The sequence below is a fragment of the Bubalus bubalis genome, chromosome X (assembly GCF_019923935.1).
Source record: "Bubalus bubalis isolate 160015118507 breed Murrah chromosome X, NDDB_SH_1, whole genome shotgun sequence".
Classification (NCBI taxonomy): domain Eukaryota; kingdom Metazoa; phylum Chordata; class Mammalia; order Artiodactyla; family Bovidae; genus Bubalus; species Bubalus bubalis.
Window position 1 is genome coordinate 112,435,682 of NC_059181.1, and position 1,153,433 is coordinate 113,589,114.

Genomic DNA, 1,153,433 nt, shown 5'->3' on the forward strand with positions numbered 1-1,153,433 from the left:
AGGATTCCTCACTGGTGAGCCATGGTCTTCAGTAAGGAACTACTACCTACTCCCCATCCCCCTGCCTCAAAGCAGACAGTCCTGAGTGGATGAAGAAACTAGGTTACATGTGAACTTGCTTCATTCTGAAAACTCTTAGAGAAACTAGTCAGGCTTTCTTTCAATACTATAAACATACTATCTCATTTACATTTTAATGCAAGCAGTGGTTGGAAATGATGGCTGTTTGCCTCTAACCATAACCAGGCTCATTCAGTTTTTTAAAATTTTTGCTATGTTATTACAAACAGAACAACCTTATAATTAATCCCAATGTACTTTCCTGTGTTGGGCTGAGTGGATGTAATCAGAGTCGGGATGTTGAATTATAAACCAAAAGATCCTCATTTTCCTGGCGAATCTATCACAAAGCCCTCGTGTGCCCCTTTGTCTTTTATCTGCAGCCAGTAATGGGCCTTGTTTCCACTCTCTTCTGTCCTAACTGGGGATTCAGTTGCCTTTTATTCTCTGCTTATCTTTGTTTGAGGAAGTACGGAATGCAGATGGAAAGGGCTGATTCTCCTTGGACATAACCTTGAAGTTGGACCCTAGAGGGTCCTAGGAATTTTCTAATTATTTATTCCAGTGTTAACACGTTTTATGATCTCCCTGGGCTTTTCTCTGCTCATACTATCTCTGGTTAGGAGATTGGATCAAGTGACCTCTCATTAAGTGAATACTATTGCCCTTGGTTTCTTAATTTGGCTGCTGGCCAGTATCTGTTCCTTTCTACCTTTGGGTCTAAAGTGTCACCTTTGGGTCTGAAGCTGATGCTGGGATTATTTCAAGTCAGAAAGGTTTGTTTAAAACAATTGAAAGAATCTATCATTTTTAAAGAATTCATATTATTTGGTCATTGCTTCATACTCTTTTCAAAGTCTTTTAAAAAAAAATTCCTGTATAATGGCCAGGAAACCTTGTGGGAACACTGGCTCTCCTGAATGTATAGCCACCTTGAAATATACTGATTTTTTAAAAAAAAAATTATTTATTTTAATTGAAGGATAATTACTTTACAATATTGTGATGGTTTTTGCCATATATCAACATGAACTGGCCATAGGCATTCATTTGTCCCCTCCATCCTACACCCTCTCCCACCTCCCTCACCATTCCATCCCTTCAGGTTATCACAGAGCATCGGCTTTGGTTGCCTCGTGGAAATATACTGATTTTTTATTTTTGTATGATCTTAAGAACTAGAGGATATTTCATGATATCATTGAAGCAAGATTCTGCTTTTGAGACCTCTTCTTAAATTCTCCATGATAGATAGTTGCTCTCTGAGGGTTCACAATTCTCTAAGAACATTTGAGAGCATATTCCAATGTCTGGGCAGTTGAGAAGTGGAGACTCCTCAGATCTTGTTGTGGTGCACTAGAAAATAAATGAGATTCTCACTCAATTTCTTTGAGTTAACAAAACACCAGCCAGTCATCTGTTCACAGAGCCTCAGCTGTAAGGATTGTGACATCGCTCACTAGAGTTGATTCAGCTGCTCTAGCAGACTCAGAGGCTGTGCTCTTCCTCCCTTGGTGCTCTGGGCTCAGCTGAAGATCAGCCTTCCTAGTTATTTACAATGTCGTGGTAACAGGTCATAATACCAAGCATCAGCCTATGAGCTCGAGTTCATGAGAGTCTTATTATCCTACATAAGGGCATACCAGGAATTTGAGTCCTTACAAGCACCAGAAGGGCCGCATAATGTTGCTTGTCTTGCCAACATCGACTCCTGTGGAATGCATTTGGTGTACAGTTTTCCAATGGTGCTCCAGGGACTCTCTACTTCATTACTTCCTTTGGCACCTTCTCATTTCTTTACAATGGCACCCCACTCCAGTACTCTTGCCTGGAAAATCCCATGGATGGAGGAGCCTGGTAGGCTGCAGTCCATGGGGTCATGAAGAATCAGACACTCACTGAGTGACTTCACTTTCACTTTTCACTTTCATGCATTGGAGGAGGAAATGGCACCCCACTCCAGTGTTCTTTCCTGGAGAATCCCAGGGACGGGGGAGCCTGGTGTGCTGCCATCTATGGGGTCACACAGAGTCGGACATGACTGAAGCGACTTAGCAGCATCAGCAGCAGCAGCAGCACCCTGAAGAGATGACTTGCGTGAGCCTTGCCATTGCTGATGTTGTGGTGGAAATAAAGATGTGGCTGTCCTCAACTTGGCCGTGGATCCCTAACTTGGGGCTGACCTACCTCTCAGGCCACACCTCTCCTCACTTTCTTCATTAGGGATATTCTCATCATAGGCCTTCATACCTGTTGGTTTCCTATTTCCTAGTTTTTGAAGTGCTTTCCTTTTTATTACCTGACAGTCTCATTTGCCTGGTTAGCTCCACTGTCCCGACTTATATGCCACCTCCTCAAGGCTGCATTTCTCAACACCAGAGATTATGTCAGGACTTCCTGGATCATGTGTGTCCTTGGGAGGCCTTGTCTGAGAGGGCAGTTATAGCTTTACTTGCATTATCACTTCATATGTTGAGGAATGGAGAGCAACAAAGCTTCCCCTACAGTCGGATGCTGGGCTGGGCAAAGGGATGTGTTTTTGTAGCTCATGCTAATACACATGTACTTCTGAAAGATTCTTGGGTCACTAAAGACACTTGCTCCTTGAAAGAAAAGCTATGACAAACCTAGACAGCGTATTAAAAAGCAGAGACATCACATTGCTGACAAAGGTCCATATAGTCAAAGCTATGGTTTTTCCAGTAGTCATATATGAATATGAGAGTTGAACCATAAAGTGGGTTGAGTGCTGAAGAATTGATACTTTTGAACTGTGGTACTGGAGAAGACTCCTGAGAGTCCCCTGGATTTTGAGGAGATCAAACCAGCCAATCCTAAAGGAAATCAACCCTGAATATTCATTGGAAGGACTGATGCTGAAGCTGAACTTCCAATACTTTATCCACCTGATGTGAAGAGCTGTCTCATTGGAAAAGACCCTGATGCTGGGAAAGATTGAGAGTAGGAGGAGAAAGGGACAACAGAGGATGAGATAGTTGGATGGCATCACCAACTCAATAGACATGAGTTTGAGAAAACTCTGGGAGATAGTGAAGGACAGGGAAGTATGGCGTGTTGCAGTCCATGGGGTCACAGAATCAGACATGCCTTTGCAATTGAACAATAAAACCAACATTAAGTCTATGAATGCCAGCAGACTGTGAGGGTCTGTTGTATGATTTTAATCTGGATGGCATGTTGAGGAACATTTGATACGTTTTGTTTCAAGTTAAATTGGTGATTATCAAACACCCATGTGCAGTTCTGTGCTAGGTATGTTGAAATAGAAACAAATATATAAGACATAGGTCCTACCTTGTGCGCTGCTTGTGTTAGTTTTGTGATTTGGTTGAGATGAGACAGACAACACACTCAAAAAATTAATGACTAGTGTAGGTTATTTACTTTCATAGCACTTTGAGCTTTTCCTTCATAACACTCTTTCAGTTTGCTACTATAGTGAGCAGAATTCTATGGTGGTCCCCATGCTCCCCACCTCCTGGTGATCAGACTTTCAAATATTATTCTCTCCTTGAATATGGGCATGGCTTATGACTTGCTTCTTACCAATAGAATATAGAAAAGGAGATGGTTTGTCTCTGACTACATGTCCATGATCGCATAATCCAGCCTGTCTTGTTAGAGTCTCTTTGTGTTGTTGGCTTTGAGGAACCAAGCTACCATGAATCCTATGGCCAGGTGCAAAAGAAATTAATTTCGTCAGCAACCTGAGGGACCTTGAAAGTAGATCCTTCCTCCCTGGAGCTTTTAGATGAGATCCCAGCCCTGGTCATCACCTTGCTTGTGACCTTGTGAGAGACCCTCAGCAGAGGGCCCGGGAGCTGTGTCCAGACTCCTGATCCATAGAAATTGTGAAATAAGTGTGTGCTGTTTTAAGCCTCTGAGTTTGTGGTAATTTGTTACATAGCATTGAAAAGTAATACAGCTATTGAATACTTATTTGCATAATTACAGTCCAATGTTTATCTCATATTTTATGAGTCCTTTGTGGAAAGGAACACGTCTCTCTCTCTTACTGCTTTATCCTCTGTGCATACTATAATCCCAGACAGAGTTACCATTAAGTAAATACTGGTTGAATGAATACACTTATGAATATATGAACAAACGAGTTGAAGCATCAGGCTTGTTTCTGTGCATGGAGAGACACATTTAGCCAATTTTTGGATCTTCAATGGAAGACTGGAAGATGCTGGATGTAAGGTAGAGTGTGTGTGTGGTGGTGGTGGTGATGGGGTTAATGATTATAGCTGACCTTTAAGGATTATTCTGTGAGGTGGTACTAAATTCCATGTCACTTGAGGTGCTTAATAAAAGAAGGGCAGAGGAGGCAGTCCTAAGAAGGCAGAGGAATAGGACGGGGAGACCACTTTCTCCCCCACAAATTCATTGAAAGAACATTTGAACGCTGAGAAAATTCCACAAAACAACCTCTGAATGCTGGCAGAGGACATCAGCACCCAGAAAGGCAGCCCATTGTCTTCAAAGGAGGTAGGACAAAATATAAAAGATAAAAAGAGAGACAAAAGAGGTAGGGACGGAGATCCATCCTGGGAAGAAGTCTTAAAAGAGAAGTTTCCAAATACCAGGAAACATTCTCACTGGTGGGTCTGTGGGAAGTCTTGGAATCTCAGAGGGCAACATAACCTGGAGGAAAAATAAATAAATAAATAAATAAATAAACCCCACAGATTATGTGCCTAACGGCAACTCCGAGGGCTTGCAGCCGCCACCAGCAAGTGGAGTCTGAACAGGGAGGCATGGGATGCATTGCTTAGGGTAAGGACGGGGCCCGAATGCCCTGAGGGCAATCTGAGGGAACTAACGTGAGATAGCAACCCAAACTGTTGGACAGCCAGAGAGAGAGAGAGAGAAAAAAAGAGAAAGAGAGAGAGAGAGAACTATCCCACAAAAAGCCCTAACCTAAGACACTGCCAGGCCCCCTCACAGAACAAAGGACTGAGCAAATACCAGAGGAGAGCTAGCAGGCTGAGGACCGGCCCATCCCCTGCCGGAGACAAGCAGGTGGGGAGTGGGGGGGGGGCAGCCAGAGCCAGAAAGGGGCAATTGCAACCTCAGAGAGGCATCCTCTACCAAACTGAAAGCAGGCTTCATTGCTAACCAAGACTTCTTGGGATTCTGGAAGGTTGACATCCACCAGGAGGGTCGCAGACAGAGATCAGCTCCACAGAAGAGACACAGGGCACACCTGAGAAGGCGCACCCATTGTACACCCAGAAAACCGAGCAGCTGGAACTGGGGAGGTGATAGGATGCACTGCCCACCTGGGGATGACTGTGCTCCTCAAGCACCTGGTCACCTGAGCTGCTTGGACCTGGGAAGGGCACAAAACGCAGGCCCAACCGAGTCTGTGCCTTTGTGGAGTACCTGAGAACCTGAACCCGAGTGGCTTAGTCCTGGGAAATGCACGCAACCCAGGGCCTGCCTCAGACAGTTCCCAGAAGAGCAACCTAGAGCCTGACAAGTGAACACCATGAAAGCACACATGCTATGAGTGGGGGCAAACCCAGTGCGTTTGAAACACTGCAAGCACTCCCACACAAATGCCAGAGATATTTGTTTGCAGTGTTCCTTCCTCCCCACAGCACAACTGAACAAGTAAGCCTAAATAAGTGACCAACATCGCCACCTTGTGTCAGGGCAGAAACTAGACACTGAAGGGACCACCAAACAGAAGAAGCTAAAATAAACAGAGGGAACTGCTTTGGAAGTGACAGGTGCAACAGATTAAAACCCTGTAGTTAGCACACACTACATTGGAAGGGGCCTATAGATCTTGAGAAGTATAAGCCAGATCAAGGAACTATCTGAAACTGAACTGACCCCACTGTCCACAACAGCTCCAGAGAAATTACTAGATATATTTTCACTATTATCAGTTTTTAATTTTTTTCTATTTTTAAGTCCTCTATTACTCCTTTAATTTTCATTTTTATAACCTACTATTACCTTGGGAAAAAAGACCCTATTTTTTAAAGCAAACTTCATATATATACTTTATAATTTTTGTGACTTTATTTTTTTTTAATATTGTATTTTTGAGAGTCTAACCTCTACTCTAGATTTTTAATCTTTGCTTTTTGGTATTTGTTACCAATTTTGTACCTTTAAGAACCCAAACTTAAGTATCCATTTTTACTTGGGAATGTGATTACTGGCTTGAATGCTCTCTCCACCTTTGGATTCTCCTTTTTCTCCACCAGGTCACCTCTATCTCCTTACTCCTCCTTCTCTTTTCTACCCAACTCTGTGAATCTCTTTGTGTGTTACGGGCTGTGGAGAACACTTAGGGAACTGATTACTGGCTGGATCTGTCTCTCTTCTTTTGATTCCCTCTTTTCTCCTCCTGGTCACCTCTATCTCCTTCCTCCCTCTTCTCTTCTCTGTGTAATTCTGTGAACATCTCTGAGGGATCAAGACTGTGGAGAGCATATAGGGAATTGATTACTGGCTAGCTTGCTCTCTCCGCTTTTGATTCCCACTCTTCTCCTGGTCACCTCTATCTCCCTCCTCCCTCTTCTCTTCTCCATGTAACTCATTGAACCTCTCTGGGTGTCCCTCACTGTGGAGAAGCTTTTCATCATTAATCTAGATGTTTTATCATCGGTGCTGTACAGATAGAGAAGTCTTGAGGCTACTGTAAGAATAAGACTGAAAACCAGAGGCAGGAGGCTTAAGTCCAAAACCTTAGAATACAAGAGAACTCCTGACTCCAGGGAACATTAATCATTAAGAGCTCATCCTAAAGCCTCCATACCTATACTGAAACCAAGCACCACCCAAGGGCCAACAAGTTCCAGAGCAAGACATACCACGCAAATTCTTCAGCAACACAGAAACATAGCCCTGAGCTTCAGTATACAGGCTGCCCAAAGTCACACCAAACCCACTGATATCTAAAAATTCACTACTGGACACTTCATAGCACTCCAGAGAGAAGAAATCCAGCTCCACCCACCAGAACACCGAGACAAGCTTCCCTAACCAGGAAACCTTGACAAGCCACCCATCCAACCCCACCCACAGCAAGGAACCTCCACAATAAAGAGGAACCACAAACTGCCAGAATATAGAAAGGCCACCCCAAACACAGCAATATAAACAAGATGAAAAGGCAAAGAAATACTCAGCAGGTAAAGGAACAGGATAAATGCCCACCAAACCAAACAAAAGAGGAAGAGATAGGGAATCTACCTGAAAAAAATTCAGAATAATGATAGTGAAAATGATCCAAAATCTTGAAAACAAAATGGAGAAACAGATAAATAGCCTGAAGACAAGGATTGAGAAGATGCAAGAAATGTTTAACAAGGACCTAGAAGAAATAAAAAGAGTCAATATATAATGAATAATGCAATAAATGAGATCAAAACACTCTGGAGGGAACCAACAGTAGAATAACGGAGGCAGAAGATAGGATAAGTGAGGTAGAAGATAGAATGGTAGAAATAAATGAAGAAGAGAGGAAAAAAGAAAAAAAAATTAAAAGAAATGAGGACAACTTCAGACATCTGGGACAATGTTAAATGCCTTAACCTTCGAATCATAGGAGTCCCAGAAGAAGAAGACAAAAAGAAAGGCCATGAGAAAATACTTGAGGAGATAATAGTTGAAAACTTCCCTAAAATGGGGAAGGAAATAGTCACCCAAGTCCAAGAAACCCAGAGACTCCAAACAGGATAAACCAAAGGTGAAACATGCCAAGACACATATTAATCAAATTAACAAAGATCAAACACAAAGAACAAATATTAAAAGCAGCAAGGGAAAAACAACAAATAACACACAAGGGGATTCCAATAAGGATAACAGCTGATCTTCCAATAGAAACTCTTCAGGCCAGAAGGGAATGGCAGGACATACTTAAAGTGATGAAAGAGAAAAACCTACAACCCAGATTACTGTACCCAGCAAGGATCTCATTCAAATATGAAGGAGAAATCAAAAGCTTTACAGACAAGCAAAAGCTGAGCGAATTCAGCACCACCAAACCAGCTCTCCAACAAATACTAAAGGATCTTCTCTAGACAGGAAACACTGCAAGGGGGTATAAACTTAAACCCAAAACAACAAAGTAAATGGCAATGGGGTCATACTTATCAATAATTACCTTAAATGTAAATGTGTTGAATGTCTCAACCAAAAGACAAAGACTGGCTGAATGGATACAAAACCAAGACCCGTATATATGCTGACTACAAGACACATACAGACTGAAAGTGAAGGGCTGGAAAAAGATATTCCATGCAAATAAAGACCAAAGGAAAGCAGGAGTAGCAATACTCATATCAGATAAAATATACTTTAAAATAATGGCCGTGAAAAGAGACAAAGAAGGACACTACATAATAATCAAAGGATCAATCCAAGAAGAAGATATAACAATTATAAATATATATTCACCCAACATAGGAGCACCGCAATATGTAAGACAAATGCTAACAAGTATGAAAGGGGAAATTAACAATAACACAATAATAGTGGGAGACTTTAATACCCCACTGACACCTATGGATAGATCAACTAAACAGAAAATTAGCAAGGAAACACAAACTTTAAATGATCCAATAGACCAGTTAGACCTAATTGATATCTATAAGACATTTCACCCCAAAGCAATAAATTTTACCTTTTTCTCAAGTGCACATGGAACCTTCTCCAGGATAGACCACATCCTGTGCCATAAACCTAGCCTTGGTAAATTCAGAAAAATTGAAATCATTCCAAGCATCTTTTCTGACCACAATGCAGTAAGATTAGATGTCAATTACAGGAGAAAAACTATTACAAATTCCAACATATGGAAGCTGAATAACATGTTTCTTAATAACCAACAAATCACAGAAGAAATCAAAAAAGAAATCAAAATATGCATAGAAATGAATGAAAATGAAAACACAATATCCCAAAACCCATGGGACACTGTAAAAGCAGTGCTAAGGGGAAGATTCAGTACAAGCTTACCTCAAGAAACAAGAAAAAAGTCAAATAAATAACCGAACTCTACACCTAAAGCAACTAGAAAAGGAAGAAATGAAGAACCCCAGGGTTAGTAGAAGGAAAGAAATCTTAAAAATCAGTGAAGAAATAAATGTAAAATACCAAAAGAGACCATAGCAAAAATCAACAAAGGTAAAAGCTGGTTCTTTGAGAAGATAAATAAAATTGACAAACCTTTAGTCAGAAGCCTCAAGAAATAAAGGGTGAAGAATCAAATCAACAAAATTAGAAATGACAATGGAGAAATCACAACAGACAACACAGAAATACAAAGGATCATAAGAGACTACTATTAGCAAAACTATATACCAATAAAATGGACAACTTGGAAGAAATGGACAAATTCTTAGAAAAGTACAACTTTCCACAACTGAACCAGGAAGAAGCAGAAAATCTTAACAGACCTATCACAAGCACGGAAATCGACAGTGTAATCAGAGATCTTCCAGCAAACAAAAGCCCAGGACCAGACAGCTTCACAGCTGAATTCTACCAAAAATTTAGAGAAGAACAAACACTTATGCTACTGAAACTCTTCCATAAAATTGCAGAGGAAGGTAAACTTCCAAATTCATTCTATGAGGCCACCATCACCCTAATACCAAAACCTGACAAAGATGCCACAAAAAAAGAAAACTACAAGCCAATATCACTGCTGAACATAGTTGCAAAAATCCTTAACAAAATTCTAGCAAACAGAATCCAACAACATATTAAAAAGATCATACATCATGACCAAGTGGGCTTTATCCCAGGGATGCAAGGATTCTTCAATATCCACAAATCAATCAACATAATATACCACATTAACAAATTGAAAGATAAAAGCCATATGATTATCTCAATAGATGCAGAGAAAGCCTTTGACAAAATTCAACATCCATTTATGATAAAAACCCTCCAGAAAGCAGGCATAGAAGGAACATACCTCAACATAATAAAAGCTATATATGACAAACCCACAGCAAACATTATCCTCAATGGTGAAAAATTGAAAGCATTTCCCCTAAAGTCAGGAACAAGACAAGGGTGTTCACTCTCACCACTACTATTCAACATAGTTTTGGAAGTTATGGCCACAGCAATCAGAGCAGAAATAAATAAAAGGAATCCAGATTGGAAAAGAAGAAGTAAAACTCTCACTGTTTGCAGATGAAATGATCCTGTACATAGAAAACCCTAAAGACTCCACCAGAAAATTACTAGAGCTAATCAATGAATACAGTAAAGTTGCAGGATATGAAATTAACACAGAGAAATCCCTTGCATTCCTATACACTAACAATGAGAAAACAGAAAGAGAAATTAAGGAAACAATTCCATTCACCATTGCAACAAAAAGAATAAAATAGTTAGGAATAAACCTACTGAAATAAACAAAAGAACTCTATATGGAAAACTACAAAACACTGATGAAAGAAGTCAAAGAGGACACAAATAGATGGAGAAATATACCGTGTTCATGGATCGGAAGAATCAATACAGTGAATATAAGTATACTACCCAAAGCTGGATTAGGGTTGAAACGGAGAAGGCAATGGCACCCCACTCCAGTACTCTTGCCTGGAAAATCCCATGGATGGAGGAGCCTGGTGGGCTGCAGTCCATGGGGTAGCTAAGAGTTGGACAAAAACTTCACTTTCACTTTCACCCAAAGCAAACCATAGATTCAATGCAATCCCTATCAAGCTACCAACGGTATTTTTCACAGAACTAGAACAAATAATTTCACGATTTGTATGTAAATACAAAAACCTCGAATAGCCAAAGCAATCTTGAGAATGAAGAATGGAACTGGAGGAATCAACCTGTCTGACTTCAGGCTCTACTACAAAACTACAGCCATCAAGACAGTATGGTACTGTCACAAAGACAGAAATATAGATCAATGGAACAAAATAGAAAGCCCAGAGATAAATCCACGCACCTATGGACACCTTATCTTTTCAAAGGAGGTAAGAATATACAATGGAGAAAAGACAATCTTTTTAACAAGTGGTGCTGGGAAAACTGGTCAACCACTTGTAAAAGAATGAAACTAGAACACTTTCTAACACCATACACACAAATAAACTCAAAATGGATTAAAGATCTAAATGTAAGACCAGAAACTATAAAACTCCTAGAGGAAAACATAGGCAAAACACTCTCCGACATAAATCACAGCAGGATCCTCTATGACCCAACTCACAGAGTAATGGAAATTAAAGCAAAAAATATACAAATGGGACCTAATTAAACTTAAAAGCTTTTGCACAACTTAGGAAACTATAAGCAAGGTGAAAAGACAGCTTTCAGAATGGGAGAAAAGAATAGCAAATGAAGCAACTGACAAAGAATTAATCTCAAAAATATTCAACTAACTCCTGCAGCTCAATTTCAGAAAAATAAATGACCCAATCAAAAAATGGGCCAAAGAATTAAACAGACATTTTTCCAAAGAAGACATACAGATGACTAACAAAGACATGAAAAGATTCTCATCATCACTCATTATCAGAGAAATGCAAATCAAAACCACAATGAGGTACCATTTCACGCCAGTCAGAATGGCTGCTATCCAAAAGTCTACAAACAGTAAATGCTGGAGAGGGTGTGGAGAAAAGGGAACCCTCATACACTGTTGGTGGGAATGCAAACTAGTACAGCCACTATGGAGAACAGTGTGGAGATTCCTTAAAAAACTGAAAATAAAACTGCCATATGACCCAGCAATCCCACTGCTGGGCACACACATTGAGGAAACAAGAACTAAAAGAGACACATGTACCCCAGTGTTCATCACAGCACTGTTTATGATAGCTAGGACATGGAAGCACCCTAGATGTCCATCAGCAGATGAATGGATAAGAAAGCAGTGGTACATATACACAATGGAGTATTACTCAGCCATTAAAAAGAGTACATTTGAATCAGTTCTAATGAAGTGGATGAAACTGGAGCCTATTATACAGAGTGAAGTAAGCCAGAAAGGAAAACACCAATACAGTATACTAAAGCATATATATGGAATTTAGAAAGATGGTAGCGATAACCCTATATGCAAGACAGCAAAAGAGACACAGATGTATAGAACAGTCCTTTGGACTCTGTGGGAGAGGGCAAGGGTTAGATGATTTGGGAGATTGGGATTGAAACATGTATATTATCATATATGAAATGGATCACCAGTCCAGGTTCGATGCATGAGACAGGGTGCTTGGGGCTGGTGCACTGGGATGACCCAGAGGGATGGGATGGGAAGGGAGGTGGGAGGGGGGTTCAGGATGAGGAACACATGTACACCCGTGGCGGATTCATGGCAATGTATGGGAAAACCAATACAATATTGTAAAATAAATAGCCTCCAATTAAAATTTAAAAAAATTATAAATAATAAAATAGCAAAAAAAAAATAAAAAAGAGAGAGAGAAGGGCAACCACGTTTTAAGGCTGTTCTAAAGGGGATAACTACTTAAGTGACTTACTGTCCAGTTGGGAAAGAAGAAATATATAGATAGAAGATAAATATCAGCAAGATGTTATACTGTATGTCAATTGAGATACAGACAGCAACTCAAATCTGAAATACTTTATAGGGTGACATGGCCTGTAAGACTGAACAATTTGTGGAATAGTTTGTGGAAGAGACTGTGTTTGAAAGAATAGGCCTCAGATATGTGAATCCAATGGGTGGGGGGGTAATTTCTTCCAAGAGTAAGAACGTGTACAAAAGGTGAGCACACTCTAACATAATATAACTAGGTCCACCTGGCCATGTCCTGTTTAAAACCATTAGTTTACAACCATTAGTAGGCTGTATTCTCTGATTGCCAACCCTTTCTCTAGAATGCTTGGTGGGTACCCCCGTTCTTTCCACTCAGATACCCCAGCTTCTCCGGGCCTAAAATTGCATAGACTACCAGAACGTATTGGTAGCTATGTGGGTTTCTTTTTCAATTATGAATGAGATTATACTTCAGCTGAAAACACAGAGTCATTAGTCATGTGCTTTTCCAGACACAGCAGTGAATGAATGTGAGATTTGAACACATTTCTTAGCTCCCTGATTTTTTAATTTTTGTTACAAAATGGTAATGCATTTTGGTTTCTCACTGAAACCTTAGTGTGCCAAGTATTAACTAAGGAGAAATAGCAGTAACTGGCATGCTCTCGGTTGACTCTATTACCAAAGATGTCATCAACAGGCATGATTCCTAGGCCTTCATTCTTATCCACCATGGTGGGTTTTTTAAAGAGCTGGGATTCCAGGGAAAGAATTGCTGAAGGCTGGTGAGGAAGTATTCTTTTCAGATGGAAAAAAAGAATTTTTCCTATTTCAGAGTGATTTCTTGCCTTTTAATGTTGGGTTAGTTACTGATTTATGGAGGCGCTTCTGACAACACTGAGGCCTAGAATTCTCTTTACACCGTGGTTACCAGCAGCCTGAACTTTTCCGCTACCCTACCCCCAGGAACTTTGACCCCTAAAGGACCATCCTCATACTTCTCCAAAGCGAAACATATATGTCATTCTATGTTGCCAGAACATTTTAAAGCAAAATAATGTAATTTAAGATCACCTGTCTGGGAAAATATCTATTTGGGTAACAGCCAAATTCTTAATGCATGGACTTTCCCATTGATTGGAAATTTGGAACTGTCTTTTCTTGTGTGGTGGCAAGGGGCTGTGTCTGGGAACACAGATGAATGTTCTTTGTCCAGAAACTTTCTCCATTAACTTCCTTTGGCTTTTACCTGGATCTTGTTGACTTCATAATATAGTTTATATTGGTTTTCATATTTCTATCCTTGAAGTCAAGCACTCCTTGTACTATTTTAACTTAGATGTGATAGACTGCCTTAATGTATTATGAGCTTTTTTTTTTATGCAATAGGTTTCAATCCTATGGAAAGAAAAAAAATTAATAATTGAAGATCAGCAGATGGTGACTGCAGCCATGAAATTAAAAGACGCTTACTCCTTGGAAGGAAAGTTATGACCAACCTAGATAGCATATTCAAAAGCAGAGACATTACTTTGCCAACAAAGGTTTGTCTAGTCAAGGCTATGGTTTTTCATGTGGTCATGTATGGATGTGAGATTTGGACTGTGAAGAAGGCTGAGCACCAAAGAATTGATGCTTTTGAACTGTGGTGTTGGAGAAGACTCTGGAGAGTCCCTTGGACTGCAAGGAGATCCAACCAGTCCATTCTGAAGGAGATCAGCCCTGGGATTTCTTTGGAAGGAATGATGCTAAAGCTGAAGCTCCAGTACTTTGGCCACCTCATGTGAAGAGTTGACTCATTGGAAAAGACTCTGATGCTGGGAGGGATTGGGGGCAGGAGGAGAGGGGGACAACAGAGGATGAGATGGCTGGATGGCATCACTGACTCGATGGACGTGAGTCTGAGTGAACTCAGGGAGTTGGTGATGGACAGGGAGGCCTGGCGTGCTGAGATGCATGGGGTCGCAAAGAGTCAGACACAACTGAGTGACTGAACTGAACTGAAGTAAACATAGGGATATTACCACTAAGGGCAAATAGGGAGGTCTGTGTGAGCAAGACAGAACAAAGAGAGGTGTATAGGTGGGCAAAGATTAAGAAAGCAAGAGTGCGGTCTATTGTTCGGGTTAAACTAAATAAGCTTGATCTAGCAACACTTAGACTGGAAAATAGATGCCCCTTACTAGGTCAAGCATGATTCTTCAATGATGAAACACCATTCTTTAGAATGGAAATGTTATTCTATCTCTGGCATCTATCACAGTGCCTGGAACACAATATAGGCTTAGAAAATACTCAAAGAAATAATGAATGAGTTAGTCTTTCAATTTATTTGTAGCTCTGGCTGTGACTTCAGTCTTGAAAGTACTTTAGATCAAAATGATTCTTTTTACAGGAAGTGGTGACTGGAATATTCTGGTCTTTGAATCTATGAGTAACTGGTACATACTAAGTTCTTGATAATTATTTTCCAAATGTAGCTTTTAGTGAAAATTCTTACTGTTCTTCAACTTCCAAGATAACCCCCCTCCCAATTTTGTTTGGTTATTCCCATGAACCTTTGTGCAAAGATCAAGTTATTTTATACCCAAAGGGAGAAAAATCTCTTGGTGTATGTAGTATAGAGTATATCATGGATTAGACTGGCACTCCCATTCCAATGATAAAATGAATGCACATACAAATTATGCAGAAAATTAAAATTGGGGGTGGGTCAGGATGCCGGTGAGCTAAAAATAGTGGTTGTGGCCAAAAGAAAAGAGATGAGTGGAGAAATATTCTCTTTGTTGGAAAATATGGGTAGTATAAATAACATTTCATGAATAAAAATCATATTCTTTAAGATGCTCTTTATATACATACCTGTCTTTACCAGTTAGATGAATGGGCAGTGATGAATGTCAGTCATGGGTGATTTGAACTTGCACTTGCATCACGCCAGTGGCTTGTAACAAGAAAGTAATTGCAAAAAGTCAGCATCCATTGTTAGACGAATTTAGGAAATAAGTTCTTAGTACAATTATAATGTAGTTTAGAAGGATAGTCTTGGATTTTCTGTAGTATCTGTGCTGAAAAAGCAATGGTCATCTTCATGGCCCTCATACTCATTGAAAAACAGCAACCATTGTTGATCTAGAGCAGATTTTCTCAAAATGTGATTCTCCATTGGAACCAATGGCAAACATGTTAAAAATGCAGATCCCTTTAGAGAGAGAATTAGAGAAATGCAAATAAAACCACAAAGAGATACCACCTCACATCCATTGGGATGGCTGCTATTAAAAAAAAAAGTCAGAAAATAAGTCTTGTTAAGGATATGGAGAAATTGGAACCCTGGTGCACTGCTGGTGGGAATGTAAAATGGTACAGCTGCTGTAGAAATTAGTATTGTGGTTCCTAAAAAAAAAAACAAAAAACTGTTACATAATCTGGAAACACTATATATTCAAAATAATGGACAGATCATGAAGAAATATTAATATTACACATCTATGTACATAGAAGCATTATTCATAATATCCAAGAGGTGGAAGCAATCCATGTGTCCATCAACCAATGAATGGATAAATAAAAATGTGATTTTGATATATATACAATAGAATATTATTCAGCCTTAAGAAATGAAGGGAATTCTGATCCATCCTGTAACCTGGATGGACCTTAAGGATGTTAGACTAAATGAAATAAGCCAGTCACAAAAAAAGAAATGCTATATGATTGCACTTGTATGAGGTATGGAAAGAAGCCAAATTTATAAAAAGAGAAAATAGAAAGGAGGTTGTCAGGGGCTTGGGGGGAAGGGAAGCAGAGAGCTGGGGATCAAGCTCTGTAAATCTGTTGTACAACAAAGTGAATATACTTAGCACTACTGAACTGTACACTTAAAAAATCAGTGAAGATGGTCAATTTTATGTTGTTTTTTAAACCACAATTTTTTTTTAAAAAGAAAACCCCAGAACCCTATTGCCATCCTGCTTACCCAAGTCTCTGTGGCAGTGGCACTGGGAATGTACATTTAAACAAGCTCCCTGGTGGGATTTCCCTCAAGGTCCAGTGGTTAAGACTCTGTACTGCCAACAAGCACAGGTTCGATCCCTGGTTGGGGAACTAAGATCCCACATGCTGTGCTGCACAGCCAAATGATTAAAAAAAAAAAAAAAAGAAAGCTCCTTGGTGATTTCTAGGGACACATCAACTTCTGAGAAGAACTAAGCTTGGCCTTTTCAATTCACAGGGTTCTTTCTGCTTGCATTTTCTCATTTGATACACCAACTCTGTAGATGCCTGTTATTGTAATCATTATTTTGCTAGTACGGAGGGTCAGAGAAGCTAAGTGGGTAGCCTCAAGTCCCCGAGTGGTGGAGCTGGGGTTCACCTGGCATCACACTCATCTTGCTTCTGTGTGTATTTCAACTTGCGATGCCTGCATGCTTAAGTTTCACTTTGGACATAAAATTTAGACTTGATCTGATCGCCTTCATGTGTCTGACAAAATATTGAATATCTCATAGTGGTTTTTGTTTTGAATTCTTGTGGTTACTCACATTAGCATTTTTAGAGGATGCTCATTCTTATTTATTACTGTCACTCGCTCTGATGCATAGGTGGTTTTGATTGTACCTGAGTTTTTCTTCTATTTGGATTGATGATCTCCATGTTTGATCACTCCATGTACGTAACTCATGTGGTTCTCTATGTAGATTCATCTGAGGTTTCCTGTATTTTTTCTCTCTAACTTTTAGATATAACTTTCAGTTCTGTTGATATCTCTCACAAGTAGTTACTGTAATTTATGTCAATCTACTCACAAATCTTTAGTGACTCTTGAGTAAAATTCTACTAAATTGACTACTTAATAAAGTAGTGTCCAAATTCCTAACCTGGTGTGAGGGACCTCTAAAATCTGCTTTCCAGATACTTTTGTAGTTTTTTCTTTTCCATGTGCCCAACATTATGTCTAATTGCATCTGGAATATTTCTCATCTCATGAATATGCACTGGATTTTCCTACCTACCTGCATTTGCTCCTAGAATCCCCAGTATTTAGAATATTCATCTCTTACAACCATATTCACTCATCTTTAGAAATCTGACCCAATTCTATTTCTGTGACTTTCTTTGCATATTACCCCCTCCTAAAGTGATTCCTCATCTCGTGTATTTTTACTGCATTTAATGTGTTCTAGGCATAAGATACTTTTAATCAACTGCCTCATAGTATTGCAGTTTGCATGTGTACCCAATTTTCTCTATTCAAATATAAGAACTTCAAGACATAGACCTTGAATTTACAGTCCTTAGTTGAACAGCATTACTTTTGAACCTAATATGTGTCACCCACTCTGCCATGAGGGCCACTGAGATGAAAGGCAGTTTCTGCCTTCATGGGGTTCAGAGCCTAAAAGAAGAGGCACAGAAGTAAAAAATTGTATCTTTTACACAAATATACCCCCTTGGATTCACCCTTAGAAATGCCACTCTGTACATATCCTTAAACTTTAATAGGCTGGTCAATAATTTAATTTCTTTGATAATTGATTAAATGTTTCCATCAGATCAAAAACTGCTAGTCAGAAATGACTTAGAACTTCTGAGCTGACACCAAATTTAAGTGGAAATTCACTTAAGTGGCCTCAGGTAATTGAATTCACATTTCTAAACTTGAATGTGACCTGCCAATCCCTCTTGAATAGTGAATAAACTTTTTGCACTGAAGAATAAACATTGGAGAGTGACTATTTCTTATGTACCAATAGATGGCTGTGGATCTGATATTGACTTATTTAGTCAGATTTTCTTTATAACCTATGATTGTGCTCACATGCAAGTATGAAAAACAAATCAATATGGTATTGGACTGGTTTTGGATGGGAGGAGGGTGGATTGGGGAAACAAGAAAAGATCAGACCCAAATACAGTGACTTCATGAGAAAGAATTACAAACAGATAAATACAGGCTGAGAAAGCCCTAGAGTGAAGCTGATATCCCTCCTGTATTCATGTGTTTTTTTTTTTTTTTTTTTTTTTTTTTTTTAGCATTTGTAATGAAGCTTAAGAAAACCTTTCTTAGGCCTAAGAAAATTGTCCCCATGGACCATACACTTAAGATATGTCTGTTGGTTTAGCATATCTATATTCTAAGTGATGGAAAGTTTATTGTAAACTAAAAATAACAAGAAGCTTGGAGTGTTTGGAGGCTTTTGTTACTGGAAATGGCAATAGGTATTGTTCTTGGGTGTTGCCCTACTATTTCTCGAAAAAGAGCGAGGCCGTCATTGGGGCCCCAGACCCTCTGGGGGAGATGGTTATCTCTATTACTGTGTATTTGTTTAGCACTCCATGCTGTCAAAGCCCTTTCTTTGTTCACCTGCTGGATATGTCAGATGTATTAGTGAGATGTTTTAAGTCACAATTCATTGGTTTCTTTCCATTTTTGGCTCATGATGAATGTTAAAGGTGGAATTACAGGCTGGGTCTAAGATCACACAATATCTTTAATTAATGGAGTGCCTTGGCAAACAGAAACACTTCTGACACACACACAAAAAACTGTATTTAATGATACTCCTCAGCTTGCTAAAACTCTTTGAGATTTTCCCAGGGAAACTGATTCTATTTTTAGGCTTCATGTTCATCCATTTAAGTCCCAGATAAATGATGAATATGCACACATGTTTATATATGTGCACACACATATGCCTCTCTTTTGTTTTGCCTGGCCCTTCAAACTCAGCTAACCCATTTGCATGCTCCATCTGGAAATTGTGGAATATCTTTGAAGATTCTAGATATTCAGTGATCACCTAGACTGGCAGTCCCAAACCATTTTGGCACCAGGGACTGGTTTTGTGGAAGACAATTTTTCCACGGACTAGGGTGGGATGGGGATGGTGTCGGGAGGATTCAAGTGCAGTAGGGTTTGCACTCCTATGAGAGTTTAATGCTGCCACTGATCTGACAGGAGGCAGAACTCAGGTGGTAACGTGAGCCATGATTGGGAGCAGCTGTAAATACAGTTCAGTTCAGTCACTCAGTTGTGTCTGATTCTTTGTGACCCCATGGACTGCAGCACACCAGGCCTCCCTGTCCATCACCAACTCCTGGAGTTCACTCAAACTCATGTCCATTGAGTCAGTGATGCCATCCAACCATCTCATCCTCTGTCGTCCCCTTCTTCTCCCGCCTTCAATCTTTCTCTGCATCAGGGTCTTTTCCAATGAGTCAGTTCTTCCAATTATGTGGCCAAAGTATTGGAGTTCCAGCTTCAGCATTATTCCTTTCAATGAATGTTCTGTACTGATTTCCTTTAGGATGGACTGGTTGGATCTCCTTGCAGTCCAAGGGACTTTCAAGAATCTTCTCCAACACCACAGTTCAAAAGCATCATTTCTTTGGTGCTCAGCTTTCTTTATGGTCCAACTCTCACATCCACACATGACTACTGGAAAAACCACAGCTTTGACTAAATGGACCTTTGTTGGCACAATACTATCTCTGCTTTTTAATATGCTGTCTAGGTTGGCCATAACTTTTCTTTCAAGGAGCAAGCGTCTTTTAATTTCATGGCTGCAGTCACCATTTGCCGTGATTTTGGAGCCCTCCAAAATAAAGTCTGTCACTGTTTCCTCTGTTTCCCCATCTATTCACCATGAAGTGATAGGACCGGATGCCATGATTTAGATTTCTGAATGTTGGGTTTTAAGCCAACTTTTTCACTCTCCTCTTTCACTTTCATCAAGAAGCTCTTTAGTTCTTCACTTTCTGCCAAAAGGGTGGTGTCATCTGCATATCTGAGGTTATTGATATTTCTCCCAGAAGTCTTAGTCCAGCTTGTGATTCATCCAGCCCAGTGTTTCTCATGATGTACTCTGAAGAGGAAGCTTCAGTCACTCAACGACTGCTTACCTCCTGCTGTGAGGTCCCGTTTGTTACAGGACGTGGGATGTTTCTGGTCTGTGGCTTGGGGGTTGGGGACCCCTGACCTAGGCTGTCCTCCTACCCATTCCCCATTTGATTTTGACCTTGACTCTTTTCTCCTTCATTCTATAGCCTGCCTCCTTTCCTTTCTCTGGTCACCTTGGGCTTTGACATCCTTCCTTTTGGATCCTCGTCTCACCCTAATATATTGTGGTTTTCACATGATGTTTTAGCTCTTGTGAGTTCACTTAACCATAGTGTTTTTGTTACCTTATAAAAGAAACCTCCTGCTCTAGCCTTGCTGGTTGAGTCAGATGCTGTATGTACACATACACTGGATTACTGCTGTAAGAAAATAAGAGGGGTAGGGGGTGAAAACACGGAAACAATATGGCATTTCACTTTTTGTGGGGCCTCAATCTATATTTAATCACTGATAAAATCATTTATTGAACTGAACGACCATCTGGAATACTTCTGTCTTCATTTCTTCAATCCTTTAGTCCAAGTACCACACAGCAGTAGAGTGATTTTATAACCATAGAAATCAGATACTGCCACTCACTGGAGCTGAAACCCTCCACTGGAAAATGGGATAAGAGCAATTTCTTAACTGTGGTCTATGAAGCTCTATATGATGTGGCCCCTGCCTACCTCTCCACCTCATCCTTGCCCTCTCTCCACTCTGCTCGCTCTGCTTCAGCCTCCATGGCCTTCTTGATGTTCCACAAAAACACCAAACTGTTTCCTACTTGAAAGCTTTGAATCTGCTCTCTAGTCTTTCTGAAATACCCTGCCCTCTGGTCTTCACACAATGGATTCCTTCTTGTCATTCAGATTTCAGGTAAGATGTCACCTCTTTGGAGAGTTTTTCAGCCACTCAATTGGTGTGCCTCCTAGTCACTCTCTACCACATCATCCTATTTTCATCATATGTTCTTATTCATTCATATATTAAACTGTTTACTGTCACTAGTGTTTGAATTCTATAAGAATAGGCACCTTGTCTGGCTTGTTCCTTTATGAAAGCCCAGCAACTAGAACAATGCCTGGCATTGAGTGGGATTCAACAAATATTCTTTTTTTAATTGCTTCTCACAATGGGCCTGTAAGATAATGACATAATCTCCATTACATAGATTAGGAAACTAAGGTCCAAAGTGTGAAGTGATATACATGCATAGGAGGAAGTGGTGCTAGCATTGGACTCCAGGTGTATATGATGCTATATTAGTTTTCTGTTGCTGCATTACAAATTTCCACAAACATAGCAACTTGACATGACATTCATTTATTAACTCACAATTTCTGTAGGTCAGACATTCAGGTGTAGCTTTGTTAGGTTCTCTGCTCAAGGTTTCACAAGACTATATATAATCAAGGTATCGTCTGGGCTGCATTCTCATCTGGAAGTTCACTTAGGGAAGGACCCACTCTCAGGCTCTGATTGTTGGCAGAATTAATTCCTTATGTCTGTAGAATACATGCCAGCTTGCTTCTGCTAATCCAGCAATGAATAGAGACAGTGTCTCTGGTCCTTCAAGTCTCTGACTTCCAGGAGGGTTGAGATCGTGCTTTAAAGGGCTCACCCAGCTAGGTCAGGTCCACCTAGGATTATCTCCCTTCCAACTAACTAAAGTCAACTAATTAGGGGCCTTAGTTACATATGCAAAATTCTATCACCTCTGCCACATTCTATTGATTAGAAATAGGCTACAGGTTCTGCCCATACTCAAGAGTAGGAGATTATGCAGGGATGTGGATTAGTGGGGGTCATCTTAAAATTTTGCCTACCACATGGTACCAAAGACCATGCTGTTTCTATTCTATTCTAATCTGGGTGAAAGACTGGGATCAAGATCCTTTAGAATTTTAAGATATTGTAATTGCATCAATAAAAATGAGAAGAAATAACTCCCAAGTGAGTGAATGGTTTGAGAAGAGTTTCCCCAAACTGTTGTGCTTAAACATATAATGCAAATCATAGGAACTGGATGGAATGTTGTGGAAGACCCAGTCTAAGAGAATGACCCCCACTTCGCGGTTGGGATGACAGTTTGCTTTGCAGTAGTCCAGTCTTCCTGGCCATCTCATTTTGTCATTTGAAATGTAGCCACTCCACTTTAGAGGTAAACTCGTGTTGTCAGATGTGTGCCTTACTGAAGCAAAAAGATGGCCTCTATGAGAAGTGAGCAGATTTAACCAGGCAGCTGTAGTAAAGATAGGCATTTCAAATGCCTTTTTGAATTTTCTGCTTTGAAGACTAGAAAAAAGGGATGAACCGTGTCTAGAGAGTCCACCTGTATTCATTCAGTGAACTTGTGCAGGATACCTACCAGGCACCAGACCCATAGGGCCTAGGCACAGAGGCACAGAGATGTAAGAAGAGGGCGCCTCACTTGAGGAGCTTTCTGTTGAGTGGGAGAAATAGACCTGTCAGATGTGTGTGAGAAGAGGTTTGACACTGTGGGAGTGGCCTTGGATTGTGCTATGGGTGGCCTCATTCAGGAGTAAGCCCCCCGATCACACTCAATGATGACGGGTCATGGTCTGCCATTATATGCGCCTGTTCAGAATTATTCGGAGAAGGTGATGGCACCCCACTCCAGTACTCTTGCCTGGAAAATCCCATGGATGGAGGAGCCTGGTGGGCTGCAGTCCATGGGGTCGCGAAGAGTCGGACACGACTGAGTGACTTCACTTTGACTTTTCACTTTCATGCATTGGAGAAGGAAATGGCAACCCACTCCAGTGTTCTTGCCTGGAGAATCCCAGGGATGGGGGAGCCTGGTGGGCTGCCATCTATGGGGTCGCACAGAGTCGGACACGACTGAAGTGACTTAGCAGCAGCAGCAACAAGAATTATTTGCTAATGTAAGTAGCATGGTGCCAGCGATGCCCAAGGATGCTCTGTGGAGGGTGTGGTGATGTTGGAGACTTCCTTCTATAAAGCCAATCAGTGAAACCTCTGAAACTCCTAACACTGCTTTTGCTTTTCATACCATTTCAATGGAAATCATGTATTTGCTCCATCCTAAATAACCAACACTGACAGTTTTATAAAATTGCAGTGTATGGGAAATAAAAGATATACTTTATTTCTATTAATTTCTTACCCAATGAAGACCAAAAAAGTTATCCATTTGAGTTTATAATATTAAATGTCTTTCAGCATGAATGTGCTTGCTTTTATATTAATAAGAAATACATGAAATTGATGGAAGGAACTGAAAGAGCACGCAAGACCCTGGTATGACTCTTAACGCTCAAAGGGTGATTCTCATGGCAGTGCTGTGAATGAGTGACGCCGGGCTGGGGTTTGCAGTAGGGGTTTCAAATGACTCTAAACCTGAAACTCAAGAGGCCAATAGCCTGGGTATATGTGTCTGCATTTACAGAGGTGTGAGTGGATGGCAGCGAAGTTGAAAATGAGCCCAAGACACATAGCTCCATCACTTAAAGTAATGTTCCACAAAGATTCCTTTTTTCTTTTTCTTAAAGAGTAATTCATAATTGACAGATAACATGAAAAACTTGTAAGAAGGTCAGGATTGGGAACGTGCTAGATTCTCCCACTTCCTAGCTATTTTTTCTTGTGGATTTGGGGAAGCCACTCACTCACCTTCAGCAAATTCCCGCTTCCTCAATTCTAAAATGTGAATATTTGCTTCAAATTTTCACTAAATTAATTATGTGACAGCATCAAGAACGATGAGAGCACACACTTTGGAATTATTTCTTTATTCAGTAAGCACTGAGAACCATAAGAACTTATGGTTACCTGGGGGGAAGGGTAGGGGGAAGGGATAATTAGGGAGTTTGGGATGGACGTGTATACACTGCTGTATTTAAAATTGATAACCAACAAGGTCCTACTATATAGCATAGGGAACTCTGCTCAATGTCATGTAGCAGCGGATGGGACGGTGGTTTGGGGGACAAGGGACACATGTCCCTTCACTATTCATTTGAAACCTCTCAACATTGTTAAATGGCCATACCCCAATTCAAAATAAAAAGTTAAATCCCATTATTGCCATGAGAAATTTAAAGTATTTGGGGCTGATACTACAGACTATTCTGGATTGAGGTTCTGTGGATTTTCCAGTGCCTTCTCTGGTGTTTCAGAACATTGAGGCTCCCCTCTACTCTGCCCTCAACCCATTTAAGCTCAAGGTATAATATTAACTTCAGCATTCTAAGACCATATAATTGTAGCCCCTGCAGAAGCTTAATATGAAATCTGTTCCAACCTCCTTAATTTACCAATGAGAAACAGAGGGTGATTGATGCCAGCAAGGACCATAACCCTGCCCTTCTGACTCCAAGTTGACTGATCCTTCTACCTTCTCACGGCTGCCTTACACAATGAAGGAAAAATGTAGCAGATGTCCTGCAAACAGTATATGACACAAAGTGAATGGTGCCTTAATATGCCCGCATGTAGACTGATAGCAAAAAAGAAGGATTGCTTTATAAAGGGATGTTTGTCATCAAGGTTATTGATACTGACTCTAGTTTTGTAGTTTTTGTGTTGGGGAGGCTCAACTGTAGTTGGTTTCTGCTTTCTGTTTAGTTATTGGGATCTAGGACATCAACATAAGTCTGGTTTGTGATAAGCTAATTTATTGAGTTGGCCAAAAAGTTCATGCAGGTGTTTCAGGAACATGTGATGGAAAAACCCAAATGAACTTTTTGGCCAACCCAATATATTTTCTGCTGCCTATTTTACTTTGACCTTCAGCTGTAGAATGGCATCATGAAAACACACAGATTCTGAAACCAGTGACAGTGTGGACTCAAATCCCTGTGCTCTCATTTATCCCCTGTGTGGGTGACTTGAGGCATGTTGCATAACATCTCTGAGCCTCAGTTTCACATAAGTAAAACCCAAATAACAGTATTGTGCGGTTGTGGTAAGGGATAGATGAATTAATCCATGTAATGTGCTTAGACTATTACCTGATACCTAATATGCACTTAATAAATATTAGCCATTAAGAGCTTCCTGTCCGTGGGGTCGTGAAGAGTCAGGCATGACTGAACGACTTTCACTTTCACTTTGGGCTTCCCTCATAAGTCAGTTGGTAAAGAATCTGCCTGCAGTGCAGGAGACCTGGGTTCAATTCCTGGGTTGGTAAGATCCCCTGGAGAAGGAAAGGGTAACCAGTATTCTTGCCTGGAGAATCCCATGGATAGAGGAGCCTGGAGGGCTACAGTCCATGGGGTTGCAAGAGTCAGACATGACTTAGTGACTAAACCACCACGACCAACATTGTTAATGTACCCATATTTATGTACAAGACCATCACTTGGCAATTGCTACCATTTTAGATTTGATGCTATATTGAGAAGCGTGGGCTTTGCTGGTGGCTCAGTGGTAAAGAATCCGCCTGCAATGCAGGAAACGCAGGCGATGCAGGTTTGATCCTTGGGTCAGGAAGATCCCCGAAGAAGGAAATGGCAACCCACTCCAGTATTCTTGCCTGTGAAATCCCATGGGCAGAGGAGCCTGGCAGGCTACAGTTCTTGGGGTTGCAGAGTCAGACGCAACTTAGTGACTAAACAACAATTGAGAAGCATGAAACTTTGAAACTCTTTTGCTGTGGAGATATGTTTTCATATCACCTTAGCCTTGGACAACACTCTCACTTTCTAATCTTTCCATATGTTAGTAAATATGGATTGAGTGTCTGTTCTGTGCCAGGCACTGTTTTATCCCTGTGGAAAGAGGTGGGATCAGTGTAATTATCTCCATCTGAAAAAGGAGAAAGCATGTATACCAAGAAAGTAGTGGATTTGCTTCAGGTCATGCTGTTTTTAGTGGTCCAGTGGGGCTGGAGCTCAGATCACTGGACTTTGTATCCGAAGCCCTTCCAGTCTTATCCTGCTTTTGAGCCTAGCACAATGGGTCTGGCCAGAGGCAAGCTAAGTGAGTATCAGGGATGCTCCAAGGGGACTGCTAATAAAGAAGGCTAGGAGCCACAAAGAGCTAGAGGAGAGTCAGAAAAGTAAAGTCTGGGAAGAGAGTAGAGTTCAGAGGAGCAGGGAGCAGTCAGGTGCCCAGAGTGCAATAGGGGGATGATTGCAAGGTGAAGCCAAGGACTTTTACGGATGGCGTGGCTGACGTGGGTGGGCTTCCTGTCTCAGCGGCAGCTTTTGTCCTGAGGCAGAGCAGGACTTCTGGCCCTGCACAGGTGCTTGCTTTTCCTTCAAATCTGCCTCCACGTCGAGGCAAACCTTTCTCTTGGCAGGGTTTCTATTGTCTTGATGACAATAAAACAGACTAACATCACTACAAATCCACAGAGTTTTATCATTACAGGTTAATTACAGGTGAACCCAGGAACTGCAGACAACTCTGGCAGTCATGATGCCGGTGAATGAAGTTCAGTGTGGGAGAGGAAAATCCAGCAAAATGAAATGAGCTGTCCTGCATGTCTCAAGATGGCTCTCCTGATTTCCCATCGTCCCTCACAGCCACAAGGATGGGCTGTACGGATCTGGCCACATTTTCCCCTTAGCTCCCGTGGTGACCAACAGCACCATTTGCCAGATGGTTCAGTGGGGTGAGGGGACAGCATGCGGCTGTGACATGTGATGGAGTGAAGTTCACTGACCCATATGGGAATTGGACTGATAGCTTTCATATAAGGCTTTCAGAATCTCATTTCACAAAAACTATAGAATTAAACCAAAGGTTATGTAAACAGATCCAAACCAATTAACTTTGGAGTGAAAAAAAAACCACAACAGCATTCATTTTGACTTCTAATTCTTGTCAGTTTTTTAGACAGATGTCTGGGGTTAGGGGTCCAGACGAAGACTTAGTTTGAAAATGACTGGGCCCTCATATGGACGCCAGGAGGCCTTAGGTACCTATCAATTGCTAGTTAGTGAGAATATACTGTTGGCCCTGAGCAGGCAACTTTAAATGTCAAGAGGTTCAGGAGTAAAGGGCTGAATATCCTCTAAGTCAGAGTCTTCAAATCTCAAGATTCTTAACCCAATTGGTCTTGATCTGCAGCGCCTCTGCAGAATAAAACACTGGCTTTAAAGAGCTTCTTGAATTTCTTGAAGTATGAAATTCCTCTCCACGTTGAAAGTTCTTTTCCATTTCTGTGCTGCACTTCTACAGAAGCATGGGAAGCAAAGCCAAACACGCAGTTGCACATAAAGTTCAAGTTCCACATTTTGTGGCAGGTAAGGAGTCTGCTCCGGAGAAGGCAATGGCACCCCACTCCAGTACTCTTGCCTGGAAAATCCATGGACAGAGGAGCCTGGTAGGCTGCAGTCCATGGGGTCGCTAAGAGTTGGGGACGACTGAGTGACTTCCCTTTCACTTTTCACTTTCATGCATTGGAAAAGGAAATGGCAACCCACTCCAGTGTTCTTGCTTGGAGAATCCCAGGGACGGGGGAGCCTGGTGGGCTGCCGTCTATGGGGTCGCACAGAGTCGGACACAACTGAAGCGACTTAGCAGCAGCAAGGAGTCTGCTCTGCAGTTATCTCTGGTGTCTTCCCACCTCCAGTCCTACTCTTGGGGCTCACAAAACACAAAGCCAGCAGCAGCATTTTCAAGGGCTCTGTGGTGTCATCCTTACCCCTGGCCTCCTCCTCTTTGCCTTCCTCCTCTGCCACCCCTCACCCCGACTTGCAGGGGTAGAGACTGGATTGAAATTCACTTGTCCTTCCATGTCCATAAAAACATTTCCTCCTTTCCTTCTCTACAGTGTCTCTAAATCTAGCCCAGTTTTTATAGTAAGGCTTCCCCACCTGCTTTCAGTTGCAGAATGACCTTGAAATCTTTCTCTGGGGGACCTCTTTTGCCTTGTGGCTAGTCATTAGTGTCACGTGATGTAAAGTACACAGGTTATGGATAGAGCTAGGAATGGTGAGGCATGCTTTTGGCTTGGAAATGTTCACATCATGCGATAATTGGGAAACTTGAGCAGTGATCCCATGCTACTATATGTATAATACAAACATGTATATAGAATGTGTACATGTAAATGTGCATACCTCTCTACATACACACATACACATCTAATTTGTGATAGGATATGGCTAAGGTGAAACTCGCCCTCATCCTTCCATTTGGAGCCTAGTTTCTTCACACTGCAGTATTCGTTTGGATAACCGTGCAGAGACAGATGGCATTTTGTCCTCCTTCCAGAACAGAGGAATAGTTTGCCGAGCTATAGCTGGTATAATGAGGAGCCGTGTAAGTTGAAGCTGAGGTGAAAGCAGAGCATCTGTCAGTCCTCGCGTGCCAGATTGGAGATGCTGCAGACAAACTAATATTTCAACAAAAAGTTGAAGCGAGTATAGATTTGTGACCAAAATGATTGCATTTGATAACAATGCCATAGCAGATGTCCTAGAGTTCATGCTTGGTTTTTATTACTGCTCTGTGAGTGTTTTTGGAAGCGAGACCTACCGGCACAGCTTGTATGGAGCGTGTTCGTTATAAAATTTTATTTTACAGAAAACAATGAGATGGAAAATTTGTAGCTAATTTGGTACTTTCCTACTCTGTCATGTTTCTTCACTTATTATTTAGAGAAAGAGTCTATTCTTGTTTGATTTACATTGGCACTTCCTTGCCTAATTAAAGAACATCATGTTAATTTGAAATAGAGAATGAGAAGCCCACATTAATGTTCATTATCTAATATTATGTTTTTGGTATGGATCCTGGGAAGACGTACCTTAACCTCTTCAGCACCCTCCTGTTCAGCCTTTCAGACTTTTGTGTTTTGTTACTGAGGATAATTTTCTAAATGCCTTTTTAAAGGATTCCCTGATTAGAAGAGAAAGTGGGGAAATATGATTTGCCGACTATCTTTCATCGATAGTGTGATTAATAGTTGATATTGCCTCAGGAAAGCAGTTGTTTTTGATTCAGATGATTTAAGGTCTTGGCATATGGTGAAGAATGTGTTGTAAGTGTACATCATCCTTTTGGCGCTGAGTGCTACACAAGGCAGTGTTAACATGACCATGTAGGAAAGTCCCTTACTCAGAACCCAGTTCCCCCAACGTGTGCATTATAGGAAGGGCCTTTATTCTGGGTTGTGGTGGAATGGGAAATAACTATATAACCTGATTGCTTTCGAACAGATTCCTTACTGGGAGAAGGCAATTATTTTCAAAGGTTGTTGAATGTTAATAAAATGTTACACATGGTAGTCAAAATGTTACAGCATCGAGTTTCCAGATAGGGAGATAGTCCAGTTCCATAGAGAAATGTTTCCTATTCCAGGGCTGTTAGGACCATGCCTGTGCCATCTCTTGTAAGTGAACTGTATTCACAGACTTGTGTTCCTGTCTTCGTACATCTCAATGGCTTTGGGGAAATATATGTTTTAATTTCTGGCAGTCTTCTTTTTGTTTCCCTTTGAGGTCTTATATTATTCTATGTCCTGGCATTTTGGGGTGTGGAGTCTTTGGGTTACTGTGAAAGCAATAGGGCATAGTTTGCCTGAATGGGTTGTTATGCAGTTGTTTTGTGAAGTGCTAAACCATACTCCCGACAATTCTCAGTTTGAATTGGAAATGTTATGATGTGGTAACACACTAGTGTGTTAAAATAGATATGTGTGTAATTAAATAAACATGTCTAAGCTGAAAGTAAAAAAAACAACCCATTCAATTTTACTCTCATCTACTTAAAGACAGTCTCTCGCTTGTCTGTTGTCCTTATATTGCCTGCTTTCTCAAAGCTCTTTTATTAAATGATTTTTTTTAAAAGGATTGACTCTTGTGTTTTTTTAGACAATGAATCTAACATAAGTAATTATCAAATACATCTAATGTTATGAACAGCATATCTAAGGCATGAGGGTTCTGCAGCTTTTAAATAATTTAAATTTGTTTTTCTGAAAATGTTTACATTGCATTGCAGAGAAGTTTGGTGTAGTTTTAACTGTCATACTATAGAGAAATTCCTTCTCCTCTCCCTGGATCTGATCAGATCACTTACTTGCTTATAAAAATTCAAAGACCAGAGGAGAAACCCAGCCTAGAGGAGAAGCTTCTTTGTACAGCATTCAAAATCTTTCACACCTGCCTCCTACCTTCCTAATCGGCCCTGACTCTCACCACCCTCCCCTATCCATCTCCCACACGTCACACCCTGCCCTCCAGTCCTCAAAACCCAAGTCACACCAAGGCTTCCTCATGCTCCAACCCTCCCACCTAGGAACATACCATAGCCTCTGAGTAAATTGTCCTTTCTCTTCCCTACCCTCTGTTCTCTCCTTTAATTGCCCCATGAGACATGATGGGCTTCCCAGGGGATGCTAGAGGTAAACTACCTACCTGCTAACGCATGAGACATAAGAGATACAGGTTCGATCCCTGGGTAGGGAAGATCCCCTGGAACAGGGCATGGCAACCGACTCCAGTATTCTTGTCTGGAGAATCCCATGGACAGAGGAGCCTGGCGGGTATGGTCCATAGGTTTGCAAAGAGTCAGACACGAGTGAAGTGACTTAGTATGCATGCATACATAGATGAAAAAGTTGGGGCTCAAGGAAGTTAAGTAGCATGTTTAAGGTTAAAAAGTAAGCTAAGTCCTATATTTGGGGCCAGACTCTGTTTATGACTATGCCTCTCCTTTAGATTTCTGCTTTTGGATTTTAAAAATATTTATTTATTTGGCTGTGCCAGGTCTTAGTTTGCGGCATGTGGGATCTAGTTCCCTGACCAGGGTTGGAACCCGTGCCCCCTGCATTGAGACTGTGGAGTCTCAGCCACTGGACAATCAGGGGAGTCCCTGCTTTTGCATTTTGGATTGTTTTTTTGTTTTTGCCCTCCAGTCCTTGGCTCTGCCCTTCCCTCAAACCTCGGCCCATACTATGTGCTCTCTTTTCTCTCAGCTGCCTGGGAGGTGCACTCCGTCTGGCTGACCCCTCAAGGTCCGACTCTGACCACTGGGCTCACAGCAGAGGCAAGGAGGGATGAGTTAGGCCACTTTTGGACCCATTTTGATTAAAAAAAAAAGATACAAACAACTGGAAGACCACTTTCTCCTAAATGACTTTTCATGTTTTGATCAAATAGACATCATTTTTCCTTTTCCTCCTTTTACTCTAATTAATTATTTAAACCCAAGATAGAAAGTAAATTGTTTTTCTGCTGTATCTGCCCAGATGTGAGTATGCAACTAGGAACCAGGTTGATGATTCTATGTCCGTGTGGACAGTTGCTGTGCTCAGGAACTTACCTTTAGAATGACTTTTGCCATTTGGCCACTTATTAAGCAAAGCATGCTAATTAAAAATAAGAAATCAAAGACAGTTTGTGAAAGGAACTGCCTGCAGGGTAGGAAGAGGGCAGATTGTACTCTCTCAAGGCCAGCCCTCAGGTGTGGTTTCTTATTAGATAAATAAATGGCATAGGCACAAGGACGACCCAGGAAAATAGGAACAACCTCATTTCGTCTTCTGATAACTTAATCCTGTGCATAATGTTAACCTCAGGCCTTGCGGTACTGCTTTTGCAAGACCAGGGCTGGCTTGAAAAAACAAAGAAACAGTAAATTAAATTCAGAATTGAAAGAAATTATTTGAATCTCCCATTTTTGGGGGTCAAAATAGGCATATTCACACCCCCAAAATAAACTCAGTGATACTAACAAAGTCTACAAATAAGTGACTTGGCAGAATCTATCCGTTCTTTCCTCAAAGTAACATAATTTTAGATTGGGTAAGATTCTCTTAGGAGTGCTATAAAGGAAGTTTCACATAAAAATGGGTAGCGATATTAAAGAGATATTTGTACCCCCCATGTTCAGTATTATTGACAATAGCCAAGATATGGAAACAAGTGTCCACCAATGGATAAAGAAATGTGGTATATGCATACAATGGAATGTTTTTCAGCCACTAGAAAGAAGGAAATCCTGCTATTTGCAATAACATGGATGGACCGGGTGGGGGGGCATTATGCTATGTGAAATAAGTCATATACAAAGAAAGACAAATACTTTATGGTATCATTTATATGTGGAGTGTTTAAAAAAAAGGTAAAAATCATAGAAACACACAGTAGAAAAGTGGTTGTCAGGGGGAAATTGGGAGAACTTGGTAAAAGGGTACAAAACTTTCAGCTATATGATGCATAAGGTCTGAGCATCTAATGTGAAACGTTACTATAGTTGATGACACTGTATTGTATAATTTGCTAAGAGTGTGGGGTCTTTTCACAACATATCTGTATATTGAATCATCACTACACACACTTTAAATATCTTACAGCTTTGTCAATTTTACCCTCAACAAAGCTGAAATAAAAACAAAAAACTGGGTAGCATATCCCAGAGTTATCTACTGTATTAAGTTTGGTGAGTCTCATTTCTGGGGATCTGCTGAGGCAATTCTGGACTGTTTACAATGAAGAGCTCACAGCCAGCCTTGGTCCATGTCACCATTCCTTTACAATCCCTGTGCCTTAGTAGTGACACGTGGCCAGTATTAGATGAGTTCCCATTATTTAGATCACCATTTTAGACTAACATTCAGATGACTTCTTTGCATGTTGCTGACTTTGGGTAGATCACATCTTTTCTTTGCACCAAGTATGGCATTTCTACATTTTACTTTGTTAACTCCTATTTTCACTATTATTTTTTATTAGTGTCCATTGAAAGAAATTGACCTGTTAGGTTTGGAACAAATATTTAAGCGTTTCCACAAATAATAAAATATATATTATGCAAATCTGTAGTTTTGTGCTTCAGAATGCCAAGTCACATGGATCTGTACACTAGGTGCAAATCAATGGAGAACTAGAGAGTGTGCACATGTTTTAGATAAATGGTAGCACACTTTATATTTATTTCTGTATCCTACTTTTATCATTGAAAAAACTCAGAAAGTGGGGGATGTTTGCAGACATACTTCCATGTCCAAAAAAAGAAAATCATCTTTTTTGTTGGCTACATGCTAGTCCAGTGTGTAATTTATTTAACCTGTCCACATTTGGATTTTTTTAAGTTTTTTCCTATTCATAACATTGTTATGAATATGGGTTTTTGTTTTTTGTGCTTGCCTCCTTGGGGCTGACAGAATTCACGTTTGCTTACTGGGGAAATAAGTGAGCAACAATATTTAATTGCAGTTTTTAATTTGTGCTGTTTAGATGATTATTGAAGTTGAGTATACTTTCATATGCTTTCCACTTGCTTTGCTGTTCTTATTTTATAAAACACCTTTTAGCATTTTTTTCAGTTTTAATATTTTTCTTCTTACATTTTCAGTTTATAAAAGCTTATTGTATATAATACAAATATACAATGAGCTTCTTAAAATACAATTAGTTCTTTTGTTTTTATCATGTGGTTGAAAATATTTTATTCAGTTTGTCATTTTCCTTTAAATTTTGAGATGTTGTTTAACTCTATATTAATTTTTAATCTCTGTATATTCAAATTCTCCAGACTTTTAAATTATGGTTTCTGGTTCTTGTGACATGTTAGGCATTTCTCACCTCAAGCTTTTGAGAAAAATTTAACCAAACGATCTTTTATAACCTTGATGATATTGTTTTTTGTTGTTATATTTTAGATTCATCTGAATTGAATTTGATATGAAGAATCAGGGAGTTTTAACTAGTATGTAGCTTTTGATTTCATCTCATACACAAAATTTAGTAGTTTAGTTGAGGCTGACTTTTTTAAAATCTTGACTTTTCTCCCATTTGCTATCCAGTTAACCAAATCTGATTTATTAAATAATAATTATTTTCCTAAATGATTTATCATATATGTGCATATGATAAAATTACCATATATGGTAGGTTCTATTTCTAGACTGTATTTAATGTAATTTTTGTATTTACTTTAGAAGACTATAACCTATTAGAAAAAAGCATAAGTTTGAGGCCAGTCATATTAGGTATGTTTATATCATTTTGAAGAGAACATTTTTTGAGTGCCTCCTACCTTATATATGATTTTATAATCTCTAAACTGTTTGACCTTTAGCTAGGCACTTAAGTTCCCTGCTCTTCCCCCGTGACATTTGGCTCATATACCTACACCCAAGGCTTTTTGTGAGTCTCACATGAAATAATAGAAGGCAGTCCTTGCTTTGCACAATAGTGCAGAACCATACAAGTGACAAGTGGTAAGGTGAAACCATGCCACATGTTCCCACTGATTAATGGGAAAACCATGACAGTTCTGTGACCTTTAAAAATTTTGTAAAAACATTGCAGACTCTTTTATTGTCAGCTACGAATATATAGGGGAATGAAATAAAACTGTAAATGAATATGTATTTAGTATTCTATGATTTAAAACAGTAGAAACATTGCAAGTAAAAGTCTTTATTAAATTTTTCTTTATTAAAGAAGTATCGAGAGTAGTCTAAACAGTGTTTGCCTTTTTCTTGTGTAACTTACAATAGGGAGCAACCATCTTTTCTATGCCTTGGTGAGTTGTCATACTCTTTTTCAAATTTGGATCAGTTTTCAGTATTTTAAACTTTGTACTTTCAGTATGGTGAAATATCTCCAAGAGTCTCTTTGATGTGAAAATTTCGCCACTGTCACTTGCTCCAGAACAACTATTTTTCATGGTTTATCAATAGCCCAGACGGAGGCAACACAACAGTGACACACTTTGCTGTATGTCCTTGAACTAAATAACACACTCAGTGACCAACCACAGACTTTGAAAGAAGTGACGTAATTCATCACTAGTCATGAGGCACAGGTGTTATTTCTGTGGTGATTTATTGGCTGAAGAGCTAGCAGTGAAGTTTGTACTTCATGTAATTACTCACAACTCATAAACTGTAATAACTGAAATTTGAACTGTGTTGTTGGGGACTATTGTCCCTTAACTGAACTGAGGTGACTCAAATTTGTGCATATCAGAATTGTGTAAAATAAGGACTACCTGCAAAATATATACCACAATGCCTGACATGCAGTGTTAGTCCCTCAGTTGTATCCGATTCTTTGCAACCCCAGGGACTGTAGCCCACCAGGCTCCTCTGTCCATGGGATTCTCCAGGCAAGAATGCTGGAGTGGGTTGCCATTCCCTTCTCCAGGGGATCTTCCCCACCCAGGGATCGAGATGCTCATAAAAGATAAGCTCTCTTTTTGACTTTAAATAGCCCTACCCAGAACTTTGGTATTGATTGGGGTTAAGTCATTGAGTTATTATTTGAGTAAAGGAGATAGATAAGTTTGGAAGGAAATCTGTGAGTATATGACCTAAACCATATGTTTCTATTTCCATATTATGCATGATTTTTGCACCCTAAACATAGCCTTTTTCTTCAGCTACTACTAACGTCCCCACACTCCCTCCTATCTTGGGGGTTTCCTTCCCCAGTTTGGTGCATTCATTTATAATATTTTCAGGTTGATTTCTGCTATCCAGCCTGACAATTTTTGACAAAATTCAAGCACATATTGGGCTTCACATCTAACATTTTCCAACCATCATTTAGAAATACGTGAGTTTTAAAATTAAATCTTCTCCCTCAAAAACCCAAATGTTCTCCAAATCCCATATGCATTGTTAAGAGAACAACTGTGTTTTATCAACAGGAGCAGAACGAGGTAGGTGACCAAGCAGGAAGTTAATTCTAGTGACAATGTTTGAAAGTATTACTTTTAATGATATTGGATTTGAATTATTTATGGGCTGTAGGAGACTAGAGTGTTGAATTTACTGTGGACCTTTGAAATGTCTTACTGTTCTTTTTGCTAGCACCTTGGGACAGGTACACTGTTGTCTCAGTGCCACTTCTTCCCCTGTCAGTTTTCATTTAGTGTAAGAAATGACTCCGAAATACAAATTGGAGACACATCACGATTTCTCTTCCACAGAAAGGTAGACCACCATTTTGCCATTCTTCCCTGAGATTCCAATTGCTGTTAAGTTAAACTTGCTAGAAACAATAGTAGTTCTCTGGCATGATGACTCTCATGGCCATCTGTTAGGGTGGCACTGTGCCCACCCATAGGGTGGTATGCCAGTTTCAACAGGGCACAGGTGCCAGCCAAGCATAGGTTTAGAAGGATAGCCTGCAAGAACTCGGCAAGGAGATCCTCCAAGTGGTTAGTGATGCCAAATTAGACCCACATGCTTCATTACAATGGAGCACATCTGTTGATGCTTGTGGGCATTATATTGTCAATTAAAGCTTTCTTGTTCTGTTTCTTTATTCATTCCAACTCTGGACAGGGAATACAGAAAATCTGGGCAAAATTCGTCCTTGGCCAGCAAAACAATCAGTATTTCCCATATCTTCCCCTGATGTCTGTCTTCTGCAAACCCAAACGTTATTCTGAATTATGTGACTACTAGGAGACAGATGACGTTAGCTTACGAGGCTCTCTGTTATTAAAGATAACACTTAGGAAACAACCAACCAACTCAATCTCAGATTATCAGCAACATTTTCAGAATTTATCTGCTAGAACTAAAGACCGTGATTCCAGTTAAGCATGTGTCTTATGTATAATCTGTTATTTCGTTATTGAAAGATTATTTTCAACCAAGAATGAGACAGACCATAATGAGTCATTCATTATCCAGGGTTCTTGTTCAGGTCTGGGCTGCAGTGCATGGCTTGACTCCAGAAGAGTGTTATTACACCTTTGTGTGTTTCAAATGACATTACAGGTTAGGTACATGAGGCATAAGGGAATCACAGCTATCTGTGCCATAGAGAAAGACAGAAAGCTTGAAACAAACATTTTGGAGATTTAGTACAGGCAGGGCGATGGTAGGAGGTCTTATTACTGCGGTAGTAAGAACCCATTCTTTAATTATGGGGTGAAATTTAAAAGGTTACGTCAGCCACTTTCCTCTCCTCCAACTGTTTGTGCACCCAGATTACAGATAAATTCATGAAAAGTCAATAATATCATAACTTTCATGGAAAAGACCCGACAGGATTTGGGGATTTATTCCTCACCTTTGTGGCTGCTAGTTTGCTGTGGCAAATTTTTTTTTTTTCTTTTTCTCTTCCCATTTTCCCTGGTATCACGACCATAAGCAGAAATCAGAATTAGCATAAAAACAGCCTCAAGGGATGTGGATGGTGGGATGGAAGAGAAGGAGGATACAATGGTAAGCACACCAGGCATTGGCATCGCAGAGACCTGGGTTTGATTCCCAACTTTATTAATTATGAATGCTCCTATTAAGGCCACTACCAGCTTGAGGAAACCATTGAAACTCTCTGGTCCTCAGTTATCTCATCTGTAAAATAAAGAAAATAATACATATATAACGTATCTGGCACATAGTTGGCACTCAACAAACGGCAGTTATTAGCATTGTTTGTTTGTTTGTTGTTTGGTCTCTTCAGTTGGGTCTGACTCTTTGCAACCCCCTGGACTGTAGCCCACCAGGCTCCTTTGTCCATGGGATGCTCCAGGCAAGAATACTGGAGTGGGTTGCCATTTCGTTCTCCAGGGGATCTTCCCTACCCAGGGATTGAACCCACATCTCCTGTACTGGTAGGCAGATTCTTTACCACAGGGCCACTGGGTATGAGTATTAGGGTTATGATTATTAGTGTGTAGAGTCAGGAAAGGAAGAGGTGGCAAAATAATGATTTCTTTTGTCAGCATAGAGCCCAAGAGAGCCCTCTGGGCCCTTCCCCAGAAGTATTTTGGAAAGCTGGTGATTTCCTGTGACATTCCCCACACCCACAGTGGTTGTCCTACGTGCTCCTCCTTCTCCACCAGCCTCTAATCTGAGCATGATGCCTCTCACCATGCACAGCTGACCACTGTCCTTTTCTGTGTAATTACCCTCTCTCTTTTTTGTTGTATTGGGTTGGCCAAAAAGTTCATTTGGGGTTTTCAAGATGGTACAGAAAACCTGAACGAACATTTTGGACAACCCATTTTTTGATACACAAGTGAATATATAGATAGATATAATAATGTTTATTATTATAAACATTGTTGGAGAAGGAAATGGCAACCCACTCCAGTATTCTTGCCTGGAGAATCCCATGGACAGAGGAGCCTGGGTGCCTATAGTCCATGGGGTCGCAAAGAGTCGGACATGACTGAGCGACTTCACTCACTCAATAATGTTTATATTGGGTATAAAGAAAATTGACGGGCTTCCCAGGTGACACTAGTGGTAAAGAACCCGCCTGCCAATGCAGGAGACGTAAGAGACGTGGGTTCGATCTGCGGGTTGGGAAGATCCCCTGGAGGAGGGCGTGGCAACCCACTCCAGTATTCCTGCCTGGAGAATCCCATGGACAGAGGAGCCTGGAGGGCTACAGTCCATGGGGTTGCAATGAGTTGGACATGACTGAAGCGACTTAGCACACACACACTCACGTAAAGAAAATTGTGATGAACACCCATGTACCCCTCCTGAAGCTTAAGAAACTAACATTACAAACATCACCAAAGCTTCCTGTATGCCACCTCAACCTCATTTTGCCCTCTTTGTCCCCACAGTGGCCAGCACTGCTCTGAATATTTGTTTTAATCATTTCTGTTACTTTCTGTTATAATGTTATCACATACATGTGATTACTTGTCTATGCTTTTGAACATTATATGCATGGTGTCATACTGCCTCTTTTTTCTTCTGCAAGTTGCTTTTCTCAACATTATGTTTGTGCAGTTCATCCATGTAGTTCTAGTTCATCTATTCCCACTGACACAGTATTTCATAAAAATAAGTGTAACATGATTAACTATCCGTTCTTCCCTTGATGGCCATTTGGATTGTTTCATACTTTTTTTGGTGCTAGTGAAACTCAAATATATGTCTTTGTATTCATGTGCAAGAGTTTATTTAGGTGTACACCTAGGAGAGAAAACAATGAGTTTTAGGGTACATTTGTCAGTAATTTTTCAAGAAAATTCCAAACTGTTTTAAAAAACAACATCAGTTAACACCAGAATCACACAAACTTATCTCAGCTCCACAGCCTTACCAGATCTTAGTCTTGTCGGACTTTAAAAGTCTTACAAATCTGCTGTTGTAAAATTATACTTCATTGTGGTTCTAATTTGTGTTTTCCTTATTACTAAAGAGGGTGGGATTTTCCCACATTTATTGGCTATTCGTGTTTATTATTTGGTGAAATGCCTGTTAATCTATTTTGCCCACTTTTCTGCTGGCTTGCTTGAAGTGATTCTCTTTAGTAATATTTTTGCCTAATAGTTGATTTTATCTGATGTTAATCAATGATTCCAGCTTTCTTTGAGGTAGCAGCAGCACAGTGCAGCTTTTCCCTCTCTGTCATTTTAAACATAAAAATGTTTATTTTTATTTATTTGTGCCCAGTGTTAGTTATAGCACACAGGATCTTTGATCTTAACTGCGGCATGTAGGATCCAGTTCCCCAACCAGGGATTGAACCCATGCCCCCTGCATAAGGAACCCAGAGCCTTAGCCACTGGACCACCAGGGAAGTCCCCTCATTGTATGTTTTAGATATGTCTCTTGTAACTAGTAGATAGTTTTTTTAAAAATTCAGACAATTGTTAACTTTTAACTGAAGCATTTAGTTCATTTATATTTAATGTAATTAATGACATATTTGAGTTTAAAAAAACCTGTTGTTTTTATACTTTAGTCTTGCCTTTTCTATTTAATTTTCCTTGCATTAATGGCTACCTTTCAGAGTGCATGCTTGTATTTTCATTCTGTCTTCCCACATCTACTTGTTAAGAAGTTATATGCCCTATATTTACTATGCTAATTATATATTTTACTTCTATTAATTTAGGTTATCATAAGCATATCAAACTTAATAAAGCCTAATGGCAAAGAATAATTTTACCTTTCCCCTGGGGAGTACAAAGAACTTCAGACATTTTTACTCCTTTCATCCTCCTCCCAACTTATACTATGATCAAATATTTTATTTCTGTCTTGTTTTTAAGCCTACTAGATGTCATGACTAGTGACAGTCAGTGCTCATTACATTTGCCCACACATTTACTATTTCTTTTTTTAATACTTCTTGCAGCTCAGACCTTCCATCTGTGATCACTACCCTTCTGCTCAAAGTATATGTTTTTGTAGAATTTCCTTTAGTGAATCTCTCTCTGCTGGTGGTAAATTCAGTTTTGGTTTATTTTTAAATGTCTTTATTTCCCCTTCATTCTTGTAATATATTTTTCTGGGTAAGGCACTTTTTAGCATGCTGAAATTTTTATTACTCTCTCCTCTGGCTTCCATTGTTGGTATTTCTCTGGTTTCTTTAAAAGATTTCTCTTTGTCCTGTGATGTGTCTGGGCATAGATTTCTCTCTCTCTCTCTCTCTTTTTTTCCTACTTAGGAGTCGTTGTGCTTCTGGAATCTGCGGATTAAAGTTTCTAGTTATAGAAAATTCTCAACCATTATTTTTCAGACATTGCTTCTCCTCCATTCTTTCTAGTTTTCCCCTCAGAGTAGACTTAGGCTAAACCTTTTTATACTGTATTCCAGAACTCTTATCTTCTCTTTCATATTTTCTCTGTGCTATAGTATAGATTATTTTTCCAATCATTGTTTTAGTTTATCATTTCTATCTTTAGCTATATTTAATCTGTTCCTTAAACCACCCGTTAAAACTTTATATGAATGGTTGTATTTATTTTTAGTTCTGTTTTTAATTCTCATATCTTCATGTTCATTGTTGATAGTCTTATTTTCTCTCATTTTTTGTTTCTGTGTTGTTTTTTCAAGATTCATATTATTGTATATTTTCCCTTATAGTAATATTTATACTCCTTAAAGGTTTAACTTTGTCCTTTCTTGTTTCTTCTGAGTCTTGTTCATTGTAACTTGTTCCTTGTGTGTTGGTGATTATTACTGTGTGTTTCTATTTAGCTGAACTTACTCGTCTGTGAGACTCCTGTAGATCTGGGTTGAGGAAGCTTCAATCATAGATGATTTATGTGCTTTTGCTGGTTAACCAAGGTGCTACTATACTGAAATAACTTCTAGGCTTGGTGTTTCTCAATCATGGTGGTTGAATAAATTAAAATTTCAATTTCCTTCTAAAGCAGATCTCTAGAAACAAATTCTTGGGGTATAGTAGAGACTCCTACTGCTATTACTATTATTGATTTCTGTTCATCTGTTACTGAGGTGAAGAAGGGTTTCTTTGTGGCCTTGCTCTGCAGGCTACCAGGTTTTGTTTCTGGACTGCCTTTCACTGATGAGGGTGTGCCTTCAGGAGGGTCAGGTTTAAGTAAGGATCTCAGTGCAGTTTTTCCATTTGCCTAAGCCCAAGGATTCAAACTCATTTCCAGCTCCCAAAATTCTAGGTTGCTGGATTCTTGTCACACTGAGTCCTATTTGCTTGCTACTCTGCTCTGCTTTCGGATTTCTCCTTCTCCTATTTCCAACTCCTCCTGACTTCCCCTGCCTCTCTTCATCCCCTATCTCCCCTCGTCCCCTTCCCATTGTCCTTCCTCTACTTCACCAGCTTGGGTTTCCCTTATTTTCCTGTGAGCTCAGCAATGCATTTAAAAATATATTTTTATAAGTCATCCAGCATTTAAGAGTTTTGAAGTAGGAGGGCTATTTAGAGTATCTTATTCACAGTGTTGCGAAAGCAGAAGTCTACTTTTCTCTTAATTTGCAACTCTCAAATTATAGTGCCTTTTACTTGCAAGTTAACACCTCTTCTTGTGTTCTTGATCTTGTCTCTCCTACCTCCTCTGGAACCTCATTTTATTATGTCTCTCACAAGTCTCTTTCACTTTCAGCCTTTCTTCCCTTCTATATTCAAACACACTTGGGTCTCTTCCCTCCCAGGATAAGTTTCCTACAACCCTGGTACCTATTAAACTACTGTTATCTCTCATTTAATTAATTAATCAATATTATTATTATAAATTTGTTATGTACTAGGTACTACACTGGGTTTTAGATGTTGTCAGATAAGACAGTTAAGGTCCCTTCCAGAAGTGGAACTCAGGTTTTTCTTACTTTGAAGTCTAGAATCTTTCTGCTACAGCTCACTTCACAGTTTAAGAATGTTCAGATGTATATTAACTTAAGCAAATATTTAATGAATGCCTACTGTGTATCAGATAATCTAGGGGTTATAATACAACGGTCAGAAAAGATGAAACATGGTCCTCACTCTAATGGAGCTTGTGGGGAGCAGTTAAACAGAGGAGATGTACAAGGTGCCAGCAAAAGATGTAATAGAGTGATGTGAAGTTTTCTTGGGGTCAGAAAAGGAATCTCCAAGAAGTAGAAAGCATATATCAAGAGTGGTTGATCCTTTTTACTTATACTTCCTTACCACTGGTTCAGCATGTCTCTAAAATGCTTTCTTGAGGATTATTAAAGAAGCTCAAATGTCTGAATCTCATGACTTTTTTTCTACTTTGCTTTTTGAATGTCTCTGTGGCAGATAGTGTTATTTGACGCCAACCCTAACCTGCCTGCCAAAGCAGGAGATGAAGGTTTGATCCCCAGGAAGATCCTCTAGAGGAGGAAATGACAACCCATTCCAGTATTCTTGCCCATAGAATCCTGTGGTCAGAGGAGCCTGGTGGGCTACAGTCCATGGGGTCGCAAAGAGTCAGACACAACTGAAGTGACTTAGCATGCATGCATGCTGTCTTTTCTTTAAGTCCTTGAAATTAGTCTTTGAATTTCTCCCTTATTTATATGCAGGTTGCTCAATCTTATATGAAAGGTCTTCCTCTGCAACATATTTTATAGCCAGTATTTTCTTTAAAAAAAATTATTTATTTTTGCCTGCACCAGGTCTTCATTGCTGTCAGGGCTTTTCTACAGTTGGGGCAAGCAGAGGCTACTCTCTAGTTGCGGTGCTCAGGCTTCTCATTGTGGTGGCTTCTCTTGTTGCAGAGCATGGGCTCTAGAGCACAGGCTCAGTAGTTGTGCATGGGCTTAGTTGCCCCATGGCATGTGGAATCTTCCAGGACCAGGGATCAGACCTGTGTCCCCTACATTGGTAGGCATATTCTTTACCACTGGACCACCAGGGAAGTCACCCTAGCCGATGTTTTCTGTCCCAGAAAATGGCTCTAGTTAGGGAACTTATCATCCCTGGACTAACTTTTTGTTACATTTTTTGATTCTAGCATGCAGATCTGAATGTGATCTGTTGCTCTAATCTCATGGTTCTCACACTTTGAAGTGCATCAGAATCCCCTGGAAGGCTTATTCAGACAGAGGGCTGGCTCGACCCCCAGCTTTTCTAAGTCAGTGAGCCTGCAGCAGGCCTTCAGTTCTCACAAGCTCTAGAATGAGGATGATGAGGCTGGGCCAGGGACCACAACTCTAATTCTGTAGCCATTGCCAAGTTTTCCTAAACAAGAGGTCTCATAGTGTCACTCTCCTGCCATAAAACCTTCAAGGGCTGCCTGTGAGCTATCAAAATAAGTACAGACCATTCATCATGGTCTTCAAAGCATTTTACCACCTGGTCCTCGATTCCTATCCTGTTATATTTCCAGTTATTTCTCTTCACCAACCATACAGGAATATTGGCCCTTCTTTAAACACACCTGACACTGTCTTGAATTCATGTATCTGCTCATGTTGTGATCTTGGCTGATACTTATTCCCATGTGTTCACCTGTTGGAATTCCAACCATCCTTCAAGGTTATGTTGTATACCTCCCACAATGATACTTGCTTACCTTACTCCCCAACTCCCAATACACACATACCTATTCACATCCTCTGTCAGTCAGTCACTCAGTCATCTCACTCAGTATCACAATTTTCCCATTCCTCAACGGGATCTCCCAGAATCTTTGTGTGAGAGCTGCCCAACATGATCTTCCTCAAATTATATGTCTTCAGGCTTAAGCTTCCTGCATCCCAGCCAACTAAATTATACATGCCTTGAAGGTAAGGAAAGTGTCCATGCTCAGTCACTAAGTCGTGTCCAACTCTTTGCGACCCCATGGACTGTAGTCCACCAGGCTCCTCTGTCCAGGGGATTTCCCAGACAAGAATACTAGTGTGAGTTGCCATTTCCTTCTCCAGAGGTTCTTTCCAACCCAGGGATTGAACATGTGTCTCCTACATTGGCAGGAAGACTCTTTACCACTGAGACACCAGGGAAGCCCTAGGTAAGGAATGCTTTGTATTTATTAGGTTGGCCAAAAAGTTTGCTTGGGTTTTTTCCATACGATCTTATGGAGAACACCAAACAAAGTTTTTGGCCAACCCAATATCTTCTTATTTGGGGCTTCCCTGGTGGCTCAGATGGTAAAGAATCTGCCAACAATGTGGGAGACCCAGGTTTGATCTCTGGGTTGGGAACATCCCCTGGAGAAGGAAATGGCAACCCACTCCAGTATTCTTGCCTGGGAAATCCCATGGACTGAGGATCCTGGTGGGCTATAGTCCATGGGGTCCTAAAGAGTCAGACACATCTGTGCAACTAACGCTTTCACTTTCACTCAAAGTGTGGTCCAAGGCCCAGGAGCACTGGCTATCCCGCGGATACTCACTAGGGATGTGAAATCCCAGATCTCACCCCAGAAATACTGAAACAGAATCTGCTTTTAGAGAATCTCTGGGTGAATCTTATTAAAGCGTGAGAAGAGGCACTATAGTGCCTAGAACAGCTTGGCACATAGTGAGTCGGTGGTAAACATTAGCTGACTTGAATTACCCAGAATAGAAAGTACAGCAGAATACATCAGTGCTTTTTCCACCTCCCTCAGGGATGCAGCTCTTCAAACTGCTTCCTACATCTTTTTGGCAATAAACAGTAGGACTCATGGAGTCAAGACTGTGTCAGAACCCAGGATTAGGTACACTGGGGACATAACCGAAAGCAGGAATACTTCTCTGGAAGAATGTGTAATCTAACTCAGCAGGTTCGCTGGAAGGAGCATGTCACTTTGGGGTGACTAGATCATAGCCTGGTTACAGAATATTTCTGCCCAAACATGCCAAGGCCCCACCACTTGTGGGCCTGAAGCACAATGAGGAGTGTTTCTCTCTTTCTGGAGTTTTGGGCACCTCTCTTATTGAACTCTTTGACTTTTTATTCAGAATCCTAGGAGAGAGAAATTAATCAGCAGGAGTAATGCCTGGTACGGGTTAGCCCCTCAGAGTAAGGGACTGCCCTGAATTTGTACATATCAAGTCAATGAATAGGATTATCTGCCAGACATTTTCTTGTTCCACACTTGGTACAATCTGTGTACACAGTCCCCATTGCTGGCTTTCATGGACAGAGATAAAATGTTCACTTAATTACTTTTAAAACATTTATTTAAACTCTTTCATTGAAAACATTTCAATGAACATTTCTGCAAAGGGCTTGAGACAGTTTACAACTTAACCATCTCTCTGTGAATCATGTGTGAGGAAAGTAGACATGAAACATTTTAAAACTCAAGTCTGTAGAAAGAATAACGCTCAGACATAGACATATTCTGAATCTATCCATACATGAAGCTTTTAATAAATATTTGTTAAATAGGTGAAAGCAAAATTTATATGGAAGATTAGGTCAAAATAGGATACTTCAAAATAGTTCATGCTTGTTGCTGGTGTCATCACAGGAAAATACGGTTAGACCCTTCTGCAGCTAGGGCACTTTAGTGGGAAAATTTAAGACATACTGAAATAGTTGTGACTCAACTTAACAAAGCAACCACTTCTACTCATGTGGAAGGCATAGTTCTTCATTCATTTACCTATTCCTTTGTCTACCCAACCATGAGGTCAAAAAAAGATGTATTATGTATCCAGTTACTGGTGCCCCAAATGAGAAGAAATAAGTTTTAATGATCATATATGTGCTTTTTGTTATAAATATGACCAGCAAGAATGGTGAAAAAATAAATGAACTAGCTATTTGATGTGCAAACAACTAAAGTTGAATGTACAAATTGACTGCTCTTTTTCTCTTATTGAGATGATTGGCCTCATACAGTCACCAAAATAACTTGCATTGGTTTGCTGTTTTTATTTTTTACTTTTTAAGATGGCTCCCTTCACTGTTTTCTCAGTGTCATGGCTGTATCTCAATATTAGAAGAGACATTTCCATCTTTCATTGGCTGATATCCCCAACTGTCTCCAATTAACTTGTGGAACCTAGTGACTTTTTTTACCCTCTTCATGCTACAGACGGAGAAGGCAATGGCACCCCACTCCAGTACTCTTGCCTGGAAAATCCCATGGACGGAGGAGCCTGGTAGGCTGCAGTCCATGGGGGTCGCTAGAGTCCTACATGACTGAGTGACTTCACTTTCACTTTTCACTTTCATGCATTGGAGAAGGAAATGGCAACCCACTCCAGTGTTCTTGCCTGGAGAATCCCAGGGACGGGGGAGCCTGGTGGGCTGCCGTCTATGGGGTCACACAGAGTTGGACACTACTGAAGTGACTTAGCAGCAGCAGCAGCAGCATGCTACAGAATGAATTTTCAATGGCTGTGCTTCTTAAATAACCACACAGCATTTTTTGAGAGAGGAGATAAGTGGGACATCAAATAAAATAACAACAAGATAAGGTGCTGTACTCTAAAAGATTGGAAATTACTCATGTTTTCTTTTTAGAGTCAGCTTCCATCCATGATCCTCTCTCTCTCTCCTTTTGTCTCTTTCCGAAAAATCACAGCCTGACCCTGTCTGTAAACAACGAATATGTTACTCTAAATTCAATAATATTTCAGCTTAAAAAATAATACATGATCACTTCTTTGTTGTTAATCACTTGCCCTACTTAATTCATTCATTATACTCTGTAGCTCTGAGATTAAGCCCCCAGGCTGGAGAGCTTCATATGAATCCTTTCTGTTTTATCTGTTCCAAGTTAGATTAAGTCTAGGTCCTGTTTAATGAGGTGCCACTTGCTGGGTTTTCATGCAGAAAGAATTCCTCATCCTCAATGATATGTATATAGCAAATAAATTATCATTTTAAAAAGATTTCCGTCTACTGCTTCCTGTAGGAATGACTATCATTATGAGCTCCCTGGGATCTGGGCAGCTGGATTGCTTTGATTTGGATTTTTTTTTTCCTTTCATGAAAACCCTATCCTGTTTTTCATTATATTTAGGGGGTGTGAGATTCTGAAGTGATTTCTAGGCAGCATTAAGCCATGCCATGGTGAACACGGGGAGGGGGGTATGGATATTAGAGATGAGTCAAGTTATGGGACTCCCCATGCTCCAGGATGTTTGTATTCTTTTTGGTAAAACTTCCTTTAAAATGAGCACAACTGCTTCATGTTTCAGCCCCAAATCCTATCATGTGTGTGTGTGCGCATGCACATGTGGATGTTGAGGGGAGGAGGTATTTTTTCACTCATTATTGTACACACAGAGTCAATAAATGGATTTCCCCTTAAATGCTACCCTTTGCTGAACATCCTGGCTCCAGACTCAGAAGGCCCACGTGGGAGTGTTTGCAGAGTGCACCACATCCTGTCAAAGACTAGACTCATAAGGTTCTATTATCACAACCATGAGTCATTGTTCTGGCTCTGCAGACGTGTTCATGCCAGCTGCCGACACAATGGTGGTACTTCCCCGTAGGCTTGCTTGGCTAGACTGGGACTCAGTAGCGCCACTGTAGGGCTGGAACTAGTCAGGGAGACAGAAAACAGAGCAGAAGTGTTGAAGGTGGACGTCAAAGAGAAGAGGTTCCTATGACAGGCAACAAGATCCAGTAGTGCCCTCCCAGGACCCCCAGTGGTACCACTCCCAGCCCATCCTAGACAACCTGGATCTTCAGCTCACATTACTGTGTTTGGTAAGAACCCAGTAGTAATGCTTCCATGGTGGCTTTCCTGGTGGCTCAGACAGTAAAGAATCTGCCTGCAATGTGGGAGACCCACGTTCAATCCCTAGGTTAGGAAGATCTCCTGGTGAAGGGAATGGCTACACACTCCAGTATTCTTGTCTGGAGTATCCCCTGGACAGAAGAGCCTGGTGGGCTACAGTCCATAGGGTTTGCAAAGAGTTGGACACGATTGAGCGACTAACATTTTCACTTTCACTGGTGATGAGGCCAGCATCACAGGTGATGTTATTATATGGTCTACTTAGTTTTGTATAAAGGAAAAATCATTTCTACACACTGTTACTGCCACTAATCACCAACTAAGAAAACCAAGAGAAAATGCAAATGGTGGAGTGCAGCCTACCAGTCACAACTAGAAATCAAACCTAGAAGCAGGATATATATGATTAAAGCCTGTTTTCACAAAACAAATTGTAAAACAACAAATGGATATTACCACGCTTAATATTCAGCTGTTTTAGGGGTCTGTCCTAGCAATGGCATTCTAGAGCAGTGCTTCCTCAACTTTTTCACACCATGGAACAACTAGACTGTAATAATGTCTTTTCAGCCTTCGTGGGTAACCAGAAGAGGCTGCACATGATCGGAAAAGACAGGCCCAGGGGCCTGACTACCTCAGGTCTCAACCCAGCACCATGAAGACTGGAGGGATCAAAATAGGGGCAGTGTAATCACTAACTGGATGAGCTCTGTTCTAGAGCATTTCAACACAATGGGGTTCTAGCACTTCATTTTGAAATCAGTTTTGAAAGGATTACTCTACCAACCACATTTATCTATTAATATTTAACATTTTGGATTATGTGTGCATGCATGTGTGTGTGTGTATATATATGTATTTCTGTGAATACATTTTTATTTTTCCCTTAAATCATGCCTCTTTCAAATTTCTACTTCCAAGACTGAGTCGGTCATGAGGTTTATTGCCTCAAGGAAGGAGAGGGCCAAAGCTGCCCAAAGCAAAGAGGTTGTTGATCAGCTTTAAGTCTCAAAATTGACTATTTTAAAACCAGAGAAAAAGCATTGTTTTGAAAGCCCTGCTCTGTTGAGAGAGAAAATGATTTCCTAAATCCCTTTAGCTCTCATTTAACATATGACAAACTGGTCACAGCTGACTGGATCATGGATGTTTACTATATTCTCAAAATAGAACTCAGGATATGAGAAAAGAAGTAGAAAACCTTTTCCTTCTGGTCCTGGTGGGGAAAGGAGAGGGGAGGGGAGGAAGGAGTTCGATGTGGGGGTCTTTGTTTTCCCACTCTCTGGGAATGCAGGTTAGAGTAAGGTCAGCATCTAGAAGTCTCTGAGTTGGTATGGAGGAGTCTGGAAACCTCAGGAGGTAGAGGGTCAAGGTATTCTTGTTGTAGTTTCAGGAGGCCTCAGTTGACTGGTGGAAGGCCTACCCAGGGCCACAGCCAACACGCTGAGGGAGGAGCAGCGCTGTGGGAGGAGCAGTGCAGCACTAGCCGAGGAAGGCAGGCAGACCAGAATTCCCGTGGACGGACTGCAGAAGCTGGAAGATTGCTGTACCCGAGCTAGGGAGTGAGGTCGGGCCAAGGATGCCTGGAGTTAGAACAGAACTGACTCTCTGAATGAGGAACCCAGTTTGGAGGAAAATGACGATGGATGTGAGCTGGTTGCCCCAAACCGTCAGATGGAGCTCACTCTACATGAGCAGATGTCATCAGGCCAAGGAGCAGAGCACAGTGCTCTGCTAGAGATACTTGCTAGGATCTGAGGGACACTGTATGGACCCCAGACTCTGTCTTTGCTACTACCGTCATGAATATGGCAAAGAGGCTCTAAGATGGTCCCCCTGTGTCCCAGCTGCTGGTTCACAACCTTGTATAATACTCTCCACCTGAGTGTGGTGGGGGTCGGGACTTGTGATTTGCTTCTAACCAACAGAATGGTGATGGGGTGCCACTCCCATCATAATGTCAACAATGAAGTGATGTCATGGCTGTGATAATGCTATATTATGTAAGACTTCATCTTGCAAATTGTCTCTAGTCTCTTAGCCCTGTTGCTGACTTTGAAGAAGCAAGCTGTCATCAATTGTCCCACCAGAGAGAAATAAATTCTGGTAATAGTCCAAGTGATCTTGGAAGCCGATCCTTCCCCAGTTGAGCCTAGAGATGAGAAACCTCAGCTGCAGCTTAAGGAACAGCTTAATTGTAGACTTGTGAGATACTGGGCAGAGGACCTAGTTAGGCAGTACCCAGACCTCTAACTCACAGAGACAGTCAGATAATGAATGTGTGTTATTTTAAGCCACTGAGGTTGTGGTATTTTGTTACACAGTATAGAAAACAAATATGCATAGTATCATATAACCCTCAGCCCTCTTACACACCATCTTTAAGAGAAGGTGAGTAGGAGAGAATCTGGAAGATCTAAGAGAGACTCAGTTAAAAAGAGACAATTAACATCAGACTTCCCCAGCAGTCCAGTGGTTAAGACTCCATTCTTTCAATGCAGGGGTCGAGAGTTTGATCCCTGGTTAGGGAACTAAGATCCCACGTATTGTGTGTCATGGTGAAAAACAAAACAGAGCATCTAAAGAGACTGGATCAGACTGAGTTTATGCAACTGCAGAGAAATTTGTTAGAATATCCAGGAATGTGGGATGGCTAGAATAATGGGAAAGTTTTGATAAACTATAGAGAATTATGGCAACTTATGTACATCTGAGTCTACTGGGAGTCAATGATACACACACACACAAACACATCAGCCATAGTATTACAGTTATCTTGGAATTTATGTCTCGAGTCACTTAGGGGGCTGCCATCCTTCTTGGATCCATTGTTATGTCTAAGATACCTCTTTACTACAACCTGATATTACATAGAGATCAACCTGTGAATATAGAGGAGAATGAAATAGATTAAAGAGCCCCATAAACATACTGTTTCTTTGAACACAGTTCAGTAAAATGAATAAAACCCAATATTGATGGCTTTTGTTTGTGAGATTTGGACACCTCAGTATAATGAGCCCTCATTTGGGAAATTGTATCTTCATCTGTAAGAAATCTTAAGATATGGCGACAGCATGAAGTTGATTAATTTACACTTGGATGGAGTTCAGATTTGTTCACGGCAGTGCATCTGGGAAATAGGACCCAGTGACAGAGTTCAGGCATCCTTCAGCAGCCATGTGGCTCGTGTTGACAGGGTGAAATGAAGGTTTTGCCCTCTTACAGGGACACCAGGATAGATCACAAGAAGAGTTCAGATTGTTCACTTGGCCGTCCCTTGGTAGATGTAGATCTCTCCAAAAATATAGCAGCTGATGGAGTGGTGTTGTTGTTCAGTCGCTCAGTCATGTCTGATTCTTTGTGACCCTATGGACTGCAGCACGCCAGGCTTCCCTGTCCTTCTCTATCTCCCAGAGTTTGCCCAGGTTCATGTCCATTGAAACAGTAAAACGAAGGTTGGCACAGTGATTGGTTTTCCCACCCAGCTCTCCTCCCTGTCACATTTCAGAGGGTCTAACTGTTGTTGAGTGCTGGGTTCTGTGCCTCCCTGACACCTCGTTTCATGTGGGCAAGATCAGTGAGTCCCCATCCATCCAATACCTGGGGAAAGATTCATTTCCAGAATCCTCCAGTGATGATCCAGGATCAGGATCCCGGAGAGACCTGGGCTAAGAACACGTCTCTGGGCAAGCATGGGCTGGAAGGAGACAAGAGGATGTACCATTGTCCTTCCAGAAATGGACATTAAAATGAGGTAGAAGGACTCCATGGTGGAGGGTGCACCTGTCAGTGGCCACACCAGCAGCTGGCAACTCCACCAGGTGGCAAGCCGTGGGCGCCGCTCTGGGCCGTCAGTGAGGAGAGCGAGGGGAGGATAAACCAGGCACAGGGTTCTGTTGTGAGGGTCTTCCGCCTTCCAGTTCACATTCAGCAAAGTTAAATAGGCAACTGTTAAACTTGATTTTTCTCATGTTTATCCACATCACTAAGAAAGAAGGACTGCTGCACAATAGATGCTCCCTGAGTTCTGTTCATTTCCTCAAAAATAGCATCTTGAATGACAAAATGGTCCTGTTAAGACAGTGTGATGGTAAGAGAGAGGATGCTTTAAGATATCTGAAAGTACAATGAGGGTTTCCCTGGTAGTCCAGTGGGTAAGATTCTGTGCTCCCAATGCATGAGGCCCGGGTCTGATTCCTGGCCAGGGAACTAGATCCCACATACCACAGTTAAGTTCCTGCATGGCACAACTAAAGATCCCAGACACTGCAAGGAAGATGGAAGATCTGTGTGTCACAACTAAGACCCGGCACAGTGTAGCCAAATAAATAAAATATTTTTAAAAGGTATGATGGATTGATTTACTTTTCCATGAAAAAGTTTAAGTTAGAGATGGTGGCCATAAAGGTATGGAAAGGAGAAATAATTACTTATCTCCATGTATCTGTGTCCATGGCTGTGTCACGTGTGTGTGTGTGTGTGTGTGTGTGTCTGTGTGTATTTTCTAAAAACAGCTACACTGCTTTGGGTATTGCCCCATTCATATATTACCTTTTCAAGAGCTGAAGCAGTCTGTTTGTTCAGGAGGAATAGCTAAGCCTTCACCTCATTCAGTATCTGGGTACTGTATTGGCAGTGCTGTGCAGGAGGCCCGCTTCCCACTGACTTCTTTAGAGAAAAGAACAGTAATATTTCAGCTCCATAGTGGGCTGTTATCAAATATTTTGAACTATAATCTTGTAATTACTATTAATGTTGCATTAAAAGATTATTTAATGAAGGAGATCATGCCGGGAATAAGCATTATAATGGCTCCAAGCAGCCTGCCTCCCACATACCTGGAAGAATTCCCTACTGTTGTGGAAAGTGAAGACGAGCCAGTTATAAACAATAGGCTTTGTACTAAATGTGTTAAGACCTGTTGCTTTTGGCAAACACACACACAGGCACACAGACACACACCTTGAAGACATGATTAAAAAAATTGATACTGGTGGCTCAAGACAAGTTGACACAAGTTTTAACGTCTAAAATCTCAGTGTTTATTCTGAGGTTGTTGTTGTTTAGCTGCTAAGTTGTGTCTGACTCTTTGTGACCCCATTGGCTATAGAGTCCACCAGGTTCCTCTGTCCATGGGATTATCCCACGCAAGATTACTGGAGTGGATTGCCCCTTCCTTCTCCAGGAGATCTTCCTGACCCAGGGATTGAACTTGTGACTCCTGCATTGCTGTCAGATTCTTTACCACTGAGCCACCTGGGAAGCCCCTTAATCTGAGGTAGGTAGGCCAAAACTTCACATGGAGAAACTTGGTAGAGTTGTCTTCAGGTGCATTTTACCTTGAGAAGGATTTCCCCAGGGACTTCCCTAGTGGCTCATTGGTAAAGAATGGAGGAGACATGGGTTCAGTCCCTAATCTGGGAAGATCCCATGTGCCATGGAGCAACTAAGCTTGTGAGTGTCAGTTGCTCAGTCATGTTCAACTCTTTGCAACCCCATGGACTGTAGCCCACCAGACCCCTCTGTCCATGGGATTTCTCAGACAAGAACACTGGAGTGGGTTGCCATTACCTTCTCCAGGGGATCTTCCCAACCCAGAGATCAAACCCAGTTCTCCTGCATTGCAGGCAGATTCTTTACTGTCTGAGCCACAATAGGTGACCTGCCATAAATAAATAAATAAAACTGGGTTAAAAAGTGGATTTCCCCAGCTGATCTCCACCAGTCTCTGGGTCCTATTTTCTTTCAGAGTCAAGTTTTCAGAGCCTGCTGCCTAATTTTGGAGTAAACGCCATGGCTATGTGTCTCACAGAGGAATTGGGTGACAAGGCAGGGAAACTGCCCAACTGCAAACTAGTAGAGGTGTTTATTTCTGCAGAAATTGGTTTCTGTTTGGGGCAAAATGGCTTTTTAGGACATATGTTTGATCGGTGTAGTTTACAATCCTTGCTTGGGGATCTCAGTTGAACATTCACTTGTGTGGATGGAGAAAAGAAATTTCTGCAGACCAAGCCGGGAGTTTGGTTTCTGTAAGCAAGTCCTCTGGACACCAAGAGCTTGCCTGTAGGTGCCAAGAGAAAGGGAAAGGGACCATCCTTTACTGAACACTGACATGTTCAGTAGCTGTGCTGTGCCCTGTTGATATCTGGGGCTAGATGACTCTTTGTTGTGAGAAACTGTCAAGTGCCTTGTAGGATATTGAGAGGATCGATGATCTGCACCCACTAGATGCCCATAGCAGTCCCTGCCCAGTCCTGACAACCGAAAACACCTCCAGACTTTGTCCTCTAGTGGGCGGAGCCAAGGTGCCCTCAGTGGGGAAGCACTGTTCTGGTGTGATCCTCCAGCTTTTTGGAGCACGTGCTATGATTCTCCCCATTTTCTGGATAGGGAAGCTGAAGCTCTAAGAGGTGGTGATTCACCAAGGTCACACAGCTCATGTGTGGCAGAATCCCCAGCTCCTTCTGCTCTGCTGGTGTCTCCAGGCCATTGAATCATGAGGACAGCAAAGTGGGCCTGAGTGTCAGCTTTCAGCCACCTGGAAAGCAGGTCACTTCACATGTTGAGGCCTGAGTTTCTGTCCAGTGGAGGTGAGGTGACTCTGGCTTTAGAGGGAGAGCCCTAGAATCACAACTAGGAGCTTGGGGTCCTGCCCAGAATCATGTGCTTCAGATTCAGCAGTGGCCGTCATCATTGTGATCATCATCACTAGGGTGAATTCCTCTCTAGAGCTAGGTCCTGTTGTCTTTCTGGATGTCTGGGATCCACTTCAATCCAAATAGAAAGAAGAGGGGTGAAGCCTTAGGAGGACTGGGTTCTGATCCTGTGGGACTCTGTACAAGGTCTTGCCCCTCTCTGGACCTCACTTGGACATGTGTATAAGGATAGGGTAAGATTGATGTCAAAAGGCCATTTCAGGTCTGTCTTAGCCAGTTTAATCCTACATGTCTTAGGTGCCCCTGGGGTCCCACATTACTGGCTTACTGGCTATGGATTGGGTGAGTAGCTTGGTGAAGACTTTTTTTTTCTGGCCACGCTTCATGTGGGATCTTTGTTCCCTGACCAGGGACTGAACCCATGTCCCCTGCACTGGTAGCTGGAAGTCTTAACCACTGGACTGCCAGGGAAGTCTCAAGACTTATTAAAGAGTGGTTAAAGATCCCTCTCTTCAGCAGGACCTAGGCACAATCCAGTTCTAGGAAAAATGCACAGAGAGGAGAATTCTGTGTCACTGCTTGCTTTTTCTATGTTTTTAAAACTCTCACCATCAACCTGGGGAAATGCCACTGACTTGGTGTCATAAAAAGAGTGTAAAGACTTTTTCTCATAGAGCTGTGTTTTTTTATTAGGGTGCTAGGGAAAGAACAACAGAGCACTTCTTATTATATATCTTCAGGTCAGAATTTTATTGCTTTTGGCCAAAGGCCATTGCAAGACATACAGAGTCAGGGGTACATACGATAGGATTTTTAAAAAGAAATTAGACTGAAGCAGAATTAAGTTACAGTCAATCTCTGAGTGTAAGAGCTGGAAACATTTTAGCATTGTTTTCAGAAAAAGAATCATCCTCTCTAGGTTTTAAATAGGGTCTATAATAGCTCAGGCTTCAGTAGTTGAAGAATTCAATACACATAGATGCTTGAAATATATGCCTGCAAAATATAATGAGTGGTTAAAATTAACCCCCAAACTTTTCAGTTATTTCCAGAAATGGATCTTTTTGTGTATAAGTAGGGCTTCACACACGTGTGTGGGTTACCCAGGCTAGGGGATTCTGGTTGGCACTGCCTTCCATCATGGAAGTGAGGGTATTTCAGCAATAGAGTTCTGTAATGCAGTGGTCCTCCACCTTGACCACTTATCTGAAGCCCCTGGGGAGTTTTAGAAACTACTGTTGCCTGCGTCCCACTGCCTGTGATTCTGAATTAACTGGTCTGGCATGTGGCCTGAGCATCAAGGTTTTAAAAAGTCTTGCCAGTGACTCTAATGAACAGCCAACATAAATATTTGTGCTTATGAAGGTTTGTCTCTGAAAGGTAAGCTTTCCCAACTAATTTCTTTTCATTATTCCACAGTTACCTGGGAAATGATAAGTGAAAGTTGCCCAGTCATGTCTGACTCTTTGTGACCCCATGGACTATAAAGTCCATGGAATTCTCCAGGCCAGAATCCTGGAGTGGATAGCCTTTCCCTTCTCCCGCATTGCAGGCAGATTCTTTACCAGCTGAGTCACCAGGGAATTCCAAGAATAGTGGGTAGCCTATCCCTTCTCCAGCAGATATTCCTGACTCAGGAATTGAACTGGGGTCTCCTGCATTGCAGGTGGGTTCTTTACCAACTGAGATATTAGGGAAGCCCTGGGAAATGATATGTGGCATGCTAGTAGTTCTGGGCACATAAGGAGTACTGAGTCAATGTGCATTCTGTCTGCAACTCCATCAAACGGGGTATGTGATCGAAGATCTCTTCGTGCTTCCACTTCTCACCTCAACTCCATTTCTCTACATGCAGTTTTTCAATCGACACCCTCTTCCATTCTGTTTGCTTGAGCCCCAGCTCATGATCATCCTTCTCAAAACCTCTTCCTCTTTTGGGACTCTCCATGGGCAATGAGAGACACTATCACCTAACCATCGTCTGACTCTTGAATCTCTCTCAACTCTCATATCCATTCAACCAGAGCCTCTTCAATTCTACATTAGTAATGTCTCTTTCATTGGTCTCCTCTTTCCTTTTTTCTTCATCTCCATTATCGTTGTTTTAATACAAGTACGTCTCCTCATTGATTGGTGGAGTCCCTGGAGATCACATTTCTGGCTGTTCATTGGAACCATCTAGGGGAACTTTGAAACCATCCTGTTGTCTGAGATCACCTCCAGATACTAGTTGCAAATGCTCTGACATGGGTTGGCGCATAGGCATGTTTTAAAAAGCTTCCTACTTTCTAATATGTGACCAGGGTCTTGTAAACTTCTTTTAACAGCCTCCCTGCCCCCAAACATGTATATTCTGTTACTGTCAGACATGATCTTAGGCCAATTCCCATTTACGTCCTTCAATGTCTCCTCTTGACCTCTACGGTAAAGTCCCCACTCCTTTGCATGGCACTAATGATCCTTGGAGATCTGGACCCAGACAACTTTTTGTCCTGTCCCTCACCATTTCCCTTTCACACTCTGCTCCATTGGCTCATATACCTATCAGTTTGTTCCCATTGCTCCCTCTCCCCTGAGTGCCTTTTCGTCCTTCTCTGCCCAGCATTAATTCGTCAAGATCCATATGGGGATCCCCAAAGCACATTGCTCGTCCTTTCTTTTAGTAATATTATACTGAAGACTAATTAAAATAGCTTACATGTTTATTTCTCCACCTCTTTCCACTCCAACTGATTGTGATCTCTTTGAGGATGGGGACTGTGTTGTATTCACTTGGTATTCCCATTGCTTGGGTCACGGCACTGTGCATTGTAGAGATTCAATAAATTGATTTAACTAATAGGCTAGTGCCTACCCTGACCCTTAAATCAAAGATAATAGAATAGAACTGACACAACACACAAATTATTCATAAAATTTGTTCTTCCTATTGTGAAACTGAAACCAACATAAATTTAAGACTTAGTTCTCAAGGGAAAATGGCTAGATTTTATTATGGTCCCATGAATACAGAGTCTGATATAAATCCAAAAAGACTGAATTAGTGCTTCTGAGGTACTGAGAGGTGGTGGTGTTGGTAAACACAAGTGTTTTTAGGAACCATTTTGTAATGTTGCCAGGTTTGCACTCTGTTGATTGTCCCAGTCCCATTCCTTTGTTCAGATAGAATTTGGGTCACTAAATATTACCATGGAAGTGTTTTAGAGAAAGATCGATTAAGTGGCCCCCCTTCGATGCAAGAGAGTTTCTGTCTGTCTCCTCCAGCTTTAGTGACTATGGCCTTTAATGTCTTAGTATGTCATTTCCCAGAAAGTGCTTAGTTAAAATAAATACCTAGCTGCTTTTAAGTACCCAGTGCCAATCAATTGACTGATAATATAGAGCTCATCAAATTTCTGGTTTGCCCCCTCCCAATCATCAGTTTTCTTTTTGGATAATTAATATTTAATGAGGATTCTTTAAGTAAATCATACCACCTGGAAATATATATATATAACATATTCCTAAGTGAATATGTTTAGATATATTTACACTACTTCTCATTTTACACAAGACAAAAATTACATAAAAATTAGGGAAAAAATAGGGAATTGTAAAGGCTATAAGCTGTTATAAAATATTAGCAAACATGAGGGTAGAGATTCTAGATAAAGTTGAGTGAGGAAAAATACTGAGCAAGGTATCATAGCTTTGACAATTTGTCATTAGATGATTACCCTGGATCTTATAGAATAAATTATGCTGGCTGTTGTATAAAATATTTGTTAAGATGGAAAAAGTTTCACAGCTACTTAGTCTGTATTGTTTTGATTTACACATTAAAGTTGCAAACAAGGATGATTAGTAGTATCCACTCAGTGCTTTTTTAGGATCCCGTGTCCAAGCAACAAGTTGAAATGCTCTTCACTGCTACCTTGGCAGGCCAGCCCAGGACTGGGGATACTCACTTTTTTAAAGAGACAGAAAATATAAATAGCAGAGAAAAGTCATGAGGAATAGCTACTGCAGTAAATAAACTGAATAATAAAAGCAGACCTAAAACTTAAATTTTATATCTTACACACAAGAGCGATTTAGAAAGTGTATGGAGGTAATGAAATACCCTGTAATCTGATTTCAAGATTAAGTATGACATTAAGGTGAAGGTTGAATAGAAGCTGGATTATGATATGCCCTTGCTTCAACCCTTGGTCAAAGAACTGGAAATTCCTGCCATTATTTTATCGGGGGTGCCAGCGAGAACCTGCTAAAGGAGAACTAAGAGATGCCTACCAATGATGCAACAAGGCCGTCAGGCTGGAGCTGATTTCTGGTAACAAAATCAAAGACTGCGGTGAAATCTACAAATGCAGCAGAGTTGTGTTTAATAGGGCTTCGTGTACTTTGTTGCACAAAATAGCAAAGAATTGTTTTATTATCTATAAAATTCCATGGGCACTGAGAGCAAGTCATGCTAAACTAAACTTAATGCCTTTAAAAAGAGTTTACAAGGCTATTACTGGACCCTTAGGTCAGCAGAATGCTATAGATATAATATTTAATACATTAAGTTTTCTGCACAGTGTTTGATATTTATTCATTCAGAAAATATTTATTAAATCACTACTATCTGCTAGTCTGTGCCACACACTCTTCTAGGTACTTGTTGTACAGCAGTTGACAAAACAGTCAAAAATCCATGTTTCTTGGAGCTGACATTCTAGAGGGGAAGAGAGAAAACTAAACAACCAAATTGTATGTCTGCTGATGTTAAGTGCTGTGGGCTAGAGGGGCCACAGGAGCCTGGGGATGGAGCAGGGGATACTATTTATTATAGGGTGACCAAGGAAGGCCCCTCTAATAAGGCGCTTGTGAGCAGAGACCTGAAGGAAGGGTGAGAACAAGACATGTGTGTGTCTGGGTAGAGCATCCAGACCAGAGGGACAAGCAAGTGCAAAGATCCTGAATTGTAAAGGTGGGCATTTCAGAACTGGCAAGAAGGCCAGCATGCCTGGAGCTGACTGAGCCAGGAGGAGAGTGAAGGGAGAGAAGGAGGGGGATGGCAGGCAATGGGAAGTAGGGGGCACGTCAATTTGTTCAGTCATTGTGGGAGCCTTGGACTTTACTGTAAAGAGAACAGGGTGCTGGGGTCTTTTATGGCATCTTGAGGATGGAGAAATGAATACTGGCTGGAAGTACATTAAAGTGAGTTTCTGGCTGGTGGAGCCACTACATCCCATGTTGATTACTGGGACAATGTAAAAGTAGAGGGAGATCTTTAAGTGGCATTCCCTGAAGCTCTGCACTTGGCTACACCATCATACACGAGGCTGTCCATTGACTTGGTTTAACAATCGTGCTTATACTAATAATACAAATACTTAAATAGAACCTAGTTCAAGCCAAGTACAGTTCCAATTGCTTTACATGTACCCACGCATTAAATTCTTACAGCAGCTGTATGAGTAAGCAGTATTGTTACCATCCCTTCACCAGTGAGGCAACAGAAGTACTGAAAGGCAAAACAAAGAGCCCAAGGTCACAAGGCTAGCAACATGGTGGCTGGGCTCCAGATGCCATCCTTGTAATCATCCTACCATACTCTCAGTATACAACACAGAAATGGTCACCAAATTTTCAGATAAAACAACACTAGACTAAGTGCTAATGTATTAGTTGACAAAAGCAGGGCTCAAATGAAGGACACTTTTACACTGTCATCTAGAACACAAACACATATACACACAATCTCTTAAACACAAGTTCTATATGACAGTACTTACTTTTACTATGTGAGATGATCTCTGATTCCTTCTTCTCTAATTTTATTTTGTTTAAAGAGGACATGACAGCCAAACAAATTTCACATTTCAGTAATGGGTCCCAGCCCACAATTTGAAAAACACTGACCTAGAGCAATGTACTCGTGGAGCCTAATCCTCCCAGGATGCAACGTAACCTTGCATTTGTCACCTGACCCACCAACACACTTCCTATCCAGGTATTTTCTGGGAATTGCATTCACTAACTGAATAAAGAGGAGCTGTATGAATGGGATGAGTGGAGAACAGCATTTTGGCTATATAGAAATTTGCCCCATGGAGTAGAGGGACAATGACCAGTTTTCTTGTTAGCATAGCTGAACCAGTGGGGACAACAGGAAGGCATTTCTGAATCTATTTGTGTAGCACAGGCTGGACCATGGGCTATATTGTCCCGTCCAGTGTCAATGACTTGGCAGTTGCAGTTGGTAGACATTACCTCAGGATTTTGGCAGTAGACCTGCCAACAGCCTAGTGTTTCATCCTTTCTTGAGTGTCTTTATAGAACTTTTAAGAGAGAAAAAGCTGATGATCTCTATTGTGATGTGGTAGATGATTTTTGCTAAATTTCAATATTTATTATTGAATTCAGTAGTAGTATAATTTGGTAGTTTTAGATTCCAATTCCTTCCCTCCCTCCCTCCTTTCCTTTGTGGCATAGCAAACCATCATCTGGGTCCCAATCATTAATTTTTACTTTATAACAGAGAACTAGATTTGGGGTGTCTCACTGTGGCTCAGACAGTAAAGAATATGCCTGCAATGCAGGAGACCCAGGTTTGATCCCTGGGTTGGGAAGATCCCCTGGAGGAGAGCATGGCAACCTACTCCAGTACTCTTGCCTGGAGAATCCCATGGACAGAGGAGCTTGGTGGGCTGCAGCCCATAGGGTCACAAAGAGCTGGACACAACTGAAGTGACTAAGAAGCAGCAGCAGATTTTGGGTAATCATGTATTCATTTGAAGAAACAATAAATTTAATATCCTTAAATACAACATATTAATGTAGAAAAATGTCATTTAATGAGAACTTCACCTTTTACATATTTAAAAATACCATTAATTTAACAGCTTCACAGGGACATCTCTTTGCAGTGTGAGTGTGCAGTGCCTGCTTTGCTGCAGCATCTTGGGTATTTGCTGCATCTATAGGACCAAGGCCATGTGGCATCTCCATCCTTGCTGCCCTTGGTCCTCTTTGTATTACCCTCTTTTCTCTTGGTCTTCCATCATGGCATTTGACCTTGACTTGGTACCAAAGTTCTTATATTAAAACTCAAGTGTGAGTTTTGAGAGTCTATCTAGTACTTAGCTATGAAGTGGCCACCAGATGAAAGTGATTCCTTTAGATTATAATAACTAACGAAAATGCACAACTAAAAATTCTTATAAAGCTTCAGGATCCTGGAGATTTTGTCATCTGATCTCAGTTTCAGATACATCTAGTTACACAAATCATGTTTCTAAGGAAAGACACCACTATTTCTTCAAGGGAAACAAAGCATTTCATGGTGAGGAAGTTTAAGTGTCTTGATGGATGGTACAGCAAAACCAAGGCTGAGTGTCATATAGTTCTTTCTCATGACATTATGAGCTCATTGAAAATGACTTTGATGGGGCAAAGGCATAGTGGTTGAAGCAGGCACCATGCTGGTGGCTGGGCTTGATCTCAGGGGAGAACACAGAGAAGGAAGAAAGGTGTCTGGTAGGTAATTCAGCATGGGGTCAGGGTGACACTGTGCTTTGAGAGCAAAGGCTGCAAAACAACAACAACAACAACAACAACCTCATAGGTTGTAGAGTCACAGATCAGTTTTAAATCCTGGCTCTATATCCTAGGCCAGTCTCTGTTATTTTCTCATTAGCCTGAGACACTTGAAATATTTTTAATTGGCACCAGTGTGACTGTAAAGACAAAAGCCAACATGGGAGCTGAAATTAGAAGGCAATGCCCAGCTAGAGGTGGTCATTCAGATAGTTGGTAAAATGCTTATAGGTGATATAATTTTTTAAATCTTTTGATTGAAATTAAAACTCCCGCTTTAAGACATTATTATGGAATTACAGAACCCTAAGAACATGACAGTGGACTTTAGGTAACAGTGCATTAGATAAGGCTTGTTAGACCCATCAGAGTTGGATGACCAGGGTCCAGCTCTAGAGCTAGAAAGAGAATTTAGTCAACCCTGAAATGGATAAGGAGTGGGCCGGGGGAAGTCCTAAAATTTTGTGGCAAACCTTGAGTCAAAAGGGACCTTGCCTTATTTGAGGATAACTGAACTGAACTGAATGAAGCCTAAGATCTAAGAATACAATATATTTAAATAAGACCAAGAAAGAGTATACCTTACAGCTTGGCTTCTCTCACTGTAATGTGCACGGGAGTCTCAGTGCCTCTTGTCAGATGCAGATTCTTATTCTGTAAAACTGGAGCTGAGCCTGAGATCCTGCCTTCCTGAGTCCCCAGGTCATGTTGGTGCTACCAGTCTTGAGTAGTGATGGTTTAGAGCTCTGGTTCTCATATTTGACTACCCATTACTATCACCCAGAAAGATTCAAAATACCCTGGGGTGACACCTGAGGCTCATCTCCAGTGATTCTGACCCAACCGGTATGGAGTTTGACCTGGGCATCATGATTTGTAAAAGAGTTCTGAATGATTTTTATTATGCAGCCAAGTATGAGAAACACTGCATTATAGACAGCTTACAAATGGGCGGACGGAGGGGTGACAAAGGTCTAGAAATCATGCGACATACATCACACAAATTGATGGCTTCTGACCCATTGGGCTGTCCCACAGAGGAACAAGCTATCCCAGAAGGTGGTAAGCTCCTTATCACTCGAAGTGTGGTCCCCTAGCTGGGTTTCAGAAGGATTCGCTTCAGAGCACAAGGTTTTGGACTTGTATGACCTCTAAGGGGCTCGTGAAAACCCCTGAGTGGACCCCAGCATCTGCCCTAACCATGCATGTCAGGTTTTCACTCTTGCACTTATTTTATTTTTCACAAGTTTTAGTGACTTGGGATATAGATATAGCCAAAGAGACCTCATTATCTGACTAGGGCTTTAATTATACGATGACTTTCTTTTCTTTTAAATTTGAATGGTACATCATTTTTATGCAGTTGATTAAATAATAAACCTACCTTCTCACCCTTATTTGTGATTGCATTCATAAGCCATGAATAATTAGAAATAATATTTGAAACAAAGGCCTTCTGGGCTTATCTCTTGAAAAAAATAATTAAACCATAATGAAACTTTGTAAGAATAATCAGCTTCCCTACCCCCACTCCTAAAGACCACACACACGTGCACATACACCCCACTGTTTAATATGTCTCAGAACCAGGAGAATCAGTGTAGGTAATTTGTTCTTCCTTGTGAGGCGTGTGTTCTGAGCACTGTAGGTGATTCAATTGAGCCCTGTTCGAGTCACCTTCATTTTGTGTTGACTAAGTGGGCCAGTCTCAGCCCTCTCCAGAGAAGTAGTGCAAAGGAAAGAGACTGGGGCTGGGGCTCAGAGGGTACTGGGGTGAACCCTGGGGCTGCCATCTCTTAGTTGCCCCATGGTCTTGGGCACTGCTTAATGCTTCTAAGTCATGGCAGCAATACTGCCTTTATAGGGCAGTGTCCATGATCACCGACATAACACCAGGTAATTATCTAGTGCAGTGCTGGGCATGTTTTGGGGCTCAACTAAGGGCAGCTTGTGCTGCACTGACATTGGTGTTTAAACCCCTGACTCCCAGGCACCTCAGACATATACATGAGTGCTGCAAAATACTGAATTGTAGCTACCCCTCTTGCCTCAATGTGGCCACTGTTTTTCTGTTGCTGATTGAGAACACCTGAAAAGTGATGAACCTAAAGATATGCCTTTACTGTGCAGATATGGAAAATTAACAAATCCTCCTATCTAGGTCTCTTCCAGTTCCTACTGTCATGGAGGGCAGAAGTGATGCTAAAGATGAAGTCAGCAGCAGTAACCACGGACTTAGAATTCCTTCCTTTCCTTTTCTTTTCAATTTTTTTTTCCGTTTTATTGAGATATAACTGATACACAGCACTGAATGAGTTTCAGACATACAGTATAAAAATTTGACTTACTACATACATTGTGAAATGATGACCAAAGTTAGTTAGCATCCATCATCTCATACAGATTGGATAACAAGAAATGGAGATTTTGTTTTTTCTTCTTATAAGAGAACTCTTAGGATCTACTCTCTTAACTTTCATGTAAAGCATACAGCAATATTAACTGTCATCAGCATGTTATGCTTTACATCCTTAGTATTTCTTTGTTTTTTAACTGGAAGTTTGTACATTTTCACCACCTTCATCCAGTTCCTCCACTCCCCTCCCCCTCTCTCTGGGAACCACAAGTGGGATCTTCTTATATGAGTATTGTTTTCTTAAGATCCCACATACACATGGAGCATATAGTATCTGTCTTTGTCTATCTGGCTTATTTTGCTTAGCATAATGCCCTCAAGATTCCTTGCATGTTGTTGCAAATATCAGAATTGGAAGATGGTGGAGGAATAGGATGGGGAGACCACTTTCTCCCCCACAAATTCATCGAAAGATCATTTGAACGCTGAGCAAATTTCACAAAACAAATTCTGAATGCTGGCGGAGGACACCAGGCACCCAGAAAGGCAGCCCAATCTCTTTGAAAGGAGGTGGGACAAAATATAAAAGATAAAAAGAGAGACAAAAGAGTTAGAGATGGAGGCCCGTCCTGGGGAGGGAGTTGTGAAGGAGGAGAAGTTTCCAAACATTAGGAAACCCTCTCACTGGCGGGTCTGTGGGGAGTTTTGGAATCTCAGAGGGCACCATAACCTGGAGGAAAAAAAAAAAACAAAACAAAACCACAGATTATGTGCCTAACCGCAATTCCCAGGGGAGAAGTAGCCCAGATGCTCATGTCCGCCAGCAGGAGCAGGGGCTGAACAGGGAGGTGCAGGCTGCATGCTTAGGGTAAGGACTGGGCCTGAATTCCCTGAGGACAATCTGAGGGAGCTAATGTGAGATAGCAACCCAAACTGTGGGATAGCCAGAGAGAGGGAAAAAGAGAGAGAGAACTTTCTCGCGAAAAGCTATAAGGCACAACCTGGCCCACTCACAGAACAAAGAATTGAGTGAACACCAGAGGAGAGCTAGCCAGTTGCGGACAGGTCCCTCCCCCTGCCGGAGGCAGAGAGGCAGGCAGGCGGAAGGTGAGAGGAAATCTCAGCCCCAGAGATGGCATCCTCCACCAAACTGTGAGCAGGCTCCCAGTTGCTAACCAAGTCTTCCTGGGATCCTGGATGGTTGACATCTGGGAGAAATCAGCTCCCCAGAGGAGACACAGGGCACAACTGAGATGGCACCCCTGCAGCGCACCCAGGAAACTGAGGGGCTGGGAATGGGGAGGTGATAAGACGCACCGCCCACTTGGGGAGAGTGCGATCGCCAAGTACCTGGTTGCCTGAGCTGCTCAAACCTGGGAAGGACACAAAATGCACGCCCAACCAAGTCTGTGCCTTTGTGGAGTACCCAAGAACCTGAACCTGAGCAGCTTAGTCCTGGGTAATGCACGCAACCCAGGGCCTGCTTTAGACAGTTCCCCTGCAGAGCAACCTGGAGCCTGAACAGAGTAGACTGGAAAAGTACACATGCTGTGAGTGGGGGCAAACCCAGTGTGGCCCAGACACTGCGAGCACTCCCCACACATGCCAGTGATATTTATTTGCAGTGTTCCTTCCTCCCCACAGCACAACTGAGCAAGTGAGCCTAAATAAGTGATCACCTTCACCCTCTTGTGTCAGGGCAGAAATTAGACACTGAAGAGACTTGCAAACAGAGGAAGCCAAAATAAACAAAAAAGAGGGAACAGCTTTGTAAGTGACAGGTGCAACAGATTGAAACCCTGTTGTTAGCACCGACTACATTGGAAGTGGCCTATAGACCTTGAGAAGAAGTATAATCTGAAAAAAGGAACTATCTGAAACTGAATAGACCACACACTGCCCTCAACAGATCCAGAGAAATTCCTAGATATATTTCCTTATTATCACTTATTAAATTTTTTTTAATTTTAAAGTTCTTTATTACTCCTTTAATTTTCATTTTTTAAACCTATTACTTTGCAAAAAAGGTGCTATTTGTAAAGCAAGCTATATAAATTTCATATATATATATATTTAGAATAATTTTTGTGATTTTGTTTTGATTTTTTAATATTGTATTTTTGAGAGTCTACCCTCTACTCTAGATTTTTAATCTTTGCTTTTAGGTATTTGTTATCAATTTTGTACCTTTAAGAATCCAGTATTCAGTACCTATATTTACTTAGGAGTGTGATTACTGACTTCATTGCTCTCTCCCCCTTTTGATTCTCCTTTTTCTCCCCCAGGCCACCTCTATCTCCTCCCTCCACCTACTCTTCTCTACCCAACTGTGTGAATCTCTCTGGGTGTTCTGGGCTGTGGAGAACACTTAGGGAACTGATTACTGGCTATATCTGTCTCTCTCCTTTTGACTCCCCCTCTTCTCCTCCTGGTCACCTCTATCTCCTTCCTTCACCCCCTTCTCTTCTCTATGTAACTCCATGAAACTCTCTGAGTGTTCCAGATGGTGGAGAGCACAAAGGGAATTGATTACTGGCTAGATTGCTCTCTCCACTTTGGATTCCCCCTCTTCTCTTCCTGGTCACCTATATCTGCCTCCTCCCTCTTCTCTTCTCCATGTAACTCTGAAGATAGGATAAGTGAGGTAGAAGATAGAATGGTGGAAATAAATGAAACGGAGAGGGAAAAAGAAAAAAGAATTAAAAGAAATGAGGACGTCAGAGACCTCTGGGACAATGTCAAATGCCCAAACATTCGAATCATAGGAGTCCCAGAAAAAGAAGACAAAAAGAAAGGCCATAAGAAAATACTTGAGGAAATAATAGTTAAAAATGTCCCTAAAATGGGGAAGGAAATAGTCACCCAAGTCCAAGAAACCCAGAGAGTCCCAAACAGGATAAACCCAAGGCAAAACACCCCAAGACACATATTAATCAAATTAACAAAGATCAAACACAAAGAACAAATATTAAAAGCAGCAAGGGGAAAACAACAAATAACATGCAAGGGGATTCCCATAAGGATAACAGCTGATCTTTCAATAGAAACTCTTCAAGCCAGAAGGGAATGGCAAGACATACTTAAAGTGATGAAAGAGAAAAACCTACAACCCAGATTACTGTACCCAGCAAGGATCTCATTCAAATATGAAGGAGAAATCAAAAGCTTTACAGACAAGCAAAAGCTGAGAGAATTCAGCACCACCAAACCAGCTCTTCAACAAATGCTAAAGGATCTTCACTAGACAGGAAACACAGAAAGAGGGTATCAACTCAAACCCAAAACAACAAAGTAAATGGAAACGGGACTATACTTATCAATAATTACCATAAATGTAAATGGGTTGAATGCCCCAACAAAAAGACAAAGACTGGCTGAATGGATACAAAAACAAGACCCCTATATTTGTTGTCTACAAGAGACCCACCTCAAAACAAGGGACACATACAGACTGAAAGTGAAGGGCTGGTAAAAGATATTCCACACAAATAGAGACCAAAAGAAAGCAGGAGTAGCAATACTCATATCAGAATAAATAGACTTTAAAATAAAAGCTGTGAAAAGACCCAAAGAAGGACACTACATAATGATCAAAGGATCAATCCGAGAAGAAGGTATAACAATCATAAATATATATGCACCCAACATAGGAGCACCAAAATATGTAAGGCAAATGCTAGCAAGTATGAAAGGGGAAATTAACAGTAACACAATAATAGTGGGAGACTTTAATACCCCACTCACACTTATGGATATATCAACTAAACAAAATTAGCAAGGAAACACAATTTTTAAATGATACAGTGGACCAGTTGGACCTAGTTGATATCTGTAGGACATTTCACCCCAAAGAAATGAATTTCACTTTTCTCTCAAATGCACATAGAACCTTCTCCAGGATAGGTCACATCCTGGGCCATAAATCTAGCCTTGGTAAATTTAAAAAAAAATTGAAATCATCTCAAGCATCTTTTCTGATCACAATGAGGTAAGATTAGATGTCAACTACAGGGGAAAAACTGTTAAAAATACAAAGATGCGGAGGCTAAACAACACGCTTCTGAATAACCAACAAATCACAGAAGAAACCAAAAAAGAAATTAAAATATGCAGAGAAAAGAAGGAAAATGAAAACACAACAACCCAAAACCTATGGGATTCAGTAAAAGCAGTGCTAAGGGGAAGGTTCATAGCAATACAAGCTTACCTCAAGAAACAAGAGAAAAATCAATAAATAACCTAACTCTACACCTAAAGCAACTAGAAAAGGAAGAAATGAAGAACCCCAGGGGTAGTAGAAGGAAAGAAATAATAAAAAATAGGGGGAAAATTAATGAAAAAGAAACAAAGGAGACCATAGCAAAACTCAACAAAGCTAAAAGCTGGCTCTTTGAGAAGATAAATAAAATAGACAAACCATTAGCCAGATTCATCAAAAAAAAAAGGGAGAAGAATCAAATCAACAAAATTAGAAATGAAAATGGAGAAATCACAACAGACAACACAGAAATACAAAGGATCATAAGAGACTACTATCAGCAACTGTATGCCAATAAAACGGACAACTTGGAACAAATGGACAAATTCTTAGAAAAGTATATCTTTCCAAAACTGAACCAGAAAGAAATAGAAAACTTAACAGATCCATTACAAGCACAGAAATTGAAACTGTAAACAGAAATCTTCCAGCAAACAAAAGCCCAGGACCAGATGGCTTCACAGCTGAATTCTACCAAAAATTTAGAGAAGAGCTAACACTTATGCTACTCAAACTCTTTCAGAAAATTGCAGAGGAAGGTAAACTTCCAAACTCATTCTATGAGGCCACCATCACCCTAATACCAAAATCAGAGAAAAATGCCCCCAAAAAGAAAACTACAGGCCAATATCATTGATGAACATAGATGCAAAAATCCTTAACAAAATTCTAGCAACAGAATCCAACAACATATTAAAAAGATCATACAGCATGACCAAGCGGGCTTTATCCCAAAGATGTAAAGATTCTTCAATATCTGCAAATCAATCAATCTAATGCACCACATTAACAAATTGAAAGATAAAAACTATGTGGTTATCTCAATAGATGCAGAGAAAGCCTTTGACAAAATTCAACATCCATTTATGAAAAACAAAACAAAACAAAACCTCCAGAAAGCAGGCATAGAAGGAACATACCTCAACATAATAAAAGCCATATATGACAAACCCACAGCAAACATTATCCTCAATGGTGAAAATTTGAAAGCATTTCCCCTAAAGTCAGAGACAAGGGTGCCCACTCTCACCACTACTATTCAACATGGTTGTCAGTTTTAGCCACAGCAGTCAGAGCAGAAAAAGAAATAAAAGGAATCCAGACTGGAAAGGAAGTAGAGCTCTCACTGTTTGCAGATTGCATGATCCTCTATATAGAAAACCCTAAAGACTCCACCAGAAAATGACTAGAGCTAATCAATGAATATAGTAAAGTTGCGGGATATAAAATTAACACACAGAAATCCCTTGCATTCCCATACACTAACAATGAAAAAATAGAAAGAGAAATTAAGGAAACAATTCTATTCACCATTGCAACAAAAAGAATAAAATACTTAGGAATAAATCTACTGAAAGAAACAAAAGACCTATATATAGAGAAACCTATAAAACACTAATGAAAGAAATTAAAGAGGATACAAATAGATAGAGAAATATACCATGTTCATGGATCGGAAAAATCAATAAAGTGAAAATGAGTATACTACCCAAAGCAATCCATAGAGTCAATGCAATCCCTATCAAGCTACCAACGGTATTTTTCAGAGAACTAGAACAAATAATTTCACAATTTGTATGGAAACACAAAAAACTTCAAATAGCCAAAGCAATCTTGAGAAAGAAGAATGGAAGTGGAGGAATCATCCTGCCTGACTTCAGACTATGCTACAAAGCTACAGTCATCAAGACAGTATGGTACTGGCACAAAGACAGAAATATAGATCAATGGAACAAAATAGAAAACCCAGAGATAAATCCACTCACCTATGGACACCTTATCTTTGACTAAGGAGGCAAGAATACACAATGGAGAAAAGATAATCTCTTTAACAAGTGGTGCTGGGAAAACTGGTCAACCACTTGTAAAAGGATGAAACTAGAACACTTTCTAACACCATAGACACAAATAAACTCAAAATGAATTAAAGATCTAAATGTAAGACCAGAAACTATAAAACTCCTAGAGGAAAACATAGGTAAGACACTCTGACATAATTCACAGCAGGATCCTCTATGACCCACCTCCCAGAGTAATGAACATAAAAGCAAAAATAAATGAATGGGACCTAAATTAAAGTTAAAACCTTTGCACAATGAAGGAATCTATAAGCAAGGTGAAAAGACAGCCTTCAGAATGGGAGAAAATAATAGCAAATGAAGCAACTGACAAAGAGTTAATCTCAAAAATATACAAGTAACTCCTGCAGCTCAATTCCAGAAAAATAAACAACCCAATCAAAAAATTCGCCAAACAACCAAAATGTGCTAAAGAATTAAATTTCTCCAAAGAAGACATACAGGTGGCTAACAAACACATGAAAAGATGCTCAACATCACTCATTATCAGAGAAATGCAAATCAAAACCACAATGAGGTACCATGTCATGCCAGTCAGAATGGCTGCTATCCAAAAGTCTATAAGCAATAAATGCTGGAGAGGGTGCAGAGAAAAGGGAACCCTCTTACACTGTTGGTGGGAATGCAAACTAGTACAGCCACTATGGAGAACAGTGTGGAGATTCCTTAAAAAACTGAAAATAGAACTGCCATATGACCCAGCAATCCCAATGCTGGGCATACACACCGAGGAAACCAGAATTGAAAGAGACACGTGTACCCCAATGTTCATTGCAGCACTGTTTGTAATAGCCAGGACATGGAAGCAACCTAGATGTCCATTGGCAGATGAATGGATAAGAAAGCCATGATACATATACACAATGGAATATTGCTCAGCCATTAAAAAGAATGCATTCGAATCAGTTCTAATGAGGTGGATGAAACTGGAGCCTAATATGCAGAGTGAAGTAATTGAGAAAGAAAAACACCAGTATAGTATACTAAAGCATATATATGGAATTTAGAAAGATGGTAACAATAACCCTATATATGAGACAGCAAAAGAGACACAGGTATCAAGAACAGTCTTTTGGACTCTGTGGTTGAATGTGAGGGTGGGATGATTTGAGAGAATAGCATTGAAACATGTATATTATCATATGTGAAATGGATCGCCAGTTCCAATTCGAAGCATGAGACAGGATGCTCAGGGCTGGTGCACTGGGATGACCCTGAGGGATGGGATGAGGAGGGAGGTGAGAGGGAGGTTCAGAATGGGGAACACATGTACACCCATGGCTGATTCATGTCAATGTATGGCAAAACCACTACAATATTGTAAAGTAATTAGCCTCCAATTAAAATAAATAAATTAATTTAAAAAATCAAAATTGGAAATACCATTTTTAGTGACTGAATAATATTCCACTGTGTATGTGTGTGTGTGTGTGTGTATATATACTATATATATATATATAGTATATATATGGAGAAGGCAATGGCAGCCCACTCCAGTACTCTTGCCTGGCAAATCCCATGGATGGAGGAGCCTGGTGGGCTGCAGCCCATGGGGTCGCTAGGAATCCAACACGACTGAGCGACTTCACTTTCACTTTTCACTTTCATGCATTGGAGAAGGAAATGGCAACCCACTCCAGTGTTCTTGCCTGGAGAATCCCAGGGATGGGGGAGCCTGGTGGGCTGCCGTCTATGGGGTCTCACAGAGTTGGACACGATTGAAGCAACTTAGCAGCAGCATAGTATATATATATATATATATACACACACATATATATGTATATGTACATACACATATATATACATACATATATATACTATATATATACATGTATGTATATATCACAACTTCTTTAACCATTAGATAAATATATATATAATATATATTTATATAGAGTATAATATATTTATATTATATTATATATAAATATACATATTATATATAAATATATAATAATATATTATATATATAAATAAATATATATAATATATATTTATAATAAATATATTTATTTATAGTATATATACACACATATATATGTATATATACATATATATATACATATATGCACATACATATATATATATATATATACTATATATATACAATGTATGTATATATCACAACTTCTTTAACCATTAGATAAATGATTGTCAATAGACACTTAGGTGCAATAACGTTTCTTGAGCTCTTATTACATCAGGCACTGCTCAAAGCTTTCTGCATATTGGCTCCTTTATTATCACATTTCACAGATGAGGCAAATGAGGCCCAATTAAGTGAGGAAATTGCCCAGGAACGAACAATTGGTAATGTGTACATGAAGGTATAGCATCACAATCTCTCATCTATAATTCTGAAATCCAATGTGGATAGGAAACTGGATCTTTTGGCAAGTTTCCAGCAAACTTGTTTCATGGCAAAAGTGGACCTGCATTGACTGTAAGTTTATTTAGAATCTGTTTATCGTATTTCATCTGAGAAATCACCTTCTTCACCTCAGAAAGGTTATTTACTGTATTGATTACTGGATGCTGCTCCCAATCCCAATCGGGCATTACATCATATAAAGTATATATATTGAGCTCCATTGCTGAAATCCAGATAGTTCTTATTTCTGAAACATTAGGCAGAAGGCATTTTAGGTGAGGAATTGTGACCCTGCTATCGGAAATAGCATTATTTAGGCTACCTGTAGGTCAGTTCAGTTCAGTTCATTCGCTCAGTTGTGTCTGACTCTTTGTGACCCCATGAACTGCAGCACACCAGGCCTCCCTTTCCATCACCAACTCCTCGAGTCCACCCAAACCCATGTCCATTGAGTCAGTGATGCCATCCAGCCATCTCATCCTCTATTGTCCCCTTCTCCGCCTGCCCTCAATCTTTCCCAGCATCAGGGTCTTTTCCAGTGAGTCAGCTCTTTGCACCAGGTGGCCAAAGTATTGGAGTTTCAGCTTCAGCATCAGTCCTTCCAATGAATACCCAGGACTGATCTCCTTTAGGATGGACTGGTTGGATCTCCTGGCAGTCCAAGGGACTCGCAAGAGTCTTCTCCAACACCACAGTTCAAAAGCATGAATTCTTCGGCGCTCAGCTTTCTTCACAGTCCAACCCTCACATCCATGCATGACCACTGGAAAAACCATAGCCTTGACTAGATGGACCTTTGTTGGCAAAATAATGTCTCTGCTTTTTAATATGCTGTCTAAGTCGGTCATAACTTTCCTTGTGGGTCAGTTAACCATTTTTGAGCTGGACTGGTGAGCTTACCATGTAAGGTACTGACTGACCAGTGGAATTTTGGGACAGAATTCTTCTTTAAATTAGCTTCTCTACCTACAAAATCCAAGGAGAAGAGATTATCTGAGCCCTGTCCTCTGTAATGTGCTGGTGTTGAAGAAAGCTTCTACTAGGATACAAGGTCAAGGACAAGGAAACCTAACTTGCAAACAACTGCAAGGAACACAATCTTATTTCCATAAAGTTAAATGAGAGGTTTGGAGAACAAATATCCTATGACATTGTTTATATGTGGAATCAAAAAAGAATTGTACGAAACAGAATAGAGTTACAGATATAGAAAACAATCTTAAGGTTACAAGGGGGAAAAGGGTGGGGAGGGATAAACTGGGAGATAAGGATTGACATACGGGCTTCTCCGGTGGCTCACACTGTAAAGCGTCTGCCTACAATGTGGGAGACCCAGGTTTGATCCCTGGGTCAAGAAGATCCTCTGGAGAAGGAAATGGCAACCCACTCCAGTATTCTTGCCTGGAAAATCCCATGGATGGAGGAGCATGGTAGGCTACAGCCCATGGGGTCGCAGAGAGTCAGACACGACTGAGCGACTTCACTATACACACTACTGTGTATAAAATAGATAACTAATAAGGACCTACCCATATAGCACAGGGAGCTCTACTCAGTACTGTGTGCTGCTGCTGCTAAGTTGCTTCAGTCGTGTCTGACTCTTTGTGACCCCATAGACGGAGTGGAGTGCCATTGCCTTCAATACTGTATACCACATAGGTAATGACCTATGTGGGAAAAGAATCTTAAAAAGACTGGGTATATATATATATATATATATATATATGAAAGTTGCTCAGTCATGTCCTACACTTTGGGACCCCATGCACTATACAGTCCACGGAATTCTCCAGGCCAGAATACTGGAGTGGATAGTCTTTTCCTTCTCCAGGGGATCTTCCCGACTCAGGCATCAAACCAGGGTCTCTTTACCAACTAAGCTATCAGGGAAGCCCTAATATATATATATATATATATATATATATATCTATATATATATCTATATATATATGTGTGTGTGTGTGTGTGTGTATATATACATATATATGTATATGCATATACATATGTGTGTGTGTGTGTGTAACTGATTCACTTTACTGTGAAGAAGAAACTAACATGACATTGTAAATCAGCTATACTCCAATTTAAAAAGAAGAAATTTGGGAAGGTTAGAAGTCCAGTTTCATTCCTCAGCTTCTTGAAATACTTCTACATTTCCTGTTAGCCTTTGCTGCTAGGATTGTGGTAGAAACTAAGTGGTGTGCAGAGAGGTAGCACAAAGCTGTCGCTTCTTTTTTTTTAATTGGATATATAATTGCTTTACAATGTTGTGTTAGTTTCTGCTGTGCAGCAACATAAATCAGCTATATGTATACATATATTCCCTCCCCCTTTTTAAAATTTTTATTTATTTATTTTTGGCTGTGCTGGGTCTTCATTGCTGTGCGAACTTTTCTCTAGTTATGCAAGTTGGGGCTACTCTTAGTTGCAGTGCATGGGCTTCTTCTTGCAGTGACTTCTCTTGTGGAGCACAGGTTCTAGAGCACACAGGCTTCAGTAGTTGTATTGTGTGGGCTCAGTAGTTGCAACTCCCAGGCTCTAGAGCACAGGTTCAGGAGTTGCAGCACATGGGCTTAGTTGCTGTACAGCATGTGGGTCTTCCTGGACCAGGTATCCAACCCGTGTCTTGGCAAGAGGATTCTTTACAACTAAGCCACCAGGCAAGCCCCATCCTGTCCCTCTTGAGCCTCCCTTCCTCTGCCCTCCATCCATCCCCCACCCCCCCACCCCCACCCCAAGATGGTCACTGAGCCCTAGACAGGGCTTCCTGTGCTATACAGCAGCTTCCCATAGGCTATCTATTTTACACATGGGAGTACATATACATCGATTCTATTCTCTCAATTCATCCTACCTTCTCCTTTCCCTGCTGTGTCCACATGTCTGTTCTCTATGCCTGCAGCTGTGTTCCTGCCCTGAAAATAGGTTCATCAGGGCCATTTGTGTAGATTCCAAAGCTGGCCTTTTTTTATCCCACAGCTACAGCTGTCCCTCAGCCAATCAACACCTGCTTTGGGGGCATTCTTCTGGGATTTACCTAGGACCACGCACTAGGAAAGTTGCTGTCGTAAGTTGCTGCAACCTGTCTGCTCCTATCTTGTATGTGAACTTCTGCTTTGCAGATTTCAACAGGATTTATTTGGCTGAGGAAGTAGCTCAAGGTTTTGAAGGAGAGAGAGAGGGAGGGCAAGGCGTGGAGGAGGGGCCGCCCAGGCAAGACATAGGCAGAGCATCTCCCTGAGGATTAATTGATTCCTTAAACACAAACAGGATGAGGTCTTTTCCCACTGCAGTTGGTATTTCCCACCAAAATATTGGTTTTATTTTGTTTCTGTTTTTCTCTCATTTCTCCTGTGCGACTTGGCACTTCTAGCTGTGTGTTTCAGGTGACAGGATGAAGGGGACTTAACGACTTTCAGGAAAACACAATAAAATCGGGAGTGAAAATTGAATGTGATTTCTTGTGGTGCCCAAACAAGAACCAATATCCAGAGTCTGTTCTAGTACATTCTTTCTAACCTTTTAAAGTGTAAAAACAGCTAACGTGTGCTCAGAGCTGATCTTGTGCCAGGCATGCTTCTTGGTACTTTATTTATTTATGCCAAACAACAACCTCAGGCAGTGAGGCAGTATTTTTTTTTTTTACACAGATTCATAGAGGTATAATTCACATACAATCTGATTCATCCATTAAAGTATACTATTCACTATTTTTTAGTGTGTTTACAGATATGTGTAACAATCAACACAAGTAATTTGAGAACTGTTTATCACCCCCCAAAGGAACCCCATATTCAATAGTAGTCACTCCTTAGTACCCCTCCCCTCACCCCTAGAAAACATGAGTCTATTTTCTTTCTCCATACATTTCCTTACTTTGAACATTTCATATAACTTGAGTCATGTAATATGTGACTATTTGTGCATGGCTTCTACCATGGAAGAAATGTGTTTGAGGTTCATCCATGTAGTAGCATGTACCATACTTCATTCCTTTGTATGGCTGAATAATATTCCACTAGCACATTTGGGTTGTTTCCAGTGTTTGGCTATTGTCAATAATGCTGCCATACACATTGCCATCCAAGTTTTTGTGTGAAGCTGAAGTCGCTCAGTCATGTCCAACTCTTTGCGACCCCATGGACTGTAGCCTGCCAGGCTCCTCCGCCCATGAGATTTTCCAGGCAAGCATACTGGAGTAGGTTGCCAGTTCCTTCTCCGAGTTTTTGTGTAAATAAATGTTTTAATTTCTCTTGGGTATAGACTGAGGAGTGGAAGAGAATATCTTCATTATCCTTATTTTACAGATGAGAGAAGTGGATAGTCGAGAGCAAAAGGCATGGAACCCAGGAAGGGTGGTGTGGGAACTCACACTGGCTATAATCCCCTAGGTTGCAAATCTCTTTTTCATTGGAAAGGCAGTGCATTGAGTTTCATGGCTCTAGTTGAGCATACTGGCTTTAGAGTTACACTGATGTGAGTTTAAATGCTGACCATCTCACTTAATTACCATGTGATGTTGGACAAGTCAGTGTATCTCCATGAGCTTTGGTTGCCTGTTCTGTAGAACTGCACTGAAAACAATATTGCTGCATCATGGACCACTGTTTCTGTGAGGATTACAGGAGATATTACATGTGAAATGCTGAGCATAAGACTTGCCTGGTGCACAGTGCTCAGTAGTTGTTAGCTACGATGATTGTCTGCCTCTCCCACAGCACTTAAGATGGTACCAGTAAAGCTCAGTTGGAAGTAACATTATCAATGTTGAGCTGTCACTGAGTGGCAATGGTCTCTATGCTCTAAAGGAAAATGGTCTTTATGAATTGCAGGAAATCCAGTAAGCACCCTCTGAGCTTGAAGACTGATCCAGAGGCAGAGGAGCCCACGACTGAGCCATCAGGAACACCACTCTGGATGGATTTGGTGAGCAGACCAGGAGGCCAGCTCAGTAGCCATCATAAAGGCTTTCCTACCAGCCAATCAGTGTTTTCAGGAAGTCCTGGCACCTCAGTAAGGTTTCTCGTACATACTTGATGTACGTTGTTGACACAAGTGATATTGTATGATGGGATGCATAAAGGCAGGGACTCTGGCATCACAGCATCTGTATTCAATGCTGCTTTATCACTTACTTGCTGTGGGAAGTTGGGTGAGTCACTTAACCTCTCAGTGCCTCACTTCCCTCACTGGTGAAGTGAGAATAATTACACTGCCTACTTCACAGGCCTGTTGTGCAGATTAAAGGAATTCATAGATAGAAATCAGTAAGAACACTGCCCAGCACAGGTTAAATCCTATATACGGGCCCATTGTTGCCGCAGTTCCAGATCTCTATCCTGTTGACTTGTAGCCGAGGGTTCTAAAGGCTTGTGGGCCCTGTGAGATGATGATTACGTAGATTGCTTCTTCTATTACTATTGTGCTGCATGCTAAATCACTCAATTGTGTATGACTCTGTGCAACTCTATGGACTGTAGCCCACCAGTCTCCTCTTGTCCATGGAATTCTTCTGGCAAGAATACTGGAGTGGGTTGCCATGCCCTCCTTCAGGGGATCTTCCCAACCAAGGAAGACCCGCATCTCTTGCATCTTCTGCATTGGCAGGTGGGTTCTTTACCACTAGTGCCACCTGGGAAGCTGTAGCTCCTGTTACTCTTACTGCAGAATAAATGACCCCAAAACTTAGTGGCTTAAAATTAACAACCATTTTATTAAGCTGCCAGATCCTGTGGGCAAAGAATTGTGATGCTTTTCCTCCTCGTGGCATCAACTAATGTTCTGTAATGGCATTCAGCTAGTGTATAGATCGGTCTGGAGTACTTCTGATGCCATTGCTTCCGTCTCCAGTGGCTGGACGGGGATGGCTCCAATAAGAACCGCCCCCAGAGCACCTTCACCTTGCCTCCCCTTGCGGCCTGGGCTTCCTCACAGTGCAGCAGACTCTTGCAGGGAAGCTCATAGCTCTGTACATGAATGCTCACTTGCACAGATAAAAGGTGCATGACCTTTGTGACTGAGGCTGGGCAGTCACACAGCATCACCTTGCCATGGAGCTTATAGCTTGTAAAGCCAGGATTTGAACACACATCTGTTTGGCAGCAGAGGTTGTATTTGTAATGAGCCTTTCTCCTTGCTCTGGGGAGAAAATAGGATGTGTAGAAAGATTTCTCATTGATATGATATAATGACAACCACACATGGCAGTTTTCACAGAAATTATTCTCTTGATTTCCTCCCATGGTCACTTTATTACAGATAAATTCAGCTGACAGTTCCATTGCATGTGATATGATTTTGAGAGAGGGGGAGGGAAACAAAAGGAATTCCTTTTTCTCAAAGACAGTCAGGTTTATTCTTGCTCCCAGAGAGCTCTTAGTTTTCACTTAACTAAAAAGAAAGAGAGAGAAACCCATGAGCCAGTTTGAGGAAGCAGCAGTTGGGAGCTGCTAAGATACATTTCTCTGAATTACCAAGTGTTATGTGTAGGGGGAAAATGGATTTATTGAAATGCAAAAATATACAGTACATGTTATGCTAAAAAGTGCCTATGGTGTAATTGAAATTTGGTATGCTACCTCCCTGCCCCCCAAAATGTATTGTGGAGCAGGCTCACTTTTTCTGTCTTGAGATTGTCTGTCTTTAGATTGTCTGCCCCTAATATAATAATTATCATGATTACAGAATCATTGTTTAGAGGGATCAATGACTTTTAATATGACTGATGTCATGTGTAGTGAGGTCTTTGAAAACATTACGCTTGTGAATGACACAAGGCCACGTGCTGTTGGAATGAGACTATGTTCAGGTTTCTTTGTTTCATTAAGATGACTTTGGTAACATGAAAAAGCAATTTATATCATCTGTTTAGCAATTTTAGTACATAGGAATGTGAGCTTCACCAAGCCCTCAAGAAGAAGAGGGTTGAGGATTTAAGGTTATCAGATTTTATTAGGTGATGGTTCAAGAGACATTCTCCGTGGATTGAGATTCTGGTAATATTTCTTGAGTCCCTTCTTTGTTCCTGGCACTATGCTAGGTCTTTTCACCTGTGCTAGCTCAATGACCCTTCCTCACAACTGGTGGTGATCGCCATGATCAGCTCTGGTTTTGTAGACGAGGCAACTGAGACTCAGAGGACTCTTTTGGTGGGGAGTACCACCTTTGTGATCCTGAGCAGCCTCATTGTCCTCAGTCTTGTTTTACCTCTGCTCCTTCTTCAGCTGCTCAGAGCTCTCCACTCTGTTTCTTTTTTTAAATTATTATCAGAGTACAGTTTGTTTACACTGCTGTTAGTTTTTGCTGTACAGCAAAGTGAATCAGTTATACATATACGTATATCTGGGCTTCCTTGGAAGAAAAGCTATGACCAATCTACACAGCATACTAAAAAGCAGAGACATTACTTTGCCGACAAAGGTCCATCTAGTCAAAGTTATGGTTTTTCCAGTGGTCATGTATGGATGTGAGAGATAGACTATAAAGAAATCTGAATGCTGAAGAACTGATGCTTTTGAACTGTAGTGTTGGAGAAAACTCTTGAGTCCCTTGAACTGCAAGGAGATCCAACCAGTCAACCCTAAAGGAAATCAGTCCTGAATATTCATTGGAAGGACTGATTCTGAAGCTGAAACTCCAATACTTTGACCACCTCTTGTGAAGAACTGACTCACTGGATAAGACTCTGATGCTGGGAAAGATTGAAGACAGGAGGAGAAGGGGACGATAGAGGATGAGATGGTTGGATGGCATCACCGACTCAATGGACATGAGTTTGAGCAAGCTCTGGGAGTTGGTGACAGTCAGGGAAGCCTGGCATGCTGCAGTCCATGGGGCTGCAAAGAGTTGGACTCGACTGAGTGACTGAACTGACTGACTGACATGTATATCCACTCTTTTTCAGAATTCTCCCCTCTTGAACCTACTCTGTTCTTTTTCAATTCTGTTTCAGACCTTGGTTTCCTCTGCTTGGAAGACTTTTCCCAACTTGCAGACATCCTTTAAGTCTGGAAATCTCCCTTCTCCAGGGGATCTTCCCAATTCAGGGATCAAACTCAGGTCTCTCCCACATTGCAGGCAGATTCTTTACCAGCTGAGCCACCAGGGAAGCCCAAGAATACTGGAGAGGGTAGCCTATCCCTTCTCCTGTGGATCTTCCTGACCCAGGAATGGAACTGGGGTCTCCAGCATTACAGGGAGATTCTTGACCAACTATCAGGGAAGTTACGCATATACATATATTCACTTTTTCTCAGAATTCTCCACTCTTGAACCTACTCTGTTCTTTTTCAATTTTCAATTTCAGACCTTTGGTTTCTTCTGCCTTGAAAGGCTTTTCCCATCTTGTGGAGATCCTTCAAGTCTCGGTTTGAATGATCCTCTCCAAAGACCTCTTCCCCAACTCCTCAGATGGAGCTAGGCCTTCCTGCCATTTACCTCCAGAATGTCCGTACTGCATGTTCGTTCACAGTTCTTTGCATAATTATTGAAGTACCTGGGTGATTCCTTGGTTACTTTGTTTCTCTCACTAGCATTTATTGTCTAGCATGTCAGGGGCTTTTGCCTGCCTTGTGCTTCACTGAGTCTTCAGTACCTAGCCCATTGTCTAGCACATGAAAGTGTTAGTTGCTCAGTTGTGTCTAACTCTTTGTGACTCCATGGACTATAGTCTGCCAGGCTCCTCTGTCCATGGAATTCTCCAGGCAAGAATAGTGGAGTGAGTAGCCATTCACTTCTCCACGGGATCTTCCTGACCCAGGGATTGAATCCAAGGTCTCCTGCACCGCAGGCAGATTCTTTATCGTCTGAGCCACCATGGAAGCCCTGGCACATAGTAGGTGCTCAGTAGATATGAATTGGCAAACTGATCCATGGAGAATGATTGACTTATCCAGGACCACATAGTTGGTATCTGCAACAAGGAAGAACAATTAGCAAATTCATGATTCATGTTTCTGTGCTCCATGATTCATTGCTGTACTCCAGCAATAAACTTATAGTTTAAGGATTAGATTCTGCCTAATCACAAGTGTAAGTTCCAGTGGCTGAGTCAGGTTTCAAGCTAAGAAGTGTTGAGGCATGAAAAATAGAAATCAAGTTTTCTTTTTTTAAAAAAAACTTTTATTTTATATTGCAGTATGCTATGCTATGCTATGCTAAGTCACTTCAGTCATGTCCAACTCTGTGTGACCCCATAGACGGCAGCCTACCAGGCTACCCCATCCCTGGGATTCTCCAGGCAAGAACACTGGAGTGGGTTGCCATTTCCTTCTCCAACGCATGAAAGTGAAAAGTGAAAATGAAGTTGCTCAGTCGTGTCCGACTCTTAGCGACCCCATGGATTGCAGCCTAACAGGCTCCTCCATCCATGGGATTTTCCAGGCAAGAGTACTGGAGTGGGATGCCATTGCCTTCTCTGATATTGCAGTATAGTTGATTTATAATGTTGTGTTAGTTTCAGGGGTTCAACAAAGTGACATAGTTTTACATATACATGTATCTATTCTTTTTCAAATTTTTTTTCTGTGTGGGTTCTTACAGAATATTGAGTACAATTCCCTGTGCTATATAGTAGATCCTTGTTGGTTATCCATTTTATACATAGTAGTGTGTGTATGCTAATCTCAAACTTCTAATTTATTTCCCCCCTCCAACCTTTCCCCTTTGGTAACCATCAGATTGTTTTCTAAGTCTGTGAGTCTGTTTTGTAAATAAGTTCATTTGTGTCATTTTTTAGATTCCAAGTTAGTTTTGATGTTAGAGAAGATTCTTGCAGTGGTTTAGAACATGGTTTTTGGAGCCAGACTGGGTTTGAATTCAGTGCTAGTATTTGCTGTGTGTGACCCCAGGCAAGTTACTTAGCCTCCCTGTACCTCAGTTTCCTTATCTATAAAACAGGGACAATCATAATAGTATCTACCTCATAGGAGAAAATGATTTAATACAAATAAAATACTTAGAAACATACTCGGCATGAAGTGCTTTACAAGTGGTATTTGTAGTTCACTGAATAGTGTCCCTCAAAAAGTTGTGTCCAGCCTGAACCTCAGAATGTAACCTTAGTTAGAAATGGTGTTTTGGCAAATTTTATTAGTTAAGGATCTTGAGATGAAATACTCCTGGATTTTCTGTGGGCCCTGCCTCCAAGGACTCATGTTCCTATAAGGAAGGGAGATGATGCAGACACACAGAAAATGAAGTCACATGGAGATGGAGGCAGAGATTGGAGTTACACATCTATAAACCAAGGAGTGTCACGGATTGCTGGCAAGCACTAGAAGCTGGGAGAGATGCCTGGGACAGACTTCCCCAGTGAGAGGGAGGGGCAGCTGAGTGCCAGATTATCAACCAGAGTGAGCTGTTACCCCTGTGGCCTTTCCAGCTCCACCAGTGCCCACCTTGCAAGGCCTCCCCAGCCAGCTCCTCTCTGCCTTCTTGTCACCACATTCGCTCTGTGTTTCCCTCTCTTCACTTTTCCTCCCTTGGCAACCTGACCTTCCTGCCAGTGGTTTTCGCTGGGCCCATTGCAGGCTTTGACCTGGGCTTAGCTGCTTTCCTTACAGAAACAACCTCTTCATGGAATGGTCTCCTCACTTGAAACCTGCCTCCAATGGGAGCTGCCCATTGTTCATGGGGTTAGGAGTCCTTTCCCCAGCTCCCCGTTGACACATGTTTCCTGTGGTGCTGCAACCAAGTGCCATCAATTTTGGGGCTTAGAACAAAAGAAATGTATTTTCTCACAGTTTTGAAGGCTAGAAGTGTTAAATAAGTTTCAGAGGGCTGAGATCAAGATGTCGGCAGGTCTGTACTCCCTGTGGAGGCTCTAGGGGAGAATCATTACTTGTCTCTTCCAGGTGGTTGCCACCAGTCCTTGGTTTATGGCCCAATCACTCCAATCTCCACTTCTGTGAGCACGTTGACTTCTCTTCCTCTGTGTTTATGGTTGTCTCCCTCTGCCTCTCTCTTAGCAGGACTCTTGTGATGTCATTTAGGGCTTGCCTAAGATATTCCAGGATAATCTCATCTCGAAATCCATAATTTAATCATATCTGCAGTATCCCTTTTTACCAATAAATCAGTATTCATAAATTCTAGGGATTTGCCTGCAGATAGATGTTTGGGAACCACTGTAGTCCTCTCACACAACTTCTGATCCTCCTTTGTGGCAGACACAATCACTCTGGTGCTGAACCACCTCCCAGCAGTCACCTGTAGTGCTGTGGTCCTGCCCTCACAGTTCCTCCTCAGGGGCTTATTCTCTACTCTAAGTCCAACCATGTCCTGGGTGGCTTCAGTCTTCATGCCAATAGTCCACCCACCAGGCATGTCTCTCTGGCCCCTTACATCCTCATGAGCATGTACACTCTATGAGACTGACGTGCTACCTACTGTACCAATGAGGCACCTATGAGCATCTATATTCTAGGTGCTTCTCAAATTCATTATCAATATCCCCTTGAAAATGGAAACAGCAGCATTTCATTCTCTGGCCACTCCATTCATCTGTCCTCTTTCTCACACCCTTACCTCTCTATTCCTGCTTAAAAAAATAAAATGTTAATAACATTTAGCCAAGTATGAGGCACCGATGGCTCAGCAGATAAAGAATCTGCCTCCAATGCCGGAGGCACAGGAGAAACAGGTTTGATCCCTGGGTTGGGAAAATCCCCTAGGGAGGAGGAAGATGCCAACACACTCCAGTATTCTTGCCTGGAGAATCCCATGGACAGTGGAACCTGGTGGGCTATAGTCCGTGGGGTTGCAAAGAGTTGAACATACCTTAGTGAGTAAGCACACACACACACCCAGAGTATTATCATTTCCATGTGAAATCCATTTACAAAAGTATTAATGAGAGATTTTACTTTCTTTACTTTATGCAAAATGCTTAAAATTCAGAGTGTATATTGTACTTATGGCATGTCTTAATTTGATGCTAAGTTTTCATTGGAAATACTTGATACGATTTCCAATGTGGCTGGCTAATGCACCTGAGGAACTAAATTTTTATTTTAGTTTTAAAAATTAGATTAGATTTAATTTTAAAAATGACAATTTGTTCCATTATTGGAACACTTGCAACTCTCTGTTTGGGACAACTCAGATATATGAACCTTTTGCTGTTTGTTTGATCACTATTTGACCTCTGGTCCAGTTACCCCCCATCTTGGCTTCACTGCCATGAATGGTCTGGCTCTCCAATGATCCTTTTTGCCTTTTGGCACATGTCTCTCTTCTTTTTTTGTGACATCTACCCTGTAAAATTCAGGATTAGCTCAATCATCCAAACTCTTGGCTCCCATACTCACTTGGGCCAGTGAGGATGGCCAGAGGAAAAGCACAGTCCTGTGGAGAAGGGGCCATAGTGACATCAGAGGCCCCAGCATCACCTGGGGCCTGGTAGTCCTTCCCTGATTTCTAGTTAGTATCCTTGTCCATGCCCCAGAGCAGTGACTTCAGATACCTGTTTCCTACTAAAGCCATATGCCCTTGGGCTATGATGACCTTACTGGGCATCTGGATTATCTGGGAGAGGTTTTATAAATCAGAACTCTCAACTCCTACTCTAATAGACCCTGTACTCTCTCGACTTAGACATTCCTAGTGGCTTTTAATTATCCCTGATGTGTTTTATATAAAGAGGTCAATGCATTTGTGTGTGTGTGTGTGTGTGTGCTCAGTCCGTTCAGTCATGTCTGACTCTTTGCAACTCTATGGACTGTAGCCCACTGGGCTCCTCTCTCCATGGGATTCTCTGGCAAGAATACTGGAATGGGTTGCCATTTCCTTCTCCAGGGGATCTTCCCAACCTAGGGATAAAACCTGCATCTCCTCCATCTCCTGTATTGGCAGGCAGATTCTTTACCACTGAGCCACCTGGGAAGCCCATCAGTGAATTTACATTTTGCTAGTTATCCTCTTACTATCCTATAGGGGAAAGTAGCAATTGAGCACTGTTAAAATACAAAACAACAAAGCTGAACTGGGATATTTGAATCCCAACCGAACTTGGGTAAAGATGCAAATACCTAGACTCTCAATATGTTTAGCCTGGCCTCCTACAGGATGAGAAAAATACGTATAAGTAGGAAATGGTTGTTTTATATGAATGTAACTTTAACTTTATCAATTGGTGCTTCTTCGTTCTGTGTATAAGTCTTCCAAAGAAAGGTAATGTTTGAACTCCCCTGGCAGTCTGTCCAATGATTAAGATTCCTTGATCCTACTGCAGGGGGCATGGGTTCTAACAATGGGTGAACTAAGATACCGCATGCCGTGTGGCCAAAACAAAGAAAGGCAATATTTCTTTATTTTGCAGCCTCATTTTACTGATGTAGGGAGAGGTGGGAATGTTGGAGTCCAAACGGTTTCTGTAGCAATAGAGCTCTGCAACACCATCCTCTGTCCTTTTGAGCCACCCCTACTGCTGGAATTGGTACCTCTGAAACAGCACATGGAAGTTTCCTTATACAGTTTTATCTCATCCATTGCATTCCCTGTTCTTGATTTAGACCTGGGGACATTCCAACAAATGAAATAAAAATAACCCAAAGAATTCCTGCAGTGATAAAACCAGGCCTCCAAGACCGAACTGCACTCTGTTCTGGCGCTGAATTTACTGTGAGCTTCTACCCAGCAATGCAAGCCCTTCCCTCCATTCTTGGTCTTTATGGATAGCTTGTTTTAGATCTTCCCTCAAAGATATGGATTCAGCTGTCCATACTGGGGCTAGGTTCCATATACACGGCTTTTAGTATTCTAACATTTTATTCAGAACCTGCCTTGTCCAAGGTACTGAGCTGGGTACACAGATATGACTAAAGATACAGCATCTTCCTGCAAGGAGCCTGTATAGTTCTATGGGGAATGGTAGCAGAGATGTGCTGGATCTAGTTTGAGCCAGCTCAAAAGACCTCATCATTAAATTTTTAGGAATTTTGAGAACAGGTTGTTAAACACATCCATTATTGAAAATTAGATTATGTAAGCCTATAATAAATACATTTTAAAGAAAACAGAGATAATTCATTCATTTCTCATTGTTTTCCTCTATTTTATTATTGTCTATACTTCTGAGACTATTAACCTCTATTGTATCTGCATGGTGAAGATACTATATAATTGTTTACTACCAAACATCTTTTTCTTCATAACTCTGTGTTCAGTAAATGACATCAGATTGATAACTTGAGATTGACCCCAGTGGAAATATTTCCATCATGGAAATTGGCAAACACTGTAAATAAGGGCTTTTCTCCCCCCAGAGTCTAGTGTTAAATATGTACAAGTGCACCACTGGGTTGGGTGGGGAAGGAGTGAGAGAAATGTCTCAGTAAGGAGTGCCATGATAGAAGTTCAGAACAACTTCTCTGTTACAATTAGGGAAAATGCTTCAGGGAGGTGAAGATATTTGAGAAAGACCTTGAAGGACGGATCAGATTTTAGCAGGCAGAGATTGATAGGTCTGGTATTCTTGACAGAGGGGATACTGAACAAGGTCATGAAGGTAAGAAAGCACTGGACACACTTGGGGAAGAGCTAGGAATGTATCTGGCTGACATATGAGGCTAGTGTAAGGTGGTGCTAAAGATAAGGGTGGGAAAGCCTGTCAAAGCCTAATTGGGGAGGGCTTAACAGTCACAGTGAGGAACTTGTACAAAAGTCAGTGGGAAATGGAGAATCATAGGAGATTTCTGAGCAGAAGCATAGCCTCTTGAAAGTTGTGCATTTGGATGATTACTGTCCCCGGTATAATCAATGGGGCTGGAAGTAGGTGGTCCTTACCTAGTTGGAAGTCATTGCTTCAGTGCTGTGCAGTTAATAAGGACATGACTAGAGGTACTGGTTCAAGAAAGAGAAAGGAGATCTAGATTCTAGAGACATTTTCAACGTAGATTCCACAAGTCTTGGCTTGTGATCATCTACCTTGTGATGCCAGCAGTTGTATGAACTTGCACTATTATCTGGTCTCTTGGCCATTTGATAAAAATATATATCATCAGATAATATTCATGCTTTTAATGGGAGCTATCAAAGAGTGTTTTAGTCATCACTTTTTGATTCAACTTTCCAAAAGGAGATGTGCCTGATACCTTTAAAATGCGTTCAGGAGAATGAATAACAGGATTTAAAATCTTTTGTATGGCTAAACTAATTCTAGGAGTCAGCGTATTAGGCAGCTCCTATGGCCATGGTTCCATAACTTGACCTTTAGAAAACTAGTATGGTAAAATGTTAATGTGGGGCCTAGAAAAACTTCTCTGTCCCCCTCTTCCTCCCTGCCCCTCTCCCCACCTCCTTTATTTTTCCCTGAAAATTACATCCATGTTCTTTTTTCTTTAGCAATATCCATGTGGAGCCATTGGATTCCAGGAGAGGTGTTTGGGTATCCTCACCACTCCTTAAGAGGGGAAAAATTAAATTAAGTATCAAAAATTTAATTCCAAGAAGAATTGTGTGTACAATCTATCTTTTTTGCCTCCTTTCTTCCCCTTTATTGAAAACCCAGGAATCTCATTTGTGTCAAAAGGCGGTGGTGGTTTGACAAATTCATTGTCAGACATCAGCAGACATGCATTTGGCATATTCAGTCCCTCAAGAACACCAAGCTTCATGCCTTACTTCTGAGATTTCTTAGCAAAGGCAGCTCCCCATATTCCTCTATCTTAAAACAGAGATAAGACTGTTGCTGGCACCAAGAATGATTGTGCCTACATTTACTGAAGGGACTTCTGGGGAAAGGATATGAGGGAGACCTGCTTGGCCTGGTGGTCTGTTTGACATTTGAGTCCTGGGATCTGGCACCCTGGAAGTAAGGTTGTTTTCAGAAGGTCGCTCTGGGAAGTAGATTGCAGGAGGGATGTGACAGACTGAATGTTTGTGTCCCCCATCCCAAATTCACATGTTGAAATCCTAATCCTGAAGAGGATGGCATTTGGAGATGGGGGCCGTTGGGAGATGATAGAATCATGAGGTGGTGCTGTCATGAATTAGCACTCTTAGAAGAGGAGGCCAGAGCCCTCTGTTGTATTTTTCCACCTGGTGAAGTTACACTGCAAAGCTGGTAGTCTGCAACACAAAGAAGGTCCTGACCAGAATGCCGCCATGCTGGCATCCTGACCTTGAACTCTGAGAAATACATTTGTTATTTAGAAGCCACTCCGTTGGTGGTACTTGGTGACAGCAGCCTGAATGGGCTAAGACACAGGGCGATGGGGGCGCAGGAGGAACAGTGAGGTGACTACTGGAGAGAGGCCTGCTGACAGTGGTCAGGAGCCTGACTAGTGAAGCATCTCGAAGCTGGACAGTAATCATTGTGACAACAGGTTCTGAGGGCCGTGAGAAGAAGGGAAGTTGAAGAAAGAAATTTTAGACATTGGATACATCTATTTGATGCTGGAAAGGGTCAGTGGCACATACAAAGCTAGGACCCTCAGTGCCAGAGTGCGGTAACTTCAGGTAATGACGGTCATGGTCTGTGTGACTGGCGGCTCATGGGCCATGCACCATCTTTGAAGCATTTTCCTGAACTCACCTGGACCAGACGTGCTTCCAAATGGCAGTTACATCTGGAGTGGGTACCAACCTTTTCCTCTTTGTGTTTCATTTATTCCAAAGCCGACCTCAGGTTCTGTCTCCACATGGTTTCCTAAATTCCTGGCCTGATGTCCTTGGGGCCCCCCCCCTGGAGAGGCCCAGAAAGCCTCAGCTTTGGCAGAGAGTTGGGTGGGATTGTGGAAAGACCAGCACAAAAACACTTCTTCCTTATGTGTCAAGCTAGCTTTGGGCTCTATATGTGAGCTTCCAAGAACAATTTGAGAAAACTCCTTTGTCCTTGGCTTACAAAGGTAACATAGTGACAGGGTAACCCAGTTCTCTTTCCCTGAAAACCAGATTTGTGCCTGCTGTCACTGTCTGCATGTAATTCAAGGTGCAGGTTTCACACTCGAATTCCCAGAATAAAACTGCCATTCCAGCAGGAATCTCTGTGACAGAGTCCCCAAGCCTAGTTGGTGGTGTACTTATTCCAAGTAGCCATCAGTGTACTTATTCCAAGACACCATCATGACATTCCAGGGCCATAGAAGTGCCTGGACCATGTCTTGGACTTGTTATAACCAAATTTAGTTGTAGAGTCAGCCAACGCCAAGCCAGCTTGGAGCCTCCACTGAATTGGAGCATGGATCTCACCTGAGGTGAGGAAGCTTCTCATTGCCTGTCCCTGAATTGATCACAATGGTAGAAGAGTCCACCTTTTCCAGTATTGTGTTGGGCAGTGGATATAGTTACCTGGTAACCTTTATTTCATCCTGAAGCCAGGCCTTGGTTTGGCTTCTGTTATTCCAAGAGCGGGTGGCACTAGGGATAAAGAACCTGCCTGCCAGTGTAGGAGACATGAGATGGGAGTTTGATCCCTGGGTTGGGAAGATTCCATGGAAGAGGGCATGACAACCCACTCCAGTATTCTTGCCAGGAGAATCTCATGGACAGAGGAGCCTGGCAAGCGACAGCCCATGGGGTCACAAAGAGTTGGACATGACTGAAGTGACTTAGCACACAGTACATAGCACATTACAAGAGCCATAACAAGAGGAGCAGTGAGAAGAGGGAAGGGAAAGTTTGGCAGCAAGAGATATTAGTGGAGGGGAGAACTTCCCTGGTGGTGCAGTGGTTAAGACTCCATGCTTCCATTTCAGGGCGCCCGGAGTTTGATCCCTGTTTAGGGGACAAGATCCCACCAGCCATGGGGTGCAGCCAAAAAAAAAAAAAAGAGAGAGAGGGACTATTGGAGATTTCAGAGAGGGAAATCATTTGTGAACTATGTCTTTTATAATAATTTCCTTTGTTCTCATTATAAACCTTGCATTGCAGATTCTTAATCTCTCCTACCCACAGGAGATGGGGAGTACTTTGCTACTGTTCTTTGCCTTATGCCTTGGCCACCTGAGTGCTGCTTATTTGTTTGATGACTTTTCAGTGGTTGCTTCTTGATGGCCACAGTTCACCAGCATTTATTTTGGCTTAATGGCTCATCACCCCATTTTATATTTCCTAACACAGTAAAGCCTGAATTATTAGGTGAAAGAACTCACATTTGCTTTAGGTAATAGTTTCTCCATTCACAGTGATCTCCTACCCCTTTGCTGGAGGGGCTGGTTTAGGTGCAAAAGTGAAAGAAGTGAAAGTGTTAGTCACTCAGTCCTGTCGGACTTTTTGCGACCACCATGGACTGTAGCCCACCAGGCTCCACTGTCCATGGAATTCTGCGGGCAAGAATTTTGGAGCAGGTTGCCATTTCCTACTCCAGGCATTTTCCCAACCCAGAGACTGAACTCAGGTCTCCAGCTTGGCTGGCAGATTCTTTACCACTGTGGGAAGTATAAATGGGTTTCCCTGATGAATGAATGAAAGTCGCTCAGTCGTGTCCGACTCATTGTGACCCCATGGACTATACAGTCCATGGAATTCTTCAGGCCAGAATACTGAAGTGGGTAGCCATTCCCTTCTCCAGGCAATCTTCCCAACCCAGGGATCGAACCCAGGTCTCCCGCATTGCAGGCAGATTCTTTATCAGTTGAGCTACCAGAGAAGCCTAAGAATACTGGAGTGGGTAGCCTATCCCTTCTTCAGCAGATTTTCCTGACCTAGGAATTGAACCGGGATCTGCTTCATTGCAGGCTGATTCTTTACCAACTGGGCTATCAGGGAAGCCCAGATAGCCCATAGTGGGTAGTTTCATATAAACCTTGATTATTTTCCATTGCTGAGCTTGTACAATCATAATCTTTTCATCTAACATATACCATCCCCTTAGACTTATTAACCCCCTATTTTTAGCCCAGCTTTCTTCTTTGGTATAGCAAGGTTGTGGCATTTCCTCTATCAAGCCTAGGACTTTTAAAACTGCCTGTGTTTTTTTTGTTGTTGTTGTTGGTATGTAAACTGCTTTCTTTGCTTCTTGGTCAGCTCAGCGATTTCCCTTTCCAATTTCAGACCTGGGAATCTGAGACTTATGTCCCCTGCAATGAACAACAGCTATTTCTTGAGGATATTGTGTAGTAACCACTGGCTGGACCTCTTTGGCCAGACCTGGAACCTCGATATTCCACATTCCAGGGCCTATTAAGTCTTCTGTCTCAACTTCAGATTCAAGCTGTCCCTTTCTTTTTTCTGTTAAAGTTGTTTGATGATGAGGGTGGTTCCTTTGCCCTTCCAGAAACAGAGTGGCCCCTAACTTAGTTAATAAATCTCTTCTCATTAAAGGGATGGGGCAATCAGGCACAAACAGAAATGAATGTAAAACCAACTGACTATTAGCATTGCACAAAACAGGCTCCAGAAAATTGTCCCTGACAACCTCATTACATATTCTTATGATTGCTAAGGTTTCCAATCTTTTAGGTTAAGACTGGGAAGGTTGGACCAGTGTCTATAAGAAATTCTATCAAGTGTCCAGCCACATCAATGATCACCCGAAGTTGGACATTAATTATGTAGACAGTATCTCTAGGCAGAGCCACTTTTGGCTTTGGGTCCCATTGATCTTCTGATTGCAAAACCATCAATGGCTGAGGGGCCCCTGTCACTTTCTGGTGTCTAGGGCATTCCCTGATGGCTCAGTGGTAAAAGGGTCTGCCTGCCAATGCAGAAGGCACAGGAGATGCACGTTTGATCCCTGGGTCAGGAAGATCCCCTGGAGGAGGGCATGGCAAGCCACTCCAGTATTTTTGCCTAGGCAATCACATGGATGGAGGAGCCTGATGGGCCCCAGTGCATAGTGTCACAAAGAAGTGGACACAACTTAGCAACTGAGCATGTACACAGGTTTTAAGATGAGCTGTGCCAATAGCTATGCAAGGAGATCCAACCAGTCCATCCTAAAGGAAATCAGTCCTAAATATTCATTGGAAGGACTGATGCTGAAGCTGAAACTCCAATACTTTGGCCACCTGATGTGAAGAACCAACTCATTGGAAAAGACCCTGGTGCTGGGAAAGATTGAAGGAGGGAGGAGAAAAAGGATGACAGAGGATGAGATGGTTGGATGGCATCACTGATACAATGGACATGAGTTTAAGTAGGCTCTGGGAGTTGGTGATGAACAGGGAAGCCTGGAGTGCTGCAGTCCATGGGGTCACAAAGAGTCAGACATGATCGACTGAACTGAACTGTGCCAATAGAGTCCTTTATTCTTCCAAGGTAGATAAAGGGAACAGTTGATTCTTTCTGTCTCGGGTGACTTCCAGATAGCAACTTAAAGACAAAATCCATTCATCTTCGAGTAAACCTTACAAAGCCTAGGCCCCTTCTCCCAAGGATATTCCTTATACCTCTTGAGTTTGCCTTTCCCCAAATCATTGACTTGGCCACTTGTCATTCATTGCCTGAGTCACATACCATTGGCTGCTCCAGTAGTAAATTGTGCCCTGTCTTTTTTGTCCAAAACAATCTCTCACCCCATATGTAGAAGTTCCAGTGGAGGTGATGGCCACGTCTGTCTTGAGAGATGCTGAGGGAGGCTGGGCCACCTCCCAGGACAGGCTCCACATACATCCGTTGTGGCCACAGTAACACTGCTGTGTCACTGAAGGCTCGTGAACTTCCCAAAGACTTTCCCATAAACTGTGCATTTCCTTGAGGACTGTTTGAAGAAGCTGACTCCCAAATGGGGTATTTAGGCTGCTTACTGACTGCAGAAAGGAAAACTAATTTGGTATCTCCTAAAGCCACTAAACCTTGACTATGGGAACTTAGGAACCCTGATTTCTAGCACTCAGCTGTTTGCTGCCTGACAAACAAGATTATTCTTCTCATTGGTCTTGAATTCCCTTTTAGGTTTCTATAAATATATTTGTACTATTTGTTGGAATATAAATGTGCCTCCTAAGAATATGATTTTCTGTTGCCTTATTCCTTTAGTGATGGTTATTGGTACTGTGGTGAACCTTACAGAAAGACAGGGTATCAGTGCGAAGGTTGTGTTCATTTTCAAAGGAATGAAAGCACAGAACACCATTAAGCTCAGGCAGCCTATGATGTGAGCTTACAGCTACAAATTTCTTATAATCTTAATTATGATTATTTATGTTCTTTGTGTTTTATCACCTTTCAGATGCCATTGTCAAAGCAATTAAGACTCCTAAGAACTTAACCATTTGAAGATCTCATTCTTGATCTGAGGAAACTGATAAGTGACATCATTTATTGTGAGAGCAGTTTGAATTTTTTTTTTTTTTTTTTTTGCTTCCCAGTCAACATATTTGCAAGCATCCCTGGACTTCCGGCTATTAATTTTAGGGATTACCATAGTTAGTATTCGGCCATTCTTCACTCAAGAAATTAATGTCCTTCATGAATGAGAAAGTGTGCGCCAACTGGAAAGTACTGGATAGCTACAAGGATTCGGAGGGTCAGGGAAACAAAAGCCCAAATCCTTGCTAAAGCAAGCTGTTCTGACCTCTTTCCTGCAAAATCTCTCCTGTTTCCTCTTAGCCCCCATCTTGTATATCCCAAAGCCAAATGCCTTATTGCTGTGAATAAGAAATCCTCTACAAAAAAGACAGGGCACGATTTACTACTGGAGCAGCCAATGGTATGTGACTCAGGCAATGAATGAAGAGGAAGTCCTGGCAGGGAGGGGAGAGCCTGGCCTGGCTGCAGCTGTGGGGGTTCTTCAAGGCTGAAGTCTGTGGGGGAAGTGTGTCTTGCCCAGAACATCTGGGGCCAGGAAAATCAACGAGGGGTGCATCCTGAGGGAGAGGGGCATGGCTGAGGTCAGGACACCAGAGCAGGTCATTAGAAATAGAGAAAGGTTGAGAAGTTACTGTGGCGACAGAGAAGAAGGGAGCTGGGTTTGGGGGGAGGCGGTGCGTGGTCAGAGGTCATGGGTTCAGAGGTAAGCGAGTGGGTGGGCCTGGGAAAATTCTTATGTGGTAGGGGCAGGGAGTTGTGACATACATCTGGCTTTTTATTTGCTTTTCTTGCCATGTGCATGGGAGAACCAATCACATTTCCAAGCGTGGTCACTGACCCCAATCAACTCTGTCCTGGACAGGGCAATCACATGCCTTCCTCCAGGGGCGAGCAAACCTTTGTTCATGGGAAATCATTTTAGAAAATAAAAGTATCTCTTGACCTCATGTTTCCCCATTCAAAATGAAAATTGCTATATGGAGTTCATGGTAAAAAATGCAAATGCTTAAAACTTAGCTTGAAGTGAAGTGAAAGTCACTCAGTCGTGTCCAACTCTTTGTGACCCCATGGACTATACAGTCCGTGGAACTCTCCAGGCCAGAATACTGAAGTGGGTAGCCTTTCCCTTCTCCAGGGGATCTTCCCAACACTGGGATCGAATCCAGGTCTTTTGCATTGCAGGCGGATTCTTTACCAGCTGAGCCACAAGGGAAGCCCAGATTTCCCTCTGCTCCAGCTAAATTCATCAGAGGAAAATGAGATTTTAGAACACGGTCTGGACTTTGAAAATTTCATTCACACTAACTCATTAGGTCATGTCCCAATCTAGGGATGGAACCCAGGTCTCTCACACTGCAGGTGCATTCTTTACCAGCTGAGTCACCAGGGAAGCCCAAGAGTACTGGAGTGAGTTAGCCTATCCCTTCTCCAGCAGATCTTCCTGACCCAGGAATAGAACCAGGATCTCCTGCATTGCAGGCGGATTCTTTAAAACTAAGCTTCCCAACTTTATTAAAGAACATGTATGAGAAAATCAGCACTGCTTTTTAGTCACTGAAGTGAGTATCTGGACACATTTGAGAAATTGCTCACTGAATGACTGCCTTATAATATTTCCTCCTGAGGTGGGAGAACAGGCCCTCCATTTGCCTACAGGTCCTGAGTAGCTCCTGGGGTTTCCCAGGTGGTGCTTATGGTAAAGAACCCGCCTGCCAATGCAGAAGACATAAGAGATGCAGTTAGATCCCTGTGTTGGGAAGATCCCCTGGAGGAGGAAATGGCAATGCATTCCAGTATTCTTGCCTGGGAAATCCCATAGGCAGAGGAGCCTGGCAGGCTACAGTCCACAGGGTCACAGAGAGTCGGACATGGCTGAAGCAACTTAGCACACACACCTGAGTTGCTCATCACTCTCGGTTGCACCAGAATGAGTGCTGGATATACTCCGAAATGGTTCCTGATTGGTTGCTAGGGCAATAATGGTCTCCAGAGTTCTGGAAAGTAGACCTCAATGAGAACGTAATATTCGAGGAAGATTTATAGGAAGTGAGGACCTGACCCAAGAGGACGTCTGTGGAAGAATATCCCAGGCAGAGAGAATAGTAAGTATAAAGGCCCTGAGACAGAATCTTTCCTGGCCTCTTTGATGAACAGTAAGGAGGCCGATGTGATGTGCTCCCTGGGCGCTCTTCACAGAGATGGGAGTGCTACCAAGTGGGGAAATCCTTTGGCCAAAAGCATTTTTCATTCTTGTCATTGGCACCATCTGAGGCCCTGAGTGGGTAAGAGATGGAGGACTCTGGAATTCACTGGTGACAGACAGTTAAAATAAAGAGACACAGAAAACTGGTGAAAAGCAGAGGCTTTGTAAAATTTTTTTCCAAGTTGCTCTGTAGAAGACACTTAAGAGAATGAAAAGATAAGCCAAGACTAAGAGAAAATATTTGCAAGTTGCACATCTGAAAAAAAGACTTGTGCCAAGACCATATAAAGAAACCCAACAGCAAGAAAAGAAACCAAGCAATTTTTAAAAGGGCAAAATAGATACACAGATGGCCAATAAGCACATGCAAATTAAGACAACAAGGAGATACTAGTACACACCTATTAGAGTGGCTGAAATCCCAAACACTGACAGCACCAAATGCTGTGAGGATGTAGAGGAACAGGAGCTATCATTCATTGCTGGTGGAGATGCAAACTGGTACAGCCATTTTGGAAGACAGTTTGGTGGTCTATTATAAGGTTGAACATATGACCTAGCAATCACACTCCTTGATATTTATTCAAGTGAACTGAAAACTTATGTCCACAGCTCTTGAATGTTTATAGTAGTTTCATTCATAATCACAAAAAAATGGAAACAACTAAGATGTTCTTTTCAGTAGGTGAATGGATAAACAAATTGTGGCACACCCAGACAATGATATACTAATCAGTGATTTAAAAAAAAAAGAATGAACTATTGGGACTTCCCTGGCAGTCCAGTGGTTAAGACTGCAGGCGTCCAATGCAGAGGATTCAAGTTTGATCCCTGGTCAGGGAACTAAGATCCTATGTGCCATGAGGCAATAAATAAATCAAATATAATCATACATCCCTCATATTAAAAAAGAATAAGAATCTTATAGAGCTTTCCTGGTGGTCCACTGGTTAAGAATCTGCCTTGCAATGCAAGGGACACTGCTTCGATCTCTGGTCCAGGAAGATCCCACATGCCATGGAGCAACGAAGACCATCCACCACAATTACTGAGCCTGAGTGGCCTAGAGCCTGTGCTCCTCAACAAGAGAAGCCACGTCAATAAGAAGACTGTGCACAGCAACAAAGACCCAGAGCAGCCAAAAATAAAATAAATAAAATTTTAAAAAATTAAAAGAAGATTCTTATAAACTCAAAAACTTGAATGAATCTTAAGTGAATATTGCTAAGTGAAAGAAATCAGCTGAAAAGTGACATTTTTGGAAAAGCAAAACTGTGGAAACAGGAAACAGATCAGGGGTTTCCAGGGATTTGGGGAAAAGGGAGGGTTACTAGATGAAGTGCAGAGAATATTCTTGAGATGGTAGAACTATTGTGTGCAATATTATACTGGTGTATTTGACTACCCATTTATCAAGACCCACAGAAATTTACGACACAAACAATAAACCTTAATGTACACAAATTTTAAAAAATCATCTTGAAAATGGGAGAATCCCAGGGTAGAACACAGACCATCATAGAAGACTCTAACTGCACTGATAAGTATATGAAGTCACTTCATTGAAGGGGATGGGGAGGAAGGTACTGACCTGGGTAACTTTGGAAATTTGTGGAGTTTTTAAGAATATGGCCATAAGCACTAAATTCTAGCTAAGAAGTTGTTTACTACAGAGATGGTGGTTGTTTAGTCGCTAAATCGTGTCCGACTCTTTGAGACTCCATGGACTACAGCATGCCAGGCTCCCTGTCCTTCACTATCTCCTAGAGTTGATTCAAATTCATGTCCATTGTGTCGGTGATGCTCTCTAACCATCTCATCCTCTGCTGCTCCCTTCTCCTTTTGCCTTCAGTTTTTCCCAGCATCAGGATCTTTTCTAATGAGTTGGCCCTTTGCATTAGGTGGCCAAAATATTGGAGCTTCAGCTTCAGCATCAGTTCTTTCAATGCATATTCAGGGTTGATTTCTTTTAGGGTTGACTAGTTTGATCTCCTTGCAGCCCAGGAGACTCTCAAGAGTCTTCTCCAGCACCACAGTTTAAAAGCATCAGTTCTTCGCCACTCAGCCTTCTTTATGGTCCAACTCTCACACCCATACATGACTACTGGAAAAACCATAGTTTTGACTATATGGACCTTTGTCTGCTAAGTGATGTCTCTGCTTTTCAATATACTGTCTAGATTTGTCAGCTTTCCTTCCAAAGAACAAGTATCTTTTAATTTCATGGCTGCAGTCAGTGTCTGCAGTGATTTTGGAGCCCAAGAAAATAAAATCTGCCACTGTTTCCACTTTTTCATGGATTAACAGTTCTGATACTACTAAACATATATCCTGGAATAGCCCTGCAAAGTAAATGGATGATGGGCACCAGGATCTCCCTGTTGGAATGAGAGGAATTCAGATGAGCAAAGGGAGGAAGCTAGAATGATCCATGGGATAATGAATTGAAGTTGGAGACATCAATAAGAGCTCATGTCTAGCTATATATATATATATATATATATATATATATATATGAAGATGGTTACACACAGAGCTGTTTACAGATATGTGTGTATCCATGGATAAGCTATTCCATCTCACTGGGCCTTTGTTTTATTCACAAAATAAAAGTAGAAGAAATTTGACCTGATAGAGTTGTTGTGAGAAATGTCATGAGGCAAATGGGACAGCGTGTGTAATCCACATGGCCATGTTAGAAAACACTCAATGAGTGGCAGGTATGGGTTCAAGTTATGGGTGCTTCTGCTCCCCAGTGGGGAAGCAGGGGATCCTGGGGTACCTGAGGGTCACCGTAAAATGGAGTCAAAGCAGGGAAAAGGGCCTGCCAGCAGCATCACCCTGAAGCCGAGTATGGAGCCAGGAAATGGGGATGGAGTTGAGACTCTGAGACTGTGTGGTCAGTCCAGCCCAGTTTAGCTTCTCTCCAAAGTCTTGCTTACTGGAGGGCCACCTGTGCTTACACACTCCCTGGTGGGTGAGCCTGTGAGCAAACTGCTTAAAGCGGCGCTGTCATTGTCTCAATCAGTCTTTCTCTCATCTGCTCCCTCTTTTATTATTCTTTAATCTTTTGGTCTCATTCGATCCGATACCAGTCTTTCTAGGGGGATGAAAATAAAGCCATGGCTCAGAGATCTGAGGATCTGTTGCTTATTTATATTATTTGAAGGGAAGTGTCATGGGCAATATATTATACAGTTCCGGCTTGGGTAATAGTAGCCAGGGTCTCAAAATATACAGAGGCCAGGCTCCAAATTTGCATGTACAGGGTTACTCTTTGAAAATGAGCTCTACCGGTCCTTGCTTCATTAACTTTGCGGTGCTTACTTCATTAACTAATCTCATTTTCACTTCATTAATTTGCCCAGAATCTCCTTAACTTTTTCCATGCCAGCAGCAATTCCTTGTCCACATCTACATAATGAAAATGCATGCTTGCATTACCCTTCCCCCCTTTCTCTCTTTCTTCTGAAGTCTCCTATGCATACCATACTTGATTTTGCAACTTGCTAATTATCCCTGGGAAATATTTAATCCCAGTGTTTGTTCTCAGTGTTCCCAGGATAGTTTTTTTTTCCCCCCTGTGTTTAGTTTTCATGTGCAGGGGCAGAGCCTAAAAAAAGACCTAAAATGTTTTGGCTATAACATCAAGGTCAATGCCCCTGAATTAGATGTTTCTGGGACTTTGAATCTAGTTTCTTACCTCTTCTAAAAAAGGGAGAATGTCATTTTGCTCTTTTGAATTCATGCTGTGCCTATAATGTAATAATGACCCATGCAGATACTATGCATCCATGCTCAGTCTCAGTTGTGTCTGGAGCTTTGTGACCTCGTGGACTGTAGCCTGCCAGACTCCTCTGTTCATGGAACTTCCCAGGCAAGAATACTGGAGTGGGTTGCCATTTTCTACTCCAGGGTATGTCTGCTGTGTCTCCCGCATTGGTAGGCAGATTCTTGACCACTGCGCCACCTGGAAAGCCCCAGATACTATGCATCAGGCACTAAATACTAGCAGGGGGAAATCCCTTTATAAAATCCAAACCTAATTTGCAATGGGAGAAGAGAATTATAGAAAAGCTCAGAGTCTGCACTTGAAGATGACAGTTCAGACTGTGCTTTTTATACAGTGTGTCTCACTGGGTATCTAGAAGGAGGTACGAAACAGGGAGAAGTCAGGTGCACAAGTTCAGCACTTTATACTCGCATGAACTCAGCCCATGGGATAGTATCCGCCCTATAGAAAAAGTGTTGGTCTTCTGAACTCTATTGGGATTCAAGTTGCTCAGGAACAAAAGGAGTCCCTTGTTATCTCATTGCTTCACAGCAAATGCTGTTCTTTGCCAAAGAACTGAGCCAAGACCTTCTTTGGTGGGCTTTTATAATTTAGACTTGATTATTCGTTGTCAGTTCTGCCTAGTTTTTTTTTGAAAGAACATTTTCTGATGTATCCCACAGCTGAAATCAAAGGCTGAACTTAGTAGAAATTTTCAAAGAAATATCATCTATTTTAAGAAATTACTATGGGAAGCCCCACATACCAGACTGGATGGATGATTTGCCTGACCTGCTAGGGCTTTCCTATTTGCAAAATAGCCCACCATGTGTGTTCCTCAACACGGGTAGTATATATGGGAGTATGCAATAAATCTTGGTAGAGCAAATGGAACTATTATAGAATGCAATTTGGTGCTTGTTATATATGCTATAGAAAATTGACATTTGAGAAGTTTTAGAAGAATTTGCATCCTGGCTAAAGACAGATTAAAGGAAGAATAAGTAGCAACATAATAGATTTCCTTCCTGTACAAGTGAGACTCTGTGTTGAGGACAGCCTCTTAGTCAATGAAAGCTGCTTCATTTCCAAGCTGAGTTTGATAATCACCGGTGAAGCATTTATAATATAGGCAGGTTCATCCCATTTTTCTTGGTTTATGACATTTTGTAATGCAGGAGGACCTAATTAAACAATAGCTAGCTTTTAGACTAGGAATATATTCTCAAACCCAGTGAGTTAATTAAATGCAACAAATTAATTTGATCTTTTTTTTTCCTACTTGGCTAATATTTGACATTTGGTATATTAGTTGTAAAATTATCAACTCCAAATTTTGACTACAAAATTAAAGGGTTGTTTTCTTGTCCTTTTCCTTTTTTTAAACAAAAGCACCAGAATTTTTTCACTCTAAATAAGTATCATTCTTCAGACTAGTCTCCTTGATAAAAACACACTCATTCCAATGATGTCGCAATTGGGCAAACCATTTTTGGAGCTCTTCTCTTCATCTGTTTATCCCATAAGCATTTATTAAGTGCCTACTTTGTGTCAGGCACTTTGATAGGTCCTGAAGACAGGAGAACAAGACCTGGCCTCTGACTTCTCACTTTTCCATCTAGCCTCATAGTACTGCCTCCAGACAGCTATGGTCCTCATAAGAAAACTACTTCATCTAATACTTTTTCTTGCCAAATTCTATCAGATGATTCCCCACCTGATTCATTACACATGTCTGAATCAATTTTTACAAGACAACAAAACAAAAAGAAATGACCACTTTGGTATCTTTGTTTCTTTCTAGTACCCTGCCTCTTCTGGATTAATGTGACTGGTCTCCCTGCTCACTACCATTTAAGCACCTTCAAAGGCTCCCCATTCATTACTCAAAAGAGAAAGTAAGCACTACCTTTCTGGTATCATCTCTTGCCTCATCTCCTTATTTTCATGCTTAGTAATCTGGGCCACCTCTTTATTGGGCCTGGTGCATTATCTAAGACCTTGAAGACCTCAGGCTACCCTTCTCTTACTTTTACATGTTTAAGAAAGCTTTGCTGAATCTAAATTCTTAGGTCACCAGAATGACCTACTCTCTCAAAACCCTGTGGATATTGCTCTTTTGTCTTTTGGTAATTTTCATTAAGAGTAAAGCATGGCTACTTTGATTTGAGTGTTTGTTTATTACTTGAATGCCAGCAGGAGTCTTTTCAACAATTTTCCAGGACATATCTGGGTATATACTGATCTCTGTTTCATAATTTTGTTTATAATATGGAACATGGTGAGGTTCTCCAATATCCAATCTCAGTAATTTTTCTAAATGAGAAAGCTTTCTTGTATTTTAACCTTGATTATTATTTCTAATTCATTTTCTCCGTTTACTATGTCAGAGACACCTGGTACTGGTAGGTAGGCTGTGTGACCTACCTTCCACAATGATTATTTTTTCTCTAATCTCTACAGAGCACTTTAGTGATATGTCTTGCATTTATTTGTTTACTTCAGTAATAAAGATTTCTGTGGTGTCTAGTGTATTCAGTGCTTCTGATTCATTTTTTTCATCTTGATTATTGCAGTTTTTTGTTTGGTTGCATCACAGGTATGGAAGATGGATAAATTTCTAAATAAATATATAATATGATCGTTTTCTGTTTTTACTTTGGTTGCAGAGAAGACTCATTTTCCCCCCGATTGTCTCAGTTCAGTTCAGTTCAGTCGCTCAGTCATGTCCGACTCTTTGCAACCCCATGGACTGCAGCACACCAGCCTGATTGTCTCATAGCATTATTAATGGTGATTTGGGGGAGAGATTTTAAGGCGACCTCACTCATCTCTCTGTCTTCTTGGAAGACATTTAAACACAATACAAGTACTGAATTCTGGAAATTGTATTACCATATTTTAAAAGCACAGGTATGCATTTGCTGCATGAGCCATCACCTGGATAGGGCCCCCATTTTCTGTAACTATATTGCTAGCTCTTCACTGTCAGTTATAGTACTTCATTCTGGTTATTATCTTTGGACAGATCATACATGGGCACAAAATCATTTTCCCTCTACTTGTTTGTACTATTTTCTTATCCTCTCCATGTCTCTGTTCCTTATTTCTTAATGATTTCAGCACCATATGTAATTCTGCTAATAGCTCTATTAAAATACTACATGAAATTTTGATCATTTAATTTGCCTTTTCCCAGTTGAAAGTGACTTCATTGTTTTTCTGATTACAAAAGTAATACATACATATCCTATAAAAACAAACAATATGGAAGCAGATTACTTGTTCTAAAAAAGTTCATAGAAGGGATAAATGATATAATATAGATGATAATTTTACTTCTGGGGAGGTATTAATGGAAATAAATTATGATGCCTAGGAAAGAAGTATTTAGATAGTACTGTTTTTATTCATTGTATGAAAGCCTTAAGATAATGTTTAGGCTTCAAGAATAATCAGGAAAATCTTTTGTCTGGCAACTCTCAGAAACTGCTAAATGTTTAGAAAACACAAATATATAATGCTCAAGAAGTATGTAATTCAGCTATCCATTTTAAACTGTGATCCTGGGCATGTTTCTAACTAGCTGGGCTGCCTGCATGTTTATGAGAGAGTGAGCATTTAATGCGGTTGGACAGACTGGAGTTCTCGACTCCAAAATACAGATGATGAATTGCAAATTCCTCAACTTGATCCCTATGGGTTATGGTTTCCTCCTTAAAAGCTGTATTTGAATGATATATAGTGGCTAGTAATAGCATCCGGCTCTAACCTTGGAACTCCCTTTGGGACTTTGTAAAGCTTATGGGTTTTGTTCATATTCCTTTATTTTAAAACTATAGCTTCCATGTTCTTCTCCAAATGAGTATTATTTGAGGCAGCAGTTAGTTGGGCAGTTAATAAGTCCTTTCAGACATAAATGTGTATGTATGCAGATATAAATGTAAATGTAAATACATATATTGATAATGTACATTTTCAAGAAACACAGAAACTTACCTTTGACCAGTTGCATGATAGCTTAGCACCAACTGAATGACTGATGAAGTCATTCTGATCTTATTTTCATTTTTAATGTAAATGTATACCTTTTGCTACCCAGTTGATTATCCATAACTTCCAGAGAGCATGAAATTTGCCATGGTAATGTTGTTTCTCTGTTCATTCATTCCTTTACTTATCCATTTAATGAGAACCTGTTATGTGCCAGGCAATATGGCAGCTTCTGCGTAAACAGACATAAAGGAGAAGGGATTTCGTTTTCTGTAAGCTAGTAATACTCTAATGGAGCCTATGGATAATCACAACACAGTGTGCTAAATTCAAGGACAAAGATGGCTCCATGATGCCAAGGGAGCACATAGTAGGGACATCTCAGAATGAGAGACCAAGATGCAAAATGTCTTCTTATTAATGACAACCATTGGTTGAGTTTCTATCATAAGAAGGATCCCATGTGGAGTTCTGAGTATCCAAGGGCTATATGACCTCAAGTTGCTTAAGACCAAGTTGGTGAGAAGGAGGATTTTCATGTTTAAGGAGTAATGAATAGAGGTAGTATACAGGACTCCTGTAGGGTAATGCTGCTAAGTCGCTTCAGTCGTGTCCAACTCTGTGAGACCCCATGGACTGCAGCCCACCAGGCTTCTCCATCCCTGGGATTCTCCAGGCAAGAACATTGGAGTGGGTTGCCATTTCCTTCTCCAATGCATGAAAGTGAAAAGTGAAAGTGAAGTCACTCAGTCGTGTCCGACTGAGCGACCCCATGGACTGCAGCCTACCAGGCTCCTCCATCCATGGGGTTTTCCAGGCAAGAGTACTGGAGTGGGGTGCCATTGCCTTCTCCGTGTAGGGTAATAGTAGGAAATAAAGTTGAGGAGGTATTTTAGGGCCACACTGTGGAGAGCCCTGAATGTTACACTAAGAGTTTTATACTGTATTCAGTGTACTCACTAGTGAGGGCCAGCTGGAGGGTTTTGAGAGGGGATGAACATGAACATCTAGTTTCTTTGCTATAATACAGCTCGAAGAATTAAGAGGCCATGCCTCCCTTGCTTATCACTGTCAGTCCAGAGCCCATTGCAGTACTTAGCACATACTATGTACTCAATAAATATTTGTTGAGCAGCTGTATTGCCTGTATACAAAAGTGTGTCTTAAGAAGACAAGCCTTGCTACTGTTAATAGCATGTATTGAGTGACAGACTAGAGTCAGGAAAACCAGTCTGGGTGCCTTTGAGCAAAGTAATGAAGACCTGGACTTCAGTGGCATTATCAGAAATAGAATGAGGAAATGATTGCGAAGAGGAAATGGATAGTACTTTATAACCGGAGAGGTAGTGGGCAAGGGACCTGGAGGAAACAAGGATTATCCCAAAGTTTTGAGAGGGTAGCAGAAATGAGGTGTTGGCAGAAATGGGGAGCCCAGTGAGGAAGCTAATTTGGGGAGAAAGATTATGAGCATAGAGTTTAAAAATGTGAAGACATAGCATTGGATACCAGTCCACAAGTTTTCCACTAACCTTCAATAAACTAGTCATGGAGATTGCAAGTTACTTGTCTTGTCTCTTCTCATATGACATAGTGGTTATATCTGAGCCATCAGTTATAGGTATGGCCTGATGCCAGGGCCATAGTATTTTTCACATATGTGACAATTGGCAGAAAGGCCAATGTGCCTTCCAAGATTGAAGCTTTTGAAATGTGAAAAATGAAATGAAAGTTGCTCAGTCGTGTCCGAACCTTTGAGAGCCCTTGGACTGTAGCCTGCCAGGCTCCTCTGTCCGTGGAATTCTCCAGGCAATACTGGAGTGGGTTGCCATTCCCTTCTCCAGGGGATCTTCCTGACCCAGTGACTGAACCTGGGTCTCCTGAATTGCAGGCAGATTCTTTACCATATGAGCTACCAAAGAACCCAATGTGGAACAAACTAATCGATTAGGTGAAAGTGGAAGCAACTCCCACAGCAACTCAGTAATAATGATAACAATAATAACAATAATAAAAATCACCCACTATATTTGAAAAGCCTAACCATTGGAATACCATCTTTTGAAATGCAGTACTGTAATTCCAAGGTCCAGTTCCATTAACTAGCATAATGAGGAAAAAATGCTATGTATGTCCTTATAGAGAACTAGCAGTTGAATAGTGTTTAAAAAATAGTAATAAAAAGACAACAGCCATTTGCTAAAGCAATATGTCATAACTTTGATTATACAAACAGTGAAGTGGAGTGTAGTGAATTTGAGGTCAACTTTTTAAACAAGTCATCAGGGGGAAAATAAGAAAAGTGCCAAAGAGCTAAATATGCATGAAGCTGCTATTGAAGTTTAATGGAAAAACGGGGCTCTTGTTAGCTAGCTGAGTACTCAATAATGTTAACACCACTACAAACAAGTTGTGGTTTATTGCTTCAATTTCCTACGTACTGGCAAGAGAATTAACAAGACTGATGTATTAAGATCTTAGATTTCAGTCAAATTAGGTGACTAAGAGGGTGATGAAAAAACTCTTGTTCTCAAAGGGAACACAACTCTATCAGGAACTTGTTACATTCTGCCTCTGATCATTGGATGAGCTGCTGATTTAACAGTTATGCTGAAAAGGAAAACCCTTAATCAATTTTTTTTTTTGGTACTGGAACTATTATGTATTAGGTGATTTAAAGGAATACTATGCAGAAGTAGGGAGCACAGGTACATCTCTGAATATGTGTGTGTGAATTCAGAGAGATGAATAAAATAACAGAGCCTTTGTGAATATCCCTGTTTCATTTAGAAGGTAAGATACTATCAAAGTAAAGTTTTTAAAGGTGAACTTGCTTTCATTTTCTCTCAGATTTCATGGGGATCTCCAAGCAATTAAATGACTCATCAGGAATCTCTAGATCAGATAGAGGCTTTTGCCTTCAAGTCCTTTCTCAGAGCCAGTGTGGATGACAATTGTCTCTGTTACCCTCGAGCATCTACCTTTTCTGGTTTGTAAACCAGACAGAGAAAAAAATGGATTGGGCAGTTATAAAATAGAGCACACATCTGACCTCTTCAAAAAAAAGGGGGGTGCGAACAAAAGATGAGAATAGTAGACTGATTGATGGAGGGTTTAAGATGCTGATGAGACAATGATTTCAGCTTCTTCAGTGAAAAATATCCATGTTGTGTACTTGAATCAATTAAAAATCACTTCATCATAGTATGTGGAGGGAAAAAGAGACTGTCGTTGTCCAGATATTAAGATATTCCCCTGTAGAATATGGGAGACCTATCCTAATTTGCAAGTTGATATTTTCTCTGGAAGATTCATCGTTTGATTCTTTTATTGGAATCAAAGTTACAGATTCATTGAATCATGAATTGTTGGACCTTAAAGGCCAGTGATTTAAAATTTTTCACGGCAGAATTCTTTGTAAACCAAGACCTTGCACGAAAGCCCATTATATGTATGGATGAAAAGAGAGCTGCTTCAGGAAAAATGCAGGAGAGCTCTGTATCCAACAGCTGTCCCTCCAGTTCTGCAGGATCTAAGAGGAGCCATAAACTAGCAGATGTGAGTACGAAACACCAATTTCATACATGATCAAACTAAATCCCAGAGTAGTTAAATGACTTGGCTAAGGTCATACAAACAGCAAGGCTGGGGTAGCAGTTAGCATTAGACGCCAGGTCTTCTAAGTTTGGATAGAGATAAGATGTTAACGGGCTTCCCTGGTGGCTTAGATGGTAAAGAATCTGCCTACAATGAGAAAGACCCGGGTTAGATCCCTGGGTCAGGAAGATCCCCTGGAGAAGGGAATGGCAACCCACTCCAGTATTCTTGCCTGGGAAATCCCATGGACAGAGGAGCCTGGCAGGCTACAGTCCATGGGGTCATAAAGAGACAGACACAATCGAGTGATAAACATTTTCACTTTACTTTCACTTTGAAGATGTTAACAGCCACTGCTGGATAGTGAAAAGGTGGCTTACCTTTCTAGGCTTCTCAAGCTGTCAGTCTGTGGCAACTTTTAGAAATGATGAACACAAAGGAGAAGTCATGTTAATTTCTGTCCCCTTAAATAGGTGCTTTAGGAGTAAAAGGCAAAACAGCTTTAGATTAGTGTGTGGTAGCTCTCAATTCCATGGAGGAAAGGAAGAGGTCAGGCCCAGTCATTAAAAAGGCTTCTTAGAGAAGCTGAAGTTGCTTGGGAAATTGCAGAACCATTGACTAGAATACATCAAGTACAAAAGGGAGATGTAATAATAGACGTTATATGCCTTAGTCCTGAAATGTAGTGTTACATCCATCCTGAGAGGTAATAACTCCTGTAATTACTAAGCTCTACCATTGCTCAGTCTGGCATGACAGACGGCTTCCAGCTCAGTCTCATCACAGGTGGATCTTGATTCAGAACCCCAGGCTCTTATGGCTCAAATGGGGTTCAGGCAGAGGAGAGGAATAGCCACCCTGGCAGTTTTCCACTGACCTTTAGGTATTGGTTATAGGCCTACTTAATTGAAATAAATGATTTTGTTTCATTAGTGCTTTATGGAGCCATTTAAAATTATAATCTTTCCTGTCCAAGAATTAGTTTAATATGATCCACTATGATTACTTCTAATTGGATTTAATTTAGATTGAAATGTTTGAGCTCCTATAATGGAGAGGTCTCTATGGCTGTGTGTGTGTGTGTGTGTGTCTATGTTTTCAAATTTCAGGAGATTGATTTTTCTTCCTATCGACTGTTGCAATTGTATGTTACTAAACCCTGGGCTAGCAAAACACCCAGAATGTTATTTTATTCCAAAGATAGTTTGTCCTTGTTGAAAGTTGTAGTTAGAGAACATACAGTGTACTAAAATTCTATCTTTGGAAAGAACAAAATCAGAGTTGCAGGATTCTCTTGTCTCCCTCCTCTTGCTCTCAGCCCTGAGGGTACCTTGTGAAGTGTATTTTTGTGTCTTCACATCTCTCTAAACTCTGGAGGGTTGGTTGGCCATCTCTAGCGTGGCAGAAGCATTTAACTGGGGGAGTCGACTTGGAGAAAATAGTCCAGGGCTCTAAACACTGGAGAAGGAAATGGCAACCCACTCCAGTATTCTTGCCTGGAGAATCCCATGGACGGAGGAGCTTGGTGGGCTACAGTCCACGGGTCGCAAAGAGTCGGACACGACTTCACTTTCACTTTCATTCTAAACACTGGTAAAATGCTCTTGCTTGTGAAAGACCAGGGTCTAATGGTTGGTGTTACATGAATCTGCTCCCAGCACCTAACAGCGCTGTTTGCTTTCTGCTTGCTTCTAGGTGCTGAGTAGATTTTTCCTTGTGTCTTGCTGTTTCTTTCCTGTATGAAGGCTATAAAATGACTTTGTCTTACCATAATCAAGTGACTAAAACATTTTGGTGCTTTTCCAAACATGTATTTTTAAAGCCATTTACACAGTGACACTGAGTCTTCAGAGCTCGGAGTCTCACCAGAGGCCTGGCCCTCACAGCTCACTAATGCGCTGACCCAGCTCCCTTTCTTACAGGAGGCACCAGCTAAAAGCCTGTTCCCACCTCAGGTTCATTGGCGCTAAAATCCAACTGGCCCAGACAAACCTTATTTTAGTGATTAAGACTTCACATGGATTACCCCCGACTCGGGTGCTGTGGGTGAATTTGGTTATCACAGTGTGCAGATTGAAGGCTTGCTATTGAAAACCACAGAGATGAGTTATGAGGACGGCTCCCTATAAGATTGGAAGCACTGTGTACCAACCAGACCTTCAAATGACACCAAGAAAGGGCAGGAAGAGAAAATCTGGTTCCAAACCCAATGGGTTTCTGACCAATCTTTCCTAGCTTTCTGGGAGCTAGAATTCACAGCCTTGGAAATCTATTATAATGGGTTTCAGAATATTGTAGGATTGAAAAAATAAGAAATTGAGGGGGAAAGTGGTACCTTCACAGAACCAGGCAAATATACTGTTACTTCCTTTACTGTGACTGCTCCACCTGAAGACATCCGGGCACTAGGGCAGTAGAGAAATAGTTTTATCTGGACAAGTGAGCTGCTAGCATTACTACCGACAGGTTGGTCCTGAAAACCCAGAAGGAAGAGCAGAAAGTTGATAAATTGTCTTTTATCTTTCAGAACTGATTCGCCTCAGAAAAAATTACCCTCAGGGTGAGATGCTGATAGTAACCAGACTTTGCATTTTACCATGGGATTTTTCTCTCTTTGTTTAAGGATAGACAGGAGGCCTCAAGGCAGATGCCATTGTTGTCAAGAGGAATGGGTGATCCTCATTCACTATGGAGAGAGGAGGTAGTCCAGTTTTCTTTTCCTTCTGTGAGGTGGAATAAATAAAAAACTGAACAACTCTCAAAGACCCTCTGGATGCTTCTGTTTACAGCCAAGGGTAAGGTTCTGTATGAAGGTAAAGGTAGCTATATATTTTGGAACTTAGCTAATTTAATAAACTAGCTACTGAACAAAATAAATGAGGGAAAGTAGAATTTTAATAGTAGTAAGGAACTGGTAGCACAAATAAATAGTTTCCTGGGTGATCAGGAACTTAGTTGTTCATATAAATCCAATCTATATTGTAAACTAGGGATTCCATTTCTTCTGTAGTTGAGATGCTATGTTCAGTACCCTTCATGCCAGCCCCTTAACTCTGAATCAGAGTAGTAAGTGACATGTATATGTTAAATTTCTCATTAAAGTGAACATGCATTATTGTTAGATGGACAAATAGAATCTTAAAATTCTCTTTAAGATAATCAGAGGCACTCTGAGGTGTCACCAAACCAATATTGGGAAACTGAACTACGTGTTCCGTTAAATTTGGTTTAAAGGGATGGTGACATTCAAATTTGTAATAAGTATGTTTAGAAATCATGAGGACAAACTTCCTTTGGGTTTTAACCAATTTCACCTTTTACTACAGCTCTTCCAAAACTGCAGCCATCTGTTTTGAGGCGGGACTGATTAAGTCCCACAGGGAACTTCGAATTTTTATCTTTTTTTTTTTTTTGGTGTAAGAGACATCCTGGTCTTGGATCCAGATCTTCAATGAATAGCATCCATATTAGAAGTCACATTTGGTGATTTTCTGCATCTGAATGGACAAAATAAGGACCTGCCATGTGGTACTGGTTGATTATTAGTGCAGCCAGTCGCAGAGACCATAGCCGTGACGCATCATTTGATTTTGAAAAGGGTGAAAGGAAGATGAATATGACCAGTGGAAGCTGTTATTGTCTTGTTTATCATCATCATTGTTATAAAATAATGCACATATCAAAAATTCTAATAAATTTTAAAACATAAAAAGTAAAGTCTCCCCAACTCTCACCTCCTCCAGTATACTTCCCAGAGAAGCTACTTAACGGTTTTAAAGATTCTGGAAGATATCAACAAATTGATAAATAATATGACACTCTTTGTTGATTTGTCAATTTTTGATATTACATATTAGCTATATTTTCTATTGGTATGACAAATGAGGAATTTCACATACTACACTGTTTTCCACATCTCTCCTTCCTTCAACTTCTTTTATTTTAATATTTATTTTTCTATCAAATATATTGCAAACTGTTTTTTTTTTTTTTAATTGGCCATGCTGTGCAGCTTGCAGGATCTTAGTTTCCCAACCGAGGATCGAACCTGTGTACCCTGCAGTGATTTCATGTGCAAACTTTGAACAATGTACATCTAGTTCTATATCTTGTTTCATCAAATGTTGACACTATGCATTTGCTCCATACCTTGTAAACAAAGGAAGCTAGCAGGTACACACTTATCACCACATCCCCTTCTCCCCCTCTGCCTCCTGATGGTTGTCTCCCATGTCATTACTTTTATGTTGTCAAGGTTTATAACATTTACAATCTACTCTGTGACTGCTGAGTTGAATCATATGACGTTATCATTTTTGTATATCAAAATAGCCAAACCCCAGCCATTTCCTGTGGTTCTATCTAATATATTTTCTGTGCTTCTCAATAGCTTAATTCTAAACATTGAAAACCAATAAACATTCATAATAATGGATACATGGATGTAAGTAGAGTCATTGGACTCATGTTTTTAAATGTTATTTAATGACTCCTAAATATAGATCCTCACAAACAACCTCTATTGTGAAGTACAGACTCATCATCTAATTACCTATTTGATACATGTGTGTCTACCTGCCATCTTAAACCTGTCAAACAGTTTTTCATGTCTAGCCTGCAAATCTCTCCTTTTTTTTGCCATTAAATGGCACTATTACCATAGCTCAGTTGGTAAAGAATCTGCCTGCAATGCAGGAGACCCTGGTTCGATTCCTGGATAGGGAAGATCTGCTGGAGACGGGATAGGCTACCCACTCCAGTATTCTTGGGCTTCCCTTGCAGCTCAGCTGGTAAATAATCCGCCTGCAATGCAGGAGACCTGGGTTCGGTCCCTGGGTTGGGAAGATCCCCTGAGAAGGGAAAGGCTGACCACTCCAGAATTCTGGCCTGGAGAATTCCATGGACTGTATAGTCTGTGGGGTTGCAAAGAGTCGGACACGACTGAACAACTTTCACTTTCACCCATCAAACTCCACATTCTGAGATCAGAGTCATCTCAGATGGCTACCTTTTGCACCCTACTCTGCCCTTAGATAAATATATTGACTCCTCCTTTAAAATATATCCTGAATTGGTGAATTCTCAGTTCTTCTAGTACAACACCCTCATTTGACAGACTGTCATCTTTCCTAGCACACTCCAATAGTCACCTAACTCCCTGTTTCTATCCTTGTTCCCTCCCTACAATCCCTCTGCAGTTCATATTTCAAAGTGTAGTGACATGGTTCAGAGAAGGTCCTTTATATTTATTAATGAAGAAGTACATTGGTTAGAACAGTAGCTGGTGTGAGTTTCTTTTATAGTAGTGTGTGTACATGTCTTCAACAGGCTGTTTTCTGGACTGGGAGTACTGAATATAGACTGTGGAAGGGAGCTGGGCTGGTCAATTGGCAGCTTCTCTTTATGGTGTCTTAGTGGATAGAAGGCAGGCTGACTCAGGAGTCCTCCACAGAAGTGATAGATTAAGGAGGGCTTGGAAGTGTTTCAGGGTATTTCAGATTTTGTTCTAGAAGTAGAAGACTTTAATGTATTTCATTTCTTGGTGGGGTTGCTTTTCCTTGTTTTCTTTTTTTCTTCCCCAGATGAGGTGTAGTGTACCCTACTCTGTACCCTGCCTCTTTACTTATGGTAACACTCATACTGTTGGTCCTCTCCAGACAGATATTCTACTCTGATGAGGAAACTGTTCTTGGGAGGCAAGCTTGGAGCAGATGTTATAGTTAACTACTAGTATACATGAAGGGGAGCAGAGAACAACTGGCTGTGTTACCCATTGTCAGTTCTCTAAGGTGCCCACCCGGATTGCTGCCCCACAGCCATCTTTTGCTCCTATTATCTTCTGACTCTGAATTTGGAGCCTCTCAGGGGCTCTGCCAAAAATGTATCTCCCACCTCCCCTAAATCTTCTTCCATATATATATTTGTCTGATACCAGGGAGTTTGGTCCCAATCCATATGCTATGCTGCTTCTCAACAGGGCATCGGGTTAGTTCCTAGGTTTTCTGAGCCTCTGCTTCCTCATCTGGCAAGTGGGGATATTATTCACCTCATAAAGCTGCTGAGGATCTTAAATGAAATACCCATGGAGGGCACAGACCAGTACTTGTCTCCCCAGCCCTAGCATCCATTTTCATTCACCAGAAAGAAAGCAAAGGTGAGCCTGTGGTGGGATCTATAGCTGGAGGTTAAGGACAGTATGTTAAAGAGAGTTTGATAGAGTAAACATACGACTAAACAAATTGGAAAGACAAGAAAACACTGTAGTTAAAATTGGAACATGGCCTCGGGACTTCTGGTTCCACATGGCTGTCTGAGCACATGTGTTTACTTCTCTGTCCTGCAGGACAGAGTTTATTCATCATCAGTGGCCGACCGGGCCTGGAATCCAAGTCTATTCAACTTCATTATTTTTTTTAATTTATTTAATTGGAGGCTAATTGCTTTACAATATTGTATTGGTTTTTGCCATACGTCAACATGAATCAACTTCATTCTTATGTACTTCCCATTACCTTCTACTCCTTCCCCACCTCTTTGCTGTTGTCCTCCACCATAACATACAACTCTGGTCAACTTAACTGTTATCTTTGTCAGCATTCAAAATAAAAATTAGAATGTGAGCTTGGTTTGTCTGAAAACCATTTTTATAAGCTTTAATTGGTGACTATCTTGGTTTCTTAGTATTTTATCGTCCTTATTCTTCATCTATGAAACATTTGTTGTTGGTTCAGTCACTAAGTTGTATCTGACCCTTTGCAAACCCTTGGACTGTATGTAGCCCACCAGGCTCCTCTGTCCTCCACAATGAAATACATTGTTTCTCAAATTTTATGTTTTCTCTGTGTGGTGGCTGATACTCTGTGCTCCTTCTTTCTTTCATAGGTTGAACTAATAGTCAATGAAATTCTACTGAAGAGGGTGGTTGTGTTAGTACTTCTGGTCATGCATAGTCCAAGTTTGCATTTCAGGCAGTGGCTCAGTTTTTCCAAATAGACAGCTTTTATTGACTAGGAGAGTGGCTATCCTAAAAGAGGTCGGTGGTTGCTGTCCAGCCATAACCAGCCAGATTCTCTGGACATGTGCTCAGTTGTGGAGCTTTGGCCATACCCGAAAAACAAAGGTCCAAATAGATCAAGAGAAGTGTGTGTTGTACAACTCAGAAAAGAATGCTGGCTGTAGCAGGAGTGACTCCCATATCGGGGCCGCAGAGGGGAGCTAGTCACTCCTCTCCATTTTGCAGCCTCTTCACTGACTGTTACTGGACCTCTCCCAGTCCCACGTGCAAGCGCCCAGAGAACCCAGGGGGTGCACTGTACAGTGACCACAGCAGCCACTCGTAGCTGCTGGAACGGTGACATTTGGGTGCTGGTGAGGCTGCTTCTGGCCCTCTGTGACTCCCTTTCGTGCCCCCGTTTCCCTCTCCTTCAGTGAATTTGCCTATGTTATTGGGGACTGTAGAACTCAGGTGCAACGACCTTACGTCTGTTGTGGATCACCTTATATCGGGTTGGCCGAAAAGTTCATTTTGAGTTTTCCCAAAAGATAGTATGGAAAAACCTGAACGAACCTCTTGGCCATCCCAACAAATATTTATTCAGTGCAGGCTACTTGTCAGGCATCGAGTCTAAGGCTAGGATGAGGTGAGTGAGGCACTCCACCCTGGACGCAAATGGGACTGCAAAAAAATAAAAACAAACTCAATCATCAAGATGATACCACCTAAATTCAGTAAAATTAAAAAAAAATCAAAGTGAATGTAAAAAGTTTCATGATGAACAAAAATCCTACAAAGTCAAATAAAGACAGGATGTGACAGGTCTGGGTTGTTGGAGAGGTGAGCGAGAGAAGCTGCACAAGTGCAGCCGCTAATCCTGTCAAAATGCTTTCTTAAAATTTGAAACAAGAGCAAGAAATGTCCTTTTAGGACTTTCAATGAGAAAGAAATCTCAAAGTGTTTTCAAAAGATCTTAAGTGTGATAGAAATGCAAAATATCACTGTGTTGCTATAATCATTTGTAACCAATAATGACTGCCTGGTTGGATTGACATTTTCAACAAGTCTGTTCAAGTCTTTGTATCACCAAAGATTTACACTAATTTGACTCTTTTTTTCCCTCTAAGTCATACAGAAAACAATGAGGTGGCAAATGTATGCTGTAAATGTCAATCTAAGCAGGACGAATGCCATCTATTAGGGAGCCTTCAATTCAACTTGCCACCCCTTCTTTTTTTTCTTAATTACCATTTACTTAAAACTCCAAACAGAGGGCAACCAGCTGCTGGCTCCCAGTCACAGTTAGGCAAATGCTATTTGCAGTCCCACACTGAGAACAGAGAAGATGGCAGTTGCATTTTATAAGTAATTAGAAGAACCTCTGGACTTTCCACACTCTCTTGTGACTTGGCATCTTGGTGAAATATAAAAGATTTTAATGTTATTGCTGAAAGATGGTAAGAATCATGTCTTGTGATGTAGAAAATGGAAGTTCCTTCCAAAGCGGTATTAATGAGCCAATTTATCTAAACTTCATTAAGCCAACTGTAGCTGTTGTTCAGTTCTGGCCTGTCCTGTGGTTATTAGAAAATGGTGTCAAAGCAGCAAAGATTTAGAATTGACAACTTAAGACTTAGTGTTCAACTCCAGCCTTTGAACTACCTTGAAGTTATCTTCTAATTTAATTAAGGGTATTTGTGAATTCAACAAGCTACCTGTCTCATGTCTTGGAGTGCATTGCAGGTAGTCTAGGAAGAGAAGAGAGAAATGAAATTATGTTTATACAAATACAGCATACCACAGGTGTTACTGGCTCCTAGAGATACTGGATTCCTGTGAATGAACATACCATAGCAGGGATTTCAGACAAGCCTAGAAAATTACAGACTAGATAATTATAAAATAGTGAAAAGAGCTAAAGCTAATGTAAGGAAATCAAAATCAGCATTAGAGTGGGGAGTGTGTTCAATGAACTGTATGTAGCCTGAAAGTACAAAATAAAACTGCCCCCCTAATTGAGATAGCTCAGATGGACAGGGAGGCCTGGCGTGCTGCGATTCATGGGGTCACAAAGAGTCGGACATGACTGAGCGACTGAACTGAACTGAACTGAAATTTGTCTCTGCAGAGGCATGGCATTCTCTGTTGTTCCTCTTGTGATCCATTACCTAGGGGCATTCAGAAGAATGAAGGTCAGCCATCTTCCTTTACATCAATTATAGTTGTAAGGAGGCCGGTTCTTAAAGATGCTCACTTCTATGTTTCTGTGTTCACACTTGGAAATGAACATTCCTAACAAATATCCATTTAAACAATCCTATGTTTTACTGTGCATTACAAATACCTCATTTATATGCATTTTTATTTTTAAATTGGAGTATAGTTGATTTACAATATTTTGTTAGTTTCAGGTATACAGCAAAGTGATTCAGTTATACATATACATATATCTATTCTTTTTTAGATTCTTTCCCCATATAAGGTATTACAGAATACTGAGTAGATGAAAACTCAGATAATACTTCTCACTGGTTCTCATGCATTCATGTAAAATTTATTGGGTGCCTCCTCCATCCTGTGCCCTTTGCATACAGAGGTGAATATGCTACGGTCTGAACTTTTAGGGGATCACAGTCTAGGGAGCAGTCAGATTTAGAAATGGATAATTAAATAATAGTGTGATTAGTTCTATTAGTCTCTGCCAGGTTGGGACAAGGCTGAGGCATGTGAGGTGCTTGCCTAGGACACACAATTTAAGAAGGCTTCAAAACTCACTATTGATCATGGAGTCATTTTCTTTGATGATTAACAACATTTTAATGCAATATTTTTTAAAATTCAAAATGACTGCCAAAAAAAATCCATGATGAACAACAGTGCCCTTTTTTGACTTGTAGGGTAACACATTCACTGGTTCCAGGGATTAGATCAGGGGCATCTTGGCAGAGGAGGCAGTATTCAACCTCCTACAGATACTGAAATGAGGAAGGCACTTTGTGGGACAGTGCCTGTGAGAGGCAATGCTTGTCTTCCCATTGAGTCTTCTAGCTGTTAGGGGTGTTGGCAATGGCTTAGCTTTGGGTGGAGGTCTGTAGGATTGTTTGTCTTGCCAAAACAGACTAGGCACTGATCGAATTTGGCAATCGTTGCTCTGGGAAATAAAAGCAGGGGCTTTCTTAGAAATGCTCCACCTTGACAGGATGCTAGCTAAATGCAGCATGACGGCCATCTGGAGAGATGACTAGCGATGGGGGTTCCATATGTGCTCAGGGGAATATTTTTTTGGATTGGTCAAGGCAGCAACTGCTGTGGTGTCTGAAAGGGGCAAGATTGAAATGTGTGAGTAGATCAGAGCTGTTGCCTTCAGAATGGCATCCTTCGGACTCTGTGTTTCACTAAGTTACTGAGGGCCATAGTGGACAAGGGGATGCGTGTGAATTCAGAGGCAAATTAGTGCAAATTTTAGAGGCAGCTTCTAATAGGCAGCAGCTTGAATTGAGTTATATAAGGTTAGCTTGCTTGCATCAGAGAAGGCAATGGCACCCCACATCAGTACTCTTGCCTGGAAAATCCCATGGATGGAGGAGCCTGGTAGGCTGCAGTCCATGGGGTCGTGAAAAGTCGGACACGACTGAGCGACTTCACTTTCACTTTTCACTTTCCTGCATTGGAGAAAGAAATGGCAACCCACTCCAGTGTTTTTGCCTGGAGAATCCCAGGGACGGGGGAGCCTGGTGGACTGCCATCTTATGGGGTCGCACAGAGTCGGACATGACTGAAGTGACTTAGCAACAGCAGCAGCTTGCTTGCATTGAAAAGAATTGGTCTTAGTTTGCTTCACTTTCAGCATAAGATCCATAGCAGTGTGATTCTGATCCAGTTAGAGCAGATCCTGCAAAGGGCCAGGTTCCCTAACTCACGTGTCTCCTCTCCGGCCCTGCTTCCACACTCCACCCACATGGCATCCACCTGGTGGGGAAGCCTATCAGAAGGTACAGGTTTCATTTCCCAAACAGAAATGATTTTCACAGGCTTCTAGAAGATCCTTATTCATACTGCATATCTACTCCAAGTCAGGGCCACCTCAAGATCAGCTAAGAAACCTCTTATTTTTTTAATGCAGTTTTCCATTACAAAAGTCACAAATATTCATTATAGAAAACTGGGCAAACATAAAAAAAATGAGACAAAGGGAGAGATCATATAATCTGACCTTTGAAAGTTGATCATTGATAATGTTTTTTAGAAGATTTTTATTCAGTTATTTTCTGTGCATCAGAATAAATGCATATGTGTATATGTAGATATAGATTTGCATATGTATATATATGTATATATGTGTGTCCAAATAGTTTATAAACACACACATATGTATAATTAAGTATGGTTCCAATTTTTTGCTTTTTTTTTTTTTTAACTTACCGTTCTTTGTTCTCATCAGCCCACACAGTCAACCACTTCCTTTTTGAAACTCTCACTTCCCTTGGCTTCTCCTAGGTTTCCTCTGATTCACTTCTGACTTGTTAATCGTCGTTTGTCTGACCATCAAATGTTGGGATTCTGCAGAGCCAAGGTCTTCCCCTTCTTCTCTTTTTACTTTGCATTCATGTTTTCAGTGACTTTACCCATCATCATGACTTGAAATATAATTGACAAACAGATATGTCCCACATTTCTCTCTCTAGCACAGACTTCTTCTTTAAGATCCATGTTCACACATCCTGATGCATACTTGACATCTCAACCCTGAATGTTTCCCTGGCATCTCAAACCTAACAGGTCTCCAGGGAGATCTTGACTTCCTCTTCTTGTTCCTTGCTCCTCAGTCTTACCCATCTCAGCAAATGGTACTGCTCTCCACCAGTGACTCCATCCAAAAACTAAGGAATCATCCTTCATGTCTCTGTTTCCTTTATGTCTCACATCTAGTCCATCACCCACTCCAGCCTTCTCTACTCTAAATTATATCTTGAACCGACTCACTCCTTTAGAACTCCATTGCTACCCCTTGGGCTTAAGAAATATCTTTTTTACCTAACTGTTATCCCCTCCAACCCATTCCCTACACATTCATAATCATCTTTCTAAAAGATAAATCATATTATGTGATAAAAATCCTTAAATAGCTAACCATTGACTGGTTAAATGTGTGGCGCTACAAATGGAAAGAGCTCTAGGATATATTATCAAATGAAAAAATCAGTGTATAGAGGAGTATATATGGCATGTCACTTCTGGCATTTGACATAGAGACAAATCAACAACATGTATTTGTATCTGCATTGAAATTCTGAAAGGATTCATAAGAAACTAATAAAAATGGTTACCTGTGAGAGAATTCAATGGTGGTCCAGTGTTTAAGACCTTATGATTTCACTGCTGAGGGTCCAGGTTCAATCCCTGGTCAGGGGAGTAGGATCTCATAAGCCATGGTCTGGCCAAAAAAATGGTTGCTTGTGGATGAGTAGGGGAAAATATCCAGTGGATAAGTACAAGGGTTGAGAGAGAGCAAGATTCATCACTCATCAAAAAAGTAAATCTTTTTTATACTGTTTGGATTTTTGAACCATCTGGATATATTCCCTATTCAAAAAATAAAAAATAGAATTATCCTCCCATTGCACTTAGAATTCAACTAATACTCTGTGCCATGACTTACAAAACCCTGCCTGGTCAAGCCTCTGCTCACCTCTCTACTTTCCTCTTCTATCATCCCTGTTACTTTCTTACTGCTCCCAAATGATCTTCTTTCAATTAATCAAACTCAGCCTTTGTGTTTTCCTCTCAGTGCTTTTGCACTGTCTTTTTCCTTTGCCTTGACTGCCATTTCAACTGATCTTCACAAGTCTATTATCTTTTCATCTGTAAATCTCTGCCATCTAAGAGATATCTTCACTGGCTGCTTCATCTCAGTATATTCACCCCATCCTACCTTTTATTCTCAGTCATAGCACCATGGTCTCTTTCTCTATAGCATTCCGTACCATTGTTTATTGTTGATTTAAGTGAATTATTCATTTTGTTGTTCATCCACCAGAGACTAAGCTTCATGAGGGTTGGAACCATTTATATAATTTTCACTGCTGTATAACCATCCTCTGCCCAGTGCTTGGTGCATAGTAGGTGATCAGTAAGTGTTGACTCAATGTATAATTGTAGATGCCTATGTCATGAATGATCTTACCTGGTGGCTCAGTCGGTAAAGAATCTGCCTGCAATGTGGGAGACCTGGGTTTGATCCCAGGGTCTGGAAGATCCCCTGGAGAAGGAAATGGCAACCCACTCTAGTATTCTTGCCTGAAGAATTCCATGGACAGAGGAGCCTGGTGAACTACAGCCCATGCAGTTGCAAAGAGTCCAACATGACTGGGCAACTAACACACACACACATGTTATGAACATTTACCCATGTCATTACAAAATTTTTAGAAGTATCCTTGTAACAGTTGCATAATATTCCATCCAGTGGATTTAGCACAGTTAACATAACCATTTTCATATTTGTTGACAATTAGGTGGCTATTGAAACTATATAAGAGTAGGTTTAACTTCAAAATTGTTAGTATGCCATATTGTTGGATTTAAAATATTTTGATTTCTGTGATATCTTGAAAAGTGATATCTTCAAAAAATTTTAATTTGTATTTCGTTGATTACTGATAGTTCTACTTTTTTTCCATATTAACCACTCAGACTTCTTTTATGGATTATCCACAACACCTTTTGAATTACGTCCTTCTCTTTCCCCAGTGCTATTGTCTTAAGCCAGGTTCTTACCATTTATAACCTGAATTGCTTTCACAACTTCCATATTGGTCTCATGACCTCTGATCTTGCCTCCCTCCAATGCATCCTTTCTCCTGAAGTCACAATTGTTTTTTCTAAAATGCATATTTGTTTATAGTTTTGCCTACTTACAACTCTTGGACTCTCCATTGCCTAGAAAATAAAAAGTAAGGTCTGCCATGTTCTGGCCTATAAGTTTAGCTTCAGTGGGCTCCAGCTGAAAATCTCACCTTCATCTAACCTCACACATCATGCCTCTTGATCTACTTAAAGTTGCTCTTTCTTTCTGAAATATCCTTACGCAGCATCTCCTGTACAACTATGGGACATCTACTCATCTTTCAAAACTTCTTCCATGAAACTTGAGTTCCCCAAACTTGGTAAACCTTCCTTTTGTTACACTTCTACCTCATTCAGGCTTCTATCATCACAACTCTGATGCTGGTTGTGCCACTTTTTAAAATTTAAAAAAAAAATTAATGTTTAATCTCTCTGTAGATTTTAAGCACTTCAAGAGACAGATCGGTTTTTATAAACTTTATATTCTCCAGTGTCTAGCACATGTCTTGAAATATAGTCTGTATGCAGTGACTATTTGTTCAGTTTTGTATCCGGTTATTTGAGTATTAGTGCTTTCCTTATATATTTTGTATGAATTATTTAAATGGTTAAAATAAGACTATTATTATGAATTTTTTTTATCAGTTTTCAAATTGCCTTTTATGTTTAATTATGAGGTGATAGAATGGCTTGGTCTTAACAGAAGTTTTTAATAGGTAAAAAGTCAAATTTATTAATTTTCTAAGTTATTTCTTCCATTATTTCTAAATTTAGAAATTTTTATTTCTATTAGTGATTTGATAAATACTTATTTCTGTTTTATTCTGGCTTTATCATTTGAAGTTTGTGAACATTTGACTCAATAATTCATCTAAAAATTACTTAATGCTGTTTACTAATAATTTTATTTATTTTTCCTGAGATATTTAACCATATTTTCCAATATCATTTATTCAGTTCAGTTCAGTTCAGTCGCTCAGTTGTGTCCGACTCTTTGCGATCCCATGAATTGCAGCATGCCAGGCCTCCCTGTCCATCGCCAACTCCTGGAGTTCACTCAAACTCACGTCCATCGAGTTGGTGATATCATCCAGCCATCTCATCCTCTGTCATCCCCTTCTCCTCCTGCCCCCAATCCCTCCCAGCATCAGAGTCTTTTCCAATGAGTCAACTTTTCACATGAGGTGGCCAAAGTACTGGAGTTCCAGCTTTAGCATCATTCCTTCCAAAGAACACCCAGGACTGATCTCCTTTAGGATGGACTCGTTGGATCTCCTTGCAGTCCAAGGGACTCTCAAGAGTCTTCTCCAACACCACAGTTCAAAAGCACCAATTCTTTGGCGCTCAGCTTTCTTCACAGTCCAACCCTCACATCCATACATGACTACCAGAAAAACCATAGCTAACCTTTTTCTTCCTCCTTTTTTGAGATGCCTTCTTTATCAGTATTAGTTTCAAATATGTAGTAGGATCAGCATTGGGGATATATAGGATTCCATTGATTTGTATGTCTAAATTTGTTCTGGTATCCTAGTCTTTTAATAATTGTAGATATATAGTGTGTATTTTGAATGCAGTAGACTATAAAAAAAAATAATGTCTGATAGGGCTAATTCCAGGGCTTTCCTGGTAGTTCAGCTGGTAAAGAATACGCCTGCGATGCAGAAGACCCTGGTTTGATTCCTGGGTCAGGAAGATCCCCTGGAGAAGGAATAGGCTACTCACTCTAGTATCCTTGAGCTTCCCTGGTGGCTCAGATGGTAAAGAATCCACCTGCAGAGCGGGAGACCTGGGTTTGATCCCTGGGTTGGGAAGATCCCCTGGAGGAGGGCATGGCAACCCACTCCAATATTCTTGCCTGGAGAATCCCCATGGACAGAAGAGCCTGGCAGGCTACAGTCTATGGGGTTGCAAAGAGTCAGACATGACTGAGTGACTAAGCACAAGCACAGGGCTAATTCCATTCCATTTCATTACTTTTCTTTTTCAAAAGTTTTCTGTGCACTTTTATTGCATTTGTTTTTCCTACTAAATCTTGGGATCATTTTGCTAAGTCCCCCAAAGAATCCTGTTAGTGTTTTGATTGGAATTCAACTAAAATTATAAATAATTTAAGAACAAATTGATTTCTCTTTACCACATTCAGCCTTCCAATTGCAGAACATGGTATGTCTCCTTACTTATTCAAGTCTCTTTTAATATATTTCTCAGTTAAGTTTTATAGTTCTCTTTTTGTAGGTCTCACATGGTTCTAATTAAAGTTACTCCTACGCATTTTGGATTTCATTTAGCAGACTTCTCTGGTATGACTGAGAATGCCCATGCAGCCCACATAAATCTAATCCAGAGTATTGGGGTGCATATTTTGTAGGCCAGGTGGTCTGACAGTAATTGAGGCCATATAGTATAGTGGCGTCTAGGCAGATCTGTTTCTGAATCCTGGTTCTGTCACTTATTAGCTATGTAACGTTGGGCAAAATACCTAAACTCTCTGTAAACTCTGTCTCAGTGGATTTATCTGTAGAATGGGCTACCCCTGCCAGGAGCTTAGGGTGTGCAGGCTAATGAAAGGGAAGGTTTAGCCTGGCACTTGGTACATGATAAGTGCTCAACAAATGTGAACTATGGTGCTGATGATGGTGATTGATAGGAATTGAGCATTCAGAGAAAAACTGGAAACAGGACTGTCTAGAGCAGTTCAGATTGTCAAAATCATCGAGAAGTGAAAAAGAAGAAAGACCTAAAAAAGAATGAAAGACGAAGAGAGAAGAAAGAGGGAAAAGGGAGTTGCTTGTGGTCGGGAGTTGTAAGACCCCTCTTCTCATGGGAAGAGCATGTATGGGAAAAGACTGCATTATTGTTGAAACACATAGGAGGACCATCCTGGGGCAACCCCCAGAGCCTGGGGAGAGGTAAAAGGAAGCAACAAAACACCTGGAGAGTTGTTATTCACACAGCTGCCCACCTGCCCACTCAGCTGGGCCTCCACCCAGGATGGAGAGAGAAGCTCACCTGAGAGCTGGTGGAGGGATGTGTCCTGGTAGGCATGGGAAACTGCAGAGCCAGATTTCCACTTGCAAGAGATGCTTCTTTGGGATTGTGGAAGTCCGAGTGCAGCTGACTTATTCTCTGAGAGCAGCTGCAAAGGGAGGCCAGCGTGGCTCTTGGAAAGAGATGGAAAAGATAGCCCAACACTTTAAGCTGGGAGGGCATGGATTTGGCTCATTATGATCTTACTAACCGGGCTTCTCTGGTGGCTCAGACGGTAAAGCATCTTTCTGCAATGCGGGAGACCTGGGTTTGATTCCTAGTTCGGGAAGATCCCCTGGAGAAGGAAATGGCAATCCACTCCAGCACTCTTGCCTGGAAAATCCCATGGATGGAGGAGCCTGATAGGCTACAGTCCATGGGGTTGCAAAGAATCATAGCATATGTTGCTTGAGAGTGTTGGTGCCATTTAACTAGGCCAAATCACTTCTTAAATGGTGATGGGCATGAGGTAGGGAGTGGGGAGGATGGAAGGGAGGGGGGAGAGAGAAAAGAAGAAGAGAGGTTGCTGTCTCTATGGGAATGCTTACATAACTATAGATTCGATTTAACTGTATGCACAGCACAGCATGAGTTTTCCTATGTAGGTGTTTTTACACAGCCAGCTGCAAGCAGGAAGTTTTATTTATTGTGTGTGGCTTTGTTTTGGGACAAATAGAACTAACATCCTTAATTTAATTGGAGGTGCAAATGGGAAGCTGAAGGGCGAAGATCCCTGTAAAGAGAATATGAGAAACATCCTATTGCCTAATGATTCCTGTTCTAATTCTGTTATATTCCCAAGAACATCCTCAAGACGCTAGTCAACAATGATTTTTCCTGATAAAAGTTCCATTATTAAACAGCAGATATTTGAGAGATTCTTGGATATCATCATATCCTATAACATTAGCACTGGAAATGCCCTTTGAGACCAACCAGTGGAGCCAGTGAGCCCCAGCAGAAAGAAATGACTCATGTATGGGTGTGTAATGAGCTGGTGGCAGGGCCACAACCAACACTCCTAGCTCACAGTGCCCTTTCTTTCCTCTGTGACATTGAGTCTGCGTACTTAAAAAAAAAACAAACAAACAAAAAACACTTTTTATTTTGTATTGGGTTATAGTTGATTAACAATGTTGTGACAGTTTCATGTGAACAGTGAAGGGACTCATATATGATGTATATGTACATATACATGTATCCATTCTCCCCAAACTCCCCTCCCATCCACATAACACTGAGCAGAGTTCCCTGTGCTGTACAGCAGTTCCTTGTTAGTTATCCATTTAAAATATAACTATATGTACATGCCCAGCCCAAACTCCCTAACTATCCCTTCCCCTCATCTTTTTCCCCTGGCAACCATAAGTTTGTTCTCTAAGTCTGAGCCTCTTTCTGTTTTGTAAATAAGTTCATCTGTATCATTTCTCTTTAGACTCCATGTATAAGGGGTGTCATACAATATTTCTCGAATTTGCCTACTTTTGGAAGCTCCTAAGACATCCTGTCTCTTAGCCCTTCCTCAGCCTTTGCCCTGTGACCTTCTAGAGCATTTGGAACCTGTGTTATAAACCCACCCATGTGATTTTCTTTCTTCGGAGGAATAGGGTCATGGGAGCATCATATGGCCCACATATGGAAAAGGAAGGAATATTTTGCTGAAGCTGAATTATCTTTTTATCTTCTTTTCCCCTCTAGAAATATTTCTGAAGAGATACTTTAAATTGTATAAACATTTTCATTTCACAGCATAAAGACTGGCTCGTGCAGGTAAGGTTTCTCATGTGGTCTGGAACACAACTTCTGATGTTACCTGTCGCACTGTGCACTCCAGTACTCTTGCTTGGAAAATCCCATGGACGGAGGAGCCTGGTGGGCTGCAGTCCATGGGGTCGCTAAGAGTCGGACACGACTGAGTGACTTCACTTTCACTTTTCACTTTCATGCATTGGAGAAGGAAATGGCAACCCACTCCAGTGTTCTTGCCTGGAGAATCCCAGGGACAGCGGGGCCTGGTGGGCTGCCATCTATGGGGTCGCACAGAGTCGGACACGACTGAAGTGACTTAGCAGCAGCAGCAGCATAGCACGACAGCATTCTCAGTCTTTGACCTAGCTTTGATCTCTTGCAGGACCAGCACGGGGCCTGATTCCCTATCCCCAGTGAGGGGCAAGGACCCAGGAAATAGCTTTGAATTGAATCCAGGAGCAGACGGGATGTTAGGAAGAAGCTCAGGTTTTAGGCTTGTAAATTTGTCGTGTAGCCTCAGGTCAGTCCATGAACCCTTCTCAGCGTTGTTCTCCTTTATGTAAATGGATGTTGACGCTAGCACCACCACTACCTCCAAGAGGAATGTGGGGATGAATGAGACTGTGGTTACCAATACTCTCTGTGAACTGAAAGGGCCACCTACAGAAAAAATAGCATTTGACAGTAGTGGCTAACATTCTAGGAGTACTTGTTGAGTGCCAGAAAGCATCTTCAACTAGCACAAGAGTCCTGTGAGGAAAGGGCTACTGTTATTCCGTTTTATAGATGGGAAAACTGAGGTACAGGGAAGTGAGACAATTTTTACAGGATCTTATATCCCCAAGGACACAGAGCTAGTAAGTGGTTATGATATTATAAGCTAATGAGAGGTTATAACTTGCTCAGACTGACACAGCCAAGTTTCAGAGACAGCATTTAAATCTAGGTCTCTTCGAAAAGGGAACCCTCTTACACTGTTGGCAGGAATGCAAACTAGTACAGCCACTATGGAGAACAGTGTGGAGATTCCTTAAAAAACTGGAAATAGAACTGCCATACAACCCAGCAATCCCACTGCTGGGCATATACACTGAGGAAACAAGAACTGAAAGAGACACGTGTACCCCAATGTTCATGGCAGCACTGTTTATAATAGCCAGGACATGGAAGCAACCTAGATGTCCATCAGCAGATGAATGGATAAGCAAGCTGTGGTACATATACACAATGGAGTATTACTCAGCCATTAAAAAGAATACATTTGAATCAGTTCTAATGAGGTGGATGAAACTGGAGCCTATTATACAGAGTGAAGTAAGCCAGAAAGAAAAATACAAATACAGTATACTAACACATATATATGGAATTTAGAAAGATGGTAATGATAACCCTGTATGCGAGATAGCAAAAGAGACACAGATGTATAGAACAGTCTTTTGGACTCTGTGGGAGAGGGTGAGGGTTGGATGATTTGGGAGAATGACATTGAAACATGTATAATATCATATGTGAAATGAAACACCAGTCCAGGTTAGATGGAGAATACAGGATGCTCGGGGCTGGTGCACTGGGATGCCCCAGAGCGGTGGTATGGGAAGGGAGGTGGGAGGGGGGTTCAGGATGGGGAACACGTGTATACCCGTGGTGGATTCATGTTGATGTATGGCAAAACCAATACAATATTGTAAAGTAATTGGCCTATAATTAAAATAAATAAATTTATATGAAAAAAATCTAGGTCTCTTGACTCCTGGTCCAGTGTTCTGTCTACTGAGCCTCATGCATGATGTGCTGGGAAAACCATACCTGGTATGTCCTACGGAAGCATGCTTGTAAGGTACTCCTCTGCTCTGAATATGTCCTCTTGCCTGAGGAAAAGGTGTAGCAAGTGGAAATGAAAAGTTTTCCCTGGGTTGAAGAACTTCAAATCATGGGTCAGTTTTCAAAAGGAGCCACTGGGGGCCTGGGGGAGGGTGTGTCATAGCAGGTGGGTTGGTGAAAATGAATATGCACAGTTGGTCTAGAAAGAAATGACATATTTCTCTCTTATCTATATTTCTATCCTAAACAACCTAGGTCCGGATCATATATATATATATTTTTTTTTTTCATGTCAACTTGCTGAAAGGATATTTTTAAATAAGATATGACACCAGTATAACTTGGCCAATAGCAAGCACCTTTGTAAAACAATTTGACATGCTTCCCTGGTGGCTCAGAGGTTAAAGCGTCTGCCTGCAATGTGGGAGACCTGGGTTCGATCCCTGGGTCGGGAAGATCCTCTGAAGAAGGAAATGGCAACCCACTCCAGTATTCTTGCCTGGAGAATCCAATGGACGGAAGAGCTTGGTGGGCTACAGTCCACGGGGTCACAAAGAATCAGACACGACTGAGTGACTTCACTTTCACTTTCAATAAACATCCAATGATGTGGTGCTTATTACCTGGCCTTTGTGTATGAAGCTGGGACCCTCATTCTGTTTCTGAAAATAAAGCCCACTGTTCAGTGCCAATCTAAAGATCCTTTACACACTGTAAAGGCATACAGTCACACTGTATGCCCATTTCTGGGACACCTACTCTGAAGTCTGTATGTTGAGGATACAGGGGTACAAGGAAGTGATGTACAGTTCCTGTCCTCTCAAAGCTCAGCATTAAGTGAGAGTGAAATGGCTCTTACCCACAGAACACTAGTTTTCTTCAAAGTCTGTAATAAGAATTATAATAATGGTGCCCACAGAAGGATTTACAGGTTTCAAAATACACACATTCTATTCTAAATAACTGTATTGATTTTCTGCTTACAGGTGTGTTTGGTCTTTTAAAAAGTCATGAGGACTATAGCAACATACAAGATAGACAGTGAGTGTCCTCCATAATCCCACATCATCTGAGGTAATCATCTCGGTTAACCATGTAGGGTCTATATCCTGTAGACTTTGTTCTCTCTCTCTCTCTCTCTCTCTCTCTCTATATATATATATATATATATATATATATAGTTTATGGATATTACAAAAGGGGGAACATGCAATGTGAGGAGTTTTGCACTTGTTTTCTTTCACTTATCTCAGAAGGCTTTCCATCCCCTTAAGAGGTGGGAAGGGAAGAACAAGCAAAGGGAAGAGATTGTGTTGTTGATCTGAATGACAGCAAAAACACCTTAATGGCAGGCACCAGTGGGGATCACTTTCTTTAAGCCAGGCACTGGGTCAAGTGCCTACCTGCAATTACCTTAGTGAAGCAAATCCTGGCCTTGTGCTTTCATGGCAGAGTGGCCTCAGCTCAGTCCCATAACCTATCTGGGCCTCCCTTTCTTCAACTATAAAATGGGAACAATGTCATAGGCCTCACAGGTGGATGTGCTCAGTTGTGTCTGACTCTTTGTGGCCCCATGTCCTCCAGGCATCCCCATCCATGGGCTTTCCCAGGTAGGAATACTGGAGTTGGGTGCCATTTCCTTCTCCAGGTGATCTTCCCAGCCCAGGGATTCAACCTGCATCTCTAGCATCTCCTGCATTGGCAGGCAGATTCTTTACCACTTGTGCCCCCTGTGACGCCCTCACAGGTGGATGGAGAGGGTTAAATAAATAAAGTACTTGTAGGAGTGCTGAGAACATTGCCCGGTGCATTCCCAGTACGTGTTACCCATTGTCTTCTTTGTTGCTATCATCATTATAGTTGTTTGCCTAGGACTTGGGGTGCTTTTATTATTCCTGCTTTACAGATGATAAAACTAAGGTTCAGGGAATTTGCATGACTTCTCCGGAGTTTTATGGCAAGTATGTTAGAAGAACAGTGATTCTGATCCTGAGTGAGAGCTCAAACACTGCCTTCTACTCCAGGCCTTCTCCACCTTCTGTGTGCAGATATATCACCCATGTGGCCTGTTTAAATGTAGGTTTTTGGGTCTTCAGGCCTGGGGAGGGGCCTGAGAGTGTGCACTTCTGAGGGTCTACCAGGGGATGCTGAGGCTGCTGGTCCTCTGGCCATGTCTTGGGGGGCTGGGCTCTGTTGCCTCTCTGTTGGAGACCTGAGTCTTCACACTAAATAGATTCTTCTTAAGAACCTCTAGCTGAATTTCCCAACTCTCTCTTCATTGAGTTTAGAACATTGGCTGTCAGGGTTTCTGCACGTAGATATGGGTCTCATAGGATTCAATTCAGCTTATCCTATATGTCGCCTTCATTTTCAGACGTGCCGTTTGAATCAGCAATACATTAGCACTCACTGAGCTATCCCTGCTTTGTCTGTCAATTGCTTTTAGTACTTATCAGATTCATTTCAGCAATGATAGTTTCACATTGTTAATTAATACCATTTTAATTTTCTGAAAAGTAATGTAGGTATTTTCTTTGCTTCTTTTCCTAATCCTTCATTTAACAAATCCATATTATGTCCCTATGGTGGGCCAGGCACTGTTCTAGGCACTCAGGATAGACCAATGAACAGAGACAGAAATGCCTGTGTTCAGGGAGCTTACATTCTGCTAACAGGGAAGGCATGAAACAGATCAGCAAAAACACTGAATAGTGTGTCAGATGAGAAGTCCCAATGGAAATAAGTTAATCCAGGCTGGGTAGGGAGAGAAGGCTGTGTTGGGAGGTGCTCCTTCCTGTAGACCAGTAGATGGTAGGGAAGGCTCACAGCTAAGAGGGTGTTTATGCAGGACCCTCAGGGAGCTGAGAAAGCATGGAGTGTGCATGCTTACTGTGCCTGACTCTTTGTGACCCCCTGGACTGTAGCCCACCAGGCTCCTCTGTCCATGGGATTCCCCAGGCAAGAATACTGAGGTAGGTTACCATTTCCTTATCCAGGGGAAAGAGCATAGCAAATGGCTATTTGGGAAAAGAGTATTTCAGGTAGGAGGAGCTGCAAATGCAAAGAACCCAGAGCAGAATTCTGCTAGCCAGTTTGGAGAACAGCCTGGAAGAGATTGTGGGGGTGAGAGAGAGAAGAGGAGTAAGAAGCAAGTCTGCAGAAGTCCTGGGTGGTGGGTCAGGCTGGAGAAGAACCTTGGAGAGCCTTGTGAGGATCTGGATTTTTTTTCCTGATATGGGACCCATGGCAGGATCTTTTTTTTAAAAAAATGTATATTTATTTATTTGGCTTTACCAGGACCTTCAGTTACAGCATGTGAATGCTTAGTTGCCTCATGTATTCCCTGACATGGGATCAAACCTGGGCCACCTGCCTTGAGAGCAAGAAGTCTTAGCCACTGGACCCCCAGGGAAGTCCCGATTGTAAGATTTTGAACAGGCAAATTTCTGTAAGATCACTGTGGCTTCTGTATGAAAAATAATGGGAGGGGAGAGTTTGTGCTGTCGGTTCGGAATGGAATAGAGACAGCAGCAAGAGATTGGAAATATTTGCTTTACAATCTTTCCTGATGTAATTAAGCATTTAAAAACTGACAGAGTGACTGGAACGAACTCTGTCTAAAGCATTCACAGTAAGGACATTAACAGCTAGCACTAACTGCAGACCTACTCTCTTCTGAGCACATGGATTATGGCTTCACATGCTGTGATTTCATGGAATCCTTGCCACAACTTTATCTAGTAGGCCACTGCCCCTTTCAGAGAAATAAACTAAAGTTCAGAAAGGTTAGTCCATTTGCTCAAGGTCACACAGCTAAGAAAGGGCAGAATCAGGAGTCAAGCTTTGGTCTCTAGTTCTACAATGCTTCCCTTCCATCTCTCATCCTAGGGATCACACTTGAAGAAAGATTGAAACCACTCTCTACTCTGCAATTTATCTTTATTATCTATCTTTAATACTTTAAAAAAAATCTATGTCTACTCCCCTGATTTTATGACTAGCTTTTAAGTTAGAGTGCTATAAAAGAATACTATGAGTGCAAGGTCCTAGGTTGGGAAATTGGGCCCAGTTTCATCTGGCGCATCCCCTGGCAAAGGAGAAAAAGACTCTGTTCTTAGCTGACAGGTGAGCTTTTCCAGGCCTTTCATCAGGACAAGCACATTTGTGTGTTTCCTTGACTCTAATTCAGGTAATTTCCTCAGCTACTTATATGAAAAGTAAGTGGCCAGTCCCCCCTCTAGACACTACTGGTTAGTGTATGCTGGAGACCGTGTCATCAGCTTGGCTATGTAAGTGTATTACCTTTCTGAAATGACATTAAAGAAGGCAAAAGCAAAGCAAGGTTCATATTGCTTTTGAAGCCTGCTGTTGGAGTAGTATCCACAGTGGATCATATGCTCATAGAATTTGCTGTAACTTTTTAAGAACTCTATAGTGCACCCACTGCATCTTGGAAATTTAACTTAGTTATCAGAAGAGAAATTTACTGCTATAATTTTTAAGGTCACATCCAATTGGAAAAACTGGAAACTTAAATAGGGAAAAGATATTTTGCTTCTAGGTAGAATAAATATACTAAGAGATCCACTTAATTCAATCCTTCCCTGCTCTTTGGAGCATGTGTGCACACTTGCACACACACACAGACACAGGCACAGACGCACACACAGGAAAGGCTGCAAGCTGTCTTTATAGACTTTCTATTGCTTCAGAAGCCACTTCCTGGCCTGCACTTTCATCTGAAATCTCGGTATGATATCTCGGCCCTGAAGGCAGTTATTTCTGTTGGTCTCTGGTTGAGAGATAGGCAACGTTCCGTCTTAGAAGCTTTATTCTGAGGGTTGAATAGCCATGCTGCCTCTCACCCCCACCCCATGAACGTGAAATGAAGAATGAAACGTGTGTCCACATAACTTTTTTCTAAGATTGAAAATCCTTACTATCTCTTGCCAGTGAATCAGCATCCTGTGGATTTGCATGTGTTTTTCTGGCAAATGCTCAGACATACGTGCCCAGCTGTTGCCTAAATTCCAGGGCCTAATGTGTTCCTTCTGGGCAAAAACTTCAAACCTTTTATCTGGAAGATGGCAAGCAAACCTTAAGGCTTTGTCACTTAACTGCCTTGTGACCACAAGCATGTCACTTCAGCTCTCTGAGCCAGTGACCTCATTGGTAAATGAGGGAAATGGTGCACTGCTCATCTGTACCCTGCTGGCCCTCACTTGCTCCAGGGAAGGTCTTCTGGTTTGGTGGTCAGTTTCCCACTCTGACTTATCTTGAGTGCAGTCTACAGATAAAAGGAAAGGAGGAAGTGGCAGGCGAGAGCAAAGACCTGGTCGGCCATATGCTCCTTGATGCCACAAGAATCCTTGGGCCCACATCATGTCCCTTGGTTAGAACACAGGTCTCCTGCGACCTTGCAGAGACACTGAGAACTCAGCCTGTGGAGGAGGGTGTGCTGTGTCAAGTGATCCGAGGGCAGAGCCCCACATGCCAAGGTAAGGGTATTCTGGACTTCTGGGCAGAGCTTTTCACTTTAAACTTTGACCATTTTCAATCTCCTTTAAGCCTTCCAGAGTGCATGACAGAGGCAGGGCAGGTGACACTATGCCCATTTTTACAGATAAATAACCTGATACACAGAAAATTGAAAGGATTTGCTCTTGGACACATGAGTCAAGTCCTAGAGACCAGCTTCCTTTACCATAAAGGAAGTGCCTTTTCATTGGATCCCTACCTCACTGCTATGTCTGTCCATAAATCTGAAATAGGAATGTGGCTCCTTTCCCTCCATAATGTGTGTGGGAGAAATGATGGGAGCTTGAAAGTCTTCTCTGTCTACATTTAGTCGCTCATGATCTCATGGCTTGAAATGCTATTGACATACTGATGGCTCCTCCAGTGTGGACTCTTCTAGAGCTCCTGATTAATCTATCCAAAACTGCCTACCTACTGGGCATCTCCACTGAAGTTGCTAGGAGACATTTCAAATTTGTCAGGTCCCAAACTAATCCTGATCTCCAGCCCCGTGCCCTCAATGGGCCATTTCTACAGTTTCTCAGGCCCAAACCCCTGGACTCACCTTTTGTCACCTCAAGCTCTCACATCCCACATCCAGGCTATCAGCAGGTCCTATTTTTCTATACCTTCAAAGCATATTCCACAGTCTAAGCATTTCTTCACCCTCCACTTCTGCCAGCCTGGTCTGAGCCACCATCATCTCTCACCTATCAATACATCACTGTAGTAACCTCCTACTCTTCTGCCCTCTCCTCCTCAACACTTTATTTCTCCTAGTCAGTCAGTTCAGTCGTTCAGTCATGTCTGACTCTTTGCAACCCCATGGACCGCAGCATACCAGGCTTCCCTGTCCATCACCAACTCCCAGAGCTTACTCAAACTCATGTCCATTGAGTCAGTGATGCCATCCAACCATCACATCCTCAGTTGTCCCCTTCTCCTCCCACCTTCAATCTTTCCCAGCATCAGGGTCTTTTCCAGTGATTCTTCCCAAAGCAGCCAGAATTCATGATAAAATGTGAATCAGAGCACGACCCTCATCTATGCAAAATCCTCTTGTGGTCTCCCAACTCACTTAGAGTACAAGTCACCAGTGGTGGCTGCTGAGGCCTAATTTGGTCCAGCCATCTTATTACCTCTCAGACCCTCTCTCCTGTTACTCCTCCTTCACTGCTCTTGCCACTCAGTCTATTCTGCCCATCGAGCCCACCAAGCATGCTGCTACATCAAGGCCTTTGCCTTACTCAGCTGGTCCCTTTGTCTGGACCACTTACAGTCTTCACCCCCAGTGTCCTCAGACCTACCATCCTCAGCTCTCAACTGTTTGCTCATGTCTTACTAGGTCAGCAAGACCTCCCCAAGTTATCCTACTTATAATGTCACCTATATCCAATCAGGCCTCTTACTGTGGTCTATTTTTCTCTTAGTCCTTATAACTCTTTAACATACAGAATTAACTTGAGTATTTGTTGTCTGTCTTACACCTCCCATTAAAGTATAAGATCCACATACAGGGATTTTTTTCATCTTGAACACTGATGAATCCCATATGCTTAAAACAATGTCTTCCCCAAAAATTGTGACTTAAGACATTTTGTTGAATATTTGTTGAAGGTAGAAAGAGAGAAAGCCAGTGAGTTTCATGGATGAAGAATGAAGGGCACCCTGTCATGCTCTTCATGCTGATATCTTAGTATTTGCCCTGTTGCATTGTAAGTTATGGGTTTGCATATGTGAATGAGTCAAGGTTAGGGTCATGATTAGAGACAGGGACCTTCTAGTCTTCATCTTTGAAACCCTGGCTTCTAGCACAGTTATTAGGGTACACTGAGTGCTGAATGAAATGTATTTTTTAAAGTGAAGAAGTAAAAGTCACTCAGTCATGTCCAACTCTTTGGGACCCCATGGACTATACAGTCCTTAGAATTCTCCAGGCCAGAATACTGGAGTGGGTAGCTGTTCCCTTCTCTAGGGGATCTTCCCAACCCAGCAATTGAACCCAAGTCTCCTGCACTGCAGGTGGATTCTTTACCAGCTGAGCCACCAGACAAGCCCAAGAATACTGGAGTGGGTAGCCTATGCCTTTTCCAATGGACCTTCCTGACCCAGGAATCGAACCGGGGTTTCCTGCAATGCAGGCAGATTCTTTACCAGCTGAGCTACCAGGGAAGTATTTTTAAATGTATTTATTTATTTTTATTGGAGGATAATTGCTTTATAAGAATCATTTTAATAAAAATAAAATTCAAAAATAACAGCAATATTTACTTCTAAATAGTATGAGGGTTAAGAACATTTATTCTGGATCAGACTGCTTTATGTATATTAACTCATCTCATTCTAAAGTAACCTTCTGAGTTACATATGTATTATTATCCTCATTTTCCTAATGAAGAAGCTCAAGTATTTCAGAGTTAAGAAACTTGACCATGACTATGTGTGGCTAGTTAACTTTAGAGGTAGGATTTGAACCTAGGCAGTCTGATCCAGAATAAATATTCTGAACTCTCATACTATTTAGAAATAAATAGTGTTAATATTTTTGAACTTCATTTATTATTAAAATGATTCTTATAAGATTATTATAAAGTATTTACACTATTTTCACATGCTAGAGAAGATTAAAGAGGTGGTAACACTAGTAGACTTCAGTATTTTCCATTGTTTTTGATACATTTATTAGACTGAACTTTTAGGTTGCCTTCTTGTCTAATGTTTGACAAGCTGTGGTATAATGTATTTTTCTTGACTAAAGTTTGACAAGCTGTAGTATAGTGTACTATTTTACTTGCTGTTTTTTTTTTTTTTTTTTTCTTACCGTGTTTTTCTTTTTTTTTTTTTTTAATTTTATTTTATTTTTAAACTTTACATAACTGTATTAGATTTGCCAAATATCAAAATGAATCCGCCACAGGTTTACATGTGTTCCCCATCCTGAACCCTCCTCCCTCCTCCCTCCCCATTCCATCCCTCTGGGTCGTCCCAGTGCACCAGCCCCAAGCATCCAGTATCGTGCATCGAACCTGGACTGGCAACTCATTTCATACATGATATTTTACATGTTTCAATGCCATTCTCCCAAATCTTCCCACCCTACTTGCTGTTTTTTAAGCTCATTGAAATGTATGGGTTTGCATACTTCTGTGAGTCAAGGTTAGGATAATATTTGGAATTAGGGTTAGGAGTTGCCCCTCAAGAGCAGGAACCTCATTTGCTTCATCTTTGAGACTCTAGCTGCTAGCACAGAGGAGCCATTGTTAAAAGAAGGATATAAAAGTAAATGGCTTTGTTCGTATGCCCTCCTGAAAATATCATTGCTGGACCATGAAATGGGCTGCCTTTGACCTAGACTAGAACGTCATCTATCAAAGTACAGGAGTAGAAAGTATGTAAACTTGGGAATTGTTTTGAGGCCCAAAGACTAAAATGCTATGGAATTGCCATACAGTAAAAAACTCCACCAAGATGAGTACATATTTATGCCAAGCAAGACAAAATTATTGGTGTTTTACTTTTGGTGTTTGTTCTTTGAACATCCTGGGGAGATAGGTTAGCAAAATTTATATGCATTCTTTCGAAGCTTTTTAAAAACATGGCACTATTACTGGAAAGATGAAGGGACTCAGAAGTGTTCAATGTTGTTATCTTTAGATTGCATGATTTAATGTATGAAATTTTAAAGCTAGATTTCCATTATAGTGTTCCTTTCAGCTGGTAAAAACATTACAAGTGCAGTGAAAATTGAATCAATGAGATCATATTATATATAGTCTGTTGCACACCTTCATTGACCAAAGTACAATGAAGAGGGCCGTGTTGTGGTTTTATGTGATTCTGTCTGGGTGGTTCTCTTGAATAAGTATATTCTTAGACAAGTTAATACTTTCTGTTAAATATGTATAGACAATAGTGAACAATAGGTCCAATAGATTACAACCTAAGCTTCGTGCTACAGTCTCTGTTTCTATGGCCATCTGTGTTTCAGTATAAATGACTGGACCAGGTGATTTGGACACAGGAGGTGTCCTGTGCATTATGTTGAGAGACAAAAAGAATGAAAGAGTTGAACAATACCCTTGGGTAGTGGTTCCTGCAACTTGCTCTGGTTTTGCATTCCAAGGTACTGGACCTATGGACAATGTTTTACTAACTTGGCAGAATGTATTTCTGTTACGTGTAGTTTCTGATGTAGAGGTTGTCCTCGTACCTCATATACAAATGACGTCATTCATCCCCATTCAACAGCCAATTACATAGTGTCTGCTCTGTGCCTGGCCCTGTGCTGGGCTCTGGGGACACAGAGATGGAAAGGCTTAGTCCTGGTCCAACTTGCAGCACTTCTCTGGGCTTTGAAAGAGTATCTAATAACTTTAGCGTCCAATGAGATGTTGATTTGTTGCTCTGAAAGGTAAAGGTTTTGTTTGCCTTGAGGAGGAAGGACTTATCAGGATGTTCTGATTCGATTGCCTGACATTTTCTCTTTCACATTTTCACCAGTGAACAATGGCTTTCTGTGCAGAAGTGAGACAAGTTGGCAATTTGTAATGTGGGTGATTAAGGATTTTCCTAAGAAATGTGGAGTTGACAACAGCTATAAATAAAGGTTTAACTATTCATAATTAATCTAGTCATAGTTTATGTACTACTACAAATGTTAGTAATGTCACTTGTAAATGTATTATTGACTTGAAAATAGAAATGACTCACTGAATTTTTTGTTCATTCTCTATCAATGCAAAATTGTTCCCCCTGTGTTTTCTTAATTGTTTAAATCAATCAGTCATGTTTTTAATGACTTGATATATTAATAAATTAAGGTTTGGGATCCACAGAGGGAAAATGTATACACATATTAGAGTAGATTATCCTTACAGGAGATTATATTCCTGCCAATATAGGAAATATTTGCTTTGAAGAAAAACAAAGGAGACTTTAAATTTTAGGAAATGATGTTGAGCTTAATATAAAGGCTAGCAAGCAAATTATAGTTATTTATAGGCCTTTCATTTGAGTAAAATGAACACAATTTAATACTTTACCTAATCTTGTGACAATATTTTTGTTCCTTTTAGTATTGTGGTTACATTTGGGGTACCATGTGCCTCGGGAGTTTTTCAAAACATCCTTGAATAAATGAAAGAACAATTGATTGCTTGGGATATGGGGTGATTCTTCATCTTTAGTATCCTTGCCTTTAGCTAATACACAGTAAAGTTCCAGGTTTTTCACACTATTCTCCTGCTGTGAACTCCAGTATCCTAATTATTACCCCTAAACACAGTCTGTTGTGTCCTATGGGTCACTAATCAATCAATCTCTTTCTTTCTCTTTCTCTCTCTCTCTCTCAGTTGGTTCCCTTCTTATTTCAGTACATCTTTCACCTTCTCAGCTGGTGCCCAATGTAGAAAAATAACCTCTGGACAGAGCCAATTAAGCAACTATTAATACAAATCTCAAAAATTAGTCCAAGAATAAATGAATAGAAGGTAAATGATTGGACTTGAATGTAATAGAAAGCATGAATTAATTGGGGTACATATAGTCTTTAAAACATGGGGTGTTCAGTGCTGTGTGACAACATAGAGGGGTGGGATGGGTTGGGAGATGGGAAGGAGATTCAAGAGGGAGGGGACATAAATGTATACCTGTGGCTGATTCATGTTGATGTAAGGCAGAAATCAACACAATATTGTAAAACAATTATCCTCCAATAAAAATTTTTAAAAACAACATGGGATATTTCCCAATATCCCAAATCATTAGACATTTATATGAGACTTTGTTTTCTTCAACACTTTGAGTACAAAGAACTTTGTGGAAAACAAAAGCAAACATAAAGACCAATGGATGACGTTCAAGCTGGAATCAAGACTGTGGGGAGAAATCGCAATAACCTCAGATATGCAGATGACACCCTTATGGCAGAAAGCAAAAGGGTCTAAAGAACCTCTTGATGAAGCTGAAAAAGGAGATTGAAAAAGCTGGTTTAAAGCTCAACATTCAAAAAAGGAAGATCATGGCATCTGGTGCCATCACTCTATGGCAAACCGATGGGGAAACAATGGAAACTTTTCTTGGACTCCAAAACTACTTTGGATGGAGACTGCAGCCATGAAATTAAAAGATGCTTATTCCTTGGAAGAAAAGCTATGACAAACCTAGACAGGATATTAAAGCCCAAAGACATTACTTGGCTGACAAAGGCCTGTAGAGTCAAAGCTATGGTTTTTTTCAGTAGCCATGTGTGGATGTGAGAGTTGGACCATCAAGAAGGCTGAGTGCTGAAGAATTGATGCTTTCAAAGTATGGTGCTGGAGAAGACTCTTGAGAGTCCCTAGGACTGCAAGGAGGTTAATCCATTCAATCCTAAAGGATATCAACCCTGAATATTCATCGGAAAGACTAGGCTGAAACTGAAGCTCCAGTACTTTGGCCACCTGATGCAAAGGGCTGACCCACTGGAAAACACCCTGATTGTGGGAAAGATTGAAGGAAGAAGGAGAAGAGAGCAACAGAGGATGAGAAGGTTGGATGGCATCATCGATTCAATGGACATGAGTTTGAGCAAACTCCAGGAGATAGTGAAAGACAGGGAAGCCTGGCATGCTGCAGTTCTTGGGGTCACAGAGTCAGACATGACAGAGTGACTGAATAACAACCAGTCAAAGGGTAGAAATTTTCAGTTATAAGAAGAATAAGTTCTAAGGATCTAAGATACAACATGGTGACTCTAGTTAATAATATGGTATTGTGTACTTGAAAATTGCTGAGTAGTCTGAAGCATTCTCGTCACATACACACTGTTTCAAACATACTTCTTTTCAAACGGTGAAAAGAAGTTCACTGTTTGAGCTGTTGGATTGTGCTAATTACCTTGATCTTAGTAATCATTCTGCAATATATGTGTATATGAAATCATGTTTTAGACTTTAAATACATACAATTATGTTTGTCAATTATTCCCAGTTATACTTCAATAAAGTTAAAAAAGAGACTGTGGTATATAAACACAAGGCAATGCTATTCATCCATAAGAAGGAAGGAAATCCAGTCCTTTGTGACAAGATGGATGGACCTTGAGGCCATTATGCTTAGTGAAAAAGAGAAAGACAAAGACTGTATGATCCTACTTATATGTGAAATCTGAAAAGAAAACCACCAAACTTGGGACTTCCCTGGTGGTCCAGTGGTTAAGACTTTGCCTTCCAATGCTTGGGATGTAGATTTGATCTCTTGTCAGGGACCTAAAGTCCCACCTTCCTTGGGGTATGGCCAAAAATTAAACAAAACAAAACAAAAACAAACTCGTAGAAACAGAGAGTAGATTGGGATGGGCTGTGGGGGAAATGGGTGAAGATGGGCAAAGGGTACAAACTTTCAGTTATGAGTAAGTTCTGGGGATTTGATGTACAGCATGGTGACTGTAGTTAACAATGCTGTACTGGATACTTGCAAGTTGCTAAGAGAGTAGACCTTAAAAGTTATCACCCCCCCAAAAAAAGTTAACTATGAGATGATGGATTTCTTAACTAACTTCATTGTGGTAATCATTTCACAATATATATGTATATCACATCATCACATTGTACACTTTAGTGTTAGTCGCTCAATCGGGTCTGACTCTTTGCAAGCCCATGGACTGAAGCCTGCCAGGCTCCTCTAGAATACTGGAGTGGGTAGTCATTTCCTTCTCCAGGGGATCTTCATGACCCAGGGATCAAACTTGAGTCTGCTGCATTGCAGGTGGATTCTTTACCTTCTGGGCCACCAGGGAAGCCCTGTGTATACTTTAAACTTATACAATGCTATATGTCCATTATAAGTTTAAAGTGTACAATATGATGATTTGATATAAATAAATATTGTGAAATGACAATGTTGTATGTCCATTATGGGTTTCTGAGGTGGCGCTAGTTGTAAAGTACCTCCTGCCAATGCAGAAGACATAAGAGATGCAGGTTTGATCCCTGGGTCAGGAATATCCCCTGGAGAATGAAATGGCAACCACTCCAGTATTCTTGCCTGGAGAATCCCATGGACAGAGGAGACTGGTGGGCTACAGTCTATAAAGTCACAAAGAGTCAAACGTAACTGAAGCAACTGAACACACATCCACACATGTCATTTTGAATACTGTAGCTTTGTAGTATAATCTGAAGACAGGTAGTGTGATATCCTCCAAAACTTTGTTCTTCTTTATCAAGATTGTTTTGTCTATTCAGGGTGCTTTGTGGTTCCGTATGACTTTTAAGATTATTTGTTCTTAGTTCTGTGAAAAATGTCATGGGTATTTTGATAGAAATTGTATTAACTGTGTAGATTGCTTTGGATAGTATGACCATTTTAACAATATTAACTATTCTTATCCAAGAGCATAGAATATCTTTCCATTTCTTTGTGTCATGTTAAATTTCCTTCATCAGTGTCTTTTAGTCTTCAGAGTATCGGTTTCACCTTCTTGGTTAAGTTTATCCCTAGGTATTTTATTTTATCTTTAACATGATTTTAAATGTTATTAAAAAAAACTTTCTCTTTTTGATATTACATTATTAGTGTGTAGAAATATGACAGATTTCTGTGTGTTAATCTTGTATCCTGAAACTTTGCTGAATTCATTTATTGGTTCTAATAATTTTGAGGTGGAGACTTTAGGGTTTTCGATATAAAATATCATGTCATCTGAAAAATAGTTTTACTTCTTTCCTTCTAATTTAAGTGCATTTTACTTATTTTTCTTTTTGGATTGTTGTGCATAGGACTTCCAATATTATGTTAAATAGCAGTGATGAGAGTGGACATTGTTGTCTTGTTTTTTAATTTAGAGGAAAGACTGTCAGCATTTTACCACTGAGCATATTAGTTGTAGGTTTGTCATCAATGGCCTTTATTCTGATCTTCAGAAGTTATATCCACCATTTTATCTTCCAGCTCACTGATTAGTTCTTCTGTTTCAGATATTCTGCTATTGATTCCTTCTAGAGTATTTTTAATTTCAGTAATTGTATTGTTTGTCTCTGTATGTTTATTCTTTAATTCTTTTAGGTCTTTGTTAATTGATTCTTGCATTTTATCCATTCTGTTTTCAAAGTTTTTGACCATCTTTACTACCATTATTCTTTTTCAAGTTTGCCTATTTCTGCTTAATTAATTTGGACTTCTGTGTTTCTAGTTTGTTCCTTCATTTGTGTAGTATAGTATTTCTCTGCCTTTTCATTATTTTTTTTAACTTCTTGTGTTTGAGGTCTCCTTTTCCCAAACTTCAGGGTTGAATTCTTTCTTTCTTTTGGTTTCTGCCCTTCTAAGGTTGGTCGATTGATTTGTGTAAGCTTTGTGTAGGCTGAGATTTATGCTGAGTTTTTTTTTTTTTTTTTTCCCTCTGATAGGCAATCCTGTCTGATGATGATTGGGTTTGTATTTTTGTTTTGTTTGTTGTTTAGATGATGCATCCTGCACAGAGTGCTACTGGTGGTTGGGTGATGTCGGTTCTTGTATTCAAGTGGTTTCCTTTCTGTGAGTTCTGACTATTTGATACTCCCTAGGGTTAGTTCTCTGGTAGTCTAGGTCTTGGAATCAGTGAGCCCATTCCAAAGGCTCAGGGCTTGATCTCTTCATCTAGGACTGATGAGATAAAAATGACTTCTTTGTTTTTTAGACTTCTTGTTGTAGTTATTTCCAAAATCTGGTTCACTATATCTTCAGTTTCTCTGCATCCAGTGTGCCTCAGCCTTTATATGATCAATGGCCTTTATTATGTTGAAATATATTCCTTCAATACCCAGTTTGATGAGAATTGGTATCATGAACTACCATATGATCAAGCAATTCCACTCCTGGGTATATATTCAGAAAGAAACAGAAACATCATTGGAAAGGATACATGTACCACAATGTTCATAGCAGCACTATTTATAATAGCCACAATATGAAAGCAATCTAAGTGCCCAGCAACAGATGAATGGAGAAAATGTTTGTGTGTATGTATATATACAATGGAATATTAATCAGCCGTAAAAAAGAATGAAATTCTACAATCTGCAGCAACATGGATGGACATAGAGATTATTATGTTCAGAAAGACAAATATTGTATGACATCAGTGGGAAGAGGGACACTTCATCCATATTTGTCTAGGCAAGAAATAAGATTCTAGGATATTGGTACAGGAATCAAAAAGTCTTTGTCACTTGGATGGTCTCTTCCCTCCATGCAGATTTTCCCTTGTATTGCTCTAGTTGTGTCCATTGGACTCAAGGAGGGCATCATGTGTTGGTTCTCTATGGCCCATGGCAATGATGCACTTTCAAATAGAACTGGCTTGGATTCCTAGGACCATGTTCTTTTACCACACTATGCTGTTTCTGTTGAATACAGTGTTATTTTAAAAGTTGTCTTCATTATTTGTAACCCGTGGAATAGGAAACAGCAACTTGCTCCAATATTCTTGCCTGGAAAATTCCATGGGCAGGGCTGCAGGACCGCAGAGAATCAGACACGACTCAGTGACTAAACACATCATTATTTTTAAATTGCTGATTAACAATTTTCTCTGTACTTTGTACATTCTGTCTGACAGTTTCATTTGGAGCTGGCGTCTGCATATGAGATCAATCTGAGGGCCTGGGTTTTCCCGGCCCAGATGTCTAAAACAGTCTGCCTTTTCCTCTCCACTCCCCATGCACCTCTTATCACTCAGGTCTACTGTCTTTTAATACTTATCACCATTTAAAATTTTCTTAAGTTTTTTTAGTTATTAATGATCTGACTCCTCTACCAGACTTTGAGCCCTATGAAGATATGAAGATATGAAATTTCTCTGTTCTATTCCTACAACTATATCCAAAATTCTTAGAACAGTGCCTGGCACCCAGGAAGCCTTGGATAGGCCATACGAGGAGTCTATAAGAATTTGATACTTGTCCATTCCCAAGGAATAGAATTTGTAATAAATACAGAACTCCATAAAAGGTGATTTTTATAACGTGTCATGTGTGTTTGTTTATTCATCCTTTAAATAAATTATAGAGTTAACAGTATGGGGTATATACTGAGCCAGGTGTTTAGAGTATAACAAATATATGACATATATGACTGTCTTCAATGAAGGCTTTCCTGGTGGCTCAGAGAGTAAAGGAACTGCCTGCAATGCAGGAGACCCAAGTTGGATCCCTGCATTGGGTAGATCCCCTAGAGGAGGGCATGGCAACCCACTCCAGTATTCTTGCCTAGAGAATCCCATGGCCAGAGGAGCCTGGTGGGCTACAGCCCATGGAGTCTCAAATAGTCAGACATGACTAAGAAACTAATATACACACTACCTTCAAGGAACTCATACACTAAGAAGGAAAGAGACATAATAAAAAATGGATATAGGTGATAAAAAGTACCATCTTCAAAGTCCATATAGTCATCTTTGACTTCATTAGAACTATCCAGAGAGGCTTAAAACATACTGATGCCCAGAAGAAGCCAGACACAAAGTACACATTCAGTTGCTCAGTTGTGTCCAACTCTTTGTGACCCCAGGGATTGTAGCCTACCAGGCTTCTCTGTCTATGGGATTTTCCAGGCAAGAATCCTGGAGTGGGTTGCCATTTCTTTCTCCAGGGGATATTCCTCACCCAGGGATCTAACCTGCATCTCCTGCATTTTATGCAGATTTGTTACCACTGTGCCACCTGCAGGATCTTAGTTCACAGATTAGGAATCACATCTGTGCCCCTTGCATTGGGAGCTCAGAGTCTTAAACACTGGACTACCATGGAAGTCCTTCTTCAGCCTTCTTATAATCTTGAAGCACTAAAATATGAAGTTCTCAAATAGTTCCGTATTGATAATGTTCAGCCCTCACTTCTCTGTTTGCATGCTGCCTTCTAACTATAAATGCCATGCCAGGGGCCCCTTCTGGCAAGCCTACATATTTTGAAGGGAGCCATGAAGTGACCAGGGAACTGGTGTCAGAATGTTTTTTACCAGTCTTATAATTTCCTCATGACAAACTGCCAAAGCCTCCAGATTTCACTTCTTTTCTGCTGCTTTTATTCCTGTGCACCAATGTCTTTTAGCATCATATTCCCTTATACACAATTGTGAAAGATTCTGATGAGCCCTTCTTCTATGTGTGCCTCTTCTGCCCTGACACTTTTCCATTTGTGTCCCATGTTTATAGGTCTGTGCTTTGTTTCAGCAATGTAAGCCTACTCTAGATATTTTGAATCCATGCTGCCTTTCTTCTGCTGCTCTTGCCACAGTGATGTAACACATCAACTGAGTCAGCTGTGACTGGGGTGGCTGGTCAAAGGAAGCAATGACCTGGGCCAAAATGGAAACCTCCTAGTGCAAGTGTAGAAAAGTGGAGATTACCCCATGAGATTCAGCAAAGTAAGAATTTCAAGTTTTCAAAAAGTTGACATTGGGTCCAGATATACACTCTGTATAGTGTAAGTTATCCCTGGGTGCTGAATACTAAATGTCTTAGTCATCTCAGGCTGCCATGACAAAATACCACAGACTGCATGGCTTAAACAACAGAAGAGTATTTTCCATGGTTCTTGAGGCCAGAAGTCTGAGATTAGGGTGCTGGCAAAGTTGGGTACTAGTTGGGACTTGCATTTCAGCTCGTAGGTGACCATCTTCCTGTTGTGAATGCACGTGGTATTTCCTCTGGGTGCATGGAGAGAGGGAGAGTGAGCTCCCTGGTGTCTGGCACTAATCCCATCATGAGGGCCCCACCCTCACGACCTCACCTAACCCTAATCACCTCCCAAAGGCCCCATCTCTAAATACCATCACATTGGGGGTTAAAGCTTCAAGAGTGAGGGTCTGCCTCACTCCTCACTTCCCATTTATTTCTCTTCCCACCCACTTTATTATAACTTTTCTGACTGTTGATTCTGGGCATGTAATTGCATTGACATTGACTCAGTCATTTATTTATTCATTGACTAAGTCATTTCGCCTCTCTTGAAATATTTTAAGTATCTTATATGTGTTTTGTATGGTTCTGTGCAGAGTGTAGAGCTGTCAACTACAGAGGCAAAAACTCTTCCCTTGTGACACTGGCATTAGATAGAGGTATTAGATAGACTGTGCCGAGTGCAGTGGGGGAAACGATGCAAGTGGGACTGGCTGGTAAGAAGTGCTGGGGGTTACTTTAAACAGGGTGGTCACTTCACCACAACTGGAAGAGAAAGTCAAGGTTTGTTGAGGATCAGACGAATTTTTCTTTACTTACCCACAGTATCCTTTCTAATCTCCCTCTATGTACATTTTCTACTGTCTCAAGTTCAAGCCTACCAGTTATCTCTGGATAAGTCCCGCTGATAGCCTTGCCTGATCTCGGGTCTAGGTTTGCTGCTAATTTAATGTAGCTCACATTCAATAATGCCAGTGGTATCCAATTTTTTATATCCCTCATCTCTCTGTGAAAAACTGTTGTCAAACCCAATAGCAATACCAAGAGCTATTATATAACAAATGCCTACCCTGTGCTAGATACTTTACAGATGCTGTATCACCCAACAATGAATCAACAATTTAACATTTAAGATAGTTATTGTTATTAACCCTTTACAGATGAGCATTCTGGGAGAATGAACTCCTTGTCTAATTTATAAAGTCAGACTAGAAACCCACATCAAAAGCTTTTTCTCTTTTCACCACACCAGGTTTCAGTTCTCCTGAGATAGGTCAATTCCCCATACTAGAGTTTCACAGAGTTCATCCTGGAGACTAGCTCTTAATGGTGCATATCTTGAGACCTTGACAACTTTGTATTCTCAGAGCAGGTCCTACCACTCCCTAACATCTTAGAAAACACATAAGCTTCATGTTCTTTGATCTTTTCTATCACCATAATTTAAATTCTGCTCTGTTCTAATAGTAGTGTATATCTGTTCCCTATATCCATGTCAAGTGTCTGTCTTTTGAGAAATTCATTTCAGTTATTACCGGACTATAATCAAAAAAGCCAGGCCCTTTCCCTTTTGATTACACACTACCTATTCTAGTATTCATTTCCCAGTCATTCTGCTAACCTACTTATTTTTTTGGTAACTTTTTCCCACAGAGGGTATTGGTAGATAGCCTTCATTTCCAGATTCATGTATGCCAATTCTAAATCTTTGGCATGTTTTTGCTGCTTTCAACATTATCATCCTTTTTTCATTGATATAATTAATGATTGCCTCCCACCGTCACCCTTCAATCAAGAAATCTGTGATATATCTCCTCTTTACCATGCTGCTGCTGCTGCTGCTAAGTCGCTTCAGTCGTGTCTGACTCTGTGTGACCCCATAGACGGCAGCCCACCAGGCTCCCCCGTCCCTGGGATTCTCCAGCAAGAACACTGGAGTGGGTTGCCATTTCCTTCTCCAATGCATGAAAGTGAAAAGTGAAAGTGAAGTCGCTCAGTCATGGCTGACCCTCAGCAACCCCATGGACTGGGGCCTTCCAGGCTCCTCTGTCCACGGGATTTTCCAGGCAAGAGTACTGGAGTAGGGTGCCATTGCCTTCTTCCCTCTTTACCATACATTTTGCCTTTTCATACTGTTCATGGGGTTCTCAAGGCAAGAATGCTGAAGTGGTTTGCCATTTCATTCTCTAGTTTGCCTACAAAGATCTGTATAGTCAAAGCTATGTTTTTTTCCAGTAGTCATGTATGGATGTGAGAGTTCAATCCTAAATAAGGCTGAGCACTGAAGAATTGATGCCTTTGAACTGTGGTGTTGGAGAAGACTCCTGAGAGTCCTCTGGACTGCAAGGAAATCAAACCAGTCAATCCTAAAGGAAATCAACCCTGAATCTTCATTGGAAGGACTGATGCTGAAGCTGATCCAATAATTTGGCCACCTGATGTGAAGAGCCAACTCATTGGAAAAGACCCTGATGCTGGGAAAGACTGAAGGCAGGAGGAGAATGGGACGACAGAGGATGAGATAGTTGGATGGCATCACTGATTCAATGGATATGAATTTGAGCAAACTCCAGAAGATGGTGACTGACAGGGAAACCTGGCACGCAACAGTCCATAGAGACACAAAGAGTCAGACACAACTGAGTGACTGAACAACAACAACAACAAGCACACATTTTAGGGATTATAGGGTGATACCCATTCCCAATGCTGATCTTTTCCACTCTCATATCTGTGTGCATGTGTATCAAGTACCCAAGCAATATACCTTTCCTTCTTCTAAAATCATAATGCCCTGCTAAATCCTCCATCACCCTCTGCCATTAAATCAGTGGATTTCAGTGCTTCAAAAAGGAGCATTACTTTTTAAAAATAGTCATTACTAGGCTTCCATCATCAAGTTAGGTATGTTTAAGTCCTCCTGGAGACAGTGGCCTTTAGAGTCAGGAAACTAAATTTCCAAAATTCCTTTTATATGTCAAAAGGAAAAACTGTGATATTCACTTGGACAACTATAGAAAAAGACTGATCATCTAAGTGCTGGTGTGGATACAGGGCTAAAGCTGCATTGCTTGTGGGAGCATAAAATATTGCAGCTACTTTGAAAAAGTGTCACAGTTCCTCAAAAATGAAACATGGAGTTGTCTATGACCCAGCAATTCAAGTCCTTGATATATTCCCAAGAAAAAGGAAAATCTATGTTCAAAGAAAAGCCCAGATATGGATGTTCATAGAAGCATTATTTATACCATCCCATACACCTGTCTATCAGCTGATGATTGGAATTACAACATGTGATCTGTCAGCACTGTGGAATATTATTCAGCCACAGAAAGGAATGGATTCTGGTACAGGCTGCAACAGGGATGATCCTTGAAAGCATTGTGCTAAGTGAAAAAAACAGCCACTAAAGGTTGTGTATTGTGTGATTCCATTTATGTGAAATGTCCAGATTAGGAAAATCCGTAGAGACCAAAAGTAGAATAATGGTTGCCAGGTACTGTAGAGGGAGTGGAATAGGAACTGCTAATGGATGTGTGGTTTCTTTTGAGCTTTTGAAATTGTTCTAAAATCAGATAGTGGTGAGAGTTGTATAACTCTGTGAATATACTATAAACCTCTGAATTGTATTTTTTAAAAGGGTAGCTTTTATATAGTAAGTGAATTATATCTAAATAAGGCTGTGAAGGAAGGAAAGAAAGAATGGAGAAAGGGAGGGATAGAGTGAGGAGGGGAAAGGGAAGAAACAAAGGAAGGGACAAGACTTCTTAAATTGGGCCCTAGAGCTTTACTCTAAGGCATCAATTGAGAAAACCCAGAATATCTATGAGGCAAGCAAAGGAACAAAAGTGGAGTACACTGAAAAGTGCCAGAGAGAGAAGTGAAAGTATGAGTAAGAAATCAGATAGCGGTGTGCCACCTCTACCAGCCACTCCATATTGATTAGTGCAACCTGAAAGATGAGAGGTGGAGGTCTGACCAAAGTGTTGCCTACAAAGTTTAAGGAAGAATTGACAACAGACTGGACTGAAGCCATCTTTTCTCTCTAGGACTCTGGAAGACCACTGTTCAGAGAGCTCCTCCTCAACAAGGAGCAATCATAATAGAGGAGAAATCCATGCACAAGGGAGAGCCACTTGTCCCTCAGCTCCTGCCTGGCACAGAGGGATCCAGATGTTTCCATGTGATCCCAGTGGAGGACCTGGAAGGGCCCTGAATGTTGAGATCCAACAGGCCTGCCATGGGGCCACTGTTGGGAGGGGAGAGGTGGCCCCAGGGCAGAAGCTGCAGGTGGACAAATTAATCCAGGGGCTGAATGGAGGATGTGCTGAGACTCTGAGGACCTGAAGGATAGTCATAGGCTGAGGTAGAGCAACGTCATCCATGTGGAACACAACATCGGGCCAGCACTGGCCCATGAGAATGGACTCTACATTTTGCAAGCCCTGAATCTCATCATTGGATGCCAAGAAGGTGCTCAGTGATAGAGTGGGGGTATCTGGGGGCATTACTGTAGAGGCTAGTGAGTAGCCACAGAGGGAACCCCATATCAACCTCTGTCACCATCTTGGGGAGATTGATATATAAGGTTAGGCTTGGAAACCCTGTAACACTGAGCCTTTACCCAAAGGTACTGAGTTAACCCAGAAGAGACTGTCTCTGATGGACAGAGAACTGAGTTTATATTCATTAGGAGGTTGAAAGATACCCCTTGTCACCACCATCCATAGGAATAGTGATTCCACATGTAGATGAGAATACTTACCAAGGCTTCTTGTCCTTGGCACCGCTGATGCTTTTGGTTCGATTAACCTCTGGTGTGTGGGTGGTCCTGGGCACTGTAAGATGTTTAGCAGCATCCGTGGCCTCTACTCACTAGATGCCAGTAGCACCCACCCTACTCCAGTCATGACCATCTGACCTCTGGGGGACAAAACTGCTCTCAGTCAAGAACCACTTCATTCTTGCAATAAAGAAGGTTATGCATCATAGACATCTCTCTATAGACATGTCCAGCTCCAGTCTCAGATATGCTGTATGATGTGAGCCAGGCAAACTTCCTCTCCTGTCTGACTTCCTCCCCCTGTTGACCACTGCAAAGAGCCTGCAAGCCATGTCCTTTCATACATAATACATGTCCTTCTTTGTATTCAGTCTTGTTTTTTACACTAAAATTACATCCTTTTTCTTTGCTCTCAGAGCCCCACAGGCTCTGTCTTGAGCTTCCAATTATTTGTACTACCTGTTCTAAGATGCATCCCCCAGCCCCACCCCATGGTGTTATTTTAATTAGCCCTTCCAGGTTTCTTCTTACCTCTCCCATCTTTCCTCCTCTTGCCTCCACTTACCTGCTACCCTTCCTTCTGCCTCTTCCTTCTCAAACTGGGCCCTTCTCTATGGGCTCATCTCCATTCTCTTCTTCTCTATGGGTTTCTTGGATGCCCCAACCTGCCCCACCTCAATCTGCTGCCTCCTCTATGGATGAACCTTCTCTTCCCAGGGAAGGCTGAGCCTGCCCTGCCTGTCCCCACCTCTCCTCTTTCTCCCTAGCTTCTTTCTCTATTTTTATTCTTTGTTTCACCGCAAGCTGAAATTCAGCTTCTTTCTTCTTTTCTATTTGTTATATGTGTCTGTGACCCTCCCTGTGTCTGCAGCCAGAGATGGCCAGCCAGGTGCTGGGAGGAGCACAGTACTGGTGTCAGTCACGCAGGGATATGGAATGAGATTGTACACTTGATGTCAACCAGATGTGCAGTGAACATTTGTCAAGTAGCTGAAAAGTTTCATCACTAATATCTCACCCAAGGCCTGGGGCACAGGAAGTGCTCAAGGCAAAAATGCCCTTGAATTGAACTCAGTAGCACTCTCCCTCTCACATTAGATTAGACAGTCCCGACCTCAAATCCGAATCATACTCTCTTCCTATGTCACACAGCCTCTTCTTTTTTAGGTTGAACCTTTCCTGATCTATGATTTGACTCTGCAAAAAACCAAAGACATTGCCTGAACCTACCACACAGAATCCTCCTTAAACCATCCTGCTGCTTTTTCTCTTAGTGCACTTTCCAAAATCAATTTTTCTGCTGATCTGAAGCTTATATCAAATACCTTTACTTTCTGGGAATTTAATTACGACAAATATGTCCCCAGGGTTCCCGCCAATTGGATTAGTAATCTGTGTCCCCAGAACAGGATCTCCGTGTACCATTGGAAGTAGACCCACACACCAAATCTTCCCTTGAAGGACTATCCCCACTCACCACCTCCCCACTTTCCTCTGTGCAAAGGCTTTCATATCTTCTCTCCTTCTCTGCCTTCCTTTCTGCCTGCAGCTCTCTCAGATGCAGCATTATCTGCTTTTTTGCCTCTTCCTTCTTCTTGCTCCTCATTCTTTACTTTTGTCTCCCCTCCTCACCCTGCTGCCATTCTCCAGCTTTTTTTTCTGATTTTTAAAGTCAATTTAATCCCCTTGGATAAATTAAGCAGTTGGTATTAGTTCCATTGGCAGATGAGGAAACTGAACCAAGAAGCAATTAAGTGACTTGGCACATCACTGCCAGAGCTGAGATTACAAGTGAAAGCCCTATTGCTTAGCCTGTGACTGTTTCACTTTGTCTCACCTATATTGCTGTGTTTATTTATTTATTTTCTGTGACCACCCACAACCTGGTATGTGGGATGTTAGTTCCCCAACCAGGGATCAAACTCATGCCCCTAGCAGTGGAAGCACACGGTCTTAACCACTGGACCACTAAGAAAGTGCCCCAAATGCTCTGTTTTTATTCTTAAAGGTTAATACCAATAATAATGAAAGAATCTGTGTGAATTCTCTCTAATATTTGTATAGAGTGGTGCTCAAGATCATTAATTCTTTCCACCCACTTTTGTTATTTGTTCTTTCAAAAATCATTTGAATAGTAAATAAGAAATGGTCATTATAAATTCATAGCACTTCAAATCAATAAAGTCCTTTCAGAAGCCATCATTTCATTAGAATCCTCAAAACAATCTTAAAAGAGGGCCTTATTAGACCCATTGTACAGATTATGAAACTGAGGCTCAGAAAACTTCAATGATTAATGTAAGACACAGCTGGGACATGCAGTGCAGTGCGTTCAACACTTTTCCTCTTGACTCTGAAGTTCATATTCTTTCAATTTTAGCATCCTACTTCACACATAAAGGGGCTGCATTTGTAAAACCCATTTAGCTTAGAGTATGAATATTTATTGCTAAGAGTAGAAATGCATCAAATTTACAGACAAACAAGGTAAAGGCAGGCCAGTAATATTATGTTTAGCTATTGATATAAGATGGAGCTGCTTGCAAAATTAGAATTCATTAGAGGCAATAGATCTTTTTCATGACTAAGCTGTGCTGGATCTTATTATCTTGTAAATAGCACCAAAATAAAAGACTTGGGGTTTAATAGGGTAATGAGACAAGGTGATTTAGGCCCCAGTTGAGCGTGGTGGGCCAAGGTCTGCCTGAAAGCTCACTCATAGTTCCCAAGAGGGCTGTGGCAGAGCCTGGGGGACCAGACTGGGCTCTGCTGAGTTGTATGTGAGTCACCTGTATTTTTGCCACTGGAAGCTTGATCAGGATTTCTGTAATGAAGTAAGAAGCCATGAAGATTGGAAACTGGACTATATAGCTGTTTGAAAGCTTAAAATTCGTTTATATAAATCAAAGGAATAGAGTTATACCCCACGTTAAAATACCATATGCCTGAATCCACTTGGTACAAGATGTGGTTCCCCATACATCAGAGATTCTGCATGTTTGGTCTGTGGATGGACTTCAGGTGGCATGTGAGAGCACTGGCCATTAGGGGCCCCACCGAGTGGGCTTAAGTGTGTGTTTCTGCATAGAGCCTTTGTAACGTTTGTCTGTCCCACCAAGGGAGCAGTGAATGGTTACCCACTACTAGAGAGAGCAGTGGGAGCCTAGGGCACGAGTGAGCCCACCTGAAGGGAGTGGGGTCAGGAGAGGATCCAAGCAGAACCTTGGAAATCAACCAATGATATGCCAGATGTTTTCATAAAATGATTCTCAAGTCAGTGTCACATAAATCATTTCATGATGAAGGGTGATTATTGGTAACTGTTGACCTGGGGCCTATGCATGCTCCGTGGGAAATTCATAAACTCCCTGAAACTCAGCGGTGACATTTTGCATGTCTGTTTGTGAATGAATTTCTAAGAGGAGCTCCTGCTTTTATAAGAGGCCTAGGGAGGCTCCTTGGTCCCTGAAGGTTAAGAACCACTGAAGTGGAAGAACTGGTCATGAAGCTGGGAGCTTCTGGCAATGACAGTGATTTGGGCTCCTTTCTTTCTTTTTATTTTTTTAAAATATAAATTTATTTATTTTAATTTGAGGCTAATTATTTACAATAATGTATTGGTATTGCCATACATCAATATGAATCCGCCATGGGTGTATACATGTTCCCCATCCTGAAACCTCCTCCCACCTCCCTCCCTCCCCATACCATCGCTCTGGGTCATCCCAGTGCACCAGCCCCGACCATCCTGTATCATGCATCGAACCTGGACTGGCGATTTGTTTCACATATGATATTATACATGTTTCAATGCCATTCTCCCAAATCATCCCACTCTCGCCCTCTCCCACAGAGTCCAAAAGACTGTCCTATACATTTGTGTCTCTTTTGCTGTCTCACATACAGGGTTATCGTTACCATCTTTCTAAATTCCATATATATGCGTTAGTATATGGTATTGGTGTTTTTCTTTCTGGCTTACTTCACTCTGTATAATAGGCTCCAGTTTCATCCACCTCATTAGAACTGATTCAAATGCATTTTTTTAATGGCTGAGTAATACTCCATTGTGTATATGTACCACTGCTTTCTTATCTATTCGTCTGCTGATGGACATCTAGGTTGCTTCCATGTCCTGGCTATTATAAACAGTGCTGCGATGAACATTGGGGTACACGTGTCTCTTTCAATTCTGGTTTCCTTGGTGTGTATGCCCAGCAGTGGGATTGCTGGGTCATAAGGCAGTTCTATTTCCAGTTTTTTAAGGAATCTCCACACTGTTCTCCATAGTGGCTGTACTAGTTTGCATTCCCACCAACAGTGTAAGAGGGTTCCCTTTTCTCCACACCCTCTCCAGCATTTATTGCTTGTAGACTTTTGGATAGCAGCCATTCTGACTGGCATGAAATGGTTCCTCATTGTGGTTTTGATTTGCATTTCTCTGATAATGAGTGATGTTGAGCATCTTTTCATGTGTTTGTTAGCCATCTGTATGTCTTCTTTGGAGAAATGTCTGTTTAGTTCTTCAGCGAATTCTTTGATTGGGTCGTTTATTTTTCTGGAATTGAGCTGCAGGAGCTGCTTGTATATTTTTGAGATTAATTCTTTGTCAGTTGCTTCTTTTGCTATTATTTTCTCCCATTCTGAAGGCTCTCTTTTAACCTTGCTTATAGTTTCCTTTGTTGTGCAGAAGCTTTTAAGTTTAATTAGGTCCCATTTGTTTATTTTTGCTTTTATTTCCAATATTCTGGGAGGTGGGTCATAGAGGATCCTGCTGTGATTTATGTCGGAGAGTGTTTTGCCTCTGTCTTCCTCTAGGAGTTTTATAGTTTCTGGCCTTATGTTTAGATCTTTAATCCATTTTGAGTTTATTTTTGTGTATGGGGTTAGACAGTGTTCTAGTTTCATTCTTTTACAAGTGGTTGACCACTTTTCCCAGCACCACTTGTTAAAGAGATTGTCTTTTCTCCATTATATATTCTTTCCTCCTTTGTCAAAGATAAGGTATCCATAGGTGCATGGATTTATCTCTGGGCTTTCTATTTTGTTCCATTGATCTATATTTCTGTCTTTGTGCCAGAACCATACTGTCTTGATGACTGTAGCTTTGTACTATAGCCTGAAGTCAGGCAGGTTGATTCCTCCAGTTCCATTCTTCTTTCTCAAGATTGCTTTGGCTATTCAAGGTTTTTTGTATTTCCATACAAATTGTGAAATTATTTGTTCTAGCTCTGTGAAGAATACCATTGGTAGCTTGATAGGGATTGCATTGAATCTATAGATTGCTTTGGGTAGTGTACTCATTTTCAATATATTGAGTCTTCTGATCCATGAACATGGTATATTTCTCCATCTATTAGTGTCCTCTTTGATTTCTTTCACCAGTGTTTTATAGTTTTCTATATAGGTCTTTAGTTTCTTTAGGTAGATATATTCCTAAGTATTTTATTCTTTTCATTGCAATGGTGAATGGGATTGTTTCCTTAATTTCTCTTTCTATTTTCTCATTGTTAGTGTATAGGAATGCAAAGGATTTCTGTGTGTTGACTTTATATCCTGCAACTTTACTATATTCATTGATTAGCTCTAGTCATTTTCTGGTGGAATCTTTAGGGTTTTCTATGTAGAGGATCATGTCTTCTGCAAACAATGAGAGTTTTACTTCTTCTTTTCCAATTCGGATTCCTTTTATTTCTTTTTCTGCTCTGATGGCTGTGGCCAAAACTTCCAAAACTATGTTGAATAGGAATGGTGAAAGTGGGCACCCTTGTCTTGTTCCTGACTTTAGGGGAAATGCTTTCAATTTTTCACCATTGAGGATAATGTTTGCTGTGAGTTTGTCATATATAGCTTTTATTATGTTGAGGTATGTTCCTTCTATTCCTGCTTTCTGGAGAGTTTTTATCATAAATGGATGTTGAATTTTGTTAAAGGCTTTCTCTGCATCTATTGAGATAATCATATGGCTTTTATTTTTCAATTTGTTAATGTAGTGTATTACATTGATTGATTTGCAGATATTGAAGAATCCTTGCATCCCTGGGATAAAGCCCACTTTGTCATGATGTATGATCTTTCTAATGTGTTGTTGGATTCGGATTGCTAGAATTTTGTTAATAATTTTTGCATCTATATTCATCAGTGATATTGGCCTGTAGTTTTCTTTTTTTGTGACATCTTTGTCAGGTTTTGGTATTAGGGTGATGGTGGCCTCATAGAATGAGTTTGGAAGTTTACTTTCCTCTGCAATTTTCTGGAAGAGTTTGAGTAGGATAGGTGTTAGCTCTTCTCTAAATTTTTGGTAGAATTCATCTGTGAAGCCATCTGGACTTGGGCTTTTGTTTGCTGGAAGATTTCTGATTACAGTTTCAATTTCCGTGCTTGTGATGGGTCTGTTAAGATTTTCTATTTCTTCCTGATCGAGTTTTGGAAAGTTGTACTTTTCTAAGAATTTGTCCATTTCTTCCAAGTTGTCCATGTTATTGGCATATAATTGCTGATAGCAGTCTCATGATCCTTTGTATTTCTGTGTTGTCTGTTGTGATCTCTCCATTTTCATTTCTAATTTTATTGATTTGATTTTTCTCCCTTTGTTTCTTGATGAGTCTGGCTAATGATTTGTCAATTTTATTTATCATCTCAAAGAACTTTGGCTTTGTTGATTTTTGCTATGGTCTTTTTGTTTCTTTTGCATTTATTTCTGCCTTAATTTTTAAGATTTCTTTCCTTCTACTAACCCTGGGGTTCTTCACTTCTTCCCTTTCTAGTTGCTTTAGCTATAGAGTTAGTTATTTATTTGACTTTTTTCTTGTTTCTTGAGGTAAGCTTGTATTGCTATGAACCTTCCCCTTAGCACTGCTTTTACACTGTCCCACAGGATTTGGGTTGCTGTGTTTTCATTTTCATTCATTTCTATGCATATTTTGATTTCATTTTTGATTTCTTCTGTGATTTGTTGGTTATTCAGCAGTGTGTTGTTCAGCCTCCATATGTTGGAATTTTTAATAGTTTTTCTCCTGTAATTGAGATCTAATCTTACTGCATTGTGGTCAGAAAAGTTGCTTGGAATGATTTCAATTTTTTTTAATTTATCAAGGCTAGATTTATGGCCCAGGATGTGATCTTTCCTGGAGAAGGTTCTGTGTGCACTTGAGAAAAAGGTAAAATTCATTGTTTTGGGATGAAATGTCTTATAGATATCAATTAGGTCTAACTGGTCTACTATATTATTTAAAGTTTGTGTTTCCTTGTCAATTTTCTGTTTAGTTGATCTATCCATAGGTGTGAGTGGGGTATTAAAGTCTCCCATTATTATTGTGTTATTGTTAGTTTTCCCTTTCATACTTGTTAGCATTTGCCTTACATATTGCAGTGCTCCTGTGTTGGGTGCATATATATTTATAATTGTTATATCTTCTTCTTGAACTGATCCTTTGATCATTATGTAGTGTCCTTCTTTGTCTCTTTTCACAGCCTTTGTTTTAAAGTCTATTTTATCTGATATAAGTATTGTTACTCCTGCTTTCTTTTGGTCTCTATTTGTGTGGAATATCTTTTTCTAGCCCTTCACTTTCAATCTGTATGTGTCCCTTGTTTTGAGATGGGTCTCTTGTAGACAACATATATAGGGGTCTTGTTTTTGTATCCATTCAGCTAGTCTTTGTCTTTTGGTTGGGGCATTCAACCCATTTATGTTTAAGGTAATTATTCATAAGTATGATCCCATTGCCATTTACTTTATTGTTTTGGGTTAGAGTTTATACCCCCTTTTTGTGTTTCCTGTCTAGAGAAGATCCTTTAGCATTTGTTGGAGAGCTGGTTTGGTGGTGCTGAATTCTCTCATCTTTTGTTTGTAAAGCTTTTGATTTCTCCTTCATATTTGAATGAGATCCTTGCTGGGTACAGTAATCTGGGCTGTAAGTTTTTTTCTTTCATCACTGTAAATATGTCCTGCCATTCCCTCCTGACCTGAAGAGTTTCTATTGAAAGATCAGCTGTTATCCTTATGGGAATGCCCTTGTGTGTTATTTGTTGTTTTTCCCTTGCTGCTTTTAATATTTGTTCTTTGTGTTTCATCTTTGTTAATTTGATTAATATGTGTCTTGGGGTGTTTCGCCTTGGGTTTATCCTGTTTGGGGCTTTCTGGGTTTCTTGGACTTGGGTGATTATTTCCTTCCCCATTTTAGGGAAGTTTTCAACTATTATCCCCTCAAGTATTTTCTCATGGTCTTTCTGTCTTCTTCTTCTGGTACTCCTATGATTCAAATGTTGGGGTGTTTACCATTGCCACAGAGGTCTCTGAGATTGTCCTCATTTCTTTTAATTCGTTTTTCTTTTTTCTTCTCTGATTCATTTATTTCTACCATTCTATCTTCTATTTCATTTATCCTATCTTCTGCCTCCATTATTCTACTGTTGGTTCCCTCCAGAGTGTTTCTGATATCATTTATTGCATTATTCATTATTGATTAACTCTTTTTTATTTCTTCTAGGTCCTTGTTAAACCTTTCTTGCATCTTCTCAGTCCTTGTCTCCAGGCTATTTATCTGTGATTCCATTTTGTTTCCAAGATTTTGGACCATTTTCACCATCACTATTCAGAATTGTTTATCAGGTAGATTCCTATCTCTTCCTCTTTTGTTTGGTTTGATGGGCATTTATCCTGTTCCTTTATCTGCTGGATATTCCTCTGTCTCTTACTTGTTTATATTGCTGTGTTTGGGGTGGCCTTTCTGTATTATGACAGTTTGTGGAGTTCTCTTTATTGTGGAGTTTCCTTGCTGTGGGTGGGGTTGTACAGGTGGATTGTCAAGGTTTCTTGGTTAGGGAAGCTTGTGTCAGTGTTCTGGTGGGTGGAGCTGGATTTCTTCTCTCTGGAGTGCAATGAAGTGTCCACTAATGAGTTATGAGACGTCAATGGGTTTGGAGTGACTTTGGGCAGCCTGTATATTGAAGCTCAGGGCTATGTTGCTGTGTTGCTGGAAAATTTGCATGGTATGTCTTGCTCTGGAACTTGTTGGCCCTTGGGTGGTGCTTGGTTTCAGTGTAGGTATGGAGGTGTTTGATGAGTTCCTGTCGGTTAATGTTCCCTGGAGTCAGGAGTTCTCTGGTGTTCTCAGGATTTGGACTTATGCCTCTTGCTTCTGGTTTTCAGTCTTATTTTTACAGTAGCCTCAAGAATTCTCCATCTCCTTTTGAAGACAATGGGCTGCTTTTCTGGTGCCTGATGTCCTCTCCTGGCATGCAGAAGTTGTTTTGTGGAATTTGCTCAGCGTTCAAATGTTCTTTTGATGAATTTCTTGGGGAGAAAGTGGTCTCCCTGTCCTGTTCCTCCGCCATCTTCCGGGCTCCTTTCTATGTTCCAGTCCCACCTTGATAGAATCACTTTTCCATCTCTCTTTTCACTGGCCAAAGCAGTGTGCTAAGTGCAGAATAATGCAGTCCAGCTACAATATATAAGAGCTGAGAAGGAAGAGCTCAAGGGGAGATTCTGAAGGAGTTAATCCAAGACTTCCTAGAAGAGGCCTTTTTTGAAGTGAGGTTTAGCATATCTGCTCAGCAGAGTCCTGAACTAGCACACCAGAAGAAGCCATGTGGGCTGAAAGGCATGGACGGGTGGGCTGGGGCTGACCATGGAGTTGAGTATTGAATTCACATGCAAGACGAGGGTTTTCCCCTTTGACTGTGCAAGACATTTGAAATAAGGAAGGTCATTGCCACACGGAGCACTTCATGGGCTATTTATCACTATAAAGCATTCAGGAGAAATTGTCTGACCTGGTGGGTTAATCAGAATTCTGAGCAATGGCTTCATTACATGATAATTCAGCACACGAGATTTATACAGCCCCTGACTTCATTAATGATATAAATATTTCTTTAAAGTAACATTTTGGAACTGAACACAGAATCATAATATGTTTCTTCCCTCACTGAACTGCTCTGAATTGATTCTCACCTAGTTGTGGGGATGGAACTTTGGTTCCAGCATTCCCAAGAACCAGCTACCAGGCATGAGTTACTGTGCTATCATTCACTCCTTGCCAGGGTTTCTAGCTCTCATAAAAGAGTTGTCTTTGGCATCCACGGGTGATCTCCAGGAAAAGACTGGCTCTGTGACAGGCCTGCCTCAGAATAATCTGAAATCCAAATGGTGCTCTTGAGCATACCAATTCATTCCCAGTAAGAGCTGGAGGCTGCTGCTGGTAATGTTCTCATTTATGTCATAGATGTGCTTCTGAAAATAATGGAGTAGATTACAAACAGATACAAATATCATGAAGCTTTGAGTTAAGAGAATGTGGTCCCTATTGCAGGACAAGATTTTGAAAAGTGCACTGGCTTTCTGTATTGTGGATCTCACCACTGATTTTATAAGCATGGGTTTTTGTATACTGAGTTTGCTTAAACTGAAAACAAGTTATATGTGCTGTCTTCATGTGTTCAGGCTGATTGGGTCAATATTTTCATAGACTCTCTCACTGTTATAAATTGGGAGCAGATAGTCCTGTCGCATGAATAATAAGATGAAAATTGAGCACAAAAGAAAAAATTAATATTTATTTTCTCCTTGCAAAGAAGAAAGGGAAAGATATACCCAACTGAATTCAGAGTTCCAGAGAATGGCAAGAAGAGATAAGAAAGCCTTTTTAAGTGAACAATGCAAAGAAATAGAGGAAAACAATAGAATGGGAAAGACTAGAGATCTCTTTAAGAAAAGTGGCAATATCAAGGGGAAATTTTCATGAAAAGGTGGACACAATAAAGGGCAGAAATGGCAAGGACCTAACAGAAGCAGAAGAGATTAAGAAGAGGTGGCAAGAATACACAGAAGAACTATACAAAAAAGATCTTCATGACCCAGATAATCACAGTGGTGTAGTCACTTACCTAAAGCCAGACATCCTGGAGTGCAAAGTCAAGTGGGCCTTAGGAAGCATCACTATGAACAAAACTATTGAAGGTGATGGAATTCCAGCTGAGCTAGTTCAAATCCTAAAAGATGATGCTGTTAAAGTGCTGCACCCAATATGCCAGTAAATTTGGAAAACTCAGCAGTGTCCCCAGGACTGGAAAAGAACAGTTTTCATTACAATCCCAAATAAAAGAAATGCCAAAGAATGTTCAACCTACCATACAATTGCACTCATTTTGTGTACTAGCAAGATAATACTCAAAATCCTTCAAGCTATTTTTCAACAGTACGTAAACTGAGGACTTCCAGATGTTCAAACTGGTTTTAGAAAAGGCAAAGGAACCAGAGATCAAATTGCCAACATCTGTTAGATCATAGAAAAAACAAGGGAATTCCAGAAAAACATCTACTTCTACTTCATTGACTACACTAAAGCCTTTGACTGTGTGGATCATAACAAACTGTGGAAAATTCTTAAAGGGGTGGGAATACCAGACCACCTTACCTGTCTCCTGAGAAACCTGTTTGCCGGGCAAGAAGCAACAGTTAGAATGATGTGGATCAAAGGACTGGTAAAAAAGTGGGAAAGGATTACATCAAGGCTGTATCTGGTCACCCTGCTTATTTAACTTATAGGCAGAGTACATCATGTGAAGTGCCAGACTGGATGAGTCACAAGCTGGAATCAAGACTGCAGGGAGAAATATCAACAACCTCAGATAGGCAGATGATATCACTCTAATGACAGAAAGCTAAGAGGAACTAAAGAGCCTCTTGATGAGGGTAAAAGAGGAGAGTGAAAAAACTGGCTTAAAATTCAACATTCAAAACTCTGAGATCATGGCATACAGTCCCATCACTTCATAGCAATTAGATGGGGGAAAAATGGAAATAGTGCCAGATTTTATTTTTTGTGCCTCAAAATCGCTGTGGACAGTGAGTGTAGTCATGAAATTAAAATATGCTTGCTCCTTGGAAGAAATGCTATGACAAACCTGGTTGTTATTGTTGTTCAGTCACTCAGTCATTTACAACTCTTTGTGACCCCATGAACTGCAGCATGCCAGGCTTCCCTATCCTTCATCATCTCCTGGAGCTTGCTCAAACTCATGTCCATTGAGTCAGTGATGCCATCCAACCATCTCATCCTCTGTCATCCCCTTGTCCTCTTGCCTTCAATCTTTCCCAAGATCAGGATCTTTTTCAGTGAGTTGGCTTTTTGCATCAGGTGGCCAAAGTATTGGAGCTTCAGCTTCAGCATCAGTCCTTCCAATGAATACTCAGGATTGATTTTCTGACAAACCCAGACAGCACATTAAAAATCAGAGCCATCACTGTGTTGACAAAGGTCCGTATAGTCAAAGCTATAGTTTCTCCAGTAGTCATATACAGATGTGAGAGTTGGACCCTAAAGAAGGTTGAGCACTGAAGAATTGATGCTTTTGAACTGTGGTGCTGGAGAAGACTCTTGAGAGCCTTTTGGACAGGAAGGAGATCAAACGAGTCAATCCTAAAGGAAATCAACCCTGAATATTCATTGGAAGGACTAATGCTCCAATCTTGAAGCTGATGCTCAAGAAGCTGAAGCTGAAGCTCCAATACTTTGGCCACTTGATTTGAAGAGCCAACTCATTGGAAAAGATCCTGATGCTACTAAAGACTGAGGGAAGGAGGAGAAGGGTGTGACAGAGGATGGGATGGTTAGATAGCATCATTGACTCAATGGACACATGTTTGAGCAAACTCCAGGGGATAGTGCAAGACAGGGAAGCCTGGCATTTTTCGGTCTATGGGGTCACAATGAGTTCAAACACGACTTAGAGACTGAACAACAGCAGCAACACTCTTCACTGCCACTCTACCCAGAGTCTCACATTCATTTCTGGATTCCTTCATTTGTTCAAAGCTTAGTACTCAACACCTACCAGGAGAAAGCACAGAAAGCTGCATGGGAGATGCAGCAGATCTGGTGCTCCAGCAGAGAAGGTCACAGTTGAGGGACGCACACACCAGTGGGGATCTAGGTGGACAGTGCCAATTGGATACAAGAGGTTCAACTGGTCCAGTGATGCTCTCTTGTTACCTCCCCTTTCCCAGATGAGTTTCACACATTCTTTTTCCAGAGTCCTTCAATACCTCTTGCCCCATCCTCACTCTCAGTCAGTGACTTTACTTTTTTTTTTTTTAACTTCATTGAAAACAGTACAAAGAGAACTTTTGCAAGTTTCCATGATCATCTCTCCCCAAATACCAGCATTTGAACCAGGTACTCACCTTCTTTCCCATTATACTGCATAAGTTAGTCAGGGTTCTCCAGAAAAACAGAACAATAGGTTGTGCACATATGTGTGTGTGTGAGAAAGATGTATATAATTATATATGCTTGCCTGCCTGCTTAGTCACTCAGTCATGTCTAACTCTTCACAGCACTATAGACTATAGCCTGCCAGGCTCCTCTGTCCATAGGATTATCCAGGCAAGAATATTGGAGTGGGTTGCCATTCCCTTGTTCAGGGGAATCTTCCCAACCCAGGAATCAAACCTGAGTCTCCTGTGTCTCCTGCATTGCAGGCAGATTCTTTACCTGCTGAGCCATTGGGGAAGCCTATGATTATGCATATTTATATATAGATATATTTTAAATATTTATTTTATTATGTTGCCTTGGCCAAAATGTTCTAATTTTTCCAGAAGGTGTTTCAGAAGCATCTTGAGCCTTGAGAGGGAGGGGAGCATGGGGACTCAGAGGACCTTGGACAGCTGTTGTGACTGGAGAATCAGGGCAGCACGAGAGCATGCCAGATGAGAGTGGTCAAAGATGGAGGGTCTTGTGTATTTTACAAACAATGCCTAAGGCAACACTTCCACAGCTTTGTGTCTAAGAGCCAAGTGTTAAAATGCAGGTTATGGTTCAACAGATCTGGAATGGGACTTATGATTTGCATTTCACACAAGCTCCAGAGTGATGTCTAAGTAGCAAGTGTCACATGCCATCTGGAAAGTAGAAGGGCATGATCTCATTAAAGCTGAGTGTTTGGATGAGGAGCTTCAAGGGGAGGAAGGAATCAAGGATTATTCTGGGCTTCTAACTTGAGTAGCTCTCTGGTGTCTCTTACTGGGAAGGGCAGACCAGGGACCAAGGAAGTTTCAGTACGGAGAGGATGAATTAACTCTTTGAGTTGAATGTGTGATGTCTGTGGGACATTTACATGTAGATGAGCAGGTAGTTGAATATTCAGGATTGAAGCTAGAATGTGGGAAAGGGAGGTTGGATTAAGGAATGGTTTTTCAAAAGTAGATGAATGAGACATGAATATTTTTATAGGCTTAGAGGAACATATCAGTGATGGGTCAGAATGTTATGGGGGTGAGTCCAGAGAGTTTGCTACCCTTGGGTAAAAAGGGGTGGGGTATGACAGGTATGAATAGGTATTTATGCAAATGTGTTGGGTGGGGCTTGAGAATATTCTCACTGCTAGCCTCTAATTTTGTGACAAAGGAAGCAAGGCCTATGAAGGGATAAGGTTGATAAAAGAAGAAGGGGAAGAATGAATTTATGGCAGGTGTACATGTGTCAGTATATGTACTAAATATCAAAAATTTTCATCATCTTATAAATTTGTATTTTATTATACTTCAAAGAACCTGGTTAAGTGGTGTTTTGGAAAAACCATGGAACTTAGAAAGAATCAGCAAAATTGCTATTGTCCTACTATTTGACCCTTGGCAAATCCTTTCCCTTCTCATTCTGGGCCTCAATTTCCTCACTTGTAAAATGAGAGAAAATATTGCTCTCTAAAGTGTCATTCAGTTTAATGGTTCTGACTCAATACAACAAAAGATTTTAAATTTAGCATAAAGATAAAGAAATAATAGAAATATTTACATTTTATCTTGGATCTTAATGAGGAATACTTTCTCTGCCTAGAATTGGATGACAGTCAAATAACCATTTCATTTCAAATCACCCTAAAGGGATTCAATGCATTATAAAGGATAAGAAATATGTAGGGATTTAAGTCTTGCAGAATTTTCTGACTAAGGGTACACGATACTATACAACACTTATAATCTTCAAAGTGTTTGGTAATTGTGAATCTGTCTTCATGAAATGCCCTGGGAGATTGTTACTTCCTTTTAAAATGGTGTAACTGAAACAAGGAAATTGTGACTTGTCTAGGGCTTTGGAGGGAATCTTGCAATCCTGTTCATTAAAAGTAGGGACTGAAGAAGAGTCATAAACATGGCTGATTTTCTTTACTTGAAATGACAGGGCTCTTGTGGAAGCCCAGGGGGGACCTGGGCCCCATCACCTTCACCTTCATGTAATGACATAAAGTATATCCTGTCAACAGGGTTTCCTTCTTTCAGGGGTATTTGAGAAGCTCCTGTAGAGCTGGCACCATGTACAATTCATGTTGGTATTTCCTACAGTAGTTGAATAAGAATGTTTTTCTTTTTAAGCACTATTTTTTAGAATGAGAAAATTAGATTTTTCCCAGTTAAGGTCTGGCTACAATCAGAAAAGCAATGACTATTCCTCAGGTTCTGAGTTTTGCTTACAGAGAATGTGGTTCTTAAACTGAGTTCCTGGCAAGAAACTGGTTTTTGCCCAGTCTGCTTTCTGGAATAAGAAAGAGGATTGGTCTTTCTCTATGTTCTGTTTTCCTATCTAGAAATCCAGAGCAATAGGGCTTCCTTCTGTCGACCTCAAAGGCTTTTGTGAAGATATAACTATGCTGAGCTCTTAGGAAAAAAAAAAGTGTTTTATCTATATGCAAAGTATTATCATATATACACACTAGTTTATATCCAAGATAAATTTTAAAACCAAAATTTAAAAAAAGTTTGTAAAGTACTTGTTAATAAATATAACTGGATATACGGGGACGTATCTGTTTCACAGGGGAATTGAAAGAAGTAATTGATGCTTATAAAGTTCCTTGAAGTCTTTGAATTACAGAGTCTAGAATTTGCAAGCTATGATTACCTTCTGTATTATAAATGGTATAATTAATATGCATACATATTTTCCTCAGATGCAGAGCTAGGACTTGTTCATAATGAACAAACCATTTAAAATGAATATTTTGGGGAGTAGCCTCTGTACCCCTCCAGAGTTCTGACTCATTTGGGTGGGCATCAATTGATAGGGATTCTGGTCTCACCCAAGTACATTTACCACCTGTATTTTGTAATTTTAGTAATCTGCCTTGCATTTGCATCAGGAAGAACTGAAATAACTTTGTGTTATGATTTATTCAAACTTGACAGAAATCAGGAGCTAAATAAAAGGGAAAACAGTTATTTCTCCATCTAACAAGGTTACCTCAGATTGCTTGATGTTCTCTGCGACATTTGCTTAAAAAATATTCCTCCAGCTTCATTAAACTGTCTTTGGTAGGTAGCAACTAAATATTCCCTGGAGTCTACATTTTCACATTCCCAAATGCTTGACCGTGGAGTTGGAAGGAGAAGACAGATACATGAGTGGATGGGCTGGAATTGAAACAGACAGTGGGGCCAGTCATGGGGCTGAGTGACCAGTGGTCTTTAATCAGCAAAGACCTTTGGAAATTTTGAGGAAAAACACTCTAATATTTACAGTCATTTGCTGAGGAAGTAGATACATTTTGTTCAGATTACAAACAGCTGTCCAATCTAGCTACATACTGTTCAGGACAGAGAATGGAATGCCTCTGTGCAAGCTCGCCTGGTCAGAGTGTACTAGAGCAATATCAGAAAGAGACCATTGCTTTTCTCATTCCAAAACACTTGAATGCTGTTTGTTGTAGAAGTCTTTCAAGGTGGCTATAGATTTGAAGGTTTTTAAATATTGGAGGAAAAAGATAAAATAATGCCTCATTACTCCTATTCCAAGACCACTTCTCCTTGCCCGAGACCTCATCAAATACATAGAATAGGAACTCCCCAGTGGCGCAGTGGGTAAAGAATCTGCCTGCAATGTAGGAGACACAGGAGACATGGGTTTGATCTCTGGGTCAGGAAGATCCCCTGGAGAAGGGCACGGCAACCCACTCCAGTATTCTTGCCTGGAGAATCCCATGGATAGAGGAGACTGCAGGCTACAGTACATGAGGTCACAGAGTCAGACACAACTGAAGTAAAAGACTATGTACACACAGATATATTTAATTGAATTGTAAGTTATATATTCTAGAATGTTCTTTGCACCTCTAAAGTGGAGATTAGGCATTTCTCTTCCATCATCTATGGTGGTGGTGGTTTAGTCACTAAGTCATGTCCTACTCTTGCGACACCATGGACTGTAGCCTTCCAGGCTCCTCTGTCCATGGGATTCTCTAGGCAAGGGTACTGGAATGGGTTGCCATTTCCTTCTCCAGGGGATCTTCCTGACCCAGGAATCAAACCTGGGTCTCCTGCATTGCAGGCAGATTCTTTACTGACTGAGCTATGAGGAAAACCCATCATCTAAAGAAATGACAGTAAGGTTATTAGAGGCATGCATGGTAACAGGTCCTTAAACATATTAATCATACAGGAAATAGGAAAGATAATGACAGACCTTCACATACCCATTATTAAATACTTAAGTAGCCAAAGGTGACCTGAGATTTTCCTTTTTGGAGATGGATGAGAGGGAAAGGGGGAGGGGGAAAACAGTTTGACAGGAAATTTAAAAAGGCAGTGCTTGTCATTGTATCATGTACCAGGTGGGTTCTTTAAAAACGTGGATTGACTATTTAAAAAGTCAGTTAACTGAATCTCATTGTTGAATTATTTTTGAAATTATGAATACTGTATTTTCCAAACCCCAAACTGGGACACATACTTTGAAAATTGGACTACCTGGAAAATTCTGGATGGGTGATATACCAATGCTCTGATTCCAGCCTGTCTCTTTGGACTTCCTAGGGATGAAAGAAAACATTTGCAGTGAAGTTCTAGGAAGATTTGTCATGAATCTCATTTTATATTGAGGGACAGTTGGCGTTTTGAATTGGAGTCCTGGAGCTGAAAGCACGTGTACCTAATGTAAATATCTTAATTATCATTCATTATGTGTCTTCGGGAGTTACATTATTATACATAATTATGCATATGCTTCTAAAGAGGTAAGCTCCTACCTACAAGTGACCACATTTCCCAAATCCCAAACCGCGAAGTGTAATTGCAAATGTGGTCTGACAAAGAGATTGGATTTTTTAAAAAACTCTGGGCTGTCCTGGAAAAGCTCAAATATCCCTTGGCAGTCGCTATGCCCCACGTGCATGCACTTTTTCAACTAAGTACTAGGAAACTTTAAGCTACGCTCAAATCTTCAAGACCTTAAAGTAAGGCGGAGAGGGCCTGTTCTCCACTAGGAAAAGGTCAGAAGGAGGTCATGACTGAGTGACCCCAGAGCCATTTGGTTGTGTATCCTTTGCAGCTGGGGAGAGTGGGGGAGTCCCGTAACGGAAGTTTCAGGAACCAAAGAACAAGGTCTCCTTTCGGAAGGGAGGAGACAGGGAGAGGAGAAAAAAGCAACTAGTATTTCCAAGGGCAGGCAGTGCCATGGGAAGATCCTCAGTGAGGCTGGGGCTGGGGCCCTGGGCTCACTCTGTATGGGCATGCCAGCTGTTATATGCAAAATCACACCCCCTCCCCCGGACTCCAGACCCCACAAAATTTCTATGTGGAAGTCCTAATAGCCAGTACCTCAGAATGTGACTGTATCTGGAGGCAGGGTCTTTAAAGAGTAATTACATTAAAATGACATCATTAGTCTGGGCCCTAATTTAATCTGAATGGTGTCTTTATAAGACGAGGAGATTAGGACACACACACAGAGGGAAGAGCACATGAAGAAACAGGGCAGAGAGGCCTCAGAAGCAACTGACTCTGTCAAACCTTTGATCTCCAACTTCCAGCCTACAGACCTGGGAGACAATATATTTCTGTTCTTTAAGGCCCCCAGTCTGTGGGACTTGGTTACGAAGCCCTAGTGGACTACTGCACAGGCATAATATTGATGCGATGCAGGAAGTCCAACAGGAAGGAAGCCACATGCCCCTGGGAGGGAATAGGCTGTCCGGGCTGGCTTGGCCCTGATGTTGTCCTCAACTGCTCCTTACAGCAAACTTCCAGGAGAAACTTCTTAGAAAATGGAACACTTCCTGAGGCCTTACAGCCTGTGAGCTTTCTACCCCTGGCTTCAGCTTCTCCAGAGTGATTTGAGCATCAGATGCATCCCGTATGAAGCTGGACCACGACTACAATGTACATGAAGCCAATTTGCGAAGACTCCGAGAAGCTTGTGTGGGATCCACGGTGATCAAGGTGATAAATGTTCCCCTTAGGTCCCTTAAAGAGGGCCATGGGATTGTGAAATGGCATCATCTTCAACTGACACTCCAAGAGCTACAATTGCAAATACACGCAGAAAACAATGTTTTGTTTTAGTTAGCTCACTTTCATCAGTTCCTAGGATACCTGCTTTTTCCCTGAAGACGTGGGATTAAAGTTAACCAAGACATCTCTTGCTGGGCACAGTGTGAAGTCTGGGCTTGTCAGTCTGAGAAGACAAAGGCTGAGAGGGAAAAGGATGCAGTGAGGCAGACAAGAAGGAAGGGAATGAGAGGTGCCTCCTGACCTCCCCTTTCTCCCTCCTCCAAGTGTCCCCTGTACAGGGCTGCTCTAGATGTGCTCTGTCTGCTTTCCTTCTCCCATCCAGTGTACAAAGTAAGGTAAGGTAAGTCACTTCAGTCGTGTCTGACTCTGTGTGACCCCATAGATGGCAGCCCAACAGGCTCCCCCGTCCCTGGGATTCTCCAGGCAAGAACACTGGAGTGGGTTGCCATTTCCTTCTCCAATGCATGAAAGTGGAAAGTGAAAGTGAAAGTGAAGTCGCTCAGTCGTGTCCGACTCTTCGCGACCCCATGGACTGCAGCCCACCAGGCTCCTCCATCCATAGGATTTTCCAGGCAAGAGTACTGGAGTGGGGTGCCATCGCCTTGGGGGCTCTCATAATCCACATTTTTTAGGTGAGAAAACAGAGGCTCAGAGAGTGAAAGGACCAAGGGGCAGAAGACTGATCCACATGAGTCAAAGTTTCTGCCCCTCATTACACTGCTTGCCACCTTCCCCCTTAACGGATGTAAATAGATCATCCTAGACATAGTCATTAAATCCTGGGATACTGAAACAAAAGATCAACTTCCTTCTGGAAACTCCTTGTACCTATCCTGAAACTGAAAGGAGATACTTGAGGATTAATTAAAGGTGGTCAGTCATCTTTGTGTCATGGGAAACAAAAATACTACTTGTTTTTTTAACCTCAAGTTGTAAAGCCTCGAAAGATTGGCTTGAGAGGGTTTAGATCAGGCCTCTGGACACCAAGAGGGTAGAAATGGGGGAATGGCTAAGTCTCAAAGCAAAACAAACAAAAGCGCTCCAAACCTGACAGAGAATTTATATATAATCCCCCTAGGACTGTGCAGGCAGCCAAAGCCACAAGTGCTTTGACCTTGGGGTGAAGTTTTTGTTGAGTCCATCAATTCGGGCTTTAGACTGGTAATTTAGCCTCATCTTTGCAACTGTCATAGCTAACTGGTCTTGAGCTCTCCCTGCATGCCAGTCTCTGTTCGACCTCACTGAATTTTCTCAGCAATCCTGAGACCCTGACTATCATTGCCTCCATGGTACAGATTGAGAAACTTGAGACCATTTCACTCTGACAAGAAACTGATTAGGAGCGCCCCGATTCTTTTAGAATTCATTTTGTTAAAAGGGAAAATTTAATTAATTATTACTCCAGAAGTGCAGTTAGTAAAGAAAGTTATTCAAATAATTAATTGCAGGTTGATATGATGAATTGTTTTAAAATGTCTGCCTCCCAATGGAGGAAAAAACCTAAAAAAAGATGATGATGAAAAGATGGACCTGTTTGCTGGCTTAGATCTTGTCATGAGTGATAGCCTCACCCTGGACTAGTAGAGAGGTCCAGGAAGTGTAGAATAAACCCCAGCTTTGAGGGGCCACTTCTAGGAGAGCAGCGATCACATTCACTTACAACTCGTCCCATGGAGTCTCTGAGCTGGCTGAGACATTGGAATGACCTATTTCTGATGTAAAAGCTAAGAATATACGTGATCAGTCATCCTATACCACCAAGATAACTCAAAGATCCAGAAACATGCACAGAAAGATCCACATGTACAATAAATCTGTGACTCGGGCCTCATTCCTACACTAGAATTCACCACTCTCACCCCCTCTTCTACTTACTGTCACAGGCTACACTTTGATCTAAACCTCCGAACCATTGGGGGTGGAAATCCCAAGCATAGCAACAGTGTCCAAGCAGAAGCAGCAGTCAAATGTCCTTAACTAGCAAGGGGGAAGGCCTGAGTAATGATAATTAAGCTCAGAAGCTGGATCAGAAGTGGGTTCAGTTATAGCAGAGATGACTGGGGAGCCATGGGGGCCATGAGGGAGAGGAATGTGAAGGAGGGGCAGGCAGGCCCTGGCTTTTAGGTTTTTGCACTGAATCTAGGAAAATTTTGTGCTTCTTGACAGCCAGTTGAATGCAGCCCAGCTAGCCACGAGAAACCACTGTCAGAGAGGGCCTAATATTCCTCAGAAGTAACAATAATTGCCATTGAGAGATGACGTACCATATGCCAGATATTATTGTAAGCATGCATTATCTCATTTAATTTTACTAAGGGATAAACAACAACCTTATGAGTCAGACACAGGTGATATACCCCATTTTACATATGTGGAAACTGAGGCTCGGGAAGGGCAAGTAACTTCTGATGTGACACAACTTCACAGTAGCAGGATGAAATTTCTAATCTTGGTATATGTGAATTCTGAGTCCACCTCTTTACCCACTAGGCCAGGGGATAGCAAACTTTTCTGTAAAGGGCCAGGTAGTAAATATTCTCAGATTCACAGACCACATGGTCTCTGTCACAGCTACTTAACTCTGTTATCACAGTGCAAAAGCAGCCAGAGACAGTGTAAACAAATAGGTGTGGCTGTGTTCCAATAAAACTTTATTTAAAAGGACAGCAGTGGGCCAGCTTTGGCAGTAGTTTGCCGAGCCCTGAACTAGGTAAGACACTTCCCTAATTGTCTACAGCACCAAGTTATTGTGGTCCTGGAATTACACACTCTAAAATCAGAGACAGTGATCTAATGGAATGAAAGTAAACTGAACTGAAGAGTTTGGGCTCAAGCCCCAGTAGTGCCACTAACTTTCTGTGGGAATTTTGTCAAGTTAGGTAAAGCCTCTGTGCCTTAGTTTCCCTATTTGCAAATTAAAGCAATCACTCTCTGGAATATATGTTTTCAGGAGGATGGGAAAAACACAGATGGCCTGCATGCTGAAAAATGGAATTACCTTTCAAATCTTAGGTGCTTACTTTTCTTAAACTGGGGAGTGGCCAGCTGCCTGGAGCCCCAAGCCACAATTTTCCCAGATATCACATTCTAGGCCTGGTGCCTTTGGAGGAGCAGCAGGTGAGTATCCATATGAAAGTCAATTCCTATGGCAACAAACAGAATCAGAAGCTGCTCCCATGCTGTGCCAAAGAACAATGGGAGGATAGCAAACCCAAAAGTGAAAATCAGACAAGATAGGGAATTGCACAGAGAGACGGTTGAGCCCAGCTTGAGTGGCTGGTGCTGATACCAGAGTAAACTGCTGATGCTGATAATGTGCCATCTCACTAAGCGATAGCAATTGTTTTCATCGAGTGAGAGAGAGCTCTTGCTTTGTCAAAGCATGTGTTTGTGACACCATTAAACACTCAAATAATATACTCCTTCCTGTCTGAGGAGCTCTCCTCAGAGCCAGTCACCAAAAGAAAGCATTTCCTTTTGCATTTCTGTCACATCTGGGCATGGGGACAAAGCTCTCCAACTAGTCCCAGAAAGCTCAGCCCCTAGAAAGACGTTGCAGAGAGGGGCTCAGAAGACCAGCACGCTTGAGTTGTAATGGCCTGGAGAGATGATTTGTCTAATGCTTTATGTTTCCAGTAGAGAAACTGAGGCCTGAGAAAAGATTGGTCCGTCAGGTGTGAATAGCCCTTGCATTAGAACCCAGGTCTCCTGACTCTTCCTCCCGGTGAATTGTCCCATAGTTGGAATCTGAAATAGCTGTTTCAATATACTTCTGTGCGTTGCAGCTATTTTCACTGACGCTCGTTGATGTTGGCAAGCAAACCCAAGGCAAGAATTTCCTTACATGTGATTTATTTCTGCAGATTTTCAATGCACAGCCAATTATTGGACCTCTTTTGTTCAAAAGAAATACAGGAAAAGGTTTTCTACGCCTCTGTGTTCCCATGAAGTAGTCTGAACAATTAGGTTGTAAGTAGCATCTTGTTCTTTTCTCTTTGTTCCAGTTGTTATTACTTAAGGTGACATTGAAACAGTTGACACTACTCTTCAATGTTTTAAGAGAACAAGTAGTATTGACTGTAAGATAACTTTGCTATAACTTTCCTTAACTAATAATTGGTAGATCCAAGTACTGTGCAGTACCTTTCAACTAATAGTCTATTAGGCCATTGAAGTTACCAAACAATAAAGTATTTTCTCCCAGCTCTGATGGTCTATGAAGAAAAACAACAAACCCTCTCAGTGTCTGGACATAGCAAGCAGTGAGAGTTCACTCTTCTGCTAATTAGCTTCTTGACATCTGTGCTTGTTTGCACAGAGCTTCATTTTTTTTCTAATATATCCAGGTATGATATTTTCTGAATATTTCCAAGGTGTTCATTTGTATCTTATGCATTGTATACTTGGGGAAATGTGGGATCAAGAAGAGGTTAAATACAGTGGTTAAATATTGACATGTGGGATTTGGAATCAGAGTGGAATTCAAGCCCCAGCTCCTCTATTTTCCTAGTTGTGTGACTGTGGGAGAATCATTCAAATGGCATCTCAGTTTTCTCAGTGATGAACTGAGGAGAAGGATTGTACCAGCTTCCTAGGATGGAGTTGCAGGTGAGATGAGCAGATGCAGGCAGGACTTGGTGGAGGTGTGCTCAATAGTGGTAGCCATTTTCTCCTTGGGGAGCCTGGGAAGTTTATAACTACTGATTTTCTATGATACAGGAAGAAATAGAAAATATTTATTTGAAGCCGTGAATAATGTTTGATGAAAATATAGAAATTCCGACTGTTAGTGCTGACATACACACCCTCTGTGTTAAGCCTACTTAAAGTCAATTTCTCCATCAAAACTTCCATGCTGTGAAACAATTTTTTTCTCTCTCAGCCGAATGCCTTCCTGTTTTCAATGTAACTGGTGTGTTTTATTATTGCCACATTATTTTCCACTGAAACATCGTTCCTCTGGAGCATGTGACGTCATTTATAGCTACTGGCAAACATTTTTTCCATAGTTTGTCAATTAAGCATGTCACAGGATTTAATATTTACAGTCTTGTATGGTTCACTGAGCTACTTGGAGGAAAAGACAAGGAGAACAAAACCAGAGATTCTACTCTCAGCACCAAAAAACTGAGGATAGAATCCTACCCTGTTGATTTCATTGTTCAGTCACTAAGTTGTGTCTGACTCTTTGCAACCCCGTGGACTGCAGCACGCCAGGCCTCCCTGTCCCTCATAATCTCCTGGACTTTGATTTCATTAATGAATATTAAATATAATTATGAGGCTTGTAATGAACATACTGATAACTTTGGTAAGCATTTCAAAGAACAAATTAATATTTAATATCTGGAACTCAAACTTTTACACTGAAGCTTGCCAGTTTTCTCATAACAGACAAGACTTGCCTTGAGAAGCAGATGGCACATCATGCTCGTGCAAGGTAAAATTGCTTATTGCCAAAACCTGGGTGGTACAGAGGCAAATTCATGTTGGTGAGATTGGTGTGGTAACATGGGCAGGTCACAGAATTCCTTGGTTTTGATGTAAGTAGTTATGTCTGAAATATTTTCCCTTTTACTTCACGTGTTGCAATCCTAATTCCCAGTACCTCAGAATAGAGCTGTGTTTGGAGACAGGTCTTTAGGAGGTGATAGAGTTAAAATGATGTCATTAGGATGGGCCCTAATCCAATATGGCTGGTGTCCTTAAAAGAAGAGATGTCGCCACAGACAGAAACAGAGGGAAGAGCATGTGAAGATGCAGGGAGAAGACAGCCATGTACAAAGCAAGGTGAGAGGCCTCAGAAGAAATCAATCCATCTGACACTTTGATCTGGGACTTCCAGCTTACAGAACTGTGAGGAAATAATACATATCCGTTGTTTCAGCCACCCAGTCTCTGGTACTTTGTTATGGCGGCCCCAGGAAACTAATACATAAGCCCAGTCACTGATACCTGGACTGCTTCAGTTGAGGCAGAGAGTCATGTTGGTTTTGTGTTTGCATATCCTCTACTTCAGTGACTCAGCGAGTGAGGAGGAAAGCTGTCACAACACTCATCCAGCCCTGGCTGAATGGCTGCCCCTCAGATAACAGAAGAGCTGGGTGTTTCTTTTTTTTTTTTTTTTGTCGTTTCCCAGACTCTACCTGGTTGGGATTTTTTTTTTTTTTTTTTTTTTACTGTCACCCTGCTTATTGTTTTTTTAATTTTATTTTATTTTTAAACTTTACATAATTGTATTAGTTTTGCTAAATATCAAAATGAATCCGCCACAGGTATACATGTGTTCCCCATCCTGAACCCTCCTCCCTCCTCCCTCCCCATTCCATCCCTCTGGGTCGTCCCAGTGCACCAGCCCCAAGCATCCAGTATCGTGCATCGAACCTGGACTGGCAACTCATTTCATACATGATATTTTACATGTTTCAATGCCATTCTCCCAAATCTTCCCACCCTCTCCCTCTCTCACAGAGTCCATAAGACTGTTCTATACATCAGTGTCTCTTTTGCTGTCTCGTACACAGGGTTATTGTTACCATCTTTCTAAATTCCATATATATGCATTAGTATACTGTATTGGTGTTTTTCTTTCTGGCTTACTTCACTCTGTATAATAGGCTCCAGTTTCATCCACCTCATTAGGACTGATTCAAATGTATTCTTTTTAATGGCTGAGTAATACTCCATTGTGTATATGTACCACTGCTTTCTTATCCATTCATCTGGTGATAGGCATCTAGGTTGCTTCCATGTCCTGGCTATTATAAACAGTGCTGCGATGAACATTGGGGTACACGTGTCTCTTTCAGTTCTGGTTTCCTCAGTGTGTATGCCCAGCAGTGGGATTGCTGGATCATAAGGCAGTTCTATTTCCAGTTTGTTAAGGAATCTCCACACTGTTCTCCATAGTGGCTGTACTAGTTTGCATTCCCACCAACAGTGTAAGAGGGTTCCCTTTTCTCCACACCCTCTCTAGCATTTATTGCTTGTAGACTTTTGGATTGCAGCCATTCTGACTGGTATGAAATGGTACCTCATAGTGGTTTTGATTTGCATTTCTCTGATAATGAGTGATGTTGAGCATCTTTTCATGTGTTTGTTAGCCATCTGTATGTCTTCTTTGGAGAAATGTCTATTTAGTTCTTTGGCCCATTTTTTGACTGGGTCATTTATTTTTCTGGAGTTGAGCTGTAGGAGTTGCTTGTATATTCTCGAGATTAGTTGTTTGTCAGTTGCTTCATTTGCTATTATCTTCTCCCATTCTGAAGGCTGTCTTTTCACCTTGCTAATAGTTTCCTTTGATGTGCAGAAGCTTTTAAGGTTAATTAGGTCCCATTTGTTTATTTTTGCTTTTATTTCCAATATTCTGGGAGGTGGGTCATAGAGGATCCTGCTGTGATGTATGTCAGAGAGTGTTTTGCCTATGTTCTCCTCTAGGAGTTTTATAGTTTCTGGTCTTACGTTTAGATCTTTAATCCATTTTGAGTTGATTTTTGTGTATGGTGTTAGAAAGTGTTCTAGTTTCATTCTTTTACAAGTGGTTGACCACTTTTCCCAGCACCACTTGTTAAAGAGATTGTCTTTAATCCATTGTATATTCTTGCCTCCTTTGTCAAAGATAAGGTGTCCATATGTGCGTGGCTTTATCTCTGGGCTTTCTATTTTGTTCCATTGATCTATATTTCTGTCTTTGTGCCAGTACCATACTGTCTTGATAACTGTAGCTTTGTAGTAGAGCCTGAAGTCGGGTAGGTTGATTCCTCCAGTTCCATTCTTCTTTCTCAAGATCGCTTTGGCTATTCGAGGTTTTTTGTATTTCCATACAAATTGTGAAATTATTTGTTCTAGCTCTGTGAAGAATGCTGTTGGTAGCTTGATAGGGATTGCATTGAATCTATAGATTGCTTTGGGTAGTATACTCATTTTCACTATATTGATTCTTCCAATCCATGAACATGGTATATTTCTCCATCTGTTAGTGTCCTCTTTGATTTCTTTCACCAGTGTTTTATAGTTTTCTATATATAGGTCTTTAGTTTCTTTAGGTAGATATATTCCTAAATATTTTATTCTTTCTGTTGCAATGGTGAATGGAATTGTTTCCTTAATTTCTCTTTCTGTTTTCTCATTATTAGTGTATAGGAATGCAATTGATTTCTGTGTGTTGATTTTATATCCTGCAACTTTACTATAGTCATTGATTAGTTCTAGTAATTTTCTGGTGGAGTCTTTAGGGTTTTCTATGTAGAGGATCATGTCATCTGCAAACAGTGAGAGTTTTACTTCTTCTTTTCCAATTTGGATTCCTTTTATTTCTTTTTCTGTTCTGATGGCTGTGGCCAAAACTTCCAGAACTATGTTGAATAGTAATGATGAAAGTGGGCACCCTTGTCTTGTTCCTGACTTTAGAGGAAATGCTTTCAATTTTTCACCATTGAGGATAATGTTTGCTGTGGGTTTGTCATATATAGCTTTTATTATGTTGAGGTATGTTCCTTCTATTCCTGCTTTCTGGAGAGTTTTGATCATAAATGGATGTTGAATTTTGTCAAAGGCTTTCTCTGCATCTATTGAGATAATCATATGGTTTTTATTTTTCAATTTGTTAATGTAGTGTATTACATTGATTGATTTGTGGATATTGAAGAATCCTTGCATCCCTGGGATAAAGCCCACTTGGTCATGGTGTACGATCTTTTTAATGTGTTGTTGGATTCTGATTGCTAGAATTTTGTTAAGGATTTTTGCATCTATGTTCATCAGTGATATTGGCCTGTAGTTTTCTTTTTTTGTGGGATCTTTGTCAGGTTTTGGTATTAGGGTGATGGTGGCCTCATAGAATGAGTTTGGAAGTTTACCATCCTCTGCAATTTTCTGGAAGAGTTTGAGCAGGATAGGTGTTAGCTCTTCTCTAAATTTTTGGTAGAATTCAGCTGTGAAGCCGTCTGGACCTGGGCTTTTGTTTGCTGGAAGATTTTTGATTACAGTTTCAATTTCCGTGCTTGTGATGGGTCTGTTAAGATTTTCTATTTCTTCCTGATCGAGTTTTGGAAAGTTGTACTTTTCTAAGAATTTGTCCATTTCTTCCACATTGTCCATTTTATTGGCATATAATTGTTGATAGTACTCTCTTATGATCCTTTGTATTTCTGTGTTGTCTGTTGTGATCTCTCCATTTTCATTTCTAATTTTATTGATTTGATTTTTCTCCCTTTGTTTCTTGATGAGTCTGGCTAATGGTTTGTCAATTTTATTTATCCTTTCAAAAAACCAGCTTTTGGTTTTGTTGATTTTTGCTATGATCTCTTTTGTTTCTTTTGCATTTATTTCTGCTCTAAGTTTTAAGATTTCTTTCCTTCTACTAACCCTGGGGTTCTTCATTTCTTTCTTTTCTAGTTGCTTTAGGTGTAGAGTTAGGTTATTTATTTGACTTTTTTCTTGTTTCTTGAGGTGTGCCTGTATTGCTATGAACTTTCCCCTTAAGACTGCTTTTACCGTGTCCCACAGGTTTTGGGTTGTTGTGTTTTTTTTTTCATTCATTTCTATGCAAATTTTGATTTCTTTTTTGATTTCTTCTGTGATTTGTTGGTTATTCAGCAGCGTGTTGTTCAGCCTCCATATGTTGGAATTTTTAATAGTTTTTCTCTTGTAATTGAGATCTAATCTTACTGCATTGTGGTCAGAAAAGATGCTTGGAATGATTTCTATTTTTTTGAATTTACCAAGGCTAGCTTTATGGCCCAGGATGTGATCTATCCTGGAGAAGGTTCCATGTGCGCTTGAGAAAAAGGTGAAATTCATTGTTTGGGGATGAAATGCTTATAGATATCAATTAGGTCTAACTGGTCTACTGTATCGTTTAAAGTTTGTGTTTCCTTGTTAATTTTCTGTTTAGTTGATCTATCCATAGGTGTGAGTGGGGTATTAAAGTCTCCCACTATTATTGTGTTATTGTTAATTTCTCCTTTCATACTTGTTAGCATTTGTCTTACATACTGCGGTGCTCCCATGTTGGGTGCATATATATTTATAATTGTTATATCTTCTTCTTGGATTGATCCTTTGATCATTATGTAGTGACCATCTTTGTCTCTTTTCACAGTCTTTGTTTTAAAGTCTATTTTGTCTGATATGAGTATTGCTACTCCTGCTTTCTTTTGGTCCCTATTTGCATGGAAAATCTTTTTCCAGCCCTTCACTTTCAGTCTGTATGTGTCCCCTGTTTTGAGGTGGGTCTCTTGTAGACAACATATGTAGGGGTCTTGTTTTTGTATCCATTCAGCCAGTCTTTGTCTTTTGGTTGGGGCATTCAACCCAGTTACGTTTAAGGTAATTACTGATAAGTATGATCCCGTTGCCATTTACTTTATTGTTTTGGGTTCGAATTTATACACTGTTTTTGTGTTTCCTGTCTAGAGAATATCCTTTAGTATTTGTTGGAGAGCTGGTTTGGTGGCGCAGAATTCTCTCAGGTTTTGCTTGTCTGAAAAGCTTTTGATTTCTCCTTCATACTTGAATGAGATCCTTGCTGGGTACAATAATCTGGGCTGTAGGTTATTTTCTTTCATCATTTTAAGTATGTCTTGCCATTCCCTCCTGGCTTGAAGAGTTTCTATTGAAAGATCAGCTGTTATCCTTATGGGTATTCCCTTGTGTGTTATTTGTTGTTTTTCCCTTGCTGCTTTTAATATTTGTTCTTTGTGTTTGATCTTTGTTAATTTGATTACTATGTGTCTTGGGTTTATCCTATTTGGGACTCTCTGGGTTTCTTGGACTTGGGTGACTATTTCCTTCCCCATTTTAGGGAAGTTTTCAACTATTATCTCCTCAAGTATTTTCTCATGGTCTTTCTTTTTGTCTTCTTCTTCTGGGACCCCTATGATTCGAATGTTGTAGTGTTTAATATTGTCCTGGAGGTCTCTGAGATTGTCCTCATTTCTTTTAATTCGTTTTTCTTTTATCCTCTGTGATTCATTTATTTCTACCATTCTATCTTCTAATTCACTAATCCTATCTTCTGCCTCTGTTATTCTACTATTTGTTGCCTCCAGAGTGTTTTTAATTTCACTTATTGCATTATTCATTATATATTGACTCTTTTTTATTTCTTCTAAGTCCTTGTTAAACCTTTCTTGCATCTTCTCAATCCTTGCCTCCAGGCTATTTATCTGTGATTCCATTTTAATTTCAAGATTTTGGATCAATTTCACTATCATTATTCGGAATTCTTTATCAGGTAGATTCCCTATCTCTTCCTCTTTTGTTTGGTTTGGTGGGCATTTATCCTGTTCCTTTATCTGCTGGCTATTTTGTACCTTTAAGAACCCAATCTTCAGGACCCATTTTTCACTAGGGAACGAGATTACTGACTTGACTGCTCTCTCTCCCTTTGGACTCTCTGTTTTCTCCACCAGGTCCCCTGTATCTCCTCCCTAACCCCTCTCTACTCTACCCAACTCTGTGAATTTCTGTGTGTTCCAGACGGTGGAGAACACTTAGGGAACTGATTACTGGCTGGATCTGTCTCCCTCCTTTTCATTTCCCCCTTTTATCCTTCTGGCCACCTCTGTCTCCTGCCTCCTTCTTCTCTTCTCTATATAACTCCGTGAACATCTCTGAGCGGTCCAGTTGTGGAGTGCACATAAGGAAGTGACTACTGGCTAGCCCACTCTCTCCACTATTGATTCCACCTCATCTCATTTGGGTCACCTCTAACTCCCTCCTCCCTCTTCTCTTCTCCATGTAACGCTGTGAACCTCTCTGAGTGACCCTCACAGTAGAGAAACTTTTCATCTTTAACGTAGATGTTTTATCAATGGTGCTGTATAGAAGGAGAAGTTTTGAAACTACTGTTAAAATAAGACTGATAACTGGAAGTAGGAGGCTTAAGTCCAAACCCTGACTCCAGGGAACTCCTGACTCCAAGGAACATTAATTGACAGGAGCTCATCAAACGCCTCCATACCGACACTGAAACCAAGCACCACACAAGGGCCAACACGTTCCAGGGCAAGACATACCAAGCAAATTCTCCAGCAACAAAGGAACACAGCCCTGAGCTTCAAGATACAGGCTGCCCAAAGTTACCCCAAAACCATAGACATCTCATAACTCATTACTGGACATTTCATTACACTCCAGAGAGAAGAAATACAGCTCCATCCACCAGAACATTGACACAAGCTTCCCTAACCAGGAAACCTTGACAAGCCACCTGTACAAACCCACACACCGTGAGGAAATGCCACAAAAAAGAGAACTCCACAAACTGCCAGAATACAGAAAGGACACCCCAAACTCAGCAATTTAAACAAGATGAAGAGCTGGGTGTTTCAAACAGAGGTCAGGCATGGGACACCAGAGAAGGGTCAGGAGGTCAAAAATCGAGGTGGGCAAGGCACAGGCTAAAGCAACAGGAAGTGTCAGGAGTCAAGGTAGAAAGAAGGACTGTGTTCCAGGGTGGTGGTGGGGGGAGACTAGTGACAAACCCTCCCCCATAGAAAATGTGAATCTCGGAGGATTATACTCTGATGGAAGGTAGAAACCAAAGGCACTCTTCTTCAGGATTAGCAAGGGCAGTGGAAATATAAGAAGGAAAACTTGTCACTGAGAATTGTGGCCATGGTCCTGTCCTCACATAGCCTGGATTTGCATTGCCTGAGTTGTCAAATATCAAGCTGTGAACTTGACTGAAGATGGTACTAGACTGGTAATGCTCCCAAGCACATGGCAGAAGTGTACACAAATCCTTTGGGAAGAAATTACCTTCATCTTCAGGCTAAAAATTTTCCATAAGTCATTCTTTTATCATAAGGAGTTGTATATTCCTATTTACTCCTATTTTAGTTTAAAGAAAAATATTTAGGCAACACATTAACCAAATGTAACCTAATAGATTATATAAAAAATACGAATATTCACAGCTTTAGAATGTACATTCTTTTCATGCACATATGGAATATTTAAAAACTTTGACAACACTTTTCGCCAAAAGCAAATCTAAACACATTTCAAAGTACTGCAGTCAGCTCAAGGCAATAAGTAGAAATCAATAGGAAAAATACAGCTAGCATAGCCCCATATGTATGGGCTTTATATTTTTTCATCACTTAACTTTAATTTAAAATGTAGACATTAAAGTATGACACAATTTTTACATTCTTTTGAAATTTCTTCCTTTTCCATTGAACTACAATATGCATACAGTCATATATAAAGTGCCATATTCTTTGGTGTATGGCTTTATTTTTTATTTCTAGAATTGTTGTTGGTCGCTCAGTCGTGTCTGACTCTTCTGTGACCCCATGGACTATATTCCACCAGGCTCCTCTTTCCATAGAATTTTCCATGCAAGAATACTGAAGCGGGTTGCCATTTCCTTATCCAGGGGATCTTTCCGATCCAGGGATGAAACCTGTGTCTCCTCCATTGGCAAGGGAGTTTTCTTTACCATTGAATGATGAGGGAAGCCCATTTTTAGAATTAACATAGAGCAAAATGGATTCTTTTGGTATACAGTTATATTAATTTTATACCATTTATAAATTCATTTAACTACCACCACAATCAAAATACAGAACTGTTCTATCATGCTACCTCTAACACTTGGCAAACACTGATCCCTTCCCCATTATTAGTTTAAATTTTGTCTTTTTAAGAATGTCATTAAAATGTCACAGAAATACATATATTAAATAATCTTTGAAGACTGGCTTTTTTCAATCAGCATAAATCCCTCCAGATCCATCTAAATTGCTGTGTATATCAATAGTTCATTCCTTTGCATTGCTGAGTCATATTCTACAGTATGGATATATTAATAGTATAATTTTTAAAAGTTATTTGCTCATTGAAAGACACATGGGTTTTATTTCAAGTTTCAGTTCATTTCAGTTCAGTTGCTCAGTCATGTCCGACTCTTTGCTACCCCATGAATTGCAGCATGCCAGGCCTTCCTGTCCATCACCAACTCCCGGAGTTCACTCAAACTCATGTCCATCTAGTCAGTGATACCATCCAGCCATCTCATCCTCTGTAGTCCCCTTTTCCTCCTGCCCCAGTCCCTCCCAGCATCAGAGTCTTTTCCAATGAGTCAACTCTTCACATGAGGTGGCCAAAGTACTGGAGTTTTAGCTTTAGCATCATTCCTTCCAAAGAAATCCCAGGGCTGATCTCCTTTAGAATGGACTGGTTGGATCTTCTTGCAGTCCAAGGGACTCTCAAGCGTCTTCTACAACACCACAGTTCAAAAGCATCAATTCTTCGGCACTCAGCTTTCTTCACAGTCCACCTCTCACATCCATACATGACCACTGGAAAAACCAAGTTTGGGGTGTTATTAATAGAGTGATTATAACCATTTATGTGCACATTTTTATTTGGATACACATCTTCATTTCTCTAACCTAAAAGCCCATGAATAATTCAATGAGTTGTTTAATTACTGGGTTATATGTCTTATCTATGTTTAATTTCATGGGAAACTGTCAAACTGATTTCTAGAGTGGCTGTAACATTTTAAATTCACACCAGTAGTATCTGAGTGATAACAATTGTTCTGTATCCTTGCCAGTACTTTAAAATTTCAATATGCTTTTTTAAAAAGAATTTTTGATGTGGACTCTTTGGTTGCTTGGATGGTAAAGACTCTGCCTGCAATGCTAGGAGACCTGGGTTCAATCTCTGGGTTGGGAAGATCCCCTGGAGAAGGAAATGGCAACCCATTCCAGTATTCTTGCCTGGAAAATTCCATGGATGGAGGAGCCTGGCAGGTTATAGTCCATGGAGTCACAAAGCATCAGACATGACTAAGCGACTTTCACTTTTCATTTAAAAAAATCTTTATGGAATTTGTTACAATATTGCTTGTGGGTTTTTTATGGTTTTGTTTTGTTTTTTTTCTTTTTTGGCCACAAGGCATATGGGATCTTAGCTCCCTAACCAGGGATCAAATGTGCACCCCCTTCATTGGAAGGTGAAGTCTTAATCAGTGGACATGAGGGAAGTCCCTAGTTAGACTAGTTTGTACTGATCTGCTTTTCATCCTAGTTTCTCCTGAAATCCTTTTTTAAATTTTTTATTTGCATACATTCTTTGTTATATATATTTCTATGGTCATGCATCCACAACCATTGACAAGAAGGAAAAGACCCATCACTCTAAAGCTTCCTTTGTACAGCTCTGGTTCATTCAGTTATTCCTGACAATCACTGGTAAGTTTTCCATATCTAAATTTTTGCCTTTTTCAGAATATCATATAAATGGAATCATAGACTATATAGACAACACATAGTCTATCTGACCTTTTTTCACTTTGCAATATACATTTATGATTCGTCCATGTTATGTGGATTAATAGCTCATTCATTTTTATCACCAAACAGGAAAAGGAGTTCGTCAAGGCTCTATATTGTCACCCTGTTTATTTAACTTATATGCAGAGTACATCATGAGAAACGCTGGACTGGAAGAAACACAAGATTGGAATCAAGATTGCCGGGAGAAATATCAATAACCTCAGATATGCAGATGACACCACCCTTATGGCAGAAAGTGAAGAGGAACTAAAAAGCCTCTTGATGAAAGTGAAAGTGGAGAGTGAAAAAGTTGGCTTAGAGCTCAACATTCAGAAAACAAAGATCATGGCATCCAGTCCCATCACTACATGGGAAATAGATGGGGAAACATTGGAAACAGTGTCAGACTTTATTTTTCTGGGCTCCAAAATCACTGCAGATGGTGACTGCAGCCATGAAATTAAAAGATGCTTACTCCTTGGAAGGAAAGTTATGACCAACCTAGATAGCATATTCAAAAGCAGAGACATTACTTTGCCAACAAAGGTTCGTCTAGTCAAGGCTATGGTTTTTCCTGTGGTCATGTATGGATGTGAGAGTTGGACTGTGAAGAAGGCTGAGTGCCGAAGAATTGATGCTTTTGAACTGTGGTGTTGGAGAAGACTCTTGAGAGTCCCTTGGACTCCAAGGAGATCCAACCAGTCCATTCTGAAGGAGATCAGCCCTGGGATTTCTTTGGAAGGAATGATGCTAAAGCTGAAACTCCAGTACTTTGGCCACCTCATGCGAAGACTTGACTCATTGGAAAAGACTCTGATGCTGGGAGGGATTGGGGGCAGGAGGAGAAAGGGAGGACAGAGGATGAGATGGCTGGATGGCATCACTGACTCGATGGACGTGAGTCTGGGTGAACTCCGGGAGTTGGTGATGGACAGGGAGGCCTGGCGTGCTGCGATTCATGGGGTCGCAAAGAGTCAGACATGACTGAGCGACTGATCTGATCTGATCTGATCTGAATATTGCATTGGGTAGATAGGCCACAGTTAGTCTATATTCACCTATTGAGTAATAGTTTAATTTTTTTACTTCTAGCTTTTGGCAATGATGAGTAAAGTTGGTATAAACATCCACATACAGGTTTTGGTGTGTAGGTAGGTTTTCAATTCCCCTGAGTAAATATATGTAAGACTGACATTGTTGGTTGTATGGCAAGTGAACTTTTAAATTTATTTGTCATCCTGCTTATTTAAATTATATGCAGAGTACATCATGAGAAACGCTGGGCTGGAAGAAGCACAAGCTGGAATCAAGATTGCCCAGAGAAATATCAATAACCTCAGATATGCAGATGACACCACCCTTATGGCAGAAAGTGAAGAGGAACTAAAGAGCCTCTTGATGAAAGTGAAAAAGGAGAGTGAAAAAGTTGGCTTAAAGCTCAACATTTAGAAAACGAAGATCATGGCATCTGGTCCCATCACTTCATGGGAAATAGATAGGGAAACAGTGGAAAAAGTGTCAGACTTTATTTTCTGGGGCTCCAAAATCACTGCAGATAGTGATTGTGGCCATGAAATTAAAAGACGCTTACCCCTTGGAAGGAAAGTTACGACCAACCTAGACAACATATTCAAAAGCAGAGACATTACTTTGCCAACAAAGGTCCATCTTGTCAAGGTTATGGTTTTTCCAGTGGTCATGTTTGGATGTGAGAGTTGGACTGTGAAGAAAGCTGAGCACGGAAGAATTGATGCTTTTGAACTGTGGTGTTGGAGAAGACTCTTGAGAGTCCCTTGGACTGCAAGGAGATCCAACCAGTCCATTCTGAAGGAGATCAGCCCTGGGATTTCTTTGGAAGCAATGATGCTAAAGATGAAACTCCAGTACTTTGGCCACTTCATGCAAAGACTGGACTCATTGGAAAAGACTCTGATGCTGGGAGGGATTGGAGGCAGGAGGAGAAGGGGACGACAGAGGATGAGATGGCTGGATGGCATCACTGACTCGATGGACGTGAGTCTGGGTGAACTCCGGGAGTTGGTGATGGACAGGGAGGCCTGGCGTGCTGCAATTCATGGGGTAGCAAAGAGTCAGACAGGACTGAGCGACTGAACTGAACTGAACTGAATGACTAATGAGGGCTTCCCTGGTGGCTCAGTGGTAAAGAATCCTCCTGTCAATGCAGGAAATGCCAAGAGACAAGTGTTCGATCCCAAATGGGGAAGATCCGCTGGAGAATGAAATGGCAACCCACTCAAGTATTCTTCCCTGGACAATCCCATGGACAGAGGAACCTGGCAGGTTGCAATTCATGAGGTTGCAAGAGTCGGACATGACTTAGAAATAAACCACCACCACAATGGCTGATGAACATCTTTTCATGTGTTTATTTGCTTATATCCTCTTCAGTGAAGTTTCAGTTTAAGCATGTTGCTGATTTCCTAGTTGGGTAGTTGTTTTCTTACTATAGAGTTTTTAGAGTTCTTGGCATATTCTGGATTCAAGTAATTTGTTGGATATGTGGTTTACAGGTATATTATCCTAATCTGTGGTTTGTCTTTTTATTTTACTGACAGTGTTTTTGACAGAACGAAAGTTTTTAATTTTTACAAAAGTCAACTTATTTTTTGCCATGTTTGAAAACTCATCTCCTAACTATGTCATGAAGACTTTCTTCTGAGTTATCTATTAAAAGTTTTATTTCTTAGGTTATGCATTTAAGTTTATTGTCCATTTTGAGCTAAGCTTATATAAAATGGGATCTAGATTCAGAATCGTGGGTTTGTTTGTGTTTTGCCTGAGTGTGTATATGTTAGTTGCTCAGTTGTGTCCTGCTCTTTGTGATCCTGTGGACTGTTGACTGCCCAGCTCCTTCTATCCATGGAATTCTCCAGGCAAGAATACTGGAGTGGGTAGCCATTCCCTTCTCCAGGGGCTCTTCCCTGTCCAGGGATCAAACCTGGTTCTCTCGTGTTGCAGGCAGATTCTTCACCATCTGAGCCACAAGGGTTTTGTTTTCCTGTAGATATCCAATTTCTCCAGCATCATTTGTTGAAAAGACTATCTTTCTTCCATTAAATTCTCGTATTCTCTTGTTAAAAGTCAGTTGGTCATACTTGGAGGGTCTATTTCTGGATTTTCTATTCTGTTTCACTGGTCTATGTATTTATTCCTCAGCCAGTACCATGCTCTGTTGAGTGCTATACACTAAGTCTTAAAATCAGATAGAATGGTTCCTCCACTTCATTCTTTTTCAAAATTGCTTTGGCTGTTCTTGTTCCTTTTTTGTTGTTTTTCAGTTGCTAAGTTGTGTCTGACTCTTTGCGATCCCATGGAGTGGCAGCATGCCAGACTCCTCTGTCCTCCACTATCTACCAGAGTTTGCTGAAATTCATGTCCATTGACTTGGTGATGCTATCTAACCATCTCATCCTCTGTCATCCCCTTCTCCTCCTGCCCTCAATCTTTCCCAGCATCAGTGTCTTTTCCAATGAGTCAGCTCTTCTCATCAGTTGGCCAAAATATTGCAGCTTCAGCTTCAGCATCAGTCCTTCCAATGAAAATTCAGGGTTGATTTCCTTGTTCCTTTACCTTTCCATATATATTTTCAAATCGTCTTTTCTATATCTACAAAATAAGCCTCCTGGCATTTTGATAGGAATTGTATTAAACCTATGTATGAATCTGGGGAGCATTGACATCCTTACTATGTGTGTGCATGAATGCTCAGTTGCTTCAATCATGTGTGATTCTTTGCAACCCCATGAACTGAAGCCTGCCAGGCTCTTCTCTTCATGGAGATTCTCCAGGCAAGAATACTGGAGTGGGTTGTCATGCTCTCCTCCAGGGGATCTTCCAGACCTGGGGATCGAACCTGCATCTCTTATGTCTCCTGCATTGGCAGGCATGTTCTTTACCACTAGTGCCATCTGGGACGAGTCTTCCAATTCATGAACATAGTCTGTATCTCCATTACTTAGTTTTTTTTTTTTTCTCTCTCTTTCTTTCATCATCATTGTTTATTTTTCAGAATATAGATTTTGTGCATTTTTAAAAATTGGATTTATACATAAGTAGAGAAAAGAGGGGGGCTTCCCGGGTGGCTCAGTGGTAAAGAATCTGCCTGCCAATGCAGGAGACCCAGGTTTGATCCCTGGACTGGAAATATCCCCTGGAGAAGGAAACGGCAAACCATCCCAGTATTCTTGCCTGGGAAATCCCATTGGCACAGGAGCCTGGTGGACTACAGTCCATGGGGTTGCAAAGAGTCAGACAGGACTGAGCAACTGAGCCCACACAAACACACACGCATAGGAAAGAGCAGGGCAATAGTGTTCCAATTTCTAGTAGGATAGTCAAGGTGATATTTGCAAAAACATTTGAAACACATGAGAAAGTTAGTCATGGCAATATCTGGGAGAAGAGCTTTTCTAGTAGTGCAAAAGCTTTGCCAGTGCAAAATCTCCAAAGCAGGAGCATTCTAGCCATGGGGATACCAAGAAAGCTAAGGCAGCAGGATAGGGTGAATGAAAGAGAGAGTAGTAGGAGAGATATTGAGAGAGAGAATGGAGCAGCAAGACTATAGCAAGGGTCCCCAGCCCTGGGCCATAGACTGTATCAATTCATGGCTTATTAGGAACCAGGCTATATAGCAGGAGGTGAGTGGCAGGTGGGTGGGTGGGCAAGCAAAGCTTCATCTGTATTTAGAGTTGCTCCCTATTGCTCATATTGACACCTGAGTTCTACCTCCTCTCAAATCAGCAGTGGGATTAGATTCTCATCAGAGCTCAAACACTACTGTGAACTGTGCATGTGAGGGATCTAGAATGCATACTCCTTATAAGCATCATCCCGAAACCACCCCACTCCTCAAGTCCATTGAAAACTTGTCTTTCTCTTGAAACTGATCCCTGGTGCCAAAAAGGTTGAGGACTGCTGCTTTATGGGACCTTCCAGTTCAAGCTTCATGTAAGACTTTGGCTTTTATCCCTATCCTGAGTGAAATGCGAGCCCCTGGAGGAATCTGTGAAGGGCATGGCCATGATCTGACTTTGCTTTTAAGAGAAGCCCTCTGGCAGCAGTGTTGAGAATGGACTGTAAGTGATTAAGGATGGAAGAAGCAACACTAGTTTAGGAGGCAATCGCAGTGAGCCAGAAGTGTTAGTTCATTCAACCAATAAGCACTGACCAATGGCGGAGGCTGTAAGAAGTTATCAACATAGCTACCAAAACTCAGGCAATAATCTGGTAAGTGACAACTGTGAAACCAAATTAGGGAAGGAAAAATACAACAGCATGAATAAACCATCTAATTATAGGTGCTAAAACTAATTAGTATTCAGTTTATCACACCTAAGGTGCAAACAGCAGCGTGTGGGAAGCCTCGGATGTTGTTGGTCCCAGCCTCTTCACTTGGATTAACAGCAGAGTCTCTATTGTCTGCAATGGATCTCTGCAGAACTATGTGTGGTGTGTCTACTAGCTTTGCAAAATGGTAAGGACTCAGCAGGAGAAATTAGGCAATTGATTTGTTCAAAATAGCACTATGCCATTGGGTTATTCCTTAAGAAAACCAAAACTTGAATTAAACTGAGGCAGTCCTGTTCATTTGAGGAGAAAAGCAGAATTTTACTTAGCTTTGTTTCTAATCCTCAGCTGATGATTTGTGATCCCAAATCACACCTCTGGTTTTTGGTGTGTGCATTCGTAAATGCTTATCAGGGGCCCTGATATAATTAAATGGATTTTCAAATGTTTTTCGAGGTACATTGCCCCTCCATCCTCAGAGTACTATGACCATTATATCATAGATCCTCATTAGGCAAAAGCTTACAAATCTTCAGTGACTTCATAAGGATGGATTATAAAATTAAATCAGGGTTTTTAATGTTGAAACTTATGAGCTGTAATTTTATTAGGGCATATTTTTCTTCCTCCTTCTTCACATATCTGCAAATAGCATATACTCTTTGTATAATCCCAGTACTAGTTATAGACTATTTACTTCTTTTAAAAAGTAATTTAAACTGGAATGAATAACTGTGCCTTAATGGATATAAAATATGTTGCAGTTATTCCTTTGATTAGTTCATCATTTTTTTTTTTGGCATGGAATTTTCCATAAGGTGACTTAAAACCTAATGGAAGCCCCCTGAAATAATGAAATAATAACTGGATTCTCTAGCTCGTTATGGAGTCATTGGGTAATACCATCTTAGAAAGACACTTAACTATTATCTAGACCCATATTTTCCAAAGAAACAAATTCTTCCCCCAATTTCCCTAAGAATTAGTCATCAAGCCTCTGTTCATACATTTTCATCAATGGGGAGCTCACCATTGGAACAATCCAGTCTTATCAAATCTGTCTTGCCAGCCCTTCTACTTACTGGCCCTGCTGGAATAAATCAGAGCTGATCTACACCATCTTCCACTGGAGAGGTCTTCAAATACTTGAAATCCACTGTCATTGCCCTTGAGAACTTTCCCCAAACTGGTTGTCTTTTATTGGAGGTGTGTATGGTAAACTTTCTTCCTCCCTATTGATATCCTTTGTTTGGATTTTTTTGGGGGGAGTTAATTGACATACAGCACTAAGTTTAAGGTGTACAGCATAATGATTTGACTTACATGCATCACAATATCATTGACTTTGAATACCAAACACTTTGGTATCTCAGTTTAACCTTCCTGGAGCTCCCTATGGTTTCTATATCAGAAGTCCATTTACCTTAATAAGAAAAAAAATTTCTGCAATGTTTTCAGCTCTGAAAGGGGAGGGAACCCAACCATCTCAAAGCCAACCTAGCTAAGAATAATGCAGGATAGTCTCCAAATGTGCACAAGAAGCCAAAAAATGAGAGTACAATAAAGTGTTTGCGTACTCCTACACCAGAGAAGGCACTGGTGACCCACTCCGGTACTCTTGCCTGGAAAATCCCATGGATCAAGGAGCCTGGTAGGCGGCATTCCATAGGATCGTGAAGAGACGGACACGGCAACTTCACTTTCACTTTTCACTTTCATGCATTGGAGAAGGAAATGGCAACCCACACCAGTATTCTTGCCTGGAGAATCCCAGGGACGGAGGAGCCTGGTGGACTACCGTCTATGGGGTCACACAGAGTCGGACACAACTGAAGTGGCTTAGCAGCAGCAGCACTCCTACACAACCCCCTCCCCAAGTCTAATCAACCGAATGTATTTGCTTGAATCTTCTGAAACCTTCCTGTACTGTAGCTAATTGCTAGCTGTTTTATTTGATGGTAGTGAATTAGACAAGTAAATGTCCTATTTGATTACTAAGGCGATATAACTGGCCCATAAATAGTTAGGGTAAGGTTACCTTAGGCTTCTCAAGGGCTGAACTGGATCAATTAATCAGCCATTTGGTCTGTTCTTCAGTGACTGACCATCAGGAGCAATTGCTAATTAGTGTGGTTTGGGTTCATTAATAATACCTAATATTTATTTATTGCTTATTATGTGCAAGATAATGTGTTAAGCATTAGGTCATGTAATTCTCATAACAACTTTATTAGGGAAGTTTCATCATCCACATTTTACAGATGAAAAACTGAATGTTCAGAGAGGTCAAGGGACTTGCCCTGGGTTACACAGTCAGTAAATAGCAGACAGAGGATTCAAATCTGAATCTGTCTCACGGCAGAAGCTCAAGCATTTGATCTTTATATATTTTGTCATACCGTGTGGAATACAGTTTTATAGTTGTAACATCAGGCTTAAAGCTCATTGTGCAAGTCTGTGGCTAGGGTAGAAGTAGAGAGTTCTGAATAAGTGAATAAATAGCAGAGATTGTGTTAGTTCATCATTAACTTTTTTTTTTTAGCTGTGCCTCGGGGCTTGTGGTATCTTAGTTCCCCAACCAGGGATTGAACACAGGCCCTTGGCAGTGAAAGCGCAGAGTCCTAACCACTGGACTGCCAGGGAATTCCTAGTTCATTATTAACTATTTTTCTATTTTCACCCTCAGTATCATTATTCAGGACCTGCTAGGCCATCATTTCCACTCCCACCCCTCATTACTGGATATCATCCTTCACCAAAAAGTTCTCTCCGAATTCCAACATGTGAAATATATCATAGGATAAACAAATTCATCCTGATATGTGGACAGGAGATGGCTAGAGTACATATAAATCAGACTCTTCCTTCCCCTCTCTGGTAACATGTTCATATTTAATGGGAGACTTCTGGATTCATGCTTCCATGTTAGATATGTAACCTTCAACAATGACTTAAATGCTGAGAGTTTCAATGAGGGAAACTCCCCAGCTAGTAGGTGGAGGAGGTATGTTGGATCAGGTATTCCTTTGGGAGCCTTCATTGATTGAATCTCTTCATAAAACTAATTCTGCTGATGCCTAATGAAGGTCATCAGTTAATAATTTGTGTATTACATCCACTTTGCATAAGGACATACCTTTTACATAGAGGTTGGGCGATATTTTCATCTGTGATAAAGCCACTGATCAAGCAAGCCACTTAACTAGGTTAATCAGGTTCTTTGGTTTCCTATCACAAAAATTATACTGAATAATAATGCTAGCTGGTTGTTTACAGTATAAAAGATAAGATGCTATGTGTGTGTGTGTGTGTGTTTAAATACATTTTGGATAATAAGATAACCAGATTATTATCACAAAAGTCCAGGGTATATTGGCCATAAAGTAATATACTAAATATCACTTCCCAATTTTCAGTTGTAAAGTATGAAATAGATAAAGTACATACTTTTATCAACAGCATTACAAAATCAAATCTACTGGAATAGCAATAAGAAGTACCTGGTGTTAATGAAAAGAAACCCCTTTAAAAGAAATAATAGATGTTGGGAATTCTTTCTTACCAAAGATCTGTTTCAGAAGGTTAAAGTTTATTTTTGCAATTGACTCCATGTGGAGAACAGTTTTCCAGGAATGGTTCTCATGTTGTTCCAAAGTGAGCAAAGGGGGATATGTAGAAACTAGGATTCTAAGGAAGCAAAACAACGGAAAAATGATAAACCCAGGGGAGCAAGTGGAATTAATGTAATAAATAACAAATACTTTAGCTTGAAGGTCCATTCTGCATAGTGGATATCTCTAGATAGTTTATTATGAATAAACACTATAACATAATTACAGCTTCATGAGAGGTTTTAAAAAATGATGTGATTACACATTTGGGGCATCCATCCAGAATGGCTTGGTATTACAACTCCATTCTTAAACAGAAAAGCCAAAGTAATTTTTGTTCAATGGGACACTAACTTTGTTCCATAAGGCAAGCCAGAGCAAGTGTCTATTAATTCCCTAGGGTTGCCATTACAAATTGCAGCAAACTTTGGTGGATTATAGCATTAGAAATTTCTGGTCTCACAGTACTAGAGGCTAGAAGTCTGATGGTGTCAACAGGGCCTTGCTGCTCTGAAGCCTTTAGAGGGAGGATCCTTCCTTCTTCTTCCAGGTTTAGGTGTTGCCTGCAGTCCTTGGTATTCCTTGGCTTGGAGATGCGTCACTCTAATCTCTGCCTCTGTCATCACATGGCCTTTCCCCCTGTGTGTCTGTGTTTCTGTGTCTACATTTCCACTCCTCTTATAAGGACACCAGTCATTGGATTTAGGGCCTACACTAATCTATTATGACCTCATCGTAACTTGATGATATCTACAAACAACTTGTTTCCAAAAAAGGTCACAGTCATAGGTACTGGGGATTAGGACTCCAATATATCTTTTGGTGAGAGACAATTCAGTTTACAAGTGTCCTATAAAAGAACTGTCTTAATGGCTGTATCAGCTTACATGCCTATCAACAATGTAAGAGGGTTCCCTTTTCTCCATACCTTCTGCAACATTTATTGTTTGTAGATTTTTCGATGATGGCTATTCTGACCAATGTGAGGTGACACGTTATTGTGGTTTTGATTTGCATTTTTCTAATAATGAGTGGCAGTGAGCATTTTTTCCTCTGGTTTATTGGCCATCTGTATGTCTTTTTTGAATAAATGTCTGTTTAGGTCTTCTGCCCATTTTTTTTTGTTTGTTTGGGCTGTTTGTTTTTCTGATACTGAGCTGCATGAGCTGCATATATAGTTTGAAGATTAACCCTATGTCAGTTGCTTCCTTTGCAATTATTTTCTCCCATTCTGAGAGTTGTCTTTTTTTGTTTAAAGACAACTATAAACAACTATAGATATAAACAAGATATAAACAACTATATCTTATTTATAGTTTCCTTTGCTGTGCAAAAGCTTTTAACTTTTATTGGGTCTCATTTGTTTATTTTTGTTTTTATTTCCATTAATCTAGGAAGTGGATCAGAGAGAATCATGCTGTAATTTATGTCAGAGTGTACTTTCTATGTTTTTCTCTAAGAGCTTTATAGTTTCTGGACTTACATTTAAGACTTTAATCCATTTTGAGTTTATTTTTGTGTATGGTGTTATGGAGTGTTCTAATTTCATTCTTTTACATGTAGCTGTCCAGTTTTCCCAGCACCACTTATTGAAGAGGCTGTCTTCTCTCCATTGTATATTCTTGCCTCCTTTGTCAAAAATAAGGTGCCCATAGGTGCATAGGTTTATCTCTGGGCTTTCTATCTTGTTCCATTGGTCTCTATTTCTGTTTTTGTGCCAGTACCATAATGTCTTGATGACTGTAGCTTTGTAGTATAATTTGAAGTCAGAAAGGTTGATTCCTCCAGCTCCATTTTTCTTTCTCAAGATCGCTGTGGCTAATCAGGTTCTTTTTTGTTTCCATAGAGATTGTGAAATTTTCTTGCTCTAATTTGGTGAAAAATGCCATTGGTAATTTGATAGGATGGCATTGAATCTGTAGATTGCTTTGGGCAGTATGGTCATTTTGACAATACTGATTCTTGTAATCCAAGAAGATGGTATATCTCTCCATCTGTTTGTGTTGTCTTTGATTTCTTCTATCAATGTCTTATGGTTTTCTGCATACAAGTCTTTTGTATCTTTAGGTAGGTTTATCCTTAGGTATGGAAATTCCTTAAAAAAAAAACTAGGAATATATCTACCATATGACCCAGCAATCCCACTACTGGTCATATACTCTGAGAGAACTACATTTCTAAAAGATATGTGTACCCCAATGTTCATTGCATCAATATTTACAATAGCCAGGACATGGAAGCAACCTAGATGCATGTCAACATATGAATGGATAGAGAAGTTGTGGTACATTTAAACAATGGAATATTACTCAGCCATAAGAAGGAATGAACTTGAGTCAGTTGTATTGCAGGGAGGTGGATAAACCTAGAGTCTCTTATACACAGTGAAGTAAGTCAGAAAGAGAAAAAGCAGTATCATATATTAACACATATATATGGAATCTAGAAAAATGGTACTGATGAACCTAGTAGAGAATGGAGTTGTGGACACAGTGGGGAAAGGTGAGGGTGAGATGAATTGTAAAAGTGACATTGACCTATATACACTATCATGTGTAAAATAGTGGGAAGTTGCTAAATAACACAGGGAGCCCAGCCTGATGCTCTATAACAAGCTAGAGGGGTGGGATGGGGGCAGGAGAAGGAGGCTCAGGAGGGAAGGGATATAAAAATATATAATTATGATGTATTTGTCTTGTTGTACAGCAGAAACCAACACAAAATTGTAAAGTGATTGTTTACCACTTAAAAAATAAAGAAAATGTAAAAAGATAAGAAATTTTAAAATATATGTAAATGTTCTTTCTGTACAAATAAAAATATTCCCAGACACACACACACACACACACACACACACACACACACACAAGCACTGTCTTTTTGGAAACCTCTTTATGAAAGAGATGACAAAGAATTGCCCTTCAAGGATGGGGTATCTGCAGGACAGACTTGAGAAACTTGAATGAGCAATTAATAAAGGGCAAAAAATAGAACTTAGAGGAAAAAGTGGGTAAATATCTTTGAAGTGACCACACATCCCATCTCTGAGTTTTATCTGATCCCCATTTCTTACAGCACTCCTGATTAAGAGCACTGGCACTGAAGTCTGATTATTTAGCTTCAAATTTCAGCTCCCCCTGAACCTACTAACTGATTCTGCCTCTCAGTACCAAGTACCAGGCAAACTGGACGGGCTGGCACATTTTTTTTTTTAAGTTGGATTTCTTAAAAATTAAGTTGTTTAGTGAATTCCATCATCTGGAATCAGACTAACCGCCACAAACTCATTATCTTTGGGACACTTTATTTTTTATTTTTATGTTTTCATCAAAGAAAAACACAGTTCTTGATGCAGTACATTCTTTTATTCACACAAGACTGGATGTCTAGCTCTCTGTTCTAAACCTGCTGTTCAGCGTGTGTTCTGGCCCACTGACCTTTGCAATCTTGTGGAGATCAGCATAAAAATATTTGGGGGCGAGTTCTTTTTTCTAAATATTATTTTTGACAAGTGCTGGATATTCTAACTGATCTTTGCCTTAAACCCTGGCAGTCTTATCTTTTATGTCCTCCTTTGCTCTTGTGGATGCGTTAGGATAATTATTCTGAAAAGAATGTCAAAACATAGCAAATGGTTTAGAATAACTCTGTTTATATCCCTTAGAGTGAGAGGGGAAAGGTCTTGAGAGAGAATTTATAATGTCCTATAGCTGCTTGCAGGGGACATCAGACAAATTGATAGTGATCTTGTTTTTACTGCAAGATCGTACTAAATTCATAAAGACAAAGTAAAGCTGCAGAGACAGAGGCTCAGACCAGATGTAGGGGGTGTTCTGTGTGGGTCTGGGCTGTTCATTCGCGTAGGATGGGAATTCAGAGACGAGATGGGTGGTCAGTAGATTCATTGGAAAAATGTATTTATGGATGAGAATTTATAGTCAGCAGCAGAGTATATTTGCTTTTGTCGACATTGTGAAATTATTCTGAACAATTTTGAAAATCACTGGCTTCCATCTGCATCTCATGGGAGTGCTTCCAAGCCACTTTGAAAGGAGCTTTATCTTGTTCTTCTCCCAGGTCACGTGGATTAATGGAACAGATCATCATTCCATGGCATGAGTGTGTGTATCAGAAAACAGGAAGTGGCCCTTTAATCAAATAAGAAAGCACCGATATTTTCTCAGAATGAATCACAATCTTTTTTTTTTTAATGAGCTCTGATAAAGTCACAGAAGATTCAGGGCTTTCTTCGCTTCTCTCAGGTCAGTTGGGAATCTTTGACTATTACTTCCAGGAGACCTTCTCTGCCTCCTGGCCTCCCAAAGAACCCCAACTCTACCCAGGGAACCCTATTTTACTTCTAAAGCACAAAGTGCCATGAAAGCTTGACCTCCAGGGCAGGAAATGGCATGAATGCACCCTGAGTTCAATGTAGATGTTGTAAGAAGAAAATAGTTGTCATTTCCCAACAAAACTTGCCCCTTGGGGGGGGCAGCAATTTCCAGAGACCTAGGTAGAGAGGCAGGTGCCCAGGCTTCCCAATTCAGCCTTCTCATCGGTGCCCTGTGTGACCACATGCAGGCTGTTGTTAGTTTCCCCACATACAACATGAACAGGTTTGACTACATGAAAGAGAAGGAGCTTTCTAGCTCTAAAGCTGAGGAGCATCTGGTGTCCTGATGTGGATTTTTGGGTTCACTTCTGGAGCCAGGCTCTGTCCCAGGCTTCTTCAGAGCCTCCCCATGCTCTACCATCTTTCTCATGGTTCCGTTGCTATGGTTGAAGTGTGGGGAGGCGGTTCCCCCAAGTCAGCCAACCATTGTAGCCTGTTAGGCTCTGGAGCATCACTCTATAAAGGAGAAACCAAACTAAATGCATACCAGGAGAATCCCAGAATTGTCAAAAATGGCAGGGAAATCATGATACCTAAAACCTGGGCTTGAGTCAGAAACTAATTTGGGGTTAAAAAAAAAAAGACTCAGTAAAATAGACTTTTAGCATTCATACAATACACTATCAAATAAACTTGGCAATTGTCATAATATTTGGTTTCATTGAGAACACAGCCTGTTAGCAACATGGAAAACTTAATCTGTTAATTGAATGCAAAATTCAGTTCTCGTAAAAACATAATAATTAGCCTTTTCTTACCTTAGTATATGTTTGTCAGCAAACAAGAATTTCTCAAAAAGGGAAATAAGGATGTTCTTAGGTCTGCAGTGCTCAGCATGGCTTTGGCCATGCTGAGTTCAGTACTCAGACTTTTCCTTAGATGCTTTTCTTGCAATTAGGGTACGCTACGTGACAGTCGATGACTCAGTTAAATTCATCTTGGTTGAGCTACAAAAGATTCATATATTTTTTTTTCTTTTTTTTTTATTTTATTTTATTTTTAAACTTTTCATAACTGTATTAGTTTTGCCAAATATCAAAATGAATCTACCACAGGTATACATATATTTTAAGCAAGAGTCTTGCTGAGAATTTCTACTGCTTTAAACCCAACCAACCTGTGTGTGTGTGTGTGTGTGTGTGGGTTAGTCGCTCAGTCATGTCCAACTCTTTGTGACCTCATGGACTGTAGCATGGCAGGCTTTTCTGTCCATGGGATTTCCCAGGCAAGAATAATGGAGTGGGTTATCATTTCCTTCTCCAGGGGATCTTCCTGGCCCAGGTCTCCTTCATTTCAGGCAGATTTATTTTACATCTGAGCCATCAGGGAGGCCCAACCAAACTTTTCCCACCCCCTAAAATTCATATCAACTTTAAGAAGCAAATTAAGTGACCATTAACTGGTAAAGTGGCTAATTATGTAGAATAAGATTGAAAGGATAAACATTTGACACTGAGAATGATTTGTAGAGGAGGAGTGGTACTGTGGCTATGCAGTAGGGAAATAAAAATATCTGGCTTCACAACTGAACTCTTCCACTTATTTAGCTGCAAGGCCAGAGGTGGGCCACTTCTATAACATCTTGAAGCCTCCTCCCCTGTGTGTGTGTGTGCTAAGTTGCTTCAGTTGACTATGGACTGTAGCCTGCCAGGTTCCTCTCTCCACGGGATTTTCCAGGCAAGAATACTGGAGTGGGTTGCCATGCCCTCTTCCAGGGGATCTTCCCAACCCAGGGATTGAACCTGCATCTCTTGCATTGCAGGTGGATTCTTTACCCACTGAGCCACCTGGGAAGTCCCTCCTCCCCTGGTCTGTGGGTAATTCTATGTATGTCTTGTAGTACCACAGTTGTGAAGATAAGCAAGAGAGGGTGAATGAAGCTTTGGCACAGAGCCCTAGGAGCACAGTGGTGGCCCTGTGTTACCATCTTTGAACTACATGCGGTTTTCCACAAAATCCAGGCTCTCTCTTGTCCTTCTCAAGGTCTTATAGTCCTTTTCTACTCAGCCAGAAACAGAAATTGCTCTGCCCGTCGCTTTCTCCTGGCTCCCTCCTCTGTGTTCACAAGGCATGTCTTTTTGTGCCACCGTGCTTAAGAAGTCTTCCTCACTGTGAATTAAGAAGTCTTCCTCTTTGTGAACTGAGTTTTCCACTTTCCTCAAAGAATGGAATTCCCAACTTCTCCCAACAGCTTTAAGCTGCAGCTTTGGTTTAACAGATGTGTTCAGAACACTCCCTTAACAGTTCCCCAGCAATGACTGTGGCTTCCAGAACCATCATTTTCTAGGTTTTGAATATAAATTTAAGGCATGTTTATGACAGTGTTGGTAGTGCTGCCTATAGGTCTCCCAAACATCTGCTTTCCTGGCACTTTTAGATTATGAATAAAAGCAGAAACATATATTGATAATACATAGTGTGTTTCTGAAGATCCAAACCCTGATGGCAGGATCCATTACATTTCGTTGTCAAAACTTTCTAGCACTGTTTTGCCCATCTTGAAGCACTGAGGTCTTTCATTATCACATAATTAAAGACAAGTCGGTCAGTCATTTAACAGATGTCTTTAAACTCGTGTGCCAGGCCCCATCCTAGGGACCAGGAATATAGTAGAGGACCAAGCATACAAACGCCTCTGCCCTCATGGAGTGTACATTTTGGAGAGTTCCACCAGTCTCATTTTAGAGATGCAAACATCACAGTTGACTAAAGAAGATGCACAACGTAAGAGTTGCAAGTTAAGTTTTATTTGGGGCAAAATGAGGCCTGCAACCCAGGAGACAGCACCTCAGATAGCTCTGAGGTATCAGGGGAAGGACAGTATATACAATTTTGGTGAAGGGGGAGTTCATGCAATCAAACTCTTATTTTGCAAAAGGTTTTCTGCTAGTCACAAGGAGCTGATGTCACCATGAAGGGATTTAGTGCTTTTCTAGAGCCCTGTTCCACCAGCTTTCCTAGAGCAAAGAGTGCCTCACACTCCACCCTGAACTGTCTTCAAGGCATGTTGAAGGTCAGTAGCTGGAGCAGCACAGGGATCAGTCTCCTCAGAGGCAGATGAAATACGCCCCTTGGCAAGTGCCAATTTGTAGTTGACACCTGGTATTGGAAGTTCTCATTGGAGTTGTTCATTCTTTTTTTATTATCTCTCTCTCTCTCTTTTTTTTTTTCCTTCTTCCCATGCCGCTCGGCTTGAAGGATCTTAGTTCCCCAACCAGGGATCAAACCCAGGCCCCAGCAGTGAAAGTGCCAAGGCCTAACTATTGGACCACCAGGAAAGTCCAAGAGTTGGTCATTCTCGCACTACACTCCTCCCTTTTCACCTGCTGGTCAGGAACCTTGTCATCATCATTTTCTCTCCTTTCTGCATCATCCATTTTCTTTTCACTACTGGATCATTTGCATCCCCATCCCCATATCACAGTTTTTCTCAATTAAGGAAAAACACTCGATGCCACCTTCCTCTCTGGTTACCACTCTTTCTTTACCTCTCAACAGAGTAAAAACAGGAAAAACTCCCAGAAGAAGTTGCCTGTGCTCCCCATCTCCATTTTTCTCTCCTCCTGGATGGTCACTTGCTCTTCTCTCATCTTCCCTAGAATCCAGTTGTCTCAGACTTTCGACTCCATACAAATGGCTTTTCTCATGGTCCCCTCTGACCTTTACTCTGTTAAACCCAATGATCCACTCCAAGTTCTTATTTTAATTGACCCACCAGAAGCATTCGACTGAGTTGATCAGTTTCTTCTCTCTGAAACTCACTGAGAACACCAGTTTTCTGAACTTTCTCTTCTCTTACTAGCCATTCCTCTTAGTTTCTTTTGCTGGCCCACCCTCTTCTCCCCATTTTTTATCTTTACTCCATCTGCACTCCTCCCCTCCTTCTGCTCATGGCTTTAAATACCATCTTTGTGCCCATATCTCTCTCTCCCCGAGACCTCTCCCACGAGCTCTCAGTGCAGACTTCCATCTGTTTGCTTACCATCCCTCCTTTGGTTTCTAGTAGATGTCTTCAGCTTCACAGAACTCCTACTGACCTCCTGATCCTTCACTCCCCAAATATGCTCCTTCTGGAGTGTTTTCCATCTCTATAAATGGCAGTTCTCTCCTATCATTTTCCCAGTCAAAAAAACCTCAAGTCCTGCCTCAATCCCTTCTCTCTCTTGCCCATGTCCGATCCTCTGGCAAATCCTTTCAATATTCTGTTAAAAATATATCTAGAACTCGACCATTCTCCTGACCTCTGCCTCTCCCATGTTGGTCCACGCCAGCATCATCACTTGCCTGAATTGTTATTAATACAGTAGCCTCATAAATTACCTACGTGCCTTACTCTTGCCCTTTGCACTTAATTCTGTTCAAAGCAGCCAGAGTGGATGTGTTAGAATATAAGTCAGATCCTCTCATTCCCCTCAGAGCCTTCCCATGGCTTCCTATCTAATTTACAGTAAAAGTCAAGTTTCTACAATTGCCTCTAAAAGCCCCTGCATTTGTTGTTCCTTCTGCCTCTAATACTTTTCCCATAGATACACAGGAAGCTTGATCCTGCCCCTCCTTCTGGTCTTCATTCAAATGTCACCTTCTCAGTAAGACTTCCCATGACCATCCTATTGAAAACTACCACCTTCATATCTACCCCACTTCCTACCCCCTCCGCTGTTTCATTTTTATCCATAGCACTTGCCGTCATGTAACATACTGCATATTTTATTTTCCTGTTTATTGTCCACTCTCCCCACCAAAACACACACTGAGAATGTAAACACCAGAAGTGTTAGGGATCTTTATCTGTTTTATTCATTGCTGAATACCCAGTGCATAGAACAACGTCTGGCACTTGGTAGGCACTCAGTAAATAGTTATCAATGACCTAATGAATGAGTGGGCACTTATGCATAGGAGATACAGTAATTGACAAGACATGGTCCTTGCCCCAAGAAGGTCACAGTCTAAAGAGGAAAAATAGAAAAAGGTGAACAGCATTTCTTCTCAGTATGTTAATTGAAATACTAGGGATGCATGTCAAGAGGGCTATGGGACTACATGGTAGACATTTTTGTTATATGTTGAATGAATAATTTCTGATTAGTTTTATTAATATCAAGAAATGCTTCTCTTGAAACACTAGCACCCTCCTAATGACTTCTGTCCTTTTTGGCCCCTGGGGAATGGCTAGAAGCAAAAGAAACTCTATTGATACAACCTTTTCCAGAGCTTCCTTGCAAAACCTAAAGCATTGATCTTTGTTACTTGTTAAAATCACAAACAGGAAATAGAGTGAAACCAAAAGCAAAAGACAAAAATGTGCCACAATAGGTGGTTTGCAAGAGAATTGCAAGGAGACATTACTCTGCATTAAGATGTAAATCGCCTAGTCCTTTGAGTCAATATGTGCTGATTGTATATTTCTTTTAGCCAAAGGTGAGTCAGTTTGAGGAGGGAAAAAGAAAACAAGAGCTTAAATTGCTGAAATGGAACCTTCCCCCTGCTGCTAAAACTTTGCACTGAAGCTGTGTCTGACAACAAAGCAATAGGTTGAAAAATGAAAAATTGAGTCAACCAATTGTTCTGTCCACATGACACATACTCTGACTTCTTTCTCCACTGAACTGATATTGTGTATATGTGGTTTGAAGGGTAGAAAATGTGCCAGTGGAGAGGAGGGTATTATGAGAGGTATTTGGTTCCAGATCCTTCTCTGTCTCCCATTGTCTGGCTTTTTCTGGGTGGTGGGAGATTGGGAGTCAGCACAAAGTGTTCTGCAGCTATCTTGAGCATAGTTTGCAGATTGAGGTCCCAGATATTCCTGTTTCACTTTTCTTTACATCCTGGGAATAGTACACCTTGATCTGTACTAGATACAGAACAAGATGTCGCCTAGGCCACTGGTAGTTGGTGTGATAGAATAGGGATGCAGAGTGCAGAGAGTGGAAAAAGAAGAGGACTGAGGCTGGGTTCTTGGGAACACGGATGCTGAAGAGGCCCAGAAGAGAGTATGAGGAGAGAAGTCAGAGGAGGTGGAGGAGTGGTCCATTTCAATAGGCAAGGGAACAAAGGATTGATAAGGGAGGAGAGCAGTGTCATATGCCTCTGAAAGTGCAAAAAAGACGAAGACCAGCCAAAAAAGAAGCAACATCAATTTGTTGTTGTTTAGTCTCTCAGTCATGTCTGACTCTTTGTAGTCCACTAGGCTCCTCTGTCCATGGGATTGTCCAGGCAAGAATACTGGAGTGGGTATCTTCAGTATTTTCCAGGGCATCTTCCCGACCCAGGAATTAAACCTGGATCTCCTGTGGCTCTTGCATTGCAGATTCTTTACTGCTGAGCCACTAAAGATGCCCCGTATATGTAATCTCTTCAATAGGTAAATCCATACAGATAAGAAAGCATATTCTTGGTTGCCAGGAGCTGAGGGGAAGGGGGGGGCGGTTTGGGGAGAGACTGCTTATTGGTTACAGAGCCTCTTTTCAGTATGATAGAAAACGAAAGTACTAAATGCCACTGAACTGTACCCTGTGAAATGGTTCAGTTCAGTTCAGTTCAGTCCTTCAGTTGTGTCCAACTCTTTGCGACCCCATGAATCGCAGCACACCAGGCCTCCCTGTCCATCACCAACTCCCAGAGTTCACCCAAACTCATGTACATTGAGTCGGTGATGCCATCCAGCCATCTCATCCTCTGTCGTCCCCTTCTCCTCCTGCCCCCAATCTCTCCCAGCATCAGGGTCTTTTCCAGTGAGTCAACTCTTCACATGAGGTGGCCAAAATATTAGAGTTTCAGCCTCAGCATCAGTCCTTCCAATGAACACCCAGGATTGGTCTCCTTTAGGATGGACTGGTTGGATCTCTTTGCAGTTCAAGGGACTCGAAAGAGTCTTCTCCAACACCACACTTCAAAAGCATCAATTCTTCGGCACTCAGCTTTATTCACAGTCCAACTCTCACATCCATACATGACCATTGGAAAAACCATAGCCTTGACTAGACAGACCTTTGTTGGCAAAGTAATGTCTCTGCTTTTGAATATGCTATCTAGGTTGGTCATAACTTTCCTTCCAAGGAATAAGCGTCTTTTAATTTCATGGCCGCAGTCACCATCTGCAGTGATTTTGGAGCCCCCAAAAATAAAGTCTGCCACTGTTTCCACTGTTTCCCCATCTATTTCCCATGGAGTGATGGGACCAGATGCCATGATCTTCATTTTCTAAATGTTCAGCTTTAAGCCAACTTTTTCACTCTCCTCTTTCACTTTCATCAAGAGGCTTTTCAGTTCCCCTTCACTTTCTGCCATAAGGGTAGTGTCATCTGCATATCTGAGGTTAACTTTATCTAAATGTGAATTTGACCTCAATTGAAAAAAAAAAAGGTGAGGACAGAGATGTGGTCATTGGATTAAGAAGTTGTGAAGACTTCTGTGAGAGCAGCATCAGTGATGTGGTGGGAGCAGAAGTCAGACTCCAGGCAGGTGAGGCATGGCTGAGGTTGTGGAGAATGGGGATACAAGGAATACAGAGAAATCTTTCAAGAAACAGGAAGATAGCATTAGAGTTGGAGAAGGTTAAGGGAGTGTGTTGTTTCTTGGCTCAGTGCGTGTTAGTCGCTTAGTCATGTCTGACTCTTTGTGACATCATAGACTGTAGCCCACCAGGCTCCTTTGTCTATGGAATTCTCCAGGCAAGAATACTGGAGTGGATTTCCATTTCCTTTTCCAGGGGATCTTCCTGACCCAGGGATTGAACCTAGGTCTCTTGCATTGCAGGCAGATTCCTTACCATCAAACCTTTGTATTAAACAAAGAGAAGGAGCCAGTAGAGAGAGAGGGGGTGAAGGTTCAGAGTGACATTGGCTGTGTGATGAAGCAAGGTCCCTATGGAGGGAGGAGCCTTACTTAAATGGAAGGCAGGACTATGCCTTCCCTCACAGGGAAGGCAGGAAGAAGGGGTACCAAGGTAGATGGGGATGTGGAAAGGAACTTGAGGATGTTCCCATTTACTGGCATTGTCTCCATGAGATAGGGAGCCAGGGGAATACGAAGGTGAATGATTTCAGCTGGCCACTTCACATACCTCATATGGTTCCCACAAGCGAAGTAACTTCCTTTCCTATAATCCTTAATGAGGGAACAAAAATATGTCTCCAGAGTCTTTCATTTTGGTTTATTTCAGTTGTCTTTATTGGGCTCATATTTTTTGATCTTATAACTCCTTAGGCCACCACACATATGAATTTAAATTTTGAATTCCATTTTTCTCATGAACAAACATAATTGTAGTGATAAAAATCACAGTAAGTTCTGTGAGTACTCCAGTTGTAATAATCTTAAAGTACAGCATCTGAGGCATCTAAAGTTCAGTACCTTAGAGAGTTAATTAAGCCAAGTTAATTGGAAAAGGTCTAATCCCCAGATAGGTAGCATATTTGATTATCTTATTTATGCTTAAATAGAGTAGCAGAGGTCATTACAAGATTTTAGAAGATTATTGATTGATATATAATTTCTTAATTAATTTTTATTGACAATATCTCTTGCTGCTTGAATCCACCGTCCCCCCTTTTGGAATCTCCTCAACATGACTGATCTATGGAAATCATGATGACTTAGTGAATGGTTTATTTGTATAAGCTAGTTTTAACATATTCAAAACCCCTGGCATTAGGCCTTTGACTGACTCTGTAAACCGGCAAGATCACACATATGTTCTGCCCAGGGCAGAACTGGGAAGACGGGAATTTCTGGGAGCAGTGGAGGTATCAGTGGGTGGTTGGAACAAGACTTTTAGTCAACTTTAAGGTTCATGGCTTTTCTCCACTCCCCAGCCACGTCAAGTAAACACACACTCCATGGTAAGCACAACATGCTTGCTTAGCAAGTGCATTTTCAAGACAAGTCTCCTCTTCCCAACCAGTCTGCTCTAGAGAAATGCTAGTACCATTTCTGGCTACTCTGCAAGGCACCCATTTCTAGCAATGGATCTGGAACAGGCTGCTCTGTCATTGGACGGTGCTGTATGCAGGACACAGCATCTGCTCGGGAGCCTCTAGAAGCAGTTTCTAGTTTGGATAGGAGTCTAGACTAATGTGATCTTCTGAGTGCATTTCATTTTTAATTCTTTATTTCCAAGATTGACGATAAAATTGAAGGAAAGAGGTCTTGAAATCATTCAAATTTAACTATGTGTGTGTATCTGTGTGTGTGTATGTGTGTATTTCACCAAGATCTCAGCAGTATGATGTTACAACTATTAAGATTCTTGGTCATCTAGATCCCTCTTTTTTTTTCCAAAATATTACTTAACCATAAAATTTATTTTCCTTTTTAAAAAAATAACAATAGCTATTTATAAAAATAAATCCCTAAAATAAGTTCTGAGGGCAAATGAACTTTCTTTTCTGGAATATTCCATATATGAAGGATAATGATTTCAAAACATTTATCTGGGAGAAACTTTTGGAGTAAAGAACCTCATGTGAATTCTAACTCGCTTTGGAGTGCTCACTTCCGCATTTGCCAGTTACCTTCACTAAGTGTCTGCTAGTCTGGCCATTTTCGAAGTATAAAAGCTTCAGTCCAAAGGATCAAATTGAAAAGAATGGAGAAAATTGAGAATAATACATAAAGCAGCTGTGTGTTGAAAAAGAAACCTTGAAATATTCCCCACCTCATCACTGGCACAGCTGTAGGGGAAACTGCTGTAAATGAGCTTGTTTTACATTTGGACAGGATAATGAATTTTCCCATAACACTTAAGCAATTAACTAAGCATTGGTGTTTTACATAGAATTTTGTTCTTTTTATAATAATTTCTTACATGTTTATATCACTTCAGAGTTTACAGTGTGCTTTCATGTGTATCATCTCACTTTAACAAGTTATCCAATGATTTCTCTGTGCCAGGCATTCGAGGCACTGAATCCTCTATCTCATTTAACCCTCACAACAGCCCCAAGCAATAGAGCCTGTGATCTCAGCTTAGGAACAGGTAGACTGAAGCATGGCTTGGCTGAGTGCCTTGTGCCTGCTGATGCAGGTAGGAGGCATTGCCCGACTAATAACTGATCCACATGACCCATGGCCCATCCTCTTCACCATCAGGCTCTATGGCCTCTGAACTTTGACCTGTCTTTTCTGCCTGATTTATCCCCACCTCTTACTAACTGGGGGTCCCTTTTACTATAAAAGCTTTATTGCTAGTCACTGTGGAGAAGGAGTCCTATGAAAAAGAAAAGTGCTACACAATGACAAACTGAATTATAACAGTAATAACAGTAGTTAATATTTATTGAGGGCAACTGACCATGTGGCACTGAGTGGGGGCTTTTGATTTCTTATCTTATTGAGTCCTCACATCATCCCTGTGTTGCATTTGAACCTTACTCAGTCCTAGAAGGCTGGCAGAGCTAGCATCATCCTTCACTGTACAGACCAGAGGTTCCTTGAGGTTAAAGGACATGTCTAAGGTCATAGCCCTTAGTAGGATGGATACGAGCATCTAGGTTGTGTATCTTCCTGTCAGCTACCCTTCCTCTCTGTGTACCTCTCACAGATGCCAGCGCTTGGCCCCTGGGTACTGCAGATGATACTCTCTATGTTTGTTTTACCATTTTATTGCTACAGCAGGCACCAACAGTAGAGCAAAATTAATGATTGTGTTCCTTTTTAGTGCTCATCTATTCAAATTGCTTTTGCCCCAAGGATAAGCCAGTGATGTCCTCTCTGCGCATCTGTGTCTCTTTTTCATTTCATCTTATTCCTGACAACAAATTGAACTTCTGATGGGGATAGATAACGATTCTGACTCACTGAGCTGTGAGGTAAGAGTGACTCAGTAGATTGAATGTGTTCTCTGGTAAGTCTGGAGAAGTGCTCTTAAGAAGAGTATGTACTAAGAAAACTGTTTTTCTCCCCAGGAAGAGTGGCTGACTCACTGCCCCAAAGCATATAATCCATTCAGTCCAAGGTTCTGTGAGACACTGAAGTACTTTGTTTCCTTTGTCAAGGAGGAAGCAAAAGCGCGGGGGACAAGAGAAATGGGTTCTAGGCCCAGGTGTACTACATACTAGCTGTTTGAGCTCTCCTTTAAGCCTAAGTCTCTTCATTGGTAAAAGGAAGAAATTGTACTAAGTCAGCCCTAAATGCCTTCCTGCTTCAAGCATAATAATAGCTAAGGTGTTTTACAAAAGCTTTTTTTTTTTTTTAACTGTTATTTCTTTCTTTATTTTTTTGCTGTGCTGGGTCTTCCTTGCTGCATGGGGCTCTTCTCTAGCTTTGGTGAGCAAGGGCCCTAGAGCATTCAAGCATCAGTAGTTGCGGCTCACAGGCTCCAGAGCACAGGCTGAATAGTTGTGGCACACGGGCTTAGCAGCCCCGCAGCATGTGGGATCGTCCTGGATCAGGGATTGAACCCGTGTCCCCTGTATTGTCAGGTAGATTCTTTACCACTGAGCCACCAGGGAAGTCTGATAGCTGAGTTTTGTAGAAGTCTTTATAAGCCACCTCCATAAACCCCATCTCCTTTGCTCATCATTACAAACTTGTTTTTCTCCATTTACAGATGAGGAAAAGAAAAAGACAAAGGCTTAAAAGCATAAGGAACTGATCTAAGGTCAGAGTTAGAAGTGGTGGAGTTAGGAATTAAACTCATCTCTCTTTGATCTTGAACTCCATCTTCTTTTCACTATCACACATCTACATCTGCTTATCCTATTTTCATACAATTGTGCTAAATATTTGTCTAGATGTTACTGATTGATGTGACAGTCCCAACAGTAGATTCAGTTGTTTGTATAGATTTTTCTTTTGCTAAATGGCCAATCATTACCTTAATTTGTTCACTTTCAAGGTAGTACAGGATATGCTATAATTTTGTGGGAGAATAACTTTTTAGGTAGGGGCAACAGAGAAAGTAAATAATCTCCTGAAAAAAGTTGATTTTTAAAATTGGAGTATAATTGCTTTACAATGTTGTGTTAGTGTATGCTGTACTACAGGGTGAATCAGTTATTATTTTTTTTACTTTTTGTTAGTCACTCAGTTGTGTCCGACTCTTTGTGACTCCATGGACTGCAGCCCACCAGGCTCCTCTGTCTGTGGGATTCTCCAGGCAAAAATTCTGGAGTGGGTTACCATTTCCTTCTCCAGGGGATCTTCCCAACCCAGGGATCAAACCCAGGTATCCCGCATTGCAGGCAGATTCTTAACCATCTGAGACAAGTATGCATATATCCTCTTCCTCTTGGACTCTCTCCCATTCCTCTAGGTCATCACAGAGCAGTGAGCTGAGCTCCCTGTGCCATAGAGCAGCTTCCCACTAGCTATCTATTTTACACACAATAGTGTATACTTGTCAATCCAGAAGCTGATATTTACAAACATTTTCCTATATTTGGGACTTCGGCTTACTCAGAATGCAATGCATACAGAAGAGAATTTCTCCCTTGCAAAGCCAACAAAGAACTTCTTCTCAACTTATTGCAACCTCTACTTTCCACACAAAAGCCTGAGATAGAGACTCTGGCTGATACATAGCACATCATTCATATCTGTGACAGAGCCCTGGGGGATGCAGGTACAGCCAGAGAAACAGCTAGATGGATTTTGGCTGAGTTTTTATAAGGGAATTCCATCTTCTCTAAAGCAGAAATAGAAAAGTCACTCAGTCGTGTCTGACTCTTTTGAGAGTCCATGGAGTGTAGCCCCCAGGTTCCTCTGTCCATGGGATTTCCCAGGCAAGAATACTGGAGTGGATTGCCATTTCTTCCTCAGGAGATCTCCCTGACCCAGGGATCGAACCCTCATCTCCTGCATTGGCAGGCGGATTCTTTACCACTGAGCCACCAGGGAAGCCTGTGGTTCATGTGGGGTTTAAGAAAGAAAACCTAGGTGGTAGAATGGAAAAAAGAATTAGTGGGCAGGGGAGATACAGGGAAAATTTAAAGTAATTATGAAATTATGGGATGATGAGGAGATTTTTTTTTGAAAGCCTGAATGGCAGTCATGATGGACATATAGATATGAATGCATTTTTTTCAGTAGTTTTACACTGAGTGGAATAATTTAATCATTTGGAGATGGATGTGATCTAGAGTGACTTTCAGATTTGGGGCCTTGGGAAGTGGGTCAATGACTTAATTCCACCAACAATAAAAATAATGACAATTTTAGCAAAACCCCTACACAGTACTTACTCTAAGCCAGATCCTATTCTAAGTGCTTTATGTAAATGAACTTATTTCATCTTCACAGACTACTATGAGATAGAGCCAGTTATCATCCTCACTTTATTGCAAGAAGAAAGTGAGGTGAAGAAAGATATGATTATCTGACCAAATTCACACAGATAGCTTTCTGATAAAATTAGGATTAGGATCCAGGCACGTTGATTCTTGAAATCCATGCTTTTTAAACCACTGTACTATGGAGCCAATTGGAGAAGGAAATGGCAACACGCTCTAGTATTCTTGCCTGGAGAATCCCATGGACAGAGGAGCCTGGTGGGCTACTGTTCATGGGGTCACAAAGAGTTGGACATGACTGAGTGACTAAGCACAGCACAGAGCCAATTGTATGTGAGAGTGCCTGTAAACCTATAGCTTTGAATATACTTTATATAATGTCAACAATGAACACTGATGTAAGTATAAACATCTTATTGTTCTTTGAATTTATATATTGGGTTGATCGAAAAGTTTGTTAAGGTTTCCCATAGTATCCTATGGGAAAATGCAAATAAAACTTTATGGCCAATCCAATATTTTTATTGTTGGTAAGATGCAACAGCTTTCATACATTTATTTGCCATTTAAAATGTGTACTGCCTGGTTGTATTTTTTACTCAGTTCCTTACTGGGTTTTTTTCAACATTGTAGAGCTCTTTATAAATGAAGAACATTAGGTCTTCATTATATACATATATATATATATATATATATATATATTAGATTGAATAATATGGAATTGCCAATATTTGACTGTTTGACCTACAAAAATGGTAATTTCATACGGCCGGCCTAATGTAGTCATTTAATTAGTCATAATAACTGATATTTACTTAGTACTTATTATGTACAAAACACTGTGGTTTCTTTACATGCATTGCATGCATACGTGCTAAGCTGCTGTCACATAACTCCAGTAGCTAAGCCCCTCTGGTTACTTTGTGCCACTTTCTTCTGGAAGAATCTGTTTGGCTTTGGTCATTTGGCAGCCACTATGCTGTGAAAACTCCTGCAATGTGGAAGACCTGGGTTCGATCCCTGGATTGGGGAGATCCCCTAGAGAAGGGCATGGCAACCGACTCCAGTATTCTTGCCTGGAGAATTCCATGGACAGAGGAGCCTGGCGGGCAACAGTCCATGGGGTCGCAAAGAGTTGGACATGACTGAACAACTTAGCAGAGCAGGGCACATGCTCAGAGGGCAGGGAGAGAGCTTCACTAGCTTCTCTTATGGTCTTTGGCTCTTCTTTATATACCCTTTACCTCCACACATCTTCTCAGGACACTCCTTTCTAAGGGTTTGGCTAGTATCTTAATTCTCTTGAAATGTTTACCCTCATGCTGGGATATCTAGAACCAGGGCAGGCCTGGATTGGGATATTGACCATTTCCTGGCTATCTGTTTTCCTTTTGTTTTGGTAGCTTAGATGTCTGCTCTGGTAATGGGAAGACAGAGGGAGGGAGAGGTGAGAATGAACAGTTCACTGTTTTTTCTTTTTTAAAAGAGATCAGTCAGTAAAAATATAGACATTGGAGAGGGACCCAGGTATAGCTCCAGCTTCTTCCACTTTTTAGGTCTGTGGTGTGGGTCTGGTTACTTAGTCTTTCTGACCTTCAGTTCCCTCATCTGTATAATGAAAATGACATCATTTTATGAGCATGGATATGAGCAAACAAACTTACCAAAAATGGTGAATATTTTTTTCATCTTGTTATAAAGAAATTTTTTATAAAAAGCACAAATGGTCACAGAAGTTGTCTAGTTGAAAGCACTGTGGATTTGGGACACACACAGACCTGGGCTGTTGTCTGGGCTGTGTGACACTGAGGCAGTCACATAGAATTTCAGAGCCCTAGTGGCATTCTGAGTGTTCATCTTCTTACATTGACCTGAAGTCAATATAAAGGACACAGGAAATCTCTAGTGCAGCTTTTGACACATAACAGGCCCTCAGCAATTGTTGTTCAGTCGCTCAGTCATGTCCAGCTCTTTGTGACCCCATGGACTGCAGCACACCAGGCCTCGCTATCCTTCACCAACTCCTGGAGCTTGCTCAAACTCATGTCCATCAAGTTGGTGATGCCATCCACCATCTCATCCTCTGTCGGCCCCTTCTCCTCCTGCCCTCAATCTTTCCCAGCATCAGGATCTTTACCAAAGAGTCAGCTCAGCAATTATTAGCTATTATTTTGATCACCATCTTCATCCTCATCATTGTAGTCACCATCATCATCGTTTATGAAAGGTGATCCAAGCAGGGAGATTATGAGTTTTGGAATGTACACTAAACATCTTCGCGTTGCCAGTTTGAGTGTGTCAATAACAGCAACAAACATTTATTTGATGCTTATTCTATTCAAACACGTATCTTCTGTCATCCCAGTTATTAATTAATAGTTGAATAGTCTTGAGTAATGGGGGAAAAAAGCTCTGTAGTGGTTTGGTTTGTGATATCTTGTCATCACCTGCCAAGATGACATACTATATATAGAAAGTACCTGGAAGTCTTTGTCCTCAAAAACATGAGTCCTTCAGCATCACAGGGAACAGGTAGTGTCAGCAGATCCTGAAGCAATTGCTATCTATTTTTAGTCCCTACATTAAAGGGTTTTCTTCCCTGCTCTTTTGTATGCATATGTGATGAGTGGAGTTGTTCAAGGAACTGAGCTTGAGGATAGAAATGGGCTAGATCTCTTCCCTCTTTGTCATTTAGGAAAATGATTCAACTTTCCATTTTGGGGTATATTTAAGGGTCACCTTTAGCCAATTATGAGTCATTTTCTGTTTTTGTGTTATATTTTAAGACTTGAAAATTTATACTGATGGGATCTTTTCTATATATATTCTTAATGTTGGTGGTGACTAAAACTCACTAAAAATGAATGACTTGTGTGAGGGTGTCACTTAAATTTGGAAAAAAGATATGTTTTATAGAAAATGAAATTCTTTTATAGGTAGTAGTAATTCACTCTCCTCTGATAATGCCAAGGGAGTGAAAGAATTATTTCAGATATTTTAAAAAATGGATAGGCTTAATTTTTCACATCCTGAATTGTTAACAAAAGAACAATAACAAGAAATGTTTCAGTATGCAGACATGTGAATCCACCTGGGACCAATTAAATATTTTTCCTTCCTCTTAATCAGAACACCAGGGCTCCTGTCTCTCATAGTGGACCTACATTCTCCAATTTTTAGTTTTTGTAAAATGCTGTTTTTAACAAGCCAAATTCACTGGATTTATTTAAATCTAATTTAAATGTATTTAAATCAAAAACTAACACCTCACATTTGGATTGATTTTACAAATTTCAAATGTCTTCCATGTGTTATTTCATTTGATATTCAGGATAGATCACAGACAATAATAATAATACTCTTGTAAGGTAAGCTGGCCAGGCAGTTTTATCTTCCCATTTTATAGGTGGAGGAAACAATTTTACACAGTATAGGATCACACATTACAGAGAGTCAGACTCAAGTCTGGGTCATGTGACTGCCTAACACAGGGCTCTTCCAAATGCACTTCCACACTACTTCTTGGTTATTCTTTGTTTCCTTTTTACTTCTTTAAAATCTTGAGAAGGAATTGTATTAGTTTTCTGTAGAGTCTATAACCAAGTGTCACAAACTTGATGGCTTACAACAAAAGTGTATTCTTTCATGGTTCTGGAAGCCAGAAGTCCAAAATCAAGGGTGCAGTAGAGCTAAGCTTCCTCTAAAGACTTTTGTTGTTGTTCAGTCACTCAATTGTATTTGACTCTTCAAGACCCCATTGCAACATGCCAGGCTTCCCTGTCCTTCATTATCTCCCAGAGTTTGCTCAAACTCATGTCCATTAAGTTGATGATGCCATCCAAACTGTTCATCCTCTGTCGTCCCCTTCTCCTCCTGCCCTCAGTCTTTCCCAGCATCAGTGTCTTTTCCAAGGAGTCAGCTGCTTGCATCAGGTAGCCAAAGGATTAGAGCTTCACCTTTAGCAACAATCCTTCACTCAAGAAATGAATATTTCCTCTCTTCTTCCTAGCTTACGGTGGTTCCTGGCAATCCTTGTCATTCCCTGGCTTAAAACTGCATCATTCCCCTCGCTGCCTCCATTGTCATATGACCTTCTCCCCATTTGTCTCTATGTCTGTGTCCAACTTTCTCTCTTTTCCTAAAATCACTCAGTCAGTTCATTCAGTCAGTCCTGTCCGACTCTTTGTGACCCCATGGACTGCATCACGCCAGGCCTTGCTGCCTTTCACCAGCTCCTGGAGCTTGCTCAAACTTATGTCCGTTGCATCAGTGATACCATCCCACCATCTCATCCTCTGTTGTCCCCTTCTCTTCCCACCTTCAATCTTTCCCAGCATTAGGATCTTTTCCAATGAGTCGGTTCTTTGCATCAGGTGGCCAAAGTATTGGAGTTTCAGCCTCAGCATCAGTCCTTCCAAAGAACACCCAGGACTGATCTCCTTTAGGATGGACTGGTTGGATCTCCTTGCAGTCCAAGAGACTCTCAAGAGTCTTCTCCAACACCACACTTTAAAAGCATCAATTCTTCAGTGCTCAGCTTTCTTCACAGTCCAACTCTCACATCCATACATGACTACTGGAAAAATCATAGCTTTGACTAGATGGACCTTTGTTGGTAAAGTAATGTCTCTGCTTTTGAATATGCTGTCTAGGTTGGTCATAGCTTTTCTTCCAAGGAGCAAGCATCTTTTAATTTCATAGCTGCAGTCACATCTGTAGTGATTTTGGAACCCCCAAAACTAAAGTATCTCACCGTTTCCACTGTTTCCCCATCTATTTGCCATGAACTGATGGGACCAGATGGCATGACCTTAGTTTTCTGAATGTTGAGTTTTAAGCCAATTTTTTCACTCTCCTCTTTCACTTTCATCAAGAGGCTCTTTAGTTCTTCTTCACTTTCTGCCATAAGGGTGGTGTCATCTGCATATCTGAGGTTATTGATATTTCTCCCAGCAATCTTGATTTCAGCTTGTGCTTCATCCAGCCTGGCATTTCTCATGATGTACTCTGCATATAAGTTAAATAAGCAGGGTGACAATATACAGCCTTGACGTACTCCTTTCCTGATTTGGAGCCAGTCTCTTGTTCCATGTTCAGTTCTAACTGTTGCTTCTTGACCTGCATACAGATATCTCAGGAGGCAGGTCAGGTGGTCTGGTATTCCTATCTCTTGAAGAATTTTCCGCAGTTTGTTGTGATTCACACAGTCAAAGGCTTTGGCGTAGTCAATAAAGCAAAAGTAGATGTTTTTATGGAACTCTCTTGCTTTTTCAATGATTCAGTGGATGTTGGATTTGATCTCTGGTTCCTCTGCCTTTCTAAATCCAGCTTGAACATCTGGAATTTCACGGTTCACATACTGTTGAAGCCAGGCTTGGAGAATTTTGAGCATTACTTTGCTAGCATGTGAGATGAGTGCAATTGTGTGGTAGTTTGAACATTCTTCTGCATTGCCTTTCTTTGGGATTGGAATGAAAACTGACCTTTTATAGTCCTGTGGCCACTGCTGAGTTTTCCAGATTTGCTGGCATATTGAATACAGCACTTTAACAGCATCATCTTTTAGGATTTGAAATAGCTCAACTGGAATTCCATCACCTTCACTAGCTTTGTTTGTAGTGATGCTTCCTAAGGCCTACTTGTCTTCGCATTCCAGATGTCTGGCTCTAGGTGAGTGGTCACACCAACATGGTCATCTGGGTCATGAAGATCTTTTTTAAAGTCACTAATGACATTGAACGAGGGCCCACCCTGATCCAGTATGATATTATCTTGACTAATTACATATACACCAAAGCTGTTTCCAAATAGGATCACATTCTGATATACTAGGGGTTAGGACTTTCACTTCAATCATATGGAGATGCACAACTTAACCCATAACAGGAATGAACCATGGCTTCTTTTTCTGAAGTATAATTTGATAAATTATACTAAAGACCATAATATGTTAAGACAGATAGAATGGGAGGGCAAATACAAATACTGACAATAATCACACAAAAATAATTTAATCAGAGGTAAGTTGCTCAGTGATTGGAATCAATACCACAAATGACAAGTGGATTGGTACTTTCTGGGCATTCTCTTGTGTGGGAACATGCTTTCTCCCATCACTTGTCCCATCTTCTTTAAAGGGTACAAAACCCTTTTAGTTCCCAATGGGCAGGGAGGTTACTAAGTTTGGATATTTTTTGGAAAATTTCTTAGGTATTTGTTTGCATCTTTCATAATGCTTATCTGGATATCATGGGAGCTTGAAATGATTTGGTGTGAGTATGATTTCTCTTTGAGTATGATTCTCTGGAACAGTTGCCTTTGGAGGGTGCATGGACAGATTTTGTAGTTAGAAAGCAGTCATCAGAAGGTATCACCTTCCAGCTGCAGCAGGAGGGAACATTCAGCTTTGAAGGATGGCCCTGGTCAGGGTTTTGTAGTGCAAATCTCCATGACATCCGTGACCTCTGGCCTCACAGAAGGTCTCTATATAAATAGCAGGATTCAGTGTAATGAACATTTATTGAGTAGTTATTCTGTGGCTACCAAAAGGAGACAACCCTGGCCTTTACCATCCAGAGAATCTACCCGTCTTTTGCTTACAAAATACTGGCAACTTCCTGTGTGTCACAAACTGTAAAGGCACCAGTGATGTGAAGGAGAAGAAAGAGGCAGAAAAACTTCCCAGGAGGTGCTTGACTTCTAGTGGGTGGGGGAAGGCAAATCAGAAGTCATGTAGAATGTTCTGGACCTACCTAGAACAGTAGGTCCAGGCTATGGGAGGACAGAAGAGGTGCATGTAAGAGAAGCTGGGACCTCAGGCAGGGCCACTGCATTGCATGACTCTGAGTGACTTCAATCACATGACTGGTGACCTGAGAATTTCTGCTCAGTATCAGGTAGAGGGCAGAGATACCTGCCACTAGCTCACACCTTTCTCCATAGTGGTTGCACACTCCCATCACCAGTGCAAAGGGCTTCCTTTTCTCTTCACCCTCTCCAGCATTCTACCTTATGTAAAGCACCCTCCCTCTTACTCTGCCCTTACCCACTGCCGGTTGCCTACACAGTGTGAAGCTCCCCCTTCCTTCTTAAGAGGACACTGATTTTGTTCATGTATTTACGCCTCTGAGTCTTAAGGGAAGAGGTCCAGGGATGGGCATGCTTGTTCTACAGCTTACTGCATTTTCCTTGCCAGTGATTGATGGAGGAATGGGCATGTGAACCAACTCTGGAAAACTCATTTTTCACTCAACAGGTATTTTATGCACACTGTCCTAGGTCATGGGGATATAGCAATGAACAAAACAAATAAAAATACCTGCCCTCATGAAGCTTACATTTTAGTAGGGGGAAGAGGCAAGGACCAAGGGCCAAAATACAGTGAGTGACCGGAAGTTTATTGCAATAATCCAGGTCAGAGATGATGACTGTGGTGACAGTAAAAAAGTGAGAAGTTGTAGATTCTGGCTATTTTAAGGTGTGTATCTGTGCATGCTAAGTCACTTCAGTCGTGTCCGTCTCTTCGCTATACAATGGACTGTAGTCCACCAGGCCCCTTCATCCATGGAATTTTTCAGGCAAGAATACTGGAGTGGGTTGCCATGCCCTCCTCGAGGGGGGTCTTCCTGACCAGAGGTCAAACCAGTGTCTCTTATGTCTCCTTCATTGGCAGGCGGGTTCTTTACCACTACTGCTACATGGGAAACCGCATTTTAAGGTATAGCCAATAGAATTTCCTGATATATTCAGTGTGAGGACCAAACAAAAGAGAGAAGTCAATGATGATGCCAAGATTATTTTGCTGTCAGTAACTGGATGAGGCAAATGGAAGCTGCAATGGTCTGAATGCTTGTATCCCCCTCAAAAATGTAAATGCTGAAATCCCAGGTGGGGCCCCAGGTGATGGTATTAGGAATGGGGCCTTTGGGAGATGATTAAGTCGTGAGGGCACAGTTCTCATGATTTTGATCAGTTCCCTGATAGAAGATGCCACAGAGTCCTATCTGTTGCCCCTCAGCTATGCGAGGTTATAGTGAAAAGTCAGCCGTATATGAGGAAGTGGGTCTCAGCAGACACTGAATCTGCCAGCATCATAATCCTGGACTCCTCAGTCTTCAGAACTATGAGGTGTAAATGTTTGTTGTTTTTAAGCCATCTAGTTTAGCATATTTTTGTATTACAAACAAAAAATATGTCCAAACAGACTTATGGCACGATAGGCTGGGTTTGGGGGGAGGGTGGGCTGGGGTGGTCAGGAGTTCCGTTTCAGACATTTAAGTTTGAAATGCCTCTTAGACATATATAGGAGGAGATGTCAAATAGCAATTGGTTATAGAGATTCTAAGGATCCAGATTGGAGATATAAATTTGAGAGCCACTAGCATTTAGGTGATGATTTAAACTAGAGACTAGCTGATAGGACCATGACACTGACTTGATGGAGAAGAGAAAAGGACTAAAAAATGAGCCCTTAAGCTCAGATGTACAGGAAATGAGAACGAGCAAAGGCAACATGAAAGCTGATCAGAAAGGTAGAAAGAAAACTAATATAGGCTCCTGCAGGTCAAGTGAAGAAAGTGTTTACAGGAGAACAACGTGATCACTTGTTTCAAATGCTACCGAAAGGTCAAGTCAAATGGAAATGGCGAAATGACCATCAGATTTACTCACATAGAAGTCACTGTTCAGATTGACGAGCATTTGGGTTACAGGTAGGGTGAGTTTGATTGGAAGGGATGGGAAAGAGAAGTAATAGAAGAGAAACTGAAGACTAGAAGCATAGGCTAGTCTTTCAGACGTTTCACTGAAAAAGGGAGGAGAGAAATTTGGTAGTACCTGGAGGGGAAATCGGCTTCCCAGGAGGTGCAGTGGTAAAGAACCCACCTGCCAATGCAGGAGACACAGGTTCAATCCCTGGTTCAGGAAGATCCCCTAGAGTAGGAAATGGCAACCCACTCCAGTATCCTTGCCTGGAAAATTCCATGGACAGAAGAGCCTGGCAGGCTACACAGTTCATGGGGGTCTCAAAGGGTTGGACATGACTCAGCATGCATGCACAGAGGGGAAATTAGAGTCAAAAGGAGGTTTAGGTTTTAAATATAATATTGTAAAGTTAAAAAATAAAATAAAATAAATAGATAAAAATTTGTCAGATGGGAGAAATAACAACATATTTTTATGCTAATAAGAATGATCCAAGAGAGGAGAACTTGAGGTGGAGGAGAGAGGAGAAATTTGTGGGAACAAAGTTTTTGGTTCTGTGAGAGGGGACAAAGTCTACTGCACACTCCAGTCATAGTATCTGAGCAGAGGATCTGGGTGCAAATGCAAGTATTAATAGGTGGGAGCCCGTGGAAAGCCTCTTCTGTTTTCTCATTGAAATAGGAAGCAAGGTCACCAGCTAAGATGGGGCTCAGGGAAGAAGGGTGGGAGGTATGAGGAAAGAAAGGAAGCTATAAAAGAATTTTCCAGGACAATGGAAGAGAGACTGGACTAGGAAAATATGATTGCCAGGCAACATTAAGAGTTCATGTAAGGTAAGGACCATCAGCTTCAAATGAGACCAATCACTATGGTTGTAAGGTTTTCTGCTGGGACATTCTACTGAGTGGGTAGAGGGTAAGTATGAGAAAAGATGGATAGGATGAGACATGAGGACAAGCCTACCACAGGACTCTGGGAAAGTGGTCCTCTCATTCGAGTAGCACACTCAGGTGGTGTAGGAATTGCAGCTTTCATAGTTTGAGGTGGGTATTCATTGTGAAAAACAATACAAAATTGCAAATATAAAATTATTTCTAAAACTTGATATTTAGATGAGACAATACATCACAAGTTAAGGACTTTATGAAATCTGATCTCACAAGATTAGCAGAACAACTACCCAGCAGATTACTCTAATTTTTTTTCTGAATATTCTTTGATCACCTCTTTTAAGGATGATTGTATAATATTTTCTTTGCAAAGATGAACTAGTCCCTTTCTCTAATGTGATTAAATTTTTATTTCTTATTATTAGCAATTTAGAAACAATGCTTTCAGCATCACCGCTTGATGTTAGTAGCATCAAATAGATTTTTGGAACTGTCATATTTGGAGAAAACCTCTATCAAGTTTCTTTCATATATAATGAAAGACTTTCCAGGTTTTCTTGGGCAGAGGTCACTATGAATTGATCACATTCATGCACGTGTTTGTGGAATGTCCTAGTAGTGGCAAATCAAGTTTTATATTTTCTTAGTCAATGTCCTAATTTCATGGCAAGTCAAAAAAAATTTGACTTTAAATATTTTCCTATATGCCTATGTGTTTCATTTCTCTTCATTAAGTGGAAATCAAGAAATCCAAGGTTTTTCATTGGATGTTTATAATTAGTGATCATGCTAATGAATGAGACCTTCCTTTTTGTTAGTTTTAAATGAAAACCAAGTTTTCCCTTATAAGTTTACATTTTTGATGGTTGGAACAGTTTTCCACAGACTAGCTTCTAGCTCTGAATGTACCTTGTTTCCTCTTCAAAATCCACATGTTTCTGGGGCTGGGCTTGGTAGGACCTAAAATACCATGATATGATTTTTGTCCAACACCTTCATTTCATGATACAATGTAAGGCACTGCAGTGGTCAGTGGGATAAGTTAAGTATGTGCAAAAGTAACTGAGAAAACATAAAACTGTATCACTCAATCCATACTAAATGTATCAACAAGTCAGCTCTCCCTTAGTAGGATCCCAAAAATTCCCATGGCCATTCCAGTGCCACCTGTCATAAGGGAAAGTGGGACAGAAGGGATGTGAGTGGAAGGAGACAGAGGACTTAACTTAAAGTGTTTAAAATCTCTTATCTTTTAAAATTTTACAAAAACCTATGACCATGTGAACACATTGCTAGGCCCTCCCCAGGGCTTTGGAAAGAGTTGGTGCCCATGAAGGATCCGAAGCTTCACCAAGCTTCATTAGCAGCACAATAAAGCTTTCTCTGTTCTTGTGAGAGGCCAAGTGGAAGGATGTTTCACTCTCCTGGACATTGTCCCATCTTTTGTTGATACTTAGAACTGGAGCAGCATCTTGCTTCTAAGCCAGAGAATGAAGCCAGTCTTAAAATGATAGAGCAGAGATGGAGACTATTCAGATCCTCGATGGTATTGTTGATCCATCGATGAAACAACCTTGGAGCCTGTCTTAGTTCTGGATTTCCTGTGACATGAGATAATACATGATTTTACTGTTTTAATCATTTGTGTTTCTGCTAAATATATCTGAAAACATCGTGATTCACTATTTATTTTTGTCAAAGTATTTATTATTCCTTAAAATCATCTTTTGAGTTTACTTGGTGTTTTAGGGGGCTTATTTTGGTATACCTAAATGTTAGTTCCATAAGACTTTATCTTGTTTGATGTGTTATCTATATAACTTAAATCAGTGCTCAGCTCATAGTAAGTGATGGGTAAATATTTGTGGAATTGGACAAGTGAACAGAGTGCAACATTAGTAGTGAGGGAGGCTGGCAATCAGTTTTCACTTTCATTATGTTTTACACTCCCAGCTATGGACCTTCACAGAAGGGAGCCCATGTCACTAAAGATATTCTCCTGGTATTTTGAGGTTGCTATGCTGAGGCGCTGTCATTGCAGACATTGCTCCACTCAAGGCCAGTGACTCATTGGTTTCATCCTGTTGACAAGGCCCAGAGCTGCATTGTTTTGTCTCCTATGAGAACTAAATTATGGGCTATCTAACAGTTAAAGAAACTAGACTTCTTGGTGGGGGAAAGAAGCAAATTTTCTTTGGTGAGTAACTTTTGGCTCTTAAGTATGCTTTGTTCCTCACATCCCATCTGTCCACCATGTTCTGACATTTCTCCAAACAGAACATCATCTGTGTTTGCCCTCTTCTCTTTATTCCCTGAGTTGGCTCCTTTCTGGAATTATCTAGTATCCTTAGCACTTTCAGAAATATTCTCCAGCAATTCACTCTCCATCTTTGGCCAGTTTCATCCTTAGTTTTCTACCTCAATAAGTGCTTTCTAAAAGAGCCTTTAGTCGTTGCCTGGAGTTTTGGGGGTTAAGGTCACATTTGTTTCCTCTCAGCTTTAAGAAAAAGTTGTTGGATTCCCTAGAGACAACGACTGGGGTCTGTAGTGCTGGTGCTAGTGATGACAGGCCATTCCTATTAGAAGCTTAGCAAGGCATAGGACCATACTGCAGACTGGAGAATACCACCTAGGTATGGACCTATCTGTCTCTTTCTTCCTTCCTCCCTCTCTCCATCTTTATGACCCTCTGCATCTCTTTCTTTCTTTCTCTTTCTTTCCTTTCTCATTTATGATGTGTCAGACACTATGGTCAGAGCTGAGGATACAGAAAAGAATGACAGAGTCCTTGCCATTAAGGTGCTCACTGTCTAGTGAAGGAGACAGACACATAAGCTGTTGTTTACAATGCAGTGTGATGAGGGTATGCATTAAGTTTTATGAGATCCTTTAGAAGGGGCATCAGGCCTACTTCTGGTGACTCAAGGAGCGTTCAGAGAAGTTGAATCCAATGGTAATCTATCTATCAAGGATGAGTAGATTAGTTCAGTTTTGGTAGAGTATTGAGAGCTTCCCTGGTGGCTCAGATGGTAACGAATCCACCTGCAATGGCGGAGACCTGGGTTTGATCCCTGGGTTGGGAAGATCCCCTGGAGGAGGGTGCGGCCACCCACTCCAGTATTCTTGCCTGGAGAATCCCCACGGACAGAGGAGTCTGGTGGGCTGTAGTCCATGGGGTCACAAAGAGTCTAAGCGACTAAACACACAACATAGAGTATTGATGGAAGATATTCCAGAAAGACAAAGCAGCATGAACAAAGGTCTCAAAGCAAGAAAGTACATGGCACATTCAAGGAACTAACAAAATCACTATATCACCATAGGAAGTTAAAGAGCTGGGAGAATAAGGTTGGTAGAGTGGCATTGGACAAAACAAAAGAGGGATGAAAAACCATAGCCTAGAAGACTCCACGAGAAATGGATAGGCATTCATGGGTTTTCAGCAAGGAAGAGACATGGTCAGAGTGGTGTTTCAGAAATGTCATTATGGCTAGTGTAGAGAATGGATTGGAAAGGATTCTCATAGTAGGAAATCTAGTTAGGAAGTTGGTGCCGTAGCTTAGGTGAGAGATATGGTGGCTCGACCTGGGATGATAGCAGTAGATGCAGAAAATACTGAACATATTGGAATTTATTTTGGAGGCATGGTTTATGGAGGAATTGGTACTAGTTGTTGAGTTGAAGGAGAGGGAGAAATCAAAATGAAGATGCAGGTAGGCAAGCATATCTTAAATGTGACATACATTAAAAGCTATAAAATGAAAGATTGATATATTGACTTCATTAATGTTAAGAACTTCTATTCATCCAGAGATGTCATTCAGAGAGTGAAAAGGTGAGCAAAAGACTAGAAGACACCCACATACCTATGTCTACTGGATAATTCATGTCTGAATATATAAAGAAATTCTACACATCAAGAAAAAAAGGCAACCCCATTTAAGGTTTGGGTAAAAGAGTTGAATAATCACTTAACAAGAAGACTTTCAAATGGCCAATAAAAGTATGAAAAGGTGCTCAGCCTTATTAGTCATTAGGTAAATATGCATTAAAACCACAATGAGATACCACTACCCACCTACCAGAAAGCTGAGCACCGAAGAATTGATGCTTTTGAACTGTGGTGTTGGAGAAGACTCTTGAGAGTCCCTTGGACTGCAAGGAGATCCAACCAGTCCATTCTGAAGGAGATCAGCCCTGGGATTTCTTTGGAGGGAATGATGCTGAAACTGAAAGTCCAGTACTTTGGCCACCTCATGTGAAGAGTTGACTCACTGGAAAAGACTCTGATGCTGGGAGGGATTAGGGGCAGGAGGAGAAGGGGACGACAGAGGATGAGATGGCTGGATGGCATCACTGACTCGATGGACGTGAGTCTGAGTGAACTCCGGGAGTTGGTGACGGACAGGGAGGCCTGGCGTGCTGGGATTCATGGGGTCGCAAAGAGTCAGACAGGACTGAGCGACTGAACTGAACTGAACTGAACCTACCAGAATGGCTAAAATGGCTACGATAACAGAATGTTCATAAGAATGTGAAACAATTTCCCCTCTCATATACTTCTGTAGAAGTTTAAATTGGTACAAGTACTTTGGAAAATTGTTTGATAGCATCTACTAAAGGTAAACATATATATTTTGAGACTCAGTGGTTCCACTTCTGGATATATACCTGGAATAAATAAATGGCTGTGCTTACCAAAAACTTGTAAAAATCGGTCATATCGTTGTTATTCACAAAAGTGCCAAATGTCCACAAACAACCCAAATGTCTATCAACAGTGGAATGGATAAATGAATTTGGGTAATAGACATACAATGGAACACTACTGAGCAATACAAAGAACAAGCTATTGATAAAAGCAATAATGTGGATGATTCTCAAGGATAGAACGTTAGTGAAAGACAAAAGAGTACCTACAGTGTGAACCCACTCATGTGAGCTGGGAAAACTAATCAAATGTGATGGAGTCAGACTAGTGGTTATCTTTGGATGTTGGGAAGGGGCACTAGGGAGCCTTCTAGGTACTACAGATAGTCCATATCTTGATACAGGTGGTGGTTACATAGGTGTTTATATATGTAAATATTCATTGAGCTTTATATATAAATTGTTTTCACTTTACTTTATGTATATAATACCTCAGACATAATGAAATAGGAATCAAGGATGATTTGCATATTTCTAATTTGAGCAACTGAGTGGATGGCGGTGTCACTGGCTGATTTGAGGAATATAATTGTACTAGGCTGGAGCCAGCAGAAGGGTTTCAGGGAGAGGAGGTCAGATGTGGACACTGAGTTGTAGATGCCTAAACATCCTGAGATTATCAAACTGAAACTTAGGAGAAAGATCCAGGCGGGATTCCTCAAATTAGTGAGTATTTTCACATACAAGTGTATATCGCAGCCATAAAACCTGATAAAAGCATGGAGCCCTTAAGATTCACAGTCATGAATGATCTCTGCTTTTACACACCTTCATGCAGAAAATAGCATGGAGTAATGAATAACACTGGTGAAAAATAGTGAGGCTAGTTGATGAAGAGTCTTAAATCTTAATCTGAGGAATTGAGAAGTGATTCAAGATGTTGTGGGAAGCCATTATGGGTTCTTGAGCCTATGGAGGAACCTAATCAAAATTCTCCTTAAGAGAGATTATCCTTGTAGCCATGTGAAAGATGTGCACAAGAAGGCCAAGACTGGAAAGGAGAAGGCTAATGAGGAGATCAGTGGTCATTCAGGCTTGAGGTCAGAGTGCCTGGCTGGAGGAGTGCCACTGGTAATGAAGGGGAGAGGATACAAGACCCAGAAATGGTGAGGAAGAGTCAACAGCACTTGACAGCTGATGATGTAGGGATGTGAGAGAAACAGTCTAGCTGCACCTGAAATAATATGAGCTAGCAGACTTCTTCAAACCAGCACTTGAACCTATTTCATAATTATTGAGCATATTTAATAAGGTAACACGTGTAGAGTAGTTAGCACAATGCCTGATACATGCTAAGCATTCAATTAAGTTAGCTGCTATTATTCTATCCACAGCTGTTTACTGCTGGAAGAATTCATGCAACAAGGCAAGTTGGTTTCGCTTTAAATTCATTGTTACCAACCTCAAGTGGGTCTTCAACACAGCTTACTCCTTCACTCGCTGTACCCACTGTTTCAGATCTTTTCTGCCTTCCTCAAGGGCCATGCCCCCACTTAACCCTTTCATTCTTGATATATGACCTAGCCTCTTGCATTGCAGGCAAAATAGATACCATCAGAAAACGGTCTCTGTCAACAATTCACCACCCCATTCACGTGTTTAACAGCATCTGTCCCGCCCTCTCCCCAACACTTGCTGTTTCCATAGAGAGGTGTGGTACCTCTACTGCCTGCCTACTCTGGATCTTTAGGAAGCCGTGGATCAACCTATCACCTTTATCTTTAACCTCTTTGTCTCTAGAGCAAAGGGAGTAAATGCAAGGGCTCTTACCACCTGAGTTCACACACTGACTCTGTCACTTACTAACTGTGGGATCCTGGGCCAGTCTCTTAATCAGTGCCACCATGACCTCAAACTGTCAACAGTTATCGACCGTGAACAAGCACCACCTTATTGAGTTGCTGTGAGCCTTCGATGAGACCATCCACGAAAAGTACTTAGCCAGTGACCTGTATGCATAGTATTCATTACTGCTTGGGTCTATCAGAATTTGAATATTCTCAAGTGTTTCCCATCTAAAAACAAAAACTAAAAGCCCTTGTAGACCCCACATGCTCCTCCAACTATTGCCTCATTTATTTGTTGTAATATAACAAATGAATGAATAAGCTGTACATATTATACATGACTCCTCCCCTCCAATTCGTTCTTTAAATCTTTCCGGTTTTTTCAGGGTTGTGGGATCCAACAGACACCCCTCTGCCCTCATCTGATTTTACCTTTCAGCAGAACTTCCATGCCTTTTGAGCATGCCATCATGCTTTACTGTCTCAATAACTTTGCCTTCAGAGTCTACCATGATCTTAGTTCTTCTTCTACCATTTTGACAGGGGCTGCACAATTTCTCTTAAATTTTATTATTTTTTAAAGACTTCTTTGATGTGAACCATTATGAAAGTCTTTATTGAATTTGTTACAGTGTTGCTTCTGTTTTATGTTCTGGTTTTTCGGCCAGGAGGGGTGCGGGTCCTTAGCTCCCTGACCAGGGATTAAACCTGCACTGCTTGCATTGGAAGGGGAAGTCTTAACCACTGAACCACCAAGGAAGTCCTGCTGCACAATTTTTGTTGCCCAGTGTTCCTCTGGTTCTCAAAGCTCTGTCCTAGACCCTCCTGTCATTTTAATTCTCTTTGGCATTAGTATGGCCTGTGTTATGCTATGGCCACAAATTAGTCTTGATATCTCAGGAGCTCAACATTCAGAAAACGAAGATCATGGCATCTGATCCCATCACTTCATGGGAAATAGATGGCGAAACAGTGGAAACAGTGTCAGACTTTATTTTGGGGGCTCCAAAATCACTGCAGATGGTGACTGCAGTCATGAAATTAAAAGACGCTTCCTCCTTGGAAGGAAAGTTATGACCAACCTAGATAGCATATTCAAAAGCAGAGACATTACTTCGCCAACAAAGGTCCGTCTAGTCAAGGCTATGGTTTTTCCAGTGGTCATGTATGGATGTGAGAGTTGGACTGTGAAGAAAGCTGAGTGCCGAAGAATTGATGCTTTTGAACTGTGGTGTTGGAGAAGACTCTTGAGAGTCCCTTGGACTGCAAGGAGATCCAGCCAGTCCATTCTAAAGGAGATCAGTCCTGGGTGTTCTTCGGAAGGACTGATGCTGAGGCTGAAACTCCAATACTTTGGCCACCTCATGAGAAGAGTTAACTCATTGGAAAAGACCCTGATGCTGGGAGGGATTGAGGGCAAGAGGAGAAGGGGAGGACAGAGGATGCTGGATAGCATCACTGACTCGATGAACATGAGTTTGGGTGAACTCCAGGAGTTGGTGATGCACAGGGAGGCCTGGCGTGCTGTGATTCATGGGGTTGCAAAGAGTTGGACACAACTGAGCAACTGAACTGAACTGAACTGAACACATAACCTTGTGAAATACAATTTTTCACAAACTTTTCACACTTCCTCCACCAACCTCTATCTCCTTCTTGGAGGAGACTATCCAGTCAATCACCAAGTTTCTATTTATTTCAAAGCCAAAATAGTTCTTGAATCTCACCTCTTCTCACAGAAATGGTCACGCTACCCCCCGCACCCCCCCCCACTCAAAACTATTGAAGGACTTCTCGTTACTCCAGGATAAACCCAAACCTTCTCCCATGAACTTCATGGCTTTGAGTGATGCCAACATTCTTTCAGTTCCTTGAGCACACCTCAGACTCTCTCCTTTGGACCTTGTTTGTTCTTCCCCAAATACTCCTTTTCCACCTCTGTGCAATTTAATTTCAATAGACAGTGTAGCATCCTGGTGGCAAGAGCAAGTTCTTCAGCTTCAGAATCTAGGAGAACTACCTACATTTTCTATGCCTCAGTTTCTCCGTTTGTGCAATATGACACACAGATGCCTTCTGTGAGGGTTAAATATAAAGCCTGTAAAGCCTGGCACATAGCAAGTGCCCAGTAAACAGGTTCTTTTCTTATTCATTCCTTTTGGTCCAGTTTCAGTGTCCAGTCTTTAGGGATGACCCCTATATCAGGACCCTGGCAGATGTGACTGCAGGCCTCTCTGTGTGTCTTCACCTCTCTGAAGTGAGAGTTCGTCCCTTCACAGGTCATATGCTTCTGGTGGTTAAACACAACATTTTAACACAAATCATGAAACAAAGTCATACATACACCTCACACCACTCACTCCACCGAGATATCATCATACACACTAATATGTGCCCTGAGCTCTGTAACAGAGTTTCAACACTTATCTTCAAATAAAGTAGTACATGGGAAAAAAAGTAGTATCCTATGAAACACAGGGTATCACAGAGATTTTACCAGAATGAATCATTTGTATGCCTAGCTCTGTGAAAGAGGCTTGCAGGTGGCTCAGTGGTAAAGAATATGCCTGCCAATGCAGGAGATACAGGAGACAGAGTTTCCAGCCTTGGGCCCGGAAGATCCCCTGGAGGAGGAAATGGCAACCTACTCCAGTATTCTTGCCTGGAGAATCCCATGGACACAGGAGCCTGACAGGGCTACAGTCCAATGAGTTGCAAAGAGTCAGACACGACTGAGTACACATGCACCTCTGTGAGAAATGGTTTCATTGTGTGGCCCTTACTGAAGTATGGTGATTCTAAACAGTTTCACACAGATACCACTGTACGGAGGCATTCATGCACCTGGCTGTGTTAAGCACTCTTTCAGTATATGTCATTAGAGACAATAGTTTGTGTACCACACTTTGCAAAACACAGCATCTCACAGAGATCACACTATGTTGAGTAACACATGCATATAGTTCTCTTGAACAGAGTATCTTTGGTGGGAATATTTGGGAAGGAAGGAGTGGTCATTGTGTATTCCTGAGGCTGCTGCTTCTTTGTCTTGCCTATACCTTCTTGCTGCTCCCATTTCCACTGGCTGCAGCTCCCATAGGACTGTTTCTGTAGTCCAAGTGACTATCAGTGAAAAAAATTAATCTAGAGTCTATGTAAGAAAGAAATGGAAAACTTTATTTGAGCCAACCTGAGGATTAAAACTTGGGAGACAGTCTTTCAGGAAGCTCTGAGGACTATTCCTCCTGTTAAAGATTAAAGCACAGCTATCTAAGTTTGGAGACAAAGGGTTGTGTGTCAAATGACTTATTAATAGTTTACACAATTCAGATCGACATGTACTAAGTGAGTAGTGTGTCATCATGATCTCTTAGAAGATTAATGAGGAAAGTAGGTTCCTAAGGAGTTACAGAGTTGAGTTGTGGGTCGCTGTGACTCTATAAGATTAAGAAGGCATGTCGTGTCCTAAGGAAGTCTGGTGAATGCAGATGAACAACACACACTGAAGGGGAGGGAAGAGGCCCGGCTGGGCAGAGAAAATTTTTGTGTTTAAATTTGTCTTGGCTTGCCACTAAAAAAATGAATTTTATTTCAACAGGAAAGCTTACATAAGCTTTCATAGGACATCCACTTGTGGGTTCACTCCAGTGCTTAGGAATGTTTCATGGTCCTCAGGCTGGAGCCCTGCACAGCCCCCATCTCCACAGAGAGTACCTCCACCATCAGATCTCATCTGTGGGCCCCCACACAGATTTAGAGATGGTCACCCTTACCCAGAGGGACTGGGTAGGCCCTCAGTAGAACCCATGCCTTCCCCACTGGGCAACAATGACTGCCCACAGCTCACGTCCCAAACTGAGGTCTTGTTTGGGAATAAACCATGGGGCGTAGGTCAGGGGCTTCCTCAGAACCCCCAGACAGGTGACAGCTCTCTGCTGTCAGGCCCCGTGACAGCTTCCCCCTGGACTGAAAGGCTCACTTCATGCCTTTGCCTTCCAGGTGATCTGATGGGTACTTATTGGAAAGAGACACAAGCATATTTACAGACCTATGCACATCCCCAAAGGACCCATACGCTTCTCCAAACAGGGTTGTCTACATCCTTATTAAGGAAGAGTCACATTTCCTGATTCCAGTGATCAGCCCAGCTGACCCAGGACCACTGTGGAGGTAGTATTTACTCTCTTATGCAGAGCTGGGTCAGTCCCCTTTGTTCCTTTTTAATGTTTCCAAGATTTTGCCTGGGGGGCCTGTAGGCGCAGAAGAAATGGAAGCCATTACCAGGCTGCTTACCTCTTAATGGCTGTCACTTAGCTACACAAACACCTGGGAAGCCTTAAAATGAGAAGGGTTTCCTTTGTCTGGCCTTTTTGAGTGTAGTCCCTTTACTGGGCAGGGTGCTCAGCTGTCATCTCAGTGGGCCCAGGGGACTCCAAAATGAGGGGTCAGTATCTTGTTGCCTAAGTGACTGCCTAGGGTGGAGATGCTGATGCAACAACCTATAAAGTGATTTGAATGATTATCTGTCTTTGCCTCAGACTGGATCCTCCATGTTTGTCCCCATTTCCTAGTGCCTGGCACATAGTAAGTGCTTAAAGAATATTTAATCAGTGAACGAATCCCTAGAAGTGTGAGTAGGTGATTATACTTTAGAGATAAGTGATGAAAGAATTGGGAGACTTGAAGTCTCAGGCAGGGCTGGTGGTACAGGCTACATAGTGAGCAGAAAGGAGACTAGCTGAGTTCACTAAGTGTTAAGGACCAGGTGGTAAAGGACTCTAGCTAGGAGGTGATTTTGTATAGGATTTGTGCTGCCAGTCATCATTAGTCCAGGTATGGAGGTCAAGTCTAGAGGTTCAGGGCTGGAATGAGGACAGAAACTCAGCATCATGAAGTGGCAACTTTCCCAGGGAGTAGATGAATGCCAGGAGGAAATGGGTGAGTCTCAGAGGCTTGAGCAATCAACCTGGTGGAGAAACAGTCTTGGAAAACACAGAGCTGGGTATTGGCACTCAGAGAAGCTGGTAACAGGAAGCTGATCTGTAGGCCCATTCATATATCCAGAACATGGATCCTAAGCATAGAAGTATGGTGTCTGAGCAACAGGCCCAGAGCAAGCAGCAACACTTAATATTGTTGTGAGATGGAGGTTGTGCATCTGGTCTAAGGACAGTACTAGGCACCAAGTGTCAGCTGCATGGAGCCCCCAAGTAGAAACTGGCTTGGCTGTGGGTAAGTTTACCAATGGAGGGCAGGGAGCCAGCAGAGGATCATGGGATGAAAAAGAGCACCTGAATTTTTCTGACCTCTTTGCATGGTCTCTTTATTCCTACTTATGTTCTTTTGCTTTTGCTCTTCTTTTTCCACCTTTACATCAATTCCATTCTGTTACTTCTATTATTATTAAATGGGTAATCTATGAATACCTTTTTATATTCATTTATAGAAGATTCTGACTTACTGTTCCTCCTCTGAAGTCTAGCTCAAGATCAATCTGTTCTCAGAAGCCTTTCTGACCCTGACCCCATTCTGATGTTTTCATGTGTATCCTTGGAACTTCTGTGAATAATTTTATTCTTTGTTGGGGAGTTCCCATTACTAAGAAAGAGGAGAGTGAAAAAGCTAGCATAAAACTCAACGTTCAAAAAACAAGACCATGGCATCCAGTCCTATCACTTCATGGCAAATAGAAGGGGAAACACTGGAAACAGTGACAGATTTTTTGGGGGGAGGCTCCAAAATCACTGCGGATGGTGACTACAGCCGTGAAACTAAAAGATGCTTGCTTCTTGGAAAAAAGCTATGATAAACTTAGACAGCATATTAAAAAGCAGAGACATTACTTTGCTGACAAAGGTCCATCTAGTCAAAGCTATGGTTTTTCCAATAATCATATACAGATATGAGAGTTTGACCATAAAGAAGGCTGAGCACTGAAGAATTGATGCTTTTGAACTGCGGTGCTAGAGAAGACTCTTGGGAATGACTTCGACAGCAAGGAGATCAAACCAGTCAATTTTAAAGGAAATCAACTCTGAATATTCATTGGAAGGACTGAATATTCATTGGAAAAGACCCTGATGCTGGGAAAGATTGAGAGCAGGAGAAGGGGATGACAGAGGATGAGATGGTTGGATAGCATCTCTGACTCGACAGACATGAGTTTAGCAAACTCATGAATACTGAAGGAGATACTGAAGGACAGGCAAGCCTGGAGTGCTGCAGTCCATGGGGTTGCAAAGAGTCGAACATGACTTAGCCACTGAACCACAACCATTACTATGATGTCAATTACTGTCACTTTGGAAATTTTCTAGAATTTCATTTATGGTCACTACAAGCTTTCAAGGACAGAGTCTATTTCCTGAGTAAACCCATCATCGATTCATTCATCCAAAGTATATGTTGACTATTCTCTACTGGGTGTTCTTCAATCTTCAGATTGTTTTCAGAAGGAATAGCTGCTGACCAACACAGAAAATATATTTATTGTCAGATCTCTTTTTTAAAAAAACAATGAAAGAGGAATGTAGTTAATATTGTGAATGCTGATTAAAAAACCAGGATGAGTCCCATTTTCATTAAGGAGTAATAGCTGGTCCAGCCTAACTGGTTTGGCCTTTTGCCAGTTCTTTTAGCACAACCTCAAGTCGAGCCCTTTGATACCTGTTCCCCAACAGGAAAGTTAGCTGTTCTTGCTAAAGGTCATCATTATTGCAGGCTGCTGTAGTTTATTGCTCCTAACCTGGGAGAATTCCCTTTAAGAGGTTCAATTTTCATAAAGTCTTTTCTCCTTTTTGGAGCAGCCATAATTTAGTGCCCCTAATTAATTGAGGAAGCTAAAATTTCATACATAGTTAACTACACCTTCAATCAGTATTTGGTGCCTAGAAAATAAGTCCCCAATGGACATTTGCCCCTATGAGTCATGCTGCACTAAAATATTGGGGCCGGATTGCAGACTGTTTCTCCTTCAAATGTTCAAGTTCAGCAATGATAGCAGGAGGCCAGGTGGAGAGTATTTCCAAGAAAAAGAGCACTCAATGCCACTCTAGGGTATCTGGCAGGAAAATGGAAGTGACTTTAACTTCCTCCAGGTAGATGAGTCAATGGTTGTAATGTCCACTCTTCAACCCATGCTAAATGAGTGAAGGTCCCCAAGAAACTATTTTTTTCCAATAGGTTTCAAATGTTTGGTAGAAGCAGTTATGCAAGCCAGTGGCTGACAAGCCCTCACCCATTATAGAGTGTTCAGATATGGCAGCTTACCCTCTGTACTCCTTCAAACTCCTGGGAAGAAATATTTTTGAAATGTTCACACAGATCTCTGACCAAGATGGCCACTGTGGGGCAGGGACCGAGTCCTGGCTGGGAACTCAAGAGCTCTGGGCTCTGGATACATCCCTGCACTGACTCCTTGCTTGAGCTTGAGTCTGGCCCTTCCCCAAATCCTGGCTCTTTTTCCTTAACTGCAGGACACTGATCTCTGCCAGCCATCACTACTCACTGTGAGCGGATTTAAAATAGGCCCACACAATGAATGCTCATAACTGCATTGTTTATAATAGTCCCAAAATGGAAACAACCCAAATGTCCATCAACTGGCAAATGGATATACAAAACACAATATGTCCACACAAGGGAATATTATTCAGCCAAAATGAGGAATGGAATTCTGGTATGTGTAACAACATGGGTGAGGTTTGAAGATATTGTGCAAATGGAAAGAAGCCAGATACATCCTATGATTCCATTTACATGAAATGTGAAAAATAGGCCAATTCATAGAGACAGAAAGTAGATTAGTGGTTGCTGGAACTGAAGGAGGGGGAATGAGGGGCAACTGCCCAGTGATTATGGTGTTTCCTTGTGGGGAAGATGAAAATGTTCTGGAATTGGACGCTGGGGATGGTTGCACAACTTTGTGACTATACTCAAAACCACTCAACTGTACTCTTTCAAGTAAAATACTCCCCAGAGAAAATTGTTGAAAACTGAGATTCCAGTCCCCTCCTTTATAGATATGGTGGGGAGAAAATCAGGGGTGGTGGGTGCTCAGTACAGTTCAGTCACTCAGTCCTGTCTGACTCTTTGTGACCTCATGGACTGCAGCACGCCAAGCTTCCCTGTCCATTACGAACTCCTGAAGCTTGCTCGAACTCATGTCCATTGAGTCGGTGATGCCATCCAACCATTTTATCCTCTGTCGTCTCCTTCTCCTCCTGCCTTCAATCTTTCCCAGCATCAGGGTCTTTACTAAGTAGTCAGTTCTTCACATCAGGTGGCCAAAGTATTGGAGCTTCAGCTTCAGCATCAGTTCTTCCAATGAATATTCAGGACTGATTTCCTTTAGGATTGACTGGTTTGATCACCTTGCTGTCCAAGGAGACAAGGGGGTGGGTGCTGGATATTCTATATTGTTAACAAGTGGCCTGGTAACTCTAATGTCCAGATAAGTTTATAAGGCACTGTGGTAATGACTTTTTCCTGAGGGTTCATTCAGGTTTCTTCTACTTTTACAAAATAAATATTTATTTATCTGGTTGTGTTGGGTCTTAGATGTGGCATGTGGTATCTAGTTCCCCAACCAGGGATTGAACCCCAGGCCCCCTGCATTGGGAGCATGGAGTCTTAGCCACTGGACCACCTGGGAAGTCCCCAGGTCTCTATTTGACTTCTTTGCTAATCAAATGATTCTTTTGGTTATGATGTGCCATGCTCTGTGCACTTGAATCAGCATACCAGACACCTCTCCTGCCCCTACCCCGCCCCTGCCAGAGGTAGAGGTGGATGATGTCCACAGTGTTTTTCCTCATGGAACTTACATTTAGTTCTTTGAGTACCGGGGATGCTTCTAAATGCCTTTTATATTTTAATTCACTTTCTTTCAAACACCCTACCAAGCTGCTAGGAAGACAGAGTCCAGCACATCTACATCTACTTAATAAAATCTTTTTTAAGTGGGAAAAAAAAAAGATTCAGGATATCCAATGTGGCTTTCAACCAAATTACTCTCCTTTGGTCTAGTGCCGCCGAGTTCATGGCTGACTTTCACAATCCCTTTGGTTAAATTACTGAGAGGCTGCCTGGTCTTTTGGGGGAGCACAATAATATGGACGACTCCACACTGAGACATCATTTCTGAGGCAGCTTTAGTTGCTGGCAGCACAGAAAGCTGAATACATTGGAGCTTTGGGGGAAAGCCGCCCCAGCTCCCTAGCTGGAGGGGGCTCGTAGCAGATGCCTCTCTTGGCTCTCAGAAGGAGCTGCTTCTCACAGTATCAGTCGCTGTCACAAAGCCTGGAAAATTCTAAGGTTGCCTTGAGAAAGATATGAAACCGCTACACAATGGTGAGATGGAAATTTCAGAAAGGGTGTCATGCTATTAATACTTAAGGTTTGGAGACACATTGCCTGCAATGAGGCTGATAGTTTCAAATGCAATAGAAAAACGTCTATTCTCAATCAAGAGTATGCACTCAGTAAATTTTTACAATTGAGGAAAAAGACAATAGAAGGCTTAAAATAAGGGAGGGGGGCTGCTCCAAGGGTTCACAGAGTTTCCAAATTCCTGGTTAATTCTGGTGCCCATTTTCTGGGCATTTTGTGACCTGTGTGGTCTTCACAGGGGCTCTACATGGCTATAGGAGCAAGGTTACAGGAGAAGGAGAGAATGATGTAACCAAAGCATTCACTTTTCCTGCAAAGTGTTCTGCTTTGGATAGAGCTATTGAAGACCATCTTCTTTTAAATCTAGAATTCTGGGAGGCTCAAGAAGCTCTTCTGGTTCAATCCACTCTGTCTCTTGACAGAACTAGGATGGGCAAACTGCAGCAGGAAGACCCTATCCGGGGACTTGTATCATTGTGCAGGGACCCACCATATTTCTCTGCCTGCTCTTTCTCCCTCTGTTCCACTTCTCTTCTTCCCTTTTATCTTTGTCTGTGATCTGAGGAGCAAGGAGCCAGAGATGAGTTACCCTGGTCCTTGAATATAGGGAGACCTGCCGTCTGTGGAGGGATACAGCAGACAAATGAATACTGGGCAAAATGATCCCTGCCTAACAGCCCTGTGGATAGGAGCCTAGACCTTTATGCATTTGTATGAGTCTTTCCAGGAACGTAAGATGCAAAGGAAACTGACTTACCGGCTTCCACTGGGGACTAGCGGTCCAACTTTTTTTGCTTCTTTCTTTGCTTTTTTGCCAGTTCATTGCTGCAAGCATCTTAGAAAGTATTGTTTGTGGGCGATTTATTAAACATTTCAAATTAAATGCCGTTGGTGGAAAGAAAGTGAAGTCGCTCAGTCGTGTCTGACTCTTTGCGACCTCATGGACTGTAGCCCACCAGGCTCCTTCATCCATGGAATTTTCTAGGCAAGAGTATTGGAGTGGGTTGCGTTTCCTTCTCCAGGGGATCTTCTCCACCCAGGGATCAAACCCGGGTCTCCCACGTTGTGGGCAGACGCTTTACCATCTGAGCCACCAGGGAATCCCACTGTCTGTGGAGGGTTATAGAAAGTTTGTTTTGTTTAAGCAGCAGGGGAGTCTTTTCTTTTTAAAGAAAAGGCTGCCCTAATTCCCAGAATGCCATGAAGTAAGGACACCTGTTTCTTTCCTTGGAGGCAAAGCTTTTCAAAAGCAAGACACCTTTCAAATTGCTGAAAGCTCCTTGGTTCTTAGATGGTTGTTAAATGAATGTTTTCAGGATAGGAATATGCTTGGGCTTCTCAGGTAGCTCAGCTGGTAAGAATCTGCCTGCAATGCTGGAGACCTGGGTTCAATTCCTGGGTCTGGGCGATCCCCTGGAGAACGATAGGCTACCCACTCCAGTATTCTTGGGCTTCCCTAGTGGCTCAGATGGTAAAGAATCTGCCTGCAATGCGGTAGACCTGGGTTCGATCCCTGGGTTGAGAAGATCCCCTGGAGGAGGGCATGGCAAGCCACTGCAGTATTCTTGCCTGGAGAATCCGCATGGACAGAGGAGTCTGGAGGGCTACAGTCCATGGGGTCTTAAAGAGTCCGACGTGACTGAGTGACAAAGCACAGCACAGCACAAAAATCATAGAATAATAAGGCATCTCTCTGACTACTAGATACTTGGGCTGTGGACTCTTCGATGTGACAAGCTAGAATTAAGGCCCTGAATTTCGCCTTCTGTCTCGTGTGCTACAGATCTGACAGTGCTGGGGAGCTTGGTAATTCACACAGGGCTGTTGTGTCACCCCAGCTAGTTCTGAGAAGTCGGAGCAGGCTAGTACACATTGTCTGAGAGCTTACCTCTAGCGTGACTTCGAGTTCAGGTTGATTCATATTGGTTCAGATTTTATCTAGCAGAATCCTTGATTGTAGAGAATTGGGAAACTTAGACCTGGACAAACCCTGCAAGATCTTCTTTCTGGGACTGAGACTGTTAATTAGGTCCTTTCAGTCTGCTTTAAGCTCGTCAAGCCCTGCTTACATATGCGTTATTATTTTCCTCTTTAGATAAAATCTGAAGAAATGGTAATACAGTCATGAGATACTGCAAGTAATTCGATGAGAAAAACAGAGACATATTGCTTATTTCTCACTTTTTTCTCGTGTTACTGAATGCCCTTCCCTCCTCTAGTTGTTTCCTTGTGATTTTGTGCCACAGTTTAACACTGCACATGTCCTAATTCTTCAGTACGGTTTGCTGGGTATCTCTAGGCGTGGAGAATAGAGCTGAAATAAAATGTATTTTTAGCCCACAGTTAACTCCTGATTGACTGCATCTTTACAGAGATGCAGTGCTACCAAGGACATGGGCTTTGGCAGGGAGCAGAAGCTTTGTAAGGACCTCAGTCCTGCCCTTCAGGTAAGAAATATTCGTTGAACAGCTGCCATTTTTCACTTCTTCATGTGTAACATACTTAACCTTTCTGAAACTTGGTTTCTTCATCGGTAACATGGAATGGTAGCTATCACTTAGTATGTACTGGGCATTATTCTGATTCCTTTATACACATAAAGTCCCTACATCAGAAAAACAACTCTATGGTATAGTTATAGTTATTATTATTATTCCCATTTTACAGGGGAAGAAACAGACACACAATCAAGTTACTTCCCCAAGTATGTAAATTACTTAATCTTTCTGAACCTCAGTTTCTTCATCTATAACATGTGATAAGTGCCAAATTTATGAGATTATTGTAAGGATTAAGTAGGCTAAGTAGATTAAGCCACTTAAAACAATGCTTGGCATAGAGGTCTACTAGATATCTATTTTATTAACTTTAAGGCACATGGCACTTTCTGAAATTACTATATATATATATATATATATATATATATATATTTACTTGTTTATTTTCAGTCTCTTTTACTAACTGTGAAGTCCCATCAGATCAGGGCCTCTGTCTGGGTTCTTCCCTGTTATATCTCTAATGCCTACAGGAGTGGCTGTAGTTATTAATTATTTTATGAGTGAATTCATGACTATGTTAATGACTTCTACAATTATCTGTCAGGGAAATGACAAATTTGCCACATTTCCATTTCATTCCTCCACCATAGCTAGCCTGACTCTTTGCAACCTTATGGACTGTAGCCCTCCAGGCTCCTCTGTCCATGGAATTTCCCAGGCAAGAATATTGGAGTGAGTTGCCATTTCCTCCTCCAGGGGATCTTCCTGACCCCAGCATCAAACATATGTCTCCTGTGTCTCCTGAGTTACAGGCAGATTCTTTACCAGCTGAGCCATGGGGGAACCCAAACGTAGTACATAGCCCAGGACAGATGTAAACTTGAATCACAGCAAGGCTCCCCAAGGTTGGAACCATGAGTCCAGCAAATCTGGCAGGGGAGCATGGATAAATGATTGGAGATTGGGATATGTTAGGGACCCAGTCACTTTGGGATGTGAGTCCAAAAGTACAAGCAAGATCTGGAAATTAATTTATGACAACAAAGGATAGGGAGTTTGGTCCAGTGGCCCAAATTTTGGAAGTGTAGTTGATTAATGAGAAACCAGGCCACTGATTGGTGAGGAGAGGTCTAGTGAGAAAACTAAGGATAGGGGTAAAAATGCACTTGCTGGGATAAACTGGGTTGTTGTTGCTCAGCCACTATGTCCTACTCTTTGTGACCCCATGGTCTGCAGCATGCCAGGCATCCCTGTCCTTCAGTATCTCCTGGAACTTGCGCAAACTCATGTCCATTGAGTCAGTGATGCCATCCAACCATCTCATCCTCTGTCGTCCTCTTCTCCTCCCGCCTTCAATCTTTCCCAGCATCAGGGTCTTTTCCAAAGAGTCGGCTCTTCACATAAGGCGGCCAAAGTATTGAAGCTTCAGCATCAGTCCTTCCAGTGAATATTCAAGGTTGATTTCCTTTAGGATTGACTGGTTTGATCTTCTTGCAGTCCAAACTCTCAAGAGTTTTGAGAGTCTTGAGGTGCCAGGGTCTTCTCCAGCACCACAATTAAAGAATATCAATTCTTTGGTGCTCTGCCTTCTTTATGGTCCAAATGGGTTACTTATCATAATGAACATCATTATGTCCCTTCCATGTTCAGACTCCTCCAATGTCTTCCCATCACACTCAGAATAACATCTGAAGTCCTTAACGTGGCCTGGGCAGCGTTTCAGAAACTATCCTGGAGGTAAGAACTATCCAGAGTTTTTGTTAAAAGTTTTTAATTTCACTCCAAAAGACAGTATCTCCCCTGTACCAAAATGTTGTTTTCTTCTCCCAGTCCTTGAGTGACTAGACCTAGTTTCTTTTTTCTTTTTTGATGATTTTAGCTCCTAGCTCACTGTCACTCTCTAATACTACTCTTGTATTAATTATTGTATTAATTATTGGTGATTTCAATAGTGACATAATTAATCCTTTTGACACTCTGGCCTCTCAGTTCCTTGACCTCTTCTGTCCTCAGGAGACCTGGATCCATGGCCATACCCTTACTCATGTTGTAACAAATAACCACAATCCTTACAACTGCAGTTTTTTTTTTACATCCTATTCCCTTCCCACCACTTTCTATCTTCAAGGCTTATTTCCTCCATTGCCTGATGGCCAACTATCTCTTCAACCATAGCAGACCCTATCACCCATTGATTCTAAAAACTTTTCACTGTCTTTCACCCATCTCATATCCTCTCTCCTCCTGAATTCCATGGTCAAGCACTATAATTGCTTTGTGTATATATCCTCAATAACTGTGCTCCCCTATCACTTTTCTTAGGAAGACTACCATCTACTTTGCAACTGTAAATGACCAGGAAAAACCTCACCAAGATGCTGGCTGGTCTTACTTGAATTCACAGTCATGTGCCTAAAGTGGACCCTTAATATTGCTCAGCAGTTGTGCACTATTTGTTAGGTCTTATACTCTCCACTGCCCAAGATGACCATTTCATACATTCTTCTCACTCCCCAAGTTTCTATCTCTTCCTTTCCATCTTAACTTTCACCTGATAACCATGCTTCCTCTTCCTTGAGAAAATGGAGGCAGTCAGAATAGTTTCTGTAGACTCCACCCCATCCACCTGCCTGTCTTCCCTCCTGTTAAACTGATAAGGTCTTGGTGCCAAATCTCATGGACAATTTTTAGTTCTCATCTTACCTGACCCAGAAACAACTTGTTGACACAGCTGAGCATTTGCTTATCCTGGAAATGCCTTTTTCACTTAACAGTCAGGACACCAGACTCTTGTTTTTTCTCCTCACTCACTTGCTGGCTACTTGTCCTCAGTCTCTTTTACTGACTCCACCTCACTCCCCCAATCTCCAAACACTGAAGTGGCCCAGAATCAGTCCTTGGACTTCTTCTCTATCTATGCTCATCCCCTTGGTAATCTTAGCCAGTCTCACAGCTTTCAGTCCTCATCTACATGCCGACAACTCCTCAGTGTCTATCCCCAACCCAGACTTGATCATCCTGTACACAGTTGCAACCCATGGACCAATATCTAATGTACAATATGATTTTAAAGATGTTTATTTTCTGTCTTCCCTATTAGACTATGCCTCATTGAGACAGAAAATTTTGGTCTGTGGGTTTTTTTCTTTTGACATATCCTTAGTGCTCCACATGGCACCTCCCATATAGTATGTGTTGAGACTATTGAATTCAAATTTCTAGAGGAAAAGCCCTTGTAATTAGTTTATTTAACAGGGGCTCAAGGTAATTGCCATGCATATCAGGGAAGTTGGGGGAATCCTAACCTAATCAACTCCTCTATTAGCTGGCTTCTCCTATTCTCCCTGACCTAATTTTATCCTTTCTCTCCACTGCTCATATTGCTTTACTACCCTGAAATTTTCCTGCTTTCTGTAGCATTCCAAATATCTTCCTAACCCCAGGGCCTTTGCACTTGATAGTCTCTCTGCTTGGAATGTTCTTTACATGACTTGCTCATTCAGGTTAATCAGAATGATATTTAATTTATTCACTTGAATTCCGTTTATTTACAGCTAATAAATATTCAGGACTATGCTTAAAAGACCCTCTGTGGGGATCTTTCCTGCTCCCATCATTCTTAGTCTCCTCTGTGCTTTATTGTTCTTCCTAGCACTTATCACTGCCTGGAATTAGGTAATATGTTTGGTTTTTTGCCCTTGAGGATAACATTGTAAAAATAATAATAGCTAACACTTGCTACTGTCCAGATACTATTAAGACTCCTTTGCATATAATAGTTTTTTTTCCTTCACAACAACTCCAACGCCAATTATTACTGATACCATACTCACTTTGTAGATGTTGAAATCTACACAGAGGGGTTGAATAGCTATCCCAAGGCCACACAGAAAGTCAGTATTAGAACCAGGGCAATTTAGTGCCCGAGCCAGCCTCTTGTTAGGTGACTTAAAAATCAGCATTTATGTCTATTTTCTTTTCTTTTAAATATTCAGCAATTATTTAATTAATTATTATTATTTTTTTATTTTTGGCTGCATCATATGTGGGATCTTAGATCCCCGACCAGGGATCAAAACTGTGCCCCTTACACTGGAAGTGCAGAGTCTTCACCACTGGACCACCAGGGAAGTCCCTGTGTCTATTTTCTTTACCATCATCTCTCCATGTGCTCCATGGCTGGGCAAATAAGAGGTGCTCAATAAATAATTGTTAAATGTTGAATCACTGTGTCTTTTATTAACTTGTTAGGGCTGTTTTAACAAAATACCACAGATAAGTGTTTTTAAAAAGAGAAAGCTATTTTGTCACAGTTCTGGATGCTGGAAGTCCAAGAAGGTGTCCTGAAGTTTGGTTTCTCCTGAGGCCTTTCTCCCTGGCTTGCAGGTGGCCACTTTCTTACTGTGTCTTCACGTGGCCTTTCTTCTGTGTGTGATAGACCCTTGGTGTCTCTTCCTCTTTTTGTAAGGATATCCGTCCTATTGGATTAGGGCCCCACCCTTAAGACCTTATTGAACTTTAATTAATTACCTCTTTAAAGGCCTTATTCCAAATACAGTCACATTGGAATTAGAGCTTTAACATATGAAATCTGGGAAGACACAGTTCACTCTGTAATAGGGCTGAAACCCAACTCCTGGAGAATTAGGATACGTGGGTCAGAATTGCTACCAAGGACAGGACATGCCAGGACATGTAGAGAAATTTCTACACTATGTAGTCCATTGGTTTTCAAGCTTTTGTTTTTTAAGAGACTGAGTCCTTTCTCAAAAGAATCCCCCCGTGGAAGCCTACCATAGCAAAGATGCAAACAGGGGCTGCAGTACCGGGAGCTGAGGTGGGTGGTCACATGGACCCTCTGTGAGCACTGTCACTGGAAGGTACCCTGACAAGTCCTGGCACTTCATGTTATGGAAAAGGTGTGTGAGTCTATAAAGCAACTCAGGAACTCCACACTTCCTGTGTCTAACAACAGGCTTGATTTTGGCTCAGAGAGGGTGGCCTCATCCCCAACTCTGGATCTGCCCACTCCAGCTGGAAGCCTGGAGACCTTGGCAGCAGGATTATAGGTGGCCTTTAAACCAAGGGAGCCAAGAAGGTGCCCATCATGACTGTAGCAGGTAGAGCTGCAGAAGATCGACCTCACCCAATCAGAATAATGACCAGGCTGCTGGGCCCTTTGTATTATTAGCAAGTCATCATTTTTAATGAAAGATTTAGGCTGGGTTGGAGTGAGACAAAACACTTCAGTTCAAGTTCTCCGATTGTATAGCTCCATATCGCCTTCATTCGAAAGCACAGGAACTGTTGAAAACATTATAAATCACTCCCAAGTGCCTCAGTTCAAATATTATTTCAGTATGCAAATTACAGTCATAAAGCATAATGAAGCACATTTGAATATCTAGTACAAAAGTCACCATATAAATATAAAATAGGAGTGAATGAATATGGTCAATGTTTTATTTTATAAATGCAATTTGCCTCCTGAAGCCTTTAGAGAGCTTTTGGCCAATATTTGGAGGGCCCAGCCAAATTCCATGACCAGAAATTTCATTGCTGTAATTATGAAAGAGGCAAGAATATGAATATATTTTTATCTGTGTATGCATAAAGATATAGATATACACATCATTTTGCTCTCTTCTCTAAATTTCATACTACCTTCTGGATTTGAGGTAGATTGTCTTGGCTGTTCCTTGACTCAGGGATTCTTACTTTGGAAATCAGAAGCATACCTTGGACCACCTTGCTGGCAGGGCTGAGATGTGGGAAGATCTCAGAGAAGGAAGGCTGCAGGGACATGTTAAAGCACTGAATATGAGGCTGCCTTGTGGAGTGGGCTCCCGAGTAACAGCCATCACACTGAAGAGCCCATGGGGACTGGGACAAGTTTTGTCCCAGGAAATTCTAATGGCATAATCTAGAATCCCACTCAAAACTTTGGTGTTAAGTCCCTTGGTGCGTGTGTGTGTGCTAAGTTGCTTCAGTCCTGTCTGACTCTTTGTGACCCCATGGACTGTAGCTTGCCAAACTTCTCTGTCCTTAGGATTCTGCAGGCAAGAATACTGGAGTGGGTTGCCATTTTCTTCTCCAGGGGATCTTCCTGGCCCAGGAATTGAACCTGAGTCTCTTTTGGTTTCCTGCATTAGCAGCTGGGTAATTTACCACCAGCACCAATTGGGAAGCCCTAAGTTCCTTGGATTTTTGTTTTGGAGAGCCTACCATTTCAGGAGCATAGGGTCTCGGAAGTGGAATTGAGATGGTTTAAAGAGAATATGAAAAAGATATGACTCCAAAAAATCTCTCATGTCCTCCTACCCATATGTGTGTCCATCTCTGAACATAAATGAGAGTGAAGGTCTCATCCTTGGTCTTAGATTTGCTTTCCTTCCTTCTCTTTGTCAATTATGTCCTATTATACCTCTTATATTGCATTCATATTATATAAGATTCTGAACTTACCATTGCTTCTGTCAAGACCCAGCTCAAGATTGATATTTTCTAAGAAATCTTGCCCACCCTGATCCCTATCTCATGTCTTAATGTCTGGCTCTTTGGAACTTTAGATATTAGTTTATTCCCTATTATCAAGATTCATTATCCATCATTTTGAAAATATTTTGGAGTTTCACTCACACATTTTATCTCTCAGATAGATTATCATCTTCACAAGCAAAGGGCTATATAAGAGCCTTTTATTTAGTAAATAAAGTCTTGTGCTCAAGTCAGTAATTCAAAGCATTGTAGAGTGCTGGTTTTGTGCAAAACAATGCATTAGATCCTTTTAAAATCAATGAACAGAATAATTGCTTATGGAAAGAGAAGCTTATAATCAGGTTTGGAAGAAGAGAGCCTCGAGGACTGAATTATTCAAGCTTCATGACCTTTGCTGACCTTGTGGTCACTCCCTTTGCCCCTAGATCTAGAAGGTTCTATGTTTCTTGGCTTTAGACAATCTATCCTTGTCCCTGGACCATTCTCTGTCCTTCACTATTTGTCTGAAGCTAAGTCTCTGTTCATTGGTAAAGCCAGCCAAGCTATTACGAAATGTATCTTTACTCTTTGTTCTAAACTATGGTTTGGATCACTCTCTCTCGTATGAGTTCTCTTGAAATGTGGTCCAAGCCCTTAGTATGCTAATGCAGATTCCTAAGCCCACTCCTGGACCTTCAAAATAATACCTGTGATGGGACCAGAGGATCTGCATCTTCACATATTTACCCCAAGTGATTCTAAAGCACACCAGTATTTGAGAGCCCTCTCTAGTAGCTCTGTAGCCACTGTGGTGAGGTCTGTTCGATTCTCACTGTCACTGCTTTGTCTCCTCTTCCTTCACCCAGAGAACATACGGCCTCCTCTTTCTGAATAGCTCTTTCTAGTCTGGGAAATTAGCTCTTGCCTAGATGCAAAGCAGATCTGCCAAACAAAGAATGTACTCAGTGGCCAAGCAAACCCATGGTTGATATAGCCATGTCTACTGCTCATTTCTCTGGCTATTTTTCATACATTTCAGAACCCAGCTCTTTTCAGGGGGATGGTCTTCCAGAGGCTTTCATAATTGGGGCTATACTCTAATATTTTAAACGAGCATTAGTCATGATGTAAGCAACAATCTCCCCAAGGAAAGAGGAAGTTCTATGGATGTTTAAAGTCATGTACTCACACAGAAACCATTGCCAACATATTCAAAGCACTGTATATGTGCAGTAATTTCAGTACTATTTATCTCGGGTGCTTTATGTGCTGGATAATATGCTAGGCAATATGGAGCTTTAAAAAAGTATCAAGAAGCAATTCTTACACGTGGTCAATATCTTCACATTCTGATTGTTGTTTGGCTTCTCAGCTTCTGAAAGAGTTGAGTCAAAAGGAAAGAAACCAATCCTTTATTCAGTAAATATTTAACAAACACCAGGCACTGTGTTGGGTCCTGGGGGCATGGTGGTAACCAAGACAGACACGATTGTGGCCCTCTTGGAAATGACACTGTAATGTGGTATATAGGTAATAAAGAGATAAATGAACTAAAATGATTACATGTTGTGAAATGCATATATGCAATACAAAATACTATATGGTATATTCTACAGTCTAGAGCAGAGATGAAGAGAAGTGGATGGATTCAAGGTATATTTTGGAAATGGTGCCATCTAGAAAGATAACCCACGTCCAAGGGCAAAGGAGAAGCCCCAGCAAGACAGTCCATCAATCAGTCAGCCAGTTCTGTCTCTCAGTTGTGGCTGACTATTTATGACCCCATGGACTGCAGCATGCCAGGCTTCCCTGTCCATCACCAACTCCTGGAGCTTGCTCAAACTCATGTTCAGGTTCCAAATCGGGAAAGAAGTAAGTCAAGGCTGTGTATCATCACCCTGTTTATTTAACTTATATGCAGAGTACATCATGAGAAACTCTGGGCTGGATGAAGCACAAGCTGGAATCAAGATTGCCAGGAGTTCTAGATTAGGAACCAGTCTGTTGTTCCACGTCCAGTTCTAACTGTTGCTTCTTCACCTGCATACAGATTTCTCAGGAGGCAGGACAGATGGTCTGGTATTCCCATCTCTTGAAGAATTTTCTACAGTTTGTTGTGATCCACACAAAGGCTTTGGCATAATCAATAAAGCAGAAGTACATATTTTTCTGGAACTCTTTTGCTTTTTGATGATCCAATGTATGTTAGCAATTTGATCTCTGCTTCCTCTGCCTTTTCTAAATCCAGCTTGAATATCTGGAAGTTCACAGTTCATGTACTGTTGAAGCCTGGCTTGGAGAATTTTGAGCATTACTTTGCTAGCTTGTGAGATGAGTGCAACTGTGCAGTAGTTTGACCATTTTTTGGCATTGCCTTTCTTTGAGATCAGAATGAAAACTGACATTTTCCAGGCCTGTGGCCACTGCTGAGTTTTCCAAATTTGCTGGCATATTGAGTGCAGCACTTTCACAGCATCATCTTTTAGGATTTGAAATAGCTCAACTGGAATTCCATCACCTCCACTAGCTTTGTTTATTGTGATACTTCCTAAGGCCCACTTGAAATCGCATTCCAGGATATCTGGCTCTAGGTGAGTAATCACACCATTGTGATTATCTGGGTCATGAAGATCTTTTTTGTACAGTTCTTCTGTGTATTCTTGCCACCTCTTCTTAATATGTTCTGCTTCTGTTAAGTCCATACAATTTCTGTCCTTTATTGTGCCTATCTTTGCATGAAATGTTCCCTGGGTATCACTCATTTTCTTGAATGGATCTCTGCTGCTGCTGCTGCTAAGTTGCTTCAGTCGTGTCCGACTCTGTGCAACCCCATAGACGGCAGCCCACCAGGTTCCCCCATCCCTGGGATTCTCCAGGCAAGAACACTGGAGTGGGTTGCCATTTCCTTCTCTAATGCATAAAAGTGAAAAGTGAAAGTGAAGTCACTCAGTCGTGTCCAACTCTTAGCGACCCCATGGACTGCGGCCCACCAGGGTCCTCCATCCATGGGGTTTTCCAGGCAAGACAACTGGAGTGGGGTGCCATTGCCTTCTCCGGAATGGATCTCTAGTCTTTCCCATTCTATTGTTTTCCTCTATTTCTTTGCATAGATCACTGAGGAAGGCTTTCTTATCTCTCCTTTCTATTCTTGAGAACTCTGCATTCTAATGGGTATATCTTTCCTTTTCTCCTTTGCCTTTTGCATTTTTTCTTTTCTCAGCTATTTGTAAGGCCTCTTCAGAAAACCATTTTGCCTTTTTGCATTTCTTTATCTTGAGGATGGTCTTGATCCCTGCCTCTTGTACAAAGTCACTAACCTCCATCCATAGTTCTTCAAGCACTCTATCAGATCTAATCTTTTGAATCTATTTCTCACTATCACTGTAAAATAGTAAGGGATTTGATGTAGGTCATCCCTGAATGGTCTAGTGGTTTTCCCTACTTTCTTCAATTTAAGCCTGAATTTGGCAATAAGGAGTTCATGATCTGAGCCACCGTCAGCTCCTGGTCTTGTTTTTGCTGACTGTGTAGAGCTTCTCCATCTTTGGATGCAAAGAATATAATCAATTAGTAAGCAAGATGGTAGGAGGGAGGAAATTGCATTTAGAATCAAACCCCATACCTGCCAGAGATGCTCAGAGGGCTTAAACAAATCTTGTGTGCACCAGAACCCAGAGACCCCAAAGAGACTGAAACAGGACTGTGTTTGAGTGTCTCCTGCAGAGGTACAGGTCAGCAGTGGACTGCTGCAGGGGCAGGGGTTCTGCTGCATGCAGTAGACCTGGGTATGGCATAAGCCCTCTTAGAGCAGGTCTCCATTAACCCCACCATAGAGCTGCCAGAACTTACACAGGACTGGGGAAAAAGACTCTTGGAGGACACAAACAGAACCTTGTGTGCACCAGGACCCAGGAGAAAGGAGCAGAGACTGACCCAGACTTGCATGTGAGTGTCCAGGAGTCACTGGTGGAGGCCTGGGTCAGTGGTGGCCTGCTGCAGGGTCGGGGGAAATGAGTGCACAACTGCGTGCATGGAACCTTTTGAAGGAGGTCTCCATTATCTTCATTACCTCCACCATAGTTTGGCCTCAGGTCAAATACCAGGGAGGGAACATAACCCCTTCCATCAACAGAACATTGGATTAAAAATTTACTGATAATGGCCCCGCCTTTCACAACAAGATCCACTTTTCCCCTCAGTCAGTCTCTCCCATCAGGATGCTTCCATAAGCCTCTTTTCCTTCTCCATCAGAGGGCAGACAGAATGAAAACCACAGTCACAGAAAACTAACCAATCTGATCACATAGACCACAGTTCAGTTCAGTTCAGTCATTCAGTCGTGTCCAACTCTGCGACCCCATGAACCGCAGCACGCCAGGCCTCCCTGTGCATCACCAACTCCCAGAGTTTACCCAAACTCATGTCCATTGAGTCGGTGATGCCATCCAGCCATCTTGTCCTCTGTCATCCCCTTTTCCTCCTGCCCCCAATCCCTCCCAGCATCAGGGTCTTTTCCAATGAGTCAACTCTTCACATCAGGTGGCCAAAATATTGGAGTTTCAGCCTCAATATCAGTCCTTCCAATGAACACCCAGGACTGATCTCCTTTAGGATGGAATGGTTGGATTTCCTTGCAGATCAAGGGACTCTCAAGAGTCTTCACCAACACCACAGTTCAAAAGCATCAATTCTTCGGCACTCAGCTTTCTTCACAGTCCAACTCTCACATCCCTACTTGACCACTGGAAAAACCATAGCCTTGACAAGACAGACCTTTGTTGGCAAAGTAATGTCTCTGCTTTTGAATATGCTATCTAGGTTGGTCATAACTTTCCTCCCAAGGAGTAAGCATCTTTTAATTTCATGGCTGCAATCACCATCTGCAGTGATTTTGGAGCCCCAAAAAATAAAGTCTGCCACTGTTTCCACTGTTTCCCCATCTATTTCCCATGAAGTGATGGGACCAGATGCCATGATCTTCGTTTTCTGAATGTTGAGCTTTAAGCCAACTTTCTCATTCTCCTCTTTCACTTTCATCAAGAGGCTTTTTAGTTCCTCTTCACTTTCTGCCATAAGGGTGGTGTCATCTGCATATCTGAGGTTATTGATATTTCTCCTGGAAATCTTGATTCCAGCTGTGCTTCTTCCAGCCCAGCGTTTCTCATGATGTACTCTGCATAGAAGTTAAATAAGCAGGGTGACAATATACAGCCTTGACGTACTCCTTTTCCTATTTGGAACCAGTCTGTTGTTCCATGTCCAGTTCTAACTGTTGCTTACTAACCTGCATACAAATTTCTCAAGAGGCAGGTCAGGTGGTCTGGTATGCCCATCTCTTTCAGAATTTTCCAGTTTCTTGTGATCTACATAGTCAAAGGCTTTGGCATAGTCAAGAAAGCAGAAATAGATGTTTTTCTGGAACACTCTTGCTTTTTCGATGATCCAGTGGATGTTGGCAATTTGATCTCTGGTTCCTCTGCCTTTTCTAAAACCAGCTTGAACCTCTTGGAAGTTCATGGTTCATGTATTGCTGAAGCCTGGCTTGGAGAATTTTGAGCATTACTTTGCTAGCATGTGAGATGAGTGCAATTGTGCAGTAGTTTGAGCATTCTTTGGCATTTCCTTTCTTTGAGATCAGAATGAAAACTGACCTTTTCCAGTCCTGTGGCCACTGCTGAGTTTTCCAAATTTGCTGGCATATTGAGTACAGCACTTCCACAGCATCATCTTTCAGGATTTGAAATAGCTCAACTGGAATTCTATCACCTCCACTAGATCTGTTCATAGTGATGCTTTCTAAGGCCCACTTGGCTTCACATTCCAGGATGTCTGTCTCTAGGTGAGTGATCACACCATCGTGATTATCTGGGTTGTGAAGATCTTTTTTGTACAGTTCTTCTGTGTATTCTTGCCACCTCTTCTTGATATCTTCTGCTTCTGTTAGGTCCATACCATTTCTGTCCTTTATTGAGCCCATCTTTGCATGAAATGTTCCCTTGGTATTTCTAATTTTCTTGAAGAGATCTCTAGCCTTTCCCATTCTGTTGTTTTCCTCTAATTCTTTGCACTGATTGCTGAGGAAGGCTTTCTTATCTCTCCTTGCTATTCTTTGGAACTCTGCATTCAGATGCTTATATCTTTCCTTTTCTCCTTTGCTTTTCACTTCTCTTCTTTTCTCAGCTATTTGTAAGGCCTCCTCAGACAGCCATTTTGCTTTTATGCATTTCTTTTCCATGGGGATAGTCTTGATCCCTGTCCCCTGTAGAATGTCATGAACCTCCATCCATAATTCATTTGGCACTCTGTCTATCAGATCTAGTCCCTTAAATCTATTTCTCACTTCCACTGTATAATCATAAGGGATATGATTTAGGTCATACCTGAATGGTCTAGTGGTTTTCCCTACTTTTTCAATTTCAGTCTGAATTTGGCAATAAGGAGTTCATGATCTGAGCCACAGTTGGCTCCCGGTCTTGTTTTGGCTGACTGTATAGAGCTTCTCTTGGAGAAGGCAATGACACCCCACTCCAGTACTCTTGCTTGGAAAATCCCATGGACGGAAGAGCCTGGTAGGCTGCAGTCCATGGGGTTGCTAAGAGTCGGACACGACTGAGTGACTTCACTTTCACTTTTCACTTTCCTGCACTGGAGAAGGAAATGGCAACCCACTCCAGTATTCTTGCCTGGAGAATCCCGGGGACGGAGGAGTCTGGTGGGCTGCCGTCCATGGGGTCGCAGAGAGTCGGACATGACTGAAGCGACTTAGCAGCAGCAGCAGCAGCATAGACCTTCCCTATCTTTGGCTGCAAAGATTATAATCAATCTGATTTCAGTGTTTGCTATGACCAGTGTGTTCTCTTGGCAAAACCCTATTAGCCTTTGCCCTGCTTCATTCCGTATTCCAAGACCAAATTTGCCTGTTACCCCAGGTGTTTCTTGACTTCCTACTTTTGCATTCCAGTCCCCTATAATGAAAAAGACATTTTTTGGGGGTGTTAGTTCTAAAAGGTCTTGTAGGTCTTCATAGAACTGTTCAACTTCAGCTTCTTCAGCATTATTCGTTGGGGCATAGGCTTGGATCACCTTGATATTGAATCGTTTGCCTTGAAAACGAACAGAGATCATTCTGTCATCTTTGAGATTGTATCCAAGTACTGCATTTTGGACTCTTTTGTTGACCATGATGGTTACTCCATTTCTTATAAGGGATTCCTGCCCACAGTAATAGATATAATGGTTATCTGAGTTAAATTCACCCATTCCAGTCCATTTCAGTTCGCTGATTTCTAGAATGTCGACGTTCACTCTTGCCATCTCCTGTTTGACCACTTCCAATTTGCCTTGATTCATGGACCTAACATTCCAGGTTCCTATGCAATATTGCTCTTTACAGCATTGGACCTTGCTTCTATCACCAGTCACATCCACAACTGGGTATTGTTTTTGCTTTGGCTCCTTCCCTTCATTCTTTCTGGAGTTATTTCTCCACTGATTTCTTGTAGCATATTGGGCACCTATCGACCTGGGTGCTCAAACTCACTAATGATAACAATGAGATCACCCAATGGGAAATGTAAACTTTAAAAAGTGAGAAATGCCAAATATCAATGAAGATGTAAGATTAAGTAGCCCTCAGGTACTACTGGCAGGAGTGGAGACTGGATCAGCCATTTGGAATGGCAATGTGGTAATACATGGTGAAATTAAACACATACTCCATGACTTATCAGTTCAGTTCCTGGTGTGCAGCTGAAAAGGTCAATGGGAGACACTTGCAAGGATGTTCAGGGCAGCGCTAACAATCACAATGGTTGTGGTGAGCTGGCGGTAATCCATGTGCCTACCTTTGGGGGAGTGGACAGGCAAGATGTGGTGTGAGTAAGCACCCCATGAAATACCACACAACAGTAAGGAACAGACCATATGAATCTAACTGGTGTTGAGTAAAAAAAGTACAAAACAGTATGCCACTTATAAAGCAATACCATTTATGTAAGTGAAAGTTTATATATACAAGATGACTCTCTGTATTTTATAAGAACACATGTAAATAAAAGGACATTGAGTACATAAGAATGGTTATCCACACAGCCAAAGGGAAATGATATTGGGAGATGGTGTTGAAAGGGAGTAAATATATAAAGCTAGAAAAGGGCCTTGTGCAGGCTAGTGATAATGGGCCATGATCTGAGGACTAATAAAGCCCAATCTTCCACAGGTTCCAGTAAAAATGGGAGAAAAAATGAGAAAAGCAAATTCCAGAGTGAAGAGAAGAAGCTTTTAGAAGTTAGAAGAGGTGAATGCATGAGTTCACTGGGTAGGTGTCATGCCCACTAGGCCTAAGAATACATGCATGAAGTATTTAGTTGGTTGGTTCCCTGTGGGAGGTCAGTGGTTTCTCCCTTCCTGTTTTTTGGATCTCCAACCACTCCCACCCCACCAAGGTATTTATGTTTTAACTCTGGAGATAAATGATACATAAGTCAGAATAACCATTTCTGATTTATCTCAGGAGAAACTATCTTTCAACATTGTAAGAATAAATGCTGTAGTGTGCTAAGTCACTCAGTCGTGACTGACTCTGTGCGATCCTGTGGATTATAGCCCACCAGGCTCCTCTGTCCATGGGATTCTCCAGGCAAGAATACTGGAGTGGGTTGCTGTTTCCTACTCCAGGGGATCTTCCCAACCCAGGGATTGAACCTGCATCTCTTATGTGTCCTGCATTGGCAGGTGGGTTCTTTACAATTGGCGCAACCTGGGAAGCCCTAAGAGTAAATGCGGCTACAAAAATAGGTTTGTGCCCCAATTCTCTCAGATATGAAATGGCAATCACTTGACCCTCCTAATCTCTTGCCTGGACTATACCAACAGCCTCTGAATTGATTCTCTTGCTTGAGAGTTCTCTCCTCCAATCCACCCTCTATGTTGCGAGAATGAAAGTTCTAAAATTACAAATGCGATCTAGTCATTCCCCTCCATAAAACTTGTGTGACTCACCAATGTCTTCAGGAAAAATATGCCCTGCCTGGAGCAAGGCATTATGATATCAGAAGACCAGGGACTTGGGGGTTAGACAGGGCAACTCCACCATTAATTGGCTGTTGATCTTATGTAAGTTATTGCACCTCTGTGAATTTAGTTTTTATACCTGCACAATATGAGATAGGAATTCCTACTTAGAAGACAGTGTTACTCACATTGCCTTAGAAGCCCCTGGAGGGCTTGCTAAAAGAGTACTGGGACCACCCCACCCCCAGCCCCTGCCAGAGCTCCTGGTTCTGTAGGTTGGGGATGAACTTAAGAAGCTGCATTTCTTATAGGTTACCAGGTGATGCTGACGCTCCTGGACCCAGGATCGCATTTGCTGAACCACTGTTCCAGGTTATTTTGAGTAGGAGAAATGATGCATGTCAAGAGGCTCCCTGCTCTGTTCTCTGTAAATGGAAGTGGCTCTTGGTGCTTTCATGCCCCTCCACTGCGTGGTCTCCACTTCTCCAGTTTCATTGCCCACCACCAGCCTGCACACATCCTGTGTGCCAACCACAGCCAACCACTCATTGTTCCCTGAACCTTCTGTACAGTTTTCACCCTTGGGGGCCTTTGCCCATTCTGGTCTTTCTGACAAGAAGGTCCCTGCCCCTTCTCCCACGCACTTTGGAAGAACCTCCTCCTCTTCAAGGCCCAGCTCAAATGCCCAGGAAGTTTTTGCAAAGCTTCTCCAGTTGGGATTAATTGGTCTTTCATCCATCTGTTCATTTATTCATGCATTTAGTAAATATTTAGTGAGTGTCTACTCTGTGCCAGCCTCTATGCTAGCTGCTGGGAATGCAGTGGTGAGCAGAAACAAAATCTTTACTGCTCTCAAGGAGCTCAAAACCTTAGAGGAGAAAAGGGATATTATTCAAATAAACACAAATGATTTTCAAATTAGAGTAGTGAGAAGCAATTGGCAGGGATCAGTGGGAGCATGATCCCCTTGAAGCACTTAGAGGAAGGGTCACAGAGATTTAAAATGGGTCTTTCCACATATAAATTGTTGAACTTTGTAAGGTTGGAATGGAAGAACCATCCAAAATTGTTTGGGCTGGCTTAGTGCCTTTTGTAGCCGCTAGATGGTAAAGAATCTGCCTGCAATGCAGGAGACCCAGATTCAATTCCTGGGTGAGGAAGATTCCCTGGAGAAGGGAATGGCTACCAACTCTGGTATTCTTGCCTAGAGAATCCCATGGACAGAGGAGCCTGGCAGGCTAGAGTCAATGGGGTTGCAAAGAGTCAACACATGCCTTTTATGCAATGAACTTATTTTTTCTGGCCCATTATGAAGTGTATTTCATTAATTCTCATAATAGCACAATAAGTAATCTCCAGCTAACACTTAACACATACTATGTCCAGAGTGGTATTCTTGCTAGTGTCAGAGGTGTCAAGAGAACTGAGACATTGCTCTTGCTTTCAAGTTGCTCATAGTCCAGTGGGAGAGGCTGTACTGCACACCAAACTCAGCCTCAAGGTGTGACAGGAGAAAAAGTGGAATCACCTCCTCCTCCCATTCCCCATCACAGTTCAAGCCCCAGGCAGAGAGTGCTGGTTTTCTACTTGGTGTCAAGACCAGTACCTAGTGGACAGTGGACAAGCACTCACTCACCTCTGTGAGGTGAATGGATCCATCCCCATCTCCCATACTTGCTTCCCTAACTCTTCATGTTTCACTGAGACTTTGCAACCTGGAATACCTGACTCTGGAGGTGCTGCCTTCAATCCATTCCTCATTAAAAAGCAAAAACAAAACACAACCAGGCAACTCTCCCTTTATGCAAAAAAAAAAAAAAAAAAAAAAACCTTTCAGTTGCCTCCTCAGGGTTCTCTAGATTCCTCAGGTGGGCTATAAGGCCCTTGAGGGTGGATCTGATATGTAGCTTCTGCCTCTGTGCTCCACATGTATTCCAGTCAGAGTCGTGCTCCCTTGAATGTGCCAGACTCTTTCTCTTCTGGAAACTCCACCCCTCATTCCCATGTCCATTGGCCACTGCTGGTGAATACAAGTTAAAAGCTGAATTTCCCTACTTGGGGATAAATGTGCCAAAGACTTCCTCCTATCCTTTCCTACATTCTCTCTTTCAATCTTGGGGGTGGGAGAATGGAGTTATTGATTAATGATGATGTCATTAACAAGGGAAAGAGAATTCCAATGTCTTACAGAACCCCAGCCAGTTGTTGAGTTCAGTTCACTTGTTCAATCGCGTCCGACTCTTTGTGAACCCATGGACTACAGCACGCCGGGCTTCCCTGTCCATCACCAACTCCTGGAGCTTGCTCAAACTCATATCCACAGAGTCGGTGATGCCAGTCAGTTGTAGCTCCTGATTTAACAATCCTTTTCTCAAATTCATTTCAGATGAAAATGCAATAGTTTGATGAGTGAACACAAGAGTCTCCACAGAAGTGAGGTAAGTAACAATGACCAGTCTTTAAAGAGAAGCTTCCCTATATGGGAATCAATAATGGACCTACAGCCTTGTCCCCTGGGCTCTGCTAGGGACAGAGAATAGCTCTGCATTTCAATTTTCTCAACTTACATATGGAAAATCAATGTCTCTTTTCCCACAGAATGCCTTAGGATCCCAAAGGGATCTCCTCCATAAATTCAAAGCCTAGTGTAGAAAAAAGGCAAACATGAAAGTCATGGCCAGATCATGTGGCTGCTCCTTGAGGGAAGGTTCCAGTCTCTTAGGAATGTCTGTACCCTCTTCCTGCCATGTTGTTGACTGTTAGCACCTGGCTTCCAGTGCCACAAGAAGAAACTGCATTAAAGTATTTTGGCACTTCTGCTTTTAGTAGAACTGGGAGGCTGTGAAGCATGCAAACAGGGCATGAAAATAAAATACATCCTGAGGAAGGTTATGAAACTTTTTCAGACCCAAGAAAAGTTTCACTTCAGTCTGCATTTTGGTTTGGGTGGGAATCTGCACAATTTCCTTCACTTAAGCCCACAGATCCTCAGCTATGTTCTGACTAACCTCTTCTTGGCTAGGATGCCCTATTGACATTCTTGGGAGGGACTTGGGCCCAACAATGTAGAGAAAGGCCACTGTGGTCCATCATCCCTGTCCTAAAAAGTCAGACTGTAAAGACTGATTCACAGACTTCTGAGCAACAAGTATGTGAGCTTAACCAACCCTGAGTGATCAGGTTGCTGTTGCTGAGTTGTGTCCAACTCTTTGCAACACCATGGACAGCAGCACTTCAGGCTTCCCTGTCCTTCAGTGTTTCCTGGTGTTTGCTCAGATTCACATCCATTGAGTGCAGGATGCCATCCAACCATCCCGTTCTCTGTTGCCCCCTTCTCCTCCTGCCTTCAATCTTTCCCAGCATCAGGAACTTTTCCAATGAGTCAACTCTCTGCATCAGGTGGCCAATGTATTGGAGCTTCAGCTTCAGCATAAGTCCTTCCAGTGAATATTCAGAGTTGATTTTCTTTTAGGATTGACTGGTTTGATCTCCATCAGGAGGGTACCCTAAAAGGAGCCGCAGGCACCAATCTTTATCTCACAATAGGGTTGTCTGTGTGCCTGTTTCTCCACTAGCATGTGAGACTTTGTAAGGCAAGGGTTCTCATCAGTCTTTGAGTTTCTTCTCTTTCAACCTTTACCACAGCCACTCCACTCCCACCTGCTACTCTCCGTTTCTGCACAGTGCCTTATAGATCTTCAGGGAATTTGTTTAATTTAAATAGGTTATATTTTGGACTTCCTTGGCAGTCCAGTGGTTAAGACTTTGCCTTCCAATGTAGCGGGTACAGGTTCAGTCTCTGTTTGGGAAGCTAAGATCCCATATATCTTGTGACCCATCCCCCAAAACAACAACAACAAAATAAAACATAAAGCAGAATCAATATTGTAACAAATTCAATAAAGACTCTAAAATAAAACAAAATAGCTTCTCTTTATGTTGATACACTGACCCCTTACCACAGATTCACTTGCATTTGCGTAGAGTAGAATACTGTCTGGGACCTCAATTCTTCCAGTGGGTTAATAGTGAAGCTCCAGAAAGACTTATCAAATCACAGCCCCTGAGTCTAACATAGTAGGGAAGCTTCCAAATGGCAAAAATATGCCTCTTTCCCTCAAGGTTTCCTTTTCATTCAATTAGCAAAAAAAAAATCTGGTTACTATTTTTCTTACTTTCTTGTAATGATGAGAAATATGATTGCCATATCATCCACTTATAAATATATTGACAATGAAATATCGGGATGCTGAATTTTTCTATTCTTTTGTCATATTTGAATCCTCTTTATGAAGTCACTTCACCTAAACAAAAGAAATGGTCCCTGCCATTCCTCTGTTACTGCTAGTCTGGAAGGTGACACATGAGTTCCTGGACACATCCAGGCAAGACCTGGAAGCATAGAAAGTTCTAGTGTTGCAAATGATGTGGGGAAACCATTCTGCCACAGCCAATAGGTAACAGCACAAGAAGCCCTGGGCACTGCATTCTGATAGGCTGCTGGTGCTGAAATGTACACAGTATTCCGTGTCCTCTCTGTTTCTAATGATGATGTAATGATTATGAAGTGGCAAACCATAACATTTGGATGCTTAGATAACTGCATTTTTGATGAGCATCCATTTTATCTGTGAGTGGGGCTGGGAGCTAAGCCAGATGAAAAGGTTCTAGAGATTCCCATTCAAAAACCATTTTGGAAGTTTGAACTTGGTATGTGCCTGGAAATACCCTGTGAGTAATTTTCATCTTACCTATTCATTGTTGCTCTGGTTACCAAATGCTAGCAGTGAAAACTAACACAGAAATAGATCTCTACGTCAGAAAATTGAGAAATTGTTGGCTCACATCTGAGCTGATGGTTCCTAGTCTGACTGGGTCTTTTATTTCAGCTCTCCAGTTCCTCTGATCAAAAATTTTAGAGTGATCCTTGAATCCATCACACAGTCCAAATCCAACACATCAAGGAATCCTATTGGGTTTACCCTCAAAATATGTCCAGAACCTAACCAATTCTAACTACCTGTACTGCTATTACTCTAAACTACTATGGACTCTCACCTGGATTACTCAATGGCCCCTTTCTTAGATATGTGGGTTTATAGTTTACATCAGAATTGGAAATTTTTTGATGATTACCTCATCAAAATGTTTCCTGCCCCCTCTCTCTTCTCTGTGGGGACTCCAATTACCCAGACACTAAGCAGGTGGAAGTTGTCTCATGGCTCATCTATGCTCTGCTTACTTTGGGGGTGGCTTACTTCTAGGTTTCACTTTGGATGATTCTTATTTTCTTGTCTAACAAATTGGTTAATCTTTTCTCATTCAATGTCTAATCTGTTGTTAATCCTAATCCAAGGTATATTTCATTGTTTTCATCTCTAGAAGTTCAATTTGTATCTTTTTTATATGCTTCACTTCCTTATTTAACATGTTCAGTCTTTCCTCTGGCTTCTTGAGAATATGGAAAAAAAAGTGAAAGTTCATCACTCAGTTGTGTCCAACTCTTTGTGAGCTCATGGACTGTAGCCTACCAGGCTTCTCTGTCCATGGGATTCTCCAGGCAAGAATACTGAGCATATGGAGTACAGTTTTAATGTCCTGATCTATTGGGTTGGCCAAAAAATTTGTTCAGGTTTTTTCGTAACATCTTACAGCCAACCTAATACTAATTTTGTCATCTGTGTTAATTCTGGGTCAGTTTCAGTTGGTTGATTTTCCTCCTCATTCTCTATAGTATTTTTCTCCCTCTTTACATGCCTGATCATTTGTAATAGGATGCCATACTTTGTAATGTTTTTCCTTTGTAAGGTGCTGTGTATTTTTGTTTTCCTATAGAGATTCTTGAGCTTTGTAATGACCACAGTTCAGCTTTTGGTTGTGGTCGGGGGGGAGTTGCTATATTTGTAGGCATCGCCATGGTACCTGCAAACTTTTCCACTAAATACCTAATGTTACTGTGGGGTTTGGGGCTTTGGCAGAAACAACAGTCTACAAACTATCTCATGCTCCTTGATTGCTTTTCACATCTTATGGGGGTTTTTATACTGGCATTGGCACTTCTCAATTTACCTCCTTTCCATCTTTGCCTCTTCCCTATGCATTTATCCCCTCATGATCCATGCAGTTGTTTGTGGTCCTGGCCTGTGAGTGTTAATGAGCAGGGCTAAAAGGCCTGGCCAGATTCAAACTCTGTGATACTACATGTAGGTATTCGGTAGTCCCTGAAAGGCCTGAAAACATCAGGAGTGTCCACTTCAGTAGCAACATTTAAGGCATCATTAAAACAAAACAAAACAAAAAGACTAGACGTGGATATCTTAATACAAAGAACATGATTATAAGCAGGATTTTCCATATTTCTAGAAAATATCTACTCTATCTGCTTCTGATGCATTTATCATAATCAGTATTTTAGTAAGGATTGCACTTTAAATATTCATCATTTTCAAGCACACACACATCATGTTTGTTAAGGGAGGAATGAAAGATGACAAATGGAATGGAAGCATAGCATTTCCTGAATCCAGACTATTGAAATCTGCTGTAATGTGTAAAACAATAGGTGTCACAAATGTATTCCATCTTGAAAGGCTTGAGTTGTATAATTTCTGTGTGGGGGAAAAAAGGATAGATGACAGTTAATACTTTTTGTAAATGGAAACAGCATGTAGTGTCTGCCTGAGGAAGAATTGTCTATGAAGATTATATTTCTGAATAAAAACAGGATTTCCTTTGTGGTTTAATTCAATGAGCAATTATGGTACAACATTATTAATTCATATATACTCATTTTCAAAATGTGGTCTTTTGGACACAGTGGACTGAAGCTTTTCTTTTTGTCTAGCAAACTTCTTCATTATGATTTTTAGATAATTCTCATTGCTGCCATTTCTTTGGTAATTATTCATAAGTTTATCTTATTAAGGTCCCATTCTTGATAATCCTGTTTTCTTTGTTACCATGCTAGCTGCCTACCCTTCCATGTGGTGCCTTTGTGACTCATGTTCTTATTTTGATATCAAAGCCAGGACCCCATGAGCCACCTTGATAGTGATCCTTCAGAAGTAGAGTACTTTTCACCTTCCAAAGACTTTAAATTTGTATTTCATTTAATCTTCACAAGTTCTTCTCCTCCCCATTTTACAGATGTCAACACTGCAATTGCATATGGTAGTCATTAATACCGCTCACCAAATGTTTCTACTTCTCCCCCTCACATGTAGCTGCTAGGATGGCATTTCTTAGCTTGTTATGGTTGTGTGACTGATACTCACCAATAAGTATTGTGTTGGCCAAAAAGTTTGTTCAGGATTTTCCATTACATCTTCTGGAAAAAATGTAAACTTATTAGCCAACCCAATAGTTAGTGGAAGTGACACACACTTCTGGGCTGAGCACTCAGTTACCAATGTCATACCCTCTAGAACTCTTTTCCCTTTGCCACAGAGACTGGCAGTGTTGGCACCAGCATCTCCTAATACTAGCATGAACTATTGGGATTTGGGGGTTCTAAAAAAGCCTTCCTCAGCAATCAATGCAAAGAAATAGAGGAAAACAACAGAATGGGAAAGACTAGAGATCTCTTCAAGAAAATTAGAAATACCAAGGGAACATTTCATGCAAAGATGGGCTCAATAAAGGACAGAAATGGTATGGACTTAACAGAAGCAGAAGATATCAAGAAGAGGTGGCAAGAATACACAGAAAAACTGTACAAAAAAGATCTTCACGACTCAGATAATCACAATGGTGTGGTCACTGACCTAGAGCCAGACATCCTGGAATGTGAAGTCAAGTGGGCCTTAGAAAGCATCACTATGAACAAAGCTAGTGGAGGTGATGGAATTCCAGTTGAGCTATTTCAAATCTTGAAAGAGGATGTTATGAAAGTGCTGCACTCAATATGCCAGCAAATTTGGAAAACTCAGCAGTGGCCACAGGACTGGAAAAGGTCAGTTTTCATTCCAATCCCAAAGAAAGGCAATGCCAAAGAATGCTCAAACTACTGCACAATTGCACTCATCTCACATGCTAGTAAAGTAATGCTCAAAATTCTCCAAGCCAGGCTTCAGCAATACGTGAACCATGAACTTCCTGATGTTCAAGCTGGTTTTAGAAAAGGCAGAGGAACCAGAGATCAAATTGCCAACATCTGCTGGATCATGGAAAAAGCAAGAGAGTTCCAGAAAAAACATCTATTTCTGCTTTCTTGACTATGCCAAAGCCTTTGACTATGTAGATCACAAGAAACTGGAAAATTCTGAAAGAGATGGGCATACCAGACCACCTGACCTGCCTCTTGAGAAATTTGTATGCAGGTTAGTAAGCAACAGTTAGAACTGGACATGGAACAACAGACTGGTTCCAAATAGGAAAAGGAGTACGTCAAGGCTGTATATTATCACCCTGCTTATTTAACTTCTATGCAGAGTACATCATGAGAAACGCTGGACTGGAAGAAACAGAAGCTAGAATCAAGATTGCTGGGAGAAATATCAATAACCTCAGATATGCAGATGACACCACCCTTATGGCAGAAAGTGAAGAGGAACTAAAAAGCCTCTTGATGAAAGTGAAAGTGGAGAGTGGAAAAGTTGGCTTAGAGCTCAACATTCAGAAAACGAAGATCATGGCATCCGGTCCCATCACTTCATGGGAAATAGATGGGGAAACAGTGGAAACAGTGTCAGACTTTATTTTTCTGGGCTCCAAAATCACTACAGATTGTGACTGCAGCCATGAAATTAAAAGATGCTTACTCCTTGGAAGGAAAGTTATGACCAACCTAGATAGCATATTCAAAAGCAGAGACATTACTTTGCCAACAAAGGTCGGTCTAGTCAAGGCTATGGTTTTTCCTGTGGTCATGTATGGATGTGAGAGTTGGACTGTGAAGAAGGCTGAGTGCCAAAGAATTGATGCTTTTGAACTGTGGTGTTGGAGAAGTCTCTTGAGAGTCCCTTGGACTGCAAGGAGATCCAACTAGTCCATTCTGAAGGAGATCAGCCCTGGGATTTCTTTGGAAGGAATGATGCTAAAGCTGAAACTCCAGTACTTTGGCCATCTCATGCAAAGAGTTGACTCATTGGAAAAGAGTCTGATGCTGGGAGGGATTGGGGGCAGGAGGAGAAGGGGACGACAGAGGATGAGATGGCTGGATGGCATCACTGACTCAATGGACGTGAGTCTGGGTGAACTCCGGGAGTTGGTGATGGACAGGGAGGCCTGGCGTGCTGCGATTCATGGGGTCGCAAAGAGTCGGACACGACTGAGTGACTGAACTGAACTGAACTGAACTGAAGTTATTGTAAGCATCCTGATCGCTTTACTTTGTAATAAATATAAGCTGGACCATAATGCAAGTGTCATTGCCCATTCTACTTCCCACTACACTAGTGTCTCCAGAAGACAAAAATGTCTTCTAGTTGACAATACAGTGTTCTGTTTAACTTTGTATGTCCAGTTCTCTAAATATAAAGATGAACTGTGGGTGTCTAAGATGTAAATAGCATACAAAACTTTCCAAAATTATTTAAGCAGAAAACCTATCTTTTCTTGCATAGTAACTTGCAGGATTAGCGTCTGAAGAGCATAATTTGGGATATGGTGCACTAGATGCCCTGTGCTAGTCTTCAAGTACCTTTCTTCACCTTCCTGTGGTTAAGGACTTTGGTTAGAGAAGTGGTTAGGGAAGTCAAGTGGAGGTCTAGAGGGAGAGTAGGGTTAGAGTGAAGATCACTTACCAGCAAGCTCAGCTCAAGCTGTGTAGGGCAGGGGCTAGGGCAAAGATCTAAAGAAGCAAGACGAAGACAAGCTGTCAGTTAAAGCACAGGGTGAACATGAAGAGGGGAGGAGGGCAGTGGCCTCGAGAAAAGGACAGATGATGACCCATCAAGTGATCCTCCAAAAGACTCTGTTGATGGAAGAATCTGTGGATAAAGCAGTATGCCCATCAGTCAATGAGCATGGGAAAGGCAGGGTCAGAGACGGAGCCTAACAAACAGCTACTATAACAATCAGGGAAGTCCCCATTTGGAGAACTCACTCAGTACCAGCTACTTTGATTAGCACTTTACACATTTCATCACTTAATCCCGCAGGCACTGTTAGTAGCCCCGTGTTACAGCCCAGGAGCTTAGCCAGTATCACCCGCATCACGACTTGCATCCATATTGGTCTAATTTCAACACCAGGTTTTTAGTCACTGTGCCCTACTGTTCCCTGCCCCCATAGTTCATAAGATACAGTTCTTACCAAAGATATTTCCTGCTTCTTTGGCTTTTCTCCTAACTAGCCCAATTAGTGGAATCTGTGTGCATTAGCAATGGAGAACCTAGAGCAGTAGCTAGTTTTCTTCTCAAAAGTCAGTCTCACAGATAAATAATCTTCCAAAATGGTGGTAGGCAGTAAACAAAATACTTTCAAAATATCTTTTATGAATAGAATCACTTTCTAATTTAAGTCAAATTCATTTTGATGTTGAAAAGAAACTCCAGTGTGGTTTATGACAGAAGCAGAAACTGGTGACAAACCAATCTTTCTTCTGCAGATGGTTTTGGTCATTTGTAATTGGAAAAGTAAGTTTTAAATTGCTAGGCCTCTAAAACAGGTGATTTTTTCTAATTCAAAAACTCTTTATTCTTTCTGCTAAAAGGCTGGATTTGGATCATTTAGTTTCCCCCTCTACATTTAGTTTCTGTGATTAGGTTCACAGAGGTCAAGAGACATGAGTCATAAACTTTGAAATTAAAAGGTCTCTGATTCATCTAGAATTTGTTGAGTAGATGAGTCAGTGTATTGATTAACTTGAGTGGCTACTGGACTTTTCCCTTTCATTACTGGTCATCCAGACCCAGAATTTGTGGTGAGATACTATTTTGTACTTCTTGATCCTCAGACTTTGTTTGCTTGGTTTGGTAAGGTTTTTAAAACTTGGTTGGCTCTTCAGTGCTGAAAATCAAGCTACAAACAAAGGGATTGATTGACTCGGTAAGTTGAATCACTTGGTGTTTAATTACGAACTACTTGGAGATGGTTAAAAATTCATGCAGTCTTGTATTTGTGGCAGTACAGGTTTAAAAGTCATTAAGAAACAGCATGACTAGCTTAGATAATTAATATTTGGCTTGAAAAATAAAAACATTGCAATTATGAACAGCATGACCCATGGTCAATTATCTATCACGTTTTTTTTTTTTTTTTTTTTTTTTTTGCAGTGAATGCCACAATTCAAAGGGGCTTCCCCAATGACTCAGGTGGTAAAGAGTTTGCCTGCAAGAGACTATTTTGAAAGGAGACCTGGGTTTGATCCCTGAGTCTTGAAAATCCCCTGGAGAAGGAAACGGCAACCCACTCCAGGATTCTTGCCTGGGAAGTCCACCAGACAGAGGAGCCTGGCCACTGTATGGTCCATAGGGTTGCAAAGAATTGGACATGACTGAGTAACTTTCATGCACATCCACAATTCAATAGATTTATGATGAAATCATTCATTCAACAAGCATTTATTATTAATTACTAGATGTTAGGAACTGTGGCAAAGTTTCAAGGACACAGAGACAAACAAAATCCTTTCTTGTCCTCAAAGAGCTTATCTAGCAGAAGAGTTAAAATCTCTTCCCACAAAACACATTTTAATACAAGATATATGTAGAAAATGATTAATAACAGTAAAACACCAAGGTAGTTCAGATATTGTACTTGTGAGGGGAGAGAGAGAAATAGGAGAATCTTCATAGTATATATTTGATTCTGAGAAGCAATAATAGAGACATCAAGAAGTCATGAAATGTAAGGAATATTCAGGAACCAAAACTATAATATTTTAACAACTACAAATGCATAGTGGAGGGCAGTGCCTGCCAAACTCTATCATTTGTAAGAATCATCTAAAGATCTTGTTGTTCATTTTTTTATGTTTTAACATTTTACACAGATTCTTTTTAGGTCGATCCAGAGTGGAGTATACAAGTGTGTATTTCTAACCAGCTCCCAAGTGATATATCCATGCTTTTAGTCCATGGACCACATTTTGAGTAACAAGATCCTGGAAAAAAAGTGTTAAGTGTTAGCTGCTCAGTAATATCCAAATCTTTGCAACCCCATGAACTATAGCCTGGCTATAGAGGAGAACCATGCTCCTCTGTCCATGAAATTCTCTAGGCAAGAATACTGGATTGGGTTACCATTTCTTTCTCCAGGGGATCTTCCCAACCCAGGGATCAAACCCAGGTCTGCTGCATTGCAGGCAGATTCTTTACCATCTGGTCCACCAAGGAAGCCCAGCAAGGTCCTATGGTACTGCATTAGGAGTGAAAGACCAAGGTGTGAGGGTGGTCAGCAGTATGAGATAGATAGTAGGGACTACCAGATTGTATATGAAGGTGAAGTTAATGAAAACTGGAGTGGGTAGAGAATGTTTCATAGAAGTAGAGCTAGGATGAAAGTGTGAAAAAATAGAGGACTCAGTCAAACATGTTTGAGGAGGCAGAGATTCTAGGCGGGTAAAATATGATAGACGAAAATACAGAGGAAGGGATGTATAGGATGTATCCAGGCAACAATAAGCAGACCAGTTGGACTGGAGAGAAGGCATAGTGGAGGGGATTAGTGGATTATAATGCTAAAAGCATAAGGTTAGTCTGGATCATGGACAGGCTTGATAGACTAAGACGCTTGGATATGAGCTTACATACATCAGGCTTGGCATGATGAGAGTACTCATCAAAAAGTCAGCAGAAACTGCAAAAAAGTACCATCACATTATTAAGCCATGTACCCACCATGCTGTGCCTGCAAGAAAGGGGCACTTTTTCTATTTTGTACAGAGCTGCCAATGTGAACATGGAAAGGAAGATTAGTTAAGTGAGGCTTGTTAGTCTGAGTATATTTGCTAATACTTAATACTATTGTTGGAGAAGGCAATGGCACCCCACTCCAGTACTGTTGCCCAGAAAATCCCATGGATGGAGGAGCCTGGTAGGCTGCAGTCCATGGGGTCACTGGGAGTCGGACACGACTGAGCGACTTCACTTTCACTTTCCACTTTCATGCATTGGAGAAGGAAATGGCAACCCACTCCAGTGTTCTTGCCTGGAGAATCCCATGGACGGAGAAGCCTGGTGGGCTGCAGTCCATGGCGTCGCACAGAGTTGGACACGACTGAAGCGACTTAGTAGTAGTAGTAGTAGTAATACTGCATATTAGGAGGTCACATTAAGAGTCAGCTAGACTTAAAGGACTGAAGATAAGGAAGAAGGTCAGATGGAAAATTAAGATTTAGAAGGCTATCATTTCAGCCTTGGAGGATGATGAAATTACCCAAGGAGGAAATCAATAACAGGAGTTAATAAATTCTGGAGGATCATGGACCCTTCTGAAATCTGATGAAAGTTTTGGACTCTTTTGCCCCAATGAATACACAGGTGCACATGCAAACACAATCTGGCATAAACTCATCCAGGTTTCCTGAAACTTTCTGAAGCTTGTTTATTCAGAGAATAAACTGTCTGAAGCTTGTGTACTCTCTTTATTTCTAAGTTTAGAAACTCTAGCTTCTGAAAAGGAATAGAAAAGAGGTGGAAGTATGAAGGCTTGGAAGAGGAAGCCATAAAAACAAAGAAGAGTAAGAAGAGAATATAAATACTTTAGTATAGGATTTCTAGAGCCAAGGGGAAAGAAGAGTTTCTAGAAGGGAACAGGGCATGTCAGTATTATCACGGGTCAGTAAGGAAGAGCACATTGGATCAGGCAAAGTCAAGGTTGATGTGCAAAAGAAATTTCAATAACATGTTGAGAACATAAAACCCTACTAAGAGTTAAGGAGTAAGTAGGCAAGGAGGGAGTAGAGTTGGAGAGAAAGGTTTGAAACAGAGAGAGATCCTAGAAGAGATGAGCAAGACAGAGAGGAATTCTATGAAGAATAGAAAGAAAAAGTTCATCTCAGTCATTCAGAGGGAGAAGTCAACTGCGGATGGTGTATAGAATTGGCAGCTTGAGAAAATATTGGAACTGGCCATTGTGAACCTAGGGAGTCCATACCAGATGAAACAAAGATTTGCTGTCAATATTTGATAGAATACTAAGGAAGAAATGGCTCATGCATTTGAGTTTGCAATGTTTTTCTGTGCCAAGTGCTTCCCAAGGATCAACCACATATATGTAATGTGGCCAAATGCAGGGCTAAATTCTTGGGACAAAATTCTGGGCATACATGCTCCAAGATATACTCATCTCATGTTTCTGTGAGTCTGTTTTCTGTAAACAACTTTCCAAGAGTGGTTACGTCATCCTTCTAGTCAAATTCTCCCCATGGCAAGGCAGTGTTATCTGTATAACTGACCCACTGGAGAGGGGGCCATTGTCAGTGAAATAAATACCACACCTATTGTACTTAATTCACTAAATTGAAATGACTTTATAAGCATGAATATGGGGTACACTTTGATATAAATGTGTGAATGTAAATCATGAGACTCAGATAGCCCATCAGCAGGAATTTGGAAGATATAATGGTTATTGGCATACTACCCAGTGTAGTGATAACAGTCCAATTTGGAGAGGACTGAATATAGGCAGATTTTGGCTTCCTCTGCTTCCTGGATATGGGTCTGAAGGTCCTGAGGGGGATGTTATGTGGATCAGAATGGATAAGGGACTGATCCTGGCTAACATGGTGAAGCACACATGCATTTTGCAGACAGAATATCAGTTTGTGCCTTCCGCAGTTGGGAATGGATTTGTAAGACTGATTGAAATGTAACAATTGCCTCCAGTGTAGACAGTCTAAAATCATTCCATTCGGCTGTTATCAGCTCTGATGTGCAGTGCCCACGAAGAGGGTGTGCAGAAGGCACCTGGCTTGGGCTTGGTATGCACTGCAGATTCTTAAGGAGGCCACTTTTTTCATTCTCCCTTTTAATTGCTGATTGCAGGAAGAAAGTGCTGCCGTTTTGATAACAGCACAGTGAATCCAGCTTCAGCAATTAAGGTTTCTACCCCTGGTAAAACTGAAATTTAATTTTAATTCATAAATAGTTAGATTTTTTGAGCCTCCACACAAATTTTGTCGACATTTGTCCACATTACAAAAACACAACACCAGATGACACATCTTGGCACTGCATTTCATCTCCATTTGAGAGACAGAGAATTGTAATGGGGAGTTGGCAGAGGTGTGTATCTGCATTTTGAGCTGGTGGTAGCATTCTGTTCCTCTTTGAAGCTCTAAAAATTCATCAGTTCTCCAAAGCTGTGAGACAATGACTGGACTCTCCAAGGTGTCAATAGTTTACCAGAATCAATTCATCCAGGACCTGAGAATATGCTCCTCAGCCATCTCTGGCATTCTAACAAAATAACCAAAGCTGAGAGCTGTATAATTTGGTGCCGCAGCCTATTGACCACTCAGCACAACATTGTCTCCATCGAAAAACATTTGCTAAACACCTAATTGCCATTTTGGGGTGATTCTAGGAAGACAAGGACATAGAACCAAAATCTTTCAAGAGGAGAACATGGGCCCTGAACCCTTGGAGATGACAAATGCCCACAGGGTCAGTGAAACACAGTGACAGTGGGCTCAGGAAACGTGCTTGGCCATGTGTGACTGTCTAGTCAAGCATGTGGCATGGAGAACTTCCTCATTTGACATCTTCTCTCCTTTCTGGTGTCTCACAATCAGTTAAAGATTATTTTTGAGGGCCTGCTATGGGCCAGGTCCCAGGTTTGTATCTGTGGTGATCTCCTCAACTGGCTGGACTCAGAAAAGACAACCCGGTGGCCCTTGTTGAAACATACACTATTTTCTCTGGAATTTTCTAAGCTTTGGATGAAAGGATAAGGAGGAGTGATGGAAACATGAGCTTGATGTTTTCCTTAATTTAAAGAAATATATAAGGCAAACAGAATCTTGTCATTAAAATATTTGTCATTAATGTTAAGATGGGCTTCCTAGGTGGTGCTAGTGGTAAAGAACCTGCCTGCAGGAGACTTAAGAGACACGAGTTGAATCCCTGGTTGGGAAGATCCCCTGTAGGAGGGCATGGCAACCCACTGTAGTATTCTTGCCTGGAGAATCCCATGGACAGAGGAGCCTGCTGGGCTACATTCCATAGGGTCACAAAAAGTCAGACACGACTGAGTGACTAAACAACAACATTTATATATATTCAGGTCAGGAAGCAACAGTTAGAACTGGACATGGAACAACAGACTGGTTCCAAATAGGAAAAGGAGTATGTCAAGGGTTTATATTGTCACCCTGCTTATTTAACTTATATGCAAAGTACATCATGAGAAACGCTGGGCTGGAAGAAGCACAAGCTAGAATCAAGATTTCTGGGAGAAATATCAATAACCTCAGATATGCAGATGACACCATCCTTATGGCAGAAAGTGAAAAACTAAAGATCCTCTTGATGAAAGTGAAAGAGGAGAGTGAAAAAGTTGGCTTAAAGCTCAACATTCAGAAAACGAAGATCATGGCATCTGGTCCCATCACTTCATGGGAAATAGATGGGGAAACAGTGGAAACAGTGGCAGACTTTATTTTTGGGGGCTCCAAGATCACTACAGATGGTGACTGCAGCCATGAAATTGAAAGACGCTTACTCCCAGGAAGGAAAGTTATGACTAACCTAGAGAGTATATTAAAAACCAGAGACATTACTTTGCCAGCAAAGGTGCATCTAGTCAAGGCTATGGTTTTTCCAGTGGTCATGTATAGATGTAAGAGTGGACTATAAAGAAAGCTGAGCGCCCAAGAATTGATGCTTTTGAACTGTGATGTTGGAGAAGACTCTTCAGAGTCCCTTGGACTGCAAGGAGATCCAACCAGTCCATCCTAAAGGAAATCAGTCCTGAATAATCATTGGAAAATCACTCAGCTTCATGCTGAAGCTGAAACTCCAATACTTTGGCCACCTGATATGAAGAACTGACTCATTTGAAAAGACCCTGATGCTGAGAAAGATTGAAGGTGGGAGGAGAAGGGGATGACAGAGGATGAGATGGTTGGATGGCATCACTGACTCAATAGACATGAGTTTGGGTAGCCTCTGGGAGTTTGTGATGGACAGGAGGGCCTGGCGTGATGCAGTCCATGGGGTCACAAAGAGTTGGACAAGACTGAGTGACTGAACTGAACTGATACATACAAACATATACATGTATACATATTATATATATTTATATATAAAATACTACACCCATATTCCATTTTATTCATGGCCATAGTGAAAGGATGCTACTGAGGAAATGAGATCCAAATTCTCAGCTTCAGAATTTCCGAATCAGTTCCCCATTACCCACTCCCTGGACATATATTCTCTGAGAGGTGCAACATGACTGGCAGATACAAGCTCTATGAATTCAAATCCCTTCTCCACAACCTACTAGCTTCATGAGCTTAGCAAGACCCTTAACCTCTCTATGCCTCATTTCCCTGTCAGCAATATGGTGATAACAGTATTATATACCTCAGTGGGTTAGTCTGAGGATTCAGTTTGTATTTAAGACAGTATGTGGCGTATAATAATAGCCATCATTCTATCAGTGCTGATCATTCTTAGGTGGGGGGAAAGGAGAGGGAGTGAGGGGAAGCAAGAGGGTCTGTCCCTGAGATGTTGACCCAGATCCCCAGCTTTGAGGTGGGGGTGGAGGAGGATAGGATTATGGGAACTGAAGGAAAGTTCTGGGATTTCAAGAACACACATGACTTATGCTTCAGTTTGTAGATGGTGCTCTGGGTGTTAGCAAGCCCCAGGGTGATTTTCCTCCTAGCCCAGCATGACTCAGGAGAAAAAGTTTAGAAACTCCTGGGGGGAGGTCCCTAGGCTGAAGACACAGAGGCAGACTTACAGTCTCCATCAGCTAAAGAGCAGTCCAAAAAATCAGTTGACGCAGAATTCACAGCTGAGGAAGAGCCAGGGTGGGGAGAGGGTCCACAGTGGGGCGTGAGGGCTAGAGCAGTGGCAGCTTGTACAGACGCCAGCAGGGGAGGAGACTTCTCTCCCATGACTGGATGCACTTCATCCCGGCACCCCAGTGCTAAGTGAGGAGAGAAAACCCCTGAACTGACTGAGACAATGTGTCTGCCACAGAGAAAAATAGGGATCAGAAAAGAATTCATTTATAGAAAAAGAAGTCACAAATCCTGCACACCTGTGTTGAGGCCTGAGAGTCACACCTGAGATGCATATTTAGTTCTTTTAATAGTCACAACCATGCTAGGCGTTGGTTATTACTCTCCTCACTTCACAGATAAGGGATGTGAAGCCCACCCAGGAAGGTGTAGTAACTTACCCAAGTTCATGAGGCTAGCAAGTGACCGAGCTAGGACTCCGGCCAAGTCTTAGCACCTGAAGGCCTAGAGGGACTGTGCAGGTCCAGATCTCAGTAAAGTCGGACTAAGTTGTGTGTGTGTGTGCTCAGTCACTTAGTAGTGTCCAACTTTTTGTGACTCTATGGACTGTAGCACGCCAGGCTCCTCTGTCCGTAGAGTTCTCCAGGCAAGAATACAGGACCAAGTTGGTCTCCACCAAATGACAGGAAGCGCACAATGTGCCTTCTGCTGGGTTTGTGTCAGAATGAACCACCCAGCCAGGCGAGTCACCTCCGCTCTGTTTGCCTTTCAAAGCTCACCTGGCAGGTTTCCCAGAACAAAACAAGGCAGGGTCATTTCATTGCCCAGAAAGGAGCTAGATAACACTCATTTGAGCTATTTTCACATGGTGCTATTTCTCACTTTATGAAATAAATATGTCAGGCATCAGACTCTCAGTGACAAGAAATCTCCAAGAACATCTTGGATACTGTTTTTGAAAAAAGGTTTAATCCAAAGATCGGTGTGTTATTGGAACAAAGATACCTTAAACCCTTAAGCCTAGAATTGTTTTGGCAGCTAAGCTGTGTGCCGCCTTCTGCTTCAGACAATTCCTCTGATTTATTTGTATCTCTACAGGCCTCTGTCTTACCTTTAATGTTGTGCCTTCTTGAGTATAGCTTCTGATAATTTCACATATTAATGTACATATGAATCATAGCTCAAAAACTTGATTAAAAGACATTGAACACCAGACAGGAAAAATCTGATACTAACACAATGATCTGGTAATAAAGGAAACCCCAGTTCCAGCATCCACCCTGATAATTAGAGATTGGGTAAACCCAAGAGGAGAAGGGCAAGCATTGGAAGGCATGGGCCACATGTCTGGCATTGAAAAGGCCCCTGGTAGATAGTCATTACTTCAGTTGAGTTTACCAGATTTTCATCAAGCTCTACACAGATATTAGTATCTAAGCCACAGAATTTAAACACATGGTAGAAGCACACATAATACATGAGGCATTTTTATTTGTAAAAATCTCCCCTACTTATGCACAGAATCGAGTCAGTTCAGTTCAGTTGCTTTGTTGTGTTCAACTCTCTGCGACCCCATGGACTGCAGCGCGCCATGCAGCCCTGTCCATTACCAACTCCCAGAGCTTGCTCAAACTCATGTCCATTGAGTCAGTGATGCACATAATATTGAAATTTATTTCCTTTCTGTTTTTGGAATTCTGGCTGAGCTTATTTAAATCTTCCCTGATGTACCTTTAAGCAGAATCTCATTTGAATGCTTTCATTGCCTAATGCTAATAGTACAGTTTTTTTTTTGGCAGTGGGGTGGTGGGAAAGAGGAGAAGGAAGGATTTATTACTTATAGCAAGTGAGGAGAACCACAAGGATCTCTTCCCAAAGCAGCATCTTCCCCCAGTAGTATTGTTTTTCTAGATGTTTTTGGTTTTATTTTGCTTCATCATAGGCTATGTCATTTACAGGTGTAAATGATTAAAAGCAAAATAATGCAATAAGGGATTCAGATACACAGATAAATACTTTGTGCTTCTGTAGATGGTAAGATGCTCCCCTCAGTTATGAAGGCATAACAAGAGTGAACAGATATAACTCTCACCTTCTGTCTATAGTATAATAGAGTCAACTCCTGCCTAGCCTGGATCTTCTCCCCTATATGAATTGAGTTAATTTTCGTAGTGCCTGTATCATCTTCTCACAACCCCATTCGCTTTTCTCCCAGACCATCTCTTCCCATTAACTGGAATTATTTACAGTCTCATTTAATGAGGATACCGACTAAAGTTAAAAACATGAGACAGAATTAGGAAAGTAGGATAAATTAAAAGACAAAATGTCCTAACCTAAGATAGTACACTTCCAAAGCCAAATAGAAATGACTTTGGGCTTCAGACATCTTGATTTATCTGTACTACAATCCCTTTCCCTTTTATGGGTTATGGAGCATTGGCTGCAATTGCCATTTGGTGTCGAATCATGCACATATGAGCAGACTTAAGCCAGGAAACATGTACATCTTCCATATGGAGCTGTTACAAAAATTACCTAGCTGATGTTGAAACAGTGAAAATAAGAGGCTGATCTTGCTGGAATGGTTGAAATAAAGATAAAAGACCAGAGGATAGAAAAGTTGACCTCCATTTTCTTCTTTTTCCTCTGTTACTCATTTTTGTTCTGCTTTTCAAATAAAAATACCTGTTAGATATAGAGGTTTGGGTGAAATTCATTAAAAGCTGCATTCTAATTCTTCAGCCACAAAAATGAAATATTGCCATTTTCCACAACAGAATGGACCTACAAAACCTTATATTTAGTGAAATAAGTCAGACAGAGAAAGACAAATACTCTATGATATCACTGATGAAAGTGTTAGTAGCTCAGTTGTGTCCGACTCTTTGCGACCCTATGGATTGTAGCCCACCAGGATCCTCTGTCCATGGAACTCTCCAGGCAAGAATACTGCAGTAGGTAGCCGTTTCCTTCTCCAGGGGATCTTTCTGACCCAGATATCAAACTCAGGTCTCCTGCACTGCAGGGAGATTCTTTGCCATCTGAGCCACCAAATGTGAATCTAAAAAATAATACAGATGAGCTTATATACAAAACAGAAACAGACCCACAGACATAGAACACAAAGTAGTGGTTACCAAAGGGGACAAGGAGGTAGGGGAAGGAAAAATTAGGAATATGAGATTAACAGATACAGACTACTATGCATAAAAGAGATATGCAACAAGAATTTACTTTATAGCCCAGGAAATTATACCCCAGATCTTGTAATAAGCTATAATGGAATATAATCTGCAAAAAAAAAAAAAAAAAATCAAGCACTATGGTGTACATCTGAAACTAACACAACATTGTAAATCATTTATACTTCAAAAAAAAAGTTGAATGCTAGAGGGCAAAGAAAAGAGAGCACTTCAGCACCTGTGCACATGTTGGCATCTCTCTGAATAGCTGGGCACAGTGAACTAAGTAAACTGTGTTGGTGCCATGATTAACTTAGCAAACCATTCTTCAGGTATCTGTGAAAAGTTCAAATGCCTTTTCTCAAACTCTATTTTATATGGAAAAGTGAATCTGCGTATTTGAGAAAAATACTTAAGGAGATGTTATGTATTGTCTAAGTAACGTGTTAAGCCTTTTAATAAGATTTTTCTTGGAGACTAGTCATCGTGTTAGGTAAAATCATACAGACTTAAAATAAGTTTATGTTCATCCAAGACAAACTTGGAAACTGGTATTGGTTGTAAACTTTGGTTAAATTCATTCTCACTTTTTTACTCTGGGTCTTTTTTTAGAAGTCCATAAAGAACATATTTAGTCAATACCTTTAAGCAGTATCTCAGTGGAATGGTATCATTGCCTAATACTAAGTTTACAAGTTTTCTTGATGTTTTTGGTTTCACCTTCCTATTATCAAGGAGAAGGAAGAAGAAAGTCTAACAGTGGGGTTTGTTTTCCTATCTATCTTGGTTTCTTCTTACCTTACATGGCTATGACAGAAATATCAGAGTTATTGTTTTTTTGTATTATCTGTTGACATTGCTTTTATAGGTAAATAGTATCATGATTGTGCTATTGGCAATCAGCTCTTGCCTTTGGGAGCTGTCTAGCTTATGTCCAACTGGAAAAGCATGAGAGTTAGCACAAGAATGACAAGATGTTTTCTTTACTGACAGGAACAGTGAGCCAAAACACTTGATGTTGCATTAATTCCTTTGAAATATTGGTTCCAAGCAGACCACAGGATTGAGACTTGAAGTTTTGCAGCACGAGAGAGGAAGTAAACAAGTCAGAAGCACATCATTTCAAAATGACCCATGAAGTGGTCCAGGAAATAGCCTGAAGGGGTGGAAAGAGCAATGGGTGAGGACCCAGGAAACCTGAGGCCAAACCCTATTGCTTTCACTAAGAAGCCAGAGGACTTTGGACAAGTCACTTCCCCTCTCTGAGTTCAAGTTTCTCATCTGCAAAGTAGATGAGAAATGTCTCCTGTTTTCTTGTGAGAGTAAAATGGAAGAGTTTTGCAAACCATAAAATATCAGAGAGTTGTACTGGATTCTTATTATTGAGAAAAGGTATTGCTATTCTTCTAAGAGAATAAAGAAACTGTTTGTTGTTTATCTTTATGTCAAATGTAATATATGACATGTTGTTGTTTAATAACTATAGAATGTTTATACTCCACTAGGATGCCAGCTGGCGGAGTTTACACTGAAGTCAAAACAGATAAATAAGGAAATGGATCATATTAGAAGGAAGAGGAGGAGGATCCTTAAGTGTTATATGTTAATGGTTATACCTAAATCAGTTTCCATGTCTCATTGTTTAGTTAATAATTTATGAAAAGTGGTTTGGTTTCTTTGACCTTCTAAATTCTATTCGGATGCACTGTTGTTCCCCAATTGAAGTTCCCTCATTTTGAAAGCTTATAAACCATTAATAGCCTTTGCAATTCAGTTCCCAGAATTTGCAGTGTGCTCTAGGTATTATCAATTGGTGTTACTCAAGAAGGAATCACGTCATTTTTGTCCTCATCTTTTTTTCCAGTGGCACAATACCACTGTGACATTCTCAGCCTCTTAATCACTCAGGTCAGACAGTGTCACTGTTTCTATATGCTGTGCTTTACATGCAAACTCCCCACACTTCCACTGAACACTCCATGTCACCTTTCCAAACACCCACACATCTGGGTGTGGCTTGGTACCCCTTCCTCAAGTCACTTTAGTCTTAAATGAAACAGACTGGTCAGAAGGCGAAAACGTTTGAAACTCCATGTCTTGGTTATAGTAGGTAGTCTTAAAGGATTAGTGACAATTGCTGTTATTTTGGAAGCACTTGAGCTGATAATATCCTTAGATGTATTTTCTAGAACTCCTAGTGACAACTATTCTGGAATCATTAGCAGATATTGCTGGTTGGCAAATTCAACAGCCATTTTCAACTCCCTTTTCATTGCTGCCTGTAGATCCTGGAAAGTGAGGTTTGGCCACAGGATTCAGTTCTGACAATGAGACATAGAGAGAATCTGTTGTATGAGTTGGAGGAATGCTTGTTGTCTCCTGATAACAAGACACATATGACTTCTCCTTTTCATTCTTTCTACTAAAATTCAGACAAGATGTCTGAAGCTATGGCAGCCTTCTTGTAACTATGATCTGATAAGACCTCATCACCGCCTACACATTTATACAGTTTGAGTGTAACATAGAGATGAAAAGAGCCAAAATCCATGAGTCTGTGAGGACATTGTTGAGCTATCTGCCCAACTATGAGGCTGCCTTACTTCATACCTGCTTTTAAATGGCAGGTAAATATCCTTGTACTTTCAACTAATATTCATCAGGTATTAGTTACTTTCAGCCAAAAACATTCCCAATGAATATATAACCCAAGACTGAATGACAGTTTCAGAAATCTGAAGATACTTTTCCATATAAATATCCATGACTTCTAGCTCCTGGTTTGCCAAAGGAGCTATACAAAGTATACTTTAAAGATATGTCTGATGAGACATAATTTTTATATCTAAAATGTAAATTGTCTCTTGCCAGTGGGTAGTCCTCCTACCCCAATTTTAAATCCTTATACCTTATTCTCTTTATTCTCCATTGAATTGTAGGAACATTGCTGTTCTTTATTACTCCCATCTGCAAAAGGGAGCAAAGTTAGTTTTTTGTAATTTGGAATAAAAAGCACCCTTAAATTGCTTTTTAGTTAGTAAACACAGACATCAGTTAGATGACAATGATTACAGCATAACTATCTGCTTCCTAATACATGCTACTACAGTGATTAAAAGAAAAAAAAACAGATATTTGAAAGGGAATCTACATGAAAACCAGACTGATGCTGAAGCCAAATACTTTGGCAACCAGATGCAAAGAGCCAACTCATTGGAAAAGACCCTGATGCTGGGAAAGATTGAAGGTAGGAGGAAAAATGGGTGACAGAGGAGGATATGGTTGGATGGCATCATCGACTCAGTGGACATGAGTTTGAGCAAGCTCCAGGAGATGGTGAAGGAAAAGGAAGCCTGGTATACTGCCATCCATGGGGTCACAAAGAGTTGGACCCAACTGATGACTGAGAAACAACAACATGAAAACCATGCCTTTTTTTTTTTTTTTAAACCATGCCTTTAGCATAACTTGAAGGCAAAGAAAGTGCCCAAACTTCAAACAACTGTAAGTGAAAAGAGAAAATTCACCAATTCCCACGGTGTGATCTGTTATAGTTCTGGCACTTGCCTGGACTACTGTGAGGCTCTATGGCAAACAAAGATAGACCCAAAAAATCTTAAAGGAAAAATGAACAGAGAAGTTAGCAAAAGGTCTTAAGTTTATTGTAAATCTAATGCCAGAACATCTAAGTCCACGCTAAGTCTAAAAATACTAGAAGTAAAAGTTTTTAGGAAGACCAGAGCCTGAACTATAAAGAAGGAACTTCAAATTATACATGATTTAGAGGGGGTACATGTGGCTTAAAATGTTCAAGCCCTATCTAAACCAGGAGGAATGATGTAAAAGGACAGTCATGATGTGAATGAGCAGTTTTCAACATTCATAGCTTTGATGGGGAAGAAAAAGCACAACAAGGAAGGGAGTATTCAAAAGGACTGAAAAGGAAAAGGGGGAAGTTTAGGGTCCTGCAAGAAAAAGAGAACCACAAGACCTAAAAACTTCCAACAGCCACCACCACTACAGAATTAGATGGGCTTTGCGCTACTGAAAGAAGAGCAAAGCCTGTATTAAGGCAGCTTGGGCTATCACAAGAAATACCGTAGACTGAGTGGCTTCTAAACTATAGACATTCATTTTCTGATAGTACTGGAGCCTGGAAAGTCCAAGAACAAAGTCTGGCAGGGTTCAGTTTCTTCTGAGAATTTTCTTCCTGGCTTGCAGACAGCTGCCTTCTCACTGTATCCTCACGTGGCCATCTTCTGTGTCAATGAGGGCTCTACACAAGACCTCTATTAACCTAATTACCTCTTTAAAGACCTCATCTCCAAATACAGTCACAATGGGGGTTAGGGCTTCAATATATAAGGCTTCCCCTGGTGGGTCAGATGGTAAAGAATCAGCCTGCAATGTAGGAGACCAGAGTTCAATCCCTGGGTCAGGAAGATCCCCTGGAGAAATAAATGGCTACCCACTCCAATATTCTGGCCTGGAGAATTCCATGGACAGAGGAGCCTGGTGGGCTAGAGTCCATGGGGTTGCAAATAGTGGGACTTGACTGAACGACTAACACTTTCATATAAATTTTGAGGGAACACAATTCAGTCCATAGTGGCACCATTAAATTAGTCTTGTAAAAAGCCTTAATACCATAAAAATGAACAAGAAAGCTAAGGCAGAAAATCAGGAAATAAAATATTATATACATGAACTGAGGATAATATCACCCTTCAAATAAAACAAGACAAAACATGAAGCATAAAAAAACCTATATGTCATCCACCACACATCCGAAAATATACTCAAACAAGATCTTAATAAGGTTTTAAAAAAACTATGTTGAATCAAATTCAAAAACTAAAAGAAGCAATGGATTGAAAATAAGGAGAAATAAAGAGATTTGAATGGACTTTGGAAATAATGAAAGAAAAAACCCAAAATTATCTCATAAAAGAAAAATAAATTAGAAAGGGCTCAAGGAAGGGAGAATTGGTTGAAATGAAAAATTTCAAAAGGAAGGGATAAAAAAAACAAGAGGATAAAAATGCCACAAAGAAATAAGTAAAAATGGTCAGAGAGAAGACAGTGGAAAGGGAAGAGATACAAAGGCAAAGATTAATATTTGTGTTATTGGAGTTCATGGAGGAAAAAAAGCAGAAAAACTGATGCCGAGCTAAGATTTAAAATGATAAAGCAAGAAAACTTCCCAGAAATAGAAAAGACCTGAAATGACCCATGGGTACCTAGAGAAATTAATAGATAATGATCAGCTCCATGACATGATCCAATAAAAGTATTAGATTTCAAAAACAAAAATAAAATATTCAAGGGCTCCAGACAAAAAAAAAATCAACTAACATATGAAGCAATTAGACTGACATTCACTTTTTTCAAAACGACATGCAAAGCAGGGCAACAATGGAGCAACATTTAAAAGAAAAACAATGAAAGAAAGTATATATCCAATCAGGCTGTCCTTTGAGTTTCAAGACTGTAGAAGAATAGTTTTCAACATACAAGAACTCAGGGAATTCAGAAGTCATCAGCTTACTTTGAGGATATACTAGGGGATGAACTTCATCCAATCATGTTACTACTGGGAAACTTCTGTAAAAGGACTAATGGTAAGCATATAAAAATATATCTAAGACCAAAAGTAAGAATGATGGTAGATTATTAATGCAAAGAATTATGAATTTTGACAAAGTAGAAATAATACTAGAAAAGAGGAAAGGCTCTGTGCTATATAAGCAATATGGCTTCCCAAGTGGCATTAGTGGTGAAGAATCCACCTGCCAATGCAGGAGACATAAGAGATGCAGGTTCTATCCCTATGTTGGAAAGATCCCTTGGAGGAGGGAATGGCAACCCACTCCAGTATTCTTGCCTGGAGAATCCCATGGACAGAGGAGCATGGTGGGCTATCGTCCATAGGCTCACAAAGAATCAGACATGAATGAAGCGACTTAGCATGCATGCATGCATATAGGCAACAGGTATATTTTAAAGGAATTGGAAAACAACAGGTAAACCAAATAGTAAAAGGTGAAGTGAGAAATCCAGGCAGGAAGTACATTTTTCAAAGAAGTGTAACAACAACAGTATATATAAAATAAAAGTACAAACTTTGGTACACAATCAGTTCAGTTCAGTTGCTCAGTCGTGTCCGACTCTTTGTGACCCCATGAATCACAGCACACCAGGCCTCCCTGTGCATCACCAACTCCCGGAGTTTACCCAAACTCATGTGCATCGAGTTGGTGATGCCATCCAGCCCTCTCATCCTCTGTCATCCCCTTCTCCTCCTGCCCCCAATCCCTCCCAGAATCAGGGTCTTTTCCAATGAGTCAACTCTTTGCATGAGGTGGCCAAAGTATTGGAGTTTCAGCCTCAGCATAAGTCCTTCCAATGAACACCCAGGACTGGTCTCCTTTAGGATGGACTGGTTGGATTTCCTTGCAGTCCAAGGGACTCTAAAGAGTCTTCTCCAACACCACAGTTCAAAAGCATCAATTCTTTGGTGCTCAGCTTTCTTCACAGTCCAACTCTCACATCCATACATGACCACTGGAAAAACCATAGCCTTGACTAGATGGACCTTTGTTGGCAAAGTAATATCTCTGCTTTTTAATATACTATATAGTCATAACTTTCCTTCCAAGGAGTAAGCTTCTTAATTTCATGGCTGCAACCACCATCTGCAGTGATTTTGGAGCCCCAAAAAATAAAAGTCTGACACTGTTTCCACTGTTTCCCCATCTATTGCCCATGAAGTGATGGGACCAGATGCCATGACCTTTGTTTTCTAAATGTTCAGCTTTAAGCCAACTTTTTCACTCTCCTCTTTCACTTCATCAAGAAGCTCTTTAGTTCTTCTTCACTTTCTGCCATAAGGGTGGTGTCATCTGCATATCTGAGGTTATTGATATTTCTCCTGGCAATCTTGATTCCAGCTTGTGCTGCTTCCAGCCCAGCATTTCTCATGATGTACTCTGCATATAAGTTAAATAAGCAGGGTGACAATATACAGCCTTGACGTACTCCTTTTCCTATTTGGAACCAGTCTGTTGTTCCATGTCCAGTTCTAACTGTTGCTTCCTGACCTGCATACAGGTTTCTCAAGAGGCAGGTCAGGTGGTCTGGTATTCCCACCTCTTTCAGAATTTTCCACAGTTTATTGTGATCCACACAGTCAAAGGCTTTGGCATAGTCAAGAAAGCAGAAATAGATGTTTTTCTGGAACTCTCTTGCTTTTTCGATGATCCAGTGGTACACAATAGAAGAAAATTATTTTAAAAGAATTTATATCTTATAGAGAAAGACAGAAATATAGCAAAATTAATAATGATACAATATCAAAGTAGATTCCAGAAAAAAATTAATAATATCAGTAAATGAAAACAAGTAACTCAATTAATTCTTTTTTTTTTTTTTTTTTTTTTGTCCCAGCCACATGTCATGTGGAATCTTACTTCCCCATCAGGGATTGAACCTGGGCCCCAGAAGTGAAAGTGCTGAGTTCTAACCACTGGATTACCAGGGAATTCCCCAGTTAATTTTTAATTAACACTTTAATTGGCTGGGTTTCTCTGATAGCTCAGTTGGTAACGAATCCACCTGCACTGTGGGAGACCTGGATTCGATCTCTGGGTTGGGAAGATCCCCTGGAGAAGGAAAAGCTACCCACTCCAATATTCTGGCCTCGAGAATTCCATGGGGTCACAGAGAGTTGGACACGACTGAGTGACTTTCACTTCACTTTCATAGGCTCACAACAGAAGATACTACTACAAGCCATATATAAAGCTGGACCTTAAACAACCTGACTTGGAAAGGCTAAAAATAAATAGATGGATAAAAGAATAGCAGACAAATGGCAATCAAAGGAGATAGTTAGGACTTCCCTGGTGGTCCAGTGGTTAAAGACTTTGCCCTTCCAAGACGGTAGCTCCAGTTTTATCACTAGTTGGGGAACTAGGTTCCCATAGGCTGTGGTGCTTGGCCCAAAAATTTTAAAAAGATAGTCATACTGATACCAGACAAAGATGATTTCAGACCACAAAGCATTAAATGTAAGGTAGTAGAAAACTTTATTCTTGTTAGTTTTTTCTTGGCCAGAGCTTTATCAATTTTATTACTCTTTTCAAAGAACCATCTTTTGTTTTCATTGGTTTTTCTTTATTCTGTTTCTGTTTTCAATATAATTGATCTCTGTTCTAACATTTATTATTTACTTCCTTTGCTTTGGGTTTTATTTGGTCTTCTTTATCTAGTTATTTAAGGTGAAATCTCAGGTTACCAATTTTAGATCTTGTTTTCCAGTTTATATGTTTACTGCAATAAATTTTCCTCTGACACTGCATTAACTGTGTCCTACAGATTTTGATATGCTGTCTTCTTAATTGTATTCAGTTCCAAATACCTTTTTATTTTCCTCTGAGAATACCTCATTGACCTGTGGGATATTTAGAAGTATATTATTTCCAAATATTGTGTATTTTCCAGGTATTTTTGTTATTTGACTTCTATATAAAAACTGTTACAGTCTAAGAACATGCTTTTATTATTTCTATTCTTTTGACTGTGTTAAGTTTTGTCTTTTGGCTCAGAATATGGTCCATCATCATGAATAGTCCATGTGCACTTAGAAAGAAAGTATGTTGTGTTGTTGCTAGGTGAAGCATTCTATTAATATCAATTAGGTAGAGTTGGTTGATAGTGTTGTTCAGGCTAGTTCCATGCTTTCTGATTGTCTGCCTACTTGTTTTATCAATTACTAAGAGAGGAATATTGAAGTCTCCAACTCTAAGTATGGATTTGTCTACTTATCCTTTCAGATTGATCAGTGTGTTTGCATCATGTATTTTGAAGTTCTGTTTTTAGGTGTATAAACATTTAAGATTGTTCTGTCTTCTTAAAGAGTTGATTTTTTATTGTTATATAATGTCACCTTTTATCCCTGATAATGTTCTGTAGTCTGCTTTTTCTGAAGTTAATATAGCTTCCTTTTAGTTGGTAGTTTCATGTTATATTTTTCTACTTATTTTAATTTTAGTCTATTCATTTATTTATATTTAAAGTGGGTTTTTTATAGGCAAAAGAATACATATTAGTGCAATGTCATAATTCACAATAGATATATCAGCTATGAATATTTATGCACAAAGTAAGACATCAACCACCTTCATGAAGCAAAAACTACAGGAGATGACACTAATAATGGAGAGATGAATAAACCCTCCCAGTACAAAAAAAAGATGAAGTGGAACAAAATTAAGTAGGTAGAAAGAAGATCTAAATAACATAATCAATTTGGTGGATTTTATAGTGAATTCCATTATAACAGCAAATACACATTCTCTCAATAAACCATGGCAGAGGCACTATATTGATCAATGCTGGAAAGTAGGGAAAATATCAGTAGCTTCTATAAAATAAAAATATTACATGCAACACTCTCTAATCATAGTGTAATTAAAATAGACTTGTGGCCACAGCACACAGTGTGAGGGATCTTAATTCCCCAACCAAGTTTTGAACTCATGCCCCCTGCAATGGAAGCACAAAGTCTTAAACATTGGACCACCAGGAAAGTCCTGTAGACATTGTTAAAAAAAACACAAAAGATAGAAAATGCTTTTCAATCTTAAATTGAACAGCTATTTAAACTATCTCAGCTCTTGAGTGAAATAGACAATGCAAGCTTACATTACAGAATTAAAATAATACAATAACTACATTGAATGTGCTACATGTCAGAATCTATGGAATTGATTCAAAAGAGTGATCAGAGAATAATTCATTGTACTATACACTTTAATAAATAAAAATGAGAAAATTAATTGCTTGCCTTAAAAAAACTAGAAAAATACTAGACGCAAACCAAAAAAATGAACAAACAAGGAAGAAAATAATAAAGTTAAAAACAAATTTATGAGGCATAGAACAGAAAAAGAGTAGAATTAATAAATCAAAATCATTGAAGATTTTTTTCCTTTAAAAATGTCAAAATTAAGTCAATAACTAAAGGAAAAAAGGAGAAATTAAAATTGTACAAAACAAGTAATGACAAGATGGAAGAAATCTAAATACAGCCTGAGATATTACTTTTCAAACCTATGTAAATATATTTGAAAAACTAAGTAAAATGGATGATTTCTTATGAAAATTCAGGTTACTGAAAGTGAAGTTTTGGATTTAGAAAGCTTAAATCTTAAATAGAAGGAAGAGAGAAATTTTAAGAATTTACGACCACCTGCCCCCAACCCCCCAAAAAAACCAAATACCAGGCTCAGACAGTTTTACTGGGGAATTCTACCAAATCTTCAAATATCTTTTTGTCCCAATGCACTGTAAATTATCCCTGAGGCTGAAAAGGAAGAAAATCTTTGTAACTCCTTTTATGAAGTGAGTATAGCATAGATACCTAAATCAGATTCAGTTCAGTTCAGTCGCTTAGTCATGTCCTACTCTTTGAGATCCCATGGACTGCAAGCACGCCAGGCTTCCCTGTCCATCACCAACTTCCGGAGCTTGCTCAAACTCATGTCCGTCAAGTTGGTTATGCCATCCAACCATCTCATCCTCTGTTGCCCTCTTCTCCTTCTGCCTTCAATCTTTCCCAACATTGGGGTCTTTTCCAATGAGTCGGCTCTTCACATCAGCTGTCAAAGTATTAGAGCTTTTTCATAAGTATTTCTGGGAAAACTGGGAAGTCATTTTAAAAAAGATGAATTATATACTCATCTCATGTAAAAAATGTGAACAGACTCCAAATGGATAGGGATTAAAATGAAACCATGTGAGTACTGGACAAATATTAGATGAACACCTCTTTAACCTTGGGGTATGGAAGCCTTTCTAAATATGACTCAAAATTCAGAACCAATAAAATAAAAGTTCAATTAGCTTGACTATATACAATAAAAAATCCATGGCAAAGAACAGTATATACAAAATCAAAGACAAATGATAAACTTAGAGAAAAATATTTGCAATGTATACCATGGACAAAAAGGCTTCTGCCATTATGTAAAGAACTCTTAAAAATTGAGGAAAAAACTATGCAAGAACCCAATATAATAATGGGAAAACAGACAAAAAGAGAAAATTCACACACACACACACACACACACACACATACACACACACGCTTCCAGCTCTGTCTACAGAGAGGATCAAGGTGCAGTGATACCCCAGTAGCGATGAAAGAGATATTGTACCCTGGTCTCTTGGTCTCTAAATACCTTGCTCCCATAAAATAAGTCAGGGATCCTGAAAGAAATGGTTGATTCCAGAGCTGGAGCAAAGAAAATACAAGACAAGCCTGGAACATCTTGTGATAATGAAAAATAATGATGCACATAAGAAAGAAAATAGATTCCAAAAATGGAAGAGCTCTCCATGGCCAAAGGTGAAACAATGTGAGAGAGAAACCAAAGAAATTATGATAGTGTTAGATTATAACTGATAAAATACGTGTCTGTGAGTCTAAATAATTCCATATATGGGGAGCAGCTCTTCCTTAGAGAATGATGCCAAATCATAAATGTAGAAGCATGAATTCCCTGGCTGTCCAGTGTTTAGGATTCAGTGCTTTCATCACCGAGGACCCCACATTAAATCCCCAGTCGGGGAACTAAGATCCTGTAAGCTGGTGTGGCAAAACAATTTTAAAATAACTGTAGAAGCAAAGAGGGAAATAAAAATTTCCATGATAACATCACAGTAATAAGTGTTGCAGCAAAATCCACTGCTAGATGTTAAAATTAGTGAGCAAAGATTTGAGGAGAAACATGATTTCCATAGTCTGAAAGTATCTTCCTTCAGATATTTATTAATTACAAAGGGAAAATCATTACTTCAGAATTGGTGGGAAACCCAGCAGACATTTTAAATATGTGATCATAGTGATAATATGTCAGTATCATGAACTAAGAAAGGTACAGTATTACTCGTGTAATATTCTCGGCAGCAATGCATGACCTCAGTCTAAACATGAGAAAACATAATATGAAGTCAAATTGAAGGACATTCTCCAAATAAGTCATCAGTACTCTTTAAGACTACCAAGGTCACAAAAATCTAGGAAAGGGTGAGGAACCAACATAGATTGGAGATTAAGGTCACAGGATGTCTAAATGCAAAGTGGGATCTCAGATTGGATTTTTGAACAGAAAAAATTTGACATTGAGAGAAAAGTAGTGACACCAGGATAATTTCTGTAGTTTAGTTACTAGTATTGTACCAATTTTAATTTCTTGTTTTTGATCATTTATAAGATGTTGACATTATGGGAAGTTGGTTGAATGAAGGGTATACAGCAGCTTACCATAATGTTTTTACAATTGTTTTGTATGTCTAAAGTCATTTGCAAATAAAAAGGAAAAAAACAAAAAGAGAGACAACAATACTCCCCTTCTGAAGCTATCATCCTGATGGGAAAAACAAACAAACAAACAAAAAACCTACTAAGTTAAAAAGAAAACTGAACCTACCCTCTCAGGAAATACAGAGATAACCTGGGGTAATGGACAGTCTTAAGCCTTTGGTGTGATAGGCAGACTGGAATTCCTGCACTTTGATAGTTTCTGTTTGCAGACTTGAGTTGCTCTGTGGTTCTTTTAGGAATTTTTGCTGAGTTTTTGACGTTAATATGAATATATGGGGGCTTTCCAGGTGGCACTAGTGGTAAAAAACCTGCCTGCCAATGTAGGTAGAGATAAGAGACGTGGGTTTGATTCCTGGCTTGGAAAGATCCTTTGGAGGAGGGCACGGCAACCCATGCCAGTATGTCCTGGGGAATCCCGTGGACAGAGGAGCCTGGTGGGCTACGATCCATAGGGTCACAAAGAGGCACGACTGAAGCGACTTAGCATGCATGCGCATGAATATATGGAACTCTAAACAGTTTGCATCAAGAGCAACAAAGACGTTGTTCCTGGTTTCCCCCACCTCTTTCAACTTCCTTTGATGGAGTCTTCCTGAAATCTCCTAATATCCATCTCTTAGAGAAAAGGAGGCAGATTCTTGATATCCAAAAATTAGAAATTGACTCTGGGGGATTCTGAGGAGGCCCTACTGAATTGAATTTTAGAGCATAATTAAAATTTTCATATTAAAGCTTATTGTAAGTTTTTTTTTTTTTTTAAGTTTAAAAGGTAATACAGGAGAATTATAAAAACTTTGGAAAACACAGAAATGTGGAGGAAAAAAGATCACCAAAATGTCACTTTCTCACCTCCTGACAGAGACTACTGTTTACTTTTTGGTATATTTGATTTTTGTCTTCTACCTATGTATCTGTTCTTTGTGTAGTTCAGAAACATAATGCTTATATACTTGTGTAATACATTTTACCTTCAGTAAAACAAAATAAAAATAAATTATAAAATAAAATAAAAACAAAAAATAAAACTTTTCTTTTGGATTACTACAAATATTTTGTAAACAGACTATAATGAATGAATGGTATTAATATTTCTTCTTGTGGCTGTAGACTCATATGGAGGAGTCACTCAGCACTCTTCCAGAGGATGTCAATTACAGGAGAGTTTTCTGGACAAGCATGTGAAGGAGAGGAATGAGCACTGGATTTGACCCAGGAGACAGAGGTCCTATAATAAGGATATTTTTTAGTTAAACATTTCTGTGAGGTTGTCAGCAATTTCTAAAATTTTGTATATCATATGTCAATATTGATATTGACATGTTGATACATCAAAGTTTATTTAGGACATATTTATATTGTTCCAAATGCAAGGGAATGCTACCTATGTAGTTTTTGTTTTGCTAGGAGGCACACTCTTTAGCACCTGAAAACTCAAAAAACTTTGGAAGGTTTTATATATATTATCTCCTATTTTATAGAAAGCCCTAGGTTTTATATTCCACCAGGTCTTTTGACTAATGGACTCACCATGAGAAGTTTGCTCCTTGTTTTATGGTTATCTTCAAGCTTCCTAGAGACTGGGAACTTCTTGTCACTATAAACCATCCTGATGCCTCTTTAACCTTAAAAAATGTTAATGATAAGCACAATTCTTAGAGAAAGTTTCTATCTTCATCTTATCAGTGAACTTCTAGAAATTACATTTTGGTGAGTGCTATGCATATATTCTAATCGGCTACTTGGAAGCCTATTAATATAGGTTGATGAATCTGTAAAAAAAAAAATCTACACACTAATAATTGCTTTAGATTGGAGGCAGATACTCTGAGCCAAACTGTATCTGTGCATTCTTCACTAGCTCTTGAATATGAGATTACAGGAGTAAAAATAAAAAGGAAAAGATTTTCTTCACATATATCACCTTTGTCTCTGATACACTTGAGGTAGAGAAGAAAAGCAAGCAAATGTTTTGCCTGCCTCAGAGATAGAATATTACTGCCAGTTGGTCTTGACGAAACACTTGCCCAAATATAATGAGGTAAAGCAGAATGGAGAGGGAAAAATTCTATCCTTGATAGAAAGGAAAGGATGGATTTGGGGAAACAGAAAGCAGCCTGTGTATGGGCCCTACATTGGCAAGATTTTTATCACCCACATATACTCTGTAAAAGGTACCATGTTGGAGAAAACACATTATTGATGAGATTGATGGAAAACGGAAGTCTAGCCAGAACATTTCCCTCTCCAGAGACTGTGGCTTTGCTTTTGGTTTTCTTCTTAATTGAGAACAATTGATACTTTGGCACCTTACACTGAATAGAGCCAGTATAATTAATTCCAGGAAGACCTGCTTTAAATAAAGGGAATTGGATGTCTTTTCTAAGTAGAGCTTGCCATTTTCTTGTTTCGAGCAGGGCTATGGGGCAGTGTCTGTGGAACTTGGGAACTTTCAGAGCTTAATGATCACTTGTTGATGATTATTGACTAGAGACAGTATCGACCTTCAAAAAAAACCCCACCCCAAACCAAAACAAAACATCAATAATTATCTTACAGACACTTATGTAGAAATTTGAGTATTTTCCAAAGGTCGAGATTTTCCTTAATTAATAGGTCAAATAACAATTATTTTATGATGTAATTAAGAATAGTGCCAGTTGCAATGTTTTAAAATTTCAGGATTGCATGACAGATATTCAACTGAGACTTAGGAGATCTGGTTATAGTTCTGACTCTGATGTAACTAGCTGCATGATCTTGGTGAGCAATCTGGACTTTTGTTGGTCTAGAGATAGTCAATAAGTTTCCTGGTCATGCTGATAGCCTATGATTCCATGGTATATAAAACTAAGCTCTGGCTGAAATTAAAAAGGTGATGTTGGGGGCACCATCCTGCTGATAAATTTAACTTTGAAAATGTCATGATCTAATAAATCACAAAGTGTGGAGAGTTGACATGAGGAAAATACTACTGAGGCTGAAATGGGATACCTTGGAGTGTAGCTTGGTTAGGAGTGTGGTCCCACTTTTGGCTGTAGTGTCTCAGAAGTTTGTGAAGATACTATGGGGATTGGAAGACATCCTTTAATTAGATCCCTTAGAGCAAAGCAAAGTGGACCCCCAGGTAGATGCACTTGAGGCTTCACAGTAGATCCTGTTGTCATTGGCAGTGGATCCAGAGGCACCTGATTCATTGAAGTGGTTGGAAGTTAAGGGAAAAAGGGCCTAAGTGGGGCCATTGGGTGAGTGGTGGAAAGCCTTCTTGACCATGCATCTGCAATGGTCCAGGCCAACCTGGGTCTCTTCTCCATGATCTGCTTCAGTTGCTGTGAAAGAACCACTGAGTGGAAAGGCACCATGGCCTCTTTGTGTTTTCTCATTTGTTTGTTTTCTGTTAAATTTTTTTTGGAATAGAGTTGATTTACAATATTTTAGTTTCTGATGTACAGCAAAAAGATTCAGTTATGCATATATATATATATATATATAGTTTTTTAGATTCTTTTCCCATATAGGCCATTACAGAGCATTGAGTAGAGCTCCTTGTGCTGTACAATAGGTCATTATTAGTTATCTATTTATATATAGCAGTGTGTGCATGTCAATCCCAATCTCCCAATTTATCACCCCCACCTACCTTATCCCTCAGTATCCACGTCTGTAACTCTATTTCTGTTTTGTGGATAAGTTTATTTGTAGCCTTTTTTAAAGATTCCACACATCAGCAATATTATATGATATTTGTCTTTCTCTTCTGACTTACTTAGGTCCATCTACATTGCTGTAAATGGCATTATTTCATTTTTTTTATGGCTGAGTAATATCCCAATGTAGACATATACCACATCTTCTTTATCCATTCATCCATCAATGGACATTTAGGTTGCTTCCATGTTCTGGCTATTGTACATAGTGCTTCTATGAATATTGGGGTACGTATATCCTTTTGAATTATTGTGTTGTCTGGGTATATGACAAGGAGTGGGATCAGCATGGCCTCTTTGGAGCAGCAGTTCCCAGGAGATCATGTGATTAGGCAAGAGTTCCCTAGGCTGAGGCTTCTGATGTCCCTTCTTCCAGGGAAAAATTGTACTATATGTCCATGTCTGAAACTTTCAGTTATAAGATGAATACGTTCTGGGGATCTAATGTAGAGGGAATGTACAGAGATCTAATATACAGATCTAATGGTATCCATAGTTAATAATGTTGTATTGTATACTTGAAATTTGCTAAGAAAGTGGATCTTAAGTGTTCTCATCATACACACACACACACACACACAATGGCAACTATGGGAGGTGATGGTTGTGCTAAGTAGCTTGATTGTGGTTATCATTTCATGATATATATGCATATCAAACCATCACTTTGTACACTTTGCATGCTTAGTTGCTCAGTCATGTCAGATTCTTTGCAACACATAGACTCTAGCCTGCCAGGCTTCTCTTCCCATGGGATTCTCCAGGCAAGAATACTGGAGTGTGTAGCCATTCCCTTCTCCAGGGGATCTTCCTGACTCAGGGATTGAACCTGGGTCTCCTGCATTGTAGACAGATTCTTTACCATCTGAGCTACCAGTGAAGCCCCTTGTACACCTTAAATATGTACAAATTTTGTCAACTATACCTCACAAAGGCTGAAAAAAGAATAATTCAAAGCTGGAGGGCCTTATCAGTGCATTCTACTTTCTGAAAATAGAAGCAGCTAAAAGTTGACTTTAGGTGATCTTTTCATTTCTTCTAATATCATTAGTGATGATTTGGTTGTTAGCAACTTAACAGAAAATCCAGGTTCATGTGATACTAAGATATGGGAAGTCTTAAACAAAATCACTTTTAAAAGTTTCACTGTGAAAATCAGTGGCCTGAACTGCCTCCAAAAAATGATTAGTGCATAAAAAGAAGCTTAAACTTCTTAATACTGTTTTGACAGCATCAAAACTTACAACTTATTAACCAGGCTCTGGGACCCATGGCATGTGTCCCCATTTGCCAGACAAACAAACAGAAATAAAAATCTAAAAAGAAAGGAAAACCCTACAAGTACAGCCAGCACACTCAACACTGCTGACCTCAGCTGACAGAGAAAGCTCTGAGATAGCAACCCTAGGGATGGTGAGAGCGTGCACTTATATGGGGCTTTTTACCATTTACAAAGCACTTTTGTATACATTAGGTTCCCTCTCTGGCTGCTGGGAAAATGCTTGACTTTCCTCTGGAATCCAGCCCTTCAACCCCGCAGAAGGGGCTCTGGGAAGAGACTCTTGGCAGCCACAGTGCAGAATGGGTTTATAAGGGCAGCCCGGGGACAGGGCTCTGAGCTGCAGGAAGCAGATGTCTCAATCACCGGATCAGGAATGGAGAAGATGGATCTGGGTAATGGAGGTGAGTCTTCCCTTTACCTCCCTTATCACTATAAATGAGCAGTCTGCTTTGGTCATGGACGGAAGGTTGAGTAAAGGGACTTCAAATCAAAGAGGCATAGAATGTCAGAGCTGGAGTTGTTCCCAATGCCCTGAATTTATAGACAAGGGAGTGGAGCCTTCGAGAAGTTAGGAGAGAGCCATAGATTTGCAGTTCCCCAGCTACACAGTCTTGCCCAGAAGAATTCCCCATCACCACCAGCAGCCCACTACCATGCCCTCCCACACAGTAGACTGAAGAGGTATCTTAGCTCTAGATTTCTAATCTCCAGGAAAAAAAAGCCCATCTGAGTCTCCTTAAATGATGAAGCAAGAATTACTCCACCATCTTCTTGCTTCCTGTTGCCTATCTGACTGACTTTCTTTAATATGAGGGCATGGGTCAGCCAACTGCCTTCCCCTAATTCAGCCACAGTTGAGATCAGGGAAATTGCACCATGATAGGTTTTTTGTTTTTTTTTTAATCCAACAGTACACTGATGCCACTGCAGTCCCAGACTCCCAGAGTGTTCACTAGAGTGGCCTTGGGATTATAAACAATAATGTGGTTCACAGAACGAGCACTGAACTTGTGCCTAGATGACAGCTGCCCCCCACCCCCCCCCAGCAGTTCTACCACCTTGTGATCCTGGCAAAGTCACTTCACTTGTTTCTTCAACTGTCAAATAGAGATAATGGTTCTTTCCTTGCTTACTTTCCCTGGGGTATAGTGATATGAAACCCTTCATTCGGACAGAATGGAGACACTGGGGAAAGCTTGGATAAGTACAGGCACTTAGGTGGGGAATAAACTTGGGGCCAGCACCCAGCTACAGCACTTGTGAGCTCTGTCACTCTGGGCAAGTGCTGAGCCTCTTAGAGCCTCAGTTTCCTGTTGCAAAATAGGTGTGATACTAGTGACTACCTCAGAGAATTATGGTGAGGTGTAAATGAGATAATGTTTGTACAATGCTGAGCACTCTGTCTGATATGTAGAAAGACTCAATCCATGTTATCTCTGTTTATTGTTATGCTCAATATGTACAAGGAATCATAGCAATACAGCATATAAAATCTGAATAGCATCATCTTCAAGTACTGTAAACCTAGTTAAGAAGTGACTGACATAAAATTATATGGTCTTTCTCCCTCACACCATACACAGAATAAACTCCAAATGGCTTAAAGACTTAAATTTAAGATGTGACACCATAAAGCTCCTAGAAGATGATATAAGCAAACCATTCTCTGATATAGATCGTACCAGTGTTTTCTTAGGTCAGTCTCCAGAGGCAATAGAAATAAAAGGAAAAAATAAACAAATGGGACCTAATAAAACTTACAGGTTCTGGAAGTACTGACATGAAACAAGTAAGAACAGACATTCTCTGAAGTTAGAAAAGAAGATGCTCCTTCCATAAAGGATTGTTCTAGATGCTGTGGATCATGTGTGGAAACTGCCTCATGTTCACAGTCTAATTGGTCCATTGAAACTCACAACAGTACCATGCTACACTACCAGAGGGAGATCCCCAGTAATGGGAGTTGATACTTACCAAAGGAGCCCATGGAATTTTTCAATCTTCCTCAGATGAGCTGTAACCTTGATCATAATTTTCTCCTAGAAAATAACTCAGCCTGACTGCACACCAGGTCAGAAACAAATACTTAATATTTTAAGTTGAAATCACAGGTATGACAGGATGACACATGAATCATATGCTGTCAGTTTGTTCATTTCGTAGAGCTGACATTCACAGTGAAATTTTCTTAAATTAATCTTAATTTGTAGACACTATCTACCAGTTTCAGAATGACAGTGCCTTTATTCCAGCTATAAGAATGGAGGAGTTCCAGTTCTTTGAAATGAAGATCAGTACCTGGAGACTCCAAATTAAACTCCTTTGAAGTAATTCAAGTCCAAAATCCCAGTTCAGAAAGTCTGAGAATCAGCATTTGCATACAATCAAGCCTCTTAGAATGATTTCTGGTTTTACCTCAAGAGATTGGGCCCTGGAGTCTTATTTTTGATTCTGTCCTCTCTGAAACAATGGTTTGCTCTTGGCCCAGTGGTCCTCCAGGAGGTCTCTGATGATGAGATTGGTGAGGTAAGGAGGGGGCCCCAACAGAGAGCCTGAGAGAAGCCTACAAAGAGCAAGGTCAAAGGGGACAGGTTACAACTGCAGAAATACTGGGTTGAGCTGAGAGTTGTGTTGTGAGATCAGAGAGGGGCTTTTCCAGGCAAAGCCAGGACAGCAGCCTGAGCCACAGGAACCTTCCACCTTTGCTAAGATGCCCCAGAGAGTGGAATGAGAGGGCGGCAACCTGACCTGTGGGAACTAGATGGCAGAGCTGCCAGAGTAACAGCAGCAGTGAGCTCTGATTCCAGATCGCCTTTTTACTTCCTGTTGCTTTTGCTCTCCCTGCAACTTGCTTTTCCTTCCCTCCTGCCAGTGTGCTGGAGGATACAGGGCTTGGAGGGCTGTCTGAAGGTTCACTGAGGAGCCCAGTTCTAAGGCTCCTGGCTCCATCAGAGTTGAGAATGGGCAAGAAGAGGAGGAGGAAGGGAGAAGGTGAAGGTTGTCCTCTGCCCAGGAGCAGATGTTCAGACAGTGAGCTGGGCTTGGGCTGGATGGCTGGCCTTAGAGATAGCCTGGTCCCTTCAGAGCTGCCTCTCCCAGCTTCCTCCCTGTTCCAGGAGGGTGGCTGGGAGTGGGAACTCCTTCCACCCAGAGCAGCCTCCCCTCTTGGTTTTGATCTCTGGAAGGAAAAGCCCCAGCCCCTTTTTTGAAATGGCAGCCGGCACCACTTGTCTCTTCTCTCCTTCCCGCAGGCACTTCTGTTCTGAGTGCTGCCTCTCGCTGGTTCCTTCTGCTTCTGCTTGGTCCTCCCGCTGATTGGGAAGAAAGTGCACCAGTGGGGTGATGGGGGTCTGGAACTCTTAAAGGAGCAGCTTTAGTTCTCTTGAAAATTTATTTATCTAGCACAAATTTTTTTCTGTCTTCCCCCAATCAATATAATCTGGCGAGAAAAGTGAATCAGATACAAAGTGACCATAATCACCATTCAAATGTTAATTGTAGATGTTCTGGTTTTCCTCTAAAGATTTTCAAGCAGATCAAGCATTAGCCCAGGCGACAATCATTATTAGCAATCAAATCCAATTCGAGGATCATTTACTAAGGGAATTAAGGTTGGGAGCTGTGGACCTGAGCAAGGAAGTCTCTGTTGCCTCAAGGGCTCACAGTCTCCAGCTGAAGACTGGAACTCCACAAGTAAAGAAGGCACAGACAGAATCTGAAAATCTCTGGCACCATTTTTACCAATAGCTCTTTTGCCCTGGAGTCTTTGACTAGAGGAGTTTACAAGTAGCCAAACTGAAAAGGCGATTTGAAATGCAGTCTTCCCTTGGCTGCCCATTGGTTGATCTGCAGTCAGTTAACTAGTTTTGTTAAGAACTTGGCCCTATGGAAAATAAATAAACAAAGCAAAGTATCATCGGATGCCAGAGTTGCAGAATCTTAGTGTCTTGTCTGTGTATGTGGCTGATGTGCTTTTTCCCATACAAAGAATATGAGAGAGACGGAACTCGGGGCCCCTTCAAACTAAGATTCTCAAGTCCTCCACCTCTTGGAGCTGTAGCACCTTCCACTGAGTTCAGCCCTCCCTAAATGGGCTTCCCAGATGCTTCGTTCTAATCTCTGTTCCCCCTTTAGGAGAAATGTCAGATCCTGGGCAAATTACCCAGTCTCAGAGCCTCAGTTTCCTCCGGAAAAAAAAAAAAAAAAGTAAAGAGAAATTATTAAGATGATTTTGAGAATACGAGATAATATTGGAGAAGCATATTCAAATAGAAAGCAGAAAGCTGGAGGTGCAGGAGCCAGATGGCGGCTCTGTCAAGTCTCTGTCTTTTACAAAACGAGCCTCAGAGAAGAGACTTGCTAGAGTCACACGCAGAGCCAGTGACAGAATCAGAGTCAAAACTGGCACCCAGCTCTTGTCAGCACTCAGTCTACCGCTTTGCTAGAGGGTCCTCACCTTAGAATTTCAATGATGCGCCAATACTATTTTGCCTGCGCAAGGACCTGGGAAAGGTCTGGGACTCCGGGTGCTCCTGCTCCCCGAAGTGTCAGACTCCGCCCCTTCTGACGCCGCTTTGGGCATCAGAGACCGGGAAAGCTTTCCCCAAGGGTGTTGGCTAAAGAGGTCCACCGGTCCTGGACCACCAGTGGAGGCTGAAGGGAGGGAGGCTGCTGCACGCAGAGAGAGACTCTCTGGCCAGAGGGAGACAGGAAGCCAGAGGGTGGGACAGTGGGCACACTCTGTGGGATTTCCCATCTCCCAGAGTAGGGAGTGCTGACGCCTTCTGCCCAAGGCACGTGGTGGTTGTGCCTAGAAGGTGGTAGTGCCACCCAGTTTCCAGGGTCCTAAGGCGAACCTGAGGATCACCCAGGGTGGTCATTCATGCCGACCCTTGCAGCCTACAGAATCCAGGGCCCAGAGCTTGCGGACCTACTAGGTGCGCACCGCGCCCTGCAGTGCGGCCACGGCGGCACTGCGGCATGCCTGGCCGGCCTGGGTGCAGACAAGCGGCGCCGGGGAAGGTGAAGGTGACCGCCTTCTTCTTCCTGGCCTTGAGGGCTCTGCGCTGCGGGGCCGAGGGATGCTCAGGCCCACCAAAGTTTGCTCCCAGTGGTCGGGGGTCCCAAGAAGCGTCCCGGGGCAGGGACTGTGCGCGCCGCAGCGGGGGGTGGACCCCCATCCCCGCGGCACTTTGTGCGCTCTTTTCGGGTTCCGAACCTTAACTCGCAGGGGTGGGAGTAGGTGGGGGTTCCGAGAGAGGTTCTCCTTCCGGAAGCAGGTCGCCTGGCCCCGCCGGGCCCCCGCCCGCCTCAGTGCAGCTGCCCCTCCGGCCGGGCCCCGGGGCGAGAGTCCCCCGGTCTGCGGCCGCTCCCACCAGCTGATTTTGACAGAGGGGGGTCCCGGGCGGCGCGGACGGAGGGGCGAGCCCCTGCCAGATCCGGGGATGATAACGCCGGCTCCATGTCGCGGCTTCGGGCTGTCCAGGCTCCGCCCCCTGTGAGTGTGTAAGTGTGTGATGCTGCCGCGGCCGCCGCCGCCGCCGCCTGTGCAGCCGCCGCCGCTGCCGCCCCGGCTGCCGAGCCGCGCCGCGCCGCTGCCGCTGCCCCGGCCGCCCCTGCCGCCGCCACCGCCTCCGCCAGCCCGCAGCCCGCCAGGCGGGCGGCCCCGCCGGCTCGAGCCCGCCGCGCCTGCCGCCGCAGCGTCGGGGCGCTGGGCGCGCGGGCAGCCGCGGACCGAGCAGACCCGAGCGGGCGGTCAGGCACTTGCCCGCCTGCTGCCGCTGCCGCCGCCGCCGCCACCGCCCCGAAGCTCAGGACCCGGCACCTCCGGCTCCCGCCCTCGCCGCCCATGCGGCCCGGGCACTTTTAGCCGGGCAGGAGGGCCGGAGAGCCGGACTGCCGAGAGCAGCGCGCGAGCCGCGCCGAGAGCCGCGCAGACCCGCCGCGAGCAGCGACGGACGCCCGCCCGCCGCCACCGCCGCCGCCGCCCGGCCGTTATGGATCTATTCGACTTTTTCAGGGACTGGGACCTGGAACAGCAGTGGTAGGTGTTGCTTTTTGCCTTCCCCTTTGCGGCGCGGGTCCCCGCGCTGGGGCTGGGCTTTCCGCCTTTGTTAAGAGGAGCCGGGGCTTGGTGGGGGGCGCCCCGGACGCCCTCCCACTTGCTCTCGGCCACCTCTGGCCCCAGCCGCCGCGACTCCTCGGTCGGGTGCCCGGGTGGGGGTAGGTGCAGATGAGGGGGGAATGCGGGTCCGGAAGGCGTCGCTTTGCACTCCAAGTCCGAAGAGTTGCGTTTGGCCCAAATCGGATGCACTGCTGTCCGGGGTCTGAGCTGCGCGACCTCCGCCCGGGATTTTCTCCCCTAACAGCTGGCTTGGCGGCCTCCCAGCGCACCGGATGCTGCCGCTCGAAATGCCCCCAACTTTCCCAGGTGCCCGACGCTGACGGCGGTCGCGGGGGGACAGGCAGCGGCCAGATGCCACCGGCGACCCTCCGCGTCCCCGGCGGCCACCGCCCCCGCCGCCACCTCGGTCCCCGCGCGGTGCGGTGTGCACACCTTCCCTCCCACCCGCTCGCAATCGGGATCCTGGCGGCGGCTTCGGGGGCCACTGCGCGGGGGACCCCGGGGTCCGGGCCGACTGCGGCGTTGGCTTTCAGTATTGCGGGGTTTTGAAGTTGGCCTCTAAAGTTGGCTGCTCCGAAGTCAAAGCACATTTCATTAACCCCTGGGTCCTGTCCGCACCACCGCCCCCCACCCCCCACTGGGAGGCAGCCACCCGTTTGTGTCATGGGTACCCAGATCGGATTCAAAGGTTTAGTCAGCTCTTCTCCAAATACCGTCAACTTGTCGCCGAGAGGGCTGTCTGTGAAAGACGGTGCAGAGGTGACTGAGAGCTGGAAAGTTGTTACTCTGCGTGCTGTGCGCGCGCGCGTGCATCAACAGCGATGCACATATCTATTAACTTTTACAAAAGCCTCACCTCCTGCACCAACGTTATCACTGTTCATTTGTCATAACATTTTCTCCTATCAGTTTGCCCCCGCAGCCTATGGAATTAGATGAGGGGAAGGCACTGCGGTAGCGCCTTAGACTTAGAATTGCACACTTCGCTATTGGCTTTTTAAATGGAGTTGGAATAATCTATAGTACCGACCGGCAGTGCGAAATCTTTTGCAACGTTAAACTCCTGGCAGCCGTTGACTCTGAATGCTGTGTATTTTTACAAGGATTTCCCTCGCTGATGTGATATTTTAGGCAATTTCCTTCTTTAGAAAAGGGTCACACTCTTAGCCAATAGCTTCATTATGCCAATCATGACTCCTTTAGTTGAAATTCCAAGATAACCAGAACTTTAAAACATTTTATTTTATAGCAATTCCGGGTAAATCCTTGAAGCCACAAATCACGCTGTATCAGTATTAATCTATAAGGCATTTTTGATACCATGCAGGGTTTTATCAGCTCTGCAGAAGAACATTTTGCAATTTTTAATAACCACGCTGTTGTTATTTAAAAGTAAAGATCACAATAAAATTACTGCTCCATTAAATATTACGCTCCTGCACACAGCCTTTACTCTGTTTCACTAATTTATTTTGCAGGCACCTGATAACCACAGCATTACTATTTGCATACAATTTGCCTAATATACGGTGTGGGTAACATCATTAACAGACGTTGTTATAATTGATTTTGTGGGCGTAGTTCAAATGTTAAACATATATACAATGTATTAGGTTTTTTAAAAACATGTTTATTATACTATTTTAATTTCAGTTTAATCTTAGGCACATGCAGTTGCATATTTAAAGGGGTGGGCTCTTTTGATTTGTCTTTTCAGAAGAATACATCTCTCTCCCTTTTTGGAAACTATCTTTTATTATATTAAGGAAAATGCAAAACCTAATTTCCTCTAGATGCCTAACTGTGCCACATCAGTTAAGAAACATGTGGACTCAGACACTCTGTGGATATTATGTGAATACTGATGAATTAGTATAACATGTCTGCATAAATCAGCCAGCCTTTTCCCTCTGTGCACACGTTCCAGGAAAATTTCTCCTTCGATTGTGAGGGGCAAGCTTCTTTCTACATCTGTGTTTGTAAACATTTGTAATGCTGTGGTTGTGCATCTGTGTGTTGTGCACCCCCACAGAGAAAAGGAACAGAAATGTGAATAGTGTGTGAACTAAAGAGCTTGCTATTGCCTTGAACGAAAGTCTGTACCTTTCCAAACTCTCTTGCACATCCAGAGCATGGCAATGGCGTGTTCATTACATGTTTACTTCCCCTCCTGTGGAGTAAGTCGTTGATTAGAGTCATGGCATCCATTGCTCCCCACCCCAAACCTTCCAAGGAGGCCTAGAAGGAAAAAGGCACCAGCCAAGTTAAGGATCTCATTTCCATTGGACCTCTTCTCAGCATTCACTTGTGGAACAGAGAGCTCTGAGCCATCTCTACCACAACCTTATATGTCTGACATAATAACCGGATCAGGCCAGCTAAAAAACAAACTCATCTTCCAAGATCTAATGGAGAAAGACTTTACAGAAACAGGCATATGTGTCACTTACAGACACTAGACTATAGTAAACAAAAAGTGTGTGCCCATTTAGAAACATCCACATTCCTCAGGAGGAATGCAAATGGGCTGGACGAGGCATGGGTGACACTTCCCAGCCTGGGCGGCTAAGAGTGCTCGGCGCTAACGGAACAGAGCCCTGGACTTCATACACGACAAGAATCTCTTAATGGGTCATGCTCTCGACTCGATTAAAGGGCCAAAGCTCTCATTCTTGAAGATTTCTGGGTGAATGAGCAGTGTTCACCTGTGTCTGAATTTAATATGAACCATTCTGTTGAAAAGAGGAAGGTGCAGATGGCTGTGTGCACCAAAGATACGTATCCACTTGCTCTTAAAAAGTGAAAAAAGGATAAAGGAAAAAATAATCAAATTTGATCATTTAAATCATTGCGTACACTTGCCTTGCTAACCCAGTAAATGAATTCTTGAGGTGTCTGGAGATCACGTGGCTAGATTTGGACTCCTTTACCAGCAGGATCTGAGGGCCTGCCAAGTGTCCAGCCTTTCTGTCGGCAGGCACCCCTCCCGTATTGATGAGATGTTGCTTTGTGACAGGCCGAGGTTCTTTGCAGGGGTGCTTATCATCATTTTATTATTGAAAAAGAAAGACAGAAGGAAGGAAAGAAGGGAAGACAGATACAGGAAGGGGCTCACACTAAAAAATAAAAATGGAAAAGCAAATCACCGTGAGAGCAAAATCACCATGTTCCAAAGCTTGATGACAATTGTAGTTAAGCCAGGATGACAGTGGCCGACTTTCTGCCTGTGAAGGACAGAGGCCAGCATCCATGGTTTGTAGTTTTTATGTGATGTCTCACAAGTAGCCTAATTAGAGGCAAGCTTGCAAATGGGCAGTTATACAGGAAGAGAGTTAAACTCACTAAACTGTTAGATAAATAGAAAGTTCAAAGGTCTGTGTGGGGCTGTCGAGGCTGGGAAGGGGCCATGTGCGGGCCAGGCTTCCCCTCCCCTCCCCCTCATTCGCTGCCCCAGCGGCCCCTACTTTGCCCAGGTTCCCTCAGCCTTGTGGGAGGCGGGGACCCTGCTCTCCAGACAAAAGTGAACTGTTTCAGCTTCAGTTGGGCATGGCCCACGCATGGCGGCAGCCCGGCTGCCTCTGCCCGTTCTACGTGCACAGATCTGGGAGGCCTCCTTCTCTTCGATCCTCTGAAAGAATGGCAGAGGCCTGTTGGTGAATGGGAATGTCAGGGAGAGACTGAGAAGGCAGCCCACCTCTACCTGGGGTTGGCGGGAATGTGGAGGGGGCTGAGGGGGAGCCCCTGGATCTTGTTCTGACCAAGGCCCACAGGTCGCCAGGGTCTCTCTTTCTCTACCTGCATCTATTTATCTTTCCCCCTTTCCCTCTGTTTGTTTTCCAATGAAAGGGAGACAGTCAGTGGTCTCTTTTTTCTTGCTGGTACAATATTCATTCTCCAGTGTGTCTAAGCTTTCATTCCGAAAACCGCTTGAGCTTGAGCTTATGGTGGGGTGGAGAGTAAGACTCAAGGTGGTGAAATTAGCTACTGATAAGGTCTGCTCTACACCCGGCTAAAACCCCCCAAAGAATAAATACTATCTCTGTAAATCTTAAAAGGCATGTCTGTTGGACAAGGAAGAAAATTATCTCATATTAGAAATCAGTTTAATGATACATGAATTGTTTTGCTAATGATTCAGTCAAGCATTTAACAAGTCTAAAATATACAAATCAAGATTGAAAATGACTGCCTCAAATATGAATCTGTCATTATAGACATAAACAAGATTCCAAACATTTAAGCATGTTGTAGATGGATAAAAATTATATTGTATTTAAACATGCTAATTATTGTTGAATAGAAGTGGTTTTAATGTGCTGAACCTTTATTTCATGCCCGTTATTCTTAGCTAAGACTATTGCTTGCATGCAGAATCTGCACATATTTAACACAATTGAAAAAATCATAAAAGCCCAATAAAATGGCCATCTCTGGAACAAACTAGGAACTGTACTCCCATGAGCTTATAGCTGTAGGTTGTACCTCAGAAAGGGAAACTGCCACATACTTGATGAGCTTGTCACATAGACAAAACAATTGGTACAGTGAGTACATTTTTCACTCTTAATTTTGTTTTTTTCTGATTCCTGTGGGATAAAGAAAGAGATTTAAAAACTTGTTTACTGAGAATAGAAAGAAGTTTATTGCTAATATAAGAACTCAAGACCACAATCTGGAGAAATCTTTTTGAGGAGTGTGTGTATGTGTGTGTCTCACCCGTGTATGTGATAAGTCGCATCATCATCATTGTTGCTGTTATTTGGGTATCTACTCAGTGCCCCAAACATGACTGAGTAGCTCGTGCTTTAAATACTCAATTTTACTTAATCCTTTAGACAACTTTATAAGATGGGTCCTAATATGACCTCCATTTTTAGATGAAGAAATGGAGGCACTGGCTCCTCAGTTATGCAGTTCAGATTCCAGCCTAGATGGAGCTGACCCCTGAGTCTGCATCAGCAACTGACATCTTGTCTGAGCCTTTCCAACAGGTGCCATCCTTCCTTGTACATCATCTATTTCCATCATTGTGCATCAGAATGCACAGGTGTTATTCCCATTTTCCAGATGAACAAACAGCCCTAGATAGGTTGATTGACTCACCTAAGTTCACACAGCCTGATTTGTATCAATGGTAGGGCTGAATCAGAAATCACGTCTCCCACTTTCCAGCTTAATTGCCTTCCCACACACTCTCATTGCCTGTTTTTTATTATTATCGCCTAATATTTATTGTTACTGGGTGAGCTGGAGCATTTGGCTCTCACTGAAACAAACGGATTGGATTGTGTATGTTATGCTTGTGTAAAAAAATTGCTGTGGAATGACCATGTAATCAACTAGCCATGGAACTCTGCTTTTTTCTCTTAATCAAATAAGGAGCAGTTTATGTAATGATACAATCTCTTAGCACTTTTTTATGGATGCTTCTTTAATGAGAAGGTATGAATAGCACATTATAATATATGTATATTGTAATTTTCCATTCATATATGTATAGTATATATCATATATATATATATATATATATAATTTCCATATATATATGGCAAAACTCAAATCCTTGAGAACTGTCTATTTAAGTTCAAATACCCTAATTTTGAAGATTCAGTACTTGAACTTAAAGAAGACCACGGTATATCTGTCTACTTAATTGGAAGCCTCAAAGCTGGGTGTAAGGGGTAGATTGCATTTCTTTCCAAAGCTTTATAACTTACCACATCTGTCATTTGATTTGATCCTCACAATAACCTTGTGGGTTTTCCATGACTGGTCTTACTGGCTTCATTTTGTAGATGGCAAAAATGGCAGTTCAGAGAGGTTAACTGACTTGCCTAAGTTTTCAGTGTGTGAATGGTCTTAGGATTTTTGTTTATTGTTTTTTTTCACTGTGTCACTACTGTTGCATTAAGTCATTTGTGTTTAAATATTCACACACCCTCTCACATCATCTTGGACAGTGCCTTTTTCATTACAGGTGCTCAAGAAACATCTGTTAACACGAGAACCCCATCAGCTCCAAGAGTGGTCTATGCAAATACTCCTGTCTTTCAAAGATAGTTGCAAAAGTTCTGGTGGTAATACCACCTCTCTACCTCTTTGATAGTGTTTTAATTGTTTTGTAATTTTTTGAAGGTCTCTTAGCCAGGCTGGTCTCTTTTGAGGAAAGGAATGAGAAAGAATGATGGTAACCCAAAAAATGCTTAATAGGAAAAGGCAAAATTAGAACTCCTGTTACTTACCCGTGTGCTTAAAAAAAGAAAACCAGATTCCTATAAATTCTAAGATATGCTTAGAACTGCAAACTCCAGCTTTGAAGGTTGAGGGGTCCAGGACTATATTGTGTCTCAATCTGTGTGGAGAACGTTAAAGAAGAATGTGTGATAAAAATCTGAAGAAGAATTGACTGATCGGAGGCTTGGGATTCCTCCAGCTTTCCTTGAGTTTCAGCCTTTATGACTTGTATTTCATCATGAGAAGGCTGTTTTTCTACTTAACTGTAGCAGATCCACGCCATAAATTATCATGACTGTTAAACAAAGGTCCAGCACTGGGTTCCTCTAATGTAAAACTTTTATGTTGCACTTTAATGAAATTTTATATGCATGTTCAAAGCGAAGCACACTTTATACCATGGAGAGGGCAAAGCTCTGAATTGTTGAATTTATTTTAAGGTAAATCTTTTCGATGACCTTAGCTGCTAACATCCACCTACTTACTGAGCTGAGAAAAATAATCTGAGTGCTTAAATAAAATGGCATGATTTAAGCAGAGCTGACACTAGCCCTCCAGCTAGAATCTGATTTTTATTATGGATTGCTTAGTTTATGGAATGCTATTTTTCATATACCTGTGCATTTTGCTTCATTTGGAAAAGAAAATCAGCCAGTGATTGAAAGTTATCTTTGATGTGGTTGTTTGATAGGCGTGTGCTGGTCTTGGAAGGTGTAAAGGCCACACACTGGGAAATAGCTAGGGAAACTTGAAATCGCTCATCTGTTTATTTTTTCAATGTTCATTTTACTGGAGAAAAGGAAAAGAAGAAACACATCACTTCCATCCCATAAAGAGTGGTTTGTTTTCTTAGATTTCTAAATAACAGTTGTCTGTATTATCGACCAGCTTCAGTGAAAACCAGATCTCAATAGCAGGTATGTATGGTGGCATTGATGAAACCCTATTTCTGGAATCCAAATTTTGTGTTTTGGAGGCCACATATGTCCTGTCAGTAGCATTGAAATGGTCTCTTTTTTATATGAATAAAAAATAAAATCCTACTCATCTTGTAGTGGCACTGCAGTGGCAGCCTGGGTTTTAATAGTCACCAGGAGAACTTTCTTAGGAGTCTGACGTCTCCTTGGTCTTTGGGTCTCTAGTATGATTTGATCAAACCACCCTGCTGGAAGGAATGTGTTTTGAGGACAGTTTAACCTTCTGACTGTGGCAATATGTACAGGATGACCTAACTGTCTGCTGAACAATGAGAAATGCAATTGCAGAGGCTTTATTTCTCCCTCCAGGATGTCAGTCAATGAATTTTTTTAATAAATTAATTTTCCAAAGGGACTGGTGGTTTCACACCAGGTCGGCACAGCCACAGTAACTAAATTAAATTCCAGCTTGATGGATGTTTCTGATGAAGTGCCATGGAATCCTGGAGAGGTCTCATCAATTAGCCATTACTTATTTGCTGGCAGAAGTCTTGGCTTAGGTGTGTAGATATTAATCAATTCCTTGAACCTGTTTCAAGACTGGAGGGCTTCACCATCATCTGGTTCAGCCTCTTCATTGTACAGATGAGGAAACTGAGGCCAAGGATGGGGAAATAACTTGCCCAAGGATGTATAGTCCACACGTGACATTGTTGGGTCGGGTCTGGAGCCCTTGTGCCCTGGTTCAGTATTTGTCACTCTGTCCAGAATGGTTTCCAGTGTTTCCCAGGTGGTGCTAGTGGTAAAGAACCTGCCTGCTACTTCAGGAGACATAAGAGACTCGAGTTCAATCCCTGGGTTGGGGAGATCCCTTGGAGGAAGAAATGGCAACTCACTTCAGTATTCATGCCTAGAGAATCCCATGGACAGAGGAGCCTGGTGGGCTGCAGTCCATAGGGTTGCAAAGAGTTGGATGTGACTGAAGCGACTTAGCATGCACGACAGAGGCGTTTGCTTCGTGTATCAGCTCTGTGCCCAGTGCTTTGCTAGGCAGTCACTCTTAGGGGGAGAGGAAAGGAACGTAGAAGGTGATCTCTGGCCCCACTGACTTGACATTGGAATGTAGAACTAGTTTGGGGGAAATAGTAGGACATGGATGTAAGTAAAGTAGGAATTCAGGGAGAGAGAGAGAGACTGTGGGCTAGAGGAGGAGAAGCAGTCTTCCTCAAGGCCAAGAGTGAAATGGAAAACCAGAAATGTGGGCTGTTTAGAAGACCAGGAGCAGCCAACACTTGCTGTTCAACAGCTGTCTTTGGACCCACAGTTATCTGGCTGGGTAGTCACTCACAGTCATCACATAATTGCTGAAGTTATGTTTTGCTATGTGAACAGAGTATTGTCATCACCCACTGACCACCATTGGCTGTGAGATAACCACAAAATTCTGGACAATTATTTAACTGTCTGAATTATGTAAATATTGATGCAAGCATTCTTCAAAGAAATACCAAATTAAAGTTTGTTTTTCCGAATCAGTTGAAACAAATGTTTGTCAATTGGCACCACTGCTGGCAAAGTAGCTATTTTTGAAAGATGCGTATATTGTGGCTCTTGAGATGTACCCGGATACATTTGTTCTTTTGTTCTTTTTCTTTTGAAAAAATTATTAGATTATTTTTCTGAAAGGTGTGTATTGATGTTTTTCCTTTTGCCGTTTTTTCCCCCTAAAGGGTAAGTTGGTGCCTTGGTACCATCTGATTGGCATTTATCTCTATGTTTATAATGGATTGTTTGGCCACCAAATAATTCGTTGTCTGGCTGTCTCCTCCTTTGAATCTGAGCTCTGTCTTGGAGAAGCCACTGGCTATAATTCTTCTGCCTCTCTGCCCCTAAACTCACATACTCTTGCCCCATTGGGTTAGATATCCCTCCTCTGAGCTGCCATGCTGCCCTGACTAGATTTCCAGTGCATCTGAGTTGTTTAGAGGGATGAGAACATGTCTTTTATTGATGTAATCCTAGTTAGTGTCTGGCCCAGAGTAATAGCCTAATGAAGCCAATCCAAGGTGCACCGTCCTTTGCTTATCTGAGTCATTCAGGCATTGCACTAGGTCTTCCAAATATTATGTCTAGGTGGGAAGCCATCATAATAAGTCATATTAATAATAGTGAGTGAAAATAACAATCAGAGCCAGCATTTCCTCTGTGACAGGCTCTGATTTTTGTTCTCTGAGTTCCCCATTTTGCAGGGCATGGAATCTGGGACAGAGAGGGTCAGCAACTGAGAGTAGGCTGCAGAGCTGAAATGAACACACAGGCTGTGTGAATCCTTCACTGCACTGCTTGCCCATGATAATACCCTGGCAGAGATGCTAAAGTAGTGGCAAGCCCTCCGTGCCGTGGGGCTTGGCAGCGGACGAGGCTGACGAGGCCTTTGTCACTCTTCTTTAGTATTTACAAGCCAGCATCGGGTTTTCATCCATAACCATATACAAGATCTAACTGGCCTGATATCTACTTCAGCAAGAGACACTCAATTCTGCTCCTTTTTGGTGTAAGCATGAGGTTCAGTGCTTGGGAGGAAGATGCATTCAATATGGGCTCCATGAAGGTGGAGTCTTTTTGGGGGTGATATGATTTACTATTGCAGCTTCACTGCTTAGAACAGTGGCACACAGTATACTGTTTGATATACAGTAACCTGCTTAATGTTTTGTGTGATCAGCTTTGTGAGCAGAGCTGGGAGGTGCAGACTGAGGTCTAAGAGAAGAGCTAAAATCACGGTGGTCAGACAGGCCGGTACAGGTAGATATGTTCCTGAAACAGCATGCTTATTAAAGTTTTATAAAGTCAGTCTTTCTATGTGCATCTTGCTTGCCAGAAATCCTGCGGGGAATTCTTTGTTGATGAGAGTAATCGCTCCTAACAACCCTAAACTTACCAGTTTTGTGATTTTAGATAGTTACACAGAGCATTTTCTTTCTGCGAGGTATACCTACATTTAGTATCTACAACAATACCGTGAGGGTAATTTTGTGAACTTTTTTTTTTAAAAAAGGTGTCATAAATTGTTATTGTCACCAGAATGAGGCTTTCCTCTAGTTCAAAGTGGGGGGTGGGTGGTGGTAGAAGAACATGCCTTCAACATTTGCCCAATATTTTTCTCCCCACTTTTATACCATGGACTCCTCTGAGGTAGATGCCTTATTTGTTTTTTGTCCTTCTTTCTTTCTTTTAAAAACAGCTCCTGCTTTGGAGGCTAACCTGGGATTTGGATTTTCCTAGCATATTTGGGGCTTCCCAGGTGGCGCAATTGTAAAGAATCTGCCTGCCAGTGCAGGAGATGCAGGAGATATGGGTTCGATCCCTGGGTTGGGAAGATCCCCTGGTGGAGGAAATGGCAGTCCACTCCAGTATTCTTGCCTGGAGAATCCCATGGACAGAAGAGCCTGGTGGGCTACTGTCCATGGGGTCACAAAGAGTCAGATATGACTGAGCAACACACACATGCAACGTGCAACATATTTTTAGACCAAACACATTTTCTATTTATGCCACTGAAGGATTCAGATTGAAGTTTCATCTCAAGGATGTGCAGGAACGTTTCCCTGTGTGTTCATTTTGCAGCACTCTGTAAGATGGTTTGAGTGCCAGCATAAGACAAGTAGCATTTTTCCAAGCACTGTGTTCCATGTTTTACACACATCACCTTATTGAGCAAGCACCCCCAGAAGATAGATGTTTTTTCCCACTGCTTTCAAAGAGCTGGACATCAGCTGTCTCAGAGTTCATGGGTAACTTCAAACTTCAAGATTAATTAAAATTAATCTTGGGGGGGAACCCTCTAAATGCTATTTATTGTTTTTACAGTATACATTTAAAGGTCACGAGATTCAAGTCAAGAAAGAAAGATAAAAGGCGTTAAAGAAATCTAGGACATTTTTGTAGAGATAAAGTACACAGTTAAATTAGCTTGACATTAAGGTACATATTTTGAGGAGAAATTGTAGGTACTTATGAGTTTTTAATAAATTAGGTCTCATATCAGAAAGGAAACATATCCAAGTATTAACAATCCAGAAGGAACGCAAGAGCCATGACAGTCTTTAAAAAAAAAAACTGCTAAATATTAACTATATCCCTTTTGGTATAATTAGACATTTTGGCTCATTAGTTTTTTGCAATTCTAAAACAGTTTAAACTTCAGTGGTGCACGTATATTCAGACTGCGAGGGATAAAGTTCCTATCAAGAATGATGAAGACCGTTATGGCTGGATTCTGATTAGCATTTTACCCTGAAATTACAATGAAATGCCAGTGCACACTCTACTGCCATTGAAAAATGACACCCATGGCAGACTTATACCATACAGGCCTTTGTAAACAGTTGCAGTTACTCACATTATTTTGAACAAAAATTGAAATGTGATGAACCTATCTCAAGAGGCTTGAAAAGTTAAAGTGAATTTTAACTGTAGATTCATCGCAAATGGTGACAGCAGCACCAGCATTACCTCAGCTGATTAATTTGTAGGGATACTGGTCAATGATTTTAACCAACAGCTACGCATAGTAGAATCCTAATGGGATCTGTCTGTTAAAATTACATAAAGTAGGGCATTTGATTTATTTCATAGTTTCTCAAAGCTCAATTTTAACTTCATACAAATAATGCATTAGTCACCCAGGATAAATGACACATTGAATAAAGTTGTGATTTTGTCTGCTTCTCCTAATCTGATTTAGCACAGGACCACATCTGGCTCCCTAGTGTCTTCCTATTCTGAACATTTGTAGTAGAGTGGGATCTTTACATATCTCATCAGAGGGGACTGGATCATGTAGGCCTTGCCCTGACCCTGGGTTTCTTGGGTGTGTAAAGAAGGCTTACTGCTTTGGGTGTAGCGTTAAGAACTGCCATTGCTACAGCGAGATGCACAAGTGTTTATAGACATTGCTGCTCTTAATACACAATCAGCTGAAAGATTGCATTTTAAGTTGGTAACCAATTTGAGACTGGTTAAGTATCAAATCTTAAATATGTATTATGAAAAGTAAACTTAGTAAAATAGCACTAAAATCCCTAAAATTCACTTTACCATGTTAAAATGTGAGAGTACACCAAACTTTGCCTAGGTGCCCAGACCAACTCTGGCCCACCAGTTATGCCTGTACCCTTGACCCTGGAGCTGGGGAGTCTTTTCCTTGGGCTGTGAATGCCTCACAACATCACCTCCACCATCCAGTTTTAGTGCCCGAGATGTGACTACCTCGTACTCTCTGATCGCTGTTATTGTCATCTTTCTTTCGGTTCATTACCTCCATGGAAGATGGAAAGGTGAGTTTGTCTAATAGAAAAACTTTGAAATCTGCTCAGCCTGCAATTGCACACCAAAATTGGAAGGTGGCGGGGGAGGTTTTAAATTCATGGCTGGCTGGAAATATGTAGGTTTATATTTTTAAGATTTGAAAAACACGATTAGTAAAAAGCCCGTAGAACTTTGTGGACGTCAAATAACTCTTAAAAAACGAAGGCAAATGATGAAGTATGGGGTAAGTTTCCTGAAATTGAACATAATCATAAAAATCCAAGGAAAAGCAATATATTCTGCAAAATTTATGAGTTTTTTGGTGGGGAGAGTTTGCAAAGCTTGACAACCCCCAGTGCATCTGGCCTGGCACATTCCTATTTGTAATGAGAACCTTATGGGGTGCCGGGCCTCGGTTTTCTTAGGCAGGCTCGCTCCCCAGGGGTATCATAAATGATACGCGAGTCAGAAACTTCATGGCTCATGGCATTTCTCAGAGATGTTTTAGTTAAGCTGCCTCACCCAGCTACAGGGGCAGAAGGTGGGAAACAAGTCCCCTCATAAATCTTCATTGAGCTTTAATTAGTTAATTTTGTTTTTTCTGTTGTTCATAGGAATTAGAAAGGGGAAGAGTAACTGAGTGAATGTGCCTACATGACTCCACAGATATGGTCCAAGTTATCGGGGGTTCCTGTGGCTTTTATTATTTCATGGACACACATTCATTTAACAACAACAATGACAAAAACCCAGAACACTGCAGAGGTGTAAATACTGGTAACAAAAAGTTGCCAAAAACAGAAGAAAAGGGGCAATGCTAGTGTTAGGGCTACTTTTCCAGGTTTCTGCAGTCTCCTCTTTCCTTTTATTCCCCACATGCTATGAAAGTTTGAAATGTGTCCCAGTCTCACTTGTGAACTTGGGCCTCACCTTGTGGGCTGTGTGGGGTGGTATGGCTGGTAGGTCATGAAATGGAGATTTGTGAATTCGTGTTTGTTCAAATGCGTTCCAGCACCTGGATTTCCTGAATGAAGTTCTGATGTTACTTTTTTCTCAAAAGGAGTTCCAGCCATGTTGGTGGTGTGGTTGTGGGTGGGGAAGTTCCACCTTGAATGGGCCTGTATATTATCGATCCTTTAACTCACTCGGCCTCTCCTGTGACTTTGGGCTTCTCTCTCAATAGGCCTGGAGAAGCCTGATGTTATTTTTGACTCCTTAGTGCTCTGTCACCTCCCCTTCCGTCTCTGCCTTTTGGATTCCTGACATTTATTCCTATGAACGGCTTAGTAGCTGCAGTTTTATTCCCTTCTTTGGGTAGGTCTAATGCATTGAGAACAGGACTGCCCATCACATGAGCGTCATTGACCTCCTCATTGTCTTCCTTTTAATCATATCTGTTACATGTGATAAATTTTCAGACTTGTTTACCCTTTATTAGTGAGCTGGGATACTTACAGCAGTTTTTTGAAAGGGGAAAAACAACAATGCTTTCTGGGAGCCATTTAACTAATTTCTCCTGAAGACTATTTATGCATTTTATGAGAGGAATGTTTAAAAGATTGTTGTGAATGAGGCAGCCGACACTGAATGAGAAGATTTGACAAAAGGAAACATTTTTTTTTTCAGAGGAAAAAGAAGCAGTTTTTACATTTCGTAAGCTTATTTTGAAAGGGTAATAGAGAAATTGCTCTGTTTCCTCACTGGAAAAAAAAAGAAAAAAGAAGACATATTCTGGGGACAGAAGCCTTTAATATCTTGCTAGCTATTTCAATGAATTCCAAGTTTCAGGTCCAAAACTCTTGTGGCTAATGGAGATTTATGCTCCATCAGTTTTAAAAATCCAAGAAGGCATCTTGAATTTAAATTGTCAAATTATTAGACCTTCATTTTCAACGAAATGGAAAGACATTGGAAATTCTAGCCGTTTTGCCTTGGCAAATTAAGCCACACTTGTTGGTGTTGATGGAGTTTAATAATAAGGCAGAATTTTCATAAATAGACAATGGGTATTGAAGCCTTCCTCCATGACAATTAAGCAGAAAATTAAGGCTCTCTGTGTGCCTCAGTTTTTTTTTTCCATAATGATAATCTCCCATTTAAAACCTGAATTATAAGAATCGGAAAAGGTATAAAAATCTAAAGAGAAATAGGATCAGTTTTCATGAATCAACGTGAACTCCTTAGAGTTGTGTGATGGTGGAGGGAGAGCAGAGGTGTGTCTGCTTCTCTGGAACACTTGCTCCCAGGTCCATGTCCCCATGCTTGTCTTAGAGCTTCAGACCTTCAGGGGAATGGGGCCTCGGTGAGGGCCTCAGCCAGCTCTCTGGCCATGCCCTTCCCTTGCTCTCCCTAGCAGTGCTTACCCAGCTTCTGTCAGCCCAAAAAGCAAACCAGAAAATGGGAGGAGAATAAAACCTCCTGTCAAAGCAGCCAGTTCTTTCCTATCTAGGAAGTTCAGCTACACATTCCATCATCTGTGTGAAAAGGCCTCTCAAGCTTCCAGCCCTTGGTTCTAGTTCTTCCCTGAAGGCCACACAAAGGACGTATCATTGCCTTGGCTCACGTCAGCCCTCCTGGGTCTGAGGGCAGCCCTCCTGTGTTCACTGTGTTCTCATTTCTCAGGGTGGAACATTCCAGTATGCAGATAATGACCTGCAGGGACTCATGGTTGTCCCTGGATAGATATGTGGAGCAGAGGTGGCCAGGCCTGGCAGGCTGGAGCATCTTGTTCCAAGATAGGGATTGGATCTGAATAGCATCGCACTCTGACCCTACATTCTTGAATGGTCCCACTCTCCTTGCAATATGTGCCACAGCCAAACCTTTGCAATGGGTAAAATCTTAAGTGTTATGGGGATCTTAGGGTTTCCCTGGTGGCTCAGATGATAAAGAATCTGCCTGCAATGTGGGGGGGATCTGGTTTCGATCCCTGGGTCAGGGAGATCCCCTGGAGAAGGAAATGTCAACCCTCTCCAGTATTCTTGCCTGGAGAATTGCATGGACAGAGGAGCCTGACAGGCTACAATCCATGGAGTTGCAAGAGTCAGACACGACTGAGTGACTAAACCACCACCACCACCATGGAGATCTTATGTGGCCATTGCCTACATGGCCCCTGGAGCCAGATCATTAAATGCTTAAACCAGGATGAGAGTTGGGCAGAGGTCCATTGGTTCTTCAAGGCACCCAAGGTCACATCTGAAGATCCTTCCAATTGCAGGGATTACAGCCCTCTTTAAGATGACAAAAACAGATACTCCTTGCCCAGCCTTCAGGACCAGGGCCCTGGTTGATTCCTGCAGGAGATTTACATGAAGGAGATTGACATGACAAAGAGGATTGGCTGGAGCCACAGCAAACCATTTCCAAAGACACTGTTCTGAAAGGGTTTGAGTCATCAATCATATGGTGAAACGCATGGCACAGGGCATCTGGCTTTCTTTTTGGCTGCCAGGAAGCTAGGCTGACCCAGCACTGCCTTGAGTAATTTCTTCAATGTCTAGTACTCATTATTTCCACCTGCTGCATGAGAGGGAGCTTAAGTCAAAATCTAGCCCCTATGACATTGCACCAAATTGTTGATTACTGCAACCTTTCCATCAATATTCAGCAAACCACTTCCTGTACTGCACTATTGATGAGTTATTGTCAACTTTTGAATTCAGCTGTACAGTATTGAGTCTTTTTGCTAAAAGGACTCTAAATTGGAAAAGAATTTTTTTCATTCATCTTTTTCACAGCTCTTCATGGGGCATCCTAAGATGAATTTTTTTTTTTTGCTACCAAATGCCTTTTAGAAATATTCAGTTTAGATTCCAGACTCAAGACTCGTCTTGACTTGGGTGAATACTCTTTTAAAGAAACTTTAGATTCCATTTTGTTCTGGGCAAGTCTTGGCACTGGAGGGTGGATTTTGCTAATAAGACCAAACAGAGCCAGCTGTGTTCTTCCAGAGGGCCACCTTGAGTATCAGTGTGGATGACAGATGACAGCCTGTGCATTAAGAAGTTTATTGTATGCAATTGGGCTGTGGTCTGTTGTATTTGCAGTGCTTGGCGTGGTCTGTCCCTCCCACAAGAGACAGAATGACTGTGGGTCATTTATTTCAAGAGCATAAGAGTCTTCTTTGCTCTGCCCAGAGCAATGACCCCACAGATGACTGCACTTTGATGGGGAGGGGAAGGGATAGCGTGTGGTGTCAGGTCACTTTCCACTTGAGTGGATGTTACCTTGTGGAGTTTTAGGTAGAGAAGTATACATGTCTGGTATTTAAGCTAAGACTAGATGACCCTTATCAGGAATGCTGTAGAGGGGATTCCAGCATTAGATAAAGGCTGAACTAGATGACCTTTGAGGTTGTTTCAACTGCTGAGTTTTTATGATGCTTTAAAATTCCTCAGGAGAAAAGTTGCAGCAGAGGGCACATTGGCTGTGAATCTCAAGCTTGCAATTGTCAGAAAATAATGCTTACATCAGATCACCTTAAATTCACTTTAAATTTCAAAAATAGAGAGCTCACAATGTTTTGCCTGATTTGGGGGAGGAAATGTGAGCAGGAAAACATGAAGAAGATTACTGCCACATAAAATACAACAAACCATGAAAATAGCATCAGCAGTCCAAATTAAAAAAAAAAAGTTTTAATTAAAAGGATTGGGAATCACTGACACATATAGGCTTTTAAAATTTTTCTTGGCTCATTTGTGAGCTCAACACATGGAGCCTATTAATTCCTATTGCCTCCTATTGGCATTTTAACGGCACCTTATATAAATAGAGGCAGAGAAGCTAGTGGCTGCTCTGTCCAGACTCCTCACTTTTGCATTCCTGGCTTCGTGCTGGAGCCTGACTCCATTTTGCTATTGACAGACTTGTTACAGAAGGTGTTGACCATTCTCTGGTCAGGAGTGATGCGTCAACATCCTCTGCAAAGGAGAATGGATATTTATCTCCTTCTTCTCCACTCACTTCCTGTGTATCTGTGAAATAAAACCTACACATCTTTTTCATCTTGGTTTGTCACATCATGGAATAAATATTGCAGTCTTTAAACACATTTTTTGGTGAAATCCCTGATAGCCATTTCCAGTTCAGATTGGCTAGTAGTGACTTTCTGTCCTCCAGTTGTATAGATGTGAAAATAATACAAAGCAGAAGGGACTACAAATTTAAGAAAGCAAAAATGATAAAAAGAGAACTTAAACATTCAAAGAGGGATTTGAACTGTTCCTTGTGTCCATGGCTACAAACTCCACATATAGCAGTAGAATGGGCCATTCAAGACCTATCTAAGGAAATAAGTTAATAATGTTTACCTATCTGTGTATATGTGTGTGTGTGCATATATATATATATATATATATATATATGTACTTACACTCACATGTATATATACACATATCTGTACACACACAGACGTGCATGCCTCCATAAGCTAGCTGCGGATTCTAGGCTTTTGTGAAACTTGAACTCTTAAGATATATGGCCCTGATACCTTATCCCACCACCCTCCCCCGTATATACAAACAACCTTTCTTACTCTGTTAGCCTTTGTCTGGTTGAGGACTGTTTTGTCTAAACAAATTATGCCATTATTTTATTTTAAACACTTTTTTTAGAATAAAATAATCATAATCAATGCCAGATGCCCTGAACACTTGTGCATTGAAGGGAAAAAAAATCATATAAAACAAACTTACATCTGAGATGCTTCAAAGAGGGAACCTTAACTATCCAACATTTTTCAAATTTATAAAATCCATTAATGTCCAGGATGCATTCTGGGCCTACTGCCTGCCTAGAACTATTTTCAAACACTTCTGCATTCAGGGAAACCCAAATGCATGTCGCCTCAAGCCCTTTTCCCCCTCTTTAATTTTGAGACCCCTCTGTGTTCAGAGGGAAATGTAATCCATATGTTTTTGATTCATTTACACTTAACTCATCAAAATGTTGTTTGTAAGAGCCATTTGATGTTCTAGAAGCATCTGTGCATTTAAAAAAATAAGCTTTTTAGAACTCCTCCCACCAACCTCCCTCCCACTTCCCACAAGAAAGGTGTATTTGGCCAGGGGATAAAATATGATGCATAAATGCCCAAACAGATCAAGTTCACTTCTGAATTCATTAGTGTGTCAGGGGTCTTCAGGTGGCAGATACTGGGCTGCCATGTTTCTATGCTGGGTTGACCAGACTTACAGCTAACAGGCCTCTTTTGGTTCTTCTTAACACTAGCTCAGCTGCCTCTGTTTTGAATGTAATAGAATGCTTTCTAAATAAATTAAAACAGAACAGGGAATTGACTCCCCTTTACCAGAACTTTCATTCAGCTCTTCACAGAGGGAAGGCATTTTTCCTAGTTCGCCATCTGAAATTAAAGGTCTTAAAGTGGAAATAACTTCCATGCCTCATTATAGTGTGTCTTTTACTGTAGACATTAAAGCTTTTGCAAAAATGGTTATCACTTCACCTGCAGTTACTTCTCTTTTTTTTCCATTTAATAAGGAATCTGATATAAAATGATCAGAAACAGTCTTGACAAATCTCTTTGATGGCTGCTGGTGGCTCTGGTCTTTTTCCTAAAGTAATTTGTTTATGGTTACAATTACAAAGCCTCTGACAAGCCCATTCTGTAATGACCCAAACAGCGCCCCTGAGAAGAAGTCTTTGTGTGAAAGTCAAACAGTTGAGTGGAGCATAAAGGCGACACCCACAGCTCAGGCCGCTGCACTCTGTCTTCTGTGTGTGGCCTACTACGCACTGGAAATGAACTTTGAATAGACACGGCCCTAAACCTGCTTCCTGCTCACGGGCTGTGGTTTGGGAGAAGCTGGCCTTACAAGGCACAGGCAAGGGAGGGTAGAGGCAGAATACCAGACCAGGTAACCTCCCAAGGGAGCCTTGGACGGTGCCACTGTCACCCTCCCTGCCCCCTCTTAGAACACAGAGGACTGGCTAACAGCAAACCCAGTGCAGCCTCTAACAAACACTCCAGCTTCAGGTACATTCAGGTGTAACTCAGGTTCTGCAGCCTGTGGGGTGGGGTGGGGCACTTTTGTCTTTCTCTTGCTAAAAAGTTCGCTTAACCACCACAATATTGTAAAGTAATTAGCCTCCAATTAAAGTAAATAAAAAAATAGTATTTCTGCTTTCAGGAATTAACACTTAAACATATTTCATATGAGGTCATTTTTGTTAACAAGACATAGTCACTCTAGATCATAAACATTAAGAAGGTCTAGAACCAAGTTATATATCCGCGTGCGCGCGTGTGTGTGTTTGTGTGTGAGAGAGAGAGAGAGAGAGAGAAATAGAGAGAAGGAGAGAGAGAGATCTTCAGGGATTTCCAACCTTGCTAATGCCAGTCCTTGGACTTGTCCTGATGTGAGAGCCAGTGATGTGACGTGACCACTGAGGTTCTCAGTTGGGGCCACGAGGAATTGCACTTGAATATTTCAAATCAGACTGGACCTCATTGTAATTCTCATTTTTCTGCTTCTGAGTGTGTGGATTCCGTGTAGAAGAGGGAGAGAGCACAGGTTGGGAAGGAACTGCGTCTTTGGACCAGGCCTTGCTCCCCCAGTGACCACCCTGCGGTCCCCTCTGTTCCATCCTTTTTCTGCAGAGTTCATGCCGTTGCCAGATCAGGGCAGTCAACAGGGGCAGGGAGTTTCCCTTGTGATCTCTGCCAGGGCACCTTGCCTGGGGTGCTGAGGGCTGTCCAGACCCCACAGCTGGCTTCCCTGGGCCCCAAGGGACTTGAGCATGCCTTTGGACGCCCTTAGCCTCCCCCGCTGTTCTTTTCCTAAGTGTGCCCTGAAAAAAACTCATGCAAAAGAGTCAAACTGTGGTTGCTGTTTGCTGGCCACCTGTCCTGATGACAAGAGGAAATTGGGTTACCCCACTGGACCTCAAGTCTTCACTTCTTCCCCAAAAGTTGCAGGTGTGCAGCATACTATCTTTAACCCTGTGGCTGTCACAGGAGCACTTGACAAGGCTGTGTACCCATTTGTGTGGGGCATGATGACCAGGTCATCTCTAACCCATCTGCTGATAAGCACATTTTCACATTCTCTGTGTTTTCTCGGGCATTTTGTCTCAAGCAGTGGGCATGCGCTGTCTTGTTTATGGAAACAGGCATACCTCATGTCTACAAAGGACAGAAAAAAAAGGCTTTGAGGGAAAACTTCAGTTCCTTCCTGCTGGGGGACCATGCTGCAGGACTTTGTCAGTTTCGTACTCACTGTTTTACTATTTGTTTTAGGGCTACAGCGAGTAGGCATCCAATTTTAAATGCAAATCAGGTCTTTCAAAAGACTTTTAATGTACAGTGGCTGGTGCAGTTCCTTTGCATTGTAAAATTGCACTGTTTCTTACGGTTCATGTGTATTTCCAGTGATTCAGGCTAGTGGCATCACTAACTTTGTCCCAGTTTTTGCCAAAAACCCTCAGCAACCCGATTTTATTAAGATATTCCTATCTTGTTGATATGATCATGTTTGTATGTTCATTTATTGCAACTTAAGCCTTTTGGCATATATTCATTTATGAACCATCCCAATGCCTTAGTGTAAAGAACCGGACTATGTCATCACACACACACACACACACACGCACAGACACACACACACACAGACACACACACACACAGACTAAAAAAAAAAAAAGAGAGAGAGAGAAACTTAGGCACAGAGAAATCATTGAACTTTGCTGAGACTGAAATTTCGTGTCAATGAGAACATGCAGAAAACATCTCTGGTGAAATTGGAATTTGACTCCAGTCATTAAAACACTCGCTCCTGGCAGCATCTTTGTGGAATGCAAAGGTGATGTATATGCATATAAATCTTCATTAAGATGAAAGTGAGATATTATTCTGTTAATGTTAATATGTATTTTCAACATTAATAACCAAATGAGCAAAACGAGGCCAATAGATCTAGGTTCTGTATGTGATTAAAATGATATATTTTCATTTTCAGTAAAAATGTTAAGTCAACTGCATGGTTTCCTTTGGATTTGTGATAGCGACATTGTAAAACATACACGTACACACATACCCCATTCATGTAATTAAATCGATTCATCAAACATACTGTTAAAGAATCTCTTAAATGTGTGGGACAGAGGATTAATTAACTCAGAAGCATGTAAACTCAAAAAGTTTGTCAGTCTATTTTCATTATACATATGCTCCTCCATGTATGATTGGTGACAGCTTAAGGACAGATGGCCCAGTGATTTAAAACTCTGACTTCAATTATATACCATGGAGCTCAAGCAAAAATAGCTCTCTTGCAGCACAGATAGAGATGTTAGCAGCCATTTATAAGAAGGGTCCTGAAATTCAGATCAAAGTCGAAGCCTGCTTGGTCTGATTTCATGCAAAAAGAAAAATTTGGGAATGCCTGTTCCTAAAATAATCCCCCAATATTAATCTCTGTTCCTTGGTGGCTTTAAACTTTTTCAAGTTTAAAAGTGAATTATAACTTCTTTGCTTATCTTTCGTGTAGTTCATAGCAGAGATTTCAGCCCTCTCACTGCTTCAGAAAATCTGTGGATCCAGTTCCTCCAGATTGAGAAAGAAATAACATACTCCTGAGGGTCATCATCTGGGCCGGGAGGAGGAGGGTGGGAGAGGGGACAGAATTCTCTTCTGTATACCGGACCCTTTGATTTTGAAAGTGGCTCTTAGCTGTCAATGTGATTCACATTCAAGGCATGGGAGACCACAGAAGAAGAGCCTTGTTTCTTGCCATTTAAACTTACTGTTAGCATTTCAGTACTAGTCAGCAACATAACTTAAAGTACTCTGTGTGTGGTTGAGGTGGTCATCATGGTGATGGTGGTTTGAGAATTTTCTGTGTCCCTCCTACAGACTTTAACCTAGACTTTCAATTTGGGAGAGGGGAGGTTAAAAAGTACATAAATGCCCCCAGGGAGAGCAGGAGTCATATATTTTTACCTATCCATTTTTAATTTGCCCATTTTATAAATATTGTTCCAGAAGGCTTTGTATGACTTTATACTTTCCAGAAATAGTCTATTTTGGGAGGCTAATGGTTTAGTTTACTTCTCATTTCTTCATTGCCTTTCAGATAAGTACTTCCCCAGGAACTTAGTATTAAAATTTGCCTTTCCAAATGTACCATATGGAATTCCCAAAGGAAATTATTTTTAAAGTGTCAGTCTCACTCATGAATTTGGCTGTAGAATTGAGTTCTTTTCCTAGCACAACCCCTCTCCTCAATTGAAAACGTTTTCATAAATAAAGATACAGAGGGACTGAAAAAAGGATCCCTGGATACTTGATTTCCATGCACATTTAGTCGTGTCAAATTTTCCAGAATATTTCCACCATAAAGGGAATGTAGAGACAAAATCTGAACTGACAAACTTACAACTACATAAGAAGCCAGGTGTAAAGAACATTTTCTCATTCTCAAGGCTGTTTTCATACGGAAACTAAGAGGCATTTTATACCCAGGCTTCTGCAAGCAGCAAGCAGCATGCATGTCTTCTTGACTCGGAGCTGTGGCTGCCACATCACCATTTGGAGCCACGACTTATGAAGTACTCAGTCAACTTGTCGACAACTGTTGTGGGCACCTCTCCCTTTTGAGTGTTGTTCTAAAGTAACGAGTTTTGAGAAATTAGGTCAGTTGAATTTTCTAGTATTTTTGGAATGCAAATTACCCATACAGAAAGATTCAACTGCGGTTGTAATTGTAGCTTGTTAAAAGTGAAAAACAGAGATGTCAGAATTCTATTAGGAAGAAATAGTTTGAGTAATATTTTCCTGCTATATTGGCCATGCTAACTGTATAAAAGCAAGTAAGTACAAAAATTTCATTTGTCTCTGTGTGTGTCTCTGTGTGTGTGTGTGAGAGAGACAGTGTATTTAATAGTCAGTCACTGCCTTCCTTTTCTTCCTTTCCATAACCAAACATAAGACATTAAAAGAGCTTTGACATAACATTTAAAATCTAAACTACAGCCAATGTCAATATTGTACAGCTAATATTGACTTTAATCAAAAAGGTCTGGCTAATGTTAAAGCTTATAAAGAATAAACAAAATTGAGACACTTATCACTAAACTGCCACTGTACAAGTATGTGGGTGATAATCTCAGTCCAGTGAATGAGCCGACTTTCAGAGAGAACAGTGACATTAGTCAGATTGGGGCATTTTCCTTATCTATATTATATAGAAATAGTTTATATTTAAATAATCTGAATGGAAGACTTCATAAATAGATATTGGATCTTTGGCTATAGATTTCAACACTATCTACCTATAGATATGACTACTATAAAGAGATGGAGGTTGTAAGTTAACACTCATGTGTTTTTTAGTATCATTGAAAGGGATCACATCTGAGCCATAATTATTAAGATTTTAGATGTTAGACAAACAAACGAATTGTGAAATCCACAGCTGAAGACTGGAAGGACATTCTGAATAATTCATCCAGTTTGGAGATGAATTAAGGAAGCAACAGGACTATATTTCCATATGTGTGTATGAAGACCCAGAGTTAGCAGGCTAAAATGACATGAGGATCTGGAAGTCCTGAGTGCTGTGATGTTCAGAACCTCTGCAGAGTACCAGATCTTCATTGCCAAGTTCACGACTTCCAAGACGCTGAAATCACCAAGGCATACCAGTCACAACTTAGAGAGACCAACCCTTAGATCTGGTGACATCTGCAGATGTTTATTAGAGCAGTTGCAGGAATTGTTTTGATTCAATGAAATGATCTTCAGAGCACAAGAAAATATTGGCAGAAACGGAAGAGGAAAAATGGGCAAAAAGCTTGGTTTCTACTCTAAGCTCACTCTTGGATTTGTTTCTGTACTTAATCAGTGGATTATTATTTTATTCAGTCAGTTAATATATAGATATATAGTACTATCATGAGTTATATTCATTTGTTTTTAAAATTTGAGATAATTGTAGATTCATTTGCAGTTGCAAGAAATAATATAGAGAGATCCTGTGTACCCGTATCCAGTTTTCCACATGATAATAATATCTTACAAAACTATAGTACAATGCCACAACCTCATTTTTTTTTTAGTTTGATGTATAAATTATTTCAGACTTCATGCATGGGAGCACCTTCAAGTTGGCTTCTGTGTCCTTTGAACACTTAATTTCTGGCATAAAAAATAGCTCCAGGCTCATCATGTGCTTCTCTGCTACAGCTCTGAAATCAGCCATTTCTCTTAGGACCCCTGATTCCTTTTATTGGATAATGGTTTTAGAGAACAAAATGTGGGGGCCAGGTGTGCATTTTACTACCAGAGTGTCATAATTTCTAAGCCACTCTGCAGACACAGGTAGGAGATATTTATATATGCATATTCACATACTTATACACATATGTGTATACACATACATATGTATAAGTATACACATACTTATGTTTCTATATATGTATATATATGTTTCTATATATGTATGTGTGTATATATATATATATATAAATACCATATTGACATAGGGATACCACCTATTTCAAACACATACTACTACATTGCAGTCTTCCTCCTTTTCTTACTTGTAACTCCCTTCTATAAAAGTGAGAAACTTAGCTCTCATTATCCACAGTATACTTATTTATGTGCTCAGTCCACATGTACTAACCCAGACTACTGTGAGAAATTGATTCAGGCAAGAATCATCGATGGAATCTAAAGACAGTGGTTGAAAGTTTGAGGAGTAATGAGATATTTACATAATTTCTAAGTAGTTCCCCACAAAACATATATTAATGTCAGGAGGAAGAAATAGTAATCTGAGGGTAAAGAATCCTGGCAGATACTACCTTCCTCAAGTGATCAAAGGTACCACCCTCATATTAAGACAAGTTGACTTCATATGCCTCCTGACGTGAGGCATTGAAAAGGACACATCACTTCTGCCAAACGTGTGTAACCTGAATCTAATCCTGAAGATACCTCAGACAGCAAGCCCAAATTAAAAAGCATTCTACAAAATAAGTGACCTACATTGTTCAAAATTGTCATGGTCATGAAAACCAGAAAGGAACAGAAGAGCTTGCCCAGGCTGAAAGAAACTAAAGAGATGTGACAACTGAATGGAAGATACAAACCTATATGGGGGCTTCCCAGGTGGCTCAGTGGGTAAAGAATCTGTCTGCAATACAGGAGATATGGGTTCGATCCCTGGGTCAAGAAGATCCCCTGGAGAAGGGCATGGTAAACCACTCCAGTATTCTTGCCTGGAGAATTCCAGGGACAGAGGAGCCTAGTGTGCTGCAGTCCATGCAGTCACAAAGAGTCACACGTGACTGAGCACAAGGCCATCTTGACTAAGCACACATGCGCAAGGCCATCTTGACTGCTTGCCTTAACTCTGCTTTTGGCTCAGATGAGCCGACCTCTAGATTGCATTTCTCCTGTTGACTTCATGCCTCTCTGGACTGCAGAAAAACAATTGAGGGGCAATGTACATACACATTGCCCCTTCCCTTGCCTCTCTTTACCAGCTCTAAAGTGACCATGTGCCTCTGGGTGGCCCATGAAAATGATGATGCTGCAAACCATAGGTAAATAGTCCTGTAACTGCAGATTATAGCTTCTTTGATATATCCAAAGTAGCATGAGCAGGTAACCATTGTGCCAGGCGGAGAGCACAGAACATGGTAATTCACTTTACTTCTTAAGTTCACCTATGCTGCTGCTGCTAAGTCGCTTCAGGCATGTCCGACTCTGTGCAACCACATAGACGACAACCCACCAGGCTCCCCCACCCCTGGGATTCTCCAGACAAGAACACTGGAGTGGGTTGCCATTTCCTTCTCCAATGCATGAAAGTGAAAAGTGAAAGTGAAGTCGCTCAGTCTTGTCCGACTCCTAGCAACCCCATGGACTGCAGCCTACCAGGCTCCTCCATCCATGGGATTTGCCAGGCAAGAGTAAGTTCACCTATAGTAAAGGAAAAACAAAAGGGCAAATAAAAACTGGAGTGACTTGTTAGTTTATTAGATATTTGCCCTCACAGGTATACCTTAGTTTATGTATTCTATCAGCTTTGGGAAATCTTTAGCACATTAATAAATTGTATACTGCTTTTAACTGAGTGTAGTGGGCTTTCTATTTAAAGTTGAATTGAGATACATACTTTTGTAAAGGGCTTCCCTGGTGGCTCAGATGGTAAATCGTCTGCCTGCAATGTGGGAGACCAGGGTTTGATACCTGGCTCAGGAAGATCCCCTGGAGAAGAAAATGGCAACCCACTCCAGGACTCTTGGCTGGAAAATTCCATGGACGGAGGAGCCTGGTGGGCTACAGTCCATGGGGTCACAAAGAGTTGGACATGAGTGAGTGACTTCACTTCACTTCTTCACTTTTGTAAAACTAGTCATCCCGTCCTACTTTTGACAACAGAAATCTTCATGGTGTTCTTGGTGTCCAGCCTGAGACCCTAGACAGACTCCTGCTCACAGGGTCTTAAAAGGTAGAGAGTGAAAATTGGCACTGGTCATGATGCTATAGGAATCATCTGGACCAGAAAACATTCTAGAACTGGTGGAGGGGTGGGGAGACAGAGCCTTCCCAGTAACATTTTGGATTCATTTCAGTTTATTATTTTCTGTTAGTAGTTATAATTGTTTAAAACAATTAATATTTCTAAAAGAAACTATTGGTTCTTAACTCACTTAATCCAGGGTATTTCAAAAGCCACCTAGGTGCTATTTTTCATTCAGAAGATTACACAGCTGGCTAGGAAATTTGCTTCAACTTTACCATGAATGCAAGTGGCCCCTATTTTTTTAATGTGTTTTTTTGTGGAGCTGGGAAAGAAAAGGATGATACCCAGCCTGTGTGCACATCCATACAGACACCATTCAAATGACTGAACTGGAAAATACCACATGCTGATAAATTCTTTTAGAGACTTTGCTTCTGTAGTTTCTTCACTTTCATTTCTCTGCTCATAAAGTAGAAACTCATAACCTAAAATTATATTGATACAAATTTTGTCAGAGATTCCACAAATGAAATCTCACTCAATATCAAGGTTTTCACATGAGTGGCTGAAAAAAGCTGACCTGCTCCAAGGCTGTCAGAAAATCCATACTGTGTTCATGGATTGGAAGAATCAATATAGGGAAAATGAATATACTACCCAAAGCAATCTATAGATTCAATGCAATCCCTATCAAGCTACCAACGGTATTTTTCAGAGAACTAGAATAAATAATTTCACAATTTGTATGGAAATACAAAAAATCTCGAATAGCCAAAGCAATCTTGAGAAAGAAGAATGGAACTGGAGGAATCAACCTTCCTGACTTGAGGCTATACTACAAAGCCACAGTCATCAAGACAGTATGGTACTGGCACAAAGACAAAAATATAGATCAATGGAACAAAATAGAAAGCCCAGAGATAAATCCATGCACCTATGGACACCTTATCTTTGACAAAGGAGGCAAGAAATGTACAATGGAGAAAAGACAGTCTCTTTAACAAGAGACTGGGTGCTGGGAAAACTGATCATCCATTTGTAAAAGAATGAAACTAGAACACTTTCTAACACCATACCCAAAAATAAACTCAAACTGGATTAAAGATCTAAACATAAGACCAGAAACTATAAAACTCCTAGAGGAAAATATAGGCAAAACACTCTCCGACATAAATCACAGCAGGATCTTCTATGGCCCACCTCCCAGAATATTGGAAATAAAAGCAAAAATAAATAAATGGGGCCTAATTAAAATTAAAAGCTTCTGCACAACAAAGGAAACTATAAGCAAGGTGAAAAGACAGCTTTCCGAATGGGAGAAAATAATAGCAAATGAAGCAACAGACAAAGAATTAATCTCAAAAATATACAACTCAATTCCAGAAAAATAAACAACCCAATCAAAAAGTGGGCCAAAGAACTAAATAGACATTTCTCCAAAGAAGACATACAGATGGCTAACAAACACATGAAAAGATGCTCAACATCACTCATTATCAGAGAAATGCAAATCAAAACCACAATGAGGTACCATTTCACGCCAGTCAGAATGGCTGCGATCCAGAAGTCTACAAGCAATAAATGCTGGAGAGGATGTGGAGAAAAGGGAACCCTCTTACACTGTTGGTGGGAATGCAAACTAGTACAGCCACTATGGAGCACAGTGTGGAGATTCCTTAAAAAGCAGGAAATAGAACTGCCATACGACCCAGCAATCCCACTGCTGGGCATACACACTGAGGAAACCAGAATTGAAAGAGACACATGTACCCCAATGTTCATCACAGCACTATTTATAATAGCCAGGATATTTAAGCAACCTAGATATCCATCAGCAGACAAATGGATAAGAAAGCTGTGGTACATATATATAATGGAATATTACTCAGTCATTAAAAAGAATACATTTGAATCAGTTCTAATGAGGTGGATGAAACCCGAGCCTATTATACAGAGTGAAGTGAATTGAAGTGAAGTCGCTCAGTCTCGTCCGACTCTTTGTGAACCCATGGACTGTAGTGAAGTAAGTCAGAAAGAAAAACACCAATACAGTATACTAATGCATATATATGGAATTTAGAAAGATGGTGACGATAACCCTGTATGTGAGACAGCAAAAGAGACACAGATGTATAGAACAGTCTTTTGGACTCTGTGGGAGAGGGCAAGGGTGGGATGATATGGGAGAATGGCATTGAAACATGTAAATTATCATATGTGAAACGAATCGCCAGTCCAGGTTTGATGCATAAGACAGGGTGCTCGGGGCTGGTGCACTGGAATGACCCAGAGGGATGGGATGGGGAGGGAGGTGGGAGAGGGGTTCAGGATGGGGAATACATGTATACCCGTGGCAGATTCATGTCAATGTATGGCAAAACCAATACAATATAGTAAAGTAAAAAAAATAAATAAGAAATAAAAAATAATAATAATCAGAAAAAAAAGAAAAAGAAAATCCATGCCAGCCGGGAGCTGGGAGACTGATGGCTGCAGCCAGCCCCACAACCTTTGTGCCAGTTTGGCCAAGCTTTCCTTCAGTCTTCCTCATCCTTCATGGGTGACACGTGGCTCTGTCGACTAGGCGTCAAGAGGCTGCCACCCGCTGGCCCTGGGCCTCAGCTTCTGGTGGGGGATCAGAGAATTTCTCAGGCACCTTTTCTGTTTTTATTTAATGGGGCCTTTCTACACAAACACAAGGTATAGATAAACACAGCCCTGGCGACTGGCCGAGGAGGAAATGAGTAGACAGTCACTGTGTTGACATTTCTGTTTCCAAACCTAATCATTTGTTTGTTTAACTGATGGTTGTTAACATATCACAACTGAGCTTGAGAAAGTGATAAATCGGGTGCGTGTTTATTCTCTTGTCTCTGATGCAAAATGAGTTTTGAACAACCACTTTTTGATGTGCCCAGATCCTCCAGTGGGGCAAGAGGGGGAAATGAATGATGCCCCTAGTAGGCGGAGTCCCACCACGTGGCAAGGTGCTTTGAAGTTCCGGGTACCCTCAGCACTGACCAGGTTTCCAAACCGAAGAAGGATGCATCTTGGAAACCCATCCAGGTCTTCCTAAGCATTACCAAGTGGTCTCAAAGATTATTAAAACCAAATTGTAATGCTTTTTTTTAACCTCTGTTGCTGGAAACGAAGAGACGTAAGTGGTTCTCTGGGAATAGCTCACTGCTTCCTTGTCACTTTGGTGCCTGGCTCATGGGGTGCTTGTGGCTGTTGAATATGTAAAAATACCAAGAAGCATGCCTGGAAGGTGGCAATAGCAGGAGCTTCCTCACAGGGCTTTCGCGAGTGTTAGATTCCGAATTCAGAGAAGGCGATGGCACCCCACTCCAGTACTCTTGCCTGGAAAATCCCATGGATGGAGGGGCCTGGTGGGCTGCAGTCCATGGGGTCGCTAGGAGTCGGACACGACTGAGCGACTTCACTTTATTTTTTCACTTTCATGCATTGGAGAAGGAAATGGCAACCCACTCCAGTGTTCTTGCCTGGAGAATCCCAGGGATGGGGGAGCCTGGTGGGCTGCCATCTATGGGGTTGCACAGGGTTGGACACGACTGAAGCGACTTAGCAGCAGCAGCAGCAGCAGCAGCAGATTCCGAATTTATACCTGTCAAGTGTCTAGAACAGTTCCTGGGTCATACTGAACACTCAAGAAATATTAGCGACTGTTATAATTATTATCTTTTTCAGGTCATCTGTGGGCAGGTTTGCTGCTGGTTTCAACATAGAGTAGGTGCTCGATAAATGGTAGCTATAATTATTCTATAATCTTATGCTTGGCAGGTAATAACTCCTCAATACATATTAGCATCATTACTATTAAAGTTATTACTGCACTAAGAAAATGCCCAAGAATATCCTGTTTCATTGGGCTGAAGACGTTTTCCAAAGTAGATGATCCGGCAAGTGTCACCACTGTATTTATTCCCCTGTGATGTCTTCTGAGAGAATTAACTGTGTTGAGATCTCCTTGATGTGGTTGCCTTTAGCCTGATTGCAGTGTCTAGTACAGTGAAGCTGCATTTCCCTGTGTCTCCAGCAGGGGCTGATGACTACCCCTCAGATTTCAGCCTCAACATTTTAAGATTGGAAGCTTGGAATTCAGGGAAACAAATAATGGTTGTACTTGGTCCATGATGGAACTTGTGTAAAATGAATTGGCCCACGGCAAGGAATGCTGTAGGTGTGGTGCCCTGACTATTTTTGTGAGAGTATTTAAAGCTGAAAATCTCTTGTTTTTGTCTGTTGGGTCACTTAGCAGATGTTTGAGAGTCTACTATCTGCAAGGTGCTCAGCTAAGTCCTCTGGGAATGGATGATAAGGAAAAGTAGAAAATAGATATTAACCTTGCCCTGGGTTTTTCTTTTTCTATAGGCACACACACAGGAAAAGTGGTTTTCATGGTATTTCATTCAGAAAAATAGAGCTTCTGTTTATTAAAACAGACTTTCTTTTTTAAAAGTATATCAGCAAGATGAAAGCAAAGATATATAGTACAAGTCAGAATATAACATTCAAATGGACCTTGGGATGGTGAGGTGGAGGTGAATCCAGGTGCTGCGATGTCTCTCCCTCCCCCATCTGAAATAGTCTTCACAAAGTACTGAATTTACTAGGAGGATATTTAGTTTCACAAAAGAAGGCAGAAATAAAACGACCAAGTAAAATGAACAATCTGGAAATTTTCCTACTGTAGCTTTCATGTAGCAATGATATATATCTCAGTTTTCTAACCTGTCCTTTGTATCTTATATAGAAGATGAAATCTTCTTCAGCATCACCAGGAATGTTGCCATGAATCCCACTAGGGCAAGAGGAATATATTAATAAATATGCATTCATTTGTGCATGACCACTTCCTATAGGGAAAGCCTGATGTACAGGGAGGAACATGGGACCTCTATGAGCCTGAATCTTTTCATCTGTGTGATGGGATTGTTGCGAAGGTCCTAGGAGGCAGGGTAGGTGAAAAAGCACTTGTAGACTCTTAATATACAAATATGGAGGGGTGGTTAAGGGGTTAATGCTTTTCCAAGTATTGGTTTTATATTTGGAAACATTATGGTTTATTATGCAGCATCTGAGCGACTTCACTTTTCACTTTCATGCATTGGAGAAGGAAATGGCAACCCACTCCAGTGTTCTTGCCTGGAGAATCCCAGGGATGGCGGAGCCTGGTGGGCTGCCGTCTATGGGGTCACACAGAGTCGGACACGACTGAAGCGACTTAGCAGCAGCAGCAGCAGGGCTTCCCAGGTTGGGCAGTGGCAAAGAATCTGCCTGCCAATGCAGGAGACACAAGAGACGCAGGTTCAATCCCTGAGTTGGAAAGATCCCCTGGAGAAGGAAATGGCAATCCATACCAGTATTCTTTCCTGGAAAATTCCATGGACAGAATAGCCTGGCAGGCCACAATCCATGGGGTCACAAGGAGTCGGACACAACTGAGCACGCACCCCATGCTATGCAATACAGCATCTGTCCATCTATGTAAGTTGGAAATATCAGTATTTGTATTACCAGAGATCAGATATTTGGTTGCTTTAAAATCTACAGAATTCAGCTGGATTTCCTCAACTTTTATTTTTATTTATTTTTTATAATGCTTGTGTAAGCATGTGGGAAGAATAAGTATTTACAAGAGATCGTGATTTGCCCTTTAAAAAACAAAATATTGGACAAGCATCTGCCTGTCTTATTTGTTCAAGTGTTGTCAACATTCTTTGATGGTGGTTTTTTATCAGTTCATCATCACCACCGAAAAGTACATCACTGAAATCTAGATTTAGTAACAAAGCAAGGCAGGACATACCAATTGACATTTGTACATTTTTTTTATTCCCATTTTGTGCAAAGCTAACTTAAGATGCCAATGACTCATAAAACATATTGTTTAAACATGTTCAGATTGCTAACAGACCATACTGTTATGCCTTTTAGATTCCAATAAACCATATGAAAATGCTAATTATTGAGTCTACATTAATTTGTATAAATTATGCAAATTGAGTAGCAATTAAGCATTACTGTGGTTGAGGTGGATTCCATGCTATTTTTTAACTTAATGTTGGACTGACATAGACTCTGTTCACTAAAATAAATTGTTTTATTGTTGAGTGTTTACAAAGCAATTGCTGATGGTAATTGGTTGTAGATGACACTATTGTGCATTTCAGTAAGATTTATTTAACCATATGCACCACAACCAAAACACACACAGAAAGAATGGTCAAGGCATGGATTTATGGCAGTTCATTCAGAAAAAAAATAGAGCTTCTGTCCATTAACAGAGGCATTCTTTATGAAAGTTACTTTAGAAAGATGAAACAAATAAAGGTAAACGGAGAGCACCTGAGAGATGTAGTTAATAATATTTGAAAAAAGTAGAATGTAGCAAGAGGTCAAGGCATCTCATTCAGTCTTTTGAGCAGAATATGAGGAAGTAAGTGTAATTTTGGATGCCTCCTAGGTTTGTGGATGAGACATGCAACCCTGATTGGGTAAAACCAGTTGTGTGTGTTTTTATTTGGGCACATAATGGTTTTTCCCAAATCACTTAGGAATATTCAAGCAGATATAGCGTGCTTGAATGCACTCCTGTGTGTGTGTTTGTGTTTAGCAGTGAATAGCACACCATCATTATACTCTATCAAATGTAAGTTAAATTAAGTGTTGGTGTCTTGGGAGCAGCTTAGCCAGTTTTCAGTGGTGGTTCCCAGAGGGCTAACTTTGGAAGACATCATCTCAACCCATTTGTTTGGGAAACAGGAATCTGCAGTCCTGTTCTGTTATCTCTGAACAGAACTCAAGGCCATCTTTCTGTCTCTGAAATTCAGATTGCATTTTTCAGATGCAAAGGTTAAACACGTTGATGCGATAATTATGAAAGGAAAATAAATCCTTTCTTTTGCCAAAAATTATTGTGTGAAGGAGTGTGTGACTCATGATTTGCAAATGTTGGTAATGGCTTTAATGTTGAAATGTGGCATTGTGGTGTTGAGTAGATCATGTCAATCTTTGGTAATGTATTTCATTTTAGCTTCTCTAATTGGCAATGAATTTGGGGAATCTAGATTCATAGCAAGTGATCTTCCTGAGAGTTTAACCAAAATAAGGAGAATATGTTATGGATTTCCCACTAAGGTCATATTTATGCCATTATTCTAATAAGAACTTTAGCAAGACAGATCTACAAATTGATTAGTTTTACTGCCTTCATAAATTTATTTTCCATAATCTTGAAACCGATTTTCATTTGCTTTGGGTTAAAATATATCAGTACTCTTAAAAATGTGAAGAGTAAATCATTATATTCAGTATTTGTTACTTAATACCTTAATAATGAATGATAAATCCCCTGAAGCACTTTTTCAGTTAAATTTTATGGTTTGACATACAGCTCAGTACATCCTTTGGTTTTCTTTTACAAGCCACACTTAAATTGTAATCTCTGTTGTTTAGGTAAAAATTGCTTAGTCATGTCCCACTCTTTGGGACCCCATGGCCTGTACAGTCCATGGAATTGTCCAGGTCAGAATACTGGAGTGGGTAGCCTTTCCCTTCTCCAGGGGATCTTCCCAACCCAGGGATCGAATCCAGGTCTTTCGCATTGCAGGCAGATTCTTTACCAGCTGAGCCACAAGGGAAGCCCAGATTTCCCTCTGCTCCAGCTAAATTCATCGGAGGAAAATGAGATTTTAGAACATGGTCTGGACTTTGAAAATTTCATTCATACTAACTCATTAGGTCATGTCGAGCCAAAGGATTTGAGAGGAATTTAGCCTTTGGTGAAAGGAGTATATATGGGGATATGGGTCTGAGCTTTGTTGCCTTCCTCAGATAGGATAACTGGGTGCTATGGTGGGCCAGCCCTGAGCCAAGAGACCAAAGACCTCTGTCTAGCACCAGCTTCCTGGATTTAGGCAGGTTGTTCAAAACTCTCTGTGCCCATGTATCCTCATCCATGGTGAAGCTCTTTGGAAATCTGTAAAGGATGTGTAAATGCACAGATGACGTATGACTTAGCTAATAGAGCAAGGTTTTGCAAAGCAGGCATCACGTGTTGGTTAAAGATCTAACTCTAGCACCAGATAGCACTCCCCCTGTTGAGATGTGCAGTCATGGATGTGTCATTTAGGTCTTTTGGCCTCAGGTTCCGTGTCTGTGAAATAACAGTATCCACCTTTTAAGATTGTTTTAAGTATCCAACCAATTGTTGTGTGGCACGTAAAAGGCACTTAATAGAGGTTAGCTGCTACTCCTGGGACACACGGTGTTAATGATGACAGAATAAAACTACTTCTACTTTGATAGGTACTGAAAGATGTCTGATAAAGTTTTATTTCTTTTGTATTCATTGCCTACCTCCCAGGAGTCTAGATCCTCACAACTTGATGAAATTCTCTAGGCTATCCTAGATTGGCCAGCATAGTTCTGTTTTGTTTCTAAATCAGGGATCCCGTCTCGTGATCTGTTTGCTCACTGGAATAGGATGGCTCCACAAGGGACATCCTGAGAGGTTGTATAAAGAAATGATAAAAAAAAAAAAAAAGCATGGTTCTGTGGTTCAAGAGACATGAATGCAGATGCCTGCTCTTCCCCTTACTGGCCAGGAGACCTTGGAAAAGTTGCTTCAATTCTTCATGCCTCAGTTTCCTCATTAGTAGAATGGAGATACCTAATGGTACCCAAGACATAGGACTCTTGATTGTGAGGTGATTGACACAGAGACTTGCCATAATACTTCATCATGATCACTGCTCCCATTATCACTGTGGTTATTCTTCTAAAGATAATATTTTGATTAACAATTATCAGTACATCTGAACTCTGGAGACTGGCATTTCATACACAGCATTAACTCATACGCAGCTTTGTTTTTTCATTTTACCTTGTTACCCCAGGTCCTGTAAAAGTTATTTCAAAACCAAAAGAGGAGACATTGACCTGGCCTAATTTTTTCTTTGCCACCATGAACTTTGGTCTCTGTACGTGACTCATAGATACCCATTATGACATCTGCACTTTTGTTTAAAACAGACTAAGCCAATAGAAAAAAAAAAGATATTTACCCATCTCAGTGAGCAGTGAAATCTGAATCTATAGCTTGCAATTGAAACTATTTTTTCCAAAGCCTTGGAGGGCTGTTAATCAGTCTGGTGTAAACAATTTATTGTTAAAGTCCTAGAATATTTGCATTTTAATTAAGGAAAAGTTTAATTAAACTGGAAACTTTACTCAGAAAAGGCAAATTTGGGCAGCTAGTGCCCTTGCATGCTAAGGCACTTCTTCAAAGATGCCACCTACTCCAGGAATTCTGTGCTTGTGTAAGACCACATGCATGCGTACATGCTAAGTCACTTCAGTCATGTCTGACTGTTTGTGACCCATGGGGGGATCTTCCCAACCCAGGGATCAAACCCTCATTTCTTATGTCCCCTGCATTGGCAGGCAGGTTCTTTACCACTAGAGCCACCTGGGAAGCCCCCAAATGGCATATGAGTCTGTCTTGCTAACTTAGGTGAAAATGTCTCTCAGGAGCCTTTGGGGACCCTTGGGGGAGGGAGGCTGACCCCTGAAAGGCTGCAGACTGACTAGGGGCTGAAATGTTTTAGACAGACAGATAAGGAGATGACAAATCAAAATATCTTTTGTGTGGCTAAGTTAGATATTGAAAATATTTATGCCTACCTTGACCGTGAAAAATAAATTTGATAGTCCTGAAATTAAATATTTTTGCTAAATAGCCTCATCAACAATTGCTCAGCATGACCTGGAGGTGTGGAAGTGGCCCAGGACCTCTAAAAGGGAGGAGGCAACTTTCAGGCCAAAGTTCTGCCCCTGAAAAGCTGTGTGACCTTGGCCAGGCCATAGAATAAAGATTGTAGAGCTCACACCTCTTTGGACTTTGGTGTCTCCAGCAGTGAAATGCAAATGGTAACTTTTGCCCTGCCCACTCCACAGAGGTTGTGTGATGTTCAAAGGATATCACGCATCTAGAGACACATGCAAACATAAACACAGGACGTGTGTGATACCATTTAAAAATATTTTGGTAAGATGTCTGAGCAAATTTAACAGAAAGTACAAAAACGGAATTATTTAACCTGTAGGGGGAAGTTGCTTTTGTTTCTAAATGTAGTCATGAGATTGAAAATTCTTAATATCCTGCAAGCAAATTCAGTAGAAAGGGAAACAGATATCAAAAAGAGGGCCTGGTGAAGCAGGAGTGAAGTTCAAGGACGGACAGAGCTTGGGACAGTGGTCTGTATACACAGGGACAAACATTTTCCAAACATCCAGGCCCTTGGTTATGAGAGATCAAAGATAAGGCTTTCTGAGATGATTTGCATGGTTCAGGTGTAAGCCACTGAGAGCCTGCTCTGCGATGGAAGCTGAGGGATTGGAAGTTAAAGGAGGAGGAAGAGATGCCTAAATTTGGTTTGTCCACCATGTTCTATCTCAAGAATGCTTATGTAATTGGGAGCCCTTGGATCCTGCCATGGCGCTTCAGGGAAAATAACACTGCAGTGGAGGTCCTTGTTTATTTCTAGGAGCTTTGACTGAGGTTCATTCTGGCCAGCCCCTGGCGGCAGCTCTGCGTCTCCTCCCTGCTGCTTAGCTCCCAGCTGTGGCGAGAGCTCAGCTCTGTTGGGGACGTGGGAATAATGAGGGAGGCCCCTTTGTCCCATCCTCCTGAAATGAAGCACTGAGAGAAGAGGGGGAAAAGGCAGTGGGTTAGTGAAAAGCAGAAATGGCCCCATCAGTAGCATAAGATTAAACAATTCTCACATCTAATGATAGGAAAGGAGGCATTTTCTGTGAGGCAGGCTCTGATAGCCATGTCCTTGTGTTCCCGCACAGGACGTGAGGGGGTGTAGGTGGTTTGCAATGAAGTAAGTTAAGATAGACTCAGAAGTGGGCCATCTTTCTCCTCCCCCAAAGGCAGATTGAGGTGTGATTAGACCAACCTCCCACCTACTATCAGAGTCTCTTAGAGACATTGACAGATGTTTGACTCAATCCAAGAAAATCTACCCTTTCTGATATAGGAACTCTTTACCAAGAGTTGAAATCAAATAGATGTTATGGGGTATGTATTGAATGTTTGGGCTTCCCTGGTAGCTCAGACGGCAAAGAATCCACTTGCAGTGTGGGAGACCTGGGTTCAATCCCTGGGTCAGGAATATCCTCTGTAGGAGGGCATGGCAACCCACCCTAGTATTCTTGCCTGGAGAATCTCACGGACAGAGGAGCCTGGCAGGCTACAGTTCACAGGGTTGCAAAGAGTCAGACATGACTGAGCGACTAAGCACACACACACTGAATATTTACTATGTGAAAGGTGCTGGCCCTCACACAATTCCAACCGCCTCCCACCCCGGACAACTAGAAACATACAGATTGCTGGGCCCTGCCCCAGACTTTCTTGGTTCACTGGATCTGGGTCAGAGCCCCAGAGGCTGTTTACACAGTTTTCAAGATCTACTGTGTTGTGATCTGCTTTTTTTTAACCCCTTAAGATCTGCTGGATCATTGAAAAAGCAAGAGAATTCCAGAAAAAACATCTATTTCTGCTTTATTGACTATGCCAAAGTCTATGACTGTGTGGATCACAATAAACTGTGGAAATTCTTCAAGAGATGGGAATACCAGACCATCTGACCTGCCTCTTGAGAAACCTGTATGCAGGTCAGGAAGCAACAGTTAGAACTAGACATGGAACAACAGACTGGTCCCAAATAGGAAAAAGAGTACATCAAGGATGTATATTGTCACCCTGCTTATTTAAATTCTATGCAGAGTACATCATGAGAAACGCTGGGCTGGAAGAAGCACAAGCTGCAATCAAGATTGCCAGGAGAAATATCGATAACCTCAGATATGCAGATGACACCACCCTTATGGCAGAAAGTGAAGAAAAACTAAAGAGCCTTGATGAAAGTGAAAGAGGAGAGTGAAAAAGCTGGCTTAAAGCTCAACATTCAGAAAACGAAGATCATGGCATCTGGTCCCATCACTTCATGGGAAATAGATGGGGAAACAGTGGGAACAGTGGCTGACTTTATTTTGGGGGGCTCCAAAATCACTGCAGATGGTGACTGCAGCCATGAAATTAATAGACACTTACTCCTTGGAAAGAAAGTTATGACCAACCTAGACAGCATATTCAAAAGCAGAGACATTACTTTGTCAACAAGTGTCCGTCTAGTCAAAGTTTTTTCCAGTAGTCACATATGGATGTGAGAGTTGGACTATAAAGAAAGCTGAGTGCTGAAAAATTGATGCTTTTGAACTGTGGTGTTGAATAAGACTCTTGAGAGTCCCTTGGACTGCAAGGAGATCCAACCAGTCCATACTAAAGGAGATCAGTCCTGAGTGTTCATTGGAAGGACTCATGTTGAAACTGAAGCTCCAATACTTTGGCCACCCAATGTGAAGAGCTGAGTTGTTTGAAAAGACCCTGATGCTGGGAAAGATTGAAGGCAGGAGAAGAAGGGGACGACAGAGGATGAGATGGTTGGATGGCATCACGGACTCAATGGACATGAGTTTGGTTTAACTCCTGGAGTTGGTGATGGACAAGGAGGCCTGGTGTGCTGCAGTCCATGGGGTCACAAAGAGTCGGACACGACTGAGCGACTGAACCGAACTGAAAGTTTGAGAAGTACATTGGTGCTTCTAACGGGCCCTGTAGCCTTGCTATTCCAAGTGTGGTCCAGGGGTTAAAAAAAAATGCAAAGCCCATTGATGTGCTTGGCAGACCAATTGGATCCTGATCTGTCAAGACCAGCTTTTAAAAAGACTGGGCTTCCCTGGTGGTCCAGTGGTTAAGAATCTGCCTACCAATGCAGGGGATGTCGGTTCAATCCCTGGTTCGGGAACTAAGATCCCACATTCCATGGGAAACTTGTGCACTGCAATAAAGACCCAGTGCAGCCAAAAAAAGTGATAAAGCAACCCTCAATCCCCAAATTACTAATTATGAATCCTTACAGGGGCAAAATCTAGTGCTAGATGCCCTGTGTGCCTTATCCCATTTAGTCCTGACAAGGACTTATTAAATGAAGACAACCTCCATTTTACAGATGAAACAACTGAGCCTCAGAAAAGAGATCACTCAGGCTATGCGCATGTGTGCTCCGTCGCTCAGTTATGTTTGATTCTTTTGTGACCCCACAGACTGTATAGCCCCCCAAGCTTCTCTGTGCATGGGATTTCCCAAGGAAGAATACTGGACTGGGTCACCATTTCCTTCTCCAGGGGATCTTCCTGACCCAGGATTGAACCTGCATCTCCTGTATCTCCTACATTACTGCTGAGTGGGAAGTCCCCACTCAGGGTGCACAGCTAAGGAAATGGCTCCAGGTCTGAAAGCAGGTGTGGCTGATCTTAAAGTCCCGTGACTTCTCTTTGCTACCATCCTCTTTCCCTTAATAGCTATGCAGTATCCACTCTGAAGACATTCATTTGATATTCAAACTATCTGCCCTCTGTCAGTCATGTCCCTTTCTGGTCCCTCTTTGACGTGTTCTCAGCTAAACAGAATCTTTATGGCTCCACACAGATAAACAGACAGCCTCTGCCAACTAGATTTTTTTTTTTGATCCTCCAATAAACATGTGGTGGATTATAGGACTGTCATTTTTCTTAAACTCTAGGCAGTCTTCAAATTTAGTTTGTTGTAGGATAATTATAGGCAGAGAAATCAGTATCATGTATTAAGCCTTATTATATACCTTGTGCTTACCTGTTTGCTTTTTTAACTCTGCTTACCACCCTGAAGGTAAGAATTATCTTCCCCATTTTACCAATAACAACTAGAGACATTACTGACCCACTCAGTATCATACAGCTAGAGAGAGCCTGGGTGTGATCGGAAGCCAGCTCCCTGGGATTCCAAGGCCGTTCTCTTTCCCCTGTGCCGTACTGCCTCTCAGTTTCCTCATCTGTGAAATGGGCACAGTAAAAGCCATTACACACAAATCATAATACCTGGCATTCATGTGGTGGTCAATACTGGTAGCTATGTTTTGTTTTTATTATTTTGATGAGACTCAATGTGGACTGGAAGCAGAATAGATCCACTGAAATTCTCCACCAGAGTCCCCACTCCTCCCCCTACCCAAGAATCTCTAAGATTGAAATATATCCTCCCTAGCCTACAGTTGGGATTCCCTGGTGGCTCAGCTGGTAAAGAATCTGCCTGCAGTGTGGGAGACCTGGGTTTGACCCCTGGGTTGGGAAGATTCCTTAGAGAAGGGAAAGGCTACCCATTCCAATATTTGGCCTGGAGAATTCCATGGACTGTGTAGTCCATGGGGTTACAAAGAGTTGGACACGACTGAGCGACTTTCACACAGCTTACAGTTTGGACATACGTGTCTTCAGGTTAGTAGCTTTCACTCTTGCCCTCACAACTTCAAAGAGTACCATTTGCTCCCCATTGATGAAGGGCAAATGCCACATGTCACTTTGAAAGTTTCAGTGTTACATTCTGCTTGTACTTGAAGGACAGGATCTGAGTCGCTAGATATGAGACGTCATTTGTTTTCTTCTCCCATAGCCCACCACACCAGCTTGTTTCAATTAGAAATAACTGTAGGGCATCTGCCAAAAGTATGTGCACTTTCGTTAATCTGGGGTTAGTCAAGAGAATGGCAAAGGGGTTTATATATTACATTTGCTAATAAAGAGAAATGTTAAATATAAACAGTATTTCAAGATGAGGACGAAAATGAAATACCTAAAACCTTACCAAGTCCAGCTGGTTCATATTTACATTGCCAGAAGGAGGGATTAGGGAAGCACTGCAAATGCGCACCACCTTCTGAATTCTTAAAATTAAAGGGACAAATCGTTATCTGCCATGAGCTGCATGCCAGAGGGGGAAACGCTAACGATATCAGCAGGAACAAAGACCATCACTGACCAGCTCAAGATTGACTGTTTTTTTTCATTTTCTCTGATTCTGAAAGAATGAATCCCATTAAATTGCATTATAAGATAGGACCAAAATATAACAAAGAAAAGCCACTCCAGTCACAGATGTCAGGTTTCTACTCCTCACAGCAGAGATCTTCCTGGAGTATCATTCACATCAACCCAGCCCTTCCCTCCCTGGAGCAGACACCACTTCCTGGGGGTAAATGAAGCATTTTTGGTAGCTGCTTTCCCTGTTGGCCTCAGGTCACCAGGGTCCCATTCAGTTAGTTACTGCTTCAGGACACTTAACGGTGCCCTAGTGGCCCAGAGTGAATGAATGCAGCTTCTGAAACGTCCTAACTACCAGGAGAAGCCTGAGTACTGGGAAAATCGGTTTCCTCCTACGGTGCGCCAAACACACACCAAGACATACTCCAGAAGCTTCCAGAATCCTCTTACTTCCAATGCAGAGCTATGAAGCAGCCATACTGTGTATCTTGGTTAGTAAGAATCACTGATATCTTTGAGGAAAGTTGCCAAGATGTATGGAGAAAAAAGGGGAAAGGAAAGGTCTACAGATTTAAGACCTTTCAGCTACACCAGATGCTTTTGAAAAGAAAGAACTCAGTCATTCAAACAGCCTGATTTTATAAAGTGACATTTTAGATTATGATATGACATTGCAGATTTGACATGATTGTGCTAATTGTGAGAAAATATGCTACTCTGATCAGACTAAAAGGAAGGAAATAAAAAGACATTGTGGTTCTACTTGTAATAAAGAAAAGCTCATCCTCACAGCTTTTTGATTGTTGCCATAGCTATCTCTTCAACATGGCATGTATAATACACTTAACATTGCATTACCAGTAGCCTGTTGCGTGCTTATTGTTAAAAGAAATTTAACTTACAAGCTTTCGTACGGGTGGTTCTCCTAATTCTGATTCTTCATGTTGACTGGCATGGGACAAGGAGCTGGACTGTATTTAACTGGTTTTATTGTGACGTGAGTATGATGGATGTGACAAGGGCCTCTATTATTCTCTGGAGAGCGTGGCCATTAATGAAGCTATTAGCTGAGCTAAGGGAAGTGAAGAAAATAGGGAAATTACCATTATTCTGAAGCCATTAAGTTGTAATCCACCACTTTCTCTCCTTTCTCAGGAAGGCATCTTCTTTTTAAGGCCTCCCTGACTGTCCTTTAAAGATTCATTAATTCATTAACTTTCCAAGGAGATGGGGGTGGATGGCAGAGTTAAAATTTTAATCAGTCCAGCATATCATATTATTACCATTCTGCTGGTGTCTGCGTTCATTGCCTGGCACATCAGGTTAATTTTAAACAAACCGCGTTATAGCAGATGTTGTTCTGTTCCACGGGTAACAGAGAGAGCTTCCATTTGTAGAGGATTTCAGAATTCACAGAGCTCTTTTAGGCTCAGTAGGTACACAGGGCAGGCTCTGTGGTCCTGTTACAGATGAGCGAACTGGTGCTCAATGAACCTAAAGGGCCTAAGGAGTGGCGGTGAGCTGGGTGGAAGTGGGCTTCACACTTCCATCCTCCTGGAACCTCTGCTTTATGACCTGTGCCTTCTCCACGTGTATTCTTTACCGGAAAAGGAAACCAAACTCTAGTGAGCACAGCTCTTTGGAAAATGAATGACTTGTGTTGTATTCTGTGCTCAGTGTATGCCACCCATCATTAAATCTCTCTTTAGTCAGAGGCTAACCAGAGCTAGGCATGTTTTGTTCAACAATGGTCGTGTGCTAGTTTTGGCTCCTAGGAGCATAGTCTGCTACTTCCTCATTTATTTTGAGGACAGGCATTGCTGGGTACGCGAGTCATATATGCAGCACCAGGAAGCATGGTCTGTGGGTGGTTTCAGTTGCCTCCAAAAAAGGGTTTTTTTTTTCATAGTCAAATTGAGTGAAGTCTTGTTGTTGTTTAGTTGCTAAGTCGTATCTGACTCTTTGCCACTGCATGGACAGTAGACAGCCAGGTTCCTCTGTCCATGGCATTTCCCAAGCAAGTATACTGGAGTGGGTTGTCATTCCCTTTTCCAGGGGATCTTCCCAACCCAGGGTTTGAACCTGTGTCTCCTGCTTTGGCAGGTGGATTCTTTACCGCTGTGCCACCTGGGAAGCCCTGTGTCTACTTCTTGGCAAAGCAGAGTGTCCTTGAAGACATAGACCTGGGTCCTAAGCCCTTAGGAAGTCATCATTTCCCAAGCCGCGTTTAGAATACTTTCTCCTTTAGAGAGGGGATGGTAACTCACTCCAGTATTCTTGCCTGGACGGAGGAGCCTGGCAGGCTACAGTCCACAGGGTCTTAAAGAGCCAGACACGACTGAGTGACTAACACTTTCACTTTTTTCTCCTTTAGAGGGAGGTGCAGTTGGTCCCTTGCCGAGTCATGGAGGTACTCAGGAAATTTGCCCCCAGGAACCCAGGCCTCAGCTCACTATCCTAGCATGCCCCCAGATGGAGTTTTCAAACCCAGGAGTGAAGGTGCATTGCACATGTAATGATTACACACTTCAAGGTAGCTTGTCTACACCGGGGCATGGTTCTTTCAAAAGGGAGGTAGTGGATCCACAGCGCCCCCCTTTGGTTGGTATCCATCTGTGCACATACGTTCTGTTGGGCTGAAGGGCAGTCAGAGGACAGTAGGAAGTGGGATGGGAACTGAAACTTAAGAATATTTCTCGTCTTATTTTTATGAGTTTCCCTTGGTGGAGCGAGAGCCTAGCCCCAAAGAGCAATTCAGTACGTATTTGTTACAGAAATGCACGAGAAGGACAAGGACATTGGTGAGAGTTCAGCCAGCCATCAGTATTCTTGGGGCCATCCTCGTCTTCTTCACCAGAGTCCACGTGTGGAAATGGAGCTGGGTCCCCCGCATCACTTGGTGAATCACTTGGGGTAGAGCTGCAATGAAATCCCACATTCCCCTCAGGCCCGAATCTCACCACCTGGCCTTGGCATCATAGTGTGAGATAATGCTTTCCTGACACTTTCCCGACAACTTTTCATACTCTGCACGCAGAGCCGTGGCTAGAGTGTGGGCTTCCTGAATTCTAGACCCTGGCTGTTCAAAGCAACTCATAGATCAGCAGTGCCAGCCTTGCTTGGTGTAGCTTGTTAGAGACACCCAGCATCAGCCCAGCCCAACCCCCTGAGCTTCCAGCAGTATCACAAGACCTGCAGGTGACGTAGATGTCGCACGTTAGTGCACACTGATGATAAAGCTTGACGTCCATTGAAACCTAAATCTTGTAGCAAATGAGCAAAGCTTACGTCCTTTTGCTTTACTTTTGAAAAAGAATGGAAAGGGAGCTGATCTTTAAAAAACATATATTTTATATTAGAGTATAGTTGGTTTACAATTTTGTGTTAGTTCAGGCGTACAGCCAAGTGATTCTTCTATACATATGCATATATCCATTTTAAAAATGTTTATTTTATATTGGAGCATAGTTGATTAACAATGTTGTGTTATTTTCAATTGTACAATAAAGTAATTCGATTATACATATACATATATCTACACATATTCATTCTTTCCCCTTATATGTTATTTCCCAATATTGGATATAGTTCCCTATGCTCTACAGTAGGACCATATCTATTTTATATATAATAGTGTGTATCTGTTAATCCCAAACTCCTAATTTATCCCTTCTCCATCCTTTTCCCCTTTGGTAATCATAAGTTTGTTTACTTTGTGAGTCTGTTTTCTTTCTGTTTTGAAAATAAGCTCATTTGTATCAGTTATTTTTTTTTCAATTCCACATATAAGTGCTAACTAACGTGTGATATTTATCTTTCTCTGTTTGACTTAACTTCATTGAGTATGATGACCTCTGGGTCCATACATGTTGCTGCAAATGGCAATATTTCATTCTTTTATGGATGAGTAGTATCCCATTGTATACACACACACACACCACATCTTCTTTATCCATTCATCTGTCATTGGACATTTAGCTTGCCGGGGCTGATTTTGACTGAGCCCCAGTACCCAAATGTTCTTGGCTTATTAGAGACATGTTTGTCAGCCTTCCAACTACCCTGTGTGATAAGCATTAGATTTCTCGTTTTACAGGCAGGGAACCGAGGCTGAAGGGCACAAAGCAGCATGCCTATGGTCCCAGGGGATCTGGCAAACCTGGGATTTGAACCCACTTTTGTGAGACAAGGTTCTAAAGCCTTCCTAGGATAGCATGCAGTAGGAGGCAGCAGAGAGACACCATTTGGAAGACACAGAATAACCTAGTTCTTCAGGGGATATCTCTGGAGGAATGATGTCATTATTGTTATTTACTAGCCCCAATGATTAGAGTGATGTTTTTTATAGCAGCTTTCAGCATCTGCTGATAAACATGCAAGAATCGTTATTTGGTGGTATTGTGAAAAATCCCGTTGGGCTCAAAAGGTGTTTGAGGATAGATGCTTCAGCTGAGTGCTCAATTATCTGCTCATCTTACTTTCCACTCTTTATGAACAGGGTTAAAGTAGGTGATCAAACCCTTTGCTGCCACCATCTCTTTCATTTATTTATTTTTGTCCCTCCATGTTTCATGAAGGCAGAAGTCTTTTAAGCCACAGCATCTAATTACCTCCCATGGGAGGGAGCTGGAAAGACAAAAAGTATATAAAAGGGCAAGTCTGTTTAAGCTGAGGATTTGCCACTGTCTGAGGTGAGGTTGTCACTTTCAAAATTGAAGTGAATGGTCAGTAATCAGGAAGACTCACAGGGCCATCCTCTGCATCAGGCATTGCATTGTATTTCTTGGCCTCTCTGCCCAAACTCATTCTATGGTTACATTTTTCCTGAACAAAATGCTTACTGGTTTAAAGTTAAACTAACCCTTTCCTGTTGCTGCTAAGTCGCTTCAGTTGTGTCCAACTCTGTGCAACCCCATAGACGGCAGCCCACCAGGCTCCCCCGTCCCTGGGATTCTCCAGGCAAGAACACTGGAGTGGGTTGCCATTTCCTTCTCCAGTGCATGAAAGTGAAAAGTGAAAGTGAAGTCGCTCAGTCGTGTCCTACTCTTAGTGACCCCATGGACTGCAGCCCACCAGGCTCCTCCGTCCATGGCATCTTCCAGGCAAGAGTACTGGAGTGGGGTGCCATTGCCTTGGGATTCCGTGTTTGCATTACCCACATGATTTCTTTCTTTACTTCTAACTATTTCTTAAAGGCATCCTGGGAGGGGGGCCTTCCCTGGTGGTCCAGTGCTTAGGGCTCTGGGCTTCCACTGCAGGGGTCATGGGTTTGATCCTTGATTGGGGAACTAAGATCCCACATGCCACATAGCATGGCAAAAAAAAAAAAAAAATCATCCTAGGATCCTAGGTGGAAAATGACTTGATGCTCTAAAAACAGACAAGCAGGTGAGTTTCTATCTCTTTTTGGTGGGGAATTTCTGCCACCAAAATCCCCTGGGATTCCCTGGTAAAGAATCTGCCTGCAATGCAGGAGACCTGGGTTCGATCCCTGGGTTGGGAAGATCCCCTGCAGAAGGGAATGGCTACCCACTGCAGTATTTTGGCCTGGAGAATTCCAAGGACTATTCCATGAAGTTGCAAAGAGCCAGACACAACTGAGAGACTTTAACTTTCTGCCACTGAGACTGAGTCAGAATCTCAGAATGGGTACCTGTTTATGGGGGTGCCTGTCTGTACACATCTGCATCTCAGTCTTTGTTTAAGGCTTTGGGGCTGCTGCAGAGCAGATTGCGACAGCGAAGTTCCCCTACATGTTCATTGCTCACAAGTTTAGTATTTTCTTCTACATGATATAGGACAATTCTGTACGAATGATCATCTTTTTTTTTTTTTTTTTTTCATATGTTGAGACTTTGCCAGCTGCCATGCTACCAGGCTCAGGAATTTCTAAGAAGTCATCTTCTCACAAAGTTTTTAGTGAGAAAGACATAAGACTGGGAGTCAGTCCACTGAGCTCTGTTTGTCTGGCTGTTGGCAGAGCGAATGGCTCCATGGGACAGTCTGCACAGTCAAACGCTGTGCCCTACCTCCACAGACTCTCTCATTAGGTTTGGGGTGGGGCCCTAGAATGGACGCTCACAATAAGCTCTGAGGTGATGCCAGTGCTGCCTTTGGGGGACCCCTTTGGGGAATGGCGCACTAAGCCTTGGACAGCCATTCACAGGGGAATGGATGAATGGATGTATGAAGGCTGTCTGCTGTGTGACAGGCACCGTCCTGCTTGGTGAGGGGCAGATAGTCAGTGAGGCAAGTGAACAGTGGCAAGCACAAAGTGCCCTGCGAGTAGACGCCAGAGGCACCTGATGTATTAATAGATCTGGGACCCCTGTACCTGAACTCTGAGAACAAGGCAATATTAAGGTTCTGGTACCTTATGAAATTTTTTTTCTAGTCCATTCTACAAGTATGGTGACAATTCAATTAATTGGACACCAGCCAACTGAGAATCTAAATTGACATTTTTCTACTCTTGACTTTTATTTACATTCAGGAGATCAGGAAACAATTGCTATCAGCGGCTCCCAGCATGGGCAGGCAGTATTCATCTCAGTTCTAAGCACAATAAATAAATACATAGATACTTGCTAAGTTGAACTGGATTCTATTTCTCTGTTATGTCATGGAATAAGGCTAGACTTATTCTGTTCTGCTCCCCATCTGCATGTACAGGATGATACATACCTCATTACTGGTCTTATTAACACAGAAAAGTAGAAGGGATATGACACGTTTTCAAAGGAATTTTAACAATAAGGCATGGAATGAAAATTTTTCAAGTCTTTCACCTAACAAGAAAGTGCATTAGGACAACCTATCTTTCAAACACTGTATTAAAATTAGCTTTCCTTGGGGCTTCATAGCTTATATATAGTGATGGGGGTGTTAGTTTTTCATAATACCACCAGGAAGAGTATTTCACAGATCAATCACTCTAGCCATGTGTATTTGCAGTAAGAGTCTAACCTTCAAACTCTGTTCTCAACAGGATTTACATTTGCTTTGGAATCTTCCTTGAACATTATTTATCCTTATATCACCTGGTTTGTGGACACAGTGATAAGACCTCAAGCTGACATCATGGTTGTTGGGTGTCTAGGATCTTGCTTGTGTTAGGGATACTTTTTCAGGGCTGAGTATTTGTCATGGGCTCCTTCCCTGTCAATTAACCAGAATTAACAACAGATATTCTGTACTGTGCCTGTTTTTTACAGCTGACATGGAAACAGAAATGGTGGGCCTCATCACCTCCAGAGCTAGAAACGTACTGTGTGATGAGTATGTTGATTAGCATCATGAAACTTTTAACTTGTAGGTAGTATTCTTTGTTACTAGAATGTAATCTTTTATACCTTGGCATGATGCCATGAGATATATTTATTTTAAAATATTCTTCACTTTTCCCAACTAGTAAATTATGTTTATAGAGATATAGTTAGTGATACAGGTAAGATAGTAGTAATAGCACTACTAATTATATTATTGTACATAAAAAGTGATATCAGTATTTTCAGGTACCATTAATAGTCCTAAATGGTGTCAGATACAGCCACCTTTGATTTAAATATAGCTTGTAAACCTTGCCAAACCTTTTTCTCCTCTACAGATTTTCAAGTTTTCATTGGCTCTCATTTTTATTTAAAGGGAAACAGAATCACTTAGAAGAGCCAACATATCTGCATTTATAGCAGTGGCTTTGGGGACACAGTTGACACCTGCCCTCCTAGATGGCCTGGGTAAATGGCTGTTCTGTCTGGTTGGCTAAAGACATAAACTACTCTTGTGCACTGTTCCTCATGTGGAGGAGATGCTCAAGATGGATGTGTGTGTACACACACCACTGACTCTGATGATGACCACACACTTAGCAATCTTTCGTTTTGCTTTTCCTTGATAGAAGCCAGTGTTCTCCAATGGCATCTCCAGCTTTTAAGTGGCTGCCATATGTGTTTTGCATTGCTCCCCATGTAGGAGAAGAATGTACAAGAAGAAACTAAAGCCAGAACTGAATTTGAGACTCAGCGTTTATTGTTTTCTCTCTTGGACCATGCTACATGGCATGTGGTATCTTAGTTCCTTGACCAGGGATCAAACCTGGGCCACATCTGTGGATGTGCAGAGTCCTAACCCATACTGGACTGCCAGAGAATTCTGAAGACCTACTGTCTATTGTATCCATCTGGAAGTTCTCAATTCGAGTACTGTTGAAGCCGTACTTGAAGGGTTTTGAGCATAACCTTACTAGCATGGGAAGTAAGCGCAATTGTTTGTGTGTTACCAGATGTGCATTTATTGAGCAGCTAGTAAGTGCAAAGGGCTGTGAAAAATAAACGCATGACTAAGACATTGACTTTGCCTTCAAGGAATTTACAGTCTGGTCAGAGAGATGAGACAGCTCACAATCACATAAAAGTAGACAGAGTTAAGAGCTGTGACCAGGAGCTTCAAAGAGCCTGCTGGGAAATCAAAGGAAGGGCTGCTCCCTTCCCATGCAGAATGGCCCTGAGATTGACTTTGTCCATGCGGAGATGAGGAAGGACAGTTTAAGTAGAAGCTACAGAGGGAAAAAGGCTGTTGCATATTCATTTGGCTGGCTGCAAGAGAGGGACTGTGACAGGAGACCGTGGGTCCACAGTGTGTGTGTGCATGAGTGTGTATGTGAGTAGGGGGTTGTTGGCTGCAGGCAGACAGTAGCAGAAGGTGAGGGTAGCATGCAGCATTGTGGCCACACTGTTAGCAACCTTGGCTATTCAGGCAGAGAATGCAGACCCTAGGAGCTACTGTAAGTGAGCAGGGAAGGGCATTAGACCTGTGGTCTAGGGCAATTTCATTTATGTCCTGAGTCAGAGGGATGGGACCAGGAAGTCCAGTTTGGCAACTAGTTGGAAAAGAGAAGGTGATGATTTTAGCAATCAATATATTTATAAGTATAGGCATTCAGAACCTCCCTGTGGTTTTGGAATGAGCCATTTCTCCTCAGTGGAGGTTTTTGTCTGAATATAGTTGTTTGAAAGTGTAATATAAATGATCTGGAATAGGGAACTATGTGCGTGCTTGGGATCCATCCTGATTGAATGGGTCTCAAGCCCTAGTGGGCCTAAGGATTGAGCCTGGAACCCTCGGGAGAATTTTTGATTCTGTGATATGGGGGGTGGCCCAGGCCTCTGCACATGGGTCATTCTGAGGCTCTGCCCTTGGCACTTAGAGAAATATTGTTCCTGGCCACTGTGCATGTATAAGGGCATGTGTCCCTACCTACCAGTGACCCACCTGCCACAGAGGCCGGAGAGACCTGGACATGTGGAGGACCAGTGCCCCTGCCATGGGTCCCTGACTGTGCTAGGCGTCTTCTATACCTTCTCTCGTTTCACTCCCACAGTGGTTCTGAGGAAGGAAATTCTTTATTCTCACCTTTCAGGAAGGCGTGTGAATACTTTTCAAGAGCAGAACTCCCAACATACTTCCTAGAAGAATGTGGGGTCATTGAGCAGTGACCCAGGAAGTTTCCATGATGTGGGTCTGATCCCCAGGCTCCTCTATGAAGTTGGATGTGTTCAAGAGAGAAATGTTGACTTTTCAAGTGTCCAGGTTTAACCAAGTTCAAAGAAAAAAGCCCTTCCTTGAAAACAGGATTTTAGCTGGAGGCATTACCTTTGCTTTGGTGTTACCCAGCCAGCTGGTGGTGTCCCAAGAAGAGAACCCCACCTCCTCTTCATCCTCCATCTGTCACTCTTGTCTGCTGTCACTGCCGAGCTCTGGCCACTGGACATCTCCTTGCGATTTGATCAGAGGCCACGTGCTAAGCAGGACTACAGTGCTGTGTGGCCCGTTTGACTCAGTCCTCTTGCCATTGCAAGTCTATTGTGGTTGCCTAAAATAGCTCAGCAAGCTTTGTGCTATCTCCATGTCATGCTTTGGGACACTCCTGGGTTGGAGGGCCGAGATCAATTCCTTCTGTTCCCACCACCACCCACGGCCATCGAACTGTGCCCTCTGCCCAGTGGGTCTCACCAGCAGACATCCTGTGGTGGGGAGATTGGAGAAAATGTTTGATTTCCAGATACTCCTTTCCAGTGATTGGCCACATACAGAGTTCTCATGATTTGCATTTTGGCTCTGCCTGCTTCTGCAGTGTTCATTCATGTCTAAAGATGAGGCCATATAAAGAAGCCATTTCCCATTTCCTTTGAAACATGTCTAGTGTTCTGGTCAGCATCACCATAAGACAGGAGTACCTTTAATGGAATGGATTCTCACCAATTAGCTCATAGACTCAGGACAAGGCTCAAAAGGTCATCTTTTTACATGTGTGTGCCTTCACGTACACTGGCTAGATAGATCTTTTACTTTTTTCCCCCAACTTTACAAAGATCTTTGTTTCATGGATTTAAGCCGCTCATTTTGTCTGATAAAAAATTAGAGGTGAACAATGGATTACATTTTAAAAATAGATCAACGGTGTTATTCCCCTAGTTCCATAAAAACAATGTTGATAAAAGAGATTTGTACATCTTGCTGATGAATTCACATAATGCTCTAATTCCTTGATCCTTTGATTTCCTCTCTTCTACCATTTTTAAAAGACTTCAAATATAATCTCTCATTTAAAAATTGATTGGTATAAAATATTTGGTTTTTATAATTTTTTGTTTTACTTTGTTAAACAGTAAGCTTCATACAACTTAAAGGAAGTTTTAGAGATTATCTGACTTGTCCTCACAATATAGGGGTTAACCATTCTAGGCAAGGCTTCTCAGGTGACGCTAGTGATAAAGAACCCACCTGCCAATGCAGAAGACATAAGAGACATGAGTTCGATCCCTGGGTTGGGAAGATCCCCTGGTGGAGGAAATGGCAACCCACTCTGGTATTCTTGCCTAGAGAATCCCATGGACAGAGGAGCCTGGCGGGCTACAGTCCAAAGGGTCACAAAGAGTTGGATATGCCTGAAGTGACTTAGCACACATGCAGGCATTCTAGGGAAATGGAGGTGCCCTTTGCTTCCAAAGGTGTCCTGAGAAAGTTTTCATAACCTTGAGGGTGGGGCTATGGCAATTATTTCTGTATTTCCTTTCTTAACTGAAAATAGCAGGGGCTCACATATGTGAACAAGCCTTTATTGGAACTGTATTGAATTGTCTAGCAAGTGAGTTTTGAGCGTTTATTCGTGGAATGGATGTCCAGATGAAAGAAAGGATGGACAGCCACTCGGACATTTTCCACTATAGCTAAGCCAATTTCCTCATGTCACAGATAAATCAATTTCTTCTTACTCTGTTTTCTGAGTGTTTAAGTTAATCTCTGCCATTGCTCACCACCCTTTCCGTGTTTGAAAGAAGTTATGAATTCTTCCCTCGGTCTACACTTCTGGCTGTATCATCACAGCCTTGTTTCCCTTTCCTCATAGGCTCATCTTTCCAGGCCTGTAGCTGTCTCTGTGGCTCTCTGATCCCTGGGTACATGGTAATACTCTCTCAGTTGTGGATTCCAGGCCTGGATATGCCAAAGCAAGATTTACAGAGGATTAGTGAGCATTTTGCATCTTAACCTGGATGATGACAATCAGTCCTCATTAGTACATGAAGATAATCATAAGACAGTGGAGGTTTTGTGAAGAGTTTTTTCAAACTCTGGTTTGACCATTCTTGGCTCTTCCTTTCCCTAGTTGCTGTTTCTAGAACTCATGATTGTGATCAGACAGCATCAGAAAAGGAGGCTCCTGCCTTTCCCTCTTGGTTATTGAAACCAATATGCTTAATAGTTTATTAAGCATCTTTGAATAGCTTCCTCTAAGGACTGGAGGAAGATTTTCCCTCTCCCATATAATTCTGTGCCTCTAAAATGGTCCTTTAACTTGAAGATATTGATTTGCTATTGTTTAGCCCCTAGTGGATTGTTTCTTATTTCCAAGACTGGATTTTTGTTAGAATGAGAGTTGACAGAATTCAGATTTAACCTAGTGAAGTATGTCAGGGTCAGTAAAATGTTAAAGATTGAGAACAAATGGAATATTAACCAAGAAATTCCATGTGAATGTTGTGAAAAGAAGTGATACCAGGAATCAAGACCTTTGTGGTGTACATTTGTAGAAGATATTTAAATGCCCAAGTCTCCTTGCAGAGGTAGGGAGTTGATTTCCATGGCTGTGTTTAAACAAGTTCAATCATAAAGCAGGCCTAGAATGGGAAACAGTCCAAAGTTTCAGCAGTCACAGAAGAAATGCATCAAATTTGGCACATCCATATACTGGGCATTGGATTTTCTTCTTTGGACTTCTTTGAAATTTCTGATGTTGCTTGACAATGACTGTATGTTACTTGTATACATACTGATATAATAAATGAGTGAATTCTAGTGAATGAGACCTTGTTCCTGAGGCTGGTCTCAGGTACTCCTGATCCAGCCACATGCCCTCTAACTCATAGACAGTGAGGGGTAAGGTTACAGTTGAATTGTGGTGTGAAGACCCCACACCTGTGGCCTTGCCCCATGTGTGCCAGCTCCAGTTTGCTGGCTGGCTGGCCAGAACTGGCCCCTTGGCCCTTCTGGAGTCAGGGTCTTCCTGGGCCAGAGGGTTGGTGGACTAATGGCCCCAGTGGGAGCTGGCTTCTGGCCAAGGACCCCGTCTTTCCCGTGGAATCACAGCCATGAGGGTGCAGTGGCCACATAGCCTTTGCCAGGCAAGCAGGGCAAAAGTGGGGTCTTTGGTTCTAGTATGTTCTGAGCGGGATTCCTGATGGCCCACCCGACTTGCTGAGCTGCTCAGTTGGCTGCTTTGTGTTCAGGTGGAGGGACCAAATTTAATATGACAGACCCAGTCCTGGCTTCACAGTGCAGATTCCTTTGTATGAATGAAAAATCAAATCTAGGAGGACGGAAGACTTTCTGATTTTCTAGTTATCTCAAATATGTTTTGTTCAAAGCCTGTTTACCTCTAGATGTGGAAATCAGTACATCCCTTACTCATGACCTCTGTGGGGATGGCTGCTAAGTCAATGAGGGTCTTGGCTCCATTCTGAGTATTTGTTGCTTTGTGGGAGGTAAAGCAAAACAATAGGAAATGAGAGAATTTTCCCTCAGTAGTTTGATCTTGGTGGTGAGGCAGGGAATTGCACCAAAGACCTAACATCTAATAGGATTTAAAAAATGCACAGGGTGGTTTTCCCCTTTATGTCAGAATAATCTTTGAGGATGAAAAAAAGATTAAGATTCTTCTGTAGCCATCTTTCTCTCTCTGCCATGTAGGTATGTGTGTGATTTTTTAAAACTGAACTTTAACACACAATAAAATGCACAGATCTTAAGTCTTCAGTATAATTTTTGACAATTGCATGCACCCAGGTGACTATCACACCAAATAGCAATCAATGCAAGCCACATATGTCATTTAGGATTTTCTAGTAGCCACATTAGAAAAAGTAAAAAAAGAAACAGGTGAAATTGAGATACTCTATCTTTAATCCTGTGTATTTAAAATGTTATTATTTCAGCAGAAAATTAATGTAGAAATTATAATAAGACATTTTATACTTCTTGGGTAACACGTCTTTGAAACTTGATATATCGTTTATACTTATAGCATCTCAACTAGGATGCTGACTTAAAAAAATGTATTAACTACATGTAACATCAAGTTTACTATGACCGTCTCTGAAAGGGCTATAGTAAAGTGCAGGAGCTGGATAAATAGCGACTTGCTCAAACGGAATGCTCTCCCTGGATTTCCATTTTCCAGTGACACTGAATTTGAAGTCCTTGTGAACAGAGGCAGACATGTGACACGATCTGGAGACCCAAACTGTACCTGAGCTGTTCATTTCATCCCCATTCTCACTCCTCAGTTTCCTTCTACGAGTATTCCTGAATGCTTCCTAAGTACAGGGCATCCTTGGAGTACTGCAAGAGAAAAAAAATCACCTTGTCCAGGCCCCAGAGTGGCTCACAAGCCAGTGGAAGAGGATACTTCTAAGCACCATTTCAGAGAAATATGACACAGCCCTTGGGCTAGAAGAAACTTCTGGAACACCTTTAAAACATCAGAAATTGATGAGGCAAAGGGACCAGAGAAAGAACAGGGACTAAGAATGAATAGAGCAAGAGTTAACAGTCAGACTGATGGCCAGCTCTACCATTTACTGGCTGTGTCCTGCCTTGGGCCAATTGATCACACCTCTGGGCCTCTTTTCCATCATCTGTAAAACAGTGATAATGATACTTACCTACCAGAGATGTCAAACAAGAAATCAAACAAGATTGTTAAAAATCTGTTACCATGATTGGCTCCTGCATTCATTCATTTAGCAGATACTTGAAAACACCTACCCTGTGCGTGATGTTGGGCTAGTTGCCAGGGATACCACAGCATGGTCTGTAGCCTCCTAAAACTTGATATCCATTTGAGGGGTTAGTGAACAGTAGTTGTTTTCTCAGGAGGAAAAGCAGACCTGAGAAAGGCCATGGGCTACTGGGGAAGACTTGAGAGATTTCAGTCAGGTTTACATGTGCCTGGTGTGTGTGTGTGTGTGTGGTGGAGGTTGGTTTACATGTGCCTGGTGTGTGTGTGGGGGTGTTGGGATTAGTGGAGGGAGGTAGCAAGTGGAGAGGTAGAATGGGGACCCCCTCACAGTCTCACTCCTACTGAAAACATTTTGAAAATCTTCTTCAATATTTACCAATAGTTGGGATTATTCAGTATTTAAATAAAACCAGAATAACTTGTTCACTTGTAGGGATAACAGAAAAGACACTTGGGTTGAATTTGCATTTGCCACATTTTACCTTTCAGATTTCAGACTCTCTGAGCTTAGGGACCATACCATACTCAGTCTGTCACCCCATTCCTCTATGCAGTCCTTCTACAGTGCTGCCTGGGTTTCAGTTTTGATTGACGTCACTGAAGGGTAACCACTGGCACCAAGCCTGGCACACGATGTTTGCTCTAGATGTGTGTTGGACGGCTACATGGGCCAGTGGGTGGACTGCTGCCCATGACCATCGGCAGAGTCAGTGAAGCACTTCCAGGGTGCTCTGCTGATTCAGCACCTCCAGAGGTGAGGCCTCTTGCTGCCCCACAAAAGGAACCCTGGCCTGGAAGTTGGGATATCTGGATTCTAGCCCTTTTTCTGCCACTCACTGGCTTTGTGATCTGGGGCAAGTCACTTAACTGTTCTGTGCCTGTTCCCCAACCTGCAGAATAATGGGTTCAACTCCATGACCTCTGGGATCATGTGTCACTTTCCATGATCACCTGGCTCCCAGGATTCATTTCTTTCACTGTCCCAGCCTCTGGCTTCCACACATTGTCAGCGCTCTAGTCTGGGGAACTGAACTCCTGCCAGTTAAGAACAGAGCACGTTCAGGAGAATTTTGGTGGAGATGGCTGATTCCACTGTTGCTACAAAGGCTAGTGAAAGGACAGCAAGAGGATTCTAGGCTCTCTTGGAACCTATGTTTGGCCCTTTCTCTTCTCATCATTCACCCGCTGAATACCTGATCATTGATGTGCACCATGAAAAGGGAGAATGCCCCCTTATCTGACATGTATTTGAAAGTACATATTGTCTTAGAGTGAGTGGAAGTTCTGCCCTGAGAACGTGGTTTCCTCCACCTTTTCCATATGTAACAAGTTCTGCTTCCTGACTGGAGCACCAGGCTTGGATTCATCAAGATATATTCTAAACCAAGACTGACATTTCTTTTTGGGCACAGTGACAAAACTGTTTAAGCTCCCAACATTGGGGAGATGGGCATGGAGAAAAACCACAAAACCGAAAGATGACAGCAACCAATGACTTTGTGTCCCATCCCAGTCAGTCCTCCCATGAAACACTAGCATCACCAAAACAATTTTTCTGCATGTGTAAGAGCCTGCATTTTCAGCCCTGGAATATTCATTCAGTTTTTATGCATGAAATTATGCACATACCAATAACCTTCTAATTTACTGATGCTTGCTATTAGGTTTTGTTTAAATGAGTTCTTTCCAAAAGGAACCAGCTTCTGTTCTGAAGAAATGAATAAACCCCACACAAGGTGAACTTTCATACAACTGATTTTCTACGTGGAGTTTTCAGGTGTAATTTAGACATAGCCCTGGTGGTTTACGAGCACAGAAAGTGTGGGAGGCTACACGGATGTACTCGTGAGTGACTGGAAGCCAGAGGGCAGAGGGAGAGATCCAGGGATGGGGATTTCAGCTCAGTTTCACATTCTACCCTAAGGCATTAGATGCTGCTAATTCTTCAAAAGCCAAAGATTTGTTTTACAGAAAAAATTCTGATTTGATTAAAATATTGCTTCCAGACCTAATGTTCCTTTAGCAAATCATGCCTACATCCATGATTGGAAATAAACTGCATGTTATCTAAGCATAAAAACCACATGATTTGGAACTATTCTACAGAAGTAACATTTAGTGTAATTATAGTACATTTAGATTAATTATAGCGCTGGTTTAGGGTGCCACCATCCTTAAGGTCATATCAGCATTTTCGTTATTAACCCTGTATGGAAGAAGTTCTCTTTTTCTGTGTACTGTTTCCTTCAAAAATATTTGTGTTCTATATATCTGGCTAGATCTCAGTGGAATGGCCTTTCCACTTTTAGGGTAACTTTAAAAAGAGATGATTTCAGAGGGATTATTATTGCTGAGATCGCTGTTTCTATGTAGATGCTCAAAGTAGGCAGAGAATAATTTTCAAAAAGTGGAAATGGTCACAATGTTTAATTAGGAAATAGACTTGCTATAAATGGCTGTAGGTCTCCTAATGTTAACGGGAAAGTGGCTGATATTTAACAGCCACGTCCAGAACAAAGGTACCTGTCCAGCCTGAGTTTGGCTCTATCCAAAGTGATATCCTCCAGATTGGTAAGAGTTGGCAATTTTGTCTGTGAGTGGCTTTTGAAATCTGTGCTTTGTTCTTTTTGAATATCATTCTGGGCCTCAGATTTTCATCTCCTGAGAGCAGTTTTTTTTTTTTTTTTTTTTTTCATGAAACAACCAAATGTCATTTGGAGCCAGATTTGGCCAGTAAGGAGGCTGATAAGGTCGAATACACATTTTACTGAAGAATGAATGAGCTGGAAAATAATGAGCCTCATTTTCATGCCTGGTTCATAACTATTCTTGAAGGTAATTCCCTCGGAGGAATTCCAAACTCGGTTGAGCAATGTCTGTCTCCTTGAAAACAGGTTACAGTTTCCTCATGGTGCTGCTTCGAAGGTGCCGGCATTCATTTGAATGTCAAATGTCTGCTAGTTTGTTATCTGAAGAGCCTCATTATTTTATGATTCTACTCAATTTAAATAAAAGGAGGTTTCTTAATTCTCAGTGGTAGACTGTCATGACACTAAAAATTGTCGTGACCTGTTGTACCTGTTAAGAACAGTTCCTAAAGTATATCTTTATATAAATGAATGTAAATATTCTCAAAAGTGTCTGTTAATAGTGGTAGCATTTTGTTGAATATTTACCATGACTCAGGCAGTGTGTTTGCTATGTTTTCACTCATTAACCCATGGCTTTTTGAGAACCTTAGGCACTCATCTTTTCCAAAGGTGCCAACATTAAGTAACTTGCCCAGGGTACACAGCTCATAAAGGGCCAGGGTGAGATTTGAACTCCGGCTGATGTAAGCTTTCACCCCATCTGATGCTTAACTGCCTTTAACAAACACGTGGGTCTTGGATAGAGTCACAGCTCACTGGTCCCCAGCATTTGAGCTGGTCCCTTGGAGGATGAAGGCAAAAATTGGGACTGTTGAGGCCAGTTTTACAGAGCAAGTTGTATTAAATGAACAAAAGAAGCAGAGCAAGAGCAGTGAATTTGTCAAGTCCTCACTCGGTTTGATTTTTCTTTCCCCTTTCTAGTTTGCCCTGCTAGGTTATATTTTACCTTCTCCTGGTAGAGTTTTGCAGGTGAGTAGTTCTTATCAGGAACAAATGATGCCATAAATCCGGACTGAAATCAATGAGGTTATGAGCTCTAAGAGTGAGAGGCAGTTTTCTGGGCCTAAGTATTTTCCCTGCTCACCATGCTGTATTTTTGAAGCCAGAAGCCAGAGGCTCATTTACAGACCTATCTATAGCAGCTCTGTCATCAAGCTGGGTTCCCAAGGCCCACCTTCCCCTTTTAAACAAGAGGAATATTTAGAAGAAATAATAGAGAGCACATATGCTCTCATGTCTGTCTCCAAATGTATAAGAAACGGAAAGGGATGTGCCAAACAAAACCACCTCTTGGTAATAAGACTGTAATGTAAAAATTATAGCCTGGAATTCTTGGAAATGACTCTATCCCCCCTCCCCCTCGAAGAGACTGGCACCAGCTCTTTAGCTTTACTCAGCTAAAGGGAGCTTCTTTACCAGTGCCAAATGCATTCATTTAGTAAAAGGGAGGAAAATAGTAATGGATGCCATTCAACTTTCTGATGAGGAGGGATGACCATTTTTTTGAAGTACTGACTTCACTTAGAGGAAAGCCATTAACAGACACCAGAAATCCAGGGAGCTGGCTGTTGAATGCTGTGTGTTCAGTTCTTGGTGCCCTGTGTGTGTTAGATAATAGAGGGCACATAGGATTTCCAGGTGGTGCTATTGGTAAAGAACCCCCCTGTCAATGCAGGAGACATAAGAGACCCAGGGTCGGGAAGATCCTCTGGAGGAAGGCATGGCAACCCACTCCAGCATTCTATCCATGAAGAATCCCATGGACAGAGGAGCCTGGTGGGCTACAGTCCATGGGGTCACAAAGAGTCAGACATGACTGAGCGACTAAGTATACACGAGTGATCAGTGAGGTTCCTACATCAAGAAGCCAGATTTGACTCTGCCAAGTAGTGCCAGGGAAGTGAGTTTAGTAGTTCTTGTTGGTCTGTTCTAGTTGACTAGGTGGAAAAATGGACTGACTGTCTACCCCTCATCACACACATTGCTTGGCTTAGGGAAGGTCTATGACTAGGGGGAGGCAGGTCCATCACCCCAACCTAGCATTTCAGGTAGCATCAGTCATTGAGACAATAATATTTTAATAGAGTCTTTGTGAAAAATCAAAATTAAAAAAAAATCCACAATGAAAAAAAAGATCTAATTTTTAAATGATGACAGAATCAGAATGTTCTCAGGGACATTGGAGCCTGAGGCAAAAGGAAAAAAAAATGCATTAATTTTGATTTTTAAGAATTTGCCTTAAAATTCTAATGTACTTGATGACTGAGTTTTGGGTACCTCCTGCTCACCCTGAAAGCCCAATTCTAATGCCCCCTCTCTCGAGTTTTCCTAATTCCTTTCTCTCCCCCTCCATGGGCTTCTTGGTGACAGTGTATTTTACCTCTGGGCTTCCCTAACACTTTCTGCAGCTCTCGCGACAGCGTGATTATTTGTTTGCAGTATTTTCCTCTTTCAGAGGACTCTGGCTTCCTTGAGGATCAATGCCATGTCTTAGGCTCTTTGTATCCACTGTGCCAGCCTGACATTCAGTAGGTACTCAAAAATATTTCATGGTTGTTCAAAACAACAACTGAGTGAAGAAGGAGTTCAGTGAATAAGTGAAATCAGCCTTTGAGTCTTTGAGAACTTGATCTGTTTTCCATGGTGATTCCTATATACAGCCCTGGTTCAGGTGGCGATGCTGTTTGGGAAACACGAGTCCCATGGAGGGAACCACTTCTAGAGACTGTTCCTTGTGAGGGTGCACAGGGAGTCAGGTTCAAGGAGTGGTGATGATGTGCCCTTGGTGACCCCATTCCCATGCCCATCTTGCTTCCTAAGAAGGATTCAGTCCCAGCTCAGGGGGCAGGCAGGGGAGGGGCGGTTCAGAGATGGGGTAGGGGTTTCCCCAACATGCCAGGCACTCCCTAGGTCCCAGCTCACAATGATGAAACAGACCCTCTGGATGGGGCAGTGATGCCCTGATCCTGAAGGGCCATGGATACCCCAGAACACTAGGAATCTTCCTGAGGGCTCTGTGTGCTCAACCTGTTTGAGGGGCTGCTTGACTTTGTTAGAGAGCCACATTCTTTGACATATTTTTGTGACTGTGACTCAGTGGTGAGCTGCTCTAAACAGAACTGGTTCACCTAAGGGTACCCACTTTAAAAAAAAGTAGGGCAAGTTATACAGTATTCATGATCACTTCAAATTAAAGACAATGAAAGTCAGTATAGAAATGGTACCTTGCATGAGGAGCTCATATGATTGCATTTCAGGGTCCATGAGTTCTAATCCTAGTTATAGACCTTGTGAAATTATTGAACCTACTTATGGGAAGATGTTAATTACAGTGGTGAGTTCCCCAGCATTGTTAATTTATTTCTGTGCAATTTAAGACAAAAGAGGCATGCCAGCACAAGACAGCATGGCTCTGTCTACCTGATGTTGAACCTGTCTACCTGAATGTTTTCTTTTTTTTAAAACCACATTTATTTATTTGGTAGGCTGCTTTGGCATCAAGTAGACACACTGGGTACTGTCCTGGGGGCTGTGTATTGACTTAGGGTTAAGAAGCCATAGTTGAATAGTGAGTAAAAGTCATACAACACTAGAATACAAACCCATGGACACAACAGAGTTGGCTGCCTAGAGTCTGGCCAAGTCCATCAGGAAAGGAATACCTTCAGTATCTTCCCTTGGCTCTCTGACTCCTGCAAGCCACTCTAAGAAAGAGCCCAACATCACTCATCCCTACAGGTGACACTGCACCAATGGGCTGCAGTCCTATCCCTTTGCTTGAGTCAAAAAAGCAATTTGTTTCCCATGTTCCCTTCCCTCTTCCAAGCCCTATGTCAACCAAAGTTATACAGGCCAACTCAACCATTCCAGAGAATTGAACCTGAAAACAAATGCACTCAGGTCAAAGGAAATTCCCTTCCATTTCCTCTCCCTCCTCCTTCCCTCCCTCTCTCCTTCCCCTTCCTTCCCCACTTGCTAGGTGCTGAGCCATCAGTAGGGAACTTGGTGCTTGTTTCCATGGAGCTTACATTCTAGTCCGAGTGGGCAGATGTGAAAAAAAGCAACAGATGCTCTCATTTTCGACTTCTGTACATGATTTGAAGACAGTCAGATCGGATGGTGTGATGCAGTTATGGAAGTAGAGGAGGCTGACTACAGCCGGGTGGTCTGAGAAGACCCTGGTGGAGGGGAGACCTGAATGATGAGAAGAAGCCAACGAAGCAAGGATCTTCAGGCACCTCTTCAAGGAGATGGCAGCACAATACAAAAGGCCCTGAGGCAGGGGCATGCTTGGCTTTTTCGAGGACAAAAATGAACCTTGTTAAGGAGGGTAACCTTCCAGAGGCTGAGGTCATGGAGGTACACAAGGACCAAATTGGTGGGTACTTCAAAGACTGAGATGAGGAAATTGAATTTTATTCCATCTGCAGTGGGAAGCCATTGGAGGAGCTGAAGGGGGGAATATCATGAGGCAATTCACATATTATAAGGGCACCTTTGGAGAACACACTGGAGGGAGGTGAAGAAGGAAACGAGGGAGGCCAGATCTTGAGGCTGTTGCAGTGGGGCAGGCGAGTGATGATGTGCGCGGATGGAGAGAAGTGCATGGATGCAGGAGAGGTGTTAGAGGTGGAGTTAGTAATGGTTGCTGATGGATCCCATGTGTGTCTCTGGAGGGGGAAGGTTGACTGAAAGGGAGGAATTGAGCATGTCCTCTCAATTTTTGTCTTGAGTGGCCAGGTGGACCGTGGTGCTTTATGTCTATATAACTACAGGCTCTTGAAATGTTTTTTTTTTTTTTTTCCTATAATAAAGGACTAGCCTTTGCAAAATAGTGATTGAAGTTTTATCTTTGGTGAGACAAGAACAAAATAAAACTGTTTGTAAGCAAGCCAGTGGGAAAAACCTTTTACCCCTCCATTCCATGCACTCATTTGTAAACCTGCAAACATCTCTGTACTGAATTTCACCCTAGGCTGTCTCCCCAACAAGACTGCTTGAGGGTAGAGTGGGAACACTTTCTTATATCTTCTGGTGCATTGAGTATCCAAGTTGGTGTCTGGCACATGACAGGCATTTGGTAAATGCTTAGTGAAAGGCAGGAAGGAACGACAACAGACCCTCTTTGAACTTGTCTACCTCTTCTTTCCAGAGGTTAACACAAAAATGAAGGCGATACTAAAAAGTTAATCAAGTTAGGGAAACTCTGCAGACTGACACAGAAACCTCCATATACCCAGAAAGCTACAATTGAAGAAAACAACAAACATGCTGTAAATGATGTTTCTTTTACTGTGAAAAGACTTAATAAATCCATTGTGACAGTTACCTGTCTGGCAGTAGCAGTGTTTTAGGACTAAATTGCAACTCTATTTGATCATTTGAATTCAATCCCAGATATATTTTAAATATATATTTTGGTCATGTCTAAGGTACTTAGGATGACAGATATACTATATCATTAGACTATAAGTAAGTAAGTAAGTGAAGTCACTCAGTCATGTCCGACTCTTTGAGACCCCATGGACTGCAGCCTGCTAGGCTCCTCTGTCCATGGGATTCTCCAGGCAAGAATAGTGGAGTGGGTTGCCATTTCCTTCTCCATCATTAGACTGTATTAGTAACTACTAAAGAAATTGGTAAGAAAGTGAAGTCCAAAATGCCTTTAATTATAGAGGAGCTGCCGCATTGATTTGATGCAAGAGAGGCAATGAACTGTCTGGAAGACAGGTGTTTTTCTACAAAGCATTTGGTAGTTCTTTCTTGATTAGAGAAAAAAGCATTAAGAGTACTCAGCATACTATTTTGGAGGCATTGATGTGGCCTCATCTGCCCTTTCTCACCACACCTTTTGCTCTGCCATTTCATGCTTGTAATTACTTATTTTTTGTTCTTTCCTTCCTCATCTGTGCCTTTACTCTTGCTCTTCCAGTGGTCAGGAAAAGGTCTTTCTCACCTTCTCCATCACTGCTAACCTAATCATCCTTCAGTGTTCAACCCAAGTGCAGCCTTCTCCAAGCAGCCTTCCTGGATTTCTCCAAGCTGAACTTATACCTTCCTTCCTCCATGTTTCCTCTGGTTTATGTTATGTTGAGCATTATGCTAATGACTGGCCAGTTATTGTCAACCCAGGAAACTCTCAGTGCTTGACTTTGTGACTACAGCCTAAGACTTTGCCATAGTATATAATTGAACATTTCTCTGCTTGAAGGAACATTAGGTAATTTATTTTATATATATATATATATATATATGATAAAAACTCATGCTATCTCCCCTGTATTGTATTTTCTTAGGTTGTAGGAGACTGATTCTTTCAAACACTTTAGTCAGTATTTCCCTAAAGGCACCAGCAGCAAAAATTTGTGAATATATTTTTATCAGAGATGATTTGGTTTTTACTCCTAGGAAACAGAAAAAAATTTAAGGTCATTGTTGTTGTTCAATCACTAAGTCATGTCTGACTCTTTTCTACCCCATGACCTGAAGCATGCCAGGCTTCCCTGTCCTTCACTACCTCTTGGAGTTTGCTCAAACTCATGTCCACTGAGTCAGTGATACCATCCAACCATTTAATCCTCTGCTGCCCCCTTGTCCTCTTGCTCTCAGTCTTTCCCAGCATCAAGATATTTTCTGAGTCGGCTCTTCCCATCAGGTGGCCAAAATACTGGAGCTTCAGCTTCAGCATCAGTCCTTCCAATGAATATTCAGGGTTGATTTCTTTTAGGATTGACTGGTAGCCATAATAATTTATAATACATAGTCATTTGAGGATGTTAGCTTTAGCTTTTAGGTTCTTTGCTATCTTTAGCTTTCTCCATTTTATTTTAATAATGATAAAAATGTCATATTTGTTAACTTTTTTCATTCTAAGCTGTTTACCAAACTTTAAGGTTGCAAATACAATGTAGTTATTCATATACTTGCAACTAGGTTTATGGCCCTGAGAGCATTCAATTACAATGATTTCTATTTCATTGATGTTGCTCAGAGTCAACAGAAGGATTGGGTCCCAAGGTAATGGGTTGTATTTAAAAATAAGAAAAAAGAGTGCAAAGGTGGAGGTGTTCAGCTGCACTAATATGGTTATTGTAAGAGAATGTTTGAAACAAGGTATGGGAACACCTGGCTGTAATAGTCTAACCAGATAGGTAACACGCATAGGCTAGTGAGTATAACTGACAGTGGCATTTGGGACTAAAAAGAAATTGGTTACAGACAAAATCAAGGGATCACCAACATTGTGAACAGATCAGAGTTTCTGCTGACAGATCCAACACTCAGAAATGTTTCCTCCTTTCTCAGGAGATTGGAAAGGCAGGTAAGAGTATTGTCTTTCCAATAAAGAGAAGGAGACAATCAAGTGAGGACCAACAGTGAAAAATGGGTATACAGGCCTGGTCTGGTTATCTTGAGAAAGCTGCCTCCTTCAATGGCTGTTCACCTCACATTCTGAAAATTTGTATTTTCAGGTCAGCAGTTTGTGTGCAGGTCCAGCCAGGGCTTGACACTTTCTTTAGATGTGATACGTGAATCCAAGTGTGTATTCCTTGGAGTCTGGCAACACAATTGGTTAATAGTACCTGATAGGGGCCTTCCCAACGGGGCTGAAGGGAGTCTTTCTGGAGGTGTATTGTCCAAGAGATGAAATCTCTAGGTTGTAAGGAGTGATGTTTAAGGTCTTCATCTCCAGAGAATATGAAAGATGGGAGACACTGTGAAAAGACTGTACTTCTAAAACATGGTAATTTTCAACAGAAGCAAGCAATTAAGCCTTTACAATATTGAAGTCTGATCTCCTTTTATCAGTTGTGGATCAAAAGAAGCAGAAGCCAGGTGCATTGGGCATCCTGTGATTATCTCAAAAGGTGAGATTTTATGGGTTCCAAAAGGGTTTGGACCCGAGATTTAGAAGGACTGATTGCAGCGCCTTTGGCCAGGGTACTACAAATGGAAAGGTTTTTCACAAATTTTGCGAATTGAGTCTTAATGTTGCTGTTAGTGCATCAGACCAGCCCTGAGGATTGAGGGTGAGAAGTGTGGTGAAAATGCAGTAGGACTGGCCAAACAATACAGACTTGTTGTGATATTTGACCAGTAAAATGAGTTCCCTGGTCACTATGGAGCTCAAGAGGAGTTCCGCGGGTAAGGATAATCTTTTCTAAAAGAATTTTAGGCACAGAAGAGGCAGTAGCTTGTCTACATGGGAAGTCTTAGACCCAGTGGGAAAACATATAAACCATGACTAAAGCATATTTATATCCATGAGATGGGGGAAATTGAGTAAAATCTACTTCCCAAACCTTTAGTGTCCACTGGACAATTTAAAGCGTTCAGGAGCACTGCCAACAGGTTTTCCTGAATTATATATGTTTTGGGCAGGTGGGGCAAGCAAAATAGGCACTTTTTGTGGCCTTATTGTTATCTCCCACCAGTGTTGATCATTTTATCTGTGTTTATCATTTTATCTGTGGACCAATGGTTTAATGCATATACAGTAATGAGAATTTTAGAGTCCTTGGCTAGACCGGATTGTTACTTGGCCCAAACCAGAGTTCTCCTTTTTATTGAGCCAACAGTTACTAGATTTCCAATCTTCTATTTCCTTTTCTGGAGCCAATTCTTGGGCTCCTCAAACTGATTTCTCTAGGTTATCATTTGTCAATTTGGACATGACAGAGGTTTGATCTTTCATTCCTTTGAGGGCAGCATTCTTGGTGGAAATGTCAGCAATGTGGTTTCCTTTAGCTTCCAGGGAGTCAGGTTTGGAATACCCAGGGACCTTAATCATAGCTGAAGTGGCTGACAAGAATGTGGCCTCTAATGGACATAAGAGCCATTGAAAATTTTATCCCCACTAGAAGTAAAGAGGACTTGCTGTTTCCACAGCACTTTGAAGTCATGGGCTACTCCAAAGGCATATTTAGTGTCTGCTGTTTTGCCCTTTGATGAAATTCAGTCCCAAGTAGGATCATATATTTCAACCTGTTGGGCTGAGGTAGCCAAAGGCAAAAGTCCCACCTTGATGATTTTAAAAGGAGTTGAAACTACATATCCAGCACAATATTTACCATTTTAATTCTTTAAGAACCATTTGTAAACCATGAAAACAGCATTGGTTAGAGGAGTTTCCTGTGTATCGTGGCAAGGGGGCAAAAGATGATCTGTTCAGAGTCAGTCATGAGGAGTGTAGTCCTTAGAGGAGGGAAGAAGGGTGGCAGAACTAAGGTGATCACAATGAGAGAGTTATATGAAGAGTGATTACTATGAGGATTTCCTAGAAAGTAAGATGACTGGCTGAAGGGTTTTGAGACTGATGAGAATTCAGGAGGGCTCTACTGCATGGGGTACAAAGATGGTTAGAAGGGATCCCATGACTATCTCTTGGTGGCCTTAAGTAAAAGGAATGTGACAGAAATGGTGAGGAGTGTCCTCATACCATAGGCTATGTCTGCTGGCTGTAGTACCTTATGGGGCAATGGTGAACCCCGTGTTTTGGGGTGACTATTCCTAGAGTACTTGTCTCCTTCTCCAATATAAAGTTGATAATTAGAATGTCCATGGGTAGGAAGATGTATCAAGCTTTCCTTTAAGGTATTAAAAGCTGGGTCATGCAGATCTTCCCAAGCAGTAAGAGTCAGGTTTGCTATTTTTTAGTGGGGCATATAAAGACTGGGCCGTGAAAGAGTTCAGAATCCAGTTCTAACAATAAATAACCAACCCAACCTCAAAACTGAGTTTGGTGTTGGGCTTTGGGAAGTTCAGGATGCCATGAAGCTTATCTGGGTTCAGGTGCCCAGCTGCTCTCCCATGACCAGGTGCCCCAAATAACGAAGTTGGGTTTGAACAAACTGTAGTTTCTCCCAAGCTTCAACAGGTGGATGCTGTCTTCCTAAAAAAAGATCTGGGAAGGGGAGCAGAGAAGCAAGTCATCTACATACTATAATAAAGTAGAGCCTCCAGAACATTTTATATCATCTCAATCAGCTTTCAAGATTTGTGAGATGTAAGAAGGACTTTTGGTAAAATCTTTGGTCATTACTGTCCAGATATATTGTTGTCCTTCCCAAATAAAGGCAAAGAGATATTGATTAGCATTATCTGTAGGGATTCTAAAGAAGGTGCTACATATTAATAAATCACTCACAGTGAGAAATTTGCCTTTGGTGGGTATGAGGCTGAAAAAGTATTGGAATTGGAAACAACAGAGTGACAAGGGATGACAGTATAGTTTATGGCCTGGAGATCTTGGACAAATCTCCATCCTTGGCCATTGGGTTTCTTTTCAGGTAAAACAGGGATGTTGCAGGGACCATTTTTGTTGTTTAGTTGCTAATTTTATGTCCAACTCTTTGCAACCCCATGATCTGCAGCCTATCAGGCTCCTCTGTCTATGGGATTTTCCAGGCAAGAATACTGGAGTGGGTTGCCTTTCCTTCTCCAGGGGATCTTCCTGACCCAGGGCTTGAACCCACATCTCCTGCATTGGCAGGCAGATTCTTTACCACTGAGCCACCTGGGAAGCCTGTTGCAGGGACTAGTGTACCAGATAATGAGACCCTGGGCCATATAATCATCCATTATTGGCTTAATGCCCTGGAGGGCCTCTTTATTTATAGGGTATTGGTTAATTCTGGGGAGAGGCTTTGACGGATCTATTTGCATATTAATAGGAGGGATCTGCCATTATCAGTTGAGGATTTTGCCCATAAGGAGGTGGCAGCTGATCTTATAGGGACAAATGATTAGTTTCCTTAGAATTAGGTTCAGTTCCATCAGAGACAGAGAAGGCAATGACACCCCACTCCAGTACTCTTGCCTGGAAAATCCCATGGACGGAGGAGCCTGGTGGGCTGCAGTCCATGGGGTCACTAAGAGTCAGACATGACTGAGTGACTTCACTTTCACTTTTCACTTTCATGCATTGGAGAAGGAAATGGCAACCCACTCCAGTGTTCTTGCCTGGAGAATCCCAGGGACGGGGGAGTCTGGTGGGCTGCCGTCTATGGGGTCGCACAGAGTCGGACACGAATGAAGCGACTTAGCAGCAGCAGCAGCCATTAGAGATGGAGCAAATAAAAGATGTTCAAGGGTCATATGATTCATTAAGTAGGTGGCTATTTTGGTTGTTGTTATTAAATTCTAGAATTATTCTCCATTTTTGGGGAGAAAGAAAATCCAGAATATTTTTCTAGGAAATCTCAACCCAGAAAATGAATAAGAGTGGGGGAACTAAGGAGCAAATGCTGGGTATCTTTTAGAGGGCCTAAATAGAAAGAGATAGGTTTAGAAACAAGAACCTGTTGACTTTTATTTGGGATCACCACTATTTGACCTTTTTAATACTCTGAGGCAGGCGCTGGTTAATAACAGTGGGGTAAAGCACTGAGAGTGTAACTCTGGTGTCAATAAGGTCATAGAAATATTCATTCCCAATCTAGAGAGTGATTTCTTCAAGTTGATTAAGAGGGAGGATTTGGAAGCACACCTTAGGCTTCCCAGGTGGTCCTCTTGGTAAAAAACCTGCCTGCCAGTGTAGGAGACATAAGAGACACAGGTTTGATCTCTGGGCTGGGAAGATCCCCTGGAGGAAGGCAAGGCAAGCCACTCCAGTATTCTTACCTGGAGAATCCCATTGACAGAGGAGCCTGGCAGGCTACAGTCCATCGGGTTGCAAAGAGTCAGATGCTACTAAAAGGACTTAGCATGCACTCACGCTGTAGTTCCTCAAAGCCCCATCATTGGGGGTTAGGAGGGCATTGGAAAGGCTGGTTGGAGGGCTGAAGGTACCTGGAGTGCTTAAACTTGTAACAGTCTTTTTCCCAATGTCCTGGCTTTTGGCAGTGATGGCTGAAAAACCAGGAGGTTTGTTTTATTTGTTTATGGACCTCCATTAGTTGGAATTAGAAAGTGAAGATTTTAGTGGTCTTCCTTTTAGTTGAATCATGCTGGGTTTAGACAAACTTGTTTGCTAAATTAATTAAATTTGGCATAGATGTAGTTTCCCATTCCACCCTGGTCATTTTAACTGGAAGAGAAAGATCCTGGTTTAGCCCTTAATTAACATAGAGTTAAAGCCTACCTGAGTGGATTCAACATCCATGGACCAGAATTGTCCCTAAAAATAATTTGGTGTTGACTGTGATAGTTGTGCAGAGGTTCATTTGGGTTTCTGAGTTCAAGTCTGAATCTCATTTCAATTAATAGGTTTTGGGAAAGGCCTAGAAGTTGCCAAATGGTGTCACTTGGAAATTCCCTGAGTTTGATCATATAATAGAGAGTTGGCCTCCTGGTTGTACTCCTAGGAACTCTTTTGGATTTACCCAACTAGCAGTTTTTAATCCAGTATTCAGCTTGATCTTCACTGACAAGCATGTGAAATAGCAGATATAAGTCAGAGAAACCAGGCTGATAAGTATGAATGTCCATATTAAATTCCTCAGCAAATTTGTGGGGATCCTCAGTTACTTTGGGAAAATCTGACTATAGCTTGTAGTTCAGCATTAGTACAAGGAACACAAGAAATTACAGATTTATCATTTGAATCTTCAGTGGGCCTAATTTAAAGAGGAAGATTTTAATAGGTTCAGGTAAGGTGAAAGTAGGGAGAAGTTCATAGAAAATAGGAAGTTCAGTGAAAGGAATAGAATGAGAAGGTAGAACAGCACAGAGGAAAAAAGGAAAATGGCACCAGGGTAAAGACCTTGGCACAAGATGCTTCCTGTGTACCTGGAGACATAGAGGGTAGGGGAGGGGGAAAAGAGACCTTAGTAGCTTTTTAATATTTTCCAATTGTTTATTTTCCTCGATTAATTTAGAAATAGTATTTTGTAAAGAGGTGATTTTAGAGTCTTGAATGCATTTGGAAGCCTCCTGCTGCTGCTGCTGCTAAGTCACTTCAGTCGTGTCCGACTCTGTGTGACCCCATAGATGGCAGCCCACCAGGCTCCCCCGTCCCTGGGATTCTCCAGGCAAGAACAGTGGAGTGGGTTGCCATTTCCTTCTCCAATGCATGAAAGTAAAAAGTGAAAGTGAAGTCGCTCAGTCGTGTCCGACTCATCGACCCCATGGACTGGAGCCTACCAGGCTCCTCCGTCCATGGGGATTTCCAGGCAAGAGTACTGGAGTGGGGTGCCATTGCCTACTCTGAGCCCTAATTTGAGAGATGTGGTCTTCTAATTTAGTTCTGAGAAAAACAAATTTGGGGAGGTCAGAAGTTCCCCATAATGGCCATTGGAATTCTAAATTATTTTGGTCAAATTGGTCCATTTAGTTAAAATGTGCATAAGGAGGGACCATAGCTTTTAAACATAAAACCAGCTGGGATCCCAGAAGGGGGACACTCTCGAGATAGTTGAGGAGAGTTTGATCCCACTGCTCAAAACTCTGAAGTTTAGAAAACAGAAGAGTACTCACCAGAAAGGGAAGTGCCTTCATGAAAACAAAAACTGGTCCCAAATAAAGTCAGAGAGCTTGACCAAAGGAAGGGAGCTTGGATCAAAGAAAAGGCTTACTCAATTTAATAGAAAAAGATAACTCACAGAAGGAAAGAGTACAAGCTGCTCAAGTGGGTACTCCAGACAGTTCTAGGAGTCATTATTTCCTCAGGAGATTGTCATCTTTGGATCCCACTTCTGACACCATGAAATGTCAACCTTAAAAATAAAATAGCTAGTTATTTTACCAGCAAAATTAGTTTGAGAATAGCAGAGGAATTTCAGTCAGCATAAGCAAACTATGTCATGCCATAGGCAAGCCTGAAGAACAAAGAAGACGAGCATACTTTTATAGAGGAAAGGAGGAGGTTGGGAAGGGTTGTTTAAAATGAAAGTTCATTGGAGTAAAGCATGAGTTGAAGGTGGTGGCGACTTCTCATTGGCTAAATGTGGTGTTTTCTTATTGGCTGGACTGTTGCTAGGCCAAGAGAAAATCTCTCTTCCTCCAACAAGAATGTGTAAACTTCTTGTAGTTTGTAAATACAAGGTACACTTCTTCCTGCCGAGGTCTGCAAGTGGCGGAGAGTGGTAGTGCAGTGGCAGAGAGTCCTCTTTCAGGGCTTCCTGACTCCATTTTAAATGAGGTTTCCTTTATTTTCACAATAGCAATAAGGTAGGAAGAAATACACACATACATGTTTATAAAATATGTATAAAAGTATAGGTCAGTTAAAAGTTCATTTTCAGGTGTGTGCATATCCTAAGCCTTTGTTTTCTGTATGTTTACTCTGTGCCAAGCACTGTGCCAAATAGTTTACATGTATTATCTCATTTAACATTTGCAACAACCTCATGAGTTATTATTATCCCCATTTCACAGGTACAAAACCAAGACTCAAAATGTTGTATGATTTACCCAAGTTTATACAGTAATAGGTGGTGCAGTTAGGGTTCAAACTCAGTGTGTCTGATTTTAAAGTTCATGCCCTTTATCAATATGCATTTGTAAGTGTCTCTTTTTTTAACCAGATACCAACTTTGTCTCAGAAGTTCAGATTCAGAATAAAAGCAAAAGAATGAAAAATATGAAAATGATAATGGTCGTGTGAATAGCAAAACTGGATCACCATGAATACCAATTATTTATTTTATTGTTTATGTGTTTTATGAGTAGAGAGTTAGTCCTCAGACTCTGGTGCTCAGTCTGTATTGGATTCAGAGCATGAAATACAGCATTTTAGTGCAGTTGCACCCCTCCTCTCTGAGTTTAAGACCACTTTATGGGTGAGTTACTTTATGATGTCCTTTTGATATCTTGGTAGCTAAGATGGAATTCTTAGAGTTATAATATGTTTAAACACCAGATGAGCCACCAAAGAAGTCTGAAAGCCTTCATTTTTAAGAATCTCCAGATTGAGAAAGCCATTATCCTGAAGAGCTAAATCATTCACCTGTCAAAATTTCTGAGAAGTCCCGTGATTTTGCAAAACAGGTACAGGTTTCAAGATAATTTCATCTGAAGCCATTCACCTCTCAAGATCTCTGACAGTTCCACGATTTTACAGTGCACAAATTTCAAGTTAATTTCATCTGAAGTGAAAACCCTACTTTATATCTCTTTATAAACAACATGCTAGAAAAACACCCAGGTGTCTCTGTGACCCCTTAGACCCTACATTAGAGTCCCTCTTAGGCAGTCGGTCCTTTTGCTTCATAGGTTTTCTTACTGTTGTAGTTCGTTGTGTGAGTATTTGTTTAATGCCTGTCTCCCATGCTGGACTATGAACTCTGGGTGGACAGGAACTGTGTGTATTGCTCAATGCTGCATGTTACCTACAGTGCTTGAAACCCCATGTGTGGCAAACAGTTGACACTCAATTTTTATTGAGGCAGGAATAAATGAATGGAGTGTGATAGAAGAGTAGACACATGCAACCAGGTAGCGAATTTAATCTTGATTTATGCCACAGAGATTCCCATTCTTAGTTTTTAAGCACGACCCTAGTTCAGTACCTCTTTCATGACCTAACAGCTCTGGGGGTTTTCTGTGATGGAGGGCAAGTCTGTTTGCTTGGTTATTACAAGAGGACAGATACAATATTTACTAGACTTAGCAACTCTTGAGCAAATGTGGTCCCTGGAGAAGGGCACATGATAATAATTCAGGGAAACCCAGTTGTTATCTCAAAGCTAAGCCACACAGGCATCAAGGCCATGACTCACGTTCCTGTGGTCAGGAGCCATAGAGTTTTCAAGGATAATTTATGGTGATGCTGATGAGACAGAGTTCATTTAAATACTGTAACTGCTGAAGTATTCTGAAGTGAAAAAGTCAGCCTGTGGTGGGGTAAATACCTTGTTGACCCCTTTTCCCTCTCCGATACACTATTGTTTCAAGTATTTACTCTAAAATACTTGAGTCTTAAAGTGACCCAGGAGAGATGAACTGACCATGGCTGCTTAATGCATGTTAAGATTTGGTTTCTGAACACGAAGGACACGCTCATCTTTACTCAGCCCATTGTTCTTTGATCGGTTAAATGATGCTATAAATGGAGGAGAGTGATAGCAAAAAATAAATGTTTTATACAGTGCTAGAAAAAGCTTTAGGGGAAAATTTTCGCAAAAGAACAGATTCTTTCTTGTTTCTATAGAAACCAGTAGCGATCAGGAGGAGCGAGGTGTTCTTTCAAGTGTACATGGTGGTAAGGCCAGCTCAGCAGTCCCCAGCACACTAGAGGGCTGGTTAAAGACCCACTGTCGGGGGGAGCCTCTGTCTGTGTCCCTTTGATCTCACTGGCAGTAGGGGACGTCTTGCTGGAAATCCCGGCTTCCCCATGGGCTGAGTAGGGCTGCGGTCCACAGTCGCTCAGCATCATAAAGCTAGAAAGACTCTTAACAGGAATCTCTTGTTGAAAGAAGAAGAAAAAGATAAACATAAGGAAAGCTCTAATATCAGTTGTCAACAGGCCTTTCAATGTGCTCCTTACCATCGAGCAGTAAATGTCCTGGTCGTCTCCTGCCCAGATAACTGATAAACTGGCCAAAGCAGGCATTTGAGCCCTTGATGGTAAGATAATTTGTTGCTCTTCCAATTTGTCTCCTTCTATAAAATCTTTTTTTTTTGCAAATGAAATTAGAATGAAATGCCTCCTTTTTGGTTTCATTTGTAAAGCTGTTACCTTCCTGACAAGTGAATGTTGAGCAAGACTTAAATCAAATTCCAAGGCAAATACTTGTCTAAAGCCTAATCAATACTACAGGTTTAAAATTAATTCTCCAGTCTTTTAAATGAAGTTTAGGTCAAATGTAATGACAGGATGAAGCAGGCACATTTTGCTTCAATCTGACAGGTCCCAGAAGGTAAGAGGAATATCTAGTAACTGACAAAAGGGTTTTCCCTTTGTTTGACATTTACTTTGTATGTAAACAATCCAGTATATTGGCATGTCAATGTATTAGTTGGTTGTGGTTCCAGAACACAATGTAAATTCAGATAGTATTTCTTTCTGCTCACAAATACACACTCTTGATCAACAAGAATGCATTTATTGCAGTCTTGCCTTGCAGTTGGCAGAACAAAATTAATCATTTTGAAATATAAACTTTCTCAGATCTACAATATATCACTGGAAAACACAAGACATAGGAAGAGAAGATTATGAAATAAAAGAAAGGTATTTAGGAGTCTATAAGTCATAAACATAATACACGTTCACTAATAAAGTACTGGGGTTCCCTGGTGGCTTAGACGGTAAAGAATCTGCCTGCAACGTGGGAAACCCAAGTTCGGTCCCTGGGTTGGGAAGAACCCCTGGAAGAGAGCATGGCAGCCCATTCCAGTATTCTTGCCTGGAGAATCCCCATGTACAGACGTGCCTGGCGGGCTACAGTCCATGGTGCTGCAAAGAGTCAGACATAACTGAGTGACTAAGCACAGCAATAAAATACTGGGACAAATGTACAAGACTACATATAGTGAGGAGGTGTTAAAAGCTGGATATATGTTTCTTGAAGCTGTAAGTTTGAAGCAGCATTTTGCAGTGTTGGAGAGTATGAAGTGGCCTCTTGCTGGGTGTGTGACCTTAGGGAAGTCACTTCCCCTTTCTGAACTTCAGTCTCCTCATCTACAAAATGGTAATAATACAAATGATGGCGATGGTGATGATGATGAGGAGGAGGAGATGGAGATGGAGGAGAAAGGTGTCTCCCTCCTAGGGTTCTATAAGGTTTAAGAGAATTCTAGAAAACTCTGCACATAAGAAGTACATAATATATGCTACGTTCCTTTTCTCCTACCCCAAAAGTAAACAGATTAATATTGAGCAGTTCTTTTTTACCAAGCTTTCAGCCATCGTTTTTCTGCTGTTCAATGAGAACTAAATTTTTGTTAAAATATATTTTGTCAGAAAAGTAAGCAAACTTTCTTAAATTGGAAGCATACATGGAATGAGAAATACCATGTGTTTTCTAGACACATTTTGTTTTGGCTTCTTTTTCCCTGGGAGTAAAGTTTGGGTGAAAATCTCTTAAATCCTTATACGTATTTAAGATGAAAAAAACCTTTAGGTTTGCTGTGACAGACCCAAAGCTTTTCTGGAGAACTGTATGTGTTTGACCTCTCAGGCTGAAGTCACCATATCAGCTTCAACTGACATCAGTATTTAGAAGCTCTTTTACTGGGTGTGCCTTGGTTGCCTATTACGTGTAATAAGGGCTCAATAGATACCTGCCTAATGAATAAATGACAATATCATGAAATAAAGTTAAAAATGTAATGCTTACCAAACAAGTCTTGATAAATTTGTTTCAGTAATCTTTTTCTTCCCACACAATTGTGTGTAATATCATCCCACAGGCAATGTATGAAAAAGGGGTAATGGTAGATAAAATGGAAAGAATCCTTGCTTCTATTTAACTGGCCTCATTAATTTATAGCAGTACCGACTTGATTCATTGTATCAGTATTTGGCTTAAATTTGACTGGATCAGGATGCAGATTATTTACAGTTTCTACCAACCCGAAGTGCCTAGTATATATTTGCAGTGATTTATAATCTACAGACAGTCATTATCACTGTCATTTAGCTTTATTTTGATCCCCACTAGTTACACAGCCTCACAATACCTACGTGGTTATAGCCCTTCAATATGCCTATGATGAAATTTCATATCACCCAATAAGACATCCTCATTATTTATAAAGAATGAGTTGGGGGTGAGAAGGCAGTGATGATTTCTTCACTGATTTCTTGACTTATTTAGCTCACAGCCTCATCAATTCGACCCAGACAACCATTACTCTTCCTTTATTACACACCAGACACACAGCCAGAATGAGACTTAAAGTCTCAGAACATTTAGTAAAGTAAAAATGTGCATCTTCAGACAAGAAATGTGGGGTGTATACCGTGTATTGTTCCTTTTCATTTCCAAGGTGTTACTACTGACTGTGCTGATGGTCTCGGCGTGCCAGCAGCACTGGAATGACCACAATCCTTCCACCTGAGATACCCAAAGTCCTTCCTTTGCATGCTGCACGGAGCTGTGAATTCATTTTCTTAGGCTGCCATGACAAGACACCACAAACTGAGTTTGTGGGTTAGAACAGCAGAACTGTTTTGTCTCCCAATTTTGAAGGCTAGAAGTTTGAAGTCAAGGTGTTGGTGTGGCCATGCTCCCTCCAAAGGCTCTAGAGAAAGAGCCTCAGCTGTTCATTGGCTTGTAGATACATCACGCTAATCGTCTTTCACATCACCACCTTTTTCCTGTGTCATCACATGGATTTTCCCCTGCGCATGCCCATCTCTGTGTCCCAATCCCCCCCCCTCCTTTTTTTTAAAGGACACCAGTCATTTTGGATTAGGGTCCAGCCTAAGGACCTCATCTTAACTTGATCATCTCTGTAAAGACCCTGCTTTCAAATAGTCAGATTCTGAGGTCTTGGGAGTTAGGGGTCCAACATAGTGTTTCTTTTCAGAGACAGACGTAATTGTATCCCTAGTCTATCATCCCAGATGTTTACGTGCAGCTATGCTTCTGATACTTGTGGTCCAGATGAAGCTGTAGATGAGAAAAGCAACTCCAAGTCTGTGGGCTACTGCATTGTTTCCCAGGCCCTACTGTTTGGCCACTTGACCTGAGACCTTGCTTCTGTGGATCCTTAAAGAGGGATATGATGACCATGCCTAATTAGCTACTGCAGTATTACTTTCCAAATATGCTGAAAGTCAGTTTGGTTACAAATTCAGCCTGGATTGCTCTCTACCCTGCCCCTCAGTGTACTTAGTCTGAGTTGGTAAGCTTAACTAGATCCAAATGATAGCAAGAAATTTTAAACTTTTAGACAAATTTAATTTAATGGGAAACCAGACGGTACAGCTGTCTTGGAGTGTAAAGTAAAAGGTAGTATTGATTAAAGAGAGGATTTCTAAAAGTCTTGCAGCTAGACTGCATTCCTATGGGAAAAGCTGCTAACCCAAATCCTCCTGGCCAAATAACACCAATTTTTTTAATAAGTGCTGAGTTTACTTGCTCAAAAGCAGGTATTCACAATGCAGCATGATCATTGTAAAGCTACAAAAAGTTTTCTGGGAAGTTTGAGGAATTTCTTTGTCCTAAGGACAGATGGACACCTCATAAAGTATTTATGGTCCAGTCTAACTAACTAGGATGGACTTGCCAGGTGGCACAGGGGTAAAGAATCCTTGCTTGCAATGCGGGAGGGATGGGTTTGATCCCTGGGTTGGGAAGATCCCCTGGAGAAGGAAATGTCAACCCACTCTAGTATTCTTGCCTGGAAAATCTCATGGACAGAGGAGCCTGGTGGACTACAGTCCATGGGGTTGCAAAGAGTCAGACATGACTGAGTGACTGAGCAGGCACTAACTAAGGATTAACATGGGATCAGAGGGTCATCGTTAGTAAAACTATATCTCTAGGTCCATCTACATATAGGAAGCACTTTTAGAAACTATGAAAAAATATTATTCGGCCTGAGGCATTAGAGATTATTTTAATTAAAATTATGTGTGTGCATCTCCTGTGTCTTCTGCATTGCAGGTAGATTCTTTACCACTGGTCCACCTGGGAAGTGCCAAAGCACCTATCAAAAAATTGATAGGGAACTTCAAACAACATCATCAAGAAAGTAAAAAGATGTTTTAGAATGGGAGAAAATATTTGCAAATCACATATCTGATGAGGTATTGGTATATAAAGAAAAAATATAACTCAATAATCAAAAGAGAAATGACCCAGTCAAAAATGAGCAAAATCTCTGAATAGACTTTTTTCCAAAGAGGGTATGCAAAGGACCAAAAAACACATGAAAAGATGTTCAACATCCTTAGCTATCAGGGAAATGCAAATCAGAACCACAATGAGCTACCACTTCACACACTCTAGGATGGCACTGCTCTAAGAGACAAGACACTAAAAAGTGTTGGTAAAGATGCAAAGATATTGGAATCCTTATACATTGCTGATAGGAATGTAAAGTGGTGCAGCTACTGTGGAAATTGGGCAGTTACTTAAAAAGTTAAACATAGAGTTACCTTGCTGTGCTGTACTGTGCTCAGTCATTCAGTCATGTCTGACTCTGTGACCCCATAGACTGCAGCCTGCTAGGCTCCTCTGTCCATGGAGTTTTCCAGGCAAGAATACTAGAATTACCATATGACCCAGCAATTCTACTCCTAGTTATATATCCAACAGAGTTGAAAACATATGTCCTCGCAAAACTTTGTATACCAGTGTTCATAGCAGTATTATTCACAGTAGCCAAAATATAGGAACAATGCAAATGTCCATCACCTAATTAAAAGATATGCAAAATAATATTTTATCCATACAATGGGATATTATCCAGCCACAAAAGTGAATAAAGTATTGATACATGCTACAACATGGATGAACCTTGAAAATGTTATGCTAAGCGAAAGATGGCAGATCCAAGGGTGATATATTGTACAATTTCATTTATGTAAAATAACCAGAATAGACAAATCCATAGAGTAGTTACCAGGAGTTGGGGAAAGGGCAGAATGGAGGGTGACTGCTAATAGGTACAAGAATTTTTTGGAGGGGGTGATGGAATGCTCTGGAACCAGATAGTGGTGTTGAGTGCACATCTCTGTGACTGTACAAGAGCCACTGAAGTCTATACTTTAAAATGGTGAATTGTATTTTTATGAATTATATCTCAGTAAAACTGTTTCTGTTGCCAAAACTCAGCCTCTGTTCACCAGTGCTGAATAGAAACATGGAGATAGAGTTTTGGGTGAAGTAGAAAAGAGTAGCTTTTATTGCTTTGCCAGGCAAAGGGGGCCACAGTGGGCTAATGCCCTAAAGACTGTGTGACCCACCCTGGAGGGGGAGTGAGGAGTTTTATAGTGTTCAAGGGCGTGATCAGCTTGTGGACAGTTCTTGAATCCGTTGGCATCAAGGTGAAGTTTCAAATATCATCAACCTTCTGGTTTCAGCCAGTCTAGGGTCTATGTTCTTGTGGTCAGTAGTTTTCATCTTGAGGGGGTTCTGCTTCCTGTGAAAACAACTTAGGAATGTGTGTCAAGCCTTTATCTGTATCTTTCAGGGAACTGGGAGTTTGGGGGTGGTTCTGCTATGTGGCAGAATTATAGTCTAAATTGTTACCAGTTCCCTAGTCCAACAGCACTTCTTTGTTTCTACATCTTTACGTTTCCCAATCATCACCTCTTGAGTCAGCATTTTACTTCAAAGTACAAGGACACAGAGGCTTGTACACAGTTCCATTGCCAAAAAAAGTTTCACTTGCTAGTTTTACTGTTCATTGATGATTCATTGAAACAGTACCTAGATTCTTTGCTTACAACTTAGCCCAACACAATTTTTTTCCAAGGAGGGGTATTTTATCACTGGCATTTAGAATTGCTACAGCATAGTGATAATAAATAGCAGGCAGAGTTAGAAATTTGTTAGGGAAATCACATTGGAACACATTAAGCAGTCTAGTTAGATAAGAGTCACTGTCTTCCGGAAGAAGATAGACAGAAAGGTTTCAGTGTTGGGCCAGCGAGCAGTGGCAGTCAACACGCAGTGGTTTGCTGTCTTTCCAATTGGACGATCAGCCATTTAGCCTCCTTTAAGCCTCTGGGACCCTGGTGCCCAGCACCTCCACTAGAGGGGCAGCAAGCGAGATAAAGAATGCTTAAGATGGGTGTGGTGAGTTAAAAGCCTGGGGGAAAGATTGTGGAATGGAGAGGAACTTGGAATTCTAGGCTACTGTATAGCTTCTTATGTGTGTGTCTGTGAAATGCAAGTCAATACCAACCTTGTGCTCTTTAAAATGGTGATAAAAATTTTTGTCCCCAAGAATAGCATAGAAAAGACATTGAAATTAGAATCTGTTTGAATTAAACATCAGGGTTATTATGGGTTACTTTTTTGTTGTTTTTTTAAAGCATGTGCGGAGGAAGGTTACCATCTCTCTTATTTCCACACATGGGGAACTTTAGTATTTTTTGCAGTCCTGGAAACAAGTTTAGGTTCAATAATGTCAAGATTTTAAATTTTATCCTCTAGAAAGTGAAGCTTAAAAGATGCCAAACATTGGAATATTTTGTATAATTTGAGGAGAAAGAAAAGTCATAATTTAACAAGAAACTCAGTATTAACCGTCACATTCTGATCTGACAATTGTAACTAAAAATATTTGGCAAATTTTCATTTCATGAAATCCATACTGAAAAGCATAGAGCTGTATTTTTCCCCCTTAGCCTCATGTACTCTGCACTGATAAGGAAGAGAAAAAGAATAAGCCAACAATCTTTTAAGAGAATAAATAGAGGTTATATCAGAAGGATAGTGGAGATTTAGCCCAATGTCTATTTCCCACAGCAGTGTCAGGGTTTATGATGACCTGAATCATCCAAAGAAAGGATAAATAATGTTCAGTAAGGATTTAGCTACAACTAGATTTTATTATTGTCTGAATCCTAAAAATCAGTAACCTGTCTGTTGTGTCCTGATGGCTCATGAAAATATGCAGTGATCTGCAACAGCTTGTTCATTCTCGACAGTATATCTTTAATTCTCACCAATATAAGAAACAAATTGTCTGATATGTGGAGTACTTCTGGCTCTTCCACCCTGGTGACAAAAGGGAGTGCTGGGGCTTTGTGAATGGAGCTGATTGAATAGCCCTAGAAGTGTTGGTGTTGACAAAGCCAAAGTTAGTGGCTTCTTCATTATGATTCATGGCCTCTTGTAGGCAGCAGCGCAACAAACTTAGCCCTGGCCACAGCTCTTGGTCTTGTCGCTTTGATCCCCGTCAGTGACCTGGAAATCGCTCTTTATAATAGGAACGCAAGGACTTGTTCTGTAGCCCAGCAACTTGTTTATTCTTGTGTGGGTCAAACTGTTCATGGAAGGGGATGTGACTGAGTATGCTGCTTCTCCGACAGGGGATGGTGGGCTGAATCGGTGGTGCTGTTCCCTGCCTGCATGTTTCGTGAAATGACTGAACAATTCAGTGTCAAGTGGCTTTGACCTTAGCCTCACTCACCTGTTAATATCTAATAATAACTACAATTTCCTGGTACTGGACCATGCTTTTTACTTACCTTGTTATTTAAGGCTCAGCAAAAAACTAAGAAGTACACATTAGTATTTCCATCTTGGAGATGATGAAACAGGGTCTCAGAAGTCCTTATGGAAAGTATTACCTGCCTCTGTTGGGATATTGTGCAGATTAGTGAATACATGCATAGTACTGATGGACTGGGGGTGTTTGTGTGTGCCTCATAGCTGAGCACCGTGCCTGGGACATGAGAAGGACACGAAGCCCCTCAGTAAATGAGAGCCATACTTCTTTTGTCTTGAACAGCACTGAGTATTTTGCCTAACAGGTTCAATAGATAGTAGTTGAATTGAATTAAAATATCACTAAATAGATTTTGCAAGTTGGCTTTCCTGCTGTAATTAGCTTTCTGACAATTTGAGTGGTAATTGGTTGATGGGAAGAATAATTAATAATAAAGGCTGTTATTTGTGGGGTAAGCATTTATCACAGTTTTCACTCCTTTCCATCAGCATTTAATTCACAAAAAGGCTCATAAGTTAACTATAGAGAAATTATATTACTAAATATTGAATAGTAATTATAATACATGATATGTTTTCCCTTTAATTAGCAAATAGACTGTTCATTATGTTTTAGATAATTGTTACATATCATTTGATTTTATTTCTTTATCACTTGTGGCAGGTGATTACATTTCCACAGGGTATAATTTTTTATCACATTATTTTCAAATTTGATTACAAGATTATGCAGTGCAGAATTCAGTGTATTCAAATCACCCTGATTTCTCTCACATTCTTTGCTTCTGGAAAATTTGCACTTCTTTTTTCCACCCTGTATGTGCATGATAAATAAGAACACAGTATTAATGAAGCTGAATAAGTGTGTAAATCTCTGTAAATGTCTTAAATCAGAGACCTTGGAACTTCTACTTGGAAATTTTGACTCGTGTCTCATTGCAATAGTCATCTCTTTGAAAATCAGTCTCCTTTGCTAATAAAGACAAAGAATAATATAATATCTAGTAATCTAAAATGATATATAATAATATAACGTGTCATATAAGCATTACACAGTGCTCTAATGCAATATACAATTATAATAAATGCAAATGAAAATAAATGCAAATGTTGTATCTAAGCGTCTGTGACCCTGAAGGAGCTCAAGAGCATGTAGTGATAGCTGCTCGCTCCCCTCCTCATCTTTGAGTAATTGGGCTGATAACACCCCTCATTGCCCTGCTGCAGGTTTGACACTGTGAGTTTAGCTTTAACAGGAAATCAGTAGCAGTGTGCATGTTGCTTGACTACGCTCAGACCTCCCTGCCTCTGCTTTGATAATGTTATTTATGATGAAGGCAAGATCACAGGCTGTACAAATTATGGTTATTGTGGTATTCAGCCATCGGCGGGTATGGCACCCAGCTGCCTAGTCACAATTTGTCTTATTTAACTTGATTATCTGATTTCCTCCAAGTTCTGCAGTGTTGAAATGGCAGCCTTTGAGGGGAAAGTTTCATAGAAATGAGTGCTGTCCTATGCAAGGCAACCGACTTGGTTGAAAATAAGATCCTATCAGAGGAATGAGCAGAGGCTACACTTTTATGGTCTTACAAAGATATTAAATGTGAAGCAAAACTCTTGCATTTGCTCATTGCATTTTGTTTCAAGGAGTTTAAATAATACTGCTTAATGCTATCAGAACGATGTCAGGACTTGGAATAACTTTCCTATTTAGGTTTGGTCATGCAGTCTGTTTAACAGCTATTCCTTTTCTAACAGCATGTTGTGGTTCCCAGCATTCCTCAGGGCATGCAGGGAGAATGGCATGGACCTCTTGAATAATTAATATGATTTTCAGAGCAGTAGTCATGGAAACCCAAGCAGTGCCACATATTTGGATTATAAGAATTAGGCACATTTTGAATATAACATTTAACCAAAAGAGGTGGCTATCCCCTAAAGACAAAAGCATTCTCCCCAATTCCTCAAGCTCAATGCAGTGAATATGGGCCTATTTATATGTTTGTTTTGAAGAGTATGAAACTAATCCATGCTTCATCATACATTATTTTTGTATCTTTGTGTTTGAATCGCTTAATTGGTTTCTTTCCCTGTGTATTTGGACTCTGTTTAATTGAGATGTTTTCACATGCAAACTTCTGTTTTCATACTTTCTCTAGTGCTGTTCATGATCACAGGTTATTACTTTTTTATTAAAGAGAAAATGTAGAACTTAATTTACAAGAAAATAGCATAGACCACTCACTGTGTTGAGTATCTCTAAGGTATCACATCCTTTCTAACACTGCCCCAATCCTCTGGTGATATTAGGATGCAGGATTTTCAAGTATTAGACAATTGCTATTCACCAAAAAGACTACAGTTTTCTCATGAAGTTTATAGACTGTTCTGTTAGAGCAGTTGCATGGCTCTTTTATTTGTCTCAAAAAGTGTCTCTTCAGAATCAATATCATCATTACCTTGGGTGTATGTGTGTGTGTGTGTGTGTGTAAGAAGTCAACCAGGCAAGAGCAAAAAGCTATCATCCAGTCTTCAGTAGTAGTGTACGTGTAAAGAATAAAAATAAATGGAAGTTATTTATAGAGTACAAACCCTCTGGTTTCATAAACCATGTTATACTGTTATTTGCTCAGGTTTATTCCACAAACAGCTTCAGTGCCTAAGACTCCCAAGCCTCTGCTTTCCTAGACTGATAAAGGAAGTGATTAGCAAGACCATTAACCAAGACTAGAAGATTAAAAAGGATTAAGGAAAGCAAAGACCTATTTTTGTTACTACTTCAAGTTTTCTGCTTGCATTTAAAAAATGGGCTTTCTCACAGAAATGTGTGGACTATTTGGTTCTGTGCTCCCACCTGCCAAGTACCCCTGAGTCGTGGGGTCCTCCTTGGAGCCCTTGATTCTCCTCTTGTCTTCGGGAGATCCTTTCGCTCCGGTGAATTCGTGCAGCTGTATTGTCTTTCCCCCAGATGTCCTGACAACAATGCCACAGTGTCTCACTTGCTTGAGGCCCCACCTCCTCTGCACCTCTCAGACTGCGCCTGGGCTTTAATTAGGATTCCGACTGCATTGCTGGCCCGGCTTCCATCCATCTGTTGATAAGTTGCAGCTCCTCTGCGATTCTTTTTGGAATTACCAGACAAACGCTGTGCTGAGGCTGCAGCAGAAGCCCCCAGTCCTTTCTCTGGTCCCGCAGTCAGTGCATTATCTTACTGTTTCGATTTAGTCACGTGTTTGTGTTGCACTTAGTGTAGCTTTTTGGCCTTTTTAAAAAATATATATATATATATGAACTGATCCAGTCAGAAAATTCCAAATACCTCGAATTCCAAGTGCCCTTTCTGGTATCATTTTGCTCATGGTTTTTGGTTTTGGAAATGTGAGCTGTGTTTATGCAATTTACCTGTTTGCAAGGGCTTGTTGACTTATTCCCAGGTTCCTCTGCTGTATCCTTAAGGCCCTGTCTTTACACTCCCTCACCCCAGTCCTTCCTCTCCTTCATTGTTTCTGAAGGACAATGGCGGCCCAGCACCTTCCCTCTCCCTCATCACTTTTTCTAGCTTTTTCCTACTGATCTGGGAAGGTAGTGTTTGAGGATCATCTCTTCTTTCTCGTGGTACCCATCCCTCCCATACAGAACCAGATGCCTGTGAGCAGCCTGTGCCCAGCCCCGGCAGGTGTGTGAAACTGCAAGGTTCTTAAGAACAAGGACCTTTCTTCTTTCTTTTTCTATCCCTACCCCTTTATACAGTGTCTAGCATGGAGGAGTTGCCCCATATCGCTCCTAGCACTGTTGGTTCCATTTCAAACTCTGCGAAGATTTATCAGGCTGGTTTTGTTTTGTGACCTTGGGTGATTTGGGCGACCTCTAGATGTGGTCTAGTTTGGGGAAAAGAAAACCACATCATGGGACATCAGATTTGTCACCTAGGTAGCACTCTGCAAGACAAAGATATTTGAATACAGACTGTGAAACATATTGATTTTAAAAATGGGGCTATTTTGAAATTTCTCACTGTAGGACTTTTCACTGAAGAAAAAAAAAAAAAAAGGTAGAGAATGTCCAGTGACGTAAATATTACTAAAATCTGAACTCTTAAGCAAGTGTTTTAGAAAGATACGCCTCTCCCCCCAAAATGGCCACTGTCACTTTAATTAATTACAAATGAAAAGATCTCCCCTGGAGACCTGCTCTAGGAGCTCGCCCGGAAATGACACCTTTTCCCAGAGGCTGAGCTTGAGTACTACCTAAGTTGCAGACTTTGTTTCTAGGCTGGGGTCAGCTCCCCTGGAGCCATGCCGCACGAGAGCTGTAGCTGACCTGTTTTGAAGGATCAGACACCAGGGCCCTTGTAAACTTATGGGAAATGTGTCTCTGATCAGAAATGCAGCCGCAGACACAATCAAAGAGTAATTCGAAATAAAAATGTTTTTGTTGTGACAGTTAAGCACCACTGTTAGTCTCCATATGTTGAAGTGAAAATCCAAGTTTGTCTGTAATTGATGACTGAAATGGCTGAATATAGCCTCTGTATTTGTTACCAGATTGTCTCCAATATATTTTGTCTGTAAATAACATTGGAGTCATACACACATCTCTGTGGAGCTAAATTTTACCTGAGCTGCACGTGCACAATTTTCTCTGAGTTCAGTGCAAGGCCAAGCACAATTTAGTTCAGGGAATAACAGGCTTTTATCAGCGACATGTATATCACAGCCACCCGTGTTTGGAAAAATAAAGTGATTGTTGTCATTTGCCATCGTAAAAAGAGAGTTGTCTGTAGTAATATATTTAAATGATGCTATTAGTCATTTTTGCCCCCAACATAAATGCTGTTTCATGTTTGTTAAACATAATAGTATAGCAAGAATCTTTTGATGCACACAGACCTACATGAAAACTGGACTAAATAAAATTAAAGAGCGATCATGGTACACAGCGTGTGGAAACCAGGTTAAAGATAGTTTTATGTTTTGTGACTGTGCCTAGAAAGCTTGTCATGAAACTACTGGCTTGGCTTTATTGCATTCAGTCTGCAAGGTAGTTGAACAACCATGATAAAATGTGAATATTTCTTTAGCGTCAGTATTGTGAGGTGCTATGAATAACAAGCAGAAAGGGCAGGATTTGGTGTGGGGTTCTTCTTGTGCTGGGGGTGACACAGAGAAGATGGGAAGCATTTCTTTTGCAGTTACGTTAAGCTAATTTCCTTTGGGCCCTGAATCTCTAGCATATATTTTAGGGATAACATGTGGCTTTAAAATTTTTCCAATGCTAAGCCAGCTCCTCGCCTGCCAAGTTGGTATTTGCTCAGAGACTTCAATCTGAGCCAGACATGCTCTGCTGCTTATAACTAAGGTACTGCTATGGAACTAGCACTTAAGTTGTTTCTCCAAGAAGGGCCAGATTGGCCTCGGTGAACTTGTCTGTTCATACTCAGTGTCCTTGTGCCCAATGCTTCCTGGTTGCCAGATGGCTGCTACTGGTTATGAGCCATTGAGGTCTGTGTTTATCACACTGAGCTCGGCTTGTGAGAGTCTCAGCTTTTAGGGGGCTTATCCTTAGAGTAAGCACATGCACTTTTTGTAAAAGAATCCCCTCCCCCCAAAATCCAGGTCATTGGATGTTTATTTTAAGGTAAAAATTGTTCAAATGAAAAATATAATTTTCTTGTTCTTTAAAATGATGGTTTAATCGAGTTGTGGAAAGGCCAGAATTTTTTTAAGGAAATTACTTGAAGTTAGTAACTTTGTTGAAGGAATAAGCTCCTAACAGCTATATTTAAAAAAGAAAAACTTAGTGGGTTAAAATTAAACAACTTAAATCTTAATGTAAATAACAAGAAAGATGAGCTATACACTATTATTAAAGTTCACTTTTTTCTTTTAACTTATTTTTTATGCTTTCAGACATACGAAAAAATTGCAAGAATTGTGCAAAGAATTCCCATATACCTGTCACCCAGCTTCCCCTGGTGTTAACATTTTACCACATCTGCTTTCTTCTCTGTCTCTGTCATTTATCTAACTTTTTCTGAATTGAGAATAAGTTATAAACATGGTACTCTTTACCCCTAAATAGTTGAATGTATATTTCCTGAAAAGAAAGACATTCTCTTACATAAACAAAGTTAATAATGGTACAATATATTCTCTAATTTAGAGATAGTCAGGTTTTATAAACTTTCCCAATACTGTCCTTTTATAGTAATAGAAACTTGAGGAGCATGTGTTACATGCAATCTTTATGTCCTCTTTAGTCTCCTTTAATCTGGAAACATTTTTTAGTTTTTCTTTGTTATTTTGTGACCTTCATATTTTTGAAGATTACAGGCTGGTTATTTTTCAGAGTGTCCTTCATGTTGGGTTTGTCTGACGTTTTCCTATGATTAGATTCAGCTCATGTACTATTGGCAGTAATATCACAGAAGTGAGCTTTTGTTCTTCTCACTGCCTCATATCAGGGGCACACACTGTTGGCTTGTACCATACTGGTAAGATTAACTTTGAGCACCACGTTAAGGTGTTCCCCTGTATAGCTTCCTACATGTAAAGTAAGTACTTTCTCTTTTGTAATTTATAAGTATCTTGTAGGGAGATACTTTGAGACTATGTAAATCATCTTGCTTCTCCTCAAAGCTTCACCCACTACCCAATTTAAAAATGGGTAAAGCATGTGAATAGACATTTCATCAAAGAAGATATACAAATGGCCAATAAGTACATAAAAAGATACTAAACATAATTAATCATCACGGAAATGCAAATCAAAACCACAATGAGATCTCACTTTACACCCACTGGAATGACTAGAACCCAAAAGATATTCAATAAGAAGTGTTGATGAGGAAATGGAGAAATTGGAGTCCTCATAAACTGCTTGTGAGAGTATAAAGTGGTACAGCTGCTGTGGAAAAATGTTTGGTGGTTTATCAAAAAGTTCAACGTAAAATTTCCATATGATCCAGAAATTATTATACTCCTAGGAATATATCCAAGAGAACTGAAAACACACATCCACACCGACCCTTGTACATGAGCATTATTCATATAGCCCAAAGTGGAAATAGTCTAAATGCCCATCAGTTCATGAATGGATAAAAAACACTATGCTGTATGTATAAAATGGATTATGATTTACCTTAAAAAGAAATGCAATTCTAATACATGCTACAACATGGATGAACCTTGAAAATATCATGCTAAGTGAGAGAAGCCAGTCATAAACAGCCATATATTATATGATTCCATTTATGTGAAATGTCTAGAATAAATAAGTCTATAGAGACAAAGTACATTTGTGGTTGTCAGGAGCTGAGGGAGGAGGAGTGGGAAGTAACTGCTTGATGGGTACAGAGTTTTCCTTGGAGTAATAAAAAATGTGCTGCAATTAGTGGTGATGGCTGCACAATCTTGTGAATATATTAAAATCCACTGAATTAGCATTTGTTGATGATTCATTAATGATTCCATTGAATCAGTTATTGTGGTGGATGCCAAATGCTGATTTTTAAAATTTCATTGTTCTTTTGATATTTCTGTTTGCTCTCTACAGTGAAGACAAACTTTCTTCTCTTCCCTTTCCCCTCCCTCCCTCCCTCCTTCCCTTCCTTTTTTGCCCTGTCTTTCACTGTGGATTCTGACATTTTTCAATGGGTTGTAATCCTTTATTGTTATGTGTTTTGATGCTCGAATTGTTCCCAGTTTGAGTGAGAGCCCAAATAACGTGGTTTGCATGTCCTTTTGACACAACTCCATCATTCTTTAAGTCTTTCTTTACTTTATGCATAAAATACCCTGGGTCATCTTGTACTTTCTCTGTTCCAGCCCTGAAATCAGCTGTTTTTTAAAGAAGACTTTCAGTGGAAAATGACATTTAAAAACCAAGATCTGGGCACTCCATGTGCTTATTGCTACTGAGATGCAATTGGTTCTAAGCCTTTTTAGCAGATAAAGCTAGAACATACATGTATACAGATGTATACATATGTACATACACACATGTATTCATACATCTATTATGCATTTCTATATTTATCTGTCTTTCATGTAAACTTCAGTATATATTCATATAAACTTCGATATGTATATATTGTACACACATAGGCACACACACGTTAAAAACCATGAGTTTGGACTCATTCCTCTAATTACCATCTGACACCACAGAGTTCACTCTGTCCTTTTCCTTATCCATATTTTAATCTTATTTTCTGATACAAAAAAACCTGGATCCCATTACTTTCCATATATTATTTGCTCAATTCTAGGATACACCAAAAGAAGTTCCAGAATTGCTAACCCATGGCATTATGAAAAGAAGCCTACTGACTAGAATACAGCATTTACTTAGATTTCTTTTCTTTAGCCTAAGGGTATATTGTGAAAACTGTCTCCCCCCAACTCCTTGCACAGTGTGGTTATGTTATTTATTTGAAATACAGTTCAGTGCATTTGTTTCTTTTGGAGTCTTGGAATTTATTATTCTTCTTTTGAAATCATTGTGAAACATTAACATGGTTCCAAGTGTTAGAACTTTTCACTTGAAAATATAATCCTGGACCTTACTCCAAATCAGTTCATAGAGCTTGTCCTCATTTTAAAGCTTATTTTAATTAAACAAAGCTCTAATAAAGGAATTTCAAATAATTTATTGCTTCTTTACCTAAAAAGGTCATTTTTTCTTCTGAAACTTATTTCAAATTCCAGAATCCAGGACACGTTTTAAACTGATGGCAGATAATACAGAGGAAACAATATCATCCAAAAGAGAAAACTAGGAAAATGGCTGATGTAATAATTGAATAATCAAGGAAAGAATTGAAAACCTGAATTTTATTACGTCTGCTTAACAGCTGCAAAAGTGTGGTGCCAAGGTCAGCTTGACCTAGTTATGTGTCCCGGGGGTTAAATCAAATCATCACTTTTTTACTGAGTTTCTACTTTGTGCCAAGTGCTCTTTAGGATATAAAAGAAACATGAGATTCAGGCCCTGACCTTAAAGAGCATCAGATCTAATTGGAGAAAGAAGCCAAACATGAACAAAAAGAAAGTCAGATCTTTCAGAATTCAAGAAAATAGAGGCTCTGTTCCAGGATATTAGATAATTATACGATAAATGGAGCGTCCCAGTTTCCAAGGAGGTCGTGAGTTGAAGAGCTCCAAGGACTGGCCTGGGAGGTGGATGTCTAAAGGATGAGATATGAGATGATTTGCAGAGCACACGGATAGGTGAGGGGCAGGGAAAGCCATGGAGGGAGGTGGACCAGAGAGTGGGTACCAACAGAGGCAGTATATCTCAGTAGTTTTGAGGAGAGCACAGGAGCTGGTCTACCTGGATTTCACCATTGGCTCTGTCATCTTTTAACACAGTTGTTATGGTCAAGTCCCAGGTGGCACTAGTGGTAAAGAACCCACCTGCCAATGGGGGAGAAGCAAGAGACACAGGATCCCTGAGTCAGGAAGATCCCCTGGAGGAGGGCGTGGCAACCCAGTCCAGTATTCTTGCCTGGAGAATCCCCATGGACAGAGGAGCCTAGCAGGCTACAGTCCATGGGGTCACAAAGAGTTGGACAGGACTGAAGCAATCTAGCATGCATGCATGCATGGTCAAATCTGTTACCCTCCCATGTGTCAGTTACCTTCATTGGTAAAATGGAAGGAGAATGGTGCCTTTCACACAGAGATCCTGTAAAGATTAAATGAGGTAATCCATGCAACATTTAGCACAGTGCTTGGCACATAATATGCTCTCCATAAATATTTGCTATTTATAGCACAAAGCACAAAGGTAGGAAAGCAGGGGCTATACCTGAAGAAGCATGAATAAGCCAGAATGTTCAAGATGGGAGCAGTCAGAAACAGAGCCCCAAATTATGTTGAGACTCCACTGTGACAGGAGCAACATAGAAGCTAATATTTATATGGGGCTTCCTGTGTGCTGGTCACTCTTCTATGTGGTTTCCATGTATCTATTCACTTACTCCTCTCACCAACTCTGTGAAATAAGTATCACTGGTATCCCCACTTGACAAATGAGGGCAAATTGAGTCACAGGGACGTTAAGTGATTTGTACAAGGTCACACAACTTCTAAGTGGAGGATCCTAGGTATCAGATCAAGGAGTTTGAATTTATTCTGTGGGTAATCGAGTGCTATTGGTGACTTCGAATTAATGTATAGGTGTCTGTGTATGTGGGGGGTGGTATTTATATGAACTCCCTTGAGTTAAATCTTGCTTAACCAGCTTCTGCTGTTACATGAAGAAAAGAGGGAAGGAGAGACAGAAAAAGACAGAGAGAGAGATAGAGACATAGAATGAGAGGGAGGTAAAGAGATATCAGTTGGTCAGTGGCCCTAGGAGAAAGCAGATGAATGAATAATGATAGTTCCTCACTTCTGGTCAACTCCTTTAGCATCTATCAAGTGAAGTGAAAGTCGTTCAGTTGTGTCTGACTCTTTTGGCCACCCCATAGGCTATACAGTCCATGGAATTCTCCAGGCCAGAATACTGGAGTGAGTAGCCATTCCCTTTTCCAGGGGATCTTCCCCCACTCAGGGATCAAACCCAGGTCTCCCTCATTGTAGGTGGATTCTTTACCAGCTGAGCCACCAGGGAAGCCCCTCAGCATCTGTAGTGGGATATAATGGAGAAAGCATCTCATTGGGATACCGTACAACTATGAGCACACCAGGAACCTGGTTTTGGTAGATGTGCATTCAGATGAACTGTATGATTTTAGAATATTTTTCCAAACTTGAGCAAATATTCATGTTGTAATATAAGTACTAGATCTGCAAACACACAGTATCAGCTAGCCTTGACTTCTAGAGGTTTTGGAGACTTGGAGAAACTTAAATGTCCTCACTTCTGGGAGATGACCATTTTGGAAGTGGGGGAATTAGTGGCAGCAGTGCTTTAAATAGCAGAAGATAATCTCAGTCACACCATGATGGAAATGCTTTTTAAGCTTTGTGAGTTTCAGGAGATTGATATTCCACATGTGTTCATTTCAGGAGACATGAGCTTTCTTTCTTCTTATTAGTATACATTATTTCAAGAGGATGATACTGAAATTGTTGAACTTGAGTGGTGATAAGTGTTTTAGTAAACCTATGGAAACACTTATGAATCTGAGCTCTGTCAGTCTACAAATTAAGCAAATATATACCCAGTTCATCTTTCCAGTGCAGTTTAAATATTTGAAATGAAGAATTCTCTAGTGTTTGGAAAATGGGACAGATACTGGACTAATAAGGGGTGATCTTCTGAATACTTTTACATATTCATGAGTGAGCAAGGTACTTTTTTATTATCTGTATTCCATTGACATCAGACAATTTACATCTCAGAATCATAGATGTAATTCTGTAAATCATAGAGGTAATCCACCTTTTAGAGGTGGCAGGATTAGAAATAATCTGGTCCACCCTCCTCATTTGACCCAATGAGGGGTGAGGCTTAGATGATCAGTGACTTGCCCAAAGTCACACATCAAGTTCAGCCTTTCTTCCTTCCCTTTCTCCCTCCCTTTCTCCTTCTCTCCTTTTCTTTCCTCCCTTTCTTCTTTCTCTGTTCCCGCTCTCTCTTCCTCCCTCCCTTTTGTTTCCCTGCTTCCTGAGTTTCTTCCAAGAAATGTTTGTGAACTGGGCACCTTCTAGGAGGCACTCTATTCTGGGTACTGGGGATCCAGCAGTGAAGGAGGTGGCAATGCCTGCTACTCTCACAACCCCAGCCAGAGACTCTTACTGCCTGTCTTCTACACTGGAGCTCACACATTCGTCTGTCCCTCTGCTAGGGATTCACTGACTAAAACAACCTAGAAGGGGAGATGGCTTTTGTATTAAACAAAAACACTTGTAACATAATGTGACCAGCATTTTGCATATTTTAAGAGATTGGTAGGTACAGGCAGGAGCTAGTAGTTTTACCTTGATCCTAACGGTATTTTCAAAGCCAGAAAGGCCATCCACTCCAAAAGTGGATGACCAATGGGAAATTACTTCTCAACATATTACTCATGATGAAAAAGCATGCATTTTACTGTATGAATATTTTATTGATCAAAGTGCCTGTGAGTAGCTTCTGAATTTTTGTAATATGCAGCATGAAATATGTAGTAAATTTCATAATTGAAAAAAGAAAGGTGATTATGAAAGTATGGCTTTACAGGGGCTAATAACCCTTAAAAAGCACACAGCAGTGTATAACTGTGGAGCATTACAGCACTAGATCACACAAAAAAGGGCCTGTCCTGAAAGTTTGAGTCCTTAAAAGGAAACATCACTCTGAAGTTACATTCAGGTCTTTGCCAAGGGAAAGAAGCTCTAGGGTGGAAAGTGGCTGAACTCGACTGCACAGCCTGGCTCACCCAAAACACCTTTGAGAAGGGACAGATAGAATTCAGAGTTCTGAGCCCTCTTATTGAAAAAAGCAGATGTACTGGTTTAGAGATTTGTTTGTTTTCCATGCATGCTTAGAGATCCACTCAGTGTTTTCTTAGATGTTAGTCCAAGTCTGTGTGTTCACGTCCCACACCCTCCTGGTTAGCCTGCATACATTTGGCAGTAGGAGACATCCCAGGCAGGCTTGTTGATTACGTCTGATTTTCATGGATTTCTGCTTCCCCTCAAAGGCAGTCTGCAAGGTCGTCTTCAGGGAGCAGCAGCGTATGTCAGCTTTGGTGTCTTCACAAGTCCTGACACTGTTTTTTTGGATGTCGTTAGTGACTTTTTTAATTTTCTTTTTTAATTGGAGTGTAATTGCTTTACAATGTTGTGTTAGTTTCTGCTCTACAACAATGTGAGTCAGCTATATGTATACATATATCCCCTTCCTCTTGAATCTCCCTCCTATCCCCCCATTGCTCTAAGTCATCACAGAGCCCTGAGCTGGGCTCCCTGTGCTAGACAGCAGCTTCCCACTAGCTATCTGTTTCACACATGGTAGTGTATATATGTCAGTGCTACTCTCTCAGTTCATCCCACCCTCTCCTTTCCCCTACCCCTGTATCCACAAGTCCGTTCTCTATGTCCGCATCTGCATTGCTGCACTGCAACTAGGTTCATCAGTACCATCTTTATAGATTCCATATATATGTGTTAATGTACAATATTTTTTTTTCTCATTCTGACTTATTTTGCTCTGTATAGCAGGCTCTAGGTTCATCTACCTCACTAGAACTGACTCAAACTCATTCCTTTTTATGGCTGAGTAATATTCCATTACTATATATGTACCACAGCTTCTTTATCCATTCCTCTGTCGATGGACATCTAGGTTCCTTCCATGTTCTGGCTGTTGTAAATGGTGCTACAATGAATTTTTAACAGCAGGAAAATAGCATGCTCTTTTGCTGTCTCCAGCATCAGCTCTTGGGCAGTACATGTATTTGTGTGGACATATACATAGCGTAGGAGAAGGCAATGGCACCCCACTCCAGTACTCTTGCCTGGGAAATCCCATGCACGGAGGAGCCTGGTAGGCTGCAGTCCATGGGGTTGCAAAGAGTCGGACACGACTGAGCGACATCACTTTCACTTTTCACTTTCATGCACTGGAGAAGAAAATGGCAACCCACTCCAATATTGTTGCCTGGAGAATCCCAGGGATGGGAGCCTGGTGGGCTGCCGTCTATGGGGCTGCACAGAGTCAGACACGACTGAAGCGACTTAGCAGCAGCAGCATACATAGCATAACTTCCCAAGTTCATAAAATGTCAATGTTAATACGGAAGCAGCAATATTTGTTCATATGTGTCAAATGTAGACATCTCTAATGCAGTTATGGGAGGCAGCCGTGGTCACTATTTGAGACAATGGAGTCTCAGTAGTGCTGTTGCTTTAAGAGTTTCATTTTAGGAACCTGGCAGAGGCCTGATTGTGCTGCAGGCAGTGCGAGTCCCACAGCTGTCACTTCATCAGGCCTCCCCTTTGTTAGCCCTTCTGACTTTTGAATTTGCCACTTTGCACCAAGAGATCAAACCAGGAGGAACATTCTGTAAGCAAGAGAAGGGACTGACCTATGACTTCTAGATTTCAGTAAAGAACACTGTGAGGCCGTGCAGTTGTTCAGTGATTCAAGATAAATGGTCACGTGAACTTTTTTCCCCCAGACCAATCATTTCCTGTCCACATGAGAGAAAAATCACAACTTGAGTGTAAATGGATGAGTAGGCTTTCCTTTCACTGGGAAAAGTTGTGCTATAAGTGAAGACAGAAATATCAAAGCATGAGACACTTGACACTAACTTACCAGGGCAAAGTCATGTTTATTTGGTCACCTGTGGGCCCCTGTCTTCTTTTTTCTAATCATCTGCCCTGGAATTGCCTGGAGAATCCCAGGGACGGGGGAGCCTGGTGGGCTGCAGTATATGGGGTCACATACAGTCGGACACAACTGAAGCAACTTAGCAGCAGCAGCAGCCCTGGAATGTTTGAGAGAACTGATGTGAGGCTACATTGAAGTGTGTACTAGGACCCCTAGTCTGTCTTTCAGTGGAGAGTCACCAGTCAGGCTTGTAGGAATGCAATGAGGCACTCAGAGTTCAGCCCTTCATGCTCACCGTGCAGATCAGATGGGCCTCTGTCTGTCATTGACTAAAAGAGACAGAGCCCAGGCCATCCTTGGATGTTTGTGGCACATGGCCAGTGAAGAGCCAAACCAGGTTGGAATTCACAGCAGGAGAGTTGGAAAAGTGCCCTGCTCCTACCTAGCCCAGCAGGTCTCAGTGCAGTGACAAGACAATCACCGTGGCAGGCTTCAAGAACTTTCCTCTTTCAACAGAAGGGGGAAACACGGAGGCAGTGAGGGGCCTTGCTCTGTGCTGATGTGACTTTTTCAATTTGCTGTCACTGGTGCCATGGATGTTAATTCTGGCAGGGTTAATTGTGAGAAATTAAAAAGCCACTCTGAACAGACTGTACCCTTCGCTCTCAGAGAAAGAGTAGGCTCTGGCATGAGCACGTTTCTTCATTAATACCTGTCCCCAAAGGGCTACTCCATGCAGGTTCCGAATATGAATGCACAAGCCAGGGAGCTCAGACTTAGAGGAGGGTGACTGTCACTTCTACCCTTTCAGGAAAATACAGTAGCGCCTGCGTGGGAATCACCCAGCTGGTGACATTTGGAAAGGAGAATTTATTTATTTGCATGTTGGCATGTTATGAGGTTTGAAATATGGTTTGTACTGTGTTTCGTGTAGATACCACTGCATCCGGGTTCTCGGGGTGGCTGTGTAATCCACGCACCCACTCACAGGTAGGTGTGTGGAAGCCCTGGGATTGTCTGCCACTTAGTCTATCACCCGGGGCTCTAGAGTATGCATTTTCTTGCTAGGAAAATCTCACCAGCTCCTTAATAACTAGGCTGTCTTCCACCAGCTTCATATTACACTAAAGAACAATCTTGTTACCCCAAATACGTTGTAGAAAGTCACCTGTGAAAAAAATACCAATATAAATAGTGTAGCTGTAAGGCAGATGCTTAATTTATAGGATTGTAACCTCAAAAGGCCACATTATGGAGGAACCCACCTAGAAATGCAGGAAGGTAAACCAATCAAATGCTGCAGCATTTACCTTTCAGCAAAACCAGTGGATTCGGCACCGAGGCGGGTCACAGAACTGCTCTCCACATCAAGAAGGTTCCAGAACATGAGTGTAGTTCTCCCTTAGCAAAGACATCTGCTAACCATTACTACAAAACACGCAGTTGGATAGACATTAAAATATACTACCTTCCACTGAGAGCTGAGTTGGCAGTGTGAACAGAGCTATTCTTGGATTTGCTGGCTGTCTGAGAAGACGAGACAGCCATTGGCTATTCGGAAAAAAGGAAAGAAGCAAATCCATCAATATGTAATTAGCCCTTCCCTTTTGTCTAAAGATTAGATTGCACAGGGGGCCTAGACAAGACACCACTGCTTTTCTATCTCTGTGTCTCTTTAAGCCTCTCCTGTCCTGATGAGTGGGCATCTGCCCAGGCTTGGCTTCTGGCTCTGCACCATGTGCTGTGAGTGCCATGCTCTCTGTTCACTTTGAGGTGTTTCTTTCCCTCCTTCCTTCCTTCTCTCCCCCTCTCTCTTTTCTTTCTGCCTTTCATCTCTGGAGCCCTGGGAATGTTGGTGATTCTCCATGAACGCATTCTCTCTTACCCTCATTCTCTGCTAAGAACTGGTGGTGAACCCTGACATTGCCTCACTCAGGGCCCCAGACTGGCACAGGGTGTGGGGATTCTCTCTTTAGAAGCCCCAGAGAATCATGAGGATGAGGCAGAAGAGAGCCCAAGGGGAACCAATAACCAAAGTAAGGAATTTTCACCTTTAATTTGTTTCTTTTCTTTAAGAAATGCTTCCTACCCGCAAGACTCAGGAAAATGGATACTTTTCATTATGATTTGATAGAAGGGTAATAAACATAGGCAGGGGGAGGGTCACATGTGCAGAACGACTGGATCATCATCTGGAAGCCACACAGATGTTACATTCAAAGAGTATTTATGCATGCCGGTCAGCGAGGGGGTGCACTTTATATTCTAGAACCCCTGTTTCTGATTGCCTTCAATACAGGAGATGGTTCTTTTTCTTTCTCTTTTAATTACTCTTGCTGCCAACCTGGTGTTACAGAGATATCCATATTAATGAACTTGTACGTTCATCAAAACATTAACAATCCTCATCTAAAACTGTTCAGTCTAATTTTCCTTCCCCTGAGCTTCCTGTTCTTGCTGTGCAGCTGTCACTGGTGGTGCTATCAAAAGATAATATTTAATCGAAGGTCCATCCACACACATGAGCCACCAGGAGTAGGGGAAAATTGTTGTTGTTGAGTTGCTAAGGCTTGTCCAACTCTTTGTGACCCCCATGGTCTATAGCCCACCAGGCTCCCCTTTCCATGGGATTTCCCAGGCAAGAGTACTGGAGGGGAGCATATTTCCTTCTCCAGGGGATCTTCCCAACCCCAGGATTGAACCCGTGTCTCCTGCATTGGAAGGTGGATTCTTTACTGCCGAGCCACCAGGGAAGCCCAGGGGAACATAGGTTATCATAGTTAGTTGATGTCAAGTTTTGTAGGCAGTGCTGGAAGTGAGAGAACACTTAACTGTGTCTGCAAGCTTATCCACAAGTCTGTCCCCCTGGCTCAACTGTAAGGGCAAAGAGTTCTAGAGCTCTGGAGGCTGGAGTCCTGGGTTCCAGACCCAGCCCCAGTCCTAACAGCTCTGGGTCTTCAGCTAAGTTAATTCACTTACAAGAGCCTTAGTTTCTCTCTGTCTGGAATCAAGCTGATAGTCATTTCTACCCTGCTCTTCTCACTAAGCTTGAGACCAAATACAGTTCCAAGTGCTTTAAATAGCAAAAAGTGTCAGGCATATGCTGGTGATTCTTGTGGCATGTATATTATTTTTTTTTTTAATTTTATTTTATTTTTAAACTTTACATAACTGTATTAGATTTGCCAAATATCAAAATGAATCCGCCACAGGTTTACATGTGTTCCCCATCCTGAACCCTCCTCCCTCCTCCCTCCCCATTCCATCCCTCTGGGTCGTCCCAGTGCACCAGCCCCAAGCATCCAGTATCGTGCATCGAACCTGGACTGGCAACTCATTTCATACATGATATTTTACATGTTTCAATGCCATTCTCCCAAATCTTCCCACCCTCTCCCTCTCCCACAGAGTCCATAAGACTGTTCTATACATCAGTGTCTCTTTTGCTGTCTCGTACACAGGGTTATTGTTACCATCTTTCTAAATTCCATATAAATGCGTTAGTATACTGTATTGGTGTTTTTCTTTCTGGCTTACTTCACTCTGTATAATAGGCTCCAGTTTCATCCACCTCATTAGAACTGATTCAAATGTATTCTTTTTAATGGCTGAATAATACTCCATTGTGTATATGTACCACAGCTTTCTTATCCATTCATCTGCTGATGGACATCTAGGTTGCTTCCATGTCCTGGCTATTATAAACAGTGCTGCGATGAACATTGGGGTACTCGTGTCTCTTTCCCTTCTGGTTTTCTCAGTGTGTATGCCCAGCAGTGGGATTGCTGGATCATAAGGCATGTCTATTTCCAGTTTTTTAAGGAATCTCCACACTGTTCTCCATAGTGGCTGTACTAGTTTGCATTCCCACCAACAGTGTAAGAGGGTTCCCTTTTCTCCACACCCTCTCCAGCATTTATTACTTGTAGACTTTTGGATTGCAGCCATTCTGACTGGCGTGAAATGGTACCTCATAGTGGTTTTGATTTGCATTTCTCTGATAATGAGTGATGCTGAGCATCTTTTCATGTGTTTGTTAGCCATCTGGATGTCTTCTTTGGAGAAATGTCTATTTAGTTCTTTGGCCCATTTTTTGATTGGGTCATTTATTTTTCTGGAATTGAGCTGTAGGAGTTGCTTGTATATTCTCGAGATTAGTTGTTTGTCAGTTGCTTCATTTGCTATTATCTTCTCCCATTCTGAAGGCTGTCTTTTCACCTTGCTAATAGTTTCCTTTGATGTGCAGAAGCTTTTAAGGTTAATTAGGTCCCATTTGTTTATTTTTGCTTTTATTTCCAATATTCTGGGAGGTGGGTCATAGAGGATCCTGCTGTGATGTATGTCAGAGAGTGTTTTGCCTATGTTCTCCTCTAGGAGTTTTATAGTTTCTGGTCTTACGTTTAGATCTTTAATCCATTTTGAGTTTATTTTTGTGTATGGTGTTAGAAAGTGTTCTAGTTTCATTCTTTTACAAGTGGTTGACCAGAGTTCCCAGCACCACTTGTTAAAGAGATTGTCTTTAATCCATTGTATATTCTTGCCTCCTTTGTCGAAGATAAGGTGTCCATATGTGCGTGGATTTATCTCTGGGCTTTCTATTTTGTTCCATTGATCTATATTTCTGTCTTTGTGCCAGTACCATACTGTCTTGATAACTGTGGCTTTGTAGTAGAGCCTGAAGTCAGGTAGGTTGATTCCTCCCGTTCCATTCTTCTTTCTCAAGATCGCTTTGGCTATTCGAGGTTTTTTGTTTTTCCATACAAATTGTGAAATTATTTGTTCTAGCTCTGTGAAGAATGCTGTTGGTAGCTTGATAGGGATTGCATTGAATCTATAGATTGCTTTGGGTAGTATACTCATTTTCACTACATTGATTCTTCCAATCCATGAACATGGTATATTTCTCCATCTGTTAGTGTCCTCTTTGATTTCTTTCACCAGTGTTTTATAGTTTTCTATATATAGGTCTTTAGTTTCTTTAGGTAGATATATTCCTAAGTATTTTATTCTTTCCGTTGCAATGGTGAATGGAATTGTTTTCTTAATTTCTCTTTCTGTTTTCTCATTATTAGTGTATAGGAATGCAAGGGATTTCTGTGTGTTGATTTTATATCCTGCAACTTTACTATAGTCATTGATTAGTTCTAGTAATTTTCTGGTGGAGTCTTTAGGGTTTTCTATGTAGAGGATCATGTCATCTGCAAACAGTGAGAGCTTTACTTCTTCTTTTCCAATTTGGATTCCTTTTATTTCTTTTTCTGCTCTGATTGCTGTGGCCAAAACTTCCAAAACTATGTTGAATAGTAATGGTGAAAGTGGGCACCCTTGTCTTGTTCCTGACTTTAGAGGAAATGCTTTCAATTTTTCACCATTGAGGATAATGTTTGCTGTGGGTTTGTCATATATAGCTTTGATTATGTTGAGGTATGTTCCTTCTATTCCTGCTTTATGGAGAGTTTTTATCATAAATGGATGTTGAATTTTGTCAAAGGCTTTCTCTGCATCTATTGAGATAATCATATGGTTTTTATTTTTCAATTTGTTAATGTGGTGTATTACATTGATTGATTTGCGGATATTGAAGAATCCTTGCATCCCTGGGATAAAGCCCACTTGGTCATGGTGTATGATCTTTTTAATGTGTTGTTGGATTCTGTTTGCTAGAATTTTGTTAAGGATTTTTGCATCTATGTTCATCAGTGATATTGGCCTGTAGTTTTCTTTTTTTGTGGGATCTTTGTCAGGTTTTGGTATTAGGGTGATGGTGGCCTCATAGAATGAGTTTGGAAGTTTACCATCCTCTGCAATTTTCTGGAAGAGTTTGAGCAGGATAGGTGTTAGCTCTTCTCTAAATTTTTGGTAGAATTCAGCTGTGAAGCCGTCTGGACCTGGGCTTTTGTTTGCTGGAAGATTTTTTATTACAGTTTCAATTTCCGTGCTTGTGATGGGTCTGTTAAGATTTTCTATTTCTTCCTGATCGAGTTTTGGAAAGTTGTACTTTTCTAAGAATTTGTCCATTTCTTCCTCGTTGTCCATTTTATTGGCATATAATTGTTGATAGTAGTCTCTTATGATCCTTTGTATTTCTGTGTTGTCTGTTGTGATCTCTCCATTTTCATTTCTAATTTTATTGATTTGATCTTTCTCCCTTTGTTTCTTGATGAGTCTGGCTAATGGTTTGTCAATTTTATTTATCCTTTCAAAGAACCAGCTTTTGGCTTTGTTGATTTTTGCTATGGTCTCTTTTGTTTCTTTTGCATTTATTTCTGCTCTAATTTTTAAGATTTCTTTCCTTCTACTAACCCTGGGGTTCTTCATTTCTTCCTTTTCTAGTTGCTTTAGGTGTAGAGTTAGGTTATTTATTTGACTTTTTTCTTGTTTCTTGAGGTGTGCCTGTATTGCTATGAACTTTCCCCTTAGGACTGCTTTTACCGTGTCCCACAGGTTTTGGGTTGTTGTGTTTTCATTTTCATTCGTTTCTATGCAAATTTTGATTTCTTTTTTGATTTCTTCTGTGATTTGTTGGTTATTCAGCAGCGTGTTGTTCAGCCTCCATATGTTGGATTTTTTAATGGTTTTTCTCCTGTAATTGAGATCTAATCTTACTGCATTGTGGTCAGAAAAGATGCTTGGAATGATTTCTATTTTTTTGAATTTACCAAGGCTAGCTTTATGGCCCAGGATGTGATCTATCCTGGAGAAGGTTCCATGTGCGCTTGAGAAGAAGGTGAAATTCATTGTTTTGGGATGAAATGTCCTATAGATATCAATTAGGTCTAACTGGTCTATTGTATCGTTTAAAGTTTGTGTTTCCTTGTTAATTTTCTGTTTAGTTGATCTATCCATAGGTGTGAGTGGGGTATTAAAGTCTCCCACTATTATTGTGTTATTGTTAATTTCTCCTTTCATACTTGTTAGCATTTGTCTTACATACTGTGGTGCTCCCGTGTTGGGTGCATATATATTTATAATTGTTATATCTTCTTCTTGGATTGATCCTTTGATCATTATGTAGTGACCATCTTTGTCTCTTTTCACAGTCTTTGTTTTAAAGTCTATTTTATCTGATATGAGTATTGCTACTCCTGCTTTCTTTTGGTCCCTATTCGCATGGAAAATCTTTTTCCAGCCCTTCACTTTCAGTCTGTATGTGTCCCCTGTTTTGAGGTGGGTCTCTTGTAGACAACATATGTAGGGGTCTTGTTTTTGTATCCATTCAGCCAAGTAAATGGCAACGGGGTCATACTTATCAGTAATTACCTTAAACGTAAATGGGTTGAATGCCCCAACCAAAAGACAAAGACTGGCTGAATGGCATGTATATTATTATCTAAATCCTTATGTAATGGCTTCCAACCATGATCAACTCCTTCGAGGCATGGACTGGATTTATTGCATCATTAGCGAAGAAGCTTTCTTTTCTGAGAGGGCCAAGATGACGTTCTGTGTCATGTGGCCTTCTCTAGAAGCGCCCCCTTTGAAGTACTAATTTTATGTGCTCTTGAACATTTGGCCAATGAAGTGGAACTGTTTGAAACAAACATCTTTCCATTCAGACAATTGTTTCAAAACACGGACCTATCATTTCTGATCAGAGCAAGACAACACACCATTTTCAACAGGACTTCTTTTTTCCCCCTCCCGTTAATAATACAGCTCACTCACAACTTGTTCTTGTCTAATGAAGATGCTTACCACCACATTTCCTTGTTAGCTTTGCCTAAGACAGACGCTGGTGTCACAGCTGATGGAGCCTTTATGAGCCTTTTAGCCAAATGACTGATGTTTGCCTCGTTATGTCAGATCTGAGGTTACTCCTGGCATCTCTCTTTATTCCCTGTCTAACACCATCAATCGAGCAGCTGCCGTGCACCCATGATCAGGCTGATTATGAAAATGTGCTCAGGAGCCTGATGCTGCCAATTGTCTTTTATCCTAAGAGGCCAGTAGATGCTGCCTAGGGCTTGCAGTTCTGTGAACAGCAGATTTTGTTCCAAGATGGGCAGATGAGAATCACCCGGGGCTGGAGGAACTAGGTGAGGGCCCTGCAGCTTCATTTTGGTTTAGTATGGAAGAAACTCCTTGAAGGATGATGTTCCTTTGAGCCATTTTTCTCTTCACCCCACAGAAGATACTTTGGTCCTTTTAGTTTGATTTCATGTGTGGACAAGGTCATTATGCTGAGGGTCGTGGAAAGAAAGCTTGTTAAGCCCATGGCCCATTAATAGGACATCTACTTTTTTTCCAAGTGCACTTTTCAAAAATGAAGAGAAACATTTGTTAATGGAACACGTCAAATTCCAGCTGGACCTTCATGAAGTTTCCCTGAATGTATGACGGCAGCTTTTGTTTGTTGCTAAAGATATGAATGATATGTGAGGTTCTGGGATTCTGGGCCAGCTCCAGGCTGGCCTGACCATATGTGATGGGTCCTGAGTTTTCTTTGGACCCCCAGGTTACCCCTCCCCGCCCCCACAGCCATGTACCTCCCAGGGAGTCAGTTCTGTGACCTTGACCTCCTCAACTGCATGTGCTCTCAGCTGTGCTCAGCCCCTGACAGCAGTGATATTGGGCTGCCCATTGCTTTTCCCCTTCTGTCTTCTTTTCCCCCCAAAGTGGCCATGAGGTATTTTCCCCCTTGCCCCCTTATCCAGCTTCCCTTTGTATCCTTCTGGCTTGCAAGACCAGAAGCCTGTCTGAGATAATTTAGTTCAGCTCCTCAGCCTGCCCTAACAGTGTTTGCAATAGATCATTCTGCAGACCCTGTAGGGGGCCCAGGCTGACCACACAGAATGACCTCCCCGTGTGTTCAGGAAAACTTGGTAAGACTGTAGCTGGAACTTGACATGCTCATTTCTACTCATTTCTGACCAGCTAGGAATTGTTGAGATCAGCGAGTCTCAAATAGTGGGCAGGGGCAGCGCTTTTTATGTTTGTTTAACACTTTTTCTAAATAGTATATCAGGATCGCATTTCTCTGTACTGACCAAGAGTCTAGAACACAGGTGTGAATAAGGGCCTGGTGGTAGATGAAATACTCAGTTCAAGGCCACCTGTGAACTGAAGAGGGAGTTTGGTAAAGAGCATAGCTTTGCAACGTGGACTTAGCATCAGCTCGCCTAGGGAGCCTGGGAAATACACTCGTGTCCAGAATCCACCTGGAGCAGTTAAGTCCAAATCTCTGGGGAATGCCTTTCCATGGAGGTGTTCCCCCAGCTCCCTGGGAAATTTGATTGTGCATCCAGCCGTGAGAAACGTGTGTGGTAGCCTGAGGTTCTGAGTCAAAAACGAGAGTTCTTAGCCTGGTCTCTGTCCCTGGTTGGCATTGTGAACTTTGATAAACCATTTCAGCTCTCTTTTTAAAAAGGTTTTTTAATTAAAAAAATATTGAGATATAACTGCTTTACAATGTTGTGTTAGTTTCTGCTACACAAGGAAGTAAATCAGTCATATGTGTACATGTATTTGCTCCCTCTTGAGCCTCCCTCCCATTCCACCCTGTCCTCCCCCTCACCCAGGTCATCACAGAGCACCAAGCTGAGATCCCTGTGCTATACAGCAGCTTCCCGGAAGTTCTCTATTTTACACATGGTAGTGTGTATATGTCAATCCCAGTCTCCCAGTTTGTCCCACCTTCCCCGCCTTGTCTATGTGTCTGTTTGCTACGTCTGCATCTCTATTCCTGCCCTGCAAAAAAGCTCTTGCATACATTTTACTAGATTCCACATATATGTGTTACTCTATGATGACCCTATTTTGACCGTCATAGTGGCTGAGTAACATCCCATTGTGAATCTCAGGATTTTCATTTGTTGAATGGGAATCAGGGTAATAGCTAATATGTATCCAGGGCTCCCCATGTACCAGCCACATGCTGACTGCTTCGCAGGTGTGATTGTCTTCAGTCTTCCTCAAACCCTCAGGATGTTTGAATATGATAGCCATCTCCATTATATAGGAAGCTCAGAGACAGTGGCTAATTTGTCCAGGGTCAGGGTCATACAAATAATGAATGTGAAAGCCAGACTCTAACCCAGGTGATGCTGAGTCTGGAGCTGAAGCTCTTAACCATCATTGTGGAAAGTAAAGGTGACCACCATCTTGATGGTTTCTATGAGTCGATATATATTTTAGTATTCTGTAAACTGTACAAGGATGTGCATGTGAAGTGGTTTATTAGCAGTGATCATAGTAGGAAAAAGACCAGGCTGGGGATTTCAGCTGATGAGACGTCAGCCTCAGCTGAAGAGCTGAGGACATGTGTGCACAACTGTGAGTAGGATGCCCTCAACATCCACGGACTCTGTGCCTCGCTTCGAATTACAAGCCAGCCCTTTGGAGCCATTCCACCTGGGCCAGGCTCAGTAAGGTCTGGAATCAATTCAGAAATGCATCTGGGACATTCGCTTCAGGACCTCCTTTATATTTATGTTTATGTCTGCTCAATTTCAGGTTCTTGCTCAGTTTACAAAGCTAACTGTGTAATATCAAGCACATAATTAATGTTTGAGAGAGAGAGAGGCTTATGATTGTCATATGTGAATTAGCCGCTTTGAATTGTTTCAGTGGTGGATTGATCACATGCATCTAATTTCATTCCCTCTCAAAACTATACTAAAACTACTATGAAGGGACATTTCAAAGGAATAAATCCCAAAGGGCTGGGAAGATGGGAGAGGAAATAACAAAATTTGGGAAGTTTGAAAACCCTGGACAAATAGTTACTGAGCAGATCTAGGAATTGTAGTCCTAAGTTGGCAGAGGGACAAGCTGATAATTGATCCACATCAAACAGCTGTTAAAAGCCCAGTAGTTGGTGGTACCAGATTTCCCTCCAAGTGGGAGTGAATAAAGTTTAAAATATAGAGGACTGGTTGAAAGCTGCCTAAGACCTTAGATCCCTAATTCCCCTCCCTCACTCTTGGACCCTTCCATCTCACCCCCCTGGCAGAAAATGGGGGAGAGGGTAAGGCAGAAGATGGTTGTCTTGGGGTTCTTCCCTCCTAACAGGAACATGAGTGATCACATGCCTCCAACACCACTACATTCAGAGACTGCCAGTCTGGTTCCCCCAGGCCTCATTGTCACATTCCAGACAAAAGGAGATAAAGATAAATTTCCAGAAGCTTCTGGTGGGAAGGAGGGAGAGACATGGAGGAGGAGGAAGGAATGGAAGGAAGGAGAGAGGAGAGAGAGAGAGCGCATGCAGGAGAGCAAGCATGTATCATACAAAGTGATGGAAATCAGAATGGTTTGACTATATAGCAACACTGGAAGCTAGAAGACACTTCTCAAGGAAAATCCCTTTCACCCTAAGAGTCCTACCTATCCAAATACTCAGTCAAGTGGGAGGGTAGTAGGAAGACATTTTCATACACTCAGGATCACAAAACAAAATTTACTGCCAACCAATCAGTAAGCTATCAGATGTCTTTGTTCAGCAGAGTGACAATGAAAGCTCAGTTGTGTCTGACTCTCTGCGACCTCATGGACTGTAGCCTGCCAGGCTCTTCTGTCCATGTGATTCTCCAGGCAAGAATACTAGAGTGGGTTGCCATTTCCTCCTCCAGGGGATCTTCCAAACCCAGGGATTGCACCCTAGTCTGTTATGGCTCCTGTGCTACCAGGCAGATTCTTTACCACTAGAGCCACCTGGGAAGCTTGTTCAGCAAAATGAAAGAATAAATTAAGGAACAGGATGGCTTGTGTACAGGAAACAGGAGCACCAACACAGGCAATATTTGCTGCTGCATGATGGCAGAGAAATAGACGAAAATAACAGAATGGGAAAGACTAGAGATCTCAAGAAAATTAGAGATACCAAGGGAACATTTCATGCAAAGATGGGCTCGATAAAGGACAGAAATGGTATGGACTGAACAGAAGCAGAAGATATTAAGAAGAGGTGGCAAGAATACACAGAACTGTACAAAAAAGATCTTCACGACCCAGATAATCACGATGGTGTGATCACTCACCTAGAGCCAGACGTCCTGGAATGTGAAGTCAAGTGGGCCTTAGAAAGCATCACTAGGAACAAAGCTAGTGGAGGTGATGGAATTCCAGTGGAGCTATTCCAAATCCTGAAAGATGATGCTGTGAAAGTGCTGCACTCAATATGTCAGCAAATCTGGAAAACTCAGCAGTGGCCACAGGACTGGAAAAGGTCAGTTTTCATTCCAATCCCAAAGAAAGGCAATGCCAAAGAATGCTCAAACTACCGCACAATTGCACTCATCTCACACGCTAGTAAAGTAATGCTCAAAATTCTCCAAGCCAGGCTTCAGCGGTACATGAACCGTGAACTTCCAGATGTTCAAGCTGGTTTTACAAAAGGCAGAGGAACCAGAGATCAAATTGCCAACATCAGCTGGGTCATCAAAAAAGCAAGACAGTTCCAGAAAAACATCTATTTCTGCTTTCTTGACTATGTCAAAGCCTTTGACTGTGTGGATCACAATAAACTGTGGAAAATTCTGAAAGAGATGGGAATACCAGACCACCTGACCTGCCTCTTGAGAAACCTATATGCAGGTCAGGAAGCAACAGTTAGAACAGGACATGGAACAACAGACTGGTTCCAAATAGGAAAAGGAGCATGTCAAGGCTGTATATTGTCACCCTGCTTATTTAATTTATATGCAGAATATATCATGAGAAACACTGGGCTGGATGAAGCACAAGCTGGAATCAAGATTGCCAGGAGAAATATCAATAACCTCAGATATGCAGATGACACCACCCTTATGGCAGAAAGTGAAGAGGAACTAAAAAGCCTCTTGATGAAAGTGAAAGAGGAGAGTGAAAAAGTTGGCTTAAAGCTCAACATTCAGAAAACTTAAGATCATGGCATCTTGTCCCATCACTTCATGGGAAATAGATGGGGAAAAAGTGGAAACAGTGTCAGACTTTATTTTTTTGGGCTCCAAAATCACTGCAGATGGTGACTGCAGCCATGAAATTAAAAGACGCTTACTCCTTGGAAGAAAAGTTATGACCAACATAGACAGCATATTAAAAAGCATAGACATTACTTTGCCAACAAAGGTCCGTCTAGTCAAGGCTATGGTTTTTCCAGTAGTCATGTATGGATGTGAGAGTTGGACTGTGAAGAAAGCTGAGCGCTGAAGAATTGATGCTTTTGCACTGTGGTGTTGGAAAAGACTCTTGAGAGTCCCTTGGACTTCAAGGAGATCGAACCAGTCCATCTTAAAGGAGATCAGTCCTGGGTGTTCACTGGAAGGACTGATGTTGAAGGTGAAACTCCAATACTTTGGCCACCTCATGCGAAGAGTTGACTCATTGGAAAAAGACTCTGATGCTGGGAGGGATTGGGGGTAGGAGGAGGAGAAGATGACAGAGGATGAGATGGCTGGATGGCGTCACCGACTCGATGGACGTGTGTTTGAGTGAACTCTGGGAGTTGGTGACGAACAAGGAGGCCTGGCGTACTGTGATTCATGGGGTCACAAAGAGTCGGACATGATTGATCGAGTGAACTGACTGACTGACTGAACTGATGGCCGAGAGAAGCCCGCGTGAGGAGGAGACCAGACTAGGTTAGAGCAGGTCCGAAAGCTGTGGATGAAATTTATCAAGAAGATGAAATTGGTCAAGAGTTGGGGGTTTCATCACTGATAAGTGCACAGAAAATTAAGCCAAACACCAAAAGAAGCCAAAGATGATGAACTCCAGAGAGTTGTGCAGGAAAGAAAAATCATGGTATGGTATATGGTTTAGTGGAGAATAGCATATTAAGGATGTAAAAATAAATGTTCAGGTAACTGAGCTTTTGATAGAAATATGTTGGAAAGATAGAGGGATAGAAAGAACTTTACTGTGCAATGGGCGAAGGGGAAAGGAAGAAGGCTAAGTGCTCATCTTCTGCACAGGGAAGTCAGTAGAAAATACCTGAAACTGGAAAATCGAGAAACGGCAATAGAGTTGTGTTATTCAGAGGAAAGGGGGCAAGTGCTCCCAAAATGACCAGACGAAAAGTTGCACTAGTTGCCTCTTGAGAAGAGGGAGGAAGACCGGGGTGATGTGCAGAGTGGGAGACAGCAGTTCATCTTCACAAATCTTTTTGGAAGGACTTGATGCTTTATCTCCATGTGCGTACAGACATTGGATAAAATCCCAAGCATCTGCTGCTTCCTTTGGAAAATACAAAAATAGAAAATACCCTAAGATAGAAAATGAACCAAGTAACAACAGAAACTTCTACTAAGCAGGTGATGACCAGTAAGAAAGAAAGAAGGGAGGAAGGAAAAAGAAGCAGAGAGTGAAAAAAAGATGAAAAGTCCACCAGCAGAGAAGCAAAGCCTTCCTTAAATGTTAATTCTGAAGGAAAAACCAAGGAAACGGTTGCCAGTGCACCAAAGGGAGCCCACCCCACCACTTTAGGGCCACTAGGTTTGACTGTTTAGCCCAGGGATCAGGAAAACGGCACAAAGAGCCCTTCTTCTGACCAGGTCTCTCCTTTAATTGTCCTCAAATCCAATGGAACCAACCTGAATATAGTGAGCACTTGAGTGGTTGTCTCTGAAAAGAGCATGGAGTGGATCTGCGATGTCTCCACCTCCTCTGTCAAGGATTCCAGGCATTTCAGCTCTCTCAATTAGCCCACCTAGTGACACCTTGAACAATGGGGCACACCCTAACCTCCAATTAGCAGAGTTTAATGAAATCTAAGAACTCAGTGTTCTTAGTGAGAAATGCTGGGCTGGATGAAGCACAAGCTGGAATCAAGATTTCCAGGAGAAATATCAATAACCTCAGATATGCAGATGACACCACCCTTATGGCAGAAAGCGAAGAAAAACTAAAGAGCTTCTTGATGAAAGTGAAAGAGGAGAGTAAAAATGTTGGCCTAAAACACAACATTCCAAAAACTAAGATCATGGCATCTGGTCCCATCACTTCATGGGAAATAGATGGGGAAACAGTGGAAACAGTGCTGATTTTATATTTGGGGGCTCCAAAATCACTGCAGATGGTGACTGCAGCCATGAAATTAAAAGACGCTTACTCCTTGGAAGGAAAGTTATGACCAACCTAGACAGCACATTAAAAAGCAGAGACATTACTTTGTCAACAAATGTCCATCTAGTCAAAAGTTTTTCCAGTAGTCATGTATGGATGTGAGAGTTGGACTGAGATGTGAGAGAGAGCTGAGCGTCGAAGAATTGATGCTTTTGAACTGCGGTGTTGGAGAAGACTCTTGAGAGTCCCTTGGACTGCAAGATAGAACCAGTCCATCCTAAGGGAGATCAGTCCTGGGTGTTCATTAGAAGGACTGATGTTGAAGCTGAAACTTCAATACTTTGGCCACCTCATGCGAAGAACTGACTCATTTGGAAAGACCTGATGCTGGGAGAGATTGAAGGTGGGAGGAGAAGGGGATGACAGAGGATGAGATGGTTGGATGGCATCACTGACTCAGTGGACATGAATTTGAGTAAACTCCGGGAGTTGACGATGGACAGGGAGGCCTAGTGTGCTGCAGTCCATGGGGTCGCAAAGAGTCAGACACAACTGAGAGACTGAACTGAACTGAAGAACTCAGTGTACAAGTAAATTATATTGACAGATATTTGTAGACATTCACATCATTGCCACAACTCAGTAGTTTTAACTGGGAGGATATTGAAATATTTGTTCCTGTTTTCACTTCCTTATGTATTACTGCACAGTGAAAACTGACATGGTGATGGCGATAACCGTGTATATTGTCTAGCTCCTCGGGGATTGCGATATATCTTGTGACAGTGAACACTTCCTAGTACACTCAGGGTCAGTAATGAATGACTCAGTGACAATGTGATGTCAACACTTCCTGCCTGTCCCCAGGCAGCAACCAAGGGGTTACTACAGCTGGCCTCTAGAGAAAGGGTTAGGAACATGGCATAATGCTGCTAAGGATCAAAGAGCTGCCATATTTCCTAGGCTGAAATTCCAGTCGGTTTGGTGGAGTTTACCAGGAACCTCTGCTCCAAAGCCTTGCCACATAGAGAAGAAACTTTTAAGCTGAAAACTGCTTAATAGCATTGAAAAATCTCCAGCCCTGCTGTTTTGGTGTGTTGCCAAAGAAAGGCGCTAGAAGAGGGTGGGGAAGCAGAGGTGAGTGAAGAAGGCAGTGCCAAGGAGCTGGCCAGTGACTTCCTGCCTGTGCACCAGGTAAAATCCACCCAGGAACCCTTAATCGCGTGTTGTTCTATGGTGTTATTAAGCGAATACATTTTTCATGGCCCACCTGCTAGTGTAACTAATTAACAGCCATTCTCATTAATTACATTGATCGGGATCATAAAATAATTTCAGATTGCTGAACATGATCAGCAGGAGTAAAATGGTTTCACTTTAATCCCTGAATGATTTTTTTCATGATTAATCAAATGAAATATATGTAGTTATTTGAGCCACTTTTTTCATCTTGGAACTGCAACTCAGGGCAATTACAGCAGACATAAAGTTGATGCAAACAGAACTGCATTTCAGGCAGTGGCTAATTAAGCAATAAGGCACAATGGGGTGGGGGTGTATGATTATCAGGAGATAATCACCCCCCTGAGGAGTCACAAAGCGAAAGGTGCAGTTGAGTACCTCTGCTGCCATGGGCCTCTGATTACTCTGGATCACCTCACACCCTGCTAATCGGGAACTCTTTCCATTTTATGCAGAAATAAATTGAGGGCAAATGAGTTTGATCATAGGTAATGGGTCACTATTGCATAGTGAAAGCGAAAGTCGTTCAGTTCTGTCCGACTCTTTGTGATCCCACAGACTGTACAGTCCACGGAATTCTCCAGCCCAGCATATTGGAGTGGGTAGCCTTTCCCTTCTCCAGGGGATCTTCCCAACCCAGGGACCAAACCCAGGTCTCCTGCACTGCAGGCAGATTCTTTACCGGATGAGCCACAAGGAAGTCCACTGTATAGGGGTTTCATCTATTAATAGGGACAATGCCCATGCATGATTCAGAAGATTGAAACAGTCCATCGTGCTGTTCTCACACCACCTGTGAGGGTTCAGGGCAACTTTCAATTTATCATTTCCACTTTGGCGAATGTCTGCATTTGGTGGTTTGGGTGTGTGAAATGTCACCTTCAGATATTCAGACATCTAATCATGTTTTATCCAATGGGAAAGTTCTTGCATTGAAGGTCCTCAACCTTTTTTGGAATGAAACCATAGAAGAATAGGATGGTAACTTATAAAGTCGAAGAAAGAGAAAAAAATCCATCTGCTCGGTTTCAGCCATGATCTCTTGGGTTGCTTCCAGCTCTGAGACTTTTGCTGCACTCTAGCCAGCTCTGGATGTGACAACAGGAAAGCATGGCCCTTTAAGCAGGAGAGAAGATCCTGGCACTTTCTAGGACATAGTTCCTCTCCCTTTCTTCCAAAGGAAAAAGGAATGAAAAAAAAAAAAATCAAACCCACACAAACCAAAACACAGTAAAATGACCAATATCCTTCCTGTGTCAGTGCCAACTGGTAGACACTGTTTATGCACAAGTTTCTCTGTCCTGGCCTGAGTTCATCCCAACAACCAGGCCTAATTATTTCTTCCTTTAGGGACCATATCATAGGCTTAGAGCAGGGGTCACACAAAAGAAAAGCGAAATAAACAAACCTCCCACTGCTCTCACCAGCGGCTTATAAACAACAAAAAGGAGGGACTAACACCTAACAGGGTACCTGGCAGTGCAGTGTTCACATTTACTGTCCAGGAGAATTTCATTCTTGTTGACGATAAAGATAGAAACCTCGTAAACTTTTTATAAACCTTGTAAACTTTATTTTGACCAATTACACTTCCCTTTGTATTATTAAAAAATCACTGTATTTATCTGAGTTGTACCTAAAATGATCAGATTTATTTCATTTCACATCCATCCTCCCAAAATCATTAGGGCTTTCTCAAAAGTGTGTGTGTTTTCATTTTGTTGTTGTGCTCAGTCGCTCAGTCGTGTGTGACTCTTGGTGACCACATGGACCGTAACCCGCCAGGCTCCTCTGTCCAAGGGATTTCCCAGGCAAGGATACTGGAGTGGGGAGCCATTTCCTCCTCCAGGGAATCTTCCTGACCCAGGGATCAAACCCAAGTTTCCTGTGTCTCCTGCGTTGGCAGTCGGATTCTCTATCCCTGAGCTACCTGGGAAGCCCTTGTTACTCTAAGATGTTCTTCCAAATTGGCCCAGGCTTGTTTGCAAATGCAGATGCTGCGTGGTTCAGTGTCTGTGGACATCCTGAGTAAAATTTGGCCATGTATTTATTGTGACCCTGTGAAATGAAGATACATTGTCACATGCAGGATGCATTACTGATTTTATGACATGCGATGTGCAGAAATTTGACAGTTGAATGCATGCCTTCCATAAAAGTACCCTTTGATTGCTTGTGTTGTACTTTCAGTGTAACTTTGTTAACAGTGTAATGCGTTGAAAAATATGTAGGTAAAGCAGTTGGACATCAGATCCAGGGTTTTCCTTTTAAGTGTCGATTAGTGCTGTTTCCGAAAAGCAGTCTCCTTTAACCTCTCTAAACATTCACTTCAGGCCGTATGGCCTGATGAAGTCAAAGCATTTGGCTCTAAGTGGCTCTGCTTGCCACGGGGTTCTGTACCACACAGAAATACTCTTTGGTCAGGGTGAAGAATGAACTAGACATTATTGAAAAACAAAATAGGCACAAGAAGATGGGTGAATAATATGATCTTGAAACATTGGCTTCATATTGAGTCTCCTGGTCTCTTGGTCTCCAGGCTTATCTCAGGCTCACAGAGGTCCTCAGACTTACATATGCATTACAAAAAGGAAATGCCAGTCATTAACTTAAGTAGCATAGGTGCGAATTGTTAAAGGGCTTTTAAAGTGCCAAACGCTGAAAAAGGAAATTAAATGTAGTTATTTATGATAGAGTTTTAGAAATACTTCGAATTGTTCTTGGGAGACCTGGCATTTTTGCTTGTAAATTGTGTGTGGTCTTCAAAGTGGCACAATTCATGTAAAAATAATAATAAAGGCAGTTTTCCCTATAATCATCCAAGTTTGCAAGTGTGCATTTGGTCAAGGATTTTTCTTCCCCGAAGCAATCAACCATCACAACTTTAGCCTTCTCTAAATGTAAAAAAACATCATTGTATCTGATGAGTTGAAATACAGCCAGGTGAAACTTAGACAAATGAAAAGCTTTGTCAGTTGAAAGTAAAGTTTTTGGCTTTAAGTCCTGCTACTCATCAACTTTTGGTGGAGATTGTCTAGAGCAGGAGTCCCCAACCTCTGGGATCTAATGCCTGATGATCTGAGATGGAGCTGATGTAATGATAATAAAAATAAAGTGCACAATAAATGTAATGTGTTTGAATTATCCCCAAACCATCCCCACCCCAGTCTGTGGAAAAATTGTCTTCCATGAAACCCTGGTGCCAAAAAGCTTAGGGACCAATGGCCTAGAAGAATATTTTCACCTGTAATCATTGCAGGGGTTTTGATCTTTCTAGGCTAACTAAGCAGAGCTGAGAAAGTCTTGTGCAGAATCTAGCAACACAATAGGTCTTTAGGTAGATAGCCTGCCTGGTATCAATGAAGTACCATTGAGCAATTGCTCATTGGCCCAAACCAATAGGGGAGGGATGGCCTGATGAGACAGATGGAAAGGGCTGCTTTAAGAAGGGATCAGAAAAGGCACTGCTCTTCCGCTGGCCTAAATCCACTAATCTGATGTTATTATTAGCGATAAGGAGCAGTGGCCAGAAGAAAATCTCATTCTCTGCAAATGTCATTTAAATAGGACTCTGATATTTTCCGGTCAAGTCTACAGGCTTTAGTCAAATAGTGAGCACTTTATTTGTAAATGCGGGAGGGAAAGAAAAGCTTCAGTTCAGCAGTTCTTAGGATGTCAGCTTAGCAGTATTGATTAATCGTTCAGTAGTGGCAGCTGCTTCGTTATTAAATGTGCAGCTCGCCATACAAAAGATACCAGGTGTAGGAAATGTTTGCTGACAATTCACCTCTTCTCCTGATGTGGGGGAACAGACTTCTACATGCTCCTCAATGACCATTCTTGGGAATTCACCTCCTTCCCTCTCCACATGTCCACCACCCCCAAACTCCCAGCTGACCCCCAGGAGTTAGTTACTAGGGTGAACCTCCCCTAAAGAATTAAAAAAAAAAATCTTTGGAAATATTCAATCTCTGAATTCAAATCTTTGGATAGTCAAAAAAAAAAAATCCAGTTTTTTTGGGGGGTCATTGTTTTGCTCTGTGGGAAGATCTTGCTACTTAAGTACTAGTTATAATTACAGATCTAGCACATATATCAGTGAGGAATCATGTTATCAGAATTGTGATGCTACTCCTGGCTTGCGGAATGAAGCATCCTAAAGAAGCTGAAGGAACTCTTTGAAACCACTAGGGGTACTATTTAGCAAGCTATCTGCTTCATGTTTTTAAATTGTACCCCAGGAAGGGCAAAGCCTTTCTGAACTTTCCTAACACGGTCAGAGGAGACTTTTCACACTTTGGAAGAATCTGGCATATATGTAACTCTTCAATGGGTTTACTCCAAATGCACATTTAAGAAACACAAATCCAATACAAAAACTTTCTAACCCTTTACCATCCCATCAGTTTTCCATTTGTCTGCCTTTAGGATTTCCCAGCTCCTTTAAATTCCTTTGGCATTTAACTTCTGTGGCCCTCACTTGGCACTCAGTGTAAATGACATGTGCATGTATTATAGGAATCTCTTCCCCCCTTCCAACTAGGGTGTCAGAACTTCTTCAAGCAATGGCTTTGACACTTGAAATCCATATATTATGAATTTCTAAGTATAGTTTATTTTAGAAGATTTTAGAAAAGTTCCATAAACCATCCAAATGACTCAGAAATTTCCATGTCTCAGTATGCTAACAACCAATTCTAACCAAGCAGACTAACAGCTTGCTTCTTTCAGCAGGCAGCACTAAGATGTTTTGTTAGGCCCTATTTCTCCATTGAAAAGACCTTGATGCTGGAAAAAATTGAAGGCAGGAGGAGAAGGGGATAACAGAGGATGAGATGGTTTGATGGCATCACTGACTCAATGGACATGAGTTTGAGTAAACTCTGGGACTTGGTGATGGACAGGGAGGCCTGGAGTCCTGCAGTCCATGGGGTCGCAAAGAGTCAGACATGACTGAGAGACTGAACTGAACTGATTTCTCCATTATTGATATACAAAATATGGCCAATATATTGATTATTCATTCCTCATTCAATAAATTTATATTGAGTGGCTACTGTCTGCTCCATGTTCTAGGTACTTGTTCTTCAGTCACTCAGTTGTGTCCAGCTCTTTGCGACACCATGGACTGCAGCACCCCAGGCTTCCCTTGTCCTTCACCATCACCATCTTCTAATTTCATGGCTGCAGTCACTATCCACAGTGATTTTTGAGCCCAAGAAAATAAAGTCTGTCACTGTTTCCACTGTTCCCCATCTATTTGCCATGAAGTGATGGGATCGGATGCCATGATCTTCATTTTTTGAATGTAGAGTTTTAAGCCAGCCTTTTCACTCTTCTCTTTACCTTCAACAAGAGGCTCTTTAGATCTTCTTCAGTTTCTCCTATAAGATTGGTGTCGTCTGCATATCTGAGGTTATTGATATTTCTCCTGGCAATCTTGATTCCAGCTTGTGCTTCATCCAGACTGGCATTTCATATGATGGCTTCTCTTGTGGCTCAGATGGTAAAGAATCTGCCTGCAATGTGGGAGACCTGGGTTTGATCCCTGGGTTGGGAAGATCCCCTGGAGAAAGAAATGGCAACCCACTCCAGTATTCTTGCCTGGAGATTCCCCATGGACAGAAGAGTCTGGCAGGCTTCAGTCCATGGGGTGCCAAGAGTCAGACACGACTGAGCAACAAAGCACAGCACTTTGCATATAAGTTAAATAAGCAGGGTGACAATATACAGCCTTGATGTACTCCTTTCCCAGTTTTGAACCAGTCTGCTGTTTCATGTCCAGTTCTAACTGTTGCTTCTTGAGCTTCACACAGGTTTCACAGGAGGCAAGTAAGGTGGTCTGATATTCCTATCTCTTTAAGAATTTTCCACAGTTTGTTATGATCCACACAGTCAAAGGTTTTAGCATAGTCAATGAAGCAGAAGTAAATGTTTTTCTGGAATTCTCTTGCTTTTTACTATGAGCCAACAGATATAGGCAATTTGATCTCTGGTTCTTCTCCCTTTTCTAAATCCAGCTTGAACATCTGGAAATTCTTCATTCACATACAGTTGAAGCATCACTTGAAGGATTTTGAGCATTACTTTTCTAGCATGTGAAATGCATGCAATTGTGTGGTAGTTTGAACGTTCTTTGGCATTGCCCTTCTTTGGGACTGGAATGAATAGTGGCCTTTTCCAGTCCTGTGGCCACTGCTGAGTTTTCCAAACTTGCTGGCATATTGAGTGCAACATTTTTATAGCATCATCTTTCAGGATTTGAACTAACTCCACTGGAATTCCATCATCTCCACTGGCTTTGTTCGTAGTGATACTCTCTAAGGCCCACTTGACTTCACACTCCAGGATGTCTGGGTCTAGGTGAGTGATCACACCATTCTGGTTATCTGGGTCGTGAAGATCTTTTTTATAGTTCTTCTGTGTATTATTGCCACCTCTTCTTAATATCTTCTGCTTCTGTTAGGTCCCTACCATTTCTGTCCTTTATTTTGCCTACCTTTGCATGAAATATTCCCTTGGTACTGTAACTTTCTTGAAGAGATCTCTAGTTGTTCCCATTCTATTGTTTTCCTCTATTTCTTTGCATTGTTCATTTAAAAAGGTGTTCTTTTCTCTTGAGGATACAGTAAATGGCAAGATACAGCAAAAGGTGGTAACTGCCATGGATGAAGAAGCATTGGCTAATGTGCTAGGGAGGGATTGGGTGAGATGGAGGAGTGGAGGCACTACCTTCAATAGAGTGCTCAGGAATGGTCTTTCAGAGGAGGGGATATTTGAGCAGAAATCTGAAGGAAGAGCCAGAAGAAGAGTATGGCACTAACTGTACAGCAAAGACAAAGGTTCTAAAGTGTGAGTGAGCTTAACATTGTTGACAAAGAGAAAGGAGGCCAGTATTGACAGGAAGAGAGTTGAGTTGGAGTTGGAGTGTGGTATGAGATGCAGTGAGGAGGGAAGTAGGCAGGGACAGATAGATTTCATTCTGAGTACCATGGGAAACCATGGGAGAATTTAAGTCAGGCAGTGACAAGATTTGATTTCTGTTTTATTAATAAAAATGTGCTCCGGCTTCAGTGTGGAGAATGAACTGGAGGGGGTGATAGTGGAAGCAGGCAATTACTCAGATGAGAGTTGATTCTGGCTTGGACCAGTCATGGAATTACAGATGGAGGAAAAAGGAATCCATTTGGGAGAGAAATATGAAACTTGCTCAGGGGGTTGAGGGAACATGAGGAATTAAGGGCGACTTGTGTGTGGCTGTTGAGGCCATGTAGTAAGCCGAGGATGAAAAAAGTGGGCAGTGTTGAGTCACAGCTAGGAGCTCCAACTTTGGAATGGAATGGCCTTGTTTTGGATCCTTGGGCAAGTTAATTGGCTTCTCTGTGCCTCACTTTCCTCATCTGTAAAAGGTGGGTAATAGCAGCTATTCCACAGATTTTTAAAATGTAATCTGTAGGAACTAATGCCAATAAAATGAGCACAGTTCATCATTAATACGTGCCCAGAAGATACTTAATAACCAAGTATTAGGAGACAGACAGCTTTGAAACTTTGTGTGAATTTTATTAAATAACTGATGAGGACCCCTCTCAATGTAAAATTTCTCGTGTGACATATTTAAAAGTCAAGTCAGAAATTACACTGATCCGAGGGCGAATGTCAGCAGCATAGCTGGCTATCTTGAAATATTTTCCCACAAACCATGAGAAATCACAACAGAAGAAAAGTAAGTTTTACACTAAACCAGACACTCAGCATCACTGGGAGAAAGGTAATGCCAAAAATGTGAAAAGGCTGTTAAGTAAAAAGGTAAAAATTGCCAAATCATAGCGCATGATCTCAGGCTTCTGCCCCACCCCTGCTCTGATACAAGGCTTTGCATTGATCAACGGGAGACTGAAAAAAAGTTCAAAAAGAGCTGACGACCACAGAATTCCCTAACTTCATGTATGATGAGACATTTTTCTGTCTGTAGCCTTGATATAACAGACTTGAATTGCATACTGGCTAGATACAAAATCTAGTGACTTTATTTCATTGATTTTTTTTTTTTAATGCAGCTCCACTGTTCCCTTGGTTTTGTAAACTCTGATACCGGTCTCATTCTCTTGCTTTTGTAAGTTATTTGATGGTTTTTGTCTAGAGGCCTTGAAATTTTGTCTTTGTTTTTCAAATCTAGTAACTTTACTACCGTATATCTTTACACTGATCATTCTGGGTAATTTTCCCAAGTATGTCGTGAGCTCATTCATTGAAATTGATTTAGGTCTTTATCTATGTTAGGAACATTTTCTTGCATTATAATTTTAAATGTTATCTGTTCCAGCATTTTGTTTTTCTTTTCCAGGGACTCCAGTCATATGAATATTATTTTTTCTTTGCCTTCCTTCCATTTCCACTACTTTTTCTTTAATACTTTTACTTTTTTCCCCCCTGTGTCATTTAAATTTTCTTGGTTGTTTCCTACCTTTCTTCAATATCTGTTGTTAAATTGTTATTTGAATATATTCTCCCCTCTGCATCTTTATTTGATACTTTAATTTCTTCCATATCTTTCCTGTATTTCATCAACTTACTTTTCATTCTTTTCTGTTTTTCTTGTGCATTTAGAAGTTTAATTTCTGAATTTCTGATTCATGGTGGTTTTTCATATCTTCAGATGCCTTTTTTATAATAATTTTTGAGTATATAGCATTCTTTTTCAGTGTTGGCTTACAGTTTTTTTGTGCTTTGTGATTACTTCTTGAAAGGGGAATTTCCTCAGTTGATAAGTGTAAAATTTCACTTTTATGTAATGACACATTCACAAAAAAATTTATTATGTATTATGTCACAAAGCAAACACCATCATTTTCATAAAGTAAAAATGGTATACATAACACTCTCCAACCACAATGTAATAAAACTAGAGGCCACTAATAAAAACTAGAATTCCACTTTTATCCAGAAATTTTAAAAGTTCCAGTTAAACAGCTCCTGCATGGAAGAGGAAATACAAACAAAGATTATTGATTGAAAAAAATGGAAGCTAAAAAACTACACATAAAAATCTATGTGATTCATTTGAAACAATGATCAGAGGAAAATTAATTGCAGTGAACACTTTTACTAATAAAAATGAAAGACTGGAAATAAATGGGAAAATACCCAGATCAAAAACTAGGGAAAGAACAACAAAGTACATCAAAAGAAAGCACAAGGAAGGAAGTAACAAAGATTAAAATGGAACATAATGAGATAGAGAACAGAAAAAAAAAGATCTAATCCATAAATCAAAATCCATATCTTTAAAAAATTATGCAAATAGAGAAATCACTAGCGAACTTATCAAAGGAGAAGCAAAACTAGCAAGTGAAATATGAAAATAAAGAAATATCCACTTGAAAAATAATTTAACAAATCACAAGAGACTATTCTGACATCTGTGCAAACTTAAGCTTAGATAAAATTGATCATTTCCTAGACAAATATGGATTGCCAAAAGTTAGATCATTTAGAAAGTTTAAACAGATCAATATCTATAAAAGAAATAGAGAACGTTATTAATGAATTACCTCACAAAAGTGCACCAGGCCCAGATATTTTCATAGTTCTGAAACTATATGTATATTAAGGTTGATCAAACACGTGAGTATATTGTAGATAACAAGTATAGTTTTCTCACTGTTAGAAAAGGGAGTTACAAACAAGCAAAGAGTAAAAGCTAGAATCAAGCTTGAAATTGGAAGTATCAATATGAACTCATGTATTTTAGATAGATAAATAGAAGCTAGATGAATAGCTGATAGATAGATAGTGTGCATACATATTGTATTTTCTAGCTTGATCTGCTGTTGTGAGCCTAAAAGTAAATAACATGCTCATAGCAGTGAGCATACCTAGCACTCAGATCTTAGTTTCAAAATGCTGTATTTAATAGGTTGAACCAGGAACACTTTGTAAAGTGATTGATTTCAGCTGGGACAAGAAAAGTATAAAGTAAGTCTGGATGATCTTATGGTGCTAGAAGTACGTGAGTCTAAAAAATGATCAAGGCATGTCAAAAGGTCACAGGTAAAAGTGCAAAATGGTCAAATCCTGGACAATGTAAACAATAAAATAAATAATGATGGTAATGGGGTATAACTCATAGAACAAAATAAGTATTCATGAGTCCATAGTGCTGTGAATTGAGTGAATGAATGATGAATGAAATACAAAGTCATGATTTGAGAAGAACCATGGTATAATTGTGGTAGGCATTATCCACCAACAGATACTAAAATCTTTGAATGAATGTTTGAGAAGAAGCAAGATGTTAGTGTAATCTCAAAGTATCTCCTCCAAATTTTGATCAGTTGCAAAGGAAATGAATAGTAATTTTAGCAAACTAGCAGACATCTCCTTAACAAATGATGAAGGTTCACATCACCAGTAATAAGGTATATTGACATCACAACTCCCTGTGGTGATGTACTGAGAAAAGGTAAGATAACTTCAATGTCACTGCTGTGGTATTCTTGCTGAAATTCATAACCCCCATATAATCATGATAGAATGCCCTATAAACCAAAATTGAGAGACTTTTTGCAAAATAATTGACCAGTATTCATCAAAAAAGTCAAGGTCATGAAAGACAAGGAAAGATGTAGAATTGTCACAGATTGGAGGAGACCAAGGAGACACAACTAAATAAAATTCAGAATCCTGAATGGGATCCTGTAATGCAAAAACAGACATTAGGGGGAAACCTGGTGAAATTTAATGGTGTTTTAATAATTTTGACTCCCTGTTCTTTTGATAATTGTATTGCAGTTATGTACGTTGTTAACATTATGGGCAGAGGATGTACGTGACTTCTCTGTACTATGCTTGCAACTTTTCTATAAGGTCTAATGTTCTTTCAAAATAATAAAAGAAACTAAGTCAGCTTTGCAGATAGATTTATTACACTTTTTAAAACCAGCTCACTTTCTAGCAGCCTTCATATTTTACATTATGTTCCCAAGCCATAGTGTGTTGTTATGAACAGAATGTTTATACCTTCCGACAATTTGTATGTTGAAGCCCTTCCCTCCAATGTGATAGAATTTGGTGGTGAAGCCTTTTGGAAGTCATGATGACGTCATGAGGGTGGAGCCTCTTGAATGCGATTAGCGCCCTTAAAAGACTTGCCTCCTCTCTGCTCACCTCCTGTGAGGACACAAGAAGGTGGCTGCCTGCAGCCCTGAAGAGGGCCCTCACCAGAACCTGACCATGCTGCCACCCTGATATTGGATTTCCAGCATTCAGAACTGTGGGAAATAAATGTCTGTTGTTTAAGCCACCTGGTCTATGGTATTTTTGGCATAGCAGCCCAAGCTAAGATACATACCAAGGGTCTGAAGCAAATTTTTTTCAATTTCTGTACCATACAAAGATTCCCCATTTTCAGTCACTTAATGCCAAAACTTAATTGGATATAATTGAGTCTTTTGCCAATTTGGGTGACACTTGGTGGCTCAGAGGGTAAAGCGTCTGCCCACAATGCAGGAGACCTGGGTTCGATCCCTGGGTGGGGAAGATCCCCTGGAGAAGGAAAAGGCAACCCACTCCAGTACTCTTGCCTGGAAAATCCCATGGATGGAGAATCCTGGTAGGCTACAGTCCATAGGGTCGCAAAGAGTCAGACATGACTGAGCGACTTCACTTTCCAAATTTTGCAGTACCTCCAGGTCATGATTATGAGCCTTCAATTATCATTGTACTGCAGAAGAGATACACACAGCAGTGCCAATTAACAGAGATTGCTGGTTGACACAATGCCACATAAATGAGATTTTTCCTTATTTAGGCTCGAGTTAATGAGAGTGAAATAAATAACTTGCTCTCTTTTTTTAAAAAAAAGCATTCATTCTGAGGGCACTTGACCTCATTTCTGGGCCTTCGACGCCTCTATTGCTCTAAGGCCATGATAAGAATTTGGCTTCATGTGACAAGCACTTTTTTAGGGTTACATGCATCAAGATGGAAAAAAAGATCATTGAGATCTTACTGTGAGCTGAGTATTCCAAGAGGAGGAAACAAAATCTCAGAAAGGTGGAGTAACTGACTGCCATGCTCACTCAGCTAGTATATGAACCTTTCACCCAAATCTTCCAGGTCCCCAAACCCAGGTTCTTTGCATTATCCCAGGTTGTCTCTAGAATGGGATACAAAATCTTTTGATGACTTGGCTCATCCAGACTAGAGGACAACATTAAAGTAGCACACCCACCACTCTTTCCAAATGCCTGAGGAATGTCCTATGGGTCACGGATACATGATGTACTACCAACCGTTTCTTTCATCATCGGAAAATTCATATCAATGAGTTTATTTTGTATTTCATTGTAGGGGAACAAGTCTCTTTGACATGGTTCTAGAACTCTATGTGGTTTCTTTTCTCTTCCAGAAGTTCTATACTGGTAGCATGCCTGTAGGCCTTTGCTGTCTGATCATACCTAGAAGAGGGTTTGGACTTAAAATGTCTTTTATCCGCCACATGCAGTTTTTCTAATAGGAAGAATAGGATGAGTTCTTGTAAGAAGTTGATGATGCCTTGCTGTCTTTAGAACTTCAGCTTAAAGGGAATATTTAACATATCCTGTAAAGAGGACATTGTATTATGTGCACTGCTGCTGCTGCTGCTGCTAAGTCGCTTCAGTCGTGTCCGACTCTGTGTGACCCCAGAGACGGCAGCCCACCAGGCTCCCCCGTCCCTGGGATTCTCCAGGCAAGAACACTGGAGTGGATTGCCATTTCCTTCCCCATTATGTGCTCTAGGAGTCAACATACAGCTGTAATCTAGCCTTGTTGTCTTTATGGAGACCCAGGGGAAAATAGACCCATGAGGCTTGGGTCCTCATCATTACTGACCTCTCTCTCTATCTGGTATTTGATTAGGAAGGTTAACAACAGAGTCATGATTGGTTATTGGATTATATAGTCTGGCAAGGCTAACTCTGGAATTCTCAGCCCTAGTTTGAACATGCCCCAGTGCATCAATGGATTTGCCCACATGGTGTAATAAAGTTATCCAAAGATTCTCAAAGCAAAATTAATTTTAATTTTTTTAAAAGATATATAAAAAAAGATATATAAAACCATGAAGTATCTCTCTAAAGGAATGGGGAGGGTGTCATGAAATCTGAGAAACAGGGAATTTGAAATCTGAGAAACAGGGAATGCTGTCCACAGAATCACTGGGAAATTCCAGCTGCCCGGTGAGTTTGGGAAAGTTGCCTGGCTCTGGAGGAGGCAAGGGTTTTGTTTGTTTATTTTTGGTAGATGAGTTGGTGAAATACTTTAAACTCTTCTGCAGTTGCCCCTGACGCCTGTATTTTACATCTTGTCCTGAAATTCGATCTTAGTTTGTAATGGCATATACGTGTAAAGGTGCTTTTAACAATAGGAATGTTTAGTGCAGTGTAGAAAGTCTTTGGGCCAAATCCTGCCTTCAATGTGCACTTAAGTTTCCATTAAAGGAGAGCGGCAACTGAGCTTACAGAGCTGAGGGTAAAATTTGAATTCTGTTGTAGGAAATCAGAGTATTAGGACCTGGGATATTGAATTTCACTTTTCCCCATGCTGACATTGACTTTCCTCTGGAGCATCACCAACTAGTGAGATCTAATTCAGTTGCATGATTTTTTATTTTTTTCTCCACTAACCCAAATCCAGAGATACAAATCCAGAGCTTAGGGGGGTCTCATGTAGATTTGTAATATTCCTGAGGGTCTGTGGGATCTTAATCACTTTCATATTTTATTTATAAAGCAAATGTTCCATGACATTGAAACATTAAATGGATTATACTCAGCCATGTGCAATGTATAATTTTCTAAAATCTCTGATTAATTTAATATGGGTGATTTTCATTCTTTGATATGTGACCTTGCTGTAATTTATAACAACCTATAAATATTTGAAATGCCGTGGAAATGTGGTTTGGGGAATAGTATTAACACCTGCCTTATATGCTCATTGGGTTCTGTTGCTCTGAATGTTCATGGGTTTGTTTCTGGGATGCTCTTTGTTCTGTGCCCCATCTGAACCTGTGTGTATGATTGGCTGGATTATAAGGGGTTCTCACTCTTTTCTTAGCTTTTCATCCAGAACCAAGACTAAATTTGGGGAACTTTATGACAGCATTCCTTCTTTTCTGCACATCTTAATTCTTGTCAAAGCAGAGCTGCCAGAGGACTTCCCTTGCAGACTTTTCCCTACTTCCCACATGCTCCCAACTCAGCCTGCACATCAGAACCAGGACAGAGGAAATGCAGTTCCAGGCTGAGCCTATACCCCGAGACACAGACAACCGGGTGACCCACCCTGGGAACAAGGATGAGGACCATCACCCCATCTGATCCTTCCCTCCCTCGCTGGAAAGGCAGCTTCCAGCCAAGGAGATGAGACTTCTCTCTGAGATTAGTGGCCTACCCCTCCCACGTCCAGCATGTCCTTAGGAAGACACGGAGGGAATGCAAAGCAGGACACGTGAGAGCTTTTGGCTGTTTCCTCAGTGCTTTCCTGGCCCTGCCACTGAGTAATCTGAACTTCACAGAACCTCACATCCCTTATCTTGTAAACTCAGCTGGATTGTTATAAGAACTAGGGACTGCACACAAAGAGAGAGTGAGAGCCTAATCCATAGTATGGGTACATTATTATCATTGCTGATGTTCATTTTCTGATTGGAAATGACTTGGTACTGAGTCTCAGGTGGTGCAAGTGGTCTGTGTGTTATGACTTCGCAACTTGTAGTAACAGCCAATCCAGTAAGAGAAACTAGGATGCCTGGGTCCTGGTTCAGGGTTTATCCTACTTAATCATGTTGTTCTCTGCCCTCTCAGTGTTCAGTGGCAGGTGATGGCTTTTTATGTATTTCTTCTCCAAAAAAAAAAAAAAGAAAAATAGAAAACAATGGTCCTTGCCAATAATTAACATTTAGTGAGGGTCTGGAGAGTTGTACTTCTGTTTTCTGCTTTTTACCTTTTATTTTGAAGGAGAATAAAAGATATGGCATTACTTCTTTTGTAGTCTGCAAGATGAATGATTTATGGAATCAGCTGGGGGTTGGTTCCGTCAAGTGAATTTCTGCCTTTCCAACTGCATGTCTAGCAGGTAATATGCCTGAGAAGCTTGGGAATTGATGTAGCCAATATGCCAGGTGTTGCTACCACCTGGCATTTGAAAAATGGCATCAGGTTATCACTAGTCACATCAGCCTTTGTGATGTCCTCTGTGTCAAGAGTTAGAATAAAATCTATTTTTCATATATTTTAGTCTCCACATAAACAATACCTTCCCTTTAAAAGGTAATTCAGGGAGCTTGTTAAACAGGAAATAAAGCTAAGGAAGAAAAAAGCCTTTAAAGAAACAGTATGAGTGAGCCCTGAAAGCAGTATCTTATTAAAATTCTTATTACTCAGCACAGTGTGTTACTCTGTCTTTCTAGTGTTCCCAGTGGGAAATAGGAAACACACCCATTTAGGAACAACATAACATGACTTTGATTAGACAGACAGCTGAAGCTTGAACATTCAGGGTCTAGTGTGCCAGCAAGCAGGGAAGTTCTTGGCTGAGTACCTGTTGCTCTAGGCAATGGAGAAGTCTCCATGCTGCATTCTTGAGATACAGCTTTCTAATTCATGCGAATTGACAACAGCTGATGCTCTGAGAGTGGCATGACCCTGAGGATGTTATTCCTTGGAAGGTGACACTGCCAGGAAGGTGGTTGAATTTTGGAAGGCATTCTCTTGAGAGAAGCTTGCTTGTCACCTCTTCCTTCTGGATGGCTCTCAATCAATATCTTCTTGTCTTGTCTACAGTTAGTCACATTTTTTTTTAAAAAATCAGGTACTGTGTTCTAATGATTAGCATCATAAATCTATGAAAATGAGGAGTATGTGTGTACACACGTAGGCAGTATTAGTTTTCAATGGCTGCTGTAATATCACCACACAGTTAGTGGCTTCAAACAACACACATATATTATCTTACGGTTCTGAAGGGCAGAAATCTAAAATGGTTCTGCACGGCTGTGTTTCTTCTGAGATGCTAGGGGAGAATCCCTTTTCTTGCCTTTCCCCCAGTTCCTAGAGGCTGCCAATGTTTCCTGGCTGTTGACCCTGCTTCCAACCTCCTCACTTTTTTTCCTTCAGGACTCTGCCTCACTCTTAGACACGCCCATGTGATAACATTGGGCTGCCCAGATAATCCAGGATCATTTCAACACATTGAGATTCATAACTTAATCAATCACCTCTGCAAAGTCTGTTTGGCCAGGTAAGGTAACAGGATGACAATGTCTAGGGATTAGGATGTGGACCTCTTTTGGGGCTTCCCTGGTGGCTCAGCTGGTAAAGAATCCACCTGCAATGTTGGAAACCTGGGTTTGATCACTGGGTTGGGAAGATCCCCTGGAGAAGGGAAAGGCTCAGTATTCTGGCCTGGAGAATTGCATGGACTGTATAGTCCATGGGATTGCAAAGAGTCGGACATGACTGAGCAACTTTCACTTTTCATCTTTTGCGGGGACATGATCCAGCCTGCCAACAAAGGTCCGTCTAGTCAAGGCTATGGTTTTTCCAGTAGTCATGTATGGATGTGAGAGTTGGACTATAAACAAAGCTGAGTACCACAGAATTGATGGTTTTGAGCTGTGGTGTTGGAGCAGACCCTTGGACTGCAAGGAGATCCAACCAGTCCATCCTAAAGGAAATCAGTCCTGAATATTCATTGGAAGGACTGATGCTGAAGCTGAAACTCCAATACTTTGGCCACCTGATGCGAAGAACTGACTCATTGGAAAAGACCCTTATCTGGGAAAGATTGAAGGAGGAGAAGGGGACGACAGAGGGTGAGATGGCTGGATGGCATCACCAACTCAATGGACATGAATTTGAGCAAACTCTGGGAGTTGGTGATGGATGGGGAGGCCTGGCATGCTGCAGTCCATGGGGTCGCAAAGAGTTGGACATGACTGAGTGACTGAACTGAACTGATCCAGCCTGCCACACATACAGCTGACCTTCTTGTGCCCCCATTTTCTTCATTTGTAAAGGACTGGCTCAAACGGCCATTCATCTTCCCGTTTCCTTAAGGTTTAGTAAAATACCTTTCTGGAAATGCCATAAGCACCTTGGAGGATGATTTCTATGTAAATAAAAAGTGGTTAATGATGATACACTGGATGAAATCTGAGAATTGGTCAACCCAGACGTTTCTTGATCTCTCCCACTGACCATGTGGTACTGCAGCTTTTTTCTATTTGTCCTCTCTTTCTCTTCCTGTTGTCTCTTTCCAAATAGGAAAAAGCTGTAGTGTGACATGGTCAGTGGGAGATATCAAATAACAAATGAAAGGTCAGGAAATAAAACAAGGTGAAACAAGATGCACCACCCCCCAGAAAAAACCTTGATTTTCCCCAACTTGTCTTCCTGTGCTGCCCTAAATTGGCTCTTTCTTCAGACAGGTTTGGGCGCTTGGCATCCCCTGAGCAGGCTGGGTGCTGTCCTAGCCTGGGATCTCGTGGCATCTCTGTCCCCAGGCTGCCTCCAGCATCCTGCCCATCTCGCGTGGCTCCAGTTCCGACTCCTCCATGAAGCCCACTCCAGCCTTCAAGGATTTTCCCTTCTCTGAGACCTCCGGTAGTGATCTATAGCCTTTATTTGGCAGTTGTGAGGAGGTGTCTAATTTGGTTAATCATCTTTATGTGTCCGTAGGTCTTATTTCTCCAAATAATTATAATCTTGAGATCAAGGGCCAGACCTTCCACATTGGCAAACTCTCCACTCAGCATTTAGCACCCAGTAAGCCTTAAATACATATTTCTGGATAGCAGTTGTGTGTGAATAGGGATTAGCTTTGCAGGCCTTTTGTTCTGGGATTTATTTTCCTGTGCTTTTAATCAGGCACTTTATGCCATTTACATATATTGACATTTAATTTCTTAGCTTGCACATGGAGGCCCCCCTCTGTCTCCTATAGAAAATGATGTCCTGGCTCATTTTTAAGACTGCACAACTATACAGAAGTTCATGTAAGTTCTATGCTAAGCTAGACAGACACCTCTTAAGAGTTCTGACAATAGAGACCTTGCCTAAGCTTCAGTCTGTATGGACAGACGAGACCCATCTAAGGAGATTATGAATCAATGAAAATTTGTTTCCGCAGCTGAATATGTCTGAATCCCCTGTTAACAAAGTCCCCTCTTTTTTTAAATATGTATTTTTTTTTACTTTACAATATTGTATTGGTTTAAAAAATTTGTTGTTGTTGTTCAGTCACTAAGTAGTGTCAGATTCTTTGCAACAATTTAAAAATGGTCCTAAAAAAAAATAAATATTTTTTAAACTCTGTATTGAATTTGTTACAATATCACTTCTGTTTTATGTTTTGGTATTTTGGCCATGAGGCATGTGGGATCCAGTTTCCCAACCAGGGATCGAACCTGACCCTCCCACCCTGTATTGGAAGTGCAGAGTCTTAACTGCTGGACTGCCAGGGAATTCCCAAAGCCCTCTCTTCTTGAGCACTGTTTCTGTAAGGGGAGTCTTATCATTCCCTCCAAGGATGCTTCCCATATTAGGACATCAACTCTCTAGTCTAACAAAGTTATGAAAGATGCACCATTGTCTCCAGAGACCTGCCGCCGCTGCTATTGTTGCCAAACTGAAAAGTCTATACAGCCATAGTAGCCACTGGGGAGACTTTAAAGACAGACACTGAATGTGGAGGAAAAAACATCTCTGGAGGTTCTGCCCTAGGTCTGTGGCCTCTTTAAGAGTTGGGTGTGTGACTTGCTTCTTCTCTGGTGGCAGCCCACTTACACAAGAAGACAGGACTGGACATTTGGTACAAGGCCATTTTCTGTTCAGTAAAAGACATAGGTAATGTGCACATATTTATGAGCCTGTGGGTGAAAATCCCCAACTCTTTTGAGGCCCTGGAAAATGCAGCCTTCATGGTAGGCGCTTTTTAAAAATGTGGCTCTTGAAAAGGAGAAGAGGGAAAAGGGAGGTGGTGGTCCTCCACTGAAGTTACAGAATAATTGCTCTATTTGTGTCCAAGCTGCCTTTTGAGGCTCTAATAATGATCACATCACCGATTTTAAGATGGTCTTTCATTCCCATTTGTAAATTGGAGAGGTTCTTTCTGGGACACTCAATGGTGACCATAAGGATCGTTTTTAGACTTCATTATGGCCTGCCTCCATTTTACACTCTCGAATATACAAGGCCATAGAAATCAGAAGTGTGAATACAGCTTTTCATTTATCATTGCAGTTCCCCACTTATCATTAAATCCTTAATTTTGAAGGCTCAAGTGGCCTATTGTGCTGGCAATTAGCCAATTGCAGGTGCAGAATCTTGAAGGCATCTGTCGGGAGGTCGTGGTGGGATTCGTCTGAAGAAATGGATTAAGATGCCGTCCTAGGAAAGAATTGCTGAAGCGAGTGAAAATGAACATGAAATGCCTTGTCTGAGGGTTGACCTTATTTGATGAAGCCAAAGAGACCATTCACCCTAAGTCCTTTACAATGGAGACGTTTAGAGGTGTACTCCGGCTCTGCCATCTGTCTATAAGAGCTCAGTAAGGGTACAGCCTTCCACCCCTCTCCCTCTCATTCAAAATCAAGACCAGATGTTTGGGCTTGGAATTTGAACCCCAGCACAGCTTTGTCTCCCATCACACTCTCTTGGGAATCCTGTGCTCTAGTCTCCCTTTTTTCCTTCAGCTGTTCCCTGTTTGGAAATGCTTTTCCCTGCATTATTTGCCTTAACTAACCTGTCAGGATCCACCTTAAATCCCCATTTCTTCTGAGAAAGTTTTCTAGGTCCTTCTTGCCAAAGGGAAAATCATCTGCTATGTTCCTGCAGCACTTGGCACCTTTTTAAAAATTCTTGTTCTTAGCCTGAATTAGAGCGATTTATGTCTCATTCATGTGTATGGTCCTGTAAATCCTAGCCTGGTGCTTTGGCACCAGTTCATTACATTAATAACAACAACCATATATCCAGCTTAGGAAAAAATTGGCATAAGCAAGTCTGAGCACATTTCTTTAAATAAAATATATAAAGAGTTAGCAGCTCATTAAGGATAATGGAAAGGCTGGGGATGAGGGGGCACATCTGAGACACAGAACTGAATTGGCAGGATAAACTATCAATTGGTGATCAATTGGAAATAAAGACCAACCATTTTAAAAATGATGGTGAATGAGAAGGTGGAAATTGACGATAGTTTAAATTACATTCAACTTTGCAAGAACACAGCGTCACATGGACCTGTGACACCGATGAGCTATATTTTGTTTGTTTTTAGCCTCCTATGCCTTTCTGAAATCACAGGCATTGTAGAGTTAGATGGAAAGCTGACTTGTCCTTTTGATGAACAATAGTGTCTGTTAATTTCGTGTGTGGATCTGATGCTGGGGGCCAGATTTAACAAATGAGACACAGGAGTCCAGTTTGCATCCCCTCTGAGGAATGGTCCCCTACTTGTAGGGTGAACATTTACCAAAATCCCCTCTTACCCTTCTTTCCAGGCAAAGATAAAGAACGAATCCATTTTCTCAAATGAATGATTCTGTGCAAGAGATATTATATGCCATTTCCCATACTCGCTTTCTTTTTATATTCTCCCAATGAAAGTTCATTTCTGTTAACTAGAATTATTTTTTACTCAGCTCGAAAAATGTTGTCGTCAGTTCTTGAGTGTCTGCAGCAAGTTTATATGGCCTTTGCCACCTGGTACAATCTGTGCCTGCCTCTTCCTCCTGTCATTTCCCTGCTGAGGGAATTCAAGCCCATTTTTGGTTAAGAGAGTAAATACACAGTAAACAGAATCATAAACCCCAAGAATGCTCTCGGAAGCCAAGGACAAGGTCTGCTGAGCTCAGGCACTATTGCTGAGCCTCTTTGTCACTGACTGACTTGCATGTAAGAGGCTGGAAAGAGTTACAGTGGAACTTTACACTGGCAGTGTCATTCTGGGCATTTCCCAGTTTAGACAGAGCTGTCAACCCATTATCATGGCTTTGCATCATAATCCCCAAAAGAGAATTACGGTATGTGAAATTAAAATGAATCGTTTCCGATTTTCCCATCTCTTTTCTATTTGTGCCTTTAGGGGGCCTTTAAGGACTAGAAGGCAGAATATTATGAAAGGAGATATATTTATTCTACTCATGAGAAGGCTGGATGCTCTTGGCTTCACAGCCTGTGAATCATCATGTCTTTCCTCCCTTAAAGGATAAATATGGCATTCATTCCAACCCATTTAGCCCATTATTCTTTTGTATATAAAATAGGCCCAATTAAGACATTCTTGTGTTAATTTCTGCATTCTATGTATAGCTAGAAAGAGTTTAAAAATATCCATCGCAGCAAACATCTCAAAATGCTTCATGCATACAGAACATACCACCCTGGCTCCCCTCCCCAACCAAAGGCAATAATTCACCCAGTCATGGAGATTTATGATTTTTCTCTTTTCCACTTACCTACATTAAGCTTTGTCTATGCACAATCCAATATTTAGATGAAAACATGTATTTGTAAATATCTGGAGTTTTGATGAAAAAATTTCAGTTTTCATCCAGATGTCTGGCATTGTAGAGACCCAGACTAAGATTCTACTCTGCATGCGTTAACTCATTCGTGGTTACCCAAGTGCACAAACAGAAAGTGACAGGCCTGCCTTGTCCTTCATTCCCTCATCTGTCTCTGCCCCCCTACTTTCCCCACTGATGAGAGGGAAGGCTCATCACTTTCAGAGGTGTCCAACTGAAATGCCATTTGGGGTCTCCCACTGGTTATGCTAATTCATTAGACAAACCATATTGGGCAAGTCTGGAAGCCTGAGCTCTAATCCTTCTCCCACCACTCACTAGCTGTGTCATCTTTGGAAACTCATTTAACTTCTCTAGAGATCTGGCTTCTTCAATTTTGGAAGCTGTGGGGGCCCATGGAAGATTTGGGACCCTATAACCGCTGAGACCCCATTTCTACCCAAAATTATGTGAATCTGCTTTGCTCTACCCTGCATATGAAAATTGTTAATAAAAATTACCATGCAAGTGTCCTTTCTGGGATCCCTTATCCTACTTTGATGTTGTTTTGGCATTTTGTGGGTAAGTTGCTGGAGGATACAATAACTGAGAACATGGGTTTCAAAATTTTAAAATGAAAGGGCAGCATTTTTAAAGACACTTGCGTTTTTTAATGTTGATGTGATCCACAGTTGCCTTACATTACTACTTGTAAAATCTTTCTCCTGTATACTTTTTGATGAACTCCACATACAAGAACCTCATAGAAAATATCTATCCCCAGGATGCCCTAATATTTTGTTACTAGAAAGATCAGCTGCCAGAAGAGATCCAACATAGTTCTTCTGAATTAAGATATAAAGCTTTGAATTTCAAAATGTTGCTTTCCATTGAAAAGTATCTTACAGGGAGAAAGCAATAAACCTTTAAAGAGACGTGACATTCAGTGAGAGTATGTCGAGTATGTACAATAAACACACAGCTCTCTCTTTCTCTCTCCCTATATATGTGTGTGTGTGTGTGTGTGTGTGTGTGTGTGTGTATACACACACATATAATTTGTATTTATTCTATTTCTCCTGTAACTAACTCTTACAAAATTCTAAATATCCATTTGAGCCAATAAACATAACTCATTTTATTATTATGGGACAATTGAAGCTTATAAGATTTGGGACTGAATGAATCTAATTTTTTAAAAATGTACCTTTTCATTCTTTTATGGATCTTTTCCTGTCTGATGAAATCAGCAGAAATTGGTACCTGGTAGATTTTACAAGGGGGCCTCGTTTTACCTGGGAGGGTTTATTTAGGCTTGGTTGTAATGTTTAAATGAAAAAAAAACAATTGGACCAAACAAGTGGATTCTGCCATTGGAAGACTTGGGTAAATCATACACAGAAGTGATTTCTACCCCAAATGGATGCCTACTGACTAAGACTTTGGGAATTTAACAGTTTGTAGCCCCTTGTGTTCTGATCATAGACCCACTCACTGCCATCAGGATAAGAGGATTACCCATGCTACTGAGGGGGGTTAGGGCCCAACTGTTCAGAGGCAAAACCTGTTCAATGCGAATCCAATACCCAAGGATTCTGGAGGCATTGAGATGATGAGTGTTTTCTGTTTCTTCCTCAGTGTCTTATATTCTGTTTTCCTTCACCAAGGCTGGTTATTCCTCTTTGAAATCCCTCAAGCTAGGAGTTTTGGAGGATTCCACAAATAGCCCTACATACAATCCCTTCTGGCTTTCAGAAAGATCCAATCATTTGTCCTGCAGGAATCCCTTCTGACCTCTCTTATCCTAGGACTACAGATTTTCCTGCAAATGGCTCGAGTGCCAACGTCAGCAAGGCAGAGCTGGCCATGGCTGTGGATGCTGAACTGGAGCAGGGACTTTTAACCAAATGCATGGCTGAGCCCTGAGGTTGCATGTTGCAAATGAAATCCCCAACTGTCCCTCTTGAACTGATTTTTCCAGAAAGCTCCAATGTGTTTGCTGTACAATCTGTGTAGAAGAGCTGTTGACAAAGAAATGGAGAGAAAAATGAGTTCCAACTTTCATTCCTGCTCCTAATCTTCTAAAAGGTGGTAGGGTGGCCAGAAGATGAGTGATGGGTGAAAGAGGAAATGCAGTGTTAATTGAAGACTTCTCTATGTCTAGCCCCTACATATGAATGAGGTCTGTTTCGAGAGTGCATTTGTTAAGCCTAATTTGTTCATAAGTCCAACAAAGTTAGCCTAGGCACCCAACTAACATAGTCAGCTATATAGTACTGTACTGTAATAGGTTTGTAATACCTTTCACACAAATAACACATACAAGACAAACACAAAAGATAAAGAAAACATTTTTAATCTTACACTACAGTACCTTGAAAGGTACACTAGTACAGTACAACAGCGGCACTTCTTAGCAGTACCAGCCACATCACCACTGCTTTTATGTTTTCTTCCAGACATCCTGGGCTTGAAATGAAGATACCGTACTACTGTACTCTATATAGTACTGTACAGTAAAGTACACAAAAGCACAACCATTTGTACAGGATGCACATATGTGACAATGTGCACCAGACCTGTGAACTAACTTAACTTGCCTGGACACACGAACACGTTTGCATTTTTGAAAGTTCGCAATTTGAAGGTTCTTGTGTAAAGGACTTGGGCTTCGCTTGTGACTCAGCATTAAAGAATCTACCTGCAATGCAGGAGGACTCAGGTTTGATTCCTGAGTTGGAGAAGGAAATGGCAACCCACTCCAATATTCTTGTCTGGGAAATCCCATGGACAAAGGAGCCTGGTGGGCCATAGTCCTTGGGGTTGAAAAAGAGATGGACACTACTGAGAGAACTAAACCAATATCAACAACAAGGCAGGGGACTTACTGTACCAGCATAACCCACATGTGTATTCTGTAAACAGCCACGTGGGAAAGATGTATTGTCTGTGTATCTGAGCTCCCAGCTACACCAGCTCCATAGAGAAATCAAGGAGAAGATACATATCGAAATACATAGCACCTGTTTTTTGCCATCTTGCCTCTCTGGGTGACTCACCCAATTGTGACTGCTGTTTCACACTCGACTATAGGGTTTTCTGAGTTCTATGTGATCTACCAGCACATTTTTGTTTGTTCTAGTAATTTTGTCAAGAAATTCTTAGTTGGGATTATTGTCCCGACAAAGCATTTTGCTCAGTGTGATTACAAGTTCATCATTTAGGAGAATAACAGTAACCCACCACCTCAACACAGGTCCTTTAGTGCTTAGCTTGGGCAGACTGAGTCCTGAGCCCATCACTAACATGAGCGTGCAGATATAGTCAGTTTTGTCAAACTCTGATATTCGGTCTGGGCAGAACCATCACCAGGACAGGAGCCAAAGGCATTCATTTTTCTTGGGGAACTGTGCCTCGGGCCACTCACTGGTTGTCTAAAATAAGGCTCATCTCTCATTCCTACTTGTGGTCTAGTAAGTGATTTTCTTAGGAAATTCATACTTGGTGGTTTGTGGCTGGCAAATGTGAAGGGACTGAGCAAGATGGCAAGAGACTTGGGTTTGTGATAAACATTGTTTTCATTTTCCCAAGAATTCTTCTCTCTCATTGCATTCTTCTTTATAGCTCTACCTTGAAACTCTCCTCTAAGTATAAGGTTAAGATCATAGGAAAAAAAATCTGTGTTAATCCATTCATTTAGGAGACACTGAAATTATACATTGCTGCATTTTTTTCTCGCCTGATTAATTTCTGAATCACTTAGCATAGTTATGGGTTCAATATAGAATATGGCCAGATCCTCTTTTTATGGTGATTTTGGGTTGTGACTTAGAATGGCCTTACTCTGCAAAAGATGTCCAGATTGGAAGAGCTGGATTCTGCTAAGATTGTGATCATGCTTTGTGATTTTGAGCAAGTTAGTTTGCATCTCTACTGGGTCTTAGCTCCCATGCCTCTGCAGGGGCTCTTTTTTTATTTTTTTCATCTGTAGATTTCAGCCCCCTCTTGTCCCTAATGTAAAGCAATGCCTATTTATTGTCCAAATTTTAGCCCCAACTGTGGTAACCACATGTTTCATGAAAGCCTTTATCATAGCTGCTGACTTACACCAGAAAGGACGGATGGGCCTTGTCAATTCTTCTCTTTCCTGGTCTGCCCTCCGTTGGTGCTATCAATGAGTGTTCTAATGATAGAAAGCACTCACAGGAGAGCTGTCCAAGGCAGTTAACATTTATGAACCAAACAGACTTCTGGGGTCAGAAGAGGCAGTCTCAGAAGCTGGCCTGGTCATGCAGGAGGTAAGGACATCCTGTTTCTGAACTATGATCCCTGTATTAGAGCAGATGCCCTCCTATTGGATGAGATCAGGTCCAGTAGTTGGTTGACTAATCAAAAAGTCAGAGAAGGGAATTATTGAATGATGGTAATATATAAAATATTTTACTTTAACTTAACATATGTGGCATATGTCTTTATATGCTATTTTTTAAAGTATTGGTGTCGGATTAGTGTTCCATGTTGACTCATGTATGAACCACAGCATAATCCATTTCCAGTTTATTTCTTTGAAGGGCAACAAATGCTTAAAGACCCTTAACAGGCCACATCATCCCTGAAGTCTTCTGAATTTTTTACCGTTTTTCTTTTTTTAAAGCAATCCTTGACAGTTGTCTAATCCACAACTAATTTGACAGCAATTAGTGATTATTTCCGAAAAGGCAATGGCACCCCACTCCAGTACTCTTGCCTGGAAAATCCCATGGACGGAGGAGTCTGGTAGGCTGCAGTCCATGGGATCACTAAGAGTCGGACACGACTGAGCGACTTCACTTTCACTTTTCACTTTCAAGCATTGGAGAAGGAAATGGCTACCCACTCCAGTGTTCTTGCCTGGAGAATCCCAGGGACAGGGGAGCCTGGTGGGCTGCCATCCATGGGGTCGCACAGAGTCGGACATGACTGAAGCGACTTAGCACCAGCAGCAGCAGTGATTATTAAAAAAAGAAAAGTTTCTCTAATCATTAAGCTCAGTTTTTAACAGTAAGTCTGTTTTTCCACTCTTTTAAAATCAGTATTTACTTAGTATTTGTTTAGTTAGGTAATCATGCAAGCAAATACAACTGGCATAAACAAGTTGGAGAACAAACAGAAAATCCTTGTGATAAGCATTCAACTCAACTACTGGGAATAGATGTGCCCAAGTACTCTATGGAGGTGCCCCATAGCAATGGTTGTTGGGCTTTTTTTTTTTTTTTTTTTTTTTAAGCAAATGAGTTAAGATAATCTGTTGGTGTATTCATCCTATTTATTGAGCACTTACTCTGTATCAGGTACTCTGGTAGGTGCTGGGAACATATTCGTGAATGAAACGAACAACCATCAGCCAGGGGGTTACGTTCTTGTGGGACAGACAGAAAATAAACATCTCAATATAGATGTAGAGGTTTATCTGATTTACTTGGGTTCATGTTGTATGACTTACAGTTACTATTTTATGATGTCAAAACTTTGGGAGCAATAAGTCTGGACCACTAATTTCCCCTTAACATTTTAAGTATTTAAAATTTTAACTATTTTAATTATTTTCCCTTTAACATTGTCAATTCTTTACTTAAAATATAGCTCCTGAGTGACTAAAAAGTTATGTATTCTCAAACCTGAAAAAGTCAAGGTGAGATGCGATGTGTTACTTATGTATCTATACCATGATGCTGAAGGAGGAAGTGTAGGCACAGCTGAGGTGGGCCCTTCTGAGAGCTCTCTCAGTGGTTTCTGTTTATTCAGTGCACACAGGTTGAGCACTGTATTAGTCAGGGTTGTCCAGGGAAACAAACAACAGGAGATATTATATATATGTATGTAAAAAGTTTACAGACAAGGAGAGAGAGAGATTGAAGAAATTGGCCCATGCAGTTGTGGGGGCTACTAAATCTGAAATTTGTATGGCAGGCCAGCAGCCTGGAAATTTGGATGAGACTTGATGTTACAGTCCTGGGTCCAAAGATTGGAAACTTAGAATTCCTCTGTTGCAGTCTTGAGACAGAATTCCTTCTACTCTTGGAGACCTCAGTCTTTGCTCTTCAGGTCATCAACAGATTGGCTGAGGCTCACCCACATTATGGAAGTTGATCTGTACTCAAAGTCCACTGATTGTAAACATTAATCACAGCTATAAAATACCTTCATGGCATCATTTAGACTAGTGTTTGATCAAACAACTGGGTATCATAGTCTAGCCAAATTGACACACAGAATTTCACCTTCTCTCTGACGGTGCAGTACTCAGTGCTGGGAGCAGAGAAACCAAGCTCAGTCTCTGTCCTCAAGGGTTGGGGTCTTCTAAGTCTGGATTCTCTGTCATGAGCCTCAGAACCCTTCAGCGTAGAAGAAGTCCATTACCAATAACCTGTGCTGATGCGGTGCCTGGACAGCTGTGCTAGAATGTGACCTAGGCTGTGTTTTCCTGCTTCTGTCTTCCTCCTCTTCTCCATGTCTCAACTTCATTCTCTTGATCCTTGCACTCAGCACACTATTGGCCAGCCGAACTCAGTACAGTGCACCAGCTCAATCATCACTAACCTTTCCTTCCAACTATATTGTAAGCACCTCAAAGACATTGTGAGTTGGCATCCAGGTAAGGGGATGGATGAAGTCGGGGTTGGTGGCATAATTGAGATGCATTGTATAGCCACTAGTTCTAGGAGGAGTTGCCCAAAATTAAAAACATAATAAAAAGCTTTCAAGTTAGTCTTAAAGGCTTATGATGGCTTCATAAAACATAACAGTAGGGCTCAGGAGATCTGAACTGTCTTTCTGGTCAAATCAGTGCCCCCTCTCTGGCCTTCTCACAAGTAAAATGAAAAGTCCAGATGAAGTATTCTCTTAGCTAGTGATTTGAGTTGACTTCCATGCAGAAGACTGTGAATAGTTACTAATACTGGGTTGGCCAAAAGATTCGTTTGTATTTTTCCATAAGATGTTAGGGAAAACCTGAATGAAATTTTTGGCCAAGCCAATGTTAAAAGACTCACAAAGACTTTGTTTTCGAAACATTTGAGAAGCTTAGAGCTTGAAAGACATCGTTGTACTTAAGATATGTAGGAAGGTGTGCGTAGTCGCTCAGTCGTGTCTGACTCTTTGCAATCCCATGTTCCTCAAAAAGGTGAAATGATGCATGCTTCCCCTCGTCCCATTGTACTGACCTTAGTACCTGGCATGGGGAAGATGCATGTTACTGTTAGCAGAGACCGACTGAAGGAGGAACCTAGGAATTGGAGAGTTTCTTTTAGTTCTAATGTTTTATATGGATGTATTATCATGTCCATTAGGTAGTGTGTATATATCTCCCACTCCAGTATTTGAATAAAGATATGTTCCTTTTCCACTTGGTCTAAAATGAATGATCATATGTTTAAAACCACCTCAAGTAATTTGAGGAACAGGGGAAGCTATAACGATAAAGGTAAGTAAAGTAATAAAGATAAACAGATAACCCTAGGTAGGGAAGACCTACATAGGGTAGAGTCATGAGCATAAAAGAAGCTGCAGCTTTTCATAGTCTGTGGAGTAAGCACAGCTCCTGTGGAAACCCGGCCTCTTTTAACATGAAGTTTCATTATTTGGCCAACACATGTGCCCTTTACAGCCTCCAGGGTCGGTGGAAGGTCTGCCATAAGCTGACAGTTTTATATTCAGATCGTGATTCTGTAAGTGCAATTTGACAAATGCCACACATTTAATTTAATTCTTAAGTTGTTTCTAAACCAGTAGCTCTAGACGTAGCAAGCTAATGATCAATATCGTAGGATAGGCTTTATTTTTTAAAGGGCCAAGTCTTTAAAATTTGTGTTTTATTGGGCAATTTTGAAGTGTTGAGTGATGAGTCTTCTCAAAGTTAAGCTCTTTTGAATCAGCAGAGGTTTTGCAGTCCGCAGCCCCTCCCCCATCAACACCTCTAAACTTGTCACCAGCCACTCTTTCATTTAGATTGCTCTCCTTTGAGGCTTCCCTGGTGGCTCGGATGGTACTTTTCCCAAAAAATATTGTACATACAAAACTGTAATGATCTAGGTCTAAATGTTTTTGGTTCCAACACGAGTTTTTTTTTTTTTTTTTTTTTTTTAAGATTTCTCTGAATATAATATCATTAAAGTTGCTTCCACCTTTTAAAGGCAATGTAGCCATATTGCCAGCATTATTTTACTTTCTAAACCTGCATCAGTATACCTCTTATATTGCCTGTGCAGATCAAATTTCATTTTCTGATCATAAAAGGATGAGTTTTAACTGATTTTTTACATTTTTCCCTTTAGGTATAGGTCTACTTTTTATAGGACAGTAATGATCAGAAGTAAATAAGACTAGATTGTTCAAAATCAATGCACTTAATCTCCATTTTTCTTTACATTTCATTTTGCTTATACATCAATAGGATTTATAATGCCAAAATAATTTTTACAGTCACTTTCAATATAAGAAAAATGACTGCTGCTGAAAGCAGACTACAGGGCACCCAACATCCAGATTGGAACTAAAATTTCTGTCATGTGTCTAATTTCCTCTATATGATGACAATCCTCTTTATATTTGGAGATTATCAGCATCTTAAAATCATATTCAGAAAAATAGAGGCACCTCAGAACAGTTACAAAAACTGCCCAGGATGTCTTCAATTTTGTTTGTACTCAGCTGAGAACAAAATACAAGTGGACAGAAGAAACCACAAATCACTTGCAAAATGTTGAATCTCTGGTTAGGAACTCCATTTGCTCCACTGTTCTCACCCTTCCCATGTTAATCAGATGACCTGCCCCTTGTAGGGTTACAAGGCTTTTGAGCAACCTCCTTGCAACTAGGAGGGACCTAGGGCTTCCCAAGTGGCTCAGCAGTAAAGAATCTGCCTGCCAATGCAGGAGACCTGGGTTCCATCCCTGGGTCAAGATCCCCTGGAGATGGAAATGGCAACCCACTCCAGTATTCTTGCTGGGACAGAGTATTCTTCCATAGACAGAGGAGCCTGGTGGGCTACAGTCCATGGGGTCACAAGAGTCGGACATAACTGAGTGACTGACCACGCAGGCACAGAAGGGACCTACCACTCTTCACTGAATTTGTCCTAGTAATTCGCTTCCTGTGCAGGCTTTGCTTGTCCACAGGGATGAGCTACTCCAAAGAAGGGAAAGCTAACTTGGATCTCTCAGCCCAGCAGCCTGGTTCGGTCTTTAGCTGTGAATTCAGACCTCTAGGCATTGAGTGGCAAGATTGATGTGTCTGTCACCAGTTGAACGTGCTGGGCACTTCTGAAACCAATGTGACTTGTGGAATTGTTATTTTGTCAGTGATAGATGCACTTAGTGGTGGTGACTTTTGACCCACTCCTCCCCTGTAAAAGGTCAAAGGAGCAAAAGGAAACTTCAAAGCACAGGAGTATCGTCAGCCTTTGCAGACGGAAAGAGCATGCCCCATCATCAGCTTCATTATCAGTCACATCTTGCCTCGTGCTAATCGGAAGACACTTTATTTAGTGATCAAGTACTGCATGTCCTTTACGCCTCTGGACTGGACATCAAAGACTTCGGATTCTTTCATTTCTCTAGTCATACTAATATGCTGCAAAAAAAAAAAAAAAAAAAAAAACTCATGCTTTCTTTCCACTGTTGGAAAAATACCTTTGTTCCTAAAGATAGAAGATCCTTCAACCATTCTGACTTCGAAGGAGAAGGTAAAATGCATTAGTTCAATTTAAGCACAAAAGCCAGTTATCAGTGATGACCTGTTTCAGTAGGGCAGATAGTAGGGATTAATGACAGACTCAGGGGAGCCAATGACCCACAGTAAAACCAAAGGGCCATTAACCCCCATCAGTCATTTAATTCCGGGGGAAAACTCATTCAGAGGTAATTATTGCTGCTATAACCCCCCCAAAAAAAATCAGAGGTGCATGGGTTATATGAATAAGCCCTGATCATTTTCTTTTATATTGTTAGCCCAAGACAAAAGTAAATGGATTTTTAAAATGAGAGTTTCCCTCTTTAATTTGGAAGGAAATACTCTTCCAGAAAATTTGGTTGTCCCAAGATAAGCCTCAAAGTTTGGCCAGTCCCTTGCCTCTTCTCGGTTCAGTTCCTAATCCCAGACATCATGGACCACAAAGACATTGACCCCGGGTTGTGTTGTTTTCAAATGTCATCTCTGTACTGTTTACTTTGGATGGGATGTTTGGGTTCAGGATAGGGCTGAGGAGTGTCAATTTCAGACACGCCTTCTGCTTTCCAGCTTACGTGCAAGTCTCTTCCCCCTACTGGAGTGGATTGAGGCCTCTTCTTCACTGCTTCGTGCTTTCTCTCTTTTGCTCAATGATATTAAGTGAGCATCCATACTCACTGAAGGTGCTGTGGTCTGTGGGGTGGGGCTGATGATAAAAATGCATTATGAAGGAAAAGGAAGTTAAGGGCTAGGATTTCTGAGAAGGATGGGTTTATTCATTTCATAGGATGGCTATAACAAATTGCCACAGACCTGGTGTCTTAAATAAGAGATCTGTGTCTCCTTCACAGTTGTGGAAGCCAGAAGTCCAACATAAAGGTGTTGGTAGGGCCTGCAATCTGGTGAAAACTCTAGGATGGAATCATTGCCTGTTTCTTCTTGCTTATGGTGGTCCCAGGTGTTCCTTGACTTGCATCCACATCAGTCTGATCTCTCCCTCTGTCTTCACATCACCCTCTTCTCAGTGACTCCAATCTCCCTCTGATTAGAACACCATTTGAACAGTATTCAAGTATACAGTTTACTGGCATCAAGTGTCTTCACATGTACTTGGACATAGGGCCCAGGAATTCCAGGATGTTTTTACTGACCCCCTTAACTGATGCCATCTATACTGAAATGACCTTATTTCCAAATAAGTTCCTGTTCACAGGTTCTGAGGGGCCAGATCTTTCGGAGGTTTCCATTCAACACGCTCTAAGGAGCACACGCTAGGTGTGGACATCAGAGAAGACTGAATGGAAGAGGTGTCCTTGTTTAGACATGTAGAAGAAGGGTCTTTCCAGGTGGGAGTTCATGAATACAGAGACACGACAGTGAAGGGATTGGGGCAGGGTTGGATGGAGAAGGACTGGATGAAGATCAAGTTTCCTGGGCCCAGGATAGAGAGACTGGAGGGAGAGAGACTGGGTCCATTTCATAACCACTGGCCTGGAAAAGACTGAATGCTGTCAAATCAGGCAGGAGAGTGTGTGAGTACTTGGAAGAGAAAGGTAACAGAAACTTGAATGAGAGCAGTAGCACTAGGACTGATGGGGAGGTTTGGCTTCTGAAGGTGAAATGGCCTGGAAACATGTACATGTCCTAGAAGGAGGAGAGGGTGGCCTGGGAAAGAGCAAAGGAGGGGAGGGAGGCCCGGGTGACTGTGAAATCGATGAAAGGAATGAACAGCACAGGAAGAGGACCAAGCAGGGGCAGAAAGGTAGACAATAGGAACATGGAGTCATTGGAAGGTCAGGCAGAGAGGACTCTTAGCCAGATGAGATGTGGGGGCTTGAGTTCAGGAGGGCAGGAATCTTTTATGTGCACTCCTCCTCCGAGCCTTGAGACTGGCCAAGGTGGGAAAGTGTGAGACTGGAGAGAGACAGCAGGTACAGAGAGAGGCTTGGGGACTTTGTCACTTATGGGATGGGAGGAGCAGGCGCTGTCAGGATGCAGAGCTGCTGATCTCCACTTTCCAGAAGCCAGGCATGAGTGTGTCAGGAAAGTGGGGGAGGACAGATATTTGGAAATAGACAGTGGTGATGGCTCCCTGACCTTGTGAGTATATTCAAGGCCAGTGAACTGTATGCTTGAAAATGGGTACAATGGTAAATTTTCTACATAAGTTATAGTTTATATATATATATATATCTACAATTTGAAAAAATTAATCATGTAATATACCACCCCCCCCAAAGTGGAACTGCTTAACAGTGTCACATACTGTGGATGAGTTTGAGGGAATGAGAATTAGAAAGAAGAAGAAGAGGAAGCAAACTACTTTGACAATATTTGCCAGGATATTTGCCAGGCCTGAGAACCAGGATTAGAAAGTTGTCCTACTTTCTTTGGTCATTCAGGAAACATACTTGCATAGTGGGTTGCCTCCTGTGTTGAATAGCTTGCCTTGGCACAGAGTACTAAAGTCCCCAGGGCTGTAGATTCATGGCCTCTTTAGAGCCAGAGGGGTCACGTTCATGTTTAAAATGCAGAGAAAGAGAAGGTAGCTGGGAGACAGGACTTTGGAGCAGCATGCCAAGGCTTCTAGATAATGAGATGCTAATTGCCATAAAGATAGAGCAGCAGTTTCTTCAAGACTTTGCCACCTTCTCTGGATTGATGTAACAGCTGCACTGTAGTGGAAAACTCAATTCTGCCTTGGCAGATGAACTGTGGCAGTCTCCAGCAGGCACTTCTTGGTATGCTAAGATGCCAGTTTTACTTGAACTTCTTTTTGATGTGTTAGCTGGCATCGCCCATAGGAACAAGCATTTACAACATATATAAATGTACTTTTAAAAATAACTATCATATTTCTATTCAGTTCAGTTTAGTTCAGTCGCTCAGTCATGTGTCCGACTCTGTGACCCCATGAACCGCAGCACGCCAGGCCTCCCTGTCCATCACCAACTCCCAGAGTCCACCTAAACCCATGTCCATTGAGTCGGTGATGCCATCCAACCATCACATCCTCTGTCATCACCTTCTCCTCCTGCCCTCAATCTTTCCCAGCATCAGGGTCTTTTCAAATGAGTCAGCTCTTCACATCAGGTGGCCAAAGGATTGGAGCGTCAGCTTCAACATCAGTCCTTCCAATGAACACCCAGGACTGATCTCCTTTAGGATGGACTGATTGGATCTCCTTGCAGTCCAAGGGACTCTCAAAAGTCTTTTCCAACACCACAGTTCAAAAGCATCAATTCTTCAATGCTCAGCTTTCTTTATAGTCCAACTCTCACATCCATACATGACCACTGGAAAACCATAGCTTTGACTACTCGGACCTTTGTTGGTAAAATAATGTCTCTGCTTTTTAATATGCTGTCTAGGTTGGTCAAAACTTTCCTTCCAAGGAGTAAGCGTCTTTTAATTTCATGGCTGCAGTCACCATCTGCAGTGATTTTGGAATCCCCAAAAATAAAGTCTGACACTGTTTCCACTGTTTCCCCATCTATTTCCCATGAAGTGATGGGACCAGATGCCATGATCTTAGTTTTCAGGATATTGAGCTTTAAGCCAACTTTTTCACTCTCCTCTTTCACTTTCATCAAGAGGCTCTTTAGTTTTTCACTTTCTGCCATAAGGGTGGTGTCATCTGCATATCTGAGGTTATTGATATTTCTCCTGGCAATCTTGATTCCAGCTTGTGCTTCTTCCAGCCCAGCGTTTTTCATGATGTACTCTGTATATAAGTTAAATAAGCAGGGTGACAATATACAGCCTTGACGTGCTCCTTTTCCTATTTGGAACCAGTCTGTTGTTCCATGTCCAGTTCTAACTGTTGCTTCCTGACCTGCATAGAGGTTTCTCAAGAGGCAGGTCAGGTGGTCTGGTATTCCCATCTCTTTCAGAATTTTCCACAGTTTATTGTGATCCACACAGTCAAAATCTTTGGCATAGTCAAGAAAGCAGAAATAGATGTTTTTCTGGAACTCTCTTGCTTTTTCCATGATCCAATGGATGTTGGCAATTTGATCTCTGGTTCCTCTGCCTTTTGTAAAACCAGCTTGAACATCTGGAAGTTCATGGTTCACATATTGCCGAAGACTGGCTTGGAGAATTTTAAGCATCACTTTACTAGCGTGTGAGATGAGTGCAATTGTGTGATAGTTTGAGCATTCTTTGGCATTGCTTTTCTTTGGGATTGGAATGAAAGCTGACCTTTTCCAGTCCTGTGGCCACTGCTGAGTTTTCCAGATTTGCTGGCATATTGAGTGCAGCACTTTCACAGCATCATCTTTCAGGATTTGAAATAGCTCAACTGGAATTCCCTCACCTCCACTAGCTTTGCTATTTCTATTAGACATATTGAAATAAAATATGCATTTCACAAAATATATCCTTTTTTAAAACAGTTTTCTAAGGTCTATAGAAACCTCATAAAAGTATTAATTGTCCTCATGTGATTTACAAGAGCATAGTGAGAATTTGTGTGTGGGGGGCAGGGAATTACAGGGCTAAGAAGTGATGACCTTTTTGGGTCTCAGTTTATTCTTATCTGTAAATGAGGGGATAGGGCCAATTGACCTCTGAGAATACTTTCTACTGTAAATATTATGTGCTCCTAATATTGTGAATAGAGGCAGCCACAGATATGCCTCAGAGTTTGAGATAAAGCTTTATAGGCTTTCAAGTGGCAAATTGTTATTTTAATGAATCAAAGTTTTAAAAAGTCAAATATTTGATGAATTGCACCATTAATCTGTTCCTATAAGTCGATTGAAATAAATTGTTTATTAAGTTAATTTCCAGCTGGTAATACGTAAATGTGTAATTTAATTAAAATCCCATTATGTATTTTCTTAAGATCAAAGGCACACTGATACATAGTTCATTGAGTGAAGCATAGCTAATGCTGAGACTTCAGCTCAGTTGCCAGAATGGTGGTCCCTTACCAAGTTCTCTGCAGAGCAGAGCTGGGCCAGGCACCTCCAAGAATTGTAAGAAAGTAGCTTTTTAATGAATATGGGTTCCATCTCACACTGACCAGGGAGTATGGCTCACACTGTCCTCGGAGAATCTGAAAATGACAATTGCAGAAGCCAGTAGCCTTCCCAAGACTCTTAGGTTCTTGCCTTCTTATTGGATTCAGCCCCTCCCAACCTAGCAGTCCTGCCACCTGGGCTGGACCTCCAGTGTCACCTCTGTCCCCTGTCCCCTGCCCTTCAGAGATGGAAATGCAGAGCCCCCCGTCTTGTCTTTTTTAAGGCAAAGCATCCCCAGCTGTTTCAACCAGCATCTACAGACCAGTGTTGTGAGCCATGTCTGCATCTTTGGAGCTGAGCACACCCTGAGAATGTGCTAGTGCCCCCTGGAAATGCTCCCTGTGGGGAGTCAGAGCAACAGATTCGACTGACTTCCTGAGGGGCCTTTTTGCGAGCCTGGACAGCTTTCTGATGAGGGGGCAGATTGCCTACAAAACACCCTCAGTGAGGGTTTTTGTTCCTCACTGGATTTCTAAATGCGCTGGGGAGTGGAGGGCTGGCTTCAGTTTTGATTTTCTGGATAAGCGTAGGGACCAGTTGTTGGGAACATAAAGAGCATTTGTGCTTCCTATGTAATTAGAGGCCTTTGGAGAAATATTTCTCTTTGTTGTCCTCAGAGATGGCCCTCCCTCACTCTTGCAGCAGAGAAGGCAATGGCACCCCACTCCAGTACTCTTGCCTGGAAAATCCCATGGACGGAGGAGCCTGGTAGGCTGCAGTCCATGGGGTCGCTAAGAGTCGGATACGACTGAGCGACTTCACTTTCACTTTTCACTTTCATGCATTGGAGAAGGAAATGGCAACCCACTCCAGTGTTCTTGTCTGGAGAATCCCAGGGACGGGGGAGTCTAGTGGGCTGCCGTCTATGGGGTCGCACAGAGTCGGACACGACTGAAGTGACTTAGCAGCAGCAGCAGCAGCATTCTTGCAGGTGGAAACACTGGAGGCCACCTGGGTGCTGGCTCTAGTGATGGATGTTGCCAAGATGGGGGACAGCTGCCCCCCACCACACCATCCCCCTCCCCAATCTGCTCTAGGTCAAGGTTACAAAGTTTCCCTGGGCACCTCCCTTTGCTTGCGGGGCCCCATTCCAGAGGAGCCTTGCAGACAGTGACCTCTCCTGCCCCTTCTGGAACCTTCCTGTCCCTAGCCAGACAGACCCCCTTGTTTCTTTTCACTCAGGTTTCTGGGCAGAAAGAAAGGAAGACCTTCTGGCAAAGTCTGGATAGATTCATCCTCACTAACATTCCTGGGCCCTTCCTCCCTGCTACTGGGCAAGTCTCTGGTTCAGCCTGAGGTTGTCTTCATAGCTGTCTTTCCAGAGCTCCCCTCTCCCCATGAACCAAGGTCCCCCTCTCTTCCTGCAGCCCTGAGCAGATGAACTCATCTTCTCTTGCTCTCAGGAGATCAGAGCTGTTTGGTCATCGACCATGAGTTTCTTAATCTTTCTTCCTCTCCACAAGACACAGTACCTTGCACTGCTGCCAAGTAGCTGTGGCTCTCTGGCTCCCTTCTCACTTTCCACCTCAGGACAAGGATCCTGCCACCTTTTCCAACTGACCCCTCTGTCTCAGAATGCTGGGTTTGGGTTTCCCCTTTTATTAGGGTTCAGGCTTCTAGAGAATTTGATTTGCTTGAAGACTGCCCACCCTAGAAGCTCAATGCTGAATGAAGAAACCCTTCTCCAGCTAAGAATGTGTAGTAAGATTATATCAATAAACTGTTTCTGCTTTTACCCATGAAGAAAGGAGAAAACAGATTCCTACTTTTGCATAAGATTGCTTTAAGGAAGTTTTCATAGAGGAATAACACATGTGACTGTCAAGCACACACACACACACACACACACACACAAGACAAGGACAAGACAAAGACTGATTGACCTGGTTGGAAAAAAGTACAGCAAGACCCCTTCAGATTGAGCTGCTTCAGTCCTTCCATAGACAGTGGGATGAAGGATGAGCCAAAGAGGCCAGGGCTCGACCTCCGCACCCCACACACTTAAAGGGGAACAGAGCGAGCCATGGGATATCCCTTGGCTGAAGAGTTCCTTCTAGATGCAGGTAAGGGATTTTTCACTCCACAGCGCCATTCAAAGGGGGCTGGGGAGTGGATTGTCCACAACCCAAGAACTGATGAAAAACTGCCTCCTGACAGTCTTCTGGAGGAGACGGGGAGGTGAGTGGGACAAGCCTCAGGGCAGCTCCTCACAGGCCTCAAGCCCTCTCATATTTTCAGAGGATCCCAAGGCTTTTAACAGTCACATCAGCTGTGGGTCACGGCGTTGCTTACGTGCAAGGTCACCAGCTCGCCGTGGCAGCGCCATGTCCCTACAACAGGAAAGGAGCAGATAATGAAAGCATAGATAGATAACAATGTTGTGTCTTTAGTGTCTGTTTAAAAGCCTGCCTCCGTGAGCCGTTGATTGTGTTGAAACGAGGCTATCATTTTGGGTTTCCTGCACTATGAGCCCAGTAGTGACAGATCCCAAACTAATTTCTATCTAACTTAAATGCTAACTTAATAATCATATAAATACCTTCATGTTTAATGCTTAAGCAGAATGTCATTAAAATGTCTTTGACGTTAAGCCAAATTTTGAAGTGAATTGGAACTGGCTTGCATTTCTTAAATTGGTCTTTCTTTGGAAATAATGAAAAAGTGTTAGAGTCTTGGCCGAATTCCAGTGACTGTGACTCAACTTGTTAAAGTTAAATTTTAATATTTACACATTACATAGTATAATATTTATACTAGGAAACAGATTGGGAGTGTAGAATTCAAAATAGGATACACTTTGACTTGGAATTACAGTGTGGTAGTCATTACACCCAGAGGATGGGGGCTTATCTAATACTGAGACTGGGGCAACTTGAGCAATGGACTCTGATATATGAAATAAACACTGCTAAGCACGCAGCTCTAGCTCATACTTGTGTGTTGGGTTTTGTGGTCATGTACACTTTGTATTCTGGCTGATTTCTCTCCATTTTTTTTCTTTTTCCTTTTTTTTATTTTTAAGTTGAGGTATAGTTGATTTACAATATTGTGTTACTTTCAGGTATACAACCGAGTGATTCACGTATACATAAAGCGTGCGTTTGTGCTCAGGCACTTCAGTCATGTCTGATTCTTTGCGACCCCGTGAACTGTAGCCCATCAGGCTCCTCTGTCCATGGGATTCACCAAGCAGGAATACTGGAGTGGGTTGCCATACCCTCTTCCAGGGGATCCTCTCGACTCTGGGATTGATCCTGCGTGTCCTGACCCTCCTGCATTGCAGGTGTATTCTTTACCCACCTGCAAATGTATGTATGTATATATACACACACACATATACATATACACACACACATATATATACCTATATGTGTATATATACATATATATGTATATATACACCTGTATGTATGTGTGTGTGTGTGTATATATATATATATATACACACACACACACACACTTATATATGTATTCTTATTCATATACTTCTCCCTTATAGGTTATTATAAGGTATTGAATATAGTTCCCTATGCTATACAGTAGGTCCTTTTTGGTTATATATATAGTAGTATATATCTGTTAATCCCATACTTTTAATTTATCCCTCCCCCTAACCTTTTCCCCATTGGTAATCATAAGTTTGTTTTCTTTGTCTATGGGTCTGTTTCTGTTTTGTAAATAAGTTGATTTATATGATTTTTTTAGATTCCACATATAAGTGATTGTTATATGATATTTGTCTTTCTCTGCCTGACTTACTTCACTTAGTATAATAATCTCTAGGTCCATCCATGTTGCTGCAAATGGCATTATTTCATCCTTTTTTATGGCTGAGTAGTTTTCCATTGTATATATTTACTACATTCTTTATCCATTCATCTGTCGATGGACATTTAGGTTGCTTAATGTTTTGGCTATTGTAAACAGTACTGTGATGAACACAGGGATGCATATATCCTTTTGAACCATGATTTTCTCCAGATATATGCCCAGGAGTGGGATTGTAGGATCATATGGTAGCTCTGAGAGGGTTAACAGTCAGGAAGGCCAGGGGTCTCCAAATGGAGGAAATAGGCTGCAAGTGTAAGACGTTTTTTTATCTCTCTCTTAAGTGGCAGGAAGAAACAAACTAGTGTAACATTTTTTCCCCTTAAAAAGAGATTTCTCTTAAAATTCTGTGTTGCCATAATGACACCTGGCTCCACCTTAAACTTAACTTTTCTCAAACCCTGTGCTAACCAATGCATTTAATGTTTGTCTTAAGCTATGTTAATGTACTATGCATTTCCCCAGACTCTGTCTTCAAGTAGGTTCTGTCTAAAGGCTCAGAAAAGACTTGACAAACCAGGAAGTTATACTCATACTTGTTCTCCTAATCTATGTTAATGAAACTATATATTTGTATGGGAATCTGCCTTTCTTCAAGATTCATGTCAATCATTTTATGGCCCAGGATGACTCACTTGGTGCCAAGATTATCTCAAAATGCATCTTGTGGGTAAGATGCTTGGTACCATTCTCTGAGTTTTGAGACATTTCCTTTCTTTAATTAGCAGACTGCTAGTAGCTATAACATCCACCTAAGGACTAGCAGGGGAGTATTCTGTCTGCCCCCTTCTGATGTCTATGTCAGAAGCTTTCTCTATCTCTTTTATACTTTAATAAAACTTTATTACACAAAAGCTCCGAGCGATCAAGCCTCGTCTCTGGCCCGGTATTGAATTTTTCTCCTACGGAGGCCAAGAATGCCGGTGTCTTTCGTGGTTCAGCAACAACCTTTCAGCTTTAGTTTTAGTTTCTTCAGGAACCTCCATACTGTTTTCCATAGAGGCTATGTCAATTTACATTCCAACCAATAGGGTAGGAGGGGTCCTTTTTCTCCACATCTTCTCTGACATTTATTTGTAGACTTTTTGATGCTGGCCATTCTCACCTGTGTGAAGTGGTACCTCATAGTTTTGATTTCCATTTCTCTAGTAATTAGTGGTGTTGAGCAACTTTTCGTGTCCCTGTTGGTCATCTGTGTGTCTGGTTTCAGTCTTATTGAGATACTTAGGTGCATACACAACACCATCCACTAGTTTGGGTGGTAGTGGAGTCTGTGAGGCCTTTGATGAGCATGCCAGGAGCTAGGCTGGCTCAGGGGTGGTGCAAAAGGGATGAGCTTACAGTCAGAGGAGGTAGAGGAAGTTACCAGAAGGTGAGTGCAATTAGAGAAGGGCCCTGGAAATTATCCAGTACAAATGCTATGTTTTCCATGTGAGGACACTGAGGTCCAAAGGGGTTAAGTAATTAGCTTGAGGTCACCAAGCTAGTGAGTGATATATCTGAGATGAGAACCCAGGTCTCCAGACTTCAATCAAGGTAGAAGCCCATGTGCACTTCCCTGAGGTTTATCAGTTTGCAAATGTAAAAATAAATGGCAGGGTGAAACACCCTTAGATTCCTTGGAAAGGATGTTGTAAAGGGCATTTTCAGAGTCAGTTGGAGAGTGTAGTGCAAGTGGATGATATATCTGTTCCTCTCAAAACCCTCAAAATCAGGGTTCCAGGGGTGCTGTGGGTTTCCCTGATAGCTCAGTTGGTTAAGAATCTGCATGCAATGCAGGAGACCCGGGTTCGATTCCTGGGTCAGGGAAGATCCCCTGGAAAAGGGATAGGCTACCCACTCCAGTATTCTGGCCTGGAGAATTCCATGGACTGTATAGTCTATGGGGTTGCAAAGAGTTGGGCATGACTGAGCAACTTACAGTTTCACTTTCAGGGGTGCTGTAAAAAGTCCCAGCAAGTGCTAGTGGGTGTGGTCTCCATACTTTGGGTGCAGGGCCAGGAGGGGCAGGGTTCTCACCCAGCCACAGGCACGTGGACATGGATCTCTGGCCAACCTATGAGGTCATGAGCACCCTGAGCATGCATTTGCCACTTGTTAGAAGAGGATTTGGGGAACTGATTTCTGTGGACTTGTCCCTTCAGAGAGGCTCTCCTATAAATCGGCCTTGTCCCTCAGATGTGGGTGTGTATGCGCACACACACTCAGGCTGGATATTGGAGTGATGCAGCTGACCTTCCATCATGTTAGTGTGTTTAGTCGCTCAGTCGTGTCTGACTCTTTGTGACCCCATGGACTGTAGTTCACCAGGCTTCTCTGTCTGTGGGATTTCCCAGGCAAGAATACTGGAGTGGTGTGCCATTCTCCAGGGAATCTTCCCAACCCAGGGATCAAACCTGGGTTCCCTGCATTGAAGACAGATTCTTTACTGGAGTGTACCAATCCTGACATTCAGCCAGGTCCGTGGCCTCAGGCTGTGCATACTATACGGCACGGAGACACCAGTCACCAAGGTGACATTCAGGGCCCTGCTTGGTCAGAGAGTCCACACCTCTTTTATTTACTAACTCTCTCTGCCTTGTGCCAAACCATGGGCTTTCCTGGGCAGCTTCCAAGTTGCTCCTCTCCAGAAGGAATCCCACACAGTCTGGAATATGACAGCCTTTTCACATGCAGTGGATTGCTTGCAGACACTGAGTCCTGTTTAGTGATTCATGAACATTTTACAGGAACCTTCCCAAACCCATTTGATATGTCTGGCCTCCTCTTTAGAAACCACAGGAGAAAGGGCACACTCCTTTCACTTCCTCTTCCACCTCCTGTTTCTCTGCCAAAGCAGTGAGCTGAGAGCACAGAATAAGGGTCAGGAAGCCCAAAGCGTGGTACAGTGAGGAGAGCTCTCCATGAAGAGTCAGGAGACTGGGGCTCCTGTCCAAGTCCAGGCTCTGACCAGGTGGATGACATTGGGCAACCCGCTTGCCCTCTTTGTACTTGATTTTCCCTGTAATAGAAAATGAAGGCTTTGATCTCCATCCCCGCTAAAGACCCTTTGATTGAAGGTTGTTTTCATGCTCAATTTTCTCCTGTTTTCACGCTCCCGGTTGAACCACAATAAAGTGTTTTGCAGGTGTGTGGTGCCTTTCAGGATAATTTCGCTTCTGTGGGAAGATGTATTGTCATGTCTGTTGTTGTAATGTCACAGAACCCTCTTATTAATCAATAAAATTGATGGGTTAATGTGTAGGGTTTTATAAATGCGTAACCACAGATTTCATCCTGCTGGAATATGTAAACATGATGAATCCATCTTGTATTGTTGTACTCAGCTACCACATAAGAGGGCAAGTGTGGCCCCACTTATCTTGAGCAATTGAGCATCTAGTTATTTGAAGTAATTTCAATGTCTTGTGTCAGTCTTTTAAGCTGCTTGCATATGAATAGGAAACATAGTTTCAGGTCACTTTCAGATGGTTATTTCTATTTAGTTTTACTGAGTAATAACACCTTACATCTCTATACAAGCGGGACCTTTCCCTCTTATGTCCCTTTCTCCAAGATCTAGTGTCTCTTCTCTTAGTGATGCAAGGATGATGCTGAATACCATGGAGAAAGCCATTTACCTTCACAGGCAAAGTCACATATGTTCTCTTATTCGAGGGTCACAGCAGTTCCCAGAGACACTTACTGGTGAGCAAAGTTGCACCTTGGAGAGCTGAAGTGGCAGTAGGTGACAGAGCAGGTGTGGATGAACAGGGGCCTCACCCACTGGGTGCTTTTCACATGTGAGATACTTTTCAGAAGAGACATTTGAAAGCTTTAATGAATCATTTTTATGAGTTCATTCAACTCTGCTAAGAATATCTCAGCCCTAATATTTGTCATGTAATGGTCTTAGGCAACAGGAGGATAAGAGTGATTCAAGTGTTGTACCTTTGGTAGGCAGAAGAATATCCCTCTGGAAAGGTCCATGTCCTAAACCCCCAAACCTGTGAAAGTGTTAATCACTCAGTGGTGTCTGACTTCACAACCCCATGGACTGTAGCCCACCAAGCTCCTCTGTCCATAGAATTTTCCAGGCAAGGATACTGGAATGGGTTGCCATTTCCTCCTCCCAGGGAATCTTCCCGACCCAGGGATAGAAACCAGATCTCCTGCATTACAGGCAGATTCTTTACTGTCTGAGCCACCAGGAAAGCACCGAAGCCCCAAAGCCCCCAAACCTGGGAATATGTTATTTAAAAGAGGGACTTTGCAAGTGTGATTAAGTAAAGGGTCTTAAGCTGGGGAGATGTTCCTGGATGTTCTTATAATCACAAGAGTCTGCATAAGAGGGGGGCAGGAGGGAGGGTCAGAGTCAGAAGAGATGTGATGCTGGAAGCAGAGGTGAGAGAGAGACTTGAAGATGCTCTGCTACTGCTCTTGAAGATGCCAGAAGGGGCTGTGAGCCAAGGAATGAAGGCAACCCTTAGAAGCTAGAAAAGACAAGAAAACAGACTCTCCCTCAGGACCTTTAGAAGGAACAAGCCCTACTGACACCTTTGTTTTTAGCTTACGGAGATCCATTTCAGACATCAGAGCTGCAGAACAAGAGGATACATTTGTGTTGTTAGAAGCCATCATGTTTGTGTTGACTTGTTACTGCTCCCATAGGAAATGGACACAGTGCCTGTCTCAAGGAACTCACCTTCTGGTTGGCAGTGGACAGTTTCCTGAGGTGGGAGAGGAGCTTCAAAGTGCTAGGAGTTGAGATGAGCAACTCCATACCCAGCCTGGATGGAAGGTACCATGTTAGGTGTGGATTGCTCAAGGAGGCAATGAGGAAGATGAGTCACAAACCTCTGGGCACAATTTTTTTGTGTCACTGTGCCCTAGGTAGAGCCACTCTAGAAGGAAATGAATAGCCTGAAGTTTCCATTTGTCCGCTGCATGAGGGACAGAGCAGTAAAGGACCAAATGTACCTGAGAAATCTGTACCCTGGCCCCATCTTGGCAGAGTAATCCCACCTGTTTCCTTGGAGGCAAGTCCACTAGGTGGTCATCAATTATAGACCTGTGTGAAATCTACAGACGTGCAATATATACGAGTGGCATATATATAACTCTCTAAAGGTCCATCTATAGCAACACAGAATATAGATCAGCATCATATTCAACATCCATTAGCTTACGGACACACTGTGGAACTCGAAGCAGCTGAAGCTTGAAGTTGATCATCTCCTTGCATTACGATGAATGGAAGCAATTATAGGCAGATTCAATGGCAGTGCCATCATTTATTGGAGTATAATTCCTCTAGCCAATCAGTGCTCTAAGTAACAATAAATTATATTAGATTTCCAGTACTACTTGAACATGTAAGGGGCTATGGATCAATGGGTAGCTGATACTGGGAAAGCTTCACCATTCAGTTCTTGTTGAATCTGTAATTAACAAATGAAACTCAACTAATCATGGTAGATTGTTCATCTGACGACATTCTTGTTTTCGAGCACACTGTGTGCTGGAGAACAGGAGTGTGAAGTGCCACTGACTGTGGGCCTGTGTTATTCCCTGTCGCGGTGCCCAGCAGCAAATGAATGCATCTATCAGTGCATTCGAATGGTGTATTACTGTGATAAAACGCTTCATCCTTGCAGGCTGCTGATTCATCTGGCTTGAACAGTATGTGCTAATCAATGATTGTTTTATATTAAAAGGCAGAGTTTAATTTTGCTACAGATTGGTTGGCAGTTTCCCAAGAAAATATCAGTAAACTGAGGAGTCTTGAAAGTAATGTGTGAAATATATGTGAAACAGGTAGAAAGAAACTGCTGGTGGCTTCTGCTAATCAAAATTCTTCCCTGCTCCTCCAAGCACCTGGGGAAGAAAAGAAGCATAAAAGGCTTTACAATCGCACCAAGTTTCGACTTAAAGACACCCTTATTGGTAGATTAAGTTCCACTCTATTATTTATTCTCTCTAGTTTCTCTACCTGAAAAATACCTTCATCTTGTAAAATGACATTTACGTTAAGCCTGAATAGTGCTTAGGCTCACTGGAAGTTTCAGAGAAGCGTGGGTTCTGAGGCCCACATGCTAGCACAGTGTTTGCAATGCTCGTTACAAATATTAGGGACCACGATGTTCAGTAACTACTTAGCATAATTTTGTTTCACTTGTTTACTATGCACCAGTGATACTCAATTGAGTCTTAGCATTAATACACTCATAATATACAGTGCAGTGCCTCCATATGGTGCATTGGGTAGAAGCATATTAAACATATTACACAAACAGAGCTCAACACCTCACATATTATTGATCAACAATGCACCAATTAGACAATACAGCAGTCATGAAAATAAACACTGGCATATGTGCCCAAGGTCTAAATGAAAATCAGATGGAGGGAAAAAATGAGAATAGAGAAGGGGGGATAGCAGAACAGGATCACATAGGTTAGATTGTTGCAATGAACCCAAAGGCACAGGGTCTTCTGTTGTCTGGAGACAGAGCACTGAAACCAATGTGGTTTATGTGAAGTGGGTTATTCAGTAGACCTAGAAAAATCTCTCTTTTTAGGCTAGTACTGCCCAGCAGAAATATGATGGGAGCCACAAACATAATTCACATTCATTTAGTTTCAATTTTCTAGTAGCCACATTTTTAAAACGTGAGAAGAAACAGGTGAGATTGCTTTTCATAACACTTGATTGAACTCAATGTATGCCAGATATCATTTCAACATGGAATCTGTTTAAAATTATTAATTCTAAACTTAATACTATTTTCATACCAAGTCTGAAATCCAATGTGTATTTTATACTTATAGCACATCTCAGTTCAGACTAGGCATGTTGCCCATGCTCAGCTTGGCTAGGGACTACCGTGTTCATGCAGTTTTCGATTTGCCATTATAGTTCATCTCCTCCTCCCATACTGTGTGTTCTTCTGGATCAGTGGCTCTTGGAGGACTGTGAGCAGCCCAGTGACTTGCTCAAGGTCGTTCAAACTTTAAGTGGCAGAATCACTCTCTGAGGTCTTTCCACTAGAAGCTCTCCTCCTTGCATCCTTCTGGTATGCGTCTCTCCATTTCATTGTTTTTCTACAAAGGCACATTTATGGATTATTAGTGAGCTGCTGTCTATGGAGTCACACAGAGTCGGACACTGATCCATCAAAAGCTATTTTCTAAAACCCTTAAAATAATGACCCTTTGCTCTAACACTTAGCAACTTTTCTAGAATTAGCAAGCATTTTACAGTTAGAGCACAAAGTCTTATAGTAGGAAAAAAATTAACTGCTCCTGCATACAGACAGCTTGTCTTCGTTTCTGTTCCTGCCCTTCACTAGCTGAGCGACAGTGTGAACATTGGGCAGTCAGCCCTTCTGGGTCTCAGTGTCTTCATCTGTGAAATGGGAGGTCATAGTGCCCAGCCGGCCTATTTGCCAAGTTTGCTGTAAGTCTCATATCAGATCAGACTTGTGGCAGTGCTTTGTGAAGTGACAAGTACCATGCAAATGTGAAGGTCTGTTGCTTTTCAAGAGAGAAGCCAAATTTTTAAATCCTGGTATACACCAGATGCATGCATTTATTTTTTTGTAGGGAGATCAATGATATATGAATCCACTCATCTACAAAAAAAAAAAATTACACCACTACTGAGAAGACTAAGCCTTTCTCAACCAGCCCCCACTTTCTGCTCCTCCACCTTAGCACCCAGTGCCAGTCTTTGCTAGGCAGGCATTTTGTCAAGGTGTGGACACTTGGGTGAAGGCCCAGCTCTAGATACGAAACAAGCCATCAGCACACGCATGCTTTTAAATGGGGTTGAGCTGGCAACCTCAAGTGAGCAGAGGGCCCTCACCTCCACAGCAGGGCATATCTATACCGATGCCACGTGGAACCTGCTTACTATGTACAGATGGGGATGTGCACATGCACTGGGCTGAGACTCAAGCATGGATTACGTACCGATGGGTGAATCCCCTGGATGAGACGCCAAGGACAGACCTGCCTCTTGTATTGACTCAAGCATTTGTCTCAAGATCTGGTAAAAAATGAAAACCCGGAGCTTTCTTTCTTATATTAATTGGCAGACATGTTGGCTATTACACCTACAGTGGCAGTATTTGCTGTAGAGAATTTTCTCTTTATTCCATGAAGACAGCAGAGCGGAAGAAAAATCTGCCACTCACCACTATCGTGGCATCTTAAGTAATAATAAAGATAATGATGATCAGAATGATAGAAATAGGAGCTGTTATTTGATCAACAATAAGAAGTCCTTTAGGTTTCAATGTGAGATACTAAAATCTTAAATTGCAAGGTATTGTCCGTTTCCATTCACTGCTCCTCAGAAAGCCAATGCAAAGCGACAGAAGGATTTTAATAACAATAGCAAGCATACCTAGAATGAGCATCGTTAACCAAATTATTATCACAGATGTCATTAACATGTGTTGTGTTTGAAAAGATGAACGTGTTGTTTTAATTCACTTTTGAAATATCTGCAACTGGGTTTCCAAGCAGTTAAATAAAACAGAAACAGTTCATTAGAACAGAAGGAAACTATCCGGATGCATTGGTCACAACTTGCTTGCAAGCATTTCTGACAGCAGCCCTCTGTTGAAGGGGAAATTGCCCAAATTGCCAGTTATTATCATTTTTAATAAATAAGCCTTCTATCTCCTCCCGCCCTCCTTCTCTCCCTCCCTCTGGCTTCTCAGCAATTGTGTTCAACAAGCATATTTTCAGTGGGACCATTTCTATTACCGAGTGATTGAGCTCTGATTTACACATCAATTACCCACCTTCATGGAGATTTTCATGCTCCCCGAGCTGACATCAATGAAGCATAACTGCGTAAACGCTTTATTTCATACCAGTTTTGGATAACTGAGACTGATAACTAATCATATTGAGAGACAATGTGCTCGAATACAGGAAACAATAAACGCTTCCCTTGGAAATCTCATCTATTCTTTATGAGCTCACCATTCACATGCTTATCTCAATCATCCATTTCTCTGTGTGCAGCTCTTCCTCTCACTGGGTATCACAAGTGCAATTTGGGTTTGACCCTTGAATCCAAGCATTTGCAAAGACCAAACTCCTTTTCCAGCTTCCTCAAACAGCAGCAAATCTTGCTGTCTTCCCACCTCTGTTGTAGGCCAGTTTTGCCAAACACGGCCAGTCAGAGCAACTGAACTTGGTTGCATCTTTCATCTCTTGCTTACTCACCCGTGTTTGTCCCATGGGACCTTCTTTAGTGTCACTTGGTTAGTGTGTACTTGAGCAAGCTGATGTGTAGACTGGGGACTCTTCTGCTCAAGGCCTGGACCGCAGAAGCCTGGTTTTGCCTCTCCATCCCAGGCCAACCTGAGAGTGTGCCCAGGACACTTTGTTCCTATGGCTACAATGTGTGTTGCCCTGCATGGTGATGATTTTAGAATGGACTTGCCTCCTCTCCTGGCCTTTGAATTTCCTGAAGACTCATACTATTTCTTTTTTTTTTTTTTTTCTGAGCACCAAACATGGTCTGTGGTGTGATGTAGGCACCCAATAAATGCTTGTTGATTAAATAGACAAATTAATTAATAGCTTTGTCAACATTTGTCACTGAACTTGGGCAGATAAAAATGTTTATCTGTCATTTGTTCATTCATTCAGTCGAATAATATTTATTGAGAGCTGAACACTGAGCATGGCACATTTCCAAATAAATGGGAAGCAGAAATGCGTGATTCCTCTCCAGTGACAGTTTCATTTAGCACCCATGGTTCTCTTAGAGCAGGAAAAGGGAAAAGAAGCCGAGTAGGAAAGTCTAAGGAGATTTGCGCTGGGATTGAAGCAAGAGGGGTGGGTGTCATGTCCCTGGAGTAAAATAGATCATTTCTAAGGTCTTGATTATTCATATTTGCTGTAGTGAGGGCTGTGAACTGACTCAGTAATGCCATCCAAGGGTGTAGGGCTCTGCCAGCACCTCCATAACTGAGTCCCATAAACTGGGAGGCTTAAACCACAGAGATTTTTCTCTCCTGGTTCTGGAAGCTCAAAGTCTGAATTCAAGGCTTGGGCAGGGTTGGTTCCCTCTAAGGGCTGAGAGGGAAAATGTGTCCCAGGCCTCTCTCCCAGCTTCCAGTGGTTTACTGGCCACCTGGCATGTTCCTTGGCTTGTAGAAGCACTACCCCATCTGTCTTCATCTTCCCATGTGGTTTTCTCTCTCTGTGTGTCCACGTTTCCTCTTTGTATAAGGACACCAGTCATGGTGAATGAGTGACCACTCTGCTCCAGTATGACATCTCATGTTTACTCGTTACATCTGTGTGATCCTGTTTCCAAAGAAGGTCCCATTTGGAGGTCTTGGGGGTCGGGACTCCACTATACGAGCATTGAGGGAACACACTTCAACCCAAAATGGGGGGAGAGGCGGTAGCACCTTGTCTGGCACCTCATCAAAATAAGAGGGAGAAGTGTGACCCAGGAGCAAGTCCCAATTAAGTCCATGTGACCAAGTGGGAAAGGAGCCTGGAGTCATGAGGATGCAGAAGGCAGGAGAAGCAAACAGTGCCCAGGGGCTCTTTGCCATGGTCCCCATCTCATGCCCCTGCTGTGTGCTCAGGCTGGAGCTCCATGGGGTGGATGTGCCAGGGAGGGGCAGGGGCCCAAAGAGGAAGCCTTTAGGGGGTGGAATTTGCCTGGGCCGAGTTTAGTGAGTACACATGGATCAAAGGGTTTGGTGAGACATGAAAATGGAGTCCGCTTATGACTGTCAATTGTAAACTGCTTGTTAAGAGCATTAATTTCCTTAGTTTAAAAGTAATTAAGAATGCAATTTCTGAGAAAATATTGCTTTAAATTAAGTAGTTATTGAACTCGTCTTGCTCATAGCTCACTGAAAATAAAACACCTTTTAAAAGTGTCATTTATGAGAAGCCAGGTTATATTAAGACTTTGACTTGGAAAAGAATTCCTGATATTTAATGGGGATGGAGAGGAAAGACTTCAGGCAGCTTTTTCCTAATTTGAAAGACAGAGTTGTTCTGTGTAGGTTGGCAGCAGAAGCAACAGGTACTGAGCAGGGGACGTGGCCCGTGGGATAGCGCCAGGATCCTCAGAGGCTGGACCAGGGGTGATCAGGGGCAGAGGGCCAGGCCGGGCACCCTGCCTGCCACGAAGCAGAATTGAAACCACTAAGAATAATCAAAGCAGGACACTGCCTCCTCTTGCATGGATCCACAGAACCGTTTCTGATTAGGAAAAACGAAGGATTAAGATTTAGATCTTGCAGCTCTTTAAAGCTCAGCATTAGCATGGACTCTGATTCATTCAAAGAGAGAATTAGAAACGAGATAATTTCAAGTTGACACTAAGAAGCACAGGAGGAAGCACTGGATGAATAAAAAGAGGACAATGAAAATTCTTACTTCTGATTGTCATTGGGGAACAGGGTAGATGCTAACAAGAGGGGCAGTGAGAATATTCTATCATTTTGATTTTTCTCTAGTTTTAATTTTTGAAGGAATCCAAAGAGAAACATATACATAAATATACTTACTCTGTTCACTCTCAGAGTGTATATTACTTGGCTTGTGTTATCCATTTCGGGCCCCTACTTGTCTTCAGGAAGTGTTTTTGAAAGCTTTTGAGTCATGCAATTATGCAGCTCTCTCGGCGTGGCCACAGAGAATGTAAGATGCTTGTAAGACATTGGTTTGTGTTACCAATAGGTCAGTGAGCCAGAAGGAGTGATGGTGAAGTCTCGTTTTTAATGGATGGGTCAGAACTAGAGTTCTTTTTAAACAATTTTCTATGAAAATGGAAATCAGACACCTAGGCTAAGAAAATATCACAAAAGCAGAAAAGGAATTCCGGCTGCGTAGATATCTATGGTGCAATGGCATCTTCTTGTACTGTGGTCCCTGAGTGCAGAGGAGGAGGATGCTTGAAGGAAGATTCAAAGGAGATAAGGCATAACCTGGGCTGCTGGTGGAGGAGGGAAAGAACACTTGTTAGGGAGACAGATCTCTCTCTCCAGCAGACAGGGATATTGTCTAAGGACAAAAGAATTTAATTTTACTGGAAAGATTGCTTTTAAAGTGCATTTTAACAGACTTCTAGAAAGTTATTGATATGTTGAGTACAACTGCAGGCAGACCTTTGGGTTGCCAGAGTCATGGTCATTCTATAAAAAAGTGGCATTTCCATTAAAATGGAATCCACTCAAAAATGAAAATTTTGTGCACTCTTACAATATTGTTGCCAATCATTACCCATCTGAGTATCTACCATGCTCCAAGAACCCCCTCCAAGCTGAGATTTTCTGCTCAGATCATCTGAAGAAGGGAGTTGAGATTTTTGATGACCCACCTTGATCAACTGTTCTGTGCTGTCCTGTGTGTGTTAGTCGCTTCAGTCATGTCCAGCTCTTTGCAACACCATGGAATTTCCCAGGCAAGAATACTGGAGTGGGTTGCCATTTCCTTCCCCAAGGGATCTTCCTGACCTGTCCCTGATCGAATTTGTGTCTTTTGCACTGGCAGGCAGATTCTTTACCACTGCGCCACCTGGGAAGCCTTTTTACCATTCCTAGATATATTCAATTATCTTTGCACCTTGAGTTGGTGTATGTTAGAGGTATTGCATCATTTGGGGAGTTTGGTAGGCTAGTCAAAATAATTTTGCCCTAAGCTTAAAGTCAAATACTTTTTAAAAGTGTCTTCCTCACACTATCTATATTTAGCATTGCTTATTTATATATAAGAAGATTTGCTGTGCTCAGCTGTAACATGCTGTCAGTGACTTAGAAGTCATGGACCTTTTCCTTAAGGAGTAAAATGTCTAATGGGACACATAGAGAACCCTAGTTAAATCATTATCAACGCACAAGATTGAACCTCCTGAATGAGCATGGTGTAACTTAGGACCAGGAATATCCAACAGTAGAATATTATTCAGATATTAAAAAAAAAAAAAAAAGGAATGGAGTATTGATCCATGCTACAACGTGGGTGAACCTTGAAAACATTTTGATAAGTGAAAGAAGTCAGGCACAAAAGCCTACATCATGTGAATGAAATATCCAGGAAAAGCAAATTCATTCAGAGAGAAAGGAAATTAGTGGTTGCTTTGGGCTGGCCTGGAAGGGAGGATTCAGGGTGCGGAGTAATGCCTAAAAGGTACATGGCTGCTTTTGGGAATCAAACAAATATTCTAAAATTATATCATGGTGATAGTTGTGAAATGTTATGAATATACCGAAAACCACTGGTTATATACTTGAAATGGGTGAATTGAATGGTTTGTGAATTATATCTCAACACCCCACTCCAGTACTCTTGCCTGGAAAATCCCATGGACGGAGGAGCCTGGTGGGCTGTAGTCCATGGGGTCACTAAGGGTCAGACATGATTGAGCGACTTCACTTTCACTTTTCACTTTCATGCCTTGGAGAAGGAAATGGCACCCCACTCCAGTGTTCTTGCCTGGAGAATCCCAGGGACGGGGGAGCCTGGTGGGCTGCCGTCTATGGGGTCGCACAGAATCAGACACGACTGAAGCGACTTAGCAGCAGCAGCAGCAGAGTTGTTATAGTTATTTTTAAAACTGGGTGGGGAGTAGAAGAGAAGGAGAGTAGGTGAGACAAAAATAAAACACTAGGGGTGGTTCTTGAATTATCTGCCTGACCCCACTGGAGGATGATTTGACAAACCTCCAGGGTGAACTGAATCCGCTTCGTCTTTCAGAAGTAGAGGAACTGGGGTCTTCTCAAGGTGCCAATATTCAGGGGAATATTAAACCTGTTTCCATGCAGGACTTCTGGAAGCACAGATTTAAGGGAACTCTCAGAATGAGCACTGGCCCACTTCCCTAAGACCTAAAGAAATTGGCACGACTGGGTGGGCAGCTGGATGTGGAGAGTAAATTTCTCGTGTATTTTCTGTCCTTTCATTCCTATCTTGATTTTTTTTTCTTTTTAATGAGAACCATTGTCTGTGAGGAAGAGGGTCCATTTGCTGAAGAGAGTGGTTGTATGTATGGTTGTATGTATGTAACATTAGAGGTTCTACCAATCTTATTAGAAACCCATTTTCAAGGTCATATTCATATCTCCAGATCCAAGGTTCTCTTGTGTTTTTCCCTATATGTGCAAAATAATGATAGCCTGTTTTTAGCTTTTTAGACTAGTTTGCAAATAGCACTTCACATTGAAATGCTCATGGATATTAGCAGATACAATGAGAATTTAACTTGAAGTTGATTTTGAATGTATTAAATGGCAGAGGTTTTCTTTTTAATTAATTAATTTATTTTAATTGGAGGCTACTTGCTTTACAATATTGTGGTGGCTTTTATCACACTTCAACATGAATCAGCCACAGGTATACATATGTCCCCCCATCCTGAACCCCCTTCCCACTTCCCTCTCCACCCCGTCCCTCTGGGTTGTCCCAGAGCCCTGGCTTTGGTTGCCCAGCTTCATGCATCGAACTTGCACTGGTCATCTGTTTTACATATGGTAATATACAGGTTTAAGAGCTCTTCTCTCAAATCATCCCACCCTTGCCTTCTCCCACATAGTCTAAAAGTCTGTTCTTTACAAATGTGTCACTTTTGCTGCCTTGCATATAGGATCATCATTACCATCTTTCTAAATTCTGTATGTATGCGTTAATATACCATATTGGTTTTTCTCTTTCTGATTTAATTCACTCTGTATAACAGGCTCCAATTTCATCCACCTCATTAGAACTGACTCAAATGTGTTCTTTTTTATGGCTGAGTAGTATTCCATTGTGTATATGTACCACAATTTCTTTGTCCATTCATCTGCCAATGGACATCTAGGTTGCTTCCATTTCCTAGCTATTGTAAACAGTGCTATAATGAACATTGGGGTACATGTGTCTCTTTCAATTCTGGTTTCCTCAGAGTGTATGCCCAGCAGTGGGATTGCAGGGTTGTGTGGCAGTTCTATTCCCAGGTTTTTAAGGAATCTCCACAGTGTTCTCCATAGTGGCTGAACCAGTTTGCATTCTCACCAACAGTGTAAGAGGGTTCCCTTTACTCCACACCCTCTCCAGCATTTATTGTTTGTAAACTTTTTGATGGCAGCCATTCTGACCAGTGCAAGATGATACCTCATTGTGCTTTTGATTTGCATTTCTCTAATAATGAGTGATTTTTTAAAACTGAGAGAAGCTGTATAGACATTAGATCAGTGTTAAATTCAAAATAGGGCTAGATATTGAAAAAATATGAGATAGTTGGATGGCATCACTGACTTGATGGACATGAGTTTTCACAAACTCTGGGAGTTGGTAATGGATAGGGAAGCTTGGCATGCTGCAGTCCATGGGGTCGCAAAGAGTTGGACATAACTGAGGGACTGAACTTGGAAATGGATTAAAAAAAAAAGTACCACTTGGAATTCTGGAACATGCAGTAAACATAAATATCCACACATTTTATAGAAGGCAGAAATTCATTCAGGAGAACCACAAAGAGTGAGTTATAGCTTATGTTTTTCCCTCGGGTGAATTAAATATGTATTTTTATGCTTTTACAAAGACATTAGCCAAAATAAAGGTGTTTTAGTGCCAGCTGGATTAGAAAACAAGTGAGACTGAGTTATTTACCTCCATGTACATTGTTACTACTGTAAATCCTATATTAGCAGTATAAACAACCTTGTTTTAAAATACCAGTTTTTTTTAATGTTTTCCCAACTGGCTTTGTAAAATAACCAAATTAGGTAACCAATGATGATTAAACTTCATGAAATATACAAACCAAATGGACTTAAACTGGTTTTTACTCTCACTTGCTCAGCTTCTTCCCACAGATGTAGTTAATTTTTACAATCCCTTTAGGCTCTGTACATTTTGGTATAAGGAAACTAATTGTTTTTCTATACTCACTTGCATCCAAATTAAACTCCTAAAGTTTTTCCTACTGGCAATTTCCAATAAAATACCATCCTAAGGAAAGTTGACCAACAGTGTAAACGGGACTAGCATTTATTCTTGAGGGTGATGGAAACATGGAGTCAGAAGGGACAAACCTTGGGGTATTAGGAAGAGGGCCAGTTTGGGAATCAGAAAACCTGAGTTCTACCTCACAGTTCTGCTACAGACATCTTGTGAGGCCCATTGCCTTTCTGAGCTCAATTTCCTCATCTGGAAAATGAAGGGACAAGAACAAGATGATGGTGACAGCTGAGGCTGCATTGTCAGCCCGGGTGTCCTACTGCTGTGAGTTAATGAAGACAGCAGAATTGAACTTCCTCCATCTCAGTGAAGCTATTTACATGTGTCCTAGCTTTTATCTCCCCACAAATGCACCTGTGGCTTCTAATGATGAAAGTAGGAATTGCCTGAGTCCAAGATCTGGTTTAAGGATGAGGATAGCAGAATATCTGAGAGAAGGAGAAGAAATCACTTGAACTTAAAGATGAAAGAGACACGGATTGGCATCTTCCTTTGCCACTCCCCTGATGAGGCCTTGGGCTGGCTCCATTCCTATCTAGAGGGTCATCTTTCCCTCTTGTGTTAGGAGGGCAGGTTCTCTGTAATTGGAGGCCAGGGAGACCAATGGGTGGGTGAAACCAGAGCTAATATGAAAGATCCATTCTAGAGAGTAACTTCTCATCACTGCCTTGTGTTGGAATGAGTAACAGAGTACAGTTGGCCTTTGAACAAGGCGGGCTAAGGGGCACCAACCCTTTGTATCTTCAGTCCCTTTCTATTTGTGATTCTGCATTGGTGGATTCAGCCAACCTTGGGTTCAACCACCTGTGGATTGTGTGGTACTTTACTATTTACTATTGAAAAAATCCACATGTAACTGGACCCATGCAGCTCCAACTGGTATAGTTCAAGGTCTTGGTGACTTAAATGTATTTAGTTGAATGGAGCTTATTCTTTTTTCTGTCCTTTCTCTGTCAGCTAGTAGAGATGTCAGTGAAGCAGGGACTCCAAAAAGATAGGCTGTACAGAGAGAAAACCAAGGCCTTTGTTCAATGAAGAGTAAACTGAGGTGGCTTTTTTTTTAAATGCATGTTTAAATTGAGATATAGTTGATTTACAATATTATATTTGTTTCAGATGTCAAACATGACAGGCTCAACATTTTGTAGATTATAGTCCATTTAGAGATATTATCAAATATTGGCTATAGTCTCTGTGCTCTATAAAAGATCCTTTCAGCTTGTCTATTTTACATATAGTAGCTTGTATCTCTTGGTCGCATTCCCTGATATGGCCCTCCCCCTGGATTTTGAGTGTTCAGTGTCACCATGATGTGCTAAATTCCCTTCTATCCTGTAGGAAACAGTTGGAAGAACATTCTTCCTTGCTAAGAGTGTAGAGGCCTCAAGTTGTGCTTTGGGGCCCAACTTCCTAATGTGAAAGTGAGTTTTCACACTGAGAGGACTAGTTCACTCTGCCTTCATCAGTGTGAGGAAAGTTGAATTGTTCAGACCAGTAACATGGGGATGAATTCTGATTTCTGGCTTGAGCATGTCTTCGTGGGTCACGGAGCAACCCCCCGCCTTTTTTTCATGGGAAGACAAGCCTAGGCGTGTAACAGGGCATCACATCTTCAAGGGACAAACATCGACTTTCCTGTGGTCTCTGTGGGGCTCACAGGTTCAAACACAACCTCCCAGAATCTGAAGAACTTTAATTGAGTAGATAAAGGGGTCCTTGTGATTATAAACTGCAGTAGGTGCAACAAGAGGCTAAATACATAGCTGGGGTTTTAATTAGCTGGTGCTTCAAATTAGTCATTTTGGTTTCAGTCAGAAATCAGTGACGTTCTGCACTGTGCAAGCCTCATCATCATATAGTTCGTTCCTCGTTATACCTCGTCGGGTGAAGCTTTCAGTACAACGCCGTGCTGAGTGAGAAAGGAAAAAATTGGAGAGAGTTGGTTGCCTTCCAGGAGCAGCAGAACTCTATGGAGATGAAATTCACTCTCGCCAGAGATATGAGAATTAACTGTTCTTTGTTGTATGTGTTAAAAAATGCAGCAGGCAGTTTGCTCGCCACAGATAACACCCATGTGCATGCTCAATCTACTATTCAGATTTCTTGTCTGGAATCTGGTAGGTTAATGAACTGATGCAAAATGCAGTCGAGAGCCTCCTAACGCATCCAGCCTGGGTTGAAAGCACTAAGTGCCCTGAGTGCCGGCCGCTGAAAGGGTTGTCACGCATGTTGAAGCACATGTCCTTTCTTCCTGTCCTTTCTTTCCTTCGGGATTTTAATTATCTTGGCCCTCAGAGCCGGAGAGAGGTAGTTTGCAAAGCCAAGAGACCGAAGTCCTGCCATGCTCCTTGTGGGAGAATGAAATGCGATCCCCGGGCCTGTCATTCTGGGCTGTCAGGTGCATAGAATGGAAAACTGAAATCTTGCTCATGTTCCTTGGAAGCATGACGTTTTGGTGCTCATGTTTATGTGGAGGGTCATGGCTGCTGAGGGCAAAGAAATGAAGCATCTTTCTTCTCTGCAGCAAACCTTCCTCCCAGCCTCCTGCTCCCACTAAATATTGCTTTAACTTGTCCCCCATCCCACCCTGGACACCCCATCATTGTTTGGTTTTGGCAAATTGATGATGGCCTTGGGTTACACACGGCCAGTACGCGATGCTGAGTCTTGTGCTCCACCCTTCATGCACCTAAAATGTTACTGTTGACCACACGTCAGCATCCAATACGAAGACACTGTGTCACATGGAAGAGGTTTGGGGTTCTGATCTCAACTTGTGAATGGAAATGACAGGTGATGCCAACAAACGTAGTATCTGTGGATGGCATCGAGGCTGTGAAGGATGGGCCGGCTTCCAGTACCTGGACTCATTGTCTTTCTTGACCAGGCAGGGCCCAGATGTAGGGCCTAGGCTTTGGGTGGACCTCTGGATGATCTTTGATTTTCCGAGGCAGTGATAACATTTGCTGGGCATACTCATGAGTGATCCAGGGAGCTCTTTTGTACCTGGCGTTTTTGCATTATGAAAGGATAGCTGTTGTTGTTCAGCCATGTCTGACTCTTTTGCGACCCCATGGACTGTAGCCCACCAGGCTCCTCTGTCCATAGGATTTTCCAGGCAAGAATACTAAAGTGGATTGCCATTTCCTTCTTCAGGGCATTTTCCTGACCCAGGGATTGAACCTGCATCTTCTGTATTGGCAGGCAGCTTCTTTATCACTGAGCCCAAACATCCTATAAACATTGCCATGATTTTAAAATGGGGAGATGAAGTGTTGTTTATCCAGCAGATAAAGCTGTCAAAGTCACTTAGAGTTTGTCAGTTCAAGTATTCCTGTGGAGAAAGGTGGATGGTTAAGTGTATTGTCCTCTTCCACTCCATCTATATCAATATCTAGTTAAGCTGCCATGGATATCACATACTCTGGGCTCTTATTTTGTAAATTAACATTATGTGATACTCATGGGCAAAGTGGAGAAGGCAATGGCAACCCACTCCAGTACTCTTGCCTGGAAAATCCCATGGATGGAGGAGCCTGGTGGGCTGCAGTCCATGGGGTCACGAAGAGTCAGACACGACTGAGCGACTTCACTTTCACTTTTCACTTTCATGCATTGGAGAAGGAAATGGCAACCCACTCCAGTGTTCTTGCCAGGAGAATCCCAGGGACGGTGGAGCCTGGTGGGCTGCCATCTACGGGGTCGCACAGAGTCAGACGTGACTGAAGCGACTTAGCAACAGCAGTAGCATGGGCAAAGTAGGCTACCAGTGATAGGTATTAAGGTTTGAAATGTATTCAAAACCTGTTGACTGTACTTATATATTATATCAGTATATCTCTTGTAGTTCCTTTAGCTACTATGTTCTCTTCCATGCTAATTACCTAATTAAATCTTCACATGACATTACAGGTTTCATGCGGTAGCTGAAAGTAGAGTGTTACTATAAAAACTTTAATAAGCAAAATGGTGTAAAAGTGAAGAGTATCCCCTACTTTCTGAAAGTTCTCATTATGCCACTTTGCTTTTATTAAAGACCTACATTAGTAAGGGAATGATGTTTTTTGTAAAAGCAAAAATTCCCTTTGAATTACTTTTGGTTAGCACAAATAGGTACTAACATAGGTCTCTTGTAAAAGTGGCTTAAGGCAAACATATGGAAAGCAGGGGATACCTGTATTAACATGAGCAAGAAAAGCAGTGTTTATTCAGCACCTTCTAGGCACTTTATGTACATGTATATAATTAAAATTTTCCCAGCGTATGTGTGCTCACCTTGAGTAGGATTATAATCAAAAGCAGGAGGGAAAACCCAATGAACAAAATAAAGCCCACTAGTGGGAGACTCTTGCCTGGCAAATCCCATGGACGGAGGAGCCTGGTAGGCTGCAGTCCATGGGGTCACTAGGAGTCGGACATGACTGAATGACTTCACTTTCACTTTTCACTTTCATGCATTGGAGAAGGAAATGGCAACCCACTCCAGTGTTCTTGCCTGGAGAATCCCAGGGACGAGGGAGCCTGGTGGGCTGCCGTCTGTGGGGTCGCACAGAGTCGGGCACAACTGAAGCGACTTAGCAGTAGCAGCAGCAGTGGGAGACTTACAGATTATAGTTTAATACACATAGTCTTGTATGATGAAGAAAATAATTGTGTTCTTATTGAGGAAGTATTCCATTCTATAAAGTCCAAGGACCCAGAATGTATCTTTGATATAGTACTGATTTTCCAAAGGGAAAGCCTGAAATGTGATGAGAGTCAGAGTAACATAGTGTTCATAAAACATTTGTGCCTTAAGGTCATTTAAATCTTTTGGCACCTCTTTTCATTAATAGCAATTTGTTGATCAACCCAGATCCCCTAAAAGACTTCTAGTCACCTATTATGCAAACTGCGGGAAGAATAACAACAAAAACAAAAGGAGTGTGACTCACTGGGTGATTTGTGTTTTTGTTTTTTTTTGTGGACTTTCAAAGATGTTCTTAAACTCTCCTTTGAGTTTTTCTTTTGGCCACGTCATGTGGCATGTGGGATTCTTAGTTCTTTAACCAGGTCTGGAACCTGTGCCCTCTGTGATTGAAGCTTGGAGTCCAAGTCCAGTGGTTAGGACTAACCACTGTCAGGGAAGTCCTTCTCCTTCGACTTCATTACAACAGACTAATACTGGCTGTGGGCTCAGGACAGAATTCCCGTTTATCTGCAATAATGTATTTGATAATTCCTTTCCTTTTGGACTTGGTGACATCTGTGAATTCTGAGCCCTAGATAGTTGGCAACACAGTGAAACCTGAATTCAGTACTCTTTTGCACAGTGGACTGATTTCGGGGTAGGCTGTAGTAATCAAGCCAGGACAAAGGAAGAGGATTATACTGTACTTAAATGGTCATGACTACAATGTCTCATAAGCCAATTTCTGTTTCCTTTCGGATTCTGAAGAACTGGTCAGGATCTTTAACCTACTGGGAATAAAGAAAAGGAGGTTGGCTCTCTATACAGTATCAGTTTGGGTAGCCTCAACTTGGTTTTTTTCTTCTTATTGATAACATGGCTTCCATGACTAATTCATCTTTGTCTCCTTTTGTCTTTTTCTTTGCACATCAGTCACTATGAACAAGACCGTAGTGCACTTAAGAAAAGGGAATGGGAGCGGAGGAATCAAGAAGTCCAGCAAGAAGACGATCTCTTTTCTTCAGGCTTTGATCTTTTTGGGGAGCCCTACAAGGTAGCTGAATATGTATGTAATTTATCTTTCTGCAAAATGGTTGCTTGTTATATTTTTGAATGCACTAATCAACACTTAATCTATTTTTAAAACACCCAAATCATTTCCAAGAGAATCTATTTTACGAATGAAATATATACCTGTGTATTTGGGGCCATGACAAGTTTCTGAGGAAGTCTTCAGAGACAAATTCCATCTTCTTGGGGGAACACAGTAAGATTTGAAAGGGACTTATGAAACTGCCTGTCTCCAAGGGATTCTTTCCTGCCCAGCACTACCTCTAGCAAGGAATGCCCCCTGATGCTTGATCTCACTTTGATTATCATCAGCGAGGCAGCCCCTGAAGACTTCATCAGAAAGTCAGTGGAGATGTCTGTGTCTCCTCCCAGTTGGTGCCATCCATCGCAAAGCCACTGCTTCCTGTTTCCATTTCAGGTTGTTAGCAGCTGTTCAGTGGTTTGAGGGCTCTTTGAAAATCACTGTTCTAGGACAAAGGGAAAAAGCCAATCATTTTTTGCTGGTGATTAATAATCATGGGTTAGGCGATTGCCTCAACCACAGGGGGTAGTGTAGCTTCGTTGATTTTCTAATGGACTTCTGGCTAGTGTGTAGGTCCAATAAAGATCATACTTCTACATCTTCAAGTGTCGATTTCACAATGATTGCCTCTGAACTTTCTATTTGGAGTGGAGGTTGGGAGAAGAATCCTGTTGAATTGCTAGCAGCTGATTGGATTTTATTGAAATTTAGTAGCAGTGTAATTTTCTTCAGTGAAACAAAAATGGTGTAAGAGGTAAAACAGCCATAGAGAAAATGATCAAGAGTTGTAATATTAGAAGAGCACCATTTAGGGGATACTGACTGATGTAGACAGTGAGCTGTCTGGATCAGTGACTAGTGAGACCAGAGTCTTTGCTGCCCTGTTCAGACTAAGCAAGAAGCTCTTGATTGAGATGCTCAGGTGCTTTCCAAATTTGGTAAGTCTGACAAAGAGACTACTAGTCTTCAATTTGTCAATAGTAGTGTAATTTTTAATGATCCATTTTTCCTATTTCAATTGGTTTAATTTCTGTACTGCTGTTGAATGTGTACATGGTGAGATATGGTTAGTTTGACCAGCATTTATTGAAGGCCCATTGTGTGTAAGCCATGTCTTAGACTAGTGTCCAAAGGGAAATAAGATCTAGTTCCTGCTTCAAGGAATTCCTTGTCCAGTGCAGAGATCATCATGAATGAGTGAGGTCATGACTGCATGGTAACTGCTGAAGAGATAGGCAGGAGAATAGATGCCTGAAGACTTTGAATACCTAGGTGTCTGGACATGAGTCTGTACACGAAGAGAAGTCATCACCAATTTTAAAGTCAGGAAATGGCAAAGACAGATGAAGACTTGTAAAGATGATGTTGAAAGTGTGGGGAGTGGTAGATTGGAGAGAAGGGAAACTAAAGGGTGAAGACACAGGAGGGAGAGGTACTGATGAGCAGAGCAAGGTCCCAGAGCAGATGAGTAAATACAAAATTGAGAACATGTGTTGAGTCATGAGCCTTGGGTAGGAAAGTGGGAATGGAATATTAGGATGAGAATAAAGAAGGAGTGTGGAAGACAAGAAGTTGTGGCCTCCATTTTTCTCAGAATATGGAAGCGAGGTCAAAGGATGACAGATACCTCCTCCCTTCTTTGGTGTTTTTGTTTGTTTGTTTTTGCCACACAATGCAGCATGCAAGAACTTAATTCTGTGACCAGGGATCAAACTCATGCTCCCTGCAGTGGAAGTTCAGAGTCTTAACCACTGGACACCAGGGAATTCCCAACCTCATCCCTCCTTGAGAAAGAGGAATGGCCAGCTGAGTTTCACCTCTTATCTTTCGATGGGTTAGAAAAATGAGCTTTAGTCAAGGGCTTATTCTTAAAATTCAGTATCTACTCCATACTTGACACTATTATGAGGTGTAGAGCAGTTTAATTATTTCCCCCTTTATAATTTAAAGTCTTATTGAGTTAATGTCCTTGTACCTTTAAGGGAAATGCCATCTCTTATTAACAAGCCTGTAATGTAGATGAATACTTATTTTTAGATGTAAATAGTGTCATTTTGAGTAGGCAGTTAAAGAACCTGTTATCAACATTGTCAGAAGTTTTCAAAAGCCATCTGTCTTGATACAACAAGAGTTTGTCAGGTAGAGACACAGATGGGAGTATTAGTCTAGGGCCAGGCCAGGCCAGGCCTGATGTGTGATTAGTAGCCTGGTGCCTTTAGGCTTCTTGATGGGGAAGAGCCTTTGCTTTGGAGTAGAGACTATGAAGGAAAGGAATAGTGCTAACAGTTTATGACCTAGTCATTCTCTTTCTTTCACTGTTGCTTTGATGACTGACTGCCATCTTATGCTGTGTACATGGTCAGGGTTCCCTGGGAGATCACTGCGCAGTATGCTTCTCCTTTCCCCCATATCATGATACTAGAAGCGAGGCACACCTCCAAGAGCTCCCTAGACCCAACTGGTGTGGACACCCTTGGAATATCTGGACATGCTGGTGGCAGTGGGAGTTCTAGAGCTGGCCCACATCTACTGTAGAAATGAAGATTTTCCTACACAACTCTTACTGAGGGTTGTGGCAGGAATGCTTGCAAAATTAAAAATCAAAATTCCTGGTGGTTCATCAGGACTTTCAGGAAACTTCTTGCTACTCTAAATCTTAAAGCATGAGCTGATTGCTTATCTGATGGCATTGGTAGTTCATAAACTATCCAATGAGCACCTGTCCCTAGGACCTGCTGTCCTTTCTTGGCTTCACTTCTATTACTCCTAGAGTGGAAAGAATGCTTACCACCTCTCAATCGGGGTGATGGTGGGTAACATCCCTTTGTGGCTGCTTTTTTCATTTATATTAGTAACTTTCAAATCTGAGTTTGTACTGTGCTGCAGAAAAGGATGTGTTCAAAAGTGCTTGAGAAATATAAAGCCATTTGACATGTGTAGATTAGTGTAGAAAGATGGGGAAGGATGAGGAACTGGCATGTACCAAGTACCTCCTCTGTGCTAGAACTTTCTACAGATGCTTCTTTAGTCCCTACAGCAACTGGCTACACATTTTCCTCATGTTTCCCACGAGGAATTCAAAGCTCAGGAAGTGAGGTGGCTTCTCTGTGGCTTTATAACCCCATAAGTGTGCTTCTTTACCTGTAACAGGAAGCTGTTTACCCTCTGACAGGAAGTCAGAAGACCCGATAAGCTTACCCTGTGTGACTTTGGGGAAGAAACTTTATTTCTCTGACCTAAAGTTTCCTTGTCTCTGAAGTGAATACCTGATAGAAAAAATGATACCTGTTAATAGCAACAGCAACTGACATTTTATAGCTCTTCACAGATCAACAAGAATGAAGAAAGTGAGACGCAGAGACGTTAAGTTGCTTATCCATGGTCATTTGGGTCGGGGCACGTAGAAGGCAGATTAGACCAGAACGGCTCTGCTGACTCACATGGTGGCTGTGAGAATCAAGCCAAACAGCCAGGGGAAGCCTTGCTTTGAAATATGTAATGTGCTATACAAATTCAAGGTATCATGGTTATTATAATTAGAGAAAGAAATAGCAACTCACAGCTTAAAGAGATTAATTGTAAAAATATTAGAGTTCAAAAAAAAAGGAATTATTAAATCACATACATTAGCCATAATGAAATAAAAGAAAAAAATAAACCCCAAAACTTAAATTATTTTGCGACTTTTATTAAAAAGAAATACCCTGGTACCATAATCTCCTAACACATTAGTCTTGCAATAAAATTATACTACTGATTTGTAGATAACATAGAAGCAAACTGAGGCAACTCTGCATTTCTCAAAGTAATGAGAGGCAAAAAGCTTAAATGAAGGAGTGCTGTTAGTCATGAGCCACAAACCAGACATGTAATTTATGCCTGAAAATACTTGGAAATGCATTTCCTTGATGATTGAAAAATTGTGATTACTTAGAAAATAATGGCTGCGGAGGTTACCTTTAAGGTATCAATCAATTATCTAGAATGGGAAGTAAAGAATTGGCCAAATTGAAAGAAGCCTATAATTGATTGAAATGGCTAAATTTCCATTTTTGCCATGTTTATAATGTGCAATCAGAACTGCTAAGAATCCCTTGCTCCTTAAAAGGGTTGCTAAGACTCTGGAGGATGAAGAAGATTTAGTGTGAGCCAGAAGTTGCTATGGTATATAATGAGCATCCATCACGCAAGTATAAATAAATGGATTTTCTATCCAGTGGATCTCATCTTGACATCTTGAGAAATTTAAAAACTGGTTGACAGTTACCCACCTCCGGTGGTGACCACCTGGTCTGTATTGTTAATTATTTTGAGGTTGTTGAATGGTGGACTTCTTGAGGCTGTGTGTCTATGTGTCCTTCATGCCTAACCCTGGCTCTTGAGTGTTTGAAATTTACCAGTGTGTGTCTGAAGAATGACCCTGGTAATTGCTACTTGTAGCCACAGCACGTCTGTTACGGATCTTCCATCAATCAGCAACTCAAAACTGTCGCCAGTGAACTCAACCTTGAACTATCTACTATCCAGTTCCAGTCACAAGTCCCTCTGACAGTTGCTGTGTGGGGAAGCTAGTCGAAGGGAGTTGACCTCCTTCCACTCCCCCAGGTTATCCCAGCTTCATCCCTTATGCCATTAGTGTACAGGAAAGCCCCACACTTGGAGCTGTGAGCCTGACCTCTAACTCCATGTGCAGACATGCACTGAGTTAGACTTCAGCAGTCCAGTGCTCTTGCTTTTTAGTCATCATAAGGAAACCTGAGGAACATCTTTGCATCTCTTGTAAAACTGGTACTGAAAAAAAGACCTATTTTTTTTTCCCAAAGGTTCTTGTAACCAAACCAAACCAAACCAAACCAGTGAGAGGAATCCCTTTTCACTTGTTGGTATCCAGCAAACATTGGTTTCATTTAATGAATTAGGATGTGCTTCCTGCCATCAGACAAAGAGAATTCTATATGCTATGAGAATTTCCTGTTGGTCTTTAGCTACCAAGCAGCTCGATCTGATATTCAATCACAGTAACCAAATTAGCTTAACTTTTGCTTTTCTAATTATGTACCTTTGACTCCAAGCCATTGCAAATCCTTTATTTTGATATAACAGGGTATGAATTATTATTTGATTCTATTCAATTTAGCAGCATTTTGCTGAGGACCTCATATGCACCAGACATGGTGCTAAGTGTTGAGGGTATGATGAATAAAAGGTGGTCTCTAGTCTTGACGAAAAGCTCATAGTTTTGTGCTGGAAGAGAAATCACAAGTGTAGTAGACCTTGAACAGTAGGAGGTGAATTTTCTATTTTATTCAGAGAACTTTCAGTTTTCTTCTAATTTTAGTCATGTACACAACAGTTTTAGACGTTGGCCAGCTTAGAAATTCTCCTAATTTCAAGCATATTTTAAAACCTGGAGATGGAAAAAAAATTTTCTAAGCATGCATCAGAAACCCAGGTCAGTATAACAATAAACTGAAGAGATGTTAAAACCTAACCAGGATCTCTCCACTGAAGATAAAATGAATATGTCCCTTTTATTTACTGCTAAAATAGGAACAGGGATGTGACTAGCTTACTGGCAAACCAGTGGGCCTTGAGATTCTTGAGTCCTGATGATGTTGGCCTAGAGAGAATGAATGTGTTTTCAGAACTTTGAGATACTGTGGCATTCTCTGTGACATCAGGGGGCAAAGTTTTTATTCCAGTACAGCTGTCTTTCAAGGAAAGTTCAATGAACTTTCAATGAGAGGTCAATAACTGAGCTTCCTGATAGCTAAGACCAAAAGGTAAAGGTTATAGAATTCTCTTTGTCTAATGTAGGAAGCTTATCTTATTCATTAAAGGAGTCAGTAAAAATGGAAGCATTTAAAATGAGGAATAAAATGGTCTTGTTTCCCCTTGTTGGGTCAGATCTTTGAAGACAGCAGGTATTAGTGTTTATTAGGCAGTCATCTGACGTAAGAGGTTAACTATTTCAGGGACCAGAACAACCCTGCATGTTTAAAAACGTGCATCAAATTCTACTGGGCCTTCACAAGGATGAAATCTCTTTGTTCTGAATTTAGGGATTGAATAGAGAGTCTGGATTTGGCTACTGCCTAGCTGGTTCGTTGTGCAACTCCATTGAAGGAGAACACTGTGTACAATGTGTTTATTCCTGCCTTAGCTGCAAAATAATTTCTGCCTTTAAAATTGAAAAACCTAGGGACTTTCAGGGAATAAAAGTGATTTCTCCTTTTATTTATTAAATTAGGCCTTTCAAATGCACTTCTGAAAATGGAGTGATTATTCAGGTAAAGATTATTTGGAACTGTAATTGTTTAATCACTTCTTCAGCACCAAGGTTGCATGTGATGCAATATAAGATGTTCTTGAGGATAAGAAAACTGAAACTGACAGGTATTTATTTGATTTCTAAAATTTCCCATCCCCCACAGAGCCCTCAGTATACATTTTGCATACTTTTCCTTAGTCTTTGAAGTCATATTTCTGTACATGCCCTCATTTCTTTGAAAGTGTCCTATATGATTTACCATGTGATCTGTGTTGAATACTATATACAATCTGTGGCAATTATGCTAACAATGAGACCAAGGTTCTCAGCTTGATTCCCTCTCTGGTTGCTCTTTCTCATTATCCTTTGCTGGCTCCTCCTCTTCTCCTGAGCCTGGTGATGGTGGCTCAGACAGTAAAGAATCTGCCTGCAATGCAGGAGACCCAGGTTCGATCCCTGGGTCGGGAAGATTCCCTGGAGAAGGGGATGGTCTTCTCCTAGTCTCTTAAAGGTTGATGTTCCACAGGGCTCCCTCCTGAGCCTCATCTTCTCATTCCTCATTTCCTTTGCCTCTGTGATTTCATTCATTTCCAGCTCTTCACCCTCTATTTATTCACACACTCTCCCATCTTCACTTACAGATAACAGCACTCAGCCATACATCTGAGGTTTAGCCTGAGATGTCTGGTGTGAATAGGCATACTCCTGGGCTCCACATCAGCTGTTAAGGGCAGTAAGCAACCTTATATGTTAAACATCAATCTCCAATGGTGGTCATACTAATGAGGAGGAGGTCATCCCCTCCTGTTCGTGGAAAACATGCATCTGACCCTTGGGACAAGGAGGCTACCAGGGTGGGCGTTTTCCCCATGCACTGGCCCTGCTGCCAGATGGCTCCATGGATGCAAGCAGCTTTCCTTCATCACAATGGTAGTGCAGCCTAGGCAAGAAGCCCTTTGCCTTTCTGACTTCAGCAGCTGGTTTTGATAACACCTTTGGCAGGTAAAGAGAATAATAAGAAGTCATGTTCAAAGATGAAGAGCCAAACTTTTGACAGTCATTTCCAAGCATATGGAGCTCCACTTTTTAGCTATGAAAGCTATTCTTTACTATGTTACAAAAGCTCATGGAAATCTTAATTATTTAAAAAAAACAATCACAACCACTTTGGTAGGTGTTGTTGTCCATAGAATGATGTAGTTGCCAGCCTCACTTTAAAATTTAACTTTGTTTTAATTTAAACAACAGCTTAAATTCTTGAATAAATTTTTCTAAACCCTTGAAAAGACACAGGCGAGCTTGAGTCACTGTTGATGAACAATTGCAACATTTCAAAGTAAACGAGTATGAATCACCAATATGTAAACATAGTTGTCCCCAGAATATGTAGGCAGACACCAGTAATTTACACACTCTTTGATTAAAAGGAATTGGATTCACTTTAGTCATAAGTTAGCTCAATTTGTTATTGTTTAAGCCCATGCCTTTTCTAAACTGAACATAGTCATGATAGCACAGTTTAATTGACTTCCTTATCCAAAGGGCTAAGAATTTTCATGGTATAATGTAGCACAAAGGGCTACGTTATATGTCAAGAACAAATATAAATTGAACATTCTATTATAATTCCAATGATCAGTAAGTGGAAGTTGTTAAAGTGTAGCATGTAGCAGTTCAACTCATTGGACCTAAAATAAGTTATTTTGCTAATAAAATTCATAAGCAACATAATTTAAAACTCTCCCCCACCCCATGAGCTTATTTAAGAACAGGCCAGGGAGTATATAGACATTCATCACACAGTTCATTCCAAGAGGCTCTTTCAATAGTGTTATTGATTTTTTTTCTTACATTGAACATGAGAAGTATGAAATTATATGGCAGCATGAGAATTTTAAAGAACCCTATATGTTAGTCTACTTAGGACATCTGTTTGAAACATTAACAGTAGGAAACACAAACCTATTCATTCTCTCTCTTCCCACCCCCATCTTTTTGTTATTTTAGACAAACAAAGGTGATGCACTTGCGAACCGAGTCCAGAACACGCTGGGAAATTATGATGAAATGAAGGATTTGCTAACTAACCATTCTAATCAGAATCATCTAGTGGGAATCCCAAAGAATTCCATGCCCCAGACTCCCACCAACAAAAATGAACCCAGCTTTTTTCCAGAACAAAAGCACCGAATGGTCCCAGTGCACCAGCAGGATAACACTCACTCCTCGGTGCCAATGCCTCCACCTTCTGTCGTGATACTGAATTCAACTCTAATACACAGCAACCGGAAGTCAAAACCTGACTGGTCACGAGATAGTCAGAACACTAGCATTGTAGCAGCCAGCCAAGTCACTAGTCAGCCCAACAAGATGCAGCTGCCAACCCCAGACCAGCCCCCAGCCAGATTGGAAGACTTCTTTGTCTACCCAGCTGAACAGCCTCAAGTTGGAGCAGTTGAAGAATCAAACCCACTGGCAAAGGAAGACAATACTCTCAAGTCCAGTGGAGGGGATACTTTCAAAGAAATCTATCAGTCCAACTCACCAGAAGCTGCGGAATTTACAGTGCAAGCGCCTGGATCTCCCCTAGTTGCCTCGTCTCTATTAGCTCCCAGCAGTGGCCTTTCGGTTCAAAACTTCCCACCAGGGCTTTACTGCAAAACAAGCATGGGGCAGCAAAAACCAACCGCCTATGTCCGACCCATGGATGGTCAGGACCAGGCCCCGGACATCTCTCCCACACTGAAACCTTCGATTGAATTTGACAACAGCTTTGGGAATCTGTCGTTTGGATCACTCTTGGATGGCAAACCCAGTGCACCCAGTTCAAAGACTAAACAGCCAAAGTTCACGATTCTTCAAACAAGTGAAGTAAGTAATTTTTAAAGTTTTGCTTTGTTTCATTTCTTTCTTATTTATTTTTTCTAGTTCATTGCTCTAACCTCTATAATCAGGGCTTCCCAAGCAGCTCTTATTTACCTTCTGGAGCTGTAGATGAGACTCTTCAAGGTCAGAGTCTTGATCTTCTGTTGCTTGTGACTTGACCTATTTACACTCTGCAAATACAGCTAAATCTCCATAATTTGGAATGATAAAAGACAAGGTCTGTCTGAGTGAATGAAAGTTGGAGTTATAAAATAGTTTCAGGGACAGCATTTGTAGTAATATTACGTATAAATGAATCACATTGGAGATTTTCATTTGTCTTAAGCAGGATGAGATACATGAAAAGATAGTGGGTCATCCTAGGCCTTCACTAACAGATAGCATATCAGAAACATAAAATGCAGAAGTTCCTTAAGGTACAAGGATGTACAAGTGTGATTTTCTGGAAACAGAAGTGTAAAGCATTCTTTAAGAACCATAGTTTCTTGAGCACTTGCAGGGCTGTTCCATGGTGAGACCTTAATATTAACTTCCGTATCCCTCAGTCTTACCTTCTGCATCACCTTCTCCAAGTGCCTACCTAACTCTCTTGTATTACCTTGATCCCTTCTGTCAAAGCCAAAAGCATGATCCTCAACCAAAATCCCACTGGGTTCAGAATGACTAACAATTTTACCTATCTCAGGAAGCATTGCCTTATAAAAGGGAAGTCCAGGGGGACAAAAACCTTTCCCAGAGGAATGAATTGCTAATGATTGGATCCCAGGCCTTAAGCTCCCTGGGTGGGGGGTAGACACTGGGTGCCCCTCAGAGGCCACCATGTAAGCAGCTGTCTACTGCACCTCAAGCGCTTGATTGGAAGAAACCTCTGCTTTTACTGGTGACGAAAGGCTTGAAAAGACACAGAGGAAGAAAGTAGGTTGAAATTCTCACTCGCTAGGAGTCACAGTGTGTCTGATTTGTCGCAGAGTCCAAGTTAGTGGTGTCTGAATTAGAGAAGTCTGACCCTATGTGCCCTCCAGCTCTTCTTCCTTTATTCATGCTCAGCAGATGCACTGATTGCGTGGGATGATGGGCACGCAAGGGGTGGGAGGACTGGGGCTGTTGGCTGTATTTTCTGGATGCATGTTTAGAGTATTGTTTCATTTCTCAGACAGTTCTGCTGTTTGTATCATCATGCCTCATCAGTTCAGTTAGTTCAGTTCAGTCACTTAGTCGTGTCTGACTCTTTGCAACCCCATGAACTGCAGCACTCCAGGCCTCCTTGTCCATCACCAACTCCCGGAGTTTACTCAAACTCATGTTCATTGAGTCGGTGATACCATCCAAACATCTCATCCTCTCGTCCCCTTCTCCTCTCATCTTCAATCTTTCCCAGCATCAGGGTCTTTTCCAATGAGTCAGTTCTTCGCATCAGGTGGCCAAAGTATTGGAGTTTCAGCTTCAGCATCAGTCTTTCCAATGAACACCCAGGACTGATCTCCTTTAGGATTGACTGGTTGGATTTCTCTGCAGTCCAAGGGACTCTTAAGAGTCTTCTCCAGCACCACAGTTCAAAAGCATCAATTCTTTGGTGCTCAGTTTTCTTTATAGTCCAACTCTCACATCCATACATGATTATTGGAAAAACCATAGCTTTGACTAGATGGACCTTTGTTGGCAAAATAATGTCTCTGCTTTTTAATATGCTGTCTAGGTTGGTCATAACTTTCCTTCCAAGGAGTAAGCGTCTTTTAATTTCATGGCTGCAATCACCATCTGCAGTGATTTTGGAGCCCCAAAAAATAAAGTCTGACACTGTTTCCCCATCTATTTGCCATGAAGTGATGGGACCAGATGCCATGATCCTAGTTTTCTGAATGTTGAGCTTTAAGCCAACTTTTTCACTCTCCTCTTTCAACTTTCATCAAGAGGGTTTTTGGTTCCTCTTCACTTTCTGCCATAGGGGTGGTGTCATCTGCATATCTGAGGTTATTGATATTTCTCCTGGCAATCTTGATTCTAGCTTATGCTTCATCCAGCCCAGCGTTTCTCATGATATACTCTGCATATAAGTTAAATAAGCAGGGTGACAATATACAGTCTGGATGTGCTCCTTTTCCTATTTGGAACCAGTCTGCTGTTCCATGTCCAGTTCTAACTGTTGCTTCCTGACCTGCATATAGATTTCTCAAGAGGCAGGTCAGGTGGTCTGGTATTCCCATCTCTTTCAGAATTTTCCACAGTGTATTGTGATCCACATAGTCAAAGGCTTTGACATAGTCAATAAAGCAGAAGTAGATGCTTTTCTGGAATTTTCTTGCTTTTTCCATGATCCAATGGATGTTGGCAATTTGATCTCTGGTTCCTCTGCCTTTTGTAAAACCAGCTTGAACACCTGGAAGTTCACGGTTCACGTATTGCTGAAGCCTGGCTCGGAGAATTTTGAGCATTACTTTACTAGTGTGTGAGATGAGTGCAATTGTGTGGTTGTTTGAGTATTCTTTGGCATTGCTTTTCTTAGGGATTGGAATGAAAACTGACCTTTTCCAGTCCTGTGGCCACTGCTGAGTTTTCTAAATTTGCTGGCATATTGACTACAACACTTTCACAGCATCATCTTTTAGGATTTGAGATAGCTCAACTGGAATTCCATCACCTCCACTAGCTTTGTTTGTAAAGATGGCCCACTTGACTTCACATTCCAGGATGTCTGGCTTAGGTGAGTGATCACACCATCGTGATTATCTGGGTCATGAAGATCTTTTCTGTTCAGTTCTTCTGTGTATTCTTGCCACCTCTTCTTAATATCTTCTGCTTCTGTTAGGTCCATACCATTTCTGTCCTTTATTGAGCCCGTCTTTGCGTGAAATGTTCCCTTGGTATCTCTAATTTTATTGAAGAGATCTCTAGTCTTTCCCATTCTATTGTTTTCTTCTATTTCTTTCATTGATCTCTGAGGAAGGCTTTCTCATCCCTCATCACGTCTTGTCAAGTATCTCTCCAGTCTGTGACCTCTTCACCCTCACCACCTTCCAAGCTCCTGTGAGTATCTCTTGCCTAGGCCATCTCCTGTCTGGTGTCCCCCCCCTCTAGTCTCACCTCTCTTTCAACCCATCCTCCATTTAGGCTGATGTGATGGGAAGATCTGATCATGTCACTCCCTCCCTTGGAGTCTTCCATGTCTTCTCATCGTTTCCAGGAAAAAGTCCAATTTCTTAGTCCCACATTCAGTGCTCTTCACTCTGTGATTTCATACTCCTTACCTGACCTCATATCTCACTGCTTCGTCATATGAAGATGAGATCTTGGCCATGCAGAGTGACTTGTGGCTCCCCATTATGTCATGCTTTGTCACACTTCCTTGCTTTTGTACTTGCTGTCTACTCAACCTAGACTGTCTCTCCCTTTGCTCCTCAATCTTCCTGGTGAAGTCTTGTTTCTCCTTCAAGTCTACTCGGTCATCACTCTCTTCATAAATGCTTCACTGATGCCACCAGGCTTAAGGACAAGCTCCTTTCTCTGGGCTCACCCAAGCGCCTTCTATACACTTTGGCCCTTCTCTCATTGTATTGTAGTTATTCATTTATGTGTCTGTCTCTTCTATTAGACTGTGAGCTCCCTGAGGACAAGGAATATCTCATTTCTTTTCTGTATCCCAAGTGCCTAGCAAACGCCTGACACATAGTAGATACTCAATAAATGTTTGTTGAATGAATGAACTTCAAAAATGGTTACTTGATTACATTTTCTAAACCACAGTGTTAATCAAATATGCGAACAAAGGTAAACCATCGCTAGAAAATCCATCCTCAGGTATATTTCCTTAGTTTCACCCAGACTGCCTGTGCCTTACTTTGCTCTTGTCCCGCATGGTCATTTGGAAATCCTAATCTTCATTTTCCCTGGATGACTTAATACAGGAGTGTGATACTTAAAAGGCAGAAAGCAACCTACTTTGAAAGAAGGGGCATCTAATGGGAGGCCGCCCCTCCCATTCTTGCCCCTTCTCTTGTCCTGGTATCTGCTGCTGTTCCCTCTTTACATGGCAGTTCCATGACTAAGGACTAGTTTGGAAATAATAGCACTGGCCCATCAAGAGCTGGCAGCATGTATCAACACCTCATTGACAGAACGAGAGGCACAGAAACAGTGAGATCCACTCCAGTGTAATCTTCTCTCTTACACATTCACAACACAGTTGTCCCAGATATGGAAGAAACCCAGTGTTTTCACTCAGTGCTCAGGTATACCAACTAGATGTACATTTCCAAAAAGAGTCTGAGCTGTCATCAGCTCTAGAGATGATGACCCAGGAGCAGCCTGTGTGCACGCAAAATATGGGTCTCTAGGAAGGACTTGAGGGAGGGCTGGAGAAAAGCTTGGGCCCCTAAGGTTAGGAGAATATACAGGCTTCAAGGGCAGTGTGGAAACCAAAAATAGGCAGAAAGGGAATGAGAAGCTAGCTAGCCTAAGAGACAATTTAGAAGGGTGTAGATTAAAACGTGGGCAGCAATATAGGCAGGGTGGGGCCTTATGGAGCTTTGAACCTAATGGAATTGATGTGGCTAAAACTCTGACCAAGTCTGGAAATTCATGCTATTAAATCTTGATGCACTTTTCAAAAGCACTTACCATTAGAATTCAGCCCCAGTTCCTGGCGCCAAGAGTTCCAAGCGTGAGGTTCTGAGTCCCTAGTCAAAGTAGCCATCTTCGATGACTTGTAGCATTATTTTGAATTATTACTGAAAAAGCTTGTCCATAGAGAGGTCATGATATTTCTTTGAGTTTTCCTAGCTCTTGCCCTGGCTCGAGGCATAGGAGGCTAATGTGTTTGTGAAGTGCATTTGGGTGCAGTAAGGGGTTGAATCATCAGGAAAAAGAGACATTCTAAGATATATAAATAAGCAGATATGATGATATTAGTGTGTTGAGAGACAAGAAACAATTACTGAAATTAAATGTACATGCGTGTGTGCTCGTATTTGTTGCTGTGTCTATGCTTATTTACATAGTGGGGACATTTTAGTTTCCATCCTTGAAAGTTTCCTTCCTTCTTATAATTTCTGTATCGATAATAATGATATTAATAAATACTAATAAAATCCAACCCACTTTATTGCCAAAGGTCAGCATTTCAATTGAATCATGCTTTTTAAAGAAATGACATATTTAAAAACAGTCTATTATCATTCCAGGCAACCAAAAGAAAAAAAAACTGTTCTGCAGTTGCACTTAGAAGAATTTTGGGGGGACTACATCTGAAAATAGTAAAAGACCTATTTATATCAAGTGGAAACTGAGGGTTGCTCACAGGTGGTGTTTTATTAGGAAATGAATTTGCTAATAAATGTAACGTTATGCCTGGTTTCATTACAGATGTTTTGCTTCTTTTTTCATTAGGATTAAAAAAAAATCTGGTGTAGATAGTTTTGCATTTTGGTACAATGTGTTATTAGTATCTTTTGGGAAGTAAATAATTCCATGCAAATGGAAGGATCAGTGACATATTAAGCATTTTCATCCTAGCTCAATAGGCTTTCAGAAGTTCAGTAAGAATGTGTAGAGTGTCATCACCGTAAAGGATCATTTGCCCTCCAAGGTGCTCTTGGCTGTGACCTAAAACTATCTGAGGCTCCAATTGCCTCCAAATTGGAAGCCTTTAGAAAAGTTGAACGAAACTGATATGAATAATGGGATTTGGCTTTAGCTTATTTTAGTGGCTAGCTTTGTCAACGAGCTGAAAAGTTATTGTTCACAGTTGTGACTGCGCTTGCTTTGTTTTATATCAGATGCAGTGAACATTGGGGGGTAATTAGCTTTATTTATTATAAGTGAATAGGAAGCTCAGGTCCCTCATGTGAGAACAAGAGAGAATGCTGGGAACTTACCATTCGTGTACTGGTTGCATCCGAGCAGCTACACAGAAACCACTGAGGCAGATCCTTTAAAGAATGGAAGGCCATTTAGCTGCTGTGTGCAAGCCATGCTAAGCATTTCTTTACTTGATATACATTGCAAATTTATTTCTTTGTCCGTTCTTATGGAAATAAGATAGTATTCAGTCTATGACTGTAACTGGTGTAATTCCCACCTCATTGGTAAAAAATGGAGACATCTTGGAAAGGCCTCACATTTCAAGGGTGCCAGCAGAGACTTTGACCTTCAGATTTATTCCATTGAAGAATAAGAACCAGAAAGCTTTGTATATTCTCTGCCAGTCCATTATCTAGTGGTTACTTTTTCTTTATGCTTTGGACTAACTCTTCCAATTTCTTGATCTCATTGGGATTAAAATTCCTTTTCCTTACCACACCTCTTTATCTGCCCCTGCCTCAACTTTAGTGTCCCCCTAAGCTGAATGAAGTGGCCTTCACTGAGCATCTGAAAAGAATAGTCAGTAATGGAAGTAGGACTTGGAGCCTCACATTCTTTGTGATGGAGAGGTCAGAGCTGCTAGGAGAGGATTTAATTAAGATTGTCATATTTCAATGATTTAAAAAGGTGTTTTGGGGAGGGGTGGCCGAGACCCTCCTCACATTCATAAAGCTGTCTCACCAGAAAGTGATGCATAGAAGTAACCCTGGAAGGTTTCACAGAGATGGAATGCAAGATAGAGGTTTTAATTTAATTTTTTATTTTATATTGGAGTATAGTTGATTTACAATGTTGTGTTAGTTTCAGGTGTACAGCAAAGTGATTCAGTTATACATATGCATATATGTATTCTTTTACAGATTCTTTTCCCTTATATTCCTATTACAGAATATTGAGTAGAGCTTGCTATACAGTAAGTCCTTGTTGATTATCTTTTTTTATATATAATAGTGTCTATATGTGGAGAAGGCAATGGCACCCCCCTTCAGTACTCTTGTCTGGAAAATCCCATGGACAGATGAACCTGGTAGACTGCAGTCCATGAGGTCAAGGAGAGTTGGACACGACTGAGCGACTTCACTTTCACTTTTCACTTTCATGCATTGGAGAAGGAAATGGCAACCCACTCCAGTGTTCTTGCCTGGAGAATCCCAAGGATGGGGGAGCCTGGTGGGCTGCCGTCTATGGGGTCGCACAGAGTCGGACATGATTGAAGTGACACAGCAGCAGTGTCTATATGGTAATACCAAGATCCTAAGTTTTCCTTACTCCCCTTTCCCCTTTGGTAACCATAAATGTTTTCAAAGTCTGTGAGTCTGTTTCTTTTTAGTGAAGTCAGACAGAAAGACAAATATCATATGATATCACTTAAATGCGAAATCTAAAAAGATGATACAAATTTACAAAGCAAGATAGATTTTGAACTTGACCTTGAATACTGGGTGGAATCACAATAGATAAAGAGGGATCTGGAGGGAAGAACAGTTCACATGTATGCAAATGAGTGATGGGTGGAGAGACTTGCAGGTTAAAAAAAAAGATAAGAACATGTGAGGTATATTCTGATGATAAACTGCTGTGTCTGCAACTGCGGGTTGGGACCAGAGTGAGACAGAGCTCAGAAAGCCAGAGTTGGTAATGTCTAGAGTGCCTGGGCGATGTGGCATCCAGACTATGATGCTGGACTTGAAGCCCCATTATCCCAGTGGCTTCATGGGGGCTGACCTAGGAACTCTCAGGCCAGTCACTGTCACCGACTTGAGCAGTAATTTCTGAGCTACTGTGTTCTCCATTCCATTACGTGAAAGCACATCACATTTCTTGTTCTGTGGGCATCGGTTTCCTCACATGCTTTCTGGAGGCTCTAAAGTCGGGCTGAAATGGTTGTTCTAAACCACTCTTCTCCCTTGTCCTCTGTTAGCCCATCTCCCTTCATTCTCTGTAGCCAAACTCAGGAAGAGAGGTCAACTTTGGCTTCCTAAAGATTATGTAAATACCTAACTCTCTTTTTTTTTCCTTCTCATTTCCTCAAGTCCTCTTCTTTAGCATATATATATATATATATTTCTTTTCTAAGGCTGTATGTAACTGACTCCACCATTAGCATCCCAGAACCAAATTAGCTATTTCAACATTCCATTTTTTTAAAATTAATTTCAATGATTTGGTTCAATGATCTTGGAGTTCTGTGCTTGTAAATCCCTTGCCACTTTAAACATTTTTTTCCTGTTGGAAAGATTGATTTATTCTTAATCTGAAAAAAACCTTTAATTTTTATACTATGCCAATTTAAATCATCACTAATAATGATAAAACATCATGATTTATTAGTGCTTTTATTAATTCTTTGTGAGCAAACTGGAAGTAAGTCTTATGTGGATGAATGTGTGGTGTATCACAAAGTATAGTTTGAATGAGGTTTGCTGAGTTGTGGTTCCTCTTCTAGCCTGGACTTGCTTGGTGAACTTGAGTGATTTTACCAGTGTAGGCCTCTTGTTATTGAAGGTGTTTAGGTTAGCTCATCTGTGAGGTTTCTTCTAGCCGTACATCTCTTAGGATATGCTTCTCCTTTATGGTTAAGGTGAAGGCCACCTTGTTTGTAAATTTCCTTCAGCCATTGCCTCCCTCCCGCCTACCCTCTAAGAGCATGTGCCTCAGAATGACATGGAGGGTGTGAGGCCTGCCTGCTTGCCGCTCACTACCATCCTTCAGAACACTTGGGAGATTTTTAAGACTATGCCAATACAGGCAAACAAGAATTGGATCTTCTTTTGGGGTTGGATGCCAATTCCTCCTGGATTATTAGTATATTTCAACTCATTTTTTTTTAAAGAAAAAACATAAAACAACTATAGGCTGCATTTCACTGGAAAACACCAAACTGTGAACTCAGGAAATAGCCTGCTCATACTTCTGTCACCACCCACTAACATAATGAAAGATGGAGAACTTCTATTTTCACATTACTTCTAGGAAAATATTTTGACAGATTCAGTATGCAGTAAAGTGATAAGCTTTTGTTCCGTGTGTTCCAAATCATCCTGTTATCACTGGATATATCGATTAGCTTAGTACATTCTGAGTCAGTCATAAAACAGACTGCTCACATTCTGTGTTCAAGAATAAGAAAAATTGACAGGTAGATAACCATATTGATTCATGCCAAATAGTGAATGTGAAGAGTTTTATAGAGGAGTTATAAAAGTCTTTATGGCTATTGTAAGTCTCGTAAGCATTTTTTAATTGACATGAAAGCAAATGATCTTTAATTATCTTTTTAAAAAGTGCTATGCTTTGGTTACTGAATAGAGTTTATAATATAGGTGACAATAACAAACATCTATTGCCTTTTATACTTAGAGTTTACAGTCGTTTTCATATAATTTTTTCTAGCTTTATTGAGGTATAGTTGACAGCTAACAATTGTACATGTTTACAGTGTACAGCTTGATGTTTTGATATACATAAACATTGTAAAATAACCTCTACAATAATGCTAATGAACATATCCATCACCTCACACAGCTACCATTTTGTGTGTGTGTGTGTGTGTGTGCGTGCACATGTGGTGAGAATACTTAAGATCTACCTTCTTAGCAAATTTCTTTTTTTTTTTTTTTGCTTTGATGATGTTAATATTTTATTTTTTTAAATTTTATTTTATTTTTAAACTTTACATAATTGTATTAGTTTTGCCAAATATCAAAATGAAAGTGTACAATATGGTATTATTAACTAGAGCCACCATGCTATATATTATCTCTAGAATTTATTCATCCAGCGTCACTGAAACTTTGTACCCCTTTACTAATATCTCCCCATTTCCCCAAACCCCAGCCATCCTACTTTGACTAGATTCTCACAGAGCCTGGGATTATCATCATTCTCTTTTTGCAAGGGCAGACATGTAGACTTAGAGAAACTAAGGGTTACTAACCTAAAATCACTCAGTCAGCAAATGGCAATGCTGGGACAATAACCCAGGTCACTAGTGCCATCTCCATGATGCTCTTTGGTGTCCAGTGTGCTACTTTATATGTATGGATTAATTTTCTAAAATTAGCTTCTCTAATGGCACATGAGGGGCAAGAGAATAATGAGCTGAATCCAGCTTAAGTTGAAATTCCCCTGATGGGTTCATATTTCAAAAGTCAGGGGCCAAACCTTCCAACAGAGCAATTTTCCCTATGGTAGTACAGGTTACACTCATGTGTTTTTGATTTACAAATATGGTGAGAAGTAGTGTTTTTGTAATATTCCTCAATGAGTAACATATGACACAGCTTGTTAGAGGACCTTTTCTTGGTTCATAAAGTTTTGTTTTTTGTCTATTTGGTAGGATAATTTTAGCAGAATGCTCAGACAACAGAGCTAAAATCTGGATTTCTGCAGCTGAAACAACTATATTCTAGATAAACATTAGATGTGAATGAGGGATCAATTAAAAGTGGGCATGTAAATAATTGTTATAGGAGGAACAAGATGTATCTCAAATGTTTGAGGCCCCCCTGAGTACAGTAATGGGAAAAACTTACAGATCATTGAATTCCAAGAGTAGTCAGCAAGGAACAGGAAGGCTCCCTTGCTTTTATCTACATGTTGAATAGGTAAGTCTCCCTGTACCTTAGCAAAAGAGGACAGGGAATCCATAGACTGCCTACTCAGAAAATCACTGAGAATCCATAAACTAAATAGTTGTGAAAGGTCTTTGAAATTTTTACCATATTCTGGAAATGGGAGATATATTGGGTTGGCCAAAAAGTTTATTCAGGATTTTCCAGAGGATGTTAGAAAAATGCAAATGAACTTTTTGGCCAACGCAGTATTAGTTTTCCATACGTGGTATAACAAAAGTATCATAAACTGGGCAGGTTAAAACACCAGAAGTTATCCTTTCACAGTTATGGAGGCTATAAATCCAAAAATATATTGGCAGGGTTGAGCACTCTCCAAAGGTTCTAGAACAGGATCCTTCCTAGCCTCTTCCAGTTTCTGGTGGCCCCAGGCATTCCTTGGCTTGTAGCCGCATCATTCCACTCTCCACCTTTGTCTCCACATGGCCTTCTTCTCTGTATGTCTCTCTGTGCCCTCTCCTTTTCTTATAAGGGCATCAGTAATCGACTGTAGGGCCCACTCTGTATCCAAGATGACTTCATGTCTAGATCCTTAACTAATTACATCTGCAAAGCCCATATTTCCAAATAGTGTTACAGTTTGAAGTTCTAGGTAGACATGAGTTGTAGGGGGCCATCAGTCAACCCACTATGAGAACTGTAATCCTTCACATTTCCCAGATTGGAGATGAAGGGGGGCCAGCAGAGTTCATTAGGAAAAACCTTAGCCAGTCCACAAGAGGGAGGTGGGCTTCCACACCTCACAACTAAAATCAGGTTTACTCCTCAAAGGTTCTGAGCCAGATTCTCTTTAAGCTCTTAAATTTGACTGTGGATAAACTGTTAAATCCAATTGTGGAGAAGTGACTTTTAAAAATCCTTTAGAATAGTAACTATAATGTTTCTTTCTAATTAAGTAATAGAGAAAAAATCATTTATCAATGCAGTTGCCTTGATTATGAACTTGAGCTTAGGTGGGCAATTTTTTTCCGTGAAGTAAATATTTTCAGTCATGTAGGCCATACAGTCTGAGGCAGATCCTCAACTGTGTCACTGTAGCATGAGAACGGCCATAGACAATACATCAGTGAAAGGGAAAGGCTATATGCCAATAAAATTTTATATGTGAATACCAAAAGTCAAATATCCTCTATTTCCATGTGTCACAAAATATCCTTTTGATTTCTTTCAACCATCTTGCAATGTAGAAACCATTCTCAGCCTGTGAGCCATACCAAAAAAAAAAAAAGAAAAAAAAACAGGTGGTTGGCTGCATGTGACTTGCAATTCAGTGTGCTGACTTGTGGCCTAGATCAAGACAAAGCTTCAGACAAAAAACATCGGCTTGCTCTACTTGTCATCAATAGGAAGATGGCTTTGAGTAGAGAGGTGAAGAAGGTCAGTTGTGCAACTTGCAGAATCCTAGAGTCAAGAGAGGTGTGTCAATAGTGGAGGTAGGACCTGTCAGTTGAAGACAGGCTCCCTCAGGCTTATAAGCAGATGGAGGAGAAGGCCTGATACTCAGGATTATAAATAGTCTTCACACCACAAATAACATCTCTGTTCAAGGGGATTCTCTTTCCTTATTGACTCATGGGAAGAAGGGCATTTGATCTTTTGCTTTCTTAGAATTGGCATAGCTCAGCTCCTAGGGCAGGGGACCATTTGTGTGCCCAGTCTGGGCTCAGAATCACAGGATACAGAGATGATCTCAGAGATAACCACTAAAAGGAAGCTGATCCTATCATTTTTTGGGGGGGAAAAGAACCTAGTGTAAACACAATTAGGATTCTGGAATCCCTTATGGATTGGGAGGATTAAAGTGTGTATTTGACTTGGATGTGGGGTGGGAGGGATTTCCAAGTTTCTAGGAATATCAAGTCCTCTCACACAGCCTGAGAATTTGGGTTAAATGGAATGAAAAGGCCGATGGTTTGTGGAAGCCTCTTAGGCTCTTTGTAACTGGCATGTGGGGTATTGTGTATGCATGTGTACATGTACCTGTGCCATTGTCTGTGTGTCTCTCTAGGGGAACCACAGAAAGCCAGTGGAATTCTGGGAGGAGAAGGCTAGAGAATGATGGCTTTCTTGGTACTTCATGAAGTTCTTGCCCAGCCTCCAAGGCAGTACAGTATCTAAGTTTTGAGGTGACTTCGAATGAAGAAATAATAGAGGAAAGGATCTATTCTGTTGAGGTTTCAAAGGTGAAATGAGGTTGAGCTAAAACTTCAAGCTAAGATGCATGGGGGAAAAAAAAAAAGATATCGTATCTTAGCCAAATGAATGAATCTGATAGCCCACTGCTTAAAGACGGTATCATTGAAGAATGTTACAGTTGTGTTGCAATTTCATTAACTAGGTTGTCAAAGGGAGAAGTAGCTGCCATCTTGCAGTTTTAGGCATCATTATTCATATAGGCTACAGTGGGACTGATGACTTCTGAAACTGGTTAAGGAGATGACCCTGGCTTTATGGCAGGCCTTCCTCTGCCTGTCGTCATCTCCTGTTCATTCAGGTCTTGATGCAAACTTACTGGGGGAGCCAGCTTCCCAAGGGACATCCAGATATGCCCTCCTAGACACCTGCTGGAAATGAAGACCAGGTTGCTCCTCTGAGTGGAGTCTTGTCACATGGTCTCTCCTTTGTATTGAGACACGGAAACAATCTCTCTGCGGCTCTATGATACGTATTTGAACAAATGTGGCCTCAGGATCCTTGGGAAAATGGGAAGATGTAATACCCCTTCCCAGGCAAGATTGATGGGTAAAAAGGACTCATATGAGAGAGCTAAGTCTGAATCCACAATCCACCTAAAATAAGTCTCAAAGAAAATAGTTTTTTTGGATATACAAGTCCAAAACCTGGCCCAAGGACAAGCATATAAACAACAGTGTAATATTTCAAGTTGTTTATATTCAGCCTGATGTTATGAATTGGGATGATTTAAATCTGAAAATATTATTATATCTATTGTTGGAAAGACCCATTAGAAGAGAATGCCTGTAAGACCTCATATCTTCTTTGATTGATTGATTGGATTTATTTATTGTGTTCCTCCCACTGTGCTAAAAGCTGGAAGACTGAAATGCTGAAGGCATATTGCTTGATCTTAAGTAGCTTAAGTCAGGGAATATGGACACAAAAGCAGAAAAATCACAGTGAAATATAATATTAATAGATGATTGTTCAGTATTCTGTGGGAGTGGAGAGAGCGACTAAGGGTGTGTGAAATGTTCAGGAAAGCTTCTTAAAGGAGGAAGTAACTTGCAGTGTGATTAGAAGTTCTCTTGGTGAAGAAGTGGCTGTACAGGCATTTCCTACCATGTAAGCCCACATCAAGTTATAGGTGGGCCCATTGACTCCTGGGATTCATGAGACACAAAACAATCAGCTGTGTTTGGGGAGTTAGGAGGGGATATTGCTTGGGAAGATCAGGATCTTCATGTCAGCTCTAGGTGAGGAGGAGACTTTGAATGCTACAAGTACAGCAAATGTTTTAGAAAAGTCACTCTGGTGGGGGAATTGGCTGGGGAATGGGGGAAAGGGGTGGTCAGTGTGATAGGGCTTGCAAGGTTTGAGGCAGAAAGACCCTGAGCAGGCTGTTGAAATATTCCAGGCCAGATATTCTAGCAGTTTGAATTAGAGCCAATTTTGAGATAGATTTTCTTTTAATGTGAACCATTTTTAAAGTCTTTGTTGAATTTGCTGCAATATTGTTTCTGTTTTATGTTTTGTTTCTTTAACCATGAGGCAAGTGGGCAAGGCATGTGGGATCTTAGCTCCCCAACCAGGAATCAAACTTGTACCCCTGAACTGAAAGGTGGATTCTTAACCACTGGACCACCAGGGAAGCCCTGAGATAGATTTTAAAGGTTGATTTGATGAGATTTGATGCCTAATTCAGTTTCAGTTCAGTCGCTCAATCGTGTCTGACTATTTGCAACCCCATGGAATGCAGCATGCCAAGCTTCCCTGTCCATCACCAACTCCCAGAGCTTGCTCAGACTCATGTCTGTTGAGTCGGTGATGCTATCCAACTGTCTCATCCTCTGTCATCCCCTTCTCCTCCTGCCTTCAATCTTTCCCAGCATCAGGGTCTTTTCCAATGAGTTTGTTCTTCCCATCAGGTGGCCAAAGGATTGGACTCTCAGCTTCAGAATCAGTCCTTCCAATGAAATTCAGGACTGATTTCCTTTAGGATTGACTGGTTGGATCTCCTTGCAGTCCAAGGGAATCTCAAGCATCTTCTCCAACACCACATTTGAAAAGCATCAATTTTTCGGTGCTCAGCGTTCTTTATGGTCCAACTCTTACATCCCTTTGTGGCTACTGAAAAAGCCATAGCTTTGACTAGATGGACCTTTGTTGGCAAAGTATTGTCTCTGCTTTTTAATCTGCTATCTAGGCTGCTCATAGCTTTTCTTCCAAGGAGCAAGCGTCTTTTAATTTCATGGTTGCGGTCACCATCTGCAGTGATTTTGGAGCCCAGGAAAATAAAGTCCCTCACTGTTTCCATTGTTTCCCCATCTATTTGCCATGAAGTGATGGGACCGGATGCCATGATCTTAGTTTTTTTGAATTTTGAGTTTTAAGCTAGCCTTTTCTCTCTCCTCTTTCACTTTCATCAAGAGGCTCTTTAGTTCCTCTTTGCTTTCTGCCATAAGGGTGGCAGAAATCTGCATATCTGAGGTTATTGATATTTCTCCCAGCAATCTTGATTCCAGCTTGTGCTTCATCCAGCCCAGAATTTTGCATGGTGTACTCTGCATATAAGTTAAATAAGCAGGGTAACAATATACAGCCCTGACATACTCCTTTCCCAATTTGGAACCAGTCTGTTGTTCCATGTCTGGTTCTAACTGTTGCTTCTAGACCTTCATACAGATTTATCAGGAGGCAGGTAAGGTGGTCCGATGTTCCCATCTCTTGAAGAATTTTACAGTTTGTTGTGATCCACACAGTCAAAGGCTTTAGAATAGTCAATGAAGCAGATTTGGTGAGATGAGAGTTGATTTGATGAGATTTGGTGACTAATTAGATGGGCCATTGAGAGGAAGCCCACTGAGAGGATCTAAAATGACTCAGGTTTCAGGCTAGGGCAACCAATGGCTGGTAAGCACCATTATCTAAGATTCTTTTCTTTGACACACAAATCTTCACAAAGCAGAAAAGCTTCTTCCTTTATCTCTTTTATCGTCATGCTGTCATGATATTATAGGCTTTGAATGTCATGATATTTGATTAATGTTTGCACAGTGCTGTTTGTTCAAAGCTTTGTATGAAAAAATCATGATTATTTTCTTATGCTCCAATGAAGGATTTCCTATAAATGGCCTTTTTTGATTCACCACTTAAAATTAATAACTCATAAAGATTTTATTAGTACTTTAGAAAGCATAGGAAAATATGCTGAATGCTTTCTTAGAAATCGCAGAAAATAAGTGAATTTTCCTATAAGTTATTGAGTATATTAAATATTAAATTATGTTTTGTATTTTGTAATTTTTGGAAGTCAGATGAGCACATTACCAGTTGCATTTCTCTTGTAGTGATAGCTGTGGGCTTTGCTATGATCTTTCCTGAGGTTTTTTTTTTTTTTCCCCTTTGGACTCAAGCTGTGTACACAGGGCATCTGCTTCAAATAGAGAGTTGGGGTTAACTTACAACTCTACATCATCCTCCCCAACCCCCCACTCTAAGAAATAATCTTTAGTGATAAAACATATCTTTTGTTTTTGGCAGACTTGAGAGTGAAAGTGTTAGTCACTCAGTTGTGTCCAGCTCTTTGTGACTCCATGGACTGTAGCCCACTGGGCTCCTCTGTCCATGGAATTCTCCAGGTAAGAATAGTGGAGTGGGTAGCCATTCCCTTCTCCAGAGGATCTTCCCAACTCAGGTATCAAACCTGGGTCTCCTGCACTGCAGGCAAATTCATTACCATCTGAGGCACCAGCAAGCCCTGGTAGACTTGGTGTAGGATTATTACAACTGACCATCTGTATAAATTTTACCTGGAAAATTGTTCAGCTCAACTTCCTTGCCTTTGTTTGCTGGACATGTAGATTGCCATTCAGTTAAGGTCATGAATTTCTGGAGTGGAGGCAGAAGAAAGGACTAGAATTGAGTTTACAACATTTTTGCAGTTCATAGTTACTGGGATTAAAATTGTGTTTTTCAATTATTGCAGAATTAATCATAATATATTTACCTTATTTTGCTTATCTACTCCTTTTCTCAACTGTTTGAAATTATCTCTGTAACTTCTTGATACTTTCCTGTTCAGAAAATATTCTAAACAGGGAGAGGTTGGGAGCTAAGAGCCTCACATTTTGCAGTGAAGAACATGGAAAGCAGGTGTGAGAGGTCTCAGAGAAGACCACACCATGACTACTTACAGAGCTGAGCCTTGAACTCTAGACTTGTAACTCAGTACATTAAGTTCAAAGAACAAAGCCATCAGCATCTTAAAGAACAATGGTGCAATTTATAGAATTACAGACTCTTGATGCTGGAAGGAGTCTGCAAAGCCAACAATGTCAACTGGCTTAATAGAATTGCATTAGTTGGCTCTTCAGTTCAGTTCAGTTCAGTTGCTCAGTCGTGTCCGACTTTTTGTGACCCCATGAACTGCAGCATGCCAGGTCTGCCTGTCCATCACCAACTCCTGGAATTTACTCAGTCTCGTGTCCATTGAGTCGGTGATGCCATCCAACCATCTCATCCTCTGTCATCCCGTTCTCCTGCCTTCAATCCACATAAATATGTTCATTCCTCATACCTTCAGTCTTTCCCAGCATCAGGGTCTTTTCAAATGAGTCAGCTCTTAGGCTGCACATTTCTCACCCAGGAATGGGAAAGTCCTTAAAAGCCACAGATGATAACTTCATGTGAGAGCACGTGCATCAAAAATAATCAAGTGCAAAGTGGCACTTGGCCACTTTCCACAACTCAAAGTTATGGATAAAAGTCCTTAGTTGGGACACTCCAGCAAATATATTAGTCATAGGAAAAAAAAACAACATCTTGCTTCTTCTGTATTTTGACTTATGAAAGAAGCAGCATGCCCACCACATAAATATGTTCATTTCACCTTCTGGGAAGAAAAGAAATGAAATTGCAGCTGCAGTGTGTTATTGAATCTTCCTGAAATTAGCCTTTAGAGTTTGGGAAGATTGAAAGATTGAATGCCAGTGCTTTCTACACAGGCAAAACCACAATAAAAAGGCATTTTCTACATTTTATTATTACTGTTTCAACTCTTAAGTAGAATTAATGCAAATTGCTGTTAAAAATCACCACGTGTTATATAGCAATGCTTTATCATGTTAAAATACATATTGAGTTGGAGATAAATTATGAACAAACATAATAATAGATTTAGTTTGTGGATTTTAATTGCTACATCATTCCTTATGTGATTTACATAGGTAGACATAAATATATTTCTCTCCAAACCATATAACAATATACACATAAAAGCCATATAATAAAACAAGCCAAAATTACATTTAATCACTGCTGAGCAAAGATGACTGTTAATTTTTTAATGGTAATCTTGTAGTAAAGTCAAATGGTATAGGGAAAAAAAAGCTTTACCAAGAGAAGTTTTTAAAAAATTGCATCTTCATAAATCAAGAGGAGATAGCACTTCAAGCTCAGAATAACAGTGTTGTGCTTCCTGTTTTGAATAAACCATTAGGCATTTTTGTCTTTGCATTTTATATTTAACCTGTACAGCATTATTTATTGCAATAATTAGTGTTAACTTTCTTGGCAGTAGGCAATATAATTACCTTTAAAATTTAAATGGGATAAAAAAAGCCTTGAGAACATGGTTTAAAAAAACTCTTAATATGTATTTTCAGTCTCTTCTTTAATTATTCATTTGTGTAGTATTTGAAAAAGAAGACTCTTGAGAAATGGAAGGGCCCTGACAGAATATTGTCCCAGATGAACGGCCTCAGTTTTTCTGTTGGTTGGGTAACATCCTGGACAGCTAAGATGTTAGTGATGCCAAGTGGAAGTTCCACGACCCGCTCACCTTGCCAAACTAAACCCATTTCCATTAGAACAGTCCACACTGCTTTTTCTTATTCTGATTCCTCTTAAAATAAGTTTCCATTACCCCTGCTCTCCTCCCTTCCTAGGTATGTAAAATCCCAAGGTTGTAGGTCACAGAATTATCAGCTTTGACACCTCCATCCCCAAGGCAAGGAGGCAGTAACTTCAGCTTATTTGAAGATTCTCAGTGCCATTTATGTGACTCCAGATTTCAAATATAAATATGAAGGTCATTACTTTATTAACTCTATAAATTAATTAGAAAATGTTTTTTAAGTTTAATAAATCCCATAATCCTGAACAAGCACACTAGTTTCAGAGCAAATCAATGTTTCTAAAGATGGAAGGAATAAAATGAGCCCGTTCTGAACTATTAGGAAGAACAAAAGCAATCTCAAGGTAAGATGGATAGTTATTCATTCATTTATTATGTATCAGGCACATCGACATGCATAATGTAATTTCAGTCTTTATCAGGTATCTGAAGGTGTTAGAAGAAGAGATGACTGGATTTTTTGCCAATTCCAGTCAGAGTTCTTGGCAAAGAGTAGGTGCTCATTAAACATGTGTTGAATAAGTTAACTAGGCCTCTGAAGAATGGATGAGTCCATAGTATATTTGAGGCAATTAGACAGTAGTCAGAAGAACATGTATATTCAGTTGTGTGATAACAAGGTACAGATATCAAGGCATTTTGCATGCAGGCCTTTCTTGAAGATGAAGGCCCTGAGACTGGCCAACAACGCAGGCTAGGATTTGAAGAGGTGAGGTTTCTGGATGAGGGGAATTGGATGACCCAATAGCAAGAAGAGAAGTAAGAACAGTTTTGATAACAAACCAGTCACAAAATCAGCCTCGTTTGACCTTTGTCAAGGAATACTTATGTATAGAGGACTGTTCTGGGGCTTTGAGGGAGACGAAGTTAAGCAAGATTGTGCCCTACATTCCAGAAATTTACTTCTAGCAAGGCAGCTGAGATTCATATTCAAGTAACAAAGCAAGGTAAAATGTCAGGGAATGTGCAGAGTGCTATGGGAGGCCAGAGGAAGTAGAGGTGCAGGCTGGTCTAGAGAAGTATTGCCATGCGCACCAGGTCCTATGGAGCATTAGGGTGAAGTCACCATAGCTCACTGTTTTGTGTGGTCTTAGGCATGAGGTTGCAAAGAGTCAGGCCTGACAGAGCGACTAAACAACAACAGCAAGACCATTTTGAGAAGCTGATGAAATATGTAGCTACCCCATCCAGCAAAATGGGCAAAAGGATATACCCAGTTTTGTATACCATTGGTTAGTCTTTCGGAAAACAATCTGTGGACCCTTCAAGGAATCCATGTGCACAAAATGAAGACCTTTGGTATAATGGAGGAAAATGGTGGAGGGTAGAGCCATATTTGAACAGCAGCTCCATCGCCTCTAGTTTTGTGACTGGGGCAGGTTTCTCAAGCTCTCAGAGTGTCAGTTTCCTCATCTATAAAGCAAGGACAGTGACCCCTACTTCATGGTACTGAGGCATCACATGAGATCACTGAAGTCACATGGGTCCATGGCTAGGTGCCAGGCACATGCCGCTTCTCACAATGCTGAGAGCAGTGGCTTGGGGCTTACTTAGGGTATTTTCTTGAGAGCTCTTTCTCCTCTTTCTAGTCCCACCAGTCAACAAACTACTGGTGCTTTAAAAGAATCCCCAATATTTAAAAGAGAATGAGTGTATGGGGAAAAATTAACAAACATAATCCCACACTGAATTCCTAACATAAGCAAATTCTAAAATGAGCCTTCTATTTGGATGTTGATCGTCATGTGCTCCATGGGGTTTTGGGGTCTGTCTCCCCCTCTACTGAGGGCTCTGTGCTTTCATACCTCTCACAGATACCCATGATCATCATCTGTGTTTGGCATGTTTTTGTTTTGATGTACTGATGGATACCTCAAGATTTAGGTAGGAGCACCCATACTCACACACACAAACCCAGATGTATACACATATACACACAAAAGCCTGTGTAACAACAGAACAGAAGCAGCAGGTGACAAATACATACTGTAGTTGATGTACAAACTTATTCTGTAGCTTTACAAACATGATATTTAGTGAAGGAATAAAAGGAGGGTGGCGATGGGTGGTTGGGTTTAAAATCAAAAGTTACTCAGCTGGTCATCGTACAGGTGACTCAGGTTGGCTTTGTGTATGGTGAATGTTTTGATTGCAGGGCTTAAACGTATGTAATCCTAATTTTAAGAAAACTGGTGGAATAAATACTCATTACACAAACAAAAGACCTTCCATTCAGCTTTTCATTGCTTTGCACTTATTTTGTCCAAAATAAAACGAGTAATTATTCGAAAAGACTTAGCACACACACACCATGTGGGCTAAGCTTGTTCCTGACATCTACAATCCTTTGAATGGAAGTGGCAACGGCCCCCTGCCACCGTGGGCCACAGCCAAGAGTCATGTGAATGAGTTTCTCAGATTACCTGAGCAAGAAAGGGCTGCTGGACCAGTCCGCTCCTGAGAAAGATGCAAAATGCAGGCACTAGAGAAGAGCAATGAGGTCTTGTCCAAGACTAGACACCAAGTAGGTATTTCATACCTGTACATTGGTGACTGGGTGCATGCGTGAACAGGTGGGTGGATGGATAGATGGATGGATGGATGGATGGATGGAAGATGGTAGGCGTTTCAAGCAAGGATACTGATATAGCAAGATTGAAATCTTCATTATAGATCAAGGCATGCTTATTCACTTCCATGAAAAAGGAAATGCTTTTTCAAAACAAAATTTTTGTGATTTGGTTTACAATAGTTAACTCTGTACTTTTGAATCAAAAATTTATATTAAATGATCCTTACCTGTATTATTTCAGAGAGTTTTTTGGCTGGTGATTTGGATAGGCCATAATTCCTAAACCTCAGGTCTTTGGTAAACTGTCTTGAAAAATATCTGCTCAGGAAATAGCAGATATTATTATTTCCATTTTTGTTATTATTATTAGAAGGACAATAGTTCTGGAGGGACGGGAATGACGGTGAATATGCGTCTTGCCACACCAAACCCTTGCTGGAGGCGAACTGAGTGGAGCGATCAGAAGAGAACTTGACCATCCATCATCCAGCTGATCTAAGTTGAGGTTTGGGGTCTTCTGATATTGGTCATACATACCAAATCCCTTCTCTGAGCTGAATATTTCTCACCTCTATCAGAGGGAGAAGGAATCCCAGCTCTAATTTTCTTAAAAGGCTGTATGAAAATATACTGAGGTCATGGATGTTCAAGCTCTATTTAAACTGTAAAGTGAATTGTGCATGCAAGGCTAGAGCTTCCCAGACCCTTTTATCTGTCCAAGAAGAGTGCCATGTGTGTTCTTAATCACTGTGGTGTTATTAGCAGGACCATATCAGTCTAACGAAATGGATTGACATTTGAGGTTAAAATGCCATGTATTGAACTCTAACTTGGGGTGTTTATGAACTCCGAGTTGCCCATGTGGAATTACCTTTTTCCATTTTACTTTTTTTTTTTTGTGGATAGGGGGCAGGGTCTGAAGTGGCACTGAATGACTGCTATGTTAATTTTGCTCATGCCAGTGTTAGGTAGGAGATGTCTTTTAAGCATAGAGTTTGTATCCAGGGCCTGTTTCTCCCATCTGCATTGTTAAGTTGTAACTGCAGTTCTTGTTTGGAAGGTTTCCAAACCTGGCTGACCTTCATTCCACTCAGCCTTCATCTTGAGAAAACACCGGCCCCACATGCTTTGCTTATCCCTTGTCAACGTTTAGCCTTGAGCCCTTCCAAGGGTGAGAGACTTTCAGTTGGCTTGTTGCCTCTCAGAAGACCACTTTTCTGGCATCACTGACTTGTGCTGGCTGTTGAGATTTGGGGAACTATTTAAAGCATTTCTCTTTACGAGGCAACTTGTCCAAGAGAAACTTGCTTTCTGTTGACTTTTCATCATTAAAATGAATTTGTGCCTGACATACATTACTTCCACCCATACCTAGCTGCCCAGAAGTTACCCTGTGTGTAAGCCTGTGCAAATATTTTAAATGAAGATAGACTGATGTACAAGCTAGATCTGAAAAGCATTTAAAAATGTAAAAGCATCATCATTGAGAGGACATGATGGAGGCTATCTTTTTAAAAAGTAGAATCATTATTTTTATAAAATAATGAATGACTAGAATTACCCTTTACTAATCAGAAGGCTTTTGAATTGGTTAAAGTCAGCCCTTAGAATTACAGCTTCTTTGAATTTAGCCATGTCTAATAGTTTTGATTTTGAAGGAAGCTTTTGGTTGACCTTTAAATTTGTACGTGTGGCTTCGAATACAGAATGTTTTTGCAATGTTACATGGGAGCCCCAACAGCATTTGTGAGAAATGGAATACATTTCTGCAAAACAGTTTTACAAGGTGAGATAGCAAGTCTGACTGATTAAAGGGATCACCTGTAAGCACACTGTTAATGAGCCCGAGTCCCAATTTCCTAACCTGGGCCCTCTATTCAGAGCACAAATTCCTGTAACCACTCAAAACAGCGGCAAGGCACTTAGAACAAATCTATGCCTGGCCACCTACACACCTATTTGATTTTCAAAATGTCAGAGTGGTGCTCCTAAGTTTGAAAGTGTCCCTCAGTCAGCAAGTATCAATTTCCAGAGTGAGCACCCCAGTAGCTAAATTGGGAAATGCAATTGTAATTATTTGGTAAAGTAGAAATCAGGTCATTGCAGCTGCACTTTGTTGTACAATACACTCAAAAGGGAAATGTCTTCATTTTGACTAACCTTGCCCTCTTTTAACCTTGAGTTTGTTAGAACCTGTTTTTCCATAGGCATTATCTATATTATACATGTTTAGAAACCAAAGCAGTTTTTAACTCCAGCGGCTAAGTGGAAGTAAATGTGTACTTGAAAAAAAAAAAAAAATAAGCTTTTCCGATTCAAGTAGCGTAAATTAGAAGAGGATTCCAGGTTAGACATTTCTGTCTAAAGGCACTTCTGGAGGTGCTTAAGTTCAAATGAAATGTGTTAAAACCCAAATTAAAGTCCAAACCAATGCAAGCCAATTGACTCTGAACCACAATACTGAGCAGTGTGGAGTGATCTGTTAGGTCATGGTGAACTCAGATCCCGGTGCTGACTCCAGCCAGGAGAGTGGGTGAAGGAGGTGGAAGGGTTGTGACCAGTGGCTAAAAGGAATTTAATAATTACCTTCATGCACTAGTTACTTCCTGAGTTATTTAAACAAAACTAGGAATGTTCTCAACCTAGTGAGTTATGCCTATTTCATGGCAGGACCTAGCGGAGTATGCCAAAGGGTCATGTAGACTATTTGATAGCAATGTTAAGGTTTCATTCCTGATTAGCACAAATTACTTCAAGTGATGACTTAATTTTGCGATGAGTTTGATTTTTTAAACATTGGATAAGGTATTCAGAATGATAAATACCTAAATGAAATCCCCAAACTCTCGAATTGAAGGATAAAATACCATTGAACACATGGCTATTTTTTTTTATAATGAATAACAACAATTCTGGTGAACTGCCAATATAAATGTGAGCCATTTCCGAGTTCACGTTCACGTGTGTGTAAGGATTTTGGAATTTAATGCTCAAAACTGCCAAATATCTTTCATATAGTTCATAGCTCCCTCCTAGATTCCTACCAGAATATGACTATCTTTCATTTTTAAATTGCAGTTCTATTTAACAATTTTGTAAACTTTTGGAACTTTAATATAGAATGTGTCCTGGTAAGAAAATCTATTCTCTCACCCTCCACTCCTCTCTTTTTCCCACCCTCCCCCACACTCACACATAGGTATGTATTTCCATTTGTTTCTTTGAAGCCCAAAAGCCTATGCTTTTTTGTTTTTTGTTTTTTTTTTTCAATTTCAGAGACTGCTGACAAAGAATTAAGTAGAATATTGGTGGTAGAAATGTTCAAATCTATGATTTTTAGCAAAAATTGAAATGATTCTGTGATAACTAATAAAAATGATAATGAAATGGTAAGTTTCTGTGATGGTTTGCATCCTAACCAACTCCTAACAATTTCATATATATCTGAAGCTGAAATTATGGAATGAGGTGAAGTCATTGATCTCATTTTCCAGGTGATGGATAATAGACTTGGATAGAGAAATGCTGTGCAGTTTACATCAGCGGTGGGCCTTTCTCTTTGCTGTCCATATGGAATCAGGGAATCCTGTCACATGCAGGAACTGAGCACCCCATTCTGTGCTAAATATTGAGTGCATAGAACCATATGAGTTCTTGTTCTCAGTGGGACACTTTTCAAAGCAAAAGGGGACGTGAACCAGTCCAACAGGCACTTGACCTCAGCTGAAGGACATTCAGACAAGTGATTTAGCATCTCTGAACCTCACTTTCTCCAGCTGTGGGTGAGAATAACATCTGGTATGTGGACCATACCCAACCATGCCCCGTGCAGAGTATCACCTCCAAAAAAGAGTACATTTTATTCTCTTCCTTGGAAGAATTCCCATGCCTGGAATCCTGTACAGTTTTGTCCCTTGCTTGATGACACTTAGTGAATGCTCCTTCTGTTGGGATACTTTGGGTTTCTTCGTGTTTTCTTCTAAGGCTGCATGGGTCATAATTCATGGGAGAGCTGGGTCTATGCCTTATTTATCTTTGCATTTACTATCAAACCATTGGTTAAATAATTTATTAGGTAGCTACAGGTTACCCACTCCAGTGTTCTTGCCTGTAGAATCCCATGGACAGAGGAGCCTGGTAGGCTGCTGTCTATGGGGTTGCACAGAGTCGGACACGACTGAAGCGACTTAGCAGCAGCAGCAGCAGCAGCTACAGATTGAACACCTTCCTTTAATGAGCAAAAATGTTTTAGAAACAAGATAGGTATAGATACATAGGCAGGTAAAATCTTTATTTTTATGCATGCCTGCATCGAAGGAATATACAAAGACCTGGGGGCTTAAAAAGTTGATGTGATCTCTAAAGACACTTTAGTCTAATGCTCAAGCAGTCACTTATGACGAGGGCAATTTTCCTGATTTCATTCAGATTTAGGAATCATCAGTTTTGTTTTCATAAAACATTCATTGGCATTTTCATTGGAACAGAGAGATAGTAAATAACTAACCACCTCTATATCACAGGGTTGCCATTTCTTTAAAAAAAAAAAAATATTAGGTTTCAGTTTCAACTCTTTAAAAAATATCTTGCCAACAGCTTGTTTTAAAACCTGTAATTTTGTCCATTTTGGGATGGGTTTGAACTTTTTAGACATTTAAAAATTACTTAACAGAGATGACAGAAATTGAAAGTTTTCTCACAGTGGTGGTCTTGTTTCTTTATTTTTAATTAAAGTCAAATTAGATGCACATCAATGTGTTGATTTGGGAGCAGCAGAAAATTTAGTAGTGCCTTTCATAGTAGAAAAAATAATGTTAAAAAGGGTATCTTCAAATGTCATTTAGTTGATGAGATTTCGAGTTTTCTACATATTTAGTTTGCTCCTTAAGATGATATTGGTACTTAGGTAAGAGCTCATTATCAAGAGACTTTGATTTCCCTTCTACTTGTTCCTGCTGTGAAAGCAGAGGCTTGTGTCTCTAACTTCCTGGTCTCTTTCTATACAGGGTTTTCCCTTCGTGACACAGTTCACGATGTAGGGAGGTGTGCCAACGGGTTTCATAGACATTGATGTTGAAACACTGAAAGTTTTAAAGAAAACCAGCAGGGTGATGGATTCAGACTTAATGTAGGGTAAATCTCGTGACCTTCTGCCTTTCTCCTCCTCCCCCCCACCTGCCTCCCTGTCCTCTGTAGAATACCTGCTACATGCTAGACATCAGATATGCATATGCAGCTGCCGTGGAGACATCTGGACTCAGATGTTCTCACAGGCACCCCCAACACAACACAGCCAGCACTGAACAGTTGATGGCACCACTGTCAATTCCAGAAACTGGCAGTATCCCTCCAGCTCCCTCCTGCTGTCTCATCTACCGTCAAGTCCTCCCTCCCTCGTTCACTTGGCAACTATTGGCCCTCACCTTACACCAGCTGAGCATTGTGTCTCACCTGGTTTCTGCACCTGGTTTTCTGGCCTCTGGTCCCGCCCGTCCCCACCGTACCTTCTTCACCTGACAACCAGGCTGAGCTTTTAGTCCCTTCCAGTGCCTAAGGACATAGATGAATGTCTGGAAATGCCTTGACCTGACCTGCAATGACTGGCTTCTTCTCTCAGCACTTCCTCATCCACTGCCTTCTGCCCTCACTCTACACTTCACCCTCACTCGGAAGACTTCCCAAGTCAGGCACTCCTCTCCTCCACCACATTCTATTTTGATTGCCTCTTTATATATGTTTCTTTTCCAATAGCCCGGAAACTCCTTGAAAGCAGAGAGCATAGATCAGGTGGCTGATCACTGTATACCCAGCACATTGCACAGCACCTAGCACTTCAGCGGGGCCCAGTCAATGCTGGCCACTGTGTTTTTGCTATATTAGTCTACTTCGGCTGTCAGGACGAAGTACCACAGACCAGAGGGCTTAAACCACAGACATCTATTTTCTCCCAAAATCAGGGCTAGAAATCCAAGATCAAGGGGTAGGCAGGGTTGGTTTTTTTCTGGACCTTCTCCCTGTGTCTTCACATGGTCTCCCATCGTGGGTCTTTGTTTCCTAATCTCCTCTTATAAGGACACTGCTTATATTGGATGAAGGCTTGCCGTTGACCTCATTTTAACTTAATCATGTCTTTAAAGACCCTGTGTCCAAACACAGTCACATTCTCTGGTCCTGGAGATTAGGGCTTCCTCATATAATTTTGATCAGGCACAGTTCAATTCGCACTTGCCTTTCTGATACAGGCAGTCTGGCAGACAATTGTCCTGCCTAAGGCTTGTTTTCGTATGTATGGGAGTGAGATTCTCACAGTGGGCTCCTGGGGTGTTGGGGAGGCCCCAGGTTTTAAGTGCATGTGTGCTCTGCAAGACCACTGCCAGGCAGCGAATCTCCCTTTTTCTAGTCCAGCTGAGTTGGCTCGAGCAGCGATGCCGCTAGGTTGTTGTGGACACCAGAGGTGGACCACGGATGTCCCTTAGTGATGTCAGTGATACTGCCGGTTGCAGAGGGCTGTGCCCTTACCCTCAGTACCCAAAGCTATTTTACCTGTTTCATATGTGCCTATTAACAGAATGCCATCTTTACATGATCAAATCTTATCATTTACTCTTTGCAAGAATATTTGGAAAACTTTATCCTTAACTCCTCTGAGTTGGCTTGCTGCTGTAGAGCACACTTGGATACTCAGAAAAGAGGTGGCTGACCTTGGAACATTTGTCACCTTATAGATGCATGGGATCTATTGGTTATTTGTTCATTGGGAAACATTATCAATAACCCATTGTCTCTCTGGTGTGTTTGATTGAATGGCATTGTGTGCAGTCTCTAAAGGATTCTTGGTGTGCATAAAATTCCAGATACACCTGCAGATGAGATATGAAATTAAAATGTTACTGGAAGACTCAGCCTTTCTCAACCAGGCCTGGCAGCTAATCCAATGGAAGGGCTGTTTGAATCAATGGGCCCCTGATGTCATGTGACCCAGATGGCAGAAGAAAAACTGCCTAGGATCATAGCTCTTCCAGAGGAAAGGGGGTGGTTGCCTGCACTGACTGCCATTTGCAGAGAAGGATTGTCAGCAAGAGGGGACCTGGTAAATGCAGCTGTAGTCATCAAATAATTGGGAAAGAGGATGGTTCAGATAAGTTTTTATTCAGTACCCTGGGTAAAAACTTTTGGTTTCTCACTGGACCTATTCTTAAAATCAGTTCTTTAGCCATTTGGACTGTTGACTCCTTGAACCACATGGAATAAAGGAAGGATCCATAGGAAAGCCATCTAGTCCAAACCTCTCACTTAGGCATTTGAGTAAAATGAGGCCCAAAGAGCATCAGGGAATTCCTTGCAGCAATGTGTTGCACCAATAAAAACGTCAGGGAACAGGATTTAGGTGTCATGACCCTCAGTTCAGCCATCTTTCTTCATCATGTCAGAGTGTTTGGAACTCTGCCAGCCCTCACTTGAGGGAGGGTGGCTGAGCATCTCAGCTGAGAGGCAGTAGAGCATGGTGGATAAGAGCATTCACTCAAGAACCAAGCTACCTGAGTTTGAATCCCATATTAGCTGTATGACCTTCAACAATGTACTTCATGTCTGTATTAGTTTGCTAGGCTGCAGACTGGGTGACTTAACAAGCAGTAATTTATTTCCTTATGGTTCTAGAGGCTAGAAGTCCAAGATCAAGGTGTTGGCAGAGTTGGTTTCTTCTGAAGGCCCCTCGACTTGTAGATGGCAGTTTTGGTCTCAGGTTTTCATGTGGTTCTCCTCTATGTGCCTGTGTCCTAATCTCTTCTTATAAAGATACCAGTCCTGTTGGATTAGGGCCCATCACAATGACCTTATTTAACCTTAATTACTTCTTTAAAGACCATGTTTGCAAATATAATCACATTTTGAGATGCTGGAGGTTAGGATACCAACATAAGAATTTTGCAGGACTCTGTTCAGTTCAGTTCAGTCACTCAGTCGTGTCCGACTCTTTGCGACCCCATGAACCACAGCACGCCAGGCCTCCCTGTCCATCACCAACTCCCAGAGTCCACCCAAACCCGTGTCCATCGAGTCGGTGATGCCATCCAACCATCTCATCTTCTGTCATCCCCTTCTCCTCCTGCCTTCAATTTTTCCCAGCATCAGGGTCTTTTCAAATGAGTCAGCTTTTCTCATCAGGTGGCCAAAGTACTGGAGTTTCAGCTTCAACATCAGTCTCTCCAATGAACACCCAGGACTGATCTCCTTTAGGATGGACTGGATGGATCTCCTTGCAGTCCAAGGGACTCTCAAGAGTCTTCTCCAACACCACAGTTCAAAAGCATCAATTCTTCAGCGCTCAGCTTTCTTCACAGTCCAATTCTCACATCCATACATGACCACAGGAAAAACCATAGCATTGACTAGACGGACCTTTGTTGGCAAAGTAATGTCTCTGCTTTTTAATATGCTATCTATGTTGGTCATAACTTTCCTTCCAAGGAGTAAGCGTCTTTTTATTTCATGGCTGAAATCACCATCTGCACTGATTTTGGAGCCCAGAAAAATAAAGTCAGCCATTGTGTCCACTGTTTCCCCATCTACTTCCCATGAAGTGAGTGATGGGACCAGATGCCATGATCCTAGTTTTCTGAATGCTGAGCTTTAAGCCAACTTTTTCACTCTCCTTTTTCACTTTCATCAAGAGGCTCTTTAGTTTTTCTTCACTTTCTGCCATAAGGGTGGTGTCATATGCATATCTGAGGTCATTGATATTTCTCCCCGCAATCTTGATTCCAGCTTGTGCTTCTTCCAGCCCAGCGTTTCTCATGATGTACTTTGCATATAAGTTAAATAAGCAGGGTGACAATATACAGCCTTGATGTACTCCTTTTCCTATTTGGAACCAGTCTGTTGTTCCATGTCCAGTTCTAACTGTTGCTTCCTGACCTGCATACAGGTTTCTCAAGAGGCAGATCAGGTGGTCTGGTATTCCCATCTCTTTCAGAATTTTCCACAGTTTATTGTGATCCACACAGTCAAAGGCTTTGGCATAGTCAAGAAAGCAGAAATAGATGTTTTTCTGGAACTCTCTTGCTTTTTCAAAGATCCAGCAGATGTTGGCAACTTGATCTCTGGTTCCTCTGCCTGGACTCATTTCAGCTCCAAAACCATGACTCTAGGCCTTGGTTATCTTATCCAGAAAACTAGAATGATATTAGATCCTACCTCCAAGGAGTGTGGAGATTGAGTTGGTTTAATGTGCTTAGAAATGTAGCATGTTTAGAACAGCAACTAGTATGTGGTAAGCCCTTGTGGACCCATAGATAATATTCTGGAAAGCTAGGTTCATAATAATTTTGAAACTGTTTTGTTGTTGACTCTACGGATATAGCAGTAGTTTTTCTCCTCATTTCCAGTGGGTCTTTAATTCATAAACTGACCAAAACAGGATCTAAAGCTCTTTGTTAAGCCATATTGTTCCAAATGGGTCAGTATAATTGGAACTTTCATACAAAGGGTTATGAGAGCTGGAAACATAGTATGTGTGTTTAAAGACAGTCCTAGATAGTGTCCCTGAAAGGTAAAAATAATTAACAGAGGATGGAATAATCACTATGTTTGTGCTTCTTGTCCCATGGGCTATTGTTTAATAAAGCCTCCCTTCTTGGTTTGTTGACTAGTACTGGAAATATGTTTTGGGCCTAGGACCCCTAAGAAATGCGGACTTAAAATGTAAATATATGTCCTACTTTAATTCACTTATTTAACAAGCATAGGGGAGTATAAATGAGGCACACAGTATGTACAAAGGCTTGTGCTTACATGCTTAGTCACTCAGTCGTGTCTGACTCTTTATGACCCCATGGACTGTAGCACACCAGGCTCCTCGGTCCATGGAATTCTCCAGGCAAGAATACTCAAGTGGGTAGCCATTACCTTCTCCAGGGGAGCTTCCTGACCAAAAGATTGAACCCAAATCTCCTGCATTGCAGTTGGATTCTTTACTATCTGAGCCTCCAGGGAAGCCCATACACAAAGGCTAGGGATTGCATGGTGGTGCATGGAGCCAGTGTAGTTTGCTATGGCTGGATTATCGGATGTGCTGGACAAAATGGTATGCAATGAGAGAGAATTTTGTGTTGTCTCAGGAGGTTAGACTTATATCCTGTATGTTAGAGTTGGCTGTCAGTGATGACCAACTGATAGCAGCACTCATTCCCTGGGTGCCTGAGTAAAGCCTTAGAGCCCATGGCAACATAGCCATTACTAATTGACTGGAGGTGGCCTCTATCCCAGCTGGAGGCAATGGCAATTTTTAATGAAAAAATTAAGCCAGAAACATTTGTTTTACCTAAAAAAAATTAGTCTTGGGAATCAGAGTCTAAAATTATGTCATTTTTAATTTTCAAAAATTTTCTTCCTTGCATGATTTGTAGATGTGACACAAGCATTCTTCAGAAAGGACTGGAGTTAGATCACATATAGCAATTTGGGTTTACAAGGGTTTCCTGAAAAAAAAAAAAAAGTAAAGGTAAAAACTGTCCCCCCATGTTCATCTGAATTTATAAGTTTCTTAAATGTTCAGATAACATCATCATCTCGTGGGCATCGGAATCTTGGCCTAAAACTCAGCAGCGAAAAGTTTCAAAGAATGATTCATCATAGTATTTTTGCTTTTACTCTAAGGGATAAGTGATTTTCCTCACGATTTCAAATAAAACAAAATCCCTGGGATTACTCTCTATTGTAATAAGGTAAACATGTAGAACACAGTAGGTTGATCAGCATTACCAATTTGTTTCTCAAGGCCCCTGGGCTATACATGATATTTTGGAAAATTTGCCCTGTTTTTCTATGTGCTCCTTCCATACCCATGTTTTTGTTCAGAAAAGATGTTTTTATTAAGGTAAATTAAACTTAAATATCCACTTTCGGTTTTGTGGAGTTTTATGTAAATTTTTAAAATCATGCACTATTCATTTCTAGCAATATAAAATCACATTTACTTTAGTGCTATGCATATATTATATATAACCATATAAAACCTAAGATATAGTTGCATATGCTATTTACATTCTTATGCTGTGCCATATAAGTAGGCAGAGACAAAAGGATACTATTAACCTACAGTGATGCTCGGTTCAGTTCAGTTGCTCAGTCATGTCTGACTCTTTGTGACCCCATGGACTGCAGCACGCTAGGCTTTCCTGTCCATCACCAACTCCCGGAGTTTACTCAAACTCATGTCCATTGTGTCGGTGATGCTATCCAACCATCTCATCCTCTGTCTTCCCCTTCTCCTCCCACCTTCAATCTTTCCCACCATCAGGATCTTTTCCAGTGAGTCAGTTTTTGCATCAGGTGGCCAAAAGATTGGAGTTTCAGCTTCAACATCAGTCCTTCCAATGAAATTCAGGACTGATTTCCTTTAGGATGGACTGATTGGATCTCCTTGCAGTCCAAGGGACTCTCAAGAGTCTCCTCCAACAACACAGTTCAAAAGCATCAATTCTTTGGTGCTCAGCTTTCTTTATAGTCCAACTCTCACACCCATACATGACTACTGGAAAAACCATAGCTTTGATTAGATGGATCAGTTTCCCCAGGAAGTCAACTCTGAGATGGAGATTTGTATATGGGAAGTTTTTTGAGGAGTGTTTTTAGAACCAAAACTTATGAAAGAGGAAAGAAAGTGAAATAGCCCTTCAGAGTTGTCCTGAATGAAAGTCACGTGCCAGGCCTTTAAACCCTTGCATCAACCAGTTACTGGATGTTGGCTGTCCCCAAAGAGTGGGTGCATCTTTGGATGAGGGACTTTCTTAGGGCAAGGGCTATTCCAGGAAAGATGACTCAATTGAGACCAACCAGCAGCCAACTCTGCCACCTGTTGGAGGACTGTGTGCTTCTGTCTGGAATAGAGGCAGGGATCTGGGACAGTGGGGACATGACATGGACACATGTTTCTGTATAAATATGCATATCCCTTGCATCTGATGGAGAGTGATCTTAACATTGATGGTGGTGCATTTAATAGATGTTTCACTTATGACTTTTCATGCCTATTTTTAGTTCTTCCACCATTTGTTTCTGGAGTAGCCTGATGTGTGTGTCATTTCATTTTAACTTCTTCAATTGACCCAAACTGATACTTGTTTCTGGCCTTCTGGACCAAGCCACTTGAGGAAGGGCCATCATTTTCTATATATGGACATAGTTCTTTCTTTTGTATACTCGTGAGAACCAAAGTTCATTGGTTGTACCTTTCAACGGAGAGGAAACTGTTGAATTTCCCAGAAAAAAAACCTGTTCTTTCAACTGGTCTCCTCTGGCAATAAGTTGTCATTTGGTGACAACTGACATTGAATTCAAGTCCCTCTCCTCCTGCCACCCCTTCAAAAAGCAAGTCAAATTGGAGTCCTATTTAAAAATTAAATACCCAAGGACAGAAAGTTGTGCAGTTGGCAAAGACCAGCCTATTGATGATGCCTTATGAAGAAGTCTCTGTTAGCTGGAGGAGACCCTTAACTAAGTCAGAGCTCTAGGGCCCTACTCTTTTTGAACTTGAAGGGATTGTTGCTTATAGTCTAATGTCCACCAACCTTGCCAGGTGAGGGAGGGAGGGGTGGGCAGGGATGGGAGTGAAGTTCTTAAAGTTCCAAAGCTACACTTGAGCAAAATGTTTTAGTATTTTCAATCTTATTAGTAAAAAAAAAAAAAAATACTGGCTTTGTTGGGCTCAGATCACCTGGGGTTTATTTGAATGTTTTCATGTTCTAACGTTGAAGAGATACATACACGTAAGCTTTTGCATTTATACTGCAATTGTCATGTAATTATAATGAATGGGTTTAAGAAAATTACTTGCTTAAACATTTCTAGGAAGGGTTTTGAGAATTTCTATTTAATTTTTACAGTGGAAAATAGAATGTCTGTTTTGAACTATGAATGGTGCATTATAAGCACATTTTTAACAACCATGCAACCTGTCCACTCAGTCACCATTTATGTTGACTAGGTTTTACTTCTAGCCTCATTTCCACTTTACACGTATCTCTCGAGTGTCTCCTAAGTAGAAAGCAGTATTTGAACTATCATACCCCATTTAGTGGCAGGTAGTGAAGCTGGCCATTTGGATGGTACAGATACCTGGTCATGATAGAACCTGTACCATTGGAGACAGGGCCCCAACTCTGTCTGATATCATGATCCTCTCATCTAATGCGTGTATATAGAGTCTGAAGACAGGCCTGATGAACAACAGTACCATCTGACAGCAAATAATCAACGCAGGAAATTTAGGCCACAGCAGCCTCCTTGCTCTCTAAACTGTCATGGTTGATTGGTTATTCTCATCACCCTTTGTTTAAAATCATTTCAGAATTAATTGGCATTCATTAACAAAAGTCTTTGCAGTAGAATTGCAGAAACAGTCATTAATGTAGCTAATAAACATAAAAAAGAAAAAAAGGTCCTATTACTGGGTCCCTACAGGCTGTTAACTAACATTTTGAGTAAGAATACATAAACATAAATTAAACATTTTTCAAACTGCTAAGAATGTGGGAATTTCATATGGTGGTCTGTAATAACGCTTTGAATGAATTTGTTCCTTTTAAAAAAGCTGTACTCCAGAGAAAATGGTTCTTGTTAGCTTTCATCAGGTGGGCGATCTGTCAGAAAGCCAGGACAAGATGGGAGGTAAGCCATCCATGAGCCAGTAGAATTTACCTGAAAGTAGAGCTTTTTGATGTAAGTAAGACAAAAGCTGATGCTAACATCATGGTATTATTTGACCATACAGACCAATACAGACCATGGCATTATCAGACCATACAGACTGACCTAAGGTAAGTACTTTAATGAGATGTAGAAAAAGACTCATTTTACAAGACACAAACAAATCTCTCTTTTTGATCTCACTTCTTTTTTTAAAGTTATTTTATATTGGAGTATAGTTGATCTCTGTATATTATCATGGGTTTCCTTGGCTTCCCTCATAGCTCAGTCAGTAAAAAATCAGCCTGCAATGCAGGAGACCTGGGTTCAATTCCTGGGTTGGGAAGATCCCTGGAGAAGGAAATGGCAATACACTTCAGTATCCTTGCCTGGAAAATCCCATGGATAGAGGAGCCTGGCAGGATATAGTCCATGGGGTCTCAAGAGTTGGACACAACTTAGTGACTAAACCACCACTACCATACTTGATTAACAATGTTGTGTTAGTTTAAGGTGTACCTCATAGTAGTTCAGTTATACATATACATGTATCTATTCTTTTTCAAACTCATTTCCCATTTAGGTTAATACAGAATATTGAGCAGAGTTCCCTGTGCTGTACAGTAGATATTTGTTGTTATCTATTTTAAATATAGCAGTGTGTACATGTCCATCCCAAACTCCCTAACTATCCCTTCCACACACCCTCCCTCCATCCCTTGGTAACCATAAGATCATGCTCTAAGCCTGTGAATCTGTTTCTCTTTTGTAAATAAGTTCATTTGTATTAATTTTTTAGAATCCACATATAAGTAATATCATATTAATTTATTTGTCTTTCTTTGTCTAACTGACTTCACCTATTATGAAAATCTCCACGTCCATCCATGCTAATGCAAAAGACATTATTTCATTCCTTCTAATAACTGAGTAGTATTCCATTGTATATATGTACCATATCTTCTTTATCCATTTGTATGTTGATGGACATTTGTACATTTAGAAGAAGAGATGCTTTCTTGACGAAACATCTCCATTGTGGCTTCAGTCCATCAGTCAGTTCTGTTGCTCAGTCGTGTCCAACTCTTTGCGATCCCATGAACCACAGCACACCAGGCTTTCCTGTCCATCACCAACTCCTGGAGTTTACCCAAACCCATGTCCATTGAGTCGGTGATGCCATCCAACCATCTCATCCTCTGTCATCCCCTTCTCCTCCTACCCTCAATCTTTCCCAGCATCAGAGACTTTTCCACTGAGTCAGCTCTTCGCATTAGATGGCCAAAGTATTGGAGTTTCAGCTTCAGCATCAGTCCCTCCAATGAACACCCAGTCTGATCTCCTTTAGGATGGACTGGCTGGATCTCCTTGCAGTCCAAGGGACTCTCAAGAGTCTTCTCCAACACCACAGTTCAAAAGCATCAATTCTTCAGTGCTCAGCTTTCTTCACAGTCCAACTCTTACATCCATACATGACCACTGGAAAAACCATAGCCTTGACTAGACGGACCTTTGTTGACAAAGTCATGTCTCTGCTTTTCAATATGCTGTCTAGGTTGGTCATAACTTTCCTTCCAAGGAGTAAGGAAGGAAATCACCATCTGCACTGATTTTGGAGCCCAGAAAAATAAAGTCTGACACTGTTTCCACTGTTTCCCCATCTATTTGCCATGAAGTGGTGGGACCGGATGCCATGACATTAGTTTTCTGAATGCTGGGCTTTAAGCCAACTTTTGGACTCTCCTCTTTCACTTCATCAAGAGGCTCTTTAGTTCTTCACTTTCTGCCATAAGGGTGGTGTCATATGCATATCTGAGGTCATTGATATTTCTCCCCGCAATCTTGATTCCAGCTTGTGCTTCATCCAGCCCAGCATTTCTCATGATGTACTCTGCATATAAGTTAAATAAGCAGGGTGACAATATACAGCCTTGACGTACTCCTTTTCCTATTTGGAACCAGTTGTTCCATGTCCAGTTCTAACTGTTGCTTCCTGACCTGCATACAGGTTTCTCAAGAGGCAGGTCAGGTGGTCTGATATTCCCATCTCTTTCAGAATTTTCCACAGTTTATTGTGATCCACACAGTCAAAGGCTTTGGCATAGTCAAGAAAGCAGAAATAGATGTTTTTCTGGAACTCTCTTGCTTTTTCGATGGTCCAGCAGATGCTGGAAATTTGATCTCTGGTTCCTCTGCCTTTTCTAAAAGCAGCTTGAACATCTGGAAGTTCATGGTTCACGTCTTGCTGAAGCCTGGCTTCGAGAATTTTAAGCATTACTTTACTAGTGTGTGAGATGAGTGCAATTGTGTGGTAGTTTGAGTATTCTTTGGCATTGCTTTTCTTTGGGATTGGAATGAAAACTGACCTTTTCCAGTCCCATGGCCACTGCTGAGTTTTCCAAATTTGCTGGCATATTGAGTGCACCACTTTCACAGCATCATCTTTCAGGATTTGAAATAGCTCAACTGGAATTCCATCACCTCCACTAGCTTTGTTTGTAAAGATGGCCCACTTGACTTCACATTCCAGGATGTCTGGCTCTAGGTGAATGATCACACCATCGTGATTATCTGGGTCGTGAAAATCTTTTTTGTACAGTTCTTCTGTGTATTCTTGCCACCTCTTCTTAATATCTTCTGCTTCTGTTAGGTCCATACCATTTCTGTCCTTTATTGAGCCCATCTTTGCGTGAAATGTTCCCTTTGTATCTCTAATTTTCTTGAAGAGATCTCTAGTCTTTCCCATTCTATTGTTTTCCTCTATTTCTTTGCACTGATCACTGAGGAAGGCTTTCTTATCTCTCCTTGCTATTCTTTGGAACTCTGAATTCAAATGGGTATATCTTTCCTTTTCTCCTTTGCTTTTTGCTTCCCTTCTTTTCACAGCCATTGTGGCTTAGCTGTCTTATAATGCCAAATTTTCTACCACATCTCATGAGAACAAACTCCAGGACAACATTACATTATTTTGGAATGATTCTGACCTCTGTTTCTGTCCAAGGGCCAGGGACTAGGGCTTGTGAAGATTTTCAAGAGTTTTTACTGTGTCTCTCTGTACACTATCATGGTCTTCCCTGGTGACTCAGAGGTAAAGAATCTGCCTGCCAATGCAGGAGACACAAGTTCCATCCCAGAGTTGGGAAGATTCCCCTGGGATAGGAAATGGCAATGCCCTCCAGTATTCTTGCCTGGGAAATCCCATGGACAGAAGAGCCTAGCAAGCTACAGTCTATGGAGTCTCAAAGAGTCAGACATGACTTGGCGACTGAACAACAACAACTGTATATCTTCATAGGCACAGCTCCAGTTAACTCCCGAAGGTATACCATTCTAGCAGTGATCTACAACCAGGCTAAGGAATCCATCAAAATTCCTCATTCCAAATTCAAACTTTAAATATAGTTTTGCAGATTTACTTTACTACTCAAAAGATATTTGTATCTTGTGGCAGTGTTGTGCTTTTAAGAGCAGGGCAAGGAGTAGGAATGGGAAGAACCTTTGCTCCAATACTAAATACCAGGGAAGCAGCTACCTTCACTTGCCCTCACCCAGTTGAGAACTTGCAAGATTAGCCAGTATGCTATGCCCTGTGGGGAATCTCCTCCCCTGATGTCTGCAGTAATGGCCCGAGGCAACTTGAGGTCCACCTGCTGCTTCTGCTCCTGCCAGTTGAATTGTCTGGCAAGTGGGAGTTCATTGTCTTTGTTTTTCCCAATCCTGTTAATGCCAGCTGTACCTAATATTGTAATTCTGTCATTTAATTCAGAACTGCACAAAGCAAAGAAAAATGAGTGTGAAATGAAGTTGAATATTCTGGAAAAACTCAGTTTTATTAGTTCCTTATTGCTGCTGTCACAAATGACCACAAACTTAGTGGCTTAGAACAATTCATTTATTCTCTTAGATTTCTGGGGATCGTAAATCTGAGATGGGAATTATCAGGCTAAAATAAACATGCCAACAGGGCTCTGTTCCTGCTGGAGGCTTTAGGGGAAATTTTGGTTCTTGCCTTTTTTAGCTTCTAGAGGCTACTTGTATTCGCTGGCTTATAACCCCTTCCTCTGTCTTCCAAGCCAGCAGTGTACTAACTTCAAATCTTTCTCTCTCTGACCTCTGCTCCCATCCTCACATGCCCCGCTCTGCCTCTGCTCATGGTGTCATGTGGCCTTCTCTTACACTGACTCTTCTGCCTCCCTCTTCCACCTTAGAGGACTAGTGATTATATTGGTGTGGGATAGTCTGGAACAATCTCCTCATCTCAAGATCCTTAACCACATCTGCAAAGTCCCTTTTGCAACATAAGGTCACATATTCAAACATTCTGGGGATTGAGATGGACATCTTTTGGGGCATCTACCACAGTCCAATCTCTGGCCCCCAAAGATTCATGTCCATCCCACGTGCAAAACACACTCCCTCCATCCTAACATTCCCTCAAGTTTCAACCTGTCACAACAGTCAAGTTCAATTGATTAGAAAACTGCAATCAAAATAGGCATTGAGGAGACAGTCACTAAAGATTGAGGAAAAATTATAACAATCTAAAAGATTTTGCACTCACATTGCCTCTTACGTGTCTTTAAGTTCTTAGTTCATTTTTAAAGAATCTCAAAGGAGAAATTATTGAGGATGCATTGTAGGTTTTGTTTATGTGAGAAGTATGTGGTGGAAGCCCAGCCTGTGATCTGTGCTCAAAAGCCTTGGCCTTGGATTAAAAGATTTGTCAATGAATGAACAATTTTATGGGTGAAATTATGACATAGATTTTGATGTACCAAAATTTGTGATACCCCATTTAAATAATATCCTTTGATTCAATGGCCAACTCAGGGTTGTAATCAAGTTCAGTTGAAAGAGCTTCTCTAACTATAGAGGGTCAGCATTCTAGACTGAGGGCTACTGTCCCAGATGAATAAATAAAGTTGGGAATTACAGCTCTTGTGTTTATGTCTTGCCACTACATTTTCTACAGCTGCCAGATCGGGCCATCCAGCAACCCCCAGACTCCTCTGGCACATTATTTTCTCCCTGCCATTGTTCATACCACTTTCTCTTGCTTCAAAAGCCTTCTACTCCTCCCATTTTTCAGTCTCTCTCCTTCCTCTCCAACAGGAGACATTTATCTTATCTATAGTTCCTTTTTAAAAGGAGTCAGTTTAAGTATATTTACTATTATGAACATTGCCAATTTGATGAATAGTCTTCATACCTGAGTAGCTGAAGTCATTGGGTTCACAAGGACCTGGTGGGCTGTTGTGTCTCTGATAGACCAGAGTCCAACCCAGATCTCTCAGTCTTTTGTCTACTGAGCATGATTTCAGAACATCTAGCAATGATACAACTACAGCTCTTTTGTAATATGTGTCATAGTTTTAGCCTAGAAAAATGTTTTGCTAATATATTTGAACATAAAATACCAGGACAGGTAATTTTTAAAGGGATGTTGATACACTTTTAATAAATTCCAAATCCCCTCAGAAGTACAAATGCTGAATGTGTTGCAATGAAACATACTTTTATTATGGCAACAAACACACACGTGTGTATCTAGAGTAGACATGTAATTGTAGGCATCATAGTACAAGGGATTTAATATTTAACTCTTAACTACAACTAAAGTTGGTCCTGATGTGATAAAAAAAAATATGTGTTAACCTTTGGTAATTAGAATATAAAACCAGGAGGACTAAAAATTGTTAGTCTAACTTTTGTTTATTGACTAGAACATCTAAATGGCTTTAGACATCACAAAACAATAAAAAATGGGGCTTCCTATTGGGTCTTTGATCCATTTTAATTTATTTTTGATGCTATATGCAGTTTCTGAATATCTTTTGTGGCTTGTAATAAAATAGCCGCAGTGCAATTTTGCATGTATGTCAAGCGACGCGTGACCTGCTATGCAAATTTAATACCAAGGTGCCAAAGCTGAATTCATAATGTTTCCCAGCTACAGAGCTGTTTAAGGCAGTTTAGAAATCAATGAATATGTAATATGAAGGTGATAAGACCTAAATAAAAACCCTATTTAGCTACTATGAAAAAGTATTTATACACAGAATACTTAGCACAAGCGGAAAATGGACAGAGTTTCCAATTATATAGTTTGCATAAACAAATGTTAGACTGCGTGCCCTGCATATATGATAATGTAGGCAGTCTCTCTGCATTGTGCTTGAAACTTTGAAAATATTTACAGATGTGTGCCTCCCTCTTAGGATATAAATAAAATGAAATGTGCAGCTGAAACAGTGAGTGTCCTTTGAATTCCAGTATTTCTTCTGCCTAGTGTGTTAACCTAGATTGTATACTTGATATAGGACTGAATTTCTTTAAAACCAAGGAAAGCAGATATGTGTTTTTATGGAGTCTTGCAGTTTATTTCGCAATAAGAGAGATCAATTGACACCAATTGATGAGAGTGAGAAAATCTTTTTCCCAGGGGGTTTTGGAGCGTGTAATATTATATGGACCTCAACTTTTGATATGCCACATTTCAAGTCGATATAATGCTACTGTTTCTGATGGAGTAGCAAGGCCATAATTCGAGTAAACATTTCAGGAGTTTGCTGACTGCTGCTGTGGGAAGAGATGGATAGGGGTAGACAGGGCTTGATTGATTGATGGGAATCAATTCTAGCTTTTTATCATGAGAAAAATATATTTCTGCTTCTCCCTAGGGAGAGGTAGAAAGCAACCTCATGCATTTGTGTGTGTGCACACTCACATATGTGTGAGTGCATGTGCGTGCACACACACACACACACACACACTCAGTCTGCACTGTTTTATGACACCCCTGCCAGTCAGATTCCAGACACATTTATACTTTGGCTTAGAGTAAGCTGCTACGATAATGACTAATCATGTGTACAGCAGTCAAGGAAAATGTAGGAGCGGGATTTGAAAAAGACATCTATAATGCTATCTGGGTGGCACTGATACTTGGAAGAGCTGGGAAGGCTGTATCTGGAGGCCAAGTGCTATCATAACAAAGTCAGAATAAAGTCCAAGTGATAGGGAAAGTCATGACTCTTGGTAGATCATGATGAACTCTCACACTGGGTCTGTGTTTGGGTCTTTCAGGGGGAAAAATCAGTTTTAGAAATTTAGCACAGTGAAAGCCACAATTTGTCCTTAGGCAAGCTGCCAGAATAGGCACTACTGCTAGGAAACTGGTGGGTCCCTGCCTTTGCATTTTCACTTGCCATATGTTTCCTTTGGAAAGCAGCTTACTCACCAAGAGTGCTGCAAAATCAGACAGTATTTCTAAGGAAGGACAAAATAAAGACTAAATATAGACAATAGTATCTCAAGGTTTTAATATCAAATTTTGTTTGTATTGGTCTTTGTCTTTGTATTTTCTGTTAAAGCTTAAACACACAGTAATTTATGCATTTCACCTGAAGGTTACATATTGCTTTCTAAATGAGATGTGATGTCAGGCACTGTTCATCTTATTTAACAAATGGGGAAAGTGTCAGGGTAAGTGATGTGATCCTCAAAAGATCGGTGACATATTTGGGTCGTGGAGACTGGTGAAATGGAGATTTGGCAATTATCTGGGTCATTTCATCAACAGAGACAGCCAAACTTGATAATTCAGACAAAAAATAATCTACCTTGGCCACTTTGATTGAACAGATGAACTGCAAAATTGCCAAATCTCTACTTCCTGATGCTCTGTTCAAACTAGCATTCTCTGCAACAGGGCCAGGCAAGCAGGCTGTCACCTAGGGTAGGTGCTCGTTCTACTTAGCTTAATTAAATGTATCAGGCACCTGAAGTGATGGAGTTCCCCTAGAGAGTCTTTGAGCCCCTGTTGATCCAAAGAGGGGTGTGCTGTGGAAGTGGAAAGATCCCATTCTTAGGGACCACTATATTCCTCACCCAGCCCCCACTCCTGTCTTGCCTCTGCAGACTCCCCTTCCCTGCTCCATTCTTCCCCATAAGCTATTCTGACCTTGGCCTTTTGCCAAGGCTTCCAGGAAGACGCTCACAAGGGGTGTTTTGGAATATAAGTGCAGAAGAGCATTGAAAAATTGTTCTGTTGTTGTTTAGAAAGAACATCTGTGGACTCAATTATTTTTCAAGATTCTAATTTACTGCTGTGCAAACAACAGGCCAAATTATATTATCTGTATTTAGCCCTACTCTGTTGCTGTACTCCTGAGGATTTAATTGGCAAGCAAATGTCCTATCAAAAATGTTTTTTCTGTGGCTAGAAATTTTTCTAACTCTTAGAGATTAGAAAGCTCCAGATTAACTAGAATTCCCCTAATAAAATTTCAATTAGTCATGTAGGACCTTTGTCCTTTGTATTCTGTGAAAGCCGTTCTTTTGTAGATATCATGATAGGGTGTGTGTGAGTGTGTGTGTGTGTGTGTGTGTGTGTTGTGCCCATGTGCCTACACCATTATGGTAAATTGCCTCAGTTATAAATTCCACTCAGCTGTATGAAAATCTGTAATGCTGGCAGGAACAATTATATCATATTTATAATATTGAAATGGACCTCCTAGGTTTAGAAAAAAATGGTGTTTGGATGGGCAGACAAAATTGTATTTTCAGTGATGGGCTAGTAAGCATTTTGATGAGCCTGAGCTTACATGTGAAAAATATTTGACCTGTCTCTCAATACCTGGGTGAACACTGGCCAGCTTTAGCATTTCACATTTTTTTTTTTTATGACTTTAAAAACTGTGTAGGTCCCTCCATCTGTCTGACATCCACTCCTTCAAGGAAAAGAAAAATGTGTTCATTGCTCTATTAGTTATTGCCATGATAAATGACAGAACTTTAAGAGAATCCATATAAAGCCTGAATGAAAAAGCTAATCCACAGGGACTCAGCATTGAAAATAGAACACATTGATTATCTGCAGTGATTATCCATGATTTGAGATGTTCAGAAATAGCAACAATATTTTTAAATTATCAGTATGCTTACCCAGAGGAGATCACTATTTTCCTGAAGATGATTTTTTTCTAGACTTGTTGCTTTAGAATATAGTTTTCAGTGCATCATATGGAATTACCTTGTGGCACATTCATGCACTCATTTATAATCCCAAAGAGTAATTTACTTAGCAGTTAAATTGATTTTATTTGTGGTTGTGTTTCTGTAAGTTAGCCTGTGACTTACTGTGAAATTTGCCATCTTTGACATGACAAACCCATGAAATTTATCATCTGTCTTTCTGATTTACATAAAACTCCATTTATAATCATCAAACCCAATTCACAAGTGAGAAGTGTTAGACTAAACTCCTCAACATGGAAGCATTTTGACTTTGTATTTGTTGTGCAATGAAAAGGTAAATTATGAGAAGAAACCATGTATAGATATTTTGACATTTATATTTTTAGGTTTCATTTGATCTTAAGTGTGCCATCATTATGAATTCATTTGCTATTACCGGAAAAGTACTTAGTATAATGGATTCATTTGGTATCCATGTGGATGTCACATGTTCTTTTATACATGTTCTATAATTTTATTTCAATTCCACTTTAATTTAGAATTGGTTAATGGACTCTATCATAACTATAGTTCATTTTTAAAAAGCCAAACCTCCTAACTAAATTTCCTCATACTTAAAACTGTTGAACTGTATTGCTCAGAATAGGAAATTTTACTTGATCCTTGTCAGAAATATTGAGTCACAGCAGCTACATTAGAATGATGTGCATTGTTGAAAACTGGGCACAATGTGGCATAAATGTAGAAATGGTCTTAAAGAAACATTGGTGGGGGAACAGAAGAAATAAGCACCATTTCCAGGCACATTTTTCTGTAAGTGATATTTTTTCTTTTAAATGCTGCCAAACCAATCCCTAATTTGTTCTTGTTTTTCCTATCTCTTTTTGGGGGGAGGCCATGCTATTCAACACATGGAATCTTAGTTCCCCAACCAGGGATGGAACCTATGCCACCTGCAGTGGAAGTGTGGAGTCTTAACCACTGGACTTTCAGGGAAGTCCTGTTTTTTTTTTTTTTTTTTTTTTCCAATCTTAATGCTCTTTCCCTTCAGTGTTTCAGTAGGGGCACAGGTGGTTCATTTCACCTGGTGAAGGAATATTTAACATTGTCAGGGGTCTCCCACGAAAGCCCTTGCTGGTGTCTCAAGACCAGGCTGATTTGTCATTCCCTTGCCAAGGATTCTTCTGAGTCACTTGGACACAGTGAAACCTAAACAGCAGAATTACCCAAACCCACCCAATGAATGACAAATCTTCCTAACTCATCTTAAACAAGAGTGGCTTCATATCCAATTACACTGGAAAGGGCAAACAGGCTGCATCAAAGCTTTGGATTGTGAGAAACAATGGCATCAGGTCATAATTTTAGCTTGTTTGTAGAGCTGTAGTGAACTGTTTGCCCAAGGTTCCATCTTAGGTAAACAAACCGCTCCAGACTCACTGGGAACAGCCAGGAAACCCACTGAAGTTCTCTGCCTTTTAGGCTCGGGATGAAAAGTGAGGTTGAAAGGTGCCAGTATTTATATATTGTATTTGACTTGGTTGTTTTATCTTATGGTAAAACCAGTCAGGGGGAGACAGAGATTTAGAGGACCAGAACAAACAAAAGTACATATAAAAGTATTTAATCAGCATATGGTGTCAAGGCGTTTAGAGCTCTCTGTCCTGCTGCAGCATTTCTTGTTGCCTTTAACAATATGCTATTTTTCTACTCTAATATCTACTATAATCTCCTAGTTCAGGAGCAAATTATATACCAAAGTTCTTTTCATATCACAGGGCCATGAAAACAAAGTAATGCCAAGCTTTGACCAGGATAGTTTAGGGAATGGTTTACTTTTTTGCCCTGTACTCATCATTAAACAGGAACTGCTCCTCCCAACCATAAACAGAGAACACGTGCCATACCGAATGGTTCCTTTAAAATGAAACCTGTTTCCAATATTATGGCTGGATTCAGGTCCCAGGGAAAATGATCCTCATGACTTGTGTGCAGCCTTTGAGGTACATTCACCCTGGAAAGTAAAACTGTAGGTTTATCCTAGGTGAGTCATGGATTTTGACATTTCGTTTTGGCTTCATAGCTGTTTGTGGGTGAATCCCTTGCTTTGTAATGACTGATCCACTGGATAGGTGGGATGTCCATGGTGAGTCTAACGTGACAGAATTCACCAGGGTGAACTATATGGTCCTCTCCCTGTCACCCAGGTTGATGATACCCTACTCAGATCTCCTGTCCACACTCAAATTTCCAACTACATGTTGTATTTTCACGTGGATGCTTCACACATGCTAAAAAGACAACTATTTTATTCTTAACAGTTGCAATTAGAGAATGAGATATAATTATTAATGGAACCTTATATAAGTTGGAAAAAATATAGCTCCATTTTCTCTTATAATGGCATTTTCCCCATTTCTGTGTCCTGGAGGACCACCATCTCCACAGGCCTCCAGGCTCCTCCCCTCAACACCCAATCATTTCATGTCCATCAATTTACCCCCATGGCTCCGCCCCCAGCCACCCTCGCCTCCATTAGTTCTTCAGCCCAGGCTTCCTCCCCTCTTGTCTGAATGACTTCAACAGCCTGTCTGACCAGTGGCCCTGCTAGCAGTTTTCTACTTTCTCTTCCATCTAAGTCATTTTTCATATTCTTTAATTGATGATTGTTTTTCAAAAACATGTCTCATCATTTAGTTCTCTGCTCAAAAACCTGGATGGAATGGTGTTCCCTGCAGAACAAAGTCCAAAGTCATCCAGACCTTCAGCCAGCAGCTTTAGTTCCATCCACCCACGAGCCTTTGCTCCCACCTGCAGTGTCCTTGGGCTCACTAAATGCTTTCACACCTCTGTGCTTTGGCACAAATTTACTTTCATTGGAATAACTTTCTATCAAAATTCTATTAACCTTTTTTTGCCACTTTATTTATTTTTTTTAATTGAAGGATAATTGCTTTACAGAATTTTGTGGTTTTCTGTGAAATATCAACAAGAAAATTCTATTAACCTTTTAAAGTCATTGACAATAGTTCCTCCTTCTTCTGGGCCATTTTTAGCGTCCCCACAGCTCCTAAGCAGAGCTGACGATGCTTTCTTCTTTAGACCTTCTTGAATATTTTAGTCATAACATATATCACACCTTAATTTTTTATGGTAGCACTTCTGTCTTTCCTTCTAGAGTGTGTGTTCCCTGAGTAGGTCCTTTGTCGTACTCATCAAGGTATCCCAAATCCCTAACTGTATCCTTCCTTTGCAATGTAGGTACTTCATAAATATTTGTACATTAAATCTACTAAAATTAAATGGGATCCAAGTAAGTAGCAGAAGGTTAAGGTGTAACAGGCATGACTTTATGGAGAAGGCAGTTAGCTTCTTCATGGTTTTTATGGGATATTGTGCTTTATTGTGATCAAAATGGCAGCCTCATAATTGGTGAGTAGAAAGAATCTTGCAGAAGGACAGGGGTCACTGCAGTTGGCACTGTACTTTTAAAACTGTGACGTGAGAGTTTCACTGAGGCCTGGGTGCCCCACAGTTAATGGGACCGCAAACTGGAATGAGTTAGGAGGAAGGGGAGGGCTCCAAGTTTTATCACATGAAGCAGAATCAGAGGACTCAGGGCAACAGAAGAGCTTTCAGCCTACGGCTAACAGTCTGTCGAATGGAAGGAAGGAGGAAGTAAGCTTGTTTTGGGTGGTTCTGAGGGATGGAATCCCAGTCATCTGTGGAAAGCTCCAGGGAGGCCAATTTTGTCTGAGTGTCCGGAAATGGAAGCCTCAGCTTGAGGCACAGGAAGCCTGAGTTCCTTATCGGAGAAAGGACATGAACTCGAGAGCTCTTTGATAAGAGAGGCTGCTCAAGAGAGTCCAGAGGATTTCAGCGAGGTGACCACAGTTTCAGCCCTGCAATCACATGGTTCTCTGTGTCTGAGAGGGGTGCTCTGTATCAGCTCATACGGTATTTATGGACTCAAGTTGTCGATGGACATTTTAATCCTCCATCCAACAACTGGGTTTCTCCACCCCCTTCCTCGGTTCATTGGGTTTATAAAGTATCTGGCTTCTGATGTCACACTCTTAATGTCAACATCAGAAGCACCCACACCCTCCAATGAACTCGGGAAACTTCGTTTCTCAGAGCCCTGCCTCACAGTCGCAACTTCAGAGGTGAGTGCTCCCTGAGGCGATCTTGGCTTTATCTCTTCCTTGGACCCTGTCCATCTAACAAGGAAACAAGGGTTTAACTTTGGCATATGGAGCAGTAGAAGCATAGGTGAGAAGGAGATGTTCATGGTTTCTGTGAACGATCGCCCACTGTCATGTCCATCAGCATTCCTCTTAGCATAGAAGCTCCATATCACAGTAAGATGAACTTACTTTGAGAAACCCACACATTGTCACTCGTTGATGGCACACACAACATAAGCAGAACTCCCACGACTGTAATGCCTGCACTTTAACTGAGTTGTCCCAGATACGTTTAAATAGCTGTGTGTTTCATTTTCCAGACTGAAGATCTTCAGGTTAGGACCATGGGGTGTATTGATGTCAGATCTAGCTTGTAACCCATGAATAGCTTTTAGCGTAGAAAGAATAAAATGGGAGAACTCATTTGAAAAGAATATGGCTCTCTGTATTTCTATTTCTGCTTCACTGCCCATTTGCAAGGCTCTTCCACAGTGCATGAATGAAACTCACTCTTAAGTGTAGTGGGGAAAATTCATCAGCCAATTTAAACAGTAACTGTCTACAAATGTGGATGTCTGATTTACACATAGACAGAAGATTCTTATTTTAGGATAGATAACATTCTTTCGTCTGTCTGGTTTTAGAGCCAAGCTGCCTCTCTCAGTAGTCTGTCACCTCCTTGAGGGCAGAGATTATGTCTTGTCTTTGCTTGTGTCCACAGAGCCTATGAGAGTCGCTTGCATCCGTAGTAAGGGCTTTGGAGTTGTTGGCTGGAGTGATTTGTTTTCATTGAATTTAGAAAATTTTGATCTGTTCTAGCTTTAAATTTGGTTTTAGATTCATACCAATAGGTCCAATTTGCAAACTGGAAGAGCCTAGACTGTTAGAAGAATCTCAGAATGCATTAAAAAACTACAGAGAGACAATCTAATTCTTATTTCTAGGAATAATAATAAGGTGACCTCAGACATTCCTCTCAATACATTTCTTTGAAAATTAAAATGGCTGTGCTTTCCATATTTGTACAAAGATATATTTTAATAAAGTTTTATTTCTTCTAGAGACTAGGATTCATGTATTGTAATCATTAACATATTAATCTGCTTTAGTTCTCCAAAATGGAATCTCTTTGGCACTTTTGTGTTTGGAAATTCTATCACATAATTTGGCATATTTATTGCCTTACAAAGAGTATACCATTACAGAATTTGAAATAACAGATTTTTTTTTTCTTTTTGGTCATTTAGGGAAAAGAAGGTAAATTACATTTATTGAGTATGTTGTATGTGCCTCAAGGTGTGGTAGGTTTTTGTATGCGTCATGTCATTTAATTTTTGTGATTCTTTGAAGCAAGTACAGTAAAAAAAAAAAAAATCCGTGTGCTAATGTTATTAATGTCAAAACCAAGGCTGCAGGTATGAAATTATTTGGCCTGAGGTCACAGAATAATGAATTTGAACCCAAATCTATCCATTTTCAATACCAGTGTTTCTTTAGACTGCGGCATACCCATTCAACTCAACTTCCAGTCAATGGCATGGTGTTTTCATTGTGTTTCAGTCTGGATACAATGTCAGCATTAGGACTTTGCAGTGCCGGTCATTATTTCCAAGAACAGCTAACATAAAAAAAGATGCCTAAAGGATTGTCTCTCGAATTTTAATGGTGATGGTGTCAGGGGCTGGGATTTCAAATGATTGAAAACATAAAGTAAACTTACAAAATAACAAGAATAAACCATGTTTTCAGAATTACTGTGCAGGACCTCAAATCTTTTAAGGTGTATTAATTTATAGTTGCATTTGTTGGCTATCATTGTTGGCACTGTGCCTGATGAACTGTGGATAGAGGTTCATGACGTTGTACAGGAGACAGGGATCAAGACCATCCCCAAGAAAAAGAAATGCAAAAAAGTAAAATTGCTGTCTGAGGAGGCCTTACAAATAGCTGTGAAAAGAAGAGAAGCGAAAAGCAAAGGAGAAAAGGAAAGATAAAAGCATCTGAATGCAGAGTTCCAAAGAATAGCAAGGAGAGAGAAGAAAGCCTTCCTCAGCGATCAATACAAAGAAATAGAGGAAAACAATAGAATGGGAAAGACTAGAGATCTCTTCAAGAAAATTAGACATACTAAGGGAACATTTCATGCAAAGATGGGCTCAATAAAGGACATAAATGGTAGGGACCTAACAGAAGCAGAAGATATTTAGAAGAAGTGGCAAGAATACACAGAAGAACTGTACAAAAAAAGATCTTCACGATGCAGATAATCACGATGGTGTGATCACTCACCTAGAGCCAGACATCCTGGAAGGTGAAGTCAAATGGGCCTTAGGAAGCATCACTATGAACAAAGCTAGTGGAGGTGATGGAATTCCAGTGGAGCTATTTCAAATCCTGAAAGATGATGCTGTGAAAGTGCTGCACTCAATATGCCAGCAAATTTGGAAAACTCAGCAGTGACCACAGGACTGGAAAAGGTCAGCTTTCATTCCAATCCCAAAGAAAGGCAATGCCAAAGAATGCTCAAACTACCGCACAATTGCACTCATCTCACACGTAAAGTAATGCTCAAAATTCTCCAAGCGAGGCTTCAGCAATACGTGAACCGTGAACTTCCAGATGTTCAAGCTGGATATAGAAAAGGCAGAAGAACCAGAGATCAAATTGCCAACATCCGCTGGATCTTTGAAAAAGCAAGAGAGTTCCAGAAAAACATCTATGTCTGCTTTCTTGACTATGCCAAAGCCTTTGACTGTGTGGATCGCAATAAACTGTGGAAAATTCTGAAAGAGATGGGAATACCAGACCACCTGACTTGCCTCTTGAGAAATCTGTATGCAGGTCAGGAAGCAACAGTTAGAACTGGACATGGAACAACAGACTGGTTCCATATAGGAAAAGGAGTACGTCAAGGCTGTATATTGTCACCCTGCTTATTTAACTTATATGCAGAGTACATCATGAGAAACACTGGGCTGGAAGAAGCACAAATTGGACTCAAGATTGCTGGGAGAAATATCAATAACCTCAGATATGCATATGACACCACCTTTATGGCAGAAAGTGAAGAAGAACTAAAGAGCCTCTTGATGAAGTGAAGGAGGATAGTGAAAGGTTGGATTAAAGCTCAACATTCTGAAAACTAAGATCATGGCATCTAGTCCCATCACTTCATGGCAAATAGATGGGAAAACAGTGGAAACAGTGGCTTGCTTTATTTTGGGGGCTCCAAAATCACTGCAGATGGTGATTGCAGCCATGAAATGAAAAGACGCTTACTCCTTGGAAGGAAAGTTATGACCAACATAGACAGCATATTAAAAGGCAGAGACATTACTTTGCTAAAAAAGGTCCGTCTAGTCAAGGCTATGATTTTTCCCGTGGTCATGTATGGACGTGAAATTTGGACTATGAAGAAAGCTCAGCACTGAAGAATTGATGCTTTTGAACTGTGGTGTTGAAGAAGACTCTTGAGAGTCCCTTGGACTGCAAGGAGATCCAACCAGTCCATCCTAAAGGAGATCAGTCCTGGGTGTTCATTGGAAGGACTGATGTTGAAGCTGAAACTTCAATACTTTGGCCACCTGATGCGAAGAGCTGACTCATTTGAAAAGACCCTGATGCTGGGAAAGATTGAAGGCAGGAGGAAAAGGGGACCACAGAGGATGAGATGGCTGGATGGCATCACTGACTCAACGAACATGGGTTTGGCTGGACTCTGGGAGTTGGTGATGGACAGGGAGGCCTGGTGTGCTGCGGTTTATGGGGTTGCAAAGAGTCAGGCACGACTGAGCAACTGAACTGAACTGAATTGTTAGCAATCTGATATTTTATTCTTTCACGCATGCCTGGTCATTGCAAAACGTTCTGGTAATTATATCCTTAAAAATCCTCAGAATACAGTATTTCCCCTTATCTGCAGGAAGGTACAATCCAAGACCACCAGTGGATGCCTGAGAATGCACGTAGTACTGAAATCTATGTATACTATGTTTGTTCCTCTATATACATACCTATGACAACATGTAGTTTATGGATTAGGCACAGTAAGAAAATAATCCGAATTGCCAGCTTCACTCCTCTTGCAGTTTGGGGCCATAATAAGTAAAATAAGGGTGACTTGAACACAAGCACTGTGATACCATGACCATCAATCTGATACCTTAGCTGACTACTAAGGGACTAATGGCAGGCACACACTGGCCAGAAGGATGCTTCCCATTCTGGGTGGGTTTGGAGCAGCATGGCATGATACTTCATCATGCTCCTCAGAATGGTGTGCAATTCAAAACTAGTGAATTGTTTATTTCTGGAATTTTCACTTTAATATTATGGGTCTGTGATTGACTGAGGGTAACTGAAACCCCAGAAAGCAAAATCATGGATAAGGAGGCGACTCCTGTATTATAGATGAGCTTGTCTGTAAATTTGCATGGATTAGAGCCTGAACTGTATATTTTAACATAGAGATATTTACAGCATCCTATAAAGCTATGCCATGGAATAAAAACAAGTAAAAATGAAGATTTACATTGCCTCATGTCACTCCATTAGAGACAACTACTCATATACACCATTGTAGTCCAACTGAAGAATGAGTTTTACAAGTAATCACTTTCTTACATACTTTGATCAAGTAAACTCAGTTGGAAATGCACAAGCAATAAGCAGATCTTCTGCAGGTTAACTCTTTGCCTTCCTTCTAATCTAAATGAATATATTGCAGCTACTTCAGTTTGAAAGAGAAGTCTAGAAGTGTGATGCAAACCAGACCACTTCAGACCAAGATTTTATGAGTTAGCTTTTATGGTTAATCCAATTTTGGGTTAAGTGGATCCTTAGCCAAATGTCCTGGAGTCATTTAACTGACAGCTATTAACTTGAATGTGAAAAGATAGGGTTAGAATAAGTACAGTGACTATTTTCAAACATGCCTTCGTATATCTTTAGAATCTAGCACAGTGGCTGGCACTCAATAAATGTCTATTTCCTGACTGCATGAATTGGTCTTTTTAATGTGAGCACCTCCCAGGGAAAAACACAATCTATTATGTACCACCTCTGCAAAACTATGCTGTAGCTATCTCATAGAGTTGGTCTAAGGCTAAAATTATATAATTATGTAAAGTCACATGGATAGTATGTGGCATGCTGTAATCACTCAGTAAATATTCGTGTATAAGGTATATAGTAGAGTAATGGCTTCTTGTAATGACTTTGCTGTTGAAACTAACAGACACAGGCGCACGCACATGCACACATACACATGTGTGTGCGCATGCACACATAGCTATGCAGAGTGGCATACCAGAAATGGTAACATACTAGTGGCCTGGAGAACTGCATTCTAATACCCATTCCACAGTCTGCATGTCCCCTGACCTCAGAAGACATCATTACCTATATTGCTTTAATCGCCTCTCCTGTAAAATACGAATTAGAATACTTGAACTGCTTGAAGGAAAGCTTTTAAGACAGCCCCTCTCTAGAGGACTTTCCTAAGATACTTAATGGCCATGAGCCAGTGATAAGCTTAATATAAATTGTCAAAGCCTGATAGGAGACTGGATTGATTATCTATAAATACTCAATCTCAAATATATCATTGTCATGATGATCAGAGGCTCTACAATGGTCATAGATTATTTGAACTGAAAGGATTCCTCAGACAACAGATTTGGAAATTGAGATCCAATTAAATAACATAAATTTTCCAAGGCTGGTCACGATTTAAAGGTAAGATTCTAGATTAGAAATTAGGCATTTAACCTGTGATGAGCTTGATCAAGTTATTCGCATTGCATCAGTGACTTGGATGAAAAAAAATGGCACCACAGAACTGAAGACAAATAAGGCTCTAAAAACATATGCAGTGATAAAATGGATCTCTTGGAAAATGGATGATTCCCACTACCCTTCCTCTCTGCCTCCCTTGATAGCAGTTTCCATCCATCATACAGGCAATATAGATCTGAGAGCAACATTTATAATTTTCCCAGGGTTCTTTCTATCTTCCTGCTTAGATGAATGGAAACATTTAAATACTTATGGTTTTATAAATAGCTAGCATTTAAAACTTTTTCATTGTGGTAATTATATCAGTTCAGTTCAGTTCAGTCACTCAGTCTTGTCCGACTCTTTGCAACCCCATGAACCACAGCACGACAGGCCTCCCTGTCCAGCACCAACTCCCAGAATCCACCCAACCCCGTGTCCATTGAGTAGGTGATGCCATCCAACCATCTCATCCTCTGTCGTCCCCTTCTCCTCCTGCCCTCAATCTTTCCCAGCATCAGGGTCTTTTTAAATGAGTCAGCTCTTCGCATCAGGTAGCCAAAACTGGAGTTTCAGCTTCAACATCATTCCTACCAATGAACACCCAGGACTTATCTCCTTTAGGATGGACTGGTTGGATCTCCTTCCAGTCCAAGGAACTCACAAGAGTCTTATCCAACACCACAGTTCAAAAGCATCAGTTCTTCATTGCTCAGCTTTTTTATAGTTCAACTCTCATATCCATACATGACCACTGGAAAAACCATAGCCTTGAGTAGATAGACCATTTTTGACAAAGTAATGTCTCTGCTTTTTAATATGCTGTCTATGTTGCTCATAACTTTCCTTCCAAGGAGTAAGCGTCTTTTCATTTCATGGCTGCAGTTACCATCTGCAGTGATTTTGGAGCCCAGAAAAATAAAGTCAGCCATTGTGTCCACTGTTTCCCTATCTATTTCCCATGAAGTGGTGGGACCGGATGCCATGATCCCAGTTTTCAGAATGTTGAGCTTTAAGCCAACTTTTGGACTCTCCTCTTTCACTTCATCAAGAGGCTCTTTAGTTCTTCTTCACTTTCTGCCATAAGGGTGGTGTCATCTGCATATCTGAGGTTATTGATATTTCTCCTGGCAATCTTGATTCCAGCTTGTGCTTCCTCCAGCCCAGCGTTTCTCATGATGTACTCTGCATATACGTTAAATAAGCAGGGTGACAATATACAGCCTTGACATACTCCTTTTCCTATTTGGAACCAGTCTGTTGTTCCATGTCCAGTTCTTACTGTTGCTTCCTGACCTGCATACATGTTTCTCAAGAGGCAGATCAGGTGGTCTGGTATTCCCATCTCTTTCAGAATTTTCCACAGTTCATTGTGATCCACACAGTCAAAGGCTTTGGCATAGTCAAGAAAGCAGACATAGATGTTTTTCTGGAACTCTCTTGCTTTTTCCATGATCCAGCGGATGTTGGCAATTTGATCTCTGGTTCTTCTGCCTTTTCTATATCCAGCTTGAACATCTGGAAGTTCACAGTTCACGTATTGCTGAAGCCTGGCTTGGAGAATTTTGAGCATTAATTTACTAGCATGTGAGATGAGTGCAATTGTGTGGTAGTTTGAGCATTCTTTGGCATTGCCTTTCTTTGGGTTTGGAATGAAAACTGACTTTTTCCAGTCCTGTGGTCACTGTTGAGTTTTCCAAATTTGCTGGCATATTGAGTGCAGCACTTTCACAGCATCATCTTTCAGGATTTGAAATAGCTCTACTGGAATTCCATTACCTCCACTAGCTTTGTTTGTAGTGATGCTTCCTAAGGCCTACTTGACTTGACATTCCAGAATGTCTTCTGTGTATTCTTGCCACCTCTTCTTCATATCTTCTGCTTCTGTTAGGTTCCTACCATTTCTGTCCTTTATAAAAGCATCAAGTTGACCACTTTAATCCTTTTTTGATGCACAATTCCATGGCATTAAGTACATTTGCAGTGTTGTGTAACCAGCACCGCTATCATTTCCAAAACTTTCATTATCCAGCAGAAATGCTGCAATAGAGTATTTGGGGAAATAAAATACATATTGAATTTTGCAAAATTGTGTTGGGAGAGTGTATTATTTCCACATTGATCATTTGCACAGTGGGTTTATTTTATGTCTTTTCCCCTGCTAAATTCTATTTAAATAATCAGTTTTATCTTCTAGGCATATGCCATATTCAGCAGAGGGAGTTTTTGTGTTTTTACATCTGTGAGATCTTCACAGTTCCATAGGATGGGAGGATGGAAGTTTTAGGTCAGTTGGCTTGCTGACCTATCATTATTATCTATCTTGAAAATAATGACAGGGATCATTTTAGTATTCTTTGTACTGATTGCTGTTTTTATATCTTGTTTAATTATTTAGAAACCTCCTTTTTCAGTAACAAATTACACCTGATGAAGTTACAAACATTAATGTGTGTTTAATTGTGCCAACCATAGTGAAATATAATCGTTAAAATGCTTAATATTCCAAGTTTAGACAGCAAAGTCAAGAGTGAGTAAACAAAGAATGAAGATGTTGATTCCACGTAGAATAGTTTTACCCTTGCTTGAATGTGTCATAGTTAACAAAATCTCTAAGAGAGAACAGAAATTCTTCTGTTTGGCTCTAGGGAAAAAAAAATCATTCTGTCAAATGGGTAAACTGCCATTTTCCTTACCTAGTGATTCATCATGTATTTCTAAATTCTGTTAAGAATTGTTACAAGTCTTTTCTATGGCATTATTTCAAAATCTACATTATTATGTATGACAGACCATGTCAAAATAATTGTGTGTGGGACTAGTCTAGGTTAAGGGGAATCATATTTGATGTTACTAATTTTCACATTATTTCACCCATAAAAATTCTTCTAGCAGCAAAAGTTTTATTGCACTGTATTTCAGAGTCTCTAATTTATTCATGGGATAAATGTTTCATATAATGAATTTTCAAGCAAATGCATTCTGAAATTCATGCATAACCATGGCTGCTGTAAAACCATAAAAATTTGGTTAAAATTGAGGCGTCTCTCCATTCCCCTTGGAAAGTGCAGTGGGGAACCTGGAAGATTTTATGCTAATGAAGACAATATTGTTCAGCTTTCCTTTTTATCCAATATATCCATTTTATTGAGTTCAAGCCATTATCACAATTAATAACTTTAAATGGAAGCACTTCATCAGTTGGATTGAGCCACTACTGCTGCTTAAGGAGTGGTATGTGCTAGGCCCATTTAGTGTCATTTAACACAGGCCTCTTGCTAGAGAAATGCTCTCTATGTTGTCTTCTGAATGTCTCGTGTGGGACAACTTCAAGAGCATTCTGCCATTTGGTCTTATACCAACCCTTCTTCCCTCCTCACCCCATCTACACTTCTGGATTTTTGTGGAGGTGGTGGTGGTCACTCAGCTGTCCATTGAACTAGAGTCCATGGTCATTGCTAAGAAGCATCTCCCCACCATGATCCACCTACAATAGACATGAAGATGAGTAATGGTTTCAAGCACTTGGTTATACCTGCCTCATCCTCACCTAGAAGATTACTCAGATTACTTCACCAGAGATTTTATTCTAGTCTTTTTCAACTCACAGATGTAAGAAGTAATCATGGGATTTGGAAGAATAGGGTCTGTGTTTATCATCAATGCAAAACTTGAAATAACGTGTGCCTCTCTACCTAGACAGCCTCTTCAGTGTGGAATCACTGCCCTGTAAGGTGAACAATGGTCAGAATGAAACGCTAAACCCCTTCCTCAATTAAAAAACATAAAATTAGCTATAACACATAGTTTTTCATGAATTTAACATTTTAACAGATTGGTGTCATTTGGAGAGAGGTACTATTATACGTTCATTTTCATCCCTTCATTAAGTCAGCAGTCTTTATTGTGAACCTGCTGTGTGCCTGTCACTTTTCTAGGCACTGGAGATAAAATGATGAATAAAACAAGCCAAGTCCCTGCCCTCATCCATGTTATATTCCACGGAGGGGTGTGGATGGGAGAAGAAAATAAAATACTTATGCAAACTATAGAATATTCAGGATGGTGATAAGTGCAATGGAAAACAAGAAAGGAGTGAGGATGTCGGGGTGTGGCCACAGTTCCAGTTCCAGTTCAGTCGCTCAGTCGTGTCTGAATCTTTGTGACTCCATGAACTGCAGTACACCAGGCCTCCCTGTCCAGCACCAACTCCCAGAGTTTACCCAAACCCATGTGCATTAAGTCGGTGATGCCATCCAGCTATCTCATCCTCTATCATCACCTTCTCCTCCCACCTTCAATCTTTCCCAGCATCAGAGTCTTTTCAAATCAGTCAGCTCTTCGCATCAGGTGACCAAAGTATTGGAGTTTCAGCTTCAACATCAGTCCTTCCAATGAACACCCAGGACTGATCTCCTTTAGGATGCACTGGTTGGATCTCCTTGCAGCCCAAGGGACTCTCAAGAGTCTTCTCCAACACCACAGTTCAAAAGCATCAATTCTTTGGCGCTCAGCTTTCTTCACAGTCCAACTCTCACGTCCATACATGACCACTGGAAAAACCATAGCCTTGACTAGATGGACCTTTGTTGACAAAGTAATGTCTCTGCTTTTTAATATGCTGTCTAGGTTGGTCATAACTTTTCTTCCAAGGAGTAAGCATCTTTTAATTTCATGGCTGCAATCACCATCTGCAGGGATTTTGGAGCCCCCCCAAAATAAAGTCAGCCACTGTTCCCACCGTTTCCCTATCTAGTGGGGGCTTCCCTGGTGGCTCAGCAGTAAAAAATCTGCCTGCAATGCAGACAATCTGGGTTCAATCCCTGGATTGGGAAGATCCCCTGGAGGAGGGCAACCCCCTCCAGTAGTCTTGCTTGAAGAATCCTATGGACAGAGGAGTCTGGCAGGCTACAGTCCATAGGGTCTCACAGAGTTGGACATGACTGAAGCGACTAAGCAGCAGCAGTAAAGAACCCACCTGCCAATGCGGGAGATGCAGATTTGATCCCTTGGTGGAAAGATCCCCTGGAGGAGGAAATGGCAACTCACTCCAGTGTTCTTGCCTGGGAAATCCCATGGATGGAGAAGGCTGGCTGACTACAGTCCATGGGGTCACAAAAAGTTGTCTACTACTTAGCAACTAAACAACAACAAAAAGTATAGGCCTCGAAAGATGAGCCTTGAGTACATGGGACTCTGTGTGGCAAAAGCCTACCAGACAAGGGGTACAGCACGTGCAAGGCTATGTGTGCAAGAAATAGAAACAAGCTAATGGGGGTGGAGCAGGCACTCGAGGGGGCAACAGGAAGGTGGAGGCTGGGTTGACAGCAGGTCGTGAAGCATCTACGAGGCAATCTGTAAGCACCCTGGATTTGACTATAAGTAACATGGAGAGTTTTGAGTGACATGAGCTAGACGTGGCATTTTGATGAATAAAAAAATGCATCAAGTTTAGTTCTTTCCCTTGATAGGATGTCAACCTTGGCAAGAGAATTTCCTAAACACCCTGTGTCCTGGAACCAGCACTGTCAGTGATGGGGGAGATCAGCCTTGCCGCGAAGGATGCACAGTTTGCCCTGATCTTAAATAATTAGCAGTAGATTTCATAGGAAATGCCTCTAGTATAGAATTTCCAGTGCTTCCTATTGCACTAGGTACGCAAAATTTCTAACAATAAATTACATTCCGGAAACCACCAAAGTCAGCCTAATTAATTATAGACATCTAAATGATCCCTTCTATCCATCAGCAGAAATAAACTTGAAAAGGCTGCCTAGTTATTGACACTAGTCCAGGAATCAATGTGAGGTAGTCAGTTCTCAAATAGAAGGGGCTGAGAAGAAAGCAGGAAAAAGATTGGAAAATCTCCTTCAGAAATGGCAGGAAGAAAACATTTGCAATCTTCAGGGCATATTTCCTAGTAGCCTGTCCTTTAAGGGCCTTATTTAGGTAAATGAGTTCATCTGAGCCTGTTCAAGGAGTTCTGTTATAGTGGTGCTTCCAGGGTATGAAAATACAAAGAGGGGACTCTTTGGGTGACCAGATGCACGGAAGCATGTTTTAAGTGACTACAATGTAATTGATATATGCTGCTATCAGTTGTGACCCAGGTAATAGTGGAGCTAAAACAATTTCAAGTGGGTCAGGTTATCCCAGGAGTACTTGCGGCTATGATAGAAAATCTCCCCACAATGTGTCTTAAGTCCTGTAAATCATGTTAGGCTTAATGAAACCTTCTGCAGGAACATTCCATTTCTATGATGCATTTAACAGCAGTTGTTGACATGTTGTATCTGGATTGAAGAAATATGTAAACTTTTAAGTAATTGCTATGGTACTAGGTCATACCTGAATGGTCTACTGGTTTTCCCTACTTTCTTCAATTTAAGTCTGAATTTGGCAATAAGGAGTTCATGATCTGAGCTACAGTCAGCTCCTGGTCTTGTTTTTGCTGACTGTATAGAGCTTCTCCATCTTTGGCTGCAAAGAATATAATCAATCTGATTTCGGTGTTGACCATCTGTGATGTCCATGTGTAGAGTCTTCTCTTGTGTTGTTGGAAGAGGGTGTTTGTTATGATCAGTGCATTTTTCTTGGCAAAACTCTTTTAGTCTTTGCCCTGCTTCATTCCGTATTCCAAGGCCAAATTTGCCTGTTATTCCAGGTGTTTCTTGACTTCCTACTTTTGCATTCCAGTCCCCTATAATGAAAAGGACATCTTTTTTGGGTGTTAGTTCTAAAAGGTCTTGTAGGTCTTCATAGAACCGTTCAAATTCAGCTTCTTCAGCGTTACTGGTTGGGGCATAGACTTGGATTACTGTGATATTGAATGGTTTGCCTTGGAAATGAACAGAGATCATTCTGTCGTTTTTGAGATTGCATCCAAGTACTGCATTTCGGACTCTTTTGTTGACCATGATGGCTACTCCATTTCTTCTAAGGGATTCCTGCCCACAGTAGTAGATATAATGGTCATCTGAGTTAAATTCACCCATCCCAGTCCATTTTAGTTCGCTGATTCCTAGAATGTCAACGTTCATTCTTGCCATCTCCTGTTTGACCACTTCCAATTTGCCTTGATTCATGGACCTGACATTCCGGGTTCCTATGCAATATTGCTCTTTACAGCATCGGACCTTGCTTCTATCACCAGTCACATCCACAGCTGGGTATTGTTTTTGCTTTGGCATCTGGTCCCATCACTTCATGGGAAATAGATGGGGAAACAGTGGAAACAGTGTCAGACTTTATTTTTTTGGGCTCCAAAATCACTGCAGATGGTGACTGCAGCCATGAAATTAAAAGACACTTACTCCTTGGAAGGAAAGTTATGACCAACCTAGATACCATATTCAAAAACAGAGACATTACTTTGCCAACAAAGGTCTGGCTAGTCAAGGCTATGGTTTTTCCTGTGGTCATGTATGGATGTGAGAGTTGGACTGTGAAGAAGGCTGAGCGCCGAAGAATTGATGCTTTTGAACTGTGGTGTTGGAGAAGACTCTGGAGAGTCCCTTGGACTGCAAGGACATCCAACCAGTCCATTCTGAATGAGATCAGCCCTGGGATTTCTTTGGAAGGATTGATGCTAAAGCTGAAACTCCAGTACTTTGGCCACCTCATGTGAAGAGTTGACTCATTGGAAAAGACTCTGATGCTGGGAGGGATTGGGGGCAAGAGGAGAAGGGGACGACAGAGAATGAAATGGCTGGATGGCATCACTGACTCGATGGGCGTGAGTCTGGGTGAACTCCAGGAGTTGGTGATGGACAGGGAGGCCTGGAGTGCTGCGATTCATGGGGTTGTAAAGAGTCAGACACGACTGAGTGACTGAACTGAACTGATGGTACTAGGAAGATAAAATATCCAGAACACCAATTTTTAAAGGAAGATTCAGGGTCTGTGTCTTTATGTATAATTGCTCCCTAATTATTTAAACATGCTCCCTTAGATTGTGTCTTCCTCCTTAGACTAATATTTGCATCTCTACTTTGTGGCTTTAGTTGTGATGCGTATTCTTTAAGATAAAAACTCTGAAACTCACGTTTGAACTAAAGTTGATTTTTATTGATTTGACATAGTTGGGTTTGATTTTAAAATAATGCTAGTTCAGTTGGGTTCTATCAGATGGCTTCAGGGACTGTGGTTTGCCTACTATTTGCAACTTGGTGTTCATGAAGCATCTTCATGCAGACTCTTCAAAATTAAACACTATGTACCATGGCCCTAATATAAGAAGATTACTAAGAACCAAAATTTTATGTCAGTGATCTGTTTACAGTCTCCTTCCCTCAGAGTATCACCTTCTAGACCCAAAGTCTCTATGTGGACAGCCATTGATCACAATTGGAATCTCATAGATCTTCTTCAGTTATCTATGGTCAGGAGCTTCATGTGTCTTGTTCACTACTATGTTCCCAGCCAAGCTGACACATAAAATTAACCATCTCAGTGCTTGACACATACTGCTTTAAAAAAGTGAATAAATGCAAGAGTGAATATTACTGAATGGCTGTAAGCTGGAATGAGAGGTGAGTAAGTCAAAGTTCCTGCCCTCAAATTAGTTCAGAGTCTGGATGGAGTGAGAAGGGAGACTGAAGATGAAGACAGGTATCAGAGAAAGATAAGGGAAGTGTAGCATGAGCATGCAGGGTAAAGAGTGAAGACAGAAAATAGCAGAAACCCGAGATGCCTTCACCATGGTGGCGACCTTCAGGAGGCTTCTCAGTGACCTTGAGCAGTAGAGGGTGGAAAAAACCGGTCTGTGCTAGCAGAGTGGCAGTGATAGAAGTGTTGAGATGGGAAAGGATGTGTTATGTTTGTTGAACAGCAAGGGATCTGGGATAATTACCAGGTGATGTGTGAAAATGGATTTCAATAACCATGTTCTTCTAGTACCTTTTCTATTACTGAATTCAGTTTCTGGAGAACAAGTTCAGTAGGTATTCCTCCAAGAAAGCCTAAAGCTCAGTATGTATATGTGTATTTCCCCAGTCCCTCCAAACTTTTGCATGTGTATGAATACATGCACACACATGCACACACACACACACACACACACACACACACACACAGACTGCTTTTAAGTGCAGCTTTTCCCTGATGCTGCCAGACTAGGCCCCATCTTCTGGTGATAGAGAGCAGACCACAGAGAAGGCTCTTGCACATCTCCCAACACAGTCTATACGTATGTGTTAAAAGAGGGCAAGGATCATGCAAACACTTATGTCCAAAGAGAATCTGTGGTATTTTGGTTGAAGTCAGTAGCTGTCCTTGTATAGACTTTGGAATCTAGATGGATGAATTCACTGTTTGATAGCCTAGGCGTGAAATTCTTCAATCTGTTTCCTATGAACCAAGATTTTAAATGTGGCCACATCGCCTCTCCAAGAGCTCATCTTCTGGACAGATCATCTTTATTGCCCAGGTCTCACCACTAAAGTTGTCTGTGGAAGGCTTTCATTTTAGACAGTCTATGTGATTTTAGATGTTGTCTGCACTGTGAAAGTCTTGCAGCATGCATCCTTTGATTACAGGATGAAACATTTTGCTACCATAGAATTAATAAGAAAAGTATTAAGTGCTAGGCAAAAAGAGAGAAATAGTTTGGCAGTTCTGCAAAAAGTTAAGTATCAACTTACCATTTGACCTAGAAATTCCGCTCCTAGGTATGTATCCAAGAGAAGTGAAAACACATCCACACAGAAACTTGTACACAAATCTTCAAACAGCATTATTCATGATAGCCAAACACTGAAAGCAGCCCAGATGTCTATCAATGAATTAATGGATAAACAAATGTGCTTTATCCATACAATGGGATATTATTTAGCCATGAAAAGTAACAAAGTACTGATTCTTCCTATAATGTGGATGAACTTTTACGACATTATGCTAAGTGAAAGGAGCCAGACACAAAAGGTCATGTATTGTATGATATCATTTATATGAATTGCCCAGAATAGACAGATCCATGGAGACAGAAAACAGATTAGAGGTTGCCAGGGGCTGGAAGTAGGGAAAATGAGGAATGATTGCTTAAAAACTACAGGGTTTCTTTTTAGGGTGATTAAAATTGAGGCAATCAGGTGACCTGAGAAGAACAGGAGATTGATGAAGAGAAGTGTGGGTTTGAGGCCCAACCTTTGGGTCTGTCGGCTAGACAGCTTTGGACAAGGCACTGAACCTCAGGGCTGAAGGAACACATTCATCTAGAGGTGAAGATACTATACTTCCCTATCTCATGGGGTAATGTTAGGGATCATATGAATCAAAGATGTGAAAATTCATTGAGAACTATTGTTTGTTTACATAAATAAAAATTATTGTTGTTGTTCAGTCACTCAGTCATGTCCAACTCTGCGACCCTATGAACTGCAGCACGCGCAGCCATTGTTATTAGTCATCAAATATAAAAGCTGTAATTCAGAAAATTTAAAATCTTATATCGTTCCTCTCTAGAGCATCTGTTGGTATTTATATGTTGATAAGGATTGTTTTATTTTACCACAGCACACGTGTAGAGACTCTGACCTCTTATGTCTTGGTCGTCTCTGTGCCCAGGCAACCAGCAGAGAGAGCGAGCACACTAGGAGTTCAGTTAGGTTCCACTGAGTAAATGGGTAAAGAAACCAACTGTGTTTTTAGTTACACATATCAAGTAATTGCATACAGGGTCCTAGGATCAACCAGGGACCCTGTCTGATTGGGAAATTGAGCACTCATGTGTCCACAAATGGACAGGGCAAGTTGACAACCCAGGGTTGAAGTTGATGTGATGTCATGATTGGCTTCTTTGCTGTCACCTAAAATGAAGAACATGGTGAGTCCACAGTATTTTGGGGGGCCAGTAGACCTAGGCTCAGAGAAGGCAATGGCACCCCACTCCAGTACTCTTGCCTGGAAAATCCCATGGGCAGAGGAGCCTGGTAGGCTGCAGTCCATGGGGTCCCTAAGAGTCAGGCACGACTGAGTGACTTCACTTTCACTTTTCACTTTCATGCATTGGATAAGGAAATGGCAACCCACTCCAGTGTTCTTGCCCAGAGAATCCCAGGGACAGAGGAGCCTGGTGGGCTGCCATCTATGGGGTTGCACAGAGTCGGACACCACTGAAGCGACTTAGCAGCAGCAGCAGACCTAGGCTGCTTGGATCAGTATATATGAGTTTTGGTGGTGGGGACCCAGAGGAAAATCACAGTGTCACATTTGTGTGTCCCAATAGAAGAGTGGCTTCACCTCTTTCTGTTGGTCTGCAAAGTTCTAAAGGTGGCTCCATGTTCCTGACCTTCTTCAAGAGGAAGATGGGAACTATGAGTAGAAGATCTGCCACCAGCCAATGCCTTGAGGAGCTTTCTTCCCTCTTTATACTTAAAACCGTGAGTTGTTCATCAGAGTGAGATGATTCCTTTGGCTTAACAGTATCCAAAACACAGGCTTAAATTCATTTCCTTTAGGTAAAATTTTGTGGCTCCTCAGCTCACTAAGCAAGGAAGCTCAGACAAGCACTAGTTAAAGGAGTGGGGATGGTGAGAACTGGCTGGCTATCCCTTATAGAACTAAAGAAAACCAGGGCTTAGTGGATTGCATCTGAAACCCTCAAGTCGTAACAGTGGACAGAAACAAAGTGGATATCATTTTGAGATTTCATTGAAGGATCATTTCTGTTTACTCCTCTTTCAAATAGTGACGGTAATCCTTGCCCCACCAAGTGGTTGTGGGGATCAAAACAAAAACAAGCCATTTATCTGCTCTTTAACTACCTATGCATCTGAGAATGATGGGATGAGCTAACATCACAGGGTTGAGGTCATCATTAGTGTCTTCATTATCACCTAGATTTGTTATTTTCTCAATACCAACAATGACAATAGCTATGAAACAGCATATGTGAGCACGTAGCTGAGCGCCTGGCACATAATAGATGCTCGTTGGTAAGAAATACAGATAAGCTGCAAGGAGCAATGCTTGGCAGTGAGCATATGGAATGCTACAGAACACTCATTGTGCCCAGTTAGATGGCTTTAGACTATTGCTTCTATGTTCTCTCCCTGCCTCTTTTCTTCCCCTCATCCTCTTCCCCTCTTGCACTTTCCCTCTTCTCTGTGGTCTTTTTATCTAACTCTTCCCTTCAACTCCACTTTCTCTCCCACTGCCATCTTTGGCTTGGTTTGCCAGTGAGAGTGGTAGACAGCATACATCCCATCCACAGTAATCCTCCTGCCTGAAATGGCTGCTGAGTTATATTTCAAAGAAGAGTATTTATTTCTTTTTGGTGGGGAGAGGTTGTTGCTGGGCAAATCATGGAAAAGGAGCTCTCATTTCTGGGAATTTCTGGAGGCCACAAATCCATACCCATGGGCACCATCTCCTTGCTCCCCTCTTCCTTTCTTTTCATCAATCATCTATCCGTATTCCTATATACACATCTATTTCATCTTTTGTTTGCAACTCTTGTTTGGTTCTTTGTTTTTTCCTCTTTGAGCTTAAGTGTCTATGGTCAATGCTCCATAAATGTTCCTTATGAGTAACAGTGATAATAGTGGAAGGAAGAGCAACATATGTGCTATTCCTCATTGCTTTTTATCTGATGTATCAAATTAAACATTCATGTTGCCATCAATTACTCCCCAAAAGATGATGGAAGCATATTTGTTAGTAATATTTTGATAATAACTATATAAACAGAGATTTGTCATGCTATTCTGACTCCTACATCTTCATTCACAGAAGAACATTTTATTTACATTGTCAAGTAAGAGGGTGGCAATTTAAGTGAGACTTGTAATTTATCACTTGCTTTGCTTTCCAAGGGAGGTCTTGGGAATTGTGGGGTGTTTGGTTTTTTTTTCTGAAATAGATCTAGGATTATTCTCTTGAAATGTGTGTTTTCTGGGATGCTCAGATGGGGAAAATCTATATTGATATATTTATATCTATATCTATATCTATATCTATATAACCTCTCTCAGGACCCTGGAATACTTCCCATGCCTCAGGAAGCTGAGTTGGTTACAATCTACCAGGGTAACAACACATCGAATTTCCTCTTGACATTACAGGCTTAAAACCTATAATGTTAAGAGATTTCATCTCATTTGGTGGAGGGTGACTCTTAGAGTATATTTTATGATCAAAGCAAATATGTTCCACAATATAAAGGAATTTTTCACAGAGGATATAGCATAAAACCAAATAAAATTGGGCAAAGTGAAAAATAATTCTATACAGAGAAATGGCAACTTGAACATGGCAGTGAAGAGTACAGGCTGTGGAGTGAAACCTAACTGACTTTACCACTTATTTGCTACATGGCATTGGAGAAAGCCCTTCTCTGGGCCACTGTTTGCTCACATGTAAAGTGGACATATTGGATATTGCCTCGTGGTGTCATCATTAAGCGCAAATGAGATGAATGCGTTTAAAGTCAGATGTAAGGATCATACGAGAGAATATTCATCCAACGGTTGTCACATGGAATCTACTAATAACTGAGAGCCATTATTATTATGGTCCCAGGAGATAGGTTGTCTATGTTAGCCCCCTATAAGGAGAGTACCATTCACCTAAGACTAGCAATGGAGAGCAAGGAAGGACTGTGAACTGATGAATCATTTGGGGGTTTTAAGAATGGATCATTTCAGGCTTGAAGAGAAAAGTTAAGCTTCATGGAGAAGGCATTATTTTATTTGATTGTTTCAGTTCACAAGTTTATTTGTTTGCTGGGGCTACTGTAAAAATGAACCACAAGCCAAATGACATCAAAAACAAAAATGTATCACCTCACAGTTGCGGAGGCTGGCTGTCCAGAGTCAAGGTGATGGCAGAAACACTCACACCAAAGACTCTGGGAGAGGGTCCTTCCTTGCCTCTTCCAGCTTCTGTTGCCTCCACGTGTTCCTTGACTACTAACCATCAGCACTTCCAGCTTGGCCTCCATCCATTCTCAGCCTCCATTGTCACGTGGTGGTCTGTCTCTCTCTGCGTGTCTGTATTTCTCTTTTTGTAAAATTCTCCATCGTATCAAATTTAGGGCCCACCTTGTTCCACTATGACTTCATCTAAACCTCATTAAGTATATCTTCAATGGCCCTGTTTCCAAATCGGATCAGTCATATTCAGGGGAACTGGGGGTGAGGACTTTAATGTATCTTGTGGGGGGCACAGTTCACCCGGAGCAGCAAGTAGCTAGGAAGGTCTGTGCTGAGTGCTGCTCTGAATCCTGAAGGACTAGTAGGCAGCACTGAGGAAGGAGGGCTTGTACGTGATGGACATTATGTGAGCTGAAAGAATAAGAAAGAGAGGTTTTGTTCAGGAAGTAGCACACTGATGTGCTTTGTTGTTCTTCAGTTGCTCAGTCATGTCTGACTCGTTGCGACCCCATGGACTGCAGCACGCCAGGTTTCCCTGTCCTTCACCATCTCCCAGAACCTGCTCAAATTCTTGTCCATCAAGTCAGTGATACCACCCAACTATCTCATCCTCTGTCGTCCCCTTCTCCTCCTGCCTTCAATCTTTCCCAGCATCAGGGTCTTTTCCAATGAGTTGGCTCTTCCCATCTTATGGCTCAGCCGATAAAGAATCTGCCTGCAATGTGGGAGACCTGGGTTCGATCCCTGGGTTGGGAAGATCCCCTGGAGAAGGGAAAGGCTACCCACTCCAGTATTCTGGCCTGGAGAATTCCATCTCTCAATCTTGGTATATTTGGCTTCCCTTGTGGCTCAGTTGATAAAGAATCCGCCAGCAATGCAGGAGACCCCAGTTCGATTCCTGGGCCAGGAAGATCCCCTGGAGAAGGGATACACTACCCACCCCAGTATTCTTGGGCTTCCCTTGTGGCTCAGCTGATAAAGAATCTGCTTGCAATGCAGGAGACCTGGGTTCAATCCCTGGGTTGGGAAGATTCCCTGGAGAAGGGGAAAGGCTACCCACTCCAGTATTCTGGCCTAGAGAATTCCAATGACTGTATAGTCCGTGGGGTTGCAAAGAGTCAGAAACGACTGAGCGACTTACACTTTAACACTTTCATATAAGATGGCCAAAGTATTGAAGTTTCAGCTTCAGCATCAGTCCTTACAATGAATATTCAGGGTTGATTTCCTTTAGGATTGACTGGTTTGTTCTCCTTGCAGTCCAAGGGACTCGAAAGAGTCTTCTCCAATGTGCTTGAAAGAGTAGAAGTTTTGCTCTTGAGCATGGTGGGAGGTTTTGCTGGTATGATGGGCTCTGTGACATGTGCCCAAGCCATGTGACATTGGGACTCACAATGGCTGACTCCTTGTGCCTTATTCTTCAACATGAGAACTGGCCTTGCCTTCACTCAGGCTTGTGTGAACGAAAGCTGCAACAGCTTCTAGACATCCTACCTATTCCCACCTCCATGAGCTCCTCTTTAAAGGTCCATCATTACAGGTGATCAAGCTGATCTTCGTCTCCCTGTGCCCTTCCTGCTGGGAACACAGCCACTTCTTTTTCATATGGTTCTCTGCCTCCAGCCTCTTCTCCCTTGTTGACCCTCCATACTACCACAGAGATGAGCACATTGACACCCTGTTGAAAACCCCTTCAGAGATTCTCCAACACTGGATATGATACAATTCAGACTCTTTAAGTCATTTCAGTTGCTCAGTTGTGTCTTTGCATCATGTCAGTTGCTCAGTCTTTGTGAGCCCATGGACTGCAGCACGCCAGGCTTCCCTGTCCATCACCAACTCCCAGAGCTTGCTCAAACTCATGTCCATCGAGTTGGTGATGCTATCAAACCATCTCATCCTCTGTTGTCCCCTTCTCCTCCTGCCTTCAGTCTTTCCCAGCATCAGAGTCTTTTATAATGAGTCAGTCCTTCACATTAAGTGGCCAAAGTGTTGGAGCTTTGTATTCAGCATCAGTTCTTCCAATGAATATTCAGGACTGGTTTCCCTTAGGATTGACTGGTTTGATCTCCTTGCCATCCAAGGCACTCTCAAGAGTCTTCTCCAACATCACAGTTCAAAAACATCAATTCTTTGGCCTTCAGACTCCTTGGTCTAGTACAAATGCCACACAAGCCCACCTTTCCACCCGCTGTGTGCCATTTCCCCATAAGCACCCTTCATTCCCGTCATGCTAAACTATGTCCTCTAGAGCCTCAAAGACACCATTCTATGTCATGTTCAATGCCTTCCTCTACCCTGTCGCTCTGAGGAACTCCTTCCTTTCTTGTTTCCTGGTCTTGTTAATTCCCTTTCAATGTTCATCACTCAGCTATCCCATCCAGGAAACAGTCTGCTCTGTGATAGGTGCTGCTTCTTCTCAAGCTTCAGGACTAGAGAGCTCTTGCTACCTCTCCGCCATTTCACACAGCCCAGTGTGCACAGCCCTGGTCAACTGGGATTCCACTCCATCACACAGCGAGGGCTTGAGAAGGGCCTGTGGTTCATGCCTGTCTGTGGCCTTCAGGTCTAGTGCTGGGCCCAGCCCAGGGAAGGTGGCCAGCAAGTGTTTGGGGGCTGGGGAGTGGAGAGGCAGAGGTGGGCCAACCTCACGGTCAGCGAGTTACCCCTGAGAGGACTGACCCCTTCGTCTCCTCTGGCAGAACTTCAGATAGAAACATCTTATACACCACCTACAAACACTGTGATGAAGGAGGAATTTAATGCAACTGAGAGATAAGGAGAGAATCTTTCTAATTATACAGCCCACGGGCCCTGGCATTTGGCAGGAATTGTATGCTGTGCTCACATGTCTCTGTTTTAATTCACCATTTCCCAAAGTCTAATTATTGAGAACACATTAGGCAGAAGATGGGGAATGGAAACAAACAAACAAACAAACCTTCCGTAGACAATCACCTTGTAAAAACATCTTGTGATGGGGCTGGCGATTAAACAGGAATGCTCGGTACCAACTGAAGCTCAGGCGAGTTTAGCCAAGCAAATCAATGCAAGTTAATCTTTCAGTGTCAGCTGGCTGAGTTTTGGACGAGTGATGAATGCCTTGACTGGAAAGATGGAATGCTGGAATGCCAGCCAGTGCTCTGACAGCTACAGATGGTGCCAATTACTGCCAGTGGAGCCTGTCCTGCTGTGAGCCCGAGATGTCTGATTTGTGGCCACAGGAAAATGAAAAAGAGGCCTTCCAGCTGGGCCTGTCACCTGTCCTTTATTGTTCTGTAACCAAAATTGTATTCAGGTGTGATCACCTTTTTTTATTTTTGGTGAAGGAGGGGTGGGAGGAAAGGGGCCCGTTGCCTCATATTAATTACACAGCCATGTTAATTACCAAACAGCTGAGAAGGGTGGGGCAAGTCTGACCAACTACCAAGCTCAAGGTCAGCCACTTCTTTCTACCCCATTCCCAGGAAAAAAAAGACTAATTGTAAATCATCCTGGAATATGGACAAAGGCAAATGAAAGTGTCCCACATCCTCATGATTTCCATGGGCCTTTATACACACCAGCATCGTCTGGTGCATTGTTTAAAAGAATGGCCTTACTAGAAGGATTGCTGTGATTCTTTGCTGGGGCAGACTTTGGATCTAGGCTCTTCTCATGTTTAGATCCTGGTAACAAATGAGCCCACGGTACAGGTCTGGGGTCTAGTTCCCTAGTGGCCTAGTGGTTAGGATTCCAGGCTTTCCCTGCCAGGGCCCAGATTCAATTCCTGGTCAGGGAACTGAGACCCCACAAGCCATGTGCCAAAAAAAAAAAGTAGATTGGGGTCTGGTACCCAAAGGCCAACTAGTTTGCTCCTCCTCTGAGAGAGTACTTTGCATTCATACTCTGGACATTCATACTCTGTGACAAAGGTTGATATCTTGGTATAAATTGCATCATCGCTGTAGGAGGAATGTTAAAATAATTTAAAAAATAATACTATCAACAACATCTGTAGTCACTCTAATTGATTGAGAGCTTTTGATGGGCTCTATCTACATTATCCTTCATCTTTCCAATGACATGGCCTGAGAGACTTCGTGACCCCATTTTAAAATGCAGAGACTGAGTAACAGAGTGGTTAAATGTCTTGCTCAAGGCCACAGAATTAGTGAGTGATGCCACCTACATTTGACTACAGTTTTCCAAACCTTAAGAATGAATACGGTCAAGAACAGAAGACAACTAGTTTCAATGTCACAGATTTCAAGAGTAGCATGCTCAATAAATATTGGGAGGAACAATAAAGGTATTAATACTGAACTGGTTCATGAGAGTAGAGTAGCCATGGGAGGCAATGAGGCAAGAGAAGTTGCAGGAGTTAATACAGCATTTAAATTTGCACTGTTATTATTGGGAGCCACATTTTATTTTTAATGTGTATGTGTGTGTGTTTAGTTGTTAGTGGGCCACCACTAAATGTTGTGATCCTGGCCCTAGACAATGGCTGGGCCCTGAGCAAGTTTTTCATGAATCAAGTGAGGAGATAGGCACAGCTGGCACCCAGTAGTTTGAGTCAACAGGAGACACCAGCCTACTGAACTTGCTGATCCTACTGAACTTGGAAGGGTGGCACCGGACCCTTCCACAACACCTGAAGGCAGCCACTCTAGCCATACTCATCAACAGTTCCATCAGTCCCAGGAGAGGCCCTTAGATGTACAGTGAGGGGCACAGATGCCAGTCCCAAAGCCCTACCGCAGGGAGCCTGGGACCAGTGGCACCCCCATGTGGCCTGGCCTTCTCAGCTTTGCCCACCCAGATGTTGCCCTCTCCCTGGAGGTGGAGTTGGCTGTGGATGTCTGCTGGGGTCCTTTCCTGAGGATTTATGGGTACAGATCCTAGGTCTGAAAGATTGGATATTCCTTTAGCAAATGATTTCCCTTTCAGTAAAACAAAAAGCAGAATCAGGCTCCAAAGATCTCTGGGAAAGCCTCAGAAACTTAGCACAGCCTTTTAAAGGGTGTTCTGTCCCCTCCTCAGACAAGCAGAGATGAAGCCTGCATCCTAAGAAAACTTGGCTCACTAAGAAATGGCAATGGTTGGTCTCTTCAGGACATTTTCATTTTTGTGACATGATGTGCAGCACTGATAAACTTTCAGTACAGTTCTCCCTTTTCCTACTTTTTCCTATGTTTTTTTTTTTCTTATTCAACACAAATGATCACTTACTGAATGGTTTCTTTCCCTTTGTAATAATCAATGGAATTAGTCTAGACATCTGTAATTTCTAATAGCTTTTCCCCCCAAAAGGTAATTAGTTAGAAGAACTTGAGCAACTCAGAATTGTTTTATTTGTCAAATTGAAACCTTTGTAAACAGAGTATCTGGGTCACTTTAATTTGCTTTCCTGGCTTTTCAAGATAGCTAAGGGTATGCTGTCTAGAGTATGATGCAGAACTAGCAGCAAATATATTTTTGAAGAATTTTATGTTAAAATAATCCAGTGTCTGAAGGGCAACAGGCCAGTTGTCCTCAGTAATGGCCACATGGGGATGGTTTCAGGGGTTTTTGAGATCAGCCAGGGGTCATTGGCTTGCTAGAAGGGCTCTTAGGACTTAGCATATAGTCATATTCATGGCTCATATTTATTCTCAAAGCACGTCAAGGCTATACAGCCAGGGCTGTAGGGAAAAGATAATCAGTAAGACACTGGGGAAATCCATATTCAGGCTTCCTATGCTGTTTCCCTCCCATGACGGGCCACACAAACACTCTGTCCCTAGCTGCAAAAATGCAGCAACACATGTGAGATGGGCCCAGGGCAGCCGTTCTGAGACTTAATGCCCAAGGCTTTTACTGGGGTCTGGTCTCATAGGCCCACTCTTCTTAGTGACTTTCAGAATTTCAGATTCCCAGAATCTGAGGGTGTTCAGTATCCCAAGCAGGCAAAACAGCCTCACCACTGAGGGAAAGTTTCCTATCAGTGTAGGGAATCCTAGCAGCTTACCTTACAAAGCTGACTGGCTTCCTTCTTCAGTTTCCCCTAGGAGACTTTGCAACCTGGCCTGGGGCATCGGTTCAGATATAGCATAACTCTGGCCAGAAGTCTGAGTGGACCTGAGCGCCTGCGTGACTGAGATGGTGTCATGAGAGGGGACACACAGGAAGTACAATTCCTGAGGGTATACATGGTCCTCCTGTAGGACAGCTTAGCAGAGTTCCCAGTGTGGCCTCAAAGGTAGGAGGAAGGCTTTATAGTCAGATTTAGATGTTTGTCTAGTATTCATTTAAAATTAATAATGACCAGTAGGTCATTCAGTCAGTCAGTCAGTTCAGTCGCTCAGTCGTGTCCGACTCTTTGCGACCCCATGAATCAGAGCACGCCAGGCCTCCCTGTCCATCACCAACTCTCGGAGTTCACTCAGACTCACATCCATCAAGTCAGTGATGCCATCCAGCCATCTCATCCTCTGTCGTCCCCTTCTCCTCCTGCCCCCAATCCCTCCCAGCATCAGAGTCTTTTCCAATGAGTCAACTCTTCACATGAGGTGGCCAAAGTACTGGAGTTTCAGCTTTAGCATCATTCCTTCCAAAGAAATCCCAGGGCTGATCTCCTTTAGAATGGACTGCTTGGATCTCCTTGCAGTCTAAGGGACTCTCAAGAGTCTTCTCCAACACCACAGTTCAAAAGCATCAATTCTTTGGCACTCAGCTTTCTTCACAGTCCAACTCTCACATCCATACATGACCACAGGAAAAACCATAGCCTTGACTAGCCGGACCTTTGTTGGCAAAGTAATGTCTCTGATTTTCAATATGCTATCTAGGTAGGTCAGTAACCCTACTCAAACGTAATAAGATGGAGATTGGAGATCTGCACCTTTCTCCTTTAAATCATCTGTCTGGAATTACCTAACTAACTGCTAAGAGTTTGTAAATTGAGATAGAGAAGGAGGCATTTTTGTTCAGTTTATGAAATCTGACTGGTAGGAATTGAGCTCTTTTGCCCAACATTTCCAACATACATAGTTACTAAATTTTAAGATCCATTTAACAATAGAAATGTATCAGTAGACAAATGGTCCTATAAAAATGACCATCTAAGCATCTGAGAGTCAGGTCAGAAGTTCCAGATAAGACTTTGTTTGCCAGTTGCGCACATTACATTTGAGACCATAACACTTTGAAGAATTGGTAGTTGCTGCTCCAAATGACTATGAATGCTAAATTGTAGTCCCTTTAATGAGAAATTGGCTTTGACATTAGAACATTTGGAAATTAAGATGAATGGACAAAGGGAAAAATGGGTCCATAACGACATAGCACTTTATAGTTTATGAAGCATCATCCCGTGGATTCCACCACTGTCCCCTGAGGTTGGCATTTTCATTCCCACTTTATAGGTCAAAAAAAAAAAAATGGAGCTTGGAAAATACTGACAATCACTCCCAAGAAACAACAGAGTTCAGATTCAAATGCAGATACTTTGATTTCCAACTCTGCATGCTTTTCACTCCAACCTCAGGGCTAGCTTTTGAACTCTCAACCCCTCATTTTGCTTCAGCATGGAAACAGCTTCCAACATAGAAAGCCTAGATGGTTCTTTGGTAGCTGTGTTTACAGCCTCCGAGTGTCCCAAGGCTGAAATTTCTGTTACAGATATTTCTCACCTTTTCAATTCAAGGATCAGCAGAGTTCCTATAGGAAGAGGTAATGTTCTGTAGGTTTTTTGGTAGTTGACGGTGTCCATGTTTCTGGTAGAGTGCTATAGAAGAGCTGTTGGAACAGGGAAGAAGTTGCAAGACACAGACCTGGAAAGACTTACCAAATAGTATCCAGAGGGCAGAGCTAGTTGGGCTTGAAGACAGGACCTCTGGATATCAGAGGGACGGGAGAAGCTTGGGGCTGGCCAACACTTCTGCCCACAGAGATGGTCACCTACAAGGCTCTTGGGTCTGTTTGCCTCACTAATAAAAAACAAAAAGAAAACGCTGCTCTAAGGTACTGCAGGTTGAAAACACGGATACAGCAAAATCACCAAATGCCTTCTCTTAATCGTTTGATGATGCACAGCTAGCTAAGGGTGGAAGCTGCATGCAATTCTCATTCCAAACAGAGTTGCTCTCATCACATTGCCAGGTTGACTGGCCATTTTCCTTTGTTTTAGGCTATTTAACAACAAATCTCCAGACTGTAGCCTTCCCCAGACCTGGCTTCTTGTTAATGGCATCTCTGCCGTCTCCTGAACCCATTTTCATTTCCTGCCAGCAAGAAGAGAGGGTATAAAACTGGCGCAGTCCACAGGCCAGAGGCCCCATGTGGACACTTTTCTGGGGAGCTGGGAAGGACAATGGGCGTGTTTCTGTAACACTACCCAGGCGGGCACTTCCCCACTTTGCTTTGGTCCAGCGCGTCTAGGACTTGGCACAAATTCGTGTGTTTGCGTTTCATTCCACTTGGCCCCTGGCCAGGAGGGATAATCTATTTTCATTTTGAAATTTCACTTGGCAGATCCTTAAAAGTCACCGGAGAACTTTTCCTGAGTAATAAAAAGCAACTTTTATTGAAAACTAATTATGTTTTTAGATGAATATGCCAGCTGTTTGAAAATGTTCTGGTCATGTTAAAGCATATTTTAATGGTGTGCTTACAAATGCAGATCCAATTGTGAAATCCTTTTTGACAGTAACTTATAAGCACGTTATTCCAAAGTGCCTCTAAGCCTAGTTCCATGCAGCTCGAGAAATCTGATAAATGGAAAAAATACCCAGTCGTTGAGTAAATCAATGATTTGGGGAATGGGCAAAGATTGTAAAATTCAATACAGAACTTAACAATGTTTTTTCCTTAGGAGCTAAGACAGACGAAATACATGCAGATTTCATTCACTGAGCAGTTTTAAGCTTTTAGAAGGAATCAGAATTTCATGATTTAAGAATGTTTGGATTATTTTGGGTATGCTTGATTTTATGTCTTATGACTGAGAGCACCTTTGTATCTTTGGCTGATGTGCACACACACAGGGTTATTGTGTGTTTCCTGTGTTCTAGGCTCTGCACTAACCCCACTGAAACATGAAGATGAATTAGACATTGTTTTTGCTCACCAGGAATTTACAGTTTCATGGGTGGATCAGAAAAGGGGTGAGAACAGAAATGGAAACTAGCCAATAGGATGTATGTATAAAATAAAGGTAGAAGAGAAATCCTGGGCTTGCAGAGCTTGGGGAAGCAGAGACTTCTGCCTGAAGGGACTGAGGAAGAGCACGACTGGGGCGAGGCCTTGAAGGGTGTGATTCCTATTGATGGGTAGAATATGGAGCAAGGCCATTTCTCATTGGAGGAACAATGACAGAGCACAATGAGGTGGATGGGCATGGTGTCCAGAAGAGCATGTGAAAGGAGATGAGGCAGTATGGAGTGGATGGTGGAGGTCTCAATGTCCCCTCCAGAGCTTATAGTCTTTTCTGTAGAGGTTTGTGAGAAGGAGACCAGCATGCGCAGGCTTTGTTTGAATTTTGGTGGCAGGTGGGGCTGGTTCTGGAGGGGCCTGAAGATGGGGAAACAGACCAGCAAGCTATTGCAGTGGTTCTAGGGAGAAGTGATGAGGGCTGGAAGGGGGCATGAGAACAATTATCCAGTACATTTAATCCACACAGAGACTGATCCTGGCTAATTCCGGGTGATGGCAGGGATGGAGGCAGTTTTCAATCACTGGTTTTTATTGGCTTGACTTGGGAACTTATCATCTCAACTCTCCACTTTGCTCTGCCTATGTCACAGCCAGTGTACACTTGGACAAATTACTTGGTATCTCTAGGTTTCCTTTTCACCAGCTGTAAAACAGGGAGAATAATTCTTGCCATCAATGGTAATTGCCTTGTAGGAATGCTCAATGCATTTGTGTGAGTGCTAGCATATTCTTGGCATGAAATTATCATTAATAATATTGCTAATACGTCTGCTAACATACTTCAAGATCTTCAGAAAAGTCAACACGCCCCCCAGTACTGAATATTTTAAATATGAGGAAACATTCAGAAGTAATAAAAGGGTGACCCTATTTTGTTAAGCAATAATCCCTGATGGCTTCCCTCTCATTTGCAAATCCTCTGTGATTCATTTTCATTGAATTCACAGAACTTCATTTCATAAGACAAATGCAACCTCCAAAGTTGCCTTGAGAATTCCTGTTACCAGCTCAGAGGATGTTCGAAGCTCCTTAGACTGCTAAGTGGTGAGTTTCCCTATCTGTCTGTGGGTCTCAGATGAAGTTCAGGAGTGTCTCAGAGCTTGGCAGACCTCTTTGCCTGTGGCCCAAGGGCCCAGTTGACTGAAAGGTGCTTTGTTTTTTGGGTTTTTGTGTGTGTGTGTGTGTGTGTGTTTTGCTTTGTTAGTTTTCAAGATGGTTATGGCAACTTTGAGGACAAAATGCCTTTGTTAACTGACCTCAGGCTATTATAGTGGGTTAAGGAAATAAATAGGCCAAATTCAGGGAAGATTTAGATTACATTTTACTTCAGGAAACCAGCCTACTCCCCTGTGCCCTCTCCCCAAAAGGCAAAAGTACTCATTCACAAGACGCACATGTGTTGTGATATGTTGACGTCAGAACTGCATTTTTCAAAACGTCTGGAGTTGGCTGGCCAGTATTAGCTAGGCTGAAAGAAAAAAAAAACATCTAAAGCCAATGGTGCATGTCAGCTTTGCCACCAGCAAACAAACAAGTGAAACTATTCTTGAGACTTAATACCAGTTCAGGTTTTAGGAGTTTGAGATTAACAGATACACACTACTATATATAAAACAGATAACCAACAAGGACCTAGTATGTAGCACAGGAAACTATACTCAATATCTTATAATAACCTATAAGGGAAAATAATCTGTAAAAGGGTGTGTGCGTGACACAACTGAATCTCTTTGCTGTATATCTGAAGCTAACACAACACTGTAAATAAATTATACTTCAATTAAAAAATATGTAGAAAACAAAGCAAAAATGTTGCTACCTTGGTTTAGGTCCTTTTAGACTGGTCCTTCACCAAAAAACAGATGAAATAGGAAATTCAGTTAAGTGAGTACTGAGCCCCACACTGCCAAAAAAACGTGATTTTCTGATGGTCGTGTGCCCTCAGGAAGGGAGGCTATGGAGGAAACTCCATTTGGGCCACTGGCACCCCAGATAATGCTGAAGCACCTGACTCCAAGATGAGGAGTTCAGGAGCCAAGAGGATTGTCTGCACAATCCTCTTGTATGGGTGGGACCCCAGTGGCCACTCTGCTAGAAATCAGCTCTTTCCAACAAGTCATTTCAGTGAAACTATGACCTCTAGGTGTGGCATCCAGTTCCTCCAGTGGCCTGAATTTCCCTGATGCTTCTCTACCCCCCAAAGACTCCAAAGGATCTGTCCCTGAGTTTCTTCAGGTGCCTTCCAGAGCAGCATTTCTCTGCACGTGTCTACACATCAGGACTTGGCCGTACTGAGCCAAGTTGCCTGTACACCTTCCCAGCTGGTTTCTGGTGAAGGAGCAGTCCCAAAGGACCTAAACCAAGATGGCCGACATTTGAATCCATCCAAATAGGTTGCTTTAATAGGAATGGGAAGATTTAGTCTCTGAGAGTGTGGGACTGGCCTTGACTTGAAATCAAACCACTGGTTCACTGTTTATTCCCCACCCCCAAGCAGCTAAGAAGTAGAATTTCTCTTCAGAGCATAACCTCCACCTTTTCTTTGAAGTAACAGAAGAAAGGAAGCATTTGGGACATAGCACTTACTTCTGAACAGAAAGCCCTGTTTCTCTTTAGAAAGGAAGGGTTTAGAAGGCAGTTTGAATACAGATTCAAAAGCCCCAGGGTGCAGTGAGCCCCAGGTGCTCATTTTTTTTATTACTGTGATTTGGAGTCAATCATTTCAGCATTTTGATCTTCTGTCTCATATAAAATGGGACAGTCTGATATCTGTCCCACCAGCCTCTTAGCATTAGTTGGAGGACTGAAGATGTCCACCCCATACTATTTTTTTGAAAACTCTCAAGGATTATTTATTTGGAAGTTTCTGTTTAAGATGAAGAATGTATTTGGAGCAAAGGGCGCATGCTTATCTAGGTTAATTACCTGTCACTAAAGGCAGGAAGAAATCAATAAGCAGACCACTCTTGTAGTCAAACAACGCTGAATGAATGTTTGTGGCTTCCTTTCTCCTTATGTCTAAATAGCACCATATTAGAAATGATTTGTTTTTTTTTCCATTTTAAGCACTTTACATTTATTAACTCATTTAATCCTACATCAATTAAATTAATACACAATTATGACACTTACAGTAAAATGAGGAAACTTAAGTATAGATGATTTAGATAATTTATCCAGAATTACAGGACTAAAATTACAGTGGTAAAAGATGTGATTTAAACTGAGGAAGCATGATTTGATCTTTGGTCAAGAGGTTATTACTGACCCTGGTTTAGACATGCAGTTAACTTTCCATCAATGACAGTGGTCGACCTCAAACAATTATAATAATTATTCTTTTCCCTACAAGGTTTCATCTGGAGGTGGGTTCACTATTTCTTCCCATCAATGAACTGGCAAGAATAAAATAGTCAAATGTTGGCTTATTTTCACCACTCGTGCCACATATTGCCCACGTGCTTTACATTATCCATTTAGGACGTTTGATTATGGACAGGTGAAACTGTCATGAACTTAGTCAAAAATATTTGTGACACAACTCTCAAGTCCCTAGCACTGTCACCTTAGGTACCAAATACTGTATGATCTTTCTGCCATAAAATACTATGTTTCTGAAGCCTAGTATACGTTTCTTTCTTTTTTTGTAAATATCCAAATGAATGGTTATTTCATCTAAGGAACTGAGCTGGTACTCTGCAGGTGGGGGAGGGGTTCAGTAGGCTTATATATGATCCCTGACATGGAGGGGTCCATACAGGGATTTTTCTGAAAATGAAACAGAACACTACTGATGAGCAAAAATCCAATTTGATGAAAGCAAAAGCCACACTTCCAGAGATGCCATGACTTGTGTGTTTCTGCCTGTAGGTTGTTTTCTTTCCCCTTTGGAGTGTTGCCATGGTGTTAACCAGTAGAGGCACCACCCACCAGCAGATACAATTAATGCTTGGAAATTGAGGCTTTCAGTCTCACCAAGCACAGGGAAATGTCTTAATTTGACAGTGGGCCTGACAAAATGCTAATTTGTTCAGGGAGATAAAAGTAGCCAGTTATGTAGCTGTGTGGTGTATTGTCTATAATCTAAAGGGAAGGAGACCAACACCTACCCAGCTATTTTCATGTGTGGCCTCAGTTCTAACAACAGGGCTGTTCTCAGTAAGATGTGTAAATATCCTTACATGGCATCACCTTATAGACATAAAACAGGGTGGGACCAGAAGCCTCTGTTCACCCCATGGGGACATCCTGGGCCACACAAGGCTCTCATAGGAAGGGTGCTCTGTAACCACTCTGCTCCCAGAGGTTGTCTATGGAGTCATTTTCTGTAATAGGCCCTTCTTTGGCTCTTGACCTTGACATCTTATCTGATCTCAGCTCAGGAGATTGGCCCAAGTTTGGAGCAGGGGCGATGGGGATAGTGGTACTTTGAGATGAGCCACTGAAAATGGAAGAGACTAGGATTAAAGTTACTGATTATCAACTATGTGCTTGGCACTGTGCTAGGTCTGCATGCCTGCCATCTCATTAGAACCTCTCAACACCCTAGGAAGTAGGACTATTAGATTTCCACTGAGTGATCAGCCAGTATTCCCAAAGCCATGAAGTAAGCATGGAACCAGAATTCAAGCCCAAGTCCATGTAGACTTCCCACCTTGTGAGCTCTTCACTACATCAAGGAAACTCCCACTCCATCTTTCCCTGTTGAATCCCAAAATGACACAGATGATAGCTACTAAGGACAGGCCCTTCTCTTGGTTGCCCAGTGTCTTAATGTTGAGCATGTTCACCAAAACCATTTTAGAAATCAAGATTTTAAAAGTCCAGCTCAGTGTTTACCAATGAAAAGAGGCCCCTTTCCCTGCTACTTCCACCAAATAATGAAGGTAATGAAAACGGTCTACCAAAATGTTGTTGCTATTTAGTAGCTAAGTCATGTCTGACTCTTTTGTGACCCCATGGACAGCAGCCCACCAGGCTCCTCTGTCCATGGGATTTCCCAGGTTAAGAATACTGGAGAAGGTTGCCATTTCCTCCTTCAGGGGATCTTCCTGACCCATGGATCAAATTCACGTCTCCTAAATTGGCAGGTCGATTCTCTACCGCTGAGCCACCAGGGAAGCCCAATCTACCCAAACAGTCCCTTTTGAACCTGATTTTCTATAAGTTATTTGCCTTTATATTTTTGTGTGACTTCAAACTTTTTGAATATATATAGAGAAACAGGTATGACAATGGGAAGAACCCTCTGAGAGCACCTACTGTGTCTGATGGGTGAGTCAACCTGGATCCAGAGAAGGAGATGGTTATTTCTTCCAAAGTAACACAGCAAGCAAGTGGGAGCACTAGAACCTGACTCTGAAGAAAATCTCAGTGTGTGCCTACAGCTATAAATTAGATCACCCAAACTCTTTAGGGGGAGGTTCAGATAAGAATAGACTGTTGAATTCTGCAGTGGCTTGACAGATCAGAACAAGTGACTTGTGTGGGAACCACATACATCTTAGGCATTAAAGCAAGCATTACAGTGTGTTATCTTTGATGGTAATAAAAACCAAAGAGCTGGTAAAATAATTATTCCTGCAAGAATGAGGACGAAAATATTATCTAAGATTGTCTGATACCCAGTTCTGTTTGAGGCTCTTTGGCTATGTTTGTACATAACTATCCTTTCTTTAGTTATTCTGCCTTTCAGTCCTGCATTTAGCTCTTTGGAATTTTAACACAGTCTGTGTTTTTTATTTCATTCTCTCTTGCATTTTGTTAAAACACAGTAACACTGCACTGGGGGTGGAACATGGCTAAATCATATAGTGGTCCTATCATAGTTTATCATTTTTTAAAGAGGTCAAAGGGTTGGTACATATTAGAGTATTAAAATTTGTTTTTCCAATATCTCCACCTTTTTCCTGTATTTAAAGAAATGAATGCAGTCCATCAGAGATGATGCATTTCTCTTTGTGCACATGAGTTACAATCAAGACTGTAGCTCCATATGTTCCAATGTATTAACTTCAAGACTTCTGTGATAAAATACATATGCATACCTGACAGTGTTTTCCTGTGTGTGGATGTTTCACTCTCCATGTCTTGTAAAACAATAAAAACTTACATTCAGTAATGACCCTTTGAACTGTGGGTGAGGGGTGGGTGTGTTTGTGAATGTGTCAGAGGGGTACACATGATGAATTTCCTCTTTTCTTCCTCTTTCTGCTCTCTGCCTTTTACTGAAGGTCTCTGAGTTCTTTCATCTCCTAAACAGGTCTACTCACCCAACAACAACACTGAGGATATGCCCATGTAGAAAAGGCAGAAGCTCTAATGTGATCTATAAAAAGGCCTTTGTTTGGGGATCACAGAAGGGCATATTAATTATATGATTGAAAATGGAGTCCTTCAATGGTTTCTATCACAAGTAGATTCCTAAGTGATTAGGGGTGTGGCATCCTGGCAAAGAATGGAAAAAAAAAACCCACTAAATATAGAATGGATTAGTTTGAAAGATTTTTTTTTAAAAGAGTTGAAGTGAAAGTTGCTCATTTGTGTCTGACTCTTTGCGATCCAATGGATTACACAGTCCATGGAATCCTCCAGGCCAGAATACTGGAGTGGATAGCCTTTCCCTTCTCCAGGGGAATCTCCCCAACCTAGGGACTGAACCCAGATCTTCCACATTGCAGGCAGATTCTTTAACAGATGAGCCACCTGAGCCTCTAGAGAATGGATTATTTTGAAAGACTTTTAAAAGAGGATGTAGAAGCATAAATAAACGTGTTCATAAGAAATGTATAGAAAGAAATCTGTAAATGTGTGGTTTTATTACATTCTTTTCACTTTACTGGGATTTCTGTATAGTAACAGCATAAGAAATCCAGTAAGAGGTGGGGTTAGGGCTAGAACTTGGCTTGTAACCAAGTGTCTTACCTGCTTTTCCTGATAAAACTTTATTATTATATAATGTTAAGTACTATGCATGTATACAAGGTATATAGAAGAAAACAAAGTTAAGGCATAATATTACCACCCAGAAATATTGACCTGATGGCTTATTTGTACATGTATGTGCATCTAGGAGACAAGAATTGGGATTTTCATTGCAATCAGCTTTGCACCTTGTTTAGCTCCTCTTAAAGTAGTATCGTGAACGTTATCCCATGTCATCTGATTGCTTCAGAATTATCATTTGAAGCTCTCAGTGCCTTTCTCCTAGCATGTGCCACCCCTTTGCAAGGTAACAGTACTCCAATGGAAACGTCATTTGCTAATGTTCTAAGCACTTTTGAATATTTACAGAAAAAAGGTATTGTTGTATGGAAGAGTCACCTTAGTGTTTCCTTTTTGTTTCTGTTTTGTTTTTGCATCAGGTCCAAAGAAGAAAGATATGGAGGGGGAGTCTCTATAGCCGTTTGGCTTTAAGCTGGCTTGGCTTCCTTTTTACCCCCAGACTTGTCATGATCACCTTCTGGTTTCTTATCTATAAAGTAGGAGTGCCCCTCACTGGTGAAGGGAGGATTCAATGAAGATTCTGGATCCTTTAACATATAGGACTTCAGCTAAGTAAAAGACAAGCTAGGATTTCCCAAGCTGTCTCTATATGGCATGGCAAGGGGTGATCTTTGTGCCCAGCTCCCTGCTTTACTTAGATGGGCTCTTGGCAGATTATTGCTCTGGTAAATTTTCCTTTATCAATGTCCTTTTGTATTATAGATCAACTAATGATCAGCACTCCTAGGTTTCCATGTTTGCATGTTTCTCATCACTCTATGACCTTGAACCAGTCGTTTCCTGTCTGTGCCTTCCTCTCTAAAACATTGGAGTGTCTTGGGATTTCCCTGATGGTCCAGTGATTAAGTCTCCATGCTTCCAAAACCAGAGGCACAGGTTCGATTTCTGATTAGGTAACTGAGATCCCATATGCCATATGGCACTGCCAAAAAATAAACAAATAAAAAAAATGTTGGACTGTCTAAAGATTTGGACTAACTGATCTCCCCAGACCTACAAGTTCTAAAATTGTTATCCATCTATCGTATTCTATACAGTGAATGGCTGACCACATGTGAGCATCTGATGTTCCATAGGCAGATATGGGGAAGTGGAAGACATTTTCTAATTTCCACTCACCACTTGCTCCATGGACCACCCTCCCGCCCCTGCCCTGGAGGGAGGCCCCTGCCCTCCCTCCCCTTTCTTCTAGAAGTCAAGTGCTTCTTGGCTTCTTGCAAAACAACATTTTGATGAGTTAATTTAAAATGGATCAGCAACATATCGACTTTATTTTACTTGAAATATCCATTGGTTAAAATGAAACAAAGACTTTGGCAAATGTTTTTAAAAGTATTTTGAAACTTAACCCAGACTTCCTGCACCAGTGCCTTTATATGACTGTTAATGTTTACTGCCGTCATCTCTTTAAATCCTGAGGCCTGCAGTGTCTATGACAATTGTTGTTGTTCAGTTGCTAAGTTGTGTCTGACTCTTCACGACCCCATGGACTGTAGGCCACCTATATGTGCACTAAGAACCGGTAGATATAAGCTGACAGTCAAACTGTTTTATTGGCAGGAAAAAAAGCATGCAGTGTGTCGCTTGTCAATGTAAAATAACAATAGCTAAAGCAGAAAGTGAAGAAATATCAGTAGAAATGGCTCCTTTGTTAGTAGCGTGTGATGGTGCTACAGGCAGACGAGGAGCGTAGTCTTCTCTCTTATGTCTATTCTTCATTAATCTTGGATCCCAGATAGGTTTTTCATTGAAAATTCTTTTTCTCCTTTGGATACCTGCTCGTGTTTATAAGATGTGGCTTAGTTTTCACTCAGCTATGGACTAACCTTTTCTCTCTCAAGCCTTTAAAAATGAATATTTCATAGCATCATTCGCCTTCCTTTATACTCAGAGTGTTTTGGAAGATGAATAAGAGAACACAGGTTGCAAAGCCAGACAGAATCCCTTCTCTTATTTTCATTGTATCAATCCGAGTGTTGGTTTTGCTAAAAGGATCAATGCCATTTATCTGTTGGAGCACATTAAACCCCTGCCTAAAGGATTTAGGTTAGTGTTTTCCCTTCTACAAAGGAATTACCACTGACTTACAAACAGCATAGTAAGAGGTTTAAGGCATTTTATCGATTTACTTCATTCATTCATTCATTCATTCTGCATTCCCTGATATCTTCTGTCTCATGTAGAAGACAGACAAGTAAATGAGCCATGGTGATACCATGCCCTCTAACAGAGAAATGGCCAGGATGCTGTGGGAACTCAAGCAATGAGGGATTCTGCCATCAGGGATGGTTTCTCAGATTCGATTTGCTTCTTGAAGACTGAGGGCCAACTCACTGGTAGAAACCGGTTGGTAATGACGTCCTAGTAGGTAGAAATAGATTGTACCAAAGCACAGAAATGCGAAAGGATCAGCTGAGTTTGGAAAGAAGGAAATTCAGCCTGTGTAGTCATTGGTATGCTGGCAGAGAGGCAGACAGAGTAGGGTGGGGTTCCTGGACACAAGAGAAGCTTTAGACATTTGATTATTTCTGTTAGAAAAAACTTCCCTGATAGCTCAGTCGGTCAAGAATCTGCCTGCAATGCGGGAGACCTGGGTTCAATCCCTGGGTTGGGAAGATTCCCTGGAGAAGGGAAAGGCTACCCACTCCAGTATTCTGACCTGGAGAATTCCATGGACTACAGACCATGGTGTCACAAAGAGTTGGACACAACTAAGTGACTTTCACTTAGAAAAATACAAAGCTCATTCAAGTACATATTTCACTGTGATCCTGTGGTTCTGCATGAAGCCTTTCTGATTCACATGCAGAGACAAAGGTATTGAGAAAACTTATGTTGGCAGGAAAGTAGGCTATTCCTCACGAACTCCTGCTCACCCTTCAAGACCTAGCTGAAATGACACTTGCAAGGAAGTCTCCCTTGATCCTTGACTTGCTGGTATCCTCACAAAGCACTTACCACGCATTATAGGTGTCACTTGTGTGTGTGTGTGTGTGTTTTTTTTTTTTTTTTTTTTTTTTTTTTTTTTTGCCACACCACACAGTATGTGGAACCTTAGTTTCTTAACAGGGATCAAACCTGTGCCCACTGCAGTGGAAATACAGAGTCTTAACCACTGAACCACCACTGAAGTCCCAGGTGCCACTTTTTTGAGTTGCCTGTCTTGCTTATTGCTGTATCTCAAGGCCCAGTGTAGTTCCTGACTCACAGAAGAAGGTTAATATATATTTTTTCTTAATTTTAGTAATTTTTGAATATACATTAAGCCCACTAAAACTCTATGAAGGATGCAAGTACAACCTTGAGCATATATGCCAGAAATCAATCTGTTAGCTCAGAGAGCTAGGGAAAGGGACACAGTTTGAACCTTTATATATAAGACATGAACTATAAAGCATGAAGTTGAAGGGTTTTGGTTTTCCATTTGCCTTTCACAGCCCAGGGTCGCATCCCAAATATTTCTGCCTGGGAATATTTTGTTGTTTGCAGGGTTTTTGTTGTTGTTGTTGTTGTTGTTTTCTTGCTGTTATTTTGATCAACAACCAATACTTTAATATGATGCTAAACTGAGTTATATTAGATCAGCTAGAAATCTTTTAGGCTTTCAAATCATGGACATTACATATTCAAAACAGGACCTAATGTTTCAGAGCTTCATATTCTACTATAATTATATGGTTCAATGCAAGTGATTATATCTCTTCTTCAGTAACGGGTTGAAAAGTTTTGGTTTGCTGGTTCCCTCATAATTTACTGCCTAGGTATAATAGGCCAGTCTTGCGAAAAAAAAGATGATAAATGATGCTGGCTAGGATTCATAGATTTATTAAATTTCTATCAAACAGTGCAACAAAAAAAATCTGCTTAAGTTAGAAATGGGCTCAAATTTTTTAATCAAAATTCATGAGTCCTGATGCTTGGTTCAGTAGGTCCAAGGAAGGCTTGAATTGAAGACTGATTAAAGAAAATAAAAGGCTTATTTGAAGTAATTTTTCAATGACGGCTTTTAATTGGATGTTAAATCAAATTCTTATCTGCCTTTGTGCAGATAGCACATTATATAAAATACAGTTAGTGCCACTACCACTGTAACGGATACACTGAATAACAATTCACTTCTCACTTTACACTGAGGGGGAGAAGGGCTGCGGTTGTCAGCCTGTCAGAAATTAAGTATGTAAATTAATGCTTAAGTGTATGAATATGAATATGATTTACAAGAGGCTCGGAGTGTTGTTGGGGGGAAATCCTGAGGTTTCTCTTTTCCCTTCAAGGTTAACAAGTGCTTGGTGACCTTTATGGACTGCGTGTGTGGGCATGGCTGTGCCCACATGTGCACTTGGCCACTGAGCTTTGGCCGGGAGCTGAAATTCTCCCGAAGAGCAAATCCTGGACTCATTCCAAAACGTCCCTTTCTGCCATCCATGAATATCAGCCCATAAAAGCAATTTCATTAGCATTTCCTCATTTTCCAGTCTAAGCAGTGAGTGGGGCCTGTTAGTATGGGCCCCCATCCATTCTTTGCAGAGGATGGGTGCTGTGCCTTGGAGAGGGAGGGTGCTGGGGGGGGTGCAGTGGGTCAGGGAGCATACCTGTCAGCAAATGGGAGCACATGGAACCCTGTTTGGAGACAGCAGTGGAGGTTTCTGGAAAAGCGCGTTTCCCATTGGAGGCTGGTGGTGGGGGAGGGGAGAACAAATGCATCTTTCACAGCTGACTGAGATCTGGGCAGTTTGCAACAGTTAATGGAACTTTCCTAAGTGCTGAGTTTAACTCCCAGGATAGCGTTTACAAGTGGAGGGAATGGAGTTTGCATAGACCGGTTTTCTCATATACATTTTTAATGGTAGATCTTTAGTAGACAGCTCATTAATTTCATGGTTCTTTATTGCCAAGAATAATATCCTTTAGGCTTGGGAAAAGTTTCTCCCATTTTTGTTCTAATTTTCAGAGGAACTGTAAAAGCTGTGCTTCATAGAATTTTAAAAGGGGAAACCCCAGCCCAAAGTTCAGCCACAAATACATCTTCATTTTCCTGTTCTCCTAAATAGAATTGCATGTGTATTGGCCTTCCATGTTTGAGATTATACACAAAGTAATCATTCTGCTGCTTGAGAATTGTTCAAGATAGTGAAATTTATGTTGCTTGACAAGTCTGTTTTTATTGCATATTTTGTTGACTTTTTTTGAGAGTAGACTTTAGTTTAATTGCAGATTTTAATTTCATTAATTATTATACTGACATCTGTTCCACAGTCCTTTAGCACCTACTTTGGGCAGACTGCTGCTGCTGCTAAGTCACTTCGGTCATATCCGACTCTGTGCGACCCCAAAGACGGCAGCCCACCAGGCTTCCCGTCCCTGGGATTCTCCAGGCAAGAACACTGGAGTGGGTTGTCATTTCTTTCTCCAATGCATGAAAGTGAAAAGTGAAAGTGAAGTCGCTCAGTCGTGTCCGACTCCTAGCAACCCCATGGACCGCAGCCTACCAGGCCCCTCCGTCCATGGGATTTTCCAGGCAAGAGTACTGGAGTGGGGTTGGGCAGGCTAGTTACTTTATAAAACCTGGAGCGTCTGAAGAATGGCCCGAGGCCACATGGGTGGGAGTGACCAAGCTGGCACTGCGACCCCACTTGCCCTGAACCCAGACCCAATGCTCTACAACCCCATGCAGCACACTTTCCTTCCTCATTTTCTCACAGCGTCTACAAGGTAGCTGGCATTGAAGCCCATTTTACAGATGAGAAAACTGATGCTTGAGAAGGTTAAGTGATTAAGAGTATAGCAAATAAGATACTGATATGGAATCTGAGCCAAAATCTTTCTGTTTCCTCCCTTCACTCCTGTCACCTCCGCTCCTTACATTGTGGGCACTTTCCTCACCACAGTGCTGGATTTCACACCTCTAATATTCATTCAGAGTGATCCCTTCTGTTATCTCATCTTTCTTGATTTTCTTTTTTGAGGGGGGAACATTTCCCACCCTTCTTTGGAGAACTCTTTCCTTGCCATTGTATGTTGCTTGTTCTCATCTCCCCTTCCCATCTGTCATCCAGTGTCTTTCCTTGCCCCAGCCTGGGGGATCATTTCAGTGTTTTGACCATGAGCAAACTCAGCCATCACATTTCTTCATTCCCAGTGTGTCAGTTATCTTAACCAGGTAGTTGACCTGTGCCATCTCTCCCAGACTCCCTTCTTGCACTTCCAATTGTCTTCTGCTTGCACCAGATTAGGATTTAAATCTGGATTGTACGAAGTACTTAACTGTATCACATTGAGAAGAGCAATGGACATCTCTAAGTCATACATTTCCCAGTTGCAAACTAGAAATAATGAGTGCCTCATAGAGGTTTTGCAACAATTAAAAATGAGATAATGGAGGTAGAAGATTGAGCCCAGTACCTGGCACACAATAAGCACTTAGCAAATGGTAGCTGTTGTTTCTGTTTCTGTTTCTGTTATTAGCACTCTCACTATTAGGCCGCATGTCACAACCTGCCTTGTTATTCTTTTATATGTTTATTTATTTAATTGAAATGTTGATTTATAATATTGTGTTAGTTTCAAATGTACAGCAAAGCAATTCAGTTATACTATATATGTGTGTATGTGTGTGTATACAGACACATTCACATACATATATATTTTTTTCAGCTTCTTAATGTCTGTGTCTCATCTCCCTGAGAGACCTTGAGCAACTTGAACTGGAGATATCTGTATATCAATCTGCCTCCATAAAGCAGCATACCCTTGACTCCTCTTTTGATGGCAAGCATTTACAGGATTCATTTTCATTCTCTGAACCAAGTATAACAATTTATGCATATTTCCCAATTCTTGAGTGTTTACAGATCATAATTGAAAGTACATAAAGATATCATGTTTACAGCACAGACATGTTTAATATTCCGCACTAGCACTGTTGCCTAATATTTCAAGGAAAGAGCCAGTTTCTGTACAGAACTGCTAGTCTCACTGACATTTTTGATGCAGTTACCGACTTGCTTTGGTCACATGTGGCCAGTTCACAATGCTGGATTTAAAGTGCTGTGCAGCTAATAAATTAGCTGGCTAGCCATTTGGGTCCTTTCCCCCATCTTGTTGTTGTTCAGTCGCCCAGTCATGTCCGACTCTTCTGAACAGCTAATTCATTAGCTGCATTGTGATATATGTGAGAGTGAGATCTTTCCCTCTATGCTCTCATAGTATTTCTCAAATAAAATTGCCCCGGGAATGTGAGAGTGTGGTACTAGGATTCCTAGACTCGTGGTACGTTTCTGCACAGCTCTAAGATGCCCTATTGACCATGGCAAACAGTGTGTGGCCGGGTCAGCTTTCCTCTAGGAGAAGGCACATTAGAGCATGAGAAGGTACTGAGCTAGCTCTGGGAGACAGCACATGTGACTTGAGCATCATTGTGTATGTGGGTAACAGTGGACACAGAAGCTTCTGAATACAGAAGCCACCATCTTGTTTTGGGTGGCCACATGTCTAAATAATTGTGACATAGACATCCCTCACCTTCTTAACGAGGCCTCTTGGATTCTACCATGACCTGTTTGTTCACTCTCCAGGCCCTACTTTTCTCACTCCTTCTTCTCCACTAATTCATAGCTGCCTTCCAAATACAACAGAGCCAACAAGTTATTATATGGACGTTGTGAGTTCTAGCCTTTATCCACTGCTAGACTGTGCACCGATCTCCATATGTCCAGTACTCAGCATGACTCCTTGGACCAAGGATGAGCTTTCTCAGTGTTTATAGGTAGAAGGAAGAGAGTAGGGGAAGGGGGTAGAGTGAGGAAGGCAGGCTGAAAGGGGCAATTTAGTCAAACCGCTGGGGGATCAAACAACTCATTTAACAACTATGGAATTTGCACATCTAGTTTTATTCCTGAAGAGCATCCCAATTAAAAAAAAAACTGTATTTCAAGTGAGAGAATGCCATGGTCACATTAGTATTGAAGGAGCCACAACACGCCCCTGATTTAATCATGTTGTGCGAAAATTTAAACAGTGATGTAAGGACATAGCCCTTTTGGGGCATTTGCTGTTTTTTAATTTAACCTTTGTGGCAGCTGAAACCATCTCCTCAATAAGGCAACATTATCTGGTGAAGACCCTAATGACCATTGGCAAAAATTCCTGTTTTTCTTTTAATGGCAGAGAAGCAAAGTAGTGTGTTACTTGCACAGATATGTCTCTAATTATAGTTTTTGCATTATACCATTTTAATTGTCTTCTTAAATGCAGGATTTGACGTTCTGCCAAGAACTTCTCAATGATTTCTTCATTAAGAAGAGGATTTGTAGACATCGAGTCCATTTCTTAAAAACTGTACCTTTTAACAACATTCAAATCCCCTCTCTCCTCCCAGAGTCCCGTTGAAGCTGATGCTTCTCCTTTCCCAGGACACCTCACCCCCTGTGCCCAGATGCAAAAGCCAGAGTCGGGAGCACTTGAACAGCCATTAGTAAGGCTCAATTCTCCTTTTTCAGCGCTAAGACCTGGGGGGTGATGTGGTGCCATAGCTGTTGGTCTGTGGGGAAAGAAATAGGATGAAATTAAACTCTACCAGAATCACTCAAGTCCACAGTTTTATAATATGCATAATCTTCTTTTCTTCCTTGTCTGGAAGTCATGAAACATGTCCTTTATTTCTTGTTTTACAAAAATAACTGCCCCCGAGTGTTGATAATGCTAGTTTAAATTCTTCAAAAGAATCCGAGAATTGTAACTGCTCTGATAGTTTTGCGGCTATTTTTAAGTTTGTGTTTTGACTCAGAAAATTATACACTCTGGGGTAAATTGTATGCACAATTATATATTGCTGGAGGAAACTTTTGAGTCAATAACCTAAATGGACTTAGGAAGCCACCTCCCAGTCACAGGGCCCAGCTGATTTTGTCACGTATGCGTCTGGTGTTATATGCTGTGAAAGTGAAGTCGCTCAGTCGTGTCCGACTCTTAGCGACCCCATGGACTGCAGCCTACCAGGCTCCTCCGTCCATGGGACTTTCCAGGCAAGAGTACTGGAGTGGGGTGTCATTGCCTTCTCCAGTTATATGCTGTGGCACATCTTTATTTATCACATTAGTCTGGCATTTTTTTCCTGTGATAGCTTTTCTGATTTCTTTGGTTGGCAAAGCATCAACATTGGTCTTTTGAGGGAAGACAGTGCTGTGTCTATTTTGGTCTCCTGGAGTGCTGATGTGTATCCTGCATTTTACCAGGTGGCAGAGGGCCCCTTGTCGTTGTTGATTATGACTGGGATGGCTAGTGGACTCTGAGGGTCTATACAATGCCCTGAACTGAAAACTTTTTTCCTAGATCACTGACACCACGTTGACGGTTTGTTCTAAATTCCATGGAAGCCATTCCTACCTGGTCTGCCACTTAAGACTTTCAAACACCTTTCCCACTCTTTCTGGAAAAGTCATCATCTTCCAATCTTCCTAAATGTTTCTAGCTAAAATGTACATAATGTAAACTCCAAAATGGCCCTGTATTTTACCAAATGCTTTTTTTTTTTTTTTGCGCACACCTGAAGGAACAATGCGATACGGGCCTTCTGTTTCTGGTCAAGATCTTCCCTTTCAATCAATCAGGGCTGCGATCAAGAGTAGACCAGGAAAGCAGAAAGCACAGCTGTAAGCTTCCAAAATCACTGGACCTAGTCAAATGATCTTCCAAATCCTATAAAAGAGCACTAATGTACAATACACATTGATTATATGAGCCCTCATTATCCTACATATAGTAAGCAATGCACACTAGCAGCCATACCATTAAGACATTTTTATTTCTATTAATCTAATAAGTTAACTTTAATAAGCATTAATTCAACATTTAATTACCAATAATTGTGTTTGGCTTCTTAGAGTCCTAAGGAACTCTGGGGAATTTATTTAGTTTTCCAGATCTCTGAAAAGTATTTTTTTTTTCCGGGAAATGAAAGCTGGTATCTGGTTTTTTTCTTCTTTATAAATTTCCCTGTAGCAAAGACCATCAGAATCATGCCCTTGACCTGAGAATTGCCCTCATGTGTATACTCGTTCTTTAGAAATAGCCATTGTAAAATCAAAACCCCTGGAGATCTCAGAAGGAGTTTCATGGTAACAGTCTGGGGACCAGAATACTCTTGATCTTATTTTCTGGGTTTTAAACCTCTCCAACCCCTCAAGATAACACCCTAAAAAATTGAGGTTTATCTCTGAAGTGATTGGAAATCACAAAATATCAATTCTTGTGGTGGTGGAAAAAGGAGGGAAAAAAAAGGGTGGGGGGAGGGGGAGAAGATTTATTTGTTTGCCTTGAGGATCCAAGGCCTGTTTATGGGCTCCTTGTATGGATCCAAACATCTGACATTTCTTTATGCCAACTAATGGAATGAGTCAACTTTGACCCTTCTTTCTGCTCTGCCCCTCCCCCATTTCCTTTCCCAGAACCAGTAGGGTGGAGCCCTGTTAGAAAATCCATTCAGCCTTAGTGTATTGGTTATACATTGTTGAGGGAACCATTACCCATTGTTGAAGCGGTTGTGTAAAAGTGCTGAAATGTGGTAACTTCTCATGAGTAGAGGCCCTTTTCTTTCCTATTGAGAAACTGTTCAATTTAAATGTGCCATTAAGGAATACAGGAGGAATAATATGTTAACCCTTGTCCCCCTTGCCCCAGAAATCATAATCTATTTGGAGGGCTAAGAGAAATATACAAAGAATTATGATGAAATAAGTAACAGGGCTGTCCCCATAGCACCTTTATGGGTTGTGGCTAAATCTGATGAAGACACGGACATGCTGATTGGGTTCAAGCTTGTAGATGGGGTTTTTTCATATTGATTGTAGTGGTGATTACATTTTTGCAGTTGTCAGAGCAAGTTGACTTAAGGGGATAGATTAATATTTGAAACTTCCTGATCGCTTTCCATCTTGGCATCAGGTTGTTGTTTTACCTGCACTCACACCAGAAACTCTCATGTTCAGTCACTTCTTTCCATGTTATGTATTTACTCCTGGCTTGATCATGACTGAAACTACTTTTTTCACTTCTGTTTGGAAATCATTGTGATGCTGAGGCAGTTCAAGGCTTAATCTTGTCTGTGCTTAATTATGATATTTAGTTACAGAAAAACATTTCTGTTTTTCCCAATCTATGTTAATTAGAGCCTTGGGTCTGACCTCCTAGCTGTGGATCCCAGGGTATTTGTTCCTTAACAAATTAGCCGAGAGTTCCTGTTCAAGTTACACTAAATCACAAACTGATGAGGGTGACAGCTTCTACAGTGAGCTGGAATTGCATGTTTTGTTGATTTTTGACTCTATGGGCCAAATTTCTCGACAGAAAACATAAAAGACAAGAGGTATTGCACATCTGCAGATAGTCTGAAGTAAGATCACAGTACCACAGTGACAGCATCTTATTCTTTAGGCAAAGGAAATATTTAGAATTTTCTAACAACAGTATCCAAAATATGTAAACATTGTTAAAAATATTATATAGTGAAATATCCATGTATATGTTTATATTCATGGGTAGACATTTATGTAAAATAATACTTATATATAATATATTATTAAGTATATAAATATTAATTATTATATTGGTGATTGTATACAAAATATTATATATTATTATTTGATATTTTTTAAATAATATATAATATCATACTCTTTGTGACCCCATGGACTGTAGCCTGCCAGGCTCTTCTGTCCATGGAATTCTCCAGGCAAGAGTACTGGAGTGGATTGCCATTTCCTGCTCCAGGTGATCTTCCTGACCCAGGGGTCAAACCTGGGTCTCCTTCATTGTAGAGAAATTCTTTACCATCTGGGCCACAAGGGAAACACACACACACACACACACACACACACACACACACACGTATATATCCATCTCTCTGTTTGCTTCTGTCTACCAAGCCATCTTATGGGACATTTCTTAAATTTTGCTTCGAATTCCTAAATACTTTCCCTGAAACAAACATGCCATTGGTCATCTGAGCCCTTTGCTCCTTCAAGCAAAATTAGTAAAGCAAAACAGCTGAAGTTGGAATATCGACTAGATGTCAGGTTTATGATTAATGATTATTTACAAGTTTGAGGTACTGGGGTTGACAAAATATTGAAAGAGTGGGCCTGTATCAGTGAGGAGCAGTGTAAGAGGATTAGAATATACTAGGCTTTGGAGTACAACAGCCTGCATTTACATCCAGGGGCTGCCTCATTACTCCTGTGGGCAAGATATTTAATTGCCCTGAGTCTCATTTTTATTATCTGTAAAATGGGGATAATAATAGCAGCTACCTTAGAGGATCAGTAAGGATTACACAGAATAAACCTTGTGAAATACTTAGCACAAAAGGTTAGCTGTGTTTTATATGGTTTATATACCATACCATATGGTTTATATGGTTTTATATACTGTTCAAATAGAGCTGCCTTGGCCAAAGAACAGAGCTGACTGAAGCTGGCAGACAGCAAGAACAGTTGGATGAGTACAGTAAATGCCCCTCCTCATTGTGCCATGTGCCTTGAACTGGGATCGCGTATGAAAGAGTTACCCATGCTTGCCTCTTAGCTGAGGAAGTATGAGTCTTTGGAGTTTGATGCCTTTGGGATGTTAATATTTCATGTGATAGTGGTTATTTGTGTCCTTTATAATTAATAAAGAACTATTAGAAATAAAAAAGAAGATAGTTAAAAAATTGACTTATTTCCCTATATTATCTTGATATTAGTGAATCTGAGTACTTACTTACCATGTCTGAATAGTATTGAAACCTGCCTGGGGACAGTGACTGAAAGTATAATTTTGAATTTTAAATATAAAATCAGTGAAACAAATGTTTTGTGGTGAAAGCTTCCTCGCTTTCTGGCTGATTAGATCTAGATGGCTGAGAATGAATATTTTGAGGGCTCATGTGACAGTGTTGCACGATGTCTGTTCTTGGAAGTTACTGCTTTGGAAAGCAAGTAGCATATATGAAACTGGTGCTAGATGCTTAGTCGCTCAGTTGTGTCCAACTTTTTGCGACACCATGGACAGTAGCCCACCAGTCCATGGGATTTTCCAGGCAATAATATTGGAGCGGGTTGCCATTTCCTTCTCCAGGGGATCTTCGTGACCCAGGGATTGAACTCACATCTCCTGTGTCTCCTGCACTGGTAGGCAGATTCTTTATCACTGAGCCACCTGGGGTGCCCCCCACCATGTGAAACTGAGATACTAAATATAAGGAATGAACTCGACCTCTCATCATTCCATTTGACCCACTGACCCTGGTCACAGTGAATGTTCAGAAATGTCAGGGAGCCATTGCATGAGTACATAGTGTTTAATGAAAGGGTCTGAAGACAAGTTCTTGTCTTCCAAAAGGGAAGAAGAATAGGAAGAAATCCAACTGTAGAAGACTATCCCCTCCAATTCCATTCTGCGTATATAGGGAATTTCATTCTATGACAATATTGCCTCAGGATATAACTTTTTGCACAGAAGGCAATGGCACCCCACTCCAGTGTTCTTGCCTGGAGAATCCCAGGGACAGGGGAGCCTGGTGGGCTGCCGTCTATGGGGTCGCACAGAGTCGGACACGACCGAAGCAACTTAGCAGCAGCATAACTTTTTGGCGTGGCCAGTACTATATTCAATTATTTAAACAAATTTTTTAAACCATTTTATTGACACATTGAAAGCAGTCCATATTTAATGTATACAACTTGATGAGTTTAGGGTTTAGTATACACCCATGGAACCATCACAGCAATCTATGCCATACACATTTCCATCACTTCCCAGTTTCTTCCTGTCGTGTTCCTCTAAAATCAATTTACACATCCTGTTTTTTTCCCTTTCAAATTTAATTTTATTTCAGCTTTAGTGAGGTATGACATATAAAATTATGAGAAATTTAAAGTGTATATTCATCATAATCATTTGATATACCTATTTATTTTGAAAGGACTTCCCTCCATCAAGTCAATTAACACATCCAGACCTCAAATATTTATCTCTGTAATTTTCTATTTTTTGGTGAGAAAGTTCTATTCTCTTAGTAAATTTCAGATACAGTAGGATTATCTATCAACTATAGTCACCATGTTTTACATTAGATCTTCACAGCTTATTCATCTTAATAGCTGAAAGTTTGTATCCTTTTGCCTCTCCCTATTTCCCCAGCCCCAGCCCCTGACAACCACTCTTCTACACTTTTTTTTATGAGTTTGACTTTTTATCATTCAGATTCCACATATAAGCAATACCGTGTGGTATTTGTCTTTCTTTGTCTTATTTCACTTAGCATCATGCTGTCAAAGTCCATCAATGTTGTCACAAATGGCAGGATTTCTTTCTTTCTCATGACTAAATAGTATTCCATTATAGATATAGATATGCATGCAAGGTAAGTCACTTCAGTCATGTCCAACTCTTGGAGACCCTCTGGACTGTAGCCCACCAGGCTCCTCTGTCCGTGGGGATATTCCAGGCAAAAATACTGGAGTGGATTTCCATCCCCTCCTCCAGGGGATCTTCCCAACCCAGGCATTGAACCCAGATCTCCTGTATTGCAGGTGAATTCTTTACTGTCTGAGCTACCAGGGAAGCCCCATGTATATATAATATGCATGTACTACACATATATATACATACATATATGTGTGAGCATATATGCATGCATGGGCTTCCCTGGTGGATCTCTGAGTCATGAAGATCCCTTGGAGAAGGGAATGGCAATCCACTCCAGTATTCTTGCCTGGAGAATCCCATGAACAGAGGAGCCTAGTGGGCTACAGTCCATGGGGTCACAAAGAATTGGACATGACTGAGCCACTAACACTTTCTCTTTTTCATATGCATGCATACCTATGCATGTATATATAATACACATGTAATATATACATATTGGGGATTCCCAAGTGGCTCAATGGTAAAGAATCAGTCTGCCAATGCAAGGAGACACAGGAAACCCAGGTTTGATCCCTGGGTAGGAAAGATCTCCTAGAAGAAGAAATAGCAACTCACTGCAATATCCTTGCCTGGAGAATCTCATGGACAGAGGACGCTGGCAGGCTATAGTCCATAGGGTTGCAAAGAGTTGGAAACGACTGAATGACTAAGCACAGATATTTAAATTTTAGAGCAGCACACATTCAATATTAATTAGAAAACAATATATTAATATATAGATTTGGGCTTCTCAGTTGGTGCTAGTGGCAAGGAATCCACCTGCTAATGCAGGAGATACAAGAGATGTAGGTTTGATACCTGGGATGGGAAGATCCCCTGGAGAAGGGAATGACAATCGACTCCAGTATTCTTGTCTGAAGAATTCCATGGGCAGAGGAGCCTGGCAGGCTACATTCCATGAAGCCACAAAGAGTCGGACATGGCTAAGCATATATATAGATTACTATGTCATGCTCCTAACATGGTTGTTGTTTAGTCCCTCAGTCATGTCCAGCACTTTGTGACCCCCATGGACTATATATAGCCTGCTAGGCTCCTCTGTCCATGGGATCCTCCAGGCAAGAATACTGGAGTGGGTAGCCATTCCCTTCTCAAGGGGATCTTCCAGAACCAGAGACTGAACCCAGGTCTCCTGCTTCAGGTTTCCGTTATTCAGCATTGTAAATAGAACTTCAGTAAGCAGTATTATGCAGGTCTGGCTTTTCTTCCTAGAGGATAAAATTCTAGAAGTGGAAATATTGGATCAGGGGTTATGAACATTTTTATTGCTGAGTGGACTGCAAGGAGATCCAACCAGTCCATCCTAAAGGAAATCAGTCCTGGATATTCACTGGAAGAACTAATGCTGAAGCTGAAACTCCAATACTTTGGCCAGCTGATGCAAAGAATGGACTCATTGGAAAAGACCCTGATGCTGGGAAAGATTGAAGGCAGGAGGAGAAGGGGATGACAGAGGATGAGATGGTTGCATGGCATCACCGACTCAATGGACATGAGTTTGAGTAAACTCCGGGAGCTGGTGATGGACAGGGAGGCCTGGCGTGCTGCAGTCTGTGGGGTCGCAAAGAGTCGGACATGCCTGAGCAACTGAACTGAACTGAACCGACTGAATATTACATTGTACATATAGACAGCACATCTTTTTTATCCATTCATCTGTCAATGGGAATTTAGGTTTGCTTCCATGTCTTAGCTCTTGTAAATAGTGCTGCTGTGAACATTGGGGTACATGTATCTTTTTGAATTAGAGTTTTCTCAGTATATATGCTCAGGAGTGGTATTGCTGGGTCATATGGTGGCTGTATTTTTAGGTTTTTAAGGCACCTTCATACTGTTTTCCCAGCTCCCAGGGTGGCTCTGCAGTAAAGAACCTGCCTGCAATGCAGGAGCTGCAGGAGTTGTGGGTCCGATCCCTGGGTCAGGAAGATCTCCTAGAGAAGGAAATGGCAACCCACTCCAGTATTCTTGCCTGGAGAATCCCCATGAACAGAGGAGCCTATAGACTAGGCTATAGTCCTTAGTGTTATAAAGAGTCAGACATGACTGAAGCAACTTAGCACATAGGCACGCATACATAGTGGCTGCACCAATTTACATTCCCACCAACAGTATATAGGAAGGTTCCCTTTTCTCCACCCCCGCCCCAGCATTTGTTATTTGCAGACTTTTAGTATCCCCTGAAAAGTTTTGCTCTTTTGACAATTAAAAGATATCAGGAGTTTCTAAATGTTTATTCCAAAATATTTTCCCTTACTTCTCTGTTAGCTATTACTGATGCATTTGGAGATGTTCCAGTGTATAAGGCTGAATCTTTGCCATTCAGGAAGTTTTGTGGACAGGGTGTCTCTCAAAAATAGGAACACCCTATCCCTTTTTATTATTGCCACTTGAGCCTAGGCCCAGGCAGTGATTCAGCCCCTGCTGCCAGGGAAGGAGGGTATGTCTGGGTAGAAGAGTATGTCCTGGGTATGTTCTGCATTTTCAATGCTATTCTAGATAGTCCCAGAGAAAGCAGAACAGTTGTTTGCCTTGTTTCCCTTGATGTCACTGGGTCACTGGACGTGGATCCTGGAAATGTCAGACAGCTGGTTTGTCATATGAAGGGAGCCCTTCCAGAAAGGTACATTTCTGTGGAAGAGTCTTTGTCTTGGCTCACGTGATTCTTGAAGATATTTACAAAATTATAACCCATTCTCCTTCAGGAACTTTCAAAAGTTTTCATACTGGACTTAATTATTTGCCTGACTTTATGGGTTCTGGGGCCTATTTTATCTCTTTTGAACTATGACCAAAAGCCACATTGAAACCCAAACCAGAAATAATGAAGGATTTTGGCTGCTCAAGAAATATTGTGAACGGAGTTCAAGGAGTGTTACTGAGATACGAAGGAATGAACACAGCGTGACAATGAGGGTGCAGTGTGTTTGGAGGAGCAATGTGGTTCTGAAAGTGGCATTTTCTGCCATCGTTCTTAGCTGACATTATTGTAATCACAGAATGCATTGTGCACAGTGTTGATTCCAAATCACAGAAGGGGAAATCAACTGTAGAGACATTTTTCATTATGGTTTGAGGATGGAAGGATCATTACATTATCCTATAGATGGTTTTGTTCAAGGAAATGCCCCTGATCCTCCCTATATCCATCATAAATAGATTCCAATCGCTTCAGGGACATTGATCTGGGTCTCACTTCACTTCCCCTATGTCCTGTGATTATGAGAAACCCAAGCCACGCTCTGTCTCGGATGAGAAATCATTGTCCCACCAAGTGAATCCAGTAATTTTATCAATTCTCAGGCTCCTCATGAAAGAACCCATGAAGCAGCTGACTAATGCAAGCTGCAGAGCTCCTCCGTGTTTCTGAAAGAGGATTTCTTGATGTCAGTGCTTTGAGCCACAGGTAGAGAGCAGAGAGGGTGGAAAATTCACCTGAAAGCGCTTATTCATTTTTCGAACCAAACAGTCTGCCCCAAAACCAATTTTACCCTTTCCATAACAATAAATAGCATATTAAAGTTAAAAAACAAAACATGGAAACTAGGCCATTTGTGATTTTCTTCATTCCAATGCACAATAGTTGGAATTTTCATCTGATTGGAAAAGTCACTCACTCCCAAGCTGAGATCTACCTAATATGCCAGGTTTAATAACCAAACTGCTGCTGCTGCTAAGTCGCCTCAGTCGTGTCTGACTCTGTGCGACTCCATAAACGGCAGCCCAACAGGCTCCCCCGTCCCTGGGATTCTCCAGGCAAGAACACTGGAGTGGGTTGCCATTTCCTTCTCCAGTGCATGAAAGTGAAAAGTGAAAGTGAAGTCGCTCAGTCGTGTCCGACTCTTAGCGACCCCATGGACTGCAGCCTACCAGGCTCCTCCGTCCATGGGATTTTCCAGGCAAGAGTACTGGAGTGGGGTGCCATCGCCTTCTCCGAATAACCAAACTAGGACCTCCCCAACCCAGGGTTTAGAATGAAAACAGTGACATACCTCTTGAAGTCTGGGAGGCAGCCTTGAATGGAGCTGCTTCAAAAGCCAAAGTGGAGTTCTGATGGGCCTTCTCTGAAAGAATTCTAATTCCCACTGCTATTACCTAATTACAGAAAGCAGCATAAAGAGTGAATCAGAGATGTGACCTTTCTTCCTTCTTTTCTGACAGAATTCACAAACATTTCCTCTGGCTTTCAACAGAGTCTCTCAGTGTGTCCTCAGGGAGAAATATGGCCTTCAGTCATTGTCACGTATCAACAGGGAGAGAGGAATAAGTGCCAACTGCATACTCACGGCTGGATGGACTCTATGAATTACCACACAATGACAGGGCCGGCTGTTAGTATTGTTGAGAAGAAGCAAAATCCCTGAAAAGAAATTGGAAATTTTCTGTGTGTCAAAGAGTAAAATACTCTGATGTGTAGAGTGCACCTTGAGAGTTTATATCCTTCACTGACTTGAATGAACACTTAGAGCATTTTCAAAGTGCCTTAAGCAATGCACCGTTGGTGAGTTTGTCAATACAGTAAATAGCATATGCAGCTCTTATTAAAGTTTGAAATCATGTCTTCCAAATATAAATATTCAGGCTTTTTCAATATGCCTATATTAAGCTTACGTGCAGTGCCAAGCCTACAATTATAGAACCTAAGATCCTCTATTTGCCAAGAGAAGATGTCAGTGTAACTCTTCTGCTTCTGGCTGTTTCCACGTTTCTTCCTCCATCCATGCAGCCTTAGAAGAAAAATGTAAAGCATAGTCTTACATTTGAATAACACTGTGTGTTCTGGCCTCAGTTACTTGATCCGAAAACAGCTTTATATCTCCCTGCCTCTTCCTGGATTTGTGATGATAATCAAGAGCAATGTTATAGACAAAAGTGTGGGTGGTACCTGCTGTGTTCCCTCTTGTATCCTCAGGGTCAAGCCCATAACAGGTGCCCATGAGAAATTAAAAAAAAAATGTTTTATTGCTCTTGTACTTTCAAATAAATTGGCTTTGATTGTTTTTCTAAAATCACAGAAATAAATATTTCCTAAGGAAAAAAAAAGTGTGGGTGGTTATAGCTTCAACTACAGTTGAAATATTTAGCTATTTGGAAACATTTAGGGATTGCAGTATTTTTTTAACTTTTTATTTTGTATTAGAGTACAGCCAGTTAACAATGTTGGAATAGCTTCAGGTGAACAACAAATGGAATCAGCCAAACATATGTATGTATCCATTATCCCCCAAACTCCCCTTGCATCCAGGTTGCCACATAACATTGAGCAGAGTTCCCTATGCTGTACAGTAGGTCCTTGTTAGGTATCCATTTTAAACAGAGCAGTGTGTACATCTCCGTCCAAACTCCTTAACTATCCCTTTCCCCCTGGCAACTCTGTTTGTTCTCTAAGTCTGTAAGTCTTTTTCTGTTTTGTAAGTTCATTTGTACCATTTCTTTTTAGAGTCCACATATAAGGGATGCCATATAATATTTCTCCCTCTCTGTATTATTTTTTTAATGTTTTTAAACTATCTATATTTTTTGGTATTTTGCTGTTTGAAGAAAAAATCATCATACTCATAGCTTAGTCCTCTGTATCTATATTAGGTGGAGATGGGGACACAGAGTTATAAATAAATTGGATGACTGTGACTGTACACCCTTCAACTGTTTGTCAAAAACAAGCCCCAATGCCTCTTCCAATATTTCCTCAAGTGAAAGAATTAATTCTTGCTGTTTCCAGTTCCATTCAAGCCCTGATGTTAGTTCAGCTTCCTGTGATTCACTGACTCTAAATTCGTTCATTGATTTATTCCACACATGTTTGCTGCTGCTGCTAAGTCGCTTCAGTCGTGTCCAACTCTATGTGACCCCATGGACAGCAGCCCACCAGTCTCCCCAGTCCCTGGGATTCTCCAGGCAAGAACACTGGAGTGGGTTGCCATTTCCTTCTCCAATGCATGAAAGTGAAAAGTGAAAGTGAAGTCGCTCAGTCGTGTCCGACTCTTCACGACCCCGTGGACTGCAGCCCACCAGGCTCCTCCGTCCATGGGATTTTCCAGGCAAGAGTACTGGAGTGGGTTGCCATTGTGTTTATGGAGCCCTAATTCTATGCCAGGCTCTGTGCTGTGTGCTGGGAACATCGCAGTGAACACAGCAGATACTGTCACTGTCTTCATGGAGTGGGAACAAAACCTGGATCTTCCATCGTGTTTGTCCCAGTGCTCAGCGTAGTGTCTGCCGCACAGGAGAACTTAGCCATGTTTGATGACTAGATGACAAACAGTTGAATGAATTAGTATATGACTGAGAAAGTGAGTGATATGGTTCTCTGCAAGTTTAGACTTCATTAGCTCCTGGCACCTTTGTCTGCCAATTATGAACCTCACTGTACAGTTTATCATATCATGGTGTCACTTAGGCATGAGCTGTTGAAGAGTCAGGAAAGCAAGTTTCTCTGTGTAAAGAAAAGAGTTCATCCTGAGTATCTAATTGGCTGGTTCTCATGTCAGCATCTTCTGCATCACCCAGCCTCTTGGGAGCCCCTCTTTACTCTGGCTGCCAGGAAACAGCGCCTCCTTTCTGAGCCCCTGGAGTGAGTATCTGGACTTTTGTAGAAAGCATGTGGGCTACTTAATCTTAATCTAATCCCACCGTCTATATTTGTTCTGTTTTTTATGTCATTCTGTTATGTTTATCTTCTCAAGCAGCCTCACATTTTGTGACAGAACAAGACTGACTTGTAAAATATCACATAGAAGTGCATGTGACATGAAGCCATTGACTTTCACAACCCAGACTGATGAAGCTTTTCTGGTTAGCTTACTTCTTGAACTCTGAACGTGCTTTGCTGAAATACTTTATATTTTCAAATAAATGTACCATGTAGACTCAAATCAACAGATATTAATTTTCAAAAATCTTCTGGGGTATTGAGAATCTAAAAGCATTTTACAGGCTCAAGGACAGTTGGACTATAAAGAAAGCTGAGTGCCAAAGAATTGATGCTTTTGAACTGTGGTGATGCTTTTGAACTATGGGCAAATCCAGATTTGCCCATATTCTCCTGCTGAAACATTTTCTAGTACTTGGTAGTGTGGTGGGCAATCAAAAAATATTTGCTGAATTGAATTATACTGCATGTTTTCAGTTCAGTTCAGTTCAGTTCAGTCACTCAGTCATGTCTGACTCTTTGCGACCCCATGGACTGCAGCACGCCAGGCCTCCCTGTCCATCACCAACTCCCGGAGTTTACTCAAACCCATGTCCATTGAGTTGGTGACACCATCCAACCATCTCATCCTCTGTCGTCCCCTTCTCCTCCTGCCTTCAATCTTTCCCAGCATCAGAGTCTTTTCAAATGAGCCAGTTCTTCACATCAGGTGGCCCAAGTATTGGAGTTTCAGCTTCAACATCAATCCTTCCAATGACAATTCAGGACTGATTCCCTTTAGGATGGACTGGTTGGATCTCCTTGCAGTCCAAGGAACTCTCAAGAGTCAGAACAGTCTTATGGACTCTGATGGAGAGGGAGAGGGTGAGAAGATTTGGGAGAATGGCATTGAAACATGTATAATATCATGTATGAAACGAGTCGCCAGTCCTGGTTCGATGCACGATACTGGATGCTTGGGGCTGGTGCACTGGGACGACCCAGAGGGATGGTGTGGGAGGGAGGAGGGAGGAGGGTTCAGGATGGGGAACACATGTATACCTGTGGCGGATTCGTTTTGATGTTTGGCAAAACTAATACAGTGTTTCAGGTTTAAAAAAAAAAAAAAAAAAAGAGTTTTCTCCAACACCACAGTTCAAAAGCATCAATTCTTTGGCACTCAGCTTTCTTTATAGTCCAACTCTCACATCCATACATGACCACTGGAAAAACCATAGCCTTGACTAGATGGACCTTTGTTGGCAAAGTAATGGCTCTGCTTTTTAATATGCTCTCTAGGTTTGTCATAACTTTTCTTCTAAGGAGTAAGCGTCTTTTTATTTCATGGCTTCAGTCACCATCTGCAGTGATTTTGGAGCCCCCAAAAATGACGACTGCCACTGGTTCCACTGTTTCCCCATATATTTCCAGTGAAGTGATTTGACCAGATGCCATGACCTTAGTTTTCTGAATATTGAGCTTTAAGCCAACTTTTTCACTCTCCTCTTTCACTTCATCAAGAGGCTTTTTAGTTCTCCATCACTTTCTGCCATAAGGGTGGTGTCATCTACATATCTGAGGTTATTGATATTTCACCTGGCAATCTTGATTCCAGCTTGTGCTTCTTCCAGCCCAGCGTTTCTCATGATGTACTCTGCATATAACTTAAATAAGAAGGGTGACAATATACAGCCTTGACGTACTCCTTTTCCTATTTGGAACCAGTCTGTTGTTCCATGTCCTGTTCTAACTGTTGCTTCCTGACCTGCATATACAGGTTTCTCAAGAGGCAGGTCAGGTGGTCTGGTATTCCCATGTCTTGCAGAATTTTACAGTTTGTTGTAATCCACACAGTCAAAGGCTTTGGCATCATAGTCAATAGAGCACAAATAGATGTTTTTCTGGAACTCTCTTGCTTTTTTGATGATCCAATGGATGTTAGCAATTTAATCTCTGGTTCCTCTGCCTTTTCTAAAACCAGCTTGAACATCTGGAAGTTTATGGTTCATATATTGTTGAAGCCTTGCTTAGAGAATTATAAGCATTACTTTGTTAGCGTGTGAGATGAGTGCAATTATGTGGTAGTTTGAGCATTCTTTGGCATTGCCTTTCTTTGGGATTGGAATGATAACTGACCTTCTCCAGTACTGTGGCCACTGCTGAGTTTTCCAAATTTGCTGGCCTATTGGGTACAGCACTTCCACTGCATCATCTTTCAGAATTTGAAATAGCTCAACTGGAATTCTATCACCCCCACTAGCTTTGTTTGTAGTGATGCTTTCTAAGGCCTACTAGACTTCACACTCCAGGATGTTTGGCTCTAGGTGAGTGATCATACTGTCATGATTATCTGGGTCATCAAGATATTTTTTGTACAGTTCTTCTGTGTATTTTTGCCACCTCGTCTTAATATCTTCTGCTTCTTTTAGGTCCATACCATTTCTGTCCGTTATTGAGCCCATCTTTGCATGAAATATTCCCTTGGTATCTCTAATTTTCTGGAAGAAATCTCTAGTCTTTCCCATTCTATTGTTTTCCTCTATTTCTTTGCACTGATCACTGAGGAAGGCTTTTTTACCTTTCCTTGCTATTCTTTGGAACTCTGCATTCAAATGGGTGTATCTTTCCTTTACTCCTTTGCCTTTAGTTTCTCTTCTTTTCTCAGCTATTTGTAATGCCTCCTCAGACAGCCATTTTGCCTTTTTGCATTTCTTTTTCTTGGGGACGTTCTTAATCACTGCCTCCTTTTCAGTGTCACAAACCTCTGTCCATAGTGCTTCAGGCACTCTGTCTATCAGATCTAGTCCTTTAAATCTATTTCTCACTTCCACCGTATAATCATAAGAGATTTGATTTAGGTCATAACTGAATGGTCTTGTGGTTTTCCCTACTTTCTTCAATTTAAGTCTGGATTTGGCAATAAGGAGTTCATGTTCTGAGCCACAGTCAGGTCCTGGTCTTGTTTTTGCTGACTGTATAGAGCTTCTCCATTTGGCTGCAAAGAATATAATCAATCTGATTTCAGTGTTGACCATCTGGTGATGTCCATGTGTAGAGTCTTCTCTTGTGTTGTTGGAAGGAGGTGTTTGCTATGACCAGTGCGTTCTCTTGGCAAAACTCTATTAGCCTTTGCCCTGCTTCATTCTGTGCTCCAAGGACAAATTTGCCTGTTACTCTAGGTGTTTCTTGACTTCCTACTTTTGCATTCCAGCCCCCTGTAATGAAAAGGACATCTTTTTTGGATGTTAGTTCTAGAAGGTCTTGTAGGTTTTCCTAGAACCATTCAACTTAAGTTTCTTCAGCATTACTGGTTGGGGCATAGACTTGGATTACTGTGATATTGAATGGTTTGCCTTGGAAACGAACAGGGATCATTCTGTCGTTTTTGAGATTGCATCCAAGTACTGCATTTCAGACTCTTTTGTTGACTATGATGGCCATTCCATTTCTTCTAAGGGATTCGTGCCCACAGTAGTAGATATAATATGGTCATCTGAGTTAAATTCACCCATTCCAGTCCATCTTAGTTCGCTGATTCCTAGAATGTCGACGTTCATTCTTGCCATCTCGTTTGACCACTTCCAATTTGCCTTGATTCATGGACCTAACATTCCAGGTTCCTAGGCAATATTGCTCTTTACAGCATCAGACCTTGCTTCCAGCACCAGTCACTTCCACAACTGGGTGTTGTTTTTGCTTTGGCTCTGTCTCTTCATGTTTTCTGGAGTTATTTCTCCACTGATCTCCAGTAGCATATTGGGTACCTACCGACCTGAGGAGTTCATCTTTCAGTGTCCTATCTTTTTGCCTTTTCATACTGTTCATGGGGTTCTCAAGGCAAGAATACTGAAGCGGTTTGCCATTCCCTTCTCCAGTGGACCACATTCTGTCAGACCACTCCACCATGACCCATTTGTCTTGGGTGGCCCTACACAGCATGGCTCATAGTTTCATTGAGTTAGACAAGGCTGTGGTCCATGTGGTTAGATTGGTTAGTTTTCTGTGATTGTGGTTTTCAGTCTGCCCTCTGATGGAGAAGGATAAGAGGCTTACTAAAACTGCATGTTTTACCTCCTAGGATTTTCTAGGGAAGTAAAACCCCAAACCCCAAATCCTGGTTCTGAGATAAGTGTAGAACATGTTCATGGAGGGTTAAAATTCAGATCTGTCAGTGAATCCAAGAACTGTTGTTTCTTTTATGATTGTTGTTGTTTAGTTGCTCAGTCATGTCCCACTCTTTGCGACCCTGTGGACTGTAGCCTGCCAGGCTCCTCTGTCCATGGGATTTCCCAGGTAAGAATGCTGGAGTGGGTTGCCATTTGCTTCTCCAGGGGATCTTCCTGATCCAGGGTTCGAGCTGAGTCTTTTGTGTCTCCTACATTGCCAGGCAGATTCTTTACCACTGAGCCAGCAGGGAAGTCCTTCTTTTATGATGCCACACCCCAAATGGTTTCTAATTTGAATGAATGAGAAGACCTTATGACAGGTCTGATTTGCTCTCTTCCACTTCTTTTTACCTGATTATGCTTATGAAAGAGCAAAGCAGGAAATTACTAACAGAAACTGAGGATGAATGCAGTGATGCTCAGGTTCTGGATCTCCAGATACATAGCTTTGATACCCAAGTGATTAATTTTAATTCTTACCACCCTGTCTATAGTGATGCCAGTTAGAAGCATGGCATGCAAGGTGTCACCCAATAAAGGAATTTTCTCAGGGAATAAACTAACAGCCAGAAGGTTTTCCTTGGAGTGGAGGGAGTAATTAGAGCAATAACTTTTAAAGACTTCATTTCAGAAAAGTTCATGCTTTAATATTCAAATAATAATTACATTAGTCTGTAGATTAGTCAGCTGAAATATTAAATCCTTTGGCAAAGGCTTAATGAAAATTGTCATAACAATGCCAAAAAGAAGTCTTATGGTTGCCTTTTAAATACTAAAGGAATTCCCCATTGTTGTGATAAAATACAGATGTGGCTTAGAAAGAAAGTTGCATAGTGAGCAGAAATAGAATATATAATTAGAACAAAGAGGGCCTAAATCAAATTAATCTTCATCTGACAGGAACAGTTACATTTACATCACTGAGTGCAAAGTCATAGCCAAAATTGAAATTAGAAACAGATAATTATGATAAGAGACGACACTTATGCTGACTTTTCTCATGCATAATTGGAAAGCATACAAAATGCAATGCTTGTTCTAATTAGAATTAGCATTAAAAGATGCCAGTTTTGATGAATTCTGGGTTTTGCTGTAAAATAAGTTGTTTAAATAATTGAACTCTGGACATGCAGATTTATTTGCTTGTTTGTTCAAGATCAGAACAGGAAGTGAGTTCAAGAATACAGCCTTAATAGTAGCAGTGATAAGAATTATGTTCATTTTTTTTCTGTTGATGGCTTAGTATAATTTTACTGACTTTGTTTTGTTTCTTTTTGTGAGAATCTGCTTTTATTTTTAAAATCTGCCTTTCATCTCCTTTTGCAAAGTCTCTTTTTGTATGTGTACCTACATACACACATGCATTATAAAAACTAAGGGTCCAGTCATTCACTTGGCATGTACAATAAGTGTTTTTGACAGTTTCAGAAATGCAGATGTCAAAAGACCTTGTGAAACAGTCCTGTTTTTTCATCTTGAAGTTCAAATTTGCTATTTCTGAATGACTGTACTCAAAGGGAAATTTTGCTTCCCATTGACAAAGCCTTTTGAAACAGTTGTTCCTGAATTCCTCACTGGAATCAGTCTCTTTGACTGAGTGACATTTCCAGTGATCCCAGCAGTTGAGAGAAGCAGGGTGAGGTGCTGACCCAAGTTCTGGGGCTTCTGAGTTATTGCTCTGATACTCTGTATTCTTTGCTTTTCTTGATCTCTTGTCCTGTTTCTCTCCTCTTATTTTCTTTTTCCTTCTCAACTTTTCTTTCTTCCAAGATGAAGCTTCCAGTCTCTTCAATAGCGGTGGTAGGCTTAACTGCCTACCTAGATATCCAAGGTTCCTGAGGGGTAATTTCATTTTTTTCCATTAGATTCTCTTTATTATATTGTGGTGCATGTTACTGTGGATTGTGAAATGCCTGACGCCATCTTTGTTGGAAATATATCGGTTCTGGCAAGAGAGGTGGACCCAGACACACCAAAGGAAAATTTTTCCAAAGTCCCTTACTTCCTTATTGTGGGTAAAGAGTTTTATCTCTGCATAAGCAAAGTATACCTTAGTTGCTTTCCAAAAGTAGATGGATTGGGGTTTATAGAACCCCTTTTTGCATAGCATATCAGAGTTTTGTCTAGAGTAACATTGAATGCCTTGCCATCTAGGGCCCTTTGTAACATTGCTAAGGATTGCTATGTGAGGTTGTAGATTTTCTTCCTCAGAAGCTGTGAGGGTTCTGATCTGTCAAGGGTTATTTATTTAGGGTTATTCTGCCCAAGGGTTCTCTAATTCTGTGATCCTGTTCATTGTCAGCTTTCTTTGCTTAGTGTTCTTTCAGAATTTTCCAATGCTCAGAAATGCCAGAAGTACTGACGTGTGGATTTCCCCTTGATTATGGGTAGTATTATCTTTCCTTGGTCACCACATTTTTGTTTGGGTTCTGTTTTTGTTTATTTCGTTAGTTTTGGCCAAAGGGCAAAAAGCAGAAGAGAAAGTAACTAGTATCTGATTTTAAGGATCACAGCCATAGATATCCCAAATGCCATCTGAATATAACTTCTCAGATGATTATTATGTAGGTGATACAATTATTGCCAACATGGATTATAGAAATGATTCCTTTATTGTACTTGGTGTTTTAAAAAAGGCATTCAGAAAGGAAAGAGGATATTCAAGGCTAAAATGAAAAATGATGATTTATCGTAAGATCCAATTTGTATTAATGCAGATTATATAGATTAAATGATTGCAGTCAATTAAGAGGTAGTTATAAAAGCTAAGCATTTATAAGTTCTTAAGTAAAAGGACTTTGATAAAACTACATCATGGAAGAAAGCATGACTGTGACGTAATGAGTGGCATCAATGTGACCATCCCAGGAAGATGTCTACTGTGAAGAAGCAAACAAAACACCTCCAATGCTGGACTCATAAGAGAGTTTTCAGTTGAGAGATTTAGATGTAGAGGCTCACCAACAAAGGCCTCTAGCATCCTAAAGCCCTGTCTTAATGGAGAGAGGCATTCCAAAGCCTGTGATTCCCTATATCCCTGAAACCGCATGCTGAACAAATGAATTTGCTGAGAACTTAAAAAAGGCTGACAAACAAATCACAGCCATCTTGATAGAGGGTGATTATTGGCATTACCAGCTCAGTTGCTTATTCTTAATGAAATAAGACAGCTTGATTTTCACAACTTGGCTTGTAATGGAGGTGAAGGATATTGAATGCCTTTTTAATGAGTGATACTACACAGCTATATAGCCTTTTACATTTGCAGATATCATCCAAGGCAACTGTATTTCATTTTCTTTCTAGGGCTTCTGTGAAGTGAGTCATGATAACTATACCCATTGTATAGAAAGAATGATTGTAAATTGTGGCTCCAATATAATGAGATTTGATAACATAATCGGAACGCTTATCTCCTAATGGCCAGGGTCCCTAGGAGGCTGGCTATTAACACACTGGCTGGTGCCTCTCTCAGGCCACATGCCTCATTTGGGTTGTTCCTTCTGCTTGGGACATTGCATTTGGGCTCTCCCCACTCTCCTGCTTGAGTGAGTGAGTGCGTGAAAGTCACTCAGTTGTGTCCAACTCTTTGTGACTCCATGGACTATACAGTCCATGGCATTCTCCAGGCTGGAATGCTGGAGTGGGTAGCCTTTCCCTTCTCCAGGGGATCTTCCCAACACAGGTGTTAAACCCAGGTCTTCTTCATGGCAGGCAGATTCTTTACCAGCTGAGCCCCAAGGGAAGCCCAAGAATACTGGAGTGGGTAGTCTATCCCTTCTCCAGAGGATCTTCCCGACCCAGGAATTGAACTGGAGTCTCCTGCATTGCAGGTGGATTCTTTACCAACTGAGCTATCAGGGAAGCCCTACTCCCCTGCTTGGTGAACTCTTACTCACTGCACAAAAGCATTCTCCTGGTCTCCTTCCTGAAGTTTTCTCTGTTCCCTTTCCAGCACCATGCCAGCTGTTCCTTCCTGTCTTCCCTGGCCCTGCCTCCCTCTGTTCCTATGGCTGTTAGTGCATCCATCATGTAGACTACAGCCATCTCCTCACCTGGACTGCCCAGACTAAACCAGTAAAGCCTTGTGGCCCCTGCATCTGGGACTTGTGTCCTATGTATATGCAGCTGGCCCTCTTCCTCAAACTAGGAGCTGAGATTAAGATCTTCATTAATTCACCCCTCCAGAACTGTACTCACAGGTCCTCAGAGATGCAAGCCTGCTGTCCCAACTGCTGTCCTTACTGAGGATTTCATAGAGTATCTTGTTGGCGGGTGAGTTCTTTTTCCAAATGGAACAAAACTGTGTGTGTGCGTGCGCGTGTGTGTGCACACACACTCACACACACACACACACACACACACATTTCTAAGTCATTGTGGTCTGTAGGACCTTTTAGTTTGAGAGGACTAATGGCTTAGGCTACAGATAAGTGGCTTAGGCTACAGATAAGGCTTTTCCATAGATATCACAGGAAGAATAAATTCCAAAGAAAAGTTGCTGTCTCAGGTAGAGACTGGGACAAGACAAAAGTGCAGCATTTTGGGTGCACTGACCAAGATGTCTTTGCTTTGGTGAAAAGTTACAGGGATATGTTTTTGTTTACTTTTATTATTTTAATACCCCATGTGGTAGTCATTATCCTCCCTATTTTATTTGTATTTATTTATTATAATTTTTCTGGCTGCACTGTGTCTTCGCTGTAGTGCTCAGGCTTCTCTTGTTGCAGAGCAGGTTCTCTAGAGCCCAGGCTCAGTAGTTGCAGTGCATAGTCTTCTCTACTTGTGGTACACAGGCTCAGTGGCTCCATAGCATGTGGCCTCTTAGTTCCCCAACCAGGGATTGAACCCGAGTCCCCTGCATTGGAAGGTGGATTCTTAATCACTGGACCTCCAGGAAAGTCCCGTTTTGTTTATTTTTATTCAGTGGCATGTGATTCCTCCCAGACGACACAGACTTATGAATCAGATCTTGCTTACATCTCACTTCTTTTTTATCCCAGACTTTCTTCTTGAATTCTCTTCTACAGCCCTTTGAAAGAGGTGGTGTTCCCTCCCACTTGCTTCCATGGTCAGGGGTGTCTAACTCTTTGCGACCCTATGGACCATAGCCCACCAGGCTCCTATGTCGATAGAATTCTCCAGGCAACAATACTGGAGTGGGTTGCCATTTCCTCCTCCACTTACACATGAGAAAGTTGAGCTCCAGAGAGGCCAAGGAGCTTGGTGTCCGTGCAGCTGGAGTGCATATCACATGGACCTGGCACATGGGCAGCCTTTACTTGGAGACTCTGCTTCTCTTCATCTCTCTCAACAAAGTGGAGCGGGCACCCTGCTGGAGGGAAACTTGATTGATGAAAACTCATACTACAAAACATTAATTAGGTTTCTTTTTAATCGCACAAAGGTGTGCCATAAAAACCTTGACGATGTGGACTTGCTTTGTGGAAAGCAAGATGCACCTTCCATGTGCAGGGACTCTTCTGAATACTTGGGGAGAAGAGGCAGTGATGGTGACTGGTTTTCATGAATGGCCAGAACACAAATCTGTAACAGAAGAGACTAAGGTGACAGATAGGGTGTCAGGCAGTGCTGACAGTGATTATTCTTGTTCCCTATGGATAAACTTTAAACAGTTTTTTAATGCCTGCTGCTTTATGTCCAAATGTGTCCTTGGGTGATTTGGTCAGAGATGTAGAGCCATTTCTTAGTACACAAGGGACTGCCCTTCCACCCTGGATGTGGCTCCCATTCCCCTCTGGGACTGTCGTTTCATTGGGAATCCAGAACAGATGCTCTGAACATTTGTGGAGCACGCCAGGCATTTTGGAGTCACATGGAAAACCATGTTCCTCCGACTCTGGTCTCGAAATTGATGTAACAGCTTCCAAACCTAGGCCCCTTCTCATTACTCTGATATGAAATTTGGGGCTGACTTCCAGGAAAGATCCCGAGATTTTTAGCTGTCCAAATGGGAAGTTCATTCCAAAGAAGTCCATTTTACATTCAAGTAAAAATGTTTTTAGAACACTGCCATCTCTGCTGCTGCAGGCAGTGCTTTCCCTGTGAATGTGTCCTTTCTCTATGAGTCCAGTTTTCAAAACAAAATTCATCCAGGCCAGTTCAAAGCCTTTCCAAGTTATTTGCTCATCCATCCATCCAGCATACACTTGGGCAGTGCCTACTATGTGCGAGTACTGGAGTAGAAGTCAGTAATGTGTGGTGGGGGAAGGCCTGAGAGAACAGAAACTTATCCTGATTGGACTGGACCCTGCCTTCATCCAGCTTGCAGATTAGAAGAGAAAATCATGTGTGTGGCAAGATACATGCACAAACCACTATAATTCAAGCTAGAAACTGCTATGAGAGGTACAGATGAACTCCATCCAGGGTTATTGGGGAAGACCTCAGAAGTGGGAAATGATATTTGATCTGAATTTTGAAATATCTGTGACATTTCTAATTGTGGAGTTGGAGGGAAGTATGTGGTTTCAAGGGCAAAAGGCACCCCAAGTGGAGTAAATATAATGAAGAGAAGGATGAATGGTGGTGTGTGTGTGTGTGCTCAGAGGTGTCCAACTCTTTGTGGCCCCATGGACTATAGCCTGCCAGGCTCCTCTGTCCATGGAATTCTCCAGGCAAGAATACTCAAGTGGATAGCCATTCCCTAATCCAGGGGATCTTCCCCACCCAGGGATTGAACCTACATCTCTTATGTCTCCTGCATTGCTGGGCAGATTCTTTACCACTGAGCCACCTGGGAAGCCCATGAATGGTGGAATCCCATGCAAATTTCAGTTGCATCATAAGTGATATTACTAAGGTCATCTATGATCCAGTGAGAAATCGAAGGGATGACCAAGGCTCCTATAGTCTGGAAAGCCCTCAAAGAAGTCTTGAATGGAACATTTGAGGGGGCTGAATGGGGCAAGCCACTCATGAGGATTGATTTTAAAACATATTTTAACACGGAGACTCCCTTGGCCTGCTTGGGATACCTTCTGGTTTGCACACTGCAATTATTTGCAGTTCATACAGTATAAATGCATTTCATTGCAAGTATATTCATGCAAAAACTAGTGAACATTGCAGTATTGAAACCGGAATCTTTAGAAGAGCCTGCCTGCAAGGTTGGCTCTTGGCTGGCCTCTGGGAACTTGGCCTTGAAGACATTCCCTAACTGAAAAATTTGGCTCATTGGGCCTAGACTGTTCCTGCAAACAATGTGATTTATGTTAAACACCTACTTTCTTTCTGGGAGTCTGGAATTTAGGTACAGGTTAGGCAGAGTGCCCACGTGGCCAGCCCCCACACCTTGAGTGCCAAGTCTCCAATGGGCTGCCCTCAGCAGAGGCATCACAGGCCTGTGACCACATTTTCACTGTTGGGACAGAATTTACTCTGTGTGGCCCTTTGTGGAAGGGAAAGAACATAAAGAAGCCTGCACATGGATTTCTCCAGATGCCACTTGTGTCTTTCCCCTTATTATATCATCAGTAACCTTAGCCATGACTACAACTCTATGTTGAGTTCTCCGCCAGTGTGGGTGATTTTATGGACATGGCAGAACAGGAGTACAATGTGCATGGGACTAAATGGCTTCTTTGTGTCATCTAAGAGAAGGAAATATCAGTTTTCAAATACAAAGTAATAGAAGGACCTAATGATTTGCCACAAACAGGACCAAGACTTGCATCTCCCCTTGTCACCACTTTCTCCTCTTTTCCATCTGTAGTTCCAAGAAGATGACTCCTCATTTCCATATTGTACTGTGGTAATGAACATTCCTCCAACCCATTGAATTCCTGGAATAGAAGCCACCTTCGAGCCCCTTCACCATTTTGTCTGTGTTGTGACTGGCAGTAATCCAAGTAAAGACAGTAGTAAATATTTTTTCCTCCTTTCACACCAGGTGATCTTCAGTCAATCTGGTTGCTGACTCATTTGCTCTCTAGCTGTAACAGATGTTGCATTTGGAGATGGAAATCAATGCTACAAAATATTACAAGAGGAGAACTTACAGAAAAGTGAACCCAAATGACTTCCTGCTTAATTAATACAACAGGATCTTGGCCTCTTGTTATCTTGGGTTTTTTTTAATAAATTTCAAGGGAGGTAATTTTAGGCAGTCAGTTAGTTCTCTTGAAGCCCATACATGTGTCCCGGTTATCTGGGGGTTGTGAAGATAGGAAGACGACCCCAAATTGATAAAGGAAAGATCGAAAGTTTACTTGCAAAAGACACCTGCAGAATTCATGCAAGACTGGATGTAGGCAGGGGACTGCTGGCCCTGCAAATGTGTTTTTTGACCCATAATAGGTTACAGCCTTATTTAATAGGTCACATTTCACTGCTTTTATGGGCACCCTTACATCTTCTTTTCAGGGTAATTATCTCAACACACATCTGATGTGGCAATGTAATTGACTCTTGCTTTGGTACAGTTATAGGTTAATGAACCAGACTGACATTTTTAGACTAAATCACTCATGTTTTGTTTTTGAAATGAAATAGAAATGTATTTAGAAGGCAATGCTTGATACATTAAAAATTCTCAGATGGCTGACAACTTTGATTTCTCATCCTTTATGCATCACAGTGTGTAGCCATGAAGAAAGGATTATAGAGGCATCTGAAAGCAGCTTGGATGTTTGAAATGTAGAATCCAAGAGGAAAGAATGGCAAAATGCTGTTTTTGATGAGTTTAACGTTGGCTGTTGAAAATACCATGTGATTATTATAGAAGAGTGGTTTTCATTTTCAAGGTTTTTCTTTTCACCTGAGCACCCTATGAATTTCAGGTATAACATTTGGTTACTTTAAAATTTACATCAAAAAGCCTTTTCAAAAGTCTGTTTGGGATGTAATCTTTTTATCCTCTAATGAAAGCTATGTGATGATTTCTTTATCACGAGTTTCCAAATAGTTGAAGGCAATGAAGAAATAAGAGATATCTAGGCTTAAAATTGTGACTGAGAAAAAAGATGCCTTATACATTTTAACTTACATTTGTTTGTACTGTGGATTCCAAACCAACATAAGACAAAGTATAGTATCTAATCATCCACCCATTGATTAAGGAGCAATTGTTATGTATGGTATAATCATTTTATGTTTTAAAAATATGTATGTTTAAAAACAAAAACACTAGAAGACCATATGCCAAGATGCTAATTCTAGTAATTTCTAGGTGGAGGTCTATAAAGTCTCATTTTTCATTACCTGTATTTCCTAAATTTTATATAAATACCATGCCCTTTTTGTCATAAGATAAAATAAGATTATATATCTTGTTTTTAAAAAGAAGTAATTCATGTGGTAAACTATGAAAGTAATAATAACTATACATTTAATTGTGGTTACATTTTTTTCTCAAATCTTTCTGAGGAGAAAGTGACCCTCCAATGAAGGCCATTTCCAGCTCTTATTAACTAGCCTCTTATAACCAAATTGAGGGCCAGGGCAATTTCACAAGCACTTATGAAGAGGATAGCCTCCAGAGTAGTAAATGAGATTCATTCCTGAAATATGCAAAATTGGGAAGAGAATTAATCAGAATGACAAATGCAAATGATGAGTATGCTATAGAGATGTAAAGCTGCTGTTGAAAAAAAAAAAACTGTTGTCAAAGAGTTGGTGAAATTGGCTCCCATTTCAGGTGCAGGGAGATTTTCTGGTGGAAAATAAGTCAGAAGGTAGTTTTTTCTCTTTGTGCAGGGTGAAAACCATCTAGGAAAGGATGTTAGCTCTCCAATATTCCTCCTTATTAGAAATATATAGAAAACAGGGATGAGGAGGCCCCCAAATTCACAGGAAACTAGTTTTCTCTCTGGAAATCACAGTTAGAAGCCGTTCATCTTGGGAAAGGTTAAAGTGTGGGAGACGAGTGACCTCCATGAAGGAAATATTGAAGGAAATAACTTTCAATAAGTTATTTCACATAGACGGTTTTGAGCTTTGGGGAGAAAAACCTCTATTTCAGAGTTTTCTCTTCAAATGAAGATGCTGGACACATCTTGAGTTATTGTGGACACAACCAGGAGCACATACTGGTCAGAAATGGTGAGTCAGGATTACTGCCTATATCCTCTCATTTTTTAACTCACTTACTATTAGTGGTATATGTCCCAGCTTTCTCCAAAAATGAATTAATGCAGCCAAAAAACTTAAGAGGAATATTATCACAGCCAATTGACATATTGACTTAAAAGTTATACAAATTATTTAGGAGGAAGGGACATGTCAAGAACCTCATATACAATCACCAGCCACAATTGGGCACTTATTTGAGTTCTGATGGGTGTCTTTTAGCGTGAGATAGATAGTATTTTCTCCTTGTTGGAAGACAGACTGACGTGGAAGAAAATAAGAGTCTGGAGAGATGTGTGTCTAATGCCCTATTGACCCATACTGTTTTCCTGTACTTAGTGACAAACACTTTAATGGTCTTCTCTCTTCCTCTACTTCTCCCTCTTTCTCCCCACTTTGCTGACTTCTTATCCTCCCTTATTCATTAACCTTTCTTGTCTTTCCCATCAGATTTAAATCTGTACAAATACACGTAGACTATATAGTTAGCAACTGCCATTGGAATACTGATAGCCATTGCTTTAAAAAGAACAACCAGATTGTCAAAGAGCAACCTGTATAATCCTGGAATTCCTCTTTCCTTCTCTGTTATGTTTAGGGGAACATAGTCATTTTGCCTTGGGGGAAATTTCATTTCTTTGGCCTCAGACCAGTAGGTTGGAAGTGTAGTCGATTACTAACTGGTCAGGCTGCTCTCCGCAGAGCAATTACCCAGTGCTATTTCTTGTTCTTAAGCCAAATGTCAGAAAAAAAATCAGTAACTGTTTCATCATGTAATGAACTTTGGGGGCCTTTTGAGTTATTGGAAAGAGTGAGTTGGATTTTATTGGACTGGAACCTGTAGAGTATTTTTCATCGATTGGTTGGTTCAGCTCTTTGGCTTGATTCATTGTAATTATGAACAATCAACACATCATTATTTTGAGTGATTATTCATGCAAATGGATCTGCCTTCAGTAAAAAGTTCCATCTTGGAGTGGAACCTCCTTTGTTCTTTTAGATATGGTTGATATCAAGAAAGGCATTTGTTATAAAAGTTGATTAACGTGGCCAGGAAAGAGTTGTTCACTTCTTTCAGTTCACAAATTCCTGCAAGTTATGCAAATAAATTCTACATGAGATGCATTTCTTTCACATTATCTGAAAATAGCTTATAAAATTAGAACTACTGAAACTGACAGGCTGGAATAGTTATGACCCCTGTGCTAATGTGTCTATTGCTGTCCTCAGTAACACATGATAAGTGCTATGTAAGCACTACCCTTTTTCAGTCTTACTCATTTGGAAGCTTATCACATTGAATCTGTGAGGCTAGCTAACCCCATTTTCTAGCCGAGCAAAGTGAGGTCCAAATTGTTTGGTTTCTGATGGCTGCTGTAATAAGTTACCCCGAACTGAGTGGCTTAAAACAACAGAAATTTATTCTCTAAAAGTTCTAGAGGTTAGGAATAAAAGCTGAAGGTATCTGCAGTGCCCTCTGGGGGCTCCAGGGGAGAATCATTCCTTGTCTTTCCAGCTGGCTGCTGACAGTCTTTGGCTTATGGCCCCATCACTCCAATCTCTGCCTGCATCTCCATTAGCAACTTCTCCTCTGTGTTTATATGTCTTCTACTCTTCTGTCTGTGTCTCTCCTCAAACTCCTGCCTCTCTCTTGTAAGGTTACATGTGATTGTATTGATACTTAGGGCCCACCCAGATAATCCAGGATAAGCTCCTTCTCTCAAGATTCTTGACCTAATCACATCTTTTGCCATAGAAATTAATGTTCAGAGAATTGGACAGGGATAGACCTTTCAGAGACCATTTTGGGTTCTGCCACAAAGCAGATCCAACCAATAAATGGCAGAATTGAGACCAACTATCTGATACTGGGAGGGATTGGGGGCAGGAGGAGAAGGGGATGACAGAGGATGAGATGGCTGGATGGCATCACTGACTCGATGCACGTGAGTCTGAGTGAACTCCGGGAGTTGGCAATGGACAGGGAGGCCTGGCATGCTGCGATTCGTGGGGTCGCAAAGAGTCGGACACAACAGAGCCACTGAACTGAACTGACTGAGAAACTAGTATTTTTTAAAAGCCTGTGTTTTTTCAAATACTGTCTGAAACTATATCTTATCTCTACCCTAGAATAAGTTTGGAGACCAATCAATGTTACCACCTTTTAAAGGTTAGGACACTGACTCCACCTGAGGAGAAATGTTTTGGAAATAATATTTTCAAATCATAATAAAAAACATAAAAACAAATTGGAATCTCAGTTAATAGAGCAGAGCATTATTTTTCCACTTCTCTGTAAGGAAGTAAGTGTTTTGCTTGATATATTTCATACTAAAGACTTTCAGATATGATTGGGATGAAACTAAGCTAAAAAATATTTTATTTCATTATGCATTTTAGTGAGCTTATCATCAGTAATATGTTTAGCATAAAATTTATTAGTGACATGCCCTTTAATTTAGCCTGTCTAATTGGTGCTAATTTAGTTAGATTGCATTAAATTACACCATTTAATGTAGCTATACGTGGGTCAAGAAATCTATTCCAACCAGTTAGGTAATTTTTCATGCAGCTGAACAGTAAAAAAAAATGGCATTGAGATGGCTGAAAAATGCCAATATCCCAAAATAATAATTTTCCTGGAGTCTTGTTGGAAAGAGCTTAGCACACAGAGCTTATCTTCTGTCTCCACTCATTTTCCCAGTCCATAAAAATTAGCCAAAGTACAAATGAGGAAAAGTGGATTGACACTTTTTAGCACACAAAAATCTTTAGAAATGATCCTTGTTCCAGCCTTCATTTCTGATTTGTCATTCTATGGAGGAGAGAACACTGTGGGGAGGGAAAAAAAAAAAAAAAGGTTCTTCCCATCTTTGATCTGAATGTCTTTCTATTTGAATCTTATTGGCTGGATGACAGAAGTATGAAGCTATTGACATTTTCCCCTCAGTGCTTTAAAAAGAAAAATTGGCATTCAGAAAACAAACATAAAAGCAAAACATAACCCAAACCCTCTTGGTAGTTAAACAAAGGACAAAGAGCAGGCACATGCCTCCTGTGTCTTCTGACCTCTGCTACATATAGCACTAAGCACACATCTCCTGCAGATGACTAATGCTCATTCTAGAAGGTAATAACCATCTCCAGATGTCACATTTTGGTGTTTTTAGTGGAGTATAGTTGGTTTACAATATTGTATTAGTTTCTGCCATACAGCAAAGCAAATCAGCAATATATGTGCATATATCTCTTCCTTTTTTGGAATTCCTTCCCATTTAGGTCACCATAGAGTATTGAGTAGAGTTCCCTGTGCTATACAGTAGATTCTCATTAGTTATCTATTCATACATAGTAGTGTATATATGTCAGTCCCAATCTCCCAATTGATTTCATCCCCCTTCTGCCCTTGGTATCCATATGTTTGTTCTCTATATCTGTGTCTCTATTTCTGCTCTGCAAATAGGTTCATCTGTACCGTTTTTTTATAGATTCCACATATATGCATTAATATATGGTATTTTTTTCTCTTTCTGACTTACTTCACTTTATATGACAGTCTCTAAGTCCATCCACATGTCTGCAAATGACACTACTTTGTTCATTTTTTATGGCTGAGTAATATTCCATCATATATATGGACCACATCTTCTTTATCCATCCCTCTGTTGATGGACATTTAACAGATGTGACTTTTTAACCTGTCTCTAGAAAGAAGAACTGCCTTCATTTGCAGAGGACCTCCAAAAATTCAAATTAGACCATAGGTGGGTTTTTCTTCTGTTTCTTTTTAGTTGCCATCACACTGGGCAGTACTGATGAACTATGTACAGATTTGACCAGGATTTGTAGCTTCTCCTGAAGGTATCTGTCAGGTAACAGGAGAGTCAAGCACTGGGCCACTTGAGAACAGAGTGGGCACTGTGAAGTGGTTGCAGCAGCAGCAGCTACCCTCATCTCTCCATGGGTGTCCAGCACATTCTAGCTTCCACACTCTCTTCCTGAGCAGTCCACAGTAATGGGCCCAATTGGTTTTGCCATGGTGCCTGTCTGAAACCCACACCTTAAGTGAATGTCCTTTTCGGTGGCCAGCGAGTCACTCACTTAGACTGAGGGTGACAAGAGAGCAGAATAGATGGAGGACATTGTGCCTGATGTCAGAGAACTAGGAAGGTGCCAGCCGTGACTGCCAGCATCTGACAGTGTTGTCACTCCTGGCTTTGCCCTGCTCACTGGGGCCTGGCTGTGGGTATCACCTGGCACTGCCATGGCATTTTCTGGCCTTTTCCTTGCAGGAGGCAGGTGAAGTGATGTCTTTGTTCAGCCTCTAGTTCTGGTCTGGGTCACCCAACCCAAGACTCAAGAGAGAGAGGGCTCTGTTAGGGAAAGCCACAGGGAGTAAGTGAATTAGTAGCAGCGTTTTAAAGGAGAGGCAAAAACTGTTGGGAAGGGCACCCCAGGCTGGGGCAGGCAGGGCTGGGGGAGAGGGTGCAGGGTGGCAGTGTTCCTGCAGGGCCGGCTGTGTTTGCTGAACCCTGCAGCTGAATCCCTGCAGGATTCAGATGCACCCTTTCAAAGCACCTAGTGCTGGAGTGCTTAAGGATTAGATACCTTTCGCTGAGTGCTATTCCTTCTAATAATAAAATTAATTTGACCATTTGGAACAAGATTTAGTAATGGGCCACTTCTAAGCCTCTAAATATGCATATTCCACTTTGGAACCGTACATAATTGCTCAATTGCACCTGCAAATCATGTTGTTAGCTTACTAATTATTCAAATAGTGGGGGCAATTCCACAATTGTGTGTGTAATTGTGTTCATTGTTAATGCAGTTAGGTACAGGTGCACCGTGACTAATTACACGTGCAAAAGCCACTCCCCAGCAGCCCACTGTCTGCAGGCCTGGGCCATCCCTCTCTGAGACAGACATAAGTGGGGGACACACACAAAGCCACGGGCCATCAGCAGGGCTCAATCTGGTATGGCTTTCGCCTGGAACTCAACATATACATTTGAGAAACAATCAGATATTTGACTGAATTCAGCTGTTTATGCTTTGGCTTCTCTTGGGCCCGGCCCCACAGCAGACAGAGATAGGACAAACACACACACACACACACACTCGTTTGTGAAGCTGGCCCTACTTGTCTTTTCACTGACGGTTCCTCTGCCTGGTGAGATTAGCTTTTAGGCAGGGGTTTTATTACTATCTTTCCCAGTCACCCATACGGTTTTAGGAATCTTTATTTATCTGAATCCAATATCCAAATATTTATTCCACCTCTAGGGTAAGATGCATCCTGGGAGTGAAATTTAGGTGATTTCTGGGACATTCTGATGGTTTATGTCAGTAGCACTGAAATAGGGACTCCTGCCACACCCACGCTCCACCTTTTGGCTCCTGCCCTCACCTGGTTCAGCATCGTTTCACTCATGTGCTGGGTGCAAGGCACTGGTAAGAGCCTCCCCAGTCACAAGACAAGTCTGATAAATGCTGGAGTTTTCTGTGTCTGTGGGTCAGGAGCCCAGTGTGTGTCTCGTGCTGTGGATGATATACAATAGATATGCCCTCCGTTTGTCAAGACTGACCTAATTTCAGATATTCTGCCCAGTAGTCCCACAAACCAGAAGTTTTTAACTTCTGATGAATTGCAGTCTGTTTTGAAAGTCTGATCAAAATGACAGAACCTCTGGCCAGAAAATGCACATAGGCGTGTGTGTGCGCACACACACACAATTTAGCATAGATTTCAGACCCTCTTAAGCCCATTCATGGATCCCAGGTTATGAAGCCATTCCACAAACTCTCAAAGTCTTGGTACCTAGCAAAGTGCCCAGTTTATAGAAGAGGTTTGATTGAATGAAATATATTTTATATGAATTTTACATTATATGATAACTGAATGAAGTTTGTAAGAATTACAAAACAAATATACTCAACTTCCTCCTTCCCCCCTTACCTCTGTTTCTCTCCTCTCTCTCTCACTCCCTCACAGACACACACAACAAAGAACTTTCAGACGATAATTTCTACTTTTTTGTTTGGAAAGATATGGTCAGCATAGCTATAGGTTTCTGTTATTGTCACAACCATCTGTTAGTTTCATAACACAGTTGGTAAATTTAAAAATGAGTATTCACAGCCAAGTACACATTTGATGATCTGGAGCTTGTGTGCTTGCGAGGGAGGGAAGAGAAGATGAGTTGGTGGAGGGGGGTGAGGAGTGGGCTGCAGGGGAGATGTTTATGGGCTTGTGTAGCCAGAGACCCACTTGTACACAATGTGGGACTCCCAGGCTTCATGTGCCACATGCACACTGTACCTCAGGCCCTTCTAGCAATCAACATCTATTTATTATTTTGACTTTGTGGTCTACACGCCTAGCTCTAAGGCACTGGCTCTCTTAGGAGAATCTCTACGTACCCTCCCTGCTATAAGGAAGGCAGGTCAGCTGTAAAAAAAAATAATTAGCACTGGTTTGTGAGCCCAATGTCAAAATGAACATAGATCACACATAAGACATGTAAGTCTGTGACCAATACAGCAGAACCTTTTTAGGGAGCACAGAGGTTAAGGACAAGGGGCGGCCCTAATTGTGGGCTTGATCTAGAAGAAGAGACGCTCTCTGTATCACCACTGTATGGGAAACAGGATTGTACCACCACCCCCACTTCCCAGGTCTGCGGCCCCACAGATGCCCAGTGACACATAGGGACACTGCTAGAACTCATGTCACAGGGTTGCTGTGAGGATTAGATGAGATAATCCTTGTGCAGCATTTAGCACAGTGCTGAGCACATATTTAGTATTTTGTAAATGTGGCTGTGATTTGTTATCATTATTATCATTATGGTTATTGCTGTTATTATTTCTATTGTTGTCATTTTAATCTGTAAATAAGGGAAATTAACCCTGCAGTGCTGTTGTCCCCTCCCACCTCCCCCAGCCATTAACTCTATCCCTCCTGCTTTAAAATATTGTTCATGCCTCTCTTTGGTCATGTTCCATAGCCTGCCTTGTAGTGCAGGCCTTCACCTAGTCATCTTATCCCACCACCTAGGCTATATGACTGAATTAATTTGCTCAGGCAGCTGTAAGGAAATCCCACAGACCGGGGGCTGAAGCAACAGAAATGTTTTGTCCCCAAGTTCTGGAGGCTGGGAGTCCAAGATCAAGGTGTGGGTCCTCTGTCTGGAGGCCATGAGGGCACGGTCTGTTCCAGGTCTCTGTCCTGGGCTTGTGGTTGACTGTCTTATCCCTGTATTTCATAGTCTTCCCTCTATGCATGTCTTTGTCCAAATTTTCCTCTTATAAGGACACTAGTCATATTGGATCAGGGCCCTTAGTAATTGAGCTGGTTTTAGCTTGATTATATCCGAAAAGATGCTATCTCCAAATAAAGTCACATTCTGAGGTCCTGGCGATTAAAACTCCAACATGAACTGGGGAAGGGGCACAATTCAACCCATAACAATGACCAGAAGTGATATGATCTGTGTTTTATATGTCTTTGAAAGTCATAACTGTCTAGTGCCATACCTGGACTGCAATTGGAGAAGCAATGGGCCTGAAGTGGTGGAGACCAACAGATTGGGTTCTAATCTTATGTCTTTCTACTCATGGGCCAGTTACCTGGTCTAAGTCTAATCCCCTCTCTAAATTCCTGTATCATGGGCATTATGAACATTATAGCACACCTACATGCACATATATGTATATATCATGTACCTCCACATAATAGATGCTTACTACAGGGTAGTTATTATTCACAGATGTTTACTGAATAAATGAATGAAAAGAATGTATGGATGTGTCTAGTCACAGCAGTTGGCCAGAATTAGATTTTTAACTTCTTTGTTAAGGTGGTTTGTCATCGCATTTCTTAGTTTTATGCCCAGGACTTGTGTGATGGGAAGGACTTTGGGCAGTGGTTTAGAATGGTGTCAAAAGTTAGTCAGCTTTCTAAACTGATTTTTTGAACAACAATCAATACTATGACTGTGTGTGTGTGTGTGTGTGTGTGTGTTTGAGCAATCTAAGTTACCTCCTTGAGATGTGATATTTAATTTTTGGACAGGCAACACCAGTATTATCATGACTCCAAACTGAAACATGTCTCCTAAATTTCATAAATATGCGTTATTCTGTAACAAAAGAAAAAACTTCCTGTAACAATAATGTATCATAGATTGGCCACAACATCCAATAGTTCAGAAGCAGGACATAGGCACTTGTGAGACTAGGAAAACTGAAAGTTCACATTGACCTTGTTCTTCATTCTAGTCTCAATTCATTAGCACAGGAGTGTCAAAAATCCAATCCAGATTTCCTTTTGCCTCCTTGTCTCAACATTGCAACAGTGACTTAATGTGCATCATTTGCTATTTGGTTGAAATAGATCAGAAAATCACTAACACCAAAAAACCAACCTCATCATCACTGATTTTGAACACTGTGTCAATTGCTGTAAATCACACAGATATAGCTGTGTGTAGTTGTCATGTTGAAGGTGATTAAAGCTGCTGAATCTCTAATCACTACAATGAAAAAGGTTGTCATCAATAAGGAGACTCCAGAGCTGGGGAGTCATATTGATCTGAGCAGAGGAATTTGCAAAGTCTCTTTCTCAGTTATTAATATCTTGTCCTTTCACAACTGAACCAGACACTTTTAAAAATACAGGAGCACATTTGGTGGAACAAGAAAGTCCTTATGTTAGTTAAGGGGACTTGGTTCATTTTCAGCTTCCCGGTCCTAATGTGAGCCCTCTTATTGGATGGCTAGATCATCATCGGTGTTATCTAAAAGTGGATCTATCTCTGCCTACTAAGCCCAGCTCCGGTACATCTGGCTGCACATTCTAATTGACTTAGACCTCACAGAAAACTCATTTTTGGTTAGGCGGGGTTGGGGGAGACTAGCGGTTGTTTATCTTTTGTCAGCATTATCCACAGGCGGTGATGGCTTTCATTCTCACTTGAAAGCAGTATAGAACAATGTGTAAAAATGCATACTAAACGGCCTAATGCAAGAAAAATGAAGCCTGAGAGCCATCCTCCTATTAGGTTTTCTGGTTTCAGGAGTTCCACAAAGCCATGTCTCAAGAACTGTGTCTGTGCAGATCCCTATTCATATGAAATCTGTGTGATTCCAGGTCCCAGGGGCCATGACTATTTCTATTTATGGCCTAAACCGGCTTTCTCTGTGCCAAGTCGGCCCACCTTGCCACCGTCCTGCCCCTGCCCTTGCCCCCCTCTTCTGTATGCTTGGGTGGTCATATTTTGAAATTTCCCCAGGCCCCGTTTGTCATTCAGTCACGTTTCTCATCACATCTGAAGGGTGTTGTGCTTGGCATGGCAATGAGGCCCTCTTTGTTTCAGCGGCTGCTCTGCTCTCGGTGTGTCCCATCAGCTCCTGCAGTCTGGGGGCCAGGATTGTGGTGGCCCAGCCCTGGAGGGCCTCTCAGAGTAAACAACTCACCTATTACTCGCTTGGGTTTTTAAAAACTGATTTACATCTGTTTCAGGTTTTAAGCTGCTTTGTTTACTGTGGTTGATTTTTTTTTTCCAACATACTAAAACAATTTCTGAGCATCGTTCTCGAGCCTTGCCTGTGTGGCCTGTGTGTGTTTGCCCAGATTATTATGCCCATGTATACAACTTCCTGAATAATTACAAAAGAGGCTGAACTCAGTGACACCCACTTGAATCTGTTCTAAGAAGGGAAATGACACTCCTGGAAGGCATTAATTCCTTGATGAATTTAGGAGCTGGGATGGTATATTTCCCACCAGAATTGCTGAAGAATATGATCTTCTGTCTTCTCTTGAAATGATTGTTATTTGGTTTTAAACTGCTTTGAAATGTATCCTAAAAACATGTTCCTCTACAGACATACAGTCTGTCAATTTCATAAACTATGTATATGTGCCTTATCTCAGAAATTCCAAATCTACTCTCGCAGCTCTTATCTAGACCCCAGAAAATGAGTGGGAACTCAGCACAGGAAAAGGATGGTGGATTTGAATTTTCTATGGTCCCATTTTTTCCCCCACTGGCTGATCGTACCACTGTTCTAATAGGGTCTGTGTACCCTGAATTAGGACAGTAATACTGGTTATTGCCAAAGGTGATGATTTCACCATAAAACTTCATGAGGCTTTAAGAATCATAATTATATAGGCCCTTATATAATATAAAAGCCAGAATAGACTGCAGAGAGAATCAGACCCCTTCATTTTGTAGTGAGGAGACATTGGCCCAGAGAACAGAGGTGATTCACACAAGACACACAGCCAGATAAATGACACTTGATGAAAAATGGCTCCCAACTACCTGAATAAATAGTGAGGGATGGTTCAAATGGCATATTTTAAGGCTCTGAAAAGTTGCCTTGACAAAATAAAGGTTTAACAGCCTAGCCTTTATGGAGTGTTCTGGATGAAAACATAACATACCCTCCTAAAAGATACCATTACTTGTACATTACTATAAAAGTACTTACGGTCTTACTGATGATTGGTATCATTAATCTATTTGATCACCAGTCACAATCTTAGTTTGGGAAGCTCTGAAAATTTGGAGATACTCGCTCCTCCAGTCTGTTCATTTCATTGGTGAAAAAGCTGAGAGAGATCTAGAGAGAAGACTAGGACCAGAGTCCTCTGACCTCACCTGCAGGGTTCTCTTGGCTACCCCTCTCCTCCCATACTAACCCATACAATTAAAAAGTTCCCACTTATGGGTGGAATTAGGCAGGACCATTATGAGATATATTTATTGTCCAACCTAAAGCTCCAGAAACAGAGATGGAAATATAATTCTATTGGTATTTTGAATTGACCAGAGTGAAACTGGTTGGCAGAGGGTCAGCCTGGCCATGATCAAGATCAAAGAAGCATTTCAAACATGATTGGACTACAAGATCTCTTCACTTTGAAAGCTTTGGGTGATAATAATACTGGAAAGAGTATATTTTCTCTGATTAGAGTCAAATGGATTAAACAATTAGTAGTGAACCCATTAGTGGGAACATGTGAGAAAGGCAGCCTTTGAAAAATTAGGCTTTGAAATTCTCTTGAGGGTCCATTTTGCCTTTAAATGATCAATTGTGGACTGATGCATATTTAGTCTCGATAATACATTATCACATTTCACGTTTCACGTTTGCTAAGACAAACACCGTTTGCTGAGACAAACACCAAAGTTTCAAATACAGAAAGCCACAGCAGGTCAATTAAATCTTTTTTAAACTCTCACTCCTGAATTGCTTGTCCTTATTCAGCAGTCTCGACATAATCTTACCTTCTGGTTTGACTTAATTTGTTATATAGAAAGAAAATGGCACCAAATTATCTTCTGGCCACTTTAATCAGTTTCTCTTTGAGGTCTTATGAAATAGCTCATTGAGCTACACATTGTACTTTATATAGATTAAATTGAGGTGGTTTTATTGGCCATAGTAGTTGTGAAAGCAGAGAAATAACCATATTATCTTGTTTATCCTACAGAGCCATGTATATATAACCTTAGGCCCATCAGAACAATGGAAAAATTGGGCTCATTGAACTCCAACTTGTATTTCATGTTCACTACATTATGTTATATTGGCACCACACAAGAATTTTGCAGTGAAAATAGCAGAGCTCATATTTTTAATAGGGGGTACTATATCCCTTACATTTTGATAATACAATTGGGAATCAATCTTCTTATAACATAAGAACACAGGTTTGAAGTCATAGAGACACGGTTTTCTAACTTGACTTTATCACATCTGAACTGTGTGACCCTTGGCAAATTATTTATCCTCTCTGAACCTCACTTTCATCATTTATAAAATAAGGATAATGATTCCTACATCATACTATTGTCATGGAGATTAAGTGGACCAGACCGGTCTGACCCATTGTTAAACACTCAACAATAGCCATTTATATGATCATTTTAATAGTAAAACTATAACAACCAAAGGTTTTGTTGACACAGAATTTGCATTTTTGCACCTTACCTCAAACTCAGTATTGTAAGCATTGTGAAAATAATTATGTAAAATGTCAATGCTCAGGTGATCTGCAGGTAGTATTCAGTGTGCCCTGGGGGCAGCTGCCACCAAGCGATCATTCCAGAGTCTGGATGGACTAAGCCTGGAGGTTGCTATTAGGCCAGGGTTTGGATGATGGCATATACAGGACGTGTAACTAGGGAGCCCCATTGAAACTGATCATTTCCCCATTGATGTGGCTCTTCCATTTAAGGGCTGGGTGTTAAGGCCACATTAGTGAAATTAGGTAGACAAGGAAAAGAAAGGAAGGAGATTAAACAGTTGCCTAACCTTTCAGAAATACCACTTAATGTGCCCAATTTCACTTTTGAAATAAATGCCACTAGATAGGAGTCAGGGGTGGATCATTTACAGAAGTGGGGGCATTTGCTCCAATGAATGTCTCTCTAGAAGTGAACAATTAATGTTATTCTCTGCATTTAAGTCATAATTTACAAAACAGATTTATTCATCTAGCCTTCTCTTCTCAATATTTCCAGTTTGTTTGCTTTGTATTTCCTCATCTCCTTGCTTGGACTGGCTCAGTTGTTTAGACTGAACATGGTGCTATGGACGCCAAGGCAATGACCATGACCCATATGTCCCAGTGAGCTTCACTGTGTTCTACAGAGAAAGAATCTAATTTGGAGCTCCATCCAGCCTATTGTATAACATACCTGGCTCAAGGCAAAGCTGGATTCTGACTTCCTGATGATGAAGCTGTTGGTGGTGATGGCAGGTGGTAGGGGGTGGTGAGGGGATTCTGCACTGCTGAATGCCTGGAGAGCAAACCTATCAAAAAGGTGTCAGACTTTTCCTCCCTCTTCTGCTCTTGCTTGTCCACTGCTTTCTCAGACACTTTTTCATCACAGTCTTAATAATCATCATGCCATCACCCTGTTTAAACTTTTTGGAGGGTTGTTCCATTTAGATACCGTTTTCAGAGGTAAGGCACAACTCCCCTGCCCTCACTGCCCAACAGAATACAAAGGGGACTGTGTGGATAGATATTCCAGTAGAAGAAGCTCAGAGCTTCTTGAGTTGCTTCATTGAATTAAAATAAATTGATTTAAATCAAATAGAATCTTGAAATGAGTCCCCTGTCTTGGGAACTATGTCAGCAGTGGTTGTGTAATATGACAACAAAACCTTGACCTTTTCAGCCCAATAGACCAGAGGCAATCTCAAGCCTTCTGTTTGCATGGCTGTGTGAGCTTGGGCATGTCCTTTCACTTCTCTGTACTTCATTTGTCCCCATCCTTTAAAATGGGCTGCACATTAGAGCTTGGAGTATATAACCTCCAGGGCCCTTTCTTTGTTAAGAGTCTATCGGGAAATGAATGTATCCATTATTGGACAAGTAACTGGAAAGTGTTCCATTGAAAAGGAACCAGTAGCTTTGCATGGGACAGATGGCACATTTATCATAGTTATTTCATTTCTTACCTGGTCCCTCTCCTCTCTGCCCTCCAGCAAATTAAATAGATCATGGTCAGAGCTTTAATGCTTTGGACCAAAGGCCTCTGTCTACCTGTAATGGCTATCAGGAGCAGGCTTTTTTCAATGTGTCCATCTTACTCTAGGTAACCAAATTTCTCAGGATGGAAGCGTTGCCCATGCCAGCTCTATTTGGCTATCTCTCCATTTCTTGAGTAGAATGATAGAAGGGGAAGGGTATGTTGTGTTGAATGAGCAAGTGTCTTTCTTCATTCCAGCCTTGACATGGAGCCAATAAGTTCATTTTCCCACTGATCCATGACTCCTCAAATCAACACTGATTCAGGTGTGTGTGGCAGGCCAGTTTTCATGGCTTATCTGGACAGCCAGTGAACCTGTAGGAACTTCCTTCAATAGGTTGTAAAATGGCCGAGAAGCAAAAGCTAAAGGAGGAAACAATTAGCAGAGGAGTGAGGTGTTGACTTACACTTGAACTTGAGTCCTGAGTGCTTAGTGAGGGTTCAGGCCTGGCTAGAGGAAGGAGCTGGCCTACTAGTGATGTTGTTGTTGTTCGGTGGCCAAGCCGTGTCCGACCCTGTGTCTCCATGGACTGCAGCATGCCAGGCTTCCCTGTCCTTCACCATCTCCTGGAGCTTGCTCACACTCATGTCCATTGAGTCGGTGATGCCATCCAACCGTCTCATCCTCTGTTGTAGCAGGTGCTCTTCAAAGCCCAGACTCTGAGTCATGATGGAACAGGTGATGTTCCTTCAAGATGCTCTTTCTCCTCCCTTAACTTTTCAATGTGCCATTTTGGACATCTCATTTTAGACCCCTAGGGGTTTTTTGCCTTGTAGGTTGGTAGTCAGTTTGGAATTGGTGATGACATTATTTGCCCTGTAACAGAGATGAGTATCATCTCATCTTAGAAGGGAACCTTCACTGTGGTTCACATACTTGGCTTCTGAATTCCTCAGGCTCTAGTGGGCACTCTGTTAGTAAGTCGGTGTTTACAGACTAGAAACATGAAATAGTGAAAGACACACTGGACTGGGAAGCTGAAAATCCAGGTGCTAGCCTTCACCACTAAGTGGTCATAAAACCTCAGACAAGTCATGTAACCTTTTGAAGTCAAGGATGTTTTTTCATCTTTGAAATGAAACTCATTGTATCTTCTTCTTCTTTTTTTTTAATTATCTACTTATTTGCTTATTTGGCTGCACCAGTCTCAGTTGCGGCACATGGGATCTTTACTTCCGGCATACAGGATCTTTAGTTGCTCCATGTGGGATATAGTTCCCTGACCAGGGATGGAACCCAGGCCTCCTGCATTGGGAACTAGGAATCTTAGCCACTGAACTGCCAAGGAAGACCCCCTCATTGTATCGTCTTTGCCTACTTTCATAGGATTGTCATGAGGAACAAATGATACAGGGCAGAGATGGGCAGCAGAAATGATGTGAAAGGACTTTGTAATCCAGCAAGGATCAAAATTTCCGAGAAATTATGTGTATGAGCCTTGGTCTTAGTAGCAATACTAGTAAAACATATTCTTAATATCACCATCATATAAATGGCCTCATCCCTTTTGTTTTCATATGCCACAAGGGTGCTGTTCTTAGAGTTTTGAATTAATGGGTTAATTTACTCACATTAAGGATTTAGAAGATCTCACTTGGGGTTAGATTATCATTTAGAGAGAAGAGAAACTGAGAATATTGAAAATGCTAATTGTGAAGCTTATCTTGACAAAATAGATGTTAGATGCTGCCTAAAAGCCTTGTAGCACCCTGATAAGGTGTCATGCTTTCCTTTTGAGCACAGATTGTAAAACAAAGACAAAACATTTAGAAATTAATGAAATGCATTTTAGAAGTATACCTAAGTGCTCAGCTAGATAATTTCAAGATTAGTGTGATCATAATCCATTTTTATTTACAGCCAGCCCTCAGCCCAGAGCCCTTCAGGTATCCAACTAAATACACATGAAGTATTCATAATTGTATCATTTAAATTGGTGTATCATTTTAAATTTAAAAAGTCCCTCTTCTTTATGATAATTCATTTGAATGAAGAAAGACCTTCAAAGTGATTCTAAAGATCTTCAAATAACACTTTATAGTGTAATATATATCAGTGGATTTATTTATCTTGTGTTGGGAGCTTTTATAGATTCCAGCTATATGTCTTCACCACAAATCTTGTTTTTTGTGCTCATGGCCTCTGTGAGAATAAATGGAAGTTGAGGAGTCCACAAAGGCCACTGGAGGGAATTTCTCAACCTCCTAATATATCAGTGTCTCTTCGTGCCTGTTTATGATGGGGTCCAACAGCAGGTCAACATCCTTAGGTAAAGAAAGGCTTCCTGAGACTGAGCTGCAGTCATTGAAAGTAAATTAATGAAAGCTAGTGACTGCTGATCTATTTGACAAAAAGGAATTCTTGCTGCCAACATTTAGAAACCACTGGAAGTGGTCTCCATTGGAAACCAGGTTTCGACTTTCTGCCTTGGGCTGCCAAAAGTATTGCGGTAGAAAATGCGAAAGTAAGTTGAACTTTGAATTATAATTTCAATGACTGTCTAGTGAAATGGATTCGTGCTCTGGCACTGCCCCTTTGAGGCTTTGGGTTGATTCGCAGAAGATAAAAATCTGTCTGATCTGACAGTTGAAAAGGTTGCAAGCACACTTGACGTCTGGTGGTCCCAGTACATTCCCAAATCTTGATTAAAAATGGAAGATGTAGGAACTATTATAGGACTTTTCAAAAGCTTTTCAACCAGAGCCATTACTACATGGTTTGGCTTCAAGTATATGAACTTAGCCAAGTATAGATTATCTTTTCATTACCATTCAGCAAGAACTTCTAACTCAACAAGCAGCCCTCATATAATTGAGGCACTCTGTCTTTGGGGCCAACGTGTTATTTTTGAAAATGACATCTAATTGTCATTGCAGTCTCCCTGATATGAGAAATGGTACTGTCCACATTTTAATGTTTCCACTGAAACATTAAAAGTGTGTTATCTGCTTCCATGTTGAAAATATTTGCCAGGATGACTTGACATTTGTACTTCTGTAGATTATGGCACAGGCTCTGTACCTGTACAATTTATAGCTTTTGATTGGAGACTTCTTTTAACTAGAGATCAACTGGTGAACATAAGTAGAAGTTTTGAAATTAATTTGCTTTGGACTACAGACTGAAACTCATTTTAATGGATTGGAATTGCTTTAGAGCCTAGATTCTAGCTAACCCTTTGATTTTATAGCTAGAGAAGCTGTGGCTAGCCCAAAGTTATACAGTGCCATATTCACTATATACATCTCTTCTTATTCAAAGTTAAGGTCAGGTCCCACTTCCTTGCCTGACTACCCCAGAGCCATGGGCAGTTTCTTCTCCTGCAACTTCCTGTTACAGGTATTGTCAAAACCATTCATCTGTCTTTTAAAAGTAGTATCACTGCTTTGTCTGGGATTTCTAGGAGAGTCCTGATTTGATATAATCATTTTCATCCTCCTCTTATTAGATAGTCTGGACTTTCCCATATTTGGCCATCTAAGTCATGTCATCCCCAAATTAAAATTCCCCTTCTGTGCATGTGCCTGATTTAGGGATCAGGAAATATGTGCTAACTTATACTATCATTTCTCACTTTTGGTATGTACGTCCTGTCTACTTTTGAGTAGATGTTCCCTGTGGGACGTTTATTCTTTATCATCTACCGAATTTCCCAAAACACTTAGTGCATTGCACTGTGCATAGTGTGGATGTGATGTATAGTTTTCATTTAGGACAATTTTCTTAATGTGAACAGATTTTCCAAGCGCCACATTTGGACATACCTCAACACATTGATCCTGGTCAGGAGTAAGTGTGGTTATTTCACTGGATGTATTTTATTTGTATCAGTAAACTGTTTTCATTGTACCTGGAATCATAAACACCTTCCAACATGTCTGTTTATTCTGCCTACTTTCACAGCTAAGAAATCATCAGTCCCTGGTTTTCATGTGGAAGCAAGACTAGCTAGGATTGTGGGGGCCCTGCATATGCTTCTCATGTTAATTGGTGTAAACTATTTAGCTCCATAAAACTCGGGACACCATGTATCATTCCGTCTCTGATCTTCAGTGGACAGTGACATGGCATCAAGGGTCTGTGTTTGCAGAGTGATCTTCTGGAAAAGTGCCATGCCCTTCCATGAGCCAAGAGTTTCAGAGTGTCCCATAAATGCTGGGCAGAAGGGACCCTGGGTATACTAGCTAAGGAGATACTATAGCTAACTGGAGATACTAAGTAAGGCCCAGGGGAAGTTTAAGAAATGGGAACTTCTTGTATTTGCTCAATTGTTTTTTCTGCCAACAAAGAAATGTAACAAATCATGGTGTTTTCAAATAAAAGCATCAGGAATAAACTCCAATTTTAGAGAGCTATTTCCTGGACACACATGCAGGTGTATTTGAGGGAAGGCTGGATGAAGCCAGAGACAGGTAACCATGCCAGGTTGGTAAGAGCCAGGGTCGTGAATCATTATTTATTATTGAACAAAGTAGTGATTTTGCCAACTGTCCTTTCTCAAATATGACACCCTCTTCGTGGTAATCAAAATATTACTCTGACAAGGTTTCCTTATCAGACCAATCTGGGATTGTGATCTGAAAATGGAGGTTGTCTTTTAACTCATTTGAATTGCAAACTGGCGAGACAACCTATAGCTATGGTGGCATATTTTTTTAAAGCAAAGCCAGGCACCTACATGGACCTCCTATTTACATTTCTTTGAGAAGAAAAAAATCACATAAAAGCTATCAAGAAACACATTTCACAGCAGGCAAATTAATTGGTTTTACAGTATTTGAATGGAGGGTTTGTCAAATAAAACATGCCGTGACAGTTAATAGTGTCATTTAGAGCCAGAAAATTATTGGCTTATTTGTTATTGGATAAAAGGAAGGCAAACATTTTGTATTAGGAAGTTTTAATGTGTTTAAAATCCTCATTAGGGATTAATGGACATGCTTGCTTAGCATAGCGCCTCATTAATTTGAGGCTAAACAGTTACTTCTGTGTTTCAATCTCAGTGTTGTTTCTTAACATTTTTTTTTACTTCTCTTTAATTAGATCTTGCAGTTGAGTTTGGTCTCTACACCATTGGAGATGTAGAATTAATTAATGAGATTTATAAATCTAATGGAAGGGAGTTATTCTTAGCTATCGTTTCATTTTAGTGAGCAGTTAAACCACAGATCTGAGAGATTTCAGAAGTCTAGAAAAAATGTGAACTTCCCTGAATATATTTAGTAGTGTCACTTGGCATTAATAGATAAAAGTGTTTTAATTAGAGTTATAAATAATAGGGGAGCTGGCGAGGATTCACTTCGTGTGCACAGGGCTTGTTCTCTCAGATCATCACTGTCAGAGAAGAGCAATTGTAGGTCTGTTTCTGTGGCATCACGGTGTCATCCACTGGCAATTAAGACAATCTTAAGTGCAGGATTTAGAGAGTCAAGAAGGCGCCAAGTTCCTTAGAGGTTAGTCTGAAAGTGGAGCCACTTTCTACCAAGTGTATTCTGTTGTCACCTTTTTATTGAGGACATGTGTGGGTACAATTTATAAAGTCTATTCACTGATGTTGCTTTAAGGAAAATGTAGCTAGAGCAAAATCAAACTGAAATCTGGGTTTCTTGTTTTAAAGGAGACATTTAAGTCATTAGCCGTGTATTTAGAAGACAGAGGCGTTTCTTTAAGGTGAGGGTTTGTGAATGTCAAGGGAAGACCTTTCATTTCTGAAAGATTCTCAGAAAATAAGAGCCAAAGATACATATTTAAAAGGTTCTTTTCTAAATAGAGTTATAGCACGTAATTTAAGACCCCATCATATGCCTGCGGCAATGTCTTCAGAAGCTACCAGAAAAACCTGAGCTCCCATTTTGTTCCCCCCCACCCCCCTCCGGTGAGGAAGTCTTATATCTTTTAGAAACCATAAATCCTTAGAAGAACTTGTCAATCCAAGATGTATTAGAGAAGATAATCGTATTTTAAAATGTTTCATGCTAACATAGTAAATGGGTAAAGCGTTCGCTTAAAGACAAAATATGTGAGTACTTAAAAACAGCTCTTTAAACAATTTGGAAACTCCTATGTTATCTGAGAATGATCTCTGACAGGAGGATACAGTTTAATCAAAATATCTACTTCCTGCCAGACAGAATTGAATTCATCTAATCCCTAGAGAGGCATTCCTCAGGCCCGGGGCCATCTTTGGCCCAGGGCTTCCCTTCATCCAGGCTTCTGGGTAATGTGAGGAGATTCACCACTGTGGGATCCCAGAAAATCATCACTCCTGCTCCTGGGTGCTCTGCTTGTTCCATTCAGAAGGAAGCCCTTATAGATGAGAGCAGTTGGAGGATTGTGAACTGTGGTTAATTAGCTAATCAGTGTTGCAAAGTGCAGCGGCTAATGGTGGGGAGCAGAGTGTCACCTCCTTCTAAATCTCCAGGGGCTACTTGGCCTCCAATTCTCTCCTTTCCCCCACTTCCTCCTTCCTTTATTGCCAAACTGAGGGCATACAGCATCTCCTTCAGTGTTTCACTGATAGCTCGCTCTTTCTTGCCCTAAACATTGCCAGAGAGTTCTATTATACTTTCCCAGCATACCCCGTTCCTATTTTCCAACAGAACCATTTTCCACCTTACCTTTCTCCTCATGTTTCCAATAACCACTCCGTTCTCCACTGATGACCTTGCCACATACTTCATGGAGCAAAATAGATACAATCAGACAAGTACCCCCTCATCTTCTCATCTTTAATTTCTCCAAGCCAACTGCTTCTGTACCTAAAGCATTCTGCCTTCCCTTCTGTTACAATGGAAGAAGTGTCCAGGCTCTTCTTTCAGGCCAGCCTCTCCAGTTGTGTCCTAGTCTGCTGGCTCCTGCTCAAGGACTTGCTTTGACAATCATGCATTTTTTTTTTCTTTTGCGATACTTTTTGCCTCTCCACTGAGTTACACCCATTGGTATATAAATAGGCCTTAATATCATCCCTCTTACAAAACAAAGAAGAACCTTGATACTGCATCACCACATCCTATCACCCCATCTCTCTGCTCCCTGTCACAGAAGGAATTGTTTCTCCCCTCTCTGCATCTACCCCTCCCACTCCTTTCTTAGCATGCTCCAGTCAGCTTCACATCTGCAGCATGCGACTGAAACAGCTCTGACCAGTGTGGCCAATGGTCTAGATCATACCAAACCCAATGGTCCATTCTGCATCCTTATCTCACTGAATGGTTTATTTTCCTTTGAAGCACTTTCTTCTCCAGGTTCCTGGGACACCACTCTTGCCTGCTTGGCTTGCTTCCTTCCTGGCTGCTCCTAAGAATACATGGGTGGCTTTGAAATGCATCATGCAAGATGGATCAGATGCTGTGCCATATGGAATGTGGACTCCTCACACAAGGGACAGTAAATGGTCTTCTGGTTCAGTTTCATCTTAGGATGACTGAGGTGTGAAACGAGTTTCACAGATGAGGCCTATGGTACAGGTATGCTGCCTGTCATGTTACATAAGACTTGCCTGCTTTCTCATATTTGTATTAGTTAGTACAAAAATTAGTTCGCATTCTCCATGAATTTGAAAACTGTCAGCGAGAGAAGAGGAAATGCACCCAGGTTTTGACAATTAGCTTCAGTGAGAAAATCACTGGAGTTGGGAAGTGAATACTACATAGAGTAAAATACATGTAATAGAACAGGACAAAACAGAAGGTGAATAAAATCATAGAACCCAAAATATACCTGAGAGGATCATCTTGCTTGGCAACTGGTCCAAGGTGAAGGTCCTGTTATTCTGTGGCAAAATAGGAAATGTAAGACCAATGGTATGTGTGAGTTTGTTTGATGGTGGCATAAGATTGTTGTCATATTGTGTATGACAGATATGTAACTTTTGGAACTTATATCCTTCCTACCTTTTGGCTGTTGCTTCTGTAATGTCCTTTCAGAACAAGAAGGGGTAATCATATGTAGACCTCCTGTTAGTTTTGTGAAGTATAAGGCACTGAATCTTGTAACAGATCCCATGCCATGGTTGTGTCACCTGGAGAGTGAAGAAATGAACTGTCCCAAATAAAACATCTAATTAGTTGTAAAATTTGGACAGGGAAGTATTTCCTGACTATCAGGATGTTTTCCTTTTCGTGACTTTTTAAGATCATAGTTATCAGCAATTGCTCTGAAGTATGAGAGCTTACTCTGTTCCTGGAACTGTCAGGAGCATTAAAAAACTCTGAAAACCCCAACATTCACTCTTCAGTTGACAAAATTCAAAAGTGAATTTGCTTCCTGATGCATCACTTTTATATATTTAGATCATGTGTTGTTAACTTTGTTTACAATGGCCAAGGATAGGGGTTCAGAAATTGCCTTACATGACTCTACTCTGCACATCTGTATTTTTACAGTATCTTCTTTTACTAGAAGAGATCATGGACCTGCACACAAGATAGCCAGTAATGTTAATAGGAGTGCCTTAAGTAGGGATTTCATGGAATCAAGACTTTGATCTTAAATGGTCCTTGGTTTCAGCGCTAGGACCTGGACTGGCCAGAAGTGGGCATCTTGCGAGCCCTGAGGAGTCCTGGGCATGCCTAGGAATTTCAAAAGGCAGGGACCATGGCTGGAAGGTCTCTGGGGTGTAGGACAGACACGGAGAGCAAACAGAAGGCTAAGAAGAGCACAGGCAGGAAGGGGCAAGCAAATTGGGTCAGAATGTGGGAAGCCAGCAATGAGAGGAGGAGGAGGGTGCAGCTTGAGTGAGAGCAGCTAGATTAAGGCACCTGGACAAGGCCTGGAGAATGGGGGGGAGGGGCTCTGTCCCTGAGGAGCCCACCCAGCACAGCCCAGGCATGTGTCTGGGAGCAGATACAGCCAACAGAGCGACCTCCCTGCCCAGCTCAGGTGACTAGAGGCAGGGCGTCCTGGGGGAACTGGGGCTCAGGCAGCCAGCATCTTCCAGGCGGGCTCTTGGTTTCCTAGTGTAATCTTTCTAGACGTGTACATTATTTTTCTTTAAGACTGTCACCCCACTCCCCGTTTATACCTCATTCTTCTATAGAAACTAGTTATTAGACCAAATAAATGAACAGTGAGCTAATGGCTATTCAGAGCCCACTGAATTAAGCACTCTTCACTTTAAATTCCATCTGCCGTTAGGTCCTCCTCGGGCTGATGATGGGCCTTTCTGCATATGCATTCTGCTGTTGCCCATACCTAATGAAGCCCACCCTTCCCCTCCCCCACCCCGCCCCCACTCCCCCTTGGCTTTCTGTTGTCTTACCCCCTCAAGTCCCATCTCCAGCCTCCTTTGTCACCTTCAGTAAGAGCCACCAGATGGAGCAGCAGCCTGAGGCTCGTTATACACTGGGCCCCCAAGTAGGATTTCACAATTAGTGGCATTCACAAGATGTCATGAGGGCCAGTTTCCAAGGGGACTAAACTAGGTACTCAGTGGTCCCAAGGCTCAGGGTGCTGACTTTCCAAGAGCCTTAGAGGGAACTTAGAATAAAAGGCGCTGATGGAGGCTTCAGATACACCCACTGCCAGGCTAAGGTGCTTTTATATGCCTCACTTCATCTCAACCTCATACAGTCCTTGAAGTGGAATTTTATTCCCCTTATATAGACAGAGAAACAGAGGCTCAAAGAAGTTCAAGTGTCTTGCCCAAGTTCACAGACCAAGTATCAGAGCTGGGATTAAAATTCAAGTCTGTCCAGCTTCAAAGCCCATGCTATTTACACCCCCAGAAAATACGGTAAATGATCCTATTGATTTGCTCAAATAAATAAAATGTGATCGCTGAGTCCTCCTTTTCAGTTTTAGTTCCATGTAAGGTTCTAGACACAGGGTCACTTCCTGTACTTGGCTTAAAATGTTAAGTCATAAATTCCTTTAATCTTCATGCTCTATTTTTTTCTTGCTTCTCTTCTTAGAGGGAATAGTGAATATTAGCTTGCTTTACATGAGGTATTTTGACCATGGGATGCCCTTTAAAATTAGCTGGAAGCAGTATTTTAAACACCAACTCCTTGGACACCCAGGACTTTTGCTATATTAAAATGAAATGGGAAGATGAGCTGGTTGGCTGGACCAAGTCACAGTTGTGAAATCTTTTTTGTTTTGATTGAAGTTCTATCACTTGAGGATTTCTGTCTGCAGTTTATGTAATATTAACTGTTCCTGTTTAACCAGAGACTTATGCATACAAACTAGAACAGGGCCAGGTTAAGATGTGACAGGAAACCAGGGACAGAAAGGTCTTAACCCGAACTTATCAGGGACTTGCTGGATGGGGAAGAGAGATAAGGAAATCTCAAATCCTGTGCAAATAGGAACTTCAGAGGCTGCTGCTCCTTGTTTGCACAAATGACCGATCATGAGCGTTAAACATTTAAAAAAGATGGAAAACTCATTTCTTAGTAGAATATCATAACCTGTTTGCATTTTGTTAGTAATGCCGTGTCAGGGGATGTCTGTCAATCACGGGGATGAATGTGCCAATTTGTTATTGAAAATACAAATGGAATTAGTTTGGAAGCTGCCAGCAGTGTCAGTCATGGATATTGTTTAACTGGGCCAGTAGCATGGATTTTGGTGTTAGTGATGTGTCACTCAGTGTCACTTGCGCTTGTTGGGAGAATCCAGGCATTCACTGGCAATTAAACGTGAGATTTGTGACTTTCACTGGGGGAAGTCTTTGTCAAGGTGAAATGTGGGTAGAATAGGGCACTCTGATGGCAAAAGGATGATTTTAGAAAAACTGACCTCTCTTCCCTCGCAATCCCTTAATAATAATGTGCTCAGAGACACGCATCACACTCCCCCCAGTTAACTATGTGATGATCATGACTCTTTTAATGTTTCACATGAATCTTCATGTTTTCTATTAGTGTCTCTCAATGCCACAATCAGGGTATTTTTGATATCTTGTATTACCCTAATCGCCAAGAAGTATGCTCCAAACTGATTAATTCCAGAATGATTAAAATATCCTATGCAATTCATTTATTGTTGCTTCAGTTAATTGAATATTTGATGATTTAAAGGTACCTTGATTATTTCCTAGGATATGTCTTGATCACCAGGCAGATGATCTGCGCGTGGTCTGCCTGTGGCTACATGCGGTGGCCGCCTGCACTGTCACACGCAGAGAGGGTAGGCACTTTGGAGGGCTCTCGGTCAACTCACACCTGCCCGACACGGACGCCCGCCCCTCCTGGCCCTCAGAGGACCACATCCGTGCCCAGACTGAGAGAGAGGGTCGTCTGGGGCCAGGAGTGAGAGCACAGCCTCCCGGGCGGCATGCCGCTTGCTTTCTGCTCCTGGAGAAGGGGGCGGAGAGGGGGATGCACAGGGACGCAGGCTCTGAGTAGCTAACTTGCGCTTTGTGGACTATCTGAATACTCAAGAGTGCATTGAAAGGGAGGGAAGGTGGCTCTGGAATGAAGCGGCTGCTTGGCAACTCATCAGGCAGCAGTTCTAATCCCAGTGTCCCCACTAGTTCTCCTCCTGTCTCCTGTCACACCTGTCCGAGTGACTCCTCCACAGTTCCTGCGAGAGGAGGAGGGGTGTGGGAGACAGACAGACAGACGGAGAGAGCAACGGGCAGCCGGGGCCAAGCCCTCAGCCTGAGCCCAGCTTCTGTCCAGAGCGCAGAGTGGCCCGGCATTGCTCGGCCATGTCAGATCCTGGGCCTCTCACCCCCTTGTGGGGCGAGGACTACGGCGGGGACCTCGGCGGCTGGGAGCTCCTGTCGGACGTGGCTCTGTCCGTGAACCCGGTAGGTACTCTCTCCCTGACACCCAAGTCAGATCTCCTGTTCCGTACTGTCTGTTTGCTCCGTAACTGTTTGTCTCTCCCAAGTTATGTGGAGCCGCAAAGGAAGAAATTACGTTGCCTTCGGTGTCTTTAAAACCTCCCCTGGAACCATCCTGAGCACAGTGTGAGCTCAATCAGGATTTGTTGTCTAAAGAAATAAATGGGAGAACTGATGAATAGGCGGACGGGCGAATGAATGTGATCCTATTACCCTTGTCACCAGCACCTGACAATGTACCTCCCAGTGGGTCTCTAATTGTTTGTTTTCCTGTCCCATCTAGACGTTTACCTCTGAGAGAAAGTGGCCAAGTCTGATAGTTCTTTGTGTCGCTGACCCCCCTCACCCAGCACTCTTCTAGGCACAGAGGAAATGCTCGCTGGTTAATTCAAAAGCATTTGCAGGGGAGGGGAGGAAATACAGCTCAAATGTGGTCTTGGCGGTGATAAGATCCGCAGGGCAGGGCTAGATGAGTTTGTGGGACTGGTGACTCCATGTCAATGCTGGATTCCAGTATTTTCTGAAAAAGAAAAAAAATCTGAACACTCGGTATGGATGCATATTTCTTTGCCTGCCTGTGTCTGCAGAGTTCTTCCCCAGAGTCCACAACTCTTTGTATTTTGACAGCATTTCCCCATAAGGAAATGGATATTTATAATACCAGGTGTAGAGATGATATTTGCAGTTGGCAAGAGTGAGTCAGATCTTACCTTGAGCAGACAAGAAGACTGGGCTTCGGAAGATGCAGTTAGGAGACCAGCAGGGCAGGGGTTCATAACCTGACGCACTACATGGGTCTTTTCCGGTTACAAAGCAGGTTTGCATACCTTATATTTCATTTGCTGCTCACAGAAACCCTGTGAGATTTGAAAACAGCTGGTATTATTATTATCGTTCTTTTATTTTACTAAATTTTATTTTTATAGTTGGGCAAACTGGAACTCAGAGGGTTAGGTGATCAAGTCCTATTCCTGAGGGAAAGGGCCAGGCCTCCCACCCAACTCTTTAGACACACAGGCAAATATTCTTGCTGTGTCTGCATGTTCCTGATATTTTTTCCTATTTTTATTCCAAAGTTAACATTTGTGTGTTTGCATAGAAAAAGAAAAAACTAAGACTTTTTTTGTGTGAGATTGAGCCATATATGTTTAGCCTGGGCAGCCCAGCTGATTCAGTGCAACAACTATACTGAAAATTTAAGTCTTGGCTATAATCATTTTGACCTTTGTGTTTCAGGAAGATATACATTAGTTCAACAGCTGTCTTAGAAAATACAGTTGCTGGAGCCTTGAGCAATGAAATGAGAGTTTATTTGCTGTTATGAATCATCAGTTAAGTTCTATAATCCTGTAATATGTTAGACCAGTCTCTTCTAGCATATATTCTGCAAACACCCATTCTATGGAACAGTGATCATTGTTAATTGGAAAAAAAAAAAAAGAGAGAGAACTAAAACCCCAACAATTCAATGTCAAGAAAGTTGGGAATATGCTGCTTTAAACTGATTTGATAGATGTCTCAGAGCCTTTAATCTGCATCATGGACTGCCAAGATGGAAGTTGGTCTACATTTATTTGGACACAGAATGTTTCATTTTGCAGGACTGGTTATAATGGTCTGTTAACTGTGATTCTTCACACCTCCCTTCCTCCTGAGTCTGCAAACTCCACAAGGGGAGAAACTGTGCCTCCTTTTGCTTCTTCCCATTGCATCTTTGTTGAACACGAGCCTGGTGGCACAGTTGCCTGGCCCTTAAAAAAAGATTTGTTGAATGAATGAATGAATCAACTCTGCTAGATCAAACCACCTGTGGTTGCTTATCAAAAACCTGTATTTAAAGTTCTTTACAATGTCTGCCCGGCCAGTTTGTCAGCCTTTCCTTCTACTGTACTTCCCACTCAGTACTCAAGTATTTGTGTTCTTGGAAGGATGACTATATAATTTATCATCCAAATCGGGACATTTTTGAGGATGAAATGGGACACCAGAATAAGACATGTACACTGGAACCATACCAGTTGATTCAGGCTAGATGGCCCCCTCATTGCTGGTGACTCTCTAATCCTCACTAGGGATTTTCTGGTGCTTAGAGCAGCAACTTTTATATGGAGAAGAAGAAAAAAAAGAAGAAGAATACACATTGGTTGAAATTAATGTATCAGTATGTACAGGTGTGACTGTTACGCTTATTTCATATTTATTGATAATTGTATTTTTTTAAGATTGAGGGCAACTGATACCATATTCTCTCCCCCATTTCCCCAAATATAGTTGTATTTAGACTTGAATCTTATCAGAGTAACTAGGGGATTGGGACTTAATTGCCCTTGTGAGAGATCTGGAACCTGTAGCCCCTGTGGCAGTGCTCTCTTTACAGGACTGGCCTTTCACCTCCCAAGGCAGTGAATGAAAACCAAATGTTCTCCCTATTGGAACTGGAGGGAAGTGGAGGTGATCAAATTGCCAACCTGGAGTGGGTAAAGGTGTGAAGGAGAGAGTTTGGAAGGTTGGGGAATGCCCGTACCTGCACAGGCGACAGCATGCCCCGTAGGCCTTCCTCCAGGTAGTGGTCCCACTCCCAGGTCCCTCATCACGCCCAGCTATTGATTTGATGTCACTCTTTGGCATTTGACTTCTTGCTTTCACTGACTATGGAGCTCCTGGAGGAAAATGCATGTGCCAGATGCAGAGTAAGTCCTCAGTACAGTTCTGCTAGTTGGTTGAATTTTGATTGATTAGGAAGGTGTGAGTCACACTGAGAAAAAAAGCCCATGGCATTCAGTGTGGATATTTGTAAGATTCTGCGTGCCAGGGCAAGCATGCAATTTATACAAGAGTTTGGCCTTAGTGTTTTGGACAAGAATTGTAGGCATCTGATTGGACTCCTGAATTAAAAGGGGACCTAATTTAGTCACAAAACTGTTTCATATAGTTAACTTCTTTTATAAATCTGTGGTTATGAATAATATGGTGAACTACTATGTCAGAGAGTGGAAGAGGCCTCAAAGATCAGGAAGGTGAGCTCTTTTTTTGGAAGGATGAACAAAGAGAAGCCCAGGTGATGGGGAAGGATGGCTCCACATCTCAGAGCAAATTGGTGACAGAACAAGGCTGTCTCCGCATCTTGCAGTGTGGTCTTACTGCTTCATTAAAAGAAAACAAAATTGGCCATTTGCTGATATTTACTGCATTGTATTTACTAGGGAGGAAAATCCACATCTACTGCTATATTTACTTTCTTTACATTTTTTCCCACAAGGTAAAATATTATACTATCTGCTTTACTGAGAATAACTAGATTATGCTTCATTTTCTTTTCTTTGTTTGCTTATTTTGTTTTAGGTAAGCCTTCCCAGTGACCCAAGCTGTGTTGAAGAAATCTTGCGGGTGAGTTTAAACCTCTATTTCTCTGCCTTTGAATAATGAAGTAATATATCTGCCTAAGCTGCTTAACGTAATTCCTCTTCTGTTTCCAGGAGTGTCATGATGGGGAAATCCTTGCATTCCACTTCAAGACTCTTCTGTTCACATCTCCTGTCTCATTTCTCACTTCTCCCTCTCTAGTCAAGCTAGTCTCCTGATCTGCCCCCTTCTTGCATCATTCTGGCTCTTTCTTTTGAGGTTTTGAACAGAGACATCCCACCTCCTTTGGGAAGTGTTCCTTATTCAAGCATCCTACCTGCAACCTTTGCCTTTTTGTTCTCTGGGATCTCAGGTCAGCCCCATTGCTGCCCATGTTACATCGTTGATGGGACCGGGTCATGGAGATCATGGCCTGTAATGAATGGATGAGATGTGGCAGGGTGGAGGAAGGGGAGGAGATGAGGAGAGAGTTGAGAATGATGGCAAGTTGTGGGAAATGTTCCTCATGGGTGTGACTTGGTTCATGAGAATGGCATGGAGGCAGCACAGAGCTGCTAAAGGTGGCAACGACCTCTCCCAAAATACGTGATTAAACCAAAAGGAAAAACCAAAGCCAAGGCAGAAGCATGTATCTCCCTCCCATCTCTGGCTGCTGGCATCTTAAGGTGATGAAGACTCGGAGTTGTGGAGTGAGTTCTGTCTCCAGCAGTTGTCACTTCTGTGATTGGACAGATAACTTCATCTTTTTGAATCTCCCTTCCTTGTCTGTAAAAGAGGACAATAATGCCTGTCCTAATTCCGTTATAAGCTGTCTAGCTGTATATAAATGCTTCTTATTAAGCGAAATGGTCAGTGTGGCCCAGAGAAAACTGTGCCAACTTTCCATTGAGGAAAGAAAACAACCTCTGTGCCAGTGAAAATGCTGCATCCCCTTTAGTCACTTACCCAAGTCTCCTCTGCTCCCCCAACACATCCCCTGCTAAGTGCCTTAGTGCTGGAAGCAAACCCTGTGGAAATACACCCAAAGGAATAAAAAGAGCAGAAACCTGTTTGTCATCTAGCTGACTGGCCATCTGATTTCCCCTACTATGAATATTCGTGTGCCTTTTTTCAGCCCAAGATCGATCATTGTTGTTGACTGTTAAAGAGAAGAGTCTGATGACATTTGTCCCTAGGATCCAGGTCGGGGGGCAGGGAATGTGGGCAGCTGCTGTGAAATCCACAGTGTGATGCACCCTGGGAACCCAGCCACTTGCTCCCTGCCTCAGGTGTAGATGTCTCTGATGTACCCAATACACCAGACTGTGAGGGTCCTGGCCACCTGCCTTTTTAAAAAAAGGTGATGCTGAAATAAACCTCTCCATCTAGTCCCTACAGGAGTCTTGCTTTTCCAAATTAAGGCCATGGTCTTTTCTGAACTCCCCAAAGAATGTCAGACCCATTTCACAATCACCACCTCATTTGTGACAGTTGAAATTCTGCACTTCAGAGCAGCCCAGCCCTAGTGCCTAGGTGGCCCATACAGTGACTGAGCTAGGGAAGACAGCTGGACACCTGGCGGAGCCTGGCAACTCCAGTCTGCCGGAAGAGCCACTTAGAGAAACAACAGAATGTCACTTAAACACGAAAAGAAAAATAGTTGCCTTAATAAGCTCATAAAAGATAGCACCCTTTAAGAAAGTAACAAAGGACTTTCTGTTGTTCTTGAAAGAGAATCTAGAGGAATGGCTTTTTTATTTTTTTGAAGGGCTATAGATTGTATAGAATTCTGGGGGACTTTTTTGTTTTGTTTTGTTTTATTGACAATACCGTTAATGAGTAGGCTTTCCTTTATTGAAGAATGACACATTTCAATCCCCATGCTTGGAATAAAAATCAGCTTTCTGAAGTTTATGGCTTATTCTTAAATTTTTATAAACCACATTACATGGCACAACAGAGTGCTTACTGAACATTTTTTGTTCTGGCAAGTTCACGTGCCTGTTTGCAGGCCTTGGAGCCCTGTGGACAATTCCACAGTAAGTCTGGTGGTCACCTTGCTCCCCATCTGCCTCCTTCTAGCGAGGGTGGGGAGATAACTTTTCTCTGTCTCTCCTCTTCTCTCTGACCCCCTCAGCGCTTTTCCACCTAAGCAGAGTCCAGAGCGAGGTCACGCTCTCTCTTTCTCAGTGAAGGGGGCTCTGTGGAGGAAGGTACACTAGCTCCAGATGAGATCTTGCCTCCACTTGCTCCTGACATGATATCACTTCCTAACTGTAGGGCTTTTCACTTTCCTCGTTTGGGAAACAGGGCATCATTCTTCATCCTCCCCACCGCCCTCCCTCCACCATGAAAGAGTCTGTAAAGTGTGCACACTATTGGTGTGTGTGATGTGGAGAGAGCGCGTCCGTCCACTCACCTAATTCCCCCATGTCCTTGACTCCCCCTTTTTACCCTCTACAGCCTGTCAGGCCAAGCCACTTCATATCACACTGGGTCAGTCTTTAACTAACCAAGTGCGACACAACTGGCCTCTCCCTGCTCTCAGCCCCTCAGTACTCAGGCAATGGAAATACTTTGGCCTAATGTACTGGATTTTGGCGCCCCACCCCCCTTTTCAAAACTGTTCAAATTCAAACTAGTGGGCTTCCTTTGAAAGTTCCTCTCACCATTTCTCCCCTTCAGACCCACCTTCCTCCTTCTCTTCCCACACTGGGGCTGCTTCTCATTCTACCCCAGAGCCCATGTTGTCTGGTTTTCCAGGGCCCACTTATCCTGATATGGTGACCTTGTGTCCTAGCACGTGACCGCCTTTCAGAGTACTTGAACCTCATTCTCTTATTTTGATTACAGGAAACACGGTAGTCCCTAATTATTTCAGGGAATTGGGGCCCAGAGAGGTTATACATGACCTGCCTCTGTGGGTAAGGCTAGAATATGGCAGAAGCAGAAGGAGAATGTGGTCTTCACTTTGCACTTTGCACTTAACTGTCCACTGCCCTGTCACAAACCTATGATGAGAAGCTCTGGATTCAAAACAAATGGCCTGGGTGGCTTGGCAGACTTACTTCCAGCAACTGTAACTGGGGATCTCAGCAAACTAACGTAATTCGAGCCGGTCTTAGAAATGAGTTATTTCTTCCCACCATCTTGAATATTTTCAAATCTCATTTCAGATAATACAACTGTAGCAATAACAAATTACTGCTACTAACTAAAAATATAAATAGTACTGTGCCACTTTATGCATTTAGAGTTCTTAAGTACTTCATGTCATTTACTTTTCACAGCAAAGCTGAAAGATTGTGTTATTAGCTACTTATTATAGATACCCAGAGAAGTTTAGTAATTTGTTCCCAGGGAAAACAACTGGTTTCAGTGACCCTCATGCTGTCCATTCCTTCTGCTTTCTGTTCCTGTTGGCTTACCTGACCCCATCCTTATTTCATAAGCTCTGGTCTATTTTATGATTGACATTAAAATGGCACCAACCAACAGTTCATTTCAGCTTCTGTTGCTTCCTTAATTCATACACATTCAATTATGCCAAAATAATTCCACATAGTTTTTCCAACAAACCAGAATATACCAGCCCACAACACCTTTCCCACCACCTGCCCTTTCCTGCCACCTGCCCTTCTCCCATAAGACAAGCTGTGGAAATTCAGATGGCTTTGCTCCTTGTCAAGTATATTATTGCTTATTATAAATTTTACAGATCAGAAACTTAAAGGCAGCAGTCTGTGCAGCGCAGTCAATCCTGCGTACCTGTTTCCATCAGCATGTCATTTTCTCTTTAGAGTCAAGCTACCCTCGAGTACAAACAGAAATGAAAAATAATAACAACTCTGGCCCTAGTGATGGCGTTCTGCAGTTACAATTCATTTATCATATGAGGGATTCCTAAGCTGCTCGTATGTAATAATCTGGGTGGCAGCAGCAGCTTCTTTTCTAGCTCTGGAGGGTTTTATGGGTCCTAGAGTAATCATTTCTGGTAGAGTTAAGCCAAGGAGAGCAGCATGCACTAAATGCTACTAGCTGAGGATGCATGCTCAATGATTATTTGTTCTGCAGTGGTATGATTTATTTGTTCTTAGCAAGAATTTACTTAAAAATATCAACAGACTATCAATTACATCCTTTCAAGAGTCAAAAATGCAGATACAGCGCTTCTCTTCAATCTGACGCCGAACAGATTGTGTTTCCTAGCAGAGTACCTTCCATAGTTGATAATTTCATAAGCAAACATCTGTATGGGTAATTCACTGTTTATGAGGGATGCTGAATTTGCTAGCTAGGATTTAGGGAACTTGATTTGATAAACTGTAGCATCTTACAGATCTCTTCCTGCCATATGGATCAGGTTTGTAAACACCGACATGGGCACCTCTTTTTGATTGCAGCATGATCTGTGTTTACAGCATTCTAAGTTATCGCAGTTCTACTTATTAGGTCTGTGTTTAAGTACACAGTTTTAGCGTGGAAAGGACTTACCAAATATTACAGGATGACCATGTACAGTCCTTGCTATTTTTTTACTTTTAAAGGGGAAACAGTGAAAAAGCCCATCTCAAGAGTGAGGGGGAAAATTGGATCTGGAAGCAAAATTGGTCAGACAATTATGTCTGAAAGGAAATTTGATTATATTATCATAACTATGCAGCATAATCAAGCACCTTTCAGTAGAATTTCTTTGATAAATTTAACCAATAATTAGGCAATTGATTTTATATCCTGTCAAATTAATGTATAAATAATATTCAAATTGGAATCATGCAAACGATTTTCTATATAGCCATCTTAAATACTAATCCTTCCAGGATGATTCAAAAAGCATCTATCCTATTCTGCTGTGGACTTTCAAAATTATAGTTTCTTGAAATAGTAATATAGTTTTCTGTCTAAGAAAGACAACAATTGCTAAATATAATTTAGACTATAATTAATGTTAACATTGATGAAGTCAAATAAATGAACTAACTACTGATTGCACCTCTGCTATTCTGATGACTAGCTCTTACCTAATGACATTGGGAAATATGTAAATTTGTCAGCAGGTGAAAATGCCCTTGACTGGGTAAATTATGTGGAGTATTACCTTTTCTGAAGCTAATTCAAAGCACTAATGGACTTAATACATACTATGCATGTGTGAGGTGAGCTATTCATGGAACCAAATTGGCCCATAAGAGATATTACCCATTATTTGCCTCTCAGTAATCATTTCTTCTTTTCTTATATACAAACCAACTCAGAAGAAAGATGATAAATTTAATTATAACAACTATTATGTGAACAATATAGGTAAGCCATCCAGTGGGCTTCCAAATGCTCTTAGAGTCTGTCAAGCAGAACAAATATTTTCATGTGGAATCTGAGGGTTTGCAGCTAGTGTATGATGTGAATTTTAAATGATTATCCAGACGTTGTTGGGTAAATGAGTAACATGAATAACGAGGTGACTGGCCCAGTGAATCATGGGAACCTGTCAAACCCGGGACATGTCAGGGAAGAGATGATGTCAAATACCAGTAACTTAGCAATTCAGCATTTAGCTGTCCAGGGAGTGAGCAAGAGTAGGCCCTTTAAAATAGCTGAGTAAATATATGAGTTTGTATATATTTGGGGTATGGTATAAAAATACGCCTGTTTTCTGTCAACCTGTTTCTTTTTCTGAATATGGTGATTTATTATTTTCTATTGAATTGAATGAAAGCAGGTGAGAATTTAAGCCACATGTAGAATTTACACCTGCTTTCTCTATCTGGGATGTACTGGGATGGTAATGAAATGATGTATTAGTTTGCCAAAAAGCAGTCTAGGCTTATCTGAAAGACGTAATAGCTTCCAACTGTTGTTTAAAAACCAGTCTTTTTGTCCTAGCTGTGTTAGTGGGATTGGGTTGGGAAAACTATTATAATGCAAGGAGGTTAACCACTCTGTTTGCATCTGTGTAAAGGTAAAACCAGTGTCTCTGAAAAATGCATGGAGAGAGTAGCCTCTCAAAATCAGTTTGATAGGCATCTTAGAGTTGTAATGAAAGTATCAAGCATGATTTGCTCCACTCTCTTTTTGATCACCAAAAAGTATTATGGAGAATGAGAAAAAGAAATGTAAACTCCATAATTGCTCTAACTAGAAGACATCCATAAGCCCATAAGCCAAAGTCACAATTTTGTAAAGATCAAACAGGGAAGAATCCAAGAGATGATTCCATGGTCATAGATCTGGGGCATAGATGATGAGGCGGTGATTTTCAGTGGCACACCACAGAAGATGAAAATGATATTGCAATAATGGGAGTGGGCTTAAAGGTTTGTGATGGGAAGTTCTGTGGACCAACTCTGAGACATGCAGATTTTGAGAAGTAGGAAAGGCAAAATTGAAAGAAAAGTTATATGATTAATCCACATTTGTGGAAAGCACTTTGTTGGTGAGATAAGATGGGAGAGCCAGGTGCTGCTGGAGAGCAGCCTGCAGAGCTGATGTCTCATGATAAAGCAGAAGTAAAAGCCCAAACACTTGGTCACACACCCTGGAATTCAGAAGTGAATGCCTGCTAGTCTGGTATTAAACTATGGCCCCCACTGCCACAAACACATCCTGCAAATAACTGATCCAGGAAGAATGCCTGTCCCTAAAAAAATTACTAATAATCAAAAAAGAATCAGTACAAGAGCTATGCAAAACTATGTAGAAGAAAAAATGTAGCTACGGGACAAATTGAAGCTGTGACCAGTAAAGTAGCATGAACTGTTTGAAAATAAAGCAGTTTTATTTTATCTAAAAGACAAGAGCCACACAATGATACAAGAGCTTAAAGATGCTATTTAAAAAGTGCATAAATAAAGAACTGCAAAGTAATGGATTACAAACAGAAAATTATTAGAATTAGCACACTTAAGATCTGTATTTTTGCCTAAAAAAGAGTACCAGCAATACATAATTTGGTATCTTTATCAAGAAAAAAAATATCAAAAGCACAAAACATGAAACAAGGAAAGATAAAGAAAAATAACCTCCCAGATACAGAGAAAATTAAATAATCATGAATAACAATTTACTCACCTATGTACAAATAAATGTAAGCATCTAGATGAGATGGATGATTTTTCTAGTGAAATATAATCATAATCAACTGAAATTGACTTCAGAAGAGAAAATCTAAATAGAGTTATCACTATCAATGAAATGGAGACTAATCCTGCCCATTACTGAAATCAAATCGTCTCTCCCAGATTTCATAGGGAAATTCAACCAAACCATTAAGGTATAATGTGGCTCAGCTGTTCCAGAACATAGACTAAGAAACATTCGCAAAGTATTTTTCTTAGAAAAGCTAAACTAATACATAATATTGATACCAAAATCTGACAAAAACAGCATATAAAAAAGAAAATTACAGAATGATATCACTTGTGAATCTTGATGCAAATTTCTTTAATGAAATATTAACAAAGAGAATCAGATAGTATTTTAAAGGATATGTACCAGTGGATTTTATTCCAGGAATATAAAGCTAGTTCAATATTAAGAAATCCATTAATATAAGGTCTCTTATGAGTAGAATAAGAAAGAAAAAAATACATGATCATCTTTGTAAATGCTAAAAGATACTTGATAAAACTCAACACTTATACTTGATAGAGAGAAATAGATGGAAACATCATTAATATGATAAAATATATCCACCTCAACTCAAAATCTAGTGTCACATTTCACAGAGAAAGTCGGGAGACATTCCCATTATAGTTAAGAAAAACTCTAGATATTCTTTATCATCCTTATTATTTAATATTGTTCTGGAGGTTAGCCAAGGTGATTAAACAAACTAAAGAAATAAGAGGTATTAAAATAGGAGAGAATGTGTAAAATGATTATTTGTAGATTATATATATATTATTTTCCTGAAAACCCCAAGAGAATTAACCAAAACTACTGTTATGAACAATACAATTTTGCACAGTTTCAGTATACAAAATAAATATATAGAAATCATCTTTATATGTAAAGCAACCAAGTGGCGCTGTTGGTAAAGAACTTGCCTGCCAATGTAGGAGACTTAGGAAACGTGAGTTTGATCCCTGGGTCATGAAAATCCCCTGGAGAAGGGCATGACAACCCACTCCAGTATTCTTACCTGGAGAATCCCATGGACAGAGGAGCCTGGCAGACTACAGTCCATGGGGCCACAAAGAGTCAGACATGACTGAAGTGACATAGCACACAACTAACTCTAAGAAATAATGAGCAAAAATACTTCATTTATATCTTATGTGTTCATTTACAAGAAATGTGCCAGAGTTATAGGAACACACGAAGTACTAGGAGAGATACCAAAGAATAATTAAATGAATGGAAAGTCATACCATTCTGAGATAGGAAAATGATATTCTAAACATCTTTATTCTCTCTACCTTAATCTTGAATCCTTTCCTCACACCGTACAGCAATATTATTTCCAAATGCATGAAAGATTAAAAACACATAAAATATCAATATTAGAAGTAACTGTGGGAGAATTTTTACATTTTTCATTTCCAGCCTGTCTCCTGATAAGCTGGCAGGGGTAGGAGGCAGTCAGGGGAAAGTTCAGAAGTTTGAGGAGATTGGAGGTTTGAAATAGACATTGAAACAGAGAGCGGGAGCTAGCTAAATGATACATTATGAGGCAACCTCAAGGATCCAGGTGATCCTGAAGACATAACATTTGTACAGGTTCCAATTTGTAGATTGTGTGATTTTTCTCCAGCAGTGTTCAGCTCATTTTCAGAGACCACTGATTAATGGGTCAAGGGCAGCCTCGAGGCCTCAAAGAAGCTGAATAAATTGCTCCAGATCACTTAATCATACAGCTACTAAACAGATGAAACAGGATTGGAACTCAGGTTGGTCTGAATGGAATGTGCACACTAGTAATAATATCAAGCAGTTAAATAACAGTTTTTTTGGTTCCTGGCACTGTTCTAAGGATTTTACATATAGTAACTCATATAAAAATCATACCAATGAACAAATACTGTTATCAGCCTCCCCTCCTGACCGCCACACATAATGAAACGGAAGTACTTTGGGCTTAAATGACTTTTCAACAGCTAACTAGTAAGATCTCAACCCAAGCATTCTGGCTTCAGAATCCATGTTGTTAACTGTTTTGTATTCTGCCTTTCACCATGAGGATAGAGGGCTGAAAGAGTAGATTTTAAGTGATTATTACAGGGCTCAGAACCTGACCCAGTGGATAACAATGAAGCTAGGTGAGATTGCTGATAATGCTATGGGTCAAATTCAGGAAAAAAGCTTACCAGATGGACTAATTCTAATAGAATGAAATTTAATAGAAGTATAACTATATAGTAATTTACTTGAGTCCACCAATGTTCTTAGACCAGAAAAAGTTTAGCAGTAACATATACTGCTATCTAAAAATGTATTAACTGAAGACAAGCATCTAGAGCAGGGCTTTCCTGTAAAGGGGAGTTTTCCTTTAAAGGGCCAGATTATAAATACATTTGACTTTTTAGGTCGTATGATCTCAGTCTAGACTACTCAACTATATTTTGGCATGAAAACATCCATAGAAAATAATGCTTGTGATGGTGTGGCAATAAAACTTTATCAACAAAAACAGGCATGGGGCCAGATTTGGCCTATGAGGGGAAGCTGGCTGACCCCTCATCTAGAACACCTAGCAATAAGAAGTAGACAAGGCCCCTTGGCTCTGTTCTACTTAGACCACATTTGGCATGTGGTATTGATTTCTGGCCAGCATGTTAAAAAAATTAAATTCAGTAAAAATTTCTCTTTTATTTTTTAGTTACCCTTCTTTGAGTTTAAAATTTTGCACAGATTCCTGTAATCACCACCTTTAACAGAATATTAATACAAACAATTCCAATATCCAAAAGAATTCCTTCACATTACCCTTGTACAGTCAGGCTCTCCTCCTTTAGCAACCATTGATCTGTTCTCTGTCCCTACAGTGTTGTCTTTGCCAGAGTGTCATATAAACAGAATCATGCCGTGTGTAATCTTTCCATAGTGAGTCTTTCAGTTAGCATATAACTTTGAAATTCATTCAGGTTGTTGCACATAGCAATTGTTCGTTACTTTCTGAGTGAGAATCCATTACATGGATGTACCATGGTTTGTTTATCCTTTCATACATTGGAGAATCTTTGGGTTGCTTCTAGTTTTTTGTGATTATTAATAATGTTGCTATCAATAATCATGTCCAGATTTTTGTGTGAACATATGTTTTCACTTATCTTGTTATATACCTAAGAATGGGACTGCTGGGTCAAGTGCATGTTTAACCTTATAAAAAGTGATGAATTGTTTACCAGAATGGCTATACCATTTCCCGAGTGGCTGTTTATATGAGACACAGTTCATAACAAGGATGTTCACATCCTTGTTAACCATTGCTTGATCTTGTTGTCATTTTTTACGTAAGCCTTTCAAATAGGTATATAGTAGCAGATCATTGTGGTTTTACATTGCATTTCACAAATGACAAAAGATGTTGAGCATTCTTTCATGTGCTTATTTTTATTTTTGTATATCTTCCATTAAAATCTTTTGCCCAGTTTTAAAATTAATTTTTATTGTGGTAACATTGGCTTATAACACTATATAATATTATTTTTATTTCTGTATACACGACAGCATGCTCACCACTAAATTTGAGTATCACATGGATTGATTTATGGATGTTGAAACATCCTTGCACCCCTGGAATAAATAACACTTGATCACAGTGTACAATCCTTTTAATGTATTGTTGGATTCTGTTAATATTTTGTTGAGGATTTTTGCATCTATGCTCTCAGAGACACTAGCCTGTAATTTTCTTTTTTGTGTTGTGTTTGTCTGGTTTTGGAGTCAGGGTAATGTTGGCCTCACAAAATGAGTTAGGAAACATTCCCTTCTCTTTAGTTTTTTGTAAGAGTTTGTGAAAGATAGGCATTAATTTTTTTTGAATATTTGGTAGAATTGGCCAAATTCTAAGGTTGTCTAATTCTAAGAACTCATCCATCTCTTCTGTGCTGTACTTAGTCGCTCAGTTGTGTCCAACTCTCTGCAACCCTATGGACTATAGCCCACCTGGCTCCTCTGTCCATGGGGATTCTCCAGGGAAGAATACTGGAGTGGGTTGTCATGCCCTCCTCCAGGGGATCTTTCCAACCCAGGGATTGAACTCAAGTCTCCCACATTGCAGGCAGATTCTTTACCATCTGAGCTACCAGGGAAGCCCAAGAATACTGGAGTGGATAGCCTATCCCTTCACCAGGGGATCTTTCTAACCCAGGAATTGAACCAGGGTCTCCTGCATTGCAGGTGGATTCTTTACCAGCTGAGATACCAGAAAAGCCATCACTTCCAGGTTGTCCAATTTATTGATATATGCCTGTTCATAATATTCTCTTAAATTCTTTGTATTTCTGTGGTATCCAGTGTTTTTTCTCTTCTTTCATTTCTGATTTTATTTATCACAGCATTCTTTGTTTTGTTCTTAGTGAGTCTGGCTAAAAGTTTGTCAATTTAGTTTATCTTTTTCGAAGAACCAGATCTTAGTTTCATTGATCTTTTGTCTTTTCAATCGTTTTTTCATGCATTTCTACTCTGATCTTTACTGATTCCTTCCTACTGACAGTGGGCTCGTTTGTTATTTGTTTAATTCCTCTCGGTGTAGGTTTAGATTGTTTATTTGAGATTTTCCTTGTTTGTTGAGGTAGACCTGTATTGCTATAAATGAAGTCATTCAGTCGTGCCCGACTCTTTGCGACACCATGGATAGTAGCCTGCACCAAGCTCCTCCATCCATGGGATTTTCAAGGCAAGAGTACTGGAGTGGGTTGCCGTTTCCTTCTCCAGGGAATCTTCCCAACCCAGGGATCGAACCCAGGTCTCTCACATTGTAGACAGACGCTTGACCATCTGAGCCACCAGGGAAGTCATGTATTGCTATAAACTTCCCTCTTATTACTGCTTTTGCTGCATTCTATACATTGTAGTATGTCACATTTTCATTTTTATTTATCTTCAGGTATTTTTTGATTTCTCCTTTTATTTCTTCATTGACTCAGTAGTTGTTCAGTAGAGTGTTTTCAATGTCAACATATTTGTGATTTTTCCATCTTTCTTCTTATAGTTGATCTCTAGTATCATACCATTGTGATCAGAAGAGATGCTTGATATCATTTCAGACTTCTTAAATATATTGAGATGTGTTTCGTGTCCCAACATATGGTCTCCCCATGAGAAAGATCCATATGAACTTGAGAAGAATGCATATTCTGCTACATTTGGATGGAATGTTCTGTAGAAACCTTTCAAATCCATCTGGTCTAATGTTTCATTTATAGCCTCTATTTTCTTTGTTGACTTTCTATCTGGGTGATTTATACATTGATGAATGCCAGTGGAATGTTAACATTCCCTACTATTATTGTGTTGTTGTCATTATCTCCCTTGAAGACTGTTAATAATTGCTTTATATATCTGGTACACCTATGTTATGTGCATATATATTAATAACTGTTATGTATTCTTGATGAATTATCCACTTTATCATTATGTACCATCTGTCTTTGTCTCTTGTTCCTTTTTTTGGCTCAAAGTCTGTTTTTTCTGGTATGAGTATGGCTATACCCACTTTCTTTTGATTGAAATTTGCTTGGAGTATCATCATCCATCCCTTCTCAGTCTATACAACTGAAGTGAGTTTCCTGGAAGCAACATACAGTATATGGATCTTGTATTTTAATCCATTCAGCCACCCTGAATCTTTTGATTCAATTCATTTTCATTTAGAGTGATGAATAATAGATGAGGACTTGGTATTGCCATTTTATCTTTTGTTTTCTGGTTCTAAATGTCCATTTTTTCCTTTTCCTTATGTTTCTGTCTGCCATTTTGGTTTGGTGGTTTTCTACAATTTTTTTTTTTTCAGTTTCCTCTTGTTTTATGCTTCATGTCTCTGCTTTATATTTATGTTTTGAGGTTACTATGAAGTTTGTATAAAACATCTCATAGCCCTTTTTCTGCTGATAGCCTCTTATCTTCATTTGCCTATACAGGTTCCATCCTTTTCTTTTTTCCTTATTTTGCTTTTTATTATTTATTATTATCTTGCTGTTGGTTAGTCGCTAATCTGTGTCAACTCTTTGCGACCACATGGACGGTAGCCCACCAGGCTCCTTTCTCTGTGGGATTTCCCAGGCAAGAACACTGGAGTGGGTTGCCATCTCCTTCTCCATCTTTTGCTCATTTAAAAAATCAGGTGGTTTTTTTTTTTATCTTCCTGCTGAATTTTGAAGTTCTTTATATATTCTGGACATAAATCTTTGGTCAAATATGTTATTTGAAAATATTTTCTCCCAGTTTGTGGCTTGTCTTTTCATTCCCTTGATGGGGCCTTTATAAGAACAAAAGTTCTTAATTTGATGATGCCAAATTTATGATGCTTTTCTTTAATGGATTGTGATTTTTGGTGTCAAGACTATAAACTTGTTGTTTAACTCAAGGTAATAAAAATTTTCTTCCATGTTTTATTCTAAGAGTTTTAGAGTGTTATTTTTTATATTTATGTCTTTCATCTGTTTTGAATTAATGTTGGTATGTGGTGTGAGGTGTAGGTTTAATCTTATTTTATTCATTGTGTTATAGCACCATTTGTTGAAAAGACTATCTTTCACTCTTGAGTTGATTTTGAATTTTTGTCAGAAGTAAATTGACCTTATTTATATGGATCTATTTCTGGACTCTGTGGTCTCTTCTATTGGTCCGTATCCCTGGCCTTTCACCAATACCATAGTGTCTTGAATATTGCAGCTTTATAGTTAGTCTTCAGTTCAGTTCAGTCACCCAGTCGTGTCTGACTTTTTGTGACCCCATGAACCGCAACATGCCGGGCCTCCCTGTACATCACCAACTCCCAGAGTCCACCCAAACCCATGTCCATTGAGTCGGTGATGCCATCCAACCATCTCATCCTCTGTTATCCCCTTCTCCTCCTGCCCTCAATCTTTCCCAGCATCAGGGTCTTTTCTAATGAGTCAGCTCTTCGCATCAGGTGGCCAAAGTATTGGAGTTTCAGCTTCAACATCAGTCCTTCCAATGAACACCCAGGACTGATGTCCTTTAGGATGGACTGGTTGGATCTCCTTGCAGCCCAAGGGACTCTCAAGAGTCCAACACCACAGTCAAAAGCATCAATTCTTCGGCACTCAGCTTTCTTCATAGTCCAACTCTCACATCCATACATGACCACTGGAAAAACCATAGCCTTGACTAGATGGACCTTTGTTGGCAAAGTAATGTCTCTGCTTTTTAATATGCTGTCTAGGTTGGTCAAACTTTCCTTCCAAGGAGTAAGCGTCTTTTAATTTCATGGCTGCAATCACCATCTGCAGTGATTTTGAAGCCCATAAAAATAAAGTCAGCCACTGTGTCCACTGTTTCCCGATCTATTTGCCATGAAGTGATGGGACCAGATGCCATGATCTTAGTTTTCTGAATGTTGGGCTTTAAGCCAACCTTTTCACTCTCCTCTTTCACTTTCATCAATAGGCTCTTTAGTTCTTCTTCACTTCCTGCCATAAGGGTGGTATCATCTACATATCTGAGGTTGTTAATATTTCTCCCAGCAATCTTGATTCCAGCTTGTGCTTCCTCCAGCCCAGCATTTCTCATGGTGTACTCTTAAAATACGGTAATGTGAATCCTCCAATTTTGTTCTTTTTCTAAAATGGTTTGGCTATTATAGTTCCCTTTCCTTTCCATACGGATTTTAGAAACATGTTGTCTACATTTACAAAGAATCTGTAGGTCAATTTGGGAAGAACTGACATCTTTACCTTGTATCTTTTGATTCATGAATACGGTATTCCTCCCCATTTATTTATGTTGGCCACCTTGTTTTTAGAGGTACATTAATAATTTATCATCCCATTTTGGGCAATGTATGCCATGGGGGAAATTCAAATCCTTAAATAACTACATGATTATTACAATATTATTTGTAATAGTAAAAAATGCTACTATATAGCCAATGTGGAGAAGGAAATGGTAACCCACTCCAGTATTCTTGCCTGGAAAATCCTATGGACAGAGGAGCCTGGTGGGCTACATTCCATGGGTTCGCAAGAGTTGGATATGACTTAGCGACTAAACCAAACCAACCATATATCCGATGTGTTGTTGTTTCATTGCTGAGTTGCATCCAACTCTTGTTTCGACTCCAAGGACTGTAGCCTGCCAGGCCTCTGTCCTCCTTTTGTCCCAGTCAAGAATACTAGAGTGGATTGCCATTTCCTTCTCCAGGGGATCTTTGTGGACCAGGGATCGGATCGAACCTACATCTCCTGCATTGGCAGGCAGATTCTTTACACTGAGCCACCAGGAAAGCTCATATATCCAACAATAGGGGAATAGTTAGGCAAATTCTGAGTTATACACTCAGAAATAGAATTAACCATTAAAAAGGTTGCTTTGAAGATGATGTAACAACATGGGAAAAAAACCTTATGATATAATGTTAAATGTTAAATAACCAGAATATAACATTTTGTGTGCTTAAATTTTATAGATATATAAAACTATGAATAAAAGAAACTAAAGAAAAAACTGACATAATAGCTCTTACTGTGTTAGAGTGATAGGATTTTGGGTGAGTTTTTTCTTTCCTAAATTTTCTCAACTTCTGTAATTTACATTACTTTCATTAAAAAGTTTTTAAGATGCATGCTGCTGAACTAAAATACATTTAGCAAAGACTAAGCAGAATAGTGAGTGGATTCACAATCAGAATCACTGACGAGATAAGCTCACCACAAGGAAATTGAACTAGAAGAGGGAGAAGGCTGTAGCTGCTTAAGGGACTTACCATGTGAAAGTGAGACTCAGAGGCTGGATTTAGACTGGGAAACATCAAATGATGGAACCCCTGAGGGGCAGGTACAGGGGGATAAGTAGTTGAGCAATAAAAGGAAGAATGTTCTAGAGAGACATGGTTAAGAAAGTGGAGCTTGGCTCTTCTCCCCAGCTGAACATTCTTGGGTAACTTAAGCATTCTTGAATATCATTTACAAAATTGGGATATTACTGCCTAATTTTCAGGATTAGTGAGAGGGTTGAATGAGATGATATATGTGAAGCTCAATTAATGTTAGCTCCTCCCTCTCTCCTTGCTCTAAGTTGTGCATCTAAGGATTGAAGGGAGGTGAGGTCTCTGTCACCAAAGGTATTCAAGCAGAGATATTGTGCTTCCCTAGTGCCTAGAGGATAAAGTCCCAAATCCTGATCTTGGCAGTCCAGGCCCATCCTTTATGGCATCATTCAGGCCTACCTCATCTCTTGTCACTTTTCCCAGTAATGTGCCCTTTTGTCCATCCTCCACAGACTTCTTTCCTTTCATCAGATATGCCATCCCCCTGTTCCATGGGCCTCTGTGTTGGCCCCTCCGTCTGCCTGGAACCCCATCCACTCTTGTCTGCCTAATGAACTACTGCTCACACCACGTAAGACCCGACACAAAGGTCACTTCTTCTCTGAAGCTCTAACACTGTCTGAATGAAAGCAATCTGTCTCTTCATCTCCTGGGTCCCCTCAGCACTTTTTCTGCATCTACACCTGTCACCTTTGTGTGTTGGGGGAGCTGCCTCTCATGGTATAATGTGAAGTCCCTTAGAGTAGAGTCAGTGTCAAACTCATCTCTCTGTCCCTTTATCCCAGCCCAGCATCCCCTCCCCGCCACACACACATAGACAAATGCACACAAAGGTAATAAGTGTAGATGTATAAAAAGTGCATACAACAGGTGCTCTGTGTTTGTTGAATGACTTAAATTTGTAGATAAATGGTTAGAGAAAATCACTTCATAGTGTTATTTCCACCCACAGATAATAAAATAATTATTTGATTTTCTATGAAGATATTTTATGTTAATAAGCAAATAATAGTGTTTAGTGAGTAGAATATTTATACAAATATTAGACATTATAATGACCCCACTTCTTATTTATCCAAATAATATATTTAGCCCTGCTTTTTGTGCTGTTTTTCTATTTCCAATTATTATTTAATATCGTTGCTTGAGACTATTTTTACTATTGCTCTTCAAAGTTCAATAATGTTGGCATTATCGCTTTAAATGAGGCATTGATGAAAGGCCAAGGTGGGGCCCCATATGCTCCTATACTCAGAGAGAGGAGACACGGTAGCATTCACTGTGTTTATTATTATTGTGCTCACAAAAAAGAAGCTTCTATGAGATGTGCTCTTTCCTCCAGAGTGATTTTCCCCGACCATGTTGTTGCTGGAAGCCTTTGTGTTGCTTCCATTAACACTCTCAGCTTCCCAGCCAAAATGGTGTCAAACACAACAGAGCCCCAAAGTCCTCCATCCTGGGGATGAATTTGCTAACACCAACAGACTCACCCAGCTCTCTCCTGGTACTAGGTTAGTTAGAAGTGGCTGAATCACAAAATAAAGAATGGAGGCCAATCTACAAATAGGGCAGACAAAAGCAGCATGGCTGTCTGGGCCTCTGATTGGTTTTTTATTCAATTTGCTCTCAACTTCTCAGGACCTGTTGGAACTGGAAGAAACCTGAGAAGCTTGTCTACCCTCAAACTCTGTAGCTTCTTTCCTGCTCTTTAATGCAGGGCACCCATTACAGCCTCACACATCCAGTACTTACTATACAAAAGTGAATAATGGTCTGATACGGAGGCTCCACTCTGATGTTGTCAGAGTCTGGTCTGTGTTACAGAGTAAAAGACTGCATAGCGCCTGTCTTTGGGAGAACTGGGATTGAGAAGAAAGCTAGGTGGCAATGACAGTGGACTGGGCATCAAGGGACCTCAAAGCTCTCTTGACTCTTCTTCCACTGCCTTATTTTATGATGCTTGGCAAGTCTCTTAACCATTACATTCTTCACAATTTCCATCTGTAAAATTGAAGTGTTGATTGTTTTGAGTAGTTCAATATAGTAATAGCCACATGTTGTTGGTTATTTAAATTTAGCCACATTTTAATAAAAGTATAGTTTCTCAGTCCATTAGGCACACTGCACATGCTCAGAAGCCACATGTGGCCAGTGGTTGTCATTGGAGAATACAAAATACAGTGTTTGCATCATTGCAGAAAGTTCTGGTGAACAAAACTGTCCCTAGATTATCTCTTAAGATCTGCTTTAGGTCTTTATTCTGAGTCTTACCATTAAATAAAACCAAGTCCAGTTTTACCTTTTTAACTATGTAACTTTTGCCATGTTTAGAGTATATCTGAATAATTTATTTCCACCTGAGATTTCTGTAGAATATATTGGTCAAATGTTACGCTAGTTCTGAGCAGTGCCCCTACTACATAAAAAAGAACCAAAAATCAGGCTAAGTAGATAGAAAGAGATAAGGAATATTTTCTTGCCAAAGAAAGATGAGGGACATTTCAGGCATATATGCTTGGCTTTGTGGGCAGTGCAGGGAAGTGCCCAGCTGCACTGCAGTCCTCAAGCAAGTTCAATGGGAATGATGCTGCCTTCATCCCCAGGCTCTGGGAAGGAAAGAGCATAGGAGCCTTTGGGAGGGCCCTCCCCCTCAAAGCACTACTATCAAGTTCCAGAGCTTGTTTCATATTCACTCCCTCTTTCCCTCCCTCTCTTTCATGCTCCCTTTCCTACCCTCTCCAGCTTGTGCATCACTTGAGATATTCACCTAAGGTACATGCTTAATGAAAGGACCACATCAGGTCTTGAACAGCTCCAGAGACTATAGATGACCCATGACTTGATGGAATCTTATCAGAGACCCTTAATTCAATCGCTGAGTCATGTCAAACTCTTTACAACCCCATGGACTTCAGCACACCAGGCTTCCCTGTCCATCACCAACTCCCAGAGCGTGCTCAAACTCATGTCCACTGAGTCGGTGATGCCATCCAACCATCTCATCCTCTGTCATCCCCTTCTCCTCCTGCCCTCAATCTTTCCCAACATCAGGGTCTTTTCCAGTGAGTCAGTTCTTTGCATCAGGTGGCCAAAATATTGGAGCTTCAGCTTCAGCATCAGTCCTTCATTCAGGACTGCTTTCCTTTAGGATGGACTGGTTTGATCTCCTTGCAGTCCAAGGGACTCTCCAACACCACAGTTCAAAAGCATCAATTCTTCAGTGCTCAGCTTTCTTTATGGAACAACTGTCCCATCCATACATAACTACTGGAAAAACCATATCTTTGACTATACGGACCTTTGTTGGTAAAGTAATGTCTCTTCTTTTTAATATGCTGTCTAAGTTTGTCATAGCTTTTCTTCCAAGGAGCAAGTGTCTTTTAATTTCATGGCTGCAGCCACCATCTGTAGTGATTTTAGAGCCCAAGAAAATAAAGTCTGACACTGTTTCCATTGTTTCCCTGTCTGTTTGCCATGAAGTGATGGGACTGGATGCCATGATCTTTGTTTTTTGAATCTTGAGTTTTAAGCTAGCTTTCTCACTCTCCTCTTTCACCTTCATCAAGAGGCTCTTTAGTTTCTCTTCATTTTCTGGCATAGGGGTGGTGTCATCTGCATATTGGTGTTTATTGATATTTCTCCCTGCAGTCTTGATTCCAGCTTGTGCTTCATCCAGCATACAGATTTCTCAGGAGGCAGGTCAGGTGGTCTGGTATTCCCAACTCTTTAAGAATTCTCCACCGTTTGCTTTGTTCCACACAGTCTAAGGCTTTAGCATAGTCTGTGAAGCAGAAATAGATGTTTTTTTTTCTGGAACTCTCTTGCTTTTTCTATGATCCAGTGGATGTTGGCAATTTGATCTCTGGTTCCTCTGCCTTTTCTAAATCCAGTTGAACATCTGGAAGTTCTCAATTCACACACTGTTGAAGCCTGGCTTGGAGAATTTTGAGCATTACTTTGCTAGCACGTGAGATGAGTACAATTGTGCAGTAGTTTGAACATTTTTGGCATTGCCTTTCTTTGGGATTGGAATGAAAACTGACCTTTTGCAGTCCTGTTTGGCCACTGCTGTTTTCCAAATTTGCTGGCATATTGAGTGCACCACTTTAACAGCATCCTCTTTTAGGGTTTGAAATAGCTCAGCTAGAATTCTATCACTTCCACTAGCTTTGTTTATAGTGATGCTTCCTAAGGCCCACTTGACTTCACATTTCAGGATGTCTGGCTCTAGGTGAGTGATCACACCATTATGGTTATCTGGGTTATTAAGAGCTTTTTTGTATGGTTCTTCTGTGTATTGTTGCCACCTCTTCTTAATATTTTCTGCTTCTGTTAGATCCACACTGTTTTTGTCCTTTATTGTTCCCATGAAATGCAAAGGGACCCTAGAGCTGGAGTATTGACCTTGATATTGTCTAAGTCCTGTGAACTGCCATTCATGGCACTGTATTCTGGTGACAAGGTACATTTAATAAATCCAGGTTCCTTAGAGATTAACTTGTTTTCTTTGACTTGCCATCCAGGTTGTACAGCCCTCACATATGACAATGACTTGAGAAAGTGGCATGAGTAAGGGCCGTGCTTTCCAAACAATTATAAGATACCTCCTCAAACCACCCAGGTGTCCTTGGCATACAGGAAGCTAAGAAAGCCTGGTTCCTGCCACACCTTCTACAACATTCCCTTTTAGAGGGCCCATCTTTATGGAGCAAGATGGTGGTGAAAAAAGTTCAGCGTGCAAAGCCAGACCCCTGGATGCTGGTCCTTGATATAGCGCATGCTGGTCATATGACTTTATGCCAGCAAATCCTCTTCTCTGAGACTCAGGAGTTGGATCTGTGAAGTGAGAACAAGAAAAATGCCTTCCTCGGATTCTTGAGTGGATTAAATACGATAATGTAAATGGAATTTGGTTCATTCTATCCCCTAGATACACGAAAGTGTCTAGTGGATTTTACTGTGATTCTTCCTATTGTTGCTCAGCAAGTTCAAATATTTTCCAAGTGTGATGATGAATTCCATGCTTCAAGCCTTCACAGACTCCCAATCTGGTTTTGCTGAGGAGTTTAAATTGCCCCTGTGATGGTTTTCTTAGTTATTAAATATGTAAGCCCCTTTCATGTCATCAATACAGTGCAAAGTTTCTCTTTTCCTTTTCATTTTTGACCATTCTGTGCTTTACAAGGCACTTAGCAGCTTTTTCAAATTGTCACATTTGTTTAATTAGCCCAGAGACCCTGCCATGTTCATTTCTGTCAGCCATACAACAGTCTCTGTGGGTAGCTTGCAGACCCCTGACCAGGACTTTTGAAAAATGATTTTGCACATTTCTTTCCTTTCTCAAAGCAAATGAGGGAGAGGTGAGGGGAGCAGGAGCAAGCGGAAGAGAGGGGCAAACTACCCTAGCATGGAGAAGAAAGATGTGACTAGAGCCCGCTATAAAACCATTGACCCTCGGCTTTGGACAAGAAATACAAATTGATTACACACCACAGCCTGAAGCCGAGGCCTAAGAGAGGCAGTTTATTCGGGAGAGTCCTCCATGTGCTATTTATTTATCTTGAGCCCAATGTGACTTTCCCTCGCTGTACCGTCTCCAGGAAAGGGCTTGGCATTCCCAGCTTCCAACCTTCTCTGTGGTGCTTTACTAAATTTATAACAGGGAATAAAGTATCGACCTGGTGACCCCAAGAGATGGTCTAGGTGGAAAACACATACAGGTTTAAAGAGGATTTAGAGATATCCATGGGCAATGGATTCCCACAGTGTCATTAGGCATCCCCTCCTCGTGGTGAACAAATGAGAGTACAGGTGTCGATGCCTCAGAGTTCAATGGGAAACACTTAATAAAAGACACTTTGATGATAGACTTCAAGTGCAATTGTTAACTTTTTATTAAAAAAAAAATGACTAGGGCGTGAAATGCAAGTATTGGATTGGATTTCTGCTTAGCGAATGCTTGGTGTGAATTATCTCATTGCTACGTGCTATGATTTCCAAAGACGTGTCGTGTCAGTAGCTTTTCCTTGCTTATGCAGTTTGGCAAGTGGCTGTTTCTCCTGAGGCAGAGAGAACCTTCTTGGCTGATTTGAACACAGGACTGAAGCTTTATAGCAAGCCTATGGGGCAGGGTTTTCCTCCCATACCACCTGTTCCTGGTGCTTTTTATACTGAGGTGAGAATGTTCTCTTTCTCCATTAGTCAGACATGCCTTTAGAAAAAGATAGGACTCTCACTTGTGCCACTTCTATGTGGAATAAAAAAGCTATTTATTTCCCATTATTTGAAGTAATTGCAGAAAAAAAACTAATCTGGAGAGAGGAGAGGCTGTCCAGGCATTCAGGAATACTCAGCCTCTCGGGCCTGGAATATTCCGAAGGGGCTCTCTGAATCAGTTTCACTGGGGCTTAGTTGTGGTTTTGATGTTAAATTCAGGCTATTGCAAAGAGTTTGATGCCTCTGTTGGTTTATTTTTCTGTTTATTGGGGGAGTGTGTGTGGCGGGAAGGTGGGCCTGGTGGTGTTCAGTTAGACTGACATCTTGTGATCAATTTGCGAGTTAATGTCATGTGAATGGGACAAACCGCTTCTCTTTCGGCCCCTAGCACTGCGGTTCTATAGTTCTCAGACTGAAATAGACAATTCCATGCAAATCATATTGGCTGAAGTTTCAGCTGTATTCGTGGTCTGCTGCTTTATTTTTACCGAGCTCAGAAATAATGAGAGAGCAAAGCTACAGCCAAGTCATTCACTGGAGGCCTCTTTTCATGAAAATAGATATTACTTCTTTTTTCCTCAGCAACTGAAGCTTTGTTCATTTTCAAAGCAGTTGTCATGAACTCATTATCATTTTTCTTAATATGATAAGTGTAAACTAAAGAATGCTATAATGTTTGAAAAGCTACAGCAGCCCTCAGAAATGGAATACTAATGCCTTGTGTAAGTCTTTGATTGAGAGAAATTTATCCTTCTGTCTCCATTTGCCTGGAATTGTCATTCTCCAGTGCCTTTCACTTATAGCATAAGCTGGCTTCCTAAATGACTGCTCTGTTGGTGCATGTACACTGTGTATTTGTCCAGCAGTGAAAGATCAGCAAATCACTTTGGTAATTTTTGGAAGATGGTAACATATTGCATGTTACTCTTAAAAAAAAAAAGAAAAAAAAAGCTCTGAAAAGTTTATTTTAGTTCTACTTTTGAATCTGTCTGCAATGCAAGAGACAGGAGTTCGATCCCTGGGTTGGAAAGATGGCCTGGAGAAGGAAATGCGGAGAGGGAATGGAGAGAAGGGAATGTGGAAAAGCAAATGGAGAAGGGAATTCTCCACTCCAGTATTCTTGCTTGGAGATCCACAGTCAGAGGAGTTTGGTGGGCTATAGTGCATGGGTTGCAAAGGGTCAGACAAAGCTGAGCAGCTAACACACTTTCACTTTGAATGATAACTAATAATTGTCATTATCTTACACTGATTCCGATTATAAAGATTCTAACTACCAAGAGTCCATACACACCCTGAGCCTGGACTTCATCTAGCTCTAGCTGCCCAGCCACCAGAGAAGCCTAGAGAGTAGACACTCTGATAAATGTTTTTAGAATGAATGAAATAAAGTGTAGACCGTTCATGATGGTGCTAGGGGAGAAGCGAGGGAAGGTGCAAATTGGAGGTTAACCATAAAGAAATATCTCATGCTATGAGGATATAGCATGTCATTCCACCCAGTAATATGGCTCTGAAAAAAAAGACAAAAAATATGTTTGTAACATTAGGAAAGCTTTGGAAATTGTTTCAAGCCAGTATATTTAAATTCATTTTTTTCTTTATTGAAGCATAATTTATTTCCAATGTTGTATTACTTTCATGTGTACAGCAAAGTGATTCAGTTATATATATTTATATATATAACATATATATATATACGTGTGTGTGTGTATATATATATATATATATATATATATATATACTTTTTTCAGATTCTTTCCATTACTGGTTATTACAATATACAGAATATAATTCCCTATGCTATTCAGTAGGCCCTTGTTGTTTATCTAAAGAGCACACCAAGCTTTGCAGCACACCAGGCTTCCTTGTCCTTCACCATCTCCTGAAATTTGCTAAAACTTATGTCCATTGAGTTGGTGATGCTATCCAACCATCTCGTCCTCTGTGGTCCCCTTTTCCTACTGCCTTCAATCTTTCCCAGCATCAGGGTCTTTTCTAATGAGTCAGGTCTTCGCATCAGGTGGACAAAGTATTAGAGCTTCAGCATCAGTCCTTCCAATGAATATTCAGGACTGATTTCCTTTAGGATGGACTGGTTTGATCTCCTTGCAGTCCAAGGGACTCTCAAGAGTCTTTTCCAACACCACAGTTTGAACACATCAGTTCTTCAGCGCTTAGCCTTCATTATGGTCCAACTCTCACATCCATGCATGACTACTGAAAAATCATAACTTTGACTAGATGAACCATTGTTGGCAAAGTAATGTCTCTACTTTTTAATACATTGTCTAGGTTCGTCATAGCTTTTCTTCCAAGGAACAAGTGTCTTTTAATTTCATGGCTACAGTCACCATCTGCAGTGATTTTGGAGCCCAAGAAAATAAAGTCTGTCACTGTTTCCATTGTTTTCCCATCTATTTGCCATGAAGTGATGGGCCTGGATACCATGATCTTCGTATTTTGAATCTTGAGTTTTAAGCCAGCTTTTTCACTCTCCTCTTTCACTTTCATCAAGAGGCTCTTTAGTTCCTCTTCACTTTCTGCCATAAGGGTGGTATCATCTGTGTATCTGAGGTTATTGATATTTCCCCAGAAATCTTGATTCCATCTTGTGCTTCATCCAGCCCGACATTTCACATGATGTATTCTGCATATAAGTTAAATAAGCAGAGTGACAATATACAGCCCTGATGTACTCCTTTCCCAATTTGGAACCAGTCCGTTGTTCCATGTCCAGTTCTAACTGTTGCTTCTTGACCTGCATACAGATTTCTCAGGAGGCAGGTCACGTGGTCTGGTATTCATTCCCATCTCTTGAAGAATTTTCCACTGTTTGTTGTTGTGTATATGCTAATCCCAAATACCTAATTTATCCCCTGCCCAACCTTTCCCCTTTGGTAACCATAAGTTTGTTTTCTATGTCTGAGAGTCTGTTTCCATTTTGTAAATAAGTTTATTTGTATCATTTTTTAAGGTTCCAAATATAAGTGATGTCATATGATATTTGCCTTTAATCTGTCTGACTTACTTCACTTAGTATGTTAATTTCTAGGTCTGTCCATGTTGCTGCAAATGGCATTATTTCATTCTTTTTTAATGGATGAGTAGTATTCCATAAACAAAACAAAAAGACAGCATACAGAAAGTGAGAAAATATTTGTGAATGATGCAAACAGCTTATAAAGCTCAATATTAAAAAATAGTCCTATCAAAAAATGGACAGAAGATCTAAATAGACATTTCTTCAAAGAAGACATGCAGATGGCCAATAGGCACAAGAAAAGATGCTGAACATTGCTTATTATTAGAGAAATACAAATCAAAACAACAATGAGTATCACCTCATACCAGTCAGAATGGCCATGATCAAAAAGTCTACAAATAATAAATGCTGGAGAGAATGTAGGAAAAAAGGGAATGTAATTAGGTGTGGCCATTATGGGGAACAGTATGAAAGTTCCTTTAACAAGTAATAATAGAGTTACCATATGATCCAGCAATCCCACTCCTGGGCATATATCTGGACAAAACCATAATTTGAAAATATACATAGACCCCAATATTCATTGCAGCACTATTAAGATAGGCAGGAGATGGAAGCAACTTAAATGTCCAGGGTTGGAAGCATGGATAAAGAAAATTTACATATATATGTATGTATACACACACACATACATGCATAATGAAATATACTACTCAGCCATAAAAAAAAGAATGAAATAATGTCATCTGCAGCAAGATGGATATACACACATAGATACAATCAAACCAGTATATTTTAAATAATGGTCACTTGGATGTACTTAATGGTAAAATAATTTGAAAAAGAAGAGCTAAACACTTGACAATGATGTTAAAAAATAGTTTTGAAAAGAGTAGCTTACACATTTCCAAGTTAGCTTACAAATGAGAAAAACAGATTCACGGGTGAAAAAAAAGCTAAGAAATGGCCTTTGGGTAACATCATATTCCTCTGATGCCTGCACTGGACTCTTAAGCAAAAGCTCTCCACCAAGGTTTCCTCCTTCTCCTGATCTTCCCAAAACATTTCTCAATGGCCAGTTCTTACATTTCTTACTCTTGAATTCGTGCTAATACTGACTTTACCAAAGAAGGCAGTTTCGATCTAACTACATTTCCTACTGGGCTGGCCCGTTTTCTGTTCTGATGGGTTCAACTGATTGAGACAAGTGTCCTGATAAGGATTGATATTTTCAAAGCAATTATCTATTGAGGGCTCATCCAATTAGTTGCATGGGCTGTGGCCTCATGTTGCTGTTGCTAAAATATGCAGAATTTGATGGATCTGGTTGAACTCTGCCCAGTATGTCACTATGGTGGTCTTGCCCCCTTTTGCTGTCTTTTGTGGTGTTTCTTTGTAGCATTTAAATGTGGAGTGCCTGAGGAGTAACTGGTCCAAAGGAATTTGCATGGCTAAGCCCTGCCTATGGCCATCCACATCCCCATTATATTCAGTAGATGAAATGGAATTGATTGCATCTGGCAATGGCAAGAAGATGAATTGATTGATTGAATGAGCACATGGTGAAGCTGCGGGGTCACTGATAACCACTCCCCAATTGTAAATTAGAATCAGGCTCTTTTTTAGTGGAACCCTGGTTTGGGGGCTGCCAGGACAAAGGCAGCCTGTGTGAGCTAGATGTTTTGCATGTACACTCCTAGGGCCAATGGAAAAAATTTCCAGCTTCCCTGAGACAACTGCCAGTACTAAGGAGTTTTGAATAAAACAGTCAATTATTTATTTGAAAGAATATTGCCAGAATTTCTATACATGTCAATGAAATCATATTTTACTGTTAGAAACTTTAAAAATGATATTCTACTGTTAGAAACTTTAGCTTTTTGTTTGTTTGTTTTCCTAGTGGATTGCATTTTGTGTGTTGGCTCATTGTTGGGAAGTTGTTTAATGTAACAGTTGATTTTCTACTTCTTCTTAACCAGAACTTGCATAGACATCAGAGATACAAGCTCAGGAGGCTGTCTTAAGAGCATTCCAAACAGAAGAATATTCATTAAATTAAGTGGAACAGGGTTTTGAGACTACAGGAGAGGTTTGGTAGGAGTGTTAGTTATGACGCCCAGGAAAATCTATGGTTCCACCGTTGTTGGACTTCCCGAGACCTGAGCAAATAATCAGATGAATTGGGTTGTTCGCTGTCTCACTGTGAGATAGTAGGTTCCCCCGGCACTTGCCCACCACCCCCAAGACCGTGATGAATTTCCTTAGCCAGTTTGATCAGTCATGTTTACATGTCATGTGAAAGATCCTACTGTTCCAGATTCAGTTTTGTATCGTCTCATCAATATCATTGATTTTACAGAGAGAAAGAATAGAATTGCACAATTATATAAGGCAATGTAGTTAGTCCATGAGCCCCACCCAGCCCCCCAACTTTATAGGAATCCCTTTTCTGGTGCCCTAGGCAGGGGCTGTCTTGCCTTTAGAGATGGGTTACTCATTGCCTTCTGAAGCAGTAGGCTCTGTGGTTGGAAAGCTCACCTGATTGGAAATTCTTCCTTAGTTAGAGTTAAAATTATTTCCCTGGTAACTTCGATCCATAGGGCTTGTCCTAACCTCTTGGTCCACAGAGTGGGTTCCAGATCTCTTCTGTGTGACCACCCTTCAGGTATCTGAATGCACCACTCAGACCTTCCCTCAACTTCCCTTTCCTGTAGACTAAACTTTCCTCATTCTCTTGAAGGGCATTCATAAGTGTGATGAGCTTTCAAAGCTCTGATGGTTCTGGTAACCATCCCTTTTAAGAGCTTGCAGTATTCCAGTGCCCCTGCTGTTATGGGTCATCTAGGATGGTAAACTCTGTCTTGTACAATGCACTGTTATGGTATAACCAACAGTTGCCTTCCACATTATGAGCATCATGCTAACCTACATATCACCTGAGCTGGCATTGGCAGTCAAAAGAACTGCCAAATCCCTCAAATTGACTTAAGGGTAAACTAAAATATTTGAGGTTTTAGCCATGAATTACACTAAGTCTTTCTCATTTTACAGTTTTACACTTGGTTTGTGGAATATAATTGCAGTTTTAATTTACCTCTGTTAAAATTCATCTCATCAGCTTCAGGCCAGTTTTGCAGGATCTTTCTGAATTTTGAATGCCCACAGTTTACTGTCACCTGCAATTTTGATAAGCAGGCATTCTATATGTTTAAGTTATTGATTGAATGAGATAATTTTTCTGAAAGCATTCATTTCAACCAAAGCCCCAATGTAAGTCATCAGTATTATTATCATTATTTACACACACACAGAGACACATGAACATGCACACACACTGCTCCTCTTGCCTTCACCCAAAGCCTTTCCCAGGACCTCGCACAGCGAACTCTTCGCTGACAGCTTAGTGTTAAGCAGAGTGACCTCTTTGTGGAAGAACTTTGACTTTTAATGCTTTCTGGATCCTGGTGACTGGTACATAAGAGTACAAGTTAGTAGAACAAAAATGCAGGGAATCCATCAAAGGGAATTCTTTGCGTCTGTTTCCTCATCTGCCCAATGAATGCGATGCTAATCCCTGCCTCTATAGTTTATGGCACAGAAAGGCCGAGTGTGGGAACTAAGTGGCTGACACACTTGTTGTTTTTATTCAGTCGCTCAGTCCTGTCCAACTTTTTGCCACCCCATGGACTGCAGCACGCCAGGCTTCCCTGTTCTTCACCATCTCCCAGAGCTTGCTCAAACTTATGTTCATTGAGTCAGTGAAGTCATCCAACCATCTCATCCTCTGTCATCCCCTTTTCCTCCTGCCTTCAATCTTTCCCAGCATCAGGGTCTTTTCTAATGAGTCAGGTCTTCACATCAGGTGGCCAAAGTATTGGAGCTTCAGCATCAGTCCTTCCAATGACTATTCAGGACTGATTTCCTTTAGGATGGACTGGTTTGATCTCCTTGCAGTCCAAGGGACTCTCAAGAGTCTTCTCCAACACCACAGTTCAAAAGCATCAATTCTTCGGCACTCAGGATTCTTTATGGCCCAACTGTCACATCCATACATGACTACTGGAAAAACCATAGTTTTGACTAGACCAAGCTTTGTCAGCAAAGTAATGTCTCTGTTTTTTAATATGATGTCTAGTTTGGTCATAGCTTTTCTTCCAAGGAGCAAGCGTCTTTTAACTTCTTGGCTGTGGTCACCATCTGCAGTGATTTTGGAGCCCAAGAAAATAAAGTCTGTCACTGTTTCCATTGTTTCCCCATCTATTTGCCATGAAGGGCACAACAAAACCTTGTGCACACCAGGACCCAGGAGAAAGGAGCTTTGACACACTTGTAATGACTAGATAAATCTTGATATTTTTGTTATTGTTAATAATAATGATAATTCACACATAGAAACTTCAGAGACTAATAATAATATCTCACAATAGCCAGTTACTATGTCCTAGGCACTAGAGATAGAAAGGTGAATGAGATAAGGCTTGGCCAACAGAGTAGACACTTATAAAAACAGCCAGCTGTGTGTTGGATGAATCTGGGACATGACTGAGACCAGCAGGGTCTGGAATTCTGACTATTTCTGCCCCTCAGAGTGTGGAGCACCAGCTTCTGTTTCTAAGTCAGGCAAAGCAAGTCTCCCCACAAGCTGTTTTGGATTTGCTTAGGTCCTAGTGCTGGAGGATCTGGTTGGAAAATAATTGCTAGTGGAAAATGGGCCTTTTCTGATTTATTCTGGGTTTGGCTAGGGAGTCTTCAGATCACAGGAGGGTAAGCATCTGCCCTATTTTTAGAAATTGCATAGAATTTTCTATTGCTTGTGAAGTACTGAAAAATAAAACAGCATTGCTTGCTTAGTCCTTTCTCCATAAACCAAAGTTGACCTCACAAAGGGGAGATGCATCTAGTGTCATGGAAAGAGTGTGTGCCATGTACCTGGTCCCCGGCAATTGCTTCTGGCCAGTGTGAGGCCCCACCTCTCAGAACCTCCACTACATTGATGGCCTAGTGCAGGGATGAATCCCTGCTTTATCTTTCTCAGGGAGGATCATAGGAGCCCAGAGATGGAGTTTCAGACCAATCTCACGTGCGTGTGTGTGTGTGTGTGTGTGTGTGTGTGTGTGTAATTTTTGTGGTTAACAGAGCAGTGATGCTTGGTATTGAGTACAGGTGCTCAGCCCTGGAGCATGTTGTCAAAGCTTTGGCAACACTTTGGAGCAGGTGCTCATTCCCATGTGAAGAACATGCAGATTACTACAGTTGGATAAGGGGGTGTGCATGTTCTTATCTTGGGAATAACAAGAACATAAAAATAGATTAATATCCTTCAAGTGTGAATGAAAAGAATTACAATGAAAAATCTGCTGTGATCTTCACACACGTTCTAGGTCTAACTCATTTTGAAAGCGGAAGAGCTTGTGCCAAGGTTCCTTGCTGAAGATAGTCTTTCAGGAAATTATATTCCTTTCAGCTGCCTCCTCCCTGTCTTAATCAAATGCATCGATGGTACCATGGAGCCAGTTTGCCATTTCATGAAATCTCACAATTTCAGTGACTCAGTCATCATTGAAAATGTGCAAGTATATGTAGCTTCATGTGGATTGGCCAGCAGAGAAGCACACTCCAAAAGTAATTCAGGATCGGATTCTGCCACTAAGTAAATATAGCAGACCTGAGGGAGAAGGTACACCTTCAAGAAGTGAGTCATCCATCTAGGTGTCTGAAACACCTTTGAATAAACCCACATGCACACCTCTAAAGCCAGTGGTGGAAACATATGGATAACTAAGTTTCTCATTGATCAAAGCTTCCTCCCCAGTTGCTGAAGGAACAACACTCCTATCCCAGGCTGAGGCTTACTGTATCAGTAGGACCTGTGTCTTTTAAATGATGAGACTAATATTGGAAAAGACCGGTCTTACTCAGGAAACACTATCTAAATTTTCAAAGAAATCATTGTGTATTTTAAAGACACAGAGTAACTAGAATTCAGCTTGAAGCTGTTGTCATGTATAGTTACTTTGGACCAGTTTTGATGAATACATAAGTAGCGTTTGTCATGAATGTTATCAACTGCATACAAATGCACAACTAGAAAACACTTGGAAATAGTCTATCTTTTAAGTAGGTTAAGCATCCCCTCTAAATCTGGTATGCATTTTTAATGTACTTACCGCCTCCTTTTAAATAGTGCCAGGTAGAATCCAATCTGTGTCAGGGCTCCTCTGAATCATACTTACAGATTCTGCTTCAGCGGTTCCACTGTGAATGAATCTGTGAAGTATCTTCTTGCATTACAGCTCTTCAGACATCAAAGACTCTTTTTGAACTGGATAATTATAGAAGGGGAAAAAAAACATGGTTTAGTGCTACCTGAGAGTTCTTATTAATATTACCTTTGAAATGACTAATTATGTTACCCATAAAGATTGGGGAAAAGTATTATATAACTGACTCATTAAAAAGGCCTTTCATAAACTTTGATCCCCTCCTCCCAAGTTTGCCTTTATTTCCATCATTACATTGATTTTTAGATTTAATGTCCATATACCAAAATGTTTGATGAATCCAGCATAGTCCGACACCGTCCAGCTTCACAAACTTTGTCATCTCTCTTGGGATGTCGAGCATGTGATTTAATTATCCTCACTATTTGGGGAAAGTACCATGAGTCCTAAGACTCCAGCAAGATTTGAACAGCACCTCTTTTCAAAGCGAGTGTTTAAAAGAACTGAGGACCTACCCTCTCTGCTAGTGGAGAGTGGGCACCTGAGGGGCCATGCCAACATTAAGACTTCATCTCAAAAACGCACTGTGTCAATAGCATGGTCCTAAACTTGTCACTAACAGTTAGGCTACATCAAGAGAAATGAATATCAGAGCATCCAGAATGAGGGTGGTGATCGTGCTGCCCTGCCCTGAGCTGGCAGATCACACCTGAAACAGGAGATCATGAGTCAGAAGAGCCCCAGGCAGTCCTGAGTCCCTCCTGGGAGCACCTGAGATAGTTAACAGAACACAGAATTCAGGCATTAGAAGAGAAGTTGAAGGTTCCCTATCAATGAATGAACAAGTTTCCAATGTCTCTGACTGGAGAAAAGATGGCACCAGGGGATCAGGCTGCTGTCTTCCAACAGCTTGTCAGGAGAAAGAAGAAATGATGTGTTCTGTGTGGCTCCCAAGGGCGATCCTGAGGTAGAACCTCTTGGGAGACAGATTTTTTTAGCTTCCGGCTGGAAAGAATAGTGTGATCAGGCTGTCTGAACATGAAACTGGCTGCTTTGAACAGTAGTGAGCTCCCCATCACTGGCAATGTACAAGTGGATGTGGAATGGCCCTTTGTCTCAAAGATAGGCTTTAAGCAGCAGTGTGGAACAGGGGAATGGACTGAATGACTTTAAGTTCCCCTGAAAAAATTTAAGCCAATTAAGTCAGTAAGTATATAGAAAGGGCCTACCATGTTTAGTGCCAAGAAAGTGTTTCATTTTTTGAAGTTCCTGCGAATAAAGTTGCTTTGTTTTTCCTCATCAGGAGATGACCCATCCCTGGCCTACTCCTCTCACTGCCATGCATACTCCCGGAAATTCTGAGCAGAGCACACTTTCCATCCCAGGACAGGTCAGTGATCTTCTTGCTCCATTTCCCTTGCTATGATGTCAGTTATACCAATCTTCCCATTGAAATCTTAAAAACAGAAGTGGCCTTGGTGTTCTACGGCCATAATATCTAGACTCTTTCGTGTCCCTCAGGATGTTAACACAAATAGCATATTTATTGAAAGAGCGTCTTTAAGAGAATGTCCACCAGATGCTAGCTTCTAGATCATTATTCCTAGAGCACCACCACTGGCTGAGCTACTGTCCCCTGAGCTGATGGACCAGAGAGAAGAGTGAACTCACCCCTTAAGAAAGACCCAATAGATGATGGAACAACATCCCAGACTGTTTTAATTAAAAAACCCAGTACTCTTCAGCCTAATGGATCAGTTTTCACTTTCATGTATCACTTCTAGTCCTCGCCCACAAGCAGACAGATTTTCACATGCCAACAAATCATATTGACAGAACCTTTTCTCCTACAGTTCTAGTGTAGAACTGTCAAGTGTTTCATATAAATGAAATATATGAAACATATATGTCAAGTGTTTCATATAAATTTTTCCTCACTTGCTCTCAGTAAGAATTTTTTCTCAGCATTATTTTTAAAAATGCCTGAGTAGATGTGGATATTCCAATAACACATTTTAAAAGAAAAAATAATGTCTTCTTTTCTCCCATCCAATTAGCTATCTATCCATCCATCCATCCATTCATCTATTCATCTACCCACCCATCCAGCCATCCATGCATTCACCCATCCACCTACCCACCCACCTACCCACCCACCCACGCATCCATCCACCTATCTATTTACCCATCCATCCATCCACCCACCCTTCCATCCACCCACCCATCCATCCATCCACCCGTCTACCTATTCATCTACCCACCCATTCATCCACCCATCTGTCCATCCACCCATCCATCCATTTATTCAGAAACCACTTACTGAGGACATACAATAAAGTTAGGGATGAAGAAAAACATGAAATGACAAAGCAATGTAGCATGTGCCTTCATAGAGAATAAAGGCCCTGAGAAGGATTTCATATTCCCTGGGGCAGTGACCAAGTGCTTAGAGATGACATCACCTGGAGGCTGCTTACAACTTTGAAAGGTAGAGAAGGGCCCAAGAGAAGAACTCTCCATGCAGAACAGGAGAGCAAGGCACCTAGAGAGATTATGGTGGGATGTAGACTATAGGGTCTCAAGTGAACCCCAGGCACATAAGTGCATCTTTGGGAAAGGCCTTGAATGCCAACAAAGGATATTGGACTTTATTTGTAGGAGAAACCCAATCACATCCTTTAATTTTAGAGTCATTGTTTTGAGAGTAACATTGGCCTAAACTGTGTTTAATCATCCCCTTCCACCTTTGAAAGGGATCAGAACTAAGTGAGCAGGGTCCGGGGTGTGTCATTCCTTCCTAAAGTCCAACTCCGTGGTCAGGCTGCCCTGGGTTTGATATCCTTCTCCCTGGCATCGCAGCCAAGCGATCAATTCATCTGTTTCAGGTGTTGAATCCAACATTTGTACAGTGATTGCAGTGTTTTCAGCTGTATTTTTCCAATTTTGCAGATAATTCATGCAAGTCGCAATTTTGACATTTGCAAGTGTTTACAATAGAACTGGTTGTTGAAATGGGCTTTTATAGTAAGTGCAAAATTTGGAATCAGGCCTGATCTGCATTTTCTGTCAATTATCTGTGCTACCATCAACCCCATGATAAAGGTAAACGCAAGTGGGATAAAATGGTGACACCAGTATGGCTACCCACCCACTCTTTTGTTTCCCTTGATTCCTGCCAAAACGTTGATTTGAAAGAAAAGTACATTTTAAATAATAATAACAACCTGAACAGTGCATATAATGCTGTTGTGTGCCTCGCTTGGTTCTGAGCACTGACTACATAGTAAATAATTCAATCCTCACTATATTGGCAGACTTCCCATTGGCTCAGTGGTAAAGAATCCACCAGTAGTGCAGGAGACTGGGTTCGATCCCTGGGTCAGGAAGATCCCCTGGACAAGGGAGTGGCTATGCACTCCAATATTCTTGCCTGGGAAATTCCATGGACAGAGGAGCCTGTTGGGCTACAGTCCATGGGTTTGCAAAAGAGTCGGACACCACTGAAGTGATTTGGCATGTACACATGCACTGTGTTGGTAATTTGAATGTCCCTAGTTTACAGAGGAGAAAACTGAGGCACACAGTCAAGAAATGTGTTCAGAATCACTCAGCTAATAAATGAGTGAGCCTGTCTTTAGTTCTGGGTGTTTTAGTGATATGTTTATCACACCAGTTTATAGATGCACCAGTTCAGATTCCATCTTCCAAAACGCGGGTATTCTCCAGCAAATACATGTACCTGGTGTGCTGGTCCTTTCCTTGTGCTTGCACCAGGACTAGGTGACACCACCCTCTCAGAAAGCATCCATTTCTTCCTTTCACTACAGAGCTTTCATGGAGGAAAGGGTCTTAGGAGCTGCAGACCTGACTGTTCTTAATCCTGGTTCTGCCATTTGCTGGCTGTATGGTTCTGCCCAAGTTCTTCTAAGCATCAGTTTCCTCATTTGTACTGTGTGTGTGTGCGTGCATGAACATGTGTGCTATGTGTAATCCCAGTGGATTTTCCAGGCCAAATAATCTATGATTCTATAAACTTACAAAAACCAATACACTTGAAAATCCTCAACTTAGTGAAATTTACTTATCCATCTCAAATTGAAATGCCACGTTTTTAGATGGAAAGTGGAAAAACTCTATGCCACATTGAGGGAGCTAGTTATGTCCCTTGGGGAAAGTCCCTTTAGACAGAAGTTGGCAAATGACAGCCCATGGCTTTTTAGATTTTTAAATGGCCAAGATTTTCCAAAGAATATGAAAATTACTAGTAATATGAATGCTATGAGATGCTATGAGTGATATGGAACTCAAATTTCAGTGTCTATAAATTAAGCTTTCATGGAATCTAACCACACCAATTCATGTATGTCTTATCTATGACTGCCGTCACACTAAAATGGCAGGGTTAGATAGTTACGACAGACACTATAGGCCCCTCAAAGCCTAAAATATTTACTATCTGGCCCTTTATAGGAGAGGTTTGCCAACCCCTGCTCTAGAATCTAAATCCTACAGGAGCCTCTGATTTTACAATTAAGGCTATTATTTACAATAGCCTGACATAAGTTTGTGAAAACATTTTGGCATTGTTATATTCTACTCCTAAAATTATTGGTGTGACATGTCCATACAAGAAATGCACAGATCAAAGTCAGACATTTGAAAAAATTTGTATGGCGTGAATCAACAATTGCTGTATGAACAATGCAAATTCTCCCCATGACCAAGCTATTTTTCAGTCAGGATTGGGTATGTATGCAAAGGAACCTGGGTAATATCCAAAGATGTTTCATTGGTTTGGAATTCTGGTTTGAAACAGTCTTACCCAGCTAAACATTAAAAACTGTATCAAGAATACATAACACAGTTGAGTCAAATTCACTCAAAAATATAACCCTCCAATTTGTTTCATGCATCACTGCTCTGAAGCCTCAAACAACTGACTGTTTGGGTCTGATGTCCACGATACATGGATGAAGGGTAAAAACTCAATCCAGATTTCTGGGAGCAGTACAAAGGCTGGCCATAATCAGAGATATCATTTATTTGACTCTGAATGCTGTTGTTTAATTCCTGAAGCTATGCCAGACCAAACTTGTCCTATACAATTGTAATGAAAATTTTTTTTTAAATAATGAGCATATAGTTATGGACAAATGGTTAACTACTCATTTATTTGGCACTCTGGGAAATGTGATGCTCTGGATAACTGAAATTCTTGGATAACAAAAGGCTATGCTTCCATCAGTCAGTTCAGTTCAGTTGCTCAGTTGTGTCCAACTGTTTGCAACCCCATGGACTATATACTCCATGGACTTCTCTAGGCCAGAATACTGGAGTGGGTAGCCTTTCCCTTCTCCAGGGGATCTTCCCAACCCAGGGATTGAACCCAGGTCTTCTGCATTGCAGGCGGATTCTTTACCAGCTGAGCCACAAGGGAAGCCTTAATTATTGTAGCATGCTGTAATATTATGTGCTTTGTCATTCAGTTGTGTCTGACTCTTTGCGACCCCATGGACTGTAGCCCTCCAGACCCCTCTGTCCATGGAATTCTCCAGGCAAGAATACTGGAGAGGGTTGCAATGTCCTCCTCGAGGGCATCTTTCCAGCCCAGGGATCGAACCCAGGTCTCCTGCATTGCAGGCAGATTCTTTACCATCTGAGCCACCAGGGAAGTCCAAGTAATATTATACTATGCTATAATTGTGTCCTCGGGAGCTATTGACATGGCTAGGAATGCTTGCCTGTATATTAAATGGCCATAGACTCTGGTGTATTTTCAGTTCTGACTGTGCTGTGTCATTTGCTTTGGCCCCCTGTGCTGTCAGGTTTCATGTCTCAATGTTTCTAGTGGCTGTGTTTTTAGAAATGTTTCCCCTTCCTCACCATGTAATTTGCTAAGGGTTGGGAATCAAATGGCAAAGCTTATTAGGGTCTTTTCTCAAAAGTTAGTTGTCTAGCAGACTGGGGAAAGGATGGCAGTGTAGGGTGGAGAAGCCCTTGAGCAGCAAACTACCTGGGCTTAGTGTCAGCCCTTTGCTTGAGAGGCCTTTCTCATGTCTTGTGGAGTTTCTGCTCATCTTCTGGTGCGGTGATCATGCCAGAAGATAAGTGTCTTGGGTAACAGAATCATGCTACATAGATTGGAAAATTCACTTTCAATTTAAACACAACCTCATCATCATTCTAGCTCACTTCTTTTACATAATATTATGCTGTGATCTTATTTTTACTATACAGGGTGGTAAGATTAAGCTTAAAGAATAGATTACTTGCAGCAGATTGATATAATCCTTTTAAAGAATTTTTTATTGTAACTATAGTTGATTTACAATGTTTTGTTAGTTTTACATGAACAGCAAAGTGAGTCAGTTATGTAGACATGTGTGTGTGTCTGTGTGTGTGTGTGTGTGTGTGTGTGTGTGTATGTTCTTGATATAACTAATTCTTGTATTTATTTGAATTCATTGTCTCTGGTTGGAAACAGTTGCTTTGCCTTTGAAATTCCCTCCTTCCTCCACACATGTGTCCATGCTCCCAGAAGGCCTGATGTGTGCAAATCCAGATTTCTTAACACACTTATAAGTCATGTTGAGGGTGACTTTCAAGTAAAATTGAAATCTCTTTAGATCACACGCTCCACTCGCGTAGTTGGAATTGCTTCCTATACATCTCCAACTTTGCAATGAAGTTTAAGAATACTTTTCTTGTAAAAATAAGAGACATCTATTGCATATGTGTCACCGTCAAGGTAGAGAGTTGGACTTGTTTCTATAAAATGGAACAACTGAGCCAGTCTGTTAATTACAGTGTTATTTATACCTCTACCAAAGTCATGATCCTTTATTTGAACCGAGTCCCCTTTACTTCCATAGAGGCATCATTGCCTAGCTAAGTGAGAAATTATACATTTGAATCTCACACATGGGTCATTTGTTCCCACATTGCACACATCTCCAAACAGATATCAGTCTTATGTGTAATTCGGATAAAATGGCACCTATGGTCAAGTTGTAGCAGGTTTAGCTGGCAAACGTCTATCCTTTAAGTAGAGCTACTGACAGTAGCCTAATTAATGGACTCCTTAACAGTGGTTTCCTATTTGCCAACATTAGTCAAGTTATATCTTCAGCAGTAACAAATAGACCTTTTGTTTCTTTTGTATCATTTAACTAATGTTTGTATTGTCTGTGTTCTTCCTTATAGGAATCCCAACATCTGACTCCAGGATTTGCCTTACAAAGTAAGTGTTTTGAAAAAAAAAAAAAAAATCTTTCTTGGTCAAAACCATTATCTCCTCTCCTCCCTCACTTTCTTCTCTTTCCTACCTAATATCATGAAAACATGAAATAACAATAAGAAAAAGTCACATTGTGATATATCCAATTGGTTTCCTTTTTACTTCATCTGTTATACATGGCAGGATTCTGTGAAAAAGTGTAACTGGAAGGGCTGCATGTTCAAGACCAATGTTGTTCAGAATTAGCATTTGACAGTAGAAAACGTGGACAGTAAATGTCTGTGCGCTTTCTTTTCAGAGTGGAGTGACCCGACCAGCAGAGCTTCTACAAAGTGAGTACCGTTCAAGTCCCGAGTATTCAGGCTTCTGAAACAGGCTTCTTCAGGGGCATTTGGCAAGGAAAATGTGCTTTGGTGCTGAGGGAATCTTGTTCTTTCTGCTGCTCCTTGAAAATAGGAAACTTGCCTCTTAACAATGTGGACTGTGATTAGAGGGGAGAGTGAGACTTCCACGATAAGCCAATAATGGCCAAAATGAATGAAATCACCATTACGCTCTCTAGCATTGTAGATACAAGCTGGGTCAAAAATAACTGTGATTCTTGAGTTGTTTGAGCTATTTGAGTTGTTTGAACTGTGAGTCTTCAGTTGTCTAGTTGTTTGAGCATTGTGTCACTTCAGCCACAGACATCTTTATATGTAACATTCGGCCACCACTGACTAGGATGGAGAAAGAAGCCGCCTAAGTAGCCGTGTTTGAACATGAGGGCTTGAGTACATTGTTCTGGCCAGTCAGCCTGGGACCTCGCTGTTCACAGGTCATCTGGTGACTGTATATTAAAGATAAACAAGGGCAGCCAGCAAAAGATGGAATAAGAGATTGCATGATACTAGGTTCAGAAGCCAGGGCCCTGCAATTCACTCCACACTGTTTTCATTTTTTATTAATGTTCACTGAAGGAGGGGCCTGGAGAAACCAATTTCCTCAGATTAACTATTGTAGATTTTGTAATATCCATTTGTCCAAGAGCGTATCAAGGGAGTAGTTCTCTCACAACTTCTTTCATTCCTAATAATAGAAAATGGAAGCCAACTTTTCTGTGTGAGTAATAGTCACATACTTGAAAATTTTCAAAATGAAATAATGTACGTCATTTGAGTGGCCTAATGGCACACTTGAAGTGAATTGCTCACCTTTTGGAAGATCACGAATAATTGCATAAAACAACTGGGAATGACTTCCAAACAGACCAAGGCTCTGAGAAAGTCAGTGGTATTTCCATGGTCTTAGTTCTGTTTAGTACTAAATTCCCACAAACGCTGACCTCATCATCAGTCCTCTTATTTGGTTTTCTGGCCTGATCTGTGCCTTATAAGTCAAGGTTCCATTTCAATACCCCAGAATTCTCCATTTAAAGAATCCAGGGAAAAAGAAAGAGAGAAGAGGAAAATAAAACTATAACCTTGATTTAAGGGCCAAATTACATGGAAATGTGGTAATTGAAAATTTTTTTTTTTTTTTTTTTTTGGCTGTGTTGGGTCCTTGTTGTGGTGCTTGGATTTCTCTCAAGTTGTGGCTTGCAGGCTCCAAATCACATGGGCTCAGTAGTTGTGGTACACAAGCTTAGTTCCCCCATGGCAGGTGGGATCTTAGTTCCCCAACTAAGGGTCAAACCTAGGTCCCCTGCATTGCAAGGTGGATTCTTAACCATTGGACCACCAGGGAAGTCCCAAAATCATCTTTAATGTTGTTCATTCCAGCTTTTCCAGTCATCATTTTGCATTGACGTCCCCCTTGTTATCCTAGTAGACAATAAACCTTATTCTCCTTACCTCTACTCCTAACTTGCTCCACTCTTATTCCAAAGCCAGTATAATTCACATACACACACGCATACACTCACACACACACACAGTCGAGCATTCAGGAAATCAGTGCAGGTTTCCCAACATGAAAACTTATAAGAATATTTTTTTCCATTGTAAAATGATTCTACTCCTAAAGCGAGAGTTTTAGGCTCCTGCTGTGAAATATGCTGATTTCCATATAGACCATAAAATGCAGTATTTCGGTAGTTTGTAACTAACAGAAATAAACTTGTCAATTGTGGTTTATAGCTAGAGGCTGCATCTGCAGACAGTAGCACTGGGTATACAGTGCATTTAGTAGGGCTCATGTGCTCTATAGGCCTTGTTGATAAAAATGGAAGACACTGAGTCTGTTTACTGAGTGAACCACTCTTCTTTTAGTTGCTTGATCTAAAGTCTAAGCATTGTTTGTCAGACTCCAGCTGGAATAAATGACCTTCTTGTGGTAGGGTATAGGTTTAACACAGGACAAATCAGAGCTATAATAATTATTTTCACTTTTAGCTTCCAAATTATTATCAACTTAGCCATTATGGTCATTCTCCCTTATTTTACTACACTGTGCTTTTTAAGTCAGTTTCTAGGCTTTTTCATCTGGCAAGGTCATCCTCCAGGCATCTGAGAACATCCTGCATGTAGACAGACTGTTAGTGGCTGGAGGTTGGTGGGAAGCAGCCCCAAGACAGCCCTTCTGCAGGAGAGACACCGTCCTAAGGCTTACGAATGTCCTGGGCAAGCCCCTAGCCCTCACTGCAGTAGGAAGACATGAGAGCCCTGTAAATCAAAGTCCCTTTGCTACTGGACTACTTGATTGTTTTCCTCATCTTGGCCTCATTTCCCCAAATGACGAAATGCAGATCTTCCATTTGGGCCTGGGTTGTTTATAAGGGCTACACAGATCAGCACCAGGACTGAAAACACCGGCTCAGGGTTCCCTGAGTGCAAGCTCGGAACTAACCAGACTCTGTGATGCAGCGGGATCACTGGCCTTGGGAGGATGGAAGCTCTTCTCGCCCCAGCATGCTCCATTGACACACAGTGCTTTCTATAGGGTGTCCATCTAAGTGGTGACATCTTACCTGTTCCAGCTGGAACCCTGACTTCCCAGGAGGCCAGAGCATGCCACTGGGAGAGTTTCAAGATCCAGGCTTGAGTCTCTGTTCCATGACATTGACAGCACTGGGGGGAAGCATTGACATCGAATTCAGAGGATTCAAGTTTAAATCAAGGGGGAATTTATTTTTATTTCAGAGTATAGAGATAGAGTCCCTTGAGGGACATGAGGCAAAATAACAAACATATGTATATATGCATACTGGTATACATGCAAACACTTGTCACAATTCAAATGTAAACAGTTATACTTTCTAGTAATTCAACTCAACCTCAAAGTTCATTGAATGTAAACCCTTAATAATTTCTGGAGGAAAGAAGACCCAGGAGGTTTTGTTTCCCTCAGCCTGTATAAGTCAGAGTTGCATTATAGTCTTGGAACAGGCCTCACCCAGGTCTTCTAAATCCAGTGGAGTTTCTAGCCTCCTTCAAAAACGGTCTCTTTCCCCCAGAAGAGTGGGACATGGGCTATTGAAGGTCAAGTTGTATTTCTCAGGCTGTAGAGTTGTGTAGTTCTACAGTGATACCATGTCTGTCCTGCCTCTAAAGCACCCATTTATTTCAGGGAAAAGATTCAGAGATTGAAGGGACACCCCAGACAATGGGTTACCTTCTAGTTTCTTTATGATGCCATTAAAGAACAATGGAGAAGCAAATGGAAATCAAATCCAAAAAACTTGAATTTTCTTCATTGAGTTAGATGTCTTCATCTAGTTGACTCTATCAGCTTCTCCATTATTTGTCAGTGCAGTAGCTTTACCAAAATACATGACTTTGTTGGTCTTTTATGAGCCATCCTAAATAGGAACAGATCATATTCTTCCTAAATAGGAACAGATCATATTCTTCCTGTAAATCATTTTCAGACAGCAACCATGAACTCAAGAGTATCCCTCCAGTCTTTCCTTGACTTTAGCTCATTTCGTAAGGACTGGTGAGAAGATGGCAGCTCCATATATGGATGTTTGGGTATTTCCTTAGTCATCCTTGGTTGTTTGCATTTGGATTCTGTCAAGTTGGAAATCATGCAGACCCCCTTTTTATCAGGTATCTCCTCTGTTTTAGGTCGTGCTGTTGAGAATTTCTGGATAGTTTCCACAAAAGCCCAACATAAAGGTTCAGTTCAGTTCAGTTGCTCAGTCGTGTCCGACTCTTTGCGACCCCATGAATCGCAGCACGCCAGGCCTCCCTGTCCATCACCATCTCCCGGAGTTCACTCAGACTCACGTCCATTGAGTTGGTGATGCCATCCAGCCATCCAGCCATCTCATCCTCTGTTGTCCCCTTCTCCTCCTGCCCCTTGTCCCTCCCAGCATCAGAGTCTTTTCCAATGAGTCAACTCCTCGCATGAGGTGGCCAAAGTACTGGAGTTTCAGCTTTAGCATCATTCCTTCCAAAGAACACCCAGGGCTGATCTCCTTTAGAATGGACTGGTTGGATCTCCTTGCAGTCCAAGGGACTCTCAAGAGTCTTCTCCAACACCACGTTCAAAAGCATCAATTCTTCGTCACTCAGCTTTCTTCACAGTCCAACTCTCACATCCATACATGACCACTGGAAATGTAACCATAAGTCTGCTTTTTCCTTGCCATGAAACCAGTTTCTTCATTTATGGCACTAGCTACAAGTCTGAAAGCTTCCCAGCCATGGACCCAGACAGTTGACAAAAGGCCTGACAAAGAGAGTCTAGTTGTGGCCAGTTTACCTGTGGGTGACAGCAATGCATACCACATGGACAAATTCTTGAATGTAGCACCAGATAGGAGGAAAGGAAGTTACACTCTCATAGGAATGGTAGACATCTGTGACAGTAATCACTCTGCTGGTGGATCATGGGTGAGGCTAGGTGCCAGGTCTCATGCCAGGTGCTTTTATATACACCACCCTATTACATTTAGCAGGGCTTCCCTGGTGGCTCAGATGGTAAAGAATCTGCCTGAAATGCAGGAGGCCCGGGTTTGATCCCTGGGTCAGGAAGATCCCCTGGAGGAGGAAATGGCTACCCATTCCAGTATTCTTGCCTGGAGAATCCCATGGACAGAGGCGCCTGGTGGGCTACAGTCCATGCCAACCTGGAGGGGCTCCCAATAATTACCATTTTACAGATGAGAAAAATGACACTAGAATATCATCCCTCCTTACGAAGTATACACGGTTCAGTGGGAGGACAAACTGTTTATCTTGACCAGACATGTTAGCTATGAGTACACAGGAGGGCTGAGTAAGTTACATTGCTCTTCGTGGGAAAGCTTGCATGCTCAAAGCCTTCTCTTTTCCCACTGAGTTGTCCCTCCTTGTGGAATCCGATGCAGTCAGGGATTTGGTCACCAAATTTGGCATTTTGTACCTGGACACAAACCTTCAAATAGCCTTGAAGAGCTGAAGTTGATGATTCCAAACCTGGTTCAAGTTGCTTGATTTAACTGAAAGAGCATTGTTTCTCATCTTTTCTCTATAGGGTATGAAGACTTCATTATCACAGGGAATAGAATGATAATAAGAATGTTTTCTAATTTGATATGACCAGTAGCAAGTGCTACATAATTTCTTAGATGAATTTTTAAACAATTTTTTTTATCAATAAAACTCCAAAACACAAAAAACATGCATGAAAATTTTGACCATCTTTCTACAAAAACTTTCATCATGGAAAATGTTTTCTTTGAGAATCTGATTTGAGATTTGAGCAATTTCATATGTTCTTTCCTAAGCAGTGAATTTGGTCTTCTACTTAGATACAATTTCTGGAGCAAAATAAATGTGTAACGAGGCAGGGGGAAAAATGACTGTTATTTTCATAATCAGATTAATTCTTAATCAGAATAGATGATTTGGTACTTGGAATTTAGAAGTACTACTAATCAGTTTAAGGCTTACAAAAGCCAAACTAAACTCTCCCAATAAACTGGTAATCTTGGTGACTGTCACTGGTCGCAGCCATTCCAACTTTCAAACTGAGACATATGCCAACTCTTGCATTTAACCCATCTTGTATGCCCTGCATCTTAGAGCATGCCAACTTTTCCTAAGGACTTAATATATTTTTGGAAGTTCTCCACTACATCAGGGACAGCCACCTGGGAGCATAGAAAACAAAATTTGGCAGCCTTTTCAAGCTGTGAATTAAAGGTAATTCACAGTTTGAAATGAATCAGCATGAGGTCCTTAAGAAGAGTAATCAGACATCAAGAGGATTTTATTTTGAGGACTGTATATTGGCTAATGTGACAACAAGCAATATTGGCATTTGCAATGTGCACGTCAAGAAGTATTGAAGCTGCTGGTGCTTGACGGGCGCCAAGACTGAAAACTGGGGCACCTTTGACAGGAGCTGTGGATTTCTGCTTTCATTACAAAAGCTGCAAACATAGATGTTTGTGCTCAGGGAGCATAAATCTTGAAAGATCAGATTTGCTTTTTGTGTCTTTGTTCAGGTGCCCAAGATTTGTATGTTTCAGGTGGATTTTGAGACATGTCTGTAATTAGAAACAAACATCTCTCTTTATCTCAGGAAAAAGTCAAGTATGTCGTCTTTTCTACCTGATTTGCATCCATATTTATATTAATTCATTCACTATTTCATTCCTTACAACAAAAATGCTTTGAGCCCCATTATGTGTAAGGCTCTGGGCAACGCAGGGTGGTAACTCAGAGTGAAACCATGCACACTCCCCACCAACGAGCTCACAGGTTCAACCAGGTCCTACCCACTGAGCGCCTGCAGAAAGTATGTCAAGAACTTTCTCTCTTTACAGACCCATGGGAGTCAGCACCTTATATTCTACAGCAGCAGAAACCAAAACTCAAGGATTTTGAGTGTGTCACCCTATGGGCCACAGTAATAGAACCACAACTGGACAGACTCCAGAGCACATACTCGTGACATGCACTTAAGCCATCCCCTTGGAATTCACCTATGATCTTGCCCTGGTGTCAGACCAAAGTAGACTGAACACTTGCATGCATGCTCAGTCATTTGTCTTCGTGACCCATGGACTGTAGCCCACCAAGCTCCTCTGTCCATGGGATTTCCCAGGCAAGAATACTGGAGTGGGTAGCCATTTCCTCCTCCAGGGGATCTTCCTAACCCAGGAATCAAACCCTGTGTCTTCTGCATTGGCAGGTGGATTCTTTACCACTGTGCCACCAGGGAAGCTCAAGCACAGTGTGGGCTAAAATGGACCCTGTCATTTGCTTTCTATCAGGGAAAGGATTAGATCAGAACACTGTCATTGAGTCAGGCTCTCTGACACAGCACATGCTCATGGGTGCTGATGGGGACACTCTGTAGATACCTCAGCCTCAGCTCAGGGCCTGGAGAAGGCAGTGGCACCCCACTCCAGTACTCTTGCCTGGAAAACCCCATGGACGGAGGAGCCTGGTAGGCTGCAGTCCTTGGGGTCGCTAAGAGTCGGACACGACTGAGCGACTTCACTTTCACTTTTCACTTTCATGCATTGGAGAAGGAAATGGCAACCCACTCCAGTGTTCTTGCCTGGAGAATCCCAGGGACGGGGGAGCCTGGTGGGCTGCCGTCTATGGGGTCGCACAGAGTTGGACACGACTGAAGTGACTCAGCAGCAGCAGCAGCAGTTCAGGGCCAGCAGCCAGCTTTTGTCACATGCCTGGAAGATGCTTCCTTTGGTGAGGTGGGGTGGTCCAAACCTGTAAGGGACTTTACCACTCCTAGCAGTTCCCACAAGGGTGATTTTGGTGGCCTGTGATGGTAACAACATTTCTCTCTAGAAATCTCTATTTTCGTATATGAAAGTAAAAAGAACAGAACTAATACTTGGGTTGGTTTTTATGACAGTTTTGTCCATCACCTTTCATGCTTACTAATGTGGAAATTGCTTTATTTTATTGAAAAGTTGCTCTATTTTACAACCTTATTTAAAAAAAATTTTTAATTATTCCCAGTGTTATCAATTGATGGCCCTATTTCTAAGTTCTCCTAGAGATTTTCAACAGTAAAATGGGAGTGAAACAAATAAGGCTGGCGGGAGTTGCTTCAAGTGAATAAGCAAGAGACCAAAATAAAAATAACACTGGGCACAATAAAGGACAGAAATGGTATGGACCTAAGAGGAGCAGAAGAGGTTAAGAAGGGTGGCAAGAATACACAGAAGAACTGTACAAAAAAGATCTTAACGATCCAGATATCCACGATGGTGTGGTCACTCACCTATATCCAGACATCCTGGAATGTGAAGTCAAAGTGGGCCTTATGAAGTATTACCTCAAACAAAACTAGTGGAATTAATAGAATTCCAGCTGAGCTATTTCAAATCCCAAAAGATGATGCTGTTAAAGTACTGCACTCAGTATGCCAGCAAATTTGGAAAACTCAGCAGTGGCTACAGGAATGGAAAAGGTCAATTATCATTCCAATCCCAAAGAAGGGCAATACCAAATAATGTTCAAACTATTGGACAATTGCACGCATTTCACGTGCTAGCAAGATGATGCTCAAAATCCTTCAAGCTAAACTTCAACAGTACATGAACCAAGAACTTCCAGATGTACAAGCTGAATTTAGAAAAAGCAGAGGAACCAGAGATCAAATTGCCAACATCTCTTGGATCATAGAAAAAGCAAGGAATTTCCAGATAAACATCTACTTCTACTTCATTGACTAAACTAAAGCCTTTGGCTATGTGGATCACAACAAACTGTGGAAAATTCTCAAAGAGATGGGAATAACAGACCACCTTACCTGCCTCATTTGAAAGCTGTATGCAAATCAAGAAGCAACAAAACTAGACATGAAACAACGGACGGTTCAAAATTGGAAAAAGAGTACGTCAAGGCTGTGTATTGTCACCTTGCTTATTTAACTTATATGGAGAATACATCATGCAAAGAACTGTGCTGGAGGAAGCACAAGCTGGAATCATGTTTGCTGGGAGAAATATCAATAACCTCAGATATGCAGATGACACCATCTTAATGGCAGAAAATGAAGAGGAACTAAAGCTCCTCTTGACGAAGGTGAAAGAAGAGAGTGAAAATCTGGCTTAAAATTCAACATTCCAAAAACTAAGATCATGGCATCCAGTCCCATCATTTCATGGCAAAGAGATGGGGAAAGAATGGATACAATGACAGACTTTATTTTCTTGGGCTCCAAAATCACTGCAGATGGTGACTATAGCCATGAAGTTAAAAGACATTTTCTCCTTGGTCCATCTACTCAAAGCTATGTTTTTTCCAGTAGTCATGTACAGATGTGAAAGTTGGACCATAAAGAAGACTGGGCACTGAAGAACTGATGCTTTCAAACTGTGGTGCTGGAGAAGACTCTTGAGAGTCCCTTGGACTGCAAGGAGATCCAACCAGTCCATCCTAAAGAGAATCAGTCCTGACTATTCATTGAAGGACTGATGCTGAAGCTGAAGTTCCAGTACTTTGGCCACATGATACGAAGAGCCGACTCATTGGAAAAGACCCTGATGCTGGGAAGGATTGAAGGCAGGAGGAGAAGGGGATGACAGGGGATGAGATGGTTGGATGACAACACCAACTCAATGGACGTGAGTTTGAGCAAATCCCCAGAGATAGTGAAGGACAGGAAAGCCTGGTGTGCTGTAGTCCATGGGGTCACAAAGAGTCAGACACGACTGAGCAACTGAGCAAGAACAATCATTGAATGTAATGTTTTGATCTCTCTCTCTCTCTCTCTCTCTCTCTCTCTCACACACACACACACACACACACACATGTGCACATCCTGTCTCCCGGAGTATCAAACCCCTCTAATGCATCTGATCAAATGAGATGCTTGCACAGATGTGCACATTCTTTTATCAATTACTAGGTTGTAAAATACCATGACCAGGACTACTTTTCACATGCCCAGTGATTGCGAATTTGATAGCACTTTCACACAATATATTAACAGTATGTGAGTGTTACAACAATCCTATTAGATAGCCAGGTGCAAAGAAGCCAGGCTCAGGGAGTGAAAGATATTCACCAGACTCCCCCAGCTACGCAGTGGTGGAACTGGGCCTGGAAGCACGGATTCTGCCTTTCATCAGAGTGTGCTGCCTTGTCCCCATGTTCTCCAGATGCTGTGGGGCCAGAACTCGTCAGAGCATAGACAAGTCTTCCAGGACCAGGTGAAGAAAATATAGTGGCAGTGCAAAAAGCCCCATGGATCATTCCTAGAAATTAAAAAGAAACAAACAACCCCTCCTGAAAAAAACAAACAAACAAAAAAAAAAACAAAACGAAACCCTACCCAACTGAACCTGGAATAGATGAGAAGGGATATCCACCCTGCTTCTGAGCTATTCATTCTGCTTTTCCATCCTATCAAACATTTCACAGTCAGCCACATACTTTGCCCCAATTACAGTATCAGGAACATTCTGTTTAAGTGGTCTGCTCTTGACATCTTCTCAGAGCTGCTGAAAAGCCCTTCTACTTTACTAATGAGTGGGTAGCAATGTCAGTAGAACATGGCAGGTGCTTGCATGATCATAGCCACAAAATTAGTAGAAAAATCAGAGAAATGCCTTTTTCTGTGGTTCATGCTTCCACTGCAATGTGAAGACCAGAAAAGGAAAAGGTCTCAAAACTATTTGATTGACATTTGCAAATATGCTGCCAGTGTTGGGACAGAGAACGGCGGGGTTGGAATATGCTTTGTGAAACCCAGTGGGACACAGTTGTTTTTCTTTGCTGCCCTGTGAGATCTTGGCATCCAAGTACAACCCCTAATATACCACTTGGTCCTCAGCGAAGTTCTGGGGTGCCTGAGAGAGTGATGAGGAAGCAAAGGTCATTGAAGGTCATGATTTACAGAGCAACCAACGGTCCTGTCACCACCACTGCCTAAGTTCAGGAGTTCCCTCGTTTTTGCAACAGTTGCCCACTTTTTAAAAATCCCCATTAGATAACTCAGTATCATAACTATGTGGGATATTTCTATATTTTCAAGAGAAAAATCCAGAAAAGGATGTAGTGCTTGTAATTTCTAGAAATTGTCTACAGTACCTAGAAATTGCAAGGGTCATTCTATATTTCTCCAAAATCATTTTCATATATCATGTAACATGGGCCAAAGGGAAGCAGACTAACTGCATGTGAGCTGTGTGCCTGTGTCATGAAGAGTCACCTTTGGCTTTGGCTGTGGTGGGTCTTTGTTGCAGCTGCAGGTTTGTTCTCTCTCTAGTTGTGGTATGCAGGGGCTTCTCTAGGGGCAGCATGAGGGCTTTTCTTATTGCAGTACAAGGGCTCTGTAGTTGCAGTGCACAGAGTTCTATACTTTTGGTGCCTAGGCTTAGTTGACCCGCCATATGGGGGATCTTAGTTCCTAGACCAGGGATTGAACCTGCATCCCCTGCATTAGAAGGCAGATTCTTAACCACTGGACCACCAGGGAAGTCCTTAGAGTCATCGTTTGCAGGCACCATCTGTGGGCCAGCGCTGGGGCCAACATTTCACAAGCATTAGCTGTGTCATCCTCACAGCATCTCTAAGGTGGGGTGTCATCATCTCCACTCCCAAGATTGCTCTCTCAAAGGCTCAAAGAGGGCACCTAGCAAACACCCCAGACACCTACAGACAGACAGCCAATGCCGGTGATAATGCTGGAACCAGGCCTGCTTGAAGCCCTCTGGGCTGTGCCACACTGCTGTCCTTCACTTGTTTCCTCACCTGCTGTCTTCACTGCCCCTTTGTAAAAGGAAACTGATTTTATGGAGAAGGAAATTGCATCTCAGAGCCTTTCAATGACTGTTTCAAGATGACAAAGCCAGGTATGATTGGAGACAGAATCTCACTCTAGGATTCTTGGAGTACAAAACTTGAACTTTTCTTTCTGAGGCCCTGTCTGCCACACTTGTATAAAGTTTCAATTGAACAATTATGAATTAAGTACAGAGACAGACAATACTCTTCTGGTTCTATGACATCTTCTGTTTCCACACAGGGCATTATCTTTGTTACATTTGGGCTTGACTCAATTCTGGGAGCCAGAAGAGAGAGGAGGGGCCTCAGCTGCTGGGCCTGCACTTCCGGGTGGCTCAAATTGCAGCTCTTGCTCTTCCTGCCATGTGACTTGATGAAGTCACCTGGCATTTTTCTGAGCCTTTGTTTCAACGGATGTAACACAGAGATGTGCTGTTGCTCAGACTCCATCATGAAATGCACCATCGGGGGACTCCTGAATGGGCTTTGCCAATCATCATTCGGCATTAATTCTCGCCTCATGTTATCACTGAGGAAAGTCGTGCTCAGATGGCATAAGCATGGGCCCTAAGCTCACACAACTCACTGTCGCAAGGCTCGGTCCCACTTCTTGGGCCTTAATTGAGTTCTCTTTTTGCTAGTATCTGCCATTACTTCTCACAATTGTTTTGTTGATGTGGTTTGGATCAAAGGATCAATTCCCAATGCAGACAAGAGAGTGATGCTGGACCAGAAGCCAGTTGTATGTGGACCACTCTTCTACTTAGCTTAGATGTCCCCAGCACACTTCTGGATGCTCCACCAACAAGGGATCATTCATTATTTTGTTCATTGACAGTTTGAGCATTTGAAAAAGAATCTGAATAGTTGTTGTTGTTGTTTTTAATCACATACATTTTTTCAATCTCACTGTCTTAGATAATGGAATTTGGGAGTTAGATTTACCCTATCTTCATGCTTTTGAGGAGAGGGGCTGTTTTATTCTGAGGTTGAAGAGGACCTGAAGCCAGTGACCTGTCTTGACCTTTACAACTGGAGTAAAATTCCAGGTTGCTACTGTGGTAACCATACCTTGAAAATTAGATCCTGGCAGTCACAAGAAATTTGAAAGTTCACTGCTGCCATGAACTTTGAAGAAAGGTCACTTAAGATTGTTAGAGACAGCCTCTTGATTTAAATAATCTGCCTTTCTGTCTGGTATATGTGTGTGTGTGTGTGTGTGTGTTTGGGGGGTGGCACAAAGAGATTATATCTTGATGAATTTTTTAAATATAAAAAATGGTTGTGGTTTGAAGCAGAGCAGTTTTCTGCATGAAATTTAAATCAGCGTCAGTTCAATTTATAGTATTCACAGAGAGTTGTGATATTCAGGGTGGCAGGAAGCCAAGAGACACAGAAAAGATGTAAAGACACTGAGAAAAGATACTCCTGGGGTGTCCTTTGCAGACAAACCTCAGTGGCCCATGGTCCAAATGGCAGCCACTGTCAAACCACAGGCTACTGGGCCCAGGATTCTGCAGAGGAAGGAAATAACAGAGCAGGCACATGACAGACTTGCAGATCAAGACAGCAGGCAGGCACTGATTTGCCCAGTGGCATAAAGAGCTGCTCCCAAAGCGAGGGCAGTAGGAACCAAGCAATATGGGGCATCTCACCACCGAAGCAGATGAGGGATTGAGGAATTTGAAATTCCAGAAATTCTCCATCCTTCCTTTTGTATTTCTCTCTCAAGACAAGCAGTTCATAGTGACTCTGGCTTTATAATTAGTTGTGGGTTCTGTCTGTGGTTCCATAACAGGCTTTTAAAATTTTTGATTGGGCTGTTTTTGACACGCTACAACAGGATTGGAATGTGTTTCTTAGGCAACACATTAAAAAATACCTCTTTAACGCTCTGAAAGGAGCAGTTTCCCACCAGAAGTGATGATCTCACTCTGGGAAAGTTGGCAGACTCTTTCCCACACAACAGAGAGCAAATATTCATCCTGTTGGACGATATCAGGTAGCTGGGGAAAGGATGGGAGGCAACAGGATGATATCAGGTAGTTGGGGGAGGGATGTGAAGCAACAGGAACTCTCGCCTTCCACAGAGGGGCGGCTCTGGCTGAAGACCTGAAGGGATAACCTCTCATATCCCTTAAGTGTCTCTTCAGCCTGGTTTGGTCAGTCTGTGTGCCAAGGAGACTGGGAGGATGGTGACGGAATTGCGATATTCCTACAACCCAAGAAATGCTTAGGAAAGCCCAGCAAACACTACCAGTATTCCCCTTGAGAGGGTTCTAGAACCTCAGGTAACACCTTGGGCTCTACTGACATAATAGGTTCACAAATCTCTCCTTAGGGACAAGGGTGGTATGGATTCACCTGTGCTTTCTTAGCAACTAGTACACAACCTGCTGCATAGTAGATAACCAGAAATTGTTCTCGAGTGAATAGTACATAGTCAAATAAGGATCCAGAAGGTGTCAGCTATTCTGAATTAAAAATAACATTTTTTGAGATCTTTTATTTTTATTTATTTATTTTTTTATATTTTATTTTATTTATTTTATTTATTTTTAATTTTATTTTATTTTTAGACTTTACATAACTGTATTAGTTTTGCCAAATATCAAAATGAATCCGCCACAGGTATGCATAGATCTCTTATTTTTAGATTCCTCAATCCATATTGAAAAGTTAGTGTTGTAAGAAGAAATAAAAATGTGTGAGTGTGTGCACATGTGTGTGTCTAAGTGGTTTAGTCATGGAAATCCATGTAATGTAGAGATTGAAGTGGACAGGCTTCAGAGCCTGGGTTCAAGTCCCAATTTCACTGATAGCTCAGTTGGTAAAGAATCTGCCTGCAGTGTTGGATACCTGGGTTGGGAAGATCCCCTGGAGAAGGGAACAGCTACCCACTCCAGTATTCTAGCCTGGAGAATTTCATGGACTGTATAATCCATGGGATCACAAAGAGTCAGACATGACTGAACGACTTTCACTTCACTTTGGCCAAGTTACTTAACCCTTCTGTCACTCAGTTTCTTCATCTGTAAAATGGGGATGATAATAGCACCTGCATGATAGCACTAAATGATTGAACTGCTTATTATAGTGCTTGATACATAGGCAGTTCTCATTAGACATTAACTGTTTTATTCTTTATGCTTAAAGTTAATACTGTCATTATTACTGTATGCTCTGAGGCAGAGCCCTTTGTGCTGCATTCCACTCTTCAGTCATTTGGGGAGTCCTTCCTTCCATTTCCCTGAATTCTCCCAGAGGCTCCCAGTTCAAGGAAGACCTCTCCAGAATGAGCCTTTCCTCTGTGGACTCACTTACCCCAGGACCCAAGGGTAAAAATGAAGAATAGTGGAAATGTGTCAAATTCATCCACTTTGGGAACTAAGCACTTTCTTCTTCTTGGGAGCTCACTACAGCATCTTATCACAGCCACACTTGTGCTTTTAATTCTGTGATTATTTAAAAACAAAACAAAACAAAAAAAGCTAGGACTTAACGATGTCTAGGTACTCTGCTGAATGTTTTATGTCCACTAGCTGATTGAATATTCGCAATCCAGTGAGATGTTGGCACCACTCTCACCCACATTTTACCCAGAAGAAACTAAGGTTCATGAATGGAAACTAAGTTCTTCCAGCCAATAATGGTGGGTTCATGTCTTGAGCCTATGTCAGGCTGACTCCAGTAAGAGACTCCTGAAATGCCACCTTGCTGCCAATCCTGGAATCTACCAGACTCCATTGTCTTGCAAATGTAACACCTTCTCAGAGATAACAGAGGGCCAGAACTTGACCCAAGACGTTTTCTGTCTCTGATTCCCAGGATAGCTTCTCACCTTCGGTAAAATCACCACTGGGGTAATTTCATAATTGTGGATTGCTTGGTTGACATCTATGTGAATGACTATTTCTGAAATATTAGAGCAACACGTTAGCAGTGTTCTAATCAAGTAACACAGAACCCTTTTCTGAATTTTCTCTTTTTCTGGCATGCATAAAGGATTCATCTGAATAACAACAACATGAAAAAAAATGAATAAAATTTCATGAACAAGCCACCACCATTCTGTGAAATAAGCACTCTAATCCCTTGCCTGGTCGAATCATTCCTGATGCTGCATATCTGTTTCCTTGGTCTTAAAAGACATTTCAGACTCTGCCTTTAATTATGATCAGACTTGACTTTGAATCCCTTGAGAAATAAGCTTGTTTTTGCTGAGAGGAAAGGTAAAGTAACATTCAAATAGGTTTTAAAAATAAGAATGAAATTTCAGAAGACACACTATTGTAGGACATACTGTATATCAAAATATATCAGCACATACTTGTAACAGTAGTTTAGTAAACACATTACTGAGTGAACTATGATAAATAATCCACTGAGGTACTATTTTGCTCAGTCCTAAGCACTGGGTTAAGAGTATATCACCATAAAGTAGATAGGCAGTGTTGAAAAATATTTGTTTATGTGTCTTTTTTTAGAACATCTCTTTCAGGCCCAACAGACTAATTGTTTTTCTTCCCTTGCTAGGAAAATATACTATAAGGAATTTAGTTAAGTGGTATAATAAGTGAAGATCTAAAAGTTTTAGAAGATAACAATTCTGAGCAAAGAATTATCTTTAGCAATTTGATTGTGAATGTGACAGAAATTAAATATAAAACACAATCAAAGGAGGTTCAATGAAATCTTTCCAATCTGTAGCCTAATTTAGAATCCAGCATCACTTTTATTGTCTACTGGCACCTCTATTATTATAAGAACCTGAAACTGTAGGTAAAATAAATGTATCAGTACAAGTGAATGAATTTCCATGTTCTGGAGAGTGATTTTTTTCCTCTGGACAGCCTGAATTATCCTGGTTAAGAGACCACCTCTGTGGAAGAGCAGGGCTCCTGAAGACCATTCGTTTGCATAGAGTTTTATATTAAACTCCTAGAAGCCCTGTTCCAAAATTATAGAATAATAGGAAGTATTTTTATAGGACATTCTTCTATTACTCTTGCTAAAACTTTTAGATCTAAACTAAAGTAACTTGACTCTTAAAATCATGGTTCAGGTCAGATTTGTTGTCTTTTAATTCCATGTAAATAAAAGTGTGATGAGACATAATGAGACATTATGCACATCAGAGCATGTCAAACCAGGTCCAGTTTAAAGCCATAAGAAAATTTCCCCCTTTTGAATCTAGTTTGAAGCTATGTTCTTAGTTTAATTCCATAACGTGAATGGTGCATATATACAAAGGTTTCAAAGCAGTGTTTCTCAGAAACAGCATTTCAATAGCTCCTCCTTTGCAAAAGAAAGCAAGGGACAAAGTTGACAAATCATGACAGTCTCTCATAATGAAAACCTGAGAATATGCACATCCACGTGCCCACTCCATCCCAGTGTAGTCTGGCTGAATGATGGTTATCACTGAATGACTGTGGCTCACAATTTTATGTGGGAGAGAAGAAGAAAGGACGTATAGAAAGATGTTTTCCCACTTGAAGCAAACCTGTCACAAAATTCTCGCATATATTTCCAAACAGATAAAAAGGTAATTTTTCATGCTTAAAAAGAATCCTTCACTTTGAAAATGATTCACTGCAGGTTTCCTCTAAATAGTAAGTTCATCTCATGCATTCACAATATGGTTTGATTTTCAAAACATCAATTTACATGCACTTTCCAGAAACAAATCTATTGTGCAAAGTGATGCTCACTTGTATAGCAAAAAAAGGTAAAAATATGTTTAAAAAATCGGGGTCCATAGTTTATAGAGTGTACTCATCATTAATATTAATTATAAATAGTCCAGCAGCTTTCACTAACACAAGTAGAGATGGAGATGCCACAGGCTGCCTCAGAGGTGGTTCCATAATGCTCATTCATAATTAGAGAAATGCCGTTATTTCGACAGCAGTCAATCAAACACAGCCTTGTTCTTGTTCTCATGGGAACCTAATCCTTCAGTCCCTTCTTCCCCCTTCAGTTTGCCTGGTTCACGGACATTCCATGAGCTGAAAATCTAACAATAAATTAGGGACAAAATTAGAGCCATTTTTATTATGACTAACATTGGGAATGGAATGTAATCCTTGGAGTGCAGAGTATTCACAGCCAACGTGAAATGGACTGATCAGTAACTAGAGCCGTGGTGTAGCATCTCTCAGATCAAGAATTCTCTAAAGAACCCTGGCAGACAATGTGGAAAGGTTACCTGGAATCGTCATTTAGAATAGAGCAAAATGCCATTGAAAAGGGAGCCAGGGCTGAGCTCCCTGCATTCATTGTGATGCTTTCATTCAGGTGCTGATGGCTTGGCTTTTTAACAGCAGAGGTGCTTAGTCTCCGTTAGAGAGAGGGTCAGACCACGCAGGAAAACTGACAGCAACACAGAGATTGACATTCTGTGGATTTGCTTGTCTTCTAAGATGATATCTCTGGGAAACTTGTCTTCGTCTGCATGAAATTAAGCAGCCTCAGAAACAAAGGAAAACCATCACTTGGCCAAACACAGTTTTGAACTTCCCTATGGAATTCAGCTTGAACAGCTTTATCAAAGGTTTTGCTGAGCTGATCGATCATAGAGGATAAATTTTGGGTCTTTAATTTGTAGAGCACTAATTTCAGACTGATTCTCAGATAATTTCCAGGAACACAGTGAGTTTCTCCACTTAAAAGGTCTATTTCTGTGGCGGATTCATTTTGATATTTGGCAAAACTAATACAGTTATGTAAAGTTTAAAAATAAAATAAAATTCAAATACAGTAAAAAAAAAAAAAAAAATAAGTCTATTTCTGCGTTCAGTTGTGACCACTAGGCAGGTCTGGTGGGAGAGTCATAAATGTAGCTCTGGGTGATTATTTTGAGAATTTCAGCACGTTGGTTGTCATCGCCTAATTGAAAATCAGAGTTTTTTACTGTGACTTAAAAAAAATCTTATTAGTGTCAAACAACTTCCCTTGGAAACTTTGGCTGTATAGTCTTATTTATGCCATGCAAATGTTGTGAATATTTGAGACAAATCAATTCAGAGGGAAAGAAAATAACCTCGCTTTTCTATCAATTATGCAGATATGTAAGGTAAAATTATTTTAGATATGAAATTTCTAAATTTCACTTTTCCTAAGTGCTTTAGCATAAAATATTAGTATAAAAGGATTACCATAGAATTTTAGTTGTTATTCAGAAAAAAAAGGAGTTTTATGATCCAATATATTTGGGAAACGGCGGGTTAAAAAACCTAATGAGTCTTTTCATTGTAGGAATTCTTTGGGCCTTTAATATGCTAATGTTTGCTGTGTCTCTACGATAGGGGTGTAGAATGGGAAAGGTTTCTATGAATTGGCCATAGAATTTTTTTGCCCAGCATAACTTGGGCTGTGCCCATCCAGAGAACAGCATCATCGTGGAGTTCTCTGTACATATATCATATATCTAGACACAGCTTCGACATGTACCTGGAGTGGTAATACTCCTTTTTTATCTTTCCACCCTCACTCTATTTCTCCTCCAGTTGCCCCACCAGATCAGAGAGGACGTTTAAAATCAAATGGTCCTCTTAGGCAGTTTAGTGAAATGACAATTTGTATGAAAAAAATAATGGAGGCTTTATTTTTGAATTCACAGTATGGAGAGTGTTCTGAAAGCTCACCAACTTTCTTCCTAAAGATTTCTTTGGTGGGAGCCTTTCCTTCCTCCTGCAGACCACCTGCAGCTAGAAGCTGTCTCAGGGGTGGCTGACTCCAACACTGCCCATCATCTTCCCCCACCAAGGGGAGAAAAGCTGGCTGAATAGAGAAAGAAATGCTGCCGACTCACCGAACATTCTTGGGAGATCATTTACTGCATGTTTTATAAAACCAGGGACTGGATGTGCTTAAGAGCTTTTTATTAGATATTGCCGAGAGAGATAATAGTCCTATTATCCTGGTGACTTTTGAGACCATTCTGAATGCTGCTATTATTGAAAATGCAGTAATGAAGTCACCTCTCAAATCTAAGCGGGTGGATTGTCCACTTCAAACTGTGGCTGCCCCAGCTGTCTGGCTTCCCTCCTCCCTCTGTGGGAATGCGTTTTGAGAATGCAAACTTGCATAACCTTAGATTGAGAAAGAACACAATTAAAAGAGAATTTATTTTTCAGTGTAGGGAGGGAGGTTGGATCACACCAATCCAGAGTCTAAAGGAAAGCATTCCCCACGTTGCCCTTGTTTTCTGTGTGCTGCTTGGCTCTAAAAACACCAGTCCTCCAGAGCTGATGTATTCCCTTCCATACAGCCAAATCATATTTTTAACGAGGCCAAGAATGTGTCCTTAACTTTAAGTACTTTCTTGATAACAGATCTCCTATTATGAGGAATATTTACAACGTAGTTAAACTGGGATTATAACCCCTACATTGGTATTTCTGGTCTTTTGAGCTACACACTTAAAACAAGATGTTTCTGTGTACACAGTACTCCATTTAATTATCATTTTAATTACTTTATTGACATAAACATTAGTTTGGAACACATTTTACAATAATGAATATAACATACAAGCAATTTATAATTTTCATTATGTCTTATCTCACGCACATTGTGTGAGGCTTGATGGTAGATAATTAGTTGATTGGATATGAAAGCACCCAAAATACTGATGGGTAGCAGAGATGAGTTCTGATTAGTTGGTTCTTTCTGCCATCATCAATTATATATTCTTCTTGTATTTATTCTTGATGGATACTGAGTAACAGGCAGCTTGCAAAATTTGTAGAGAGATGGTACAGTGATTGTATTTGGAAGATATTATAACACCTACTTTGTAATATGAAGAAATTCAAATATTATTTCAGAAATTAACTCTCTGCCTTTAGATTTTCTCAAGCATCGTTATCACTACTGATTTTATGCACGGGTGTCACAGATGCATTTTTGTAAATACCATGTTTCTCAGCATACTAGTAGGGTTAAAATAAGAAATCCAGCAATAGGAGGGTGAGGTACACACCCAAATAGCAAAGATGAAAATAAAAGTGCTCTGAGAGGGTGGTACAATACTCCTGTTTGTAAGACTGTGCCCTCCTCCAGGTTGGAAGTGGGCGAGGTAAGATGGCGACCGTCACACACGTAATCTTGCTAAACTCACTGTCCAGACATCAGAGCTCTTCTTTACATTATCTTGGTAACGGGACTAGGAAGTGGCCATCTAGTCACCTTTAGTGTTTTCAAAATCTGTGCATTGATTGCTTATTCTCTGAAGTCTGGTATCTCAGATTGAACCATCATCTGAGTAGCAAGTTACTTTTTCAAGGGCATAAAAGGTGCACCAGTAAACTTCCAATGTAGATTCATGGTTATTCTTTGAGGATTTACTGAGCATAGATCCATAGACCCAGCTTGCCTTGTCAAGTTGTGAAGTTTTGTAGGATGCTTCTTACTGCCAGTTGAGCCTTCTCATGCTGTCCTTATGTCGGGTTGGCCAAAAAGTACGTTTGGGTTTTTCTGTGAGATGGTACAGAAAAACCCGAATGAACTTTCTGGCCAACCCAATACTTTGCTTTGTCCACAGGGAGAAGAGGATAGGGTGGGATTGAGGCTGGAAATCCAGGGGCCATGTGAAAAGGAATTCAGGGTTTCCCAGGTAGTGCTAGTGGTCAAGAACCTACCTGCCAATGCAGGTGACATAAGAGACGTGGATTCGATCTCCAGGTCAGGAAGATCCCCTGGAGAAGGCAATGGCTACCCACTCCACTATTCTTGCCTGGAGAATCCCATGAACAGAGGAGCCTGGCGGGCTATGTTCCATAGGATCTCAAAGAGTCAGACATGATAGTGGCAACATCACACACACATTTTCATTTACAAAGAGAAGTAGAAGTTCAATTTGTACAAGTTGGGAGATTTTTAGGTTTGCCATTAGATAAAATTATGCCAGCAAATGCATCCGAGGGTAGATCTGGCCTTGGAGTATAAATTCCTTATTTTGCTTTTCTTTCTCTGAGACTGAGTTCTGATGAAAGCCAAGGAAGAAATAAATGGAAAAGTATCACACCAGGGCTCAGGGCTTCACTGATGCTTCTCTCTGTCATTTATTAAGGTCCAGTGCCCTCTGAGCACGTCTTCATCATTTGGTACATGGCAGTGAGGGATATTTAACTCAAAGAGAAGCAGGCAGCATGCTGATTGAATGTCATACTGCCAGTTGGCCTACCTTAAAATACCAGAGTGGATGTGGTTTTTCAAAGGGATATCCAATTCCGACTGGTTGGGGTGCAACTCAGCGACTTGAGATTGGCCAAAAAGGGTGGAAAGGCCTCCCTGCAATGGAGACATAGAAGACTCCATGGTGTGGTTAGTATAGACAATGTGTGTTGCCTCTGGAGAAGTGAATATTTCTATTTGAGGTGAAGCCTGGTGGTTTGACTTTTCCCCAGATTCCACCTACACAGCAGTCTGAATGTATTGCTTTTTCACAAACATGCATTCCACTGTCCAATACACAGGTATAGATTTATGCAGATTAATTTGGCATAGTGCATCCAATTGGTGCTGTGAGATACATTTTAGAATACTTCCTAGCTCAGGCTAATGGTGAGAATCAAATAAGACATAAAAGTAGGTTTACATAGATTGTTTTATAAATCAGATAAAGCTTTCTATTACCTACCATTGGAACTGGATGCATTTTTGCAAGCAACATAAGGGTTGTGCATGTAATACTTTCATTATTTCCAGCAAAAGTAAAACAAAATAGAAACAAGTCCATTGAATTTCACCACCATTAACTACTATTAACTGTAATTTTTCTTGACAAGCTCTCTCATCTGATGATGAGTGGTAACATTGGGAAAAGTCTCCTGAAAAATTGCATAAACATTAATGAAATATGCCCTTGGATTTTAAGTATGCCCAGTTCAGACATTTAAAATAGAGCAATTTATAATGTGTTAACAGTCAGAACTCCATCTTTTTTTTTTAATTTTATTTTATTTTTAAACTTTACATAACTGTATTAGATTTGCCAGATATCAAAATGTTTTAAATAAATTTATTTTTCTACTTCTTGTGAGACTCTAACTCACTCTGAGAAGACTCATGACATTTCACTGCACGAGGCGGGTCACAAATTGAATAATGTGAAATAACATTATTAGAGAACTGAAGAAAATGATATGGCAATAATGCGTTTTACAGTAAAATTTGATAGTCCTCTAAAGATCAATGAGTGTGTTTGTTTACTTTGAAGTGAAAGGACAAAAGGCTTCATAATGGAATCTAAAAAAACAGCCGAATTAAAGGAATCTTTGCCAGATGAAATGAACAGATTTCCTAGTCTGCAGTGAATTCAGAAAATATACCACGTACTTGGCAGTAGGAAGAAATAGCGTAGGCACCGTCTGTGATAATGTGTCATTATAAAGCTACCCTGGAATGAATGAAGTTCTCTCCTGGCCACACAGAATAAAACAAGCTGCAAGTCACAAGGGTCCTGTCCCGTCCCAAACATTGATTGAAAGGGCACTTTATAAAGAGAGAAAGAAACAGCAGGGCACCTTCATTTGCATGACCAAACGCTAATGATGGAGGCGCTTTTATGGACCCACTGTATACACAGAATAGGTTCAATTAAAAAGGAGCTATTTTACACTGGCCTTTACCTCACCAGGATTAAAAAGAGAGAGAGAAAACAAAGACCATTTATCTAGGTAACAATACATTACTTTTTAGAAAAATGAAGCAGAATATAGGGTAACAAGAAGCGTGGGTCTCCCATGGTTTTATCTTTGCCACTTCTCTTCTTGATCAGGGCATCTTAACACCTCATGAAGATTTTTCTTTCTAAATAGAGTAAGTATGAATGACGGTGAGAGTGTACAGGAATATAGTAGTGGATCCTGACTAAGAACAGAATTCGGAACTTCTTATGAGTTGAAAATCAAGCTGCATTAGCAGGGACCAACATGAAATGCTTTCTGATATTTTGGGGCTTGATAAAATGAGTCAGGGTGTTAGAGTTCAATGCCTATGGACAGATGTTCCACAGACAAAAAACGAGGCTCTTAATTGGCTCTAATTAGCACCCTTGTTGGCAGAAAGGATTGACAAGGTTATTTCTATGACACCCCCCACCCGTGACTCCCAGAGCTGTTCTTTCCAGGACAAGGGGAGGGAAATGTAGGTAAACTTACGCTCTTAGTCTTCAAGGATTATTTGTGCCCCTAAACAAAGAGAGGCTTCACATTTCTAAGCTGTCAACTTAGTAAGATTCTTTGCCTAGGATATACATTGGCTTTTATTTTTAATTAAATAAAGCATAATTAGTGGAAAAACAATACAGCAGAGTGACAGGCACTTTTTTGTGGGTTTGTTTGTCTCTGCTTAAAGAAGCAGAAGCAAAGAGAAAAAAAAAGAAGAAGCTGTATTGGATGAGAAAAACAATCTCAGCACATTCTAGATGTTCACAGTAGTATAGAACATAGAAGATGCTTTGTACTGGTGCAGACCACAGCAACATGCTGTGTGATACATCTTTTCAATGCTCTGTCTCTAATCACTTGCATCTGTAAAATGGGAAGTAGCATCAGCCTTGGAAGAGGGCTGAAATATCGCGAGAACAAGTGATGGTGGAGAGTCAGCATGTGATAAAGGAGTCTGTGGCGCCGTTTTAATAAATATTAAGTGAAACTCTGTGGGAAGATGTTTGACATTTCAGCAAAGGCTTCTTGCTATGTAATTGCATACTTGGGAAATAAACAAAAGTTGTTATTTTTGCATTTATTTAATTTAGTGCTAATAAACAACTCAAAGAATGAATTAAAACCATTGTTAGTAACGTAACAGATTTTTCTGATGTTGTAGCATGATGATGTACATTTCTGAAGAGCTGGAGAGGATATTAAATATGGATTAAGCCCTTACTTTCTCCTAAAAAGACTGAGGGATTAGATCTTAAAAATGAAATAGACCCAAAGAATTCCCATCAACAAGACCCATGGGTGTGAGACACCATGTGTGAAGTTAGGGTGGTTTGATGTCAGAATACCTAGAAGCTGGCCTTTCCTAAGAATGTGTGTTTAAGGAAAAACCTTTAAGAAATAGAAGATGGATATAAGACAGCCAAGCAAAGAGCCTGGATGTAGCCTGATCCCACGGAGGACCTTTGTCCCTTAGTCATTGGATGGGGGCTTCCTAGCCAAGAGCCAGGTGGCTCTGTCTGCTAAGGGCAATTCTCTAGAGAAGAGCTCATCTGGGGAGGACCCACAGTGGCTAGAAGGAAGGAGCATTTGGTGACAGGGATGTGGGAAAGCTCCGGGGCTACAGGCTGGTAAAGTTAGGCAGCCCTCTCCCTAAGTGGGGCCTTGTGGTGAGTGAGCGACTTTCAGAAGAGCTGGAATGCATTCAGCAGAACAAAGTCCATCCCAACTAACACAATTAAAGTAGCCTTTCATGACCAGCATAGCCTGCATGTAGATGAGCCCAACAGTTTTTTATTTCACATGAACAGTCTTGTTTTAAGCGCAAGAGGGCAACCTGGTAGTTACGTGGGGTTCTGATGTGCTCATATGTTATAGAGACAGAGGAGATGGCAGTGCTGCCGATGAGTTCTGCTCTTTCCTCCCAGCCTGCGCCTCATGTGGCACACCTCATCTCTCAAGTACTTCTTTTGTAGTCATCCCTCAAGGTGGCATACCAACACCTGACCATCCCAGCCAGAAGGCTCTCTGGATGCTGCATAAACACCTCTTGTTCCCAAGGCAAAGGGATGTTCCTCTTACCAGTAACCCTGGGAGCATGCTGTGATGCTGACCCTAGATCCCATTCAAGTCCCACACAAGTCCCAGTACATTCTGGTGCCAGTCACTCCCTCCCACCAGCCCATCTCCAGACCTGTGAAAGAACCTTCTCCAGAGGCCCCAGGCCCCAGTTCCCTCAAGGCCACACCCCCTTACAGATTCTAGACCTCCCAAGACTGCTACCCTCAAAGTAGAGTCACATGGCCAGAGTCATGCTGTAGAAAGATCACTGTGGCCCAGGAGAGAGATGCTGAAGGCTTTTGATAAGGTGTCAGTCAAGAAGAGGGGATACAGAGAGAAAGGATGGTCTGTGGTCCCATCACGAGGAGTAAGTGATTGACAAGATATATGATCTGAGGGCTAGAGTAGAAATTTTGAAGTAACTGCCAGTGTTCTTGCCTGGAGAATCCCAGGGACGGGGGAGCCTGATGGGCTGCCGTCTATGGGGTCGCACAGAGTCGAACATGACTGAAGCGACTTAGCAGCAGCAGCCAGTTTTCTTGCTTTAAAACATGGGTGGATGGTGACACTATGGAGACAGGTAGAACGTGAAGCTTGGGGCTGAAGTGTTAATCCATGCAATGACATGGGCGAACCTCAGAAACTTTGTGCTACGTGAAAGAAACCAGACACAAAAGTCCATCTATTGTATGGTCCTGACTAGGCAAATCAAGAGAGGCTAGAGGTTAGGCTGCAGGTTAGAGGTTGCCTAGGGATGGAGAGAAGCAAGGGTGGGGGAGGGGGATAGGAAAAGGGGATGGGATTTCCTTTTGGAGTGCTCAAAATGTCCTGCAACAAGATAATGATGGTGGCTGCACAACACTGTGAATGCACTAAAAAGCACTAAATAGTTTGTTTTTAAAAGGGTGAACTTTCTGTTATATGTATTGAATGACAACAGTGGATGGGCAGATAGATAAAACAAAATGAAAGCTTAAATGAAACAAACCAGGAGGAGGAGGAGGCTAAAGATGATGGGTTTAATTTTTGCTTTCTGGGACTCAAGGTTTTTGTGGGCCATGGTTGTGGAACTGTCTAGCAGAGAGCTGGATTTGTGAGTCCAGAGCTCAGGGAAATGTCTGGGCTGAAGATGGAGATGTGGGGGCAGGGCAGTAGATGGTGTCTCCCAAGAAGAGCAGAAAAGCAAGGAGCTCAGGGGGAAGAGTGTCATTGCAGATGGGAAGGCAGAGGAAGAGAAAGCAGGCAGGATGGCCCGCATGGAGCAGCCCAAGCAGGGCAGCTCAGAACTATGTCTACAGCCGCATGCTCAATCACTCCTGGCGGGAAAATGATAAGCCCCATTGCTGGCTGTGCCTCGGGCAGCAGTGATTATCTTGCATTCTGTGCTGGGCTTTTCACTGACATCATACTCTCTGGCATTTCACCTCTCATGCTGTGTGACTCAGCTCTTAGTCTAAGGTCTGCTGAGTGTGTGCCAAAAGGGTGACATGGTAAGCTCTCCAGGGGACAAATCCATGCTATAAGAATGCTTTCAGTTCTAAAATAAATACTACTCATTTAAAGAGTTAGAATCTGCCCTCAGATGGCATTATCAGAAGTCACTGGAAGCCACACTCAGCTTTACCACTGACAAGAATAGAGGTAAAATCAATGAGGATTACCAAACAAAATAACAATACTCTCTCTTCACTTGAAGACCCTCCTAAACAGGGTGAGGTGTGACCTGGAGTTTGCTTACATTTTAGTTTTGGAGATGATACGGCAATCGAGAGGCTCAGATGACCCAAGTTTCACTTATTTTCCACTTTAGAAAACTGGTCCCTGGGATTCCCCTCCCCAATCACCTCGGTTGCTCCTTTCTTTGAGCAAGCCTGTTTGTGTCACCCCCCCAACAACTTCTTCTTTCCCCAGGTCATTAGGTGGTAAGGCGAGTATGTGGAAAGAGTAAAAAGATACCCATTCCCCTCCAATCCACATATTTGGAGGCCCTGGATATAATCCTGTATTCGTTTGCTGGGGCCGATGTAACAGTCCCACATGCTGGGGGCTGAAACACCAGAAATGCATTGTCCCCCAGTTCTGGAGACTAGAAGCTCGAGATCAAGGTGTGAGTAGTTGTTGGTCCCTTCTGAGAGCTATGAGGGCAGGATCTGTTCCAGGCTTCTCTCCTGAGCTTGTGTAGATGGACATCTCATGCCTCTATCTCTTCATATCACCATCCATATACAGGTATTTCTGTATCCCAATTTCCTCTTCTTATCAGGACACCAGTTGTGTCTAATGGGGGCCCACCTTCATGAACTCACTTTCATTTGATCACCTCTGTAAAAACCCTGTCTCCAAATATGGTCACATGCAGAGGTACCCATAATCAGCCTGTTGCCTGAATTTCCCTTTCCTTCATGGCACCGGTCTCATGACCTTTGTTAGATGGGCTCCTTCAGATGGCAGGACGTAGTGATGGGCTGCTGGGTTCTGTCCCAACCCCGCCAGGGGGAAGCCTCACAAACATGAAATCTGCGCCTCCCCCAGCCCACACACACAACCGCCCAACCCAGGAAAGCCATGCTGAGCTCCCTTCTCCTCCGCCCTCTCAGAATGACTCTGGTGTAGGGAGCTGACTCAGGCCGCATCTGCAAACAGTAATTTCCAGATAACATTGTTACTGCAATTACCAAGTTAAGAAAAGGCTGCTCAGCCGCTACTTGGGCAATGGAGAAAGTAATGAAAAAAAAAAACAAACAGATTTGCTTTTCTCCTGTGGAGACAGTACGTTCAGAGGAAGCAGCCCCCACCTTCTCTGCCAGCAGCTCTGAAGCAACCCTTCAGACCGGTCTGCTTCCTGGGGGCCGATCGTTCTTGGGCTTTGCGGTTGGAGGCTGTGCCAAGAGAGCCCGCTGGAGACCCAGAGACAAATCTGGCTGTTGCCCCACATTCTCTCCCCACTAAATCACAGTTTTCTTTCGCGGAAAGGTGGCTATTGTGTGGCTGTCAAACTGAGGCAAGTGAAACGTGCCCTAGTGACGGCACACATTAGCAATAGCAGCTCCCTCTGTCACATGCAAGCTCTGAGGCAGCGACAAGGCAATTTGGCCCTGATAGGTGGGTGATTAAAAATAACAAAAGGCATAAAGAATGAGAGGGGAAAGCTCCTATTACCTTGTGGTCCCCAAACCGATGGGGTGGCCAAATACTCCCCATGTGAACAGAACCCCCAGTCAGAGGGGCAGATCCCAGGGCAGGGCATCATCCCTGAACCAGCCGTGGATTGTTTCCTTGACCAGGTCTGGGAATGCAAGGTGGGTGGTGAGGGAGATAGCAGCAAGATCTGGGTTGGGTTCAAGGTCTGGGTCAAGACCTAAAAGTCAATGGTTAGAAACAGTGTTCCTGGCGGGGTGTGTGTGTGCTGGGGACTCCTGAGTGCGCTCAAGACTTGTGGACATTTCTCACAGTGTCATGTCTCAGATGGGGAAGCTTAGATGATAGCCAACCGGAAGAGGATTAAAGGCAAATTATCTCTCAGCTCAAGGGAACCCCGGTTTAAATTGGATTTGTGATCTAACATTTGCTTGAGTGTGAGAACCGCATCACCAGTGTGGGGCCCTGATGGGAGCCCACCTACTTAATCCCATGTGTCAGAATCTGGAAAATCGATTAGGTAGCAGAGCACTGGGCATGGAGAGGTCTCAACAGAAGAGAAATTGCCACAGTCCTGGGCAGACTACACATCAGGCCAGCAAGAACTAATACCTTTTCCCCACCTCAAAATATGGAAAAGGAGTTTTAGAGTCCCAGTTTCCCTGTGCTTAATGAACCTCTGTATATAGCGATCAGTGAGCACCAAGTCTACATTCTCACCCTGGCTTCTCCTTTAACCACTAAAATGTGAGCCTCCTGCCACGGGTCCTAATTGTCTACTTAAATCACCTTGTCCACACCATCAGGCCACATGACACACGTGCCTGCCTATGGATTCATTGCGAGAGGACAGGTGATTTGTCCTGTGAGAGGAGACCTCTGTGCAGATGGATTCCTGTCTTTACTACCCTCCGGTTTGGAAATTCTAAAGTCAGAGAGGGACAGAGCATCTTTGCTAAAGTGTTCTGGGCTTGGTCCTCACACCATCCAGAGAGCCGTCTTTTTAATATAATGCTTTGTCTCCCCTGGAAAAGACAAAGCCCTTTTCCCCTGGTGAAGCTTCTGCTGGCTGTATCAACTGAAGTTTTAACATAGAAAAAATGGAAGGATAAAGGGATTGTGTGTGGGGAAAAATAGCTCTTTTTCTCAAGGCAGTTTTCTCCATGGATGTGAGTTGCAATGTATGTGAGAGCTCCTGTCAGTCTCCATCAAGCAGGGCAGTTAGTGGAGTGGTTAGAGACATAGGCTTTCGCATCAGGCAAGTGCGGGCTGTCATCTCACCTCTCCCTCCTCCCACTCACCCAGCTGTGTGACTTTTAAAAAATAACAGCTTTATTGAGATTCAGGTACCATAAAATAACCTTTTAAAGTGTACGATTCAGTGATTTGTGGTAGTCACAGACTTATGCCATCATCACCACTGTCTAATCCCAGAATATGTTCATCACCCCAAAAAGAATTCTTGTGCCATGAGTACTCATTCCTCACTCCCCAAACCCCCAGCCCCCAGCAACTAGTAATTGACTTTCTATCTCTATAGCTATGCCTATTGTGTACATTTAATGTACATGGAATCATTCAACATGTGGTCTTTTGTATCTGGCTTCTTTCACTCAGCATAGTGTTTTCAAGATGCCTCTATGTTGTAGCGTGTACCAGTACTGTGTTCCCTGTTATGGCCAAATAATATTCTATGCTCTGGCTATACCACGTGCTATTTGTCCACTCATCATTTCATGGATATTTCAGTTGTTTTCACTTTATGTCTATTTCCTCATGGCTAATGATGTTCTGCATCTTTTCACCTGCTTGTTGCCCATTCGTATATCCTCCTTGGAGAAACATCCATTCAGATCCCTTGCCAATTTTTTAATTGTGTTCAATTCAGTTCAGTCACTCAGTCATGTCCAACTCTTTGACACCCCATGGACTGCAGCATGCCAGGCTTCCCTGTCCATCACCAACTCCCGGAGCTTGCTCAAACTCATGTTCATTGAGTCAGTGATGCCATCCAACCATCTCATCCTCTGTCATCCCCTTCTCCTCCTGCCTTCAATCTTTCCCAGCATCCGGGTCTTTTCCAATGAGTCAGCTCTTTGCATCAGGTGGCCAAATTGTTGGAGCTTCAACTTCAGCACCAGTCTTTCCGATGAATGTTCAGGACTGATTTCCTTTAGGATTGACTGGTTGGATCTCCTGGCAGGTCAAGGGACTCTCAAGAGTCTTCTCTAACACCACAGTTCAAAAGCATCGGTTCTTTGGCGCTTAGCTTTCTTTATGGTCCAACTCTCACATCTATACATGACTACTGGAAAAACCATAGCTTTGACTAGATGGACCTTTGTTGACAAAGTAATGTCTCTGCTTTTTAATATGCTGTCTAGTTTGGTCATAGCTTTTCTGCCAAGGAGCAAGCATCTTTTAATTTCATGCCTGCATTTTTATGGTTTCAGTTCCAGGCTTCTTTATATATTTTTGATACTAGACTGTTATCAGATATATGAGCCACAACTGTTTTTCTCCCATTCTGTGGAGACATTTCTTGACTTTTCTGAGTTTCCTTAACTAAAAACAGAAACTACAAGTGCAGCCTCCCAGATTTTTTGAAAAGAGACAATGAAGTGATCCATTGGCACACGTGGCAGAGTGAGTGTTTGGCACACAGTGAACTTACCTCAGTAAGTCTTGTGATCATTCACTAGGATCAGCCAACTTAGATTCATGGTGAGACAGAGGCAAGGTGGGAGCCCTGGAGCCCTCAGTTTACATCTAATGAGTGTGATGTTCAAAGAGCTTTGAATTAACTAACGTGTTATTCCTAGAATGACTGGAGCTGTTTTATTTCAGATGATTACACTTTTATTCTAAGTATATTTTATAGTTTTAGAAATTAACTGATAATTCCTGGCCAGTATTGGGATCTGCCACTTTCCATGTCTATATTTATAGCTCTTTCTGTTTTTCTCTCTATCTAAACAGCTAGCTGCCCATATACCACAAATGAGTCATGAACAATAGGATAGAAATAGCCTAGTGTTGGCACAAATATTTAGAATTGGCACTTTCTTACTTAAGGCAAATCATGAAAGGATAGACCTCCAATTTCTTAATATGTTTGCCAACAGTATGTAAAACCTACTTATGACTCTGTTGTGGCTGAAACTGCTTTGTTCAACCAGAGATCTGGTAATTTCATATGCAGGGATTCTTTTAATACTGCTTCTGAATGCATTGGTATAAGAACCAGGATCCAATTTGTCCTAATACCATAATAGAAGTGGTAGCGTTTATTAAGCACTCACCATCATACTCTTTTCACATTGCTCTTCACAAAATGCATGCAAAATAGGTATCAGGGACCTTGTTTTAGAGAGCCAAAAATGGAGGCTCAGAGAGGTCAATCAGTTTGCCTATATTTGCACAGCTAGTAAATGCAAGAGCCCAGACTGGACCCCTAGTCCATGCAATTTCCAAATCTTTGTTCTCTCCTTTATATGGCCTTACACCTCTTGGGAGCTTATATTTACCAGAGTTCTTATTCATTAATCATCTGGGTTATTTCTGTGTTTCAGAATCAGGAAGTCAGTCCCTCCTAATCCACTGATAAAATGGTAGTACATAAAACCTGGTGTACTGCAGTCCATCGGGTTGGAAAGAGTCAGACACAACATAGCAGCTGAACAACAACACAGAACAATTTAGATCTGTGTGTCACTCATTATCTTGAGAATCTTTTTATCTCAGAACTTCAACTTTTCTTTTGGAGTCAATGGAAGTTCTAAGATATTGGCTTTACATGGCTTCAGCAGGATCCCAGGGTTAAGAAACACCCACACTGTGTTGGTGAGCCACAGATAATTCATTTGCACCAGGCTAAAGTTTGGAGAGAGATGGCCAAAATGATTCAACATGGCTGGCTTTCCACATCAATGTGATTGTGCCATGTGCTGTAATTTATAGTGTAAACAAGTTTTCTGCAGAAGCTAAATTTATCATGCAACTAATTTAACATGCACAGAAGGAGCTGGTAAATTATTTCAGTCCCATTACTCAAAATGTTCAGAAAATTCCTCTGTATTAGAGCCAGTGCAGGATTGGCTCTGCAGCCAAGTGCATCAACATAAATGTTGAATTCCCTGGAGAAAATGCTTGCTTCATACTGTTACTTAGGGGAAATTTATGCCCAGACACTGTGGAGCCCCTTCTAAAACAATTCTCATTTTGTTAAAACAATAGGATCAAATTTTCTATCAAGTTACCCAGCATCTCTGCATTTATAAAACTTGTAGGCAGACACAAATGTCAATACAATGGTGATGTGTTTTTAAAGGATTAATACTTTAGGAAATGTGGAAGTGGAACCTGAGGGTTTTCCTGTGACTTTCTAATTTTGTCTTTACCTACATGGGAAGAATTCCTCATGGAAACCATATGTGATGCCTCAAAACTGTTTAAATTGGAGTAATTATCAGAACAAATGGTGTCATTGGATGATATTAGTCTGTTTGTGTTCCTTCTGCCTACCCAATGAATCAACATTAATACAGAGTTTTAGAAACACTTGAAACAGTCATCTGTGATTCCAGTTTTATTTTAAAATACAAGTTTAAAAATTGATTTAACCTTTTTACCTACTAAAACATACCTTTAGATTGACAGTTTCCATTACATAGTCCTTATCCAGAAAAGATGGATCCTTTTCTACCCAGTTTTTAAAGCTCTGAATCAGGAATAGGCATGAAATTTTATCTGGTGTGTGTTTGGCATCTGTTGAGATGATCATATTTTTTTTATCATTTTGTTTGTCGATGACATGATGTAGTATATGAATAGACTTCTCAATATCAAACATTTTATGCACTCCTGGAATCTGGTAGATTAATATTTTATGATATGCAGTTCAGTTTTATTTTATGTATATTTGAATTTTACAGATTTGATAATGTTGATATAATATTAATAGACTTTGTACTAAAAAAAATTGATTTACTTCTACCTCTGTTGTGGGAAAACTATTTGGGGCTGAGGTACAGTTCTTTTCCTTTCTGCAACTTTCACATTAACGTGAAAACACACTTCTCCAGTTTTACTTGGTTCCAAGTAAAAATGACATCTAATGTATTCAGGATAATCCAGGCTGAATTATCTTGAGCCAATAATCACAATAGATGATAAAGATGGGGTGATTCCCATGTGCTAGCATTGTCTCATTTAATAATTACAGCAATCCTATAAGGTGTTAGTGTTAGGAGTCCTCTCTCACCAAGGACTCACTCGGAAGTTCAAGGGATTTGATCTAAGGTGATGCAGCCAGTGAGGGTTTGAACTTGGGCCTGACTGCAGAGCAGACTCAGGCCTTACACTCAACCCCTCCCTGTGCTCAGAAACCACATGCAACTAAGCTGGCTCTGCAAAGAGGCAAGTCACTGGTCTCCGAGGACTCTAACACAGGCTAGTTCTTGCAGATGTGTGTCCTTGTACTTGAGCTATGGCTGGCTTAGTTCACATTCATCACTCCTAGCAGAGACAAGTCCATTAGCTGTTGTTCCGCTTATAGTAATGAAGTACAATATGGGCATCATGTTTGATGGGAAAACTTCATAAATGAGTGTATTCAGCATGGCCCCCAAGTCTGTACAGCTGGTCCCATAGGGAGCAGGGAACCACTGACTAGGATTTCCGGTAGTGTAGGGGAAGAGCTCTGCCAAAGTGCTGTGAACACCCCACAGATATTCAAATAGGCTGTGTAGGCCGAGGCTTGAGCCACAGATAATCTGAGTCTTGGCAGAACACCTAGTGATCTTCCATGAACAGGAGAGCACAAGACGATCTCAAGATGTACTTCAAGGCTATCTCCCACTTGCCTCCCCTCCCGTCTCCTCTGGGAGCCTGTCATGACACAATTTCCCATGGCTTCCCAGGGACTGGGGAGATATGGAACATTCTGTGCCACCACCCCCCCACACACACACACCCCGAGGAAGAGAACTGCAGCCCATAAAACCCCTTAACTGAGGTCTAGAATGGGCTTCTCCACCACAGACTGCTTACTCTGCCAATGTCTGGTTCCAGTGGTCTTGATGGTGTCCTTTTTGGTGTGAGGGTCAAAGACCCAGGGGCAGCTCGTAGGTCTTCCTTGCTTTCATTATGTAAGTATGTAACTGCCTGACTCTAAAAGTAGCTGGCTGGATCTTTAGCAGTCCCATCACCCGGGCTTCACCCTGTCTTATATGTGTTGCCTGACAGGTGCTCATCCGTGCTCACCTGACGGGACATTCACAGAGGCCCTGGGCTCTGTGTGCCCCAAGAAAGCCCAGCTGTAGGATTTTATAGGGTTGAAACACTGTCAGTATGGGTTAGAAGACAATCTGCCTCTTTTACCCTAAACAAACTGTGGGTATGTGTGTTTGTTGGAGAGGGTGTTCTTTTGATGCAAGAAAGAGCTGAACATATCAATCAGCTGAGCTTTTCATAAGCAACCAAGCAACATTGCTGTTAAGGTTTTATGTAGGCCTCAATGGTTAGGTTTGACTATTGTGCTTCAACAATCTGAAAGACAATGTGGATTCTTTTTGCTTTGGCCTCCAGGAAATCCTATCTGCCGTGTTCAGGTAAACAGCCCTTTTTGACAACCTTTCTCTAGAAAGGGGTTTGAGCAACAGTTTAAAGCACTCCAAGCTACAGTGCTGTGTTATCAGCAGCTAAGGATTGGCAGTGCCATGGATCTCACTAAGAACAGCCCCCAGCTCCCATCAAGTTTCATGGAAAGCACAGGGACTGCCAGCAGGCACCAGTTGTAGGGTGCTTAATAGCACCTTAATATTTTCAGTTTTGAAGAGTTTCCTTAGATGGAGATTAATGGACCAGCTCGATAAAGGAGTTTTTTACTTAATCCTTTAACAATTAGGAGCTGATGAGAAGAGAGAAGTAATGAAGTGCCCTGTGTGATTGGGACATTCTTGGCAGGAACCACAGGGGTTTCTGCTCTCTTTCAGCCACGGTTGCTCTAAGGAGCCTTCATGGAACGACATCTGCCTTACCTCATCAGTGGGGAATGGAACTTATGAGTCGTGTCTTCAGAGAGAGGAAGGTTGAGTATGAGAGACTGTTCCCTCCCCTGGTCCTAGGGCAGGTATGCGAGCCATGGGAGTAGCAGGAGATACTCGTGAACAGAGAGGGACAGCCTAGTGTGAGGGGTGTGTCTGTTTTGGAGATGGGCAGAGTTCAGTGCCTTCAGAGTGGCTGGGAAGACATTGGGCATCAGGATCATCAGTGTCCCAACCCCACTGATTCTAACTCCAACATTTCTGTAGAATCTGGTCCCTTCTCTCTCCCAAGCTGACTGTCAGGTTCCCTGGACTATGACAACGGTGGTCTCACAGATGTCTGTGCTGCCTCCTTCTCCCAGTCCATCTATGGGTCCTTTGCTCTCAGAGATCTCTACGTCTGGCTCCCCATGTCCCTCTCCTGCTTAAAAACTGGGGTTCTTTCCTCTCTCTGTTCTTCTTCAGAATGAGGTAAGGTTTGGTCTCACCCCAACCTACCTCCTTAGACTCAGCCCTTTTCACTGGTGCTGACACATAGTATATTCCAACCAGACCAAGTGCCCCACTCTTCCCCAAACCTCAAGTCTCTTACTACTTCTACTTGTTCTCCTTAGGCTGCTCTTTCCTTCTTCCTCCCCTCCCAGTTCATTCTGCCTCAGAGACATTGCTCAAAGACTACTGCTTCTGAGTAGCCTTCACCAGACTCTCTGAGTAGACATCAACATTCCTTCTTTTGAGTCCCTTCTTACATGCCTCTAACATTGAACTTACAACATTACATTGTTATTGTTTGTTTATCAAGTCTTATCCTTCTTAAGGTGTGAGTTTTTTTTAGGGGAAGAGGCCATGTCATCTCACTGTTGCCTCCCCAGGGGCAAGCACAGTCATGGCAAGTAGTAATGATAGTTACAGTAATCACAGAGTGTCTACCAACCATCTCACATACATAATCTGACCTAATCCTCATACCAGCTTTCTGAAATAGGTACTATTATTGCTTCCATTGTACAGATTAGGAAACTGAAGCTATGATAAATAACTTGCCCTAGTCCACACTCAGTATGCTTTAGAAAGTGCAAATGTTAGTTGCTCAATTGTGTCCAACTCTTTGAGACCCTATGAACTGTAGTCTGCCAGGTTCCTCTCTCCTTAGGATTTCTCAGGCAAGAATACTGGAGTGGGTTGCTATGCCCTTCTCCAGGGGATCTCCCCAACCCAGGGATCAAACCTAGGTCTCCTGCATTGCAGACGGGTTCTTTACTGAATGAACCACCAGAGAAGCCTGTTTTAGCACTAGGGTTCAAATTCAGCACAGCCCAACTGCAAAATCTGTGCTCTTGTGTGCTCCAACATTGTCTCACCCACAAATACCAAGCCCAGTAAATGATCCTGAATGAATCCCTATTACTCCATATGGATGACTCTCCACAATTCATTCAAGATAACTCGGACAGTCCTACTGAAGAGTTGGCACCATCTACTATTAAGATGCATGCTTGGGATATTTTTTAAAACAAAAGATTCTCTTTTCCCCTTTGGAATGATCCCAGAAGCTGTTGTCAGGTCTAGGTTGGCCCACTGGGTTATGATCTTCTCCAGGGAAATCCACTCTCAGATGTTTTCACACACACCCTGAAAAATGATACAATAATGTTTGGGTGTGTGTAACATTCTTGAAAGCCATCTGAATTCTATTAGGCAGTTTGTCTTTTGCATGATAACTTGAGTTCCCACATTTGGAGAAAATGTCATAACCCAGAGAAATATACCAAGAAAATGAAAATCAAATTCAAAATAAATCCCATGGAGGAGAAAATTGGTATTGTGCTGAATTTATGTGATCAATTCAACAGAAGTCCAAGGTTGAAGAGGTGGCAGTTTGATACAAGTCAATAATCATATACATCAAGGCTCATTCTATGAGCTTGGGCTTATGTATGTGGTATAGATATAAATCCATACATGCCATGCGTGTGGATAGAAATCAGATACTTACTCTTTTGTTTCCTACCTTTGCCTTGTATGTATGTACTCAGGACTCAAGCCAAACAGACTAGTCTGCATCCTTTGAATCTCTGAGATAGATATTATTTTTACACCTACTGCACAGAGAAGTAAACTGAGGTTCAGAAAAGTTAAGTAACTTAACTCATGTTCTCTAGCAAAATCCTGTATAATATCCATGGAGCCATAATTACCCCCAACATATGACTTGACCAGATGAGTTGTTTTCACAATATGTTCATCATCCCTGGGGTACCCCAGAGGTTCCCAAACCTGGCTGTGAGCCAAGCAGCATGACTCTTTTATTTGGGGTTCCTAATAAGATTTCACCCAGCAAGGGAGGAATCTTGGGTGTGGGAAAGTTTGAAAACCATTGGTTTACAGCACAAGTCAGCAGACTTTATTACACTCAGATAGTAAATATTGTGGCATAAAAGCTCAGTTAATATATACATGAATGGGTGTGACTATGTTCCAATATGACTTTGAATTTGAATGCCATATAATTTTCATATGTCATGAAATACTATTCTTCTCTGGATTTTTTTCTCAACCATTTCGAAATGTAAAACCAGTTTTAACTCACAGGCAGTATAAGAGCAGAAGGAAGGCTAGTTTGGACTGAAGGCCTCAGTTTGCCAACCCCTGGACTAGATAGATGGTCCCTAAGGGACCTCTCAATTCTCTCACTAAGGAACCAGAGTAACCTTGTGAGATGCCCTATTTTCTGAAACCTCAAGAAGACCATCAGCTATAAAAGATACTCCTTCTCTGGTCTGTATGTCCATGGAAGGGTGCATGATCTAGTTGGGACCCAGGCTGTGGACCCACTGGGTGACACTGGGCTAGAGGTCCCACCTAATACATCTTGGAGACTTATCCCCATAGAATACAGTCTGGATCTTCAAACTATTGGTCACTGCCCCAGCCCTCAGACTCGGAATTTCCAGGATTCCCAGTGGGTTGGTCATGAAATCTGACTTTTAAGTTAAAACCTTGAGAAAATTAAATGCAGCTTCTCCAGAGAAAAGAGCCTTTACCTTGGGGAAACAGAATGAATCCTTTGAAAAATATCACAGCCTCTTCCTCATCGCCTGCCTTACTATCCACAAATGCTTCAGTGCTGCCGAGACTACACAGCACTAGGTAGGGAAATAGACAATTTCCTGAGTAGTTCTAGTCCAGTCATATTTCATTTCCCCAACCTACCTTATGAAGAGGAAGTGTCTTTTAAGGAGTCAGTAAGACTAAGATACTATTCTAGAAAAGGGTCCACAGTAAGAGGCTGCCTGACAAGAAGGCTCAGGTTTTCAGGCACCCCTGGACTCTCTGGAATGCCCAGCCCGGCTCTGCTGTGTTATTCATTTGGAGAAAAAAATGAATACACTTACTCTGATTGCTATCAGCTCTGAATATTTATGAGGACAATGGTAATTTAAGCTAGTCCCCTTAAAACCCCAAAATAATTGAGAGAGAAGTTATGGTTCTCAGTTTTTGAGTGCCTAAAACCTGACTGAAACAGCCTCCTCCCCTCCCCCACACAATGGAACTACCTCCCAAGCCCATTGCATGTCCAGTGTCCCAGTGTGGGCTACAGAGAACAGCACTCAGGCTGCCAGATGGAAGCTCTGAGATAGCACAGGGCAACTCCTAACTGGTAGAACTGAAAATAGTTAAAGCTACAGTAGAAACAAACGTCTGACAGCACGAGACAAAGGCTGTAAGCTGTACATGGGCGATGTTGTAGGTACCTCCTCTGGGTGACAGGTGACAGAGGTAACGCTTTAGGCACTTCCAGCTGGAAGAGCCATGGTCTGTCTATGCATCATCCACCAATATGGCAGCTATTTCCTTCAACACCTGGAAGCCAGAATCCAGCCCATATCAAGTAGTGCACCTGATGGTCTGTCTGCCCAGAGGGGCCTCATTTTGTAATTTACAGAAAGGCACTGTGCAGGCTGCAGAACGACTCAGGGTTCAGAAGGTTGCTTCTGAGCAAGGATTCTGGGTCAAGCAACAGCTCATGAAGCCCAGTCTTACATGTGAAGGTTAAAGTCAGGCGTGTCTTGGAACCACCTCCTGAGAGTGGTAGGCTCAAAGACAGAACCCAAGGTGAGCACAATGTCCAATGGGGGCCATCCTTGACGTCTTTCTCTGGGTCCACAGGTCACTTTGCAGATATAGGAACGGGTAATCAAAGACAGGCCTTTTTTTTTTTTTTTTTTTTTTAAACTCTCACTTGGAACTACCTAGGTATTTCCTCTTGCAACTGGCCTTCTAATTCTCCAGGGGATCATAGTCACTCTGGAGGATTTCAGGAAACCCAATACAGCCACGACGTGTTTAGAATATTGTAGAAGAATAAATCCAAACCCTGAAACTTTCCAAACTCCTTAAGGATGTTTGAACCTCTCCTCACCTGGTCAAGGGCTTCCAATGATGCCTGCTAGCTGATGCCTTTGCCAGTCTTTGGGTTACCATCAGAACTTTCTTGGTATTATTCAAATGTTTACAGCACCATTGCTCAGGTACTAATAGCAACAATAGTAATAATAACCAAGATGAAAGCAAAAGCCACCTGTATGTACTCCAAGGCAATTTGTATAAGCTTTATTTTTCAAATACTTCCAAAAATTCTCCAAAGTAGGTATTATTATTGCTCATTTTAATGTGAGAAAATTTAGATTCCAAGAGTTTTATTAACTAGTTCAAGACTGCAAACCCATTAGAAAATCCAGTATTTGAACTCAGATGTGTCTGACTCTTAAGCCCTTGCTCTGAGGCTCAAGCTGCCACAACTAAAGGCTTCATTTTCATGGAACCTTCTGGAATAATGTTTCAAGCTCTCTGTTTTTTCCACTTCAAAATCACCTGAGCATTCCACTCTGTGAAGTGGCAAGGTTTCTGGACAACAGATGTTACAGTTGCAAGTAATATGAGGCCTATCACACCATAGTGTCCTAGGGTTTCCTGGTGCCAAGAGCCCTCTGAGGCCACCAGGATCTGCTCAAGGCCCAGAGAATTAGGAACAGAGAAGACCCTGAACATGGCTCTTCCTTCCTCGTCCAAGGCCTCCCAAGTCTTCTTTTTGTTCATCCCATCTCATCTGTCCCAACCTTCAGTATCTAAGCTTTTCTAGACCAGGACTTGTTTTTGTTGACACAATCTAATGAATTATTTTATTTCTTAATACTCAAAAAATGATGTCATACAGAAAAAGAGACACTGATGTATAGATCAGTCTTATGGACTCTGTGGGAGAGGGAGAGGGTGGGGAGATTTGGGAGAATGGCATTGAAACATGTATAATATCATGTATGAAATGAGTCGCCAGTCCAGGTTCAATGCACGATAGATACTGGATGCTTGGGGCTGGTGCACTGGGATGACCCAGAGGGAGGGTATGGGGAGGGAGGAGGGAAGAGGGTTCAGGATGGGGAACACAGGTATACCTGTGGCAGATTCATTTCGATATTTGGCAAAACTAATACAATATTGTAAAGTTTAAAAATAAAATGAAATTAAAAAAAAAAGAAATGATGTCATAGATAAAATGAAAACAGAATTTTCACACAAAGGCAGACCCCGTGAAGCACTAGATCCTGAAAAAAACATCTGAAGTCACAAAGGATCACTGCTTTGTTCTGTTTTCATCTACAGCAAGTCCTCCTGTTCTGAGAATATGTTCATAAGTCCAATTTGTTTGTAAGTCTGACAAAGTTAGCCTAGGTACCCAACTAAAATGATCAACTGTACAGTACTGTACTGCAGTAGGTTTACAAAACTGTCCCATGTGGCTCAGCTGGTAAAGAATCCACCTGCAATGAGGGAGACATGGGTTCGATCCCTGGGTTGGTAAGATCCCCTGGAAAAGGGAAAGACTACTCACTCCAGTATTCTGCCCTGGAGAATTCCATGGGCTACAGTCCATGAGGTCGCAAAGAGTCAGAAATAACTGAGCGACTTTCACTTTCACTTTTCACACAAATAATACTTAAAAACAAACACACAAAAAATAAAGAAAACATTTTTTAATCTTACAGAATAGTACCTGGAAAAGTACAATAGTATAGTCAAACAGCTGGCATACAGGGGCAAGTTCACATCTTTGAAAGTTCACAACTTGAAGGCTTCTATGTAGGGATTTACTGTAATTGAGAAATGGGAGAACAATTGTTGTTGTCATTGTTGATGACCACACACGTGGGCAGACATTCACCTCAGTGTGGTCTGTTCACATTTGGGGCTCTCCAATGTGTGCTGAATCTGTCTCTGGAACTATAATCTCATGAAAAGAGATTACCATTTTTCTGCTGAGACCACCTGAACTGCAATGGGCATGAATGGTGCTGCTATAATAATTAAATCCCAAATCTTTCAATAATCCTCCACTTTCCCTAGAGTAATGTTCAGCATTAGCTCGAGATGGAAATGCAAACAAGTACATGTAGATTCAATAATAAAGCTTAATAGATCAGGGAAGGAGTGGGATGAAATGAATGCTTAACACCTCCAGAGATAACGCATGATCATTTGCCTTTCTAGTCATTTCCTTGACTTGTGTTTGCCAGGACTTGAATCTATGCATCAGACTGTCCTTTATTTTATTAACAACCAGCTCCACACCAAGCTTGTTGCATGGGAAGTGTTTAATGTCAATCATTATACAGATTGGCTGACTATTTCTAGAACTGTTCACTGGAGGGCCTTTCATTTCCATGTTAAGATCTTATCAAGTTGATTGGAGAGTCGAATCAGTGCTGAGTTCTGCTCTCCATGCCCTGGTTCTAACTGAAGGAGAGTAGCTTAAGATCATGAGCCCATTTCTGGATCTTAGAGACCCCTGAGACATTTCCTGAGTCACCACAGCAAACTTTGGTTTGGTTGGCAAAATGAGATGCGAGAAACAAAGTCTCACTAAGACTTTGCTTGTGATGATTTGGTAACAGTTATTTCCAACTGTGGCAATTTATTTCCAAACTAACTGCATTGCTTTGTGTTTTCATTCCTCATACATTGCTTTATGTTATGCTCACTGCCACCACCCTGCAAGGAGTTTAATTATTAATATTATCCCATTTAACTGATGAGGGACATAGATGAGGTGCAGAGACGTAAATGACTTGCCAATTGTACCAGAGTTTATGATTAACCTGCAGTTGAATTCAACATTTTGATTCCACGTCCCTTTTGTTTTGTGGGGTTGTTGTTGCTGTTGATTTTCTTTCTTATTCTTCCCTTTTTAAGTTACATCCTCTAAGAAAACATTACATACTCTGGCTGGAGATGTTATGGCTGAAGGTATGGGTTCTGTGTTTGCCGCCATGATTTATGAGCTATGTGACCATGAGCAGGTTCCTTAACCTCTCTAGGCCTCACTGTAGCCCACTTTCCAGGAGGGGCTAATAATTTCCACCTGAAAATGGGGCTAATTATTATTTTGAGAACTTCCCTCATAAGATCCAAATTATACACTGCTAGTCAAATAGTTAGGGCTTCCCTGGTGGCTCAGTGGTAAAGAATCTGCCTACCAATGCAGAAGACATGGGTTCGATCCCTAAGTCGGGAAGATTCCATTGGAGAATGACATGGCAACCCACTCCAGTATTCTTGCCTGGAGAATCCCATGGACAGAGGAGCCTGGTGGGCTACAGTCCATGGGGTTGCAAAGAGTCAGACACAACTGAGCGACTAAACAACAACAACAATCAAATACTTAGCACCTTCCCTGACACAGAAATAGACTCTCTAAAGGGTTAGAATCATTTAAACATTTATCATTTATTTTGCTGAATCCTTACATGTAAACTAACACATAGACATTTCCTACCGGAACACACACACACAGAAAATGAAGCCCATCACAGGTCGTTTTTAAATGTTTGAGTTCTATTCCTTATGAGAATGATACAGGCTTCATTTACCACAGTGGGTTGTAAAGAATTATTTGTTCAGTCATAAGCCTGCAACTTCAAAAGAAATGGTGACATACATTTTGTCTACTTCTCTAAAATCTTCCAAACATCCACTAGTCTCCTGAAGGACAGTCATAAATCCTGCAAATTTCACTCATCTGAAACCAACTCTAACAACTATCTTTCCCACGAATCATCCTTTATATCCATCTTCCAGTTTCAGTGAACACATTCTGGTCTTAGGTTATTGAGCACAAAACTGGAGGAACTGGACTTTCGTTGGAGATTTTCTGAAACCCACTGTGACCTGAATCCCTTTCTAACATTTGGACATAACCTCCAAAATAATGTGCTCTCCTAGTTATCAAATTAGAAGTTGCTTTTTGCCTTCCAGCTTCCCTTCTGGAAAATGCACACAAGTGGGAATCAGGAGATGGGAGTTTTAGGACGGGCTGTAGCACTAATTAGCTGTGTGACCTTGAACAAAACACTTGGCTTCCCTGAACTTTTCTTTGCTTGTCTGCAAAATGAGGCTGGTGGGCTACATCATTTCTGGGAAGACATTGTGTGGAAGGCCGAGGTGGATAAGTTGCCACACCTGTGTACATGGGACCTGGGGACTGGGGGGTGCTCAGTGGACAGCCAGAGCTGGGAGTGGGGAGAGGGAAAGAGGATTCTTTCTGAGATGGAGATTCTTTCTCAGAAGCTTTTGTGAAGGAGGTGGGATCTGACTGAGCTGTCTAGGAAAAAATAGAACTTTCAGAGTTGAAGAAGGGACTTCTGGCCAGGGAGTGGAGCCTGATGCTGAGTCTGAAAGCAAGAAAGAGCCAAGTATGCTCAGAAACTAGTAATCAGTCCAGTGAAGCTGGGGCTAGCTCCACTTGAAGCCTGGGGATGAGGTCGAAACTTGTGTTTAAGAAATAAAAATAGTAACACCAATTGGGCTTTGAAAAGAGTGTAACTAGAATTCTAAGACAGTAAGTCACTCTTCATGGTGTAGCTCAAGTTTGGACTTAGAAAGCGGGTGGCACTGGAATTAATATCCCTATAGAAACAGAAAGGCTCTGCCTGCTCGATAAACAATTTTGAAAGTGCTAGTTCATCACCCAAATTCTGACCACTCATATTTTTCAGGTACCTTGCCTTAGGAGAGAAAGATTTCTTATACATATCGTGGGTTTACATCTCTGGGATCAAATTTTACGGGAAGAGATCGGTCATATATCAAAAGGTTAATGACGAGCCATTTCTCACCCAGCTATTTTGTGGCCACTGAGCTGCCACAGTGCAGAGGGCACTGGAAGGCAATGGAAGTTCACTGGGCCTTTTGCCTCTGTCATCCATAGAGCCCCAGCAGGCTCCAACAACAGCCTCTCCAGCCAGGGGCTGCCCTCATGCCCCTGTTCTTTCATGGGAGACTCAAAGCATCTTTTCTTGTAGAGATCCACCGCCACATTCTGCCTCCACAATGATTGATCAGTACATTTATTACACTTTCAGTAGTAAAAATATATAGACTCCAGTCATCTCTGGAGATGCTGAAATAGTCCTTTTTTCCCCTTGATTTAGGGGAAGGTAGAGAGGGAGGATGTGTGCAGAGTCAGACATAAATATAAGAGCTCAAATATCTAATTAGCTGAAAGAATCTTGGTTCCCTCTGCACCTTTGACAGAATTGCAGCTGTCAGATTGGAGCATCAATATTTTATCCTCGTCTCAAGATGTATCTGAGGATGATTTAGAAAAGACGCTTTCTAACGTCAGTGCCACTGGTTTTTGTGTTTTTTTTTTTTTTTGTAGGATGCTTGAAGATGACTTGAAGCTGAGCAGTGATGAAGATGACCTTGAGCCCATGAAGACCTTGACCACTCAGTGCACTGCCACTGAGCTCTACCAGGTAGGAACAGCAAAGGGCTCATTCTGGACCAGCAGGGAGGGAGCTGAAGGAACTGGAATGGTTTTGCCATCCACAAGCCTACCTGCTGCTTCATCACTGGGCTTTGGTGCAAGGGAAACAAGCAAGGGCAGGCAGAGTGTTCTGGACCAGGTCAACTCAGCTCACACTTTCAGTGAAGAGATGCTGAGCTCTTAAAATTCACTGCTTTCACCCCTACCTTTGCTCCCTCCTCACCATATACACCTACTGGTCATCAAAAGCAGTACAGATCATCTTTCCCTATCCTGGGCTAAGTATGGTCTTGAGTGCAGTGTAACTTTCCTATAGTGATTCCAGCCAAGACTTAGCACCCAGACTCATCCATTCCTTAGAGTATAAATGTGACTACCCACATGAGCCTTTAGGCAAAAGACATTTGGCAAAAAGTTGTTGCTACCCTGATTTCTTCCATTTTGCATCATTAATATTTACAGGACTTAACACCAAATTAGATGGCAAGAATGTGTGTTTGCAGCATTTCCAATGAGCCCAGACCTGTTGATTTAAAAAGGTCAGGTGTCATATATGAATCATGAGAATGGCAGTGGAGTGTGTAGTATCAGTGATGCTCATGTGTGTCCTTTAGGACAGAAACCCATCTTGCCTGTGGGGTCCTCCTGGGTGTCCCAAGAATCTCAAATAAACACAGAATAGTCACCTTAGAAAATAAAAAAAAAAGCTAAGACCTAATCATGTTCTTTCTATAGTGAAGTCTGCTGAGTTTATAAAACTGAAACCAGGGTGTTTCAAGGCATGCTCAAGCACTAGTATTTCAAGGTAGTTAACCAGTACAGAATTCCACATTCACTAAATATTTTGTGAGGAGCCTGCAAAGAAAACCTTAGGAAAAACTCTCCAAGGCTCACCGACTCCATTCTCATCTATAATTGTTGACCCCACGAGAATGCTTACCATTTAGTATAATTTTAAAATTGAGTACATCTTCAATGTTAGGTGGCCAAAATTCCCCTCTCCCTTATTTTCTCCACTTTATTCGGCTTGTATTTTGGATAATATGTAAAAATTGCATCTTTGTAACTTTGGTGCTTTATAAAGACCAAGCACCTTTGTCTTCCAGGAGCTTGTGGTACGTTTCCTGAATGCAAGCAATCCCTTTCCTACTTGGGCTCCAGAGCAAATGGAAAATGAGCACTTACATTCCCGTGTGTGCCACTCCTGCTTTCAGTGTTTAATATGCCAGTGACCAGAACATTATAATGGCAAATAACCCCTCCAAAAAAATCCTAGGTCATTGATTTTGACAGATGCAACATGACTTTTTAATGAACACACTTCCAGCAAGTCATCAACAGTAAGCGAAAGTAGAGTTTGGAGGTTGACTTCTTCATGTGATTACGCAAGCGCAGTCTGCTCTTTTGACTTCTCGAGTTGTTATTTTCTGTATTTATCTGAAGAAGTGGCATTAGGTCAGTTGTCCTGAATCCTTTAGGGGTTTAAGATGTTTCAGGTGAGTGTGTCAATGCCTTGACCCTGCTGGTAATCCCTGCTGTTGAATTTGTGGTGCTCCGTGGCACACTGCCCTTGGCCTGGTCATGCCTTCCCCAACAGAGGTTCTCATTTGAAGAGGGAGTCAAGCTGGGATATCTAAAGCAAGGCAAAATAACAACTTATTCCCTCTAACTGAGTCTAGCAAGAAGTGGGCATAAAGTTATAAACATTTGCAAATGAACCCTCCTTATAGTCTGAGGACTAGTTATGAAGCCCGAAGGCTCAAGGTCAGGAGACAATGCTCCTGTGGTAGAAGGTAGGCGCTGTGACACCAAGTTTTGATGAGTTCTGGCTTTCTGGGCCCAAATATTCTTTTTCAAAAATGCATGGGTTAACATCATTTTCCTTTTCTTGTCATTGTGGTAAAACCCAAATAACATAAAATCCACTATTTTAAAGTCTAAAATTCAGTGGCATTGAGTCCATTCACAAGCTTGTGGGTCCAACACCAGTTCTAAAATATTTTTGTCACCCCACAAGGAAATCATACATTGAGCTGCTACTCCCCAGCTCCCCTACCTCCCAGCCCTTGACAACCACTAGTCTACTTTCTTTTTTTTTTTTTCTACTTTCTATCTCCGTGGATTTGCCTTTTTCATTTGAATGAAATCATACAATACATGACCTTTTGTGTCTGGCTTCTTTCACTCAGCATTGTGTGTTTTAGGTGCATCCATGTTGTGGCCTGGATCAATGCTTTCATTTTTTATGGCTAAATACTATTCTGCTGCCTTTTGTTCATCCATTTCTCAAGTGATGGACACTGGGCTCCACCTTTTGGCTATCAGAAATAGAGTTGCCGTGAGCCTTGGTGTATACGTTCTTGTTGAACACCTGTTTTCAGTTCTTTTGAATTGAATCTCTCAATTCTTTCAGTCTTTCCCCCCTAGAAGTGGAATTGTTGAATCATATGGTAATTTATGTTTAACTTACTGAGGAACAATCAAAATCATTTTCTTTTCCGATGAGATAACATGGCACCACATAGGTCATATGGTACTATTCCCTCATCTTTTAATTGAGCCCATCACATTTCCAGCAACATTAGAAGTTCTGAGCACTCCCACTGATCTGTGCCAGACATTAAGTTAGGTAGTTGGTCTTACTCAAACCTCATGGCAAATGTTAGTGGTAGATTTCGGCCTCCAGTCCGAGCTGCGGAATTGCAGAATCATTCTATTTTGGGCAGGATGGTTGGAGGGAAAGCATCCAAACAAATGCACAGGTGCAATAAATGACGTGTCCTAGGGATCAGACCACTCCATGGGTTTGAGCCGGCATTATGCATCGAAACTTTCTCAGAACCCAGTAACTACATTCAGACACACATAGTTAAATTAAAAAAAAAAAAAAAAAAAAAGCCTTTAGCTTTCTGGAGACTTCTTCAGATCATCTCATTCATAATCATTGCACCTGTGCCCACCTAAGGAGACCCAAATTGCCCAGATTTGGTGAGTATACATGAATCTTTTCCCCAAAGCTCCTAAGACCATATGCTATGGTTTGTGATATAAAGAATCCCGAAAGAATGCATTGTAAATGCTTGTATGAAGAGGAAGCATGGGTTCAAGATGTGTCAGCTTCTAATTTGACCTTTCAGTCCAAGTCTCTCCTAATCAGAACGCTGTGCCCTCTCCCTGCCCCTCTATGGGCACCCTCCATGGCAGTATTGGCTGTGCTGAGTGGGTCCTCTGCACAGACACCAATAGAACCATTAGGATGCGTTTAAATGCTAAGTATTACTCCTGCAAACAGGGAAATACAGCAGGAAGCCTTAAGGGGAATATCTTCATACATACATACAAATTAAAAACACCAAGTGCTCAGCTATGGAGACCCAGGAATATAAATATATTTTTAACAAGATATTTTACCTTCTGGTGACTCTTTAAAGTCAGAGATGCATGATCATATATGCACATGGTTTCAGTTAAAAGCCCTGGTGATTGTACCCTGAAAATATTTGTTAAAAGTTTGCATACTCTCTCCACATTCCCCACTGCACTTTACTGTCTTGGTTGGGACAGTTTGGGAGGCAGCTGAGTCCATAGGTGAACATAGGTGGCCTCATGGAGGAGAGTGAGCAAGAGCATAGGTGTGTAGTCTGACAGGCTTGAATCCTAGCTCTGTCACTTGTCTGGTGATCTTGGGATAAAGACCTAAGTATCTATAAAATGGAGGTAATCGAGGTAACAATAGCTCCTTCTTCATTAGATCATAGTGAAGGTTCAATGAGTAAGTGAATTAATACAGGCCAAATCATGTGAAATTATGGTTAGCACTTAGAACTCACCTCTTTACATCATCATCATCTGTTACTACTACTACTAATGATCTAAAGTGTCTCATATTTGAGAGAATAGATACATTACTTTCTCTTTTCTTGTGAGGAATTGGAGGTGAAAGAGAGTTGCTGAATTAACTATCTGGAAAAGAGTCAGTTTGTGGCAAACTTGAATGAAAAGATCTGTATTTTCCTAACACATATTAGCTGTGTGTGCCTTGCCATGAGGAATTGTAAATGTAGTCATTGGGAGCATAGCTTTTGCAAATTTATAGTTACTAAAGGGAACAGGATTGGGGAGGGATAAATTAGGAGCTTGGGATTAGCAGATACACACTACTAGGTATAAAATAGATAAATAACAAGTACCTACTATATAGCACAGGAAACTCTATTCAGTATCTTGTAATAACCTATAGTGGAAAAGAGTCTGAAAAAGAATATATATATATATATATATATATATATAACCGAATCACTTTGCTGTAATTAACACAAATTGAAAAAAAAAATAGTTTTAAAAGAGCATGGTTTTTCAACTAGAGCAGCCTGGGCTTTAATCTCACTAATAAACTGGAATAACGAGTCTCGTCTAACTCTGAGGACAAGATGAAGATTGTGTATAAGAAAATGCTTTGAAAAACACAATCGCTACACAAATTGGTTGTTGTCCTTCCTTATGGCCTTTTTAAACATGAGTTGGAAGCCCCTTCTTAGGGGTCCATTGGTAAATAGATCTTGCCCTTCATTTTGGCCTTAGCATTCAGTGGGATCTATTAGGAACTGGGTTGAATGTCCTAACTGCACCCAAAAACATCTATTGGGTATGGATGACTCTTCCTCCCCTCTGAGCCCCGACGGGTTTTAACCCAGATATCCCAGGAAGAAAGGCCAGGTTGCCAATGACACTGCCCAAAGTCCTCCAGGAAAATTATGTCTAAAACAGAGCTTTTCTTCAAAGGACTAACGTGGGTGCAGAGTTGAGTCATACCAGTTCTTATTTCTCTCTCTGAGTTCTCACTGTGCCCTAGAGAAAGACTGTAGGGTTTACTGTGAAGCTCTAGTCATCCTGGTTTTCTCTCAGGGGCTTCCTATGAATGGGAAATAAATAATAACTTCAAGTTGGCATTTGACATTGGAATGTTCAAGAACAATGCTTGAACTGGATGCAGTGTTTTGAATTTAGTCTGCATGAACATACATGTTGCAATGAGTTCTGTTTTGTTTTTGAAGTCAGCTATCAATAATATGGTTGGGTGTATAGCAGAGTGATTCAGTTATATATACATATATATGTATATATAAACTCTTTTTTGTAAATCAATGATGATGTGCTGCAGTTCATGGGGTAGCAAAGAGTTGGACACGACTGAGTGACTGAACTGAATTGAACTGATATTTCAATAAAATTTTTAAAAAGTAACATGGTTGGGATGGGAGGGCTCCATATGTCCATTACCTAGCTGACTGCATTTTTCCTTCTCAGCTGCCACTCTTGGCATCATAAATATAAAACCCAGCAATGGCCTTCCCCATCCAACACTTACTGAATTGCCATTTTCCAGCCAGTCATGGAGGGTAGGCAGTGACACTGTGATGAGTCCCCTGGGGTTTGGCTTGAGAGTAGCACAGCCCAGTAGGGCGGGCTTCCTGCAAGTGTAGGTGTGGGGTTTTCTGCACACCCTCACCCCTCATACCACTGAACCTGCAGTTTTCCTTTTCGTCCATTTTTCTTCTTCTATTTCTTGGGGTTATAAGAACTCCTGAAAATGAGGGGTTAAACCTTGAATCAATTTTCATTTACAGCTGAGAAGCAGTTATTGATGCTGTGTTTGCAGTTCAATAAAAGATCTAAAGATATAGACTCGGTGCTTCTCTTTCAATGTAAGCCACCTAATCAGTCGCAAATATTTTTTAACAAATGTATTGACAGGTTTATTAAAATTGCTGTTTTTAAAGTTTTAAGCTATCCACAACTTGACCAATTCCAAAGGCTTCTAGCATGTGTAGTGTCCAAACTCCAGAGCCCCCTCTGGTACATATTCATAGAAGTGGGTAAATACCTTCTTGATGTTTCCTTGAATGTTATCCTGATGCTTGATTTATGCAGCTCGAAGCATGTAGTGTCTGTTAAACTCTGGCAGTAGGGTAGTCTGTGATACTTGGGTTTTGATGCCAGGTTATATCTGGGCATGGCTCTCTGGTGACCTAATCATCTCCGATTGACATTAGCAGCATCAGAGTTTAGCATTATAAAAGCCATAAAAGAAATAGGTATTGTTAGAAACAACCTTTAGAGAATTTTAATATTAATACCATCTTAATGATTAATGTGAATGAGGCTGAAACCTTAGGTGAGTTCATTTAACCCAGTTAGAAATTCAGAAAATGGGTATTATGGCTGGAAATGTTCAATTAGTGGCAGGCTCAGCTAAAGGACTCTAGGTAAAGCTTGGAGTGGTGTGTTGGTGCTTTAAAAACAGAACTGAACAATTTCAATTTGCTTTGAGCACAAAGACATTCTAATGAGTTGTGTCTGGACACATTATTGTAAGTAGCTCCGATGTACCCAATTTTATTTAAACCAATCTTCTTTCTTTTTCCGCCTAGGGATTGCCCTTAGAAAGGTGGTACTCAATTCAAAGCATGCAACTGGGGATGTGTGGGCTTTTCAACAGATGCTAATAACAGAGCTGCACCTCAAGCCTGTTATCATTTACAGAAAAATATTGTCCTGAAGCTCTTCTCCTCCACTTCATAATTTTACTTTTTATCTGAAGATCACTAATTACCTCACAGACACAAAACAGCTTGTTTTTAATCCAGTTTCTTGACACCAGTGTGGGTGTTATACTGGATTTGTTTTTGTTTGTTAGTTTCTTTTCTTATGGTGGGGCCCTTTCACTGAGTAGGTTGCTATTTGATGCATGAATGTTGTGTCAGTTGTGTCTGACTCTCTGCGGCCCCATGGACCCTGTCCTTCCATTCTCTTCTCCAGGTGATCTTCCCGACCCAGAGATCAAACCCACATCTCTTAGGTCTCCTGCATTGGTGGGCAAATTCTTTACCACTAGTGCCACCTGGGAAGTGAAAGTGAAGTCGCTCAGTCGTGTCTGACTTTTTGCGACCTCATGGAGCATAGCCTGCCAGGCTTCTCCATCCATGGGATTTTCCAGGCAAGATTACTGGAGTGTGTTGCCATTTCCTTCTCCAGGAGATCTTCTTGTCCCAGGAGTCGAACCCAGGTCTCCTGAATTGCAGGCAGACTCTTTACCATCTGAGCCACCAGGGAATCAGCCACCTGTGAAGCCCACTGTTATTTGGTAATTGCACATGAAGTGATTTACATGGGAGCAGAAAACCTGAACATTCTGGGAGATTTGAGATGCATTCCTTGCACCTGTGATGTGTACTGAACTTTCCAAACCTAGCGACCAAGTGAAATTCAGGCCTGCTTTTCTGATTAAAGTTTGCTAATGGAAAGGGCAGAGGGCATACATATTACTGCCTCTCTCAGCTGGCCCCTGACGTGCTATAGTGAATTCATTCGTTGTGACAACAGATACTCTACCCTGCTGTAATGGTTCCGATTTTTTAGCCACAGTTCTTCCCTTATCATGCTGAACAAGTTGTTACCTCCCCAAGATTTCTCTGCATTTCCATTTACTTTGTTATACGCAGAAAGGCTGGGGAAGGCCTCTTCCATAATGACATCTATGTGGCACCCACAGCAAGAAAGATCAGCCTGTCAGAGCTATAGAAACAGCAGATGGATTAGGAGGAAACCAGGTGCAAAATAACTTTGATAGAGTCTTTTAATGTAAACAGTTTATCTGTCATTGCCTTTCATTGAAATCCCACGCAGAATGAGGACATTCAGGCTGTTCAGGCTGCAGAAGGTAGCAGAATAAAATCCATACGTTGTCATACTCTTAACTCTCCAGCAATTAGAGAATGAGAAGATATTTTAATTTATTCATTAAAGACAGGAAAGTAAATAGGATAACATATAAGGTTAATAGAATAACATTGGCCTCCATATTCCCAAGATTGTGTTTCCCATTTGGCTGTATTAGCATAGAGACTAGATTAATAAGAAACTGCTTAGGGCTTGTATGATGTGATTTTTAATATGCTGCAGGCAAGTCTGTGACTGTTTAGAAACCTGCTGAATTTTTTCATTGTAATTAGGTCTTCTACATTAAGTATGAAATATTTTGACTTGTAATCTCCATAGATTGTCTTTTTTATTGTAATGGCTATACAATGCTTTGAACACTCAGAGATGCACAGGAGCACATTTTCACACATGTTGTGTCCATCACCACTGATGACCCAATCCTGACTAATGTCCACGACCACGTATGAATTGTCCATCTATGAGCATTTCCATGGCAAACCCAATGGCTGTTTTGCTTAGCTGAACGTTTTCTCACCATGACCGTACATCAGACATTGGTAAGGATGTACTGCTTACCCCAAGGTCCAAGTGGAAACAAAAATGGGTACAGTCTGTTGTTTCAGAAACAATAACTCTCCTGTAGGACATGAATGACCACAGCCTTTTGTCCACAAAGAACACATGACACATATCTGCCTCTGTAGAGAGGGCGGCAGGGGAGTAACAGCCACCTCCACGAAGCTGAGGATCATGAAGTCTGTGTGAGTCAAAGTGCTGGAAGGAACAGCACCATGTTACTCTCGTCACTGCCTAGGCTGGGCTAGGAAGGAAGTGGCTGGGCTGGGCTGGCCTGAAGGAAGCGGCTGGGTTGCACTGGTCCTCTCAATACTCTCACCTTCACTCTATGTTTGGTCCAAGCTTGCTCTTTTCCTTTTTTTTTTTCTAAGTCGCTTCAGTCATGTCCAACTCTGCGCGACCCCATAGTCGGCAGCCCACCAGGCTTCCCCATCCCTGGGATTCTCCAGGCAAGAACACCGGAGTTGGTTGCCATTTCCTTCTCCAATGCATGAAAGTGAAAAGTGAAAGTGAAGTCACTCAGTCGTGTCCGACTCAGCGACCCCATGGACTGCAGCCTACCAGGCTCCTCCATCCATGGGATTTTCTAGGCAAGAGTACTGGAGTGGGGTGCCATTGCCTTCTCCGGCTCTTTTCCTTAGGCCCCTTCATTGCCCCAGCTGGGTCCCGAATCCATGGCTGGAGCCTGAATGTTCGGTCTTAGTCATCAGCTAACAACCCCCAGGCAGTGTACCATGTGTACCTAAGTTTTGGTGGTTCTAGCATCTATTAGAGTGGTATGAATGCCTCCAGTAATAAAACTTTTGGTCACACTGACAATGTAAGATTTTGAAATTTAGCTGCTGGCTTGGAAAAGTGTACTGGGGCTTTGGTTTAGGGCCTAGGAATGGTTTATTCTGTCCCCCCAAATATATGCCATCTGCTGGAAAATCTAGTAGGCAGGCTGCAAACACCCAAGCACCTTGTCGTGAATGGAAAGCAGAATCTGTCTTCTTCTTAAGCAGGTGTATTTATTTTTTCTATTTATTTAGCAAGAGCAAAGAGCATAAGCATTGTAAACACACAGAACACGTATCCAAATTTGAGATTAACTATCAATCCCAGGTTAAGGATTCAAAATTCAAGGGGATGGGCAGGTAAGGACAGCAGGCCTTTCCAAAATGTATGGCATGATGTAGCCTATGTGTCATGAAGGAGTTCCCAGGAATCTCTGAAGCATTAGATATAAACATTTATAAATTTGCTGATAGATCTTATTTCTTGCTAATAGAGATGAACTCCATAACAGAGATTCCATATTTATCCCTGAATCATACATGTATGTATATGTGTGTGTATATATATTGGAATAGAATAGTTTTGTATATTAAAATATAGCATACCAGACCTTAAAATGGTCATGGAGAGTCCTTACTCCAGCCAACAAGGACACTGAGGCATGGAGAAGTCAGTTGTACTGTGAGGTAATAGAAAATATATTAATACATAGTGGTCTCTGCCCCAGGTTCCCGGTACAGAGCTCCTGAATTCCTTGTAATTTCTTAAGTAATAAGACCAATAGGAGCATCTTTTGTTCTAATATTTGCTCTCTGGGTGATAGGGACGTCTTTTATTCTAATGAGATGACTGTGTGGGCTCCTCGACTGTGGTCACCAAAGAGGCCAAGCCATGATTGGAAGCTTGGAATTTCCAGCCCTACCCTTCCATTCTCTACAGAGGGGAAAGGGGCTAGAAACAGAGTCAGAAGTCACTCACGTCTATATAAGGGAGCCTACAAAAAATCCCAATAGTGTGGGATTCAGAGGGCTTCCCTGTGGCTCAGCGGTAAAGAATCCACCTGCAGTGCAGGAGATATAAGAGACATGGGTTCAATCCCTGGATTTGGAAGATCCTTTGGTGGAGGAAATCACAACCCATTCCAGTATTCTTGCTGGGGTAATCCCATAGACAGAGGAACCTGGTGGGCTACAGTCCATGGGGTCACAAAGACTCTAACACAACTGAGCAACTAAACAACAACAGTGCGGTTCAGAGACTTTCCAGGTGTATGAACACATCCATGTACATGAAGTGTGACATGCCCCAGTGCCGGAGGGACAGAAGCTCCTACCTGTGGGATCCTCCTAGACTTCACCCTATGTCTCTCTTCATCTCTCTGTTCATCTGTATCCTTTGCCATATCCTTTAATGAACTGGTAAACATAAGTCACTGTTTCCCTGTGTTCTCTGAGCCACTCTAGCAAATTAATCAAACCCAAAGAGGGGGCTATTGGAACCTCTGGTGTCTAAGCCAATTGGTCAGAAGCACAGGTGACAACTTGGGCTGGCAACTGGTATCTGAGGTGGGGGGAGGCAGTCTCATGAGACTGAGCCCTTAACTGGTTGTATGTGATTCTCCAGATAGACAGTGTCAGAATTGAGTTACATGGTATAATACCAAGCTGGCGTTGCGGAAATGTACTTGGTATGGGATGAGCCCACACACATCTGGTGTCAGAGTATTGTGAGTGTGGTCGTAGTATGAGAATAAAGGAGAAACTCGAGTGGAAACATTACTGGGTTTTATAATATAGATTGATAATAAAAATGGCTGTAGCATCTTGCCCAGAGTAGAATAAATATTGTAAAGTAATTAGCCTCCAATTAAAATAAATAAATTTATAATAAAAAAAAAGAATACACTCTAAAGGGACAGAAACCCTGAACAGGCTAGTATGCTAGTACTGAAAATGCATCATCAGTACTCACTCCCATGTAGGTTTTGGAAAACATATTATTGAGTACCTCTATACACTAAAAATATGCTTCCCATTTCCCTAGTCACACATAGTAAGAAGAGAGCCTCTATTAGGTCTTGATTGTCTCCCAGCAAAGGACACAGGTCATTTTGTGAGGGGGGCCTCCTTAGTATCAGGGCGAGAGGGCTTCGATTGGCTAGGGGAAATAAAATTGAATTTTCAAATCCACAAACCTCAGGAGAACAGAGTAATCAAATGCCACTTACCTTGGCCCTTCTAATATGGAGAATAAAGAAGCCAACACTGAGATGCTCTGCCTTGTGTCTCCATATTTACTCCACTTAGAGAATGATTAGTGTCAATAGATGACTCAGGAGTTAAATGTGCTTCTTCACCAAAGATAGTGCATTTTTCATGAAGTTACAGTATACCAAAACTTGAGTTATAAACAAAATTTCCAATTGACAAGTGAATCTTACTGAAGGGTTTTATATCCAGCAAAAGAGCTAGCCTGGAGGGAGCAAGCTTTCATGGAATGCTGGCACTTCCAAATTCTGTTATCACATCATCTTTGGACAAGATGCTCAAAAAAAAACTCCTGCAGGTTGCCCTGTTGGTGAAATACACATGTAAGGACAGGTAGGACCCGCTATAAGGCCTCTATTCAACTGGTGTTGGCATGGTCATGAGAGGGTGAAGATGATCAAGAATTCAATGAGACTTGGGAAGCCATGAAGGATTCATGATCAAAGGGGAGCATACAATGGGGTAACAATAGGGAGACCAGTGGCCCAAAGAAGAGGCCAGAGCTATTGTCCTGATGAGAAACAAGAGGTCTCCAGTGAGACTATAGTTGCAGGAAGAGTGAAGAAGGAATGGACATGTACCCTGTCCAGTCTGCTCTGCACTCCCTCTTCACTGGGGTGTGAAGTCAAGCCTCGTGGGCAGTTGCAGGATGGATCCAGATACATGTGATTCTGGAGCCCAGCTTTTGCTCTTTTCTCCTCTGCACAGAGCTGGTTACCTACCGGCACTGTCTCATACCCAGAGCAGTCAGGCTCTCAGACTCCACAATCAGACCCAGATATTTTACCCAGTCTGTGTTTATTGAGTGGCTATTAGGTGCCAGACACCTGAAGCAAATTTCTTCCAGTATCTGCCTGTCAAAATTAGAATCCTGCACCCATCATGTCCAGCACAGGCCTGCCTTATATATGCATCAAAAACAATGATTTAGGGCTTCCCCAATGGCTGAGTGGTAATGAACCCACCTGCCAAGGCAGGAGAGACACAGGTTCAATCCCTGGTCCAGGAGGATTGCACATGCTGCAGAGCAAATAATCCCATGAGCCGCAACTACTGAGCCTGGGTTCTAGACCCTGGGAACTGCAAGTTTTGAAGCCTGAGTGCCTAGGGTGTGTGCTCCACAACAAGAGAAGCCCCTGAAGTGAGAAGCCCAAGCACCACAACTAGAGAGTAGCCCCCACTCATTGCAACTAGAGAAGGCCTGCAAAGCAATGAAGACCCAGCAAGCCAAAAGTAAACAAATAATTAAATGGTTTTTTTTAATGGATTAAATTAAAATGAGAGAAGCCTGATACTCCAAAGCTAGGGAAGATGTGTTGCCATACCTGGGTGTAGTGTCAGAAATTCAGGCAGGCATCCAGGTGTTGTGAAATGCTGAGTGCCATTTTCTCCTCTTCAGCTGCAGTCCTGGCTGTGTGTGTGTGCTGCCAGCTGATAACTCAGCCTATAGGATATGATATAAGCCTCTTGCTGTTTCACTCATTCCAGTGAACTCTATTTAAATGCTGTAATTAAGCAAATCATTTTTATATTTGGGCAAGTGCTCTCAGGATATGTCTCTTTAATTGATTTAACCAATTCTGTAGGTATTGATTTTTAACCATCTGAATACCCTAATGGTGAGTTCATTTGTTCATAGAGGAGTTTCTCTTTTGAACTTAGGCAATCAATTCAATTTACCAACACATGCCATTAGATAAAAGTATGGCTAGGTCTCGCAGAGCAGCCCCATGAAAAGTTAAAGATAAAACATAGAAACAGAAAACCAATGCAGTTGACTGCTCGTCTCCCTTTTTTCCATGAAGTATAATATCCAGTTATTTGAAATTATCTGAATGGTTGACTTTTCATTTTTTAATCAAGAAATGTAATATATAGACACAACTTGGGTGTATCTGCTAGTAAAAAAAAAAACAACATATAAACAGGGAATGTAAAAGGCGTGTAGAGCAATAGTAATAGAATCACATTTTATGCTTGACTGACAGTATGCTTATTGATTAAGAAGATAAGCAGTCCCCAACTCTGTAGCCTTGCAAAATGAATCCATGGCTTCAATCGCTCTAGGCCTTCTGCGTGCTCACTTTTGATGAACAGGAAACATACTGCACTGAGTTTGTTTTCTGTCAGTCTCAGGGGGTATAATGGCATAAGTCTGGATATAAATGTTCAGGTCATGCTTCTTAAAAGCCCCAAAAGATCCTCTAAATATTTTTGTGAATATAATATACATGTCTATTGAACTAGAATAACACAGCATGATATTAATAACTAGGGCAGGATTACCTTACCAAAGAATTTTGACAAAGTTCAATCAGTATATAGCAGATGACTAGCAAGTTTCCTAAGTGCTTTCTAGGTAGATTTGTCTCCCTAAACAAATATGATGTTCTGTCTACACAGGAGGATGGGACTCAATAGAGAGCCACCTTCCTTCCTTCCTTTTTCTTTCATTTTCTCTGTTTTTTCATGAGAACTACATTTGATGGTTCATGTAATTCAGAGTGGTCCTTGAGTCACTTCAGCTTTGGTGCAGCAAAAGGATTCTCTACCTCACAGAGAGACAAGGCCGTTCTTTTTAGGAAGTTAGATTTAATGAGGGAGCAGCTTAAGCATGTCCTTAGCCACATCATTCCTCCTGAGGAAATAAATTTGCTGCTTAGCAGGATACCACCAAGAGTACAACACTGGTAATGATGGAAGAATTAGCTCATGAGCACTCCTTTGGAAGGAGACAAGTTCTTCTCCCTGGGAATATAATTTCTTGAGCTCCTATATCATGGAGGAAGTTCATCCCTGGAGCTTCCCAACCTCAGGGTCAAATGTTAGTAGTGCAAAAGCAAAGAGCCTTCCTGATGGAGTAAGGTATGAAAGGAAAGGAAGTGAACGTTGCTCAGTCATGACTGACTGTTTGCGACCCCATGGACTATACAGTCCATGGAAATCTCCAGGCCAGAATCCTGGAGTGGGTAGCCTTTCCCTTCTCCGGGAGATCTTCCCAACCCAGGGATCGAACCCAGGTCTCCCTCTTTACAGACAGATTCTTTACCAGCTGAGCTCACCAGCTGAGCCACCAGGGAAGCCCAAAAAGACTGGAGTGGGTAGCCTATCCCTTCTCCAGTGGATCTTCCTGACCCAGGAATTGAACTGGGGTCTCCTGCATTGCAGGTGGATTCTTTACCAACTGAGCTGCCAGGGAAGCCCATGAGAGGAGGGACAGCTAAAGGAGGGGTCACCCAGAAAAGAATGATGCTTCCTAGGCTTCCTTGTAGGGGAAGAGAGAGTGAGGAGAGTGGCATGCACTTGTGCCTCCACAGCATCTCAGGTGTCTTGACCTCTCTACCACCAACATGAACCCCAGCGAGGTTCGGAGGCCTGTGTGAAGGTAGAGGGCCCTCTCTCCTGCTGGGCTAGGTCTGGCAGGATCTAAACACATCAAAGTCTTTCTCAAGTAGGACTTTGCAGACAGAAGCATTCTGTTCACCCCAGAACTACTACTGATATGGAGAGAGGAGCAGAATGGCTTCTATAATCCTAGTTGGATTAACTGCATAGATTTGATACTGCAACCTGGTCAGTGGTCAGAAAGCCTATCAACTCTCTGGCTGTAAAATATATATGAATCCGTGGGAGGAATAAATAAGGAGTTCGAGATGAACATGCACACGCTTTTGAAAATGTCCTCTCTTCTCTGTGCATCAGGACTTTCAATTAGACCCAGTTAGACACTGCTGGATATAAAATAGGTAAACAACAAGGACCTGCTGTGTAGCACAGGGAACTCTATGCAATATCCTGTAATAAACTATAATGGAAAAATATCTGAAAATAATATATATCCGAACCACCTTACTGTCCACCTGAAACTAAGACAACATTATAAATCAACAATTAAAATAAAAATTCCATTCAGTTAAAATAAAAATACATGCACGAATACCTATGTGGAATGCAGTCACAATCAAGATGCACCTTTTTGCTTAGTATGCTGTGTTTTCTAGAACACTGTCATTGATGTTGGCTACTCACAACCACTCTTGGTATAGACAGGGCAGGAATGATGGTCTTCATTTTTAAAATGAGGAAACTGAGGTTCACTGGTGTTAACTGCATCACCAATGTCATGATGATGGAAATGTCATGATTAGGAAATGGCAAACCTGGTAATAGAACCCAGGTTTGTGGATTTCTAGCACAGCATTCTTTCCACATATAGTTCATTGCCTCTCATTGCACCGTATTGGACTATGGTTTTTAACATCTTAATTTATCATCCTATCTTAGGCTAGAACTTCCTTGATGGAAAGATAAGTATCATGTTGGGGAAACATGACACCAAATAAGTAGAATATAGGTTTTAAAAAGCATATAGAACAGTCTTATGGACTCTGTGAGAGAGGGAGAGGGTAGGAAGATTTGGGAGAATGGCATTGAAACATGTAAAATATCATGTATGAAACGAGTTGCCAGTCCAGGTTCAATGCATGATACTGGATGCTTGGGGCTGGTGCACTGGGACGACCCAGAGGGATGGAATGGGGAGGGAGGAGGGAGGAGGGTTCAGGATGGGGAACACATGTATACCTGTGGCGGATTCATTTTGATATTTGGCAAAACTAATACAATTATGTAAAGTTTAAAAATAAAATAAAATTAAAAAAAAAAGCATATAGACATTACAAATTAAAGCAGCGTAAGTGTTAACTATCTAACCTCCATTTTCCAATCAGTTTAAATTACTTTAATGTATGTTTTTAAACTCAAAATTAGCTGTAATCCCAATATGTAACCCTCTTAATGCTCACTGACTTAACGCTGTATCATTTCACTTTGACTTCCCTCCTTTTGCACCGTCTCACATTCCCAAACATGTATCTGGAACTTGGGATTGTCTTTTCCTGTCCCAAGATTTCAAAAGAGGAATTTTCTCCTTGTATATTTTGTAGACTTAATTATTTTCCCTTAAAGTATTTTTATTTGCCTTAAAGTATTAATGTATATTTTGCACACAAATAATTCACTTAATTTTTCTTTGTAGTCTCTTAAGAATTCCTTATATTATATATAAAACAAAGTCAAAATACAGTGAAAGTGGAGAACGCAATTGATGAGCTGTTTCTCATGCCTGGAAGACATTCCCTGCAACCATATCGTTTGGAGATGAGCACATGGGAAGATGACAGGAGAGCATCTGACTAGAGCTGTGGGGACTCTGAAATGATCTTGGGTTAAATACCAAAGGGGAAAAAAAAGAAAACCTCTGAGCATAGATATTTTCCATCAATAGCCAAGCAACCCAGAAAAAATTAATTTGAATGAAGTTATTTTCCTATAATGGCTGTATAAAAAGACATATGTTTGAAAGAGACTGGCCTTGAACATGATTATGTACCTCCTGATCAGAGGGAAATAACTGGGTCTAATTGAAAGTCCTGATGCACAGAGAAGAGAGGACATTTTCAAAAGCGTGTCACTGAATCAAAGCTAGGTTAAGCAATGTCACTTTGATTTTTCTCCTTCCCATCTCCTGCCAGTGGCATGCTCAGCCCATCACATCCAGCTTGCTTTAAAAGGAAACCACAGGGACTTCCCTGACAGTCCACTGCAGGGAGCACAGGTTCCATCCCAGGTCAGGGAACTAAGATCCTGAATGCCCCGTGGCACAGCCAAAATAATAGTAATAAAAAAGGAAAACCACTGGAACCCTATGCCCATTATTCCATGGTAACCTTTCTTCTTCAGGAACAGATTAGTTTGGATTTTAAGGGATTTGGAAAAGTAGATTCATGTGATTCCCACAATGGCTTGTCTTCAGCCCACTGCCATGTCTTATTACACAAGCTAGGAGTCGGGGAGAAAAGGTGGTAGAAAAGGCAGATGTGGGTTTGCAGCCTGGCTACAATCTGTAGTGATAGTCAGGGTCTTGCCCCTACTCCTTGCCAGACACTGGTTCTTCCTTTCAGCACCCTTTAAGGGATTGCTCAGAGATAGGCATTCATATCCTAAACACTTGTAAGAGATGACGGGCCAGCCAGCCACTGTCCTTGTTTCCTCATTTTCACCTGTTACCTCATTCCCTCACTTTCTTGTGATTCCACCATTTGTGAAAATTCAACCTCAGGCACAGATGGTGAGAAAATAACTTTTGCCTATCAAGCCAAAGTGAAAAGTGAAAGTGTTTGTCGCTCAGTCATGTCTGACTCTTTGCAACCCCATGGACTGTAGCCACCAGACTCCTCTGTCCATGGAATTCTCCAGCAAGAATACTGGAATGGGTTGCCATTTCCTTCTCCAAGAGATCTTCCTGACCCAGGGATTAAACCTGGGTCTCCTGCATTGCAGGCAGATTCTTTACCCTCTGAGCCACCAGGGAAGAAAAAGTACCCAAATATTAATGGATATTTATCTAACAATAGAATCTGAGACTTAATGGAAGAAAAGGACTTGGATTTCCAACAATAATGTCTAAACTGAGGAAATATTTCATCGATTTCAAACAAATTGCTTCCAAGTGCATTGGGTTGTTGTTATGGATTGAAAATTTCGATATGCTTATGCACTGGTCACTCAGAATGTCAATCCAATGTTAGATTATAAATTGTCTCTGTTACACATGGTTGCTTCTGCCTTCGAGTTTGTAACAGTATTCTCTTCATCTCTTAGCAACCACCCACTCCAGGGTTCACAAATATAAAGGTCTCCAAGTGTATACCTTTTAAAAGGGTCTGAAGAACCCCGAGGTTGGCGAACCACTGCTTCAATGCTTACCATTCTGAATGTTATTTCTACAGTCTAAAAGAATCTGGGGGAGTACAAGTTTGGTTCTGATTATACAATTATGCTACAGAAGTATGAAAAAAATCATCACTAAAACCCTCCAGGTGCTTAAACAGTTTGATAGACTGTAGCCATTCTGCCATCAGCACCCCCAGCTGTGTTGCTTAGCAACATTTTAATTCCAGAAGAATCGAAGGAGATGCAATCCCTGTGGAGAAGGAAACAGAAATAAGAGGGCTGTTGACAGATGATCTGAGTTGTTTCTTCTAATATACTGTGAAGATCACTAGCTCTTTTCATGAATGATAAATGGACTGTACACAGATCAATGGGTTCAGCAATAAAGTGGGACCAGGCTCCATGTCTAAGGGATGCAGGCCGAGAGGCCCAGAGATTTCCTCATTTCGATGATTTGGTGTGTGTTTTCTTAAAGGTTCCATGGAAGGAAATTGATCGGAGCTGTCTGTCAGCTCTTGCCTTTTTGTGGTATCTGCTAATAAAAATGATTTTAGAAATGGGTACTTTGGCCTTTCTATCACCAAGCAGGTGCAGCAAGGTGGCTGGAGCAATACAGGGTATAGAGTTTCCCATCCTAGATCTAAAAATCCCCAGATGTACCCATGACCATTCTCTCTGTGCTTCCCTCCCCATCCTGTCATAAGCCAAGCAGGTGCATGTGGAGGAGGAGGATATTTCTGAAATATGGTGTGTGTGCCTGCATGCTGGGTCACTCAGTCATGTCTGAGTCTTTGTGACTCCATGGACTGTGGCCTGCCAGACTCCTCTGTCCATGGGATTTTCCAGGCAAGAATACTAGAGTGGGTTGCCATTTACTCCTTCAGGGGATCTTCCTGGCCCAGGGATCAAACCGGCATCTGTCTCCTTCATTGCAGGCAGATTCTTTACCAACTGAATCACCTGGGAAGCCCCTCTGAAGTATTGGGAATGGCCAATTATATGAATACTTATCTCTTATCTCTAAGTCAATCACAATAGAGCTCCTTTAGTGTAAGGGATTTAAAATCTAATTGGTTAGTATTATCCAGAGGTAGGAAAATATTACATATTCACATAATTAGAGGGAAAGACTCTTCTGAATTACAGACATATAAACATACAGACAGACACAGAGAGCTTATAGTTTTCATTCTAAAATTTCAGTCTTAAGTCAAGCATAAACAAAGTTCACAGGTCCATTTCAAACACCTGGTCTCTCCTTAGTGGGTATACATCTCAATTTATTTGAGCTGAAAACACACAAACAGAAAAAAAGAAACAATAAACCAGAGTCTCTGTCCTCTTTTACCCAAGAGACAAGATCTCTGTAAGTCATCAGTCCCTTTACAGTGATCAACAGATGGTAAGACCAAATAGAAAGGCAAACCATCCAGAAAATTTAGGGGCGTCAGGAGGAAGGATGGACCTAAGTCTCAGCATGTGGACGGCAATGTGGTCCTTTTTGAAATTAGCTGTTTTCCAGAACATGAAAGGATGGAGTAGAGTGGGGGAGTTCTTCATGATCTCTGTTTTCCAGAAGCAGAGGGCTCAGGTTTAAAAAACATGGAAGGAAAAGATGAGAAGAGGAGGAAGGAGTCATGAGCCTAAGGGCCCACTCGCATGGGCACTGCTGAACTTCCCAGGCAACTGTGGCTATGCTTTCCTGTGTCTGAAAGCTGTACTTGGACTGGTAACCATGCTCCCCAGGAGACGGAAATTGCTTTCTGCACCTCCAGTCTGCTTATCTCCAGCAGCCTGCCTCGGTTAACTCCTCATGTTTCTGAAGAGCATTTTATATTGCTTATTGTTTTGGTAACTAGTTGCAAAGATTATGCCTGCTAATGTTGTCTAATTGCATTTTTTTCTTCTGTTCACAGGCTGTTGAAAAGGCAAAACCTAAGAATAATCCTGTGAAGTAAGTTATTTTTTTTATTAGTTGGAAATGTTAATTTGAATGGGACTCCAAGCATGTGAAAAAGGTCATAAAAGAGACCTTGATTTTGAGTTCATCTCTATTCGTGACGATTTAAAAACAAAAACCAAAACAAGCAAGGAAAAGAAAAACCTTCAATGAGCAGGGACCAGCTTTTCAATTTTTCCTGTGGTCCTGATGAGGAAGTGCTCCAAGTTATGCCTGGTTTACATAAATTAATATGTGCCATCCATGAATAGCTGCCAAATACTATTATAATCATATTCAATGCATAGTACTTCAAGCCTTTGGGTTTTGCACATGCTAAAAAGATTACATTTTTAATTGCAAACCTTGGACCTATGACAGAGATGTAAGTGACTGAAAATGTGCCAAGTGATTTCCAGCCACGTGGGGAGCTTTGGCACCTCGGCATCAAGGCCTCGGCACTCTGTTAATGAAAAGCTCATAAAAATATATTTAACTGAAGGCTTTTCTAGCTAACAGAGAGCTATTTCCAAGGCATTTTATGAGACATTCTTAAATTATAAACAAGCCACACAGCAGTCTTTTAAATATAGTACATCCTGTCTCCTCCAGAAGGGAGACTTTGCAATTAAAGATGTCTGTCTTGTCATTTGGCTTCATGACATCTGATTACCATGTTATGATGCATACCAGTCCACCAGCATGTGGGCTAGGGAAGACCTGCTCTATTTGCTGGGTTACTACGGGTCAAGTAACATCACGTCTCTAGGAACTACAACGTGTTAATTTATGTCAGCCAACTTCCACTACAGTAGATACCAAACGCAGAAATAGAAGTGCATTGATTTATTTTTTTAATTTGTAGCTTTTAATATAGTGTGTCTCCTGTGGATGGCATATAGTTAAATCTTGTTTTTGCCCCTAGTCTGGCAGTCTCTGCCTTTTGGCTAGATTGTTGAATCCATTCACATTTAATGTTACTATTGATAGGGTTGGATATATATAGTTATATAGTTGGGAGTACATTGGATTTTTAATAGTTTCTGGGAGAATGGATCAGCTAATGCCAATGACAAGAGGACTGCTTGTGTTTTGTAAAAGTAATTAACTTTTCCAAATCACCAGGGTTGTGTTTAGCACACCATTAAATGTAAGTTCCAATTCATTTTTCCAAAATGTTTTGTTTTGTACTTTGTGTTTAAATTTTGTTTTCTGAGGCCTCAGAATATTCCATATCAGTTTTTTATAGCCTCTGGAGGGCTATCTGTGGTCTGGAGATGTATTTTGCTGTAGTTGTCTATGGGAGCATTTTTAGTAGCCCAATTGTTGTCTGGTTGTTTGATAGGGGGTGAAATCGTCTCTGCAGCCTGATTTCTTTTCTGTCTATGCCTGGAAGGCTTCTCTACTGCGAGCCTGTGGTAGGCAAGCTCCGTGGATTAAAGGATGGTGCTAATGAGGCCAAGGCCAGAACTTGAGTCCCTCAGTGGGCCATTAATGATCTTCTTTCCCACAGTCCGACTGTACCCCTTTCTCCAGCCCACCCACAGGCAGATGCATGCCCTAGGTCACAAGGGATGGGGCAGGGACTAGAGGAGTGTAAATCTGGCCCTCAGTGGGACAAACATCTCCAAGTTCAAGCCTGCCCAATAGGAAGTGAATCCCAAGCTCCATCTTTGCATGCAGAAGACAGCCCATTGGCAACATACAGGGCTGCATTTAATCATACTCTAATGGCCTGGAAGTAGGACCAGTTTTCTGTCTATTCCTTGTGAGAATTCTACCCTACAGATAATTGCATTTTTTTTATGAGTTCTGGTTAATTCACAGTACAGACTGTATCTAATGTCTAGCACTTTAAGGAATATTGTAAAGAGAAAACAGGAAAAGTAGAAGAGCCAAAGGATTACTAATAGAACATAAAACAATATTTTATTTTTAAATATATTTGAATCTGTCTAAGAATAATCTGTCTAATAATAAGCCTAAATCACAACCAACTGGTAGGTGTTTAAAATTGTCTTCTAATTAAGTAAGATACCACTCTCAGTGTGAGTCTGAGTGTCTTATTGTGTTTGGTACCTAATACCTGCTACCTAATTCAGTTGCCTAGCTATAACCATCTGAGGACTCTAAAAAGAGAGGCTTCTCCCAAATCTTCCCACCCTCTCCCTCTCTCACAGAGTCCATAAGACTGTTCTATATTGATATTTGGCAAAACTAATACAATTATGTAAAGTTTAAAAATAAAATAAAATTAAAAAAAAAAAAAAAAAAAAGAGAGGCTTCTTCAAGACCTCAGCTCAGGGACAAGAATCTCAGCTCAGAGAATGGTTCAATTACACTGCCTGATGGCAAAGCAGAAACAAGGCTTTAAAAAGTTTTGTGTATGGCAGTCCTCTTTCCATTTCTAATATGTCTCAGTCAGACATAATGCACTGTGACCCGAAGTAGGGTTAGGGTTTGATATGCGTTTTTTGAATTAATAGACAAGTAAATTGAGTGCGTCCTAGAAAGCAATCCTTTCAGGAACCCAGCCTGGAGGCTTAATAAGACCCTAGTGGAGCATCAGGACTGAAAGGCTCTTGTGTTGTAACTGAGCAAGGTGTCCGTCTCTGCTGACTTGTGTTGTTCAGTTGCTAAATCGTGTCTGACTCTGTGACCCCATGGACTGCAGCATGCCAGACTTCCCTGTCCTTCAACATCTCCCTGAGTTTGCTCAAGCTCATGTTCGTTGTGCAGATGATGCCATCCAACCATCTCATCCTCCATCATCCCCTTTTCCTCCTGCCCTTAATCTCTCCCAGCATCAGGGTCTTTTCCAGTGAGTCGGCTCTTCACATCAAGTTGCCAAAGTATTGGAGCTTCAGCTTCACCATCAGTCCTTCCAATGAATATTCAGGGTTGGTTTTCTTTAGGACTGACTTATTTGATCTCCTTGCTGTCCAAGGGACTCTCAAGAGTCTTCTGACTCATGCCACATGTGAAATATTACCACATTGCTCTGGTTGATACTAACTGCATTGCCTTTGACCATATATTGGCTTGATCTTGTATATGAGAATTAACACACAATCATTTGTGGGGGCATACATTGGAAAGAATGTTCAGCCTTGTTGGAAAAGTGGAGGTCTAGAGGCGTTTACAACTCAGGATGAACACAGATAGGTACAGATGATCATTATGTGTGATTGGTGCAGAGTTTGGCAAGTGGTGGGGAAAAAATTCAAGAGAAGACTATTTCATGAGATGTAAAAATTATATTAAATTCAAATATCAGTGTCCATAAAAGAAGTTTTATGGCACACAGCTACACTCATTTGTTCCCAAATCATCTGTAGCTCCATTTGTGTTACAGTGACAGAATTGAGACTGTGCAAACCACCAAACCAAAAATATTCTTATCTGGCTCTTTACAGTTTGCTGACCCCTGCTCTGACTAGTCAGGTAGGAAAAAGTGCACATATAAGCTTTTCTCTGATGGTGAGTGTTAAATTATGAACCCTTTCTCTTTTTGCCCTCTAAAGCACTGAGTGCTCAATGGCTCAGTCATGTCTGAGTCTTTGTGACCCCATGAACTGTAGCCTACCAGACTCCTCTGTCCATGGGATTTTCCAGGCAGGAACAGTGGAGTGGGTTGCTATTTCCTTCTCCAAAAACATTGAGTAGGTACTGTATTTACTGAGCTCTCATCTTGTGTTCGGAACTTTCTGGGGCCGATGTATCACCTAATCCTCATTCAGAGTATAGAAACCACTCCAAATTCAAGATCTTTGAAGATCATCATGGATATGAGATCCATTCATGGGACAGTGATGCCTCAGAAACTAGTAAACACATAGCTACAGTATATTGATAGTCTTCCAAATTGTGTGTAGATGGATATCTTGCAAAAGCCATTTTTTATAAATCTATTACTTCCCAAGATTTAACTAAGGCTGAGTAAGCTTTCAGTTCAAGTGAGGGTAAATGATTCACAATATTATTTAGTTTGCATATTTTCTTCTCTAAAGGTTCATCTCCTCCCTCCCTATTTCTCAACCACTTGTTTAATTTCTTTTTAATAACTTCATGGTTGTAAGCTTCTTTCATCACCATAGGGAGAGGGTGGTACATGTTAATTATACTAAATACAAAGGAGAAATTAAGTATATGCTTAGTGAATATAAGCACATAATGTACCTGGATACACTAATGACTTTACCTTGAAGCATTCAGTATTACCTCTGAGGATAAGAATCAAAATTGTGCATTCTTAAGATCAGTGATCAGGACAAGAGATACTGGTATACTTATCAGTCAATTGGAACCATGCCAGTATCAAAGCTTGATTAGTATGTTCAAACTGTGCCTCTTTAATGTGTCAGAGAGACTTTCACTTGTATGTGAACATTCTGCAGCAATTATCTTCAAGCTTCGTTGTGGAAATAAGGCCTGAGAGATGTACAGATTTCTTTTACCATATGTGACTTATCACATACATTTTTTAAAAAAACACATTTCTGTTATTAAGACATATGTGATAGTACACTTCTGCAAATGTGAATTGCTTTTGGCTAAAAGCCATGCACTAATAAGTTGAGTTGAATCTAACCGAGGTTGACATCTGTTACCAAAAGAGAGAGAGAAGGGGGTGGAAGGAGAAGCAGTTATCAAGCGTAAAATTCTTCCTTGCATTTACACGTTAACAAAGTTAAACAACGTGATGGTTGTCTTTCACAAATCAGGATCTGAATCCACTCTGCTTAGGAAATTACAGCTTTATTTAGGAACCTATCCATCTTACAGATACGGTGATTTCATTATTGAAAATGACAAATGGCCACGAAGATTTTCCTGACCATGATGTGTGTACATTATTCATTTATTCATCCAATGAATATTTATTGAGGATCTCCAGCATTCCGGGAACTGTGATAGATGCTGAGGGAATTAAAAATAAATCTGACACAGGTCTTACCCTCGAGGAGTTTAGAGTCCACGAGGAGAGATAGAATCAGTTTGTAAAGAACTGAATACAAGATAGAGAGAGGTTTGCTAAGCGGGGGACAGATAAAGTACATGGGAAGCTCTCAAGACAGAAGTGCTTCCAGTTATTACTATTGAAGAAGCTGGGGGAGGGGAGCAGAGGAAGAGACATTAGCACCAGGACTTCAGAGAGTGCTGGCTTGAGAAACTGGTGCTGAGGTGGCAGACAGTAAAGGGACCGGCTGGAAACTGAGGCTCCAAAGAAATGATGGCTTAGGGCCCTCAGAGCTTATCCAGATAAAAGAATGAGCTTGGTAGAGTTGGACAGCATTGAAGACCTCTACCTTTTTACTGTGACTCATCATTAGTCCACTAGTTAGTTATCAAGCATAAACGAACCACCCTTGGACCTGGGGTCTAATCCTGAACCTAACACTAGCTCATAGTATGAGACTGGATATGTCCCTTCCTTGCTACAGACCTCAGCGACATTATTTATATGGTTCTTCCACCTCTTGAACATTAGCCAAAGCTTGAAATTGTGTTTTACAGTGATGTTTATTTGAGGAAATACTTGATGTTAGTTTCATGGAGATGCATACAAGCACATGCGTTATAAACATTACACATACAATACATGTGTTTATACACACACATGGACATATACACATAAAACTTTTTCTGTTAATTTCTGCCTTATGCATTCATGAAATGAGGGGCAAACCACATTGTTTAAGTTTTAAAGGAATATGTTAAATTAATATAGCTTCAAGGATGTTGGGTTGAGCCTCTTAGATGAGCCCTATAAACAAAGGTGATTTTGTGATTGGAGTCCATATCTCTGTGGTCGTCTTGGACACACACATCACAGACATGCAGAACATCCCCCTCTCTGGATGGTAAGGCCTTGGATTCTGCACTGTGTTCTGCTGAGTCAGGTGGGATTATTTTCCTTAGGAACAAAAGGCTCCAGCACCACGGGGCTTTGGCAGACATTGCACCATCCCCTTCCTGGACTGCCTTGTGAATACTGCAGCCTCAGAGAGGTCCTGAGTTGGCCAACTTATCTTTGCCTTACCCAAGTTTTCCCAATTGTGTTGGAGCAGAGGGCACTTTTATCCAGCACCATGTTTCATGGGACACAGAATCAGATGCTTTGGTCCATGTGAAATAAAAGGACCACATGGAGGCCTGGCCTCTGTAGGTAGTTTGAGAAACCTAGGACCTAAAAATTGGTATCCAGTCTCTAACAGGAGTATTCAAGATGAGCAGATTATTGAAAAAGTCAACCACAGAAGAGAAAGAAATCCCCCAGGTCTGAAATGATAGACTACTTCCTGTGTCTTTTACAAGTGTCATACTCTCAATGATTTTTATCACTTGTAGGTGTCCTGAGGAGCAGTTCTCAGTGATGGTCAGGGACATTAAAGGTTGGGTCCCTCTGAATGAAATCCCTGAAGCCAGAAGTCTTCAGTGTGCTCTCTATGATGTCAACTAAAGTATAGTCGACCTCTAATCAGCTCTGGCCATTTTAAGGGTAGTTAAAGGGAAATGAAAGTGAAAGTCGATCAGTTGTGTCTGATTCTTTGCGACCCCATGAACTGTAGTCCATGGAATTCTCCAGGCTAGAATACTGGAGTGGGTAGCCTTTCCCTTCTCCATGGGATCTTCCCAACCCAGGGATCAAACCCAGGTCTCCCGTGTTGCAGGTGGATTCTTTACCAGCTGAGCCACAAGGGAAGCCCAAGAATACTGGAGTGGGTAGCCTATCCCTTCTCCAGCTGATCTTCCTGACCCAGGAATCAAACTGGGGTCTCCTGCATTGCAGGCGAATTCTTTACTGACTGAGCTATCAAGGAAAGATAACAATAAAACCTTTTTCTAAACAGCTCTGTAAAATAAATGGTGCTCTCTATGTTATCCAGATAGCTATAATTGGAGGCAGAAGGTTCTAGCAGTCATCTTGACAGCTAATGAAACTTGAGCAGATTTCTGGACACCCACCTTCTCCTTGGTGGTTGGAATTGCATCACCTAGGCCATCTCAGAGGAGACAGATGAGATCCAGAGAGCTGAATGCCCAGAACCCTGACATTTCAGCAGCTCGCTCCATATTGAACCCACCACCTTGTTCTCATCACCTACTGGCACCCACATGGTCACTTTCAATACCTATAAATCTGTTGCTGACTTTAAAAGTCTTACTATCTAACTTTGGTAAGAGTTTGGTTTCTGAGAATATGGCAAGAAATGCTTCAAAAATTAATGACTCAGCACAGTTACAGGGACTTTAACCATCATAAGAAAGAGTTTCTGCAACACTTCAGGCTTGCTGCTTTGTCTCATTATCAGCACTCATCTTTCTAAGAGTTTGGTGAGAACCTTTTTTTTCTTTAAGTGGTGAATTGATACTAAGAACCATGACAATAACATAGAAATAGAAAGCATAGAAATAAAAGCACCCATTTTTTGGTGCAGCACAGTGGCCTCAAACTAGCCAGCCAAGGTACAATCAAACCATTTTTAAAGGAAATTCAGCCACATTTTAAGGGACAACATTCGCAAAACACGTCGCCATCCAATAATTCATAAAGTATCATATATTTTCTAACTCTGAGCTTATTAGCATTTGCTGCTTAGACAAGAATGGATGAGTTTGTTTAATTTATGCACAGAAGTCAACTCAGTCTTTGTTTTTAATTTATGTTGACTCTGCTGGGTCTTCATTGCTGCTTGGGCTTTTCTCTAGTTGCGGTGAGCAGGGGCTACTCATTGTGGTGGCTTCTTGTGTTTCAGAGCATGAGCTCTAGGGCACGTGGGATTTAGTAGTTGCAGCATGAGGGCTCAGTAGTTGCAGCTCCCGGGCTCTAGAGCACAGGCTCAATAGTTGTGGTGCATGGGCTTAGTTGCTCTGCTACATGTGCAATCTTCCCGGATCAGAGATCAAACCCATGTTTCCTGCATTGGCAGACAGATTCTTTAGCACTCAGCCAGAAGGGAAGCCCCAACTCAGTTTTTGAGATGTAAGAGTTATACCTAGAATTTTAACATTACCATTCAGCCATCTTTCAGAAAACTGTTGAAAACTCAGAAGCTCATGGCTGGTCTGCTCAAGATTCCAACAAATCATGTCAGGTGTTCTTTTACAATCATGAATTGTGCAACTATTCTGTGCCAGGCTCCGTTGATAGGGAAAGGAGTTAAGGAAAGTCTCTGCCAGGAAAGTCGGTGCTCTCTGGGAGGAAATGGACCATCGTCACCATATAGAATACACAGGCTCTGCAACTGAAGCATCCTCAGAGATTGGGATGCAGGAATCCCAGTGAACAGTGGGGGTGAAACCATTCAGAAGAGAACAACACTTGCAAAATGCATGACAACAGAAAAGCACATGCGTGTTTTGAGCAGCATCTGGGAGGTCAAGGCAGCTAAGGAGAGAAGGTGTATATCACAGGAGCAGGAAACACCAAGTTTACCAGAAATATCACACTGCCAAAGACTGGGGCCCCACTTTGGGCATGGAGAGGATAGTAGCACAGTAGACACAATTAAGAAAATGCTAAAAGGATTCTTTAGTTCTAGAAAGTTAAAGGTGGGAATTAGTTAGGAATGGATTATAAGGCACCCTTTTAAAAATGTTTGCAGAGAAATAGACATCAAATCTTTCTGATTACATCAGGCTAATCCTTCTATGTAAATCTGAGCTCCTGCAGGGCATCTCTGAGCCTCCAGCTGTTCCCTTGTGTCTTTACTGACCCTGGATTGTTTTTTACATTTGAAAAAAAATTTCACACGGTGCCTTTCACATTATTCAAACATGTAGACTACAATGAAACTTAGTGTTGTTGGTAGGCACAACACATAACCATATTATTCTAGCTTCATTTTCTGAATCTGTTCTACAAATATAAAAATTCTTTCTGAATGTATTTTTATCAATCTACAAATACAAGCACAGTGGTGAAGTGGTGAAGTGAAAGTCACTTAGTCGTGTCTGACTCTTTGCACAGTAGGGCTATTTTTGTTTCTAGAGAAATGACACATGCCCCCTTGGTAACATGCACAGGGCTCCGGACACTAAATCTATCTTCCATCTACCACAGCACACATTCAAAATCAGGAGCCAGGGGTCATAAGTTATTTAGTTGACTACCAGATTGGGGAGACTGAGAACAGAGGAATGACTTACTTTGACCCTGGAATGAAATAAGAAACACATAGTTTCTACTTTATTAAAGCTTTTGCCTAAACCAACAGCAGTTATGTAGAGAGTCAACATTAAAAAAAAAAAAGGTAAAATCACTCTTCCACAGGAAAATGTTTCCATTTGTAGAATTTACAGCATGGCAGTAGATTGCGTGACATTATGATCCAGTTTTTACATGCACATACATTTATACACTCTGTACATCCATCTACCCTCATGGTCCATGGTAAGTAAATCCGAGACAGAATCATTGCTGGTGATGCTGCAGATCTCTTCTTCAGTGTCCATTCCTCTGTCCTCACCACCCCCTAATATTTTGACTGCTTTCCTCCTTCTCTTAGTCCCACATTCCCATATGTGGGGTTCAAGTAGTCAGAAAAGTATTTCAGAAAACTCATGGCATTTTGCTTATTTTGTTAGCAGCTTCAGGGAGTGAATGGCTGTCTACCTCCATGGCAGTCCTTTGAGTTACTGACAGGGAAGCCCTGAACAATCAGGGAGCTCCTCCACACCCATTGGTCTCTGTGTAATCAAATCCTACAATGAGAGTGTCCAGGAATCGGCTAATAACAGCATCTCCCTGGAGAAGCACACCCTATTCATCTCTCTGCCACCAGCTGGAGATGTGTATTACTACCCATATTGGCTAAGTGAAAGGTAAATTGCCCTCAAAACAAGATGTGTGGGTTTACTAAGCAAATTAGACCAGCTGGCACTTGCTTTGAAGATCTCTGTAGATTTGTATATACTCTCTCTGAACACATACATTCATTCATATATAATTTAAGCCCCACCTACTTCTGAAGATGAATTTGATGTGATTGAAACAAGATTGTAGGGGAGGACATTTAAAAGATACAGGAAGAATCTACTATTTCCTAGTACAGAAACATCTGTGTTCATATGTGATGCAACTAGAAAATGATACATGTTTTTAAATCCACCCAAATGAGGTCTATCCTGCAATCACAAAGCTAAGCACTACTGGGCCCATCTGCAGTGACATCATGGTGGCACAGAGACAGTGGGAAGATCCTCTTGGGGAGTTCCACCATGAACATGAGGCTCTGCTGCTGGTCCTTAGTGATGAGTGGCAGACCTTTGAATTGGGGTTGAAGTTTTGAAAACTAATCCAGGACAATGATTTAGAGTCATGGGTGTTGAAAAAGTGGTTAATCAAGACAATGAGGGCTTCCCAGGTGGCTCAGTGGTAAAGAATCAACCTGCAATACAGGAGATTCAGGTTCAATCCCTGGGTCAGGAAGATCCCCTGGAGCAGGAAATGGCGACCCACTCCTGTAGAGGAGCCTGACAGGCTAGAGTCCGTGGGATCACAAAGAGTCAAGCAGGATTGAGCGACTAAACAAAAAGAAACTTAGTACCTCAGCAGTCCCTGCATCCAGTGCAAGTGTAAACTCGCTCAGTCATGTCCAACTCTTTGTAAGCTGGCATACAGTAGGAGCTCAGTATTTGTTGAATCAATGAGTGCAGGTGTCTACAGATATGATTTTGAACTTTTACTCTCGTGGTTCATGAGTATGAGTTTAGTCTCACAGGAAGCCTGATTTTATACTGCCATTTGGACAATCACTGAATCCTTGTTAGTCCTCATGTGAGTTACTAACTTTTCCTAGAAAGCAAACCAGCTTTCTTTTAAAAGCATCAATATTCCATATAGGCTTAACGCTGAGGCATTTTAACTTTACTTGTCCTGTGTTTACAGAGCTAGAATTTTCCATCTAAGATGAAGTTTCTGGTCTCTACCCACCCTACTCAGGATATAGTCCTGCTTTGGATTTTGAAGGGAATGTGTGGTGGGGGAAATGAAGGAGCTTCCATGGTGGCTCAGATGGTAAAGAATCCGCCTGCAATACAGGAGATGTGTGTTTGATCCCTGGGTCAGGAAGATCCCCTGGAGAAGGGAATGGCAACCCACTCCAGTATTCTTGCCTGGGGAATTCCATGGGCAGAAGAGCCTGGCGGGTACAGTTCATGGGGCTACAAAGAGTCAAACGTGACTGAGTGAAAACAGAGAGGTCATTCAGTTAACAGCTGACAACACGTGATAGTTCTGATTTTTTGAAAGGCCATCTTGATGCTCAGAAACTAGCAGGATGGGACACCCACATGCTTGTCCTTGTCCTTAGTGCTGGGAAATCTGAGAAACGTCTGATCTCCGTTCCTCCTCCCCGACACACTTCACCATCACAGCATGAAGAAGCCTTTGGTCACTGTTCCCATTGGATGATAGTCCCAAAGTGAGCATCTCTTAGGGAGCTGGGCTTTAAGCCACAAGGGTTTAGACAATAACTCTGTGGAGCAGTGAAACGAAACAAGCCTACTTTAATCTCATATTATTTTCATGAATATGGAAGTAATTAAATTCTTTGGTCACATCTCAGTGGATGGAGTTTAAAAAACAAATTCCTCACTGAATATCGATGTGTCTGAAAGAAACTAAAAAACAAGACCGTGTTTTCAGGAAATAACACTGCTTCAAGGTTCATTTTGCTTCATATAGCATTTCCTAGGATTGAATTGCCTGATCTCCTCCCTCGGGGATTGCTCTTATGCTTGCAAAAATCGAGGCTGATTTTATTGGAAAATCATCGCTGGATGAGGAATGTACTCCAGAGGAAACTTTGCATGGGACGAACTGGTTTCTGGTGCCTGTGGCATGTTATCCAGGCCGCTGCTGTGTGAGTTTCCAATCTTTCATCTTTCTGTTCATTCAGGCAGCACATTCATTAGCAATCCTTCCAGCAGGGTGAAAGGACCAGACAGATTAAGGAAATTTACTTTGAATTGTTTTGGGAACTTATTGACTAACAGGTCAGTAATCAAATTCTAGCTTTTAACATACGCATTAAGTATTTGACTCGTCGTGGCAGGACTCCCTGTAGTTTCTACTTCATCGGCTGATCGTAAAAGCAATTCGGCACAGAGATCTAGGACTCGTTGCAGATCTGGGATGGATGACAGGGCAGAATTATGGAAGGGGGATGGTGACACCAGCAGTGAAGCTCTCACTCTACCTTAGTAGGCATGGCTCATCCATCAGTCATTTCCTGCTTGTTGACGTTTTTAATTATAAAGAGAATCCAGAGTTATCTTGACAGAACAGTGCAGCCCAACTGAACAGGAGACCCCAATTCAGAAATGTAGCTCAGCTCCCAAACTCCAGCAAGGGCAAACTGAAAACAGTATAGACAGGATACATTGAACATCCAGGGTGGAGGAGAGGAAGGGGGAAACTGATGGAGAAGCCACACATCTTTCAAGGTTCTGGTAACCTTGGGTTGACATTGCTTCTGCAGACTGAAGAAAAGGTACTCAGAAGCTTATTTGATTCATGAATATTGGGGAGTTGGTTGGGGGGAGACAGAAAGGATAGTTATATGAACAAGAGCAGGAGACAGAACAGAGTGGATGCTCAAAGTATATACTGCATCTTAACCCTTGAACTTCTTAGGCAAAATCTATATTAGGAAGAAGACAACAGCAACTTGTGTAGCTGTTCAAAGTCTCTCTGCTTAGCACTGATCAGAGTACAAGAAAACTTGATCAGACTCGGTTTAAAATAATTCAGACATTAAGTGTAAGAGCCAAAATGTCAGTCTGTGCTGACTGGTTGGGGCCATTCTTTTATGAATTTTGTGCCCAGATTATTACTAAGATTTACTTTAACCAAGAGAGGGAATGTAAAACAATTCCCAGGACCCAGCAGTCACAGAAAGCTCTTTTAACTACTGACGTAGGTGACATATGGCTTAATACTTGGGTTTTCAGCAATCAAGAAGCAGCCCTGTGCAATATCTCCAGAGCGCAGTCCCCAGTGGGCATAACGGAGATGATTAGATATATTGAGTTCTTTGTGTCATTCAAAGAAAGCAGAATCTCATACACGTCGGTGTTAGCTTCCTCTCACTTCATTTCAATTTTCAATAACCAGTGTCATCACATGTAACAGTTTCTTCATAATGAAACTTCATGTCGAATTGGATTTGTCTTTCAAATGAAAGCACATTTTGAAAGATTCTGAAACCTGATCCTTGAAAGATTTTTTACTGCTACAAAAATCTTCAATATACCTCGTTCCCCAAACAAGAATAAAAGCAGCAAATAAATAATAAAAACAAAATGTCTGTGTTTGAAAAAAAAAAAAAAACTTCTATGTCTGAAGTGCTCTGATTAATCAAAATAATTTGATTAATGAAACTACCACATGTAGAGAGAATGTTTTTCAAGGAGTTAGAAGAGTGTTGATACCCTGATCCAGAAACAATGCCACACATAATCTAATCCTTCTTCCATGATTTAGGAAGACCATGCAAGATCATCACAATGAACAGTTCTCATTGTGCCATTTGCATGGGAATCCTGCTTGCTCAGATTTCTAGATGCGTACTTACTTGTGCGTGCGTGTGTGTGTGTGTGTGTGTGTGTGTGCGTGCTCAGTCACTCAGTTGTGTCCCACTCTTTGCAATCCCATGGACTGTAGCCCACCAGGCTCCTCTGTCCATGGAATTTTCCAGGCAAGAATACTGCATGGGTTGCCTTTTTCTACTCCAGGGGATCTTCCCAACCCAGGGATCAAACCTATGTCTCCTACATCTCTTGCATTGGCGGATTCTTTACCACTGAACCACCTAGGAAGTGCAGCCACGATGGAGAACAGTATGGAGGTTCCTTAAAAAAATAAAATAAAATAAAATAAAGGGCTTCCCTGGTGGTCCAGTGGTTAAGAATCTGTCTTGCAGTGCCGAGGACACTAGGTCAATTCCTGATTCAGGAAGATCCCACATGCCTCGGAGCAACTAAGCCCCTGCTACTGAGCCCATGTGCTGCAACTACTGAAGCCCTTACACCCTAGACCCTGGGCTCGAAAACAACAGAAACCACCATGGTTAGAAGCCTGACCATTGCAACTAGAGAAGGCCTGTGCACAGCAAAGAAGACCCAGCACAGACAGAAATAAAAATAAGTAAATAAATAAAACACTGCCTTTATAAAAACAAAAAAAGTAACTACCTTTTAGATCCTGCAGTCCTACTCCTGGGAATATACCCAGACAAAACCATAATTCAAAAAGATACATGCACCCCAATGTTCATTGCAGCAGTATTCACAATAGCCAAGACATGGAAGCCACCTAAGTGCCCATCAACAGATGGATGGATAAAGAAGATGTGATGTATGTACAATTGACTCTGAACAGCAGAAGGTTTGGGGCTCCCATCACGACTCCATGCAGTCAGAATCCAGGTATAACTACAGTCAAATTCAACCAACTGTGCATCATGTAGTACATGTTTAGTGGGGAAAATAATCCACATATAAGTGGCCCCATGCAGTTCCAACCCATGTTGTTCAAGGGTCAACATTATATCTGATGGAATCTTATTCAGCCACACGAAAAAGAAAAAAATCATGTCACTTTTGACAATATGGGTGAAACTTGAGGTCATTATGCTAATGAAATAAGACAGAGAAAGTCAAATACGGTATGATCTCACTTATATGTGGAATCTAAAAAAAAAAACTAAAACAAAAAAAACAAAAAAAAACAAACAAAACCTCATAGAAACAGAGAGTAAATAAGCAGCTGCCAGAGGAGGCAGGTGCAGGGGAAATGGGTGAAGGTGATCAAAGAGTACAGACTTCTAGTTTTAAGCTGAATGAGTTCTGGGGATGTACTGTACAGCATGGTGACTGTAGTTAACAATGCTATACTGAATAGACGAAAGTTGCTAAGAGAGTAGATCTTAAAAGTTATCACCACACAGACCAAAAAAAAGAGAAAAGGTAATTATTTGAGGTGATGGATATGTTAACTAACCTTATTGTGGTATATTGCAATATAATATGTCAGATCATCACGTCATACACCTTGCTAGTGGTGGTTTAGTCCCTAAGCCATGTCTGACCCTTGAGACCCCACGGACTGTAGCCCCCCAGGCTCCTCTGTCCATGGGGTTTTCCAGGCAGAATATTGGAGTGGGTTGCCATTTCCTTCTCCAGAGGATCTTCCCAACCCAAGGATCGAACCCTGGTCTCCTGCATTACAGGCAGATTCTTTACCAACTGAGCTACCAGAGAAGCCCTTTATACACCTTAAACTTTCACAATGATATATGTTAACTATATCTCACTAAAGATGGGAAAAAACACCTAGCTATGTAGGTGCAACCATGCTGAATCTCACTTCTCATAAAACCTAGTTGTGTTCCTGGATTTGACAATTTGGTATTTAATCAACCCTATGCTGGGCTGGATGAAGCACAAGCTGCAATCAAGATTGCCAAGAGAAATATCAATAACCTCAGATATGCAGATGATACCACCTTATGGCAGAAGGTGAAGAAGAACTAAAGAGCCTCTTGATGAAAGTGAAAGAGGAGAGTGAAAAAGTTGGCTTAAAGCTCAACATTCCGAAAACTAAGATCATGGCATCTGGTCCCATCACTTCATGGCAAATAGATGGGGAAACAGTGGAAAGAGTGGCTGACTTTATTTTGGGGGGCTCCAAAATCACTGCAGATGGTGACTGCAGCCATGAAATTAAAAGACACTTACTCCTTGGAAGGAAAGTTATGACCAACCTAGATAGCATATTCAAAAGCAGAGACATTACTTTGCCAACAAAGGTCCATCTCGTCAAGGCTATGGTTTTTCCAGTAATCATGTATAGATGTGAGAGTTGGACTATAAACAAAGCTGAGCCCTGAAGAATTGCTGCTTTTGAACTGTGGTGTTGGAGAAGACTCTTGAGAGTCCCTTGGACTGCAAGGAGATCCAACCAGTCCATCCTAAAGCAGATCAGTCCTGGGTGTTCATTGGAAGGACTGATGTTGAAGCTGAAACTCCAATACTTTGGCCACCTGATGTGAAGAGCTGACTCATTTGAAAAGACCCTGATGCTGGGAAAGATTGAGGGCAGGAGGAGAAGGCGATGACAGAGGATGAGATGGTTGGATGGCATCACCGACTCCATGGAGATGAGTTTCACCAGGAGTTGGTGGTGGACAGGGAGGCCTGGCATGCTGTGGTCCATGGGGTCATGAAGAGTCGGGCATGACTGAGCAACTGAACTGAATTGAACTGATGCTTTACCTGTTTCCTACCACTTCAATGAAACTATAGTCAGTCTCTGCACAAATTCTCCAATATCCAGATTAGGGTGGTTTTGCAATGGATTTTTTAAAACAGAACTTCCCCACATTTTTTAGTGGCATAGATTGCAGAAATTCAGGTCTACTGATCCTTGTAACACTTGGGCTGGCAGGACCCAGGAGCCCTGAGGTCTCTTGACTACAAGTCATTCTATTCCAGTCCTTTTCTGTGTGGACCAAGGTGTGGAAAAGATTAGAAAACACTGTTGTTTGTATTTTAGCATTATGCATCCATGTTCGTTTTTTTTTCTTGGATAACAAAACTGCAGTGACCCATTTATTAAAGAGATGCCCTTTTGACATTGACTTTTTAATTAGAGGATAATTGCTTTACAATACTGTGTTGGCTTTTGTGATGCAACAGTGTGATGCTTTAAAACAAAATAATGTACTCAGATGCTGAAAGCTTCAAGGTCATAGTTTTCTCTTCCTTTCACCAACTGTTGATGGGCTAAGTTAGTATTTCCCAAAGAGTGGTCCATGGATTCTGTTTTGAAGGATAATAGGTGTTATGCAGGAAACAAAAGAAACAGGTGCATGTGTGGGTGTGTGTGTATTTGGTGCAGAGTGACCAAATAAATATGGGGAATGCTGGGTTTGAAAGTTTTCTTCTAAGTTGAATTTTGAGTCTTTTTTTTTTAACTGTGCTGCACAGAATATGAGGTCTTAGTTCCCCAGCCAGGAATGGAACCCGTGCCCCCTGCAGTGGAAGTGCTGAGCCTTAACCTCTGGACCACCAAAGAAGTCCCAACCCTTAATATTCTAATGGGCATTGTGCATATCTCAGAAGAGGAATGTAAGTTATTGTAGTGTTTCCCAAGGATATTTAACCTGGAAGCCTTTTGTCTAAAGAATATAAAAATCTACTTAGAGACATGCTGGGATCAGTAAACTTAGGTCACATTAGTGATGTCAACTTATTAATCAGTTAAGCAAATTCATACTCATTTGACAGTATCTCACTAAGCTAGAAACAAGTTTCTTTGGCCAAACTGCTGTTGATATATGGAGTCACTGGGGGCACAACCTGGAAGGTTCATTAACTTACCAAGGGGGTCACTAAAGGGGCCATTAGTCTGAATCAACTGGACAGCAATCCTAGGCAGAGTCTTCAAGCCCCAGCCCATTTTAAACAGGTAAAGTGATCGGAAAATAGGAGTTATGGCAAGATGAATTACATCAATATGAATATCAATTTTATGTAGATCAGCATCTCCTGTAATGTCTATTGCTCTCTTAAATTTTTTCTCTATTTTAAACATATAAAGTGGTGTTATTTAGATGATGACACACTTTAAAAATAGCTATTTTGTGAAAGTGCTGCACTCAATATGCCAGCAAATTTGAAAAACTCAGCAGTGGCCGCAGGACTAGAAAAGGTCAGTTTTCATTCCAATCCCAAAGAAAGGCAATGCTAAAGAATGCTCAAACTACCACACAGTTGCACTCATCTCACATGCTAGTAAAGTAATGCTCAAATTCTCCAAGCCAGGCTTCAGCAATACGTGAACTGTGAACTTCCAGGTGTTCAAGCTGGTTTTAGAAAAGGCAGAGGAACCAGAGATCAAATTGCCAACATCCGCTGGATCATGGAAAAAGCAAGACAGTTCCAGAAAAACATCTATTTCTGCTTTCTTGACTATGCCAAAGCCTTTGACTGTGTGGATCACAATAAACTGTGGGAAATTCTGAAAGAGATGGGAATACCAGACCACCTGACCTGCCTCTTAAGAAACCTATATGCAGGTCAGGAAGCAACAGTTAGAACTGCATATGGAACAACAGACTGGTTCCAAATAGGAAAGGAGTACGTCAAGGCTGTATATTGTCACCCTGCTTATTTAACTTATATGCAGAGTACATCATGAGAAAGGCTGGGCTGGAAGAAGCACAAGCTGGAATCAAGATTGCCAGGAGAAATATCAATAACCTCAGATATGCAGATGACACCACCCTTATGGCAGAAAGTGAAGAGGAACTAAAAAGCCTCTTGATGAAAGTGAAAGAGGAGAGTGAAAAAGTTGGCTTAAAGCTCAACATTCAGAAAACGAAGATCATGGCATCTGGTCCCATCACTTCATGGGAAATAGATGGGGAAACAGTGGAAACAGTGTCAGACTTTATTTTTTTGGGCTCCAAAATCACCGCAAATGGTGACTGCAGCCATGAAATTAAAAGACACTTACTCCTTGGAAGGAAAGTTATGACCAACCTAGATAGCATATTCAAAAGCACAGACATTATTTTGCCGTCTAGTCAAGGCTATGGTTTTTCCTGTGGTCATGTATGGATGTGAGAGTTGGACTGTGAAGAAGGCTGAGCGCCGAAGAATTGATGCTTTTGAACTGTGGTGTTGGAGAAGACTCTTGAGAGTCCCTTGGACTGCAAGGAGATCCAACCAGTCCATCCTAAAGGAGATCAGTCCTGGATGTTCATTGGAAGGACTGATGTTGTAGCTGAAGAGATCTCTAGTCTTTCCCATTCTATTGTTTTCCTCTATTTCTTTGTATTGATCACTGAGGAAGGCTTTCTTATCTCTCCTTGGAAGGAAAGTTATGACCAACCTAGATAGCATATTCAAAAGCAGAGACATTACTTTGCCAACAAAGGTCCGTCTAGTCAAGGCTATGGTTATTCCTGTGGTCATGTATGGATGTGAGGGTTGGACTGTGAAGAAGGCTGAGTGCTGAAGAATTGATGCTTTTGAACTGTGGTGTTGGAGAAGACTCTTGAGAGTCCCTTGGATTGCAAGGAGATCCAACCAGTCCATCCTAAAGCAGATCAGTCCTGGGTGTTCATTGGAAGGACTGATGTTGAAGCTGAAACTCCAATACTGTGGCCACCTGATGCGAAGAGCTGACTCATTTGAAAAGACCCTGATGCTGGGAAAGATTGAGGGCAGGAGGAAAAGGGGACGACAGAGGATGAGATGGTTGGTTGGCATTACCGACTCCATGGAGATGAGAGGAGGAAAGGAAAGATATACCCATTTGAATGCAGAGTTCCAAGGAATAGCAAGGAGAGATAAGAAAGCCTTCCTCAGTGATCAATACTTACTCAATGGAAAAGACCCTGATGCTGGGAGGGATTGGGGGTAGGAGGAGAAGGGGGTGACAGAGGCTGAGATGGCTGGATGGCATCACTGACTCGATGTACGTGAGTCTGAGTGAACTCTGGGAGTTGGTGATGGACAGGGAGGCCTGGCGTGCTGCGATTCATGGGATTCCAAAGAGTCGGACACGACTGAGCGACTGAACTGAACTGAACTGATTTTGAGATGTAATTCACATAATATATTCACAGATTTGTACGACAGTCACTACAATCAACATCTCCATCATCCTAAAAGGAAACCCTGTGTCCATTCAGCAGTCACTTGCCATTTAGCCCTCCACTCAGCCCTTACCACTAACCTACTTTTTGTCTCTATGGGTTTTCCTTTTTCATTTGAATGAAATCATATAATATGCAAACTTTTGTGTTTGGCCTCCTTTACTTAACATCATGTTTGCAAGGTTCATTCATGTTGTAGCATGAATCAGTACGTCATTCCATTTTATGGCTGTATCAGTTCAGTTCAGTCACTCACTCATGTCTGACTCTTTGTGACCCATGGACCACAGCATGCCAGGCCTCCCTGTCCATCACCAACTCCTGGAGTTTACCTAATCTCACGTCCATTTAGTCGGTGATGCCATCCAACCATCTCATCCTCTGTCGTCCGCTTCTCCTGCCATCAATCTGTCCAGCATCAGAGTCTTTTCAAATGAGTCAGCTGTCCACATCAGGTGGCCAAAGTATTGGAGTTTCAGCTTCAGCATCAGTCCTTCCAATGAACACCCAGGACTGATCTCCTTTAGGATGGACTGGTTGGATCTTCTTGCAGTCCAAGGGACTCTCAAGAGTCTTCTCCAACACCACAGTTCAAAAGCATCAATTCTTCGGTGCTCAGCCTTCTTCACAGTCCAACTCTCACATCCATACATGACCACAGGAAAAACCATAGCCTTGACGAGATATACCTTTGTTGGCAAAGTAATGTCTCTGCTTTTGAATATGCTGTCTAGTTTGGTCAGAACTTTCCTTCCAAGGAGTAAGCATCTTTTAATTTTGTGGCTGCAGTCACCACCTGCAGTGATTTTGGAACCCAAAAAAATAAAGTCAGCCACTTTTTCCACTGTTTTCCCATCTATTTGCCATGAAGTGATGGGACCAGATGCCATGATCTTCGTTTTCAGAATGTTGAGCTTTAAGCCAGCTTTTTCACTCTCCTCTTTCACTTTCATCAAGAGGCTCTTTAGTTCTTCACTTTCTGCCATAAGGGTGGTGTCATCTGCATATCTGAGGTTATTGATATTTCTCCCACCAATCTTGATTCCAGCTTGTGTTTCATCCAGCCTGGCATTTCTCATGATGTACTCTGCATATAAGTTAAATAAGTAGGGTGGCAATATACAGCCTTGACATACTCCTTCCCTGATATGGAACCAGTCTGTTGTTTCATGTCCAGTTCTAAGTGTTGCTTCCTGACCTGCATATAGACCTCTCAAGAGGCAGGTCAGGTGGTCTGGTATTCCCATCCCTTTCAGAATTTCCCACAGTTTATTGTGATCCACACAGTCAAAGGCTTTGGCATAGTCAATAAAGCAGAAATAGATGTTTTACTGGAACTCTCTTGGTTTTTCAATGATTCAGCAGATGTTGGACATTTGATCTCTGGTTCCTCTGACTTTTTTGAAACCACCTTGAACATCTGGAAGTTCATGGTTCACGTATCATTGAAGCCTGGCTTGGAGAGTTTTGAGCATGACTTTACTAGCATGTGAGATGAGTGCAATTGTGCGGTAGTTTGAGCATTCTTTGGAATTGCCTTTCTTTAGGATTGGAATAAAAACTGTCCTTTTCCAGTCCTGTGGCCACTGCTGAGTTTTCCAAATTTCCTGACATGTTGAGTGCAGCACTTTCATAGCATCATCATTTAGGATTTGAAACAGCTCAACTGGAATTCCATCACCTCCACTAGCTTTGTTCATAGTGATGCTTCCTAAGGTCCACTTGACTTCACATTCCAGGATGTTTGCCTGTAGGTGAGTAATCACACCATCGTGATTATCTTGGTCGTGAAGAATTTTTTTGTACAGTTCTTCTGGATATTCTTGCCACCTCTCAATTCTGCTTTATTGACTATGCCAAAGCCTTTGACTGTGTGGATTCTTGCCACCTCTTCTTAATATCTTCTGCTTCTGTTAGGTCCATACCACTTCTGTCCTTTATCGAGCCCATCTTTGCATGAAATGTTCCCTTGGTATCTCTGATTTTCGTTAAGAGATCTGTAGTCTTTCCCATTCTTGTTGTTTTCCTCTATTTCTTTGCGTTGATCACTGAGGAAGGCTTTCTTATCTCTTCTTGTTATTCTTTGGAACTCTGCATTCAGATGCTTATATCTTTCCTTTTCTCCTTTGCTTTTTGCTTCTCTTCTTTTCACAGCTATTTGTAAGGATGCCTCAGACAGCCATTTTGCTTTTTTGCCTTTCTTTTTCTTGGGGATGTTCTTGATCCCTGTCTCCTGTACAATGTCACGAATCTCCATCCATAGTTCATCAGGCACTCTTATCTATCAGATCTAGTCCCTTAAATCTATTTCTCACTTCCACTGTATAAACATAAGGGATTTGATTTAGGTCATACCTCAATGGTCTAGTGGTTTTCCCCACTTTCTTCAATTTAAGTCTGAATTTGGCAATAAGAAGTTCATGATCTGAGCCACAGTCAGCTCCCGTTCTTGTTTTTGCTGATTGTATAGAATTTCTCCACCTTTGGCTGCAAAGAATATGATCAATCTGATTTTGGTGTTGACCGTCTGGTGATGTCCATGCGTAGAGTCTTCTCTTGTGTTGTTTGAAGAGGGTGTTTGCTATGACCAGTGCGTTCTCTTGGCAAAACTCTATTTGCCTTTGTCCTGCTTCATTCTGTGCTCCAAGGCCAAATTTGCCTGTTACTCTAGGTGTTTCTTGACTTCTTACTTTTGCATTCCAGTCCCCTATAATGAAAAGGACATCTTTTTGGGGTGTTAGTTCTAGATCTTGTAGGTCTTCCTAGAACCGTTCAACTTCAGCTTCTTCAGCATTACTGGTCAGGGCATAGACTTGGGTTACCGTGATATTGAATGGTTTGCCTTGGTAATGGACAGAGATCATTCTGTTGTGTTTGAGATTGCATCCAAGTACTGCATTTCAGACTCTTTTGTTGACTATGATGGCTACTTCATTTCTTCTAAGGGATTCCTGCCCACAGTAGTAGATATTATGGTCATCTAGGTTAAATTCACCCATTCCAGTCCATCTTAGTTCGCTGATTCCTAGAATGTCGACGTTCATTCTTGCCATCTCCTGTTTGACCACTTCCAGTTTGCCTTGATTTGTGGACCTAACATTCCAAGTTCCTAGGTAATATTGCTCTTTACAGCATCAGACCTTGCTTATGGCTGTTTAATATTCCATTTTATCAGTAGACGATAGACCACGTCATGTTTGTCCCGCCATCAGTTTAGGGACATTTGGATTGCTGTCACCTTTATGGCTGTTGTGAATAGTGCTGCTATGAACATTGATGCTCAAGTTTTTGTGTAGTCATTCTTTTAGGTATATACCTAGGAATGGAAATGCTGAATCATATGGTAATTCTATGATTAGCCTTTTGAGAACCTGCTAGACTATTTTCTACAGTGGCTGCATCATTTACATTCTTACTAGCAGTGTATGAGGCTTGTAATTTCTTGACACAATCACCAATATTTGTTATTATCTGCCTTTTGTTTATTGTCAAGGCTTCCCTGGTGGCTCAAACGGTAAAGCATCTGCCTACAATGAGGGAGACCTGGGTTCGATCCCTGGTTCGGGAAGATCCTCTGGAGAAGGAAATGGCAACCCACTCCAGTATTCTTGCCTGGGAAATTCCATGGACAGAGGAACTTTTGAGAACCTTCTAGACTATTTTCTACAGTTATTATCTGCCTTTTGTTTATTGTCATCTGAGTGGGTGTGACGTGAAATCTCTCTATGGTTTTGATTTGCATTTTCCTGATGGCTAATGATGTTAAGCATTTTTTCATGTGTCTATTGGCCAATTCTGTATTTTCTCTGTAGAGATACCTATTCACATCCTGTCTTTTTGTTATCAAACTGTGATAATTATTTATATGTTTTCTTTTTTAAAAACATACTTTCAATACCAGTCCCTTATCATATATGATTTGCAACACTTTTCTTCTACTCTGTGTGTTGTCCTTTAACTTTTTAATGATGCCTTTTAAGCACAAAAGTTTCTAATTTTTTTGAAATCTAACTTACTTATTTTTTCTCTTTTGTTTCCTGTGCTTTTGGTCTCATATCTGAGAACCCATTGTCTAACCCAAGGTGGTGAAAGTTTTCACCTCTGATTTTTTTCTAAGAGTTTTGTGTTTTTGGTCTTATTTTTATGTCTTGAATCCATTTTGATTTGATTTTTATATATGGTGTGAGGTAAGAGGTCCAAATTAATTATTGTGCATGTAGAAACACAATTGTCTCAGCCCTATTTGTTGAAAAGACATAATTATGAGAGTTTATTTCTGGACTATTTCTGGTCCATTGATCTATATAGCTATCCTTATCCCAGTACCACACTATCTTGATTACTATAGCTTCGTAGTAGGTTTTTTTTTTTTTTTTCGTAGTAGGTTTTGAAATTGGAAAGTGTGGTTCCTCCCAATTTGTTCTTTTTCAAGGTTTTTTGTTTTTGTTTTTTGCTATTGTGGATCCCAATTACACATTGTTTTAACTCATTTTACTTGTATAAACAGTTTCAGTTTTAAAAGCTAAACCAAAGAGTAGGTATTTAGACTTTGTATATGTGACACAAAGACAGAAGCCTTAGCAGTGCAGAAATGGTTATGTCCAATTCTGAATCCAAGAACCCTAAGAGAAGGGGATTGGGAATCAGGCCTCATATCTATTCAGTTGTCTGTGAACTAGGGAGTAATCAAGGACCTCTCCAAGCCTGTGTGTTTACACTCATGAATCACCACACATGATTTGGATTTCTCTTCCAACTATGCTGGAAACTGCAAGTCCCCACAGCCTCCATTGTGGACGAGAACCACTAGCTGACTCTAACTAGGGAATACCATGAGAAAAAAAAAAATCTTCCCTTCCCTACATTCCAAATGTATAGCAAGGAGGAATTAATAGCATTTATAGTATATTGAGAGACTTTGCAACAAAAGAAAGTATTACTTGCTGTGTTTAAAAATATAATAAAATTATGTGGATCTAACATTTTACGGGCTGATAAACTCATGTAAAGTATGAAATGCATTCTTCAATCCTGTAAACTGTTCATTCTACTTATAAAATGGGGGTGGGGTGGATATTGCTATTGTATCACATATCCAAGTCTTCCCCATCCGTGTTCTTACTTCTTGGCATTTTTCTATAATTTTATGAAATATTTTAATATGACAAAGTCACTTCAATTACACAGTCATTATAAGTTTTGCCAAGGTTGAGTGTGGATCGTTTTGTGTTCATTAGAGCACAAAATTAGAATTTTCATTGCTGCAACTGTAAACACTGTTTGGCTCAAAGGAATCAAACGTTTTCTCATAAAATCTCGGATAGCTGATAATTGGTATTTTCCCTGTTTTCCAGCATATTTTAATTTTTTGAAACTATTTTCTGTTTTCCTTCCCTTGGTATATTTCTTTTGGCCTGGAAGTTGCATAAGTGTTTCTCTTCCAAATGGATGGCATCGCACACAGCACCTGAACTAGTGGGCACAACGAGAACCATCCCTAGAGTCAGGAAAAAGAGAATAAATTATTTCTTTAATTTTCTCAGCTTTAGTTGGCCCAAAGTCTAGCAGTTAGACCTGAGTAAGTCTGGGGAAACCATCTGGCACACCTACATCTGTTCTCACATTTGCTAATCAGGATTTATCAAAAATCAATGGCTCAAAAGCATGAAGCTCTTAAGAGGTGCTAATTTGTGGCTAAAGACTAATTCAAATGCCACACCATTTGGTCCTCTTGGAGTATAGTTTCAGTTTGGGGGAATTCAATGAATCTGTTTCATCTTACTCTCTTATATTTTATGGAAAAACAAGAAAAAGTAAAAAGAAGTTCATATCTGTGCATGCATGTGTGCTCAGTTGTATCCGACTCTTTGCAACCTCATGGACTGTAGCCTGCCTGGCTCCTCTGTCCGTGGGATTCTCCAGGCAAGAATACTGGAGTGGGTTGCCATTTCCTCCTCCAGGGGATCTTCCTGACCCAGGGATTAAATCTGCATCTCCTGCATTGGCAGGCAGATTCTTTACCACTGAGACATGTGGGAAGCTGTAGTTCATATCTAAGGACCCTCTTTTCCCTCCCTTTGTCTTTTCAGATACAAGAATGACTTTGCCTAAGGGGTTTAGATACCTCAGTGCTGTTTATTAATGAGCACTCAGACATCCCTGCTCTGTCCTTGGTGATTAGGATGTTCTCAGCAAAACATCAACCCTGGAGTCTAAGTCATTTCCCACTTACCGTCCCTGTTCTCCAATTTTCTGCCTGCCCCTCAAAGTGAGGAACCCCTCCCATACCCCTCCCTCCTCACCAGCAATGGGGAGAGTTCATTCATTATTCATTGTGATGCTTCCTCTCTGCCAAGGTATATTCTCTTGCTTCAGACTCAAAAGAGCTCATTGGCTTGTGGGGAATCCAATAGCCACGGGTGGTAGAGCAAGTTTATTATGGGAAGCACATGGCTCTGCCAGATTTCACTGGCAGATTTTGAAGCCAAAGCAAGCAATCGGCTGGCACTCTCCATGTATGAATGTCCTTTGGCCCTCACCATGCTCATTGTTACACAGGTGCCCCTTATAAAGTACAGAGACATTTTTTAGATAACCGAACAAATAATACCATTCACATAACAACAACTATAGGGAATTGATGCCTCAAAACCAAATCTATACTATGATGGTCTACATGTAATAGACTAAATTATAGTTTGATGCAATTAGAGATTGTTTTTATCGGACTTTGTTGATTGGGGGATTAAAATCGTTTACTTTTGTACATCATATGCTTGGCACAAGAGGTTTTGTCTCTGAGCTAGTAATAGTACCTTGTTACAAGGTGGTTTCACTAAAGATGCCGTTCTTCGATATTACCTCTAGGGTCAGCTTTAGGATATGAGATGTAAGTACAGGAATAGTAAACTGTACTACTGCGTGCTAAAACTTGGGAACAGAAACACAGCAAAGCATACCTAAGTCACTAGTAAGTAAAAACAAAGCATGCATGATAGTTAAAATATAGGCATGTTAAAAATTGCAGCATGCATTAGCAGAGTTGAACAGGGTCCCACAGAGAAAGCCTAGGGACTCGAAAAATCCTTTAATTCCTAAGAAAACACAGGATTGTTTGCTTTGTAGGACATATATACCCTTTGCTTAGAAGAGTTTTCTTTTCTGCCAGGAAATCCACAGTGTACCCAAATTGCATTTTAAATCCAACCAAAAGCTTATCTGATTGCATGTGTTTATCAGGCTGGTGAATGTCTAAACCTTAGAAGTAAGACAACTGTTCATATGTAGTAGTTCTTACAGAAAAGAAAGTGAAGGGGGATTCTCTGGGGCTGTTTTTCTTTTGTGAAAAGGTAGAATAGGTCAAAATGGAGCCACAGCTGAGACTTTGGCAGTTGTCGGCAGATATATGGGGCCTAGTTACATTGAAGACTTCAGTTCTATTGACAGAGATAATAACATTAGAAACGACCACCAAATTTTAGATTTTTCTATAAAAAGTGAATTGAATCTCACCTTTATATAGATGGATGAGTCTCAAATCCTCTTAATGAAGTGGTGACTATGGAAACTCAAAATGTGAAACCCTTTTACTGTCTGCACTTTGATTTGTTTCAGGGACGTAATTAATTATCAAAGATAGTGATTAAACCTTCCAGCTAATGAAAAGAGACTACAATGCGACCTACAGAAAAATCCATGGTGTGTATGTTTGTGTATGCATGTATATGTACTTTCAGCAAACATGAATTTTCTGTCACTGAAGCAAAGCTGTTTAGCTTCAGGTTCTTACCTGCATCTCATGCTATCTAGATCAGCAATGCTAGATTTTTATGGGATTCTGCAAATGGAGATAACTTGGACAATTAGAACCTCTCCCAGGAAAGCATTCTGCATGATTCTTGGACTGGAATTGAAATGTGTTGAGTTTCTACTCTGCTCAACCCTGAAGCAGAGGCTGAAGTGAGGATGCCAATCCCTGGCCAGTGGAGTTCTGTTGTGGGGTGGAGGAGGGGAGCTCAGATACACAGAAGCTTCCAGTTCTGGATAGATGTCAACCCAAGTGTAATAGAGAATAATTTTTTAATGTTAGGATGAAACCAAACTTCCCCCACAAATCCTGCCAGTTCCAGCAACCCCTGGGTAACGTGGAGTTGCATTGCTTCTGTTGAGTTCTAATTTCTGTGCTCTTCACCCCTCTCAGATTTTACTAGAAGGTTCTTCATAGGGTGAGTATCAATAAAGAGCCCAGCAAGATTTATTCAATAAGTAAGTGCATATAACACGACACTTGCACACACATCCAGACATAACCCTTCCACAGACAGTGATAAAAAGTAGGTCCACATGGAATCTGCATACTATTAGATGGAATTATTTTAGCAATTAGCTTTTAAGAGTAGCTGTCTGGTTAGCCTCCATTTTCTCTTGACTCCAATGAGAGAAGCGCCTGCTGGGCTGTAAGGCTCCAGGCAGCTTTCATCCTGTCTAATCTATGGATCCTTTCTGCTAATGTGTAGTTTCCTGTCAGTGGACAGCCACAGGGATAAATTTGAGGATATCTAGTTGTTTCATCCCAAATTTTAAAGATACCATCCTAAGGACACAGTGTTATCATCTCTAAATTTTAGAAAAAATTAGAAAAATTGGAAAAATAGTTTGACCTTTTTTTTGAACCAATTTATGAAGAGTAAATGCCTAGCACAAGGTAGACATTTAATGTTTGTTTGGATGAATGGATAAAATAAATAGTGAAGTTGATCTCAGCCTTTAGGATACACACACACACACACACACACACACACACACACTTGTCTTAAGGGATGCTAATAGGTCACCTTCACAGCAAAATACTGGCTACTGGCCCTAGCCTCAGAAGTGCAGACCCTCTGCAAGGCTTTTCAAAGAACCCAAGGCATAGTCTAAAGAAGTATGAAGTCTGGGTTCAAAACTTAATTCTGTTCCTTCCCCACTGGGTGTGTGCATGCATGCTCACTCTCTTTAGTCATGTCCAACTCTTTGCGACTCTATGGACTGTAGCCTTCCATCCGGGATGGACAGCCTGCCTCTGTCCATGGGATTCTCCAGGCAAGGATACTGGAGTGTGTTGCCGTACCCTCCTCCAGGGCATCTTCCCGACCCAGGGATCAAACAGGTATCCTGCATTACAGGTGAATTCTTTACCGCTGAGCCACTGGGGAAGCCCTCCCCACTGGGTAGCTTTGGGCAAATGGCTGCACCTCTCTTTGCCTCCCTTTCCTCATCTATAAAATGGGAATAATGGTAGGACCTGCTTCATAGGCTGTGATGGAGATTAAGTGAGTTGATATGCATTCTTGGAATATTTAGCTATGCAAGTGTCTGCTGTGATGTTCATCCCTCTATTGGAAAGCCTACCAGCTGGGTTCAGGTTCAGTGGTAAGAGCTCCGGACTTGGCCTTGAGTGATTTTCTTAACTTTTCTCAGGCTTTGTTTCCTTATTTCTAAAATAAGACAATGCCCCTTATCATGTGGATAAAAATCCCTGATATATGGTAAGTGCTGGCTAAACATCTGCTGAAGCTGCTGGATGCGGTTTCTTAGTGCACTTGCTACAAAAGATGCTACAGTTCAATGGGTCAGATGTTTCTAGTATTTTCCTTGCCTTGTCTTGCAGCTCTCCTGCTTCCCATGAACTGTGCCTTTATGTAAAGAGTAAGATCAGGGCTAGGGAAGCATCAAGGCTGGACTGAAAGTTCCATTTTTGTTCTAAACTTGCTATGGCATAAAAGAAAATAACAAAGTATGTGTTGGTGTCCTTTGCCAAAAGCAGCCTCACCACATCAAAGCCTGACAAGTCTATTTATTTGGTCTCTTCTGAGATGAAAACAGTGAGTAGAAATTCTCCCACTCTGCTTCACAGTGGTTGCATGAGCTCCCTACTATGGGCACCAGCTGACCGATACTGTAATTCAGAAGGTAGACAACCCCTCAAGTCACATCACCTTTCCTATGCAAAATAGAAGGGGAAGTCTCTCAAGTTCATGAGTCATTCTTGTTGAGGATCTATGGGGAAATCAGTTTCATTGAAGAGCTGAGATGGAAGTGGCTGTGGTTTCTAAATGAAGATGTAGCATATGGAGAACACAGAGTGGAATTTATAGCTCATAATTATAGAGGAGATGGGGTAGAGTCCATCTTGCTGGTGTTTGTTGCAATCCACTCATTCCCACATCAAAGCCTTCCCCAATTGCAATGACCTCCTCGCCATCTTCCCAGCAATTGAATCTTGCATACCACTTCAATCCATATTCATTGATTTTTGCTGCTCAAATGGAAGCTTATTGGTGGATCTCTTGGGGTGACCTCTTAGAATAAAAAACTTGATGTCACATGTAAAGTGAAGTGTTCTCCTGTGATGTTCTGATTGAAAATTGTACAAAGCAATCAGTTGGTGCCCTCCTCACAGTTCTGTTTCTTCCCTGATAATTTAATATTCTCCAACCCTGAGCCCTAAGGTCTCATTTTCTCTAGTGATGTGTTTGAGTTGTTTTTTTTTTTAAATGAATTCTAGTCATCGGTTTACCTTTTGGTGCCACTTTGAGTAATGCTGAGGGTTGTTTTTTTTTTTTTTTTTAATGGTAGGCTTGAGACTTACACTTTTCAATTTATCCAGAGAGCTAATAGATTCTGGAAGGAAGAGAAATTGGGACCTTGAACATAGACATTTATTAATACCTACTAATGCAATGCCTGGAGAATTCTTTAGAGAGAGAGAGTGCAGCTGAGGCAGGGTTCAAGATAGGAAATATGTCTTGGCAGAGACCTTACAGCAGCCAGGCCAATAAGCTTCATAATTTTCCTATTTAAATAAAGGACTCTATTACCACAAATCATCCTTCCCTTTCTACTTTCTTCTCTCCCCTTTCTCTCTTGTATTATGTTTTCTCTTTCTTTTTCCTCTCTGCCTGCCTTCCCACTCTTACCCATTTCCTCAGAGTCTTTCCTTTCCTCTTGCTCCAGGACTGAAACTCAGCCTTGCTCTCATCACACTGTCTGTAGAACAAAGGCAGAAATAACTGAAGGCTGGACTAGAGGTGTGAGGCCACCAACTAGTCTCTTGCATTTGGTTATTATTTTGAGCACCAGACAGCTATTCAGTCAACCTCGTGTTCCACATCCCAGCCAGATGTTGGCTTCTTTCATGGAGGGTCATGAGAAATGTTTATAACAAAAGCCCTGCAAAGCTTCCTACTTTAGTAGACTGAACAAATGATGTTACAATGTTTTTATATCTTCCCAGTTAAATTGCACCTCATTTGAATGTAACAGCATTAGAGAAAGAATGACTAAGTAGACCAAATTGTCATTTTTCAGGCAGTATTTCCATGTGCTGAGTTTATGAGATGAATGCCAAGATGATTAGAGATTTTCCGTGTATCCTAGAACATACAAATGGTATCCAACATCTCCTCCATGGAAGCTTTGGCTCTGTTTTTCATAAGCTTCCCACTCTGTTCATATACAATACTGTATCTTAAATATAAACTTATCATCAGATTTAGCAAATCAATACCATAAGAGTGTGAAATGGTCCCTGGAACTCTCCACAAGGGCATTTCACAGTAAAAGCAATTGAAAAAGAAGCGGCAATGGAATATCTTATGAGATAGCCATTTAGATCACACAAGGGCCATAAAAGTCACAAGCAGTTTGTGTGAAGCAAGGTTCATAATATAACCATACAGGACTTGCTGGGAAGAAAGAGGAAAATTGCAAACCAATTTGTGGTTATAGCCTTTTCTGTCAATTGTATTGGGATTTAAAACTTGTAAAAGGTAGAAACTTCTGCCAGCTTACATTACGGAGAGAGTGTGTAGCTATAATCATAGCAGCCAAACAAACACCAATTATTTGAAGCCAATAAAGTCTTTATTAACTTCAAAGCAATTAGTGCTTCTTGGGTTCATTTAGCCACAGAATGGGAAGTTGCCACCCTAGAACATTTGTTGGGAACAAATTTGGGCATCATCTCAGGATGTTTCATTTACATCTTTCAAAAACAGTTTTACAAATGATGGATGAGTAGTTGTGTAATGAGTATATAAAAGTGTGGATCTGCTTTCGGGAGCTAGTAGAGATTCCAAGATTGTAAGGTGGCGTGCAGAGGCAGGCCGTCCTGGGTATTTCCTACTGTCAGACAACTGGCCTTGTCCATTGTATCAGACTCTGCAGACATAGCTTGCCTTAGAAAGTAATCCCAGCTGTGAAAGTGAAAGTGTAGTCACTCGGTCATGTCTAACTCTTTGTAACTGTAACCTGCCATGCTCCTCTGTCCATGGGATTCTCCAGGCAAGAATATTGGAGTGGGTTGCCATACCCTCCTCCAGGGGGTCTTCCTGACCCAGGGATCAAACCCGGGCCTCCCACATCGCAGGCAAACTGCTGTCTATGCTGAGCAACTGCTGGGCATGACACATTTATATGCATCATCTCTCATTAGCTCAGCAACTCTGCAAGAGTTTGTCCTGTTCCTTCATAGGAAAAAGCTGAGGTTTAGAAAGTTAATTCATAGTAGTTGAGAATCCAACCCAAATTTACTTGGGTTACCCACTTGGGGTCTTACCAGGACACTAGGCTTTTCCTCCACTTGATGGCCAGAGCCACATACCTTACACATCTTGCTACTTTGGTCACTCTTGATATTGCCACACTGAGATTTAATCTTCAAGTTCTCCCAGACTGGAGACAGAAGCCAAAAGATCTCCTGGTTATGTAGTATTCTGCATTTCTTGTGCTGGCTCTAAATTAATCTCTCCAAACAGTAAAGAAAACTAATTAGATTACATTTGCAAGTCATTCATAAATCTTTATGATTCACTGTCGATTATAAGCTAATGCATTGCCAGTCTATGCAGGTCTTTATTTTCATCTGACCAATGTCTGGTCAGCCTGATCCTGTGACTAAAGGGTGCTCTCGCAGATGGCTCTCTAGTCTGCACTGGACTGGAGGCCAGTCCAGAATCTGGGGTCCAGTGGGTGTTATCCCCTTTCCTTGCCTGCAAAACCAAAGATGGAAAAAGACCCAGATTCATAGGTAGTCCAGAAGCCTTCTGGAAATTTCCAGCCAGAGCTCATAGCCAGCATCTGCCAGGCCCTACCCAATGGGTCAAGCCCAAGTTCACGAAGTGGGTGGGCATCCACCACCTGGACCACTTAGAAGCATGAAGCCAGCACACCTTGCCCGGGTGTGCCACACAGCATCACCACCTCCATCAGAGCTCTGCCACAAGAAGCCAAGTATCTGACAGACCCAGGCCATCCTCACACTGCTTTGTACTAGCTCTGTGGTCTTGAACTAGTCTAGTTTCATTCAGGACCATCAGTTTGTTCATTGATCAATGGGGGTAATAATCTCTGCACTGACTCCTTCACACGGATACTTCAAGGAACAAGAAATAATGTTATTTGTCCAAATGATGTGTAAACTCTAAGAAGCTATAAACTAACATGAGATTATTCTCATTCTCATCTCATGTTGACTGGGAAGATGGATAACATACTGGGCCTCAACATGTCCCAGCTTCCAAGGGACATTAGGGAAAGTCCCTTGACCATCTGGGAACTTCTCACCTTTATCCACACCAACAGCTCTCGGCAAGGATGGAGATGGCAGTCACGCAGGACCCTTGCCATCTCTATGCTGGAAAGGAGGTACTCAGGGGCTAGCAGAGAGTCTGTTGTGACCTGTGTGGAGTCGGATGTCCTGGCATTCCTTCTGCAGTGTGGAAACCAGTTTGCCTCAAGTTCAATTCAGTTCAGTCGTCCAGTCATGTCCGACTCTTTGTGACCCCATGAACTGCAGCACGCCAGGCCTCCCTGTCCATCACCAACTCCCGGAGTTTACCCAAACTCATGTCCATTGAGTCAGTGATGCCATCCAACCCATCTCATCCTCTGTCGTCCCCTTCTCCTCCTGTCCTCAATCTTTCCCAGCATCAGGGTCTTTTCAAATGAGTCAGCTCTTCACATCAGGTAGCCAAAGTATTGTAGTTTCAGCTTCAACATCAGTCCTTCCAATGAACACTCAGGACTGATCTCCTTTAGGATGGACTGGTTGGATCTCCTTGCAGTCCAAGGGACTCCCAAGAGTCTTCTCCAGCACCACAGTTCATAAGCATCAATCCTCAAGTAGCCAGGGCCAATCAGTGCCACGCCTGCAAGCACCCTCTCTGTCCTCCATCCCACTCACCCCTGGTGTTATAACCTGTGGATTTCAATTGCATTGGTGGTCCCAACCCATATACATACGTCACAAATAAAGCAAAGACTCTTTGAGGCCCCTGCCTAGTGGAATTGGAAAAATGCCTGTCATCTTGTGAGTAACTTACCTATGGGTGTTGGAGATTTAAATAACCCAGCACTTCCTGTCCCCTGGCCACTGAAGCAGTGCTATTTCGGCAGCTGTGGCTGGCTGACTTCAAATGGGGACTCTTAGGATGAGTGAAATTTTTGCAAACTACAAATGCCTCTGAGTAATGGGTTTCATTCATTTCCTTGAAGACTACGTGCATTTTCCAAGTGGTTGTGCTAATAGGAGAATTTGAAAATTCATATACAAGCCATGGTTGTGACTTGCATTGTCAATACCGAATTATTTCACAGTCGATGCCTACAGCAGTGCACTGATATTTTAAACAATAGCTCTGCTTCTTAGAGCAAAAAGGGGGAAAATGTGAACATTTTAATAGTCACTATAATCCATTTATCAGAGTGGTACAGTTATAAATAGTACTTCTCCAATTAACTGGTGGCCTTAGTCATTAGAAAAACAAATCACAGCACACTAGCATCTTCTAATTTCCACATCTCGCACCACTTTTATCATCTATAATGAGTAATTTTGTTGAAATAAATTTATTAACATGACTCAGAAAGACGAAGACAAATTATCTTATTTTCCTTTGGGATCATTAAGAAAAAGAAGGGTGAAATGAGTGGTTTTATCCTGCTCCAAGTACTGTATCATACTTGGAGTGGGGGTGGGGTTCTCTTTCTCAAAGAGAGAGTAGAGTCTTTGGACTGGCTAAGCACCAGAGGACTAGCCCAAACACTGTTATGGGCAAGATCCACTTCAAAAGGAAAGGAGACGTGATCACAGTGTGTTCATCCTTAAACCCAATCATTTGTGTCATTTGTTTGCTATTTATGTGTAAGTGGGGCTTTATTTCTGTCTTCTTTGCTGCTGCTGCTATGGCTGAGGTCAAGAAAAACGACTCAGACCATGGTCAGCCTCAGTATGGCCAATATATAGTAGACACCACTGGAAGCCTAGAGACCAGCCATCTCCCACCAAATCTTCCCCCTTGTCTCCCCTCTCTGGGCCCCAGTTTATTCTGCTGTAAAGCCAGAGGAACAGATAAGACATTCTCCAAGTGCAGTTCTCTAAACTTCCATGTGCATGCTATGATTTTAGGTTTACTTTTGAGGATGAATCCCATGGGACTGAAGGTAGCATAGTTCCAGATTGGGTATGGTTGGAGGCCACTTCAACTTCTGGGAATTTTCCAGATTAGAAACAAGCAAGGGCTACTCTTGGTTTCTTGGGCTTCCCAGATGGCACTAGTGGTAAAGATATGCCTGCCAATGCAGGAGACATAAGAGATGCCTGTTCAATCCCTGGGTCAGGAAGATTCCCCTGGAGAAAGGTATGGCAACCACTCTAGTATACTTGCCTGAAGAATCCCATGGATAGAGGAGCCTGATGGGCTACAGTCCATGGTGTCGCAAAGAGTTGGATATGACTGAAGTGACTTAGCATGGTACTCTAGGTTTCTTGGGGCAGCTCACTCTTTTTTAGGTGTGGAAGAAATGAGCCATGTGGGCACCTTCCACTCTCCTTATTTCTCCCTTCTGCATATTAGTCAGAGCTCTGGAGTCAGGCCAACCTGGAGTTGAACAGGAGCTCTTCCAATGATTAACCATGTGATCTCAGGCAAGGTTACTCAAGCTACCTGAGCCTTGGTGTCTTGGAAGCTGGATCCATCTGCATACACTCTGATGAACCTTCCTTGCCTGCCCTGCAACATCAAACTCATACATCCTCTCCCTCCAGTTGGGTTCAACTGGGTCCCATCTCTTCAGAGAATTGCTGTGAGGGTTACAGTTACTGTGTCAGGTACTCAGCCCCTAGCATAGCATAGTTGCTCACTAAGCAGGCATTCATTCCTGTGTCAGTCATTGAATCCACCAACCGTACCTAATTCACAAAACACACACTTACATTGATTCACAGGTGGTGCTAGTGGTAAAGAACCTGCCTGCCAATGTAGGAGACATAAGACATATGCGTTCAATCCCTGGGTCGAGAAGATCCCCTGGAAGACAGCATGACACCCTACTCCAGTATTCTTGCGTGGAGAATCCCATGGACAGAGGAGCCTGGGGGGCTACAGTCCATGGGGTTGCAAAAGAGTCAGACAGGACTGAAGTGACTTAGCATGCACACACACACACACACACACACACACACGTTGATTCACATGTATTCAAGCATCAAATATTTACGGAACACCTCCTAGATGCCACACAGTGTTGTAAGAGCTGGAGGTACAGCAGGGAACAAAAACAATCCAAAGCTCTGTCCTTGTTGAGTTGACATTCTATTGGGTATAAACAGACACAATATGACATCAATATATTGTGATAAAAAACATGATGGAAGGTGATAAGTGCTACTGAGAGAAATCAGGGGAGAGTGCTTTTCTCGAGAGGGATGGAGTTGAGTTGTAGGTTTAAATGGGGTGGTCAGGGAAGGCCCCACAGAGAGCTGGCATCTGAACAAAGATCTAAAGGAAACAAGACAATGAACCCACAGAGATTTGGGGAAAAGAGCAATAGCACATGCAAAGGCCCTGAGACAGGAGGGTATCTGGTGTGCCTCAAAACAGTAAAGAAGATAGTTCCGTTGAAGCAGAGTGAGAATGAGGTTGAAGTGTTCACTGGGAGCCATTGTACAAGAGCAGGTAGCCATTGGAAAGGCTTTGGCTTTGACTCTGAGTTGGAAGGCACTGGAAGATTTTCAGTCTAGGAGCGATCTGATTTATGTCATAACATGATCACACTATGGCTATTGAGGAGTGACTATGGGAGTCAGGAGTGGAAAGAAAGGGAACATTCTGTAAGGAGACTATTGTCATAATCTAGGTAAGAATGACGGTGGCTTGGAGCAGGGTAATGGTGGTGGGGGTTATAAAGAGTGGGTGAATTTAGAGATATATTTTGAAACAACACATCAGATTCGTCAATAGTTTGATTGAATGGAGATATGAAAAAACTATACAAGTCAAGAATTAATCCGCAACTTTTAGCCTGTGATTCCAATGTTTTTACTCTGAGCAGTTGCAAAAAATGCTATTGCTATTTATAAAGCATTGTAATCATGTTTAACAGCATGGTAAAGCAGACAGAAATATGTGAATAATTTTTATAATACATGGACTGGAAGAATGTTAGTTGCTTATTATCTTTCTAATACTGATACTAAAGGGGAAATGCCACCCAAGAAATAAGGACATTTCTCTAAAGCCAGTCGCTCTTCAATTTAGACATACAACAGAATTACCTATGAAGCTTGTTAACAAATCTAGATATGAGGTCACCCCCAAACCTGTGGAATCAGATTCTCTGTTTTAAGCACATACCCACACATACAGCTACACACATCATGTTGTCACTGTTACGTTTTTATACGTTTGAGTCAGTCAAGTGCCTGGTTTGTGACTGATCACTGACCAGCTTTCAAAATAAAATAGCTGCTTGTTTTAAATAAAGTATTTTTTCTCTCTGGGTTGTCTGTAGTCATCAGCTCCTGCCTACCATCAAAACAGAATGGCCCCAGCTGATTTTTTCAAGATGGGGATTTGGGATCTTCATTGACTCACCCATATGACCTTCAGTTCACTTAACATACTAATAATTGGCCTCAGTTTCTCTTCTGAGAATTCAGAGAGAGATGAGTTATGAATTCCCAGGATCCTTTATAGCAGTATGATTCTATGATACTATGATTCTGCTGTTATTATGAAATTTTATTAGAAGGCCATTTGCCTCTTCAAACTGAGCATTTACAAAACCAGAAATCTAAATGATAGTGATAGTTATTTTACTTAAATTACATATTGAAATTAACCCCAAGTCAATTCAGTATAGTGTTTTGTAATAAAGTGTTTTGCAAAAGATCACAGCCTTTGGAATCAGAAAGACCCTCATTCAAATCTGGGAGCAACTTGCTTCACCTCTCTAAGCCTCAGTTTTCTCACCTGTAAAATGAAGATAACAGTATGTATACCATAAAGCTGTTGTGAGGATTGAGATTTCATGAAAAGTGCTTGGCATGAGGCCTGGAACAGAATGTGAGTGTAATAAACAGTCATCATCATCACCACCACCATCAGCATCATCACTGCTATCACCACCACCACCATCAGCATCATTGCTATTCCTAAACATTATGCCTTTTCGGTTGTCATTAAAGAAGGCTGCAGATAAGTTTATGAAAGCATGCATTTAAATTATTTAGTGCTTGTTTTCCAATAGATCTGTCTGAAAGTACACATATGGATAGAAGATTGGCTAAAATAGAGCAAAACTTTTCACACTGTGTTCTGGTCGAACAAACAGAAAAACAACCAAAAAAAGGGATTGTTTCCTCCTAGCCACTTACTGGCTGTGAGATCCTGGACAAGTCATGGTACATATTAAGAACTGGATAAAATGAAATACTAGGAGTCTTATCATTATGACATAAAATCTGGGTGGTAAGAGTAATAAAAGATTTTGGTAGTAAGAGCATGTTAGACAAAAGACGTATATGCATCAGATCCTAACAACGTGTATAGCTCTTGCACTCAGGCACCAAACTCAGAAGAGAGAGAAATCTCCCCTATTCTGAAGTTATATTTGAGACTTTCTTTTTGTAAGCTATGGGTTATTAATAGATTAACAATGCACTTCATCTTTTATTCTCATTTGAAATTATATGTGTATTAAGAATCCATGCGTTTTTAGACAGTTCTTAGCCCAGATTTCACATCCCTGCTGTTCTTCTCTATTTCAGTAGCTCATTTTCAGGAGTGATTCTTATGGTGATCTCTGTTCTCCAGAGCAAGTCTCCCGGACTTTCCCACAGCCCTCTCAGCAGAGCCCCACCCCAACTCTGATCTTCAGTTGCAGGTGAATTCAACTCCCCCTAGAGGAAGGCGTAAGGAAAGGAAAGGAGTAAGCACAGCGTCCATGTCCCTGCCATGTAATCGGAAGCTTGCCTGCAATTTGAGTATTTCACCATAATTGCCATGTTTTCAATATGAATGATAAAAAGGCAGATATAAAGGCAAATATCAAGGCCTCTGGCTGACAAAAGCAGATTTCAGAGAGAAATGTGAATATAGCAACTTACTTCAGCAATAAAGAGAGTATATTTTATACTCGAGCTTTTTTTTTCCCCTGTTTTGTAAAATCATGACTTTCTAGTAAATGACATCCCAGAAGATATTTATCAAAGCAGGAAAGCTGTGGAAAGGAGTACCTCGCATTCGCTTTAATATTTCGCCTTTTCTTTTGACATTTTCTTGCCTAGAGATCTAATTCCATTAAACATGTACATTTTTTTTTTTTTGGCTGGAAGTCTTCTTCATGTATCTTTCAGATAAATCTTAAAAGTACATAAGGTCTGGAGGGCAGCTTTTTTTAAAGTGCAAATGAGACACACAGTGGAATATTGTCTATGAGGGTTTCCAAATTATTGATATTCCTGCAGAGCTTTCTCTTGCACTTTCTGTGATAATGATAAGGGAACAAACAGGTAAGGTTCCAAGACACCTTCTGTGGACCACCGTCAAGCCACATTAGGCATATTTCATATCTGACATGTAGGAACTTACTTTGGCTGATCACTTCTTTGATTGGCTTTATTAAGCATGGTCATGACTGAAACTTTGCCCAATGGACAAGGTAAATAAACGTGTAACAAAGAGTCAAGGTAGCTGTGCATTGAATAATATGCCATTATGCTTTTGCCAACGGACATGGGTTGCCTACTCTGCTTCAGCACTGGACTCCTCTAGGATCCTGGAGTGTGAGTGTTTGCTAAAGTGGAACAATTACATTCCAGATTCTATAAACACTGTGAGTGAATTGGTATGTCTTCTAGTAGACCTTTTGAGCCTAAAAACTTGCATCCATAATTTCTTCTCTTGATTTTATTTTTCATTCCCTCCATCTTCAATTATTTCCTATGCTTATATGAAATCAAACTCCCAGCATAAGGACTGACAAACATGAGCTTTTTTTTTAACAGATGTGTATTTATTACTGTTCAGCACACTGGAATTTCAACATAAATGAGAAAGTCTATAAGGAATTAAGATTGTTGAATTTGTTCTTCTACTGTGCTGGTCGCCGCCCACCCTGCCCCCGACTTCCCCACTCTCCCCCCTTTCTAAGGCAGCCATGGAAAAGGAACCATGTACAGGATACTGTTGATGAACCCAGGGGAACAGAAACCATTCTGGAATTTTCTGTTCATTCACCTTTCAGGCCTGCAATGGTCTGGATGAGCAAGCCCCATTTGGGGTTTCATGAGATCTTTAAGTTTATGTCTTTCACCCAATTTGTGACATTCAAACATGGGGTTTTAGAATGTCACCTTTTATGAGTAGTCACTTTGGGTGGAGTGTGAGTTGTAGAGAAGGATAATCTAGATTTGTTTTCTGCTGTACAGCAGAACTACTGCTTTGTTACTACATTATTTTCTGGGTGTTATCTTTACAGCAGGTAAGACCTCAGTGAAATGAGACAATGCCAAGTCATTGGATAATTAAAGTTAGTTATAGCACCGAAAAGCTACTGCAGGGCTGGGATATTCAGGTGGGCATGTGACGTCACTCAGAAGCTCAGTATTGCAGTGCAGGCTCCATTGTCCTCAGGGGAGCCAACTTAACTGATGCCTGCTGGCCTGTGTCCCTGGGGTACAGGAGAAGAGACCATAGGTAAAAGTCATTTTCCCTTTGCATTCTGAGGCCAGGGAACAAGTCTCTGTGTTATAAGGTTCTCTGCTTTCAGATGACCCATCTGAAGATGACACATAGAGCAGATCTTAAATGTCCTCAACACACACACACACACACACACACACACACACATTGTAATTCTGTGAGCTGATGGAGTGATGGAGGTGTTAACTAATCCTAGTGTGGTCGTCATTTCACAATATATGCATATACCAAATAACCATGTTGTTGTTGTTCAGTCATTCAGTCGTGTCCGACTCTTTCCAATCCCATGGACTGCAGCACACCAGGATTCCCTGTCCTTTACCATCTCCCAGAGGTTGCTCAGACTCATGTGCATTGAGTCGGCAAGGCCACCCAACCATCTCATCCTCTGTTACACACCTCTGTTACATCCATCTCACCATGTTATACACCTCAAACTTCCATGATGTTATGTCACTTATATCTCAATAAAGCTGAAAAAAACACACAGAGACAAGACATTAGAAAGACAAATGTGAGAACCCAGAGGAAGGGCAAAAGAAAGGGGAAAAAGATCTCCTGTCCTAAACATAAATAAACCGTATCCCCCATGCATCTGAGACAGTTGGTTTGTCAAAGCTCTTTCATGAGAAAAGCTGGGTCTTTGTTTCCCTCTGCCCATGTCATACAGCTCTGTGTCTTCTCTTGTTATTGGATAATCGCCATAGCTTAACTCAACTCATTTTTCTATCACTGAAGATAAGGGTGTGTTGAAGTTACTGCATGGTGGAGGGGATGGTGGGAAGGAAGGGAGCAGGCAAAATCTGTTGCTTTTGCAAAATTGTCATGGAAAGGATAGCCAGAACATAAATGATACTGTTTTGGCTTCAAAAGGGTAAGCAGGTGTCTTCGAAGTCCCAAATGAGCTGTGTACAAGCTTGTACAAACAAGTGCAGAATCAGGCCTGTTTGTTATTCACACAAACAGAGTTGAAACCATCTGAATTCTACAGTTCCCAGAATTCAGATGGTGCACAATGGTCCATAATGAGCAGCACCTGTGCTTACCTCAATTACCAGACAGTTCTGAACAACGGCAGAAAGGGCTTACTAGATTTTTTTTTCAATAATAGATTTAGTTATGTCTTTCATAATTGGATTCAAAAGCTCAAAATTTCATTTTGCAACTTGTTCATAAAATGTGTATGAAAAAGTCTGGCATTTATTCAAAAGAAATAGTCTATGAAGGAAAAATTGCAAAACAGCCAACCGCTGGTAACTAAAGCAGCCAGATTATAGTCCAAGCACTTGGCAAATACACCATCTTTTTATTATTTCAGTAATTGAATTTCTGTTAAAGCATGGAGCATAATTTAACATGAGGAATTTATTTATAATACAATAGCGTTTCAGTAATAAATGCATTATTATTGTCACTTTTAATGGAGTCTTATGTATTCCCTCTGAGACTGTGCGGCAGACTTGAAGAGAGCCACTGCACCAGTGTTGTTTGTAGACAATTGAATTAATTGGAGACAGGGTCATTAACTCGACCTGAATACCTCTGATTGCTTCTGTAAATAAGGTTAGAGAGCAAATGGCTAATCTTCATTGTCATTATAGATTCCTCTTACATTTTCACACTGCCTTGTATATTAAGATCATTTTGCTAAGCAGCTTTTTAGACTCTCCTCATATTTACAGTATTGTCTTGTGTGGCACATAACCATAATTGTATCAGACTTATATTACATTCTCCATATCTTTATAAAACACCATACTCGAAAGGAACCTATGTTGAATCACAACTCATAAAAACCATCAGACCAATAAATGAATAAACTACAGTGTATAAAACATCATATTAAAGGAAAGTAAAATCATGGAGCAAAAGTGGCTTTGGTCTCCTCTTGCAGATCCGTGTACAATTTGGAAACAAAATTAACACAGGCTGTGCTTCCAAAGATGTAACCTCTAAAGCAAAAGCACAGCAAGAAAAGCAGTGATTAACATCTCTTCATGTTGCAGTTGATGCCATGCCCTTTCTTGCCCTTCTCAAACGACATTCATAATATGCAAATTATAGGAGGTTGGGTTCTTTCTCCCTGCTCATTCTAGGTTGGAGTCAACTAAGAACTGTTTGAAATAGAAATGTTAAAAAACTTTTAAATTTTGAGTTGTTCTTTTGCATAGTATTCTCCTGTTACAGGGCTTCCCAGGTGGCGCTAGTGGTAAAGAACCCGCCTGCCAATGTAGGAGACTTTAAGAGACGCAGGTTGAATCCCTGGGTCAGGAAGATTCTCCAGAGAAGGAAATGGCAACACACTGCAGTATTCTTCCCTGGAGAATCCCACGGACAGAGGAGCCTGGCAGGTTATAGTCCATGGGGTTGCAAAGAGTCAGATATGATTGAAGTGACTTAGTACACCTCCTGCTATAGGCAAACACGATATTTAGAAGGAATTGGGAAAAAAATTCTCCCATTCTGACTCAAATAATTTTAAAAAATATTCTGGAAACATTTCTATAAATGAACTTTGTCAGGTCCTTTTGTAATACAATTCAGAAATAAAGGACCACTAAAAATGGACAGTATTATGAATATTGAGACTTTTACAAGTAAGATGCCAGAAAGAAAGAAGGAGGAGGAGGGGAAAGAAGAAATAAGGGAAAAAGTAATGCTATACTTTGGTATTTTTTCTTGACAAGATTTGTTTAATTACTGAAAATATCAAAGATGTCATCAAATCCTAGATCTATACTGGATCATTTATACTCCTGGAAGAGTAGGTTGCTTCTACAGAAACCATAGCTCCAGCATCAGGAATTTATCATTGTCCTATGACCAATCGGAAGCTTATCATTTTTTCCCCCGGCTTTACTGAACTATGATGTACAAATAAAAATTGTATATATTTAAGGTACACAATGTGAGGTTTTCATATGCACATACATTGTGAAATGATTAGCACAATCAAGCTAACAAACACATCCATCACCTCATCTGATAACCTTATCTTGTGGTGAAAATGCTTGAGATCTACTCTCTTGGCAAGTTGCAAGTATACAATGCAGTATCATTAACTAGAGCCACCATGATGCACATTAGGTCTCCAGAACATATTCATCATATAACTGAAGGTTTATACCTTTTGACCAATTTTTCACCTACCTTCCAGCTCCTGGAAACTACCATTCTATGCTCCATTACTATGAATTGGATTTTTTCTTTAGATTCCATATATAAGTGAGAATATGTAGTATTTTTGTTTGTGTCTGGTTTATTCACTTGGCATAACATCCTCCAAGTTTATTCATGTTGTTGCAAATGGCAGGATTTCCTACTTTTTTAAGGCTGAATAATATTCCTATCCGTTAGATAGATTGATTGATAGACTGTAGCCTGGTGTGCTACAGTCCATGGGATTGCAAAGAGTCAGACACAACGACTGAACAACAACAAAATAGATAACACATTTTCTTTAAACATTCATCTGTCAATGAACACTTCAGTTGTTTCCATATATTGGAAGCATACCACTTTTCATGAGTTTCATGGCTAACTGAAAGAGAGTTGACATTTACCTTGAATATTTAATGAGTCATTTGACAGATAGAAAAATAGCCACCATTTCAGTTCTTTTGGACTTTTTGCCTTTGTACATTCTTATTTCTACAACTAATTTTTGCATATATGATGAGAACCTTAATAGTATTTGACTTTCATACATGTGAATATACATTTGTGCATGCTATCAAAACATGGCTAGAACCCACATGAATATTAATGTAAACAATGAACAACAACAGTATCTTCTTTATTCGATGACTTAATGCCCAGTGTGTGCTACAGAAGTCAACATTTCTGTTCTTAGCCAATTAATAGCAGCACTACTTTTAAAATCAACATTGTGCACCTCATTTGAAGAATGGTATTTCTCTCAATATTGTTTTTTAGGTGTGCATGCAAAGTTGTTTCAGTCATGTCTGACTCTTTGCATCCCTATGTACTGTAACTCACCAGGCTTCTCTGTCCATGGGATTTCCCAGGCAAGAATACTGTAGTGGGTTGCCATTTCCTTCTCCAGGGGATCTTCCTGACCCAGGGAACCCACATCTCTTGCATTGGTAGGCAGGTTCTTTACCACTAGTGCCATCTGAGGATCCCTTAGGCAACTATCTTAATTCATGCTCAAATTATTTTACTTGTCTTGGTATTAGCCATCTTGGATTTTAGCCAATAGATGCATCCACGCAGTCACAGGCATGTACACACATTCACACTTAGGTACACACATTCTCTATCATTAACATACCTTGAATGTAGGCATAATTGTCTGAAATACATAGTGAAATATAACTGTAGTCAAAGGGAACATTTTTAGCATATACTTGCCCACCAAATTTTTGCCCAAGTTTCCAGCCAGCAGAGTAGTATATATAGGTCTTGTCATTATAAAGCCCAAGTAGTGCAGGCTGGTGGAAACTGCACGGGAATTTGACATCAGGCTAGAGAACATATCTCACTAAAAGTACACATCTCATGTGGTTTGTAAGTGAGCATATTTTTCATGCTTTGGACATTTAAAACCCCGGCCCCCCCACCCCACCTTGTGATGCCTTTCTTCACTATAATTCCTAAGATGTACACTTGTTTGGGCTTAGCTGGTAGGGACCCTGTATAATGCTGACTTGCTACTGACATGCTTTCAGGATAGGCAGATTCCCGGGTTTTCACATGACCACAAATGTAACTTGCTTAATTTCTGAATGTATTTTTAATTGTCTGTTTAATCCTTTTTATTCTAGATTCTGCCTTCTTCAGAATGGCTAAATGTCCCAAATTCCTCTGCATGACAAGTTCCTCCACATGACAAATTCCTCTTAATGACAAAACCAAACACCCTGACCTTGTTATTACTAGTCTGTCATTATTACAGATCCTGCAAGTTCTTGGAGAAATGCCTACATTTGTTTCCATTTCTTTCTAGGTCAGCTTTTAAGTGGCTCTGGGTTCGTTTGTCATACAGGATTGCTGTTCTTACTGCCATTGATCTAGATTCAAGTGTAAACCCTGCCGTTCCACATACAGGAATCTATGTTGAATAAGGCTGCCTGTACTTAGCTATCTTATTTCTGGTGGCCATGATCAGACTTTTCCTCTTGACGTCAAAAGCATGTTAGGCTTAAGATCAAAGGAGCTCCCAGAGTATGAAGAAAGTGTGGGCCCCTCTTCTTCTCTCATTTACACTTGACCTCCTTTAATTTAGCCTTGATGAGAAGGGAGACTGTTAGCTGGAAGGCAAGATTTTCAGGCAGATAGCATTACAGGATTAAAGATCCAGTATTTCCTTTGCTGTCATTCAAAATAACAGGCATAGGAAATTCTGTTTAAAATAGCTGGGCTTTTTGACTTAGAGGGCTTCTGTAGAGAAGATTTAAGATGTCAGCTTTAAACATGACATTGATAGTCTTAGGCAAAGAATGGGAGTGAATTCTTGTAGAAACTGTCTTTTTTCTCCCTGCCTGTTTATTAATGATCTTTGTGATTTATTGTAAATGCTGGGGATGATTTTCAGGCCCATTTATCATGGGAAGTGAACACCTTCTTGTTCTTAATGTGAGTATGTCATAATTAGCAATGCATGTGGGCTAGGAGATTTAGTTCTGTCTTTTGTGAAAGTCCTTCAACCTCAAATTTAATCCCAAATTGATTGAATACTTTTTCTTCCATGAGGAAATTAATTATGCCACTAGAAAAACCATCAACTAGAAAGGGAGTTAATATCATGCACAGTGTAGACCAGGCTGGTTAATGTATCAAAATGATATGATGAGGGTAGCTCACGTTTCAGACAAATCAGAATAACAGAATCACCATTTTAATTAAAAGTGGGAAAGTCTGTGTATAGATAGCATTCATTTTCAGTAAGAGCCACATCATTTGTTTCTTATGTTCATGCATGTACATTGCACTCTGCACCCCATTGACAGCTATTGCTCAAGATACCAATTACATTGAAAGTGTTGATCCAAATGGCATAGTGGTAAACAATCCACTTGCCAAGCAGGAAATGAGGGTTCAGTCCCTGGGTCGGGAAGATCCCCTGGAAAAGGGCATGACACCCCACTCCAGTATTCTTGCCTGGAGAATCCCATGGACAGAGGTGCCTGGAGGGCTACAGTCCATGGGGTCACAAAGAGTCAGGCACGACTGAGTGACCCAGCATGCACACATGTCCATTCAAATATGTTATATTTTATCAGTGGAACTGAAGCTGAAGGAAAGGTTGGGCTAACAGCCATCCAACCAATTGAAAGTTTACAAATCCATCATCGGGCAACCTGTTTGCTTATGTTCATCAAATTAATTCTGACTCAGGATGTTTTGATGTTGGGTGGGCTGGCCCAAGTATGACTTCTTTTGAGAGTCAGCTGTCCATAGACATTTCATAATTAAGCATTGTTCTTTACTAGGTGACCTTGTTTGTGCTAATTTTCTGTTCATTGTGAGGCCGTTCAGAGTGTTTTTTCATAACAAGAAGAGTATATCCAAGTTACCATGCCAGTCAGCCTAGGGATACACAGAGTGATGGTATAATCTTGCCCCGGCCATCGAGGCATGTGCAATTTTCGGTTAGCAGGCAAAATTTTAGCACAGTTTCATAGTTTGAAAATAATTAAGTGATAAACAGTGATGAAGTTAGTGAAAAGAAATCAGAACAGGGAAGTATCTGGGAGAATTAAAGTCATAGAGAAGATCCATGGTATTTGAATATGAGCTTAAAAGATGATTTAAGGAAACAAAAGAGAAAGAATAAGTGTCATTCTAGACAGAATAGACAGGGTAAACAAAGGCATGGGAAATAAAGAGAAAGAAATAAAGACTTGTCCTAAAGTAGAGGGGTAATGGAAAAAGAGCTCTGAAAATCCTATAGGAAAAAAAACTGCATCTCCTCACCAGGAGGTCATGGTGAATTCTGAAACCAAGAGATCTCAAGCTGTATATTGTCAATGGGACCAAGTACAAAACAAACAAAAGCTTTCAGTCTAACATGGAGTGAAAAGTATGGCAAGAACATCTGATTTGCAGCAGTGAGCAGGCAGGACAAGGGTTGTTGGTGGCAACTGGGACAAAGAGCTACAAAGCCTGATTGCTGGGCCTATAGAAGTTTCTAGGTGTGAGGAAATGGCTCCATCGCGTGTTGACCACACCTTGAAGAAGTGTCCTGGTGGAGAACAGTCGGCGAACTGTTTCCTCATGTGGAACCTGCAGCCTGGTCTCACCCAGAGCAGCTTCTGCCCCTCACAGCTCTGGGCTACATTCCTGCCTCTTCTTCACACTAGGGTATGACACCGCAATTTTCCAAGCTGCAATTTTTGCCTTTCACTTAGGTCCTGCAATGCTCATGTGTATATTTCAGACATAAGAATGAAGGCACATTCAGTAACGAAACTGTAGAAGTTTTATTTTATAAATTGTATTTATGACTTGGAATGCCATTCATCGAATGCCCTATCATCGCATATACTGGAATTTTATTTTTTAGGAATAAGTTTTATTATTTATTTATTTTTTGGGCTGTGCTGAGTCTTTGTTGCTGTGCGGGCTTTTTTGAGTTTCGTTGAGTTGGGGCCACTTTCTAGTTGCAGGGTGCAGGCTTCTTATTGTGGTGGCTTCTCTTGGTGCAGAGTTCAGGCTTCAGTAGTTGTGTTGTGTGGGCCCAGTAGTTGTGGCTCCCAGGCTCTAGAGCACAGGCTCAGTAGTTGGAGCACACGGGCTTAGTTGCCCTACAGCATGTGGGATCTTCCTGGACCAGGGATCAAATCTATGTCCCCTGCTTTGGCAGGTGGATTCTTAACCACTGGACCATGAGGAAAGCTCTACTTTTATAATTTAAAATACTTTAATTGAAAAGCATACCTAGCAATATTCATAGAATATTATGAATCTGCCTGCAATGTAGGAGATCCAGGTTAAAGAATCCGCCTGCAATGCAGGAGACCTGGGTTCAACCCATGGGTTGAGAAGACCCCTGGAGGAGAAAATGGCAATCCACTCCAGTATTCTTGCCTGGAGAATTCCATGGACAGAGAGGCCTAGCAGTCTACAGTCCATGGGGTTGCAAAGAGTTGGATATGACTGAGCTACTAACACTTCTCTTCGTTATTGGAGGAAACATAAGAAACTGATAATAGTGAAGAACATTGGGAAATTGTATAACATGACAGTAGAGGGGCAGAAGATGTACTTTCCATTGTATCCCTTACTGTAGCTTTTGAATTCAGTACCATGTTTATTACCTATTTAAAGACAAATACAAGTTTTGAATAAACACAAGGATGTGAAGCATAAAAGTCATTTACATTTCCCCTATTTAATCTTTACAAACTACTACTCTGTGGAAATAGTTATCATCTGTAAACTGGAAACATTTTCCTCTAGCCTCAGTGAGTTTTGACATTTGAAGGAGTCAAATGCCACAAGGTTTTCTTAGCCTACAGGTGGATGGCCTTCAGTGTTTTGAACACTGAATCCTTGCAACGTATCTCATTAGGTCACTTAAAGAAAGCATTTGGGATTAATTCTGCATTCTGGTTGCCTTTTGGTATGATTACAGGGTGGATTTTGTACTGGTTCCTGTATTCTTTTCCATTCCTCAAGCTAGACTTGCAGTTTAAGAAAGAGTCCCAGTAGCTTGAGGAAATCATCCCCCCTCCCTCACTCAGAGCCCAGCCTTATGACTTTGGCTAAAAGGTCCTGGAGCATTATGGGTAAAGTAGGAGGATACCTATTCCATCTCTCCCCCTGTCCCTGTCCAATGTTATTGTAGCAATCAAATGAGGTCATAGGAGTGAAAATACTGGAATATTATCAAATGCTCTGCAATTAAAAGGTATTTGGTCTGGTTGATCCAATGATGATGATTGCTTATTGGGACCATAGGCAGTGGGTGCACCCAGGGACAGTTCTCCCAGAGGGGTACTGAGAAGACTTCTTTATGGCTATATTCTAGGGGGTCTTAAGCATACCAAACATCGTACAGAGTTTGTGTGTGGTTGATGAAGCCTCTGGCCTTAAAAGCCTACCCTCCAAATCAAGTGTCTCTGATATATCAGGTAACATCAGATGTGAAGGGGAGCAGACAATACTGATAAGGTGATTGGCATTGAGAGACATCAAAGAAATGTAGTCTAGGGGTATTGGAAGAGGGATGTCTGCTTTCCCAGTTGTGAGGCAGCTCTGAGTATTATGGGCAACAGGAAAAAAAAAAAAAAAACTAAAGCAAAGAAAACGCAGCTCTGAGCCTCTCAGCAGCCTGCTTTGTACTCCTCTAGGGACACAGACTGCCCATGGCTGGGGCTCTGAAGGAAGTTGGGCTCCATCTCCAGACCACTCCTATAGACACAGTGGGGAGATTCCTACAGAGAAGCAGCTTCTGGGTTTAAGTCACCCAGTCATAATACTTCCCTGCTCCACCTAGGATTTGTGACTGAGGGAGTTCTAATGGGAAGGCTTTGAATTTGTTATGGATTCCTGACTTCTGACCATCCCTGGGCTTCTTATGAAGGCGAGCTGCCAACCTTTCATTCTCTGCTTTGCTGGAGACAGGGTCGTGGGAGTCCAAGTTCCATCCACTTGCTTACCTTCATTCTCTCTCTTGCCCCCATTTTAAAAAATAGACTTTAAAGGCAAAAAATACTTGTCTGTATTGATTTTTCCCCCATCTGCTTGCTGTTTGTTGAAATAGCTCTGACCAATGGCAAAGAAGTCAGGATGACTTTTAATTATTTCTAGAAAAATTTGAATACTGCTTTATTTTCCCTAATGCAAGTTGTGATGTTCTCAAGACATTGGAAAAGATCCTGATGCTGAAAAAGACTGAGAGCAAGAGGAGAAGGGGATGACAGAAGATGAGACAGTTGGATGGCATCACTGACTCAGTGGACATGAGTTTGAGCAAACTCTGGAAGATATCGTGAAGGACAGAGGAGCCTGGTGTGCTGCAGTCCATCGGGTTGCAAAGAGTTGGACATGGCTTAGCAACTGAATAGACAAAAAAATAAGACATAAATGGCTTATTAGCCAGCACTGGACAGCCTTGCTGGGAACACACTGGCCGCCTCCACAGTGCCATCTCATTTCATAATGCAGTGAGGTGGGATCCAGACACCTTGGCTTTTTCCATTCTTTTTAAAGTATCCTTAAAACTATTTTTCAGCTTGATATTGTTGGTACTAAGTCTCAGTATTTTCAGCCATAAGATGGAGTAGTAAGAGCATTGGACTCAGGGGGGACTGTTGTGAGGACTGAAAGAGAAGATGCAGGAAAGGTGCTGAACCTGCTTCCTGGTGCATCGCGCATGCTCCATCTCTATTCAGTTCAGTTCAATTCAGGCACTCAGTCATGTGTGACTCTTTGCGACCCCATGGACTACAGCATGCCAGGTTTCTCTGTCCATCACCAACTCCCGGAGCTTGCTCAAACTCAGGTCCGTTGAGTCAGTGATGCCATCCAACCATCTCATCCTCTGTTGTACCCTTATCCTCCTGCCTTCAATCTTTCCCAGCATCAGGATCTTTTCAAATGAGTCAGCTCTTTGCAGCAGGTGGCCAAAGTATTGGAGTTTCAGCTTCAGCATCAGACCTTCCAATGAACATTCAGGACTGATTTCCTTTAGGATTGACCGGTTGGATCTCCTTGCAGTCCAAGGGACTCTCAAGAGTCTTCTCCAACACCACAGCTCAAAAGCATCAATTCTTCGGCACTCAGCTTTCTTCACAGTCCAACTCTCGCATCCATACATGACCACTGGAAAAATCATAGCTTTGACTAGACATACCTTTGTTGGCAAAGTAATGTCTGCTTTTTACCATGCTGTCTAGGTTTGTCATAGCTTTTCTTCCAAGGAGCAAGTGTCTCTTAATTTCATGGCTGCAGTCACCATCTGCAGTGATTTTGGAGCCCAAGAAAATAAACTCTGTCACTGTTTCCATTGTTTCCCCATCTATTTGCCATGAAGTGATGGGACCAGATGCCATGATCTTCATTTTTTGAATGTTGAGTTTTTTTTTTTTAACTTTACAATATTGTATTGGTTTTGCCATACATCAACATGAATCTGCCACGGGTATACACGTGTTCCCCATCCTGATCCCCCCTCCAAACTCCCTCCCCGTACCATCTCTCTGGGTCATCCCAGTGCACCAGCCCCAAGCATCCTGTATCATGCATCGAACATGGACTGGCGATTCATTTCATATATGATATTATACATGTTTCAATGCCATTCTCCCAAATCATCCCACCCACTCCCTCTCCCACAGAGTCCAAAAGACTGTTCTATACATCTGTGTCTCTTTTGCTGTCTCGCATACAGGGTTATCGTTACCATCTTTCTAAATTCCATATATATGCATTAGTATACTGTATTGGACTCCTTGGAAGAAAAGTTATGACCAACCTAGATAGCATATTGAAAAGCAGAGACGAGACATTACTTTGCCAACAAAGGTCCGTCTAGTCAAGGCTATGGTTCTTCCAGTGGTCATATATGGATGCGAGAGTTGGACTGTGAAGAAAGCTGAGCGCTGAAGAATTGATGCTTTTGAACTGTGGTGTTGGAGAAGACTCTTGAGAGTCCCTTGGACTGCAAGGAGATCCAACCAGTCCATTCTAAAGGAGTTCAGCCCTGGGTGTTCTTTGGAAAGAATGATGCTAAAGCTGAAACTCCAGTATTTTGGCCACCTCATGCAAAGAGTTGACTCATTTCTTGAAAAGACTCTGATGCTGGGAGGGATTGGGGGCAGGAGGAAAAGGGGACAACAGAAGATGAGATGGCTGGATGGCATCACCGACTCTATGGACGTGAGTTTGAGTGAACTCCGGGAGATGGTGATGGACAGGGAGGCCTGGCATGCTGCGATTCATGGGGTTGCAAAGAGTCAGACACGACTGAGCGACTGAACTGAACTGAACTGAACTGATATTGTATTGGTGTTTTTCTTTCTGGCTTACTTCACTCTGTATAATAGGCTCCAGTTTCATCCACCTCCAAAGAACTAAACAGACATTTCTCCAAAGAAGACATACAGATGGCTAACAAATACATGAAAAGATGCTCAACATCACTCATTATCAGAGAAATGCAAATCAAAACCACTATGAGGTACCATTTCACGCCAGTCAGAATGGCTGCTATCCAAAAGTCTACAAGCAATAAATGCTGGAGAGGGTGTGGAGAAAAGGGAACCCTCTTACACTGTTGGTGGGAATGCAAACTAGTACAGCCACTATGGAGAACAGTGTGGAGATTCCTTAAAAAACTGGAAATAGAACTGCCTTATGATCCAGCAATCCCACTGCTGGGCATACACACCAAGGAAACCAGAATTGAAAGAGACACGTGTACCCCAAGGTTCATCAAAGCACTGTTTATAATAGCCAGGACTTGGAAGCAACCTAGACGTCCATCAGCAGATGAATGGATAAGAAAGCAGTGGTACATATACACAATGGAGTATTACTCAGCCATTAAAAAGAGTACATTTGAATCAGTTCTAATGAGGTGGATGAATGTTGAGTTTTAAGCCAACTTTTTCACTCTCCTCTTTGACTTTCATCAAGAGGCTCTTTAGTTCCTTTTTGCTTTCTGCCATAAGGGTGGTATCATCTATGTATCTGAGGTTATTTATATTTCTCCCAGAAATCTTGATTCTGGCTTGTGCTTCATCCAGCCCAGTATTTTACTTGATGTACTCTGCATATAAGTTAAATAAGCAGTGTGACATTATACAGCCTTGATGTACTCCTTTCCCAACTTGAAACCAGTCTGTTGTTCCATGCCCAGTTCTAATTGTTGCTTCTTGACCTGCATACAGATGTCTCAGGAGCCAGGTAAGGTGGTCTGGTATTACCATCTCTTGAAGAATTTTCCACAGTTTGTTGTGATTCACACAGTCAAAGGCTTTGGTGTAGTCAATAAAGCAGAAGTAGATTTTTTTTTCTAGAACTCTCTTGCTTTTTCTGTGATCCAACAGATGTTGGAAATTTGATCTCTGGTTCCTCTACCTTTTCTAAATCCACCTTGAACATCTGGAAATTCTTGGTTCATGTACTGTTGAAGCCTTGGTTGGAGAATTTTGAGCATTACTTTTGCTAGCGTGTAAGATGAGTGCAATTGAACATTCTTTGGCATTGCCTTTCTTTGAAATTGGAATGAAAACTGACCTTTTCCAGTCCTGTGGCCACAGCTGAGTTTTCCAAGTTTGCTGGTATATTGAGTGCAGCACTTTCACAGCATCATCTTTTAGGATTTTTAATAGCTCAGCTGGAATTCCAACACCTCCATCTCTATTAGCCATTATGAATCATGCTTAGGGCCCCAGCCATGACTATGGATGTACTCTAATACCACCTCGACACTTGGTGGGGACAGTGGCAAGCCCTGGTGATCCTTGGGACACATTTGGAGGAAAGAAGTATGTACTTGGTCAAGTACAGGTGTAGGCAGGTAGTCTCAGGAAAATTATAAGCTGAAGTCAGTGCTTATTAGAAGGATTCTGATAAAACCTGTTCAGGAATAATTGCCCAAAGAGAGCTTCAACTTGATCAGGTTAGATTCAAAGTGATATAAGGCAGTCAACTTTCTTTGTTGCTAAAGAGGGGCAGAATAATTATGGAGGAAAAATCCACAGTTGATCTCAAAACTGTGTTTTAGCCATTAGTTTCCAGTCCAGATCACCAACTTATTTTTTGTCAGCAGTTTATATCTGAATAGCCTCTGTACCCTTGGTCCTCTCAGTGTGGTTCACTGACCAGGACCATCTGTAGCGCCTGGGAATGTGTTGGAAATGCAGAACTCAGGACCCATTCCAGGCCTCTGTAACTAAAATCTGCATGTGCAGGAGATCTCCAGGTGATTCTAATATACATTAAAGTTTGAGAAGTACTTGTTAATAGAATTCTCTCACCTAAATTTCCTAGTTTGGTCCTCTTATAAGCCTTGTGATATATTACCCCATTTTACAGATGAGGAAACTGAGATGCTTGTGTTAAGTGCTTAGTCTGCTGCTGCTGCTGCTGCTAAGTCGCTTCAGTCGTGTCCAACTTTGTGCGACCCCATAGATGGCAGCCCACCAGGCTCCGCCATCCCTGGGATTCTCCAGGCAAGAACACTGGAGTGGGTTGCTGTTTCCTTCTCCAATGTATGAAAGTGAAAAGTGAAAGTGAAGTTGCTCAGTTGTATCCGACTCTTCACGACTCCATGGACTGCAGCCTAGCAGGCTCCTCTGTCCATGGGATTTTCCAGGCAAGTGCTTAGCCTAAGGTCACACAAAAATAAAGTATCCAAGGTGACATTCAAAAAAGATCATCTGACTCCCAATCCCATGCTCCTCTAACTTAACTAAAGCTACCTCTTTAAAACCAATAGGGGAAATGTAGCTATTTACATATGTGACTGAAGATGGGAGAAAGGGCACAGGCAGGAAAAGAAGACAAGAGCTGAGTCTAGTCAGTCCATCAAAAGGGTAAGAAAGCCATGATAGATTGTGAGTCAAATGTAACTCTGAAAAGCCATTGCCAAAATCACTCAGCATTATGGTCTCAGAAAGGAAGTAAGATGCCAGGTAAGTTAGGAGAAATACCTAACTGCTGGTGATTGAAAAATGTGAGGAGCTACTCATTTCTGATTATCATGAAAATTTCAAATGGTCAACTTGCAGCTTCCTGGGAAGCTATAACCACTTTGATTGCCCATTGCTGTGGCAGTAATCTACTAGAGCCTTCCTTACCCCAAGCTCTGGTTCCCAGAGATCCTGGGATAAGACTGGGGTCATCTAAATGATCCAGGACCATATCCCCATCTCAAGATCCTGAATGTATTCATATCTGCAAAACTTCTTTTTCCACATGGGGTATCATGTTCACATGTTCGAGATTAGAGTGTGGACATCTTTGATCATCGTTTTCACCAACCACAGATCTCTTCAGTCAGTCAGGGCTTTAATCTATATCACATATGGTAACTTGCCCATGACAATGAATGTGGGTGGATAGGTGTACATCACCTTATGTTTTGCAAGTAAATTGAGCAGACGCCATTTCAAACACCAGAATCAGACAAAAGGACAAATTCCCAGTGTACACACTCACTGGACAAAGATTATCTCCTCGGAGCCATGCCAGGGTGTAGCTTCAATTACAAGTGGATGGTAATCTGCTCATCAGTAGCATCATTGCATTAACACAGAACATACTTGATTCTGAGTTGCTTGTGAGAATATTGGTATATGCAGTCTCTTATTTTCAAAGTGTGCTCAGGGGCCATCCAGGGAGGAGGAAAAGCTGCTGGGAGAAATAGAGCAAACCTGGTTTTGTCTGTCTTATGTATTATACTTCTGCCTACCCGTCCCCCCAGCCAGTGGCTCAGCTGGTGAAGAATCTGCCTGCAATGCAGGAGACCCAGGTTCAATCCCTGGGTTGGGAAGATCCCCTAGAGAAGGGATAGGCTACCCACTCTGGTATTCTGGCCTGGAGAATTCTATGGACTATATAGTCCATGGGGTAGCAAAGAGTTGGACACGATTGAGCAACTTTCACTTCACTTCACTTCAAAGTTTCTATTGGACAACTGAGCTAAATGGATTTTCTGGGGTGGGTGGGGTAGATTTCAAAGCTACTAACTCAGACCAAAATAGATTCCTCCCATTCTCTGGAACAGGCTCAGGGCTCAGAGTGTCTACCCCTAGTGGCCTACTGTGGTAAATCCAATAGATTGTTTCAGTTTTTGGACCCAGAGTTCAAAGAGGAAAAGGAGGAAGAGAGGAAAGATCAGGTATAAATGTTGATTCCTTTGCCCCAGGGCCAAACCTTTCCAACTTAATGATGGAATCAAGTAAAGAAGCATTTCAAATTATCTGGTAGATAGACATTTGATCTCCATAAAACCAGAAAAGGGTCACATTGATGAAATTTTTACAAGTCTCAACTAAAGACAAGGGTTTAATACAAGAGTCCCCCATCAAGCATCTCATGCTATGTCTCTTTGGCAATTTCGGGGTCTTGTAAAATATGCTGCCAAGATCCATACCCTGTGGACTTGCTTGTCGAATCCTTCCTATATATGTTTCCACTTAGAAAGTCATTACCCCTCTGGAACCTTTCCTTTGTGATACCCATACAGCTTGATTGAGCAGAATGGCCAATTCATCATCCCTGTTTATCTCCTGAGAGAGGAATTTACAGTTAAATTAAGAATCGAGTCAGATAGCACTGATGCAGATGTTTGGTTTTCTGTAGGCTGTTAATCTGAATTAGTGAAAAGTCTGATTTATGAAATAGCCCTACAGAAAGGCAGCTTTAATCTTCTGTGGTTCATATAAGAGCCGTGTTGCCAAGAGTAGGTCATTTCAGACCTGCCTTAATGAGCAGACTGGGCAAAGGTCTCCTCACAATTTTCTCTAAGGTCCGAACAGTCTCCCCTAAAATCCCCTACACATTTTTGTTTCATGAGGATCATAATCTTTGAGTTGGAAGACACTTTAAAGATCACTGAACTCCATTGTAGATCAATAATAGGAATCTTAATTGCCAGCTATCTGTTCACCTAAAGGTATCAAGCTCATAGGCCTACAAAGCAATGGCTTCTTCCTGTGGCCAACTGTAGATTTTTTAAGGCTTTTCTGATGTTGAGGTGGGAACTTTCCTGGCTACATCTCGAACTCATTGATCCTAGTTTTACCTTGGAAGGCCTTCAGAGCTAGCCCACTCCCTTACTGGACAGACCTTCCAGTTTTTAAAGACTGTTGTCACATGAACCACCCTCCTCCCTGCCCCAGAATCTTCTCCAGGCAAAGAAGTCCCTGTTCCTTCATATGGCTTCTGGACTATCTTATAGTATCACATATTGAGCCTTTTATTGCAGAAGAGGCTTGGTCAGTATAAGCTTAGAGAGACTGGTATCTGTTCCCCTGGTGCTCACAAGCCTTCCACACCAGGGTCAATGCTGTCTGGAGGAGGCATCTTAAAGGCCTCCCAAACTTCTCCCCCACTGGCCTGCTCTTTGATCCCCTTCCCTCACCCTGGACTTCCCCACTAGGATCATTGACTTGCTAAGCCAACTTCTTTGCCCTTAGTCTGGCCCATGACCATGAAGACCTACTGAATGGGGTTAGGATTAAAATGAGGTTACGCTACACTTGGTACAGACTGCTCACCCCAATGAACACAGTAGCAAAATATGATATTTGAAAAGGTTGAACAGTTCACTTTGAAGTTGTCCACATTTGTCCTTTGAGCAGTTTTATTACATTCAGGGTGAAGTCACAGAGTACACTTTTAATATTTACAGACTATAGAGTAGATAGTTTAATATATTAATGTTAATGATTTTTGATATCATCTATTATCTTTGTTGTAACCACTAGCATTCTTTTTAAAAGCAGTTCATTAAAATACAAGAGTAAATGGTGTATGGGAAATAATTCTACTGCAGTTTGATAAATGAAGAATATGGAAATTGCACATTCGTCCTTCATCTTCTCGGCAGAATCAAGAGTTGTGTTTCCTAGTGTTGCTCATAGCCAGTTTAATATACATTTGAAAAATAAATTAGTGACACATGAAAGTAAATGTAGCAAAAGTGGGAATTTAACTAACTGAACAGCTAACGTGCTTCAGGGAAGAACTGAAAGTGAAATATGGTGATGATTTGCTAACTTGAAATCTCCACAGTGGATTCTAGACAAGAATGTGGCCCTCAGTCAATCCTGATATTGAGGTTTGTCCTGATTGTGAAGACAGTGTTTTGGATTTGTACTCACTTTTTGGCCCTCGGAGGGGCCCCAGCTGGGTGCAAGGTGGGCCCACAGGAAGTGAGGGTCAGACTCACAGGTGTGCCCTATGTCCCTTAGCAGGCTGGGTGCAGCCAGATTGTCCACCAACCACAGGAAGAGCAGATGGATAGTGGAGGCAGAGGAATGTACTGCAGAGGGCAGTTTTACTTCCATTTTAAGCAATGCCATTCCCTCCCACCAATGCTGGCTCTTCCTTGTTTCCAACTGTGCAACTGCCCGGAGAAAGCAATTCTCTCTCATTAAGATGCTGAAGTCCTTCACCCCCAACTTGAGTTCTCATGGTGTCCTCTCTGAATTCAAGTCCACCGTCCCTCTCATCCCCAAGTATTTATGTCCATCAGTGTGAGTATGAAAAACTCGTGTACCTCTCTCTGTTCTTTCTATACTTGTTTCCCCTGAGTGGTCATTGTCAACGTTGACTGGCCGTAGGATCCTTCCTGAGAACACAGCAATACATTTACCTGTAAGAAGACTTAGGGAAAATAATTTCAGGCCTCATTTCACTGGTTCTCAGTCAAGGTTACGCTTAGGTTTCAAGTCATCTTTATTTTGTATCTGTGTCTGTATATCTATATTTACTCATACAAATAGTTAATTTTTTCATATGTGATTTCTGTCCATGTCTACAATCTCTTAATCACAATTCTGAAATTCAGAAAATTTGGAGAACTGTTGTTTTCAGTGACTTTGAGCCACTTGATGACAAAACCTGACCTAAACTGATGTGCAGGTATTAATTTCAAGTTTTTATGACTGTGACTGTTAACTGCAGCAGTATTAATGAGTTTTATTAAAGGATGCTATCCTGAATCCACTGGGGGGTATTATAGATGTGGTATAGCTACCATATGACTTGTTTAATTAAAAATCTAAATATAAAAATTCATCTCGCTTCCAAAAGTCTTTGGATAAGGAACACTTGTATACAAACACACAGACACACACAAGCCAGAATTTAATGCATAGATAGGAAACAAAAGTAGGAAACAGCCTTTTCATTTGAAAATCATAAATGTGGGAGTACATGTTAGATCTTAACTGTCAATCCACCAGCTAGGAGTCTCAGTATTGCCAATGCTCTATGCTGTATCTCAAACTTTACTTGGGGGGAATTGAGGTCAAGTTAGCAAGCCTCTGGATTAGTCTGACTTAAATCTGTTGCCTCAGTCTTTAGTTAGTAATCAAAGACAAAAACAATTGATTGGATTTGGAGGGTACTTTGCTTAAATATGGATTCATTATACTGCAAAGAAATACAGGGAACGAGGCACACTGAGTTGTATATATAGATCCCTGGCCCCACTGTCTCTCTCTCTCTCTCTCTCTCTCTCTCTCTCTCTCTCTCTCTCACACAGACATACACACACACTTTCCCAGAGGGTGTAGGCCCCTGTTTCTTCTGCTTCCCCTAATTACTTGGCATATTTGGCAGACGAATGTACTTGCAGATAGCATTTACTTAGCAGATAGCCTTTTAAAAGGAGCTTTGGCTATATGAAAGAGAATAGCTACCTGGGAGATGAAAGGGGCCGTCTTCGGGGGCACGAGGCACATGTAAGGAAAAGGCTCTCTGAGTTGGACGAGTTGGACGAGGCACCCATGCTGGTTTGAAAGGGATCCTCTGCCTTCCAAGGCAAGAGCTATTATGTTGAAAATGAGGCTTTGGTGAGAGGATGAAGTGGGGGCAGGTGAGGAATAATGGTCTGTGATTCCAGAGTCTTGGCCAAAGGAGGGCCCTTGGAGTCCCTCTCTGCCAAAACTTGCAGGTGGAGCCACAAGACCAGGTGTCCTCCAGGGCCAGGACTGGGTTTTCTGGGAAAAGCCAGGCAAGGAGCTGGGAGTCTGAGAGGCAGCGAGGTTCAGACGGCCAGCCAGACAGGTAGGAGGACCAGTCCAGCACTGCAGCAAAGATGCTCTGGCCCCCAGGCCACCCCTCTCTGTGATTTAAATTTCTCTCCAAAGACGAGCCTGAGCTGATGAGACAGAGACAGATGAGAACCCTCCCTCGACTTTAGAACCCCATATCAGAGCAAAAACAGGAAAACTAGCCCCCAAAGATGATGAGCAAAAGGACAGAAAGGCAGTGACATACTCCAAAGTGCCAAGAGACAGCTGAGGTTGATTTGTTATGGGGCACAGAGGGCAAACGATTAGTAAGGAAGAGCATGGATTATCAATAAAGACAGAGTGGCAAATGGTGTCAATTTCCTTGTGCTTTGCTTGGTCAGCTTTACAGATTTAAAATCAGCCATTAGAGATGGTTGGTCCTGTATGATCATACTTCCTAGTTGGAGTTGTCTGAAGAGGTTACAGAAATTCCGGTGGAGGAGGCTGTGCAGTGTGCCCTCTCATCTCCATGGTAACACAGTCAGCCCTGCTCACCTTGGGGCTGGGCACTGGGCACCTGGCTGCCAGTGTCTTTACTCAACCCTGCCCTTTGAGGAAGCTGGGAGGCTATGGTCCCAGTTTCACACCTCTATCTAGCTGTGAGGCTGCAGCAAGAACCCCCCTCCTCTGAACCTCAGTTTTCTATGACAAAAGTGAGGATTCAACTCACCCCTTCTTGCTGAGAGGACTGTACTGCACGTATAACTAAGATCAGAGCCCCTATACAAACCTTGGAATTTCTGAACAAGATAGCAACTGAAAATGTATCTTAACAGAAAAAGAAAGGAAAAAAAAAAAAACAACTTGGGACTGTGGGTCACTCCCTGGGCCCTCTGAGCCTCATAGTTCCCATCTGTGAAATGGAATGGCACACTCCACTCAGCCTGGCCCTCACAGATGATCAGTCTTCATGCCCACCTGGACTCTTTTCCAGCCAGTTTGGGAGTAAAAGAGGCAATCAATGGTGTCATTTTCCTTTCAGCCCACTGTTGGCCACGCCCCAACCCCCACCTGCAGCGCCCACCAGTGGGGGATCCGGCAGCTCCAGTGACTCAGAGAGCAGCTCAGAGTCTGACTCAGACACTGAAAGCAGCACCACTGACAGCGAAGCCAATGAGGCGCCACGAGTGACCACTCCAGAGGTGGGTGAGGAGCCAGGGCCCTGACACAGCACCCCCGACATGCACACACAATAATGCGATAATAATAACATTCCAGCACAGTCATGACTTCGGCACACTAAATACTTCAGAAAAGCACTCAGGTATTTGATAGGGCTTTTTTCTTCTAACACATGTCTTTGTAAAGTTTCTAACGGAGATTTCTTGCCATGTGACTGATGTGCCGTGTGGCTCACTCAGCTACTCTGAGCCTTGAGCTTCCCATTACTATTATACTGGAATAGTAATCACTGAGCTCAAAACTTCCCTTTCGAGAGAACCAATGAAGCAAGTCAAGACCCACTTCTAGGTCTGGGGACACTACCCCTTCCTCTAAGTTGAAGTGATGAATTGTCACTGGGCAAGTAAGATCCAAGAAGTGTGATGGTTGAAAGGTCACAGGTTTGTTTGTTTGTTTGTTTTTTAATTTCAAAGAATAGTTTACAAATGTACTCAATGGTAATTCATGAAAACATTTAACATAGCCCCACAAAACACCAAAATTATAATTTTGAGATCAAAGCCATGCCTTTCCCCTCCATCTTCTTTGACTGCCAGCCTCTCAGTTCTCCTGAGCCGGCACCTCATACAGCAAGCTGATCCCTCAATGGCTCTGGACACATTGTTTGTCAATAGTCAGAAAAGAATAACAGAAGAAGATGCCACAGTGACATTATTGCTGTTTGTAAGAGCCCACCCTTCGTGAATGTGGATCATGTGCCAGACTCCATGAGAAGCTCGTGACTTGCATTTTCTCATTTCATGCTCATGACAACCCTATGGGGTCCTGGCTATCATTATTCCATTTTATAGATGAAAGAATAAGGTTCTGAGAAGATAAGAAAGAACTTTCCCATGATCTCACAGGAAGGGCTGAAACCAGGGTGTGTGCTACGAGAGCTGGGCCCCTAACCTCGAGCTCTGCTGCCAACAGTAGCAGCTGCTCCAATGGGCTCGACCCTTACCTGCCACTGCTCTGTGCCGGTTGGAATCATGGCTACTCAAAACGTTTTGAATTCTGTCATCCTCTATTGGCTGGTGCCATAAGCCTCAGCTGATGGCTTGCAAAAACCAGAGCAGTTCTAATAAAAAATGATGGCTCTTTTAGTTCAACAGGCAGAATTCAGATTTGCGAATCAAGCACCCGAATTGTACGCATCATTTCCATGGCTTAACAGCAGATGCTAATGTCTGCAAGCATGTCCACATAAACTGATTATTGCCCATACACCAAGGAAAGGGCAGTGGTTTTTTTGGAAGTCAAATCTTTTCATCCTTCAGTAAAAATACAAAAGGCCTCATCTTTTTGCAGCAAATTACAACATCGTATAGGAGGCCCTGACACTTTAGCAGAGAAAGACTTTCCTTTTGAATTATACTTGAGGCACACTCACATTTCTTTTCAGAACCAGAGATCATTCTCTCAGCCTCATGGTGAGAGGTTGAGTAATGAGCCCCACCAAAAGATTTTGGGAACCGGTTTCCCTCCCCAGCTCTCTACCCACTCTCTGGAAAAACTCTCTGTGAAAAATTATTTCCTTGCTGGCCAAAGTAGGGGATAGTTTCAGAAAAAGAGTGGAACTTAGTATAGTGGAGCCACTTTGTGAAGTATTTGGCTGTCTAGGGAATGTAATAGATGTGAATTTCATGTATGTTTCTAAGTGTGTGAATGGTCACTTGACAGCCAAAGCTTTTACCAGTCAACAGTCAGTGCACTGAAGGTCCTCCTGACTTCTTCCCAAAGGTGACATTCATTCTTGCCACCGTTTCTCACTCCACAGCCTGAGCCGCCCTCCACCAACAAGTGGCAGTTGGACAAATGGCTTAACAAAGTGACTTCTCAAAACAAATCTTTTATTTGTGGCCAAAATGAAACACCCATGGAGACGATTTCTGTGCCTCCTCCAGTCATTCAGCCAATGGAAGTCCAGGTCAAGGTGAAGGCAAACCCCAGCCAGGTCCTGCCTGAACCCAAAGAGAGGCCTCTCCTTGGTCTTATCAGGGAGAAAGCCCGTCCACGACCCACCCTGAAAACTCCAGAAACAAAGGCTCTGAAGCATAAGTTGTCCACAACTCTTGAGACAGCGTCTCAAAGGACAATTGGGAAAAAACAGCCCAAAAGGGTCGAGAAGAACACCAGCGTTGAGGAATTTACCTGGCCCAAACCAAATATCACCAGCAGCACTCCCAAAGAAAAGGAAAGCGGGGAGCTTCCTGACCTCCCGAGAGGGCGTAGCAAAGCTGTTGCCCACAAGCCGGTTCCCAGGAAAGAACCGAGGCCCAGCATCCCCTTGGCTCCCGAGAAGAAAAAGTACCGAGGGCCTGGCAAGACGGTTCCAAAGTCCCGGGAATTCATTGAGACCGATTCGTCTACATCTGATTCCAACACGGATCAGGAAGAGCCCCTGCAGATCAAAGTCCTGCCTCCATGCATGGCTCCAGGGGGCAACACGACCAAATCCAAGGAAGCCGGAGGGGCCAGCCTGACCCTCAGTAGCTTTCTCAGCAGTGGCAATGGCAACAACCCACCAGTCCCGAGTGAAGAACCTACTCAGTCACCGGTCCCTGTCACACAAACCGAGGTTCTATCTCCAGTCCGAGATCAGGAGAATCTGAAAAATCTCTGGGTGAAGATTGACCTTGACCTACTGTCTCGAGTGCCTGGCCAGAACTCACTCCAGGCAACGTCAGCCAAGCTAGACCACAAGGAGACAGCCTCAAAGCCCAAGCGGCAGACGGCTGCTGTGCCTGCAGAGAAAGCCGCCCCCAAGGGCAAGCGTAAGCACAAGGTAAGCCGTCCACCCACTCTGGTCAGCCACGTGATCGGGAGCAGTGGCTGTCTGGGCTACTTTGATCTTGAGTCTCCTTTTCCAGCAGGCTGGTGGCAGTGGATTGCAGTCTTTGGTGAAAGCACAGATATTAATACTTTCCCTGGGGAATGTAGTATTTGAGATGACCAGGGAGGAAGTGTTAGGGATAATCATGGTTTTATAACCAATGTCAAGAATTTCCAGTATGGCACTTGAGGGATTATGATGTGTAGCAACAAAGAATATGCAGTCTCCTTCCCTAGGCAGCCAGTCCGTCAGGTTGGCTATTTAAGCTGCTCCTGCTTCCTGGATTCATAGGTCACTATTCTACAGTCTCCTGCCGGCAGCAGCAGGGCACCCAGGACTCATAAGGTCAAAATGCATCCTCTAGGCCTTGTTAATTTCTACATACAAACATCCCTGCCACCCAGTTCCATTTTGATTACCCTGGCTCCTACTAGACACAGGTTCTGTCCAGCCTGCTTGGCCCCCTGACCTGTGTGGTTGGCTTGACTCATAATAATCTCTCCTGCAGGACATTTGGGTTGGATTCCCGGGCTACAAATGTAATCAGAAGGTGAAACCCAGAATGGCCTTTTCCATTGCACATCTATCTGGGGAACTGAGTTTGTATCCAGTAGGTTCATTGCATGCATCTCTGGGTGTCACGGTAGATTTTTAGCATAACATCATCTCATGGTGATTCTTGAGTAATAGTTTGAACAGCTGCCTTGGGGACTCCTGCAATGATGATTTAAGTCATCGTTCAGCTTTAAAGATTCACAGGTGGTTTTATCTCTGAGCTGTGGTGCCACCTTAACTAATGAGAGGATTCCAAAATAGGGAACAAAGTCTGGGGCCCTTGCCCTATCACTGTTTGCCTGCTCTTAGTGATGGCAACAGTGCAACTAGAAGTACCTTCAGAACCAATACATGAAGGTCCAAAGGTGTGCCTTGCACGTGGTTAATTTCCTTGCATACTGTTGGTTGTACACGTGACCTTTGTGTGTAACCCCCAACCTTGGACAGGACTTATGCCATGTTAGAATTGCAGTGTTGGTTTCTAAACTACTCATTTGTGGGGTTATTGTTGCCGGAAGTGTCTGAAAATGATAGATTCTCTTTACTTCTGGTATGAGATCTCTGTGCCCCCCGATCAGAGGCTGACATCACAGCTTCACCCTCTCTGATGCCAGCTTCTTGGTTGGAGTAGGCGGGGCAAGATGTATCAGTTTTCTGTCTGATCAAAGGTGTACTTTTAAGGTCCCTACCTAATCTAGGACTTAAAACAGAAGCACACTGTCTCCCTTGCTCATTGTTTTAAAATGTCTGCCTGTTCCATGGATTTCAAACTTTGTGTATTCTTTTTTTCCTGTTAAAGCCAACAGAAGTTTCAGGGAAAATCCCTGAGAAGAAGCAGCGCCTGGAGGAGGCAGCCACCATCTGCCTGCTGCCACCTTGCATCTCGCCAGCTCCCCCCCAGAAGCCTCCCAGCACTAAAGAGTGAGTTTGCCCTGATTCTATACTTTGCTGGTTTGGGCTCCTAAGAAATCTCAAATGAACCCTTGAGGGTAGGGAGTCCTATCCCAAAAGAATGTTAGGCAAGAAACAGAAGTCATTCAGTTTTGTCCTGACAGCTGTCTCTGGCCACCAGCCTAACACGGGTGGGATAAAGGGTGGCCTTCAGGCTGCAAGGTTTGGGTGACCACTTGAGCTTTTTAGCAACATTTCTTTACTCCAACTCAGATGGATGGCCAAAATCGGCCAAAGTGTACTTTTAGCACTGAGTGAAGGGTAAAATGAAGTAAACCAATTTAAAGGACACCTGCCCCTTGAGCCAAATCACCTCTCTCTGGGCAACTTCCAGTTCTGATAGGGATGAAACCATCTCCCTTGGCCTCAACAGAATGACACAGCAGAGGCCTCCTCTTTGCTGTCAAATCATAGTGCTCATATGAAGCTTGAGGACCAGCAAGTTTGTCCTGAACTCCTCAGAGGCCAAGGGGATGACATGTCTGGGGAGGCCAGGGACATGAGCTGTCTAGGAGTGCCCCACACCCCCAGGCAGTTCTGTGCTGGGAAAAGCCAGCTTGGGGTGGACAAATTAATGCCGATCAGCTGGCAGCTCTTCTCCTGTCTGTCTCTTTGCAGAAGATGCCAGAGTCAGGCAGGAGGCCTCCTTGTCCCCTACTCACTTATAGGACTCCAGCCTTCCCTACCAAGCATGGTGACAGAGTTCTTCTGTCTTTTACACATCACTTCCCTAACAATCTAGTGGGTAGCTATTCCCTTCTCCAGGGGATCTTCCCAACCCAGGAATCAAACCCAAGTCTCCCGCATTGCAAGTGGATTCTTTATTGTCTGAGCCACCAGGGAAGTGCTCCCTAACAAACATGTCAGCTCCTGGAACTATTCTGTTTAGATAATTATTGTCATAAATTCACTCAGCATTAGAGGTAACTTCCATCAACGACCAGTTTTGGAACCTATTAGCAGCCCAGAGTGGAGAGGCAATCTGGCTAACTGCTGCTAACAATGGATTTCACAGATTACTGTTTAACATCAGTGACAGGGCATCAGTCTGCCACAGATAAGATGTTGGAAATAAGTTATCAGTTTACTTTTGTTTGGATCCTTGTTGTTTAGAGATGAAAGGTAAGAAAAGATCAATGATCACTAGATCTGCTCGATAAACTAAGGAAATTTGGTCATGGGCTGCCAGGACCTGCCAGCCCAGATTTGGTCCCGGGCTGCTGTCTCCCTGAGGACCCATAGCTCTCTGTGATATGCATTTGTATTCCATGGTATAATTTGATATGAAAGGTGGACGTGAGTCTGAGTGAACTCCTGGAGTTGGTGATGGACAGGGAGGCCTGGCGTGCTGCAATTCATGGGGTTGCAAAGAGTCGGACATGACTGAGCGACTGAACTGAACTGATCCCTTCAGATACTTGGAGTTCTCAGAACTAGACACTCTTCTAGTAGAGCAAGCCAGCCCTCTTATTGAGGAGGTACCACCACTACAAGGATGTCATTTTAGGTTCCTCCTTGGAAAGTAGGAGGGCCCTGGAAGGATGATGTTTAACCATTGGGAAAGAAGCCTATTTCCCTGCTTCCAGGCATGGCGGTGGGCTTCCCTGGTGGCTAAGACAGTATAGAATCCACCTGAAATGCATAAAACCCCTATTTGTTCGATTCCTGGGTTGGGAAGACCCCCTGGAGAAGGGATAGGCTACCCACTCCAGTATTCTTGGGCCTCCCTGGTGGCTCTGTGGTAAAGAATCCACCAGCAATGAGGGAGACCTGGGTTCAATCCCTGGTCAAGAAGATCCCCTGGAGGAGGGCATGGCAGCACACTGTACTGTTCTTGCCTGGAGAATGCCCATGGATGGAGGAGCCAGGCAGGATATAGCCCATGGGGTGGCAAAGAGTTGGACAGGACCGAGCGACTAAGCACAGCACAGGACAGACATGGTGGTACCTCCTCAGTTCCCAGGCTCTCATCTCTTTGGGCCAGGCCACCAAAAGGCACAAGGAAGAGCTAGAGGGCTGTGGTATATTGCCACACCATCAGTCCCCATTACAAGCCTGCTTCAATGACCCAGTAATCCCTCTCATTCCCCATTTCATAGAAGAAAGATGATTGAGTATTAGGCAAATGTTTAATCCAAATTTGTTCTCATAAAACGGTGTTTCACCTCATGGTCCTTATGATCTTTCTGTCTAGGAGAGCAATGTTTACCTAGTAGCCTTTACCATTCAGGAAGGACCTGAATTGGGTTCTTATATGGGAAAATTTCGAGATTTGAGGGAGAAGGAAACCAGGACAGGCCTCTTGGAGCTCTTCTCCTTGGAGCCCTCTCCTCGAGTTTTCTCTGCTCCTTGGTGCTTTGTTGACCCTTCAAATCCTTGGAAATTTCCATGACACAAAATTCACTTTTCACAATGAGCGTTTTAAACCTAGTGAAGGATGCTACACCAGCCTGACAACTAGGGCTTCCCATCATCACCTAGAAGGGCCCTGATGCGTTCCTTTTCCCTTATTTGGAGTTGGAACCATCATAAGGGCCTCTGAGGCATGAAAGGAGATACTCTTTTTTCCTTCTGTCCTCTTCTGGCCTATACAAAAGATGCCCTTATAGTAAGAAGTCATAATGGACAGAGTAGTCCCTAGAAAATACCCCCTGGGTATCTTTCACCCAGGAAGTTATTAAAGGCCCCATGGTTCCAGGTCACTATCATACAGAAGGAAAGGGGGCCAGATGACAGTGGCCACTGCACCAAATGTACTGTACTGTGTATGATGTACTGTGTACAGTGGCAGATGGGAGGACCTAGCCCAATGACTATGGCCAGTGGCAGGTTGACTGCCTCTAGGGAACAGCTCTTCCCCTTGCAGCCCCCATCCCCTTCTCCAGCAGTTCAGGTAGGCCAGGAGTGGTCAAGTGTTCATAGGTAAGGAACCAGTCACTCCCATAGATGCCACAGCAATACTTGACTCCTTTCCATGTAAATTCTCCAAAGTGCAATTCCTCTGTAACGATTATACTCAGTGTGGTCTGATGTTGCTGGAGCATCTTCATCAAAAAGCATCCTAACCTGTATTTTCACCATTATTTTCATCAGGCTTCACCATTATGTTAAAATGGTTCTCCATGTCAAAGCAATTCTAAAAATCCACTGACAAATACTTTGTAATTAATTTTAGTCCATTAAAATAATGACAGAAACAGTGAATTTTCTAAAAATTTGGCTGCCTGACAGAAATTGACATAGGACTGTGTTTATGAAACAGAAGACAGAGAAGATAGCAAATATTATTACAACTGGCAAATTTGGGCAACACAGCAGAAGTGGAATGAGGGGATTGCATTGGTGTCTACCATTTCAGGAAATCAAAACACTTGAGTGCTTGTTCATCTTTGATTTGTTGCTTTGAGATATTGTAAATCTATATTTCTAGACACTGACTGAAATTGACCAAGAGGAAAACATAAATTCTTGTTGACTTAATTTGCTATTGAAAATTGTAGTCAATAATCATGAAAAGTAAATGGCTGCACAGTGCAATATTAGTTGTCTAAGAAAAGATTAAAATTCAAGTAATCTTCATTGATTAGTCGAAGACAGTAACTAAAATAAAAATCCATGGCCCAATTACCATGTTAAGCAGCTAGCATAAGGTTTTAGTTGTTCTGTTTTATTTGAAGTCTCAGTTTATTTGATGATGCCCGTTTAATGGGCAGATAAATCAGTTTGAAAGCATGGGAGCACTTCTAGGACCACATATATTTTGTGGCAAAATGACAAAATATTTTTCAAAGGGAGTTTTGTAAAGCGGAGTACATCAGTACTTCAGTGTAACAACTTAAGGTCAGGGGCTCATTATGCCTCCAGTAGAACAGTTGGAATATACAATTTCCAGTGTGTCCCGGAAGTATTTAGTGCGTTATTTATTTCTGGGTAATGTCTAAGTACTGTATTTCTTAAGAAAATATCCTTCCACTAATTGTTTATTGTACCATTTATTGTGTGACTGTGCAGTTAAGTCCTAGGGCAGAATAAGTAGGAACCATCCTAAAAATGATGGGATTAAAGTCTGCATTGGATTTTCCATAAAAATCTAATTAACAGTAATCTTGAAAGGTTGCAAATATCACACTGGGGCAACACACCATTAGACATTTCCATTTATCATGGAGTTCTGTTTCAAAGACCCGTGCTTATTCTTAGATTTTTGCATTTATCTATGGCTCAATCTCTAGGGAGGGCCACCTCTCTATAGACATCTATGTGTCTACGCATTTTCTATATACTCCACCTCAGGTAAAGGACCATCAACCAACATATTACTTTAGCTAAATGTAGCAGCAGCATGCAAAAGATCAGAATAAAGAGAGAGAGCTTTCTGACACCCTGTACTTTCTGTTTACACAGAAATAATTCATCCAGGAGAGCAAATAGAAGAAAAGAAGAAAAGCTGTTTCCTCCTCCACTTTCCCCACTGCCAGAGGACCCTCCACGTCGCAGGAACATCAGCGGCAATAATGGTCCCTTCAGTCGAGACAAAACCATTCCTTTGATTGGACAGATCACCTCGACCAAACCTAAGAGGAATGAAGGCAAATTCTGTGCTACTTTCAAAGGGATAGCTGTAAACGTAAGCATCATAGAAGGAATCTTCTCATTGTCAGGTAGAAACAAGTTGATCCAGCTTATCTAAGTCAACTTGACCTCATGGAGATGTTGCAGGGGGGTGGAAGGAAGGGGCAGAGAGAAAATATTAATATAAGTGTGTGTGTACGCAAATACACAAACTCTCCATTAGTTCCAATCTTGATTCTGTTAACTTCAAATGAATTTTTCATTCCAGTCTTACTTCTCCAAACAGATGATTATGCAGAGATTCAGGGCCTCAGACATCCTTTGGTCCAATCCCTTCAGATCTTGGGGCTGGGGGACACTTACACAATACTGACCACAGCACATGGCAGGCACAGAATCTTTAGTGAAAGGCCAAATGGATGGAATTGCTCAAGGTGAGGGAACTGGTGCTGGAACTCCAAGTTAATGTCTTTCCACACCCAACTTGGCTGATATGAATTGTGTTTTAAAATAGTGACTCAAAAGGATGGAGTTTAAAAGGCAAATCTGTGGCTAAAATCATGCAATTGTGGTTCTCTAAGCCTGACTAAAGGATTATCCTGTCCTTTGGATTTTCTGCACTGCTGCCTGATTAGCATAAATGATTGAGAATTTGTATCACTTTTCACATTCATACACAATGTATTTTTATCTGACCCAGGTATATGTACATGAACCATGGAAATCATGAGTGATAGTGTCACTAGTGAATATTAATGGCAAATCTATCTGCCTTTTCGTGTAGATGCATGTATATGCAAATACATATGCACTTGATCCTTCAGTTCAGTCACTCAGTCGTGTCCAACTCTTTGCGACCCCATGGACTGCAGCACACCAGGCCTCCCTGTCCATCACCAACTCCCAGAGTTTACTCAAACTCACGTCCATTAAGTTGGTGATGCCATCCAACCATCTCATCCTCTGTCGTCCCCTTCTCCTCTTGCCCTCAATCTTTCCCAGCATCAGGGTCTTTTCAAATGAGTCAGCTCTTCGCATCAGGTGGCCAAAGTATTGTAGTTTCAGCTTCAACATCAGTCCTTCCAATGAGCATTCAGGACTGATTTCCTTTAGGATGGACTTGTTGGATCTCCTTGCAGTTCAAGATCCTTGAAATGTAATATAAAAAGCAAACGAGTGAAAATCAATGAGTTTTCAAATGTCTAGCACCAATCTGGTAGCCCCTGAACCAAAAGCACCCATTTAACACTTCATGAAAAGCCATGAGGCCTCTGAGCTTTAAGGACCACAATTTATGGTCCTGCATCATCTGAGATAACTAGATGACATACATACCTAGGTAAATATTATTGGTGATATAAAGAAATGGCTCTATTATAAAGTTGTGATTTTCCAAATGAAATTTGGATGTATGTGTGCCCAGATTATATTTGCATTCACATTTAAAGATGCTGAGTTACAGTGTTAGGAATGAAGCCACCTATTCTAAGCAATAATTACGAAATCAGTCCTATTTTTCATACTGAATATAATTAATGTGATAAACTTCAACTGAGGCTTTTTCTACTGCAAGCTTTTGGAGGACACATGCCCTACCTATCTAGGCAATTCTCTTCATATAGCACCTAGTACATGGTCACAAATAATTAGGTGCTTAACATGGATGTTCTTATGACAGTGGTAATAAGAGGATCTGCAAAGGCATTTCTGAAAGCTCTCAAAACTGCTGGGAAAATCTGATAAATATGATTACATTTACACCTAGAAAACCTAGAAATGGATCATTTTCTTAAGGAAATCACTAGAATTCTCCATGATATGACTTAGTACTCCTTATGTCTTCTTTGGCCATGGCCTGCAATCTGAGAGACTGTGGAAATTAAGAGACTTGCTTGAAACATAGTGCTAACACTGCAATAAATCTGTTCTGTGACCTTGAGCAAATTATGACACCTCTCTGAGTCCATGAAATGAGTAGATTTGACTAGGTGATCTATACAGCTTCTTCCAGTTCCAAAAGTGTTTTCCATTTTGCAGTATTAGAGTCTTCTGTGTTCCATGTAACCATGAAGTCCTGTTTATTGACTCAGTGGATGGGTGAGGGTCAACAGAGGACGTACTTATATGACTTAGATGATTGTGGCTGAACGCAGTCATTTCCAGTCAGAAGTGCCAGGATTGACATCAGTGCCATTTGTGTGGTGGACGTGGTGTTTCAAGGTTCTTGTCACCTATCTTGGTCATAGAAACATGTGGCTCTCTCCCTGGGGCTGGCCTGCTGTTTGGTCTGGGCCATCGGGCATTAGCAATAGAAGTGTGGAGCTGGCTTAGGAGTTCAGAAAGCTTTGAGTTTTTATGTGTTTGGGTTGAATAAAATCTGTGATGGACTTGAAACAATTTTCTCCATATCCATCATAACCACTTTTAAATGTGCAGTCTCTCAGCACAGTTATCATAATGAGCTCATCATGGTGAGAATTTTGATAATTTGGAGGTTTGGGATGAAGTGGAAAAGATGAGACTTTCATGGATATAAGAAATGTTCACATTTGACTTGTAGCTGAAAAGTGACCCTTTTGATTAAGGCAGGTAGGCCTGCAGTCAGCAAATCACTGAGCACACTGGGCAGTGGGGTGATGGGACAGGGTGTGTCGGGGTGTGTGTCACAAATCAGAGATGGCTCCAGCACTGAAAGGGCTCTCACTCTAAGGTGAACAATGAAACATGCTCAACGAACTTAGATACAAAATAGCTGCTGATTGGTGTCTTAGGGGAGGCTTGAGACACACCTCTCCCACCTCCGTGTCTGTACTGTGGTGTCTGACTCTTTGTGACCTCAGGGACTGTAGCCTACCAGGAGCCTGTGTCCATGGGATTTCCCAGGCAAGAATACTGCAGTGGGTTGACATTTCCTTCTTCAAAAGGACCCATCTCTAAAGGGACAAGAAAGGTTTAAAGCACTTCCAGCCATAGACATAGGCAGTTTCCCTGAGAAGGCATTTGTTGATCTGGGTTGAACTGAGAGTATTAAGAGAGATAAGGAGGGTTTAGAAATGAAGGGAAGTGGTTAAACAGTGTGCGGTTTAAATTCACAGTGGAATCTTACCCAGTCTTAAAAAGGAAGGAAATTCTGCCATGTGCTACAACCTTGAGCTTTGAGGATGTCATGCTAGATGAAATCAGCCAGTCACAGACAAAGAGTGTATGATTCCATTTGCATGTGGTAACTCAAGGAGTCAGATTTTCAAAGACAGAAATTAGAAGGGTGGTTGCCAGGGCCTGGGGAGATGGCAATGGAGAGTTATGGTCTAATGGGCACAAAGTTACAGCTTTGCAACTACAGAGTCCTGGAGATTGGTTGGAGGACAATGTAAATGTGCTTAACACTGCTGAACTGGATATTTTTAAATGGTTGAGATGGTAGATTGGATATTATGTGTATTTTACCTCTATTTTAAAAATGAAAAATACAATACATTATAGCAAGGTGAAAGAAAGTAACGAGGAGGAGGCTTTTTCTACCCTAAGGCTTCAAGCGAACCAAAGCAGGACAGTGGAGAAATCACGATGAGTTCAGTGTGGTGACAGGTTCGTGGAAGGGAGCTGGGAAGGGTGAAGTCAGGTCTAAAGCCATGAAAGCCTGCCCTTTGAGGTGTCAGAGGACGAAGGGACAGATGTAAGAAACACTGGAGAGAGGGAGTGAATAGGACTTTGCAATGGATTGGGTGAGGGTAATGGGGAGGGAGAAATATGAGATGAAATCGAGCAGTGGTTTTCAAAAAGAGGTTCAGTGGGAAGATTTGGGAGAATGGCATTGAAACATGTAAAATATCATGTATGAAATGAGTTGCCAGTCCAGGTTCGATGCACAATACTGGATGCTTGGGGCTGGTGCACTGGGACGACCCAGAGGGATGGAATGGGGAGGGAGGAGGGAGGAGGGTTCAGGATGGGGAACACATGTGTACCTGTGGCGGATTCATTTTGATATTTGGCAAATCTAATACAGTTATGTTAAGTTTAAAAATAAAATAAAATTAAAAAAATAATAATAATAATCTTAACAAACAAACAAAAAAAAAAAGAGTTTCAGGAGCATGATCGTGTTTTGAAATAATTTACGGAACTTCAATATCTAAATATGATTAAAGCAGAGCAGCTCAGATGGAAGGCATGGTGGGAAGAACCCTGGTTTATTTGTTCATGGCCCAGGGATGGCTGGTTTGCTGCACTAGATCTGGCATTTTGCAGAGTAACAAGAGGCTTGGTGTTCGGTGTCATCATAGAACAAAAGCTGGTGACTGCCAGAGTTCATGACATATACCAGGATCACCTGTGTATCCTCAAGCCATGTGCATTGTTTTCTTTTCTCTCGCCTTGTTTCCTAGGGTGATTGACATGCAAAGCATTTATGAAAACATACTCTAAAAATCTGAACCTAATGGAAACTCTTTGTCCTCCTTTTTCCCAGGAGGGAGACACTCCAAAAAAGGCAGCCCCTGGCACTGTCACCAACACTGCTATCGCCTCTGCCACTGCCACTGCCATTGTCACCAGCACTGCCACGGCCACTGCCACGGCCACTACCACAACCACTACCACAACCATTTCCACCATCACCTCCGCCATCACTACTGGCCTCATGGATAGCAGTCACCTGGAGATGACATCGTGGGCGGCCCTGCCCCTTCTGTCCACCAGCACCACCAATGTCCGGAGACCCAAGCTCACTTTTGATGACTCGTATGTTGTCCCCAGATTCTCTGGACCCAGTTGGGGAGCAGTGGATGGGGGTGGGGGCAGTATGGCTTTTCGAACACCATGCATATGTCACCTGAAATAAGACCTTAGCCGCAGCTATGCAGCTTGTATAGCCTTAAAAGTATATTCTTCCTCCTCACATACATGCTTATCCCCACCTAGAAATGGCATTGGCTGATTTTAAACACAGAGCTCTGTTACTGTTTCCAAAGGCAGGTGCTGAATCCTAGGTTGCTTAGTCCTCCTTGCTTACCCATGTCCTCAGGTAGAACTGTGTGCCAACAAAGAGAATTACAGCTAGATTCTATTGGATCTGTTTGGGCAACTTGAGTGGTTGGGGTTGGAGGATGTAGGTATTTATCCTAATGGGCCATTAGGAACCAATCTCACTCACTGGATTCTTTCAAGCTTGGTTATTATATGCATGACAAGCATCCATCAGCCCTGTTCAAGGCATTGTATAGGAATGGATTTATAGCCCCCCAAAGTATGACAATTCAGTCTTTTAATGAAAAGATGAAACATTGCTTTCTGAATGAGCTCATTTCGTTTGTTTAGGGTTCACAATGCTGATTATTACATGCAAGAGGCTAAGAAGCTGAAGCACAAAGCTGATGCACTGGTAGGTTTCCTTATTGCTGCTCTGACATAGGGAGATTGGAGCTGGTTAATTCCTTAGCACCGCAAGTCCCCAAGTTCTTGGCGCCATGTTGCCCTGCCATTCTTGGTTTTCCCACTCTTCTTCCCCTTGTTCCAACTTCAGAGGTGCCGAGGCTTATGCTACCTTTCAACTGAATTTGAAATGACTTTTGAAACTGCCCTAGAGAAGGTGGGTGCTCCCATGGTTTCTGATGAACTCCAAACTGGTGTAGGCAGGGAGAGAGTTGCTGAGAGCTGGTTAAGTGCCTCAAACATTGGCTTTGGGAAATTCAGGTCTGTAGAAAAAACTTGACTGCTTACTGCATTAGATAACCTAGGGCCCTGCACAGAGAAAGTATGTTCTGGTTTCTGGATTTCCCAGGACACTTGGCCCTGCTGCCTCCAAGGGTGGTGGGTACCTAGACCAGGAGAAACCAGGCACAGACAGCTATTTGATTGACTGAGCTACCTAACAGAGGGTCTCAATCGTGTGTGTTACAGTCACTTGGGGAGCTTTAAAATAGGCCTCATGCTTAGGCCACACCCCAGAGAAATGGAATCAGAATTTCTGAGACTGGGACCAGATGTGGGTGTCAAAACTCCCAGGTGATTCCCAAGTACAGCCAATGTTGAGAACCACTGCCCTAGAGAAGACCCTGAATTCAGAATCCCCACCTTTAACTAAAGCCCAGCATAATTTAAGATGTCTGTTCAACTCCATTGGGTTAAAAAAAATCATATCCTCCATCATTGCATTGTGTCCAGCCAAGGCTTAGCTGCCCCGTGCTGCTTGCCTCTGGGAGGGCTATAATGAAGGACCACAATGGTCTCTGCATCATCACTTGTGAGTGGCCACCATCCACTGCCCTCTCAAGGGCCACAGTACATAAGGAGATAATTGGTATATCTTTAGTATTAAAATCTCAATGGGGTGTGTGGAAAAAAAAGTCTAAAAAAACTCACTGAGTGGTAGGGGAGGGAGGAGGGAATGATAATGGGGGGAGGGGAAGGTTGAGCAATACTCACTCAGAGGAAGATGTCTGTGCCAGTCTTACATCTATACCAGAGTTAGACACTTCTTCGGAGTTCAAGCCCCTCAGTTATAAATAAGGAAACCGAGGCCCAGAAGAGGGTGTGACTCAGCCACTCATTAGCACTATGGCCCATATAGTCCTCTCTCTGGACTTCAGTTCTTCCTTTTGGAAAAATAGGGATTTGGACCAGGCGGTTTTTAAGGATCCTTCCAGCTATGGGTTTGTGAATGAAAAGTCAGTTTCAAAAATCAGGATGTAGATTTCCTGATTTCCAGATTTCCTGTAGATTTCCTTAATTTCCACAGGAGAGAGCCAATCAGAGTCGGATGACCTGAGGAAGTTATCTTGTAAAACAAGAGAAGGAGATAACTTGCATATATACACAAAGGTTTTCATAAAATCAGTTTGAATTGGGCTGAAACTGATGTTTTTCCACAACAGCTTACAGAAAGGAAAGCACCAAATTCCTGCAGTACATAAAAGGGGAAGAACATTTATTGTAAAAAGAGTCATTTACAGCAAGAGATTCTGCAAGACTTGTAACTCATCATTTTATAGTTGTACTTAATCCTTTGCTAGAGACAACTACTCTGCTGTTTTGAGAATTGAAACCTTCACAGTTGCATAGAAAATATTTTGATAAAAGGTATATAAGAAAATTAAAATAGGTCAATCTGCATTCTATTGGTTCTTTCACATAAAATTCCATATTAGTGAAATTCTTCCATCCAGCTATCAAAAATTGAAAATGTTAAATACTGTTATAAAATACTCACTATAAAAGTGTCATATATAATATTCATTACACATAAAAAAGAAATCAGTATGTCTAAGTCAGTTTAATTGTGACCATTATCAGGGCTAAAACCTTTTGCAATAAAATTTTACTAAACTAAAATATTTAGTAGTGCTATATTTGGGAGATTTTTGACTCACTATTTCAGACCATCATTTACAATGAAAGTGATGTGATTATTGTCACCAGTCACACTGCAGCTTCCCATTTTTCATGACAATAGCATCCATTTGTTACTCTTCTCCTGGGGATGGGGTTGACATGCTATGCTAGAGTTCCAAGGAAAGACTAGATGCGTTAGTTGTCCAGGAAGCTTGTAAAAAGTGGAGTTTCACTGCAAACTTTGTCTAGGCCAGCGATCCACAACCTTTTTGGCACCAGGGGCCAGTTTCCTGGAAGACAATTTTTGTACAGACTGGAATGGGGAGGGGGGCAGGGATGGTTTCAGGATGATTCAAGCACATTTCATTGATTGTGCACTTTATGTCTATTAGTATTACATCAGCTCCACCTCAGATCATCAGGCATTAGATCCTGGAGGTTGGGGATCCCTGTTCTAAGGACATTATGATGACCAGTCTAGTAAATGTGGTCAATAGAAACTAGTCGAGGCAGTGATTTGAATTCTGCTCCACCAAAAAGATAACAAAAATAGGAATACCACAAAGACATGATACCTTGGCTACAGTTTTCTCTTCTCACCCAGCCTCCATGTCATGACAACAGAACCTGAAATAAGTTACATCCTTGTCGAGACAAATTCCTAATTGCCCCCACCATATCTCGACCTTGGCACTATTGGGCCAGGCACTTCTCCACAATGGGAGCTGTCCTGGGCATTGCAGATGTTTAGCAGCATCTCCAGCCTCTGTCCACTAGATGCCCCCTATCACTAATGGGGACAACCAAAGAGGTCTCCAGTCATTGCCAAATGTTCCCTGGGGGAGGGGTGTGAAGTTTCCCAGGGTTGAGCACCACTGCTTTCAATGAAGGAGAGAAGAGGAACTGTCATGTTGATGAGTCTTCTTCCTGTTTCAGTTCGAGAAATTTGGCAAAGCCGTGAATTACGCGGACGCAGCCCTGTCCTTCACTGAATGTGGCAACGCAATGGAGAGAGACCCTCTGGAAGCCAAGTCTCCATACACCATGTACTCCGAGACTGTGGAACTCCTCAGGTTCATGCTTTTCTGCTGCCTTCTTCCTAAGCTCTCTCCATTCATAATTAGAAGCTACTGTGTTTTTGAAAAATATCTTTTCCACCTAGTAATGATTCATCCAAGGCACCTTCTTCTCAGAAGTTATCACAATTAGTTTTTGCCATTTGATTCATGTCATGGAAAATTTATAACTGATGGATACTGCTTTTTATCAGTTACCCCTTCAGAGGTTCTAATGTGAGTGTTATAATTTGTGATATTCATAAAATGGAAAGGTAGTGGGTGGAAATAAAGGATCATCATTTCATGGTGTCAAGCGGGCCCTTGTCTTTTCAAAGCACAGTTTCATAATTCACAGAAAGCAGTCCTGTTGGGATTTCTGTTATAAATCATGTTTTCTAAGAATTTCTGCCTCTGTTATGAAAAAGAGAGGGGCACTGTTCCAACATCAGGGGTGGAGTAGACTTTCCAGGCATCTAGAATTTGAGGGACAGTCAAGCTGGTAGCAGGGAAGCCTAGAAGAGGCTGACACTAGGGAATGGTGTATTAACAGCAGAGATTATTGGTTTCATTTGCATTTTGAATGAAATTTTCTGGACTGTTGGTCTTGGTGCAGTGGAGTTTGTGGGCAATCAAAAAATTCCTGTAAGAAGGGAAAGGAAAAGAAATGATATGCATTTGAGTGCCTTCCTGTAATCTGCAGGTATTTGTGAAAAGAATTTCATCCACCTCTGAATAGTGGATAAGCACTCACCCTCATTTGCTGGATGGACGACATCATGGTTTTTGACTGAGCAGTTCTTCACATGATAGGCCCTTATATCCCAGGCACCTCTGGCTCGATTAGTTGATAATGCCAGGCCTGCTTTTTATTGTGTTCTTGCATCTGCAATAAACTGTTACAAATCTGAAGACAATTGTACCTAAACCTTCAGACAGGCATCAGACTGAAGCATGCATATTTTCTGAGGAAAGCACTTGAAAAGATCAAAAGAATGGGAACCATTATAAAGAAGGAAAAAACAACAAAAACTATGATTACGTAGACTCATAAGATTTAGCCAAAGCCACCGAAGTAGGGAAAGGATGAGGAAAGTTCCAGCCTTACTCTGCCAGGCCAGGCAGCCATCTTTGGTTTTCGCTGCTCTGACAAGCATATAAAGTATCTCTGACTTACTTTATGTGAAAGCTGCCACCGCCATTTGTAGCTTTTAAGGGGAAATTGATTTCTCAGTGTCTATCCAAGACTGCCTGCAATTTTCAAAGATGTACAAGATGAAAATCCTGGCAAAAAATGAGGAATCAAAATGGAAGGGAAACTTTAATGAATAAACAAGAAGAAAAGCTTCACCTTCTATTCATCCCCAAACACAATTTAAGGCACTTTTAAATTAACAAGGAAATGTAAAAATGTTAGCACAGGCTTCCCTTGTAGCTCAGTTGATAAAAGAATCTGCATGCAATGTAGGAGTCTGGGGTTTAATTCCTGGGTTGGGAAGATCCCGCAGAGAAGGGCATGGCAACCCACTCCAGTATTCTTGCCTGGAGAATCCCAGGGACAGAGGAGCCTGGCAGGCTACAGTCCATGGGGTCACAAGAGCTGGGCACGAATTAACCACTAAACCACAATGTTAGCACACACACAAAATTATGGTGAACTGGACCTCTTCCATGCTGATGGTGGGAATGGAAATTGATCCTTGTAAATTGAGGGCAATTTGGCATCGTGTAGGAAAACCTATACAAGTGAGCATTCATATCTTTGAAGCCACTAATTCTAGAAATCTGAACTTCCTGTACTGAAGAAAAGAATTGTAAGAGGAAAATGAGTTATCCATAGAGTGTTCAGTTTGGCCTATGTTATAGCACCCAATTTGAAGCAAAGCAAATCATCGATAACAGAAGGGTAATTAATTACATCACAGTACTCTCAACAGAATAATTTGCAGCCATTGAAATGCAGCAGTGATGGAGACCATGTAGCTGCACGAAAATGTTTATAATATGAGTTATAGACTCACTACATTTCTGACCACGAAAAGCATGTTTCTGCATGTGGACCAACTTGGAAGGGAAACAAGATCATAACTGTAATTGGGGGTGAAATAACACCCATAACTTCACCCCCAATTACAGTTATTATATATATATATATATATATATATATATATATGCACACACATATTTTTCTTACACATGCACTCAGAATAGAAAAGCAAAACCTCACATTTCATTTTTGGTAAAAATACAATGTGAATCACTGAGTAATATATATTTCCTTTAGAAAACACTTCTTTTCCCTTTTTATTATTTACAATTTCTTTTCTTTTTCTCCAAGCAGGTTTTTTCCATTATATGATAGTTTACTCCCCCCATAGGGTATATTTTCAGTGGAACCTGGTAAAACTCAATGGATAATTTAGAGACATTCACTTTAAAGGCAGTCTTTTGAAACTATCTTTTCAGATCATTGTAGATTCACATGCAGTTGTAAGAAATGATACAGAAAGTTCATGTGTCCCTCTCCCCCCATCTCCCCTCATGGTACTGTCCAGCATAGCTCTAGTCCAAGATCACGGAGGACACAGGCATTGGTACATTCCATCCACCTTGCTCAGATGTCATCAGGTCTTTTATCCCAAAATTTCACCAGTTCTATGTGCAGTCCTTTATGTGCCCTCTATATATAGAATGATATATTTTCTGCCTAGTGTATGTGTGTGTATAATTTTCTTTGGAGAGAAATTTCAGTTGGGAATAAAATGAACTGAGGCAACTAAGTCTTCTTGCCCATGTAAGCAATTGGAACTCCACTATCAAGGTGTTTCAACAGTGGCTGCAATTAGAGGGTGACTGTAATAAGAACATAGTTTTTAGTAGCAAATTTTATGCTGAAGAGATTTTTATTATACTCTCCTTAATGGTAGAGCACCCTGTGTTTTTCAGTGAAGTAATTTTGGTTGCTCTCAGCCTTGGGAATCTGCAGTAGAAATATACTTGTGAAAACAAGTGGGGCATCACAATGACTGACATTTAAGTGATCCAGCTGTCAAACACAGATTTATGATGTCATAAAAACCCTTTTTGCTTAATATGGCAACAACAAGAGGGACCCACAGCAAGTGCATGAGTCCTTTTGTCAGAAAATGTTCATTGGACAGAACTGTGGCAGTAATAGGGAGAGCGGGGTGATAGGGGGCATGGTGTTCTGGGGAGGCTGCTGAAAGTGTGGGCTCACCAATGCCTTGTCATGATGAAGAGCTAGTCCAGGCTGCCTGAACATCTTCAGCTTCCTTCTGTAACAGTAAACTCTGCTACTTATTCCACCACGAGTTCCTGTGAAATTGCATTAAAGCTCAGACAATGATTTTATGCAATGAATTGATTTTCAAGAGTCTAAATGCCCAGAATGGAATGTGCTCAGCTCAAAGAACAAAAATGGGAACTACTCAACCTTTGATTGCCCTGGTGTGGAATGGTAACTATTAAAGAAAATGGAAAGACAAAATATGCAAGCACCATAAATTAGGGGTGCTCAGACCTTCATCTGCTGTGAAATTGACCACCCTTAAAAAAACAAAACCACTTCCTACAGGAATATATTCCACACCTGAGCCATTAGAAAAGCCCTCTATAACCGTGTTGGAGGCCTCCCCATGCTCGTGTTAGACATCATTGTGTGATTGTTTACCGCGGGTGTCAAAAATTCAACTGAGACTGACATTTGTGTCCACCTCTCGTGGAAAGATAATAATGTTGTTTAGCTGGAGTATTCTCAGAAACATTATTTTTCCAGCATTAATACACAGTTGAAACCCACAGTAATTCCACAGCACTGCTCTAGAGCATGGGCTCTAAATTTAACCGGCTTCTCCAGAGCAAGCTCCCATTGGTCACACCAGTGCTGTTGTGACCCACCTGTGGTCATCATTTTGTGAATGTTTTCAGGAAAGCACTCTTTTGCCCACATGGCCTTCTCAGTCCTCCTGCCAGAGCCAATGTGGGCCTAGCTCATTCAAGTGATGACAACACCAATGGTGTTGGGGCTTTATGAACGGTCAGACAGATTCCATTTGAGCTTGTCCTTTCTCTTCAAAGGTATGCCATGAGGCTGAAGAATTTCGCAAGCCCCCTGGCTTCAGATGGGGACAAAAAGCTGGCCGTACTATGGTAAGTCTCATGGAGGTGACCAGGAAATAGCTGAAATGTTGCAAAAAATTTGAAAACTCAACTTAAGCTGCTTAAGTCATTATTCCTGTTTTCTGCTAAACTCTGAAAAATTAACTAATGGATTTCTTCAGTTGCTGACTAAACATCTACTCTCCACACTTATACTCTTATCAAGATGGAATTTTAATGCTTATCCTTTCTTTTTTAAAAAAATAAAGCCACATAAATTTATTTTCTTGCAGTTCTGAAGGTCAGAATTCTGAAGTGTGTTTCACTAGGCTAAAATCAGGGCATCAACATGACTGCTTTCCTCCCAGAGGCTCTAGGGAGAATCCACTTCCGCCTTTTCCAGAGGAGGTCTGCATTCCTGGGCTTAGGCCCTCTTCCTCCATCAAGAAGTCAGCAATGTATCTTAACATGTCTCCCTGACTTTGACCTTCTGCCTCCTTTTTCCATCTTTTGTGAACTCTCTCTCTCTTTTTTTTTAAATGTTACTGAAATATAATTGATATACACTGGTGTGTTAATTTCTAGTGTACAGCAAAGTGACAGTTCAGTTCAGTTCAGAAGCTCAGTTGTGTCCGACTCTTTGTGATCCCATGGACTGCAGCATGCCAGGTTTCCTTGTCCAACACCAACTCGCAGAGCTTGTTCAAACTCATGTCCATCGAGTTGGTGATGCCATCCAGCCATCTCATCCTCTGTCGTCCCCTTCTCGTCCTGCCTTCAATCTTTCCCACCGTCAGGGTCTTTTCTAAGGAGTCAGTTCTTCAGATCAGGTGGCCAAAGTTTTGGAGTTTCAACTTCAGCATCAGTGCTTCCAATGAATATTCAGGACTGATTTCCTTTAGGATTGACAGGTTTGATCTCCTTGCAGTCCAAGGGACCCTCAAGAGTCTTCTCCAACACCAGAGTTCAAAAGCATCAATTCTCCAGCACTCAACTCTTTTATGATCCAACTCTCACATCCATATATAACTACTGGAAAAAACATAGTTTGACTAAACGGACCTTTGTCAACAAAGTAATGTCTCTGCTTTTTAATATGCTGTCTAGGTTTGTCTTAGCTTGTCTTCCAAGGAGCAAATGTCTTTAATTTCATGACTTCAGTCACCATCTGCAGTGATTTTGGACCCCAAGCAAATAAAGTCTCTCACTGTTTTCATTGTTTCCCCATCTATTTGCCATGAAGTGATGGGACTGGGTGCCATGATCTTAGTTTTCTGAATGTTGAGTTTTAAGCCAACTTTTTCACTCTCCTCTTTGACGTTCATCAACAGGGTCTTTAGTTCTTCTTCACTTTCTACCCTAAGGGTGGTGTCATCTGTGTATCTGAGGTTATTTATATTTCTCCTGCAATCTTGATTCCAGTTTGTGTGACTCAGTTATACATACATATTCTCGTCCATATTCTTTCCCATTATGGTTTATGGTTTATCACATGATGTTGAATATAGTTCCCTGTACTATGCTTATTCCTTCTTTTTTAAAAAAATTCTTTTTTTCACTTATGTTCCTCGGTAACCATAGGAGAGGTGCTGCAGATGGGAGTTGTTTTTTAATGAATGGGTCTGAGGAAGTGTTGGCATTAATGTGCTCCTTTCCCCATCATCACAGCTACAGATGCCTGTCACTTCTCTACCTGAGGATGTTCAAACTGAAGAAGGACCATGCCATGAAGTACTCCAGATCACTGATGGAATATTTTAAGGTAATCCTTACTTTGTGTAGTTTATAGGTTCCGGGTGATTAAATCACTAATGATACATGGCAGGCATGTTATGAAATGTCACGGTTGTCACAGCTGAAGGCTGAACTTTCTGCATCCTGGCCAGCCATGGCCATCTCACCTCTCCTTTGGAGCTCAGCAGAGAGCTTGGGTTTGATCCAGTTCCAGGGAGAGAAGGTACCATAGTTCAATCCCCTGATGATGCTCTGGAGTGAACAAGTGGGCCTGGGCGCCTTCCTGGGTCCAGTCAGGATGGTGATCCCTTCTGCCTGCACTGTGGACTGCCTGCAGAACATGGCTCATGTTACATGAGATGCCAGCCTAGAAATTTCTCAGCAGTGAGAGAAGTCACCACAGCCACCCTGGGCTCTGAGGGCACAGCCACACCCCCAGGGGCCCTTTGGCCATGGGGAGTGTTGAAGATAGTGGTTGCAGTTGAAGACAACTGATAACTTTGGCTGTCAAAATAAACCAACAATAAATAAACAAACTCATCCACTTAGGGAGCTGGTGTTTTTGATTTGCAAGAAAAATGAAATATTTGAACTACAAGATGCAATGCCAAGACGTGGGAACAAGCCCAGACAAAAATGGCAAGCCTGGAGCTGGGCCTGGCAACCATGTCGGGTGTCATTGGCTGAGGCTCCGTGGACCTTCTGCGCTTCCTTCCACCCGTCAGTGCTGATCATGTGTTAGAATTGAGGGCTCAAGGTTGCTATTGGGCAGGTCTTGAAAGAAAAGGATAATTTTATGTATTTAGTCATATTATTTTTTGCCAAGTGCGTCAGCTGACATGGCTCAGTTGCATCAAAGCAGTTGTTTGAAATGAATCAAATCCTGACCGTACCTCAGACATTCAAAGCCAGTGGGTAGGGGTGCACAATTATGCGGGAATGCCCACTCAGTTAGGAAAAGAGCAGCTCTCATGTGGTGTGGCCATCATAAAGCTAGTGCTTGTGAATGCAGTCAAATGCAGCAGCTGCCCCTGACCATGTGTCTACAGTCTCCACCTGGGCTCTGGAAAGGCGTCTTGATGCTGGTGGTCTGGGACAGGTCCTAAGAATGGGCATTTTGAACAAGCTTCTGAGTGATGCTGATGCTGGTCCTTTGGGGGCACTCTGAGCCACAGCCCTGGCCTCCATTCTCTGTGGCCTGTTCTGCGCAGTGTTCAGTGCACTGCAAAATACCAAACTGATGTTAAGTAACTCACTCCTCTGGCAGAGCATTGAGCTTCTTTGAGGTTCAAAACGGGAAGCTCCCACCTGCTGAGGTCATTCTAACAAGCTGATCTTTTTCTAGTGAGGCGGTGCTGAGTGTCAGGATTTCCCATGCTCCACAAGTGTACAGCCATGAAAAAAGAGGAGGCCCATTCTTTTCTTAAAATGGACGGTGTTGAAGTATAGTTGATATGCAGTGTTGTGTTAATTTCTGCTGCACAGCAAAGTGATTCAGTTATGCACATATATACATTCTTTTTCATGTTCGTTTTCCATTCTGGTTTATAGGAGGATATTGAATATAGTTCCCTGTGCTAAACAGTAGGACTTTGTTTATCCATCCTATTTATAATAGTTTACCTCTGCTAATTCCAAACTCCTATTCCTTCTCTTTCCCAACTCCCTCCCCCTTGACAACCACAAGTCTATTCGCTATGTCTGTGAGTCTATTTCTAGTCCTTAGATATGTTCATTTGTGTCATTTTAGATTCCACATATAAGAGATGTGATATGGTGTTTGTTTTTCTCTTTCTGACTTACTTCACTTAGTATGATGTTGATCCCTAGGTCCATCCATGTTGCTGCCAGTGGCTGAGTCATAGTTCATTGTATATATGTACCACATCTTCTTTATTCATTCCTCTGTCAACAAACATTTAGGTGTGCTTCCATGTCTTGACTACTGCAAATAGTGCTGCTGTGAATATAGGGATGGATGTATCTTTTCAAATTAGATGTTTTTCCTGCTATATGCCCCAAAGTGGGATTGCTGGATCATATGGCCATTCTATTCTTAGTTTTTTGAGGCACCTCCATACTGTTCTCCATAGTGGCTGCACCAATTTACATTTCCACCAGCAGCGTAGGAGGGTTCCCTTTTCAAGGAGGCCCATTCTTTAAACTGGCCCATCAGAGGGAAAAGAAGGTTTAGCATTCCACTGTGGGGCAGCCCTGGGCCGGTTACACTGCTCAACAGGGAAAACCGTCAGCCATGAGGATATGCATGTGATGACAGCAAATCCGAGTGATACACACACACACACACAAAGGCTGCTTGGTTCTGGCCAGTTCCTGGCATTTTAGAAATGATAAGCCAACTTGCATCCCAGGGAAAAAGTTTGCAACTGGAGCTAAAGGTGAAAAGCTTGTCTGTACTCTGAAGAGCTTGTTTTGCAGAATAAATTTCAGATGAGGATAATTAAACCACTTCTTGGAGAACTGAGTCTGATTTCACTGGGCCTTTTAGTATATAAGATCTTTCATCAAGTGACTTTCATGGTCCTGATTGGAGCCCACTAATTATCCTAACCAGCTATTTTCATCGAGTGTGCATCGTGGTGTGCTGACGTGCACATACATCCCAGCTCTGCTAACGAAACAGGAGGCATCCCAAAATGCTGCAATCAATATTAATGTACTCTAAATCACACTTCCATCTGTTTCTGAATTAATAAAACACAAAATAGATGTCCTCATTTCCCTCTCTGTTTCTCTCTTTTAGCAAAATGCTTCAAAAGTCGCTCAGATACCATCTCCATGGGTAGGCAATGGAAAGTAAGTATCTTCTGAAAATTGCTTTTTCATGAAAATTAGTGATTGAATAGACCCCAAATATTTGGTATTGACAAGCCAGGCACAAAGGTTAATTCTGAGATTACAGTAATTTGGGTGCACACAGAATTCTAGTCAGGTTTCTGCTAATGGTAGGACAGAAAATTTTAACATGATGTGATTCCAAATTTCTTTCACTATTTGATCTTTAAGCCAAATGATGGCCATAAAAATATCAGTTAATGAGATGGCAAGCACCATGCCATTTCGGGGAGGCAGGGTAGAGTTACCTCCACTGAAGTGATTTTTCAATGATTCACTCAGTAATGAAAGACCAATGAAATATTCATTGATATATGGTAAGTGCTTTAATAAAACCGAAGGCATAATAGTGCTGAAAATGTGAAGGCACTTCGTCAGCCAATTATCTGAGCCTTCATGATGATTTTTATATTAATACTAAAATACTCTGCCCTAAAATATAAAAGCATCTACTATACTGCCAGCCTGAGGCTCAATGAACTCACCCACTCCACAGCTGTCCTTAGAGCCGTATCTGCTTGGAGGAGCTGAGCCCTCCAGCAGCAGGGTGGGAGCTGGTAAACCAGTTGACCCAGGCCCAAGGCTGCCCTCAGTTCCCAGGATGAAAGTTAAGAGAGCCCCTTCTCTCTGCAATGAAAGGCCAGACCCAATGACATCGGAGCCTCCTCTGAAGAGAGGTTCCTTTTCAGAGGGCAATTCAGAATCCTAGTTTTGTCTCAGCCCTGAACTAGCTGTGTGCCCACACTTACCTGAGCATTCATTTCTCCTGAGTCCAATACCTCTCTGACCACTGCAAGCCCACTTTGCACCAGTAGATGTATTCTTTTGAAAAGAGCTGCTTTTCCCCCCATTTTTCACCACTTCAAAATTCTTATGTCTCTGATCAAAACACTTTCTTGAACAGTGAAATAGTCTCCTTTGCCGCTTTATAAATATCTACAAAGCACACTCCCAAAGGAGTGGAACTGTGAACTCTAAGATCATAAAAAACATTCAGAATGAGGGAACAGATCCATTAAAAACTATGCGCCAACTCAATTACTCTATTGAAAGGAAGTACCGTTTAAATTGTTGAATTAGGTCTCTCTCTTATATTGATGGACAAAAGCGAGACCACAGGCCCAGAGAAAGCTGTTTTCTCTGAACACGGAGTAAAGCAAGGGCAAATTCAGGTAAGCACCCATTCAAGAATCACTGGGAAAAAGTTTTTTAATTCTACAGAAAGAACTCAAACACATTCTAAGCTTGTGAAGTCACATTAAAAGCCTCCTGAAATGATTTTTTAAAGCAGCTTCTATCTGAAGAAAGCACACTCCTTTTGGTAGGTCAGAGAGCTTTTGAATGAGGCAACTCAAAACGGTTGCCCAGGGGTTACAGCCCATTCATTCAGCACATACTTTGGGTGCATTTCCCTATGAGAGGCTGGGGATGCACTGAATGCCATAGGCTCCCTGTACTCCAGAAGCACGCGGTCCAGTGGCAGGAGGGGACATATCTGAACAAAGTTCTGTGGACACCCAAGAAAAAGAGAGCTTGGGCTTCCCTGGGTGGCCAAGGAGGGCTTCTTTGCCTGCTAGCAACACTATAGCCTGCATCCCCCAGTGGATGAGGATGGTTGGCCCCACACCAGACCTCTCACGATCCTTCCAGAAGAAGCCTCCCCTGACCCTGACTGTGAAGACAGTGCAAAGAACAAGTTGGAAGAAGAAGAAAAACCTACTCGAGATAGAGCAGGGGTCAGCAAATCTTTGCTGCAGAGAGCCAGATAATACACATTTGGGGCTTTGCCAGTCCAGAAAAAAACTGAGGTTGTTACGTAAAAAGAATATGAGATAAAATAAGTTTCCACAAAAATCTTACTGATGAAATTCAGAATATAATAGCAGTTTTAGAATACAAGTCTGTTAAGGAGAAGAAAGGAATTTTGCAAAAATAGAATTTTGTGTTCTTGGGGTTCAAATGTAGTGTTCTCATTCATCAAATTGATTGCATATGTTCATCTTTTCAAAACATTTGTAGCTCACAGGCCATGCAGAAACAGGGGGTGCACCAGTGCTTTCAGTCCCAATAGAGAGTCATGGTAACCACATCGTGGAGACGCTAGAAAAGGGAGGGGCAGCAGTCTCAGATGTCACCCAGAGAGAATAAAAAAGAAGGCTATGAAAGGAGGAAAGAACAAGGCCATTTGAGGACTTTAGACGAGCTGTTTCAGTACACTGGAGGCCTTGGGTGCTATATCGAAAGGGTCTGAAGAGAAGAGATATCTCCCCTTGTTGGGGACATTGGCCAATAAAAGGACTGCAAAGAGTTTTGGTTGTCACTGGAGGGAACATTTCTATGAAGCTAAACTTCTCCCCAAGCTTAGGGAGGGCTGTGCCTGTGCAAACATGGGAAGAGCCCGGGGAGTGTGGTAGGAACAAGCCAACATGGACTCAAGGGTGAGCTCGAGGTGGACACCCACATCAAGGGAAACCTAGTAGAGGGAAGGTAGGACTTGGAGGTAAGTTAGCGGAATGGAAGGAAAATGGACTTTGCAGGAAAACAGACCTTTCAAATCCCAGCTCTTTGGCCATCTGCTGTGTGGCTCTCAAAAAAGGAAGTGATCTTTTCTGAGCCCTCTTGTCATCTGTGAAACAGTGACAGCAGAAACTCACCCACAGAGTTGTCATGAGGCTTAGAGATAATAATCAGTGAAGCCCAGAGCACCATGCTTGGTGCACAGCAACTTTAACAAATAGCAGTTGTTGCCACTGCCATGTTTTGTTATCATTATTACCTTTTTAAGTTGGGAAACATAAGTGATCTTGCCCCTAGAACTCCCACAGCTCTCGGTCTACACGTCACTTTTGGCACTTATCCTAGTTTGCCAGAAATTAATGGATTCTTCTCCCCATTAGACTGTTTGCTCTTTTCAATAAGGAATTGCTCATTCTTTAATTCATCAAAGATTTATTGCCTGCCTACTGTGTATGAGACACTCTGCCAGGCATTTTACCAAAGTATTTATCCCCTATCCATGTGCTGCTCTACATTATTTTTCTTCCCTCTCCAGAGCACCTCATACGTAGTGGATACCATATAATAACAGAGAGATCACTGGAAGGCACTCCATTCACTTATCTCACTGGTATTAAGTACATGTTATGTATACCAGGCACCGTTCTATATGCTGGGAATGGCACTGGATGAAATAGACAATTCCTGTCTATTTCACATTCTTTCGGAAGAAAAAGACAGTAGAAAAAGAATGCATATCCTAAATGATAAACGTCATAGAGGAAATTAAAACAAGGAAGGGGAAGAGAAAGGGCTGCTTGGCTTGGGGGAGGAGGATCCTCAATAGGGACATTAGGGAAGGATGATGAGAGAATGAGCTATGCAGATCCCTGGGGGAAGTGCATTCCAAGCAGCCAGACACCACCACCTTCTTAGATAGGGGCGTGGCTAGTGACTACCAGGGGCAGCAGGGGGCAAGTGTGGCTGGAAGGCAAGAGAGGATGGTGGGAATCTAGAGTGCTCGTGCTGTGGGTGGTGGAAGCCTGTGCTGGTGTGTGCACACTTATGGCCATGTGCCATGGACATGAAGAAAAGCATAAAATCTGAAGCAGATCCACAGAGGGAGAACTCAAGAATGAAGCCCCAGCTGTGGGGAGAGCCAAGATGGAGCTGAAGGCACACTAAGAGGAGTACTGCAACAGCCCTTTCAGCCAGAGGAGCACTGTCTTAGGCAGGCTTTGATTGATGGATTTCACGTGTGTGAAGTGGTGTTCTGGGAGTTCAGGCATTCTCCACACCAGATCAGCTCACGGAGCCTCATATCAGGTCAGTCATGACCAAAGGCAAACCATGCCCTCATTCTCCTCGCCTCCACCACTGATTATTCAAAAGAAAGCACCAAGTGGAAAGGAAAGAAAGCCCCTCACTAGCTCCTCAATGTTATAAACTGAAAAGGCCTTTTCAGGAAATATGAGGTAAACAGAGGTGATGTGTTTCCCCTTGGGATTTCTGGGCATAGTTGGAAATCATTGAATCTAGCCTTTTCTTGCAGTCCATGAAGGCTCCAGCAAGGGGAGGGGCTCAGGAGCCCCAGGCTGGAGTCTCAGTCCCTGGGATTCCAGAACTTTTCAAGCACCACATGGCAAGCACCACATGGTCCCCATCTCAATGTTTGTGATCTTCTCTAGAGATTATAAATGAGGACATTTTCCTTTCTTGCTGTAAATTGACATTTAAGGATTAATGACCACCACTGGGGCGGGGACAGGGGAGAGACTGCTGCTGCTGCTAAGTCGCTTCAGTTGTGTCTGACTCTGTGCAACCCCATAGACAGCAGCCCACCAGGCTCCCCTGTCCCTGGGATTCTCTAGGCAAGAACACTGGAGTGGGTTGCCATTTCCTTCTCCAATGCATGAAAGTGAAGTCGCTCAGTCATGTCCGACTCTTAGAGACCCCATGGACTGCAGCCTACCAGGCTTCTCCATCCATGGGATTTTCCAGGCAAGAGTACTGGAGTGGGGTGCCATTGCCTTCTCCAAGGGGAGAGACTAGATAATAGCATTTCCAATCTGCCATGAAAAAAAAAAAACTCCAGCATTCACTGCTTTTATGTTAACCTTCTGTGCCCAGGTCCCTGAGTTTAACGATCCCTCTGTCCCCATCCTACCTTGAAAATAAATCTTTACATCAAGAAGTATCACACATCTCAGAAGTTATAAACAGAGCAGGCAAACCTTCACACCCTCTACATCACACAAGTGCAGAGCAATTGTGGGGATTCACTTTAACCCTCATACTAGAATATACCAGAAGATATACTCTGTTTGTAGAAGTGGACCAAAGCTCTCATGAGGGACAGCCTGTGTGAATCTCAGGTGACCATATCAGTTCAATTGCTCCCAGATTGAGTCATCCCCACTTCAGCATTTTGGTACATGGGGGTAGCTGTTCCCCCAAATCTTCTATGGGTGCCTGTCAGGGTGCACATGTATTCTAGGAGCAGGTTGGCTCTGAGGAATACAGCCACCCTGGAATGTAGTTGGCAACAAGTGGCTGGTAAAGGGGAGGGAGAGTGAGAGAAGGTTCCTGATGATGGGAGGAGTGTGTTTGGAGGAAGAAGGAGTCCCAGAAACAGCTTTCTCCCATTTCTGTTACTCCCCCAAATGATCAATCATAATAAAGTGTGCATTTTACTGGGCATTCAAAGCCAGGTTTGAAAGAAGATGGGGAGAGCAGAGATGTATATTGACCTGGCTGGTAGGCACAGGCAGCAACCCAGCCTTTGGGACTGTCCATGACCTAAGTCCTTGCCCTCCATGCAAAGTGCAGCCAGCAGGTGACTTCTTGTTACTGATATTAAAGAATTAAACAAAAATCTACCTCCAAACAATGATACTGCCCAAAGTAGGAATTCCCAAGACATTTCTTTATAACCCAGTCTGCAGGTGAACTGTCAGCAATTAACAGCCATCCTGTAGCAGGTCTTAAAGAATCCTTAAGTGATATTCAGAATCTTACTTATTTCCAGCTTCCCTACTACTGCTCCTTAGGGGCCTTTTAAGGATCATACTTTGCTTATTGTGGTGACTGTATTTGGAGCAAACTGTCACTGTGGTTTCCACAAAACATTTTGATAACAGACCAATATAGCACATCAAGTTTTTCTAAGTGCCAATATCCATTCTGGCAGCAGGTAGAGAAAGCATCATAACTCTGAGCTGATTCTTTCTCTGTAACATCAAAAGACTTGTTATATGTATTCAAAGTAAGAGCTACATTTGTGGGTAGAATTAATGCCAGAGAAAGATTCACCCAGCTCTCTCTCTGGTATTTTAAAACAAAGTAGCAACATGCACAGAGTCATCAATGGTTGCCAAAGGCAGTCAGACTTCTGTGTTTAAAGTTAGAAAAGAAGAAGGATGGCTCTTTCTACAGCCTGGCACTGTAGCCCTGGGTGGGTTGGTCTGATGAAGCAGAAACAGTGGGGAGAGGGAAAACTACTGTGTGGGTGAAAGCTGTAGGATGTCCTCTGAGAAGAGCTGGTGGGATGCGAGAGCAAGCTTCATAGGTGTTCACCATGCCAAACCTCACTGTGGCAAATCACGTCCTCAAAAGGTCCCGGTATGAGGCAGGGCTCAAATGCTATTGTCACTCTCCCCTAGCAGCCTAACAAGGCCTGTCTCTTCCCATCCCCCAGGAATACTCCATCCCCAGTGTCTCTCAACAACGTCTCTCCCATCAACACAATGGGGAACTGTAACAACGGCCCAGTCACCATCCCACAGCGCATTCACCACATGGCCGCCAGCCACGTCAACATCACGAGCAACGTGTTACGGGGCTATGAACACTGGGACATGGCTGACAAACTGACAAGAGAGAACAAAGGTAAGTATGCTGATCTGTTCAACTGGTTGCTCTCGGGCCATGGTGGCTTCAACCTGCTTTGAAGGGCTTGAGTTTCTCATGATGACCTTCTCTTTCTGTTGGTCTAATTTCTAAGGCTAGATGAGGGAAGAGAGGGTGAGATCAGGGTTGACTCAGTGACCAGTTTTTGTGAAGAGAGTGAAAAGATCTAGATTCAAGTTCTCCTTTAAAACTTAAAGTCACATGAATTATGATGTATTGTCAAATGTCTTTTCCAGATTTTCACTCAATGATAAGGATCAACATAGAGAAACAAAGCAAAGCAAAAAAGAATGATTTGCAAATTAATTGGGATCAAGATACTATTGGCTTTTTTTTTTGTTTAAGAGAAGTGAGGTAGCACCACAGCCTTCTATCTTCATTATATTCATCAGCTCCAGGGGCTTCCCTGGTGGTCCAGTGGTTCAGACTCTGAGCTTCCAATGCAAGGGGCCCAGGTTCAATCCTTGGTCAGGGAACTAGATCCCACATGCTGCATGGTGCAGCCGAAATATATATTTTTTTTAATTATTGGAGATAATAATCATCAGTTCCAGGGCACTTGATAATGTGGCTTGCATTCAGAAACCAGAGTCAAGGCTCAGCTGGTGTTTTTCACCCACTGACACTTTGGATGAAAGATCAGGGCCCCGTTCGTGAGAACACATGAGGTTTGCTGCAAAACAAATGCAGGGAGGACCCTGCTTCACCAGAGGGTGAGTCAGTGGTCCTCCACCACTCATGCTGCATCTGTGATCCTAGCTGCCACCCAGGTTCACCCTGAAGTCTCACTATCCTAATGAAGATAGTAAGTTCAAAGAAACCATACTTTGGCCCTGGCCATTCAGTGGACGTTGATGATTCTGGAGCAGCAGTTAGCAAAAGACCCACTGTAGCTAAGGTGGGGACAGATGTGGGTCTTTCAGATCAGATTGCAAAGAGTAGCCTAGTTTTAGAGCAACAGAAACATCTGGCCAGATACAGACAAAAATTCATGGCCCACACACGCTGGTGGCTCCTGCCAGGACCTGACATGGTACAAGCTGCATGGAGTGGGCTTGGGTCCCGGGCAGTAACAGGGATTTCATGGAAACAGGCTGGGGCTGCAGGCCACTGGGATGCAGAGGGAAGTTCCTATGAGTTACTGGCCCCTTCTCCTGGCTGCATCTCTACTGTGGGATCACTCAGCAGGTGGGGAAACAGTCCCACAGAACTAGAAAGGGTGCAGATTTTGAAGCCTTATCATTTAAGCTTGAATTGTGTCAGTTACTGGCTGGGTGACCTCAGACAGTTACTGAAATCCGTGAGCTACTCCCGAGCTTCCATTTCTATAATGGATATAATGAAGACAGGATGACAATGAAACTACCCGCAAGGATGATAAGAGATGGGTGGAATAAAACAAGATTGTCAATCACCTAGCATAAAATATCAAGTGCAAGGTAGAAATCCTACAAATATTTCTTTCTCTTTCCTTATTCCATATGATGACATATAATTCAGATTCTGTGGCTATCAAAGCATATTCCATAATTTGGGACTTCAACCCTCGACCCAACTATTAACAGAGTCCTGGGGTTATGTGCATGTGTTGTTTCTGTGTGTTCATGCAGCAATTTCTATATGTCAGGCGCTGTACTCTGTTTTATCATTTGTCATCGCATTTATCCCCATTTCCTAGATGTAGAAACTGAGGCTCAATGAGGTTCAGAAATTCACCCATGATATCACAGCTCATCATATTAAAAGCATAAATTGAATGAAGAACTGTCAGATTTCAGAGTTTGAGCTGTTAACTTACAGGATGCACTGCCCATCTAGAGGGCAGAATTAATAATGCATCCTCAGAAACCTTCAGTGAGTTCTCAGTTATCTGAGTAAGAGACAGTTCTTAACTTTCCCTCAGCTTCTGGAAATCCAAAGACAACTGGCCCAGACAAGTAGGCCAGTCCACGAGTTCTAGAATTGCTCATGAAGGCATAAGCATCTCAAGCCTTGCCTAGCTTATCTTCCTCCACTCTTCTGTGTCTTATGTTGCACTGGTAACTGGAGGGCAGTTCAATATTTATGGATTTCCTTCATAATTGCATACATTTTCAAATCTGGTAAAGTAACTCCTTCTAAATTCACTGCAGAACTTCCCAGGAGCACTGTAGTGGCTGGGCTGATGTTTGATTGAGATGGTACTCATCTTGTCTTCAGCACCTGTGTCAGGGAGTTGTTCAAGTCCCTGCGTACTACTGAGTCAACATGATTCCATCACTCCACCAACATAAATGCACTGCACCCCGCCAGCATGGTCCAGAGGCTGTTCAGGGACCTGGACAGAGGACCTAGTTTGGAATCTTCTTTTTGCGGCCTTGAGTTTCACACACTTTGTCATTTCTGAGCTGCTCAGAGTGAGGGAGTTCCCACATCTGTCTTGTCCCCATAGGTATGTGGAAACTGAGGCGCTTCCTTTTTGAGTGAAACTCTCCTCCCCCCAGAGACCACCATGTATGTGCACCTTTTCCCACCCAGTCATGCAGTAGAAATTGCTGAGGTTGGCTGTTCCAGTGGAAGGTCTCCACCCCTGCCCCCTGTCTGTGTGCCTGTATAGCTGCAGATGGCTCATTGCAGAAGATGGGCCAATAGGGCTGATTCTGCCCTCTGGCCTTTGTTCTAGAAGCCCAGTTCCCTATCTTCCCAGCTGCCAACTTGAAGCATTTATTAAAATGGTGACCTGGGTACTTAGTTAAGAATACCACCATGAGCTGTGTGCAGAATACCCAAGGGGCATCTCATTCACATTCATTCAACAGCAACTGGATCCTTTAACATTTCCCTTAATATTGTATTACAGAAGAAGGTATTTTCAGTGCCCAAAATAATTCACTCCTTTATCAGCAGAAATTACTTTTATTGCATAGTACAGGTTAAACAGTATCACATAATCAAATGAACCTGATACATGGAGAAGGAGCCCATATGTTATATATAACATGAAAAATCAATGCATTGTTTAGTGAAACACCATCTGCTGAGCAATCAAGCACACATAATCCATGCATGGAAATTGCTTGACAAGAAGGCAGGAGAGCATCCCAACCACTTTAGGGTAGTCTCCAACACCTCCTCCCTCTCCCTCTGCAATGATACCTCACCCCCAGCCAGCATAGGAGCCATTTTGTCATGAACAAGAGCCTGCTTCTCATGGAGATCGATACAGTGTCAGCCCAATCAATTCAGACATACAAAGGAGAAGCCTAGCTGGTTTCTGAACATCAAAGAATTTTTCCAATATATTCCCCCCACCCTACCCCAAAGCAGACAGGCTGAGACTCTGGTCCCACTGCTTAGTGGCAGGGGGTGCTCAGTGCTGTTCCTTGCCTGAGTCAGCTGGCGGGGGAATCAGCAAGGCACTCTTACCATCCATGTCCCAGGGGGCCAGGGGACCTGCTGTGTGACAGATCCTTACAGGTTATTTTCTTTCCCTAAAGGAATAAGACGAACCAAGTCAGATGCCTCCTAGACAGTGGCTTGGCCTTAGATACCGATGGTGCTAATGGTGGTCCAGGCTCACTGGTTATATCTACATCAAGCCAAGAAACATCAGTGAAGTTATTTCATTTAGACAAAAGGAAAAGAGAGTATTTTCAATTGCATAACACACAGAATGAGAAACAGCTTGGTATCATATACCATTTTCTGTATAAAGACACCTTTCTAACTATAAAGTTATAATATATAAAAATATAAATTCAATATTTTTATAAAACAAATTTAGATATATAACTTTATGTGTAGATTTTCAATTTATAAATATTATATATGTTTCTATAAACATATATGTAAATATATAGGCAAATATATTTTATGTGTAATATATGCATATTGTGATAGATGTGTGTGTATCTCACAAACCTCCACAGGATTGTACTGTATTTTTAGAGGTCACAGTCTAAGAAAATGTATAGTAATTTGAAAACAACTTACTATGAATTAACAGATTTGAGTGAGTTTGTGTTTTCTTAATAACAGTAATACAGACATGATTTATGCTATGGAGTTTGGGTAGCTAACAAAAGATTAAAACCATAGTGCTTAATATCCATATGAAGTTTGGATCACCTTGTAGGTACTCTGGAAATTGATGTCTAATGAATGAATGAATGAACCAAGAATAACTCATCCAATGCCTGTGTGCTTGGGGTGCTGCTTATGGCCCTACTGTCATTTAAAGGCCTGACTAAGGTCTGCTCTGATTTTCAGAATTCTTTGGCGATCTGGACACGTTGATGGGGCCCCTGACGCAGCACAGCAGCATGACCAATCTCGTCCGCTACGTTCGCCAGGGACTGTGCTGGCTGCGCATCGATGCCCACTTGTTGTAGTGGCTGCGCCCCCATCTCCAGCCTCGCCACCCACCATGCTACCTCTACCAGAGCGCCGATGGGCACTGGTGGAACTCCACTCATTTGGGAAAGTTCTCTTTGATTATGTTTGTTTTGATGCTTCTTTTGATATCTGTGAAAAACAGAAGTCATTGTAAGTGGACACTACACCTTCAGAGCAGTGTATCTTTTATCACTTAGTCATTTTTCTGTATTTTCTATGCATTTCACAGATCCCACCATCATTTTGTGCTTGATGGAATGACAGTCCCTACAGTATTTTTTTAGGCCCACACTACCCAAAAGAAAGAATGGAAAGCAATTGTGAGAACAGGTTCCTGAGAAGTGAAACAAAATGTCATATATATATATATATATATATACATATATGTGTGTGTGTGTGTGTGTGTGTGTATATATATATATGTCATATGTCATGTATATGTCTATGTATGAACGCAGACACAGAGGACCTGCAAAGATTCAAATTTTCAGCAGTAGCCATTCCCCAAACTGTGCTGTTCTGTCTAGATAAGAACGTATTTCAGTATCCGTTGTTAAACTTTTGTGATTCCCACAGACTCACTTTTCAGATGAGAATTTTCATTGTTGAAACCCACTGGTTAGATATTTTAGCAACATCAGAAAGTTAAGAGTGTTAAGAAAATTCATGAGCACAGCAATGCCACTCTGGAACGGTACTCTGGCATGCAGCCAGAGGACTTTTTAGTTAGTATCCCTTTCCTGACTCTCTATTTGAAAAATGTCAAGGATGTGAAGGAGTGGCAACATTTATATCAACAACTTTAAGGCATCAGCTGGCATAAGTCGTTTTGAACTCCATGATTTGAAATGTAAATCCTCACCCGTGATTCTCTTTGTGTAAACCTCTCCTTTGAAGGGCAGTTCAGTGGTGCATGCCCTAGTAGCCTAGATGCTACAACCCAGTTTAGAGATGGGAGATGAGAGGGCTCTGGCAACTGTCCAGGGAATGCACACCTCTGCCTTTTTTGCAGTTGATTGGTGGGTCCATAACTGGCAGGACTTTTTTTTTTTTTTAACTGTGTTTTGCTCAAATCTCTGGAAACCAAAGTCAAGTTCTCACTACTAGAAGTAGTCATATACAGTTTGCTTCCTAATGGCTTTAAAATATGGACTTCCCCAATTATTATCACATTTGCTATTTTACAGAATTTCTTTTTGACTTCTTTCTGTTTTCTTCTACCTTTCTCTTCCTTTTTCTTTTGTTTCTTTTGATTTTGGCTCATTAGCTTTTCACTGAAATACAATCACTGACTTTATTCATCTATATTATCTTGAATCATTTCCATGAAAATCCCAATGAAAATTCCAAACTCTCTTAAGTTGTAGCTAGTCTTTTAACAAAAAATGAGCTGGGGTAGTGCTTCACCCTAGGGTGGTTTTAAAAGAGCTCTGAAGATGGGGAACAGTTCCGTTGATTTGGAGATATTCCAGAGTCACTTGAGACTATTCCCACCCCTTTTGATCCTCTGCATTCATTTTGTGTCCCTAAACATCACAATGTAAATATCATCTTTGGGGTTCCAACCCACTAGAAGAATCCCACACACATGGTAAAAACTATCCATACATTAGTTAGTTCCTTGTAATTACCTGCTGGTATCTAATTCCATGTAGCCTTTCATCAGCTGAGTTATTGGATTCTTTTCACTGAGTTATGACCAGATAAATAATAGATACATGCCCATAAAAGATGCAAACTTGTATGATTTTTGAAAGCAAGTCATGCAAGTGATAGGAATAGCAAAGGATCCCCTCTACACTCTCACTGTCAAGGTTAGCTATTATCCCCAGTTGCAAAAGAGCCAGATTTGAGCTCCACTCTGGTCATCTTTGAGCTGAAGGCCCTTTGTGGTATTATAAGGGCTGTGGACGTTGTTTTCCAGTGGCTGAGGCCACGTTGTGAAGACGACAGCTGGGAGCATCCAAGCAGCTGACCCCACACTTTTCATGCCCCCAGTGTGGTTGAGCTGGACGTTGGCAGTCTCAGCCTCAACCCTAACACACACAGACACACACTGACCAATGCAACCCAAAAGAAATCTTTTCTGAACCTCTTAAGTGAGGAGCATGATCCTATGAACGACTCCAGATACCCAAAGTGGGTGTCACACAGATGAAGCTGGTGGCTCTGCAGCGACTCAAGGTCTCTGTTTGTTTCCCACGGCTTACCAGGTGGAGTGCCTAACTATGACTATATAATGAAGCCCACTGGTCTGACTTGCATGTTCAATCTAGCCATGATCCTAGACCATCATGGATTTATGAGTAGATTCTTCTTGAAATTCAACCTCCAGGAACTAGACAGGGACAGTTTCCTGGGGATAGAAGTATATTGCCTCATGGATGAAAGACTCGTATCTCTAGTTTCAGTGAGTCGTTCTACCTACCTGACACATAACAGGGAGACAGCAGAGCAGCCTGCCTGCTGCCTGACGTGTCACCTCTGGTGGCTGAGTGTAAAGTGTGTCCAGATCAGCAGCACGATGATCAAACCTGACAGGCAAGCTCAGGATCACCACCTGATTATTTAGCAGACCCATTTGTAAAGCAGAAACCAATTAAACATGGAGGATGAATTGCCTTCCTCTCCCTGGAGATGAGACATCTTTCAGTTTCCTGATTAAGGATTGTTGCTGTTTTCTAGGCACTCTTTTCATCACGTTGTAAATGGTGATGTGTGTCGTAGGTGTGCAGCATTTTGAGGGACTGAAATAATATTTTGTCAAGTAAATCTCTTCAGTGTACCAGTTTGTGGGAGAGATATGAGACATGTGGATGGTGGTGAGAGATCCTGCTTCAGACTGTGATGGAGGCTTGATGAGACACATCTCACAGAAAGCACATGGAGTTAGGGTCATGGGCAAAGAAATGGGCAGCTCCACCGAGCGAGCAAGTCACAAAAGGATCTCAGCCCTGCAAACGGGACCCACATAGGGCCACCACTATGCCTTCACTTGTCACCCAAGCTCCAACCACAGAGAGTTTGACAAGTTTATGTTATGATATTGGCTTGGCTTTGTATTTTAATTAACCTTGGATTTTTTAGTGGTTTTGTCATATTACTGCCTGAGTTCAGTAGGTAGGATTAATTTGAAAAGAGTATACTAGTGTGTTCCTCGGGGTAGAATTTAGCCGTGAGCATGTTGTTAGCCAGCCTGTAGACTGTTAATTACTTAATAATCTCATTGGGAAAATGCTAGTAGTTTTCTATTTGGATGACAGAATTGGAAAAGCAGATTAGCTGCTGCTAACTTTTCAAAGACTTGAGGTTGGGATGCCTTTTTTCCATGTAATGACATTAAATGATTCAAATCTCTGGTCGATAACCAAGTTGCTCAATTCGAAACCATTGGCTGAAATGTGTTTTGTTGAGTTTCCAAATAGATGAATTTTCCTTTGAACAGCACCTTACTAGGTGTGTTGGACTGGGTCTTCATTGGGAAGATACTTGTCCTCTCAATATCTTTCTCAAAGTTATTTAATTTGGATTGTGTTTTATTGAAATTTGCATCCCAGAGGTTGAAGTTGGAAAGCATTTCTGAAGGCAGAATCTATAAGATGTGGGGGTGGAGTCCTCACATATTTCTCAGTAGACATGATAAAATTCACCTGCACGAGCTGGCAGGTGGGAGACACCAAACTGGATCACTGGGTAGGACTACTCAGTAAGGCAATGAACTGCTTGCTTAGAGAAGCATCACCCTCCCCATTGAGAAAATGTGTAGCGAGACACTAGCGCTACACAGCATTGAATGGATGGGTCGATTCCATGCCCCCAGATTCAGTTCTGTGGGGAAAAAATATGGAGCCCGGTGTCGCTTGCTCTATTGTGCGACTGGCAGACTAAATTCTTCTTCGTCGTCGTTATCGTTGTTGTTGTTGTTGCTGTTGTTGTTCTCATTTCCACTCGCACAGCCTTATTCTCATAATGAAACTCTGATTCATTTGCTCTTTGGTGTTCGCAAACTCCAACAACAGAACTGGCATCTGTGTATTGATAATCAGCAATGACCCTGGCAGGAGGCTAATCGGACAGGCTGGTCTCAGACATCAATCCTACCATCTGATATTTTCGGGGAAAGAAAAAGTATGAATTCCTTTTCCGTTCTCCTCCTCACAAGCCTAGAAGCCCCCTTTCCCAAGAGCATCATGTTTCTGTCTGTAATCCATCAACTCAAAGAAAATTGCATTGTGGGGAGGGCTGAGGGGGTGGGGTGGGGGTTAGAGGGTAGGGAAGCCCTTCCAGACCAGGCTGCAGTTCTTGCCCCTTTCTGCTTCTGACCTGAGATGGTAATGACTCCATGAGGCTCACCATGGGTTTAGGGGACACAGAACTGCTGTTCCGATCCATGATCAATCATCGTTCTAAGAGATTGGAGCTTTGCTGTTTCATTAACTGTGCAGTGTAGACTAATGGTGTTTAATAAAAATCATTCAAAATTTCAAACTCTTTTGCCAGTGACCTCAATTTTGTTGGCTCTTCGATTTGTACCAGACTTTGAGGAGGGAAGGGGGAACACAGGAAGCCTGCTGCCAGGCCCCTGGCTCAATGCTGCAGGGAGCACCCCCAGGGCCCACCAGCACTTGCTGGTCAGGTGCCACGTGCAGACCAACTGGGAACCCTTGTGAAGAAAGAATGTCCCTGTGGATGCTTGTAGCTGGGACTAGTGTGCTCCTACTGAGGGTATCATTATTCTCCAGCCTCTGCAGCATGAAGCCAGCTGCCAGATCAGGTGCTTAATCAGAACTGCAACCTGTTCAGTTCTGGCCTGCATCACCCTTGTATCTCTGAATAGGAGAAACATCTCAGAGCCTAGGGTCCAGCAGGGTGCACAAGGCCAGCCAAATGCCCACCCCCCAGATGCTGGTGCCCTTCTGTGGTTCTGCAGTACTTATGACATCAGTGGGAGAGGAGCCCTTGGGCAGGAAGCAGCCTTGGGGAAACCCCCAAAGAGGCTGAATTGGTATCATGTTGCCCAGATCCAGAGTTAGCTTCTCCTTTGATCTGCTCAACATGCTGCTAGTGATCCATTGCTTAAACGTTTAACAAGCTCTCTGAGAACAGAAAGCAGTTGATTTGTAGCATTTGCTAATCACCGTGGTGTAACCGCTCCCACCATAGCCTATTTCCAGCCACGTCACTGAACACAGAGTTGGAAAGAGATAGACGCGAAGTTGGGAGATCAGGCAAACCAGCTCTGACACAGAACTGATTGCAGCCAATCAAAGGGTCTCAGAGTTCACACTTATGTTCTGTGCACACACACACACACACACACACACACTTTAATGACAAACTATTACATCATTTTCAAATATGGGTCAATCTTCTAGGAAATGTGGATAGTCTATGATGAGACCCTGGAGGTGTGGGTTTTAAGCTGGAGAGAATGAAGCCCTCTTGAGCCCAAAGCACAGATGCATTGGCAGGAGTATGTGGGTCGTCTCCACATCTGCAAGGTAAAATGGAAGTGAAATAAGTGCTTAGAAAACTGTCATGGTTGGTTAAAAATAAGGATAGGTGAGTATTGTTATTATTTCATTATTATCATTTTATTATTATTAAAATGCCCAAGTAGTACTTCAAACTTGTAAGTGTCACTTGGATAAATGATTTACTATTGCTCCTACTAATGACAGCCTTCATCTAGTTAGAAAACATTAGGCCCTCTGTGGAGAAAGCACAATTCAAAATGCACTGTGTTGTTTTCTTACTATATGGCAACTCAGTAATTCTCCCATCTCCCTGTTGTTGTTCAGAAGGTTTTTGCTTTTGCTGTTAGTAATTGAAGTTATTTAGCATATGTTTTAATTTTAAAGTATCTATTTACTATCCTTGCTCTGAAATAAAACTAAAATGTCTCCTGGATCAGTTTCATGATTAATATTTAGAAATTATCATCCAAAGCAAAACAATTCCCTTTTCTACCCAATATAAAGAAAGCAGTGACAAACAAGAAGACATAAAGTGCAGTGTATTTTTCTAAGACAACGAGGTTTTTGTTAAAAACACACACACACAAAATCTTTTTTTTCAAATTAGACCTCACCATAAATCAACTGAGAGTAGAACAGAAAGTCTCAAAGGACCTCTTCTCCTGGTCCCATGAATCTTCTACAGTTAATAAGAGGTTTGTATCTAGAAAGGTTGAAGAACTTGCTGTAAAATCCTATTTTTCTTTAAACATTTCCATGATCTGTCTGGGCCTGTGTCCACAGTCAAGTGTTAGCCCTGAAGGATACCCGTATCTTTTATGCATTCTTTCCGGCCCCTCTCTATCTCCCTTGCCTCTGCAGTTCTTCCTGTGACCAGCATGATAACATGGTTGATCAGGGGGTTCTTCAAGCCCCTCATGGTATTCCTGCAACATTTGTCCTGACTGGGTATGGTCCCATCTGGGTCTGGTTAATTGCTATCACACTCACATGGGGACTTGGTGTCCCCCAAGGCCGTGGACCAGTTTGCATGGAGACAGAGAGCTAGAAATGTCTTCATCATCATCCAGTGATTTTCTATTTCAAAACCATCCTCATGAATCAATCATATTCACCCACAAATATTACAAATGAGATTGATTCTGCCTCAAGACAGTTTGTCAAGTAGTTTTCTTCCTGGATGACTCTACTCTCTGGGCATTTTAGAAAGGGAAACATCTGAGATGAAATCCCCCACATTTGTTCAATTCCACAAATAGCTGTTTTTATTCCTGTTTTACTCAGAATAAATAATGCTTCTAAAAATGGTTTGATGTAGTGTTGTCTTTGGATAAAATAAACCTTTTAAAAGTGAGCCTGGTGGAGCTACCATGCTCAGAATGCCCCTGGGGACCAGAAGATCCCTCAGATTCTTCCCCTAAGCACACTTGATGGGCTGACTGCCATATCCATAGGCTCCTTCAAGAAGACACTGGTTTCTGTTCTGTTCTGTGCTGGTGATCGTGGTGGCTGTGGCTGTTCCTTGTCTCTCTCTGTCTCGCTTATCTGGCTCTGGCTTTCACTTTCCTGCTTGGGCTCTTTCTGTCTCTAAACAAATGAATAGTTGAATTCAATGTGAGCTTCTCAACTGTAACTTGTTCTTTCTTTTAAGACATAACAGATTAATAAAAATAGGTGTTCTGATTTCAAACATGCCACCTGGAGAGGCATGCTGTATTCTGAAACCGTGATATTATAACAACTGCATTATCATATGGCAGTATAAATACTCATCTGTTGAATTCATTTGTCCGGTTGTAGAACTTTGTGGAGCAGTGTTGTGACCTTGACGATGCCATTTTGGAGCAAGTGCAGTGGCTGCAGGCAGATGAGACACTTTACATCAGGATTTTTCAATGAACTTTAGCTGGAGGCCTGGCGATGGCAAACATTTTCAGATGTTGCTGTAACCATGATAAATGTAAAGCACAAATTTCTGTTCCAGAAATTTCCCAGAACTCTTCAGTCAAGGTGGTTTTATTTTAGGTTTATCTTTTTCTTTTTTTTTCTTCCTCTTTTTCCTTTTTTTTTTTAATTTTGAAGGGGTTTGTTATTACTGACTGAAGAAATATTTTGACCGTACTGTGTATTTCTCCTGTCCTTCCCTCTCTTTCTCTCTCCCCTCTCCTTCCCTTGTTAAAATATTTAAATCTGGAGTCTTTTGCAAATCTGCATCAGATCAGGCCAGGAATGAAGTCTGAGTCTAAGCAGACATTGATGGGTTTTCAAAGAGGAATATTCCCTATCTCTGTGGCCCTTCCACGCCCCACACTGAAGAACCAAAGGGCACTTTTCTAACATCGTTTGAGACCTAATGCAGTTTAACAAATGACTCCATGTTTTTCCAGTACTCATTTGACTGAAACTTGAAAAATACACCCGAGACTTATCAGGGGTGTCTTCTGCCTGGTCTACAGCGTGTGTGTTTGCTTTGTATCTTAGAGGCATATTCCTGTCTTGTGTGCTCATTTGAAGTATCGCCTCACATTCACATTAGCCTGTATATAAAAACCAGAGAGATAATCCCCCCACATGTTGTAAATGAAGATGTGACTCTATAAAACTTTCTCTCCTTCTTGAAAATAAGAAGACATTTTCATGCATATTTTAAACAGAAAGTTTGTATATTTAAGTGTCATGGAAATATTTATTGAGTAACCAGGATACAAAAGGGAATTTAATTGTTATCATATGCTTTGTGTGTGGGGGGGGGTGGCGGGGGGGCTCGCCAGCACTGTGTCACTGGACAATTGTGGCTAGCCAGAGTTGCCCACATAGAACATGTCATCTTTGTCTGTGTGTGTGTGGGGGGGGCACACACGTGCAACACGTCTGGCTTGCTGTTCTTCATGGGATTTTAGCTTTTTCTTCTCGAAAAACATTGTTGTACAGTTCCAGGAAGGCCATGGCTCCATTGCTATGTGAAGGCTATTTGAAATATAAACTCCTGTTCCCTTGGAAGCTATTATCATGGTGTTATGGCTCAACTGCATGGATTCCATTGGCCTTTGTGAGGGGAAAAAAGTGAAAGTGAAAGTCATTCAGTCCTGTCTGACTCTTTGAGACCCCATGGACTGTAGCCTGCCAGGCTCCTTTGTCCATGGGATTTCCCAGGCAAGAATGCTGGAGTGGGTTGCCATTTCCTTCTCCAGGGGATCTTCCTGACCCAGGGATCGAACCCACGTCTCCCCCATCTTATATGTTGCTGATGGATTCTTTACCGTCCAAATCACTAGGGAAGCTCAAGAGGCTCTGTTCAAATCCAGCTAAGTTTCCAAGACAAAACCAAAGGCCAAGATACAATGGGAGGCAGAAAGATGCAGGCTGCGGCATTTGAGCTGAGTTGAGCCCTTAAGGTTGGTGTGAACTTGCCCTTGAGCTGCAGCTCAATTCCCTGAGGCTAGTGTCCTGGCCTGGGCTCCCTCCGTGTCAGTAGATGAGCAGAACCAGCAGAAATAGCCTGGCCTGGTCCTGAGAGGTTCTACCCCTAGTGAAAGACCCTTTTCACACTGGGGGCACCCCAAGTGGCCATGAAAATTTGATGGTCACTCACAAAGCACCTCCTTTGTTTTACCAAAATCCAATTCAGCTTTTGAATCACTTTTTCTTGGGTGCAGATTTCTAATATTCATACTCATTGCAGATTCACTGACTGTCACTGTTCTTAACAAGCATGCTCATCTCATCAGAATTTCAGTCAGTTCCGATGTTCTGTATCGACTAAGGTAACTGTTCAAACATCAAGCAATGAATGAAATGGTACCTGGTTCCTCAAAACTGGTTTCATGTGCTTTATGTGAAGGAAACTGTATCTGCCTGTGTTGCTTTGCATTTCAAATGTGTGGCGCACAGGCATTTTGTTGGTGCTTTGTTCTCAGTACAGTAACTCTGTGTACAAACGTTTTCATGTAGTTTTGTTGTTTTCCAACATGATGTCTCTGTAAAAATTATATTAGCTAAGCTGGCGCGTTGGTTTTTCTCATAGAGGCATTAACTATACTGCCAATGCATTGAATTATTGAAAAATGCAAAATAAAATTTTTATGAAAATCTCATATCAGACATGTAGATGATTCTGCTTACAGACTTTCCAGCCATAAGTACCAAATTACCACTCCTTTTGTGTTCTAAGGCATAGTCAACCCCCATCCAATTACCTCAACAGCTTTAAAACAGAGCCGGAAAGAGAATAACTCTCACAAAGCCAATTCATTTGACGAGAGACCCTTGGTCTAGCATTCAAAGCCCATTGAAGAGAACATGATCAAGTGTTTAGTTATCTGAGTTCCTAGTACACAGCACAAAAAGGCTTGCAAAATATAAAGTCATAATTGCAATGGTTTTTAAATTATAAAGCTAGACTCAAAACTTAAAAGCACAGCCAATGACTATGGCCATTTCCGGTGGAGGAGTGCAGTCACTGGCCTGGGAGGGCAGCATAAGCAATCATTTTAGGTGACAATAATGATGTCAAGTCATCAGGAAAAAGTTCAATTATTTTAAGTATATCCTTTTTACTAAGGCAGAAGAGCCAAACATTTAGAACTATTACCTTCAAAATGTTTAACATTTTCCAGGCAGTGCCAAGGATGTTTCAGCTACCTAGAATTTTCATTTATAAAGAATCTCTTCCCTGGGCATGCAAAATGAGCAATTGCAATGCTAAGACACTACACAGCACAAAGCACTTGCATGTGAACATGAAATTAACAACCAGCTGAGTTGAACTTCCTGTGAGCCAGTGAAATGCACTTGGCGTGACCGGATATTCTGACCCTGCTGAAATAATCCAGGTAAGAACACTGCTGTAGCTAACTGTGGCTGAAACTGAAGCTTGTAACACTATCACCAAGCATTCCGAATTCTTTCCATAATTTGAAGCCCACAATGTCGGTAAATATGAGCATTGTTCTTAGGAGATAATGAAGAAATATTTAATCTGAGTAAATAGAGCTAAACAGTATAAATTTGTTCTTGAGCAACCAAGTTGTTTTCGCCTTCACTCGAAAAAACAGATGTCATAAATTATAATCATGCCTAGGTAAATGTGAGCCTGCGTGCAGAGAAGACCCAGGAAGAAAAAGGCAGAGGGACATTTTTCAAAATTGGAAGTACTGGGATTATGCTAACTGATCAGTTTATGTAGTGATTACTGTGTGCTAGGCCCTGTTCTAGCACTTTCTTATATTAACTTATGTAATCCTCTAATGACCCTATGAGATAAGTATCAATACTATTATATTCCTGTTCCATAGATGATAAGACAGAGGCACAAGATTAAGCAGCTTGCATAACGTCACACAATCAGAATTTGGACAGTACGGCCCCAAAGCCCTTGATCTTAACCATTACCATCTACTGCTTCTCACTGTCCTTTAGAGTCAGAGGACTCTAAAGGAAAGGCCTTGGGGCCAGTCTTCCAGAAATGCCTCATTCCATGAAGACTGAGATCAGGACCTGGCTGGAGACAGCAGCTCAGGAGAGAGGTGGTGAGATGGGACTCCTTATGCTTGGAAGTAGCAAATAGAAGAGAGAGCACCATCTTGTCAGCCAGCTGGATGCTCTGGTTGGGGTCATGGTTAGGTCTTTGGCTGTCTGAGCTTTAAATCAGTCCTCTTGGAAGGCAGACCTGGTGTGGCTTAACTCCTGTGACCCGTATGCACAGAAGGGAGACAGAACATCCCTGGGGAGCAAGTATCCTGGGCTTTGAAAGAGGAATTTTAGGTCAGGCTCTTACTGCCTGATAAAGGAAACTCTTAACCTGTCTATGCCCCACTTCCTTCCTCTACAAAATGGAGTTGATAATATCAATATTCTCCCCACTTTCCAGAGATAAGCAAGCTGTCATCAATGTAGGTGTTTCTCATCCTACATCCCCTCCTGGCAACTCTGAGGACTGTGTTGCCCAAAAGAATTTCCCCCAACATGCTGCCATTATCAAGGTCAGCAAACTTCACCCCTGAGGGTGTTAATGGGGCAGCCACCTGGTTGCCTCGCTGGCTGGGGCTGTGCCACAACTGGGTAGATGTGGCAGAATGTTCCACACAGGCATAGTGGGAGGAGGCAGGAAGCACTGAGACTCTTGCTTTGGTCCAAGAATATGTTGAGATTTGTGAGTTTCTCCAGGAAACACCTTTCAGGCTTAGTGGGCGATTTTATCCCCTGTCCCCCTTTTTTAATAAAGGAAATAAAATCTAAAATCTTTAGCTGTGATACAAGTAGGATCTACGTAATTTCTTAGGGGGAATTTTGCCCATAAGTTTCAGGTATGGACCTTGGAAAGTGACATGCGTTCTCCAGGCCCTTGGCACGTGGGATGGATTCTGTGTGGCTTGTGAACTGGGGGTCTACACTGGGACTGAGACTCATAGGACCAGGAGGCAAGTGGAAGGCAGGAAATGACCTTCAAGCCCTGTCTTTCTAGTGGCGGCTCTCCACCCTTCATTCTACCCACTTCCTTGGGGTGGGGGAAGAAGAATTTGAGAGTTAAGAGGGAATAGGAGGTGATGGTGCCTGTAGTGCCCTAGAGAAAACATCCGGTAGGAACCCAAGCTCAGAGTCCTCTTCTCTAGGAAAGGGAATGTGTCCCCCGCTTTTGTAACTCTCCAGGAATTTCCCAGATAGTTCCGACCACAGTTCACTTGAACATATTCTCATTTCCCAAATAAGACAGACCCTGCAGTGACCCAGAGATGTGAGGTTAGCCCCAAGAAGGGGCGGCTGCACCTCTCTGGAAACACTGTCCTGGGCAGGGCTGGACCTGGGCAGAGGCTGATGGGTGGTGAGCTGAGATTCTCTCAGAATTCCTGACTTTGAGGACACAGCATAATCCAGGGAGCAGGAGGAGAGCGTCCCTCATTGAGGTTCTGTTGGCTGAAACTCATTAGCTCAAAAGCCCACTGATGAAAAGCTCAAACATTTTACACATCCATTTGTTTCAGTAGAGCACAGAGAAGCACATTTTTCCCTTTGGAGAGCATGCTTTACAGAGCCTAGAAACTGCCCAACATCTGATTGCCCTAGATAAGGAAAACCCCGGGGCTTTAAAGACCCCAAGGCACTGAGCACGTCACTGAGATACTTCCACCTACACTCTGACCGCCTCCTGGGAATTCCGTTGTTTTCTTCCAATCCTGAGTGGAAGCTGGAAGCCTCTGGAAGGTCTCATCCTGTGAGGGACACCTCACCCCCACACAAAAACGTGCCAGAGGGTCCCCGAGATGAAGCCTGCTGTGAGCTACTGCTACCTGGTGGCCGTGTCTGTTTCCTCACTCACAGGCCCCCACCCCCCAAGCCCTCATCCCCACCTGCCCCCCCACCCCCGGCCAATCCCTTGAACTCACTACATCCAGGTGGCAGAAAGAATCCTGAAGGATCAAGTGACAGGGAGTGGTGGTAGACTCCACGTGGGGTCCCCTCCTGATAGCCTCCAAGCACCCCAGACACCCCCTAAACTGGCCCAGTCTTGGCCTCGACTCACTGAACCGAGTCCTATGCCAGCCACCAAACACATCCTGAAGCAGAGCTCTCACTGGGAAAGAGCCAGCTCCCCTCAAGGGTGGCCTAGACAACCCTGGCGCCCCTGATCACTCAGGCCTAGCTCCCATCCTACTGGCTGCCCCGCCAGCCACCACGCTCCAGCCTGCGGCGTAGGGGGACTCTGCATAGGCTCTGGACTTAGGGCCCAGCTCATCTCCAGCCCTCTGGGCAGAGGCACCTCAACCTTGACTGGGTTGGATGGCTTACCAATTCCTGGGGTCCACCCCCAGAGAATCTGATTTTTGATTTGGGCCCACCCTCAAGGGTGGCGCTAGTGGTTAAAAAAAAAAAAACCACCTGCCAATGCAGGAGACATAAAAGACGTGGGTTCGATCATTCTTGCCTGGAGAATCCCATGGGGAGAGGAGCCTGGTGGGCTATAGTCCATGGGATCACACAACTGAAATGACTTAGCACTCACTTGAGCACTCAAGGGAGCTTCCAAAGGGCATGTACACTGTAGGAGGGGGTCTGGGGGGGCTGTCTTAGCCTCCCACCCACCACACGTCTCTTGGGCCCCAGAAGACCACTTCCTGCTCAGTGAACTCTTCGCCCTCCCCATGACCTCTGGAGCAGTGGACCTGGAGCTTCTGGAACTCAGACCCTGCCATCCATGTAGGCCTTTTCTCTCTGCCTTAGTTTCTCCAAGCAGAAAACTATTCAAGCAAGCCTTACTTCTGTGCTACTTAGAGGAGCATAACAAATTAATGAATTAATTGTGTTAAGCTCATTAGTTGGAAGAAAAGTGCTATCAAATGCAAATTATTATTATTATTTTGAAATCCTGTGGCTGTCATTGCAGAGTTTGCACTTAGTTATTAGACACTGTACCTTTGCCATCTCTCAGCCCCTGGTTCAAAAACAATGCTCCTGTTTTGCTTCAAACCATTAATTTGAAAATAACCACCTTGGTTCTCATGATGTGCTGATGGGGAATGATCTGCCCTGGGAACTTGCCAGCAATTATAAAAAGAGATTCACATTAGCTGAAGCTCAAAGAGGAGAACCAGCCTGAAAGCAGGGGGAAAATATCCACATCTGATGCCACCTCCCCTTCCAGGGGCTGCATAATGACGATGTGGTAGACTGGCTTCTAGCACCTTGCAACTCCCTCAGGGGCCTCAGGGTCTCCATGCGAGACATGCAGCCCAAGCGGTCTTTTCTTTTGACTACAGCTGCAGCTGCCCTAGGATAATTGGAGGTTTCTTGGCCTGGGAACTCGTCAGGGGCAACTTGCCTTCCTGGCCCCTGCTTCCCAGGCCCTCCCAGAAGAGCTGAGCTGTACTCCCCAGATAGACTCACCAAGGGGCCAGGCCCTATTCCTCCGAGCCTCCGTCTCAAGTTCCTGCACACTTCTGTCCCTTTCCCTTGGGCTCTGCATCCCCTCTGGAGCTGTGTTCTTGCAACGCTGTCTCCCGTGTGGATCCTGTGGGCTTTCTGTTCAATGGGCTTAGCCCTCATCCCTTGGGGAAGTGCCCACCTCATTCCCAGTTCGACACAATCCTCCTGAGTCCATTCTCTTCCTCAAGAATGCTCCCTAAGGCCTAGCCTCTGCCTCCCTAGCCCACTGTGGGAACTAGTGGTCAACTGTGGGACAGAGGACTGGGTAGAACTGTGGTAGGACTTGCCACAGGCTCTGCTCAGGCTCTTAGATGACCCTCAAACATGCCCATCAGCTTCACAGTCCACACAACAGTGCCATTTAGCACTTGTCTCCTCTGTGAGGGCACCCCTGAAGGACCTTTCATTGAGTGCGTCTATCACCAGGGAAGGGAAATTGAGATGAGAAAAAAGCCTGAAAGCTGAGGCGAAAATGGGAGTGTCCAGACACTGGCTTCCATTCTCAGCAACTTGGGTCCATGAGACCTGCTCTTATGCACAGCAGAGGTGTCATGATTCAGAGTTATGAGGTTGACATGGATTGGAATCACCCCTCTGCTGCTTGCCAAGTCGTCTTGAACATATCACTTAACCTTTCCAAGTCTCAGTTTCCTCATGTGGAAAAGAGGGAGGGTGGTCAAAAAGATGTCTCCCAGTATTGAACCCATTTAAAGGGTATAACACAGGAGAAATCACTCCTAAGTATATGATCATTAACAGAGACATCCTACCCCCTGCACCAGCACTACACTCACCTGTGGGATTGGGTTTGGGATTGGTTCTGGGACCAGCAGACAAACCTTACCCACAAGGGTAAACCCGCTTAGACCGAGAGATTGCTAGCAGACCACAGGTGGTACAGGGTGACAAGTCAGGACAAGCAAGTTGAGCTCCTGCGGAGAGGGCATCTCCCATCAGGGCAAGGGCCAGTGGGATGAGGCTATAGCAGCAGAGGTGGAGAGACAGGGCTAGGGCCTCCTTGGGGAATCAGGAAGCCAGCTGCTCCCTGGACCTGTCCCCAACCCAGCCGGGGCCTGGCCCACCACCTCTGCCCATGTGGCTGTATTTCCTTCCTACCTTTCAGGGCCTATAATTTATGGCCTGGCAAACTCTGACTTCTTTGTAGTGGAGCCATTGTTGTTTGTTAGCATAATCATTTCTCAGAAAGCATGTCAATAAAGGCTGGGGAGTGAGACAGAAGCCACCACCCCACCACCACCCCAACTGCTAAATAATTTCTGGAATGAGTTGTCAGGAACCTTTTATTTACTGATTTCGCGCATTTCATTTATTTCTGGCATGGGGCCAACCTTCCTGACAGTTAAGATTTATTGATTTAATTGCCTAGGGTAACCATGCAATAAAATCATCTCAAAGATAAATTTTCATGGCACTGTGCAGCATGGAGGTAATTTTTCAAATGCTACGGCTATATTTCTGCAGGTTACAGGTGCACAATTTGCTTAAAGCAGGGATGTCTCATTACTACAGTATGGGAACATCAGGGGGCCAGCTATTTGGTGGAAAGTCTTTAGAGAGAGAAAGAGCAAGTGAAAGAGGAGATAAAGAGGGGGTTGAAGAGAGAGAGGGAGGGAGGAAGGGAAGGAGGGAAACAGCCCTTTCAGGAAAGAAATGATATTTCCTTAATTGGTTCATAGATTCAATGCCCATGAGAAAGTGGAGCTTCACTTTAATTAGGAGTGGGCTTGGAGGTTATTTACAGTGTTCCGAGGAATCATTTGTTTCCAGCTGTGCAACGCTTTGTACCGCAGGAGCGTGGCAAGGTAGATGATTGCCACTTGTGACACTCGAGTTTATTGCTTCTTTAGATCTTTTTATTTACCCTGTTAAAGTGATCATTATGGCTCTGAACAATGGGTAAATGAAAAACTCTGATTAACTCCCAGGTTAATGGTAACATTTCGGGAAGTCAGAAATAGCATAAACTTTTAACAATGTGAAATCTTTTCTTATCTCTCTTGATTTATTTTACAGTGTTTTTGCTTTGATTGCGGGTTTCAGATGGTGCTGTTTAATAGCTTATTAAACTTGCAGCCTAGCAGCTTTGCTGTTTGGATAAAATTTTCTTTTTGCTCAGGTGTAAATTTTGGAGCAGGTAGGACTTATTTTTCCACCTCATTGCATTCCCAGGGCTTGGATCTGGCTGCTTTTCTTGGATGCTCCTGGTGGTCCATGGGATCCTGAAGGAGACAGTCTGAACCTGTTGTCCTGGAAACCTCACCCTTGTCCATCATCGTGGGCAGGGTGACAAGTGGGGACTGGGGAAGGTGAACCTGGATGAGGAGCCAAGGACCACATGGTGCATTTGAATCCCAGCCCAAGCCTCTCATTGCTCAGATAGGGAAACTGAGGCCCAGGGAGTTCGGAGCAGCGAGAGGTCTAAAGCAGATCTCCGGACACTCTGGGTGGCCTTCCCATCTTCCTCCTTGCCGGGCTGTCCTCTTCCCCTTGTGCAGTCGTACAGTCCAACTATGCATAGTTCCTGAACTTCAGTTTCCCTGTTGACAGATGAAGGGGGTTGGAATGGATGCACCTTAAGTGCTCACCCAGCTCTGACGTCTGCAGCTGGAAGATGTATGCACATCTGGCCAGCCTCGCCCCTCCACCCAGCCACTAGTACAACTGAACCCCGGTCCCCCTGAATGACTGGACCCCCTCATGATTTCAATACTCACACTCCCCAGTGATCCAGGCTCACACCAGCACTGTATCACAGTTACATTTTCTCTCCCAATAGAGTGGTCATGGCACAATGCAGAGGCTGTGATTTTCAGAACTACAACAGAGGCATCTTTCTAACATGCAAATCTGATTATACCATTCCCCACTTCAAATCCTTCACAGACTCCCCATCAGCCCAAGATAAAGTCCAGAAGCCTAAGCATGACCTGACAAAGCCTGGAGAACCTGGCCCTTGCCTTGCTCTCCAGCTGTTTTACCCCCATTTTGTCCAACCAATTACCAGCTCCTTTAGAGCTTCAGTGAATAGACCAGCAATCAACTCAGGAACTCACAGATGCACAGACACACACACGTGCACACATGCACACACATGTTATCTTGCATTTTCCCCTTGCCATAAACATTGATGTCTAATTCATCAGTAAGTCCTATGAACTCTACCTCCAATACCACTTCCTGTCTCCACGTTCACTGCCTCCACTCTGGTTCAAGCCACCATCATATCTCACTTGCATGTTAGCATATTAAAGACTCTTCAAATTCCCTGGAAGAGGGATGTGCTTAGTCACTCAGTCATGGCCAACTCTTTGTGACCCTATGGACTGTAGCCCGCCAGGCTTCTCTGTCCATGGGGATTCTTCAGGCAAGAATACTGGAGTGGGTTGCCATGCCCTCCTCCAGGAGATCTTCCCAACTCAGGGACTAAAGCCAGGTCTCCCACATTGCAGGTGAATTCTTTACTGTCTGAGTCACCAGGGAAGCCCCGAAATACTGGAGTGGGTACCCTATTCTTTCTCCAGGGGATCTTCCCAACCCAGGAATCAAACCAGGGTCTCCTGCATTGCAGGTGGATTCTTTACCAGCTGAGCTACCAGGGGAAAGGGATTATTTATGGTTAACCCTCAAATTCTCAAAGGTGTTTGACAATGGCTTTTATTGAACAGTTATTAACTTAATTCAGAAACCATTGGTTGAGTGCTTTCTTAGCACTTTGAGTTATCTAGGTGTTAAGAATAGATCACTGCAAACAAAAAGACAAAATGAACAGTGACTGTGGAGAACAGTGTGAATGTTCCTTAAAAAACTAAAAATAGAACTACCATATGACCCAGCAATCCCACTCTTGGGCATATATCTAGACAAAACTCTAATCTAAAACACACATGAACCCCAATGTTCATAGCAGCACTATTCACAATAGTCAAGACATGGAAGCCACCTAAGTGTTCATTGACAGAGGAATGGATAAAGAAGATGTGGTACATATATACAGTGGAATACTACTCAGTCATGAAAATGAACAAAATAATGCCATTTGCAGCAACATGGATAGACCTAGGGATTGCCATACTGAGTGAAGTAACTCAGACACAGAAAGACAAATATCCTATGATATTTGTTATATGTAGAAAAATTCTAAAAGGGTACAAATGAACTTATATATAAAACAGAAGTAGAGTCACGGATGTAGAAAACAAACATGGCTACCAGAGGATAAGTGGGGGCAGGGATAAACTGGGAGTTTGTAATTGACATATACACACTGCTATATTTAGATAACCAACAAGGAACGCTGCTCAATATTCTGTAATAACCTAAATGGGAAAATAATATGAAAAAGAACAGATGCATGTGTGTGTGTGTATATATATATATATATATATATGACTGAATCACTTTGCTATACACCTGAAACTAACACAACATTGTTGAACAACCAAAACAAAATGACAAAGTGAAGGTCGTGGAAATTCTGTTCAGGTGACAAAGACAGGCAGAGGACAATCTCAGCTGGCTTCTCTAATGCTGTTGTCAGTGCTGCTAAAGCAGGCATTGAGGATAGAAGGAGAGGGGATAGATCGGAAAAGTGGGAGCTGTGTGCTGGACGGGAGCACCAATGGTCCAGCCATGGTACCAGAAGGGAAGGCAGTGCATGTGGGTCCACACAGCTTAGAACAAAATATTCCAGCTGAGTCTTCCACTGATCTCAGCTCTCATCACCCACCTCCCCCAGCTGCCCCTCAGACATGCACTCCACTCCAGCCATACCCAACCACTTTCCACTTTCCAAAGTAAATACCCTCTTTGACCACACTATTCTCCTGACCTGAAATGCCCAGCCCTCCATCTCTGCCTGGCAAATGCAACACTTTTATGTCCCCCATCTCCTTCTTCATGGCAGTTAGCACAAGGCCTTGCCCAGAGTTGATGCTCTGAAAGGGACTCTTACCTGAAAATCTCCTACTGTTTCCTCTATCTAGTTAATACCTCCTTTCTCGGAGCCACACTTATTTTTTGAAAGAGAAAGCTAAGCTTCCCAAAAAGATCACCCACAAACAGGCTATCACGTCCCGCTTAAATACCAAATGATATCATAAACCACTGGCCTTGCAGGGCCCCAAATCTCCCTGGGAGGAAGTTCTGTATGAGGTGTGGGAAGCTCAGGGTTGCTCTACCCCTCCCCCACAAGTCCCAACAGCCAAAACCAGCACACCCAAGTCTCTGGTCCTTTCCACTCCGGCCTGGTTTACTACAGAGGGGCATGCAAAAGCCATCAAGGTCCTTCCACAAACAAATAAGACAATGGCCAATAAAGGACCAGCTCATGTCAAGAGAGAGGTTTGGGGACCACAGAGGGGTCAGGCAGAAAACCAATCCCCATGAGAATTTCTGGGAGCTTATTAGCACCCAGTGAGTCCAAGGTGAGGGGTGGAAAAATTGGAGGTCTTCCTCATAGGGACGATGTTAAGATTATAAGGCAGGAAGTTCACGGTGGGGAGGATATTAAAAAGCACACACGTAGGCTAATTTGGAAGCAGTCGGTTGGAAGAATGTGCAGGAACAGGACAGACCTGGCAGCTGCTCTCTGGCCTAGAAAGCTAGGGGTATATTTCTCAATGATCCAGTTCCTATGGGCATTGGGCAAACTTCAGCTGCTGCCCCATCAAACAATTGCCGAAATTCCAAATGCACCAAAGCTTTTATGGCTCTGCATTAATATTTTAAAATATATTGAGACATTTCTGTCTAATTAGAAAATTTCTATTTTCTGGGGTGCTAGGCTCTGGCCCAGCCAAACCATGAAAGACCTTTTCAGGGTGGCAGCCTTTCTACACCTATGTGGCAGGAATGGCTGGGGTCCTTAGCTTGTCTACGTGGGAACTTGATTAATGTATTTGGCCTGTTGCACATGACAGTGGTCATTACAGAGCATGCATGATGCAGGTAAATTCAGGCCAGAAGCAATTAAATAAGTCACCCTGGCACAATGTCAAGCCTTGTCTGTTGCCAAGTGGGTTCCACTCAGAGGCATGTGTCCATGCAGATCCTGTGTGAACCTGGTGAGTATGGTGGCAGCAACTGGATGATGCCCATTTCCCTTTGAATTGTGTCATTGCTACAGAGCCAAGCAAAGCACATCAGATGAGGTTTCATTGTCCTGTAACAGTCCTTCCCAGGGTATCTATGACTCAACCTGGCCAGTGGGATCAGCCTGAGAGAAGCCAAAGGCATAGGCAACACGTGTCAAGGAGCTGGACTGGGGCTTCAGGTACAGGCTCATTGGTGAGTCCCATCCAGGCCTGACTTCATGATCTGCCAGACTTCTCAGCCTCCATCTTCTCTGAAGCTCTCCAGTGTTTTCTCCACTTATTTCTCCATGACCTCAACAGTCACAGGATGCCCTCTATGTGCTAGGCACCATGCCAAATGTGGAGGATACAGAAATGAATGCAACAGGCTGCCCTCCTCAAGCAGAGGCAGACAAGAGGTTCCCACACCACCTGTGCTAAGTGATCTGTGGGTTTTAACGGCTCACTCCTTCCTCTCCAACAGTAGATCTCAAGCTTTTTCCTAACATGGGACCTTTTTATATTCTTCAAAATTATTGAGGACCCCCAAAGAGTTTGTATTTTTTATGTGCATTATGTGTGTTACATCCAGCATCATCTATCATATTAGAAATATTAAAGCTGAGATTAAAAAATATTAATGTGTTAATTCATTTTAAAATAAAAGAAACTCTGTATCTGGTAGCATAAATAACATCTTTTTTAACAAGAATAACTCTATTTTCCAAAATAAAAACAACTTGGTGACAAGAGAAGAGTTATATTATTTTACAGTCTTGCAAACTTTAATATTCTCCTTCTGCACTGAATCTGTTACAATATGTTGCTTTAGTTGAAGTCTAAGAGGAAAATACACACAGATATGCATTTGGAAAAGTAAGAGCTATTTAAATAGATTTTCAGATAATCGTGGATATTCTTCTCTGCTACAACATGAAAATGTCAACAACAGGAAGAGTTTTGGGAAAGTTAGTAACAATAAAGATCTGAAACTACAGTGATAAAAAAAAAATTGCACTCTGCCGTGTTAAAATCCACTGGTCTCTCTCTCACTTTGAATAGGTCTTTTGAGCCATCATGATGTTGTAATGTTGCGCACGGGTCACTTGGAAAACACTGGTGCTCTGACTTATGCCCATCTTCCAAATGGTGACCCCTTCCACCATGCAATACCTACAGGTCACTTTTGTTAATAGCACTACCAATCTGATGGGGAGAGTCTAAGTCCTGGAAACCATCAAGCTCACAGTGGTGAATCCAAGTTTTCCAAACTTCTGATTTTTGCTGGAAATTTCAGATATTATCATTGGAAAAAGGTGAGTACCAGTTGTTTTCCTTAAAGTGACAGGCTTACTTTGTTCATTTCCAGGAAGATATCTACTAAATGCCCAATTCTATATAACCATGGTCTGTCCCTCATTCTGTCAAGAAAAAAATAAATAAATAAAGTTCCATGAAAAAATGAAAGCCAGCCTGTTTAGCTCATAGCTCAATAGCACAAGTAATTTACTTTGAGTCAACAATGGTACCATGCCACATAATGATGGCTTTACAGAGTTCCTGCCAGACACAGACTCAAGGTTTGAGCTTTCATAAGATTAGTAATTGTTTTTCTACTTTATCAAGGACATTCTTAAGTGCAACTGCTTTTTTTTTTTTTTTTTTTTCGCTAACTGCAAGTGCATAGTGAAGAATATAAACACTCCTAGTACATTTTAGGCAGAGAAGGCAATGGCAACCCACTCCAGTACTCTTGCCTGGAAAATCCCATGAAGGAGGAGCCTAGTAGGCTGCAGTCCATGGGGCCGCTAGGAGTTGGACACGACTGAGAGACTTCACTTTCACTTTTCACTTTCATGCATTGGAGAATGAAATGGCAACCCACTCCAGTGTTCTTGCCTGGAGAATCCCAGGGACGGGGGAGCCTGGTGGGCTGCCGTCTATGGGGCTGCACAGAGTCGGACATGACTGAAGCAATTTAGCAGCAGCAGCAGCAGCAGTACATTTTAGGGCCACTGGCTTGATTCACGCTCAACAGCTAGCAGTGGTCCTAAAAGCGCTCACTAAATGGGAACTTCGTTGAGAAAATGAAAACTCCACTCTTTTTCTTGCCAAGGTCATTTCTTTCATGTGCACTTACTGGTGATGGTGGCCTAATGAGATCTGAGTGACAGAGGAGAAGGCAAGGGAGGCCCCTCCGGCAGAGAGGCTACACCTGAAGGGTGGGTTGGAAGGATCCACAAGGAGCCTCTCTCCAGAGAGCCTCAGACAGGAGAGCCACCATGAGAACAAATTCCATGTCTGAAAGGGAGATCACAGAGGTCGCACAAGAAGCAGGAACCATGGGCAGGAGACATGGCGACCTGCTAGGAGGTTTCCCCCTGTTCTGAGCTTCATGTAAGCTGGCACAGCCAACGTGGGTGTTGGGGAATACGGGGGTCATATCTGATGTGGGAGACCTTCTCCCCAGCCTGGCCGATGCTGGACTCCTCTCTACACAAACAGTTTGATGAAAAACAAGTACAACAAACTTCATGGGCCTTTGAATCACTGTTCAAAGTATAGTGAATTGGTGCTTAAGATTTAGGACAATGGGGAGAGAGGAGGGAGTTCCCTGTGTGCTTGTTGTCCCGTCAGTACATGTGGGGTCCATGTAGTGTTCAGGCTTCATGTCTTCCTGTTCATGTCCAGGAACCACCTCTTCGTGTTCCTTATTGTCTAAGGCATGGTGCATGGATAATTCAGCATCTCCCACTGAGAAGAAAAGGAAGTATTGCTGTTGTTACTCACATGCCATGGCTCTGCAGCTCCCTGATGTCATCAGCTCAATGCTGGCTACATCATTCATGGTGATGCTGCCATGATCCATCGGGCCACCTGTGGACACCGCTCTGAAATGACCTCAAAAATGGTGACCATGATTCGTGGACGATGACCACAAACACAAGCCTTCCCCAGACTATGCAGGAAAGTGTGAATAATAAGTCGTTTTCTGGTCAATTTGTTCTTTGAATTTTGTAATGTAAATGGAGAACAGCACATCTTCCAACTATGTCCTCTCTTGAGCTCCCCAGGATGTAATCACTGCATTCCTACAATGGGAACTTTCTCCATGTTGAACACACCCTGCATTCCACATACCACCACCAGAAGAGAGGACAGCTGAGGATACTATCTTTAGAGCAAGAAGAGTGGTCCCATTTATGTAAGGAATGAACGTGACATCATCAAATGATTGTAAGTGAAAGAGAACATTTATCAGAAGGGCCCATGGAGAAATGAGGCAACCATCACCTCCATATGAGTTCTTCACAAATGTCACAGACTCACAGAAGGGATGGTATCCTGGTGACAAGAGGACACATCAGTACTCCTGCTACTACCTCCTGCCCAGCTGCTGTAGACTGGAGATGATCAAGGGCCCATAAACAGATTCACACATTCAACTCAAGCCCAATGGTTGATGGTGGATGGACAAGAGCCCAGAGCCCTGAATTCATCTTGTGTCAGTCACAAATGAGAGTCACATCAAGCCAGCATGTCACATAATTATCACAACCCAATCTTGCACAATGCTGTGAAAGAAATGTCACACAACACGACCCATGGATATGAGTCCAGGAGCTTCTTGGGGCCTCTGGTTGCCCCCACAATCCAGAGTGAGGGTACCATAGTGAAATCATTGAAGGGTGCACAGAAATAAGAAATGAGGACTGGGACCAGCCTGGGTCTCCGTCCAGAATCACAGTGCCCTTCTCAGATGGAACTGCCCATTTGACTGGTCCCTGGAAGGGGACTAAGACGTTTCAAGGAAGGCGTTTGTAGTGATCAGAACCACCAAGGACCTATCCCAGGCCTGGGATACCATGGTTAGGGGGCACTGCTGGCCCTGGCTAGTCCCACGCACAGGAAGGGGATCTTAAAAAATGTCAGAAAGTGCTCCTAATTAGATGATCTCCTGAGGGATGGGAACTGGCACAGATGACATGCTCATTCATGTCTGAGGGAGGGATTACAACACAAGACTGGATTTAAAGCTCTCCTTACATCTACGTGGGGTTAGAAGACCAGTTCCCATCAATGGAATGAATGGAATGGGAGTCAGTTGTTTCCAGACCAAGCTAGGTAAAGAGCAGGTAGGACTTGTGAAACTTTTATTTCCACTTCTGTCAGCTGGAAGGAGAGTTGTCTGAGGTCGTAGCTATAGCATAGCCACAAGATAGAAAGGTTCTGGGTTCCCAGGTAGCGCTAGTTGTAAAGAACCCACCTGCCAATGCAGGAGACATAAGAGATGCAGATTCAATCCCTGGGTCAGAAAGATCCCCTGAAGGAGGGCATGGCAACCCACTCCTGTATTCTTCCCTGGGAAATTCCATGGACAGAGGAGCCTGGTGGGGCTACAGTCCATACGGTTGCAAAGAGTTAGAAGCGACTGAGCACAAGTGGAGGAAAGGCTGCCCGTCAGCAATGTGCATGGTGCACTGTTACTGGAATGAGAAACATTGATTGTGTTAAACTGTTGACATTGGGGGGGTGTTGTTTGTTAGAGAACCAAGTGTTACCCAAAATGTACAGCCCAAGTTTATATGAGCTTACCTTTACAATGGGCATGATACAGTGTTAAAGTTCTCCAAGTGTGTCTTCTAGCATCGTGATAACTAGTGACCTCATTAAGGCTGCTGCAGCTTGAGATGCAACAGCACTGAGGTAGGTGAAGATACCAAATCCCTGGATGTCACAGCTCAGGGAAGAAGGATTAGCAGGAGTGGTAGTTCTGTCTTTTAGCTTGTTTGTATCTCTAGCTGTACAGTGAAAAACTGACTTTGCTCTTCTAAGTTCAGACAGCAGAGTCTCAGTTCTCCACAAAATTCCCCCAAAGTTCAGGAACTATTTCAGAAACAGAGGATCTAGAACAATGAGTGGTTAACTCTGAGGCCAAAGAAACAGATGGAGAGAGGTACTGAGGTTGATTTGCATTCCCTGATTTTCATAGGCAAAGCTTTGATTGACTACACGATTTCTTGGCCCTTCATAGTAACCATTTGTCTGTGAAATACAGCAGATAGACTCTAATAATGGATGATATTGATTGAATGGGGGATTTTCACGAAGAACAGACTTTTACAAGATGCTACAATACTTATTTGAAACATATTGACATTTTTAGTGGTTGACAGCATCCATGCTGAGCAGCTTCCAGATTTACAGGGATACACGCTTGTAATGGGGGAAAAGACCATGAAGATCATTAAGAATCTGAAATTAAATTGGGAATCTTAAGAACTTTAAAGTCTTAGTCAGAAAGTAGCTGTCAAGAGGGCCCCAGGTATGAACTCTGGGATTTCCAGCCATAGCATGATTGCCTTAGAAAACAAGAAAGGACAATTTATTGTTAGCTGTTTTAACACAAGAACTCATCCCCAAAGGAAATGTCCTGGCTTTACTCCAACCTTGGGAATTTCCAGCAAGTGTTATTCTTGCTTTTGTGGTTACCCAGCTATCAGAGGACTACCAAGATGGCAGAGTAGAAGGACATGTGCTCATCTTCTCCTGCAAGACCATCAAAATCGCAACTGGCTGCTAAACAATCATTGACAAGAGGATGTTAAGACGCACCAAAAAAAGATACCCCTCATCTAAGGACAAAGGAGAAGCTGCAATGAGATGGCAGGATGAGCACAATCACATTAAAATCAAATCCCATACCCACCGAGTGGGAGACCCACAAACTGGAGGACAATAATACCAAAGAAATTATTGCACTGTTGCGAAGCTTCTAGGCTCCCACATCAGACTTCCCAACTTGGTGATCTGGCAAAGGGACTGGGAATCCCCAGGGAATCTGAATTTGAAGGACAGCAGGATTTGATTACAGAATTTCCATAGGACTGTGGGAAACAGACACTCTTGGAGGATGAAACTTTGTGCACACCAAGACCCAGGTGAAAGGAGGAGTGACCTCACAAGAGACTGATCCAGACCTACCCATGACTGTTTGAGGGTCTCCTGCAGAGGAGGAGGTCAGCAGTGACCTGCTGTGAGGATGAGAACACTGGCAACAACAGGCCTGGGAGGCACATGTTGGCATAAGTTCTCTTGGAGGTCTCCACTAGCCATACCATAGAGCCTGTAGACTCCAGGACTGGGTCATCTCAGGCCAAACAACAGGGAGGGAGCACAGGCCCATCCGTCAGCAGACAATTGGAACAAAGATTTACTGAGCATGGCCCTACCCACTAGAGCAAAGACCCATTTCCCCCACAGCCAGTACCCCCCATCAGGAAGCTTGCACAAGCCTCTTATCCTCACCCATCAGAGGGCAGACAGAAGACCCAAGAACTATGATACCACATCCTCCAGAACAAAAACCACAATCACAGAAAGCTAACTGAAATGATCATATAGATCACAGCCTTGTGTAACTTAATGAAACTATGAGCCATGCCTTACAGGGCCACTCAAGACAGATAGGTCATGGTGGAGAGTTCTGACAAAATGTGGTCCACTGGAGAAGGGAATGGCAAACCACTCTGGCATTCTTGTGTCAAGAACCCCATGAATAGTATGAAAAGGCAAAAAAAAAAAAAAAAGTGATACTGGAAGAAGAGCCCCTTAGGTCTACAGGTGTCCAATATGCCACTGTGGAAGAGCAGAGGACAATTACTAAGAGCTTCAGAAAGAATAAAGAGGCTGGGTCAAAGCAGAAACAACACTGAACATGTCTGGTGGTCAAAGTAAACTCCCATGCTATAAAGAGCAATATTGCATTGGGACCTGGAAGGGTAGGTTCAGGAATCAAGGGAAATTGGACATGGTCAAACAGGAGATGGCAAGAGTGAACACTGACATTTTAGGAATCAGTGAACTAAAATGAACTGGAATAAGCGAATTTAATTCAGATGGCCATTATATCTACTACTATGGACAAGAATTTTTCCATAGTTTGTTGTGATCCACACAGTCAAAGGCTTTGGCATAGTTAATAAAGGAGAAGTAGATGTTTTTCTGGAACTCTCTTGCTTTTTTGATGATCCAACAGATGTTGGCAATTTGCTCTCTGGTTCCTCTGCCTTTTCTAAATCCAGCTTGACCATCTGGAAGTTCAAGTTCATGTACCATTGAAGCCTGGCTTGGATCACAACAAACAAAACTCTGTGGATCACAACAAACTGTGGAAAATTCTTTAAAAGATGGGAATACCACACCACCTGACCTTCCTCCTGAGAAATCTGTATGCAGGTCAAGAAGCAACAGTTAGAACTGGACATGGAACAATAGACTGTTTCCAAATCGGGAAAGAAGTATGTCAAGTCTGCATATTGTCACCCTGCTTATTTAACTTACATGCAGAGTACATCATGCAAAATTCCAGGCTGGATGAAGCACAAGCTGGAATCAAGATTGCTTGGAGAAATGTCAATAACCTCAGACATGCAGATGACACCACCCTTATGGCAGAAAGTGAAGAACTAAAGATCCTCTTGATGAAAGTGAAAGAGGAGAGTGAAAAAGTTGGCTTAAAACTCAATATTTAGAAAACTAAGATCATGGCATTTGGTCCCATCACTTCATGGCAAATAGGGAAACAATGGAAACAGTGAGAGACTTTATTTTGGGGGGTTCCAAAATCACTGCAGAGAGTGACTACAGCCATGAAATTAAAAGACGCTTGTTCCTTGGAAGGAAAGCTATGATCAACTTAGACAACATATTAAAAAACAGAGCCATTGCTTTGCCAACAAAGATCCATCTAGTCAAAGCTAAGGTTTTTCCAGTAGTTATATATGGATGTGAGAGTTGGATTATAAAGAAAGTTGAGTGCTGAAGAATTGAAGCTTTTGAACTGTGGTGCTGGAGAAGACTCTTGAGAATCCCTTGGACTGCAAGGAGATCCAACCTGTCCATCCTAAAGGAAATCAGTCCTGAATATTCATTAGAAGGACTGATGTTGAAGCTGAAACTCCAATACTTTGGCCACCTGATGCAAAGAACCAACTCACTGGAAAAGACCCCGATGGTTTGGAAAGATTGAAAGTGGGAAGAGAAGGGGACGACAGAGGATGAGATGGTTGGATGGCATCACTGACTTGATGGACATGAGTATGAGTAAGCTCCGAGAGTTGATGATGGACAGGGAAGCCTGGCATGCTGCAGTTCATGGGGTCACAAAGAGTCAGACATGACTGAGCGACTAATGGACTGATGGACAAGAATTCCTTAGAAGAAATGGCATAAGCTTCATTGTCAACAAAAGAGTCCAAAATGCAATACTTGGGTGCAATCTCAAAAACAGCAGAATGATCTCAGTTCATTTCCAAGGTAAACCATTCAACATCACAGTGGTCCAAGTCTATGCTCCAACCACTGATGCTGAAGAAGTTGAAGTTGACGGATTCTATGAAGACCTACAAGAATTTCTAGAGCTAACACCAAAAAAGATGTACTTTTCATCACAGGAGATTAGAAGGCAAAAGTAGGACGTCAAGACATACCTAGAATAACAGGCAAGTTTGGCCTTGGAGTACAAAATGAAGCAGGGCAAAGGCTAACAGAGTTTTGTCAAGAGAACACACTGGTCATAACAAACACTCTTTCCTAACAATACAAGAGACAACTCTACACATGGGCATCACCAGATGGTCAATACCAAAATCATATTGATTATATTCTTTGTAGCCAAAGATGGAGAACTTGGACTCTGTATGGAGATGGACTCTATATAGTCAGCAAAAGCAAGACATGGAGCTACCTGTGGCTCATATCATCAGCTCCTTATTGCAAAATTCAGACTTAAATAGAAGAAAGTAGGGAAAACCAGTAGTACACCACTAGTATGTCAATTGATATTACCTAAATCAAATCCATTATGATTGTACAGCGGATGTGACAAATAGAGTCAAGGGATTAGATCTGGTAGACAGAATGTCTGAAGAACTGTGAACAGAGGTTCATAACATTGTGCAAGAGGTGGTGACCAAACCATCCCAAAGATAAAGAAATGAAAGAAGGCAAAGTGGTTGTGTGAGGAGGCCTTACAGATATCTGAAAAAAGAAGAGAAGCAAAAAGCAAAGGAGAAAGGGAAAAGATATACCCAACTGAATGTAAAGTTCCAGAGAATAGCAAGGAGAGATTTTTTTAAAGTCTTCTTTAAATGAACAATGCAAAGAAATAGAGGAAAAGAATACAATGGGAAAGACCAGAGATCTCTTCAAGAAAACTGGAGATACCAAGGGAACATTTTATGCAAAGATGGGCACATTAAAGGACAGAAATGTCAAGGACCTAACAGAAACAGAAGATATTAAGAGAAGGTGGCAAGAATACACAGAATAACTATACAAAAAAGGTCTTAATGATCCAGATAACCATGATGGTGTGGTCATTTACCAAGAGCCAGACATCCTGGAGTGTGAATTCAAGTGGGCCTTAGGATGCATTACCACGATGCTGGAAAAGATTGAAGGAGGAGGAGAAGGAGGCAACAGAGGATAAGATGGTTGGATGGCATCATTGACTCAATGAACATGAGTTTGTGCAAACTCCAGGTGATAGTGAAGGACAGAGAAGCCTCAAGTGCTCCAGTCCATTGAGTCCAAAAGAAACCGACACGACTTAGTGACAGAACAGCAACCAAACAACAACAACAGCTATCAGAGTCCAAGAAACACTACAGAGCTAAATGATGGAGTTATATGAGCAAGACAAAGACAGACAGCATGAAAAGCAACACCTTCATCACCAACTGAGTTTTCATCTTCTAAATATATCACTAGTCCCCTTGCCTGGAATAGTCTCAGCTATCCATGCTTGAACATCCCTGTAAGCAATTGCACAATAAGTCTAACTTGAGGCGCACACACTGAGTTAAAGGAGTTAAAGTTCACATTCATTGACGTGTTCATTCATTCAATATCTATTCCCTGAGGCCTGCTCTGTGATAGGCCCTGGGCATACAGAAAGAGATGAACAAAGCCTCATCCAAGCCTCAGGTATCATAGTCTAGCAGGGGACATACATGCAGATAAGAACAATCCAGTTTGAGCAGCATGAATAGAAGTGTGCTGTTGTAGAATATTTAATGGCACATGGAAATGTTCAGTATATAGCAGATTATAAAAAAAGATAGAGAACACTGATTCACCATTATACAAAAAATGATAATGCAAGAGTATTTTTGCCAAGAAAAATTTGGAGATGCCATTGTAAGTTCATACTTTCAGATTTGTCTGGCCACATCATCCTTTCCTGTCCCATTCTTCACACACACCAATGTGAAATGACACATAGAGAGAAAATGTAAAAGAAAATATAGCCACACTCCAAAACAAAATAACATCTCTGGACTTAAAATGGTATAGAAAAAGTAGTGGGCATGGATGAAGTGTCCAGAAGGGTCCACAGGGCACTGGTTTTGAAAGCAACCAGAAATGTCTAGGAGTTCACTACCTGATGGGTCATGAGTACAGGAATACAGCACACAATATAGAAAAGGAGCAAGGCTTTCTGCTTGAGAAAAGAGGTTTAAACCAATGATTCACTGTACCTGCAGCTACCGCTTATATAAAGCTGCACCAAACATCCAGGCAGAGAAGCAGAATAAACTACTCATCCAGGTCTTGGGCCAGGATGCTCATGGTCTTAATGTTGGACCTGCAATAGTCCCAGTATCACAGACGAGAGGGGAGCCCTATGCTAGACTCTGGGCCTGGGAGCCTGGATGGAGGCAAGTGCAAAATCATGAGATGGGGACTTTCAAATAAGTATGTTTCTAGTCCTCTAAGAGAGAAAGGGCTTCCCTGGTGGTCAGTGGTAAAGAATCTGCCTGCAATGCAAAAGACAGGGGTTCAATCCCTGGGTCAGGAAGATCCCCTGGAGGAAGGAATGGTAACCTGCTCCAGTATTCTGGCCTGGGAAATCCCAAGTACTGCAGAGCCTGGCGGGCTACAGACCATGGGTTCGCAAAGAGTTGGACATGACTTAGTGACTAAATGACAACAACAGAAAGAGAAAGGGAAGAGTAACTGATAAAATGAACAACAAATTATGAAAAAGATATGTGGAGAAATAAAATAATTATACATTAGAAATAGAAATGATATATGAATATATATAGAAAATACATATAGAAAGAGAGACAGATACAAAGACAAAAAGAGACAGAGACAGAGAGGCACTTATATGGAGACTAAAATAAAACTCAATAGATGGGAAAGAGATAAGAGTCAAACAGCAAATTAGTAAACTGGAGGATAACACTAAAGAACCAGTCTAAAAGTCAGCACAGAGAAACAGATTTAAAAAAAAAATGAAAATTTGTCATTTGCAATAACATGGATGTGGAAACAGTGTCAAACTTTATTTTAGGGGGCTCCAAAATCACTGCACATGGTGACTGTAGCCATGAAATTAAAAGACGCTTACTCCTTGGAAGAAAAGTTATGACCAACCTAGATAGCATATTCAAAAGCAGAGACATTACTTTGGCAACAAAGGTCCGTCTAGTCAAGGCTATGGTTTTTCCAGTGGTCATGTATGGATGTGAGAGTTGGACTGTGAAGAAAGCTGAGCACCGAAGAACTGATGCTTTTGAACTGTGGTGTTGGAGAAGACTCTTGAGAGTCCCTTGGACTGCAAGGAGATCCAACCAGTCCATTCTAAAGGAGATCAGTCCTGGGTGTTCTTCGGAGGGAATGATGCTGAAGCTGAAACTCCAGTACTTTGGCCACCCCATGTGAAGAGTTGACTCATTGGAAAAGACTCTGATGCTGGGAGGGATTGGGGGCAGGAGGAGAAGGGGCCGACAGAGGATGAGATGGCTGGATGGCATCACTGACTCGATGGATGTGAGTCTGAGTGAACTCTGGGAGTTGGTGTTGGACAGGGAGGCCTGGTGTGCTGCGATTCATGGGGTCGCAAAGAGTCGGACACGACTGAGTGACTGAACTGAACTGAACTGATGCTAAGTGAAATAAGTGAGGCAGAGAAAGATAAATATTATATGATACTTATATGTAGAATCTATAAAATAAAACAAACTAGTGAATACAACAGAAAGAAACAGACTCATGAATATAGAGAACAAACCAGTGTTTACCATTGGGGAGAGGGAAGTAGGTAGGGGAAATATAGGGGTAAGGGGTTAAGAGATACAATGTATTGTGTATAAAATTGTACTAAGATCATGGCATCTGGCCCATCACTTCATGGCAAATAGATGGGGAAAAAATGGAAATAGTGACAGACTTTATTTTCTTGGGCTCCCAAATCACTACAGATGGTGACTGCAGTCATGAAATTAAAAGATCTTTGCTCCTTGAAAGAAAAGCTATGACAAACCTAGACAGCATATTAAAAAGCAGAGACATTATTTTGCCAGCAAAGGTCCATATCATCAAACCTATGGTTTTTCCAGGAGTCATATACAGATGTAAGAGTTGGACCATAAGGAAGGCTGAGTGCTGAAGAATTGATGCTTTTGAACTGTGGTGTTGGAGAAGACTCTTGAGAGTCCCTTGGACAGCAAAGGAGATCAATCCAGTCAATCCTAAAGGAAATCAACACTGAATATTCATTGGAAGGACTGATGCTGAAGCTGAAGCTCCAATACTTTGGCCACCTGATGTGAAGAGTTGATTCATTGGGAAAGACCCTGATGCTGGGAAATATTGAAGGCAGGAAGAGAAGGGGGTGATAGAGGATAGATAGTTGGATGGCATCACTGACTCGATGGACATGAATTTGAGCAAACTCCAGGAGATAGTGAAGGACAGGGAAGCCTGGTGTGTTGCATGCAGTCCATGGGGTCGCAAAAAGTCAGACATGAATGAGTGACTGAACAACAACAACAAATGTATAAAATATATAAGCTACAAGGATGTATTTGTACAGCACTGCCAGTATTTTATAATAACTATAAATGATGTATAACTTTCAAACATTGTGAATCACTATATTGTATACCTATAATTTATACAACATTGTACATCAACTATAGCTCACAAAAAATAATCACAATGTTTTTCAAATGGCCCCTTATAGGGAAAGAGGGGACACGGGATGAGAGTAAAGAGATAAAAGTCATACCTCTTGGACTTATATATTCAGATTGCATATTGAATGGAATGATATAAATTTTTTTTAATTTATAATTTAAATTTAATTATAAGGCAAAATTAAATGAAACTGAAAACTAAAACCATTCCTATAAACTGAAAATGAACTTTAACAAATGAACTGTGTTGTTGAGTCTGTGGCAGAAACACACAGAATGGAATTGTTCCAAGTGGCAGTAATTTCACTATTCATCCCTAGTGGGATATACTCTAGGACCAAAAGAAAAAAAAAAAAACTAACCAAACAAGAACAACAAAAAAACACACAACCAAACCCCAAACCCCCAGAACAGCAAAACAAGCTAACAAACAAACAAAAAACTTCTTGTACTGTCTTCCATTATCATATTGGTAATTGACAAATTGGTTTCATTGAAGATTTCCTTGGTGGTCTAGTAGTTAAAAATCCACCTTGCAATGCAGGGAACATGGATTCAATCCCTGGTCAGGGAAGTGAGATCTTAAATGTTGCACATCGCAACTAGAGAGAAGCCCACATGCTGCAACTAAAACCCAATGGAGCCAAAAATAAATGAATATTTAAAAAAATTGGTATTATTCTTCTGAATCTATTATACATTTATCTATCAATAGGTTATAAAGCAAGTAAGAACTTATGTCAATGTCATTAGCAATTGGGATTTTCTGTACAAGACAGCAGTAATAGAAACATACTTTTTTAAAAAGTATAAAACCTATAATCCTGAGTATGAATTGCAATATTAGTATAAATTTATAATGTATTTGGATTCTGATTTGAATAAACCAAGTGTAGGTGGTGCTAGTAGAAAAGAATCCACCTGCCAATGCAGGAGCCGCAGAAGTGGGTTTGATCCCTGGGTCAGGAGGACACTTTGGAGTAGGAAATGGCAACCCACTCCAGTATTCTTGCCTGGTGAATCCCATGGACAGAGGAGCCTGGTGGGCTATGGAGTGTCATACTGAGTGGAGTAAGTCAGAAAGAGAAAAACAAATATCGTATATTAACACATATATATGAAATCTAGAAAATGGTATAGATGATCCTATTTATAAAGCAAAAAGAGAGACACAGACATAGAGAACAAATATGTGGATACAAAGGGGGAAAGGGGGTGGGAAGAACTGGGAGACTGGAATTTACATAAATACACTACTATGTATAAAATAGATAATTAATGATAACCTACTGTATAGCACCGGGAACTCTACTCAGTGCTCTGTGGTGACCTGAATAGGAAGAAAGTTCAAAAAGGAGGGGATACATGTCTATGTATGGCTGATTGTTTTTGCAGTACAGCAAAAACTAATACAACATTGTAAAGCAACTATACTCCAATAAAATTAATTTTTAAAAAGTCAATGAGAAGTGAATATGTTTTAAAAGTTTATAGCCTGGGAGTAAGAAAAATTATTCACTATAACAAGAGTTCATATCAAGATAAACTGGTATAGCATTCAAGTCTAAAGGTAAGATAAAAACATGTTTTTTTCATATAAGAAATAAGAGAGGCTTCCACCAACACTCATGGCAGAGCTTCTCCCTCCCACACTTCTTTCCTGGAAGGGGCTTTGGGAAGTCATAAGAAAGAGTTGGAGGCCTTTGATGTAAAATCTCAGACAATTATTCCATAAACATTGGTAAATATCAGCTAAAGTTTTGCTTATTTATAGATATTTCACTGAGGGCTTTCCTTCCAGGTCGATCAAGAGGAAAACAGGAAGAAATCAACATGATCTGAGTGAGAGAGGCTATGGAGAGGCCAGAGGACAAACAAAACTAAGACCAAAAAGTAGAGACATGAGAATGCTCAGTGAAGTTCATGTTGTTTTAGATTCAGGAAAAGAAAAAAAATAGAGCAAAACAAAACAAGACAAAGAGGGTGAAGAGAGATTTTCAAATGCCTACAAGTGCTTATCATGTGATTATTGGTGATTTTTGTTTTCTTTCTATGTGTTTTTGTAAGTTTTGAGCATTATGACGTTTTTAATAATAACAATAAAGATATTTCTTCAAATATGAAAGAAAAGCAAAATTCAAAAACTACCTTTATCTTTCTAGAATCCTGAGGGATAGAGTTGTTGAATACGGTATGATCCCTTTTTATCCTCCTCCAGCACTTCCCTACCCTCTTTTGCAGCTCAATCATATTCTACTCTTTGTGACCTCATGGACCATACAGTCCATAGAATTCTCCATGCCAGAATACTGTGGGTAGCCTTTCTATTCTCCAGGGGATCTTCCCAACCCAGGGATCAAACTCAGGTCTCTCACATTGCAGGCAGATTCTTTACCAGCTGAGCCACCAGGGATGCCCTCTTTTGAAGCTAGGTTTGGTTATGTGACTTTATTGGCCCATGAGATATGAGTGCCAGTTAACTTGCCACTTCTGGGTGAAATTTGCTGAATTGTCCTCCTCTTACTGAGGTTATGACGAGATCTCACGCTAAGATGAGGCCTCCATTGTCCTGAGTCTCAGAAAGGCTGTGACCAGTTTAGGAACTCTGCTGACCCCTGGTGAACACACAGTAGGGGCAAAACCCAGACCTGTGTTATATTGCACCACTCAGACTGGGGAGCTCTGCTCATCACAGCCATACAGAGATCCTCTTGAGAAATGCGTGCAGGTGATGTCCTATTGTAGTTCAGGTTTCCCATTTTCCTCCTGATAAATTTAAGAATCAAATGAACTGGAGCAGAGAATAGGCCTCACCTATCGTCTTTCAAATTTCAGGCTTAAGATCACCTGGTGACTTAGGTGTAAATTTTTAAGCACTTCATGCTTAGAAGATTTGCTCCAAAGGCCAAGGCTTCAGAAGGATCGGTTCCTGTTATTTACTCATGAAATGTCTCCAGTGCTCACAGAGCAAAAAAATCTCAGGATTGCTGCACATTAAGCCTTCTTTTTCTCCACACAAATGGCTAATTGCCTTGGAATCCCAGAGGCAGTGCAAGGCAGAAGGGAGATGGAGAATAAAAGAAAATTGCTTTAAATGGGCTAAATATACCTATGAAGGAAAAAAAAAGCAAATTTTCCTACAAGGCAAGTGCATCAATTAAACCTTTCAATGGGGAGATCTTACTTATGTTCTCGGCATTAGTCTGGAATATATATTACGGAACTCTATTTACTCCTCTAATTAATATAAATGAGCAGTTACCATAGCAATTATTGCATTATATGATGCACATAAAACTCTGGCTATGCTTAGAGCTAGGGTCAACATTTTAAATCACTCTTGACTCATCATGAATCAAATGTCCCTTTCCAGATATTCCGATGTGTGAAGGTTGAGCATTTATTAGTAATAATGGAATGTAGAATTAACGTAGCACATTAGATCCTCAAAGTGCTTCAACCATTTTAACTAGTGAAACTCCACAGTGCCTCTTCTGTGAGCCTCTGCACTGCCCATCTTTCCAATAGGGAGCTAGAATGAGGCCTGCTGAAGGGCCCGGGAGTCATTCCCAGAGAGAGGAGTGACACTCTTTCCTATAGTTTGGAAATGCAAAGTAGAGGGTTTTATTATTTGTCACAGGAATGACAGAAGAAAGAAGAGTTTACATCTCACCAGAATTCACAGCATCATTTTGGTCTATGCTTGAGGAGATGTTAGAAGCCTGGAGTAGCCAGGTGGAGGGGATAGGGGAGGGAGTTTGGCCTGGAATCCAGACCCATGGACTGGGACTCTGGGTAGCTGCCCATGCGTCTGAGTTGAGAAGGGCTCTGGGCTTGGCTTAATGTTCTCTGGCCACTGTCTTGAAATTCTAAATCAGTTCATCTCTGACTTTACATTTCGTAAGTGAAGTCTGGTGGGCTAGTAAACCCGGGAGCCTCACCTCACCTCCCATCCCTCATTCACCTCCCTGCTTCTAGGACCCTGGTCCTCCTGGGCACCACCTAGCCTCTCCCTCCATACCCCTCCCAGAAACCACTCCTGCCTTTTATCCCCAGCTGGAGCTGGGGGTAGACATGGGGAAGGGCAGAACTAGGCATGCATGTACTATGTAGTGTCAGGGTGGGATGTGGCAGCTACAGTCCCCGCTCCAGGCTGGCAGCATCACAATATATTCAGCAAGTAGGCAGAGGTGAGCCTGTATCTGCCTTGAGCCAGGGATTGAGTCTGTCCTGGAGTGGAAGTCTCCTGTATGCCATGGGGGTGGAGTGGTGATTGGGTGGCAAAGAGAAATGCCCAGCTTGACTTCCTGCCCTCAAGCCCCCAGCCAGGGCCGTGTGTGGACATCTGCCAGCTGAGTGGGAAAAGGAATCTGGCAGCTGGGCATTGTGTGCCCTCACGGCACCTTCAAGGGTCTATACTTGCCTCACAAGTATCAAGTGAATGTGACATTAAAGAATAAATAAAGATCACCAGTATAGGTCCAGAGAGATGGTGGGAGAAAGGAAGTAAGTTTTATATTTTTGTTACTTTAATGGCACCTTAACCTGACTTTTGAACAAGGGGCCTCAAGTTTTAAATTGCTCTGGGTATTGCAAGTTAGGTAGCTGACCCTGGCCTCAGCAGAGATTGATCAATAATAGTAGCTATTATTTATTGAGCAATTAACCTGGTTAGGCATTGTGCTGGGTGATTTACATGCATCATCTCACCTAATCCTTAAGACAAGCTTGAGAGGTAGATATCATTTCTTACTACCTCTATAACTCTTGAATTTGGGGTCCAAGTTACTTAGCTTTTATATGCCTCTGTTTTTTCATCTGTAAAATAGGCTGTATTAGATTAATTCTATGAAATTGCATTTTTGTAGGTCAGAAATGGTCAAATAATGGTAATTTTGTATGATTCAACTTAACATTACCTTGCTCATTGAATTGCAGGGAATATTCAATGATACAGCCCAGGAAAAGTTTTGAGAAAACTAAAAATCCTCAACTCAGAATAAGCACTCAACTAATATTCACTACTGGGCTTTTATTATTAGTGGTCATCTTATTAGTAGTGTAAAAATTGTTTTATACAAAACAGGGACTCCTAGAAGTTAAGTGACTCAGCTAGAAAGTGATGGATCTGACATGGGAACCCAGGCCTTCAAACCTGGGCAGCATCACCTTGTTCCTTTGTAGTGTTTGGAGAAAGCACAGGGCTCTTCCCATCCTGGTGCGACCTTGGCCTAGGGAAGTGTGTCCCAAGGTGAGGTGTATCCTGTGTCTGAGGCTGACCCAGAGTTTAGAATCCAACCTTCATGCTGTCCCTCAAAGCACATTGCTTTTTCCTCGTCTCTAAAATGAGAGCACTTTCTGCAACCTGAAAGTGCAGTGTGTTTGCATACATTGAGGGAGGGAGGTCAGCTTGCCAGAAAGGTATTGTCTACAGAGAATATGGGGTTCCCTTGTGGTTCAGCTGGTAAAGAATTCGCCCGCAATGAGGGAGACCTGGGTTCGATTCCTGGGTTGTGAAGATCCCCTAGAGAAGGGAAAGGCTACCCACTCCAGTATTCTGGCCTGGAGAATTCCATGGGGGAATTCCTATAGTCCATAGGGGTGCAAAGAGTCAGACATGACTGAGAGACTTTCACTCACTGGTTTATTTCTATTACCTGAGGATGAACTGGAAAAAAGAGTAAAAGTTCACGTTGGATAAATCCTCAAAACTTCAGAAAGCTCCCAAGACTCCCACTAAATTTTCTTAATCTTCAACTGCTTTGTATTCTGTGCGATGATCCACATTTGCAAAGAGGAGCTGCTCTTCCCCGAGGGTGCCAGGTCTCAGAGTGGACTCCATTCAAATCACAGAGCTGATGGTCAGGGGCCAGTGGGGAAAAGGTCCTGAAATTAAGGAGATTTAAAAAATGAAAGGACTCCGGAAAAAACGAATGTGATATTAAATCTTCCTGGTATGATCTGAGTTATGGTCACTGTTTCTGTTACTCATGGAAGAGTGAACAAAAACGTCTTTTCCACTCTCATTTCCAAGGGTTTCCTGACACAGTCATTCCAGCAGTCTTGTGGAGTAGTTTTGAAAAGCACATTTTCACCCACCTCAGTCCTCAGACGCTGCCCTTGACGAGCAAGGGAGGAGGTAGGTAAAGTGACTTTGAAATGCGTCATGTTGAATTGTGTCCTTCGACCTGAGGCAGTCATGGGTGGGAAAGCTCATGGTGCCATCTTAGAGGCATGAGCCCCACTTCCATGCCCTCAGCCCATTCCCTTTCCTGAGTCTGTTTCTCCATCAGGAAAGTGAGGGCCTGGATGCAGTGTCTAAACAATCCTTCAGATTCAACATCTTACTTCAAAACTTTCAGCCACAGTAATAATCATAATAATCATGTAAGAATAGAGCATGTTATTAAGAATTTATGATACGCACTGTCAGCACTTGTGTGAATTTAGGGCAAGTTACCTACGTTCTGTGTGTCTCAGTTTCCTCATCTGCAAAAGGCGGAAACCTGACTCACCTCCCACATAGAGAGTTGTCATGAGAATTAAATGAATTCATCCGGGTAAAATCCTATGTGCCTGCCACATCAGAAGGCCTCAAGAAATGTTCCCTGTTATTAGTATGAGGTTCCAGGTATAATGTGACGTGTTTCGTGCAGATGTAGACTGTCTCTGCCTCTTCCCCTAATGCCAAAATCAGTGCTCAAATTAGTGAATCTGGATGTGGGGAAATAGGATGCCTGCAGGGCAACAGAATCAGCAAAAAAAAATAAGGATACTTTAATTAAAAAACTAGATTTTTAAACATTTTAAATGTCTTTATTATTTAATCTACACTCAATGATAAATGTCCATGAAAAGGAGTAGTGTCTTCACAAAAATTCTGGGAGCTGCAGCACTGAACTGCATGTGTCCCCAGCTAGGAATACTTGGCCAGGATGATGTCAATTGACTTTCCTGTTGTGACTTCTTTGGGGAGCCTGGGACAGATCTAGGTAGAGTAGAAAGTGCGTAAGAGCCTGGGTCCTCCTCCCCGCTCTACTGTCTCTAGCTTTGGGCCTGGGAGTAAAGCTTCTCTTCTTTGAGCCTTCATTTCTGACTAGGAAATGAGGGGCAGACCAGCCAGTCTTAAAGATCAGTCTTGCCACCATAAGATTGAATAGTTATAAATGAAATTGTATTCATAAACTTGTACTGATGGCTCTGACTTCTTTAAGGAAATTGCTACTTTCTTTAACAATATAAAATTTACATCCTTCCAGGCTGGCAATCCCTGTTATAAGCTGACTGTTGCTGCTGCTGCTGCTGCTGCTGCTGCTAAGTCACTTCAGTCGTGTCCGACTCTGTGCGACCCCATAGACGGCAGCCCACCAGGCTCCCCCGTCCCTGGGATTCTCCAGGCAAGAACACCAGAGTGGGTTGCCATTTCCTTCTCCAATGCATGGAAGTGAAAAGTGAAAGTGAAGTCCCTCAGTCATGTCTGACTCTTTGTGACCCCATGGACTGCAGCCCACCAGGCTCCTCCATCCATGGGATTTTCCAGGCAAGAGTACTGGAGTGGGGTGCCATCGCTGTGTTTCCTCCCAAATTCATATGCTGAAGCCCTAATCCCCAACATAATGGTATTGGAGGTGGGGCCTTTGGGAGTCAATTAGGACATGAGGGTGGAGCCCTCAGGATGGGATTAGAGCACTTGCAAGGAGAGCCGCTGAGGAGACAACCAGCCCTTGTCTTTTCCCTGTGAGGATACAATAAGAAGACAGCCATCTATAAACAAGAAGAGGGCTTGCACCAGAAGCAACCATCATGGCACCCTGATCTTGGATTTCCAGCTTCCAGAACTATGAAAAATATAATTGGGTTGTTTAAGCCCACCCATTGTATGATATTTTTCTCAGAGCAGCCTGAGCTGACTAAGACAAGCCTCACACCAGAGGGAGACCCTTCAAGTGAGAACATTGACTCTCCAAGCTATACCTTACCCTGAACTGAAACCCAAAAGCCCCATTCATCATCTGACCTTCTGACGGATTCCTGATGTGGCTCATACATTGGCCTTGTTGGAGGCTGAGAGTGGGCATGGTGGTGGCAGTGGGCCTGTCCTGTTATCCATCATTCTGGCTTGAGTGTAGACATGGGACTTTGCCCACAACAGAGACATGGCTGGCGCATTTACATAAGACTTTATAGGACTTTATTAAGGACTCAAGAATAGCAATGGGGAAATTAACAAAACTAGGCAGGAATCTAGACATTTATCTTACAACTTTTGTTTTATTCTCTGGAGAGTATCTTGGCCCTGTCTTATCTTAGTTCCCAGCCCACCTACAACCTCCACAAAAGCAATCTCAGCAAGCACCCCAGGAGTAGTAGCTCAGAGAGACGACTCTAACCAGGAGACTCAGAAATGCCAGTTTAAAGAGAACTCATGTCCCCTTACCCTTTGCTGCCTTCCACAAGGCCACTACCTACTTATCATCTAAGAATCCACCTTTTCTAAGGATAGATCCAGGGAATCAGGGCAGAACACAGCTACCAGGACTCAGACCACTGGATTGGAATGGAACACAGTGATGGCTCCTTACAGCTACAATAACAGCTGACAAATGTGAGTGTCTGTGATGTCCTGGGATTGTTCTAAGCATGTTACCATGGCAGCTAATGTACTTCTCACAACAAGGCTATGGGATTGATACTATTATCCTCATTTAACATATGAGAAAATTGAGGCCCAGAGAGTGGTAGTAGCTTGTCCAAGGTCACAAAGCAAATCATAATAGAGCTGGGATTCAAGCCCAGGCAGTCTGGCTCCAGAGCCCACATGTATAACTGCTACACTGTGTGGACACACACCCAGAAACAGGGCAGAGCTAAGCAGACCCTGAGGTGAATTAGAACAAAGGTGAATCAGATCTAGTAGGTTTTAGAAAAATAGCCACCTTACCTCACACTGCTCAGAAGCTAGAGAAGAGAGACAGACATGTGGACAACTAACAGCAATATGATGCCACATAGCCAGGGGCCAGTTACTGCTCCCCTTGCAGGGTTTACAGAGAGCGTCAAAGAAGAGGGGACTTCTATGTCCATAGACAGAAGAATGGATAAAGATGTAGTCTATATATACAATGGAATATTCCTCAGCCACAAAAAAAAATAAATAATGCCACCTACAGCAACATGGATGGACCTATAGATTATTTTACTAAGTGAAGTAAGTCAAGGATAGATATTATATTATATTGCTTATATGTGGAATCTAGAAAATGATGCAAATGAACTTATTTACAAGACAGAAACAGACTCATAGACTTAGAAAACAAGCTTATGGTTACCAAAGGGGAAACAGGGAAAGGATAAATTAAGAGTTTTGGATTAAAAGATATAAACTATTAGATATAAAGTGCATAAACAATAACATCCTACTTTACAGCAAAGGGAAGTATATTCAATATTCTGTGATAAGCCATAATGGAATATATATATATATATATATATATATATATATATATATATATATCTGAATCACTTTGCTGTACACATGAAATTAACACAACATTGTAAATCAACTATACTCCAATAAATAAATATTTTTTTTAAAAAAAGAGAAGGAGACTTTTGCATTAGAGGTAAAGATTAAAATAACTTAAAACAACAACTACTGGGGCTTTCCTCCAGAGTAAGCAGACCAAGTCTCCCAGACGCACTGCTGACACACACAGGGTATATTGTCCCTCAGTATTTTGATGAAATTCTGTAAAGTAGTCCACATTTCATATGTTAAGAAATTATTACAGAAAAAAGAGAAATTTAAAATGCATAAATATCCTCATACCCATTAGGAGAGCTACTATGAAAAAATAGGAAATAACATGTGTTAGTGAGGATATGGAGAAAATGTAACCCCTAAGGGGCAGAATATAAACTAGTGTCAATGCTATGGAAAATGCCATAGCAGTTCCTCAAAAAATTAACCAGAGAATTTCCCTATCATCCAGCAAGTCCACCTCTGGGTATATATCCAAAAGAATTGAAAGCAATATCTTAAAGAGATATTTGCACATCTGTGTTCATAGGAGAATTATTTACAATACACAAGAGGTGGAAGCAACACGTGTGCATCAGAGGACCAACAGACACACAAAATGCAGTGTATATGCACAGTATACTATGATTCAGCCTCAAAAAAGTAGAAAATTCTGTCACATGGTACAACAAGAATGAAACTTGAGAACACTATGCTCAGTGAAATAAGGCAGTCACAAAGACTATATGATTCTGCTAATTTGAAGTAGTTGGAGTAGTCAAATTCATGGAGACAGAAGCATGGTGGTTGCCAGTGGCTGGGGGTGGGGGGAATACGGAGTGGCTACAGCATTGGAAGAGTCTCAGCTTTGCAATATGCAAAAGTTCTGGAGATTGCTTTAGATAACGTGAATATACATAACACCACTGAACTGCCTACTGTCACATGGTTAAGATGGTAAATTTTATGTTAATGTGTTTCTTACAATTTTTTAAAAGTACACTATAAACCATGGCACTGTGCTGCAATTCTGATTGAATACAAAACCATTTTGAAGTGATGTCCACAGTATTGCTGATTGCTAAGGGACTTGTGTTCACACTGATGCTACCTTGATTTCTAAGCTTAGCATGAAATGGCAGCCAAATTCACCAGGAATCCACAAGTGACTCCCACTTTGCCCTTCTTTTGTAGCTAAAAGTCCCCCCCCCCATATTAACACGTTATTAGTAACATAACATGCCACCTGTTCAGTCAAGAAGACTCAGCTACACCTTAATGATCGATGGGTTCAATAACCATAACGGTATTTATCCTGGATGAGATAAAGATCACCAGTCTTGTAACAGGCTTCAAACATGGAACCAATCATCTTCCCATTTAAATTGGAAAGAGGTACCTACAATCTGTGATGCATGTAAAACAATTAAAGCCATTAAAAAGGCAAAAAACCACCCCATGGAGTGAAGACTGGGATCTCCCAGAACTTGACTCCAGCTTGATCCCTACCAGCATCCAGTCAAGAGGTCTTGGGGGTGAACGGAGTGTTGGAAGGTTTCTGGCTGATCAGGCTGTTAGTTACCTCGGACTCACTTGAGTGGGGCGGGGATCTTGAGAAAATCTCTGATTGAGCCTGCTTTCAGGAAGAATGTAGTCTCATTGGGAAAGATAATGATGGGATGGCTTCTGGAGTCCAAAAACTCCAGATTCAAATTTCAACCCTTTCTACCTAATGCTGCTGCTGCTGCTAAGTCGCCTCAGTTGTGTCCGACTCTGTGCAACCCCATAGAGGGCAGCCCACTAGGTTCCTCTGTCCCTGGGATTCTCCAGGCAAGAACACTGGAGTGGGTTGCCAATTCCTTCTCCAATGCATGAAAGTGAAAAGTGAAAGGGAAGTTGCTCAGTCGTGCCCAACTCTTAGCGACCCCATGGACTGGAGCCTACCAGGCTCCTCCATCTATGGGATTTTCCAGGCAAGAGTACTGGAGTGGGGTGCCATTGCCTTCTCCGTTCTACCTAATAGTAGCATGTTACTAGAAAAATAATTTTCCTCTGAGTTTCAATTTCCTTATCAGTAAAATATGAATAATAGGACCAGGCTCACAAAGTTTTTGTGAAGATTGATGGGTTGTACATGTGAAGCACTTAGCATAGTACCATTACATCCTTAATATATTTTGTGTATGTGTGCTCAAATTGCTCAGTCATCTGCAACTCTTTTGCAATTACATAGACAGTAGGCCTCCAGGTTCCTCTGTCCCTTGGACTGCAAGGAGATCCAACCAGTCAATCCTGAAAGAAACCAGTCCTGAATATTCATTGGAAGGACTGATGCTAAAGCTGAAACTCCAATACTTTGGTGACCTGATGTGAAGAACTGACTCATTAAAACAGACCCTGATGCTGGTAAAGATTGAAGGCAGAAGGATAAGGGGATGACAGAGGATGAGATGGTGGGATGGCAACACCAACTCGATGGACATGAGTTTGAGCAAGCTCCAGGAGTTGGTGGTGGACAGGGAAGCCTGAGGTGCTGTAGTCCATGGGGTCGGAAAGAGTTGGACACAACTGAGTGACTGAACTGAGCTGAGTCAACCAACATGACTCCTCAACATTGCCACAGCATTTGCCAAGCTGCAGGGCTTGGTGTCAGCAATAGAAAGACCTAAAAGCCAAGGTCTCCATCCTAGAGCCAATGCAGGTGCTTCTAGATCAGCCTTGAATGGCCAGACCACCACAGACAGAAGGCCTTCCTCGCCTGCTAGAGCTTAGTCCCTCCTCAAAAAATTACTAGGATTCCTCAGACCTGTTGGGCAGCTGTTTGGCTCCAGGCTGCACTTGGAATAGACCAGGTCCTAATTATTTATTTCAGCATGTAGGATCTTAATTTCCCTGAACAGAGATCGAACCCAGGGCCCCTGTAGTGGAAGCATGGAGTCTTAACCACTAGACCACCACAGAAGTCCCAAGTTTTCAAAAGTTTAAATAGTATCTTTCATTCCCAAAGCATTTGTTCCAAGTCAGGAATAATTCTAAGTACTTAATGTGTATTTACTCACTTAATGCTCACGAACAGCCCTATGAAGTAGACGCTCAAAGAGGTCAAGTCTTCCAGCAATCCTTCTCTAGACCGCAGCTGGAATGAGGTTCCTGTAGCTACTCAGTTTCTCAATTAGCAAAATAACCCTGATGTAGGAGATGCTGCTAAGTCATCTTCCCAGTCCAGACAAACTGCCCTCTGCTTGTGAACTGAGGTTAGCAGAGATTAAGATAAAAAAACAAAAACAAAAACAAAAAACAAAAAAAACACACACACAAACAGGAGAAGCACTATTTTTGGGGAAATGAGTTATGTAAATGAGGTGGAACCCCATCATCTGGTCTATATCCCAGCATAGAAAATAACACTGAGAAAGTATATGTAGGCCAGGTGAACAAGTGAGTGAATGAATGAAGCATGCTATATTTTCAGCAAAGTTTTATGGTAAATAATTCACACTATGGTCCAAATGCTTGTGTCTTCCCCAAGTTCATATGTTGAAATCCTAACCACCAAGGTAATGGTATTAAGAGGTTGGACCCTTGGGAAGTGATTAGGTCATGAGGATGGAGCCCTTTAATAAGATTAGTGCCCTTATAAAAGAAGCTGAGCAGAGATCCCTCACCCCTTCCTTCGCATGAGGAAAAGCAGGTCCAATGTCTGTAACTCAGAAGAAGACTCTCACCAGAACATGACCATGTGGCACACTGATCTTGGACACCCTGTCTCCAGAACCCTGAGCAATAACGTTCTGCTATTTATAAAGCATCCAACCTGTGGTATTTGGTCATAGCGGCCTGAACAGGCTGAGACAATCCAATAGCTAAATATACCAATAGAAGCATGTAAGTAAGAAGAGGGTTTTTGTTTCTACCTTTATAGGGCACAGAGAAATAATGCCTTGGTTCCCAAATCTCTGCTGTGGCTTGAATTGGAAATGGGAGAGGAACTGAGGACTCAGGAACAGAGGTGTATGATGCTAGGGGCAGCCAGGCACTGAAGGATGAGACAATAAAGGTGGAAGTTGGCAAGGCCCTGACCCCTCTATCACCAGAGACACTGAACAGGAAGTTGGGGGATGGCTGCAGGCCTCCCAGGGTCTTGCCTCTGGCCAGAACCCCCTGAAAGCCTTATTGTCATAATGCTATTTCCCAGGGAACTGCCTTCACGAGAAAGTCATCACAGTCCTGAGATAATAGCTTCAGACGATCTGGGTGATGCAGCTTTGTCATCCTTCATCTAGCGAGTCAGCCTGATCCCCAGGAAAAGCTCTTTGAATCCTGGTTTCAGTAAACATCTTCTCTCTAATCTGTAAGCTATTTATCAAATATGAATGCACTTTTTGAAATGAGTAACTCGTTTCCCTGGTGTTTTTGTTCCAAAAATAATTGGAAGTGACAATACAAAGAATTACACATGGAGTTGAGTCATCATAAAATAAACATAAAGTTGGAACTGCCCTCGGAGGCTGACTCTCTGGTGTAGCTTCCTCTTGGAGGAGCCATGGGTACTTCCATAGGCAGAGCTGTGTTCCATTATTGATTAGCTTTTAGACTCTTGTTACACATTAGATTAGGATGGCTCTGTGAATAGAGAATGAATAATCCAACTGCACATACAAACATCTTAAGAAAGAGCTTCTAACATGATATTTTTGTAAAAAAGAAAACCTCATTTGGGCAAAATTGGAGAAAATGATAGTGTCCGTTAAACCCATGTTCTGGGTGACTGCTTACATTCGTGTTCTGTTCTTCACAGAATGAAGCTCAAGATTGCTTTTACCCAGTTTGGCACATTGGCATATGTGAGTGATTATATGTGTGTGTGTGTGATTGTGTGTGTGTATGTACATGTGTATGCATGTCAACCACTTAGGGCAATTTGAAATGCAGGTATTAGATAATATGCTCAGGGAGAATAAAAGATGCATATTATGAGACTACATTTTTAGATTAAGCCATTAAAACTCAAAATGTATATTTAAAGGGGGTTTCAAGCTCAAATAGCTTGAATTGAGCCAAAAACATTTGACAGCACCTCTTTCTTTTGCCTCCTCTCCCTCTCCTGATATTAGTTTTCCTTTCCTGTTATTGGAGGTATATCTGCCTTAGAAACTGCCTGGGCAAGGGACCAGTGAGCTTTGGAAAGTTGTGTGGTCTCAGACGGTCCAATGTCCAAACAACCGACTGGATGTGTGTCTGTTTCACAAAATCCTGATGGTTGGCTTGAACTCCGCTTTACTCATTCTAGAATTCATTTCTACTGGTTAGAAAGGCACAGACTATCCCTTGATGCATCATTGTTGTCCTCTAGTAGGGAGAATAAGCTTCCTGACCAAGTCTTTGTTGATCAATAGCTGAGCTTGTAGTGGTTTGTATGACTGCTGGAACAAATTAGCAGAAGCTTAATGGCTTAAACCAACAGAAATTTATTATCCTCCAGTTGTGGGGGCCAGAAGTCTCACATGGGTCTCATTGGGCTAAGATAGAGGTATTAGCAGGGCTGTGCTCCTCTCCAGAGGCTCTGGAGGAGCATCTGTTTCCTTGCTCTTTTTAGCTTCTAGAGACTGTCTGCACTCCTTGGCTTATGGCCCATTCCTCAGTCTTCAAAGTCAACAATATTGCATCTCTCTGACCCTTCTTCCACTGTGACATCTCTTGCTGACTACAGTCAGAAAATATTCTCTGCTTTTAAGGACTTGTGATTGGAGTCAAGCCAGTCCAGGATCATCTCCCCATCTCAAGGTCTTTAACCTTACTCATATTTGCAAATTCCCTTCAGCCATGTAAGGTAACATATTCACAGGTCTTGGATTTAAGACATAGATAACTTTGGGGGCCATTATTCTGCCTTTCACAGAGCTCCATCATTTTTGTTGGTGTTGATTTTCTTAGGAGATCCACCTCACTACCAATGCATCTGGAAAGAACACCACGGCTTACTCAATTCAGTGAACTTAGGAAGGACTTCTACTCTTTTGATCACCATGGTGGTCATTAAGATCCTCATTGGCCAAGGCCCAGCAGCAAGGTGAGAAGCTCATCTAGTTGGCTCTGATGGGCTGTCACACTTAGGCCCTTCAGTGTTTGGGGCCCATGAGACAATCTGGCTACCTAATAGCTCTTCCTTTCTGAGTTGAGAAATTGTTTCTGCATGGATGGACATTTTTAACTTCCCTTTAAATGCCTACTCAATGGCAATGTAATTTGTATAGAGGGAAGAGGATGCAAAACTCAGTTGAGATGCCATAATCACCTTTTAAGTCAAATTACTAAGCTTTCATTGAATCAGGATTCCAGGGCAGTTAAATGTTATGGCTGATGTTCAGCAGGAGATCAATTGCATTTTCAACACAGGGAAGTAATGTATTTGCCCTCAAAAAGCATTTAAGTAATAAAATATTTCACATTACAAACTGGATAGCAGGGGAAGGGGAGGCAGTAATTCCCAGGTAGGCTCAGTGCAGGAGTTGATCAAGGCGCTGCAACTCACACACACAAATCCAGGCTGCCAAGTCCAGAGGACTGGCGTTGTCTTGCACATTTGGGCAGTTCACACTGTATAATTCAGGTTGAAAAAATAAATAATCCGCCTATCCTTCATTTCCTGTGTAATTAAGGAAAGCACCAACTTTGTGGCCTGTGTAATTACAGACCTGGGGGCCTGACCTCAGGCTGTCTACACCAGTGCCAAGAGAATCACTGGAAAAGTGAAAAATATCAGACAATCAACTGGTGGCTTTGTCACACAACTGGTTTAAATGATTTCCTTCTGCCTGTCTCTTTCAAACTAGGGACAGAAGTTCTATCTCCCGAAGTATCTGATTTGGCACCTGCACTCTACATCACTTGCACACACACCTGACAAGGACACTCTCGGGTGTCTGGCATTTTACACAAGCTGGCTGCCTCATCAACCCAAACCTCATGATGACAGTTATTTCCTCTTGTGTTCCTACTTTATTGAGGAAATGGAGAGAAAAGGCATGTATTTTTACCTCAACTTCCCTCTGCCCATCTACTAGTATATTCTCTAGGCCCATCCTTAATTCTGTCCCTCTTATTAGTTGTGTGACCTTGGACAAGTCATTTCACACCATCGAACCTCAGTTTGTCTTCTGTAAATAGGGGCGATTTGAAGGTGCACTTACATTTAGTGCCATAGGAAATTTGAACGAGGAGGACAAGGGTGTTGTGGTCACGCTGACTCTGCTATCTCCTGAGGGAAGGAAAAAAGAGACACTTGCCCCTTTCTCCACCTCTCTACCCTGCATCCCATCTCAACTCACTCCCAGAGGGGAGAGAAGTGGAAATAGGCAATATATGGAATGCAGAGAATCTTTGGGTCCATGAACTCCCTTTCCTTTGGAAAAGATTATATTGAATGGAAAGGTGTGAGAAGAAGAGAATTTTGGAGCTGGGTGCATCTTATGGCTGGAGAGTGGCCCAGGCTGGTCCAAGAGAGTAGCCTCTGCATCCTGCTTCTTGGTTCTGAGCCAGCCTGGAAGCGATCACGTCACCATTCTGTTCTCTCCCCGAGAAGAAGGATACAGATTTCGTCTTGTGCAAAACAATGATCTTTACTTTATTGTCGTCTCTTCAAGTTTTATCTGTCAGAAAACCTCCAGATTATGAAACCCAGAAAGAAAAAATAATAAACCAAAAGCAGAACCATCAACTTCATAATCCAAATATGCAAACCAAAGAGGAGTTACAAAATCATAGCATTTCTCTATGACCTGGTTCCTGTAATTAAGGTAGAGATAGGAACACCATGCGCTATGGACTCTGGGGTGTGCTTTGAAGGTTTAATTTCTCATGTACAAATCTCTATGATATTGGGCTACTCAGTTTACCTTGAGAAGCCTTGGTAGTCTCACCTTTAAAATGGGTGAGATTATAGGTGTTCCCCCACTCCAGTACTCTTGCCTGGAAAATCCCATGGATGGAGGAGACTGGTAGGCTACAGTCCATGGGGTTGCTGAGGGTCAGCCACGACTGAGCGACTTGCTTTTCACTTTTCACTTTCATGCATTGGAGAAGGAAATGGCAACCCACTCCAGTGTTCTTGCCTGGAGAATCCCAGGGACAGGGGAGCCTGGTGAGCTGCCGTCTATGGGGTCGCACAGAGTCGGACACGACTGAAGTGACAGCAGCAGCAGCAGCAGCATAGGTGTTCTGGGCTTCTCAGGTGTCTCAATAGTAAAGCCAATGCAGGAGACATAAGAGACACTGGTTTGATCCTTGGATTGGGAAGATCCTCTGGAGGAGGAAATGGGAACCCACTGTAGTATTCTTGCCTGGCGTAATCCCATGGACAGAGGAGCCAAGAGGGCTACAGTCCATGGGGTCACAAAGCCTCAGACATGACTAAGCAACTGAGCACAGTACACAGGAGCTACTTAGGAACAAATGGAACACAGTTATACCTTATTTTTTGTTTTAACTTAAATTTTAACTTTAGAATAGTTATAGATGTACAGAAAAATTATAAAGATAGTACAAACAGTTCTTTCGTATTCCACATCAGTTTTCTCCAATTGTTAATGTCTTACATTAGTACATTTATCACAACTCATGAACCATTATTGATGCATTATTATCACTGAGGCCCATATTTTAATCCGATTTTCCCAAGTTTTTACCCAATGTCCTTTTTCTGACCCAGAAGCCCTATAGGATTAGGTGGAGTTGTCATGACTCCTTAGGTGTCTCTTGACTGTGATAGTTTTGCAGGCTTTCCTTGTTTTGATGACATTGACAGTTTTATAGAGAGCTGATCAGGTATTTTGTCAAAAGATACTCAGCTGGGATTTATCTGATATTTTTCAGAAGATTAGACAGGGGTTATGAGCTTTGGGGAGGAAGATCACAGAGGCAAATGTGATTTTGCATTTCAGCATACCAAGGAAACATATTATCAACATGACTTTTCACTGTTGACTTTGACCCCAGTCACCTGGCCGAGGCAGTGTTCATCAGATTTCTCCACTGCTTTCCTCCTCTTCATATTGTCCTCATTGGAAGGAAGTTGCCATACATAGCCCACAGTTAAGGGACGGGGAGTGATGCTCTACTTCCCTGTGAGGGTAGTAACTATATAAAATATTTGGACTTCTTCTGTAAGGGAGATTTGTTCTCTTTCATTTAATTTTCGATTCAATCATTTATTTATGTCAGTATAGACTCTTGAATGATTATTTAATGTTTTGAGTTATAATCTAATATTCCCTTACTTATTGCATTGTTTAGTTTCAGTTTTGGCCATTGGGAGCTTTTTCAGGTTGGCTCCTATGTCACTTTGACATGTCCCGATCCTTTTGTATTTTTGAGCCTCTCCTTACTTTATAGCCCTACAAGGTGCTCCAGGCCAGTCTTACATATTTCCTTCCCTTGCCCTGGAATCTGCCATTTCTCAAAGGAACCCTGCTTTCTTTCTTTGGACAATGGAATTAGAAACTAAATTCTGGTTTGCTTATTGCTATGAAGGTGTCATTGCTTCTAGTCTCTCTCTAGTGGAGAGAGGCACATAGTATATCTATACATATGAACCTGTGTATATACATATGAATATATCTGTAGTTATTTCTCTGTTGATCTGTGCATGTATCTCCATCCATATCTATATCAAGCTAAACATGAGTTTGCACTATTGTCTCTGACTCTATTCCAGGGCCAGGGGGTTCCTTCCAGCCTTCCTTCCTTGGTTGTCTGTATCCTCTCACTCAAACAGTGAGAAATATGGCTCATACCATATGCTGTTCATTTATTATTTTTTTAAACACATTATACATGAACAGGGATTTGAGAATTGTTAACTCACACAATGGGAAACGACTTCAACTAGAACACAGTGCTATGTACAGTTCTTTTTGTCTTTAGACTTAACACTTCCACTCATTTCCAAAGTTACTTAGGTCAGCACCCTTATCCCTTACCCACTTCAGTGCAGGTATTTTGTACATTTGTAATACTGTTATTTCGTCACAGTCTGCCAATTGGGGTTTGTGATCTACCAATCAATTAAAAAAAAAAGATTCATAGTTTGTGCTGTCTGGTTCTGTGGATTTTGACAAACACACATTGCTGTGTATCCACCACTACTGTACCATAGAATAGTTACACCAGCCTAAGATACGACATCCCCTGTGCTTCACCTATTCAATGTTACCTCCTCCCCAAACTTCTGACAACTACTCAGCTATTGTGTGTCTCTTGTCTCTTCCAGAATGTCATGGAAATGGAATCATACCGTGTGTATCCTTTGCAGACTGGTTTCCTTCATAGCACATTCCTTTTTATCATTGAATTGCATTTTATTGCTGGCTGTACCACAGTTTGTTGATCCATTTGCCTCCCAAATAACGTCTAGGTTGTTTCCAGTTTGGGGGGATTATGAATAAAGCTGCTTTATTCATATGATTATGAATAAATATTCATACATTCCATAAATAAACTGTATTTGACTGATTATGAATAAACATTTGTGTACAGGTTTTTGTGTAAAATAAGTTTTCAAATCAGTTGGGTCAATATCTAGGAGCACCATTGGTGGATTGTATGATAAAAGTATATTCAGCTTTCCAAGTGAGTGAGTGAAGTCACTCAGTCGTGTCTGACTCTTTGTGACCCCATGGACTGTAGCCTACCAGGTTACTCCATCCATGGGATTTTCCAGGCAAGAATACTGGAGTGGGCTGCCATTTCCTTCTGCAGGAGATCTTCCTGACCCAGGGATTGAACCCGGGTCTCCCACACTGTAGGCAGACACTTTACTGTCTGAGCCACCAGGTAAGCCCACTTTCCAAAGGACTGCCAAACTGTCAAAGTGGTTGTCCCACTTTCCATTCCCTGAAGCAATGAATGAGAGTTTCTATTGCTTTGCATCCTCACTGGCAATTGGAATTGTTAGTTTTTTGGATTTCAGCCATGCTAAGATGTGTTAGTGGTATCTCGTTGTTTTGATTTACAACTCCGTAATGACCGATGATATTGGGTCTCTTTTCACATACTTATTTGCTATCTATATGCCTTCTTTGGTGAGGTATTGGGTCAGATCTTTAATAGTTCTTTGTGTATTTTGGATACAAGTTATAACTTTGGATTTTCCTAAGAGTGTATTTTACAGAGCAAAATATTTTAATGTCAGTAAAAAAGTCCAAGTTATTCACGTTTCATTTCATGGATCATGTTTTTCTTTTTCAGGATTGTGTTGACTACTATAGGTCTTTTGCTTGCTGTTTAAGTTTTAGAATTACCTTGACAATATCTAAAACCTTCCCTGAAGAAAGCCTTGCTAGGTATTTAATTTGGATTATGCTGAATCTACAGATCAAATTGAAAAGAACTGGTCTCATTACAATATTGTCCTATAATCCATTAACATGGACTAGCTCTCAATTTATTTAGATCTAGTTTGATTTCTTTTATCAGTATTTTATTGTTTCTGTGCACAGATCCCACACATACTTTATTAAACTAATAATACCTTAGTATGTCATTTTGGGGTGCTATTATAAGTACTGTTTTCCTATAAATTCTAGTTTGAATTTTTCATTGCTGGCATATAGGAAAGCATTTGACTTCTGTATATTGAGTTGTACCCTGCCATCTTCATATATTCACTCATTAGTTTCAGGGGTATTTTGTGAAGTATTTGTGGTTTCCTATAGACAATCATATGTCTTTGAATGAAGGAACTATTGCTCTCCAGTCTCTACACATTTTATTCCTTGGTCTCATTTTATTGACCTAGTTAGAACTTCCAGTACAATGTTGAATAGGAGTGGTGAGAGAGGACATCCTTGTTTATTGCTTATCTTAGGGAGAAAGGATCCAGTCATTCTCCATTGAGTATCATTTAGCTATAGGTTTTTCATATTTATATATATATATATATATATATATATATATATATACTTTACTATGATAATAAAATTCCCTTCTAGTTCTAGATTTTTGAGAGTTTTTATCATAAAGTGTGTAGAACTTTGTCATATGCATTGTCTGCATACATTAATAATCACATTGCCTTTCTTATTCAATCTGTTAATATGCTGACTTGCACTGATTGATTTATTAATGTTAAAACAGCTGTACATTCCAGAAATGAACTCCACTTAGTTACAATCCATTACAATCTCTTTATGTATTGTTGGATTCAATTTGCTAGTATTTTATTGAGAATTTTTACATCTTTGTTCATGAGAAATGGTAGTATATGGTTTTCTTATCTTGAAACGTCTTCTTATTTTGATATTAGGGCAATGCTTACCTCATAAGATGCATTGTGAAGTGTTCCCTCTTTTATTTTCTGGAAGAGATATTGTCAAATTGGTATTAAGTCTTCCTTAAGTTTTTGACAGAATACACAAGGATAACCATCTGGACCAGGTGTTCTTTATTTTGGAAGGCTTTCAAGTACTAATTCAATTTATTTTAATGAATATAATACTTTCAGGTTATCTGTTTCTCATTGAGTTAATATTTGTAATTTGTGCCTTCCAAAAAATTGGTTCATTTTATCTAAGTTATTAACTTTGTGTGGCCGTACAGTTGTTCACAGCTTTCCTGTACTATCTTTTTAATATCCATGGGGTTAGTACTGGTGAACTTTTTTAAAATTCCTGATATTGGTAATTTGGGTCTCTCTTACTTGTATTCATTAGACTGACTAGGAAATTATCAATTTTATTGACCTCTTCAAAAAAGCACCTTTTAGCATTCTTGATTTTCCCTAATATTTTTCTGTTTTCAATTTCACGGATTTCTGACTTATTTTTTTATTATTCCCTTTCTTCTGCTTACTTTAGTTTAATTTGTTGTTCTTTCCCTATTTCTTTTTTTTTAAATACAATAAGGCATTTTTTATTGAGGTCTTAAGCCTCAGCCCTGGACTTTGATGGGATGAGGCATTTGGAAAGAGGTTGGAGGAGACAAAACAAAGCCGAGGGACCTTGAGGCCACTGCCTAGGCAAGGACTTAGACATCCTAAAGGAACCCAGAGCTGGATACTGGGCTGCAGGAAGGGAACATTCCTGGGAGGTTCCGATTTCTGGGCAGGAGCATAGAGCTGCTCTGTGTGAGGGTGGGGGATTGGGAGGAGGGGAGAGGGAGAGGTGCCACAACTACTTTGGTTCGCATTTTCAACTAATCTCTCTTCCATTTGCAAGCTCATCTCACCATGCCTTACCCAGCAGGAACACTGGTTCTCCTTCTGGTCCTCTCCTTTCACACATTCCCCTGCCTACTATTCCCCTGCCTACAAGTTATTAGCTTCTCCCCCAGTCACTCCCATACCACTCATCCCTCCTTCTTCACACTAATTGCACCCAAGAGACACTTTGCTAGGAAACCAGACTTTATCACCCAGATCACCCCAAGACCAAGGACCCTTGGGTTCTTCTGCCCCCTGGAAGAAGCTGGATAAGGGAATGGGGTGAGGATGGAGATGAGATAACCAGTACAGAGGTCTGCAACCCTCCAACAAAAACCCTACAAACAAGTCCCAAGCAAACAAGGACCCAGACCGTTTCCAGCCCCACTCATTTCTTTCTCTGGTCTGGCCATCCTCCACTGTATCCTCTTCCTTAATAGTCTGGGAGTCTGGACCAAAGTGTTCAGGCTGTGGGCAGATCCCATCTTTAGCTGCCCCATCTTTCATAGCTGCAATCTCCACCTCCTTCATGCTCTTTGCACCATCATCCTCATCAGTCTCTCTGGCTGTATTCAGTCCATTGACTCTGACCTTACACTTTCTTTGGGTGATGAGAGAGGCCATCGCCTTCAGAGCAGCCCTATCACTCCTCTGGAAGTGGTGGAACATGGTCTGTAGCTGCTGACTCACCTGGGGCAGACTCCCACCCCCCACAACTGTATTAAACTCGTTTGTCATTAGCTCCCTGAGGAAGTCCTTCACCTCATCTAGCTCCAAGTCAGCATTGTGGAAGAAGTACTCCTCCACTGCACTCCCCAGCCATTCAGCCTTCTCCTGGCTGTGCACAAAGCCATTCTCCACAGTGATCTGCAAGGTGGGCCAGGCCTCCAGTGATGCACAGACCACAGTCCCTAAGAGCCTTTTTCTTTATTTCTTAAAATAGAAATGGGTTATTAATTTTAGATCATTATTTTCTAATATTTGCATGTAATTCTATAAATGTCCCTCTAAATATTGTTTTAACTCTATCGCAAAGTTTGATAGGCTGTATTTTCATTCTCATTTAGTTCAATATGTTGAGACTTGTTCTTTGCCCAGTGGTTTATTTAGAAGTGTGTATTTTAATTTCTAAATGTGGGGATTTTCCAGCCCTCTTTCTTTTATTGATTTGTAGTTTAATTACAGTTTTGTCAGAGAATATACTTTGTATGATTTCTATTCTTTTAGATTTCTTAAGGTATGTTTTATGACCTAGAATGTAGTCTGCCTTGGTGAATGTTTCATGTGAACCTCCGAAGAATGTCTATTCTGTTGTTGGATGGATTATGCTATAAATGTCACTTAGATCAAGTTGATTGATAGTACCCTTCAGGCCATCCATATCTTTATTGATTTTCTGCTTGCTGGATCTATCAATTAATGACACAGGAGTTGAAGTCTCCAACTGTAATGGTGGACTGTTTCTCCTTCAAGTTCTATCATTTTGCTTCATGGATTTTGATGCTCTGTTGTTAGGTACATAAATGTTAAGGATTGCTATGTGTCTTTGTGAAAGTAACTTGTTTACCATTATATAATGTCCCTCATTATCCCCTGTTAATCTTTTTTATTTTGAAGTATGCTTTGTCTAAATTTAAGATAGCCCTCCAGCTTTCTTTTGATTAGTGTTGGCATGATGTTGTTTTCTCCATCTTTACTTTTCACTGACTATGAATCTTCATAATTAAAGTGGGTTTCTTGTACACAGCATGTACTTTGGTTTTGTGTTTTGTTGTTGCTATTGTTGTGTCCTATCCATTCTGACAACCTCTGCCTTGGACTGGTATAGGTAGAGAATTCACATTTAGAGTAATTAATGATCTACCATCTTTGTGACTGCTTTCTATTCATTACTTTCAATTTTTTCTTTGATTCTTTCTGTCTCTTTCTGGTTTCTCCTATTTTAATTGAACATTTTTTATGATTATAGTTTAGATCCTTTTCTGATAAAAAAACATGTATTTCATTTTTTTTTAATTTTAGTGTTGAAATATGACTTACAATATACATTTTAAAATAATATATGCCCACCCTGAATTGGAACAATAGACTGGACATGGAACAACAGACTGGTTCCAAATAAGAAAAGGAGTATGTCAACACAGTATATTGTCACCCTGCTTATTTAACTTATATGTAGAGTAAATCATGTATGTAGATGTACTCTACATATATGTACTGTACTTATATGTAGATGTGCTTTACATATATGCACTATACTTATATGTACAGTATATCAGCTGGGCTGGATGAAACACAAGCTGGAATCAAGATTTCTGGGAGAAATATCAATAACCTCAGATATGCAGAGGACACCACCCTTATGGCAGAAAGTGAAGAGGAACTAAAAAAAGCCTCTTGATGAAATTGAAAGAGGAGAGTGAAAAAGTTGGCTTAAAGCTCAACATTCTGAAAACTAAGATCATGGCATCTGGTCTTATCACTTCATGGCAAATAGATGGGGAAACAGTGGAAACAGTGGCAGACTTTATATTTGGGGGCTCCAAAATCACTGCAGATGGTGACTGCAGCCATGAACTTAAAAGACGCTTACTCCTTGAAAGGAAAGTTATGACCAACCTAAACAGTATATTAAAGAGTAGAGACATTACTTTGCCAGCAAAGGTCTGTCTAGTTAAAGCTATAGTTTTTCCAGTAGTCATGTATAGATGTGAGAGTTGGACTATAAAGAAATTTGAGTGCTGAAGAACTGATGGTTTTGAACTGTAGTGTTGGAAAAGACTCTTGAGAGTCCCTTGGGCTGCAAGGAGATCCAACCAGTCCATCCTAAAGGAAATCAGTCCTGAATATTCAGTGGAAGGACTGATGCTAAAGCTGAAACACTAATACTTTGGCCACCTGATGCAAAGAACTGACTTCTTTGAAAAGACCCTGATGCTGGGAAAGATTGAAGGCAGAAGGAGAAGGGGACCACAGAGGATGAAATGGTTGGATGGCATCACCAACGCAATGGACATGAGTTTGAGTAAACTCCGGGAGTGGTGAGGGACAGGGAGGCCTGGCATCCTGCAGTCCATGGGGTCTCAAAGAGTTGGACACGACTGAGCAACTGAACTGAACTGAACTAAACCCTCAAATGACATTATATCAATTCTCAAAAAATTAGTGGAGTATTCTTAGTTCCTTCATTCTTTGTCTTGTGATATTGCAGCCATATACTTATTCGTTTGTTATAAACAATTGATGCTGTAACTGCTTTAAACAAACATTTGTGCATGCGCGTTAAGACACTTCAACCATGTCCAACTCTTTGTGACCCTATGGATTGTAGTCCTCCAGGCTCCTCTGTCTGTGGGACTCTCTAGGCAAGAATACTGGAGTGGGTTGCCATGCTTTCCTCCAGAGGATCTTCCTGACACAGAGATGGAGCTCAAGTGTGCTACAGCCCCTACATTGCAGGTGGATTCTTTACTGCTGAACCAAAATATATGTTGTGTACAGGAAACTGACTTTAATTATGAAGATTCATAATCAGTGAAAAGTAAAAATGGAGAAGCCCAAACAAGCATTTATCTTTTACCAATTAAGAATAAGAAAAATGCTTCATTTTATTTTACCTTCATTTATTTATTTATTTTACGACACTTTTTCTTTCTTAACTCATAGTTTCTGTTTAATATCATCTTATCCTGTGGAAATAACTTCTTTTAACATTTCTTACAGACAAGATAACTGTTAAGAGTAAATTGTCTTATTTTTTGTTCATATGACAATATCTATTTCTCCTTTATTTTTGAAGGGTAATTTTCCTGGACATAGAAGTCAAGTTTAGTGAGTTTTTTTTAGCTTTTTATTTATTGACATGTTGTCCATGTACCATGAATTTACCAGTTAAAATGTACAATTCATTGATTTGTAATTTATGCATAGGTTACATAACCATAACCGCTACCATATTCTAGAATATTTTCATCACTCCAGTGGGAAACGCTGTCCAGTTGGCAGACATTTTCCATTTCTCCCTTCATCTGGCCCCTGGCATCCACTACTCTATTTTCAGTCTTTAGAGAATTACCTAATCTGGGACATATTCATTCATATGAACAGAATAATGCAATATGCAGCCTTTTGTCCCTGGCTTCTTTTATTTAACATAATCATTTCAGAGGTATAGCATGTTATAGCATGTATCAGAGCTCCATTCATTTTATGGTCAAATAATATTACATTGCACGTTTTATTTATTTGATCACCAGTTGGTGGACATTTGAGTTGCTTCAACTTTTTGACTATTAGAAAGAGGACTGTTATAAACATTCATGTTCAAGTCCTTGGATAAACATTTTTTTCATTCTTTTTGGTGTATACCTAGGAGTGGGATTGCTGGGTCATATGGTAACCCAATGTTTTACTTTTTAAGCAACTTCCAAAGTGTTTCCCACCAGGGCTATACTATTTTGTATTCCCATGAATACATGAAATCCCATGAAAGTTCAAATTTTTTCACATCTTCATCACACTTGTTCTTGTCTGTTCTCTCACTAGAGCCATCATCTTGGTGTGCAGTGCTTAGTTGTCATCTGTATATCTTTATTTAGTGAATTTCATGTCCAAATCTTTGGTCCATTTTTTTTCATTGTTGCCTTTCATATATTTTGCCAGATTCTTAAGGTTTTCATACTTAAATGTTATTGTTAATGTTACTATTTTATTTTAATTTTCAATTGTCTATCCTACTATATAGAAACTAATTAATTGGATTTCATATATCAACTGTATATCTTGCAACATTGCTTAAATTATTTCTTAGTTTTTGTTATTTGTTGTTGTAGATTTCATTGGATATTCTACACTGATGTCGCCTGCAAATAAAAACGGTTTAATTTTTTTCCTAACTGAATAACTTCTCATACATTTTCTAATATGATTTCAGGGACAGAAATTCATTACAATGAGAGTGGACACCTTTTTGTTATTTTGATCTTAGAAGAAAAGCACTCAGTCTTCTACTTAGAGAGTCAATTCCTAGGAAGGTTGATAAGAAGTTCAGGGTCCCCAAGGAGGAAAAAGGGATCCAGGTTCTCAAGGAAGAGAAAAGGACAAACATTTTTTTCTACATTGCTTTGTCTTAGTTAATATAACAATGTATCCTGCTCAAGGATATGTTTCTCTTTAACAAGAACCTTCTGACTAACCTTGTTATCTTAAAACTTATATACTGCAGGAGTGGGTCTGATAAGATCTTTCTATTGTTAGTTCTAATCCTATCATCTTAAAATGTAAATTGTGAGAGTGGGTCTAGATCTTTACAATCTTGAGACATTTTTTGATTTATTGTAATAACCAATTGAAAAAGTATATAACTCCCTTTTCTAAGAGTAGCGAGAGGGGCACTCTTTGTCTCCCTTCTGATGTCTATGTCAGAAGCTCTCTCTGTCCTCTTGCACTTTAATAAAACTCTGTTACACAGAAGCTCTTGAGTGATCAAGTCTGGTCCCTGGTCCTGAAGCTAAATCTTCTTCTTTGGAGATCACAAATCTGACATCACTCTCCATAATCTATCTTCTTGGGGGCTCGTCTGGGATCTTCAGGACAAGGTAAGAACGTTCAGAGCTTTAGCCTCCCTGATTTCTCAGTATACACGTTTTCTGCTTTACTTTGCTAACTCTTTGGTGTGCTTGTGTGAATGAATGACATGCCCTGCGTGAAGCAATTGATGAGTCCTGTTCTGCGGCTTTGAGGTGCCTTGTAATGACTGAAGGCAGCCCCCAAAAGGGGAGCCTTGTCAGGGGTTTATATGGACCTGCCAATGCCAAGAGACACCCAAGGTCCCTGTGAAGGGAGTGGCCAGAAATGGGCAAAGTGTGTGGTCCAAACTTCATTTTCTTGATCACCTTTTCCTGGTCTGTTTGACCATTTCATAATTGCGTGGGGAATTAGAACTACTAACCTACTCTGTCAGATCATAGACTTCCAAGGGACTTGTGGTCCATGAAGTTACTGTGTACTTTTACTTAGACCCCTTGTACAGAAGTGCCTAGCCTTGCTAGGAGCCAAAAGTTACAAGAGCACGTTTGGGAGTGAGGCGGGGCTCTAGCTCCAGGAACGTCTCTCAGGCTAGAGGTCCATCTCTTGGCTGCCTGCTTCAAGGGCCAGCAACCTAAAAGTGAGTCTTTGTCATGGCTATGCTTCTGATCTGTGTGGATACAAGCATCGCTGGTAACCATGAGGTTTTTGAGGACACAGATAGGGAACTGCAGGACCTGGTTAGATTGGAAGTGCCGTGGGCTTCTTCCTTTGGTAGTGCTAGCTCTTAACAGACCAGAGAAAGCTCTCGAATGGCCTCTGTCTCAACTTTTTAGATATTTCTTTTGTGAAAGCTGTGGCAATGAACTGGAAGCATTGACCCTAGTGGCTTGAGGACAAAAATCACTTTTTCCTCACTGGCTGACCTCATATATGCTGCTGTGGTGACACTCATAAGGGACATCTTGGTTGTTGTTCACCCCTTTATGACTCAGCACTTCTACTATGGTCAGGATGGTACTCAGGAATGTGCATGGGCACATGTAAGATGGATGCTTCCCCTAGTAGTCCTAGCTTGGGAAACACTCTGGAAAGCTACTCTGCGCCAACCTGAGTGGCATCAGAAGAAAAGGGCAAATTAAACAAAGGTCGTGGTGGTAAGGAACTGAAAATCAATCTGGGATGCCATCAGGTCTACCCTTGATGCATCTCCACCCTTCCTCAGTGGTAAAACCAGGAGGGATGAGTAAGGTGCCTGCGTCGGCAAGGGAAAGACTAAGTCTGGCCAGGGAAGGAAAGCTTTGGTGGAAAGTCTGTCTACACCCCCATCTAAAGCAGAGAGGGACACTTCCAGTGGAAAGAAGCCATGGCTGTAGATGCCACTTTTTTCTCTCTTACAGACGGGAGCTAGAAGTTCCAGAACCAATCCTTTAAAAAGTATTTTTAAAAAACTGGGACAAGTTTGATCCTTCGAATTTAAAAAGACATGCCTGATATTCTGTGATACTGAATAGCCACAATATCCTTTGTGAGACGGGAAACACTGGCCAGCTGAAGGGTCTCTTAATTATAATACTGTTTTACAATTAGACCGATTCTGTAGAAAACAAGAGAAATGGATAGAAGTGCCATATGTGTTGCTCTTTATCTCTCTGCAAGACATGTCCTAAGGGTACAGATTTGAGTGTGAAACCTACAGCAGCTGCCTCCTGTCCTCTTACTTTGCCCCTGTATTTGGGGTTCCCAACTGAAGAGGCTGAGAATAGGGGCACCCTTTCAGGAGGGGTTGCCTCGGTCTTCGTAGAAATGCAAGCAGTACCAATTGTGGTCAACACTATCTAGAGGATCCAGAAAAGTTCATAGAAGCCTTTATGGGACTAATTTTACTTTATGACCTTTCTTGGAGAAATGTAATGTATGCCTTGGGGCAGACGCTGATTCCTGACTCAAAAACTCAAGTTTTAGGGGAAGCTACTCTTTTTGGTGTTGGTGATGGACAGGGAAGCCTGGTGTGCTGCATTCCATGGGGTCACAAAAAGTCAGACATGACTGAATGACTGAACTAACTGAAATGCTTTTGGAGATGAATGACTTAAGTGTGAGGCAAGGAAAAAGAGGGAACATGAAATAGCCCTCCTTCTTCTTACTGGGAGCCAAACAGTTTCAATAACAGAGCCAGTTTTCTGGATGTATTCTTGAAGGACCTAAGCAAGCACATGCTAAGACTTTAAACTATGCTAAATTAGCTGACATAGAACAGGGAGAGAAGGAAACTCCTGGTAAATTCCTATATAGACTATGGGAGGCTCTCCATAAGTTTACTGACGTTGATTCTGAAAGTTAGAGGGAAAAATAATCTTGAAAGATAGATTTCTCACTCAGTCGGCTCCAGATATCTGCTGTAAGCTACTAAAACAGGCATTCAGACCAAATCAGTCTTTATAAAAAACTGTTGCAGCTAGCTCAGATAGTATATTATGGTAGAGAATATGAGGAGGAAAATAAGAGCCAAAAAAAATAATAATAATAATAACCAGGCAATAGACTGAAGCCCCAACAATGGCTGTTTGACCTGCTCTGAAACAGCCTGAGGAAAAATATCCAGAGGAAGCCAGGTGAAAAGGGATGGACTTGTTATTACTGTGGAAAGGATGGGCATCTCAAGCGGGATTGCCTTCAGGCATCTAAGATGTCCCAGCTCCTTGTCTGGTCTGCAAAGGACCATACTGGAGAAGAGATTGCCCTCCAAGGTGTAGGCCCCAGGGGTCAGACTCTTAAGACAATTGGGACTGAAGGTGCCCCAGGGTCCCCACAACAACCTCCTATCCTAATTACACTTGAGGAACCCTGGGTTTTAATTACTGTGGAGGGGGTACCAATCAGTCAATTTCTTTTGGACACTGGAGTAACTTTCTCTGTGCTCACTGAAGCCCCTGGTCTGCTTTCTTTCCAATCCACTACTATAATGGGACTGTCTGGATGAGCCAAATGTTATTATTTTAGTTGTCCTTTAAGCTGCAACTAGGACTCTGTACTACTTTCTTGAGTTTCTAATCATGCCATAGTCTACCTCACTCCTTCTGGGGAGGGATATACTGAGCAAGGTCCAGGCCTCTGTTTTCATGAATATGGAGCCTGCTCTTTCTCTCCCCTTAATTGAACAAAATGTAAATCCTAGAGTGTGGACTGATGGAAAAACTGGGTAGAACACAAAATGCTGTTTCTATCATTATCAAGCTCAATGACCCTCACCTATTTTCACATCAAAAGCAGTATCCATTAAATCCTGAGGTTAAGGGTTAAAACCCATCATTTAAAATTTAAAGGAACAGGGGCTACTAATTTCCTGTAATAATCCATCCAACACTCCTATTTTGGGTGTGAAAAAGTCAAATGATAAATGAAGACTTGCTCAAGATATACAAATAATAGGTGCCTAATCCTTATACTTTATTGTCTGAAATTCCTAAACAAGCCAAATATGACTTTAAGACAATTGAGAGGATTTTGGGGATCACAGGCTATTGCTGCATTTGGATTCTGGGTTATGGGGAACTTGCCCAGCTTTTATATAAACTTATAACTGAAACGCAGCAGGGCCAAACCAACAAGCTGGTTTGGTCCCCCAAGACTCAAAAGGCTTTTAAGACTCTTCAAACTGCTCACTTGCAGGCTCCAACTTTGAGCTTGCCCACAGGATCGGAGTTTAGTTTTAGTGAAAAAAGGCTATGGCCACATTCCTTAAGGGAAATCGCTGCTATTGTTTTGCTAATGCCTAAAGCTCATAAGTTTACTAATGGACAAAATCTTATTGTACTGACTTCTCATGAATGGGATCTTAAACTCTAAAGTTCAGAGCAACAATGCTCTTTCTTTAAAGTTACTGTAACTCAAGGGGTGTCAAAAGCTCTAGGAATAAAATATCACTTACACTGTTTCTGGAGACCCCAATCTTCAGAAAAGTTTGAAAAGGCTAATGACATTATTAAGAGGCATCTGTGTAAGCTAACTCAGGAAACACAAGACAGTTGGTTTAAAGTTTTACCCATAGCTCTAACGAGGGCTTGAACTGTTCCTAAGAAGGGATTGTCTCTATGGTAGACCATTTTTGTGCACAGATATTGTCATAGATATCATAGATCCTTCATAGATCCTGAAGCCTTGAAATTAACTATGTGACTAAACTTTTAGCTTTTCAACAGACATTCCCAGGAGACTAACTCCTGACCCAGCCTTTGAGTCAAACAAGCTGCTGTTTGAGACAGGCACCAAGGTCCTGATAAAAACATTGGGATCTGGAGGGCAATCTTTTAAGGCCCTCTGGGAAGGCCCTTACCAGTTTATTCTTTCTTCTCCCACAGCTGTCAAGGTGCCAGGAATTGATTCCTGGGTGCGCCACTCTTGAATTAAAAGCTGGCACCCTGACCAAAACTAAAACAATGTTATTTCATGTCTTTATCCTCTATGCATTCACCTTTTACTTTTCAAATAGACCTGATAATCTATGTGGGCCTGCATCTGCTGACTCCAAAAGTCCTGAGTCTGCCATTTGACATTCAAGACAATGCCTTCCTGTCCTAGGCTCATTCTTATGCTGCATTCCATAATTGGTCTAATTGCTGGGTCTGTGGAGTGCTCCCCTCATCATCAATTAAAGGTTTCACATGGCGGGTTTTTCTGCTTCAAGGGAAGGACTTTCTTCAACTCTGCATATACCTTCACCAACACCAATCAAATGTGACGCCTCTTCTTGATCTGATGACATCTAACAATCCTAAGATGGACTGATGTAACTATGGACATAATGTAACTTTTAATTCTGATTATGTTTTAACTTTGTTTAATGACTATTTCACCTTACATCTGTAACTGTATAACGGGGTTTGTTTCTAACCGTTTGAAAGCTTCTAAGTTACAAATGGTTGTTCAAGTTCCTATGAGTGCTACAGCCTCCTTCAACTATTATTTGGGACCCCTGAATCAGGGATCCGTAATATGAGGGTTAGAAGAATATGTTGCTTCAAAAATTTAGGGACAATGCCCCTAAGCAGCAGGAAGTAATTATGGAATGAAAACAATGCCCCTCTCCCTTGGTAAAATAATTCTCCTAAAAGAAAAGGGGGGAATGAGAGAGTCAATTCCTAGGTAGGTTGATAAGAAGTCCAGGGTCCCCAAGGAGGAGAAAGGGGCCCAGGGCCCTTGAGAAGTAGAAAGGAGTCTGAGGCTCTCAAGGAGGCGAAAAGGACAAACATTTTTTTTTTCTGCATTGCTTTGTATCTTGCTCAAGGATATGTTTCTCCTTAACAAAAACCTTCTGACTAATCTTGTTATCTTAAAACTTGTATACTGTGGGAGTGGGTCTGGTAAGATCTTTCTATTGTTAGTTCTAATCCTGTCATCTTAAAATGTAAATTGTGTGAGTGGATCCAGTAAGATCTTTTACATCCTTGAGACATCCTTTTGATTTATTGTAATAACCAATTGAAAAAGTATATAACTCCCTTTTCTAAGAGTAGCAGTGGGGCACTCTTTGTCTGCCTTCTGATGTCTATGTCAGAAGATTTCTCTGTTCCCTCCCACTTTAATAAAACTCTGCTGCACAAAAGCTCTTGAGTGATCAAGCCTGGTCCCTGGTCTTGAAACTAAATCTTCTTCAGAGATCACGTATACGACATCACTCCCCATAAGCCATCAATACCACAAAGTGTGATGTTAGTTATACTGTTTATTATCTTCATCAGTTTGAGGAGGTTTTCTGTTTCTAGTTTGCTGAGAGTTTTTATGCACAATGTGCTCAGTCACTTAGTCACGTCAAACTCTTTGCGACCCCATGGACTGTAGCCCGCCAGGCTCCTCTGTCCATGGGGATTCTCCAGGCAAGAATACTGGAGTGGGTTGCCATGCCTCCACCAGGAGATCTTCCCAGTCCAGGAATTGAACCCAGATCTCCCGCATGGCAGGCAGATTCTTTACCATATGAGCCACCAGGGCAGCCCAGGAATACTGGAGAGGGTAGCCTATCCCTTCTCCAGCAGATCTTCCCAATAGAGGAAGATGTTAGACTTTATCAAATTATTTTTCTGCATTTATTGAGATGACCCTACAGCCTTTCATTTTTAGTTCTTTTTGTTCATTTCTGTTCAGTCTCTCAGTCATGTCCAATTCTTTACGACCCCAGGGACTGCAGCATGCCAGGCTTCCCAATATATCACCAACTTCCAGAGCTTGCTAAAATGCATGTCCATGGCTGGCGCCATCCAACCATCTCAGCATTTGTCATCCCCTTCTCTTCCTACATTCAATCTTTCCCAGGATCAAGGTATTTTCTAATGAGTCACTTCTTCACATCAATTGGTCTAAATATTGGAGCTCAGCTTCAGTATCTATTTAGTTCTTTAGTAAGATGAACTACACAGAATGATTTTCAAATGTTTAACCAATCCTGCATTCTTGGGGGTTGGGATACAAAACTCAATAGATCATGGTGTGTCATACTTTGTATATATTGATGGACTTAGTGCTTCATTCTGGACACATTCTACTGCCACCTCTTCAAGTGCACAGTTTACACCAGCTTCCCTGTTTAATCTGTCATCTATTCTATCCACTGTTTTTGTCAACTGACATGACAGCTTTCATATCTATAAGATCAACTTAGGTCTATTTTATGATTTTCAGGTCTCTATTTAACTTTCAGTTCAGTTCAGTTCAGTCGCTCAGTCGTGTCTGACTCTTTGCAACCCCATGAATCGCAGCATGCCAGGCCTCCCTGTTTCCCCATCTATTCCACTGTTTCCCCATCTATTTCCCATGAAGTGATGGGACCAGATGTCCATCACAAACTCCCGGAGTTCACTCAGACTCAAGTCCATTGAGTCAGTGATGCCATCCAGCCATCTCATCCTCTGTCGGCCCCTTCTCCTCCTGCCTCCAATCCCTCCCAGCATCAGAGTCTTTTCCAATGAGTCAGCTCTTCGCATGAGGTGGCCAAAGTACTGGAGTTTCAGCTTCAGCGTCATTCCCTCTGAAGAAATCCCAGGGCTGATCTCCTTCAGAATGGACTGGTTGGATCTCCTTGCAGTCCAATGGACTCTCAAGAGTCTTCTCCAACACCACAGTTCAAAAGCATCAATTCTTTGGTGCTCAGCCTTCTTCACAGTCCAACTCTCACATCCATACACGACCACTGGAAAAACCATAGCCTTGCCTAGATGGACCTTTGTTGGTAAAGTAATGTCTCTGCTTTAGAATATGCTATCTAGGTTGGTCATAACTTTCCTTCCAAGGAGTAAGCGTCTTTTAATTTCATGGCTGCAATCACTATCTGCAGTGATTTTGGAGACCCAAAAAATAAAGTCTGACAATGTTTCCACTGTTTCCCCATCTGTTTCCCATGAAGTGATAGGACCAGATGCCATGATCTTCGTTTTCTGAGTGTTGAGCTTTAAGCCAACTTTTTCACTCTCCACTTTCACTTTCATCAAGAGGCTTTTTAGTTCCTCTTCACTTTCTGCCATAAGGGTGGTGTCATCTGCATATCTGAGGTTATTGATATTTCTCCCGGCAATCTTGACTCCAGCTTGTGTTTCTTCCAGTCCAGCGTATCTCATGATGTACTCTGCATAGAAGTTAAATAACCACGGTGACAATATACAGCCTTGACGTACTCCTTTTCCTGTTTGGAACCAGTCTGTTGTTCCATGTTCAGTTCTAACTGTTGCTTCCTGACCTGCATACAGATTTCTCAAGAGGCAGGTCAGGTGGTCTGGTATTCTCATCTCTTGAAGAATTTTCCACAGTTTATTGTGATCCACACAGTCAAAGGCTTTGGCATAGTCAAGAAAGCAGAAATAGACGTTTTTCTGGAACTCTCTTGCTTTTTCCATGATCCAGCGAATGTTGGCAATTTGATCTCTGGTTCCTCTGCCTTTTCTAAAACCAGCTTGAACATCTGGAAGTTCCCGGTTCACGTATTGCTGAAGCCTGGCTTGGAGAATTTTGAGCATTACTTTACTAGCATGTGAGATGAGTGCAATTGTGCGGTAGTTTGAGCATTCTATGGCATTGTCTTTCTTTGGGATTGCAATGAAAACTGACCTTTTCCAGTCCTGTGGCCTCTGCTGAGTTTTCCAAATTTGCTGGCATATTGAGTGCAGCACTTTCACAGCATCATCTTTCAGGATTTGAAATAGCTCAACTGGAATTCCATCACCTCCACTAGCTTTGTTCGTAGTGATGCTTTCTAAGGCCCACTGGACTTCACATTCCAGGATGTCTGGCTCTAGGTGAGTGATCACACCATTGTGATTATCTGTGTCATGAAGATCTTTTTTGTATAGTTCTTCTGTGTATTCTTGCCACCTCTTCTTAAAATCTTCTGCTTCTGTTTGGTCCATACCATTTCTGTCCTTTATCGAGCCCATCTTTGCATGAAATGTTCCTTTGGTATCTCTAATTTTCTTGAAGAGATCTCTAGTCTTTCCCATTCTGTTATTTTCCTCTATTTCTTTGCATTGATCACTGAGGAAGGCTTTCCCATCTCTTCTTGCCATTCTTTGGAACTCTGCATTCAGATGCTTATATTTTTCCTTTTCTCCTTTGCTTTTCACTTCTCTTCTTTTCACAGCTATTTGTAAGGCCTCCCCAGACAGCCATTTTGCTTTTCTGCATTTCTTTTCCATGGGAATGGTCTTGATCCCTGTCTCCTGTACAATGTCACGAACCTCTCTCCATAGTTCATCAGGCACTCTATCAGATCTAGGCCCTTAAATCTATTTCTCACTTCCACTGTATAATCATAAGGGATTTGATTTAGGTCATACCTGAATGGTCTAGTGATTTTCCCTACTTTCTTCAATTTAAGTCTGATTTTGGTAATAAGGAGTTCATGATCAGAGCCACAGTCAGCTCCTGGTCTTCTTTTTGTTGACTGTATAGAGCTTCTCCATCTTTGGCTGCAAAGAACATAATCAATCTGATTTCGGTGTTGACCATCTGGTGATGTCCATGTGTAGAGTCTTCGCTTGTGTTGTTGAAAGAGGGTGTTTGTTATGACCAGTGCATTTTCTTGGCAAAACTCTATTAGTCTTTGCCCTGCTTCATTCCGTATTCCAAGGCCAAATTTGCCTGTTACTCCAGGTGTTTCTTGACTTCCTACTTTTGCATTGCAGTCCCCTATAATGAAAAGGACATCTTTCTTGGGTGTTAGTTCTAAAAGGTCTTGTAGGTCTTCATAGAACCATTCAACTTCAGCTTCTTCAGCGTTACTGGTTGGGGCATAGACTTAGATTACTGTGATATTGAGTGGTTTGCCTTGGAAACGAACAGAGATCATTCTGTCTTTTTTGAGATTGCATCCAAGTACTGCATTTCGGACTCTTTTGTGGACCATGATGGCCACTCCATTTCTTCTGAGGGATTCCTGCCCACAGTAGTAGATATAATGGTCATCTGAGTTAAATTCACCCATTCCAGTCCATTTTCGTTGGCTTATTCCTAGAATGTCGACATTCACTCTTGCCATCTCCTGTTTGACCACTTCCAATTTGCCTTGATTCATGGACCTGACATTCCAGGTTCCTATGCAATATTGCTCTTTACAACATCAGACCTTGCTTCTATCACCAGTCACATCCACAGCTGGGTATTCTTTTTGCTTTGGCTCCATCCCTTCATTCTTTCTGTAGTTATTTCTCCACTGATCTCTACTGATCAATATCAGTAGCATATTGGGCACCTACTGACCTGGGGAGTTCCTCTTTCAGTATCCTATCATTTTGCCTTTTCATACTGTTCTATTTAACTTTAGAACATACAAAACAGAATTATTCCAAGTATTTTAATGTCTCTGTCTGCAAATTCTAAAATATAGGCCACTTCTGGGTCAGTTTGATTTTTCAAGGGAATTTTAATTTGATTTTTCTTACCTTACTGAGATTAAATATCTTTCTAATGTGGTTAGGGGCTAGTTCCATACCTTTCTTGTGAATTGGCTGCTCGTGTCTTTTAAACATTTCTTAATAAAGTTAAAGGTCATTGCTACATTTTTCTTATAAACTGTTGTGGCTTGTATGTTTTTCACATTTTTCTATCAGGTTTTAGGTTCCTTGTTCTAAAAATTTTAAGAGTCTTTATTTGGGCTTGTTTTTGGTGTGCTTTGTTCTATCTCTTAAATTTTAAACACTGTAATTCATCCTGCATGAATAAGCAACCAGTGGATACTAGGAAGTGAGCACTTCACAGGAAACACAGGAAGTCCCACTAAGCCAAAAAACTGTCCCCATGGGCACACCTCAGGCTGGCTGACCCTGCTAGCCAATTAGGAACACAAGGAGTATGGTGAAGCACACAAACTCATTCCCCTTTCCTCCAGAGCCAACAACCTCAAAGAGAGACTTTGGGAACTAGATGGGCAGGACACGATTACTCAGTGTTTCCTCCAAGAAGCTGGAAGCTTGTGGTAGCTATTCATAGAAATGAATTCCACCATGGTCTCAACCGTGAGGTAAGCTCCAATGGAGCTGCCAGCAGGAAAACAAGGTGAGAAAAGAGATTTGTGCAGGCACATGTTGAGAAAACCTTTGCACACGAGGCTTACACACCTCTGGGCAAGCTCCACCCCTTCCTGGGAATGTTAATCAGTCTCAGGTGTCATTTCCTGAATGGGATCACCCAGCACAACCTGAAGCATGCATTTATCTGCCTCATCCCCATCACCCTGTTAAAACCCAAGCCTGGGTAGTACCCCTAGTGAGGTGACCATGACTCCTAGACTTGAAACAAGACAGATTGAAATGGAGCAAAAGCAAGTGTATTCAGTGCAGTCTCACAGCCTGAAGACAGGGGTTTTAGACTGGAAACTAGAAAACTGAGGAGAGCTATGTGAACACTGAGAGAAGGAGGTGGGATGGAAAAGGTTTCTGGTAGGTGGCCCAGAATTAAATTACCTTAAAGGTGCATTAAGGCCACCTTGTACAAGAAAAGTGGAGTGATTCTCACTTGCACAGACACTTAAATACAGCCTAATTATCATGGAAGGATTTTAGGCAAGATACTAAAAACTAGATAATGGTGAAAGGTGAGAGAACAGAATGAAACCCTGAATAGTGTGGCTGTGAGGCAAGGTTTGGAGGAGACACACTCTCCCTGCCATGTGATGCATCAGAGTTGACTTAGAGAGATGAGGATGGCAGGTGAGTTTGGAGGACTCTTAAAGGGCATTAAAAATGCCTCATTTCTCCCACCAAAACGTCTAAGTTGCTCTCCATCCTCCCCTAGAAGTGTCAAGATGGGACTTTGTTATGTCAAGGCTCACCCAGGGCCACCACTGACTGGGGAAATGACTTGCTGACCTCATAAAGCATAAGGGTGTGGCTCTCTGGGGAGGAGTATATATGTATAGGGGTGCTCAGGGGCTCTCCAGAAGACCAGTGGGAGCCTTCAAAATGACCAAGGTGACTGGGAAGCCACAAAGTTCTAGAGAGGTTATGGAGCAGCCAACTCCAGACACCCAGGACAAAAAGATGAAGACCTCCTGTCAACTGAGGTCCAAAGGAAGTGTCAAGGTGAGCTGAACCCACCCAAGCTCCTCTTGCCCATTGGCACCACCCCATAAGACCCCCTCCCCTGTCCTTGCCTGGCACATACCCCTTCTCTGCCCACACCCATTCTCCTGAAGCTGTCATTCCCATCCATCTTCACCCTCTTCCCTAAACCAATGCCATTCTGTGCTCCCTCTCTTGTTTTCTCCAGGTGACCAGGGCAACCGTGAAGGTGAATAAGTACATTCAAGAAAAAGTGGCCAGCAAAGCTTCTCAAAAAACTGCCACCTCAAAGAAACTTAAAATCAGAGGTTCAAATCTCTGTAGCCAGTGTTCCAAGGTAAATGAAGAGCTGAATCAGAACAAACTGGAGGAGATCCCAGAGATCATGGAGACCCCTGCCGATCCAGCTGGACCAGTGGGCAGCCAGGGACCTCAGAGCATGGCTAAAGACCTCAGAAATCTTCAGGGGTCTCACCATTAAGAAATGACCAACAGAACAGACATTGAAACTTATACCAACAGCAGCATTAATAAGGAGAAGTAAATAAAATCAACCTGCTGTTAAATTATGTATGTCTCTGAGCTCTCTGATAGATAGTGTGGCGCAGAGAGGGCAGGGAAGGCATGTGTGTGAAGAGGGAGGGAGATGGGTCCTGTGGAGTTGGAGATGGGACCAGAAGGTCCAGTTAGCCAGAAAGTAGGGGGAAGAACTGGGTCCAGACTGAGCCCCAAAGATAAACTTACTATGGGAGAAGGGGCAGAGGACTTGGTGTTTCTGTGTGAGAGTGCAGAGGTGGAACTTAGCTGGGGAGCCGTGTCATGTGTGGGGTGGCAGTGCCATTTCCTAAAAAGGCATACAAAGTAGTTGCCCCTAGGGCACCTACCTCATAGTAGTGTTTATTACACCTCACGATATGATGTCAGCAACTAACAGCCTCAAAAACTCAATCTTGCTTACTGAAAGATAGTCCTTAGGATTAAAATAATGGTGGTTTTAAGTATGGAGATTTCTTAAAACACTAAAAATAGAACAGCACATGACCTAGAAATTTCACTTTGGTTATATATTTTTAAAAAACCCACAACATTAATTCAAAAGACACATGTACCACAATGTTCCTTGAAGCACACCATTCACCAAGACATGGAAGCAACCTAAATGTCCATCATATAATAGATGAATGGATAAAGATGTGGCATATATGTACTATGGGTCACTCATTGTTGTTCAGTCACTAAGTTATGTCCCACTCTTTGTGACCCCATCCAAGCTCCTCTGTCCATGGAATTTTCCAGGCAAGAATACTCCAGTGGGTTGCCATTTCCTTCTCCAAAGGATCTTCCTTACCTAGGGATTGAACCCACATCTCCTGCTTGACAGGCAGATTCTTTGCCACTGAGCCACCAAGGAAGACCTATGGAATACTACTCAGCCATAAAAATAATGAAATAATGCCTTTTGCAACAACATGGAGGGTATAATACTAAGTAGAGTAACTTAGAGAAAGGCAAATACTCTATGATATCACTCATAGAACCTAAAAATACAATAAAATAGAAAATATAACAAAAATGGAGACTCAGAGATAAAAATAACCATCTACTGGTTACCAGAGGGGAGGGGGAGGGGGAGGGACAATATAAAGGTAGGGGAGTGGGAGGCACAAAATGTTAGGTGTAAGATGAGCTTAAGGATGTATTCTGCAACATGGGAAATAGAGCCAGTATTTTGTAATAACTATAAGTGGAAGATAAACTTTAACAATTGTATAATAAGAAAGAAAAGGAAAGAAAGAAGGGGGAGGAAGGAGGGAAGAAAGGAAGGAAAATAGTGGCGTTTTTGGAGGTCACAAAGCCAACATTGATTAGGCCCTTTTTAGCTAAGGAATTTCGGAGAAGGCAGTGGCACCCCACTCCAGTACTCTTGCCTGGAAAATCCCATGGATGGAGGAGCCTGGTAGGCTGCAGTCCATGGGGTTGCTGAGGGTCGGACACGACTGAAGTGACTTAGCAGCAGCTAAGGAATTTAGAATGAAGCAGTGGACTCCCACAGGTAGGGCAGGGGGAGTGGTCCACATCCAGTGCAGGCAATACTGGGGTTCATTGCCCATGAAGAGTTTTATTACAAGAATAAAACCAAATCAAAGCTGTTCTGTTTGAATTACCATCTCCATAATCCAGTATTCTAAAATAATGTCAGTAATTAAATACTTTTCCTCTGCAAAACCAAATTTTGTTGGTTTAAATTTTAAAGTTTGTTGTCATTTATGTCATGTTTTAATATTTTATGTATTATTCACAAGGTACAAAATTTTAGTATATATATATGTGTGTGTGTATATATATGTATATATATAATTTCATACAACCACAGTTTTAGTAGTTACCTTTAAAAATTCATTATCTTCTATGAGAGAGTTAGTTAAGATAAGTCCCTGTTAGATAGTTGCCGTCAACACTGGCCGCCATGGTTACCACTGCTCCATTCCACAGAGCATCCTTAATGGTTTGAAAGGCATTGAGACCACTTCCTGCACAGCCTGCAGTCCCTGAGGGAAGGTACTAAGAGACACCCCACGTTCAAACAGTTGATTCTAAATACACAGTGATACCATAAAGATTGTCAAGGTAAAGACACACAATGTGCGTTTATTTATGTCTAAATCAGTGAAACAAAGTATTCACTGCAAGGTACAAAATTTTTGAGCTTGAAAAGTAAAACATCTTCTTATATTTGAACATAAATATCTTGCTGATGTTGAAAAATATGCTTTATAGTGAAATTCATTAATTGTCAGTTATTTTGAGACTATGGAACAAAGAAAATAAAATCATATTAATTGGGGCTGCTTAAACTGTATCTTTTCAGGTATTTTTTCTTAAAAATTCCCTTATGCTTTTACAGATTATAATTAGATATAAAATGATCAATAGATTTTATACTATGTTTATTTTCTGGACATTATTATTGCCTTTATTTTGTGAATTATAAATAGAAAATTGTTCTATTGAATGGGTATTAAAAATTACTCCTCTGTCTTGTGTGGAATACACTGTTTACTGTTGGGAGAGATTTTATTGCCTAAAACCTTTATAATTCAGCTCTAGTGTCTAAGGCTTTTTGTTTTGCTTTGTTTAGGCTGAGAATTTTCTCATCTATTTCTGGTTTCTTAAGAGTTTCTGTGAGGAATGTTTGCTTGTTGCTTAGTCATGGTTGATTCTTTTTTGACCCCCTGGTCTTCAGACCACCAGGCTCCTCCGTCCATGGGATTTACCAGGCAAGAATACTGGAGTGGATTGCTACTTCCTTCTCCAGAGAATCATCCCGACCCTGGGATCGAACCTCCCTCTCCTGCATTGGCAGGCACATTCATTACCACTGAGCCACCAGGAACGCCCAAGGAACGTGCATTGTATATTGTCAAATACTCTTTCTGCATCTATTGATATGATCATATTCATTTAATTTATAGCTTGTTAATGACATGAATTACATTGATTTTCAAATGTTAAACCAACCTTGCATTCCTGGTACAAACTCCACTTGATCTTGGTGTATTATCCTTTGTATACATTGATGGACATTCAGTGTTTCATTCTAGATGGCTCCTACTGCTAAGTCTTCAAGTACACAAACCTTTCCTTCTGTTATGCCTGTGGTTGTTGTTCTTGTTGTTCAGTCAGTAAGTTGCAACACCATCGACTGCGGCGTGTCATTTCCTTCACTATTTCCTGGAGTTTGCTTGAACTCATGTCCATTGAGTGGGTGATGCTCTCCAACCATCTCATACTCCATCACCATCTTTTCCTCCTGCCCTCAATCTTTCCCAGCATCAGGGTCTTTTCCAGTGAGTCGGCTCTTCACAACAGGTTGCTAAATTATTGGAGGTTCAACCTCAGCATCAGTCCTTCCAATGAATATTCAGGGTTAACTTACTTTAGTATTGACTGGCTTGATCTCCTTGCTGTCCAAGGGACTCACAAGAGTCTTCTCCAGAACCACAAATCGAAAGCATCAATCCTTCAGTGTTCAGTCTTCTTTATGGTCCAACTCTCATATCCATATATGACTACTGGAAAAAACTGTAGCTTTGACTAGATGGACGTTTGTCAGCAAAGTGATGTCTCTGCTTTTTAACACACTGCCTAGGTTTGTCATAGCTTTCTTTCCAAGAGCAAACATCTTTTAATTTTATGGCTGCAATCACCATCTGCAGTGATTTTGGAGCCCAGAAAATAAAATCAGTCACTGTTTCCACTTTTTCCCTTTGTATTTGCAATAAGTGATGGGACTGGATGCCATGATCTTAGTTTTTTGAATGCTGAGTTTAAGCCAGCTTTTTCAGTCTCCTCTTTCATTTTCATCAAGAGGCTCTTTAGTTCCTCTTTACTTTCTGCCATTAAAGTGGTATCATCTGCATATCTGAGGTTGTTATTTCTCCTGACAATCTTGATTCCAGCTTGTGAGTGATCCAGCCCAGTATTTCATATGATGTACTCTGCATATAAGTTAAATAAGCAGAGTGACAATATAGAGCCTTGACATACTTTTCCCAATTTGGAACCAGTCCATTGTTCCATGTCCACTTCTAACTGTTGCTTCTTGACCTGCAAACAGGTTTCTCAGGAGGCAGGTAAGGTGGTCTGGTATTCTCATCTCGTTAAGAATTTTCCATAGTTTGTTGTGATCCACACAGTCAAAGGCTTTAGTGGAATCAATGAAGCAGAAGTAGGTGTTTTTCTGGAATTCCCTTGCTTTTTCTATGATCCAATGGATGTTGGCAGTTTGATCTCTGGTTCCTCTGACTTTTACTAAATCCAGCTTGTATATCTGGAAGTTCTCGTTTTACATATTGCTGAAGCCTAGCTTGAAGGACTTGACCTTTACTTTGCTAGCATGTGAAATGAGTGCAATTGTGTGGCAATTTGAAAATTCTTTGGCATTGCCTTTCTTTGGGATTGGAATGAAAACTGAGCTTTTCCAGTCCTGTGGCCACTGCTGAGTTTTCCAAATTTGCTGGCATATTGAGTGCAGCACTTTAACAGCATCATGTTTTAGGATTTACAATAGCTCAGTTGGAGTTCTATCACCTCTACTAGTTTTGTTTGCAGTAATGCTTCTTAAGGCCCACTTGACTTCACACTATAGGATGTCGGCTCTAGGTGAGTGGCCACACAGTTGTGGTTATCTTGGTCATTAAGAACTTTTTGTACAGTTCTTCTGTGTATTCTTGCCACCTCTTCTTAATCTCATCTGCTTCTGTTAGGTCCTTGCTGTTTTTGTCCTTTATTGTGCCTATCTTTGTATGAAATATTCACTTGGAATCTCCAAATCTTTTAAAGAGAACTCTAGTCTTTCCCATTCTATTGTTTTCCCCAATCTGGCAGGCATGCAAAACCAGGACGCCAGCTGTTGGGGCCTCCTAATGTATCTGAAACTTGTTTCTTCCCTCACCGATTGAACCCATATCTTGAAACCCAGGGCAGCCCTATAAGGGGACAATATGAACTTCCTGCCAGAGTTGTGCTCCTTGAAGACTCTGGACTTCAAACTTCGGAAATAAAGCCGAAGCAGTGGTGGCTCTGCTTCTGAGTCAGAAAAAAGGGGCTAGTGAAGGTTTTGTCAATTATCACAATGTCAAAAGGCCATTAGACCTTTTTATCATGCTAAATGATTCAGCTACATTTGGATGAAATTTTGCCTCAATACTCACACATTTTAACATGAAGAAAGGGAATGACCAAAATAAGCAAGTCAGACTCCAAAAGCATCAAGGCTGTGGGGACCCCAGATGAAACTGCCCTGGACTCACCCATGTGCAGTTCAAGCCACATGGAAGTGCTTTGCCCTTTTTGGAAAGCCCATTTCTCACCATCCATCCTAACAGCCTTTGGGATAGGAGAAAGCAGATTTCAGACTCTAATGACCACACGCTCTTGAGGGTGATGTTCAGGGCACCCACAGCTACTCCTTTCATACTTTTCATTTTCTACCAGATTGGAGCTCTCACCTGCCATGCAGAACAGAAGCCATGTTCTCTATTCCCTGTTGTAAGTTGAAAGTGCCCCAATTACAGAAATGCACAGTTTGCACCTGCCGGACACTTCCCCTGGAGCAGCTCCCTCTGCACTGTGTCCTCCGCTAAGCCTCTTCCAAGGTGAAGGAGGAGCTTGAGAGTCCTGCTTCTTGTGTGGCTCCTGGCACAAAAGCACTAGCTCATACTCGAATTCCCATGTCTGCTTCTATTTCAGCATTTCTCTTAATGAGTTGAGCAGGAACATCTGAAATTTGGAAGAGAATGGATTTTGTTGTCCCTCTCCCCCACCTCCCCACCCCCCCTCCACCAGTGTCTAGAGCTGAAGCACCGTGACAGTGGGCTTGGCAGTAGTGACCATTGGTAGTATTGTCTCTGGCGGGCATTTCAAGTCTGACCAGTGACTGTGCTCCTGGGAGTGCTGGATGAATCAGTCCTTCATTTATGAATCAGGCTCCTTCATTTATGGCTTGTAGTCAGAGAGGCGCATTCACAGGAGTGGTTGACTTTTCACGTGAAAGAAAAGGAAAGAGCCCATTTTCAGTTGTTGGGCCCTTGAACCTGGTTTATGAACCACTATTGTCACCATTTCTCACCAACAGGAGGAGGCCCATTTAACTGAAAATACAGTCCAGTATCAGTCATCAGAGAGCAATCTCTGAGGCAAGTTGGGCCAGTTTTTTCCAACCCTCAACACAGCTTTCTCTCATCAGAGAGACCAGTTCCCATAAGTGCATGAATCTCCGGAAGGCAATTGATTCTTATTCTATTCCTTATCAGGAATAAGGTCACAGTACAAACAAATATGCTCCACACTGGGAAGGCAGAAAAGTAAACACAAATCCCTTTCAAAGACGAGAAAGCCACGAAATCATGTGGTGTCCCCCATGGTACTTTGTCTCTCTTGCCTCTAAGGATCTTGCCCCACTCCTGCAATATGCAAAAATGCAGTAGGCAAAAAAAATAATAAGACTGAACCACACTTCCTAATATGGTCATTATTTTGTGCTATGTTCAGTTGCTCGGTCTGACTCTTTGTGACATCATGAACTGTTGCCCACTAGGCTCCTCTGTCCGTGAAATTTTTCCAGGTAAGAATACTGGAGTGGCTTGTCATGCCCTTCTCCAAACCCACATCTCTTACGTCTACTGCATTGGCAGGCACATTCTTTACCACTAGCACTAGGGTCATTATTTTAAAAATCAACAAATAAACTCAAAAACCCAGAAAATAACAAGAGTTGGCAAGGATGTGGAGAATTGAAAACTTTATACATGGTTGCTAAGGATGTAAATTTGTAAAGCCATTATAGAAAATAGTATGGAGACTCCCTTCATAATGAGAAATAAGCTGTCATGAGAGCCAGCAATGCCACTACTGGGTATATAGCTAAAAGAATTCAACACAGGCTCTCAAAGAGATATTTATGCTCCCATGTCCACTGCAGCATTATTCACAATAGCCAAGAGGTGGAAACAACTTAAATATCTATCAATTGATGAATGGATTTTTTTTAAATGGTCTATACATAAAATGCAATATTGTTCAGCCTTAAAAAAAAAAAAAGCCTATCCTATGTGACAACATGGATTAAATTGAAGGCCATTATGCTGAGTGAAATGGGGCTTCCCAGGTGGCACTAGTGGTAAAGAACCCGCCTGCCAATGCAGGAGATGCAAGAGATGCGTGTTTGACTTCTGGATGGGGACGATCCCTTGGAGAAGGAAAGGGCACCCTACTCCAGTATTCTTTCCTGGGAAATCCTGTGAACAGAGGAGCCTGGTGGGCTAGAGTCCATGGGGCTGCAAAAGAGTCAGACATGACTGAAGTGACTTAGCATAGTACACATCATGTTGAGTTGAAGTAATTCAGTCACAGAAGGACAAATACTGCATGATTCTACTTCTATGAGGGACCTAAAGTAGTCAAACTCACAGAAATAGAAAGTAGAATGGTGGATGCCATTCTACTTGGGGGAGTAGAGCTTGGGGGATGGGAAATGGGTTGTTGTGCAACAGAGTTTCAGTCATGCAACATAACAAAACTCTGGATCAGCTGTCCATTGTCATGCCATGGAAGACAATAATGTAGTGTTCAAAGAGCATTTTAAGAGGATAAATTTCATGTTATAGCAGATGATATTCCCCGAACCAGAAGAGTCAGGGGCATGGATCCCACTACCCTGCCATCTTCCCCTACTTTTCATGATTGGTTAGAAGACATCATTCTTCCCCTTAAATGAGGCAGATTAGAAGTGTAGAAGCATGGAGAAAGGCCGCTTGAATCACCTACGCTTTCAAACACAACTCAAGTGCAACGTGGTCCCCTGCAGGCTCCAGGGGGAGGTGCTGGTGTAAGAGAAGATTGGGAATAAGGTGCAGAGCCCAGACTTTGGACTTCACCCATGGATCTCCAAGTTCTACTGAGACTGCAGCCAGCTGATTTCCAGGCAGCTTCTAGCTGAGATGGCTAGGGTTTGCTGAGGACGGTCCCACATTTCCTAGCCAGAAAGGATTACTTGACTGAGCTCATGTCTGTCATTCATGATTCTGTCCCCTTGTGCATCATCCCCCACACATTGGCACATACTGTGTGTGTGCCTGATACTGTGCTGGGCCCAGAGGAAGTGGCAGAGGGCGGTGACTGGAGATGCACGAGAGAAGTAGATTCATTGGCCTGGACTCGAGACCACTGTTTCCCAACCTGCAAAACTGTGGGTCTTTGGTGTTAATGCAGAGGGTTCAGCATGGAAAGTGGGCATCAATCCTGGACTGAATACATCATACATGCGCTTCATAAAGGTACTATACTAGGTGGTCAAGAGCATGGCCTTGAAGCTGGACCCCTGAGTTCAATCTCAGTTCTGATATTTTAGCAGGTTCCTCACTTTGCCATGCCAGTTCCCTCATCCATGTAATAGAGATAAACAATCATATGTACCCAAGAGTCAGCATACGTGAAGGCTATTAATAATTTGATCACTATTACATGCATATCACACTTTTTCAACTGTCTATACTGCTGCTGCTGCTAAGTCACTTCAGTCGTGTCCAACTCTGTGCGACCCCATAGAAGGCAGCCCACCAGGGCCCACCATCCCTTGGATTCTCCAGGCAAGAACACTGGAGTGGGTTGCCATTTCCTCCTCCAACAACTGTCTATAGTACTATTATAATAAATAAAACATACATTTGTTTCAAAACAGAACTGAGTCTGAAGTAGTTTATTGTCATTCTGTATTTTCTCAATCAACTTTTGCCAAAAATGTATAATTACTGCCAAGTTAGGGCCTCATGATTTCTTTGGATGGACAACATAAATGATCACAGGCCTCCTTCATGCCATTGCCCCTGTGACCCTGGGGTTTCTTCAGCCATTTCTCTAGCTGAACAGAGTCTGAGGTTAGGTTCTTGTTGGGCCCAGACTCTCATCCTACTTCCACTCCTCTGTCAATCATTCAAAAATATTCATTAGAACCTAATTATACTAGATCCAAGTTGAGAAACTACTTCTTAGCTGGGAAACTTGCAGCAAGTTATTTCACCTGTGAAATGAACTTCTAACTTCCAGTTGGTTTTGAAAAGTAGATGAATAACATGTGTAAAATCATCTGGCACAATGCCTGGCACAGACAAGATACTCAATAAGTGTCTGTTTTCTTCTAGTTCCTGACATGACAATTGGAAAAAACCTATATAACTTGCCTCATCTCCTAAACATGAGAAATCATGTATGGTGTCATTGTAGTTAGGAGAACTGACATGTATCCTGCCCTCCTCAAGCAGGGGCTGGGGATGCAATAAAAATTAGATTCCACTAAGCAGATCTTAGTCAAGGGCTGCTACTGTCTTTTGTAGGAAAAAAATCTAGCATGCAAGCACTGGAAGAAGAGATCCTAGACTGGAATTGCTCAATTATTCAGAATTTAATCAGGTTGCATGTCAACATTTAGTTATGGATATGACTCCTATGGCCTTCCCTGGTGGCTCAGCTGGTAAAGAATCTGCCTACAATGCAGGAGACCTGGGTTCAGTCCCTGGGTTGTGAAGATCCCCTGGAGAAGGCTACCCATTCCAGTATTCTGGCCTGGAAATTTCCATGGATTGTATAGTTCATGGGGTCACAAAGAGTCAGACATGACTGAGTGACTTTCACTTCCACGACTCCTAAAGGAACTCTGATCTACATCAATATCCTTTAGAGAAATGTTTGGCCTGAGGCCAAAGGGAGGAGGAGTGGGACTCTGAGTGCTGGGATGAAGGATAGGAGGATTGATGGAGGGAGACCAAGAACATCCATTAACCCCAGGCACAGAACACTAATTTATAATCTCATCCTGTAGTTTGCATGACATTCAAGGGTATGCATAAATAACATGGCAGTAATGATGATAAATCCCCACCGAAGCAGGCATCAGGGTGGCATATGTTATTAGCTTTCTAGAAGCTAGTTACCCAACCTAGTACAGGGGATACAAATTGGGCAAAGATCCTGCCCTCAAGGAGCCTGCAGTCTAGTCAGGAGACAGGTAAAAAACCACAGCTATATAATATCCTAGGTTGATAAGCACCATGAAACAAAATGAATCAGGGTGAGGGGTCATTGAATGACACAGTAAGTGAGGCTGGTGGTAGAGGCACCATTTTTGGAGAGAGTGGTCAAGGAAAGTGTCTATGAAGATATGGCTTTTGAACAGAACAGAGAATTTGGCAATGGAGCCAGCCCTGTGAAGATCTGGGGAAAGTATTACAGTCAGATGACCCATCAAGTGCAAAGACTTCGAGGCGTGAATGAGCTAATGATCAGGAATAGTGAGGAAAGTATTTTAATCAGAAAGCCTAGAAGTCAGTGCCAGGCATGAGAATTTTTTTTAAAACAATCCTCAGGAGATCCCAATGTGAGGCAAAATTTTTAGTCCCCAAAGGTAGCTGAGGCCCCCTTCACTGGGGAAAACACAGGATACTGGCCCCAGATAGCTGAGGTACATATCAAAGGAATGATTTCAGTGAGCCTAAACTCTTGCATCTTCCCATACATAGTAAAGCACTAAATTCCTTAATTTGGAATATCTGATTTCCCTTTAATTCACAATAATCTTTTGATGTTCAGACTACTTGTCCTATATATCCTAGCTCCCTGCTTGCCTCCGCAGAGTAGTTCTCTCAGGGTTACTTGAGATGCTCCCAGGCTTGAAGTTCCTAAAAATTCCCTCCAAATAAAACATAACTCTCCAAAAAATCATTAAAGTTACACAAAATGTAATAATAATCTGACAAAAAATACAAGTCATCTGTACAGATAATCATAAAATAATATTGTGATAAATTGAAGAATATGGAAACAGATGGGGAGATATTCCATGTTCATGGAATGAAAGATTCTACATTACAAATGTATTAATTAATTAATTCTCCAAAACAATCTGTAGATTCAGTGCCAATTCTATTCAACAAAGGGTTGTGTGTGGGGAGGAGGTGTAGAACCTGACATGGTGATTCTAAATGCATATGAAAATGCATAAGGCCAAGAATATGAATTGAAAAGAACAATATGGGAGGATTTTCTATATTATTTATCAAGACTTGTTATAAAACTACAGTTGTTTAAGACAGTGTCGCATGAACACATACAGAAATCAAGTGATCAGAATAGAAAGCCTAGAAATAGACCCACCTATATTTGGACAGTTGTTTTCTGTAAAAAGTGGCTCTATAGAGCACTGGAGAAAGGACAGCTTTTCAAATAAATGGTGTTGGATCAATATGATGTATATTTGCAAAGAAAAATGAAATTGGGCCTGTCCCTCATTTATGCACAGAAGTCAATTATTAGTGTGTCATAGAGTTAAATGTGAAGGCAAATAATAAAGCTTTTAGAAATTAATATTGGAGTATATCTTCATAGACTGAGAATTCAAAATAATTAAAAATGGGATACAAAAAGCACTAAACAATCAAGGAAAAGATAAGTTGGAACACAGTAAACTGATTTTTATGAAAAGTGAAGTGAAAGTGTAAGTCATTCAGTCACGTCTGACTCTTTGTGACCCCATAGTATGTAGCCCACCAAGATCCTCTGTCCATGGAACTGTACAGGCAAGAATAGTGGGGTGGGTATCCATTCCCCTCTCCAGGGGATCTTCCTGACCCAGGGATTGAACCTGGGTCTCCTGCTTTGCAGGAAGATTCTTTACTGTTTGAGCCATATGAAAAGACCTCATTAAAAGTGAAGAGGCAAGCAATGTGTTCACCCTTACTGCTTCTACTCTATCATGCATACTGCAGACAGTGATCACTGAAAAATAGAAATCAGATTATATCACTCCCTTGCTTATGTTGAAAAAAAATGCACAATGTGAGAACTGCAGGTTAAGTTTTATTTGGGGCAGAATGAGGACTGCACCTTAGGAGACAGTGTTTCAGGTCTCTGGGAAACTGCTCTGAGAAGGCAAGGGGAGAGCTAGGATATATAGGACTTTTGCAACAAAGGGCAGGTAGTCTGAATGTCAAAAGATTATCGTTAATTAAAGAAAAGTTGTGTAAGAGTCTAGGCTCACTGAAATCATTCCTTTGATATGCACCTCAGCTATCTGGGGCCAGTTTCCTATGTTTTCACATCCTGAGTTTCCTCAGGGCTCTCCATAGGGAGTGGCTGCACTCTGATGGCTGCTAAATGACAGATATTCTATTCTTTCTTGAATTTTCTCAGGCTCTCCGGTTCACTTTGGAGAGCTATAATCCTTCATGACTGACATCCTTGTTTACTGATATGGAAAGAAATATTCTGTTTCTGACTTAAAACCTTGCAAACTTCTTACCCTAGCTTATACTTCATTCAGTACCATTATCTTTTGTCCATTATAAAGGACCTATGAGAATTTGTTTACTCTGTCTCTCTTCCACTTTTCACCTGACCCTTTCACTCTAATCCTTCAGAGCTCACCTTCAATGTCTCCACCCCAGAAAAGACTTCTTTGACCATCTTATTTAAGCAGGTCTCCCCATTATCTCTTAGAATGTCCTGGCCTTTCCTTCATACTTAGTATATATTCTCATTGTATATATCAGATATTTTACTTGTCCACTGCCTTTCTGTTTGTATTGGACTTATAAAGTATAGTGGGCTTCCCTGGTGGCTCAGCTGGTAAAGAATCTGCCTGCAATATGGGAGACCTGGGTTCGATCCCTGTGTTAGGAAGATCCCTTGGAGAAGGGAATGGCTACCCACTCTAGTATTCTGCCTGGAGAATTCCAGGGACTGTTTAGTCCATGGGATAACAAAGAGTCAGACACGACTGAGTGACTTTCACTTTCACAGTATATTTACAATGTTAATTTCTGCATACACCAAAGTGATTCAGATGTGTGTATGTATATATATATATATATATATATATATATATATATGTATACCTATGTGTGTGTATACATTCTTTTTCATATTCTTTTCCCTTATGGCTTATTACAGGATATTGAATATAGTTCCCCGTGCTATACAGTAGGACATTATTGGTTACACATTGTCTATATAATAGTTTGCATCTGCTAACCCCAAAACTCCCACTCCATCCCTCCCCCACTCCTCTCCCCCTTGGCAACCACAATTTTGTTCTCTACAACAAATGTTTTTTTAGGGACTACTTGAATAAGTGGACGTGGGTCAAGCCATTGAATGAGCAGATTTAGGATCGAAAAGAGAAGCCTGAGGTCATAGCGAGACTCTTATGTACATATACACTTTAAGGTCCCATAGAAATATGATTCAGGAGAACAGTTTTCTGTGTTTCAGCTGTGGCTTTCTTCACAGTCAAGAAAGAGATGGCAACATGTTCTGTAATGTCAACAAGTTTTTATTCCCCTAAATTTGCAAATGAGTCATCAGTTACTTCTGTCGATTTTCTCAAGTATCATATAACAGCTGCAGTTTGGAAATTACATTGTTTACTGAGTCAACTGTTGTTTCCTGTGATTGTCTAAAAGTGGTGTGTGAACCATTTTGGCAGACAGTCTTCCAAGATATCTTACTAGTGGGCAAAAAAAAAACAACTGTCAAGGGGAATTAAGACGGTGGTAAAATATGGCTGTGAATTGTTTTATACTCTTCCCATTGAGATATGGAGTCCATGCCCCCTTTAAGTGTGGGTGGGCCTGTGACTTCTTTGACAATTAGAGAGTATGGAAGAAGTGACACTGTGTTCTAAGACCAGTTCATAAAAGGCCATGTAGATTCTGCCTGAAAGTGAAAGCATTAGTTGCTCAGTCATGTCAGACTCTTTACAACCACATGGACTATTGTTGCCTCTGTCCAAAGAATTCTCCAGAGAAGAATAATGGAGTGGGTTGCCATTCCTTCTCCAGGGGATCTTCCCTCTTTTGAAATAGTTGCTTTCTTTGAAAGCTCCATCCTGGGATGTTCCTTCTCAGAAAACAGCTGTTATATGATGAGTTGCAGTTCACATGTAGGTGCTCTAGTCACCTGTCCCAGCTGCATCTACCCTTGAAGACATCATAGCCCAGGTGTTAGATGTGTGAGTGAACAACCTTCCAGGTAATTCCAGTTCGTCATCAACTATTCAAGTCTCCCTGGTCATATGAGTCTTCCCAGCTAAGGCCCTAGAAAATGTGGAACAATCCTCACTGTGTCCTGTCCAAGTCCTTGACCCGCAGACTCCATGAGCACAAATAATGAATGGTTGTCGTTTCATAGGTTGGTTAGGGTAGTTTACTATGCAGTAGTAGTAATTGGAACAGAATAAGAGAATGAATATTTTGGCTGAAGCACTGAAAGATGGCCACATCTTAATATGGAATGTTGAAAGATTAATAAATAAATGAATAGATTATATAAAGTTTCACAAGGCAGAGTGGGAAACATGGCTTGGCAGCACAAGCCTCATTTTCAAGGTTGAATTATTGGATAATGCCCCTGGGTTATGGGACTATTAGCATTTGACCCATAGTGTGTACATGTGTGTGTGCTCAGTCACTTTAGTCATGTCCAACTCTTGTGATCCCCATGGACCATAGCCCACCAGGCTACTCTGTCCATGGGATTCTCTAGGCAAGACTACTAGGAAGGGTTGCCATGCCCTCCTCCAGGGGATCTTTCTGATCCAGGGATCAAACCCACATCTCCTGCATTGGCAGGTGGAATCTTTACCACTGAGCCACCAGGGAAGTCCTTGACCCAGAGTTTAGGAAGAATCAAACCCTCTATTATTTTAATTATCCAAAGGTCAGTGTTCACCCTCAGGCATCTGGAACACAGCCATAAGTCTAGAAGTGAAAATAGCTATGTATACAGTCATCATCATCAACAACAAACCATACAAGATGAATTGATGGATGAGTAGAAGGATAGATAGATAGGTGAATATACAAGTATAGTGATAAAGTAAGTATAGTAAAAGATTAATTGTAGAATATACATACATGGGAGTACATTATATCTATTGCTGTGTAAACAAATAACTCTAAAAGTTAATGTCTTAAAATAGCACACATTATTTCTAAGTTTCTGTGAGCCAGGAATAAGGGCATGGCTTAGCTGGGGTCTTCTGGCACAGAGTCTGTCACCAAGTTCCAATCAGTACTGCAGGCATTTTAAAGCTTGACTGAGGGTGGATCAACTTTATTCAAGAGGTTACTGATGGGATTCAATTCCTCCCAGACTAATGGCCAGAGACTTCCCTTGGTTCTTTGTCACATGGGCTCCTTCCTAGGGTGGCTCACAACAAGGCGACTGGCTTTCCTCAGGGTGATGCAGTGACTGAGCAAGAGAGAATGTTAGCAAGACAGAAGTCATGGTCTTCTGTGATCTAATCTTGGGAATGATACCTAATCACGTCAACCCCATTCTACAAATGATAAGTGAGTTATCAGGTCCAGCTCACCCTCAAATTAAAGGGAATGACTATACAAAGTCGTCAATACCAGAATGGGGGGATCACAGGAGAGGGCTTATCTTGGAAGGCTACCTTCTATAGGGGGTCTGCTATAAAGTGAACATTTACATTATAAAATATAAAAAATATAAAATCTGAGGAGCATTTACATTATGAAATGCTTGGGGGAAATTATTATATATCTCTCTTCTTGTTCTATACTCTGTGGGAAGCCAGAGCAAACTTCAGGCTTTCATGTGATCAGTTATACAAAGTAAGGCACCAACTTAGCAGCATTAAGGCCTGTACACAAAGAGAAAAGCAACAATTAATATATAAATTAAAGGAAGTGATACATGTCTTTCTGACTTGCTTCACTCTGCAAGACAGTGTCTAGGTCTATCCATGGCATTGAAAATGGCACTGTTGAGAGACAGAGAGACAGAGAGAGAAGGAAAAAGTTATCTGGGACTATGTACTTCTCAGGCAAGAAATTCCACTGAGTGCATTGCTGGTTGTAGGTAAATTAGAAGACAATAAAATAACAATAAACAATACCCAGAAAACACCATTGAAAACCCTTTACACAGATTAAGAGATTTAGCCCACATAACAAAACAATGAGGAAGGTAATATTAATATCCTCATTTATAGATGAGGAATTTGAGGCACAGAAGGGTTAAATAATTTTCCCAAGGTCATAATGTAACTCTGAAATCATCAAGATGAATTTATATTCATCCTTTTAAGAAGGCAAGGAAGCATGTACTATGCTTTAGAAACATTTCCAACAGAAAGAGATCAAATAAAAGCATTCTTGAGCTGAAGCCTATAAACTTGAGTTATCCGCAATGTTCCCTTCTATGGAACCGCAGCATTCTACGGCTTCTGAAGAGGCATTCCTTGACCTCTGAAGATTCCCTTCTTCCTTCTTAAACCCCTGCCTTTCTGTTCCAGCATCCTTGCAGCCATGGCAACACACCAAGCTTGTGATCCTTACCTAGGGTTGTGAAATAAAATACAAAACTCAGGATAAATTGACATTTCAGATGAATAACAAATACTTGTTAAAGTGTAACAATGTCCCAAATCTTGCACAGGACACATATGAAAAAGTATTCATTGTTTATCTGAAAGTAGACTTTAACTAGACACCCCAAATCTTTATTTACTCATCTGGCCACCCAATCTATCATAGAACTTTGTTGTGGAAGCCCCTGAACTTCCCATGCCCCTTCTCTTTGATTCCCTCCAGGACTTTCCACCTTCCAGCTGAAGGAAAGAGGGACTGGGGAGTTTAGGCTCCAGCTGCCAGAGGCTAGAAGGAGCTGAGGAGTTGCTCCCAGCATCCACAAATAGCTTGGGGAACACATTTTCCCATGAAAACAATTTATTTTAATGGCGCCTGGCTCCCTAGTGCTATGGGCCCTATAGTCCAGCCATATTCTGCGTTAAATAGGCTTTTACCCACTGGCCTGTGAACCTTCTCATCATTTGTAACATTGTTTCCATGGGAAAAATGCTTCTCCAGTTTCAAGCAACTGACTTACAAACAAACTTTTGGAACAAAATGGTAAATTGGGGAAGACCATCCACTCTCCTAGAGTCATTCAAAGGCCTGTAACTTCACTCCAAGATGTAAGCATCCTTTAGGACTACTTAGCATACCAAAGGGAGCCCACTGGGTTTGCCAAAGAAACTTTAATAAGCAAACAGACAAGATTGACAGATCTATAATAGACAGTCTGACTCCACATTTGATTGGCTGCACAGGCCAGTATTTACAAGGAATGATTTTTCCTTAATCAAGCGCAGGCCTTATCTGGACAGGCGGGACACTTATCCAACTAAGTGGGTGGTTATTGAGATAGCAGGTACTCTGTAGCTAATCGTATGTGGAGTACCCTTTCACAGACACCAGCTCCAGAGGAAAGACAAGTTGATTTTTTTCCCTCCATTGTCTGAGACTTTCAATGTTTCACTGGTTCATTCACCTTCATGAAAACAGAGCAATTATGCAGCTTTCATCTGCTTCTTTGAAAGACATATGGAAAATTCTGCTTTCAGGAATAAAATGTTAATTCCAAAAAAGTACTTCAAGTCATTCGGAGAGGCAGCCTCCCATATTGCTGAAAATACAGGCAGCTCCAGTGCATTTGCATAGCAAATGTGACAGGAAGGTTACTTCAGAGACACAAACCAGAGGAATAAAATGTACAACTCCACCTCCTTTCTCATTAATTATTATTCCCAAAGAAATGGAATGCCAGGAGCAGAGGGTGCCAGAAGTAGAAGACAGAAATACATCATCACGTATTTAAAACCCTTTACAGAGTATAATAATAATTAAGAAATTATGACACTACTGATCTTTTAGAAGTAATGTGGCCACCTGTTCTCACCTTTATTAATCACCAGTTTTCTTCTTCCTTAACGCTGCACAGCAAAGATGGTTAAAGGGAAGAATCCAAGAATGGAGGAGACATAATTTATATCTTATAGCAAAGTATATTAAAATGCATCATTTTAATTAAGACTTTCACTAGAAGAGAAAGTCATATTTTAGGTCTGGTTTATAGCAAAATATAATTTGACTTAAAAGAATAGCAATGTCTATTAGTAATTATTATTGTTGATGTTATTAATTTGCTCTAAAATGAGCTCTAAGAGATTCTTTTTTCTCCTTGGAGTAGCAAGCAATCACTGCTGTAAAAGTGTGTTCACTGGGTGATTCAGAGGGATGTATTCAATCAGGGCTGTCAGCAGGGGAAAGGAAGGTACTGAGTTTCTCAAGGGTGGAGGGGTGAACTAGCATGCTGTGCAGGAAAGCTTGATCCCTGCAACAAATTAGCCGAGTTCCTGCCCAGGTAACTAACTGGTGTGTAACCTGACCCTTAATGCTGGGGAGACATTGTGCCTCATGATGCCGAAAACCCAGCCTCTGTGCACAGGTGCCAAATTGAATCTCAGAGACAGATTTGGGTGAAGTAGAAAAGAATGGCTTTATTGCTTTGCCAGGCAAAGAGGGACACAGTGCCCCTCAAAACTGTGTGTCCCAACCTGATGGGGACATGATGAGGAATTTTATTGAAATTTTCAAGGGTGGGGTTGCTGATAAGGATCAGGGCCTGCACTCCTTTAATCTGCCCTCAGTTGGTCTCCTGATGAGCTTATCAAGATTTTCTGGAATAGAATGCTGACATCTTCCATTTATCGGGGTTTTTAGTTCTATAAAGAGCACAAAAGATATCTTTAGGTGTTTCCCTTGAGGTGGAACCAGGACCCTGCCCAAGGTTGCATTATTGTTTCTTGACTGCTCCTCCCTTTCTCTGCATCCTCTCCCTTCCCTGATTAGGATAGTTCAGATCTGCCCTTTGGAACTCAGGGATGCTCATGGAGGCTGAAGGCTATTCCCTACAAACAAGAAAAGGGGGACAAAGAAAGGGCTTTGTGCCCAGGAGTCCCACAGGGTCCTGCTCAGTTTCAGTGATAGCAACAAAATGCCTGGGAAGGAAGTGGCAGCTGGGTAAATTACTCAACCTCCTTCAGACTCAATTACTTTGATTTTTCTTTTTGCAGAATCTCTCCAAATTTTTACGGGGCTTCCCTGGTAGCTCAGCTTGTAGAGCATCTGCCTGTAATGCAGGAGACCCTGGTTCGATTCCTAGGTCAGGAAGATCCACTAAAGAAAGGATAGGCTACCCACTTCAGTATTCTTGGGTTTAAGTTGGTAAAGAATCTGCCCACAATGTGGGAGACCTGGGTTCTATCCTTTGGAGAAGGGAATGGCTACCTACTCCAGCATTCTGGCCTGGAGAATTCCATGAACTATATATACATGGGGCTGCAAAGAGTCGGACACGACTGAGTGACTTTCACTTTCACTTTTTTTTTTCTCCCAATTTTATTGAAAACATCCCAAAGGTCTTGGCTATTGTTATTTTAAAAATTATTAACTTGGAAATTGCTTGCTAACAAAAGCAATTGAGATATATTATAGCAATAATTATCATATAGGGAATTCTCTGGTTGCTCAGTAATGAAGAATCAGCCTGCCAATGCAGGGGACAAGGGTTCGATCCCTGGTCCTGGAAGATCCTACATGCCACAGGGCAACTAAGCCCATGTGTCACTGTTGTAGCCACGCGTTCCAGGAAACAAATTCACTCAGAAGGACAGTGCAGATAGTGGAATGCAGTTTGTTATACTGGTGGGTGCAAGGCAGAGTCTCCTTTTAGCCAAAGACCCCGACCAGTTTTTGTGAAAACCTTTACTTGCTCAAACCCACCTCCCCAAATTCCTTGAAACTAGTCTGGACAAGGCAAAAGGGAGATACGATCAAAGTTAACACATGATTCATGTGTCACAAGACTAGATAAACAGTGGATATTTGTCAACAGGCCTGTGGTCATATCCCAATAAACATAATGGAATTTACCACTTTGTTCTGTTACAGAAATAATTAGCATATTCTTTTAGGCAACGGAGAGTCCAAGTACAAGTCCTCAGGCTCTTTTATCCGGGGGTCCGGTTTTCCATTGGTATGCCATTTCTATAGACACTGGGCACACAGTTCAGAGTCCATTGGGAGGGTGACCATGCGTGTAGACTAATGTTCACAGCCTGGCCTAAGATGGAGTCCAGCTCTGTCTGTTTCCTCCTTCATCATGACTACTGAGCCTGTGCTCTAGAGCCCAGGGGATGCAACTAATGAAGCCCACTGGCCCTAGAGCTCATGCTCTGCAACAAGAGAAGCCACCGTAATGACAAGCCCATGCACCACAACTAGAGAGTAGCTCCCACTCTCTGAAACTAAGAAAACCCTTTCAGCAACAAAGACCCAGGACAGCCAAAAATAAATAAATAAATTTATTTATTTTAAAAATCATCACACAAGCATTAACATGCTTTATAGGTTGAATCACAAAAAAAAGTAAAGTTGCTCGGTCATGTCCGACTCTTTGTCACCCCATGGACTGTAGCCTACCATGCTCCTCTGTCCATGGGATTTTCCAGGCAAGAGTACTGGAGTGGGTTGCCATTTCCTACTCCAGAGTATCTTCCCAACCCAGGGATCAAACCTGGGTCTCCCGCATTGTAGGCAGACGCTTTACCATCTGAGCCACCAGGGAAGATGCTTATTTTAAGTTAAAGTCAAATTGACTTTGAGGGTGTATAGTTATGTGAAATGGACAAGAGTTTGAGCAAGCTCTGGGAGCTGGTGACAGACATGGAAGCCTGGCATGCTGCAGTCCATGGGATCACAAAGACTGGGACATGACGGAGCAACTGAACTGAATTATATGAATCTTAACACACATATGAAAGTTAAAGTGTTAGTCACTCAGTCATGTCTGACTCTTTGCGACCTGATGGACTGTAGCCCACCAGGCTCTTCTGTCCATGGAATTTCTCCAGGCAAGAATACTGGAGTGGTTGCCATTTCCTTCTGCAGGGGACTTTCCCAACCCAGGGATTGAACTTGGGTCTCCCGCATTGTAGGCAGACTCTACCAACTGAGCCACCAGGGAAGACCTTAACACACATAAAAATTCATGTAACTACCACCACAATCAGGACACAGAACAATTCTATCACTACATAAAGCTCCTCTGACTCCTGCTATCCCTTTATAATGACACTCCCCTGACACTAGACCCTGGCAACCACTGATCTGTTCTCTACTACTACAGTTTTATCTTTTCAAGACTGTCATATAAATGGAATCACACAACATACAACCTTTTTGAAACTGGCTTCTGACACTTGGCATGCCTTTGCCATTCATCCAAGTTGTGTGTATCAATGGCTCTTCCCTTTTTATGGCTTTGTGATATTCCATTGTGTATGTGTATTACAATTTCTTTCAATTACCCACTGAAGGACTAGTTCATGTTTCCAGTTGACTACCCAAGTGATTATGAATGGATTCAAACATTCATGTGCAGGTCATGTGTGATGTGTGAAGAGAACTTTTTTGTTTGGTTGGGTTTTTAAAATTTATTTATTTTTAATTGAAGAATAATTGCTTTACAATATTGCATTGTTTTCTGCCATACATCAACATGAATCATCCATAGGCATACATATGTCACCTTCTTCTTGAACCTCCCTCCCACCTCCGACTCCTCTAAGTTGTCACAGAGCCCTGGTTTGAGTTCCCAGAATCATACAGCGAATTCCTACTGGATATCTATTTTACATATGGTAGTGTATATGTTGCTATGTTACTCTCTCCATTCGTCCCACCTTCTCCATTTCCCTGTGTCCACAAGTCTGTTCTCTATGTCTGCATCTCCATTGCTGCCCTGCAAGTAGGTTCATCAGTACCATCTTTCTAGATTCCATATATATGTGTTAATATACAATATTTGTTTTTCTCTTTCTGACTTACTTCACTCGGTATAATAGGCTCTGTATTCATCCACCTCATTAGAACTGACTCAAATGTGTTCTTTTTATGGCTGAGTAATATTCCATTGCATATATGTACCACAGCTTCTTTATCCATTCAAACTATTCATGGACATTTAGGTTGCTTCCATGTCCTAGCTGTTGTAAATAGTGCTTCAATGAACATTGGGGAACATGTGTTTTGTTTTGTTTTTTTTCAATTTTGGTTTCCTCAGGGTTTATGGCCAGTAGTGGGATTGTTGGATCATATGGTAGTTTTATTCCTAGTTTTTTAAGTGATCTCCATACTGTCTTCCATAGTGACTATTAAATCTATCAATTTACATTCCCACCAACAGTTCAAGAGGGTTCTCTTTTCTCCACACCCTCTCCATCATTTATTTGTAGATTTTTTGATGATAGCCATTCTGACCGATGTGAGGTGCTGTGTAAACATAACTTTTCACTTCTCTAGGGAAAGATGATTGCTGAATCATATGGAAAGTATATGTTTACCTATATAGAAATTGCCTGTTTTTCAGTGTTGACTCTACAATTTTGCATTTCCATCAGCAATACATAAGAGTTCCTGTGTTTCTGCATTCTTGCCAGTACTTCATATTGTTAAATTTTTTTTCATTTTAGTCATTTAATAGGTTTGTAAACATTATTATTTATATTTTACTAATGCCTGATGATGTTGATAATCTTTTCATGTTCTTATTTTCTATCTATATATCTTCATTGGTGATGTTTCTGTTGAAGTATTTTGCCCATTTTTTTCCCCAATTAGGTTGTTTCGTTAATGTTGAGTTTTGAGAATTCAATATGTATTCTGCATACAAATCCTTAGTCAGATATGTGGTTTAAAAATATTTTCTCCCGGTCTGTGATTGCCTTTTTATTATCTTGACAGAGGCTTTGACAAAGCAACAATGTTTAATTTTGATGAAGTCTGATTTATCATTTTTTTTCTTTTTGGGATTGTGTTTTTGGTGTTGTGTCGAAGAAGTTTTTGCCTAAATTCAGTCCAATTTTTCTTTTTTTTTCAAAGCTTTTGCCGTTTTAGGTTTTACATTTAGATCTATGATACATTCCAGTTATTTTTTATATAAAGTAGAAAAATTAAGTCAAAGTTTATTGTTTTGCCTATGTATGTCCAATTGCTCCAGCACCATTTATTGAAAAGGCTATTCTTCCTGCACTTAATTGTTTTTGCAGTGTTGTCAAAAGTAAATTGGCAACATAATCTCTTGCCTAGACCAGAGATCAGCAAACTATGGCCATGGACCAAATTTGGCCCCCCATCTATTTCTGTATCTACAGTTTTAGTGGAATGACTATACAGATAGTCATTTGTTTATGAATTGTTTAGATATTGCTGAAGACTACTCTCAGGCTACAAGAGCAGAATTACACAGTTGTGACAGAGCCCATATGGCTTACAAAGCCAAAACTCTTTTCTGTTTGGCTGTTTATGAAAAAGTTGGTTAATCCCTGGTCTAGGCCACTGTGGTAGCCCCTGCAGTGCAAGGAGCAGAACTGTCAGACTATGACCTTAATAGCTCATCCTCGGTTGCCCGAAGAATGAACTACCTGGGGATGAGGGCTCCCTCTTCTCCTGGAAGGGAAGGGACTGTACCAAAACTAGGTTTCCATGAGACTGGTATCCTCTTTACTCCTGCAGTGGAGATTGTAATATTCCTTGGGCAGCTAGCAGTCCCAGAAAACTCTTGTAAACCATTGGCACCCCAACTCCAGTTTGCCTGTTGCTCAGTGTCTTGTGTAGCATCCCCTCCATGGACAAGACTACTCCTTCATGTCTGCTCTATAAAAAGGGGGACTGTCAGGGGATATGTTCTCCTTGCTGAAACTGAGTAGTGCTCTGGGTCACTGCTCCATGAAATGACAGGAGACTACTTACAAAACCCTAAAATAGCTGATCCATGTATTATGTCTAAATTTTATAGCTACGGTCAATAGGAGAGACAGGGTGGAGTGTGGTGACTTCATCTTACCTGAAACCAAGACTCTCAGCCTCAATTCAGCCACTGGAGAACTGAAACTACCTACAGGCATACAGTTTAACTGGATTAAGAACATGATTTACTTTCCATGAAATTCTTATCCAGGAAGATGAAATTAAATATAGCTTTTTGAATGTTTCAAGGGTTGAAAATTCATTTATTTGAACAAAAGAATACTCAAGTAATCCTCACTGGAGGGAGGAGGGTTCGGGATGGGGAACACATGTATACCTGTGGCGGATTCATTTTGATATTTGGCAAAACTAATACAATTATGTAAAGTTTAAAAATAAAATAAAATTAAAAAAAAAAGATAGGTCTTTCAATAAACTTATATAATTGTTATTCTTCAAGGCTTGCTTCAAAACTCTCACCTCACTATGTCTACCAGTTCCAAACTATTAATATATCACAAACTATGTCCAATCTTAATCATGCCTCTGCACTGCATAACCTACCTTACATCAGACTTTGCTTGATCAGCAGATTATTATGATGGTGGGTTCTTTTTTGAGGTTACTGGTTGACAGATGCTACCCTAAAACAGTCTCAAGGAACCAAAGTAGCAATGAAAGACCCTTACCATTACTTCCTGCTTTCACAAAAATAAAGCAGTTAAGACAGACCACTAAATAAAGATCTCAACAGGAATTTATACAACACAAATGAGAGACATGAGACTGGCCAATTCATTTACACACACCAGCCTTTACTAACTGGAAATTCCATGGATCTCAGTCTCCCAGCATTGCCAGTTAAAGGTTTCTACATTTGTGCTGCTGTGTTATACGTGATATGGAGGAGGCAATTGTATTTTTATGTCTAGTTCTCCATTCAAGAACTTTCATTTATTAAAGTCATGTGGTTTACTTCCACATTTTGGATCTTGCCCAAGCTCCCAACACCCCCTCAAAGCACATGTTAATTTCTCTTCCCTTTGTCATCAAACCAATGCTTTGTTGCAAACCAAGCCATAATTATTATATGCTTGCCTTGCAAATGCCACACACTAGTATTTTAATATAGGCATGTGTGTAGTTAAATAAATATGTCTAGGCTAAAGGAAGAAGAATAGCTCATTCACACCATACTTCAGTTTATTTACAGGTAACTGTGCTTGTCTATTCTCATTTTGCCTAATTCTTCAAAGGTTCATTTCTCCCCTTCTTGCTTTTTCTTTTCAAGAGGACTAACACTTTAGAAAATTATCATGTAAATATCATGTTAGGCATGGTGTTATCAAGATGTGAGGGACTGTGGTTCATTTTGATATCTTTGCCTTTAAATTTTTGCTTCACATTTTAGAGCTGTTTTCCATAGTTCTAACTCTCCCGTTTCATTCCCTACCCCATAGGCTCCATTCTCCCCACATCCCCCACCTCTATCGGGAATGACTCACATCTACTCACACGGATTTATGGGTAAGTATACAGAGATAAACCTAGGTACAGTACAATTTTGCTTGAAGGGAACTCACAGTGGGAAGAGGATTTGTATAATTCCATTTGATGGGGGAGGAGGAGGGGACTTTATTTCTGTTCTCTGGGCTTCTTATCAAGCAAATTCACAGGGCTCTTCTGTATAATATTCTCATTCCCCTGTTTACAAATCACTTCCACATGCATTCGATCCTCACAAGGACTGCTTGAGATGGAACACCATTGCTCTTTCTGAACCAACTAGAAAACTGAGGCTCACCCAAGAAAGAGGGTGCCATGAGCCATGTGCTAAACCAGGCAGCTTGCTCATGATCGCTTCTGAATTTATCCATCATTTATTCACTAGATATCTTCTGCACTTTTAGAATGTGCTAGTTTCTGTGCCAGGTGAGACGCCCAGCTCCTGTGTTACACTGAGATCCTGAAGCAGACGGATGCCATCTCTTCCTCTATAATTTAGGCAACAAGATTTTTTGGCTTAATTGACTTGTTATTTCTAGATCAAGCCCAGTTGTATTTCAACTCAGCCCAAGGTGAATTGGAAATTAATGAAAAGAGGCATAAATAGCCAACTGGGGCTCAGGATTCAGCCTTTAACTGCAAGTCTGAGCTTAGACATCACCATGGGCGTCAGTTTCTCCATTTTTAAAGGGAAATGTTATACTAAGGATATTGATAACTCTAAGAATCTGTCTTTAAAGATTCATGTTAATTGGCTCTTAGGATCTATTCAAAGATACACTAGGTCGTTGACTCTCAGTGAGGACTAGGGGCTACATTCCCCCAAGGTGGGGGCATGTCAGATTCTGGAGTTGTGGAATTTGAAAAGGCACTCTAAATATTATGGCATCATCGATGGCATCATTGACTCAATGGACACGAGTTTGAACAAACTCCCGGAGACAGTGAAGGACAGGGAAGCCCAACGTGCTGCAGTCCATGGGAGTCACAAAGAGTCAGACATCACTGAGCAGTTGAACAACAACAACTTTAAATATTATAATTGAACATTTATAAGGTGGGGAGTGGGGAACCTATGGGCTTTCTATTGCAAACTGCAGAATGCAAAGTTACTGGAGCCTTCTGGACTCATGAGAACATATACACAATTTTAGAGGTAAGGTAGGGGTGGGAGGACCAGCAGACTATGTGTTGACCTAAAGGGTCTTGGGTTTTATTCATAAAAAGTGGAGGATGCTCTGCTTGGCTGCAGACCTCTTGGCCACTCCTTCACCCCTCGGAGTCTCTGGTGGACTGTGTGCTGGAGATGACTCCCTCCTCCTTTCTTGAGGTCTCTGCCTGTCACGTGGGGGTTAGAGGAGGGATTTCTCCTGCAGCCCTTCCCCTGCCACAGCATTACAGCATTCCCTCCCCACTGAATTCCTGATTGAATTCCTGCCTGCTGCCTGCCAAGTGTCTGATGACTTAATGACCATTTACCTTGTTTTGCTGTCTTCCTTTATAGACAATTTAATTTTGGTTTTGATTTCCATATTGTGCTTTTTCCTGTTTGGTCTCCCAACTTGTTGATTTCAGTGCGTATGCCCTTGCCACCCAATCCACTCTTTATTTCCTCTCTCATTGCATTTCACCCATTTGTTTACACTGGCATTCACTCTTACTATTTTTTATCTCTGCTTGGCCAATGATCATTTTGGTTTACACCCCCTCGCCCATCCTCATGAGCAGCTTTTGTCTAGCTAGCATTCATCCATCCATAGCTTTCTGTCATATTCACCAGACCTGAAGTATCGATTTTCCCCTCTTTTGCCTGAGAAAATAGTTACTAGCTAAATGATTGTGCTTTTCAAGCTTCCTGTATGAGAAGCCCACAAATGATCATTGATCAAGGATTTTCATTAAGGGCATCATTAAGCAAACACTATTCTGTAACACACCAGAAATGTGTCTTTCCCAGAAGAAAGGAGAGGGGGAGAAGAGCAGGGCAATTCTGGTGTTAAGTTCTTCATCCAAATGCAGCATGAAGAGCAGCCCTTCATCTCGATGGGGTTCTCTCTGGTCTCCACATGAGCACATCACCAACAGTGACATAAATCAATTTTGTACGGATTAACACAGGCTTCCGTGCAGAAGACAGGCAGGGTTCCTGGTGACTCGCGTCTGAAGAATGCTCCCAATTTCTTTTCTTGCCCCCTTTAACATGAAATAAATGCCAAAGTTTGGAGTTGAAAGTCTCCTGAATGCTGCCCAAGGTCTGTTGAACAGAGCCCCTCGCCACACACTGCTGAAATATCCTTGGTCCCGGAAATGCCCCTCAGCCACCTTCCAAACCTCGGTGGCATGCCTTTGAAAAGCCATTGTTTCTATTTCAACAACACAACATGCCCACTGACTCCTCATTTACCCATTTGAAGCTCAGCAAAAAGGGGATGTTGGAAGGAGGAAAGCACCTGGGAGAAGCCACCCAACAACAAACTTCAAACTGTCATCACTCGGCCTGGGAGGGGGAAAAAAATCAGGGAGACCCAGGGGGAGCCAATAGCATGGGTTTCTTATTCCTGAAACTCCAGCAGGCTTCACTCTGCCCAGAGCAACTTTTGAAATGGAAAGGAGAAAAAAGAAAAAGGGGATGATTAACAAAGAATAAAAGCCATGCTTAGATGATGCTTTTATTTCCCAGGTCCACCTTTCCTGCCTCGTTAATCTAATATACCTTTGGAGTGGATGAAAGTACTTGGCATCCAAAGCAGGTAGTAATGGTCCATCAAGAGATGTCATGTCAGTTTCCTAATGCTTTCTCAAAGGTTTATTGAAGAATCCAGTCATCTTGCTACTCTCGCTGGTTTTAAACAGCTACATGAAGACAAATGAAATGCCCCTTTCCCTCATGCATTTTTTCCCAACCATTTCTGACAATATCTTTCATGTATAAATCATACTTCTCTGATAGCATTTGGCTGAGTCTATCATATTAACAGTGGGACCGAGACAAGGCCAGAGGTCTGAGGAAATGTGTTTCGTTTGTTTAAAGATGCAGAAGTGTCTTCACAGCGTATTAACCCCCAGAGAGCAGCAGGCTGTGTAGCAGCAAGCTACAGTATCACTCATGCTGGAACTTGTGATTTGCAGATTGGAGAAGGAAATGGCAACCCACTTAGTATCCTTGCCTGGAAAATCCCATGGACAGAGGAGTCTGGCAGGCTACAGTCCATGAGATCGCAAAGAGTTGGACACAACTGAGTGACTAACATACAAATATATTATTGGGAGCTATTTTGATAGATGGAATTGTGACTATGTTATTAACAACCATAAAATGGAGAAGCTCTGCTTACAGAGGTTTTATTCAACCCAAGCTTAAGTGATCTTTTACGTCTTTGTCCCCGTGTAGTAGTAGAAGCAATTTCACCCGCGTGCCCAGACTGGGAGGCTCAGTTCTCCAGACACTAGCAGTGGGTCTGAAGTCTCTTGTGTACTAAAGACCATCACATCATCACCCTGCCTGTTCCTCTGGCCCCAGGCATTGAGCCATCTTTGGCTCCTTCCTATTCTTTGTTCTCTGCATCTCATCTTGTTTCTAAGCTGTATAGATGTTACTGGCTGCTCCATCTGTGGCTGTTCCAGTCAGCATCACCCCCTGGTGGGATACTGTAGTGATCTCCCTGAGTGTCCCTGCACCTCTGCCATTCTACCCAATGGTTGAATCTGTGCTGCCACCCACCACACGATGGCTGAGTGCCTCTCCTGAAATACAGCCCTACGCACAGGCCTCCTTACTCACACCACTTCCATGGCAAAACCTTCAAAGGTTTCAATTAGTTTGCAATTAAAAACAAAAAAAAGCCCTACTGCCTTGTCCTGGCATTCAAAATCATCCTCCACGGAAGTCTGGACAGCTCAAAAGCACCACCTTTCTGTATCAATATTTTGCTGTTATCATCCCCCCCTTCATGTAGTATCTCTTGCATCCAAACTAAGCTGCTTGCTGTTCCCCATACACATCACAGGATTTCCAAGCCTTAACTTGCTGCTTAAGCTCATCCTTCCCTCTTTCACATCCAGCCCCTAACCCAGTGCTGCATATTCACATCTCTTCCATCCTTCAAGACTCCATTCAAAGGTTGGTTCCCCCAGGAAGTCTTCTGTATTCCACAGCCAGATGTGGTTGCTCCCTCTTCTGACCCTCCCCCCGGAATACTTGCTCTTTGCCCCTGTTGTGTGCTGTCACTGTTTAGCTTGTATTCACATAATTCCTCCTTCACATACAACAACATTATTTTATTTTAAAACACTGTCCTATATCATATGATCTTCTTAAAAACCCTGTGAGATAGGTAGGCTTTGCTATCCCTATTTTACAGATAAAGAAATTGAGGCTTAAAATGATAAAAGGACTTATCCAAGGTTCCACAGTGTGTGGCAGAGTCAGGAGCTAAATCCTCCAATTCCAAGTCTTTATAATTTCTGCTTGTCAATATGCAAAACAAATGTGGTCAAAGCTTCTTTTTGACAAGAGAGACAGATTCTTTTCTTTTCCTTTTCATTTTTTATTAAGTTGAAGTATATGGTTAGATAGCTTCACTGACTCAATGGGCATGAGTTTGAGCAAGTTCCAGGAGACAATGAAGGACATGGAAGTTTGGGATGCTGCAGTCCATGGGGTCGCAAAGAGTCGGACACGACTGAGCAAGTGAACAGCAACAATAGTTGATTTACAATGTTGTGTTAATTTCTACCGTACAACAAAGTGATTTAGTTATACATTAGCTATATATATATATATATATATATATATATATATACACACACACACACACATTCTTTTTCCTATTCTTTTCCATGATGGTTTATCACAGGATATTAAATACAGTTCCCTGTGTTATACAGTAGGACCTTGTTGTTAATCCAGTCTGTATATACTAGTTTGCATCTGTTAACCCCAAACTCCCAAACCATCCTCTCCCATCCCCTCCCCCTTGGCAACTACAAGTCTGTTCTCTATGTCTGTGAGTCTGTTTCTGTTTTGTAGATAGGTTCACTTGTGCCATATTTTACATTCCATATATAAGTGATATCACAGGATATTTGTCTTTCTGACTCCCTTCACTTAGTATAATAATCTCTAGGTCTATCCATGTTGTTTCAAATGACATTATTTCATTCTTTTGTATGGCTGAGTAATATCCCATTGTGCATATGTGTGTGTGTGTGCATGCATGCTAAGTCCCTTTTCGACCCTATGGACTATAGCCTGCCAGGCTCCTTTGTCCATGGGATTCTCCAGGCAAGAATACTGGAGAGGGTTGCCATGCCCTCCTCCAGGGAATCTCGATCCAGATATCAAACCCACATCTTCTGTATCTCCTGCATTGCAGGCAGATTACTGCTGAGCCACCTGGAAAGTCCATGTATGTATTCATGATATATGTATACCATCTTCTATATCCATTCATCTTTTGATGGACATTTAGGTTGTCTCCATGTCTTGGCAACTGTCAATTTTTGTGCTGCTGTGAACATAGAATATATGCCCATGAGTGGATTGCTGGATCATAGGGCAACTCTATTTTTACTTTTTTGAGTAACCTCCATACTGTTCTCCATAGTGGTTATATTAAGTTACAGTCTCACAAGCCATGTAGGAGGGTTCCCTTTTCTCCACATGCTCTTCAGCATGTTATTTTTAGACTTTTTAAGGATGACCATTCTGACTGGTGTGAGATGGTACCTCATTGTAGTTTTTAATTTGCATTAAGAGAGACAAATTTTAATTTGAATGATAATTAGTTATTTGACTCAATTCATCTACCTATATCCTCCCTCTAAGTGGTTTGGGTATATAATACCATAGGCTAAGTTTTAAACTATGTTCTGCCACCTTCAACTTACACGTTCTTGGTGAACTACTTTGTTGCTCTGGTTTTCATTTTCATGATCTGTGAAATGGACATAAATGTGCTTACTTAGCCAGGACCAAGAGGAGAATATATTTGCTAAGCAAATATTGTGGCTCAGATGGTAAAGAATCTGCCTGCAATGCAGGAGACCTGGATTCAATCCCTGAGTGAGGAAGACCCCCTGGAGAAGGGAATGGCAACCCATTCCAGTATTCTTGCCTAGAGAATTCCATGGACTGAGGAGACTGGCGGGCTACAGTCCACAGGGTCACAAAGAATCGGACATGACTGAGTGACTAACACTGTGTGTGTGCACTCAATTGCTCAGTCAAGTCCGACTTGTTGCAACGCTGTTGACTCTAGCCCACCAGGCTCCTCTGTCCATGGAATTTTCCAGACAAGAATACTGAAGTGGGTTGCCATTTCCTTGTCCAGGAGATCTTCCCAACCCAGGGATTGAACCCAGGTCTCCTACATTACAGGCAGATTCTTTACCAGTGAGCCACCTGGGAAGCCCAAGCACATATGTGATATTCAACAAACATCAGAGGATCAGTTACCACCACCCTTTTGATAATGTGCCCTGGGAGTTCCGTGGGGCCAAAGGAATTCATTGCACTGCTCCATACCCTTTGGGAAATGAGGAGTGAGGAGAGAAACACTTTTACCCTTACATAAACTTTTATCTGACTTTGGTCCTGGGGTAAATCAATGCAGTAAGTTGTTTTCTGACCTTTTCTAAGTGAGATGTGCTATGAAGTATCCCAAAGAGCCAATTTTCTTTTTTAGAAGCCACTTCATACAAATGATAAGGCTTTGCTCATAGGTCTGACCAGAGCACATCCAGGGCTTGGAGTAAATCATTTGGATTTGATGCATAAGACCAGTTTGTGATAGGGCCACATTGTAGGGACAGCTTAATTTATTTCAATAATTTAAAGCACACAATACTCAACAGAAGTTCCAGATTGATCTACGTGTGGGCCACTTGGCCATGTAGCATCCAGTCTCCTGCTACTTTGTCATAGAACCTTTCTCCTGGCCAGCTAGCAGGAAACTGAATGATCGATTCAAAGTGGGAATAAAAGAGACAGAAATCAGAGGAAAATAGGGTAAGATTTTTTTAAAGTACAGTATACATACAAAGGGGCTTCCCTGGTGGCTAAGTGGTAAATAACTCACCTGCCAATGTAGGAGACGAAGGTTCAATCCCTGGGTCAGGAAGATCTCCTGGAGAAGGAAATGGCTACCCACTCCAGTATTCTTGCCTGGGAAATCCCACAAACAGAGTAGCCTGGTGGGCTACAGTCCATGGGGTTGCAAAGAGTCAGACAAACTGAGCAACTAAACAAAAATGACATACATACAAAATTATAAGAACTGATGGATTTTCAAAGTGAACTCCATCCAGGTCAAGAAATAGAAGACTACCTGGATCCCCAAGGTCTTCCTCATGTCCCCTTCTAACCCTACTCTCTATTCTAGGGAGGATTAATTTTGCAAAAAGCCAGATCAGGAAGGAGTGAAACATCTAAAAGGCCATCACTATAGAAGGTGAGACACAGAGCAAGGAGTAGGCCATGAGCATATGGTTCTTAACTGTCAGGCTGGTCTGTCTCTAGTCACATAGTTCCATGGCAGCCAAGGATAGTGCAGTGAGACCTGGACGTGCTGGCAGTGTGAATGCAGACAAGTTACTTCTCTCTTTTCATTTCCCCCCATTGTAAAAAGGAAAAAGAAGAATGTCTACCTTGAAGGCTGCTGAAACAATTAAGTAAAATCATGCCTTTCTGTTTTACTGTATAAGCTTAGTAGGTGCTCAATGAATAGGAACTGTTGATTTGTCATTATTTTATTGCTGAGCTGCATGATGCAGCAGGATGCCAAACCCAAGACTTGTGTGCTGCTGGACGGACAGGCTATGGTTACCTTCATCTACTACAAAAAGCATGTTATTTGAGCACCCTATTTTTTACTGTTTATTTTAAACCCTATCAAGTGTCTTGAGTGGAGAGTGCTGAGTGCAATTTGAAAGTTGATGCTGCAGTCTAACAACTGGCTTGTGCATTTTATTTAGCAAACAATTATCCTTATTAATTGCCAAGAAAAGAAGTTTTCATTCCATTTCACAAACATTGTTATTTGAGGACTGTGTCTTTGGGGTGACACCAGTAAAAAACAGCAGTGACCTTTCTATACACGTGGGCTTGTTTGACATCTTGGAGATTACCTCCCTTTATTTCAACAGGCCTCAGCCTCAACCCCTGAGAGTCCCCTTCACTAGAGCTTCAATTGACACCCCAGTTTTAATCTATGTCAATGGTAGGGGCTGCAAGAGGTGAAGCCTTGTGGCTGCACTTGCCAACAGATATGAGGGTGGTTCCTACACACATTCCTGATGGCCAGGCTACAGATGCTCAAGGGTTAATTCCTCCTGCTTCATCAAATAACTGACACGTTTCTAGGCAATCAAGGCCCAATCTCAGACCTGCCACTAGCAATTAGTTAGGACTGCAGACAAACATTGAGCAGAGATGGATAGCAATTCCCCATGGGGAGAGCTGCAGGAGCTCTGCAGGAGTGCTGGGGAAAGAAGAGAACACAGAAGGTCCAAGGGCTGTGATGCGTAACCTGAAAAAAGCAGGGTGTTGTGTTCAGAATGTCTTCCTCAAACCATCTTTGTGAGTTATTCAAATCTTGTCAGGGTCATTTCTTTTTAGTCACATGGATTGGGATGGGTTGAGAAATGTGCTCCCTCTTTTGTTCTTCCAAAGTATACAGAAACAGGTGGGTGTCATGACTGGTTCAAATCCATTTTAACAATTAATGACACTAGTCATGGCCTCCTTTTTCAACAAATGGTGCTGGGAAAGCTGACAATCTACTTGCAGAAGAACAAAATTGGATTCTTACCTAAAACAGATACAAAAATGAACTCAAAATGGATCAAGGACCTAAATGTCAGACCTCAAACAAAGCAAAAGCTTCACAATATTGGATTTGGCAATGATTTTTTGGATATGATACCAAAAGCACAGGTAACAATGACATCAACAAACATAGACAAACTGGACTTTGTGAGAATTATAGTTTTGTGCATCAAAAGGGCTTTGCAGGTGGCACTAGTGGTAAAGAACCCACCTGCCAGTGCAGGAGACATAAGAGATCTGGGTTGGAAAGATACCCGGGAGGAGGGCATGGCAACCCATTCCAGTATTCTTGCCTGGAGAATCCCATGGACAGAGGAGCCTGGTGGGCTACAGTCCACGGGGTCGCAAAGAGTTGGACACAAATGAGCAACTTAGCATGCAAGCACATGCATCAAAAAACTGTCCACAGAATAAAAAGGCCACCCACAGAATATGAGAGAATATCTGCAATCATATATATTATAAGAGACTAGTATCTGGACTATGTAGATAACCCCTAAAACTCAACCACAAAATTCCAAACCACCTGATTCAAAAATGGGCAAAGGACTGGAATAGACATTTTCCCGAGGATATCCAAATAGCCAATAACATGAAAAACTGCTCAACATCACTAATCATCAGGAAAATGAAAATCAAAACCACAGTGAGATACCACCTTACGCCCTAAGGACACTACTATCAAAATATCATAAAACAATGTATTGATGGGGATTTGGAAAAATAAGAACCCCTATGCACTGTTGGTGGCAATCGTACAGTTGCTATGTAAAGCAGTATAGCAATTCCTCAAAATATTAAAAATAGAATTACCATACGATCCAGCAATTCCGCTTTGTGGTATATACCCAAAAGAATGGGCAACTGTCTTGAAAAAGTGTTTGTATGACCAGGTTCATAGCAGCATTATTCACAATAGCTAAAATGCAGAAGTAATCTGTATCTATTGACCAATGAATGGATGAATAAGATGTGGTCCATCCACACAATGGAATATTATTCAGCCTTAAAAAGGAAGGAAATTCTGACACATGCTACAAGATGGATGAACCCTGAGGACATCATGCTAGGTGAAATAAGCCAGTCACAAAATACAAATACTGTGTGATTCCACTTGAATGAGCTACTTACAGTAGTCCAAGTCATAAGGACAGAAAGTAGAATGGTGATTGCCAGGGGCTTGGGGTAGTGGAGAATTGGGAATTATTGTTTAATGGGTGTAGAGTTTCAATTTTACAAGATGAAAAGAGTTAAAGGGTGGATGGTGGTAATGGTTGCATAACAAAGTGAATGAATTGAATATTTCTCAACTGTACACTTAAAATAGTTAAGATGGCAAATTTTATGTTATGTATATTTTATCACAATGAAAAAAATTTTTGAAATAACTATGGATTCCATGATCCTTCACTCCAAGCCTTCAAAATAGATATTGGTAATATCTGGTCAGATGCTTCTTGCCCTGAGAAGAAAGGAAAGATATGTTCTCTGCTTTCTGGCTTCCTTATTACAATGCCCAGCCTCTCCTCCCCATCCAGTTCCATCTCATCCTTGGGCCCATCCTACCTGAAGTTCCTTGAAGCCCCTTTCCTTCCCTTACTATCTACAGTCCCGACTCTGCAGGGCCACATATACTGTGATTTTCACTTAAGGTGGTTTGGAGGCTCCTCTTTGTAAACACTGTGATCCTTGGCAAACCTTTGATTTTCACAGAGATGAGATCCAGCTCATGTTTCTGCCCCTTTGAGAAGCTTTCCTGAGCCTACATGAGAAAACTCAATCCTTGCCCTCCTTGCTGCCACCTTTACAGGCCCCAGAGCCCAGCACTGACCCCTTTGCATGGGAATGGATTGTTCATGTCTTGGTCTCACACTCTGTGAGCCCCTGAGGGCTAGGGGCACTGTTTTATTACTCTCCTCTACTTCTGCAGCTTCGAGTCCAGTGCATGGCACATATAAGGCACATGGCCATCACCTAGGTTGATGGATGGATGAGTATCTGTGCTGATCATTCACCATACAAATGTCAGGCATCTGCTTCTTTTGTCTAAATTCCCCACCATCCCCCTCCCTGCCGGATTTGTATCTAGAGAAAATCATAATTTGAAAAGATTCATGCATCCCAATGTTCATAGCAGCGATGTTTACAATAGCCAAGACATGGAAACAACCTAAATGTCCATTGACAGAGGAATGGATAAAGAAGGCATGGTACATATATACAGTAGAATATTATTTAGCCATTAAAAAGAATGAAATAATGTCATTTGTAGCAACATGGATGGGCCTAGAGATTATCATACTAAGTGAAGTAAGTCAGACAGATACAGACAAATAATTCTAATATTTATTTGTGGAATCTAAAAAAAAATGATACAAATGAATCTACATACAAATTGGAAACTGACTCACAGACATAGAAAACAAACTTATGGTTACCAAAGGGGAAAGGGGTGGGAGATAAATTAGGAGTTTGGGATTAACATATGCACACATAAAATAGATAAAAATATACACACTATTATACATAAAATAGATAAACAACAAGGACCTGCTGTATAGCATAGGGAGCTCTACTCAATAGTTTGTAACAACCTGTAAGGGGAAAGAATCTGAAAAAGATTGTTTATATATGTATGAATCATTTTGTGGTACACTTGAAAATAATACAACTTTGTAACTCACCTATACTTCAATAAACAAAGAAAAAAACCAAAACCAAGTTCAGTTCAGTTCAGTTCAGTCACTCAGTCGTGTCCGACTCTTTGCAACCCCATGAATCGCGGCACACCAGGCCTCCCCGTCCATCACCAACTACCGGAGTTTGCTCAGACTCACGTCCATCAATTCAGTGATGCCATCCAGCCATCTCATTCTCTGTCATCCCCTTCTCCTCCTGCCCTCAATCCCTCCAAGCATCAGAGACTTTTCCAATGAGTCAACTCTTCACATGAGGTGGCCAAAGTACTGGAGTTTCAGCTTTAGCATCATTCTTTCCAAAGAAATCCCAGGGCTGATCTCCTTCAGAATGGACTGGTTGGATCTCCTTGCAGTCCAACGGACTCTCAAGAGTCTTCTCCAACACCACGGTTCAAAAGCATCAATTCTTCAGCACTCAGCTTTCTTCACAGTCCAACTCTCACATCCATACACGACCACTGGAAAAACCATAGCCTTGACTAGATGGACCTTGGTTGGCAAAGTAATGTCTCTGCTTTTGAATATGCTATCTAGGTTGGTCATAACTATTCTTCCAAGCAGTAAGCGTCTTTTAATTTCATGGCTGCAATCACCATCTGCAGTGATTTTGGAGCCCAAAAAAATAAAGTCAGCCACTGTTTCCACTGTTTCCCCATCTATTTCCCATGAAGTGATGGGACCGGATGCCATGATCTTCGTTTTCTGAATGTTTCTGAGCTTTAAGCCAACTTTTTCACTCTCCTCTTTCACTTTCATCAAGAGGCTTTTTAGTTCCTCTTCACTTTCTGCCATAAGAGTGGTGTCATCTGCATATCTGAGGTTGTTGATATTTCTCCCAGCAATCTTGATTCCAGCTTGTGCTTCTTCCAGCCCAGCGTTTTTCATGATGTACTCTGCATGTAAGTTAAATAAGCAGGGTGACAATATACAGCCTTGACGTACTCCTTTTCCTATTTGGAACCAGTCTGCTGTTCCATGTCCAGTTCTAACTGTTGCTTCCTGACCTGCATATAGGTTTCTCAAGAGGCAGGTCAGGTGGTCTGGTATTCCCATCTCTTTCAGAATTTTCCACAGTTTATTGTGATCCACACAGTCAAAGGCTTTGGCATAGTCAAGAAAGCAGAAATAGATGGTTTTCTGGAACTCTCTTGCTTTTTCCATGATCCAGCGGATGTTGGCAATTTGATCTCTGGTTCCTCTGCCTTTTCTAAAACCAGCTTGAACATCTGGAAGTTCCCGGTTCACGTATTGCTGAAGCCTGGCTTGGAGAATTTTGAGCATTACTTTACTAGTGTGTGAGATGAGTGCAATTGTGTGGTAGTTTGAGCATTCTATGGCATTGCCTTTCTTTGGGATTGGAATGAAAACTGACCTTTTCCAGTCCTGTGGCCTCTGCTGAGTTTTCCAAATTTGCTGGCATATTGAGTGCAGCACTTTCACAGCATCATCGTCCAGGATTTGAAATAGCTCAACTGGAATTCCATCACCTCCACTAGCTTTGTTCATAGTGATGCTTTCTAAGACCCACTTGACTTCACATTCCAGGATGTCTGGCTCTAGGTCAGTGATCACACCATCGTGATTATCTGGGTCATGAAGATCTTTTTTGTACAGTTCTTCTGTGTATTCTTGCTACCTCTTCTTAATATCTTCTGCTTCTGTTCGGTCCATACCATTTCTGTACTTTATTGAGCTCATCTTTGCATGAAATGTTCCCTTGGTATCTCTAATTTTCTTGAGATCTCTAGTCTTTCCCATTCTGTTGTTTTCCTCTATTTCTTTGCATTGGTCGCTGAGGAAGTCTTTCTTATCTCTTCTTGCTATTCTTTGGAACTCTGCATTCAGATGCTTATATCTTTCCTTTTCTCCTTTGCTTTTTGCTTCTCTTCTTTTCACAGCTATTTGTAAGGCCTCCCCAGACAGCCATTTTGCTTTTTTGCATTTCTTTTCCATGGGGATGGTTTTGATCCCTGTCTCCTGTACAATGTCACGAACCTCAGTCCATAGCTCATCAGGCACTCTATCAGATCTAGGCCCTTAAATCTATTTCTCACTTCCACTGTATAATCATAAGGGATTTGATTTAGGTCATACCTGAATGGTCTAGTGGTTTTCCCTACTTTCCTAAATTTAAGTCTGAATTTGGTAATAAATTTCCATTAATCCCTACCACCCCCCGACCCCACCAGCCTCCCTTCTCTCTTGCCAGCCTTACTTCCCTCTTTCCTTCCAACTCCCCCTACTGACCACGTTGGGCCTAGTATTATAGACCCATCACATTCCTTGACTTTAACTATTTGACTGTATGCCTGCAGGGCTGGAAGAGTAACATTCAACTGTCACATCAGCCAACATCCAGCATTGTCCTACAATTGACCCCCAAGCTACTTATTTAGCTTTGTATCACAGCACCTTCTTTTATAACATAGATCATCAGTTTTCGTGTCTTCATACTTTTGTTCAAACTGGTCACTCCTGTAACTTCCTCCCTTGTCCTTTGGGCTCTCTGCCATCTTATTCCGGTTCATACCAACCTCTAATGTTATCTCCACCATAGAATGAACCTTCTCCTTCTCTATGTGTCCCTAACACTTTGTATACACTCCCCCTATTGCATGTATCTTTTCTATCTTAAAGCATTGCTATTCACGTGCCTGCCTGCTGGCTGCACTAGTCTCCGTAATTCTGTCCTCTCCCTGTCAGCATCTCTGGTAACCATCCCGAGTGGCTACCCAGTGAATGCTTCTTAAACCAAAAGACCCATAATTTGTCCTCCAAATGTCATTTTATGTAACATAGATTTTAGAAAACTTAAGACGTGCTTATATAAAATCAGCAGAGTGTAACTTTGAAACAGAATTTCTCTATTAACTTTTTCTGACAACAGTTTTACTTATCAAGACAAAGCAAGTCCATCATCATTAGCTGGGAATTCTTTTGTAAGATTTTTTCAAATTAGTAAAGATGTCATTAGCTGAATCGCACAACCCTCATTCTTTTATCATATGTGACAATGATTCAAATGTCATTAAATAAGAATTAAAATATTTTTTGGATGATCTTGATTTTAACACACATTTTAAGATGTATTGATGGTGCTCTAATGAGGACTCCAGGCAGTAGGGTCACCATAGATTAGAAATCATTTTTTAGCTAATGCCAATTATTAAGGGTCAATTGACATTTTCCTATTCAGATGCGATTTTTCAGGTACAACTGGCCCAGAGATGCGAGCTGAATATGAAATACTTGATTCTGAAAGGCAAGTCACAGAAACCGTGCTGTTTTGGGAGATTAAAAATTGTTGTCTTCTTTGGAGTCAGCAGAGAAAAGAAATAGCCATGTACAGAATGACTTCTCTTTGGGGAAATTGCTTTGTTTTTTAGTAGTTAAACCAGATTTATCTTCAGAAATGAAATGTTTCTCTCAATAATGTCTGAGGGATGCACTGTGATTGAAGCTTGCCCGTTTGGTAATCAGTTTGCCCTTTCATATCATGCCATGCTCACTCACAACCTTCCCATAAACCAAGTAACCAGTAGCCTCCTGCCAGTAAGAAGAGATGGAAAAATACACTGATGACTTCTCCCCACTAGGTCTCTGGTTCAGAAACTCCCCCAACCAAGTCAAGGGGAAAGCCTGTTTGAGGTTCCTGAGCTGTTTTCTATCCATTTAGGTCACTTAACACCTTATCAAGCCAAGTCATTTAGAGAGCATTAAAATTAATGTCCGAGAACATTAAATGTAAGTGAACATATCCGGGAGATTTAATCACTCTGTCTAATCAACCAAAAGGCTCTAAAAGCTAAACAAGTAGTCCATGCCAGGACTTCCAGCAGAAAGATCAACAGGCGCCGACATCCCTAACACCAGATCCCAAACTTCAAAACAAGGGCCAGTCAAAAGTGACAGATTCCAGCCACAGTGATCTATGGAGACTTTCTCGGGTGACCTGAGGTGGCAACTCCCAATGCAATGACTCATCAGTGAGGAAGAAACAGTGGAGAGGGTTCAGGAAAACAGTAATCTGGTTCTAACATGTAATGTATGCCCAAAAACGAGTGTCAATTTCACCCAGATGGCCTTTTTAGCCTTGAAAAATTGGATCAACACAAATGAATGGAGTTCTGAAAGTTCAAAAGGTTTTCTTTGAGGAAAAAAAAAAAATAGATTGCTTCCTTAAAAACAAGCACTCAGATCTGCAATGCTATTTCTTCCAAATGTCTCTCATTACCACTCTGAATATTTTTGTCTCGGATTTACAGCAGTTTCAGTATGTTTTCCCTCAAATCTTTGTTTATCCAAAGAACCCCTTATTTGTAACTTGGAAAAAAATTAATTCCCCACAGATACTCAAAGGCCATTGGTACCTACTGCAAATTCTACTTTCAAATGGGATTCCATTTTGAGTCAGTTTCAACCTGAATCTTTTTGTTCTGTGTGGTGGAAACACGGATTCATATTTCCACTGCCTTTTGTACGTTTCTTGTTAAGACTTCTAGGCCCTGAATCAGAAATTCAAGCTTTTGAAAGCAAATTAATAAAAAATTAGGAACAAGAAAAGATTTCTGTTCTCAAGAACACACATAGCTACCCTGAAGTCTATGGGAACAGTGGGTATGAGAAGACTGGAGTCTGACTTGGCAGACAAATGTCTTTATTGCATTTACATCTTAGGCATGTGGATTGAAAAGAAAAAGTCACTTAACAATTCACTTATGGAACCAAAACCCCAAGACCTGTTTCACCTTGGAAGATGTTCACTTGCCTTCCAGATGCTGACAACATGAGTAATCATGAAGCCTGTTGTGTGTGGTGGGGGTGAGAGATGGGGGGGTAGGAGGTAGCAGAAGGTGTCCCTCAGGAAATTCATCACTGGAGTGGCTTTTGAGTAGCAGTAGTGTGCTAGGTAGTCTTTGTGTTGGTTGGAAGACTTATAAAATGCAGAGTTTGCAGAGAGAAGATGATAAGACAGAGTGGCCCCAGCCCATCCACTGTATAATTAGCTTCTGCTGAAATTCAAGGCTCTTCAGGGATATGTTATCTTGTTGTCAAGTTGAAAATGATTGCAAGAGATTTAACTCAAATCGCACTATCCCCATCCTGCCCACCCTCCACACACATCACCCACCCCAACACACACATGCACACACAGACACACACGAAGGATCTGTAGGTTCCATTTAGAGTAGGTTTGCCCTTCCCCCATCCTGCTGAGTAAAATCTGCTACTTCTTTTGCAAAGTGGATAGTCGTTAGTCAGATCAATATAGACGAAAGCTATACACTCAAGAAGCCCATGTGTAAAATTTTCCTTTGAGTTGTAACTGATATTGTTCTCCTTATATTTAGTCCTAACAAATGTAGCTTCCAGCCAGCTGGAGCTAGCTCAGTTTCTAAGAGTGTTAGAGATAGCCCACTTTTTTTGGTGGGGGGAGGGCTATTGTACTTTAGTTACACTGAAGATTTGAGACTTTGAAGTGATTCCCTGGGTTCATTTCCAGGTTGGGGGCAGGGTGAGGTGGGGATGGGAGGTCGGTTCAGGCTGGTTTCCAATCCAATCCTGTTTGCAAGGGAAACCTGATCTCGCATACACAGAACTCCTCAGAGCAGACCTTTGCTCTTAGAGGTGGGGGTCTCCAGTTTCAATTATTTTTTAAAAAGGGAAAACCTGGACTCAATCCATCTAAGTGAAGGGCAGGTTTGTTTTTTTTTTTAGCTTATTTAAGTCTCAAAGGAAAAAAAAAATCTCCCTTAGACATATCTTTTTGGTTACAAATCTATTTTAACCTTTTCCAGGCAAGACACATTTCCCTCCCCAGTTTCCAATCTGTAAATCTAAGGAACAGGGCTGTGCACAGGAACAGCCCTTTCAGATCATTAAAGCATGAAGTTAGTTGTTCCTCTATCATGCGTTGGCCAAGATGGCATCCTCACAACACACACTGAACTAACTTCTAACAGATTGTTGTCCTTGAATGTGACCACCTGACTCGTCTGTGGGATTATTTGCCTCTCTTAGAGCATATATTACTGGAATTCTCAAGAGTTGAAAATGTCCAGACAGAAGGGAATCTTCCACAAAGCAAAGGGAAAATGAATTAGCAGAAAACCAGCAAGAAGTGAATGAAAATCTAAACTGCATTTCATAGATATATGTATACTTGGCTGAAACATGGCAAAGTGGAGCCAAAAATGGAATGTTTTTCATCTAAATACTGCATCAATCCACTGGTTTAATATAATATCTCGCTCCTTATAAATATGGTTAAAAGTGATGAGCACAATCCTGAAAAAATAATCACAGCCAACAATGAATGCTTAAGAGATGGGCTGCTGGGTTTAAGGCACTGAGTCTGTCAGGCAAGAAGGAGAAAGCTCCTCTGGGAGAAGAGAGACTGTTACATCATTTGTAAATTGGTCCTGCTCATTTTATGAGGTATGTGACAGAGTTAAAACATCGTTTATGCACAAATGTGTGGCCCATAAATCAATAAACAGAGGTATCATATCATTTCTAAAGGATAGTGCAACACAGATTCAATGACTTTTCCTTACTAATAATAACTTCAGAAATTGTTTCCATTCATTGCAGATTTTTATGAGGAGAATTTACAACCAGATCTCCATAATATTTCATGCAAGACAGCTTTGTTGGAGGGAACATTGCATTGGGCCACAGTGCATTGGCTCAGATCTCACTCGGTGTCTTGACTTCTTGGAATTGGTTAATAGAAGAGCAGGGTGAGCACCTCCAAGCCATGCCCCAAGAGACTCTGGAATCAAGGTCAGTGCTCCACAGACAGGCTTCAAGACATTTTAAAAGATCAGGTGGAGAAAGGATACTAAAAATGATCTGATGTGGAGGCAGGGTGGCATACTGGTTCCACATATGGATCTCAAAACCCAACTGTCTAGGTTCGAATCCAGGCTCTCCTGCCATATGAACATGGACAACTTAATGCTCCCAACCTCCAGTTTTCTCATCTGTAAACTGAAGAGCATCACAACACCTGCCCGAGAAGATTGTTGTAAACATAAAATGAGGTTACACATATAAAGCACTCACAAGGTGACACAGAGTAAGCACTAAGTGAGTGTTTAGCTCTTGTTTTTTGCCAATGGATAGGGGAAGTACCCTGACTACTGCTGGAAGAGGAATTAACACACGGCTGCCTCTGAGATTGTATTCACAGGGTGTGTGCATGCTAAGTCACTTCAGTCATGTCCGACTCTTTGCGACCCTATGGACTGTAGCCCACCAGATTCCTCTGTCCATGTGGATTCTCCAGGCAAGAATACTGGAGTGGGTTGCCATGTATCCTCCAGGGGCTCTTCCCGACCCAGGGATCAAACTGCATCTCTTTTGTCTCCTGCATTGGCAGGTGGGTTTCTTTCCACTAGCACCACCTGGGAAACCCATCCACAGGGTCTTACTGGTCAAAATCTCCTTTTGGCATCAATATAAGAGCAAGAAAGGATGCAAATCAACTATACTTCAATAAAATAAAAAAAAAAGAAACCAATTGACCACATTAAAAGAAAAAGAGGAGCAGGAAAAGAGAAGCATGAAGGCATAACTGGTACCTCCTTGCTGGGCAACGAGTGCTTTTTTCCACTCAGTTTTTGAGCAATAGATATGGCTCTGGGACAAGTAATAGACCAATGAAACAAATAGATGTCATCCCTTGATGGGTGAGTCTTATAATCTACCTCTTCCTCCCACTTGTGGGCTTGAGGAATCTGGAATAATCTTCTGCCACACAGAGATCACCATATCCCTCCTCTGGAGCCCCTATGGTTTGGGACACAAGCCCCCAGACAGTTCACAATATAACACAGAACCAGCTGCTTTCAAACTTTCAGGGGTTAGTGGAAAATGAACAGGCAATATCTTGATAATTTCTATGCTGTTTACTTATGTTTATGTATTTGTTATTTTAAAACTGCCTAGTTCTCCAAAGGTCGTGAGCCAACATAAATCATATCGTCTACAATAAGACAAAAATAAAGTGGAGGCTTGGCTCAAGATAGCAGATTAAGAACATACTTCTTCAACCCTTTCTGCCTAACATCATTAGAAAGTACAGAAGAATATGTTTTATAGGAAGGCAATAAATGTAAAGCAGTGCTGATAAACAAGAAAGATTGCCATCAGGAGACCAGAAATGTTCAGGAATCTCTGGAAGATAAAAAGCAGATTGGACTGAAACTAAAGCCAATATATGCACATGAGATCATTCCAAGCTCACAGACAATAGACAGAAGTAGCTGGAGGGGCTCCAGGATAACTCGTGGGGTAATTAACTGGGCAACTGTTTCCAATAAGAATTCTAGAAAAAGAGATGAGAGAGATGACAGAGGGAAAAGAATAAAGAAATAATGGAAGAAATTTTCGAAGAGCTAAAGACAGACATGACGCTTTAGTGATACAAAGGACTACCAAGTATCAGAGAGAATGAATGAAAAAAACACTCACTTAGATGTGTCCTGGTGAAATTTCAGAATCCCAAAGATAAATAAAAAACCCTAAAAGCTGTCAGAGAGTACACACAAAAGAACAAGAATCAGATTCACATCAGACTTCTCATCAATAATGTTGGAAGTTAGAGGATAATGAGATAATGAAAATGAAAATTAGTTTGAATCTTATCCCTAGCCAAATAAGCTTTGATGCAGAAAGGTAAAATAATTTCCAGGCATACTTGGACTCAGAAAGATTTCAATCCACAGTCACTTTTGAAATTCTTGATGCTGTAGTTCAGCAAAATAAGTAATACAGTACAGGGATTATAGTCCATCATTTCAGTTCAGTCAGTCATGTCCGACTCTTTGTGACCCCATGGAGTGCAGCACGCCAGGCTTCCCTGTCCATCATCAACTCCTGGAGCTTACTCAAACTCATGTCCATTGAGTCGGTGATGCCATCCAACCATCTCATCCTCTGTTGTCCCCTTCTCCTCCTGCCTTCGATCTTTCCCAGCAACAGGGTCTTTTACACTGGGTCAACTCTTCGCATCAGGTGGCCAAAGTATTGGAGCTTTACCTTCAGCATCAGTCCTTCCAATGAATATTCAGGACTGATTTCCTTTAGAATGGACTGATTTGGTCTCCTTGCAGTCCAAGGGACTCTCAAGAGTCTTATCCAACAGTGTAGTTAGTTGTATAACTTTCTACTTATATTTAGAGAAGTATGCAAAAATAAAGTACAAATATGACATGATGGAAATAAAGATGTACCATGGTCCTGGAAAGAAAAAGTGAACATTATAAAGATGTGAATTTTCCTGAAACTAATCTACATATGTTGTTCAGTTCTCATCAAAATTCTAATGGGATGGGTTGGGAGATGGGAGGAGGGTTCAGGAGGGAGGGGACATATGTATACCTTGTCTGGTTCATATTGATGTATGGCAGAGGCCAACATGATCAGATCAGATCAGATCAGTCGCTCAGTCATGTCCAACTCTTTGCAACATGATATTGTACAGCAATTATCCTCCAATAAAAAAATAAAAATAATAATTTTTAAAAATTCTGATAAGATTTTTTAAAAGTTTATTGGAATATTATTGCTTTCCAGTGTTTTGCTAGTTTCTGCTGTATAACATTGTGAATCAGCTATACATATACATATATCCCCTCCCTCTTGAATCTCCCTTCTACCCATCTAGGTTATCACAGAGCACTGAGCTGAGTTCTCTGTGCTATACAATTGCTTTAGGGAATTTCTGGATGTTAATCTTCACACAAAACATCATGCCAACTTCACCTTGAAGGGGGTCAATTCAGACTCTTCTAGTTAAAGAACCGATCACTAAAATGCCCCACTTGAGCAGGTCTCTCAAAGTCAGAATAGTCTTCACTGGCATTGTTTTTGTGTCTTGAAGAGAGCCCATCCTTTGTTGCAAAAACACATGTAGCATCTTTATTTTAAAATTGAAGTATAGTTGATTTACAGTGTTGTGTTAATTTCTGCTGTACAGCAAAGTGACTCAGTTATACATAGATAAACATTCTTTAACAAATGTAGCATCTTGTCCCTTGACAGCCATCATACTTCAACTTAGAAAAGCAGTGTCTTGAATTCACTGCTTAATTCTTCTCACAATAGCCAAGAAGGAAGTGAAATCCAAAGCCATGTTTTGATCATATTTCTGATTGTCACACTTCCTTTAAAAACTGAGACACAATCAGGAAACAGGTTGTTAACCATCAGTTGTTTTCCATGAATAAATCTGCTCGGGTGTTCAGGCACAACCTTTAATTTCTTTGTTTTCCAACACCCTTCCTTGCTGTACACATCACAGATTCTCTATCAAGACTCACCCAGATGCACTGTTTTCCCCAGTTAAAATCATCACTCACAAAATAATCACTAACTAAATGAAGAAAAAACACTCTCCTTCTGTACTCTGGGTTGTCAGTGATAAACAGAACAATAATAAAAATCATTGAATGCAACAATCATATATGCCCCACACATACGCCAAGAGTTGATTTACGCTCTAGATCAGTGGTTTCATTTAACTATAGTGTGAAATGCCTGCTTTCAGGTACACGCGATAGTAATTGCTCTTCCTTTTGTTTGCAGTTGATGTTTTGTAATATCCAACAGTGTTGTTTAACACCTTTTTTATTCTTTCTGTCTAAACAGAATATTTGTCACTAAATTTGCAGCTGCTAGTGCAATTTTCTGGGCAATCAAATAGCCTATACCTGGGTATTAAGTCTGAGTATGTGCTTAACTCCATGAAATAAAGACTAAAATTAACAGAGGCTTCAACAGAGTAGTAGTTGACTTCTATCTCATATAATAGTCTGGACTTGTAGAAGGCTCAAGATTGCCCTGGAGGCTCTGTTTCAGCGAGTCATCCAGAGATCAAGGCTCCTCCTAGCTTATTATCCTGCCTTCTCTCAAGTGTTGGCCTCACCTAGATGGTCCAAGATGGCTCACCACCACATCCACATCTCAGGCAAGAGATGAAAGGTAACCCTTTAAAAATACACCCTAAAAGTTGCATGCACCACTTTCCCTCAAATCCCATTGGCTAAAATTCAGTCACATGATACATGGCTTCAAAGAAACTGAGCACTTGTGTATTTATTCTGATTGTCCATGTACCCAACTAACACATCAATTTCTCTTTCTTCAAATGAAAGGGGAACACAGATCTGAATGACCTCTAGGAGCCTCTGTCACATCCTGATTCTGCTATAAGGTGGAAATCCTTGAATAATGCACCTTTAGTTTGGCATGTTCTTTGCTTTAATGAAAAAATATTAATTTGTTACTAAAAAAGCATTATAATATACTTGCATTGGAAATATTCAATATTGTGTGATTTGTTAAAAAAGGACGCAAAAGCTGTGATACCTTTATGCAAACCCTCATGCAAAGTTTTATTTTTAAACTTAGTCATCAGCATATTTCCTAGTCACACTTTTCTCTTTTTTTTGGCTGCTTATGTGAAAATCAAAATCACACATTTACTTGTTACAGAACACACAGATACACAGTCTATATTTGTAATTGAGTCCTGCTCACTAAGTTTACACTATTTTTAGTTATATGTATATTACCATTTTCTTGAGTTCTTTTATACTTCATTGGACCATTTAGAGTCATTGATTCAGTTTTTTGAATTGAGGACATATGAGCACAATAAACAACAGGAACAACAAAAAATATAACATCCAGGAAATAACATACAAAAGCAAACAGCCATCTGGTAACTGAATGATTAGGCAAGGCAAGCTGATAAATTCTGTCCCTTAAGACTTTAATGATCTTTAGGAACATTAAAGAATTTCTGTGACCATTATAATTGATCTTATATTTTTAATCTTGGGAATATATGTGAATGAATTAATTTCATTGCCTTTTCCATAAAACTATGATACTCTCTCAGAACCACTTGAGGGAGACCATCAGGGACCCATTAGTGGTCTGAGGCCTGCACTTTGAGAAACACTGTTTCTTTAAGTTGGCCCTAATGTGGTTAATGTATTTATTTGCAGGGCTCAACTAATCAGTTTCAGTCTTTGTGAGGCAGGAGGGTGTATGTCTCTGTTTGGGATGGAGGTGGGGGTGTGGTGGGAGATTAGGAGCAAGGGAGGGAGTCAATCCATAATATTAAACTCCTATTTAAATAAAAATTCCATTAACAGAGATTTTAATAGTTCAGAAAATTAGCTTGAACCAGTCAGTGTCATAGTGTTTTACAAATTCACCTTTGCTACCCAGTTGTTGCTCTTTTCCATCTTTACAAAGTTTTGGAGAGATACTTTAGATAAATATGCAATCTAAATTTCAATGATCCTTGAGCTGTTTAAATCTCTAGCAGCACTACTAATGGACTGACATTCCAAGAGTAAAGTCCTTACGAAAAATAGAGATCAAAATAACTGTCCACCTACCAGTCTTCTCTTGTGGACTTCATAGTGTGGGGGCTTTGCACAAATGGAATATAATCTGCTAAAGACCATCTCCCTGGCATGTACTAAAGTTGAGGAATGCATGGCTAGTGAATGGCTTCCCTCTGGAACCTGGAAAGCCAACTGGGTCACTTTGCTCAGTTTCCTTCTCTTGACCTTCGCTGAATCATAGCTCCAGTGCTTTGGGGAGCCTTCACCAAACTTTTGGAGATGATTAAGTTGATCTAGAGCAGCAGCAATATAGATAGTTATTTTCCAATTTGAAAGAAATCTGAAAGATTCTGAGCAGCTAGAGTGAGATTGATACCTACTTTAATACACTGGATTCAATAGAGTATTTTTCTGATTGAAGTAAAATTGTGAAAATTGATGGACCAAAAGCCATTTGCTCACTCCACAAATTGGAGAATCTCAAGGCTATAAGAGACTTTAGACGTATGTATAATCAAATTTTTCTTCTACTCTACTCCACCTGGTAGTAGTGATTATAATATGGTACTGGTACCATATGGTGTGATACTGGTATGATTATATGGTACTGGTACTATGTAACTTAGATGTTACAGTATAGGTAAGGTTCTTTGACATTCTAGCGGGTATATCATTAGATCTTATGGAGAAAAATGAGGAAATCAGATTAGCACTGCCATTCTGTAATACTAACACCACACACTTTTGTTTTTGAGCTCTGGAAAACTAAACAAGTAGTCTCCAAATCCCAAAATAGGAAGTAGCTCTCAGACACTAGTGCCTTGAAGAATGATCTCAAAATAATTTACCAATATTTTGGACTATATGCTCTTGCAGGACATTGCTTCTCCCCTACCGACAGGTGGAGTGTATTTCCCCTCTTTCTGAACCTGTCAGGCTTTTGTTACTGCCTTCACAATGTAGGCCAGGTCCTAAAAGGCAATATGATTTCCACCTGCCCATTCCATCCCTCTCTTGGGATGCTTGCTCTTGGAACTCAGCCAGCATGATGTGAGGAAGCCATGTGGTCACATGGAAAGGCTACTTGTGGGCAACTGCAAGACATTGTGAGTAAGTGAATAGGCCCTCTGATGATTTCAGCCTCCAGCTTTTGAGGCAATTGGTTGAGGCCAAGTAGAGCAGACCCCTACTCTAACTGCATACTTATGAGCAAAATAAATGTTGTTATGTTAAGCCACTATCTTGAGATATTTGTTATGAAGCAATAGATAACTGGAACATAAGGATAGCAGAGAGATTTGACAGCAGCTTGAGGGATTGTGGGGACAAGGGAGAATGGAGATGGAAGTTAACAGAGGATTGTTGAGAGGTGCAGAAGGGTAATGATGAGTTTGGTTTTAGGTGTGCTGTGTGTGAACTGCCTGAGAGGAGTATCTGAGTAGAAATCTCCAATAAGCATTTGGATATAATTGGTCAGAGAAGTAATATATAATGGGTGAGAGAAGTTACCTCTCTGAAAAGAATATTAGCCTGGGAGGTGAGAGACCTTGGTTAATTTCTGACTCAGCTACTAACTTGCTTGATGGACAAGCTCTTCTTCATCTCTCAGAATCACTGTCTCTTGTGTACATTAAAAGATGTGGAATTTTTAACATCCTTTTCTTCTCTAACAAATCTAACTTGAATTTCTCAAAGTAATGTCTCCAATGACCACATAAGAAGCTCTTGTATATTCAGAGAATATAATTTGCCCTGAAAATATCAACCTTAGGAAGTTCTCATCTTATAGTGTGCTGCTCCAGCTGCAAACAGGAATAATACACTTCTACTTTTCTAAGCATTCCTAACCTAGACAGGTTGGAACATGTTGTAACCATTACTCTCAAACTGATTATACTAAATAGTTTCCAAAGTTGGCTTCCTGCTTTTATCCATGGAGCTATTCCCCATATCATGAGTTCAATGTGATTCTTAACTTTTGGGGAATTTTTATGAAAGCTAGGTGGATTCTCTCCAGAACAATGAACATATATTTTTACACAACTTTTTGAACAATCTTGATTAGTTCACAGACCCTTCTCCCCATGTTGAAGCCAGAATGCAGGCCAGCAGGCTCAGACCTTACATGAATTAAGACCATTCCATGATCTTTACTAGTAGTTTGACTTCTAAACAATACTTACTGTGTAAACATGGGGAGGTTTCTTAAATTTCCTGCCCTCTTGTCTCATTTATTGTTTCACTATAATCTTTTTTTGAATTTATTTTATATTTTAGAACAGTTTACCGTTCACAGCAAAATCAAGTAGAAAGCACAGAGTTCTCATATACTCCCTGCCTCCATACACTCCCAACTCCCTACACTATTAAACTCCCAAACGACATGGTACATTTGTTACAATCAGTGAACCTAAGCTGACATAACACTATCACTCAGAGTCCATAGATTGCATTAGGGTTCACTCTTGGTGTTGTACATTCTATGCAGTTTGACAAATGTAAAATGACACGTATCCAGTATCATAGGTATCATAAAGAAGAGTTTCACTACGCTGCAAATCTTCTGTGATCTTCCTACTCATCCCTCCCTCCCTAATTCTTGACACCACTGATCTTATAATGTCTCCATAGTTTTTCCTTTTAAAGAATGTCATAGAGTTGGAATCACACAGTTTATAGCCTCTTCAAATCATCTTATATCACTTAGTTTTCATCTATGCCTTTTCATGTCTTGATAACGCATTCCTTTTTGGCACAAAATAACATTGCATCACCTCAATGGACCACAGGATCCATCCACTTCCTAAAGGACATCATGGTTGCTTCCAAGTTTTAGCAATTATGAATAAAGCTGTTATAAACATCCCTGTGCAGGTTTTCATGTGAACAGAAGCTTCCAAATATCCAAGAAGAAAACTGCTGGGTTTCTAAATAAGATTATATTTAGTTTTGTAGAAAAGTACCAAACTGTCTTCCAAAGATGCATTTTGCATTCCTACCAGCAAAGAAAGAGAGTTCCTATTGCTCCACATCCTCACAGGCATTTGGTGTTATCAATGTTTTAGATTTTGGCCATTCTAATACGTGTATACTCAGGCAGAGAAAGACAAATATCTTATGATATCATTTTCATATAGAATGTAAAATATTATACAAATTAACTTATTTACAAAACAAAAATAGGTTCACAGACATAGAAAACAAACTTAAGGTAATCAAAGGGAAAAGAGGGTTCAGTTCAGTCCATTTCAGTTAAGTTGCTCAGTTATGTCCGACTCTTTGTGACCCCATGGACTGCAGCATGCCAGGCCTCCCTGTCCATCACCACTCCTGGAGCCTACTCAAACTCATGTCCATTGAGTCGGTGATGTCAATCAACCATCTCATCCTCTGTCGTCCCCTTCTCCTCCTGCCTTCAATCTTTCCCAGCATCAGGGTCTTTTCAAATGAGTCAGTTCTTTGCATCAGGTGGCCAAAGTATTGGAGTTTCAGCTTCAGCATCAGTCCTTCCAATGAATATTCAGGACTGATTCCCTTTAGGATGGACTGGTTGGATCTCCTTGCAGTCCAAGGGACTCTCATGAGTCTTCTCCAACACCACAGTTCAAAAGCATCAGTTCTTCAGAACTCAGCTTTCTTTATAGTCCAACTCTCACATCCATACATGATTACTGGAAAAACCACAGCTTTGACTAGATGGACCTTTGCTGGCAAAGTAATGTCTCTGCTTTTTATTTTTTTATTTTTTTTTTAATTTTATTTTTAAACTTAACATAACTGTATTAGATTTGCCAAATATCAAAATGAATCTGCCACAGGTACACATGTGTTCCCCATCCTGAACCCTCCTCCCTCCTCCCTCCCCATTCCATCCCTCTGGGTCGTCCCAGTGCACCAGCCCCAAGCATCCAGTATCGTGCATCGAACCTGGACTGGCAACTCGTTTCATACATGATATTTTACATGTTTCAATGCCATTCTCCCAAATCTTCCCACCCTCTCCCTCTCCCACAGAGTCCATAAGACTGTTCTATACATCAGTGTCTCTTTTGCTGTCTCGTACACAGGGTTATTGTTACCATCTTTCTAAATTCCATATATATGCGTTAGTATACTGTATTGGTGTTTTTCTTTCTGGCTTACTTCACTCTGTATAATAGGCTCCAGTTTCATCCACCTCATTAGAACTGATTCAAATGTATTCTTTTTAATGGCTGAATAATACTCCATTGTGTATATGTACCACAGCTTTCTTATCCATTCATCTGCTGATGGACATCTAGGTTGCTTCCATGTCCTGGCTATTATAAACAGTGCTGCGATGAACATTGGGGTACTCGTGTCTCTTTCCCTTCTGGTTTCCTCAGTGTGTATGCCCAGCAGTGGGATTGCTGGATCATAAGGCATGTCTATTTCCAGTTTTTTAAGGAATCTCCACACTGTTCTCCATAGTGGCTGTACTAGTCTGCATTCCCACCAACAGTGTAAGAGGCTTCCCTTTTCTCCACACCCTCTCCAGCATTTATTACTCGTAGACTTTTGGATCGCAGCCATTCTGACTGGTGTGAAATGGTACCTCATAGTGGTTTTGATTTGCATTTCTCTGATAATGAGTGATGTTGAGCATCTTTTCATGTGTTTGTTAGCCATCTGTATGTCTTCTTTGGAGAAATGTCTATTTAGTTCTTTGGCCCATTTTTTGATTGGGTCATTTATTTTTCTGGAGTTGAGCTGTAGGAGTTGCTTGTATATCCTCGAGATTAGTTGTTTGTCAGTTGCTTCATTTGCTATTATCTTCTCCCATTCTGAAGGCTGGCTATGACCCACCTCCCAGAATATTGGAAATAAAAGCAAAAATAAACAAATGGGACCTAATTAACTTTAAAAGCTTCTGCACATCAAAGGAAACTATTAGCAAGGTGAAAAGACAGCTGTCTCTGCTTTTTAATAAGCTGTCTAGGTTGATCATAGCTTTTCTTCCAAGGAGCAAGTGTCTTTTAATTTCATGGCTGCAGTCACCATCTGCACTGATTTTGGAGCCCCCCCCAAAATAAAATCTGTCACTGTTTCCATTGTTTCCCCATCTATTTGCTATGAAGTGATGGGACCAGATGCCATGATCTTAGTTTTCTGAATGTTGAGTTTTAAGCCAAAATTTCACTCTCCTCTTTCACTTTCATCAAGAGGCTCTGTAGATCTTCTTCACTTTCTGCCATAAGGGTGGTGTCATCTGCAGATCTGAGGTTATTGATATTTCTCCCAGCAATCTTGATTCCAGCTTGTGTTTCATCCAGCCTGGTATTTCTCATGATGTACTCTGCATATAAGTCAAATAAGCAGGGTGACAATATACAGCCTTGATGTACTCCTTTCCCAATTTAGAACCAGTCTGTTGTTCCATGTCCAGTTATAACTGTTGCTTCCTGACCTGCATATAGGTTTCTCAAGAGGCAGGTCAGGTGGTCTGGTATTCCCATCTCTTTCAGAATTTTCCACAGTTTATTGTGATCCACACAGTCAAAGGCTTTGGCATAGTCAAGAAAGCAGAAATAGATGTTTTTCTGGAACTCTCTTGCTTTCTCAATGATCCAACAGATGTTGGCAATTTGATCTCTGGCTCCTCTGCCTTTTCTAAATCCACACTGAACATCTGGAAGTTCATGGTTCACATACTTTTGAAGTCTGGCTTGGAGAATTTTGAGCATTGCTTTACTAGCATGTGAGATGAGTGCAATTGTGCAGTAATTTGACCATTCTTTGGCATTTCCTTTCTTTGGAACTGAAATGAAAACTGACCTTTTCCAGTCCTGTGGCCACTGCTGAGTTTTCCAAATTTGCTGGCATATTGAGTGCAGCACTTTCACAGCATCATTTTTCAGGATTTGAAATAGCTCAACTGGAATTCCATCACCTCCACTAGCTTTGTTCATAGTGATGCTTCCTAAAGCCCACTTGACTTCGCATTCCAGGATGTCTGGCTCTAGGTGAGTCATCACACCATCTTGATTATCTGGGTCATGAAGATCTTTTTTAAATAGTTGTTCTGTCTATTCTTGCCACCTCTTCTTAATATCTTCTGCTTCTGTTAGGTCTATACCATTTCTGTCCTTTATTGTGCCTATCTTTGCATAAAATTTTCCCTTGGTATCTCTAATTTTCTTGAAGAGATCTCTAGTCTTTCCCATTCTATTGCTTTCCTATATTTCTTTGCACTGATCACTGAGGAAGGCTTTCTTATCTCTCCTTGCTAGTGTTTGGAACTCTGCATTCAAATGGGTATGTCTTTCCATTTCTCCTTCGCCTTTCACTTCTCTTCTTTTCATAGCTGTCTGTATGGCCTGCTCAGACAACAATTTTGCCTTTTTACATTTCTTTTTCTTGGGGATGGTCTTGATCACTGCCTCCTTTACAATGTCATGAACCTCTGTCCATAGTTCTTTGGGCACTCTGTCTAGCAGATCTAATCCCTTGAATCTATTTCTCACTTCCACTGTATAGTCATAAGGGATTTGATTTTGGGTCATACCTGAATGGTCTAGTGGTTTTCCCTACTTTCTTCAATTTAAGTCTGAATATGGCAATAAGGAGTTCATGATCTGAGCCACAGTCAGCTTCCAGTCTTGTTTTTGCTGACTGTATAGAGCTTCTTCATCTTTGGCTGCAAAGAATATAATCAATCTGATTTCGGTGTTGACCATCTGGTGATGTCCATGTGTGGAGTCTTCTCTTGTGTTGTTGAAAGAGGGTGTTTGCTATGACCAGTGCATTCTCTTAGCAAAACTCTTTTAGCCTTTGTCCTGCTTCATTCTGTACCCCAAGGCCAAATTTGTCCATTACTCCAGGAACGAGGGTAGGGAGGGATAAATTAGGAGTTTAGAATTAGAAGATACAAATTACTATATATAAAATAGATAAACAACAAATTCCTACTATATAGCACAGAGACAGCATATTCAATATCTTATCATAAACCATAATGGAAAAGAATATGAAAGAAAGATATAGATACACACACACACACACACATTGTAACACTGAATCAGCTATACACCAGAAACTAGCCCAACATTGTAAATCAACTATACTTCAATTTAAAAATTAACTAGGGACTTCCCTAGTGGTCCAGCAGCTAAGATTCTGCACTCCCAAAGCAGGGGGCCCAGGTTTGATCCCTGGCCAGGGAACTAGTTCCCACATGCCACAACTAAGAATTTATGTGCTACGAGTAAAAGTCCTGCTTGCCCAAATGAAGATTGAAGATGCTGTGTGCCACAACTAAGACCTGCCACAGCCAGATAAATACATAAATATTTTAAAAATTAACTGAAAGCAAAAATATAAGAATAAATTTAGTCTGTTGTGATGGATTATCATTTGTTTTAAAAGCAGTAATTAAATAAGGAAAATAATATCTACCTTGTGGTGTCAATTTAAGGTCTAAATTGAATAATATTATACACATAAGGGGCCTAGCATCACACCTGACATGTAGTAGGAGCTCAGTAACTGGTAGCTTCTTCCTTTTGAACCCCTCCCACAATTAAAAACCACTGATACTGAAGCCCAATTCCCAATCTACTCCCAGGGAGGCTCTGAGTCCCCTGCCATAAGAATATTCTGGCATTGAGAGGAAGCTACCACCATATTACAACCTTAGCCCTCTGATTCTTGAAAACTTATCACAAAGCAGGTCTCATGGTGCAGTGCCTGTATCGTGTAATTGAAACAATTCTTGTCAATACATCTCCAATAGCAAACCCAAAAGGAGCAAAATCTGTCTGAAAATCTCTAGTTTCCAGAAGTATGAAGTTCACTTCTTTGGAACACTAGTTTCTCACCTGACTATAAAAGCTCACATAGTTTTCTCATGCTTAGTAGGATGAGCATCTACCAAAATCATTAGAATCAGCTGATAAATGGATTTGACCTTATAATTTGTGAAGTACCACACTGGCACAGTGGAGCAAAAATCCATGGCTTAGAGTCCACCGATATTTGATTCATCTCAGAGAGTGTTTGCAGGGGACCAGATCCAGGGCAGTGACTCAATGCAGCTTTCAAACATGTTGGCCAGAAAAAGGATAGGCTCCAATAGGAGTGTTGTCAGTGGTAAATCACCTGCACACTTTGGGAAACAGGGTGAGAAAGGGTAAATGTTTTCCTGGGCTGCTTGTCATGGCATTCGGAAACAGGCACACTTGAAAGATTAGGGTTTGTCTGTTCCGTCTTCTATATCCTGATGTTGCATATAAAACAGAACAAGGGTGTCACATGGAGTAGGTTCAAGCCAAAATCTACCAGAAAATATCCTAAGGCCAATTTGGATCTTCCCTGTGGGTCCCAGAGCCAGGCCCGCCCTCTGAGGAGCCCTGCCAGGGGCCTCTATGCCTGTATGTGTGGGTTGTGGTCTGCTGAGTCATTGCTCTTTATTATAATTGCAACTCATGAGGCGCTGCTTTGTAGGCAATTTTGTGATCCTTCCTTCAGTTTCCCTAGTTTGGAAGTAACTCAGAATTCTAAGAGAAGCTGCCTTCTTCCTGAATTTATGGGTCTATGGAAAGGTGTTGTCCTATGCCAGAGGCACCAGAGAAACTATCACAGCAAAAGTCATTTCTCATTCCATGCAGTAAACATCCACAGGCAGTCCCGTGGGGTTAGGCCCTGGATGTGGGTGGCAGGTTGAAGGGACTGCAGCCAGGAAATGGGCACAGCTGTTGTCCTTGCAGAGCCTGCGTGGAATCATCAGCGATGAAAACAACTAATTGGAAAACCAAGTGGACCTGGGAAATCTCCAAAAAGCCTTGCATGCAAATACTGTCAGCCCCAGGAAAAGAAGGCCATCTCTCCTTATGCCATTTCTCTATGAGCATTTTGCCACAGCTCTGAGGAACTTTGAGAAAACAACTCAAATTTAAATCATTACTCTCCATAAGTTACTCCATTCTACTTTCTTCCCAGCTTTATTGAAGTACCATTGGCATATAATGTCAAAGTATAAGGTGCAAAACGTGATGATTTGATACATGTGAATATTGCAAAATGATACCACAGTAAGGTTAATACCTCCATCACCTCGTGTATTTAGTGTGAATTTTAGTTTTGTTTTTGGTGAGAACAGGTAAGAGTTACTCTCATGTACACAATATAGTATTGTGAACTGTAGTCACCATGCTGCATAATAGATCCTCAGAACTTATTCAAAGAACACGAATGAGTGTTTTGTATGGCTGATGGCACTTTGAAACTCTTCTAGGCCAATATAATTTCTGCTGTGGCTTAGGTTGTGGAACTAGATGAAGTAGCTGTGAAGAACATGCTCAGTTGCTTTAGTCGTGTCCAACTCTTTGTAACCCATGGACTGTAACCCACCAGGCTCCTCTGTCCATGGGGTTTTCCAGGCAAAAATACTGGAGTGGATTGCCATGCCCTCCTCCAGGGGATCTTCCAGACCCAGGGATTGAACCCATGTCTCTTATGTCTCCTGCATTAGCAGGCAGGTTCTTTACCACTAGCACCATCTGGGAAGCCTGCTGTGAAGGCATCATGGTTAAATCGTGGATGCCAAAGCCAGATTGTCTGACTTCAATTTTTGGCTCTGCTACTTACTAGCTGTGTTATCTTAGGTAAGTTAGTTAAGATATCTGTGCCTTAATCTTCTAATCTATAAAAGAGAGGCAGTTACAGTACTTATCCCATAGTATGAGCAGCATTGTGAGCAAAATTCTGTCTAAAATGAGAACTTTTTATTATTATTGAAGTACAGTTGATTTACAATGTTGTCTTAGTTTCTGGTGTACAACACAGTGAATCCGTCACATATATATATATATATATATATATATATATATATATATATATTCTTTTTCATGTTCTTAGCCATTATGGTTTATTACAGGATATTGATTATAGTTCCCTGTGCCATACAGTAGGTCATTGCTATCTACTTTGTATATAGCAGTTTGTATCTGTTAATCCCAAACTCCTAATTTATCTCTCCCTTACCCTAAAAGGTGAACTTTTATCTGGGTAAAAATACTGGTCTGTAAAATTAGCTTTAATAACATTATCTACTTGTCTATAAGTTAAATTACATCATTCTTACCTTAATCAACTAAACAGAATACTGAAGATATTTCAGAGCCACAATCTTGAACTGTATCTAGTAAAACTCTAGTAAAGGAAGTGTGAAAATTAGAAACAGATTTTTGATGTTTGGCAAAACTAATACAATTATGTAAAGTTTAAAAATAAAATAAAATTAAAAAAAATAAAATTAATTAAAAAAATTAGAAACAGAAATATATGAAACATGTTATTCATATACACCTCTAGGTATTGTAATCTTCCACCTTTATTAATTTAGATTTTAACAAGACAAAAAGCAGCCTACTGAATGGGAAAAGATATTTGCAACTGATGTGTTTTATAAGTTGTTAATAGTCAAAATGTATAAAGAACTCATACAAATCAATGTCAACAAAACAAACAATCTGAATAAAAAATGGGCAGAGGACCTGAATAGACATTTTTTCAAAGAAGACATACAGATGGCCAATAGGCACATGAAAAGATGTTCATCACTAATCACCAGGGAAATTCAAATCAAAACCACAATGAGATATCACTTCACACCTGTCAAATGGCTATCATCAAAAAGACCACATATAACAAGTGTAAGTGAGGCCGTAGAGGAAAGGAAAACCTTGTGCACTGTTGGTGCGATCAATGGATATAATTGAATATGAATGATTCTTTAATATGGTTTCAGAATACACATTTTAAATTTTAAGAAACTACAACTTGAGTTTGGTAAAATATAAAAGAATATCCACATTTACATAAAAAAGCTATTAGAATATACATCAGTTTTCCACCTATGTATGTGTGTGAGGCCAGATTTCTTTTATATATACTTCAGCCAAAACAATATAAGGCAACAGATTGAATACAAAAGCAGTTATGACAAGCTATCTGTTATTAAACCAGACTTTAAAGAGATTTGCAAAGAACCTAATGCAGTTTTGATCAAATGTGTATGGATTCAAGGCGATTCCAATAAAATTTCTGATTTTTCCCAGAGGAAGTTAAATTGATTCTAAATTTTATATGAAAAGAGCAAATATCTTAAAATAGTCAATGCACTCCTAAAGAAGAACAAGGTAGGGAGACTTACCTGATATCAAGATCGAATTTTAATCTACACTATAAAAGATAAGTTTAGTATTGGCCCCAGTTTAAGCAAATATACTACACCTGATCTTAACCAAAAGGCCAAGAAGCGATAAGATAAGCAAATATACTAGTGGAACACAGTAGATATCCCAGGAATCAACTCACACATAGGTTAAAATGATATATGACTGATTTTTCATTGCAGACCACTGGGAAAAATATCATTAAACAACTAGTACAGATAAATTAGCTATTCAAATAAATAAAAATGTAAAATTAGATCCTTATCTCAGCATACTAAAACATCAATTCCAAGTGAAGTAATAAAGACTTGCTTGTAAACCGTTGTTGTTCAGTCACTCAGTAGCCCAACTCTTTGAGACCCCATGGACTGAAACACGCCAGGCCTCCCTGTCCATCACCAACTCTTGGAGCTTGCTCAAGCTCATGTCCATTGAGTCGGTGATGCCATCCAACCATCTCATCCTCTGTATCCCCTTCTCCTCCATCCTTCAATCTTTCCCAGAATCAGGGTCTTTTCTTTTTTTTTTTTTTTAATTTTATTTTTTAACTTTACAATATTGTATTGGTTTTGCCATATATCGAAATGAATCCGCCACAGGTATACATGTGTTCCCCATCCTGAACCCTCCTCCCTCCTGCCTCCCCATACCATCCCTCTGGGTTCTCCCAGTGCACCAGCCCCAAGCATCCAGTATCGTGCATCGAACCTGGACTGGTGACTCGTTTCATATATGATATTATACATATTTTAATGCCATTCTCCCAAATCATCCCACCCTCTTCCTCGCCCACAGAGTCCAAAAGACTGTTCTATACATCAGTGTCTTTTCTAATGAGTCAGCTCTTTGTAGCAGGTGGCCAAAGTATTGGAGCTTCAGCTTCAGCATCCATCCTTCCAATGAATATTCAGGATCGATTTCCTTTAGGATTGACTAGTTTGATTTCTTTGCAGTCCAAGGGACTCTCAAGAGTGTTTTCCAACACCACAGTTCAAAAGCATCAATTCTTCAACTCTCAGCCTTCTTTATGGTCCAACTCTCACATCTATACATGACTACTGGAAAAACCATAGCTTTGACTAGATGGACCTTTGTTGGCAAAGTAATGTCTCTGCTTTTTAATATTCTGTCTAGGTTTGTCATACCTTTCCTCCAAGGAGCAAGCATCTTTTAATTTCATGGCTGCAGTCACCACCTGCAGTGATTTTTGGAGCCTAAGAAAATAAAGTCTGTCATTGTTTCCCCATCTATTTGCTATGAAGTGATGGGACCAGATGCCATGATCTTAGTTTTTTCAAACTGTAAAACAATGTAAACTTTTGATAACAATATTGATAGATATCTTTACAACCTCAGAGTAGGGAAATTTTCAAACAACTTACAAAAGGCACAAATTATAAATAAATCAACTAATAAATACATAAATTAAGATCTTTGGTTCAGTAAAGAAGGTAGAAAAACATCTACCTAATGATATCTATCTATAAATATTTATAACTGCTATTACATACAAGTACTTCATATCCAAAATATATAAAAGACTCTTACAAATCAATCATAAAAATACACACAACCTAATAGGTTAAAAATGGGGAAAAGAACTGAATAGGCAGTTTACAGAAGATTAAATATAAATGACCCATAAGCATCTCTCTCACATATGTAGAGATGCTTATTCTCATTAGTAATCAGAGAAATGCAAATTGAGAGCATAAGGACATATCATTTCACACACAAACCATTGGTAGATATTAGAAAGTGACAACACTGTCAACAAGATTGTAGAGAAATAGGAATTCTCATCCACTGGTGGGAGCATAAATTGGTGCAGCCAATGACTGTGGCAACCATAGAAGTGTGCCATTCAACCTCCCTTCAGGACAGCCTGCTGCAGACAACATGGCCGATGGCTGAGCATTACAGGGGTACTACCGGTGGACCATCCCTGTTTAGAGGCAAGACATCTCTAACTGTGGAGTTGATACAGGAAAACCTCATTGGTCTGAGACTCTTCCTACTCAGTTCTCTTCCTTTCTCTCCTTTCACAGAGTCCAGAGCAACATTGAGGTCTGAAGGCTCTCTCTGCTTACACCTCTCTGCTCTTTCCCCTTTTCCCTTCCTAGACATTCCCTCAATAGATCCTTTGTGCATTTGCTCCTCCTCCCCATGAACTGTAGCCAGCCAAGGAATTTTCCAGGCAAGAATACTGGAGTGGATTGCCATTTCCTACTCCAGGAAATCTTCCTGACCCAGGGATTGAACCTGAGTCTCTTGCATCTCATGGGTTGGCAGGTAGATTCTTTGCCACTGTGCCACCTGGGAAGCCCGTTATAGTTATAAATGAATGTTATCTTAATTAAAAATCTAAAATTTAAACAATACATTGGTTAGAGTGCCAGTGTACAAATGCAAAAATGAAGAAGAGCAAAAGAATGACAGATAGAAAATTGAGGAGAAAGGTTACTTCTGGGGTGGAGGTGGAGGGACAGGGAATACAGGGGCCTCTAAGTTACAGGTAATGTTCCATGGCATAATGTAGGTGGTGGGTTCTAGTTATTAATTATTATTATTTTTTGTGGATATTTCACAATATTTGGAAGGCAGTGGAAGCCCCATGTCATAACAATTTAAAACAAACTATTTGCTACTCCCTCTTAAAAACCAACACTAATGAATTTCAGCATATCCTTTCCTAGGTTGGGGCTAGACCTGATTCGGGAAGAGGAATGATAAGCCGTAGCTCATGTCAATTTCCATATTTCTCCTCTTCACGCACAGTGAACACAATCTCTGGGGAGCAGAGATCACCACAGCAGATGAAACAGGTGTGCTGCCCAATGCTTCTCTCAAGTCCCAATTAGTCATGCAGGAAAAGGAACTCAGAATAAAGAAGGTGCATGCTCTGTTTGCCACTTAATAGTTCTAAAGGCTTTTTTTTTTTTTTTAAGTATCACGTGTGAATGTTGTCCTTTCAGAGTTAGAGAATTTGAGGAGATGGGTTGATTAGGGAGCTCTGTCATAAGATGCCGCTGCAGAAATGAACCCTCCCCTCATTTCCACAGACAGAATTGTTTCCAGGCTGAAACCTTCCTTGGGCCTCAGTCTGGGTATGGCCAGTTGCTGGAGTCCTGTTCCAAGATTTTTAGCATCCTCCACAGCCCTGGGGTGAAGATGCTTCAGGAAGGTCTCCCACAAGGACAGGACTGCCTCCGTTGAGTGAGAACTTTCCAGACTGATCCTGTGTTTCAAGCAGCCTGAGACCTCCAACTGCTGCAATCATTGCCACTAACTTTGTTGTCCTGGTAACAATATCAATATACTTTTGACAGAATTATCACATTGAAAGATAAGAAAAGAGAATGTTTCCTCAAATCTAGTTTTCATAGCAGTCTTATGAAGTAGATACTTATTGTCCCCATTTTGCAGATAAGAAAACTGGCGCACCAGAGGGGAAGTAACATGCCCAAGGGCACCCAACTTATGAGAGGTATAGACCTCATAGCATATGATCTCAGAGCTCAGTTCTAGGCTCGAGCCCATCCAGCATGATACTATATTCTGTGGACTCTGTACCTCAAGCTTCTCATCTATCTTCTCCTTTCCATTCCTACCTGCACTCACTTCCCTAAGTCTCTCAACACTTTTTGATTTGACTGTTGCAAAAGCCTTCCAAAGACTTCTTTCTGGCCTCTTCTGTTCATCTACCAGCTTGTCCAATGACTGCCTTCTCTATGTAGCCACCATGAACTGCACCTCATATTCCTTCCTTTGAGCTCCCATGGCACTATGCTTAAACCACTTTCGAGGACTTATTTCATCCAGCTTTGTACACAGCTACCTCTCCCAAATCTAACACTTCATATACCAATCTAGGTAATGCAAATTCATTGTGTCTTTTTAGCATCAGTGTTAGTTTTAGTTTCAGTGCATCTGAATCAGGGGTCATTCCTACTGACAATAATGTGAAAGAAAGAGAACAGAAAAGAGGAAACCAGCAGAAGGGAAAAGAAAGGGGAGATAAAGAGAAAGACAAAATAATTGAGAGTCTGGTAAGGAAGCCTGGGAGAAAGGAAAGAAGCTAAGGAAGGGTTAAGCAAGGTCAGGATCAGTACGTTTGGCCTTGCAATTACCCCACACAAAGCCAAGGCCAGTTAAGGCTCTATATTACAGAGGCATCGGCAATACCTCTACCATTGTGGAGATTAGGGCAAATGGAAGTTGTCTAATGAGGCGAGGAACCCATTGGTGGGTTCCTTAGATCAACCTGAAGAGCATGATTCCTGATCTCAGTCCCCTTAACCTGTGAGTCTAAAAATCTTCAGGAATGAAGAATTCTGTGTAAGTAAACATACTAATAGCAGCCTCAATTCATTTAATATTTACTGTGTGCAGGCACTGCTGAAATGCTTTGTGCACGTTATCTCATGAATGCTCACAACACAAACAAGTTAGGCACGATCATTTTCTTCACTTAATAGCAGAAGCAAGTGAGGTTTGACAGATGTAGTACTTTGCCCAAGGTCACAGCTCATGCAGGGAAGTTCTAGAATTTGAACCCAGAATCCTGGGATTCTAACACCCATAAGGCTCTGATGTCTCCCAGAATATATTCCAGGGAGAATGAGACCAGAGTAACAATGGAGTACCCTGCAACAATGCTGTGGGGGAGGGGGGCAGGAAGAGATTGTTTCCAACTGGGTAAATCTAGAAAGACTTTGAGGAGGAGGTAGGTTTCAATGAAATACACTGTCATTAGAGACACCTCTGAACTGCTGCCCCTGGCAGGGTCAATCCTGTTGATTTCCTCTAATAGAGACCATCAGGAGCACATCCACAGTTAAAGAAATCAGAGTTATTGACTCTTTGCAATGAGGTGATCACATACCATAGGGATCTGTGTGATGTAACATAAAAGACAGATAGCGGTCATTATAACATTTCTGATTTCATTAGGTAATTTGGGGAAGGGTTCAAAGAAGTGGACTCTGCTATGAATTGGATGCTATCAGTAAACTGGGGTAATTTTATGACTGAGAATAATAATATTTATCTAGAAGGTGGGAAAAACAGAATGAGGCTAAGGCTGTAAATTTTTTTAAGCAGCAGTTATTCACGTCCCCCAGGATAGTGAGATGTTCAGTCCATTTAGTGGTTTGAGCAATGCTCTTGCTTCTGCCTGTGCTCAGATTTGATTACAAGTAGTTTTGATCTTGTCCTGATCCGCCAGAGTCACAGAATGTATTGTATGATGTTGATGCTCTATGAAATTGCTTCTGTTCAACACCATTAGCATGTATTTATCATTATAGCTATTTTATGCTTTTATAATTTAAATTCTACACAAGGATTAAAAGTAGTTTAGGCACCATTACTATATGATTACAGGATTCTGTATTTGCCTATGTGTTTACTTTTACCAGAGAGTTTTGTATTTCTGTATGCTTTTTGCTCTCTAGCTAGCATCCTTTTGTTTCAACTTGGAAGACACCATTTAGCATTTCTTGTAAGGCAGTTCTAGGTATAATAGACTCCCAGCTTTTATCTGGGAAGAATGGATATCTTTATTTCTCCTTCATTTCTGAGGGGCACTGTTGAGGGATATGATATTCATGGCTAGCATCGTTTTTTTTCCTTTCAGCATTTTGAAAATGCCTCTTCACTCCCTTCTGGCCTGTAATATTTCTGTCAAGAAATTCCCTAACAGTCTTATGGGAGCTTCCTTGTACATGACGAGTCACTTTTGTCTTGCTGCTTTCAAGATTATTTCTTTGTGATGTTGACAGCTTGGTTATAATGTGTCTTGGTGTAGGCCTCTTTGTGTCCATCCTACTTTGCAGTCCTTTGACTTTTTAAAATTTAGATGTGCATTCCCATTTTCACATTTGAGAAATGTGCACAATATTGTAAAGCAATTATCCTGCAATAATTCTGTTTTTAAATTTGGGGAAATATTCAGCCATTATTTCAAATAAGCTTTCTGTTCCTTTCTCTTTCCCTCTTCCTCCTGGATTGCCTTAATGTATGTATTAACCAATTTGATAGTGTCACATAAGTTCCTTGGGCTTTTTCCACTTAATTCCATTTTCATTCTGTTCCTCTGACTTGATAATTTCAAATAACTTGTCTTCAAGCTTGCTGGTTCTTTCTTAGGATTGATCAAGTTTTATTAAATCCCTCTGGTGAAATTTCAGTTCAATTATTGTATTCTTCAGCTCAATAATTTCTATTTATTACTTTTTAAATAATTTCTATCTCTTTGCTGATTTTTTCATTTTGTTCATGCATCATTTCCCTGATTTCATTCAACTGTCTTTCTATGACCTCTTATAGTTCATTGTTTTCTTAAGATGATTATTTTTACCTCTTTGTTAGGTTATTCATAGATTTCTTTCTTTAGGGTCATTTTCTGGGGATTTATTGTGTTTCTTGGATTGGGCTATGTTTCCCTGTCTCTTTATATGCCTCATTTTTTTTTCTTTTGCTGGAATTTGTACATTTTGAAAAAACAGCCAACTCTCCAGATCTTTATGGACTGGTTTCACACAGGGGAAGAATTTCAGCCATCAGCCTGGAGAGATTCCATATGTCTCTCAATCCTTTTCTGGGGATGCATCTTATCTGGGCAATTGTATGAAATTTCCCAGTAAGAGAGGTTAGCATGTTTCCTTTCTAGAAGCTCATAATCCCTTGCTGCCTCTAGCGTTTGTGTGCAGTACTGCAGGTTCTCTGTTGGGGCAACAAGCCACTGAGCCCTGTTCTTAGAAGCTCTCAGACATCCAAAGTATGCCAGTTCTCCATCGTTGCTCTGAGTCAGACAAATCAGAAACCAGTCCCTCAGGCAGCTCTCCCAAAAGCTGGAACATCAGACGCAGTTTTTTCTTTCCCTCTCAAGGGAGAAGCTATAAGTTAGGTATTTTCTCTGATTAAATGCAGTGGAGTTTCTCACTGATTTTAATGTGACTGTTCTTGGATTCGTGTTTGCCTGAGGGTACTGCAATGTCTCAGCTGATTTCTGGAATTCTCATAAAGGCTTTTTGGATCAGATATTGTTGTAAGGTTGGCATCTCTGTATGGGAACAATGTCTGGGGCTTTTATTCCATCATCTTCTATCACCGTACCTTTTAAGGGACAATGAATTTGAGACTTAGAGAGATTAGATGAATTCCCCAAAAATGCACAATGAGAAAGTTTCAGAACTGAATTCTGAAAGAGGAATAATCTGAGCACCAGTCTGTGTGCTTGGCTGCTGCTGCTGCTGCTGCTAAGTCACTTCAGTCGTGTCCGACCCTGTGCGACCCCATAGACGGCAGCCCACCAGGCTCCCCCGTCCCTGGGATTCTCCAGGCAAGAACACTGGAGTGGGTTGCCATTTCCTTCTCCAATGTATGAAAGTGAAACGTAAAAGTGAAGTCGCTCAGTCGTGTCCGACTCCTAGCGACCCCATGGACTGCAGCCCACCAGGCTCCTCCGTCCATGGGATTTTCCAGGCAAGAGTACTGGAGTGGGGTGCCATTGCCTTCTCCAAGTGTGCTTGGCATCTGCACCCTATTATGCAACTGGCAGTCAAAGAAAAGGAGAATCATGCAGTCTGAGGCCATTCTGTGCAGGGGCAAAAAGAGCTATGATGCTGAGTCAAATAGGAAAAGGTCTCCTTTTCTACTGGGCATTTTGTTTACTTAGAAAATTAATGAGTTTTTTAAATGAAATTAAAGAGGTCTCCAATTGGGAATCTAGAGAGTCTTCTTTTTAATAAAGTGGATTCAATTTTATTACATGTTATTAGGTATCAAGCTGCTGAAAGTGAAAGTGAAAGTCACTCAGTCATGTCCGATTCTTTGTGACCTCGTGGACTATACAGTCCATTGAATTTTCCAGGCCAGAATACTGGATGGGTAGCCTTTCCCTTTTCCAGGGGATCTTGCCAACCCAGGGATCAAACCCAGGTCTCCCACATTGCGGGCAGATTCTTTACCAGCTGCACCACAAGGGAAGCCCAAGAATACTGGAGGGGGAAGCCTATCCCTCTCCAGCAGATCTTTCCAACCCAGGAATCAAACCAGGGTCTCCTGCATAGCAGGTGGATTCTTTACCAACTGAGCTATCAGGGAAGCTGATCAGGCTGCTGAAAGGATTTATAAATTTTTGACTCATGAATTTCTTTTTATTGAAGTATAATTAATATAATATTTATATTAGTTTCAAGCATAAAATATAATGATTCAATATTTGTATATGTTGCAAAATGACCAACATGTTAGCATCCATCTCCATGCAGATTTATAGTCTTTTCTTGTGATAACTTTGAAGATTTACTGTCTTAAAGTCAGTTCAGTTGCTCAGTCGTGTCTGACTCTTTGTGACCCCATGGACTGCAGCACACCAGCTCTCTCTGTCCATCGCCAACTCCCGGAGTTTACTCAAACTCATGTCCTTTGAGTTGGTAATGCAATCTAATCATCTCATTCTCTGTCATCTGCTTCTCCTCCCACCTTCAATCTTTCCCAGCATCAGTGTCTTTTCAAATGAGTCAGTTCTTCACATCAGGTGGTCAAAGTTTTGGAGTTTCAGCTTCAGCATCAGTCCTTCCAATGAATATTCAGGACTGATTCCCTTTAGGATGGACTGGTTGGATCTCCTTGCAGTCCAAGGGACTCTCAAGAGTCTTCTCCAACACCACAGTTCCAAAGCATCAATTCTTCTGTGCTCAGCTTTCTTTATAGTCCAACTCTCACATCCATACATGACTACTGGAAAAAATATGGCTTTGACTAGATGGACCTTTGTCAGCAAAGTAATATCTCTGTTTTTTAATATGCTGTCTAGGTTTGTCATAACTTTCCTTCCAAGGAGCAAGCGTCTTTTAATTTCATGGCTGCAGACACTATCTGCAGGGATTTTGGAGTGCCCCCAAAATAAAGCCTATAACTGTTTCCACTGTTTCACCATCTATTTGCCATGAAGTGATGGGACCAGATGCCATGATCTTCGTTTTTTGAATGTTAAGTTTTAAGCCAGCTTTTCCACTCTCCTCTTTCACTTTCATCAAGAGGCTTTTTAGTTCCTCTTCATTTTCTGCCATAAGGGTGGTGTCATCTGCATATCTGAGGTTATTGATATTTCTCCTGGCAATCTTGATTCCACCTTGTGCTTCATCCAGTCTAGCATTTCTCATGATGCACTCTGCATATAAGTTAAATAAGTAGAGTGACAATATACAGCCTTGATGTATTCCTTTCCCTATTTGGAACCAGTCTGTTGTTCCATGTCCAGTTCTAACTGTTGCTTCCTGAACTGCATACAGATTTCTCAAGAAATGTCAGGTGGTCTGGTATTCCCATATCTTTAAGAATTTTCCAGAGTTTGTTGTGGTCCACTCAGTCAAAGGCTTTGGCATAGTCAATAAAGCAGAATTAGACATTTTTCTGGAACTCTCTTGTTTTTTCAATGATCCAACGGATGTTGGCAATTTGATCTCTGGTTCTTCTGCCTTTTCTAAAACCAGCTTGAACATCTGGAAGTTCACAGTTCACATAATGTGAAGCCTGGCTTGGAGAATTTTGAGCTGTCTGCTTTAAAATATAATACGGTATTATTAACTAATATCACCGTGCTGTACATTATACCCCCAAGATAGAGATGGCTTCTGAGTGGTTTACACTGATATATTTTCTACATAAAATGTTATTTTCTAAAGTTTGAAAAAGGATAGTCTTTAGGGTTTTCTTCAAATCACTTATTTTAAAGGTGCTTTCTACCCTAGCTCCATTGCCACCTCCTCATATAACCTACATCAAGTCACATGGCTAGGAAGTGAGCCTGGTTATAAACCTGTAAGCTACAAGTTCTTACATTTTTTCTTCTATTTTTCCTTCCCTTGGGCCTTCCTTCCATCTTTCTTTTCTCCTTTCCTTCCTTCCTTCCTTTCTTAAGTAAGGGCTTCTCTGCTCATCACTATAACAAATAGATTGGGGGGGTGGGGAGTGGATAATAAACATGCAACATGGGGGAAAAAACAAAGTTCACAAAATGTTCTCCTAGTCATGGTTGCTGGGTTACACTCACTGAATTCTTTGATGAAGAATGTCCCTGATCTCCTTTTTCTCCAGGTATTTGTTTAAACTTATTGTGACTATTGTTGCATCAATAACATTACAGAAATCAAAAGCAAAATAATTCTCCTGTGATTCCACCAGCAAAAGGAATAAAAGAGAATTCTATAGCCAGAAGACAATTAGATTTTGAGTCCTGAACCTGCCACTTCCTAGAAATGCACTGTGCAGCTGCAGAATAAGCAGAAGAAGACTGACCTCCCAGTGTTGTTGTGAGCATTCAATAAAATAATGGGCATAAAAGCACCTCATAACTGTAGGTTACTGGGTACTTTGGTTATAATTGTTTTTGCCTTTTATATTATCTTCCAGATTTTCCCCACAGGCATACAACCTTTCCCAGGATGATAGTCATACACAGAAGTTCATTGCTTGCCACTTACACTTACTGTGGACTTGCTTGCCTCTTTCTACACCATCACTATCATCATTTTTTAAGGTAGTGTGCTCTCTTAAGTGGATGTGCCAAAACGCATCAAGCCATTTCTCCCCTCTTGGGTGGTGTGTCTATTCCTGAAGTTTCACTATATAAATAGATAACAATGAGCATCTTTTAATGGTTTGTATTCTTTGTACATCAATAGGAAATGTTAAACTCTAACTTAGAGGTCTGTAAGGGTTTCCCTTGTGGCTCACCTGGTAAAGAATCTGCCTGCAATGCAGGAGACCCCGGTTCAATTCCTGGGCTGGGAAGATCCGCTGGAGAAGGGATATGCTACCCACTCCAGTGTTCTTGGGCTTCCCTTGTGGCTCAGCTGGTAAAGAATTTGCCTGCAATGTGTGGGACCTGGGTTCGATTCTTGGGTTGGGAAGATCCCCTGGAGAAGGGAAAGGCTACCCACTCCAGTATTCTGGCCTGGAGAATTCCATGGACTGTATAGTCTGTGGGGTCGCAAAAAGTCGCACATGACTAAGCGACTTTCACTTCACTAAGGGCTAAAAAACGTTCTTCTGAGAACATAATTCGCCAAAGTCAGCCTTGCTGCCAGTAAGGCTTTCACAAGCCAGAGCCTCAGGACCCATCAAGGGTGCCTTGTGCCCCTGCAGAGTCAGGAGAGAAACACAGAGAGGGGCTTGGACAGCGATTTTTCAATGTAAGTGTGGGAACTGCTGTGCCTATGGCTGGGAGCAGTCATTTAGAGATAGGAATAGATGTAAACACAACTTTCAAGGACCAAAAGCCAAAGTCTTGGTCTGCAGAGGTTACAATTCAAAACAGTCTAATTGGGTGTGGAAACAATGGCAAAATGTTCCAGGCTAACAAGTCACAAGGCATATAAAGATGGGATCAGTGCTGTCTGAGGCTTCACCTGGAGGCAGGTCTGAGACAAGCCAGAGTCAGAGGAGCCGTTGGACGAAAAGGAGGCCAGAGCCAAGCTCTGTTTGGGGTAGGAAAGGCTCAAGGAGAAGAGGCAGTGCAAGAGGAATCACAATCCATTCACAGGGAAAGAGGCCTTTTGTAAGCTGCCTCATTAGGACAGAGCAGGGGGAGTGGAGGCAAGCGGCCTCTCTTGGGAATGGGAAGAAACTCAGATGGCAAGTGGGTTAGGAATTGGTTGATCACAACATATGGAAGTGGGCCCATAGGACGAAGGTGCCAACAATCACATAAGCTCAGGACAGGTCCACACTCAGCCTGGCTCCCTCCACTGTGACACATGGAAGAGGTAACGGGAGCAGAAGCAATCACAGGCCAACCAGACAGTGTCATCTCTGTGCATAAAACTCTTCAAAGCATCCCCTTTGCTCTTAGGATATGGTCTGACTCCACCCTGTGCCAGCCTCCTGTCTTCCCTCCACCAGTGCACTGGCTCAGGGTCTTAAATCGTGAAAAAATCTGGTTTGGGGTCAAGTCTATGATCCACATTTCCCTGGTACAGATCCACCACACTGAAGGGCTAGAGTACAGGCTGAGAGGTACTGAATGGGTACAGTGGAAAGGGTAGAGGACAGGGAGACAGGTTAGGGTGCCAACTCCAGCTCTGCTGTGCAACTTTGGGCACCTCTCTTCTCCCGGCTAGGCCTCTGATTTCCCTGCAGATAAATCCTTTTTATTGTAGTGTCGTATGGTTTGATGGGCAGCTTGGATACACAGTTGCATTATGGGGGATGATCCACCCCAAGGCTGTTGCTAGCCTTTATGTAAACATGAAAAAGGCACCCCTTTCACTAGACATTTTACTTACTTAAGTTAGAAAATTATTCTAAAAATATATATAATCTTTGCTATCTGCTAAAGGAAGAGCATCCACTAGGATGGTGTATTATAAAATCTACAAATTTTCAGCAACCCTGGACCCACATGGTACTCATGTCAGAAATTAGGGGCTGGTTATGGAGAACAGTATAGAAGATCCTTAAAAAACTAAAAACAGAACTACCATATGATCCTGCATTCTCATTCCTGGGCACATGTCCAGAGAAAAACCATAATTTGAAAAGATACATGCACCCCAATGTTCACTGCAGCAGTATTTACAATAGCCAAGACATGGAACAACCCAAATGTCCATCAACAGATGAATGGATAAAGAAGATGTGGTACATATATACAATGGAATACTTCTCAGCCAAGAAAAAGGATGGTATAATTCCATGTGCAGCAACATGGATGTATTTGGGAATTACCAGACTAAGTGAAGTAAGTCAGAGAAAGACAAATACCATAAGATATTGCTTGTATACAGAATCTAAAAAAAATGCAAATGAACTTTAATAGAAATAGGCCCACAGATAGAAAACAAATTTATGGTACCAAAGGGGAAAGTGGGGGAGGGATGAATTAGGAGTTTGGGATTAACACATACACACTATTATACTTAAAATAGATAATCAACAAGGATCTATTGCATAACACAGGGAACTCTACACAATACTCTGTAAGAACCTATAAGGGAAAAGAGTCTGAAAAAGAATACACACACACATATAAATAAATGAATCACTTTTCTGTACACCTGAAACTAACACAACATTGTAAATCAACTATACTTCAGTTAAAAAATAATTTGGCTTTTTTTTTTTTTTTAACAAAAGAAATCAGGGGCTGGGAAGGCCATCAGTCTGGCCCAGTGAGGCATATCTTACTGGTCCAGGACCAATAAGGAAGAATGTGACTTTTGAACTGAGCATAGTAGATTTGAAGAGTCTACCATTAAGCAAGAACCAGAAGAAATCTCATCAACAGAGTGATGGTGATAGTCCCACAGACATCTCTTCTTTGTGGGCCAAGCAAAGCTCTCCAAAATGGCCCAGCCAGAGGCTACAGGTCGATATGGGGTTGCACTTGGGGAGGGAGGAAGGTCATTCCTTGAATGGCCTGATTGTGCTGACATGATGGGAAACTACTACTTTTCTGTCACTGACCCCTTTCTGGATGACAACAAATACTTGACCAGGTCCTCTCATGCAAGACTTTCTCAAGGTCATTTCAAACAGGCCCTAGACTCTGGAGACCTCTTCAGACACCTCAGATGCCCAGACATAGTGAGAAAGAATGGACTTGACACAGAAGTCTCCTAAACATTTTAAAGAACTGGTGTTTCTTCCTACCAATGAAACTTCCATAGACACGATGGGTGCATATATCTAGCATGGACTTATTTACCAGCAGCAAAAACATGAAATTAGCTGGTCCCTAAAGGCAATTTTGTTCTTCCCTGCCTGATGCTTTAATAAATCTTCCCAATCAGGGAGGTCAGGAGGTGTTGGGGGAAGGTACCACATTTGCTTTCCATAGTCTCACATTCTGCATGAGCAAGCAATTTTCCATTTAGGGTCTGTGGTGATCCCCTTGAGTCCGTCTGTATGATCGTGTGATTTCTAGTTTCTGAGGGCCTGGCCATGTGTTTGCCTTGGCCAACTATAACAGGAAACTTTCTTTCACATTTTTCTGTTTCAAAATTTAAAGTCCTGGGAATATTTTAGAAACAGGCCCCTGACCAGGACAATGTTTCTACTGTAATACAGCCTAAAAGGGACGATTCTCAGGAGCATAATCCTTCTCCTTCCCCAGCCACACTTTTGAAGAGAGCAAAAGAGACTTGATTTGAATGTTCATATTTCAGTCCATTCCTTGGCTGCTGTGAGAAATGTGAGTGGGCACAAAGCACTCTCTTCTTGTGTTGACAATCCAGGAGCCCCAGAAGATGCTATTTTTTTCTGCCGAATAGTAAACTGAGGAGCTGCTAGGAGAAAGAAAGACTTAACATGGTCTGGCCCTGAGGATGAACATAGCAGCAGTTTATATTCCAGTGACGGTTCAGTGATAGTGATGGTGGTGGGGATGATGATGGAGGTGGGGATGGTCATGGTGGTGGGAATGATGATGGAGATGAGGATGATGACTGTGGTGGGCATGGTGATAGTGGTAGGAATGGCTGTGCTAAGATTAAAGGGGTCTTTCTTCTGGGCTGAGGGGGTGGGGAGAACCTATAAACTGTAAGCCTTAGCAATCCATCTGGAAATATAGGCAATGTGCAATCTGTCTGGGACTCCTGAAGCAAGGAGTTCATGATCCATCTGGTAACTCTGCTCTGCAATGGAAGGGAGCACTGCAAATCACTGGTACATCCTGAGGCTTTTGAAAGCCAAGAAGACGTGAAAGCAAAAGGTCCTTGGCTTACCTTGGTCCCTCTTCTTAGGTCGGCATTGCAGTAACTGAATTGGAATTTCCTTATTAGATATTTGTATTTTCTTGTATTTTTTGTGTCTGTGTGTGTTTTTAACAAATGAGAATCCCTGTTTCCAGGATCTGGGAATGAGGCAGCTCATTACCCATTATGATCTTACAGGGCATTCTTCTATCTAAAAACAAGTCACTAAATCTTTTGCTATCCCTTCAAAAAAAATTCCACAAATCAAATCATCACTCATGTAATTTGATAGCTATTTCCCCTCTAAAATTACGGTCATTGTTCAAAAATCCTTGATAAAGAAGTACATATGCTACTGTATCACACACTTGTGTGTTAAAACATTTTATAAATATGTTTCAGCATTATTGCTTCCTTTTCTAATCTCCTGTATTTTATACATTTAAAGACCTTTCTGAAACTATAGGCTTCAGCAGACCACAGAGGGGCCAGGGCATAACCAGGTTAAGACCTCCTGCATGCTAAGTCACTTCAGCTGTGTCTGACTCTTTGTGACCCTATGGACATAGCCCACCAGGCTCCTCTGTCCATGGGATTCTCCAGGCAAGAAAACTAGAGTGGGTTGCCATTCCTTCTACAGGGGATATTCCTGACCCAGGAATTGAACCTGCATCTCCTGTGTTTCCTGCATTAGCAGTTAGGTTCTTTATCACTAGTGCCACCTGGGAAACACTAAGACCTTATACCTCACAATAAATGGCACTGTTGGTCCCAGAAAGGCTAACCTCCAAGGCTGAACAGTTTAATACAAACTCATCACAAGAGTAGCACAACTCAGAGCTGTTCTGTAATAGCATGCCGCTCACAGGCTTGACTCAAGGAAGGAGCAGCACTCATGCTGGAGGAACTAAAATCATGCCATCCATCAACACCAAGCCATAGCCACAAATCCAGTCCCTTCTAAGTAATCCCACAGGAGGTTTGCTACATGATCTCCTGGGCTGCAGTGTCAGCCTGTGTAGACTGAGTTCTGCCCCTCAGTGGGCCAGAAAAAGGCAAAACCTGATTCTTCATTCTAGCAAGAAATGATTGTCCCTGGACTTCTGCAAAGAGCATTATTTCAAAACAACTGGTGAATAGAAACAAACTAAATGTCCATCAATAGATGAATGGATAAAGCAGATGTGGTACATATATAAAATGGAATATTACTCAGCCTTAAAAAAGAATGAAATAATGCCATTTGCAGTTAGCACCATGGATGGACCTAGAGATTATCATATGATATCACTTATATGTGAAATCTAAAATATGACACAAATGATACAAAACAAAAATAGATCAAAAGACATAGAAAACAAACTTACAGTTACCAAAGAGGAAAGGTGGGGAGGGATAAATTAGGAGTTTGATATTAACAGATACACGTTACTATATATAAAATAGATAAGCAACAAGGGCCTAGTGTACAGCACAGAGAACTACATTCAATATCCTGTGATAAGCCATAGTAAAGATTGGAGGCAAGAGAAGAAGGGGATGACAGGGGATGAGATGATTGGATGGCATCACTGATTCGATGGACATGAGTTGGAACAAGCTTCAGGAGTTGCTGATGGACAGGGAAGCCTGGCGTGCTGCAGTCCATGGGGTCACAAAGAGTTGGACACAACTGAGTGACTGAACTGAACTGAAGCCATAATGAAAAGGGATATGTAAAATAATGTATCTTATGGGCATCCTGGTGGCTCAGATGGAAAAGAATCTGCCTGCTATGCAGGAGACCTAAGTTCAAACCTTGGATCAGGAAGATCCCCTGGATAAGGGAAAGACTACCCAATCTAGTATTTGTGCCTGGAGAATTCCATATATCTGAGTAAGTTTGTTGTACAGCAGAAATTAACACATTATAAATTATAATAAAATAAAATTAAAAAATAATAAATACAGTTCAGTCTATGCCCTGTAAAACCTCCTCACCAAGGTTGGACATTGAGAGTGAGTGGGGAGAATGCACCTAACTCTGGTACTTGAAGAATGCTTCTCACTGGCACCATCACCCTGTCCCTTACTGCCCCCTCCCTTCCCTTTCACTGAGTTTGTGCACACTGCAATTGGTCATACTGGGAGATAATGGGGTGCATTCCTCAGGGGGGAAGGTAAAACTGTGAAAAATGTGCATTCTCTGTCATCTTCCCTCATCTTCTGATATTTATTTTTAATCCAAGAAGTAATGCTTTGTTCATGCATTCAACCAACACATGGATTCCTATTATAGCAGGATCTGCTTTTATATACATTATTTCCTCATCTGGACAGAAAACACTCTAACTTTCATATGAGAGAAATTCCCACAGGGTAAGTGAGGATGAGGATGTAGCAACAGTTTCTGTAAAGGAGTGGCCGTATATAAAGTACTAGAGGAGCATTTCACACTTTAGACAACATGTTACAAACATCACCCTAATTAATCTGCCTGACTCTGTCTCCACTTTAGATAGACAAAGCGATAAAGTCACTTGCCTTGCCCAAGTTCACATGGACAGCAGAAGCAGAGCTAGCACTTGGACTTGGCTCTCTCACCAAGAGTCTCCATGTGGCCCAACAGCTCCAGGTTATTGCACTTTTAAGATGGTGCTGAGAAAGAAGACAGCCACACTAGTCCTGTCTCACTAGTAGATGGGGTTCTCTTCCAAATCCTAAGATGTCTGTCTAGAGACATGCCCAGAGTCCTAGGGCAATTCAGATAGGAATTTTCCAATTGGAAGCACAGAATATGAGCAACAGAGTAATTAAGGGATGGGCCATTTAAAGGTTCCCACCAAACCTTCTCTCTGGATATATCTATCTGTGGTTCCTACGGCAGTCTGATGGGAAATGTCCAGAATACACCTGTAAATACTCAACTGTTGGTACAATTATAGGAGTGAGTGGACCATCTGTCATTTGGAGAAACAAATATCTAATTGCATCCTTAACTGATTATTTGCAGATGTGTTCAATACGTGCAAAAGAGAAAGCCACTCGGAGTCATGACCAAGGGTTTCATTATCACATTAGCAAATCCTTCTTCAACAGCCCAGAAGAGACCTGCAAGTCAGAAGCTTTCCCCCAGATCAGGCATCCTAGTGGGACAGAGAGAAGAATGGGAGTTGGACAGAGAATGAGAGAGAAAAAGAGAGCAAGTCAGGTTCTCCTTCAAGGGCCTGAGCCAGGCTGCTGGAGTGGTCAGCCACAACCAGGCACACTTTCTGCAGGAGAAGTGACCCAAAATCCTGGGCTGGGGAAGGAGAAGGGAGGGCAACTGGCCACCCACGTCCTCAGACCAGGTGTGAGACAATAGCACTGGGCCAACACATGTAAAGTTCAGTCAGATCCTCCACAGCAACCCTGCCTTCATTAACAATATTAACTGAAAGATGACTGTGGCTCTGAATTGCTAGATCTACCCACAGAACTGCCTGGGAGCATGTGATACTTAAAAATGACAGAGATGCCCAAGATTTGACTCAGACAGTCTTTTCTTTTATGGTCACTGAAAAAATTTCAAAAGGGCTTCACCTGCCCGTGTGTCTCTCAGTACCATGGTCACACTTAAACCTGTTGGTCAGACAGCTGCTGCCTATCCCACCTGACAAATCAGTCGAGAAATGTCAGAGCTGGGAGGGCCCTTGGCGAGCACTAGGGCCACCCTCATTTATTTTACAGATGAAAAAGTAGAAGTGGGGAGAGAGGCTTGTCTGAGGTTACACAGAAAGTTAGGGGCAAGATCAAGACTAGAATCTAGGTCTCCTGGGGCAGGGGTCAGGACGCCATGTGCTTACTGGTTGCTGTCTAATATTAGGCAGGTATGTGTGATGGATCCTTGACAGAGCCAAGACATGTCACCTCCGGCCTCCTCCCCCTTTCAAACCTGTCCTGAGGAGCACCTCAGTTCTGATGAATATTTGTCAGATGGAATTTCCTGTACCTGTGTTGTCCCAAAGATTTCCTAAAGCTAATGGCACTGGAAATATGCACCAATTAATGAGGACTGTAGATGACAGAATCTTGTAGCAGACAAAGCCATAAAAATCTAGAAGAATCTTCCCTAGGTGTAGATATAAAAACTCCTCTGGGAGCATCTCTGCAGGAAGAGTGTTTCTATGACACCAAGTTAAAATCTAAATTACATTATTCAGCGCTCTGCAAGTGTGGACTAGTAAATAACACATAAACTAAAGCAGCACTTTATGAGGAAGGCTCATCTGATATTTCAAGGATTTTCCCACTCTTCAATTCATTATATAATATGGACACTTTGAGCCACAAAATTTCTAGAGTTTATTCAATACTTTTTATGTGCTTTACAAGGTCATTAGAGAATGTATTTGCTCTTTCCCTTACAGATTGGAAGGTGGGTAGTGATATATGAGGTTTCACATTTTATTTATTCACCAAACTGTTCCAGATGTGGTCCCATCATTTATCCACTGACACATCAAACCTGCTGGGTGCCCTGCACACTGACCTCCTCCCCACGTTTGCTTTCATGCTCTTAAAGTTATAGCACAGCTCACTTCGATGAGAAGACAAGAGAATTGCTATTTGGGGAGAGTTAGGTGGCAGGAGGGAGGCGATCGAACTTTGGTAATAAAAAATTTAATTGCTCGGCTACAATTTGAAAACGATATCCAGGTGGAAAACTGACCCAGTACCTTTCCGCCCAAACCATTGCTTCCCACTTGCCCTCCAACCAGGACTGTGTGCCTCAGATTTGGAATGTGCAGGATCTGAATAAACGGAGTTGAGCAGGTACTAAATCATTTTCCCCTTCTCCTAGTGATTTGTCACTATAATAAGCATTCTGAGGGTGATAGACCTTTTATTACTCTACACTGTTCAGCAGGAAGGAGGCTGCAATGGATTCCTGGTGCTCTTTAGGGAAAATAATTATCCCATGCCGACATTTTTTTAAAATATCGATTTAACAGAAAGAGTTATATTTAAACCCAAGTGCTTATTTAGTGTAAAATATGAAACTCTATTGTGTTTGTATTGGAGATACATACCATAGTCAACGAGATACAATCCATACTTTTCCCAAACACTTCCTATATATTGTTTGGTGAGGACAAAGGGAGCAAGGGGTGTTGTCACTGCAGGAGCCCCTCTCTAATGCCAGCTCTGCTGGATACTATAGTATATACTACACCATATATAAATCCTGGTAAGGCCACCTGATACTTATAATTTGCCAGTGTCATGTGCATCAACACATCTGACCCCTACAATATTCCCGTGAGGGCTTCAGGGCTCATGTTATTTGTCCCATTTTCCAGAGGAGAAGACTGAGGCTCAGAGAGACTGAAATGAGGATACAAAAAGTATACACAGAAATGGTGCTATAGCTTGGGTTTCCAAACTTAGCAAAAAAAAAAAAAGGAAAAAAGAAGGAAATAAAACATATTATATGGGACAAACTTACACTAAAAAATTATCTATTGTTTAGTTGAAATCCAAATTTAAGTAGACATCATGTACTTTATCTGACAGCCCTAGGTAGAAAGGAGATGCCCTAGCCCCTTTCTGCCCTCATGACTTTGTTAAGAAAGCATGGGTGGTTTGCCCACAATCCCATGCCAAGTAAATGGCAGAGATGAGAATTGAGTCCATTTCTGTGACTTCTCAGCTGAGTAATTTCAAATTCTCCCTTACTTCCCCACCTTCCCCCCAGGACCAAAGACAGGAGAGCTGGCACAGGCTGCGACACACTCAGCCTGACTAGGTGGGAAATAGTTTTGTTATAGGCCTTTGAGGTCCCCAGGCACACACAGCTGCCCTGCCCCAAAGACAACCTTGGTCTAGCATCCCCCACACTTAACCCAGTAGAGCGGCATCTGAATACAACCAGAGTACTCGAATGAATGGTTCTCTTAATGTGGGACCAAGAAAATACACTCGGTTTCCCAAACAAACACAGAAATGTACCTCAAAGCCATACAATATCATTTTCTGCTTAGTGGATCAGCAAAACACAAGGCTCTGTTATACTCCATGCTGGTGCAGCCAGGTGGAAGCAGGCCTCTCACACAGAGTTAGTGAAAGTGTAAAGAGATGCCATCTTTCTAGGAATCAGTGTGGCACTTATCTATAGCAATTTAAAACTCACATACCCTCTGGCCCAGCAATTTCACACTACTGGAAATTAACTTGCCCACGCAGATGCTTACACAGTCCAGCCCTATCCATTGGCCAAGAGGCCTAACTAGACAAATTCAACATGACCTTCTTTGTCCCGCCAACAAGAGCACCCACCATTAGCACCAGGCACAAGGCCACGTTCTCCACACAAGTTTATTTCATGTAAGCCCACAGAGTCTTTACCAATATAAACCCCATTGTACTTGGATGGAAACTGACATGTCAAGACATTCAGAACTCAGTTCAGATCACATAATGAGCAAGTGGAGGAGCAGGTATCAGAACCCAAATCAGTTTCACACTGAATTCTGTTCCTTACCCCTTTCCACACTGAGGCTCAGGGAGAAAGTGATGAGGGAATGAGCCATAGCAATAGATTTCCATGAGAACAGGAAATAGCTACTCTTCTCCCTGGTTGGATTGTGGTATTTTCTGTTATGGTTAAGCTGCTCAAACTTCTGGAACAAGTCATTAACAGGTAGGGGAAGTCTGCACAGAATCCAGGGTCCCCAGTGACTCTCCTGGGGAAGAAAAGTACAAAATGAATGAATGCATCAGTAATAGATTTCTGCTTGCCAAAGGAATCCATTTCTTTGGTTTCAGTAAAAAAACAATATGGCAATCTTTTCTATTTTATTTTTTGTAGTCATTTCATCAAAAGCAAATGACAGGATGGTATAAACTGTAAAATTTGAGGTGTCAGCCTAAGGAGACACTGAAAACATTTGGAAGGGCTGACATTCCTGTGATCAGGGGGAAAAATATTTTAAAAACGAATCCAGTGACATTGATTAACCCTAAAAGTAAAAATGATGTAACCTTGGTAGGTTAGTTTGTTATTTTATGAAGTAAAATATGAATGGCTTTAAATGAGCAAACATTGAAACATTTCAACTCTCTTCCCAAGCAAAAAGAAAAAGAAATGGTGATTGCGTACTTACAGTATGCAAGGAAGACATTGTGACAGGCTTATGCCCTAACTCACTGTCATAGTCCTGCCCTGACACATGTCTTAAACCACAAATCAAAGCAGTATAGGTGGGACTTCCCTGATGGTCCAGTGGTAAAGAATCTGGCTTCCAATGCAGCAGACACGGGTTCAATTCTTAAGATCGCATATGCAACTAGAGAAGCTCACACCACGACTACTGAGCCCGCACACTCCTAGGGGAGCCTGAACACTGCAACAAAGACCCAGTGTAGCCAAATTCAATAAATAACAATGCAATACAGTTGAGTGCAAAGGCTTTAGATGAACTACTATGTCCTCAGAAAAAATTTCTGGAGAGCTCAAATGCCATGGGTTGCAGAGGATGTCATTTATAAGGGGAGGATGGCTCATCTCCAAGCATCCTTGGGCTGCCTTGAAGGCTGGAGTGTCATGTGTTAATTGCACCTACTAGAATGGTCCGGTCCTACTGAAGTGTCCCCAGGGAGCTTCTATGGATTATTGACCGTTTCTATAATTTCCTTTTCATGTCTTGTAATTGTGGTTAATTGAGATATAATACATTGCATTTATTTAAACTATACTCTTATTTTTGAATATATAAAATGCTTTAAATGTTGCAATACTTTTATATTATATCTGCTTCACCCGTTAAGTCAAACTTCTATGTACATTTCCTCATCATAGATTTATATTTCTTGTGTAGCCTGCTCAGGAAAACTTTGCTCTTTGTGGCTATTGACTTTGTATTTAGGTTTTCATTAGTTTTCACTCTGTGTAAAATAGAAGCATTTGGGGGGACTTCCTTGGTGGTCCAGTGGTTAGGACTCCACTATTCCACTGCCAAGGGCTCAGATTCAATCCCTGGTCAGGGAACTAAGATCCCACAAGCCACACCATATGGCCAAATAAATAAATGAAATAAGAGTATTTTTGCACACAATTTCATTTTATCAGTTTATAGATGTTTATTTTTTGTCATCTCTATAATAATAATTGTGATATATTTATAATCTTTTACTACCCACATCAGTTCATCTACCATCAAAACATAACCACTGTACAACCATACTTTAAATTTTCCCAATTTAGTAGGTCTTCTTCAGGAAATAATTTAAGTACTAAACTACTAGTGTACTAACTGAAAAATAGAAGAATTTAGGTATGGCAGTTTAGGGCTTCCCCAGTGGCTCAATGGTAAAGAATCTGCCTGAAATGCAGGAGACCCGGGTTCGATCCCTGGATAAGGAAGATCCCCTGGAGGAGGAAATGGCAATCAGCTCCAGTATCTTTGCCTGGAGAATCCCATGGACAGAGGAGCCTACAGTCCATAGGGACACAAAGAGTCGGACATGACTGAAGTGACTTAGCATGTGTGGAAGCTTAATGTTTTTCCTCTACAGATAATACAGTATTTCTGAGTGTACCCCAGAGCTGTCTGCAGGGAGGTTGCCAAAGCCTATGCCCATCTCAGGGCTGATGTGAGAATCACATGCCGCTATGAAGAGACAGTCTTTGTGCTCTGGACAGTGCTCTCCCCATGTGAAGAATCATTTTTACCTAAGCCACTCATACTGTCAGCAAGAGGAATCACACTTTCAGCTTCAGAAGGCCAAAGATGGCAGCATCCAGGAAGACACCACCATGCTGTTAAATTCAGAGTTGTGGACACCGGTCTCAGATCACAGGTGCTGAGTTCTGCAAAGGTTTCTCTTCCACACAGCCAGGGCCTTTTGATGTGTTTCATGACTCACCAAGCCACACGACTATGACCCAGCTCCCTTCACCCTGTAGCTGTTTGTGGTTACAGACCCATCTCACTTGAAGCCGGTGAATGCAATTCAATAACCTAAGAGCAAACTGAATCATACAGTGGCTAAGTTGATGGCCTCTTTTTGTCCAGTGATTAAACACATGCTTGGCAACTGACATCCTGGGATACAGGAAGAATGATTCTCTAAGGGAAGAGCATAGAGCCTGGGAAAGCCTGGATATGAGGGACTGACTCAACATACTCAAAGACCAGAAAGGCCCTTGTGATACCAGCAAGTCTCCTACCTTCTAGAAGTCTCCTCATTGTCAGCTTTGTGTTCTGAGGACAGGATATTGCAACACTCAGGCGAGAAGTGATGGTGGCCCTGACTCAAGCAGCTAGCTGTAGGGACAAATGGGAGAGGAAACTGTGAGAGCTATGCTGAGAACAGCAACCCCAGTCCTCAGTTGCCTGTCTGCATCATACAGTTTTAAATAGATCCAAGCATGGAATGTCTATAACTAAAGCAAAACCCAACTTGAACTTGAGGCCAGGGAGAGTCATAATCTTCATCTATCACACATAATGTGAATATTCACACATTTTCCTGCAGAAGCATCACTTGTTTGATGATGGGGTGCTGCCCTAGTATTAGGTAATATACAAAATAGTGCAATATATTATCTTTCTAACATTTGAAATGTAACTCTCTGAACCACACCTGGCTCTTAGGTAAGGGATTGTGGACATGTGTAGCATAGTGGTTCAAAAGGTGGGTTCTGAAGACAGACTGTTTCTAATCCAAGCTATACCATAATCTAATATCTGTGTGACTTAGGGTAAGTTATGTCACCTCTCTAAGCACTGGTGAAGACAACTGGGTTGCTGTGAAAATCAAGTGAACAAACATACATCCAGGGCTAGAAGGTGCTTGACAGTATGAAGAATGACCTGGGGACAACTGGCATAAACCAGGAAGCCAGGCTCCTACATGCTTAGAGCTCTCAGACATTATGAAGGAGGTGAGTGCTACTGGGGACCCTGGACTCTGGAAGGGAGCAAAAGGAAGTGGTTACTGGTAAAATTAAACATCAATTGCCATCTCTTGAGGGTATAATATTTGAGACCTGATGCATTCTTTGTGTTCTAGACTTAACTCCAATACCATTTTATGCTGTGACCTTGAGCATGCCACTTGCCCTCCCTCTTCTGGATGGATCTTTGGAAAGAAATGGGTAAATTCAATTTCTAAAAGCTGTCCAGCTTGAACACATTGACTCCAACAGGAACACGCCACAGCATTGCAACCCCAGTTGGGAATATGAAAACCTCTAGGATACTCATTCCTGGGGGCTAAGGCAACACAACCCTTGTTTTCATAACCCAGAACTATGTCCAGGGCCAGTTCAGAGCAGCAGATGGACAGACCCAACTCCTAGACGTTTGTAATTGATCAGGACACACTATAATGAAGTAATTTTCTTGTCTTCATTCTCCATGTCAGCAGGGATCTGTCTGCCATGCAGGAAGGGTGACAGGGTAATCTGAGCCGCAGCTGAAAATCTGCTTTTTCTCCACAGTTATTTAGCCTGCCACGAGCTGGGGCAGGTGGTGGGAAAGAGTCCAGACGAGCAGGGGAATTTGGTTGCTCTCAAAATATCATACAGGAACTTTCAAAATTGAACTGATTTATGCTTTGTAATGTTTTCAATAATGTGTAAATTAAGGTAGAGTTTAAATCTGGGCTAAAGGAGAAATTGTGTATGTTACCAACCACAAAAGGAGCACAGAAAAATCTAATTGCATAATAATGTTCCCTTTGCTGTACCAAGAATTGTACTTGGCATAAATAAAGGATTCTGGGGAAGAATATGGAACATGCATCATTTTTCAGGATCCAAGAATACTCAAAATTACCTGGAGATCTGAAAACACCACTGGACCTTATGAATCTCTGGGTTGAAGGCAAAAGGATTGCCACTGTGGACTACCAGCTCTGCAAGCTGAGGGCTCTGCCATGGCAACTTGACACTAGCCTCAATCTTATCAACTAAGGCATGGACATTCCACACACATAATCTGCCCCAAACCAGACTCTGGGTGGGGAAACTGGCCACATTTCCATTAGAAACCTAGGTAGATGAGGCCCTCGCTAACATAAAAGCTGGGTTAGAAGCCCAGTTGTGAAACTCCAAGAGCTAAGGCCCTAGAATACCCTTTCAAACGCACCATCTGAGCCAGGGGCTCGTTTTTTCCCTACAGTATTAGGATCTGCCACTTTTTTGATCTCTGAGAATTTTACAATAGCTAGGTTTAAGACAACATAAAACATGACAACAGCAAGGCCAGGCACAAAGGGATCGGCTTTGATAAGATAATATTGAAACAAAGAGTTAGAAAATTAAAGGGTACACAGACCTGCATGTTGTAGTCCATTTGTTTGTATACCCATCTCCCACCAGCCCTCCTGAGATCCAGAGACCCTGAGTTGGTCACTGAAATAAATTTCATTTGTTATCGGTCTGATTTGAGGTGAGTGTAACCCATCCCCAGGGAGCATTGTGCTTCTGCTTTGCAAAATCTTCAGCACAGCATCTGTTGGTTCCTATAGGAAGCTTCTAATAGGATCTTATCCAGCTTATCAAAAGGCAAAGAAAATTTGGCATTCACATCACTAAATGCCTTCTCTAGAAGTTGGCATTCTAGCTCATTCTGAAGCGGACTAGATGTTGTTTCACATGTGAGCAAAAACCTTTGGTAGAGCATAAAGCACTGCATAGTACATAGATGTCACGTGAAAGCTCTGGCTTGCACAGGTTACCACTGTTGTAATTTTCCATCATAGTATTTCAGTGACAGTGTGTGAAGGACAGTACACATCACTCAAGGACTTTACCTCCTCTTCTGGGAAAGGACTTGACACATGTTCGCTTGTGTGCAGGATAGTTGTATCATGGAAGACAGAATGATAACCTTAATATTTTCTTCATTTGAAGATTAAGTATGGTTTACAAAGATGTGTATAGGTGCCAGGTTGACAAGGGGTGGTCTTGTGATGGCTAATTTCAAGTGTCAACTTGACTGGGCCATGGAAGCTCCAAATATCTGCTTATGCATCATTTCTGGATGTGTCTTGATATATCATGAACATTGAGATGTATGTTAGGTGCAGGATGGGTCAGGATACGAGGAAATCAGAGAGAAGGTGCTGACTACTGATGAAGCAGTCAGAGAAATGGGGTCCCAACAATGGGAGGGGAACCCTTGGAGTTCAGGTTCTGGATAGAGTAGAAGTGGCTGTGCCCTGGTTAAAGCCAGTGGCAGGTTAACAACAGTATGGATAGGAAAGATTAGATCTCATACACACTGGTGAGGTAGGCTTGGTAAGGTAAAGGCTGAATGGGCAAGCCCTCACCAAAAAGGCTATGCCTGGAACCCTAGACCCACAGCAGCACTAGTAGATTCAGACCAGTTGAGGCCCCAGCCTCATGCCTAGTGGCCCATATATGAACAAACATCCTAGCCACACTCACAGACAGCCCGTCAGATGCTCGCTGGTGATCATTAATGGTAATACAAGCCTGGCATAAATTCAGAACTTGTGCTTTTCAAAACATTTCTCCATCAGTGAATTCACTTTTGTCTTCATAGAAAATCTTAAAACAGGTAAGGCAGGTTGCACAGAGAGAGATATTTTTTGACCTAAGGCTACCCAAACAGCCAAGGTCAGAGGAAAGTAGCCTGGCCCCTAGTCTCAGATATTTCCACCAACCTCACACCTTTTGTAAGGAGTGACTGGCACAGAATCGGCCAGGTTTCCACAGGGCCTCCATATCAGGGCTGCTTAGAACCCGAGCCCCTCATTCCCCAATAGGTCTGCGATTTAAAGACTGGATTCTGATGAGAAGTATCTAGAGTCTGATAAAGGCTAATTACAGTTAAAGGATATGAAAATTGGGAACACGGAAGAAGATTGGCTCTACTACTGCCTGGGCAGAATAATCACGAAATTAGCAGAAAGTGATGGCAGCCATAAAGAGGCACTAGAGGATAATTGAAGTATTAAAATTAAAGATAAGCTGGCAAGCGGTCTATCCCTGGAGGCTGCAGGCCATCTTTGCCATCAGGCCGTAATATGACTGAAGAGCTTTTCAACAAGGAGAGAGGGGCTCTTTGGAAGCATGGGCTCCTAAGCTAGCTAGACCTGGGGCTGGAGCTGACAGACTCTGGCTAGTGGGTAGGCTTTTCTGCATGACATATGGAGACCCTGGCTGGGCCCCATGCTTTTAGGGTTGCTGTGCCAAAGTAGACCAAGTCCAGAGAAGGTCAATCAGAGAAAGGAAGGGTCTGAACTCACAGCATAGGAAAGCCTTTCGGGATGGCCGGGGTTTCAGCTAGTGGGGCGATGGTTCCAGATGGGTGTGCTGTCAGTGTGTTTAGTTTATTAGTGGGGACATCACAAGGAGAAGGGGTTGTATGTAGACACCAGAGTCCCAGAGGAAAAGCTCAAACTACATGTAAAGATTTTATGTTTTATTTATTTATTGGCTGCACCACATGGCATGTGGATCTTAGTTCTCTGACCTAGGATTGAAACTGCACTGTCTGCATTGGAAATGCAGAGTCTAAACCAAGTATTATTGAACTCCTTTACTGTCCCACACAATGGACATACACTTATATGGTCTCCTTGAATACTCAGGCCTATGCCATGAAGAAGTGCAATTATTCTCTAAGACTGGTAAAACTGGGCCTTGGAGAGACAATGGGATTTACCAAGAGTTAAGCAAGGGGAGACTGAATCTTGACTTCAGTTCTGTCCTCTACACTGGCCAGTGTTCTTTCCATTATATCACTTAGATCTTAATTTGACAGAAGAGACACTCAACATTTAAAGAAGTACAACACTGGAATCCACACTTCATGAGGTAGTGAATTCTCTATCATTTGAGGCATTCCAACAGAAGCAAGTTGAAAATAGCCAGGTATTCAGACACTAGGTGGGAGTTAGACTCCATAGTCCCCAACATCCCTGCCACCGCTGAGCTGTTCAGACCCGGCCACCTCGAAAGCATGTGTGAAGTGGGTGGGACACATGTTGTAAAGAAATCCCTGATTGATCCTTGCTAACTGAAAAGAGGTGAGATCAATGACTCACAAATCATTGTAAATCCTTCTTTGAGCCTCCTAATCCACAGGCTATTTACTACCCACTTCACAAAGTTCACTAATTTGATGGCAGCTTTCCATGTTCTTGCCCTTTAAGACAAGGTAGAAAAATGTTCATAGAGGAAAAGAGGAGCAGAGAGTCCAACCTGGATACCCAGCTTAGCACTGAACACAGTTGCAAAAAAGTCCAGGGGACAAAAGTGAGATGACCCACCTAGACATAGGACCTATCAATATTGTCATCAGCTGACCATCTTTCAGAAGGCACAGGGTCTTAGTCTAACTAATAAATCTTAATATTCACCCTCCAGTTTCATAATAGGATCCTTAAGAGAAATGCCCTTTCAACTAAACTACCTCCATTTTACGTCCCTGTCATCCTCCCAAGGAATGGGGCCCCCACATTTCCTTCGGTTCTTTGGCAACCCTGAACACTGTGAGCTCTGAAAGTGCTTGTTGGCTGAGCCTTCATGGGAATTCCAACACAGTTTCACGTGGTGATGAGATGGAAGCAATCCCTCAAATAATTAGCCTTGGAAATAAAAATGCATGTGGAAATGTAAACAAAGTTTGAGTTGTCTAAATTTTTATTTTATATTGGAGTATAGCTGATTTAGGGCTTCCCTGGTAGCTCAGCTGGTAAAGAATCCACCTGCAATGCAGGAGACCCCAGTTTGATTCCTGGGTCAGGAAGATCCCCTGGATAAGGGATAGCCTACAAATTCCAGTATTCTTGGGTTTCCCTGGTAGCTCAGATGGTAAAGAATCCACCTGCAATGTGGGAGACCTGGGTTCGATCCCTGGGCTGGAAAGATCCCGTGGAGGAGGGCATGGCAACCTACTCCAGTATTCTTGCCTGGAGAATCACCATGGACAGAGCAGCCTGGTAGGCTATAGTCCATGAGGTTGCAAAGAGTCAGGCACAACTGAATGACTAAGCACACAGCATATGCATAGCTGGTTTATAAAATTGTGTTAGTTTTAGAAGTACAGCAAAGTGGTTCAGTTATACATATACATACATCAATTCTTTTTCAGATTCTTTTCTCATATAGGTTATTACAGAGTACTGAGTAGAGCTCCCTGTGCTATACAGTAGGTCTTTGTTGATTATCTATTTTATGCACAGTAGAAGACTCTTGAGAGTCCCTTGGACTGCAAGGAGATCAAACCAGTCAATCCTAAAGGAAATCAAGCCTGATTATTCATTGGAAGGACTTATGCTGAAGCTCCAATAGTTTGGCCACCCAACTGAATACGCCAACTCATGGGAAAAGACCCTGATGCTGGGAAAGATTGAGGGCAGAAGGAGAAGAGGGCAATAGAAGATAAGATGGTTGGATGGCATCATCGACTAAATGGACATGATTTTGAGCAAACTCTGGGATATAGTGAAGGTCAGGGAAGCCTGGAGTGCTGCAGTCCATGGGGTCGCAAAGAGTCAGACATGACTTAGCGACTGAACAACACCAACATCTAGTAGTGTATATATGTTAATACCAAACTCCCAGTTTATTTCTCCCTTGCTTTCTCCTTTGGTAATCTACTTCTCCAGAAGGATTTTAGGCAACCTAAACACACTATTTGAGTGGCAATACAATGAAATGAAAAAAATTTAAACAAGAGCTATAAATTAGAAGGGCCAGGAATTGAGGGGAGGAAAAATGATGACAGGGAAAGATCTGGGTCAGAGGCTGCAAACTCTACAGGCACCAGGCAGGCAGCATAGATGTGCAAATCAGGATACATTTAAGACAATTGAGAGATATCTTAAATGTATATATATTCTACATGTAGATATATTCATCCCCAAAGCCATGTGATTGTTTTTAAATACAAAGCTAGCTGAATGTTAATCATCTATATGCAATATTTGGGTCCCAGTTTGTGACTCCTGACCTAGACGAAGAGAAACCGTTTAAAATGAGCACCAATTAAACTCTGGGGCTCCTGAGAGATAAGGTGAAGATGAACAGGTGATGGCCTAGAGGACCTCGAGCAGCTTACAAAAACAAGTAGACAACCTGTTTCTCATTTCAGAACTTTCAGAAAAATTTGTTGCCTAGGTCTTTGCTTAAGGGAACTTGAGTCACATAATGGATGGTATATTTAACAGAACTTTTTACCCAAGAAATGTACCAATAGTCCACATATGCTATCTATTATGTGGACCCTCAGGAAAATCCAAATGTATAATGTTAAGCTATAGTTCTGTGAAGGCAATTCCACTGGGGGACAGAGTGATAGAGACCAGGTCTGTAGCTTCCTGGAGTTCTGGAATGATATAGGGATACAGCTTTGAAACACTGGAGGAATTCCCTAAAACTGGCACTCTTGAATATCAATGGCTTCCTCTGGGTTTTGACAGGAACTGTAATGCAGATAATTGAAACTAGAGGTTCTGAGAGATGGCTGGAAAGAAGGGGAGGTGCTTTTCAATGCTGACAGAAAGACGATCCATCTCCAGCTCAGCATGGTGGTAGCTAGGGGATCCCATGAAAGCTGGGCTTGGACTCATCTCTAAGGACAGCTTCATTCATACATTTGGGATAGATTCTCTCTTTCCCAGGCAGCCTTTAGCTACAACACATGTGTGCATACCACAGACACACAAGGGACCATGATTACATCCATCCCTATGGCTTTAAATACCAGCTCTATGCACATGGTTTCCAAATTGATGTCTCCAGTCTACTGCTGTCTTTACATCTCCCCTGGGAGGTCTCATGAATATCATCATGAACATCTCATAAACATCTTTGAATGGGCCAAACTACAGTTGATTTTTTTCTTTCTCCAAATGGATTCCTCTCAAAGCCATGTCCACCTCTGTAATAACATCACCATATCCCCAACTGCTCCAGCCAGAAACTTAGGCATTGATTCTCATTTCTTGAGATTACACTAGGGCATACAAGAGAAGAGCCTGGGCCCTGAAGTCCATTGGCGGTGTTCAAACCCCAAGGCCACTTTGAAGCAGTGGTGTAACCCTAGGCATGTCATTCAAAATCACTATGGTTCAGTTTTCTCATTGGCAAAATGATAAAAATAATAACACTTAGAGTTTTAGGAGGATTAAATGAGATAGAACATGGTAAGCTATTGGGATAATAGCTGATACTTAGTAGCACATGTTCAACAAATCTGTGCCATTAACCTCTCTCTCCTTTTGTATTCTCTCTAGTAGCAGTCTTCTTCCTCTGTAAAATATACATGATACAGCCTATCTTTCAGATATATTTGGATAGTTAAACAAGATGAAACACACACAGCATCTGAGTGGAAGACCCTCAATAAATAGTAGCTTTTATTACAAACAAATGTTATTTTTGCTGAGGCATCAAAGAGTAGTAAAAAGAATTCATTCATCCATTCATTATTCAACAAATATTTTTCAAACATCAGGCATTTTGATAGGTGCTTGGAATACACTGAAGATCAAAATGAAGATCCTTGCCTGCTTGAGAGTTTACATTCCAGTGGGGGTATGGGCAGACAATTAAATGTAGTAAACAAGTCATTACATTGTATGTTACTTGGTGAAAACTACTATTAGAAAGAATAATGCAGAGAAGGGAAATAAAGGTTTGGGAGAGAGAAGGATTATAAATTTAAACATGATGGGCAGGCAAGTCCTCCCTAAGAGGGTAACATTTGAGGAAAACCATGAAGGTGGGCTTCCCTTGTGGCTCAGATGGTAAAGAATTTCCTGCAGTATGGGAGACCTGGGTTTGATCCCTGGGTTGGGAAGATCCTTTGGAGAAGATAAAGGCTACCCACTCCAGTATTCTGGCCTGAAGAATTCCATGAACTGTATAGTCCATAGGATTGCAAAGAGTCAGACACGACTGAGCGACTTTCACTTTCATGAAGGAGGGGAAGAGAAACCAGAAGAAAGAGGATTCTAGGCAAAGGAAAAAGCACTTGCTAAGGCCCTGAGGCAAGGGGAGGATCAGCTTATTTGAGGAACAGCAGAGGCAAGCATGGTTTCAGTGGAGGCAATGAGGAAGAGAGTGGTGGCCAATTAAGTCAGAAAGACAGCAAGACACCAGAGCATGGAAGGCCTGAGCGAACCTCAGTTCAGTTCAGTTCAGTCACTCAGTCATGTCCGACTCTTTGCAATCCCATGGACTGCAGCACACCGGGCTTCTCTGTCCATCACCAACTCCTGGAGTTTACTCAAACTCATGATCATTGAGTTAGTGATACCATCCAACTATCTCATTCTCTGTCATCCCCTTCTCCTCTCACCTTCAATCTTTCCCAGCTGATATCAGGGTCTTTTCAAATTAGTCAGTTCTTTGCATCAGGTGGCCAAAGTATTGGATTTTCAGCTTCAGCATCAGTCCTTCCAATGAATATTCAGGACTGATTTCCTTTAGGATGGACTAGTTGGATCTCCTTGCAGCCTAAGGGACCCTCAAGAGTCTTCTTCAACACCACAGCTCAAAAGCATCAATTCTTCCGTGCTCAGCTTTCTTTATAGTCCAACTCTCACATCTATACATGACTACTGGAAAAATCATGTATGGATTTGACTAGATGGACCTTTGTTGGCAAAGTAATGTTTCTGCTTCTTAATATGTTGTCTAGGTTGGTCATAACTTTTCTTCCAAGGAGCAATCATCTTTTAATTTCATGGCTGCAGTCACTGTTTACAGTGATTTTGGAGCCCAAGAAAAGAAAGTCTGTCACTGTTTCCACCATTTCCACATCTATTTGCCATGAAGTGAGCAGAGTACATCATGAGAAATGCTGGACTGGAAGAAACACAAGCTGGAATCAAAATTGCCAGGAGAAATATCAATAACCTCAGATATGCAGATGACACCACCCTTATGGCAGAAAGTGAAGAGGAACTCAAAAGCCTCTTGATGAAAGTGAAAGTGGAGAGTGAAAAAGTTGGCTTAAAGCTCAACATTCAGAAAACGAAGATCATGGCATCCGGTCCCATCACTTCATGGGAAATAGATGGGGAAACAGTGGAAACAGTGTCAGACTGTATTTTTTTGGGCTCCAAAATCACTGCAGATGGTGACTGCAGCCATGAAATTAAAAGACACTTGCTCCTTGGAAGAAAAGCTATGATCAACCTAGACAGCTTATTAAAAAGCAGAGACATTACTTTGCCAACAAAGGTTCGTCTAGTCAAGGCTATGTTTTTTCCTGTGGTCATGTATGGATGTGAGAGTTGGACTGTGAAGAAGGCTGAGCACCAAAGAATTGATGCTTTTGAACTGTGGTGTTGGAGAAAACTCTTGAGAGTCCCTTGGACTGCAAGGAGATCCAACCAGTCCATTCTGAAGGAGATCAGCCCTGGGATTTCTTTGGAAGAAATGATGCTAAAGCTGAAACTCCAGTACTTTGGCCACCTCATGCGAAGCGTTGACTCATTGGAAAAGACTCTGATGCTGGGAGGGATTGGGGGCAGGAAGAGAAGGGGACGACAGAGGATGAGATGGCTGGATGGCATCACTGACTCAATGGATATGAGTCTGAGTGAACTCCAGGAGTTGGTGATGGACAGGGAGGCCTGGCGTGCTACGATTCATGGAGTCGCAAAGAGTTGGACACGACTGAGCGACTGAACTGAATTGAACTGATGGGACTGGAAACCATAATCTTAGTTTTTTGAATGTTAAGTTTTAAGCCAGCTTTTCCACTCTCCTCTTTCACCTTCATCAAGAGGCTCTTTAGTTCCTCTTTGCTTTCTGCCATAAGGGTGGTGTCATCTGCGTATCTGAGGTTATTGATATTTCTCCCAGCAATCTTGATTCCAGCTTGTGCATCATCCAGCCCAGCATTTCACATGATGTACTCTGCATAGAAGTTAAATAAGTGGGGTGACAATATACAGCCTTGACATACTCCTTTCCCAATTTGGAACCAGTCTGTTGTTCCATGTCCAATTCTAACTGTAGCTTCTTGACCCGCATACAGGTTTTGCAAGAGGCAGGTGAGGTGGTCTGCTATCTGGTATGTCTTCAATAATTTTCCACAAAGTCTTTCATGTAGTCAATGAAGCAGAAGTAGATGTTTTTCTGGAATTCCCTTGCTTTTTCTACAATCCACTGGATGTTGGCAATTTGATCTCCAGTTCCTCTGCCTTTTCTAAATCTAGCTTGAACATCTGGAAGTTCTAAGCTCACGTACTGTTGTAGCCTAGCTTGGAGAATTTTGAGCATTACTTTTCTAGCATACGTAATGAGTCAATTGTTTGGTAGATTGAACATTCCAAAATGTGGTCCACAGGAGAAAGGAATGGGAAACCACTTCAGCATTCTTGAATTGACAACCCCATAAACACTTAGACGAAATGAATCAATCCTTGAAAATTACAGTCTACCAAAACTCATCAAATATAAAATATGTAATCAAAATAGCACTATATCTATGAAAGAAATTGAACCTGCATTTTAAAAACTTCCCCCAAGGAAATCAGTAGTCCTTGATGGATTCATTGATGACTTCTACCAAATACTTATAGAAGATATAAAGCCCATTTTATATAATCTCTTCCCAAAATTAGAAGAGAAGGAAATACTTTCCAATTCATTTTATGAGGCTGAAAGTAATTATGAGAAAAGTACAGCCTAATATTCTTCATGAATGCAAAATTTCTCAACAAAATATTAGCAAATCAAACTCAGCAATATGTAAAATAATGTTGCAAGCAAGTGGGATTTATCCTGAAATCACAAAGTTGGTTCAATAATCAATAATCTCTGGATAAAATCCACAATATTAACTCCCTAAAGAAAAAAAATGACAAGATTCTTTCAATAGATGCAAGGGAATCACTTGACAAACTCCAGCATACATTTGTGATAGAAACTTCCTGAACTGATAAAGGGCAACCATAAAAATACTTACGGTTAACAGCACACCAGTAGAAGACAGAATAAGTGAAATGAAAGTGAAAGTCACTCAATCATTCGGACTCTTTTCATTCCCATGGACTGCAGCCTGCCAGGCTCCTCTGTCCATGGAATTCTCCAGGCAAGAATACTGGAGTGTGTTGCCATTTCCTTCTCCAGGAAGACCGAATGCTTTCCCCTTAAGGTTGGGCATAAGGCAAGAATGTCTGCTTCTACCACTCCTATCCAACATCATACTGAAAGATTTAGTGCAATAAAGAAAGAAAAAGAACTAAAGGGCATGCAGATTGAAAAGAAGGAATAAAATCGACCCTATTTGCAGATGATGTGATTGCTTACACAGAAAATTCCAAGGAATCTACCCCAAAACCCTCCTAGAACTAGTAGGTGAATTCATCAAAGGCACAGGATACAAGGTCAACACACAAAACTCTGCCATATTTCTACATACTAGCAATGAACATTTAGGAACACAAATTTTAAAATTATACCATTTATAACAGCTTAAAAATGAAGTAGGTATAAATTTGACAAAACATGTCCAGAATAGTATGTTGAAAATTATAAACACCGATAGAAAAACATAAGACAACCTAAATAGATGGAGAGACAAACTATGTTCATGGATTGGAAGACTCTACATACTAACAATAACAATGTGTGTTCTCCCAAAATTATTTTACAGATTTAATGCAATTCCAATAAATATCTCAGAAAGGCTTTTTATAGAGATAGGCAAGCTGATTATAGAATTTATATGAAAAAGGAAGAGGAACTAAACTAGTCAGAACTATATCTATATACTTACTATATATATATACTTATTCCATAGCTATAATACAGCAATCAAGACAGTAATATTGGCAGAGGGATAGACACATAGATCAATGGACCTGAAAAAAGTCCAGAAAAGGACCCTCACAAATGTGTTTAACTGATTTTTGACAGAGGAAAGGTTATCTTTTCAACAAAGGGTATTAGAAACTTTGGTCATGTGGAGGCAAGCAAAACAGAATGAACAACCCTATCCCACTCCCCACAAAGTCTAAATATCTCAATCTCCCTAAACCACATTTTATAAAAAAAAATTAAATGGAACATCAGTCTAAATGTAAAACTTAATACTATAGAATGTTTAGAAGAAAACACAGGAAAAAAAATTCTGTAACCTAAAATTAAGAAACAGATTCTTGGGCATGACACCATAAAGGAAGAGTTGACAAATTGGATTTCACCAAAAATGAAAGCTTTTGCTATGCAAAAGACCCTGCAGGAAAATGAAAAGAACCTAAAGACTGGGAGAAATATTTTTCAAATCACATACCTGATAAAGGACTTACACTGAAAACATAGGAAGAAACTCAACCACATGAAAACAAACAATTCAATTAGAAAATGGGTAAAAGATCTGAACAAGCACTTGACCAAAGAGGATATATGAATGATAAATGTGCACATGGAAAGATGTTCAGCATCACTAGCCATCAGGGAAATGCAAATTAAAGCCACGAGTCATCACTACATACCTATCAGGATGTCTCAAACAAAAAATACTGACAGAGAACATGCTGAGCAACTGGAACTCTTCCACATCATTGGAGGGAATTAAAAAATGAGATGGTATGGGGAGGGAGGGGGTTTCGGGATGGGGAACACGTGTATACCTGTGGCGGATTCATGTTGATGTAAGGCAAAACCAAAACAATATTGTAAAGTAATTAACCTCCAATTAAAATAAATACATTTATATGAAAAAATGATATGGCTACTCTGCAACACAGTTTGGCAGCTTTTTAAAATAAAGTCAAATTATGTACAAACCATATGATTCACCTATAGCACTCTTGGGCATTTTTCCCCAGAGAAATTAGATTTTAAGTCCATATGAAAGCATGTATATTGATGCTTAAAGCAGCTTTATTTATAATAGTCATAAAGTGAAAACAATCCAAATGTCCCTTAGCAAGTGAAAAGCTAAACAAATTCCAAGATATCCATACAGTGGAATACTACTCAACAACAGAAAGGAATCAATCACTGATATAAGTGCCAATTTGGATGAATCTTAAAAGCACTGTGGATGAATCTTAAAGGTATATCCATTTATGTGACATTCTCCACAAGGTAAAACATTAGTGGTGGAGAACAGTATATGAGGGTGTCAAGTTCTAGACTCTATTCTATTACATTGATCTATATACCTAAACTTACTGCTGCACTATGAGGCCTTCAAACACAATGACCATATTATACTCATCTTTGAACCTTCAATACCTTGCATTTAGTGGGCACTTCATAACAGTTGCTGGATGGAAGAAAGGGGAGCTCCAAATTAATATATGGAGACACAGGTGGGAAGATCCAGAAACAGGAGCCAGGTCATGACCTTACATACCCACACTGCACAGCTTCTCTAAGATTAAGTGCTCTCTCAGCTCCCCACATTATAATTGCTGTGCACTACAGCCACACTCAAGGATAATTCCATCACAGAAGTAGCCTGGTCCTAAGCATTTCCATGTCTTGACAAGCTGAGCTCTTACTGAGATGGTTGAGGGGACTTTAGTGGTTCATCTGCCTCCTTGACTGGGAAATTTGTAGTAAATTGGCAAGGCACCCTCAGCCATATGGCAAACATTTTTTTTCCCAACAGCCACCAGTGGCAATTTTCAGATGGGTTATCATCTCAGATTTTGATGACTGCAGGCTAATCTTAACATAATTTTATAGACAGCACAGAGTGTCAATTTTGTGAATCTTGGCAAGTCATGTGTTGCTTTTTCCTTGGCTTAGAAAGTTGGTACACTTTATGCTTTTGTAGATTGGAGGCCAAAATCCTGCTGTTGTCCATTTGCTCATGTTTAGAAGATTGGTAGCTGATGGTTGCACACATATATCACATCACCATTTGTAGAGATTGTGGCAATCCGATTATGGCCACATTATACCACATCAGGTAATCAAGCTTTGTTTGACCACCCAAAACAATTATATGCCTAATAAATTAAAAGGGGGTTAAGATCTAGTCTTCTTTGTTATAAACACATTCCAACATTCTTAAGGCAAATAACCCAAAATAAATGAATTCAGCAAAACAAATCCTTTTCCAAATTAACATTACAAATTCATTATTTACTCACTCAAAGAGCTAATCCTGTAAACCACTATCTGCATGGAAGCACCCAGCAAGTCTCCTGGCTCTCTGTGGCAGACATTGCCCAGGGAAAGCCCATACTTCCAGAGTCAGAGGCTCTTGTGTATCTGAAGCTTGGTGGTACTTGCCAGCCCATGCATCCAGGCTGGTTGGGTCACTGCTCTGGATAGTGTCATGCATATCATATGTTAAAGTGGTGAACTGAAAGAAATGGAGACTACCTAAGTTTCCCAGGTCGACTACTTGGTCTAGACCACTTGCTCTTGCTTTGCCATTATCTTTAGCTGAGTGATCCTCAACCCTGGCTACACAATAGAATCACCTGGGGAGCTTTTGAAAACAAGCCTACGGCCAGAATCCACACCAACAGTTAATTCTGAATCTATGGAGGTGAGACCCAGGCATTCATATAGTACAAAGGCTCCAGGTGTTTCCATTGTGTAGCCTTGGCTGGGAAGCCTTCCTCTGAATCCACCACAGTTACAGACCCTCCTACTAGTCACTGTTGCCCCTGTTGCAACTCCAATTTCATCAGTAATCTTCAGATTCTAGCAGGACTTGGTGAAATGGATTTACATTCTGAGAGGGGCTTGGACATTCAAAGAAAGTTCTATTGGTAGAACTGTTAGAGGAGGAGAGAAATTTGTGATTAAATGGCAACTCCTGGGCTCTCCTTGAGGTCGATTCTCCAAGCCGTGTCTTCCTGTCAGGCACAGGTTGCCTGCAATGCAGGAGATGTGGGTTCTATCCCTGGGTCAGTCCCTGGAAAAGGGAATGGCAACTGTCTCCAGTATTCTTACCTGGAGAACTCCATGGACAGAGGAGCCTGGCAAGCTACAGTAGATGGGGTCACAGACTCGGACACAACTGAGCGACTAACACTTTCACTTTCTTTCATTGCTATCTCCAGTTGGAGAAACTGAGGTACAGAGGAGTGAAGTGAATTGCTCGAGGTCATTAAGCTAGCAAGTGGCTGAACTTGCTATGAAACTCCAATGAAGGTAATTTGTCTCCAGATCGTGGAGTCACTTTGCTTCCCCTACTCGCAAATCCTTCTCACCCACTCTGGGTTTCACCCTTGTTTGGTTTTGAATTTCAACTTCTGTTCCTGTCTTGGCCCTGAAGCTGTTGCCCTGTTTTAGACTTGTTTTCTGCTTTGACCTTGGCCCTCTCCTTATAGTACAGCCCCTCGGATCCTTGCCCATCCACCAGAACGACACATCACACCTATTCCCAGTGCCTCACCTTGGCCCCATGAGCCTGACCCCTTAAGACTGCTCCTTGCTCACTGGGGATCAGATACTTAGTGAAAAGCAATTAGTTCTCACTGAGCCTTCTCTTTTCTGGGTTAAGTATCCCCATGTACCCTCTCCATCCTGACCCACTGTTTCAGACTTGCTCCATCCAGTATGTCCTTAACCCTCCCAGAGTGTCATGTTTACACCGACCCCACCACTGGGTGAATTTGACCAGGGTGCTGTCTTCTCCCCCCACGCTAGGCTCACATGCCCTGATGTACATCCCATGACCACACTTGCCACACTATACGTGGTTTGGCATTTAGGAGGCATCCAAGAAATATTTGCTGAATGACTAACTGATAATTTACTTTTCTGTTTATGTGCCTCTCTCCCCTACTAAACTCTAAGTGCCTTGAGCCATCTTGCCTTATTTATATTTGAATACATTATTCCATGCATATTGTAGTACGTCAACAAATGTTGAGTGAAAAATTATTTCTAGTTTCTTTTCCTTGAGGAGTTTTTGTAATAATAACTACCACCAACATCATGGCATTACTATGATTTGTCCCACCCCTTTTTCTGGGCAACTTCTTATTGAGAAAAAATTCACATGGCTTACTAAGTGAAAGAAGCCTATCTGAAAAGACTACATACTATATGGTTTCAACTGTATAACATTCTAGAAAAGACAAAACTATGTAGATAGTAAAACAGCTATTGTCAGGGATTAGAGGCTAGGGAGGGACAAATCAGCAGAGCACAGATTTGTAGCATGGTAAAACCATTCTCTATACTCTGTTAATGATGGGTACATGTCATTAACATTTGTTGGAACCCATGGAATGTACACCAGGAGTAAACCCTACTATAAACTATAGGAGATATGGGGTCCACTATAGACTATAGACTCAGACTGAGTGATTATGATGTGTCAGTGTAGGTTCATCAATTATAACATGTACATCTCTGGTACAGGATGCTGATACTGGAGGAGGTTGTATGTTTTGCGGGGTGGGGGACAGGGAGTATATGGGAAATCTCTGTACTTTTGCTCAGTTTTTCCATGAATATAAAATTTAAATAAAAAATAAAGTCTATAAAATTCATATAACATAACATTCACCATTTAAAATGCACAATTCAATGTGGGTTTTTTTGTATGTTCACAATGTTGTACAACCATTATCACAATCCAATTCCAGAACATTTCCATTACCTCACCTCAAAAAAAAGTCTTACCTGTTAGCAGTTACTTCCTATTCCCCTCCCTATACCTCCATGCCCTGGCAAGCACTAATCTACCTTCTGTTTCTATGGATTTGCTTATTGTGGATATTTAATGTAAATGGGAATCATGCAATATGTGGATTTTGTGTTTGGCTCCTTTCACTCAGCGTAATGTTTTCAGGGTTCATCCATGTTGTAGCTGTGTCAGTACTTAATGCTTTTATGGCTGAATAATATTCCATTGTACGAGCATTTGAGTAGTTGGACTTTTATGGATAATGGTAATCTGAATATTTGCATGCAAGTTTTGTGCAGACATATGTTTTCATTTCTCTTGGATATATACCTAGGAGTCGAATTGCTAGGTCTCATGGTAACTCTATGTTTAACTCTTTGAGGAACTGCCAAACGGATTTCCACAGCAGCTGCATCATTTTACACAGCCACCAGCAGTGTATAAGGATTCCAATTTCTACACATCCTTGCCAATGCTTGCACTTTCCTTTTTTAAAAAAATTATAGCCTTCCTAGTGAGTGTTAAGTGATATCTCATTGTAGTTTTGATTTGTGTTTCCCTAATGATGGTGAGCATCTTTTCATGTATTTCTTGATCATTTTCATATCTCATTTGAAGAAATATCTACTAAGATTAATATGTCTATTTGCTAATTTGGCTATTTGTCTTTTTATTACAAAATTTTGTTCTGGATACAAATCCCTTATAAGCACATGGTTGGCAAATATTTTCTTCCATTATGTGGATTACCTTTTCACTTTCTTCATAGTGTGCTTAGCTTTTATATTTAGGTTTTTGATAGATTTTGAGTAAATATTTGTATATGGTGTGAAGTACAGATACATTCATTCTTTTCCCAACTGGATATCCAGTTGTCCCATTTCTTTTTTTTTTTTAATTTTATTTTTAAACTTTACATAACTGTATTAGTTTTGCCAAATATCAAAATGAATCCGCCACAGGTATACATGTGTTCCCCATCCTGAACCCTCCTCCCTCCTCCCTCCCCATTCCATCCCTCTGGGTCGTCCCAGTGCACCAGCCCCAAGCATCCAGTATCGTGCATCGAACCTGGACTGGCAACTCATTTCATACATGATATTTTACATGTTTCAATGCCATTCTCCCAAATCTTCCCACCCTCTCCCTCTCCCACAGAGTCCATAAGACTGTTCTATACATCAGTGTCTCTTTTGATGTCTCGTACACAGGGTTATTGTTACCATCTTTCTAAAGTCCATATATATGCGTTAGTATACTGTATTGGTGTTTTTCTTTCTGGCTTACTTCACTCTGTATAATAGGCTCCAGTTTCATCCACCTCATTAGAACTGATTCAAATGTATTCTTTTTAATGGCTGAGTAATACTCCATTGTGTATATGTACCACTGCTTTCTTATCCATTCATCTGCTGATGGACAGCTAGGTTGCTTCCATGTCCTGGCTATTATAAACAGTGCTGCGATGAACATTGGGGTACACATGTCTCTTTCCCTTCTGGTTTCCTCAGTGTGTATGCCCAGCAGTGGGATTGCTGGATCATAAGGCAGTTCTATTTCCAGTTTTTTAAGGAATCTCCACACTGTTCTCCATAGTGGCTGTACTAGTTTGCATTCCCACCAACAGTGGAAGAGGGTTCCCTTTTCTCCACACCCTCTCCAGCATTTATTACTTGTAGACTTTTGGATCGCAGCCATTCTGACTGGTGTGAAATGGTACCTCCTAGTGGTTTTGATTTGCATTTCTCTGATAATGAGTGATGTTGAGCATCTTTTCATGTGTTTGTTAGCCATCTGGATGTCTTCTTTGGAGAAATGTCTATTTAGTTCTTTGGCCCATTTTTTGATTGGGTCATTTATTTTTCTGGAGTTGAGCTGTAGGAGTTGCTTGTATATTCTCGAGATTAGTTGTTTGTCAGTTGCTTCATTTGCTATTATCTTCTCCCATTCTGAAGGCTGTCTTTTCACCTTGCTAATAGTTTCCTTTGATGTGCAGAAGCTTTTAAGGTTAATTAGGTCCCATTTGTTTATTTTTGCTTTTATTTCCAATATTCTGGGAGGTGGGTCATAGAGGATCCTGCTGTGATGTATGTCAGAGAGTGTTTTGCCTATGTTCTCCTCTAGGAGTTTTATAGTTTCTGGTCTTACGTTTAGATCTTTAATCCATTTTGAGTTGATTTTTGTGTATGGTGTTAGAAAGTGTTCTAGTTTCATTCTTTTACAAGTGGTTGACCAGATTTCCCATCACCACTTGTTAAAGAGATTGTCTTTAATCCATTGTATATTCTTGCCTCCTTTGTCAAAGATAAGGTGTCCATATGTGCGTGGATTTATCTCTGGGCTTTCTATTTTGTTCCATTGATCTATATTTCTGTCTTTGTGCCAGTACCACACTGTCTTGATAACTGTGGCTTTGTAGTAGAGCCTGAAGTCAGGTAGGTTGATTCCTCCAGTTCCATTCTTCTTTCTCAAGATAGCTTTGGCTATTCGAGGTTTTTTGTATTTCCATACAAATTGTGAAATTATTTGTTCTAGCTCTGTGAAGAATGCTGTTGGTAGCTTGATAGGGATTGCATTGAATCTATAGATTGCTTTGGGTAGTATACTCATTTTCACTATATTGATTCTTCCAATCCATGAACATGGTATATTTCTCCATCTGTTAGTGTCCTCTTTGATTTCTTTCACCAGTGTTTTATAGTTTTCTATATATAGGTCTTTAGATTCTTTAGGTAGATATATTCCTAAGTATTTTATTCTTTCCGTTGCAATGGTGAATGGAATTGTTTCCTTAATTTCTCTTTCTGTTTTCTCATTATTAGTGTATAGGAATGCAAGGGATTTCTGGGTGTTGATTTTATATCCTGCAACTTTACTATAGTCGTTGATTAGTTCTAGTAATTTTCTGGTGGAGTCTTTAGGGTTTTCTATGTAGAGGATCATGTCATCTGCAAATAGTGAGAGCTTTACTTCTTCTTTTCCAATTTGGATTCCTTTTATTTCTTTTTCTGCTCTGATTGCTGTGGCCAAAACTTCCAAAACTATGTTGAATAGTAATGGTGAAAGTGGGCACCCTTGTCTTGTTCCTGACTTTAGAGGAAATGCTTTCAGTTTTTCACCATTGAGGATAATGTTTGCTGTGGGTTTGTCATATATAGCTTTTATTATGTTGAGGTATGTTCCTTCTATTCCTGCTTTCTGGAGAGTTTTTATCATAAATAGATGTTGAATTTTGTCAAAGGCTTTCTCTGCATCTATTGAGATAATCATATGGTTTTTATTTTTCAATTTGTTAATGTGGTGCATTACATTGATTGATTTGCGGATATTGAAGAATCCTTGCATCCCTGGGATAAAGCCCACTTGGTCATGGTGTATGATCTTTTTAATGTGTTGTTGGATTCTGATTGTCCCATTTCTTTAAAAGACTATTTTTCACCATTGAATTTTCTTGCCATCCTTGCCAAATATTAATTGACCATAACTGTAAGGGTTTATTTCTGGACTCCTGATTCTCTTCCATTTATCTTTATGTCTGTCTCTATACTTACTACCACACTGTCATGATTACTTACACATTGTAAGTAATGTGTAAGTTTTGAAATCAGGAAATGTGAGTTCTCCAACTTTGTCCTTCTCTTAAAATATTGCTTTGGCTATCGATGTTCACTTACGTTTCCATATGAATTTTAGGATCAGCTTGTCAATTTCTGTGATAGATGCAAGTTTAGTAGAGATTGCATTGAATCTTTACATTAATATGGGGAGTATTGTCATTTTAACCATATTATTAATGTCTTCTAATCCATCAGCATGGATTGTCTTTCCATTTATTTAGGTCTTCTTAAATTTCTTTCAACAATGTTTTCCTGGATATAGAATCCTTGGTTGAAAGACTTTTTTCTTTTTGCACCTTGACTATGTCATCCCACTGTCTTCTGGCCCCACATAGTTTCTGGTGAGAAATCAACTATTAATTTTATTGAGGCTCCCTTATTTTTGAAGAGTCACTTCTTTCTTGCCACTTTCAAGATTTTATCTTTGTCTTTCAACAATTTGATTATGATGCATCCAATTTATTTAAGTTTATTCTACTAAGAATTTGTTGAGCTTTTTGGATGTACGGGTGAATGTTTTCCCAAAAACTGGGCATTTTTTCAGTCATTATTTCCTTAGATGTTCTTTTTGTTCCTTTGTCTCACTCCTTTTCTTCTGGGACTCTTGTTATGCAAATGTTGGTAGACTTGATGGTGGCCCACAGGTCTCTGAGGCCCTGTTCATTTTTCTTCCTTTTGCTAAAACTGAATGATATCAATTTTGGGAGCTCTATATAACACTTATAGACATCTCAACCCCCAGCCTTTCCCCCAAACATTTTTGGTTAGTCTAGTGTTTGTCCCAGTTGTTACCAATTGCCTCAAGCAGCAGAGACAAAAATATTTGCCTGTAAGTGTTTTTGATATATGTTCCAGGGTAGCAAATTTAGCACTGGATGACTTCTGAGCCAGGTAAAATAAACAGAAAGCTTTTGAGTAGATCTTCCGAGGAACCACCAGACAGATGAAATAATGACAATTCTTTCCTTGAAATCTGTTCTGTTCCCTCCAGAATCAGGAATATGGACTGTTAATTTCAAGACTATCTCTGCAATGGGTGGTTGTGGATTGGACTAGAGTCAATGAAAACATCATAAAGCTTGCTGCTATTACTGAGATTCAGTTGTGTACTTTTAAAAATAAGTGTTCCCCTGGGTTGATGAAATCATTTAGCTTGCATATTTCCAATGTTGATTCTCATAGTACTGCCTTTTTTCATTCTTTTTCTCAAGGGGCAGAGTTTTAGATTTTCTTATTCTGGTATTTTGCTGAAGTCACCTTCTATACCATTCTTTTAAAACATTTTCTGTGTTATAAACACAGAAGTATCTATTTATAAAGATCTCATTTCATCCTTATAAAAACCTATTGATATTAATAGTATTATTAATATCCTTTAATAGATGAGGAAAATGTGATGAAAATGTTCTAAAACTGAGTTATAGTGATGGTGCTGCAACACAGTAAACTCAATAAAAATCACTGAACTGTAAACACATGAGGAAACTGAAACTCAGAGAAGTTAAGAAATTTGCTCAAGATCACACTTGGAAGTTGCAGAACCAAAATGTGAATCCAGACCTGCCTAATTAAAATTTTTTTTTCTTTCCACTATGTCCTGTGGCCTCCATGGAGAGGCCAAGTTGAAAGCCTGCTAAATTAGAAGCCAGGAAATTTAGGAATGTTGTTACCAGTTGAGGGTGGAAGTGAGCACCATAGATACTCACTTTTTCACAGGGAATATACTCCCAAAAGTTTGGCTCAAGTTGTTATCAGATGGAATGTCAAATGGGGAATGTATACTTAAAAATGAAGCTGACACCTGCTGTAAGCTACTCCACAAACTTGCCACATGGCCATTCCCCTCGTTTGCCAAGAGCAGTGATGTTGTCTGTAAAACTGAACTCTGTCTCCGTGCAATTGTCCTTGAGGCCAGTCCTAGCATCTCTGGCTACCTAGAGGAAGATCCTGGAGGATTTAAGAGATTTGATCATGAAAGTACTTCCTCTGAGAGCCCTTCCTGATCCTTGGACCAGAACTTGTCATCACTGCAATTTTACATTTATTACCGTGACTATTGATTATCTATTTCCCCCACAAAAATGCAAGATCTTTGAGGATAGGCACCTTGACTCTTTTCACCTCTCTGCCTGTGCCTGACACACAAAAGGGGTTCAACAAACATTTGTGAATGAATGAGTGCAGAATGAACAAACAGGAAACTCAGTTTCCTTTTTTTGATACAGGCTGGTCTTGTAACTCCACATAAAGAGGCTAAAAGGTTAAAAATACAGAGCATTGGTGAGAATAAATCAGATGAAATATAGTACAAGTGGACACAGAAGAAAACAGTCAAATCATTCTTCCAGGAAAGAATTCAAGTTTTGTTTGGCATAAACCATACACAATTTGAAAGGAACCTGTTTAATCTGAATTTGCTTGAATTCAGAATTTCTAGGATTCCCTCCCACTCACAGACACAGGCACAAGTCAGCAAGCACTTTTAAGTGGGGAACAGCCGGTGGAAGCTTCTACTTAGCAGCCCATGCAAAGTCCTCAGGGAAATCCCGCCTGGAGCCATGAACCCTGGCCATGGGTGCAGAGAGAGAGTATGTGATCTCCAGCAGCTGTGAAAAGGTAAGTATGTTGCTATTCCCTTCACAGGTTCCCAGGCAGCTGGCAGTGCCACTTTCCCATCAACTTTGCTGGGTTCCAGCTACCCTAGGGACCTATTGTGATTGTCCCAAATTGTAGAGTGCTCAGAAGGGTCCTCTGGTTGCCAACTCTGCTGGAAGAAGGAAGAGAAAATAAACCTTCTTTTTGGGGAGGGAGAGATGGGTTGAAAAGGCATATTGTAAAGACTAAGGGGCTTCCTGAGAACAGGACATAATGACACATAACAGATATTCAGGAAATATCTGTGGCATCAAGGCGGTCAGGACCTAACAAATAGAGTCGCCCTCTGGCTCTGTTCCAATCCCAACCCTCCATCCTAGCAGGAGGCTGCAGGATTACTTGGGGTTTGCTTAGCGATCATCAAAGCTTCCTTCCCTCTGTAACCAAAGCTGCATCTCCCTGGTTTCACTGAGCCACAGAATACAAAAGCCTCCTGATATTACTTGAAAATAGTACCCTTTGCAGCAATTGTGCCATCAATCCAAAGGACGTGCCTCCCTCTGGGAACAGCAAGGCCAGAGACAAATAAATGGCCAGTGAACATCATGAATTCCCCTGTGACAGGGCAGCCCAGAGAAAGGGATGGAATTCAGCACATTTGTATAAAAATAAAAATGGATGGTATCTGTTCTACCGTGATCTGAATTTCAGCTGCTCTGGCATCTAAAAAATGGCTTGCTGGTCTTCTTTAATGTCAACTACAGCAGAGCACAGGCTGTTTGTCAAGACTTCCTAGTGGAAATATATGAACTTCCAAAAGGATCCCCATGCCTTTTGCCAACAGCAAGGCAACCAGACCTCCCAATTTCTGCAATGCAGAACTTGCCTGTGGACCCATGTTATAATCTACAGGAAGGAAAAAGAAGCACCAGGGCACTGGACAGGGGCATCCAATTGTCATGCCTGGAAGTTGCTCCTCAGTTGTCATTTCTCCATTTATGTTACAAACATTTGCTGTACCCAAAGTAGCAGGCAACTCTGTGATCTCCTTGTGGACAGAGATCATGTAAGGGACCGTGAATATAGCATGGAAGAAGATGTGGCATTGGACTTCAAAGAGATCACAAAGTAGCGGGAAGAGATACATATAGCCCAATTAAATTCATTGTGAAAGTCGCTCAGTTGTGTCTGACTCTTTGCAACCCCATGGACTGTAGCCCACCAGGCTCCTCTGTCCGTGGAATTTTCCAGGCAAGAATACTGGAGTGGGTACCCATTTCCCTTCTCCAAGGGATCTTCCCAACCCAAGGACTGAACCCAGGTCTCTCACACTGCAAGCAGATTCTTTACCATCTGAGCCACTAGGAAAGCCCCAAATTCATCATGATCAGTATGCTAATCAAGATAGGTAAGGTGCTAAGCCAGCACTTAAAATGGGGAGAGTGGCATCTAGGATGAGATCAGAGAAAACAACAACACTGTGTCAGATTAAGGGGAATGGAGATTGCAGGCAAAGGGAAGCACATGGTCAAAGGCCTGGAGATGAATAAGAACAAGACACATTATGGGGACCTAATGAAGTTTAGTCTGCTTTGAGAGCCAAGTCTAGTCTGACTGAGGAGGAAGAAACAAGAAATGAGGCTGGAGAAACAGGCCAGAGCCTGATCAAGAAACCCCATTTAAAAGTTTGAATTATCATTGCAGTAATGGACAGTTGTTGAAAGGTTTCAATCAAGGAAGTAGCTGGTTAGATTTTCATTCTAGAAAGACCCCTCTGGCTTCCAGAAAGAGCAGAGGATGGATTAAAGGAGGAAATACTCTACCAACATGGGAAGATTGTTGAAACAGTCCAAGTAAAAGACAAGAAGGTTAGATAACATCACCAAGTCAATGGACATGAGTTTGTGCAAACTCTGAGAGATAGTGAAGGACAGAGAAGCCTGGCGTACTGCAGTCCATGGGGTCGCAAAGAGTTGGACTTGACTTAGTGACTGAACAACATCAAGAGATAATGGGGGCCTGATCTGAGGTAGAGATAGCAGGGAATGGAAGGAAAGTAGACAGATGTTTAGGAGCTGTATTCAGCAAGACATGTTTGGTGGAGGAAAAGAAACAGGTGTATGTATTATCAGAATAATATCACTCAGTGTAGGCTGAGTGTGTGTATTCCACAGGGCTGAAGTGAGAAACTGGGGGAAGGGTTTAGGAGGAAAAGCAAGTTCAGATATGGATCAAGAGATTGCTGCTACAAAGAGGTCCAAGGAAGCCAAGGCCAGTAGCAGGACTCAAGGAACAGATCACTACTGGAGCCAGGGAAGCCATGGTCTGGGTAACCATTGTGGAGGGAGACCTAACTGACAGGAGCTTGAGGGTGTCATGAATTGTGTCCTCAAGGAATAGCTAGTTCCTGTGGGCTGAAGGATAGGACCCAGAATCACACCATGTGGTTCCATGTTGATAGTTCCAATAAAGATAATCCCAGGAAAGAGAGCAAGTCAGAGCCCAAAGGTGATGTTCCTAAAGTAGATTCAGCTGGAGGAGACAAAAACAAGACAGGCTTGCATTATCTTGTGAGTAAACCAATAGCTGTTATTTGTCTGTAACAAATAGCAAGTTTCAATGGAACAAAACCATAAATTGAAAGGTTTCTCCATGGTTCTCAAACTATAGTGGTTTCATAATTACATTTTCTTGCTCTTTCCAGTTTTCCCTGAGATCCTCTAGTGAAGAAGAAATAAGACGGTGGTAGAGAATAGGGGCCATGTGTGAAAATGGAAATCTACATGTCGGTGTGTCATCAAAATCAGCAGTCAGGAGGGGAGAGAAAGAGAAAGAAAGCCAGGGCATGCCATGGCAAAAGATGTGGGCTCTTGAGAGTCTCTGATTCACGGATCTGAGACTGCTTTCGGTTCCAGGGTTTAATGCCAGACCTTCAGAGATGTCCTGTGACTATGAGGCCTCTTGGTGCCAGAAGAGGCCATGAGCCACACATGGTGGATGCCCTCCTGAAACAATCTTCCCAACCAAATACCTCCTTGCAAATCCCAACTCAAATGAAAAAGTAAGAGCTGTCAACTCTGATATATTAGGAAGACAATTCAAGCAGCTGCTATTTGTATTTTATTTTTAGACATCCCTTTTTTTTACTTCAGACTGATCACAGTTCCTATAATATTATTCCTTCTTCTAGGTCAAACAACATCTGTTCTATAAAAAAGAAAATAAACTATTTCACATTGTCAAATTTACAACTTCCATTTTTATTGTGCCACAGCAATATCATACAGTTATTTTATTTCCCCTCCGAAGAAGTTGTTATGGTCAGTGGTATCAATATCCCATGGCTTAAGGGGTCCCCAAGCAGATTGTGACACCTTGTTGAGGTTTTAGTGTCAATAATCCTTGGCTCTGATGTGATCAACTACAATAGCTTCAAATGAGAAGCTCCTGTTTATCATTAAAATGGAACCCTGATTATGCCAAGGGATCCATTCAGAAAGTTCCCTCTCACCACATTTGTTTTTCTCTGTCTTGGAATCTCTGGTAAATAAGAAATGTGGATGAAGGCATTCCTGCAGCTCAGCCCTAATGATGAAGAAGGGATGCTATTAAAAGAACCAAATGAGCAAGTTTTTGACTAATGAGCAGTTTACTCTAGCTAAAAATTACCAAAGAATCAACCCCTCTGGCCTCCTTTCAGTTTGACACACAAGCTATTTGCTCCTTCTGCCTGGAAAGCACTTCCCTCTTCCTTACCCTAGGTAATGCCTACACATCCTCCAGACATGTCAGCTGTCACTGTCGTCCTTAGTCCCCTCCCCAACAGAACAGATCAAACCCCCTTATTATACATTCTCACCAAGCCATGTACCTTTCTGTTTTATCACTTACCACAGTTGAAATTTTATTTATATCTGTGCAATCGTGGAACTGGACATTCAGAGTGCAGGGATCATGTCTGATTGGCTCATTCCTAGCACTTAGCATGGGCTTCCCAGGTGGCGCTAGTGGTAAAGACTCCCCCTGTCAATGCAGGAGATGTAAGAGATGCAGGTTCGATTCCTGGGTTGGAAAGATCCCCTGGAGGAGGGCATGGCAACCCACTCCAATATTCTTGCCTAGAAAATCCCATGGACAGAGGAGCCTGGCAGGCTATAGTCCATAGGGTCACAAAGAGTCGGCACAACTGAAGCGACTGAGCAGCAGCAGTAGCACTTAACATGGTAGGTGGAATATAATGGACATTCAGTAATTATTTGATGAATCATCAAAGCTCTCTGTTCCTGTATTGCTCAGGACAGGTAGAACTAGCTGCTGAGACATACAACCCCTGCATCTCAGCCGTTTAACACAGTAAAGATGAATCCCTCATTGACATCAATATCAAATGTGGACTGGGCAGTTTTCATTGGTGGTGCTTTTCCACATAGTGATCCAGAGATCAAGGTTAATTCCATCTAGTGATGCTGCAGTCTTCAACAGAGAGCTTCCACAATCTCTAAACAAGGGGCAAGGAGAACGTGGACAGTTGTCCAGGAAACTTTATGGCCAGGATTAGAAATGCCACACTGTCACTTCTGCCCACATACTGTTGGCCAGAACCTGGTCATATGCCCCAAGGTAACCACAAAGTTGCCTGAGAAATGTAGTCTTCCTCTGCGTCTAGGGAGAGAAAGCAGAAGTGGTGAGTATCCAATCCATCTTTGCCATACTCTCTTCTATAACTTACCATCTTCTACAACCATGGGCACTGTGTTAGAGTTCTCTGGAGAAACAGAATCAATAGCATATAACTATAACTATAACTATATATATATATATATATGAAGTAAGAGCTGTGTCACACTGTTACAGGAGGCCAAGAAGTCCCATGATCTGCTGTCTGCAAGCTGAAGATCAAGGAAACCTGGTGGTGTCATCCAGTCTGAGTGCAAAGAGCCTGAGAATCAAGAAGCTGATGTTACTCTTTCATAACATGGAAACTTACATTACCATATGTAAAACAGATAGCCAATGGGAATTTGCTGTATGGCTCAGGAAACTCAAACAGGGGCTCTGTATCAACCAAGAGGGGTGGGATGGGGAGGGAGTTGGGAAGGAAGTTCAAAAGGAAGGGGATATACGTATACCTATGGCTGATTCGTGTTGAGGTCTGACAGAAAACAACAAAATTCTGTAAAGCAATTATCCTTCAATTAAAATTTAATTAACTAACTAAAAGAGAAAAAATAAAGACAATTCATTTGTAAAGTGGATTATTTCCGATGGAAAATCTTGACATTAAAAAAAAAAAAAAAAACCAATGAAGTCATGGTCTGAGTCCAAAAGCCTGAGAACTGGAAGCACCTACGTCCAATGACAGGAAACGATGCATGTTTCCTCAACATTTCTATGTTTCCTCAATATTTCAATGTTTCCTCAATGTATCTATGCTCAAGCATAGAGACTGAATTCATTCTTCCTCTGAGTTTTTGTTCTAGTCAGGCCTTCAAAGGACTGGATGATGTCCTCATGCATTGTTAAGGGTGATCTTCTTTTCTCAAGTCCACTGATTCAAATACTAGTCTTCTAAAAGTGACACCTTTGTGGACATACTCAGAAATCATGTTTTACTAGCTAAATGAAAATCCCTTAGCCCGGTCAAGTTGACATATAAAATTAACCATCACAGGTACCAACAAGAAATCCAATAAAAAAAATAAACAGCTAAACATTCTGCCTAATTCCTCTCCCACCCTCATACCCTATCTTAACCATTCCTGATCTCAGGTAGGAGTTGTGGGTTTTAAATTACTGGTGTCTTGATTAAATGTTGTCTAAGAAGCAAGCACACACCTAGAATATTGCAGAACAGAAACAATCCAGGTCAGATGCCCTGATCAAAACCTTTCATTACATCCTCATCACCTAGTCACCTAACACTGTTCCTTCAGGGATCACAGTCTTGTCATTGTGGAGGGGCTTGTGTAGCTCAATGAAGCTATGAGCCATGCTATGCAGATGATACCACTCTAATGGCAGAAAGTGAAAAGGGAGAGGGAGAGCCTCTTGATGATGGTGAAAGAAGAAAGTGAAAAAGCTTCCTTGAAACTCAACATTCAAAAAACTAAGATCATGGCATCCAAACCCATCATTTCATGGCAAATGTAAGGGGAAAAAGCAGAAGCAGTGACAGGTATTTTTTTCCCCTTGGGCTTCAAAATCACTGCGAATGGTGACTGTAGCCATGAAATTAAAAGACGTTAGCTCATTGGAAGGGAAGCTATGATAAGCCTAGATAGCGTATTAAAAAGCAGAGGCATCACTTTGCCAAGAAAGATCCGTCTAGTCAAAGCTATGGTTTTTTCAATAGCCATCCACAGATGTGAGTGTAGGACCATAAAGAAGCCTGGGTGCTGAAAAATTGATGCTTTGAATTGTGGTGTTGGAGAAGACTCTTGGATAGCAAAATCAAACCAGTCAATCCTAAAGGAAATTAGCCCTGAATATTCACTGGACTGTGAAGAAGGCTGAGCACCGAAGAATTGATGCTTTTGAACTGTGGTGTTGGAGAAGACTCTTGAGAGTCCCTTGGACTGCAAGGAGATCCAACCAGTCCATTCTGAAGGAGATCAGCCCTGGGATTTCTTTGGAAGGAATGATGCTAAAGCTGAAGCTCCAGTACTTTGGCCACCTCATGCGAAGAGTTGACTCATTGGAAAAGACTCTGATGCTGGGAGGGATTGGGGGCAGGAGGAGAAGGGGACGACAGAGGATGAGATGGCTGGATGGTATCACTGACTTGATGGACGTGAGTCTGAGTGAACTCCGGGAGTTGGTGATGGACAGGGAGGCCTGGCGTGCTGCGATTCATGGGGTCACAAAGAGTCGGACACGACTGAGCGACTGATCTGATCTGATTCATTGGAAGGACTGATACTGAAACTCCAATACTTTGGTCACCTGATGCAAATAGCTGATTCATTGTAAAACACCCTGATGCTGGGAAAGGCTGAGGGCAGGAGGAGAAGTGGGCAACAGAGGATGAGATGATTGGATGGCATCACTGACTCAATGGACATGAGTTTGAGCAAATTCTGGGAGATAGTAAAGGACAGGGAAGACTGGCATGCTACAGTCAATGGGGTCGCAAAGAGTCAGATATGACTGAGCCACTGAACAGCAACATTTAACACTGGCTTACAAGCTTTTCCATGATTTAAATCTTAATACTTTTCCAGAAGCAAGCAGCAAGTTTGTTTAGGGTAACTCATTTCAGTTCAGTCACTCAGTCATGTCTGACTCTTTGCAAGTCTTCCCTGTCCATCACCAACTCCCAGAGCCTGCCCAAACTCATGTCCATCGAGTCAGTGTACCATCAAACTCATGGTAACTCACCATGTCTTAAATATTCATGTGAAATTTTGACATTCTGCTATAAGATACGCTCGTAGGGGTTTTAAATCTAAACCATTTCCCTTGAAATTTCTAAATACAGTTATGGTGCCAAGAAGATGCCCAGTCTTTATCTAGTGGTTTGAGACGCTGCAAAGTTCTGACCAGCACATCCCTGTAAGCCCTAAATAACTGTATGGGACACAACTGTACTAGGAACAGCCAGGGATAGTCCTGTATTGGCTTGATTGGGTTGTCAGAGCAAAGGCCCACAGACTGGGGGGCTTAAACTAGAGACATTTATCTTCTCACAGTTCTGGAGGCTGGATCCATCCATGTCCAGGATCAGGGTGGTGGCAATTTTGGTTTCTTTTGAGGCCTCTCTCCTTGACCTCACTTTATCTTAATCATTGCTTCAGAGGCCCTATTTCCAAATACAGTCACTATCTGAGCTACTGGGGATTAGGATTTCAACATAAGATTGAGGGGTGAGGAATCATAATTCTGCCCATACCAGACTTCAAGGTTAATCTAAAGAGCAGGGACAGCATTGTATTGCCAAAAGAGGAAAAATTCCTTCCTGAATTTATTGCAAGAAACAAATGGCCCCTCCCTCCACACACACAGTCATCTGACCATGTCTGGGCAGGTTTAGGGTCCTAGCATTTTGACATAGGGAATCTTTGCATCTGCCAACAGGCTCTGGAGTTCTGTGCTTTGTGGCTTTGTTTTGTGGTTGGTTTTGCCGTGATCACTGCACAGCTCAAGCAATAAAAGGGATGAGAATTCCCATCATTTGCCTTGGCTCTGTCTTTCACATTGCCCTGACTTGGTTGTCAAGCTTTGGAGGAAAATCACAATTACACACACACACTTTCTGTGCTGATACCTGCCACCCCTCTATTTGTTTTCTGATAATATGCCCTTTCCCTGGAATTCCATTCAAGTGCCAGGCTGTGATCGGTTCGAATGCCTGTCTCATCCCTGTGTTCTGACAGCCCTGCCTGCCTCCAAGGCCCTACCCCTTTGGAGAGATGCACTCTGAATTCAGGCTCCTGGCCCCTCCCCCTACCAGAGTTAGGCAGCGGAGGAGCAGAAATGGATTCGGGGAATGGCAGTGTGACAATGACACAGGTACCTGGGAGGACCTGGAGCTCTGGTCTCAGCTGCGTGACAGCTTCAGGGAAATGAAGCACAAGCTATTTGGAGAATATTTCTCCCTCGGACGTGATGAAGTCCCAGAGGTGGGAGTGCGTGGACAGTGCCAGTCTGCTCCCCTCTCCTCCCCTCCCCCAGCTTCCAGAAGGAAGAAAGAAAAAGCTGCCACTCAGTATTTGATATTTAGAATTAATTAGAGCCCCAAATCCCACACCAGCCAGCAGGTTTCTTAATGAGGCCAAAGTATTCATCTCCTTCAGCCTACTTCTCCAATCCATAGCCAACCCACACGGGGACCATCACACTGCCTCGAGATGCCACATGGTTTTCAAAGCACTACCACACGCTGCTGCCTCATTTGGCCCCCACAATTGCCCTGGTAGGTGGTCAAGATAGGACTCATTCTCCCCAGTTCCTACATGAGCTTTCAGGGAGGCTGAGTCACTTCATGAGGTCACACAGGTAATAAGCAGCAGATAGCGGATTCAAATTCAGATGCTCTAACTCCAGGGCCCACACAGTTAACCATTGCTGCTTGACCTCCTCTCCAGAAAGAGGCACGGCAGGAAGCCAAGCCTGACCCCCAGGTGACAGGGCTGCTCAGCTAGGGCTGCAGGCAAAAGGCAGGAGGCTGAATATGAATTTCAGACAAATGAAGAATAAATTTTGAGTATACATATATGACAGTTATGCTTATCTCAAATACTGTATGGCTTATACTTCTACATACAAAAAGCTTATTTAATGTTTATCTGAAAAGCAAATTTAACTGGATACCTGGTTTTGCATTTGCTATATCAGCCAACAGCATCCTCAGCACCATCCTCACAAAGCTGGCCAGCCCCCAGGCCTTCTAATTAGCACTCCCTGTGTTTGTCTCCAGTCACCTTTTCCCAGCAATCCTGGCTTCAAGCCTGCCAGTTAGGCCTCCTCCTTCCTCCTGAATTCACCTGTCCCACCTGTTACCAAGCCCCAGGGAGTCAACAGTTGCTTTGTTTCTCTCACCCAGTCCTTCCTGTCCACATCCCTGACCACTCTCCTGATTCAGGAGTCTAGTCCCGCTAACCCAGATCATGACCAAACCTCTAGCCACCCCACTCAACAGACAGCTGCCAGACATATACCCGAGCAGAGCACAATGGACCTATTGAATCCCTCTGAAGACTCGTGAAGCTCCCTTGTGTGGCTTTCTGGATAGAAGTTCAAACTGATGCTGCCACCTCTACCCTTCCCCCCATTACAGTTGAGTGTGGACCCCAAGCCTCCCAAGCTGGGAAGATCCTAGCTTTCTGGATAGAAGTTCAAACTGATGCTGCCACCTCTACCCTTCCCCCCATTACAGTTGAGTGTGGACCCCAAGCCTCCAAAGCTGGGAAGATCCCAGCTTCCCACAGTAATATGCTTGTGTCTGTCTCTACACTGATTTTGAATCCTGCTCTCTTGACATCTGCAAGTCCAGCTTCCAGGAAGTCTCACACTCTCCCCACCCACAGCCACAAGTCATGCTACCCCTGGCTCAACCCTCACACCATCTCCTAACCCTTCCTGTACATGCTATATTATGTCGTGTTCTTGTTATGTCATCGTGTCTTAGCTCCTCTGTCCACTGTCTTCCATCCCTAGGAGACAAGAGCTGTTTTGTGTTGTTTGCTTCCCCTCTAGCCTTGCACTGTTTCTGGTACCTGCTAGATGTTCCATAGAAAGATGTGGCTATGAGTGTACGGTCTGACCCCACAAACATTCCCCAGTCTATGATACCCAGTCCAGGTTTGCCAAGATTGGGCCATATCAAGGGGGTGGAGTGATGACTAAGATCTGCTCCTCAAGGCATATCCTGAAAGCAAAAAAATCTGTAACTGGAAGGAAACTGGCTTACTCTGAGGCTAAGCTCAGCCCAGTGTTTCAGTGAACGAATAACATACCCAACTCCAGAATGCTTTGAGGAGTAAGGCAGAACTTTCCTAAGGGACCCTGGAGAAGGCTGGAGAGAGTAGAGGGTTCAAGGAGTAAAATTCATACTATAGCACATGCAACAAAATACCCCGAGTCATCTTTCCACCTTTCCATCTGAAACCTGCTCTTTGTGGTCACTACTCACCCCATTTCTCTCCTCTTTCTCACAAAACTCCAATAGTGGCTCTTGGTCAGCCTTGATGGTTCTCCCATCCTCTATCCTCCCTTCTCTAGGGACTATGCTTTTTAAGGACTGCTGCACACTTTGTCACATTGAGACACTAAGACCTCTGTCAGTTTCCATCACCAGACACTACCGGCACAACTGAGTTTCTCAGGAGGTCAAAATTTTTAAGGTGATTTGTTTCCACCATAAATTGGTGAGGCACCCTGTGAGGATGTTTTGGAGGTGAAGAGAAGTCCTGACAAGAAGAAAAGAAGGAGACTGTTTGAAGGAAGGTCTGAAGAGGGTATCAATTACTCCTCCATCTTCGATGATAACTTCTATTCCCAGGTCCCCTTTGCAAATGGCAGGAAGTGGTATGGAAGGTGGCCTCTTAGATATCACCCAGTTGTCCCTCCTCATGGTATTCATGTCCCTTGAATAATACCCTCATCCTAGATTTGGGCTGGACCCAACGACTTACTTCTAACAGAGCAGAATGTGGCAGAAGTGATGGCATGTAACTTCTGAGATTAGATCATTGACGTCTAGTTTCCATCGTGGTTTTCTTTTCTTTAAGTTCTCATACTCTCTCACTCTCTCTTGGGTCACTCCTCCTGGGGGAGGCAGCTGCCCTGCCAGGACACAGCCATTTGGAGAGGTCCATGTGAGTGGGCGGAAAAGAGGATCACTGGCCCCCTTAGTCAAAGCTGGAAGTGACTGTAGCAATCATGATGGCAACTTTTTATTTTTTATTTTTTTTTAATTTTATTTTATTTTTAAACCTGGAACACTGATGGCAACTTTTTAAAAGGCCTCAAGTTAGTGGCTCCCAGCTAAGTTTTACCCTGATTCCTAACCCAAATAAACTGTGAGATAACAGTTGAACATGGTGTGAAGCCACTAGGTTGTGGGGTGATATTGTTCTGCCTCTGTAGATACTTAATACACAGCTGGAGCCTCTGCTTGCTTCTCTGTGACTCAAAAGAGATTTGATGCCACCAGCTTCAGGAGCCCAGCCAGCAGGCAGGGCTGACTGCCTCCAGTGCACCCGCCCGACTCCATGTCCAAATGACATTGGATGATGCTGCAGTCAGCATGATAAAGCCGGTGGTCCCCAGAGACAGCCAAGGGCCTTTTATAGATGTTACAAATCCTGCTTCAGGAATCTCAGACTCGTATGCAATGGGAAGCTCAACCTTTGATAAGCCATTTGATTTCCCTTTTAGTTAATGAAGTGAAAATACACGATTTTACACTAAGATTAAATTGCTAAAATGTTTCACTCTGTCCCCAGTTACTTGTAATTAAAAATATAAATAGAAGAACAGCAAAAGTCACTTGCTCTCTCCTGGCATCTCGAGGCATGGAAGGGGAAACTTGGGGTCATCTGCCACCCCTGAGTTGAGAGGATGAGAGAGGACAGTGAGAGCAGAGGGTGGGCTCCCATGGCTGCAGCCCCTCATCCCCTCCCCCAACCTGGGATGCCCAGTAAAGGTGTCACGTGTTTCCTGGGAGGAGGAAGGGAAGGAGGGCACTTCACTTGAGACCCACAAACACCAAGGAGGACATGGGTGGCTCTTAAAGGGCCTGGAAACATCTGGCATGCAGCAAGAACTTGAATGTATGAAAAAGTGTGTATGTGCGTGAGTGTATGGGTGATGATGGTGTATATGGTCACTCATTCAACAAACACACTGTGAGCATCCATCTTGCACCAAGTACCATGCAAGGGAGCAAAGACAAGAAGTAAATCAGAAGAGGCTCCCCTCCCAGGAACCCTCAGCCTTCATTGGTGACTCTCTCTCCAGCTTGCTCCCTTCTTCACGGCTTTCTAAGAACCTCACCAACAGCCCAGGCCTTTCCCAAAATCCCTTTTCCATGCACAATGAGTAGACATCTACATTGAAACCAAAGGTCACAGCTGGCCTTTAAAGATGGAAGCATGACATCAAGGTCCTACTCTATCACACAGGGAACTATAATCTATATCCTGGGATAAGCCATATGGAAAAGAATATGAAAAAGAATGTATATGCATGTGTGTGCATGTGTGTGTGTGTGTGTGTGTGTGTGTGTATAACTGAGTCACTTTGCTGTACAGCAATAATTAACACAACACTGTAAATCAACTATACTTCAATTTAAGAAAAAGATGGAAGCATGAAGGGAACAAAGACATGCGCAGTGGGTAGGCACTCTATTAACCCACAACACCCAGCCAGGGAGGCCAAGCCCCAGTTTCACAGGCAATAAAGCAACAGAACCCACTGTAGCTAGCAATCTACCTGTGAATACACTTCTACATTACACAAGGAGGTGCTGTGCAGCACCCCGGGAGGTCTTAACAACACATTACAGAGATTTCCTTGCCCAAAAGGTTACAAAGCACCGCATTGCTGCAAGGGCAGAGTGGTTCTCCAATTCTGCAGAACTTGTGAATCCTTGGGCAATTTGTTAGGTGTGTAGGTCCCCCAGCTCTGCCCTCAGATGCTGAGTCAGGAGCCTGGCCAGGGACCTAGGGATCTGCCTGTTTCTACCCACAGGTGATTCTTATGCAGGTAGGTCCAGAAAGAAATGTCAGGATGGAATCACAGAGCTTCGGAGTGAGAGGAATCACAGAAGTCATCACCCCACAGATCAGGAAACCAGGTGGAGAGAAGGGAGGTGATATGTTCAAGGCCACACTCCTAGCAAATGATGGGACACAACCCAAACCCTGCTCTCCCACCACCAGTTTAGCACTCTGTCAGTGACAGCCACGCTTCTCAAACAGGAGATACTGGAGGACCAAGTGCAATCACGTCGAAGGGGTCTTTCCAGTGCCCTCAATCCCTGTGGCCCTTGAGACTGGCTGCCACAGTGAGCATCAGTTGGCAGGTGTTAATTAGATCTTGGGAGGGCGGGGTTATACATAGGCTTGACATCATATTGCATCCCTATTGCGCTACTGTATTCAATAGTTAAGGTGAAGGGGAACACAGAAGCAGGAGCCCTGCATGGGGGGAGTCTTAGCTGGGAGTCCAAAATGCTGTGCCCGGGGGTTCCCTTTCCAAGGTCAGGGTTATGGAGCCAGCCCTGCAGCTGGGTTGAATAGGCTGAAGTTCTGTTGGCAAGAAGTAAATGGGCTCATGGACGAGTCTGGCTTGAGAGAAACTGAGTGTAGCCATTGGCATTTTGTAGGAGAGACCCTTCAAAGACACACTTACAAAAAGGCCAGGTGCTATTTTTAATTCAGCCCTCACACCACCTACCAGCCTTCCCCATTACCCATGTTGCCCATTCATCTCCAAGCCCAACATTGTCAGATGCTTTTTAAAAATCCAGGCACACTGTAGCCCCTGAGCTTCCTTTATCTGCCACAACAGTGATGTCTTCAAAGGACTTCTGCAGGTTATTTTAAAATGACCTCTGCTAGCTGGGAGCTTGGCTTCCCAGAGAGCCTTCACTTCAGCACTGGATGCGAGAGGGGAGGACCAGGGGTGGGGAGGGTGAGCTGATCCGGCAGCCCTGCTGAGGTCACACAGCGAGCCCCACCGAGGCCTGTGTGGGAGGCCCCAGCATCAGAACTGCTGGCTGGGGAAGACTCTGCCCGCATAGTGAGCACAACCCCTTAGCTCTTAGTGTTCTCACTTCCACAGCAACCTAGTGGTGGGAAAGGTGGAGCTGCCTTTCCCCACTACTCCACCAGTGCATTTCTCATGGCATCCCTAGACACACAGGGGCCTCTAGTGATGAAGCAGTAGCCACAAATTGCCAACAAAGAGCCCAGCTGGGCCGCAATCCCATACTCTGCTTGCCCTTTTCCCTGGCTGTGCCACGAGGCAGAGAGTAATCAGCCATTAGGCAACTCGTGAGTGCAAAGTGGGTGGGGCACTGGAAGTCATCTGTGTGGCTCAGGGAAGGCTGGGCGGGTGGAAGGACAGCATCTCAAAGACAGTCAGGGTTGCCATCAGCTTTACTGGCTAGAGCACAGAACTGTTGATTCTACTGGGATTTTCCCATCATACATTTTGCTCAATACTGGGATTGGCTGACATCTGATTTCTGAAGCTCTCTGACCTTCACTGCCCAGCCCTACCTTTTGGGGTCTCATAGCTGTTTCCCTGAACTTTTTTTACAGACCCTTCCCTCTGTGCTCCCTACATGACTACCTCTATCTGCTCCACTATCAGGATAAAGCTCTGGAAGACAAAGCCTTTTCATCCTGTATGCACCTTGCCAAAGGTCCCATTAACCGTGGGTATCTAGAAATGTGCTGCTCCCAAATCAGATGGTCAAAGGCCCCTCAACTGTGGGCCTGGATGTGTTCATTCTGTTGTGGGTGACATCCCATCCCATCAAAGAGGACCAGTTGACAGGGAATGGAGCAGGATGTAGCATCTTTAGGCCATCACCTGCCCAGACACAGGCATAGTATCTCAATCCTCACAACGGCCCTGGGAGTTATCCTCAGATTACAGTTGAATAAAACCAAGGCTTGTGAAGATTTGGTCATTTATCCACACAGGTAGTAAATTGGCAGAGCCAGATGGGAACCCAGAGTCTAAGGACAATTAAGCAAAGGACTTCCCTGGCAATCCAGTGATTAAGAATCTGCCTTCCAATGAAGGGGACATAGATTTGATCCCTTGTCCAGGAATGGAGATCACACATACCTTGCAGTGAGGTCAAAATAAATACAATTAACTCCTTTAAAAAATACATAAAAAGGATCAAGTGAGTCTGTGCTGCTGCTGCTACTAAGTGGCTTCAGTCGTATCTGACTCTGTGCGACCCCATAGACGGCAGCCCACCAGGCTCCCCCATCCCTGGGATTCTCCAGGCAAGAACACTGGACTGGGTTGCCATCTCCTTCTCCAATGCATGAGAGTGAAAAGTGAAAGGGAAGTCGCTTGGTCGTGTCCAACTCTTAGTGACCCCGTGGACTGCAGCCTACCAGGCCCCACCATCCATGGGATTTTCCAGGCAAGAGTACTGGAGTGGGGTGCCATTGCCTTCTCCGGAGTCTGTGCAGGTACAGCATTTGCAAAATGCCAGGTAATGGTCCATGCAGGCTGGTGCGCATCACTCCTCTCAGGCGGCAGGCCTCAGTTTCTACACCCGTAAACTAAAGGGGGTTGGATCACTTCTGAAGTCTCCCTCTTTGAGATACTGGGTTACTAGCAGGTGACTAGAAAGAAGAAAGCCTCAAGGGGAAGGCTTAGGAGGCCTCTAAAGCCACAAGGTTCTTTCCCCACCCAGCAATAATTTTTTACCTGAGTCTGGGGACAGGCTTCAAGAGTGATACAGATCCCTGAAGCAGTCCACACGCTGTCATGTGCTTCTGCTGAAATGGATATTTTTTTGAGAAAGCAGCTCTAGCTTTGAGTCCAAGTCCCCAAAGGGGGTAGTAGAGGAGATAGTCAATGCCTCAGGAAGGCACCGATTCCCCATTGGCCAATCATTCTCCAGCTCAAGTGTCCTCATCACTGTCAAGGTCTATCCTGACTTAGAGCTGGACTTGTGAATTTGGATGCCATTTATATAAGGATGAAGTCAGTGAAGAGAGGACCTCAGAATCAGATGAACTGAGATTCAGTGGCAGCACTGCCACTTGCTGGCTGTGTAACTTCAGCCCAGTTACTTCCCCTCGCTGAGCCTCAGTGCCCACACCTGTGTAGTGGACATAATCCCAAGAGAACTGTCCTGAAAATTCTATGAGGAGAAGTATTACTACCTGGCATACAGTATGCATTGAGTAAATACTATTTTCCTTCCCCTTCTTCTGAGTCTAATGGCAATGTAAAGTTCCAGTATTCTTCAGAGTAGGCACTCTCAACTCTGAAATGATTATTGCTGCCATAGTTATTAGGTAACATTTATGGAGTGATTACCATGTGCCGGGCACCATCCGAAACAATGTACATACATTTACTCATTCAGTCATCACAACAACCCATGAGGGAGGTGGTAATTTGATCTCTAATCTGTAACTGAAGCAATGGAGAAGTGCACTGAGGGGCTGAGTTCCTGACTCAGTGTCACTCAGCTCATAAGAGGCAAAGCAAGGACTCCAATCCAAAATGATCCCAATGCAAACATGCGTCAGCTGTCACACAATACTGACTCCTGTTGGTTACCAATAGGTGTTTGTGAGCCTTGGCCTTCCTCCGGCTTCTGGGAAAAGCCTGAACTTATCCCAAATCTTAGGTCCCTGGACCCCGGCAAAGACCTTCAGGTTCATGGCTAGACTATTGGTACCAGCCCACTCCCACCCCAGGCTGGACTCTTGTTCACTGAACTCAGGAAGCCAGACTCCTATGACTCCTGCCATTTCAATCTATGATCCACTCATTCACTTATTCATAAGTAAATGCATGGCATTATTCACTCATTTAATATCTCTTTGCCTTTTTGCATTACTCTTCTCCCTCTGCTATCACATACTCACTTCTGCCTCATCCTCTATAACACCTGTCAAGCAGGACCATGTCTTTCCATATTTTTCTACATGCTCACATAATCAATTTGGATAAATGTGCACACAGACACACATGCACACACAGGCTCAAATAAATACATTTGGGTCAGTTGGTCATTGTTTTACAAAACTGAGACCATATTGTGTATACTTTTCTTCACCTTGCTGGCCTCATTCAGCAATCCCTCCTGTAAGTCCCTCCAGGGCAACCACCCAAGATCTGGCTAAGTCTTTTTCATGGCTGTGGCCATACCCATCAGCCACCTTGATCTTTCAGCTGCACTGAAGTACTGGCAGTTCCCTGAATACCCCAGACTGTGCCCTGTCCCTGTGTGTTTGCCCCTCCTGCTCCCTGAACCTAAAGGGCCCACTTTTCTGTTCACCTAGAGGATATCCCTTCATCTGTCAAGACTCAGCTCATGGCAAGCCTCTCCCGGTCATCAACTGACACTGAAGAACTGACCTTGCTCTCCTTCTCCTTCTAGTCTTCAAGTTTCCCTGGACAGACTGTTATCTGAGAAGATCTACCCTGTGAAGTCACCTGCTGGTGTCTGTCTCCCTTGACTAGACTCTAAGTCTAGGAAACAGGACTTATCTGTTTTGCACACTGCTGGCACTCTGAGGTCCCAAATAAATATTTGTTGAATGAATAAGGATGATGAGACCATGAACCAAAGGACCAGCAGCAGAAGGGAGCAGAATGGGTAGACTTCAGAGCTATTATGAGGCAGACTAACAGGACTTGGAAATTGACTTGTGTTTCTTATTTCCACAATAATATAAGCGACATGGAAGATCACACCTGTCATTGTCATAGTTTTGCCCTCATTGCCTAGATTTAATAGTGTCTGGTATGTAGTTGGTGCTCCATACTGCTGCTGCTGCTGCTAAGTCGCTTCAGTCGTGTCCAACTCTGTGCGACCCCAGAGACGGCAGCCCACCAGGCTCCCCCGGCCCTGGGATTCTCCAGGCAAGAACACTGGAGTGGGTTGCCATTTCCTCCAATGCATGCAGGCATGCTAAGTCGCTTCATTTGTGTCTGACTCTGTGTGACCCTGTGGACAGCAGCCTACCAGGCTCCTCTGTGCATGGAATTCTCTAGGCAAGAATACTGGAGTGGGTTGCCATTGCCTTCTCCATAGTGCTCCATAAATATTTATAAAATAAATGAACTCTACTGGATCCAGGGATCCTGGCTGGGCCTTGTCCCTGATCCAGAGGCAGGCACTCTCCAGCAGTGCAAGTGTCTGATTCTGCTGGATCTCAAAGACTTCTGCTCTTGCTTGCCCACCCGAGCTCTGATTGCAAAGTGCATGATAAAGACTCCTCAGAACCTTCCTGTGGTCTGTACCTCCATGGATCCTGCTGTCTTCAGCCCAGGTCCAGGGCAGAGGAGTGGCTGTGTGTGCATGCAGCCATGTGCAGGTGTGCTGCTGTGTGTGCGCAGATGGCTTGTGTGCATATGATGTGGGATCCCCAGCAGGAAGGCTCAGGTTATTTCCATCACACAGAAAAAGAGGAGGCAGAGCTCAGGGGTTCTCTTATCCAATGTTCCTGTGCTGTGGGATGAGGACAGGCAGAACTGCCTCATTCTCCTGTTACCACCAGGACAGAATCTGGGGTAAGAAGGAAAACCTTTAGCCCAAAGCCAACTCAGGAAGTAGACCTCACAGCAGGATATTCACCCTGGGGTGCTCTTAGGAACTCTGGGGTCTGGGAGCAAGTATAAAAGAAAAGACCAGTTTATAAGCCAAGTCCAAGGAGAGCTTCAGGAAGAGAAGAGCACCCCCTTCACATATTCATAGACTCATCCACAGGAGGAGTCCCCGGAGGCTAAACACTGCTCTTGTAGGGGAAGGAATAGGGTAGGGAAGAGCAATTTCTTTTGGGATCCATGGACACACTCGCCCACAGCCCCTCCCATGAATCAAGGTAAGAGACCCAAGGAACTCAAGATCTTAGGATAAAGCAATGGTCTGAGCAAAGGCACTGACGGTGAAGAGCGTGGAAATTTCTGCAGGCTACGGTAGGAAGCTGTTTGTCTGGAGATACATGCTGGAAAGGTGTGAGACATTGGGCTCAACGATAAGGTGGGGGCTTCATACTGACGGGAGGGGGAGAGTAGTCTATGAAAGAATTCAGGCAGGAGTGTGGCACGATCAGCTCTGGGTCAGGTAGCCATGTGGAGAGCAGACCAGAAGGCAAGATTTGGGAAAGAGGGACAAAGAGGAGACCACCATAGTTAAGGACATGGGGAGGAACTTCCTTCTGGTCCACTGGTTAAGAGTCTACCTGCCAATGCAGGGCACATGGGTTCGCTCCCTGGTGTGGGAAGATCCCACATGCCTCAGGGCAAGTCAGCCTGAGCTCTAGCACTTGTGCTCCATAAGAGAAGCCACTGCGATGAGAAGTCCACACATGTTAACTGGAGAGTGCCACCGCTCACTGCAACTTAAGAAAAGCCCACACGATAATGAAGACCCTGTGCAGTCCTAAATAAATTTTTAAAAATTTAAAAGGCATGGGGGAAAGCGGACAGATGATGACTGAGGAGACATTTAGGAGATGGACTTAACAGAGCTGGAGCAGTAGTGACAAGGTAGAGACAGGTCCGGATGTCAAGGAGATGATGGTGAACTGTGGAAGATGGGCTTGATTTGACTGTGGGAGGCAAGAGTCCAGTCAGACGTGACTTAAGCTTTACAAAGAGCCAGGACCGGAAATGATGAATGGAGGAAGAGCCCTGTGGAGTCGGGGGCTGTGTGGTTGGAGGGGCTTGGGGGCAACAGGGCTGCAGAGACCTGTCCTGACCAGTTTGTACTGGAAGTCTCAGCAGCCAGCTAGGTGCACATGTCCAACAGGCAGTTAGGGAGGGAGGTTACCTCTGGAGAGAGCAACATGACCTTGACCACATGGGATGACTCAACCTTCAACCAGGCCAGAACGATGTCACTGACTTGGAACAGGGACTCAGACAAATTGGGCAATCCTGACCTTCAATTTGGTATGAGGAACATGCCATGAAGCCTGATGGCAATGAGTTCTCACAACTTAAGATCCACCTCCCACATATATAGCTTGAAGGAGATGCATTTAACTTGGGTTAGGAATATAAAATGTTTATACAACCATTTATTCCATTAGTACATTCACTTCCCACTTCAGAACTAAATGCTTTTACTAATTAAATACATTTATTTTTAACTGCAGAAGCATTTATTTCCAAAATAAGGACATGTTAATTATCTGCAGAGTGAAATTAACCCCCGGATGCTAATCTATACATTCCTCTGTCTGGATATATAATACCCATGGCTGCTCAGTTGCACTGCCAACCATTCCACAGCGCTGCTCAACACACTCCTGAACACAAGTACCCTTGCCACCTGGATCCACATCCTTCTTGTTATCCTTTCACAGAGAACTGCGTGGTAGTGTGGAATGTGGAGTTTCAATATTACCATGCTCATTCCAAACCTAAGAAGACTAGAGAGTCAAGATTTGCAAGGATATGCCAATACAATTTCAAGGGCATTTTTGCTAGGAGAGAAGGTAACTGTCTCCAGTTACCCTGAAGAGATTTTTGCTCATGTTTTATGAGAACTGACACCTTAATTCTCTTGTCACTGACACTTCCTAGACACGGGTACATATCTGTAATTCTCATGATAAGTCATTAGTATTAATTAAGCCACATCAATAGCATAATTTAGCTAGTCAGTCAACATCTTCTGAGAGCTCACAGTGGGGGCAGACCCAACTCAAAGCATTGGAGAGTTAATAAGGGAAGAAATGCAGCATGGGAAAGAGAGAGTTTTTTAGAATGATAGACATTCTCACCTTCATAGCCACTGGGGAGTCACCTGCAGAAAGCTCAAGGAGTGAGGTCCTCTTTTACCATATGACAAGTTTTTGCTCATCTGCACAATGGAGCAGCAATCCCTTGCCACTGCCTGGCACCAAAGGGGAGGAGTTTCTGAGAAATTCTAAGGCAAGGGGCTCAAGCAGGGACTTGGCAACTCTGTGGGCCAAATTCTGGCCTTTGGTCCATGAAGCCAGCTTTGTCAGAAGTGAAGAGATTGAGCACCCTCACAGTGGAAAGGATCTGTGCCTTCCTCCTTCTCTCCATCCCTCCCTCCTTCTCTCTCGCTCACTCCCTTCCTTCCATTCTTTCTTCCTTCAAGAATATTTACTGAGCATTTACTATGGGCCAGGCACTGTGCTAAAGAGTGGAAAGACATCAGCGAGCAGAAAAAAGTCCCTGCTCCTAAGGAAGTGAGCTCTAAGTGAGTTAATTTATAAATAAATTAACTATCAAAATCAAACAATATGGCAGGCAATAAGACTTACTATAAAGAAGTAGAAGGGATGATAAAGGGCCAGAAGTGATGAGAGCAGATGCTATTTTAGCATCAGGTAGTTCCTCTGCATCACAGTGATGTATGAGTGCAGCATGGGGGTTCCCTACACCGAAAGATGCACTAGTCCAGTGAAGCAGCCTATACAGCATACAGCTACCCTGGCTCCATAAGTGGGGTAGGCATTCACTGGCTACTGGAGATCTTTAAAATCTTCTTGCATCACCACTCCCAGTCTCCTCTGGAATGTCAAAAATTTGCCCATTGCAGGGATTAGATGGGTTGGACCAGTGGCTTAATTGAAGTGTGGAGCCTTCACATGTATTTGCTGTGTGTCCATCAGACTGAATTCTCCTGAGGGGGCAGTGGAAGTCAACAGGAAGGATGATTTGTCCGTTCTTGGATACACAGACTCAGGAAGCATGCATGTAGTAATTAGTAATAATTGGAATAAATCTAAATTTTCTAAAGTGCTAGCTGGGGGCTGTTCGAACTACAGACTTTAACCACACAAGTACCATATGCCAACGCCTACAGAAAACCAGAGGCTGTTACCATCTATTTTCCCCTAGGGTAGCATATTTCCCTTGGGGGTCTCTTGGCTCCTGATGAGTACTAAGACAAATAATGAGATGTTTCAACTTCCAGAAATGACACATCAGTTGGGCTCAAGATGAGTAAAAGAGGCTCAACTGAAGGGACATTGATCTTTAGGAGAGCAATCTAAGATGGCACTGTCTGACGTCAAGAACAGGCAAGGCTGTGTTAAAGAATTCCCAATGAAGGATTCAAGTTCCAAATCCCATGACCTGATATTCATCCTTGACTGTAGAGTGTGGAAGAAATCTGGCAAAATATGGATGTGCATGAGCCATGTTACCCTTAATTTTTTTAAGCACACTAAAGTAGATTCACATGTTGTACCCTAAATTGAAGGTGCTTGCATTTTGCTTGGCTTGGCAGACAGCGGTTCTGAGGACTAGACTTAAGGGGTGTATACTATCAAATCCTTCTAATACACGAGGACAGAGGAAAGACTGACTTCAGATGCCTAAAGATGCCCACAACTTGAAAGGAAACCTCATGTTACTGAGGCTCCTGTCTTGTCAGGCAGTGGAAAATGTTAACTGAAGATGCAATTATCTGGATGACTTAAGTCTAACTAGATTACAACTATACTGCTCCAACCTGTTCCTTTGTTTTTTGCCCACCTCTTCCCACAAGAATGAGTGCTCCATGATCGTTTTGTGTACTGATGTATCCCTTGTGCTTGAATAAAGTCTGGCCCAGAGTAGACACTCAGCAAATGTTTGCTACATGAATGAATGATGTAACTATTTGCAGCAGATCTCTAGAACACAAGCTTCAGTCCCTGAAGGTGCCAGGCTACCAGGAGAGGGCTTTCATCTTCCTACTGTACACTTTTGAGAGTTATCTATGTATTCTGGATAGAAGGCCTCTGTCAGATATGTGCTCTGCAAATATTTTCTGTGCCTTGTCTTTTCATTCATTAATAGTGCCTTTCAAAGAGCTGAAATATTTAATTTTGACAAAGTCCACATTATTTGGTTTTCCTATGGCTTGTGCTTTGGGTGTCGTACCTAAAATTATTTTTGCCCAAGCCACAGTCACATTTTCTCCTTCAATTTCTTCAAGAAGTTTTTAAGTTTTAGGTTTGACATTTAGGTATGTAATTCATTTAAAGTCAGTTTCTGATGATGGTGAGGTAGTGGTGAAGGTTCAGGTTTTTTGCATTTGAATATCCACTTGTTCCAACAACATTTGCTGAGAAGATTACCATCTTCCAATCTGTAATCGCACACTATGGGAAGCATCATAAATATTCCTCAGTAGGGGAACAGGTAAATAAACTCCAGTAGATATATCCTGTGGAAATCCACAGCACTACTAGAAACAATGCAACAGCTCTACTGCTGCTGCTGTTGCTAAGTCACGTCAGTCGTGTCCAACTCTGTGCGACCCCATAGATGGCAGCCCACCAGGCTCCCCCGTCCCTGGGATTCTCCAGGCAAGAACACTGGAGTGGGTTGCCATTTCCTTCTACCAAGCATGAAAGTGAAAAGTGAAAGTGAAGTCACTCAGTTGTGTCTGACTCTTAGCGACCCCATGGACTGCAGCCTACCAGGCTCCTCCGTCCATGGGATTTGCCAGGCAAGAGTACTGGAGTGGGGTGCCATTGCCTTCTCTGGCAACAGCTCTATATACACACTTAAAAGTAAAATTCATCTGCTTTCCATTTCTATGAACTGTCAGTTGACAGCCTTTCATTTAAGAAATATTCACTGAGTTCCTATTGTGTGCCAAACACTGTTCTAGGCACTGAGGACACAGCAGTGACATATAGTGGTAGGAAACAGATAACAAAGCATTAGCAACACAGTCTGATGATAAGAACCATCAATTCAGTTCAGTTCAGTCGCTCAGTCGTGTCCGACTCTTCGCGACCCCATGAATTGCAGCATGCTAGGCCTCCCTGTCCATCACCAACTCCTGGAGTTCACTCAGACTCACGTCCATCAAGTCAGTGATGCCATCCAGCCATCTCATCCTCTGTCATCCCCTTCTCCTCCTGCCCCCAATCCCTCCCAGCCTCAGAGTCTTTTCCAGTGAGTCAACTCTTCACATTAGGTGGCCAAAGTACTGGAGTTTCACCTTTAGCATCATTCCTTCCAAAAAAATCCCAGGGCTGATCTCCTTTAGAATGGACTAAGGGAGAAGCAAAGCCTGAGGTAAGAATTGTTGGAGGAGAATGAAGAGGCAAGTATGGTCAAAGCAGAATGAGAAAGTGGAGGGGAGCAGTAGATGAATGGGGACACATGACAGGTCAAGTAGCCTTGCAGGTTATTATAAGGACTTTGAGTAAGATGGGGTGAAACTGGGAGGTTTTAGCAGAAGAGTGACAAGTTTATCTTGTTGATTTACAGGCACTCTTTGTATATTAATGAGATTACTTCATTACCCACATACTTTAGAATTTATTATTCCCCATTTGTCATTTATATTTCAACTTTGCTTATATTTTTCTATGTAGAACTCATTAACAGTTTAGTTCAGTTCAGTTGCTTAGTCATTTCTGACTCTTTTCGACCCCGTGGACTGCCATACACCAGGTCTCCCTGTCCATCACCAACTCCCAGAGCTTGCTCAAACTCATGTCCATCGAGTCAGTGATGCCATCCAACCATCTCATCCTCCGTCATTCCTTTCTCCTCCTGCCTTCAATCTTTCCCAGCATTAGGGTCTTTTCCAATGAGTCAGTTCTTCACATCAGGTGGCCAAAGTATTGGAGCTTCAGCTTTAGCATCAATCCTTCCAATGAATATTCAGGACTGATTTCCTTTAAGATTGACTGGTTTGATCTGCTTGCAGAGATTAATATTTACTTAGGCACATTTGTCAGTCTTTTGCATAACATAGTTTTTGTTGGCCTATCCAGAATTGATTTTTGCTTCATCCAGTAATAAGCCACAATTTTCATTTGGGATCCACCCCTCTCTACTCTTGCAGTATGCATGGCTTAGAAGCCTAAAGCCTGCTGGATATAATCAGACTTGGCCATGTCAATCATGGCATCCCCTGGTACCTGCTTTCCCCACAACAGGGACTGGTTTGAGACAAGCATGTAATCTTCATCTGCTGCCTTCCAGTTGCATGTCCTCCTCTGAACAGGAGATTCAACTTTACAGCAGGCTGCCTAAATTCCCTTGGACCCAGCTGCTTACAGGGGGGCCTACGGGACTGAGATTCTACTTTTCCATACTCCTTTCCTCCTTCATATATAAACAATAGAGATAAGCAACTTCATGATCAGATATCTACAATGCATGCGTGCTAAGTCGCTTCAGTCATGTCCGACTCTATGCGACCCCATAGACGGCAGCCCACCAGGCTCCTCCATCCCTGGGATTCTCCAGGCAAGAACAGTGGAGTGGGTTGTCATCTCCTTCTCCAATGCATGAAAGTGAAAAATGAAAGTGAAGTCCCTCAGTCGTGTCTGACTCTTTGTGACCCCATGGACTGCAGCCCACCAGGCTCCTCCATCCATGGGATTTTCCAGGCAAGAGTACTGGAGTGGGGTGCCATTGCCTTCTCCACAAACTTTATATACCTTTCCTTTAACTCTTTATTCACTGTCACCATTTTCCTACCCGATGTATAATAATGGCCACTTCATAGAGTTATTATGAGGTATTAAGTGTGTTAATGTATCTAAACCACCAAGGGCCTGCAAAAAATGCTTTAAAAGTGCTATTGAGGGATTTCCCTGGTGGTCCAATGGTTAAGAATCTACCTTGTAATGCAGGGGACACAGGTTTGATCCCTGGCTGAGGAACTAAGATCCCACATGCTGTAAGGCAACTAAGCCCACACAGCACAATGAAGATCCGGCGTGTTGCAACTAAGACCAAATTATAGATAAATATATTATTTTTTTAAAGTGCTGTTAATCTATTATTATTATTATTATTATTATTGCCCTAGGATGAACTTACAGTGTCTCCTCTTCCAAGACCACCTTAGGCTGATGTTTCTGGTGGCCGCTATTACATCTTTTTAACTTGGGGAGTGATACAGCATCTCAGGTGAACTTTTAAGCACCTGAGCAGTGTTTCTTTGGCGATAAGCCTAACAGAACTGTTTTCCTCTAAGTGTGTGAAAGTGCATTCCATTTCTATGGATCTATGAGAGGCTAGATGTTGCCTTTCTATCCTGCTGCTGCCACTTGGCTTTCAGCCCACCCAATTCTTTCCTCCAATGTCTTTTTACTTTTGGTTTTGCTTTTGGCAGAGACCTGCTTTTTCTTATTACTTTTTGCCATGTCTACGTTTTTCTAAAACACTATTAAATATTGAAGATATTGTTTATTTAAATTGATTTTATGCCTCAAAAGTTGCATTGAATACATATATTAACATAGGGCAATTTGACATCTTTGTAGTATTGAGTCATTCTATACAATGCCAGGATATGTCTTTCCATATATTCCCATCTTCTGCTATGTCCCTCATTTTTCCTCATATAAATATTGCATATTTCTTGTTAAGTTTATTCTTGTTTTTTCTTTTAATATCCTTTTTTGGATGATTTCTAGTTTGTCTTCTCTCTCCTTGTTCTATTGATGCATCAGAGATAGACAAACTGTGGCCCGCAGGCTAAATCCAACCCACTTGCTGTTTTGCAAATAAAGTCTTACAATAATGTTTAAATAGCCATACCCATTCACTTGCATGTTTTCTATGGTTGTGTTTGCATTACAGTGGCAGAATTGAGTAGTCATAACAGAGGCCATATGCCCCACAAAGTCAAAAATATTTACTATTTGACCATTTACAGGAGAAAGTTTGCTGACTTCTGCTCTATATTTTTAATCTGGCTGTTGTTTGAGTAAAGGAAAGCTATTAATATTTGTACATTAATTTTATGGGCTTCCCTGGTGGCTCAGTGGTAAAGAATCTGCCTGCAATGCAGGAGACCCAAGTTCAAGCCCTAGGTCATGAAGATTTTTTGGAGAAGGGAATGACAACCCACTCCAGTATTCTTGCCTGGAGAATCCCAGGGACAGAGGAGCCTGGTGGTCTATGGTCCATGGGGTCGCAAAGAGTTGGACATGATTTAGCAACTGAAAAATAACAATAACATCTTATTAAGTATTTTTACTTTTTAATAGCTTTGCAGTGTTTTTCTCAGGTTTTCCAGGTATAACATCTGCAAATATTAATTCCATTTGCTAGCATTTTACTTAGAATTTTTATATCTATATTCACATGACACACTGATTTTAATTTTCTTTTGTGTTTATGAATCTGGGTTCACTCAGAAAAACAGAGCCACTGAAACATCCCGGGAGTGTTACTTTAGAAATTTGGGTTTGTTTTAATTTGGAATTATTTGGATTTTATGAGTTATTATTGCAATACTACTACAAGGGGTAAGGGTGGATTCCAAATGAAAATTAAGGCCTATTACTGAATGAAACAAAAATTAATTCTGGGTAGCCAACAACTATTCATTATGCAAAAGATTGATAAATTTGACTAAAGATTAATTTGAATTATTTGAATTAATGTAGAAATCTGGGCTTATTTAAATTTGGGGAAAGTTGTTAGTGCGGTCTTCAGTAAAATCTGCAGTTGGAAGGTCCAGGAAGCAGACACCGAAGATCCAAGTCTTAAACATGGAAGTGAGTGAGTGAGTGAAATTCACTCAGTTGTGTTCAACTCTGCGACCTCATGGACTATACAGTCCTTGGAATTCTCCAGGCCAGAATACTGAGGTGGGTTGCCTTTCCCTGCTCAAATTCCTACTTGGAAGCTGTTGAAATTCTCAAGAATCTCTGAAAAAACTCCTCCCCTGCAGCAAAAGAAGTGGTAGTTCTCAAACTATCAATAAGCAGCCACCATGAATCTTTCATTTGTCCTTATGTCTGGTTGCACTATTTCCAGAGACAATTGAACTCTGCTTTCCTTTGGTCTCCTAAATCTCAGGAGAGTGTCTCTCACTTGGCCGACTCTACACTGGAACACTTGCAGGGCAGCTGATTCTGAGAAATGCAGTCCCTTTGCATCCAAGGGCTGAGGGTGATGCCAAGTGAGCAACAGACAATCTAGCATCTTTTCTGGTATCAAGGCTTCCTCTGTAGTGTAAATATACAATCAGTTTTTGTGAGTATTCCAAGGGCCCTTGAAAAGAAGATATATTCTCTAATTTCAGAATGTAGAATCAATCTACCTATTGATTAACCATTAATCAGGTAGATTTAAAACTTGAGTTTAATAATACACCTTATAAATTTGGTGAAGTCCTCTACAATTACTTATTTTTTGACTATTTGTCATGGAATAATGAAGCTAAATTTAAAACCCCTACTCTGTAAGTGTTTCTAATTCTCTTTGTATTCCTCTACATTTTGTTTTATAACTTTTGATGACATGTTACTTAATGCATAGATATTCATTGCTTTTAGACTTTCATTATGTATTGTATTCTGCCCTTCTTTGTCTTGTTTTTCCTTGAATTCAACCTTGTCTAATACTTGTCTAATAGTAATTTTCAGATGCCTTGCTCTCCTTTAATTTTCATTTGTCTTATATGCCCTTGCTTACTTTTTTCAGAGTCATTCCATTTAGGTAAGTATCCTATAGTCAGTATTTAACTGGGCCTTGCTTTGTCAGTTCAATATGAGAATCACTTTTTCTGTGTATTAACATAGTCGATATGTTTGCTATAAGTGTTACAACTTTAAAAACTGAATTTCTGCTTTGTTTGGTATGGTATTTCCTTCTGTTATTTTCAAAGGTGTATGGTCTCTTTCTAATTCTAGTGAAAGTCTGTAAGAATAATTTTATATATGTAATCCTCTGTCTTCAATAACAGTAATAAACTAAATGAATATACCTCTATTTCTAACTTCCCCTCCCCTCCATCTCAATTTTGTGGTGTATGCTATTTATCTTAGTTCTTCTTCTAGTTCTTTTAGTAGTTAGCTTTATCTATTTAAATATTTATATTTTTTAAATTTTAATTGTCACTCTTAAAAATATTTTTGGCCTCTATTATGAAAAATAAGAAAGCTGAGTTATATGTACAAAATCACTTTCCCTTCCCTTATATCCCTTAACTTTTGTTGATTATTTTAGTATTTCTCCATTATGATGTTTGGCTACATTGACATTTTGTCTTTAATGGTAATTCCCTTAATTGTTATAATCTTTATCCACAGTTTTACTTTTGTTTTTGCCACAGCTTCTACCCTTCATTTTTGGCTTAATTTCATCTTTTACTAGTTTCTTCAAAAAAGTGTTCATGAGAACTATACACCTTGGTTCTTGCATATTTGGAAATATTTGCCTTTTGCCAATATAACTGAAAGGCAATTTAGCTGGTAAATATTATTGGGTCATATTGTCTTCTCCTGAAGACTCTGTAAGCATTCCTTCACTGTCATCTAATGTTCAGTAAGTCTAAAGCCAACTTGTGCATTTTATTTTATTGTTATAAGTAATTTGATCGTTTTTACCTGGGTGCCCATGGGATTTTTTTCCCTTTATCTTGTAATTCAAGAAATTTTACCAGACTATGGTTATATGCTAATCTTGTTTTTTCCTTAAGGTTCCCTATGTCCTGTCACTGTTTAGATGCAAATCTTCTTTAATATCAGGAAAGACTTAAAAATTACATCTTTGAAAATTTTTCTCATTTTTTCTCAGTTTTCTCTTCAAGAAAACATTTGTGCTTATGTTGTTTCTCTTTGCCTGTCTTCCATATCTACAATTTTTCTCTAATCGCTTTTAAAATTTTCCACTTCATTTTGCTCAGTTGTCTCAAGGCTGCCATCCATATCCTTTTGTCTATTTGTAAGGCAGCTATAGTTTCTGATTTTAGTTTTCTTTTCCACTTTGTGCCCTAAACACAGTCAGCTCAATTTTAATCTCCTTCTGCTGCCTTTCCTGATTCCTTACACCTCTGCATTGAGGTTTTATTTCAGATAGGACTTTTTGTTACATTATTTGTATTCTTAGACAAATATATATTCATGATTTTCATCAGCTCCATATCAAAATGCTCATACTATATAGGCTTAGTTTGCCTTTTTGTCCTATTATTTTCCACCATTTTGTAATATTTTGTATGGATCTCTTGGTTCCTTTTCCATTATTGGTCAAATGAGCAGAATTCTGCTCGAGTGAGCAGAAATCTCCCTAGAACAGATATTTGAATGGAATTGTGTGGGGGAGGAGCCAGGACAATGTTCTGGGTTAGCAGAAAATCCCCTGATTCCCAGTAAAGTCTTTTACAGTTTATGGTCTTGTGGGAGAAGATGGGGGGAGTGGTGTGTAGATGTGTGTTGTGTGTGATAGTGAATGATCAAGAGGTGGTTTAACTGTTCTTTGTTTTTAGCTCACACACACACCAAATAAAGATGGCTTCCATTGAGTTGCTTAATACCCACCAAGTTTTCCTCCACACACTGTACATCTACAAAGATGGGACATCTGTGAGTTTTCTCAGTCATTTCCACTAACGTCTCTACCATTTTAAAGTATCCAAGAGGGCTGAGGAGGCTCCTGTAGCCAAACATGCACTCCAATCTTATTGTTCCAAGTAAAGAGCTGTTGGATTTGCCCAGAGTAGACTGTCTACTTTGGAGAGCTCTGTGCTCTGCCAGCTCTTCCCAAGATCTGGAAAGGCATGTGTCCTCTATTGGTGTCCCCATCACTTCAAGCCAATGTTCTCTGTGTGTGACATACTGTCTTATTTTTGTGGTTCAGGATTACAGGTGTTTCCAATTCAACATAAACAGAGTTTTCATTTTTGTTTATTATTCTTTTTTTCCCCTAATTTGGCTTCAGAGAGAAGCAAAGACCTTTTTATTCCAATATCTTTAAATTAATGTCTGGAAGGAATCTAGACTGTTCAACTTATACCTGCTGTGCTGTACGTGGTGTGGCAGAGACTGTTCACCAGAATCGATTTCTTCTTCTTAAATATACAAGAAGACTACATTTCCCAGCATCTCTTGCAATTATATGTGATCATGTGATTGAGATTTAGCCAATGGAATTTAAGTAGAAGCAAAGTATGCCAATAGTAGGCTTTGCCTATTAAAACCCCCCAACTTGCACTCTTCTATGCCTTCTTCCTTCTGTCTGATTAAGCTGGAGATAACCTTGGAGAGACTAAAAATCACATACTAGAGAAGGCAGAGCCTCCTTCAGCCTGGGCCTCTAAGTGGCAAGGTGAAACAGAGCTCCCTGCCAATCTGGGACCATCCTGGATTGTTACATGAGCAAGAAATAAACTTTCATGTGTTCAGCCATTAGATGTGTGGGTTTATTTACTACTGAAACCTAGCCTAACCAAAATAATATCGTGAGGAAGGCAAGACAATGGGGAAGCCTATTAAGTGTATAGTTATCCCTAGGGACAACTTATAAAAATTATTGGGATCAGAGACCAATGCTGGTTGACTTACCATAGGCCAGAATAAGCAGTGATATGAGGCCAGAAAGAGGTGCCATGGGTATAACAAGGGATTGACTATTGCTATGGTCAGAAAAGTAAGAACAAAGTAGCCAACCACTGAATCCTTGTATTATGGAAGACTGGGACTTACTTGTATATAAAATACAGGAAGGAAATGAGACAGGGCAATCTAGGTGAATCATGGGTATAACTCTGCCTATAGGAGAATTGAAAGGAAATGCTTCCTTTATCTATTTCACACTGAAGGGGTCTTCCAGGGGTTAAACTATACATAAACAAGAGTACATAATCCAGACCTTCTGGGACCCAGACATGAGTTGGACCAGGTAGTTGATGGGTAGGAAGGAAAAGATCCAACCCACAGAGCAGCCCTTCTGACCATTGCCACCCATGTCCAGCACATGTCCTCAGAAGAACAGAATAGGGAAGCATCATTTTCAAGCTTCCCCTTCCCCCAAAGTGGGTTTGAGCTCCAGACTTCCTCCTAGATCGTGTTTCTGTTTCTTTTCCTATAACCCGCCATCACTGAGGATCTACCAGACATTGTGTGTTGTACTAATAAGAAGAAAGACAATGATGGAAATGAAGACATGACCAACCCCCCGCCAAGAAACTCGTGGTGTCCCCTCAGACAGTGCCCTTACTCCCCAGGCCAGATGGACTGGGGGAAAGCAGTGACCTTCGGTGGATTGATTGGGAAGCTACTGAAGATTCAGCAAAACAGTCCTTATTTGCAGGGACCCCCTTCCAAGGCCTTCCACTTGATTTTGTATTAATGATTTTGAATTATTTTTCTCAAAGAGGTCCCCCAAATTCTATAAGCTTCTGGCCTTATAAAACCTGGATCTGCTCCCTGGAAGGCAAAAAACAGGATCAGAAATAACTTCCAGGGCTCCCCCGGTGCTGGAGCAGTCATGGTTAGATATTTGAATAAAAATGCAGAGAATCTGCAGGAACTTCAGGCTGAAACCAAGCCTTTTCTGCCGATAGCCTGACTGCCAGAAAACAGAAAGCAGGCCATCTCCATCTGCTGGCAGCAGACCAGAGCTGCAGCACAGCGCCTTGACTGCAGACAGCGGGCTTTGTTTCCCTTTAAGTGAATAAATAAAACCAATTAAGTGACATCTCGTGGAGTTAGGAACACAGAAGGATTCAGGACCACTCCTCCCACAACAAAATCATCACTTCCATTTTGAGTAACCTCTTTCCAGCCCCTGTTCACAGGTACTCAGTTTTACATGGGTAGAATGCTGTCTAGACAACCCTGCTTTATAGAAGGCATTTTTTTTTTCACTGATCATAAGCATTTTACATGCTTCTTAATTGTCTTCACAGTCGGCTGTTTTAATTGCTGCATCAGTGATGGGCCCTGAGTGATTTGGCAGCCCTATGCCGTTAACTTCCATATACCATTTTTACAAATGACGCTGCCATGGCCACTTCTAAGGACAGAACTTTGTCTTTCACAGGGATGATTCCAAGGGAACTGCAGTGATTGAGGGAACAAATGAGGGAACAAATCCCATTCCATAGCCCGGCAGGATTTCCCCTGCTGAGGGGAAGCAGGATTTCAAAGGACAGGGAGGCCTGGCCTATGCAAGGCACTCAGCACATGCATCATGGATGAAAAAATGAATGAATAAGGGGAGGAGTGAGCCTGTCAGTCAGCAAATGACAGGCAAAGCAACCCCCAGGACGTTTTTCCCATTTGCACAATCCCTGGACCATTTTGACCACACTCTCATCAATACAGACAACCATCATTCAGAGAATTTCCACCAGGAGGAGTTCGCCATTCTGCTCGCGAATCTCGCCTTTAACAATTTACATACTCAGTCAAATGGAGAATCTAGTGAATTATTTATAACAATTTCACTTCACATACTGAAAGGGCATTCTACATTAATCAATTACAAATCATAATAAATGGCTTTCTAAAAACTTTACATGCAGAATGCAGAAATCGCCAAGCCCTTTTCCCAGACACACCCATGTCCAGTGCACAGGCCTCCAGGCCATGGGTGCTGGCTAAGGGATATGGCAGAACGTACCACGCAGTGGACACAGCATCAGGGGACCTGCTTTTCTTCCTGTTTCTACCATGGCTTTGCTCTATGACCCTGGACAAGTCACAGCCCCCTCTCTGTTCCCTTACTTCAAACATAAGCAGCAACACAGCTTGCTTTCTGCTGTGCTTAGTCGCTCATTTGTGTCCAACTCTTTTTGACACCATGGACTGTAGCCCACCAGGCTCCTCTATCCATGGGGATTTTCCAGGCAAGGATACTGGAGTGGGTTGCCATGCCTTCCCCCAGGGGATCTTCCCAACCCAGGGATTGAACCCAGGTCTCCTGAATTGCAGGCAGATTCTTTACCATCTGAACCACCAGGGAAGCCCTTGCTTTCTGAGACCCTTCTAAAACTAGAGTTCTATTATTTATTAGATCAGATAGCATCTTGGACCTTGCTGAGATTACCAGGCCTAAGAAAGTCCTGGGGCCTCTCCTTCCTGGGTGCCTTCACACCAGGCAACAGGGTGGGAAGGGCAAGGCCAGTAAGGACCCCACTTCAGCCCACCTTGTTGAGCCAGGGTTGGGACAGCCAAGCTCAAAAATGAAAACTCAGCCCCTGGAGAACTCTGGAGACAGGAAGCAGGATATTTGTCCCCAAGCTGCTCACAGTCTAATGAACAGTTGGGACCCCAGCAGTTCTGAAGGTCCAAAAGGACTTGCTGAGTTCTTCAAGAGAGTTCCAAAAAGCACAGGGTGAACTTAGTTTAGATGGGATAGGGAGGTGGTGAGAGATGGTGCCAGGAAAGGTAGCTTGAGGAAATGTCACCTGCGACCTTGCAGACAAGTGAGATTCTGATGGAAAGCAGTGAGAAGGGCATGGGGGCGGTCCTTCAGGAAGCTCCACCCCCAGCGTGCACAGGCTCTCAGGCTGGTGAGAGTCCTCAGTTGCTGGGAAAGGAACAGATCAGGCCTGGTCCTGTTGGAGGCAGAGGCCAGCTGCTGACCATAGCTTCCTGCATCCTCAGGTCATCCCCGACTCTGAAGGCCATCCCAGGGTTGTGCCAAGAGAGGTGTGCATGGGGATATGGTCAAGAGCCTCTTTCTGGTTTTGTTGGCTTGAAGAAGATCTTAAGTGAAATCATGAGGTCTCCTGAGAGCAGCCAGAGCCGGGATGGTCCCCAGAAGGCACGAGCGGGGGGACTCCTCCACCCTGACTGTGCTCACCACGCGGCAGCTCTTCAGTCGGTGCCCCTGCTGCCAGGCCTGATGCTTCCCATATGGTCAGCTCAGATGCACGAGGCTCCTCAATTTTTATTATTGGAGCAATATAATCATTATTGCTCTCGTTACCCCAAATCATATAAACACTCATTTAAGAGGAATGGAGGGATCATTTTTTCTTTTATTTGATGAGATCATCTTTCTGGGTGGCTCTTCTGGTAGGAGGGGTGGGCAGTGGGGAGCAGCCTGCCTCATCACACAGTCTCCTGGGCCTGCTTTTCAGCCCCACGCCTCACAAACCACTTCCTACAGGTTGGGGAAGGGTTCACAGAGGCCTCCAGTGACTGAGCAAAACCAGAGGTTTGTCCAGGCCTGATACCCTGGACTGTCCCCAAGCAGGAGTCCTGATTGTTTAGGCTAGTGGGCGACCTAGTGATTCGCCTCATCAGGATCAGCTGAAGGGATTCACCTTATTCTGGTTCTGAACGACTGGGGTATCTGCCGACAGTGCTCTGTTGAGAAGGACTCTAAGGCAGCATCTAAACCCTGTATGAATATGCCCTCCCTGGAGAGATGAAGCTTTCAAGACCTGTGGAAGGGTGAGGGGAGGGATTGCTAACAGCATCAGAAACTAAACACCCACTGTGTGTCAGGCACCGTAACCACTCTCCTTCACAACCCACTGTGCGCTTGTACATGACCACACACCCACATACACACACACCCCTCCTTTAGGGAAGAGCTAACATGTTAGGGCACTTCAGCGGGCCTGCTCCTGGGAGTGCTTTCTTTTTAATTAACATATAGTGGATTTACAATGTTGTGTTAATTTCTGCTATACAGTAAAGTGATTGCATCAATTGCCACACACCTGGCAACAATTGGGCAGGACTGGAATGACACCAAATTCAAATACTAGACCAAGTATTTGGTCAAATACTAGACCCCCCCCCACCCTGTGTGGGGCCCTCAGGAGACAGGAGCAGCACATACCTTCAAAGGGGACTCTGATCTTCAGGAATGGCAGGAACATTGGAGATCATCCGGGCTGTATCGTAGGCTGTGGAGGGTTCGTGTCTTGGGACAGTCCTAACAAAGTCCCACAAATTCAGTGGCTGAAACAATGGAAATGTCTCAGTTCTGAATGCCAGAAGTCTAAGATCAAGGTGTCAGCCAGGATAATCATGGTCTGTGCCTTCATCTTCACATTCCATCTTCCTACTTGCAAGCCCATCTCCATGTTCAAATTCCCCTTCTTGTTAGGACACCAGTCGTACTAGCTTAGAGACCACCCTGATGTTTTCATCTGAACTTGATCACAACTACAAGGATTTTAATTCCAAATAAGGTCACATTCTGAGATATTGGGGGTTAGGACTCCAACATATGAATTGACATAGGACACAATGCAAACCCTAGTAGCAAGTATAGCCAAAGGTCAGAGGTCAGCAATGAGCAGTGAAGTTATATGAACCCCAAAGGCTTTCTAAAGGAGAACTGGCAGCACAAAGAGAAGGGACTTACCCACAGTCACATAGTGCATTAGAGGCAGACCTAGAACTCACTCCCCAGTTTCCAGCATTTTATAAGAACTCCGTGCTCATGCCGACGGCCAAGCCCAGTGTTCTTTCTGCCAATTCCCTTCCATCCATCATGTCAGCTTACTGATCTTGCCAGGAAGTTGGTAACCTTTATCCCCTCACCAGCTGGGAACTGGGTGCTGTCTGCAGGGGCCTCCTAGAGACCCACCTTACTCCACACAAGAGGCTCTTGGTGGGCGGGTGCCATTTCCAGTGTTGTATTGAAGAACAAGTTTTGTGCAGTTACTGAGTCGCCACCTATTTTGTCAGGTATGGCCGCCTACTTTTTGGCAGTCTGCCCTTGGAAACCTGTCAACCCGCAGCTCACTCCTGTTTCTGCTTGGCTGGGAGGTGGACAGGACAGCAGACTTCAAGTCCAGACTCTGACATGGAGGCCATAAGAGGGACTTCTGAATGCGGTCATGTCCAGCAGAGCATGAACTTGGCTGGAACCACTCCAGTTATTGGGGTTCAGGGGCAGGGCTGGTATGGGGGTGGGGTGGGAGGAGTTTTCCATTTTCTCCTTCTTGATTGGCTACTGCACAGGTAACAGCAGAGCTGAGTTTGGAACCCTAAAAGGTGAGTGAGGAAGGGTCCATGGAGGCCAGTGTCCCAGCCCTTTAGGTGCTGCGAGTTGGCACACAGCAGAGGACCAGGGCTGCTTGTCACCCAGGAGAAGGGGCCCTCAGATGCTTGGCACTCACAGTAGTCCCAAGAGAACAGCGTGTTCTACAGAGGTGTGTCCTCTTCCCCAAGGGAGTCATCGACCCTGTGCCAGGATGCTTGCCAGTGAGCCATTTGACGAAAAAGCAACCTTTGTAAATGTTCCCTCAGCAAGACCCACGACACACAATTTGTCTGGGGACACTTGCATTTGTCACCTCTCTAACTGCCAACTGTTATTAAAGGCATTAGAATTAGACCTAGAGTAACTATTGCACCATTAACAGAGATGGCTTTTAAGTTGTCCTGGAATAAAAGAAATCGGGAGGCCCTTCAAATGCGTGAGGTGAGTCACTGTCCCGTTTTTGAAAGTATCTACCAATTTGCATGTAAGAGATTTCATGCTGTAAAGGGAACTGAAAAGGGAACACGGGAATAATGTTTATCTTAACTTTCTCAGCCACAAAATGTTTTAAAGAACTGAGATGTCATGCTAGCATAATGCATTTTTATAAGCTACCCATTTACATTGGCTTTTAAATAATGCCTCTGGTAGATTCATCATCAGTAATTCCTCATGGTCATCCTTATTTTAAGATCTAACCAGAAAATGCAGTTGACAACCAGTTCATTGACTGGCATTCTATTGACATGTATTGAGCTGTATGGTCCCACACTGAATACCTTAATATTTTATCTCCTATGCTCTTGGCAACAATCCAGTGAGGCAGATATTAACATCATTTTACAACTGTAGCAACTGAGACTCAGAGAAGCGAAGTAACTCACCCTGAGTCACATAGCCAGTGAGAGAGAGCACCAGGATTTAAACTGATGTCTGCGCTCTTTGGGGCTTCTATCTGTGCAATAATCAACTAATAGTAGCCATCTGACTCCGTATAGACCACCCTGAGGAACTGCTTAGCCAGGGCTCCTTTCCAAACCTTTGGAGGATGAGGGACTAGTCTTTATAGTCATGTAAATTGGGAAACGCCTCTCCTGTTTCTTCTCACATCTAACTTCATTGACAAGCCAGCCCAGCACTTCTACCCGAGAAGACATGGAGGGAGGGAATGTTCCTTCATGAGGATGAGTCTGTATCACCCTCCAAATAGAGCCAGGGGATGGGGGACTGCTAAGAAGCCATGCTTGGGCATCCTGGCTCCATGATTCATCCTTTTCTCTGGATTAACACCTTGGGGTGCTTCCTATCTGAGAGCGCATAATATGTGTTTATCCAATGAATGAATAACTGGGAATGAAACAATGAATAACTGGGAATGAAAAAATTAATGAATGGGCCTGCTCCTGGATTCCCCACTCCACCCTCCCCCACCCCAGCTTCCTATCTTTGGAAGTAAGTTTCCAGGGCTCTCACATGCTTCCCAGCCCAAAGCAGCCAGCCCAAGTTTGCACAATAAAGAGGTAATGACAAGGCATCCTGGAAATGGAGAAAAACAAGGAAAATGCAAAGAACTGCCTTAATACAGGCTGAGTTCTGCCTTTGAATCAAGACCACAAGTTTCTCATCAAGGCCCTTTCTGGTCCTCTCAGAGTTGGTGGTTTTCTAGATGAGTACACAAAACCTTTCCTCTGGATGTAGAAATTATCTACAGGAAAATTTCCCTCTCCTGCACACAGCTAAGAAACAACATAATGGGTGATGGAGGCGGGGTGCTACGGTGCTACAGGGTGGGGGACGGGAGGGGGATTGGTCCCTGACAGCAAGGACTTGGGTGTGACCTACAAATGAGGATAAGAAAGTTTTAGGATTGAGTCAAAGTGTGTTGAAGGAGCAGCTAGAGCCCCCAGCCCCGAGACCCATTATAGAAACAGACGGGGTTGGAATGGATGTGCTGCGTTGATGAATTCACTCATTACAACTTGCATCCTGACTCGGATGCAGATCTCAGATTCTCATCTCTCCCTGTGGGTAGGAAACATTTCCGGAAGAAATGGAAAACATCTGGGGAAAAACACAGCCTGGCAGTGAACCTCAGATGCCATCTACCAGATTGGCTCCTGAGATACATTTTCTTTGGAAGAACAATATGCCCTTAACACAATTAGTTCGTGATACGGCAAGCCAACCAAGAAGCTAAAAGGCATAGGTATCTCCCGAAGTTCTAAGTGGCTTTGTGTGCACCAGGTTAACTTTCCACTAAGATTTTAGGAGTGTGACATCGGAGCCTATGAATTTAGATAGCTCATTGGTTGTGGGACACTAACCACGCACTGGTATCAAGTATGTTTTCAGATCCCTCCAACATGGGGAGAATTCAGGTAAGGTAGCATCTGGCATGCTACCACCGACTGCAGACTCGGAGGCAGATCTGAATTTCTATTATGGCCTTCACCATAACTTTCAGACTTCATTAATTTGGGTAGAATTATGGTTTGGCTTTGATTTTTTTAAAGGTTGTGTGTGACAAAAAAATTATGCTTTCAATTTGTAAAACCAAATATCTACGTGGGACCTGTCATGGCCAGCGTGAGCTGCAGATAGTCACTGTGATGGGGTTAATTGCCATTTTAAAATAATTCACTGCCTCCAGATTGATTCTTCTGTTTTTTGTCTTTACACAACATTGCTGTGTCGCACTCTAATTATTCAATGCTAAGTTCATACTTCTGAAGCAGGAGACTGGAGTCAGAGGAAATGGTGTTTGATTTGTTGCCATGGAAACGTCTTGCTGTAGATGGACTCTAATCCCATGACAACTCTCTCTCTTAAGAGCCATTTTTTTTTCTGACATAATAAAAATCTGATCAAGGTCAGATTTAATAACCATCTCAATTCCCAGACTTTCCCCTGTATATGGTGTCAGGGAGTCATTTTTGACAAAGATGCTTAAAAGAACTTTTCCTGGCTTGCTGTATAAAATTATTGTTTATGCCTCTCAATGCATAAACCTGGCTCCATGTCACATTAATTTGCAGGCATACCTTTTGTGATTGCATAATTTCTGCATTAAATGAAAGTTACTTGTAATTGTTTGCACTGCGTTGGCAGATGTTAACATTTTATGGTGCATTGTTCTTGCTAATACATACATTAGGGGTATCAATAAAGCTTATCGTTTGCCAACAAATGGTGTTTACAGTATTAACAAATGCCACGACCATTTATCTTTCAGTTTACACTGTAATAATTTGCGGAACTGATTATCATGCAAAGGAGGAGTTCAGTGAGACAGGAACTGTGCAATGCCAAGCTGAAATGAAATAGTACATATTGGAGAAAGGTAAATGAAAAGCATCTGCCATGTGACCTTAAGCAAAATCCCTCCTCTCCTTGGGCTCTGTTGGTCTCACCTGTACAATGAGGGCTGAGACCACATGGTTTCCAAGGACCCACCCCCACCCCCACCCCCACCCCCACCCCCGCATCTGGCAGCTCCCTGCTCTACACCAGCTGTGCCCAGTAGGGGTTGTAAGCTCCTGGGCTCCTGTCTGGCCCCTCCTCTTGAGGATTTCACAGAGTCCTAAGCCAATAATCAGCTCTCCTAGTTGCCACACATATGGTACTTGGCCAATCCCAAATGCTTTTAATTGGCTTAATTGTAGTCTTATGCTCATCCTGCAAAGGGGGAGGGCAGGAATTTTTAACTCCAGTTTAGTGGTGAGGTACCTGAAATTCAGAGAGGTTAAGCTACCTTCCCTTGATCGCACAGCTTCTCTGTAGTAGAAACAGGTCTCAGATCCGTGTTACTGAACACTGCCAAGGGGTTGGGTTAGTAAAACGTTGTCTAGGAATACAGAGGCATCCAACCCCTTTCACTTCAGAATTCTGAATCCCAGTTCTGTGTCTTTCCACTGATGTGTCCTGGGGGTAATTATTTCACCACTCTCTCTCTCAGTTTACTTATCTGTAAGACGGGGAAGCTAACATGACTACTTAACCAAACTGTAGAGAAAACTGAGTGAGATCATCCACATCAAGAGCTGAGCTCAAAGGCCAGCGCACGGTAGTTGCTCGTGATGTCGGTGATGATCAGCATCATCCAGATAGAGCCAGCACCGCACCTTGCAGTTGCCTTTCCATCATCCTTTCAGTAGTCTCTGGAGATCTGAGGGCTTTCTCTTCCTTTCCCAGGCTTTGGCGCACCCATCATTCCCAATGACTACAAATCTTACAGGAAAACACCAAACATAAAATAAACCAGATGCCTCTGTGCTTAAATCATTCCATTCCTTGACAGTTGTTCTGTAAACAGGGTTCTGGTCTCCCTTTAGACATAAAGGCCTCATGATTTGTGTGACAAATGTAGCAGATGCAAATATTTTTCTTGCCTACTTTCCCGCTTTCCTTCCACCCATCATCAACGCTTGTTTCACAGAAATCTGTGAAGGTGGCATTCTCAAGAGTGAGAGTCATCTCAAGGCCAGGTCACCTGAGAGCCCATTCATCTGGACAGGGGGCTTTTCTCCCAGAAGACTTTGCTCATTCTGCAGTTTAATAAATGTCTGAATGCTCTGGCCTGGTGCAAGGCATGGAGCAGCACAGAGGGAAGAGGACAACTTTTCATTGCTTAGGAAGACATGGAGTCATTGCTTTGCCTCCCAGAGTGTGGCTCTGGGGCCTCTGTGAACTGCCCATATGACACTCTTCCTCCAGTTTCCTGTCCAATCCCCTCTTCAGTATACCCAACCTCAAAAATAAATGGATTGGACTACCCTCCTCCACTGTTGATGTGAATGTAGATGGGTGTAGCCATTATGGAGGTTCCTTAAAAAAATAAAAATAGAACTACCATATGACCCAGCAATCTCACTCCTGGGCATATATCTGGAAAATATGAAAACTCTGATTTGAAAAGATATATGCATCCCAGTGTTCATAGTAGCACTATTTACAATAGTCAAGACATGGAAGCAACCTAAAGGTCCATCAACAGATGAATGGATAAAAAAGCACACACACACACACATACATACACGATGGAGTATTACTCAGCCATAAAATAGAATGAAATAATGCCATTTGCAGCAACATGAATGGACCTAGAGATTATCATACTAAGGGAAGTAAGTCAGAGAAAAATAAATATTATATGATATCACTTATAAGTGGAAACTAAAAAAAAAAGGATATGATGAACTTATTTACAAAACAGAAATAGACTCACAGACATAGAAAACAAACTTATGTTTACTGAAGGGGAAGGGGGAAGAAGGGATAAATCAGGAGCTTGGGATTAGCAGCTGTAAAATAGATAACAAGGTCCTACTGTTTAGCACAGAGAACTATATTCAATATCTTGTAATAACCCATAATGGAAAAGAATCTAAAAAAGAATAGATACATACACACATATATAGATAACTGAATCACTTTGCTGTACACAGGAAACTAAGAGGACTTTGTAAATCAACTACACTTCAATTAAAAAGCAAAATTTTAAAAAGAAAATGGATTGGACTAGATGACTTTCAATCACCTTTCCTGTGTCACCAGCATGGATACAAGTCTGGCTGGCAGGACTGTGATAAATCATCCTCAGAAGACTCAGGAAAGGACAAACATGGAGTCACTTTTAGGTACTATTCTTGTAAAAGTCACTTTTCTTCTTTAAAAGGAATCAGTGAAGACATATGTTAAACACAGAGTAAAATGGTGTACAGACCCAGATCCTGGGCTTTGCTCCTGAACATTAGTGCAGAGAATACCCTGAGAGGCAAGCAAGGTATGAAGTGGCTGCACCATGCCTTCCTCTTGAATGAGTTTTGAAATAACTGAGTGAAAGGCTTGACAGAAGGCTCTCATAGTAATAGTATGGAAGAGGAGTCAAGTGAAGAGACCAGACTTCCTGCCTCCCAGTCAACCATCCCTCATGAATTATCCAGTCTGATTTGGGGGCAAGTGCAAGTTTACAAAATATTTTCAAAGTAGGACTACTTCCCTAATATCATCTAAGTTAGCCATCTCTCCCTTTCCTCTGCTATTGCCATAAATCAAACACTCACCACTTCTCTACTGGTCACCATACCAACCTCCTAGCTGATATCCCTGTGCTCTGTCCCTCTTCTTCCTACTCTATTACCAGGGACTTCTGGCTAAAACACAAATGTATCAAAAATAAAATGTAGACCTTATTATGCCCATGCCCTGCTTGAAGAAGCTAAGACAACTCAGGATCAGAAAGTAATGCTCAAAATTCTCTAAGCAAGGTTTCAACAGTATGTGAACCAAGAACTTCCAGATGTTCAAGTTGGATTTAGAAAAGGCAGAGAACCAGAGATCAAATTGCCAACATCCGTTGGATCAACAAAAAATCAAGAGAGTTCCAGAAAGACATCAACTTATGCTTTACTGACTGCACCAAAGCCTTTGACAGTGTGGATCACAACAAACTGTGGAAAAATGTTTAGAGATGGGAATATCAGACCGCCTTACCTGCCTCCGAGAAATCTGTATGCAGGTCAAGAAGCAACAGTTAGAACTGGACATGGAACAACAGACTGGTTCGAAAGAGTACGTCAAGGCTGTATATTGTCACCCTGCTTATTTAACTTATATGCAGAGTACATCATGCGAAATGCCAGGCAGGATGAAGCACAAGCTGGAATCAAGATTGCCGGGAGAAATATCAATAACCTCACATATGTAGATGACATCGCCCTTATGGCAGAAAGTGAAGAGGAACTGAAGAGCCTCTTGATGAAAGAGGAGAGTGAAAAAGATGTCTTAAAACTCAACATTCAAAAAATGAAGATCATGGCATCCAGTCCCATCACTTCATGGCAAATAGATGGGGAAACAATGAAAACAGTGACACACTTTATTTTCCTGAGCTCCAAAATCACTGCAGATGGTAACTGAAGCCATGAAATTAAAAGACGCTTGCTCCTTGGAAGAAAAGCTATGACCAACCTAGACAACATATTAAAAAGCAGAGACATTACTTTGGTGACAAAGGTCCATCTAGTCAAAGCTATAGTTTTTCCAGTAGTCATGTATGGATTTGAGAGCAGGACTATAAAGAAAACTGATTGCTGAAGAATTGATGCTTTTGAACTCTGGTTTTGGAGAAGACTCTTGAGAGTCCCTTGGTCTGCAAGGAGATCCAACCAGTCAATCCAAAAGGAAATCAGTCCTGCATATTCATTGGAAGGACTGATGCTGAAGCTGAAATTCCAATACTTTGGTCACTTGATGCAAAAACGGACTCCTTAGAAAAGACCTTGATGCTGGCAAAGATTGAAGGCAGGAGGAGAAAGGGACGACAAAAGATAAATGGTTCGACGGCATCACTGACTTGATGGACATGAGTTTGAGCAAGCTCCAGGAGTTGGTGATGGACAGGGAAGCCTGGCGTGCTGTAGTCCATGGGGTAACAAAGAGTCAGACATGACTGAGCAAGTGAACTGAACTGCTTGAAGTCCTCCTTCAACCCTACAGTCTTCAAAAGAAAGCCTAAGTTCTTCTACGGGGCCCACTAGGCCAACATGATCTGGTCCAACCAATCCGTCACAACTCAACTCTTGTCTTCTCCCATATGCCAAGTCACATTGCTGTCTGGTTCATTCATCAATAACTTCACTAATTCTCTTTGTCTGCTGACCCCCACCCACATCCCTAACCAAGGGATTCACTGACAGTCATTGAATACCCTCTGTGGTAGATTTTCTGGGGGAAAAAAAATGGTTGCAAATCATTCCTCTCATTCCTGTAAACACATGCCCCTCCTCCCATCAACAAGTCGAGTTGATTTGCCCCATTCCTTGTGCCTGGAATAGCCCTGTGACTTGTTTTGCCAAACAGAATGTGGTAAAAGTGGCACTGACTTCTGAGCTTAGGCGCAGAAGTTTTAATTCAGCACCATGTTAGGACAGTTCAGTTCAATTCAGTCACTCAGTCATGTCCGACTCTTTGTGACCCCATGAATCACAGCACGCCAGGCCTTCCTGTCCATCACCAACTCCTGGAGTTCACTCAGACTCACATCCATCGAGTCAGTGATGCCATCCAGCCATCTGATCCTCTGTCGTCCCCTTCTCCTCCTGCTCTCAATCCCTCCCAGCATCAGAGTCTTTTCCAATGAGTCAACTCTTCACATGAGGTGGCCAAACTACTGGAGTTTCAGCTTTAGCAACATTCCTTCCAAAAATACCAGGGCTGATCTCCTTCAGAATGGACTGGTTGGATCTCCTTGCAGTCCAAGGGACTCTGAAGAGTCTTCACCAACACCACAGTTCAAAAGCATCAATTCTTCGGTGCTCAGCCTTCTTCACAGTCCAACTCTCATATTCATATGTGACCACAGGAAAAACCATAGCCTTGACTAGACGGACCTTTGTTGGCAAAGTAATGTCTCTGCTTTTCAATATGTTTTCTACGTTGGTCATAACTTTCCTTCCAAGGAGTAAGTGTCTTTTAATTTCATGGCTGCAGTCACCATCTGTAGTGATTTTGGAGCCCCCCAAAATAAAGTCTGACACTGTTTCCACTGTTTCCCCATCTATTTCCCATGAAGTGATGGGACCAGATGCCATGATCTTCATTTTCTGAATGTTGAGCTTTAAGCCAACTTTTTCTCTCTCCTCTTTCACTTTCATCAAGAGGCTTTTGAGTTCCTCTTCACTTCCTGCCATAAGGGTGGTGTCATCTGCATATCTGAGGTTATTGATATTTCTCCCGGCAATCTTGATTCCAGCTTGTGTTTCTTCCAGTCCAGCGTTTCTCATGATGTACTCTGCATAGAAGTTAAAAAAGCAGGGTGACAATATACAGCCTTGACGTACTCCTTTTCCTATTTGGAACCAGTCTGTTGTTCCATGTCCAGTTCTAACTGTTGCTTCCTGACCTGCATACAGATTTCTAAGAGGCAGGTCAGGTGGTCTGGTATTCCCATCTCTTTCAGAATTTTCCACAGTTTATTGTGATCCACACAGTCAAAGGCTTTGGCATAGTCAAGAAAGCAGAAATAGATGTTTTTCTGGAACTCTCTTGCTTTTTCCATGATCCAGCGGATGTTGGCAATTTGATCTCTGGTTCCTCTGCCTTTTCTAAAACCAGCTTGAACATCAGGAAGTTCATGGTTTCACATATTGCTGAAGCCTGGCTTGGAGAATTTTGAGCATTACTTTACTAGCATGTGAGATGAGTGCAATTGTGCAGTAGTTTCAGCATTCTTTGGCATTGCCTTTCTTTGGGATTGGAATGAAAACTGACCTTTTCCAGTCCTGTGGCCTCTGCTGAGTTTTCCAAATTTGCTGGCATATTGAGTGCAGCACTTTCACAGCATCATCTTTCAAGATTTGAAATAGCTCAACTGGAATTCCATCACCTCCACTAGCTTTGTTCAAAGTGATGCTTTCTAAGGCCCACTGGACTTCACATTCCAGGATGTCTGGCTCTAGGTCAGTGATCAGACCATCATGGTTATCTGGGTTGTGAAGATCTTTTTTGTACAGTTCTTCTGTGTATTCTTGCCACCTCTTCTCAATATCTTCTGCTTCTGTTAGGTCTATACCATTTCTGACCTTTATCGAGCCCATCTTTGCATGAAGTGTTCCCTTGGTTTCTCTAATTTTCTTGAAGACATCTCTAGTCTTTCCTATTCTGTTATTTTCCTCTATTTCTTTGCATTGATCGCTGAGGAAGGCTTTCTTATCTCTTCTTGCTATTCTTTGGAATTCTGCATTCAGATGCTTATATCTTTCCTTTTCTCCTTTGCCTTTCACTTTTCTTCTTTTCACAGCTATTTGTAAGGCCTCCCCAGACAGCCATTTTGCTTTTTTGTGTTTCTTTTACATGGGGATGGTCTTGATCCCTGTCTCCTGTACAGTGTCATGAATCTCATTCCATAGTTCATCAGGCACTCTGTCTATCAGATCTAGGCCATTAAATCTATTTCTCACTTCCACTGTATAATCATAAGGGATTTGATTTAGGTTATACCTGAATGGTCTAGTGGTTTTCCCTACTTTCTTCAATTTAAGTCTGAATTTAGTAATAAGGAGTTCATGATCTGTGCCACAGTCAGCTCCTCGTCTTCTTTTTGTTGACTGTATAGAGCTTCTCCATCTTTGGCTACAAAGAATATAATCAATCTGATTTCGGTGTTGACCATCTGGTGATGTCCACGTGTAGAGTCTTCTCTTGTGTTGTTTGAAGAGGGTGTTTGCTATGACCAGTGCATTTTCTTGGCAAAACTCTATTAGTCTTTGCCCTGCTTCATTCCGTATTCCAAGGCCAAATTTGCCTGTTACTCCAGGTGTTTCTTGACGTCCTACTTTTGCATTCCAGTCCCCTATAATGAAAAGGACATCTTTTAGCAACAGAACATGTGAAGAGGCCCAGGGACCAGTCACAATCATTCACCCCAGCATTGTGGCCAGCCCCTGGCCCATCTACCAGTTAAATCCAACCCCATGAGGGAGCCCAAGGAAGATCTGCAAAAAAATCACGCAGTCAGCTCGCAGAGCTGTGAGAAATAATACACCATAGTCATATGAAGCCACTAAGTTGTGGGGAACTTATTGACTCAGTGCTGGATAACTAACTTCCAGGGTGAAAATTGTGATCTGGATCCCATCTTTTAAAAGCCTACCAGTTTGGACTGTTATGTGGCAGGCTGGAGGGGACAAGAGTTTGGGGGAGAAGGGATACATGTATATGCATGGCTTAGTCCCTTCACTGTTCTCCTGAAACTGTCACAGCATTGTTAATCGGCTATTCCCCAATACAAAATAAAATGTTACATAGATAAACCAGCAATTGACAAAAAATAAATGAGTAAATACAAAGCATACAGTCTAGTCCCTTTGACCTCACTCACACACGAATAGCAATTAAAAGGAGAGGAGATTGTCTCTAATTATGAGGGCGAATGGTGTTGAGGAAAGTGCCAGAATCTGGGTTCACATCCCAGCCTGACTGAGTAATCCTTGGAAATTCATCCTCCCACTCTGTGACTATGTTCTTCCAAGGACATGAAGGGGTTGCCCTCAAGCTCTGAAGGACATGGCAGCCCTGAGTCCACCCCTGTGTGAAATGCTCTTGGTGGACCATCTAATGGTGAAGGGAGAGTGACATGGGAAGAGCTTGTGGAAAGAAATCCAAAAATACTCAGCCTGTGAGCAAATACTTCACCAGCAGGCACCCTAGTGTTGGGCACAGCACCCAAGGTGGACACCAGAAGCACAGCAATCAATGCCCACAAGCCTTCTTGTGATTGGCCTTACACAGCTATGATCAGGGCAGGGAAGGGGCTATGGAGAGCGGAAATCATTTAGATACTACCACTTACACCACCTTTGTGACCCTGAAAAAAAAATGTCACCTCCCTGGGCCCCAGGCCCCTTGACTGTACAATGGGCAAGAAGTTGGCAGCCCTGCCTCTCTCGTGGGAACATGAGCAGACTCAGGGAGAGTAAAGGGCTCCATCCATTGTGCATGCAGGCAGCTGGTTCCCCTGGTGACTCAGCAAGGACTGAGTAATCTGAGCAGGTTCCCCAGAGAAGGTGACACATGGCTGAAAGGTTGGCAAGGATTCTGCAAGGTCAGAAGGAAAATAAAGGAGCTTCCATGGGTTGAAAAGCGCAATGACAGCCACAGAGACAAGCCTGTCCCAGGATGAGCCGCCCAGCAGGGGCTGACTCTATGGCCAAGAGAACCGCAGTCCTTTCCCCGTTATTTCCCCAAGTATCACTGAAGACTCAAAAGCAGATCATAAGACACCCAGCCCTGGAAAGAAAATGAAGAATGGAAAAGGGCTCCTCGATCCTGAAGTGCTGTCAACAGTCTGGTGACCAAAGCCATCATTTTTATCTTTTACTGCTCCAGCTTCTACAGACCAGTCTAACTATTTTGTAAGAAAACATGTCAAATAATTTATGACAAGAGCCAAGAACAGAAAAGAAAGTTGCCACAGGCACATTCGAGCCACTTCTGTGACAAAACACAGGCAGACTGGTTTGGGCAAATATTGGGAGATGTTTCACCATGTCCCAGTGAACACTGGGAAAACACCCTGCTGCCAGGAAGGTTGGTGTGGGAGGTGAGGACACAGAGCAGCGGCAACAGGAAGCCCCGCAACCCAAACCCTGGCTACATTCGCCAGCCAGTGCTCAGTGCTGTCTCCCCACCGGTGCGCTCCCCATCCTCCTCCGGGAAAGCTGGAACAGGAGCCAGGAGATCCCACCTGGAGTCCCTGATTTCCTCCGACAAGCTGAGTGATCCCGAACAGAGGCCTGGACCACTCCAATTCTCAGTTTCTTCATCTGTAAGATGGGAGAGCCCACCCCCAGCCCCCAGCTCAAGTGAGAGAGGAGAAGGCATTATAATTTGAAAGCTGTAAAAATGTGAGACAAACAGAAGTGATTTTTATTATTAAATCAAGCCTTGGAATTTACACATTCATGGCCTGCTCTCAAGGTTGAAAACAGAGCTCAAAAGTCAAGTCCAATTCATTAAAGCCTAATTAGAAGACAAATTTTCTTTCCTCTGAACATGGGCTACAGAATCCAGTAGCTTAAGAAATAAGGATGCTTTATTTGAAACTCTTTGTATTAATTCAAAGCTGCCAGGATCTGTGGAGCCTTCAGTTCAACATGGATGAGAAAGCGAGGCCACACAGAAACACAAGACAGAGCTTGGGGGCTGGCACTGCTGGAGGCCTGATGCCCTAGGCCAGGGCTCCCTTGAGGACTGCAGTCTTCTCTAATTGGGAAGAAGTTCTAAACAAAGACCTTGAAGGACCCAAAGGGAGCATGTGGGTTAGCAGAGACAGGAGGCAAACAGAGAAACAACAGACCAAAAGCAAAGCAGCAGAAATAGGGAGATGTGGGCCTGAGTCCACCCTGCCTGCGGCACACAGAGCACGCAGAGAAGCTGATCAGATGTGGCCTGGCCCTGGAAGCTGCAAAGTTGGACTAGGAACCTGGCCTTCAGTTGGTCCTCCGCACAGAGCTGTAGACAGCCATGCACTGTCAGCAATGACTCCATGGACTCTGATTTTCTTCTGCTGGCTGCAATGACTTCAATACCTTTTTGTTCCCCTGTACTGACCTCAACCAGTCTTCCTTTACTTCCAGAATCATCTATTGAGCACCCTGACAGCATTTTGGTACATCAATTTAGTTAGGCTCAAGTGTAGTTCCCAGTTAGTCAATCAAACACTAATATAGGTACAACCATGAAGGGGATTTTCAGATGTGATTAAATTCCATACTGAGTAGATGTAAATTAACCCAAGGGAGATTATGCTAGGTGGGCCTGGCCTAATCCAGGAAGCTCTTAAAAGAAGCTTTATGCCTTCCCTGAGGCAGACATCAAACAGCTCCTATTCACAAGGCTTCAACCTGCCCAGGATTGTCCCCTTTGACGGCAGCCTGAGGATAACAAGCTTCAGCCAGGACCTGTGCAGCTCCAGCTGGCTTGTGATTTCCCCTTCCTGCCTGCCTGCCCTACAGACATGCTTAACCAGCCTGGACAACCACATAAGTCAACTCCCTGTATACTACTGTATATAAGATATTAATATATAGTATAGTTGTGAGATACACACATACATGCACGCACATACACATCTTACTTAGCTTCTGCTTCTCCAGTTGAATCCTGATGATAGCAGCTACCCAGTACCAAATTCTGCCCAGCATTGAGGGTACAGTGGTGAATGAAACATAGCCCTTGTCCCCAAGAAACTCAAGATGTATTCAAGATGAGACAGGCAAATCAACTAGCATTTTTCAAGATGGCAGATCTATCCAATGTGTATCAACTTTCAGTTATGCTAGATGAATACATTCTGGGGCTCTGCTGTACAATATTGTGCCTATAGGTAACAATACTGTATTGTGCACTAAGAATTTTGTTAGGAGGATAGATCTCATGTTAATGGTTCTTTGTTGTTTATTCACTCAGTCTTGTCCGACTCTTTGCAACCCATAAACTGCAGCATACCAGGATTCCCTATCCTGCACTATCTCCTGGAGTTTGCTCAAACTCATGTCCATTTAGTTGGTGATGCCATCCAAACATCTCATCCTCTGCTGCCCCCTTCTGCTCCTATCTTCAATCTTTCCCTGCATCAGGGTCTTTTCCAATGAGTCAGCTCTTTGTATCAGGTGGCCAAAGTATTGGAGCTTCAGCATCAGTCCAAAAGACAGCAGTAGCTCAGTACTGGAAAAGAGTGGCATATGGGACCACAAACAAAGAACACTGAAGCAAGAATGAGGAGATAAGAGATGCTTTAAGAAGCACGATGAAAAAGTTGAAACCTGAAGGCTTAAGGATTTTGCCATGTAGACAGGGAGAAGTAGGATCTCTCAAACAGAGGAAGCTCTGTGGTCAAGACAGTAGCTTGTACTGTCTCATATATTTGAAAGTTGCTAAATGAGTAGATATTCAATGTTCTCATTGCAAAAAGAATGGTAATTATGGGATGTGATATCACTGAGTTGCCAGAAGTATGAAATATCTAAGATGGGATGTGATGTCACTGAGTTACTAGAAGTATGAAATATCTAAGTATATCAAATCAACCCATTGTATATTTCAAATTCACCCAATATATGCCCACTATATCTCAATAAAGCTGGGAAAAGTCTGAACTAGATCAACTGGAAAGAGTCCTATCTGGTCCAGATGTGACAGGATGTTACAGGATGGAAAAGACCCTGGGAACAGGAAGTGTATGGATGAGTACAGGCCAAAGGAAGAGCATGTCTGATACTAATTCAGGAGTCAAAGAAAAAAATTCAAGGGGAAAAAAAAGGCCTGGCTGCATTAAGAGGACAGTATACAGTACTGCAGTACTACAAAAAATATTTGACTCAGAAAGATCTAATAATACTAGTGGAAGTGGTTTAAAAGTGCTTGACACTGCTCTACAGAACAAAATTGGTGAGCTATTGATCCTTAGAGGACATGACTAAGTCCCCCAAGCAGCTCACCCCAGGAAGATTTCTCTGAAAAAGAGGGAAACCAACCAGTCTTGTTCATGATGGATCAATCCTGCTGATCCAAATGATGTTTAGCTGTTGACATTTTAGAGTCTGAAATCACACTTAGCAAAAGAAAATTGCACTGGCAAAAACTACTGACACAATGCTTGTGCTACACCTGTGATTCCTTTTGTTTTCCTTCCCAAATCTCCAAGGCTAAGCCTCCTGTCCTCATCCACATGACCCCACCTCATGCCAGTCACTAGAACTCTAAGGATAAAGCAGTGACAATCCCCACCCTCAAGGAACATTCCCTTGAGATCTCAGGGAACGAAAGCAGAGGAAACACTGGGAGAAAACTCTGTGTGGGGCTCCAAGGGAGTAGGTTCTACTGAAGATGGACCATTCCCAGGTGGGGTGGCCATTGACCAGGTGGACAGCCATCAGAGGAGGGAGGGTAGCTCCAGGCAAAAGAGGTTATGGGAGGAGAGACTCAGAGCCAGCAATCTCTTGAACTAGGAGTGTGTTCTACTAGCTGGAGTACTGAGTGAGAGAGGTCAAGGTTGGACCATTCAAGGTCCGTCTGCACCATGTTAAAGAGGTTAGAGTTGATCCTATAAGTATCTCTTCTCACTTGGGAACTTCTAAGAAAATGACTCAACTCCCTTGAGCAAAGATCAAGGCCAAGGGTGGCAAAGCCAGGCTGGGGACCCTGAAGAACCTTTGTGGGATTTTTGGCGGTACAGGCCATGTCTGCCAGGCCCCAAGTGATATTTAAAGTTTTAATAGGCATTTCAGCCCCAAGTATTTTCCATTCAAACCTTTAGATGTGATGAGTGATATTAAATTAAAAAAAAATTTTTTTCAACCTGCCTTCCTCACAAAGCCTAAAAGAGTATTTCATGTGAGACTGCCCTGACACAACAGGGACGTACCACTGTAATTCATCTCAACCACAGACAAGCCTGACCCTCAGTGTCATGAGCTTCTCACTTTTAATTTTCCTACTCCTGCCTGACAGGATATAGGACAAAGGCCTGCCCTGTGACCTCCCTTGGCAGCAGCCTCAGTGTGCAAGAAACTGGCTTGGCTCACTGATCCCAGGAGCTGTGGAGAAAAGGGGTGAAGAAGAATAGGCTTTCCCAAAGCAGACTTGTTGGCCTCCATAGTCATATGAACCAATTCCTTATAATAAACCTCCTCATATAGATACACACACATGCAATTGGTGCTTTTCCTCTGGAGAACCCTGATTAATACACAAGGCTACCCCCACATGGTGGGAGTAGGAACACTGGGGGAGGTGTGACCAGAACTCCAACCCTGCCCTGCAGTAAAGAGGGACTCCTCCCACTCACTCCCTGCCAGGATTCTCACATCCTCTGGATAGGAATAGGAATCAGCCCCACCCCCTGTGCCAGGTGCCGAGTGGTAATAGCACCTTCCATCCCCACCCAACCAGAGGTGAATTAGTGAAGACCAAGTGGAGAGCATGAACTTCTACCCTCACCCAGTAGTAGGAAGAACCCCCCACCCAGGGGAAGGAGAGGATGGGACAAATACAGAGATTAGCATTGAAACATATATATGACCATATGTAAAATAGACAGTTGGTGAGTATTGGCTGTATGACACAGGGAGCTCAAACCCACTGCTCTGTGACAACCTAAAGGGGTGGGATGGGGTGAGAGGGAGGTTCAGGAAGGAGAGGACATATGTATACCTATGACTAATTCATGTTAACGCATGACAGAAACCAACACTACAGTGTAAAGCAATTATCCTCCAATTAAAAATAAATGCATTTAAAAAAAGAACTCCCACCCACCCTGGGTGTCAAAAAAGATCCAACAGTAAACTGAGAATTCTACCCTCATCTAGCAGTAATGATGTGGTGCCTCTGTTCCCAATGAATCTGAAATTCTATTGAGTAGGCCTGTTGTGGATAATAGCATGGGTGCAACAACTCCAAAACTACTTGTAGTGCATTAATCAAATGGGTAAATATCTTGACATTGTTGGAAACCACAGGTCTCACTCTGGAAGAAAAGAGATATAAATATGGGGAGATTGGATTGAAATTCAAGGTATCAGGATCAAGTTGCAACTTAAAATTAGATAGTGGGGTCAGGGATGCAAAGGGCATGTGTACTTCCAAAAACATGGCTGTCCTAGTAGCAGGGAGTTCACCTAGGCCCAAGACATTGGTTTAAATTCCCCATTCAAAGTCATCACAGCTGCTTGGAAAAATGGCACATTCCAGGCTGGGGCAGGATATGGTCTATCTGTTGAGTGAGCCACTCAACTGCAATCAGAAACCTGATGGCACTCTCTATGGTGACATGCTGGAGCTGAAGGATCCTGGGCTAAAGGGCAAAGGAGAACCAGCCACTTGGGATTCTCCTGAGCCTGCATGTGGCAAGGCGTCCTAGACATGCTCTTTTGGTGTTCTGTTGTCTTGAAGACTTCAGGCTGCCTCAGCTGTGCCACAAGAAACTGTGGGAAGAGGTTTGTGTCCTCATTTGAGCTGGACATAGTTTAGGGGACATCCAAACCAGGGCACTCTCAGGAGGATCTTTGGTGACCCTGTCTTTGACAAGAGTGTCTCTTTCTAGAACCCTTGGCTTCTTTCTGGGAGACTCGGATTGCTCTTACAGTAGGGAAGGGTGGTCTACAACAAGCTGTTGAGAGGTCTAACATAGTCTGATGTTTTGTTATCAATTTTGGCTCCTGGCCACTTTCATGTTGGGAAGTGGTTCTCACACTTTTACCCAGCGGGAGCCTGGACAAGGGAAATCAGTCCAGAGTCAAGCTTTCTCAGTATCATGTATGACAGGTATGCTGAGAGGAGGGGACCATGGCTGCTCTGTTGGTATTGAGGGAGATTGGGATGTCAGCTCTAACCTGAAGTATGGCTAGGATTCTCAGATAGCCAATCCTTCCTTCAGCACCTACTTTTTACTGAGCATCTATTTGATGTCAGTTAAAAAAATACTGAGCAGCTATTTTGTACTGGGAACTGGAGGCCAAAGACAAGGAAAAGGTGCCCTGTCTCAGCCAGCTCAGGCTGTCACAACAGAATACCATAAACCATTTTCTCACAGTTCTAGAAGCTGGAAGTCCAAGATCAGGGGGCTAGCACAGTCCAGTTCTGATAAGCATCCTCTTCCTGGCTTATAGACAATTGCCATCTCACAGGGTGTTCATGTTACCTGTCCTCAGTGTATACCTGTGGAAAGAGAGAGCAAGCTCTCTGGTGTCTCTCCTTGTAAGGGCACTAACCCCATCATGAGGGCCCCACCCTCAGGACCTCATCTAAACCTAATTACCTCCTTTATGCAATCTCTCCAAATACCATCACATTAGGGATTAGGGCTTCAGCATATGAATTGAGGTGGTGGTGGTGGGGACACATTCAGTGTATAACATGCCCTGTCCTCAAGGAGTTCAGTCTTTGGCCAGAGATAGAGAACTAAATCAACAAGTACAATATGGCATGGAGCATTCTGTATAAAGGCAGGGTCAAAATGCACAGTTACACTGAGGGACCACTTTTCACCTCCTGATGGGCAGAAATCCCAGAAAAGACAGACATCAAGCAAATAACACCACCAAGACAGGCATAATTACAAACTACGAGAAATGCTGAGATGGGGAACCAAGATGCTCTTTCAGAAGGAATAGCTCTGGGGCCAGAAGATAAGCTGAGTTCAGTTGGGACGTGTTGAGTTAGGTGAGCCTATGAGGTAGTATCTGCACTTTGTATTATAGAACAGATTTTTATTAGGAATCAAATCCAAAATAAGGAAGTTTGGTCCTGAGTCTCCCAACCCCCTTGGCACTGGCAACATAAGTAACAGAACCAAGAGTTGCAAGGACACAAAACGCCCTTGGGCAACTGTGAATCAATACAATGAATTTTATGGCTAATAAATCAGGGCTGTACTCACGGATTCTCTTCAGACATAAGGACTGCTGGAGTTTCAAGTGTCTCAGAGATTGCCTACTAAAGCCTCTTCATTTTATGGCTGAGAAATCCTCAGCACAGACAGCAAGTTCCTGTAGCTGGTTTCTGAGATGTCATACACTTGGCCTCAGCTACTGTGTGATGCTGAGGAGGTGCCTGAGTTCCCTGTGCTTGAGTTTCCTCAGCAGTCAAGTAGGAGTGGTGACAGCATCTACTCCATAGGCATGCTGTGCCCCTTCTGCAGATCCTTTTGCTGGCACCAAGATCTGTGTTCTCCAGCTGAAGCCATCCCTTAAAGTCAGCCTCCCTGATGAATAGCCCTGTAGGAAGAAGGTGATGGGGCTCTTTGCTTGTCTGCTGGCAGTTTCAGTGTCACAGCTTCCTGTACAGAGATCTGGGCTGTGGGGAAAATGCCCAAACATCCATACCCATACAGTGTGGATTACAAATCTAATCCATGGCAACAACAGTAATAGCTAGCCCATGCTGAGCATCCACCATCCCAGACATTGTGTGAGGGACATTACTCATGATGGCTAGCCATCAAATCAGCCTTGCAAAATACATAGAACCATCCCTATTTTACAGAAGAATCTGAAGCAAATGAGAAACTAAATATTCCAACAAATAAGACAAGACTGTATATCCTTAATATACAAAAAGCTCTCATAAATCAATAAGAAAAAAAATCACAAAAGAGACAAATGACACCAATAGACAATGACAATACATACATCCTACAGTAAACATTAAAATGCCCCATAAGACTTGCAATCAGAGAAATGCAAAATGAAAACGAGACACCAATTTTTCTTTTTTGTTTGTCACATTGGCAAAGATTTTAAGCATGAGAATACACACAATTGACAGAGGGGCAGGGATAAATGTATTGCGATGATAATGTCAAAGTACTAACCAGTAAGAAGACTTCTCTGAATGGCAATTTGACAAGTGATGTAAAAAGTCTTAAAAATCTATATCGTTTGAGTCAATATTTCTACTTATTTCTAAGATGTATCCTATGGGAATAACTAGAAAAATGCACCCATTTATACAAGCATGATACATCTGTATGTACACAGAACAATACTGAAAGAACACAGACAAATATGGTAACAAAGGGACCTCAGGGAGTTAGCGTCACTGGTGAGTTAACGTTTTCCTTATTTTATTGTGTTTTCCAAATTTTATTCAGTGACTTTATAATCAGAAATATATGCATTTTACCAAAGGGCAGCTGTAAGTTATTCTAAATAAGTTCCTATCTCCTGACCTGGCAACTGGCCAAGATAGAGAGGAAACAGTTGTAGTCTGTCAATCCTTGAGGTAGTTCTCCTAAAAGACTAGAAATGACACCAAAAGAATAGAAAAGGCAAAATTTGCTTCCAATTTTCCAAAAAGAATATGTGGCCAATTCTATACATCACAGTGCAGTTGAGTGTCCTGTGCACTCACAATTACAATGAATTATAACCTATGCACCCACAATTGTAATGAATTCTACCATGTTAGTTAAGGAAAAACTGGAACGAAATTTTTGGTCAACCCCATATGTTGAAAAGTATAAGGACACATGCTCATTTGAAAGGAAGAATTGCTAAACTGAAACTCTGAAGAAGAAGCTTAATCAAGTTAGTGCAAAGTTCTGCACTTAGGTCTAGAAAGTCCATGTTTTTAGGGGAAGATCTGAATTCATGGTATGCATGAAGATGACACAGGCCAAATGGAAGTGATGAGTCCTCACTCCCTGCACAAGTGTTCCTGCCTTTTCCCACCTCCCTACATCTACTTCTGGCATATGCCTGGCTGGTGGAACTCTGAAGCCTGCCCTCCTCTCCATCAGGCCCGCCCTCTTTTCCTGCAGGCCCACCCCCACCCCTGAAGACATTCTGCCTGTGGCCCCTTTAGGTCAATAACCAAGGATACCAGACAGCATGCATTCTCTCCAGGATATTGGCAATCCCTCACATTGGTGTTCGGCACCCAAACATGGTCCCTGCTCAATAGTGGTCTGGCCAAGAGAGCACAGTTGTGGCAGTGCAGCCAGAGAGCTGGGAAGGCCATTAAGTGGAGTGATATTCCAGAAGAGTGTGTATGCTGTTCTGTCCCCTATTATCCTGTTTGCTTGTACCTCTCAGGTTCTTGACAATTTATGGTACAGCAAAAATCCCATTAGAACAAGCTATAGGAGGTGTTCAAATTGTGTCACTGTACTGGAATTTGGGCTGTGGAAGGCAGTTCAGAATGAAAGAGCCACTGGCCAGGACTTTAGCAGTTTCCATTTGAATGGAATTTGCCTTGCAATGTCCTTAATGGAAACCAGATCTGCCCGGTCTTTATGTTGCCTATGGAATGAAGTGATAAATGCCTGGATAGACATGGGAACTCGATTTTGTAAAAGCTAAATATAGTTGTTTGAGTGTACAATTAGAGTGTGCGTTAGGTAGCTGAGGATGAGCGATGAATGGGAATTTGGCTTCCCCAGCTCAGGAACCTGGGGCGGCCTGGTTATGTGTGTAGCCACAAGCAGGTGACTCTTAGGTGACACACATCGTGATGCTCAGCACTGGCTGGATACTGATATTTTGTGTGTAAACAAGACGGCCTCTCTTCCATTAGTCTGAGGAATCTTTGATAATTCACATGTGAAATTAAAGGCATCTTATTCATTCTGTTATTTATTATTCTCTGTAAAATGAGTTAGGAATTTGTCCCCGTGAATAATGTTAGCCATAATAGTTAATTTACTCCTATTCATTGGCAGTAATAAAAATGTACAAGGGGAGGCAGAAACATTATTATTTCTTGCTTGAAGTGCAATTTCATGTGGTGAGAAAAACATGTTAATATGCTGCAAAGTGCTACAGGAATTTAGTTCTCAAAGGAATGGTGGTATTAAATGTATTCTGACAAGAAGGAGCCTCGGAAGGGAAACATTTATCTTCATAAAGTCATTAAATTTACTGAGCAGCATCGCATTCTTCCTGCAATCTGTTCACTCCATTAGAGGCGAAGCTAGGAAACTGACTCTGTCACAGGAGAGGCCCCCACATTTCTGAAAAGAGGAGGAATGGGGTTCTTCCCCCACAGGAAAGGTTTCCCCCTCAAAACCAATGAACTCCAACCCAGACACACACATGGGTGCTCTGTTACCTCCTTCCAAAATAAATAAATGGGGTACTGACAAGTTTCTTCCTCTCCTCACAGTCAGATGATTCTGCAAGGGACTAATGGCTGACAGATTTTGCAAACCGGCCTGGTCCACAATTTCAGGGGACTCAGGGTGAGGGGGGTTCCATCCAGCTGATGTGGACCCAAGGCGGCTCACACAAGCCTGGATCTACACGATGGTGTGAGTTGTTCAGTGAAGCAGTTTTCTGTATGTGTGTTTCTTAGTCAAGGGATCTTGATCCACCCAAAAATGTTGTAAATCCACATTCTTGAAAATTACTGAGGGAGAGAACTCTGGTTCCTTGTAGTTGCAAGTTTCTCTCATATTCCAATAGCTCTGTGTCTTTAATGGGCTTTCCTTGTGGCTCAGCTGGTAAAGAATACCCCTGCAATGTGGGAGACCTCAGTTTGATGCCTGGATTGGGAAGATCCCCTGGAGAAGGGAACAGCTACCCACTCCAGTATTCTGGCCTGGAGAATTCCGTGGACTGTATAGTCCACGGGGTTGCAAAGAGTCGGGAACTCAAATCACCATGAAATGCAAACAGGCTTCAGAACCAAAGCCATGCTGCCCACTTAGAAACAGGGTAAGGAATGAAAGCAAACAGAGCAGCGTTCAATACCCTAGAGGACATGTCTCACCCACCAGATGCCTTATCTTCCTCAGTTCAGTTAGGTCACTCAGTCATGTCCAACTCTTTGAGACCCCATGGACTGCAGCACATTGGGCTTCCATGCCCACTGCCAACTCCCAGAGCTTACTCAAACTCATGTCCATCGAGTCCATGATGCCATCCAACCATCTCATCCTCTGTTGACCCCTTCTCTTCCCGTCTTCAATCTTTCCCAGCATCAGGATCTTCTCAAATGAGTCAGTTTTTTGCATCAGGTGGCCAAAGTATTGGAGTTTCAGCTTTAGCATCAGTCCTTCCAATGAATATTCAGGACTGATCTCCTTTAGAATGGACTGGTTGGATCTCCTTGCAGTCCAAGAGACTCTCAAGAGTCTTCTCCAACACCATGGTACAAAAGCATCAATTCTTCGGCGCTCTGCTTTCTTTATGGTACAAGTCTCACATCCATACATGACCACTGGAAAAACCACAGCCTGGACTAGATGGACCTCTGTTGGCAAAGTAATGTCTCTGCTTTTTAATATGTTATCTAGGTTTATCGTAACTTTTCTTCCAAGGAGCAAGCGTCTTTTAATTTCATGGCTGCAATCACCATCTGCACTGATTTTGGAGCACGAAAACATAAAGTTTGTCACTGTTTCCATTGTTTCCCAATCTATTTGCTATGAAGTGATGGGACCAGACGCCATAATCTTAGTTTTCTGAATGTTGAATTTTAAGCCAACTTTTTCACTCTCTTCTTTTACTTTCATCAAGAGGCTCTTTAGTTCTTCTTTGCTTTCTGCCAAAGGGTGGTATCATCTGCATATCTGAAGTTATTGATATTTCTCCTGGCAATCTTGATTCCAGCTTGTGCTTCATCCAGCCCATCATTCCTAATGATGTACTCTGCATATAAGTTAAATAGTTAGGGTGACAATATACAGCCTTGACGTATTCCTTTCCCAATTTGGAACCAGTCTGTTGTTCCATGTCCAGTTCTAACTGTTGCTTCTTGACCTGCATACAGATTTCTCAGTAGGTAGGTCAGGTGGTCTGATATTCCCATCTCCTTAAGAATTTTCCACAGTTTATTGTGATCCACACAGTCAAAGGCTTTGGCATAGTCAATAAAGCAGATGCAGGTGTTTTTCTAGAACTCTCTTGCCTTTTCGATGATCCAACGGATGTTGGCAATTTGATCTCTGGTTGCTCTGCCTTTTCTAAAACCAGCTCGAACGTCTGGAAGTTCACGATTTATGTACAGTTGAAGCCTGGCTTGGAGAATTTTGAGCATTACTTTGCTAGACTGTGAGATGAGTGCAATTGTGCGGTAGTTTGAGCATTCTTTGACATTGCCTTTCTTTGAGATTGGAATGAAAACTGACCTTTTCCAGTCCTGTGGCCACTGCTGAGTTTTCCAAATTTACTGGCATATTGAGTGCAGCACTTTCACAGCATCATCTTCCAGGATTTGAAATAGTTCAGCTGGAATTCCATCACCTCCACTAGCTTTGTTCATAGTGATGTTTTCTAAGGCCCATTTGACTTCACCTTCCAGGATGTCTGGCTCTAGGTGAGTAATCACATCATCGTGATTATCTAGGTCATGAAGATCTTTTTTGTATAGTTCTTCTTTGTGGTCTTGCCACCTCTTATTAATATCATCTGCTTCTGTTAGGTCCATACCATTTCTGTCCTTTATTGTGCCCAACTTTGCATGAAATGTTCCCTTGGTATCTCCAATTTTTTTGAAGAGATCTCTGGTCTTTCCCATTCTATTGTTTTCCGCTATTTCTTGGCATTGATCACTGAGGAAGTCTTTCTTATCTCTCCTTGCTATTCTTTGGAACTCTACATTCAAATCGGTATATCTTTCCTTTTCTCCTTTGCCTTTGCCATCTTTTCTTCTATCTTCCTAACATTCCGCAAATAGTTGCTGTTCTAAGGATGAAGACATGCATCATATCTGCCAACACATCATAAGAAAGAAGGCAATCTCGGGTGTGCTTCAGAAGAGGACCAGGGTACGGGGCACAAGATAGAGATAGGAAATGAAGAAGAACAACAGTGGATAGAGTTTTAAAATCCCAGTGCAAGTTTATCTGGAGACGAAAATAGCTTTGACTGAACCAGGAGAGCTAAAGTGTCCCCCACACCATGTCACAAGCCACAGCTAGGGCTGTCTCAGTACAGATCCAGAAGAGTCAAGCCATTTATTTGGTGACATGAAAATAAGATCCAACAGTTGAGACTCTGTTACTGACCCCATGGTTAAGACTCTGTGCTTCTAATGTATGGGACACAGGTTTGATCCCTGGCCAAGGAACTAAGATCCTGCATGCTGCATGGTGTGGCCAAAAAAAACCCCAAAACACAAAAAGAAAAGGCATCACAGCCAATTTCTTACAAAATAGAAAAAGAAAGCAAAATCATTGAGGAGAGCTAACTATAAGCTGTAAGAGGTCACGGACAATATTGGTTGCTCTAATAGTACCAACGCCTCACTGATAGGAGGCACTCCATAAATATTTGTTCAGGAAATGGATGGATGCTTGCATGCATTGCTCAGTTGTACTCTGGGGGCGGTGGCAGGGCTAGAGGGAGACATTCCTAATCCAGCACTCCAAGTGACACTGGCCTGTCCAAAGAACACTGCATTTTGTTAGCAGGATGAATTTTGAAATGTTTGACCAGGTTGATAGAATTTCCAGTGATCAATTCCCAGGATTCTGACCCTGTTCAGAGAAAACACTGATATTTGTTGAATAACCATCACGGGCTAATTATGTGAACTATGTTTTCACTCAATCCTGAGAACAGTCGATTTTGCAAGTGAAGAATCTCAGAAAGGTTAAGTAATTTGCCTAAGATCACACACTGACTGGTCCTGTTCTTGGTGCCAGGCTGACCAAGCAAGCAAGACAACGTGTCCTCTGTCTTCCCAGCCAATGCTCTATAGAGGGAGACTGTCATTACACAATTAATAGCCCAATTAATGACATAGCTACCCTGGTGATTAGTGCTATGAAGCACCAGCACTCACTGCCAGGAGACCCAACAGCAGCCAAGATGAACCTCATCTCGGAGGAGGATCACACAGGCTTCCTAGACAAAGTGACATTTGAGTAACACTTCTAAGGCTCGATGAGCGATAACTAGATAAAAAAGAGCAGAAGGGGTATTCATGCAAAAGAGTCATGTGAGAAGGCAGGCCCAAAAGCAGAAAGGAAGACACATCTTCTGACGAATCCCAAGGCAGCTTGTGGGACTGGACAGCAGACAGTAAAGGGAGAGATGGCCCACCGTGAGGCTGTCAGACACAAAAGAGACCATGGCGGTGGTGTTGAGGATTTGAAGATGTAGCCCAAGGATCATAGAAAGACACTGCAAGGTTTTAAGCAAAGACAAAGAGACCAATCAGATATGCATTAAGAGGTCCCTGGAGCCACTAAATGGAGAACAGATTAAAAGTGGTTAATGGAGCCAACTGGGAAACCAGGACTCTTGTCCCGAGGAGAGGAGACAATGATGGCTGGGCAGAGAGGAGGAAGGAAGTTGGACTAGGGGAAAATTCTTTAGAGGACAGACTCTCCAGAGCTGAGTGGTGGATTGACTGCAGGAAACCAGGAAGACACAGGTATCAAGGATGACTCTTAGATTCTGGGTTGAGGACCTGAATGCAGGAGACCACTCTCCACTGAGATAGGGCTTGGGAGATGGAGGAGGACCCTCTGCCTGCCTGGCATCTATTTCCTCTCTATTCCAGCAGGAAAACCCTTTCCACTCAAACATGGAAAGTACTCCCTCCCTGGCCTGGCGATTGGCAGCACTTTTTGAGGTAAAATGTCATTCTCAGTCAGAAAGGCATCTGAACTGGTCAGTGGAAGCTCAAACAGCATCATGTGAAAAGATGCTGCCCCTCAAGGTTACAAACCAAGGGCTTATTCTTTAAAAATGATGCTAATTGTGTTGTGGAAGCCTCCCCGTCACCGCCAATAATCAGCCCAAACCTCTTTGACATCTTCATGGTTTCACAACCAGGTTTCCCAGCCTGGGCCTACATGACTCAGTTAATAGAGCTTGTAGAACAAGACACTGGTGACGCGCCCAAGTGCTTGTCTTTGCTTAACACACTGTTCACTGATTCTTCTAAAGACCTTTGAAACATTCAAGTGCATACAGGCATTTTAGACTGTCTGCCCTCTGAAGCCGATCTGGCCAACTGCCAGCCCATCTGGAGGCCCACTAAGGAGAAAGTAGAAGAGGTTTCAAAAATCAGACTGTGCAAAGCTCAATGTTTAACCCAGTGACTCCGTGAGATGATCTATCAAGAGAGAACAAGTTGAACAATCTTTGTCTGAACAGAATGATAGCCGGATGGCCCTTCAAAGAGGCACTTGTTCCAGAAAACAAGATCATTTGCTTTTAGTGCTATTTTATTCTACATTTCTTGTCGAGTCAAGAACACAATCTGACCTGAACCCAAGCTTAGATTGTACAGAACATCAGATTCCTACATACACTGTGTGTCTAAAGGCAATTCATTTAGTCAAGATACTTGACGTGAAAATGTAAAATTAAATGTTTAAAAGATTCACTCATCATATCTGAGCAACAGGGCCATCATCCTGCAGGTCCTTCGTGTATTATGACATCACCCATTGCTTCCCACTCAGTACTCCACATCAGGCTCTGCACCCCATCTCTGCTGGCCTTGGGGCCCCAGTTTGGCAGCCTTCTAGACTATTTTCTCTGGCTTTTTATTAGCTCCGCATTCCTCCATGAGTTGAAATCAAGGCTTCCCCTCAATCCTCAGCTTCTTAGAACTCTTCCAGTTGGACCACACCCAAGTACAAGATCTCAGTAGCCCCTGAGCCCAGGACTGCTTTAACTAGTAGCAGGCACAGATATACATATGCATATACGTGAACCTGGGCTCCCCGCATACACCTCCCAATCACCTTGTGTGGGAGGCTACTGACTTCACCTGGGTTAATGTGCCCCAGGGGGGCAGAGCTGGTAGCACAATGCAGTCACCAACCCAGAGGAGCTAGACCTAGATGGGCCTAAGGTACTGGACCCACCGTGACCGCACATCCCGGTAGAAGTCTTAGAATGTGAAGAGGCAATGTCTCAGGACAAGATGGCTGAAAATCTCATTGATGCTGATGTGGGGCCAGAAGAGACAGCCTTCTCTGAAGGAGTCCCTGGTCCAATGGCAATGCAACGACAAGGGTGTGGCAGACAAACTCCAAGGTAACCTCCAATGCTTCTTCCAATTCCTGGTATTCATGTCTTTGCCTACTTTGCTTGCTCTGAGCATGGGTAGTATGTATGACTTGCTTCCAACCTATGGAATATGCCAAAGGTCACTCCCACAGTTATCTTGTTATGTAAGACTCCAACTCACCAGACTGGAAGGAGGATTCTCCTTGATAAAAGAAAGTGAAAGTCTTAGTCATTCAGTTGTGTCTGACTCTGCAACCCCATGGACAATAACCCACCAGGCTCCTCTGTCTATGGGATTCTCCAGGCAAGAATACTGGAGTGGGTTGCCATTTCTTTCTCCAGGGGATCTTCCCAACCCAGGGATCAAACCTGGGTCTCCTGTACTTCAGGCTGATTCTTCACCGTCTGAGCCACCACAGAAGCCCTGATAAAGGAAGCAGCCATGTTAAAGAAACCACACAGCAAGAACTTCAGGTGGCCTCTGGCTTATGGTCAGCAAAAAGCTCAGGCTCTCAGCTCAACAGCAATGAGGAAATTAATTCTGCCCACATCTTGATGCTTGGGAGCTGATTCTTTCCCAGTCAAACCACTAAAAGAGCTCTCAGCCTTGACCTTGATTTCAGCCTGTAAGACTCTGATCAGAGGCTCCAACTAAGCTGTGCTCAGACTCCTGATCCACAGAAACCAGGAGATAATAAACATGTGTCAGTTTAAGCTGTTCACTTTGTGGTCGTATGTTATACAGTAATGGAAAACCCGTACATAAGGCTTATGGGAATCAAGGATTCCAGAATCAGTCAGGCCAGGCAGACCTAGGGCTGTGTGGGAGGGAGGAAGGGGTGGCAGGAGTAATGGTAGGTAGAAAGAAAGGCAGAGTTGGAAAAATCTCAAATATTAAAGCGAATCGAACATCCCTGTCTTGAACCCTGCCTCAAGCTTTTGTTCAATTATGCACACATCTGTACCCTCCAGCCTGGCCATTCAACCCAGAGAGCCTAAGCATCTCTTCTGTGCCAGGCTCTTTCTTACATCCAGCAGGGAGATGACAGGAAAAAGTCAAGGTCCCTGGCATTTAGGGGTTCTTGGAAAGGACTTGGATCTCTTTGGGAATTGACTAACTCAAGATGCTTATTTAAAATATGATTCCCCGGGCTCCACCCACAGCGATTCAGTTAGTAAGTCTTGGGCAAGGCTCAGATATTCATATTTAAACAAAAAAATATCTCAAATGATTCTTCTGCAGGTAGTCCAAGGACCACACTCTTAAGATTAAACACTGACATGTAGGACCAGTGCCAGGTTTTCAATAGAGGAATGACAAGATGTGGCTTGCATATGAAGAGGCTCACCCCGGGCTGCTGCATGCAGAATGAATTGCTTGGGGGCAGCGATGGAAGCAGGGGGCCAGCAGGGGCTGTGGTCCAAAAGGAATGGTAGTGACTTGACCAGGCTAGGAACAGTGGGAGAAAAATAGATGGATAGAGGTTATACTATGGCAGTGGAACCAACAGAACTTAGTGATGTGTTGAAGTAGAGGGAAGTACTGAGGATGCCACCATTATTTAGACCATCATGTTTGTGATTATTCAAGTGACATACCCACTGGAATTGTGGTCACTCCACAGTATAATACTCATAAAATGGAAGAAACAGATAAATACAAAGTCAATCTTTTTTCCACCAAAATAATTAGAGTAACAAATTGGAACACACTGATTTCTTTAATTCAATAGGTGAATTCATCATCATAAATGAATCAATGTTTTAAATATCATCCCCCAGACAAAGTAGCAAAAGTACCTGCTCTTTATGAAGCACATAACTCTTTCAAAGAAGTCAACTTTATTCAAATTGTTTCAAACTGTTCATAAAATGTTTCAAGGAGAAATCAGAAAATTCTCAAGACTGCAAAACTAGATAAGGACCCTTCTTTTCTCTAGACAAGGAAGCAAGTACAGAAGAGAGGCATGTAAATATATGATTGTCATAGAAACCTTTTCTGAGAAGGGCAGACTGATTTGGAGAAAGAATTAATTCCTGTTGGGTGTTTGTTTAATTTTTTAACTTTGTGTGTGTGCATGTTTAAAATTTTTTTTCACTTTATCTAACAATGATCCTACAGAATAGAGATCATTACCATCTCTATTCTACACTCAGGATTCGATAACGGTGGCAGAATGTCAAATAACTACTAACAAATGAGAACTTTTTTGCCTCACCTCTTCCATTCAAGAATATTCCCATCAGTTAGAGTCAAGTTTTAAAAGAAAGCTATCAAACAGTCCATCAAAATGGGTAAATATTTACCAGCTCATAGGATGGAGATATTATAAATTTTATAAACATGAAAAAAAGAAACATAAAGCAAAAATATTAATAAATTTGCCCACAGATATGTATTTAAAATCTCCATATAAAAATATCACCAGCAAAATTTAAGACACAAATGACAGAGGGTAAAAATACCTGTAGCCACTATAACACAAAGTCAATACCTTTCCACAATGCAGTGGTTGCTTTGGTGTCAGACTACTTCAATTTGAATTCTGGCTCTACCTTTTACTTGCTGTGTGACCTGTGGCAAGTTGTTAAACATCTCTGTTCCTATTTTCCTCATCTGTATAATGGGAATGATAAGAGTACCTATTTATTTATGAGCCCTAAAAATGCTCATGACCTTTGACACAGTCAAAGGTGACTTCTAGGAATCTAGTCTAAGGAATCTATTAGATAAACAAATTAAAATGTGAAAAGAGCTTATACTCTCAACAACAGAAGATTAGATTGTGGTACCTCCATACATAAGAATAGTACATTGCTGCTAAAAATCACATTTAATCTCATGATATGTGGAAATGGTCAAAATATAGTTAGTCAAAGAAGTGGTATACAAATCAATTGGATCCCATGCATGTGTGTGCAGGTTGGCTATGTGTCCAAAACATTCTGGAATAAAATGCACCATAATATTACCTATGGTTATGTCTGAGTGATAAAATCATGAGTAGTTTTTCTTCCTTCTTCACGCTTTATTAACACATTATATCCAGTGAGTGTGTATTTTTTTAATTAACTTTTTATTTTGTCATGCCAGGAGGCTTGTGGGATCTTAGTTCCTCGGCCAGGAATTGAACCCAGGGTCATGGCAGTGAAAGTGCCAAGTCCTAACCACTAGACTGCCAGGGAATTCCCTGTATTGTTTAACAAGGAAAGAAAAGTGAAATGCATTTTGGGTTGGTTCTAGCATATTTGAAAATTTAAGAGTAATTCCAGGAACCCAGAAATGAGAATCCATATATAAAGTTTCCCTCCTCTAGTGACATGATCATCAGAGGTTATGGAGGGAACTTTGGCATTGACTCCTTGGTGATCACAACTTCTTTGCAGCCAGGAATGTAAAACACAGGGGCCATCCCAATACTACCCTGTCATATAGCAACCTTCTTAACTTCTCACTTCTCCCTTCTGCACTCTCACGCCTTTTCCACCATGTTGGAGAGGACGGTACAGCACTTTCCCCATCCATCTAGGAGAGCTCTGAACTCAGGCTGAGAAGCTCATTCATGCCTTTGTGGTGAGAGGATTAAATGCGCTCTTCATTCTGCCTTTGGGCTGGTGCCTGGGCCTGGAGTCTTAGCCACGAATGGTGTTAGTCTTCTGTGTGCTATATACATTTCCAGTGCTCATATCCAGAATGTTGTCCCTTACGGTACAAAGAACACTATGTTCCTATAGGTTCTCTCAGTAAAAAGGTTGCCATTTGGCTACATGGTAAGGACTCACACTCTATTTTCAATATTAACTAAATATTGAATACCCCAAGGAGCCTTCTAGAAGAGGTGAAGCCTGTGACCAGACTGGGACTCGTGGGATGAGAGTGAGGCGTCTAGTGCCTCTTTGAATTGTACACCCTGTGTGCTTGATTGCTGAACCCTAGTCTCCACCCTGAAGCATGAGGATAACATTTATCCTTAATAAAATGCCCAAGGTCTTCAAGATATTAATAGAAAATCATTGATAGAAGAAAGCTTTTAATTTCTTTAAGTCTTGGTCCATGAAACATATTAGGTCACAAGTTGAAAGCATTCATTCAAAAAGATTTACCTGGAGGTCCACTGGTTAAGATGCTACATGCCCATTGCAGTGTGCATGGGCTCGATCCCTGGTCAGGTAACTAAGATCCCACATATCATGTGGTGCGGCCAAAAAATTAAAACAACAACAACAACAACAACAACAAAAACAATTTGACATGCCTTGTATGAGGTTCTAGGGACCCAGAGATTGACAGGATGGAGAAGGGGTGGGTGTGCACAGGGTCATTACAATGTGTTCACAAGGCCATATGTTTTGTTAAATTTGCAAAAGTAAGATTTTTCATGACAGCTGGTTAAGCCTACTGCTCTTTTCTCCTCTGACTTTCTTGTCACCCCCATTTCCCCTTGTGTCAGGTGGCATTGGAATGGCCTCACACATTTTGGGGAGTGAGCTAGAGGAAGTTGACTTAGGTTAGATCAATTTTGAGTTTCCCAAAGAAAGGCAATGCCAAAGACTACTAATGCTAAAACTACCGCACAATTGCACTCATCTCACACGCTAGTAAACTAATGCTCAAAATTCTCCAAGCCAGGCTTCAGCAATACGTGAACCAGGAACTTCTGATGTTCAAGCTGGTTTTAGAAAAGGCAGAGGAACCAGAGACCAAATTGCCAACATCTGCTGGATCATGGAAAAAGCAAGAGAGTTCCAGAGAAACATCTATTTCTGCTTTATTGACGATGCTAAAGCCTTTGACTGTGTGGATCACAATAAACTGTGGAAAATTCTGAAAGAGATGGGAATACCAGACCATCTGATCTGCCTCTTGAGAAACCTATATGCAGGTCAGGAAGCAACAGTTAAAACTGGACATGGAACAACAGACTGGTTCCAAATAGGAAAAGGACTACATCAAGGCTGTATACTGTCACCCTGCTTATTTAACTTCTATGCAGAGTACATCATGAGAAACGCTGGACTGGAAGAAACACAAGCTGGAATCAAAATTGCCAGGAGAAATATCAATAACCTGAGATATGCAGATGACACCACCCTTATGGCAGAAAGTGAAGAGGAACTAAAATGCCTCTTGATGAAAGTGAAAGAGGTGAGAGAAAAAGTTGGCTTAAAGCTCAACATTCAGAAAACGAAGATCATGGCATCCGGTCCCATCACTTCATGGCAAATAGATGGGGAAACAGTGGAAACAGTGTCAGACTTTATTTTTGGGGGCTCCAAAATCACTACAGATGGTGACTGCAGCCATGAAATTAAAAGATGCTTACTCCTTGGAAGGAAAGTTATGACCAACCTAGATAGCATATTGAAAAGCAGAGACATTACTTTGCCAACAAAGGTCCGTCTAGTCAAGGCCATGGTTTTCCCAGTGGTCATGTATGGATGTGAGAGTTGGACTGTGAAGAAGGCTGAGCATCGAAGAATTAATGCTTTTGAACTGTGGTGTTGGACAAGACTCTTGAGAGTCCCTTGGACTGCAGGGAGATCTAACCAGTCCATTCTGAAGGAGATCAGCCATGGGATTTCTTTGGAAGGAATGATGCTAAAGCTGAAACTCCAGTACTTTGGCCGCCGCATGCGAAGAGTTGACTCATTGGAAAAGACTCTGATGCTGGGAGGGATTGGGGGCAGGAGGAGAAGGGGACGACAGAGGATGAGATGGCTGGATGGCATCACTGACTCAATGGACATGAGTCTGAGTGAACTCCGGAAGTTGGTGATGGACAGGGAGGCCTGGTGTGCTGCGATTCATGGGGTCGCAAAGAGTCGGACACGACTGAGCGACTGAACTGAACTGAAGATATATTTATGGGGTTTGCAGTTACTTCCATGACGAGTTACATTATCCCTAAGCATCTCGCTGTAGGAATGACTTGTGGAACGTCTGTACCATCCACTAGGCTGACTCACCTGAAACCATGACATTATGGTACAGAAGTCATGTTGTCTGGGCACACATCCTATAGCAGTTAGTACCAAAAGTGGGCAGTAGTGGAAAACAATCAGGGCTATAGTGCACAGAGTCAGAAGCTTAGTCTTTGGAAAATTTTTTCAAATCTTACATACAGATTCAAAGAGAGCAAGAGAGATTTTCCTAAATTTGACAATAGAAACAATCCGTAATTAGATGAACTACCAACAAAGAGTTGTGAAGCTGGGAGGGAAAAAAAGGATTTTTAAACTAAAAATGATATGAAACAAATTCCAATCAATAATGATAGAGGAAAGAAAAATTATCTTCCAAGTCTCTCCACAGAGAATACTATAAAATTGTCATATGCACAAGTGATTAAAGAATATGTCAGACAGTTGCTTAATAAAAATATTGTGCTACTTTTCTGGGTTTTATGATGTCTGTGGTATTTGTCAGCCTTCCAAATTTGTGATTTCTGTGATTTATTTTCCCTTTCTAAATAAAAACTGAATTTTGTACCAAATTTTGCATTTGTGATTCAGGTTGCTTTTCTTAAAGAGAGTCACACAAATTTGGTAAGCTTCAGGCCTTCCAAATCTGGACCTGCTTCTGGTAGGAGATGAAAGATCACAGAGATTTGTGGGTATATTCATGATTTGTGTAAGTCCTCCACAAAACATTTTTAATAATAAAAAGTGAGTTATGCATTAAATTCCTGTCTTGTCTCAGTTACCCACACCTGGGGAAAGGCTTGCTTGGTGCACCCACCAAGCACAGTTGGGCTGCCCGGCCTGAAAATCATGCAGCAAGGAACAAATTTTCACCCCTATGGGGAGCCACAACTTGCCTATCACTCAGAGCATTGTTTGTCAATTACACACAGAAAAATTTTCACCACCCACCACACTTTCTCTTGCATGTGTACTGAAAGAAAAAATATTTATTGAGCATGCAAGACTTCACATCACCTTGGGATCAAGCCAGGCAAGAGGGTCAGGAGAGATGGGGTAGCTGTGTGGTAGGAGTACCAGAGAGGAGAGGTGAAATCTAGAGAAAAGAAAAGTGAAAGTGAAGTCGCTTGGTCGTGTCTGATTCTCTGCGACCCCATGGACTGTAGCCTACCAGGCTCCTGTGTCCATGGAATTTTCCAGGCAAGAGTACTGGAGTGGGTTGCCATTTCCTTCTCCAGGGGATCTTTCTGACCCAGGGATCAAACCCGGGTCTCCCGCATTGCAGGCAGACGCTTTAGGAGCTGAGCCACCAGGGAAGCCTGAAATCTAGAGAGCTCTGCTAACTTTTGGGAAATCAGGTGGGCAAAGGCCTAAGGGGAGGAAGTTCTCCCCTCATTAAGGGTTAAAATGGCTTCTCGCGAGGCAACAGAGGGGAGGGGGTGCCAGGAAAACCAAGTTCAGTCTTCACTCTTCATTGGGTGCCTGCTCACAACAGCCCACTGGATCTTTAAGAGATGGCAGAAATGTGGCCAATTGAGCCCCAGAGTGAGGGGCAGGGAGCATGGCAGGCCTGGAAGACTGGTGTGGTGGTACCCAAGACAGTCGCTGGAAGCAGGTTGGAGCCTGGACTATCCCTGGCTTCCTGTGCCCCAGCTCCTCCCAGACCAGGCCTTTACAGGAAGCCAGCAGTGTGACATTGCCCAGTAGCATGGATTGCGGGGGGAGACAGGCCTGAGCCTCAGTTCCCCTCTTCTAGCTGTGTGACCCAGGGCAAATGATTTCATTTCTGTGCCTAAGTTCTCAGCTCTACATAGGTGCTGATGATACCCACCTCAGAGAGCTCTTACAAGGAGTGTTAAACCTGTAACTAACATCTATTTGGCCAGGCAGAGCACAAAAGGTTTCACTTGTTTGCTTAAAGCTTTAATGTGATCAACCAGAACAACCCTTTAAAGAAGTTTTCCTCACATCCCCATTTCACAGATAAGAAAATTCAGGCACAGAGAGGTTGAGTAATTTGCTCAAGAACACATAGCTACTAAGTAGCAGAGCCGAGGTTTGGAATGCAGGCAGTTCAACTCCAGAGTCTGTGCGCCAAATCACTCCTTCTCTCCTGTCTTTCACTATCAACACTTGTGACTGGTTTTTCAACAACAGAAAAAGCAGGCAAGGCTAAATTACAGCCACTAAACAAAATGTACATGCTATTGACCTTGATGGCAGGGATGTAAAATTATGAAATTAAAAGATGCTTAGTGCTTGGAAGGAAAGTTATGACCAACCTAGATAGCATATTCAAAAGCAGAGACATTACTTTGCCAACAAAGGTCCATCTAGTCAAGGCTATGGTTTTTCCCGTGGTCATGTATGGATGTGAGAGTTGGACTGTGAAGAAGGCTGAGTGCTGAAGAATTGATGCTTTTGAACTGTGGTGTTGGACAAGACTCTTGAGAGTCCCTTGGACTGCAAGGAGATCCAACCAGTCCATTCTGAAGGAGATCAGCCATGGGATTTCTTTGAAAGGAATGATGCTAAAGCTGAAACTCCAGTACTTTGGCCACCTCATGGGAAGAGTTGACTCATTGGAAAAGACTCTGATGCTGGGAGGGATTGGGGGCAGGAGGAGAAGGGGACGACAGAGGATGAGATGGCTGGATGGCATCACTGACTCGATGGACGTGAGTCTGGGTGAACTCCGGGAGTTGGCGATGGACAGGGAGGCCTGGCGTGCTGCGATTCATAGGGTCACAAAGAGTCGGACACGACTGAGCGATTGAACTGAACTGAACTGAGGGAGAGAGATGTGGCAATATTTAACAAAAATATGTGTGTGTTTACCTTTTGACCTGACAATACCAATCCTAGGAATCTAACCCATAGATACACTGGCAAAAAATATGAAAATGCATATACACAGAACTATTTGATGCAGAACAATTTGTAAAAGCAAAGACTGGCAACAACCCAAATGTTCCTTGATAGAGGATTGGTTGAACAAACAATGGTGCATCCACACAAAGGAGTCACACAGCTGTTAAACAAATGAGAAGATACTATAAAGTGATTTCCAGGACCTATTTTTAAGTGGAAAAAAAGCAAGGTGTAGAAAAGGTTCATATCACGTTATCTTTTTTGCAAGAAAGGAGGGATGTAAAGATACACATATATGGGGAATCCCCTGTCTATCCAGTGGTCAGGACTCAACACTTTCACTGCCAAGGTTCTGGGTTAATTCGGGGTTGGGGAACTAAGATCCCCAGGCTGCCCAGTGTAACCAAAAAAAAAGACATATGTGTATGAATGTGTGCGTGTGTGTACTCAGTCGTGTCTGACTCTTCACAACCCCATGGCCAAGCTCTTCTGTCCATGGGGTTCTCCAGGCGAGAATACTGGAGTGGGTTGCCATCTCCTCCTCCAGGGCATCTTCTCCATTCAGGGATCGAACCTGCATCTGTTATGTCACCTCATTAGCAGGCGGATTCTCTATCACTAGTGCCACCTGGGAAGCTCATCCAGATGAATATTCTCAGGTAAAACATTAAGAAATGGAAGGATGAGCCTTAAGATTTTTTTTTAATGGTTGCCTATAAGGTGAAGAGGAAACAGGATGAAAGGGGCAAGGATAGAAGCTAGATTATTTGAATATGTATTGGCTTACAGACTTGACTTTGGAATCAGGTAACCATATCACATAATGATAAAAGAACATTAATAACTCCACAAACTAGAAATTCCCAAACTGAAAGCAAAATGAAATAGATGAACCTAATTGTGTGTGTGTAGTTGGTGGCAGAGAGAAATTATTTCCAATGACTTTTAAACACAGTCATTTGATAGTAGATCCCTAGTGAGATTTGCTGTAAGTACAAGAATTATAAGAAATATGTAAATTATTTATAAAGATCATATTGCGGTGGTAGCATTAGTATTGTTATTCTGAGACAGTTCTGTTTGCATGATGAGATAAACTGAAAAAGTAATTGTGTGATATTTTAATTGTATTATCCCCAGTGGCCTTGAAACCTGGGATTCTTTGTATAGAGAAAAGGAGATGTAGATGTAAGATATTAATAGAAGATGTTACATAAATGCCCTGTAGTTCTGAATTTAAATTGGAAGTATCATTATGAACTCGTGCTATATTTTACTTTAAATGATACACTTTTGGACTTCCCTGGTGGTCCAGTGGTTAAGAATCTGCCTGCCAATGCAGGGGAAACAAGTTCCATCCCTGGTCTAGGACGAGTCCACATGCCACAGGGCAACTAAGCCCTGCAACCACTGAGCCCTTGCCCTAGAGCCTGCGCTCTGCAACAAGAGAAGCCACAGCAATGTGAAGTCTGCACAGAGCAACTAGAGAGAAAACCCCACTTACAACAACTAGAGAAAGCCTGGGTGCAGCAATAAATTAATTAAAAATAATAATAATACACTTCCTAAATCTTCTGCTGGAAGAAGGCAAGAGTACTCCAGTACTCTTGCTTAGAAAATCCCATGGGCAGAGGAGCATGGTAGGCTGCAGTCCAACAGGTCGCTAAGAGTCGGATACGACTGAGTGACTTCACTTTCACTTTTCACTCTCATGCATTGGAGAAGGAAATGGCAACCCACTCCAGTGTTCTTGCCTGGAGAATCCCAGGGAGCGGGGATTCTGGTGGGCTGCTGTCTATGGGGTCGCACAGAGTCGGACACGACTGAAGTGACTTAGCATTTAGCACAGCAACTCTTCTGCTGAAAAACTCTAGAAAGAATGACAATCCCAGTAGCAATGGGGCATCCTTAAAATGCAGATTGTAGTCTTGAAATATCATTTATCACTAAAAGGAACAAGGGTTTCCTGGACAAATGGCTGGTTTTAGCTCTGGGGCAGATGTACAAGATGAATCTGGAGAACATTGTTCTATTTGAGAACAAGGAAACAATCAAAAGCTACAGGGATCAGGGCCAAAGAACTCAGGAAACCAACTTAAAGAGGCTTCTACTGGCCAAAGATGGGCTACTTTGAATATCAAAAAATAATGACTTTCATGGTTTGGCAAACTTATGATTACCAGGGGGAAAGGTGGTGGGAGGAGTAAGCGTTTGGGATTAACAGATACACACTACTATACATAAAATAGATAAAAACAAGGACCTAGTTTGTAGCACAGGGAACTATAATTGTGTGTGTAGTTGGTGGCAGACAGAAATTATATTCTATAATAACCTATATGGGAAAATCAAACCCAGGTCTCCCGCATTGCAGGAAGATTCTTTACCAGCTGAGCTACAAGGGAAGCCCAAGAATACTGGAGCGGGTAGCCTATCCCTTCTCCAGTGGATCTCCCCGACCCAGGAATCATACCAGGGTCTCCTGCATTGCAGGCAGATTCTTTACCAACTGAACTATCAGGGAAGCCTTTAAAGAAACTAACACAACATTGTAAATCAACTTTACTCTGATATAAATTAAAAAATTTTTAAATAATAATAATGACTGCAATGGACTTAAAATATATTTAAACTCACAATTTCTTTATTAAAAAAATCTACTTAGTCACTTTAGTGCCATGAAAGGGAACCAATTTATTCTTTTGGAAATTGATAATTAGAGAAAGAATTGGGTATTAATTCCACATTTCTCTATGGACTAAACCACTGGGCAACCAAATAGTAGATGAGAGAAATTTCTCTTTATAGAAATATTGTAGCTATATGTAAGATAGATAAACAATGAAGACCGACTGTATAGCACAGGGAACTCTATTCAATATTCTGTGATAACTTATATGAGAAAAGAATTTGAAAAAGAATGAATATATGTATAACGGAATCACTTTGCTGTACATGTGAAACTAACACAACATTGTAAATCAACTATACGCCAATCAAATTTTTTTAAAAAAGAAGTAACCAATAAATGAAGTCATTAGAGTTAGAATAATACCACTGCACAATCGGTAATGAAGCAATGGATCTAGGTATTGAACAATAAGAACTGCTAGCATCACCAATAAATAAGTAGGCACCTGGAGAGGATGTGGGGTGACCAACATCATCTATGACATCATTTTTGCTGCTCCCAAATTAAATTTGCATCAGGTCAAGCCTGGAAATACAACTACCAATTCATAAGAAACACTAAGGGCAGAGGAGAGTCAATCAGCTAAGTCCAGATTGTGAAACTCTCTACAGGAAAACATCTTGGTTTCTTTAGCAAATAAATTATGGGGGGGGGGGAGAAGAGGGTTCCCACAATTTTAAAAAGTTCTAAAAGACATATTAACCTTAACTGATTGTGATAATTTGGAGTTCATTTGGATCCTGATTCAAACTGTAGTGTGTGTGTGTGTGTGTGTGCATGCATGTACACACATGCGCACACATGTACACACACTTGTGTATAACTGGAAATTTGAACAGTGAAGAGCTACTCGATCATATTAAGAGATTACTGCACTATTTATATTTGATCATGGTATTTTGGTTGTTATAAAAGTATTTCATGTATTTAGAGATACATACTGAAATGTTTATGGACTACTTGATTCATGAAGTCTGGGATTTGTTTTAAAATAATACAGGAAGGAGGAAATAGATGGGGCCAGAGATGCAATAAAACTGACTTTGAGTTGATAATTGTCAAAGTTGGATGTATGGGTGTATGGTGGTTTATCAAACTATTCTACTTTGTATATTTTTAATTTTCCATGTTTTTAAGATCAAGAAGTTTAGTGGTAGAGAGAGGATAGATGGCAGGGGTCCTGTCAGGAGTGGATCCTCCTGTAAGCAAGGGAGCTGCCATCATTAGAAAAATCTGCTTCCTGGGACCTCCTGCTCTCTGGTGCTGAGAGGCATGTGACCCTCACCTGGCTAGACCTTCAGTGTCCTTCCACCACTCTGACTCCCGTCTCCAGAGACCTAAAGCTTCTCAGCAGAAGCCCTTATTCCTAAAACAAGGAAGATAAATTTTTCTAAAAGAGCTTCTCTGTTCTGAAGATGAAGACTAATCTGAAACACAAGTCTGTGCATGCTCACACAGGCCTCCCAAGGGCTGACCTGAGTAAAGCCCCACCCTAGTCCGCCTCTTATACAGGTGAGGCAGGTAATTGCAGTCCCCTTCCCCGTGGGGCCTGGAGCCTGCATGTTATTTGCATACTGAGTCACATTCCCTGGAGAAATGTGGGACTTTGGTCCTTGTGGGTGTGCGAAGGTAACTCTTGCTTGGTAGAAAAAAATTCAACGTACAGCCAGTCTTCCAGCCAATTTGATCTTTCTCCTGGGAGCTACAACCAGAGAAGTGGCTTGAACTTGCTAGGAGCTTGCTAGCACCCCAGGAAATTCTCTTGCAAAGATTCAGAGTCAATGACCCAGATGTTTTCCAGAGCTTTCCAGATTCTAAGGCACTTTCACAATCGGTATCACTCTTAGTCCTCTGAATAACCTTGTGAGGCAGATATGAACAAACCCATTTTACAGAGCAGGAAACTGCACTTAACTGTCGGTGCTAAGTCACTTCAGTCGTGTCTGACTCTGTACGACCCTAAGGACTGTAGCCCGCCAGGCTCCTCTGTCCATGTGATTCTCCAGGCAAAAATACTGGAGCGGGTTGCCATTTCCTTCTCCAGGGGATCTTCCCAACCCAGGGATCAAACCTTAACTGTAAAGCGCTCCATCTGACCTTGCACTTTCTCTCTCCCAATCTCTCTCTCTCACACACACACACACATGGATGCACACCCACATGTGTATACACAGGGGAGCCTGGTGGGCTGCTGTCTATGGGGTTGCACAGAGTCGGACATGACTGAAGTGACTTAGCAGCAGCAGCAGCAGCGGCAGCAACAGTGATTTCCAAGCTCATATTCAAACACAAGTCTGGACACCACACTCCCACCCCACTCCACTATCTCATTACTTCTTCCTTCTTTACTCCACAGCCAACAATCTCCATCATTTCCTAATTAAGTCACCTTTTCTGTGGCTTCCTCTCACCTAAGAAGTTTTATGATGAAGATGCCTGCAAGTGACCTGGCAGCTTCTGTTTTTAACAGTTTAATTTCAAAGGAAATGGACCTCACTTAACTAAATTTCCTTTTCTATTTTTTCTAACTATTAAAGAACTTGCATATCTAATAAATATTTAATAGGAATTCCCCTCTAGCTGAATTTAGGCCCCTCGGCATCTCATTACCGTGTCTTAGAATAGTATCCTCATTGTCACTTGCTTAATTATGCTAAGAAAGAGTTGAATTGTGTGGCTGTTGGGATCAGAAAGCGATTAAATTCACTTGGCAAGACTCTGGATATCTCATTATGGTCCTCATTTAGCACTTCTAATGGAGTTATTTTTTTCCCCAATACTGACTTGGGAAAGGCTTGCTAGGTGGAGCTAAGTATTTCCTTAAGCCTTGCACAACTTTGCACTGTGCCAGAAAAGATCAGAAGTTAACTTCACACATCATTTGCACTCACAAGAACACCAGCTATTGAATGAACAACAAGAAGTCTGGAGAAAGGGGTGAGGTAGGTGGGCTTTTCAGATCAGCCAGTGCTGTGCCCTCTGATGTTTGAATTCCCTCTGCAACATCATTGTCAAGGGCTAGTCCAGGGACTTCCCTGGGAGTCCAGTGGCTAAGACTCCGAGCTCCCAGTGCAGGGGCTGGGGTTCCATCCCTGGTCAGGAAACTTGATCGCACATGCTACAACTTAGAGTTCACAAGTGCCACAACTAAGACCCAGTGCAGCCAAATAAATAAATATTAAAGAGGTGAGGGGCTAGTCCAGGCCCTGCTTGCATTCCTCCAATTCAAGAAACTCACTTCTCCCTAAAGAAGGTTGTTGGCTCTTTGGACCCCTCAGTAAGTTTTTCGTTGCTTTCAGGCACTGGTCCCCTCCCTGCCCTCTAGATCTTCCCTGCTTTTTTTCGATAACAAAGAAATGTTAACTCTCTCTTAGATGATCCTCTGGTGATTTGAAGGCTTTGAAATCCAGTGGGACCCTGTGTGGTCCTCCTGGGTCCCAAAGCCTTTTTGTGTCCCCCTTTTCTGGCTTGTAGGAAAAAGGCCTCAGCTTCCAGCCAATTCAAACAGCTGCTAACCACGGAAGGGATAGGAAGCAGAAACAAAGGGGGAGCAATCAAGAAATAATAGTACAGCGATTAAAGCAGGAGCTGGCTCCTCATCAAGGGATATGTATGTAACAGTACCTTTGAGTTCGTCTGCAGGAACTAAGGCCCCACCCAGAAAGAGGACGACAGCTTCAGTCTGAGCCTAAGATTCGCAGAGCCCTGCCCTATTACCTCACCACCAGTGGTCAAGTTTGCCAGTCTCACTGCCCTGGGTCCAGCACCTAATCTCATGGGCGGGCACAGACAAGAAAAGAAGGGAGGGAGGGAGGAGAGCATAATTTGGATGAGGAATGAGCTGGAAATCATGTCAGATGAAGAATGAAGGAAACAAGGATGCAGAACCAAGAGAAGACTCAGAGAAGCCAAAGGCAAGATTGTTGTTGAATGGCAGACATTGATACTAGCGACAGAAGCTTCATGGGAGTAACAAATGACAGGAGCAGCAGCTAAGATGTATTGAACTCAGACTCTGCACCCACTCTGTGCTAGGAACGCTCCACGGATTACTTCACTTAGTGCTCACGATGACCACATTCTACAAAGGAAGCAACAGAGGCACAGAGAGGTTAAGTAATTTCTCCAGGATCACACAGTAAGTAGCAGATGGAGGATGTAAGTCCATAGAATAAATGCACTGTTATTCAGGCCTCTGAGTACAAAGCCCAGGTTTGGTTTCAATCCCTTAAGTGACTTCTGACCAGTCAAGAAAGAGCACAGCATTTCCCTCCTGAACACTTTCTGTCCTTGTTCCCATCTGAGCCCTCTTTCTTATCTTCGGAGCATGTCCCTGCCATGTGCTGGTTCTGAATCTGCTGGCCACCAAACTTAGAGAGGCTGCTGGTCTATTTCTCACCCCAGGGGCCCCTCACTGAGCTGCCACCCTGCGACCTCCTCTAGACCTCCCCTCAGCAAAGCTCCTTCCAGGCCCTGGCACCCAGGTGCACAGGCCTGCAGGACCAGGATTTGGCCAAAGAGAACTGATTCTGGAAGAGTGACCTAAAAGGAGGCCCCAACTCTCCCCAGCATCCCTGGGATTTCTCAAGCCTGAGTGGACTGGATTTTGTTCTTGTCTGTTCTGTGGGAGACCCTATCTTGAGAGCAGGTGCACATCCCAGGGAGGGGGGTGGTGAGTGGTCGAGAGGCCAAGTTAAAAGGCATGTAACCCAAAGGAAGGCAACTTTTTGGATAAGGAATACCACCTGCAAAACTGCAGTAGGCAGCCCCAGTTCTGCCTGCAAGTCGGAGCAAGCCAGCCTCTGTGGGCCCTTCTACCTTAAGACGGATGGGTTCCGGACTGCTTGTGATGTGCTTTGTCTTCCAGAAATATCCTTGAGTCTTGTGGAGGAGGGGTGAGTTAGTTCTAGGGAACAGTGAACGAGCAGGCAGATGCAGCCTTTGTGATGCAACACTTCAGGCTTCCTGAGACTCCTTTTTGCCCTATTTGCTGGCTGTTTGCAAGGACCAATCCCACGCCCTGGGGAGCATTGGCACCACACCACAGGCCAGTGCGAGGGGGGGCCCAACTGTCACCACAGACTGCCTTCTAGCAACTTCCAGGCTGCCTTTCCCAGTCATTAGCCAGCTTTGAGATGACAGCTCCTTCTAGTTGGCCTCTGCCCAGACCAGGAAGGAGACAGAACTTTCCAAAAACATACAGAACCATTGTTAATGTTTGCCACACTTAGAGTTATTGCCTTTTCTCAAACAGTGTGGTGATGTTTTGAAAAGAAAATGTGTGGCTCAAAGGAACACAAAGAGTGTCATTGCGATTGGCCTGCCAACTAACCAAAGACCAAACAAGCTGGCACTTGGTTGAATACATGGGGCCTGGTCCACACCGCTAAGCTTCTATGCTGATACATCATGATCTCTGGGTTGATTGGCTGTGGGAGTGCTCTCCTACACTCCCAAAGCTGTGAAGGTTCTAGGGAAAGACATTAAAAGACTCTTGACTGGATGACAGTAAGAACTAAAACTACCAAAGAGCCTAGACCCTCTCATCCATGGGTCCCAGGGAACCAACTCACCATAAGAAAGTCACTTGAGGACCATGGAGGTACTGCCAAGGGTCCTTGGACCATGCTCCATCTCTCAGGGGCTGGATGCCTCCCTGGGGATAGAGGGAAATTGAACCAAGCAGTCTTGGATGTCCCATTCAGCCCTTCAAATGCAAAGATTAACCATAAGTCCTTCTCAGGTTTGCAACCCGCATCCCAAGAGAGCCCTCTTCCTTCAAACTTGGACCTTCCCCCAGTGCAGCCACCACCACACAGCAGCCAAGGCTTTGCAGCTAGGCTCTATTCAAGAGTCTCTGCTTTCTGTCTCCAGCTCTTCCTCCTAGGCCTCCCCATCCTCGGTGTAGTAACACAAACCCCTCAGTGCTGAAGTCATTCTTAGAACTTCTGTAGACCTGGGTGCAGCTTTCAAGAAAATGGAATGTTGTGAGATGTTCGTATCTGAATAGTCTTACTATCCAACGGCCCAGATCTCTTCAAACAGCCGCATGTGATAAGCACAGAGTTCTAATAGATTCTAACGTTGAACACAGTGACTTCACTTACAAGCCCCTTTCCTGCAGGCTTACCTCGCCCAGCCTCGCACTGAGGACTGCAGAGTGGCAGGTGCAGGCTGGGAGGGCACAGGACAGGATCTGCTACTGCTACTGCTAAGTCACTTCAGTCGTGTCTGACTCTGTGTGATCCCACAGACAGCAGCCACCAGGCTCCCCCATCCCTGGGATTCTCCAGGCAAGAACATTGGAGTGGGTTGCCATTTCCTTCTCCAATGCATGAAAGTGAAAAGTGAAAGAGAAGTCGTTCAGTCGTGCCCGACTCTTAGCGACCCCATGGACTGCAGCCTACCAGGCTCCTCCATCCATGGGATTTTCCAGGCAAAGTACTGGAGTGGGGTGCCATTGCCTTCTCCGAGGACAGGATCAGAGGCCTGTATTTCAGAGCTCAAGCTGGCCTTGATGAGGTGGATGACCTTGGACCAATCCTCTCATCTCTCTGAACCTCAGTGTCTCTATCTGCAACGTGCTGAGAACAGACTTGGTATGAAAAAAGCAGGAGAACAAGGAAGACATTTAATTGGCAGACAGTGAATAAGATGCTCACTTTGTACCAGAGGCTGCCCCAGATTTTTTACAAGTATGAACTCATTGACTCTGTATCACAATCCTTTGAGGTAGATACTATTGTTATTCTCTTGTTACAGAAGAGGAAACTAAGGCAGAGAGGTTGAGTAAACTGCACAAGATCACATAGTTGATGAGCAGTGGACCTGGGATTTGAACTCAGCTCATTTAAGTCCAGAACGCACGATTCTGTGCTGAGAAACAGAGGCTGTTTGCACTCTCTGTGATTTACAAATTGCTAGTAGCCACAGACTCCATCTCCAGTGCTCCCTCCCCTACTTGGCCCCACTTCCCGCATACCCTGTGTACTCACTGCCTCGCCCAGACCAGAGATCAGTACTCCAAGGAAGTGGGTGACACTCCTGTGACATCTCACAAGAGACTGGCTTCTGAGATTCAGGGCTCTGATCTTATAGCTGTGACATTTATCATGGCTCTTTAATCAACAGTAACTTCAGCAACTGCAACTTTGGGCCAGTATTCGTGGAGATGACATTCGGCTGAGGCCACTCCTCTTTCAGGAGGCAGGTGCAGCCCCCTATCAGAGAGAAGCTCCCCCAGGCATTAGTCTTTCGCTCTGCAGAATGTGAGGCCACAATTTGAAGGTGTCACTTGGCTTTCAGATAATAAATATCTGTCTTGCAAGATTAACGGACTTCATTTCCTTTTCCCTCATTTTATGCAGGCCGCTTGGCTTACAGGTAGTTTTAATAGCAAGAAAAGGAGTTGGAAACATCTTTTGAAAGCAACACAGAGCTCTGCTGGGCTTCTGCAAGAGACTTTCCAGAATCTTCTCCTCCTCCACCTCTCTCTTCAGAGAGCAGGACTATAAAAGGCAGAGCGCCTTCTGTCAGAATCTGTAGCCTGGCAGATAATTCTCCTGAGACAGACACCAAGTAACCAGCTCAGAGCACGCGCCTGCCCCCAAAGCTTTAGAATATATTTCACAGCCTTCTCAGAATCCTCATATCTAAATACATTCTGGTAATAAAACTACTATAAAACTACAATGGCATAGTTAAACAAAAATGCCTGGTGATTTTATTTTTCTTTTATCCTTCATCTCCACGAAGGAGAAACACCATGCAGACACTTGAACAAAGAGAGCCCCACCTTGAAAGCAGATTTTAATCCACAACATCTTCATTACCAAGGTTGTCTTTCTAAGATCACTCTGGCCAGGAGAGGCAAGACTTCAACATAAAAAATAACTCCCATGTCAGGCTTTTTTTCAAGTCTAAAAGGAATCCAGACATGATGAGAAATTCTCTGTGATGAGGGGCAGGGAAAATACCAGGAAAGAAGGAAATGATTACAAACAGGACAGCTGAAAGAAAATGGCTACTTGTCAATTAAATTTGGAAGTTTGCCTCTATAGATAAATAGCCCCATCAGACACTCTTTAAGAAGAGGCAGGACAGCCTCCTTGACGGCATTCAGTCAGGGAAATAATGGATGGAAGAAAATCAATATTCATTGAGTTTCTACAGAGCTGAGGGCACAATGCTAGATGCTTTCCTGTGTCCTGCCTTCTTTAACTGCAGAAAGCTCCTGTAAAAGAAGTACTATCACCATTCACTTAACAGATGAGGAAACCAAGGTTCAGAGAGGAAGTGGCTTACTGAGGGCCACATGACCAGGAATTGGCAGAGCTGAGTTCAAACATCATGACCCCTTCATTCTTTCGGAGGAGACTATAGGAAATACAGCTTATCCTTTTGATTTGCAGAACACCTAAGTTGCCTGTTGGAGAAGGCAACGGCAACCCACTCCGGTACTCTTGCCTGGAAAATCCCATGGACGGAGGAGCCTGGTAGGCTGCAGTCCATGGGCTCGCTAAGAGTCGGACACGACTGAGCAACTTCACTTTCACTTATCACTTTCATGCATTGGACAAGGAAATGGCAACTCACTCCAGTATTCTTGCCTGGAGAATCCCAGGGATGGGGGAGCCTGGTGGGCTGCCATCTATGGGGTCGCACAGAGTCGGACACGACTGAAGCGACTTAGCAACAGCAGCAGCAGCAAGTTGCCTGTTTATCTAATACCTTCACTTAATGATCAAGAAGATACTTGCCTGGGTCCCCTGTACTCTGAGGCAGTAGCTATTCTTCATAGGTATCCTTGGAGTTTCAGCTATTCAGTTACATGCTTCATTCTTTAGGTATTTTCCAGAAGGCATAGAATAGATCTGTGGCCACTTCCATTGCTCAGGAATCTTTTGGTTGCAAGTGACAGAAATAAATATCAATCTAGCCTAGATCAGATCAGATAAGATCAGTCACTCAGTCGTGTCCGACTCTTTGCGACCCCATGAATCGCAGCACACCAGGCCTCCCTGTCCATCACCAACTCCCGGAGTTCACACAGACTCACGTCCATCGAGTCAGTGATGCCATCCAGCCATCTCATCCTCTGTCGTCCCCTTCTCCTCCTGCCCCCAATCCCTCCCAGCATCAGAGACTTTTCCAATGAGTCAACTCTTCACATGAGGTGGCCAAAGTACTGGAGTTTCAGCTTTAGCATCATTCCTTCCAAAGAAATCCCAGGGCTGATCTCCTTCAGAATGGGCTGGTTGGACCTCCTTGCCGTCCAAGGGACTCCCAAGAGTCTTCTCCAACACCACAGTTCAAAAGCATCAATTCTTCGATGCTCAGCCTTCTTCATAGTCCAACTCTAATATCCATATGTGACCACAGGAAAAACCATAGCCTTGACTAGATGAACCTTTGTTGGCAAAGGAATGTCTCTGCTTTTGAATATGCTATCTAGGTTGGTCATAACTTTCCTTCCAAGGAGTAAGCATCTTTAATTTCATGACTGCAGTCACCATCTGTAGTGATTTTGGAGCCCAGAAAAATAAAGTCTGACACTGTTTCCACTGTTTCCTCATCTATTTCCCATGAAGTGGTGGGACCAGATGCCATGATCTTCGTTTTCTGAATGTTGAGCTTTAAGCCAACTTTTTCTCTCTCCACTTTCACTTTCATCAAGAGGCTTTTGAGTTCCTCTTCACTTCCTGCCATAAGGGTGGTGTCATCTGTATATCTGAGGTTATTAATATTTCTCCTGGCAATCTTGATTCCAGTTTGTGTTTCTTCCAGTCCAGCGTTCCTCATGATGTACTCTGCATATAAGTTAAATAAGCAGGGTGACAATATACAGCCTTGACGTACTCCTTTTCCTATTTGGAACCAGTCTGTTGTTCCATATCCAGTTCTAACTGTTGCTTCCTGACCTGCATACAAATTTCTCAAGAGGCAGATCAGGTGGTCTGGTATTCCCATCTCTTTCAGAATTTTCCACAGTTCATTGTGATCCACACAGTCAAAGGCTTTGGCATAGTCAAGAAAGCAGAAATAGATGTTTTTCTGAAACTCTCTTGCTTTTTCTATGATCCAGCAGATGTTGGCAATTTGATCTCTGGTTCCTCTGCCTTTTCTAAAACCAGCTTGAACATCAGGAAGTTCACGGTTCATATATTGCTGAAGCCTGGCTTGCAGAATTTTGAGCATTACTTTACTAGCATGTGAGATGAGTGCAATTGTGTGGTAGTTTTAGCATTCTTTGGCATTGCCTTTCTTTGGGATTGGAATGAAAACTGACCTTTTCCAGTCCTGTGGCCACTGCTGAGTTTTCTAAATTTGCTGGCATATTGATTGCAGCACTTTCACAGCATCCTCTTTCAGGATTTGGAATAGCTCAGCTGGAATTCCATCACCTCCACTAGCTTTGTTCATAGTGATGCTTTCTAAGGCCCACTTGACTTCACATTCCAGGATGTCTGGCTCTAGGTCAGTGATCATACCATCGTGATTATTCTGTGTATTCTTGCCATCTCTTCTTAATATCTTCTGCTTCTGTTAGGTCCATACCATTTCTGTCCTTTATCGAGCCTATCTTTGCATAAAATGTTCCTTTGGTATCTCTGATGTTCTTGAAGAGATCCCTAGTCTTTCCCATTCTGTTGTTTTCCTCTATTTCTTTGCATTGATCGCTGAAGAAGGCTTTCTTATCTCTTGCTATTCTTTGGAACTCTGCATTCAGATGTTTATATCTTTCCTTTTCTCCTTTGCTTTTTGCTTCTCTTCTTTTCACAGCTATTTGTAAGGCCTCCCCAGACAGCCATTTTGCTTTTTTGCATTTCTTTTCTATGGGAATGGTCTTGATCCCTGTCTCCTGTACAATGTCACAAATGCCATTCCATAGTTCATCAGGCACTCTATCTATCAGATCTAGGCCCTTAAATTTATTTCTCACTTCCACTGTATAATCATAAGGGATTTGATTTAGGTCATACCTGAATGGTCTAGTGGTTTTCCCCACTTTCTTCAATTTAAGTCTGAATTTGGCAATAAGGAGTTCATGGTCTGAGCCACAGTCAGCTCCTGGTCTTGTTTTTGCTGACTGTATAGAGCTTCTCCATCTTTGGCTGCAAATAATATAACCAAGCCTCCCTCAAAAAACTATGTTTTAGATAAAAATTTAAGGCCTGGAAAGAACATGAATCCTCAGAAACAACAGGAAGTAGAAATTCAAATGTCATCAGCTAACTCACCCATGTTGTTGCTATTTAGTCGTTAAGTCGTGTCTGACCCTTTTGTGACCCCATGGACTGTAGGCCGCCAGGCTCCTCTGTCCATGAGATTCTGCAGGCAGGAATACTGGAGTGGGTTGCCGTTTCCTTCTCTAGGGGCTCTTCCTGACCCAGGGATCGAACCCAGGTCTCCTGCATCTCCTGCATTAGCAGGCGGGTTCTTTACCACTGTGTGGATCCATATCTCCTATTTTATCCCACCTTCCACTTCCCCCCTTGCAGTCCATACATTTGTTCTCTACATCTGTGTCTCTATTTCTGTTCTGCATATAAGTTCATCTACACCATTTTTATAGAGAAACATAGGAGCACAAACCCACCTATCAGCAGACAGGCTGCCTAAGTTGTATAAAACTCATAGTCACCCCAAAACACACAATCTGACATGGCCTTTCCCATCAGAGGTCAAGACTCAGAGTGATATCTTGTTCCTCCAAGATCAGCGATGCTTTTCAATCAACCACATCTGAAGCCAGGACCCGTCTTCTAGCTTGACTGGGAGCTCAGAGTCTCACTGGGTCCAGCCTTAGGAAAATAATCCAGGTTGTCATCTGCTCTTTGCAGAGCTTCCCTTCCCCTGGTGCTGAGGTGAAGGCTCAATCCCCTTGTGCTGCAGCCATGGTCCACTGGTACTTCTGTCTCTTCTCTGCCCGCGCCTAATCAGTGGAGGAATCACAAGGTGTTTTCCTTCATCACTGTGCTTGGTGCCTTGAAACTTCCTTCCTCTGCCCTTGGCTGAAAGAGAATTTCTACTACCTCCTCCTGGACTGGAAGGACCAGAGGCTCCTTAGGGCAGAGTTCATTCCTAGAAATCAAACATCCCTTGAGAAAGGACCAGTCAATTCTTCTTCAACCACAGTTCCAGCCATGCCACCCCCACCCTGTTTGGGGCTTGCACTGTACCAGGCCCCATGCTCAGTGCTTTACATGGAATTAATCATGCAGACATCACCTATGCCTCACAGGACACGTACTCTTATTACCCCTGTTTCAATTTCACAGGTGAGGCTCATAGCAGGCAATTAATATACTCAAGGACACCTCATTAAATAAGTAGCAGATCCAGAATTTGAACCCAAGCCTGTCCAAGACCAAAGTCCCAAACTCTTAATCACTAAATCCAGGCTTCTCAAGAACAGAACGAGTCTACAGTATCTTGTTCAAAGGCAGATTCTGATTCAGTGCCCCTGGGATGGGGCCTGAGAGCCTGTATTTCAGACAAACTCCCAGAGGATGCTGATTCCATGATTCCCAGACCACATTTGAGTGGCAAGGCTCAAGAGTTTTCTATTTCACTGAGGAAAGATCCTATAAGTGTGGCTTTCAACCCAAGAGGCATGAAAACTTCTAGCATGTAGACCTCTGGTCCACCAGCCAGGGAGATCACTCATCAAAAGCCATGATGGCCAAGAAATGGGCATGATTCTCAAACCTTCTAGGAAATAACAGAGAAAGCAAGCTAAAAGGAAAGGAATCACCTCTAAATCCCCACACATATGGCCATTCAATGTTTCCTCCCACAACGCTCTAGTAAATCTCTTACTTTGTTATATGTCAAACCAGGCCTAAGAGTTTAAGTCCCAAGTAATCTCCTCTTTGAACTGCAAAGCAAGCATCTGGAAAGTCCACAGATGTCACCCACAAGCTGCTAAAATGGCCCCAGACAAGAGACCATAGTAATTCTGGGGCTCTGATTCATAAAGACCTTTGCCCAAGACTAAATTCCACTAAGACACTCCATCTCTTGTCACCAAAGCCCATTTATCCAAGTGTCAAAGTCACTTCACTTGCTATAAATGTGCCTCCCTTAAATGGGAACATAGGAAAAATCAAATCAACAAAACAGGTGTGTTGATAGCAGCAGCAGGTCAGATGAGAGTTCCATTTCACAAGACAGTTCACCATAAGCTTCAAAGTTCACTTATTCAGTGTATGTATAGGTGAGGACCAAATCCGTCTTGAAAAAGCTTGTCTTGAACCTCTCAAGGTCACCCTTCCAAACTAGAAGTGGACAGTAGGCCCAAGTCATCCCTTTGTGGGTCTTTTCTCTTTAGAAAACACAATAATCTTTCAGACATTTCAGAGACATATGGACAATGAAAGTATCCCATTTCTTGGCCTGCTATTATGCAAGGAGCCAACCCTAAGGTAAGGGCATGACGATGTGCATTCTCAGCAGAGGCAAAGTGTGAAAGGCTCTCTGCAGACTCTGACAATGGAGTGTGTTTCATTTGCTCTAAACAATGTTGTTGTGGTATCTTTCAAGCAGGAATTCTACAACCTGCCTGCATCTTCTTAGTTCTACAAAGTATCGGAGTTGACAACTAATAATTATTTCACAATGAACACTGTCTTGCTGCCCATCACAATGACTGGCACACACTGCTCTGAAAAGAGAAAGATGTGCTAACGTGGCAGCTTGCTAATCCCAACAGCCTTCAGCTCAGTGTCTGATGTGACAGGGCACATCCATGCTCAAAACAACTCAGCAAAGGGAGGGTAGGGAGCACCAGCTTTCTGGAACCAGGTTACTGAAACTACCTGCCCATGGGCAAAAGTTCATGGTCCAGAAGCTCAGTAGTAACCAGCCCCTTTTATTCAGTGATTGCACCGTCTTCCTCTGAAGTGCTCCTCTTACCCATTAGCTCAATTCTGCCCAAACTTACAGAGTGTTTTCCACGTGTAAGATCCTGAAGACTCAACATTAATAGGCCAGGTGACTCAAAGTGGCCTCTTGGCCACTAAGCTGGGCTGTGGCCAATGGAAGCACAGGAAAAGAGTCTTGCTGACTGTCCTTGAGTGAGCCCTGTGCTGTGTTTAGTCGCTCAGTCATGTCCAACTCTTTGTGACCCCATGGACTGTAGCTGGCCAGGCTCCTCTGTCCATGGGGACTCTCCAGGCAAGAACACTGGAGTGGGTTGCTATGCCCTTATCCAGGGGATCTTCCCAACCCAGGGATTGAACCCAGGTCTCCCGCATTGCAGGCAGATTCTTTATCATCTGAGCCACCAGGGAAGCTGAAGCCCTGAGTGAGCCCTGTCAGGGTCCTTTCCTAGTCTCTCCTTTGAAGACTTGACACATCTCTTTTGAAGATCTATGGACTTAGATACACACTCAAAGTTGCAGACCTATGGCACGCCCTCAGGTGACTGGTACCCAGAGCCATCTATCTGCATGGCATGGAAGCTGGAGTTTTTATGATGAGAGATGGGGAGATGGGGGGGCATATGCTCAGATCACTTGGAGGACTTTAACCATGGCCATAGCACAGCCAGGAGCAGCAGCAGAGTTAAGACATAAAAGGCCTAGGCACCAGGGGTGCTGTGTTCCAGCCAAGCCCTGCTGCACACTTGCTGTGTGACTTCAAGCAAGTGCCCTCCTCTGGGGAACTGAGGGGCCTATTCACCAAGAGACGGGATTGGACTGGAGGATGCTTGCACGTCACTGTATCCCCAGCAGCAACCCCCCCTCCCCCCACCAATTGTACCTGGCCATCTACGTGATGCCTTGAAGAGTTTGCTGCCTAAACGTTCTGCTATGGCTCCTTCCATCACTAACATTCCAGAACTCTGTGGGATCATTTCCCTTGGAACTGCGCATCTGCCTTCCCAGCTAGGCCATCTAATGATGGAAACTTCACTTGAATGGGAGAGTTTTTAAAACTCAGGTGACAACCATTTGAGTTTCTCCATTATTTTGGAAATTGTTCTGCGGCTCACAGCTACCTCCTCCAGTCACCCGGGAGACAGACGTTCCCGGCACCCGCATACGTGCCTCTGTACACAGATACTGTTGAGGTCTGTAAACATAAGGAAAGCATTAGAGATGAAAACCTGGGCCCTCTAATCCGCAGCCCAGACACCACATCACACAGCCTCACAGCCAATTCATACAAGGCCAAGAGGCAGCAGACAGAAGAATATTAACACTGTCAATCTGAAACTGCAGGTTTAAAGTTAGGAAAGGGAAAAATATGTCAATCGTGACTCAGGCAGCATCACCGATTGCCTTGCATGTTCCCTTCTCAACCACACAACCACTTGAAATCCCTCATAGTCAAAATATCACCTGACCAAAACCAAGAAGATTGGGCTTGGGTGCATGTGGTCTTTAGTCACTCAGTTGTGTCCAACTCTCTGCAACCCCATGGACTATAGCCCACCAAGCTCCTCTGTCCATGGGATTTCCCAGGCAAGGATACTGGACTGGATTGCCATTTCCTTCTCTGATCAGGCTTGAGTGAACCACAAAACAACAACAACAAAAACCTCACAGAGGTTTTTGCAAAGCCTGAAAGCAGAAATTTAAATTACAGATTAAATGTGTGATTACTACAATTACCTCTACCTGTTACCAGAGAATTCTGGATTTATTGGAAACAGTAAAAATGTAAAAAGAAGAACTAGGGAAAATTTTGCTGCTGAGAGAGGAGGACCCTGGGAGGGTGGGTAGTTTTCATTAGATTAAAGCAATTCTTGATGTCCCTTCCACCTCTGTTCTTAAAAATATAAAAGGAGGTTGGAATCAAGCAGCAACAGAGAGAAGCATGGCACTCACAAGGAAGCCTCCCTCGTCCTGCTGGGAGCGGATGGGAAATTCTCGAGGATGCTCAGTGAGGCAGAATGGCAGGAGGTCCGTTAGGACTCTGGCAGTGGTGGGGGTGGGTAGGGGAAGGCAGGAAGGGGAGAAAGTTCTTTGCACTTCACAAGGCCCCCAAAGCCCCCTCCCACTGGGACAAAAGGCTGAGAGAGAAAGAATCGTGCCCTGGAAGCCCAGACATTCACTCTCTCTGATCAGAATGTGGAAAGTCAGTCCCTGCAGGATATCTGATACTGACCACCAGCACTGGAATGGCCAAGGCCCTAGGAGCTGCCTGCCTAGCCCTGAAATGCACACTCACACTTGCCTCAGAGAACAGATATAAGACTGGGAGGCTCAGTCTCCACTCTGCCATGGACCCACCATGTCCTTTCTCAGGCAAATCCAGCCTGTTTCTACCTTGTGGGGCACAGGAGGTGGTCTCATAGGGATCTTCCTAGACGGATCCATGGAAGCACAAGAAAAGCCCCACCCTTGCCTGAGCCAGGTGAAATTGGGGGTGTGAGCTCCAAGCACAGGGCCCAGCAAGGATGCAACACAGTGGCCCTGCAAATGGCAGTGGGCCTGACTGGAAGCATCTAAATCCTGCCCTGGCCTTAGAGTCACTCCATTAGCCCAGAGCAAAGTGCTCATTATCCAAGTGACCCAAAGACACCCCCTGCTCCCCTGACACACGTCCTGGCTGATGCAGGCCTACTTTGTCATCCCATGGACAGCCTGGCTGCATCTCATAATTAGGAAAAAGCTGTTCCTGCCATCATTTGGGAGATCCATTTCACAGAGACAGCTTCTGCATGGTGAGTCGGTATTTCAAACAAAAAGATTTCAAATACCAAAATCCAGGCACTCAAGCCAGTCACATCTTGACAGCCTGGTCTTAGGTGATTCAATATCCTTCAACTTGCCTCTCTTTCACTCTAGAGAAGAAATTGCCCTGCTTTTTTCAGGACCAGGATTATTCATACCTTTAAAGTAACTCTTGTCAATCTGTCTGAAAAAAACATTTGGCAAGGGGAAAAAATTCTTAACTGAGACGGTAGAAAGATGTTACTTCCTAGACATAGAGAGTCCTCTTAACTAATACACACACACGCATGCACACACACACATGCACACAGAGACACATAAGTTGCAACATTGAAATTTTAAAAAATAAACTACAACACTTATGAATAGGGACATTGTATAGCAAGAGCTTCTGAAATACCGTTTAATAAGAAATCAAACATGAAGGTAGAATATTTACTCAAAGTAATCATGCTCACTCAAATCTTGGTCAGCCACATGCCTGCTAATTTAGGATTCACAGAAGATGAGAGGCCATTTCAACCTACAAAGTGAGTGTTAAAAGTTCTGAAATGGGTATTGGGTGTTTAAACAAGAACCATCAAAGAACCAAAAAAATTGCCCACCTGACTTTCATTTTCATTCTGTAAATCACTGCACAGATGAAGGACTAAGGGCTTTCTGACTCTAATCAAAGGAAACTTTCTTTTCCAGGAAAGTCTAGAGTCATGTGATTTCATCCACCAAATCTAAACGATGGTACATCTCAATTTAAGCTCTCAACTTTTCAGATTCTCATTGGGGAAAAGAGGTGGAGAGGAAGCAAAGGCAACAACATTATTTTTCCCCATCTGACTATATAAAACCATAGGATTCTTTTGTCACCAAACTCTTTTCTTCCAAGACTCGGGCAAGAAGTTATCACTTCCTCCTGCGAGGAGTTAAAGTCAAACATTTGAAGCAGCTCCTTCACTTCTCTTCCTTTCCTATGCTTACTATAAACAAACAAGGTTTGCAACCTATGGGCCAAAGGCAAATGGAATGGAGACAAATTTAGTGGGAAAAGAGGAAGGGGGTTTCCTTTGCTGCTCCCCTGTTCAATGACAAGCTCAATAGCAGACACATTCATTTATATCACAACTCATAAATGCTCATTACAGAAAATGTGGAAAATACAGAGGAGGATAAAAGGAAAATTGAGTGTTTCCATCCCCGAATGACCAGTGTTAACATTGGTATAATCCTTTCTGCCTTTTTGGTTATAAATAAGTGCTACTTGCTTGGCATGGTTATGATCGGTCATATCTACAATTTCATATCTTGCTTCTTTCACACGCAGTTATAAGCATCTCTACATGTTGCAACCATCATTTTGAGAAGCACATAACAGTCTGTGACGTGGATGTGATGGAGACAAAAGGTACACTGCAAGTAGTTAAGAGCACTGACTTTGGGGTCAGATGGAGCTGGGGTTAAATTGTACCTCTGTTACTTCCTGGCCTATAGTCTTGCACAAGTGAATCACTCTGAACTTTAGTCTCCTTCTCTATAAACAAGGGATGAAAATAGCATAGTACCCATCACCATGGCTGCTTAGAGGCCTTATGAGCTAATACCATAAAGCACTTCGGACTGTGCTAGTAGTAATTCCACAGTACGTGTTAATTGATATTGAGACACTTTACTCCTGTGCTTGAACCTGGACAAACAACTCCTTGAGCAACAAAACACAAAGAAACTACAAAGAACTAAAAACTGCATGCAGGTACAGTGTGAGGAGGAGCTGCCCATGTGGCACTAGTGGTAAAGAACCTGCCTGCCAATGCAGGAGACATAAGAGGCACAGGTTGAATCTGTAGGTCGGGAAGATCCCCTGGAAGAGGAAATGGCAAGTATTCTTGCTTGGAGAATTCCATAGACAGAGAAGCCTGTGGGGTTGCAAAGAGTCGGACATGGCTGAAGCAACTTAGCACATGCATGCACACACAGTTGGATCAAATTATGGACCATAAGATACAAAAAGATCAAAAAACCCAACTGCCATTTCTGAAGGATTGGGAGCAAAAGCATGTTCCTGCACTCAACACCACCAAAGGGATGGACAAACCATGTAAGCCACCCCTCTAGCCTGACCCCTGGATACACCCCTACCCTCACCCCATTTAAGGAACCAACTCACTCTGCTTCAGGAAGCAAGCAAGGGAACCTGTTACTTGTTTTTGGCCCCCATGCTGCAGCAGGCGACCCAATAAAGCCTTGCCTGAATTTCTTGCCTGGCTTCTAGTCAATTTCTATTGGTTGGGGCAGGCCAAGAACCTTGGTCAGTATCAATATTATTATTACTAACTACCATTTTAAACTAATCCAATACTTTCTGTTAGCCATTGGATAGCTTCCAAATTTCCTGTTTGGACCACTCTGCAAGGTGCACATAAATAGAATTATTCTCCTTATATTTTCCCAATGTGAAATTCCTGTGGATGTTGGTATGTTGCCAAATCTGTTGGCCAGATGAATTTTGCTCTACCAGGAGTCAGTGTGGAGATACCATCAAGAGCAAAACTGAGGGGCCCTTGAAGTCCTTAAAGGTTTTAGAGCTATCAAGCCCTTAAGGGGCACCAAGTGCAATCCTGTTTACATAACTAATGGGAGACACCTGTGCATATCAATGTTTTTGGGCTCATTTGAGCTGAGACCTCATAGACCACAGGACAATATGCCTGTGAAGTAGCACAGAGCAAGGCACAGTTGTAAACCCTCATCATCTCCACCCACAGGCTACTAAGCATTTTAACTGAAATCCTGTATTTTGGGGGCTTCCCAGGTGGCGCTAGTGGTAAAGAACCCGCCTGCCAATGCAGGAGATGTAAGAGACTAAGGTTCCATCCCTGGGTTGGGAATGTCCCCTAGAGGAGGGCACTGCAACCCACTCCAGTATTCTTGTCTGGAGAATCCCATGTACAGAAGAGCCTGGTGGGCTACAATCCACAGGGCTGCAAAGAGTTGGACACAATGACTTAGCATGCAAACACCTGCACCGTGGGCCCTAGCCTCTCCTTGAAAGTCAAGGGCATATCTTCACAGCCTCTCGGTACATCTCTCTCTAGCAGGAAGATTTCTGGGCATAATAGTGGGGGACCAGCATGGGTGGATGGTACTTGTCTGAAGTACTTTTCCTGAGTTTTGACTGGCTACCTCCTTCACATCCTTTAGGTCTCAGCTTGTATATCATCTCTTCTAACAGGCGACAGCAACCTGTTTTGAGTAGGTACCCCATCCCACCCACAATTCTCTACAGTCATGCAAATTAATTTTATTCCAAGAACACATCACAACTTGTGATCATGTCTCAGTTTGTTCATTATTTACAGTGCATCTCCCCAGCTAGACTGTCCACTCCAGGAGGGGTGGAATTGTGTCTCAGTGTTGCTTAGTCATATCCTTAGTCCCCAGGTAGCAAAGGGCCTGGTAGAGAATAGGCACTCCAGGCCCTCATTGCCTGCCTGATGCTCAGGACCCTCTTGGCCACCCTGAATACTGGGCCCTGGGGTACAGAAACAAAGGAGCCCTCAATCCTTTCCACTGTAGAGTCTTCCCTGCTTGAGATGCTGCAGTGATCATGTGCATGCAAGGTGAGATTGCGATAGAGAGGCCAAGAGCTTATCATAGCCAGTTGGGGAGATGGGGAGTCTGCCAGCTTGATGTGCCCACAAGGCCCCTCTGGAGAATATTGATGAAGGAGACAGAGAGAGAGCCACACCTCCTACACCTAGAGCTAGACTTCTTGACCAAGGAACTCTCCTTAGGCCTCTTGAAATAGCTCCCAGGTTGGACTTCCTCATACACTAACAAACAGCTACTTGCTTTCTCCAAGGCAAGTTTTATAATCAAATAGGCAGTATCTTCACAGCAGGCAAAAGAGATCTTGAATTGATGAGCACAAAAGCTCAGATGAACCACAAATGCCCCATTCACCATGTCAGTCCTACAGAGGAAGTCACATCCAGCTGTAACCCAGGCTTCTATTCCTAATTCCACAAAGTGTGTCTGTCCTGGGTTATGACAGATGGTGTTTACAATGCATGCAAAAGCTTCAAATAGCCAAATGGTGCAGCCATGGAGATTTTCCAAAGAGAAGACCAAAACAACAACAAAAATACTCTCACCAGTGAAAATCTGAAGAGTGTTTATGTTACTTCCTACTGTGGCAAAATAGATAACATCCAATTAGTGCAGTGGTTCCACTGTCTGGGCAAAACCAGCCAAGTGTGAAGGGGCTGATGCCACTAGAAGAGAATACCTGCCAGGCACACTCTGACCCTTTCAAAAAGAGATACTATTTAAAAGAAGTGAAAATTCAGAATCTAGGCCTCATCATCCTGTCAGGAGATCTGAAACTTCCTTTACAGGCTAAGGTTGCCAGCTCCATGTGTTGACTGCTCTAAGAGGGCACGGAAACCCACTCTAGTAGTTTTTGAGGCAAAGGACCTGAATGTAGAACGGTACACAAAGTTTTCAGCAGCTGATCAGAATGCAGTCTGCAAATGCTACCACATCATTTATGATGAAAAAAGAGCTACTACTCAGAAAACACTGGATCGTTTTTTCAAGAGGATAAATAGAATTAAATCCAGCAAGGAACCAGAACCTGAACCATCCACATCAGGTGTGAGTGAAATTACACCTTGGCCTCCATCTCCTGTTGCTGATGATCCTTCAGTTCCACCATCTCCCACCTCGTCTCCCTCCTTCAGTCAGTAGCTCTTCTTGCCTGTTCACTTGATGCCTGATGTCTAATTATACTACTGTACTTTTCAAGGTACTATACTGTAAAATTTAGCATGTTTTCTCTATTTTTTGAGTTTGTTTATGTATTATTCATGTGAACTGTGTTATAAACCTATTACAGTACAGTACTATATAGTGGATTGTGTTAGTTGGGTACCTAGGCTAACTTTTTGGACCTAGAACAAATTGGACTTACGTGCTCTCAGAATGGAATTCATTTTTGTGTAGGGGACTGACTGTAATTCCACTTTCCATAGCATCCATTAAATCTCATTCCTCTCCATCACACAGACACAGTTTCCATATCCCTCACTACCTTAACCCTACTGGAGCCTTCTCTCCTCTGCATAAATCATCCCCATCTTCTTCAAAATGACCTCATAATTCATGGTTTCCAGATCTTCAGAAGGCTCATAAACTCAATACCCATTCTCTTAAAAATAAAACTAGAGAAGATTTTGAATCCATCACATGTTTTGATTTAGACAGTCTGCTTATACTATTGCAGCTCTGATAATAGTCTCATTTTCATTGGCTGCATGTCACGTTATGCCAAGTTGTGGCCAACTAAAATCCTAGGATTATGTTCAAAGTCAGAATCCTTCCTTAGGGATGTTTAAACACTGACAAGAGAACAAAGATGTTTTCTCTTTCCTCTGAGGTCTCCGAGCTGGGATTTTGTAAATCCAGGGATGCTAGAAGCCATGTTCTCTACCAGATAAAGAAAGCTCATCTGCAACAGCAAAGTTTGGAGCTGGGAAGAAATAAGCAGAGATGTGTGTGTGTGTGTGTGTGTGTGTGTGTGTGTGAGAGAGAGGGGGGGGGGACCACAGGAGCATATAGGCACACAAGGCTATCAAGTCTCCAGTTTCAATCCCTGAAGTTTCCTGATTTGCCTTGGTTCCTGCAGTTCTTGCACTGATTCTGGGAGCTCCCTCAGTATCCTTCCAATAAATTCTCTTGTATGCTTCTACTAGGAAGGAAGGTTTCTGTCATTTATAACAAGAAACTTGATTCCAAATTGCCTGAGATCTTCACAGGGCAGGTTTCTTCTCTCACTTCACATCACTGATTTAGAATCATGATGGAGCCTTTCCTTGCTGAGTAAGACGGCAGACCAGGAGTATGGACAGTAGGAAGGGAAGAAATAAGATAAAGTGTGACCATGGTTGAGACCTGGAGACCAAGTCTTCTACTTACCCCTTTGCTGAGAACCAACCCAAGTCTTCTCTGGGCTCCTGCAATGCTTCCTCCATCCCATGAAGCTGAGAGGGTACAGGACCATCACCTTGCTTTTTGTAAAGATCTCCACTGTAGATCATAAGCTTGGGAGAATCAGGATTGCTGGGTGGAGGAGAAATGTTTGGGAAAATTATGGGCCTGTGACACAGTCTGGGTATATCCTACTCCCAGGCCCTGCAGATTGTCATGGCTCCCCCCGAACATGCGACATGGAATATCCTCTGTGTTCTGCCAAAAAGAGTCTAAGCCACCTCGAGCTGGATATGGCACAAACTAATGTTTGGGTTTGTAGCAACTGGCAGCAAGATAATCAGGCTGAATCTCCCAAGTGCCTTGCGCTCTTCCCTTTTAAAGTGCTCTGTGCACACATGACAAAGCGATTTGGCTGGAAGACCAGCAGCTAATAAGTCTCAGAAGAATAACTTCCAAGCTGACTGTTCGCTAACTTGAGGAGCATTGTCCAGAAAGATAGTCCATATGATGTTGAGTAGTGAGCAGTGTTCCTGGCATAACTGTCCCCAATGTGGCTAAGATGTGGGCCAGCATGTTCCATTACCATTAGTACTTAGAGGAACTATGGCCACCTAATGGCCCTGCAGTTGTAAACTCACTCAAAAAGGATCATGTGCTCTTACTAACACAGCAGTGTTGGAGTGAGCTTTGTTCAATTACGTACTTGGCCTCAAGCCTTCTAGTCAGGGCATTACAAAAGCATCTCTCACAAACTCATCTACCAGCAAATCTAGCTTTTCCTCCTACACCAGTCCTAGAAAACCACCAAAGAAAGATTTTATTTGCTCATTGAGCTTGCACGTGCTGGTTGTATTTCAGGAAATTATGATGCTTCTGGAGGCAGCAAAGGATGAGGTACAGGAACATACTGTCACCCATTTAACCCAGGGAAACACAGTTCTCACATATTTATAAATTCTTTCTGCACACTAATAGATTGCTAATCTTTTGGAGGAAATGCTGACAGCCCAGATGGCAAAAATCTGAAGGGAGGAAAGCTAGTAAGTGGCTTCAGATTAAACTGAATAATAATAATGACAAGGAATTTATAGACCCACTTGGGTATAGGTATTTCCCAGATGGAAAGAAAGAATTCATTTTTTTTTGTAGATTTTTAGCAGCCACTTTCCCACTAAGGAGGCTTTGATGAAGCAGCCTGCTCACTTAGCTACAAATTATCTTCAAGCCTGCACAGGCAGACCTCAGAGGTATTGTGGGTCTGGTCCCAACCACTGCAATAAAGAAAATATCACAATAAAGTGAGTCACACAAATTTTTTGGTTTCCCAGTGCATATAAAAGTTACATTAACACTATACTATAGCTTATTAAGTGTGGAATAGCATTATGTCAAAAAAAATAATGCACATACCTTAACTAAAAATAGTTTATTGCTAAAAAATGCTAACCAACATCTGAGACTTCAGCATGTACTGATCTTCTTGCTGGCAGAGGATTGAAATATTGCTAGAATTATCAAAATGTGACACGAAGTGAGCAAATAGAGCTGGAAAAATGGTGCTGATAGACTTGCTCAGTGCACAGTTGCCACAAACCTTCAATTTGTAAACACACACACATACACACACACACACACACAAATGCAGTATCCGTGAAGCTCAATAAAGCAAAGCTCAATAAAATGAGGTGCCTTGACTTGGCCCCTTAGAGCTATTTAAGAAAGCACAGAAAATAAATAGGTGGTGATTATTAAACTTAATATTGATCTGAGAATGAAGCACTTCATGACTCCTTCAGAAACAGTGTCCTGAAAAACGTGTGAAGCAGCTACAGAGAAGGTCTGGGAATTTGGTAACTGTTCTAAGCATTTTTCTTATTATTGGTGCTGTATTACAAAAGTGACTTAGAGAATGGACTTGACAAAGCTTCAGCCAATAAGCTAGACAAACAGATTTGCACTGAGGTCTTCCAATGTTAAATTTTTTTATCTAATACACATCCAAAATTCAAGATTCAAGTCATGGATCTCTGCTTTCAAGACAAGTCAATGACAGCCCTTATTAAATATGCGATTACCCTAAAGACAGAGAGCAGCTAGGTACATGAGGTAGCATATCAGGAAACTGTGAGTTCTTTCCAAATGAGTGATATAGATAAAGCAAGCATAGGTAAATTATATGGTATATGAATACATTTAAGTAAAGATGTTGAAAAGATAATGGACTGTTTTAAAGAGGAAAAACAGCAATATTGTACTGGGGGATTTATAATATATGTAGAAGTATAATGTATGACAATTATAGCGCTTAGGTCAGGAGGGGAGAAATTGAAGGATACTCCTGTATGATCCTCATATGGATTGGATGTCAGGGAATGTTTGACAGTAGGATTCCTGTGTGCTGTTTCCTATCTCTCTTGAGCCCTCTATTCCTTATCAGTTCCTGTCAGAAGCGAGAGGAGTGGCAAGCCACTCCCAGGACTAATATCATAGAGATGGGATGCTTGCATAGGATTTCCATCATTAGCCTTTCCATATGGTCAGTCAGCCAGTCAGTTGGAGAAGACTCTTGAGAGTCAGTCCCTTGGACTGCAAGGAGGTCCAACCAGTCTATCCTAAAGGAGATCAGTCCTGGGTATTCATTGGAAGGACTAATGCTAAAGCTGAAACTCCAATACTTCCATATGGTGAAAGGCAGTATCTATGACCCTCTTTTGATATGGATTGCCTTTTGGCCTTATGGCCTCTATTGCTCCTTGCTTCTTTAGTAACTTGTAAAGTCTGGTCTTTTGATCTTTATCTGAAGAAGCTACCTTGTAAGACAGTATATATACTCACACAGAATTCAATAAAGCACCCTTGTTCCACCAGAGACTTGGGTCCCCGTGTCCTTCCTTCTCTCTCTCTCTCTCTATTTCTGGCTGATGCTGGCTGTGTAACCCAGGGAATATTAGCCTCTTTCCTTCTTTCACTTTCTTATCGTCAACTCTGGACCACCAGGTTCCAGTCCATTAAAAGATCCCAGCAAGTGGCGCCCAGAACAGGGGCCTGGTATATGCGGCACTTCGGACAGAGTGACTCAGGGCCTGTTGAGGCTGGTAAGTACAAGGACATGGGTCAAACGGCTGGAAAGCCCCCTCACTTTTCTACTTTACTTCATCATCTATTTAAAGTTCAGGGACTTTCAGTTTCGCGCCAACGAGTAGAGGCTTGCCTTCAAACAACAGTTGAACATTATCCCTGGTTTCCTGATGAAGGCAGTTTTAATTTAGAAATTTGGCACCAGGTCAAAGAGAATGTTGAACGAGCTGCCAGACGGGGAAAAATATTCCAATTGATTTCTGGCCCCTGTGGGCTCTCATTATAGCTATAATTCTGCCATTTCAAGGCAATTCTAGCCCTCCTGATATTCGACAACAGACAGAACGCTTATTACATGAATATGAATTAGATGATGAAACTTTACAAAAGGCCCAATTAGAACAACATAAAATATTTCAGAATTTTCCTACAAGCCCTGCCCTGGCTGCTCCAAATGCTCCTCCTCTGCCAACAGGCATGAATCCAAAAGTCTCTCTTTTTCTAGAACTTAATGATTCTGACAACTCTCCTGAGACACTTTTTGACACCAAAACTGGCAATACTTTTCTGGATAATAATGATAAGTCCTTAGCACAAACTCATATTTGCAAAAAATTGCTACCTACTCACTCTCCTTCGCGACAGAGGCTCTCGGAATTGCTGGCTTTGCAATCACAAGTCTCTGGAGCCGATGATTTTTCCGCCTTCCCAGTTTTAAGAAATGCTAATGCTCAAGGGCAAATAATACCTCAATATGAAGGTATTAACTTTTTTCACAGGCAACAAATAAAAAAGCCTGTAACTATGTATGGCCCACATTCATCTTTTACTAGAGAAATTCTAAATGCTATGGTGTCTTCTATTGGAACCTTTATTCCCTATGATTGGTGAACTTTAATAAAAGCTCTCCTTAAACCAGGAGAATATCTTCAATGGACAATGTGGTTTCAAGACATAGCCAGAGATCATGCTAACAAAAACGCTCGAGCTGGCACTCCCCAAAACCAAATTACTTTTGAAATGTTAACTGGCACCGGACAATTTGATGCTATAGAAGCTCAAATACAATGCCCTCCTTTGTTGCATGAACAATTAAAAACAGTGGCCTTTGAAGCTTGGGATAGAATTACTCCTCAAGGGGAACCTACAGGTAGCTACACTAAAATATTACAAGGCAATGGTACCCCACTCCAGTGTTCTTGCCTGGAGAATCCCAGGGACAGGGGAGCCTGGTGGGCTGCTGTCTATGGGGTCACACAGAGTCGGACACGACTGAAGCGACTTAGCAGCAGCAGCAGCAATGAAACATGCTGATTTTTTTAGCTAGATTAGAAACTGCTATTTCCCGTACTGTAATCGGAAAAGAAGCTAAAAGGCAACTAGAGAAATTACTTATGAAAATGCAAATCAGGAATGTCAAAAGGCTATAGCCCCAATTTGTGAGACAGGGACTATTATTGATTATTTGAAGGCTTGTCGCAATCTAGGATCAGAAACTCAAAAAATGCAAATGCCAGCTGAACCAATGGCTGCTTGCTTTAAAAAGGGAAATGAGGGATGTTTTACATGCCGGGATAAGAACCATTTAAGAAGAGATTGCCCTAAGAAAGCTAATAAAAAACCTCCAAAAGTCTGCCCCCACAAACCTTTGGTCTTTTACTCGGCCGATGTAGTTTGACTTCTAAAGGAATTACTGTTCACCCTGGAGTAATCGATTCAGATTATAAAGGAGAAATTCAAATTATGATGTCATCTAAGATTTTATGGCAATTCAAAAGGGGGGACAAAATTGTTCAATTATTTCTTTTACCCTATATTTCTATTAACTCCTCTAATGATGTACGGACAGGTGGATTGGCAGTACAGATAAAAAACAATCTTTATGACATCATTGGTATCTGAATATGCCCGACCAAATATAAATATCAAAATTAATGGTAAAAGATTTTCTGGTCTCCTCGATACTGGATCTGATATTACTATTATATGCAAACATTTATGGCCCAAATCCTGGCCTATACAAAAAATCTCTTGCCAAATTTCAGAAATTTCTCAAACCAAAGTACAAGAAGTTTATCAAAGTGTTCAAATCTACCCATATGAGGGACCAGAAGGCCAACCTGCAACATTAAAACATTATGTGATAGATGCACCCCTTAATTTAATAGGAAGGGATTTACCTATGCAATGGCAAATTCAGATATACATTAAAGAACTTATAGATACACAATTAAAATTGAAACATATCGAGGAATCTTGCTCTCCTTGGAACTCTCCTATTTTTGTTATGAAAAGAAATCTAACAAATGGCGTCTCTTAACAGACATTATTATTATTGATTTGCAAGATTGCTTTTTTAATATACCTCTAAACCCTTTAGACCGAGAGAGATTCGCTTTCTCTCCCCCTTATCCTAATCTTATTGGTCCTCATAAATGATACCAATGGACTATATTGCCTTAAGGAATGATGAATTCTCCTACCATGTGTCAGTACTACGTAGCTAAAGCCCTTGAGCCTGTGAGAAAACAATTTCCTGACTTTCTTGTTATCCATTATATGGATGATATATTTTTTTCAGCTCTGTCTGTTTTAGATACTCAACACATGTTTGATACAGCTCAACAATGCTTAAAAAACTCTGGATTAATTATTGCCCCTGAAAAAATTCAAACCTCTACACCTTATCATTACTTAGAATTTGTTGTTAATAGACAACATATTACTCCCCAACTAACTCAGATTTGTACTGATAACCTTAAATGATTTTCAGAAACTCTTAGGTGATATAAATTGGATTAGACCCTCTTTAAAGTGAAAAGTGAAGTTGCTCAGTCACGTCCGACTCTGTGATTCCATGGACTATAGTCTGCTAGGCTTCTCTGTCCATGGGATTTTCCAGGCAAGAGTACTGGAGTGGGTTGCCATTTCCTTCCGGAGGGGATCTTCCTGACCCAGGGATCGAACCCAGGTCTCCTGCATTGAAGGCAAACGCTTTACCTTCTGAGCCACCAGGGAATACTACGACCCTCTTTCAGTTTAGTTCAGTTCAGTCACTCAGTCGTGTCTGACTCTTTGCGACCCCATGAATCGCAGCACACCAGGCCTCCCTCTCCATCACCAACACCCAGAGCTCACTCAGACTCAAGTCCATTGAGTCAGTGATGCCATCCAGCCATCTCATCCTCTGTCGTCCCCTTCTCCTCCTGCCCCCAATCCCTCCCAGCATCAGAGACTTTTCCAATGAGTCAGCTCTTCGCATGAGGTGGCCAAAGTACTGGAGTTTCAGCTTTAGCATCATTCCTTCCAAAGAAATCCCAGGGCCGATCTCCTTCAGAATGGACTGGTTGGATCTCCTTGCAGTCCAAGGGACTCTCAAGAGTCTTGTCCAACACCACAGTTCAAAAGCATCAATTCTTCAGCGCTCAGCTTTCTTCACAGTCCAACTCTCACATCCATACACGACCACTGGAAAAACCATAGGCTTGACTAGATGGACCTTGGTTGGCAAAGTAATGTCTCTGCTTTTCAATATGCTATCTAGGTTGGTCATAACTTTCCTTCCAAGGAGTAAGCATCTTTCAATTTCATGGCTGCAGTCACCATCTGCAGTGATTTTGGAGCCCAAAAATATAAAGTCTGACACTGTTTCCACTGTTTCCCCATCTATTTCCCATGAAGTGATGGGACCGGATGCCATGATCTTCGTTTTCTGAATGTTGTGCTTTAAGCCAACTTTTTCACTCTCCTCTTTCACTTTCATCAAGAGGCTCTTTAGTTCTTCGCTTTCTGCCATAAGGGTGGTGTCATCTCAATATCTGAGGTTATTGATATTTCTCCCAGCAATCTTGATTCCAGCTTGTGGTTCATCCAATCCAGTGTTTCTCATGATGTACTCTGCATATAAGTTAAATAAGCAGGGTGACAATATACAGCCTTGACGTACTCCTTTTCCTATTTGGAACCAGTCTGTTGTTCGATGTCCAGTTCTAACTGGCTGATTCCCTAGAGCATGAAGGCCGACTGCGTAACTCAGGGAATATTAGCCTCTTTCCTTCTTTCACTTTCTTATTGTCAACTCCAGACCACCAGGTTCTGGTCCATTAAAGGACCCCAACAATTGGAAACAGTATAATATCACTTGAAGACATATTGTGATAAGCACAAAATGTATATCATAAACTTTACAAGAAACACTGAATAATAAAACTAAGAGTTAGGGCTTTTAAGCCAGCCAGGGAGATAAAATGGAAATATAAAAAAACACTCAGTTCATCCAAAAAGAAGGCAGAAAAAGAGCAACAAAGAACAGATAGGACAAATAGAAAACAAATAGAAAATGACAGATTTAAACCTAATGGTATTGATAATCAGAATATGATACAGGATAAACACCACTACTACTGAGCCCGTGTGCCCTAGAGCCCATGCTCCACAACAAGAGAGTCCACAGCAATAAGAAGCCTGAACATCGCAACTAGAGAGTAGCCCCCATTCACTGCAACTAGAGAAAGCCCACATGCAGCAACAAAGACCTAGAGTAGACATAAATAAATAAGTAAATAAAAAACCTGATGCCTGATCTAACTCCCCAGAAAGTCTGCTTTACTTGGTAAGCTTTGTGACCAGAGCATTCAGTTCAGATCAGTTCAGTCACTCAGTCGTGTCTGACTCTTTGTGATCCCATGGACTGCAGCACACCAGGCTTCCCTGTCCATCAACAACTGCTGGAACCTACTCAAAGTCATGTTCATCACGTCAGTGACACCATTCAACCATCTCATCCTCTGGCGCCCTCTTCTCCTCCTGCCTTCAATCTTTCACAGCATCAGGGTCTTCTCAAAACAGTCAGTTGTTCACATCAGGTGGCCAAAGTATTGGAGTTTCAGATTTAGCATTAGTCCTTCCAATGAACATTCAGGACTGATTTCCTTGAGGATAGACTGGTGGGATCTACTTGCAGTCCAAAGGACCCTCAAGGGTCTTCTCTAATACCACAGTTCAAAAGCATCACTTCTTCAGTGCTCAGGTTTCTTTATAGTCCAACTTTGACATCTACACATGACTACTGGAAAAACCATAGCTTTTACTAGACTGACCTTTGTTGGCAAAGAAACGTCTCTGCCTTTCAACACCCTCTTCCAACAACACAAGAGAAAACTGTACACATGGACATCACCAGATGGTCAATACCAAAATCAGATTGATTATATTCTTTGCAGCCAGAGATGGAGACGCTGTATACAGTCAGGAAAATCAAGACCGGGATCTGACTGTGGCTCAGATCATCAACTCCTTATTGCCAAATTCAGACTTAAATTGAAGAAAGTAGGGAAAACCACTAGACCATTCATGTATGACCTGAATCAAATCCCTTATGATTATACAGTGGAAGTGAGAAATAGATTCAGGGGACTAGATCTGATAGACAGAGTGCTAGATGAACTATGGACAGAGGTTCGTGACATTGTACAGGAGACAGGGATCAAGACCATCCCCAAGAAAAAGAAATGGAAAAAAGCAAATTGGCTGTCTGAGGAGGCCTTACAAATAGTTGTGAAAAGAAGAGAAGCGGAAAGCAATGGAGAAAAGGAAACATATACCCATTTGAATGCAGAGTTTGAGAGAATAGCAAGGAGAGATAAGAAAGATTTCCTCAGTGATCAGTGCAAAGAAATAGAGGAAAACAATAGAATGGGAAGGACTAGAGATCTCTTCAAGAAAATTAGAGATACCAAGGGAACATTTCATGCAAAGATGGACACAATACAGAAATAGTATGGACCTAACAGAAGCAAAAGATATAAGAACTATATTAAAAAAGATCTTCACAACCCAGATGATCATGACTGTATGATCACTCACCTAGAGCCAGAAATCCTGGAAAGCAAAGTCAAATGGGCCTTAGGAAGCATCACTACGAACAAAGCTAGTGGAACTGATGGAATTTCAGTTGAGCTATTTCAAATCCTAAAAGATGATGTTGTGAAAGTGCTCCACTCAATATGCCAGCAAATTTGGAAAACTCAGCAGTGGCCACAGGACTGGAAAAGGTCAGTTTTCATTCCAATCCCAAAGAAAGGCAATGCCAAAGAATGGTCAAACTCCCACACAATTGCACTCATCTCACACACTAGCAAAGTAATGCTCAAAATTCTCCAAGCCAGGGTTCAACAATACGTGACCCGTGAACTTCCAGATGTTCAAGCTGGATTCAGAAAAAGCAGAGGAACCAGAGATCAAATTGCCAACATCCTTTGGATTATCGAAAAAGCAAGAGAGTTCCAGAAAAACATCTGTTTCTGCTTTATTGACTATGTCAAACCCTTTGACTGTGTGGATCACAACAAACTGTGGAAAATTCTTAAGGAGATGGGAATACCAGATGACCTGACCTACCTCCTGAGAAGTCTTCACGCAGGTCAGGAAGCAACAGTTAATACTGGACATGGAACAACAAACTGGTCCCAAATAGGGAAAGGAATACGTCAAGGCTGTGTATTCTCACCCTGCAGATGGTGACTTTAGCCATTAAAGTAAAAGATGCTTACTCCTTGGAAGAAAAGTTATGACCAACCTAGACAGCATATTAAAAAGCAGAGACATTACTTTGCCAACAAAGGTCCATCTAGTCAAGGCTATGGTTTTTCCAGTAGTCATGTATGGATGTGAGAGTTGGACTACAAAGAAAGCAAAGTGTTGAAGAATTGATTTTTGAACTGTGGTGTTGGAGAAGACTCTTGAGATTCCCTTGGACTGCAGGGAGATCCAACCAGTCCATCCTAAAGGAAATCAGTCCTGTATATTCATTGGAAGCACTGATGTTGAAGCTGAAACTCCAATACTTTGGCCACCTGATGCAAAGAACTGACTTATTTGAAAAGACCCTGTTGCTGGGAAAGATTGAAGGCAGGAGGAGAAGGGGACGACAGAGGATGAGGTGGTTGGATGGCATCACCGACTCGACAGACATGAGTCTGAGCAAGCTACAGGAGTTGGTGATGGACAGGGAAGTCTGGTGTGCTGCAGTCCATGGGGTCACAAAGAGTCAGACACAGCTGAGAGATTGAACTGAATGGTGGGATTAATGGCAACCTCCTTCAAGAGGGCTTATGATATACCCAGGTCTACTGCACCCAGAGTCCCTGCCCCTGAAGCAGTCTGAGGTTGACCTGTACCTCCACAGGAGACACTCAAACACTGTTCCGTCTCAGTCTCCGTGAAAATCTCTCCAGATGATTCTAAGGAACAGTCAGATTTGAGAACTCGAGGATAAGAGCCTGAGTGTAAGGATTCGATCTGGGCAAGTGCCAGGAGCTACATGCATATCCACCATGTCTTGGCCCAGATTTAATCTCATAAAATCCTATCTCCTCAACAGGTATGTTTGTTTCCCTGTCTATAGGATAAAAAGGCAGGACCAGACACAATATTTTTTCTTATTATCCTTGATTAATAGCCCTGTTTCAAAGAACTTTCTGTAAAGATGAAAATGGTCTATATCTACACTGTCAATTATGGAAGCCTATAGCTACATGTGGCCATCGAGCACTTGAAATGTGGCAAGACTGAAGAAGTGAGATTTTAATTTCATTAATTCAAATTTGCAAGGGGATCAAACCAGTCAATTTTACAGTAAATCAATCCTGGATATTCATTGGAAGGACTGATGCTGAAACTGAAGCTCCAATACTTTGGCCACCTGATGCAAAGAGCCAACTCATTAGGAAAGACCCTGATGCTGGGAAAGACTGAGGGTGGGAGGAGAAGGGGATGACAGAGGATGAGATAGTTGGATGGCATCTCTGACTCAACGGACATGAGCTTCAGCAATCTCCAGGAGATGGTGAAGGACAGCGAAGCCTGGCGTGCTGCAGTCCATGGTGTCGCAGAGTCGGACATGACTGAGTGACTGAACAATAACAACAACAATTCAGTTTTATATAACCATACTTGACTAGTGACTCCTGTATTAGACAGCACTGCTGCTCTATAAAAACATGATCAAGTCCCTAAGAAAAGATTTCTTAACATTATTTTTAAGATTTAAACTAATTTTTTCTCTCTCTGAATTTTTTCTTCCTACAGGTTGGAGTCTTTTGTTTGATACGAGGCATTTTTACTTTTAAACAGCAAGACAAGTACCACCACACTCCCCCACTTTAGCAACAGAAGGGCTTGGCATCCTTGCTCGGACTCCCCAAAGGTTGCTCTTGGAAGAGAGCCTTTCCTCCCCATCCCAACACCCCTTCCTGGAGTATTTTGGTTCTGTCCAACTCTATTTTTTCAACTGCTCTTTCTGGTGAAGTTAATTCCAAACTCCTAGAGAAGAAAGGAAAATAGGGTCTCTTAGCAGAAGTATGCAGATATTCTATTATTTGTGTCTGTTTAAAAAATAGCTTCTCCCCAACCCTCTACCATATACACAAATTTCTACTATACTGCGCAGCTAATGCAAGCAGCCAACTCGTTGGAAAAGACACTGATGTTGGGAAAGATTGAGGGAAGGAGGAAAAGAGGGTGATGGAGGATGAGGTGGTTGGATGGCATCATCAACTCAATGGATATGAGTTTGCACAAACTCCAGGAGATGGTGAAGGACAGGGAAGCCTGGCATGCTGCAGTCAGACACGGCTGAGCTACTGAACAACAACAATGACTACATTAAGCATTCAGAAGCTCTGCATTAACGTGTTGCTGAGAGCTTCATGGTAGAATACAATTATGCTATACATTGCTTGGGCTTCCCAGGTGGCACTAGTGGTAAAGAACCAGCCTGAAAATGCAGGAGATGTAAAGAGACATAGGTTCAATCCCTGGGTCAGGAAGAATCCCTGGAGGAGGGCATGGCAACCCATTTCATTATTCTTGCCTGGAGAATCCCTTGGATAGAGGAGCCTTATGGGCTAAGGTCCATAGGGTGGCAAAGAGTCAGACACGACTGAAGCAACTTAGCACATGCACATAGCACATAGATTGCCTAGACTGTCCGGGTGATGGCAAGAAATAAACATTCTGGAGGGGCAGTATAGATGGAGATTTATCACATACATAAAACGCCCCCATTGCCAGCTTCATATCGTGAATACTGCAAGCAAGAAAACAAAGGCAAAACTTTAAAAATACTGTTGTCATACCAAGGCCTCATACCTCATCACTTACACACATTACAAGCAGAAGTTCAGCTGTTTGTAGGGCTTGTGTGGTTTATAATGATGCAAAGAGGTGGGCCAAGGGCAGTTTATTAGTTTTTTATAAGTAAAAACTTCCACCATCAGAAGCTGTTCCAAGCTTATTTCACACAGTTTGGGAAGAAATCTAGATTATCATGAGCAACTCACAGAAAACAAACAAAAAAATGAGATTAGCATTAGAATTAGAGATTCTAAGTTGTGAACTGCTGGGCAGCAGGGCCTCTGTTCCTCAATTTTACCGCATTCTAGGCAGGCCTATGGTTTCAGGGTTTATTTTTTTAACAGCTTCATTGAAATGTAATTTAAATACTATAAAATCCTCCATTTTAAATGTACAATTCAATGATTTTTAGCAAATTTATATTTTTGCAACCATCACCACTCTCCAGTGTTAGACCATCTCTTCCACTGCAAAGACAGCTGTCCGGCCTGGTCAGTCACTACTTATGCCAACCTTCCCCTAAACTTAAACAACCACTAATCTACTTTCTGTCTCCATGGATTTGCCTGTTCTGGATATTTCATATAAATGGAATCACGCAGTATGTAGCATTTTGTGACTGACTTTTCACCTAGCATCGTGCTTTCAAGGTTCATCCATGTCAGAGCACGCACTGGTATTTCACTCTTTTTTATGGAGGAATAATATCCAGTTGTATGGCTATACAACCTTTTGTTTATCCATCAGTTGATGGATATTTAGGTTGTTTTCACTTGTCATATATTATGAATAATGCTGCTGTGAATGTTTGCGTACAAGTTTTTGTTTACTTTCAATTCTTTTGGGTATATACGTAGGAGTGGAATTGCTGGGTCTTTGTTTAACCTTTTGAGGAACTGCCACACTGTTTTCCAAAGCGGCTGGACCACTTTAAATTCCCACCAACAGTGTATAGAGGTTCCAATTTCTCCACATCCTCATCAACATGTTATTTTCCATTTAAAAAAATTATAGCCAACTTAGTGTGTGTGAAGTATATATCATTATGTTTTGATTTACTTTCCCCTCACTGACCTAGGGCCAGACATCCTGGAATGTGAAGTCCAGTGGGCCTTAGAAAGCATCACTACAAACAAAGCTAGTGGAGGTGATGGAATTCCAGTTGAGCTCTTTCAAATCCTGAAAGATAATGTCGAGAAAGTACTCCACTCAATATGCCAGCAAAATTGGAAAACTCAACAGTGGCCACAGGACTGGAAAAGGTCAGTTTTCACTCCAATCCCAAAGAAAGGCAATGCCAAAGAATGCTCAAACAACCGCACAATTGCACTCATCTCACACACTAGTAAAGTAATGCTCAAAATTCTCCAAGCCAGGCTTCAGCAATATGTGAACCGTGAACTTCTTGATGTTCAAGCTGGTTTTAGAAAAGGCAGAGGAACCAGAGATCAAATAGCCAACATCTGCTGGATCATGGAAAAAGCAAGAGAGTTCCAGAAAAACATCTATTTCTGCTTTCTTGACTATGCCAAAGCCTTTGACTGTGTGGATCACAATAAACTGCGGAAAATTCTGAAAGAGATGGGAATACCAGACCATCTGATCTGCCTTTTGAGAAAACTATATGCAGGTCAGGAAGCAACAGTTAGAACTGGACATGGAACAACAGACTGGTTCCAAATAGGAAAAGGAGTACGTCAAGGCTGTATATTGTCACCCTGCTTATTTAACTTCTATGCAGAGTACATCATGAGAAACGCTGGGCTGGAAGAACCACAAGCTGGAATCAAGATTGCTGGGAAAAATATTAATAACCTCAGATATGCAGATGACACCACCCTTATGGCAGAAAGTGAAGAGGAACTAAAAAGCCTCTTGATGAAAGTGAACATGGAGAGTGAAAAAGTTGGCTTAAAGCTCAACATTCAGAAAACGAAGATCATGGCATCTGGTCCCATCACTTCATGGGAAATAGATGGGGAAACAGTGGAAACAGTGTCAGACTTTATATTTTTGGGCTCCAAAATCACTACAGATGGTGACTGCAGCCATGAAATTGAAAGATGCTTACTCCTTGGAAGGAAAGTTATGACCAACCTAGATAGCATATTGAAAAGCAGAGACATTACTTTGCCAACCAAGGTCCATCTAGTCAAGGCTATGGTTTTTCCAGTGGTCATGTATGGATGTGAGAGTTGGACTGTGAAGAAAGCTGAGCGCTGAAGAATTGATGCTTTTGAACTGTGGTGTTGGAGAAGACTCTGGAGAGTCCCTTGGACTGCAAGGAGATCCAACCAGTCCATTCTGAAGGAGATCGGCCCTGGGATTTCTTTGGAAGGAATGATGCTAAAGCTGAAACTCCAGTACTTTGGCCACCTGATGCAAAGAGTTGACTCATTGGAAAAGACTCTGATGCTGGGAGGGATTGGGGGCAGGAGGAGAAGGGGACGACAGAGGATGAGATGGCTGGATGGCATCACTGACTTGATGGACGTGAGTCTGGGTGAACTCCAGGAGTTGGTGATGGAAAGGGAGGCCTGGCGTGCTGCGATTCATAGGGTCGCAAAGAGTCGGACACGACTGAGCGACTGAACTGAACTGAATGACTAATGACGTTGAATACCTTCTCGTGTGCTTACTATTAGCAGTAGTGTTAGTCACTCAGTCGAGTCCGACTCTTTATTCATTCATAAATGTTCTATGTTGAATTTTTAATTGAATCAATTGGTTTGTCTTATTATTATTGAATTGTAAGAGTCCTGTTTGTATTTTGGGTACAAGTTCCTTATCAGACATAATATCAGCCAATATTGTCTCTAATTCTGTAAGCTATCTTTCCTTTTTTAAATAACTTTTTCTAAAGTGCATAAGCTTTTAGTTTTGATAAGGTCCAATTTGTAACTTTTGTCTTTTACAGATTATGCTTGCTTTTTTAAAAATCATATCTAAGCAATCTTTGCCTAACCAGAGGTCATGAAGATTTTCTCCTGTTTCCTTCTGAAAGCTTTGCAATAACCAAATATCCCGTCCTTCTACCTCAACAAATACACCCTCAAGACAACCTGGAAAGCCAGGTTCAAATGTTAAATTTTCTGACTCAAAGTTCTACACTTCAGTGTAGAATACCAGCCCCTAGCAACTGACCCACCACCTAGTCCCTTCCCTTCTCACTCTGGCTCACTCCTCACTCCACACATGCTCATGGGCACTTACTAGCTCATGCTTCTAAATTCTATCCCCATTCACCCCGAATAGCCAAAGGCTACCTCCTGGCCACCACTCAGGCACACTGGTACACACATAAATGACATGTGTGTCCCTGTGAGGACAGACACCAAAAAGGAGAATGTGAAGGCTCTGGAGATGGGCTTGTGGCCATTTAGGCAAGGAATTCCTGCTTCCCAGGTATCTATCTACTGTGTAATCTAGAAGGTGGCCACCTGCTCTGTGTGGCCACATCTCCTTGATCCCACTGTCTCCTCCTCAAAGTGAGGCCATCTGAAGCTCAGGGACCAGTGTGGGGCTCTTTCTTCATAGGTCACAGTGTGATACCAAGTCTGCCAAACCCTCAGGGGGAAAAAGACAGGAGGAGAGTGATGGTCAGTGGTCCAAGAGATGTGCCCACTGGCGGTCTTGCTCCTCCATGGAGCTCCTCAGTCAGTCAGTCAGTTCAGTCACTCAGCAGTGTCTGACTCTTTGTGACCCCATGGACTACAGCATGCCAGGCATCCCTGTCCATTACCAACTCCCAGAGTCTACTCAAATTCACTTGAGTCAGTGATGCCATCCAACCATCTCATCCTCTGTCGTCCTCTTCTCCTCCTGCCTTCTATCTTTCCCAGAATCAGGGTCTTCTCTAAGGAGTCAGTTCTTTGCACCAGGTGGCCAAAATATTGGAGCTTCAGCTTCAGCATCAGTCCTTCCGATGAATATTCAGGACTGATTTTCTTTATGATGGACTGCTTGGATCTCCTTGCAGTCCGAGGGACTCTCAAGAGTCTTCTCCAACACCACAGTTCAAAAGCATCAATTCTTTGGTGCTCACCCTTTTTTATGGTCCAACTTTCACATTCATACATGACCACTGGTAAAACCATAGCTTTGACTAGACTGAACTTTTGCTGGCAATGTCTCTGTTTTTTTAATATGATGTCTAGGTTTGTCATAGCTTTTCTTCCAAGGAGCAAGTATCTTTTAATTTCATAGCTGCAGTCACCATCTGCACTGGTTTCGGAGCCCAAAGAAATAAAAAGTCTCTCACTGTTTCCATTGTTTCCCCACCTACTTGCCATGAAGTGATGGGACCAGATGCAATGATCTTAGTTTCCTAAATGTTGAGTTTTAAGCCAACTTTTTCACTCTCCTCTTTCACTTTCATCAAGAGGCTCTTTAGTTCTTCTTTGCTTTCTGCCATAAGGGTTGTATCATCTGCATATCTGAGGCTATTGATATTTCTCCTGGCAATCTTGATTCCAGCTTGTGCTTCATCCAACCTGGCATTTAGCATGATATACTCTGCGTATAAGTTAAATAAGCAAAGTGACAATATACAGCCTTGACTTAATCCATTCCCGATTTGGAACCAGTCTGTTGTTCCATGTCGGCTCTAACTGTTGTTTCTTGACCTGCATACAGATTTCTCAGGAGGCAGGTCAGGTGGTCTGGTATTCTCATCTCTCTATGAATTTTCCACAGTTTGTGGTGATCCACACAGTCAAAGGCTTTGGCATAGTCAATAAAGTAGAAGTACATGTTTTTTCTGGAGTTCTCTTGCTTTTTCGATGATCCAACGGATGTTGGCAATTTGATCTCTGGTTCCTCTGCCTTTTCTAAATCCAGCTTGAACATCTGGAAGTTCACGATTCACGTACTGTTGAAGCCAGTTTGGAGAATTTTGAGCATTACTTTGCTCGCGTGTTAGATGAGTGTAATTATGTGGTAGTTTTAACATTTTTTGGCATTGCCTTTCTTTGGGATTGGAATGAAAACTGACCCTTTCCAGTCCTGTAGCCACTGCTGAGTTTTCCAAATTTGCTGGCATATTGAGTGGAGCACTTTCACAGCATCATTTTTTAGGATTTGAAATAGTTCCACTGGAATTCCATCACCTCCACTAGTTTTGTTCATAGCGATGCTTAAGGCCCACTTCACTTCATATTCCAGAATGTCTGGCTCTAGGTGAGTGACCACACATCATGGTGCTACTATTCAACCCTGAAAATGGAAATGTGCAGCTTGTGCCAATAGGATGACCATAACAATTCATTTCCATCAAGGCAAAGGGGGACAGCAACCTCAAAGGGAATTATTCAGTCTGGGCCCCAGCAACAATGGGTTCTATACACCTCCACTTCCCTGCCTTCTCTTCCCCTATCAGATTACAACCTGTCTCCCAACAACCTCATCTGTAGACCTGTGGTTTACCAGGGCTGTCCAGGGGGCTCCCAGACCCTCTCACTAGGACAGTGGGAAAGCTATTCTGGAGTAAAGGTTTCCTGGCCCCAGGTTCTCCTCATTGTTTGCATCCAAAAGTGATGACTTTTTATTTCATAACTGACCCCCTTCACCCCTTTCAAAAGATACAAACTTCTAGGACTTCCCTGGTGGTCCATGCTTTCACTACAAGAGGCACAGGTTCAATTCCTGATCTGGGAACTAAGACCTCACATGCCTTGCAGTGCAACCCAAAAAAATTTTTTTAATATTTTAAATATATCAAATTTTCAAAATAAATAAATAATTTTTTAAGTACCAACTTTGTTATAAAATAGATGTCATGGGGATGTCATGTACAGCATAGTGGCTATAGTTAATAATGCTGTTTTACATATTTGGAAGTTGCTAAGATATTAAATCTTAAAAGTCCTCCTCACAAGGAAAAAGAAAAGAAAAAAATGCCATAACTTTGTGTGGTGATGGCTGGTAATTATACTAATTGTGGTAATCACTTTGAAGTGTATACAAATATTGGATCATTATATTATACACCAAAACTAATATAATTTTAAGTGTCAATTATGCTTCAATTAAAATAATATCTCCAGATATTGCCAGATATCTCTTAGGGGACAATATTGCCCTTGGTTGAAACCACAATTCTATGAATAGATAGAATATCACGCAGCCTTCACAATGATAGGCTTACAAATTACGTGTAACAAAAAGTGCCTATGCAGCAACATAAAACATAATAAAAATATATACTCATAATAAGGCCACAATAGGTAATAAAACAATGTGTGATTAAAAGTTGTGAATGTAATAAACACTGAATGAAAAAATAAATGTCCCTTTAAATGGATGGTGAACACCAAGACACTGTGTGGTAGCTGTTCTGTAGGTAGCTTGAAGTCCCTTTCAGTACAGAGAGCCCAGCACTCTCCCACCTTCACCATGACCTGTCTGCTTTGAGCAGAGCCAGCCCCTCTGTTAACTCACGCCTGAGCAAGCAGCTGATGGGAAGGTAGCCGATGCAGGTGGACATTCAGCTCTGGACAGCCCATGGATGAGTGTGCATATGTGTCGCCATTCCTTTGGTGCAGATGGGGACACCTGATACTCATTCACTCAGCACCAAGGTCTGGCCCAGAACTCAAGACCAACTCAGCAGCAGCAATCTGTCATCTGTCACTCACCTTCTTGGGTTGCCTTTCTCAGCTTGGCTGGAGCCTCTGAGCCATGCCCCAGTAATCATTTCAGAGATTGCCATAGACACTAGAATTCTGTTGTGGTAGAAGCTTTCAGAAGACAGATGCTTCCAAGAGAGGGATGGCGACCAAGATTTCTGGGCATGCTGACACCCAGCAGCATAGTATAGACTGGCACAAACTGGAGAGATTTTGAAGATGCAGAGGAATTGGAATAGTCCCATGCACAGTAATGCAGGTGCTTTAAGGAACAAAGAAATATATAGCCGCCAGGGCCTCAGTGAGCTCCCTATTAGATGCAGCAATATGATGGAGAGAGAGATGGAGATAGGACTGAACATGAGTGTGTGAAAATGATGACAGACAGAATGTGTTGGACCACAGCACGTCAGAGAATGGCTTCCTTAGGTTCCGTTCACTGCACTGATTTCTGTTCTTCATGGATTCCTGGACATTCTAATACTGTTACTTCACAGAATGATTATCATCAAGCTCCCAACTTCCTACTATCTTTCTCTCTTTGGGGTTCTGTTCGCCACTCATCTTCACTTCCATTGCTCTGTGTCCAAAAATGTAATGTCGTATGATACAGAAAATTCATTTCAGTAAATCTGCAGTTTTTAAATTCCTTATTATTTTAAGAAACACTTCATAAGGTTCTACTGTGTGCAAAGCCCTATGTTGGATGTTGGGACTATTGTGATGAATGAAACAAACATGGTCCCTGATCTGGTGGGATTTACTTTTTTTTAAACTTTTTATTTTGTATTGGGGTATAACCAATTAACAATGGTGTGATAGTTTCAGGTGCACAGCAAAGGGACTGATCAAACCAGTCAATCCTAAAGGAAACCAACCTTGAATATTCATTGGAAGGACTGCTGCTGAAGCTGAAGCTCTGATACTTTGGCCACATGATGCGAAAGTGCTGACTCACTGGAAAAGATGCTGATACTGGGAAAGATTGAAGGCAGGAGAAGAAGGACGAAATGGATGATGGAAGAGAAGGACGACAGAGGATGAGATGGTTGGAAGGCATCACGGACTCAATAGACATGAGTTTGAGCAAGCTCCAGGAGATGGTGAAGGACAGGGAAGCCTGGCATGCTGCAGTCCATGTGGTCGAAAAGAGTCGGACACAACTGAGTGGCTGAACTGAACGTGGACCTACTGTATAGCACAGGGAACTCTGCTCAATGTAATGTGGCAGCTTGGATGGGAGAGGAGTTTGGGTGAGAATGGATTGTTGCTGTTGTTCAGTGTCATATCTTTTGGCCTTTTCATACTGTTCATGGGGTTCTCAAGGCAAAAATACTGAAGTGGCTTGCTATTCCATTCTCCAGTGGACCACATTTTGTCAGAACTTTCCACGATGACCTGTCTGTCTTGGGTGGCCCTACACAGCATGGCTCATAGTTTCATTGAGTTAGACAAGGCCGTGATCCATGTGATCAGGTTGGTTAGTTTTCTGTGATTTTGTTTTTCCATTTTAAATACAGCAGTGTGTACATGTCCAAAATCCAGGGGGATTTGCATTCTATCAAGGAAGAAGGATAATCAGAAGTAAGCACATAGGCATAATGGAAATGCCACATAACATTCAGCAGAGTTCCCTGTGCTATATCATCAAATAATGAAAATGACTTGGAAGACAGGGTAACAAAGTGACTATAAAGACAAAATAGCACTGGAGTTAGGGTGGCCAGAGAAAGCATCTGTCAACAGATAATCTTTGAGTTGAGAGATGAATGAAGAGAATGAGGAAGCCACACAAAGACAGGGGCAGAGGGAGAAACATTTCAGGCAGAGGGAACAGATGATAAAAATAGCAAGGCAGAAACGAGTTTAGATTGTCTAAGGAGCAGCAAGAACAAGGAAGAGGAAAGGAGGGGTCAGAGACAGCACTGGATAAGCAGGGTGGAAATGGATCATCTAGGTCAATGGTAATATGTTAGGGTTCTATTGCAAGCCAGATTATCATTTACAAGAGAAGATTAAGCATCCATCCCTCCATCTTTCAGTAATGGCACCACAATTTCCTTACTGGATTCCCCAAGGTGAATAGTTGAGGTTCAGTTTAGGGCAAAATAGCAGTGAGGTGGTGGTGGATGGCTTCAGGTATTTATTGTGGTGAGGGGATGGAGATGCAATGGGTATTTGTGTGTTGGGGGGGGGGGAGGCTGGGCCTTTCATGGTTTGAAATTCCCAGTGGTGCCAGGACAGTCCTGGAGAAGGGCATGGCAACCCACTCCAGTATTCTTGCCTGGAGAATCCCATAGACAGAGGAGCCTGGCGGGCAACAGTCCATGGGGTCACAAAGAGTCGGACATGACTGAAGCGACTTAAAACACATGCACACCAGGATGGATCACCAGACTTGCTCAGATACCAGGCCAAAGGGAAAGAAGGATAAATGAGGCTTGAAAGCTTTCAGCAGTCAAAAACCATGGGACTTCCCTGTTGATCCAGTGGCTGAGACTCCGCACTCCCAGTTCAGGAGGCCTGGGTTCCATCCCTGGTTGGGGAACTAGATCCCACATGCTGCAACCAAGAGTTCACAGGCTGCAACTAGCAGGATGCCACATGCCTCAACTAACAACAGAAACAAATAAATTAATTAATTAAACAAAAAAAAAAACAAGTAAAACCTTTACAACAGGGCTCTGTACAAATTAATTTCTAATAGCCCACTAGGCTTCTCTGTCCATGGAATTCTCCAGGCCAGAATACTGGAGTGGGTAGCCTTTCCCTTCTCCAGGGGATCTTACTAACCCAGGGATCGAACCCAGGTCTCCTGCATTGCAGACGGATTCTTTACCATCTGAGCCATCAGGGAAGTCCTTAATAAAGATTAGCTGCTATTATTTTTAGCATTTTTAAAAGCAATTTTTTTTTGCTTTCCTAAGCCAGTATTGGAGTACTCCAGAGGCTGCTTCTGAGCTCTCTTTCCTCAGTCTACACTTCCTCCCCAGAGTGATTTCATCAATGCCTAACCCTTTCAATGGCACACAGATGGACCTCTGCCCAAGATCCAGTTCCCTACTCACCACCTCTACCTGGACCTCTAATAGGCATCTCAAGCTCCATCAGTCTTCTCCTAAGCTGAAGCCATGATCTTCCCCTGCAAATACTGGTCCTCTGGCCAGTATTCCCTACCCAGTTGGTTCACACTACTTTCCTTTAGGTTGTTCAAGCCTCTGATAAGGATACATGGGACTACATTTAGAGCCATTCAGGTAATCCAGGATAATGTCTTCATCTCAAGATCCATAACTCCATCACATCTGCACAGACTCTGTCTTCAAAGAAGGTAACATTTCCAGGTCCCTGCAGTTAGGGCCTGATGTCTCAAGGAGCCATTTTTCAGCCTACCACACATACATTGGTGCCCATACATCCTTGTTCCGACCTCCAAAAATCCTTGTGTTGGGGAAGGTTGTCCAGTAACCCAGCCAGGGATGGCAGGCACCTTGATCAAACAGCTATATTGTTCCCAAATCACAGACAACTGGACAGAGAGAACGGTAGAGCTTGGGGAAATGGGGGAAGATGAGTTTGTGTTTATTTCTGCCAATAGGACTACTCCCTCACTACCTGAAAAAAAACTCTTGGGTCCTTAATAGCAAACAGGCAAGAAGTGAAAAGGCCCTCTGCAGTGCAGTTTGCCGGCCTGAAGTGTTGGAGGAAAAGAAGAGAAAAAAGTCAAGATCCAAAGACACCGATTCCGCAGTGTACAGTGAGCTGATTGTAATGGTTGAGCAAAGCAAAAACCTTGAACGCATGCAGGAAGCTAGAAAGCAGCTCCAAATTACAGTGGATGTTTAGATTTGTTGACATGGAAGTAAAGCTATAGTCACTATTAACCACCCTACTTTTAATAAGCAGCATATACTGAATTTACCTCAGTTGTTACTTGGACAGTAGTTTCTCTGATATAGTTTTTCATAATATCAGGCTACCTTTGACATTCGTTCTTCACAATTCTTTACCAATTCCCCCTGACAGTTAATCTAGCACATATGACTAGTTGCCTTCTTCAGCATTCCTCAGTAAGGCTGGATTAGGTTCAATTTCCCCACTGAAGTGAGAAGATCCGGGTTGAAGCCCTCGTTTCTGCCACCCTTACTGCATAACATGGACCAAATTCTTCCTTCTCTCTAGGGTTCAGATTTTGCATCCAAAACACAAGGGAGTGTGTAGCCCTTTTAAAAAGCACACAATTCTTTATAGTGGCTGAAGCATCCTGGACCTTCCCTGGAGAGAAGTGATCTAAAAGGCTACTCAAACCACAGCACCGCTGACCCACACAGGAGACTGCTGCTTTTGCAGTGTCTCAAGCTGGTCCTGATTCTAAGACGTGGCATTAGGCAGGGACAGGCCATCATTCTTCTTTACAATGACTGTAACAGAGCTCATTCTTGGCAATTACTGTAGGTGGGAAGGAGAAAGTTTTTTCATGATGAACAAAAGCTTTTGTGTCTTTTCCAAGCAATGGAAATCTGCCTAGAAGGACACACCAAACTACTCTGATGGAAGAACGTCTAATTTGAAAAACAGGCACATGGCAAGCCAGTGCAGGCTTCTGCTTCTCTTCTCCTCCATCTCTTTGCCTCTCCCCTACTTCTCCCTCTGTGCCAAAATGAAATCACCTTTTCTCCAGAAATGGTGAAACTTTACCATAGTAATTTTTAGTGGTTTTAAGTAAGTACTAAATTCAGTAGTAAAATTCTGTAGCCAGATAACCAGTTCAGTGAGCTCCTGGATGGACAGCCTGCTTGGGGCTGGTGCACTGGGACGACCCAGAGGGATGGCGTGGGGAGGGAGGAGGGAGGAGGGTTCAGGAATGGGAGCGTATGTATACCTGTGGCGGATTCGTTTTGATGTTTGGCAAAACTAATACAGTGTTTCAGGTTTAAAAATAAAATAAAATTAAAAAAAAAGAGGCTCTTTATTTCATAGCAGTTAACTAAACTCCCTCTAGCATAGGACAGTGGGGACCTGGGCTTTGAGCCTGATAAAGTCATGCTACCATTTGAATTCTATGATTTCCTAACTGTGTGACTTTGGATAAGTTGTTAACCTTTCTGGTCTTCCATTTCCTCACCTATAAAATTAGTCTCTTAATAGCTATTTACTATGCTAAGTGATTTACATGGATTCTATCTTGTAATGCTCACAGCAACTTCAGAGGTTGGTGTCATCTGATTTCATTGTGAGGATTAAGAGAGATAACTCAGGTAGGTGACCGGTAGGTAGTAGGGTATTCAAGAAAATGGTGGCCAGTTATTCCTGCATGCTCAGCTTTGTGCCAAGAACTATAAAGCAAATCTCACTGAACATGAATTGATCACCTACCATGTATTTATTTAAAAAGTGGAGATGAGGGTGTCCAAAGAAAGCACATGACTCAGTTTCTCAATCTTGACTGGTTCTCTTGTGTTTGGAAGGGCTTGGGTGAGGTTGGATTAAATAACCCTACTGGCCAGATGAGCCTCTAAATATCATACGTTTCTCTCCTGTATTTCTTAGTTCAGAGCTAAGGCTACAAACTGGGACCTGATGCTCTGGTAGGAAGTCGGGGTGTGAAGGAAGCCTCACTGGTGTTGCAAACGAGGCTGGATAGAAACCAAACTGAGGGCAGAAAAGATTTTGGCCATTCAAGTGGTCTTGACAAGAGAAAGTGGGGCTTGCACTCCCTTCCCGCACAGAATGACCTTGGCCCACTGACTCTCCTTCCCACCTCCCCATCTGTCACACAGGCTCCTTGCAGATCCTGCCAGACCCCCACTCTTTGATCTTCTTGGCATCTTCAGTTATTCCCTAGGTCTGGCAGAAGACTTTATATGCCCATTGAAATTCAACTCATCTTGTGAGTTTGAATGGCCCCTCTGGAGACACTAGCGGGACTAACAGTTGAGGCTGCCTTTCTATGGCATATGGTGAGAATGGCAGCTCTTTAATATGATGTGAGCTGATTAGAGTTTAATCCATATTAAAGCCATCACAAATGTATGGTTAATTTTTTAATAAAAATAAAAGTGGTATTTATGTAGTATGCATAAACCAATTATAAAAATAAATCAATTAATAAGAAGTATCTGGTGGTACTCCACACCAGATGTCAGCTTATTGCCAGATGCCAATATTTATAACCTTATCTCTCTATATTATACACATACCCTGCTGCATTGATTAACAGAAACACTTTTGAATGACATGATTACATGTGATTTATAGATTTATAGATGAGAAAATACAATTAACCAAGGGAAAAGCTATGAAGATGGTGGAGGCACTAAATAGTCTAAACAGCAAAAGAATGCCAAAGATTAGACTATTGTAAATGCAAGCATCAGTGATTTAAAGTGAGAAATGTTGTGTGTAAGAACCTCACACCTAGCTTTTAGGCTACCATGACTACAAGGAAACTCTGGTTCCAAGTTGCAGAAAAATAAAATAAAAGATTTTATCCGCTTAATTTTCCTGGGCCATTGTAGTAGGTTGAATAGTGCTGCACCCACCCCACACCAAACCCAATTCATGTTCACTCGGAACCTCAGACTGTGATTTTATCTGGCAATAGAGTTTTTGCAGTTATAATTACTTAAGGATCTCAAGATGAAACCATTCTGGATTTAAGGTGAGTCCTAAATGCAATGGTTGTCCTTATGAGAAGACAAGAGGACACAGAGAGACACACGGGGAAAGACACCTGGAGATGAAGGCAGAGAGTGGAGTGATGCATCTGCAAGTCAAGAAATGCCAAGAATAGCTGACAACCCCCAGAAGCTAACAGAGAGATGCATGGAACCAATTCCCCCATAGAGCCTCTAGAAGGAACCAACCATATCTACACCTTCATTTCAGATTTCTGGCCTTCTGAACTGTGGGACAATAAATTTCTGTTGTTTCAAGCCACCCAGTTTGTGATAACCTGTTATGGCAACCATTGGAAAATAATATAACCACCTTAACTTTTATATCCAAACCTAACAAACCACCAAAAATGAGAACTAAAAATCTAATTTGTGAATATAGAAGCATAAATTCTAAAAGAAATATCAGCAAAGCAATTCCTGAAAAATAATAATTTTTAAAGACTAGTTTACTAAGACCAGGTAGATTTTATTTTAGATATTCATTAGAAAATTCTATGATTAGTATTCATCACATCAGAATCAAAGCCATATGACCATTCTGATAGATGTTAAGAGGGCATGTTAAAATCCACATGAGTTCTTAATAATCATTCTTAATAAAGTGTGATTATAAAGATACATCCTTAGCAGGACATACAATATACATCTGAATGTGTATATATGTGTGTCTGTGTATACACTTGTGAACTTTCTAGCTCTGTCTACTGAGAAAACCTAGAAGCAATGACCTCAATAGCAATGACCACACTTAGTGCCCACATCTTGATTTCTGAATATCATTCTTTTTGGAGAAATGGACTGGTGCAGTAAATGTACAAGATGTGCCTGAAGCATCTTATATACGAGAAAGTAGCAACTGTTCAAGGAATAAAAGCATGAAGTCATGCCAAAGGAATTTAAGAGCCAACCTGAAACAGGAGTCAATGGTTAAAGCTGGAACAATCTGAGCAACAAAATAAAGTAGTATTGGAGTACAACCCAAAGTATAAAATAATTAATACTTGATTGAATGAATAAATGAGGTAGAAAGAAAAGCTCTTTCAACTCATAAATATAGGCAGAATAATGAAAATAGAAAATCACCATTTGGCAAACATCACAGTTTTCAAGAAGAATCAACAGCAGATGCTAAAATTAGTACATGAAAGTATGATGAACAACAGAATATTTACATGGTCTCAAAATATTTTACCAGAAGATACTTAGAATTACTAAGGGAAAAGAAAAAACTTTGCAGTGAAAAAAGCTAGCAAACAATGATCAAAGTTAACATGATCAGCATGGGACATAACACCATCATCCACCTCCTGATATGATGCCCTGTTGCTGCTGCTGCTAAGTCACTTCAGTCGTGTCCGACTCTGTGTGACCCCATAGATGGCAGCCCACCAGGCTCCCCTGTCCCTGAGATTCTCCAGGCAAGAACACTGGAGTGGGTTGCCATTTCCTTCTCCAATGCATGAAAATGAAAAGTGAAAGTGAAGTTGCTCAGTCGTGTCCGACCCTCAGCGACCCCATGGACTGCAGCCTTCCAGGCTCCTCCGTCCATGGGATTTTCCAGGCAGGAGTACTGGAGTGGGGTGCCATTGCCTTCTCCGGATATGATGCCCTAAAAGGGCACAATATCACTTCTGCATATTCTTGCCCCAAATGCAAAATACGAGTTTAATAAAGGAAACCTCAGACAAACCCAAATTCAATGACATTCTACAAAAGAAGTGGATAGTTTTCTTCAAAGTTTCAGAAACAGTGAAAATAAAGATTAAAGGACCATCCCAGATTATAGAAGACGAGGGAGACATGAAAACTTCATGCCATATGTGATCTTGGGTTGGATCCTAGACCGAAAAAGAAAAACCCCAATGGTCCAGTGATAAATAATCTTCTGCAATGCAGGTGAGAGGGGGTTCGACCCTTGAGTCAGGAAGATCCCCTGGAGGAGGGCATGGCAACCCATTCCAGCATTCTTAGCTGGAGAATCCCATGGACAGAGGAGACTGGTGGGCTACAGTTCATAGGGTTGCAAAGAGTCGGACATGACTGAGCATGCACACCTGTTCATTCATTCACATCAAAAAAGGAAAATATTAATGTAACAATTGAAGCATCTGTATAAGATATGTAGATTGCTTAATAATATTGTATCAATGCTAATTTCTGGTTTTGACACTTTTACTATAATTATGTAAGATGTTAACATTTGAGGAAACTGGATGGAGGGAATATGAGAATCCTTTGTACTATTTTGCAAATTTTTGTACATCTGAAATTATTTCAAAGTCAAAAGTTAAATAAACTGAAAAAGCCCTCTCAAAGTTTTTAAATCATATTGTATATCATACAATCGGAGAAGGCAATGGCACCCCAGTACTCTTACCTGGAGAGTCCCATGGATGGAGGAGCCTGGTGGGCTGCAGTCCATGGGGTCGCTAGGAGTCGGACACGACTGAGCGACTTCACTTTCACTTTTCACTTTCATGCATTGGAGAAGGAAATGGCAACCCACTCCAGTGTTCTTGCCTGGAGAATCCCAGGGCCGGGGGAGCCTGGTGGCTGCTGTCTATGGGGTCACACAGAGTCGGACACAACTGAAGTGACTTAGCATAGCATAGCATATCATACAATAGAAATTTTATGCAAGTATTAAACTTAGGGTTTTCTTAAAGTAATAAGGTACCAATGAGGAAATGTTCACACTATATTAAATGAAGATATGCCATGTATGTAAATTTTGTGTTCTGTATAATCCCAATTTTGTATAATTATTCATAGATATACAAATAGCAAAGCAAGAAAAATGAAGGTAATACTGGAAAGAAGGAGACAAAATGGTCATATTTGCACATGTTATCATACTCTACTTAGAAATTCAGGAGAATCAACTATAAGAACTCAAGAGAATTCAATGAGGTGGTTACAAAACAAATGTATAGGATTTAGAGTATCCCATATGTCTGCAATTACAAGTTGGAAAATACAATTTTAAAAGAAACTCACAATTCACAAGTAAAACTTTTAGAATATTAGGAATAAATTAGGATTTTAGCAAGAGGGATTTGAAATCTAAGCTAGTAAGGAGTTTGGACGGAGTTGGCAGAATTAGTTAAAAATGAGGAAAAATAAAGTGAATCAATGTCCTACACTATATGCCATTGAAGAGCAGAAGAATATGCCACCCCAAAATGTGACTCTTTGTTGAGGATTATTTTGAGCTGATTATTTTCAGAAACTGCAGACACATGAAAAGTTCTGAAAGCAGAGTAGCAGCTACCCTTTTGTAGAGACATGTACATTAGAAAGGAGTCTGAGCCAGGAAGAGCTGTTACTAAAGATCATTATTTTCATCTGAGACACTTTCCTACATGGCAGGGAAATTTCTATTCACTATAGATTTCCTCTTCTCACCTTCCTGTGAGTGGCCTTCTTCCCCTTTGAAGCCCCAGAGCAGTGTCCCTTTCCTTAGCCCAGGAAGGTACATAAGCCTGAAGTGCCTGGCTGCCTTTCTGAGACTCATATCTTTCTAGGGCTCCTGTATATAAATATGTGCATATGTAATTAAAATTGCTTGTTTTTCTCCTTTTAATCTATTTTGTATTGCAGGAGAGTCTTGGCCAATAATCTAGAAGGGTAGAGGGAAAATTATTGTTCCTCCTCTACACCATTATAAATATCCTATGAAATAAATAGTTAAATGTGAACTATTTAACCATTAGGGGAAAACAAGCTATACAGCATTCAGTTCAGTTCATTCGCTCAGTCTTGTTTGACTCTTTGCGACCCCATGAATTGCAGCACGCCAGGCCTCCCTGTCCATCACCAACTCCCGGAGTTCACACAGACTCATGTCCATCGAGTCAGTGATGCCATCCAGCCATCTCATCCTCTGCCGTCCCCTTCTCCCCCTGCCCCTAATCCCTCCCAACATCAGAGTCTTTTCCAATGAGTCAACTCTTCACATGAGTCAAAGTACTGGAGTTTCAGCTTTAGCGTCATTCCTTCCAAAGAACACCCAGGGCTGATCTCCTTCAGAATGGACTGGTTGGATCTCCTTGCAGTCCAAGGGACTCTCAAGAGTCTTCTCCAACACCACAGTTCAAAAGCATCAATTCTTTGGCACTCAGCTTTCTTCACAGTCCAACTCTCACATCCATACATGACTACTGGAAAAACCATAGCCTTGACTAGACGGACCTTTGTTGGCAAAGTAATGTCTCTGCTTTTCAATATGCTATCTATGTTGGTCAAAACTTCCCTTCCAAGGAGTAAGTGTCTTTTAATTTCATGGCTGCAGTCACCGTCTGTGACTATTTAATCCCAGGGGAAGGAATAATTCTTAAAGCATAAGTTGGTAGAAGCTATAAAGGAAAAGAGTGGTAGTTTTGACTACATTGAAGTTTTAAATTTATTTACCTCAAAAAGACCATAAACAATAATAAGAGAAGTAACAAATTTGGTGAAAAACTTTAATATATGTGAAAGACAAGGATCAGTAACCTTAATATGTAAAGAGAGCTTACAAATAAGCAGGAAAAAAGACTTGGACAGAATAAAGAGAGAATCCTAAAGTTTCCACCCCAAAACTATTAGAACGAATAAATTCAGCAAAGAGTGCAGGATACAAAAGTAATATTCAGAAATCTGATACCTTTTTTTTGCCATGTCCAGCACTATGTGAGATCTTAGTTCCCTAACAATGGTCAAACCTGTGTCTCCTGCATTGGTAGTACAAGGTCTAAACCACTGAACTGCCAGAGAGGGCCCTGTGTTGCATTTATATACACTAATAGTGAAATAGCAGACAGAGAAACCAAAAAAATCCCATTTACAATTGCCTCAAGAAGATGGTTACTTTGAAAAAAAAAAAAAAAGCATCAAAAAATAAAATATCAGTAAAATACCTAGGAATAAACTTAACCAAGAAGGTGAAAGATTGAAAACATTGATGAAGGAAATTGAAGGTGATTCAAAGAAATGGAAAGATATCTCGTGTCCTTACATTGGCAGACTCAATATTCTTAGTTTGTCCATACTAAACAAAGAAATCCACAGATTTGATGCAATCTCTATCAAAATACCCATGACATTTTTTTTACAGAACTAGAACAAATAATCTTAAAATTTATATTGACCCACAAAAGAACCCACATTGCCAGAGCATTTCTCCAAAGAAAACATACAGATGGACAACAGGTGCATGAAAAGATGCCCAACATTGCTCATTATTAGAAAAAATGCAAATCAAATTTAGAATGAGACACCACCTCATGCTGGTCAGAACGGCCATTATCAAAAAGTCTGTTGCTATTTTGTTGTTTAGTCACTAAGTCATGTCCAACTCTTTGAGACCCCATGGACTGTAGCCCACAGGGCTTCTCTGTCCATGGGATTTCCCAGGCAAGAATACTGCAGTGGGTTGCCATTTCCTTCACCAGGGGATCTTCCTGACCCAGGGATCAAACCTGCATCTCTTCTTGGCAGGTGGATTCTTTACCACTGAGCCACTTGGGAAGCCCCATCAAAAAGTCACAAATAAGAAATGCTTCAAAGGGTGTGGAGGAAAAGGAACCCTCCTACACTGTTACTGGGAATGTAAACTGGAGCCCCCACTGTGGAGAACAGTATGGAGGTTTCCTTAAAAAACTAAAGTTGGCATACAATCCAGCAATCCCATTCCTGGGCATATATCTGGAAAGGACAAAAACCCTAATTTGAAAAGATACATGCACTTCCAATGTTCACAGCAGCACTACTTATAATAGCCAAGACATGGAAGCAACCTAGATGCCTATAGACAGATGAATGGATAAAGAAGATATGGTATATATGTACGATGGAATACTACTCAGGCATAAACTTGATCTGTGGCATTGACACTGCTGCAGCAGATGTATTCGACATACAAATACACAAATAAATATACAACTACAGATTTCAGTAAGTATCTTGAAGAAATATTACAGGTTAATACTCTAGCACATGGGCTTCCCTGGTATCTCAACTGGTAAAGAATCCGCCTGCAAAGCAGGAGACCTCAGTTCAATTCCTGGGTTGGGAAGATCCCCTGGAGGAGGGCATGGCAACCCACTCCAGTATCCTTGCATGGAGAGTCCCCATGGACAGAGGAGCCTGGCTTCTAGAGTCTATGGGGTCACAACAAGTTGGACACAACTGAGTGACTAAACACAGCACAGCACAGCACTCTAGAACACAAAGGGGGACTGCTTTGTTAGGAGGGTGGGGGTAGTTAGAAGAGCATATAAAAGAACTATGTTTCTTTCTAAACATTGAAAGTGATTATTATTTTAATGGGATCTCACTGGTAATCATTAGTGATTTTTCCTTTTTACAACTTTTTTTGCCTAAATTTAAACAATAAGAATAAAATACTTAGGAGTACACTTAACCAAGGAGGCAAATGGCTTGTACACTGAAAACTATAAAATACTGATAACAGAAATTAGAGCAGATACAAATAAATGGAACAATATCTCGTGTTCATGGACTAAAATGTTCATGTAATCCAAAGCCATATACAGATTCAGTGCAGTCACTATTAAAATCCTAATAGCAATTTTTACAGAGATAGAAAAAAACAATCCTAAAATTCATATGGAACCACCAAATACTACACATAGCCCAAACAATTATGAGCAAGAGGAACAAAGCTGGATGCAACACACCTTCTGATTTCATAATATGTGACAAGCTACAGTAATCAAAACAGTATCACATGGCTATAAAAACAGATATATAAACCAATGAAACAGAATAAGGAAGCCACAAATAAATCCACAACTACATAGTCAACTGATCTTCCAGAGGGTGCTAAGAATACACATGGAGAAAGGATAGTATCTTTAGTAAATGATGCTGGGGAAAATGGATATCTACATGCAAAAGAATGAAATTAGACCCTTCTATTGCACCATACACAGAAGTAAAGTCAACATGGATTAAATACTTAAATGTAAGACCTGAACAGAGGATGAGATGGTTAGATGGCATCACCAATTCAACGGACATGAACTTGGGCAAACTTTGGAAGATGGTGAGGGACAGAGAAGCCTGGTATGCTGCAGCCCATGGAGTTGCAAAGAGTCGGACATAACTTAGCAACTGAACAACAACAAGACCTGAAACTGTAGAACTCCTAAAAGAAAACACAGGGAAAGAGCTTCTTTGCATTGGTCTCAGCAATGATTTTCTTGGCTAGGACATCAAAAGCCCATGCAACTAAAGCAAAATAAACAAGTAGGATTACATCAAACTAAAAAGCCTTTGCACAGCAAAGGAAACAATACAGTGAAAAGACAACCTACAGAATGGGAGAAAATATTTGCAAACCATGTATCTGATAAGCAGTTAATATGCAAAATATAGAAGGAACTCAAAACTCAATAGCAAAAAAAACCCCGCAAATAATTCAGTTAAAAACTGGGCAAAGAACTTAAATAGACATTTCTCCAAAGAAAACATACAGATGACCAAGATGACCACATGAAAAGGTGTTCAACATCACTTATCACCAGGGAAAAGTAGATCCATACCACAGAGAGGTGTCACCTCACACCCATTAGGATGAATGGATAAAGAAAACAGGGTTGTCTCAGTTCAGGATGCTATAACAAAGTACCATAAACTAGATGGCTTAAACAACAAACATTCATTTCTCACTGTTCCAGAAGCTAACTGTACTATATTATATACTTAAAATCTGCTAAGAAGATAGATCTTTTGTTAAGTGTTCTTATCATAAAAAAAAATAATAAATAAAGATGGTGGTAGAAAACTTTTGGAGGTAACAGATATGTTTATGACATAGATTGTGGTAATGGTTTCATGGGTGTATACTTGTCTCCAAACTCATCAAGTTATTTATATTAAATATTGATATATACAGCTTTTAATGCCAATCAGACCCCAATGAAGGATTTAAGACATAAACAGTAGATGTAAAATAAAATATAACAAAAATAAAATAAAACAGATTTTTTTAGGGACTTCCTTGGTGGTCCAGCAGTTAAGACTCCATGCTTGATCCCTAGTGAGGGAAATAAGATCTTGCATGCCCTGTGGCATTACCAAAAAAACCCCAGATATTTTAAATATTAATGCTTACTTTTCCAATCCTCCAGAAGTCATACTGTCTAACAAGGACAAGCTGACTTGCCTAAAAATTGTCCCTGTGTACATCTCCCCACTGTGGCCTGATGAACACAAAGGGACACCTGAGCCTTGTCCCAACTGCCCCTCAAGTTGTCTTTTAAACTTGGTCATGACATTGATAACACCACCACTGGCTTATCTGAAATGCAAAAAGAAAGTCTCTTCTGAATATACTGGGAATCTAGAGCAAAAAATTTTAAACATAGTTGAAATTTAAATACTGTGATATTATTAATAACAAAAAATTAAATCATATGATTTGAAGCCATCTTTGAAGTAAACTCCAATTGGATGAAAAAGATACTGTCTTTTTGTGTATTTAGATATCCTCTGACGTTTATAGGATGTACATTCAAAAGAGAAAGGAGGCTGGTTCAGACAAAGTGTGATCCCTAGGGAACAATTAATGACATTAGGTGGAAAATGGAAATACACTGTTGTCCAACCAATACAAATGTATCCTTGTGTGTGCTCAGTCACACAGTCATGTCTGACTCTTTATGTCCCCATGGACTAGAGCCTGCCAGGCTCCTCTGACCATGGGATTCTCCAGGCAAGAATACTGGAGTGGGTAGGCATTTCCTCCTCTAGGCCATCTTCCCAACCCAGGGATCGAACCCAAGTCTCTTGCATCTCCTGCATTGGCAGGAGGGTTCTATTTATTGCAGTCTCAAATTGAGAAACACTCAGTGAACAAAGGGCTAGAAATCAAGCTTCTAGGCACACATATAGTAGGACTGAAATTACTCGACACCTTTGGAGAATTTAAATTGTATCTTCTTATTGGAAGCTCCGGGGGTTTGTGATGGACTAGAAAGGCTGGCGTGCTGCAGTCCATGGGGTCGCAGAGTCAGACACAACTGAGCAACTGATCTGAACTGAACTTCCCAGTGGGGTTGACAAAGTCCTTGCTTTGGCCAATGAAATGTGCAAGGAAGTAAGAAGATACTAGTGCCATTGTGATTACAGATGCCTGTACAGGGATAGAGCCAAGTTCCTGTGAGCTGTCAGGCAAGGCACATGGGCAACAAATCTGTTTTTATGCTAAACCCCTGAGGTTTGAGGCTTATATGTAACTACATCAAAACCTAACCCATGCTGACCCATACAGTTATTAATCCAAACCATTAGATGTCTTGGATCAAATTTATCTAAACCTTTATTTCTTGTAATAGAAAGTTGAGTTGCTGGTATCTAGCCAGTTACAAAAATGACACTGGTCTAACTTTCACAGGAGAATGAGAAAGAAGAGCTAATAATTAATAGCACAGACTTTGGAGCCTGAAAAATAAGAAAACCATACTCAAGTCCTGGGTATTTCTAGTTATTCTGTGCCATGGGTCAGTCATTAATGTCTCCGAGCACAAATTCTTTTTCATCTTGTAAATTGCATAGTAATGGCAACTATTTCTCAGGGGTTTGTGTGTGTGTGTGTGTTTCCTTTCTCCTTATTTTTTTAAATCTTTTCTTGCATTTATTTTTTTTCTTTTTTCTTTATTTTAATTGGAGGCTAATTACTTTACAATATTGTGGTGGTTTTTGCCATACATTCACATGAATCAGCCATGGATGTACATGTGTTCCCTATCCTGACCCTCCCTCCCACCTTCCTCCCTATCCCATCCTCAGGGTCATCCCAGTGCACCAGCTCTGAGCACCCTGTCTCATGCATCGAACCTGGACTGGCGATCTATTTCACATATGATAATATACATGTTTCAATGCTATTCTCTCAAATCATCCCACCCTCGCCTTCTCCCACAGAGTCCAAAAGTCTGTTCTTTACATCTGTGCCTCTTTCACTGTCTCACATATAGGGTCATCATTACCATCTTTCTAAATTCCACATATATGTGTTAATATACTGTACTGGTGTTTTTCTTTCTGACTTACTTCACTCTGTATAATAGGCTCCAATTTCATCCACACCATTAGAACTGATTAAAATGCATTCTTTTAATAGCTGAGTAATATTCCATTGTATAAATGTACCATGGCTTTCTTATCCATTCATCTGCCAATGGACATCTACATTGCTTCCATGTCCTGGCTATTGTAAACAGTGCTGCAATGAACATTGGGGTACACGTGTCTCTTTCAATTCTAGTTTCCTCAGTGTGTATGCCCAGCAGCGGCATTGCTGGGTCATATGGCAGTTCTATTTCCAGTTTTTAAAGGAATCTCCACACTGTTCTCCATAGGGGCTGTACTAGTTTGCATTCCCACCAACAGTGTAAGAGGGTTCCTTTTTCTCCGCACCCTCTCCAGCATTTATTGTTTGTAGACTTTTTGATAGCAGCCATTCTGACCAGTGTGAGATGGTACCTCATTGTGATTTTGGTTTGCATTTCTCTGATAATGAGTGATATTGAGCATCTTTTCATGTGTTTGTTAGCCATCTGTATGTCTTCATTGGAGAAATATCTATTTAGTTCTTTGGCCCATTTTTTGATTGGGTCATTTATTTTTCTGGAGTTGAGCTGTAGGAGTTGCTTGTATATTTTTGAGATTAGTTGTTTGTCAATTGCTTCATTTGCTATTATTTTCTCCCATTCTGAAGGCTGTCTTTTCACCTTGCTTATAGTTTCCTTCATTGTGCAAAAGCTTTTAAGTTTAATTAGGTCCTATTTGTTTATTTTTGCTTTTATTTCCATTTCTCTGGGTCATAGAGGATTCTGCTATGATTTACGTCAGAGAGTGTTTTGCCTGTTTTCCTCTAGGAGTTTTATAGTTTCTGGTCTTACATTTAGATCTTTAATCCATTTTGAGTTTATTTTTGTGTATGGTGTTAGAAAGTGTTCTAGTTTCATTCTTTTACAAGTGGTTGACCCGTTTTCACAGCACCATTTGTTAAAGAGATTGTCTTTTCTCTATTGTATATTCTTGCCTCCTTTGTCAAAGATAAGGTGTCCATAGGTGCGTGGATCTATCTCTGGGCTTTCTATCTTGTTCCATTGATCTGTATTGCTGTCTTTGTGCCAATACCATACTTTCCTGATGACTGTAGTTTTGTAGTATAGCCTGAAGTCAGGCAGGTTGATTCCTCCAGGTCCATTCTTCTTTCTCAAAATTGCTTTGGCTATTCGAGGTTTTTTCAATTTCCATACAAATTGTGAAATTATTTGTTCTAGTTCTCTGAAAAATACCGTTGGTAGCTTGATAGGGATTGCACTGAGTCTGTAGATTGCTTTGGGTAGTATACTCATTTTCACTATATTGATTCTTCCAATCCACGAGCATGGTATATTTCTCCATCTATTTGTGTCCTCTTTGATTTCTTTCATCAGTGTTTTATGGTTATATATATATATATATATATATATATAGGTCTTTTGTTTCTGTAGGAAGATTTATTCCTAAGTATTTTATTCTTTTCATTGCAATGGTGAGTGGAATTGTTTCCTTAATTTCTCTTTCTGTTTTCTCATTTTTAGTGTATAGGGATGCAAGGGATTTTTGTGTGTTGATTTTATATCCTGCAACTTTACTGTATTCATTGATTAGCTCTAGAATTTTCTGATAGAGTCTTCAGGGTTTTCTATGTAGAGGATCATATCATCTGCAGTGAAAAGTTTACTTCTTGTTTTTCAATCTGGATTCCTTTTATTTCTTTTTCTTCTCTGACTGCTGTGGCTAAAACTTCAAAAACTATGTTGAATAGGGCATCTTTGTCTTGTTCCTGACTTTAGGGGAAATGCTTTCAATTTTTCACCATTGAGGATAATGTTTGCCATGGGTTTATCATCAGTTCAGTTCAGTTCAGTCGCTCAGTCGTGTCCGACTCTTTGAGACCCCATGAATTGCAGCACGCCAGGTCTCCCTGTCCATCACCAACTCCTGGAGTTCACTCAAACTCACGGGTGTATCATATATGGCTTTTATTGTGTTGAGGTATGTTCCTTCTATGCCTGCTTTCTGGAGGGTTTTTATCATAAATGGATGTTGAATTTTGTCAAAGGCTTTCTCTGCATCTATTGAGAAAATTATATGGTTTTTGTCTTTCAATTTGTTAATGTGATGTATCACATTGACTGATTTGCGAATATTTAAGAATCCTTGTGTCCCAGGATAAAGCCCACTTGGTCATGATGTATGATCTTTTTAATATGTTGTTGGATTCTGT

At 41.6% G+C, this 1,153,433-nt stretch overlaps 2 protein-coding genes, 2 long non-coding RNA genes and 1 pseudogene across 14 annotated transcripts; 2 read left to right on the forward strand and 3 right to left on the reverse strand.

Moving 5' to 3' along the window:
* Positions 1 to 299,929: 299,929 nt before the first annotated feature.
* AFF2 (AF4/FMR2 family member 2) lies at positions 299,930 to 839,550 on the forward strand. 11 transcript variants are annotated; one of them, XM_025275774.3, is made up of 22 exons: positions 299,930 to 300,285; positions 475,430 to 475,562; positions 483,868 to 484,731; positions 576,964 to 577,059; positions 632,632 to 632,676; positions 665,310 to 665,396; positions 671,210 to 671,246; positions 671,542 to 671,575; positions 716,560 to 716,656; positions 736,661 to 736,698; positions 798,095 to 798,254; positions 800,054 to 801,061; positions 802,464 to 802,585; positions 807,020 to 807,242; positions 811,659 to 811,930; positions 812,507 to 812,570; positions 815,456 to 815,592; positions 819,673 to 819,744; positions 821,362 to 821,455; positions 824,192 to 824,244; positions 830,477 to 830,667; positions 834,937 to 839,550. In XM_025275774.3, the coding sequence occupies exons 1-22, from the start codon at positions 300,239 to 300,241 to the stop codon at positions 835,056 to 835,058; spliced, it is 3,996 nt and encodes a 1,331-aa protein (XP_025131559.3). In that variant the 5' UTR covers positions 299,930 to 300,238; the 3' UTR covers positions 835,059 to 839,550. The 11 variants fall into 11 exon arrangements, with proteins under 11 accessions (XP_025131559.3, XP_025131560.3, XP_025131561.3 ...); XM_025275775.3 differs by having other exon boundaries at positions 475,430 to 475,550; XM_025275782.3 differs by lacking the exon at positions 299,930 to 300,285 and adding an exon at positions 381,645 to 381,864 and having other exon boundaries at positions 475,430 to 475,550.
* LOC112582009 lies at positions 472,002 to 484,543 on the reverse strand. Its single transcript, XR_003106606.3, has 3 exons — positions 484,406 to 484,543; positions 475,691 to 476,034; positions 472,002 to 473,161 (listed from the first exon to the last, which is right to left on the reverse strand). It is a non-coding gene; the product is annotated as an uncharacterized LOC112582009 (long non-coding RNA).
* A 26,602-nt stretch (positions 839,551 to 866,152) lies between the features above and the next one.
* LOC102412828 (pre-rRNA-processing protein TSR2 homolog) lies at positions 866,153 to 892,638 on the reverse strand. The gene is made up of 3 exons (XM_044936501.2): positions 892,623 to 892,638; positions 891,631 to 892,168; positions 866,153 to 866,201 (listed from the first exon to the last, which is right to left on the reverse strand). Exons 1-3 carry the CDS (start codon positions 892,636 to 892,638, stop codon positions 866,153 to 866,155), a joined length of 603 nt encoding a protein of 200 aa, XP_044792436.2.
* Positions 892,639 to 896,577: 3,939 nt separating this feature from the next.
* LOC123331848 lies at positions 896,578 to 908,895 on the forward strand. Its single transcript, XR_006548646.1, has 2 exons — positions 896,578 to 896,854; positions 908,535 to 908,895. It is a non-coding gene; the product is annotated as an uncharacterized LOC123331848 (long non-coding RNA).
* A 60,191-nt stretch (positions 908,896 to 969,086) lies between these two features.
* Positions 969,087 to 969,242, reverse strand: LOC112582437 (annotated as a pseudogene).
* Between the last annotated feature and the right edge of the window lie 184,191 nt (positions 969,243 to 1,153,433).

Coding starts and splice junctions, on each gene's coding strand:
- AFF2 (XM_025275774.3), top strand. CDS start 300,239: ATGGATCTATTCGACTTTTTCAGGGACTGGGACCTGGAACAGCAGTG. Junction 300,286..475,429: donor TGGGACCTGGAACAGCAGTG/GTAGGTGTTGCT, acceptor TTTGCACATCAG/TCACTATGAACAAGACCGTA. Junction 807,243..811,658: donor TCAAAGGGATAGCTGTAAAC/GTAAGCATCATA, acceptor CCTTTTTCCCAG/GAGGGAGACACTCCAAAAAA.
- LOC102412828 (XM_044936501.2), bottom strand. Junction 866,202..891,630: donor AATGAGTGGGGCTGGAAACG/GTCTGGGTCCTT, acceptor GGACTATTGCAG/GTCCAACATTAAGACCATGA.